Below are 1066995 nucleotides of genomic sequence, written 5' to 3'. Positions count from 1 at the left end.
TAGTATCATCTGTATAACTAGTGAGACCTTCATATCATTTCAACCTTGAAACCTGTGTGGAAGTCAAGTTGCTTGCAGGTGGCGTTACTCCACTAATATTATTGTATGATATTTTTAATTTCATTTTCGGTCTTCATTGCCTTGTTTGATATTCCTATATTATACCTATACTACTATGCCCATGCATAAAGGTAATAGGACTTTCAATGTTCAGATGTTTTTTGATCCATACTTATAAGTTATGTACATTGTCGTTGCGATCACAGGGAACAGAGCTCCTTGAAGGGGGACCTATGAGCGAGAGGAAAACAAAAAGATTGCAAATAAAAGGACATCAAACATAGCCTTACTACAATTAAAGTATTTCAAAAAGGTAGCATATCAACAGTTCATTGATTCGGTTGGCCTTAAGCTTACTTCCAAGATTATCACTAGCATTGTTCTGATGGCGGGGAAGAAACAAGTTGAAAGACATCAAACTCCGCCGTTTGTGATTCTGCCACTTTTTCCTCCTTTTCCCCGCGCATCACGACCACCGACGCCATGGCCCCCTCACATGCGTCTCTCTCGACTATACTCAAATTACTGGGCAATTCGCGATGGTCGCTCAATCGTACTCTCCGCAGTACCAATGTGAACGAGATCAACGGTCAACTTAGCGGCACAGCAACCTTCACCCAGCTCCCCGCCAACACCAATGCCGATCAGAGTCAGGATTGGCTCTACACCGAAAGTGGCCAATTCCCCGCTTCGGCACTTCCCCCTGCGCTGGCAGGCATGGCGAATGCCACTTGGTCCAAAAAGTATATATGGCGACTAAGCGATGCGACGTCACAGCTCAGCGCATGGTTCGTGAAAGTTGGCTCCGGTCCCGATGAAGCGGACTACCTCTTCCACAACTTTGATTTCACCGAAGATGGACGCATTTCTTTAGAAGGTGGCGAGGAGCATTTCCCGCCCGTCCCTGCTCTCCCTGCGAATACCGCTGATGAGCAGACTTATGTGCTTCGGGCCCGGGGGGATCATCTGTGCATTAATGATATGTATCGCACCTCCTATGCGTTCCGCTTTCTTCGTGACACTGAAGAGCTGGTGAGCTGGTCCAGTCTACATGTTGTACGAGGGCCGGCAAAGACTCAAGAAATTCGCAATCAGTATGCACTGCAATGAATAGACATCAGTGCAAAAGAAGAAAGGGGAAAGCTTCGAAATTGCCAATTTGGGGCGGGATGGCGAGTCAGCTGACCTTTTGACATTTGGAAATGTTTACCATGCCAAATCCGGATTTATGCTCGCCTTATGCTGTTATATACTTGGCTTGCATCGTCTGTCGTACGTACTCTTCTTACTGAAAACTTTTCAGATCATCGCTGTTGCCCAGCTAAGCATCTTTCCAGGTGTCTTGCTACTCCGGAGTCTGAATCCGAAGCTTTCTTCCAAACATCCAACCCATGCTGCAACAACAATCAATATTTATAAGCGAGTGCTTCTTTTCAAGCTTGCGACGGAGCTATATTAGACTCAAAACATTTCGAGCTTCCAATTGCGAGCATTCGAGACCTCCCCTCAAATAACCCAACCTTATTTCCCCTCCTTTTCGGGATATGGCCCATCTTCACAAACATGCGGACTGCATAATTCAGATTAAAGCTTGCGTACGCCTTCTTGGCATAGACTAGCACGTTTCTCTTTCTCAAACCTCCTATAGGATTGCGCGCATCCATGCGGGCTTCTTTCCTTGTATATAGTCGGGATGTGGGGGGTCTGGTCTAGAGCTGGGAGTGGCCCACTGAAGCTTCTCTCCTGAACGGCAATCATCCCTCCCCGCTTTGAGCTTAATCTCCCCAGATTTTCCCCTGTAAGTGACGATTCTTCTCCACATCTTCCCGAGGTTTACCCCGTCGAAGCTGATCAATTTGCGGGGGACGTCTCCAGAAGTGGATGCTTCAATTGAAGTGTCCACATACGTTGGCCAAACAAGTCATGTATTTAAACCTCTGTGCGAGGATGCCAGTGATGTTTTTAAGGACCAGACAAACAGAATACTCTCACAGTTCCTCATCAGAGTTTTGGACATAATGGCGGCTTGCTCTCTCTTGCTTTTCCCTGCGCTTGCGCTGGCATCGATTACGATTCAGGATCCCTCCAATGTGATCAATCCTGATCTGTGGAAAGCCGATAATGCTATCGTCCCTGACTACAACGTTGCATTCCCTTCGGTTCAGCCTTCTGCTAGTGAGTACACCTGCACAGCCTGAAATGATGGAGAGTAGGCGACCTTGATTGAATCAAACCACATACTGACGCAAAAATCTAGTCAAGGCGACACACACAGTTAAGGGAAAGACCTCCAGCGCGAACCACGTTACTTGGTCTGCTACCGCGAACGACACCAGTGTTCTTCTCGTTTCGGAGGGTGGATCTTTCACTGGCTCATACATTGACTTTGAAAAGAGCGGATACTCTTCCAACCTGGATGATGCCAGTTTCTGGGGCTTCAATGCTGCAATCAACGTGGTATGTCAGGCTCCCCGAATGAAACGTTGAGAAAGAGCTAATTTTTCTCCTCCCATATTAAAGGCCAATGCCTCCACCGCCGTTTTCGACAACGTCAATGTGACCGTTCACAACGGTGCTGCTCAGTTTTACGCCTATGGAACTGACTCTGTCATCCAGGTCAGCAACTCCTGGCTATACTCCTCTGGCCCAGTTAGCCACGGTCTATACGCCTCCGGCAATGGAACCATCATTGGCCACAATGTCCAGGTCTACTCTGGTGGCAAGCGCTCCTCGAGTTTCTCGGGAGATTCCCCTGCGGGATACATCTACGTCTACGACAGTGTCGCACACGCAGCCGGTATCGGCTCTGCTAGCTTCTATGCCCTCGGCGAGATCCACGCCACTAACGTGGTCAGTCTGTCCGAGAACGGACCCGTAGTCTTCTCGGATGGTGCTCAGACCATTAACCTGGTGGACTGCGACTGCACTGCGGGTCTTCTCGGTGGTGTTGCTATGTTCAGCAGCTCTATCATCGAGAGTGGAGCGAAGTTGAACTTGACCAACACCAAGTTCACTACCACTGGCAAGGAAATGCCGGGTCTGTGGTTCGGAAATATCATTGCTGAGGCAACTTTGGCCAACTCGCAACTTGTCACTGAATCCGGAATCCTCGCTGTCGCCAATTACTCTCAGATCACCCAGGACTTCGATTACTATGCCGGATACGTTGATAATAACGACCTGTCCCCTGCGGAGGTGACCATTTCCATCACTGAGTCCGATCTGACTGGTGATCTTGTCGCATACAATGGAAGCTCCATCGCTTGGTCTCTGGCGGATTACAGCACTTGGACTGGTGCCGCCTACTCTGGATACGGAGACGCTACTTTTGGTGTCACTCTCGATGCTACCAGTACCTGGACTTTGACTGCGGATACCACTCTCCAGAACTTCACTGACTCTGAGACCAGCTTGAAGAACATTCACAGCCAGGGACACACTCTGTACTACAACTCTACTGTGAACACTTGGTTGGAGGGAAAGACTGTTAGCCTCTCTGGCGGCGGTTCGGCCAAGCCTATCTCTTCGACCTCTGGAAAGGGAAAGTCTGGAAAGTCTGGAAAGTCCTCGGTTCGCGGAGGTAGCAAGAACTAAGTCAAATAGACTACATCGCCAAGTTGTCTGTCGGGATAGCATTCATAGCGAGAGGGCCGGGTCAAGAGTACACTCGATAGATCCCCTAGTCAATCATAATCAATCCCTTATCAACCGACTATTAATTCAAATCAGAACGAAGACAATTCGTACATGTGCCCTCGCGATTTTTAGCCTAGAAATGACTCCCTCATGTGATTATCTAGTCCACCAGCTATTTCAATATTATTCGAGTGTTTACCTTCATTACTTTTGCAGATGAGGAGCCTTCTCTCATGCTCCAAAGGGTGCACAGGTCACATGTTTCCAAGGTTCAACCCTTGCTGGCGCATTTTCCAAGTTCCAATGTGCCTGGAGTGAGTTACTTGCTACGTAGTACATATTTGGACGTAGAAGATAAGTGTCGAATAGTTTATTCACATGTCTTGCAAGGTAGACCCATAGATCAATAGCCTATATAGCTTGAATAAAAAAAATACACAGAGCAAGAAATGGCAAAAGGTAAGAACCTCCAATCGAAAATGACCTCCATGGCTCCATGCCCCGATGTTTCGTAGAGACCCATAAGATTACCAGCCAAAAAAACGCCACCCATAAAACGTGACGCAAAAGAAAAGAAAAAGAAAAACGAAAGCCAAACCAAATATGAATGACCTAGTAGGCCAGTGGATTAAGAAGGGTTATTTGTAGTAGCGCGGGTGTATGCATTGATCCATGATCAATGACCGTTCCGATGAATATCGAGGGGGCGAGGGTTATCCGCTGCCCTAGATAGATGAAGAAAAGAGGAAGAGGCGGAGGACGTGGCGTTGCTGTCGACACTGTCGGAGGCATGCATAATAGGGGTGCCGCCGAACGGAGGTGATCCGACGGGAATGCCTGCACTCCCGTTGGCCATCTGCTCTTTCAAGGCGCGGTATTCGGCCATTTGAGTTTGCAATTGTTGCATCACTTCGCCGATGGGGACGGCATGGTCTTCAAGACGATCGCCCGGTTTGAAGGGACGCATCAAGTTTCGTACGGAAAGGGTGTTGATAGTTGCCTAGAGCTTCATTAGCATAATGCAAGGATCGGGAGGGGGGGGCGATAACTAACCTCAATCCTAGTGACCTGTTGGTCTACCAGGCTGATCACCGTGGAATCATTCAATTCACCACCATGATTTTTGACCATGTTGAACAGAGCAACATTAGGCTCTCTGAGTTGTGGGTCAAGTGGATTCTCCAAGGCACCACAAATGCGTTCTAATCGAAGGGTAACCTCCCAAAGACGCCAGATCAAATCGGTCTTGAGCTGCAATTCTGAATTGGACGTTACTTGAGCCGGACCACCTGCATCATTGGCTTCTTCAAGAGCGGCCAAACGGCCAGATAGCGAATGTGGGTAAACAAGATAGAGCGGTTCTGGATTCTCCAAGCCCTTCAGTTTTCTCTCACCCTGGTCTTTGATCACGAAGCCCTGGCTATTGAGTTGCTGCAGTTCACGACGAATATTGTGACCAAGACTATCAACTCGCGATTGGCTGTCGGTAGAACTGGTTGATGCAGAACGTTCGGCATCTGCAAAGACCTCTAGATTGCGCTGAATGTCGCTCATGAAGTCGGAGGATACAAAGGTCTGGCCGCCATCGGCGACAGCGGAAACTCGAGACGCACGGTTCACCATAGGGCCAAAGTAATCCATACGATTGGTCACTGGATCCTTTTCACAGACTGGTTCACCCCAATGTCCTCCCATGCGAACAGATAGACCGCGGAAGATGATGTTATTGTCCATATCCAGAACAACCTGACATTGAGGCTGCTCGAGGATCTCAGTCGGCCATTCAGCTTCGAGAAGCTGGTTTTGACAGTTAAAGCACCATAACATGGCGGCAGTCGTTGTTGAAAATGCCACCATGAAAGCATCACCTTCAGTTTTGACTTCATAGCCGCCGATGATGCCGAGTTGTCGTCGAAGAATATCATTGTGGATCTGGATAGACGAACGCATGGCATCTGGACATGTCTCCCAGAGGCCGGTTGACTTTTTGATATCTGTGAAAATGATGGCCAGTTCGCCGATGGGAGCATCCACATAATCAAATCGCGCAAGGCGGGAGTCACTGGGAATATCGCGAGGCTTCTTGCGAAGCTTGGATGTGATGAGTTGATCTTCTGGGAAAGCAGAGGGTCCCAAGGACACACTCGGCCGCGGCCATTTCTTTTGCTTCTTTTGAAGCTCACTCACACCGAGAATCATCACCATCAACTTATTGGTAGCACCGAATGAGATGGCTAAATCTCGAAGTTTTTGAGCAGCAAACATTAGATCCGGGTACACTGCTCTGGTGATATCAACAACAAGTTCGGGCGTCACGTAGTCCCAAAGCTCTTTTGAGCCTATGACAACCATCTCGTCTTGCTCTGTCAAGGTAGTATGCATTGTAGAAGGGGCGGCAATAACAGCCGGCATCATCGGGAAATGACCAAAGCACCTGGACACAGTGAGGGAATCGTTGAGTTTGCCATTGCGGGCCACGAATCCTCCTGCGGCACGGATGCGAGCTCGTTCAGTCGCGTCGGCGGGATCGTGAACTTTGGTGAGATAACGAAGCGAGCCATCTGACTTGACGAGAATTGCCTGTGCATCACCAACATTGGCAGCATACAGCTCCATGTTGTTCAAATACAAAACGGTTGCAACTCCGCCAGACTGGATATCATCTTGGTTGAGCTGCTTAGAAGCATTAGATCCGCGATGGTACTGCCGAAGCTCACGATCATCAATCGATCTGTACGCTGAACCTGCCATATTCTTATTCAAGGCTAGGAAAGCCCGTCTTAAGGCATCAATAGGAGTTTCACCATGGTCCCGGTGAAGCTTTTTGAGCTCATGGGAGAAAGTAGGCGTGAAATGCTCATGCAGGTACTTTGCAACTCGAGAACCTCCGCTCGAGTTGATATTTCCATCAAACATACCGACCAACGTCTCAACGTTGTCTGGCTTCAAACGCGGAACAATCATATCAATGATTGAAAGATGTTCGGTTCGACCCAGTGTATCCGCCATTCCGTAGGCGAGGGAGCCAGCGAGCGAAGCAGATGTTCTGACACGGCGGTCTTCGGTCTCCTCTGGAATAGTTGGAATTGTGAGAGTCACATCCATCAATCCCAAAACTCGCAGGTGAGTCAGGGATGTGAAATCAGTGAGGTCTGCACCATTGCTAGCAGTTGGGCCCATAGATGAAATATTGGGTTTGATCTCAAGTCGCTTGTTTCCTGAAAAGTTCAAGTACTTCAGGCTGCGGTTCCAGTTCCAATTCCAGTCATAGGGCCAGTTCGATACGTTGTATTTAAGACCGTTACTCCCCACATCCAGAATGGAGAGCTTGCTAACCTTGCACAACTCCGCCGGTAGAACCTGGAAACGGTTTGCATTAATATGGAGAACCTTGAGTTGATTTATGTCTTCCAGGTCATCGGATGGAAGAGAGGTCAACTCGTTTCCAGATAAGTAAAGCTCGGAGATCAATGGCCAACGTTTGAGGACACCTGAAGGCACCTCGGTCAATTCATTATAAGAGAGATTGACAATGCGCAACTCAGGAAGACGGATCAATTCCCGGAACACATCATCCTCTAAACGATTATCCGCCAGGTGCAGATTTCGAAGAGAGCCTGCAAACGTGATTGCTGTTCCTTGTTGAGAAAAGTAAGAGTCTTTTCTAGAGTTCGAGGTTCCTTCAGTGTTGGCTGATCGTGATGCTGCTGAAACTTTCCTAGATTGACCAACAGATGGAACGATCGAGGGGTTGCGATAGGAACCACTTGGCGAGGTACCAGATGCAGGAGGCCCACCGGAACTTTCACTTGGCCTGCGAGAGTCCTTTTCATTCAATGGTCCCAGCTCCTCATAGCTAGGGTTACCTGTCACTCCAGGGGTTGAAACAGGGGTTGGGGGAGGTTCTCCAGGCACCAGTGGGATTGGTGCACCGAACCTTGGGAAAGTTGTAAGGATATTGGTTGACACATTAAGTGTTTCTAGCTTGGAGCAATGCCATATCTCCTCAGGCAGAGCCTTCAAATTGCACTCTCTGGCATTGAATTCTCGAAGCTCGGTCAGGCATCCAATGGTGGCAGGCAAAGAGGAGAGAGGATTCTTGATGATACTGAAATGTTCGAGACGACGCAATTTCCCAATTTGTATCGAAACTGACGAAAGGTGGTTCTTATCCAGGATCAATTTGGAAATATTAGCGATGTTCTCATACATCCCGTCACGAAATTGGGAGAGTTTGCCGGATGCAAGGTTCAGCGTAGATAGAGTAGGCATTGGTGCATCAATGTCAAACTGAGTCAAGGGGCAGTGATCCAGGTGCAGACTGCGCAGTCTTGGAAATGCTCCCTTAAACTTGGAAACCAAATTATGACCAAAGAAAACTTGCTCTAGTCTTGGAAGCCGAGAGAGGCTGTCAATGTTTGAGATTGCATTGAACCGTCCATCGATCTCCTTCAAATTGACAAGCTTCTGGAAGGACTGGTCAAGTGGACCACTCATGTTGTTATTCGTCATCCACAATCGCTCCAGTGTGGTCAATCGGCCAATATTCGGCAGCTCTTCAATACCATTAAAGCTGATATCCAGATCAACAAGGCTTTTAAGCTCACAGAGAAATTCTGGGAAAACTTTGAACCCATTTGAAGACATGGTCAAACTTCGAAGAGATTGGAACTTTGCAAAATAACTGGGCAGTTTTGTCAACTGGTTATTTGCCAGCTTGATGCTCACAAGACCGGTGAGTCGGTCAAGGTGCGCATGTTCCAACTGGTCCAAGAAGTTATTTGAGACATCCAGGTAAGTCAATCGGCTTGCCAAACTAAAGCTCGTGGGCAGATATGTGGCCTCGTTGCCAATGAACTTGATCTCGCGCAGATTGATGCAGCTTTGGATAAAGTCTTTCGGTACATCCAGAGAAAGATTGCGGGACAAGTTTAGAGAGATTATCTCCGAAGACTTCTTGTAGAGAGTGATGGGAATGGTGACAAGGCTTCGACCTTGAAGATCAACGTGGCTGAACTTCTGCATCTTGCTGAAGCCGGGATCGGCTTCCAGACTCGTATAGCCACTCAATTTGGTAGGTAGGAAAATGAAACGACAAAGATAGCTATGGTCCTCGCGGCCAATGTCCTCTATGCGGTCTTTCTCGGTGTAGCCGACCTTCTCCAGGAGCTGCTTCTGCATGAGGATTGGGCGCTCTTTATGGTCAAGTTGTCGGGACAAATCATTCGTCCGCAAAACAATCTCATAATTATTCAGATGGTCAGATAAGAAAGATTTTCGACCAAGCATGTAGAGAATCTCAGCAACAGTCGAATTCACACCGGCAGAAAGTGTGGCAAAGGTGTGGTCAATACGGAAGACCCGGATGAAATAAGAAGGTCCGTCACGATCACGAAGACCTGTAGTGGGTTTCGGCGCGGTATCTTGGGCTTCCATCTCCATATCGTTTTGCTGTTTCTTGACTTGCCAACTATCAGGGGCGTGCCAGCTGTCGTCGGCAATCTGATCTTGCTGCATCATGTCAGGTTGACTGACTTCTTCGCGCGGCGTGATTGTGCCGTCTGGGCCGCGATTTACCAGCCCTTGATCAGTGCGAACAATACCAATGAGATCGGAGAGATCGGTGTTGAGTTTGAAAACATGACTATCATCTCTTTGAGATGGACCATCTTTAGGCAGTTCTCCCAGATGAGTAAAGCCGCGCCGAGGAAATTTGCGGGCCCCAATTCCAAGACCTTTGCCAGATTCTTTCTTCCTGTCTGCCTCCGCTGCGTCCATATGACGAGGGGTAGAAGCTCCTTCTAGGCTGGGCTGTCTACGCCGGTTGGGGGACTGGTCGCGCTTTGTCTTCTCATGTGGTTTATGTGATCCCGGCTTCAGATGTCTTGCCACCCTGTCAAAAATTCCACGTTTAGTTGATGGGCCGCCCGGAGAGCTTTGGCCACTGTCGCGGTAGATGGCGCTCTGTACACTTGGCGTCGGGCTCGCAGATCGACCACCAAGATTAGTGACTGAGCTCATAGCGGTGGACGAGTTCAAATAGCTCTCGTTAGAAGGCTTGAGCCCTAGGAAGAGATCATCGCGTCCGCCAGAGGGCCGATGGTACCCAGCTAGATCACCGGCAAGAGTGGGCCTTTCTTCTTTACTTCGAGAATGCCGATGTCCATTGGCCCCGCGTCGACTAGACTCCCGGGTTCCAGAATGCGTTCCAGCGCGAGATTCGATCCGTTGACCGTCAGGCCCAATAGGTACCTGGCGCACAGGGGCTTCCCCATAGTGGGAAACATCTTTGATATTTTGATACACCCAGGGCGTGATGTCACTTGATGGCAGGGGCGTTTCGGGCCGTGGTCGTGAGGGCCGCTGGGACGGGTCTGATCCATCAGAATTCGCCCGTTCGCGGGCCTTCAACTGGTCAATAGGTCCTCCTCGTCGGCTTGGTGCGTTTTGCTGGCTATCCTCTGCCTCGTCAGAAGCGGTGTATTCATCCGTCGCTATTTTAGACTTCTTTCTCCATGGCTTATGACTGAGACTCGATTTGGATCCTTGGCTGCTCGTCATGCTTGCAGTAGATGGTCGCCGATGGTCTCGGTTGTAATCCATATCGGCCGGTTCACTGGCGAATGTTCGCCCTGTCGTAGGGCGAAACGTCGCAGACGCTGGAGATGCCTCATGCTCGGAATAGTCATTGAAAAAGGTTCCAGCTCCGTCTGAGCCAGCCGTAGAAGCCCATGGGGCAATAGATTCAAGTCCTTCTCGACTAGAGCGAGCCGGGTTTATGGGTGGGGGATGCGGGCTGGAATGATGAGGTCGAGTAAAATCCTCACCGGCTCCTAGAATTGCAAGCGCTTTTCGATCCTTGCTAAAGCCAGAACCTTTCCGTTCTTCGGTAGGCGAAATATCCGGTGAACTCCATGACCAATGTGAAGACCCCCAGTCGATCCTCGGAGCGTGAGACGATCCGGACCTAGAATGTGCAGTCAGTATATGTCGCAAGCTATCTCTGTGCGAACTACGGAGCTTCAAAGCTCGCCACTGGTCTGTTATTGGAGAGTTCGGTGCTCACCTGGCCATCAAAGTGCCGGGGAACGGCTCCGCATCACGACCATCACGGCCGGTAGAGGCTGATTTAGTCAGATTCCTTGGTGGTTCCTCGTTATCCCGCACTGTCTCTTGTGATATCCAGCTGGTTTTTCCAGAGCTCTCAGAGCCCTGTCGGTCAGCTTGGTCATGCTCCCGGACGGGCATTGCTGATCCGGGACTTGGTCGAATCCCTCCACGGGAGGCGCGATCAAGTCACAGCCAGCTGGGATTGTAAGGATCGCGGGGACCTGGCGTAGGTCACCATCAATCGTCGCTAAATTTATCGTCAACAGCTGCGATGGGCAGCTGTGTTGTATCGTCGTATTGTGTGATGCTGTTGCCAGCGGGCGGAGCTTTGACCCGTAGACGGGAACGCGATTCAGAAAGCTGGAGGCGTGAGGCTTGATCAAGGGTTGAAGTGTAAAAGGTAAGGATTATGTCGACGAGCAGTCCTCATCGATGGGCGGGGTGTTGTGGATGAGGATCTCAAGGAGGCCGCGGCGCAGAAACACGCCGTCGGTTGATTGGGGAGGGGTCAGCAGAGCGTTAAAAGGTCGGGCGCGGCGAAGATCTGAGTGCACCACTATATCATGATATGGTCGAAAAGAAGCGATCGCGTTGAAGGTCTGGGTGCGGTCGAATCACAGCCTTGTCCGGTGAGTGGTTGGCAGGAGGGGGGATAAAATGATCTTCGTGTCCAGTCGTCAGGTTCCCGAGAATCGGCAGATCAGTCTACAGAGAGACTCGCACAGAAGGCCTGAGGGGAAAATCGTAAGTCGTAAATGAAGCAAGAGTCAGACAAACGTAAAAGTAGCTCAAAGATGCCACCCGAAGATTTCCGGGGAGATGATCTGAGAGGGGAGGATTTCAGGATCGAGGAAAGAGAGCTAGAGCAGAGTGCTGTGAACTGCGGCTCTCCTCAAAGGGTAGACTGGAGATTTGATTGGTCCAGGATCTTGCACCAGGATTTCATTGATGCAGGAGATCAATGAACATGTCCGATTTGCTACCCACGGATATAACAAGCCAAGTTACATGGGGTACAAGATACTAATGATGAATGGGGCGTTTGGAGTGTGACGGGCGCACGGTCGCGGGTTTGCACTCTTTGCACGGGCCTTTCCCGTCGATCTTGACAACAACTCGGCTTTTTTACTTGTCAGCTCCTCCAGGATGAAAGGTTTAGCGTTCATGATTTAAGGACAGAACAAAGAAAAAGAAAAGAAAGAAAAAAAATCACAAACAGGAAATATGATCTATTGAAATGGATGTATCCATTTTCCGAGTCTCTCATCTACATCATCTGAGGACCAGTTTCCCTCATGACCTCCAGTATACAGGTTCAATTTTAAGATCTAGATCCGAAGCAAGGGGTGACAAATTACAACAAGAACACTTCATTTCACTTGTTCTCGCTTCATTATCCAAATCATTAGGCGACAGACTCTTTTACTCGTCGAGAAACACGCACGTCAAAGTTCGTCGGCTTCACAAACCAAAAGTTCGAAGTATCCAGCGTTTCTCGCAATGGGACCAAATCGTAGTCACGCACTATGCGAGGGATCAACTTTGACATCTCAAGAATGGAGATATGCTTTCCAAGACACGTTCTTGAGCCCAATCCAAACTGTTGGGCATTTGTTAGCCAATCAGGTATCAAGAAGAAGGGAAAAAAAGAATCCACATGTCGAAGAGTTCACCTCCAGGACTACTTCAAACCTGAACTTACCGGCATGTACATCTGATTCATCTCCTTCATCTTCTCAGGCTCAGTCTCTGACTCTAGCCATCTGTCCGGTCGAAATGCCGTAGCGTTAAGGAACACTTCTTCATTGTAATGTGCAACCCAGGCATTGATTCCAACTATTGTACCTTCAGGGAAGAACTTTCCGCTCAGCTGTGCTCCTCCTGCAGGCACTGCTCTCCACATGGGTAAGCCTGTAGCTGGATGCAAGCGGAGGGCCTCCTTCATGACGGCTTGAAGATACGGCATCTCCTGTGTCTCTTTCATGGTGATGTTGACACTACAGCGTCCCTGTTCAGTAAAATCGCGGATCTCCTCGCGTAACTTTCGCAGTACCTGCGGGTTTTTGAGGAGATGCCACATGATACCTGACAAACTGATGGCTGTGGTGTCAGATCCAGCCCCTACATTTGACTGGCCCATCATTGCCAGATGAAAGTCAGTTACTTTTTCCGGGTCTTGGTCGCGCGCCTGCATCATCTTTGTCAGAAAGTCTTGTGTCTGAGATGTCTCTGTTGTTGGTTTATCCATGGTATTGCGCTCTTTCTCGAGAAGTGCAATCTTCTCTCGAACAAACTTCGCAATATAAGCTCTACCTCCCGCACCAGATATTTTAAACTTGGTCAAGGTCTGAAACAGGCGTGCGTGCCATTCAGGGTAGATCCCAACTAGTGTACTGTAGACCAGCAGCCGATGTACAGCGTTGATAGCGCCGTCGATATCGTCACCTCGGTCCAAGAAACCTGAAAATAATCAGTACAGTGGCTTCTATGAGATTCGAATGGCCGTGGTCCGTGAGTATATATGGAAGGAAACCTTACCAAATCTCTGCCCGAATGTAATGTCTCCAATCACATCGAATGCATAGCACTGGAACCAATGCCCAAGATCGAAGACTTGCTTTTGGTCCGCAAATTCATCCAGTCGCTGAAAGAATATCTCGATACAGCTGTCCACAAAAGGCTCATACTGCACTACCGAGCTCATAGAGTATAAGCCGGTGAATTTCTTCCGTGTCTCGGCTAGGTAAAATGTTAGCCGGATACCACGATTGGGAGTATAACGCTGGCCCAAAGAAAAATAATCTTTGGGCTTTCGAATCTCGAAAGAAGAGTAAAAGAAAGTCCAAACTAACAATGTCTCTTTATGTTCCGATCCGAAAATACTGACCACTGCTGGGGATGTCTCCAACCATCATACCATGCAGATTTGGCGAATTTGGAACCAGACCCGTACACTATCTTAATGGCGTCGATATCGCTGATGCTGTATTGATCCGGAGAAATACGGACGACTGGGCCATAAGTTTGATGAAGATGGATATTGTCTTGCTCGAATTTTCCTTTGCGAGTCCGGTTGAAATACCATAAAGTGGTGAAACGACTCCAGAAAGGACCGGGAATATCCTTTAATGGAGAGAAGATGGCTCTTGAGAGCTTAAGGAGGACTTGAAGCCCCAGGTAAAGGAACGGGGTTGCCAATAGCAGGGAAGCGTACATTTTTGGCAAAAATTTGCAAAATGTATTCAATGATCACCAATGCACTTTTGCCTGGTGCCGTAGAGAGGTTCTTATAGCTTTTACCCCGGTCCCCAGGTCTATGAAACGTTACGGTTCGGGCTAGGCGTTCCGCCCCCACCCCCACCACCACTTTTCATCCATCATGTGGCGGGTGACTCCATCCACTCAAATGCGTCATTTATCAAACCCCTGTACAACTACGTGGACTCTGGGTCAGACCCCGGGTGAAGTAATATCTGCGGCACTTCATATGATTTTAGCTTTGTAAATACTTGTATAAGCAATCTAGGCCTTCAAATTCATTGTTAACAGCTGTGGTTTGGATTATATCTACGTTGGATTCGGATTTCGATGTACAAGCAAGTAAGCCCGAGTAATCAGCGGGCAAGAAGAAAAGACAAATTGAATCCAAGAACAGCCGGCCCCTTCATGTAAGCCTGCCCAAACAGGGCGCATGTTGGTCTTCCTTTTTTTTAAAAAAAAAAAAAAAAATCCAATAAATAAGGCAGCGCGGTCAACATCCAGTGTTTAACCACGGCGCCGAAATGAAGAGACATGAGAAACCATCAACCTGATCCTGCAAGTATTAAGTAAGAAATTAACCTAGGATTGTATGTCCTGAAGGGTTTGATAATAATGAAAACAATCACTTCTTGTCTCCCCACAGACCAACAATGCCCATCGACAGCGCAAGTCCAGCCAGCCAGGCCCGCGCACGTTGCAGCCGACGCTCCCGGTCCATCTCACGCTGCACGCTCTCACCATTGACATCCTCCTCGGCATCGACCATCACTAGGTCGTCATCCTTCTTTGTGTTAGCTGGGAGACCGAGACTGAGGCCAGTGGTGTCTTGGATGACGGCGAAAGCCCAGTTCTTGAGCCCCATGTGTCTGTTGAAGAACAGGTCAAGGCCATAAGAGCTAAGTGTTGAGAAAGCGCACATCCATACGAGATAGGGGTGCTGACGGCGAGGAGGAGAAATGGAGTAGGCAAAGAGAATACAGGTGTTGGTCAAGCTAGAGAGACGGAGCGCATGCTTGCGGTTTAGGCGCTTCACTTCGTTGAGGCAGCGAGAGGCGGCGGTAGATGAGGGGAGGAGCTTAAGGGCCGGGATAGTGATTGAGGCGGTAGAATAAGACATGCCCTGGATGTTGAAGGATCTGATTAGTCTACAACCTCGACTGCGACTACGACTGAGACTGTCGTGGCGCGATGCGCAAACAGTCATCTCCAGAATGCGCTTACCGTCAGGAGACCGAGGGAAACGGTCCCAACGAACTTAGTCACAGTTATTGGGCAGGCCATGGCGTTGTGCAGGAAAAATTGGTGGTTCTTCCAAGGGAAATGGGTTGATGATGGTGGTTTGAAGGGATTGCTAGGTGGATTTGGGCAACAGTGACGCCAGACCCAGACTCAAGTGCTTGAGCCAATCACCGCCCGCCAGTTCTTCATCGTACCTTTTCTTTGGCTACGATCACTCCGTAGGTCCAGAGAAATTGACGATTAATGGACAGATATTGACAATTGTGTCGGACCTTTACCATTTATCTATATCTATATCTTTTTTTTTTTTTGCCCTCGAATCACTCGGCGTAGATCTGCCAAATTTGATCCTTGCCTCTTAAGGTACCGTATATACTAGTTGCGGTACCAGTTGCTATGGCACAACAGCACCTCCCTATCATATATGAGCAATGATGGGATTTTAGACCCAGAATAACCCCAGAGCGAGTATAGGCATAAGATTCCCCACAATTTGATACTCTTGTGGTGGAAAACCGTTTCAGTGGATTAAGCGGCATAAATACTAACTAGTAGGTGCACTCCGAACGAGCCGAGGCACAACCGCGGCTGTGGAGAAATGGCGACGGTCTTACAAGCTTACGGGCTTAGCCCCGTAGCAATCTCACATATCAATCCATTGTTCCGGTCTTTACTCACATACCTGTTTAGTTATCTTCAAAAATACACATCACCATGGCGCTTCAGAAGAAAGACTATATGAGTAACATCTGGAAGGATGGCATCTTTGGTAAATCTATCCCACATTCTCCACCGATAGCCCAGGGCCAGCTTGACTGACCTGCAACACAGAGAACAAAGTGGTCTTCTGCACCGGTGGTGCCGGCACTATCTGCAGCGCTCAAGTCAAGGCCCTCGTTCACCTAGGTGCCAACGCGTGCATCATCGGTCGCAATGTCGAAAAGACCGAGCGCGCCGCCAAGGAGATGGCGACTCTCCGCCCCGGTGCCAAAGTAATTGGTATCGGTGCAGTGGACGTCCGCAAGTTCGACAGTTTGAAAGATGCCGTCGAGCGCTGTGTGAAGGAGCTCGGTGGTATTGATTTCGTCATGTAAGGCTGTTCTGAAGGTGGACTGTTTCGGTGTATCTCTGCTAAACTTCGTACGTGCAGTGCCGGTGCCGCAGGCAACTTTTTGGCTTCCATTGAGCAACTTTCAGTCAATGCTTTCAAGTCTGTCATGGACATCGATGTCTTGGGCTCGTATAATACACTCAAGGCTGTTCTACCTCATCTGATTGAGTCGGGTAAGAAGCACAGAGTCGACTCCGAACGTAAGTAATGGCTGAACAACTCCTAGTACATAGTGCATGTCCAAAGCTAACATCTCCTCATAGTGAACCCGTCACCTCTGGGTACCGGTGGCAGAATCATCTTCGTCAGCGCTACAATCCACTACCGTGGTATGCCTTTCCAGGCCCATGTCTCTGTCGCGAAGGCGGGCATCGACTCTCTATCAAATGCCGTGGCCATCGAGTATGGTCCTCGGGGCTTGACATCTAACATTCTAGCCCCCGGTCCCATCGCCTCCACTGAGGTTAGTTCTTCGAATCCGTTTCATGGCCACTGAATACGAATACTAAATCCAATTACTCTAACAGGGCTTGGAGCGTCTTCTTCCATCGGACGCCAAGGCGGAATATACAAGATCCCAGCCCCTTGGCCGCTTCGGTCATGTACGAGACATTGCGGATGCGACCGTGTACCTCTTCTCTGACGCTGGGAGCTACGTTAGTGGACAGACACTAGTTGGTAAGTTGCTTGCTGAAAACTCACGTATCCCAAACAAGATTGAAAACTAACACAAAATAGTGGACGGCGCGAATTGGCGTGTTTCGGGAGGCCACGCCTCTCAGGGTAACCTCCAATACCCGGATTTCCTGTTGTCTGGAGAAGCGGTCCAGAATGTCACAGGTAAGAAGAAGTCAAAGCTTTGAGCCTGTGACCTACGGAAACATCCCTAGTGGGAAGTCTGGAATAGAATGATTCAATTTCTTTTATCCATTTCCATTTCTCTGACCTGAGTCTGTCAGACTTCAATGCACCGTAGACAATTACTACTTCCATGTTCATTCTGAATCCACTAACCTTCTCTTATACTATGCGCAATGCTCACATCAAACACGACACCTCTTTTTATATCTATGGAGGACGCTTGTCTTGCATGTGATCTCTACATAGCAGCGTAACTGGATTTACTCAATTGTTTCAAGGACAGGTGGTATAAAAATGCCGGCAAGACCTTTTGGCATTCGACATTGTTTCTATTTAAGGTTGACATATAGTACAGGGTACCTGACGATGGTACAAAAAATCTAGTGAATCTTCTCCGCCTCGGTCAACAGCTCCTCGACCTTAAAGTTCTCAACATCTCCCTGGGTGAACATGCGAACGAGTTCACTCTTACGGCCTTTGGCCTGGCCTTCGAAATCGTAGAAGCGTTGCACGCAGCTAGCAAGCCAAGTCGCCTCCATGGTGGATACACCGCGGTCGGGCACAACCTGGCCGTGCATCAGCACAAGTCCCTTGTCATCAGCCAAATCCAAGTAGTGTGTAAGAGTCGAATGCGGCTGAGCGAAAGAGCCGTGCATCTTGAATGCACCGAGGTGGGTGAAGATGACGGTAGAAACATGGGTATTGGCAGTCTGGCCAGAGGGCGCAGCGGTTTCACCGGCGGGCGGGTGGAATGCCCACTGCAAGAAGTGGATATCGGCTGTGGTCTCCTGCTGGTCCTCAGTTGCCCCGCGGGGAAGTGGGAGGATGAATTGAGGGTTTTGACGCGCAGCGTTCAGAATGCGCTGGTATGTTTCAAGGGGGATCGCGGCGCAGATAGAGGTCGAGCTACTAGCGAATCGCAGTCGCCAAAGGGCCTCGATTTCCTTGGCTGGAAGCTCGCGGATCTTCTCAACGTCAAGGTATGAGCTGAGCGGCTTGATGGGGCTCGCTTTACCGGACACTTCGCGTGCAGCATGGGCAATGGGGGCTTTTGCAGCGGCAGGTTGTTCGGTGGTGTTGGATGTGGGTGTCTCCGGCTCTGGAGTGGTCACGGTGGAGGCTTTGGAGCGCAGATCCTGGATCTTCTCGCTATAGGCTTCCTTCAAGGAGTCGATCGACTCATGTCCTTCTCTAGATGGAGATGCAGTGCTTAGTTGGGTGTCCCGGCCACATTGTCTTCCAGAACTCACTGTTTGGCCTTTTGGTCCAGCTTGGATCGGTACTTGTCCAAGACGTGGTTGGGTTCGTGGTGCGAAGCAAGGAAGCGAACATCGTGAACCTGAGCCCAGCGACGCTGCTGAGTCCGCAGGGGGTTACATTGACCCCGGAGGATGGAACGCAATCCTTGAAATCGAAGAGAAGCCATGATTTGATGTAGCGCAAACTGGCAACCGCTTGACGCTCAAACATTCAATTCAGTCATTCGGGTGATTACGTAATTGATCTTTAAACCAATCGCTATTCAACTACGTAACATTTTTGATTGTATAGGCCAACATTTGGTCTTATTTTGTTTTCAAAACTCATTATCTACATAATTATTGAATGTTGTGTTTGCTTCCAAAATTGGGCGTATGGATCTGAATTTCTGTAAATTAAGGTATCTGTTGATCTTCAAATGGATAGTTAGCTATGTACAGGGCTAACCGATGTGAGTGGATCGATCCATGCAGAATATGTATATGTGCAGCCTAGGTACTAGTACATAATGAGGTTGGTACCGTGGAAGCCCTGGAGGTTGCAAATTGGCCGGTTTGAGGCCACGGGAGTTTTCGCACGGTGAAACATACATCGATGAATGCTTTGAATATGTACATTGCTAGGAATATATGAAGGCTCTAAGTACTAGTATGTATATGCCCACTGCCAGGGCTTGCGTGCCAGGAACTGTAGTGTTATCGGGGCGGAAACCGTTATCGTTATCGTTCCAGGGGTCGAGTGTTTACACGGGCTACTACCTATCTCAATACTTGTGTCAACAGCATTAAACATTCAATCTTATAAATATCTGAAATCACGCCCAATGAAATTCGTCTTCATCGGTTAGCAGTCAAGTTTCTTGTACACCATTTGAAGTATCGCAACTTTGGATCAGGATTGGGCCGTAATGAAGTTGCCTTCACTCGAAGCGCCTGGGATGTGCTACCCCGCCGCCAATCACCAATCCATCCACGATGGAGACCATTTGAAACAGCGAATCAGAGCACCTCGGTCTAGATGCCCCGCTCTGTTGCTGCTGAGAACCATCGGTCCATCACCGCAGAACCACCCTGGGCGCTTAGCTCTGTGACAAGGCATTTAAAATAAATTTCCGGGTGGCTTCGTGCATCCTGCAACTTCACTTTGGTCCTAGATCGTCCTTCCTGCAGAATGAACCCCGGCGACAGTCGCGGCATTCACCCGGACGAGGAGTTGTTCCTGAACAACTCCTCAAAAAGGCCCGACGAGTCGCCTCGAGTTGAACCTTTGAGAATTAACAAGAGAGACTCGGCCTCCCCTGCATCGGCCACCAGTCCACCCAGCGCCCCGTTGCCGTACCCCGACGATAGACCTCGTCTTCAAATGCGCAGCTCCTCTTCTAGTCAAGATGGGCGTCCCGCCGATCCAACTAGATATGGATCTCCGCCCGTAGGCTCCGGCCCCAGCTCCGGCTCAGTGAGCCCCGCAGATTACCCCCTGGCGCTGCGCCCACGCGATGGTCGTGAGCCACGAGTCGCAACTCTGGCCGAGCGACGAGGGGCTGCACCAAAGCCGTTGCCGGAATCCCCAGGCCCAGATGCACCAGATCGTGAAGCGTTGGCGGCCAGACAATACCCTCGTCCTCCTGCGGCTGCTCCCGTCCCGACGAATGTGGCGCCAGAGGGGCTTCAATATGATTATCGTCAACAATACTTCCCACCTCCTCAGCGCTCCAACTCGCGACCTTCTTCCGCCCGACCTCCCTCTACTCTCCATGCCCCTCAATCCAGTGGAATCAATCGCATCAATTCAACTGCATCGACTTCTACCACCCGTGCCGAGCGTGGATCTCCGCCACCACCGGAGACGCCGATAGTGGGCCCAGGTCAACAACCTACTTCGGATATTGAAGCTCGTTATGCTGCATCTGGGATTGCTGGCACAGGAACACTGGATCGTCTGCAGTCACAAAGTGCTGCTGCACAAAGACGTGCCGCACAGTATGCTGGACAACAACCTACTCAACCACAGCAGCCTGCCCCGCGAAGACCATGGACACCCACTGAACAGCCAGGGTCCCAGCCGCATGGGCCACCCACGGTATATCAAGGCTCAGATGTTGTGAGTGATGATGAGCATTCCCCAGTTCATCCATCACAGCATAGTAGCCCCCCGCCGCAGTCCCAGCAGTCCCAGTTCCTGCCGCAATCGCTACCACAATCGCAACAACAGCAATCACCACAGTCTCGAATTCCACCGAATGCTCTAGAACAAGATCTCGACCGAATGCGCCTAAGCTCATCTCCACCACCCGCGTATTCAAGCGTCTCCGCACCTTCGAACAATTATCCAGCTGAGAAACGGAGCAGTATGGCTGCTGGAGCTGTTGGAGCTCTTGGTGGAGCTGCTGCTGGAGCTGCTTCTAGTCCTGCTTCTGGTCCTGCTTTAGCTGGACATCCAGCAAATTTAAGTCAACAACACCCTGCTTTGGCCGCAGCCCCTTCTCCAGCCCAGTCAGTCTCGCCACAAGACCACCCCGCTTTTGCCAACGACCCTCGCCAGCAACCTCAAGTTGGACAGTCACCGCAGAGCTTTGTGACCAATGGAAAACCAACTTTCAACCAGGGCCCACAGATAGTCCAAGTGACTTCACCTGGACCAGCTTCCGGGCTTCCACCTTCATCTCCTCCTCCCCTTCCCGAGGGCTGGATTGCGCACATGGACCCGAGCTCTGGCCAGTACTATTACATCCACCTGGCAACACAGTCAACCCAGTGGGAGTTCCCGAAAGGTCCCACACCATTGAATTTCAATGAAACTCCCCTGTCTCCCATTGGCAGTGTGTATAGTAGTCACCCGATGGCATCGCCTGGGCTATCGGCCTTTGGTAAACCCATGGCTTCGCCTGGAGTGCCTTTGACACCGGGTTTTGAGAGCCTTCAATCCCCCATGGCTGGGTTCTCTGGACCTCCACCCAGCAGCGGTATGGAGATGTACAAGACAGCTCCTACAAATGGAGTCTACTTTGGCCCCTATCTGCGATACACAAACATGGACCTCGAGCGTGGACTTTGGCTCGGCTCTATCCTACTTGTGGCAGATGCCGCGCAGCCTCCTACGATCCACCTTCACCAGAGTGCTGATCTTTCTCCCAACCCAAGACAATTGAAAGCGGTCAATATTGCAGTCCATCAACGCTGGACCTTTTACAAGTACGATATTGACATTCAAATGGAGGAAATGGGACCCGCAAAATGGACTTATGCAATCACTTCACATCTGGGATGCACCCGCTACGAATTCCTTGTCGCTGGCCGACATGAGACTAATTGGCGATTCATTGCCACATCCGGAAATGACTTTTCGATCAACGTGAACGCTAACGAGAGAGCTCGTCTAGGTGGAGTGGGCGTTATGTGGAAGGATATCATGCAAAAGCATAATGAGATTGGTGGATTCCACGCGCAATTGTGTCTGGGAGGACAGATCTATGCCGACCGCATGTGGAAGGAGATCCCATGCCTCAAACAGTGGCTGCTCATCAGCGGAAAGGAAGCCAGGAAGAATGCTCCTTGGACTGCTGCAAACCAACAAGATGTTTCTCATGCCTACTTCCATTATTACACCAGCCACTTTGACCAACCGAACCTCCGAGAATCATTTGCCCAGATCCCCTACATTTGTCAGATCGATGATCATGATATGTGAGTATTACCTGCTTTTTGGATTTTTATTCCGCCCTAACTTATATTATTTATAGCTTCGACGGATTTGGCTCCTACCCTGAACATATGCAATTTTCAAACATGTTTAAGAACATTGGCCGCATCGGCATCGAAATGTACCTTCTCTTCCAGCACCATACCACTTTGGATATTCTTCGCAACGTGAACAATGATTTGGATCTCTTCACAATTACTGGAACTGGCTGGCATTTTGTCAAATATCTTGGTCCTGGTGTCGTGGTCGTTGGGCCCGATTGCCGCTCGGAACGCAACCCTCATCAGGTCATGGCTGGCCCCACTTATCAAGGTCTTTTCCCGAAGATTGCGATGCTGCCGCCCAGTGTACAACACTGTCTTTGGATGCTTGCGGTACCAATCATCTACCCTCGGCTGGAGACTGCTGAGCATATTGCCCAGACTGTTGCCACTGGAAAGCGGGCTGTGACAGGCACCTATAATCTACTGGGCAAGGTCACTAGCTCAGTAGCCGGTGTAGTAGGAGCAAAGGAGTTTGTTGGGTCAGGCTTCGACTCTATCAAGCGAGCCGTGGGCAAGTCTGGTCTGATGGGCGGGATCCTAAGCCCATTCGGCGAATTCGATCTCATGGACGAGCTGCGTGACCAATGGACTCACGAATCCAAGGTATGTATTCAAAACTTCCAAGGCCAACACCCCAACGTTTACTAATATGTTCCTTCCAGGACCTCGAACGGACCTATCTTATTCGAACTCTGCAGGGCATTGCCCACCAGAAATCTCTTCGTATGACTTTCCTCTCTGGTGCCGTCAATGTCTGCGGTGCGGGTCTTGTACACGATCCGAGCCAACCCTCCGATCATAAGACGATGTACCAGCTCATCTCCTCTCCTTCTGTCAATACTCCACCCCCGTCCTACGTTGTCAAGATGCTACACAGTAACAACAAGCCATTGTACGTACCCGCCAATGGTCACCGGTCCTCATCTCAACCAACCGATACCAAGGAGGACATGATGGAGATTTTCCAGACGGATATCAATGGGCAAGCACGTGAACACCGGAAACTCATGGGCCGAAGGAATTATGTTGCTATCGTCGCTTACGACCCAGAGGTTGTTGCTGCCACTCCTTATGGCGCAGTCACGCCACAGACCAGACCTAAGCTCAGCTTGGCGGCCGACTTTATGGTGCAAGGCGAAGGGGCATATGCGACCGTGGTCAAATATGGGCCTGTCATTGTGCCAAGTCTGGAACATGGTCGGTGATAGAACGTTATGCCTCATTCTGGGGTTGAAGATGAGCTTGATGATTTGCTCCTATTTTTTAAAGACTCGATTTTCCTCGATTCCCACTCCAAATGCCTGATTAGCCAATATTTTTACTACTGATTTTTCTTCCCAGTTTTACCGTTTATATGCCTTGTTTACTAGAGATGTTTATCCCCTGAAACAACATGAATTTATTTAGTATCATGCCAGTGAACTTAATGGTGGTAATTTCCTCCGCTACACGTAGTTTTCAGGGTCAAGGATTGGATTTTGTGGGGTAAGGAGAACCCCACAAGACGGAAAGCAACGGGACTTGGCACACGGGATTGATTCCGCGGTCAAGTATACGAGGTACTTGGACGTTGGAACATACTCTCATTGCCGCAGAAGACCGAGAAGCATAGTTACATGGCTACTAGTACTATCACTACATTCAGCCTAAGTAACACGGCCTCAGTAGTATTAAAGTCAAACTAAAAATTAACACGTAACCTTGCTCAGATCACAAACCCTCCATCTACTCCGCATCCTCACCAGCATCTGCAATCTTGGATCCTGAAGAACCAAAAATGACCAGCAAATCCAATATGTCCGTAACCCTCTACACTTATTTCCGCTCATCATGCTCTGCTCGACTCCGCATCGCGCTATATCTCAAGGAAATCCCATTTCAACCGGTTTTCGTCAACTTACTCAAAGATGAACAATCGTCCCCGGCTCACAAAGCCATCAACCCATCCGGCCTCGTCCCAGCCCTCATCATCCAAGATGAAAACGGCGCCGCACCGATAACAATCACCCAGTCCCTAGCCGCACTTGAGTATCTGGACGAAGCCTTCCCAGACCACGGTCCCGCCCTCCTACCATCCGACCCCAAGTCCCGTGCCCAAGCACGCACGTTGGCTTCCATCATCGCCTGTGACGTGCAGCCCGTTACCAACCTCAAGATCCTGAAACGTGTTGCCCCACTAGGCGTGGACAGGGCAGCTTGGTCTAAGGATTTGATCGAGGAGGGTCTACAGGCGTATGAGACGACTGTGTCTCGGTCTGCGGGAAGGTTCAGTGTCGGGGATGCGGTTACAATTGCGGATATTTGCTTAATTCCCGCGGCTTGGGGTGCCGAGCGGGTTGGGGTGGACTTGTCGGCTTTTCCGCTTACGTATGGGATTATTCGGAATCTGGAGGGGGAGGAGGCTGTGAGGAAGGGCCATTGGCAGACGCAGCCTGATACGCCTGAGGAGTTGCGGGCGAAGGAGTAGGTGGCATATGGAGGTTAGGTAGGTACTTTTAGCAATTTTACTCAGCAGTTACTAGTACTGGTCAAACTGAGCTTTATTCAAATCATGCATATCATTGTGATCTATCTGATGTTTCAGTGCGGACTGAAATTGGTAGCAATCTCGTTGCCAACATATTCGTTATCAAAGAGCCATTTCCTTTGTTTTTTAATAATCTGTATCATATAGACTAGAACGAGACAGGGGGTAGGATTGTGCCGGTGCAGTCACCGAAACCAACATAGTTGCCCTCAGTACCAGCAAGACCACGGAGAGTAACAGTGTCTCCATCCTCCAAGAACATGCGCTCCGAGCCATCGGCAAGCTTGATTGCAGTCTTGCCATTGGTCTGCTCCAAGAAACTGCCCTGGGTCTTAGGCTCCGTACCAGAGATAGTACCCGAGCCCAACAAGTCACCCGATCTCAAATTGCATCCGGTGATAGTGTGGTGGGCAACCATCTGGGGGAATGAGTAGAGAAGGTTGCGGGCGTTACTGTTGGAAATAATTGTGGGTTGGCCACCCTTATTGGTAACCTCAACCTCGAGTGGGATCTCGTAGGCAGTCTCGGCGCGCTTCTCACGAAGATAAGGCAAGAGACTCTCTCGGTTTCCAGGCTCCAGGCCTGCAGCACGGAATGGCTCGAGAGCGTCAATCAGCACAACCCAGGGAGTAATGGTAGTGCCGAAGTTCTTCGCGTTGAAGGGTCCCAGGGGAACATATTCCCAAGCCTGAATATCGCGAGCAGACCAGTCATTCATCAAGACTAGGCCGAAAATGTGGTCCTCAGCTTCAGCAATGGGTACAGGCTTGCCCAGATCATTGGGCTTGCTGATGAAACATGCCAGCTCCAGCTCAATATCCAGCTTCTTGCAAGGAGAGAAGGTTGGAATCTTGGGGTCGGCAGTTGGGTTGGCGAGAATCTGGCCACTCGGGCGGTGCAGAGGGGTGCCAGATGGAACGACGGATGAAGCACGACCGTGGTAGGCGACGGGCAAGTGTCTGTAGTTGGGCTGGAGAGCGTTGTCCTTTCCACGGAAGAGGACTCCAATGTTGTAGGCATGGTTCAATCCAGCGTAGAAATCGGTGTAGTCGCCAATTTGCATGGGGACGTGGTTGGTAACTTGTGATCGAGGAATAAGAGCAGACTTTTGCAAGGTCGCATTGTCCTTGAGCACCTGAGGGAACTGGGTATCGGCGCGGAAGACATTCTGCAAGTACTCGCGAACCTGACGATGCACTGGACGACCCAGCTCGGCGAAGGCATTGAGTGTGGGTTGACTGAACACGTTGACATGTTGCTGGAAAGTAGGCAATTGAGAGAAGCCTCCAGCGGACGCAAATGCGTTCAGATCTAAGGCATAGTCACCGATCGCGATGGCGGCAACTTTGGAGGATGAAGCGGAGATGATGCCGAACGGGATGTTGGCCAGCGAGAAGGGCGAGTTTTTGGGGATTTGAAGCCAGGAAGCCATGATTAATCAATGAGTGAAAGCGAAGATGAAACAGAAATCCAAACAGTGCGAGTTGACCAACTTAACTATCTTTTTGCTGCAGCTGCCCCTCGGTCTAGAATTCCGGCATGTGCGGAATTGCTCCGGCCCCGCATCCAAGCGCGGAAGTGAAAGCGAATGACGCAAAGGATAATCGCGGAGTTGTTGCTACAAACACGCGGTTATTGAAATAATGTGGAATCCACGAAATCTTTCAAATCATTTACCCTCGGTCGCTGACGAATACAAAGCACTCGTCTTGTCTTCCAACTGTTCCCTCTTCCATCACCGCCATTATGCCCGTCACCACCTTCTCTCACCCTGATCCGTACTCTTACCAGACCGGCTTTGACTCCTACCATGAGTGAGTCTTCAATTTGCTTATTGGGTGAAAAAAAAAACAGTGCCTCAAGTAGTATCTTACCAAATTCGCAGGTCTGAAGCCGTCGAAGGAGCTCTGCCGATCGGTCACAACTCTCCCCAAAAAGCCCCATCTGGACTATACACCGAGAAACTGTCTGGCACCGCTTTCACTGCACCCCGCCATGAAAACAAACAGACTTGGGTCTATCGCATTATCCCCGCAGCAGCACACGAGAACTTTGTAGCCGAAGAGCAAGACACATACCACACTCGCATGACTACAGAAACCCACAAGCTACATCATATTCCTAACCAGCTACGATGGAATCCCTTCGATTTGGACGAAAAAGTCGACTGGGTTCATGGCCTACACTTGGTTGCTGGAGCCGGCGACCCAACTTTGAAGCAGGGATTGGGTATCTTGCTCTATGCCGCAGGAAAAGACATGGGCAAGGAGGCCTTTTACTCAGCTGATGGAGATTTCCTCATTGTGCCCCAACATGGTGTGTTGGATATTCAAACAGAATTGGGTCGCATCATCCTGCGCCCGAATGAGATCTGCGTGATTCCTCGCGGTGTTAGGTATGGCCAAAGTCATAGAACCACCAAGCTCTTTTTTACTTCCATCTAACATTGCATTTTAGATACCGTGTCACCCTACCTGATGGCCCTGTTCGTGGCTACATCTGCGAGCTGTACCAAGGTCATTACCAGCTACCCGAATTAGGTCCCATCGGCTCCAATTGTCTGGCCAATGCGCGCGATTTCCAAGCTCCCGTCGCAGCATTCGACGATGAGGAAGAACCATCCGAATACAAGCTCTACAGCAAGTTCGCCAACTCCTTGTACTCCGCTCGCCAGAATCACACTCCATTCGACATTGTCGCCTGGCACGGGAACTACTACCCCTACAAATACGATCTGGGCCGCTTCAACACTATCGGTTCAATCTCATTCGATCACCCCGATCCCTCAATCTTCACCGTTCTCACTGGCCCCTCGGACCACGTTGGCACAGCCATTGCGGACTTTGTCATCTTCCCGCCTCGTTGGCTGGTCCAGGAAAATACCTTCCGTCCACCATGGTATCATCGCAACACCATGTCGGAATTCATGGGCTTAATCGCCGGTGATTACGATGCAAAGACCGGGGGTGGTTTCCAACCTGCTGGAGCTAGCTTGCATAACGTGATGAGCGCGCATGGTCCAGATTCTTCTGCTTTCGAGGGTGCTAGCAATGCTGAGCTGAAGCCGACGAAGGTTGGTGATGGAAGTATGGCATTTATGTTTGAGAGGTATGTTTATTCTCCCCGATGGATCGCATATAGTTGAGATTTATTAACTTGGGATATAGTGCTCTAATGGTTGGAGTCTCCGAATGGGGTCTGAAGACCTGTCAGAAGGTCCAGGAAGAGTACAATGATCACAGCTGGACGCCATTGAAACGCCACTTTAAGAATCCCAACAAGGCATGAGGCATGCAGAAGAATTGGGGTGTTTTTTATTCATAGCGACTTGACTATTAGTACCTGCAATTTAAACCAATGGTTCGTATCTCGAAAAGGGAATTTTCAAATGTTTTTTAACTAAAAAAAAAAAAAGGGTAAAAATAGTAGGTGCGGTTCGCATTGACCCGGCTGTAGACGGCTATTTCGCGGCAATTCACAAATGCCTGCACAGCGCAAGTGCCCAAGTACGTAGTACATAGCAGCACTGTAGTGAACGGGTGGATATTATTCGTCTCTTTACTACTGCTTGTGGTTTTTTAGTTCCAAGATATACCCCTGAACATGTGCGCTAGCCAAAAAGAAGATATTCCCGATAACACGGGTAGTATGAAAATGGCATATTATTTATACCTGATACTAATATCCTTTCAAGGTTTTTGGAACATTTGAATGCAATCAGCAAAGACATACTGATAGGTTTCCGGCTACATTATCCATGGATATATGGAAGAAACTCGCTAGAATGTCTGCTAAATTGCGTCGCATTAAATACACACCGGGCAAATGCAAGGGGCAGCGCTCCGGGGCCGATCACGGTGACTGCCGACTTAAGCAGTTGAGGATCGCCATGAAAATCCCAACTCATACATATCTTCAAATGCTGCAATTCGTTCAATGTTATATGCCTCATATTATAACTCCTCAGGCATCCAATCCAAACCAATACACTTTTCACTTGTTATATTTGCGATCTTCGTGTAAGGGTATGGATCAGTCCAGATCAAGTCGAACCTGTTCATCCATTACAGTCAGCGATGGTCCCATTTCCAATCTCTCTCAATAAACACGCCACACAAGACTCACCGATCACTTGGATAAAGAGGCGCATCCTCATACCCAAGCTCTTCCACAAGGTCAGTCAGCCGATGATGTTCCCAGCAAATTAAAATATTTCCATGGCCGTCATAGTTTGCGATCGTCTTCTTGACACATCTTGCATCATCTCGATTGCAAGACAAGTCAACCTTTATTCCCAGATCTCGTGCAAGTGGTTTGACAGTTTCGTAGGGTCGAATTCGTCTTCCATCTGTGGAGAAGGAAGAAAAAAGAAAACAAGCTTTAATTAGTCCTTGCTTCCAGAAATACAATGCAGGTATCAGCATGGCATACTTTTCTTTGGCTTTTGAGCCATGATATATCCAATATTATAATTCGAATGTTCACCAAAGAGATGTCGAATACACTCTGCGCGATCCAGACCATATTCGTTTAGGCCATTCCCGTCCTTGGGCTTTTCGCCATGTCGGATTAAATAGACATTCGGGCGTGCGATAGAAAGACCGGTCAAGGCCAATATTGTCAATAAAATCTTATACATGACTACCTTGAACTGCAAAACTGAGCTGGTCTCGTGACAGCTTTGGAAAGGGAGTCGCTTCCTGATCCAAAGCTAGGGAGGTTGGCACTTGGATGGAATGCGGGCGATGCTTCATATAAAACATTGAAGCCTGGGGCTAAGGGGCGTGCTTTTGCGGCACGAGGACGTCCATGGAATGAACACACCACCAGCTGGGCATATTTCTATTCGCCGAAGGTACTGACAGTGACCTCTGGAGGCGATACAGTATATGAAAGTCGGAGTGAATGTGCTTTCTTTTTCGTTATTTCTGTTTTTTTTTCTTTCTTTTTTTTTTCGCTGTTTGTTTGCGGGCCATACAATTTGATGATCTACGCGGCATGGGCTCATGGTGGCTTGTGATTCGTGGAGGCGTGATCGAACGCCCCTAGTCGTGTGAGATCAGACTATTAAGGTCATCTGGGGTTGATTAGGGAACCCTTGTGATATGCCATGATGTGATATTGGCACATTTCTTTACTTTGAATGTTTGACTCCGAGTTGACTTTTTACCGAATGTATACATCCATCGGGTTATTTACCTTGACTGGTACTACGATTCATGATCGTCTATGAGCGGGATCCAAGAATGATTGGTGAGGACCTTGCGTTCAAATGTTACACGGCCTGGAAAACATTTGGGCAGCCCAGGTGGATCCAGGCGGACCATACCCGATGAATCTCGTGAGTCTCCAGCGTCCATGCACACGAGTTCATGTTGTGCGAAAAGTGGACATACTAGTATTCATAGAGATGGTTGAGTATGAGTGCCACCTGGACACGCGATATTGCCCACCTGGAATGAATCAGCCTCACCAGGCGCCCTCTACCTTTCTTTTCTGGACCATGTCATTTTCCTACCTTGTGGTTTTTCTTTTTTTTTTTTTTTTGCATTTCCCAGGGTCTCTGTTTTGGTGATACGAGGAGATCTGGCGCGAATTTAGGAGTTTTTGAGTATACAAGTGGGCGTCATCAAATGTTGAGATGATAATACTACCAACTACGAAATTTAAACTAATTCAGCTAGTCGCATAGTCAACAGGCCAATGTTATATCTAACCATTCAATACTTCACTGTATACCGCAGATCTCGAGGCAAAATCGAGTCATGTATGATTCACATTTGGCTCTGACCTCTCATTGGTGGAGAAGACGCGGCGCCCCACTTGCGATAAAAAAAAAGAGTTGAGGATTGGCGTATTCTCGAGGGACTCTCGACGCGCACAGCACGCGACTCCATAATGCATGATGAGCAAGCGCTCATTCGAGGAGTCAAGGGAAAGCCAGGCGCCCGACAGCGATAGCAATGGCCTGCTGCCAATCCATGATTTACTTTCGCCTGGCGATGAGCAGGAGATCAACGCGACCGGCTCGTCTAAGAAGCCCCGGAACTTCATTGCCACGGTGGTATGTATCCATGGCCCCGTCGCAGTCTAATTGCACCGCAGAACTTGTAACTCCGCCAGATCACTAACTTTGTTAGGCCTGTGAGACTTGTCGGTTGAAGAAGACAAGATGCGACGAGTCGCGCCCTAAATGTGGCCTGTGCAAGTCCCTTGGCCTGGATTGTGTTTATAATGAGCGGAAATCGTCAAAGTAAGTTCTATTAGCGCGCTTCATACAAGCAGCTGGATTAATTGATTTATTTCCAGACGGGATCAGTCTCTTACCATGATCATGAGCACGCTGCATCGACTGGAGACCAAGCTGGAGAATATCCCAAGTTCTATCTTAAATGATCTCCACTCACTCCGCGGTCAGATGCGCCAAGTCTCAGATAGTGTCCAGGAGACGCACCCATCCCCTGCAGTCGTGGGCGAAAATCGCCGCATCACGGCCATGGCATCTTCATTCACGCCTGCACGAGAGGAAGATGATTATGATTGGGAAGATAATCAACCTGCCCCGGATCCAACTGGTCGAATCTCAATTTCATTCAGTCAACACGGTGTCATCGTGTGGCCCGGTGCACGAAGTATTCTCCCCAAGCAGTTACTTGCAGCCTACGAAAGATTAGGCAAAAATTATGTGGTTGAACTCGAATCCACACGACAACCGCTCCCCATGTTCACAACGCCCTATCCTCTCCATGTTGGGGAGCAATGGCTTGAGCTGATGCCCTTGTCCATGATCAAAGGTCTTGCAGATGCATTCTTCAGCGTGTTCAACCCGTTTACTCCCATCATGGATAAGAGCTTCTTTTTTTCTTTGACTGTTGGCTCGGCAATTGAAAGTGGATTCGGCTATTCAATGGAGAGTTGCATTGTTCTAACCGTGATGGCGCTGGGCTGCCAGGCCGTGCTAGCTCATCAAGAGGGAAATTACCCTCTTCCTGGATCTACGAGCCATCGGTTCGAAGCGCCCGAATGGATGAATGTCGTCTATGAAGAATTGCCTGGCTTGCGCTTCTTCAATGAGGCCCGTCGGCGTATGGGATTCTTGATGTGTGACAATGATATCCAGAGTTGTCAATTCTACCTTCTTTCATCGTACGTGGAATCTTTTCTTGCTTTGCACATGAAGTCTGTTGCTGACTAGGTGCAGTGTATATTATAGCCAAATCCTTCGCCCAATGGACGCTTGGGCAATGATTCACCGTGCCGCCACTTGTTGTTTGTCAATGTTAACCAAGTAAGTGGAACCTTATTCGATGTGATGAATTGTATGAAAAGTCCCAACTAATTTTACAAATAGCCACGATGTCAACTACGACCAGTGGGAAGGTGATATGAAATCTCGCGTCTACTGGAACTGCCTGATGAATGAAACCATTCTCGTTCAAGAGCTCCACCTCCCACCCAGTGGTCTCTCCAGACTGGAAGAGCAAGTCCCGATCCCAAAATTCATCGCCTTCTCTGCCACAGGCCACGCAGCAAACCGCTTCCCCCTATCAAACGTCATCGACGACTCCTACTTCCAATACCACTTCCTCGCCCAAGTCGCACACCGAATCATCCTTACCCGCATCCGACATTCCCTCTACTTTTATTGTAAGCTATTGCTTAACAAAACTACCCCCAAAAATTTACTCTTCAAGTATACTAACACCATGCAGCTGATTCAGGAGCCATTCCTCTACCCGCCGTCAACGCCGAGCTCCGCCACCAACTCGAACAATGGCGCAACAACCTCCCACCCGCCATCCAATTCCCCGATACAGGCCTCCCACCTTCTCACTCAACGCCAGGAGATCACTCAATGCACCATCCATCGCCCTCCACCCCCGCCTCTCCACACCCAATCTCCTCCCCGCGTCCCGTCGATCCGAATCGCCCACTCTCGCCCGCAATCGCGGTAACAGACGCCATGCTCCGCGGTCGATACATGATTGCGCAATTCCATATCGGCCGTCCATACCTGTACAAAGCGCTACGCATCCCGAACAAACTAACAGACGACGATATCGAACAAATCAAAAGTGGTCTCCGGCACGCGATGGACTGGCCCGTTACGCAGGGTATCTTCCGTAAGATGAAGAGTTGCATACCGATCAAGTTTGCTTTTTGTTCGCAGTGAGTCTTGCCCCTCCTATCTCCCCCTCTCCCCACACATCCTTGATCGCATCCGCTGACGTGCACAGATTCTTCGGTCAAATTCTTCTATTTTATTGCATTGCACACTCGCCTAGTGCGCGTGTGCGTGAGACGCTGCCGCCCGGCTGGGAACGCTGGAATGACGTGATGATGCGGTTTTTGGAGGATTGTGCTCGGCATAGTCCGGCTGTTGGGCAGGATTTGGAGCTTTTACAGTCTCTCTGGCCTGGACATGAATGAGTGGAAAAGTACACCTGACGACTAATATATCCCTTGTGCCTTTTTGTTTCTATTTGGTGGTTGTTTCTTGTTTGTTTCTTTTGTTTGTTGTGTTTCTTTGCATGGTGTTGGATATGTTTTGGGAGTATTGTTATGTTTAGTACGAAGTGATCTTGAAAAGAAATAATGAATATGGCTCAGCCCTGGAGATTCAAGGTTGAAGTTGGTGATTAACGCCATACTAGTGGGGATGAAGTTTGTAGTCCACACTTCTCGCATCTTCTTTGGCATTCCTGAGGTCCGCACCCAACCCAGTTTATCTCCGTACAGCAACTTCCAATTATTTTGTCGCTGCTTTTTACAAACAATGGTAGGTTCAACCTTCAATGTTGTGTACTGGTGAAATAAGAGTAAAATGATCATTAATGGGGGCCCATCAGCAGCTGCTTATCAAAGTTGACAACGTTTCCACACCCGCACTCCGCTCCTTAATCCTCCTGCACGTCGCCGAACTATGTCAAATTGTACCTTCGGAATCCTGTGACATCCTTGACATCTCAAGTCTCCAGGCAAAAAACGTTACTTTGTATTCTGCCTGGGACGGGGCCGAGCTATTGGGTTGCGGGGCTCTGAAGGAACTTTCGCCAACACACGGGGAAATCAAGTCCATGAGGACTGTTGCTGCTTCTCTGGGCAAAGGGGTTGGACGCGCCATTTTGCAGCACCTCATTAAGGAGGCGAAAGCCAGAGGATATACTAGACTGAGCTTGGAGACTGGCAAAGATTGTGCCTTTTCAAGAGCGGAGAACCTGTATAGCAAGGCGGGGTTCGAGTTTTGTGACCCGTACGGGACGTTGCCTCCCTGCCCAGCAAGTCATTTCATGACTCTCAAGCTTCAATAAATACCACGTAATGTGATGGCCATGACATGTTCGTGGAAAGCATTGGTACAGGTAGTTACGATATTGGGAAGACGGGAGAACCAAGTACAAGAAATATTGTAAATCAATTGAACTATATACAGCAATCACTTTTTGTTTTTCATCATTCATCGCGGGGATCGCCGCGCAGACAGGGTATCGTCTAGTCATCTCGTGGAAAATCCACATCACATCGTCCGTCTATTACCATTCCAAAGGGTCATCAAAATAAGTCATGCATTTACAGCTGCTCAGCCCAAGGGGCAGAGCCAGGCTGCATCTGGTTGAGCCACTTAACAAGCTCAATGAGCTCGGCACGGCGCTCATCCTCAAGCTGGTCCTCATCGCCAGTCAGAACAGCCTGGAAGACGGGAAGCAGGTTGGGGGTGAGGTCGCGGATAGTAGCGTCCTCCCACTTGTACAGCTGGCAGATCATGCGGTACAGGGGGTCGTTCTCCTCGTAGTCGTTCTTCAAGGGCAAGATGTTAACGAGGACGGGCAGAACGTGGGCGGTGGGCACAGCCTCGCGGTTGCGGAGGATCATGCGGCTAACACAGCCGGTGGCATTGTCCTGAAGACGGGAGACATCCATCTGGAGGCACTGCTCAAGACGGCTGAGGATGGTAGGGTAGGCCTTGGCCATCTCGTCAGCGGCGTTGGAGTGCTCAACCAGGCGACCAACGGCGTAAGCAGCGTTGGAGCGAGTCTGGGGGTCCTCGTCACCAAGACGGTGAAGAAGAAGCTTCAAGAGAGTGGGGGTCAAGGGGGTGACGGCATCACCCATGCCGTTGATGCACTCGGCGAGAACACCAACAGCGGTGGCGCGCTCCAGAGACTCACTGCTGCTGGCGAAGCGGAGGATGGTCTTCTCGAACATCTTCCACAGCTCGGAGAAGCTAGAGCCAAGAGCAGTAGCCATACCGGAAACAACGTCGAGAGCGGTGTCAACAACGACCCAATCGAACTCGGAGGTCTCACCAGCGCCGTCAGTCTCATCCTCATCCTCGAACTCCATCTGGCAAGGATGCTTCTTGCTAATGATGTCGGTGATTTGGTGAATGACGTTGGTGAGAACACTCTCATCAGCGATGAGGGCGGGACCGCAGAAGCGAAGGTTCTCGGCCATGTTGCGGTTGATATCGGCGACAGTAGCACTATTATGGACTCGTTAGCAAATGTCTGCCAAAATGTTGTCCAATATGATAGCAAAAAAAGGGTCAAGTAGTTATCATTCGTGATAAACGCGGTTCACATCACGCGTGCTCTTTGGCACGTCAAAGTGAGCTGGGTTAAGCGATAGGTATAATCATCTAACAAGGAGAATGGGAAGAAAATCAAGAACAAGAAAAAAATAAGTGAAACGTACCGGTCCTCTTCCTCAGTCCACATCTTAATGGTGGCAGTCATGAGAATCTCACCGAACTTGGCAACCTCCTTAGCAGGCTCGATCTGCAGGGGAAGACCAGGCTGCCACTTGGCCATCTGGCCGTTTTCTTCAGCAATGGCGAAGAGCATGGCATAAGAGCGGTGGAGAGTGCTGATGGTGCTCTTGCGAACACCCTCGTAGTGGTGGTCACACAAAGGCATGACCTGCTCAATGGTCTTCTCGAAGTAGGGCAAGAAGGCGCTGCGAGTGTGAGTAACAAGGTCACCAATGACCTCAACAGCAATCTCCTTCTCAAGAGCCAGAGGGGTAGTGGCGGTGATGTCATCCCAGTCATCATCATCACCACCGAGCTCGATATCTTCGATATCACCCTCGAAATCATCCTCATCATCATCAGCGCTAGCAACCTTGACCTTCTGGCCAGCGACGGTGACTTCCTGTCCAACAAGGTCCTTGGCAGCTTCGCCCAGAGCGACGTCAAGCTCAGTCTCGTCCTGCTCGAGACAGGCAAAGAGACCGTTGACCGCACCGTCGAGGAAAGCGGCAAAGTGTTCACCGTACACCTTGGCCATGGCGCCCCAGAAGATGTAGGTGCTCTCCTTAAGGCGAGAGTGGCCGAGGTTCAGAGCCTCCTCGGTAGCACGCATCAAGGGCTCCACGTAGGGCTGGTAACGCTCAGGGCCAGCAGCAGCAGCCATCTCACCCATAGCATCAGTGACACTAGCGCGGAGGTCAAGCTCGGCCTCGCTATCCTTGACAGCAGCAAACTCCTGAAGCAAGTGCATGGACTCGTCGAAGAATGGCAGGAATGAGTCACTGGCAGACGAGGCGAGAGATCCAAGGGCACCGGCAGCAAGAGACTTGATCTTGAAGTCGGGGTGCTTGAAGAGGTTGTGGAGAATGGGGACAAGCTCGGACTGGTAGGGAGCGACATCCTTCTCATCGAGACCGTCAACGACAGCATCAATAGCACTGATACCAGCCTTGAGGATATCAACAATAGGTCCCTCCTCCTCACCCTTGTACTCTTGCATAGCACTGGTAAGGTTCTGGAACAGCAAGGGCATAAGAGCCTGGTGCTCCGCGGACAAATCCTCGGCAAGATCATCGGCGAGACGAGCGACGGTGTGCAAGGAAGCCATGCGGACCTTGTACTCTCCGTCAGCAAGGAGCTGCAGGACCATGGGGAAGATATCCTTCATCTGGGTGCTGATGAAGTCAGGGGCACCCTCAACACACATGCCGAGAGCCAGGATACCGGCACGACGGTAGTTGGGGTCGGCGCTGTTGAAGTACTGGCCAAGAGCCTGTAGAAGAGGAACAACGACCTGACTGGGTGGAAGACTCTGAGAGAGCAAATCCAGGAAAGCCAGAGCAGAGCGAGGAGGAGTAATATCGTCATCGGCAGCAGAGTCATCATCCAACTCGGTGACAATGTGCAAGGCAGTACGAGTAAGCTGCTCACCAATGCGGAGGCCCTGGATCTTGACCTTACGGTACTGGATGCACTGCATGAGGAAGCTGATGGCCTGGGTACGAGTGTCCTCATCGACCTCGGTGTTGGCGGACATCTCGTTCATGAACATGACAAGATCCTTGAGGTGGACATTGAGCAGGGCAGAGTCACAACCAAGCAAGGTCTGGAAGACCTCAAAGGCTTGCATGATGCGGTCCTCCTCGCTCTGGTCAATGGCGTTCTTGAGGACGGCGACCATGGAGGGAACCATATCCTGGAAGACCTTGACGGGGCCAGGGTGGAGCTCGGGCTCAATGTACATAGCCAACTTGCTCAAAGCCAGCAGAGTGTTGATGCGGACCTCGGCGCTCTCGGGATCCTGAATGGTCTTGCCAAACAGGGTGAACAAGTCCTCGAACTTCTCCTCGAAAGTCTCACCGAGGGTCTCAAGGATAGTGTACAGGATGTAGATAGCAACGCCACGCTCATCCTGGTTACCGCTGTCGGCAGCGCGGATGAGGATGTTGGGCAGATCACCCCACTCACCATCGTTCAGGTCAATCTTGGCGATAGCGGAGATGATCCGAGCAATGGAGTGACGGACGAGAGGGGAGCTCTCGCCCATGGTGGAGCGGAGCAACTGCTCACGGATCTGGGGCTTCTGCTCATCGCCGACCTTCACCCAGTGCTTCTGAACGAGGGATCGGGACTCGACAGCGGCAAGCTGGCGAAGGTTGGAATCCTCATGAGCGGTAGCAATCTGAATAAGGAGGACAAGGGATGCGGGCTGAGTGTAGAATTCCTTCTGCAGGACGCCGGTCGCTTCCTTAACGTTACCCTGGGAGGCTGGAAAGCAAGGGTCAGCGGGAAGATTCTTCAAAAAGGAGAAAGATTTTCCGAGCTTGAAATGCTCGTCATGCTGGAGTACATACGGTCGAGAACAATCTGCAATTGCTGCAGGAATCGTTGCTGATCCATTATGGCAATATGTGAGGGTGTAATTTCACCCAAAAAACTTCCGTTTTTTTTTTTTTCTTGTTCCAAAGAAAAGATTCCGTCCCAAGCTGCTTCTCTATTGGAGTAATAGGCAGCAGGACCACGATGAGCAAGCTTGTCGCTAGACAAACAGCTCAATAATAAGAGAGGGGGTATCACAAAGAAACAAAAAAAGAAAGAAAAAAAAAAGGAAAGGAGTGGTGGGGGAGAAGAAGAAGAAGAGAGAAAAAAAAATAACGCGCAGAAGAAGAAAGAAAAAAAAAGTTGATCAGGGGTGGGGTCACCTGATTTGGTCTAGTGTGGAGGGACCGGACTCTAACGATTGGTCAGAGAATTTCCAATTGGGCATGGAACATCGTCATGGCATTTGGGTCGCGGCACGCGCTAGCGTTTTTCCATGCAGAGATTTCGAGGGAGCTATAGCCTCTATGTTATGGGGGGAAATTTAAAGGGGTTGAAGAACCAGTTGACACCTTGAAGATGAAAAAAAATTGTATCTGCATACCAAAAACTCAAGTTACGCCATAGACACGGATGGGACGGAATCCTTGATACTTTGGTACCGTGGACTTGCCTCAATAGCCGATTACTAGTTTCTCCTTTCCCCATGGTACAACTCCTTCCTATACCCTACACTGTAGCCCCTGAGTCTAGTATGGATGTTTTTGGAAACCTATAGTAGGCAACATTTGAACCAGATACTTTTGCTCGATCCATCATCCACCAGTTCACCGTGAGATATTTCCAACACAACATTTGAAGATAGATCTGTTGGCAATAATTTTTTTTTTTTTTTTCCGAATATAGGTCCCTGCAACAAATCAATTGATGTTGAAAGGTCCTGATATAAAATTTGTGTCTTCAATGACACCTATAAACGCATCCTTCGAATGTTCAAGCCCGCGCGTGTGTGTTTCCAATCAATCTCAAGTGCTAAATATGCATGTGCGCAACATTGAAGGTTCCTCTTAAGTGTAGTACCCACAGAATGATGTCCACCTGGGACCTATATGTATGTACCCTGGAGGTGCCTTCAATTGATCAAAAGTCCACGAGGACCTATATGAAACTAGTATCTAGTATGTAGTATGTAGGTACAACCTGGTAGAGCTGCCATTTTGAATTGTTAATTGCCCTCAACCAATACTACTACTAGTAGGCACTAGTATATTTTGACATTTGACCTCCCGGGAGGGCTTGAAATGTTGGGAACATTTAGTTAGGTATGAACCATTTCTTGGAAGGTCGTATGAATACAAATAGCAGTTTCCAAGGGTTAGAGTATAGATGTAGGTAGAACTGGAAAATTCCAAGGTTTGATAGGTACACAGGGCATTTTGTGGTGATTAGCGGTCAAAAAGCTGATCTCCCAATTGAGGTGAAGAAGATTTGTGAGCGCGCGTTTTATCTGGAAACTTTGGAACCGTGGAATGAAAATCACACTTTATAGTAACATTTGAATGCAGAAAGTTAGCGTAATCCAAAAAAGAAGCTGGTAGGAGAAGTTAGTTAATTTTCTTCATTCCAAGATACCGTGATCAATATTGCCAAGTAAGGAGGTAAGATACATCACGGATTGACGATGGCCAGTTTTATCGGGCGCGCGTCGGTGATGGCTTCCTTGGCTTGATTGTGATAAAAAGCCGATCAAAATTGTATTGATGCCTCAATCGCAATTCGTGGATATGAATCATGATATGGCGCGTACGAGTTGATCAGATAAGATTGAAATGCCGATGATCGCAACTTCGCAAGTAAACTACTTTTGAGGACTGGTAATTGGCCAACGTTAAAATGCAGTACGCAATACATCTCCAGATTTATGTCCAAAAAAAAGCCCCGCTAGACCATGATTCGAGAATATTTACCGCAGAACACGCGTAAAAGAAAAATACCATATTGACAGTGGGCTGATCTGTCGGCGACACTGGACCGAAAGTGGCCCCCGGGGCGACGATCTGATAACTTCCAAGAAACTTTGCAAGCCTTGGAATTGTTGCTTGTTGCGAGTTTTCCCGCATGCCAAGATGCTTTTCATTTGCTTGACGATCGGGTCGTTCCACATTTCTTCTCCATTCATCTTCCGTGTTCTCCGTAAGTACAACTCAACGCGGCCAAATCCGAAAGTTCATGTGTAGGAAGGATCATCATTCTCGGGGGCCAAAGGAGGCCGAGCTATCCATTCATCTTTCAGTGTCTCAGGGTCCTGGGGTGTGTGGGACCCATAGTCCCCACCACCCTTTCACTTGCACCGCACTACGGAATGACCCTGCTTCTTTGTGAGTGCCACGAGATAAGATCGCGCATCTGATTAGATCTTGATGGCCTATGTACTTCATTCTGGTACTAATTCAAATCTCCTGATTTAGGCGAAAAGTCTGGGACGCTTGGTCGTACTCACGATTCTTTTGTCGACCAGGAATTCCATCGGGTTCGACTTGTTTTGATGAGCCATATTGAATGCGTCATAGGAGTCCGTTGTTACCATTTCAATCTAAGCAACTCTTTGTTTACCAAGCAACCACCTTGAGATACAATTGCAAAAGACAGACATGGAACAAAATGATACATAAGATCCAATATTCAAACAGGTTTGAAAAAGTTCAGCATTTCCCTTACGAAACAGAATGAGCCATCTTGAATCGTGAAACGGTCAACCTGTGTTGTTTTGACCCACCCATCACCGCATCTTGGCGCCGATCAACTCAGGTCTCAGAGTTGAACACGAATCTGATTTTTCTTTTAATTCCCATTCCAGTAGCCCCCGGTGGAGCCGGGGTGCATCGCGCAGGGGGAAAATCGGACTTTTTGCTTCTGCCTAACAAATCATGATCCATAGCCCAGAATCCCCCAACTCTTAGCTGGCTCTGTGCAGCTGCTCGTGCTTTCTTGGTCTCCGACAAGCATCCGATTTCGGTGTCGGCATTCTATAAGGGCAAGGATTTTCCTCGGATTGTTTGGCTTTTTGAGTTGGGTGATATCGCTCAACCGCTTGATCGTCGATTTTTTTTAGTCTTCTTCTCCTCACCACTTTCCTCCGCCTTATATACTGTTGGCCACGTATCATGGCGGTAACACAGATGCGCCCCTTGCTACGCAGGGCACGCAATGTCTTCGGTCGTGGCATTAAGGATGACCAGGCAAGAAGTTCTTCGGTTGATACTGGATCTGCTGAGGGATCCCCGGAGAAGAAAGATCCTGGTGCTACTGACAACGTCGTCCCTGTTAACGAAAATGGAGCCGAATTACCCCAGGCAGGGCTGCAACAAGGTGTCGCTGATGCTGAGGCTATGACTCTGACGTGGTCAAGAAAAACCCTTTTCTTGGTGTTTTTGAAGTATGTGTGCTTGATCTACCCATTTCCTCTTGAGATTCCCTAATCGGGAAATTGACGCCTCGCTCCTACAGTATTTGGTTCCTGTACTTTGTCAACGCGTTTCAATCATCGGTCTACGACACTATCAGCCCCTATGTTGCGAGTTACTATGAATACCATTCACTATCTGGTCTTCCTACCGCTATCGGTGATGCGTGTTCCGCCGCGGTCTTCATCCCAGTAGGCAAGATGCTCGACACCTGGGGTCGAGCAGAGGGTTTCTTACTCATGACTATCTTCTCAACCTTGGGTTTGATTCTCATGGCCGCATGCGATGGCTTTTCTGTCTACTGCGCTGGATATGTTAGTGAACCCCCTTCAAGGTTTTTAGCATGGTTGTGCATGCTGATTTTCAATATTCTAGGTCTTCTACTCGATGGGTTTCATGGGCATGGAGTACTGTGTTGATGTCCTCACGGCTGATATGTCTAAGCTACAAAACCGGGCTTTCGCGTACGCATTCACTTCATCCCCATATATTATCACGGCATTCGCTGGTCCCACCGTTGGCCAGGAATTCTATGCTCTTCCTGGCGATGGCTGGAGATGGGGATTCGGCACCTGGGCAATCATTTTCCCTCTCACTGCTGCCCCCCTATTTTTTACGCTGAAGTCCACTCTTCGTAAAGCTCAGAGGGAGGGCCATATGGTCCGGGAGTCTAGTGGACGCACATTCTTTGAGAGTGTATGGCACTGGACGCGAGAGTTTGACTGTGAGTTACCGTCCCAAAAAACCTCCAGGTTACGCCGAGACCATCTTCTAATCTTCCGTAGTAATTGGTGTGTTTATCTTTACTGTCGGCCTTGTGCTCTTTGAGCTTCCGTTCGATATCGCCGACTACGCTCCGGATGGTTGGGCGACAGGCTATATCATTGCTATGCTTGTTGTTGGATTCTCCATGCTGTTCTTCTTCGCTATTTGGGAGAAGTTCTTTGCTCCAGTGCCTTTCTTGGATATCACTTACATTAAAAACCGCACCGTCATTGGCGCCTGTCTTTTAGATGCGACCTATCAACTCTCCTACTACTGCTGGAACTACTATTTCACGTCGTTCCTGCAGGTTGTTAACGGGCTAACTCCCCAAGAAGCCGGATGGATCAATCACATCTTCGATATTGTCTCCGGAGTTTTGTTGCTGATTGTCGGTTTTGTGATTTCCAAAACCGGTCGCTACAAGTGGCTTCTGTACATTTGCGTTCCGCTCTATATCTTCGCCCAGGGTCTCATGATCTACTTCCGTCACGCTAGTATGAGCGTCGGCTACCAAATCATGTGCCAGATCTTCATTGCGATCGGAGGTTCCATTTTCATCATCGTCGAACAGCTTGCCATTCTCGCTGCTGTTGACCACCAACATTTCGCCTCGGCCCTTGGTCTATTGAACGTCGTCGGTACGATTGGTGACAGTGCTGGTCTTACCATCAGTACCGTTGTTTGGGAAAACACATACCCAGTCGCCTTGCAGCGTTATCTTCCCGAGTCTGCTATGTCGAACTTTGATAATATCTATAACGACCTAGTCACCCAGCGAGGATACCCGTTGGGCTCTGCTACGAGAATTGCTATCCAGAAGGCCTACTCCTATGCTGAGCTGCGCTTACTTGCTATTGGTACGGGTATCATGGTTCTCGCTATTCCTTGGACTATGATGATCCGGGACATCAATGTCAAGGAAAAACCACAGGTGAAGGGAACCATCTTCTAAGATACCCCTGCATGTCCATTCTCCGTCGAAAATCTTCCACATATAACCGGTACAGTTGAAATGAGTCCGGTGTTACATAGAGCCCCTTTGGTCTTGGCGATGAATTGTCAACTCTTGATTCCTCATGTGCAACCTCTTATTTTCTGTTTTGACTCTATGACTTGGCTTCCGCCATTTGTTTAACTTTGGCCCAAAATCTGCAATTTCAATATATGCCACTCTTTGTTCACCCCTAGACATCCATGGTCAAAAAGCTATGGTAGTAAGGTTGTGGACGGGTCACGGGAGACTGGTCAAGAGTCAAAAGTGGCCTCGCGGAGTAATTACTACAGTCTGTCTGTATTGGTACTAGTGTGAACGGAATAAAGTAGTTCCGACCCCAATAACCTTAAATTTTAATGCTTAGAGCGGGTCTTATTAAGTATTACGGCGGCCGATACCACCCTACTGCCATAAGTTATAACCCAGTTTCAACTTTCCGACTGGCAGAAAGTAAATTACGAGTAATTCCAAATTCATATTTGTTTTTGAACTCTATATACAGCGCTGCATTATATACGGAATCCTTAAACTCCATTATACGTTGAATCCCCCTGTACTTCCTTCTATTTTGAATCCTTCAATGCTGAACTGCATTACACATTGCATCCCTGAACTCTATAATCAATCCATTCTTAAGTCTATTCTCAAGTCTATTCTCAAGTCTATTCTCAAGTCTATTCTCAAGTCTATTCTCAAGTCTATTCTCAAGTCTATTCTAAAAGTGACCCGTATTTAGATCAAAATCCCTTAAGATATTCCTGTATGTGATAAATACAATACGGGCGGGAAACAGGCCGGTGAGGTTAGAAATTGAAATTGGGTTATGGCAGTAGGGTGGCGGTTATCGGCCCCCATTATCCATATAAGTATAGTACTCTTGACTCTTGACTCTTGAATCTCGCATCAATCTTTCCTTCCCCGAAAAAGTTCATTTCTCAAATTTCCTCCCTATTTATCGTCTTGGTTATGGCTTCCTTGAGCACCAGTGACCACGGACTTTTCGTCCGAGAAATACCCGCCAAGCCGACCTATTCGAACTACTGGCAAGTTGGAATCCGCAGGCTTTCCTCAACCATTATTGTCGCGTTCCCCGTCACCTGAGGCCACACAGACAGACTGTATTCAGAGTCTCCCTTAGCTCCATACTAGTGCATAGAAATATCATCGCATATGACATCTTCGTACGACAATTATCCCCAGATCGCCGTGCTGCATTGAAGAAGAAGGCGTTGAGCGAGAACGACCCACCGCCACCACGGGCATTCCTCCTTGAGCTGGGTTCTCTGCGGCGTGCGCACAGAGAATACGCTAATAGCCGTCACTGGAAACTCGAAAATCACTGCTATTGACTGGGAAGTGGGTACGCCCGAATGTCACCTCGAAAAGATGGAAGTATTATGGGACACTGGTGCAACCAGCACCATACATATAATCACGAAAGACCGGTTGACATCTTAACTCAACACTTTCAAAAGCATCTTTCCGACCCGGTTCATGCACCATACCAGAACCAGGATGCAACACGAGTGCAAATCATCTCCTTTAACCTAGAGTTTACCAACACTATACTTAGCATGGACATCATCGCTTGGGTCGTTGATAGAGATGCAGTGCCGAATGGCCGGTCGGGGATACTTCTGGGACAAAAGGATTGCCTCGATGCAATTCAGTATAGTTCTATACCACGAGCGATTCTCCAGGCAGGAGGGCAGTCTGTCAATGAAATGTTCTGGGGAGATTTGATCCTAGAGAAATATGTTGACTCTGATGGGAGTTTGAAAGAGATTGTTCAGCTTTGCTCGTCCTGTTGTCAGATGTGGCTATTGATTACCCCTTGCAGCGAGCCGAACCTTGAACTACGGAATTTTATGCAATCCGATTAGCTTAAAAGCTTTAATCACCGATGAATCCTCCTTGTTATTAATACAAGCATTGTTATAACTTTCTCCACTCGGAATTGTAAATGCGATTGACTAAGAAGTAATAGTTATATGGGGCATCTCTACGCGCATCAGGATCTCTCTAGCCGGTGCCTGTGCGCATGTGCCCTTATGGTAAATGTCAATAAGAAGGAGCTCTTTTTGGCTTCCTGTCTCGTAAGAAAGAAAAATCGAAAGATACTACGTACTACCACTATGTGAGTATTCTCCCCGTCATATCACTCAATCCAGAGCTCAAGTGCTGATCAAATGGTTTTCGGTCACGCAGCATGCGTCACTGACTTGCAGGCTTTCCGGACGAACAAATACCAAGCTTTGGCTGAGGTTATTATTCCCGCTAACAGCAATTTCATCCCTTTTGATTTCACCGAGGGTGTTTACTGAAGGCCACAGGGTGTATAAGTTGGAGTAAGGGCGTGGATTTAATTTATGCTACCCCATTGTTGTCTCCCATCCCTTTTCAATCATGACGTCGATCCAATAACTATCAGCTTCTCCGGCATCCATCCGCCTCCAAACTTCCTTCACAAGTTTTACGCAAACATTTATTGGTTTAGGTGGCAAAACATGCAGGAAAGACGTGAGACGACCGAGAATAAACTTCCGTGTCTGGGAGACTTCAATGGCCTCCATTGAAATGTTTGGCGTTTCGGTACCAGATCCAGCCTGGTCATCCGTGGGGTCATCCTGTTGATGAATTTCAAATTCGGCACGAGGGTGCCTTGTATCCAGTCGTGGCAGACGTAGCTCGCTACATGAGGCTACCAGTAGTAATGGTTGGAGGCAGCGGGTACGGGATTCGAAGGGAATGGTTTTCAGGCGTGAGAGGAGCGTGACGGCAAAATCGGTGAGCCAGGTGTCGTAGAGTGAATCCGGTGGGGTTTCCTGGGATGTGGATTCGGGTACCCGAGGAATATGATGATGTGAGCAGGGAGGGAATATGTGTGCGTTTTGATGGGGTGGTTTGCTTTTGTTAGGCGTAGTACTGTCTGATGGTTCGCCGAAGCCCGAAGGCAGATTCATGCAGTCTAAATCAATTGGGAAGAACGGGTCGCCGACTGCTTCCGCCGAAAAATCTGGGAAATGAGCCGCCACTGGATTTTGGAGACGGTCACGGAGTAAATCTGGGAAGACGCGATATAGCTGGATTAACCCCGTACACCGATATACTTCAGCGACAGTAAGGAGATGCCAGATTGGAGTTTCATCATCCCCGGTGCTGACAATCTCTGCTTCTGTGAGATGAGCCAGGTTTAATAAGCGGTCTTCTAACTGATGTGCCTTTTCGATGGCAATCTGTGCACGTCTTATATCGTCCTGGGATGTGAAATTTCGAGAATGGATACGTTGCCGTTCTTTGCGGACAAGGCGGCCCACTTCATGTACAGTAAATTGCGCATCTCGTGCTATGCCAGTCCACGGGTGGGGCACGCGTTGAAGAACAAGAGTTTCATTCGTAAGCGAGGCACGAGATGTATCAGAAAACATCGTGGAGTCATTGTCTGAGACAAAAGAGAGGAGCATCTCCCAGTATACAAGAGCCTCCTCGAAAAAGCGATAATTATTACTGCGGCTGTTCGGGACGCCGATAGGTTCCGTACTAGATCCGTCAGAGATTGAGTTGAGATGCTTCCGGAGTAAATTGAAGAAGGAAATTCCCAAGTCTTTCGGATCGTGCCAACTTGCTGTCTGGCCAAGCATGAGGAGCGCTAACAAAGACTTGTCGTCCATGACTGCCTCGAGTGTGATGATATTGACAGCTTCGTCCCTCATTTTTCGGCCTATTGGGCCAAACTGTGGGAAGTCGTTGACAAGAGTTGCAGCTGCCATGCTTTGCATTGTACGGCACATAGCCAATGATGAGCCCCATAGTCTGGAGACGGTCGTGCGGAACGGGTTCATCTGGCTATCATAGCTGGAGAAGAGAGCCGCAACCTCTTTGAAATAATACTCAATAAGGGTCCATGATGGGTTGTTCAAAGGACGAGATATTGACATGGTGTTTCGCGAAGTAGAACGTTGTGAAGCAGGTAGGTGGCTGCGGACGATCCTTGAAGGCGAGAAATCTGGGTAAACACTCCCATCATTGGCAAGATTCTCTTGTGGAGGGCCAATCAGCGATAACAGATGGGATACATCGACCGTCATATCGCCCGATGAAGGTAGGTCATATGGCAAATTTTTATTCGGCGAGAAACCCGACGGTGATATCGGGATTGGAGAAGATGGACAGAGATCGGTTAAATCTGGCAGTGAACGATTCCCCGGAAGATCCCAAAGATTGTCGCAAATAGCGTTTGTGTCATCTATTTCAAATCCTACATCATCTGGCTGTAGATGCGCATCGCGGTTCGTACTATCTAGCGACGGTGCATCACCCACTGCAGCAGGAGCTTCCCTCGGCACTGATGGAGTTGGTTCCGGGCTAGGCGGTTGGCCATCTGATAACGCGCCCGGGCTAGACTGCACATATTCGGTGACCCATTTTAGTGACTGCACATACCCAGGACACCGGACCCCAAGTCGGGTGCAGCGACTACAGTTAGGCTTCTCCTCTCCACACTTGACCTGTTCCAGTAGGTTAGAGTCTGGTCTCTATGAGGGAAGCTCAGACTATGCAAAGATACTGACTCTTTTGCTTTTGCACCTTGCACATCCATTGCGGGATTTTTTGACTCGTCGCATGATTATCTGGAATCTGGATCCGAAGCTGTCAAAAACGACAAAGCCCGTTTATTGTGAGAGGCACATGTAGAGTCGTGACTTGTGCGGGGAAGCGCTTGTCGCGTTACACGAATCGATAACGGGAAATGTTTGCCTGATTTGACCTTTCAAGGTTGGCAATACCATTTCGATTATTCCGTACTTCACATTGAACAGCATTTTTCTTGTATAAGGCGCCGTTAACCTAGGAGCGAACTATCATGAGCCCTGGAGTCACTTAATCACTGAAGAAAATGATTTTGCCAAACCGCAAGGGCGCACTCTGCCATACAGCATACCCTTTCGAGGAAATGGTAAACCAGCTTTTCTCATAACATACGGGAGGCCTAACGACCACGAGAGTAAGCCTAGCTCTAGGATCGGTGTGCTTCTCAAAGGCGTGGCAAAGTCTCCCGGGACCGCTTCCGCTATTGACAGGCATTTCAGATATCCACTCCAGCGCTGAATTTCCCATTTCGCATACCCACGATTGATAGTTGGGGTGGTTGGTATGCAGACGGGCATGCATTATCATCTACAATGCGTTTTACATACCAATGACTAACTATCATGTATGTTGATCAGTCGATTTGTCCAACTTCTCCGACCCTAGGAGCGCTCGGAATGGTCCCGGGCTCCCGGTAAGCCATGGGGGCACTAGTCAGGGATCTAGATAATTTAATGCACCGTTGCCTTGTAGCTCATGTATATTTCCCCGCTTCACTAAGATAAAACACAGATCTTTCCCTCACTCAGCCAAGGGTCATGCCGAAAGTCCTCGGAAGCGGAATGCTAGCGCGGAACGGTGCTTTTCTTACTCGAGTGAGTCGAGTCAGCCCGTGTCAGCCGGGTCCCCACAGTAGACCGTGCGCCCTGGGGTCAACATAGAAAAGCAGCTTGGTGTACCCAGTCGTTGACTGATGGTATGAGTCCGTATGACTTGAAATTCAGCAATCACTAAAACTGCCATTTTACTTAAAATGTCTTCATCGTTGACAATCACCGGAGTGCAAGGTCGGAAGGTTGCCGGTGAGTCCAGCATACTACTAGTCATTGACTCGTTGCTGAAATGAGCTCTGAAACTCACATGCTGCATTCAAGTGCCGACCGGACTGTTCATTCACAATGAGTTTGTGCCATCTTCCACAGGTCTGACCTTGGCCGTGGAGAATCCATCGACGGGCGAACATCTCGGAACCATTTCCGCAGCTGGATTGGAAGATATTAACAAGGCAGTGAAGTCTGCCAAAGCCGGATTCGAAGCTTGGAAGGCGGTTTCAGGACCCGCCCGCGCTCGTCTTATACTCAAATTGGCTGATTTAGTCGAACGTGATGCGCAGGATCTGGCATCTCTGGAGGCCGTTGATTCCGGTACCCTATTTACCGATTCAATGGGATTGAATATCCCACAGGCGGTTGGCTGTCTTCGATACTATGCTGGTTGGGCTGATAAAATCGATGGTAAGACACTTGAGATGGATGGTGGTATTGCATACACCCACCGGGAGCCTTTGGGCATTTGCGGTGCCATTGTCCCCTGGAACGCACCGTTGTAAGTGACTTCCTGCCAAGCTGATGAACTATGGGGTGATATACTAATATGATAATTTGAAGAATGATCACAATCTGGAAACTGGCACCAGCCATTGCCACTGGTAACTCGTTGATCATCAAGTCCTCCGAAAACTCGCCCTTGTATGCCCTGCGACTAGCCGAGCTAGTCAAGGAGGCTGGCTTCCCCGCAGGCCTGGTCAACATTGTCGCCGGCGACGGTGCCAATGCAGGCCAGTCTCTTTCCGAACACATGGAAGTCCGAAAGATTTCCTTCACAGGAAGCGCCATCGCCGGACGGAAGATTCTTCAGGCGGCAGCTCGAACCAATTTGAAGAAGGTGAATCTCGAACTCGGAGGCAAGGGGCCGTCGATCGTGTTCGATGATTGTGACCTCGAGAACGCTCTGCTTTGGACCCGTATTGGTATTACTGCCAATAATGGCCAGATCTGTGCAGCGGGATCGCGCATCTATGTCCAGGCTTCCATCTATGAACGTTTCATTGAGGCGTATAAGAAGGCTTCAGCCGATGCTCCCACTGTTGCTGGCGATCCATTGGACGCCGCAACTACAAAGGGTCCTATCGTTAGCAATGCTCAGCACAAGAAAGTCCTAGACTACATCCGCCAAGGCAAGGAGTGTGGCGCGCGTTTGCTGTTTGGTGGCGAGCGAATTGGTGAGAAAGGATACTTCGTCCAGAATACTGCCTTTGCGGATGTTGCAGACGATGCAACGATTATGCGAGAAGAGATTTTCGGTCCAGTTGCGGTAAGCTGTCATTCCCAAGGCATAAAGCAGCTACCAGTGGTTTTCGTGCTAACATTTTTGCACCAGAGTATCGCCAAGTTCTCCACCGAGGCAGAGGTCATCGCTAAGGCCAATGACACTGCTCACGGGCTGAGTGCTGCCATCTTCACAAATGATGTCAACCGTGCGCATCGTGTTACTAAAGCCCTGGAGTCTGGCCAAGTGACCGTTAACGCGTGGGCCATGCTGAGCCCTAATGTTCCATTTGGTGGAGTGAAAGAGAGCGGATTCGGCCGAGATATGGGCGAAGATGCCCTCGAGGGCTGGACTCAGGTCAAGGCTGTCAAGTATTGTATTCTCCCTGCGCGACTGTGAGTAATTGCGAATGAAGATTATCACAATTTTATTACGTTATAACGACTACTATTATGGTTTTGTTTTTGATAATCTACGGCACATAGGGTACTAGTGTTATCCAAGAAAAGCTGATGTGCACAGATCACACTGCCGGGAAGGCCACTTTAAAAACATAGGGTAATTATTATCAGGTGTTAACATAGTACATAATAAAAATAGCACGGATCCAGCGAATATTGATTCCTAAATGTTCTGCAAGATTCCAGGCCTGACGCCCTCGAGAATGGCTGTCACGTCGCTCCAGACCTTCTTCCGAGCCTTGGCTCCGTCTGCGCTGCGCACAAATTCCGAGAAAGCGGTGTTGTCCACAACTCCATCTGACATGTATCCGCCATGCGACTCTAGCCCGGTTAGAATACCAGCCACGAGAGTGCGTGATCCAATCTCAGTTGAGCGTGCAAGGATTTGCTTCATCGCCCAGAAAGTCCAACCTGCCTCTCGTCCCAGCTGCGAATGGCAAAGGCCAGGGTTCACCATATCAATGATAACTTCTGATCCGAGAACTCTGCCAGCTAGCTCCTGCACAACTAGGACCTCCAGCAACTTTGAGAGAGGGTATCGCTCGGCCATTTTGGCCTTCTCTGGGTCTGAAATAATCTGAAGGGTCTTGTCCTCCTTCCATTCATCGAATTTGACCCATGCATGGACTTCACTGACCACAAATGTCAAATGTGGGTGGCTGGAAGGCACTTCCTTCCTGGTGGCCTTGAGCTTTGGGAGGATGAGAAGCCCCATGAGCAGGGTGTTGATGACGTTGACTGTGATTGTCCGCTCATAGCCCTCGGCGAGCTGGAACTCTTTGGTTGCAATTGCCGCATTCAGAATAGCGGCATCCAGACGAGGGAGCTGGGAGATTCGATCTCCAAATGAGAGGACAGAGCCGTATGAGGCGAGATCTACCTCCCATACTTCGCAAACTCCAGGGCGCTCGGTAGAGGCTTCGATTTCCTTCTTGGCCTCTTCTCCGGCTGCCACGTTGCGCACTCCAACAATCACACGGGAGGCTCCTAGGCGAACAACATGGCGGGCAGCCTCAAGACCAAGGCCAACGTTGGAACCAGTGACGAGAATTGTCTGGCCGTCTAGTGATCCCTCAGGGTAGGAAGGACGAACGAAAAATTGCGAGTATAGGAAAGGAGGCATGGTTGCAAGCTGCGTTGAAAGAATTTGATGAGAAATCCTTTGATTTGCAGAATCGAAACAACCAGTAACAGGGGATTGTGGAAGTATTTATATGGAACTTGAAACAAGCTTGGAATTCAAGCTCGGATTCTGCCGGCAAACTTCGTCACTAGACTCTTCAAACGCGGAGATTGCGTGGCATAGAACTTAACTCCGTGCGAAGCCTAAGTGCGGAGCGCAGTTACCACACGACGGAATGAAAATTCCTCAAGAATCCTAACTCCACTATATTTGTGTTTAACACCGATCGCGGATTTTGACTTTGTGTTACACAGTCCAAGAAAATCCTCAGTTTCAAATGTGTTGATCAGCTCCAAAATCCCCCAATACAAGGGACACGGTTGGTTGACATGACGTAATAGCAGGCAGAAGCCGTTACAACTGCTTTTCTAACATGCAACCCCTCTCCGTCTTTCCAACTAACACTTGAGCATTCTTAACCACAATGCCTGGTCATCTCGGTCAGAAAATAATCAACGCCCTGGGGGGAAATCACTCCCATCATGAACCCTCACGGCAGCCTCCAGGTCGCGCAACAGTGAACAACGATGAACGTCCGCTTTCCTCCCCACCGAATGGAGGTACCTATCCCCGCCTCGCCCGTCTCGCAGATGGATCGATTCTGTCCTCATTCACCCGCTTCCCCGATGGAAAGCACGCTCTTTGCGTCGCCCGCAGCATCGACAACGGTCGCACCTTTGAGAACCTTTCCGAGGTCACTCGCGCAGCAGGGGATGTGGATAACATGTTCTTGTTAGAGGTGGTTCCGGGCGTCGTGCTGGCGGCTTTCCGCAACCATGACGTCGGACCTCATGGTCCAACACATTTCCGTATCACTGTATGCAGGTCCCAGGACGGAGGACGTACTTGGAACTATGCATCACAGGCCGCGGAGAAGGGTGCCCCACTCGGTATATGGGAGCCCTTCATGCGACTGGGTAGGCGGGGAGAAGTTCAGCTCACATACTCTCAAGAGTTCGCGCCCAATAATCAATGCACAATGCTGGTGACCTCGCACGACCATGGAAGTTCCTGGAGTCGTGCTGTCTGCTTGCATGGTGACAATGATCCTCTGCGCGATGGCATGAATGGCATTGCGACCAGTTTTGACAACGGCCGCGAGGCATTGGTAATGGTCTTTGAGACTACAAGATACGGTCCGTTTAGTATCGAGGCACTTGTCTCTTACGATGATGGTGCGTCCTGGCATAATCGTCATGAGGTATTCCGACCGAAGCCCGGTCACAATGCAGGATCACCTCAGATCACGTCATTTGCGGATGGTTCTATGGTCGTCGTATTTATGACCGATGAGGACTCGCCCAAGGTGGAATGGGTCAAGAATGCTTCGATCAAGGCTGTCTTCGCTCCGCCGCCACAGAATGGGCGTATTCAATGGAGCGGGGCCAGCGTGGTTTCGCAGGCCTCGAGCTTTTGGCCTGGTGTGATGGCGATTGATCAGCATACTGCTTTGGTAACTTATGACCGAGGAGGTCCCTTGGGGAAGACGGTCACTTGGCACCCCTAATAAAGGGGCCGAGATTGATTATAGCAGTCTTCCACCTTCAGTATTCAACAATCATAGCCTCAAATCCAAATAGCTCACCTCCTTGGACCTGAAATGCCGACATGGACTAAGCTGCAAGCACTCATCACACATCACCTGCATTAATGCCATGCAGTCCGGCTAGTTAAAATGCAGCTCGGCTGCAGCATCCGATTATCGGGCCAAGCACCCGCCTAGTCACAGTTCTATTCTGACTTGCAAATTAATACTGGATTCCTCGATGCAGTGAGATCTCTCTTTTATTAGTATTAACCACTCAACCCAATTAAATAGAATGCCCAATTAGATCACGTAGAATGCCAATCCAGATTGTGTGGAGTGACTTTGTCAAGAAACTCAGGGGGATAAAGATACAAGCGGCTGGGGCTGTCGCCGATTTCTCCGCATTCACCGGACTTGCGACCACCGGAGCTTGACCGAAGGCCCGAAGTCATAACCTCGAAATTCCCCCGGCCTTCCTTCCCTTTTTCCCTTCTTGTACTACCTAGACTTAAACTTCTCGGTCGCACAACATAATCACCATTCACAATGGCATCATCTCTCAGAGCCAATTGCCGCAAGGTCATGTGTATCGGCCGTAACTACGCGTGCGTCTCTTCTTCCCCACAGAACGGATGCGTTCCGCCTGAAAACCATTACCCTTCAAGGACTGTCTGCTTGTCTATGCCAATGCTAATATTCAATTGCCACGATACAGCGAACACATTGCCGAGCTGAACAGCGCGACCCCCAAACAGCCCTTCTTCTTCCTGAAGCCCTCTTCCTCCATCCTTCTCCCCGGCGACGGTCCCGTCCTCCGCCCTAAGGGTGTCAGCCTACACTATGAAGTCGAATTGGGTCTCGTGATTGGCAAGACTATTCGCGATCTTGACCCCAATGACGAGAAGAGCGCGTTCGAAGCCATTGAAAGTGAGTGTTTGAAAGCTTAGCTTTACTTACCCCGCAAATGGCAGTCACTACTACGATCAAGAAGCTCCGCTAACCCGATCGTTTCAAAAGGCTACATCCTCGCTATTGATATGACTGCCCGCAACGTCCAGGACGAGGCTAAGAAGAAGGGTCTTCCCTGGTCCATTGCTAAGGGCTTTGACACTTTCCTGCCCATCTCCGAAATTATCGCCAAGTCGCGCATTCCTAACCCTCACGACGCCTTCCTCCGCTTGAAGGTTAACGGTGTCGATCGCCAGGCTGACTCGACTAGCCTTATGCTGCACCGCATCGTTACACAGCTTGCTCAGATCTCCCGTGTTATGACTCTCGAGAAGGGTGATATTGTGTTGACTGGTACCCCCAAGGGTGTTGGTGAAGTCAAGGCTGGCGATGTCATGCGCGCATCTATTGAGGTTGACGGCAAGGAGGTTGAGGAGGGTCTCATTGAAGTTGAGGTCAAGGATCGCTCCGAGGGTCTTTATGAGTTCAAGGAGACCTAGGTTCGTATTCTGGATTTAGTTGCAGGTCGATGCCATGGATTATAAAAATAAGCTGCTTCGTTACAATACATACACACTTTCTTACTCCCCCAGCTCCAGAGCTATTTTTCAATTCTTTTCAAATTATCTATTGATTTCTGGGTCTAAGGGTGTTCATTCAGACTTTTCATTTTGAAGCACTTGAGTGCCATTGCTGATCAATATGTATGATCTGGTTGAGTGGGTATTGATCTAATGTAGGTATTAGATCTTTGAGATCTATTAGTACTAAATACTATGTATGGATGGAGAGAGGTCGCTTCCAACCAAGGTTGCCTTTGACGGTCAGTGCCTAGGTAGAGATTTAATAAGTCAGAATTAAATAGAGAGGTGCACAAATCGTATTGCATGTATTAAAACAAGGCCTTGGCCGTATAGCTAGTATCGTTGAACATTTGAAACTTTCGAAAGACAGAAGGACGGAATATTGCAAGGCGAAAACGAAGTAAATGTGCACGTACAAAAAATCACAATGGAAGAAATCAGTGCCTCGGAATTCCTATTGATCTTCAAACAGACCACAGTACATGTTCTCATCCGCATCCAATGCCCAATCCGACGGCAAAGAGTTGAGAATATCATCAAAGGTGTCCGATTGCATTGAGGGACTGCCGGAAACCATGGTATTTGGATTGTTGTCAGTTTCGGTCTTCTCTGTGGATGCAGATTGAGCTGGCTCTTCAGCCAGCGCCACAGGTACCTTTTCCCCCTCCTTCGAGGGGGTTTGGGAGGTTCCCAAGTTTTCGATTACACTTTTAAAAAGATTCTCGACATCATAAGATATCAGTTCAGAATTGGTTGTTGTCAATTGGGAGTTGTCGTTAGTATCTACTACACCCACTTGGAAAATCAGGGTGAAGTATCGAGTGGATGGAAAAGCAGGGAGCTGGTCACCTGGAGCTTTTTTCGCTTTTAAACCTTTGGCACGCTTTGGACGGTGCGCACCGGCTGACTTGAGGATACTCTTCAGATTGGCGTGGGCTTCACAGATGTGTGTATCGAGGTGCTTGAAGATTAGCTCAACCACTGGAATTTCAATTAAATCCAGCAAACTGTCAACCAATTGAAAGTAAAGGTCGGTGGCAACGATGACCGGACCTAAACTAAGACAGCTTTGAATGCCATCCTTTTTTTCAAGTCTAGTAGGCTCCGTGCTTCTTTGACGCAGCGCTTCACACAGTTCAGCCGTGAACCTGTCAGAAACCTCGGCCAGCTTTTGAAAGCTGACAATCAATACCAGAAGTAAAGTTGACCGCGCCAAGTCGGCATCGGACGCACGAAGCTGAACATCTGTTGTAGCCAGATTCTGAATGATCATGAGCAACTTGATCGTTCTGATTGCCGTTATAACTAACGAGTGAGCCGAATAAGGTTCTATGAAATTTTCCAAGTCCGTCAATTGAACACGATTAGCCGCCCAGTGAATGAACTCATGAACGAGAATCTTTGTTTCAGGTCTGTTTGGGTGCATGTGAGTCTTGGTCAGCTCCACAATTGGTGGTTTATCCTCATGCTGAATACTAAGATGGACTTTGACGATTTGTTGATCCGAAAAAGTCTTGTTGGTTAGGAAAAACAAAGTATCCAACGCCTCTTTCGACGGAGGACCAAAAATAGGTGGATTTTCTTGGGTAGGAGACTTGGAAAGCCCTATCAAGCACAACTGGGAAGAACTTCGGATACACCGGCGTTTATTGGAGCGGCAGGGCTGGCAGACTTGGGCCGGGTCGCATTTCTTCTTGCTCCGATGACACCACATACATGCTCCACCAAATTCTTTGAGCCTTTGAATATCTTCTTTTCGATTTTCGATATCCAACTGTGTTCTAGTCCGCTTTTCGCGACGACAATCTTTTTTGGTGGGATCCACCAGGACCCATTCCAATTCGGCCCTTGGAGACGAAACCTGTTCTGATCTGTTCGTTTGCAGTGAGTTCCTTGATAAAAATGCTGTCTTCTCACTGTAAGGACTTTGTATATATTTATTTCCACTGGACAAAGCAGGGTCAAACATTTGGGAGTTTATGGGCCCGGGAAGTGGATTTTGTGCAAAGTTTTGATCCGGAGAATAAGACTGCATTGGGGCTGTTGACATGGGTTCTTGTTCGTATGGTACTGAAGGTGGTGCAGCTTGGGTATATTGGTCTATGGGTCCGGAGAGTGGGTTTGGAGGAAAGTTTTGATCCGGAGAATAAGACTGCATTGGGGCTGTTGGTATGGGCTCATCTTCGTATGGCATTGAAGGTTGCGCGGCTGGGGCACATTGATTAAAGAAAAAATTTCTTTGGGGCACTTGAAACGATGATGGCCCGGGCATAGAAGGATCAAAGTACGCATCAGGCTGGAAATCCATCGGTCTGACTGCACGTGGCATATTAGTGTAGTAGGGTATATTGGCGATATTAGCAGCCGTTTGGTCCATAACTCCATTCCCATTAGGAAAAACATTTGCATTGACCGAAGGATTGCCCTGAAGTTCCCAAAGATTATTCATGCCATAGGGCTCTGAGGCAGGTGGATATTGCGGATAGTAATTTTCAGTCTGGGGGATCCTGTCATCTTGACTGGAGTTCGGTGCGTGATTGGCATCGGAAGATGGATTCTCATCCGAATAAGTGAAATAGTAAGGGTTCGGACCGGCGAGAGTCATTGGTGCGTCCTGTTGTGCGTACATGGTGACCGACCAGCTGAGCCAGCACTTGAAAAGGTTGAAGTGGAAATGGCAGCTCAAGTATACAATAGATGTTTGATAGAAGTTTCAATATAATGGATGTTATCGAAACGAGTACAGATACCTAAGGGGATGGAGGATGCATGGATGTAAGTAGAGAGAAGTATTATTTGACACTAGTACCTGTCTATGATGCCGCGACCAAATCTGGCATACTGGGCTTTATACTTCATCGCTTCCAAAATTACATGGTTGCCAGGAACTACTACTTTTCCTTTCTAGGCATTTTATATTTAAATTCCATGTTATGTTTGGAGTATATCGGTTTACTAGACCAAATACCTCGAATCCGTGATTTCGATCCTTGGAAGCCCTGTGGCTAAGGGCTGTGGAAGGTAAAAAAAAACCAGACCGAGGATGAAAGAAGTAGATTTCCTTTTTCGGAATTGAACCTCATCTGTCTACGGAAGGTCGGAGCACGACTACACGGGTATAACTAGCATTATACTCAAGTGCTGCTCTGGGCCAATATACCGGGTAGTATGTCCAGGCGTAGCGCTTTAGTATTTTAGTCATCGATTCTCAAATCAAGTTAGTTGAGATTAAAATGCCCATACCGTGCCTCCTACTTTAACTCAGCAAAACACCTACTAGTACATCATCAGGTACCTATTATCACATGTACCAACCTATGTGGGACAATGTTGACCTCAATAAGCTCCCATGATGTTTGGACCACCATCAGTTATAACTTATAGACCAAATTTCAAGAGCGGAAGAGAGATGGGAGCGAATTCAATTTCTCCAGAATATAACGCTTGGTTAATATGCGAGTTTTCAACATGATTTACATGGGAAAATCCCTAGGCTCAAAATTCATTATTGGGGTGGACATCTTGGCAGTGGCTCGCCTCATTTCCCCACGTTCTGCAACGGTGATACTCCGACGCTGTCCCGCAGCTCGGGGCATTGCTGGCCCGAGGCCTTGGATTTTTGTCGACACGCGCTCGTTGAAAAACTGTCCGTTCCCCCACCTTTCTCTATTTCTTTTTTCTTTCTCTTTGCATCCTTCTAATACTCTGTCAATTTGAAGTTCTGTCCTCATATTTTTACCTCACAATCATGGGTTCAGTTTCGGAATTTCCCCGCATTAAGGAGATCCGCACCTTCGTCATTGACGGTGTCGGCTCCGGTGGTGACTACCACAATGTAAGAAAATGCTCAATTGGCAACTTTGGAAGATTTTAAAAGGTCTAATTTATCTATTATAGGTCAAGGGAGGCCACTGGCTGATTGACAGCAACATCTCCACCCCCATGACCAAGTGGGCCGAGTACCGCGGCTCGCGTACTTCTTGGGGTATTAATGTTTTGGGATCTTTCTGTGTTGAGATTGAGGCTACAGATGGAACCAAGGGCTTTGCTACTGGCTTTGGTGGTCCCCCTGCTTGCTGGCTGGTTCACCAGCACTTTGAGCGCTTCCTAATCGGCGAAGGTAAGCTCGCATGACATGTTACTATGCTTAGCATAATTCTAACGCATGCATTACCATAGATCCCCGTGATACCAACAACCTGTTTGAGAAGATGTACCGCGCTTCCATGTTCTACGGACGTAAGGGTCTGCCAGTGGCTGCAATCTCCGTCGTTGATCTTGCCCTTTGGGACTTGATTGGCAAGATTCGCAAGGAGCCTGTTTACAAGATGATCGGTGGTGCGACTCGGGAGCGCTTGAACTTCTACTGCACTGGACCCCAGCCTGGTGTTGCCAAGGAAGCGGGATTTATTGGCGCCAAGGTGGCTCTGCCTCACGGACCGGACGAGGGAACTGAGGGTCTGCTGAAGAACGTCGAGTACCTTCGTCAAATGCGCGCCAGCGTTGGACCTGACTTCCCTCTGCGCGTCGACTGCTACATGTCTCTTACTGTCTCTTACACTATTCAGCTGGTCAAGCGTTGTGAAGCTGAGGGATTGGACATTGACTGGTGGGAGGAGTGCCTCGCGCCCGATGATTTCGATGGCCATGCATTGCTTAAGCGTGCCCACCCCACTGTCAAGTTCACTACTGGAGAGCACGAGTTCTCCCGCTACGGCTTCCGCAAGCTTGTCGAGGGCCGCAATCTGGACATTATCCAGCCTGATGTCATGTGGCTTGGCGGTCTGACCGAGTTGCTCAAGGTCTCTGCTCTTGCTGCTGCTTATGATATCCCCGTTGTGCCCCATGCCTCGGGTCCTTACTCCTACCACTTCGTGGTCTCTCAATCCAACTGCCCCTTCCAAGAATATCTGGCTAACTCTCCCGATGGAAAGTCCGTCCTGCCCGTGTTTGGCAATCTTTTCTTGAACGAGCCCATCCCTACCCAAGGATTCCTCGATGTATCCATCCTGGATAAGCCTGGTTTCGGTCTTGAGCTCAACCCCAACGCCCCGTTGATCTCAGGCCTGAGCCTCTTGAATCCCGCTCCCCAGAAGGGCCTTCCCGCTCCTGATAACGAGCACCTTGCCAATGGCACTGCCTAGGCAATTTGGGTTTTCGGCGTTCAATATATCTCTGTTTTGTTTTGGCCAGTTTCTTGATCTTTCACGAACTCCTTCTCTGCAATATGAATTCATGTACATAAATAGCCTTATGATCACTCTATCCAATACATAGACTTGAAGTTCCGGATGAGAAAACAAGTCTCAATTAAAATGTTCCATGTCAAACCATTCCCAACGTCAACGTTGAATCATGCCGAATTTTCCCCCATACAACTTGGAAATTATATGTAAGCACAAATTGATTGAATTGAAGAGATCCATATCACTTGACCAAAATAAAAAAACTCAAAGAGAGTACATGCACATGTACATTGTAAGGTTGTCTCGGCGGAATCAACAACACTGTCCACACGGAAGAATTTTGCCCCTCTCCATTGCCCCCACCGTGGGGGAAATGACCCCACACTCGGGCTAACATCACCGCGAAAGCCGAGGTCCTCCGCGGGGTGACGCGAAACAGACCAGCGCTACAGAGGCGAAAAATTTCTCAGGACAATTCATTGCTCTCTCCGACGTGGCTTCAAGATACTTCTGAAGATCATTGAGCGTTCATTTCTTGCCCTAGACTTGGAAGCCAATTACAAACATTCACAATGCCCCTCCCCCAATTACTTGTTGGCAAGGTGGCCGCCATCACCGGCGGTCTCACCGGTATTGGACGAGTACGCATGATCTCATTCATAAAGACGACACTTTACTGACAGGTCATATTCCAGGCAATTGCGCTCGAGTACATCCGCCACGGCGCCAAGGTCGCAATCAGCCACCTGGGCGGACCAAAGGAAGAGGACCTGCTAGAAGCGATGAAGAAAGATGTGAACGAGATCGAAGACGGCGCAGACAAGACTCGATTCATCACAGTCTCAGGTGATATCTCTCAGCCCGAGACAGGAAAGAAATTTGTTGCACAGACTGTCGAGGCATTTGGACGACTAGACGTGTTTGTGAGCAATGCCGGAGTTTGCCAATTTGCTGAATTTCTCGAGTACGATAACCCTCCCTCAGCACGCAACATGTTGTTTGTTCGCGACTCAGCCCAAAGGTCTTGTGCTAATGATAAGAATCTCAGACTTGAGCCTTCCCTCCTTAACCACACCATCTCGACTAACCTATCCGGTGCCTTTTATGCCACACAAGCCGCTGCTCGACAGATGGCATTGGTTCAATCTCCGCCCGGTGGCTCAATTATTGGTATTAGTTCGATCTCTGCACTCGTGGGTGGTGGTGAACAGACACACTACACCCCCACCAAGGCGGGTGTTTTGAGTTTGATGCAGTCGTGCGCCGTGGCATTGGGCAAATATGGCATCCGCTGCAATGCTCTGCTCCCCGGAACCATTCGTACGCAGCTGAATGATGCGGATATGGCCGATCCTGTCAAGAAGAAGTATATGGAAGGCCGCATCCCATTGGGCAGACTGGGTCAGCCCCCGGACTTGGCTGGGCCAGCGGTCTTCTTGGCTTGTGATGAACTGAGCAGCTATGTGGTAAGTTTTCTTCTATCATATCCGTCTCCTTTTTACCTGTCTCCTTATGCTAATTGTTGCTTCTGGGCAGACTGGTGCACAGCTTTTGGTTGATGGAGGTCTTTTTGTTAATTTACAGTAGAACTTTTTAGCGAATTTGGTGTCTTAACATGATATATGACGATCTGAAATAAAACTCTCTAATTCACAATGCCATATGCCTTCAGGGCTACTTCTCCCCAAACACCTTCCTTTTCCTTCTCTGTTAAGCCTCGCTTCTCCAGAATTCCTTCAAAGACTTCTTTCCATCTGTTCCATGCGACATCATTTCCACCGCCACCAACATTGCAGACCGGCCAGTCAGAACCAAACATGACACGGTCTGCGCCAAAGCTGTCAAAAACGACATCCGTCCAGGGCTGGAGACGATCAACCGTTGATGCAACGTTGAAATCAGCATCTGCCTCCAAAGGTGGAAGCTCGGAGAAAGCACCCGAAAGCTTCATGTAAGTCTTTTTGCTCGCAGATGCGAAGTCTCTCATGATATCGCACCAAAAAAGATATTCATTGTGATCTCGGACCTCTTCAGGACTTAACCGCAAGTTAGGTTTGCAAAGGTGATCTATTTGGTTAGCACGGACATTTATAACTGGGTATGGTCATCGGCTTGTCAACTCACTAATCACAATCGTCACCTGCTCGCTTTCGTTACCATCAAGCTCCTCATATACTTGGGTCATCATCTGTTTAGCTTCCCACAGCTGTGTCCACCCGCCGCTTCTCATATCAACCCCGAGATCAAACGTGAGACCCTGTTTTCCAAGCCACATGAGCGAGTCAATGAATCCCCGCTCAAGCATCACTTCCTCCGGTTTATCTTGAACAAGATATCTCACTCCTCGCACTTTGCTCCAAACGTCATCTGTTCGCGTCCGCTCTTTAACACTGGCCATATACTTTTCTAGTACATCTGGACCACCCGGGACAGGTGCCCATGGTATAATACCGAGGCAAAGATCCCGGTCGACAATCCTGTGTCCTTCGCCTGCGGTAGGCTCGCCAAGAGCGATGCGCGTGAGAAAGCTCACTTCGTCCAAGGCGTGTTTCCATCCTGGATTCTCGGCATCTTCCTCTGGAACAGAGGATATCCGGTCTGTCTCGAGAAAGATAAATCCCCGGAGATACTTGTCAGCGGGCGGATCAGCTGATGGGGAGGCGGATGATGCCGCGTGTCGGTATTCGTCTATGCTGTGCTGCGCGCCGAGGGGGTTGTTCGGCCCATGCCAGGCTAGAGTTGGGAGGTGTGAGGCTGGGAAGAGGTGGATGTGTGAGTCCACGATTGGTGTGGGCATTTTGATTGTAATCCTCTTGCTGACGTCCTAGTTCGCTCGGCGTTGAAGGTATAATGCGGGGTCGGATTGGAATTGGCGGGTTATGCTTTCCAGTATGTATTTGGAGCCCTGTGGCAATGACTGTCTGGTGCTGGTATTCGGAATAATTCTTGTGGTAGTTTGAGATGATGATCTCGGGCGCAATTTTAGAGTCCGGGTGTTTGTTGGAATTCTCATCGGTGGATGTTACCCCGAAGAGTGGAGATCCCAGCATGGATGAAATCAGGACGCCTACTCAACCCGCTTGGTCGTCAGCTGAGCCAATGGTTGGACCAGACGAAATGATATAAAGGAATAAATGATCTTAAATAATAATACAAGGGCATTTGTGGCCCTGTCTATAAATCAGTATATGTACAAGGTATTGATCATGAGCCTCGGATTTAGTATCAAGCAGTCGGCTGTACAGCACAATCCACTAGAAGCCCGGCTGCTCCTGCTTGACATGGTCTTTTTCAACGCGATCTCGCACACTCTGCCGATAGTTATCCTGTGAAGGGTCTGTTGACGGCGCGCCTGACTTCCCGGCCTCCCAGTCTTCCCAGTTTAGCCAACGCATTCGCGGTCCTAGAATACCAAGAACACGCCCTGAAATCAAACTGATGCTGACTGGTCCATATGTATTGCTGTCGAGCGTTTTGCGAGGGTCCTCTGCATCGCCCTCCAGCCATACATGGTTGTATGGGACGATCTGAGTGGCCTTCGCGCAGGGTTCGCGAGTGGTGATACGGTCGCCTGGGAGACCCACCACACGCTTGATGGCAATGTGAGATGGATTGGCCGGTGATCTGAGAATATGAAGTAGTCGATGTTAGTTTTATCTTGACTTTGAAAGGGTGCGTCAATTCCGCAAACCCGTAGGCTGGCTGCGCGGCAAAGGCCTCAAGGTACAAGGATTGTAATCATACCGGAAGGTCACAACCATCCCCCGCTCAATTTGTTTTGACCTGGCCCATGGGAAGATGGGACCCCAAGGCCACATTCTCACGACCACCATATCGCTCTTCGTATGCATTTGTTCGTAGTCTTCGTTTAGGTACGGGGTCATGGATGGACCACGGACCCACATGACCTGGGCGACATGTTCGGAGAAGAAGAGACTGATCGGTATAACTGGCGCGAGAATGCGAAGCACGCGACACGTTCGTCGAATGGGAGAGGGGAGGGCAGCGTAGCTCTGGCGGAAGCGGGAGAAGATTGAGGGCAGGTGCCACCTGGAGACGAGAGCGGGCCCCTGTTTTGCAGGCTTTTGGTGTTCAAGGGAAGCGTATTGGTGTGAGGGCGCCTTAGGCTCGGGTTTATATTTGTCAAAGGCGAGTATTTTGGCGTTTTGGGGGCTCAAGATGCGTGGTTTGGCCTTTGGTTGGGATTTATTGGGAGGCGGCATTTTGGGGGTAGACATTGCTTATGTGTATTGCGACCCGAGTCGGGGAGAAGGTGGTTTCTGGGTATTAGTACCTCCTCGTCATAACAATGGCGTGTTAATTGAATTCGGAGAAGCTGTTCTTTCCGAGTCAATAATTCTTGCACTTGACGCTACGCGGATCCGACATTCGGGGGATTCTGCCGGTTATCTCCCGCATCACCGACTTTCATTCTGCCTCACAATTCATTGCATTGGTTCGACATGAACTGCGTGTAATCCTTTCCGTTGGAAATTTAATTGATAATTGCTGGGGTGTTGGCTCGGTGCAGCTTGTGTTAAGTCTGCCATTTAGTACAAACACAAAGCATTGCCGTCAAGGTCAAACATCCACACATGTGTGCGCCTAGAACTCCAAGGACCGAATATTCAGTCTTGACTCTTATCACTACATTACATTGCGTAGCTTGATGTACATCACGCCACTGCACCATACATGTAAATGCAAAGCTAGGTAGCCTCCGGTGTCGCTCTTTTTATTTCAAAATTTCTAAAATTAATTGTTCAATTATTCCCAACCTTGGAAATTGTGTACATGCTCTCTTCTCTTAACACAACTTTGAAATTCATCCTCCTTTGTACAGCATTTTCAGCATGGATTCCGAGATACTGATTATTGGCGCCGGTGTTTTTGGCATCAGCACAGCCTACCACCTGGCTAAACAGTCCCCCAACCCATCAAAGATTGTTATTCTTGACCGCGCCCCTCCTCCATCTGGAGATGCCGCATCTACAGACATCAATAAGATTGTCCGGGCAGACTACTCAAGCCCTCTATACATGAACCTCGCATTCGAAGCAATTGATGCCTGGGAAAACGACCCACTCTTCAATACTGCTGGAGTTTATCATCAAACCGGTTGGATTATGATGGGCGAGCGGGGCAGTGATCTCGCTTCGAGAATTCGCAACAATTTCAAAACCAGTGGACGCCCTGACCCAACTAAAGACATGACAGAGGATGAAGTTCGCTGCAGCTGGGGCGGAGTACTGAAAGATGCAGATATGAAATCGTTTGAATCTTACTATTATAATCCGTCAGCTGGATGGGCCGATGCCGGCTGTGCTCTCGAAATCATGGCAGACGAGGCAATTCGCATGGGAGTCCAGTACAAAGTCGGCGAGGCCACTCGACTCATTCTTGATGACTCCGGAGTCAAGGGTGTTGAAACTAGCAACGGTGACATATATACGGCCAAGAAGATAATCCTCGCCACGGGAGCCTGGACTAGCCAGTTGATGGCTTCCGCAGAAGACCGACTTGATATTCCCAGCGGGTCCAGGATGGAGAGCCAACTCACAGCAGCAGGTGTTTGCGTGGCGCATTTTCAATTATCAGACATAGAGCGGATTCCCTACGATCAACTTCCAGTATACGTTTATGGTGAAGAGGGTAAGATGTTGTTGACCTGGACCCTGGTACCTGGGTGCGAGCCATATGGCACTGGAATCCCTAATTAACTCAGCATTTAGGTGAAACATTCCCCCCGACGGCTTCAGGGCTACTAAAATTCACCAACACAATCTCCTTTAAGAACTCCGTCGAAGCAAGCAAGGGATACACGATCTCCGTCCCACCCCCAACATCCCAGCGGACTGTTCCCGAAGGCCTTCGTCGGGAGTTAATCGCGTCGATAAGGGGCCGATTGCCTCAACTCTTTGAGAATAATCGCCAGGTGGACTATTTTCGCATCTGTTGGGATGCGATCACACCCGGGCAGCACCCATTAATCACACAACATTCACACTCTCATCTATCCAATCTGTATCTCGCCGTCGGAGGATCGTTCCACTGCTGGAAATTTCTGCCCATCATCGGACGCTTTGTGTCGAATGTCGTACATGGCGTAAGTAATGGGGCCGACCGTGATACAGCTTGGGGGTGGAAGAAAGACCAGGGAGGCCGAGGAGTGCATTCTGGGCTCATCCCAAATCACGAACTCCGAGATTACGAGATCTGAGCTGGATTTTATGTTGGGGCGAATTACATACCGAATGAGTTATGCTGTGGATCTCCCTTGAAATGAGCCGAGGTGACGCTTTTTGCTGTCTTTCATCCCTGATTTGTTCTTTGTTCCCCGCAAGCCACATTTAGCCCCTCAAATGGACACGATTCCTTGTTCGGATCCTCGCAACCTGTCGCAACCATTGCTTGAATTAGGAAAAGTGGGGGCAATTCGACCTCTTGCAGCTCCTTGCTCCAAAACGCCCCCGCAGCGAATATTGTTGTGCCGAGGAACCGTTTCAACTTTCAGGTTCGGCTTCGGCTTTAAGATGAACATTTGTTTTATTTCTTGATCTTGCCACATTGCTGCATTTTTCTCTTCTTGTGACCATAAAGAATAAAATCCAGAATTGCATTGGCTTCCGGAGGCTTCTTTTTCCTTTGTTTATTCTTAACGTTTGGCCGACGTCATTATTTGGGGAGTAGTACATCTGTTGAACATATTGAAAACTGGAATTTCAACCGCTTCACCAATGGAACTCGGTGTGTGATTGAAATCCCACTGAATGAATTACTTTATATCTAACAGTTGTCAGGTACCGCTATAGCTGCCCTCGCCGGGGGTACAACCCTGGCAGCTTATCTCGATGCCAAATTTCACCTACGCAAAGACACGCGAGCTGTGATCGCTGTGAGAGGGGCGGAACGTGCCTTTGCGCGAGCAAGTATGTATTTATTTCAGTATCGAAAAATCCTATACTTACTATATCTAAATAGCCTCCGATGGTCAACTCAATGCTTGGTTCGTCTTTGTGGAGACGGCAAAGAAATATCCTGACACGATTGCAATTTGGACTCGAGAACGGACTTATACATACCGTGATGTTCACGAAATGGCATGTCAATATGCCCATTACTTCCTATCTGAGGGAGTGAAGAAGGGTGACCTAGTTGCCTTCTACCTCCAGAACCGTGCAGAGTTTTTGATCGGGTGGTTTGCTCTCTGGAGCATCGGATGTGCACCTGCTGCAATCAATTACAACCTCTCTGGGGATGCATTGATTCACTGCCTGAAGATAAGCGGCGCTACTCTCGTTTTGGCAGATGAGGACCCAACTTGTCATTCGAATATCGAAGATTGCCGGACTACCCTCACTACTGAACTTGGTATAAAACCTGTAACGCTAGACGACTCGCTCAGGCACCACATCAGCACCTTTTCCACCGCACATCCACCCGCGGAGAGGGCGTTGAATGTCGAGACAGACTACCCTTCAATTCTACTCTATACATCCGGTACAACTGGGATGCCCAAGGCCACCGCATTTACTACAGGCCGGATGCACAGGGGCTTCAGTTTGCGATCTATAGGAGTTGGTGATATTCCAGGGCCCAATGGCGACCGTTGGTACAGTTGCATGCCATTGTATCACGGCACCGCGGCCATTTGCGTCGGAACAGCTCTAGCACTTGGAGTGAGTGTTGCACTGGCCCCGAAATTCAGTGTTCGCAACTTCTGGACCGACATCCGTGACTCCGATTCTACCTTATTCGTCTATGTGGGAGAGACCGCTCGCTATCTATTAGCGCCTCCGCCCTCTCCCCAGGACCGCAACCACAAAGTAAGAGGCATGTATGGCAATGGTCTTCGCCCTGATGTATGGGACAAATTCCGAGACCGATTCGGCATCCCTGAAATCCTCGAGTTCTTCAGCAGCAGCGAAGGTGTTTTTAATCTGCTAAATCGCAATGTCGGCCCCTTCACTTCTGGGTGTGTGGGTCACCATGGTTTGCTGCTGCGCGGCCTTTTCCGCAACATCTTCGTCCCTGTATCTATTGACTCAGAGACCGGCGAGGTCCTCCGTGACAGCAAAACGGGATTCGCTATCCGTCCAACTTTGGAGGAAGGTGGCGAGATTTTGGTCAATATTCCCAATGAGCAGGCTTTCCAGGGGTACTGGAAAAATGTGTCAGCCACAGAGAAGAAATTCTTACGCGATGTTTTCGTTAAGGGTGATCTGTATTACCGGTCGGGTGATGCCCTCCGTCGTGACAATGATGGTCGTTGGTACTTTGTAGATCGGCTTGGTGATACATTCCGCTGGAAGAGTGAGAACGTGTAAGTGTCCTTTACCTAGCCACCCTGGCGAAAATTGATTCGCGCTGACGCTCTACTCTCAATTTTAGTTCAACAGCAGAGGTGGCTGAAGTTCTGGGACGATTCCCCGGCATTCAGGAGGCTAATGTTTATGGTGTCCTCGTTCCAAACCACGAAGGTCGCGCTGGCTGTGCAGCACTTCAGATCAGCCCCGAAGCCAGGCATAGTCTGGACTTTGCGGAGCTTGCTCGCTTCGTTCGTTCCAAGCTACCGCGTTATGCTGTTCCCGTTTTCTTGCGCGTGGTCCAGGACTCTACCCACATTCACAATAACAAACAGAACAAAGTGCCGCTTCGAGATGAAGGTGTCGATCCTGCCTTGATTGGCACCAAGGCACCGGATGGAAAGGATGATCGGTTCTTGTGGCTTGCTCCCGGTGAGGAGGCATATGTACCATTCGGAGAAAGGGAATGGGAACGTCTGACGAGTGGAGGCGCTCGCCTGTAACCTTTAGGAGTGACCGAACTTTTTATGCGAAGAGTTTCTGAAAGATGGAATTTTCATCCGTAAATTCCATTCGCTTCAATATCTATGGATAATAATCTAAGTGTCTCTATTGAACTCGGCAATAACACTTCTAGGCTCTTGATACGGCCCAATGCTCTTCCATTCCATCTCTAACCCAAATCCTTCCGGTCCACCAACGCGTAAGCCCCGCTCATCTCCTGTCCACAGGGGATGTGCAGCCATGCCTATCACATTGACACGAAGACCGTAACGAAGATCCTGTGATCCTATCGCTTCACCATCTTGACCAATAATAGAAATGAGATCTGGAACAGTGCAGATGATCTCATGGCGTGAGGAATCATCTGGATTGGCACTATCTGCATATGCAGCGTAGAGGAATTCGTTTTGGAATGGAATAACCAAACAGCGGCTATCATCCGATGCAGAACCATTGGCTGTGCCATTGAGGTCCTGCTCTTCGTTGCTCAGGGGTATTATTGTGCACTGGCCTGTTGTGTAACCTTCGCTGATGTCTCTCTTGACATCAACAATTTTGCCAGAGTAAAGGAGATATCCCGGGGTGGTTTCGAACTAGGATTTTAATTAGAGACAAAAGGAATAGGTACTTTGACGGATTTTAGACTCACGATGGCATTGACAAGGTTTGCTTTCGATTTCCTGGCTTTGTGGATGGCACGTCCGATATACCATGCTTGTGAAACTGTGTTCGGAATCGCATATTGCTTGATTGCTCTACCGGTTAATGGGGTGGAGGCAATAGCCACGTTGAGGCCCAGATCCACACATTGAGAACGCAGCATCGTCTCAATGCGGCGATTTGACTCAGCTTTCTGTTTTTTGAGGTCAATTAGTATTTATTTTGCGTGTCTCTGGTTTTCAAGAAATACGTACCAAAATAACAGACGCGTTGCCCCTAGCATCTGCAACTGCACAGGGCGTGATAGATTCTCCATATATGTATGGAGTGCCTGGTAGCAAATATTAGATCGGATCTCACAAGAGAAGCTCAAGGGTGAATCAAGAATCAACTAACCATGCTCCATTGTTGGGTAGGCACGCCCCATCAAATCACCATCAATCACAGGAATATCGTAGTAGACACTCGTGGGGAAAGTCGAGAGTCCATTTCCACCACCAATTTCATCGGCCATTACTGCTTCAAAATGCGTATGTCCCGCCATCTTGACTGAGCAGTCAATCGCGTCCATGGTCTCTGTCCCTGAGGGTAATCGCTCATTACCCACACTCGGTGCACCATACCAGGATCCCAGAACACAAACGTCGGAATCTTTCATGGAGCCGGGTGAAACGACACGCATCTTGCCGTGAGAGTTTCGAAGACTTTCTAGGCATCGTAGGTATTCAAGGTATGAGGAACCTCCTCCGCCAGTTCCTAGAACACCGGTTCCTGTTGCCATGAATTCAAGATCCACAGGAGATATGTACCATACTCCATTCCGTACATCAGGTTGATATGCCTCAAGATCCATGAAGGGAGAAAACTTCACAGATGATTGCAGCGACTCTGAATCTTTCTTCTTGAACTTTTTCTCTGGCTCTGGCTCATCATGGCCATTGGTGCCATTGGTTCCTTTGGTGCCGTTGGTGCCGTTTGTGCCATTGGTGCCATGTGTACCATTTGTGCCGTTTGTTCCATTGGTACCATTGGTGCCATTCACAGCCTTTCCATTTGAAGATGCACCATTTGTAGACAGAGGGTAACTTCCAGACAGCGCAAGTCTACCAACAGCTTTGACAACAAGTCGTGTGGCCCTGTTGGTAACATATTGGAGAGGAAGTTTGTCAACAGTAACAATCTTGGTGTCATGTCGATCTGCACCACGAGCCACGGCAGCCTCGATGGCTCGTTGCTTTGCCTCTTCTAACACAGCCTTTTCATCCCGACCCTCCAAGATCTCAATCACATCAACTTCACCGGAGACCTTCGCGATTGCAGCGCCAACGGCATTTGCAGAATCATGATGCGGCGGGATGATACATTCTGCAACTCCTTCCAAGTCGTCCATCTGGACGATCGAACCTCCACCAACGAGCAGAAGAGTCACAGGGAGATCGGAAACCTTCATGTCTTCGACTGCTCGTTCCAGAATTTTCTTGATCTGTGCTCGTGCTTTGCTTACAATACTGGAGGGAATGGCTCTCGCTCTTTTCACATTTCCAATATCCGCTTTCCCTGAAGCTACCACAATGTCGGTGGTGGTCATGATCTCGCCGCCAAAAACTAGAGCCTGGGTGGTCAGATAATGGCCAACAGATTCAGGTCCGACTTGAACACTGTCTGAAGCCTCGTCATATACAATCCGACTTCCTCCACCAAGTCCAACACAAAGTACCTCGGGCATGGAAAAGGCAGTGCGCACACCACCGACCTCAACGAAATTTGGCGCTTGCCGAGGGAATCCAGATGGAAGCAATGCACAAACGTCGCTCGTTGTACCTCCAACATCAATCACAAGAACTTGGGTTTCGGATCGAGTCCTGTTTTCCCCGCGGTCTAATGATGCCAGGTACGCTGCCCCTGTCATGCTGTTGGTTGGACCAGATGCGAATGTCTTGATTGGCAGTTCCGCAGCTGTAGCGGCATCTGTCAATGTCCCATCATTTTGAGTGAGGAACAAGGGACAATCCAGACGAAGCTGTTTCATCGCTGTACAGAATGCGCGAACTGTTCGCCGCGCGAGATTCAGAATTGACGCATTGAGAATTGTTGCATTCTCACGTTCTAGGAGACCGACTTCTCCGATCGTATGAGAGCATACGACTGATAAAGATGGATCTTCTTCTAACATCAATCGCTTGCAGGTTTCCTCGTGGAGACCTTGTGCATCGAGGGGTGAGAAAACGCCGACTAGCGCTATCTTATCGATTCCCTCTGCTTTGATGGACCGGACGGTCTGCTTGATCTGGTCAGGATTTAGTGATGCGATTTCACGTCCGTCAATCTCAAGTCCTTGTAAGAAGTTAGACTCGGTAATAGTCGGGCTCGGAGCTTCATAACATACCTCCATCTAGGTAGAATGCCGGTCCTCCCATGATATCTTTCAATGCTGGCGGAAAATCGGAAAATGGCGGTAACTTATATCGCGGTTAGCACACTTTCTACTAAGATTTTATTGAGATAATTTTGGGCTCGCTATACCATCTTCGTAAAAGGTCCGCATAATCGAACAACGGCGACTCTACTCAATAGACGTGCATCTGCCTCCACAACGGCATTCACAAAATGGGTGGTTCCAATAGCCACGCTGAGAATATCTTGACGTTCAATACCCGACTTGGATAATACATGTTTGATCACTGTTTGAATTCCAGAAGTGACATCAGGCGTTGTAGGTGTTTTGCTTGAAGCACGTACACCTCTTGTCTCGGTGTCCGACGCGGAGATGTCAATGATGGCAGCGTCTGTATTTGTTCCCCCGACATCTACACCGATCCGATATGAGCCGCGACGAGTCATGGTGGAATATACTTGAATGCGATCGTAGTTCTTTCCAAGGTGAGATAATAAAATGATGAAAATCGGGGAAGGTAGTGGTAGAGAACAGGGTAAAAGTGAATAAAGAGAGAATTCTGAGAAGTGGAAGAATTAAATGACAACCTTGAGAATTCGACGATCAATGCATTCAGATATTGGGCATGATAGATAAGGTTCCATAGTACGTACAATGAACCATGTCCGGAGTTACTGAGTGCGTGACTTCCATACTAGCGGTTTCCCCCACACCTTATCGCCACGGGGTATCGGGGTCGGGGTCGGGGTCCGGGGTGACCCAAAAGGAATACGGAGTGGTATTGAGCTTAGTGCATTGACCCATTATCCGGAGTAAGAACAAAGAAATAGTATGATTCACCCCGGGGCCCCAAGCGTTGTAACCACCTCCGAATGTGCCCGAACTCAGCATGATGTACTTCAGTCAACCAATCCCTATGCGGCGCGTCATACATTTGGATCACCACTTATCTCTCTTCGACGGAGATCTATGACTACGAGGAATAGAGATACTCCCGAAGTCGGCATGTAAATCCGGGGCGCAGTGGCAACAGGGATCGCTTAGCATCATTGACTCTTTTCTTTGATGTGATTTGTCCAAAGTATCTTATCCTATGGTCACACAGAGAAAACATACATGATACAACACAAACCTTGTCTGATAAGCATAACTGATTGTGATTGTGATAAGCCCTTTTCTTATCGGGCTTATCCAACACTGCCATTGGCCCATAGATTACCAAGCCCCAACTCCAGTACATGGGCAGTACGTGTAATTAGGAGTTACCACCACTAAGAGCCTCGAGAATCCCTGACATCCATGGCCGATTTCGTTTCTATGAATACCGCTGCAAACGAAGTGCGGAGTAGATCGGTCAGGGTACATAGTAGCGAGTGACCCATGCACCTGAGCTGAATATTTTGTGCTTCGGGATTTTTTTTGGGTTTTTCCTGTTCACCTCTTTCACCTTTCGCCAGTTTTCTCAGTAATTCCTCAGTATGTCGTTAAGGGCATTTCTGAAGAGAATCGAGATTAATGCGGAGGGTGGGCTCGTGCCGGACCGTTGGATTAACAATGACATCAAGCCTATTGAAGCTGGTCGACGGACGTGGGGACATTGGACGTTCCACAACTTCTGTAAGATCGAATCAATTATTTTATGCGCATTCTTGATGCTAATTATATTTGTCAGGGGTGCTTGTTAACTCTAATATCTCTACCTATATGACTGGTAGTTCGCTCATTGCACTCGGATTGACATGGTGGCAAGCCATTGTCGCTATTATCATCGGGCAGCTATTGGCAACGGTCTTTGTCATTCTGAACTCTATTCCAGGGGCCTTTTACTATCGTAGGTGCATCTACCAATGTGAGGGATCAGAAACTTATATTCGGTGCAGTGGGATTCCCCGTGGTTAACCGATATGTCTGGGGCATGTATGGAAGTTCTTTTGTGATTTGGAATCGTATTCTTCTTTCTATTGGTGAGTTCCCCACATTCGAATACTTCTGATATCATTACTCCAGGAAACACACTGACTAATCTGTTGCATTCCACAGTGTGGTGTAAGCTTCCCGCTCCCGCTCCCGTTTCCCCGGGAGCCCACTCAATTCCACCCTACATCGCAAAGCTAACCTCCCATATAAGACGGCTTCCAAGCATGGATTGGCGGCGAATGTATCTATGTGTGCTTGCAAGCAATATGGCCAGACATTGAGTCGCGCATCCCCAACACTCTCTCCGCATCAACAGGTACCACAACCGCGACTTTCGTGGCATATATCATTTTCATGATCATCTCGTTGCCCTTTATCTGGATTCATCCACACAAGCTCAACACATTTTTCTATGCTTCCGCAGCAACGATTCTAGTCTTTGAAATTGTGCTGCTGATTTGGTCTCTTGCAACCATGGGTCACAGCGGGTTTGGCTCAACTATGTCCAGTGCCTCTACAAGTACTTCCGGGTGGAACATCGCGTTCGGAATCATAAGCACTATTGGATCCATTGCGGCAGGAATTCTCAATCAGAACGATTACGCGCGTTTCGCGAGAAAACCATCAGACGCAATTTGGGGCCAGCTTATCAGCTTCCCATTTTACGGAATTACTTGCTCTATCATTGGAATTTTGGTCACGGCTGCGACACAGGACCGGTTTGGTGAGGCTTATTGGAATCTTCCTACCCTGCTAGGCGCTATAATTGAGGACGGTGGCTCGAGATCTCGGGCTGCGGGGTTCTTTGGCGGTGCTGCTCTGGTCGTCTCGCAGATTGGAGTGAACGTTCCTGGAAACTCATTGGCAGGAGGTAAGTACAAAAACATAGAGGATCCACTGATAGTGTTTTCTCATGTGCATTTGACTGACAATTCTCAGGTTTCGACTTGGCTGCAACTTTCCCCAAATACATCAATATCCGTCGAGGTGCCTATATCACAGCTATCGTGTCCATCGCTTGCAACCCATGGAAGCTTGTCAATACTGCCACAACTTTCCTTACCGTACTGAGCAGTTACTCCGTCTTCCTGGGACCCATGACTGGACTCATGATTTCATCATACTTCTTTGTTAATAAAGGCAAGATCAAGGTCGAAGATCTATTCATTGGAAATAGTTCTAGTATTTATTGGTATACATACGGTGTGGATTGGCGAGCCGTTCTCGGGGTAGGTGCTCCTCCGTTTCGATTAAGCAAGAAAGAACCTCTACAAAGTTTGACCTGGAAAGCGAGTACTAATATCGGATGTTCATACAGTGGGCCTGCGGAACTGCACCGTCGTTACCCGGCTTTGTTGCATATGTGAACCCCAACATTGAAGTCCCGGTGGGATTCATGCATTTATATTACATCTGCTTTCTCTCGGGATTCTTCATCAGCGCTGGTGTATATAGTGCACTTCACCATGTGTTCCCCGTCCCTGCTGTGGTAAACTTTGTTGAAAGGGCGCCGTCCGCTCGTACCCTGATGGAAGAATATCGGGAACAATGGGATCGGGATGACGATAGTGAGACAGTGCTCACTTCGGCGCCAAAGTTGGATGTGATTTGAGCTCAACTTCGGCAGTCCTCTCGAGCCAAATGATTTTTTCTCGCGCAAAGGTCCTGGTTTCTGCGGTTGCCTGGTGGACATCCAGATATTCCACCTTCGGCCCAGGGTCATTCCAAGGTTGATTTCCTTGGGCACCAAGTTGGGAGATTCAAGTAACCTTGGAACTTTGGTATTGATTGATTAGATCTACGGAAGTTCACTTTCGACATACAGATTCATGGTTATATGTACAGCGGGCTCCAGGGCAGTCATGTTCATATTTTTTTTTTCATAGCATCATAAACTTTACATATTTATTGTACAAAATCTTTCCTTCTAAACATTTGAAGGTACTAATTATGGTAGATTTTCAATCACAACATTTGAACAAACCGCTCTTAGGGCTTTGACGGTGCTCCTTCACCGTTCTTTGGTTTTAGTCTCCACAGCCTACGACCCCGATGAGGTGGACCAAGCTCAGCGACTCTCTTCAAGACTCTGTAAAAGTCCTGTTGCCGCTCCTCCATCGCACAGTAGTGATTGAAGTTGCTGACAATGACCTGAGACGTAATAGGACCTCGGTAGGTCCGGAAGAAGTTCTGAATTAGTGGTAGAAACTCCTCGCCACGAGGCATGTACGTTGGGGTGGAGCGAGCAGGAACGCGTTGGTTATTTGCTGCGGCACCAGGGTTGAGGTTTGTGAGGAGAGAGGCGGAGGAGGGCCCACCTCGACCTGGGCGCGCCGAGCTTCCACCCATATCACGGCCCGCGAGGCCAAATTGACCAGTCCATGTGGGCACTCCAATGGGACAGGAGCGAGCGGCTTCTTCAGCTCTGCGGAGCGCGGCAGCACCCTCGTTGGCGAAACGGCGGGCTTCAGCTTCAACCATCTTCGCATCTGGTCGGACCACTCGCTTGCCGTTTACAATCTGATCGTGTTCAAGAGCGGCGTGAACACCTGACCGGGAGAAAATGCTATGCATGAGACGGTCTTCGGCCTGTTTGTCATCACCCCTCTGATCAGTAGTTTGATCGTCGACTTTCTGCTCAGAGCCAGTTTCGGTCTTGATGCCAGCTGCAGTCCGGAAATCTTCGACGTTGGCGATTCCCTGAACCCTCCCCAGGTCGTCCGCTTGTTCTTCGATTTTGACCTGAGCTGGAGACGGCGACTTGACTCTCGACATTGAATTGATGACCATGGGGCGCCGCCTAGACGGAAGCTTGGACTTTGACTTCTCTTTCTGTTCTTCTTGATAGGTGATCTCTGCGTTTTTGAAGAGTTGAGTTGTTTCGAGCTCCTGGTCATCCTCCTCGGTAAGTGAGAACAGATCATAGAGATCATTTAGCTGGAACCCTTCACGCTGCTGCGGATCTTTGGTGATTTTGTTGGTCATGAACTGTTTAAATATCTGACGGTGGTAGATCTTCTCTTCGATAGTACCCTTCATCATGAGCCTGAAAATTGTCACATCACGCTTTTGGCCGAGACGCCATGCGCGTTCGCAGGCTTGCATGTCAGTAGAGGGGTTCCAGTCGGGGTCGTAGATGATGACCCGGTCCGCACCAGTAAGATTTATACCAATGCCGCCCACCTTCGTAGTCAAAAGGAATACGTGTAATTCGGGGTCAAGATTGAACTCGTTTACAATGGCATGCCGCTTGGGAATTTGTGTCCCTCCGTCCATTCGACGAAAAGTGAATCCTCCGAGAGACCGGAGGAACTTTTCCAGGATGTCTAACATTTGAACAGTCTGGGCGAATAGTAGAGTCTTGTGTCCAGTATCCCTCCAAAGCTCAAGTAGGCTCTTAAGAACTTGCATTTTACCCGAGCGATCCTCGCGACCATAGTCACGATCGAGAATAGTATATTGCCGATCGGCGAGGTCTGGGTGGTTGCAAATTTTGCGGAGGATATCAATGCCTGCAAATGACTTTCTTTTCCCCTTGCAGATGGACTGCATGTCATCGGAAGCGAGATATCGTTTGTACATAGACCGCTGGTATTGTGTGAGCTTGCAAAAAATGACTTGTTCACTTTTCTTCGGAAGATCGGACGCGACATCAGTCTTGAACCGCTGAAGGAGATAAGGCGTAATTGCATCTTTCAAGGTCTCCGCGCACCTGGCAGCAGTTTGTACCTGGAGATTGGAGGCGGAAGCATATCCACCCTGACGGATGGGGATTTCGAATTGGTTCTTGAACGTAACCAGCGTGCCGAGGCGCATTGGGAAAACGAAGTCAAAAAGAGACCAGAGGTCAATAAGACTGTTCTGGATGGGAGTCCCGGATAGGATAATGCGATGGGGGGTGCGGAGTTCCTTGCAGCTGAAAGTTATGCCGGCATCGGGATTGCGAATCTTATGACCTTCGTCGAGAATGGCGCATCCCCATTCAATATCAGTTAAATCATCCGAATAGGACTGCAGGCCAGAATAAGTTGTCACCAAAACGTGGCCTTCCTCGACTACACGCTTGAGGATCTTCCTAGCTGCTTTTTGTCCTGAAGAAAGAGGGCGAGAACCACCGGCGCCCATCATCTCCGATGTCAGCGCGTTTTCCCGGTTGTTTTCCCTTTTCAGGTTAAGCATTCCACTTCCTGAAGAATGCAAGATTGATACACGCAATGCGGGCCACCAATTATGGAATTCGGTGACCCACTGAACCATGAGAGTTGCAGGACAGACAACGATAGCGGGCTTTGACGACATTTTGCTGTGGTGAAGAGCAGCAACGTATGTGATAGCTTGGACTGTCTTTCCCAGTCCCATTTCATCTCCAACAATGCCACCCACTGACTGTTGGTGAAGCTCCCATAGCCACTGGACACCCGTCTTTTGGTACGAAAAGAGGTAATGTGCGATGTCACCGGGGACTTTGAGTCCATTGGGAAGTTCAAGGTCATGATATTTGGGGTGTGGTTTGTGCCATTCCTCCTCGTTTGGATCGTCTTGATATCCAGGCTGCTCACGACGACGGGCCTCGCTGCGAGTTTTAATCCATAGCATCAAACGTTCTTGGTATACAGACTCGTCGCCATCGTCAACGCCGCTGAGGTCCTCCAAGTTATCCTGTGTATCCTTCACTTCTAAACGTCGCTTCCGCTTTGCAGTCAACTTTGTCTCTGGCAGAGTGTCGGGCATGTAATCTTCATCTTCGGACTTGACACTAGGACCTTCGGAGGCAACGTAACTTGCGGAGGATGAGGGGGAGAGGGATCGGCGGGTCTTCGGGGTTTTTCGTGCGTCTGGTGTTGATGTGAAAGTTGAGTCGACGGGAGAAGGGCTTGCTTCTACTTTCTGGCGTTTTGAGCTGCTCTCGGTGCGGTTGCTTTCGCCAAGGTCATCAAAGTCGTGACCAGGGCGGACAAGGTTGCGGTGGGAAGCATCATGTTGCGCTTGCTCTCGCTCTTCCTTGACCCTTTGCTCGTCCTCAGCCCCCGCAAGAGCATCATGTAGAGCTGCAGCAGGTCCCTCTGATCCACCAGTGTTTATGAGGTCAAATGGAGTAATCTGACCAGTGCGCAGGAGGTAGTCGCGTCGAGTCTCGTTCACTTGTCGACCGGACCCATGGCTGGAGGAAGCTGACTGTTGGACTTCTCGTTGCCCATCAATTCTTTTTTGAATCTCTCGCACATCCTTGTTTAGTTCAGTCCGGCGAAGCTTGAGTCGGTCAAGCTCAATTTGAAGACGCTGCTGGGTGGCGGAGCCTACGGGTTGGGCAAGGCGATATTCTAGCTTCCGAATTTGCGCATCGGCTCGACTGATGATAGGGTAAGAATTTCAACCTAGTAAACAAGGGCAGCATGTGCACATACTCTTTGTCAGTCAGAGCCTTCTCCAGGCGTTTGATCTCGTTCTCCTCGGCCCTCTCGGCAAGCAATTTGTCAGCCTAAGGCATGTTAGCCAAGATTCAAGACAGATTGTCGCTGAGGTTTGACCTTTTGAGCAAGCTCTCGTTCCAAATCATCCTGATTCTGCACGTCAACATCCAAACTTTGCAGGTAGGTTGCCTCATCGGCAGCGTGCGCAGGACGGGAGGAGGCAGCCATCGTGCGATTGTTGTAGTGTTTTAATTTGGGAAGTAATAAAGAGAACGAAACTGGTCAGAACAAGGAATATTTGAATTGAGTCTGAGATTTAAGTGAATGGTAACATGTTGACTTGCGCCCCTTCCTGTATTAGAGTGAATGAGACTCTGCATAAGTCGTTCGGTGTGAAGTATTCTAAGATTGAAGAGACTATTAACTATCTTTTCCAGGTAATTAGGGCAGAATTAACACACCGCCCATTTGAGCCGCTTCTTTACTTATCGGGTACCCAAAGGGGTTTAGCGTTCTGTAGACTCCATCTTGCAAGCAGTTATTTAGTCCATCTACTAATTTAGTAGTAGACAGTATGGCATGCATTACACCTAGAAGCTGAGGGCTCAAACCATGTAAATCATACCCTTGCTGGATAATAAAAAAATTTACTTCCTGTCGAAACTTCATTTCTCTCTCACTTTAAGTATGAGCAGAAGCCGCCATGTAGCCTACTGCAGGACTCCGTGCGATAATTTGCGGTCCTTGACGCTTGAAAAAAGGAAAATTACTAGCATAGCCAGAGACGCAAAGTAATGATATACTATATACTACTACTACTAGTATTGAATGAAATTCCAAGGTTTCTTATTTGAAGCTTGAATTCCCCATGTGACAGTCACTTGATCACTGATAACGGGAAAGATAAGGGTGTTGATAAGAGATAAGGGATTTCGTTAGTCCCGACATTCTGGGTTGGAGATCAGGTGATCGAAGATGATCTATCAACCCTGGAGCTTTCAAAAGTTCCCCTTTTGCGGTTTCTTGGATTCGCTAGCCCAATCGTGATTTGCATGCCATTTTAAGCATCACGCTAGCCCTAGCTCTTTCTTTTCAACCACTCGGTGGATTCTTTCCCTTCTCAAAATGGTATGTATGAAGCGAGAAGGAATCAAGTTCCCCGCAGATGGGTGCTGGGCAACTAAATAAAGCACTGGAAGCGCCCGTGGCAATAGTTCAGTGGGTCCTGACCAATGGCAGGGCCATATGCTGCAGAAACACAGATTGTGGGCATCAGCCTTGGAATTCATTCGGTCCCTCGCGGCCCGTTCGCTCGAGCCAACCACCAACCCTGTCGTTCCAAACGTTGTTCCCAGTGTGATGGGTCCGGTCCCACAGCTTATTCCCTCCCCCGCCCCCTCTTCATATTGGAAATGAAGATTCGCGACTCTCAACCCAATCATGCGACGGCTGACAGGAAAATAGCCAATTTCCTCGAAATGAGTCCATGCACAAGCGCGGTTGTGTAACAGGGGTCATGGGTTATCCATGTTGGAAACCTGGAGATGGCTCCCTAGGGGAATGGCCACGAGTCTTCAATTTGGCTGCTCTCCCCCACTTCAATACCGTCATATATGACTGGCGAAGGAGCACCAAGGATCCATATCGCTCATGCATGGAAACCAAAAAAAAAAAAAAAAAAAAGCTGCCCACTCACAAGCGTTCACCAGGAAATTGATGGTTCCATGATCTGATTGATCGAGGCGTGCATAAATCTCCTGCAGGTGCAACGCAAGTTATTTTTGGCCCATTTACTGGGCGCTTCTATTCGGGTTGACTAACCGTTCCCAGTAGCTTTGCATTAGGTGTCCCTGCCCCTCGGTGCAGCCCCTCTGCAGGTTCCGGCATTTTTTGGATTTTGGGTTTTGTGCTTTTTTATTTGCTTTGCTTTGCTTCTTCCGATAAATCCTTCTCTCTCTTTTCCCCCCCTTTTCATCGATTTCCACTCCCCGCAGCACCACGTTCTCCTCTTATCCGCCTCATGGGGCGCTTCCAGGTAGCCGGGATACCCACTTCGCGTCGTTCGCAACTCGGACCCTCTCACCACCGGAATCGGAGGTGAGAAACCACACAATCTGCACTCACTCCTCAGTCCAAAGTGGGCGTTCTTGGTTTTTGATTCGGCCAACCACCGGGTCTTTTGAAGTATCGCGGGAGAGAATTCTATAAATACATTTTTTTGACAGATCATTTTCCCGATTCCCTTTGGACGGGATCACATCGGCTTCTATCGCGTGCATCGTATCCAACCTTCACTTATTCCCCCTCGCGAAAAGACCCCCCGTCCTATCGCAACGGTCAAGGGATTCCAATCAGGGTAGTGACCCGCTCCCTGGGCGTCCCACCGCTCATTTCCTCTCTAAAAAACCTTGGGTGACAGGGCCTTGGCATTGTGTCGAAGGTTTAGCTGCTCACCTCCGTGCCGACATTGTCTCCAGACTAGTACCAACAATTTTAATAATAGTTGGAGGGGGGGTTTCTCCCTATATGTCACTTGGAGACCCCGCTGAAGTGACGTTTTCCGGTCTCCGCCGATTAGCGGTGTACACATTGGATTCATCTGTGTGCCATTTGACCTAGTCAGGTCGAAATCCGCGTTGGATCCGGTTTGGGTTCTGTGGTCAATTGAGAATCTTTAGACACCATCGTGTGCTTGTCTTTGATTCATATATTGGCAGCATGTCATTGAAACAGGTAAGCGGCAATAAGGGTGCATTGCATGATAGCCGATACTGATTTAGTTCAGGAAATTGAAACATGGGTTGGCGCCCTGGACTGCTATGATAATCAGGAGTTCGAAGAAGCCCTGCGACTCTTTAATGAGATTGCCGACACCTCTAAGATACTCTTCAACCTTGGAGTGATTCATGCCACTTTGGGTGAACATGAAAAAGCCGTATGTTGACTTCTCTTGTGAAAAGTGAACAAGATTGCCCACTAACTCTATATCTTACAGGTCGATTGCTATCAACGATCAGTAGGACTGGATCGGTATCTTGCCATCGCCTATTTCCAACAAGGTGTTTCGAACTTCTTGCTAGGAGACTTTGAAGAAGCCCTCGCAAATTTCAACGACACACTACTTTATCTCCGGGGCAACACTTCCATCGACTATGAACAACTGGGCCTCTTGTTTCGTTTGTATTCATGTGAGGTGTTGTTCAATCGTGGTCTATGCTACATCTATCTCCAACAAATCGAGCCTGGCATGAAAGATATGCAGTTTGCTGCAAGGGAGAAAGTTACAGGAGACCACGATGTCATCGAGGATGCTATACGTGAGAATGCAGATGTAAGCCCCCCTAGACAGAGACCGTTTCAAATAAACCTGCTGACTAAAAATCAAGGGGTATACCGTCTTCTCGATCCCTGTAGGGACTCTATATCGTCCAAACGCCGCCAAAGTCAAGAACCTGAAATCCAAGGACTACCTAGGCAAATCCCGCATAGTTGCTCAATCAAAACGAAATCTCGACCCAGAAGAGAATTGGAGGCCGATCGTCGTGGACAAGACGGCATTTGAGGACCGGGATGGAATGTCCTATGCAGCCACAAATTTGGTTCATAAAAATTTGAGCAGTCGCACTCGTCAGCAATCGGAACCACCTTTGAACCGCAATGTATTTCCACCAACACCACCGCCCGATGACCGCTCCACCAGCAATGGATCTTCATCTGGAAGCAGTCAGGGCCATCATCGCACTTCCTCACTTCGGAATGCGCGGCCCTCACTACGGCTGGAGCTAGAGCGAACAGGCGCTGCCCTAGACCGTCGACCCACTGGATCAGAGACTGCGTCACCACTCGCTCCGGCACCACATGTTCAGGCATCTGCAGAAAAGCCACGGATCGGGACGACTCGGACAGCATCGGAGCCTCGTGGGCCACCGTCTCGGCAATTTAACATGCGCGGCTACTCGCAAGATCCCAATCGCTCCTGGCCTTCACAAGAAGGACACCGCAGGAATCATAGCGATAATGACTTTTCCCCAAATCAAGAGTACGGACAGGCCGACACGCATGACCCATACCAAGGGTCCCGATCTCATACCAACTCGGGCTACGGGCGAGGAAGCCGCTATCAGCCTCCACAATACATCAACGAAGCAGACGAATATGCCGCAGAACTATGTGGTAGCGAGCCGCTGAAAGATGGAGGCTTTGAGCTAGTAGGCGGCCCACCTGATGGCAGCCCATCTACTCGGCAACGGCGAGCGCGATCTCCAGCGCAGTTCTCAAACCAGACAAACTCCAGACGGCCGGAAGTACAAAAATTCCGCACAAAGGTCCACGCGCCAGATGATATTCGGTATATCATCATCGGGCCTACGATAGAATATGCAGAGTTCGAAACTCGTATTCGCGAAAAGTTTGGCTTCAAACATTCTTTGAAGATCAAAGTTCAAGATGATGGTGATATGATTACTATGGTAGACCAGGAGGATCTGGATTTACTCCTAAGCTCAGCCCGAGAGGTTGCGCGCCGGGAAGGGAGCGAGATGGGAAAGATGGAGGTATGCTTTTCTGTCCTTTGCTTAAACAAGATGCACTCACTAACTTATTCTAGATATGGGTTGAAGAACGAGTTGTTTGATTCCAACCCTGGACGGTCTTGCTATTCACTTCATTACGACTTGCTGGTAGCTTACGGCAGCATGGATTTGGGCATTTTTTGGAGAGTCTTTTATTAGCTTATACCCTTGGATTTTTAGCATGGGATGGAATATACACATATTTAGTGCACATAGGAACATGTAATTGGCAGAGATAAGGTCTTAATCACGTCTTAGTATATCTAATTTCCACTTACTGGAGACATCGCGTATTCCGGTGGGCCACTGAGAGAGACCCTCGGAAAATTTTCCAAGAATGCGATTTCCTTAAATAGTTGCATATACGCACGTGCATATTCAAGTTTTCAACGAATCCTAGTATGCATATGGGATATTTTTAGCATCGAGTCTAACGCATCAGCAGACCTTGGCAGCTTCCTGGAGATTTCATCACAATCAAATGCAATGCCCATTCAGGCCCATCACAAGTGCTCGAGCCCAACTCACCCGTGGACATGCATCTAGTATATATGCAACATTGAGTTTGAAGCTAACATTTGAATGCCACTATAGACTCGGCTAGATACTTGTGAATAACCAATGGATGATGGATCCTACTCCAAAACCGACGGATCCTCTTTCACAACCTGATCATAGTACGGCTGAAAAGCCAACCACATCTTACTCGAATTCCCACTCTTCTTATGTGTCATCTCCGCTTCGGCCTCATTAATATAAATCTTCTCCCACCCTGGACCCGTAGCCGCATTAGCAAGCAGCTGTGAGTGACAGCACCGGTCCAGTGCGATGAACAAGAATGCCGCTTCGTCCACTGTCCGCCCACAGGTGATCATCCCATGATTCTGCAAAATCACGCTTCGGCACGTGGGACCAAGCGCCTTGGCGATACGGGCCCCTTCTTCTGTGGACACCACCGTCCCACCGTAATGGTTGTACACGGCGAGATCGTTGTAAAAGCGTAGTGCGTCCTGGTATAGCATCTCGATTGGTCGGCCGTAGCAGGAGAAGGCCTTTCCGTAGATGGAGTGAGCGTGGCAAGCTGCGTTGAGATCTGGTCTGGCTTTGTGGATTTCGCTGTGGATTGCGAAGGCGGGCCCGTTGATTGGGTGTTGGGCTCCTCCTGGGAGAACTTCGCCGGATTCGTTTACGAGGACTAGATCTGACACGCTGATCATGGAGAAGTGCATGCTAAGTGGGTTGATCCAGAAGTGTTCTGCCCATCACAGTTAGCCTGAGGGGACTTTGAATGGCCAGCACTTGTTCGTTTTCGAGACTTTTTTACGGAAGGGCATGTCTTTTCTCGAGGTCTTGCTTACCAGGATTGATTGGATCTCTCAGAGATATATGTCCTGCCACACCCTCGTCAAAGCCTTGCTTTGCAAAGACCCGGAATGCGACGGCCAGATGTTGCTTCTGGTATGTGCATTCTGCCTTCTTATCCTCGAACTTCGGGGGTGATCGAATAACGACGCGACCCTCCTTGTCACCTAGAAAATGGACATCCTCAAAAAAGGAATCTTGTGGCGTAGATTTTCCATTTGACGACTTTTCGTTGAGTGTTCCGTTGTTGGTCAAAGTCGCCATGTTTTTCACAGTCGAATATCAGGCGCGACTCGCGATCCAGAATTGACAGTACTTGAGTATTGGCATTCGCAAGTGATTCAGTCTATTATGAGGTCCGTTCCAGGTTCAAGTTTAGCCATTTTATAGGCCTGCACACTGTAGAGCACTTGGTATGCAACAACGCCACATCCCCGCCGTGGGTCTGCCCCACAACGGAATGTGAGGCTCCGTGGGTTTTCACGTCTTGACAGTTTGAACGGACGTTTATTCTCCGTCTAGAATTGAACCTAAATTATCCAGATTTTTACACTGCTGGAATAGTTAAAAGTGCCTTCGGCTTCAGAAATCCTTGTTTAAAGGACTGAACGGACAACTTCACCATCAATTGATGCACATGTGGCTGGTGGTAATGGAACCCGCCCGGTTTAAAGTGGCTGCACATTGTATACATACATATCCCTGATCCATCTACAGACAGCACTTACACCTCCAAACACAATGCTTCAAATGTTGAGGTTTCTGGAACATTTGAATGTTTGAATGTGAAAATTGATACATAAGACCTCCAAGGCTGTCAGAATTCTGGCCTACCTAGTTGATCCCTGGCAAATTCAGCTTTGGAGAGCACTGAAAAAATCCAAAAAAATCACTTTAGAGCAAGAAGAGAAGTTCCAAACGGGAAAAAAAAGGACAAAAAAGAATGGTCCCAGAGGGGGTCGAACCCTCGACATTCGCGTTATTAGCACGACGCTCTAACCAACTGAGCTATGGAACCCGTTGTTGTATATGAATATTGGCAGAAAGATGACTCATAAAGCAAAGTCAAAATTTACCAGTAACTAGCCTGGGATTGATTATTAATGAGTCAACATTTGAAATGAACTCCTTCAGACAGTGCTCATGTGCCCCATGGACTAAATGGATGCGGGCATTTTCCAAATTATCAAGGCAGTGGGATCGAGAGGAAGTTTGAAAATTGTCATCGCTACAATTAAGATTTTACAGAGAATTCTATTAGGTATAAGGTACATGCATGTGTATGTTCTCACGTTTTTAGTCCGCTCTGCGTAGGCTGAAAGTCCAGAGCGGTTCCGAGAAACGGAGATGGGAAGTGTGCCTCAAGGGCTCACATTCCTGTAGTTCTTGCGCTTGCATCCCATCAGGTAAACCGATGAAAAGATGCCACACCCATCAACCAATAGAGACAGCTGGTTGGAGACGTGAGGGGGCTCATGTGCATGGAAGCACGTATAGATCTTGTAGCGCGGGTTGGAAGGGAGCTGAAGGGATAAGAAGAAGGAAACGGGAAAGAAAAGAACAGAAAGACCGGAGATTCATCAGGTCGGGTAGTATACATTTATGTACAGGGGGATGCATAGATACTCGAACATACGGGGTGATTAAAGTACACGGGAAATGCATATGCATTGAAGCACTTCCCAAGGTTTGATCCCGACAAGCTGTGACATGTTAGCTAGTCGGGAAATGCAATGGCAGCAGGGCGGCCAGGACCTCTACTCAGAGGTTTCTGACTGACCCATGGACAGCTTGCGCAAATCCCACTCAGGGCCAGCCCAGTCTTTCTTCTCGCCGAGCACACACGTTGCGCTTCGAGAGCCGTTCACCAGGAATCGATCGGCAACTTCGTTCACGTCCTTGGCGGTCACGTCAAGGACTTGCTCTCGCCAGCGCTGGTCCATCTCATGGGTGACACCGCTCAGGAAGTAACGAGATCCCTCACTATCGACACTGACTGGGGCGTCGAGGCCCTGGAAGATACCGAGCTTGGCCTCTTCGATCTCACGTTCGGACCACACGCGGTCTCTGGCAAAGATACCACTGTTCTGGAACACCTTCAGTGTGTTTGTAGGGTTGGGATCGCGGTAGCTCATGAAGGAGAAGATACCCTTGAGAGGGGCGTTGCTGGCTCCGGCGCCATATGCGCCACCCTTCTCACGAATTTCAGGGTGTAAGTAGTTGTGAGTGAGAAGTTGTGACATCACTGTGAGTGGAGCGCTAGCGGGGTCGACAAATGGTACAGTCTGTGACACTTGTCCAGAATAGTAGACCTTGTATGGCATGTCGTAGAAAGCCTTTTCAAACGGCTGGAAACCAGCTGTGGAGGCGCTCGACTGAGGTGAAGGCACCCGAGGGAGACCAGCCATCCACTTTTGCAGTACAGACTCATTACGTGAGGCACTTTCAGCTTCACAAACCATGCGAACACGAAGGTTCGAGTTTTTCGAGATTGCAAATGATTGAATAAGACGTAGCTTCTCAATCAACTCCTGAAGGCGCTCAGGGGACGACTCTGCGTCACGCAAAAGGTTGGCAGTGGCCTGCAGCTGCTCAAGACCGGACTGCTGCTCTTGCACCCACAGGTTTTGCGAGATGCTGGCAGCTGCAGCATTGACGGCATAGCGATGACCGGTTCCGGCAATGGAATCGAGAGCGCCATTTGTGGTCAATCGTAACAACTCTTGGATCATAGCTGGTGCTCCAGGGCTAGAGAAGTTGGTTTCGGTCACCAAAGTGGAGAGCATTTCCAACATCTCAGGAATGTTCTTGTCAATGGCATATCCAGAGAAGTCAAGACCCTCCTTGAATTGGTTCAACTGGGTTGCTGATGACACGTTGAAGTCAGAGGTCGAGATGCCGCCTGTCTTCAATTTGATGAGATCTTCCCATTCTTCCATGGATCTGTTCGCAGTGCCCAGTCGCATGATACAGTCATTGAACAAGGGCATCAGGAGACGAAGATCGGCTGGCAATCCCTCGAAGGTATTGACAGCCTGGAAGTAGGTCAGACCATTGGTAGGAGCCTCGCGCCAAACAACATCGACACCGTCGACCTTGGACTCGCGAACAAGCTTCCGTTCCTTTTGGCGAGAAATATCCTTGACCCGTACCGATGGGAGACAGCTTAGATCCGCATTCTGGGCGTCCTCCTGCACCTTCAACAGCTGCAGCTCCTCTTCGGTCAATTTGGCGACGGCATTCTCGACTGAGCCATGTTCCTCAATAAGCTTGGCAAGCTTCTGGTCCTTGCGGATAGCTTCCTTATCATCCAATTCCTTGTTGAAGGTCGGGGAGCCGACCATGGTGAAGGTCATAGAGCGATCGTTCAAGAGGTACTTCTCAACAAGAGATTCCAGATAGCCAGGTGTCGCATACCTTCTCTTGAATTCCTCAATGACATCGTTCCAGGCCAGCTCCTGCATTGGGTTGGAACCATTGAACCAAGAGGCAATGGTCTTCTGCATAACTCCGATACCGAAGTTCGCAGTCTTGTGTCGCAGCGCAAGCTCTAGTTGGTGCAGGAAACCACGTACCTTCTCGTCGCTGAATCCGGCCGAAACGGACTCTCGGAAGGCATCCTGAATAACCTGCTTGATCTTGGGAGCCTCTTCTGCGCCAACGCCAGTCACACCAACCGAAAAGATTGGGACCTTGCCGGACGCATCCAGCCCAGTGTTGGGAGTAAAGGAAGATCCAAGACCACTTTCAATGAGGGCCCGGTACATGGGCGAACCATAACCATCCAAGAAAAGTGAAGAGATGATTCCGACGGAGAATGTCTCCACGGTATCAGTCGAGTCTCCCATGTACCAGGAGGTCGAGGTCTTATGTTGCTTGTCTTCGCTGGAGAATGTGTCGATCGGTCCGGAGACAGTCACTTCCACCGGCTTGTTGAGATCCAGAGGAAGTTTCACATCATTATCAGCCTGTCCTAGTTCAAATCCGTCCAAAACAGTACCAATCTGTTCCAGGTGATCGGCCAACGGCATATCGCCGTAAGTCAATATCTTGGAATTGCTTGGGTGGTAATTGCGCTTGGAAAAGTCGTATAGCTGCTTGTGGGTGAGATCGGTGATGTACTCGGGATCGCCTCCTGAATTGTTCATCGCGGGGAAGATGCTCTCCTTGAATTGAATGTAGTACAGATAGTTGGCGTCGGACATCTGACCCTTCATCTCGTTGTACACAACTCCTTTGAATACAATGTCCTCCAGCTTGGCCTTCTGCTCAGGTGTGTTCAGAAGGGCGCGGGGGTCCTCGGGGCCCAAACGCCATCCCTCCTGTCTGAAATCATCGCTCTTGAGAAGGGGGTGCAGGGTGGCATCAAGATACACAGACAAAAGATTTTGGAAATCTTGGGGGTTGGTTGTAGCGAAGGGGTATGTGGTGTGGTCGGAGGAGGTGAAGGCATTCATGAAGTTTGAAAGCGAACGCGGAAGCATCTTGAAGAATGGGTCACGAATCGGGTATCTAGAGCGATGGAAAATTAGGATTGAACCAATCATTTGTTGTCAAGCTAGGATGCTTACTTTTCGCTTCCGCATAATGTGGTGTGTTCTAGAATATGAGGTACGCCTGTCGCATCAGGCGGGTTTGTCTTGAAACCAATACCGAAGACATTGTTCTTGTCATCTCTAGCGACGTGCAAGTAGTCGGCATCGGTCTTGTCGTGAGTTAACCGAACTGCGGTGAGATGCAGCTCTGGGACATGCTTCTTCTCGCGAACGGTGAATCCGTGAAGCTTCTCGCCAATTCCGGGAAAGTTGTCAAGGTTTGTGACAGTAGAGTTTGCTCTTGTTGTACGAGCGACATTGATTGCAGAGTTCGACTTGAGAAAGTGGCTCGACAATGGTTGGCGCAAAGCTGGACCTCGGGCCCTGCCCAGTCCGATGGATGAGCGCAACATGGTATCACTGAGAGCTGAACAAAGAGATAACTCAAAAATGGGTCACCTCAAGTTCATGGAACAGTTCAACTATAATTTCTTACGAGAAGAAATGCAAAGCTAAGAAGCCAAAAGGAGTAGATTGGAAGCCGTTGATTCTACAAATATCGGAAGACACGGTATCATCACGTGCCTGGGTTATGTAATCCATAGTATATTGGGGATTTACTAATTAGGAAGGGCCTAGACGATGCACGATTACTCATTTTCGATTGATGTGGAGACTCAATATTAGAAACGGAGTGATGTTTGTAATTATTTTCTTAAAACTGGAGTATTCTTGTCCACAAGGTCAAGTCAATGTTAATTTTCTTTTTCACTAGTCCACGGGTGGTTATGAGAACGTTGATGAAGTCCAGTCGGCTTGCCACGTTGGTGGCGCCGACTCTGAGTGCGAACGAACAATCGAGACCAACATTCCAAGCACTGCAAACTCCAGTTTCAGCTTCACGCTATAAACAGTGGCCTTGAATATCACCTGCGTGTAATAGAACCCCAAGTACTCAAGTACCAACAACGATATATCCATGCAGATAGCTGCAACATTGATGGCAATAAGTTCATATAAGATCTTGTGTCGTCTCTTGTCCTCCTTCGGGCTGAGACGAATCAACTGTATAGTTTCCCAGATATAAATTGAGGATATACACATCTCCTGTGTCGCGAACCAGGTCAACTGTAGGCGTTCAAGGACATTGAATCCGCTGGTCCACGATGATTCCTGTGGGCGATAGCTGGATCCGAAGTTCATGACAATAGTGGGAATGACAACAAAGCCCCCGGCAATGACGAGCCAACGCACCATCGACAACACAGTTGGGTTCTGAGATACCAGGTGCAGCCGTGAGTAAAGCACTACCGATTGATTTGGCACCATGCACACGAAGCCAATGTTGGATAGTGTTAGGCTAAGCCACAAAGGTGACAGGTTGAAGAACTCCAGGCTAGGGCCGATTGTAGCCGGTATCACGCCGAGAACAGTAGATATCAATAGTGCCCAGAAATATAGGCTGTTATATCTTCTGAAGCTTAGTGGAATGAGCACCGAGAGCTCCAGAGCGTTGTATAGCGCAATAGACATGAATGCAATGACAGCGATTCCGAGAGCCACATTTCCACTGCCGGTTCGAAAAACCGGGCTTACGGACCCCTCAGGGACCGTGTCGCTCATGATTCAAGGAAAAATGGTGTTTTGACGCGCGAGGACATAGTAGTGATTTTGTAATGCATGCTTTGCTCGGGAAGACCTTTTTGAAGCAGCTCGACTGCCCGTATCGTCTTATGCTGTTTGCCGCCACTGAAGAGGGAGAAGGGGGATGTTTAAGCAAAAAAATCGCCATGATTCAAACAGAACTCAGGAGTGCCATGACCATGGAAATGGAATATGGATATGCTTTGGTCATTCCTTTTACACGATGGGGTAATGTGGAGAGGCGAAAGTATGGGCCGCCACTGACGCGCCGCTCCGGGGTATCCCCCACGTCATTGCATTCAGGTTCATCCAACCGATATAACATTTGATTTGCCGTTCCTTTTCTGCGAGGAATTTAAGCTTCTGCGAAGGATGGTTGTCATATGATGCGTTATACCGATGATTTGCGGGGAAAATACAAGAGAATCGATGAATCGACATAAATGGCTCACAGAACCTTATACCCCCATGCCCGCTTATTTTTTGTACGGATCCTCCATTCATGTCCTACTAAGATTAACGCTTTTTATTTCCCCTCATACGCAATTCATTGGCTCTCACTGTACCGATTTTAATCTTCGGAACATCCCCACATGTTCAATGCCCTCCTCATCCCACCGACCAAGCGACTCATCGGTCTCAAATCCCAGCCCGCAATACATCTTCTCCACATCCACTTGCGCATGGACAAGAACCAAGCCTTCCCATTTCTTAATAGCCGCGGTTTCATTCGACGCTGATGCGAGCTTGGTTGCGGCCTCATCAATCTCGGCCGCATGATCCACCGCCCACTCTAGTGCCGTATCCACTAGACGCCGCCCAAGTCCCTTACCCCGGTATTCGGGCATAACCGCGACGCGTGTTAACTTGACACACGGCTCGTGATCCCAATCAAATTTGGGTAGGCTTTTTGTATCCGGGTGTGTGAGAAGGGCATGTGGTAGCTGTGGAGGGGGCACCAGCCGGATGACTGCAACAGGTGTATTCGAATTCGTGACTGAGGCTGAATCGTACATCACCCATTGCCAGCTTCGTGCATCGTCACTGTCAATCTCGCCGTCGGCGGAGCATTTCTGTTCGTCGACGAATACGCGCATGCGCACGATCATTGCATCGTTGAAGATCGGTGGGTTGGTTGTTGCTTGGCCTGGGAGGACGAGTTTCGCATCAGGGCCGGGGGGTGATTGAATCACCGTAGTATAAGGTGTAATGGATGCCATTGAGTTCGGGTATGTACGCGACGTCGCTAGAAGGTAGGAAGCGTAGGTGTTCAGTAAAAGCCGAAATCGCGGGGAACGGGCCCGGACTAGCTTATCGTCGCCGATATGGAGTATGTCATCTCCACATCTCAGCTTCCATCAGCAACCATGAATTCATAGTTTATGTCGAGGTTGAAATCGATCTTCCAGGTGTGTTCCGTGATGTAAGAAGATGATTGTTTTGTGAGGAACCCCCGGAAGAACATTGAATATTTGTTAGTAAAAATCAACAACACTGAGCTCCAGCCTCCAGGGCTGGTTTCTTAAGGTAGCCGCAAATGGCATGAGCGGCCTGCCACCGATTGGCCAGACAGCACATATGTGCTTTTTACCAAGAACATTCTGTCACTTGCTTTAGTCTCCTCGCATGCATGTTGTATTATCAGAAAAATACAATGCTTATATGTCAGCAAAGGCATAAAAGTCATGGCGTGATCCCGGGGGATTTGATGCCATGCACAAACCCCTCATTGCACCTTGCGATAAACCCCTCTAAACGGTTAGAATGTCAATTCGAGAACACCTCCTGATGATAAATACTGATATAGATTACTAGGTAGTTACATTTACCCACAGTTCGTGATAAGACGCCATTCTGTACCAGCTCGCATCATCTGCGCTTCGGATATTGATAATCGGCAATTCCCCGGATCCCGAATAAACAACTATAAGAACCATATCTCCCATCATGCAAGACAGGAGATTTGAATTTACAAGATACCCAATAAAGGCCAAAGCTCGAGAGAAAAAATGCCTACCGAATTTATTAGTCTTACCTTCCCCAATGCTTCAACGGAGCTGAAGCCAATCCCCGATGCGGTGATTGATCCGGCATACTTGGCTCGGTACGCCCGTTCCTTGGATGACTATGACTTCAACTACACCTTGGTCCCCTACGATTCGTCCTACTTTGACCCTTGGACTATCGCCGCCACTATCGCTGCCCACACCAAGAACCTCAAGGTGATTGTCGCACTTCGTCCCAATACCCTCTATCCAACAGTCGCAGCCAAGGCTCTTGCCACACTAGACCAGCTCAGCTCCGGCCGGGCAGTCGTCCACTTCATCGCCGGTGGCAGTGACGCCGAGCAAGCCAAGGAAGGTGACTTCCTCAATAAGGAACAGCGTTACGCGCGTCTCGAGGAGTACATCCGCATTCTACGCCGCGCATGGGAATCCGCTGATCCCTTCGACTGGGATGGCGAGTACTACCAGTTCAAGCAGTTCAGCAATAAGGTGCGGCCAGTCAACGGTACTATCCCGGTCTCTGTTGGCGGCTCCTCCGATGAGGCGTACCGCATTGGTGGCTCCCTAGCCGATATCTTCGGGCTCTGGGGTGAACCTCTTAAGGAGACCAAGGAGCAGATTGATCGGATCTATGCCGAATCTGATAAGGCTGGTCGGCCTGTGAGCGATCGACCACGCATCTGGGTTACGTTCCGGCCTATTGTTGCCGAGACTGATGAGCTTGCTTGGGCCAAGGCACACAAGACGTTGGATCTGTTAACGGCCAATCGTGCGAATGGACAAGGAAAGGCACCTGCCAATGCCCCGCCTCCTCAAAATGTGGGCTCGCAGCGATTGCTTGATATTGCTGCTCGTGGAGAGGTTCAGGACCGGGCTCTCTGGTATCCTACTGTGACTGCGACTAATGCTCGCGGAGCTTCCACTGCTTTGGTCGGATCTCATCAGACTATTATCGACTCTATTTTGGATTACGTTGATCTTGGTGCTGAACTGATCTCTATTCGCGGCTATGACAACCTTAATGATGCTATTGATTATGGACGTTATGTGTTGCCCGGGGTACGGGGAGAGTTGCAGAAGCGGGAGAATGGTTCTGCTTGAAATGAATCCCAAAATCAATTTTTAATATAGGTAGATTTTGCTACAGATTCAATTACTCAAACATTCACTGCACATAGCTTGAAAATTGAATTCATGATATTTATAGGCTTTCAGTTACGCTATTAGCTTTTTCTTGGGTGTAGAGCTAGTCTGTTGAGTCATGTCAAAGACACTGTGAGACATTCTTACCGGAATGTCTCGCAAGGCTAAGCTTTTTAGTTAGACCCACGCCACATTAATTCCGTATTTCCAAGGTTGTAGAATGCGAATTTTCAACAAGTCGATGTGATTTAGATACACTTCACATGGGATTGGTGCATCGAATGGGAAATCGTAAGCCATTACCTAGGTCCTAAGTAAACTTGAACCTTAGCATCTTTCTATGCACATGTGCCCTATAAGGAAAATCCCGGTCAAAAATGTTTAAATTCGATGAGGCGCAGTATAGTACATCGTAATCGGTGGATCAAGTGTCTGATTCCGCCATAATCGTCGGTAGATATCCCATGATGCAACTTAAATCCCCACTGAAGAATAACAGGGGACAAACATTTGAAGCGTTCATATCATAATAATTCGTGGTCAGGGGAGGATGAAGTAGGAAATGATCATCGCATATCAGGTACGGGGAAGGCGATTCGGGATATGGAGTACGTTTTTCAACGCCATGAACGCCCTGATGTTTCACCATTTCAATGGAGCGGTTTAACTCAGCCTAATAATATCAACCATATCAACCATATCAACGAAAATCAAGTCGCGTTCGTTATAGAGTGGGGTTGACTGTGAATGAAGCCCAACCAATGAAGAAGTCGTTCCTTGGAAAAGACCCACCCGGCAAATAATTATTGCAGCATAACAAGACCCATGGTTTATGCGTAAAAGTCAAAGAAAAAGAAGCGGAGAAAAGGAAAAAAAATAGAGAAAAAAAAACCAAACTAACTCGCATGAACTGTTCTGTCAATGCATGAGATGCTCTTTTTCCCCCAACATAGAGGCAATTGAAGAATTGCAATTGATGAAATAACCTTCTAGTTATCTTACATTTGTAGATTGTTCAAGATTCCATAAGTGGGCCACCATGTCCGCTGACGTACGACCGTTGCGCAGCTTTTGCTAAAAATCCTCGTCCTCGTCCATGGGCCACACGGCCATATCTCCAATTAGATCCAGTCTTTTTTGAAGATTCAATGTTTGGAGAGAAAAACCAATTCTAGATTTCCCAACGCTAGAAATCTCCCCACCCGAGATGTCTTTTTTTAACTAACGTGATGGAGCTTGTGACGGTCTTGGCAATCGCTTTTTTTCCCGTTGCTTTTCGTGACTTTCTTTAGGGCGATCTTCAACATGTAAATCTATCCTAAAAACTCTCGCCAGGTCAACGCTGCCCAGAACACGCGGCATTTCTCCGTATGTCCTAGCGCATCTTGCTCGCCTTCCATGTTTTCGCTAAATTGATCAGTAGCTCCAATCCAACACTTCATTTTTTTTTATTTTTTTTTTCTTCCCACACCTTCCCCAATTGCTCAACACCACGAGTTGCCGGCGGCTTAACAGTTCGTGCAATGGGGACTCCAGGCTCGGCATCTCCCGTCCCCTCTCAGGCACCCGACTACTTCAATCAGCATACGAGGGGATATAGTGAGAGTACCGGTTCACTTTCATTCGATGTAGGTCCTTCTTTTTTTTTTCTTCACTATTTTTAAATATGGATAATGTGAGGGTTCGGCGCAATCAACTAACGCCACAATTTGCGCGACATGTAGCAGAAATTCGGCACCGAGGCTAGAGAAGAGCAAACCGGAACTCGGCAATCATATTATGGCAACAATGCAGTCGCAGGCAATCGACAATCGTATTACAGCAACAATGGAGGCCCAGTGCAACGGCGCTCTGTGGCGCAATCGTTTGCGCAGGGCATTCGTCGCTATCCGACCCGAAAAATTAAGCTCGTGCAAGGTTATGTCCTAAGTGCGGACTACCCGGTGCCAAGCGCCATTCAAAACGCCATGCAGAAAGAATATCGAGAGACGGAGGATTTTCCCGAGGAGTTCTCTCATTTGAGATGTAAGTCTTTGATCTATATGCTTGCATTTTTAAATGTCTTCTTTTTTTTCTCAAAAAAAAAAATTGTTTTCTATTGTATTCTGCTTTTCTATTTGGGAGACTTCCGGGAACTGATCGAGTATAGACACCGCGGCAACTTGCGACCCCGATGAATTCGTTATGCGCAATGGATACAACCTTCGTCCCGCAATGTACAGTCGGCATACAGAGTTGATGATTGGTATCACCTGCAAAAGTGAAAACAAGGTTCTCACTGCGCGTACATTACACGGAGTGATGCAGAACATCCGCGATATTACTAGTCTCCGCAAGTCCGAATTTTGGAACAAAGGTGGACCGGCTTGGCAAAAGATCGTTTGCTGTATAATTTTTGATGGAATCGACCCTTGCGACAAGAATACTTTGGATGTGTTGGCGACAATCGGTGTCTACCAGGAGGGTATCATGAAGAAATCCGTTGACGGCCGAGAAACCGAGGCACATATCGTGAGTGGACCACTTTGCTAGTATACGACCCTCAAGGGCCTCTCCAGCTTACAATGTCTAGTTTGAATATACTACACAACTTTCCGTCACGCCGGATCAACAGCTAGTTCGACCTCAGGGCGATGAGTCGACCAACCTACCCCCTGTTCAAATGATCCTGTGTTTGAAGCAGCAAACCAGTAACAAGATCAACTCTCACCGTTGGCTCTTCAACGGTTTCTGTCGCATGTTGAATCCAGAGGTAGTCGTTCTTCTTGACGCCGGTACAAAGCCCGACAGGAGATCCTTCCTCAACCTGTGGCAAGCATTCTACAATGACGAACATCTCGGTGGATCTTGCGGTGAGACCCGTGCTTTGCGAGATACGCGATCCATGATCAACCCTTTCGTCGCCGCCCAGACCTTCGACTATATGAAGTCTAATCTTCTCGATAAACCATTGGAAAGTGTTTTTGGAAACGTTTCCTTAGGTTCATTCTCGGCATACCGCTACCGGGCCATCATGGGCCGACCACTGGAACAATATTTCAACGGAGATATGGTTCTGTCGAAGAAGCTTGGCAAAAAGGGTATTGAGGGAATGAGTATCTTTAAGAAGAACATGTTCTTCGCTGGAGATCGTATCTTGTCCTTTGAGCTGGTAGCGAAGGCTGGATCGAAATGGCATTTGTCTTTTGTGAAAAATGCGAAGAGTGAAGCCGAGGTTCCGAAGGATTTTACGGATATCATTAACCAGCGACGACAATGGCTGAATGGTTCATTTGCGGCGAACCTCTACGCTTTCATTCACTTTGATCGGATGTTGAAGAGTCGGCACAATGTCTTCAGGTTGTTGCTATTTTATCTGCAAATGATTTATGATTTTTCTAATCTGGTATTGGTGTGGTTCTCACTCGGTATGTCCACATGTTTATGAAATGCTGGCGTCAATTACTGACCTCCAATAGCATCATACTGGTTGATCACTATGGGTCTTCTCAACCTGGTCGGAACTCCAGGCTCTTTCAATAACAACTCAGCATGGCCCTTTGGTAACGAAGCCACGCCGATTGTGCATACCTTCTTCAAATACGGATATGTTGTGTTTTTACTTCTGCAATTCATTCTGTCTCTCGGAAACCGACCTAAAGGGTGAGTTTGGCAGAGATATACCCATACTTTTGGTCCCAGCGAAATGATAAACTAATATCTCAATCTCCAACCAGAACACGTCTTCTATACCTCCTCACCTTTATGTACTTTACCTTTATCCAGCTCTATGTGACAGTGCTGGCATTTTACGTCGTCGGTAACTACACGAACGGCAACTTCAATCTCGATCTGGACGAAAACGCCATCAAATCCGACAGCTCGAATGTTTCCGCCGCGATCATGGTCATAATCTCTATCGTCTGTACCTATGGCGCTCACATTGTCGTCAGTCTCCTCTACATGGACCCTTGGCACGTTCTCACATCCGGCTGGGCACATTACGCCGGAAACATCTGCTCCACCAACATCATGATGGTGTATTCTTTCTGCAATTGGCACGACGTCTCCCTTGGTACGCCAGTGAAGGAAAAAGCGCAGACCATGCCCGAGGCACAGATCAAAAAGGACGGAAAGTCCAGAGTCATTGAAGAAGTGGACCGGCCGCAGATCGATATCGATTCCACCTTTGAACTTACCGTCAAGCGAGCTCTCACTCCATTTGAGCCGCCCCCAGAAGAAAAGGATAAGAGTATGGATGATTCGTACAAGTTTTTCCGAACAAACCTTGTGGTGATGTGGGCGTTTAGTAACATCATCCTGGCTCTTATCATGAACAGTACAGGATATAGCCGATTTTGTATGGCAGATGCTCCTAACACTCGGATCTGGAGTTATGTTATGGCTGTTATGTGGGCGACTGTTGTTCTGTCGCTTTTCCGGTTTGCAGGATCGCTGTGGTTCCTGGCGAAATCTGTGGTCATTGGTTGCTTTCATAAGCGCTAGATTTTTTGTTCTTCTTTCTTTTGTCATTTATTGTGGTACATACCCTTTTTCAGGTACATATAATGATGATGATTATCATGGTGATGCTCTTGCACGTCCTTGAATGCTCCACAGTCAATTTTGTTCGTATTGTTGTCGACATACAGGGGGAACACAGTTACTGGCGATTTTAGCGGCCAAAGCGGAAAATGGAAAAAATGACATAATCAAATTGGCAGAATCAAATTGGCAGAATCAAATTGGCAGAATTTCAAATTTAAATTACCTACCCCAAACTAGGATACCCAAAATCTACCCCACTCAATCCTACCACTTCCTCATATTCTCTTTATATATACTCCTCCACTATCTCAATTACTTATATTAAGTATACCCTATTTATACTCCTATTCCTATTCTAAATATTCACTTAAGATATTTTAATCTAATAGATAATTATTAACTATTCTTCTAATAGAATACCTATTCCTAGAGATAGAAATAGCTCCTAATCATAATTAAGCCTAAGACCCCTTCTTAAGCTTAAGCCTAAGCCTAAAGCTTCTCCTATAGTAGAAACTTATATAAATAATAATTAGTATTTATATAAAATTAAAGACTCTCTAGGTATTATAAATTATATAGTATATATTATTACCTAAGATATTAGTAACTATCCTTCTTTTTAAGATATTTAAGATATTTAAGAAGCTTTTCCTTTTCCTTTTCCTTTATCTATAATATTATTAGTTATTAGCTAGATTATTTTATCTTAGTATATTTTTAGCTATTTATTATTAAAATATTTACTTATTATCTAATCTCTATACTAGCTAATCCTTATATAAACTATATTTTTAGATTATTATTTAGTATCCTTTTTTCTAACCTAAGCTTATTACTAGGCTTATTTTCTTTTAAGAGGGCTAAAAGATAAATCCTTATATATACTCTAAATAAGGATTATAAAGATTATAGGAGTTTCTAAAATAAAATTAATTAATAATATTATATAATATAAGAAACTAAATATTATATAATACTCTATGATTATAATAAGTATTATTTATTAGGGCTTCTACTTACTAAGTAGATACTTAATCCTTAAGTCATTGATTTATAACTATACTATTATTAGTTAATATTAGGCCTTATATAGACTTAGGTCTATAGAATAGACTTAAAGGGGTTCTGTAGTCAAGAGGGTATTACCTAGTTAAGCTATATTTAGGTTCTAAGTTAAGGGACTAAAGACTAAGGATACCTCTTCTAGTTAGGAGTTTATCTTATATAAAACTGATAGGTAAATAAACTATTAGGTTCTAAGTAATAATATATAAATTAATTATAAAGAACTAAATATATATAGGTAATAACTATCCTTATATACTAAATCCTTCTTACTCCTTTAGTAACTCTAGGGGTAGATCTAGGAGTTATTATATATATCCTATATATACTCTTAGAGTTAATATAGGGATATATAGTTATATAACCCTTATCTTTATAAGATCCTATTATTCCTAGGATCTCCTTATTCTTATAATCTTATTATTCCTAAGATATAGGTCTTCCTATAATCTAGTATATCCTATAATTATAGATATTATAGGGAATCCTATAGTTTACTAGGAATTATAGTATATTATAGGATACTATCTATTATAAGATACTCCTTCTCCTAAGATCCTCTTTCCTTCTAAATAAATTATAGCTTATTATAGGATATTCCTTATCTTATAATAAGCCTTATCCTAGGATAATAACCTATAATTCCTATCTATTATTCTATATTATCTAGGTATAATAGAATAGCTATGGTTCCTAAAACTATATCTTTTTATATAATCTATATATTAGATTAGTTAATTAGGTCTTATTAACTCTTAAATTAATATATCCTATATAGATCTATAATATTATCTCCTCCTTCCTAGGTCTTTATCCTTAAAGATTCCTTAATAATTACTATCTCCCCTTAGGTAAGTATAGTATTCTAAATATTTTCTCTTTTTCTTATCTTTTATAGTAATATATCTTTTATAATATATCTATTAATAATTAAACTTATAAATAAAATAGATTTTATTAATATTAAGTAATCCTCTTAACTAATATTCCTTCTGATTATTCTTATAAATATTATACTTCTTATTTAAAAGTTTATATTATAGATCTAAAGAGTTATAACTATATAGAGTATATTTATTATAGTTATAAATATATCTATAAGTTTTATAGTAAGACTAAGTAGAAGAGGGTTCTTTATAAATCTAAAATAATTAATAAATAAATAGAGGAAATTAAGTAATAATAAATAAAACTAATAATAGAGATACTTTATCTTTATAAATAATAATAAATATTTAAAATATAAAATAATAGGATATTAAACTATAACTCTTTTCTAATAAAATAACTTAATATAAAGAATCCTCTCTTACCTAAGAATCTTACTAAGCTAGATTATCTTATTAATATTAGTAATACTTAGATCTTAGTTATTATATTAGAGAACCCTATTTTAATATAGATAATTATATCTATAAACTAAAATAATATTAATTTTAATTCTTTCTTAGCTATTATCCTTTATAGGTCCTTTTTATCTTCTAATAATATTATTAAATTAGTTAGTAGTAGCCCCTTAAATTCTTAATTAGTTCCTATATATTTTTTTTAGTAGGATATCCTTATTATTTTACTAAGAGTTATTATTAACTATTTTTTTATTAGTCTACTAGGATTTCTTCTATTTTATATTCCTATTTACTAATATCTTTAATTTTAATATTAGTAATAATTTGTTATATAATACTCTATGGTCATAGTAAGTATCGTTTGTTAGGGCTTCTACTTACTAAGTAGATACTTAATCCTTAAGTTGCTGATTCGTAACTGTACTGTTGCTAATTAATGTTAGGCCTTATATAGGCTCAGATCTATAGAATAGACTTAAAAGGGGCTATGTCTAAGAGGGTATTACCTAGTTAAGCTATACTTAGTTTCTAAGTTGAGAGACTAGAGACTAAGGATACCTCTTTCTAGTAGGGTTTGTCTTATATAAAACTGATAGGTGAATAAACTATTAGGTTCTAAGTAATAATATATAGATTAATTATAAAGAACTAAGTATATATAGGTAATAACTATCTTTATATACTAAGTCCTTCCTATTTGTTACCTAGGTCCTATCCTATTACTAGGATAAGATCCTATCCTACTACTAGGGTAGGTTGGTACCTAATTACTAAGGGTTATACCTTATATGATTATATTAAATATACTATATTATTATAGCGGAGTAATAGCTAATATACTAAGGTGGCCCTAACTAGCTCCCTATATACTAGGTTTATTTTGCTTAGGTGGTGACTGAATATAGTATAGTTAGAGGGAGTGGAGGTTTATTATATAGAGTAATCTAGGTATTAGATTTCTTATCCTGACTTATTCTACTAATTACTTACTTAGTCTTAGTTTAGTAAGTCTTAATTGGTTATATATCCTATAGCTTATTTTATACTTCCTAGGAATAGTTAGTTTTTATCTCTTTTCTGAGGTTTTGATTAAGTAGGTCTATAATATTATCCCCTTCTTTCTTAGTCTTTATCCTTAAAGATTCCTTAATAATTACTACCCCCCTTAGGTAAGTATAGTGCTTAAATATTTTTCTAATTTCTCTTCTTCCTATATTTTTCTAATTATATCTCCTTTTAGTATTTTTAGTTATAAACTTTATTAATTAATTAAATGTAAGGGTTTTAAATCTCTTATTTCTTATCTTTACTATATTACTTATAATAAATCTTATATTTAATCTAATCACTCCTATTGTTATATAGCCTATAACTAGGCTAGTGGTTTTGTAAAGTGTGAAATGCCTAAGGAGGCTTTTATTAATACTAAGTAGTAATGATTGCTTAAATCCTAGTCTTTACTTAAAGATAAGGAGGAAGCTATCTTAGTTACTTAGTAGGAAATATTAGTTAAGCTAGCTTATTTGTGTAAATAAAAGAAGTTGTTAAAGAAATATGTAGGTGATTTTATTGTGTATAAATATTAAGATATTACTAAGTTAGAAGAACTTAAGTATTATAAAAAGGATGAACTAGATTAGCTTAAGAAAGAGTATATTAATACTAATTGTTCTAAAAATAAATATAAAGTTAAGACTACTCTAGCTATTAGAGAGTATTCTAGTCTTACTTATACTAAGGATGTTTAGCTTCTTATAGCTATATTAGAGGATCTTACTCTAATATAGATAATTATATTTATAGACTGGAGTAGTATTAATTTTAATTCTTTCTTTACTACTATCTCTTAGGGGTTCTCTTTATCTTTTGGTAATATTATTGAACTAGTTGGTGGTAGCTCCTTAAATTCTTAATTAGTTCTTATATATTTTCTTTGGTAGGGTACCCTTATTATTTTACTAGGAGTTGTTGTTAATTATTTTTCTATTAGTCTACTAAGATTTCTTCTATTTTATATTCTTATTTATTAGTGTTCTTAATTTTAATATTAATAGTGATTAATATGTTCTTTAGTATTTTTTCTAGTAGTGAAATATAAAAAACTAGGTGTATTTATTTTATATTTTCTAGTAACTGTAATTGGTAGTTAACTAATCCTATCCTTTCTTTAATTATGAAAGGCCCTAATTTTCGGTGATTAAGTTTCTTACTAGGTTGTTTGGTTTTGATATTTCTTTATAGGAGGTATACTCTCTCCCCCTTTTTAAGTATAGGCCCTTCTTTGTGGTTTTTATTATAGTAACTTTTTATTTGTAGATTAAAAAAGTTAAGGTCTTATACTATCTAACTGTGTAATTACTTAATATTTATAGCTAGAATTTGTGATGATTCTGCTATAGTATGATTACTAATTAGTTCTTTGATAATTATAGGATTATATCTATAATTTATAAAGAATAGTGATTCCTTAGTTATTATATATATTATATTATTATATATAAATTATATAATTAGTAATAATCCTGTTTAGTTATCTTACTAGTAATTTATATAGTATCTTAGGTATTATTCTAGTATCTAGTTTATCTGCTTAGTTTAGCTATTGGTTTATAGGTAGTAGGTGGTTAAGAGTCTATACTCTATTCTAATCTAGTCTATAAATAAATACTATATATTTAATATAAATAACTTATCTTGATTAGATATAATCTTTCTTAATAAGCTATAGTTTATAAAGATATTCCTAATTAGGATATTTACTATTTATTATATATTAATAGTTTCTATTATTAGGATTATATAGGTATACTTAGTTAGCCTATTAATAATAATCATAATTATATTATATCTATCTAAAATTAATAGTTTAGTAATAAAGTCTATTATAATCTATTCCTATAGTTTTATTAGTACTTCTAGGTTTTATATTCCTTTATAGGATTAGTATTATAAGGGCTTATCCTATTAATAAGTATTATATTACTAAATATAGTTCCTAACTTTTTAGTATATATTAGGTATATAAAAGTTCCTTATAATTAGCTTAACTATTTTTTCTATCCTTAGGTATCCTTTACTTAGTATATTATAATATTACTGAATAATCTTTTCTTATATTCTCTATAGAATATATACTAATCTATAGATAAGTAGGATTCCTTTATCTAGGATTACCTTTTTATTATTTCCTTTATTAACTATATCCTATAGATACTAGTTATCTTTAGTAGCCTCTTAGATTTATTTAAGCTATATAGTATTTTCTAACTCATTTATTACTATAAGTATCTAATGATTATAGATAAGGTTTCCTTTTTTATCTATCTTTAGTATTACTAATACTATATCCTTAACTCTAATCTAATAGTTAGGTCTCTTATTTAATATATCTATTTAGCTATTTATTCTTTTTTTATAATATTTAATCTTATAATTATATTATAAAAGTATCTTAGCCTAGTATACTTATTATTATATAAGTATTTTTATTATAATAAAGAATATTAGGTTTATATAATCTAATTTAATTAATACCTAGTATTTTACTTCCTCTAGATATAGTCTCTATATTTTAAATATTAATATTATAGCTAATAATTCTTTATTATAAATATTATAATTAAGTTCTATTAGTATTATCTTTTATAACTAAAAGGTGATTAATTTAGGTCCTCTAATCCTATTAGTAATAATTTCTTATATATGTTATATCCTAATTATATAATCTAATATATCTATTTTAATTATAATAGATAGTTCTAGATTAAAAGTATAAATAATTAGTCTTACTTAAAATAACTCTTTTAGTCCCTTAAATAATTTATTTATTATTTTATCTTATTCCTAAACTTAATCTTTTTTTATTAATTAGTTAAGTCTTATTATAATCTTATTAAAGCTATCTATACTTCTTTAGTAATAATTATATAATCCTAGGAATTATTATACTTCTTTAATAATTTTAAATTAAGACTATTCTAAGATATTCCTAATCTTTTCCTTTTTTATACTAAAACTATTATTACTAATAATATATCTAAGAAACCTAGTTTCTTATATATAGAATTTATACTTCTTAAACTTAAGAATTATTTTAGCTTCTCTAAGCTTTTTTAGTACTTTCTATATATATCTTATATATTCTTCTTTTATTTTAGAGAAGATTAGGATATTATCTAAGTATATAATAATAAATATATTAAGATATTCTTCTAAAATACTAAAGATAAATTATTAAAAGGATATTAATATATTAATTAATCTAAATAATATAACTATATATTTATAATATCTAAATTTTATTCTAAATACTATTTTCTACTTATCTCTATCTTTAATATATAAGTAATTATATATATTAATAATATTAAATTTAGTAAATTATTTTATTTTATAAATTTAGTCTTAAATCTCCTAAATTAATAATAATAAATATTAATCTTTAATAATTATCTTATTTAATTATTTATAATCTATATAAAGATATAGTTTATTATCCTTCTTTAGTATAAATAGGATTAGGTATCTTATTAGTAATATAAAATATTAAATATAATCTTTTATAAGATTCTTATTAATATATTCCCTTAGTACCTAAGACTCTTTCTCTAATAATTAATAAATTAATATATATCTTAGTTCCTTTCTCTTCTAAATAAGAATTTAGTAATTATATAGTTTATACTCTAATAAGTAATTAATTAGTAATACTATAAATATATCTTAGAACTCTTAGTATTCCTAAGATAGTTCTAGTACTCCTTCTTTTATTATATAAAAGGATTTCTTATAATATATTATAATATATTCTTTAAGTTTATTATTACTTATATTAGATTATTACTCTAACTCCTTAATAATACTTATATTATTAATCTTATAGATCCTACCCTTAGGTTAAAAGATTATATTAGGCTTCTTATCCTATAGTCTTTTATAGGCTCTTACTCTTAATCTAGTATCTTAGTTTTATAGTAATTAACTACTCTATTATTAGTTTATTATCTTATAATTATAATTAATAAAATTAATTTATTATATACCCTAGTAGATAGCTAGATTATAATACTTAAGCTATAATATCCTTAGTATTATATTATATCCTCCTAGATTTATAATATTAAACTTTATTAATTTTAGATAGTTTCTAATAATTATAGATAATAACCTAGATTTATAGATTATCCCTAATCCTAGGCTTTCTCTATTAAATCTTATAATTAATATTACTCTTATTTTCTAGTATAGCTATACCTAAAGTTAATATATATAGTATAAATCTATAAAATTTCTATATACTCCTAAATTAATTAATACTTTAGTTAGTTATAAAAGGATATTTATTTTAATCTTAAGATATACTTCTTATTTAATAGTTATAAGTTACTAGAAAGCTAGCTTCTATTTTAGTAGTTTTTTCTATTTTAGTACTAACTTAGTATAAGTTAATATTACTTATTTCTAATTATACTCTTTATAATTCTTTTTATAATAATAGTTAGTTATTATATATTAATATTATAGGTATTATTTAAACCCTATATAAGTATATAGCTTATTTTTATATAGGTATAATCCTTTTATATTAATTAATCTTAGCTATTTCTAAAATTAGTATTTAAGCTTATCTTATTTAACTTTTATTTAGCTTAAGATTTCTTAAAATTCCTAGTAGAGCTATTTAACTCTCTCTTTACTATTTATTATAGTATTATTATTAATCTTAGGAGATTCTATAGGTATTTATATAGCCTTCTAGGTTTTAAAAGTATTATTTTAGTATATTATAGCTTTATCTATTACTAAGAGTTCTAGTTAATCTATCTATAGATCTATAGTTATTAGGGCTTATATATCCTTAGATATATATCCTATATAACCTTAGGTTTTAGGTTATAGTTCTTCTATGATTATATTTCCCTATATATTATTAGTCTATTTAATTTCTAGTAGTTCTTTATTAGTCCTTTCTATCTTAATTATATTAATTTATTTAAGTAATCCTATAATTCTTATCTATTAGTTAATAGCTTCTTTATACTTAGGTTCCTATATAATATAAAGTTATTAAGTTTTTTCTTTATTTTTAAGATTAATAATATTATAGGCTTCTTTATCTTAGGTAGCTCTAATCTATTATAAGTAATTACTCTTATTTTAGTAATCCTATAATATATATCTTAGTTTTCTATAAGAAAAATATAGGTATTATTCTTTCTAATATTTTTATTCTTTATTAGGGAGTCTTATTATATTAAGCTTTATAGATTATAATCTATAAGGGTTATTATCTTAAATCCTTAGCTATAGTTATCTATTATTAAACTAGTTATTTCCCTATCCTAGATTCTTTTTTTAGTTTTTAACTTCTTTCTTCTTTATTTATTAGTTATAGTACTAATTATCTATTTTAATAGTAAGGTTAATAAGTTAGTTTATAGTATCTAGTTAGTTTATATATACTAGTTTATCCTTAATATAGGACTTTAGTCCCTATATATATTATAGAATAAGTATATAGTTATCCTAGCCTAAAATAGTAGTAATTTATATAAATTATATAGTATATATATTAGTAGAGTTAACTTATTATAGTAATACTAGCTTTTGTTTAGTATTAATAGTTATATTAATTTCTCTAAATATCTTATTTATATAATTTAAGAACTTTATATAACTTATAAATATATTAGTTATAGTAGTACTCTATTCTAATATAGGCTTTTTATAGTATTTTTTAATATATATTTTAAACTAATCTTATACTTAGTTTTTTAGATAGGTAGATATAAAGATAATCTTACTTTTTTTATTATTTAATTATTATTAATTTATATTAAGATATATTTATATCTATATAAGGAATCCTTATAGTTTTAATCTTATATTATTAAAGCTTTCTGTTTTAGGTAGCTTAATTACTTAGATATTAGTAATTAGAGTAGAGGTAATTACTTAAGTATCTAATTATTATAAGTAGTTCTTTATCTTATTAATAATTAAGATTTGATTTTATTTATTATCTTAAGTATTTTTTATAAAAGCTTTTAAGGTTCTCTTTAATTAAGTAAGCTAATTATTTATTTAGTTTTATTAGTCCTTATTATTTCCTATAATAGGCTATCTCTTACTAGTTAATATAGTAGATACTATTTTTATATAATATTCTATAAAGATAGGATAATTAATATATTATATAATACTCTATGGTTATAGTAAGTATTATTTATTAAGGCTTCTACTTACTAAGTAGATACTTAATTCTTAAGTTATTAATTTATAACTATACTATTACTAGTTAATATTAGGTCTTATATAGATTTAGGTCTATAGAATAGACTTAAAGGGGTTCTATGGTTAAGAGGGTATTACTTAGTTAAGCTATACTTAGGTTCTGAGTTAAGGGACTAGAGATTAAGGATATCTCTTTTAGTTAGGAGTTTATCTTATATAAAACTAATAGGTGAATAAACTATTAGGTTCTAAGTAATAATGTATAAATTGATTATAAAGAACTAAATATATATGGGTAATGACTATTCTTATATACTAAGTCCTTCCTACTCCTTTAGTAACTCTAGGGGTAGATCTAGGAGTTACTATATATATCCTATATATACTCCTAGAGTTAATATAGGGGTATATAGTTATATAACCCTTATCTTTATAAGATCCTGTTATTCTTAGGATCTCCTTATTCCTATAATCTTATTATTCCTAAGATATAGGTCTTCTTATAACCTAGTATATCCTATGATTATAGATATTATAGGGAATCCTATAGTTTACTAGGAATTATGGTATATTATAGGATACTATTTATTATGGGATACTCCTTCTCCTAAGATCCCCTTTCCTTCTGAATAAACTATAGCTTATTATAGGATACTCCTTATCTTATGATGAGCCTTATCCTAGGATAATAATCTATGGTTCCTATCTATTATTCTATATTATCTAGGTATAGTGGAATAGCTATGGTTCCTGAAACCATGCCTTTTTATGTGACCTATATGTCAGACTGGTTGATTAGGTCTTGCTGACTCTTAAGTTGGTATGCCCTATATGGGTCTGTAATATTAAAGTCTTCTAAATCTAGCTCTAATCCTTAATCTTTTTTTAATCTAATATTAATCTCTTATATTATAATAAAAGAATCTAAATCTTATAAAATAGTTTATTACTATTATTATATTTATAATTAAGTTTAAGTTTAAGTTTAAGTTTAAGTTTTAGTTAGTTATCTAAAATATCTTATTAATATAATTCTTATTATAATATTTCTTAAGTTCTTTTTATTACTTATAATATTAAATAAAAATACTAAGACCTAAGGACTAGATTAATAAGAGGTATATAATATATAAAAACTAAAAGGAATAAGTTATTAATAAAAATAGTTTTTATATAATAACTAAAAGTAAATATCCTCTCTCCTAAATTAAATATTAATATAATATTATAATACTAAATAAGTACTTAATATATATATATTACTTAAGTCTATTATATTAATACTTAATAAGATTAGTTTTAGCTTCTTTATTAAGCTTAAATTAGTATATTATTTTTTACTAGCTATCTATAAATACTTATTTTATAATAATATTATATTTATATTAGATCTTCTCTAGATATTTAGGCTTTTAATTAAATATATATATTATACCTAAATACTCTTATCTAATATATTAATATAAAATATCTTATTTCTTAAAAACTTACTTATATATTATTATATTATATAATATAATATTATATATCCTAATATTCTTCTTACTAAGAGTAACTTATAGATAAGATAGGATATATAAATAAAGAATTATATTAAAATTTATATTACTAAAATCTTTTATTAGGAAATTATAATTTAGCCTATTAATTATTAATAATATATAATATACTACTAAATATTAACTAAGATTATAATTAGGGATTAATCCTATATAGCTTAAGCTTAGTATATATATTACTTATATATTAAAAAAAGGTTCTTATTATAAGTATATCCCTAACCTAGATAAGGATTTTAAGAAGTTATAATTTTAGCTTATTTAAATACTATAAGCTAAATACCTAAATTATCTTATATAATAAATTAGGATATTTTAATAAAATATTAATAAAAAAAGTAAAAGAAAAGGATATCTAAAAAAGATAAATAAATAAAATCTTAGTAATAAGTTTTACTAATATATATATCTTAATATCTATCTTAGATATAAATATATAATATATATTATTATTAGATATTCTAAGGAATAATCTAAGTTTATCTCTAAGAATATTATAAATTTATTTTCTTAGGTTTTTAAATTTATTTTCTTAGGTTTTTATTAAAGAAAAAAAGAAGAAAAAGATACTAAAAAAAATAAAAAAGAAAATAAAAAAGGATCTAAAGAAAACCTTAAAGAAAAACTAAAAGAAATATACTAAGAAATAATATTTCTATTTCTTATATAATAAAGGAAAGATTTAATAAGATCTTTAGTAAGTTTAATCTACTTAGTCTAATTCTAAGTCTACTTTAAATCTTAAGTTATAGATTATAATTATTCTTAAGAATATAGTTATTAATAAGATTAAGATTATATTTATTAATAAGATTAAGGCTTTATTTATTAATAAGATTAAGGATATGATTTTTAGTAAGATACTTAGTTTTATATAATAGATACTTAGTATTACAGACCCACTTGATCAAAACCTTAGAAAAGAGATGGGAACCAACCGTTCCCAGGAAGCATAAAACAAGCCACAGAACACATGACCAGTCAAGGCTCACTAAGCCAGGACTGAGTAAGTAGTCGGCAGAACAAGTCAGGACGGGAAGTCCAGTACCTAGGTTGCTCTACATGATAAACCTCTACTCCCTCTAACTATACCACATTCGGTCACTGCCCAAGCAAAACGAACCCAGTACGCAGGGAGCCAGTTAGGGCCGCCTCAGCACATTAGCTATTACTCCGCCATAATAATATAGCATATTTAATATAATCACATAAGGCATAACCCTCAGTAATCAGGCACCAACCCACCCTAGCAATAGGATAGGATCTCATCCTAGCGGTAGGATGGGACCCAGGCAACAGATAGGAAGGACTTAGTATATAAAGATAGTCATTACCCATATATACTTAGTTCTTTATGATTAATCTATACATTATTACTTAGAACCCAACAGTTCATTCACCTATCAGTTTTATATAAGATAAACCCTACTAAAAAGAGGTATCCTTAGTCTCTAGTCTCTCAACTCAAAAACCAAGTATAGCTTAACTAGGCAACACCCTCTTAGACACAGCCCCCTTTAAGTCTATTCTATAGACCCAAGCCTATATAAGGCCTAATATTAATTAGTAATAGTATAGTTACAAATCAGCAACTTAAGGATTAAGTATCTACTTAGTAAGTAGAAGCCCTAACAAACAATACTTACTATAACTATAGAGTATTATATAACACATTAATCATCCTATCTTTACAGAATATATATAAAATCAGTAATTAGCATAGCACCAAACAAAACAGCTAACAACCAGGAAGGATAGCAGACTATAGTATCCATTATATTATCTACAATAACAACACCTACTAATAAGCAACTCATAGTAATAGTAAGCCAGCTCCAGGAGTAGCTTATTACCCTAAATAACCACTTAGCACTAATTAAACCACTAAAGCCTACATTCTTTAAAGGAGCTTGAACTTAGTTTTAAAGCTTCCTAACTTAAATAGAAATATAACTTTACATCATTCACTACTCCAAGGAAGCAGATAAAGTTATTTATATATCCACCTACTTAAGAGAACAGGTATTTAACTAGTTTAAACCCTATATCCAGGAGTTCAACAAGAAACTAATAAAAAAATAGAGTAATACAACAAAGGATATCTTCAGGTCTTACAACAAATTTAAGTAGAAACTTGAATAGACCTTCAGAGACATTAACACAATACATATAGCAAAAAGAAAGCTTAATTAACTATAACAAACCGGCTTGGCTAGTAGCTACATAGTAAAATTCTAATAAATCATCTTATACCTAGATATAGATAATAATACCTATATTTAGCTATTTAAGCATAGATTAAAAGAAGAAGTCAAAGATAAACTTATATAAATTAACAAACCTAATAAACTAAGTAAACTTATTAAGGTAGTAGTTAAATTCAATAACCAACTCTATAAGAGAGTATAGTAATAATAAGAGAGTAAATAGTAGAAAAGTAATTCTAGCCAATTATACCATCCATGGTTAGGAGCCTACTAATAATAGCCTAGAGAGTTATATAATAACCCCTATAGACTATAACCTATAGAGCTTAATATAGTAAGACTACCTAATAAAGAACAGAAGTATTAGAAGGAATAATACCTATATTTCTTATATAGGAAACTAGGATATATATCACAGGATTATTAAAGTAAGAGTAATCACCTATAATAGATTAGAGCTACCTAAGACTAAGGAGCCTATAATATTACTAGCCTTAAAAATAAAGGGAAGGCTTAATAACTCTATATAATATAGGAAATAGTAGAAAGATATGATAGCAATAAATTCACAGAAATTAAGTAGACTAATAATATATATAGAAACATAGCTATAGAAGAACTATAACCTAAGACCTAAGGCTACACAAGATATATATCTATAGATATATAGGTACTAATAGCTATAAGTTAATAGATAGACTAACTAAGACCTATAGTAATAGATAGAGCTATAGTACCCTAAAATAATACTTTTAAAGCTTAGAAGGCTATATAGATACCTATAGAATCTCCTAAGATTAATAATAATACTATAATAAATAATAAAGAGAGAGTTAAATAACTCTACTAGGAACTATAAGAGATCTTAAGCTAAGTAAAAGTTAAATAGGATAAGCTTAAGTACCAGCTTTAGAAATAACCAAGACTAGTTAATATAGAAGGATTATACCTATATAGAGATAAGCTATATACTTATATAGGGTTTAAAAAATACCTATAATATTAATATATAATAACTAACTATTACTATAAGAAGGATTATAAAGAGTATAATTAGAAACAGGTAGTATTAGCCTATACTAAGCTAGTACCAAAATAGAAGAAACTACTAAACTAGAAATTAGCTTTTTAGTAACTTATAGTAACTAAGTAGGGAGTATACCTTAAAATTAAAGTAAATATTCTCTTATAACTAGCTAAAGTACTGATTAATTCAGGAGTATATAGAAACTTTATAGATCTATACTATGTATATTAACTATAGGTATAGCTATACTAGAAAATAAGAGTAATACTAATTATAGGGCTTAATAGAGAAAGCCTAGGACTAGGAATAACCTATAAATCTAGGCTATTACCTATAATTATCAGAAACTATCTAGAGTTAATAGAGTTTGATATTACTAATCTAGGAGGATATAATATAGTGCTAGGAATACTGTGGCTTAAATACTATAACCTAGTAATCTATTAGGGCACCTAACAGATCAATTTTGTCAACTATGAATGTAAGATAGTGAACTAATAATAGAGTAGTTAACTATTACCAAATTAAGATATTGGATCGGGAGTAGGAGCCTATAAAAGATTATAGGATAAGAAGCCTAATATAATCTTTTAACCCAAGGGCAGGGTCTATAAGACTAATAATATAAGTATTATTAGGGAGTTAGAGTAACAACTAGATATAAGTAATAATAAACTTAAAGAATATATTATAATACACTATAAGAAGTCCCTTTATATGATAAAGGAAGGAATATTGGAGCTATCTTAAGAATACTAAGAGTTCTAAGATATGTTTATAGTATTACTAATTAGCTAGCTACTAGAGTATAGACTATATAACTATTAGATTCCGATTTAGAAGGGAAAGGAACTAAAATATATACCAATTTACTAATTATTAGAGAAAGAGTCTTAGGTACTAAGGGAATATATTAATAAGAACCTTATAAAAGGTTATATTTAGTACTTTATATCACTAATAAGATACCTAATCCTATTTGTACTAAAGAAGGGTAATAAACTATACCTTTATGTGGATTATAGATAATTAAATAAGATTACTATTAAAGACTAATACCTATTACTATTAATCTAAGAGATTTAAGATTGAATTTATAGAGTAAAGTAGTTTACTAAATTTGATATTACTAATATATATAATTGTTTATATATTAAAGATAGAGATAAGTAGAAAATGGTATTTAGAATAAAGTTTAGATATTATAAATATATAATTATATTATTTAGATTAACTAATATACTAATATCCTTCTAATAATTTATCTTTAGTATTTTAGAAGAATACCTTAATATATTTATTATCATATACTTAGATAATATCTTGGTCTTCTCTAAAACAGAAGAAGAATATATAGGATATATATAAAAAATACTAGAAAAGCTTAGAGAAGCTAAAGTAACTCTTAAGCTTAAGAAGTATAAATTCTATATATAAGAAACTAGGTTTCTTAGGTATATTATTAGTAATAATAGTTTTAGTATAGAGGAGGAAAAGATTAAGAGTATCTTAGAATAGCCTTAACTTAAAACTATTAAAGAAGTATAATAATTCTTAGGACTATATAACTATTACTAAAGAAGTATAGATAGCTTTAGTAAGATTATAATAGGACTTAACTGGTTAATAAAGAAAGATTAAGTTTAGGAATAGGATAAAGTAGTAGATAAATTATTTAAGGGACTAAAAGAATTATTCTAAGTAAGACTAATTATTTATACCTTTAATCTAGAATTACCTATTATAGTTAAAACAGATATATTAGACTATATAATTAGGGTATAACTTATATAAGAAATTATTATTAATAGGATTAGAGAACCTAAACTAATCATCTTTTAGTTATAAAAGATAATACTAGTAGAACTTAATTATAATATCTATAATAAAGAACTATTAGCTATAGTATTAGTATTTAAAATATAGAGATTATATTTAGAGGGAGTAAAATACTAGGTATTAGTTAAATTAGATTATATAAACCTAATATTCTTTACTATTATAAAAATACTTATATAATAATAGGTATACTAGGCTAAGATACTTTTATAATATGATTATAGGATTAAATATTATAAAGGAAGAATAAATAGCTAAATAGATATATTAAGTAAGAGACCTAACTACTAGATTAGAGTTAAGAATATAATACTAGTAATACTAAAGATAGATAAAAAAAGAAACCTTATCTATAATCATTAGATACTTATAGTAATAAGTAAGTTAGAAAATATTATATAGCTTAAATAAATCTAAGAGGCTACTAGAGATAATCAGTATCTATAGGATATAGTTAATAAAGGAAATAATAGAAAGGTAATCCTAGATAAAGGAATCCTACTTATCTATAGATTAGTATATATTCTATAGAGAATATAAGAAGAGATTATTTAGTAATATTATAATATACTAAATAAAGGATACCTAGGGGTAGAAAAAATAGTTAAGCTAATTATAAGGAACTTTTATATATCTAATATATACTAAAAAGTTAGGAACTATATTTAGTAATATAATACTTATTAATAGAATAAGCCCTTATAATACTAATCCTATAGAGGAATATAAAACCTAGAAGTACTAATAAAACTATAGGAATAGATTATAATAGACTTTATTACTAAACTACTAATTTTAGATAGATATAATATAATCATAGTTATTATTAATAAGCTAACTAAGTATACCTATATAATCCTAATAATAGAAACTATTAATATATAATAAATAGCAAACATCCTAATTAGGAATATCTTTATAAACCATAGCTCACCAAGAAAGATCATATCCAATTAAGATAAGTTATTTATATTAAACATATAGTATTTATTTACAGACTAGATTAGAATAGAGCACAAACTCTTAACCACCTACCACCCACAAACTAATAGCTAAACTAAGCAAATAAACCAGATACTAGAATAATACCTAAAATACTATATAAATTACTAATAAGATAACTAAGCAGGATTATTACCAATCATATAATTTATATATAATAATATAATATATATAATAACTAAGGAATCACTATTCTTTATAAATTATAGGTATAATCCTATAATTATTAGAGAACTAATTAGTAATTATATTATAGTAGAATCATCACAAATTCTAGCTATAAATATTAAGTAATTATATAATTAGATAGTATAAGACCTTGATTTCTTTAATCTATAAATAAAAAGTTACTATAATAAAAACCATAAAGAAGGGCCTATACTTAAAAAGGGGGAGAGAGTATACCTCCTATAAAGAAATATCAAAACTAAATAACCTAACAAGAAACTTAACCACCAAAAATTAAGACCTTTCATAATCAAAGAAAGAATAAGACTAGTTAACTACTAATTATAATTACTAGAAAGTATAAAATAAATATACCTAGTTTTTTATATTTTACTACTAGAAAAAGTACTAGAGAATATACTAATTACTACTAATATTAAAATCAAGAATACTAATAAATAAGAATATAAAATAGAAGAAATCCTAGTAGACTAATAAAAAAATAATTAATAACAACTCCTAGTAAAATAGTAAGGGTACCCTACTAAAGAAAATATATAGAAACTAATTAAGAATTTAAGGGGCTACTATTAGCTAGTTTAATAATATTACTAGAAGATAAAGAGGATCCCTAAGAGATAGTAATAAAGAAAGAATTAAAATCAATACTACTCCAGTCTATAGATATAATTATCTATATTAGAGTAGGATCCTTTAATATAGCTATAAGAAGCTAAACATCCTTAGTATAAGTAAGACTAGAATACTCTCTAATAACTAGAGTAATCTTAACTTTATATTTATTTTTAGAATAATTAGTATTAATATACTCTTTCTTAAGCTAATCTAGTTTATCCTTTTTATAATACTTAAGTTCTTCTAACTTAGTAATATCTTAATATTCATATATAATAAAATCACCTATATATTTCTTTAATAACTTCTTTTATTTATATAAATAAGCTAGCTTAGCTAGTATTTCTTACTAAGTAACTAGAATAGCTTCCTCCTTATCTTTAAGTAAAGACTAGGATTTAAATAATTATTACTACTTAGTATTAGTAAAAGCCTCCTTAGGCATTTTATACTTTACAGAACTATTAGTCTAGTTATAGGCTACACAACAGTAGGAGTAATTAGATTAAATATAAGATTTATTTTAAGTAATATAGTAAAGATAAGGAATAAGGGATTTAAAACCCTTATATTTAATTAATTAATGAAGTTTATAACTAGAAATACTGGAGGGAGATATAATCAGAAAAATATAGGGAGAAGAGAAATCAGAAAAATATTTAAGTACTATACTTACCTAAGAGGGGTAGTAGTTATTAAGGAATCTTTAAGGATAAAGACTAAGAAAGGAGGGGGTAATATTATAGACCTACTTAATCAAAACCTTAGAAAAGAGATAGGAACTAACCATTCTTAGGAAGTATAAAATAAGCTATAGGATATATAACTAGTTAAGGCTTACTAAGCCAGGACTAAGCAAGTAGTTAGCAGAACAAATTAGGACAAAAAATCTAATACCTAGGTTACTCTATATAATAAACCTCCACTCCCTCTAACTATACCATATTCAGTCACTACCCAAGTAAAATAAACCTAATATATAAGGAGCCAGTTAGGGCTACCTCAGCACATTAGCTATTACTCTACTATAATAATATAGCATATTTAATATAATCACATAAGATATAACCCTTAGTAATCAGGTATTAATCCACCCTAGTAATAGGATAGGATCTTATCCTAGTAGTAGGATAGGACCTAGGTAACAAATAGGAAGGACTTAGTATATAAAGATAGTTATTACCCATATATACTTAGTTCTTCACAATTAATCTATATATTATTACTTAGAACCTAACAGTTCATTTACCTATCAGTTTCATATAAGATAAACCCTACTAGAAAGAGGTATCCTTAGTCTTTAGTCTCTTAACTTAGAAACCAAGTATAGCTTAACTAGGTAACACCCTCTTGGACATAGCCCCCTTTAAGTCTATTCTATAGACCCAAGCCCGTATAAGGCCTAACATCAATTAGCAACAGTACAGTTGCGAATCGGCGACTCAAGGATTAAGTATCTACTTAGTAAGTAGAAGCCCTAACGAACAATACTCACTATGACCACAGAGTGTTACGTAACACTTAGCTTTATATAGCTTCTTATACTTCTTAAGCTTTAATAATAGTTTTAGCTACTTAGGATTATAAGAATTAATCTTATAATTAATCTTACTTAAAAAGATTAGATTAAGTTAATAAAGAATCTACTAAAGTCTTATTTATAAAGTTTATATTTAGGTTTTTTTTAATCTAATCTCTAGCTAAGCTTTTTTAGTCTATATTCTTTTAAACTTATCTTAGATATATTTTATTCTAAGAGACTAAATAAATCTATTTAGGATAAGCTAACTATCTTTAATTACCCTTTCTCTTATTATAAATAATAAAGGGCCTATTAATATTATTAATAAAAGAAAAAGAGATAAAAGATTATTATTAAGAGAACTAAGAAGTTCTATAATATAAGAAATATAAGAATTAAGCTTTAGCTCTTTATCTTTAATCTTTATCTTAATCTCTATCTTAATCTCTATCTTAATCTCTATCTTAATCTCTATCTTAATATTCTTATTACTTTTATCTACTTCTAATATCTTATATTAAATAAAGATTATAAAAATATTATATTTATTCTTTAGCTTAATAAAACTAAATTTAAGAAGATTAATAAGTTTATATTTATTATTCTTTAAATTTAAGATAAATAAGGGTTTTTTAGGATTTCCCTAAACTCTAATTATAAGTTATAATTTATTAATTAGCTTATAATATTTATATAGGAAGTTAGCTAAGATTACTAAAAAAAGATCTTTTTTAATAAAATCTTTAAAATTATTAATTATTTAATTTTAAAAGGAATAGAAGATAGTTACTAAGAATTTAAATATTAGGCTTAATATTAGGCTTTATTTTTTATAATATAACTAAAAGGTATATACTAAATTCCCTAAGGCTCTTCTAACTATCTAAAAAGACTTTTTAAAAGTAGAAGAATAAAATAATCTAAAAATACTAAGGAGTATTTAGTTAAATTAGCTATTTTACTTATATTACCCTATTTAAATATTAAAAAGCTAAAATAATATCTTAATAAACTAATCTAGATATAATCCTATAAATATATTCTTATTAAATATAGTTTATTAATCTAGATTAAAAGCTTTTTTTAGTATTCTATAAAATAAAAAATTTATTATAATTATTATAATTATTATATTTATAAGATCTAAAAGATAAATCTTAGTAATTAAACTAGAATTATTAAGATATAATCTAGTTTCTTAGATTTAATATAATATTTATAATCTAGCTTCTTAGATTTAATATAATACTCTATAAGTTTAATCTTTTTAATATAATTAGATTAATATAATTATTAAAATTTAATATTTTAAAATATAAGATAAAAAAAAGGGATAAATAAAAGAGAAAGAATAAATAAAAAAGAAAAGAGAAAAATAGTAATTTATATTTTTAATTAGATAATTTTAAAATATCTCTCTTTTTTAATAATAAATACTATTTTTAACTTTCCTTATATAATATTATATAATATTTTTAAGTCTTTATCTAATTATCTAATATATTTAATATATATTAAGTATATAGATCTAGATATTAAATTAAGATCTTTTATAAATAAAGAACTTTAGCTCTTACCTAGATTTATAATATAGATATATATAATATTAAAATTCTAGATATTCTTTATAATATAATCTTAAAAAGCTATAAGAAATAAATTTATAATAAGATAATTAATCTAGATTAAATTCTATTTATTATAATTATAAATAATATTATTTTAATATTTTATATAAGAGATATTTATCTTAATCTTAATTTCTAATATATTATTTTTTAAGCTTATAGATTTAGAATAGGTTAATTAAGATAATATAATCTTATTTATTTTATAAAAGATTATAATAAAGCTTTTATAGCTTTCTATAATATCTATAAGTATTTTTTTTTTATATTTAGATTAAATATTTATTCTAGATATTAATATATAAGTTAATTATTAATCTAATAATTAATATATAGATTATAAGGAATATAACTTAATTAGGTATATTTATATAAATATATTTATAATTTTTTTATAGTTTTTAGAAGTAATACTAAAGAGTTAGTTATAAAAAACTACTTAGAATAAACTTTAATATTTTTTTATATAATAGATAAAAGTATAAGATTTTAAAAGCTAAGACTAAAAGACTTTAATCCTCTAATTATCTATACTTTATCTAAACTAATAATATTAATTAAATTCTATTTTAGGATCTTTTACTTAATAAAGAGTATAATATATATTATTAATTAATATTATCTTTAATCCTAAATCTAATTAAATAATCTTAGATTAATAGTATTAAATAATAAATATAATAAGATATTAAGAGATAATATTTATTATTATATAAATATTATATTTAATATAGATCTAAATAATATATTAAGAGAAACTATTAATTATAATATAGATCTTAATCCTAAAGTTTATTAATTTTATATAATTATTAATATATTATATAAAATTTAGACTTAGTAAGATATATATCTTATATATATATTAGAGATTATAAGTTTAGGTTTTTAGAGTATTAGGATATAAAATATAATATATATTAAATATTTATTTTATTAGGAAATTATATCTATTTATTTAAAAATAAGTATATAATAGATTTCTCCTATATTCCTTAATTTTTCTAACTCTAATTTTATAGATAAGGATTTAGGTAATTTATACTAATTATTACTCTTACTAAATAAGATAGTCTATCTAATAAGGAATTTTAAGCTATACTCTAATCTTTTAAAGAGTCTACCTAGAAATAGATAGATAATTACTTATTTAATTATAATAAAGAATATCTATAATCTTACTATCTAAAAGGCTAATCTTAAGGATAAGCTTTTTAATATAATTTTTAAGGAAAGGATTATTAGTACTAGGTTTTTATTAGGATCCCTATACTTTTAAGAAGGTTTAAAATATATAAGTTATAGCTTTGATCTAGTAAGTAATAAAAAGGAGATTATAGACTTTATCTTATATTCTTCCTTACTATAAACAACTTAGAATATACTCTTTATAAGTTTCTAGATCAATCTTTGGTGGCATGACTAGAAAAATAAAAAGGGGGTTACACTTTGTTGGGATTGTAATTCAAAAATTACAATACGTTTGGAGAGGGTGGTGTGTTAGGCGGTGTTGGAAAATGTCATTTTTTCCATTTTCCGCTTTGGCCGCTAAAATCGCCAGTACACAGTGCTGGAGCTTGGCTCTCGGCGCGTCCCGCATAACAACTGTGGGCAACCGCCTCCCGCTCCAACTCCCTTCTCTTCTCTATCACATCATTTGTAACAAATCGAGCTCAGTGTACTTGAATCACGATGACTATTCTCATCTGCAATGGGAATGGAATTTATCGATCACTTGAACAATTCTGGACCAAATAGATCTTCGTTACCCGGATCAACGACACACGGTCGCGCTACGCAACACAAGAATGTGAGATGACACGATCAACTCGGTATGCGACACAGACTATCCATGCACAACTAGAACCAGGGGCGCATAGCCACAAATAGCCCAAGACGATAAAGCGTCGAGAATATAGTACGCAAAAACGCGCAGAACAATGATATCGCCAATTATGCCCAGCTGCCTGGGGTGAGGTTTCTTGTTTCACCTTGTCTGGGATTTGACTTTGCCGAGCTATCGCGTTTCAAGTTGACTATAGGCACCACTTCGTTGCTTCACCACACGAGTTTCTCCATTGTAGAACACATCTTATCCAGTGAAGAATGGACGATCGCTTCCGATTGAGTGGATCTATCATCTCGGGCCAGACCATTGAGGTCCTGAATATGCCACTTCCCAGGGGGTAGCTAGTAGCCTCCAGGGTCCAGGGCTTCAGTTTGCCTAAAGGGGATAAGTGCTATACTCACTAGTAGGTATGGGAAAGAGTATGAGTGGCCAGTCAGAATACCTAAAATGGCATTGATTCATCAAGGCTCCCCAGTGAGGATTTTGTCCACATTCCTTCTTCTCCCTTTGTTGACTTTTGTTGACATCCCACTATCGTCCCTCATTCTTCCTTTTAACCTTCTTTTGTCGCTCTTTGATCCCCTGTGAATGGTTTAAGCCATTTACATCCCTTCTTTTACTTCACATCGGCTGTTGTGACCATAATCTCGTTCGTTCTGAAGACCGAACAAGCTCCAGTCCGATTGTGTTGCCGTGATACAATTATTCGAGCAAGATGAAGGCATCTTCACTTTCGCTCAGCGCCGGTTCGCTATTTCTTCTATCGCTCGCGTCCACAGGGGTTGCCTCTGAATACGAATTGGTCGAGACATGGCAAGGCCAGGAGTTTTTTGACTACTTCCACTTCTACACTGGTGCCGACCCAACAAATGGATGGGTCACGTACCTTGACCAGGCCAGTGCAGAGAGCTCTGGGCTGGTTAAAGTCACCGACCGCGGGACGGTTTATATTGGTGTAGACCACCAGACAACTCTCAGCACAACTGGCAAGGGACGTGATTCGGTGCGCGTCGGCACCAACAAATACTACGAACACTCACTGGTGGTCGCGGATATTGCGCACATGCCCGGAAGTGTGTGCGGCTCTTGGCCTGCATTCTGGACCGTTGGTAAAGTATGGCCGCAGGATGGTGAAATTGATATCATCGAGGGTGTCAACCTTCAGAACCACAACGAGATCGTGATGCATACCGGAGGCACTTGCGCCTTGACCGATCAGGGAATGTCTGGGATTGTAAACGCAACGGGATGTGGTGAAGCGCTAGGAACCGTGGGCTGCGTTATTGAAGGACACGAGGGCAGCTACGGAGATTCATTCAACAACCAGGGAGGAGGCATTTACGCCATGGAGTGGACCGAAGAGTTCCTCAAGATCTGGTTCTTCCCCCGTCACTCCATTCCACCCTCCCTCAGCAGCGGTGAGCCCGATGTCACCGAATTTGGCATCCCAATGGCTCTAGTGCAAGAAGGCTGTGATGTCGCGAACAGCTTCAAGGAGCAATCGTTCGTTTTCGATGTGACATTCTGCGGCGACTGGGCTGGTGGTGTGTTTGGAGAGTCTGGCTGCCCAATGACCAATCCAGACTCCTTCCAAAGCTGTACAAACTATGTTGCACAGAACCCTGACAAGTTCAAGGACACATACTGGGAAATCAACTCGGTCAAGGTGTACCAGACGGAGGCGAAGAACGCAGCCCCAGCTCAACATGGTTCCCTTACCCACGCGGCATCTCAAGCACCCGTTACGCATACCCTGGCGACCAAGACCGCCACTGAGACACATGTCGTTCCGCAAGTTCATTCCTCCGCTTCGGTGGCTAGCCACTCCACAGAGGAAGCCACCCACGTAGTTGAGAGCGCTACTCATGCTTCGGTTTCCCCGACTGTTCACCCCGCGGGGGGAGCTCCTCATTCAGTTGAGAGTGCTAGTCATGCAACAGAGATTTTTCTGACTGTCACCCCAGTGGCCGTCACCAGTCCCATGTTTGCAGCATCCAAAATCCCCACCTCCCTCTTAGAGGAGCAATCGCCTGTTCCTACTACTCATGCCAAACCCGCTGTCACCCGATACGTGACTGAGTTTGTCACCGGAACAACGACACTTTGCGCTTCAGCCGAAACCGAAACTTCTTCCAATCTACCCTCCGCCAATATCGCAGTTTCATCTCATGCCTCACATGCCACACATGCCCCCCAGGCACCGGATGTCACCCCCACTTCACCATCCTATGAGATCGAAACCCCAGCTGGATGGGCTGCATTGACCAAGGGATCAGATGGTCATTTCACCACTTCTAACTCTCACACTTCTTCTGGTCACTCATCCACACCGTCTCAAGTCCCACAGATCCAATCTACCCCTGCACGGGAGCCAAGCGGCGCAGATGCCAAGACTACTTCTCCCCCTCACGCACATTCAAGCCACTCATCCACGCCATCTAAGACTCCGCAGGTCCAGTCTCCACATGCGCAAGCACCAAGTGGAGCAGATGCTGTTTCAATCAAACCAGCTAGCCACCGACCACCTCCTAACCTGGCCACACCTTCTTCTTTGCCTCACAAGCCGTCGACTGGCCCTGCGAGGGAATCTGGTGCTGTGAAGCCCTCGTCAACGCCGCACAGTTCGAAGGCTGTCATTCCCAAGCCCTCGGGTGGTTCCGCAGCGTCCACTAGCTCTCGTCACGTTTTCCCGGGTCTCTCGCCCTCGGCAACAAGCCCTGTCTTCACTGGCGCTGCTGAAAGACTTCCCATACAATACCCAGTGATGGCTGCTGCGCTCGGTCTTGCTCTTGTCGTATAGAATCCTGTTTTAATGGATTCCTGGATTGAGATTTTCAAGTTTTAGGAGTTATCTGGGGGACATTTATTTTCTTGCACGTAAAATAAGCTCTTTTCGTTCGGCTAGAAATTCGCAATGGCGATTTATTTCATTTAGATGATACGGCGTTATCCAGTTTTAAATACCATTTATTGATCTGAGATATCTTGATTACTCGTAAAGTAAGCAGATCGCCAATGACTAAATGCACTAGTATGTAGTACCTAACTATCTTCCAGATGTCCTGTCAACACTGCAAAATCTAACATCCTAGTGCTAGCCTCGCCTTCCAATTTATTCTGGTGCGGTCATAGCTCGTCCTTATCACTCACTTTAACTTGACCAAAAGTAGGAGCTGTCTTCTTGACCATTGCCGCCAATATATCGATGATCAAATCCGCGGCCGCGACAGACGTTGTCTCCGCAGCCGAATCATAAGGCGGACTGACCTCAACCACATCAGCACCAACCAGATTCAGTCCCTCCAAGCCACTAATATACCGCTTAAGTTCTCGAGTCGTCCAACCACCCGACTCTGGCGTTCCAGTCGCGGGCGCAATACTCGGGTCTAAGACTATTGAAAGAAATCCCATCAGTATTGTTCCAATCAATCGCAGAAAACAAAAACACAAAAACCCCCAACGTACCATCAATATCAATAGAGAGATAAACCGGATTATCCCCAACAACATCCAACGTCCTTCGAATAACCCCCTGCACCCCAATCTCATCAATCTCCCTCGCCTCAATCCGATGAAATCCCACAACCTCACTATCAATCTCATAATCCCTAACCCCAAACAACTTCGTCCTCAACCCCGCATGCACACTAGCCCCCTTATTAACACACCCCTCCCGACTCGCATGCCAAAAGAACGTGCCATGCGTAATAGCAGACTGCTCCGACGCAATCCCCGTATACCCCTCGTAGGGATCCCACGTATCCAAATGCGAGTCCAAATGGATGACAGAAACAGGCCCATAAACACTCTTCAGCGAGCGCAGGATCGGCAGCACGATGGAATGGTCTCCGCCCAGGCTGATGATGCGCGGATGTGCCCACCCGCTTGCGCTTGTCGCCGTGGTCGGGTGGTAGAGCACTTGTCGGTAGCCTTGCTCCATCTGCTTGAAGGCGTGGGCTGCGTCGAAGGGGGTGATGGGGATGTCGCCGCAGTCGAGGATGGAGAGGCCTTCTTCGAAGGGGTCGATGCCCCATACTGGGTTGTAGCTTCGGCCTTTCTTTTCGCGTGAGGAGCCGGCGCGGATGCCGCGTGGTCCGAAGCGGGCGCCGGGTCGGTAGGAGGTGCTTGTGTCGTAGGGGAAGCCTAGGATTGCGATGTCGAGGGGCTGGAGGTGGGGGTTTTGTGTTAGTGTGAAATAAGGTGTGGTTACCAATGTTCATGGAGGACGAACTTCTTCATGGTCGGCTGCTAGGCATCTTTGCCATTCTAGATGGGCGAATGTTACGGGTTGAGAGAATGGGAGATCCTTGTTGAGGTCTGTGGGGTTGAGGCTTAGTCGGTATTCATGAATGGTGTTCAGATGGAGCCGTTGGGGTGTTAGTAGATACCTTCAATAGGATGTCCATAATCTCCCACGTTCAAGGCCGAGACGATGGGGAGGAATGGTAGTAAGGATTGAGAGACTTTCATTTTCGAATGATCAGCTTTTAAAATGTCCCTTGAGTTCAATTCAATGCCATGTTGTTTTTCTGCCAGGGGATTTTATAGTTATGCGTAGTATATTTTCCCCTCGTGCGGGGGTTATCGGGTTCGCTGGCTCTTGCCTTTGATAACAAGATCACCCCCGCACAGGCATTATGTAGTAGTTTACTGCGATACACCAATGAACGTACAAGATTTAAATGCAGGGGACTTTTGATCGTTATCATGACTAATGCATGGAAAAGGCAGGGCTGCATAACCAAGTCTTGCAGGCATTCGAGCAACATTGAATATTGAATCCCCTAAATCATGTCAGCGGCAGTAAAGACCAAAACTTTCAAGTTGTATCTAGTACTTTATGCAGGCTTTTTCTGTCCCAATTCCCTAACTTGTTGACATTATCAATACTGATTCAATTGTCCAATAGGAAATTAGCAAGTTTTAGCTTCCCGGCCCTGCAGGCGCCTCTTCCTTTCGATAAGATAAGGAATCAACCGCGGGGCTATTGGCTGTACAACTGCAAGGTTTAACTTACTCGGATTTGAAATCAACTGTTATAAACTGTGAATGCCAATTCCTTCAGTCAAACAGCCCAATTTCAGTCATCTCACACCTATAAATCATCTCGCTAGTAGATAGTAGATGATGAATGGTGATCAGCGCTTTGGAGGGGACCAGGGGTTTCCTCGGATGACGTCAGCCTGCGATTTCGCCATTTGCGGAAGCGGTATACGATGAGGAACCTTTTTTTGTCTTTTTTTTTCTTTTTATTTTGGCGTGGAGAAAAAAAAGGCGTGATCGTTGCGCCACTAATTGTCATTGCTTTTCGCGTTTGTTAGCGATTTTCGTGATTTCCATGCATTTCTGCTCACACAACTTTCTTTGTTGATATTTATCGACTGGAGCATATTGCGATGTCGGACCTCCCGCCATTCTCCCGCGCTGATGAGGTGCAAAACGTGAGTCACTCGATATAGTTGCTGCATATCTTCGCGTGTCCCTGAGTATAGATTTGGTAGAATATGAGAGTGTTTCATATGCTGACTGTGCTCAAATACAGCTTCTCAAAGCCGTCGAAGACCTCTTGATCCCGTTTATCAGATCCGCAGACCAAAACATCGGAGCCAATGGAGCGACGGGAAGCTCGCTAGTAGAATACAAGAAGCCCGAGGTACTACGCGATATCCTGCAGTTGGAGATCCCAGAGCAAGGCAGGCGTCAAGAGGGCCTCATTGAGGTCTTGCAAAAGGTCCTCCAGTACTCAGTCAACACCTGGCACCAGGGCTTCCTGGACAAGCTGTATGCGTCCACCAATGCTCCCGGTGTGGCCGCGGAGCTCATTCTCGCAACTTTGAACACCAATGTCCATGTCTATCAGGTCTCGCCTGCCTTGACCGTCATCGAGAAGTACACAGGTCAGCGGCTAGCGAACCTCTTTGGCCTCAATGGCCCGCGAGCAGGCGGAATCTCGGTGCAGGGTGGTTCGGCTTCAAACACCACTTCCATTGTCATTGCGCGTAACAACCTGTACCCTGAGACAAAGAAGGAGGGTAACGGCGGGTACCGATTTGTGCTGTTCACAAGCGCACACGGTCATTACAGTGTTGAGAAGGCGGCGCAGATGCTGGGCTTTGGTAGCAGTGCTGTTTGGCCAGTCCCCATTGACAAGCAGGGGCGGATGATCCCATCGGAGTTGGAAAAGCTGGTTCAGAAAGCCCACGGTGAGGGCCGCACGCCGTTCTATGTGAACGCCACCGCCGGAACAACGGTGATGGGCTCCTTCGACCCTTTTAACGAGATTGCGGCCATTTGCAAAAAGTACAACCTGTGGTTCCACATTGACGGATCCTGGGGTGGTTCTTTTGTCTTCTCTCAGCGACAGATTCACAAGCTTGCTGGTTCAGAGAAGGCGGATAGTATTGCCATCAACCCACACAAGATGCTCGGCGCCCCGGTCACTTGCTCGTTCCTGCTGGCTTCGGATATGCGCCAGTTCCACCGTGCCAACACCCTCCCTGCGGGCTATCTTTTCCACAACGAAGATACAGAAGAGAAGACGAATGGCGATGTCCACGAATCAGAGATCGAGGTTGACTCACCGGAAGTGTGGGATCTCGCTGACCTGACGCTCCAATGTGGTCGCCGTGCTGATTCATTGAAACTGTTCCTGGGTTGGACGTACTATGGTAGTGAGGGATACGCGCAACAAATTGATTCTGCATGTGAGGTGGCTGCTTACCTCGCCACGCTTGTGGAGAAAAACCCGAACTTTATCCTGGTGAGCGAAAATGCGCCTCCCTGCTTGCAAGTCTGCTTCTACTATGCCCCTGGCAAGCAATTCGTGCACCCGCGTGGTTCTGTGTCAAACGAGACCCAGCGTGGCAAGGATAATAGCAAGGTCACCGAGAAAATCACCCATGCTATCGTTCCTAAGGGCTTCATGGTCGATTTCGCACCACCCAGTGGAGATGAGGATGCAGTAGGAAATGGCAAGTTCTTCCGCTGTGTCGTGAACGTCATGACCAGCAAGGAGACGGTTGACTCCCTTATCTCTGCCATTGAGGAGACCGGCCCGGGAATAATTGAGAGTTTGAAGGCTGACGGTTTACCGCCTTGCTAATTGAGCATGGCCACGGTTACCATACTTGAACGATTATGAATGATTATCAACGATATCTTTTTGTTGAGCTTTTTGTTATCATTACCATGTATATACACTTTACAGATATCTGTCAATATTCATTATTCGAGATGTAGATTGGAATAGAAAAAAGACCAAAATACATCATCAGCATTAACACAAGCATTCATAAAGTGCCAAAAAGAATTCCCAACCCATATAAAAAGGTATCATAAATCACAAAATCACATAGAGGCAGAGAACTTGCCCTCGACCTCCTCAATCTTCTTCACAGCCCTCTTATACCCCTCAACCTCCTGCAAGCGCTGCGCATAAGAAGCAAGGAGAGGGTACTTCTCCCGCTTCTCCTTATCCTGCAGCACGCGCCCATTGGCAGCGATAGCCGGGAAACTCAGCAAAATATCCGCAGTAGTCAGATCCTTTCCACAAATCCACGGACCGCCCTCAGGCGCAGTCTTCAGCTGATCCTCCAAGAAATCAAGATTTCCTTCGATATTGCGGTTCAAGAAAGATGCCTCAACCTGCGAAGCGACGAGGCCGGTAATCGGGCGGACGAAGAATGGCGGCGATTTGCGGATGGCTGACGGAGTTAGTTTTTTGTTCCGTTTACACAAGCTCTTTACTTTGTTTGTATTTCAGGGGCTGTGCGGGAGGGGGTGGCGCACGATGTATACATGTGATACATGATACATCCGCCCATCGATTCCCTCTTGACAGGGGACACTTACTATCATTCACAAGGCTCATGACCAGGAACGGCATCAGACTTCCCTCGACGTAGTGCATGAAATAGCGGTAGCGCATGAACTCCTCCGTCTCACCACCGACTTGTCCCTCCTTGCCGGCAGCATAGCGCGCAGGAACCAGGGAAGGCTTGGCCTTGCCGAAGTGGTCGCATAGATATTCTGCGATGGGGCCCGATTCGGCTAGGACCATGGGCTTCTCAGATCCGGGTGTCTCGATTGTGATGACGGGCGATTTGCCTAGTGGGTGGACCTTCTTCAGCTCGGCGGGCGCGAGCTTATCGGCGCGGCGCTTGAAGGTCTTGAGGTCGTACTTTAGCCCCAGTTCCTCTAGCAGCCAGAGAATGCGGTGGCTTCGGGATTGTTCGAGCCTGTGCGATGGATTCTTGTATTAGTTCGGGTTCTGTTGTGAAGCTTGTGGCGGTATGGTATAGCTTACCAGTATAGGGTGATTTTGCAGCCTTGGTTGTTGTCTGCCATTTTGACGGGAAATGCGATAATTATTTTTTTCGAACAGTTATCGTTAATGGCCGATCACAATGATGGGTGTTGATAACGGGAAAAAGTGGGTGTTTGTCGGACTTATATCCTTTTTCTTGCAAGTTGGAGTGAATGATGTCAATGGCCGAGGCACGTTTTCTGCAGCGATACGTGCGATACGTTGCTGGGGCCGCTTATCAGGTTTAGACTGGCAGGAAATAAGTTACCGGTAAATTCCATGTTTTGTTTCAAAAGTAGACTGCGATACTACATTACATACATCGAGTCACCATCCCCAAAGCCATTCCTAGTACCACGCATGCCCATCTTGTAGAAGCTTATACACGCCCGCTATATTTTTTTTGGACCGCAGCCTAGCAATAAGTGAAAATAGTACTTTGAGCTTAAGAGCTACTAATGTATACGGTACGCGATTGGGACATTATTTTACTGGGCGGTATGAAAGGCGGCGAGTAAAAAAAGACTTGACCCTGGCCCATACCGCGGTAGTTCTTGGATAAGGTTAAAGCGCCGAGATCTGCAGATCGTTCATGTGAAGCACGGAATTTGTTGGGGTTTGCTGTTTTCAACCATTTTAGTTAGCTTTTACTGGGCCTAGGCGCAGATCCACTGATTAATTCGAATGACCCTTTGAGAAGAAAAGCTTACGGTGCAAATCCTGTTTGTCTTGGCGCTCTAACCTGCGGTCCTGACTCCTGCGGATGCGTTTGCTGCCTGTTATCTCTGGTAGCAAGGCTTCACGCCGTGGGGCCCGAACGTGGATTGAACATCTTTCGCATTATGGCGAACCTTTGTCGGTATTAGGATGTTTCTCTTTCGAACCATGCCCTTTTCGGTCTTTGATTATCTACTCAATTATCTGCTGCGGTTGTTTCAATTCGACCTTCGTCATCTTTCTCAGATCAATATTTGATGCCAGCTTAACAGGTGCCTTGCCATTGGGAGGACGATTGGTATTGAATAAAGAGGTATTGATATTCGAAATTAGGAATACAATATTGGGATTGTGCACCCTTGCCATTTGTGGCTATTTAAACCAACAGGTACGTGTAACGTGTACCCAGCAGTAGATCCAAACATCATCGTCAAAGCAAATTTATAACATATCAAAAAGCAATGACTAGCATAAAGCCAAAATCTCAACTCAAGCTTGGTAAACTGAAAAACTAGCAAACTCCCAATAAGCCTCCTCAAAGCTAGATGGGTTATTAGCAACAAAATCTGGGCAAGTCCCAGGACATTTATACATCTTCTCATAAAACTGAGGCTGAGCTCCCAGCTCCCCACAAAGATCAATATTGGCAATAATACTCTGATTCCGGAAATGCGACGCAATATTGCACTCCGTTCCAGGGAAGTCTGCCAACGCAGTTCCCCACGTCGACGGATCAGGCATCTGCAAAGGATCCGCGATATCCCCTGGGATGGAATTCCGGGGAAAGAACCAGGCACGGACGCCATCATCTCGGAGTTCAAGAGCATATACTCCGCCCCCAATCGCATTGAAGGCTTCGCCGTAGGTGATCGGATCTCCGACCACACCACATCCAGCATTCCCGTTAGAGGTGTCGCAGTTAGAAAAGACAGAGTATCCGGTGTGTTTGCGCTTGACATCCATGCTGCAGCCGCCTGTCGTGTGCAGGGTGATATCGTTGCCGTGAGAGCCTTCATTGGTTGTTTCTAAGATGTCGATCTCACCGTTGTTGGGCCAGTTGTATCCGTCCGTTAGCCAGAGGGCGGGCCATGTTCCGCAGCCATATGGGGTGTGAATGATGTCGAAGATAAAGAGCCCGTTGTCGTATGTTGATGTGGACTCTACCCGCACGGAGTTACGGCCTGCAAGAGCGTTTGGTGTTAATGAGTCGACGCGCAGGACTGCGGATGTCTCTGTCGCGTACGTGAGGTTGAGGTCTTGTGCTGTTTGCTGGTTCACGTATCTAGTGACGTTTGTTAGTAAAATTCAAAAGTACTAAAAGAGGAAGAGTCTGACAACTTACACCACAAATCCATGCGTCGGATCTTCATCGGTGAAATAACGGAAATTGTCGAAGAAGGATTCGCCTTCGTATTTATCCACTAGCCGGTAGTTCAACGGCGTATATTTGGGGTATCGGTTTGCCTTGATGCCATAGATAGTACCGACAATAACAGCGATAATGAGTACAATGATACCAACCCCAGAAAGCACCAACGTTCTCTTAAATCTAGACCAACCCCTAGGATCATACCACGAGTGAATTTGTTGTTTTGGCTCAAACGGCTTGCTCAAAACTGGCACGGCTGGCACCTCTGGAGTGTTGAACACATCCGGTGAGTCAAATTTCGGAGTCATGGAGGGGAAAGCTCCATATCGGCTTAGGTGTATGTTTGCTTCATCCATGTTGGCGAGTTACCTAACGAATGAGTATGGATGAAAGCGATGATGATATTGAAGATATACCAGGTATAATCTTGGTATGGGAGATTCAAGAGAGATGTAGTAAGTCTCTCAGATGGAATCCCTAAGTCATCTTGACTGGATCCGACATGAAAAAGAAAGTTTTCAGTGTTTATGCCGTCATGGCTGTGGAATGTACCTGGATAAGTCTAGTTGTTACGCGCCGATCACCAAGGATGGATGCGGGCCTTGACCGTGGATCCATCAACTTTAATTGCAATTCCGAGTCCAATTGTGGCATGACGTGCCTTGATATAGGAGAAGTAGTGCATTACGCAAAGTAAGCAAATCTACTACACATGGCTCAGGAATGTGGGGATTGACGTCAACTGTAAATCTATACACAATGCCGAGAACGGAAACGACATTAGGTCTGAAAACGTGAACAATTTGCAATACTCCACTGTGTACGATTCCAAGTAGGTACTAGAGGCTACAACCAGTGACTCTATCATGTGTAATGTTCCAAAATTGTTGCCATTGGAGCTAGTATTAAATACAAATCGTTAACCAAAAAGGGTTGTTCCCAAGGTTATATGCAACCCGAAATAATCGCATTTTCCTGGGCCAGTCTACGAACAAACGCCGTCCAGCCGGGCCTGAATCGTCTTCTCGTCAAATTTGCCGCTCTCTCCCTCGTAGTTTCGGAGGACCTCCAGGGTCATTAACCGTCGAGGGGCTTTGCGGCCGGTCATCAACTCCCACTGCGCAATACCCTGTTCAATGACATTCTCTAGTCCATCGGATAAGACCCAGGACCGGCCCGTGTCTGTTCGGATCCGACGTATCTGTTTCAACAATGGTGTATCTAGAGGTTTATAGGCAAGCTAACAACGAGTCAGTATGGGAGAAAGGGAAAATAAGAGTGGATAAGAGAACTCACCTCTACAACTACACCCCCAGTGGGACTGCCAAGCCACTGCAGGGGCATCTCAAAGTTGGCAGGAGCCTCATCCTGATCTGGGTCGGCCGGTACACAGGATGCGATGAGACTTGGCGGGTTGGAATCGTCGGGCCAATCGTCCTGTGTTGACCGCAAGACTCGCACCACCTCTACTGAGTCCACCTGAGAGGATGCCCATGAATTGAAGTGACGAGCCACCTCTTCTGCTCGGGACAGGGTTCGGTTGTAGATGAAGATTTTGCGACAGCCCATACGGAGCATAGCATAGATGGCGGAACGGGCCATACCACCAGCACCAATTACCAGACCCGTTGTCTTCGCGCTGATAGCATTGCGTGGTGAAAGGTGACGGTTGATACAGGTCATAATGCCTACCCAATCCGTATTCTCACCGTACCAACCGAGCACCGGACCTGCCTGGTTGCGTCGGCTGGCTTGCTCCTGAAGTGAGTACATCCCTCCTTCTGAAGGACCACGCAGGGGCATGATGGTGTTGATGGCACCAATTGCCTCAGCATGTCGACTCTTGGCTGCAAGTTTATGGTAAAGTTCCACACGCCATGGTTGAACAACACTGGATCCTCCGAAATCAGGATCGCGGCGCAGTTCATCCAGGATTTCAAGAGAAGGAGAATCGGGAATGCGGTAAGTATGGCTCATACCCGAATGTTGGTGGGCTCCGTTGTGCATGAAGGGGGACAGGCTGTAGGATACGCTGGAGCCGAGAATGCAAAACTTCAATGGATCAAGGACGTAGCTCTGGAAGAGAGCCTTGACAGCGTCGCGAGATGTGATGATAGGATCGCGCTCATTTTCAGTTGTACGGGTGATGGCCGGATGAGTGACATTGGTCAGAATCGAATTGAACACCTGAGATGTCCGTCCAAGTCGTCCAATATTATACGCGATCAAGGGCGCATGATCTCCCGGCAAGGCGCGGACTTTGGTAGTGAACTCCAAAACAGTCGTATTGTCATCACGGTTTGTTGCGACACGAAGTAGGCGGACGATTTGACAACCGAGTTTCTCAGCTTCATTGTATAGAGTCACGCAGCCATCGTCCGTCCATTTGACACGGGAGGTCGCTTCAAAGATATGTTGACCGATGATCTTGGTGTTTCCCCGAGCGCGAACGACCTGCGCGAGCTGGGCTCGATTTTGTCCAAGGTCCACAACCAAATATTCCACTGCCAAGCGCAAGCCCTGTTCCAAAATGTCGAAATAAGATGTGGTAGATTGGTCTCGTCGACCAAGCCCAGCTGATGTCATATCGACGGAGAGGATAATGGGTGTTCGGGAATTGCGACGTAAAACTGCCACTTGTTGACTGATCACAGCGGCCATATCAGGGCCCCAGCGATCGACAGACAGCTCAATTGCATCTCCCCCAGACTCCAGTTCTTGAAGATTGACATTGTCGTCAGTTAAGTCGGAGGATCGAACAAGGATAGCGTGGGTGAAGGAGCGAAGCTCCGGAGGAGTCTCTAGCAAAACAAACGGCGAGTCGTAGCTGGATTGATTCACATCAACTCCGGTGACAAAGCGGACAAAGCGGGTCAGATCTTCCTTGACTTCTTGCAGTTTGAAAGAATAAGCAGCAGATCGGGGGTCAGGGCTTCCATCGTCAGCAACAAAGCGTGTGCGGTCTTCCAGGTTGTAGAATTCGAAGTTGGAGCACGTGCGATGTGATGGGTCTCCTTCTCGTAGTAGTCGTATAGATTGATCTTCCAGCCCCAGAAGCTGCTGTATGCAGTCGATATCCCGCAGAATATGCACCACTGGACAGATCTGAGAAATGCGACGCAAATGGTCCTGGACCGGACGAGTAAGACTTCCTAATCCACACTCTACGACACATCCAGTCTTGTGATTATCCAGCATTTTTTTCAACACCTCAATGTCTCGACGCTGAAACTCCTGACTGCCATTGCTCTTGAGATACTCGTGTCGCGTGACTCCTGTTACTTCCTTGAAGTAATGGTCTTCGGTTATAAAGCGTCGCTTGAGAGCAGTGGCTGCGACAAAGCCGAGGGACCGCTTTCCACAGCCGCGAATGCCCACCAACACCAAGGATGCATCGGAATCGAAAGTGCGGGGTGCGGCGGTGGTCTCGGGGGGATGCATAGGGTGGGCGGAAGACGCTCGGGTCGATTCCGAGGGAGTTGAAGGGGATTCGGGCTCGACGGGGTCACGGATACGGGTTTGCCAGTCTAACATGGTGGGCAATCGGATATCGAGGGGAAGCGGCGGATGGGCCAAGTAGCGAGGGCGGATAGAAATTACTTAGCTAGGCCGAGGGCGCGAGGGCCATGATCGAGCACGACGTATACAGAGTGGGTGTCGCATCAAGGTCCAGCAATGAATCCAGTAAGTTCTGACAAGCTGAAATAAAGGCGAAAGGAAATAGAAATCGGAGAAAAACGCAATCTGGAGAAAGCAGGACTCTTTTTTCCCCGGATGCCGGATGAGGCACAAAGTTACAACCGCGAGCCAAAAGCTGTGGGGCGAACTTATCTTATCGCGTCATCTGATTTGCTATACGGCAAAAGCCTTAACCATAGGCCTCACCGGGGGGAGTACCGACTTGAAGAGCTACAATTTTTAAAGATTTTAATTGGGAATCGGTTAAATGGGATATTGACCGTGTGGGGTCCTATTGTGGGGTTATGTGTGTGACAGTAGAGAGGACTCCTGGACTGAAGAGCTTTGGAAAGTGAAACCCGCATACTAAAACACCATGCCGCTACACTCACTAGTAATCATCACCATTGTAACCTGTTCTTCAAATGTTTTATCTTCCAGTTATGCGGCTCGCCTAAATGTCTTGTCTAATCATACGTAGTCGATGGCCATTTGTGTAGCATTGCGTCCACATGCCGGATTTTATGCAAGAATATGCAGAAACCCCCGGATTTCCCGAGAGGCATTGCACAGGCGGCAGGCCTTCAGGCGAAAATTTAGCCGGATGGTGTAGTGCACTTGGCTTCTTGAATTTGAATCGAATTGTTATTTTCTCTTGATATTAGTATGTATTTGTTTATTGTACAAGTAGTTCGCCAAGATCAACATTGAAGAGACGGACCAAGTCGACCTACTTACCGACACAGAACCTAAAACGCGTTAGTAATTCGCTGATAAAAATTGCAGAAACCGGTATCAAGACTCACTTCTCAAAAACCACACCCAAAACATCTTCTACATCGCCGCTCTCGCCCTTTCCAGTGATCCTGGCTAACATGTCCGCCGCAGAGCGTAGATGTTCAGCAGCTGTAACTATGTCGATGTCGACTTCGACAGAGTCAGGAATGATGCCAAAACAAGGGTCGGCCTCAGTGGGAGTGGGAGAAGCCTGCGAGAGGAAGTCGTCAAGGTGCTCACGGCATTTCTGTAGATTAGAGCTCTGTCGATGAGTAACACCCAATGAATCTTCCCAGTAGGAGATGTCGTATTGAGGACTGCCTTCTTCACTGCCCAATGGGGAAGCGATCTGTTCAAAAGTCGAGATCAGACCTTTCAAGAATCCTTGGAGCCGGCCAGGATCGACCTGAGTCAGAGAAGAGGATGCGTTCTGTGCCTCATCGCAAGACATAGAGAAGATGCGATTTGTTGGAACGGCTGGGAAGATGTCATGAATAATATCCGACAATTCGCGCGGTAGAATACCATCGCTTCTCCAAGAGGAAAGCTTGTCACACTTGTTGACGACGACGATGAGGCATTTCTCGGCCTCTACGCAGTCATTCACCGCCGCAAGAACCTCGGGTTCTACGGATAGATGGGCACCATTTGCGGTATCTTCGAGCGAGAGAACCACAATGACAACATCCGACTCTAACGCTCTTGCCCTTGCCCGCCGGATGCCTTCTTTTTCAACCGAACCAATGAAAATGGATCCGCTAGATCCAGATCCTTTTGTCTCAGCACGAATGCCGGCCATATCCCCGAGCTTACAATACCAGCCGCCTAGATCCACACCGACATCCACAATATCGCGAGTCGTACCCTCCTCGGTGCTGACGATCGCTGCCTCTTTTCCAACAACGCGGTTCAAAAGCGAGCTCTTGCCCGCATTTGGCGCACCCAAAAGGGCGACTCGGATGCCATTGCGGAGCAGCTCACCCTTTGAGGCATTCTGAATGTGAAAGCCAATCTGAACTTGTAGAGCCTGGATTTGCGTAGCCACAGAGGAGACTAATTCTTCCGTCGACTCATCAAAATGTTGATCCTCTGAAAAGTCGATTAGAGCCTCTAGCTCACCGCGCGCATATAGCAACTGCTGTCGCCAGAGTTCGTATCGCTTCAGCAGTGCATCACTAGAGCCCCGTACTGCCAGCCGTCGCTGTTGCTCTGTATCCGCCGATAGGGTGTCACCTAAAGCTTCGATCTGTGGCAGACCGAGTCGGTCGTTCATGAATGCGCGACGTGTGAACTCGCCCGGTTCGGCATACCGCACAACAGCATCTGTCTTGTTGGTACGTGCAATGGCTGCAAGAACCGCCTTGACAATTGCCGGACCTCCGTGGATGTGAAATTCCATGATTTCCTCCCCTGTGACGGTTTTCGGCGCGGGGAAATAGAGGACGAGAGCGCCGGCATCCAGGACCGTGTTTGTGGACGGTGGTTGGGATGGATCGTAGAGAGTACGTAGGGCTGCGCGACGCGGCTTCGGGAGGGATGTTTCCGGACATAATGCGTTGTATATCTGTGCGTGAACAGTTGTGGTCAGTATAACGGGTTGGCTACTCTGATGGATAGCTTCCCTACCGAGACAGATGCTGGGCCGGAGACCCGAACAACTGCAATTGCAGCTCGACCTGGGGCTGTGGATAGAGCATAGATTGTAGAGTCGGCATCAAGCATAAACTTGCTGGGCGAGGAGGAAGTAAAGCTTCGGCTGAGCCTTAGGCCTTGCTGCTCAACTAGAGATGGTCGAATTTCCATGCGATAGCATAGAGGATCATGCAGGCCTGCTGCAGGAATTCGATTCCATGCTGGGCGAAAGGAAGCCCAACGCAAGACCCGACGACGAGATGCTTGCATGCGTAAATGTTAAATGTTAAGATGATAATCGCGTCGCGTCTGCTCAGAATCCAGCCTGGAGAGAAGCAGTTTGACCTGCGACCACCGATAAGGCCGATAAGAACAAGCCAAGCTTTGAAGCCCAATAATCTAGGCAGAAGTTTATGGGCTGTAGCCAATCAGGTGAATCCTTATCGATAGGACTAGGAGATTAACCAACTGGAGACGGGTAGAAACCCGAAGTCACTGTAAGAGAATATAGACTCCCCATAGAGCTCACTACAAAAGTGATTTCATATCTCATTGACTCAGGCATCGACCCTGCTCCCTATGCCACTATCAGCAGAGAGTGGCAGCTGGTCATTGAGCGGCGCACCTACTTAATTGCAGAGATTTATACAATTAAACAGCACAGATTAGTGAATTGGCGGTCACTGATTGGCCAGAAATCGTGGAGGCAGTGAGAGTTCCGTATTGAATGTAGTGAATACCGCACTAATGTATGACCAATCAGATCAACTTGCTAATTTAAGCCTCCCAGCCGCGTAATTCGAAGGCTGTGCTTATGATAAGCAGCGGCATATCCAGAGTATGGTTACATTGAAAGGATGGACTTTTGTGGGCGCATAATACTTAAATAGAGCCTCATTTGCCAGGACCAACCAGTACTTCTTTTTAAAGTCCACCCACAAACAACAGAGCTGCCAAGCATAGTAATTCTTAAAATGGCCTCCCCTAATTCACTCAAGCTCGAATCATTGACCCTGGAAGACAACGTCGCTCTCACCAGCCTGTGGTTCGCGGCATTCACTGCCCCTGAGCTTCAAAAAGTCTTCCCAAACACCCCCGGGTGTGCGGCAGTGGCTGGAAAATGCCAACCAGCATGACATCCTCAATAAGCCATTTCAGAAATACATCAAAGTTGTGGACACGGAGAACAAAGACGAGAATGGGCGACCTCGGATAGCCGCTTACGCAAAGTGGGATTTGTCAATGCCAGAGGAACGGGGACGACGTTACCCGCCGTGGCATGCAGAGATGCCAGGGGAAATGTGTGAAGCGTTTTTCCTCATGGAAGAGGAGAACCGGAGGCGTGTGATGGGCGGTCGAAAGCATTACTGTATGTCTCACCCGTCTAAATCTTATGCGATGAGTTGCACTGACCACAAGGTTTACCTTAGATCTGGACACTGTCGCCACACATCCTGACTACCAAAGACGAGGATGCGGCTCCATGCTGGTCAAGTGGGGGTGTGATTTGGCTGATTCTGAGGGGGTCAGTGCGTACGGTGATGCTAGCAAGGATGGCGCGCCCTTGTATGCCAAATATGGATTTGTGGATTATAGCAACCCTGGCGAGGATATCGCCTCAATGGCCCGGTTTTTCAAGGAGGCTTAATACCGGGTCTTTGGATACCGAATGCCTAGATCGGACTTCACAAGTGTACATGAGTTGGAAATAGTACATTAATGTGTTCATATTCATGCGTAAGGCGTACTCGACGCTTGCTGTGGTAGCCCTGGCGTTGCTTTCTCAACTTCACTGCCGGCCAACTCATGATAGACTGGCTGAATTTGTGTACCATGAGCGTCTAGCTCCATATGATTCTCTTCAACACTTTGCTCGTGATTCCCACCACTGCTGCTACTCGCGCCATTATGACTGTCACTTACATCGCCAAATATCACATCCGGTGACCAAAATGTTGCTGGTGGGGCAGACGGGTCTGATGGGTCGGATGGCTGCGATGGGCCGAGAGAAGCGTCATTGTGTATCGGACCGAAGTATTCAGACATACCGGGCCTCGGTGATGTCGCTCTGTATGCTGTCTTTTGGTGCTGACGGCGAATGAAAAAGAAGAGAACAGCTGCAAGAATGGCTACACCGACCAGCGCCGCAATCGCGATGCCAGCCACAGCGCCGCGGCTGAGTGACGAAGAGTTATCTGAGCTATTAGAGCCACTAGCACTGGAAGTACATGCGTTTCCAGAGCAAGTGGAGGAGTCCGAATCTTTAGACGTGATTGTGATGATGTCTTCTTCAGCATTTTCATTCCAAGCGCATGCCGACACATTGAAGACACCTCGCTCGTAATCAGCCGAGAGGTACCTGAGAAGGTCAGCATATACATTCGAATTGGAAATGTTTCACTCACGCTTCTTGCAAGAAAGCTCGGCCCAATGTATACTGGGTAGAGTTGGCCGCGCGTTTCAGTGGGAAATAGTAGCTGCTATTGTCGACCAGCGGAGCCTCGGCAGTCAGTGCAAAAGCATCATATGGAAGGGTGATTGTCACTGCATCTCCACCGTTATCCACATCGGACAGCCGAAATGTCACCTGCGCGTCCGAGTTCAACAATTCGGTGTGGTGAGTATCGTTCACAAGATATAGATCGCTCTCGCTGTCGAGGCTGAGACCAAAGGCATTTTCGAACGCCTCACAAACACTCTCCGGGAGCCAGAGGTTGGGGTCAGTCGAGTCAATGAAGATCAAAATTGGCTCGGAGAGTAATGTGGCAGAACTTGATCCGCTATAGCTGATGGACTGTAGATACACAACCAGGTCGCGGGTCACGTCATCGGCCATGGTGAACGACACCGAGTTCGCAGTGAACCGGGATGTGTCATAACCGGAGAAGACAAGTTGGCCATATACTTCTTTCAAGCCTACCTCGGCACGAACCTGAGATTAGAGAAATCGTCCGCTGTGAGTGTTTTGTTCTGATGAGGAAGCTTACGATACTTGGCACCAGCCGTGTAGCTCCAGCTCAGACTTGGGATAGTGCCTTCATCCTTAAGAGTCGTGATGAATGAGGATGAAGAGAAGTTTCCCAGGGATGTAAAGTTCACGGGTTGAGAGTTCAAGCCAAATATTCCACTGTTGGTCCTTAGGTCAGTAAACTATGGACAAAACAGGGAGATCATTGCGGTCTTTACAGATAAAAAGGTTCGGGTGTTGCAATTCCGGCCACAGTCTGATTCTTCAAAGTAGGTCCAGTGAGACCGATCCCTATCGTATCTAGGGCGAATTCTCCTCTTTGGTAATAACCAAGATTGGCCTCGAGACCTACACCATTCTGGTTGATACCGAAGAGACCCAATCCGTCCCAGGAAGATGATTGGTTCACATTAAACAAGGTACCTCTGGAGACTGCGCAGTCAGATGGTGCATTGGAAAACACTGAATCCGAACAACCATAGTCGGACAAAACAACCATTGACTCTGGGGAAGCTGTCGAGACAAGCACTCGGACGGACTGTTCCGGAGTACCAACTTGGAGATAGAAGCTGCTCCAAGGACCGTCATTACCCTCACTAAACTCCACAATCAGCATTCGGCATAGCATCAATCCAATGGGTTTCGGTAGAGAGTCACAAATATTCACTGGGCGATATAACAAGGGCGGACGAGGAACGTTCAGCTTTGCGAATCGCGGAACATTTTAATGACCAAGAGATCATGACAATTAGCTTCAAGAGCAGACCGACCGAATGTATCTGTACAAGTTGAGGCATCAAATTGGCCTTGAAGAAATGAAATGTAGTCTCCAGCTGCTACCTGGGGTAGGGCAATAATAGAAATCACATCCCACGTGGCTGGTGTGGCGACAAAAACCGGCAGGCTCTTGTCTGAACTGCCACATCACTGCCATGCTCAATCCGTCCGAGCCAATGAGTCCATTAATTCAATGAGATCGACATTGTCAATTGGAGCTCAAAAGACCAACGGGCCACCCTGCCAAGTGGAATCCACCGCACGGACAGGGCCGAACGGCAGGGGTCGCAGGGCCCACGCACGGACGGTGACGTTAAAAACCGGCTTAAGCATCTGCCAAAACCTGCTCCACCCTAATCCAGGAACCGGCGTTCTCGTATATCCTCGTTCTCGGTTGTGATTTAGACATTAATGGCCGGTGTTTTTCCAAATCATTGCCCTTTTTGGCCAGTAGACCGCATCTCTTCACCTCTCTAGGTTAATACGCCGATCGTGTTGGGTACAATGACTGCATCAAATATTAAAAGCTCATTGACACGACGAGCTGCCAAGGTTGTTAGTGTCGTTCTTGCTATGATCAATGTTTACGTCGCTTCCGTAATGCATTTTGCTGCTTTATCACCTTTAGAAGCGTCTGGCTGTTGCTTTTTTGCTGCTTGTTGCTCAATTTCAGTTGCATGTCTGCATAGTATCAGCCCTATTTTCTGTGCTTGTGGGAAATTCTGTCGCCATGTTGTTTACTACTTTGCGACTATGGGCAGCGCTCGGCTTGCTAGCCACTTGGGCGGAAGGCATTCGAAACCCTGGTTAGTTATCCAAAAAAAGAAAGCCATTGGGTCGCGACTGACATAGTGAAGCTATTCAAACTCCATATTTCCCTAGCTACCATCCTTCAAGCAGCCAGATGACGACCTGCACTTCGGAACACATCAACTCTTTTTCAACTCCTTCCATCTATTATAGTGACACTGCAATCGACAGCACTATTGGTATTCCAACGCACTCGCCGATGAATACCTCAACACCAGTATCCACTGGATGCTTCAACAGCACTGTCACCACTACCATCATAATGTCAATAGTCTCAACGGAGGTTTCCACCATCACAGACACTACGACGACTACAGAAATAATCATGGATACTGTCACAGACACAATCACAGACACAATCACAAAGATAATCACGGATACTGTCACGAATACTACGACGGATATTACTACGGATTCTGTCACGGATACAGCTACTGTCACGACAACAGATACGAATTTTGATACGATTATCGTGCCAACAACCATCACAGCAGCTCCAAACCCATGCCCGACCACTTGCAGCATGTACGTTTTCGGGTCTCACGAACGAGCTTATTTGGAATATTTTGCTAATGCTGTTTGAAAAGGTCTGTGGGAACTGTGAACCTCTTCTACTGGCCAACAAATCAGCCAGACCGCATTTATCCGTCCACTTATGTTGACTCGCATCTCGATTATACCTTGTGAGAAATTTCTCTATTCCATACTTGTCTCTTTTCATTGAACTAACAATTGTCGTCACATACAGCACCTCACCATCGGTCTACATGGTCATCAACACAATCTATGGCTACAACACTGCTGGTCGCACTGGGCCATCCGGTACAAGTGTAGTGTTCCCCCTCGACCTGAATCAAGTCTCGACCATAGATACCGTCAACTCAGCTACGCGACAACTCACATTGAATGACCTCGGTACCGACTGTCCTCAGTCAGAAGATCCTTCGGTGATCGCGACGGCAGCGCCCAACGGTCGGTGTGACCCTATCCTCGTGGCCCCGGAGACCGTCAAATCTTGGGCTTCACCCTGCAACGCATGTGGTAATTTCGGGCTGTTCGATCCACCATATGCTGTGGCTCCGCTCACTGGAGGTCTGGTGCCGGCGACTACGACGGTTGCGATGACGCAGCCAGAGACTACTTCCAGCACAGTTTCAACCACTGATACCACCACCACGGTGTCGGTGACTTCCGAGTCCACTTCTTCAAATTCGGAGACTAGCTCGCCTGTCAAGGCGTCCTCTCCGTCTAGCGTGGTGACCACGTCCTCTAACACTGAAGGCTCCTTTGCTCCGTTGCCAACTCCGGTATCGTCTAGCAGTGATAGGGCCTCCGCTGCGTCGTCGTCGTCCTCCATATCTATCTCTACTTCGGCTACCACCTCCTCGATGTACAATACTGCGACCAAACCAACTGGGTGTGGAGGATGGTCGGGGCTGAGCTTCTTCATATTGGGATTCTTACTGTAATACAGACATAATTATAATGCAAAAAGAAATCTACATCCATTTATATCTGGCAATTTGATCGAATAGCTTTATCTTCAAATGTTGAGTTAAATTGCTTAATGTTACGAGACTATACATAGCTCATCCTTCGCTAATTTTGTGGTCCCGAATCCCGATGGAGGAAATTGGTAGGAAAATCTAGAAGGGAATGCTAATGACCCTCAAGTGCTTGATCATGTTCATACAAAATATTCTTGCTCTGGGGTTTTGTCACATCAGCTGTAAGTAAAGACTAGATTTTCAATAACCTCAGAAAATGCCCTAGCCAAAGTTCGAGGCTTTATGCCTGTTGAACGTGAAATGTGATACGTTCTGCGCCTTGACCGAAACCGTAATATTAACAAACCTTAATTCATGTATTCACTTAGGGCTTTGGCCCACTCGATCTGTAGGTCTAAAATGCTAACTGCCAAACGCTACTAGATTTTCAAACATAGACATCGCCATTTCACATACTGCATCATTTGCCACTTACATATTGCGGTCATGGAACGTGGGTGTTCATGCTGCCGCTGCCAGTCAAAGCAAAATCTTCAACCCACTCTGCATGTTATTAGAATTTACTACAGCCAAAGTATATGCTTTTTAAAGCGATGCACATATCTGTCCTCTATAAAAGGAAATGCGATCCTATTCGAATAAGGATGGTTGCACAGGTGGTTATATTCTATTGGATTCGAGCGCCGCATGATGCATCCGAATGAGCTTTTCGAATATCTATTGCGACAGTGAGAAATAACCGGTTTTCAACATGAGTGCGCTCAGAAACTCATCAATTGCAAAGGCTCTATAAATTGACTGAAAGAGAAGCTCTTATTCAATGGTCTCTTATTCTGGATATTCGAAGGTCAATGTCCATTTCGAAAATCCCATCATATATTTGATATTTGCCATGACGATGTCCTCTTCCTTGAAACTCCTTTCTAATCCAATTTTTGAGCATCACTACGAGGATCTAGGGCGCGTTGACGAACTAGAGTGCTCATACCGCCGTGCTAGGGAAATTGAAAGATTTCACAGTCAGTCACTATCTTGAATCACTGATCTAAATTCGATCTAAAAGTCAATAGATTTGAGTCTAAAGGATGTCTTCCATCTTACTCCAAAATTTTGGGATGCTCATCAAGATATGATTATTCTTCGAGACACCACTGCTCAGATCTTGGTCACGATTCAGTTGAACCTCGTAGCTGGAACACTAGCTCCATTTGTGCTCAAAAGGCCTGATCTGGAGCCTCTTATGAAATCAATCTTGAATTTCGATATTTCGTAAGATCCCCCTGAGTCCAAGATGCCTGCTGATAAATGCTGATTGAAAATTTGATAGAACCCCCTTCATGCTGAATGAAGTTGGCCACGGATGCGACGCCAGAAATCTGGAGACTACGTCGACTTGGCAGTCGGATGGGAGTTTCATCCTTCACACACCAAGTTCTGCTGCAATGAAGTATTGTCAATTTTCTGCTTGATGGGCCGTCGGGGTGTTGACTTTACTATAGATTCATGCCCCCATCTATGCCAATTGGTGATACCCGTCGTATTGCAATTGTCTTTGCCCTTGGTGGTGAAAGGTGAAGATAGAGGTATTCGACCATTTATCGTTCCACTCAACGATGGAAAGGAGATGTGTGAAGGCGTTCGGTCTTGGTACGTTCCCAGAAGACAATCTGTAGGTTCAATATTGATAAATGATGTTCCTCAAGGCTCCTACCTTCTATTACTGGAGGAAAGATGTTAGACCACTCTTTGACGTCATTCCAACACGTTCGACTTCCGGCCGAGGCAATGCTTGGAGATCTTGCAATGCCCTCCAATATGCGTGATCAATATCTTTCAGCTATCAACCGCCTGGGAAATGGAGCGTTGGCACTTAGTCTATGGATAATTCCGTTTCTCAAGTGTGCCACGTTTGTTGTGGGCAAGTATAGCCAGAGTCGAACAGTCCAGCAAGGAATGCGGGGCGGACGTGTTCCAATCATCTCATTCCGCACCCAACAACTGCCTATTCTGCATGCCTTGGCGCAAATTGCTGTCATGGAGGCTTTCGCGGATTGGATTACTGACCTTTATAGCACTGATGTATCCCTTCATCCTGCAGCTAAAGATGGACTTGGGGTCATTCTCTAAAGCGTCTTCCTCCAGAATGGCCAGGGAAGCTTGGCTAATCTGATTGAGAGAAGTGGTGCCCAAGGGGTGTATCCACATAATCAGATGGCAGCGTTCGAGGTATGATCAACCTCTGGTATTTATCATGTTCATGGCTGACTAGTATAGTCATTGACCCGTGCCACTGGAATTGCGGAAGGGGAAATTCAGGTTTTGTCTATCCGTATGTACCGTCTGTTATGTTCACTTACACCTCTCTAAGTGACTTTCCATAGGCCTTGCTACAGAGCTTCTGATCGACCGCTATAAGATCCCCGAAGCTACGAACCCGAATTGTTTCTTGGCACAACACGAATCAGGAATCAGAGCTGAGCTTCAGGAGCTTCAGGCGAATATCAAAGACCACCGAAGTGCCGACTATAATAACTACATTTTGCCTCACTGTCGATCGATGATTCTGGCTATTGGCCAACGCATGGCATACGAGGCTTCTACCGCTGCCGGTATTGACCCCGCCCTATTGGCACTTTACGAGGCTGGTGCTATAAAAGCCGATTCCAGTTGGTTTGTGGAGAAAATGGGTCTCAGTCGTACGACTCAGTTCGAGATGGAGTGCAAAGCGCTTAATGCAATTCTGCCGCGACTAGGGGAATACTTGGATAGCCTGGATGTTGAACCCTACTGTACAGCTCCAATGCTGTCTCCGGACAGGTGGGATGGTATCATTGATGACAGTCCGAGTTTTGCAGGGAATGCAAAGGTCAATTTGGATTTTGGGGAAAAGTTTGCATCGAAACTTTAGCCACTGATGAAACCCTTCAAATGTTCTTTGAAAAGGAAGCACTTGACTTTTATACTTATGTGGATCTGCAGTTTTTACGCTTTGTCTACTAGAACTTCCGCCCCTTTATAACGCAGTTTTTGATTTTTGATTTCAAGTCCCCAAAATTTAAAGATACGTATATTTTAAATCAAGACGACACATTCTTCGTTGAATGGTCGTCAACACAACTACTATTAGAAGATAAGAGCAAGAACAAGCGTTTAAAACGTGCGATCACTGCACGCTTTATCAACAGCAACAACTTATCGCGTATTCCTTCAAGGCCGGCGTCTGAAATTTCTCCTGCCCCTCAACCTCACCGGAAGCCTTACGACAACGCGTTCTCTCAGGAAGTTCCATACTGCATTTGGTACCCTAATATTGCCGAGCCAGAGACCTATCATGAAATCGCCTATCGGGAGCCCCGTATGGCATTAACGGTCGCACGCCACACGCGCCTGTATTATCCCGCCCTCTTCCCGCCCGCTAATACGCGGGAACCTGTGTTTTTTTGCAGCACCCGATTGGCTGAGAGGCCAAGGTGGGACCAAACAGTCTTTGTCTCTGGATGGCCCTAGACTCCTAGAGTCGATCTTAGTCAGGACTCAGGTGATTCCAATGATGCTACCAGTTGACCATCTCCCTAGAAGGTTTCATGGACCCTACCGCCGGCCGGTTCGCGCAGCGCCAAGTCTTGTTGCGGATTACCAGGCTGTCTATCAACCCTCGACTTTTTCCTGACACATGCTCTTATCCGTGAAGCCGAACAACAGCCTAGCACCTTCTATACCGAGGATCTCAAACGCCGAGTCGAGCTATATGGAATTCTTGAATCTGCTGAAGGCACCACTTGGGAAGAACACTCAATGGTCGAAAACATGAGACTTTTCGACACAATGTTCAGCGAGGTGACCACAGTCGATGACATAGATATGTTCTCTGCTGGAATTTTCAATGGAGAGGAGATTCCTGAAGTAGGCACTATCCTATTGAACGTGTGCGTGTCAAATCCGGAACTAGAGCCACCCCATTGAGTGAGGTTTATACAACATCGGGGGCGCCATTGGAGATACCATTAGACATTGATGCATATTTGCCATCTCGTGGATATCTTGGGATAGCCCTTTTCTGCAATGATAGATCTGGGTTCCTCACTCGCCTGATGAGGACAAGGATCCTAATCAAATGTTTGATTGTCAGTGGGAAAACGTTCCGAAGTCAAACTACCCATAATAAGTCCATTCAAGCTGGAGCATGCGGAGAAGAAAATTATCTCACGCGAGAACATTTGAAGAGAAGGATGTTGTAATTAAATTTAATATTGAAGGTTTTCAATCGTAAATGGTGGTATAGGATACAAATTATTGATCGACGGAGTTCCAAAATCCAATTATCCATTCCTCATCTGTTGCCAGATTAGAGCTTGACGCCAATCTCCGCAAGCGCCTTGGTGACATTCAGTTGCACGGTAAGGTTGTTTGCGCTCAATGCATCGGTGAAGTAAGGCAACTCGTTGCCGTTATAAACACTGGAGTTTCCAGTAATAGTGAATGGCACAACGCCGTCGGTATAGGGGTTGCTAGACGAGATAAGCATGTTGACAATCGCAACTTCATCCACGGTCGCGGTCATTGGAACGGTGTTGTTTCCTGGCTTGAGGACAAGGTTTTCGAGATAGGAATAACCCAAGGTTTCATTTGCCACGAGAAGGTTGAGGGTCACATTTCCCTGCAGGGAAAAAAAAGTGTTAGTATTTTGGATTGCCGCAGAGCATATTGAAAAGGAAACTTTGCCGTACCATGCTCAATGTCATCACGGAGGGATTGGGAATGTAGACTGTGCCGTTCATGTTGCGCCCATTCACGGCTGTAGTCAAGATATGGAACTCGGTGACATCAAATCCGCTGAGTTTGTTAAGACCTGAACCATACTCGGGTCAGTACGGGGGTGTGTCGAGAAAGAAAACGCTAGATGCCAAGTTTCAGAGACCAAAACTTACCTTTCATGGTAACAGTCTTGTTATATGTCACAGTCACTTTTGGCAATGATCCTTGTTGCAACTTTGGCTTTCCATAAATATTCAACGAGACTTCTTCGTTCATCATAACGGCGGTGCAGTAGTCGGCAAAGGCGTCGGCATCACTCAGATCGAGGGTCTGCGACACATCGACTTCTGCCCCATCTTTGGACTTCACTGCGGGAACATTGACAGTCGCAAACGCGGATGCGGCTCCCACCAACGATACAGCGGCATCAAAGGAGAAGATTTCAGGGTGGTAAGAACTATCAGAGCCAATGACTTGGGTTTGATCGAGGAAAAAGGACTTGGGCGCTGGGTCGCTGATAACCATGCTTGTGATGTTGAGAGTGGAGCTATTGATGTCATTCTGGGCAATCTTGGGGTATGCGACATAGACTCTGTGTCAATTAGATCTTCAATCCTTCAAAGGCCCAAGCGCGCGCAGGTAGATTATTTAACAGAAGAGTCATATCACTTACACTGGCAACAGGATGACAAGGAGCACGATGATGAAGATAATCAAGTGTACCCACCACCACTTCTTGAAATGAGTGGCGGTTCGTGACCCAAATGACCGTTTCACCGGCGGAGAGGCGGTGGTAGTCTCCACGGCTTCGGATTTATTGATAGACATGATACCGAATTTCAAAGCTTAGGAGAATGATCCTTGAGACAGAAACCTTTGGAGCCTCAACTGTGAGATAAATATTATATGAAAGGGATTTCAGGGTAGGTGTCGTCAAGGCCAAAGAAAAGAAAAGAAGAAAAGAAAAGAAGAAAAAATGGCATGGGCCAAGAACTGCAGTAACGAGTGACTAAAAGTAAGGCAGCCTTAGTACATTGGCAGTGTGCCACGGGACTGCGAGGACAAGATAGTTTATATGGCGGAAAGCGCCGGGTCATGACTAGTAACTTTTGATTTGCCAAAATCCGACCAGGATCGAAGTGAGATTAATCTTCACATGTCAACTTAAAAACCGCCTCTTAGCGACCAAATGCAAGAATTGTGGCGGACGCACGCAGGATTGATATTCTCGAGTTAGCGGCTTGTGGAAATGACAGCCAGAGTTTTGATTTATTTTTGATCTGTTCTTTTGATTTTTGACATTGCGTATAGATCTCGTTTAGTAACCCTTTTTTATTCTCTCTTTCCCTTTCCCCCTGGGGTCTCCGGATTCCCCAGGTGCCCGATTTGCGGGGATGTTCCTGAATTAGGTGCATGTGGGTGCATGTGGATCGACTGATCTCCCGACAAGACCGATAGCAGCGGATGTTTCAGATTGAATCTTGTCCGACTTGTCAACTGGTATATAGAGATCCCAAGAACAACAAAAAGGGGGGGAAAACCGAGGCAATGTTTCAAGATAAAAGAGGCGGGAATCTTTGAACGCTTGAAATATTAGTGAAATATAAATATGAAAGAAATTGCGCAGGAGATTACTGTGCGTGACTCCCTTGTACCGTTGCACTGACTAGATGTCAAGCGTTGTTGTGATTGGCTGTGGGTGAAACTAGCTGCCACGGGGCGCTCGCCAAGGCCCCGGGGAAGCGTCCAAGGGTTTTCGGGCCAAAGTCAAATATATTAAATATATTGGGGGAAAAGAGTGGCGTTTAGTTCATTCGGATGTGTCACCTTCTTGGGCTTTCAATTGGTCTTGGAATTTTACTGCATCTGGTTATTCGACCGAAAACAATAGGGATTCACATGTTAAACTGCAACGTTGAAAATTATAATTTTTCATATTCACCCTCGTCTGCCAAGCATATATTCCATGGTAGATAGCCCCATTTCTGACCTGCATTCAGTTGTTATCAAGGTTGTTCTGACATGGATAAACTACTATTAAGCACGGAACACCTCCAGGGATCATGTACAGTTCGTAGTACCGGCAATCGAATAAACATTGAATTATCCATCCTTAGACCTATCAATTCTAGTACGTCTATCATGTATACCGAAGCTTTTACATTATTAGCCTGGAAAAACATTAAACAGTGCTTTCTTGAACCACAAGTGCAGGAGGCCTTGAAACTTCCAAGGTCAAAAGAGCACTTCAGGCGATTCAAATCAACATTGAATGTTTTGTTCAAGGTTTCTTGCAAGGATACACTTTAGTGCTTATGAAAACTGGTCCATTGCAGCTCACACCTAGGCAAGGCCTCGATCTGGAGCTTTGCAAGCACTAGTGTAACTTTAAAAATCTTCTACTACATCCATGGATCGACCTCATTGTTTGAGATCTGTAGATGATCCTTGGAAGGCTTAGTAATAACTTTCAAAAATAGCCAATTAACTAGGGTTTCAACATTAGGATACTTGACCCGAATACAACATTTCAAATGCCAAATGTTATAACATTGAATTTTTTCTCCTTTAATGCCGACGGGCAGATCTCATATTTATGCTTAAACATTTAATGGAAACCTTAGATTAGTACACGCATACTAGTATGCAAGCGCACGTATGCTACCCGTGGACCGCCATACCTCCAAAGTTAGAGTGGCTTGCAAGTAGCCTCTATAAAATATCAAGCCCTTTTTCCAAGTGCTGTTCTCTTTCCAAACTCCCCTACACAGGTTTATTTGAGTTGATCAGATAATTAGTAAACACCTGGGCATGTACGAGTATTCGCAATGCAGTCAGCGTCATATGGACAGCTTCTTTGAGCTCGTAGACTCATCAATATAGTCCCAAATTAGTAGCCCTGCAATGTCTTTGTTTCCTTCTGCGCATTTAACAAAACAACAAAGAACAATGCAGGCCTTTGTTTATGTTTATTGACGTTCAGATCTTGCTGTCGGGACAAAGAATGGATCTAAGATCATTGTGGTGTGTCATTGTTATAATTTAAGAACGATAGATATTGTTAACATTCAAGTGCTCTAGCCATAAAAGACAATGTTTCCGCCCATTATTTACCTCGAGACATGATTTAGCATAAAGTAAACTGTTAGGAAGCTTCTGGGAAAGATTCTTGATAAGAGCGTGGCGAATGTGTTGATTCGAAACTCCATGGCAACTCACACATCGACATAAAACACGCGATCTTCTTTGTTTACTTCCTCCTCTTCCACCCATTTCTTTCCCATTGCACCCCCACCATTTTCCCAAATTTGTTGACATTTAAAAGGTGAGTCTTCTCCTATCTCAATGTTTTTGATCTCGTGAATAACATCTTCTCCTCGTACCCACCTTTAGCTACCTCTGCTTCTATCAACCAATTTTCCAACCGATTTCTTTTGACATTTCTGTGTCAATAACTCCATCTCATCAATTATCATCTCTCACACGATGACTGACGTTGCTGCTCACGCCGCTGCTCTCGCCGGCTTCTTGAAGCCCTCGACCTTCGATTGGGCGGATGAGTCCGAGGAACTCGAGTCGCCAACCTTTTCCCCTCCCATTATCACCGAAGACGCGTTCGACCTCAATGACCCATGCTTCTGGGAGCTGCAGGACCTCGATTCGGATGAGGACATTGAGGGAGAGCTCGCTAGCACCCAGTCCTACGACTCCGATAAATCTTCGTCTCCCACTCCACCTCCATCTCCTCCTCGTCTTCCTTCGCCTGTTTTCCTCCCTCAAATCTCCCTCTTAAGTGCAAGTCTCCGGTCTCAAGATGCCTTCAATTGGTCTGATACTACAGAGAATGAAACTGACGAGTCAATGAAGTCCAACAACATTATCTGCACGTCGTCCAGCTATATGGACGAATCAACCAATTTCTTTGATGGTTACGATGCTAGCCAACTGAGTACTGATGTGCAAAGCGTCCCAGCATCATCCCCGCAGCATTTCCTTCGATCGTCTCGCTACATGAGCGAAGAGTTTGAAGGTTATGAGGGTCTTGACGAGAGCTCCGACGAGAGCCGACTCAATGTTGATGCGCAAAGCATCTTAACAACAAGCCCAAATCATTTCCTCAAATCTTCTAGCTACATGGACGAAGAATTTGAAGGTTATGAGGATTTCAACCAGAGCTACGATGAGAGCCGACTGAATGTTGATGCACAAAGCATCTCAACTACAAACCCACGGAATTTCCTGGACTCTTCTAGCTACATCGACGAACAGACTGATACCTACAAAAGTTACGAGGACAAATCAGCCAATACCGATGAAAGTTACCATGACAGCCGACTGAAGGCTGATGCGCAAAGCGTTCTAACAGCATGCCGAAAGCGCCTCGTCAAATCCTATGGATACATGAATCTAGCAGCAAATGCTTATGATAGTTACGAGGATGACGAAGCAGCCGATGCTTATGACAGTGAAAATGAGGACGAAGTACTCGTTGCATATGAGATTTACAAGCAGGACGAAGGATTCCTTGGTGATGATAATCACGATCACAGCAGGGTCAATGTTGAGTTGTCAAAAGATGAGCCTTGTGACGATGACGATGCCGATGAAGACACTCAGTCATTGCCAGATTCACTTGGGTCAAATGATGCTTATCACGAAGAACCCTATCCCCCCCGCCACAAATCACCCAATTATCGCCAAGAGGTACAGCGGTATATTCCATCCGCCTACGACGCAGAGCTCAAGTGGCAAGATCAAAATTACCATTATTGGCCTGGTGTGCACCATTTCAATTGGTGGGGTCAACCTGTGTTTCATCGTAGTCCAAGTCTACCGGAGGAATCCCTTGCTGTACTACACGCAACCCCGAAATCATTCGACGATGACGATGATTTAACAAAGTGGGTATTGCTCAAAAACGCCCAGAGGGGGCTAGACCCCGTGGTAGTCGACCGCGTCGACAAGAAGGCCTACAACGACCTGATGACACTGAGGGGATCTGCCCTTCAGCATGCCGCGAAGGGCCGGGTTTGGAGGGCCTACAGCGAGTACGGTTCATGGCGCTTTGATGGTGAAGACGAAAATGAGCTGAATGCTCCCGATTTCGCAGAAATGACCCTCAACCTGAGCCCTGGGGTAAAAGTCATTAACGGCTTCCTTGAAAACGGCTACGCTCGTTCTCGCAAGGGGTATATTTGCCGTTTAGAGAGGGACAGAAAGATAAATGCAGATACAGCTACCAATAGCCGCTGGGCCCCCTTGGAAGAAAGTGAAGCTGCCGGGCGGGTTTACATCAAGAGGAGGGACTGGATACCAGAAACGAGATCCCCACTACAGAAAGTGGAGACGCTGAGTCCCCTTCAGACACCAGGCCCCTTTGAGACGTGGAGTGCCCTTGAAACAGCAAGTCCTATTGAGACGTTGAATTCAATTGAGACGTCGAGCAGCCTCGAGACATCGAGCGTCCTTGAGCTACCAGCAACGACATCGCCACTGCAGAAAGTGGAGACACCAGATATCCTGGAGAAGTTGGGGCAGATTGAAATGGCGAGCATCCTTGAGACATCGAGCGTCCTTGAGATACCAGCAACAAGATCGCCACTACAGAAAGTGGAGACGCCAGATATTTTAGAGAATCTGGGCCAGATTCAGACGCAAAGCGCCCTTGACACAACAAGTCCTATTGAGACGTCGAATCCAATGGAGACGTCGAGCAGCCTTGAGACACTGAGCGCCCTTGAGATACTAGAAGTGAGATCCCCACTACAGAAAGTAGAGACGCCAGATATCCTGGAGAATCTGGGCCAGATTCAGACGCCGAGCGCCCTTGAGACGTCTAGTGCCCTCAATACACCTCCAAAGCGCACTCTTCGCCGGACGGCGAAGCAGCAGCAACTACGGCCAACCCCGCTACCAGCACTAGGACAACCCAAAAAACTAGGCAAAACAGCGGGCAAAGCATCAGCAAATGCGACAACGGGTCCAGTGGATACGAGCCGGGACCCGGACATTTACTTTAGCTTCCCAACGCCGAAGATCAAGAAAAAAAACAAGATCAAACGATTTTTTGTCAAGACTTGGCAGGTATTCCGGGATGGGCTGAGCCCCAAGGAATGATGTCCCAGATTGAATTACCCGCATAAAAATGTACATCATTTTATTATGTGGGGATATAATATTATATGATGGGGCCCCACTCAGATATGGTTGGTTGGTTATGCGCGGTGTTGTGGTGTGATGATGATGATCTGCCGAAAGAAAAGTTGCCGCCTTCTTTCCCACAGCTCCAGGGGTCACGCGGCACGCTGGCAGACCAGTTCCACCAATTCTTTCGGCAACATGGCCTGTGTTCTTTCATACCTCCCGCAATCGGTGCGTGAGATTGTGGAGCATTATGCTCCTCTCTACGAAGAAAAATCACTGTGGATTGGTGTCGCGTTCGCCTCCTTTGTCGCCATCTACGCGGGATTGCTCTGCGTGCAGTGCCAGAGAGAAGCCGCCGTTACGTTCAATGTTCCCGTGCCACTAGAAGTTCGCAAAAGCCAAACAGGCAAGAAATGGGAGGATGTTTCAGGTCAGCAGAAGCAGGTGCTTGAGGATCAAGTCCGCGGAGTAAGTGTTCACCGTTGTGCTTCTGGGCTTAAGCCGCAGCTAACCATGGCCATGTGGACTAGAAATGGAATGATAAATTAATCATGAGCTACTGTCCCGCCGACGGTCGAGTCCTGGGAAACGGAATCCGCCCTGCCACAGCGGAGGATGTTGATGAAGCGGTACGAGCGGCCAAGAAAGCACAACGCGAGTGGGCGAAGACTACATTTCCAGAGCGCAGAAAGGTCCTGCGAACGCTCCTCCAATACGTGCTTGAGCACCAAGATGACATAGTAACAGCTTGCTGCCTCGATTCTGGAAAGACCAAAGTGGACGCCTCGTTCGGAGAAATTCTGGTCACGGCCGAAAAGCTCAAGTGGACCATCGACCACGGTGAGAAAGCTCTCTTGCCTTCGCGCAGACCGACCAACTTCTTGATGATGTACAAAAAGAACATTGTCACCTACGAGCCTTTGGGTGTAGTGTCAGCCTGTGTGTCCTGGAACTACCCCTTTCACAATTTTATCGGACCCGTGATCAGCGCTCTGTTCTCCGGCAACAGTGTCGTCGTCAAGCCGTCAGAACAAACTGCCTGGTGTACGGCGTATTTTCTTGATATTGTGCGCGGCGCTCTTTCCAGCTGCGGACACTCCCGCGACCTTGTACAAACCATTGTGTGCCTCCCTACCGTGGCGGACAAGCTGACCTCTCACCCTGATATCGCCCACCTCACTTTTATCGGCTCCCGTCCCGTCGCATTCAAGGTATGCGAGTCTGCTGCCAAATCGCTGACCCCAGTCACCGTGGAACTAGGCGGCAAAGACCCTGCCGTCATACTTGACGATTCCCGTACCATTCGCAACCTGCCAACCATCGCCTCCATTCTCATGCGCGGCGTCTTCCAGTCAGCTGGCCAAAATTGCATTGGTGTGGAGCGCATCATCGCTCTACCCGGTACCTACAACAAGCTGGTTGAAATGGTAACACCTCGAATTCAAGGACTCCGTCTCGGATCCATCCTCCTCGATACCCCCTCCCCCGCCACATCCGACGTTACCACACCAGACATGGGCGCTATGATCTCCCCGGCCTGCTTTGATAAAGTTGAAGCGCTGATCGCCGAGGCCGTCAAACAAGGCGCCCGGCTGCTAGCTGGCGGATCACGACACGCACACCCGCGCCACCAACATGGCCACTATTTCACACCTACACTCCTCGTCGATGTAACCCGTGATATGCGCATCGCCCAAGAAGAGCTGTTTGCGCCTATTTTCCTTGTTATGCGTGCTGAATCCGTTCAGGATGCAATTTCTATTGCCAATTCCACTGCTTACGCCCTCGGTGCTAGTGTCTTTGGGCACAATTCCGCTGACGTTCAGGCTTGTGTCTCCAGTATCGAGGCTGGTATGGTGTCCGTCAACGATTTTGGAGCCTATTACGCTGTTCAGTTACCCTTCGGTGGTGTCAAGGGATCTGGATATGGTCGATTTGCAGGCGACGAAGGTCTGCGCGGTCTTTGCAATACCAAGGCCATTTGCGTGGACAGATTTCCGACTCTGATCGGTACTGCTATTCCACCGCGTGTGGATTATCCAATTCAAAAGATAGAGGGCACTGCTGGTACTAAAGATGGTACTGCCGCATGGGAGCTGTGTAAAGGTGTCGTTGAGACTGGATATCATTTGACTATCGGTGGAAGGATTGCTGGTATCTTACGACTTTTGGGAAATATGTAACTTTTAGACGTGTGAAAAGATCCCGAAGCTGAGCTAACATCTATGTATCTTTAATCTTTCGAATATGAAAACGCTCAATTGACATGAATCCATTTAGGCCTTTGCCCATAACAAAATCCCAGAATAACGTGTCTATGGCGGTGAGTCTGTATACACTTACAAGAAAGTGCAAAAAAGAAAGGTCGTGCCCGGGATCGAACCGGGATCGCCAGAATCAGAATCTGGAGTGATGAACCATTACACTACACAACCTGAATTGCTGAGAAGGCTCAGATCTTTGTGTCTATGAGACCAAGTCCAAATACCTAATAATAAATAAAAACCTAGCCTTACAAAAATACACAAAATTACCAAAAAGAGCTAGTATTCATTGTACACTTGAAGTTAAGAAATCAAGGGGCAGAAGTGGAGCAACCAATCATCAACGTCGCCACCCGGAAACTTTGCATGGTTGAATCGATCGCGTTCTGCATACTTTTCCCCTGCAACAACCTGCCATGACACTGTCGAGGACAGAAATATCCAGAACCCCCTCAAGGCAGACACGCTTAATACCCGCCGAAATTATTCTCAAATCACTCTCCACCCCGAATCGCAAAGCCAAACTTAAACGCAAGCGGGCTACCGGACGATCTGGGATGCCAGTGGCGGCCGAACCACCATGCTCCTCCGAGTCCCCTCCACCACGTCGATTGTCCATGCTCGAAGCCCTACCGGTTGAACTCATTGAAAAGATCTTTTTGGCCTCACCCGATGTCAACATCAACCTTCCACGTGCATCCCCGGTCCTAGCTGCAGCACTCTCAAGCGAACGAGTCTACCGCCTCCTCATCCTCTACGCCTTCTGGGAAGACCCCACCACCGACCAAACGGACTATCCACAAGACCACCCTGGCTCTTCATACAGAGGCAGCCCCACCATTAGGAATGCCTTCAAACCCTTGGATTATGTCAAGCTTAATTGGTCCCAGCGCGAAAACCTGCAACGTCTCGTCTTCTCCTGCATATGGTGTACCATGGATCGCATATTAAACCAGGTCCCAACCCTGATTAACCTGACTATTCAACGCCAGTGGCTCGATGAGGGTGTCAAGATGGACCCCGTCGAGCGGGAGGAACTACAGCGCTTCATGGACCGCAAGCAAGATTCCAAACTCGAGTTCAACGGCTCCGGACCCACCACCACCCAAATCCTCGAGCGCACCGGCATGTCCTATTCGCTCTTCACGCAAGCCTACAATCACCACCCGAACATGCCCAAGAACAGCTACAAGCTCCTCATAACCCCCATGGCCGATGTCGAGATCACCCATACCCGATCCGGCATAGTCTTGAACTGGCCCGCGCTCAACGTGTGCTACTTCCCAAAGAAATTGCTCCGCGGCAGCAAAACAGGCTTTACGCCCAAAGACGTCGCCTTCCTCGAGATGCTGCGCATATCGTCTGCGAACTTCAAACGCTCGAACACAAAGTGCGCTCCTTGCACCCTGACAAACATGGACCGGAGCACTCTGATGGAGGGCGTGACAAAAGCCATCCAGACGCAAAATTACAATGCCATGATCTCGCTGCTCAAATTAGACGAGTTCATCTTTCGCTGGAAATACGCCAATAACGGCGAACCGGTCTTCTACACGATTCCCTCAAAGCATTTCGAGCATGTCACCCGCGTGGGTCGGGACAAGCCCCATTTGAACCAGGCGTTCTTCGAGGCCTTGGTTCGTACGAGCGCGGAATCTGTGCCATCAGATTCCGCTGACATCACCCAGTGGATCATAGATAATGTCGAACGTTTTCAGCGCGATCCTAACGCTTACAATAGGCGAGCTGCGCTTTTCTCAAAATGGCTGTCGGACTTCACGTTGAAAGCTCCGGTTTTCAATCAGTTTGACCCCTTTGATGACCTTGAAGACCAGTTGTTTTTCTGTGGAGAATTGATGTTTGACCATTACGAGGCCAATTACTTTGCAGAGGTGGTACTTGCGCCGCACCGGAACTCATTTGGGAATTGGCATGAGGAAACCACCTTTCGTACTACGGATCGCTGGGTAGTATGAGATAAGCTGTTCTCATGGCTGCCCAAAGGGCATGTCTGGTTTAACACTTCAGATTCAAGCACGCCGGGGTCGCTTACAGTAAGCATTCCAGGAAGCCTTGGTTCTAGTCTTGATAACGCATCTAAAGAGTCACGTATCTGTGCATCACACAATCATCAATCATTAGCGATAACAGGCAGAGATGTTGCCTAGTACATAGTACATATCATGTATAACTTATTTTAATCTTAGACAACATTTCATGCACATATAAAATTAGGAGACAGAGACCAAGAAAGAATTAAAAGGGCTCACTTGCATCATTTTTGTCCAGTATTTGTTCGAACTTTGCGGCGCACACGTGCGGGCTCTGAATCGCATCACAAATTAAAGCATCATACAGGGTAGTGTAATTTGATGAAATTAGAAGAACCCAAAGAAGAGAAAAGGGTCCAGGGCATTAAGAAAGTAGTATATACAAGAATTGGTCGAAATTAAAGCAAATGTGCGACCATCATCAAGCAAAACAATCATAGCCAAGAATAATATCAACCCAATAACATCAAAATAAAGTCATCTACGGGCTTCCGCCAAGGCCTGTCATTGTTAGCAAGTGCGTGATCAAAGTTCTGGATTCAAGTAGAGACAAACCTGCAGCGTAAGCAAGATACCAGGTTCGAGATGCGCCACCATCAATCCAGCTGTAGTCGAAGTTGTCCTGTGCGAAGAAGTCCCAGGCGGCATGCGGATCGATGAGAGCCAGGTTGGCGTACAAAACACCTTTCCAGCCTCCTTCCACATTTGAGGCTGGAGTTGAAGCAGTGGCGGCAAACATGTCATTCCACTCCTGGGTCACAAAGCTACGTTGGCGAATGTAGCCGGAGTGCGGGAGAAGAGGCAACATGTGGATTCTAAAGCATGGGGTTAGTACGTAAATTTGACAATGTCTGAATCGAGAAATCATACCCTTGCACAAACTCGAGGTTGTTACCAAAATATGTGGTGTGGTCAACCTTGTTCTCAAACAGCTGCGAGGAATTGTAAGCATCTGGTGTAGACCAAAAGCAGGGTTAGGGTCGAGACTTACAATACCAGTCACCCTGTTGGCGATGAAGTTGGCAGGTTGGTTGGTGTTGTTATCCTGCATCAAGAAATAGCTATCCAGGCTTCGTCGCATGATGCCCAGCATCATATTCCCACGAGCCTCCATGCTAGCATCGCCAGTCGTACGTCCCCACATCTTCACCGCATATGCAAACAAAGTATCTTCCGAGGTCGATTCCTGATCTTTGCCATCATAAGACTCGAACAGACCCTTGGCCCAGGAGTGGCCATTGTACCAGTCAAAGCCACGCGAGAATGGGAAATAAGCATCATTCTGAACGGAGTTGCCCGCATCACGAACCAGCATATTAACCCAGTCCTTGTTCTCAGCGAGCCAGGTAGGGTCGAGAGCTCCGATGATTGCGGCGGCTTGGATGAAGTAGCCATAGTGGAAGTGATGGTCGTTGTACGCCGTGTTTCCAAAATCAGAGTTCAAATCTCCAGCATAACCAGCAGTGGAGACGGCACCCTTCCAGACTGCATCATAGGCCAAGGGGAATTGCTGCTCATTATTGACGAAGCGGGCGAAGCTCTTTGTCAGGTTTTGGAACGCTCCATTGGCCAATTCAGCGTTGTTGCCAAGCTGGCTCACGGTGTAAATCAACGTAGCAAATTTACTCAAAGCCTTACCGCTGTAGTACATGCTGTTCAGATCACTCTGTGCCTCAATATCTTGCTGCAATTCTGCAGGCGCGACCTTGAGGATAGCCTGCTGAGCGCCCGGGGAAAGGCTGTTGGCAGTTCCATCCGTGGTTGACCAAGGAGCAAAGCCAATGTCAATGGGCAAATTGCTTTCGGTCATGGTCCAAGTCTCGCCGATAACAGCAGTTGCGTTGCCCTTGGTGGTGGTTCGCAAGTGAATATCAGTGATACGGCCCTGGGTGTTCTTATCGAAGGACTGAACGTGGTGTGGTAAGGCGAAGGTGATGAGCGGACTCTTATGTGCGTGTTTTCCAGCCTTGGTCCACGAAAGGCTGTATGTGCCAACATCGCCTGTGACGGTGCCATCGATGTGACCATCTACTGCATAAACACCAGCCGAGTTATCGTAGAATTTTTCGCCGTTCTTTCCTGCAGGATTCTTGGCGACCTGAATGCTTCCCACAAATCCTTTTGGACCAGTAATGCTAGACTGCGAGGCCAACTTGAGTTTCGGGTCCTGGCCATCCTCCGGGGCAGCATAAAGAACCCAATGGGTGTCGTCTTCCAAAGTAACCTGATACTTGAATATACCTGATTTGGGGGATCCCGCATTCACCACTTTGCGGAAGAAAATGCCACTTTCGATCAGCGGTTGCAGATTATTGTAAACGCCAGTAATATAGCCCATGCCCTGAACAATCGGGAAGGTAATAGATTGGTCGGAGCCAGCGGAACGTCTTAGAACTGCGTGAGCGGAGAATGCCTTAGGCTCTTCAACGCTGAGGACACTGGCTGCATCGAGCTCCGTTGCCGAAAGGATCACATGCTGAAGCCCAACAGGGTTGATGTAGTAATCGACAGGGGATCCAGGGATCTTGTCGTTCTTGGGGCCAAATGCCATCACATTCATTTCGATGTGGGAGGCCGACATGCCCCAGCTCTTCAGAGTCCCAGCGCCCTTTGACCATCCAAGGGAGTAAGGCTGTGTGAAGCTAGCATTGGTCTGCGATCCCAAGTACAAGCCAGCGTAAAACTTGTTCGTCTCAATTGGATCAGTAGTGTTGGCCTATTGCGAGTGGTCAGTATGGCTCCGGTTCATTTGATCAAATTTCTTTTTCCTACATGTTTGTTAGGCACAGGGTGGTCATTGCGGCTTTTGATGTTAGCCGGTGGTGCTTCTGTCGCGACCGGCAAGAAAATGTCTTGGTTGTCCATGCTGGCAGGACCAGGCAAAAGAGTAGTCGGAACTGGTACTGGACATAGTCAATTCTCTGGCTCGCCTTTAGAAATCTGAAAGAGGTGAACGAACCGTTGGCAGATGTTGCAGGCTGTGTTTCCTTGGGTGCTTTCGCGACAGTTTTTGGCACAGTTGTAGTAGTAATTTGATGTGATTTCTGGTGCTTGTGGGTCGGTTTGATTGGCTTAATCGGTTTGGTTGGTTTGTTTGGCTTGGTTGGAGTCAACAATCCATTGACAGTCTCAAGGAAACGGTTAATGTCGACTCCGGGAAAAGGAAACTGCGATGGATGACCTTGCTTCTCCAGCGCCACACGGTAAATCTAGCCATATCATGTCAGTATACACGATTTTTTGCAAATAATATTAGGTGTTCAATTCTTACTGGTGAAGCTTCTGGGATAAGGATTCTCTCGTTCGATGGAGGATACTGTGTTTCAAAAGTTCTGGCGGGCTGAGTCGCTGTTTGTTGAAGAACTATCTCTGCAGCAGTACCAACACCAGAGCCTGGCAAACCGTATACACTATCTGTAGCAGCCAGCCAAATTAGCAAGGCTGTTGCCTTCCATGTTGAAGATAATCCCATGCTGCTGCAAAGCCAACACCAATACTAGGATAGCCGAAATAGGTAGAGTAGATGTATAATAGCTCTGGTCTCTAGGCTCAACCAGTCTGGATGGCCAATTCCAGCGAGTAATTGGTGGCGTTTGCTGGGCGTCAAGGTGCAGGTCGAATAAAGGAAGGGGGAGGATAAGGAATCTCATTGCGCAGTGCGGCATAGTACTTACAAGTACAGATAATTCCACCAGATACTTCGAATCGGACACAGGGATTGTTGTTAGTAGCCTGCAGAAAGAATTCCGGGACCGCAGATCTTCATGGAACTCAATCGCACAAACAAAGCGGCTTGGGCACGTAGATGGCTTTGGTAGCGGGGATTTGAGTGCGTGGTGTGTTTGCCGGGAATGCAGGGCGTGTATACTGTTGGGTGTCAGCAATTGCTCGTTGCGAGGCCAGTCATCTCCACTACCGGGAATGTCACGCGGGGTGTAAACAACGTCAATAATCCGTGCCGCCAGTCTGACAGGGGCTGGAGTTCGGATTCAATGATAAGAAAAGGCTCATGAAAAATGGTGATCAATGCAAAGCTTCGGATTAAGTCTCTAGAGTTTCAAAGAGACTTTGATGTGAGAAAACTTGTGGTTTTCCAATTGACGTTGTAGGCACCGACGTAGTGCCAAGCGATGTGGTGGAGCTTTCTCCAACCACCATCAACAACTTCCCTTCCGTCATCTCTGGATGAACATTGACACTCGTGAATTTTGAAAGCTCCAACGCGTCTGGGAATGTATCTCTTTAATGTGGGACTTAGAAAAAGACTTATTTTGCGTCTGATGATCTCACGCGATGGTTATTCTTTAGTGTCACAGATCTGCTTACACGCGTGTCATAGAGTCTCCCCACATGCACAAATATATATGCACATTTGCATACATGTGTGAACGTAGTGGGCATGGATGACCTCTGCAGTTAGAATAGTAGGACGAATCGTACATACATGTAATTCAGGTTCAAAGTTTGGTAATGGAAAAGTTTGAGATTCCAAAAATGCAAAGTCGACAAGACTCCATGTACGGCGGCCGATAGCCCTCACCCCAACGACACATCCAAATTCCAACCTCTAACCTCACCGCCCTGTTTGCCGCCCGTGTTGTATTTATCACATACAGGAATATCTTGAGGGATTTGATCTAAATACAGGTCACTTTTAGAAATAAACTTGAAAATAGACTTGAGAATAGACTTCAAATGTTGAGAGTAGACTTGGGAAGGGACTTGAGAATGGATTATATGATAGGATTTCTGTCTCTCTTTCTTTCCAGTTGTTGTGATAATTTACTTGGCTGCATATAATACAGTTCAAAAACAAACATGAATTTGGAACTACACATGCGGAATTTACTTTCTGCCGGTCTGAAAGTTGAAATTGGGATGTGACCCTTGGGTGGCCTCTATCGGCCGCCGCACTCCATGCCCATAACTAAAATTTCTCCCTCTCATGTGCTTTCTCCTCGACAACCTGTATCTCCTCGACTCCATTTTCCGAAGGGTCCGATCCCGTATATACTTTGGCCTGCTGCTCAAAAGCCAACCCCTGCGCTCGAATCATCTTCTGATTCTCTGTTGGCCAAATCCAGCAGATAAGTGGGTACAGAATCAAGGAGGTGAAAAAAGACAAAAGCCAGCCCAGGTCAAACATGTTCTCAGCTGACTGACTCAGCCCGGTCGCTCCCAAGGACACAGCGAATCCTGGAAAAGGCAATGCGATACCAACTAAATAAGCAATGACGGCTTGGATATTGAAGCCTCCAGTGTACCGGTAGTGCGGGTTTGATTTTGTGGGGTTGAAGAGGTGGGCAACGAAAACGTTGCCTCTTGACAAAATAAAATCTGCATTTCGCAAGAAAGTCAGTATAATGGGCAAATCAATATATGTTTGAGTGCTTGGGGCGATGTCTGTAACTCACACTCTGCAATCATAATGGCTACAACGCTAGCCATGAAAAGACCGTATCCAGACAAGAATGTTGTGAAGGTTGCCGCAGACGCCATGATCTTCCAGGGAACAATTGCGTACGCGAGAAATTCGACGATGAAAAACCCACGGCGCATGTCGATAAAACGTGGAACAAGAAGAGCCGAGTCGGATCCGAATGGGATCATGTTGCAGGCGATGTTCGTTCCGAGGACGCCGATCATCCAGCAAAAGGCCGCAAGGAAGATTGCGAATCGCGCGCCCGGGTGATTGTTCCGCGTCTGGATCTCATCGAGCAAGTCCCAGGGATTCCTATGAGACATTGTTGTTAACGATGTTTGTAAATCGCCTCAACACACACACATGCTTACCATAGTTCCAAGCCCCATTGTCTGTTAATACCGGCAGTGGCTAGAATACCAAAGGTAGCGGAGAGCGTCACGGCGATGGGTTGAACGAACTGTCACAGATTAGACCACGAAGCATTTCCTGGAAGGTGATTGAGGCACTAACCAGCTGAGATGTAATGGCTGCATTCTTGCTGGTGCTCCAACGGGCAATGTCGGGTTGATTTGTGATGAGCGTCGCAGTATTTCTGGCGTGGGCAATTTTCTGTTAGTTAGGTAGCGGGATAAGCTAGAAAGAGCATTGTGTAACATACCCCATTCCACTGTTGATTGCATGCATGATGAACCACCCAAGAGATCCACTTGTCGAAGTGGGGAGTGCTCCACTAACATTACCATGGCACGCGATCATGCAGTAAATAAAGACACCCACGATGCCCGGAACCATGACAAATCCCTTGAACCAGAAAAACTTCTTCAGCTGATACGGGCGGAAGAAACAGAAGAAGAAATGGATGAGCCAGAAAAGGAAAAAGCATAGCATCCCCTTGGTCGTAATACCCATGGACTCGGGGATATGATTGGGGATATTTTCGAAATGGCTTCCAAAGATGGCGCGCATCATATTGGACAGGTAGGACGAACCAGTATATACTATGAAATAGATGTCAGCAAAGAGGAATACACGAGTGTGAACTCCAGTTCAAAGGAGGACGCGTACGTTGGACTCCAAACCAAATGATTGCCAGAGCAGCTCTGGCAGCGACAAAGTAATAGCTACCATACATGCCAAAGACAGCGCGGGCTACTGCGGGGTATCCGATATGGTACATTGTCGCTGCGCGGGAGTTGAAGGCCATTGCGATGGACGAGATGACCTGGGAAACGAAGATGACAACAATGGCCTGCCACCAGTTGAGACCGATGCCAACCATAGTCTGTTCATTTCCAAGATTGAATATTTTAGTTCGCGTCTTTTTCCCCGAGGTCCTAGTCCAGGAGGTGCACATGTGGAAAACTCACTGATCCAAGGTTCCAATTTCCGAATGAAATGCCGGTATACAGCAAGATATATGTCCAACTGTCCCATGCTGTGATTGACGCATGTATGTCAGATGAAGAACGCATGTGCATGCGTGATGAATCAACTTACTTCTTTTTTCGGGTGGAGTAGGCTCCAGATCTGGTATGGAATTAGCAAATGAGCATTGAAGAACAACAGGTAACATTCAAACTGAACATTGAAGTGATGGATACGAACCTTGATTCATCCATTTCGCATCGGCATCGACATATTTATGATCGCTGGGGACAAGAGTATCTTCAACGCGAAGAGTATCTAGGAACGCGCTTTTACTTTGGAAAGTTTGCGATGATGGAAGAAACCTCGAAAGGAAACTAGCTGTCGACATATTGAAAACTACGATTGCATGCGCAGACCTTTTCTAGGCTCGATGTTGCCCTGGTCCTAGCCTTGACTACTAGCGAGGGGTGAGATCCTTTTTAAGGAGACACACGAGAAGGGGGAAGCTGGCACAACATATAACATTTGAATGGGAAGATGGAAGCGAGTGGCTTATCGTCGCTGCAGGCCATCAACCCTTGTCAGGTATAATTACTAGAGAGAATCCTTAAAAGATCAATTTGCCTCCAATTACGTTACTTTTGCCGGGATGCACAGTCCGTGCGTCCCAGCCATGACTGGAAGAGAATCGCAGAGATAGGAATCAGCAGAGATAACTTAGATAAGAGGTGGACGAGATAAGAATGAGATTCAATAAAATATATTAAAATATGTGCATGACTAGCACCCTTGTACTGTGATCTTTAAAGGCACATGCTGTAAAATGTGTCTGAAAATTGGAGTAAATACTAGTAGTAGCTTTGATCTGGCTTATTCTCACTGTTACCTTTCCCCGCTCTTTCTGCGAAATGGAGTCAAATCGAGTTAGAAAATGGAGTAAAGAATCCAAGACTTTTTCTCCAATAAAGTGTAATAGATAAGCCTCCTCTTTTCCCCTCTTCCCTCATCCACGTGAAATTTCGCACCTTTTTTCTATCTTTAATCTATTGCCACCCTAAAAGCCTTGAATCGCTAAATCCCTGCGCCATGACGATCCACGCGCAGCCCGAGCCTCGAACCGTCATTCTAACCGACGAAGAACGCCGCTATGGAAAATACTCCGATTTGTCCATTCAACGCGCCCTGGAGGCCATGCACCAGGATGGCTTAGTCGTCCTCAAAGGAGTTGTCGATATAGATCACATCGAGGCTTTAAATCGGCAGATGAGTGCCGATGCCGAAAAGAAGAGAGATGATCCCAATCAAGTGTATAATCACTCTGTGAAATGTAAGTTTCCAAAAAAGTGGCGATTTCTAATGATGCAACTACTGTTGACATAGTTGTAAACAGCCAATTTTCTACAAAGACCGCCTGTCACTGACCCGAGTCTTCTGTACGAGGATATCTATTACAACCCCTTCGTTTTACAATTGGCCAATGCGTAAATATCCCCACATGCATATCTGTACTCAACCTGGGGACAAACCCCTTGAGAGGAAGGGGGGAACAACCATCTCTTACTGACCACCCACACGCCAGATATCTCGGACACAAACCAATCTGGAACTGGCTCACAGCCAACACAGCACTCGCCAACACAGGAGGCATGCGCCAAGCCGTCCACAAGGACAACGCCTTCATTCACCCCCAATATCCATACTATTTCATCGCCAATATCCCGCTATGCTCCACCAGCGTGGAAAACGGCGCCACCGAGTTCTGGCTCGGATCGCACGCCCACACATCGAATCACGACCAAAAGATCGCCACAAAGCCAGAGGAAATCACTGCCCATTACCGACTCGGCGAGCCGCTCCCGGCTGTCACTCAGGAAGCACAGGAACTACGACGAGCCATTCGCCCCCCGATCCAGGCAACTTGCTCGGCGGGGGATATCATGATTCGAGATATCAGACTATGGCATGCGGGTATGCCAAATGAGACGGACACTCATCGGATTATGCTTGGGCTGGGATATCAGGTAAGTGGTCGTGTCTGAGATCCTTTAACTCAGTGTCATTATGCTTACTGATGCTGGGTTCCAGAATCGTATTTTCCCGAACGCTAGCATGATGTGTCATTTGCCTGCTTCGGAACAAAAGTTCTTTGAGAATGGCCCTGAGAACTTGGAGATCCGTGCTAAATTCTATGACGAAAAGGAATTTGCGGCGACCACACTAGACTCTTCCTTTGACCTCAGACCAGTTTATGCATGATGAGTCAATGAAATGGCAACGCAAACGTATCGAAATGTCTGCACAGTACTGTATATACTAAGTTATCTGTCACTTAGAACGTGTACATATGAGGTATGAATCTGGAAGCTGCAAATACACATCCAACTCGGATGATTATTGAGAACTATTTATGAAAAATCCAGCGACCATAAAACCGTGCGCTTTCGTAGCTAATGTTCGATAAAGCTTCCAAATTCCTTGACTAGTAGGGGCGGTGCTGAGGGAAAGACTCGCTCACCGTGGCTATGTATGGCGGCCGATAGAGGCCACCCAAGGATCAAATCCCAATCCCAATTTCTAACTTCACCGCCCTGTTTCCCGCCCGTAAATGTTGTATTTATCACATGCAGGTATATCTTGAGGGATTTGATCTAAATACGGGTCACTTTTAGAATACTAGACTTGAGAATGGACTTGAGAATAGACTTGAGAGTAGACTTGAGAGTAGACTTGAGAGTAGACTTGAGAGTAGACTTGGGAAGGGACTTGAGAAGATTGAATGGACATCTGGATTATCTATAATATGCAAATGTGACTCAGGAGGATCTCTGCCAATTGTTGTGATAATTTACTTGGAGAAAGATAAGTAATTTACTATAGCACTATATATAGTGCAGCGCTGCATATAATGGAGCTCAAAAACAAATATGAATTTCAAATTACTCGTAATTTACTTTTCGCCGGTCGGAAAGTTGAAATTGGAATGTGGGTGGCCTCTATCGGCCGCCATAGTAGATCGATCGCGGATCATGGCTCGGTGGGGTCATTGTAACCAATAGTGAGCCGATGTTCCCCAACAGCAAAAACCATGTTGATAATGGAATGACGATCTGGATTGCAGGGGGTGAAAACAATCAGTCGATTATTTGATTGGAAGCTCGGTGAGCTGAGCTGAGCTGAGTCTGAAGGAATTTGCTTAGTAGGGACGGGGATATATCTAGAATGGTAATGCTCGCAGCTCAATTAAGAGATAGAAGAAATTCGTTTTGGAAAGAACATATCAACGGGTGGGTACAATACTTGGACTGGAAATGCGGTATCAAGACCCCCGAGGTGGGCATAGTATCTCGCCAAGGAGGATCTTCGGATGTTTACTAGTGAATTAGAGGAATAGAGGAAGAGCGCGGGTTACACAGCTCAGTAATGTTGAAGTCACGCGATCGTTTGACACCATTTCTCCGTCGAATGTCAAAGTGTCGTGTTTTCAAACTCCCTTTCCGTAGCATTGCAGGTCAACAAAATAGTACGTAGGACAAACAAGGGCCTTGGAAGATCTTTGTCTGGTCGAGAGGTGCCAATGTATCTTCGGTGATAGTGGAGCCGTTCATGACAGCGGGTACAGCGGTACAGACGATGCTTATATGTGTCGTTTTTATTCTGCTTTCATAGTTATGCTTCGGTGATATTGCAACTCCTTGCTTACATTTTCATCGGAAGACATCAATTGTTCAATAGTCTATCAATCTCGGATCAAATAAGGGATTGCAAGCAATCTTTCGTCCACTTAGCACCAGTGGATCCCACAGAAGCTTGAAAAGTGGGTGATACAATGGCCCACCGAATTGGATTTCGGTCTGCGACAGCCGTCGGTCCAGTTCATTCGACGCCCCTGAGCCATCCCGATCGACACGGAAGCAGCTGAAGCGGAATCAGGTGAACATGAAGTCCCGTGTAAGCAACTAGAGGTGGAGTATTCCGGTTCAGGGGCAGGCAGAGGCAAAAGAAAATCATACTTAATCCACAGTCCAGGCCTTCACAAAAAACCAGCTACTTCAATACCTGATCTCTGATCCCTGATTCATTCCTTCAGGTCAAACCATTAGCACCGGCAATGCACTCCCTTCCCACTCCACCTAAGTCCGGCTCGGAACTAAGATGGAAACAAGCCATCGCAACAATCAGCCTAGGCGCCGCCAATCTGCATTCAATCTCTTCCAAGATTGAAGCCGCCGCTCAAACCGGACAAGAAGGCATAGAACTCTTCCACGATGATCTTGCCCAGCTCGCCAAGACTCTCCGCAGCCAAGCACCTGCAGCCGTAGCAGCCCGCACCGACCGCGAGTACGAGATTGACGCCGCGCATGCGATCCACGATCTCTGCGTCGAGCGGGGCCTTCACATCCTCGCCCTCCAACCCTTCCGCCACTACGAGGGTCTCCTCGATCGACAGCAACACGCGCGACGGCTCGACGAGCTCCAGCACTGGGTATCGCTCTGCAACATCCTGGGCGACTCGCTCTTCATCCTGATTCCATCCTCGTTCCTGGACGCTTCAGAGACAACGGGCGATCGGGACCAAATCGCCACTGATCTGGCGCAGGCAGCAGATCTGGCATTCCCCGTTCGAATTGCGTACGAGGCCCTGGCGTGGGGCACGCATGTGAGCACGTGGGAGGATTGCTGGGATGTGGTTTGTAGGGCTGATCGGTCGAATTTGGGCATCTGTTTGGATACGTTTAATATTGCGGCTAGGGTTTGGGCGGATCCGTTGAGTCTGGACGGGAGGTTGCCGCCGTGTGCGGATGAGGATTTGCGGGTGTCTATGCAGAGGCTGGTTAACGAGGTTGATCCTGATCGTGTTATGATGGTTCAGCTGGCTGATGGGGAGCGGGTTGATCCGACTGAGCCGTTCCTTCAGGCTCCAGGCTTGCACCCTTTGCTTGCTTGGTCGAGGAATGCTCGTCTGTTTCCTTGTGAGGAGGAGCGTGGAGGATACCTACCAATCCGCGAAGTTACTGATGCTTGTTTAAATGGTCTCGGGTATTCTGGGTGGGTTAGTATGGAAGTCTTCTCGCGGACTCTTGGGGAAAATAGCCCATCGGTCCCCAAGGAACATGCTGCTCGGGCTAGTCAATCTTGGCAGCGAGTATTGGGAATGTTGGAGGCGAAGGATGAGAAGCTTCATAATGAGATTTGATAGACTTCTAAGTACTACTAGTAGAGGTAACAAGTTGTTAGTCTGGAATAATATCATTTCATGGTCTTGCCCAGGTGGAAGCAATTCAAATATAGCACGTCAAGTATCTGAGTAGATGTTGATCCGAGTGTAGCTTTAATTCAATGTCTTTGTTATTCTTTGTTTATCAAGCAAACTCTGTAGTTCATGCATGGTTAGCGCCCTAGTATTCACTGACTCCAGTTATTCAATTAGCATTTCCTATTTGGGTCAATTCACTCACTCTCTCTCACTTCCCTCCGGTATAAATACTTTGTCTTTCCTCCCTTTCTTCCTTTCTTCTCTTCTTCTTCTTTCTTCCCAAACGACAACTTTATTATATTCCGCCACCAATCCGCCGCCGTCCTCCCTCCCCCCCTTACTAGACATGCGAATATATCGCTGTCATCCCTCGCCCCGACTATACGATTACGCCATCTACCGCCGTTCTCCCTCCCTCCGCTTCCGCATGCGCTCATATATTATCCCCGACAATCACACGCCAGGGTCCCTGCCATTAGGCGGTTGTTTGGTGCTGGGTTTCTCGACAATTATACGCCAGGGTCCGTGCTAGGATATTAGGGGAATTTGGTGCTGGGTGCTTTGGTGGGCTGTGGGCTGTGGGCTGGTGTTTCGCGTGGGTGATCGTTGGTTTCTCTTTTGGTATTCACATGATGACCACCCAAGTCTGCGAAGGGCAACGACCTTCTGGTCTGTACACCCAGGCAGCATCGAGTCTGAGATGCCTTACAAGAAAACAACATTCCCCTTTCCCATTGACAATCATGAGTATCATTTGTAGCTACCTAGTTTGGTCTACCCAATTGTGCACAATGAATCTGATATATATTTCATTCAAATGTTTAGATCAAAAACGAAAACAACCGTTATGTATATACTACTACCACCAATATATGCGCCAGGAGTAAATCTTTACAAAAACAAAACAAAACGACAATCATTATCTAGTCCATCATGACATGAAACACTCAGGCCATCTTGGCACGAAGATGCACGCTCGGTCCTTGCACGTACTCCATGCTGTCGTCAAAGTTACCTTTGGTAGCGAACTTGACATCCTTGAAGTAATGGTCACGCGGCTGCCACGGACCCCGATCAGCCGCCCTTGGCAAGACATTGTTCGAAGCGGAGATATAAGTGGAGCTCAATTTCATTAGCGGCCGTTGTTGAAGTGTCGCAATGTCCTCTGCCTTCACACGTGGCGTAGCAGCCACAAGCTTCCGAGCCTCCAAAGACTTGATCATGCGAACCACGAACTGGGCAGTTGCGTCCGAACCGAGAGTCCATGAGGCATTGGTGTACCCAATGATAAAAGAGGCATTTGGCAGATCCTGGAGCATGACTCCATGCCACATGTATTTGGAGCCAGGGTCAATCTTCTTGCCGTCGACGCTTAGAGAAGCACCACCGGCGATCTGAAGCTTGAGACCTGTCGCGGTGACGATAATATCTGCATGGAGAGTCTCGCCTGAGTTGAGGGTGAGGCCCTTTTTGGTGACTGTCTTGATGGTGTCGGTGCGAATGTCGCCTTTGCCGCTACGCAAACTGGCGTAAAAGTCACCGTCTGGCGAGACACAGAGCCGTTGATCCCAGGGGTTGTAGCGAGGTTGGAAGTGTGGGTTATGGGGGATATGATTGGGCAGTTGGGCGCTGGCTCTGCGCTTGAGGATCCAGCGAGCGACATTGGGGAAACCTTGGCAAAAAAGGAAGAAAATTCGGGTCTGAATGATCCACATCTGGCGTAGGAGGCTGTGGTATGTTTTTGAGGGGAGGATCCAACGAAGAAGCCAATTGCCGCCGCGGTTCGGGAGAGAGAGGATATACGTGGGACTGCGTTGAACCATGGTGACGCGCTCGGCCTTTGCGGCCAGATTAGGGAGTAGAGTGATGGCCGTGGCACCACTGCCAATGATGACAACCTTCTTGCCGGCGTAATCCAGATCCTCGGGCCAAAATTGTGGGTGAATTATTTGGCCCTGGAAGTTTTCAATTCCAGGGATAGTGGTCTGCAGCGGCTCATGATAGTTGTAGTAGCCGGAACCAAACAGGATGAACCGGGCATTGATGGTCTTGGCAGTACCATCATGGTCGACATTCAGGGACCAGTAATTATCCTCACTGGACCAATTTGCAGCCGACAGACGGTGACGGTACTGAATGTTCTTGTCGATACCGTACTTTTTGGCAGTGTCACCGATGTAATTTTTGATCAATTTGCCGTCGGCGATGGGGTTTCTACTGCTCCAGGGGTTGAAGGAAAAGCCGAAGGTGAATAAGTCCGAGTCCGATCGAATTCCAGGGTACTTGAACAGGTCCCAGGTACCACCCAGGTCATCCCGAGCCTCCAGAATGGTATAGCTGTAGCCTGGGAGCTCATCTTGGAGGCGGTAAGCGGCGTTGACACCGGACATGCCGGCACCAACGATGACCACGTCAAAACGCGTCTCGGATTGCGCGTGTCCGTTCATATTGAATGTGAAATACAGAGCAAATGTTGGAAGTTGTGGGAGGTTGTGGGAGGCTGACGTTTATTATAGAGCAAGAGCTCACATGCCTCGGTTTTTCTTTTTCCCCCTGTGCCGATCAATGATCGACTTTCACACTTTCGCTTTCACGCAGATTTCGGTACCTCCAAAGTCCGTGGACCGTGCGCTTGACTCCTTTCGGGTGATGTTCGTTCCTGTTTTCCCCTCTTGGGCGTTTGCGGGGGGACGAATGGAAACACAGTAGGTATTACTAATTAGAATATGAGTTCTTGGTTTGTAACCACGAAAACCGAGGTCTTTGGATCATTGAGTTAGTTACACCAATGAAATTGGCCGATCGGGTAACGGATCTGTAGAATATGATGCATCTTGTACTACTATTTAGTTCATATTGAAACTTACTAAACAGTCATGTTGGGACACAAAAAGTCCAATCCCTCTCGATAAACTCCGCATGGCCCTTTCCATATTCTGCAAGTGGTCAAATCCCATGCAAACGACAAACTTGAAAGAAAAGCAAAAAGCAAAAGTTCACCTCGGCCCCAACAGAATCCACCAGAAATGGGCCAAATCCCCAGTGTGGATCAGCCCCCATCATTCCCCAAATAGGATAGCATTGCGAAACGATCGTCAACACGTTCCCCCACCGAGGTCCAAAAGTCGATCCCTATCGTCAACTTATCAAGGCCGCGACCCTGCGCTAGTTTCCACAATGCTTATTCCACGGTGTCCACCATGTCACTAACCACCCAGGTGAAATTGACACTCTGCGAGAAGCTGGACATCTTGCCGGCCGTCGCCAGCATCATCGTCGCCGCCTTTTATGCTCTCCTGACGGGCTTCTGGCGCACCGAGCGCCAGGCCAAGTCCCTCCTCCTACATTTTGGCTATGCCATCATGCGCAAATCCACCCAACGCTTGACGGCAACCCAGATGCAGTTCATTCTACCAGGCTCCACCAAGATCTACGATCGCTTTGCAAAGAAGGCAGGCTATGAGCCGCACACCGTGGAATTGAGCCATGGCGCTACCGGCCACTGGATCGGAGACCCCAATGCGACAAACGTTCTGATCTGGTATCACGGTAAATAAAGTCCCCCCAATCGCTTCCCCCGTGATGTCTACCCAAAGATTTATCATGAACTTACACTGGATATCTTGTCGCAGGCGGTGGATTCTGCCTACCCTCCAATCGTGGCTACATCAATTTCTACGCCCAACTCGTCCGCCATCTCGAGGCAACTGGGAAGAGTCTAGCCGTGTTCGCGCTCACATACACTCTCGCACCTACGGCCACGTACCCGACGCAGCTGAAACAGGCCGTCTCATGTGCGCGCTACATCCTCGCCCAGCCAAACCGTGACCCTGCAACTGTCTTCTTAGGCGGCGACTCGGCCGGTGGAAACCTGGCCTGCGGCGTCTTGTCGCATCTCGCCCACCCCCACCCCCAAATCGAGGCCTTGCCCCTCGATAGTAAGCTCGGTGGCGCTATCATGATCGCGCCATGGACTCTCCTGGACGCCGAGTTCCCGGACCAAGATATTTATTCGGGTGGGGACTTGCTTACACCACATGTTGCTGGGCCTTGGGCTACGGCTGTCTTGGGCCGTGCGCCACGAGACAATTATACGGATCTCTTCCATGCTCCAGCGGATTGGTTCTCTACGTTCCCTGTTAAGAGTGTGCTTATTACGGGGGGTGGTAATGAGATTATGTTGCCGATTATTTTGGAGTTTTCGAAGAAGTTCAAGGCCGGGTTTGGGGATGTGGAAATGTTTGTCGGCCATCGCGAGTGTCATGTTGCGCCGGTTTATAATTTTATGTTGCATGATAATTCGGAGACGGAGCAGGGGAAGAAGATCAAGTCGTGGCTTGTGGAGCTTGCTCACTAGTTTGATCTTTTACTTACATTACTTTCGGTTGATGCTTGGTTAAAGTTGTACATATTGATGTTATATCCCGGGATACCAAGGGCCTGTAAATGAAATGGAGCGAGGATTATTGGTAAATGAAGTCCATCTTACTTGTGAAAGCAGTGACAAGGCAAATTGAATAAAACGAGAATGAACTAGAAGTGAGTAGACTCGTCGTAAAGAGTGGGAAACAAGGACACAAACTACTTTGAAAACAAGAGATGTAAGAAACTTTGCAATGGCTCCAGATTTCCTACACTGAAGCAATATGAAAGATTGTGATTGAACGCGATCACTACAAAGTGGCCTTAGATTTCATGAATGTCTACAACCGTATATATGGGAGACGGGGGACGGGGACAAGTGGCTTCTGGTGAGGCATCTCAGACCCGATGCTGCCTGGGTGTACGGACCCGAAGGTCGTTGCCCTTCGCAGACTTGAGTGGTCATCATGTGAAACCCCAAACAGAGACCAACTACGTAACTATATAACTATATAACTATATAACTATATAAATATATAAATATATGTATAGCAGGGGGGAAGGGGGGCTGTGGGGGGTGAGGGGGGGGGGGGGGGGGAAGCGAAAAACAAACAGTCGTTGGGAGAAAAGAGGAAGAAGAGAAGAAGAGAGGAAAGGAGGGAAAGACGAGGTATTTATACCGGAGGGAAGTGAGAGAAAGAGAGTTGGCCCAAACAGGAGATTTTGGATTGAAGGACGCGACTTCACCAACACGATGATTCCCTCTCCACAATGACACAGAACCTCAATAATAGCATGTAATTATGTTTCCATGAGTTGAGCTCACTATGGCTTTAAGAAATCTCAAGGTGTTCGCTACTACTGTATCGATTATTATCATACCATAATGCTGTCAATACTGGAATCAAGAGACTGGCGCGGAGTGAATTGTAAAACTAGTACTATGACTGGAGCATCTGCACAGCCATACTATAGGCCTTGCACCGCAACTCCCATTCCCTTGTCCCAGGCTCGGCCTTCAAATCCCACCCATGATTACACCGGTCCATCCGCTCACAGACAACACGTCTTTCAGGATCCTGCTTCAGCTTCTCCGCTAACCTCTCGCTCTCCTCAGCCATCGAGTCGTACCCGGCCGTGATCATCAACACCTTTGCAGGAAATCTCTCCGCCTCCGCAAGACCAGGCGAGATCCGCGGATCCATCATATCGACGCCCTCGGGAATCCAGCACCCGTATATAACCCGCAGAAAGAATGTCGGCATCTGCTTCCCACCAACCTGCGGCGGCACCAAAGTTGCCGGATCCCGATAGCTCTCTGTGCCAGGGTAGAATGCAAGAACGGAGTGGAAAGTCTCGGGTGCAAACGACGAGGATACAGTCGACAAGGCAAGGTTTCCTCCGGAGCTAAAGCCGGAGAGAGAGATTCGCGAAGAATCAAACATGGATGGCTGGCTAAGGACCCATTTCACCACATCCTCTGCATCATGGAGTTGGGCTGGGAAGGGATTCTCGGGCGCGAGTTGATAGGAAACGTCCAAGACGATGCGGTCTGTTTGTTCACTTATCTGGCGACAGAATTGTTCGCTGCTTCCGTGGAGAGGCAGGATGTAGCCACAGCCGAAGAAATTGATCAAGACGGGGCGTGGCTTTGAGCCCTCGGCTCCGCTGTCTCTTTTTGACTGATACACATGGGCTTTGATGCTCCGCCGGGGCTCTCGAGATGGAATGTGCTGGATGGAATCTGGAGACGGGTTGATGTTTGCTCGCAATTTGACCAGGCCTCGCAAAATGAAGAGTGCGAGTCGGAGATAGATGTAACGGAAGAAGGTCATTTTGCTGGGTGCTTCTGTTCAACAAGATCAATTGAGGCCTTTGATCTATGGATGTTCGTGCGGTTTTATTTGATTCCAGGCGGCCTGTGCGACCGTGCACGGATGAGGCTGATTCGGCACAATTGCCTCATTCGGTCCCCGATGGTTAGAACTTAGGAGTAAGACTCGTCATTCATCCAGCATTGATCACGTAACAATATTCAATCGGTTGAGACTGTCCGTGTGTTAAAATGAAAGAAAGTTGGTCCCTGGCATTCAGAAGGCGCCAGCAACAGCAATTGAGAAGTTTAATGTACATATAATAATGGGTGAACATTGAGTCCTTGATGCATTCATAATATTTACAAACCCAGATCCCGTTTGAATCCAGGAAGATGGTGAGATGACAACTGCTCGTCTTTGTTCAAGACTGACGTCAAGATCGAGGCGTAGGTACTAGTATTGAAATCAACGGGGGCTTCACCCGTAAATCCGGGTATGGGGGCATCGGGATTGTTGATGGCGATCTCCCAAATGCGTTGGACACCCTCACAAAGTCCAGATTTCTGCTGCCACGAGAAGAACGCGTGTTCCAGAGTGCAAGTCACAGTCTTGAGCTCATCCCAGTAAGCTCTTTCGGCATCGTAGCCAAATCGTCTAGTCACATCTTCAGGCCATGCCCATAGTCGACCAGGTTTGCCATCCTTTCTCGAAGATTCTTCTAGGATGTTTCCTGCGGCATTGAACTTGGGATTGGAGGCATGCACGAAGAAGGCTCTTGGCGCCGGTGCCACGGAAGAATTCTTGACTCTCCATAGGCCTTGGCTTGTGAGGTTGTAGTCTTGGACAGGGTCTGTTTGCACCATGGCGGCGAAGCCCATTTTTCCAGTACGGACAGGTCGCTCCACGGTCGCCACGGGCTCGCTGACAGCGTAGAATGGCGCATTGACAGCGGCGGCTGCCTGGATAAATGTGTCCTTGTCTCCCTGGCCATATGCTCCCTGACCCAGTAGAGCCCAGTAGTAATCCGGACCATAATAGTTGTAGTATGTTGATAGGGAAAGTGTTAAGAAATGTTGTTGTTTAGAAACCAGCATTATCCCCGACTCGGTGGATTGTCTCGCTGTCATAGGAGGTTCAGGCTGAAGACTGATATTGAAATACAGAGGCGCAACTGTGTTGGCCCAGTAGTCCGGCCAGGTGACGAGGCCAGTTGATGTGAAGGGTTCAGAATCCAAAAGAGTCCCCGGTTCGTGAAGTGGAACACAGTCCGAATCCATCCAAATGAAGGTTTCGAATGATGAAAGCAACATTGCAAATGGCTTAATCTGGTAGCCCTTCAACTGTGGTATGTTTTTCTTTGGGAAATGTGCCTTTTCTATCATTTCTGCCAGAACAATACATTTTGCATTGAGTTTTGGCAGGACCACCTCGCAAATGTAAGGTTCGAATTCAGACCAATCGATGAGAAAAACCTCGACGGGTAATGTGCAGCCCGTTCGGCGGATCATTCGTAAAGATGTGACGAAGGTGGGGAAGTAATCGCCACCAGCAGATGAAATGATTCCTCGAGTGCCGCTGTTGTAGGGTAGCTTAGAGACGTCGAAATCCTGAATGGCAGCCACGAAATCCCGGTGGGCCTTGGCGAGCGGCTCTCGCATCTCATCTTCACGCACGATGTAATTTGGTCGAGGGGTATCATTCACGGCATCAAACTCAATGCCTCCAGTGTCTTCATCTACGCGTACATTGCGACATTGCGGGTTGTTCTCGTTGAGTTGTTTGAAAAGATGCTGTATGAAGTCCGCCTGGCGATCGGCGAGAGGTGTTGAATTTGGCGCGTGATATTCCGGTACAGAAATTGTCAAGTCGGATCCATTAGCGGTTGAATTTGTCCAAATCTCCTCAATTGAAGATTCCGAGGGCGAAGCCTGTGGTTCCGAATGGCTCTCCAAGCCGGGATTCAAATTGCTTGGCCAGCCATACCAAAAAAGATAAAAGTTGACAAGCAAAACAACAGTAAGAACAAAGACTACAGCTCGCCTGGAGATGCGAGATTTCGCGAAGGCCTCCATGGCTGAGTCTTTGACAAAGGGAACATTGGACACCAGCGTCGGGAATGCGGGCGTGAAGTGTTGTAGGTGATGACGACGCTTCTTACGATTGTGCCCTGGACCAACGCTCAGTGGGGCTTAGCTTGTTGATCTTTTAAGAAGGAACTTTCGTCCAATCGCCAAGCCTGGGCGCCTCTCGCCCCCAACAAGCCCTTGTGCTACTCCGTACCACCGGGAAGGAGACGATATCATTGGCTTCTACTCTGTTAAGGGCTCGCTTTAATTGGCATTAAACTATGTCTTGAATTACGGAGTAGCGATCGTCGATTGCCTCATACAGGGCCAAGGCTGAGCTTGGTACCAACCTAGAGTTGAAAAATTTGGAATAAGTACAATCTTGGAAGTCTTCTCTTTTGAGAAGTCGCGACGGCATGAAAATCAGGTCTCATCAAGCGATTTTCTAAACAGGCAGCAGCGGATGGATGAAAAGTAAGCGAAAATGTCGATCATGGCCCACGTGGGGAGAAATCGGAAATTCCGCGCCAAACCCCCACATGGGAAATCTTCAGGAACACGAAACAGTTGGGTATTTCTGTTACGGTCCGGTTCTCGTTATTAATCAAAATTATACCTGTATGTTTACGGAGATCATGTATGGGTTTTACACTAGGTCGAAAGCGGTGGCAGAACGTATCTATCATGCCTGGTTACTAATTTGCGGGGAATTTTGGTTCCATACACAAGTAACACAACATTGGAAAGCGGCTGGACTCGGCAAAGTGGATATAGTCCGCTATTTGATCAGCGAAAGAGCCGAAATATTACTGATGCAGATGCTCGTACAGCTATGGAGTGTGGACAAATTCGCTTTCAAAGTCAAGTCACGAAGGTATTTGTTAATTTACCATAGCCCATCTATTTAATTTTCATATAGGAATTTTTACCTTTTGAACTGATCTGAAAATTGAATGGATCGATGATATTACTAATAGTCATCAAATTTTCCTTCAACACAGAAAATTGGCGCCATTCGATAGATCAAGAGTGGTAAACTTCTAGAATGACTTTGGTGCTGTGCGCAGGAGGTGGCAAATTCAATCCCGCCCAAGGGAAATAACCTTTTGGTTGGCAGATGCTTCCCTTTGGTTCAAGAACATTCAGAATTTCTATTTCGATGGTTGAACCACGCTAGCTTTCTGCTGCTATAGAGAAGTGGTCTCTTATAAGTTAAGTTGACATCATGACTGTCGTTTGGCCGTATTCATTGTGGTGTGCTACCAGTGCAGCTTTTGAACTTATCCCGCTACATTCCATGGGTGAGTGTAATACCATGAGCTCATGTCGCGTGTCCAGAGGATAAGAGTACAGATTGTGACGATCTCGTTTTGACACCACGGATTCTTCCACCTACTGACTATCGAAATCATTGCACAGGGAGGTCATTGTGCCAGACATGGTGACAAATACCCACAATCCAACTATCGGGGATGCAATGAGGACTGAGAACCAACCTCCAAGGGATGCTGCAGCTCAGGGAGCCATCCATCCGGGGCCCCCGCCTGATGAAGCTCAATCGCACGTTACAACGAGATTCAAACACATCCTTGTCGAAAACGGACACGCCATTATCACAGGAACAGATGGGTCTTCACTCCAATCCTGCGAGGATGAGCCGATCCGAGTCCCGGGTGCTATTCAGAGCTTCGGTGTTATCATCGCATTACAAGAAAAACCTCCAGACCAGCTTATAGTTCGTGTGGTCAGTGAAAATTCCAGCGAACTTATGGGTTACTCTCCCACTCAAATGTTTGAGCTGCATAGCTTTTGTGATATCCTACAAGTGGACCAAGAAGAAACGCTTTTGTATCACATCAATTCCATTCGAGAGGATATACATGACCCATCCGTGGATGGTCCGGAGGTTTTCTCCCTGTCTGTTATCACAGGATGCGGGGGAATTTGTCGGTTTTGGTGCGCTGTACACATCAGCCAAACCCAAACAGACCTAATTATCTGCGAGCTTGAACTTGAAGACGATAATATCAATCCGCTAAATATCAGTGGAACCCAGACAAGCCCCGTCAGCGCTTCTAATGACTCCAGAGGTACTGAGGGGCCTATGGGCAGCAATATCGATCTTAGTCAGATACTCCGGACTTTTCGCAATGCCCGCCGAGGTAGGGGCGAAGCGGCAGCACTGGAGATGTTCGGTTCCTTGCCACGGATCCAAGAGCAATTCGGCTTAGCTGATGACCTAGATACCTTACTTCATGCTTCTGCGAGGCTGATCAAAAATCTGACTGGCTTTCACAAAGTCCTGATTTACCAGTTTGATAGCAGCTGGAACGGCCGGGTTGTTACTGAACTGGTTGACCCCCAAATGCGACTCTCTGTTGATCTATACCAAGACTTCCACTTCCCGGCGTCCGACATTCCCGCTCAAGCCCGCGAGCTATACAAGATCAACAAAGTTCGGCTACTTTATGATCGTGACAAAGTTACCTCACGGCTTGTATGTCGAAGCACAGAAGACTCACGAAGACCTTTAGATATGACACATGTATACCTACGTGCCATGTCACCCATTCACCTCCAATACCTTTCTAATATGCAAGTCCGGTCGTCAATGTCGATTAGCATTTATGGTTCTAAAGATCTATGGGGCCTGATATCATGCCATTCGTATGGAAATGAGGGGATGCGCGTCTCATTTCCAATTCGGAAGATGTGTTGCCTACTAGGCGATGTGGTTTCACGAAATATCAAACGTCTTTCTTCTGCATCTCAACTTCGTGCACGGAGATGGATCGAATCATTTCCCACCCAACCCAATATATCTAGTTCTATATTGGCCTCTTCAGAGTCCTTACTACGTTCTTTCGATGCACAGTACGGAGCTCTCTCGATTCACGAAGAAACAAAGATCTTTGGCGATATCAATGACAGTGATTCGCATGAGATACTTGCACTAGTGGGATTCCTCCGTATACGCCGATTAAGCTCTGTACTTGCATCTCACAACATCATTGAGGACTTTCCTGACCTACATTACCCTCCCGGCCTAAAGGCCATATCTGGGTTCCTCTATATGCCGTTATCTACCGATGGCCGCGACTCTCTTGTGTTCTTCCGTAAAGGCCAATTGTTGGAGATCAAATGGGGTGGCGATCCGCACTCCACTAAAAGCAAGGAGAACACACGGTATCTGGAGCCCCGTACCAGCTTCGCAGCATGGCGAGAGATGGTTCTGGGTAAATCTCGCGACTGGTCTGAGCCCGATATGGAAACAGCGGCCGTATTGTGCTTCGTTTACGGTAGATTCATCAAAGCAAGGCGCCAAAAAGACCATTCAATGCAAAGTTATCTGCTGCTGGCCGACGCTGCCCATGAGGTTCGTACACCTCTGGATTCAATCATCAACAATCTTGAAATTGCATTGGGTTGCGAAGCTCTTGATACGGAAACCCGTGAAAACCTGACAAAGTCACATGCTGCCAGCAAGTCTCTGGTCTATCTTGTCAACGATCTACTAGACCGGGCCAGCACGGGCAAACAACATGGCCTGTCCAATCTTCAAATGAGGGAGCTGTCTATTGACGATATAGGCACCCCTTGCAGCGTATTCAGCCCGGGTGTACATGCATGGTGCATCAATGTGGTTTACGAACCACCTTCACCCTTGAACTTCGATCCACGGGGATTTATTTTTATTGAATGGCAAAACTTTTCTCTCCAAGGTGAAAAAATGTAAGCTGCAATCCAACAACAATAATTCAGAGCTAATATCTATCTGTCAAGGAACGAGGTTCGTGGGGTTTGGGCGACAGTCGATAGCAACCGATTTCTTCCAACAAGCCAAAATTTCCCCGGGTTGCTACAAGACCCGATGGTGCTTGAAAAAACCAAAGACTCCGGAGTGATTGGTAGTTTGTATGTTGTCGGAGCGATGAAGTATGTCCCAGTAATTTCCCCATCATCTTTTCCACTGACCTTAATTCGTTCCAGTCAAAGCCAAACATCAACGAGCCTCTTGTCTTATATGTAGGTGACATTCTGAAAGATCTTATCAGTTGACTTTCTCCTAATTTTTAAAGGGCATTTTCGATACGCAAAGCATATGTGCTGGGCAAATTGAATCAGCCTGCGATTGAGGTTGTAGCAGACTGGAGAACAGTCCCGGGTAGTATTTTGAGAATATTCGGACCCTGAAAATGTCAAAAATAAAGGGGTGAGGGTGATGTACCTGACAGATGTGAATTCTGAGGAGAGTACTTACTAGGTATCAACCTACAGAATAAAAGTCGGAGAAAATGCGGCCATCTTTACGGTCGTATAAGCAAGCGGATGAAGTATATTGGGCCGGGCCATAAACACGTCGGCATTCTCGCTGTAATCAAACCCCCGAGATGACAAATATCAAAAATTCACGCGATCGTTTACCACCATCCTACAGATTTGCCGTGATTGTTTGAGAGATCGTAATTCAGAGCAAAATTTGAGCAGGCAAAATTTAATAGATAAATAGACACTGCTAAAACTCGCCATGACGGTTCAAAGAATTCATCCCACAACAAACATTCCAACAGCGCCGATCATCATAATAGCTTGTGGAATCAACTCAAGGATATCGGTTTCAAGATCGAAACACTCAACATGCCTTCAGCAAGTCGTTACGCAGATGCGCATACGGACCCCCAAGGCGCCGGTGATGCACGTCCAACTGCTCTCCAAATAATCAAGGATGAGGGCGTTGAAGGTAAGCTGGCTGGCAAAGTCATCGTCATTACTGGTGCCTCGTCGGGTATTGGTATCGAAACCGCCCGTGCCTTGTCAGCGACCGGAGCCACCCTTTTCCTTCCAGCTCGCAATCTAGAGAAGGCCAAAAAGAATCTGGCTGGGATTCTGGAGCCTGGAAGAGTCTCACTGGTTCCCCTGGATCTCGACTCATTCAAAAGTATCCGCGCTGGAGCTGAACAGGTCCTCTCTGCCTCGAAGGGACAGGTTAATCTCTTGGTCAACAGTGCCGGAATTATGGGTATCCCGGAGCGTAAGCTCACGGAGGATGGAATCGAAGCCCACTTCTCGGGTAACTACCTGGGCTTTTTCCTTCTTTTCCAGCTCTTAAAGCAGAGTCTGCTAGCCAGTGCGACTTCCGAATTTAGCTCCCGGGTTGTTATTGTATCTTCATCGGCCCACAGAGCTGCAAGTCTCCCGGCAAGCGAGGATTACAACTTTGAGGAGAGTGAATACAACAAAGAGGCTGCTTATAACAACGCCAAACTAGCAGCAGTGTATCTGGCCAACAGAATTGAGCATCTATATGGAAGCCAGGGGCTCCATGCAACCAGTCTTCATCCGGGAGCCATTAACACCGATATTTCTCGCAACTTACCCAAGGAGGCTCTGGACGCGATCATGACCAACCCCTACGTCCTTAAGATTCTCAAGTCTCCCGCTCAGGGTGCTGCAACGACTGTATTGGCGGCCGTGGGTAAGGAATGGGAGAACAAGGGTGGAAAGTATCTCGAAGATGTCAAAGAAGCGAACCGTGGCGAGGACGATGGTCAGACTTTTGGTGTTGGATGGGTCAAGCAAACCTACGACCCGACGGAAGAGAGTCGTGTCTGGAAGGACTCCTTCAAGCTCGTTGGATTGCAAGAGTAGTAATGCTTGGGTACTTCGTTATCGGGGACCATATGGCTGTTTTCAGACATCGACATGGCCTGGTTCCGTTTGCGCAGGTCAGAACCTGGAATTGGACCATCCGGGTCCTAGCTTTCAATTTCCCATTTTCCACACTCAAGGCAGGAACCTGGAGCGCATAATCTTGCGTAGTAATTTCCTGTTTTGGCTGGACAAGATGATGGTTCATTCTTCTATGTTTCTGTTAATTTTACCTACTTTGGTTTCGACTTCAACTAGACTTCGAATGTATCTTCCTTCAAAGTGTATGAAATTATATAAAATTCCATCGTTCGTATGTTAGTTATTTCCGCTACAATTGTAATTTTGTCTATTGGATGTAGGACAGTCTACCTACGAGTCTTGTCTTTTGAGAAGTCGCAATGACAGTTTGAAAATTTTGTCATCAAACAACTCTACAAATAGGCAGAGCAAATGGATGAAAAGTACTACTAGTAGTAACTGAAAATGTTATCAGATTCACCACGCACGCGGCACGCGCGACACATCGTGACCCACGGCGCGCCAATCCCCTCATGTCAAATCTTCTCTCGTTCTTCTTTTCCGTTTCCGAAGAGAAACCCAGGAAATAATTCCAAGGTTGAATCAAGCTGAAACGCAAAAATGCCTCCGATCGACTACTCGAAATGGGACAATATCGATACCGATTCCGAACCGGAATTCCCCCCGCCTCAGGCACCAAAGCCAGCCCCCAAACCAGCCAATAAGCCAGCTCCCGCCCCAGCTCAAGCTACCCCAGCCGCGTCCCCCTCCGACAAAAAGACAGTCAAGGCTGTAACTGCCAAGTGTACTGGTGAAGGCGGCCCCGGATGGTCTGCGATTACCATTCCCTCTGACCACCCCATCTTCCAAAATGAAGTGCCTCCCGTGCCCGCCTTACTCGATTTACCCGTTGTTATTCACCGCGTCGGATCGCGTTCAAATGGACAACACAACTACCTCGATAACCAGCCCATCACTTACATCAACATTGAGGCAGATTCGGGGTTTGCACCCCCGAAGTGGCAGTCGGGCATCGGCACTGTGATCATTGCCCGCAAAGACAAGAAGGATCTCTCACCGGAGCATTACGAGGCGATCTGGATGTACTGTGACTACATCCTCGACTGGTTTGGTGAGGGACCTACGCCAACTCATCTTTACACCCGCCAGAAGTTTGAGCAGTGGTTTAGGGGCTACAAGCTGAGAGCCGTTTCGATGGGCCGTGAGGAGTGGAACTCCGTGACGCCGCTGTACTGAGCCCAGAGCTCTACAGCTTCATCTACCAGCGAGGAGACTGGGATATTTGTGCTTCAGTGAAAATTTCCAGGGCTACTTAGCACTGGTGGATGGCTTGCAAAGATATGTGTCGCCAAGACTGCACCATGGGTGGACAAGAACCGCGGCTGTGTTGCAGCCTTGACCGCATGTATCTTTCTAGGATTGCGCTACTTTCCATCTACTTACCGGTTTCGGGATATTTCTTTTGGTCCCTCAATTCAACCGACTACTACCGGTCCGAGCACGAATACATGATCATGTTCAAGGTGCGTTGCAAAGCTGAATAGACTTTGTATGTATGTCACCTACATTTATGATGATCAGGTACTTAGTGATGAAAACCAGGGTAGTCGTGTTTCATGTGTCCGATTTCTGTTTCTCATTCTGATATAGTAAAAAGTTGCGGTATTGTAATGGATTCGGAACCTAGTCTCTTAGGCAGGTACATTCGACATTGAAAACACAACATTTGAATTCCGCAATAAACTAGGAGGAATATCTATCAGAACGGAGTGGAGGCGCAGTCGCGATATGCGTTAATGAAGTCTCTGATAGGGGATATTTATCTTTGCAAACGAAAGATTTACCCCTGTCTGAGCAGCACTTGAGTGAGAGCATGGGCGGAACAGGTCAACTGGTACTCAAATCGGAATCTGCATATATGGGTTCGAATTTGGCGATCTCGAATATTGGGCTGATAAGACTCGCCGCCCGTCAAATACAAACCCTGGAACTCCACACTAGTTAGTAACTAAGTGGTGATTCGAAACTTAATATCCATGAGAAAAATTCGCATGCAGGGACCTGCCTAGTGCCAAAAAAAAAGAACATTGTCATGTTGAACCCACCCGATCCGGGATATATCGGCTCAGTGGGGCAGCTCTGCCCCCCTTGGCTGCTAGGCCGATTTGTTTGGTTTTTTGAATGTGACTCATGAGAACGCGCTCATACCAAGAATACCAAGCAAATGGACTGAAGAACTTCTTTTGGTCGTTTGGAAAGAGGGAGTGGGTTTACCACTCGACCACAGGTGCTAGTCGTATGTAAAGGCCTCTGAATGTTGTCTTTTGACCCAACTCTTGAATAAACTGAAATTTTTTCAACATGTCATGTACTCCATACACAGTGAACTCAGTCTTCCTGCGGTATTGAAATGTCGCAACTTGATTAGCCTTCCAACTTCAACCGATACGAATGTTTGAGTGCTCGGTCCCCAATTACGTATTTTGCGGGTCCGGAATCCGGATCGGATCTGATAATTTTCACCCACCGATGTCGCAATCTGATAAGATTCCTAAACTCATTTACCGTACCAGAAATTCCGGACTCCGCAATAATAATCCAGTATATTATTAGCCAAGGATCTCCCCAATGGATCCAACTCCGTATTTTTCTCCTTTCTCTTTTGCCTTTCCCCCTTTGCTTCGGCGGTCATCTCCCATATTTCGTCTGCCCCTTTATTCAGCTCCATATAAATAACCTAAAATGCCTTCTAATGATGGCGTGCGGGCTGTTGCTCGGTCTTTTCGGGTGCTCGTCATCGGTGGCTCCTATGGTGGTCTTGCTGCTGCGTTGAACCTGAGTGACTTGGCGCGGGGTCGAGTATGTCGCTTCGACTCCAACCCGGATGCTAAGCCTCCTTCACACCGGATCCCTCTCAAGATTACTATCGTGGATGAGCGAGATGGATATTGTATGTGTCACCCAGCATTTTGGTCCAATATACCTGGTGGTAACTGTTCTGACGGAATAATCTAGTCCATTTAATTGGATCGCCCAAGTCTCTTGCGTGTGAGAAATTCGCCGCAGAGTCGTGGACCCGCTTTAAGGATATCCCGGCGCTGAAATCCCCGGATTTCAGGTTTATCCAGGGCAGTGTCAGCAAGGTTGATAGCGCAGCCAAGGTTGCTCACATCGTGGATTCAGAGACCAAGCAAAGTCGAACAGAAAAGTATGATTATTTGATCGCCGCATCGGGTTTGCGCAGGATCTTCCCCGTTGCGCCTCAGTCTCTGCAGAGGGATGAGTTCCTGGCAGAGGCGAAGAAGCATGTAGAGAATGTACGCAATGCTAGTCAGGGCATTGTGGTTATCGGTGGAGGTATGCATTCCAAAGACCGTACGCAATTTTGGGTACGGTTCGCTGATTCGCAAATTAGGTGCGGTCGGGATCGAGATGGCAGCCGAGTTGAAGATCCTGTATCCAGAGCAGAAAATCACACTCATTCATTCCCGAGCTCGATTGCTATCGTCTGAGGACCTGCCCGACGACTTCGCCGAGCGCGCGCTCTCGATTCTTCGGGAGGAGAATGTAGACGTGATTTTAGGACACCGCGTCATTGAAACAACTGCCGTGGACTCGGGCGTGAAGCGCGTTTGGCGCTTGACTTTGGCAGATGGCCAGCAACTTACGACTGGGCTTGTGCTGAGTGCCGTCTCACAACCGGTAGCTACATCGACATATCTGGCGCCGGAAGCACTGAATGATAAGGGGCTAATCAAGATTCATCCATCGTGAGTTCCCCATGTCTTTCTTCTAGTAAATCATCTAACAAGCTGGCAGCCTTCAATTTTCAGGAGATATTCCTAATGCAGAGCATCATCTCGCGGTCGGCGATCTTGCAGCGTGGTCGGGTATCAAGCGCTGTGGCGGCGCGATGCACATGGGCCAGTATGCAGCCAACAACATCCACCAGCACATGTTGGCCGAATGCACAGGCGAGAAACCTGCTTACATGACCTTGAGCCCCTTCCCAAACGTAATTGGATTGGCTCTTGGCAAGAAGTGTGCAACCTACAGTGTAGATGAAGGCACCAAATATGGAGAAGACCTCATGGATGTCATGTTTGGGAAAGACATGGCCAACAGTAGTAAGTACTACATACATGCCCTTTCCAAATCGTGACAAGTGATCGCAGTGGCTAAACAAGATCAGTCTGTCGAAATTATATGCGCCTCAACGACTCTCCACTGGCATGATGCAGTGTGCTTTTACCACCTCTTTCTGTACTTATACACCTTTCCCCTGCGTCAAGGCGAAGAGCGACTTCGACTTAATTTGAGATCCCGGTTTTCTTCTCAAGTAGCACAATTGAAAATAAATGCCACAAATCACACGCGCCTCAAATGACTCTCGTCCAACGCGGAGTATTTCGGGGTGGGCATATGCCGTCGCAGACAGTGTTCCTGCCAACACGACAAGCATAACGAGGTATTGTGTCCATGGCGATCATAGGCGCCCGGTAGAAATCGCCGACATGAAAGACATATAACAAACAGTTGTCCCTGAATCGCGACCTGAGCACCAGGGCCATACCGGGCCATACCCTCGCGCGGCTTCAACCCACACTCAAGGCAGAATCGCTTGTCGCTGTCGGCACCCGATCGGCTTCGTCGGCGTCTTAGCATGCGATCGGCAAATTTATTCGCCGGTCGCAGGCGTAGGCAGTAGCGGCAGGCGTAGATATCCTGGTGGCGAGCCCATTCGGTTGTTTCGGCTCGTAGGAGCTGCTCGTGGGAAGGAGGAGGGAGCTGGTCGAAAAGATACCCGCAGGTTAATCTCAGCTTGAGGACATCGTGAATCGGTAGGAATTCAGTTATCAATACAAGTAGCTCAGGTGGGAGATTGAGGAAGTGACGCATGGGGTGGGTAACATTAAGGAAGATGAGCTTGAAGCTACGGGAGCGGGGTCCACTCGCGTTGTTGGGTCTCGACTCTCTCTATGAATTCAGAATCATCTAAGCGGGGCAGGGCGGCTCTAGCTCTACATAACAATTCAATTCACAGCGATGCAGAATTAAGTATTGCAAACTACCAGTATGTATTTCATTCTCAATATTAGCCATCGCTCGTTGAGGATCTTTTCCTTCGTGTCTCAGAATCCGCAAGGCTGCGAATCATGGAATCCACTCCTTTGAAGCTTTCCTGCGTCCTGATTCGAAGGTGGAGCTCTGCTCTGCCCCGTGAGTCAACTGACCTTTTTGGCCCCTCAATACTCCATTATAAAGCAGGCGCCAAAATCCTCACTATTCAAGATTATATTCCAATCCACATAGAGCTGAGAATAAAGATGGCTCCCTTCGGTACTGTCTGGTCTTACATGCCCAGTGCTCGGGTCAGCAAGGTACCAAGTCCCATTCAAGCGTAGCAAATCCACCAAGTCAGCCAACTAAACATCGTCCAGATCGAAGCAGTAGCCAACCTGAGCGGGCTAGAGTTAGAAATCCCATCGGGCTTCGAGCTATACAAAGACAACGTCACAGAAGAATACCTCTCCAAATTCCCACTGGGCAAAGTGCCAGGTTTCGAAGGCGCAGATGGAACCCGCCTAGTTGAATCCGACGCCATCGCACAGTATGTCGCCGAAAGTGGACCACTAGCTGACCAACTTCTTGGTGCTACGCCCTTGGAGCGAGCATCGATTCGGTCCTGGATCAGCTTCTCAGATCATGCGTTCTTGCGGGTTGTTCGGGAGCTGGTGATGTGGCGGTTTGGAAAGTGGGATTATGACGAGGAGAGAGAGACCACACAACTTGCACTATTCGAGAGGGGTCTTGGATATATGGAGGGTCACCTCAAAGGTCGGACCTGGCTGGGCGAGAATGGGAAATTGAGCTTGGGGGATATTACTGTTGCGGCGCCTTTGCATATTGGATTCATGTTGATTATTGACGCGGAGATGCGGGCCAAGTACCCGTTGGTCACGGCATGGTTTGAGCGTGTCATGGCTGTAGATGGGGTTGGGAAGGCGATGGGAGAACTCAAGTTCATCGAGAAGCGCCAGGTTTACCAGGGCAAGACTTAGGCTGATTTTTTTTGTATGCAGAATCATTCGAAGAACAGGATCGGATAGAAGTAATCAATCAATAGTAAGAATATTCATTGGAGAAGAAAGAAAATGTCATGTCAAAGCTGAAGAATGCGTACAAAGTGGACGTAGATGGCATGTTGGTTATCCAGGCATGTTAACTGCGTGTTGACTGACGAACAACACGAGTACTACGCGCTTATCCATGTTCTCATAGGCCTTGCCAGAATTTAGGGGGCTGATCAATTCCTGAGTAGGAGTATGTATGAAGAAAAAGCGCTCGGTACCCCGCATTGCCTTGGTTGGTATTGAGTAAGTGGTTTTCGTACATTGAGCGACTTGGAACAATTCTTCCGGGGGGCCCATGTCCACTCATCCGCCGTACTCGGTCGGCTTTCTCAAAATCCACAAAGTATTTCAGGTCCTGCGGGACAATCACTAGTCCCGGGTCATTGTCCCGATGGAAATGGAAATGGCAATTTGGGCAAAGTAGGATAAGGTTGGAAGGTGAGCGTAGTGAGAATGCCGCCAGGCCAAGATGCGCCCATAGTGCGGTCTACCCAGCGGAGTTAGTAACATGCTACTTTCATCGTAAGAGCAGAACGTACATGTGAGTCTTCCAACCCGACAACATAGCAGCATTCTGATGGGAAAGCGCCGCATGCCCAGCAGGTACTTCCATATAGCTGTGCCATCTTCATTTTCGTAGTTCCGGAGGATTCGCCCGAGCTAGGGCTTGATGACCCTCTGCGCATGGCCAACTGCATACTAGTAGTATGTGGTGGGGCTTGCTTCGGGTGGGGTCTGTGGAGAGCTGCGTTGGCAGCCGATAGAGGCCACCCAAGGGTCACATCCCAATTTCAACTTTCCGACCGGCAGAAAGTAAATTACGAGTAATTTGAAATTCGTATTTGTTTTTAAACTCCATTATATGCAGCGCTGCATTATATTTTGATACCTTCAACTCCATTATACGTTGAATCCTTGAACTGTATTATATATAGTGCTATATTATATTACTTCTCTTTCTCCAACATTAGTAAATTCTCACAGCAACTGGCAAGAAAGAGAGGCAGAGATTCTAGTCATGTAATCCATCAATTCTCAAGTCCTTTTTCAAGTCTATTCTCAAGTCTATTCTCATGTCTATTCTCATGTCTATTCTCAAGTCTATTCTCAAGTCTATTCTGAATGTGACCCGAATTTAGATCAAATCCCTTAAAAGTTAAGATATTCCTGTATGTGATAAATACATGTACAGTACGGGCGGGAGGGCGGTGAAGTTTGAAATTGGAATTGCGATGTGACCCTTGGGTGGCCTCTATCGGTCGCCATACTGCGTAGTATTTCTTTTTGCTCGAAATATTAGGCAGGTACGCTGGTTATAGTAAGGAAGCTATAAGCCAAAAATCTTGCTTATATATTATGGAGTGGACGTGGAAAACTTTCATAGTCAAAACCATGGCCTAGTAAAAAGCTAATCTAGGCTGATAATTGTTCTAGTCAGTGGTTTTGAAGAGAGAAAGCCATATAATACTGGCCATACTCAAGCTCTGGGCGTGCGCTGAGCATTTACAGCAAATACATTAGAGACCACCATCTACCTCCTCGCGGAAGGAGGATACGGCTAAGCAACCTCGGTCTGGCTAAACTCAGCATATCTTGACTGGTGGACTGGAAGCGGCCCTTTTATGTTCTACAATAAAAAGCTTCCTTTGAACGGCTTACAAGCAGGCGAGAAATATGTCTTCACAATTTTGATCGATCATCTTGACAACGATTAGAACTTTCCTGCAAAGGTTGAGCTTATGAAAGATCCCTGTGGCCTAATTGACTATAAGTGGACGCGACAAGGAGGCTATTTCGTGGAAGATTACCGGGAACCTTGGTGGAGAAGAGATCACAGACGAGATCCCTTTAATGAGGGCGGGTTGTACATGTGCTGAACGTCAGGGTTATGATCTTCCAGGTGCATCTGTCAATGAATGGAAGTCCCAGTCACCAGTGCTTTATCGAGATCACACAACCTGGAGTCGGATTTTGGGCCACTTCTTTTGACCTTGATCTCCCCGCTAGCTATGATATTCCGCTCAGTCAAGCTCAGTTTACCAACACTACCGCGAAAAACTCTCCAATTGCCAAATTTCGGTCAGAACTGTTTGTGAACGGTTGGCAATTTGGAAAATAAGGTATGCTTGCTTTCATATGAACTGTGGCTGACCAAGGACTGACCCATACCAAAGTGAATAATATAAGTCCACAAAAACGATTCCCCATTCCGTAGGATATTCTGAACTACAATGGGCCCAACGATCTGGCTTTAATGATTTGGTCTATGGAGATAAAGCCTTTCCGGCTGGCCGAACTGCAGCTTCAGGCTGACACGGTAATCCAGGGCGGATATAGCAAGCCGGATCTAGTTCAGGGACTGTGTTATACTGATAGACCCGGTGGCTATTAGATGGGCCGGGGGATTTTAGGCTAGGGTCAACTACTACATAGTTTTGTGTTTAGGGTATCAATAGGATGTGTGCTTTGCTCTGCCGATTTCAAAGTTCCGAGATAGTTCATGACTAAGAAAATAAAAAAGAAGAATAAATACAAATTTGGCTATTGATAATCATTAAAAGGCGTCAAATATTTGCACGTGGTTGGCAAAAGTGTATGAAAGACGCCTAGAGACGCGCCATCCGGGTGTTTTCGCCCAGTGGTTGGTTCATGGCTTGAGCAAGGTTTTGACTTGCCCAGTCAGCGATGGCCATGTTGGTAACCATCGGGTTCACACCACTGGCACTGGGGAAAACAGATGCATCCACGACATACAAGCCATCGGTACCCCAAACTTGGCAATTGGAGTCCACAACGCTCGTCTTAGCTGATTTGCCCATCCTGCAAGTGCCCATCTGGTGAGCACTGGCAAACATTGCCTTCTCAACATCCAGAGGAGATTTGCGGCGCAACTCGGCGATCCAATTCTGCAGGGCAGCATTGTTCGTTCCCTCGGGGGAATCAGCATCAGACGAATCGTCCCGCACAAATGGGGGCATATCACGATAGGTGGTGACGAACTCCTTCGCTCCTGAGATATAAGCAATCTTCGCAGCGGCAATCAAGCCCTCCACGATATGCCTTCTGTCAAAGGCGGAGACCTGGTACTCAATCCGCACACGCCCATCAGTTGGGTCTGGGTATACACGTCCGCCATCTCGGTCTTTGGTCAGAGTAATAAAGCTTGTGCTCCGACGGAAGTTGGCAGAAGCAAGCTTATATTCCAAGCCTCCCTCCCAGGGAAACACGGGAATGAAGATTGATGGAATCATGGACGCAGATTCAAGTTTTACACCATGGCCATGGCCATCCATATCTTCAAATTCAGTGACCACCGTCGTCAACGATGAACCTTCCCATGGGTGGGTATCTTCGTCAAAGACAGCAGCGGCACCCATGACCGGGTGCAAATGAAGGTTCCGGCCAATTTGAGAGTTCTTGATGCCACTTCTAAGCAGTAAAAGAGGGCTGTTTAAAGTGCCAGACGAGACGACAACCTTTTTAGCCTTGATAATCACCTTTCTCTTGGTGGTACCACTGTCACCGAGGCCAAGATACTGATCTCGAGATGTCCAGGTTCCTTCCACACCAATTGCAACCTGCTTCCCGCCCTTCTTGTCCCCAAAAATGACCTTATCGACGCGCAAGCCCTCGATAAAGGTAGCGCCTGCGTTTGAAGCATCAGCAAGGAAGGTTTCAGTGGGGCCCTTCTTTCCTGCCGCTGCGCAACCCATAGTGCAGTGTCCGCAGTAATGTGGAGCGTTTCCAGTATTCTGGGGAACCGTACTGGCCGCATATCCCAGCTTGCGGGCACCTTCCAGGATCACATTATTTTGACGGTTATGCTTGACATGCTCGGTATTCACACCCATTCGCTCGCATACACGATCAAGACTTCTCTGGTAGTCCCAAGAGGTGAATAGGGGTAGACCTCCATCTGCCCATTCCTGACGCACATAAGCTTGAGTCTGCAGGGCGGCAGACCAGTTAACGGTGCCACCGCCACCCCATGTGGAACCTCCAATAACAACCATCGCGCCGTCATCGCTGACAACGGCACCTGAGTTTTCAAACATGCTCACATAGGCTTCATTGGGTGCCATTGGGAACGACTTAGATGTGTAACAGTATGACTTTTCCACCACAAGTACTCGAAGCCCGGCCTCGGCTAGGTTCTTGGCAGTCACCGCTCCACCGCAACCACTACCTACGATAACGACATCGGTTTCAATTATTTCGGGGCCCTCACCGGGTGGAATCTGCAAGAACTCGTAACAAAATCCATCGGTAGGTTTGCCATGAACAGGGACACGTGGAAAGCCTAGGACTTTCTCAATGGTTGGGCTGGCTAGCACCCATGACTTCTTTACGATAGCGGTCAATCCCCGGTAAACGCCACGCAAGGGGGGTAGGCGAGAAGAATCCCATCCACGGAATACTTTTTCCCGGTAGGCAAGGGGTTGCTGATGCAACGGAGTAGTTGAGCCAGTCAAAATCAGTGACCCCGCTCGAGTACTATTTAATTCGTTAGTGACTGGATCTGTTGGTCGATATCACAATCCATACTTCAGTGCGTTCAAAATCAAACCAAGACCATTCCTGCCTTCATCGTGGATGTAGTGACCCACGGTGCGCTCCACGATAGCGCGAAACACGGGATTTGAAGAAACATCCTCTTCGAGGTACTGAATCGCGAGGTCCCTCGCATCAGGGCCTGTGATTACGGAGGTGAGCTTCGATACAGCCGCATCGTATTCAGCGGTCGAGATGACTTTATCATTTGCTGACTGAGGGGCAGTTCGAACGGATGGGATGATCGCGTCCGAGATCGCAAAGAGAGTCTTCCACTGCAGTTCAGACCAGAAAGAGGTATCCGGAGCTGGGGGAAGGGGCACATCCAGCGGCAAGTAGCCTATGAAAGACTGAGAGGCCATGATCCAGGAAGAGTTTCAAAAACTGCACGCTCGAGTGCTGCCTCAAAAGGAAGTTGTTGGTGTGTATTAAGGAATCTTAGACCTTTTCTTCTGGTGATTTGAGAACGAAATAAATTTTCTGGAGACAGCACGGATATACAACCAGCCAGCTGGAATTGTTTCTCCGCCAAGTACGTGTTGTCAGGGAAGAGATGGAGTCAGGTAAGATCAGAACAGTTAGTGTGTTCAAAGCCATCTGGGGCCAGCTGTACGAGTGGGGCCGAGGCTGAGGAGCATGGCTTGATGTGTATTGACCATAGAGTGGGCCTAGAGCTGCGCTACACCACTCACAAAGTGTGGATCTAGAAGATCATTCGGCGAGGACCGAAGACATAATAGCCGAGTCTCCACTCCATGTGACCCGAGGTCCATAAAAAGGGTAAGAAGTCCCCGGCAAAAATAGGCGATTTGATGGTACGCACGAAGTAGGGGTCTTCAATATTGCTGATCGCACTACTCCGTTATGGAAGTTGTTGGGACGAGCCCACGAGGAGATGGTGTTCTGGTGTTCTTGGGTGGCCAGTGCACTTTCAAACGGTACACAGAAATAATCCGATCGGCGTTTTGGTGAAGCACAATATGCAGGACATCAAATTGGGATTCAATTGTTGAAGAACTACTTGACTCTCTACAATAGCCCACAGGCTCCGAGTGCAAACATACCCTTTGAATTTATAAGCATCTTTTGTTCACTACTAGTTACCAGTACTAAAGAGTTCAAATGGCCAAGTTTAACACATGAGGAATGGCTCATAACCAACTAGATAGGACCATAACACACCCAGAGAGATCTGTAGGTTGAGCATATTTCAGCCAGGCGTTCACCTAAAAGAGAGAAAAAATATCAATTCCTAGTACGACTATGTAGTACACATGGCAGTGTCGTCAGCCTTGAAGGACTTGGGAACGATTGTTGTGAATTCTGCCACTGTGGATTCCTTGCGGGTTCACAAAGACGCGGTGAAAGCTTGATCATGTGATCATTACCCAACTTAAAAGCGGCACTACGTCATTGTTTCAATCTCTCCTTTCTTTTTTCCTGACCGCCTTTCTGACCGCCCACGTGATGGCACCCGGTGTTCTCTCTCAGCCTGTTCCGGGCCAACGCTTCCAGCCGTTGGACATGTCTGAACAATGTACTCTACCACCAGGGAGAGTCTTCCCTATCAAGATCGGTAGTGGTCTTTTTCGACTCTCGGGGGCTTCAATCGCCTCAGATGGTGGGTGGAATAGTCCCGTTGTGGTGTTGTGGTCGCAAAGCTAATTCACTCATAGCTCCCTCTTACTTCTCCCGGTTCTTTGAGAGCCAGGTGCAGGCTGCAGGAAGCAATGCAAATGCCACTCAGCTTCGGACCCTTTATATCGACCGTGATCCTGAAACTTTCAAGCTGATTGCCAACCATCTGCAAGGTGACTGTTTGATGGCTAAATGACATGAGAGAACATTACTGACATGGGGCAGGATACTTTATTCAGCCCAAAAATGGCGAGGAGTTTGTCAGGCTATTCGCTGATGCGCAATTCTACAACCGTCAGGCTCTGCATTCCCGTGACTCATGAAAAAACACATGCTAACAAACTAACAGTGCCCCGATTGATGGCCCAGCTATTCGATTGCGATATCTTCGTCAAAATCGGCGATCGCGACTTCCAGATTCCACGTGCTGTCCTGACGAACCCCGGTAATGACAAGAATTACTTCACACTTGGCTTCTCTGCTTTCTTTGCCTCGCCAAGTCATGTTTTTCCTGGTCTGAATCGTGCAGGACTTCTCCGCCCTCCCTCGATTCTGCCCCCAAGTGTCCCAGGCCGATCCGCTGATGTGTTTGCTCAGCTCCTACACGGGCTGAGGGGATATGCGATTGAAATCAAGAACGAGGAGCACCGACAAGAGCTTCTTAGTGACTGTCGTTATTATCATTTCGCCGGCGTGGAGCAGAAGTTGATCGCGCATAAGCTGACCTACAACTCTGTCAGTGAACATGAGGAGATCACCCTTCGTCTCGAGGATATCCGGCCGTCCGGCATATCATTCGACCAAACCACTTCTCATATTATTGATGCGCAGAGAGCAAACTTCGTTTACTCTCGTCCCCACGCGGACCAAGAAATGTTCCGTGATTTGGTGGTTGAATTTAGAGAAAATTTCTCATTTATCACTGCGGCGCGTGATCATCTCGACTTCCAAGGGGATGCCAGGCTTCGCATGGAAAGTCTCATCAAGGTTACCGCGGAAAAATTGGACGTTGATCGGAGTCTTTTCACGGGTCTTCCTCTCAAAATCCGATGGACGCGTGATGCAGACATAATAATTGACGGGAAACGGGATCCTCAGGCTCTTTGCCATCTGGTGTCCGTTAACGAATATGGGAACCCGGGCCCTCTACGCAAACGTCGGCGTGTAGGAGAGCCGGATGATGTTGAGCTGCCACATGGAGACGTCAATACTGACAGAAATGTCAAGCCTCAGATTGACGAGGACACTGATTCAGATCGCTTTCCCAGCAGCCTTCCACCCAGCCAACCCAGCCGCCCGTGCGTAGAGGATCCGGATGATACTGAATTGCGGTGGGTGGTCGGAAAGGGACAATGGCGATTGCTCGTACAACACACGCTGGGCGCCGATCGTCCCTGGGAAATCCTCCTGACCCCAGTGAAGCTGCAGATTTACACTGACACCCGTGCTTGCAACGTCGATCGGGATTTCCTCTGAGTCCCAAAAGTAGTTCACCTACGAGTCTCCATCATTAACCCCGGATGGTAAGAATTCCATGGAGTCTCAAGGAGTTAGGTTAAAGTTTTGTATTGATTATTTCGATCTGATCTGAGGAGCCATTGTTTGTTTTCTTTTTTTTTTTTAAGAGAGAGTTATGTATTGATTATTTCGATCTCGTCTGAGGAGCCATTGATTGGGTTTTTTTTATCTAGTCCGAGAACCCATCCCAATCATCATCATCTTCCTCGTCCTCTTCTTCTGCGTTATTTTCTTCCCGGCTAGTAGTAATAGGTTTCTTGTCTGCACGTGTAACCTTTTTGTCTTGTGCAAGGACGGTTTTGGCCTTTGAGCCCGTGGTAGTTACGACAGCAAGCTTAGGATCACGAACAAACCCAGCGACAAAGAAGCCTCCCAGACCTTCAGCATCGCCAGACCAGCAACGCAGACAAGCGTCTAGGTCATCATCCGATAGATTAACTTTATCAGGTGTGGCGTCTAGTTCAACCGTTTCTTCTGGTTGCCGATCACACCGTACACCGCGATGCTTCCATTTTCGCAGTCCACTCGGTTGCTCGTCCCGTCGCAACAGCCGCCAGCCGCCTTGTTTGGCGATATCAGAGGCCAAAACACGCTCCACAACAACTTCATTCTCGATCAAGTGGATCGAACAGGTGCTGTAAGTAACGTGTGTCGCAGTGGGAAAACTTAACGCATGCTCCACGATCCGCGCTTGAAGATTCGACAACTTGATGAGACGCTCTTCGTCAACACTATCAGTGGCAATATCATTTTCGTCTGATGGTGAGGTGTTCAAAGGGCTCGACGTCACTTTGGGCTTTTTCTCCTGCTCCTCTGGTTCGTTCTTATCATCGGCGCGTTTGCGTTTCTTGCCCTGGCTCTTGCCATGGCCCTTGGGGTTGGGGGCCTTGGACACAGCATCTTTTGGAAGTGTAAGTTGCGGAACGTCATCGCGGCCGATAATTCCACTGCCCGAGCAACTCGGATCCAGCAAGAGGCCCGAAACCTGCTCAAAGCGAGAGTCCATTGGATCGAGTGCCAAGAAATCCTGACCCTGTAGAACGGTGACGGTTGGATCCGCTCCGGCCATAGCTACCATTTTCTGCAGTGTTTTAGATCGCATTCTGGAGGCATCCATGGAAATAATTTGCTTCTGGGGTTTCTTGTCCTTCTTGTGTTGCTTTGCAAGTAGTGATGCCAGGTGGGTAGTTTTATTGCCCGGCGCGGCGCATCCGTCGACAAGATCGCCTTGCCACGGATCATTTGGTCCACGATCACCGAGCAGGAGGTATGCAGGGAAGCATGACGCTTTGTCCTGCAAGATAATCTCGCCGTTCTTGTAAGCAGCAGATGATGTGAAATCGGCCCCATATGGCACGGCCACCAGGTCCGGAATGTGAGGATCCACGTATAAAAGATGCTGGGATTGGCGATCGTCTCCCTCCGGTGCTAGCTCTGCTAAGGTCTCGACGTGGCGATAGGAAGAGAAGGTTGTGCGCATCTGATCCTCTAGGGAAGAACGGATATTGTTGACGCGGACCCAGCGTGGGTAAATGAAATCGTTGGGTCCTGCAGCCTCTCGTTTCTCACGCAAAATTGCAGCCTTAAAGTCTTGAACTGAGGCACAACCCCGGCGTACGCGCGCCTTCACGAACTCTGCTCTTAATCGAACCTTGTGCCGCTCAACCGCCTGTCGAATCGTATGCGCAGCCGGGGCCGCGATGCCGTTTTTCGCAATGAGGTGGTCATGGACCAGGAGGAGGGCAAGGAGGGGAGAAAGCTATAGAAAGAACTTCAATCAGAGCTGAACCAGTCAGTAGGCATATCTTTTGGAATGCCTAATTGGGTCTTACCTTTCGCTCAGCGTCCAAGAGACCGGCGCGGTCGATAACGTCGGCCAGAACAGTATCCCATTTTGAGGCCTCGATAATCAGAGCGTAGATCTGCGCTGGTTTGGCGCGAAGGTCGCGGGCACTGTAGATCCGAGATTTGAAGGAGCCGCCTGACGCTGGCTCGGTCAGTATATTGACCGCATCAAAATAAAGAGACATTGCGATGTCTTGCAGTTTATTGTTTCGAGCAAGAAATTAATTTCGCAGCAGATAAGATTTTGTTTGTTCTGTTTGCATGGTATTGCCCCCCCAGGAAAAGAACTATCAAGGTGAACGAAAAAGAACGCCGCTTTTAAGGTGATTGTTTGGTGGGGAAATGGGTACCCCCAATGTTAATCATATGAAATTCATGAACATCAATTGCTGCAAGGACCGCTGAGGATAGTAAAATGATCATGTGTAAAGAATAAAAGCCCTGCTTAAGTAGTATCCCACCTACGAGGTAATCACAACCCGTGTACATTGAAGTACCCAAGTAGTGAAGGGGAAAACTCCCGAGGCCAAGATTTCAGGATTATTTTGATTATGATCCATATAAGCCAAACCTATCAATGTTCTCAAAATTCCAATGTATCAAGATTCAATGTTCAATATTACATATACCTAGAATATCACCAAGGAGGCAAGGACCCGTGAAATTCAATCGACGCCAGAAACGGTCACCTTTCCATCCGGATCTTGACAGGGCGAGCTAACTACTAGTAACTAGTAGTTGTTTTAGTTACACCTAACTAGTTACGTAGCACCGTTAGTCATCACCAACTGGGCCTCGATAATCTCGCGTGCTTTCTGCAACGCAGCGTTTGTCAATACACAGTGCTCTGAGATAATATAGGACCGATGATTGTTTGAAGTCAAGGCACATTTAGCCAAGCCAGCCAATCAATGCTATTCTCCTCATCTATCCCGATTTCTCTAATGAGGGAGTCAAAGAATGCGAGATCGGTGTTCTGCCCGGCGCTGTGGTCATCCCCAGCAGTTGTTGGAAATGCATTGGTCCGTTGGTCAACGGCATCAGGAAGGGAACTTCTAGTCTGCCCTGTTGGGGAAAAGGGGGCAGCACTAGAGACCCGGCTTTCAAAGAGGAAGAGTGGTTCGTGCTGCTGGAAATTTTTCTCCGCTGGGAGTAACTCAGAGCAAGACATATTATCGCCAGTTCGCACGTAAGTATTCTGTATACTGGTTCCAACGGGGCCTTGAAGTCTTGGCTGTGAAGCGTCTGCCATACTTTGCTGCATGTGAGGGGAGTCTTTGAAAAGAATGCCGTGCTGGGTGATTTCGATGACCCCGAAATGGGGAATTGACACCCTGACAGTCTCATTACTATTTCGAGTACATGGGATCTCTCCTGTTGCTGGAAGCTGGGCAGTAGGCTGAATGGGTCCTTCCGCGGCTTTAGCCTCGATAGTCATCAAACGCCGCAAAATGCTGGATATCTGAAGAGTCATGGTCTCTTTCTCCACTCGGCTGACTTCGTCCATAATATCTAGAATGTTTTCTATCAACGCGCGGTCGCTCGATCTTTGATGCGCAAATAGGTTATTTGTTGGCATTGCAAGGCTCTGTTGCCAGTGCACAGGGTTAATAGAAGCTGACTCATGTTGGTGTCCATCGATGTGTACAATGAGTAAGGTAATAGCTGCCATTAAGCCAAAAAAGTCGATAGTGCGACAGCTGAAGGCAATGCGGTTGAAGCTATGGAACATGGTGAAACGTGAGAGGATTTCGCGTGCAGAATTGACGCAGATAATCTGTGAAGGCCCGTATCGCTTTTCAGCAGCTGCAGAGCTGAGCATATATGGCAAATGAAGTTGGATGAGGAGGTTATAATGATACAAATGGTGGAAAAGTCGGCGCATATCCCAGAACAGCGCCTCTGGTTGAGCTGCAACAGTGGCTAGGTTTGGGATGAGCCACCACTTATCTGGGAAGTTTTTTGAAGCCTTTTGCAACTCTTCGTCAAGCTCCTGTACTGAGGAGAGATCACTGGGACTTAATTTCGATTGATTAAGCAGTAGTATTCGTGATGTCACCACGGAATGTATACGGTCAAGCCGTCCCATTGGCGTATCATTCAGAAGTATTTCTTCGGAGACCATACTGTTATCGTTTGTTGATTCAGGAAGCCCCAGCGTTAGACAGAGATACCGCTCAAGAGCAGTAATTCTGTGCCAGATGAACTCTGGATAAGCCTTCGTTTTGGTATCAACCATTTTGCATTTTGCCTTTCCGGGTCGATGGAAGCCCATCAATTGCGCAATAGTCAAAGCTCTCCGAGTAGTGACCAACCCTTTTCGCAGGTTTCCGCCATTGGTATGAAACCAACTTTCTACTAACAGGCTGTCAACCCCTTCAATGCAGTACATAAGGTCATCGTTTGTTGTAACGATATTGGTAGCAATCGCTGATAGCCTCCTCATCATCTCCCTAGGGGGCTCCGATAACTGTCGCACATTTTTATTGAAATCGGGATGAAGATGTTGCAAAGCTGTCGCGACATGAAGCATATTTCTTGCTATTAGAACAGGATGCGCACCGGGACTTGGCCTCGCAAACATGCTCTCGAGAGAAGTTGTCCTGTCCAGCTCGCTATAAGGTACGATTTGCATCTGATAGAACAAAGAAGAGGTGTTGCCACATGCTTCAACTATTATTCTCATATCATCTGCCGATGGCAAGGATGCGTACAGTGTTTGAGATAGTTTGTCGTGCTTGCCATGTTTACCAGAAAATTGTTGAAGTGATTCTGAGCTTGGGGCGTCAATGCCACAATCTAGAATATCGAAACCTGCTGTTTCTGGTTTCTTCAGGGGTTCCGTTGCTTCAAAGTAAGGCGTTTTGAGGGACTTGGATGGGGCCGCATCTTGTACAGGGCCAGAGTTCACGCCATGAGTGACTGCTTTCTGAATTTGCTCCGCATGGCCGACGGTACTTCCTCCCATGGAGTCTCTCTTGAGAAGGTCTTCGAGTAAATTTTCGACCCGCGCCATACGGTCGCTTATTTGAAGGCTCCGGTCCAAAGACGCAGTTATTTCCTCTGGGTATTCTTGGCCAACACAATTCACACCACGTCGATGACAACGAACACATGTATGGTCCGTAGGTGAGGCGAAGATGCACTTCATTTTTCTCTGTCTGCATTCCCAACAGCTATGCGTTCCTTTCCTTATTTTCCTTCGTTTCGACTCGGGCATATCGTCGACTGCATCACGACCATTGGCTGAAGATTGCGGATGCAATGCTGACCGAGAGGGAGACATTACGTCTGTTACGCTCATTTGGCGAAAGATAGGGAGAAAAAGAAAATAGAATCAATGAATAAAACGGGCATTATTCCGGAATGTTTCCCCTGCCATAGACATGGTAAGAATATGGAAGACGTAGAAAGCGGTTCGACCGGAAGCTCGGTGGACGAACTTATATTTTTAGTGGTGCATTAATAACACGTAAAACCAAGGGCTTATTCGCACGGGCAAACCTCGCACCCCTGTTTTTTGTTGAAAAGTTGCGCATATCCTTACAAACGTTTGGGGCAATTTTGACCGCCCGCGTGGTACTAATTCAGGTCTCGTGGAAGAGAAAGTAAATACGTTGTTTGTTAACTGGTTTCTGACGCGTCGGCGTGATGCGATTAATCACGTTTCTGCCAAGCATTTCATTGTCCTCTACGTAGTCGGGTGTTCAACATCTGATTGGATCCTGTTCGTCCGCCGTAAAACAGAGTAAACAAAATAAGGGATTCTGTATTTGTCCATACTCTCGGAGGACGAATATTGATACTGGTTTCTAGGCGTGTAAGCATATAAATGAGCTTGATTATCCTGAATCAATTTAATATCCATAACAATAGTCTATGATCTATCATTCTACCAGTTGACGTATATCTTGCAAAATCCTACAATATCTCAAGACATCTGGAATATTCACTTTCACGGTTTCATTAAAGATCATTCTCACCATGGCTGCTAAGTTCAACCTTCCTCCCAAAAATCCAGCTAATCTTCGACCTTTCGAATTCCATATCCCGGAAAGTGAGGCAGTTGGATTTAAAACCCTTCTGAAGCTCTCGAAGATTGGCCCAGCGACTTGGTGGAATCAACAAAACAACTCCCAGTTCGGAGTTTCTCGTGAGTGGTTAATCAAGGCGAAAGAAACATGGCTCACGAGTTTCGATTGGCGCAATCACGAGGACTATATCAACAAGTTCCCAAATTTCAAAATTGCTGTTCAAGATCTTGATATTGGCGAGATGGATATTCATTTTGCTGCGCTCTTTTCAGCAAAACATGATGCCATTCCTATCATCTTCATGCACGGTTTTCCATCCTCGTTTGCCGACTTTTTACCAATGATGGATCTACTCGCCGACAAATACACTCCTGAAACTTTGCCTTACCATATCATTGTGCCATCGTTGCCCGATTACGGACTATCGGGTACTCGTGCCCAAAATACGGAGATGACTTTGGAACGATCCGCACGCATCATGAATCAATTGATGATTGACCTTGGATTTGGCAGCGGTTATATTGCCCAAGGAGGTGATCTAGGAAGCTTACTTGCTCGTATAATGTCTGCCGAATACGAGCAATGCAAAGCTTTCCACCGTATGTATATCTACATTCAACAAGCCCGTCGATCAGAAAATCTTTGCTTGGACAGTGGCTAACAAAATACAGTTAACATGCTTGTGCTGGATCCGGGTCAAGCAGTCCCTTCTTCCGACTCTCTTACTTCTGAAGAAAGACATCACCTCAAGCGAACAGAAGAATGGCGTCTGACCGGGATGGCATATGCCTTGGAGCATGGAACTCGTCCCTCGACGGCTGGATTGGCCATCTCATCTAGCCCGCTTGCACTGCTAGCTTGGTAATTGATTATTTTTCAAACTTCTTGCCCGAGGTCTTTCTGACAATCATACAGGATTGGCGAAAAATTGATGGAATGGACAGACCCGCGGAAACCCTTTTCACTGGATCAGATTTTGGCCACAGTCACCTTATACTGGTTTACTGGCACCTTTTCTACAAGTTTGTACCACGCCACAGCCGCAATGAGGTACCTCGGAAATACTGCTTTCCCAATTTCCAAAGAGAAGCCTCTTGGATACTCATGGTTTCCATACGACCTCGTGGTGTTTCCTCGGTCTTGGGCTCAAGAGATTTATCCCAAGATGGTTTGCTACAAAAGCCATAGCAACGTAAGTTCTTTTTGAGTCATTAAGAGTGCCAATGGGAACGCTAATTGAATTATTCAGGGGGGTCACTTTCCCTGCTTAGAAGAAGTAGAAGAATTTGTGGAGGATATCGAGGCTTTCGTTGAGAAGGTCAGCGATTCTTTCAATGCTGTCCAGGACCAGATGTCGTGATGCCCTATCCTTAATATTGAAAGTTCAACATTAAATTGATTGAATAGTTACGTTTAAATGAAGATTGAAGTCCAGTCGGTGTTTGTCGGGCAGAACTCATGTACTAGAAGTGTCGTTATTTGCGAACAATGCTAACATTTGAATTTACCATATTGGGATGTTTTCTTCACCGTGTGAATGTTTCCAAGGCTGAGCACTTGAGGCGAAAAAGTCGGATGCACCAATGAAAAGCGAGAATGAACAGCTGAATGTATTGCCGCCAATCACCCGGAATCGCTTGGAATAACCTCACCTCGGGGGCCAATACGGCCTCGCTATTGGTTGGATCCATCTCGCGATGGCGATTCCGCCCCACTCTCCCACCGGAACCAAGCAAATTTCTCTGGGATCGATTCTGCGCATAAAAGAAAATTAGAAAGAGAAAAAAAAAAAAGAAATTGAACTACCAAGAACCACACCTACAACCCACCGTGTATACATACCACCCTTCGTGGGTCCCCGATGCGCCATGTCCGAGATTATATATACCAGCGTTAAACCTAATGCATCCATCACTCTCCTTGGAGATACCCCATCACAGCCTTCCTGGATCCATCCACACTTAATTGATTGTATCGATCCCGTCAAGGGTCGCCAATTTCGAGTGACGGACTTTATTTCCAAAGGGACATGTCTTCTTGTCGACCGCCCCTATGCAGTTATTCCCGTTGTTGACGAACCGTCTGTCAATAAGAACCTTATTTGCAATAACCCTGCTTGTAATCGTCGGGTATCACTCGGTCCAGAACGATCTTCATGTCCCAATGCTTGTATAGCAGATGTCGCTTGGTGCAGCGGCTCCTGCAAAGACCTGGATCAAATTCGCCATGCTTTTGAATGCACATGGCTGAAAAGGTATGCCAAGCCAATTCGTTCAAAACGAGGTGAATATGAATTCGGCATGTTGTGGTTGATTATTCGTCTACTTGCCACACGACAGGGCGAAGTACAGAATCCACAATCATCCACCTCTGACGCCGAATCTTTCTCTCCTCGGTGGAAACAAGGTTGGGATGGTATAGAAATGCTGTGCGGATCTGCCGATACCTGGGCTCATGACAGAGTGCGAAATTGGACCCTTCTGGCCAAAAAGTATCTTCAGAGCAGTCAAATATTGCCACATGGGCTAAGCACAGATCGCGTCCTACACCTGATCTGCCAAGAAGAGGCAAACTCATTTGGTCTGTACCCAAGGGAAACCGGCGTTTTCCCTATTCCAACCCCCGTGACCGAAAGGGGGGAGCAATTTGCTGCTGCAGTATACCCCACAGCGGCGATAGCTAACCACTCCTGTTTGCCAAATGTAAGTCAATCACGCGCCGAATTAATTTCGATGACAATATACTGATTATACCGTGTCAGATCGTCCACAAGCCTGATGATCACGGCCGTATGGTGTTTACCGCTGCCCGAGACATCAAAAAAGATGAGGAATGCTGCATCTCGTACTTTGATTTGACACAATATACCGACATCGCCACACGTCGCCAACATCTCAAAAACTCATTCAGGTTTACTTGCAAGTGTGAACGATGTGTCTCTGAGGAGCCCGTTGAGTCATCATCATCATGGGCCACGATACCAATAATGGATGAACAGTCATTGTGAACCGTTGAGTTGGAAGCTCCATCTGTTCCAGATGTCCTTTGGGGTCATCAAATATTCGTGGAAAATAAGTGCATAGCGTATATTGGGTCATGTTGATTGGGTCATGTTGTTTGTTTCGTCTTGGTGCTTCCAAGCTTTATTCTTCCCTCTTGTCAATTTCATACTGAACGAACCAACCTTATGGCGTTTCCAATGTTAATATAAAAGAAAAAACAAGATTTAATATAATGAGAAGAGCCACCAAGGGGTCAAAATCACCAGATGGAAGTACTGCATAACACACAGACTGTTGCTGTTGCAGTCCCAAGCTCAAACGTCGATCATGTTACGTCATTCATATTGAGCACTGGAGAACGAACGCGACGATTCGCCGGAGAACACAATATTTCCCCTGCTTTCACCGTCAAAGTGAAGACTCCGGAACGCTTGCTTTATAACACACCGTGAGGAAAAATTTGATTAATTTGATCAAAAAGGCGACTTTTCATGGTGTCTAGCTCGGCAATTCGGTTATTTACTCCTACAATCTCGCGGTGACCCCAACCTCGCCCGGGGCTGATTAAGAACCGTGGAGTCGGCTGTATGGAGGTGTGGGTCCGGATATGGCGCATTAAATACCAAGCTTCGAGCTCCTCAAGAACATCACACTAAGCACAATCATGTTTCGATCACGCTGTCAAAATATTCTACGGTCGCGGTGCGCTGTAGCGCCCGTTCAGGCAACTACTCGTCTACCCTTGACGCGCGCCGCATTCTCCACCACGGCTCGGTGTGAGCTCATGGAGATGACAGGTTTCACCGAGGAACAACTCACTGTTCGAGACGCCATTTCAAATATCTGTTCCAAATTCCCCAATACATACTGGCAGGAACGCGATCAAGAAGAAAAAGACCCCAAAGAATTCCACGCGGCGCTGGCGAAGGACGGATGGCTCGGCATCGCGCTGCCGGAGTCTCTTGGAGGGGCGGGATTAGGTATGCTTCTCCCTAATATTTAAATACTAAATTGTCTGTTTCGATTCTTATTGCCATTATCACCAGGTATATCTGAGGCTACGATGATGATGCAAACCATCACGCAGTCTGGTGCAGGTATGGCGGGGGCGCAGGCCATCCACGCAAATGTGTATGCCACGCAGCCATTGGCGCGTTTTGGCACAAAGGAACAGCTCGAGACCACCATTCCGAACATTATCAACGGAACATGGCGAACTTGTTTCGGAGTCACTGAGCCAAACACAGGCTTGGAGACTCTTAAGCTCAAGACACTCGCAACCAAGACGGCTGATGGATACTCTGTGTCCGGTCAGAAAATCTGGATCACCTGCGCCCAAGTCGCATCAAAGATGATTCTCTTGGCTCGGACCACTCCACTGGAAGACGTCAAAAAGTCCACAGAAGGCCTGTCCATGTTTTGCATTGACCTTAACCGCGATCAACCCGGCTTAGATCTTCGCAAGATCAAGAAAATGGGCGGTCGCGCCGTGGATGCCAATGAAGTGTTTTTCGATAATTACGCCATTCCAGCGAACGCACTCATCGGTAAGGAGAATGATGGGTTCAAGATTATTCTGCACGGTATGAATGCCGAGCGTTGTCTGCTGGCGGGCGAAGCTCTTGGTCTTGGATACGCGGCACTGGAAAAGGCCGCTCAGTACGCTAAGGAGCGTGTTGTTTTCGGTCGGCCAATTGGTCAGAACCAGGGTGTATCTCATCCATTGGCTGATGCGTATATGAAATTGGAGGCAGCGAAGCTTGCGACCTACCATGCTGCGCGCCTCTATGATACAAACGACGGTTCTGTTCCGCTGCACGCTATTGGTGTCGCTTGTAACAGTGCTAAGTATTTGGCCGCTGAAGCAGCTTTTACGGCTTGCGAACGGGCGGTTTTGGCCCATGGTGGTATGGGTTATGCAGTGGAGTATGACGTGGAGCGATACATGCGGGAATGCTTTGTCCCTCGAATTGCGCCTGTCAGTCGAGAGATGATTTTGAACTACGTTAGTGAGAAGGTGCTAGATTTGCCTCGGAGCTATTGATCTCACCCTACTGGACATATCCACAGTGTCTTTTAACATCAAAATACACATACACATATCAGCTTTAGGATACTACCAATATCGAAAACAATTTTCGCTATATCACCTGCTCGATTATGGAAACTGTTCACTTACAGTGGCGCGGAGGGGCTAGCGCGTCAATAAAATGATTCAATGTTTCCTCATACCCCTGCGCTCAAGTCACAGTTACATCCATGGATTATGCAACGGACACATAGACCTTTAATTGAATATTCGAAGAACTTATCAGAACATCTTATTTGACATTTGCTTTATCGTGAGTTTCCGGCGCAGTCATAGGGCGTCGGCGCCATGAACCAATCAGCATTAGGCTATTTCTCCCCCTCCCACCCCTCAGTACGGGGTATCACCGGATGGTCAGCAAATTACCGGGGGCTTCACCCTAGTGCTTGACTCATCGGGCTTCAGTATGGGAATTACGTCCCAGAACCAATGAAACGCCTCATAGAAGACCGACCAGGTAAACATTGACTTGAAACAATATGTAAACTTGGAACTTCAGAGGTACGGGTCCTACTTCTTCCAGGTTCAACTCATCACAGTCGAGACTATAAAGTTCAGTCTATCTTCCAGTCTACTGTATTTCAACCTTCTTCAATATCTCATTTGGATCCACAAGACCACAACTATAAAAGCCACAATGGGACGAACTCTCGCATACCCCAAGCGCTCATCAAACACGGTCAACCGATACAACCATCGAGGTAAATAAACAAGCTACAAAAAATGGACTCCCCAAGCTGACCTGATTCCAACCAGCGACATATGATCTGGGCGCAATCCATTCTATCATTAACGAATCCCAAGTGCTAAATGTCTCCTTCAACCCGGGCCCCGAAGATCCATTCCCGACGATCCTGCCCATGATCGGACAAATGGGATCCTTCGAATTTCCTTCTGCGGACATCAACGAGCCTCTGGAATGCTACCTTCACGGGTATGTCAGCTCCAGAATTATGAACCTTGCACGCAGCAACGAAGTTGGAGGTCTTCCCATCTGCATTGCTAGCAGCAAGGTTGATGGACTGGTCATGTCCTTGACCCCCAATTCCCACAGCTACAATTATCGCTCGGTGGTCCTTCACGGATACGCGAAACTTGTCACGGATGAAGATGAGAAGCTTTGGGCGATGAAGCTCATCACTAATTCTGTGGTCGCTGATCGCTGGGACAACACTCGTGTGCCGCCCGACCGAGCGGAAATGTCATCAACCGTTATTCTGAGGGTGAATATCGTTGATGGTAGTGGGAAGACGCGAGATGGACCCCCATCTGATGAGCGCAAGGACACGGAGAGGGATGAGATTACGGGACGCGTTTGGACGGGCGTGATTCCTGTTTATGAAACCTTTGGAGAGCCTATTCCTAGTCAAGGAAACACGCTCACTGAAGTGCCTGAGCATATCACCAAGTTTATTAAGGCGAAAAACTCTCAGAATCAGGCTTTGGCAGATCGTGCTGCCAGGCCTCCTGTTAGCTAGGACTAGATACGTGACTGGGATTAATATCAAATTTTCTTACTTCAATAAATGACGTGTTCATGAATAAAATAACATGATGCCTTCAAAGTAAGCCGTGCATCAAGGTGCGCTTCCTATCAATCGTCTATGGTAAAGATCGTTGAGGAAAATCCGCATACGGAATTAGCAAGATGATCTTCCTATTTGCAAGCGTTGGAATTCCACAAGTGCCGGATTTCACCCGAGGAATGTGGCATCACAGTGCTCGGCGGTGACTATGAAAGCTTTTAAATCACTACATACACTTGGACGCGGGGTTGATGAATTGAAACCCTAGTTTTGACCTCCTGGTCACACAATCTGAATATGATTTCAAAAAGCTACAGAGCGCTTCAAGTAATACTTGCAGGGGCAGCTGCATTTTTCTTCCTCCATGCATTTATTGGCAGCTCGGTGCAGGTATCATGGCCCAAACAGTTGCCTTCTCTTTCTCGTGGTGTCTTCAACTCTCGCACCTTTGACCACATTAAAAATGAAACTCTTGGGGTAAGGAATTAAATTTTCCTCGTCACTTCGTGTCGACGTACTGACGTGGATTTTAGTTTCAACACATCTACGCCATAGGTTTGCGAGAGCGCACTGACAAGCATGATTTCCTCAGCTTATCGTCTGCTTTATCTGGTTTCAAGATTGACTGGATTGATGGGGTGCACCCAGACAGTTTGAGTCAGAAGGCTATGCCCAATGTACGCTCTTCGGAATTAAATTTGTGGATCCTACTAATTCGTTCAAGGGACTCAACATGGAAACAACCACACTGACAATCATTGCATCTTGGCGCGCTCATATGAACGCATTGATAAAGTGAGCATCTATCTATCTCACACTCTCTACGTGTCACACTAATGACCAAAAAAAACCACAGGGTAGTCGAGAGCTCAGATGCAACTGCGTTGATCCTGGAGGACGACGCAGACTGGGACGTGAATATCAAAAGCCAGCTCATCGAGTTCGCACGCGGCCTACACACGGTACAAGGAAGCACAAAAGTGACACGCGAGGCGCCCTATGGAACCGATTGGGACGTACTCTGGATTGGTACGTGCCTCACCGGGCCCGTGTCAAACGAGACTCATTTTTACGCCATACCAAACGACCCCACTGTCGCAAGCGTGAAGCAACGAGGCGGCGCGATTGGTATTCCCGATAGATGGCAGGAGGACTTTCCCGAAGACTCGACGCGGTATATTTATCAGGCTGAGACTGGTTGCTGTACATATGGCTATGCTGTCACCAGTCGCGGGGCAAGGAAGATCTTAGCTTCCCTCTCTATCGACCACCTAGAGATTTCGGTAGACAACGCCTTGGGTAATATGTGTGGTGGAATCAATGGTCGACCAAGGATTGATTGTTATTCTCCGTCTCCGGGGTTGATTGGCACGTACAAGAGAGCTGGGCCTTCGTCTCGAGACTCGGATATTGAGACCTATGATGCGAGTAATATCCACGAGGAGAGGTCGTGGAATATGGTGTATAGTGCTCGGCGAAATGTTCATCGCCTTGTTGCTGGTGAAAAGACTTTCCATAATCAATGGCGAGAGGCGCCTGAGCCTTGGCAGATGACGGAAGTGGACTTGGAGGATTTCAAGTATCCTGAAGGATTTCTGGTGGATTTGTGAGTTGGGACTCAGAACAGCATGGATCTATCGAAAATAGTGAGAGCAGGCGCATTTGCTTCCATTTTCTTTCATTCATTTCCACAATTTTTCACTTTTTTCTTTCTTTTCTTTCTTTCCGCTGTATTATCCCCAGGGTTCCAACTTGCGATGTTGTGCATGTGGTGAGTTTGAACCCAACACGCTTACATGCGGGGATGGATAATAAAGCCGATCATCAGCCGCAGAGCCGCATGCATGAGCCTCATGACCACTAAATTGGGGGCCAAAGACACGTGAAAGAGATTTATGGATCCAAGTCATCCAGAACACGACAGTTATGACGGCTTATTTAGTGAAATCGAAATCGCCTTGCCTTAACAGTACTTTTATTTTTATTCTTGCTAGTTCTTTTGTCGTGGTTGATGTCTAGGACCTACGGGTTAGGCTTGACATGCCAGGATCTCGAAATGAACATTAGGTTTAATGTCTGACAAGGATTTCCATGTTTTCAGAGCCTCACAGCTCCTCAGCCTCCTCGGTAATTGGCGCTACTTAGTCGCGTATGGACAGGCAACTTCAGTAGACGCTCACCGTGGCGCGAGTAATGACGGAGGGGCTGATTATCCTTTGTGCTCGGACCCCGTTAGTTGTTGCGCAGTAGCCTTGAAAGCTGTGCCACCTGTGCTGGGGGCCTAGACCTGCACTAAAAGCCAAACTCCTGAGTTTGGAGTGCAATTGGCAATTTGCCTAGAATTTGAGCAATGAACGCTCTTATTGAAGTCGGACCCCACATCACCCCTCGTGTCTGTTCTAATCCGGTACTGCACTAGCGCCTTGAATTGAGCCCGGGTGCTTCAAACCCCATCTATGCATATAGTAAATCAGACGAGGCTCTCAACTTTGAAATGAATAGGTAACGGACTATTATCAACCGATTGGGCAACAGCATCCCTGGAATGCTTAGAAGCGGGATGGACATGATGGACCCCAAGGTACAACCTGGATTCAGGAATGTCACCCGGGCGGGTTTGTTCACGCGCTATCATTCAGTTGATCTTCGTAAATCTGTATAAAGCGTCTAGATGATTCAATGTTTATTTTGTTCAATCGGTCTCCAGGCTACACCAAACACCAGACCTTCGCTTTCAGTCAACAATTTGGAGCATCTGTCCATCAATTGATCTAACTCATTCGAATCGCTGCAACATATAAACTCAGCTCCAGCAACCACTCGACTATCAAATTACTTCTGTATTTTTGTTCCTGGACCATGGTTTGCCATCATGCATCAGTTTCCAATGCGACGGAGATTGGACAGGAATCACCACCTTTTCCAAACCACTATATCCACATCGCACCTCAAAGTAAGTCTATCTTCATACTTAATGAAACTCCGGTTCACATAAAACTGCAGGTCCTGTCCCCGCTTCTGAATTAGCTACCGTCGCATATGAAGGTTATAAGTTTTTCAAGGCAGACCCCATTCCAGGCCAAGAGCCATCATGGACAAAGGTTGAGCGTACCAAGATACATCTGACGCAGATGGAATTCTGTAAAAAGGTTCAGAAGCGCGCGAACAAAATCTCAGCCGCTCAGCAGTATCAATTCCTTTCTGAAATTCGTCAGGTGCATGTAAATCAGTTGATTGCCGAAAACAGACCCCTTGATCTACAGGTTGAATGGAGTTGTGTTTATGCTAAAGAGCGCAAAAGGGCTTGCAAGGCTCGCAATGCTCATCCTGAGGACTATGAAGTCGTCTCCATGAGTATCATTCTGATGAAGCGGCCTGTGGCGACGAAGACACATTTTAGAACCCCAATGGGAGATCTAGTGGACTTGGGTGTCCACTTCGGACCCCGTCCTGAGAAGGCCAAGCTTTCTAGTGGATTTGAGGCTCACCCAGGCAGTGATCACGACTTGAAAACTCGCAGCGGTTTTAATGACTGTTTTATGCAGCCTTTCTCCGGTCCTCAACGAAGTCAAACTTTCTCGGGGGATGAACTGGTTGGACAAGACCGGGTGGTGCATGAACCATCATCCCGTCCTGCAACCGCTCCTTCCAGCCGGCGAAGACTGGACCTAGATCATGGCCGCAATTGGGCTAATATCGACGATGAGGACGAAAGTTATGCCGAGTGAGTTTCCTTCTATCATATAAAAACTCAAAGATTTTGCATATAAAATTTCAAATTCCAAGTAATCTGATTGTTTCTGACGAGGTACTAGAGGATATAATGAACAAACGGCTCAATACGATGATGCAGAGGCAGATATTTCGGAAAATGAGTTTGAAGAGGAAACAAACTCACTGCATCGAAGCCTATCTAATGAGACTTCCACCTACGGAAGTCCGGGTAGCACTGTGAACTGCACCTGTCAGGAGCCTTTGCTCCCACAGAAAGCGTCTCTCCGCGACAGGAGACAAAGTCCCCGCCAATCACAATTCACTTTCAAATCCAATCATGCGCTGCTACAAGTGTCAACAAGTGATAAATTGAGGAGTGGCCAAATGAATGAGCCATACACTCGCTCCATACAGACCGTACCCGCGAAGCGGCCACGAACAGATGCGCTAGAAGCTAATATCTGGGAAAAGAAAATTCGCATTGAGCAAATGAGCGAGGAGGAAGTTCGCAGTCGACTTTTGGAATGTGAAGCCCGTATTGAACAATGGGGGAAAACAATTCAAAGTCAGACGCGGATACTGGGCCTACAGATGAGGATCCAAGGCCTTCCTGCATCAATGTGAGACACGGTGTTATCAATAATCTGCATCCATACACATGCATGATGACCATGATAAATATTGGCAGAAACATCTAGAGAATGATGGATACACATACTAGTAGGTAATGTTGGGGATAGATGGATGGTTGGATACGTGGACCTTTGGATATTGTTATGTCTTATGTGCATTTTCATTTGCTTGCGTTTTTTTCATTCGTTTTTTTTTTTCGCAAGCAAAGGTGTCACTCTTGACAAGATTGAATGTTGAATGGATGGCAGGGTTTATTATGGATACAGACAAGATTGCCAAGAATGATGATATGACTTTTACTCATATTGGAGGTCTTAGCTTTCTTTTCTGTAAGTCCGTAACATTAATGTAATAGTATTACTGGCGGCTAGATTCAATGTTGTTTATTAATGAATTTAAAGTATTTCAATATTTTTCAGTATTCAAATGTTCACTACATGCACATGTTCAACATTTCGAATATTTCCAACGATCAATGGAGATGTACGAGTGGTAGCTTTAAAGTACAGAGGCAGTAGTTGCCTTTGAAAATGAAGCTCAGTGGAGAGACCAGGTCCACATTTCTAGGATATACAATGCAACATTTTAACATTGTCTGATCGGTAGATTGAAAAAAAAAGCCGAAATCTGTATCGGAAATTTCTGAAATTGTCATAATATACAATAAAGTGACTTAAATCAACTTCAAAGGTGCTTCAAGTATGCAAGTGAAAGGTTGAATAATGGCATGTGCCAGGAAAGCGACGAGCGGCCTTGGTGGCGGTGCGGCGGTGCCAGACCTTCGGTGTCATTCTTTTCGGGTCCGACACGCCGAGCGACCAAAACATTCTGGAACAACAACATCAGCATAAAAGCAGGCCAAAGCCACCATATGCGCCCGTCGCTTGAAGATCAGAGAACGGATCCAATACAAACCAAGACTGGTATAAGACCCAAGACGTTATGGCTGCAACACTCAACCGGGGCATCGCGGTGATCTCCGGGGGAAGCGCGGCGAACAACCTGGTCGACGTGTTCGATGCAATCCGTCAGAGCAAAAACTGCCCACTAAGCTATATCATTCCCATCAGCGATAATGGAGGTTCCTCTTCCGAGCTGATTCGAATATTCGGAGGACCGGGTATTGGCGATGTTCGAAGTAAGCACTTGGCACGCGACACCCGATCGACCAAGCTTTTGCTGATATTCATATTTAGGTAGATTGGTACGCTTGATCCCGGATTTACCTGTCAATCCAGAGAGAATGGCTGTAAAAACCCTTTTCAATTATCGCTTGCCCGCTGAAACAGCTGCGGCATCCCTTGAATGGCTCTCCATAGTGGACGGCACGTCGTCCTTGTGGATCTCGATCACCCCGGCAAAAAAGGAGCTGATTCGCTCTTTCTTCAACATGTTGAACTTGGAAATACTGAAAAGAGCCCGACCACCATCCTCGACTTTTGATTTTACCTCAGCCAGCGTGGGAAACTTGTTTCTGACTGGAGCGCGCATTTTTAGCGGAAGCTTCGAAAGTGCCATTTATCTCCTGGGGAGCATATGTGGTGTTCAGTCGGATATTGTGCGGGTTATTCCAGCGATAAACTCGAATTTTTCTCACCACATCTCAGCGACCCTCACTGATGGGACAGTCATTGTCGGGCAGAACAGTATTTCGCATCCGAGTGAGACGACGGCACTCGGGAATGAACCAATCATTAGACGCCCCAGCCTACTTCTGGCTGATGGAGATGAATATGAGGACACGGATCTATCTGATACGTCTGATACGGTTTCATACGAAGAGGATCATCTACCTGGCTCCCTTGCTACTCTGCGAAATAAGAACATCGCGTTCAGCAAAGCGAAAAATGAGGACTTACCATGTCGTATCAGTCGTATTTGGTACATCAATCCCTACGGCCAAGAAATCCGACCACCAGCCAACCCTCGCGTTTTGGAGGCGCTGAACGACGCACAGGCTATAATCTATAGCATCGGCTCTCTTTATACATCCATCATTCCCGCAATCATTCTTCGCGGCGTCGGAAAAAGTATCGTGACCAGTCCAGCGCGTCACAAGATTCTTATTCTCAATGGTTCATTAGACCGAGAGACAGGTCCTCCATCTCAAGCATTCTTAGCATCCGACTTTGTCGAGGCGATTGCCCGGGCTGGTGAAGAAAGTCGTGGAAGACACCCTAATAGATTTCCACCGCAGCAAGGCTTCCATGATTTGGCTTCATCTCCTGCTACTATCCGACCACATACTGTCATTCCATACACCTCCTATGTGACTCATATTCTTCACCTCGATGGACCTGGAACACCTCAGGTTGACAGGGAGAGGCTTGCCCAGATGGGAATCGAGACATTGCGTTTATACGGTCGCAAGATCACAACAAAGCATAAAGATCAAGAGGCTGTTCTTGGGATGCAATATGACTCCAATGCTCTGACTCAAGCTATCGAAGTTGTATTAGGAAAGAAGGGGGATGCGATGGTGCGAGGTGGTGTGGATGGCGGCTTGAACAGGAGAAACACTCTAGATCCGGGCAGACGGGAGAAGAGGTAGAATTGTCACAAAGAATTAACATTTAAGACTGGATAAACAGAGAAAGATCGAACTTTTGTTATTAAAAAGAAAAAAAAACCCTGGCGTATTTCGTGACTGCTGGGCCTTTCTGACCCAAATCCCTCGCGGCTCACTCTTATAGACAAGGGAAGCCGATTCCTGGGGCATCCAATTGCCCCCCGCGGTCCATTACGGGGCAGTGGGTACACACTAACATGGGCTTAGCCCCGGGATGTCAAACTTTTGTTCCATCACTTCACTACTGACATCCATCCAAAGCTCCCCGTGCCCATTCATGATTCATGATTAGAGGCCGACGGGGATTCCGGGTTCCTCAATTACTAGTGCAATGAACTCAGCCTTTCAGCCAGGCACATATTATCCGCCCTTCACACCCCGCATCGCATACCCCTTACATACATCTGATTCGATATGGAGAGACCCATGGATTCGGGTGAATTACAACGATCAATAGCTGTCTCGGCAGTTTTTGCGCCGAGCAGTGACGGAGGAATTTGCGGAGAGGTATATTTGCGGGGAAATGACTACATCTATTTCAGGGGTCTAAGATCGCTCGCGAAAAATCGCGGGGCTCCTGAAGCCACCGGAGTGCTTGACGCGCCGATCCTACATTGTTTTATACAAACAATTTCCCACCAATAGGCCACAACGGTGATGATTTAATCAACCTTGCTAGCGATCAAAACAATGCGGAGAATAAGAATTCGTGCTAGACAGTGCCGAGACATTCCACAAGGTTTTGCGCCCTGTCTGATTCTATTCCGATGGAAACCCATATATAGGTGCGTGGGCGTGGAAGCAGATCCTTTCTCTGCATGCTTTACAGAAAGCCAAGGATCCACCGTGATAGTCATTGATAAAATCCGATATGCGGCGCGCGTTCTGGGTCAACCTCCTCCTGGGGGCTTGCTCCATTATTCCCCAAGCCCAAGCAGAGACATGTTGGCGCAATACAACCTGCACTGGTCCCACTACAGCGGCTTTCAGTGGAGTTTGGGACGACAATATCTACGCGCCATCATCTCGAACAGTTCAGCCTGTATCAACGCTGTCTGATCTGAAAAAAGATGCTACTACCAACTCCCGCCAGCCCGCGACTGCGACACTCCATGGAAATGGCTCTCTTGTCGTATTCGACTTTGGCCAAGAAGTTGGTGGCATCATGCACATTGATTACACCTCCACTGGCAACGGAGCTTTGGGAATTGCGTTTTCGGAAGCTAAAAACTGGATTGGAGAGTGGTCTGATGATTCCAATGCTCTTTGGCAGGATGGTGCTTTGTACGACAATTTCACCACATCATCTGGTAGCAATTCCTACGAGATGCCTCTTCCTAAGCTACGGGGTGGATTCCGTTATTTGACGCTCTTCCTGATCACTGACGATGCGGCAACTGTCAAGATTGACGATATGTACCTTGAATTGGGATTCCACCCGACGTGGTCGAATCTTCGCGCCTACCAGGGCTACTTTCACTCCAGTGATGAGCTTCTGAATCGCATCTGGTATAGTGGTGCCTACACTCTACAGACAAATCAGGTTCCCGTGGATACTGGACGTATTACCTCTGGTGTTACGAAAGGATGGTTGAACAATGGCACTTTGGGACCGGGAGACACGATTATTGTTGATGGAGCCAAGCGTGATCGTGCTGTCTGGCCAGGTGACATGGGTATTGCTGTTCCATCGGCATTGGTCAGTCTCGGAGACCTGGACAGTGTGATGAACGCGTTACAAATCATGTATACTACTCAGGTAAGTGACCCTTTCGTCAAGACTGAAACCATTCTCACATTTTCGATAGGACAAGACAACAGGCGCATTTGATGAGTCGGGACCACCACTCAGTCAAACAGGATCCGATACTTATCATATGTGGACTATGATTGGTACCTACAACTACGTTCTGTACACAAACAACACCGATTTCCTCATCGAGAACTGGGATGGATATCTCCTCGCCATGGATTACATTTATGGAAAGGTCACCTATGCCAGTGGTCTCCTTGATGTGACTGGAATTCGTGATTGGGCTCGCTGGCAGCAAGGGTATAACAACTCAGAAGCGCAGATGATGTACGTAATCCTGAGATATATGTCTCGATCGCTATCCCCATCTCTTCAACCTTAAACTCAGATCTACGTTGACTAACTGGGCCACAGTCTATACCACACATTGAAAACCGGTGCATCTCTCGCCCAATGGGTCGGAGATACAACAGGCCTGTCTGCTACCTATGAGACTCGTGCAGAAGCACTTAAGGTGGCCATTAATACCTACTGCTGGGACGATTCTTATGGAGCATTCAAAGACAACGCAACTGACACCGACTTACACCCGCAAGATGCCAACAGCATGGCTGTCCTATTCGGCGTAGTCGATTCCGAACGTGCCCAAAGTATCTCGAACAACTTGGTCAAAAACTGGACACCCATTGGACCTAACTCTCCCGAGCTACCTGACAACGTTGTTCCGTTCATCACATCTTTTGAGATCCAGAGCCACTTCCTCGTTGGAAGACCAGATAGGGCATTGGACCTCATTCGTCGCAGCTGGGGTTGGTACATTAACAATGCCAATGGAACTGAGTCGACCGTGATCGAGGGATATCTTGTTAACGGAACTTTCGGATACCGTGGTAGCCGTGGATACTATTACGATACCTCATATGTCTCCCACTCTCATGGGTGGTCCTCTGGCCCCACGTCAGCTTTGACCAATTATGTTGTTGGCCTTTCAGTCACATCGCAGCTGGGACTTACTTGGGATATTTCACCCCAGTTTGGAGACCTCAAGTATGCCGAGGCTGGTTTTGTGACGTCGCTTGGCAAGTTCCAAGCTGGTTGGACAAAGACGTCTAGTGAGTATACTTTGGATTTCACAGTTCCAAAGGGCACAACTGGAAATGTCACCCTTCCATATATCACTTCGTCTAAGAAGCCTACCATCACACTTGATGGTGCCACTGTGAAGAAAAATGTGGTATATGCAGACAGCACAGCGACCTTTGTGGTAGCAGGTGGTTCTCACAAGATTGTGGTGAAGTGATCTTCCTACAAACTAATATTTGATACGAATGAATGAGAAAAAATCTCTAGTGTGGCCAACGTCCATCTCTCTACCTGTAAACTGAGCTCAGAATAATAATTTTGGAACGATAAATGATGATTACCATACTGTCGATTCTCATAGGTGGATACGTATAGATCGAGACCGGTCACGTGCATCCCCACACCCGAGGTCCATCTCCAAATCAGGTTGAGCGACACATCTCCAGCTTTCATCTCTACGAACTGTCCCAAACATGACGTCTCCGTTTCGCGCAGCGCCCTGGCGCACCACCCAATGCCTATCCCGCCAAACTCTCCGCGCTCCTCCCCGTACCCGCTACCTCTCCACCACGAACTGCCTTCGATCAACCAAGAATGGTGCCACAAACCCTCTCCGTTCTCGGTCCGCTGAGAACCCCAGCGGGGACCTGAAAGACGCCAAATACCGCAGATCCGTTATCTGGTCTGCAGCTGGCATTGTTGCCAGTGCAGCGGCAATGTACGGAGTGATTAAGCTGGATCTGTTCGGCTTGGATGAGCTTGAAGCCGGCAAGAACGGCAAGGCTGTCTCCAAACCGCATGAAGCTACAGTTGTAACTTCAGAGAGTCGCGCCATGAAAATGGATGGTCCCCCTGGATTCCCTAGTGATGGTGGTCCTTCTGTGATCCCAATTCAAGGCCAGGATAACATCTCGCAAATCGCGACCGGCAACAGTTCAGTTCCTTATTTCCCCACCACTATTCGATTGCCCTCAATTACCGGGACCGACAACAAGAAGCCCGGAGACCAGGTCTCCACCTCCGATGGAGATGAATACCAGCTGTTGGGTCTAGGAATTCGCACTGTCTCGTTCCTATCGATCCAGGTGTATGTTGTTGGACTCTACGTTGCCAAGTCGGATATCACGGAGCTACAGCAACGTCTCGTGCGCACCGCTGTTCACCCCCCTGTCGCATCGTCGGATGAAATGGCTGCTATCTCTGGCGTTGGCGCGGACTCTGCCACATCTTTAGTTCCTCCGGAGCGCCAACAGTTGAAGGATCTGCTTATGGATCCCGAGCATGGTGATGCCGCCTGGACGGCTTTGATCAAGGACGATGGCATCCGGACCGCATTCCGAGTTGTGCCTACGCGCAACACTGATTTCTTGCACTTGCGTGATGCTTGGGTTCGTGGTATCACTGCCCGCGCCCAGCTGAACAAGGCTGGTACTGAATCCCAAGACCCGGCCTTTGGATCTGCAATCAACGAATTTAAAGCCATTGTCGGTGGTGGTCAGGCCAAGAATATTCCCAAGGGCCAGGCGGTTGTTCTTCTCCGCAATGCCCATGGTGCCCTTGATGCGCTGTTCCAACCCGACCCCAAGGCGACCCACTGGATGGGTCGTGTCTCTGATGAACGAATCAGCCGATTCGTATGGCTCAACTATCTAGCTGGAAAGAAGGTCTCCAGCGAGGGCGCGAGGGCTAGCATTGTTGACGGACTCATGACTGTTGTTGAGCGACCTGTCGGAACTTTGGTGCAGCGCGTCATCTAAGAGTGTGGAACAGTATATGTATTATTAGGACCATTCTTGTCTTCATATTTTGGCTTAATTCAATTGGCGAATCTCTCCCATCTGTCACATCTAGTCCTCTAATTCTCCTCCTTTTCTGTTACTTTCACCCGTGTCCACATCTTGCTGGGCAGGTTTGAAGGTTGACCGATTGCCAATTGCCTTCTCACTCTGCATATGCGCGGTAGAAGGCAATGCCCTTCTCGGTTTCGAAGTCCAGTGCAACACCCTGTCCAACAAAATAGACATATCCCTCTTTCATTTCAATCGCTTGTTTACCCGGGATCTTCATGGATCCACAACCCTTTGTCACGATCATCAGACTGGGACCAAGAATAGACTTGTGCGTCTCCTTCTCACCCGCGCCGAGGCAAGTACACAACATGCTAAACTCGCTGATTGGCGGCGCATAGACATCCGTCTTGCCATTCGTCCCCTTATCGCTCTTTTGGCGTGGCAACCGGGCGTCCCTCGCATTATGTGGCACGAACGTCAACGCTTGACCAAACAAGTCCACGCTGTCACGTTCTGCTGCCGGACAAAAGCCCGTATTGATAACATTGTCCGAACGCGCCATACACTCCACAATATCACCTTCCAAGTATGCATGGATACTATCCGCAGGAACGAACACCGAGTCACCCGGTCCCAGAATTATATAGTTCATCAAAACCGCGGCAACCAGATTACCATTGTCACTTTACGTGTACTGCTTGCTCAGTCTAGCCAGTAGACCCGGGATATATGAGTCGCGACCAAATTGAGAGTCTGGAACGTTCTGCAGCGCTTTGATAGTAGAGGCTACCGTCTCCGGTGGGGCCTTCAACATCGCTATACACACCTGTCGCAGCGTCTCGTCGTCGAAGCTTTTGGATGGCGGTACGAACTGTGCCAATGGCTCCAGCTTGCACAGTGTTTGGATTTCATCCAATGGCTTCTAGCCCGCAAAGAGCTCGAACTTGGACAGCGCAATGGCTATCTCTGGCTTGTGCATGATGTCGCCGAACTTCTTCGGGTCCGCTTTGTGTAGCTTTTTGGCCAGTGCCAGGTCTGGATGGATCTGAAGTGGCAGGGCTTTGGAGAACGACAAGATCTTTTCTCATTAGTTCGACACTATGAAACGACTGTCATATATTCGGCCGTCATACCTTGGGCAAGAATGGGATTTCTGGTCCCCATCTGTCCAGAACTGACTTCCCCACTAGCTGTGGGTTCTTTTTCAGGTACTCCCCGAGTGGTTCGCCGGTGGAAAGAAGGAGCGAATGGTTTGATGGATATGTTCCCAGCCACATCTGATACCTCAATACATCAGTTCAACGGTAAAGAGGAATGGCGTTTTGTAAAGTGCGTATACCTCCGAGTATGTTTGGTTATCATCTATCGGCGCGCTTCCAGGTGTTTTGGACCACAATTGAGCCACGACCGAGTCTTTGCCTTTCTTTCCCCATGAATCATTCTACCAATACCGTCATTTGTTAGCAATACTCGTTCGAATATATAGGAAGTGCATACGTGCCTTGACGCCACATCGGAGTTGAACTACTGCGTCTGCCATACTGAATAGAAATAAATTTAGGTATGTGATTTTAGTACTCTGCGATTCAGGCTGTATCGATTGATGAGTGGTATTTGGGGCATGCAAAGTAATGGGTTGTTCAATGTTGCTCTTTGGCTGTTTGTTAACATCGGGAGAATCGGGTACATGAATGGCGTTGTGCCGTCATTATTACCACCAACAGTCGTTATCATGTAATCGACTTGGGATATCAAATCCGTCCATTCAAACCACCTGCATCCAACTTGAACGAAAGCTCTTTCTTGGCAATTCAAATCGACGTCATCAGTTGCGTTCCATATCTCCCTACTTTGGATTTCTAGGCAAAAATGAGAGAGACCGATTTAGAGAAAAATCAATAACTTACCTTGAATGATACCTTTCATAGGCAGCCTGCGGTGGGAGATGTTCATGAATGAGGTCCTTCTTTACTCAAGTTAAACACCCCCCGTCGAATATTCTCCATCATGAATGTATGAATTTTGTTCATGTCAGCCTGGTACTACAAATTAATTCTAATTTGCTTTTTCTAATCCTCCTGCGGTCCCCAAATTCTTTCAAGATTCAAGTACACATCGAGCCTTCCACTGCATGTAGTGTGCATTGAGCTTTGAGGCATTTTCGAGGTTGAACGCGTGGACCTTCGGCCATCTCCATATTGAAATGTCCACTCCCAAGGCTTGGCGGATTGAGGCCTGGACCATTTTAAGCAAGGTTGGAAGCATTAAGGTTGAAAATTGTACCTATAACCTGGACAGGTGGGTATATCATGTAGGCTAGTACCAGTAGTACATGATGTACGGCATCCAGGCCCACTCACCACGCGTGTTATGGATAGGAGGTCGGAAGCCCTTGAGCACTTGAGGAGTGGAGTTGATATTTCCATCTCCTGTTCGAAATTAGCCCTGGAGTACATATTTAAATCTAATTTTACGAGCCTTCAAATGTTGGAAATCTACGCTTGGAACAAGATCTAGGTAGGAAGATTGAGGTCGCGGTTAATCAAAGGCAATGGCATAACCATGTATGGGAATATAGGTATAATCAAGAACGCAAATAAATAAAGCAGAAATGAAGCCCCGGAGAGGTTTGACAACCAGCATAGACTTGGTCAACAATTTGCAAAATATAGCTAGGAAAAAAAGGGGAGAGAACGACAGGATAGAATGTAGTCTAGGAAGAGCAAAAGGTATGTAAACGAATGGAAGAGATATGTTCAAGAACATATAAGAAGCGAAGAGAATTCGCTGTAATTGTTGAGTAGATCCAGCTGGACTGCCTGGCACCATGGCTGCCTCTAGGACGGGCTATATCTAGCTCGAAGCCGGGCGAGGAGCACCGCACGCACCGTAGTCGAATGGAGTGGTAGCCTCCTCAGAAACGGCTGCGACAGTGGCTTCAGCGGTGGCGACGGATGAGCTAGAGGTTGAAGGAGTCGCAGATGGAGTCACCACTGGAGTGGAGGTGGGAGTGGGAGTGGACGAGGCGACTGGGGAGGAAGTAACAGCAGATGAAGTGGTCACGGAGGTAGTGGCCACAGCAGTGGCAGTCGCAACGATGGTGGTGGTGGATGTGTAAGTGGTGGTGGGCTCAGGAGTCGAAGTGGGAACGACAGTCGAAGTAGACGCAGACGTAGTGAAAGTAGACACGGATGTGGAAGTGGTAGCTTCGGATTCAGAGTCAGCGCCGATCTCGATGGACACAGAGACGGACGAAGAGACTTCGGTCTCAGAGGAAGAGATAGTCTCGGTTGAAACAGAGACATAGGTCGACGCAGAAGAGGCAACATATGTGGTAGTCGAGGCCGACTCCGACGAGGTAGTGGTGGAAGAAGAGGTCGTCGAGGAACCAGAGACAGCGAGATAAGCATCACCGACAGTGTTGGCAACGCTGTCGGTAAGCATGAAGTCGTTAGCGCAGTAGAAGAACGAGTAACGCGCAACCTCGGACTGCTCCTCGAGCCATGTGCTAGCCTCAGTGACGAAAGTGGCAGCAGTGGCCAAGTCGGTGATAGCGGACTCATCAGTATCCAGACCGAATTCAGTGACCCAGACTTCAGAGATGGAGTAAGTGCTGGCGGTCGAGATGGCCTCGGTAACGAAGGTCTTGAACTCGGAAATGTCACCACCATACCAGTGAACGGCAATGGCGGAAATGTCGCACGAGGTACATTCCTCCAAGAAAGAGGCGAGCCAAGACAGACCTTCACCAGTGGTAGTTGACGAAGTAACAGCCGGGCTAACCAATGTGAAATCCGACGAGTACGCGGTGAGGTACTCCTTATAGTATGTGGCAGCGTCGCTGTAACTGATGTCGGCTTGGGAGGAGGAGTCGGGCTCATTGAAACCCATCAGATGGGTGCTGCCGTCTGCGAGGGCAGTGCTAACAGCCGCAGCCCAGGTATCGACGTCGTCGATACCCCACAGCATGGGCACATACTCGACACCGGAAGGAAGGTCGCCGTCGATAGTACTACCCCAGTTGTAGGCCCAGGAGACAACGCTGGAGCTGGAAGTCAAAGCGGAAACGAGAGTCGCCTCGTTGTAAGCGGCACCGCGCTTGGTCGAGGTTCCGGAACGCTTCTGCAGGGTCGAAGGGCGAACCTGATGTCCAGAGTGGCCATGGCCATGCAGAGGGTGGGCAGCGGCGGTGGCAGCCAACAGACCCGCGGTCACAAACTTAAGAATCGATGCCATTGTCCAGGCTCGAGGTGGTTGAAAACGTTGATTTATCTGTTTGATAAGAATATTTCAAAATGAATGACTCGAAATGAGCGATGAGGTCTACTCGAATGTAGAAAAGGAATGACTAGTTGCCGAAGGGCTCCTGTCGAAAAGGAATGTAGACTTCTGCGCACAGCACGGAAGAGTTGCGAAAGAAGGAAAGGTTATCGAAACAAAGATTCAACGAAGAAAATATGAAACAAGGGGATAGCCTCAGTACATAGGGCAAATTTGGGCTAAGGCGTTATTGCGTACGCCATTGCCCATTAGACTATACTCCATGCGAAAAGTTTCCGGCCGACCATTCCTCTTTGGCTCCACGACAAAGTGGGTTTGCCAATCGAGAGATAGAAAATGTGGAATTTTCCCGGAGAACAAACCGAACGGATGATTGGCGGATCGTCTGTAGTCAAATTGAAGTGGAAAGGCAGCAAGCCACTGCCAATCGCCTATTGGGCGCCGCCACGAAACGTGAAAAACAAGGCGTACGTATATCGGGCTCGAGCGTTGGAGGGGCCAATTAGTGGGCAGCTTAGGTTATGGTCGCTTATTCTCTCCTGAGACTAGCCTTTTGAAAGAGCGGTGTTGAAATCAACTTATTGGGTTTTTTAACTGGATTTTAGGGCTGAAAATTGTGTTTCTGGTGCATCGAAATCGAGACATAGAAACTTCTGATGGGCTTGTACCTTGGGACCCTTTAGCTTACCATCGCGAACTGCTGGTACAGATCCATCGGTATAAAATTACTGCCCACTGTTACCCATGGCTGTCCCAGGGCTACATAGCTTTTCTTTGTATGGAGTATTTTTGCCCCCCGTTCTTTTTCACCTCAATTTTTTTTTTCTTTTCCCCTCATACAAAGCCACAGACATGGGCTGAGAGGAGTGGGGCGATAGACGGCTTACGTAGACATTTAAATAGTTGGTAAAAAGCTTGGCCACCGATCACTGCCAAATGACACCAAGATTCAAATATTATAATGCGCTATGGACATGTTATGGATCATCATTAAAGAGAATAGAGCCACCGATCGGCAGGAACGAAATGAAGAAGCTAAATCGATTAATCCATGGTTGTACCATGCACATGCCCCCTAATAAAACGTCGGGCCAGGCCACGTTGGAATGTCAAATTTGCCCTAATGGAAAGTGGATCAAATATTCAGCCACATCAAAAATCGCAAACATGGGAAGTTCTGGGAAGTTCTAGCCCGACACCCGAGCGATTCCGGTGTTTCATATTAGCGCCATCTCTCCCTGCTAACGTGTCGAGTTCCAAGACAAATCCGCTTGATCCATCGAGTGTTGACTCAGGTACGACTCAGGTACCCGTAGGGTGTAGTACATCTCTCACTGCTCAGGCAGAATTCACCATGGTCGGCAGATTCTTGTTTTGTAGGGTGTATTGTTGCCCAAAATGGCCAACGAATGCACATGTGGCTCTTCCTAAGAGGTCATGATGAGGGGGTATCATCGTGTAAAAATATTTGCTGTCAATCTGGAGTTGGCATCCATAGTACCGAGTACAGGACCTTCGTGGCACGGGACCCCTGGGCGCTTGCATGCTGACGAGTCACCACGGCGGGTACCTGATTATCATCCGAAGTCAACCCCTCACAGACTTGCGGGATATACGTTGGCGTGTTTGTGGGAAAGAAAAATATGGGGGTAACACGGTGTATATGACGAGATAATGATAATGGAGCAGTTCTTCAGGGTTCTTGGCGACCTGCTTCGTGGTATTGACAGGCACCGTGGACATTATGAAAAAGACTAGGCGATGGGGTGAAAAAACGAGACGTCACCTGGGGGAAGACAACTAGCAAACAAAGGAGATTAATGTGATGGTTTCAAATAAGAAAGGATAAACAAAAATAAACAATGAAAGGGAAATTGAAACATGGTATACTTGGAGTATCCATGGATGCACTTGGATGACTGAGAATCGACGAACGCCCGAAAAGCGTAGACGCCATGGAAATGAGGCACCGAGGCAGTAAGGCAATCACCAAAAAAGTGGCGTATCGAGAGTCACGTGCGATAAGATTCCATATCTGGATTAGTGCGGGCAAGAAATGAGGAAAGTGGGATTTTGAAAGAGAGCAAGATAATAAGAAAAAGCGGAGAAATTGAAACGTGCTGCGGCATCGTTGATCTGAGAGACAACAGGGAAAATGTCTCTAGCTCTTGAGGTTTGTGCTTACCTGTGAAAAAAAAAAAAAAAACCTTTAGCCGCAATGGAACTAACCCAAAGTGGCAGCATATCGATGCTTGTGTGCCAACATCAGCATTGAAAGCACTGTCATGGGGTGGACGGAACTTCATTCTCCAGGGCCAAGGTCCTTTTATACACCTCATCGAAGATGAATCTGGAGATGTGGTGACGCGAGTAAAGGTCTTCAAGCGCAACCATTTACATGGATTCATCTCGCTTTCCGAAGAGCAAGATCAGACTGCCCAAGACCATGTCCGTTTCATAGCTTGGGGTGGTGAGTCAGTACGGGTTGTTGATTTGAGATCAACTTTGAATGATGGAATTGTTTTGTCTGTCTCTTCTGCGGAATTTCTCGCCCCAGATTGGATCATGAGCGGCTGTGCGGCTTTGAAGAATGACACTGCATACTTGATCACCGCCAACAATTCACTATTGAGCTTGAAGTTGACTCAGAGTATCAAATCTCCGGGTCAGACCGTGGTAGATATCTACCAACTTGCAACAAGCGTCAAGTCAATTCTGTGTTCAGCTCACCTCGTTGCGCTTTCGCCTACTCACGTGCTTATTGCCTCTGGAACCATCTTTGGAGAGATTATTGTTTGGTCTTGCTTTATTGATGGAACCGATGCCGCACACACTAAGGGATTTGCATCGATCCACCACTTCTTTACTGGACACGACGGAACTGTTTTCGGTGTGCAAATCTCGCCTGTTATCCCATCTATGAAAGATGGAAAGCCGGGCCGGGTTATGGCCAGTTGCAGTGACGATCGAACTGTGCGAATCTGGGATATCTCTGACTGTGAGCATAAGTCTCCCCTTGATCCATCAGCGTACTCCACAGACGGCTTCGATCTTCGAAGCACAGGCCTTGGTGCCACTTATGGAACCGATTCTGGAACCGGCTCCGAGTCTTGCATAGCCCAAGAATTTGGACACTCTGCACGCATCTGGAGTATCAGATTTCGATCAAATATCTCGCCAGATTCAAAAAAGATTGGAATGGTGACCCGTAGTGAGGATGCTATGTGCATTGCCTGGGATTTGATGTGGGATTCGCCGTCTCCGGGTGTCACAAGTTACAAATTACACAAGGATTTCTCTTCGCACGCACATCTCGGGAAACATATATGGTCGATGGACGTTTGCCGCCGCGGCGACGATACCGTGGTTTATACCGGTGGTGCTGATGGTGCATTGAGGAGCTTCAAAATTGATGAAATCCGACGTTCTCCGACAATTGCAATGCCTCTGGAAAGGTTAAAGAGTGCCAAGACTAGTTGCGTCCAATATTTCGCCTTCTTGGGTGAGGATTGCCTCATTATGTGCGACAAGGCAAGCAAGCTCCAGATTGGACACGTGAGCCCGGGGCTTGATGCTGAGATTGCATGGGAAGCTTTGGACAACATTGAAGACATTGGCCCGATTTCTCTGATAAGTGGAATTCCCGAGAAAGGTCTGGCATTGATAAGTGATCCTCGCGGCAAAGTACGGCTGTACAACCACAATCTCAAATCGGTCTCCGATCTAATTGAATTGCCCGGGCGGCCCATGGAAATTTTGATTATTCGATGCAATGGTGAAACTGAAGGTTCACGCTCAACGTTTTCCTTTGTTGCTTCTTACGCTAAGAAGGAGTTCACAACATTGGTGACTATCTCCGAGTGGACCAGTGATCGCCCTCGGGTAGAGGCCATTTCAGTTACTTTACCCAAGTTACCTTATGATGTTGCCTCCGCGTCCCTTCTAAGTAACGGAGAATATTTGTTGCTAGGGTCTAGACTGGGTGGCTTATCAGTACACCGGGTCGCAGGCGCCGAGATTTCCACTCATTCTCTTTTTGTTGACTGGCGTGTGCATGGTCATCAAGGTACCAACCATATCCAAACGATTTCTTCAGCGAAGGCTTCGGACGGCTCGGATTTGGAGTATGTCTTGTCATGTGGGCGTGATGGAAAATACTGTGTCCATGAAGTTAAGATTGGCAAGGAAAGAGGTGATGCGATCACCCTGACCACCGTGCACCGGACTGAATCGGCGCTTGGTGGAAACATTGAGGGAGCATACTTTGATCATCTGACAGGTGATTTGATGATGTATGGCTTCAGATCCCAAGACTTTGTGCTGCGAAACGAGACAAGACAAACAGATATTACATCGATCGGATCAGGAGGCTCCCGCAGGCCCTGGGACTTTCAATCGCGTATCAACGGTGCAGATGGCGATCTTCTTGTTTGGAGAGAAGGTGCTTCTCTTGCTAGTCAAAGGATTAGACATGATTTGAATTCCTTGGTTCGTGCTGGAGGTCATGGAAGGGAGATCAAGGCGATGGACGGCCTGCAAGGCGCCAATGACATGCCACCTCTTTTTGCCAGTGGCGCAGAAGATACCGCGATCCGGATTTCCACAATTTTGGACTCGGCCAATGCAGGCCCATGGGGATCTGTGCAAACTCTTCGTGTCTTGAGCACCCACGGATCTGGCGTCCAAGAAGTTTCGTGGTCAAACTGTGGCAAATACCTTTTTTCAAGTGCTGCTTGTGAAGAATTCTTTGTTTGGGGGGTACGCTGGGTTCCTTCATTTGGAGTCGCTACAATTCTGGCGGCAGTTTGTCCAAAGGATGACCCAGACTCCGAGCTGCGGATTACAAGCTTTGACGTGGTGGATATAGCAGATGAAGGAGAAGAATCTGGATTCCTTCTTTGTCTCACGCTCTCCAACTCGTCAATCAAGGTCAGTGTCGCTTTCTTACCTTACCCTACACTCGAAAAGAAACTAATGGCCTGCAGATCTTCCACTACTCACCACACCAAAACCACTCTTTCACACTTTTAGCCCGAGGGAAATACATGACGAACTGTTTAACGCAGTGTCGATTTGTTGTCCAAGACTCTTCCGTGAAACTCATGACAGCCGCTACAGACGGATACTTCACTCTTTGGGATCTGACCGATACCCTTCAACCATTTTACACCATTAAATCATCCTCCCTAAAGGCCAAGGGACGACTCGAATCTTCTACAATTTCTCCTGGCGAAATCACTTGTGAGGATCGGCATCAAGTCCATTCTAACAGCATCAAAGCCATGGAATTAATTCCGTTGTCTGAGACAACAACGATGGTTTTGTCTGGTGGTGACGACAACTCGTTGGCAATATCACTTCTAAGATCTTCCCCGCAGCCAACAACTGACACAGATACGACCATTTCGACGATCTCAATTCCGGATGCGCATGCAGCCTCAGTCACAACCATCAAAGTGCTGAGCCAAACAAGCTCTCAGGTGAAAAATACCGGCACCGGCACTGATACTGTGAATATAATTGTAGCCTCATCCGGAAATGACCACCGAGTCAAGATGTGGTCGATCTCGGCCTCTGTCTCTGGATCGTCTTCGGGAAGTGTCGAAGTTCACTTCCTTCAGGACAAATACAGCCCCGTGGCTGATATCTCGTCAATGTGTCTTGTCCGAGGTGGGGTTAACCCAGACGATCATACTGATACCACGCTGCTCGTAGGTGGCGTTGGCGTTGAGCTCTTGAAGATCAAAAATGCTGATGAAGCTGCACGACTTTAACATTGGAAGTTTGCAAAGTTAAGCAGTAATGTACATATGAATGAAAATATGCATCGAACATTTTCGAATTCTCCCTGCTCTTAATGGGGCGCTTTGCTCAGGTGCACAACGTGGAATATTTGTAACTGGCAGGCCTAATGGATACCCAGATCCGTTTCAAAAACAGTTTAGACCAAGAGGGGAAAATTCACACATGCAAGGACCATGTCGGGGTTGCATTGACACCTGTGGATCGGCACCAATTCGTGGATAAGAAATGTGGGCGACATAAAATTGAGGGACCGACCCCGCAGTGAACGGAGGCTTCGCCGTTCAACATTGCAGGAATCTCGGACAAACAAGGAGAAGGCGAATTATTGACGGAACATGATCCGTGGCGAAATTCTAACAATCTGGAAATAGTGTGGGTGACACGAAATTTGACCGTCAGGCCATGCTCTTTTGGTGAGTAGATAAGGTTGATGCCCAGGCTAAATTCTCCTGAGGTTCCTTCTGTACTGCAGAAGGCTCTTTCTTTTGCCGGCAGATCAAGAAAAAAAAATCAAAGCTGCTAACTCAAGATGAAAGGGCGATTACTTTGGTGGGCTACTAGTCTTACCATGGCAGCAGCGGCGCCTTTTGGCAAGGCTTCGTTGCCTACCTATTTCTTTACGTTGTAAGAAAACAGCCCTACCAGCCCTATCGTTCTGCCAGAAATATTCTAAATCAAAACACGCAGTGGAGATTCATACAGCATGACTAGCTTCAATGTCTACGGTGAACAAGCAACACCCCAAGATCCGATGGGAAATCCACCACTGGGTGAATCTATATTCCAGACTAAAAATCTAAACCGGAAATGTGGATTTGAGATCTGACATCCGTTTAGGAACTGGAACAACAGGAGGAGGCATCAATTGGATAGGTGATCTTACAACAGCAGATAATGACTCGCTCGTTTTGAGTTATAACCTCGCAGTCGGGGGAGCAACGATCGACAATAATATCATAAATGCTGGAGTCGAAGATATGGCTACGCAAGTAGCCACGTTCCTTTCGATATATGGAGATAAGCCGGGGATAGCGCCATGGAGCTCTGATAATACAGTCTTCGGCTTTTGGATTGGAATTAATGAGTATCCGTCCACCCTTGCATTGCAGTTAACTTTGCTACCACCGATGAATTACTAACAATTCATCTACAGCGTTGGCTGGTCATATGCCATTGAAAACGCGACAACGCTCGTTCCGGAACTCATGGCCGTGTACAAGTCACTCGCAGAGCAGATATACGCCAAGGGAGGACGGAAATTTTTGTTCTTGAATGTCCCGCCAACCAGTCGAAGTCCATATATCCTGGACCAGGGGATAGCGGCATCACGAGCACATGCTGCATGGCTGGCTGTTTATAACGAGTACCTGAAGTTGATGGTTTTGGGATTTCAAGATGAGCATCCAGAGGTGGGTTGGGACTTCGGAGTGAAGATCATCGGCCAGGGGCTGTGGAATGCGTGGGCCTCGCTGACATCAAATGACTTCCAGATTCAAACTGTGATTTACAATTCTTGGGAATTCATGACAGGCATCTTAGACGATCCGCACAAATATGGATATCCGAACAATACATGCATTGATGACGACGGGACAACGTGTGTGTGGTGGAATAATTATCATCCCGGTCTGAAATACCATGCGCTGCAGTCCAAGGACATGAAGAAATATCTCTCCCCGTTCAAAGCGTGGTAGCTGGTTCGAAAATGGAAATGAGGAGAGCTGGTCCAGTTACCATGAGACGCGCGTCTTTTTCGCCTCTTGATTTTTCTTGCCTTTCTGGTTTTTACATACAAGATGAATCTATGATTCCATGTTGAATCTTGATGAACTCGTCCGTCATCGGCTGAGTGGCTAGGCCCAGTGGCTGAGAATTCCCCGAGTTGTGGACCTATCGTACCTTGGCATAGTGGGGGCGAGGCTGTGCAAGTCTGCAAGGGTTGTATTTCTCCAGTCCGGGGCTCCAGATCAAAACAAACATCTCAGAACCTCAAAAGTTCATCCTACACCAGTAAGACTTGCTATCGACACTCTCAAGACTACTAACTACTACCAGCGCATTTTCAGCCGTAGAATTGCCAAAAAATATGGAGGCACTTACAAATGACCCTATGCAAGTGACAAGTCGAACACGTCTTCTGACGTGCTTGAAGACAGCCATTTGGTACTTTCAACTTGGCGTAGGCAACAGTATAAGTATGGCGATCTCAATCAATTATCGAATTCTTTGGCGAATTTCGACTTGAGCTTTGGGTTTGAATCATGGATGCCTGATTGATTGCCGCTGTTTCAGGGGTCCTTCCTTTTTAGATAATTGGGTAGTAGGTGCTAGTACTTAAAGTGCGTGTCACGTCGTCAATGCCAACTATTTACTTGGTAGCGGTAGCTGACGCAACTCTCAGAAGACTTCCAACCTTGGAACATGATTGCTTCCTCGCTACTCCCCTTACGCCTGCGCAATGACCAATCGATGTATCAACGCCGTCCCTTTTATCTGGGTAACAAGGCAATCAACTCGATTCTCCAATATTTGTCCAAGACCGCGTGCAAACACCCGATTCATACCCTGTGCACCATAGCCATACTCGTCAGTACGACATATATCCGAGCACTCAAAAACAGTGTTTTCCACGCATCTGGAAATACCGGAACAACAGAATGGGACTCTTCGGTGACAGGCAGCCAGTCATTGATCACTGGCCCGCAAACTGGCTGGAAATGGCAGACCTTCGATGCAGAAGCAGATATCCCTGAGACCACAGTCCACCAGGTTTTGATGACATTGGTTTTCCCGGGATCCGATGCCGAAATGCCCCAAAAGATATCATCTGCCTTCGCTCACATTCCTTCAAACCTGCCTTTGGTTCACCTTCCATCGACGTCCAATTCCTTCACTACCTATTCACAACACAATACATTCCCGTTTTTGGTCGAATACAGCAATCTGGTCGAAGCGCTTGCTGCAATTCGGGACATCCCCAGTGATTCTTCCAGCTGGGAATCCTTTGACGCAAATCCGGTCGAGATTGAGCACAAAACGTGGATCATGAAAAGCAGAAGGATAGGTAAACCAGGCAGCCTTTCTCTGTGGGCCCAAAGTACATGCGCAGAGTTTCTTGATCTTCTCAAGAATGCACAACCACTCGATATTCCTATTATGGTTCTGGGCTACTTGTCGATGCACTTGACTTTTATCTCTCTATTTATGAGCATGAAAAAGCTGGGGTCAAGAGTTTGGCTAGCTACGAGCGTCTTGTTATCGTCAACATTTGCCTTCCTGCTGGCGCTTCACGTGTCAATCAAACTTGGAGTTCCAGTAAACATGAAACTACTATCCGAAGGACTCCCTTTTTTGGTTGTGATCATTGGCTTTGAAAAAAACATCACTTTGACAAGTGCTGTTCTATCCCACTCAGTGGAGCATCGAAATCGATACAAGAAGCATTCCCAAGATATCAGAGACACTCGGATGGAAAGTACCATCCAGTATGCGATCCGGAGCGCAATTAACGACAAGGGATATAGCATTTCTTGTCACTACTTCGTTGAAATTTTGCTGCTTGTCCTTGGAGCTGCAGCAAATGTGCAAGGTGGGTTACGACACTTCTGTGTTCTGGCTGCTTTGATTCTTTTTTTCGACTTCCTGCTTCTGTTTACCTTCTACGTCGCTATCATGTCCATCAAACTTGAGGTTAATCGCATCAAACGTCATTTCGATACGCGATACGCCCTACAGGATGAAGGTCTCAGCCAAAAACTTGCTGAAAGCGTGGCCAAAGACAATGATTTCGAGAAAGACGTGAGCCGATCCCTGCTTGGCAAGGATGGAAAGACCAACAGCATTCCCAAGTTCAAATTCTGGATGGTGGTGGGTTTCTTTGCCGTGAACCTTGCCAATATCTGCTGCATACCCTCTCAATATTCCTCCTCCGGCACGACGCTTTCAAATATATCTTCATGGACCAGAGGTCTCAGTGGCATTTCTATGACACCACCTCTTGACCCCTTCAAAGTGGCTGGAAATGGGCTTGATGAGTTGCTTTTCCAGGCCAGGGCACGAGATCAATCAACCGTGATTACCGTTCTCAGTCCAATCAATTATGAGCTGATATATCCTTCAACTCATTATGTTACCCCGTTTAACGCGAGGACCAGTGACCAACAACAAAAATCAACACGTGAGCTTTCGGGTTTATATGCAAAGTTGTGCGATAATGGACTTGGTGATGGAGTTGTGGATGGACTGTTGACTAGTCTCGAAGATCCTGTTCTTTCTAAATGGATATTCGTGACACTTGTTTTGAGTGTCGCTTTGAACGACTATTTGTTCAAGGCGGCCAGACTGGGAATCAAAGATCCCAATCATCCGGGTCTTCCAATTGATTCTAATGAACTTACTCGTGCAGAAACGTTCAACGCTGCCCAGGTTCTGACCTCGGAACTTATCTTAAGTCCGCAAGTTCCTCAGAAAAATGGCACAACTTCTGGAGGTGTCGGTCACAACAAGGATTCACAACCGACAATAGAAACAATAGGAAGTCTCACCACAAGAGATCGAGCACTTGAGAAGAAAACCTCAATTCCTGCCTTCAAACCCGAAGTTGATCATTTGTCCAACCTGACACCTATTTATGAGCTCTCTGATGAGACTGTCGTTGCTCTGTCTTTGCAAGGGAGAATCCCGGGATATGCATTAGAAAAGAAACTCAAAGACTGCACTCGAGCCGTGAAAGTTCGTCGATCCATCATTTCCAGGACACCGTGTACCGAGGATATTACCAACACGCTTGAAAACTCAAAGCTACCATATGAGCACTATGATTGGGAACGTGTTCTCGGGGCTTGCTGTGAAAACGTGATTGGGTACATGCCCGTCCCTGTTGGGGTAGCCGGTCCTATTGTCATTGATGGAAAAAGCTATTTCATCCCTATGGCTACAACAGAGGGTGTACTAGTTGCAAGCGCTAGTCGGGGAAGCAAGGCAATCAACCTAGGTGGCGGAGCCGTCACTGTTCTCACCGGCGACGGCATGACGCGAGGCCCATGTATAAGCTTCGAAGTTCTCGAACGAGCAGGTGCTGCGAAGAATTGGCTTGACTCGGAAGCCGGTCAGACCTTGATGAAGGATGCATTTGATTCAACGAGCAGATTCGCGCGCTTGCAGAGTATGCGGACTACTATTGCTGGTACCCACTTGTACGTCCGATTCAAGACTACTACTGGCGATGCTATGGGGATGAACATGATCTCCAAGGGTGTTGAGCATGCTCTGAATGTGATGGCGACCGATGCAGGCTTTGACGATATGAAAATTGTGACTTTGTCAGGGAATTATTGTACCGATAAGAAGCCGTCAGCTCTAAATTGGATCGACGGACGCGGAAAGGGGATTGTAGCGGAAGCCATCATCCCCGCGAATGTCGTGAGAGACGTTTTGAAAAGTGACGTGGATAGCATGGTCCAACTGAATATCTCGAAAAACCTCATTGGATCCGCAATGGCAGGCTCCACTGGTGGTTTCAATGCCCAAGCTGCAAACCTAGTGGCAGCAGTTTTCATTGCCACTGGTCAAGATCCCGCACAAGTTGTGGAGGGTGCAAATTGCATAACCCTTATGAATAAGTACGTCTAACTCCATATTTGATCGAGACTTCATTACTGATTCTGTCTATCTAGTCTTCGTGGCTCGCTCCAAATATCTGTCTCTATGCCGTCCATTGAGGTTGGAACATTAGGAGGTGGCACCATTTTGGAGCCACAGGGAGCAATGCTTGCGATGCTTGGTGTCCGTGGATCGCACCCAACCACACCCGGTGAAAATGCACGCCAGCTTGCGCGTATTGTTGGGGCCGTTGTTTTGGCTGGGGAACTCTCCTTGTGTGCTGCTTTGGCTGCTGGTCACCTCGTGAAGGCGCATATGGCACACAATCGAGCTACTCCGGCACCCTAAGACATCGATATATTTCTACATAGCTCTTCTTTCCCTGAATTAGCAATATTACGCATCATAAATATACATATGTAAATATAATGACAGATGAAGACACATGCAAAACTCAAGTGCTAGCACGAGAGCATTACTCATCCACACATGTGCAATTAATATCCTAATGCATACATTGTGGTTCAATGTTCACATGTGCAGAAATAAAGCCCCTGACTGTTTGATAGAACAGGCCTCATGAATTGAGCGGCTGCGCTTCCCTTCGAATGTTGGGCTAAAATAAGTCGGAATGGGTCTTGAATGTACAGTGTAGTAGCTGTCACAGCCTACGTACTAAGTGTACTTTCAAATCGTGCATCGGTCGTGCATCCTTTGGCCCGAACATAATAGACGCTGATGGTTAATATTACGCCGTATAAATGATCACAGCAGTGGAGCTGACTAGTAGCAAATGTGGCTGAGCTTCAACGTGTTTTCGTATAAATTGTGCCTACAGGTTAGAGATGCTATCCAACAACAATCTCACGTTTCATCTTACATTTTCTTGTTACAAAACCACATCATCCAAAGTTCCAGTGCTGGTATATCAGTGCTTCTTTATCTGTCTTTTATCTTCAACATTTCACTTTGTTCATTGGATTCCATCTCCAAAATACATACCAGTAGTTATCATTTCTTCTTTTTTCTATTCTCTTATTTATCCGCCACTACAACGATCAAAACCATGTTCTCTACTGGCAAAGATGTGGGAATCAAGGCCATGGAAATTTATTTCCCGAGTCGCGTCCGTATACCTCTTGGTTGACATTACACCTGAACCATCTGGATAACTAACAGATTTCCTTACAGTATGTGCCTCAAGAGGATTTGGAAACCTACCTGGGCGTCAGCACCGGAAAATTGACTATCGGACTTGGCCAACAGAAGATGAGCTTCTGTGATGATCGTGAAGGTAGTTAACTCATCACACTTATACCCGGCCAACTTAGTTCCACGTTCTATGCTGACAAAATGTTACTAATTCCATAGATACATATTCCATGGCACTCACCGCCGTCTCTTCTCTTCTGGAAAAGTACCAGATTGACCCAAAGACAATCGGTCGTTTAGAGGTGGGAACTGAAACACTCCTCGACAAATCGAAGTCATGCAAGTCAGTCCTCATGCAGCTCTTCGGAGAAAACACGGATATTGAGGGGGCCGATACATACAACGCTTGCTATGGTGGCACAAACGCATTGCTGAACGCAGTCAATTGGGTTGAGTCGTCCACATGGGATGGCCGTGATGCCATTGTGGTAGCGGTTGATATAGCTCTGTATGATACGCCTGCTGCTCGCCCGACAGGCGGTGCCGGCTGCGTGGCTATGCTTATTGGAGCTGATGCGCCTTTGGTGTTGCAGCCATTCCGCGGATCCTACATGAAACACTCGTACGATTTCTACAAGGGAAATTTCAAGTGCGAGTACCCAATCGTTGATGGGCAGTACTCTAATCAATGTTACCTCGAGGCATTAGACAACTGCTATGAGCGCTACCGGGCAAAGCATCTGGCTCACAGTCGCAGTCTCACGAACGGAGCCACAAACCCCGACGCCGGTAGCTTTCTAGACACCTTTGACTATTTTGTCTTCCACGCTCCTTACTGCAAGCTTGTTTCGAAGGCCTACGGCCGGCTCTTATTCCATGATATGCGGACGGAGCCTGCCCATTTTTTTGAGATTCCAGAGACCATTAGCAGTGCGGACCATTCTGCATCTCTAGTGGATAAAGGAATTGAAAAGACCTGCATCGCATTGACAAGAGAAAGGTTCTTGGAACGTGTTGAGCCCTCCATTACTGCCCCAACCAACTGCGGGAATATGTACACTGCTAGTGTTTACTCGGCATTGATAAGCCTTCTAAACAATGTTTCTACTGAAGAACTGCAGAACAAGTGCATTGGCATCTTCAGCTACGGCGGTGGTTTAGCCAGTACTCTCTTCAGCATCCGCGTGAAAGGAGACACTTCCAACATTTCAAAGCGGATTCGGTTGATTGAGCGCTTGGAATCCCGAGCTGCTGTTTCACCGCAATTCTACAACGAGGTAAGCCTGTTCATTGGCACCTAATACCCACTTCTAGGCCCCCAGACGGTCAATCGCTAACGATTTTAGATGTGCGACATCCGGGAAAAAGCTTATCAGCAAAGGAGCTATACCCCCGTAGGAAGCATTGCTAGCCTTGCGTCCAATACATACTACCTTGTTCATGTGGACGAGATGTTTCGGCGAACGTATGAGAAGAAATTGGCCATCTGAAATTGAACAGACGATTACATAATATAGTGGAGTGGAACTCCCATAGACAAGGCAATTCAAACATTTGATCAACATGAGCTTCAAATCTTTTGTGTATTATAGTTCATTTTTATCACTGTTAGTACTCGTAGAAGCGCTTGTCACTGAGGCTCCACTTTTTTCAAGCAAGGCAACCGTTATCAGTGCGATAAGCGGCATAAGCCTCACTAATTCCGCTTTTCCGGTCACACACTCTTCTCTATCTCACCCACTTGGCTAAATTATTAATAGAGAAAGATCTAACATCATGCTGAAAAACACCATGACTCCCGAATCAAGAAAACCCGAAGATGATTCAACCGATCAAAGGCCAAGGAAGAGGGCCAAGTACACTCAAATCGCATGGTATGTGTGGCGCTCCAGTTCCGAGTTGCCGAGATACTAACCGCCTCAGCAACGAATGCAAAAGACGCAAGTTGAAATGCAGTGGGGGAAATACATGCACTCGATGTACTCGAGACGGTATTCCGTGCGTTTATGCGACGCACCGGCCTGTCGCGGCTACCCCAGAGAATGAAATCAAGGATGACCGGTATGGCCCCTATCATGACTCGTCAAGTTCTTTATCGTCGGCCTGCCGTTGGACCGTCCCCCTCAACCCAGTGGACTAATTCTGCACAGAGTAAATACTAGATTTGAGGCTGTGAATCAGCAACTCGAGACCTTGCAGCGGGAGATGCGAACTATTTCCACTCGACTTCGTGAGCTCGAATCTGCGAACAATCCGATCGACTCGCCCAAATTGTCGGCCCGCGGAACTGCGGCCGCAGTCGGGTTGCACCGCATCCTTAATGCACCTAAGTCACCTACATATGTCGGTCCCACAAGTGCTGAATTTGGCCTCGGTCGCCAAGATCGCATTGCTTCCACGTACAGTAGCCGCAACGGCGACTTCAATGATGCTGAGGAAGAAGACTTTGACCTTTCGACAACTGCTCCCAGCCCTGCTCCATCGGATGAACAATTAAATGAAGTTTCCGGGGATCCAATCAAAGCGTTGGGCCTTGAGGAAATATTACGCTTGATTCAGGTCTACGAAGACACTGTTGGTATAATGTACCCCTGTGTTGACCTTGCTAGCCTTCGTACTTATGTCGTCGAATATCATCACCAATATGATCCAGCCATTGACCGCGTGGCGGGTCCGGCGCAGAAGGCTTCTGACCAAGACTGGTTTCACGCCCGGGATGTCCAGGTGCTGAAGATTCTATTGGCCACTGCCTTGCTTGTCGAGTCGCATGGCCGGAGTGAGCGCGCAGCGCAGTTGGCAGATAGCGTTGAAGATCACTTTGCCAGTCGACTAAAGGTAGCCGAAGTTGACATGAAGGAAATTCTCATTTTGACACTGCTGGTGGGTCTCTTATCTCTATATCTTGAGCTTCTTTCTAACAAGTACAGTCTATATTTCATTCATATCGCGACGACGAAGTCATTGCCTGGCGGCTGACTGGAATGGCTGCCCGGGGTAGCATGGAGCTTGGCCTACACTGCCAGGATACATGGCACAAGACGGGAGGTGTATTCCCTGGTGCGCTAGAGTGGATGTGGGCAAGCCGGTTATTCTGGTGCATCTACGTGCTTGACCGGAAATGGTGTTTTGGAACTGGCCTTCCATTTGCCATTCAAGAATCAGACATGGACACCAACCTCCCAGAGCCAGGGCACTCGACACCCTACCTAGCTTGTATGATTTCTTACTCTAGGCTTAGTACAAAGGTCTGGGGCTTAGTTGTCGGGTGGAGGAACAGATCACGGGAAGCGACAGTTGAAAAGTGCGCATTTTTAGACGCACAGGTTCAGCAATGGGTGCATTCTATCCCACGGGAGCTACGATTTGATCCAACCTGGCGCTCATCTGCAGGACCAGAGCATACAGATAGAGCCATGATGCTTCAGGTTCTTCTCGCACTTCAAGCGAACCAGCTCCGGATTCTCGTTTATCGCCAGAACCTCCTGAGTAGCGAACGAATTGCAGAGGACTTGGCCGGAGCCTCCACGGCAGTGGAAACTGCGAAAAGTACTGTTCACATGCTGGACTACTTCAGTGGTGTGTCCAACGTCTATTTCCAGTGGCCAGAGCCTTTCAACTACTTTTTGATCTCAGCCCTTGCAGCCCTTTTCCTGGCTGTTCTGCATGCCCCGGCTCGCTTTAGTCAAACGTGCCGACCTGAATTCTACACGGCTATTGACATGGTGCGCCGCTCAGCCACGCGGGCTCGTACGTCTCGACGTCTTCGAAAGATCATTCGCAGTTTGAAACGCATTCAGCTCAATATACACTGGCAGAAAACCCCCGGTCGCCAAGCCTCAGATCGCCACGCTCGAGCTCCCCATGCAAGCTCGGGCTCGGGCCCTTCCATGAGTGTCGATCCAAACACAGGTGCTCCCTCTCTGCCAAGACAAGTAGAATCTCGCACTTTGTGGGATTCTACTCCAGGATCGTCTAGCATTGACTCTCCGTCGCTTCAAAATCCACCGAGCCTCTATCAAACACCTGGGATGTCGACCCCGCAAAAATCGTCGGCCACATTTTGGCCCCTTTCGCCTGGCACGGCTCCAGAGGCAGATTCAAACCAGTGTGAGGATCTCAGTAGTTTCTTTGAGATTGCAGGTGGACTTTATTTTGATCCTCGGGCTGGCGCAGACTTCACGACCGAAGTGAACATACCTGGGATGCCAAACTGTGAGAATGGTCGATCGCCAAATGCTTTAGATGCATTCCAGGCCGAGGATGAGGCCTTGACACGCGTTATGGCGGGTTTACTATAACGTATTTGAAAACCTTGAATGCAGACTTATGAATCCCCAGCAAGGCATGAGAACATTTCAAATCTTCAAAATATTCCAATCATTCAATTTCTAACTCTCCATACTTAATTGTCTAACAACTTGACAATTCGATCCATGGATCGTAATTTCATGATGTACTTTGCTCGTGCTTCTTGCAACTATCAAGCGAGCTCAAATTCATCCCAGGGAAGAGAGCGATCGTTTGCGGGTATTACATTCGTTCACTCTTGTTCCTAGGAAATATATCAATTTAGGTAGTCGTGGTTAAATCGTCAGTTTTGGTGCGGAAGGATTAGCGAAGACGAAGACGCCCCTCTGACCACCGGGTGCGGGCTTTCTCCCACCATTGTGGAAGCTCATATGCTGAATGACAGAGCATACCGGCAATAAAGCCAATCGCGTCGTTCTTGAATCCAACCAACAAGCCTACCGTCACCATCATCACTGTCCATCGTCGTTTGCGCTCTTCGTCAGTGAGCATAGGGCCAATGTGTTGCTCGCCAATCCCTAGCATTCCGCTGCCCGCTTGTCCTATATCCCGGGCAGCAGATGTGTTGAGGCTCTCGCCAACGCTCACGAGTTCCAGCCCAGCCGCAATAACCATGACCCCCAGGAAAGCTGCCGGGAAACGTTTCAATAGATCCACTAGCGTTTCTCCGAAAAGAAGCCCAATGATGAGTTTCAGGGCACCAAGGAAGATGATACTGGCACCCGACCGTGCACCAAATCGATACTGAGCAGCCAGGCCACCGGATCCATGGCATACCGGCATTGCGCCAAACCAGCAGCCCAGTAGATTCATTCCAGCAACACTTAAACCAATATGCGTGAATGAAGGGGTGCGGACGGACGGCAGTAAGTCGTGTGCGAGATGAACAACAGCAACGATGGAGTTGAGAGTGGTCAGTGGTATTTGACCAATACCAGCGTCAATGGCACCGACTCGCCATTCAGAGGGCATCGGCACCACGACATAGGGGTGCCAAAATTCAAATCCAGGTAGATCAGCAGCCAGAGCCGTTCTAATGATCGCAAATAGCAGTCCAAGCGCAAAAATAACCAAAGCATATGGAACACCTCGATATATGTGCGTGGTGAGAAGAGCCACAAATGCAGCAAGCGCCCAGATCCGATTATCTGCCCAAGACGGGCCGATCCATCGCAAGGGTGCCAACATACTGCCACAAGCGGAGATGACCAACGACAGCCCCGCTCCGACCTGAATTCCTTTGATAACCGGGATGGGGATCACGTTGGAGAACCAGCGTAGCAGACCTGTAACACTGAACACGAGAATGCATGCCCCAACGAAGATCCCGGCGGCGGCGATCGAGCCGTTGGAGAAGTTACGAGCAATAGCCACGGCAGCGATCGCTTTCATAGGTTGAACCGGGAGGGGAATACCGAAATATAGACCGGTCAGGATGTTATATACACCGGAAAAAATGAGGGTGGCTGTTAGGGAGACGGAGCCGTTGACAGCTAGCGCGATAGCGATAGGTAGAAAGGTTCCCAGATCTCCCAGGGACCCCGAGATTTCGGAGACATAGTTACGCTTGAAGCTGCGTAAATTGTGGGCCGAGATTTCCCGCAGCGTCTGCGCCGTCATGGTGGGGAAATTTGCGAGATGGGAAGGTAAGGTTGAAGATGCAAGGAAGTTCAAGAGACCAAAAGCTTGGGGTGCTGCGGAGTTTATCAAGATCTCGGTGGACTCCGATCAGCCCCGCACGATTGTTGGTCGTACAACCTCCGCGGCTGGACAATCCTGTTTAAAACTAGTCAGAGTGGGCCGAGTGTCATATATTTGATTATCCCAGTAAATCAGCTAATTGGTGCACATGTGGTCATTTTTATTGATGACTAGTAGAAACCTCGTAATGAGAACAATATGAAATCAGTGGCGATCTTTCCACGTGCAGAATCCTGTTCCTCTTAAGCTTTTCCATGTAATTTGACACCATTTTTAATAATGATGAAGCAACCTATAAGTATTTATATATGGTTAGCAGTGCTTACTTGGGCAATGAATGTCCGAAAGCTAAGCAATATTTATTAATTTGAAAATTAACCACTGCTTGAGATTTCGAACCTTCAAGGTCCTTGATTTTATACATATTCGCTATGACCGCGTCAAACACATCTTAGCTTAATCACCTGGGTAAATGGATGCACATACTTTCAAAAATTTCAAGGACCCAGCACTGATCTCATCAAATTTCTAATGAATGAATTTTCCATGTCTGGGCGTTGACACATAAATAGAGGACAATAATATACTTCCACTATGTACTACTGTCACCTGCTATTGTTCTGCTGTTTGCTTCTTATCGATAAGATAAGGGAATATCAAGGCGGTGAGGCTTCCATCCCCCCAATGTCGTCACTCACGGTGTGATCTGCAACGATTCAAATTTCCTTTCACAACGTTGTACCCCTCTTGTGTTTTCAAGATCAAAATGACCATCAGCTCAGTAGTGGAAGACCCTCTCGCCCTTCTACCCCCCGAGATCGTTCTGCGCATTCTGGACTTCGCCCCGGTCTCGGCACTCGCGTCCCTCACAGCTTGTTCCTCCGCCTGGCACGAATTTATTGATGTAACCCATCAAGAAGCCATTTATAGCTCCGAATCCAAGACCCTCCATCCACCCGGCACAACGCGTGATCTTTCATTCTTGTCATCCGCGGGAAGCTTTTCTAAATCATTCGAGGGAACCACATCATGGAAGGATTTATGCAAGCGCCAGACGCTTCTCGCCTGCAACTGGGCCGATTCCTCTCCCATCACCCAAGAGTCTGTGCTGCAGGTCGGCAATGATCCGATTTGGCGCTTTCGTCCCGATTTCAAACGTCGGTTTTTCGTCTCCACCTCCCATGCTGGTGGTTTGAATGTCACGGATATGGATAGCGGTTGTATCTTATGGCGCCTGCCCTCTTCAGAAACCCAGCACGAGAAATCCGTCCGCCCGTACGCTCATCTTGAGTACCAGGATGGAATGGCCGTTTTCGATCGAGAGGGCGATGCTGTTGAGGTCTGGCAGGCTGATATCGATGGGGCACCACGTGGGGAGTTCCGACGCATCGCGATCTTGAATCATGACTGCCAGACTAGAGGCTTCCAGTTATCATATGATACGCTCTGCGTCGTCTCAAATGAAGGGCAAGGCTTTGTCTATGACATGAAGCAGCGACCTCCTCAGTTGACCACGCACATGAAGATCGAACGTAACGCCATTGGTCACTTAGATCAAAGTGAAGATGTGGTCATCTACTCCGTGGGAGAACAGGGCTATCATATCTACGAGAAGGCGTCTGGTAAATATTTGGGTGCCTTGCATCCATCGCACGGTCCAAACAGATATCATATTCGCTCACCTCCCGCGAGTTCCCGTTCCGCAAGTGCGGCATTGGCGGGAGCTGCCCGACACGGTCCAACCCACCGTATCTTGCCTTCCGGACCACCTCGCAAAGATTGTCTGACGCCACTCGAGATCAAAAAGGGGCATCTTTCCCCGCCACCGAGTGACCCGGACCACGTTTGGCATGGACCAGATGAGTGGGGAGCGGGCATGCTGGACGGCGATCTCTTTGTTGGCTTTTCTCGAGCTGGTCGCGTATTTATTTGCTCTGACTGGCGAAAGGCAATCCAGGATGAAGATTCATTCATCGAGAACACCTCCACTATTGAATGTGAATCAGACGGTTCTAGCTTTGATTTAGGTGGCTGGTTATCCGTGCGCAATCACCGTGTCATGTTCGAAATCCAGGACCGGGTATACGTTGTGGCACTTGACGATCGCAACAAGATTCCCACGGAAAACCCGCCTTCACGCGCCTCGTACGCCTTACTCACCAGCTCCGCGCCTCAGCTTGCTGTACCTGTCAGCTTTATGACACTGTGCGATGATGCTATCATGACCACTTACACGGTTTGTTTTCATTCCTTCAAGCGTGGATATTATCAATTAGAAACGATATGGCTGATATTAAGATTTATAGACCCTTGGCTGGCGTCAGACCATCTCCGACATCCCTGGTCAGGCTACCCAGCAACAACATGAAAACCCCGCTCGCATCTTCCCAACCAAAGCTATCCGGATTGTCAGCCTAAGCCCCAACATCTCCAGCAATCCTACCTCTCCGTCAAACACCTCGCCTGAACGACCAACAGGTATTGGCAATGAAACAGACACACATCCGCATCCTGATGACCTTTGGCGCTCCCAAGCTGGCCTGTTAGAATTGATCCATATGCTACGGGATGAGTTCGAGGATGATGATGACGAGCCGGATCCTGCACTGGCAGCTGCACTAGCCAGAGACCAGGTCGATGCAGAATGGGAGGATGTTGATGAAGACTTCGATGATGCAGAAGATGATTAAAATGGGTGCATGTGAGGCATGACTTTGGCCTTCCTAAATTTCTGAAGTCTACGAGGTCAATCTTCAGGTCTCTAGGATACGCTTCACTTTCTTACTGCCAGAGGCTGCCTTGAAATGCGGCTTTTTATGCATTTATCGAGGTGTTTTCCTCAGCTAACCATACAACAGATTTATGTACAGGGCCTTGATTGCCGATTGAAAGCGTTTTCAAGAGAGAGACGTTATTGCTATTACTATATAGAGATATCAAACTCAACAATAGAGCGCGAGCCAATAGAAACAGTTTAAAAAAATCAACCTTACATACTAGTAGTTAGTAGTAGTAGTATACTGCTCCAGTACCCCTCCAGATCTTCACTCCGCCTGCTTGATTTGGAGTCTGCTGGCAAATTACCCCTGCTGAGTCATCCAACATGCAGGTCAATCACGCAATCCCGCGTTAAACTGCATTGGGCGAAAAAGAAGTATGCAAAAAAAGATGGGAATATTGTTTTCCCACCCAAAGTCTACTACTTCATTGGAATGTGTCATTTTGCTATCCATAGCTCAAACAGATAAATTCCCCAATCTGCCCTTTGGACTTTCGCTCATTATCTCAAAGTCCATTGTGCATTGATAGGTGGCGTTGGCTTCAATCCCCGCAATTACTATCTTATCAGAGCTTATCACCAATCGTGTGAGCCCTTTTACTCATTGCGGAATACGCCTTTTGTGAATCTCCGCGGAGACCCTGCAGGCCAACGCACGATATAACAGGTCATCCTGCAAGTCTCTGATAAGGTTCCACGGCGACATATTGTTACCTCTGGCTGTGCAACAAAATTAAGATCCTGCGGGTCTCTGATTCAATTCCGCAGAGAGTGGAGGAGCAACCCACATTATACCAGCCCACGACATCATGAAGAACGTTAGCAATGATTCTGGTGTTGCGGCACCTTTCATGACCGCATGGAACGTTGAGTCTCAGATTCATCTCATCATTGGAGCCAGCCCTTTGGCTGCTGCTCGGTGTACCAAGAGTCTCGAGGCTGGCGCCAAGCCAGTCGTTATTGTACCCGAGAGTGCAGACATCCATTTCACCCTAGCTGAGCACATCGCCAATGGCTCGGTGCAGCTACTGCGTCGTGATTTCCAAGATAATGATTTGACTACCCTGGGCAGAGAGGAAGTTGACCGGGTGGTAGACGCGGTCTTCGTCACCCTGGGTGGCAATCATGAACTGAGTGAGTCATGAAGCATCAAAACGAGAAAAGAAACGTCCACTGATATCTTTTCCTAGGTCTTCACATTTCAAAGCTATGCCGGCGGCTGCGAATCCCTGTCAATGTGTCCGATGCTCCTGCTTTGTGCTCGTTCACTTTACTGTCCACTTACTCAGATGGACCACTTCACATTGGCATTACAACATCCGGTCGTGGATGCAAGCTTGCGTCTCGCTTACGGAGAGAAATCGCCGCTTTCCTTCCAACAGATCTCGGATCCGCAATTGATCGGCTCGGTGCCATGAGGTGCCGTCTATGGGAAGAAGACCATGCCGCTGGGCTAACTGATACCGCCTTCGAGGGTGATGACGACGATACTACAGGCCAGAAGCACACTTTCAACACATTAGTCACGGACGATGACGTCGCCGCAGCAAAGACACGGCGAACACGCTGGCTATCGCAGATTTGCGAGTACTGGCCTCTTCGCAAGCTTGTCTCTATCACTGACAGCGACATCAACCAAATTCTACAGGCCTATTCATCTGGTAACACGGCCACACAAGAGACGCTCGAGTCCAATGCGATCTCTAGAAAGGGCAAGATCATCCTTGCCGGCTCAGGTCCAGGCCACCCAGATCTGCTCACCCGTGCCACATATAACGCTATTCAAAACGCCGACATTATCCTTGCCGACAAGCTCGTTCCGGCTCCTGTACTGGACTTGATCCCACGCCGAACGGAGGTTCACATTGCGCGCAAATTCCCCGGAAACGCCGACCAGGCTCAGGAAGAGTTCTTGCAGATGGGCATCGCCTCACTCCGAAAGGGGAAGAACGTCCTCCGGCTCAAGCAAGGAGATCCGTACTTATATGGTCGTGGCGCCGAAGAGTTCGAATTCTTCCGGGCTGAGGGATATATCCCCGTTGTGCTTCCTGGCATCACTAGCGCCATGAGCGCTGCCTTGTTCGCGGATATTCCGGCAACTCACCGCGGTGTGTCGGACCAAGTCTTGATCTGCACTGGCACTGGCCGAAAGGGTGCTGCTCCGCAACCACCGGCCTATGTCCCTACCCAGACAGTCGTTTTCTTGATGTCTCTTCACAGACTTTCTGCCCTCATTGAGTCTCTCACGACACATCCTGCGGATGACACCACACAGTCACGAGTGCTCTGGCCCAAGGAGACTCCTTGTGCTATTGTTGAGCGAGCCTCGTGCCCCGATCAGCGTGTTGTTCGCTCCACTTTGGAAAACATCTGTCAAGCATTTGAGGCAGCCGGCTCACGGCCACCTGGTTTATTGGTAGTTGGTGCTAGCTGCCATGTCTTGCACAGCCCGAATGAGCAGAAGTGGGCTATTGAAGAAGGATTTAATGGTCTTGATGGATTGACTGGGGAGCTGGATGCCGTGGCAGTGGCACTTGATGAGACTGAAAAGTGATTGAATCATTCATGGATTGGCAGGACATATTGCATATCGAACGGAGTAATGAGGATCATGTATATAGAAAAGACCAGATACCCCCTTTGGAATAAGTGTATATCAGAGCATTCCCCATACCCTGTCTTGAGTAGTGAGTAGGTACTATACACTATACATACTATACCTATTTCAAGTAGTTAGTATGGAGCACGTAGTGTATAAAATTCAAGGTTGGGTACCCCGCTACTATTAGTAGGTGCCTAGTAGTACTCAGAAACATGTCTGGACTTTTAGCTACGTACTACTACATACTAAGACGCTGCCCAGGTGAAATTTCATTATCATCAGGTAATGAATCGCTGTGGTTGGTCGATCATCTTCCCGCATCTAGCCGCCTATACAAAACCCACATACACCCGAGACGCTTCACCGTTATTTACACCGCCTGGTAAGATACTGGTTCAGAACATGTAATTGTTTCCAGAATGCCTGGTTCTTCCCGCGTAAAATTAAAGTTGATGACAATACCGATACATCACACTTTTCTTCTGCCGGTCCAAGATTGGGTTTTGCTTCGTGCGCTAAATCCCGCCGCAACCGGGATCCGCTGAGCCCCACTGGTGTCAATGCAGGGCGCGTGAACATGTGGATATGGATTTTTTTTCATGCGTTTAAGTTTTTTTTTCGCCGATTGTCAGATCAATTGTACTTTTGTTGACATTCTTTTGATCAATTGATCATTGAAAGGTCATAAGGCTTGACAATGGAGACTTTCGAAACCTCCTCCCAGGAAGCTCTGTCAGAACACCATGAGGCGAACTTGCCACCAGTCGATGGAGGAAAGCGAGCATGGCTCTTCCTGGCTGCATGCTTCGTCATTGAAGCCTTGATTTGGGGTATGATCTAAAGCGCAATGCATCAATTGATATATAAAATTAAACAACATATACTAATATACAATTTTGATAGGTTTCACTTTTTCCTTTGGAATTTTTCAGGATTACTACAGCACCCACGAGCCATTTAAGAGCTCGGGTGATATTGCCATTGTTGGCACATGTGCGATGGTTAGCCAATTTATTCGATAGCAATTGATCGCGCGGAACATCTAGGCTAATCTATGAAACCAGGGTATTTCATACATGTTACTCCCAGTCGCTTTCATTCTACTGCAAACAATGCCCCGTCTCAAGCTTTGGGCTGCCCCAGTTGGCTTTATCATCATGTGTCTAGCTTTATCATTAAGCTCCTTTGCGAGAAACACCACAGATCTCATCGTGTCTCAGGGTGTTGCGTACGGTGTCGGTGCAAGTCTTGCATACGCCCCGACAATCATCTTCATGGACGAATGGTTCGTCCGTCGCAAGGGATTGGCGTTTGGAATTATGTGGGTGAGTAAATTTCCACATTCCTATTCATCATATGTATTCATTCAAAAAGACGAAAAGAGCTAATTCACGATAAAAAGGCTGGTACCGGTTTATCGGGCGTCATTCTCCCCGTTGTCTTGCAGTGGATGCTGGATACATTCGGCCACAAAACAGCGCTGCGCGCTTGGTCTATCGTCCTACTTGTTCTTGGAGCTCCACTTCTGACTTACCTTCGACCTCGTCTTCCAATCTCGCGTGCATCGCAGCCCCGGAAACTGGATTTCCGCTTCCTGTGGGATGCTACATTCCTCATCTACGAATCTGGAAATATCATGGAAGCCATGGGCTATTTCCTCCCAACTATTTATCTACCCACTTACGCTAAGAGCCTTGGAGCGAGCGGTATTGAGTCCACTCTTACCGTCATGGTGTTCAACCTTGCCTCCGTTTTTGGATGTGTTATTATGGGCTCGTTGGTTGACCGCTACCATGCCACGACTTGCATCTTGGCTTCGACGGTTGGCAGTACCGTTGCAGTCTTTCTGATCTGGGGGTTGGCCGATACCTTGGCACCCTTGTACATTTTCTGTATCTTTTACGGACTGTTCGCTGGGTCTTTTACCTCTACCTGGCCGGCCGTTGTTAATGAGGTGACAAAGCGGAGTATTTACACCGATCCCAGTCTTATTTTTGGACTTCTCTCGACTGGGCGCGGTATTGGAAATATTGTCAGTGGGCCCCTCAGTGGAGCTTTGCTTGATCAGAATTCCTGGACTGGTGTTGCTGGGAAGGCCTATGGCACTGGATATGGGCCGTTGATCGTTTTCACTGGGGTTTCTGCCTTTCTGGGTGGTTTGGGCGTTATGGCGAGAATCGCAGTACGCTCATGAGCGGTCAAATGCTGTACTATATACAAAGCCTTTTAATTTTACATAGATTTGTTTTATACATACTATAGATGGATATAGATGGGTTAAAAGTTTTGTTTGAGAATTCAATCATTCAATGTCACCTTGTGCTTCTGTATATCTTCAAAGAGACTTCAGATGTTCTCTTTTCTGTCGGTTCTCGGGAGCCCTATCAATATAATTAGTTCGACCGATGCAGCGTCGAGATATCCTAGTTTGCCCATACATATTCATACTTTTGATGCCTAAAGAAAGAAGAAGTTCTTTAGAGACAGTTCAATGTTCTCATATACCAGTTGACAGCAATTTTTTTCTTACAAGATTCCAAGGCTCCAAAGTTTGCCTTATTTTATGCATACCAAGTGCTAGCAACTTCTATTCGAAACTCAAGTTCTCGGGGTAGATTCCACTCCTGTAATTCATTCTAATTGCCGACAGTGGGTTACAGCCGAGACTCGAAGTATACACCGGTGAGAATCATCCTATTGGCTTAGGCTAAATTATGCCGAATTACGTGAGCAAAAACATTTCCCCGCATTTAGAAATCAAGACACCTTTTGCGCGCAGCAAATAATGAAATGAGTCGCATCCGCACCTTCATTCGCCCTTGTCTGAGTTATAAACCATCCCTGCCAATTCAATTGCCCCCACTCGGACACAAAGTCGCCATGGCTCAACTATCTACGTCATCCGGTGCTCCAAGTAGCTGGCACGGTGCAGGGGCCGCGGAATTTGACCTCAGGAGTACTTCAACCCTCAATCCGAACATGTTTATGTGAATTACAGGAGGAGCTTGACGCTGACACATTCCCTTCCAGGCGATACAATGACAAAACCCACGCCATCAATGCTCAACGCGATCAGCCAAACGACCCTCCTGGACGACGTCTTTGGCGAGGACCCGACCACGAACGAGCTCCACCGCTACGTTGCCGAGAGGACGAAACACGAGGATGCTCTGCTGGTGCTTTCAGGCACAATGGGAAACCAGGTCGCGATCCGCTCGCATCTAGCTCAACCACCACATTCTGTCCTCTGCGACCACCGAGCTCACATAATCTGCTACGAGGCTGGAGGTGTCAGCGCTTGGACTGGGGCCACAGTACAGACCGTTGTACCCAAAAACGGCATTCACCTCACTTTGGAGGATGTCCAGAAGTATGCGGTGCTTGATGATGACATCCACCACTGCCCCACCAAGCTGATCAGTTTGGAGAATACGCTTGACGGGTTGATTATGCCTTTGGCCGAGGCTCGCCGTATCGTCGAGTGGGCCCATGCCAATGACATCAAAGTACACCTGGACGGCGCGAGATTGTGGGAGGCGGTTGTATCGGGGGCTGGCAGTTTATCGGACTACACCAGTCTGTTCGACAGTGTTAGCTTGTGCTTTTCCAAGGGCCTGGGCGCGCCAATTGGAAGCATTATTGTCGGCTCCTCGGCTTTCATCAAGAAGGCGCGATGGTTCCGCAAGTCTATTGGTGGCGGTGCTCGTCAGACAGGTGTTTTCTCGGCTGCTGCCAGAATCGCGCTGGACGAGACGTTCGGAACGGACCCTCATGGCAAGACTGGTCAGCTTCTAGCCACTCACGGCAAGGCAAAGCGTATTGCAGACCTCTGGACTAGCCGCGGGGGCAAGCTGCAGTCTCCTGTACACACAAACATGGTATGGCTTGATCTCGAGGCCTCTGGCCTGGGACCCAATGATCTCGCTGCAATTGGCAAGGAGAAAGGTTTAAAGCTATTGGGAGGACGGGTGGTCGTTCATTACCGTAAGTGGTGCTCGTTTTCATAAGATGTCATTCTATCATTCTAACTTGTCACAGAGGTGTCGGATGAGGCCATTGCGCGCCTTGAACAGGTGTTTGACGCCGCCTTTCAGGGGGAGTTCCAAAGGACCGAAGACCAAAGCAAACCCTACGGCAGCAATAAACAATGAGGCATCGGTGAGATAGACAATACAGTGTAAATAAAGGCATCACCTATACTATGTACATAGATCATGCGCACTTCTTTCAAATTTTCAAGGCTGACAATGGCCCTACTCAATTCAAGCTACAAGTCAAGTTTCCTCATATCTCTTGATTTCATCATTTGAACATTTAGACCAGGATGGACCCACTTATATGGCAGGCTTTCTGTCAATCATCTTATGAACTAGGCTCCCCAGGCAAAATTGGCTGCGAATTTGGGCTGATCTTTGCTTTGTGGCACATCAGCATCAAAGTCCCAGCGATCTGGAATTTCTAAGCCAGCGTCGATGTGATGTTGAACCAGGAGCATTGAGACTCCATCGCGATACAGCCATGCATCCTCACTCCGGCCTTGCCACTTCTCCATGGCATTCCGCATGTCCTCCAGTACTTGTGCATATTCCGGATCCTTGGCAAGATTGTGCACTTCGTCCGCATCAGCCTGAATATCGTACAGCTCCTCTGCGGGACGGAAAAAGTAATCCTTGAGCGGACGAGGGCCAATCATTTTGGGGCTGTTCTCCGAGTTCCGGATCTCCTCCCAGGTCAACGAGCCATAGATATCAGCAGCGAAAGGGAAATCAAGTCTCCAGGCGATATTGCGATGATATTTGAAGCGACGATTACGCATGAAGCGGGTAGGCCAATAGTTCGTTATCTCATGAAATGTGTGTGAGCCGAAAACTTCGCTCCATTCATCAAGCTGGGACTTCTCGGCAAGAATCGGAAGAAATGAGCGCCCAAGACGGGCTGGGTTCTTAGGATCCGGATGATGAGCCCAGTCAAGCAGTGTTGGCAGGATGTCGACATACGAAATCATATTTGGATTCACCACCCCGGCCATGGATCCTGGGCACTTCATGATCATGGGTAGACAGACTCCTGCATCATATAGAGTTGTCTTGGAATTGATGAATGGAGGCCCATTGTCGCTTAAGAAGAGAACAAGTGTATCTTCACTCAAGCCGCTCTCCTTCAATCCTTGCAGTACCATACCAACGCCTTGGTCGAGACGAGAGATGGCCTTATAATACTCTGCAAATTCGTACCGCACCTTAGGCAGATCGTTGACGAAAGGTGGTATCTCCACATCCTCGGTAGTATAATCGATAGTCTTCACACGTGGGTCATACTGACCATCGTTACCGAATCCAGAGCGGGTCCAATCGCGATGCGGATCAATGAAACCGATAGTCAAGAAGAATGGCTTGTCGTCTGACTTGGAGTTCTCGAAGAATGCAGTGGCCTGGTCGGCGACCGAGGCAACATCACGACTGTCACTCTCGGCTCGCATATCCCACGGGTAAACGGAAGAAGGACCAACATGTACCTTTCCAATCAGACCAGTGGTATATCCATGTTTCGAGAGCAGTACAGGGGCAGTCTCGACATGGTCGTGGGTGGTGAAATGATGGCGCCCATTATGAAGTCCATATTGCCCATTTTGGTGAGTGTGGAGACCAGTGTAGATTACCGATCGACTCGCACTGCAGGATGCTGTGCTAGTGAAAGCTTGGTCAAAACGAGACCCCTCTGCGGCTAGCTGGTCGAGATTAGGCGTCTGAATCTTTTTGTTTCCATAACAGCCCAATTGCTTGCCGAGGTCATCGGCGACCATTAACAGAATGTTCCGATGAGGCATTTTGGGAGGCGAGTGCGCTAAAGTCCTTTTGCTCTGTTTGAGACCCTTCTGTCGGAATATATACATGGTTTTTCGGAGTCCTTTCAATGACGGATATCGGCTTGGTAACCGTAGCTAGTTCTCATAGCGGATGTCGCTTCGGCTCTCGCTAGCCTATATGAGGCTTGGCCTGTGGGAATGGATCATTGGCATCCAGGGTCTAATGAGAGCCATTTAGCCGTTGAACAGACCTTGGAGTCATTGCAGCCCTGGAGGTCAGGTTGAAGGAACAATACTTGCCAAAAATTTGACGCAAAGAGCGGAACAATTAGCTTGGTCCAGTAAACGGCATGCTTTAAATTCATTTCAAAAGTTGTTCCACATCCTTGCGAATGGTGGCCGTCGAAGCAGTACAAAGAATTTTTCATGAGATCAATAAAAGGATCAAAGACAGGATCAAAGACAGGAAGAAGAAAACAAAAACAAAAAAGCAGGCAGGTTCAAATTGCTTGGAATAAAATGCTGTCCGGGGTAATTATACGGGGTAATGATACTTTGGCATGATGTACCCCAGCAGTACTTGGGTTTGTGTGCAATCGCCTGCCAAATCAAAGTACCCCACAAGTATCTCCACTGGACCACCCCACAGGAGCTTCCCCAGGCACGTGCACGGTGCCCCCATCTCTCCGCCCGAGGTTCACATGCAAATGATGCAACTGTCAACTTGCATCTTGATTGTCCCTTGATTGTCCCTTGAATCTCCTCCTTCTCTCTATCCTCATCTACACACAGCATCTTCAAATACCTATTTGGACCGGGCGTTCTATTTTTGACTCATGGCCTACAATCACCCTGCACTATAAGCCGATCGGGCTTCGCAATGGCCGCTCAGTCAACTCTCCGTCGCCCGGAGGACCCCCTCCGTACCCTTTACCTACACTACTCGGATTTGATTCGCTCTCGTTTCCGTCGGACCACGCGAACCACTCGCCTGATCGCTACGGTCGCTCTACTTTTGTCTATAATCAGCTCAGGATATGGAGGATACAAGTGGCTGCGAGGTCGCGCAAGGGACCGCGCCCAAGGCCACCGGCTGCTGCGTCGTAACTCGGGAATACGTGGCAAGGATGGCTCTCGTACCATCTATGTGCCCTATAAGGGCTCGCGTACATCCAAGGTCATAATCCATCCCACCAAGCTGACCACATTTGACGCCCATCGGCGACTCTTTTTGAATCCTCCGGCATCAGCACGGAGTATTGAGGAAGGCTCGGCAAGCCAAATCCCTCCTCCTACAACAAAACCAGGCTTGAACTTGGCATTCCTGCATCAGTTCCTTAGCCTGGGGAGTATCATGGTCCCTCGATGGGGAAGCAAGGAAACAGGGCTGCTGATGGGTCATGGCCTTTTCCTTCTGCTAAGAACATACCTCTCCCTCTTGATTGCACGTTTGGACGGCGAACTTGTTAGAGACTTGGTCGCTGGCAAAGGGCGACCCTTTATGTGGGGTATCGTCAAATGGTGTGGTATCGGCACCCTCGCCTCTTACACCAATGCAATGATCAAATTCCTACAGTCCAAGGTGTCGATCGCCTTCCGGACCCGTCTTACGAGATACATTCATGACCTCTACCTGACCGATAATGACAACTATTACAAACTGATGAACCTTGATGGAGGTATCGGGCAAGGCCCCGACCAGTTCATTACGCAAGATCTCACCCTTTTCTGTTCGGCTGCTGCTTCATTATACTCTTCTATGGGCAAGCCCATGGTGGATCTCTTCGTGTTCAATTATCAACTATATCGATCACTTGGTCCACTTGCTTTGAGTGGGATCCTTGCTGGCTACTTCAGTACAGCTGTAGTACTTCGCAAGTTGTCTCCGCCATTTGGCAAGCTCAAGGCCGTTGAGGGCAAGAAAGAGGGCGACTTCCGTGGTCTGCACTCGCGGCTCTTGGCTAATGCAGAAGAGATCTCTTTCTACGGTGGGGCTGACATTGAGCGAGTCTTCTTGGTGAAGAGTTTCAAGGATCTACAGCGCTGGATGGAAGGCATCTACAGCCTAAAAATTCGGTATAACATGTTGGAAGACATTATTTTGAAATACTCCTGGTCGGCTTTCGGATATTTGATCACATCTTTGCCTATCTTCCTCCCTGCATGGGGTGGCTCGGGTGGTGCTATGGAGATGATCGACTCACCCGAGGGGATGGGCCGTGAACGGAGTCGCATGAAGGAGTTCATCACTAACAAGCGTCTGATGCTCTCTTTGGCCGATGCGGGCGGCCGCATGATGTACAGTATCAAAGATATTTCTGAGCTTGCGGGCTACACATCGCGTGTTTATACCCTCATCTCTACTCTCCACCGCGTTCACGCCAGCGCCTACTATCCACCCCGAGGATCGTATTCCGAGCTCTATTCCCTTGCCGATGCACAAGGCACTACACACAATGGCTTCGATGGAGTTCGTTTGGAACATGTTCCTATTGTGGCACCATCTCTTTACCCCATGGGCGGTGATGAGCTCATTGATTCCCTGTCATTTATCGTGCATTCTGGTGACCATCTCCTCATTTCGGGATCCAATGGCGTGGGCAAGTCTGCAATCCCTCGCATAGTAGCGGGTCTTTGGCCTGTATACCGTGGATTAGTCAGTCGCCCACGCGGATTCGGCCTAGATGGCATCATGTTCCTCCCACAACGACCTTATTTGAGTGTTGGCACTCTACGAGATCAAGTTCTTTACCCTCACACCGAGATCGACATGCGGGAGGCCGGCGAGACCGATGCAAACTTGCAGAAGATCCTGGATGCTGCGCATCTAGGCTATCTACCAGCTCGGGAGGGAGGGTGGGATGCTCGAAAGGAATGGAAAGATGTGCTGAGTGGCGGAGAGAAGCAACGTATGGGTATGGCCCGGCTTTTCTATCACGAGCCACGATATGCTTTCCTTGACGAAGGCACATCAGCAGTCTCTTCAGATGTAGAGGGACTGTTGTATGAACGTGCAAAGGAGCGCGGCATCACTCTCATAACCATCTCTACCCGTGCATCCTTGAAGAAATACCACACCTTTAACCTCAGTCTTGGTCTAGGGGAGGGAGGTGATCGCTGGGAGTTTGAGAGAATTGGCACTGAGAAAGAGAAGCTCGGCGTTGAGAAGGAGCTGCAGGAGCTGCGTAAACGGCTTGACAAGGTCGATGAGTGGAAACAGCGTCGCGAAGAAATTGACAAAGAGCTGTGCAAGGTCTGGACGGCCGATGATGCAGAGCTTGCTCCCCCACCATACCAGGAAGAGGAACCGGTGTCTGAGGTTCCAGAGGCAGGGCCGACCAACTAACACAGCGTCTTGTTAGCGAAGATATCCTAGATCTCTTCCCTCCCGTTCTTGTTGCTCCCACCCAAGGTTCCTATTTCATGCCCTCTTGCATTGTACCCGATCTTAGTACGTACGCGACATACATTCCATGTTGAACATAGCCATCTCCCGTCGTTTGATTAACAGGTAATATTTACTACATTTATACCCTACAAAATCAGATTGAACCCCAATCCAAGTGCAAGAAAATAAAATACATTGTAACTACTCTCAAGTGCTGAGCAACTTTCCAATCCTCTATGTGAATGTCTGCCATGAATTGTTTGAATGCAACGCTAAGCAAAACAGGGGCCCGAAGCCATTTAAATAATAAGAAATCCGTTCAAATGTTCCCAAGGGTTTCCGCCCAGGTAAACAACATTTGAATCAAGGCAATTCAATCCCAATTCTATTGACGCCGTCTCAACCTTCTTCAACGTTCATGGGACGCTCAGGAATTCTTCTTGGGGTCTGCGTGACGGAAACGGCGGGTCCGAGTCCGTAACATCTCTGCCCGTTCCTCGAGGGTCATGTTGACCTGATCTCCAATCGGAATCAGGCATTTCGCCAAGTGGATGTAATTCTTCCGCAGCAGATTCACAGTGATGAAAATGTAGTCCACATTGCGGAACACAAGAGCCCGCTCCTCGGCATAGCGGTCCTTCTGCTTGATGAATGATGCCGGATGATCTCTCCAATGGCGGCGAGGGTTGAGGTGATGCGAGGTGTGGTAGCCATCATTGAAAGAGAATCGATTGCTCTGTCTCATTTGTTAGTTTTGGTTATCTTCAACTACCCTCACAATTTGAATTGAAAAAGGCGTCAAACGGCGTCAAACGGCGTCAAACTCACCGGGACGTCAATAAGCGTGATACTCGAGAGCCAATCGGAATCGGGATCACTCGGGTCCACAAAGGCATGCTGTCCCCAGTTGCCAACCATCAGACCAATGCGCATGACCGTCAGCGGGAGAATCAGCACGAAAACAGTCGCGCGGGCGTTGACGTAGTTATACAGCAGGTAGATGGCAAGGTAGTTGCCCAGCTCCCAGAATGCAACTTTGCAAGCATACTTCTTCTGTCCCTTGGACCAAAAGTAGCGGGGAAGCTCAGCCCAGATCAAGAAGAAAAAGCGACCCAGGTAGCAGGCAAAGTCGGCCGCACTGTCTCTGTCATAGAACATGGTGGTACTGAGATCCAGAGCGCCGTTGCCTTCGACGTGGTGATGTTTGATGTGGTGGTAGAAATAAGAGTTCCACGTATGCCCGTGCAAGGGATCCAGGAGATACGGGAACAGCGTGTCGAAAAGCCAATATTGAGGCATGAGGACGCCGCCCATATGGATATGCTGGTGTTTCATTAGGGTGAAGGCTCCGCAGTAGAACAACTGCATGGCCCAGTGCAGGACACCGCGCCACCAGGAGAAATTGTAATAAAGATAGATGGCGCTAGGGACCAGTGTGGTGAAGTACAGAATTAGATGCGTAAGCATCACGACATCTGTCGGGAAACGCACAACGCCCTGGGCCCATTTCTGATAAGGCTGCAGTACATAGCGATGGATTGGGGCTGGGAGCCTATCCCGTAATAATGTGTTATCCCACAGTTGAAAGACAGTTGGGTCAAATGTTGAATGGGAAGCATCGTTCATGTCATAGAGCTTTTGTGATAATTTCAGCTGCTCTGATCTTGCTTCGCCTTTTTTGATGCGAAGGGCAGATTGTGAGCAAGACAAGCAACGGTTTATTACGGGCGGTGAACCAACTCACTACTTGAAGCTGGTTCATTGACCAGGGCATCGATCACCAGTCGATCCTGCAGGGTTAACTGCGGATCTGTGTAGGTTGTAGGATCCATGCTAGACAGCTGTGTTGTGGCTTTAGCAACATGTTCATTGCCGGAGCGCGGCGGGTTCAAATATTTGTACTCACAGATTATCGAAATAGATCAATTTAAACTCTTCTGCCTAGTGACCCTGAGATATACGGCCAATCGTGTATGTGTTGTTTTTGAAGCTTACTAGTAGAGGAGATGAAAATAGACGGGTAAATGTCAACCCTGGAACCCCCTTAGTATACTGGATCGGGCAACGCGTGGTCAACTCAGGGGAAGAGTTTTCCTTGGTAAATGTGGGTCTGACGAGTCGACTGGAATGAGCCAAATCGCGACCTTCGAATGTTGAAATGAAAATGCATCAAAATTCTACAATATTATACAGCATCGAAGAGCTATAATAAAGACGGTTATACATGATGCATGTAAGTTTAAATCCTAACAATCGTGGTTGTGCTACATTAAATCTTGGAATGCATGTTTGTTTTCTTCAAATGTTTGTTCAGGGGCTTCAAATCCACTGGTATGAGAATCCTTCCCCTGACTCCTATCTCCCGGAACGAGTACGAATAAACATGAAATTTCGTATATCATCAGGAGGCATCCATCAAACGACTTGAAGTGAATTTGAATCTCATTTCACTTAACTTCATCTCCACATCTATTTATAGGCATCAATAGTGCCCACCTTCATAACATCCAAGCGGGCTGAGTAAGCCACGTCAACAAAAGTGATAGTTACAAAGCCATTTCTTCCTGACAATCTCAAGGCAGCAATGTTGAAATACTTGAATCAACAAGCTGCACATGTGTGCAAGATTCAAGCCAAATACCATCAGGTGCGGTAATGGACATCAGGACCTCTCACCGGGGGCTTCGTCTAAGTTGGCTGCTAATGACCTAGATTGCCATGTATGTAGTAGGTACCAGATACCTACTATATATAATTATACCCCCATCGAGTATATTCAAATACAACATGTTCGAAGTACATATACATGCATACATATATGTATCACCTACTGGGGACCCTGCATCAATTGATGTGGGAAACATTACCTCTGGAGATGGATTTCAATGTTTGCTAAAGCCCTGAATTCCAACAGGCCAGCTTGGAAGGTTGTGCACATTATATATACCATCCCGATATCTGCACATGTGGAGTGTCCAGATGCCATGTCGGCGCTTATCTCCCCCTCAACCTTGGAACTCTCGGGGCACCTGGGGTCAAAGTTGCAATCAATCAAGTACCACCACCACGAGGGGAACTTGAGATTGGCGTATACACACGTGAAAAACTGATTGAATGGTACCATACATTGCAGAAATGTATATCTCTACCATCAGAGGTCTTTATTGATGGGTTTGGTCTCCATCAGCATACATTCCATAGCCTTATGGGAGTATACTTTATTCCAGCATGTCTTTCAGCAGAAGAGCGTCGACGGAGTACAAACATCTTCCAGATGTCACATTAACACTTGGTCCTCATGGAACAAATTTTCGTGATGTTATTGAGACAATGGTGGACATTTACCATTTTATGATACTTCTTAGATACAGTATCCTTCAAGTATCTTGTAGGATACGGTAATAACTTTAGATATAGTAGTTAAGTCAAACTTTTTATGATACCGTATCATATATGATACAGTAACTATAGGTATCGTTAAATCTAAAAACGTATTATATGGTATCCTATGGTATCCTAATAGTATCTTAAGTATAAAAAATCTAATATTTTTTTTTTTATTTATTTACTTTTTTTATTTATTTACTTTTTTTGTTTATTTACTTTTTTTGTTTATTTACTTTTTCTATTTAATTAATTATTTTTATTTTTATTTTTTACTTTTTTTATTTTTTTACTTTACTACTACCAGGGATCGAACTTACAACCTTACTTTTTCTTACAGGGTGAATTACCATTACATTACTACTACATTATTACTTACATTACAGTAATTTCAAAACATAACCTAACATATTCAATTTTTCTAATCTCTACTTTATTAGTTAAATAAAATAGATAAAAATAAAAGAAAATTATTTTTAGAGAGCTTATTAATAAGGGTATTTAATTATGATTTTATTAAATTTTATTTTCAAGATCTCAAAAATTTTAAATTTCAACCAGTTGTTAATAAACAGCACTTAGAATCCTCAGGGTCAAATATATATCTTGGATTGATTTGGTTGCTCTAAATATTTGATACTATCTGATACCATTTGATACTTTAAAAAAGTTAAGATACAAAAGACCTTATCTGATACAGATTAGAGGATGATACTAACTTCTTGATGATACACTTTTAGGGATGATACCAATTTTACTTTATGATACAGTTTCTTGTATGATACCTTTAGGATACAGTATCCTTATTAAACATTTTAAGAAACAGTATCAAAAAGGTATCATAAAATGGCAAATGTCCACCATTGGAGCCTATCAGCATTAGTGCACATGTACGTCAACTTGAAGAGAGTATTCAAGTACCATGGGGACAAGACATCTGGAGGGTACTATTCGGATTTCTGTCCCTTGTCTTGCATTTATTGGTGATATACCACAACAACAACTTAATGCAGGATTTCTAGGACCTTCAGCCTATTTGAGTTGCCGGAAATGCCATGTTTCAGGTGAAGAGCGAGGCTCATCAAATTATGATGTGATCAAGAATGGTCGCTATCATCATCAATATATGCTTGATCGCTTACTTGGCCAGTCTCTTACTGGTAGAGCGAAGACAAAATGGTTTAGTGAGCGAGGTATGACAGTATCTGATTCGCCATTACTATCAATCTGCCCATCATTTGATAGAGTTCGCCAAACACCTATTGATTTATGGCATGCTGAGTTTGGTGGAGTCCTCTCTTCCTACGCTTTCACGTTCCACGACATGAATGGGCTCGACCGGAAATGGAGACCTCTATTCGCGAAACCTGCCCTGCAATATCCAGATGTCAGGTTCAACATTTGATAGCATGAATTGAGGCAATATCCAGTCATGAATCATGATCATGAGTACTACTATGTGCCTAACATGATTTGGCACAAGTTCTCGAACATTGAAGTTGCCGGATTGATTCGTACGTGTATTAGTTGTGTCTAGACATCTGGACATGAATTTGTCCAGCCTTTGCCATAATTTGAATTCTTGAGGCCGGAAAATACATAGAAAGCGCTGTACCAAATATTCGAATATTTTCACCCCGGACTCCGTGCGGGCCGGAGTTGCTTTTAAGCGGCACCAATTATAAGTACAGCAGCACCTTATACTGACCCCGCGCGTCTACGTGCACCGCGCTTGAGTTTAACCAAATAATAAGTCTCAAACTTGGAAAGTGCCTTCTTAAAAACCACATCGAAGCCGCCATCATGAGCAACTCCTCAACCACGCGTCTGCCAACTTATTTCATCGGTCATGGTGAGACCTCAAGATTGCCCCTGGTAGCAAGATTTTCCCTGTAGAAGAAAACTGAATTTTTCTGTTTCATGTCAGGTGGTGTCAGTATTATGTTTAAGCCCGAGCACGAAGCCGTCAGACAAGGCTTGCGTGAACTTGGAAAAGAAATCAAAGCCCTGAAACCAGAAGCAATTGTTCTGACTTGTGGCGAGTTCGAAGGTGAAAGTGATGCTATTCAAGGTAAACAGAAGCCATGCATCTCATTAAAAGTAGATCTGGGCTAATAGATTTTTCTAGTAAATTTCAAAGAGCCAACCAAGGTGTGGCATGATCTTGGCCCTTCGTGGAGGAAGACATTTCCCCATGTATTTGAATACCAGTACGCTCATAAATCCTCCCGCGCATTGGCCGAGAAGGTATTCAACCACCTCCAAAGCCAAGGCGTGAAGGTAGAGAGTACCGAGAGAGATCTGGACCACGGCGTGTGAGTGTGCCATCATCTTCCTGAGCGGGCCCAATCACGTACTGACTCTGCCACATAGATGGGTTCCCTTCAAACTTATGTTCCCAGAAGGAGAAGACGAACTGGACGTTCCAATCTTACAGATTTCAACATATGCGGGTGACGATCTCAACGCTCATGTTGAACTGGGAAAAGCTCTCTCAACTCTGTATGGACTCAGAGACCCTTCGCACATGCAGACCAATTGCTGATATAAGTTTAGTGGAGATCGTATTTTGCTGATAGGCTCTGGAATGTTATGTCACAACCTCCCGGCCACCCGACAGGGCACCAGTGATACCAGTATTGCCCTCGCTTTGGAAGCCGCTGCTAAGAATGCCCTGGATGCGCCGACGCCTCGAGAACGGACTGCCAGGTTCTTGGATTTCCAGAGTCGATCTGATTGGATTGATGCTCACCCGACCGCTGAACACGTCTTACCTTTATATATGACACTGGGAGCTGGACACGACCTTGAGGGTTATGAGGTATGGAACGAAGACAAATGCATCATCGGGCAGTCATACTATACATTTAGGCTAGGTGCCCTTCCCAGGGCTTGATACTTGGTATTTTTAAGCAGCAAATCAACTTCAAATGGGAATGTGTAACGTGTTACAATCTAAACCCAAGAATCCCACTCTTGTGGTCCGTCACCGTCCGTGGATGTGTAGAATCCATGACTCAGGGCCCGCGGAGTCCACCGAAACACGCGGATTACTAAGGCAACTGCTCCACCCGATAACAGGCATGTCCATGCGATAAGCCAACTCCAGAAACTCCCCCTCGTGCCACTCTCGAAAAGAGATTATATTATCTCCTCTTTCCCCTCAATATGCCTCTCATTGTCCGTTGAAACTAAACATGGCGGGTATACTGTACAGGAGAGCTTTATGTTATACCCCTCGTGGGCTTTTCGCCCGGGCGCGGTGGCAAAGCACAAGCTCCGTTCCCTCAACCACCACCGAGATCCCTCCGCACGTTACCCCCAGACTCACAGCCCTGAAGGCCGCAAAGCCATTCTCCGATTTCCTCACCGATACCTTCAATCGCCAACACGACTATCTTCGAATCAGTGTCACCGAACGGTGTAACCTTCGGTGCCTCTACTGTATGCCTGAAGAGGGCGTGGAGCTATCGCCACCAGCAAGATTGTTGACCTCGCCGGAAATCGTCTACCTTTCCTCATTGTTTATCTCCCAGGGCGTCACGAAGATCCGTTTGACTGGTGGTGAGCCTACGGTACGGAAGGATATCGTTCCTTTGATGCAAAGGATTGGCCAGCTGCGACAGAACGGGCTCCGGGAATTGTGTCTGACCACCAACGGCATTTCCTTATACCGCAAGCTAGACCCAATGGTGGAAGCTGGACTTACGGGCGTGAATCTGAGTCTCGATACACTGGACCCATTTCAGTTCCAAATCATGACACGGCGCAAGGGATTCGAGGCTGTGATGAAAAGCATCGATCGGATCTTGGAGATGAACAAACTCGGTGCTGGCATCAAGTTGAAAATCAATTGCGTGGTCATGCGCGGTATGAATGACCGTGAGATTCTGCCGTTTGTCGAGCTCGGTCGCGAGAAACCCATCGAAGTGCGGTTCATCGAGTATATGCCTTTTGATGGAAATAAGTGGAACAAGGGGAAAATGTTTCCCTACCAAGAGATGTTGTCGGTGATTCGAGAGAAGTATCCGTCATTGGAGAAGGTTGTCGACCACAAAAATGATACCAGCAAGACCTATATGGTCCCTGGCTTTGAGGGCCGCGTCGGGTTTATCACTAGCATGACACATAACTTCTGCGGGACCTGCAATCGATTGCGCATAACTGGTGATGGCAATTTGAAGGTCTGCCTGTTCGGAAATTCCGAGGTCTCCCTCCGGGATATAATTCGCAAGGAGAATGATGGACAGCCTATCGACGAGGAGGCGTTGAAAGATCTCCGCCTCCTCGAGACAATCCAAGATGCGGCTCGTCTAAGCGACGAAGGCGGCTTGATCCCTGAGCGGGAACGCGAAATCTTGGATATCATCGGCATGGCTGTGAAGCGTAAGAAGGCCAAGCACGCTGGCATAGGCCAACTCGAGAATATGAAGAATAGGCCCATGATTCTCATTGGTGGTTAGTGTCCTTCATGAATTATTGAAATGATTTACGACTTGCATATTTGTCATGGAGCTTGAGGCAGACAAGGCCTTGAAAAGGTTTAACTCATGTACTTATGAAATCATGTTGGGAGCTTAATGATTTAATTTTGCAATCCGATGCTGATAGTTGAAGTAGATAATAAAAATCATCAACCATGGCCATTTCCCACGTCACGGGCAACCTCTACATTAATTCCCTCGCATCTCCTCTCATCTTCACCTGGATTACATCAGGCACGCCTTTACCACAGCGGACGATCAGATTCTCAGGCCCAGGAACCCACACCACAGAAGACGCAGAATCCCAAACCCCGATCTCTACCTACCACCTCAGACTCCGAACTCCCCCATCTCACTCCCTCCCAAACCGTACACATGACACAGATCACCGAGAAACCAGAAACAAAACGACTCGCCACCGCTGCCTGTATGGTCTCATTCTCAAATGGAAAACCATGGGAAATTTTACGGCGCGGCGAAGGCACTCATAAAGGCGACGTATATAGTGTTGCTCGCATTGCCGGGATCATGGCCGCTAAACGAACCCCGGACATTGTTCCGTTGTGTCATCCTGGAATTGGCATCACGGGTGTGGAAGTTAGTGTGGAGCTTGTCGAACCTGACGCACATAAGCCACAAGATCATGGCGCTATGCAGATTGTTGCTACGGTTAGCTGTTTTGGTCGCACTGGAGTTGAGATGGAGGCCATGACAGCTACCATGGGGGCTGCATTGACAGTGTATGATATGCTGAAAGCTGTGGATAAAGGGATGATTATCGGGGGTGTGCGGTTGATAGAGAAGCAAGGTGGAAAAAGCGGTCATTGGGTCCGAGATGAGTGATTTGTTCACTCTTGGCTATGTCCGGAAGTCCATGAACTTGTTCGTACATTTTACTTCACGTTACTTGTACGTCCGAGTTTGTCGGATCCGGATGTCATCTTCGGATCCGAATCATGGCTGGACGGTTCGGATCATCGGAGATAACCCACGTCAACACGATAGTGAGTTACGGAGAGATCTTGAATGTTAACCTTATTTGATGTATATAAATGCTCTTGGTCAGCCTTTATTTTCTGTTTCCCACACAGATCACAAGCATCTACTACAGCAACTCCTCCAACCATCTATCGAACAATCATTGTACAAACCACAATACAAGAACAATGGCCTCCAACCACGTCGCAATCATCGGCGCCGGCCTCTCAGGCCTCGCACTAGCTCTCGCCCTGAACAAACAATCAATCCCATGCACAATCTACGAATCCCGCCCCGCCTCCCTCGACATCGGCGGCGCAATAATGCTCTCCCCAAACGCCCTCCGCATCCTCGACGCCATAGATATCTACAAAACCATCAAGCCCCGCGGCTACGAATTCACCAACCTCCACTTCTATAACGACAAAGCCCCACTGGACTCCTATGAGTTCGGCAACAGCCAAAAATACGGCTACGATGCCCTCCGCATCTACAGGCACGAACTGATCGACGCCCTCGTCACAGCCGTCAAGGACCGCGGCATCGCCATCGAATACGGCAAGAAGTTCACGGCCGTTACCTCCGAGACCGACACAGGCGTGATCTGGTCCTTCGAAGACGGCACGACCGGCAACGCATCCTGCCTCGTCGGCGCCGACGGCATCCATTCGCGCGTCCGCAAGTACCTCTACCCGGACCTGGAGCCGCGCTTTACCAATGCCGTCGGCGTGACAGCCGCCGTGCCTACGGCCCAGCTGGGCGCAGAGCATGGGTACGAAATCCCGCTTACGCTTATGAACGGCAAGCACGGCGCGTTTGTGATTGCGCCCCAGCTGCGCGATGGGTCGGAGGTTCTGATCGGGAAGCAGAAGCGCGCTGCAGAGCTGGACCGGCAGGGGTGGAACGAGTTGCTGTCTAATAAGCAGTGGTGTGTGGATTTCCTGCGCGAGGGCGCAGAGGACTTCCCGCAGATTGTCCGCTCGGCTGTTTCGGAGATCCCGCTGGACAAGATTAACCTGTGGCCGTTTTATGTGGTGCCGAAACTTGAGGCGTGGGCTTCGGCGCGGTCGAGGGTTGTTATTCTGGGTGATGCGGCGCATGCTATTCCGCCTACGGCCGGGCAGGGCATTAACCAGGCGTTTGAGGATGTTTATACCTATGCGCTTGTTTTGGCTGAGTGCCAGGGGACAAGTCTTGCGGGTGGCTTGAAGAAATGGCAGGCTGAAAGGCAGGATAGGGTTGATCGAGTTCTGGAGCTCAATCGGCAGATCGATGCGAGGCGAATGCCGAAGGATGGGGATTCTGTGCCTTCGCAGTTGGATAGCAAGCCATTTGATTTGGGTTGGCTTTATAGCCCGCAGTTTGAAGTTATGGTGGAGGGCTGGCTAGAAGACCTCTCAACTTGAGGTGTGATATCTTTCTCCGGATTTCCGAGTCGTGTTTCGGCTCACTGTGCATAATCTAAGAAATTGCCCATGTTTAGTTAAAGTTATTATCCCCGTTGACTTCCATGTAGGTAGTACGCATGTGTATCTTGCAAGGGTTAAACATCCGAGATATATGTATTTTGATGTATTGATAGTTGATAATTGAAACCGTAAAAAAGAAATTGAAATTGAAAACAAGTGTAGGGGTATTGTCGTTCAGGACTTGTTCCATCTGCGTCCGAAAAATAGAATCCGCTGAAGGATTTCTGTCAAATCTAATGATGTTCGCTTCAAATGTTTCATTCAAATCATAAAAGTCGCCAAGATGATATGGGGACTGTCCTACTCCTCTCTCTCAGCCTCAGGCTGACTCTGTTCCTTGGAAAGCTTGGGATTCCGCAAAATGAAAGCCAAGCCAATCATCGGCGCGGCAAGACATATTCCGGTAACACAGAGAAGCCTCTGCACATGTCGGTAGCTCAAAATGATAGCAGTTCTCTCGGGTGTGCCGATCGGGTACGACGGGATGACCTCAAAAGGCGAATCGTAGACAGCATGGGCCAAAGTCGAATTAGACTGGAAATCCAGATTGGCCACCAACGATTTGTACAAAGTTTGAGTCCAGATTGCCCCTGAGACACATGTGCCGAGAGCGCTTCCGATGTTGAACGAACCGAGATATATGCCCGTGAGAACGGCCATGTGCTCGTGTGTCGTGGCGGCTTGAACCGATGCCTGAGTAGGGTATGCAAAAAACCCGCCCGCAAGGCCGAGGAGAATTTGCGCAGTAATCACACCGGCCTTGGAGCCTCCGTCTGCGCCGCCTCGGAAATAGAGGACTAGAGCGTATGCCATCATGAATAGACATGTGCCGCAGATAATCAGAAACTTCAATCTGCGGGTTCGGTAGATGATGATGCCGGTTACCAGCCCGCTGATAAGACCGAAGAATGAGTAGAAGGATTGGATGCGTGTCGCGGTGGCGACAGAGAAATCAAATGCAACGATCAGGACTGTATAGAGATAGTCGGCTTGGAGGTACCATGAAAAATTGAGGAGACATCGAATGGCAAGTGCGCTCCAGATGCCGCGGTCCTTGAGAAGGTTGAAAGGGGCGAGCGGGTGTCTTGCACCTTTTGTTTCCCACAAGATGAATATCGGGATACACAAAACACCGATGAGGAGAGGTGTGATTATGAACGGGGATCGCCATTGGGATTCCGTGCCACCGGCGATCGTAAGTGGCGCAAGGATGAAGCCAAAGATAGCGATCATCAGGAAAATTCCAACAACGTCAAGCTGGTGGAACATATTTACAGCCAAACGACGCATTCCAAATGCTCGTAATGGACTCGGATGATGTTCCAAAGCACCGGCCTTCTCTGCACGGCGGCTAGTGTAGAACAGGGTCCAGAGAAGAGGCAACGAACAAACACTGTATATAATACACCACATGCCGATTCCCCACCGCCAGCCATCCTTGTTGTTTACAACGGCGGAGGTAATATACCCACTGATCCAAGTGTTTATAATAAACGGCGTGGCAGGTAGATAGCTGAAAAACACCCTCGATCGCATCGACGTAATATCCGCGATGATAATCTCCACCAGCAGCACGATCCCGGTGTAACCCAGCTGATATAGCACCGTGCCTGCGGAGAACATCTCGATGGAGGTCGCACAGCTTTCCACCGTTGTACCGATCAGATAGAAAACCATCGACACAGCCACGAGCTCGAATCGTCCAAATACATCGGCGATGCGGGCGGCGGCTGGTTGGGCGGCGGCGGCGATCACACTGCGGACCACGTTGACGGTTGCTAGGAGCGAATGCTCGCCAAAGCTGGAGGTGGCGTATGATTGGTAAGTAGAGCGGACTTGGCTGTCCAGGCCGTAAGCGTATCCGACCAGGAACACGCCCAGAAACATCATCAGTCGGTCATTTCGTGTTAGGGAAGCGTTGATGATTTCGATGCGGGCGACTCCAGGTGACTTGACGGCCAGCGTCGAAGGACCGAGGAGCGGCTGAACCTCTCCCGGATTGGGATTTGAATCATGGCGGCTGCGTGACGAGTCGGCCCTGTTTAAAGCATTTTCTGTGTATATGCTGCTGTCATGTTGCTCCGAGGATTTTCCCACGGTCGCCATTCTAACGAGACGACCACATCAGACGTGAGGTTGTAGGTTTGAAGGGTCCTGGGATTACCAGGGTGGAGAGAAGGGACTTGGCAGGGGAGGAAAATGGGGAGAAATGGAGACGGAAAGGCAGATCTTCTTAATCTGATAAGATGTGGGATGTCACGGAGACTATGAAATACCGACAAGTTTCTAAGCATCGGAATTACCCGCAGTGCTGATAGTACAGAGTAAGGAGAGGCAAAATGCGCAAAAAAGAGGCAAATCAGCTTGCGTTAATTGCTTTTCTTTAGGTAAAAACGCGTCAAGTGCTCCACAATGTCAGCGCCATATCGGGCACCAGCATCCGAGTATCGGCGTTCCTGTTTTCTACAACCAATGAAAGATACATGTGCAATCAGACAGTCACTAAGTAGGCCGAATTATCATACGTTCTTGCCATCTTTGGCCGAGGATGTCCAAGTAGGTGCTAGTAATGGCTTTAAGCCTTTCACCGGGTTTCTGCAACACAGCATAGGCTTGCAGGAGTTCTCTGTAAGGGACTTTTCCACAGGCCCACCTGGGTCGCCACTGGCCAATGTCTTTAATGATACGCCTACTCCTGGTAGCTTTTAGGACAGGTATGAAACGAAAAAAAAAACCTAGGTAAACTCCCAAGGTCGGTATGTTGATCAACTATATGCATCACATGAGGGCCTGAAAAATAACTAAAAGTTCAAGAGCCTGGAACAGAAAGGATAAAAATGTCTAAACCTGAGTCAAACAACAAATTTCGTGCGCATGCGAACTGGGAGAGAGTATTCGGTGCAAGCCAAAAGGGTAAAAAATTCCGACTTCAATCGAATGCAAGACGCACGACATCGTGTACATATTCAAGGAAATACTAGTCACAAGACTACCAAGTAAAGCTTTCCTCCACATAATCCAGGTTGGACTTGGACTGTCTCTTCCGGCAAACGCGACGAACATCATCGCTCAAGCTTCCGTTGCCGCAAACAAGGACACCCATCGCTCCGATCTGGTTTTCAACTTCCATACCGACAAGAGTGTCAATATTCGGTCGGCCAGGGAACATCTGCACTGTAGCGGATGGGCTCTGAATCTCCTTGGTGTTGCGGGGACGCGTCACGAACAGCATGATGCGAAGGACTTCTCGCCGGCGGTCCATGGCCAGGATACTTGTCATCCAGGGACGAATCCATTCCAAGTGCTCTGGAGACTGGATGATCCAAACAAGAGTGACCCGGCGTGTAGCGACCGTACCATCTGCAAAGCCAGCCACGAGATGACGGACGAATGGCACGTGGTGGGTGATGCCGACACCACCAGCAAAAAGCATAACTGTGCCGTAGGAGTCCATGGAGTGGATATTGCCATAGGGACCTTCCGCGAAGGCACGGAGGGTGATGCGGGAGCCCATGGCGTTGGAGGCACGCTGGAAGAGCTTGTCGGTCATACCTGTTCGGCGGCGGACTAGAAGCGAGATGGTTGTCTTCTGAGGCGCACCAATTAGGTCTTGCTGGGCCATCGGCAGGGACTTCTCGTCCGACATCGTGTCTTCATCTTCACTCCAGCCTACGGAGAATGGATGAGATGTCCACCATCCAACGGCTGGGATGTAAAGATAGATGTGTTGACCGGGGCGGAACTTCCATGGTCGGGCAAGTCGTAAAGTGATACGCATTGCGTCGCCAGGCATTGCCTCGATAGTGGCAGTGGTGGATGCGCGACCGAGGTTTCGGTACATGATGATAAACAGACGAGTTGCGCGCTGTTGAGTCAGTTATTATTGTACTTGTGGATAGCAATTTGAATCATGGAACCTACCTCCAGCGCCCATAGAATTATAGCGGCCAGCAAATAGTTTTGAGCGGCCATTCCATTCAAGTGGACCCAAAGGAAGCCCATGGTAACAGCTGCGAGGGCAAAGTGCAAGTGAATGAATGTCTCGTAGAAGGCATGGCGAATGGGTGACGGTGAGTGCAGCAAAAGTCCAATACAAGTGCAAGTGGTCTATATCTCGAGATCAATAAATGAATCTTGCCAAGGATATTATCAGCGACAGGAATCCAAAACTTACAACCAGGCCTGAGAGTAGAAAGCTACTTCCAGCAATATAAGAACCCACAGCACTCCAGCTTCCTGTAAATTTGATTAGCATAAATGTTAATATTAGAGAAGGGATCCTTCTCACCAGCCTGAGCCTTGGGAATCGCCCAAGCAAACGTATGCGCAAGAGCTTCTAGAACCACAATACGTCCCAACCACCGATGAAGAAGGTTCCACGTATCGAACGGCACATGAAGCATAGCGATCAAGGGATTGTTTCTCCCCGCCATCAAGACGAGGGGAATAAGGTTCACAGTAGCCATAGTACCAGTGCGATTACGAACAATACCAGCGGTGGTACTTTCACTTGACGCATATGGAATAGTGACCACGCAAAGAATAACATTCATCGCAACAACACCTATAACCAGGAGCCCGTGAAAGCGACTGGGAAGTGTACCCATGTTAATGGCCTGCGAAAGTTGCATCTCGCGATTGTGACGGTTCCGAAACAGAGGGGCATATATCAAGTGATTCTTAATCCAAGAAAACTTCTCATGGGCTGGGACGAAATATCGCTGACTGTCATCTCCGAAACTTGATAGTCGTCGCAAGTGTTCGGAGAATCGGTTGGCCAGTTTCCAAATGTAGTATGCAGCGGCGGCACAGCCGAGAGCGAGCAGGCTGTATCGGGCGAGGTCATCAGTGAGGGCTTCGTAGAAAAGATCCATGGCGCTGTAGCCTTCTCGCTTTGTGAACTCCATTGCGTCGATTTTATCTATTGGCGAAGTTTTTATGTGTGGTGAAATGTCAAGAAACTTTATTTTCGACTGGGCCAAGGCTGCTTCTCGGGGGATGCCTTCTCACAAGACCGGCTTTTGTTGTCTAAGATTGACCCGAAGAGAAGTTGTCGGGTTGGTTTCTTGTTTGAGAGACGAAGTAGTTGGACAATCGCCAAAGGAGCACCAGGCTACCGTGTAAGATGAAAGGAATGAGTGATAGGGGAGAACGATCGTGTTTGTGTCGATGCCGATATAGAGCGAATGGTCGGCTTCAATAAGCAGGGCCTGCCTAGAGCGAATGTAGCGGCAGAAGATGAGAAGAAAGAACAGAAACCTATGGTCTCAATGATTTTCCCCTCAGATCTACCCAGGGATGATGACGGTGTCAAATTTTTGTAGAGGCCGTCCCGTAGGCAACGCAAGGAATGCTGGCGACACGATCAGACCCAGAGAAATGAAGTATAAAAAAAATGATGGAACCAGTCCACCAGGGTTGAATAACGATTGTCAGAGAAAAGAATGGGAACAAAGAAAGAAAGAAACACCAAGACAAAAAAAATTAAGAAAGGGTAGATATTGTTACAAGAAAGAGACAGACACAGACACAATGGTCCACTTTGTGCCTTGCCAGACGTGTGGAGATAGATGAGACAAGCCAAGTCCACACTAGCACCAAGCAAATTAATTGCTTTAGAAAAACAAGCCAGGCCAGCCGTCTTCAGAGGGTTCAACTTTGCAAGCGAACTAAGAAAGAAAAAAAAAAAAAAAGATTAACAGGCATATCAGTCCCCTGGGAACCACATGATATTATCGATCGTCGGACATGGCCCTGAAAAAAAAGCTCCTGTTGGCGCCAGGGTAAACCTTCATTACCGACATGCGACAAGTAAAATCCCTTATGTCAATCCCGTCAACAGAGCACGATCCACCAGACTGACAGGAACAACCCCAGGTGATTCCACATCTGGGAAGAATCTGGCGACATGCGACAGGTCCAAGCAAGACTTGGCAGGAGAATGTGGCGGGTGCAAGTCAGCGCGAAGTCGAATGAGTGGTGATGAAACCGCTAAGGTTGGAAAGTCAGTGTACCTGGTCCACCAATGCTAGCGCCGATCCTTGTCGGGGGGGAAGAATCGAAGGCTTGGCGGGCGGCTGGCGGTTTGAGAGTTGGTCCTTGCTTCAATCCCTGCACCAATCCCATTCTCCGGCTGGAGATCCAGGGATGTTTGGTGGATGAGTTGGATGTCAGGGGAAAACCAATGTTTTTCAGAAAAAAAAAATAACAGATCTGAATGACGTCGGAACAAGTCCCAGATCGGAAATACTAGTGTTGCAGGTATATACTAGGTTGGTTTCATCATCTGCACTCTTATCTATCACTAACTATGAGGCTTGATTGAAAACACCTAGGCTTGGACCTGCATACCTAGTCAACCCTCGATGCTTCCAGTGGAATGGTTTACCCTATCACTTCCACTATATTACAGACCATACATGACCTCCAGTATTTACTTTGTTCAGTCTCTGCCAAATTTTACCACCAGTTGACCATACATATCCACTAACTATACGCGCTGTTTGGAGACTCAATCTAGGAAATTATGGTCCTGGTAAATTCGACATGAATTTTAAAAAATTGCTCGCGTGATGCTCTTGAATTCTGTTCCAGGCAGATAATAAGGCAAGTCTAGTAGTTTGTTCGGATGGAGTCGATGGACCCATACCTAACCCATCTATCTAACACGGACTAGCCTCGAGGGGGCTAGTTCAACCCCTGTTGTTTCCAAAGTTCGCGTGATACTAAGGAACACACCAGAACCCCACCTGGCCAGCCGCATCCATGGATAAATTTGTCTACTACGTAGTGCGCTATCTACATACTTCTACAGCCCTGTCATGTTCAATGTTCAATGTTCGGTCTTTTGACCTCCATGTGGAGACTCGAGAGCTGGTCATTTTTCATGTAGCATACTTTCTGCGTCGCAACCTTGGAAGAAGTTGACTCCCAAAAAGATATCGGAAGAAATATCAAGGTGACCTGTCTACTTCCAACATTGCAAAAGTAAATACATCAATTGGAAAAGGCATGTACTCATTCAAATTCAACCTTTTACATATTGATAGCAACTAGGTACATGCATGTGTATACCTCTTTGGGTAGGTATGATGAAATAGCACTTGGGAGCAATCTCGTTCAATCCATTCATTATCTTCCGGGTAAATGCAAGAAAAGGTGACAAGTGGCCGCGAGGCAATCGAAAAGCTCTATCAGAATCCAAAGAAATCAATCATGAATCATCAAACATGGGGCAAATGGAGAGCAATAAATCAGAAGCGTTCCATCAGGCGCTTGCGAACGGTCCACATACGGGCCCGCTTTCCGTACATGTACATTGGGATAGACATGAGTAAGAAGAACAGTTGTATCCCACCAATGGCAAGATAGACAGTGCGGAAGCCATCGGCCTCAAGCCAGTCTACGATGAAGAGTGAGAAAACAAGTCCGTGAACAACGTCTAGATAAGGGAGTAAAGGGGTTAGTTGGCTATCGTAGAGGAAAGGAAGAGAAAATACATACTTTTGGTAAAGTTCAAAGTCACCAGAGCTTCTCCCGCATACTGGCGGTAACTGTCCACACAGAATGTGATGGCAGTCGTGCTGCCCAAGCAGCAGCCAAAAGAAATTAAACCAAAAAAGATGGTAGGTACAATCCAAGAATCCTTGATTTGTGCACTCCAGCCGAATCCCATCAACCCGATCGTGGTGGACAGTGCGATGGGGATCGCCATGACTAGGCGGAACTCGGGCTCGTAGATTCCTCCGTTGCGTCGGGTGAGGAATCGTACAACCATGTCCGAAACTTTGCCTGCTACTGCGGTACCGAGTAGGCCACCAATAAAGGGGGAGATGTAGACCAACCCAGTCTGTAGGGCAGTAAATCCATAACTCTCTGAGCTTTCGAAGATCTTGGAGACGGACTCAGAGATAACAATAAGCCATCCAACAGATAGGGCATAGACTACAGCCGACCAAAGAACAGACGGATAGGCATATAAGATGAATGGGCGGGCAGCGATTTTCAGCCACTTGTCGTGGGTAATGCGCCCATTCCAAATCTTGAGTCGCTGAACATATGTAACCCTTGGGCGGTCACGTAGTCGGTTTGTGTATTGGAGGGTGGAGGAGAGATGGGCACTGGGTTCACGGGACCCGTTTGATGAAGGTGAAAAGGCTCCGGATCGTGCCGCTTCCAAATCAGCTGGGGTGAGATGGGAGGCATCGATATGAGCAGGTTGAAGATGCTGCAGACCACTACTTTGGTCAAGATTTAGGCTGACTGGGTCCGCCAGGATCTGATCCTGAGCGGTATGGCTTTCAATGTGGGGAAAGACATGATTTCCCTCGCCTTCCATCGCCGGTTTCTCATTTGCCGGCACATCATTTGCAAATCCAACGTGAGCATTTTTGTTTTTCCTCTCCGTTGGTGTGGGTACCTCTTCATCATTTGGTGCGATTGATTCGTCTTGAAGCTGCACATGAGGACGACGCCCTCGGAACCCGTGGGACATCAAGTCGGAAACAGTTCGGTGCGCATGTGGTCGCTTGTGAGAGCGCCGAGGGCGTGGAGTCCTATCCCAGAAGGTCTCTGGGACAAAGAAAAACAAGAGAACCACAAAGCCGCCGACGATAATCGACACAATCCAAAATACCCAACGCCAACCAAGACTACCAATCACTGCAGCACTGGCGAGGGGAACCAAATTCTTTCCACCAAGCAGCAATAGGGTGTAGATACCAACCCGATAGGCCCGCTCGTGTAAGAAATAGATCTCAGCGATAGTAGCCGATGGGAGGCATTCAACCGGGCTCACCGCGATACCCTGGAAGATCCGAGCAATCACCAAGCTCGGATAATTCGGAGAAAGAGCACACCAAATACCCGAGAGTATGAAAAGAACTGCACCGAGGAGATAAACAGGGCGTTTTCCAAACAAGATTGCTGTCGGCGACATAATCACCGACCCAATGCCCAAGCCCATCATGTAAAGACCGGTGGTAAAAGCCACTTGTTGCTCCGTCACTTTGTAGGTGGCTGCAACGTCACTGAACCCAGCAGCCAAAATGGTAGTCATACCGCCTCCAATCAAGCAATAAAAGCCCAAGGAAATCAGCGCGGTATCTCGTTGCCACACAGGCCAGTTGAGGGGGTCGTTGACGGAGTCATCGGGTTGAGGCTCTAAAACAATCTGCCCATCCGCGGTTCGCTTTATCTGTGGGGCGGCATTTCGAGATGATGAGCGCGAGGTTGGTTGGATACTCGTGGGAAGTGAAGAGGCCGACATCCGTTGCGGCTGGTGGCGCATTCCCAGAGGTTCATTTCGATCTGATGCGAGAAGAAGGACCGTTCCTATACCATATGGACAAATCGATGGTTAGAAAAAAGAGTCATGTCAGGTCCCGAGCAGATATCTGAGCACTTACCAGGTACTTCATCCGTCTCCTTATCACTAAGAATACCCAGGGTAGAGGTTGGACGATAATTTGACATATCGGCTGAATCTCGGTCACGATTGGGTTTGTCACCAAAGATCCGCTTCCATCGCGGCATGGTGTTCGGTCGGACCTTTTCGGTATCACCCGTCGAGGCAGGGGAATCGTCTGTAGATGACATTTTTGCTCTGGGGGTTCTGCGTCGCTTATAAGGACCCGGGGGGTGAAGTCACAAGCGCCAAAGAATGTGGTGTTTGAATGTAAGAATAAAAATGAAGAAAATGAGAGTCTCTGAAGCTCAAGAGGTTCAAGACGATAAACAGAGCGAGTTGATCAGGCCAATAACTTGAACTTCGGACCGGTATGCTGAGGAAATGATCAACGCTTGCGATAAAGTCGAGGCAGCGGCTTCTGAGCTGCGCAACCCATAGCGCGGGGTTAAGAAGAAAATGAACAAGGAAACAGGCGCAAGAATGAAGGATATTTGAGGGACTTGATCCAAGATATAGCTAGAAGCTAAGAGATAATCACGGGGAAAGAATCACGAATCACGAATCGCGAAAATCGGTCTTTTTCCCATGTGGCTGATGATCAAATGGGATTGCGGGGCCCAATCAGGCGGTGAGTTTGGCCTTGATATGGAACTAAACTCAAATTGGAAATCCAATCTCACTCACTAACTCTTTCTCACTCGGAGCAAAAGAAGGCAAAGAAGGGAAACCAAAAAAAAAAAAAAAAAAAAAAAAAAAAAGGGACAGTGCACAAGCAATGACCTCCAATGTGTTGTTCACGCATTCAGAACATCGAAGCGACCATCAAGTTTGATGCAAGAGTACATGTCAGGATCCAAACCTGCACGTTTTCGGGTCCGACCGTGGTGTCAACTGGCATGTTGACTGGTCCCGGAATTTCTGATCGGATCCACACGACGATCATTCAAGATAAGGTGGACACAAGGGGGGAAGTGGGCAGCAAAATCAAATTACGCCGTACACGAGGGAATGCAAGGCAAACGCCATGCAGATGTATGCCAAGTATCTGGCATTATTTTGTATATACCCCATACACCAGTTATTCTTAGGAAACACCGATTCTTCTGATATGCAGCCTTGACCGCTATATTCATGCGTCAAAGAGGTTGCAGGTCGTGTTCAAATACAGGTCACTTATTTGGCTTTTCAAGTTGGGTCTTTGTACCCGGATTACCTTCTGGGCACCAATATCTCAGCTGACTCTTATTTTGCCTAGCGTAGCGCCGTCATCGTGCAGCTTGTCGTGGGGGAAGAAACGCCCTCGAAAGGTTAAAACACCAATACGGGTGGTGCGTGAGGCCAATCGCTCGGACTTATTTTGTCGTCATGCGGATCTATTGCATTCTAACGGCGGCAAACCACGGTCTCAGTCAATATTGGAGGTCGATCTCAACGTGGGGTTTGTGGCACATGGTACGCCCCAAGGCTTGGTGTAGTTCAAATTGTAGTATGGGTTCAAAATCTTGGGATTATATGAATACGATCCAAGATGACGAAATTAGTCTATTCTTATATCTCAAGATCAATTGATTCAAATATCCTAAATTCTAACTTACTTGTATACTACTAGTGCTAGTATACATTAGTTTAGCCGATGTTGCCGCGCTTTCACTTGAGCTACAGCTCACCCGACCGGCGACCGCGCCATCTTGATTCTTACCTTTATTAGGTGCAGACAGACACAGAAGGCTGCTGTATTATTCTTAAACTCGGCTTTCCCTAGCGATAAGGAAATTCCAAAGTTGGTAGATTGAAACCATCAAATGATATGATTATACCTGATTTGTTTTTTTTTTCTTCTCATCTACAATGACTGGACGAGGTACTAACCTTGGATTCTGGAATTATTTGGCTGTGGCCTTATCGATGGCACAGTGTAACCCCCGCAGTTGCCTGGTGGAGCTTCTTGGCATTTCAAGCTTTTGAAACGGATAAGTTCATTCTGTACTACACAGTAAGTATGCACTAGTAGTATTATCCACTAAGCTTTCAAGGTCAATAAGTCATATAAAGCCCATGATTTAATGTTTAAATCCTGGAACAGCAAGGCAACGCGAAATCGAACTCACTAGTGTGTACTTAGGCCAGTTGACTTTCCGAGCCTTCAAATGCAAAGACTTAACAGAATTCAGCAAAACTCAGGCTTCTAGAAAGGTCTATTGGCATATTGCAAGAAATACAACTCTGAGTCACTTTTGAATTGACTTGAAATACATGAGGAAATGGGGAAGATCAATAGAAATTCATTATCAATCAGAGTCACAGGCATTAGCGTTGATCTCGGAGCTTGGCATTATCTCCGAAAGCGGTAACTCCGAGCCCGGAGAACAGTTTTTAACTCCATGGTGCGTCGCTATGTATTCACGCCTGTTCAATTTCAATGCAGTGAAGATTCATCTCTCTTCTGACAACTATCTCAAGCTTTTTCTTTTACCAGATCTCAGTCAACTGTGGGGCTCTTCAATGAAAACATCTACCTCCACTAGTATTGTGTGACCTGTTCTTGTTGCTGCAGGTGTTCAGAATTTCCTCCCCCCATCCTCACTGACTTATCGTTCTCTTTGAAAGGCTCATATTGAAGTGGGGAAAACAGAAGTAAACAAGATTGATCTGAATCGCATCAAAATCAATTCACCATGACCGACGATCAAGAATCGTTCTCCCAGGGTGAGGATCCAGAGAACTCAAGAGTGGTACAGAGACGGAGACGGCCCCCGCTCTCTTGTACAGAATGTCGACGCCGCAAATTGAAGTGTGATCGCTCGCTACCCTGTGGGCAATGCGTACGCTCAAAAACTGCCGACTCCTGCGTCTTTGTTGGTCCTCAGCCAGGGCCGACCTCAGAGACATCCTTGAATCGGATGTCGCCACCAGTATCGCGTCGAATTCCCAGTGGATCTGAAGACCCCGCTACAGGCACAGGCAGCATGTTTGTCTTTGATTCAAAAATCGGTCCCCGATCCGATTCAAATCGGGTTTCCAAGCGCAGTCGCCCGGATGAGCTGCATGAGCTTCGAAATCGACTTCGTGTGTTGGAAAATGCGCTGAATAAACCTCATGTCCTCCAAACTCCCGAAACTTCAATTGGTGATGTCTTCTCAGATGCAGGAATATCTACCATGGATTCTGCAGGAGTGGATGATCGTGTTCGCTTTCTTCCCGACTCCAGCTTCCGCGGGAAGAAAGGGAAGACGAGGTATTTCGGTCGCAGTCACTACACCACCACCGTATCCTTTGTGAGTGATATTCTTTTTTTTTTTACAATTATGCTTGAAAGATATCCCGCTAATACATAGTCTTTAGTTCCAAGATATTGGGTCCTACCTCCGACGAGGAGGTCGAGATGTTACGAAGGACAAAGAATACTCCGACATGAAACGTTTCAAGTGCGAGCTTTGGTCTCGTGAGAGCACCAACCATCAACGTGCGTTTCGAGAAGAAGCCTTCAGACTCGAAGAAATGGTCCCATCGCGCAGTTTGTCAGATAAGTTGGTTCAATACTATCTCGACACCTTCGAAACTACCTATCGAGTCTTGCACATCCCAACATTTCTCGAGCAATACACAGCGTACTGGAACCGTCAACAAGAGCCAGATATGTCATTTTTGGCCCAATTGTTGGCTATTATGGCGGCCGGGAGCTGCTTCTATCTTCCATCACTGGATACTGATGGAGACCGGAGCGAGTTGTGTCAAAATCCCGCTATGAAGTGGATCATGGCGGTTCAGTCATACATTTCGTGCACCTTTGTCAGTCCGGATATTAACTTCAAGATGGTCCAGACGCAGGTTCTTCTTTTGATCGCTCGTCTCGGAATCGCCAACGATGGGGATGTGGCGTGGGCATCTTCAGGTTCGCTAATTCGATCTGCCATGACTATGGGATTGCACCGGGATCCGACACGATTCCGGAAGAAGGCCCGGCCTTTTTGGTGCGAGCAACGCCGCCGGCTTTGGACAACGATTGTGGAATTGGATCTCAAAATCTCGTTGGATCGCGGAGTTCCCCCCTCTGTGGATTTGGACGAATGCGATTGTGATGCGCCCGGCAACTGGGATGATACTGATTTATCCGAAAAGATGGAGACCGACCCGACACCTTCTAGTATGGCAACGTACACTCAGGGATTCTATCAAAGCCTGCTCTCTAGGACGTTGCCACTACGTTACCGTATTGCAAAGAAGATCAACACCCTTAGATTCGACCTATCCTATGACGAGGCGTTGCGAATGGGCGAGGAACTCGTCCGAGCCATCCAACAAACGTCGACCTTGTTCGAGGACAATGCTTCCAGTGTCAACAATTCTGACCTCGCCAAACATCGTTTTGCTCAGTCGCTGAATCTCTTTATCATGCGCAAATTCTTACTTGCGCTCCACCGGCCCTTCTCTCTCAGCGTGGTGCGATTGCCCAAATGCTCGTATTCGCGCAAAGTTTGTCTAGAGGCCTCATTGGGGGTACTTTCTCAAATGGAACTCCCAGCTGCAACGGACTCTGTTCTTTATCCCAATATCACCCAGCTCGGAAGCGGTATTTTCCGAGACGAGACGTTCCATGCTGCGGTCACAGTCTGCGTGGAACTGTCTCTTCAATCCCAGGAAATGGGCAATTCAGCCGGTCCGATAATGGACGGTACGAATTCGAGTGTGTTGATGAGTATGGTAGAATCTCAGCAGAGTGTCATGATTCAGGCAGTCGAACGTACACTGGATGACTTTGGCCGTCGCGTTGGGCCTGGTGGCAATGGATGCAAGCCTTACTTCTTCTTGACTATCATCTTGGCTTCTGTCCAGTCACGAATCAAGGGCCAGGACCCCATGGTCAATGTGGAAGAGTCATCTAAGAAGAGCGTTCGCGTGTGCCGCGGCGTGTTGAATGGCCTGGCCTATTCCGATGCGTTAATCAACGCTCAACAGCCATCTGCAATGGTACGCCTTGTTGACTTTGGACTGGACTATCTCACTCTTACTAATCCTTCTTCGCAGATTACTCAGACTCAAATGACAACGGGTGGTCCAACGCCCGTATCGGCATCATCCATGGAAATGGATCCTAACTCTCAGATACCTACCGATTTCGCTGACTTCGGGGTAAGAACTTTCAGAATCCTTTCCCTAGGTTTGACACGGAATATATGCTAACCATACGACACAGCCAATGGATCTAGGATCTTGGGTGGCGGGACTGGACCCTGCTGACCCAGAATTATGGGATGAGGATTTTTTTGCGAGTTTACCGGCGATTTAAAATTCTTGAGATACCCTCTTTTGCTTGTTGGAGTTTTGGTTTGATGCCCGGGGTTGAGATGACCATTTATGTGATCAATGTTCTTTCTTGTACTATTGATATTCAAGATGCAAGGCCGTATACTTGCTACGGTGCCTTGCAAAATTCCGAACATTGAAATGATGTGTCTAATCCATATCACGTAGGATTAACTACTAGTAGTCATACTGGGTACCTGTAACTAGTGCTTATAGTACTCAAGTACTACATACCAGGTACCACCCAAATTCCAGATCCCTGAACCATGGAGTCGCACCGCTTATGTCATGGCCAAAACTGACTCAAGTAAAATCTGTTCTCTGGACCTTCATTATCTAAAACTTCTGTCATCTCCCCACTGCCCAGGCCTTATCCTAGATTCCTAATCACTAATCTTTGTTGTCCAGACCGTTTCGATGAGGTAAGCGTTTCGGCTCTGCGCATGAAGTGGAGAATTCTCGGTCGGTCGCAGCCAAGCAGATTCTTTCTGTTAATAATTACGGACCCGCAGCGATAGATGTGGAGCCGAACGGTGGAACGGAGAATGGGGCAAGTCAAGCATGATGAGGAATCATGCATGGAAAAGACACCATAACAGGGGGTCAATCGAAGACGAAGCCGAAGTGTTGATGAGTTTTGAATTGATCCCGAATGGAAAGAGGAGGAGAAGAAGTAGGAGATGATAATGCTGGAAGAAAGATGATCAAGTACCCAACTTGTGGAGGAAGTAAACGAGGAGTATTGAATAATTGGATAATGCGGAGAGAGAGGAACCAACATACGGAAAACACCGAGGCCCAGAGATTCCAGCTGCTTCTTTCCGACTTCTCCCTCTCACCCCTTCTTCTCCTTCCCGTCTGCTTTTTCCCGTCTATTCACTCTCTTACTTCACCTACCTTTCTTTCCTTTAATCCTTTCTTTCTTCCAATTTTCTCCCTCATATACCCACTCACAATGGCTTCGGCTGCTCGATCTACGTCCCGCGCTTTCCTGCGCTCGACCCCGGCCACCTCTTCGGTCCGCCCTGCCGCGCGCTCAGCTCGTTTCGCTCTCCCCGCCCAGGTCCGCGCCTCCACTCGCCGCGGATATGCCTCTGAGGCTGGTTCTGGCAAGTCCTCATCCTTCGGTGTCTGGGGAATCGGTCTCTCCGTCGCCGCTGGTGCCGGTGCCTACTTCTACCTGAACGGAGGAGAAGCCATCCCCAAGGGGCCTTTCGTCCCCACCCAGGCCGACTACCAGAAGGTGTACGATGCCATTGCTCTTCGCCTCGCCAACGAGACCGACTATGATGATGGCAGCTATGGCCCGGTAAGCTTCTTCACAACAGCCCCTCTCTTACCCCCACCCGTCTTTCCCAGGTGGCATTCTGGGTGAGGTGAGTGAGCTAGTTATCGTCAGATCAGGACATCATCGCTGACAATCGTTTCTTAACTTTCTTCAGGTCCTGGTTCGTCTCGCCTGGCACGCCAGCGGCACCTATGATAAGGCTACCGGTACTGGTGGCAGCAACGGTGCCACCATGAGATTCGCCCCGGAGTCTGACCACGGCGCCAACGCTGGTCTCAAGCACGCTCGCGATTTCCTCGAGCCCATCAAGACCCAGTTCCCCTGGATCACATACTCCGACTTGTGGACCCTGGCTGGTTCCGCCGCCATTCAGGAGTTGGGTGGTCCTACCATCCCCTGGAGACCCGGCCGTGCTGACCGTGATGTCGCTGCCTGCACACCTGACGGCCGTCTCCCCGATGCCTCCAAGGGCCACAGTCACATCCGTGAGATCTTCGGCCGCATGGGCTTCGATGACCGCGAGATGGTTGCCCTGTCTGGTGCTCACTCCCTGGGTCGTGCCCACACCGACCGCTCTGGTTTCGATGGTCCCTGGGACTTCAGCCCTACCGTGTTCACTAACGAGTTCTACCGTCTTCTCGTTGAGGAGAAGTGGAACAAGCGCAAGTGGAACGGCCCCGCTCAGTTCACTGACAAGGGTACCTCCACTCTGATGATGCTGCCCACTGATCTTGCTTTGGTCAACGACAAGGCTTTCAAGCAGCATGTTGTGCGCTATGCCAAGGACAGCGATGTCTTCTTCAAGGAGTTCTCTGACGTGTTTGTCAAGCTTCTTGAGCTGGGTGTTCCTTTCGAGAGCAAGCCCGAGGATCGCTTTGTCTTCAAGACCTCTGAGTAAATGGGTCTCATCAAGTTTGATGATACAGCGTGACATTTCGGGGATTTTTGTTGCAAGGTCGACATAATTTCTTTTTCTTTTTCTGTTCTTCATTTGATATCCAAACTCTTGTGATCAATCATATAGATTCTAGATCGCCCCTATATAAGACATTTTTCAATTGCATTTTGCCTTCGGACAAATCGAAACAAGCGTGAAGTAGGAATGTTAGTAGTAACGATGGTTTGAGCTTGAGAGAAGGACTCATCAAAACTTGTTTTCGTAGTATCTTCGGGGCTGGATGGTAGGCATTGATGCATAATGTTCTATTATGGGATACACGAGCAGCCACCTTGGCCTTTTAAATACTTGGCCCTAAGAGACTATCCCCTATACCCCGCATTTCCATAACGGCCCGGGGTACGTACTACATGCGAGTGGTTGGACCTCTTCGCTTAAACTAGAGAGATCAGGACTGAAACCTGGGGTTAGACTCAGGTCTAAGATAACCCTTGCGAGGAAAAAGCTTTCGTCAACGCTGCAAAGGGACCCCGGGATGAATCATGTCTCGTGGATTTCAGAAAAATCAGGTACCATGTGTACATGCCGTGACCGCATAAAGCATAGTCCCGAACTCATCGACATCTTCAACCCATCGGTTCACTCTCTTCTGGCACCTTGAAACATCATGCTCGTTGAACCCGACCGGAATAGGCCAAAGCTCGTCAATAGTAAGATACCCTTCGACCCACTCTGCGAGATGAACATTGAAAGCTCTATCCCAGCTCACCCGATCCTTAGCCTGCCAATGGCACTTGCTCCCCGGCGCAGGGAGCCCTTGCAACTCACTCCCAAAGAAAACAGGAAGCCCCTCTTGAGCACAGAGTAGGCCATCAAAAAGATACATCACATACAATGTCCTTCTCTTGGCTTCGGCCACGATCCATTCCTCCCATTTCGGGCGTGAACACGTTTGATCAGAAACACACACAATGCCCCGGCCGCAAGCACGGTGCGCAATTGCCTGCAAGGGCATGATAGTCTGCCGGAGCGAATCAAGGCCCTGGCCCAGCCTGAAGTACAGAACAAGCGCATATATCAGATAAGCCTGGAAGGCTGCCAGCGGCGACAAATCGTTATCGGGAGCATTCAATTGCACAGCCGTGATACTCTTCATCTCGCGCTGTAGAACCGCGACGGCAACGCCCTCGCTTCCTGGTAGCGGGTCTTGGCAGATACGGACTAAACTCAGACATGTTGCCATTATTGTATTAGATCGCACATCTGTCTTTTGCAGCGCGTGCACGAACGCTGGTTCTTGGCCCCGCGTTGCCATGGCTGCGTATGACTCCAGGATTCGGGATATGAAGGCTACGACGCTGGTCGGGTAGTTTTTGATTTTCTTTTCCGGGTCAGGGATGTAATGGTTCATCCATCGGGAGTTGATTTCATTGGTATCGATCGGACAGAAGAGGTGGAGGTCTGAGAAATTCAGTCTTTCGGGCGTGCTTGCTGGATGTCGTTCATTATTCGCTGGTGTGCGGATCTCACTTAGAGAACTCCCTTGAAAGGGCGAGCTTGGTTGAATAGACCCTTCTCCGGTAGGATATGGGATGGCTGGATTCCAGCAGTCTACGCTGCCTTCACTGCATGTGGGGTGCGATCCTAGATTATTGGTTGAGCTGACTGGGCTGCGGAGCATGGCCTCGTTGTTGGCGAGGTTCCGACTCCGAGGTGGTGTGGATGCCTCTGGGCGGGGTTCGTGAAGATACGTGCAGAGAACGCCGCGTTGTGCGCATCTTGTACAGCATTTGTCTCTGCGATCGCATTTGGCCTTGGCGGCCGAGCATTGTTGGCATGCCTTCTGCCGTGAGGTGGCGTACCTTGTGGTTCGCATTGCCGGCGCTGTGTGTTATATATAGAACGGCCCTGGGGACATCTGGAGAGGGTCAAGTTGGATGGCAGAGATGTGAGTTGCATAGTAGTTTTGTGGCAGAATCCATCAGCCTCCGCACGGTATATCAATGTAATTGATGACTGGTCAAGTAGGTATGCAGCAGATTTTAAAGAAGGGATCTCCAGGGGATACCCGTGCCCACATGCATGTGTGCAGGTGGACTCCAGTGAAATCCAAATAATAATTAACTGATTGATTTTCCGGTGTTCCCGGCGATTCGGAGTTCCAACACAAAACTCAACTCCGAATATGTAACATTTGAATGTTATCTAACCAGCAACTAGAGCTCACAGATTACATCGGACTGACGCATCTATCTACAGGTATATTATTATCATCCATGCACATGTGGACTTAAATTGTTCCTATCTTGCAACGCCGTCAATTTATTAAAGATGTGCCTAATAGAGCCTGAAGGGCCTGGCCTAGGGTAATGACTTCAATATTCATCTTGGGCAAAAGAGTCCCTAGTATGACCCTAGAGATCTCGTTGTGCTGACTTGGCGGAAGTTCCAGAACACTATCTGCAATAACGAAGATGTTGTAATCCAAATCAAACAATCGGTAAATTGTAGACATTACGACTCCAGTTAGACTCAGCCCGGACTGAAGAGGTCAGTCAAAAAAAGACACAGTAAATATCATTTTGAATTGCATACTTACGATAACAACCGTATCAATATCCTGGGCTTTCAGCAGTTGCTCCAAATTATTCCCAGTAGTAGCAGACCATCTTGTTTTGGAAAGCACGACATCTTCCTCATCGACTGTGAAGCGAGGATCAATCCCGACTCCGGGGGAACCAGTCTCAAGGGTGCCGAATGGTTCAATGAGCTTAGAAAAGGGCGTGTTGGGTTTGACGTCTGATTGTCCACGATTGAACTGCAAAGTCGTGAAAATAGTAAGGGGTCGATCACTCATTTTGTGAACGACATTATTCCACTGAGAGTAATTGGCAATGAGCGATTGGCCCTCCGGTGACTCTTCAATGGGATTTAGAAGAAGAGGCATCCAATCGAGGTTGAGGACTGCATAGTTCTGGCCGAAGTCCACTTTGCCATTGGGGGAGACCATGGCTTCGTGAGAGAAAACAACATCTTTTGTGGTGCAAACGAATTTCAATAAAAAAGGTAAATAATTTTCAAACTTGACTCAACTCCGATATGAATTTCCGCAGTAGTTCATAGTTTTGGTTGTCCAGAAACTCCACTTACAAGTATCCCGGGATCGTTGATCTCCGTAGTCGGAGCTCAGCCCTTGACTCAACTCCGGTCTCAATCCCGGTTGCTCTGGTGAGTTTTTTTATGCATTACAGATCAACCTCATATTCCTTATAATCCCACCTCTGCTCAATTGAAAAATATTTGAGACACCTTAATTCTCCCTATTTGGAATATATGGAAAAACACCGTGATGCAAGTGCCTCCCCCGTCTACCAAAGGGGGGAAACCCTCTGTCGTTTCCTCAGAACCACCTTTCAGTATCTTTGATAAACGACAAAAATTCATTATTGTGGCTATTGTTACTACCGCGGCGACATGTAAGCCATTGCCCCAAATGAAACCTGGGCATGGATGTCCATGTTCATGTTTCCCGCCTTGAGAAAAAATCTTTTCTTCTTTGCCTAATTCTCATTAGTCTCTGGTCTTGCGTCCAACATTTACTTCCCAGCCTTGCCTACAATCGCTAAGGAGTTAAATGTCTCATTAGAGCTTATCGATTTGACCGTAACCTCATATCTTGTCTTTCAGGGACTTGCGCCCAGTCTCTGGGGCCCTATATCCGATGTGAAAGGACGTCGAGTCGCATACACCTTCACTTTGCTAGTACTTTTTGGCGCATGCATCGGTCTAGCCGAGACAAAAAACTATGCAACACTCATCATTCTCCGATGCCTTCAAAGCACAGGCAGTGCAAGCACCATTGCCATTGGCGCGGGTGTCATTGGCGATATCACTAAGCGTGAAGAACGCGGCGGGATTATGGGCATCTTCCAAGGAGGTCTTCTCGTGCCTATAGCTGTGGGCCCGATCATTGGTGGTGCCATGGCTGGTACACTAGGCTGGAGGTCTATCTTCTGGCTGATGACGATCTACAGCGGCGTATTCTTAATGGTTATACTCATCTTCTTGCCCGAGACGCTTCGGTCGCTGGTGGCGAACGGAAGCCAGGTGCCACCGGCCAAAAACTTCTGGGTGAAATATCCTCTGGTAATCTATCAGAAGTTGACTCGTATTGAATGGGATTCGAGTGTGGCAATTGCACCAGCTGCTAGAAAACGCATCGACGTCTTGGGGCCGTTCCGCATTCTGTTTAGCAAACACTCCACGCCTATTATTGTGTTTCTCGCCATATACTATGCTGTGTGGCAGATGAGCATCACCGCAATGTCCTCCCTCTTCACTGATGAGTATGGTCTCTCGGAGATCCAAAACGGGCTGAGTTTCATTGCCAATGGCGTTGGCTCTATGGCTGGAACCTTGATCTCGGGTCAGATCTTGGATGCAGACTACCGTAAAGTGAAAGCCAAAGTTGAATCGCTATCTGATGCCGAAGGTCGGGATGTTTCCCCAGCGGAAAATGATTTCCCCCTCGAAAAGGCGCGCCTTCGACTTCTTCCTATTTTTGCAATCTTGCAATGTCTTTCACTGGTTCTGTTTGGCTGGACTATCCAATACAGAGTCCATATTGCAGTTCCAATAATCACGACTTTCATCACTGGGTGGACTGTTAGCTCCATTCAGTCCGTTATCATGACTTACCTTGTGGACATTTTTCACGAGAGAAGTGCGGCTGCTAGCGCTAGCATTAACCTTGCTCGATGCCTGTTTGCTGCTGGTGGCACAAGCTTTGTGATGCCTATGATTAACGGCGTTGGGGTCGGAGCCACGTTCACTATATGTGCTGCTGTGCAGTTACTTTCGCTAATTGGCCCTTTTATCCAATGGAGGTATGCTGGAGGATGGAGAAGGGAGGCTGAAGCAAAGAATACAAAAACTGATAGCAGCGAGTAGAACAAAGTTGAATACATGGATAGATGAGGTATTTTAGATTCTTGAAAATTTACACGTGAGTGGGTGGTTTCAAAGAGAGGATGTTATATCCATCAATGAATTGTTGCCTATAACCTTGGGTGCAGCGAGATGTTGAGACTTGGAAGGCATATGTGCAAGGTTTACAGATACATGCGTAGACTGATTGAGTGTGTAGAATCGTAATTTTTGATCATCTATAGTCGTGGAGTATGCAATATATACAAATAAAATATGAACAGAGAAGATTCCCTCCTAGATATCTTCTCATCTCCCATCCAAATATTCATTTCACAGGCGGTGCTGCACAGGAGAAGAGGGCGCAATTGACTTGACAGCCTTCTCTTCTTGGCCCTCCCAGTTCAAGACACGGCTCATCTTGTAATAAGAGTCGATACCACGACACGCGTGGTCAGCGGGGGTAAACGGATCGGGGTTGGCAAGGGTACGGCTGAACAGCTCCAAAGAAACCCAGCCACGGAAACCAAGATCCTCAAAGAAGACCTTAGCCACATCCAGAATGGGCAGGTAACCACCACGGGACTCCTCGAAGGGGAAAAGACGAGAGTTGCGAGACCACGACATACGGATAGGCTGTCCATCCACGTGGAAAGGATGCTTCTCATCCAAAGGCGCATCAAGACGCTCACCATCCACAAGCTGGACATAAAAGATCTTAGCAGGGTCGATCTTAGCATTGCGCAGACGATCCAGCGAAGCAGCAAGATCCGCCGCCGCATTGGGTGTACGGCCCGAAGGCGCAGCCGGGTCAGCGTACACACGACCGGCAATATTGAAGGAGTCCAGGCACAGTCCGAAGTTGGCGCGGTCGACATCGCGCACAACCTCCCACGACGCCTCCCAGGTGTCGATGTGGTCACCCCAGCACAGGGCCTCGTAGACGAAGCGGAAGCCCTCGGCGGCACCGATGTCGGCGATACGCTGCAGGTCCTTCACGATGACGGAGCGGTCGCCCGTTGTGCGGGGAGCACCGGTGGCCGGGTCGGGTCCGAGGAAGTTGGATGGCACTTGGATCATGTCCGTGCCTAGCGCCCGCGCTAGGACGAACCACTTGGGGAGCTTCTCGGTGACGTGCTTCTCGGTTTCGGCGCGGTCGATCAGACCCTCGTACATGGAGAATGGCTGCAGGCAGATGATGCTCATGCCGAGGCGCTCGCAGAGCCGGCGGACTTGGTGGGAGGCTTCGAGGTGGTCGCCGTTGAATGTTCGTTGCGCGTAGCAGTCCAGGTCGTCGAAGAAGAGCTCGATTCCCTCGAATCCGTGTGCGGCGGCCTGCATCAGCTTTCCTGGAAGGTCGTGGATCCATGGTCGGCCCAGGGACATGGACGCGATACCGGGGCGGTTGAAGACCATTGTTGCGGTGGGTATATAGAGTGTTGTGGGTGTTGGTTGAGTTGGGGGAGATTTTACTTGTTCCCTGGCGGTTATCTTCAACGCTGCAGGGGCAAAGCTTGTTTTTGAATGGATTCTGTGATTAGGGAAAGAATCGGTAAGTTGTCAGAAGTGTGGAGGAGCCCTCCCCGGGTTATTATTACTATTATAATATTTTTTTTTTTCAGTGCAAAGAGAGGGGGCGACAAAACATTATCCCCGCCCTTATTCCGTTGCTCTGGGTTCTGTCTTTTGCCCATAGAAGCGTGTAATCTTGCTTGGAAATGAGCACCTGACCGGCTAAGCGTTCTTTCTCCAATTTGTTTATCCGCACTCGGAGCGGAATAATAGGTTAATCCGGGAGAGAAAGAAGATGGCAGAACCCTTACCGCCCATTTAAAGTGTTGCCCCGGATGGCGATCAAATCAAGTCATTCGGCATTGTGTGCATTGTGCATAATGATTTTGGGGTTATGTCGCCTGACCCCATGTATTGACCCAGTGGCTGTGCAAAAATAAAGGTGGAAAGCAGAGAATATCTCAAAGTAGAATGCACAAGAAGCTGGCGAAACCGTGAGACATTGTAGGTAATGCAAACAATCAAACACGGAATACAAACCCCATACAATTTGCCGGACTGGACAGAACCAAAGCCATCGGTTAGAAAGCCGATCCGACTTTCCCGCTCGGATTTCCATGATTTGAATCAAGCCCCGCGTAGTGGTTTCCAAGGTTATGGACTGGTGTCCACTTATAAATTTTCTAAAATTTAGGTTTTGCTAAAAGATATTTTCAAGTATAGATAACAGATCTTCAATTATCAATAATAAAATTGTCCAATATTCTGCTAGCATCCGATCAAATGGGGAATTATGTCACGTTCCAAGTATCGTAAAACCAAGGTCATGTCTCATCTGCCGATTATTCATACCATAGTAGGTTTCCAGTGTTTGCCGGCCTCCCAGAAATTCCAAAGACGGAAAGATGGACCAGAATTATCCAGTCTCAGACTTCAAGTTAGCAGAAACTACACTCCGCTTCCGAACATCTGCAGCTGTTTCATCTGTAGTAATATGATCAAAGTGGTATAGAGGCTCCAGCGTCACGTTCTGACGGAAGATATACTTCCTGAACCACCATGGAAGAACTTTGAAGACTTGGTAGCGCATGTGCACTCGAGTAGGCACAGCGAAGATATAATCCAGTTCCTCTAAGGTCCGTTGCTTCGTCTCGGGAACCCATAAGAATATCATGACCAGTGCGGTGACGTTCAGTCCCCTAATATATATCTGTTAGCGCAGTTGGGACAGCGAGGTTTGGGATCTTGATACTCACGCATAGAAACCAAAGGCTCCTGTAGCACCCATTACGTGAAGCATACGGGGGAAGGTAATTGATAGAACGGCAGCGAAGCCCAAGCAAATGGAAACAGCCCAGGCCATTCCAACCTCTAGATCAACGTTAGTCTTCGCAATTCAATAGTATAAGCATATTTAACGTACCACGGTGGGAGAGAGGGAACACCTCAGCTGAATATGTGAAAGGGACGGGTCCTTCGCCAGGGGAATAGAAGGCCTCAAACAAGTAGATGAAAAATGCGATGAGGCCTAGATGGGCATTGGAACTTTCGGGAATCTTGAAGCAAAATCCCGCTGCTAGCAGGGTCCAGGCCATTTGGGGAAATGTGAACAAAAGCAGGGATCTACGACCCCATGTATCGATAGTCCACACAGCAGGGAAGGCAAAGAGAAAGTTCACCAGTCCCGTGCCCCATGCTGCGAACAGGGCTTCTTGGTTGGTGGCGCCGGCATTGGAAAAGATTGTTGAAGAATAGAAAGAGACAATATTGATACCGCACATCTGCTGGGCAATCATGACAGTGAAAGAAGCTAGTGTCGCTCGGCGAACGCGAGGAATTGTGAAGAGCTCGCCGAATCGAGTGAGATAGTTACTGGGACCAATAATCTCTTGTTCGATCTTGATCTGTGCTGTAATGTAGTATAAATCTCTTGCTGCTTGGAGGGGCGTGTTTCGTAAGCGTAAGAGTGATTGATAGGCTTTCCCGGCCGAGCCCCTCTTAATATACCATCGAGGAGACTCCGGGCAGAAGTAAACACCGACAAGAAGGGGCACAGCGGGGATGAATGCTGATCCAAACTGCAGACGCCAGGCAATCGATCCAACCTTCATGACCGCCAGGTTCGCGCTGTATCCGAGGAAGATTCCAAATGCAGTCCATAGTTGCCAGCACATTACCAACCCACCACGGATATTAGCCGGCACATTTTCAGCGCAAAAAATGGGGATTGTTGAGGCCTTCAAGCCCATGCCAATTCCGAGGAGAAGACGTGTCACGAAAAGCTGAGGCCAGTTTTGTGTTACCGCAGAACCGATTGGGGAGAGGAAACAGAAGACTGCGGCCATGAAGATCGTGCCGCGACGGCCGAGGTATCGGTTGCAGGGGTCCGACAACCAACAACTGAAGAACGCACTGGAAAGGTATGGGCCCGCATTGATGACACCGACCAGCCACTCGTTCCGACTAGCATTGGGTGAATCTGTTTCAGGGATACCGAATGCATCCGGGAATGATAAGTTGGCACCGTTGGATCCGGTTTGATCCCACCCCCTATATATCCGGACATATCAGCACAGCTGATCTTGGAGTAGGTGAAATATTCGATACACAAAATAACTTACTGCACAGCTGCACCAACGGAACATAGAATGATTGTAAAATATAGAGCAGCCGGTTGACGCCATCTATGAAGAACCTCGTCGCGAATAGCCCCAAGTTCAACTTCGGTCAAATCGGGGACCGCCTCAAAGTCCGCCGGGTCACGAGCGACCAGAGCTCCCTTCCGAAGCTCTGGAAGAATAGATTCCAGCTGATTTTCACGCGCAAATTCTTCGACGTCACGGAGGAGTTCATCTTTCGTTAATTCGGCCAATGGGTTTTGGATTCTGTAAAGTTGTGAGAAAAAAAAGGACCGATGGGCTTTGGACGGGAAACATACCGTGCAGTAAGATTGTTCTGGAGGCTGACTTTCTCGACGTGCGCCTTCTCCGCACCACTGTGATCATCGGCGACACTAGTGTATGGAATTAGCCAATGAGAGAAAACTGCGGGGTTGAGAATTGAGTATACCCTTTCACTCCCTCTGCCTGCAACTCGGCCGCTTTCTCCATCTTGGGGTGTCAATGGACCAACACCTTCAGGTGACGCAAAGTAGCTGTAGCGCAATAGAAGGCCAATAGGGAAATTCCGATAGATTCGGAAGGCAAAGAGAGATGTTGACACACAAAAATCGAAATTGAAAGCTGGACCTGTGCCCACGGATGATCCCAGTATAATCAGGGATCCAACTAGGTACCTTGAAGATGTACTACCAAATGAGTCTGAGTCTTTCCAGGAGCTCGGGTGCGGGATGCGTCACATTTAATATTTCTCCAGCCAAGAAGGATCTCCAAGGTTTTGATCATTTTTGCGTCTCAGACCACCGACGCTGGCCGGCTTCGCCGAGTCATGGGATTCTGTGAATTCTGTAGAGCAGCAAGCAAGAAAGTAAGACAGCCACCCGCTAAACCACAGATATCCTAGCTCAAGAGCCACATTGGATCCTGGCTTTGAATCCGCTTTGACCTTTCCTGAATGAGAAAGCAAGTGCCTTGTTCTGAAGACTTTGACGGTCAAAGCGCGCGGGGAGACCCATCTAACCATGGGGGCTTGGAGCGATTTGGAGGATGTTTGGAGGATTCTAGTGGCGTGAGGGCAAGTGTCCCCCGCGAATAGAGATAGGCTCACGCCAAGCCTTTGCTCCCGGGATTGGTCTTATGGGGCCAAGTTTACGTGAGCCCGTTTACCGCTGTTTCATAAAATGGAGCCTCTTGCATGTGGGACTTTTGCAGACTGGAATGTAGCAACGTGAGAGAATACTACTCTTCACTGTTTCATGAGATGTGCGTTTGAGTGGCATCGTGCCTGCAGAGTAGTTAGCCTACTGTCTGGACTCTGGGTAAGTAGGAGGCTAAGTCTCTCTCTCCATGTGGGTCTCATCCCGCACTTCCACGCCCCGTCGCCCAAGACTCCAAGAGTCCCCACTTCCCCAGTGTAGAAAGGCCGAGGATCATAATTACTAGTGAATGTAACACTAGGGCTAAACATTCAGTCAAAGCGGTTCGGATTTTCTTACCAGACCACAGAGTACAGGTCAAAGCAGGGCCTTGTATGGACCACTTACGCCACAGTCGCAAGAGTCGCAACTAGCGTTTGGACGCTTCATTTGGATCGACAATCGGCTTAACTCTTTGTGGATCGGTGGCTTATTTTCTTCTTTCATGAGAGTCGATAGTTGAGACTATGCCCTACCTGGCCGTTTTTAGGGTTGAGGCGTCGGGGGGCGACGACCCGGAGTTAGGGGGAAAGTAAGCGCCTTTCCTTTCTAATTTCTGATTTTCTGCATTTCTGACCTTTTGACTTTCGAAGATTTTGGAGTTTTGACTTTTTTTTTTAGGCTGAGAAGCTTCGGAAAATCTTGCTATTACCGAAAAGCTCGCGTGCGTCGATCTTGCGTCACCGGGCTTTCTCACCAGCATAGGGGCTGAGAAAAAGAATTGTGCTGTGCTGTGTTGTATTGTCTTCAAGTTATTTTATGATTATCATTTTCAATTCAGGGGGGTTACGGTCTTCACTCACTGTGCTGCTTACTTTTCTCTTGCATACCTTTGTTCCTCATGGCTTAACCTTTGCGCTATTTGCCTTGATAACTCCTTGCATATTTGCCGCCAGTTTGGAAACCCCCGAGGATAATTGCCCTCCCGACTGACCGGCCAATCGAAAAAAAAAAAAGAAAAGAAAAAAAACCCCGAGAAAAAAAACGAGAGTGGAATGCATCCCCTGTGATTTGAAATGGATTTTTCCCCCTGTGTCTATATTTCTTACTCATGCTTACACGTGCACAGATTCATTAAAATCCCTGATCAGCGCCTTCTAGTTGCTGCATATAGTACTTAGCTCTACAGGCCTCCTCCAACTCATCACAGAAAATTTGTATGCAGCCTTGCAGATCTCGATCATTCTGCTAGGTGTTTATTGGCCTATAAATAGATAATGCAGGATATACTAATATAGTGCATTTCCCTTCAAACCTGAAACTACTACCAGGCGATAAGGTAGTAGTATCTAAGCTACTACAGGTCGCCCACATCCATCCATGGAGGAGCACCATCAATAATCAAGCATCCCGGAGATTGTGTCAAATTCAATACTACGTTGAACAGTGGTCATTCCGTTATTTACTCATATTATACTGGCAGAGTTCACCTAATATTTCAATCAATCGTGCTTGAGCTCGACCTCGCCATCCACTGTTTGTATGACCTCCCTTAACCGCCCACTTGCATCATGTTCAGCATCCCAAGTTTCGAGATCTTCAAGTGGAACCTTAACCAATCGGTGTGCTGTAATACCATTCTCCCCATGGAGAACTGTCTGTCGCAGTGCATACTTATAGTACTTTGGAAGAAGCCACACCCAAACATAGTAGTATACAACACAAGCACCAATACTGATGAGTCTGGTTAGTGCGCAACTCACAGAATATCAACAAAGGACTTATAGGATTGAGGACTTACATTCCCAGACCAGTGACACAGTATGTGGCATACCAGAATGATACATCACCTCCATCTGCGCCAGTGCTTGGTGGATACCATGGCATGGCCAGCATAAAAATATTGGAGAGAAGAGAGAATCCCACCGCCACGTTCCAGGCTCGGTATTCTGCAGGCTGTAGATTGAGACGCTTTCGACGACGGCGGGTAACAAGCAAGCCGACCGTGAGAATAAAGACGAAGAGGTTTGCCGGATAGATGCTAAGGTCCACAACTTTAAACGCGGAATATGTTAGCATCATGGCCTCTTCCCAATGAAAGATCTCGAATTCTTACTAAAGTCAAAAGCATCGCCTGCAGGTGGTGCCAGAATCATGATGATCGTCAATGCCCATTTCAATGTATACGGTCCAATAGGAGTTCCGAATGGTTTTGTGGAAGTCCAGAAGTTTGTCCATGGAAGAACTCCTTGTCTGCAGAGGAGGTCAGTAAGTAAGATGACTAACTGAAGCAGGCTTTCAAAGAATAATCACCTTCCACACTCTCTAAGCATTCGAGACTGGCCAATCAAGACAGACATCAAATTACCAAATGCACTGAGACAGATAAGGAAGTTAAGGGCAGAGGCTGCTCCTCCTGTTCCAAACACCTTCTCAAAGAAGATACTAGCAACGACCTGATCCGATGCAATAATCTCCGCCTTGGTAGCTACCGAGAAATATGCGAGATTGGCCAGAATGTAAAGGACTGCTGTGGTTGCCAGAGAGAGGGGAGCACTCCAGCGGAGGGTTTTGATGGGATTCTGATATTTTAATGTTTAGCCATCGCTTGAACGAAAGATGAACCAACGAGGTGGACTAACCTTGACTTCATTGACGACGTTGAACGCGTTTGTATATCCAGCATAAGAGAACACAATATCAATCATCGCGTTGGTTGCTCCATATACCGTAGCCTCTGAGCTGCCGGAGAATGCGTTCTTGAAATTAAGAGTTGGGTTCTTGACAGAGGTATGGCCACCGAGAACAACAAGACCTGTGATTCCGATACTGCCAGAAACTTAACGTTAGACAGTGTGTCTCGGCTTCCTTATTTAGTCAACATACAAAATAAGTGTGATGAGCTTAATACCACCGATGATATTCGAAAGCATCAGTGAGCCCTTGGTGTGAAAGATGACAGCTAAAATGAAAAACGTCAGAGCACTGAAAGGAACGGCAAGACTTGGGTAGATAGAGCTAACCTAAGACGGCCACACTGTATGCTGCTACAGCCACACCCTTCTCCTGCCACGCGGTAGGTGTTGAGCCTCCAAGAGCGAACAAATACTCGGCGAGAACTATTCAATACTGGTCAGTATTGAATCTTGAGTGGGGATATCTGCTTCCTCAAGATGACCTACCGATCGCATTGCTACTACTGAATGAGAAAAGTACAGTCTGGACCGCAAACACTGTTGGGAACAGATAACGAGGGCGGGGAAAAGATTGCTCCAGGTAAACCACCTCGGAGCCAGACCGCGAAGGGAAGTAAGCGGCAAACTCAAGATAAACCGCCAGGGTACTGTATGCGATGAGAAAGCCAATGGCCCAGTAAATCAAACTCAGGCCAAATGATCCAGTTCCAGCGAGAATGGTAGATGCTGAAGGATGCCCATTGGTCAGTGTCGAGCGGGGTTTGGATAAGAAGGTTGGACAAACATACGCGTCGAGAACACTCCGGTTCCGATCATCATACTAATGTTAAGAAAAATCACAGTGACCCATCCCACTGAGTAGCCAAGAGGACTGTGTTGCTCAACGGGAGCACCACTGGCTTCCTGGACAGTGAGCCTATTGGAGTTTTCTCCTCCCTCTGCTGTGTAATGCAGACTTCCCTGGTCAATGTCACTGACACTGATGTCAGAAGTGACAATTTCCTCGACATCTCCTTTGCTGCGCAAGAAGCCCATCTTTTCTGTCTCTTTTTTTTTTTTTTTTTCAAAAAGCCAGAGGAAGTATTTGGGCACAGCCTGCTGCAAGAAAATTCAATGATATGGCATGGCGCACAGGTATTATATATGGCATGTTTTCAAATTTGGCGTGCTAATTGGTAGTTGATATGGCGACACAGTTGCTCATACTTAGTTACATTAGCACGAAGAGAACTACCTGAATTGTGGATGTTTTGAAAAGGAAGCTCGGCAATTTTTGTCTTCATGATGAGGGGGCAGTCAGATATCTTCTCAATATCCCAATGTTGTCTTTACCATACTCCTAACATTGTCGCACCCGACCCTTGCCCACCGTAATAATTGTATAGAATGATCTATATTCCACCCTCCGGGTACTTCTATTTTTCGACCCTCAAGACATCTGGAAATTTTATGATCCCTCTGTCCGTTCATTTGAACCATTCCGGTGGCGTTCGATTGAGAATGTATGACTTTTTTGTTCCGAGAGAAGCACAATCCAAGCTCACGATGATGCCATCACGAAGTGTACTTTTGTGAAAAATAAAGTCTAAAATCAAACCCAAACACCCCACGGCACACTATCTAGAGGCCATTGCCTCGCAAGGGACAGAATTAAAAATAGTAGGATTTGATTGCACGATAATGATTAGTAGGTATTGCTTGCGGGGGAATTCCACTTAGCCTTGAAATACCTCCGATCAGAATCAGCTTCACGTCACTACTATCCACTGTTGCACCATCGCCACTTAGCTCGGTGCACGCCATCGAGATTCACAATTAGAAATTGAGAACAACCCCTTCAGCTACCGGGGGTTTACCGGCTTTGAATACGACATACGAGAGCCATTGATGGATTGGGGAAGAGATAGAACCCGCAGCCGTTGGTTGTACCCCTCTGAATGCAAGCACAAGCTGACCCGATCAAGCACCTAGATACCCATGACTCCATAAGAGATTACTCAGATGTCGCATAAAATACATTTTTCTCGCCATAGATATTGTGGATCTACTACGTATCAACGCTGGTCGGGGGCCAGGAAGAAGGATCTATAGTAATTCGCCAAGTCTGTGTCTTGTTGAAATTCGAGCATAAAGGACTGAAAACAAGCTCTCGGCTCTGCCCGACTTTGTACTTTACTAGTAGTCTTGTTGTATTGTTTAAGTTTATTTTGTGTTTTTATTGTTTAGCAGAAACGTGGTTTAATTCAAGGCACATACTACCAGTACCTTAATTTTCCATCGCAAACTATGTTACCTGAGTAACGAGACAAACATTAATGACCTGGAAAGTCAAGCCAAAATTAACTGCTTATGCGTATTTCCATCAGCATGAAGATTATCATTAATTAAGAAAATTAAGCATTTGGAAGCCTGCGATGACCAATAAATGCTATTATGCTGCTTATGCAGTCATGTGATAAGCCGCGGGGGACGAACCTTGAGAATAATGTGCGTTCAAGGGGGAAAATGGCTTACATCTTCAAACTTACGCTTAAACATCCCTCCACATGGATGAGCCCCGGCTCCACTCTTACCCATAATCTAGATTCTAGAGCTTTCATCAAAGACGCTGTTGACCCTTAACTATGGCACGCGCGAAAGGAGAGAAAAAAGAGAGAAAGACCAACATTACCCGTAGCAGAACGGGATGTCATACCTGTCGGCGCCGCCGCGTCAAGGTAATCCAGAAGTGAACCTTACCTGCTGGAAATCGAGAAACTGATATTTCAGTAACATAACAGTGCGATGAAGATAAACCGTCATGCAAGACCTGCGTTCGACTGGGTCTGACATGCGATGGCTACGGTTATATTGTGAGGTACCGATTCACAAGGCCGACCGTGCTGGAGGAAGGCCCTATTGCTTCCTTCGACAATGTCGAGTGGGCGCCCGTCGCGATTTCTTGCGTCAATATGGACGATATGGAGATTTCCGATCGCGAATCCGTGCAGGAAGAGGAGAGCGCGTCGTCTTCTCGAACCCCGGACTCGTCGCTTAAAGAAGCAGAAAATGATCAAGTGGAGCCACCTAGTTGGAATATGCTGGGATCACCACCACAAGATCTACCGAATTATCTTGCGAAAAGTGGAGACGATCTCACATTCGATACCTCCGATGCTCTAACACTCGAGGAGTTCTATTTTTCTCAATGGACAACTTCTGTCACCCCGATTCTACCCCCAGTATTCGCCGATCTCACTTTGACCATACCCGCATTCCTGCCATTCAGATATGCCGTTCTTGCAGTGGCGGCATCTCATCTAGCCCATACAGGGGCTTCAATTCATTCCGGCGATAATGGAAGGTACATTCCAGAGCGCACACACCGATATCGAAGCCTTCAGTACTATGGAAAGGGCATTCGAGAACTGGCAGAATATGTGAATGGCTTTCCTGACGATACCCTCGATCACCTCGTCGCCACTTCACTTCTTTTTTATTATATTGAAATCGACGTTGGCTCGATCGCTGGTGCCGTTGAGCAAATGGAATTGATCAATCAACTACACTGCTCCGCTCAGTCGCATGTGAAGCACGGTTCGATCAAGCTCAACCCGAAATTGCTCAGCACTTGGAAAAGCTCTCGATCGTTGTCAATAAACAAGCGGCTCACAGTTGGGTCTGGTCGATCCAGACCACTTGCTGCTATTCAACCTCGAGACCCGAAAGATTCGGTAGGACCAGGTACAACCTCGTACGACACCATTGCACAGTTGCTTTGTGAAGTATTTGCCACTGTCCGAACTGTAATAGTGGACTTCTACGTTTCTCGCGGAGTCAGTCTAGCCACAGAGGAACAAAGCCGAGTCGCATTCGGGGCTCTCGTCGAACATATGTCGTCCAGGCAAAATGACTCACCAGGCCAGCCTGCCAATATTGAAGAATCGTATATCCGGTCATTTGAACAAAATCGCAAAAACCTGGACGATTGGCATACGCAACTCGACGTATCAGAGCTTCCCATCGAGTCTTTCACCTCCGCATCACTTGACCCTATTCAAGAGATCGATGGTAAACTGCACGTCCAGCCTCTCAGGTTCCGGAGCTATGAGGCGGCTATCAATTATGCATACTATGCCTCGGCTCAGTTCAGCAGTTCCCAGAAAATGCTCGATCGAATGACACAGTTCGGTTCAATCAAAGGTGACTCCACCTTCACGCGAGAGAACTATCCGTGGGAAAGTCTGTTGCTTCGAATTGCCTGCGGTCTTGACTTGGAAGACTGCCTATACAAACATACTTTCAAGATTGGAATTCTCTCCTTGTTGACATGCTGCGCGTCCTCCTGTCCACACATTGCGGTAGCCGATTGGATAAGCGATTGGATTGGAAAGCTTGGAAAATACGGTATGGCGGTTGAGGATGGAGTACCCGTGGCATTGGTGCTGCGGGTTATCCGATTGATAATATTGATGAAAAGCGACGGTCACGATGCTTTCAGGATTTCCTTAATGGACAGTGATATTAAAGAGAAGGAGGAGTTTTATCGAAGCAATAACGATTTCTTTGTGGCGGTCTGTGGGAAGGATCGCATCCAAGGGACAAGGTATAACAATGTAGTCGCTTTACCTAAGTAGGAACTCTATCAGAGGTCTACTAAGCAACATTGCGATCTTCCTCACATGTCTCTAGCATGCCGATAGGCAAAAGAGAAGGTGCGAGGGGGGATCCCAGCGAAGATAATAACACGGCAGATAAAATAAAATTAAATAGAAAGATTTTCATGCAAGCCGACTATAAAGGAAGAGAAGAAACTTCAAGCTAAGAGGAAAAAACAATAGAATTGTCTCACATAGCGGGGTAGGCTATCTAAGCCCGTAAGACAGAGCGAGCCGAAACAGGTAACGCCGGAGCGAGCGCCCGTGCAGAACTTCATCCCTGACAACATCCCTGAAAATTCCACTTTAGCCTTCGCACTAAAGCTGTCTAAGCCTGCAGGTCTTCACACCAAGGGTTCAAGACCATAATTTCGGAATGTCACAGATCCTCTGAAGGTTTGTACATAAGGTTCTGCACCGAACCTACTGGTTCTTCTGTTGCCAACTACTCACTTCGGGGTTGTAAGCTGCCAATTATGAGTACCAGTGGAACGCAAAGCGATTTGAAGGATGAGAAATCCGACGTGGGCGCCATCACCGCCACTGACGTATCCCCTAGCGTGCAGAATGCCGAAAGAACTGGTCTGGCGGATCTGGAGGGTATCAAGCGCAACTGGAGTCTTCGCAGTCTGATCGTGATCTGGGTCTCTGCTGGTCTGATGAGTTTTGTCGTCACGTTGAATAACCAGTCATCTTCGACATTTGCCCCTTATGCCGCGAGTGGCTTCAGCTCGGCCCCACTCGTGGGCACGATCGCTGTTGTTCAAGCAGTGATTGCATCTGGTGGGTTCAAGATTGTCGCTTGATTCAATGTTCGTCGAAAATAAGACATAAACTAACTTTATAGTTTAGCCTGTCTGCAGTCACTGGCCAGATTTGCCGATCTCTACGGGTATGAGCTTATTTTGACTTTTTCATAGTGCGAGGAGAGACTGATGAAGATCTTAGACGCTTGGAGATGTTTCTATTTTGCATATTGATGACGACCATTGGCGAGATTATGCTTTCTTCTTCCGCGACGGTTGGTGTTTACGCTGGCGCTCAAGTATTCTGGGTAATTGGTCTCGAAGGTAATACTCGCTTATTCCCTGCTACCCTAACTTCAATCTAACGGAACTTTATAGGGATCCTTTTGATGCTTCAGATTATTGCTGGTGATTCGAGTGATCTTCATAATCGTGCAGTGATGAATGCAATTCCATATGCACCGTCATTCATTACCGCTTGGGTAAGCTAATCTCGCACAAGACATTACACATCATGAATTTCAATGGAAGCTAACTTGACCAGATTACTGCCCCATTTGCAGCTTCTGTCCTCAAAGTCTCATGGAGATGGGGGTTTGGAATATTCGCAATCCTTGTGCCCGTAGTTGGGACCCCACTTGTGTTATCTCTATTCCACAGCAAGCGAAAGGCTAAAAGACAACAAAAGTCTCAGGGGACTTACAAGCACCGTAACCACATTGCCAACATCAAACGCCTAGACCCCATTGGTCTAATCTTGTTTGCGGCAGGCCTGTCCCTGTTACTTGTTCCTATGACACTGGCGGCAAGGACAACGAATACTTGGAAAGCCCCTCACATTATTGCCATGCTGGTGATCGGTTTCGTGAGCCTTGTTGCATTTGTCTTGTGGGAAATCAAATGGGCCCCTTGGCCTATCCTCTCCATGAGGTTGTTCAAGAGCCGAACTGTTATATTTGGCCTAGCAGGTAGGATCCAATGCCTAATCAGATAGAGGGATTATACTGACTTGACCAGCGTCATTGATTGACTATACGGCACTTTACATTCTTCAAGACTATATTGTGACATACGAGCTGGTCGCCGGACAACTATCTGTTACGGCCGCTACAAACATCGCAATTCTCATCCCGTTCGCTGCTGTACCTGGACAGTTTGGAGCCGCTTTCCTTGTGAAATATACAAAGCGATACAAGTGGATTACAGTTTCCGGGTTTGCTCTTAATCTTCTTGGACTCGGATTGGCATATAAGTATATCAATGGGCACGACCATTTGGGTGCTCTGGTTGTCTCGCAATTAATATTGGGCTTTGGAGAAGGAATCATCAACACCATGCAACTCGGCATGCAAACAGCCGTGAGCCAGGATGGTAATACACTCTCTAATCCTGACTTGACCTTGAGTCTATAATTCCACTGCTAATATTATCCCAGACATGGCCGCAGTAACTGCTTTGTTCACTACTGCTGTGGGAGTGGGCAGTGCCATTGGCGGAGCGGTGGCTGGAGGAGTGTGGACTGGTATGTTATGTGACTTTAAATTGGCTCCTTGGATCCACACTAATCAAATGTTTATTCAGCTATTCTTCCTCAGAAGCTTGCCCAGTATCTACCCAGCGATGCTCTAGGTCAGCTTGCTGAGATTGAAGGGTCGATTGAGGTTGCCATGGAATATGCCTGGGGTTCGCCGACCCGGGATGCTATCAACCAGTCATATACAAGCACATTCCGACTGATGCTGTTGATCGCGGTCATCCTTGAGGTTTTTGCGTTGGTATTTGCTCTCCTCATTCAGGATCTGAATGTTCAGGAGGTAGACGATTCGCGAGATTACCCGGGTATGGTTATTGGTAAGACAGGTGCGATTGATACCTTGAAGGGCAAGATTCATGTTCATAGGGACAATCGTGATAACGGCGCACTTGTGACCGAAGAAGTTAGCAGAGCTTAGCTAGTTGAATTCAAACCAGTTGACCTGTTCCGCATATTTGGTGCCAGCTGTTATAACGTTTTCGCGAATAGTACTAGCTTATTTTTTGGGGTGGATTATATTTCCATATTGTCAGACCCACTACATGAACTAGCATCATTGGTCTAGTGGTAGAATTCGTCGTTGCCATCGACGAGGCCCGTGTTCGATTCACGGATGATGCAAGCATTTCTTTTTTGCATTTTTAAATCACCTTCTGGTATTTTGTTATTTAAGTCGTCGAAGACAGTAGTTATTTGCATCTAAGTTGGACACGCAAATAAATCATAGCATTCATCAATTTTCAATGATAAGAGAATGGCATCCGACAATACTAGTATGGTTGGACATCGCCTGCAGATTGCCGCGTGGGAAAAACAAGCATCGCAGGCTTAAGGGGAAAGACGGCAGATAAGTGGCTTCGAAGACTTGCAAGCATGCGAATTGACCTACAGAATTCTCTAATCGGTAATGAAAAGCGAGGCCTAAGCCAAAGGTTACTAATTATTGAGGGGTAAATAGGACAAGGGGTGACTAACCTAACAGAAAGAGTGTAACCTTTGACCTGGGTACTAGGCTTCCACTAAAGTTGAATACTCCAAGTTGAACATTTTATCTCTTTGCATCGTCAAAACAGCATTTAGCTTCAAACATCTGAAGGAAATAATTTTGAAAGATTATGGCCCGGCAAGAAGCACCTTATGGGAAATGGGTCCCTTCGGAAAGTATTTCAGGCGGAAATTTCAGTCTGCAAGGAGTCCAAGCCAATGTAAGCCACCAGCCATAGTGATTGGTAATTGAGCCTTAGAACTAATGGTCCATGGATAAGCCATCTACAGGAAAAATATATGCGCTTGAGTCGCGCGCGGCTGAGGGGGGGCGATACACGATTGTCGAAATATCAGACTCAACAACCAGGGAAATACTTCCTGCGGAATACAGTGCAAAGGGCACAATCCATGAATACGGAGGTGGCTCTCTCGCCATGTACCCAAATGGCAAATTAATTTTCACCAACTATCCAACCAACGGTGTCTTCTTGCTTGATCCGCAGTCTGGAACGGTCGAAAACATCGTATCTCCTGATGCCTCGAATCGATTTAGCGATTTCCACGTCTATCCTCCAACGCAGGAATGGATTCTTGCTGTCCAGGAAACGCATGAGACCAACGAGTCTAGTGAGCCCATTGTGACAAATACCGTTGTGGCCATTCATGCTGCTACGGGTGATGTGAACTTCGTTGCTAAGGGCGCGGACTTTTATTCGCATCCTAAGTTTAGTCCGGATGGGAAACAGGTTTCTTGGGTTGAATGGAATCATCCCGATATGCCATGGACGGGCTCTGTACTCCACTTGGCTCCGTGGGAGCCGGGAAAGCTTCTGGACTCGACTGTGGTGGCGGGTCAGGCAGGCGTCGAGAGTATCTGCCAGCCGCGATGGAGGTTGGATGGAACCCTGTTTTTTGTTAGTGATAGAACGGGCTACTGGCAGCTATACCGATTCGATGGGAAAGCCTCACATCATATACAACTTGAAGGGCTTGGATTGGGAGAATTTGGAAGCAGGGAGCCTTTGTTGGGAAGGTAGGTTGAAAACATTTGGAGTCACAAGAAAAACCACCAAATGAAACCTCCACTGACCGAGTGTCAGTTGCACATATATTCTCATGGATGAAAAGACCATTGTTGCGAGCGTCATTCAGAACGCAACCTCTAACTTGATCAGAATCGACCTGGAGTCCAATTCATGGAAGGATTTATCTATTGATCTTGTCGATATCCTGAGGAATGCTCTGGCGTGTGTCTCGCCCACATCTTTCGCGGTGATCGGAAGCACTCGGACAGTTCCGCAGGCATTATACCATGTTGAATTGAGTGACGGCGTGTCTGTAAACGCGATCCGAGCAACAGTTAAGAAACCCATTTCAGAAAGTCTGATTTCCCAGGCACGCCACGTCACATTCCCCCGGACTTACAGCAACACTTCCGACAAAGGCCATGCCCTATTTGTCCCACCCAAAAACCCTGAATTCGAAGCACCGGCTGGAACACTGCCGCCCTTGATTGTATGGATGCACGGTGGTCCCGTCGGTCACGTCACTCCAGAACTCGACTTTAAAACCCAATACTGGACTTCACGAGGGTACGCGTACGTGCTCGTCAATCATGTCGGATCCACGGGATATGGCCGAGCATATCGCGCACTTCTTGACGGTGCGTGGGGAGAAGCCGAAATTGCCGACGCCGCAAGCTGTGTGTCATATCTCGCTTTGGAGGGGGTGATCGATGTGACCAAGGTTGGAATTGTGGGCGAGAGTGCTGGCGGTTATTCTGTTATGCAAGCGCTCTATACTTACCCCGATATCTGGGCTGCAGGGATTAGTCTATATGGAATAAGTTCTTTGCAAGGATTTGCGGAGCTGACGCACAAGTTTGAGAGTCATTATATTTTGGGCCTTGTGCTGGGCAAGGGTGAGTGGAGTGATGAGGCGCGTCAGGCGAGATACAGGAAGCGGAGTGCACTCTACCATACGGAGAAAATCAAGGCTCCTTTGTTGCTTTTACAGGGTGATATCGATACGGTTGTTCCTGTTTCGCAGGCGACAGAGATGGAAGAGGCGATGAAGAAATCTGGCAAGGAGGTTGAGCTTGTCGTTTTTGAAGGGGAGGGACATGGTTGGCGTAAGGGAGAAACGATTCGAGCTTCCACTCAGTTGGAAACGAAATTTTGGGCAGCAAATTTACTCTAGGCCATATGAATGGATTCTGTGAATTCCACTACATTCGACCAACATTTGAACATTGCTTTATGAACCCCATCAAGTTCTTAAAAACCTCCAGGGCTGTTATGCTTTCCACGTTTTGCATACCTATGAAACAAATTTCATGCTAATCATCCCGATCAAACCAGATCATAGTATCGGGCATATCAGAGAAATCAGCAATGAATCCAAATTTGTCTGCCTGGCCCGCAACGCTGATGTGAAATTCAGCTTTAACAGTAGTCGATGGCTCCGGGACCGACATGTATTCAAAGATTTCGGCCAAGAAATATTCACCGGATACATGCTCTAGACTCAGGCTCACATTCAAGCTTCCTGTCAGGACAACGTGCAGCCCGGGATTTTCGGCACCCTTTGTGTTTATTATAAGGTCTGGGTAGGCAGGATGGGTATACCTGCCGGTATATTGTTGCAGGGGCAATGTGTGCGGTTGACCAGGTGACGGTGCCGAGGGATACAACCTCTCTTTAGCTGTGGCTCGCATTTCTTCGATTTTGATGAGTTTCTTCTGCTTCCTGGACATTTGTTAGTCATTTTGACAATGCAATGATTTACACTGTGTGATGTTTTGAATATGATAGAGAACTTACAGCTCAAAGATGTCGATGCGTTCTTCCTCTGGCACATTAAGTAGATCATCGATCAAATTCCACGCGATGAATTCACGCCCTGGGCCCGTCGCGTTACTAAAAACAGCGACTCCCCAATCTTTCTTTGGGAAAAAAATCATTGTTGCCGTCATACCATCCAAGCCACCGGGGTGCAGGATAATAGATTCCCCTCGATATGTGCTCGATATCAAACCAAGTGTATACAACGACTGTTGCGTGAGTTGAGGAAGCAATTGAGGCACAAATGAACGAGGTTTCAACAGCTCTTCGTACCCTGACTTGGACAGCGGACCGGATTGCCGAATCATCGAGCGTATATATATAGCGTAGTCGCGAACGGTTGAAATCACGGCCCCTGCTCCACTCAGAGTTCCCTCGCAATATGGGATCTCTAGTGGCTCGGAAATATCCTTGTTCCAGCCATATGCTTTGGCCAGTGTGGTGCCTTTCAAAGTGGCGTGGCGTCTGGCGTCTTCGAGTGAGAAAAATGTCGAGTTCATCTCCAGTGGAGTCCAAATATTCTTACGAAGAAAATCACCCAACCATTCGCCAGTGACTACTTCGATCATGTGCGCCACGGTAATAAACATTGCGTTGGAATATTGCCAAGTCGTTCTGATTTCTTTGTCCATTGGGAAATGACGCAAGCTGCGGACCACATCACGAACTGTGCCCTCGCGGCCGAGCGACAGCATATGTCCCGGCAGGCCAGTTCGATGGGAGAGCGCGTCCTCCAATGTGATATGCGTTGTCGCGTAATCATCTTGCAGGACAAAGTCATCACGGATGAGCTCGCTGAGCGGGGTGGTCCATTTGATCTGAGGATATTTCTCATTGTCATCGACCAATAGTGAAGCTGCGGAGGCAGTGAAGGACTTTGCTGTGCTACCTGTGTAGAACAACGTGTCGGGGGTAACTGGCGTATCAGGAAAGGCAGCAACTCCATATCCCTGATTCTAGTGAGCCCTCGTGCACCGTGGTACTAGGAAAAGAAGCCTGTTTACGACGTACCTCGGACCAAGTCTCATCCCCATCAACAACAGCAACAGCAGCCCCTTGGATGTTCCATTTCTTTAGTGTGCGTTGGACTAAATTTGCGAACTCCTCATTAAGTGGAGATAGCTTGCTGGTTTGGGTGTCAAGGACTGCCATTGTATGTGGGTTGAGGTGTGTTAACGGGTAACGGAATTCACAACTTCCCAACTCCAATTCACAATCGTTTCAGTAAAAGGGACCCAAATCGGCATACGAAAAATAACACGAACCCCCCAGCCCCACATCATCTCGCTATATCATGCTACGGAGTACTCCGTGCATGGCGCTGTACATGGTAGTATTAGTAGATGGCGGGAGATGCCAAGGTTGCGCTAAGCACATTAGGCAATGAAGAACGACGAAGCTGCGTCATTGGTCAGAATTCTCGTATGCGGCGCGCCTAGCGATTAACTCAGATCTGAGATTGGAGAGCCTGCTTGAGTAGCTTGTTGAAAGATTTTATGTCCCTCTGCATTATTTAGTCTTTACATGTAGTCGCAATTCTCTCTCTCAGCTGACCACGGACTTTTTTTCTTCCCTCTGCATGCTTGAATCTCGCACAGACATACTAAGTGTGTACTTATGCAGCATGCACTAAAAACAAGGTCCAAGACCGAAGAAAAGATTTAAAAGATTTCAAAAACCCCTGTTTTCAAAGTTCTTCTGTTTAATCGGAATGCTGGTAGAGTTGGGTACTGCAAACAAGATATGAAGAATAACGATGGGAGAGCGGCTAAAAAATGATGCATAAAATCAGTAGTTAGTAGCCAAATACCCGATGCACATGTGGCGTGTAGAAATCTAACTCATCAACGCTACTCAAGCTAGTCCAGTGGCCTTTACTTGTCCTACCTGACCGCTTCGAAGGGCAAGAGCTACCAGTGCCACTTATTTTGAATAGTAAGATTGGTAATGCAGGTGCGGATGTAGATGTCTGCAGAAACCAGCATTCCAGTCTAGTCAACTATAGGCTATAGATCCACGAGACTCAACCCATTGCCAGAAAAACCAATTCTCTCTTCTAGATGCCAAAATTATAAGAGTTAATTCTGGAATTTTTGTAAAGAGTCTCCCGATAAATTCCATCTTCCTCCGAGTAAAGTAGATATCCTAGATTCTTCGACGCACTTCTGAGTACATCATACATTTAGACCATATTTTGTGTCGCGAGATAACATCAATAATACTTCCCAAAATTGTTCAGTGTTACCCAAGACGTTTTACTTGAGATAAATCATTTGGACGATAAAGTCTAAAATTCTTGAGTAAACTTGAGGCAAAACCTTGGAAGCTGGGAAAGCATCTGATTGAGTCGCTATTCACAAAAGTTTTGATACGTTGGTCGATTTTTGAGTGACAAAAGTTCTAACGCTTGTTCTTATGGATGCTAAACAAACCTAGAAAGGGAGTAGCCATGGTTATTAGTAACTGATTGTTATTCACAGTGAGTCAGAAGTCATCATTCACGTCTGACCCACCTGGGCACGCCCCATCCCCAATTTAGGACTAGCGTTGGCAACAAGACTATACGCTCAACAACTTGTATGGCCGATAGGTTGCCAAGAGAAAAGCTTATCTACTTTTCCTCCTTCGAGGTCATCGGTGGAATTCAGGGATTGGCTTGCAGGAAGCGACCTGAGTTGACCTATTTATTCGCATTCCCTCCCTTCTCCCTTGAGAGATATCAAAAGAAAGTTCCAGGGGGTCCCGTTGAAACATGAGCTCTATTCACATTCACGGAATCATGTCAGAGAGGATCTATCCGAAAGCCAAGCCAACGGAAGATGCCGTAGCATTGTCATTGATTGATGCAACAACGGTGGACTTTTCGGCAACCTCTGCCATTTGGTTTTGTGAAAAACCTGACAAACAACAAGATGGGTTCGACTTGTTCGACCACTTTCGTCAATCGCTCAGACACACTCTGGATGCTTATCCACACTTCACTGGCCAGCTGAAGAGCATCGCATCTCTTGATTCCTCTGAATCGACGGCTGAGACTGCCAACTTTGAAAAACATGCTCGCCGGTATGGCCGAGTGTATGCTCACTACGGCACATCTTCAGATCCAGGCGTTGAGTTTATCACAGCAAAAAGCACGGCCACCTTGGATACATTATGCCCGGCTTCAAGGCCAACAGAACAACCTATTTATAACCAACAAAGGGTTTCTGTCGATGGCCTGATTCCATCCGTTAGGATCGCAAATGCCGTCCGACCAAAGCCTGCCGATGTAAATGGCGCGCTTCTGCCTCTGTTGGCAGTGCAGATCACTCAATTGGCCTGTGGGGGATTCTCGCTGTCAGCCAAAATGGCACACCCGGTGGCCGACATCTCCTCTTTGGTACATTTCATCAAGGACTGGGCGAGCATCGGTCGATGGATTCTTTCAGGCTCAGCTCCGCCTGTCCCGTTATTAGAGCCTGTCCTCGAGCCGGATCTGCTTGACTCCATGGCCGCTGCAGACATCAATGCGGAAGCTCCCGACCCGAAGACCCTGAAACAAGCGGCAACCCTGCCTCTGCATCGGTACGACTGGTGGATCTCAACAGCCGATTGTCCCTGGGAGGCAGTAGTTCCCGAGGCTTACAGAACAAGAGAGATTCATCCGATCGGCTCCCCAATGCCCTGGTCTGAATGGGACACGACATCCCCAGTTTCTCACTACGTGATTCACTTGACTTCTAAGCAAGTGGAAACGATATGGAAAGCCGCTATCAAAGGAAGTCCACACGAGACTGGTGCCCTTCGAATCAGCCGCCACGACGTCATCCTAGCGCATATTTGGTCCTGTATCGCTCGGGCGCGTAACCAACATGAAGACTCGGATCCTATACACTGTGATCTCACTCTTGGTTTAAGACCCGCGCTTCATCTTGGGGAGCGCTTTGTCGGCTCACCGAGTATGATGGTGGATATCGAGATGACCGGGAGCGAGGTTGCATCATCGAAGTTCCCTTCAACTGAACTCATCCGGACAATTTCACAGAAGATTCGCAAAACTATTAACCAGATGATCCGACCAGCTGCTATTGCTGCGCATTTGCATAGCTTGGCCTTTGAGACATCGCCACAGCGGATCTGGCAGGCTTTTCTTGGATCCCGTCACCTCCTTGTTACGAGCTGGGCTCGGGCAGGTGTTTATGATGTGAATTTTGGGTTGAATGAGTCACCAAGGATTCGTTTCACCGAAGGAGTGATAGCGGACTTGGATGGATGTGTTCTTATCAAGGAGGCGCCACCTCCATATGGTGTGGACGGCTCGGGAGCGAGCTGGACGGATAACGGGGTTGATGTGTCGATACATCTCCGTACGGAGGATATGGAAAGGTTGATTGAGGATCCACTACTTCTTCCGGAATAAAAATAGTGAGAACTTTATTTACCGAAAGAGAAAGCGAATGGCGAATATCGCCCACTATTCTCGAATTGAAGTTTCCAAGATTGGGTCTCTTGGATATTAGATACTGGATACTGGATACTACTATGTAGTATTGTTTCAAGTACTGCAATAAGAGCCAAGGTCCATGGTCATCCTGGTTTCCAAGGGCTTCAATATGTAACAAACAAGGCAAACTTGAAGGCAAACATCGAGCAAACACGTGACAGAGGGTTGTCCGAATCTGGACATCCGGACGCTCAGACCACCGAATGCGGAAAGTCGCACGGGAATGTCAGCTCGTGTGCAACACATGGCCATGCAGCTTTCTATAAACTCGGATTTTATCTTCATAATTAAGGCTTCATATGTACACAACCACAAATTCATACACTATAGTAATAACATTGTGGCAACGAGGAGGCAAAAAGAACATTTGAAGATCCAATCATTCATGGTTCCCTTCTTTTACCTCCGCCAAGCGTCCAATCCGAAAATTCGAATCTATAGACGTCGAGCCCGTGTTCCCCCGCAAAAAAAAAAAAAAAAATTGTCTCAACCTTTTCTCTGTTAAACTCAATTGGGGATCCCACAATTCTATGGGTTCTAGGTTAACCCGGGGGGAATTCCGTTACCAACCCCTGAGTGCTGTCGTTTGATGTTCCCAAGAGTGGGTACGTTGCAGTTTTTTTCTTTAACCTCCGCAGGTCTCCGCGGCTCCAATTCTTGAAGCACCCACCCTTTTTTCGACTCCTCAAACCCCCCCTCCCCCTCTTCTTCTTCACCCGCCATTCCTCTTCTGTCCCTCTGCGCTCCACGCCGCGGTAGGAATGGGCGACGACAAAGTGCAAGAGGCCGCCACCTCGGTGAGAGGTCCCGTCCCTCCTTACGATGGCGCGGGCAACGTGGAATATAAGGCTCATAACGCCATTGAGCCTGTCGACGAGGCATTGCAGCATTACCACTCTACTGAAGGAACGGCTTCGGACTCATCTATGACCAAGGTCATTCGAAATGCCCAGGCGGCTACGGATAAGGAGCGGAATATGACTCTGTTGCAGGGTATTAAATTGTATCCCAAGGCCGTCGCTTGGAGTGTCTTGATTTCGACCTGCATTGTTATGGAAGGATACGATATCAGTTTGGTGAACAATTTCTATGCGTTCCCGCAATTCAATGAGAAATACGGACAGCTGCAGGCGGATGGTTCTTATGAAGTATCGGCGTCGGTAAGTCAAGATCTGTTCCCCCTCTTTACTTTTCAAATCGGTACTTTTTTTGGACCTGGAAGAGAGAAAAGTGATTCGGAGGATATCAGAAATTAACTGTGGTGTTTCTTTTTTTTAGTGGCAATCGGGACTTAGTAACGGTGCCTATGTCGGTGAAATCATTGGCTTGTTCATTAACGGATGGGCTTCGGAACGATTTGGATACCGGTACACCATCATGGCATGTTTGATCCTTGTGAGCGCATGGACAGCAATCTTTTTCACCGCCCCCAATATTCAGTCACTATTGGCTGCCGAGATTCTGTGCGGTATTCCCTGGGGTGTGTTCCAGACGTTGACCGTCACTTACGCCTCTGAGGTGTGCCCCGTCGCGCTGCGTGGATACCTGACCACCTACGTCAACTTCTGCTGGGGCTTGGGTCAGCTTATTGGAATTGGTGTCATCAAGGGAATGCTGAACCGTCAGGACCAATGGGCATACCGAATCCCCTACGGACTGCAATGGATGTGGCCGATCCCATTGTTTATTGGAATTTGGTTGGCGCCCGAGTCTCCCTGGTGGTTGGTGAGGAAAGGACGAACAGAAGACGCGAAGCGTTCCCTCGAGCGACTTACCAGCAAAGACCGTACAACCGATTTCGATCCCGATGAGACCATCTCGATGATGGTACATACGACTGCTTTGGAGGCCAAGATCACCCAGGGTGCCAGTTACTTTGACTGCTTCAAGGGCATCGATCGACGCCGGACCGAGATTGTCTGTATGGCTTGGGCGATGCAGAACCTCAGCGGTAACTCTTTCTCCAATTACTCGACCTATTTCTTAGAGCAGGCTGGACTCTCCTCATCCAACTCTTACTCTTTTGCCATGGGTCAGTACGGAATCAACATGGTTGGCACATTTGGCGCCTGGTTCCTAATGGCTGTGGGCATTGGTCGCCGAACGCTTATTCTGTACGGATTGTGCGGTCTTTGCACAATGTTGATGATCATGGGCTTCCTCGGACTCGTCCCAAAGGCACACAAGGACCAAGCCTCTCTGGCCACCGGCTCAATGATGCTCGTGTGGGCTCTCTTCTATCAGCTGACTGTCGGTACCGTCTGCTACTCTCTGGTTGCGGAAATGTCGACCCGGCGTCTCCAGATCAAGACGGTGGTTCTCGGTCGTTGTCTTTACAACGTCGTGGCCGTAATTTGTGGTGTTCTAACACCTTATATGCTGAACCCGTCGGCCTGGGACTGGAGCAATTATGCCGGTTTCTTCTGGGGCGGATCCTGCTTTCTGTGCATTATATACTCCTATTTCCGCATTCCTGAGCCCCAGGGCCGCTCGTTCGCTGAACTCGACCTGCTTTTCCAACGCAAGGTCAGCGCTCGCAAGTTTGCGACTACGAAAGTTGATGTATTCGATGAAACCATTGAGGGACGTGTCATTGACGATTATCGGGCACAAAAGACTGCCCACAACGACCCCAGCCAGACGGAGAAGAATGCTGGCTTCCAATGATGCGATGTGTCTCATGTTTATGATTTGAGATTTTTCTTTTACTGCGCGCCTGCACCATTTGCATAGAACTCACTACTTGCATAACTTGGGGAGATATGATTTTATTTAACGATGTACATAATACATTGCCCTGTATCTAGCTTTAATCCAAACTAATAAGAATGACAGAATGATTGAATTTATATACTCCCATTTCTTCAAATGTTGGAATCAGTGGACTTACGTACAGAATTTACCTGCTGGAAAATGGAGTGACTTATGTAGAAACATCGAAAGAGATTCTACCTTTCCAACCTAAGTAAGGATACGACCTTGGGAATCGAAGTCTCCGCAACCAATTTATGACTCAAACTCTAGCAACGTTGCAAATTCACCCTTCTTGATGATCAATTCCTGTGGGTGTCCAACTTCAACAAGCTGACCACCGCTCAGGACAGCAACCTGATCAAAGTCAAGCAGAGTGTGGATTCTATGTGCCACCATGATCACGGTACAGTCAACAAAAGACTCCCGTATGACCTTTTGCACTTTGGCATCCGTTTCAGAATCCAGACTGTAGAGACGGTCAGATACCGGTCAATCCCAGTGAAGCATGACGTGAGAATTAAATTGATGAACATACCTGCTTGTTGGCTCATCTAGAATCAGGATCTTGCTTCTCTTCAGCAGGGCTCTTGCTAGACAGAATAGTTGCTTGTGGCCCTGGGATAGAATGCTCTCATCTAAATTCGAATCCAGCAACACTTCATCCGTGCTATTATGGCTTGTCGTGAGGGCGTCCCAAACTCCAACCGACCTCAATGCATCAATAATTTCCGTGCTTGATGCCATATTCAGTGGGTCGGCATTTTGCTTGACAGTACCGGGGAAAAGGAAGGGTTCTTGGCCAAGGCAGCTGATGTGTTGCCGGACTGTTGATCTGGACAAAAGGGAAATATCTTTTCCATCGATTTCAATCTTACCGGAGAAAGTCTCATTGAGCCGGAGAAGCGATAATGCCAATGTACTTTTGCCACTGTTTCGTTCATTATTTGTTAGTTCTGCTTTTTAATCAGGAAATAACAATGCTTGTGATTACCTTCCGGATCTACCGCAGAGGCCGAACTTCTGTCCGGCACGGATGTGAAGGTTCATTTTGTGGATCAACGGCTTTGCCTCATGATTCCATCCAATGCTCGCATCCGAAAATATGATCTCTCCTTGGGTCGGCCATTCTGAGAGTTCATTGTAAGTCTGTATGCTTGAGTTCATCTCCTCACTGGGGGTTTCTTCGGCAAAATCTTTGATTCGAGCAATAGCCCCCAATGAAGTTTCAAGCAACGTCCAATTTTGGATCAGTTCCGAAAGAGTGAGTCCCAAGTCCATCATCATGACAAGGGCAATACCCAAGAGGCCTGGTTCAACACGAGTGCGGAGAGCGAGCGAGGCACCGACGAGAAGCACTGCTATGGCTGCGACCATTAAATTCAGGACAAGACTCAGCCAGCGTTGAACACACAAGAGCAAATAGTAGGGCTTCTGAGCGTTGTCTAGCTTGGAAATCATTCGATTCGTGGTGGCGTGTGTCCAGGAGAAGGCACGGATGGTGGTAACTCCAGCCAATGATTCGATGAAATGGGTGTAAAGAGGACTCTTTAGCTCGATTCTGTAGGTGAAATGCATTAGTTTAAAGTTTGTACGAAACAGAGACAAATTATTACTCTAATAGCCGCAGCTGACGTGATGTCTTGAGGTAGAAGCGCTGAATCAGTACCAGAACTCCAATCAGAGGGGGCAAAGCTGCCGCTAAATATGGAAGTGAAGCGATAGCAACGGCGCCTTGCGCAATAGACCCAAACAACTCTGATTATAAATATGGTTAGACGATTTGCACAATATTCTAGCAATTGAATAACCGAACTCACGGAAACCTGTAGATATGAAGCCTCGAGGTAAAATCATATCCACTAGTCTGATATCTTGACTGAAACGGGTTACCAAGATCCCAGTTTCGATATTCGACAGAAATGACATTGGAGCGCTGTTATTGTTAGCCAGTCATTAAAGTGTGATTCCAGGTACACTCACCTCATGCATGCACTTAGTATTACAGAATGAAGGTTCTTAGAAGCTGCGGGTACAATAACAACCCAAGTCCAGCTAGTAAGAGAGAAATTATAATTAGCCAAGGACACACAACTGACCGAAGGTGTTGAAACTTACAACACAGCAAGCGCTAGGGTAAGAACTTGAATAACGGAGAATGCCCCATACAGCCCGAGCCAGTAGCCCAGGCGCGAAGATGTCGCACTATCACTGCTGGAAGACCAGAGGTCGACCCAGATATCTGCGGGAAAACGAGTCAAATGCCATTTTCGTAAACAGCCCAAGTAGAGAAATATAGTAGTGATAACTCACAGCCAAGTCCACCCATACCAGCATTGACAATGAAGAGAAAAAGCAAAATAGAAATTCGAAACCAGCCCAGCGAAGAGAAATAGTACTTGTATACGGCAAGATCCGTTGTCTGGCGCTTGGTATCTGTGGAGAGGGCGCGGATGGACTCTGCGGCTTGATTGGTAAGTTCTGATAGCCCATCAATCTCCTCTGTTTGCGTAAGTTCAATGCCCTCAATGTGAACGAAGTCGTCAATCTCTTCTTGAAGCTCGCTAAACCTCCCTTGCTTGGCAACCTGGCCATCGTCTCCGAGTACCAAAATCAGATCGGCCTGAGGCAAGTGATGAACTGGAAAATATTAGGTGTGAGATGGAGATTTAATCGGCAAAGTGTTATATCTACTAGATGGAGTGACATACCAGTGTGGGTTGCTAAGAATACCATGCAGCCCAGCCGACGTAGCAGTCCAGTTGGGCCAAAAATATTCTTAAACACATGGTTGGCAGTGACATTGTCTAGGCCACTCAGAACATCGTCAAAGCAAGCAATGCGTTTCCGAGCATAAACGGCACGTGCGATAGCCTATAAATGTCAATCTTTTAGTGAACAGCAGCCCAAGAACATAAATCAACCACTCACAATTCTTTGTCTCTGTCCTCCGCTGAGTTTGGACCCTTTACTGCCCACAACTGTCTCGTCACCTGCTGCCATGTTTTTCAGATCCAGATCTAGTGCACATGCGCCAATTACAGTGCGATACCAGTCTGAATCAAAAGTAGATGGGTCTTCTCCAGCAATGTTGCTTCGTATTGATGAATTAGATAGCCATGGCGTTTCGTCACAGAATGCCAGATCTGGGTACTTAATGAAAAGTTCACCTTCCAACACGGGTGTTTCACCTGCGAGACCCTTCAGGAAAGTAGATTTACCGCACCCTACTGGACCGACCAGGATGATGACACTGCCAGTGGGAGAGGATTCAAGACTCAGTGTGATGCCCGGTGTTTGTCTTGGAGAGGTCTTCCAGCCAAATTTAACATTCTGTAGGGATATAATCACTTCTCTCTGCGTGGGTGGGCTTGTTGGAAACATAGAAAGCTGGATAGCAGAAGTTCCAGTGGTTGAAGTAGAGTCAGCTGAAAACGGCCGTGGAAGCTGTCTCTTCTCTGTAATAATGTATTCTGTCAGTTTCTGTTCAAGCCATGTCTTGTTCTTCGGCACTCAGGAGTGGCCAGGCGCACCGAAGCGCCAGAAGAAAAGGAAAACAAAGTACGCACCAAGACGACTAGGGGCTTTCAGAAACTCTTGTATCCTATTAAGACAGCCAATGGATGCAAAAGTATCAGGAATAGCCATCAAGAGGTAGCTCAGCGGCGTTATCATCAGACTTATGAGCGACAAAGATGTGATGGCTTCGCTGACAGCAAGACCGCGAGAGCCCTGCAGCAACGCTAATATCGCATAGGCAGCAAGTGTCACGAGCTGGCCAAAGGTCAAAGGGGAGTTTACTGGAGGTGAGTGTCAGTAAATGAATTCTTTGCTGTAATATGGAACATTTGAAGAAACTCAGGTAACACGGACTCATGCAAACACGAATAGACGAAAGTTGGCGGAATTTTGTGGAGACTTTGAGTTCTTCAATTCGCAGTGTTTCAATCATATCACTCATTATCTCGGTGAGTCCAAGATATTTAACGTTTCGAATAGAGCCTAAAATAGAAGTCGTAAAGTTGATACGCTTTTCAGTGGCCCGAAGCCAATCTTTTTGTCGTGTGGTAACAGCATTACCCATGGCAAAGGATGCTGCTATAAAAACTAGTGTAGCACTGTTAGTTAAGGGACACCGCAAATGAATCATCAGAGGGAAATGGACTTACTTATTGCCACCAAGATCGGACCGATACAAACAGCTCCGACTTGAGTTTGTAGCAACCATGTAGCGAGAGCTAATTGTAGTACATTGGCCCAGGTTTCACAAATCGAGGAATAGAAATATTCCGCGAGCATCTCTATGTCAGAACCCATGAGGGCCATCGCACTGGATTCGTCGGTGCCCCCTAGAGGCAGGTCCATCATATGGTTGAAAACAAGAGTCATCAGACCACCACGGAGTATGGTCGCTGCAATCAAGCCGTAGCCCATGTTCTCTGACAGCGAGGTTGTTTCTTGTAGAATGGTAACACATTTCCCAATTAGAAAAGGTTGCGCAATACTAAATCCCACGACGCAGAGCCGCGGAAGGGCGATCGTCGCAATTTCCAAGCGTAAACACTTGATCACCGCGAACAGCAGTGCATTTTTTCCACTTTGAGGGCTGCCCATCCACGAGTTTGTGAACCGGGTAGCTACTTCTGAAGACAAAATCCTTTCGTTGACATTAGGTAGACCATCCCCAGTCAATAACCCGGAATGGCCTTTCCATAGCAGACCGTTCAGCCAAGTAAATAAGCCTCGACTAAAAGGCCCGCTCACAGTCTCAGTGGAGTGTTTCTTTTCATTGGACAGAAACCATTTTCTCTTCTCAATACTGTTCAGCGCCAAGAGCAGCGCTTTGAGAGCGAAAGACGCAGAGAGGCAAGCAGAGTAAACCTGATGGTCGGATACCAACCAAGCTGTGCGCACGCGCGCAATGTCCAGAAGTAGGGTGATGAACAAGTAGGCTGAGGCGAGAAATGATGGCCGAAGAGATCGAACATGTTCCAGATCCACGAGAATCACGATGGCCAGCGCCGATAGAAGATCCAGACTTGCACTCGCAAGAGCAACAGACCCGCCAACAAATTGGTGTTTTGCAACAAGGACTAGGAGAGCGGTTTGGATAGCTGCAAAGGCTACAGATACAAGCTTTATGATAACAATCCTTAGATTCTTTCTCATTTAACCAACCCTTAACGGATAATGAATTGTTATACTCACCAGTGTCGCAGCACGAATTGGGGAAGAGAGCACTTTTTGTGGCTGTCTCGATAAATGAAAAATACGAAGGGGTGCCAGTAAGAGGAAACAAGCCGCAGGTACGATGTTCAATATGGCGGATTCGAAAAGTACGGTAAAGTCAAAGCCCCCGCGACAGTCCGTTGTAGCGACGATTGGGCCAAAGCGGCTGTCGCCGCATGCGCCCGTGGTTGATATTGATGCCATGGCAGGAGTAGCGTATAGCCAGGATCAAACGGAAGGGGAATCCGAGTTGAGAAGATTGGCAAAATTTGTTCGATAATAAGCAAACGAACTGATACCCTTTCGACGCGCGGCAAAAAGCCACGCAGACATGGTATATCTATGAAAATGGAAAGATGGTGCCTGGAAAAGGAAATCGGGATGTAAGATAAGAGTCAAGAGTCAGACATCTTACCAAGCATGTTTTCTTTATTTCCCCAGTCTGGGGCATTTGGAGCTAGCAAGCTTGGAGGAATTGCCGGTGCAGCCGCATCCACCTGATAAGGCGAAGTATTGGCTGTGAGGGCCGGACTGTATTCTGAGTAGAGTCTCAGTGTACTAAGTCTAGTAGAGTGTCGCCGGAGCCCCGACGGCGAGGCTAGAACGGAATGGACTGGAATGATGGTCAACTGGCAAGTACAGCCAAATGGCCAAGGAAGTATTGATGTGCCAAACATAGATGGTACGATGACCGGTTTCTGACCAAATCTACAGAAAATTATATTTTGATTCCTTTCACAGTTCCCCCATTGTAAAAAAAAAATATATATATATCAATAAAAAATGTTCCTGAATTTGTCCCCACTAGTGGCAATCGGTGCAATCGATCGATCCACGGACCACGGATTTGACAGCCGTTGGACCACGCCTTCTCCCGCAGGGCTGTAACCTGTTTCCCGCTTTTTACTCCTCACGTTGTTGTTTGGAGTACCTGGCTCTTCGTACACGTTGATAGAATTCTTGGTTCATTCACCGAGTCGCTCAGATCCTTCAGGATTCTGTCACGAGGGGTTAGTGGGGGGTTCCACTCTTCTGCAGGATGGACACGACATTCATCACGATCCATGGCAAGCCACTTCCAACCTGCAGTCTCTTGACAGTCATGTCATGCTCAGAGAGCGGTGTGCTGGTTACTATTACTGACCCAACGTACAGATCTATCATGTGACGCCTCGATCCGATATGCCTCCGATAGCATTCAGGTAGTGCTTGGGTACCAGCCATATGAAGTGCTTAATCGCTCGTGCTGGGAGTACTTCCACCCGCAGGAACTGCCCTTTGCGCGCAGTGTCCATGGTCGCGGTGTGCGACTTGATAAAGCTGCCGTGCTGAACTACTGTTCCATTCGACACAAGAATGGATCGTGGATCGGGTGCGAGTGTGTGTTTACGGTCGTGTACGATGTGTTGATCGCAAGCACTACTGTCTATGGCCGGGGGAAGGGCAGTCAAAGTAAGCTTCCTCATATCGGCTGGTCCCTAGCCATCGATCATCTCTTTCTAATCTTCTTTCTCTCTTGTTCCTTTTAGACCGCGCCGTTGATGCTCCCATTGTCCGCCATCTCTTCACTTCCTCCCCCAATGACTCGCGCTATCACATGCTCACATTGCTATCCAACAAATTCTCACAACGCCTCGATGAGCCGCTTCATGAGCCTCGCGCTGCCATGTTCGTTAATAGATTCACCCGCACGGCCACTATTATGTACGCTACCGCCGGCGTGAGCCAGATTCTGGGACTGAACCCCAACCAGCTTATCTCGAAGAGCTTCTTCTACTGTATCCAAGAGCGGTGCTTGCGGGATGCAGTAAGATGCTTGGAGAGCGCGAAGGCAAACGACTCGATTGCCTATCTGCGCTTCTGGTTCCGAAACCCCATGCAAGATGATAATCCCGAAATGGCTCAACGTGGACTCGTCGCTTTTTCAGACCCAATTCCTCCTCTGGAGCTGGAGGCCGTTGTTTCCTGCACATCGGATGGTCTAGTCGTGATTCTCCGTCGTGCTCGAGCTCCCATACCCACCAGCAGCACCCTTCCACCTCAGCCGGTCCCTGTTTACTCGAATGGTTTGTTCGCGGCACCGTGGGCTCCAGAGCCGGTCTACTCCTATGGAGAAGCGCCCCGTGCTCAGGAGAATATTGTTCCAAATCCAGCTTATCCGGAAGTGCGGGCCTCACTTTGCAGGGAAGATCACTCTTCTGGGTCCAACTTTACTTCAAGCTCTTCTGCCCCTACTAGCGTTGAGACGCCTCCTCTGCAACCAGAACTCAAGACGAGCGGCGGTGGCCCTGCGGCAATGGAATTTATGGATACGATCCGCGAGGTGGCCGTCTTCGCTTGGGGTATTATTGGAATCAACCGGTCGCTTGAGCAGTACAAGTGTGGAACGCCAGCGGGTGATTCTCAGCCTGCGGATGCGAATTTCGAAGATGGTACATTTGGGGGAGACGCTGCGGCTGGCCGTGGCTGGCAGTAAACCTCAGGGGCATATTACAAGAATGGACAGGTGTATATTTTAAGCAGTCCAATCAATAGTCCCGGTATCCGGAACCTGGAGGATATGAACAAAAGGTTTAGACTAAATGGCGCTAAACATATTTACTCGTGCGACCACTCAGGCTTCTTCTTCTCGGCGAAAGCACTCATCCCTACTAGCATGTTAGCAAAAAATTCCCACTGACCCTAGGAAATCCAAGAATCCAATCTAAACTTACCAATCTTTTGATCCTTGCTACCAAACAACCCATGGAAGAGTCTCCTCTCATACTCAACACCCTCCCGCAATGACAGTTCCTGGCTCTTATTAACGACTTCCTTCGCCGCAAGGGTAGCGACCCGACTATTGCCCGCAATCTTCTCGGCGGTCTTAAACGCGACATCAAGCAATTCCTGGTGTCCACCCTCAACAACCTCCGCCGCGACTCCCCATGCGCCAGCCTCCTTTCCGCTGAAATTCTTGCCCGTGAGAATCAGCTCCATGGCTTTGCTCTTGCCAACGGCCGCAGTCAGGCGCTGTGATCCACCTGCACCGGGAATGACGCCAAGCTTGATCTCTGGCTGTCCAAATGTGGCGTTGCTGCTGCAGTAAATGATGTCGCACATCAATGCGAGCTCGCATCCACCGCCTAGGGCGTAACCTGATACAGCAGCGATGACGGGTTTGCGGATGCTGGTTGCTAGGTGGGACCAGGGTGCGATAAAGTTAGCGTTGTATGCCGCGGCGAAGGTCAGGGGTGCCATTTCTTTGATGTCGGCTCCGGCTGTCGGCGAATTAATAGTTAGAGAATGTATTCCTTGACAGGAAGCTCAAAGACAGATTTGTATTGTTGTGGAATAGAGAAAAGAAAAGATAATTGTTTCAAAATTATGAACCAATGGTTGTGTATTGCTCACCTGCAAAAGCCTTCTCGCTGCCAGTAATAATAATCGCGCCGACATCCTTATCAGCGTCGTACTTGCTCAATGCATCGTTCAGCTCCGTCATAAGAGGGCTGCAAAGCGCATTCAGGGCCTTTGGTCGGTTAAGGGTGACTTAATTATGTCTATTAGTTTATCGTGTCTCGCTTCGCTTGTTGCGCTGTGGAAGGGATTACTCACTCATACCAACACCAGGCTTTGGGGTCGAGGTGAGGATGTGTTCATAGCTTGAACCGGTGGAGTAGGGACGTGCCCGAGCTAAGAAGGAGGTCAATGGGACAGCTGTCCGGGAGGTAGCTAGACGGGCACATTGACGCGCAAACATGGCGACTGTGTTATACGATGTTGTGGTGTATGGGTTGTTAGCAATATTAGTGAGTGTATGGGGAAAGACGGCCAGCTACGTGTGGAACAGCCTATGATGTAAATGTCCCCGCTGGGCCGGGAGGGCCGAAGTTAACCGTCCCGAGGCAATTGGCCCCAGTGGACAACCAAGGACCAGTGCTTATTAGCTTAGCTGAAACTCCAACCAAGATGAAACTTCTGTGATGATCAAGATCCAAGTTCATTCTTTTTGTTTTACCTTCAAAACACTAATAATATATTCTAACAAGCTTTACATGAACAAGTCAACAATGTTTCAGAACTTGGCGCATTGTCAGGTCAAAAGCGGAAGGCGGTCAACAGTGTACTTCATGTGCCAGAATGACTAAGCCGCATGCAATTTCATTACATAATCAATTTTCAGCATAGCCACAAGTCACATGAGGTAACAGTGGCTGCCGCCCAGTCATCGCAACGCTGATTGGTTGATATCCAGGGGACACTTTGCGTCTGTTTTCCAGAAACAACGCATTCAGCACCGCGATCAGCGAATTCCATCGGACTTTTCCCTTCCTCCCCTACACACTCTCACCTCATAACCATGGATGTTCCTGAGCCAGACCAGTCGCCTTTTACGGCGGTTACTGCCCACACCTCTAAACTGACCAGGGTGAGTACTCTTGAGGGGGTTTGAATGTCTCGATCCCCCGGATACCGGAGGTCACAGCATCCCGCAGCACAAGACACATCATACTAACTTGAGTACAGCATTACCAAGCCTACCTGGATGCCTCTACTCCTTATGCCACCTACCGCTGGGTCGGTTCCGCTGTTCTCTTGCTACTTTTCTTCCTGCGAATCATCTTCGCGCAAGGATGGTATATCGGTACGTCTTGTCTCCGACTTTCCGCTGCCATTGAAGGAAAGGAACGAAAGCGATCGCTCTCTGCGCCGAAAATATGGCAGTATGAGAAAATGCATAAATGCAGCATACATGTCGAAGGAACAAAAGAACAAAAAAAAACTGACCTCAATTGATTATAGTTGCCTACACCCTCGGCATTTACCTCCTGAACCTCTTCCTCGCCTTCCTCACCCCCAAATTTGACCCCTCCCTCACTCAAGACGAGGGACTGGAGGATGGAGATGCCGGCCCTAGCCTCCCCAGCAAGTCAGATGATGAGTTCCGTCCCTTTATCCGCCGTCTCCCCGAATTCAAGTTCTGGCACTCCGCCACCCGTGCCATCGCCATCGGCTTCGTATGCAGTTGGTTCGCCATGTTCGACATCCCCGTCTTCTGGCCCGTCCTGGTTGTGTACTGGTTCATTCTCTTCGTTTTGACCATGCGCCGCCAGATCCAGCACATGATCAAGTACCGCTACGTGCCTTTCTCATTTGGCAAGACCCGGTACGGACGGTCATAGAGAAAAGCAGAACCGAACCAAATCGACAATCTCCTTTTTCTTCTTGCATGACTCTACCGGTATTATGTTCTGCTTTACTCCTTAATTGGCCCTTTTCTCTTTACCCGCCCGTCTGCGCGTGGGTTATACCTGGTTTTTTTTTATTTAAGAAAAAAAAAATCTAGGATGCCACCCATTGGAGGGGCGTTGTCAATGGTTATGTGTGTATGTGTCCTAGAAGCTTTGTTCTTTCTTCCACGGATGAAATGGATATTATGAGCGATTGAGCGATGGGTGCGAAAAAGGACGTTTGGATGGGAGTCATGGCCTGCCCGTTTTGATGAAATGCTCCGTTGTAATCCCATATCTCTTTTATTAGAGGTGCCTTTTCTTGCTCTCTTGTTTTTATGTTATTTTCTGTGTCCCTTGCGTGTTACTCCCCCTTTTGTCCTTTTTAGCTTTCATCTGTGAAATATGATTATTAGACTTGGGCCGAGTAAATACTGGCTTATAATGTTCGATTCCAGTTCTAGTTGTGTTCAGAGTTGGTATTTTTGTGATTTTTAGAATAACGATTCAAACATTGAAGTTGAAACTTCATTTTATTCATAACTCGAATGTATGTGCAAGATTTCAGTGGACGAATTTGGGAAGATTTGAATGTTCAACATTCAAAGGCACCTGGATCCATATATTAGTATTAGGTTGTATGAATATACCTTCAAAAATTTGAATGTTAGACAGATTTGTATGGTGCAGTCAGTAGGTACTAGTAGGTGTTCAAATGTTCATCAATTTCAAACACTGAATGTTCAATTGATGTCAATATTATCCGAACACTGTAGATATACAGTGCTAGATTCATTCAAGATTTTGTCCTTGAAGCTTCAGGCTTATCAGTATTTCATGCAGACATCTGGATTGCTATCTGAATATTTGGATCAATTGATATCAATTTGCAGACTACTGGCAGTACTGGTACATGGGGTCGTGTCCACGACCTCGGGACCTCCAAGGCTAGCACTAATTAATCCAACATTTGAAGAGCATGTGTATCTGTAGGTATTGGATATTCAAGCACTGGCAGTAATTGATTCAATGTTCATACTTAATAACAGTATCTATTCTCATTTTGAGACTCGCTTCTATTCACAGTACAACATTGAAAGAAAGAACAATTCATGAGATATCAAATTTTGGCATATCAGCCTTGGGCGCCACACACGCCGTAAACCCCAACAAGTAGTATGTGCGGTAACAATGTAAAATCAGAGCGCAAGGGGGTAGTCATTAAAAGATACAAAACAAGTCATAAAATTAAAGTCATACCTCAATCTCAGATCTGCAAGTCCTCAACACTGCTTGAGCGCTTCGCTGTCGCAGTGGCGATGTCGCTGAGAGAGAGAGCCGAGATCGACCGGCCATTTTTGGGCCGGACGACGTCCTCTTGCTTGGTGCAGATCCAAGTGGATGCATACATATTCACACTAGGTGCACAGTCAGTATTTGGGTTCCGAGTAAAAAAATTCAAAAGTATAAGAGTTGCGGGCTTACCGGTCAATACATGTTCCTGGGAAACGGGCGCCAACACGACGAGCTGTGAAACCGTTCTGCTCGAAGTGCTTGATGTACCAGGGATCAATGCTGGCGGAGCGAAGAAGAATACGTCCACCGATCTTAAGGGCGTTGTTGAGACGACGGGCTTGAGCCGCGGCTGCGTCTTCGGCAGGATCGAACCAATCCATAGAGTCCATAACCACGGCGATTGTCAAAGTACCTGGCTTAATGCGGTTGATCACTTCGTTGATCTCATCGGTGTGGATGCGAAGTCCATCGAAGGCACCTGGCGTAGAAAGCTTGACGTGCGCCTGAGGTGATAGATAAGTTGGGTGGCATCTGTATGAAGTTAGTTTCGAAGCCTTGGGTGTTAAAGATGATGTATATTGACTCACCTGCGCGAGAATTTGCCCTGGAGACAGAGGTAGTAGAAGTAATTGTCGTTACTGAGAAGGGTGTCCTTAACCACGGGGTCGAGGGTGTCCACAACATATTCCCAAATCGACTGGCCACTTATGTCCTTGCTCTGCTTCATATCAGATGTCAAGCCGTTGCGACGGAAGAAGTCATCCACGATCATGTTGCGCTGGTTACGGGGCACACCAGCAGCCTTCCAGGCGAACCACTCAGTGCTAACAACAGCCCAGTTCAATGGCTTGCTCAGGAGAATCTTGCGGACACGGGGCCAGATAGCGCGCTGTTCGGCCAGAGTTTGGGCCTCGCACATCTTGCGGATCTCTCCATCCAGACCAAACATCTTGGCTAGGTAGCGGACCATGCGAATAGCGTGACGTGAGCCACCAGTCTCGTATAGACCATTTCCAGATGTGGACGTGAAAACATCGCTGTGTTCGAGCCAGTACTGGAAGGCCTGGCTAGACAGGTGAGGGCTCATTTTGGAGATGAGCAGATCGCGGAACTGGGGGTGCTTGCCTTCACCGAAGATCTTCCATGTGTCGCGGTGACCCAAAGCAAGGAAACTAGCTACTTTAAGCTCCAGAAGGTGATTCTGGTTCGGGTTCAAATCAACGGCATGCACACGTCGCGGGTTCTTTTGGAGATAGTCGAGAATGTTGTCGCCAGCACTGGTGATGGCCAAAATAACATCATCAGGGCCAATGTTCAGCAGTCGGTGGTCGACACGGGGATCCTCCCAGGTGAAAGCGTAGATGTATTCGTTCTGGAACTGAGTGTGCTTGGGGAGCATGTCGTTGTAGTGAATTCGATAGTGGTGATTCTGGTAGAATGAGGATGGGAGAGGCAGGTTTGCACTCAGGTTAATGACAGCAGATTCATAGGCCTTTGAGCGAATCTCCGTGGTGCTCTTCTCCACAGCCTGGGTCATTTCCGCATGGTGGTTTGCGGGGGAAAGGTAAGGCGACTCGGTAAATGAGGCATCGAGCTTTTCGATGGCAGCTTGGCTTGATGGAGTTGAAGCGATCTCCTTGGGGCAACCGACAAAAACGTAGTATGGAATGCCACCGAGAAGATAATTGCGACCGCTGGCCGAAATGACGGTTCCGAACTTGTACTCAAGGTAGTCCCGACGAGCAGCCTCCAGACTCACACGATCGAAGTCAAACCATGCTCGCCAGAAGACACGACCGAGCCAGTTGACATGACGGTTGAAGGCACCACCGGTGTAGTTGCGGGAGGATATATCCACAATGCTTTGGACTGTTCTGATTGTCAATTCATATCCCACTTGAATTTTTTCGTCATTGTAATTCCATACCGTAGAAGTCGCAAACACCGAGAATACCAGTAAGGGTGAGGCGGGAGGTCAAGGAGTCAACGACACTGTAGTAGTCTGAGGGATATTAGCAAAAGAACTTCACAGTTTCCGAACGTCTCTACATACCTGGAATCATGGAAAGACTGTAGCTCATTGTGATCAGGTCGGCACGATCACTGGTGACTGAGTTCTTCCGCGGATCGGCTTGACGCTCAGGAATCTGGAAGGATCGGGCATCCTGGCAAAGGACGGTGACATTCTTCCATCCGAGGCGCTCAAATCGTTTACGAGCAATATCACACAGCGATGGTGACAGATCCACAATGTAGACCTGATCGAAGAACTTCTCCACGGGAACGAAAGCCGACATAGCTTCAACGTTGTATCTGTCAACACCTTTGGGTTAGTTTCAGGTCCTCGAATCACATATCCTTTAAGGTGCCTACCCAGTGCCACCGCCAATCTATGAAAAATTGTTAACTTTTATCTTTCGGGCCATTAGCTTCCAATGGTTTAAAACTCACGTCCACCCAGACTGCCTTTCCAGGCTTAATCTCCTTGCTCTCGACCTTGTGCTTCAACTGTGCTGCCACAAGACCTAGCATATCCTCGCGACCACGGAGAAGACGGCGACGGGTCGCATCGTAGACAGTAGCCTGGTCTGGTATGAGCTTGCTGTTTCTGTTCCTACTGCTAGACTTTGAAGGATAAGCTGCAAGCATACCTGTGTTCTGTAGAAGCTCTCGAGCGCATCCTGTTGACTCGATCCGGACCTATCGTGTGGCTTTAAGAAGTTCGCCCAGATAAATTTCACGTAGGTCAAAGGTCCATGATCCATATTGACCTTGACCTGCTGGAATGAGACGAGAAGGACCAACGCGACCAAGGCAAATACCAGGAGCGCGGCTCCGCCGATGTAGAGATGTAACCAATCCATATTGAACAGATGAAGCACACGAAATAGTTGTGTGAAGGAATGCAGCGGGGAGAGCACGAGGGAAAGATTCATATACAATGTCTGCCCGAAATCGCCGATAGCACGCGCCCCATCACGAGGGGAAGCGCATCGACCACATCCTATCAGCATAACACATGGGTGGGGGAGGCCATGAGACCGAAATTGGCGGGGTTTTACTAAAAGCAGCTACAGATGGCAAGTGGCAAGTACCAGGAACATAGCTCCGACCGTAAGAGAGTATACTCTGGGGAAGTCACCAGTACCTTGGAGAGTAGTAGTTTCCGCTATTGAAAAAGGATCCGCTTGAAGTAAATATGGATCGCCTCAAACGGATCGACACCCGAGTTTGTCCATTTAATTCCATTTGGATTCATTTGGATTAATCCGTTATCAGGGCGGGGGTAGAGCGTGTGCAGAGCTAAGTGGGCATACATTCATTCTACATTGGATTTATTGGAGCAAAGTTAGAAGAGCAATACAACTTTAAGAGGAATTGGCTTTAACCTCCCTGCAGTAGTTCCGATACTCTCGGAGCCAGTCAGAGCTCAGAGTGCCCGCATGTGCCCGTGGACTCGGGATCCACCGGGGATACCACAGCCCTTCACGTCGGCCCGTGGGGGCATCATTGGGCCCCCATAGGCCCGCAGACTTTCACCAATCAGAAGCCCGATCGTCGGCACATTGGGGCTTCCCCGGGTTTGAATGGGATCTTAACAAAAAACCGCGCAGTGGCTGCTTTCATCTTTAATTAGCTATCATTTCTCAAGAGCACGTAATGATTCATGATTAATGCTCGTTGGTCATTCGCCTATTGGTGTCCCATTCCCAAGGTTGGGCCTTATCAGCCCAAATTTGGATTTGCATCAAGACAAACTATGTACTCTGTACCAAGGATTCATAAGGCATGGGGCCCTTGCACCACTGTTTTGCCAGTTGTCCTTTGCTTGAACCGGCCTATATATAGCCAGTCATCTTGTACCAGTTTCACATTTCTTTTTCATTTCTTATTCCAACCTTCTGAGCCTCTTCTGAGAGCCTCTCCTCCTGGGCTCGTCCGCCCCTCAACTCTCGAGTGCTGCAGGTACATTAGACACCCCCCCCCTTGGTTTCCGCTAACTTGTCCTCTCGGTAGCTATATCTCTACAAGTCCAGTCTTACTCCTATCTTGTCGTCCATAGAGAGTAGCAACTAGCACTCCAGACCTGTTGAAATACATATCCGAGGTGGAATAACAGGGGAAGGGAAGGGGGGCTTCGGGGGAGATTCCATTGTAATCAGTACATGTAGCCTCCCGGCTTGTAACTGGTCGGTCTGCCCAATCAGTAGTTTCCTTTCTCCTCCACTGTAGGGTAGCCGTATGGCGGCCTCAGGTGCCGCATCCATTCGCGGTGAGGATCTAGCCGTGTCCCGTGGGCCATGTGCCGTGGCTTTTTGAAGCTTCCAGATATCTGGCACCTTCTATCCTATCACTTCACCGAATGAATGCACGAGGCGATGGAAATTTCTATACGAATCATGCCCGTAACTCACTTGACACGTGTGAATGTCAGGACATCCACCCTCTGACAATCATGAAGAATTGCGAATCGTCATCAGGTTTATCTTGCAGATCGTTTGACCACCTTGAACCTGGTGGCGATACCGCTTATAGTCCATCCCCTACTTTGAATATTTCTCTGTCGCCGACGAGTTGGAATTCACTAGTTGAGTCGGATCGGGGATTAGTACTGACGAAGCGATGTATCTGACATCGGTATTGGTTTCTGTCTAGAGCCTGAGTCAAAGGGACTTCTATCTTGGCTGCGAGGTAACTAGCTGCTGTGAACTTTCCCAATATCTCACCGATATTTCAGAACCTTTTTTTCAAAAAATAAAATAAAAAAATCGCATATTGCGCTGATTGTCCGTTTTTGATGACCGACCGGCGCTCTCTCGCCGCGATATGGGAAGATCTGCAAATGGGTATCCATAAAGTGGGGAATATTGAAAGGTGGAGAAAACTTCTATCTATAGTAGTCGCAGATTTCTCGATCCTTATATACAGTGTACTGTGCAAAAGGCTACTGAGTAATTGCTGATTTAATCAACACTGGCATCGGTATGATATTTCTAATAAGCGCTGTTCTACCAGTCGCTTCTAGGCCCCTTTGCAAATTGGCGTGAAAGTAATTATGTGAGCATTTCAGAACCTAGGACGATTGAACCGACTTGAAATGTACTTTCCATCTTACCATACGCATGTTAGGTAATGAAAGACTTTGTCAGGGAATACATGGACAACCTTGGAACGGCTTAGTGGAGAGTGTGTGCCTTGAATCTTCCGCGTCGAAACTTACCCGAATATACTGTAACATTACCATCGTGTACCGTAACTCCAAGTCTCCATCTGCGTATTAAAAAGACATCTCCTCCTTCATTGGTTCACACTGGCTTCATGGCGTGTCAATTTCAGCAGCCACTCTCGTGTTGAAGTTTTCAGCTAACCTTAAGACGATAGCCCACGCGATCATGTTGAAGCAGGCTCATCGACTTCGAACATTTTGTCTTTTTCTTTTGAAACCTCTTTTGTGTAGCAGTGTCAGAAGATAAACATTCAGCCAATTTTCATTCCATATTCCGGATCACCGATAGCAGATCAACAGTTGAAGACATGTCATCTGAAATGACAGAAGAAGAGTATAATCTACAAGAGGTCTGGGATAGAGTATGTGCGTCTTTTGCACAGACAACAAAGATTGATCTTACCACAAAGCCAAAGTACTCAGTTGACCAAGTCCTTGAACAAATTCGGGCAAAGCAGAGTGGGGATGACGAACAAAACAGCAAATACAGGGCTGCTAAAGATGTTATTCAAAAGACTTTGAAATTTGTCACCGTACTTGGAGGTATCGCCGCCCAGGGCGCGAGCATGGTAAGAAATCAGGATCCCGTTACACTCAGTGCTCAGACTGGTTCCAACTAACATTACTCTACTAGGTATTCGCTCCGAGCAGCCTTTGCTTCAACGCAATCTCCTATCTGATAGATACCGGCGCGAAATATAAGAGAATCTTCAGCAGCTTGGCCAACCTGTTTCGCCGCATATCTGACGTCCTGGAACGGTGCAAAATATATCTGCGTTTGCCTCCAAACACGATTGACATATCCCTCCGCAGAATCATCAATGACGAGTTGCTGTGTTTTGTCGACATCTGCGCCCTTTCCATCAAAGTTCTCAGTGGGAACAAAGTTTTGACGGCGCTAAAAGTTTTCGCTTTCGATAGCGACGAGGGAGTCAGCGGACAATTAGCTCGCCTTGCTATGTTGGTTGAACGCGAAACTCAAATGCGGGCGACTCTCGGATTCGAGTTGCAGATAACCAGTATGAGGGGCATTATCGATATTAGCGAGGGTAACAGGAAAATCAGCGCGTCGGTGGATAAGATGATTAGCCTCCAGGAGAAGAAAGAAGCTGAAAGGGCTGAGAAGAAGGTCTTGGATGATATCGATGCCAGTCTCGATACACCCAGCGTTACTCAAGAAACCCTCCAAAAGAATCACAAGCGCATTTTGGGGGAAAGGGTTAAAGGAAGTGGAGAATGGCTCCACAAGAATGTTCTCTATACTTCCTGGGCGCACGGTCTTGAACAAGGCTTTTCAATCTTGGGTATCTCGGGGGCGCAAGGTCGTGGCAAGTCGTTCTTATTCGCGACTATCGTTGAACGCCTTCGACAAACATCTTCCCAGATTGGAGAAAATCTCACATGCACATCAACTGCCTACTACAATTTTGGGTCACAAAATCAAGAATCATCTCTGATAAATGCCTTAAAGGTGCTCGCGTGGCAGATTGTCAAGACAGATATCGTTTACCGGAAAGACTTGAGCTCTGTGGAGACAGATGGTATCGACGAAATTGCGACTATGTGGAACACTCTCTTTGCAAAGTCATATAAGAGCGATTCCACCTTTATCCTCATGCTGGATAGCATCGAACTGATGAATCAGAATCACTTCAAGGGGTTTGCTCAGCTTCTAGCAGAACTGCAGGTTATATCTTCGACTTGGTCTAAATTCAAACTCCGTATCTTGTTGTCTGGAAGATGTGAGTCCGTCAGCAAGCTCCGAATTCAAATTGGAGGCGGGATTTCAGTCATAGACGTGGCCTCTCAAAACAAAGATGATATGGGAAAGTTCATTGACCACCGTCTCGACAAAATGAGTATCCTTAAAGGCTTATCGGACCCTGTTCTTGATCTTCGGCGGGACATATTACAATGTCTTACTACAGAGACTTCTGGTGACTATGTCAATGTCAGCCTTCTCCTGCATGAGATCAGTGGAAAGCAACGCCCGAGTGAGATTAGGAATATTTTGTCTCGATCTGGTGGGAAGCGCTCCGATACTATTGCGCGAAAGATTGAGCTACTAAACGAAACCCTTAGCGACGAGGACATCTCTGACCTCAACGAAATCCTCACTTGGACAGTGGTTGCAAGTAGACCTCTAAGTCTCGCAGAGCTGGAAGCTGTTCTATTTGCCAAAAATAGAGAAGCGTCTCTCCGCCCACTCGCGGAGAAGATTATGGACCGGTATTCCTCAATGCTTCGAATAATGGGTGAGCCGCACCCGATATCTCACATCATTCCACGAACCTCCAAGGTCGTGTTAATTTCTGACTCAATCAATGATTTCTTACGTGCAAATGGAAGGATTGAGATGACCTCCGATGTTCATGGCAGCATCAGTACTGAGAACGTCAATGAATTCGAGGTCAGAATCGTCCGGAGATTCTTAGAGTCCGTCTGTGACTCCACTTTGTTCAGCAAATTTGGATTCGATGATTTCTTTCAACAGAAGCTCATAGGAAAAGCCGGCAAGATTGGGATTGAGATTGAAAGCGCTCATCTGAGGGTAGTTTCAACATGTTTGAAGACCTTTCTCCCGCCAACGACACCAAATCTAGCTCCTTTGCTCCCTTTTGCGATTGATTCCCTTGCCTATCATCTTAAGCAAGCTGACCTTTCGTTGGTTCAGCCTCAATACAAAGCAGCAATTGGACCAGATTTGGTCAGGCTTTTTACAGATGAGCAGGCAATCACAATATGGTGGGAGGCTATTTGGAAGTGCTACGATCCGTCTCCACATCTTGCTTGGATCCTCGAAGACGACAACACAGAAGCTGTGTTAAGGTGGCTACGGGACTCTGCAGTCAGCAAGAGCTTATCCGACCAGCAATCTCAATGGGTAAGCTCACTCACTTCTAAATATGAGCCCGACGCAGACGTTCTTGATCATATATCCAAGATACTGGCACGCCAATGGCTGCAGCAGGGACTGAGAGAGCAGGCGCGGCCTTTCATTGCGGTTAATGGAATTCAAACAAAGGTATGCCTCAAAGAAATTACATGCGCCATCATTTACTGAGTACAATCATCAATGCTTCAGATCGAGAACAGGAAAAATCCCCAAATCGAAAGATCAACGGCTTGGCCCGGACAAGCAGCTTTCGACACGGATCAAATCCTTTCTACGGCTGCTTGGGCTCAGTCGCAACTTGGACTAGATCAATTGAAATACATTGACCACATTCATATAGCGCAGACAATGCAATTTTTTGACAATCATGAGGGGGCCATTGAGCGATTCAAACTTGCATCATCGCTCGAACCGCATAGTTCTTACTCGCTATTGTGTCTATCGGAATGCTATGCTGAGCTAGATGAGTACGAACTGGCGATCGAAGTCTCTGAAAGTGCAAGAAAAGCTGTTTTATCCTCTGACCCTGAGGGTTGCTCGGAGAAACTTGATGGTATAGATGCGAACTTGGCCGAATGGTATGCACGAAAGGATGATCATCCTGACCGAGGAATCGCGATATACGAGGCCATGCAACATAGAAATCCAGGAAACGATAGGGACCAGGCCTCGGGTCTAATTGCTCTATACCATAAAGCTAGAAGACATGATACTATCCTCGAATTCATGCAATCACTGAAGGACACCACGGATGATGTAACAGGGGAAACTCTTCTGGTACAGACGTTTTTCTCTTTCCGAAGCAAATTCCATAGCGCAATGTTTGCATTGGTGCAATCCGGGATCGGTCGTGATATTATTCTCGAAGGCTACGAGGCGGCCATTCTTGCAGCCGAGACTCAGGCTGCGGAGTGCCAAAAGCTAGGAGAAGAATTCGATCTGACAAACGAAGCCTTTCTCCACCATCAACTCGCATTTCTTTGCTATTGGAATGATAAAGACGATCCAGAAAGACGAAAACTCGCCATCGAACGATGGCTGCATCTGCTAGAGATGGATGAAGCATCTGACGATTTGATGCTTGGAGACATCAAGACATGCGCTCTTTCCGGGCTCACAAGAGCATACTTCAACGAAGCCCTTGGTGATAAAGAAAATGCCTCTTTTTATCTGGACCAAATGAGCCAGCTTGCCACGTTCACACGCATTCCCGACCACCGGTACTCGATGCGTGACGGGACGTATCCAACACAACTCATTGCACGATACTATGTGTTGCAGGGGGATGAAAAACGTGCAATGGATACCCTCCGAGGGAACATTAAGCTCAGCCTTGATCTTCTCTCGGATGACGATCCATTGAATGACTGGCAGGGATATGAAGGGTTGGCGGTAAATCTCATGTATGCTGGTCAAGACGCTGATTGCCTGGCAGCATGGTCTTTAATCACACCGGAGAAAAGCATAGAAGTGGGAGAGATCCCAGAAAATACTCCCAGTGGCCTCTGCGTAACTGGTGCGATGGAGGCTGTGAAACCCACTGGGAGTTCTCAGATGATATGTATGTGTGTAGGGTGTGTGATACTGTCAATTTTGACCTTCCCTGTTTAGAAAAGCTTCGCAGGGGGGACATGGACGTTTTGGTCTGCGATAAAAACCATGATATGATGCATGTTCCAGCATATGATCTAAGCGAACGCCAAAGCGTTGGAGATGGAAATGTTAGAGTTGGTGAAAGGATTGTGAAGATTGACGATTGGGTTCATCAAATCAGAGAAAGATGGGGCATACTGGGATAGTGATAGGATGTGTGGTGTTCTTAGTAGAACGATTAGAATTCCAAGTTTCTGGCTCAGCATTGAGCAATTTTCTTTGAATGAGACTACTAAGTATGGCTGGACGAGAAGTCATGTTCAACGTTCCAATGTTCTCCACATCCTGTGGTGATATGTACAAGATTCTTTATGGCCCCACTGGGTGAGCACTAAATCGGAAATACCAACCAACCTTGGAAGAAAGTGCCAGACATTATCCGGTCTAAAGATATGCCCTCATATGAGTGGCTATTAGCTCAATTCAAACGATCACAACTAAGGCGTTATTTCGACGAGTTATCTAAAAGAGTTAGTCTATTCGTGGTCGTGCATCATCGGCCGCCGCTAGTCTCTCAAGGTCCAACACCGACCCGCAATGCTTTCCTTAATTGGCCCACCGTGGGGTTTCTGGCCACAGGCCCACAGCTGACACAAAAAAAAAGACCATTTCCTGCATCCAGATTAACTAATTGAGTTATCTTAATAATTGCCTCGCCTAAATATGAAGGCCGAGAGGCCGAAAGGCGTGAAGGATGTAACATTTTCATGCAGAGGGGGTTTGGAAACACACCCACTCACCTTAAAAAGGAAATGCATATCTCTATCTTACAGACTCATAGATTGTTTCAAGATAAACCAAATATTGAATTGATCATCCTTCAAAAACATTGTACCGCCCGTGGATCATGTCTAGTTGTCAAGAAAAACCCAACACAGCATCGATAAGCCATCCGGCAGGGGTGGAAAGTGATATCTCTGACACGGAGAAGCAAGCTTCTAAGAATTGCGACAGCCCTCCTCTCCCACCAAACGGCGGAGCTGTAGCTTGGCTCCAGGTAGCGGGGGCCTTTTTTTTGTTTTTTAATTCCTGGTAAGTTTGTGGTGATCACTTTCGTTGCTAAGTATTGGCAAAATCGATCTAACATGGATGTCACTCCTGGCTCCCAGGGGAATCGTCAACACTTTCGGTGTGTTCCAAAGCTACTATGAAGATGACTTGCTTTCCAATTACTCCGCCTCCTCTATCTCCTGGATTGGCACTGTCCAGGGCTTCCTTCTCTTCCTTGTCGGAGTGGTCGTTGGTCCCGTATTCGATAGAGGGCATCTCAAAAGCCTTGTCATCATCGGATCATTCTTCGTGGTGTTCGGTCTAATGATGACCTCGCTGTCAACTGAATACTATCAAGTGTTCCTTGCTCATGGTGTCGCTGTTGGAATCGGATGTGCATTTCTCTTTCTTCCTAGCATAGCTGTTGTCACAACTTATTTTACCTCGCGACGTGCACTTGCAACAGGAATCACAGCCTCTGGTGGTAGTATTGGTAAAGTGATCCATGCCAGGCTCCATTATAACAGTCCTGCTAACACATCCAGGTGCTGTGATTTTTCCAATAATGTTTCACAGACTTATAGGCCCCCTTGGTTTTGGCTGGACAACTCGCGTTATTGCGTTTATCGCGCTGGCAGGGCAGGTATTTGCCTGGTCTGTAATGAAACAGCGTCTACCACCTCCCAAACAGACCCGGTCACTACTTGATCTCCGCGCATTCCGAGAGCCGATATTCGTCGTCTTTAGTTTTGGTCTATTTTTCTCCTTCGTGGGCCTCTACTTCCCCTTCTTCTATCTACCGAGCTTCTTCTCGTCTTCTCTGCATGCGAGCTCCAACATATCGTTCTACATAATTGCTGTTCTAAACGCCTCCTCCGTCTTCGGGCGGATCACGCCAGGCTTAATCGCGGACCGTATCGGTTCTTTGAACACACTTATCCCCATCAGTCTGATCGCAGCGATTTTGTCTTTCTCCTGGATCGGAATCCATAATGAAGGTGGTGCGATTGTGTTCGCGTGTCTGTATGGCTATGCCTCTGGGGCTATAGTCTCCTTGCCGCCCACTATCATTGCACGGTTAAGCCCCGACATGGCTACTGTGGGGACCCGCATGGGAATGTGCTTTACTTTTGCGGGCACGGGTCTGTTGATTGGGAATCCTATTGCAGGTGCTTTGTTGGATTTGGAGGATGCCATGTTTTGGAAAGCCCAACTTTTCACCGCAATCATGGTAGTAACAGGGTCGGCATTTTTTGTTATGGTACGCTTAATGAAGTTGAGACAAGACGATGGATGGAAAATCTGAAGCCGATATAGAGACACAGATATAGACAGATATGTGCATGAACTGGATCCATGGATTCAAAAATCAATTACCCACCAATCAATAGCAGTAATTGATCCAATTGACAGGATCGATGCTGATCTTGCCATACATAACACGTTTTTTAAGCACTCGGTGCTATCTATCTAGGGAATTCTCAAAACAGCTCTTCCTTCAATCTCAGAGCGTTCAAGTCGTTGCAACACATCGACAATCTCTTCTAGATCAAAAACCTCGATATGCGCTATTACATCACCGTTAACTGCCATCGCCAATAGTTCATCCATTTCCTCGGCGGTTCCAGCAGAGTTCCCAACTATCGTGAGGCCTAATTTTCGCCAAGAATATGTTAGCAAATCCGGATGTATAGCGAGCTCGTATGCTCTCCACAGTAATCACCTTTGACTATCATCTCGAAAGGGGTCGCTGGGACCCGGAATGGAACATGCGGAATCCCGACACACACTAGAGTACCCAATGGCCGAAGCATTTGCATGCTTTGCTGGTATGCTGCTTCTCCATTGGCGGTACAAATCACTCCATGGACACCTAGGCCAGATGTAATCATTTTAGCCGCTTCAACTATATCCACTTTGCGGAAGTCCAGGAACTCAGTGGCCCCAAGTGACAGGCATAGATCTCTCTTTTTGTCTCCCCTTGAATTGGTCAGCATGGTCTTTGGCCTCTTAAGAGCTCTCGAGTGTATAATGGTCGCTCACGTATCGATTGCAAGGACCCTAAGGCCCTGCTTAGCTGCGATCTGAATGCCCCTGTCCTTGAGAATCAGTTTAAACGCCAGAAAATACCAGACATATGCTGGAATTACATACATATGGCCTAAACCTCCACCGGCACCAAGAATAGCAAGCCAGTTCCCCTGCCGGGCCCTAACTTTCTTGATTGAAGAGTACATCGCAATGCCAGCTAATTTGTGTTAATAGTCGGGAAGAAGACAGGCTCCATTCATAGGATATATATGCATACCACAGAGAAGAGGAGCCGCTGAATCTAGAGACAGGCCAGATGGAATCTTTGTTGCGTGAATAGCGGGTGTAACGATATATTCTTAATGATCGAAAATCGAGTCAGTATTCGAGTCAAACAGCGATCATCGAGCTTTTCCCGAGAATTCAAGTTAGCGAAGGCGTGCATGCACTTACGTTGGAAAGTACCTGGAACATTCTATAATTGGTCAAATTAGTATACAGCCTTGTTATAGTTAAATGGATGTATATTGTCCCGGTGAATGACGTACTGCACCAGCGTTTCTCTGGTTAGGGCATGCTGTATGGTTAACCTCACAAATTTCGCATTCGAGGCAAGAGCTATACAGCCATCTAAAATATGGCAATGGTGACATCAGTAGGAATTCGAGGCCAACCGGAGGCAAGTTACGGAATCGCATATTCCATACGTACCTTATCCCCACTGCTTGACCCATCCATTGACTCTTATCAAGATCACTCCCAACTAAGAAATCAGAATTAATGTCCTCTTAAATGCATGGCAATGAGATATGACGATGAAGTGAGACTTTTTCACCTGCAACCACTTTTCCCACGCCCTCGTGACCCGCGACATCTGTCTTCATAGGCGTGTCACCTCGAATGCTGTGCACATCAGAGTGGCAGACCCCTGAGAAATCCAACTTGACGAGGACTTCTCCGACTCCTGGAACTGGGACAGGATGCGTGCAGCTGATTTTCACATCCGAAACATCTTTTCCTCCAGATGCGGGGATCACAGCCGCAATCTGAGTAGCTGGGCTAGACATGTTTTTGATTGATTCTCGAGGGTTGGGTGATGCAAGTGATAGCTGAGGCACTTGTGCTGTTATATGCGCAATGGAAAGAGTAGCTCTCAAGTTAATGGCAAGAACAGATGGTCATATTAAATAGCCACTGGGTGGACGATTGCTACAGATGGGGTCGTATCTTAGATGCGGGGTCCAGTTTAGCATACTAGTACCTTATCTCGGATGATACGAATCAAGCCGACTGTGATGTCTTAGCCGATATGAATGTACTAGCTTCCTCTTGTACTTTCATTCAAATGATGTCGAATGCTAGGCCTCGTACCTCTTTCACCATGTGTATTACTCAGAGAATGATTATGTTCAAAACCGATCCCACGGCAGTTTCATTAAACTATTATCTTTAAACAGCCGTAAAATGCTGATGATAATCTCAGATCATTGAGCCTTATAAGACAAGGGCTCCGCTTATATCAGCAGAGCCGAAGAGAAGAAAAAAAAAGAGAAACATCACAACCCCCGAATGCAGCAGAACGGCCGGCAGGTGGCTTGACCAAGCCGAGGTCTAAGGTATATCACAGATCAAAATCTATCGTCCGACATCAAAAAGCATCTCATTGGTTTTCGGCTTGAATGGTTTGCTGCGAAGAGGACCGAATCATTAGTAAAACGTTGACAACACCCAAAGAAAGAAAGATGACAAACCACAAGCCAGTCCATGCCCTCTCCGATACCCTTGCCATCAATGGCAGAGCAGGCGACAATACTCCAGTTCCGATCACGTAGCTCTCCTAATTTCAAGGCTTCTGAGATCTCACCCGCGCCTTTAGCACCGGGTTGATCCTGCTTATTGGCAAATACCAGCAGAGATGCGTCACGAAGTTCCTCTTCATTCAGCATGGCCGCCAGCTCGTCTCCCGCGGTTCCCAGTCGTTCAATATCCGTAGAGTCAATGACGAAAATGACTGCCGCTGTGTTGGCGTAGTAACAACGCCAGTATGGACGGATCGATGTTTGACCACCAAGATCCTATGGTCAACGGCGGTCAGTGGGGTCCAAAATAATCAGGGGAGGGGAGGGCGTCATGAGGCACATACCCAGACATTTAAATGTAGGTTTTTATATGTCACGGACTCGACGTTGAAGCCGATGGTAGGAATGGTAGTGACAACTTCACCGATCTAGAGACGCGAACTGTTAACATCAAGTATTCAAATCGCAAAATGCAAATCACAAACACGTGCAGTTTGTAGCGCGATGCGATGCTGCGTTTTGACTGGATATCCATACCTTTAGTCTGTAAAGAAGAGTGGTCTTTCCAGCGTTATCCTAAATTGAGAGAAGTTGGTCAGTCATGTTCCAGCGATTAGGCGCATTACAAGGTGCGCCCCTCCCCGCAACAGGTAAAATGCACGTACGAGACCAAGGATCAGGATTCTCGTCTCCTTCTTTCCCCAGACAAGAGCTGCCAGACGAGATAATTGGGCTCCCATGTTGATATGTACTAGAAATGTGAAGGTTCACTTGGTGTCTTTGATCGCGATTCCAGCGAGGGCGGAGTAGGAGGCGTAGAGCTGCGGCGCGGGCGGGTGAAGGAAAGGGGACTTCGAGTTTGAAAAAAAGGGCTGAATGAGCTTTGACTACTTCGGCTCAAACGGAGTGAAACAGTGACAAAGAACTGTTTGGAGGAATGGGAAAGGTGGTGTGTGAATGGTGGCAATCGTCTTGGACTTGCTTGAGCAATCGGCCTGTGCGTGTGGGCGGTCAATCGGGGTTAAGCTGAACGGCGCTTCTAGACTGTCCCGAACAAGCTTCCGACTTCCCGCAATCCGTGTAAAAGACTCCTCTATGACCTTTCGAACTCATCGTCACTTTGCCTTCTCTTTAATCCATCCTCTTAAACAAAACCAGATCTTCCCACCAAGTCCGCGCCCCCGTTTCCGCACCCCCGCCCCCGTGCACGCGCTCCGCCCCCAGTTCCACGCTCCCTAGATTCTCAAACCCGAACCCACGATTCAACAAACCCAAGTCGCAAGAAAGCGCTAGTACCCTACAATGGTTGGAAAGAAGTCGGGCAAGGCCCTTCGGGATGAAGGTGAGTGGCCAGAGACATATGGTCTTGCATTATGCAAACTAGCTCAGGCTGTAGACTGGAGACTAATATACCGAATTACCAGGCCTTGAGCGAACCGACAACAACATGGATCTCTCCAGCTGGCCGCAGGTTCAAGCAATCAACCAGAAGAACTACTACACGTTTGTCCCCCCAATCTGACCCTCAACCTGTCTGATTGTTCAGATTCTATGGATTTCAATATTGATTAGCCTGTTCCACCTAGCGACTACCTCAAGCGAGACGATCAGTACCTGGCATTCCGATTGCAAAACGAAGAGGCGAGAACGAAGATGACCAAATCAGCCAAGGACAAGGATCGCGCACTCGCAATGGTAAAGACCAATGAACTGACAGAGGCCGAACCGGAAGCAGATGGCGATGCCAATATGGAAGATGCGGAGGAGGAGGAGGAGGAGACCCCGGCCGAGACAGTAGGCTCTAAGGTCATTGTCATTCACATCGGTAGCCAAAATCTACGCATTGGGCTGTCAAGTGATGCCCTGCCGAAAACCATACCGATGGTCATTGCGAGGAAGGCGAAAACGAGCGAGAGCGAAGACCAGGAGGAACCCAACCCGAAACGACAGAAGCGGGATGATGGGACATTTGAAGAGCCAGAGCAGCTGTTTGGACCAGAAGTGAGCTCACAATGGACCCCCTACGCGATACATACTGCGACTACTAGCTAACAACGGAATAGTGGTCCTCTCACTTTAGCAAAATGTCTGCTGAATTGAAAGTTCATATGCGCCAAAACAAGCGAAGGATGTTGCCAAACTCCAAAGAAATGGTGGTCAATTTCAATCGAAGGACAGTCCCAGAGACCATCTCTGAGCACAATGACCCTATGCGCATCGAATGGACCGAGCTTTCAAACCCCCCGCCGGAGTACATTGTCGGGCAGCCTGCATTGAGAGTGCCAGACTCATCGAACCCTCGTTACAAACTTTACTGGCCATTCCAGAATGGGTGTTGCAACGAGAGGGACTATACCAGCAAGCGGATGCTGTTCCTAGATATCTCATTGATCCTTGAGGATGCTATCAAGACCCAGCTTGGCTTGACTAGCAAAAAGGACTGGCCACAGTACTCTTGTGTCTTCGTCATTCCCGATCTTTTTGAAAAGTCATATGTCACCCAAGTCCTGGACATGTTAATGCGTGAGTTCTCATTTGCCCGGGTGTGTTTCATCCAGGAGAGTCTCGCCGCAACCTTTGGTGCCGGGTTCACCTCGGCTTGTGTGGTTGATATCGGAGCACAGAAGACTTCCATCTGCTGTGTGGAAGAAGGTATGTGTGTGGAAAATTCTCGAGTGAACTTAAAGATGGGTGGCCGAGATGTCACGGAAGCTTTCATCAGAATGATGCTTCACGACCATTTCCCTTATGCCGACATCGACCTATGGCGGAGATACGACTTTCTGTTAGCAGAAGAGCTTAAAAGGACTATTTGCACTATGAACGAGGCCAGCGTTTCCCCACAAGTCTTTGACTTCCATCTCCGCGTGGCTGGACAGGACACCCAGAAGCACACTTTCAAAGCCTTCGATGAGGTTCATCTAGCCCCGATGGGATTTTTTGAGCCAACTATCTTTGACAACTCACAAAAGCTTGCTGGTCGGCGTAGATTGATTGAGCGCTCTGTCGATATCTATGACGGACATTCCAATGATCCTGTCTCTGCCGCTCAATCCGAAATTTTGACAGCCCTCGCGCCGCCGCGCCCCAAGGCAAACGGAGAATCAAATCCCACCCCCACAGATGTGCAAGCAACCCCGAGCAAGCCTCAGCATCCAAGTGCCCTAGGTCGAGTCCAAGAGCAAGAAGCTACACCCCACTCTTCTGCCCCGGGCTCACCCGCCCCGGAAACGACAGGTACTCCACAGGCCGGTGTTAGTACACCTGCTGTCACCGCTCCAACCAGCCAAGTATCTCGTCCTACCATTGAGTATCACGATGATGTGCTGCCCGTGTATTCTCTGGATAACGCGATTCTAACCTCGATTGCTCACGCTGCTCGTTCCGATGAGAAGAAAATGCGTGATTTCATTGGAGGAATCATGGTTGTTGGAGGTGGTACTTTGACCAGCGGCTTCCACTTGTTCCTGGAAGAACGTCTTCAAACTCTACGCCCCGGATTTGCCAAAGAGATCATGATTGGGGTTCCGCCAAGAGATTTAGATCCTCAAGTGGTTGTTTGGAAAGGCGCTAGCATCTTTGGAAAACTTAGTGGAACTAACGATAGCTGGATCGGACAGCTAGAGTATGATCGGCTTGGTCACCGGCTCATGGCCTACAAGTGTATGTGGGGATACTAAATGTTTTTGAATATAATGGTTGGGGGTCTAGGTAGGACTTGCAATCATTCAGGATGCGTTATGCGTATGATTATGCGTGTTTAGATAAACAATGCCTTTTTAATTTTTAGCTAACTAGTTAGGTTAAAACATCTTTTAGTAGTAAACAAAGATCTTTTCTTCTAGAGCTTTTCTTCTATATACAGTGCCTGGCCACGAGACTTACAAATTTCCAAAGTCACTCTTCGCTAGTAGCTGTAAATTTACCAGTCCGTATCGCAATAACCATCTGCTATTTATAATTTGGGTTATATAGGGACTGGGTCGTTTTCAATCGTATTAGATACTCAAATATAGTATTTATGCAAGATCGCCTTCTTGGAGGTACTTCAGAGATTTGTAAGTCTCATGGCCAGACACTGTAACTACTGTGTATGTTTAGCTTGTTTAGCTTGATTGTTGTGTTCTGCAACACTTAGACCGAAAATCAGAACGACACAAAATTTCCTCGGGGGTTTTCGGAACACTCCTTCCTCCCCTTCACTTTGGACCTCGGAAAAACTCGGAACAACTCACTCCCAACCACACTCGGATTAAAGATAGTCCGCGGGTTTACTTTTCGAAGGCGGTACCCACCGGCAATATGGCGCCAAATCGTGAGTACCAGATACTCGCCGAAGCTGAGGGACCGATTTTGATAATTTGAACAGCTTGCCAGCGCTTCCTCCTCCTCCTGCTAGGGGTCTTAACTCTCTTCCCAGTTGTCAATTCGCGTCTCCCACCCCCCAACCCCACCACTTCAGTTTCCACCTCCTTCCCATCCACCCCCACTCCATCTCCGTCGCCAATTCACAGCGATCTTGCAGCTCTACCAGGTGAGTTGGAACAATTGAGTCTAATTCGGAATCAATACTTATGAACCTTATGTATAGACGAATCCGCACATCAGGAACAGCTTGACGATCTCCTCGACTATCTCCTCCGACTCATAGAAGCCTTTCAGCAACAGCTTGACGATTTCGACGACTATCTCCTCTGGCTAAGGGAAAACTTTCCAGAGCAGTTTAACACTTCCAACAACCATCTCCTCTGGTTAGGGGGAAACGCGGACCCTGAAGTTGCTTCCCAGAACAGTGAAGATTCCGACTCGAGCACCAACGATCCAGTACAGCCCACCAATTCTCCATTGGAGTACAACAGTGCCGACAGCGAACGCAATTCGGTCTTGTTCTACCACCCAAATTCCCTAGACGAATTATTTGGTGCCAACTACAGTGAATCTGACGATAGTTCCAACTACGCTGTATTTGCTTACAGCCTCCCCCATTACAGAGGTCTCCCTACTATTTTCGAAGAAGACGAGGATTCCGACAACGGTGAATTTGACTACAGTCTCAGAGGTCTCCCTACTGTTTTCGAAGAAGACGAGGATTCCGACGACGGTGAATTTGACTCCAGTCTCCCCTATTACAGAGGTCTCCCTACTATTTTCGAAGAAGACGAGGATTACGACAACGGTGACTCCCACAACAGTAACACCGAAGGTCGCTCTGGTCATTCTCCAGACCAAAACGGCGTCAACGGCGACTCCCACAATAGTCCCACCGAAGGTCGCTCTAGCTATTCTCCAGACCAAAACCGCGTCAACAGTGACTCCCACGACAATACCAGCCCTCATTACCCCGAAGAATCCCATAACAGCGTAAACGGCTTCAACAGTCACTCTCATTACAGTACTCCCACTGTTCGGATTCTTGAGCCACGCGAAACTCCCCCCTCTGGTTATTCTCAAGAACTCCCAAACGGCGTCAACGGTTACTTCCACAACAGTCACACCGAAGGTCGCTCTGGTGATTCTCAAGAAAACCAAAACAGCGTCAACGGTGACTCTGGCAGCAGTTCTCCCTCTGTCTTTTTTCTCGAGCCAGGCGAAACTACTCCCTCTGGTTATTCCGAAGAATCGGAAGAACCCCAAATCGTCGTCAACGGCATCTTCCACAATAGTCACACCGAAGGTCGCTCTGATTATTCTCAAGGATCCCAAATCGACGACAACGGTGACTCCCACGATAGGACCACCCCTCAATACCCCGAAGAATCCCATAACAGCATAAACGGCTTCAACAGTCACTCTCATTACAGTACTCCCACTGTTCGGATTCTTCAGCCACGTGAAACTACTCCCTCTGGTTATACCGAAGAATCGAAAGAATCCCAAACCGACGACAATAGTGATTCCGAAGAATCGGAAGAATCCCAAATCGACGACAACAGTGATTCCGACGAAGACAAAAACGGCGACGACAGTGACGACGGTGACGACAGTGATACCGAAGGTGCCTGTGATTCTTCTAAAGAAGATCAAAACAGCCACGATCGTGACTCTGACAGTAATAATAGCGAAGGTCGCTCTGATTCTCCCGAAGGAGACCAAGAAAGCCACGATAGTGACTCTGGCGGCAGTGATAGCGAAGGTCGCTCTGGTTATTCCAAAGAATACGACACCGACAACGACTGCGACCCTGACGGTAGTAACACCAAAGGTCCCTCTGATTCTTCTGAAGAAAGCCAAAGTTCTGGTCGTGATCACTTCGGCTCTCAAAACCATAGCGCAGACGGATCTCAACAAGAGCTTCCCTCTTTGTCCCATTACACCGGTGGTAATATTCCATCGCCTGAGTTCTTTAAATCTGTGATAACTGAGTCGCCTACTATTGCCGACATGGCTTCTAAGTCTAAGGAGGAACAGCCCTCTGGGAGCTTCCACCAGGATTATATCGCTTCGATGCGGTACCGCAATGATCTCCCGCCCCCTGATATGCCTCCGAAGTTTCTTGACATACCACACGAAGGCCTGAGCCGCTTCCTTACCCCGGGGTTTGCCTCCAACCTTGCGCGTCGTGAAGAGCCGAACATTGATGTCGATGCCGAGGGTGGCATGCCTATTGACCTGGTTGGGATTCCAGGTCTGCATCTCGGAGACGAGAGTGGTAAGTGGATTCCTTTTTTTTGTTGAATTCTTAATCCCGTTCTCCCTGACACTTCTCTATAGCGATCATGGCTCCGGAAAATCCGCAGCCGATCGACCCTGCGGATCTGCCACTCCTGATGCCCCTCGATCAACTTCGTCACCCTGCACCAAAGAACACAAACGTCAGCTTTCTTCGCCGAACTCAACATATTTCTGTCGAGCGCAGCGCTCCCTCAATTTCTGGCACCACCCTTGTCGCCAACCAAACTCGCTCTATCAAAAAAGCAAAGGTTTCACTCGATGATCCAAAGAACGTGAAAAAGCTTGTCCAGAAAGGCTTTGATGTCTTCTACCCGGAGAGCAAGTACACTGGCGAGGATACAGAGAGCCGAGTCCGGGGTCTCCCCGCCACCAAGGCTGAGCTTGATGCCTGGGCCAACCCTGTTCACCCTGATAATCCGAAGCTGAAGTTTGTTGGCTTCTTCCCTGTTCTTCCAGATCTCGATGGCTTCACAGATCCCGGAGGTTTGGTCCAATTCAAGTTTGACAAAGCACCAGTGTCGGCTGTCGGTGGTAAGCGGGATAAGCGTATGGATGTGGCTTTGCTGCACCCATCGGCTCCAGAAGAACGAATTTGCGAGGAGCATGCGCAAAAGGCAGCCCTTCACAAAGCCAACCCTGAGGTCTATCCTGACCCTGGTCCCGTCCCCTGGGACTATGATCTCTTCCTGTCCGAAAAGTCAGAGTCGGTGCCGAAAATTGCCACCAGCATGGATCCAAAGCACCCGAACCGCGATAATGATGATCTCTATGGTCACGAGGGGGCCGAGGGCAATAAATTCCACCGATACGATCGTGTCCGGACTTACGCTACAAGTGCTCAGACCATCAACACCGACAACAAACAGAGAGATATTGCTCTCACTATGTTTGAGCCAACTGAGGGCAAGGATAAGCAGCAGGCCGCTTACTATTATTGCATCTTGGGCAAGACGCGCCTTAAGCCTGAGCGGGCCCGTACCATTGCCCAAGCGGGGTTGGCCCCTACTGCTTCTCAGGTGAAGGAAGACCAAGTCGACCAGATGCAGGTCGCTGTCCGTGACCCTGACGAGTCGGAAGTCTACAAGCGTGCTCTTCACCGCGCGAATATCGATCCGGAGTTTGCAAAGACCCTTGGTCCGCCCCCCGAGCCCCCTGTCGCTGAAGAGGGTGAGGAGGAGGTAGCCGAGCAGGCAGATTCTCCCGATGATGAGGCGGGTGATCAAATGAGCGACGAGTAGGTCGGCTGCGGGTGACTAAAATATTCTTATCATGTATGAGCGTTTATTACCAGTATATCTAGCTTTCTTGTTCTTGTTCTTTTCTTCCCTTCTCTCTGTACACTATTTGTAGATCGGTAGTAACTCGAAGTGGTCATTGGCTTTGAGCAAATGGTTCAAGTGCAGTAGTAATACTGGTTAATGCGAGAACTCTGGAATTGTACTAGTAGGACTTAGTATGTAGCTTCAACCAATTCACCGCCTTCTCACACTCACCGCCCGCCCCGAGAACCCGATTTCGCCCATGAATCATGATTGATAACTTAGATCTGCAAGGGCGTAGCAGAACCTCGGATCAAGCAATTGCAGTAAGTAAACTTCCTTCCAAGATTGCCAAACCCGATCATTATCATATCTGTGGGGATTTGAGACAATTGCTTCCACAGACCAAGTCAATTGTCTCATATTTACCAGACACACATCCAAATCAACCCGATCAACGAACAAAAAGAAGCTCACCAATTATACAGGTCTAATTAGCTGCCTTTACGCCGAGGAAGGCCAATTAAACCAACCCTTCACATTGTACATCCTTCAATGACGTCTGCTTCCGCCACAATTGCCTGGAGGGCTGGCCTCCGGGCTCGTTCGCTCCCTGCAGCCCGATGGTCGCAACGCCCGTTGGCATTCCTACCGAAGCGGACCGAGCGCTTGCCTGGTGCTGCGCGATACGCTTCAGACTCGGCTTCTCCTGCAGCTGCTGAACCCGTGAAGGAGACTGTCAAGGAGCTTCCCAAGCGAGCGGCTCGTGGATCCCGAAAAGGCATCTATGGCACATCGTTTGCCCTTGCGCTTTTGGTGGGATACATCTATGGAACTGATACCCGGGCTAGCATTCACCGCTATGCTATGGTGCCTTTGATCCGCATGCTGTACCCTGATGCGGAGGAAGCGCATCACTTTGGTGTGGAGATGCTGAAGTCGCTCTACGAGTATGGCATGCACCCTCGGGAACGTGGTAACCCCGATAGCGACGGGGCTTTGGCTACTGAGGTTGGTCCTCTGCTTGTTTCTTTTTTTTCTTTTTCTTTTGTTTTTGTTTCCAGTCTCAAGGCTATGATACCCGTATGGCTGCTAATGTGAATTTTCATTCCAGGTCTTTGGCTATACCCTTTCCAACCCCATCGGTATCTCTGCTGGTTTGGACAAGCACGCTGATATCCCCGACGCTCTGCTCGACCTGGGTCCCGCTATCGTCGAGGTCGGTGGCACTACTCCACTCCCCCAGGACGGAAACCCTAAGCCGCGAGTCTTCCGCCTGCCCTCGCAGCATGGCATGATCAACCGATACGGCCTCAACTCCAAGGGCGCCGACCACATGGCCGCGGTCCTGAAGCAGCGTGTTCGCGATTTTGCCTACGCCGCTGGCTTCGGAGATCACGACGAGTCTGAGCAGCGTGTCCTGAATGGCGATGCCAACGTTCCTCCTGGCAGTCTTGTCTCAGGCAAGCTGCTCGCCGTGCAGGTGGCCAAGAACAAGCTCACCCCGGATGGTGACATCGACGCTATCGCACGCGACTACGTCTACTGTGTGGATCGTGTGGCTCCGTATGCTGATATCCTCGTCGTGAATGTGTCTAGCCCCAACACCCCTGGTCTGCGTGATCTGCAGGCTGCTGCACCCCTCACGGCTATCCTGACGGCCGTTGTCGGCTCGGCCAAGAACATCAAGCGCAAGACCAAGCCCTTTGTCATGGTCAAGGTCAGCCCCGACGAGGACTCCGACGAGCAAATCTCCGGAATCTGTGAAGCGGTCTGGAACTCTGGTGTTGACGGTGTGATCGTCGGCAACACTACTAACCGTCGGCCCGATGCCGTCCCCAAGGGCTTTGCCCTCCCCGAGAAGGAGCAGCAGACCCTTAAGGAGACGGGCGGTTACTCCGGCCCGCAGCTCTTTGACCGCTCCGTTCCTCTGGTCGCTCGTTACCGCGCCTTGCTGGACCAGGGTCCCCCGTCGACCGAGCAGTCTGCTGATCAGGATGCCTCTGCGCCCGCTGAACAGGCACGCAAGGTGATCTTTGCTTCTGGTGGTATCACCAATGGCCAGCAGGCACGTGCGGCCCTTGACGCCGGTGCCTCTGTTGCCATGATGTACACTGGTATCACATATGGCGGTATTGGAACGGTCACCCGTGTCAAGCAGGAGATGCGCGAGCTGCAGAAGAAATGAAGCGGTGTGGGAGTTGAAAAAAAAGCCACTAGATGATTTTCTTATTTTTGTTTTTGTACATAGCATTGGTATAGGACAAGGCACTTGCATTCATTCAATTGATTTTATTCATCATAGCCTCTAAATTTAATTTTGGTTTCTTCTATAGCATGCGAATTTGTTCTTCGCCTCGCTTGCGGGTCTCTTTTCTCGTCCGACAAGGGCTTCGTCTCGAGTCAATATATACCAGAAGGTAGTAAATGTCCACATCCTGCCTACTTAGGCAATGCCGTATAGGTCAGGGTATGGGGCTGAATGCCACAATCCCACAAATAGTCCACAAATGCCGTGCGAATGAGGGGTCAAAAGCTCGGGTTACTGCATCAGTTCTGGAATCCACTATAAAGTGGACTAAAAGACAGCCGGACCCCACGTTCCAGTTCCGCGGTCATTGAACCGAAAGAAAAAACATGAGAGGAACACCAACACTAACAAATAAATGCTGGAGGCTTCCCGTGGGAAAACAAGTGCAAATTTGAAAGAAAAGAGAATGTAATATTTGGAGAGCTTGCAGATCTTAGATTGCTCTCGTGACAAGTCAAAGGATCTGCCCCCGTAGTGACAACCCCTCAGACGTGGAGTCCCTGGAGCCCCATAGAAGCTCTTCTAGTGGAGTGGAAGGGTTCTCCAATCGTTCGGGATCCCCCAGATAGGCTTTCCCGAGAAAGTCGGGGATTCTCCTACTCGTCACGACCCACTAAAAGTGAGAAAAGTGGTACCTGTTTCTTTCTGGTTCGCATGAAGATTGGGTGAGATGCAATTTTCTAGACCGTTTTTTGGGGGGCTTTGCTTTTGTTTTGATGTGTCCATGCATCCACCGGCATGTCCACCTGGTATTTTGTTTGTATAACAATGACGGTATGGTGTAAGGTGCGAAACGACAATACCAGTGCTCTGTCGCAATTCAATTTTGTCAATTGAATCAAGAGTAGATGGCCATTATAATTCTCCCACGACTGTTGCGTAAATCTCGTAGTCGTAGCTCAGATCGATAGAACCCAATCAGTTCAAGCCGCGACACCAAGACTCTCCTCTACCTCCCGAACAACCTTCCGCACGCCCTCAAGCTCGTGCGCGAATCGTCCCAGGAACATTCCATCAACAGCCTTACCCAGTCCGCCCTCGCCCCAAAGCCCAGGTCCAGCACTGCCTCCATATAGCACACGCGCAGGCCGGCCCCCGATCACCCCACGTATGCCCTCCACGACAGCACCGACATGATCAACTCCAGCAGGCTTGGGCTTCCCAATGGCCCAAACAGGCTCATACGCGAAGATGACTGGGGCCTCGGCCGGGATAGCTGCGAGCACAGCGCGCACTAGCACCGCACACTCAGCCACGGCCTGACCGACGGCCTGGGACGCAATCGCGCCAGGCTCGGTGATCTCGCCGACGCAGACGAGCGGGATCATGCCCTGCGCACAGGTTGCGGCGGCCTTTCGCGCAGTCTGCTCGTCCGTCTCACCGAAGAGAGCGCGGCGTTCTGCGTGGCCGAGCTCGACGATCGAACAACCCAGAGCACGGATGGAGGCGGGGGAGACCTCGCCTGTGTATGCGCCGCCTTCTTCCCACATGCAGTCTTGGGCTCCGAGGAGGAAGGGAGGTGGGGAGTCAGGGGTTAGGGAGCCGGATGCTGTGAGCTGGGATTCGTATTCTTTGAGGATCTCGGCGCAGGGCCAGATGGTTAGGAAGTCGGGGATCAGGGCTAGGAGGAGCTTGTTGCGGTTGGCGGGGTTGACGATCTCGTTGGCTGGGTCGAGGAGCCCGCGCATGTATTCGAGGGTGCGGCCCGGGGTAAAGTACATCTTCAGTGAGATGAGGAGAAGCTTCTCTGGGAGTATGGGGTAGTTTGGTGCCATTTTTTGTGCAGGACGATGCCAATTGGGTAGGCTGTTTGGTGGGATGAGATCTCGTGTATAAACAAGGGAGAATTATGTAGAGGGGCAGAAAGTTGGAGTTGTATTTTCTTCTTCTTCTTTTCTTTCGTGTCTACTAGGCGGTGTTAGCCCAACCCCGCCCGTGCATTAGTGTTATGGCTGCAGTTGGTATCTCAGGGATGTTCCCAGTTCCTCCGGGGGATCGAGCACGGACGATTAAACAGACCTAATCGGTGATGTCACAGTCTTTGGGAAGCGGGAAGTAGACCAAAGCACAGAGGTCTAGATGCTGACGGGAAAGAAGCAAGTATGCGATACCCAGTTTGATCAGGTACAGGACGGGATTGCAAAAAGACAAAACCTGGTGGTGGATCCTTAGAATAACCTGTAACTTGTAAGTTTGTCTATAGTTGGAAATTGGGGGGGTCTTGCCGCTTTTAATCTCGTTACAAAGCGGCAAGAGCTAAAATCCCAAAGCGGAAGAGTGACACTTTCCGGTCTTGACTCTTAACTCACTGTATTTGGACTGTACTTTGGCACCTTTGACACTTCTATTTTATCGCATCTAGACCTATACTAATGCTTGGCTCTATACTCGATGCCCCGGAGTACACACGACCGATCATGCAAATCCGGAGTAGACTCAAGCTAAGTAGGTTTCTGGAGTAGGTTCTGGATTAATGGCGTGGTAACCAGTGGGGAAGTGGGGACAATTGCATGGTCTAAGCCGACAAAGGTCTATGCGTACTTATCAGAGACTCTACAACCTTGAAACTTTGGCCCATACGAATAGGCATGATTCCGTGGGAAGATGCAAGATATGTAACATGTAGTGGGTTTCAACTTTCAACTCTTGGACACGCATGGCAAACGACTATGGACCTCCAGTTCCTCCAAGATTGTTTATATGGAATATATTTCTGGTGCGGCTCTCACGGGAAAATATGAAAAATGATGTAGGCTGCCCAGTTTTCTAATCTCACCTTTTTCTTGCTTTTCGGCTTCAGGGGGAGAAGAAGCCAATTTCTGGGATATTTTTATCATTATTGACCTCATAGTAAACTAACCCCTCCTCTCCCCTCCTTTCCCCTCTCGTTAATGTACAATCCCCTGCAAAGGACCTCGCACGGGCGTTTCTAATGCGGAAATTCAGGGATTATCAGTCTATTGCTAAACCCTGTATGCAATTGACATGTGCACAAGCCACACCCTGGCGCCAGTGACATCGATGGCTGATAATTTCTCTAGTCTAGATGCTAAAATAAATTAACATTTAAAAATAAGAACGATCAAAAGCTATATACTTCCTTAACTAAGAAACCGTTTGCGGGACAAGAGGAGTAAATACGGGGTACAATCAGTGTATGGAAACCGTACGGGCCTGAAAACCTGGTTCCGGCGATAAAGGTGATTTCCCCCCGCGTTTTGACCAGTCACAGTGCATAATACCGTTCCATGACGCTATGGGCATCCACTCTTCCAACCTGGGAATACACGGCGTAACATATCAAGTCGCCCAGGGGGAATCTGACTTCATTGCAATTGGGAGTGGGGACTTGCTCCTCGTCCCGATGCATTCTCATGCGAGAGGGATTGGTTCCATCAGCCCGTGCTCCACCCTGGGGAGTATTGGGTTGCACGATGGACAGACCTACGCAAAGGTATAAAGAGGGCCTGAAAAGGCCTCAACATCAAAGTGACATCCATTTCTCTCCAGCTCTCTCAGTCTAATCACAAATCAATTCTTCCTAATCCTCTTTTCAAAAGCATCTTAGCTTTCCTCGATATATTAATATCCATCATTATGTCTGCTCAACCCCTTCGCATTGTTATGGCCTGTGACGAGGCTGGTGTTCCTTACAAGGATGCCCTCAAGGCCGTCCTGGAGAAGAACGCCGGCGTTGCCTCCATCATCGATGTCGGTGTCAACACCTCCGACGACAAGACCGCCTACCCTCACCCCGCTGTCGAGGGTGCCAAGCTCATCAAGGAGGGCAAGGCTGACCGCGGTCTCTTCATCTGCGGTACCGGTCTCGGTGTCGCCATCGCCGCCAACAAGGTGCCCGGTATTCGGGCCGTTACTGCTCACGACCCCTTCTCCGTTGAGCGCGCCATCCTGAGCAACGACGCCCAGGTCCTTTGCATGGGCCAGCGTGTCATTGGTGTCGAGCTGGCCAAGAAGCTTGCCGTCGACTGGCTGCAGTACCGCTTCGACCCCAAGAGCGGCTCCGCTGCCAAGGTTCAGGCCATCTCTGACTACGAGACTCAGTTCGCTGGTCAGGTCTAGACTGTGAAATCTTCCCTTCGACCAAATGGGGTTTCTTCTCTTCTCTTCTTGCAACCTGAGACGATCTGCCCCTACCGTCTTTTGTTGCTATTTTTCAACATCTTGTTGCGCTAAGCTTGGCGCAACTTGGTCAGATTATTCTTCTGTCGATATACTAAGCGCGTCATGATACCACGAATCCAATGTCGACTCCTGCTGTACAGGTTGGGAGTTAGATGATAGAGGAACTCTATATATTAAACACCACAATGCGAAACTTGCAGTCTTGATATTTTCTACCCAGAGTAACCATTTCAACTTGTTTAAAGAAACGGGTATATGCCATTCAGCTGCCCTGCCATAACACACCTAGGTAGTCGACTGGTTAGGTGACCACCTAGTAGGTAATAGTTAGTTACTTAGTAGATTGTCAAAACAATGGACCGGGCTGACTCATCTGAGGTTCTGCGGGGATCGATACACTTCTACAACGGGCAACTATGACTCTGCCAACCTCTCCAAATCTGATTTATCTTCTAAATATTAAAGAAAAACATTGTGAAACTGTCCGAATCTGCATTTTAGGCCCGCCGCATATTAGTACTACATCTCATGCTCCACAGAAAACCTTCACCCCTGATCTTTGAATCCCACTACTGTGTACAAAGGTGGGCCGCCCCACCTGGGGAGTGACGGATTGATCAGCGACTCCAAAAGTCCTCTTCAAAGTACGTCTCTTCTAGCAACCTCACGGTGACCGCAAAAAAAGGAGAGAGAAAACCGAGCACCAAATCCCCCGCGATGGCGCAAGCACTAAAGACAAAGGCCAACGAGCTCTTCAAACAAGGCGACTACGTCGGTGCCGAAGACTTATACTCTCAAGCGTAAGAGCGATCTGACCAGTCCCGCGACTAAACCCCGCGATGAACCTATCCCACCCAATCACATTACCTCGGTATATGCGCATAGCGCAGCGCAAACCAAATACGGACGCATATCAATACCAAAACTAACACCGCCTTGCCCTTACAGTATCCTCAAAGATCCCCGCGACGCGACTTTCTTCACCAACCGCGCCATCACACGCATCAAGCTCGAGAAATGGGCTGGCGTCGAGCATGATGCGCGCGCCGCCATCGACATATACGGCCCCAAGAACACTGCAACCCTCAAGAGCTCCTTCTACCTCTCCCAGGCGCTCCTGGGTCTCCAGCGCCCGCAGGAGGCGTATGATGTCGCCGTGGGCGCGTACGATTTTAGTCTGACGGAGAAGAGTGTGCAGACGGAGAACTTGTCGCGTACTGTTCTGCGGGCGAAGCAGCAGATTTGGGCGGCCAGGGAAACGGCGAGACTGCGGGAGATGAACGAGACGCTGAGGGATGTGGAGGGGCTTGTGGAGAGGGATTTGGAGCGCTCGATTGCTGAGTCTAGAGCTCAGCTTGAGGCTGGGGAGATTGGGGAGATTGGGTTCGGGGAGGATTGTAAGGCGCTTCGAGAGGATGCGGAGAAGGTGGTCAAGGATGTGCGGGACGCATTCAGGATTGCGTCTAAGGGGGAGGTGCAGGAACGTGTAAGTCTTCTTTTGGGACCCCCCCCCCCCCCCCCCCCTTTTTTTTTCTTGACTACGGGTTCCATGATCTGCTGGACTGTGCTGATTTTTTTTTTCTAGGTTGTGCCTGACTACTTGGTTGATGGGATCACTTTCGAGATCATGCACGATCCTGTTATCACACCGTCTGGTACTAGTTTTGATCGCATTGGAATCGTCAAGTATGTGGAGAAAGCTGGTGTGGATCCCCTTACTCGAGTTGCTATGACTGTCCAGGACCTGCGAACGAACTATGCTCTCAAGGCGGCCTGTGAAGAGTTTTTGACCAACAACGGGTGGGCAGTAGACTGGTGAAGGCACTGGCACATTTCACTTTATTCTTATCCAAGGCGGTTTCCTGATTGTACATATATTTCCTCTCCTGTCTCTCTATTCGGGTGCATAGCGAGTGTTTTCACCAGTGTTGGTATCGACTTGCATCGGTAGGCGTACTTGAGTTTATCAGATTTGACATTTACTGCCTAGGTGATGATACACATAAACAAGCATTGATGTTTAAAAAATCAATTGATACTAACCTACCAGACTATGTAACCTCGGAACATAACACTATTACATCTGGGCATTACCTTGAAATTTTCAACCCTTAGGGCCTTCTGGGCATGCCTACTACTTACTACTACTACCTAGTAGATATACATAATATTCTCTCAGGACATCTGGATGGATCATCAATTGATGGGTATGTATTATTTCATTTCATACTAATCTATATCAAGAGTTAAGCGGATAAAGTAACTGTCATCCTCCCTGGCTTGGCGCAATTAAAGCAATACTAATGACCAAACTATCAATGCAACAATAAAGAAGTCAAGTTCCTTGTAACATGGATCAAAATCCCATCAGACCGATTGCCTGATGCAGCGCTATTGCAGACCACGGCTCATCATGTGTGCCATACGGAGTGAGAGGAAGATCATATGGCATACGCAATCCAACCACAGTAGTAATTTTTGGAGATAGATTGGAAGGTTCAGGTTGGTTCCGCTTGAAGCAAGGTACCATCAGCACGCTCGGAGGCTTCCTAGTGCGTGTAGGCAACGGCGAAGAGGAATCAATGTACAGCTTCGGCCAAACGACCACCCCAATCTCAAAGCTGGATATTCTCACTTGGCCTTTGTCATTTTGGACCGCACCCCAAGCCTGTTTAGATAAATTTGCCGATGTCAACATGGCCCAATCAATGGTGTTCATCGACGCATCGGAAAATCGAATGTATGTTTTAATGTGCGGCGCAGCGCGGCCACGGCCAGCCTTGCGCTTGGGGTTGTCGTCCCCAGCAGATGGGTGAATGACATTTGAATCCCCGGACCACTGGCATAAATGCGGGAGTAAGTATTGAAGTTGTTTCTGATGGGCTGCACTCTCAGTTTTCATGTGGAGTGAGCCACCGGATGCATAACCGTCCAAGGAATCAGCGACTTCATCCATTGTTGGCCATATGATTGAGCAATTTGGTGGGTGGTTGCATCTCGGTGCAAGAGCTTTGAAAAAGTTCTTGAGCCATTGGTCATCTTTACCAAGAGAAGCTATCGATGAGACCTGACAGATGTTAGAAATCTCCCTTTTTATCCCAGACGTATTAAAGATTCATACCTGGATAGCAATTTGAGAGTCTTTGTGACTCTGTCCGGCTACCTTAGAGCGCACCTGGGTCGTGAGGTCTCTCAGAGCTGGCCAGCCCCATAATGTTGCTTCGTTGGAATCCAAGCCATTCAGCTTTTGTCTCGAGGGCACACTTGCAATCAGAGCAGCACGCACTGCACTAAAATCAAACCGACTTAGATGCTGAACTAGCGGTCCGGTTTTTTCGAGACCATATGCCCGCAGATATTCGAGAAGATCCATTTTGAACCGTAGACCTGATCCTAAAATTGTGTCTTCCCGTGAAGAGGATGTGCTCCCCGGGCCCAGCAGCGGTAGTAACGGAGATCGCCAAACCGCTTGTGTCATATTTGCCCAGTCCTGTGGAATCATGTTGGCTGTGTGGATAACAACCCTGGAATGATCAGCAACAATGTTATATATCTTCCAAGCCAAAAGGAAAAGGAAACTTACTGAGCCAGGTCATCATGTCGGAAGATAATCATCATTTTGGAGTGGTGAGTTCCAAAGGGTTCGGGCAGAATGGCCGTAATGGGCTTGACATTCGGGTAGCGAGAGCATGATTCCTACTTATGGTAAGCCACAAACTGCACCCAGTATATTAATGAACTTTCCCAGCAAAGGGTCAAGTTATACTAACGTCAATGGTCATTTTATTCCATGATTTCTCCTCCCAGGTCCCATGAACAACTTTGACTTGTGCGAGGCCTCTGACATCCTGGTCGAAGTTGGACATCATGAAATCAACATCAAACAAGTAATTGAACTGCCAACACTCCTTGATCAAAGGGTGCCCAAGAATATCCCGTAGTTTGACTGTGTCATCGTTGAGACCTTCTTTGTCTGGGAGATCTTTGATATGGGTGAGTTCGAAGGGAGAAGAAATCAGACTCGGATGGTGGGCATTGGTCTGGTTTTTTGCGGCTCCATGTGCCATGGGCTTCTTGGAGCGTTTGCTTTGAGGTGGCGAGACAGTCCTTTGTAGAGATGGCAACGATGGAGAGGGGATATCCTCCTCTGGGGGGAGACTAAAGGAGACTCTCAAACGCTTGCGTGAGGAAGCCATGAGGGGCGAGCGGCCTCGAATTTGTGGCCTGCGTGACGCGTAATTTTGAGATGAGGTTTGAGAGTACGTTCTGGACTTACTACTAGTATGCACGTAAATCTGTTCACAAATGACAATTGTCGCTGGGGTTTTTCTGTGTCAGTGCTCCTCCCTGTAATAAATTACCAGTTGACTACAGGGAGAAGCAGAAGAAGGATCAAGAGCAACAGAGAAGCAAAAGGCTGGTAATTCGTGTTGTGGAAGGTGAGAAACGAAAGTATCACGACTCACTCACTATCTACTACGCGCGGTCTGGCAGAACACGCACTAGTCCCAATTGGGAAATCAATATAATAATTACTTAGCACTAGTAGTATATACTACTACTGTTACCTGTACAACGATCTCACTTTTGTTTACACTCCTGCTTAAATAAGTAGAAAGCATGAGATCAATTTGGACTTTGAGAGATAAAAGATTGAAGAAAGTATATATGTATTACTAGTTACAAAATTTTGAAGTGTTATACAGCTACTCATACAAGCAGTTCTATGTGGGCATCGTTTCCAGACGTTCTCGAGGTCAGCCTTGGAACATTACCACATGAACCGTTGGATCTTGCCTGGCTCCTGGGGCCACTCAAAGCCCTTGTACAGGAAGAAATATCCAGTCACTGCATTGATGACCAGGAACCAGACAGTCTCCACGAATTTGGGAATATTGGTAGCCAGATCAACAAGTTCTCTCTCCTTTTCAGTTTGCGGACGCTGCTTCCGGAATGCAGCAAGGCTCGGCATTGCTGGGAGATGCAGGCGCCACATCACCCAGGGGATGATAAAGTAGCGGGGCTCCACAAGGGGAGCGGTTACAAGAGACAGGGTAGTAGCTGCAAGCCACACGAGAACGAAGCTAACACGTGGAGCGCCTGGCTGCTCCTTGCGACGTTTGATGAGGCCTTCTTGAACTCTGGCATATGCTTCGAGCGCCACAGGATCGGGCTGGTTCGGTTTAGTCTTCGGTTTCGACTTCTTCGGTTGCTGTTCCTTTTTGGCTGCGGTCTTCTCGTTGGCTCGGCGTGTCTTTCTGTTCCCTTGAGCTGGATCGCTGGCAGGTGTTGCAACAGGCGGGGCAGGTGCGGGTGCTGGAGCTGGAGCCTGGGGAATTCGCAGCAGTCGTGGCGGCGCTTGAATAATAGAGAAACCAAAGGCCGAAAGAACGGACCATCCACAGACAAAGTAAACCAAAACAGCCACATATTTCACGGCAGGGTGGACACCCAGTAGAAGGCGGAACACATAGAAGACATAGTGTCGGTTATCGGCCAAAGTGAAAGGGTGTACAATGGTGTTAAAATGGACGATGGCAAGCATGAGAGGAAGAACAACCAAAACAGCGATGAGCTTGGGAAGGCGTCGCTGCTTCTCCGGGAAACCATAGTTGAAATATTTAGGCAAAAATGTACTTGGGAGAATGACATTAGCCACAGGGATGACAAGCAGTGGCCAAGAGAAGAAGACAAAATACGGCCAAATGTAAAGCATTTGAGCTAAATGGATGCCAGCTGTGTGGAACTCCTTATGACCTACAGGACATTGTTAGCTTGGAAAGTATTCGATTTGAACATCAAGTCAGAATGTGGATAACCTACCAAGCACCACACCGTCATTCCAAAAAACGAATGCACCAAAAGCTCCGAGAATAATGATGTGTGGTGTGATCGAAACCACAGTGGAGATCGGATTGCTGAGGCCAGCAGTTCCAAATGAGATGGCAGTTTTGAAATAATCTGACCATTCAGTTAGTATACTTGTGGGATGAACCAGTGCTGGTCAAACCTACCTGTCAAGGAAGCTTCCGAGACCAAAGGATCGTAGATCTCATTATTCAGACCACCCTTCACAATATCCGAGAAAGCAGACGATTTGCATGCCTCGGAAGACTTTCGAATCTTGCGAACAACTTGTAGCCCACCTAGAAAGACCGAGACCCAAAAGATGTTCGTTTGCCTGCAAGCAAGCGCAGCTAGTCCAAAAACGAGGAAACCCAGCGTGGAAAAGAAAGCCGCAAAGCCAGTTCCAGCTGCCCTCTTCAAATCCCAGTTATACGCTTCAATCACGACCAAGAGAGCAAGAATGTCGGTATAGTAGAGACCGGAGAAAAAGAACAGCGGCGGGAACAAACATATGTTCAAGACGGAATGGCTCAGCCAAGCGCCCAGAGTCCGGTTATTCTTCACGTTATGCACTGCATCCGAAAGGGTCTGGAGTCTCCAGGGAAGGAAAATGGCGGTAGTGGCGACATTCGTGGTGCGGAGAGCTTCGGTCGTGAGCTTTGTCGGAGACCCGCGGAGAGTGAGCAATGCGGCGCAGAGCAGATACGACCACAGATACAAGCCGGGCGGAGTCGTGATTTTGGGATCCCAATGTGTCCACTGGTGTGCCCAGTAAGCCTGTGCTTGGGGGACATGGAATACCTCGTCAAGGTATGGTTCGGGGACTTCGGATTGGACTTTGGTCCTCCAGAGCGGGATGAACACCAGCGCGAATGGAATGGCGTAGCGCGCAGCGCGGCTCAGATTTGACTCTAGAGCGGAACTCATCTTGTTACAAAGCCCGAAGCTTCCAAACAACACTTAACAAGCTCAAATAGCTAAGGAATTTTGGAATTGAGATTGGAGCGGACAAGAATCTACGTGTACGAGAAGCTACCCCATCGAAGTTGCAAACACGCCAAACAACGCATTTAGCATCCCGCCGCGGTTCGATCCCGCCGCGACGAGACCATCAGGCCGCATTGACGGCGTGAAGGCCTAGATATTTGTCCAATTGACGGGATACTATGTCCACAAAGGCGTCCATTTTATTATCGTGACGCAGTAATGGCATTCCCTCTCCCACAGGGCATCGCGCCCTCGGAGATCGCTTTCCTGGCAGAGATGGAGACGGTGACCATCGTGCCTCGACAGCGTCTGGAGGCTTTGGAGTTGCTTGGAGTAAGTAAATCAATCCCAATTTTGAGGCTTCAGATATCCCAGAACACCAAATTGACTTCGTTCAGGGCCCCATCGAACCCCTCGGTCCACCTCGTCGCGCCTCCGTTCCCCTCTGGCTTGCGATGCTCCTAAAACGTCAACGCCGTGCCAACATCATACCCCCTTCATGGCTACACCCAGAACCGCTTACGTTGATTTTCGAAATTGAGTCTGGACACCCAGATTATAAAGATGCTTTCTCACCTCCACCCCCGCTCCCTGGCCAACCTAGTCTCCACGAACAAGGACAAGAGGCCGTCGCTCGACCACAATACACGCCGGACGGTGATAGATATTTGGCTGCGCCACCTTTTCTACCGCAAAATACTGCCCAAGCGAGAGCGTCTGCTTCAGAGGTCCCATCGTTGCCATTTCATTGGGTGGAGGTTGGGAACATGCTTCTTGATGTAGCGAGCGATGACTTGGTCGACCCGGATCAAATCCGACGGTTGCTAAAGGACTTGCGCGAGGTACGAATGTCCAAAATGCGCTCTGGTGTAGATGTATTAGACTCGGCTGCAACTGGTGGTGGCGGCGTTGCACTGACAGGTGTTGGTGCCATGGAGTTGGGCGAGGAACGTGGATTCCTGGTCGGCGTGGTCGATAATCTTCGGTAAGTCATACTCAATTATGAATTTTCAAGACTTGTTTGAGCTAACTCAAAGATAAGGAAAATTGGCGCATCAAAGGAGCAAGCTCGACGGGAACAGCTGGCTGAGCAACGTGCAAGTGGGTATAATGGAACCCAAGATGAGGAAGAGGATTATATGGAGTTTTAAACGCGTTGCATCTGGATTTTTCCATTGGGCGGTCTTACATTGGTTTTTTTTGGCGTTTCAAGGTGCATACGTACAGGATAATGGCTGCCAAATCTCGGCTTTCCTTTTCCATTTTGGGAAGATTCAATGCCTATTCATGAGTTCCAGGTTTTTTTACATACTTCTCATAACGGCCAGGTACATATGGTCACCTGGCGATTGCATAGAATGAAGTTTCCATACCTAGATGCGAAAAACCCTGGAGTGGCGTGGCTGCAATTTTCATAATCATATCTACCTATAGACCCGCCTGGGCATTGATCTTTTATATCTTCAGTTTTACGATAACCTTGGAACATTTGAACCTTCCAAGGTTGAAGGACTGGTTGGTCTCGAGCTCTCATCTTGAACCATTGATTCAATCCATCAATTCAAGAAGCTATTTCAATTTATACCCAACACCGTAAAGCATGCAAAACGCTCTAGTACAAAACATTTCGAAAGTAGAGAGGAACATCCCGCAAGCCATGAATGAGTGGGAGAAATCCCCAACGCAAACATAATAGGTATGAGCGATTTTGTGCCAAGCTTCGTCAGGAAACAAAGAGTCCGAAATCAAGATGGTGCAATTATTTAACAAGATGGACATTCAACTCATTGGGCTGGGTCCTTGCCTTTCTCCATCATCTTCCTCCGCGCCGCCAGAATCATCTCATCTCGGCGTTTTTGAAGCAAACGCTGTCGCTCCTCTTTATTCTGAGACCAAGCACTTGTGGAAGCGGGCGGCTGGGGTTCTTCACTTTCGGACACGATTTTCGCACTGAGATTGTACCGAGAGATCAAGTCTTGTCCGTTCCCCTTAGACGCTGTCGCAGCCGTCGATGTAGCCAGAGCCGGGGTAGCCCCGTGCCCGCGGGGCGTTACAACCTGGGGTTGAAATGACGGAGGAGGCTAGAGAACAAGAGATCAGTATGCAAAAACAATCAGAATGGAAGGCAATTCTGATCCGAGAGATAGCGGGGTGGACGAGTATTATGAATGATGACATCGGAGAGTCGCAAAACATACCGTTTCCAGCCCCCGCCCAGCCAGGATTCGTTCTGTCGTCGCCGCAACACTGCCACCGTTGCGCTGCAAGTCCCACATGATATCGCGAGTGCTCAGCTGAGGGAACATTTGAGCGATCTGTTCTACTTGGGCTGGATCAACAACATTGCCACGACCGCGGGGCCGGCCTCCGCTAGTACCCTCGTCGCGATTAAAGAACCATCGTAGCACGAAGTAAGATACAACTGCTAATGTCAGGAGCGATGGGATGTTGAGTGAGGGCTCATCTTCGTGCATTGTGCCGTGAGCGATTTGCGCTCTGAAGGTTGTCTGGTTTGAGTCAAAAGAGTGCGGGCGAAGGCGGAGTAATTCCGGGTTGGGCAGGAGGTCATGTGGATTGGGATGCCGACCTCGGGAACCGTATCAACGATCAAGTCCGGGCCGAGAGAGCGTGTTTCTTAGCAGTGCTAGTAGTTATAATAAAGAGGGAACTCTCAAGTTGCTTTGCTGATGGAGGAGTTTCGGGGGCGAATTCTAGCGCACGTGCTGACCTAGATTACAAAGGCTAACGCTTGTTCCTAACATTGAATGTTCCAAGGTTCACCGTTTTTGCAAGTTTATGTATACAGAATCCCAAGTTGGATCAACTGTTCATCTAATCCGACCCTCATATAAGAAAATCAAAATCCACATGAATCCTGACTTATCTCTGAGGAGAACAACTAAAAAATCTTGTGCAAGAAAATAAAAATAACAAAGTCTTCATCATGCATAGATAGATCATGAACCGATATCCCTTCCCAACCAAGAAGCCAGACCAAACACTCAAAACCATACAACACCAGCTGCCACAGTCCAATGAGCTGTCAAATAGTAAATGCTTCGCACCAGGCTAGAACAATACAAAAAAGAACAAAAAAAAGGAAGAATAGACAAAACCAATGATCAATAAACACATTCTCATGATACTTATTTCATGTCAGCAGGGGTCAATGCCTGAACGACACTGGTACCCTCGCTGAACCGGGTGCGGAAGATACGGTTGGCGTTCTGGAACATGCCATCCTTGAGAGATACGACGACAAACTGAGATCCCTTGAACCGGGTCTTGATTAATCGTCCGATATTCTGTGTGTGGGACAGATCCAACGCGGCGTCCACCTCATCGAGAATGTACATCGGAGCGGGCTTGAATTGCAAGAGTGCCATGATCAGGGATAAGGCAATAAGAGACCTTTTTCAAAATTAGTAAAAATATTCATGTGGAAAGGGGGTAATTGGTTCCAAGAGACATACCTTTGTCCACCACTCAACTCCGTCAAGCTCTGTTTCCAGACCTTACCCAGTGACACCTTGACCTCCAGGCCGTCTGTGATATCCTTGCCTTCGGGCGGATCTAGTTTGGCAAAGCTGCCCGGCAAAAGCTCGTTGAAGATTTGTCCAAAGTCACCATTGACCTTGACCCAGGTCTTATGAAGGGCTTCCTTCTTATACTCATTAAGATTGAGTATGGTTTCCTCGATCTTGCTCTTATCCCGAATGACGGTTCTCATCATGTTCTTCAGAGCAGCCTCCTTTTTCTCGACGCTGTCGATCATATTCATGACCTTGGGGTTGATCTTCTTCTTCATGCCCTGGGAACGTTCGGTCAAGTTGCGCAATGTCGACTTGCACTCAGCGATATTCTGGTTTTGGAAGTTGTATGGGGTATTTGCACGACCAAACTGCTCCTTCTCATCGGCAATCCACTCGTGCTCTTGCTCCATATGAGCGACAGCTTGAGAGGCGGTATGCTGGTCTTTTTGGAGTTTTTCGAGCTGGTGACCCAGCTTTTGCATCTCCAAGCCCTCTTCAGTAATCTGCGATGACTTGGTCTTAATTGCCTCATCAAGCTCAGCAAGCTCATCATCAAATCCAGTCAGCTTGGCCCGCTCGTCCTCAAGATGTGCTTGGGCAATATCATGGGCGTCCTTGAGCCGAGTTTGTTCCCGCTGCAAAGACTCGATCTCCTCCGCTTGAGCCTGCAATGTGCTTTCTGACTCGGCCAGCTGCTCTTCGGCCGCCGAAAGATCACTTCCAGCCTGCTCAGAATCCAGCCGAGACGACTGAAGCTCCTTTTGAAGTTCCTTTACTGAAGCAGAATTCTTAGTGAGGCTCTTCTTGAGAGCATTAAGCGAAGTTTGAAGCTCTTCCAACTTGCTGTCTTTGTTGTTGCTGAACTCGCTCATATCTTTCTCGATGCGCTTGATATCCTTCGATGCTTCCGCTTGGCGAGTCTTGGCGTTGGCAATGTCACTCTTCAACTGCTCAATGTTTGACTTCATCTCTTCGACTGCTTGAATAATTGAAGAAGAAGAGTTGCTGTTAATTTGCTCCTCAGTGAGCTTAATCTCGTGGGTTTTGAGATCCAGATCTTGCTTGATTGATCGAACCGCATCGAGCTTCTTGCGCTCCTTGTTCATATTATCTTCCAAGGTGGCAAGCTGGCGCTCCTTGCTCCTTAGCTCCTTGGTAATCTCGTTGAGCTTCTGTAGGGTTACAAGCACTCCACTAGAGTTAGGAGCGCTTCCACCGGACAGAGTACCAGAGGGGTCGTAGACATCGCCTTCAAGAGTCACACTCTTCATCCGGACAGAAGGATCGAATGTGACCTTCTTAGCTGTATCCGCATCGTTGCAGATAAGGGTGTTGCCGAAGACGTAGTTCATCGCTGCAAGCACATCCTCATCGTATCCGATTAAAGACAAGGCAAGATCAACCTTGCCTGGAGCAAGCTGCTGAGCAGCTCCGATCTTCTCCGCGGAGGCTTTGAATGCTGAGATCTTATTCAAAGGAATAATAGTCACACGCTTTCGCAGCTTTCCTTTCTGAAGCAGCAGGGTACCAGTCTCGGCGGAGTCTACCACAACGTTGTATAGACGACCACCAGCACAGATCTCGAGGGCAGTGGCGGCTGGGACTTGATCCTTGTTTAAGGTGAACAGTTGAGCAACCAGGCCTTTAACCTTCGAACGATCGAAGTTGGGATGAGGATCGGAATAGTTGAAATCGATGTTCGCCGCCTTTCGTCGGAGACCGTCAGCACGTTGGCGGAGGTCTCGGATATCACGCTGAAGCTGAGCCTGTTCTTGATAGATTTGCTCCTCTTTGCCAGGCTCAAAGCCTAGACGACTAAGCTCTGACTCCAGCTTCTTAGCTTGGGCCTTCAGGCCCTCTAGGTCCTTAAGAAGGCCTTGGTTTTGCTCCTTGGCCTTCTTAGCTCGCGGTTCCTCCTCCTTGATTCTCTTCTCAAGGTGAGCGATCTTCAGTTTTGCTTGTTCTTGCTCTGTGGAGGCATTGCTGGCCCGGTTTCGTGCATCCTGTAGTTGTCCCTGGTAGCCGCTTTCTTGTCCCTCCTTGGAAGCAACACCTGTCTGTAAGGTTTGAAGAAGTTCCTCCTTCTGTTCCACCTCGACATTCTGCGCATCAAGCTCGGATTTGGCGGCATCATACTGGGCCTGAAGCTTTTCGTAGATCTTTCGCTTTTCCTTCAGTGCCTTCTCGAGATCACTGACGGACTTTTGAATGACCTTGCGCTTTTCTTTCTCCTCAACTACGCTTGAGTTTTTCAGGTCAAAGACAGTTGTCAATCGAACCAGCTCGTGCGAGTGATTCTTGACTTCGTCTTCGAGGCCTTGGAATTTGCCGCCCTTACGGAGCTCCTTGTCGCGTGCGGACCGGACCCGCTTAACATCTTCTTCCAAGTGTGCGATCTCACCCTTCAGCCTGATCGCATTCTCTTCCAATGTCTGCACTGTCTCCCTCTTTCTGTCGCACTCCTCACCCGCAACGCGTAGCCGCTCTCCGCCGCGTATGTAGTCATGTGCGACAACAAGACGAGTCAATCGTTCGAGGTCATTCTGCGTTTGTTGGAAGTCGAGGAACGCACGCTTCTCAGATCGAAGCTTCTCTAGCTTTGGTTCAATCTCTTCCTTCAAAAGTTCCTCAATCTCGCGCAGTTTCAATTCTTTCTTGCCCATTGTCTTAATCGCCTTCTCTCGTCGATCCTCGAACATTCGTGTGCCAGCCGCTTCCTCGATCATCGACAGGATCTCCACTGCCTTCATATTCAGCACCTTTGTGATACGACCTTGCATAATCAGGAAGTTGGGGTTGTTGATGTTCAGCTGGACACTCTGGAAAAGGTTCTGGACAGTCTGCTGTTGCGCGCGGTGGCCGTTGATCAAGTATTTGCTGGTGCCGCCCAGCACGATCTGGCGGGTGACGGAGATGTTTGCATACTCTTCGAAACCGATCGGAGATTTGGAGGTATCGCGATTGTCGAAAACGATAGTAACACTGGCTTTGGTTACACCGGCCTGACCACGCTTGTAGATCAGATCTTGGAGGTTTTGCGCTCGGACGGTTGACATGTTGGTGATACCCAGAACGAAACAAATGGCATCGAGAATGTTGGATTTACCACTGCCGTTTAGACCGGTAATGGAGTTGAAAGATTCATCCCTGGATTTCCGGTTAGCCCATCCTCTTTGCGATCATGCTCCCGCACTTTGATTCCGGGGAGCTGGATCAGTTGCGCACCATCCCGAGATAACCGTACGCACAGCGTACGATTTGAAGCCCTACAGCCCATCAATTAGCTCAGCGCAGAAACAGCACAGGTTGAGTAACATACGTCAATCACAATTTCTGTGATCCTCATGGTTGCGACAGCGAGTCGGCTCGCTATGCGGAGTACATCTAAGGTCGGGGAGATGAAGAGGGGCGCGATTGTTGTTTTGCCCGCAAATCAGGTGTTTATGGTTTGCCCGTTTTGCACTAGCGCCTTCTAGTAATGACATAAGCAGGATCAACATCCATCACGTGCAGCCCTCATACAATTATCATTGGCATATACTACTAACTAGTGCCCCGGGCACTTTTCTTCCAAATGTCTCCGTCAAATGCACGCCAAGTATTACTACTATCTCAATCTCACCTCATCTCAAGTAAGCACTATGTTACAGACAATTCTCCACTTTGGAACAACTCACCAATGAGCTCTTCCGCCTTATCCCAAGGTACCCTAGTACTGTACCTAATGTGCGATGAGGTGGCGTTCCCTTTCGATTCCAACAACCTACTAGTATGTACAGCACAAGTACTACTAGTTTGTTCAAGGCTTCCAGCTCAGATTAGCTTGCGGAGACTTTCTCGGAGACTTTTCATTTTTCACTTCTGTAAATGTCCAACCTTTTCCATTGTATATAGTAGTATGGACATTGAAGCCTGTATTGCCTATATATAAAGGCCCCCAGAAGTTCAAGTCAGTAAGTTTTCTCAGAACCTGGATTCATCTCCTCAAGTGCTCAAACTTCAAGAATCAAACCTTGGAGGTCCATTGAAGATCGTACACACATACAATTGAATCATCCGAGCCAACCAATCAATCTCAACATCCTCAATCATGGCCCAGGAAAGCCCAGATTTCAACATTCTCTTCAATGACGACAAGTATATCAAATCTTACAGGCTTGGCGAAAAGGTCACCGGGGAGTTCGCTCAACTTCTGATTGACCAGACTGGCATTGTAGCCGACTCTCACTCGTCTCGAGACTGTCCGCTTTTGGTCCTTGACAACGCTTGTGGCACTGGAGTTATTTCTAGCATCCTTCAACGCGACCTTGACCACGAAGTCAAGACCAACTGGCAGCTGACATGCTCCGACGTCTCGCCTGGAATGCTTGAGTATACTCGACGTCGGCTAGAGAGCGAAAAGTGGCTCAATGCAGAAGTGAAGACCGTTGACGCGCAAGATACCAAGCTACCATCGGAACTTTTCACTCACGCCTTTACGGCCTTTGGTATGTGATTTCTGGCTGGAGGGCACTACCTACTCCTAGAAATTACTGATTTAATGTGTTTCCGATCCCTAGCTTTTATGGCCCTTCCTCGAGGCTTGGCTGCCTTGGATGGTAAGTTCAATTGCTTGCTCGCTTTCTTTTCATCCGATAGTTATGTATGGTCTAACCGGTTTGTTTATAGAATCGACCCGGATCTTGCAACCAGGGGGAACCATTGCCTTCAGCACTTGGATAGAGCGTAAGTCAACATACTATTACCACAACTTTGCCGGTAAAGAAAATATCTTCGAGATATACACTGACCAGGTTATTGTCATTCAGCTGGCTGGCTATTGGCTGCAGGAAAGGCAGTTGCAAGTATATCCAGTGACCTGCCTTGGCCCACCGCCGACGAGTTTTTGAGCGTCATCGGCAATGGTCAATGGAGTTCTGTGAATTGGATCGAAGCCCAACTCAAAGACCGAGGCTTCTGTGATATCAAGGTTAACCCGGTCACGAGACACAACCCTCTTTCAGTTGACGAGTTTGTTGATATGACCATGTTCATGCTGCCTGTGGTACTCAATTTATTCTGGACGGAGGAAATGCGACAGGAGAGCAAGGACAAGTTCAAACCGGCATTGGAGAAGTACCTGATTGGTCTATATGGAGAAAACGGAGAGGTGCCAACGGAGTGGGTGGCGATTTTATCAACAGCTCAGAAGCCTAGCTCGACAGAGTCATAAGTCTCTAGAGATATTGGGTGATTGGTAGTTGAAGAGCTACATGTGCACCAGAATGTCAATATGATTGAGAAATAGTGTATGGTCAATACAATCGAGGATTGCATCACCTTCTAAGTAGTAGTCATCGAACCTGGGCATTGATATTACTGGGTTCAGACCTACTATATTGAAACATACTACAGAGTAGTAGTAGGTAATTCGAACGAAAGTTACGAATGAAAAAGATTTTGTTAGTCATAAATGCCATTCAAAGTGAGATCATTACTGTATGACATTGCCCATTTAATTTCCCCGTTAAATAAACGCGCCCATGTCCAGAACGACACTGTACGATCGAACACCCTTGAAGCAAGACCACATAGAACAAGGAGCCAAACACCATTTTCCGATTCGAGAAAGGACTGGCCCAAAAACGCATCTACGTCAGTTTATGACGCATGATGCGCCTGGCTTGCGCCACGACTGATTACTCGGTTGGAATCCAGCCGGTTGTCCAGATCCTCATAGCGCAGGATGAAATCACGCTGCGAGAATATGTTAGCACATCTGATCTCACTAAAACCCTGTGAAAAGCACTTACACGAATCTTCTTCCAGGTGGTAGGGTCCCACAGCAGGTACACGCCACGTTCGCTTACGCCTCGTTCTACATCAACTGGGCCAGGATATGAATCATCGCGTGTCAACCAGCAACGCTCGAGCTTATGGTAGCGCCATTTGCGGCCCATCAATTCCTCTGCGACGAGCTCCTGCATGATATCTCGAGGCATACTGTAGAAGATGTAGAAGAGGGTCTCATCACTGAACCCTGGGATTCGGGACTGGAGAGCTTGAATGTTCGCAACATTGTAGCAAGATGGGAGGGTGAAGTCTTGTTCAAGCGGTACGGCAGACATTGAGGCCACGAATGGCGAAGCGAAGGATGTGTGAAGAGGTCTAAGAGTCAACCGAGAGTCATTAGTATTAATCGTCAAGTGAAGTACAAAAATAGGCAGGCGTGCATACTCAGGCTGGTTCAAGTCTAGGCCAAGGGTCATCAAATCTTGACCAACAGCAAGACCGGCCACGTCGGGGTTCTCGCTGTGGATCATGCGCAACAGGCCAGCCAGGCCAAATCGGTCAAGTTCACTCATCTGTGCGAGAGTTGGCTGTTCTGCACTTTGACCATTTGTAGCCACCGGGACATCTTGCCCTTCGCTAGCCTGCTGCTGCCTTTGCTGCAATTGTTGTGGGTCGCTGAAGTTACGCCGAGCCGACATGAGGGTGTTGGTCAAGTCCTGTAGTGTCGGTGAGTGCGGGGCCTGGAAAAGACGATCGCCGATCTACCTACCTCCTTATCCTGCCCCAAAATCCCATTGGATCCTTGGTTAACGGGCGACCGTGATGCTCCAATACCTGCATACTGTGGTCAGCAATTCATTTTTTACATCACTATTTCTCCCAACCAACAAAAGGGCACCCCGATACATACTAGTGTTGTAGCTCCCGAACGCCGTATTCTGCATCAATGAGCTGCGGCGATCTTGACCGATCTCAGCAGCGACATTTCGACCTAGCGGAGGGAATTCATCAATGTTGCCTGTCTGTGGCTGAGTGCCGGCCCCAAGCTGGCTACTGATGCCTTGCCCACCATTCCTGAAGTCATCCAATCGATTGGCAAACTGAGCGCCAGATGGGAAAATGTCATCGTGAGGGGGTTGCGAAGGCTGCTGTATGGGATGTGGTTGGGTCTGGGAGGTTCGAGAGGGGGGCTGCGAGGTAGGAAGGTGCTGCTGTCTCTGTACGGGAGTGTGTTGTGCAGCTCGCTGGCTTGCATTGGCCCAAACAAGTTGCCCAGGGTTCTGGGATTGTGATTGTTGGGGTGCGCCTGAAAGGGAAGGAAATTCGCTGGAAGACACAACCCACGGTCAATTTCCCGACAATTATGCATTTTGACAACGACTCGAGGCCGAAGTAATTTGTGCGATCATCTAGGAATTCACTCACGATAGATCTAGCGGTGTTGCCGGCTGAGAGCCAGTCAAGCTTTGCGCAAAGCTACCCATAGTTCCCATGTTGCGGTGCTGGTTGGTTTGTAGTGTGGGAGTTCCGCTCACAGGCAGATTGAAGTTCCAATTCGCTGCGCCACCTAGATCAGCACCCCACGTATTAGCATCCACCCATAGCTCCGGCATCTCACAACCCAATCCATCATGAAACCCAAGACGACGTACCCAGTTTTCCGTTTGGCAATCGTGCGGAGGTCAATGTTGCGTTTCGGGCCTGTGCTTGCTGCGGCGCGGGGAATCCGGACATGCCTAGTAGCGGCTGCGGACCAGGACCTAGGACGGGAGAACAAGGAGTTAGCAAGATCTACATAATCTCATATCGCAGTGCTCATGCTCCGGCCCAGTCCAGGAATGTGTCCAAGGATCCCTGTCAAAATGTCTCGGTCGCAAAATGGAGGGACTATCAGGATACAAGCTGCCATTGCAGTATGAAACTCTCTGATGGATTTCAACGGAGAACCCCCGCAATACTTTCCCATTATTTTGGCAAAGAACGTCTTATCAGGTCGACAAGGCAATTTTCTTTATAGCGGGGGCAGACCGGGGGATGAGGGCTCGGAGGTTAAACGAAGAAACTGACGCACCTGGTCGATTCATGGTGAACGTATCGAGGAGGAAGTTGAATGAGACAGTCGCAGAAACTTTCTGAAACGTGACCAGGGATTGAAAATGGTAGAATATCAACTCGACCAAGATATTGTGGGGGATGATAGTCCACTATGAAAGGCCTCTTCAACTTGATGCGGCACTGCTCCGCTTGGAGGTGGAGCGAGTCGATTGGGTGATTAGGCGCGCGGATATTGTAGAAAGTATGGGGAGCACGATCAACCTTAAGCTGTTGTGCAGCGGAAGTTTATTGTTGAACGGTAATAGCATATATAAAAAACAAATGTGAAATATTTGAAACGACACGAGCGAGTGAAATACAATAACACGAAGTGTTGAAACTACAGATGTGAAAGCATCACTTTAGTCTTTACTATTTAGATGGTTGTTCACGTGACCGCCCGTTGAGTCCGAAAAAAAGCATCTCCGTTCATCTTGCATTTCCCCTGCAGTCGACGTCAATTCCAACACCATGCATCGGCCAGCTGTCACTCGTTTGGCCAAGTATGGGGCCTCAGCCCTGGCTGAATTGCCTCCGCCATACCTGGCGCCTTCCCTCCATTTCTCGATGACTCGATCCACCCAATCCTCGAGCTTCTCCACGACTTCTCCCGTTGCCGCTGGCCGAGGACGCGACATGAACCGAAAGCGTGGTGTATCAGCAATTCATCGCACTGGCCCACGATTCAAGCTTGGTGTTTCCAAGTACCCGTTACCGAAGCCCGTGTCAGCCGATTTCTTGCCTCCTCGTGACAAAAACCCCGATCATGGACTCTGGGGATTCTTCCCTCCGTCTCGTGAGGCTATGAGCGTTCCGGACTTCGATATGGCCTTTGGTAAGTGCATTCATTCTCTACTACTCCGCTTCTTGCAAGAAACCACGTATTTTGACTTCCGATTCAGGTCGCCCTTGGGCTGTTACCGAACTGCGAGACAAGAGCTGGGATGATCTTCACAAACTTTGGTGGGTCTGCATTAAGGAACGCAACCGTATCGCTACATCGAACCTGGAGAGAGAGCGCCTCAAGGCTGGATATGGAGACCACGAATCGGACAGTCGTGACAAAACCGTAAGTTCAAGTTTCCCCGAATGCTCTGGCAGCCCTTGTTTGGCTTCCGTCATTTGCTATTTCAATCATCATCAACTATTGATCCATCCGTATTTCCTTGAATGTCGGTTTGCTTATCAATCAATCGCTCTAGATCCTTGTCACCATGAAGAGCATCAAACATGTTTTGCGTGAGCGCTGGTACGCTTGGGAGGAGGCACAGCGTCTGTATGAGAAGGGAGCTCGCCCGGCCTATGAAGAAGACGCCATGGAGGCCCCCGAGGAGGAGGTGAATGAGACCAAAGACTCCAAGGCGTAAGGCAGAGTCGTTCCAATTACAATTGTAATGAATGGTTGGGAAAACATTTGGAACTTGTAGCATATTCTGGTTGATCTTTGTGTTTTCTATATAGGTTTTTTCTTCTTCTCTGCATGTAAAATATCAACAACGCGATACCTAACTTGGAAGCTTGTCTGGTCTTGAATTTTAAGATATCCGTACCTACTACCTACTAGGTAGTAGGTATGCGGTCATCAACCCACTCCACTCAGGGGGTTTAAGGATTCTAGAAAATGGATCAAGATAAATATAAACCCAGGGGCTTATGTTCTGTGATCTAGATGCCTTCCTAGGTATATTTTCCCATAAAGGGGAAAGGGGGCTTTCTATGAAGAGGTCCAGCTCCGTGAATGAGGTAAACTAAGTCACTAGTGGCGGGGCCCGTCAAATAGTCCCATTCTTACCGCTTCTGTTGATCCGCGGGGACAAGATACCAGGAGAAACATTTCTTTCCCCCTCTCGCCTCCGGCATACTCTCTTCCCCATTGTAACTATCCTACCCCCAATATCATCCTGTTATATCCACCATGGATGAGATCGCGCCCGAATACGACGTCGTGGTGCTCGGCACTGGTATGTTGTTACCCCGCCATTTCCACACCTCCCCCAAATGTTGACCCAAGTTCTCCCACAGGTCTGACCGAGTGTGTTCTATCTGGGTAAGCTATTTGATCCATACCCCAACTCATGACCTTTGCTAATCTTAGATTTTTCAATTCAGTGTTCTGAGTGTCAAGGGCAACAAGGTCCTCCACATCGATCGCAATGACCACTACGGAGGGTACGTAAACGGAGCTTTGTACGACGCCACTGATGAACGATAGCTAACAATTGCTTTAGAGAGGCAGCCTCCGTCAACATTGAAACTGTATGATACCCCCAATAAATTGAGAAGGAGTCTCTGCTGACCGCCTCCGCAGTTGTTCAAGAAGTACGGCAATGTTCGCGCTGGCGAGGAGCCATGGAAGAAATACGGCCGCGTCAACGACTGGAACATTGATCTCGTCCCTAAGCTGCTGATGGCTAACGGCGAGTTGACAAACATTTTGGTTTCTACCGACGTTACCCGGTATCTCGAGTTCAAGCAGATTGCCGGCAGCTATGTCCAGCAGGGTAAGGGTGCCAAGGCTACCGTGGCCAAGGTGCCCTCGGATGCTGGTGAGGCTCTGCGCTCTTCTCTCATGGGACTCTTTGAGAAGCGCCGAGCCAAGAAGTTCCTTGAGTGGGTTGGCGAGTTTAAGGAGGAGGATCCTGCTACTCACCAGGGTATGTGATGGGATTGTTGACACGGGCATGTGCGGTGACTAACCGGTGTATAGGCTTGAACATCCAAAACGTCACCATGAAGGATGTCTATGATAAGTTCAGTCTTGAGGAGAACACCCGTGATTTTGTTGGCCACTCCATGGCCTTGTACCCATCGGACGAATACATTAACCAGTCTGGTATGGCTGTCGACGCCATCAACCGCATTCGTCTTTACGTCAACTCCATGGCCCGGTACGGAAAGTCCCCATACATCTACCCTCTCTACGGCTTGGGTGAGCTTCCCCAGGGCTTTGCTCGCCTGTCGGCCATCTATGGAGGTACCTACATGTTGAACACCGACATTGATGAGGTGCTGTACGAGAACGGCAAGGTCTCCGGTATTAAGGCCACCATGAAGGATCGTGATGAGAACGCAGAGGTTATGAAGTTTGAAACCAAGACCAAGAAGATTATCGCCGATCCCTCCTACTTCCCTGGCAAGGTCCGTGTTACCGGATACTTACTCAAGGCGATCTGCATCTTGAAGCACCCCATCGACAAGACCGATAGCAGTGACTCGCTGCAGCTCATCATTCCTCAGTCCCAGGTTGGACGCAAGCATGGTCAGTAATTGATTCTATTCCCCTAAAAATATCTTGCTGATGTTTGTAGATATCTACATTGCCATGGTCTCCTCCGCACACAACGTTTGCCCCAAGGGCTACTACATCGCCATCGTCTCGACTATCGCCGAGAACGACGCTAACCCCCACATGGAGCTCGAGCCAGGCTTTGAGCGCCTTGGTGCAATTGAAGAAAAGTTCCAGGCGCCTCCAATCCCACTCTACGAGCCTCTTGAGGACGGTACCAACGATAACATCTTCATCTCCAAGAGCTACGATGCCACATCTCACTTTGAGACCACAAATGGTAAGGACTTGAGTTACTATTTACTCTCATCACATATTATTCATTTTACTGATCTATTTTATTTTAGTGGATGTTCGGGATATCTACCGCCGTGCTGTTGGCGAGGAGCTGGTGGTTGAGGGTCTCCGGGAGGATCAACAACTTGCTCAGGAGTAGATTTAGATATCCTCCAAATGGGATGATCTAAGGCTTTAGATGCTAGGATGACTATATTTTTTTTTGGACATGTTTGATGCTTCGTCGTTCGTTAATTCTTCTTTTTCCTCCAAGGATCCCTGAGGTCCGTTCAGATTAAACAGGAGGTTGTAGCAAGCGCAAATATACCTGTCTCTCATCATTCATTCCGCATATTTTATTTTGATTCTTATATTGACTGAGATTCTAATCACCCAAAAACAATCCATGTAGGTGGGTATCTGGTGGTATATGTAAAAAAATAGTCCCCGAAAAGCATCGATCTCTAATGCAGTAGTAGATCCAGACTCCATATCTTAAATCCTCTGGTCAACTTCCGGGTCCGTATTCGCCTTTTCATGCTCTCCAACAACACAGACAGCCCCGGTTTCAGCGTTTTGAATCTCCGCCCGTAGCAACGCCAGCCGTTTCCCAACATGCACAATCTCAACCACGATCCTTGCCTCCGTCTCAATCGGCACGGGCCGGAGATAAGTCAACCTCAAGTTACGGCTCACGCCACCAAATCCGAACTTCCCGGGTGACGAGACTCCTAACAAGATCGTAGTCGAGAGGATATCGATAAGGGTTGCCGCGCACCCACCGTGCAGGCTTCCAAGTGTGTTGCTGAGAGAGGGAGTGACAGTGAAAGTAAATGCGGCTTTGGAGGGCGGACCGCGGGTTGCAGATTCGAAGCGCAAGTTGCATTCTTTGGCGTTGACATCCCAGCGCTAATTTTTGAGCTTGTCAGTATGTGTTCAAGGTTGATTGAGGGGGGATCTCAGGGTTACGAACGACATCGGCAGCTTTCTTGCCTATGAGGTAGGTGCATTCGTAGACATGTTGCTCGAAGTCGGACATCTCCCGAGCCGGGGGGAGTATTTGGTGATTGGACATGATGTGGTGTGCGAAGTCTCAGGGTATATAGAAGAGGAAGAAACGAGAAAAGGAAAAGAACGGTGTAAGTTCGAGGTGATATTAGGCAAGGATTCGCTGCAAGACATAAAGTTACCCCACGGATGTATCATGTAGCTCGGTCGGCGATTGAACCTCGGCTCGGATTCGAAGGAATTTGGATGCGGCTTATTCACCGGGAATGGGGTTGAACAAGGAAATTCGAACTACCCCAAGTACCGAGCTTGAATCAATTTGATTCTTCATTAAGAAAGGTTTGTAGTTTATCGAGAGCCTATAATTTGTACGGCAATCTGTTTTTAATTGTTTATTAGCTAGTTCGCTTACTCTCTACTGGTTCTTCTGGATTTCTACTCCAATTTTCCCGATTCGGATGCCCCAGGTCGCTGCTTTACCAAGTCATAGTAACTTAAGTCAAGTAGATAAACTTGGAAAATTGAATAGTTACTAGTAATTGATCAATTGAGAGAAACAAGATATTTAAAAAGCATCTTAACATCAATACAGTAGTAGTACATAATAAAAAACAACTGATACAAATGGTACAAATGGTATAGACCCTATAGGTACCTCGCATGTATGGCTGTTGAAAATCACAATTCCGTCTCAAAGCTATACTCAGACTGCTGTCCTCGTGTATAGAATGTGAGCCCGCGAGGAAAAAATTCAAAAACCTTCGGGAATTCTCAACCAGGCCAACTTTGTCCAAACACCCAGAAAATCACGACAGAGCAAAAAAAAAGGACCACAACATCATACAACCAGATCAATCAACATGACAGACCTCAAACAAATGCTGTCAATCAGATACCATCGGACTCATGCTCAAAGGCCTGTTTTCCAATTATTCTGGCTTTTTCTCCTGAGCCTCAGGTGTCTTGGTGGGAGCAGTGGCCGTAGGTGGAGCAGACGCACTGTCATCATTGCTGATTGTCATGTACTGGTTTGGAAAGTACTTGGCAACCCACATCTCTGCGATCATTTCCTTTGTGAGATCTTTCAGGTAGTAGTTAATTGGAACGCCCGAATTGCCCTCGGTGGCCTTCTTCAGATAGTCGTCGAACGCTTTCATCATAGAGTTGATGTCGAGGACCTTATTGGCAGCTCCGTCGATATGGGCAAGGGCCGACAATGCAGACTTGATTTGACCACCCTTCAGGTTGATCATTTGTTCACCCTTCCGCGCCGCATCCGCTGACTGCTTGACACTCTCGTGATCGGATCTGGTGTCATTCTGAAGGGAGGCGATTGCCTGCATGCTGGTCTGCGGGCTGAACTCGGCAAAGCGATCAATTCCCATTTTAAGGTCACTGGCAACGAATGAGGGAATTACACCCATGGAAAGCATTGTGACATGGGAGCTGATTTCATGCGTGCTGAGCAGACTCTTGACACTTTCGCTGATGCTAGCATCCACACCATATCCACCTGATGCTTTCTGAAACCAGGCTCCAGCATCCATCTGTTTCTGCAAGGATGCCACGACCGATGATAGACTTTCCGATACATCAGTCCGGGCAGTATCAAGGATGTGTACCATACCAACAAAGGTAGACCCATATGTCATTCCAGAGACAAGACTGAGTTTATTATTGCTGACAATGTCTTTCTTGGTAACCAAATTCGACAATCCCTTGGCACTCGTGTCAATTTGATCACCCTGGTAGAGATGGTTCCATACTCTGACGGCCTTGTCCACATTGAACACAAGTGGAGCCAGAATCGAGGCATTCTTGTGCGTACACGAGACAGCCAGAACCAGGGTACCACGGACCGAATGCTTTGATACTTGCTGGCTGACTTGCTTAGCGGCAGCCGCACCCAATTGCGTCTTTGCATCATTGCCCAAAAACTTGGTCGAGCTAGAAACGAATGCGGAGACTGTTCTTGCCAAGGTATTATCCTCTTGTCCTTGCGTTTCTGCAGAGAAGTACTGCACATTCATGTTCAAGGAGTCAACTGCGAGTGGCATCGTCTTGATTTGCGATTTGAGATAATCAATAGGACTCTCTACTTGAACGTTGACACTCTTTGTGGACTTGATCTTCTTCAGCGTTTCCTGGCAAGCAATTTTCTCCTTTGCAAAGTCTTGGGCCGCGGCAACAATTTCGTCGTTGAGCTTCTTCACCGAGTCGTCAACATCCTTGGTATCGATCCCGAGATTGAAGAGTTCACTCTTAGTCATGTCAAGACTGCGTCTGGAGGCCAGAAGCGTATTAAGACTTTCTTGAGCCTCGTCAGAGAGGACTAGGGCGTCCGCCTTTTTCTGAAGATGCTCAATGTGCGCCTTGTTGACCACATTGCCTAGTATAAGACTAGGGTCGTACGGGATAGTTGTCGGCATTTTGACAGTCAGAAATGATCAAATTTGCGAGATTTAATCTTGAAAGATAGGGAGTTAGTTAGAATTACCTCCATAGCATCCATAGATCCGGGCTCTCATACCTGTTTATCTTGACCAAATAATTGAAATTCCGTGACAGCGTCCACAAGTTGATCAATCAAGAGTTATAAATTGAGATAGATGAATCAAGACAGTCAATGTGTTAGACCTGATCAGAGAGGATTGATTTCAGAGAGACTAGAAGCTGCTGGTATTCAAGAAGTAGAGGATGTGGTGATTCTCTACATGGATCAGAGGGGAAATTTGGACCTCTTTATATGCTTTTTTTTCAGAAATCGAAAGGCTCACCTGGGCACCTGTTCAACTTCTCGGGTGTCTTCAAAGCCAGAAAGACCGAGCTGTACGAGATCATTGAATAGTATGTGATACGAATGTCGACGCCACAACAATCTGGCTGACTGAATTGACGCTGAACAAAGCCTTCCTTGAATTCAAGGGCAAGCTCTATCACAATCACCTTCCGGTCAAAGATGAGGCATTTCTTTTCTTCATAGTACGTTTGCTCTTTAGCAAGTCCGGCTCATTCGGACGATTGGACGATAGCTACTTCATGGCATGGCTTTGTCGGCGTAAGCCGAAGGCTTTCGAGTTGGGCTGGGTACGGTTCAATGAAGTGGAGGGTGAGGACCTAAGATCATTGGTTTTTGAAAAGTAGAATCAACTAAATTTTCTCCTTTTTGATACACCAGTCTTCAAAGAATTACGAAACCCAGATGCCACCGGTGCCTAGACTTTTGCTATCTCAGGTCAGGTTGGGATAAATAATTCTCTTTGGTAAAATACATGTCCAAATTGGTCAGTCTTTTTAATCCTACGAGATGCATTCATAGATCCAGGTAGAAAGTGTGTGGCAAATGGACTTGAATTACAACGAACTCATAATTGATGATTTCCATACGAGCAGAAGCTCCTGGAAGATCTGTTGCTAGCATGCAAATGCCTATGTGGATAGGTACTAGTACAATAAATCTTAAAATTTGTCTCTCGTAGACTGGTATGTAAGTAGTATGTTTGGATTCTGACTCTAGAACCACGAATAATCATACCGTGGAGCCCAAATTTGAAGGTGCATGTGATTAACTTCCTTGAGAATCATCCAATATAGAACAGACTAGGTAAAGCAAAATCGGGATTTGGAATGAACTTCAGTCTAGAGAAGCCACATACCGACAAGGTAGTATTGACCCTGCGCAATCCTTTCGCACTGACCCTATGATTGTTCTCTAGAAACACTGGACGTGTTGGTCAAACAAACATTTTGAAAAGGTATGTTTTGCGAAGAAATCACAAGACTTCCAAATAAATTGGCAGTACAGGACAAGGAAGCCGAGCCCTACCTATCTTGGATAAAGGGAGAAAGTAAAAGAGATTTCCATAGTTCGAACGGGCTGCACACATAGTGAACCCTGACGATGTCGAGGTCCGAGGACGTGGGCCCCACAACGTTGCAACCGGATTCGATAGTCGCCCTGAAATAGTCTCTGACCCCGCAATAAAACCAACATTTGAAGGTCCTGCAGATGTGGCATCTGCAAGCGAAGTCAACCCACGCTAACTAGCACCTGACTGCGGCAGTGGCTGCCTGGACGCAGGCACCAGGGGGCACAGAATGCACTGTGGAGTTGGGGGGGGGTTCCTCGAGACACTGAGACGAGTTCGTCGGCCCGAGCCGTATCACTGACAAAGAGTTGAAGGAACTGCTCCACTTATGTATGTCAAATAATCTTATCTCGAGGGCTGCATCCATGTATGTGATTGCTGCATCACTATCACACACATGGACAGTGGGGTCACGCTCTTCACTTCGCGGTTAGCTTACAAACTACTAGAATGAACACATACGTATTCCTCGCCAAATCTAACCCTTTATCAGAACCATCTGTGAATGGAACTTCTCTGGCTATCTACATGCTATCAAAGAAATCCTTAAAAAATTCACATTACGCAAACAGTGCTCGTAATTTAAATCGAATATGCAAGCAGTATTAAGAGTCACTTTAAGAGCCGAGTGAATCAGCACTTCTTTGGCGCCGGTTCCAAATAGGTATCACAGGGTTGATGGTAGGAGGCAGAAACTTGGTTTACTTTCCAGGAGTGTAGAAGCAAGATGCTCTGTGAACACGCATGGATTTGAACGTGGAAGAATGCCTCACGCTGGGGCTAGTAATTAAGCTCTAATAGTCCTGGATGTATCCAAGCTTGAAATAAACATACTAAATATTAAGAACATACTTGATACTTGGAATTGGGATTTATTTTTATTTGGCAAAGGTGGCAAAGCTTCCCCAATGACCGAAAAATCAGATTTGATATCTTGTATGTGTTCGCTTAAAGTGCAATTCTCAACGTTGAATATTTCGCCACTCATAGTTGGATTGCACAGGTCATACTCCTCCTGCAAACATATAACAACCCCCAAGGTGAAAGAGTGATATGCATTTATCTGATAAATAGGTACTATTGTAGTATGAACAATACAGTTCTCGGATTCCCACTCATTCGAAACAAACATTCGAAGACACTAATCCATTATAGAGACATCTGGAAGGGAATTGTGAATTACCATGTGAAAATCGTCCTCGAAATAACCATACTGCCCATGGAAAATCTACCCTACCAATGACTATCCTTGAACTTGCTAACAATGCACGATGTCATACTATCAATTCCCAACGAGTCAAAACCGCCAAGCCCATCACAGCTGCCAATATTATCCCTCAAATAAAAACATGGTTACTCACTCTCATGATTCTTTTCAAGTTACTGCTCATGCATACTTGATCACATTGTTCTGGATCTCGAAAGCCTCCTGGAAGAGCCCAATACAACTAAAAAATACACTCAAGTGCTGATGCTTGGACCTCGAATGAGAAACCTGGTATATTTTAAGTTTATTAAAATATTTCCAGAGCCTGTGATCAGCTGTTCACTAAAAGCCGTTTTACGTCTGCCAATTGTGCTCGGACTCCCCTAGTTGTATTGGCGTATCAACGCATACATTGAAAACTTGAAATCTCCGTATCCTCGACAACTTTAGATGATTGAGCTATAGGGACAAAGTCTTGAAAGTCCCGCTTCAGCCACCAAAGAGGTGTTCCTAAGCGAAATAGTACCAATATTTGGGCTCACGCGTCACGGAGATCACAGCATTACACGTGTGTGGAAATATCAATCCCAGGCAGACATCGGTCTCATACGTTTGACGAAAGCCACACGTGAAATTGATTGGCCAAATATGTTTGCAATCCCTAGGAATATCACCCCGAGAAGCCCTTCTCAGTCTCAGCACACACACGGCTCGAGATCAAAACTCAACAGCCGACAGATATGCCGGAACTATTGGGATACACGGAAGGTGATGGGCTACGGCGTGATATGCAGACTCGGACACCCCGAACTCCAAATCGATTGCTCTTTTTACTATGATTAGCTCACTTGACTCCCAAGGTGTTTTTGGGGATGTATCCTGGAATGTTTCTCCACTCTGTAGGCGCCACTCTGCAAAATTCGGACTTGAGGTTTGACACGACACAAGGGGGAAACGAAACGACAAGACCAGGGCTACCTTTTGGACTTACAGGTTTCCAGAAAATGTATATGAAGCCTAAACTCCCCAGCGTTTTTCTCGTGGTTTATTCTTCTGGAGAACTACACTTGTTCCCCCGAGGTTTGCCAGACTCGCTAAGCGCCATTTGGCTCTTCTAACAACGTTATCTCTGTATAGGAAGATCTTCAGACATGTCTCTGACTTCGAGAACATACTTGCTTGCGGGAGGTGGAATGGCCAATTTGGTAAGAATACCTAACAAGGATCCACACTTGAGCACATGCCCACATTGATGGGTACTAGTAGTCATCCTTGACTGTTGATGCATTGTGAGAGCTAACACCTCATATCTCCACGTATGAAGTTGTCGGATTGGAACAAAAAGAAAAGAACAACCATTCATCCCTCAGCGATGAGCGATCATGAAAGAAGACAAGTTCCCGACACTCTTTTGAAGAAATTCAAAGCCGATAACCCCACTTTTGCTTCTGGGCCTAGCACCACTCTTGTTTCCTATGCTGAAACTATTTTTGAGTTTGAAGACGCCTTTAAGGGTGTTGAGAATGTACGTTCCAAGACAAATCAAGTTAGAACTTATGTCGTGGGGATATCTAACAAGTAAAAGGCAATGTCAATTGTGCATTCCATGGCATTCATGGACCAACACGACTCCAAAAATGCCTGGGTCGTCTGGCGTGGCACCGAGCCAAAGTCCTCACACGAATGCTTTTTCAATATTGGAAGCTTATCCAACTATGTCGGTGGACCTGCTGTTGAACCTGCTGAGACTTATTTTCCGGGAGCAAGTGGATTCGTGAGAAAATCCTCTGCTCAAGCTTTCTTCGCCGAAGATCCGATTTTGGCTCTCTCGCGTCTCAGACACAACAGGGGTTGAGCAAGTTTGCCAATGGCTTGACACTTCATATCTATGGTCACAGCATGGGCGCTTCCATGGCACTGTTCACTGCTTTGCTTGCGATCGATGCGAAGAAGTTTAAAAAGATTCGCGTCTATCTAGCAGGTGGTGTTAGAACCATTAGTGTGGGTACCGAAGCCTTCATGAAGGAGAACAAAACAGAGATAGAGACGTACGAGATATATGGAGATCCTGTGCCATATATAGACGAGCATTTGAAGTTTTTCAATCGTTTGACTCGTGTGTCTGACTCTTTTGGGCCACTTGGCTATGCTGCCGTGCTGCAACTATCCAAAGATAAAGCAATGGCAGACCTTGAGAAACTAGCGGTACGGTTTCCCTCCACCCTATATCATTCGATATACTTTTCTTTTGTTTCCGAGAAATATTTCTTGAATTTTCACGTGTGCAAGTCATAGACTAATTTTTCAAGCAGACTCCCGGTACACAGTACATAGCTTTGTTGCACCCGACTGCTGGATTCAATCCAATTACTGCTCATCTTCAAACGACCTATATGTCCGCTTTCTTGGACAACAAGGTGTTCAAATCATTTAGAACACCGACACAGCTCAAGGCTCTGGCCATTACTCGCTACGTTGTGCTCAAAGCCCTTGCCGACATCCGTCAAGTGTGGGAGCAGAACTTGTTCCCCAAGTACGGGTTGAATGCGATGAAGCAAAGTGACATGGTTTGTACTACACTGAACAAAGAGAAGAGAAATCTGGGAGGAAGAAGGAGAGCAAGAAGGGGACAGACTGGAATCGATCGCAACAAGAGCGAAGAAGGGAGCCGCCCACAGGATCTAGTACCCTTTGGTCAAGTTATAGTCCCTTTCCGGAAAGGGACCCTTCTCTTGAGATGTGACGGGCTGTGACTTCCACCTGAAACTGGTCAAGATATTTTCTGTTCTATGCAAATTTTCAATATTTTGGAGGGCAACCTGCTGTTTAATTTCTTATGTTCCAAGGTTCAAAGTCCCTACACGTGCATGGTACTATGTAAACATTCAAATGTTGAATGTACATACAATCTTACTGGAGCCATGTGGATATATGTATAATGTATCCATTCACATAGAGAAGCCTCTGACCAAGGAAAACGGAATCGGGAACATTTTAGCGATTGATGAAAAGTTGAGCGCCTAACTCAAATTAGCACGGAAAATACTACTGGTAGGCATTACCTCCAGGACTGAGTATAACCTGATGGCAGACGTAAAGTTCACCATTTGACTGTGACTAATGCTCGTCGATTTAGAGGATTATGTCATGGTACAAAAAGCGGCAAGGGATAAGCACCAAAAGGGAAAGGGAAAGCCAATCTCGCGCGGCCTGAGGCGCGTAAAACACGGAGATTGCGATTTGTTGCCCGAACATCGTCAACAGCTCTTCCCCTTGCACCTGAAATCCCCAACTCGGGAAGCGCGCCTGGGCATACCTATAAACCCCTTGGAAACTTTCGCCTTTCCTCAATTTATTCATAATCAGGGGATAGGCCAATGGGTCATCAATTATAACATACTCCGCACGACATGGTTCTTGAGACGCAACTCTAAGTGGAGTGATACATTTAACATTGATAATATCAATAGTCGTTGCAGAGACTACCCACCCATTTCCCAGCGGACACGTCTGTCGCGTTCCGCCAAATCCACCTTTCAACTCGATTATACCGTTATCAAACCCCAACTTCAACCATGAGAGACCCCCGCGCAACCAAGCGGAGAAGAGTCTCCGAAGAGCCATCCCAAGATGAAGACGGTGATGTCGCCATGGGGAGTGAAGGCGATGATGTTCACTCCGCGCCCTCATCTCCTGATGCCGAGCCAGACTCCGAAGAAGACCAAGAATATCGTGGCCCCCGATCACGACCATCACGACGGCAATCGACTCGAAGAAAAAGCGCACAAGTACCAGAAGGACTCGAATTGGATGGTGTGGATGATGCGCCTGCTGTAGAGACGCCGCGGAGCACACGGGCCAGCGGACGGCAGCGCAAGGCGCCCGTGCGATACGAAGGAGATGACCAGACACCGACTTCGACGCGGAGGGGAGCTGCCACACCTCGCAGTACCCGTGGGGCAAGAAGTGTCCAGAAAAAGGCACCGGAGCCTTCGGAGGATGTGGACATGGACATTGACGAGAAATCGCCTAAACCACTTGCAAGGACAAGATCGAGACGAGCTCCCGCTAAGCCAAAGTCAAATGGGATAAATGATGAGGTCAATGAGGACCAACCGGACGTACTGGAGACATATAATGACGGTCTTGATGATCTCGTTGCGCTACAGATTCAGCAAGACTTGCATCAAAATCAGCCGGTGGTGGAGGAAATTCCGGAAGTGGCAGAGCCCCTTCCTGAGTACGTGGAGGCTCTGCGAGATCTCTGCCAACAGGGACTTGATAACGAAGTCCGCATCCTTACAAACTTCCTCCTGGAGAAAATTGCTGGAAAGCGACAGATCCCCCTCAGGGGCCTGGAGAGCGAATACGCCAAGGTCAATCAGCTGATCGAGCAAACAGTGACTGTGGGCGAAGGAAATTCAATGCTCCTTCTGGGATCACGAGGATGTGGAAAGACAGCGATGGTTGAAACTATAATTTCTTCTCTCGCAAAGGACCATGGTGACGATTTCCACGTAGTTCGTCTGAATGGTTTTCTCCACACAGACGACCGTCTAGCCTTGCGGGAAATGTGGCGTCAACTTGGTCGTGAGACCAACACTGAGGACGACACTCTTAAGATCAACTCTTACGCAGATACGATGGCAACCCTACTAGCCCTCCTTTCTCACCCGGAAGAATTGTTCGGGACTTCTACTAACAAAAATGGGGTGACTGCTGCCAAGTCTATCATCATTCTTCTCGATGAGTTCGACCTGTTCGTCACACATCCCCGACAAACTTTGCTGTACAACCTTTTCGATATTGCACAGGCTCGAAAGGCGCCGATCGCAGTGCTTGGGCTTACAACAAAAGTCGATGTCACTGAAATGCTTGAGAAGCGAGTCAAGAGTCGTTTCAGCCATCGATATGTATATGTTCCACTCCCTAGAACTTATGAGACGTTCTCGGAAATCTGTATGGCAAGTCTGGATATCGATGAGAGTGAAGCCCTACAGATTGCAGATGCACTTGGCTCTGAGCGTGCTGTTCTGGAAACAACAAGCTGGAAGACACTACTAGAGGGCTGGAAAGTATATTTGAAGGTAAAGCCACCAAGAAGAAAAGCAAATACCTGCTTAGGCTAACTTTTTCTTCTTAGCACATGTGGGAGGACAAGGACTTACAGTTCCACCTCAAGCGGATCTACCACCAGACCAAGTCCGTGAAAGACTTCATGACGAGCGCGCTTCTTCCGATCAGTGAACTGAATCTCAGCACACGAGGAGCTGATAAGCTTGCCATTCAAGTTCCTGTACCAAAGAGCTTCGCTTCACAATCTCTTTCCTGCGCTGACCCTGCACCCCTCCCATTCTCAACATCTGGCGCCTCATCCTCGAGCCCTTCATCGCTGCCACTGGCACTGCTCCTCGCAGCAACCCGCCTGGCAGCACTCTTTGACCCAGGGCTTGACGGCCCCCAGTCCCAGAGCGTGGCACCACTCGCGTTGTCATTCCCAGCTGCCTACGGCGAATATGTGCGGTTGCTCACATCTGCCAAAACATCCGCCTCAGTGTCCGGTGCTGCGGCCACGCCGGGTCGTGTTTGGGGTCGCGACGTGGCACGCGAGTCTTGGGAAAGACTGGTTAGCTGGGGTCTTGTCACACCTGTTGGTTCAGGGAATGGAACTGCCGATGGCCAAATGTTCCGCGTGGAAATCAGTTTCGAGGAGGTGGTCGAGATGGCTGGTTCGGGCAGTTCCCTCGGCCAATGGTGGAGAGATGGATGATATTTCCAGCACGTATGCGCTACTACAGAAATATACTACTATCATACTCTTGCCGAGATTCATGTTACGTGTTCTAAGGCGACTTGCCTGTGCTATTCCACATAAGTGCTAGTGAGGGCCCTAGAAACAAGCCTAGCCGTACTAAGTTCCATATTATTTCTACACCTGCGTCACTCATGATCGGTTACCCACCATTCACCATCCATGGAATTATTACTTTAATCTTCTCCAGGGCTGTACTGTAGGTACAGTACACATGCCCGTGTGACCAACGCCACCACCGAAATTAGCATTCGTCACAAATAAACGCTAGAGCCTAGTCCGGCGCTCGAGAAGGCTAAACATATGGCAAAACCGCGTACTATACATCGTCTAGCGCAGACGCATCCCAACCAATTTTCTTCACACACTCAACGGGGCGATCTGATCGGAGATTCCACTACTACCTATATGTCATATCACACATTCAACGGACCTATTACAAAATAGCAGGATACTTTTTCAGCGCATCACCCCCTTGCTAAGCTATGGGCTCTCGCGCTAGGACGTTACTGTGCTTAAATGGGTGGTCAGGCTTTGGTGGTGATGATCTTCATTTCTGTCAGGTTATTTCCGAACTTTTGTAATTACATTTCTTCTTCCCCCCCCCCCCCCCCCCTTTTTTTCCCTGGCCTTTTACTTTCGTGGATCATGTATATCTGTCAATTGGTACATGGTAGATAATCTATTTGGATGGGTTTAAATGGATGTCTGCCTAGCGTGTACGTACAGTTCCATACAGGGTATGGTAATCCCTCCCCGTGTGCTCAGGTGGCTATGTATGTACGCATGTACTACTTGCCCGGGGAGGAGGAGAACCTTGGAAGGGGGGTGTGGATCGATCAAGCACCAACCTTGCCTGACTCTGCATCTTGCCGTCTTGCCACGAAGTACAGAGCGTCAAAGGCACTGAGGACTGGGACTCGATGAGCGAATTAGAGCTATCTGGTTTCTAAAGTTGAATGTTGAAACTGGTATGTTGACGAGGTGGGAACTATCTAGTAATTGAATGTGAACTATTTGAAAGGTTAGTACACCAATATCAACTAGTGGTTCCTAGGTCAAGTTTGAATGTAAGTGCTTTGTAGCCAGCCACATCCTAGTACTTAGCCATGCAGGATATTCCGAGGATTAGGACCTGGAGACACTCAAGGGTGCCCGGGTGGGTCTTTTTGTAGGCACATGTATTGTTTTGGGGGTCTAGCCACATGGGACAGGGATATAGCAAACATTCAAACTGAATATTTGAATATTTGAACATTCCAATGTTGCATGTTCGGCACCTGGGGTCAACTGGTATCTTGACTGGCAGAACCAGTTGACCCCGGACCCCGAATGGGAATCTTTGTTTTCCTTTCCAATATTGACAGTACTCCGGATGTACATATAAAAGAGAAGCAGAATCGGGACAAGATTCAAGGATTTACATTGCAAGGAACAACTAACTATTAAACTAGTGCAGGTTGCAAATCCCCTGCTGGAAGAGGAAATCCCTCAGAAAAGCCCCTTCTCTTGCTATTACCCCTGTTAGGAAATCCCGGTCATGCACAGCTTTGCCACCAACCTTGAAACATTTGAAGAAAGATGCATAATTGACCCAAATTATGAACCCTGGGAGGCACGCGGTATGCAAGTGTGGACGCCATGTGTCAAAAGTGACATGTCGTAGGTTCTGTGCACTATTGATTACCCACCAGCGGATGTGTGGCGGCAAGGGGACTAGGGCAGGACGATCATTTCAATTTTTGTATATTTCATCCGTGGAATATGTGGAATATGGGTACGGAAGTATGGCTAAAAGGTATAATGGATATAATTTTCTACAAATTCAATACACCTCGAAAAAGTGACGGCGCACTGGACACTGACGATTATGGGACCACCTGCGCCGGTGGGCAACACTGGCAACTTTTCTAAACAAAGGGAATGCAAATCTCAATCGGGAAATCCTTGCGCCCATGAGCAGCTGGGCATATTACTCTGCATGCAACCTGGAAACCTTGGAACACACACTTGATTCCCCGACAAACCACCATGCGCCCACTGTGTTCACGCAGGATCACAGCACATGAGGTCCTAAGCTAGTTGAGCCTATCCCCATAGTTACAAGTGCGCTAGGGACACTACATGCCGTTCGGATGGATCTTGATCCATAAGCTATGCAAACTTTTCTCCGTACTTCTTCGTATGCGCAGTGCAGCACAGCTGCTTACAGAACCGGCTTGGAAAGATCCGGCCGGGCACGTTGCCAGAAGCCAATCTTCTGGAAAAGAAGAAAAGGAACTCCATAATTGCATGCAGAGAGCAGTTTTGGTCGAGGTGCAGGACTCCACAATTCTGCACTATCGCATGGCTGCTCCTCATGGGGATCCACTAAGCTCTCAAAGCAAGGAATTGAGTGGGTGAGAGCATTCATCCCGAGTTGCATGTTGTTGTGTAGCAGAGAGGGGCTAGGAAGGGAAGGGATTGGGGCCGTTATAAATTCGTCTGGGAAACCCTTTTTTTTTGTCCTTTTTAGCCTGCAGCTTGCTTGCAGATTCAATCTCGTTCCCGAGGATTTTTATTCCCTTAATTTCTTTTGTTTTTCTATCTTTCTGTACTGTATTCTGTATAGCTACGGAGAGACGGAGTAACTAGAGCAGAGTGGAAAGCAGCTAAAATGTTGGTCTGTCCGTGCATGGTCCGGGCGCGGCAGGCCGCGTGCTTTTAGTTATAGCTTCCAAGTCTAGCTCTTGGGAAAGAGACTGGACTGGAATTTGAAGAGTTCCGAGATTTGGTCGAGATTGCATTCGGGGGAGGACATCGGACAAAAAGTATCCAGTGCTGATTCTGTTGTGTTGTGCGTTCTGGGAAAACTCCGGTGCAACGATGGGATCGCCAAAACATCGGGATTTGAACCGGATGTTGATGATCAGCGGTGCGCGGTCTCCCGCATGAAGACCAAGCTGTTGAGTAAATTGTGGTCTAATGCAAAAGTCGCTTGGTAAAAACGTGTTTTTAGGAGTGATGTGGAGTTGGATTGTGCAGTAGTGGTTCTGTACGTCGGAATGGAGGTGAGTTCTAATGGGATATTGGAAGCTACGATTGTCTTAGTTGCTGGGCTGTTTAACCCCGCTTTCAATGTTGCGGAGCTTCTTCTCATTCTTGCTTACTCTTGATCTTCAACGTTTTTGTTTCATCCACGTGAACATATTCTAATTATTATTATGATTTTCCCTTCAAAACAGAAGGGAAAACAAGAACAATACTAGGTTTGAGAAGAATTGTCGCTGATAAGAGGGCCCTGCAGTGTGCAACCAATGTAAAATGTGGGATGCCTAGAGATCGTCCAGGTGTCGCTGCATGAAGTCAAAGCCACCGGCTTCGGAGGATAACTGAGAGGCGGGGGTATTGTATGTAAGTGAGCATTCTGAGATCTGGAAAAAAAAAAATATTCAAGTACGACCAAGCAGTTGAATGCTTAGTGCATATTTAAGAGATCGACGAGGAGGGGTCTAGGGAAAGTCGGAGTAACAATGACTTCCGCTGACCTGATTCGATTTGACGATCGCCATTCAACCCGTCAATCCCGTCTTCCCCGCCACCATGCAGTAGAAGCGCGGCGAGTCAGAGTCGATCAGGGTGCAAGGTGGGACGCGAGTGAGCACACAAGAGTATGGAGTAGATGATTAGGTGGCAACGATTATTGATGTATGTCAGAGAAGCCTGTGGACGCCCGGCTCCGAGAGATTAAGAGCACATAATCCGACATTCAAAAGTTCGTGGATCTATACCACATGCATAGAAGAATGTTCCAATCTGCAGAGCAATTGGCTGTGACGCGCCGGTTGAAAGCTAATTTTCCCTTGATAACTTCATGCAAAATGTAAGAGGCTTGCAAGGGTTGCCCGGGATCATGTATGTTTGCCCTAAGCGATGACACCCTATGCCTCCAGTCCATAAAGGTCAAGGGGTCTGCGTCATGCCAATTGGATTTGGCCCCCAGGGTCACAACAGACTAATCTTAATTAAGTCAGCTTGCATTAACTCCGACCTGCACTGCCAGATTACCAGTACAGGGGGCCAATAAATCCCCAAGTGACAACGGGGTTGTTATTCTCTAACAACCTCAAACTCACCGAGATTAAGCACGAGAAAGGTTTTGTTTTCAAAAGGCAAAAAAAAGCTATTTGATGTTTATTTGACTCTAAAGAAATAGAACCGGAGTTTCTATCGACGGATTACACATACTAAGGTAGGGTTTTTTAGCTTTATCATGTGGAATTGGTTTAGAAGCCACATGGATGGACGATCCACCGCGTTTTCTATGCAAGTCATTGTGATGAAATCACGATCGTCGGTCTACACCACTAGCTGCAGCAAGAGTGAATTTTCCGAGAAAATGAAACATGAACAAAATTAAGAAATGAGACGACCACCTGATACGGAGACCTGATTTCTTTGACTTGTCATAATTTGAATTTTTCGATCTGTCGATCAGCCACGTGGAACGAGAAACAATCTCTCCGGGTCCGAAAGACGAAAAAGGGAGTATGGAGACAAAAAAAAAAAAACCAATAAACGGACATCTTCGCAAAAGCCCGCGGTTTACCGCGGGAAAATAGTGAAAACAACGGAGAAGAAAAAAAAATCAAAGAAAAAAAAATTAAGAAAGATCGGTGAAGGCCGAAAAAGAGGATTCTTCTCGCCTAAGACATTGTTATAGATTGGGCCTGTCAAAGGAATATGATAATGAAAATTTTCCGATACAAAGATGACCTGTATACACTAGTGGACTCCACTTTTAAGCCTTTTTTTCCCATCTTTCTTGATGCTGAAAATTGGGTCTCAGGAACCGAAGGCAAAAATAAAAATAAAAACAATTAAAAAAAACAATCAAAATAGATGAAGATATCAGATTTGTTCAAATCGTCAGTTTCGTCTCCCGCATTATCCGTTTGTTTCATTCCTTTCCGCGGCCGAACACCTTGGTAACAGATCGATGGAAGCAATCTCTACCTCTTTCAGCATGTGGATCCCAGCGACTTGGTACCATGGAAGGTCGGGGGAATAACGCGGATTCTTAGCGTCTTCCAGAATCCTTCTAGAAGGCTTCTAGCGCCGAAACTTCGCCACGCGCTATTCCAATTAATTTAATCAGCACCAGCCAGCCATCCCGGTCGGAGTGGCCGTAATTGAATCAGTTGCGCCAAACCGAACCTTGGCAGTGATTTTGTTCAAATGGTTGGATTCATCCAGACTTGCCAGATCTGGTATCACATTCCGTGCCCTTCTGGATTGTAATAGACATTATCTTACCAAACTTACCGTTCAACCGTTCGTTTTGAAAGTCTATGACGTGATCCATCTTCCCTTAACCGCTGTTTTCAGCAAAATACGGCGAGTGGGGGTTCAATCTTCTGTTGGTTCGGCCGAACGTGTATTTTGTATTTTTGGGGTCAATATTACCCATCTTTTTGGTGGGGGGTTTTTGGGGTATCTTTTTTTTGGGGGGGGGGGGATTTGGGATTTGCGCTTTTTGCCGATGATTAATCACATTTTCTCCAAGTCCCGTTTCATACGGATCGTCCCGACTGATCTGCGTGGGAATTGGTTGTATGTACACTCTACGGGCCCTTAACCTACTTGGTTAACAGCTCCGGGCTTGTTGCCCTTTCCCTTCCCCTTTTTGGCCCTTTTCGCAAGGTCGAAAGTAATATGCATATTACTCCGTATCAAAACCATGCTCGGATTCGGAAAGACCGACTGGATCAGCCTTTTAGCTCTACCACAGGAGCCGTGTCGTGATCGGCAGTTGTAGTGATTTACTTCAGGGGTTCAGAAGGTGTACTCCGTTCCTCCGTACTCCGTACTTTGGCGCGCCAGACGCCCGACCTCGTAAACATTGATCCCCCCATACGCTGGACTGTCGGTGATCAAACTGTTACGGAGTATACATATCCGTATGTACGAGTATCTACACTACCTACTCCATACTGTTACGAGGTACTTGCTCCATTAGGTAGTCTCTTTTCACGAAATATCCCAACGCAAACCTTGGAACCACATCCCCCTTTTTATGAATTTCATTTTATTTTCCAAACTCACTTCCAGCATCATGACAACATTTTGAATCCTTCCAGAAGCCTAATCCTATTTTCGGTAGAACGGAAATAACCGGTTGCGGCTGACCGACCACTGACTCAGAAGAACGCCGATGCGCAAGCCACATGGCATCAATACGGGAAGAAAGTCTGTGTGTTGAGGATCTGTCTTGATCTCCACCAAAGTTGGTCTAGGTTTGAGAAGGCTGGGTTTCTTTTTTTCCCACGTGGAAGAGTCCCCACATCATGTCTTGCTTGGGAAAGGACTGGAAGGTAAAATCAAACTATATTAAAATGAGAGTCTCCATTTTGTCAGCAACAATCTGAAAGCTGGGCATGGGTACAGTCGATATCTGACCCAGGCGGTGGCGAAGCTTTCTTTCACCTTGTTTTCTTGTGTTGCTGACCAAAAGTCAAGCCCTCAGCTCGGACCTATTGACTATTGATTTGCCTATCTCTGGATCAGAACCCCTGAGATTATGTCTTTTGGTTTTTTCCATTTGACTTTGACTTTGAAACTCAACGTCAGAACTAGACATTTGTATCAATCTAGTAGATTTTGTATTCCAAATATCTCTCTGATACCCACAAAAATATAAGCATACTATACATATTTCTATTGAGTCTGAACCTTGGATGAACGTGAGGATCAGAGTCTTGGCATTCAAACCTTGGAAGTATAAGCAACATGTGCGTGTACATTCATGACAAAGAAAAGTCAAAAGGAAAAAGCAAAAAAAAAAGCAAAAAAAAAGGATAGGTAAAAGAAAAACTGCAACAAAACAATACAAACCTTGAAGCAAAACAGCCAAGAGATGCAGCATCAAGCATGGTCTGAAACCGAAAGCCGAAAGCCACATTCAAATGTTGATGCGTGGCAGAACAACCGACATGCTGCGCGCTGGTTCCCGCAACGATGTGCATGCATCCATGCCGAGTAATGTTACTCGTTACTGTTAAGTACCTAGGCAAGGGGAGCGAGGGATAACCGATAATGTGACTGGTCCGTCGGAATAGGCTGTTTGCCCTTGTACGACCCTTGCCAGCATACAGTTCCCCGGATATACGGAGAGGTACTTGATCGACAGAGTCGGGAGGTATGAAGGTATGTACTAGGTACCACCACAGGGGTGCAGGGTAGCCAACCTACACCAGAACGGATCTAAATGCACGGCTAGGCAACTCTGTACATGCATTTACGGGGCCGATAGGTAGATAGATAGTAGGTATGGAGCTTTAGCAGAGAGAAGGGGGTTAATATGCATCTGGACCAAGCCAAGTTGAGATGAGCAGACTCGATTTCAAGGCCCGACCGACGATCATCTTCCAGCCTCAGCAAGCTTTCAAAAGTCTATCCTTGGATTTCTTCTGTTCTCACTGCCAAAAAAAAAGGAAAAAATGTGCTCCATAATCCATGACAAACTAGTAGTTATCTTTCTAAACCAACGTGAACATTTATGCATCATTGGCCAAAGATCGATCTATCACTCTAGCTGATTCAAGTAGGAGACATGACTCGCAAGGTTTGAGAAATTCAGCCGCTATTTTACCCCAGACAAGCAATCGAACCACGAGGTTGGGTTCTGGACCGACTGATTCTTTTTCTTTCCTTTTTCTGCCTGATAGCTATCTTAGCTATGTGATGTATTTTTTTCTTTTTTCTTTTTTCTTTTTTTCTTCTGACCTTTCTACGGGCCGCAAACACACCTAGACCGCAAATGGGCAAGCTGCATGCGTCCTCGCGTGGCGGTCAGGGATTAGAATGTTGGCGGGTTACACACCATTCCCGAAAGAGGAAAAGTAAAAAAACGACTAACGCTCCAAAATAGATTACACCAGAACCGGGGAGGAAAGAAGCCACCTTTCCAGAATGCCAGAATGGCAGAATACATGAATAATACAGAACCACAAAACAAGCCACCATTACTGCAAAATGACAATACTCCATCGATCTCGATGTGGTTTTTTTCCCACTTTCCACGGTTCGGCCAAAAATACAATAACTGATTCAATAATACCCCTCGCAACCTGGAAAACTGACTCCTACCCTCCACTTGCCCCCGATCGGCGCTTTTACACGAGAGGGAAAGCTGGGCCTTAGAGTTTGGGGATTTATTTTCCAATCCCTATTCCGTAAATTTGGTGTTTGGGAGGACTTGACCGTTGAAGATAATAGTGATCTGACCGCAAATTGAGCCTAACCTGGATGTTGACTTTAGGGCATGGAGATTTTTCGGTAAGCATTTCTTACTCCGATAGTGGGACTCGATTTTTGGATTAGGAATCCGATTTCGATTCAATTCAATTTCATCCATGGTGGCTTGCCCACTTTATTTTCTGATGATGTTGGGTCGGCGGCGGGTTGAAGCGACGGCTAGTATTACCAAGATCTTTCTAAGTTCTGGCCTACGAGAACTTATACAAACCTACGGAGTACAGTACTTACTCCGACTTTCAAGCCCAGGGAGGGTCAGAGATGTTTTCCATTTGTCTTGCTATCATCTAATAGTCTACAATCTACAATCTACCGGATTATTGATCCACACGTAGAAGAAGTTTTTTTTTTTTTTTCTCTAGGGGCTTACGGTTGTAATTGTTTCAAGAAAATGCATGTGTGACGCGCGTTTACACATCAGGATGTCTTCAGTTAACTCCGGACACACCTAAAACGCGGTGACTGCAACGCTAAGGATTCGGTAATAGCGGCCTCAAGAGCTATATTAATATACCGATAATTTATACTCCCGCTTGGTCCATCTATTTTGACAGCTTCTTGAGCTCTGAGCCTCAGGTATTTGGGGGCCGATCAGGTCTCCTCGGGCAATCAGCCTCCTCAAGGTTTACAGTTGCCATGACAGGGCTGACGCCCACATATTGGCCCCAAATAAGCTACTAACCCTTCTGGGTAAGCAAGGTGCATCTAGTTATTGTATTTTATCAGCACTGAGAATCCCTAGGAGGTGTGTTTCAAGGCTACGGTGACTCGTTGGGGCGTTATACAAAAAGTGTACAGGAGTATCCTATCGAGCATTGATAATAATGGATTAACACGCTCCATCTACTCAGCTTTTTCCAATTAATCTTGGAAGCCAGCTACAAATTTCTTTTGCAAAAATATTGGAAACCATTTCAACTGTAAAAGCTTGTACAGTATTCGAATATAACAGCTAGAATAGATTCCCCCAACCCACGTGGCTTGCAGCAGGGAAACATGCACAGTAATCGATAGATCTCACTTCTGAGGTGTCATATGTGAAAGAGCCCTGATCTATGTGGAATCCGGATAGAAAGACGGTCGATCAAGTGGGATCGGCCCCCTCCCGGTTCATATATCCAACCAGTGACTGGTATACGGCAGATTAAACTTCCACACACCCCGCGAATGTACGTAAACTGGTGCTCAAGCGCACACTTGGACCCCCGGTTTTTATAGAATAGGGCCCCCGGGAGGAGGGGTACAGGTTCATCCATGTTTAGTCAACAGCCCTTGCCGGCTCCTGGCGGATGAGCTCGCACTGACGCTGATTCGCGTGATTACGGTTGACCCTTATCTAGAATGTACTGCGCCCAGCTCTGTCATCTCGCACAAACCACCCTTTGAGGATGCCGCTGACGTGTCCGACGCCGGCGGATTGGCATGGGAATAGCCTGGAGAGAATTTGTGTTACTGGTTCCTTGGATTTTTCCGAGCTTCCTTGGATTCCTTGGGGCCGATCGTCTAAGGTGGAGTTTCCTGACGCGGTTCAAGACGGGATAAAACGAGAGAGCGGTCAACGGCAATGCGCATACTGCATTCGGTGAAGTGAAAAAAAAATCATTCACGAAAGAACATGACCGGATTGAGGCTCAATTGACGGCCTAGCGCGGTGATTTGGAAGCACCGAAAAGCGCCGACCCTGAGTGAGCGGTTTACACGGCCATCGGCAATCCCGCAAATTCAAACAGTAGCCCGTATTCTGTGGAGCTTGGAACATACAATGGACTTGTACTCCGTAGGTTGTGTTCCGTATGCCATACAGGCTCCTTCTCGCTCAGATCACCGATAGCCTAGCTAACCGAGTTGTTGATACTTGGCATCACAAGGATTGGGGCACAAATTGACAGCGTCGTTCCTTTGGGATATCTGAAAGTCTGTGCGTCTATAAAAGTTGTACTATTTCTGGTCAAGGATCAAGACGAGCCAAGGCGCCACAATCCTTTAAACGCGCCCGAGGGGCTAGGTTTTAGGAAGGAGGGCAAAACACGAGGGCGGGCGTTAAGAGGCTCTCTTGAAACAAACGGTTTGTCGTTTGGCGCTTTCCCCTTGTTTATTTTCTTCCTTTTTCTTCCTTTTTCTTTTTCTTGGCCTGAGCGCCAGGAACCGCGCCCGAGCCGGGGAGGGGCTAAACAGAACGACTCCACCCGTGTCCCCAAGACCAATCATTAGCGACGGAGGAACCGACCCAGAACCAAAGTGGGTGAGAAGAAGCGAGGCTCTCTCCGCTCTCACGAGTTTTTGTGTTTGGTGTACTCCGTACATTGGTTGTGCTCAGATAACAAATTTCTCCACGTGTGTCCACGTGGACCACATGGGCCCTCGCGCGAAGGCGCCTGGAAAGGCCGTGGAAGGAATTGCTCCGCCACGCGGGCCAAACCCACGTTGTTTCGAACTCCTTCAAAAAACTGGTCCGGAAAGAAACGTTTGGGCGGGAAATCAAAATTGATATCGTACACAGTGAACACCGTGGCGCTAGGCTCCACCTTTAGAGCAAATGCTCCGATCCGATACTGTTGTTCCGTAGGATGAAACATGTGATGTGCGCCCGCCCCTCCCCTCTATCCTCTCTGTGACTCAACCTGTCATTGGTATCAAAAGATAGGTGACAGATTCGCATTCTATTGCCGAGGAGATAGAACGAGAGGTTCAAAAATTGAGAATTTTCCGACAATGTTCCGATTGGGGGGGATGCTTAACCGAGAAAAAAAAAAATGAAGATCGATCGAATATGTTTTGATGATGACGATGTTTTCATTTTGCCCTCTTCGCCACACCGATAAGGTTCCTGGCAGTAACCATGGAGGGGCGTAGGCATTCTTACCACGTGGGCTCAAGCTTCTGTGAGTTGGCAAAATCGCATCATTGCCTGATCAGTCCAGGGGGCCGAGAGAGCCCACTTGGAAGTGAGTTGGGGGTCAGCCAAAACCCAGCCAAGATAACTTACAGATACATGAGTAAGAGGCAGAGGAGTAAGAAATGGGAGTGAACAAGGAAAGACGCCATCGGTAACCAATGAGAAACCAGAAAGGCTGAAGAGTTGGATCACTGACTTAATATTTCAATAGGGGGCACTTGCTACATCAGGCAACGCTAATGCCTAATCTGGTAAGATTCACACGGTAGCGTAGGGGGATTTCCTTGCTTTACACCTTTACCGCCTGTGGAAATACAATGTATAGATACAATACACAGAGAGAGAAGGAAAGAGCAAACGTTAAATATGTTAAACATAAAAGGTGGGGGGAGAGAGTATGGTAAGTCTGTAATACTAATACACAGCTGTGGGGCGGTACCAGGATCACCGGTCGGATCTGTTCGGGCCCTTTCACAGTTTCTATGGTTCATGGCTGGGCCTATGAAGTGGAGAGAGAAACAGAAGTGAAATCATTGACTGAAATTTTTGAACCAGAAAATCCCCCAAAAAATATGATCTCCATAGTATTTATCATTTGGAATTCTAGAAGGAAACTATCTAAAAGACTATTCCCCGAGCACGGAGCATATTCCATTCCATTGTGCAAGGGACAACTCCACAAGTAATCAAGGACTGTGACAATATTTTAAATATTTAGCCCTGGGGGAAAGACAAGAGGTGTGGGCATATAGTAGTGAACATTTGAATGATGGTGTTATTGTCATACAACCCTGGAGTACTCCAAGGCGTGTATGAAATACAGTAAATACAGTAAATACCAGAAATACCAGAAATACCAAGACCCTGCACAAAAACAAGGAACCCACCGATCTTCATCTTGAGGCAATCCCTTCCCTTGTGGCCCACGTTGTTTGGATGCAGCACACCATACTCTTTCCGGGCTCACGCGTGGGTGGTGGGTCAAGGATGACAGGCCGAATGGCCATGATTTCTTCAGAGAGGAACTTTTCTGGAATTGTTTTTTTCTTTTTTTTTTTTTTTGTATGAATTCGTTTCTTTCATGCTCTCTTTATATTCTCCTATTATTCTTAATTTTCAATTATTTTCTTACTCTACATAATCATCCATATCCCCATCTCTCATGATAAGCTTGTTTTTTGTTAATTTCTTACCAGCATTCCACTCAAGGGGGAACGATATAAAAAACCCGGTCTTGTAATCCCCGTAATAAATGAATTCCTCCAGCTTTAGAGTTCGCACAGTATAGGTTCAACCTGTATTATATCCATCGATATAAGTTCCTATCTCCGCTTCTATGGTAATCACTTTTTCTATCTTAATTTTTTTTTCTGATTTTTTTTCGGAATATCTTTTCGGCTCGTTTATTCTGGTTTGAGTTTTTTTTTTATTTTGTGGAGAGGAATTTCAATTCTTTTTTTTGGGGGAATTTTTTTTTTTTCCCATTTGGAATGGATTATTTGATTATTTGATTATTGAATTTTTACATTTTTTTTTTAATATTTCTACATTTAATAAATCCATAATTAAATATGGAAATTTATGATTTTATTCTAAATATTTCTAAATAATCTTTTTTTGGTATTTTTTCTTTTACCCATGGTTTTTTAGGATTATTACATTTTTCTACTACACTACTTTCGCCCATTTCCTCCCCCCCCCCTTTTAGGCCTTGTTAGTGTACAAGATCGTGGGTATCACTTGTTTGACTTATACCCACTTTTCACACTCTTCCCGAAGTCTGGTTCACCCAAATTCCCTTTTCCCCCAAAAACCCATTCAATGCCAACCCTATCCGTGAACCATTACCGAGACTATTCTCTTCCTGCAGTTCGTGATTCTGTCATAACTACAACTCCCTCACGCGCTATTTCCCCTGTGCCTCCCCCAACGACTGATCCGCCTACCCTGCATACTACCTTTACGGGGTCAGTCGTCGGTTCTATTTCTCGCCGCAATCGTCGCTCCTTTGCGGCCTTAGCCTCCAAGACTTCCAGCGCCTTTGCCAGTCTGTCAACCATCAATCAAGCTACCCCATTGCGATCTTCACCCTCCGCCACCAGTCTTTCAAGATTATCCAAATTCCCGAGCGCGACCGCCAACCCCTTGACCCCGCCATTGTTAGCAGGAGAATCCAACCCACTGGAATTTGCGCGCTCAGAATCTCCGGCATTGGCCGACTTGAACCACTCTCATAGACGCCGCTTAACCTTGCAGCGCATTCCGACTCCCCCAGAGATCCGCCCTGCTCTCTCGGCCACCGTGCCTTTTGCACCATCCAAGATGCACCAAACTTCATCCCGGTTGTTGCGCATGACCGAAGATGAGCGCCCTTTCACCAAGGTAGGTTGGAGAGAGAGAGAGACAGAGAGAAGAGAAAGATATCCGAACGATCTTGTTGGATCCAAGCAAGAGCCGAGGCGGAAAACCACAAAACTGGAGATATTTAAAGAAGCTAACCGTGTCGATTACCCAATCTATAGGATTTCATGGACTTGTTCTCCACCTTGATGGTCAGTCTGAAGCTGGACTCCCACCGAGTTCGTTTCACCCGATATGATCACACCTTCACCTCAGAAGAGGCCATCAACAATTTGGGTTCGCTCAAGTTCTCCCAATCGAACCGCATGCCCGACCCCAAGGACCCCTCCCGTATCGTCACCACCACAACTACCACCACTTTCTCCATGGCCAAGGAAATGGCCCGTTCCGTTTGCCAGCGATTCGTCGACGCCCGCTTTATTGAGCCCGTAGACGGCAAGGCTTTGCCAATCTTCCCTCTCAAGGGAGCGTTGTTCCAGCTTACACCCAAGGGTATTAACATCCTGCAGCGCTTCTGCCAGCGGAACGGAATCACCGCCCGTCACGTGATGGATGTGTTGGAGTCGCCGCGCAACACCATGCAATTGGTGAACCTGGAGCGAGACACCGAATCGGATAAATTATCGCATGACCGCGCCACCATCGAAGTCATCTTTCGCCGATTCGCCGGTCAGGATGGCCCCAACATCAAGAGCAGCATTTCCACCTCCGATTCTGATTCATTAAGCGACTACACCAATGGCTTGGTCGGAGTGAAGATGGCCCGGGAGCGGAAACTGCAGGACAACAAGATTTACAACAACACATTTACTGGCAAGGGAGCTGTCGATTGGTTGATGGATTGCTCTACCACCATTGAGCGTCGGGAGACCTGCTTGATTGCCGAATTGTTCCTCAAGTACGGTTTGATCACCATGATTCAGGACGACAAGGCTTTCCCCGACTCCAACGCCGTATTCCAACCGTCCAAGTACTCAATTTACTGCATTACCGAGCGGGGCCAGCGTGTATGTGGATGGATTGCTCGCGACAAGAACCGCGATAACAACGCCAACACTACCTACGATAACCGTGGAATGCCCCGCGACTCTAACAACGCCCGCCTTACTCACATCCTAGGGGACCCTGCCCTTCGTCTTTTGTTCCGCGAGTTCTTGCGCTACTCCTTGTGTGAAGAGAACCTTTCATTCTACCTCGATGTGTCCGAATTCACTGCCAACTATCACAAGGCCGAAAAAGCCGGTGTATTCAACAAGGTGGACTCGGTCCGGGAAACTTTGGCTGCTGCCTATGGTGAGTATCATTCACTCCCCCAAGAAAACTCTGGTTTCATTTGTGTCTTGGCTCTAATAACCTTATAGGCTTGTACAACGCGTTCCTGGCTCCTGGATCCCCTTGCGAGTTGAACATTGACCACGCCCTTCGCAACAGCTTGGCCAGTCGTATGACCAAGGCTGTGGGTGACGATGAATCCATGTTCAAGAGTCTCCAAGAGGTGGTTCACCTGTTTGAGCTTGCACAGACCTCTGTGTTCAAGTTGATGTCAAGTGTAAGTTGGCAACATTTTTTATCTTTTTTTTTTTTTTATATGCCGTCGAAATTCAGTACTAATTTCAAAATAGGACTCGGTTCCCAAATTCCTCCGTGACCCCAAGTACTCCGTTGTTCTGCAGGAGCACGATGTTGACATCTTCGGTGGATCTCGTTCGTACTCACCGACCCCTGGTGGCCCCGAACGCACAATGAGCCGTTCTGCGCGGACATGACAATTACCGAGAGGCAGTGTGGATGTTTCCTGCAAGCCAGCCAGTCGTGACCGGCCGCATCGTGATTCAATCGCCCAACCCACTACCGTTGGCTTATGATCGCCAAGCTTTGACACCCTTTAATGGTCTCGAACCCTGGCCTTCGCTAGGTGCCATACTCGACCAATCGAGTTGGTTCCGTTCCCGTCAACCTGTGCGACTGCAACGCGGGGATCACACCCGCGACGAGGGTCGTCTTTCTGGGAAAAGGGAAAAGCCAAAGAAAGGGCAGGAGGAGGAGGGGTACTTTTTTTTCGTACCTCTCTCTCTCTCTCCGCCTTTCTGCGATGTCACCAATTTCGTTATGATCGCCTCCGACCTCACGAGACCCAGTCCTTCTGCATTGCCCTCATGCCATGTAGCCATGGGCCGTTGTGTCTCAACCTTTCTCCTTTGGCAGAGGCCCGTTGTTTATTCCCCTGTTTTAATTTCCTCCGCCACGAGGCTTCCTTTTTTGCCCCCTCTCTTCCTCTTTTTTTTTTTATTTCCTTTTTCTCTCCCTGGTTCCCTCAACACCCAGATGAAAGACGTTATGATCGATGCCTCATGTCATAGAGAAGGCCAGAAAATGGGCGCCACTTGTAATATTTGGATGACATTTCTATTTTCTTGGAACCTTCATGGATTGTTCCTTTGCATTTCATGCATTCAACTCAACACCTTTACTCTCTACCCGATTACCAAGTCGACAAAGAATGAGACGACAAAAAGACTAAAAACCCCACAAAAAAAATATCGACCTCAGAAAGACGGGTGGTTGATTCCTGCAAGGCTTGTGTTTTTGTTGAGCATCAGACCCGGCGTTTTTCTTGCATGATTTCCTACATATTCCATTCCCATATTTTTCTTTTCTCTTTTCTCTTTTCTCTTTTCTCTTTTCTCTTTTCTCTTTTCTCTTTTCTCTTTTCTCTTTTCTCTTTTCTCTTTTCTCTTTTCTCTTTTCTCTCTTCATCTCTATTTCTTTCTCTCTTACTTTATTGCATGATCTCTTTCATATTGATGTGAGCATATGTTTTGATCCCCTTTCCTCTGAATATCCCGTTTCCTTTTTTATTTTATTTTATTCCTGTCGGCTGCATTTCATTTGGGCACAGCGTGTGAGTTCTGGTCAATTAGTATATGTCATATAGTATCGATTCCCACGGGAATTGCAATGGACATGACGATCTCATCTAACAGTGTGCCACCTTCCTATTCTATTGCCTCGAGTAAATCTTTCCATCCAGTAGAATGTATGGCTTCAAATGTCCCAGATATCAGCACACGCACATGTATATGAGTTGGGGTCATGATGAGTCTAGATTTCCCATTTCCCCAATGTTCCTGGCCTAGATCTCCACGCTCGTACACTTAACGTTTCAAGATCCACGGGTGACTTCCGAGGTTGGCTTCCAAGCTTGCCACATGGGGCCGGATTCTAATCCCCCAAATCCAAGTATTGGAGGAGATTCCTGTTAAATAGTCTAGTCTAGGCCCTGCAGGACCCATTTACTCAACTTATGGTCTTGGCTCGTTTTGACAGTATCTTGTATGGATCGACGAGACTATGGCTCTACGGGCCGGTCCCAGAATCCAGATCATACTAGTAGCATGTGTCTGGCCAAATGAAGACCAGTTTCCCGAGCTTTGCCTGGGCCTAAGATGATAAGATTTATCTCGGTTGTAAGCGTGAGTTTCTGTCATATTGGCTCCTTTCCAAGGTTCCTTTGGTTTATCTGATGCTCGGCCTACCGTGGAGTTAAGCTTAATACGTTCTATGTATTCCGGCCTGTTCTTTCGTACACCCAATCTAGAAATAATGCAAGTCATGCACATGTGTATCATGAACCGTACCTTTCACTGGAGAACGAGAGCAACCGATCAGAAACACCACTGAAATTAACCACTGGCTGCCTTATCAAGACAGGTACCAGCCAAGTAGTAGAGGGGGGGGGATTTAGAAATGCAGTCTTTTCAAGGGTTTACAAGGGTTTAATCTTGGACTGTATTGCTATGCTGAAAGGTAAATGTTTGAATATTGAACTTTGAAGTCATGAAAGTTCGGGGTAGACAGAGGAGATTGTTCTCATGGTGCAGTCCCCACCTGGTACTTACATCGAATTGTAACAAGGGAAGCTTTGAAAAGTATGTATGTAATAATAGAGACCAAAGGCAAAGTAATCAAGGCTTCAACTCACACCTAACAACGCCGAAGAACCGCGTACCCTATGATCGTGCCGTCAAATTCCGTTTTTTTTTAAAAAAAGAAGACAAGGCAAGGGTAAGTAAAACAGGGATATCAAAGACTGGCATCACAGGAACAGAAAAAAGAAGTAGAAGAAGCTACAAGGGAATAGTAGATTATCATTTCGACCCCCAGCCACGAAGTCTCATACCCTCCTCAATGGCCGTCCAGATTCCCTCTACAACTTCCCGATCCCTCCATCGTCCACCACCGTGAATACCACCTTTCTCATCCCATCGCTCGACGGAGAAGCTGTTTACACCACGTCCCCAGCCCTTAACTGTGGATGGTGCTTCCTCGCCCCTCCATCCAACATAAACACCAGTAGCATGCTTGAAAAGGTCGGGAGGAGAAGACCACTTATACGACTTAAATTGCCAAGTTTGTCCAGTAGTGAAAACAGCCACAAGCCGTGACCAGTACTCCGGCTTGAAGTTTGTAGTTCCATCCACAAGAATGAACTTGGTGGGCTTGGGGGCTTTGTGAGCGGGGTTTGCTGCAGCATTCGGATTGGAGGGATCCGATTTGAGGCGCAGTGGCCGCTTGAGTTCCATGAAGTTGGCCTCGGTAGACATGGACAGTGTGGGGTGGTCTGGTGGGACGAAGATACCGTCTTGCAGGAAGGATTTGATGTTGGACATGCGGATGAGAGAGGAAGCGGAGGGGGAAAGGAGAATGATGGGATCAGGCCGGGAGTTGGACTTGCGGGAGGAGGAGGACGAAGGCATCGAGAGGCCTGCAGAGGGGGCGGGAATCATGCTCTTGCTGCCTGGCTTTGTGGGTTGACCGGGGCGAGAGCGGTTACGGTCGAGGAAGACCTCGGCGCTCTTGCGGACATGAGAAAAGTCCTGTCAACCGTGTTAGTTGGTACTTAAGACACTCCGGGGGGGGGGACTTACGGTAGCTTTGATTCCTCTCAGCACAGTGTTCCGATCTCCAGTCTTGCGTTCCCCATTGTAAATCTCCTGTAGTCGAGGATCAATCGGCTTCTGCGCACGAGTACCCTGAGCTCCGGCCTGGACAGGTGCCCCAGGAGCACCACTAGGCACAGTAGAAACACCACCCTTCACACCGGACGCAATACCAGCTGAAGCTTCCGCCTGAGCAGCACCAGCAGCGGCGGCTGCTGCAGCCGCCGCCGCCGCCGCAGCGCCTTCCAAAGGCTTAATGTACTCGCTCTCATCGGACGCACCCTCGAGCCAGGTAATGAGATCCAAACGTTCGACGAAAGGAAGATTCTGGACTTCCTCCACTGTGCCGGATTCTGCTGGTCCCTTCAATTTTAGTGCCTCGTTCAGCTCCTGTGCGGAGGCAATGTATTCTGGGATAGCGACATCTTTCTTCTGCCACGCGAAGAAGATGCTGCGCAGGTCGACGGCGGATTCGACTGTTCCGGATACGATACGTGTAAAGCGGGTTGGTGCATTGAGGGGAATTGATTGTGGGGTTGGTTGCGAGAAGAAAAGATGTGTTGCCTGGGCTAGGTCTTCTGTCGCATGTTCGTTTGAGAGCTCGGACGAGGTTGTCGGGGCTGGGGGGCTATCCGAGGCAATGGCACGGCGCAGCGAGAGGAGCGGGTCCTGTAGAGATGCATCGGCTGTTGCCATTGTGATATTTAAGGGTGCAAGGCCCTAGGAGAAGCTGGGATGGGATCGGAGGTGAGGGATTGAGGCTGGTTGGATTTCGCGGTGGCAGCTCTGGACATGGCACGTGATTTCTAGAAACTCGCCAGTTCGCTCAAAGATCAGCGATAACAAAGTTGAACCTATCAAGTAGTATACCTATAGATCTACTACGAACGAACTTGAAAATTCGATTTCAGGTACATGTCACTGTGAGAAAAAGTCCTTTTCATTTTTTTATGGCTAATATTTCCACCATGATTGACGAATTAGAAATCTTGTCATAGTCGTCAACTCCGACATTCGCCATTCGATTTGTATTCCCAGTTTCCGTCGAACTCGAGGTTCAAGAAACTACCGGGGACTAAATGACACTCTGAATGGATGTACAACCCATACTGGTCTAAAACTTGATTTTTCTGCTCACCGAACATTGATTCAAACCAGGCAGCGCACTGCAGGACTCATATATCGCCACATCCAGCCCCAGGCGCCGAAGAAGGCAGTAATGCCAGTGAAAAGAATCAAAGTTCCATACTCGGTATCATACCCCGTAGCACCATCATGACCTAGGGATCCCTGTCGAATCAACACCGAACTAAGAGGTCCACTAATAACATTCCCAATACCTCTACCGCCAGCTAAAAGACCGAACACCAATCCGGTCTCCAATGACGGCGAAGACTCATCTTTAATCTGTGTGATGATGCCCGACCAAGTCGAGCTGAATCCACCCGCGAAAAAGCCATAGGAAATGGCGAAAACCGTCAGCAGAGCCACACCAGGCTCGGAGGAACCTGAATCCGTAGAAGAGGCCATGCCCCAAAAGAGAAGTACAGAGAGTGCAGATCCCACAGAGGATATGAGTACAACATTTGTCACGTTGCATTGGTCACATAGCATCCCCAATGCAATACCGCCGAAGATAGAGGTTGCGTTGAAAAGGGATACGAGAAGTGTTCCCATGGACTCGGGCAAACCGACAGTCCCTGTCGAGTATGACGGCAGATATGTTGACGGCAAGAAGTATCCAAAGCTTTGGATAACATTTCCTGCTTGTAGCACCCAAAATGTGACCGACTTGAGGAAGCTGAGGTCAAGAGGACGGGCAGATGCAGATGAAGACACTGGAATTCGGGGTTTCATGTAAGGAAGTGATAGTGAGGTTGTGATCAGCTAGAAAAAACTTGAATTAGCATAGTTCATTGAAGGCTGTGTTTGATAAGGATATGATGCTGGGAAAGTGCCAATCAATGTCTTTCATCATACCGTCACTACAGTCCATGCTCTCAAAGTTGTCCTGGAGCCGAATTCATTCAAACAGGCACTTGCAACAAAAGGCAGAGCAACGCCTGTGATGCTTTTTGCAGCCCACATTATCCCAAGAGCGAGTCCTTTTCTTCGTATAAACCATTGGTCGAGATACAAAGAAGACCGACTAAAAAGCAGCGCATTACCGATGGCACATATCACACCCTGGGTTGCAATGAGTTGCCATATTATCTCAGAGAACGAAGAAAGCAGGGAGCCGATCACGGTGATGACTAGCCCTGTTGGAGCACACCAGTGTTGCATACGTGGATATCGAGTCAACAGGGTAAAGGTGACTGGTGATAGAAGATATAGAAGCCCCTAGTATATCATTATATCATTAGTCAGATTTGGGAAACAAACGCAAATACCCGACATGCACTCTATTTAATACCGTTGATGTGGTCCCCACAGTCGCCAAGTCTCCTTTGTTACCCTGCAATACGTCATTCGAGGAGTAGTACTCCTGGAAAACACCAAACACACTCGAGAATCCTGAATGTATATGGGGTTAGTTCAACGTTCAATTTCAAGGTCTTTGCACTTAAGGCACACCCCAGACTGGGAGTTGAATGAGACAACAAGATGCTAGCATCAACCAAGCAGCTTTGCCTCCGTCGGGGAGAGCCAGCGTAGGCTGCTCGATCTCATGCGCAGATGAAGCATGATCATCAGAGGAGTGAGATAGAATCCGCTCCAATGGGAGACTCTCGTTGTTTGTGTTGTTCATTGCGTGAAACCTTGGAAGCATCTAAAGACGAAAAGAAGGCAACATTTGAAGTGCAAGAAAGAAGAATGAGGGGAAGAAGTAGTAGGTACTAGGTACGGAACGAGAGGAGCGATCGCCCCGACACGGGTCAGCCTTTTGAGTCATACCAAACATTAGAAAGACTAAACAATAGTAGGCACCTTTGAGCATCCTGTCTATTTCAAGGAGCAGTGGACATCAGGTTGGATATATGTTACAACTAGCTAATATTTTTATTAGCAGACTTGGTGTGGAAATCAATGATTGACAAAGCAGAAGCACAGGTTGAGAATAGTGGGATTTCCATAATATTTCGAAAACAGTTCTGCGAAAGCAAAATAACATCCTTTCTAGGTCATGAATCATGATACTTGAACTGACAGGGGCCCTAACTGACAAGCGCTCAGCCCATAATGGGCGAGCGCCATGAACTGGTTAGGATTAGCTCTCACTTGGTCAAGCCAGCCATAGCCATGAGAATCGAAGTTGGGGTTGCCCCACCACAATCACCCACATAGCCAAGCTTTCCCTTGCCAAACTTTGTCATAGCCACCGAAAATGAGAAAGGGTTCACATGTCCTGCTTCGACAACCTCGAGGGGTGTAATATCCTCTTCAGTGGGGCGATACCACACGTCCTTGTTCTCAACATTTCTAAGGAAAATGGTTTCGGCACTGTACGACTTGGGCAGGGTCTCCATTAGATGAGGTGGGAGAGAAAGGTATTCCCGATTCAGATAGACATCAGCGCGGTGCTTCTCATCGAACTTCCATAACAGTCGAGCATCCGCAAAGGGCTTCCGGACTGGTTTTCGCGGAGGAACGGTCGTGCTGATTTCACTGAAGTCTCCGATGCAGATGGCTGTTCCACCACGCCGGACATAACCAAGCACGGCCTCCCAGACTTCTTTATTCTGGGGATTGATCAATACCTGGCTGTTGACAAACACGACATGGAAGGGCCTTTCGAGTTGTTGGATGGCCGTGGAGATTGAATCGAGGGGCTGAATGAGAACTGCCTTTTCCTTGATCTTTCCAATGAGGTCTGCATACACCTCCCGGTGATTGGCCTGCGCTCCCACGGCCAGAAAGAGAACATGGCTATCAAAACTAGAGGTTGACATGGTTGAAAATGCATCAAGGGATTTCCAACGAAAGGGATATCAAGTCAGTATTGTGTGATGAGGGCTGGAAATTTCAGAAAGTGTTCACGGGAATTGAGGTCCTCACGTTGTAGCAGTGCCCAGGTGTTGATGAGGAATTGGTGGAAGCGAAGCAGGAAGAAGGCTTGGGGGAATGTAACAGCTTCCAAAATTCGCGCATGAAGAGGTAAACAGAGGGAGAAAACACCAAGGGAAGGCACGACCTTGGTTTCCTCACGTTCTCTCACTTCCTGTCAACATTGAACGCTGAACGCGAGATATAATCCCAATAAGGAAGGAACGCGTTGCAGTCTCCAGGCATCTGGACAGCTTCCAAGGTTGTTACCACTGGTTACTTCCAAGACAACAGTATTGCTTTTACTCATATCAAGTAGGTTTCAATCCTCTGATTCTTCTCCTTGTTGTCTTTGATATCGCTTTTCAAAAGAGACAGGCAGACGTCTTTTGGGACACTGAATGGGTAAGCCCTCTCAAGTACTGGGCATGAAGCTCGGAAGAGTATACTAGTACCTTACATACTATTATACCTAGTACTATGTAGTACTACATAGTACTTGTTAAGGATAGATGTGGTTCGTATCTGGATGATAGATACATACAGCTCCAAGATTCCAACGGTCAAGATTTGGACATTCCAACCATTGGTCTCGAGTTGAGATTTCCTTGACAGAAGGTTTATGCATAGATGTCTCGTTATGCGCTTTTCGTTTTTTTCTGGTGACAACTTCGTAGTACCTTCTCCTGAGAACCAGCCTTCGTACACCTCCAAAATAAGTGGGTACACTCGGAGGCTTGAAAGATGGAGAAACGAGAAACACAGACAAAGCAAAAGAAAAAGGAAATAGCGTCTGGACAAACCGCTATGGTAGGCGGAGGGAAGTGAGGTGGGCAGGATATAGGCACTGCAATTGTCCCGGATCAACCATCAGTTATAACGACTCGAGAACCTTGCATGTGCCCAGAAGATATCAATCCACTTGATAGTGGGTGGCTACTAGTACTTCTGATATCCACCGGTTATGCGCGCACGTATAAACTGCGCCAGATATGATCATAAACATTGGAAAATGGTGATAATTGGAATAACTTAATAATAATATTGTTCATACAAGCTATCCTATGCCATGGAAGAATAAAACTCCATGTCGAAGGAGAGAAGAAATCCGGTAGATAATCTCACAGATCATGAGAAATTAAGCGGCCGTGCTGCTCGAAGGCAAGTCACACCGAAGGTCCATAACCCACCCGAATCCTGGTATTTCCGTAACCGACCTTCCCATTTCCTTGGACACGCCATGTACGCCGTTCGGAAAGAAAAATAAAAGAAAACCGTCACACAGACACGCAGTCCGAACGCCGTTGCCACCCTGGTAAGGGTTGAAAGAAGTCACACGAGAGAAAGATTTTTGAAGTCGTAAGAAACGTAATTCCGAAGAGGTTTCATCAACCGACCACACCATTATTACCACACGCAGTAAGAATGACAAGAGGGATACAAAATATAGCGAGTAAAAAGGATATCACGAAGAGATAGAGGGGGCGTGAGGATGGGTCGAGTCGGAGGTGTCTTTCATCACAGCATCAAGGGGCTGTAAGGTCTCAGCCTTGTTGTCCAGTGAAGGCTTGCTGCCGGGAGACTGCACATCATCTGCACTCGCCAAATGCCCTTGTCCCGAAGGAACAAGCGGGTCCTGCGCAAGAGGGGTCGGAGCAGGAACAGAGGCCTGAGGCTGAGACCTATCCGAGGTAGGAGTTGTCATACCTCGGCGGCTTAGATAATCGCCAAGACTGAGTTTCTTCTTAGCTGGCGTTGGGGTAGGTGCAGCAGGCGGGTGTGCAGAGTGAGGAGAAGATGCATCGAGCGTTGAAGGGGAAGCAAGACTAGCAGTAGATGCAGATCCAGGGCTAACTGCGAGAGGAATGGAGGGGATACTGGGCGGGGGCATAGAGACGCGAAGATTGCCGTGCACCACAGGAGTAGTCGACCCTGGAAGCCTGGTGTTGTGGGCAACAGTGGATGGCCACGGATGAGGGATAGCGGTTTTGTTTGTGTCATGGCCTGCATGCTTGATATCATACTCGGACTTGCCAGCAACATCCTGCATGTCCACATCCCTAGCCGATGGTGTGCCGGCAGTAGAAGTATCCACATCCACATCCATCATAGCAACGTTTGGTTTGCCAACCCGTCCAAGAGTAGGGGATTGAGTCATGGGAGACACTGAGCCCCCAGGGCCCACACTGTCAGAACCAGCTGATGACAACTGTTGCCGGGCAACCTCTTCGGCTCGCATACGATCCATGCTGTATCGCTTCAGCAGACGAATCTTGGATGGGATGAACTGGATACGTGGACGGGGAGAGGAATTCAAGATTGATGGTTCATCGGCGTCGTCGAGATTGACCTGAACTGCAGCATCCACATACGCCGGTCGACTGAAGGAGGGGCGAGTGAATGGCGTATTCGATCCGGATGCCTTGCTGGGACTTGCATGCCGACCAGCAGGCAAAGAGCCTGGAGACAAACCTGTAGTAGGAGATTGGGATGCATCCGCAGCGGTATCAATGTGAAGCATTTTCCCAGATCCACGCTGTGATCCAAAGTACCCAGTCTGCGTCGATGTAGAGTTTCCGACTGCAGATGGGGATTGGGCCGATGGAGCACTTGTGCGCTTTTTCCTCTTTTGGGCCGTGGTCCGTTGATCGTTTTCCAGTGCCTGAAATTGCTTTTCGGCATCGGCAATCTTGCGACGCTCGCGGATGGACATGCCAAGTGTCACGGGGCCCAGGTTGGAAGCAGTCGGACTCAAGTCCCGGCTGAGAGATTTTCGCCGCACAGAACCTGATGTTGATCGACTGTCAACAGCCGCGTCGTCATCTTCAAGATGCTTCGTGGTTTCACTTCCAGCGCGGCTGGTCGAAGCACGGCTAGTTGAACCACGGCGCGTATCCAGCGGAGATGTGCCAGACTTAGTTTTAGCCTTCTTCCGCTTGCCATTGGTCTGTTTGGGGGTGTCAAGCAACTTCGGAGGCCGCCGGCGGTCAATGTTGGCAAGCAAGCAGTTTTGTGGGTGTTCACATGCACACCCGCCGAAGTTTGCGAGAGTGTTGCTGATGCAAACAGCGGCAGCATCCGTTGCGCTGTCCCCAGATTCTTGCTTGACCACGCCATTGGATGACTCAGATAGCTGCGCATCTAAATACCACATGATGGTAATCTCCGAACCTGCGGGGATGTCTTCCTTGGCAACAAAGCAGAAATGGTACTCAACATCGTTTGTGATGAAGATTCGCATGGTAACGTTTGGCCGACAAGACCGTCGAGTGTAACGGAGCATACTACCTTCATGTCGGCTGTCGATGTAAAGTGGTAGGTGAGAACTGAAGAAAACAAAAGGCTCTGGGTGGCGCAATTCAGACCACCTGTTGTTGGGATCAAGGCAATAGTCGTCAAAAATTCCAACCGTGCCAGTGATTTCTCCAACAACTTCATCTTTGCGCACGGCATCCTGAGTCTTCACGATTTTCCATGTGGGGTTGCGGCCGCTTGTTTCAAGATTTGAGTCGGTGATGGTGTCTGTAGTGAGGGCAGGCCAGTGAGAGCGATCTAGAGCAGCGTCGGACCACATGAAGGTGTCCTCAGATCGGCGGCCATTGGTGACTCGAGCCAAGGAATCTGGGTTCTTGACCCAAGAGGCCGACTCGGCCAACAGATTCACGGTCTTGAATAGGTTACTGTCCCTATCAACACGACTTTCATCATTATCGTAGAGTTGTAGGAATTCCTTGGAGTAGAGAGGGATGGAGGGACCCGAGGGCTTGGTGGGGGAGGGCGCAGTAGAGACAGAAGAGCGGCGTTTACGAGACTGAGTTGGGAGGTGAGGAGCGCCAGAGAGAGCACTGACGGAGGCCGAGGACCGGTGGGAGGTTTTCGTCTTCTTCGATGGCGGTTGATCACGAGCGGTAGAGTCGCTGCGTTGATGACCCAATCCATCTACATCGCCATCCTTGGGTTTTTTCTTGGGTGCCTTCGCACTGGATCGTTTTCTTCGGTCACCGTCCTCACTCTGTTCTCGAATCCGTCGTTGGCGTTGTCGGTCAGTAGCGCGACGGCTGTCCAACTGACGTGGCTCACATTCAATGCAGTTGTGCACATCCGGTACTCGCACGCCTGGATAGTAGCAGACAATGTGCTGCCACGTCTCACAGCGTTCGCAGAATACTGTGCTACCGTCATCTTCATTGAACTGACAGATACATTTAATGGTGTATGGCTCTTCTTCATCGGGCGCGCCCGAATCAGAGATAGCACCATTTGCTGGAGAGTCTGGAGGAGCGGGGACCGGGGACGGATCCGTGGTGGCGTGCGTGATGGCGAGGGAGGAGGTATCTGTCATAGTCCGACAGATTACCCCCTCTCAGGTCAGAAAATATGGGGAAAGATGAGGAGAGCGATGGCGTGGCCGACCCGTCACTATTCAACGAGCATATCAACGACCACCTGAAAGGGTGAATCTTTGCAGTGTCCTGTCTGAACAATGCTGGACGCGTTTCGCCAGGATAGTTCTCCGACACAGACAGAGCTTCAGCCTATTGTGAGCCTGAAAACCCCGTCTAGGTTCAACAAAACACTTCCCAGGAGGGTTCACGTCTTGATTTCGATGATGCAGAGGCCGGTTGGGCGAGAAAGAAAATCCTGGCCGAATGCGACTGACCCGTGTCCTGAAGGGTGGAAGGCAGGAGGTGGGCGATATCGAAAGGGCGAGTAGGGAACAGGGTGTAAAACGGCCAGGCGATTCCAGATGAACGGTTGAGCCGGGTGCGATATGCGTAGGGAGGCTACCGGAATTCGTTTCGAGGGGGGAAGTTGAAGGCGTAAAGGGTTCAGGGCGACGGGATCGCGTGGAGAAAAAGAGAAGTGGAAGAAGAGACGAGGATCGAGAAAGAGCGGAGGGAACACGGACAAAAGAGATGGAGAAATAAGATTCGAGGGAAGGGAAGAAAGAGGACGCGCCGGGAAAATAGGAGAGAAAAAGAGGGTGAGTCTGAGTGAACTTGGATGGAAGGAGGAGAAGATGAGCGGGCCTAAGGCAGCGAAAGGCCCCGAACCAGGAGCCCAGCGAAAGGGGATTAGCGTGGGTTGAGTCGCGCTGCGTTGACTCTCGAAAGCCCGAAAACGAACAGAGAAAACCGGATGGAAGAGGGGGGAAACGGTTAGGAAACAAGAGGGAAGCCAACCTGGACACTGGCTGCGGCGTAAACCCTGTAAGAAACGAAGGGAATTGTGTCACAAGGCTGTCAGCATCCTGTATCTCGGTGTATTGGAGTGGGTGAGCTCGGTAATATACGCTAGTCCACATTGGGACTAGCGACGGGAAGAACTGAATGCAGTGGGGAGGGAAATCACGGGACTAAAACCGGCAGAAAACCATGGAAGGGAGAAAGAGGGACAGGACAAGGGTTGGTTAGCATCTAGATTCACGTTAATAGTTCTCAATGAACATATTGGAGACATAAAGTTCAGGTAGTGCTGTTGTCATGGATGACAGGAAAGAGACTGGCCCACAAAGCTAAAAAAAAAGTTTGTCCGATGCACATCTCGGATTTCCATGCATATGGAAGTACATAGCTGGGCGGCATTTTTGATAGGTAGCCCGATCTAGAGCGCCTGATGACGCATCAGATCAAAGGAGTGGAAGGATAAGATTCTCATGGCCTGTCAAATGGAATCTGTAAGTGTAGAAAGGAAGAGGAAGAAGAAATTAGTAGGGTATAAAGAGGTTAATGGTGAACATGATGTTCTTGACCAAAGATAGGTCAAAGAAATCATGATGAAGTAAGGAGAAATGAGGTGGAGGGAAGAATGAAAATGAAATAGGAGTGGGAAAGGGTTAGAGAACCTGGAATAGATGGGAAAGGTTGAAATAGTGAAAAGAAAAGGCACAAGTGCAAGAATAGGATGAATGATTAAGCAGTAAGTAAGGTGTGGAAGCTAGAAGGAAGAGTGCGTATTTGTGAAGTAGAAGTAGAGCAAGTTGCAGAGGGAGCGTGGATATGGGGGAAATTTTGGCCTTGGGACGAAGGATGATCACCCGAAAAGATGGGGCAGCAGCGTGGCGCCGAGCATCGGGAGGGGAAAGTCATCTGGTCCCTTTTTAGGTTATTTGGGAGAATGTGGGGTGGGAAAAAGAGCAGCCGCGAGAGGGAAAAGCGGATAACAAGTTGATAGGTTGATAGACGATGTGTCTGAGAAAAATATGGACTCTTGTGGGTGGAAGGAGAAAGGAAGATCGCTAGAGAGGAAAAAAGGGCAAAGTTGCCGTCTTTGGTAAAAAAGGGGGGGGGGAGACAGAATGATCTAGCAGCCCGATATTAGTATTCCAGCCCGGTGATTTGGCAGCGTTTTTTTTTTCGCCACTATAGAACGTCGCAAGTGCGCAAGGAACAGGGCTAATCAGACCAAACGGTTAGTGAATCACAAGCTGTAAATCGTATTAAAACTTACTTGTTACGGCCCGCCCAGGGCCCTGCACACTTGCGGGAACCTGTTCCCTAGCGACCACACCGCTGGGCAAATCCCTGCGTTTGGGCTCCTGCTTAGGTATGATGGAAAATTGTCCGTTTCAATAAGATGAGATCGTGCGTTGGGGAAACAGTATACCGGTAAATGCAAAGGTAAACGTAAATGTAAACGTAAATGTAAACGACTCTGGAGGTTTGCAGGAATCGTGGAGGCACAGCTGTGGCGCTGTGGATCCTGGAGTATCTCAATAAAATATGCAAAAAATTCTTGGAATGAGTGAATAGAACAGGAAGAGAGAACAACCGAACCTTGAAAATATTGAAGTTTCCAAGGTTAGATTTTTCAGAATCAAGAGAAACAAATGACGGTTAGGGCAAGGTAAAGTGGGAGAAAGAAATCAAGTGAAGCTACTAGTACTAGACTTCAAGGTTCTGGAGAAGCACATGACAACCAGAAGGCAGCTGGGCGCACCAAACAACTCGATTAGGTCAACGAAATGAACACTTGGAAGAAAAAACATGGTCATAAAATTTGGGAATCAAAATTTGACCTCATGGTCTTTGTAATTGCTGTAATCATGAAGATCTACAAGCTTCAAACTTGAAAGCGACAGCTAAAAATTGCAGGAAAGACACCTTAGGTTTCGAAAAATGTGTGACACCAGCACGCTGCACACCTCTTATTTATTGATAGGTTGTTTACAACCAAGGAAAATACACTTTTCGAAGAAATAATGATAGCAGGTTGCAAGAAAGAGAGAGAAAAAAAAACCATGAGCAAAAAAATGGAAACAAAGAGCTGTACAAACCAAGCCACCTCCGCTGCTGTCGTTGACAAGCTACCAACACCTTCGGTCGCGTCTTTCTCCATTCCTTAACATAGCTTACACCTCCCTGGCCATTGCCCAGACCTGATCCAGCTCAAGAGTTGTGGGTGGTTGAAGCGATCGCCCATATGGTATCCGTGTACGTGGGCAGTGGTTGGTTTCTGGTGCTCGAGGTGGCTCTTTGACATTGCATTCCTCAGCAGGAATTCCACGTGGAACCGTGTCTCCAAATCGATGAATGACATATAAAAGACCAAATAGAGGTATGCTAATATATGCCATTACTACCCTCGCGCCTCGTGGCCCATTGTGATTTGCCGGAACGGCAGAGATTAGTCCGTTGGATAGCAGTAAAACAATGCTGAAACCAAAGCCCATGGCTGTACCCACCGGCTGGAAAGCATGACGATAAGCAGTGGTGATCCTATTTGCGTGCAAGCGCACTCGGAAGCGACGATATACAACACTTGAAAGGATCCAGGAAAGGTAGCCGGAACTGTTCACAAAGAGGATAAAGTATGTCGTTATGGTCGAGCTGGACGTGGCGACGGACAACAAGGCGAGAGACGTGAAAGTTGCTGTGAAGACAACAGCCACCCAGGGAACACCCCAGTTATTTCGATTTTTGAACATCGTGGGTGCATGACCAGCGTCTGCCAGGGCGCTTAGTGAGCGAGAGGCGAGGTACAGGAACGACTGGGCTGAGGTAACAGAAGAGAGGAGAATTGCAAGAGTCGCGGTGACAGGAAGGATTCGAATCCTTGCTGTGTTGATACCGATGACGAAGGGGGACAAGCCAGCTCCAGCTCCACCGTTGGTGAGGAGAGGATTGTTGTAGGGAGCCATGGTGCCCATTGCCAAGGATGTCAGGATGTACGGAACAACAGTCTGGCAGATGTCTCCGGAAACTCGTCTCGGTATGTTGGAGTTTGCCGCTGGCTGTACGCTTTCGGATATCTCGGGCTTCTCATCAACTTCCCGCTGCTCGGCTCGTTGCACAATCAACTCAGGTGCGAAGGTAAACGCGGCGGTGCTGAGATGAACAGATTGTAATAACCCCAGAAATTTACCCACTGATCCATGAGCGAGGTACTCGTGCATAGCCCCGGGCTTTTTCCAGTATTGAAATCCCCAATGGTCATGGCCAGTGGCACCCCCAAGAGCGATGGATAGAGAAAGGGCAAGAAGACAAGCCAATGTGCCGATTTTGATCCGATAGAAGACAGTTTCGGCTCTTTTAAACAGTCGATCGGGGAGAAAGTTTAAACCGACGATGATGCCAGTGCACAATATAAGCCAGACGGCAATGTTGGAGCCAGGGTTCCACAGCCCAAGATTGACCATCGCTGTCGTGATCTCGTATGGGACGAACATGGCCATGGTATACCAGCGTAGACAGGCGGTGGCGAACCCCAAGCTGTTGTTCATGTACTGGAAGCCATGCATGACGACCGTGCCATGGCGAGAGGGTTTGTAGGTAGCAACTTCTGCGACACTGGTGGCCATGAAATAAACCAGAAGCGATAAGAATATGTAAGAAACGAGTAGTGAGGCCGGCCCGCCAACAGCCAACGCTTGGCCGCCGGCGAGAAACAAGCCAGTGCCAAGGGTCGGTCCAATGGCCATTCCGGGTATCAGGAAATAAAGATAGGGCTAGAATGAAGGCGGGCCATGGATTCAGAGAGACCCAGGTATTCGAAATGACATGAAGTTGTAACTATTCATTTGTGCATTCCGATGAAAAAAAATTCCAAGTCGCACCTGCCTGGCGGAGGTCATTTGCATTTTTCAATTAACAGTTTACATAGTCGTACCTGCCCTAAGATCATACATTTTCTTAGCACACACGCGAAAACGATCATGTGGTATAAGGTCAACTGGTCGATGTGGAAGCTTCAAATAGAATTGGAATTGGAACGAACAACAAACATTCATGTTATTAAGACAAGTGCAAGGGTATCATTAGTTATCTCAAAGGGATTGGATCTTTGCTCATCCAGCATATAGAGCTGAAGAGCCAGTTCACTGGGAAGCCAGATCGGTCTCGGCATATTCAAGCCACTCTCCGGCCAACGATTTCTTCCAAAACCTGACCGCACCGTCGTCCCCAGAAGAAATCAGCGAATCGCCTGAGCAGTGCGTTAGAATGTACAACATTTTCAGAAAAATTAAAAACTTACCAGCGAAGGAAAATTCAACCTGCCACACATCTAGATGCCTGCTTTCTATGCATGCGACTTGCTTGAATGAATGCTTAAACAGAGAGTCTCCACTGGCTTGGCGATTTGACACTGATTCAGGATCATGATTTGCCAGGGCATTCCCAATTCCAGATTGCGATGTAGCACGCACAGATGGCGATTGCTGATGCCGCCGTTCGGCCTTCCGAGAACTGGAGTTTTGGGAAGTTTGATTGATGGGTGTCGTATAGACTTCAAAAATGCGCACCAGGCCATCTTTGCATCCACTGGCAATGAGATCGTATCCCCGTACGGACCCATTTGCCCAAGAGATATCCCTGACCAGGCTGGCGTGTCCATTCAATTCAATAGCGTGGTAGAAACGTCGGTTTGCATCCGTGCGATAGACCTTCACAGAGTCCATTGCTGCAACGACTAGTGATAAACTCTTCCGATCTGAGTCCGATTGGATTGAGTGGGTGATATCGGTGGGATCGTGGTGAAATTGCACTTTGAAACTTGTTTCCTCTCCGCGTTCAGGTGCTGAGCAAACCCGAAACTGGTCGATCGGTTGCCAGTCCGCCAGGCTATCCGGACTGACGGGTTCCATTACCATCAAGTAACCGTCGCGGGTGATCACAGCCATCCATGACTCCAAGTCAATATTCCGAAAATCCAGTGACACAAATGGATGGCGTTGGGGCGCTGTCATGCGGAAAATAGACCTAAAGCGCCGGCCAGAATTGGGTGACTGTGTTACGTCTTCCTGCCAGACTTTGAGTTTCATGTCTTCTCCGACACTTGCAATATGTTGGCCCGTGAATGGACCGTTCCAGGTCGCCTGAGATGGTATATTAGAGCGCGTTTCTACGCGACACAAGCAGATGTGTTGTGGTTTTCGGGTCTTACATCACGAATCTCCGCGTCATGGGCCCGCCAGGTGTCCAACAGTTGCCACTGACCATCCTTCAAATCCCAAACTTTCATGCGGTGATCCGAAGAGGCTGTGACAATCCGATTGCCATAGAAGTTGAACTTGGTGACAGTTACCAGATCCCGGTGGCCAGCATCGAAATCGGCAAATCCACCGGCCATCTCCGGGCGTTCCATTGCCCCCATTGGGACCAGCTATTCGACCTCTATTGATTCAAGGCACACAAAATGAACAATGGGCCAATGATGCACTTCACTTACACATATGCATGTCGTGACATGAAACAAAGGTGTCTCGGGTTTCCTTACTTGGCCGCGATCAGCAGTTCTCTGCCGCCTCAAGGCGGTCAGATATGGCGGGCAGATTCGATAAGCTTATCGCGGCAGTTTCCGCATTGATGCCACATTGCGTAAGCCGTGCTCCATAGGAAAGGTGTTCACTTCTTTTTGAGCACGTTTTTCTATTTCTTTTTTTTCGGCTTGGATTGGATCATAATCAATTGATACGGGTATCAATTGTCCATGATGCAGAATCCAAGTACCCTTTCTAGGGCGGAAACGTGGCGCCTGTTGCTTCTGGTAGGAGCTGGCCTCGGAGTGTTAGTCAACACGTTCCAGGGTGATGGTGCACCCTTGATAGCCTCGATTGCACTAGCTTGCATATCATTTGCTGTGGCATATAGCATGATTAGATGGCTTGGGCCAGTCTTCATCAAGGCTGGTTTGAAGGGAAAAGATATGGCCAAGCCAAGAAAACCCGAAATGTAAGTATACACTCCACTAACGATTTGTGGCGTGATCATCAGAGTCTGACCCCACGGCTTAGACCAGAAACAATGGGAGCCGTATGCGCTGTGGTTTACTTGATCGCTCTCATAGTGTTCATTCCATTTGCATTTTACAAAGACATCGTCGCAGCAACCTCAGGCGGAGGAAATCGCGACGTGGTTATTGAAGACCAACACATTGAGACGGGTCGTTATCTTCATAGATTCCCTCATGGAAAGGTTTGTTTAGCCAAAAGATTTCTTGTTGGTTTTTTTTTTTAAAAAAAAACAAACAAAAAATACGCAACGCGCTGACGTTTTGGCCCAATAGCTGGCATCATACCTATCGGGTCTGCTTTCTTTGCAATCTATCGTCATTCTTGGAATCGGCGATGACCTACTTGATATCCGCTGGCGACACAAGGTCTTGATTCCTGCATTTGCAGCGATTCCCATGCTCATTGTTTACTTTGTCGATTTCGGTGTCACTCATGTCGTTGTGCCAGTCCAACTTCAGACATATCTCGGAGATTCCATTGACCTCGGATGGCTGTACTACATGTACATGGCAGCTGTGGCGATCTTCTGTCCGAATGCAATCAACATGCTTGCAGGTATCAATGGCATTGAAGTTGCCCAGTCACTAGTTATTGCGGTTCTACTCCTATTCAATGATGCCATGTACCTGGCACCAATCACGCCATACCCAAACCCGGCTACCGACTCGCACCTTTTCTCCATCTACTTCCTACTACCATTTATCGGCGTCTCGGCTGCGCTTCTGTGTCATAATTGGTATCCATCCAAAGTGTTCGTGGGTGATACCTACTGTTACTTTGCCGGTATGGTGTTCGCTGTTGTGGGCATACTTGGGCATTTCAGCAAGACCTTGCTCTTGCTGTTCGTTCCCCAAATCTTCAACTTTGTGTATTCAATTCCGCAACTGTTCCACATCATTCCCTGTCCTCGCCACCGGCTCCCAAAATTCAACGCCGCGACGGGGCTTTTGGATACTTCTGTCACTGAGTGGACGGTTCCTCCATCGACGTTAATCGCGATGGCGTTGGACATTCTTCACAAACTGCGGCTTGTACGCATCGTCAAAAACGAGGAAGGGCATATTGTGGAGTCGACAAACTTGACTATTTTGAATCTCTGGCTTGTTTGGATGGGGCCCATGAGGGAAGACACCCTGGCATGGCATATGGTGGGGGTTCAGACAGTTTGTGGGTTGTTTGGGTTATTCGTGCGACATCGCTTGGCTTTGCTCGTGTTTAACACGGATAATCTATCATTCCAGTCTATAGCGTAATCTCGCGTCTTGTTTTTCTCGTGTAATATGCTCAAATACCACATAGTAGCTTCGTTTTGCCATCATTATTCCACTGTTAGAGATTGTATTTTCTTCATGTATATTATTGACACTAATTATGTATGAATTTCATAACAGAGAGCCAGCCTCAAAGATACCAGCTGTTTTTTATCGGCTTTGGTCAACGTGGTCGGTGTGAGCCTTCTTTGAAAGGCTATTACATGTATGTATTCACCCCTGGAAACGCCGCGAAACAAAAACCAGGGAATGACAAAATTCAAACCCTTGCCTGTATAAGGCTGGGCGACATTAAAGTCCTTTTGAAGGCTGACTACTACTCAGTGTCAGATGGCTCTCGCAGAGCTCGAGCCTCTCTTTCAAGTTTCTTATCTCCAAAAAGCGTTCCAACCTCTTTCACGAGGAGCCACGCCGGCAGGATAGCAATTGCCCACAGGACAAAGTTGAGGTAAACACTTCCCACGGCGGCCATGATCGTCACACTGCTGAGACCATACTGAAAGTTGAGAAGAGATGTTAATATTCGAAGAAAGCGGCGCACGGGGCACGTTTGAGAAGAATTCAAGAAGAAGCACTTACACTGACAGCTTGTGCAGCAGACTCAGTTCCACGTAACAAACCGGCAATTCGGACAACTTCCTCATCATCATCCGCCAAGTTGCCGACCAAGAAGAATCTGTCTTCACATTAGCACTGCCCATGTGGGTTTGAACGATTTTTGATTTCGGATGTTGTTGGAACTCACAGATACATATAGTTGAGTTGGAACCCAGCAACCCAGAATAGGAAAAGCGCGAATGCTCTTCCAAAACCAGGATCAACCCAGTCGTACACTGGGTTTGTCTTGTTGAACTCGGTGGTGTTGATCGTGGCCCATATCCAGCAGATTCCTTGCCAGCCAACGACAAAGAAAAAGGCAGCTCTAGTCCGTGTTTTGAGCGAAATGGACTTGTTGTCGAGGAATGCCCCCAGAACATTTCCTGCTATCAGCGCAACAATTCCACTGAGAAAGGAGCCGAGAGCTCGTGATCGCACGGTGAGCCACAGGTCCTCATACGAGAACATCACGGCTTCAGTATAGACAGCCTGACAGATAAATGGAATGATCAACAGGAACTTGCGACTCAAGAACAACTTGGTCATCTGCTTGAGCTCAAACCCGACACTGTTGTTCACTTTCAGTCGCACAGGAACCCCATCCTTTCGCTGCACCTGGGACGGTGTATTCAGAAGCAATCCAGCAAATGGACCCAAAGCCTGAAGCACAATGAAGATGATATACACGGTATATGACACACTTCCCGCAGTCGAACGATTCGCATTGATGCCCAAGCTGATCGCGCCACCCAAGATCTGCCCTCCAACACGGAAACTTAACCAGAATCCCAAAAAGCGACCTTGATTATATGGCTCAGGATAAGAAAGCGCGATCGCGGCTTCGGCCATCCAGAAAATACCCGCCGAGATACCGCAAAGCGCCGCACCCAGAATCACGAGCCACGAATCCCCGAAGCGATTGTTTGTGTATAGTCCCGCGGCGTACGGCGCATAACCCATTGTTCCAATTATCAAGGTCCACTTGATGCCGATAAATCGAACGACAACACTGCCCAGGAAGCAAGATACAACCATGAGACAGAATGTTAGGGCGTTTGCTGCGTTGACGAGGTAGGGCTTTTCTTCGCCTCCTCCACCCAGGGAGTTCATCGCTCCCCAGATACCGGGAGCTAGGAGGTTGCAAAGCCCCAGAACGAGGGCATTGTAGAACGTCGAGCGATACCATTTTACTATTTAATCCACCGGTTAGGTCAAATTTCATCATTGAAAAAAGAAAAAACTATGAATTTACCTGGATGCGATTCCCCAGACTGGGACTCATATGTATCGCTGACCTCCTCATCTTTCGGCGGCGCACCTTTATCCACGCTTGTCATGGTGGGCGAAGAGATATCTCGACTGGATTAAAGAAGGAACTGCATACAGACCTGTGTGGAGGCCAGACCCTGAGCTTTTATTGTTTTAAAGACCATCCCGTCTTAACTGCCGATCTATGTCTGGCTGTCAAAAATTCTCCACTTGAAACATGATATCTGTTGCGGCGACATGGCAACATCGGGGAACTTCCATTTCCGATCTCATTCCCCGCGTCAACATGAAAGAAATTGAACTGATACGCATTAAGGGTCCGGGGATGTTGTTGTTTTTGGCCAAGATTACGTGCTCGCACGAACTTCAGACTTGCGGCACACGTCATATTAGGAGCGGGCGAGAAATTGGCGACAATCTTAATTACCATGTGCTTATTTAGCCGTTCCTCTGGAAATAAAGCCTTCATTATGTTTGATTCTTTACGGCCGAGAGAACATGGACGCTTTAATTCCGAAGTTCTGTTTCGTCAACATACTATGATAGGTAGGCAGGTTTTCATTTGGATGCAGCCACACGATACACTTGACATCAGAATTCATGCATAATAGAAATCTGGATATACGAAGGTCATGAGTTCTCATGTGTCCTTGAATAAAAGATTGGCACGCAGCTATGAAGGTACTTTGCATCGATTTACCCCAACTTGAAGATATTCTGGGGAAAGCCTAGGTATATGATCCAAGATGGCTCAGGCTAATTCTGACGTAGAGTAGATAAGTGAGAAGTCATTACTTGCTGTGCCTTAAAGAGTCTGTTGATCCTTGGAATAGCTAAGAAATCTTTGGCCATTGAAGGAGTTCAAATGTTTGAGAGCCCCGTTGTCCCAAGGCTGTTGCTCCGTATCTTTTGTCTGCCAATGACTACCACCTAACATTAAAATTATTGTATAGATGTTTTTTTGAACTTGAAAGAATTCTTCCCTACTTTGATTATTGATTAGCAATCTTCATCTGATAATCTAGAACGCACTGGTGAAAAGAATCCGGGAGTTCGGATGCACCCCTGAAAGTCCAGCCAAACAGACTCAATCTTTCGTCATCGCAACCCCGGATCACATCAACTCGAGTCCGAAAAACACCTTCACTGTCGTGCTCGATCGGAGTTCGTGCACTGGATCACAATTTAATGAATGCTTATCTCTCCAAAATAATATACCAAGTCAGATCCATGTAGTTCAACTTGTATGTTTCTTGACGAGTTCGAGTTTCTTACTTCCACTTTTGTATAGTTGCCCTAACATTCCCGAGATCCTCAAGATCCGCTCATGCTTAAAAAGAGGTCCTCGTTTCAGAACGGAATCTTGATTAAATTATGGAGAATTACACGGGAGATTCACAAAGCCAACCGAGATAAATAAATAAATTCAATGTTTGATCTACTCCGCACGATTCCCCTCCTAGACGGCCAACGAGAAGTCGTCATCACGCCATCCAGGCCCCGCCATGAGCAATGCACAGCATCCCTAACACTTCTTACGACAATAGGATAGGCTGAAAGCGCAGATATGTAAGCAATTACGCTTTGATCCTACGCTCTTTTCGTCAAAGACCTTGGTTCCAATGTTCGGCGGAGACGCTCCGACCAAATGTGCGTGCTTTTGGTAAGTATTGATATCAATGCTCCCCGCTCCTATAAGTGGCGAGCGCGCGTTGCCTAGATCTCTCGCCCGAGAAATGATTCCTATTGGTAATCCAACTGGAATATAGATAGAGGTTGCTTTGGAATCCACGTCTGCTCGTGGAATCTTCGTTCTAAATTATGGCCTTGGTAGCACCCAGCATCATGTCAACCACCACCTGCCTCCAGCTCGAAGAGCTGCATGATAAGCCGTCAACCTTTCATCGCTATATCTTTTCAGAGACTCGGTCTCGGCCACTGCTTTCTAATAAAGAGAAGATCGAGGAACGGATATCAACACTCAATACACCTTTGGAAGCAAAACAGAGAGTTTTGCTTCTCAAGGCAGCCCGAGAACAATATACTCTGGTAGATGACCACCACGTTCCTTCTATCCTTCATCCAGGAGAGGTTCTTGTTAAGGTATGATTCTGTTTGGCGGGTTTAGGTCCATTTGTACAGGCCCTCAGATGGAGTACTGACCATCCACCGGCAGGTTTTGGCGATCGGCCTGAATCCGATCGACTGGAAAGGACCGTATGTGGAGAACCTCTCTTGAGAATCAATGCAACACTAGCTGACAATTATGCAGAGCATACAACTTTGGAATCCCCAGTCTTCCATGGATCAACGGACGGGACTTAGCAGGACTTGTGTTGCAAGTTCCCAACGAGTCTTCCCGCCTTCGTGTAGGCGATATCGTTCTCGTGCCATCTACAGATTACCGTGACATTCGAAAAGCAGCATTCCAAGAATATGCCATCGCTACCGATTTTAACGCTGCACGAATTCCATCCACCACCTCCATACACGCATCAGCATCCCTTGGTGTCGCTTTTGTTGCTGCTGTATTAGCCCTGGGCGTTTCGTTTGGACTAGACTTCTCCCGTCTTACTAAATCACCGGGGCCCAATCTGGTCAACGTCGTCAACGAACTTAATAAGAAAGATATCCCTGCCGATATCCTTGATGAAGTTTTCGCTACTTCTGATGAATCGGAGAGGCCCCAGCGAGGTGATTGGATTGTTATCTGGGGAGGTAAGGCAATACCCTCAAAATCGTCTTAAATAGTCATCTATGGACAAGACAGCTAATGGTTCTTCTTCAGCATCTACAACCACCGGACTAGTGACTCTTAATTTAGCAAAGCTAGCAGGCCTGCGCGTGATCTGCGTAGCAGATATTGCACGACACGGCGCCAAGCTCGTGGAATCCGGGGCCGATCTGCTAGTTGATCGACACGACACAGATCGGGCTGTGGAAATTATTCGTGGAGTCACTGGTGGTAAGCTACGATATGCTATTGATATAGTTGGCACAGAGACAGCCACAATACTCGAGAAGACTCTGGATCCTTCGGGAGGGGCCCACCTGTTGGGACTTACTGGTCTACCCAAGGAGCGAAACCCTGCGATCAAATACCATACCGTGCCCATCAAGCTTTTCCACACTGCACCAGCTGTGGGTGAGAGCATGGTCACCTGGCTAGAGAGCTTACTGCAGACGGGCACCTTGACTTTGCCGGATATCATTCGGGCAGAGGGTGGATTGGAAGGTATCAATGCTGCACTAGACGTTCTCCGAAGTGGATCTGCTTCTGGAAAGCGCATTGTTGTTGATCTGGGCTCCAAGGAATCTCACCCCTGATGGATCCCTGAACATGAATGTGATTATGTTGTTATGGGTTAGGAATTGACATGACAGGTGTTTTGGGGGGATAATTAGACATGCCCACGGGTCGTTTTAGATACCGAGACTTCAATGTCAGGATAGGCACGTACTTGAACTCACGTGCTTCTTGTACGTGGAATGCTTCGAGGAAAGATATATATGACAAAAAATTAGCTGGAATCAATTCAACAATGTTTGAACATTGAAAGATCACACCTTGGAATTAAGGCTTGAACAATGTTGAAACCATATGTATGCGTAATGCATTAATGACTTGAGTCTTTCTACCTATATATTGGTACATGCAATTTTTTTTGTCTTAATATAAACATTGAATCAATATAGCCAAAAATATACCACGTGCATTAGTGAACCCCCCAGTCCGTTGCCGAGACTCCCCCCCACTTCTGCACTTCGAGTCATAAAAATTTAGGCGGGGGCCGATCGGACCCCGGCGGATTAAACCAATCACTTTCAGACGATTACTTGGTCACCCCCGGAATCGGTCGTCTACGTCATGTACTACATTGTACTATCAGTCGGTGAAAGGAGTGCATCTGATGCAAGTCCAAAGGCTCAAGCAAGGAGACGAAAATAAGATCACAGAATCAATCATAGAAGCCAACAATCTCGACGAAATTTGAATTCTATGGTATATTTTGTTCTTTTGATCTATGAAAAAAAAGAATCTAAGATGGGGGGGGCTCGATCAGCCGCCCGGAAGCGCCGCTAGCCGCCGGTGCAGTTTTCAATAGGCCGATGTCGGGCCCCCCTTTATTCGCCACTTCAACCAATCAAATTGTGAATATTGGCCGCTGACCGTCCGAGGTCGGCGTTGCCCCTCGAGCTATTCCCCAGCGACATCGCGGGCGCTGCAAAATATAAGTCTGCAACCATTGCTATCCGATCTGGCCAGTGATATCCATACCATAATTCAAAATGCCTTCCGTCGAGACAAAACCGAGGACCTTGTACGACAAGGTCTTCGCTGACCACATTGTCAACGAGCAAGAAGATGGCACTTGCCTCCTCTACATTGGTGTGTGCAGCTGTGTTTTTTCTTCCTTTGCTTGCCATTGGATGTTGTGACCATGTTGGCTAATTTTTGATTGCTGAATAGATCGTCACCTTGTTCACGAGGTGACCTCCCCCCAAGCCTTCGAGGGCCTTAAGAATGCCAGCCGCCCTGTCCGTCGACCAGACTGCACCTTGGTGACTGTCGACCACGTATGTAGAAAGCACATTCACCCTTCCTTCAACAAGGCGATCAGTTTCTAATCACTTTGCTTCGACACGATAGAATATCCCCACATCCTCCCGCAAAGACTTCAAGAGCGCCGAGACTTTCATCGCCGAGACTGATTCTCGCCTGCAATGCACTACCCTCGAGGAGAACGTGAAGGACTTCGGCCTCACCTACTTCGGTATGAGCGACAAGCGCCAGGGTATCGTTCACGTTATCGGCCCCGAGCAAGGATTCACCCTCCCTGGCACCACCGTCGTCTGTGGTGACTCCCACACCTCCACCCACGGTGCTTTCGGCTCCCTGGCTTTCGGTATCGGAACCAGTGAGGTTGAGCACGTCCTCGCGACCCAGACTCTTCTGACCCGCCGAAGCAAGAACATGCGCGTCCAGGTTGACGGCGAGCTTCCCGCTGGTGTTACCAGCAAGGATGTTGTACTCCACATTATTGGTGTTATCGGAACTGCTGGTGGTACCGGTGCTGTCATTGAGTTCTGTGGATCTGTCATTCGCGGTCTCAGCATGGAGGCTCGTATGTCTGTCTGCAACATGTCCATTGAGGGTGGTGCTCGTGCTGGTATGATTGCGCCCGATGAGATTACCTACGAGTACCTCAAGGGCCGTCCTCTTGCCCCCAAGTACGGTAGCTCTGAGTGGAACCGCGCGGTCGCCTACTGGTCTACCCTCAGCTCCGACCCCGATGCCAAGTACGATATTGATGTCTTCCTGGATGGAAAGGACATCATCCCTACCATCTCCTGGGGTACTTCGCCTCAGGATGTCGTTCCCATCACAGGTGTCGTCCCCAGCCCCGATGACTTCGAGGACCCGGCTCGCAAGCTTGCTTGCACCCGTGCTCTGGAGTACATGGGTCTCACCTCTGGTGTCCCCATGACCGATATCACCGTCGACAAAGTTTTCATCGGATCTTGCACCAACTCTCGTATCGAGGATCTGCGCGCCGCCGCTAAGATTGTCCGTGGCAAGCACATTGCTGCCAACATTAAGCGTGCTATGATTGTCCCCGGTTCCGGTCTCGTCAAGCAGCAGGCTGAGAGTGAGGGTCTTGATAAGATCTTCACCGATGCTGGATTCGAGTGGCGCGAGGCTGGTTGCTCCATGTGCCTGGGTATGAACCCCGATATTCTTGCTCCCCAGGAGCGCTGTGCCAGTACCTCCAACCGTAACTTCGAGGGTCGCCAGGGTGCCAAGGGTCGCACTCACTTGATGTCGCCCGCTATGGCCGCCGTGGCCGCTATCGTCGGTAAACTTGCCGATGTCCGTGAGCACGTGGTCTCCAGCCCCGTTGCCGCTAAGGTTCAACCCGTTGTTGATGTTGAGGCCGAGTCTTACGATTCCCCCATCACCGAGGATGAGCTTGAGCGTGTCCTCGACCTCCCCGCTGACAACGAGCCCCACACCAACTCCTCCGCTGGCGGTGGCAAGAGTGCTGGTCTCCCCAAGTTCACCACTCTCAAGGGTATCGCGGCTCCCCTCGACCGCTCCAACGTCGACACCGACGCTATTATCCCCAAGCAGTTCCTTAAGACCATCAAGCGTACCGGTCTTGGCTCCGCCGCTTTCTACGAGCTCCGTTACAACGCCGATGGCACTGAGAACCCCGACTTCGTCCTGAACCAGGGTATCTACCGCAATGCCAAGATCCTTGTTGTGACTGGCCCCAACTTCGGTTGTGGTAGTTCGCGTGAGCACGCCCCTTGGGCTCTGCTCGACTTTGGTATCAAGTGCATTATCGCGCCCTCATTTGCCGATATCTTCTACAACAACACCTTCAAGAACGGCATGCTTCCCGTCGTCGTTTCCGACCAAGCTGCTCTTGATAAGATTGCTGCCGAGGCCAGCGCTGGCCGCGAAGTTGAGGTCGATCTCGTCAACCAGGAGATTAAGGATTCCGAGGGTAACAAGATTGTTGCCTTTGAAGTCGACTCTTTCCGCAGACACTGTCTCACCAACGGTCTTGATGACATTGGTCTGACTCTCCAGATGGAGAGCAAGATTCGCACCTTCGAGACTAAGCGTACCCTTGAGACCCCCTGGTTGGATGGATCTGCCTACCTCAAGCGTGGCAACCGTGGAGGTGCCACTCGCATCGATGCTGCGCCCGTCCCCAAGACCAACAAGGGCGAGGTGAAGGGTCCACTCGACTGGTAAGCTTATATTTATACTGTTAAGTTAGGCGCTGTGGATGATCGCATTGGGTATGGATACGGTAATGGTATGAGCTTCAGGCTCTCCTGGCATTTGGATTTTTTTTCTTTCAAAAACAAAACAATATTCCCCCCTTTAAATTTGTCTGCCTGCATTTCATGTCTCGGGGCTTAGTTAGTTTTGGACTACTCGCATCTTCTACTGGCTGTCTACGAATCTCAATGAGAACGAATTATGAATTCCAAACCAACTATCCCTCGATAAAGTAGCTGGACGTGTATTTGAGCTCCAGATTAATCTGTTGTGAAGCAATAACATTAAGTACTGGGTTTGCGAAGACCAAATATCCGGATAGAAAACAAAAATCGACACCTGGTCATTGATTAAATATCTGTGTAAAAGAAGAAGAATGACAGATCATAACCCACCAATAATTAAACCATATTAATTTTGTCCTCTGAGGGCATTTGCAAACAAAATAAATGAGGTAATTGTGTTTCAAAAGCCGAACCTCAAGGCTTTGAAAGTTGTTCACGACGGAAGAACATAAGGAATCCAGCACTGATGGAGGCGAGTCAGTTAGCAATGAAGCCCCTAAATTCCGACCAACTCAGCAACAAAAAAAATATATCAAGAACGACTCACCAAATCGAAAGCTGGCAGGTAAGCGCAATCCAAAACCACGCATTCGCCAACGCATCCGCCCCGGCGGTTATATCGGGAGAGATAGGCCCAGGTCCAATCTTATTAGGTGCAAAGGATCTCGCACATATAGTCGCGATGGAACCCAGAACTTGCGAAACAAGCAATGTAAAACAAATGTGCATCCGCGTCAGAGTCTGTAGGAGAATCATTCCAAACCCGAGACCCTGAAGTGCATCGAGGACACCGAGCCACAGCCACAAACTTCGAGATACCAGTGCGCCGGATGTATAACTGCCTGCCCATGGTAGATACAGACCGATCCCCGACGTTCCCCACCATATTTGGGCCCAGCGCGGTGCTCCGAGACCACAAGCTACAATGGGCAATATCCAGCTGTGTGATCGGGAGACCCAGGCCAGACCGAACAGGATTGCTATCCAGGCGAAACCGAAAAATGCCACGCAGAGGAGGAGGATCTGCCATGGTTTGGCGTGGTCGGATATCCAAAGGACTGCAACTTTGTTAATTTTGGCGTTGGGATTGATAGAGCATTGAGACTTACAGTTCCAATTTCGACCGTAGGGGGCACTAAGGAAGAAGTTTTGGAGGATGACTACAACCCAGTTCCAGAGCACAATCTTCCTTCTGAATACTGATTTGTAGAATGATGGCACTTTCCCGGGTGTCTGGCGGTAGTAATTTGGCAATCCAAAGTATACTATCAGCCCGACGCCCCATAGGAAGACAGTGATGGGAGCACAGACAGCACTATTGCAATGAATTAGTAGAATGAACAAGTTGTCTATAGTTTTTTGTCAGTTGGCTGGAAGTAAACGTACGTCATTCTCCATGTGTTTGTGATATTGCCTTGAATATTGGCAACGCCGGCGTTCGATGCTTTTGTGAGTGTCGACCCCCAGTACCAAAGAGCAATGACATAGACTTGTTGTGTGCCTTGGATAAGACAAGCACGGAAAACCCATTTCTTAACCGGAGCACCGCTTTCATCACCAAAGTTCAACGCGAAGAAAATAGAGCCACTCGAAGATGCAGCGGCATATATTCCACTTCCCACATTCTGTAGCCAGCCCCGGGCGTACGAATTTGGCTCGAAATGAGCCAGTCCAATGATGAGAAATGCGGTACCGTACAGGAACCAGGGCACAGTCAGAACAAGAACTGACTTTTGAAAACGGAAGAAAAGCCACCACAGGATGGATGTCACAAGGTAGACTGTCGCGATTCCGTAAAGCTTCTCGGCTGTCTGACCGACTTCACCTGTGAGCAAAGTGATCTGATAGGAATTGGCTGCGATAATTTGACCGAGACCTAGGAACAGGGAATAAACGGGCCAGTCTCCAATTCGCATTTGCATCCATTTTTTAAGGCCAGTTGGTGGAACATAGTCTTCACCAAGGAAGAACTCGTCTCCTGTGGCTACTTTCCTTTCTGGGACTCCACTGTCATGGGATGTGTTATCATCCATATTGATAGACCCAGATGGCGAGTTCTTATTCAGTTGTACAGAGGCCGCTGGAGATTGGTTCCGTCCGAGACGAGCATCTCGGAATCGGTCGAACCATTTCTTTTCGCTTTTCTCCAGATATTGCTCAATACACAGCTGGGAATCGGAGTTCGTACCATTGAGATCTTCAAGTTTCTTTTCAAATGCGCGATAGAACTCACCGCTGCTGTCCGTGAAGGTTGGGTCCACCTTTTGAAGCTTGTAGTCCTTTTTGTCGCCGACGACCGAGTCAAACGATAACTGAGATGCATTACTCAGACGATTCCCTGCATCAGCCCAAGGTCGTGCTGGCGGAAGAAGAGTGTCATCAGTTCCTGTTGTGCTGGGTGCTGCCGAACTGGATGGCGTGCCAATCGAACGACCTGACTGTTGACTTGCATGTCGGGCCGCAAGATCTTCGCGAATCATAGGGATTCCAGTATGTTGGGGGCCTGGTGGAGGTGTATCTATCCGGCGTCCGGGGTCGGCCGCTTCAGGCCCGATGGTATAATCGTCCTCTCCGTAGCAAGTAGCCATGATCTCATCATCACTATCATCCTCGGCACCTGGAGATGGAGTACTGGAACCTTCTCCGTTCTCATCCACATCCTCAATGCCGCTCTTGTTAGGATCTCGCCGCCCCCGAATTTCCAAGGGAGCAGATACGGGCCGAACTCCGAAGCCCACCTGCCGACTGAGACCTGATCTCGGTCTACTTTCAACACCGGGACTAGGATCACGGCTATAGACGACGGAATTTCTCTGCATTGAGCCCATCGTTCCAGGTCGACTGGGCTGTAGAGGTGGAGTAAGAGTTCCACTGGATGCGTTAGACCTCATCGATACCGCCACCTGAGGGGTCATCATCCCGTAAATTGCATTGTATGCTGATGCTGCAGTTGTTGATTGAGACTGAGACTTGGCTTGTTCCTTATTATGGATTCGTATAGCGGTTGACTGTAAAATCTCCAGATCTTCAATCCACTGTGCGACCGGGAACCGTTGTTTAGCTGACCTCGCGCGCATCATGGCTCTTGTTTCCTGCTTGGAGTTCAAAGCACCATCAATTGCAAGTTTGAATTGCTTGATCAAGTGGCTTGTTGTTGTGGATTCAACAGTATACCACCAACCCGGCATCTGTCCAAGTCCTCCAACCCGAGCGCCGATACCAAGAGCCCCCTTACGGCCGAATTCCACGGCTACCAGACCGAACGGCTCATCTCTTGAGGGAATCAAAGCAAACTCTGCCCCTGAGAAGATGAATGGCGGAAGAACTGTAAATTGTGGCTTCGAGCATACACGTCCTGGGTATAGCTTCATCAATCTGTCCAGTTTGAGCGCCGCAAATTTACCATAGAGATCAATGACCGGGCCCACGCATATCAGTTGAACATTCGGTCGCGCGTCAAGAACACCCGGCATAACGTCGGCAATGAGATCGATTCCTTTTTGCATGGACCATCTTCCCACAAAGACGAGAAGATCAGCATTCGGAATTTGGTGTAAACCAGCCCATTCCTGTGCCTGACGCTTGGTTTCGGCTCTTCCAAGTTCAAATTCGCTATCCACACTGATCTCGCTTTCTTTAGGCAGTTCCTTTTTCCATTCCCCGGTATCGGATGGATCAGGGTTTGGCAGATTCCCAACTTTGCGTAGACCCCAGAAGATTGGGTACCTTGCATACGAGCGCTTTCCATACTTCTTCGATACGCCAACTGCTCCAAAGCCCTGTTGGTGGAGACGTAGATAACTCGCACCGGCGTGCAGTAGATTGAAGATTTCGCCAAATTGAACGTAGCGAGTAACAACATCTATATCGAGGTTGAATACGGAGCACACTTCGATCTTTTCTTTCTGTGTTCGCATTGGCCACAAACCCTGGAATTCGGCATTATGCAAGGAGAGGCAAATTGGGATCGTCTCCGGAAGCTGGTAAAGCGGTGCAATTGCACCGTGGTAGTCATTGACGTGATATAGATCGATGGGGAATCGCTTAAGAGCTTGCGCAATGCATTGGTTCCATGCAGAGTAATAAATCGCGCTATCCATATCGTCCATGCGTGCGGGATAGGGTTCTCCGGCTGTTTGTTGACGGAAGACGGGGGCATCCAGGAGGACATAGGTTATATTCCTCAAATAGTGATACTGAATTTTGACTTCGTAAGAGTTCCCAAGAATCATGACGAACATTGATTCGGCCGGCTTATCAATGGGATAATCAATCCCTCCGACACAAGGAATGACCCAGATGAGATCTTCGTGTCCGAGTTGCTTGCCCATCAATTGTGCCATCACACCCAGCCCACCAATCTTGATCTTGATGGCCCAATCATCAATATCATACTCCATTGTCGCAACCAAGACTTTGCGTCGCTGAGATGTTCGATTGCCGAAGGCCGAGTTGCTTTGCAAGAACCTGGACTTGTTTGCAAGTCGCATGAGGAAGCTTCGAGATCCACCAGCCTCCGACTTATCAGTTCTAAATATGTTGAATGAATCCAGTGAAATCAACGTCTTCTTCTCACTCACGCCGACTTGGTTGAACTTGATCCGGTAGAATGTCTTCATGAACACGGTCGCGCATGCCACGGCACTTAAAACAGGAATGATCCAAAGCATGAAAAAGAGAGCCATCTGAACGTATTTTGAGCCCGCAGGCACGAGCCTGAACTTTAATGTCGCATCGTCAAGTTCAATTCTCCACGCCAGGTGTGGACTAGGTGGTGGATGTGTGATATTTATCGCTGTGGTTTTCAGCGACGAAGGGGGAAGTCGATCCAAGACGGAATCTCCGTCCGAGTCCCCAAATATATAGCTTTGATCTGGTTGCCCGTTTGGATTAATTCCCCAGACGTTCAGCTGACCCTGCGCAGGCCATTCGGCCATGAAACGGAATTTCCATAACCGATCTGCGGCTTGTTTCACAGCATTTGGCAACCCAGCATCGTACCCGTATTCGTTGAAAGGCCCGTTGAAGAAGAGGTGAGGGAAACGTCTTGGCATTCCAGCATCCCAGTCGGGAGCATCACCCTGCTGAACGTAATCGCTGCTTCCTGTAAAACGATTCCAGTATTCGACACGCACATGCTCTCCTTCCCACTCTTGAGCCTTTGTACCCGACCAATGCTGCTTTTTGATCGTGTGGTTACCGCCCTGGTAGGGAAGCCATTTCGAAAATGTGCTGCCCCAATTGGTCGAGTACCTGTACTTATCCGCTCCTGCTGCATGTTGCCGAATGAAAAGTGTGCCATTTTCATGTCTATGCAACAAGCTGCTGGAGTAGTTGGCCGAGGTGAAGGTTATAGGATTGTCGTGCTGTCCTATGCGAATCAAGAAGTGGTCTTTGGCATGGGTTTTTCTCCCATCGCTGCCAGTCACATTATTAACCGTCAGTCGGTGCACTCCATTATATACCCCGGTCAAGGTCGCTGTCCAAACCCAGGCACTGGGTATGTGACCTGTGAGAGGCGAATCTTCCGGATCAACAGCGCTGCAACTGATAGTTTTCTGGTCAATTGAAGGAATTTCCCCAGTCTCGGTCGTTGATTCAAGGGAAATGCCTTGGGTGACCTTGCTGCAATTCATTTCGGTGGAAAAGTATAGTCCAATTTGAAGATTTTCACTTTCTCCTGGCTGTGCTTTGGACAGCACGGGAACATCATGTCCTGGGGTGAACTTGGTGATCATAGGGCGTGGGGGGTGAAATTTGGTTTTTGGAACATAGGCTCTGAATTCATAAGGGCGAAGGGTCAGATTGCTCAGACAACCATTCCACTTTGACGAGCCATTGAGATAAAGCTTTGTTGGACCTTTCTCCAAGGTCAACTCATCATGTGGATAAAACAGATTTTTGACAGTTATGTTCGTAGCGAATGGAGCAACAAGCGCGTGGTTGGGGTCGGAACAATCGAAGTCGTATGTGACTGTTTGATTGTCGTTCTGGTAGACGAACCAAATAGTCTGATTTCCTGATTTGCCAAGATTTTGCTTTTGGTAGTAAGGACTGCGTAGGACAGACCACATGCCCGTTTCAGTGGCGATTCCATTTGAGCCAGGGTAGTAGACATCATGGGTGTGATTAGATAGCAGTTGAATCCACCAGCCATCGTTCATTGCGGGATAATCCTGTCTCATCTGATACATATGTTTGATAGTATTTCTGATGGGATGTGATGGATCTCGATGATCGTATGTGATGGCTTCATCATGGCAGCCATCCCGGCCTGACTTTATCGGCCAGTCAAAATACTGGGTTGAGTTTAGATGGAAACAGCCATGGGTTTTCCAAGCCGTTGCGGGAGACATGGCTTGACGGCCATAGATGTAGTTAGAAGCCAAGGCATCTAAGGTGTAAAACGCTTGTTCTTCACCCCATAACAGCAAGGGAATACCGGGCATGTGCAACGTCGTAATGAAAAGGGCAAGTAGCTGCCGCTCAAGTCCATATTCCACAGTCGGCCAGCGGAAGACGTCTTGATTTGTGGCCCCGTACATGTGGCGTGGATCAAACTTGCCAGTGTTCGCGTTGACAAGATCATTGGTGAGCACCATTTCATACCAGGCTTCTGTCCAATTCACTGGAACATCGTAGCCAGCAGCCAGGTTACCATCCATGCCAAGGAAACGAGTGAGAGAGCGATAAACGGAGTAATGGAAGGCAGCTCCGTCGATAGCCTGTTGATTTTCATCTCGCAAGAAGTATAACGTATCAGAAGAGTTTGTGAGATGAAATGCCTGATCAAGGGTTTTAGGGGTCATATCCGGTTGCCTGCCACGGCCAAGAAAGACGGAACCCAGTGTGTTACCGCTGGTAATTTCTCCAGGAAGAAAAAAGTTCTTTTTGCCAACTTTTCGAGCACAGTCACGATAAGCGCCAGAGATGTCTCCCAAAGCATCTACCGTAGCCTGTGTGGCCTTGTCATATCGGAAACCGTCAATGTCGAGCGAGGATATAATTGTGCACGAGTGTCTAATGATCCGCTCTCTGACAGTTGGTACCCACTCACGCAAACGGTCCTGCACAGATGCAAATTTGGCAAGTTCACGCTGCCAGTCAGGATAAACACCAAAGGCTTCGATGTCACCATATTGGTCGAAATCACTGTCGTAGCAACCTTTCAACTCATCACGAACAAACTGATCAACTAAAAAACCAGTCTCATTCCAGAAACGGGGATATTCGCAGGTCTGGTTGTAGGAGTTGCCGAAGTGGTAGTCCACATAGCGACGGTCTGACTTCCATTGTGCTTTGTGCTCATTGACTGTGAATGGTGTCGTTGTATTTAGGTATCCATCAAACCCAATCAGATCGCCCATACTAAGATATATTAGAAAAACAAGGACCGCAACTCAAGATTAAATTATTAGAATCACTTACGTCGCCACTGTGTTGTCAAAAATCACATACATGCCACGATGGTGAATTTCTGTAATTGCAGATCTCCATGCTTCAATGGTGCCGAAGTGTTGATCTAGCAAGGTGGTGTCCATTGCGGAATAGCCGTCTGCGCCCCACGGTTGATTCATCAAGACAAGTCCAGCCAGATATATGCCCTGAAAGATAGATTAAAAACGGCAGTGTGATATAAGAATTTGAGGATGGGTCTTACCTTAATACCCATACCTTGCAAATAATCCAATGTGTCAACCAGCCCAGCCACATCTCCACCATGGCGCATTTGATTCGAGTCCAGATCGTGTTCGAAGAGCGTTCCGTTGATATTATCATTGGTTGGATCGCCGTTCACGAAACGGTCGAGAAAAAGAGTATATATGGGGAAACGCCAGTTCTCTGGTGATGGGTGGTAGGTGTGGTTGGGCCATTCTCCCCAGTACTCGGCTGGATTGGTAGCCGTCTGATTCTCATTGAGGTTATACTCGACGAGTGCCTTGTCATATGGCCAGGATGATACAAAAGTTGCAAGGTGAACAAGAAAAAAACCGATACGTTTCAAATACATGATAACGAGCGCCAGGGGAAAAAAAGACTCAGAAATGCCGAAGTCGAAGCATGTGTTTCTTCTTTCACTAGCCGAAGGGTAAAGGAAGTTTCAAATTGTTGGTAGGCAGTAAACGAGTGTAAGTTGACAAGTTCCTATTTTCCGTTCGTTAGTTCATTGCATATCATTCGAAGCAACACAGGTGACAAGTTGGTTGAAAAGAGAGATAAATACAAGTCAAGATCCTCCATATAGGTATCACAAGATCGATGAGCAATCAGATAAAAGTGCAAACTTAAAATCAGACGAGCCACATCTGGATGTGACGATGGAGGCCAAGGACGAGTGCCACTGGGTGGGTTGGAGTGACAGAGGTGAGAATGAGCTCTATGATACCTGAAGTATATTCACTTAAAATCCTTGGAGCGACTTTCAGCTTTTTGCAATTGTTAGACCCCTCTGGAAAATCCACAGAGAAAGCAAACACGGAGGAACCTTGCGGGGAGTTTTGTAGAAATAGGTGGAATTGTGGCAAACCAAGAGCAAAAGAAAAGACAGCCAGATCTATCTCTGACTGCATGCCTGGAATGGAATCTTAAGTCACTTGTCTTCTCACCGCAAGGTACATGATTCGATAATATCAGCTCATAGAAAGGCCCCATAGATACCGGAGACGTTCTTGATGCCGGAACGAACGGTGGAGGTCTAAAGGGGTGCTGATAGGAGTCAGACAGCTCAGGGTACATCTGGAACTACCGGGGCTTTGATGGGAACTCTGTTGACGAATGCCATGTCGAGAGAGTTGAGCTCAGATAACAAAGCTCAAGATTGTCTCACGACGCGACACTTTTGCTTGGAAGCTCCCAGCAACATCCATAGCTCTGTGCATTACCGACGGCAGACCTGGAAAAGATGTGGCTCGATAAGACCCAGCATGCAAGACATGCAGTGTCTGTATGACAGGGCATGGTGGTACACTCCCAAGGATGATAAGGGACCATGCGAGTAGGGACAAAGATGAGCAAAGCAAAACATGCAGCGCATTCGATGATCAGTCCAATTTCAACACTGACTATTATGGAGCCTAAAATATCTTTTTCAAAGTCTTCAACCCTGGAGTGATATGAACCATCGTGAAGTTGAGAATATTTTTCCTCTGGTTCGAATGTTAGATCTCCTTGCAATCAATCTCGAGCGCATGTTACTTTGGATTTTGTATTGTTTCTCTGACCTGCGAATCCAGGGGTAAACATTTAGTCTGTTGACCCTGGAAACATTGAACAGATCCTTGAATCTTGATTTCTTGAAGATTAGTCTTTCTCGTATGTTACATTGGGGATCTAGATTTGTATTCAGACCGCTGTAACATGGCCGGTGAGATCGGGAATTATCATAGGTGTTTTTGATTTATCCCTACCTCCACATCAAATGTTCCAGCGGCTGAACATGTGCCTTTTCCTAGTATGAATCTCACATTGAACCTCGGATCAGTTGAGCGGTTCAAATCATTTTTCGAGTTGCTGATAGTACTAATGGATGGCATTATATGGCATTCGAAGGTTCTCAAACTTGTCACCATAGCTCCAAACAATAAAGAGCGAAAGTTCCAATTAAACATGCCTTGAAATTGAAACCAGGTCGTCATATTATTCCAATATTTGATCTTCAAACTACTAGTAGCCATATTCAACGCCAGACCCGTGGATATTCGTTCAAATGTTCGAAGAAATCCCCCAAGTACTCGCCAAAAATCTACACCTTAGTTTCATCTTTGAATAGTTTCCACAGTTGCCCTGTAACTGAAAACTCAGGAGTTGGAATACTCTAGTAAGATGCTTGAGATATTATGGTTTTTATCATTTGAACTCTTAGCTAACTTCCACATGCAAATTTGAAGCTCAGTAATAGAAGTAGGTATGCGATGAGTTTGTTCCCAAGGTTGGTTGATGCGTATATAGAAAAATCGTATTCAATCGACTTCTGATGGGATGACTCGTGGCATGCATGGTGGCAGTACAGGTCTAGGACTCTGGACATGGGTGTCCAAGTTTTTATCATGCTAATGCCCGACAGAGCCGTGCAAGGCATCTCGAGTTTAAGTCCAATTGAGCTTGATACAAGGTGATCAACTTTCAAGGCGCCTAAACATTCAAATGTTTCAAAACTTCAGTGAACCCCGTGCCTAGGTACCCAACCTTGGAAGTGCTCTTTGGCAAGGGATGTTGTACGAACAAGGAGTTGTGGTCACCGTCCGTGCTTAGCTTAGAGCTCTTGAATTATAGAGGTATTATCGGGTTCACATGTACATCAATAGTACCAACATTGAATGATGTGCTCTCCAGATTGGTTCTGTAATAGGCCTAAACTTACAATTATACTTAGAAGCCCGAGTTAAAGATGAAAAACAATGTGTCAGATGTTAGGTAGCATCGAGTTTCCCCTCAAAGGTGGCTATTTCTTGACAAGCACGAGCGGCTTATGCATCTCTCCGAGCCAATGAGTGTATAAGTGGCGGTCCACAGGTGTGAATTAATCGGGGTTATGTTTGCACATCAGTACCTAATAAAGACTTGCGGGTAAGTATTACCAGTTGACTATATTTGGAGCAACTGAGGTACAGCCAATTGCACCTGCATATTGATGTACAGATCTAGATGGATGTACCAGTAGTAGGTCATTCACAACTTGAATATCTACTAACATCCACTTTTGGCTACTTCATAGATACTACCTATATTGCCGTAACTTTGCCAAAAGTCAAGATGCATCGTTCTATGTTGGCTTTGACCGCTACTTTTGAAAATGGTCATAAAAGATCTGTTTGATTACGCATCTAGTCACCGATCAACCGCTATTCAAAATCTGGCGTGTATACTACATTCGATCTTTGTGACACACAAACCCCGATTTTCTATAAACGGAAGGTTCCAAAATTAGGCTTAGGATAATCTAATGTATCAAGATAAAAATTGTCACGGATCAAGTGTCCGAGGAGACTCCAGATGTCCGAGGTCAAGGCCCGGATGAAGAATCCGGAACCTGCCACTGGAATATCATGAACGCCCGATATCAACTGTGGACATTGCCAATATTGAATAAACTTGAACGTCAATTAATTTGCACACACGGATGGATTTCTTTAGATCGATAAGTTATGCATGTTCAAATCAATTCTGAGTACATCCATCGAAATCCCGAACTGCGGCTTATTGTCTGAGCGCTAGCTCAGCATAGCTTAGATGACAGGTATCCGGTTCCAGGTGCTCTTCCCTCATCAAAGATGGAATGAACGGCCCGAAGCATCAACCCTGCTGTACTGTGTGCGACTGTTCAACTTCCACACGCCCGGTGTACCCGGCAATTCTTTACTTGGACGCCGCTCTCTCAGAGTGGGCTCGATGTCCCAATTCCTTGAATATCTGAGACATCGCGGTTGAATTCGGGGGTTGCGCTTGTCTTGTACAACCGTCCAGACAGGGGTGAGAGTATGCATGCGCTTAGACTTGGCGGTCATATTAGAGGCTGTCGTCGGTGTCCTTGTGGGAACATCGACTGCCATTATGCTTCTCTCCAAATTGAAGGCAAGTTGACGATGGAAACCAATATTTTGGAATTCCTAATTCCCCGATTGGAGCAAAGACAATTTTGAGAGTCTTATAGACTGTGTTACCGGTTCATGAAGTTGATGTGTTAAGTACTCCTCGTCCAATGTAGATGGAGAGGGAAAATGTGAATAATGGGATTCGAGAAAACTCCGGACTATCCTGGTATCATAACCTCTTCTTCTTTTTTATGGGTCTCTAACATCATTTCTCAATGCATCATATATGAAAAGGGTCCAGCCGCGCGGGGGCCAAAATAAATCTCTCCCTTACTCAGCGCCGTAGCGGGCACGGTACTCCTTCAGGCGCTCAATGTCGGAAGCACCAATCTTATCGCTCAGTTGCTCAATGATATCGTGGAGTCCAATGACAGCGCGGATGGGGATGTTGCCACCGAGGTCGCGCTGGGCAACGCCAATGGCGCTCTTGGACTCGGTATCGCTGACACGCTCCTCGCGGTCAAGGAGGACAACCACACCAGCCACGATACCTCCTTCCTTCTCAATGATGCCAACAGCCTCGCGGAGAGCAGTACCAGCGGTAATGACATCGTCAACGATGACGATGCGCTTGCCCTTCAGAGAAGCACCGACAATGTTACCTCCCTCACCGTGGGACTTGGCCTCCTTGCGGTTGAATGAGTAGCTGACGTTGTCCCAGGTTCCCTTGGGCTCGGCAGCGATGGCATCTTGCACGGCCAACTCATTAGTGACGGCGGCACAGATCGGAATGCCCTTGTATGCGGGGCCGAAGATAATGTCGAAATTGGGCTTGGGAGTGCCGTCAGCTGCGATGGACACGAACGGCTCGGAGGACAGGACACTGGCGTAGGCAGCAGAGGAGGCGCGCAGCAAGGGAGCAGTGTGCATAAGGGAGGAGGTGAAAAAGTAAGGAGATTCGCGACCGGACTTGAGGACGTAGGTTCCGAACGAGAGGACGTTGTTGTTAATCAACAGAGGGAGCAGGGTGCTCTTGTAGTCTTGAGAGGCGGACATGGTGGGTAATTTTTGGCGATGAGGGTTGCAAAGGGGAAAGCAAAGATTTATTATGGACAGCGTGGGGAGGTAGAAGAATCTTTGTAGAGGAGGTCCAAGAAGAAAAAAAGTGGTGATAGGGCCGGCGAATAAAATTCCACCCCGCGGTACGGTGGCCGAGAAGAGTCATTTTCCTGACCGTTCCTTACGTCAGCTAACATTCTGGTACATATATTACCACCACATATGTGCAGCGGGTGATGTAAAAGGGTGAAAAGTGATAAATGTACGCCAATTCCTGTAATATTCTCGTTAATTTCACGGCAAAATTACAAAGTTGGTGTTCATGCTATATACATTATACAAAACGGCCACTCATCTCGTACGTTCAACATTGAATTTGGTCATCTAAATAATCCAGCATGCAGTGAGGATAGGGAAGTAGTAGTAGTCTTAGGTCCTTTGGCAACCATGGGAGTACGACCTAGTACCACCACTACTTGAAAAAAGCATACCGGGCCTTCTGGGCCACTACCCCCGCCTAGAAATTTGGTTAGCTAATTCACTCTAACTTTTTAAGTAATAGAGGGGCAGATCATAGAGGGGCAGATCTTCAGGGCTATATAAGCTGGCCCCAACAGCATGAAATTCCCGCCGAATTGACTCCGAGGGATCATTCGGAAATAAGGGAATCAAAATTACGAGTGAAAAGTCACCAACCAATTCTTTCCTCTAAATATCAATTTAAGGTGAGATTTAGTTCCCTCGACCATTGAAACAGCCTTTAACTGCCCTTGAGCCCTTGAGGTTCAATGTTCAAATCCACCAGTTGACCGGAGCACGTGCTTTGTTAGCTCCGATCTCCGGCCTTCCCCGCCGAATCCCAATTCGTTCCAATTCCCAAGATTCCACTTTCTCCTTCTTACGGAGATCCCTTTTTTTCCCCAACTTCTCCTTTCACCTTTTTTTTTTTTTCGTCCTGTCTGATTTTTTTTCTTTCTTCCTCATTTCAACTGGGTTCTCCTTGTTGAATCCTCACGTGAGTGTTACCAAGCAAATAGGTCGGGAAATCCTGGTGATTCTGCGAGACCCTGTTGTGAGAACTGCGGAATAGCCTCAAGGTGTTACAAGTTGCAAAATAAATTCAGTCCTCAATTTCTCGGTAAGAAATTTATGTCTCGTTGAAGGAAAATCAAAGTGGAATTACCTTGCCCCTCGAAATGGCATGCCAAACTTCCAATTCCACCAGATGACTGATCACAATACTCCCCGTAGGTTCAAGTTAGCACGAAACCATGCATATCCGGGAAAAGCTTGCGGAGCGGGAGGCCGCCGGGCAGCCTGGCATCTCCTTTGAGTTCTTTCCTCCCAAAACCGCCCAGGGTGTACAGAATCTCTATGACCGCATGGACCGCATGCACGGGCTAGGTCCCTCTTTCATCGACATCACATGGGGCGCTGGTGGCCGTCTGTCGGAGTTGACTTGCGAGATGGTGGGCGTTGCCCAGTCGGTTTATGGTCTCGAGACCTGCATGCATTTGACTTGTACCGACATGCCCCAGGAAAAGATTGACCAGGCCCTTCAGACCGCGTACAAGGCCGGCTGCACCAATATCCTTGCTCTGCGAGGTGACCCACCGCGTGAAAAGGAAGCTTGGGAAGCAGCTGATGGAGGATTCCGCTACGCCAAGGACTTGGTCAAATATATCCGGGAGAAATACGGAAACCATTTCGATATTGGTGTAGGTGGCTACCCCGAGGGTGCTGATGACAACGCCGATGTGGATCAATTGATCGATCACTTGAAGGAGAAGGTGGATGCTGGTAGCACTTTCATTATTACTCAGATGTTTTATGATGTGGAAAACTTCAAGACATGGGTCAACAAATGTCGTGCAAAAGGCATCAATGTCCCAATCATTCCAGGCATTATGCCTATTCAAACCTACGCATCATTCATGCGTCGTTCTACCTGGACTAAGGCCCATGTTCCCCCACAGTGGATGGAAGCCCTCGATCCCGTCAAGAATGACGATTCTGCAGTCCGGGACATTGGCAAGCGTCTGATCGCCGAAATGTGCAGAGAGCTCCTTGCATTTGGCATCAACCATCTCCATTTCTATACCATGAACCTGGCGCAAGCAACGAAGCTGGTTCTAGAGGAGCTGGGACTGGTTCCGTCTGAGGAGTCTCCTATTCAACGTTCACTGCCGTGGCGGCCATCTCTGGCTCTGGGTCGGAGAGGGGAGGACGTCCGCCCAGTTTTCTGGCGCAACCGCAATTCGTCATATGTCGCTCGCACACAAACATGGGATGAGTTCCCCAACGGTCGCTGGACTGATTCTCGTTCGCCTGCCTTCGGTGAACTTGACGCATACGGAGTCGGTCTGAAGGGCTCCAACGAGCAGAACATCAAGATGTGGGGAGAGCCAAAGACATTGAAGGAAATTTCCGATATCTTCGTCAACTTTTTAGATGGCAAATTGGAACGCTTGCCCTGGAGTGATAGTCCAATCAGCATTGAGGCCAATGACATTAAAGAGTCCTTGCTGGACTTGAACAATCGCGGTTTCCTGACCATCAACTCACAACCCGCTGTCAATGGCATCAAGTCCTCCCACCCTGTATACGGCTGGGGTCCCAAGAATGGTTTCGTTTACCAGAAGGCCTACTTAGAACTTCTTGTACCCTCGTATCTGATCGACGAGCTGATCTCCCGTATCGAGCTAAATGAGGATATGACATATCACGCTGTTTCCAAGGACGGCGAATTGAGGACCAACACACGCGACAGCCCGAACGCCTTGACCTGGGGTATTTTCGCTGGCCGAGAAATTATCCAACCTACTATCACCGAGACCATTAGTTTCTTGGCGTGGAAGGATGAGGCTTACCGTTTGGGTGAAGACTGGTCCAAGTGCCACGACGCTGCCAGTCCCAGTCGGAAGCTGATCCAACACGTCATGGACGACCGGTACCTTGTCAACATTGGTAACATAACTCATTCTTCTTTTCTCAATTGACAACTTGACTAACTTCCCTATAGTTGACAACGACTTCCACCGATCCAACGCCGTCTTTGATTTATTCAAAGACCTGATTGTCAAGGATCTTGACGTCGAGGTGACCGGAAAACCAGTAGAGACCAATGGAGCTACTGAGCCAAATGGCACTGCGACTCAGAACTAAGACATCATCCCCCTCAACCGGGAATCCAGGCTACGCTGCATACAATTGACGACCGTCCCTACCGCTGGGGCCCACACTCGAATCACTGTCAACATTACCTTTTACAACCTCTTTAATTCAACATCACCTATCTCAACGATACTCAACGAATACCAGCCCCGAGATGACTCATCCAACACCAATCTCCGGCTCTCATGCAATGTCTTATGGCGTAACGATTGAAGACCTCTCAACGATTTCTTCCTGAGCGTTCATCTTTTCTATTTCAACATCCAACATTCCTACTGTACCGATACCCCGTCCCTTTTAACAACGACGCTCTTCAGAGTACTTCTTTTTCCTTTTCCTCTCCCAAAGCCTGGTGCTTTTGCTCTGGTTCCACTTCCTTACACTCTCTTCGATTGATATGGACGGTCCAGGTGAAGTGGGGGAGGATACCAAAGAAAGAAGAACAAAATTCAACATCATAATATATGCCCAATTTGGGTCTCTTTTCTCTTCTTCTCATCGTCGTTTCTGGTTTCCTTTTTTCCTTTTCTCCCTATTGGATTTTAGGCATAGATATTGCGACGAGCTGCTCATCTCTTCTCGTCTACGATTAAATTCTTCTTTTTACACGCAAGCAGCAGAGTTCCGTTCCACTTATACTGTGCTTCATTCTCGGGTCTTTTTCAAAGGGGGGTTGGCTCTTGCGGTCTGGTTGTTTGACAGCCCACTTATACTTCGGATCCTTACATTTAGCAATCATTCTTACCCTGGGGCAGGGATGTATTTTTCTGTCTCCAGATACAAGATTGATTTAAACAAATACAAAAGCTTGGCAATTTCCCACATTCAACACTGGGGCATTTGGCATGCTGACGTATACATACTGTATCGGAGCTGTCGAACCTCAAGTGCTTGGAATCTTCTTGACATTCATAGGACTAGATGCTGCGAGCTTTCTCCAAGGTTCCAACCTCAAGTTGGAAAGTTGCAAAGTAGATAAAATACATGTAGATTCGTTACCAGGTGTAGTAGCTTATCCTCCATCCGCGTGAAAAATGCCAAAACAGTCAATAGAGAAAAAAAAACATTTGAACGCTGGCCACCAAGCAAGCATATTACAAGCCACCAAAAAACGTCAAGGCGTGTTGCAACTGTCAAAGCAAAAATAAATTTATAAAAAAACCCGAATAATAATACTTCAGTCATCATGTAATAAGGGCATGAGTAACACACTGAAAAGCCCAGGCAAATGGCCTGGCAAACCAGATAACCCATGTACCCACGAGAACAATATACCCCGCGGCACGACCAGCGATGAGGGCACTAAAACCAAGAATGAACAAGTAGACTAGAGCTTGAAGAAGCTCAACCAAGAACCGGCTTATAGCCTGATCATTCTTGGCCTTGGGCCATGAGCCAGTGTTTTGGTAGATGGATATCGTGCTGTAGATTGTGCTGGCGACATGGAAACAGTGTCTGGTCATGTTCAAGATGTTCGTAATAACGAACTTGATATATGGATTGTCGGTAGTTTGGAGTGCGAATCTGTGCATGTTGGTTATGGCCAAGAACACAATTTCGAATATCAGGGAGAGGGCGATGGTGTTGGTGAATTCTTGGGAGGGGTCATCGTCTTTGTCTCCCGTAGACAAATTTTGTAAATCATCGTGGACATCTGTGATATTCGCTTGAAGGCTTTCTTTGGCTGTGGGCACCTGTAGTCCGTCCAATTCTGCGATCTCAACGACTTTGGTTGCCCTCCGGAGCCGAGCCTGTTCTTTGAATTTTTCCAATCGCTCTGCCCGAGAAGGTCCTTCGGGGTGAGGTGGTTCTTCCCCCTTTCCCTCCTTCTTAGGAATCTTATTCTGTGGTGGAGGGGTGGCTTTCTTCGCTGGGGGCTCAGGCACAGGCTCTGGTTCTGGTTCTGGTTCTGACTCCACTGTTGGGGCCGTCGAGCGGGTAGTGGGTTTGTCGAGCGAGACCCTAGCAACTCGAGGCTCCTTTTTTACAGGCGATGGCTTGGTGGAAGATGGAGGAGTCTCCTTTGCTGATCTAAAAGACCTTGTAGATCTCGAAGATTCCGAATTGTCTCGCGACGGTGGTGAGATTTGGGAAACAGGCGAGCTCGAGCTTTTACGGCTGACGAGAGAGCCTGATCCATTGCGCAGAGATTCCGCGCGATTCCGTAATGACTCGGTTCCATTGCGGAGTATTGTGGCAAGGGTCTCAGTTGGTGATCTGACGAGTCCCGTGGACCTTGCTAGTCCAGAGGTACGGATGAAACCACGAATTGAACTGGTAGGTTTCTCGCTCTTGTCTTTCTCTTTCCCACTGGGAGAGTCTTTTAACCTCTGGTCGTTGTCTTTCGATTCTTTCTCCTTCCTAGGCTTTTCTTTTGATGGGGGAGTGGCGTTCATAGGAGTCGCTTTGGAGGGTGTGAGGGATGGGGCAGTCTTCGAAGACGTCAGCGAGGGGAGCGCCGATTTGACCTGTGCGAGTCCTGATACATGCCGCAATCCACCAGGCGTGGAGATGACGTGGGCCTTTGCCCGAACAGCCTTCACTGCTTCTCCGGTTCCTGATTGACCAGTTCCACCAGGACGGCGTAGCCCTTGAGCCTTCAAAACAGCGATCTTCTTCTCCACCTTCACCTTTTTTTTTGGAGTCGGGGTTGGAAGCATTGTACGTGTGACAGTAGGTGTAATGATGAACACATCATCGTCGCCACCGGTTCCTCCCATTCTTCCTGGAGAGTTTTCGATGCTTGGTCTGGGTCGCGCATTCTCTTTGATCGAGCTCTGGGAGTCGGGGGTCGATACCTCCGGCTCCCGGCAAATTCGATCCTGACATAGAGTCACCGATGACTGCTTAGCCTTGGAATTTCGAGAAACTTGCGACCACTCTTCTTGCACCACGGTCTTCTCTGTTGACTTGCGTGCTGCGGCCTTGGCTTCCTTTTCTTTCTGTCTCTTCTTAGCGCGGACCGCAAGTGGTCGGGGTTGCAGTACTGTCGAGTCCTCACCGGAAGAGAAGAGAAGAATTTCGTCCGGGTTTTTCTTGGGAGGTCCGTTGATTTCCTTGCATCCCAAAAAGGAACCATCTGCCGTGTGGGAACTTCTCTTCTCTCTCGTCTTTGTTGGAGACTCTTCCCATATTGTGCTGATGCGGTTTTTGCCAATCTCATCTGGGCTGTAATAGTGGGTTTCTACTTGGGACCCGTGTGGCTTGGGAGCTGGAGCATTCTTCTTATCTGGCTCTTGTCGAGGTTTTAGCAACTGATTAGTCTCTGGCTCTGGAGTGTCGTAGGTCTTGGATTGATCCGATTTTCTACGTGTCTCTTGAGATGTCGAGGAGTCACGTCGAGCTCTATGAGGGGAGCTTCGTGGACTTGGTCGATTGGGATCAAGCATTCGCTTTCCATCTCGGTGGACTATTTCAATGCTTTTTTGGTAGTCGGCAATCTGATCTTCAGTCATGGTCGGTGGGTTGGGATCTTTGGCAGATGGCATATGGACAACAAATCTGTCCTCCCAGTCACAGTCTGTCATTGAATCTTCTGCGGAAACCGGGGAGATTGAAGGATTTGACCGCGGACTGGAATCGGCGGTAGTGTCTGTTGCTTCTGATCTCTGTGGTGTATTTTCGCGAGATTCTCGGTTGACCCATTGATCCCCCTCCTTTCGCCACTTTTGTTGTGGCTCGGAATTGATGGGAAAATCATTTCGCGGGTTAGATATCACTTTCTTAATATTGGCGCTGGTGTTGGGGATGCCTGTCCGATGATTGCTGGCACGATAGGAGGGTTGAACTTCTGGGGCAGTTCTGGCCGAATACTTTTCTTGTTGCCACGAACTGGTGCTTCCTTCAGACCTAACTCTATCACTTTCCCTTGATCGGATATAAGAGCCTCTTTGTGACAGAGGCGATTCCTTGTCGAGCCTTCCACGAATCTTTCTCATGTAGAGCTCTCGATCCCGATCCCCAGACGGACCAACAGATCCTGCGGATGAGTATCCGAATGATGAGGCTTTAGGAATCCCGGTGGGGCTAGGGGTCTGGTTTCGTTCCTCCCTGGTTCTCTCAGTGAATGATTTGGGCATTGGAAGCTTGGTTGTTCTGTCTTTTTGAAACATGGTTTCTGTGGAGGTTCGGCGGTCTTCAAGTTCAGAAGGTGGCACACGATGAGAGTTTCGTGCAGGTGGAGTGGCTGATAGTTCGGTAGGTGTGTAGTGAGCTCTGTATGCTTGGTATTGGGTTTGTCGTTGGGGTCGTGGAGAGAGGTTAACAAGGTGTCCGTCAGGTAGTTCGACACAGCTTTCGGCGTCCATCTTGTGCTGGGGCTGATTCGGCTAATATTTCTGACTCTTAAGCCAGAATTGACAGTTGTCCTGGCCCATGCCGTCAAACCCAGCGTTTCGTAGGTTGATTCTGGCGGCGATGCTGTAAGTTAGGGCTGCGTGTCGAAAGTGTAGGTCGGACGGCTTTGCGAGGTGTTCGTTGGGACAGTGCAAATTAACAGCATGAGGAATGTGTGTAATCATCAGAATTGCACAAATTTTGCGCGGGTCAAACACGTAATAATGGTGTGGTCAGGTTGGGTGGAATGGCATGTGGCCGGGGGATGAAGAATGCCAGCCCCCGCGCTGGAATGCATCGCGATGTGGACCGGCCTCCATTGAGTATGACGATGATTGATTAATTTTATGCTTTTGGATGTTGATTTATTCAGAAACGAGGGTTGATATGATCAAAAAGTGGCCGTCGATGGAGAATTATCTGCGTCAAAAGCTGGCAAGAATTGCAACATACCAATTACTGAATAGTGTCAATTGACTACAAGAAATCATAGACAGTTCAATTCCACACATCCAAATTGGCAATCAGGTGATTTAAAGATAAGGGATTCATCCCACATTCTTGAGCGTGGCAAGGCCCGGGGAATTTCAAGACGTCAAGATGATGCCGCATTTGACTGACAGGGCTCCTGTGCACAATCGGACGACCAACTAACATCTCTATGCTTGTTGACCTTCGCCGGATGTGGTAGTAATTTACCCAACAGCATGTTCCTTCGCAGAGAGCTATGTCCCTTGTTAACTGCCTGATGGTGATGAGTAGTATGCACCTTGTGAGGGGATTCGATTCGAAGTCAGTTGACGACCCAGATTCCGAGTGCATTGGACAAAGGGGGAAGCTCTGTCAGAGCTTGGATTGGGAAAATTTCGATTGTTAAGCCTTTGAAACTACCTTGGCAATGTTTATCATATTGTGAACTTCGTCAGCAAACACCCACGGGGTAATTAGCTGACGGGTTTTCTCCTTTGAGGCACAGGGTGAATGCACTACAGCCATTTGGCGGAATTCGAAACTTATTGGACACTGTTCGTTGAAGATGGCATGCTTTATTCGAATCGCTGTATAGCCTGATAGTAATAATATGGTAGCTGAAAAACAAATTAATTCGTGAGTGCATCTTAAAATGTCCTCGTTTATCGACGTGGGTGAAGGCTGCCTGGTCTATGGACTCCAGCTCCTGGTGCTGGATTCATGGGAGCCGCCAAGCTTTGCTTGAGTGGGCTTGATTGCTTCTTTACGGGACTTGTCCCGCGCGGCGTATAGACGAAATCACCGCTGCTTTGAACTCGGCGCTCGAACGCCGTTGATGCTGACTTCCTCAATGGGGAGTTGGCATGCGAATAAACTCCAAGGCTACCTCCGTCACCTGTACCGGTCGAGGTTTGTCGAAATTGTGGTTGCCGCATGGAATTTCCTGCGGTACGCACCAACGGCGAGCCGTCGCCTGACACTGTGGGGGTACGGAGGGAGGGTTGATGTTGGAATAATGAGGTTGAGTTAGGAGTCGCGGTAGGACGACGAGGAGTGAATCCTTCTGGGTCAACATGGCTGACATAGTTGGGATTTGGGCTCGTTTTGAAGCCGCGGTTGATGATGAAAGTTGGTGTATGGACTTCGACTTTGTTATCAGCATCAGAGCCTGACTTATTAGGGACAGTGTCCGAAAATTGAGTGCCCACGTCTCTCATCAATGGCCGAGTCCTGGGGTGGACGAATTTGGTATCATATTCCTTCATGACCTCCTTATGCACAAGCATAGAGTCCTTCGCTTGCTGTGTGTAGGACGAGGACATCCAAGACATCTGTACTGAGAGAATAAATGTGAGGAAGATCGTTGTGACGATTGTGATGCTCGGGCGGGGATCGGATAGATGTGTTGGCAGGAAAACCCAGTAGATCAAAACGTGCCCGGGGCTGAACAAGCACAAAAGTCGAACACTGATGGAGTGGGGATCCCATAGAGCAATCTCCCATACATCCCGTTCGGCATCTGGGTGGGCGCGAGACTGGGCGGATTCTCCGGCTAAGGCATTCGCAAGGTATCGAAGAGGGGACGCGCCCATCGGGCTTGATTCGACTCGCACGCGGTGGGCAGAGGGAGTTGCGGGGACTTGGTCGATGGGCGTTTCGAACATGCGATAACGCTTCTTGCGAGCGAAGGCCCACAGGGCATTTGCGAAAGAGAGGCCAAGAAGCAGAAATGTCACAGTCGTCGCCTATACATCATAACAGTCCTAGTTAGTTTTGCGAAGCGGGGGAGCTATAATAGGCAAATAACATCACGTACCAGCCAGCTAAGCCAAGGCACGCCTTCGTCTTCCCCAAACACATCGTCAAAAGCTTTGCCACCACTCGATCGACTGTTTGCGCGTGTGATAAGAAATATCAGATTGAGAGTAACACCAATGGGCAGACCCCAGTCCTTCTCCATTTGGTCCCAGTCATTTCCATCAATCTCTTCGGAAACCCAGAGTAAAAAGTCCCACGGGTTCAAGTAGGCTTGAATGCGCTCTAGGAGCGGGCGTCGGCGCACGAGACGAGGCATTTTGCCAGAGGTGGGAGCGAGAGAGGAGCAAGAAGATAAAATTTGTCCCTCTCCAGCTTCTTATTTAGCTGTTTCGGTAAAACAAAGGCATGCGGAGCAAAGCAAAGCCCACTGTCATGCGGACATTGAACCATGAGCGCAGTGAATGTAAACAAAATTGCATCGGCTTATGTCATCATTTCTCTCCGCTCTCCACGATAACCACAATCAGTGGACAACGTCAACTCTTGAGACCGCATCACAACCTACTATTGAGTGGTAGTTTGTTTACGGGACGGGCTCTCTCACTGCTCTCTTAACTACTCACACTTCTCTCAGCCTGTCACCATGGCGGCTGGTGCCGCTTCATACAAGGTAAATTGGAAACTTGGAACCTGCTACCACCCCTCCAATAGCATTGCTAATTCTTTTTCACGATAGGATCGCCAATTACTTGCAGTGATTGGCGATGAAGAGTAAAAATCCCCTCGGTTATCACCAGCTTTGTCATTCAATAACTCTAGCTAACCTCGACCACCGGTTGCAGCTCCGTAACTGGTCTTCTGCTCGCGGGTATCGGAGTATGTATCTCCCTGTTCAACTCAAAACGCCATCAGCCCATTTTGGGCTCTCTATTAATATGACGCTTACCCAAAAATCGTTATTTTTTAGCATGTTACCGACGGCCCTGACTCACAGCGCAACTTTCTAGTTGTCGACGCTAAGACCGAGACCTCGGAAATTGAGCGCGCTTTCCAAAGCTTCACACAAGAGAGAAAGGACGTCGCTGTTCTTCTCATAAATCAACATGTTAGCTCCAGGATACTCCGTCATTCTTTCTTGAGGATACGCTAACATGCACTCAAAGGTTGCAGAGCGCATTCGCAATAGCGTAGACGCCTTCACTGACCCCTTCCCCGCCGTTCTCGAAATCCCCAGCAAAGACCACCCATACGACCCGGAGAAGGATAGCGTCCTTAAGCGTGTGCGCCGCCTGTTTGGCGAATAGATATTTTGGGAAGATTCTTTTGGTTTTGGGCGTCATCAGCTCGGGTGCCTCGTTGTGTCGCATGTTTACATATTTGATTCTTGCTAAATTATTCCGGTGTACCGTCCACCGTCTCGGGATTGTCCTTGTTTTGATCAGCTTATTCCAAGAAGTTTGGTGTGGTTAGGTGATCAACTTTGGAGGAAAGATACCCAACACGTCTGAAAATGCATATACAACCTCAATAGATCCGGATTGCAAGCTGGAACGTCGCCTTTGCACCCATCCTACCCGCTATCCATATTCATTAATCCTCTTTAAAGTATTTTAAACCAGCACAATATTTCTTATACTGGTAGGAACTCAAGTTCTCTTTCGATCCCGAAAAATAATAATCCTATAATTGAAAAACAATCGGCAGATATATTAGCGACCACGGGAGCGACGCTCTGGTCTAGTACATATTGACAATCACACTGATGCAAAACAATCACTGGAACAGCGAGACAAAACTGTACCACGGAAGACTGAAGCTTAGAGTGGCAAACATATCAAATCAAAAAGCGAGGGCAAGTTCGTAACAAGACGTGGGAAGAGGCGTTTCTGGCATAGAAAATTCAAGGCAAGCGATGATCAATATGGGCATTCAAATCGAGAGGAGCCACCTGGTAGTTGTATGCAAGGCGGTTATGCAAGCCGGGAAAGGACGCTCAGGAGAGAAGCTGCAATTACAGGTTGAACTTGATGTTGTGTGCCTCAAGGCAAGTAACTTGCTTTCCATCTTGGTTGTAGACGTCAGCGAAGACAGAGTATTGGCCCTGAATTAAAATGTCAGCTTTCTAGATGGACGTCTGGGGTTTAATGATATGAAGATCCTACCGGAGGGATTTGGCTGGGCAAGTCAACGGTCTTGGTCAAATCCAGTTTGCCATCTAGAGGACATGACAAGTCCACATTGCCAAGCTGCTCGCAGAGATCAGCGGTCTGCGTGATCAGGGTGATGATGCCGTATTTAACGACAAGGTTGACATAGGCGCCCTTCTCGATCTTCTGTCCAAGGGTACCGCTGGCCTTGATAACAAGCTGTTGGCCACTGCTCCAATAATGATATGTCAGATACAATGAACACTTAGAGGGACGATTGAAATCGGGAAAACATACGCCTTGGGGGGGTTGGGCGACAAGTTGACGGAATCGATCTTAAGAGAGTAGGAGGCTGGGTCTTTGCAGAAAACCAGCGGATTATCACCGGGGACTGAAGTTTGGTCTTGAACCTCAGTCCGGAGCGGAATCTGCCATGGATCAAGAAGGCTTGGGACAGAGGCAGCCGAGGCGAGGAGGGGAGCCGCGAGGAGAAGAGTGGTGGCCGATAAGAACTTCATTGTTGCCACTGTCGCCGATTGTCGGCGAGTCGAGCGTGGGCGGTGATAGTTGGAAGCTGAAAGTTCGGAGATTTCAAGACTCTGAGGAACAGGCGGGAGGATGTTTGATGGGGTGGACAGATGATAGCAGAAGCAAGCTAGAACTTGGAAAGGTAATGAGATGTCACAGGTGACTCGGGGTCACTTGATGACGACTTGCACGTGATTTGTTGGGGATGTCCGCTTTAGGTTTAGATCGTCTTACGTCTCCTCACTAAGGCTCACTTGCCTTATCTTGAGTTGGTTCCTGCAGCTGAATTTCCATTTTCTTTTCGCCTTTTCCTCTTCGCTGGCTCGCACCGTTGCGCTTAAAACTTAGTACTAGTCATACTTCAAATCTTTCATGAGAATTCAACAATTCCTTCATTACTATTCTTCTACACTACCACTGTGGACATCTCACATCTCAAGGGCCACATATTTGTGGATCTCCAGCCCCACTTGCTTATCGCCGGCTCCGATAAGTAGGGTTGTACATAGTGGGATCTGTACGGAGTTCATCTGGAAACATGTGCACGGGTAGTATCTACTTGTGGTTTTACGACCTACTGCTCATTGAATATCCTCATCTTTGGAACTTTCTTCTATTACAGACCTCCTCGACACCAAGGCATGCTTAGAAGCTTTACAAACTAGTGAAGGTCAAGGCATATATTTACACCACCATTCCATACTGCACAATTTGTACTTATCAATGACTAACATTGAAGTGGACAGGGTGACTTCAGCTCCGAAAACAAGATTTATGAAATGTAGAGATTTGCAACATGGAATCCATTGATAGATGAATAATAAATGCCGCAACAGGGCTTCGTTCTTATCTCCATACTCCCGACATAGTTTCGATCACAAATGCAAAGAATTCTGCGGGCTTGGAACCCAAAGACGCATGATCGGCTATGCGTTTGTCGCTTTGCGCTGCTGGAGTGCCATGTAATTCAAGAAGGACCTGAAGACAGTGGGCATAAGATCATCTCTTGTATGGTCGAATTGCGGATTAAGCTGTTCCCATAAGTAGCAATCGGGATTATTACGTACTGCCACCATGAAATGGCCATATTGGATGATGCGTCCAAAGCGATATTCCTTGTCGGCAGCAAAGAGTCTGTTGAGAGCAGCACGCCATGCTACCACAAACTCGACTGGATCGCTACCTTGGCGGAATTCCATTGTAGCGAACGTCTGGAAGACTCGGTTGAACTCATTCTGATTTAGCTGTCCGTAGCGTGCTTTAAGGATCTCCAAAGCTTCAGCCGCAGAGCGAGTGCCGGCGATAAACATCTTAGTGTCCGCAGTACAGGAATGAGAGATGATGCTGTATGCATCGGCATTATTAATCTTCCATTGCTTTAGACGATCGTTTGGTCGTTCAAAGTGATATTCGAGGTAGCGTGCAATTTCTGCTTCGGAGATAGACTCGGGTAGTATCCGTTTAGTGGCTGCAACCAACTCTGTCTTCGGATCGACGGCCTTGATTGATTTGCGATCCGCAATGATCTTGCAGACGTCTGCTTCAGAGGGTGGAACGAGATAGAGACCGTCATTTGGTTCCGTTATCTCTCCCTGCATGATCTCGAGGAGATCATTACCGAGAGGTTCGACAACAGTTCGCAGTTCCTCCAGCCACTCATGCCAGTTTTCTGTTCCCTTCAGTTTCGGCAGAATTTCACGGGATTTCCCAGCATTGCTGGTCTGATAGAGCCGCGACATGCTGGAGATGTGTTCAGCGAGTGGGCGAAATAAGGTTACGGGAGGTGGATTTATGTGGAAATCCGAGTGGTGATTGGCTGATGTATGGAGATGCGGCAGCGGGATTCGAGGGATCCTGACGAATAAGCTGCGTAGAATCGTGCTGAACAGAGGATTAGTTGAATTAGTCCGACGCCTTCCAAAGCTAACAGAATCAGAAGAAATAAGCACTTATGAAAAGGACTGCTGAAACAAGATTTTCCGGACTGATATGACGAACAGTCCAAAACGCGTCGAATTTGACAAGTTTGGTATTTGGAGGATGCCAGGGGATTAGAACAAATTGGGGGTTAATTCAAAATCAGAGAAGAAGGGCTCATAACCTCTGAAGAGAAGATATGAACAAGAGGACGCGAGCAAAGGCGTATGATTGGCTATGGAGGAGAGAGAAAGGGAAAAGCTGACGAAGAGAGAAGAAGTGGGATAAGCCCATGCGGAGTGACGTGACCCCACGAACACCACGAAAATTGATCTTTAGTATATACTACATACTAGTAGCTAATGGATACATCCATCCTAAGTAGGGCCAGAGAGAAAAGAAGTCGTGTGAATGAATGGAGAGAAAGGTCGCGCTACAAACAAGGCATGTATAGAGGGTACATCGCCCGCCTTCATGTGGGAAGTATGATGCGCATCCCGGCGACATTAGCCAAAATCTCACAAGGCTCTATCTACATACTAGCCCGATGCATTACCTACAAACGACCATTCATTCGTTTTGGAAATTTCGATGCGACGGATAAATCTTCTCCCTCGGGTTCAACTTCTCGCCTACTCTCAACCCGAGAAGCTCTGGAATTGGACAATATTTCGTTGATCGCCGAGAATGCTTCTGCCATATTAAGAGTAATTTTTCCCGAGTGGTTGGCCCACTACTGTCAAAGAGTGTTGGCTGATGGGGTGGGGAAGCTTTTCGCTTGAAATCTTGATCCCAGATTCCCTGCCCTGCGGTCTTGATTTCCAATTATGGCTAACTTGCTTCACTAGTCCAGGGTTCCCCACCCCCACGCTAAGGGCCATCTCCGCATTTCGGTACATCATGAAAATTCTTGGAGTACTCTGACTTGCTCTAGATGAATGTCTCCTTTTTCTTTATGAAGCTCGGACAACATTCCTTGTAATCCGAATGGATTCTAAATATCTCGGGATAAGAGTGGGTACGATCAGACCACGCCACTGACGATGCTATATTCCCCCGCCTTTTTGTTGAGGCCCTTTATTTGTGAGGTGGATATAAAATCAGAGGAGATTCGTGTCTATTCAACATAATTCATTTAGAAACTGTGACTTCGCGAGGGAATTGGTGATTACTATCTACCCTTGCAATATGAAGGGTCCAAGCTTTGGTCTTCTTGGATTGGCATCTTTGGCCTCGGCCTACGCCGATCAACCTTACTATGCCAATTTGACATGGGAGGCTCCTCGAACATTGTCAAACTGGTCCAATCTTACCGTTGAAACTGATACGGGAACCTTCATCGGAATGTTGAATGATACCTACCCAAACGTCCGGCAATTTCTTCGAGTTCCATATGCTAAGGTTAGTGATGGCCAACACGATCCGATTGGCATATTCGTTAAACCTACCTCGAATTTTATAGCCACCTATTGCGGATCTTCGTTGGATGCCTCCTCAAAAACTCGAAAAGTCGAAGAAAAGGATCGACTCGACGTTTTACGGCCCCGGTATGTATATCCGCAATGAGAATCGAAATTGAATCTATACAAAAGTTTCCTAGCTAACAAAATCTGATTTCGCACACATAGCTTGCCCCCAATACGTGACTTCTCCCTGGAGCTTTTGGAATGAATATGAACCACCAAACCTTCTCGTCAACATTGGCGAAACGTTGGATCAGGGCTCAACTGCCTGGTCTTCGGCTGAAGATTGTCTATCAATGGCAGTTTGGACTCCTGCATATGCCAATAAAACATCGAAACTCCCCGTCTCTTTGTTCGTCACTGGTGGAGGTGGCATCACAGGAGGAATTCAGATTCCTTCTCAGCTACCGGCTAATTGGGTATCGCGATCTCAAGAACATATTACCATTACCATCAATTATCGGTCGAATATTTTTGGAAGTAAGACACCCATGCATATCCCCAAATTGACGATCAAAAAACATCACTGACCCATTCGTTAGACCCCAAATCCAGAGCACTGAATGAAACATCTCTCACTCTTTTAGATGTGAGGGCTGCAGTCGAGTGGGCTTATGACCACATCGAAGCATTCGGAGGTGACAAAGATAATATCATGGTGAGTAATATTCATCCAAATGAAAAAGAGTGTTAAGTTAAGTTGGCAAAATAGCTTTGGGGTCAATCGCAAGGAGGAATCCTCACGCATCTGTATACACTTGCTTGGCCCGAGAACCCCCTTGCTGCCAAGTTCGGCGTTATATCACAAGGGGCTTCGGCCACATTGAACCTCTCGACTGTGGATGATGTTTATCAAGATTTTGATATTGTCGCCAAGGGTCTCGGTTGCAACTATGGTGATGATGCAGAGGCTGAGCTCGAGTGCATGCGACAAATTTCGTGGGTTCAGATTGAAGAGTTCATTAACCGCTATAATTCTACCCCGGCAATCGCTTTCACAAACTATATGCGTAAGTCCCCTCAGTGCTCTACTAGTCGAGCTCGGCTTACCCAAAACCCAACTCTTCTTTAGCGGATGAAAGATACATATTCTCAGACGAAACGGCTCGGTATGCCAAAGGAAAGGTGGCACGGGGCCCAGTAATCCGATCCGACACTGCTAGAGAGTTCCCTAGCACCAATACCACCGAAGTCAACGAAGAAGAAGGGGTGGCAGACTGTTTGGCTCTGTCGGATTCGAATCTGCGCCAATCCATTGGCCTTCAAACCCATCGATACTACTGGGCCGGTACGTGGATTTTTACTACCTAAGCTTCAAATGTCTCAAAGATACGTGTAATTGACGACACATAGGGAACTTCACCAACATTAGTCCGGTGCCGTGGCTTGGGGCCTTCCACTGGACGGATTTGTTCATGATCTTCGGTACTTACATGTTGGATGTCGGCAAAGTTAGCAAATTGGAAGTTGACACTTCCAAGACGATGCAAGATCTTTTCCTCAAATTCTTGAAAAACTCCTCGTCATTCAGTGAAACTGCCCACTGGCCTGCTTTCAATTCCAGCGCACTCAACGGGGGCGCTGTCCTTGAATTCGGAAACGGGACAACTAGAAAGACAGTGACCGGCGATTGGCTTGACGCTGGTTGCTACAACTCTTCAAGTCAATTCAGAATCTGGGGATGATTGGTGCATCGTATTAGATTATGTATGTATGCTCTCCGTACGGAGTCCGTGGGATACGGAGTACATATCTGCAATGGGCTGCGCCACTAGATCTACAAACCCCCCTAAACGTTTGAACGTCCAATGAAACCCAAGCTAAAGAATTTTGAATTGTCTCTAAAAATGTTCCTGGGTTCCATATTCTCCACTTTGGCCCTTTCAAGCGAATCGGAGCTGCCGTTTCGACTTTCAGGGAAAGTGAAGTGGATCTCGGGCTCTCAACCCAAAAAACCAGCTTCGACACTAACCCCGACAAAGTAATGATTTCTGAAACCTCGCCGTTCTGGCTCCACGATTTTCGACACTAGTTTCAGTCGAGTGGCTCTCTTGAGGAATTTAATGGGAGAGCTTGAGTTGAAATTTTGTAGTCAAGCCTTTTTCTTCCTCTTTCAAACCGGGGTCTTCTTGGCCTGGATCTAATGGAAAGAATCGGGTGCAGTTATTGAAGTTTCACCACGATGAATCATTTTAAAGAAGAATATAGGCTGTCGTATGTTCCAGTACACGATGAGCCTGAGAACGTGACAGGGAAGAGAAAAACGCGACCCCTATCATCTGCCGAACAGGTGTTCCTACAATCTCAGACACAAGCATTCTGGGGGGCCAGCTGGACCTTGGAAATCCTGGGGTGTTTCATATCGATTCTGTTTTTCATAGCTATTATTGTGGTCCTCTGGTACTATGATGGAAAACCAATGCCCGAGTGGCCTTACGGCATCACGCTTAACGCACTAGTCTCCGTTCTAAGCACCGTTATGAAAGCTTCCATGGCGTTTGTTGTCGCGGAGGGCTTGGCCCAACTTAAATGGTCCTGGTTTCGTGGGGGGAACAAGCTGAGTGATCTGGCACTTCTCGACGCTGGAAGTCGTGGAGCTATGGGATCCCTTCTTGTTCTTCTGAAGACTGTACCTCGGTAAGCTGGGGAGAATCTTGCTTTTGGGACTCAGGCACTGATTTTCTTCCTCTAGGCATCTCATCACATTCGGATGTTTAGTTTTAGTTTTGTCAACGGCTACGGATCCATTTGTCCAACAGGTCATGTCTGTCAAAGAGCGACCGGTTCATTCCAAGGGAGTCTCTTCCGTCCAAGTCTGCAACACCAGTACCTATACAGACTATGGCGAGGGTGCAGGTCCTGGAGAGAACCAAGTTCCTCTCGCAACTCTGGGAGCTATTTACTCTGGTATCTTCCAAACGTCAAGCCCGAACCGCAAAAGCATCATGATGGACTGCCCGACCGGAAACTGCACATTTACGCCTTATCAATCTTTGGGATTCTGCAGTCGCTGCGCGAACATTACAGATTCTCTTACTCTTTCCAAAACTGCAATTGTCCCTAGTGAGCCGACCTACCACTACAAACTCCCCAATGGATTCACATTTACCACCGCCATCACGAACCTGTACATGATGAATTCCACATCATACCGGAATCTTATCAAGGTAGACGTGGCGAACAAAGCCTCCATTCTCAACTTTACTGCAATCACCTCATCTGGCTACGGGGTGCCACCTCAAGTGAGTGCGACAGAATGTGCACTTTTCTTCTGCGTCGATACATATCATGCAAACGTTCAGGGAGGTACATTCTCTGAAAACCGTACCTCATTCTCCACCACATCAAATACCTCTTCGGTCGTTGAAAACTTCTCATTGACACCAGAGACATGTTATACCAACGGAACTCAACTTGAGAAACCATATAAAAGCACTGATGACTGCTCATTCAATGTCAACTGGCTGAGCCGACTGGCAATGTCGAATTCGATCTCACCCCTTCTCCACGGCTACGGCTCACTTTTTATAAGCAACCGGCCAAGTTGGTCCTCCAATGTTATCGAGGCTCTGTATGGTGTCGAGGGAAACTACACCGACATTAATTCAGTCTTTCAGTCATTGGCTTCTTCACTTACTATCAACGCCCGGTCCCAAGTGTGTAAAGAGAAGGTCGACGGAATCCCGTGGACTGTCCAGTCATTTGTCCGCGTGAGTTGGAAATGGATGATTCTTCCTGGCGCGCTGGTTCTTCTAAGTATGATTTTTATGATCATCACAATCATGCATACTAGAAACCAGTATATTTGGAAATCATCGCCTTTGGCCCTTCTCTTCTCGGAGTTACTGGTTGATGAACCACTTCCGCTTCGGTCGGATCCGACTTTGAAGGGAATGGAAATTACATCGAGGAATATGGAGGTTTGGCTAGAGACGACATCGGAAGGAGTTCGATTAAAAGCCATTCCGACTTCGCGATAATAATGCTTTCAAGCTTCCTAAGGTCGGCTTTGGAATGTTCTCAAGTATTTTTGCTAAAGCGACATACATCATGATACATGTATTTTATGATATAATACTACACAACCTTGTACATTATTCATCACGATACCTGCCAAGGTTATTACTTCACATCGGGCTGTACGTGTAGAGAGGCAAGAGTCGCAAGACTAGCAGACCCTAGAATATTCATTTCTAAGGTTTATTAGAAAGAAACATTCAAGCCGGAGATAGGCTTCTGCAGGTTTGAATTTTACCTCCGTGATGATGATGAAATAGCCCGGACAACATTTGAAATTCCAAGGTTACGGAGTCATCGGGCTTTTGCTGACGAAATGAAATGCGTGTTGGTCAGCATTTTCAGAAAGACCGAAGGCGACTCCCGCACTAACAACATTGAAAGTGGGTTCCACCTAAACCAATCAAAGTCAGCTGTAAGCTCTCCCTGTCCCCGCCTCTTACGCTTATATTCAAGCTTCCCTCGCAGCTTTCCATCTCCAGATCAACAACATTTTCAACATCCCTTTTCTACTACGCTCTATCACAGTCTTGATACTATCTATCTCATCCGCCATGGCTCACACCCTTACTCAAGTTCGCACGTGGAATGCCGCCTTGAAGACTACACGTCCGGACCTGGTGGCTCTCTTTGTAGGAGCTACTAGCGGAATCGGAAGAAACACGGCTGTCAGATTAGCTGCTTCTGTTGATCGTCCAACTATATTTACTATCGGCCGTAATGAGGCTGCAGGTGCCGAGGTTCTGGAAGAGTTGAAGGCCGCAAACAAGAATGGCACCTATAAATTCTTCCCGGTGGACGTATCTCACCTTCGCAATGTCGATGAAGTTTGCCACAAGTTAAAGCCAGAGATTCAGGAACTGGATCTTCTGTTTCTTTCATCTGGAGCCCCATCTTTCGGCAAAAAGGGTCAGACATTACTCTTTCAACGATAAGGATGATTACACATCTGCAGTGATATACCAAATACTAACTCATATATATAGAGGGCGATGATAACATCGATGTCAACCATATCATTCGGTACTACAGTCGCTTGCGATTTGTTCACAACCTACTTCCGTCACTTGAACTTTCCAAATCTCCACGCGTTGTCAGCGTCCTCGCAGGCGGCCAGGAAATGATGATCGAGGAGGACAACCTCGATTTGAAGAAAAGCTTCTCCTTTTCCGCCGGAAATGGCTACCCGACGACCATGACTACTCTCGCTTTCGAACATCTGGCATCAACACATCCTTCGGTCAGCTTCATCCATGACTTCCCGGGTATCGTGGCGACACCACTGTTTAAGAAGGTCGCGGGACCTATTCTTGGTTCAATCTTGGGCTTCTTGAGCAAAGTCGTCTCGATTCCGGCTTCGGAGAGTGGGGAGTGGCACACATACCTGGCTACTGCACCTGAATATAAGTCTAAGAATGTCGCTGATGAGCCATCTGGAGGCTCATATATTCTCAATCACGATGGAAAGGATGTTACCAACCAAAAGTTGATGGAGCAGTTCCGGGAGAAGAACTTCCCTTCCATTGTTTGGAAGCATACGCTCGATACATTTGAAAAACTCTCTGCTTAAGGGTGGTTTCTGTGTTTTTCTCTCTCCTTTTATGGCAATAATGGGATAATAATCATGTGGGAACCAACATTTAGTTGGGGCAAGGGCTTATAGTTAATTATAATGACGCATGTTTTGTTTAACATTTAATAAATGAACGCTTACGAGAACCTTTGGGAAATAACCATTGTCGATTTGATCATGAATGCCGTGCCAGCACGCGGCCCGTCAACATTGAAGTCAGAGTTCAACCCTTACCCTGGATATCACTCAAGCTTCTGACATCTGGAGCCGACCAATCTATTTCACACTAGCTTTTGTTTGAAGGGGTGAAACGATATTCCTAAAACGGCCAGATACGAGTTTAGTGCCTTTTTCTACATAAGGTCCCAATGGGGTATGACATTCCTCAAGTGAAGTCCATTATTTTCAGCCACTGACCTCGGGGTTGCCCGACGATATAGTACATGAAAGATCTGAGATAAACATGATCCAACCAAAAGATGCACGTTTATCTGCATGCGGAAAGAAATCAGAACCGAACCGCTCGTACTAAACCGATTATTAGCCTAAGCTCACCTGGGCACCAGGTGCATTTGCGTCTTAAAGTTACTACCTTGTGAATAACCTCAATATCATGACACTAGTAGAGTCGATCCACCGCCAAGATAACGTTCTATCCTTTGGTGCATCGCTCATTGAATACACTGAAGTGAGATGATCAATTTTATTTTAGATTTCAGTGTGTTCAAGCATGGAACGTGAATACCGTGAACAAAAAAAAAAAAAAATTAAATAAAAAAAAAAACTTCGGGCCCTACAATACCCTTTCACGTGCTACTATCTGTGATGATCCTCCAGGGCTGGACAGACCCTGGTTAAGCGACACCGCTCTGTTCAGCTCCCGGGGACCCGGACTGTTAGATCCCTTATTGGTGGGAGCTCTCCAGGGCTGGCGCACGATCATGCGGGCGTCTACTCCGTACTGTTAATTATGGTGATCTTATCTTGATTTACGAATAAAGTTCACTGACACTTCTAGCTTCGCTGGTAAAGTCCCTGAGTTTGTGTATCTCTTTATTAAATTGTGGAGTCATTGAACCCTCCAAATAGCGCCAAAACGCTACAATCTAACAATTCCACAGTATGCAGTAAAGTGGTCAATTAGTATTGTGTCTTTGGTAGCCTTCAATTCGAACCAGAATGGATTGAAAATTTGAAAATTTCTTTACCTATCCCATGTCCACGGGTTACATGTAGTAGATCCCAGATCTACTTCGTACTCGCATACATGATGGTTGACATCTGGAACTCCTTCTAGGCAATTACCTAAAAGGATCAATTTGTTTACCAAGTGGCGTCCAATTTACTATTTACCCCTCGCCAATATATTCCGTTCCACCAATAAAGGACACGGTCCCTGTCCGCTGACGCGTTCACATGCAAGATGGCGTTCTCCTGAAGGACCCGGTTCTCACTAGCTCGTGTGGGGCCAAAATCACCATAAATTAAGGCCCATCGTGAAGGAAACTGCCCCTCGACCCTGACAGCCCTAGCCAATAGCGCACGTGTCTCGATACTGCGTCATAGAAGCACCGGTGGGCAGTTATGACACAGCGAATTTGTATCAAACCATCACGCTAATACTCAAAGTCTTCAAGAATTACCCGGCGGAAGATCTCCCCACACCAAGCTACCCGGGCGTCCGTCGGCGCCATCCCGCGTGCAGAACTTCATAACTCGGTCTAGAGGTCAAGGTGCATGTTTGCGCAGAAATACATAGCCGCTTCGACTCGGTTACAGGACAACATGATGGGTTTTGCGCTTTATCCACCCGCTAATCTGTTTATCGAGCGTATCAGATGGCTTCCCGTATCTGTGTGTTGATCTTCTGTTGATGATTGGCATTCTGGAGTTTGAGGTCGCTGCATGTCGTGCATGAGGATTCAAGTTCTTGCTTCAATGTTCTTCCATTGAGTCTGCTTCATGGATCGCGGTCGACGTATAAATATTCATGCTTTCACCCACATCATCAAAAAGAACATTCAGAGCAGACCGTTCAATTCAATTGACTACATTCCAAAATTATCAATATGCTCTCTTACACCCCACGAGGCCTGTTGGCTTTGGCCGCCTTCGACATTCTCATGGAAGCCCAGGCTGGCCTCACCGGCTGCACCGCCAGCACCGAGGTTCTGAGCTGCCACAACACCACCGCAGTCTCCGATCTCTGCTGCTTCAACTACCCCGGCGGCTCCCTCGCTCAGGTCCAGTTCTGGGATACCGATCCCTCTACCGGTCCTACTGATTCGTGGACAATCCACGGTCTCTGGTAAAAAAAATCCCGCATCGGATTTACTTTTCATAAAAGCCTCTGGCAGACTCGAGATGCTAACATGGGATTCTGCATTATTTAGGCCTGACTACTGCAACGGCGACTACGGCGAGGATTGCGATACTTCCCGTGAAACCTCGGAAGTCGAGACCATTCTCACTTCCCAGGGCCGCACTGAGCTCCTGACTTACATGGAGACTTACTGGGTCAGCGACGATGAGACTGCCAATGAGTTCTGGTCTCACGAGTGGAACACACACGGAACGTGTATCAACACTATTGACCCCAGCTGTTATACTGATTACACCTCCGACGAGGAAGTTGGTGACTTCTTCCAACAAGTTGTTGATCTGTTCAAGACTTTGGATACCTACACCGTATGTCCTTCTCGTCATGATTTGTTTTTTATTTTCTATGTGGTTTTTAATTGGTATCCAAAATAGGCTCTCTCCGCTGCTGGCATCACCCCTACCAACTCCAAGACCTACACTCTTGCTGCGATCCAGGCCGCCCTTGCTGATATCCACGGCGGATACGATGTTACTCTGCTTTGCGATGATGATAGCCTTTACGAGGTGTACTATTACTTCAACGTCTACGGCAGTGCTGTCAATGGAACCTACGAACCATCTACCGCTCGTGAGTTCACGTCCCCTTCTTTCCCCTCCGGATACTGGACGGATATTTTTTAAGCTTGGAAGCTAATTGATTGCCTACTTCGCTCTAGTCGAGAGCTCGAGTTGCCCCACCACCGGAATCAAGTATGTTCCCAAGAGCACCTCTAGTTCCAAGAAGGTCAAGCGGGCTGGAACTAGCTCGCGCGGTGGCCGCAAGGCTTAGATTTGGGCGGGTATTCGTGTTCTGACTTCAACGGAGTCGGGTTGAGTACTACTATAAAAGGGGACACTGCTCAGGCTGGAATGTTGAAGCTTGTGTTGCAGCTGAAGATTCACTGTTTTGGTCGAAGCTATGAGATCATCTGAAATTGAACTGTGAACGTGGTTGACGTTTTGGTATGCGGGACGTTTTTGAGTTGGACATTCTTTGGCGGGATTGGTTGTGGTAATGATCGGCTCGTGTCAAATGATGGCTGCTCAACTCTAATGTAACCTTAACGTTTAAAGAAGGTTCAAATGCTAAGTTGTAACCTTGGAACTTATCCGTAATTTCCACTTGAAATCTAAGCCATCAATTGTTGAAGAACAAAGGCATTGTATGTCCACGTGAACATTGCGGCCCCGGGGGGTCTTCCAAGTTTAGGATGTAAACATTGACTCATATTTCAAAGTACATAAATAAAAACAAAGGTTGTTATAAGGAAAGATAAGATTTGCATGTGTGGAATTTGAAAACATTGCTTACAAGTTTTCAAGATAGTAAAAGGAATAACGCCAACACCAGAAGCAGCCACTTTTTGGACAGAAAAGCCGAAGTCAACATTGAAAGTTCAAATAAATTCTAAGATATACATTGCGAACGAGAGTAAGAATCGAATTATCCCAAAGATACCCTGGTAATCGTAACCCCAAAAAGAAAAGACTCCGGCAAAGATCTAGAAACTAATAAGTCCTAGTCTATCACTTAATACACTCAAAATTCAAACCCCTTAGACAGCGAAGGCAAGGGCGGCAGCGGCGACGATGGCACCGAAGATGGAGCCAGCGGGGCGGGAAGCAGCGCCAGTGTAGGCAGTGGAGGAGGCAGAGGCGGAGCTACCGGTGGTGGAGCCGGAGCTGGAGGAGCCGGAGCCGGAAGAGCTGGAGCCGGAGCCGGAGCTGGAGCTGGAGGAACCGGAGCTGGAGCCAGCAGAGGCGGTAGCCAGGGGAGTGGAAGAAGCGGAGGAAGCGAAGCCAGAGACAGCGGCGGTGCCGTTGTTACCGTGGCGACCGACAGAGAAACCAGAGACGGTGGCGCCGGAGCCGGAGGAAGACTTGGTGGTAGCGGTGCTGCTGCTGGAGGTGCTAGTGCTGGTGGAGGTGGTGTTGCAGGTCAGGTCGAACAGGGGGGTGGTGCTCAGGGTCTCACCGACGAGACCGAAGCTGGGGCTGGCACCGTAATCCTGCATGATGTACCACCAGGTGTTGGTGACATCGAAGAGAGCGCAACCAACCTGGTCCCAGTACTTCTTAGCGTTGGCGAGCGAAGCAACACCCTCACCCTCGGAGGGACCGCTGACGGGCCAACCGGTCTCGGTGACCCAGATCTCCTTGCCGTTAGCGACAGCCTTGGTCTTGGCGACAGCCTCGTTGAAGAGGTTGGCGGCGTTGTCGATAGCGTTCTCATCGGTGGTCTGGTAGTAGGGGTAGGTATCGAAGCCGAGCCAGTCGATCTTGCTGATAACCTCGGAGTTGGAGGTGTTGGTCCAGGCGTCCCAGGTGTCGACGTGACCGATGGTGGCACTGCTGAGGGAGGTGCCGGAGATGGCGGACTGAACGGACTCGATGCAAGTGATCAGGTCATCGGGGTTCATACCGACGCCAGCATCGGACTCAACACCAGTGACGGAGTTACGGTAAAGATCCTCGCTACCGACGGAGATACCGACAACCAGCTTGGTGAAGGAGGTACCGTAGGTCTCGATGGCGGACTTGAGGGCAGCGATCTCGTTGTCGATGTTACCACCGGAGGTCCAGAGACCCAGGAGCAAGGAAGTCTCCTCCTCAATAGCAGCCTCGATGGCCTCAATGGGAGTGTTGGTAGTACCCTCCTGGATCATAGTGTAGAGACGAGCGCTGGTGAAGCCGGAAGTGCCAATGAGGTTCTTAGCGTTCTTGAACTGGGCGACGAAGTCGGCCTTGTAGCGGGTGCTGCCATCCTCGTTGGTAGAACCGTAGTTGAAACCCTTGTAGGCGGCCTCAGCGGTCGCGATGGACACAGCCAGGGCGAGAATCTGCTTCATCTGCATGATGGAGGTTTTGGGTAAAAAAGAATGTGTGAGGGGGTTTTATGTGAAACAAAGAATGACTTGTAGTGTTGAGTAGAGGTGTGATAAACGAATGTCACAAGGAAATAAACGAAAGATTTGTGTTGTAAAGAAAGAGAGAGATGAAAGGAGAAAAGGGAATGAGATGAATAAGTATGGGGAAATAGAAAAAAAAGCCCAAGACGTGTAAATCGCATTTGGGTCTAGACTAACGCCACTGTGGTAGACGATGGAACCTGAAGTGGGGCGCGACACGTTTGCTTGTCTCTTGTGCATCGCTCGCTTATTGGTCTATTGATTTCCAAAAATACCTGAACATCCAATGATCGACTACAAGGTGGACTGTCTTGTCCCTGGCAGAACCTGGGAACGGCTTTCCCATTGTGTCATTTATGTATTCCATTTGGTACTACCGTACTGGTACAGCCCAAGTTGCCAAGTTCGCCCCCGGCTATATTATTTCGCAGTTGCTTGCGTCTCCTATTAAACTTTGGTTTTATTTGCAAACGGGGACTAAATTTGGGTACAGTCCCTTTGTTCATTCCTCGATCCACCTCCAGAATCCCCAATTCATCCATGGATGTGGGTGTTCGAAATTTTTGCTAGAAGGATTCAGAACAAACTCCTATTCGGTCTACCACCGGAAGCCTCGGCACCAAGATGAAAAACCCTCCCTAACAACTTTCAATCAATCTTACAGTGTGAAATATTACCTTAGTAAACTCCGTAATGATCAGCCACATGTTTCAAGTACCTGAACGAAGCCACATGAGAGCAGCAAATCAGAGGTGGATTTGGCATTTGTGATCGGGATGATCCTTATGATTCTGCATGCACGCTATTCCGCTTTCGGGTCTATCGGTGTTGTTCGATTTGATGGCCTGATATAACAGGCGTAAGTCAGGCATGAACCAGGCACGAACTTCCCGATATGGCGGTGAGATCTGAAAATTCTGCCGATTACGTATGCTCGGGTTCCCAACTTGCCAGTGGTGGATGATATCAAATCAAAATATGCAACGATTCTAGACTCTTATCCATCAAATCGAGGCTGTACACCCAAATTGCAATCTTAATCTTAATCACTCATTGATGGGTCCATACTATTTTTAAATGCTCTTTTTCCCAATGTTTTCTTTTCTTCCCTTTTTTTTTAAAAAAAAAAAAAAAAAAAAAAAGAGAAACCCTTCCCCTAACTCCTATTATCCATGCTTAAATTCCAATCTAGTATCATGATTCATCCATCCCAAATTTAGATTTTTAGATTCCCCAAATTCCCAATGGATCCGCCCCAGAATTCCCTCTAGTGCCCTGTAAAGTCTTAACTCTTCGAACAAGGGTCCCTACACAAATAGGCCCAACCAATGTACAAATCGTGATCGCCCAGATGACCGCTAAATAAATCTCCGATGTCCCCTTACTTGATCCTGCAGATGTGAAAATTCCCTGGCTTTGTGCAACAGATGCAATCAGGTAACCAACTTCTCCTCGCGCGACCATGGCCAGACCCAAGATGGACGCCGGATACAATGATTTCGGCTTAGGGGTGAGTACACCTGTCGGTGTCGATTCAATAGTCTGAGTGGGTACTTCATGTCCCTCATTTAGGGCTTCCGTACGGATACTATCGAACGGAGCGGTGTCTTCACCCCTATTGTGGGCCGTTGGCCTAGCGTTGCTCGGGCTCGGGGTCGGGCCCGACCCTGGGGTGGATCTTGTTAATTGGACCTCCTTAGACATGTCTCGTGGGGGGCATTGTTTTTGAGGGGTTCGAGAGCAAACATAGTGAATGTAACTGAACGGTTTTCGAATCGCCTTCAGCACATTTGATATGCCACTTGCACTCGTCGAGAACCGCACGAGCCATATGCCTGTGAGCATCTTCCCAAATGTCATCAGAAGAGCATAGATGACCCCCCGCCAAACTATACTCCCCTGGAACATCTCTGTGATGGGAATTGCGAACCCAATCGACGCCTGTGAAAAGATATTAGCTTGTTTCAAATATACCCACAACAGAGCATTTACTGACGAAGAATAGGGGAGTCAGAATTCGGCCCACGGGCTCCTTATAGTACTTCTCATACACATTCATGCCCGTCGGCACTTCTTTGACTTGCAAATCCTGCAGATGTGTTTCCACCGAGTGAGATGCATCCGCCACAACTGCATCATTTGACCCCGCAGCTAAACCATCAAACCAAGATACAATGACACCCGCAAGATAGGCAGCAAAGAGACTCGAGGTCCCCGCGAAGGAAGCCCCCGCAACGATCCCGACCAAAAGCCCCGTGTGCCAAAGGAACCCAAATTGCATCGTTGTCACAAATTCTGGTATCTTGTTCTTTGCCGTCAAGATCTTCTTGATGGTTGGCCCAAGACAAAAAGCACACACAAGGAAAGTACCGAGCGCAAATCCAATAGACACAAATACCGGTCGGATAACGGTGATGGGATTGAATGAGGTTGCACCTGTGTCACCAAGGTTGGAGATTACCTGGATCATCACCAGTCCGACAACATCATCCAGCATTGCAGCAGTCGTAGTGACCGTTCCAAGACGCGTAGTGATGAGATTCGTGCTAGACAAAATGGTGAAAGTAGTTCCCAGGCTTGTAGAGCTGAGAGCTGCACCTGCGGCAAATGCCTGGACAGAGCTTGCCGACACCAAATCCCTCAAAATGAATGATAAGCCGATGGGTGCACCGATTCCCGTGACTGCAACACATATTGAAAGGAGAAGATTGGCCTTGACAGATTTTATTGAGGTTGAAAGACCACCTGCAACCTTAGTATAAGCGAAGGATTTCATACAAATAGAACAGGCGCAAATGGATCTAATTCTTGCCTTCATATACCAAAAGTATCAGACCTAGGTATCCCACTTGCTGGATGGCTGTTTCTGTCTCGGTATCCAACCATTTGGCGCCCGGTGTACCCCACAGAATACCGATAAATAATTGGCCGATTAAACCACAGTATATGATTTTATCTAGAGCAAAGTTGATCAAGTTCAGGGACAGCAGGAGTCCTGTCCAACTAAGTAAAGTTGTGGTCGTTGGCTCTGCATACGCGAATGCAGCGTTCGCAGTCATGTCATTGATTATGCCACGGTTTTCACCAGTTCAAATTGAGATCATGAAGTTAATGCCACTGAGTTGTCACAGCATCCAATAATATGAGCATGAGTATGTGGCTATCACCAGCAAATGATTTATGTGATTGGGAATGAACGTGGCCCGTGGGAAGGAAGTGGCATTCGATGACTAAGTGAGGTCTTGGCTAACTAACTATAACCTTCGCAGAAGGAACCATTCAATGTTGGAAACTCAACAGAACCTTATGTAATTTAGAGCTTACTATGTAGTAGGTATTCCATATAGATCGTGGTCTTGAAATTGGTATTTGCAGGCTATGTATGTACAGGAATAAGTAACAGGTTTTATGTGATGGTCGGCAGAAATTAATGCTCTGAAACGAAGATACCGGCCATACCCATGCCCTATCTCCAGTTAGTATATACTGACGAAATATGTTGAGGATGTCACTTACGGTTCCGACACACATGGAGGTTACAGCTACGCGCTTATCTTGGCGGCGCAGCTCGGACAGTGCGGTAACAACCTGGCGTGCGCCAGTAGCACCCAATGGGTGGCCAAATGCACTAGAGCATGTTAGTCATTGAGGTCATTTTGAGAGGTAATAAAACCACTTACATAGCACCACCACGCGGGTTCACCTTGGCCTCATCGAGTCCCAGCTTGCCAACACAATAGACACCCTAGGAGAATATTAGTAAGGAGATTCGAGTAAAGAACTGCATGGGAGTCTCACCATAGAAGCAAATGCCTCGTTAATCTCGAAGATATCAACATCATCCTTGGACAAGCTGAATTTGCCCAAGATCTTGGGAATAGCGAGCGATGGGCCAATACCCATAATTCTAGGCTCCAATCCAGTCACAGTGGCACCAACGAACTTGGCAACAATAGGCTGTCCCAATTCCAAAGCACGGGAGCGCTTCATCAGGACCAAAGCCGCAGCGCCATCAGTAATTTGGCTAGCGTTGCCACCAGTGGTAGCACTTGGCGTCCACTGAGGGAATGCAGAGCGAATCTTGCCCAATGACTCGGCGGTAGTACCATACCGAATACCATCATCACGGTCCACGATAATATCCTTGACCTCACCAGTCTTGGGATCCTTGATCTGAGTCTTAACAGGAACGATCTCATCCTCGAACCATCCAGCCTTCTGCGCACGCTCAGCCTTCTGGTAGCTGGCCGCAGCGAACTTATCGTGCTGCTCGCGTGAGATACCGAACTGCGACGCCACGTTCTCGGATGTCTGGCCCATAGGCTGTGAGTTCTGTGAAGCGATAGGATGCGAGGTAATGCGGTCCGTCATTTCGGGGGCACCGCCATCAGCGTTGGTGCTCATGCTCTCAGCTCCGACGGCGATACCGACCTCGATCGAGCCCGCGATGATCTGGTTGGCAATGTTCTGGATGGACAGGAGACCTGAAGAACAGAATCGGTTGCAGACCGAGGCGGCGGTTGTGACGGGGAATCCGGCTGCGAGCACGGCGGAGCGGGCGACGTAGGCGGCACCCGGAGCGAGGCAGTTACCAACGCTGACATCTTCGACGAGGTTGGGGTCAATCTTGGAGTTCTCGCGCACGGTCTGTGGAATGTCAGTGGTAAATTTGGGTCGAGGCTGTTCGGAATGGCACTCACGGTGAGCAGCGAGACTAGGAGGTTGTCGATGCCGGTATCCTTCAATCCACCTTTGCGGGCCTTGGTGAGGGGTGTACGTGCGAGGTAGGTGATGACCTATTTATTAAGAAGGAAGATTTGTTAATTGACCGATTGCCAGTGTCCAATCCACGGGGTAGAGTACTTACCACATCGTCGGCGTTCTTCGCGAGGATACGCTGCTTGGGTGAAGGCAGGGCCAATTGGTTGGCGACCGAAGATAACCGCTGCTGGGGAGACGACATGATTTCTGGGGGATAATGATAATCTGCAGAGTTAAAAGGAGAAAGGACGGGTCTTGCGGACGGGACGCGGTCTTTTTATTATTTAGTGTCCGGGGTTACAGTAACGTGGGGGGATAAGAATGGACCGCGGCTCCTGTGATGAAGACCGAGTGACCCGAAAGCCGAGCTCGGATTGTAAGCCGAAGGAAATGCCGTTGCTATTACGGAGATCCGTGTATGATACAGGTATTTGGATGTCCTCGGCTGAGCCGAGGAATCTCTGATTGGTCGAGAAACGTATATTACATGGGTGCCGGTTTTTAGTCATCGTTTTTAGGTTCTGACACAAGAAAACATTGGTATTATATTACCGCGTCTTTCAACCTGCCATTGAAGCTTGGGAGAACTACTCCGTACGTGTTCTAGTCTGAATGAAGAGCTCGATTTATGACTCGTCCAGTCAATACCGGGGTATACCCCGCACCAAGATAGTAAAACCATAACTCGTATGTGCTGATTTCCCGTAAAAACCAATCCGCCCTTGTTAGCTCTGTCACAAACGGCAGATCCTCTCAAGCCAGCTTCCGTCGGAGTGTGGGGGGTGGGTCTCTTTTATAACTTCTCAACAATTTCCCCGGACTTCACGTTCGCAACAATCGTGTGAAGCTTGTCCTCTGAACCATTACAACAGCTAAATTAACATTCAATTCAGTGATTAAACGCTCATCTGCACTGAATTGGACGCAATGGACCTGTTCTCCGAAGCTAGTGTGCCCGCCGTGGCAATGGCGTCGGCCCTTTCTGTCGCCGCAGGAGCGTACCTCAATGCAAAGCTGTCTATTTCCACTGACCTGTCTGCCCATTTCAATGACAAGGCTTTTGGCAAGCGACTTGGCGAGCGCATTGGCCAGCTAGGCGCTTCGGCTACCATTTATAAGATGCTCGAGAGGGTGGTTGACGTTGAGGGACAGGGAGGGGCAGATGCCCTTTGGTTTGAGCACAAAACCTGGTCCTACACCGAATTGAAAGACTGTGAGTATAACTTTCAGCTCTTCTGTGCCTAGTCTGCAGCTGACACGGAATTTTTCAAGTGGTTGACCGGTTTGCTGCGGCTTTGCACGAACGGGAAGTCAAGGCCGGCGATTTCATCGGTGTTTTCACAACCAATTCTCCTGAAATGGTGGTGGCTCTGTATGCGCTATCAAAACTGGGCGCCGTGGCCGCTATGATCAACACAAACTTGCGAGGTAAGTCTATCCCTCTTGATTCGTGACACTTGGAGAATCATGGCTAATGATTTAACCGAAGACGACACCTTCGTGCATTGTCTAAATGTCTCTGGTTCCAAGTCAATTATTTCAACACCTGATCTGGCGCAATACGTCTGCGTGGATCTACCGCATGTCTCATTCAATCTCTCCTCCTTCGAGGGTATCTCCACTGGCCCTGTGGACCTCATCACAGCAACAGATCTCCAGAGCTTCTCTCCGTCGGGATTGCAGGCGGCCAAGCGCACGCTCAAGGACTTGACAGCACTCATCTATACTTCAGGTACAACAGGAAAGCCCAAAGCCTGCGCAGTACGAAACATGCTGGCAGTAGTCACCTCCACAACCCTGTCAATCGACGCCAATAACAGATCCAAGTACATGCCCTTGCGCACATATTCATCCCTGCCTCTTTTCCACGGCACAGCATTTTTCACCGGAGTTTGTTACTCAGTAGGAAACGCCGGAACACTCTGTCTTCGTCGCAAGTTCTCTGCCTCACAATTCTGGAAAGACGTGCAAGATTCCGGTACAACACGCATTCTATACATTGGTGAACTCTGTCGTTACCTTCTCTCTACCCCCCCTTCGCCTTATGATGCCAAGCACAACTGTATCGTTGCCTCGGGTAATGGACTCCGTGGCGAGATCTGGGAGCGATTCAAGTCGCGATTCAACGTTCCTGAGATCCGCGAATTCTACCGCTCCACCGAGGGAGTTGCCAAGTTTGATAATCACGGAGAGGGCGTCTGGGGTGCCGGAAAGGTGGGCTTCTCAGGCCCTATTCGCCGGTCTTTGGAGGATGACAACTTCATTGTCAAGTATGATACCGATACCGAGATGCCGTGGCGGGACCCTAAGACTGGATTCTGTGTTCGCGCGAATCTGGACGAGGAAGGCGAGGCAATTGGACGTGTGCGTGATCGTGGCCTTTTGATCGAGTATTTGGGCAATGAGGAGGCGACCGAGAGCAAGTTGCTCCGTGATGTCTTCCAGAAGGGTGACCTGTTCCAGCGCACTGGTGATCTTGTTGTTCAGGATCGGTCTGGTTGGATCAGATTCCAAGATCGTGTTGGTGATACCTTCCGCTGGAAGGGCGAGAACGTCAGTGCGGGTGAGATCCGTGATCACATCTGTCGCATTGAAGGCGTGCACGATGCCGTGGTCTATGGTGTCAAACTTACCGGGTATGTTGAAACAGTGAAGGAATATGAGAAGAAATTTTACTAACAACTTCCAGATATGATGGCCAAGCTGGTGCTGCTGGAATCACGCTGGAGGACCACTCACCCGCTTTCCAAGATGGCTTCGCGGCCAAGCTTTACCCAGAGTTGAAGAAGAAGGGTGTGCCCTCCTATGCCTTCCCTCGACTAGTCCGCTTTATTGAAAAGTAAGTCGTTTTCCTTAGCTGAAAAACACACAAACACAGTGGCTAATATCACACTTCAGGGTCGCGACTGGTGTCACATTCAAGCAAGCCAAGGGTGATTTGACAAAGAAGGGCTGGGATCCCCGCAAAGACTCAGCAGACAGCCTGTACTGGTTGAATGGAACCAAGTACGAGAAGCTCAATGATTCAGGCTGGTCTGAGATTGAGACAGGCAGGGCTAAACTGTGAACAACTACTCAAGCGGCTCAGTATGTTCAATGTTCGATTTAAAGATACCACAATTTGTGTATATAGATGAGAGTAGTTAGGGCATTACATGTATCAAAAGGTTCCAAGGTTCCTATCCTTACAAATCGTCAACATTCAGTTACTTCGACCAAGCGAGGTCAACATTGAACTCAGCTATCAATTCGACGGGCTGAACACCCGACTACCCACCAGGTAAGAGAATATGGTAAAAGGGAGAATTTATCTCGATATGGCGGCACTTGGCGCTACATAGTATCGTTGTCTAGCTATTACTACTAGACATTACGAAATATGTACGCCCTTCCAAGTTGTGACATCTGTCATATACTGTACTATGGCTACTGGAGGACATTGAAATGCTTGGCAGAAACGCGAGTAATCGCATCACGCGGCAGAAACCAGTTAACAAATCACGTATTTCCTTTCTCTTCCACGCGATCTGTATTAATACCACGCGGGCGGTCAAAGTTGCCTCAAAAGTTTGTAAGGATATGCGCAACTTTTCAACAAAAAAAGGGGGTGCGAGGTTTGTCCGTGCTAATAAGCCCTTGAATTTACGTGCTATTAATTATTCCACCACTAAGCAATCTACTAGAAATATTTTTTCTTTCACACCTCTAGCTTGAATCCCCTATACCTAGAGATACGTTTTTGGCCGTATTTTAGGATGCCGTCTGCGAATTAAGATTCATTTTAAATTACAGGTTGAGCGATGTCACTTCCGAATTTGCTCCAGGACCAGGACTATCATCCTTTCTGGTGGAAAAAGCGAATTGATGGAAGTTTGAGTTAACCAAGTCCGAGGAGATTCGTGGCAAAGAGATGAGCGTCACGACATCTGGATGGAATCTAGATGTTTTCACACATAAGAATAGCCTACTATATGTACGCTAATAGAATACGGGACTTACATTGAGATGGTCATCAACAGAATTTCAGAGATTTTCACCAACAATCGAATCCAGCCAAAAAGGCGTGCATGCCCTCGGGCCTCAACGACTGGCGTATCCGGGCCCGGGTACAGGTAGTGCGGGTGGGGGAAAGTATCTGCCCGTGGCCGAGCGAATAGCAACATCCGTGTGGTGTTGGGAATGAGCATCCAAGTAATGAACGTAGGCACCCAAATAAAGCTTATACGCAACCACATCGACAACGGCGATCGCAAACATAAGCAAGGATACGATAGTGAAGCAAAAATAAAAGTCCACCATGATGATGTTAAGATTTTCACGTCAGGGATTTCGTAGGAACAATGGTAAAAATAGTCACAGAAGTGATTATATCGATTGATTCAGCAAAGGGAAAGCTCCAAGCACTTGAACAAAACCTTCAAATGTTGGACATCTGGAACATTCCAGACCCAAGTTTGCCCATGCGCTCTCACACATGCACTTGGGAGTCCACGGTATGGAAGCTACACTGCAGGCACCTGAGCAGGTAATACGCACGACGCCATAAATTGAATAAAGGAAAATATGATATAGTGAACGATAAGCTATCTCTCGTAAGAGAGTATATATACAATTTCGAAATGCAACTGACGGCTCGACTTGATATTAACAGTCATGCAACAAATTTGTCCCGCCACGTACGCCACGCAACAATCGCAGCGCAATCTCGACCCCAAAAATTAGATACAAACACATGGTCAGAGCTCATCCACATATACAAGTTATAGATAAGCTCTCCTTTTGATGACCGTGTTGGTCATACTATTCAAATACCAAGGATAAGTCCCGGTCTTCCGTGATTCACGCAATAGAGCCAGAGATATCTCAAACTCTGGTGACATCGTCTTCCTTCTTGGAGATATGAAGGCGACGCTTCCACTTCATGCGACTCTTCCTCATGGCACGCTCCGTACGCTCCCATGGGTAGTTGACCGGAGACTCTCCACCGGTGAAAATGAAGAAGTCGTAGAGGAAGGCACCGCCAAAGGCACCACTGATGGCACCAACCCAGGGTCCGTAGAACCAATACGCGTTGAGGAACATCTCGCGAGGGTATCCCAAAGCCAGGAGAGCAAGACGAGGACCAAAGTCACGACTGGGGTTGAAGGCGGCGCCAGTCTGGTAGGCAAAGACCATACATAGACAGCTGATGACGAGTCCAATAATGAGCGAGTTCATACCAGCACCGGGCGGGGCGTTTTGATCATCACCAAGCGCCAGAATAGTACATGCAAGGAATGCTGTTCCTAGGAACTCATTTCCAAAGGCAGTTCCAGCACCAATCCAGGTTTCACGTTGGCTAGTCACGAAACTATTCATGATGTCAGATTCCGCATTACTCGCAAGCCAATATTGGATCGACTCGTAGTATAGACCGTAGGCTGCAAGAGCAGCACAGAAGGCACCAAGGAACTGTGCAGCAAAGTACTCGGGCATCTTGCTCTTTGGGAAACCGCGGTAAAACCAAAGCATGAGAGTGACGGCAGGGTTAAGATGAGCACCGGAAACACCACCAGAAATGTAGATACCGATCATGGTAGCGAATCCCCATGACCACGCAGTGGTGTTGGGGTTGCCGGCATCTGCGACAGTAACAGAAAGATCGGCACAGAAACCAATTGTGAGCTGAACAAAGACCGCCAGGGCCTCGGCTAGAGCCTCGCGGTGATGGGTGCGGATAACAGACCAAGTGGTGTGGTTGTTGTGGATTTCATCTTCCACCAAATCCTGGATCAATGGGTGCAAATCTTCGGGATGAGTTGACTCATCCAGAATAGGGATTTCAAACTTATCATCCGCCAGTGCCTCGTCCAGCGGCGTGTCTTGCTGTTCAGGAATATCGGCTAATGGATCATCACCAAAGTACCCTGGGCGTGTCTGGCCCTGAGTTTCTTCCGATGTTCGCGAGTCTCCCTCCGCTACCGCTGACAACGCATCCTGATCGTTGTTGTTCCAGCGAGATGGACGTCTCCGGCGAGTGGAGGAAGTGCGAGACATGCGCGAGCCTTGTCTCGTAGACTGGGTGTCACCACTCAGGATCTTGTTCATGAAGGCTTGCTCGCGCTGGAGACGAGCATCTTCAACCTGCGCCGCCATTTTCCGGGGGTCCGAGGTTTTTTCGATTCGCCCTTCTTCGAGGTCATTGGGGTCGACGTCCAGCCCATACCGCTGGGAGTTTTCCATCGGTAACTGAGCATTGGCACGTTGTTGAATCAGCTCATCTCTGGTCGGCACCATGCCCGGTCGCACGACACGGGGCAGGGGCTTCGCCAAAGACCAGACTGGCTTCGCGTTGGCCGGCTGTTCGTATGACGGGTTGAGATCTCCGTATCCAGGCTGGACGAAAGGCTCCTGGGCCATTCGCAGTTGCGTTGTCTCCTCCGGGCCGGCCATTGTGAATTTTCCTTGGGTTCTAGCAGCCAGTGTGGTTCTCGGGGCTAGACTGGGGATTCCACCGCTACGTCTAGCTGAGCTACGGCGTCGCAAGCCATCCTCGTCGTTAGATGCCGAGGTTCTTCCTCTAGGGGAAATCGCATCCTCTCTCATTCGAGAGCTTCCAGTTGGAGAGGCTGGTCCCTTATTTCACAAGTCAGATGGAAATGCAAGATATCAACTCCGAATCCAATACAACTCACCCTGGGGCTTCTCAGATCTCCTTCTTCGGCGTCCATTGTTGCGAATGATATGAACTTCTCCTATTTTTCTTTTCCTTTTTTTCCCCTTATCGATATATGTAGGGTTCGAGATTAAGAACGCCAAGGCCAGCGGGGAATCAGCACCCTTTCTGATGATATCTCCCGGTCGGAAGTCAAGTCGATTGGAACATGCGACAAGGCAGTTGAAAGAGAGAGAAAATTCCTAGCCAGAGAGTGGAGGGAGAGCCGGGGAGATATGGGCCTCCTTAGTTCATTGGGTCCCCTGTTAAGCGATGGATGTGGACTGGAGAACTGACGCAATGGTCCTTAGATCACCCAAGATCTCCCTATTGGCGTACTCAAGCTTTGCAGCAGGATGGTCAATAGGGAAGTGGCGCAAGCCACTCAGGTTCCTGTCCTGACCCACCGTGGAGCCGATATGTACCATTGATTGAACGATGGCTTTGCGCCGTCTCAATCCACCGGCGCCAATTGGCTCTGCGCAAGGTGGTTCAACGACATTCTTGAATCCTCAGTGGGTCCTTAATCTCCACCAGGTTCCTTTTTTCTTTATCCGTCCTATCCGACACGATGCGTTGCGAAGTGCGAAGTGCGAAGTTTTCCCGGGGAGGGTAAAAGTGTGTACTGAGAAGAAAAGTTGAGCGGTCGGTAACAAATGTTTGGTTCCTTTGGTTTTTCGCTTTCCCCAACTTTGACTGAATTTTTAGGAAAATTACGCAAACACCAAAAATTCAATGCTTGACAGGGGCTTCTTTCTCCACTTCAACGCGCTATGGCGAATTGGTGATTCAATCCCTGCCGTCTGCCCCGTCCATTTGACTCCATTTTGCTGCGTTAGCTTTGTACATGTGGGGGGATTGTCAATTACTGTGAGTTTTCTTTTGGCTTTGCTCCGTTGATGTACATCCGTGCTTAAAAATTCACTGAATATAGGGGTAGTCTATATCTGGAGTCTTAAGCTTGGAATCATTTGAGATGTTCACCAACAAGGAAGTCAAGTTTCACTGCAAGTTCAAGGGAAGAAGTTCTTGATTTACTCTTGATTTATTCTTGATTGCCCCCAATGGGTCCCGCTTGATTTATATCAAGCCACCAATCAAGCCACCAAGCCACCGATCTCACTAACAAATGGGAGCTTTTGTTGGAACTCGAACCCTGCAACATGTTCAAGGCACAACCTTGGCAGTATATAAACCGTTGCATACTGTTGCATAAATTGATGCATACATACAGCAGCCCACGGGCCACCATGCCCGTGCGATCGTCAAATCTGCACTGGATTCGCCAAAGTTTCCAAAGTGCATAACCATGACATATATGTCATGACTCCCGTGCGGGGTTACGGGTATCTTACCTCTGGAGATCCTTGAAAAGAACCCGTTGATGCTGTTTCTTCTGAAGGTTTGATCGCGGGGTACTGATGTGATGTAATTGCACACATCTTCAATGTTCATGTCTCCCAAATGTTTTGCCTGGATTTGCCACTTTGGAATGACGCTAATGCACCATTCCCAAAATGAGCTTGACGTGACAATGCTCGCCTCCTTTCTGAGCAGGAACTACAGCAGTCTGGGATACTATTTGTCGATGGAAGGAACAAGCAATATCCCCGGTCTATCTTAAGTTTCCAAGTAGCTTTTTATCCCGCGAGATAAAAATATGAAAAGTTCCAATGTTGTTTCCAATGTTTGCACATGCACGGACCAATCGGGTGACTTTCCAATTAACATTGAAGTAAGCGAGGATCAGTGTCATTCCAGGGGGTTTCAACCTCGGCCTCAGTATCAATTTCCAGGTTGTTTCCGTATTATGGAACGAATGATTCAATGTTGACATTTATATGCTTTAAATATAGCTGTTTCCAGATGTCGTCATCACGCAGCTTCCAGATGTCCAACAATTTCCAAGGTTAAACAGCACCATTCAACTTCTAGCCTGTGCGCTTAGCGAAGATCCGTCCTGCCGCCAGGTCAACAACAGCTGCAATTGTGGCCCCTCCAAGCATGTCAAAGACTGCAATGTCCACGTTGAGTTCCTTTGAAAACCAATTCCGAAGCTCCACTGCAACAAGAGAATCAATCCCATAGCTATGCATTGGTTGCTTGCCTGAAATATCATCTTTCTTGATGCCTAGGGCGCTTGAGAGCTTAGTTGATAGCAAATCCATGACCACCACCCCCGTTGCTTCCACCGAATCAGCGGATGAGAGACTACCCCCAACTCCACTAGAACCATGCTGAGATTGGTCACTCCCTTGCCCGGTGTGGTCAGTGGCCAAGATCTGCCGGAAGGCAGGCTTCTGAAGCCAGTATGCTGCATCGGGGTTGCGCTTATACATTTCCTGACAAGTCGTCAACCCAAGTATGACTTGACAATCTCCTTTAACCGGCCTACCAGTCGATGGATCACAGTATATGGAAAGTAGAGCATGCAGCTCCGACTCGGTCACGGGAACAAAGGGGAGCTTGGATGCAAAATCCTCTCTTAAAGAGGATGACTCGGCAACGGCACCGGCCGAGAGAAACACGCCCATGTTGAGTGATGTTCCACGCTCCCCTCGGGCCGTTCGGTAATGCGCGAGCGAGTCCATGAAGCTGTTGGCTGCGGCATAGTTTGCTTGGCCTCGATTGCCCATGACACTCGAGATGGAGGAAATCATGATAAAGAAATCCAAACCGGAAGGGAGTAGTTGATGAAGATTCCAGGTGCCAGAAATCTTAGGAGCGGTAGCTTTCACCCATTGAGAGTGCCTCATTGATTCGAACATAGCATCCTGATTATTTTGAGTGAGCTAGATATCATCGATGGAGAGAATTTATTGACATACCCGAAGAACCATTGTGGCCTGTATGCAGCCCTTGACAGGAGGCATTGTCGAAGAGATATCCCCAAGGACAGCTTCAAGCATCGAACGATTCGTAATATCGCATGCGGGTGCTAGCACTTGAACCTGCTGAGCGGAAAGCTCACGAATGAAATTCACCAAACATACATTGGGTTGTTCCTATCCTTGCCGGTGTTCCCTTTGGATATGGCTCTATCACATGTGCATGCTTTTCCTCCCTTGCTTCAATTACCTGGTAGACTCGTATACCATCTATGCTGCCTCAGTCCTCGCAGCAAACTCTGCAATGCGCTCAATTTTTGGTGCAGTATTTCCTCTGTTCACAAGCTTGATGTATGAGAACCTCGGGCTTCATTGGACAGCATCTGTTCCTGCTTTTCTTACGTTGGCTTGTGTTCCATTGCCGTATTTGTTCTTCATCTACGGTGCTAGGATCCGCAGGAGATGCCATTATGCCGCCGAAGCAGATGACTTCATGAACCGACTCTTAGGAATACCCTCTCTTGAATCCTACTCTGAAAACATTATGGAGGACTCCAAAATTTCGGAAAAGTGTTGAGTGTTTGTCTTGAAATATAATCCAAGGTTATAAGACAGAAACAAATGTACCTGGTGATAAATTCCCAAGTTTCGAAGATTCTAGGAAATGTGTGTGTGCACAGTGCAGGAACGAGGGTAGGTGTCTTCAAATTTGAAACATTTGAATCGTGCGTCATTTCAACCTGGTTGTTTTTCTTAGAATATACATGTAGACTGTAGTCAACAATTTGACGAAAAATTTGAATGAAGGCTTCACCCATAGACATCTGGAGCGTTCAAATGTTGCCCAGACAAATCAATGCGAATATTCCGACTTCGGGGTCAATTCTCCTCTAGGGTTGAGAACGACCACATGCAGGTGTCGATCACCTTGACGTTTAATTACGGGCGGAACATAGTAATACATGTAACCGCGTGTGCATGCGTTTGTATCGTGTTTGAAGTGGGGTAACTGAGTATTGGGATGCGGTAATATATGTCTTCCCGAGCGGTAAGGCTAAACCAGAGTTGGAAGCATACATGCATCAATGTGTAGTAACCACGTTGATGCATCTCAAATTCCCATTCCTGTCAACATTTGTTGTTCTTCTGAGTCTGGCCCCACTGGCCTTGGCCAATAGAATCCATCAATTCATTCGCTGAACCTGTTTTGTCCCGACGACCAACGCAACCTGCAAGCATGGATTCAGGAAGCTAGGAGGGGCCGAAGATCGCAAACACCGGTGACCGATCACCTCTGTGAATGTGTCATGTTTCGCGTCTTCCAAATGCCGACTCACGAGACCATGTGGATGAATTGGTCTTCTCAGAGGGGTTCTTCCCAAGACATGCCGACCTCGACAGCACGGAAGTAGCACAAAACACTGGGCAAACTTACCATTTTCCCATTTTTCCTATTTCCCCATTATCCGACCAAGCAATCATGGAGACCGTTCTAGTCATCGGAGCCACAGGAAATATCGGCGTGTCAGCCGTCACCGCTGCCTTGCGCTCCAACCGTAACGTCTTGGCCGTTGTCCGCAATCAAAACTCAGCAGACAAACTCGTCAAACATATTGGGTCGTTAGAGGGTATTACTTTCGTCGAAGCCAATGTTCTCTCAGACTCGGGAGTGAAGGGTGTCGTTGATCAAGTCCAAGCCGGCAAGCTCCCGCCTTTCCAGCATGTGTTCTCCAGCGGTTGGTTCACAATTCTTTCCCCAGCCAAGATTCACTACTGACAGTTTGAAGTTGGCGGCGAGTACGCCACCACTCCCCTCCCAGAGATCACTACCGAGGAGCTCCGGAGGAACTTTAACAGCTCCTTTGAAGCCAATTTCTGTACGTTCTTTTAACTCTAATTACTTCATGTATTGCTAACAAACCTTGTAGTCGCCTATCGGGATACCATTACATATCTGCTCGAAAAGAAAAACCCCATCAGCACATGGACCATTTGTACAGGAGCCCAGGGCGATATGGCGACCCGCCCAGTGCCGGCCATGACACAAGGCGCCTTATTCCCCATGACCAAGGCCGCCGCCCGTGACAACGAGTCGACAAACGTCCGTTTCAACGAAATCTACCTTGGCTTCCGCGTTGAAGTGGATACAGACGCGGTGCAACATGGCGTTACGAAAGCGTCAGACTTTGGAAATGTGTACGAGATGATTCTGACAAATCCCGAAGTCCGCAGTTCGCGCGTCCGCGTTGACGATGTTGATGATCTCAAGACGTTGAAGTACGAGAAGAAGTTCTAGTCCTGCTTCTCGCTGACATGCACGGGATTCATAAATAGAATCCGCAGCTGAAATATTTTTACTTTTAAATTGAAAGCTCCATCCCGAAATATTGTCTCTTTAAAGAAGTAACTTCAGCCCCATGGACTGACATGCACATCTGGACCACTTTTGCATGTACAAGCCGCTTCGAGTGTATCTCTCTACGTAAAATGTAGAATTCAGTATTTAATGGTACAGTGGGAGTAAATCTTTGAAGCTATCAATTGGTGATAATTAATACAGGAATCAGCCTCGAAATGACAGCAATAGCGCAAAGCACTATTCCAAGCTACCCCCCCCGAAGGACGCCCCATCAGGAGAGACGGGCCAAATATGGCGCGCATTTCGTACGTGACAGGCATCACGGTGTGACTTTCTATATCCGCTGCAACTTCAAAATCGAGCAAAGTCACTACTCCGGTTTCACGGTCATAGAAAATGTTGTCCATACTCGCGTCATCGAGACGAAACAAGACACGCCGAATAGCGTTAATCCCCACAAGACATTGCGACTGGACGTTAAGTCTCTCGGATGAAGAGAGCTCGTGCCAGATGTCATGAAGTTTCGAGCCGCGGCGATATTCGAGAATCAGGGCAAAGCCCGACTGAAATAAGCTCGAGCATATGATCTCTCCTCGACGATACCATCTGGCAAAAAGCCGTGGCCTTGTTGGATCTGCATCCCAAAAGTGTATGTACACTTCCCCTTCTGTCTCATACCTAATGATAAGATATTAGTAAGTATATACAGATGTGTCTAGGTGTATAGACTTACATCCCAACATGATCGCGATCCCAGCACTTTACTATTACAGTGCTTTCGTTGATTGTCGCCTTGTAAGTGGCTTTATAGCTCACCGTGGGATCCGATAGTCGCTCAATGCAGTTTAAGACGTCCAGTGTTCCTCCACCAGTATTGACAATGATGCTCTCCGGTGTGATGGATTGGGGGCTCACGTTCGGAAGAGGGGGCGAGTGGGAAGGATCCCGGATGAGACAGTCGGAGGAACGAGTTACAGGAGGACCTCGCAACTTGTGTCAAGATGTCAGCAGCTTATCATCCCTCACGATGTATATCTAGAAGAGTCAGTACTTACCACTCTAGGCTCAAAAGACTCGCTTTCTGAGTACTCCGGATTTGCAAGAGCCATCATACAGAACCCGGCTACTAGTTCACGGAGAGATGGCCTGACAGTGTCGTATCTGAAAGGCGCTGACAGGAGGGGACTTGAGTAGGGACTTGAGTAGGGACTTGATTAGGGACTTGAGCAGGGACTTGAAGACCTGCAGATTGATCATTGACTTCGTCATCTGGCATCTCCAGCCAGTTCTGTTCACCCCATCCTTGTCAAATTATGAACGATATGTTGTAGGAATTGGCGGTGTTTGTGGTGTTGGCGATATTCGGTTTCCTTGTGTTGATATCCGGTGTTTCCGGTGTCCTCTTGTCGTTGTCCGATGGTGCCAATTGTTGTTCAACGTCGGCGACGTTCTTGTTTGTTTGTTGTCGATTTGTAGTGTCGACTCCGACGCCGTAATCGAGTTCTTGTTGATGAATCACAGCGTCAATGACGTTGTAATGTTGTAGTTCTTATTGTGCTGCAGTGTCGGCGGCCTCGGCGGCCCTTGTAGTAGGACGGGTTCGTCTCGGTGATGATCGTCCAGTCATCCGAGTTTGTCGATGAATTCAAATGAAAAGGAAAAGAAAAAGGATGCTCTATCAGAGCGAGCCGGGGCTCATAACCTAGCAGATCCTGACTGTAAGTCTACACGGACTACAGTTGATCTGGGAAAGACGAAGGAATGAGGATGGAGAAGGAAAACATGCTCTGTGACTGGTTGAAGACTGAGGTTCTGAAAAAGCCGCGAGTCGAATATTCTGTCAATGGGATTTTCATTATGTACATCATTTATCGTTGCAGACTTGCTAGCTGAAAGACAGCTTAGCACTTGAGGCCTGTGTGTCTCCAACTAAAGTTGAAACAATTCAACTCAACGTTTCAAGACTTTTGGATCGAAGATTCCACCTAAACTTTCCTTCCATTGTTAATTTAAAAGTTACCTTGCTTAACTCAAGAGCTCTTTCAACGACATCATTCATGTACTTAAATCTTGAGTGACAAGAATTCTGACTCCCTCATTCTTTTCTTTGGGAAATCCAATCAGATACTCCCTGTATATGGCAACGTCTTCAATGGTCGTCTTATACAAGTCCATTTCAAATTTCTGCACCAACGTGGCAACAACAAGATAAATCTCTGCCAAAGCGAGACTAAGTTTGGTCCGCCGATTAGCATCATAAAATGACCAAATGTGGGAAAAGGGTGGAGAAAGGCCTCGGGCATCACTCACTTCATACCAAGGCATTGCCTCGGCCCTTTCGAAAAAGTAGCAAGCATGCTTTCCAATCGCTCCCCATTTTCTTGTGCCCGAATCCACCGGTCGGGGTCGAAGGTGTGTGGGTTGGGGAACAACTCGGGGTCTCTATGCACGAACCAGGAGGATTGGCTCATCATGACCTATATAAAGCCCATAGATTAGTTCCCATGACGCAGAATCAAGTTTGAACAAGGAAGTGCATACTCTTGGTGGAATCAGCCAGTCTTTATATCTCAGTGTCTCGGTTGGTGAGCACCGGGCCAGTCGATTGATAGCACCCGAAAGCCTAAGGCCCTCGTTAATAACTCCTCTCTAAATAAGAATAAGAATTAGCTGATGCCTAGGTGTATATTGTTGTGAGTGACGCGGTTTACCAAGTAGGGCAATTTCTCTAGATCGACAAGTGAGGCATTGGGGGAATCTTTCAGTTCATCGCGGAGATGAAGGAGGTTAGTCTTGTTTTGAAGTAGATTAAAGAAAATAATCTTCAATACTGATGCGGTAGTCTCCGTTCCGGCATTGAGTAAAGCGAAAGCCTCGTCACGCATACGGATGGGTGATCTTTCATTGGAGGGAAGACTGGGATCATGGAGTGACTGGAAGATGGTGTCTCGAGCCGAGCCTTTCGCTTTACCGCCGTTTTCCAATGCGATGTTTGCCTGCTCGAGAATGAAATCTTGCACATGCAAGACATTTGCCGCTTCTGGCGAAAGCTTTCGAAGTATGCCTCTTGGTAATGCCTTTGCGAGTGGCAAGATGAAGGGGAACATGCCCATCAAATGGGAGAGAGACATGGTGCCCACCATCGACTGCATAATATCATTGCGGAAATTTTCACCGTCGAGATAGTCAAAACAAAATGGGTATGCATACTCGGAGATAATATCGGCCGTGGCCGCTGAAAAGGCGTGATCAAGGCAGATGACAGTGCCGGTTTGGCTAGCTTTGCTCATCCTCTGGGCAAGCTTGTCGACTTTTGCCTGGACCATGGACTCTAGGCCCAAGATGGACTTTTTGGAGAAAAAGTTGTGAAGAATGGCACGGCGAGAAGCATGAAGCTTATGATCTATGGTCATGAGCATGGATGTCTCCAGACCTCCAATTCTCGTGAATCTCGGGTCTTTGTCACGTTGCTTTGGTGCGTATATTTCCGAGTAAAAATGGGGATCAGCAATGTGAAGCTCGTGAGGGTCAACGCGAACGATTGGGCCTTTATTTGAATTCTCTCTTGTTAGTTTGAAACCGATCTTTCTCCGTGAATCGGCCTCATCCATACCGTATTTCGCGTGCATCTTCTCTATTTCCCAGATATAGCGTCCTCCCTTTATAGCGTTGAAGTAAAATGCATAGAGACTGGTAATTGCAGCTAGCTTGGGTCCAGGGAACTTGCTGATGGGGTGAAAATATAGGCGGTATATGATCAACAGAAAAGCGTAAAGCAGAGGCGCGCATAGTAGAAGCAACATGTTGGTGGACCTTGGTGCTTTTGAGCAACCAACTTTGCGAGATCTCACAACAGACAAATGTGTCAGAGACCAGAGAGATTTCTTTCCTTTAGTTTCAGTCCACGGGTCCACCATGCCTAGATATATGCCAATTTTATTGGGGGCACAATTTGAGGACAAATAATTTGGGCGAAATTTCTGTTTTTCTTGAAAGATCAAACACTGAAAATCATAGAAACGGCACAGGGCTTCTCCACTATGGAGTACAGCCCCTGCGTACTAGGTAACAACAGGAGAGCGAAAATCAATAACTCCATATCACAAATGGGTCCTGGAGGAGGACTTGAGGTAAGAGCACGGTCCACAGTGGGGAAAAGGCCGGATCGGCGATGGAGAGCAGCCCAGATCTCGGGCAGAATAGACGATCGATCATCATTTTGATCGGATCCGAATCTCTCTTCCAATATTCCACTGGGGCTGAGTGTGATTGTACCGAGCCCCAGTCGCCATCGAGTATGGAAGCTGGAGCTAACTTGTTTCCTTTTGGTAAACACGCCGTTTTTGCCAAGTACATGCATGCACTGACTCGCGTGCACATCAAATACAGATTTCGGGGCTCAAAAGATCGATAGATCGATAGATTTGAGGGGTAATGCAGTCGCCACCGATGGAGAAACTACAAGTACGGCTGGACTACCAGCGAAATGGTCTAAATGGCGGTCAGTGCCATGGAGTGGTAGTACTTCGTACTTGAATCCATACTGGCCCATACTGGAATTTCCATCAAATTGGAACTCAGTGCCTTTCGCAAGCGTGATGAACGATGCCCCCGCTAGGTATACTACGGATGCTATTACTAAATGATTATGGGTTAACGCCAGATAATACTTTCCGGGTAATTTACAGAGTACAGGTGTTTTCATTCCAAATGGAAGGTAAACGTAGCTGTATTTCTCCTAAATTTACCGTATCGGACTGTACTCTATTACGGCTAAAATAGCGCGTGTTCTTGAGCTGCTTACGCGTGCTGCGTGCATAGCACTAGCTCGCCTGAGGACGGTGATCAACTCCTGGAACATTGAATGTTCCATGTTGCTTACATTTACCCCAGTCAACAAAGTACCGTGCAGATGCCTGATTTTTTAACAATTCGCCCATAGCCGCAAAGTTTCCAAGTTCTAAGAACTACAAGAACCACCTGGGCGCACAATTTCCAGCACTTGAGTGATTACTTTTTACTCATTTGCTTTTTGTTGGGTTGACAATTCGGGGGTTTGGCCCCCAGCTGGAGCCCGATAAGCGCCGTGGCCCGCATGTTTAGCCCTGGATCGTTATCCACCCATCGCGACTAGTACCCACTGTGATATGTGCTGTGTCACAATTTCACAATATTCCCTGCGCCTAGAATGAAGTAGATACCCACACCTGTTTGACAAATTTTGCTAGATCGTCTGAACCCGAGCTCTGAGCATTTGAAAGATGGACCTTAGGCCGTCATATCTCGCCATCGAAGAGGCAAACCTTGGTTCAGTAATAAAGCTACATAAGAGGTCAAGAAATGAACTATGTAGGAATTTCCAATTGATTGGATAAGCTGTTTGCTGTAATAGCTTATTGTCCTGTCCTGTATAGCTACTTAAATTGAACATTGAATGACCACAGAACTTTTCAATATGCCCCAAGATACTGTATGTAATTCTCTTGGGATGTGCTCCTGCAGGTAGCAAGGACTAGCCGCCCAGATGTTTGGATTCCCACCTTCTTAGTATCACCGGAAGCTCTACAGCCATCGCGTGTGATTATTCTTCACATTTTTGCCCAGGGTTAAAGTGATAATGCAATACATTTCAATCGTATACTAGTTGTTATTCAACACATCAAGCATGCGTGTTGAATTTGTGTTGCCTTTGGGCGCTTTTCTGAGGAGACGGGTCGTCTTTGAAATCTGCATCCATGGACAAATAAACCCCCAAATTCATCACAAACCACCTGGGCTCTTTTTTCTGAGCGCATTTTCTAGTGACCAACCATAGCCTGCGCAGCAGCAGAATATCTGTGGCCATGAAGCTTTACGGAATCGATAATGGACCGCATTTCCTGCTTGTCTTGTTCAGTCAGATCAACATCCCTCGATGCCCAATTCTCCTCCAAGCGAGCCGCTTTAGTGGTACCCGCAATAGGGATGAGCCCCTGAGACGCTACCCAAGCAAGCGCGACCTGGCTAATCTTGCAACCCTTGCGACTCGCAATTTTCTTAATTTCCTCCACAATGGCCTTGTTCTTGTAGAAGTTCTCGCCTTGGAACTTGGGAACGCTCCGACGGAAGTCAGTGGGCGCGAAATCGTCTGGGGAGTTGAAGTTGAAGTCGTCGACAAGCCAACCGTGTCCTAGTGGGCTGTAGGCAACATAGGCGATTTCGAGTTCTTTGGCGGTGTCAATTAGGCCGTCTGATTCGTGTAGTGTCTCGAAGGCTGAATATTCGGCTTGGACGGCGTCTATCTTGGCAACTGTTTACTTTGTTAGTGAGTTTTTTTAAGGCGCGGTTGTCAGAAAGACGTGGAGAAAGGGGGAAAACGGACTGGAGTTGGCTGTGCGTAGGGTTGCTGCGGAGCATTCCGATAAGCCAATGTACTTCGTCTTGCCGGCTTTGCGAATTTCATCGAGAGCGGGGATTGACTCTGTGAGGGGTGTGTCTGGGGAATGTTAGTACTGGACGTGTATTTTTGAAGTTTCAAGGCTGTAAAGAAGATTGATACGCACTCGGGTCAATTCGGTGGAGATAATACAAATCAGGTGCGAAGCCAAGTCGCTCAATTGTACCCTCAATATATTCTTTGATGTGTGACGCAGAGTTGGTGACCGATCCATCTCCTCCCATGACTTGGAAACCACACTTTGAGGCGACTGTTTATAGTAGTTTGTCAGTAGGAGGAATCGACGTTATTAGAGTACCCTGGGTATATAGTGACTCACTAAACACTTTATCGCGAACGTTGTGCTTTCGGATAAAGTCTCCCAGAAGCTTCTCATTCACGCCCGCTTGGTATACCACCTGCAATCCAAGTCAGTCTCTCTTCCATAGTTCTTTCATCCTTAATCCATCTTTCACGTACAGCAGTATCCCAGAAGGTGCATCCGAGCTCGATTGCCTTGAGCAGAACTGGCTCCGCTTCCTCAAGGGTCAGGAAAGTGCCCAGACCAAAGCTCAAGCCCATAGCGCCAAAGCCAGGGATTGGGACTTGGAGATCTCCGAAGGGGAGTGTCTTGACCATATTTGCGGTTGATTGGATAACTTTTCTAGTAGACGTGGTGAATTGGGCTGTGAAAACAAGCTGTGTTGAGAATCATTGTCAATTTATAGATGCCCGGAGTTAAGGTGCTGATTTGTGGATCTACGATCTGCATGTCAGCATGATTCTCAAAGCCGTCGATGCTCAGAAGCTCCGGTGGATAGTATGCAGCTTTGAGCGACCAGGCTGACGTGATCATTGAAGTTGGATTATTTAACTCCATGAATTTTGACGGGGATAGTGATGCGATTTGATGCTTAAGACTCTTAACATTATGGATTGCTGACGGCCCACTTCGGAAATAAGCCAAAGTCCGCTTTGACCCGGGGAACTTGAAGCCTTGGAATGGCTGTGAAGTTCAACTGTCGTTGTGCATCCTCCCCTAGATTGATACTATTCCAACTTTTACACACATACTAGTATTCATCCCCTAAATTTACACTGTCGATTCTATCGCCCTGCTAATAAATGCTGCTTTTCGGTGGGGCTTAACTCTTGACTTTGGGGGCTGGAATAGGATTGGCGGGTGGCAGGCGCCCCTAAATCTTCAACTAATGCAACTGGCTTTTAGATCGTGAATCTGTCAAGTAACAAGTTATCCTCACGTCAGTTACTGCAACTACATCCATGCATTCCCAATGACAAGAGCCTCTTCAATGTTGGTCACCAAGATTGACCTAATTGCGAGATAACCCGAGATAAAGGCGTCATGTGCTACAGTTCACACAAGTCCAGAATCGGGGCATCACTATCATTCTCTGGCCATTGTTAAATTTTTACTTGATACGGGTAAAACTTACGGACTCGATCTTCCAATCCCGTGCCAAGGGGTTTCGGCATTTTTATCATCTCGGATTCTCGGCATCCACTCAAAAGCTTTGGGACTTTTAATGGGACCAATGGCGACCGTCGCTTGAACATTCCTGCACGTTTTGATCAGCATTGGTTATGATAGGGCACTTCCGCGTACACAACAGTCACTAAGCAATCGCTAAACCCAACCAAGCCATGAAAAGCCATGAAGTGGAGACTGGTCCAGATTGTTTTCGTGCGATCGGCAATGTCGTTTTCAGGCGATTGGTCTCCGCTTCTATCAGGGTTTTTGGCACGCGGGGCGGCGGGTCAGTGGGTAATTGGAAAATGGGTTGAATGTCCGTGATGGTTATCGATAGAGATTGTTTTCGTGCCCCCTCTTTTCTCCCAATTCCGGTTTTTTTGGTGTTTTTTTTTTCTTGCTTCTATCTCTCTCTCTCTCTTCCACACACTGTCCCTATGAGCATGCACTGCCAGTTCAGGAGCTATGGATCAACTCAAGGACAACACGTTCGCGATCGTTGAGGAGGACCCACAGGCCACACCCCAGATCGAACAGCTAATCGACGCGGAGAATGTGGCCCCAGATCAATTCGATGAGAAATATCGCACCACACGATCGGAGATTTGGGCTTATTACTCGTGCGTTGTGTGCAGGTGTCCAAGGACTGAAAGAAAACTAAACGCTCCGGTTTTCTAGCTACTATATCGGCAACAATGGACTTTCTCTGTTCAGTAAGCTGACATCTCAAAGTTAATCTTGGGAAAATAGCTGATCATATGTCTCCTAGACTTTGCGCCTACCGCTTTCCAGAACTTGATGTACCAAGCAGCTCCACCGAGTGGCATGCTCGACTTTGCCGGCCGATCACGAACAATCAACAGTATCGTTTTGCTGTGCAACGGCATCTCCTTCGCAATTCAAATCGTCGTGTTCCTTGCGATCGGCAGCTTTGCGGATTTCGGTTATTGGCGACCCAACATATTGATCGCGCTATCGGTGATCGCCTGGGCAATCGGCTTTGCATGGCTGGGGGCTCATACCTGGGACAAATGGCACGTCGGTGTTGGGCTTTACATTGTCGGTCTCATCGCTTACCAAACGACATTGACCTTCTGGACCGCCGCATTTCCAGGACTTGCCCGGAATACGATCGAAATGAAGGAGAAGGCCGACGAGTATGCCTCTGGGAAGATTACGCGTGAAGAATACAACTACGCCGATACCATGATGCGAAGCCGTCTGTCCAATGTTGCCTTCTATATCCAGTCTGTGGCAGAGATCTTTATCCTGGCTATCATTGTTGGTATTATGTTTGGGTTAGATGTCAACGCTAGCGATGCCAACAATAACTGGGGTTTGAGTGTCCTCATTGCTTTTGCCTCGGGCGTGTGGCTCCTGGTATCCTTGCCGTGGTTCTACCTTGAGAAGCGCCGCCCGGGTCAAGATCCCGGTAACCGATCTATATTAGTTGCAGGACTGTGGCAGCTTTGGCATGCAATGAAGCAGATCTGGCACTTGAAGCAAAGCCTGCTCTATCTGATTGGTGAGGAAATGAACATGCTCTACGGCCTTTTATCAGCGGCTAACTCGAATTCTAGGGTATTTCTTATTGGGAGACTCCTTGAATACCACAGTCACCGTGATTGGGACTTTGCAAAATGAGATTGTTGCCTACAATACTTTGCAATTGACATACCTTCTAATTGTGGGAATTGCAGCCCAAGTAAGCCTATCCAGGACATGTATGCTCTGCGAGACATGAAAGCTAATGTCATATAGGCGGTTGGTATTTATTCATTCTGGTTCATTCAACAGCGCTATCAGCTGGGAACCAAAACCATGTTCAACGTTGTTGCATTTTCCATCATTCTACTAGATGGCTGGGGAATGATCGGAATCTGGACCGATGGCTTTGGATTCCACAACGTATGGGAAGTTTGGGTATGTTATTTGATAACTTTGATGTGGAAAAATAAAATTCAACTGACATGTCCATGCAGGTATATCAAGCTTTTTACGGTCTCTTCGTGTGCCCCTGGTATAGCTACTCGCAAATTATGATATCTGAAGTGACACCCCGTGGCCATGAATTCCTGTTTTTCAGCCTTTTCAGTATCATTGGCAAGACTTCATCGTTTATCGGCCCAATCGTCTCAAGCGCTATTATCGATGCGAGCCCGACTTCCAACACGTCCACTCCATTTTACTTCCTTTTCGCTTTGAGCTTCGTTAGCTTCCTTCTCTTGGTATTTTGTGTGGATCTGAAAAAGAGCCAGGTGGAGCAGGAGCAGTTTTTGTTGGACAAGGTCCAGCGCTTGAAGAATACTAAGTCTCAAAGCTCAGGCGAGAGTGTCTAATGGTTTATATGATGGAAAGATTTGATAGAAGTTATTGATATGTTATATGTATAATGGCGAACACGAATACATTGAATTTTATATTTATGCTTATCATTTTTCTAGTAATAATTATCAGTTTAGAAACTTAATGCCGCGCAGATGTGATTAAAAAAAGAGGCCAAATCAACATTTGAAACTCCAAATATCAATACTACTGTTTGAGAATACGCACCCAAGAGTGAGGTGTGGCATTGTTGAGTGGCTGGAAAGAAAGCCACCGCCAATTCGGTAGGGGAGAGTGGAATCCCGGGAGACTGCAAATCTCAAGTGCTAAATAACCCAAGCGATCCATACATAAACAAAGAGATACATTTCAAAAAGGCTTATGTATGGATGTCAAACTCCTGTTTCCGTCACACATGCAGGCTCTCTGACCATCAAGGCGAACTTCTGACTTCCCTCTCCACCACGGTCCGTGTAATCCAGCTGTATTTCCTCGACGACCTTCCACCCGTACTTCAAATACACCGGCACTCCTTCCACCGTAGCTTCCAGAAATATACGAGCGTTACTGGCGTCTGCTTTCTCGATACCCCATCTAAGAAACGCACTTCCTATTCCAATCCCTTGGTATTCTGGTAAGACGCATAGTAGTTCAAGGACTAGCAGTGTTTAAGCAGTCAATATCGTACAATCATCATGTAGAGTGGCAAAATGGGTTGACGAACCAATATCAGTTTCCTTGAGATGTGTGTTCCTACTACTCTTTATCATTTCCTCGTAGAGTGTGTAGGTACCCTTGTTCAAATTTGGGGCATACGCCCACTTATTCTGCATTTGCCATTGCGCATCGTTGCTCAAACTTGTGTCCACGGCTCTTTCGAGCTCGTAAATAGCTGGTATCTTCCAGCGGCTGTATGCAATAATATCACCGGACTCGGAGTTGACACCCGCTAGAATATGGCAGTCGGATCTAGCAAAATACTCAATGGAAGAGACAGTTTTGAATGTGTGAACTGCCGATGGATCACATCCCTTATATGTGCTACGCATATAATTGGATGCGTGAAAACAGCGAATTTCAACGCTCACGAGTGCACTCAGGTCAGTTGCCTTGGCGTACCTTATTTCAAAAGGCATAGATAAAACTCGCGCCATTTTCGATTGCAACTGCCGCGAGTATGAAGGTTTAATTCCTGCAATAATTTGAAATTTGAAAGTGGTACATTGAATGAGTCATTCATCAATTATATGGCACATTAAGGGATGTATGATGACGATGACTGATGGAGCGGTGAAACTTCAATAGAACAGCCTTGGATTTTTTTTCTCCCTCGGAATCGAGTAGTAAGAGTCTTTGAGGTATCACCAACGGTTTATCCCACCAGCCCAGCCAATCAGAAGGCCTTAGCCAAGGCGTAGGTGCAGTTATCATATAGGTCAGACGGAGAAATCAGGCTCACCCCTACTGAAAGTTCACCGTAAGTTACCCCTTATAACATCTCTGGGCCAGAGATTAGCTCACTACACGGTGACGCCCCCTGGAAAAGTTCACTTACTAACCCTTAATAAATAAAGGTCACATGATTTTTCCATGTACTATTGTTGGTAGCAGCAGTTTATACCTGATATTTCAGGCCTGAATCTTACTCTCGGCGCCGAGAGATCAATCCATTCGGCGCCGAGGAATCATCCCCGATCCTTATATTATGGTTGACTTGCTCGTATTTACCAGAATATTTTATTTTACTCATTCAACATTACACATTCAGTAATCAAGTGTTTTACTCTGATGCCTCATAATACTCCTGAACATGTTATCGTGGTTGGCGCCAGCCTAGTCGGGCTTTCCGCAGCCCTATGCTTGGCCTCGCATCATGTTCCAACCATCGTTCTCGAGAAGCACGCCAGCATCTCCAAACATCCGCGTGCAATTGGATTCACTCCCCGAACCATGGAGATATATCACAAGCTTGGCATTGAAAACAATGATCCAGCACCAGATGATTTTGTCCTCGAGCGAGCCCATGTTGAGAGCGTGGCCGGGAAATGGCACGACAGCTCATCCTGGTCTGATACAGAAAGAAAACTGAAGAGCGAAGGCCATCCGGCTGAAAGTTCCGCACCAAAAAAGGAGTACTCAGCTGCTCGCGGATATGCAAAAGCCCAAGACAAACTGGAGTCCATTCTTGAAGCTCGGGCTCTTGAGCTTGGCGCAGATATTCGCCGTCAGCATAAACTCTTGAACGTGGAGCAAGACCACACTGGAGTAATTGCTACCGTTGAAGATGCAAAGGGAGAAACACGCAAGATCCGAGGATCATACCTCATCGCTGCAGACGGCAACCGCAGTACCGTGCGCGAACTCCTTCAAATCCCACGCCAAGGCCGCGGGTTCATGCAGACAATCCAAAGTGTACTTTTTCAAGCAGATCTGCAAGAATGGACAAAAGAAATTGTCCAATTCGATATTGAACAACCAGACTTGAAAGCCTTTCTTGCCTCTTACAGCGACGGCCGTTGGGCCCTGATGTTCAAAGACCAAATCAAGCGCGACGACGAAGCTCTCCGTGCTGCAATCTACCAAGCCATTGGGCAAAACGAATTTCCCTTGGAAATAATCACAACAGCCAGTTGGGATCTCACAGCTCTAGTCGCCGACAAATTCCAGTCTGGGCGAGTTTTTCTAGCCGGTGACGCTGCACACACGCTCCCGCCTAATCGGGGCGGCTATGGTGCGAACACTGGCATCCACGACGTGCATAACCTTGCGTGGAAGCTAGCCGCTGTCATCTCGGGAAAGTCATCCCCTGAGTTGTTGAAGACATATGACTCAGAGCGGAGACCCGTTGCTCTACTACGGCACGATCAGATCTTTGTTCGTGCGGACTATAAGGTGCATCTAGATGCTGCTGTGCCAGCAGGAGAAAAGATCGATGACGATGCGATGGAATTTGGACAGATATATCTTTCAAATGGTATAATCGGCGCAGATCATAGTTTGCCAAGGGCCATGAAGCCTGACGACTGGAAGGGGCAGCCAGGCACTCATTTGCCTCATTTTTGGGTCAAACGTGACGGTGAAAGAGTCCCTATTCTTGACATTGTTGATTCGGACTGGGTTTTGATTTCGGCTTCGCCGGGGTGGGATTTTGTTGCATCTGGGATCAATAAGACATCGTCTATTGAAATCAGATGTGTTCAAGTGGGACTTGATGTTCTGCTTGATGAGAAGGTCGATCTTCGGGGATTGCTTGGCATTTCCGAAAATGGGGCAGTGCTCGTTAGACCTGATGGATATATTGCTTGGAGGTCAACTGAGCTGCAGGTTGATTCTGGCAAATTGTTGTCATCTGCCGTGTCCCAGGTTATGTTCCGACCTCGAAGTTAGGCAGTATTTGAAGATCCCGATAAGACTGGTCAACAACCAAATGCCATCGATTCTCAAAAACTTCACTTTGCATAAACTTGCTCATATTTCCAAAGGTAAATTGTCAAGAAATGTAGGATATCCCATGCCCGACATAATAGAGATCTCAGACTCCCAGTCTAACAGATGACTTGGAAAGCTGTAACCAGATTCTGAAAACGCATCAACACTCACCGAAATTGAATTCAAAGACCCTGATTGAACTGTTTTATATTGACGAGCATTTTCGGATGGGGTGTCTTCCAAGGCCTTTCGACCCTCGGCTTGCTTCCGAGCCATTGGGTATGTACCCAACGGGTTCAGTATATATTCAAGAGGCAGTTGACTAGGATATCTTGCATTTTCATTGGTCATTAAACCCTCAATTGATGACCTTCGACCATGTCTTGTAGGATCTGGAGAGAAGACCTCTCTGAAACGTTTTAGAGCTTGTGTGGCAGACTCGCGGTACATGTCCGCTTTGATGTAGCGTTGTAGATACTGCAACATTGTAACATTGCTCTGCAGCGTTTTTTCATATTCGTCATACCCCACTTCTGGGAGCAATGGACCATGCCCACTCCACGATGACAGGGTTGTCACGATAACACTACTGCAAACTTGTATATGCATGGCATATGGCGTATCAACAATGCTGGTCTTTTGACAAGTCCATACATCTTTTAGAAGGGAAGCAATATACACCGCTTTCCTGGCACACATGCGATGACACCGTTGTATGAATTCTGCGGGGGCGTTATCACGGATCCATTGGGTGGCTGTATTTGGAAAGACCAAATGCGAGACTCCAACACGATACAGATCATGGAAGTTTTGAGATATCAAGATATGCAACCCAAAAAACAAGCTGAGGCGACCTGACGCCTTGAACAAATACATGTTCTCGGTTGACATTTTCAGGCATTCCGGGATGGAAGCTTCCATTTCTTCGAGCTCTTGATCGAGCTTTGAAAATTGGGAAGGCTGGCCAGTTTCCCATGGAACTTCATTCTCCAAATGCTTCACAAATTTAAGAAGCCGAGATCGAATGGCCATAGCACGGATGTAAAACGATCGCATGTCGAGATAGATTGAAGAATCAGCTCCAAGCGTCGGCTTGATGAAAGGAAGTAGATTTCCCCCAAGTGTTTCTGTAATGCAAGGCGTGGCTCTCACAAAAAGGTCTTCCAAGCACGGCAACTGGACATGGATATCCTCAGGTACAATCAGTCGCAGTTGGTCAATTCCACATTCAATTAAGGCGTCAAGAAGATAACAAGCCCAGACAAGCCTTCTTCTAGTCTCTTTGGAGGCACATGACGCAGTCGATTTGCGACACAGGACATCAGAATCAGTCTCGATGTTTAGTTGCAGGACTTGCAAATGTCGGGCAATTTGTCCAGATATCATGAATCCCTTGGCGTAGTCACCGATTCGTAGATAGTGTTCGTGTAGTAAAACTTCCGTCATGAGGTATTCAACGCCTGGTTGGCCAAAATTTGAAAATAAATGTTGTCTTGCAGTCTCTGCCCAGCCTTGCCCAGCCTCAAAGAAATTTGTGTCATTCAAATAATCCTCTTTTTCTAAGCCGAGCACTTCTGCGCAGTAGAATGGTGCAGCTAGGGCACACATCGCATATACCAGACCCGATTGCTCTGAATATATACCATCGGAGTTCTTCAAACGTTCCATGAAAGTTGGAATATGTATGAAACCCATGCATCGAACTGTATGAATTTGAAGAAAATATATGTCAATAAGCTTTCGAAGCTGGCCTATAGGTGGCAGAGCTTTGGCCGATAGCCAGGTAGGAATGTTTTGACATGGGCATGTTGGCCTCGGCAATGGCTCTTCGGGAAAGATTTGGCCCGCATCATCGTAAGAGCACTCAAGACCTTTTCTTGCACATTGCTCACATGTAGTATCACCAGAACACTTTGATTTCGATTTTTTGCAGTAAATACAGGAGCGTAATACTCGTCGACGTTTCAGGCCGGCTTGTGTGGTCGCATCCCCTAAAGTTGTGTGATTGGAGCCAAGTGTGGGCCCTGGGCCATACACACATTCTTCGCCAAACCGACGGCATCTATTGCACCCTTCCAGAGCGCGGTCGCATTTGACCTAGTCCAAGTTGGCAAAAAGTCATGGCAACAAAGTGGAGTTCTTACTTTGCGTTTCCTGCAAACGTGACAGCTTACGGCTGCCAGCTCAGCCCTCTGAGCAAAGACCTGCGAAGCCATGAATAAACTTTGAGAAGACTGTAAGCGATGTGGATTCTCAAGCGAGATGCGCGAAATTAAAGAAAACGGATGTCGCTGGTTCTTGGTGTAGAAGGAGGCGCGTGACGCCAGAGAGGAGATGGATGATGTTATCGACGCCAACGCTAAACTGCGGGAGACCGAGATCCGGCTATCGGAGAGCCCTCGTCTGTTGAACCCATACGAGAGAACCAAGTGCAATGATCTTTAAATGAAGAATAGAACGATCGAGAGCTGTCTGTTAATTCAAACACCTGCAAATCTCAATTTTTGTTATACATTGCAATTTCCTCCTATTCTCTTCCTCTCAGTGATATCGAAACTATGTCAAAAATTACTCAACTCCTCGCCATATCTACAGTGATCGGCTCGAGCATTGCTTCGACTTTCCGTGTATTCGATAATACAGCATATACCAATACTTCAATTGGATATGGCAGTACGAACATTAATTGGATTCCCGCCTACGTCTGCAATCCCTTGACAACCGGAGGTGTTCTTCCATCAGCCGATGTGTGGAAGAGCGTCGTTCAAGAGTGGAACGTCTATCCATCCTACCCCCTTGTTCTGGACTGTGAAGATCTTTACTTTACCTCTGCATCTACCGCAGCCCTATACCTTGAAATTATGTCTACTTTGCAAACCTGGGCCGCGGACGTGATTCCCGAGGGTCAGATCATTGGCTGGTATGGTCTGTCGGGGAACACGATATCTTCCTTGTACGACAATTATCGCAGCTTGATTGCCAACTACAGCAACCATGCATTCTTTCCTTCCGCATACACCTATAGCGATAGTCTCTCTACGTGGAGTAGCTCGCTCAGCTCTGTCATTGAAGTAATCAATACCATCAACGACTCTTTGCCGATCTGGCCATATACTTGGCCTCAGTATCACGGCAACTACTCGTTCATCCCGGAAGATCTCTGGCAAAGTGAGCTGGAAAGCCTCGCAGAAAACGCAAATTTGGATGGATTTGTGATTTGGGGTGGAAAGAACCACGCAGTATGTGACGATGCTTGCCAGGCAATTGCTGGTGATGAACCATGGCTTAATGTCACCCGAACTTTCCTGGCGAATCTTTATGGAGTCTTTGGCAGTGAGGCTCAGAAAACGGGGGCCCAATTATTTAACTGAGTAATTGGCTTTTCACGGAGATAATTCATTGAAATGTTAGGTTCAAAGTCATAATTTGCAATCCACCTTTTCACTAGTAGATACATATATCGGTGAATCCGAATATTTAAACCTGTCCAGAAGCAACTTTGAAACATTGAATTGATTTATTTACATTTTTGGTATTTTTTCCTGCCTAGCCAGAAACTGCGCTGCGCAAGAAGAAGCATTGTCAATAACAACAATCTTTTTGAATGGGGCAACCTTTTGGTATAAAAGCTCATCCAAGACCAGACATTTGAAGTCAGGTATATTCATCAAAGCCCCAGATAGAACAAGAGAACTAAGATTGGGACTGCAAAATTGTTCCTTGACTAGCGGCAGGATGAGCTGAACCACCGATCTGGCTGCGGACTTGAGAATATCCAGGGCTTGTTGATCGGGATTATTTTGTCGAAATCCCAACTTCGTAACCACCTTTGCCAAATTCCCAATACGGTGCTTTGGCTGTATAGTGGAGTAAAGTATGTGTAAAAGGACATCGTTTTTGTCATGGCCGACGGCTGCTAGGATTTCCGTTTCCAATTCCGTGAGACAAGGTGAACCAGATCCCTGACTTAGTTCAATGCTACTTAGCAGCGATTGCAGAGCTTTTTTGCCAATGTCGAAGGCACTGCCTTGATCACCCACAAGAGGGCCCCAGCCCCCAGTCCTTCCAATCTGAACGACTTCACCCGTTGGGTCCCTTTTGAATGCTGTTGCAACTGTACCCGTACCCGCAATCAAAGAGATACCTGATTCAACAGACTCGTCGATGCCTATGCAGGAGCCAAGGAGTGCACTGTCGCTGGTCAGACGAAATTTTCCCGTTTCTCTCGAAACTCCAAATAAATTTTCAAGGCATTGGATTAGAGTTTCCTGTCGATTGGCATGTTGTATTCCAGCTATACCTGCCCACACTGCGGCAAATCTGGGCATATCGGTGAAAGATTGACGATATCGTCGCGGGATGCGAGAAATTGCTTCCATCGTGGCAGTTTTTACCTGTTTCATTAGATCCTCAAGTGGAACACTATGAAAATTGCAAGCGCCTGAATGCGCTTGTGCCACGATCAGGGTCCTTGTAGCAATCGAGACAGCACACTTGGTCCCTCCGCCATCGATTGAGATAAAGAATTCATCGCCCGTAGTGATAAACTTCTGATCAACATCAATACCACAGATTGGCTTATAGAACTTATCAAGAAACACTTGAAAGTCCCCACCAGCTAGCTCGAGAAGTTGCCTGGCTTGGTTTGGCTCGAGGCCAGACACGGCAACAGCACATGCTATTTTGACATTCCCTGCACACAAATCAATCAATGAATTCAAAGAATAATCTCTTTGGACAAGATTGTTATTAGGGAGGGTATGGCCTTTCTCAATCAAAATTTTGCACACTTGACGTATGATTCGGCGACCGCGAGCTTGAAGTTTGTGGTTTTTCGCACGAACATCAATCATCAAGCCCATATAGGTTTTACCCATCTTGACCATCGAGCAAGTACTGATCATGTTCAAGACCTGTTTTGCTGCGCTGCCGGCCTTGAGTCTGGTACTACCCGTTATGAATTCAGGGCCGACCAAAATAGCAATAGTGTGGTCAACACCCAACATCTCAAGAAGTGAAGGAGAGGTGTTTGTGATGACGGCCGTCAAAGCACCAAATTTTAGAGCGGTTTTCAGGGCTCCAATGACGAAAGGTGTGCGTCCAGATGCTGATATTCCGACGATAGTGTCCTGGGCCATGATATTTAGAGATTCAAGTTGGGTTGAGCCATCTTCTTCACAGTCCTCGGCACTTTCTTTGGCGCTGAGGATAGCCTGGTCTCCCCCGGCGACGAGAGTGATAAATTGGTCTGTATCGGTCGAAAATGTGACAGGCAATTCACTGCAATCCATAAACCCCACTCGGCCACTATTGCCAGCGCCAACGTAAACAAGTCTTCCACCCATGCGGAGACGCGGTACGAGATCCTCAATGAATGATGCAATAGACGGTAAACAGCACGCAATTGCGGGAGAAACTTTCGATTCTTCTCGGTTGAATGCCTCGCAGAGGCCAAGAGTGTTCAGCGTGTCAATAGCTAGGGCATTGGGGGCTTCTGTTTGGAGGCTTCCCAGAGCATCCGGATCGAGAAATGGCGTCATGGTACTAGTGGTAAGTGGCTGTCAAAGATTCATCGTGATTGTGCGAAATTTGTTCCATAAGATGCGTTTATGAATGTTGGTAGGTTTTAGGGCGTGATTGGACTTCGGAACTCGGTGTTGCGGATCTCGCTGCAGCGACATCCCTTCCTTCCCGTCTGGAGCGGAGGCCACACGACCCACGGATTCACGACCTGGCAACTGAGGCCAGGGTACACTTAAATGTGGATATTTATACAGAATGAATCGCCCTAGCTGAGCCTACTGCTCTCAAGTGCGGATAACAGTCAACAACACTATTTGACCTCCTTATGGCTACAAGCAAATCACCACAGGAAGACGTTTCTTCCCCCGTGGATCTCGACAATGTCGCTCTACCTGTGCCACGGAAAGAAAATATCCTCTTCAAATTACGCCATGATCCTTGGTTTCAAATTGTGCTCGTTTCTTTCATTTCCTTCTGCAACCCAGGAATGTACAATGCGTTGGCGGGAATGGGAGGCTCAGGCCAAGTCAACAGCACAGTCTCAGCAAACGCCACAGTCGCGACGCACGCGTGCACAGCTGGTGCCGCGCTTTTCGTGGTCGGTGCTTTCTACAAGTACACGGGACCTCGTCTACTGCTTCTCCTCGGCGGCTGGACCTATGCCTTGTACGCTGGCGCACTACTCAGCTCAGACCGAACCACGAATGGCGGTCCATTTGTGATTGCCTCCGGAGCACTGCTAGGTCTGGGTGCGGCTTTCTTCTGGGTAGCCCAAGGGACTATTATGGTCACTTACAGCACGGACCAGACAAGAGGCAGAGCCATCGGTCTTTTTTGGGTCATTTTCAATCTGGGCGGGACCATCGGTTCGCTGGCCAGCTTTGGACTTAACTACCATTCCAAATCTGGCACCGTCACAGATTCGACATACATCGCATTCATTGTCATTATGCTTTTTGGCTGGGCGTGCTCCATGTTTGTGTGCTCAACCGAAACACTGTCTGACAGATATAGCGGTGCTCGTATTGCCCGCGAGTCAAAGGCTCTGAGCTGGCAGAGTCTGAAAGCTACAGCGATGCAGACCCTGCGGATTATTCTCAACTGGAAACATATATGTCTTTACCCCATGTTCTTCAACGCCAATATTTTCTACTCCTATCAACAAAACGATGTTAATGGCATGACCTTCAACTTGCGCACCCGCTCGCTCAACAGCGCCCTTTATTGGATTGCCCAGATGTTTGGAGGTCTTCTAATGGGGGTGTTGCTAGATCTTCCCAGATTAAACCGCCGAACACGAGCTCAAATTGGTTGGGGAGTTTTGTTTATATCCGGTATGGCCATCTGGGGTGGCGGATACAAATTCCAGATTTGGGATGACCAACGTCTTCGGCTGGGTTTGAAACAAGACATCGACTACAAGGACGGCAGCAAATTCCTAGGTCCTATGTTTCTCTACTTCTTCTACGGCGCATACGATGCATTTTGGCAAGGCTTCTGCTACTGGATTATGGGAGCCCAATCACACGACCCAGTCGTCACCGCGGTTATTGTGGGTTCATACTCGGCACTTAAGCCAGCCGGAGGCGCAATGGCCTGGAGAATTAATGCTGAAGGGATTAGTCCCATGATTCAGTTTGCTATGAATTGGGGGCTGACTATCGGCAGTTTGCTGGTAGCCATTCCGACGGTCATGACAATTCAGAAGACCAACTATGCATCTGATGAGATAACCCATGATATGAAAGAACCCGAGGAGACTGATGTATAAAGAAAATCTTCAGAATCACTGATGATCTATTTTGATGCTGTAAAAAATGGGAAGTTGGGCTGCTCCCTAGGTGTTGGTGCTATTAGTGTACTACCTAGTAGTGTTTAGTAGTAATGCTCAAATAGTGGCATGTTAGACTCTATCAAATATCCACATGCAATCTACTAGTAAGACCGCATGTGATTATCTGACATACGACCTAGTACACTCACCTCCAAGTCACTCCTTTCAACGGTAAGACCTTGTCCTCAAGGTCCTCTGGAAATTTCTAGCGTCTTATAGGCTGTTACCTTCCCCATGCAACTTTAACAGTTACGTGCATATTAATCATCCCTGTTAGTCAGGTGTCTTGTACACCAGCAAGTTTCATGCACGCTGTATGCTGGTACGACGTGTTTTCTTCAGCCAGATGGCTGTTTCTGCGGGTGGCCGTGGTAATACTCGAAAATGGCGGCCGGTCTTCAAGTGGTCTCAATTTTTAATCCCATGCCATGGTTCTACATGGCAGAGCAGTCTAGCTAGAATTTCAGGAATTAGTATGGTCTTTGGTCAATGAAGTTCTTGCTCGGGTTCCACCAACAAATCTTCCCAGTCTTCCATGATAGATTCTGTCGTACAATAATTTTACACTATGATAGGGTTGGTAAGGAGTTGGCCTCTTTCCAAATCATAAATGCTATAACTGGTAAGCAGCTTATCTGGGCTACAACGTTCTAGTATTCACTTCCAGGGGCGAGCATCTAAAGCTCATTGAACATAACTCTTTCCTATACTCAAGTGCTCAAGTTGATCTCAGATTTCAGAACTCTGTTGATTCTTGCCGGACCCATTTCTTGTAACTCCAATGCTATTTGTCTTGTTGATGATAAGAAGTAATATAGTACATTAGCCTCGTCTGACGATATTCATTTTGACGTGGTAGTTTCGGAATCATGTGTGTCACCGTTGCCTTGCTAGTAATGTTATTGTATCGCTGACTGACGGTAGCACCTTCCTGGGGGGGTTCTTTCCTTTCCTTTCCTATCAAACTTGCAAGCGCGTTTTCTTTTCCCTTCTCTCTCTCCCAATCAACCTTTTCTCTTACTTTATTTTCCCATCACCCGCCAACCTTTCAGCTCATCCTCAGTGTTCTTCTTTCTCTTCCTCAAAAACAGTCTCTCTCTAACTGTCAAGTCTTCTCTTATTACCTGGCATTCGAAAACATGGCGACCACAAGTGCCATTGTGGGAACGGCTAACCTCGATCTCATCGAGGCTCCCGTTACTCTGCGTGCCTATCTGATTTGTGGATTTGCCAGCTTTGGAGGTGAGACAATCTCACAGCACATGACAGTATCTCCATTCTAATAATTTGATACAGGTATTCTCTACGGTTATGATTCCGGCTACATCTCCGGTGTCCTCGGTATGGATTTTGTGAAGAAACACTTCGGAAGCCCCCGTATTCCCACCAAGGAAGATCCATCTGAGTGGATCATTCCCAGCTCCCGAAAGTCCCTCATTACCTCCATTCTCTCAGCTGGTACCTTTTTTGGGGCTCTGATTGGAGGTTCGGCCGCTGAGCATTTCGGTCGTCGTCTCACTATTATGATGTCTTGCCTGCTCTTCTCCATCGGAGTAGCTGTTCAGGTTGGATCTTCCAACGTCGCTGGTCTTGTTGCGGGCCGTCTGGTTGCTGGTCTCGGTGTTGGAGGTGTTTCCGCTATTGTGGTTCTCTACGTCTCTGAAATTGCTCCTCGCAAAGTCCGTGGTCTACTCGTGGCCTCTTATCAATGGGCCATCACCATTGGTCTGCTCGTCGCTTCTGGCGTTGGACAGGGTTGTAAGAACATCAACAATCGCTCTTCTTATCGCATTCCTATTGGAATACAGTTTATTTGGGCTGCCATTCTGGCAGCTGGGATGTTCCTCCTCCCCGAATCCCCTCGATACTACGTGAAACGTGGACGCATAGAGGATGCCTTGCGCTCGCTTGAGCGTGTCCGTGGGCAGCCTCGAAGCAACCCCGCCATTCAAGCCGAACTTGCTGAGATCAAGGCGAACTTTGAATACGAAAGCCAAATCACCAGCACAACCTGGCTTGACTGCTTTAAGGGTGGTTGCTCTTCCCGTGGTAATCTTCGCCGAGTCATCATCGGCACCGGTGTACAGATGTTTCAGCAATGGACCGGGATTAACTTCATCTGTAAGTGATTCAAATACTTCCAATGGAAAACAGCGTATATTTTACTTGCATGCTAACCCCCATAGTCTATTATGGAACCACATTCTTCCAGGAAGTCGGTCTTAAGAATCCATTCCTTATATCCACCATTTTGAACGTCGTCAACGTTGTCGCAACTCCAGCATCTTTCGTGTTGGTGGAAAAGGTGGGCCGGCGGACGCTGCTTATCTATGGCGCCGCCATCATGATGATCTGCGAGTTTCTCGTTGCCATCGTCGGAGTTACCAAAGAAGGGACCCATGCTGCGTAGGTTGAATAATATTGTTTTTCTCCAACTTACAATGCTAACCAATCGCCTGCGATTTAGGGATGTCTGCCTCATCGTCTTCACATGTTTCTACGTCGCAGCTTTTGCCATAACCTGGGGCATAGGTGCTTGGGTAATTAGCGGCGAGATCTATCCGCTGCCTATCCGAGCTAAAGGAGTAGCTATGGCAACTGCCTCAAACTGGCTCTGGAACTGTGTTATTGCCGTCATCACTCCTTACATGGTTGATGAAAATGAAGCTAATCTGAAGGTCAAAGTCTTTTTCGTTTGGGGCAGTGCGCTTTTCCTTTGTCTGTTGTTCGCCATTTTCGTCGTTCCCGAGACCAAGGGTCTGAGCTTGGAGCAGGTTGACAAGATGCTTGAGGAGACTACTCCCATGACTAGTGCCAAGTGGAAGCCCCACGAGACCTTCGCGCATGAAATGGACATGGTCGACAAGGCCGAGCCTACCATCGGCCACCATGAGCACAAGGCCACTGTTGCGACGGAGCATGACGGTGCTATCTAGGCCATCTGCAGTTTCCACGGTCCTGTGCCCCTGTCACCTCCCGGCGTAATATTCCTTATAATTCTCGGCACCGGGAGAGTCATGCACTGTGAACTTGGTTCGATGGTGAGAGGAGTTCGGGGCATGTTGCCAATGGATTGGATCGGATTGGTTTTTTCAGGTTTAACTCATATTTCTTCGCTTTTACAACTTACCACTAGCACAAGTTTCACGTAGGAATTCAATTCACTTGTTCGATGTTGTTAATATAGTATACCTAGTCGTAAGGGTAGATCAAAATTTGGTATTGGTCATTTTACAGTACAAAGCTCCCCCATGAAGGATGCTGTCACAAGAAGAGAAAAAAGACAGAGATCAAAACGCCAGACCCATGCTCTGCCATAAAGCGCCAAAGTCCGAAAACACTGAACCCAGAAGACATTTTTATTCCTCGTCGGAGGAGACATGCTTGGACTTGCTCTTCTTCTTCTTCTTCTTCTCCTCCTTGTGATCGGCATCTTCTCCATCGACCTCGGCCTCGCGCTTCCGCTTTTCCTTCTTCTCCTTCTTCTCCTTCTTCTTCTTCTTCTCTGCGTCGAGATCGGCCGGCGCCGACTCTTCGGGGGCAATGAAATCCTTCTCGCGCTCGCGCATCTTTTCCTCGCGTTTCACGCGCTGCCGCTCGACCACCTCCTCCTTCTGCGCACGATCCTTCGCCTCCTTCGAAAGGAAGTATTCTCCAGACTCGATCTGGAGATCGACCTTGCTCTTCTCGGGTGCGGGCGGGAATGGCGTGTAAACCTTCTTGGTCTTGTCGGTAACATTGTGAGGAACACGACGCTTGGAAAGCGTGCGCTTCTTGAAGTTGGGCAGGAATCGGTCCCACGACTCGTTCGCCAGTGTCGGGTCCTTTGCCAGCTCGCGCTTGATCATCAACTCCTTGATGTGGTAAATCGGGTGGATGTTCGCCATGCAGTCGTCGATAATTCGTCGAATCTCCTTCAATCCCTTGAACGGCCCCATGCACGCCACTGTGTTACCTTGCACCAGAATGTAGGTGCTTGTCAACAGTTCGAGGGCTTTGATGGTAGAACCGTTGGGGCCGAGAATACGCTGTCGGCGCTTCACGAATCGCTCCTTGTTGCGCACTTGGTTGCGGATCTTGATGATGTCGCATGCCACGCCGTCTTCGAGGATCTTCATCGCCTGGGCGACCGGAACACTACGGGAGAGTAGCTTGATAAGGTCACGCGCCTTCAAAATAGCGGCCGGGTCGTAGGTCTTGCGGGTTGTTTTCACGGTCATGCTACCCTCTACCAAATCCAGAGTGCAAGCAATGCCCTGCTTCTCCAGTGCCCTAGTAATAACGGGCCATGCTTCCTTTAGGTATACTTCACGGTATTTGGGGAAGAGGGTCATGAAGGAGGACTCCTCCGCGAAATTTCCGGCGACATTGTGTTCGGCCTTGAATTCTTCGATCTAAATGAGATTCATTGTCAGCAAACCGACTTCTTTTGGGAGGAACAGGAAAATAGTGAGCACTCACAGTCCACTTATCGATGTCCTCCGTATCCCATGCCTTTTCTTTGTTGTAGGTGGAAGGCATGATGACTGATGTGTTGGAAAGTGAGGAACTTTGCAAGTTGATCAAAATGAAGCTCAAATTCCGCAACTTTTTTTTCTCCCCGCCTTTCCCTGATTGGGTGGCCGTGTGTGCCTGATAGTCAAGGTGTCCACTTTTTAGTTTACTCTAAACAAGTTGACAAGCTGCACATGCACGTCGGCCTCGTATAAATTCCATGTATCACACACCTCTTAAGCGACCGGCCCTTCAAAGTTCTTCAGTTTTCAAAGATATGTTTGGTTTTACATCCGGGTTTTTGGCCCCTCTACATGAAACCAATGTACCCTTTACGAGGTCAATGTTGTCTCCCCCAAATAGTCTGCCAACCAGCTACGGCAAGGACCAATGCGCTTGGATCCAGCAGCGATTAAAGACGTGGCACTGGCGTCAGGCTGCAGACTGCAATTGAAAGAGCGACAGCGTATCGGACCTGGGAGAACACTGGTTGAACTATCGTTACAAATACATGCGCGCAAACAGAAAAGATAGAACGCATGGGATTTGTGAGCTCTGATTGGAATGGACCAATCGCGCAAATAAAGCCCATATCATATGGTCAACATGTCTGTATACCTCTGCAGAGCTCTTGGATCTCATGAGGGTCGAGAGTCGAGACCGATCACAAACGAAAAAGATCGTCTCGGCTAGCCCGTGCCTAGCAACCCTAGGCGGGACAAGTGAAATGAACAGAAAGAAAAAGAGAAATAATTCCAGACATTACAAGAGTCGAATGCCTTCATCTTTGTCGATGTTAGAACAAAATTCCGGATTGTCTAAATGGATCCCGCGTTGTCTTCGCTAGGTCCTTCGAAGACATTCCGGAACGAATTCTAATAGGGCGCTCGATCCCGGCGCGTTGGGCCGGTGTGTCTCCTAAATAGGAGAAACAGCAACCCCGGGGCCCAAGCTCGCTCTTTGCTTAGCCTTCTCATCAAGCATCTTTTCAACGACCAAGTGTCGTTTTCCCCCCAGAGCACATTCATTGTTCCCTGGTCGCCCCGATTTGCTTTTGTTGTACTCAGAATACATCTCGGATATTTGAGGTAGGTGATAGTGAAGTTAGTGGCCATCGGGGTCGTAGTCTGCCGTTTGAATGTGATTCTGTAGTGGTCTAGAGTCTGGATCACGCTGTATGCTAGTAAAGGACGTAGAGAGAGAGAGAGAGAGAGAGAGAGAGAGAGAGAAAGTGAGATAAGGCCAGACATTGACAGATTTAGGCATTGATCTGATACTGTATGAGCCGCAAGAATTTCCTAGAATTGAATCGAATTGAATACTAGTAGGGATCAAGGAGAGAATGTGCACAGTCCCGTCAGTTGCGCTCAATGCGCACTTGGGAGCTCATATGCGGTTCTTGCCTTCCCGACAGTTTGGGTCAACACCCCCCTCTTTCTTCCTTCCACGGCTTGCTCCCTTTTCGCTTTTCAATCCTTCTTCTCCACTTGGAAGGGCACGTTGAATCTCACTCAATCTTCCTGGCATGAGACTGCATGTCAGTGGGTCTGCGTGTGGCACTTGGTGCTCGGTCCCCCAATATGGTATGGTCGGGTTGAGGCTCCCATTGCTCAGATCCACGAACAAAGTTACCCGGCAGACATCCCAGAGAGGTCACGACTCATCAGAGTTGAAGGCATTCGGGTGCCACTCTTTTGTGTCCCAGAGAATCAAAGTAAAGGTATGAGCCGACTCTGATTGTCGATTCCAATGCCACACGATAACGTTTCATGTGGTACTCAACCGTTGTCGATATTCTTCGCGATCCTCCCGATCCGCACGGGACCCCGATCCCTAATACGATCTGACAACCCAATTCACTTGCACCGCACAGCCACAGATACAATCATTTAACTTCCCATGCTTGTTTCGGCCTGTGTTAGTCTATTATGGTCTGCACCCACCAGCCAAGCCAACCCTCTTGTCCCCTAAACGACTATCTCGCCGAGAGCCACAATCCCCATTCCCGCTTCGAACGTTCTCGCCATATGAGCACAGAGGACACACACGATACTCTCGTCAGGAGACGGTATAGTACATGGGCCCCAGCGAGGTACTGTCGTTTTCAAAGTTTTCTTTTCTTCTCCTTTTTTTTTTTTTTACTAACCATGTTTTGGCTAATTGGACATTGAAGGGCGCGTGGAAATGCGACAAAATGCAATACACTACCGTCAAAGAAACGCCATTCAGAACTGTCGCGGAATCATAATCATCTTCTCGAGCACTCGAGCCTGGGTATTGATAGAAGTACGAAATATGTTAGGTCTTGCAAGCTCATCGCAACGGCTTTCGACCAATGCAAACATATCTGGCCCCGTCAGCAAATGACCTGTTCCGTACTTTGAGCAGAAGAGAGCACATACAAAGGGAAATATGCCTTCAAGGAAGGATCTCTGGCTTCCTGCTGTGCCTGTTGTACCAACAACTCAAAATTTTCTGTCGACATGTGCAAACGCTGGGTGAGGGGGTATAGCGCCAAGGATCGGAGGAGTTGTTGGATGTTATCACTGTTGCACTGCCCTATAGCTCGCATCCTTGCATCTTTATTGTGTCAGATTCAATGCTTGGGTAATAGCACAGCAGCCACCACTCACCGGTCGACCACGCCGACAAAGGGAGAGGAACCATGTTTGTGTCAACCTCCTCGAGTCCCGCCTCGATTAGAGAAGCTCGCAACTTTGATCCGATGCGAAGATCTTTCCTATCTTCCAAAGCACGCATGTATTGCGTGCTCCATCTTCTTAAGGCATGCTGTTCGGTGATTGAGCCGTTGTCGGATTGCACATTGTGATATATTTCGACCATTTGAACCCATCCACCCGGCTTCAAGACCCTTCAAAAGAAAGAAGACAGACATCAGTACGGGTGGCTTTCATTGCAGAGGGTTGTCTACAGGGGTTTCAAGTCAGCTGAACTGCCTGGAATTTTCGCACCTGATGATATCGCGGATATAGGATGGCCATCGAGTACGATGGATGCCGGTCGCAAGAAGTCGAGAGTGGACCAGGTCGAAATGGTTCGAAGGGAATGTGAATGTGCGGTTCAAGTCGTCAACCTACAGGGTGGTTTGTTATTAGCGACCGTCAGCCTAGCCTGAACCATGTCCTCAACAGGTCGATTTCGTTGCAATACTTTGATGCGCCAATCGAAAAGAAGATCGAACGACCAAGGATAGAACTGGCCATGGCATTGGCCGCCAAATGACTTGTTGGTTTGAAAGGAAGATTCATCACTTACTTGCAGCCAAAGATTTTCTGGGACATCGTCTGGGCTCATGTGCGGGGCAATGTCCACGCCAATAACCTTTGAACAACGGCTGTTAGACATCTGATGGGTGGTGCCAATACAACAACTCACGTCGCAATCTGGATTCTGCTCAGCAACCTCTATAGCCCATGAAGCGGCTCCATGTCCACAATCTAAGACCCTTCGCAGTCGACGAATTGGCGGAAAGACCAGGCGGTCATCGAAGATTCTCTGGAAAATCTGCTGCTGAGCATCCAACCGTTGTGCTTCTTCCTGCTCGAGTTGTCAAGTCAAAGAAGCGAGTTAAAGATGAATGCTCATCTTACATCATCGATTGGTCCAAAATATATTCGATGGTCGATCGCATACTTTTGAAACTCACGTCCCTGGACAATTATTGTATCCAGATATTCGTGGTCGAGCTCTTCTGTCTGTGAATCTGGATTCCTTTGGGCCCAAAGACGTGGATATTAGCATTCGTGAAGCCTAGAAGAGGAAACAAAAGCGAGGGAAGGGTCTTGTCAGTACGTCATTGTTCTTTCCTCTTGAATGCCGTGCGAAAAAAAAACTGGCAATATTGGCCGGTATATGGAATGCGCTTTGATCGGGTTTTTTTCCAGTGGTGGGGGTTAATTCTCCCGGTCAAGGGGGGTATCAAATGATATTTCCAAAAGGGTAAATGGAAATCAAATTACAGTGATTTCCATGGAAGAGATCGGGTGCCACTGGAGCGAAGCCGGCGGCAATGACAGACTCGGACTAGACGGCGCCTCGAAGATCATTCACACGCTCCGTGGGCGCCTGTCAACGGGCTGTATGAGGGCCCCCGGTCCCATACAAGGTACGTACTAACAAGTGTGCGAATGAGAGGACAGGGAACTAGTCCACCCGATTCAACGAACACGCTCTATTCTTGGTGCGAACTCGTCTCGGATGAAGAAAATCTTTTGGTGATGATCCGAAGTTAGGCTTCAAAGCCGTGCGTCGTGTTTCATTCACATGGGTCCTTTTTCCCGTTGATCGTTGGCCCAATTGTGACCAGTGCGGCGTTATTGATTTCCTCCAGCACGACCCTGAGGTCCCAGAAAGCCCCAAGTGGTCCTTGGGATCATCGCTGGCCACAATTTAAGCTACTAGTCAATTTGGACATACGAGCACACTTTTTTGATCTTACTCCCGAGGGACTGGGTCGTGCACCGACTCAAACGGGAGGAGAGAATGGAAAGGGCGGGTCGGTCCAGTTACCGAGGAATGGTTCACGATCATCACCGAGACTTGACTCTAGGGAGTACAGATACCAAGTATCGGGATAGACTCAGCCCCGTCCTGCTGCTTAAGGCCAAGCTAATGAACCTTGACACTAGGCGGCAGTGCCGTCAACTAATGCACTGTTCGCTTTATCGCATATGACATACTTTCCCTCAAAGATCCAGAAGCGCCCAACAGAGTGGATCGAGCGAAACACAGTCTCGCCAGTACCACTGCACATCGCCGGACCCGACATATTTGCCTGGTTTTTTTGTGGCTAATTATGACTAGAGGGTCCGATGACATCCAGCGGCTGAGGCGCTAGATGACAGAAAATCAAAACAATCCCATCTGCCTTTTGTTGGCTTCGATATGGGAGCCAGCAGGGTTCTCTATGTTACAAAAAAGATGATGTAATGGGAACCCTAGCCAAAGGCCAAAACACACAAAAAGAAACAAAGGAAAAACAAACTTTCTATCAGATCAGGTAGGCCCCTGGCATTCGCTCATCCCGTCCAGACCGGAGAGATGCGAAACAATAGGAAGGAGCTGGGGCAAAAGGGGGGGAAGAAAATAAAACCCCCCTCCCCCAGTAATAAGTACTATGTATGAGCTTGAAGATCCAAAATTCTCCTCAGCAGAAACGCCGATTGGAATCCAACCAGCCCTTGCTGGATGCAGGCCAGATGGAAGCCCTGCATCACAGATTCCAGAGGCACGGGAATGGATCGTCGTCAGTTCCCGCTGTCAAACCAAAAAAGAAAAAGACGAAAAAACAATTCAGTGACAGATTCTCAACGCTATGATTCTTTTCGCAGTATTTGTGTACACCGAGGTGGCTCCTGCCTTGGCGACCAATCTGCATCCAGTATTCTAACGCGCCAAGGGACTTCCTTTGCTGGGTCTGACGATGGCAAACTATGTACCCCCCTCCGACCTTGAAGTGGGGTTTGCCAGGTCAAGATCATCAAAGACCTCGTTGGATTCCCTTCCCTCGGGACCCCTCTGGTGGATTGCTTCATTTCCCCCTCTCTCACCGCTTGTCCGATGTTCGGGGTCTGGATTGGATAATCGGAGGCGAACTGGGCCGATTTGGCAGATTCAATACCGGATGCTAATCTCCGCCTGCATAAATGGACGAGCGAAAGCAAGTTATGTGTATTTCACCAGCCCTTCACATTCCTTGGAAGACACAGCAGGTGCAGCTCTGAATCGAATCTTGAAAGGCCGATGCGGAAAAGACATCCACTTCAAGAATTCCGGTTGTGGAGATGTGGGTTTTGCCTTGAGGTTCCACTTTCCAGTCTCTCCTTCCAAACCGTCGGGACTCCACACCTCCAAATTTCCAAACAAGCGGCATAGATTTACGGAGTACAGCCACCTGAGTACGGAACAGATCACGCAAAAGTGAACGTGACCAAGTCAATTCTCCGAGTGGATAACGTATCCTTTACAGATCCATGTTCCACCACAAGCATGGCCGCCACAGAAAAGTTGAACCACTTATGGCGATGGACCGGATGTTTCCAAGGTTTGACTTCAATGTAGATGGATGAATGGCTGCCTTTTTGTCCACTGATCAGGAACACTGGTAGGAACAAAGGATGGAGTACGGAATATGTATGCTGAGCGACCAGATCGGGATTGTTACAGTAGGATTCAATGTTAACAGGACTCCGTCATGAAGGGGATGATGTGGTGGTCCTGGGCCCTGATTTTAGGTTCACAAGTACCTTCACGCCCCGACTTTCCCTGGGATTAATTTCTTCAAGGCAAGATATTTTACATGAGAGGGACTCGGAAAACTCCATGGCAACTTCTTCAATTGATTTATTACCAGAACGCATGACCTCATTGGGACATACGCAATATGTTCATGCAAGTCCCATGGGGCAGAGGAACGGCCCCCTCCCGAAAGAGGAGCAAAGCATCCAAGGCGTCGGGTCTAGCGACAGGGATAATTATATCTCAAGTGCTCTGTTTAGTCCGGGGGCCATGACGCCGTTTGGCTACCCGGCGCCATGGTTCACCCCTCGGGAAGCCAGTCAACCTTAGAACGTTCGAGTGCATGCTAACCTTGTTAGTAATTAGTCTGTAACATTTGAACATTTCAAATCATATTTTACATTTGAAATACATGTCAGAATAGCGGGGTTTCATGCGTTGTCCAAAAAAGAAAAAGAAAAGACTTGTTCAAAGCCACTATACGACCTTCCTAAGAAGTCCTTGATCCCGGTAACTCTCCAAAATTTCAGCCGCTAACGATGGAAGCTAATCCGAAAACCTATAGAATTGCGAGGTTTCTTGTCCCGACAATCAGGATCCAATAACGGAGTCTACGTTGACGAAAGATGCGAAAGGGAGGAATACGCCGGCTCCTTACTCCCTACAAATAGGGGGGGGGCATTGGTGAGGAGAAAAAAAAATTAAAAGGAAAAAAAGAAGAAAAAAGGCCAACCTCAATTTGGCAGTAACCTCCACTTTGCCAAATACCAAACACCCGGTCCTGGAATCCAACTGAACAGTCACCGTCGATGCTACATACTCTTGTCACAAAAAGAAAAAGAAAAAAAAAGAAAAAAAAACAAGAGAAAAGCCCAAATCTTCTCTGTTAGCGTTCCATTCCCTCGGGTCTCAGCCCCAGCCCCCCCTCATTTGACTATAGAAAGTGAGCTGAGAGCCGATCTTCGTATCGAGCAAGTGAATGAAGTGTGCATGTTCGCGTTTGCCTTTCTTCTTCTGTCCCGCTGCCCTGTGGGACTTGCTGGTTCCTTGATCTTGTTCTTGGTTTCGGTCTCGGTCTTTGTAACCTGGCTCCACTGCCATACAGGGCACACTATATAAAGCGGAAAGCCGCGGAGATTCTTTGCCGTGTTTTTGGATTTTGGATTGATAACCTTGGAATTGACTCCGGACCCGATGTGATTTGGGTCTTGTGGATAAGTCGTGTTCTCAAGACCTGCTTGGAACTTTCAGGGTCTTCATGTGACCTTTATACAACACTACATGTATTCTGCTGCAAGAAACTACAGTACTCCGTGTGTAGATATTCAAGCTTTGCATTGTCAAATAGAATACTAGTATCTAACAGAATTTGGCCTATTTCAATGTTCATAGTCTTGCGTGCCTACAACTTTGGAAGAGTGCCACTGCTGACAACTACTCCAACTCGCTTAAATACCCCAATTTGTGCTCTGCTGCAGTCAAACAGCCCTACTGTCCAACATTGAAAGCACATTACATCCATAGTACCACTTCGCGCATAATTTCCTTCTTGGCTTGACATCGTCCCGAGACCCTATTCTATGTACATTTCCTGAACGTCCTCGCAGATCTACATCAGCAGAGTCCCGACACTCTGGTACTGGTATCATATTGGGGGGAGGCTTCCCTTTTCCCCACCTCTTTTTGGTACTTGTTAGCTTTTTGTGATGGATGTGACGGTACGAGGCAAAGTACTTTGTGTGGTGGCGAGCAATCTATATACTGGAGCATCAATTGATACTTCGAAGCACCCCGTACATGCATGAAGTCTTCTGATCAATTGACATGTACGGTTGACCTGGTGCATTGTGATGAGTATTCAAGTGAATTCTTGATTACTCAACAGAGCTATACAATTTAAGTGATGGTGGCTTTTGTCCCCACCCAGCGGTACAATTTATAGATGCTTCAAATGTTGCCCAGGTGGTCTGGTGACATCTGAATGTACTTTCCCATACTAACATGGGGCAAGTCGGCTACGCTACCGGTCTTTCAAAATAACCGCTTTTCAATATTGTGGCCGTGCGCCACCAAGCAAGGTAAGCATTCGATCCCCGATCCTGGGTTTCGTGCAAAAGATCATATGTAGAAACTGACTGGATGAATTTCATCATGAATATAATTATCGCCTGAGTTGAGTTGGGTATATTGATCAAAAAAAAAACAAAAAAAAAACAAAAAAAAAACAAGAGTTCAAAACACACGCGAAGTGCAGAAAGAAAAGATGGAACTGGTAGAAAATCGCCAGGCCATACTATACACCAAAGATTCCTACAGGAGAATTTCCTTTCCATCAACGAACATCCTCCCTGCCAGTCGAATACTTGATACCCGCTTCCACAATCTGCATAAATGTACGGATCTCCGCATCATTTCGCGGCGCATAGATCATCAGGAACTCCGCAGGGATATCCTTCTTTGTCCCAAAGCTCAGCAAAGACAAGGCCGATTGGCCCGAAAAGCCGTGTCGCTGGCCCCAACCCGCCTCGATAACCCTCTTGCCTATCCGAATGTCAGTATCAAAGTTCTTTTCTATGGCAGACAGTAGGATGATATTGAACCCCCCCCCCCCCCCCGAAAAACGGCGTTTCAAACTTACAATCAGCAGGCGCCAATAGCAAATGCCCCGAGAACTCGCCGCTCGAGTGTAAATGTGCCAACTCGCCATCTGTTGCCTTCACGACTCCCGAAGCTGGGAGGTGATCCGATAAGAAAAGCGCATCAGCATGCGCTTCCTGGCCCGAGCGCTGGAATTTGACAAGGTGGTAATTCTTATGGCCGAATGCCCTGAACGCAGCATCGAGTTTCTAAAAGCAGGTCAGCGAATTGAAATTAGGTGGGAGGGAAATGCAAAAATGTTCAACCCCATTGGCCATGACGTGACAAAATGCGACAGAGCAAAATAAGCATAAGCATCCAACAACAAAATAAAAGAGTAACTCACATCCTTGATTTCCTCCTCGGGTAACTGTGTCAACTGTCTCTGCGGCACAACATGCGGTCCAACAACCGGCCTCTCTTTAACCGAACGCGCCTGCTCCGGAGCAAGATTTAAGAAACCCTCCCCACCAGCCCCATGTCCCTCAAGCGCATCTACCCGCTGAACATATATTTCCGTCCCGAACATTTCGCCCGCAAAAGGCTGGAATAGCGCGCGCACGATAAACCATCCGAATACATTGTTTGGTACGCCGCCGGGCCCGTAGGAGCGAAAAACGCGGTAGTCGCGGTAGAGTGCGGGGAGGATGAGGGAGGTGCCGATGGCGGCTGTTGTGCCCAGGGCGAGGGTTAGGCGTTCTTGTTGGGTTTGGGGGAGGCGGATAGGGAGGGAACGGAGATGTTTTGTTATTTGGTCGTAGGGTGACATGTTCCAATGTTTGTTATGGTCGGAGGGGATCTCTTTTTTTTTTTTTTTCGTCTGCTAGCTATATGTAGGAGGTTATCTAGGGATGAAAGAGTACGGTGTGGGATTCCAGGGCTGGATTCCAACTATGTAGCTCAGGTGCGGATATTCCGAGATGATGCGATTTCGAGATGAAGTGAGGAAAGAGAAATTAAAAATATTCAGGTGCCTAAGAGGCGGGGCTGGGCAAGCCTACAGCGGATTTATATCATAAAAGCCGAGCGATCGCGAAGAATCGGAGGCTTGGAAGAAGCCGAGTCCGTTCAAATGTTTTTCAATTCAAATATTCCTTTGTTTTCCGTCTATGTTTTTTAAGGTGTTTCGGGGCCAGTGATGCACACATGAACCTCTTTCTCTATTGATCATTGCGCATTTAATTCCTGAATCAAGCTTGGAAATATTTCTTTTTCATTTCCCCAGTGGAAAGTTATCTTATCGCCCTGAGATCCACCGCCCCACAATCAGCGGACATTCTCAATAGGGTAAGTTATGCGGCTGAATATGGGATGATGCGATGGGGCCGCAAGTTGCTGGGGCCGCATTTCGGGTTCGGGACGATGCGGTCGCTGCAAGGGATTCAACCGATTAAAGCTGTGGATACGGATATATTTCTTCCATAAAAAAGGGGCCTTGTCTAGGTCGCGGGACGTGAAAAGTCTCTGGGTATACTAGTGCTGAACTCCAAAGAGCGCAAAGAATGCAAGCTGCAGAAAAGGAGATTGGCCGTGATGTCGTCATTTCTCAATCTTCTTTGCTGATCGAGCTGAGTGAATGTGCGAGTTTCAGGAGAACAACACTCTCAGTCGCCGCAAAGTAATTCAAACTGTTCTCGTGAGTAAGGGTTCATTTGAGCTGCGAAAAGAACGTGACTAACCTGTCCATCAGAATACGGAGGTGGCGGTTGAAATGATCTTCATATCGTTTTAAGGTGTCCTCGAGCTTGGCAATTCGAGTGGGGTCATAAGGTCTAGCTTCAGCTCCGGTGGCCATCTCCCCAGATAAATCTGGATCAGCAGAAGCTAGAGCCCGTGAGAGGGAGGCAGCCGTCCAGGACGCGAACATAGTACAACAAGTCATCAATTTAGAATGAATCTGTAGTCGAATCAGCCACTGCGCGGTCGAAAAAGAAAAGACAAAATTTCCCAAGGATGGCTTACCTTCAACAGCTTCGCCTGAGTAAGCATACACTCCTTGAGACATGTGTCCAAGAAATCAACATGGTCTTGCATGAGCTCATCAACTGTGCGATTGACCTGCTTGGTGCCGTTCACCGTCACCTCCGACCCCTCGGCGTCGGCTCCATTGACCCGGTCCATTAATCCTACCCAGTTGGGTTCTATAACTTCAGAGGTACAGAAATACAACAATTGTTGTACAAACACGAGCATCTTTGCCCGGAGATTCCACGCACGTCGCTTCCACATCTCCAGTCGTCGGTCGGATGACTTGTGCCGCCAGCTCGTCATCTTGTTCTGGTCTGCCCATGAGGTGACCAACAGTGTTTCTAGATGGCGCAGGGACAGAAGATGTCGGAAGATGAGTTGGTATCGCAGCACAGTTTTGCGACTGATGACGAGCGAAAGAGGAAATGGCACTGTGTAGTCCAGCTCCAGCGCATCAAATCCCACAATATCTTTCTCATCATCTGCGGCTTGGGCTGCAGAGGCTTGCTGTTTCTCAATCGCCGCCTCCGGATGGTCTTGATCGATACCAGACACACTAACCACTTGCATTAACCACTTGGTGAGCCCGATCTTATTCATTCGAACCTTAACATCTTCCTTGAACGGGTCATTGGCGGCGATACTGCCTGGTTGACGGAGCACAAGATCAAGGAGTGATTGGAGTTTGCCCTCGTTGACAACCCGAGCGGGTTTGCGCAACTCGGATGCACTAAGCTCAAGGAAGTAAGAAAAGAAATCAGAACGATCCAGGAAGAAATAGTGCTTCAAAGAACGGAAACGGGTTGTCAGAGAGTTCTTAGTCAAGAGTAGGTTGAGCAAAGAGGCATTTGCGTAGGTGTATGCACCATTGACATTATCCAAAAATCGTGGATCATCTAGTGTCTTTGGCACATCTTTGACGGCTTTGCTGATATCGACACCACCACATTCACGGACCACATTGAGATACTTTCCCGCAAGTAGTACCTTGTCTCGGACACTATCAAGCTGCGGGGGAATCTCATCATTGCGTATCGTATAGCGTTTCTCCCAGTACTCATCTGTATAGTCTTCTTCAAGCTTCTCTCGTTTGATCCACTTTTGTTCCTTGATCAGGAACTCTCCATGTGGGTCTCGAATACCTCCATGATGTAGCCATTCATTCAACATGTTCATGTAGGGTCGACTCGCATCCCGCAGCAATCCCTGAACCAAGATCTTGGTCGTTGGGTCGCCTGCAAATGTGTTCAAACGCTCAGTGAGGAGCCGAAGGACATTTCCACCCTTGCAAATCTTTTTACTTGCCATTGCGCCAGGGACTAAATCACCGCCTTCTCTTAGTTGCTCCAAGATATTGTCGACGTCATCGAAATCATCTATTGTCTCGTCCATATCTTGGTCTTCCAAAACGCCATTGCGGCGAAGGAGTTCCTGCCCGAGAGAGTATAGCTGCGCAAGGCACTGGCTGGTCGACATAGTGTGGAGATGAAGTTGGTGAAGGGTAAAGGTGGGGTTGTTCAACAGCTGGCCTTCTAACTGGGCAATGAGAATCAAATAGTCTTTGAGAATCTTGCGAATTGATGCGCAGAGCGCATGGCTGACTGCGCCATACTCCGCCCGACTCTGGAGCTCCACAAAAGCCTCCATGGCACTATAATGGGTAGCCATCTTCAACATTGACTGTGTAAGATCCCGCAGAGTAGGATCTAAGCCTGGCGCCAATTGAAAACCGGGGCCAGTCAGCCGGTCCTTTTCGACCGTTGGGTCATAGGAGCTATGGTAGTGAATGTATTGGCCCTCAAATCCCATGAACACAAACAATAGATCCTCCAGGACAGCGGTCTCTTGGGCATCTGGGGAAAGGTCTCGGAATGGCTGGGGGTAGAGTGACTGGGGAACCGTCGCAGCTGAAGGAGGAACAGACACACGGCAGGCGAGAGGCGCAGTGGAGTGAGGAATCAACGAGACTCGGGGATCCCAGGGTGCTATTGAGAACTTGTCAGTACGCTCCATTCGAGTCCAAAGAGGCAAATACAAGTAGCGGATGCGATATAACGGCCTGAGGAAATCACTCACTTTCAACCCCATCATTTTCGCGTGATGTGCCTCCGAGATTTGCGCCATCAGGCTGGTTGGGGTATTTGGGTCGGGACTTGTCGCGATCAGCGCGATTGGCCGCACTTGATGAATCCTTGATGGTATTTCTCCGCACTGATTTCTCTCTGGTAGTGATGGTAGAGCGCTCAGTACGTTTCTCTGACATGCTCCTCTGGTCCCGGGACATTCTGTGTTTTTGACTAGCAGTGCTGGACCGTAAAGGGTCCATGGTGTCGGGGAAGGGCGATGCGCCGCGAGGCCCAGCCTCGACGCGGTTGGAGACAACGCGGGGTCGTGGAGCGCTCATGTAGCTGACGCGGTCGTTAACGGACATAATCCCGATAGAGCGCAGAGCATGGCATGGAGATTATATGCTTGAGTCGAGCAAAATTAATGTCATCAGCCCCGGAGAAATCAACAAAGAGCAGCGATTGTAATCCAAACAAACCCGTGGAAACTCCACCCAAGCAACCCTTGGGCACAGCGTTGATGCCTTGGTGCCTCAGCCGACAGGTGTCCAACAGGCACTGACGACTTGCGTAGAGCTTCCGCCTCGAACGAGACTCCGCTACACTGCTCCCACCTTCCATCCATCTCACGCTCAATACCCTCCCTTCTCCTATACACTACCCTGGAAACTCCCTGACCTCTTGACCTGTTGAGTTTTATCCTGTATCCAGGCCATTCAATATGTTCATTGCACGATCCGAATATGGTAAGCTCCGTCCCTCCAGACCAACACTTGCAGCATCACTAACAGCTCCCGAATAGACCGTGGAATCAAGTATGCATTCTATCTATAACTCCCCATCACTTAGATCTAACCCAGCCGAACTAACAATGCCACCCCGAAAAGCACCTTCTCCCCCGAAGGTCGTCTATTCCAGGTCGAATACTCTCTTGAAGCTATCAAGCTAGGCTCCACAGCAATCGGAGTACGTTTACCCTCTTCCTTTTCAGACGAACGAATATCGCACCATAGTCCCGAGAATATCTCATTGCTCCATGTCATCTCCATGTCATCTCAACCTTCGTACCCCGTCCGCAACTGACACCCACCAGGTCGCAACATCGGAGGGAGTCATCCTTGGTGTTGAGAAGCGCGTTACATCCACCCTGCTCGAAGCATCGTCTGTTGAGAAGATTGTCGAAATTGATCAGCACATTGGCTGCGCGATGTCCGGCCTCCAGGCCGACGCCCGAAACCTGGTTGAGCACGCCCGTGTCGAATGTCAAAACCACGCCTTCAACTACGCCGAGCCACTCCGCGTCGAGAGTACTACACAGGCTATTTGTGACTTGGCTCTTCGCTTCGGAGAGAGCGGTGACGATGAGGAGAGTGTGATGTCTAGGCCGTTTGGTGTTGCCTTGTTAATTGCTGGTTACGATGAGGATGGTCCTCAGCTGTATGTGTGCCCTTTAACCTCTCATCCCTGTCTAATGCTAAACTCTGTTTTCTCTCTATCCGTAGATATCACGCCGAGCCCTCTGGAACATTCTACCGTTATGACGCTAAGGCCATCGGCTCTGGAAGCGAGGGTGCCCAGGCAGAGCTGCAGAATGAATACCACAGTTCCTTGACTCTGGCCGAGGCTGAGACGATGGTTTTGAAGACGTTGAAGCAAGTTATGGAGGAGAAGCTTGATTCCAAGAATGTTCAGTTGGCGAGCGTTACCAAGGAGAAGGGTTTCCGAATCTACGATGATGAGGAGATGGGTCGGGCTGTGGCACAGCTTGGTGGAAACCAATAGATAGATACTGCCTAGGTGCTGATATTTAGTTTCAACCCAAGAGCCCAGTGAGCATTTTATGTCGCCATTTGAAGAACAATGCAACCGTAGCGCTCTTTGTTACCTACGAACTCACGATCGCGGAATATCTTAGATGTTTCTAAGCTCCATATGTAACTTTGCAATGCAGATACCGGCTAGTAGTGGTCACAGGAAAGAATATTTATATGAAAGTATGCAGGAATCTCTATTCTAAACATAAAACTTTTTGGTATCTCAATATCAATATGGAACTACCGAATCTTGTACACGCAAGGCTTGAGCACCTGAGCTTCCTGCTCCGGTGTCATGATATTGTTGGGCTCTGGCTTGCGGTCGACAAACCGCTTCTTGCCAGCAACAGGAGCAGGAGGAGCACCAGACGAGACGTGCTTACCCTTAGTCGGGGCACCACCCGCCTTCACAAACTCCATCTTCACAAACATCTTGTTGGACTTGTCGACTGACTCTTGCTTCAGGACGAATCCGCGAGACCTGAAGACCTCCACGAATGCCGAGATATCGGTGTCATCACTGTTATCAACAGGACGAGCATCCTCGGCGAAGATGTCAGCGTCATCAGCGTCATCCTCATCATCTCCACCCTTCTTCTTAGGTAGCTTCTTCTGCTGGGTCTTGCTAAGGGGCTTCTGAGCTCCGATCTGCGACTTCTTGCGGTTCACTTTGCCAAATCGGCTCTTCACTTCACTGACCCAGCATTCACCCTTGCCATCGCCGCGCAGCACGCGCCAGGCCTCCTCCACGAAGGACACCCAGTTGGTTCCCATCAGACTCAGACAGAAAACTGTCACATCAACGGATCCATCCTCAAGGGGCAAGTTGGAGATATCGGCCTTTGTGATGAGAGCATCCGGTGCCTGAAGATCGTAACTCTTCAGCTTGATGTTCAGCTTCTTGGAAGAAGGAGTCAAAGCGCGCGCAAGTCCAGCATCACCACAGCCCAGATCAGCAATGGTGCATAATCCGTTGGGTCTGCGAGGAAGAGGCATCGGCTTGTTGGGGTTCAGCTTGTTTCCTCTCTTGGGAACGGGGACAGCGCCACGGCGGCGAACAAACTGAATGTAGCCATCCACAGGGTTAGAAGGCCAGGATTCCTTCACTTGACGGGAGAAACCAGCGTGGTATTCACTGAAAAGTTCCGGGTTGGCATTGAAGAGTTCAACGGCTTTGGAGGAGTCGGTGGTGTACAGGGTTTCGTTCAAGTGGCGGAAACGAGAGGAGACCAGTTTCTGGCGCATTGCCTGCTGGAGTGGGGTCAGGGTTGCAGTTGTTGTTGGGGGTGCAACCACGGCGTCTGCAGCAGCACTTGTCTCCGCAGCAGGTGCAGCGGCGGCGTCAGCCTTCTGATCCTTGTTCTTCTTGTTCTTCTTCTGCTTCTTCTGGGGCTTGTTTTCGTCCTCTAAGGGTGCTGAGGCAGAAGTCTTCTCTTCGGTATCATTCTTCACATCGGGTTCGGTCTGCTCAGTCTGCTCGGTGCCCTCGGTGACCTCGGTGGCCTCCTGTTCCTTCTTCTGCTTCTTCTTCCTCTCTCGCTTGGGGGGTTTCGGGGTATATCCCTCGATATGTTTGCGGTACATCTCATCGACATTGCTTCTGGTGACATTGCCGTCATTTCCACGCTTGCGCTTATTGTTTCCATCGTTTTTCGCATTGGGGGTTGAGGACTCTTTGGACTTGGAATCGTTCGAAGGCTTGACGACTTCGGCCTCACGTGTGGGACCGCTCGAAAGCGACCATCCTGGAACAGCGAACATGATAAGGCTGCAATATGCTCTCGTTGAATAATTGGCTGCAAGTAAACGTTGAAATCCAGCCAAAAGTGTAAATTGAGAATGAAGAAATGCGGAGATAAAAAAAAAAAAAGTAACCGGCAGAAAATCATCTCCACACGTATTGAGTAATAGGAATACAAATATTACCCAAAATAATACGGGAGTGCTGCCATGTCCGGCAACAAAACATTAATACCTACCGGTTATCTACTTACTACTAGTAGTTAAGTGATGACTCTCCATTCATCATGCCTACTAGTTACTAGTATAACCTGTCAATACTAACAGTCCCCAGTCTTTTGCGGTACTGTCTAATTTCGCTTAAAAACTGACCAAGTCTTTTCTTTTTTTTTTTTTTTAATTAATTTTAATTTTGTCCTGTAGTTGTGACTTGTTCTATGTATAGCTAAAAACCTTGGCGTGGTTTTCAGCATTGGCCCATCCCTTTAGTTTAGTTACCTTAGTCACTTTTTAGCCCTGGAATAAGCTGGAATAAGCTCTGTAATTAGCTTTAGTCCCTTAAGTAAGGGAAAAAATAGATTAAGAAGTAATCTAAGATATGGTCAGGGGGAACATGTCAGATCGTATTTCGGGCTGAATGAAAGAGCTTCGAAAAAAAACCCCAAGAGAAGCAACGGTGTGGTAGGATGCATTGAAACGTGAAGGAACAACGCCTTAAAATAAAAACGAGGTCACACATACTACTGACGGGTGATCTTCCATGCTCGGCAACGATGCCCTTGTGGAGTTGGAAATCGGATCGGATCCAGACTCTTTGCTCCGCGGCCATCGATCTGCCCATCTAAGACCTTCCGGTTTTTTTTCCCTCTTTCCCCAGCCCCACCATGTCTTCCAGCCAGGCTTATAATTGTTGATAAAACAAACTGGTCTAAACTTAGCGACCATGGCGGATGACGAAGCTCAAGTATCCGATGGTGGGAATGACCGCTCTGCTGAGTCGGAAAGAACCCAAACGCCCCGCAGACTTCCCAAAAAGCGTACCAAAACAGGCTGCTTAAGTACGTCAACGGGATGCAACGATGCCCTGAATCCTGCGCAAGTTCTTTGCTAACCATTCTAATCAGCTTGTCGGAAGCGTCGCATCAAATGTGGCGAGGAAAAGCCCAGATGTGGTAACTGCGTCAAGTCCAAGCGTACTTGCGAGGGCTATGCCCAGAGGGTAGTCTTTAAGAACCCTCTGGGTATACTGGGGCCATACGGCCCACCACAGACTCAAGATGATCAAATACAGCAACAACAGCAAAGTCTACGTGTGCCGATGTATACCGATTTTACTTCGCTGCCGCCTCAACAGGCGGCAGCAGCGGCGCAACATCCCATGTTGGCTCCGCGGCTAGATGACCACATGCTCTCTGGGTATCAGTACCCCGCTTCTTCGGCTGCAGTGGCTGCAGTGGCTCGGCAGGAGACTGAAAAGACACAAGAGATATATAATACAGTGAATTCTCAACAGTTCTATTACCCAGCGCTTCCGGCGCAAGTACCTCAGCAATGGCCTACTCACTCCGCAGAGCAAGGTGGACAACGACGAATGTCTTCTGCATCACTCAGTTACACACAGGCTCAGCCTCAACACCTTGCATCAAATGATCCTAGTTCTCAGTACAGTGGGGGAAATCCTCAACTGCCACAACCCATTACCGATTGGGCGAGTATCGCAGGCCTGGACTATACTAACAACCAATACTCTCAGGTAGGATATACTCCAGCCCGTTTGAAGATATCTCTTGCTGAAGATATGCAGGTGTCTTATCCTCCGAGTACAATATATCACTATCCTCAATCGCTTGAACAGCCTGCGCAACCCACTATCCCGGGACAGTACATCCCGCCCTCTCAACCGCAGGTCGTATATGTCGAAGATGAAGCAGAGGATTATTATGATGTGGACTCAGACGAGGAATTGGAGGATCAAATCCAGACAGAGGGCTTCAATCAGCTGAATCTCATCGTTGCCTCTGCAAACCATGATGACCGTCGAATGCGTTCCTTCACCACTCACTTAAACGAACCCAATATCCTATCATCCTACCACCCGACGCTGGGATCGTCCCCACTGAACAATCCCAAGACTGCCCGCATCTTCGCGCACTTCATTCACTCGACGGCCCCCACATTTTCTATATTTGAGCGGCACCCGACCGACTCCTCGATCAACTTGGGCAGCGTTATCCCGCCCGCTCAACAAGGGTTATGGACATACACGCTTTCTCTGAAAGCCTTGGAACACCCAGCTCTTCTTCATGCCATTCTTGCAGTCGGTAGTTTGCATATTGCATACCTGCAACAGGCCCCTGCTACTGTCTCTCTGAAGCATTACCACTATGCCTTGAAGCGCTTAGGCCGTGCCGTCGGTCTTCCAGGTCGACGGAAGCAGATTGGAACTATGGCGGCTACACAACTTCTAGCCTACTACGAAGTCATGTCAGCCGATCACAGTAAATGGAATAGCCATGTGGCCGGGTCTGCTCAGTTGATCCGCGAAATTGACTTTGCGGGCATAAGTCGAGATCTTCGTGCTCACCGTCGCAGAGTTAATGAACAACGGGCTCAGATGAGGTGGGCCAATCCGTCGACGCAATTCTATAATTCCTACGGCAATGAAGTCTCTGAAGATGACCCCTTTTCGGAAAAAGAAAATGCCATCGACCAAGTGCTCATCAGCTCTCTGATGGGTCAGGTAGTCAATTACGATCAGTTCGGTCACATTGAAGGGCAACCACAATTTCCAAGGAAGCCTTTCTCTCGAAAAGACATTGAGAATTTTCGCGTTCAGTGTGATTTGTATTGGTGGTTTACCAAACAAGATGTGTTCCTTAGTTTGATCAGTGGTGACAAGACATTGTAAGTCAACTGCACCTATGACAACTGGATGGATTATGCTAATGTTACTTAAATAGTATACCTCAGTATCTTCGAAGCCAGTGTCCCCCTCGAGCAGCGGTCGGTCGAATCGACGCGGTCTATGGATCGGCCGATCATCTGTGGTTACTACTTGGCCGAATATCCGATTTTGCGCAACGGGATCGCAAGCGAAAATTAAAAAACTCTCGTGCAACGGGGGTGGCTTGGAGGCCAGGCCCAGAACTTTTCCGGTTTATGGGTCGGTTCGCTGGTGGAACTGGGCCACCTGGGAAATCAAGACCCCCTGGGCCTCCTGGGCCTCCTGGGCCTTCTGGGCAGCCAGGGCCTCCAGGACCTCCAGAACCGCCCTCGTCAGATTCGTCTAATTCTAATCTGGACAGTAGTCCCGGCGCCCCTTCAATGTCCTCCCAGGAAACCCCGCCCTCCCAGGGTCCACCTCAGAGTCTACCAAGCTCCCCAGAGGGGCCCCCTATGTATGGCATGATGCCACCGCAGGGTCCAGTCTACGTGCCACCAGCATTCACATATGATAGACGTGGGCAACCTCAAACACCAGAACAAGAAGATCATAGTGAGGAAGCCACATACGCTGAGGCAGAGCGAGAATGGGAGGAGATATTGGCTGCCATGGATCTCTATGTTCAAGCCCTAGGTCGAGACTTCCAGCCGCTGCCAGCGGATGTAACGACCGTTATTGATTCTCCATTTGGGCCAGCTCTTCAGTACCGCACACACACTATTGCCGTGGTCTGGGGAATGTACTACGGTGGACGAATAATGCTGCACCGGCTTCACCCTTGTTTACCTCCTGCCATGATGATGTCTGCCAGTGTAAGTGCTCCTACAACTGCGGAATACGCACAGATTGTGGGTCGCATCATGGCTGGTATATATTACCCGCAACGATATAATCTCCAAGCCGGCAGCCTTAGCCCGACACTCGGCTCGGCACTTGCGGAGATGACTCTGCCCATGTTTTTCTCCGGTGTGCAGTATGCTGATAATGCGCAACGAGTCTGGACAATTGCGAAGCTAAAGGATATCTCGCGCCTTACTGGGTGGAAAACTTCTGACGCCATTGCGGGTGGCTGTGAGAGCTCCTGGATCATTGCAGCTAAGCATGGACGGGGGCCACCGTATGAGCGATCTGTGGTGAGTGACCGTGAGCGTCACAGGGATGATCCTGACGATCTTGTAAGTTTCGAAATCCGATTAACCCATCCCTTATCACTAACACTCTCTTCTAGCCACAGTACGTTGTAGAAGCAGAGAATGAATCATATTATAATGATGATCGACGGTTCACCGTCCGGCCGCCCGATCGAGCCTTCTTAGCCTTGGGGCTCCTGAGCCTGGAAGGTGATTTACAAAATCTAGAACTTTAGGCGATTAGAACCCCTGGTCAAAGAAATCCAGTACTACTATAGTGCATTCCAATGTTGATAGAAATATCTGCGACCTTGCCTTAATACCCTGCGATCCTTACAAGCTTGTTGATAACATTTATTTATTTCCGATACTACTACCTAACGCACAAATGTAGCCCAGACATTCTTATACCTTGCTAAATTTCATGTGGCTGCTACTAAAATCCGGCGCTCCAGCCACGGGGTCGTTCACTTTAACCCGGGTGCGCTCAGGCGTATTCAGGTATGGGCGCAGCACAGCATGTACATGTACCTACATTAGGCATGATGACATACAGTAGCACGATGCTAAACGGGACTAAGTGTGGCGGAGACCAAAACCCCACATCAAATCGAAGAGAAACAAAGCCAATGTGATCATTGAATTTGGCATCTGCCTGAAAGCCGAAGAAGCCAAATCTTAATTTCAGCTGAGCCCAACGCCGATCTTTTTATCTTGATATCTTTCTTTCTTTACTGTATTTCCATCTTTCAATCCTCCAAACCTCAAGAGTCACCTCAACACGTGGCTGACGCCAACCCCACCATCAGCGGCCCGAGTCAGCCGCCCTCGTCATATCCACGGTTCACATTTCCCTCGCAAGGCACTTTCCACATAAACACAAACACACCCGGGTCAGTCTGCCTTGACCGTCCACGCATCCCAAGCCATGTCTCGCTACGACGATTTTCGCTCGTCATCCGGCACCCTGGACTCCCGCGATCGATATGACCGATACTCGCGGGGGCCGCCCGTAATGGAGCGAGAACGATCTCGATCACGACCCCGCCGCATGGAAGACGAGCGTTTCGAGCTCAGAGTACAAGAAGAGGACCGATACGGTCCACCCGCTCGTGCCCCTGGTCGCCATTACGAAGACGAACACCTGGTCTACTCTTCAGGGGCCCTGGTCGCACCTGATCGTCGCCGTCGCCGAGACGAGAGTCCATCGTTTGCTCCGCCACGGTTAATTAGGCGGCAATCCTCCCTTGATACATTTGATCGCATTCCTCGACGGAAAATGGAACCGGCTCCCAGGGCTCCGAGGGTGCCTCAAGCACCTCTTCATCGCCCCTCGCCGCCGGGTCGCTATCGCGAGCGCGAAGTTTATGAAGATATCCGCATCGCGGAGCCAGATTACTACGGCGACGAAGAGTTCCGAGAGTTTAGGGAGAGAGATAGTACGCATCGAAGACGTTCTGCTAGCATGGCTAGACGGCGGCATGAGGAGAAGCCCTATCCGCGGAAAGGCAAGACCCGCATTCCGCGAAAGTTCGTGCATGTCCATGCGATTTTGGATCTAGGATACCCTTACAAGGAAGAGGTATGCGCTATTGTTGCTTAGTGGTGAAGCATCGATACTAATATCTCCTTAGGAGGACACTATCATCATTCAGAAGGCTCTGTCAAAAGAGCAGATCGATGAGGTGATCACCCTCAGTCGACAGTTTAGACGACCCGTGCAAGAGGAGAGTGAGTAAACTGTCCAAGTTGTGTTTTTTGGGAGACTCTTTTATTGATCTAATTCTAGTTGAATTTTTGCGTCTTCCACGGCCAGCTGAGCGAGTCACCACGGAACATCTCCTGCTTGAATCTCATCACTCGCCCCGTGCTAGCCACGACGCTTTCATTGTTGAGCCACCCGCTGCATACAGAGATGTTGAATATGGGTATGAGGAGGTGATCGAGAGACCACGCAGACACACTGTCTCTCGCCCAAGATCTGTATCAGTGAATACCCAGGCTCGAGTAGCATCTCCCGTCCTATACGTTGAGCCTCGGTCTAGCCGTGTTGAAGAACGTTTTGAGTCCCGGCCTCGTGAGTCTGGCTCGCTGGTTCTAGTGCGGCCCCGCCACGGCGATCATGATGATGTATCCGATTATATCCATGATCTCGAGGAAGAAACAAGGAGGCTACGATTGGAGCGACAAGGTGGTATTGAAATCACGCGACAGCGTGATACAGATATCATTGATAACAGGGGCAATGAGGAGGAAATAACCGAGATTCGCCGCCAGGAACGCAGAGGTAAGTTGATCAAATTAGACGGCTATATTGTATCTTGTTTCTTACCTCATTTCTAGAGCCAAATTCAAGGGTGATGCGGGCTATGATGGCTACCTTGACTTAATGAGATTACGTACACCTATCGAGGGAAGTACTTACGGACTGACGATATCCATTTTTGGGGGTTTTATTCTTTATTTTCGTCTTATTCTTTATTCTTTTCCTCCCATACTGTTTTTCACACCTGTATCAAATTCATCTATTTCTCATCATAAATTTATTTCGGAAGATTAAAACTAGTATACCATTCGATCCAACTGGATAAGGATGAAGAAACCGTGGCTGGTGCATAGTGGGGCGGTGCAACACCGCGGGATAAACCATCGCACCTTCTCGTAGCTAGTCCACATTCCATTCATCTTCATCCACTGCACTTATTTCTTCCACCTTCACTCTCTCATATTTCGTAATCATGGATCGAATGCAGGCATTCGGTAAGAACTTCAGGTGAGTATCCTAGCTAACATTCCTCAGGAAATCGCACTCAATAAAAATACACGTTCCCTCAGTTCTAGACTTCGACGGTTACTGACTTCTTCGTTTTGTTGACGATTAGCGCGAACTTCACGCCTTTTGCGCAGCGTACTCAGCAGATGATCAAGGAGCAACTTGGTCAGGCTGAGGATAAGACCCAACTCCCCGATGAATATATCGAGCTCGAGAAGCGCGTCGATGCGCTCAAGCTGGTTCACCAGAAGCTGTTGTCTGTGACGTGAGTGCACACCTGTCATGAAGTATTTAGCCCATAAGATAGAGGCACTGACCGGTGTGGGTGACGATAGCTCTCAATACTCCAACGAGGCCTATGACTACCCTCCCAACATCCGCGAGTCCTTCAACGACCTGGGTCGCACCATCAACGAGAAGGTCAACCTCTTGTCGCAGGCCAGCTCCCCCGCCGAGGCTCAAGCTGCTTTGACCGCACCCCCGAGCGCCAAGCCGCAGCCCAAGACCTTCAACCATGCCATCGCACGTGCCTCGCTCGCCGGTTCGCAGACTCTCGCGCAGAGCATCGACGGCGAGGACCCGCTCGCCAACGCCCTGGAGAAGTACGCCCTGGCTGAGGAGAAGGTCGGCGAAGCCCGCCTGGCCCAGGACTCTCAGATCCAATCTCGCTTCCTGGCTGGCTGGAACACCACCCTTAACACCAACCTGATGTTCGCCGCCAAGGCGCGCAAGAACGTCGAGAACGCCCGTCTGACTCTTGACTCCGTCAAGGCCAGCAAGAAGGCTGCTGCTCGCGGTGACCTTGACAACTTGAGCGAGGATGCCCGACAAGAGATCGAGCAGGCCGAAGACGAGTTCGTTGGTCAGACTGAGGAGGCTGTGAGCGTGATGAAGAATGTATGTTTCTCCCCTGACAAGGCGGTGTTGCTGCGGATCTAGATGTGTTGGTGATGTTTATACTCCTTGAAATACGCTGCTAATATTGGCTCTCCCTTGCTGCAGGTTCTTGATACCCCCGAACCCCTCCGCAACTTGGCCGACCTGATCGCCGCCCAGCTTGAGTTCCACAAGAAGGCCTACGAGATCCTGAGCGAGCTTGCCCCTACCGTTGACGCACTGCAGGTAGAGCAGGAGGTGAGAAATCCTGGGTTTTCTTTTTTGATCTGATTCCATGACTAACCCTTCTGCAGGCTAGCTACCGCAAGGCACGTGAAGGCGCATGAGCGTTTTAGTTTTGTTTTTAGTTTCCCCTCTTAAGCCCTTTTCCATACTATCGAGTAGTCTAGGCGCGTCTTTGTATTTATCCCCCTTTTTGCTCCAGTGAGATCCTGAGCATGGCAATTCTTTCTATTTGACTTTGTATCAATGAATTAGAAATTCTGCAGACCCAGTACATACAGTATTTCCAGAGCGTATCAAATTCATAGTAGCCTTGCTCTGTTTTGCAGGTGACCGCCCTGGTGGCCTCAGGCAACCCCGCTAGCTCCAGGAGCTCCGAACAACCAGACTACATCTTGTCCCCCATTCAACCCCCGCGCCTGATGTGTTTTGTGCAAGAATACGCCAGTGTTTGACAAAATAATATCGCATCACTAAAGATCGACAATAACGCAATCGTGAACCACCGTGCCTATCGATCCCGCCCTCCACAGACTCCATTCTCCGAACCCATCGAGTGACCACCTTGATCCGACACCCCGCGCCGTATCTAGCATACATTCCCAAGCTCATTGACGCCTCGTGCCTAGCGCATAACTTTCAATCACTTCTTACCACAAGCGCTGTGTTGTGTTGTGGTGTAACGAACTGTCCTCTCAACTTTCCGCCGAAGCTCCGACTCGAACACGAACCGCGGATCTCTCCGAGCCCTTTCTTCTTTTCCTCGACAGTTTTCGTCAAATTAAAATACCCTTCAAGATGTCTGGCGGGTAGGTCTTACATATAAAATCTATCTTGGGCGGATTGCGATATAAAGCTGTTATGGATTCACGATACGATACACTATGCCAATCGTCAATCTTTAACACATGTGTCCAACCATTTTGCCGAAAGCAAGAAAAGAGAAACCAAAACTAACACTGTCGTGATATAGTTGGACTCTACTTATCGGCTTGATTGTCGTTGTTGCCGCTTCTTTGGCCGCCTGGTTCTTCAGCCCAAAGGGCAACAACCTGACGTGAGTTATATCCACCGACCACCTCTTATGACATACCGGCATATCGATGGACAGAGCCCGAAAACTAACTTGTATCCACTTTAGTGTCTGGCGCAGCACCCTCATCCTCTCCTTTATTTCCTGCTACTTGATGTGGGGTATGTTATACGCTCTCCTTCGTCCCAGACCCAGACAGATCCTATTCGGTCCAATTTGACCCACCCAGTTCTTTATACCAATGATTGTCTCGGAATATTGACTAACGCCTACCCCCACAGCTATCATCTTCCTCGCACAGCTGCATCCTCTTATCGCACCAAAGAGATCCGATATCCGTCCTGGACGGGTACCTAATTAAACGGTTTACTTGCTTTTTTATCTTGTCGTTGATTTCTTCTGCCACATCAGGTTTATCCAATCTCGGGTCCGGGCTTTCTTTTTCTTTTATTTTTTTCTGTGACATATTACATTGGATTGTGAGCGTGAGATCATGTCTTGGATCTATTCTCTGTATTCCCTGGCTTGGACCCTGCCATGGAGAGATGGGCATATCATAAATAACTTTCACCGGCGGTCTTGTTTTTTTTTGGTTGGTTCCTTCGTGGCCGACTTGGCGAAAAGCCGAATAACAATATCAAAAAGTTGAATATGCAGGCTACTGAACATGTCCATGATTTCCGAGGTTGTTGGGACCCGTCTCCAAGTAGTACCCCTGTACTGCGCACCGCCGTCGTTCGGGGGCGGTGACATGATACCCTTATAGCGGTGGTTATTGACAGGTCAATACCTCTCCCCCATAACAGTTCGAGTTGCTTTTGACCTTCATCTCCCACACCCTCATCGACCAAAATCATCATTTCCTGGAACTAGCTTGAGTACTTTGAAATGGAGCATCTTGACCACCTTTTGCAGCCCCCGGATCTTTTTACCGTAAGTCTTAGAATTTTCAGGAACAGTGTTGTGCTAATGTTTTCATGACAGATAATCGGTAGAGACGTGGCTCAACCTGATCAAAGAGAGCTTGATGAAGCACTGGCGAAAAGTAGAAAGTATTGGTTCTTTCTCGCATCAGTTGCCCATGCCCAACGAGACCATAGGCTTGTTCCGTTTTACGTGGACCCACGCCATGCTCTTCGCAGGGTTCCAAAATTCCAAGCACGCCCCCAAAAGCTTCACAGCTGTCCTTTCGGATCTTCTCCGGACCTCAGTCTCCGTATAGAAGCCTCATCTACTTGGCAAGTATCAGCAACTAGTGACTGCAATGGACTTAAAAAGGCGGTAACAAAAGTGGCCTTGCTACAGCTTGGTAGTGGTGGCTCTGTCCCCTTTGAATTAAATGAGGAAGTTTTCAGTACGTGGGCTGGAACTTTGGATGAGAACTGTATTAGTTCAAATTATATAGGGATTCTTACTCTTGGCTGGTGCTATATACTTTCTGCACGCCTGGTTGAGCTACGGGGAAAGGGTGCGGTTTTGCGTTACACGCAGTCCAAGGCCGAATATGATAACGGCACTTCATCGAGGTGCCCTAACACGCCATTTCTCGATATTGGAGAAGTGGATGGTGATGTCGCTCGGTGGTGGTCCGCAATACTTGCTCCTGGTGAAGGCTGGGAAGCTATTGTGACACGGGAGCCCCATGATTTTCTCGCTCCGTGGTCAATCTCTCGCAAATGCGCAAGCTCATTCTTCATCAAAGATCAGACATTTTCGTCTGACTCTAATTTTGCGCCCTTGTCTTCGGAGAGAGCCTTTAAGGCACTTGCTGCATTTGCGATTTTCCATGATGTCGGAAGTCAGTTTTCGATTGCGCTAGCAACAGCCTTGATGATTCCTTTACACAAATGCCTCAACTTGACTGCCCATCTTCCATTAACGATATCAAACGGATGTGAGGGGAAGGTGAAATCTTCTACTCAGTGTATCCCACAAACGTGGGTGGGCTTTATGAATGACATACCCTACTATATGAGTTTGAGCTGTAACCCAGAAGTTATGATATCGTCACTTTGTGGATCTTTCTGGGACCCTGGAGTCCCTTGCAATCTCGTCAGCCCATGGCTACATCCAGCTGTCAATGAGGTGCTTGGCAGCTCAACGACGGTGACTGTACGCGATCAAGAGATTCTTGGTCTTCTTTGTGCAATTCGCCGGCCAAGTATAAGTGCACTTTGCATTGGTGCCGTCATCAGCGGCTTGGGTCCAACAATCCTTGAAAGAGTCAAGGGTGGCTTGCCTCCTTTGGATCAAAATGCTTATGCTTGGACCGGCTGTGCTCAGTGTTTCATGGATGATTCGGGATCTGGTCCATATAAATTGCAGAACATCGAATCTATCTCGAGGCAAGACATCTGGCGCTTATTACACCTTCCTACAACAGAAACCGATGATTTACGCTTTCATCAGAGGCCTTTCGCACCCTGGGCACCATGTGGGGTATCTTCCATCGAAAATTGTGTTCTTCGAGTTATTTCACACCAAGCATGCAATCGGCATGAGTATCAATATGATCATTGGAACTGGGACCTTGAAGACGGGTCGGTTATTCACGATTATGGATATTCAAGGGAACTTACTACGCCCAATCCAATCACATAGGAGTCCTTGATACCATCAAGATTGCGAGCGACCGAACTTTCGAGATGAAGGAGCTTGATCCTGATCAAACAGCCTCTGATGAAGCCTCGTTTGGCATATTTCATTGGCTTTTTATCAACGGCGAGGGTCTACCACCTGAGAAGATTTACCAGGATGTTTGGATAAAAGACACATGGGATCAAGAGGAAGGTGTACTAGATGGCCATAGGGCTGATGCGCAGACTCCAACAGGGCTTGATAGTGAAGGCCAGTGTCGAGTCCAGTCATGGCTCAATCAGATCACTGCATAGACCTATCACGAGAGAAAGAACTTCATTTTGACTCGTCACCCCGTGATACTGCTGCTGCCTCAGACATTATACCCCTGTCAAGTACGTAAAAGAATCATCCCCCTGGATCTTCAAGGGAGCACATCATATCTCTTATTCAAGTCTCCTGTAATAGGTCTACGATGCCCGCCTCCCATGCCAATACAAGTGCGATCTTAGAGTACGTCGTGCAACTGCCGGTCTGTTTCCTTTCTGCATTTCGACTCGTCTGTATCACTCACATAGACTACGTAGTACTTCTGGACGCTGTGTCTCGCCTTACACTAGGTAGATTCAACATTATGTATGTATAGTGGGTATATGAAAAGAGAAGTCTATAAAAGCTATCACATATACTTCACAACTCTACGTCCACTGGCAGTAACCAAATATCAATTTAGCCCCCTATCCAACCCCAACAGCCCCAAGAATGACTTTCTGCACAGCCCATCTAGCAATCTGCCCTGCAACGGCAACTGTAACAGCCCGGAGATAACCACATCCAAGTAGAATATAAAGCGCTTCGATGTTACTCAACAGGACAAGATGTGTATCAACAACACCAAGCGATAGCAATGAGGTGAGAACATCAAATAAACCCGTAAGATACCTAGTTGGCAGGTAAGGTCTTAGCAGCGACTCCGCAACCGCAAGCCACGTTTCTACCAACGAGGAAGATGATGCAGAGTACTCTGCGTCGCGCGTAGAAGACAAGGCCGCTTTAGCGCTCAGCATGCTCGTCGTCGGGGTGGAGGCTTCTTTTCTCAGTGCGCCAGGTGGAGTCGCGCTATCATTGCCCGCTCTGTTGGCTTGGCTTCCGCTGCCGTCTGCACCCCAAATCACGAGGAGGATAGGGAATAGCTTTGCGCAGCTGCTTACTAACAGGGCCGTGCTGATTGCTGTGGGGCTTGCGGCTGTTGGTGGGGGAAGGGGTTTGATATTTTGAATTGGGGCTGTAGAGGCGCGACGGAGGGGCGCTGGTCTTGCTGGTGGTGGGAGGGAGATGGATGATGTGGATGTGGAGGGGTGTATGCCCTGTGGGGTAAGAGAGGGATCATGGGGGGATAGCATGTCGCTTGAAGGGGCAAGGTTCGGTGCGAGTTTCGATTGGGCGGTCGTGCCAGAGTTCACTTGTTGCAATTGTGCGTTGATGGCTTGCGACGAAGGTGAGGGTTTGATTGTTGGTGTTGGAGGGCCGGAGGGGAAGGGGGTCGTTGTAGCTGTAGCATCGGCCGTACTGCCTGTGTTACTGTAGTAGGCGCTGTTGTTGGCCTCCGACTGGCCATATCGACGACTTTGGGGGACAATTATTGAGGCCACTAAACGGACCGTCAAGTGATGCGCGAGGGTCGCCAGTGCATTTAGGGTGAGGAAGAAGAGGTATTGAACGATGATTGGGGTGCGGGAGATGAATGTTGTCGCCAAAGAGGGATCTTTCTCGAGTCGCGCCCAGGTCAAGTAAACATCAAATAGGAGAAGGAGAACGCCGAGACGAATGATGGACCGCTGGATAGGAGAACAAGTCATTAGCTTTGCGTTCTTGGACGTTACGCGGCCGGGGAGCTTCTCACATCAAATCGATCATCATCGCGACCGAGCCGATTGAAGAGGAGGTGTCGGTAGACCTTTCAAATGGGAGTTGTCAGTGGCTATCTTCAACAATAACATGTAAATAAAAGCCTCACCTGTGGTTTTATGAGCACTAAGTCAATGAAGATCACGACAAAGTCGTACTCGACATATTTGTCGGCGAAACGCTGGCAGCGCGGGCACTGGGTCAATCGCACGCCCTTTCCCTGCGAGCGATCATCGGCGCGGCTGTAGGCACTGTACAGGTGCGAGACCGGGTACGAGCATTCTATGCAGATAGGCATCGTGACATGACGCCTGTGAAGGAGGAAAGATGATTGCGGGCGGTCAAGTTGATGGTCGAGGATTAAGGAGCCAACAAATACCGCGGGGCCGATCTATACCAGTCTCCGGCCGATCACCCTTATTTTTCTAGTCTCTCAAGCATATGTATTTTTGTTGGAGATAAGAATTTTTCTTGATTTTGGGTACTTAGTGGTATATACAATGACATATGACGGTCAGTCCTTACATGGTAGTATCTAACATTCTATATACATCAATCAATCACACTCTTTTTGTCAGCCCAGCTAGGCTGAATAGCTCGACACACGGCTTCATAGTCTTGGAACTGCTGCGAATCTTCGGGTAATCCAGCAGTCGTCCAGAACATAGTCCAATTGCTATCAGCCAGTTTCCAGGTACCCGCCGATCGCTCGAAATACCATTTGTTGACCGGGTTGTCCTTGCGACTGCGCCAGCAGACGCCGTTGGGGAAACAGGTGCGCACCATGGCATTAAATACTACATCAGCAACACCACCTGCACCCTGGCTGCGTTTGAGGACAGCAAATTTGTCAAGGTATGGAACCATGCGGGAGACACTTTCGGGACTTCCATCATCAACCACGCCAGGGGGTGTTTCCCAAGTCAAGATCGCGCCGCCTTCGTATTCGCCAGCGATAATGAGACCAGCGATACGATCATTGACTCGCTCTAGATAGTTTTGAACGTCAAGCTTTCGGTCGAAGGAATCTTCAATAAGATGTACCAGTCGAGGTAGGTCGATTGATGAGTCGTTCAGTTGCAGTCGTGGCTGATGCTGAGCTGACCATACCTGCACATGCGGGTTCGGGAGAAGAGTGAGGGGCATCCCACGCTTGACGAAGGTTGTATGGGATGTAAAAGGGCTGAGCGCACTGGGTCGTCGGCCATTGGCAGGACCACGTCGGCCTAGAGGGAGCGATGAGGAGAGAAGAGGCTTGTCGGTGAGAAGATTATGGATGAGAGGATTACGTTGTCGTCGGGTTCCAACGGCCGACAAATCTGACGCAGTATTCTCAGCTGGGCGTGAAGAGTTGGCGACTTCTTGTGGGGAAGTGATTATGCTTGAAGCTGTCGCCGGTAACAGGGCAAGGGTTTTCTGGGATAAATGGAGATTTTGCAGGTGCCCATCAATGACTGGTCCCATCGTCATGGACCCGGGTAATTGCTCTGATGTCTCTGGTCGAGGTGATCCAATCTCATTGGTCGCGAACTTGGAGAAAGGGTTGCTATCCAGGATTGTATAGGCTGCATCTAGATTGGGATTGGCTATTTTGTTAGCCCCTTCCCCACAGAATGAGCTTCGAATCTGGAGCAGTTCCTCCTCAATGTCGTCAAACTCTTGCTCCATGTTGATGAAAACATGAGATTGCTGGGGACCTCTAAAAGAAGGGATTCCTCCAAGGGGATGCAAGAGAATCACTCGGTCCAACGCCACCTCCTTCTGCAAAGATCCAATTCGCTCTGCAGTGACTGCAGGATCTTCATCCGGGTCTGGATTGGTAGAAAGCCCAGCAAATTCTTTGGTCAGAGCAATGACAGCATCATCTGCGGACACCGAAACGGCCTTGGGGTTTTCTTCCAGGTACGCGACTGGTGTCACAATGACTACGTGTCCGTCTCGGAGGGGTGCTAGTAGCCCCTTCCGGGACGACACTCTGGGTTGGCTGGGCACTTCTGAAGAGATCGAAAGAGCGGAGTCCAGGCGAAAGGATTTTGAATCTGGTTGTTCATCAACCGCTGACGAGAGTCGATTTGCCTGCGCGATGGCCGTTTGTCGCACTACAGCGTTATCCACATCGCCAGGGTCAATTACCACGCAGCATGCCATTCCCAGGCGAACTAGCTGCGATAGAGTTCTAGCCACACCATTGATGACTGAGTCATCGAGCGATTGTGGTGTAGTGATCTTGATCAGAGCGAGGTGTAGCCTCTCAAAGGGTTCCTGTCCACGTGGAGCTGGAGTGGCATTTTGTCGAAACACGGGACTATCGTACACTGCTCTGGAGGCACCGTAAAAGGAGCCAAGGTTTACCCCGGAGGGTAAGGATGGCTCGCGTTCCTTGGAAGCTTCATCGGGTTTTGTGTTGGCTTCCGGAGGGCTATTTTTGAATCGCGATAGATATTGTTTGGCTTCTCGCTTCGTTGAGGCTGAGTTTAAAAGACTGAGGAAAAATTCCTGTGTGATCAACAATCCAATCATTAGTATAATTCTTTATCGCCCGAAGTGTATGCACATAGATCGTACGCGATCAAGAAGCTTCTCCTTTGCACGACGGCCAAGCCCCTCATGGTTTTGGCCGGTAACTGAAAACTCAGCAACTTGGTGACCCCGCACACCAAGTGACTGCACCGGGGATATGTAGCTTGGATCATTGGGACGAGTGATATGGTGCTGATGAATTGTCAGCTTTTGTGGCGCAATGATGTTCCGGATCTCGGCGATCATCTATCTACCTTTGCTAGTGAGGTCCGAGGCCAGTTGAATGCCCGAGAGCTCATTTTGAGGCTGCCAGCAACTGGCCGTTACAATTTTATGCAACCTCACGGCAAGAGGAGAAATATCTGCACAGAAGAAAAATAAAGCGCAAGTGTTGATGGTCGGAAAATGGAGCATGACGCATCCTCGGCTGCGATTCACCGCCTGAGGGAAATTTAAGGTCATGACTTTACCCGTGGATCCGGTTAGGCAGCTTATTCAATGTTAGGTCCCAACTGGAAATCTTCAAGTTCCATTGGACAATTCTATAAAGCGCATAGAGCACTTGAGGAAGTTCAAGCATCTCTCTGAATGTTGGATGCGTACATATTCCCACGAATAGGAGATCTACCCAACCTGGGAAGGTTCCCAATTTTAAGAGCTCCAAATTCATCACATGCAGGTACTACACGTGCATACGGGTACCTAGTGGCTCTGAGGACTTTTACATGTCTGATATACATTCAATGTTATGTAGAGCATTCAAATGTTGTTGAAATACATAGTATGTACATATGTACGTACTATACATATTTTCACTCAATCCATTCCGATTTTGGCCAATGGATACTAGGTAGCAGTAGGTATATATATATGTATGTACACACATACATATATCTATACATGTACACGTATATGTATCTACCTATCCCTACTGGGCTTATAGTGCCTATGTACATCAGCAGTACATAGCAGCTTCCAGATGTCCAGACGAGGCTGGAATACTTCAAATGTTAGATAATTTACACATAATTGGTTGATTGACTGTAATGTGCCACTCTAACTTGGAAGCCGTGGATGAAGATGGTTCCAACATCCATTAAAGTTCCTATTGCGTACTAGAAAGCAAAATGTACAGCGAGCGAGAGCGATGTCGGGGACATTAGTGCTTGGTGTAGGTATCAATTGATGTTGAGCGGGAACGATGGTATTTCGCTCAAACATTGAACATTTGAGGGGTTCAAATTGTTTTGCTCTTGAATTTTAAAATATTTGAGCTCTGGGAGAATCTTGGAATATGCAGAGAATATGCATGGTCCCCCATACTTCGCGATGGAGTAAGCTGGGACCTATGAGAATCCACTCCCCACCATAATGACGCACACTGATCAAGCCCTTGGAACATTGAATTCTCTTACTTTACAACTCAAGTATTTTTTTGTGATAGGATTATAATAAGCTGAAGGGGGAAATCAAGGCAATTTGTCATATCTTCCATATATAAATCGAATGAAATCTCATCTTTTCTCCTTGGAAGTCGTGATTGACCGCTTTTGAAGTCACCAGTACCGAGGGGGAACTTGCTGACAAGGGAGTTGAATGGGGCAGAATCACGTACTCGTGGGGTTTCTTGTACATTGCTGGCCCCCGCCACCTTTGTTCTTCTTCCCCAATCTTGATCTCTTCTTTAGACTCAGATATTTTACCTCAACCATCCAGTCCTTGTGGTCCTTATAGATCTCCAGGTTCAAACCAGTATGTTAGACCCCGGGTTTTACTTGCCTTGCTCTTCCCCCTGCTTCCATCCCATCCCGCCCGCTGCCCCTCCTTGCGCACATTGCAGGTTGTCGCAAATTCTTATCTACGGGCCCGGATCGCCTCCAAGCCACCGATTCATTTCCCATTCAAGTGCACAGGAAGTTTTCCTGTTCTTGTCGTAATTTAAACCCCTTTTTAGTCGGAGGCATTATTATTGCTTGCAGAGGTACTGATCCCCACCGGTCTAGATTTGCATCCCCTCGTTTCCCCATCGGCGCCACCGAGCTGGCCCCCCCCTGCAATTCAAAGTGAAAAAAAAAAGAAAAAAAAAAAAACTCCAATCGTCCAAGTGCACGCTCTTACTCATCCACGAGCCCAGCTATTCCAGCTGTCATCATACAGTATTTACCGCTTCACTTGAAATTCTTCCCAATTTTCTCCATCTACCATGTCTGATCCCAGCGAGCAATCTTCGGAGTCCATGCCCGGACAGGATAACGGCTTGAAGCCATTGTCGAACGCGGACGACTTGTCACTCGGCAATGCTAGCAACAGCGAGCTCTCTCGTATCATGAGCCGCGCGGGTATTGCACTGGCCAATGGGTTCCCGCTTGATGATGACGAAGACGAGGAGGAGGAAGTGGAGGGAGATTATGTCGCAGTCGATCAGGAAGAGGACGCCAACGATTTCCCATACTGGTTCCGCCGACCCCCAACACACCACCGCACCAAGCTTGATGAACTGCACCCTTTCGTCCAGCTTCTTTCCGCGTCCAACGTGGATGACTGCATGACCGTGGAGAATGCTTTCCCAGAACAGGAGCGTTGCTCGCGTGACAAGGTAGGGCAGATCCCTTGCGAATTTGTTTACGATGCCATGAACCGTGGAGCGTGTAACCACTCGTGGCATAGCTTATCAGCTGCCACTCAAGGTTACTCGAACACAACTCAATTAGGCGCCCTGCATAGATGTGGCTGAACCCTCTGGGCTAACTGGGATCCACTTGTATAGTTCATCTACCGTCTTTCCAGGTGCCCTGAGCTAAGCCTGGGCCTTTTCACTTTGCCTCTCTACGGGGATGACCCCAAGCCTCGGGCTACCCTCGTTGGACATATCATTGCCACCCGCACCTCGTCGCCTAGCGTGACAGATCGATCAATGCGCTTACCCAACAACTGGCAAAGTGAGCGCTGGACATTTGAAGACGATCAGGCGGTTGGCCATGAAGAGGGCGGTAGCACTATTGCCATTCATTCGCTGGCTGTGCTACCTGAGCACCAAGGCAAGCAGGTCGGTAGCACGTTGATGAAGTCGTATATTCACCGCATCCGGGAGGCTCAGATTGCCGATCGGATTGCGATTATCGCCCATGACCACTTGGTCCCCTTCTATGAATCATTTGGCTTTGAAAACCGTGGCCTCAGCAAGTGCCAATTCGGTGGTGGTGGATGGGTGGATCTGGTATGCTCAAATTACTTTCCCCTACAATCGTTACCCTGCATATCTATATTCTAACAAATTCTTCTTCAACAGGTCTTGGAGTTTGGCAATGAGCCCGAGTCCAGCTAATAACCCTTCTGCACCTCGTTGTTTTTCATATAATCGGCGGACCAGTGTGTGAGCAATCCTCCGGTCTGAAATATCTTTTGGTCTCACTTTACCGGCTTTCTTTGGTCTCTTCTGGCTCCTATGCCCCCCCGTCACGCACTCTTATGTCCGGCTATCGGTTTTGGTCCTCAGGGTTGGAAGAAAATGGAGTTTGTTGAATTTTTCTTATCGATTTTTCTTTCTGTCTCTTCTTTTTTTTCTATTTAACCAGGGTTGGATTGTGATGGCTATAGTCTTTATGAAGCTTATGGACGGGAAACCCAGAAAAGGCTGGGCATTTCCCCCTCCCGAACGGTCACAAGGACTTTGTGTACCATAGTTGAAATGCGATGTACATGAGTATAATTCTTTTGTTCAAATAATTAGAGAGAAATACCAGAAAAAAAGAAGTCTCGAATGCAGATACAAGTAAATGTACCATAGAAAAGAAAGTCTCGGTTATCGTATCCAATCCTGGTCCCCGCATTTATCTACCGCCTGGCAGAAAAATATCCCGACCAAAATTTTCTTTGGGGAAACAGACTCAAACAATCATTCCACCCTAGAGTCATTACAACACCGACTCCTGTGGCCCATCATGAAGACAACGTGGAAGGATGTGAGTTTTACGTTGGAATATACTTTGGATTCCTCTGCAAATTTGAAGTTTCACCCACTGATCTGATTTCACCGCTAGATTGCGCCTGTGCCCACCCACCAGGAATTCCTGGATATTGTCCTGAGCCGTACTCAGAGACAATTGCCCACTCAGATTCGTGCCGGTTTCAAGATCAGCCGTATCAGAGGTATCTATTCCCTTTTTCAGATTCAAATTTCACCCGTCGAGTCGCCTTTTTGTACCGGTGGCGAGCGCAACAAAAAAAAATGTTATCGGGGTTTATCGATAAAGCACCATCGCTGATCAAAAATTTTTCCCCGGCAGGTTTCTACACCCGTAAGGTCAAGTACACCTCCGAGACCTTCGGTGAAAAGTTCCAGGCTATTCTTGATGGATTCCCTCGCCTGCAGGACATTCATCCCTTCCGTAAGTTTTCTTATCTGGTCCACTGTGATCCGGGTGGGGTCTAACAGCCATTAGACAAGGATTTGATGAACACCCTCTATGACGCCGACCACTTCCGCATCGCTCTCGGCCAGGTTTCGACTGCCAAGCACCTGATCGAAACTGTTTCCCGCGATTATGTCCGTCTCATCAAGTATGCGCAGTCTCTGTTCCAGTGTAAGCAGCTGAAGCGCGCTGCGCTCGGTCGCATGGCCACCATCTGCCGTCGCCTGAAAGATCCGCTTGTCTACCTGGAGCAGGTCCGCCAGCATTTGGGTCGTCTCCCCTCCATTGATCCCAACACTCGCACTCTTTTGATTTGCGGTTACCCCAATGTTGGAAAGTCCAGCTTCCTTAAGAACATCACCCGTGCCGATGTTGATGTCCAGCCCTATGCTTTCACCACCAAGTCTCTCTTCGTTGGTCACTTCGACTACAAGTACCTCCGTTTCCAGGCTATTGATACCCCCGGTATTCTCGACCACCCGCTGGAGGAGATGAATACCATTGAAATGCAGTCTATCACCGCGGTTGCTCACTTGCGTTCCGCCATTCTGTACTTCATGGATCTCTCCGAGCAGTGCGGTTACTCCGTTGCCGATCAGATCAAGCTTTACCACAGCATCAAGCCTTTGTTCGCCAACAAGATTGTCTACATTGTTATTAACAAGATTGATGTGCGTCGCCCCGAGGACCTCGACCCTGAGGAGATGGCCGATCTGCAGGAGATTCTCAAGTCAGGAGATGTGGAGATGCTCCAGGCTTCTTGCACTACCACCGAGGGTGTTACTGCCGTCAAGAACGCTGCCTGCGACAAGCTTCTTGCTGAGCGTGTCTCACAGAAGCTCAAGTCTGGCTCCAACACCGCCGGTACCCCCGGTGGTCGTCTGGGCGATGTTCTGGCCCGTATCCACGTTGCCCAGCCTATGGGTGGTGTGCGTGAGAGCTTCATTCCCGATGCTGTCAAGGATCTCAAGAAATACGATAAGAATGACCCCAACCGCCCCAAACTCGAGCGCGACTTGGAGGAGGAGAACGGTGGTGCTGGTGTTTACAGCTTCGATATGCAGCGCGACTACACATTGGCCAACAAGGACTGGAACCACGACAAGATGCCCGAGGTGTGGAACGGCAAGAACATTTACGACTTCGTGGACCCGGATATCGAGAAGAAGTTGGCTGCTCTGGAGGAGGAGGAGGAGAAGCTCGAGGCGGATGGATACTACGACTCCGACGAGAGCGTCGAAGATGCCGAGGATGCCGACAACCGCATGAAGGCGGATCTGATCCGCGAGAAGCGTGTTCTTTTGCGCAACGAGGCCAAGAACCGCAAGTCTCTCAAGAACCGCGCCCAGATTCCTCGCAGTGCCAAGTCCAAGAAGCTGTCTCAGCTCCAGCGTGGTTTGGACTCTGCTGGTTACGACGTGGATGCTGCTGGTGACCGTGCCCGTTCCCAAAGCCACACTCGCGGACGTACTCTCGCTCGCAGCGAGGCTGGTGATGATGACGCCATGGACCTGGATGACCCCAAGCAGGCCATTGCCCGTGCTAAGAGCCGTGCTCGCAGCCAGGCCGCCACTGATCGTCGTAACGACGGTGTCGTTGACGAGATGGCTCGCACTAATGCCGAGCGTCTGTTCAAGCTGGGACAGAAGAAGATGAACCGTATGGCCCGCCAGGGTGAGGCCGATCGTCACACCACCGCTTCTATGCCCAAGCACTTGGTATGTTTTCACCTTTCTTATATTGTTTTTGCGTACAGTAATTCTAACATGTTTCATTACAGTTCTCCGGAAAGCGCGGTTTCCAAAACCAGCGTCGTTAAGGCTCCATATCCCCAGCCTCTACAGGCTTCCGAAACGAGACCCATTCATAATCATCGTCGATTGGTTTCTTTACCGGGTGCACCATGGTGTCGGGCGTTTAAATTTTTTTCTTTCTTCCCATTTCTTGTTTGCTTTGTATTCTCTTTTCCTTTTTGTTAGATGAGAAGATTCATCTCGTTCATTTTACGGGATTTCCATCTTCCACTTGCGGATGAACAGCTTTACGATTTGTGGGGGTTGTTCTCCCAGTCAATAGGACCAAAAGTTCTTGACGCGATGATGTTGCATATACCAAATACAGATGAGGCCTTTTATTTTGGTTTTACAAGTGATCATTCCCAGCTTGAATCTGTAGAATACTCAAGCGTCAGTGGTAGTTCGCTTCAAATTTACCCGGGGCTCAAGGTACCTAGTAGTAGTAAGCCCCTGTGCGCTTTGCACGTACAAGATCAACAATCAAGTTATCTTTTATTTACAGCAGTAGATAATAATGTGGGGTTAGATTTGTTGTTATGGAAGATTTCGTCAGCGATTTTTTTTCTCTGATCACATTGAACGTATGACGTTGTTTCGCTGGCAGTATGAGAAGATATTCATGGCCATCTGGTAGCTTCCCCAGCGGCCACTGCCAGTACGTCCAAAGGCTCTATGTGGTCCACAAAGGAATACGTGTTCACGCCTGAAACAAGGCCACTCGTATCATCGGCGTTGAATATTGTTCCGCGCCACTCGGCTTCGCGTATATAGTAGGGGATCGGTGAGGTTGGCATCACTTCATTAGCTTTCTTGCCAATGAAAATCAAGGTCTATCTTTTCGATAGTTTCTTCAAGATCAGTATCACGCCATGAGGTTTTTGTGCGAGGCTCACTCCCAGAAGTGTTGGCAGTGGCTACTAGACAGGCAGCTGGATGTGAACTCATGACACCGTATATATCATTATGATCTTGCTTAAGCATTCCCAAGAGGCCACTTGCAAGTCCTTTGTCACGGTGATACTGATCGACCACTAATTGAGTGATCCAGCATTTGAACGGTCTTACCTTTACGTATCCAGCGGCAGGCGAACGGGATTCCGAGCAGATTCCCATCGATAGTCACCCTGATGTAGAAGCTTCTACTCTGGTCCGTGCTTGTGGGTAGGTATTGTTCTCGCAGTCTTCTCGCGCTCAGCTTACGGGCTTGCCTAAAAAGAACATTGCGAATGTGTCCGGAAGCAAAGGCCATCCCTTCTCACCGGGCCGATCTGACTGCTTCCCCATACCCCATTATTTTCGTTAAAGAGACGTGCGGCTTGGACCAACATGTCGTCCGTAACTCGCTCTGTGGTGAGATTCTTAGAACTGTGATGCCATATCGGAGTGCCTTTGGATACGAGTGTTTTCAATGAATTTCAAGTGAGGATTTGGATCAAATGAAACTTTTCGGGGCTTTTCGAGAGGGAAGGCGGAGGATGGGGGTTTGTGGGAGCCCTCCATTGCATTTGCGGAGTGGAAGCACATATGTGCATTGAGTGAGGGGTCGCACAATGAGTACCGTTTACTAGTATGTAGTCAGCATTTGTAGTGACCCGCCAACATCCAGATGTCCAAGTGCGTTCGTGCGACGAAATTCCTTCCGCTTTAGTAATAACAAATCTTGACTTCTATGTAATTCTTCCAGATGTTAATGTAGATCAGGCACTTCATAAATGGACATGCACTGGAAGCTGACGGTTCCAGGGGCCGCGGAGAGCCTTGCTGATCCTCGTATGAATGCTCGGCTGCGTCAGTCGACATATTGAGAGCCCTATGATCGTTCTGGCGCTATATTTTGCTTGAGATCTAGAATTATGGCTACTGACGCTATCGCAGAGCTGTCAGGAGTGTTTGGTTTTCTCAACTAAAGGACTAGGTTACACTTCAACTTACACCGAAGCAGAAGGAGCAAGTGACAAATTGGATTGCGAGTGCAGAAATCTGGCTGTGGGTTTGATATTGATAGGCAATGCGGAATTTGAGCGCCGCCATAGCATGTTTATAGAACGAGCAGTGCTTGCGTTTGTGGGAGATGTATCTGGTGTGCTGTTAGTTCGGCAGCGGCGCAGAGCGAGTCTATTGGATGAATCTGGGCTGCCCCACAAGGCATTGTGGCATCCTCTATTGAAAAGACAATTCACAAAACAAGGAGTGCCGATTAGGGAACTATGATCGGTATGGAAATACAAAGACATGCCAATAAATGTAGACCTATATCTAGCGGACACGAACTCGCAGCATTGATCACAAAAGACTTCTCCAGCGATGCTCCGCATGGTCCAACCGGGCTGGGATTCATCTCCCGAAGGATTAGTCCTTTATGTAACATTTGAATGGAGGATTTATATTCTCTCTGTCTTCACTTGTGGCCACTGGCAAATGCTCACATGCACACGGCACACGAGTTTCAAAACACTGAGCACTAATATGGAAGGGGACATCTGGAACGCCAAGAAGTGGCAGAGGAAATCCGGTCAACTGGTACGTAGTTATATAGAACTGGCCTTTCTCCATCCATGGATTCACTTGAGTGATCTACACGTAGCGGCTTATTTCTTCGCAGTCAAGTACTATGTAACATGCAATTTACAACTTAACCAGTGGAGAACAAGTGCTCTTTTGGGCGTAGATTACTCACCGGCCTCAGAATACAGCAAAGCTTAGCAACAGAATGTACTCCGTACGTACTCCGTACGTACTCTGAAGTACTTCGTAAACCTCTGCCCAAATACTTGATTCATCAGAAAAGTGGGCAACCTGCCAAAATCACGTTGTACATACGGATACTCCGTACTGAGTATAACAAATTCATATATAGCTCCTATGGATGAAGTACGTAGTAGGTATGGAGTACAAACATTTGAAGCACGGGGTAATGCTTGTAGCAAAAATCATTCTGACCCATCCTAATTTGTACTAGTACGTATACCAGCTGTGCAACGTATGACCCGTCACTAAGGAGAATTTGGCTTGTGACGAAGTAAATGTAGAATCTGTGCTTTCTCATTTTATATGGGTAGATTTTCCTCTTCTCAGTACTTTGAACTACGTACTAAGGTTGCTATAAACCTGCGGGTACTCCGTACACCTATGTAAAATTTGCATAGTATGGACTTCAAAGATGAGATTGATCCCTGTTTCCCTCTAGGTTTCTCGGTGAACGTTACAATCCATGAGGTCATTGCGGGGATTTGAGTCTACATTGCCAGATTTCCATCACGACTACTCCGTACCTGTACTCCATATTCCTACTCCATGCGGAGTACATGATGACACGACATCAAAAAACCCCGTTTCATGTTCAAATGTTGGGGGTGAAGTGCCATGTCGCACGGTGGTTGGGATTTTCCCGGGAATTGCTATATTAGGAAATGTATGGGGCCTGAGAGGTTAAGTGTACATATAAGATTTGAATTTTTGGAACAATCGTGAGCAACTTTAAAATTACTCCGTATAGACAAAGAGTCAGTAGATGTGTACAAATACTAGCATGATTGATTTACCTCCATCACCTTGATAATTTCAGCAAAGACTTGGGGAGCCATACTTGTCTGTGTAACATTCCTCGCAGTGGCAGTAGGCACTTAGTAACTACGCTGGTGGTTAATTAACGCCCACCGCCTGACCATTATGGAGGATCTCACGACAAGAAAAAATGGAAGAAATTAGATCAACGGAGATAAGAAAAATTGAGGCGACTGATCATTGGTAAAACCATGTCGAGCGCCGTATGATTTAGGAAGGAGCGTTTGAAGTGGACCCACCGAGCCCCTTTCCTCAATCTTGAATTTTGCATTTTCCTATTGTCAGAGTTGAGTTGAGCGAAGATTATTCCCAGCTTGTTCACCGCAGATCGCCGAAGACGCTTAGTTTAGGTGGGTCTGTGAAAAATGAGACGATGGTTCCGTCTAAGGTCCACTCTGAAGGCGATCCCGTGTTTGCTTGGCTTCGGGATGCCGAGAACGCAGAGTTTGCAGAGCCGAGTTCGATCCCGGTTGCGACGAGGGAAAACGTAGCAAAAGAAAGTTAGACAAGGGAAAAGAAAATACTAACAATTTTCATGCAGGTTGTATGTATGCACCACAATATGCACTGTTTTCAAGACATGCAGATGCTATTGCATGGTCCTGCACCATACTCTGTAGCCCATACGGCATCGATCCCGAGTCCGACCGGACTCGGGACCGCGACAGAGTCTTCGGTGTGCCGAATTGGTTAAGGTGGAGTCCACACAAAGCTCAACGGATCGGAAATCTCTGCGCGGGAGTCGACCGAAGCCACTTCGGTGGGGCCCGCTATCAACTACGCACTTCCAATGTACACCGAGCTACTCAACTGTGTTCTTATCTGTTCAAACTTGACCGCACACCTGGGCAACATTCATTTGAATGCTTCACCGGGACTGGTATATAACTTAGGCCGATACCCTTGGACCATTTCTACGAAATCATTTGGACAAAACGTATAGTGAAAATTGATTTCCAAACCTTGGAATGTTAGTAGAACTGTCTCGGCTGTGCCAAGCTTACCTAGATGATCGTCGTCTGAGACCAGCTCGGGTGTCGGTCCTATTTACAGTGAAGAATCTGACCCACACCAATCAATGTGCAATCTTTTTTTTTTTTTTTTTTTTTTTAGTACTCGTCACTCCGAGCCTCTAACGGAATCTCATGGTAAATTTGAATCCAAAACCTGGAAGTTTTTTTTTGCCTCGCATCGTAGACGTGAAAAAATATTGGCAATGCGCCCCTGCACTCACCCGGTTCAGTGGCGGGCTTTTACTTCAGAAAGTGGTACTGTACGGCAAGACTTGAAGAGTTTGCTTGTACAAAGCTCGTTTAACAATTTAGCCAGTCTCGGCTTGAACCGACCAACCTATTGACCTAGACTCGCAATAGTTTCCTTTATTCCATCATGACGTGGTTTGAGGGCTTTTTTTCTGTTTTTCTTCCGTCATCAGCATCGGATGATCCTAACTTGGTCTGTACCCACGGACTCTATCCGTTGCTCGGCCAGGAACCACACTCTCATTCGCTATGGCCAGACCCAGTTACTGTTTTTCGCAGGTTTCTAGAAGGGTGGCAAGTGATCCCGGCTAATTGCGTTGGTTGACATGCCAGACAAAGGTTTATGACCGTTGGCATGCAACCTCAGACATGGATGCATTCAGGAATCGAAAACATAAACAAAACAATTTGTTTGTTATGTTGTCCAGTCTGTAACAAAAAAATAAATAAAACAATGTCCGCAATTATTTCAAAGGAACCTGGAATGGACAAAATAGAGAGGAAAAAATGACCTGTATCATCAACTGTATAGTAGTAGAGTGTACTTGGTACGAGAGTAACATTATGTACCTACCCCGTTTGCATCTCACGTGGACAATCCCGCTTGAAATATCTCAGGCTTCTCCACCTTCTCCACTCCATGAACCCTCCAAACAGTATGGAGTTAATGTGCCCATGGAGTCGCGAAAATTCCTCCGCCCCATTCCGATGCCAAACGTGGGACGCGAGATCCGGGCCCCCATTTTGTCTGCCATGGTACCCCAAGGGGGAAGCCGGGTCTCCATACATTTGTATTTATTTGACGGCATTTCCCCCTGCCTTTGTTTCTTTTCTTTCCCATCCCTTTAGAGATCCTTAACCCCTTCCGGCATCACCCCACCTGGATAGGTCTCTGTCACAATGGGCGTTGGAAACATCATCTCGAAGTTCAAGCCGAGTGCTGAGGGTGAAGACTCTCAGTTCTCCTCGCAGGCTGCTACCCCTGCTCGTGCCGACTCTACCGTCGAGAAGGATGACACCATGATCGATGACAGCCCTGTCAAGTACCTGACATGGCGTTCGTTCATCCTGGGTCTGTGTGTCTCCATGGGTGGTTTCATTTTCGGTTACTCCACTGGTAAGGCTCCTCGACAGCTCTGATCAACCCTTGCGCCATCATGATGTTAACCTTAAATGTATAGGTCAAATCTCTGGTTTCACCTCCATGACCGACTTCAAGATGCGTTTTGCTGAGTACAACGCTTCTACTGATGAGTATGCTTTCAGCAACGTCCGCAACGGTCTCATTGTTGGTCTGGTATGTCTTTTTGTCCTTCCCCTTTTATGCTTGATCATTCAGCATATATCGTAAAAAACTAACATTCTTGGTTCTATAGCTGTCTATCGGAACTATGATCGGTGCTCTCGTTGCTGCTCCCATTGCTGATCGCATTGGCCGCAAGTTCTCCATCTCCTTCTGGGCTATTATCAACATGGTCGGTATCATTGTGCAGATTGCCAGCACCACCAGCTGGGTTCAGGTCGCTATGGGTCGTTGGGTTATGGGTCTGGGTGTCGGTGCTCTGTCCAGCGTTGTCCCCATGTACCAGTCCGAGTCTGCTCCCCGTCAGGTTCGTGGTGCCATGGTCAGCGCTTTCCAGCTGTTCGTCGCTTTCGGTATCTTCATTTCCTACATTGTCAACTTCGGAACCGCCCGCATTGATTCGACTGCTTCGTGGCGCATCACAATGGGTATCGGCTTTGCCTGGCCCCTGATTCTGGGTGTTGGTACTCTGTTCCTGCCCGAGTCCCCCCGTTTCGCCTACCGCCACGGCCGTGTTGAGGAGGCTCGTCAGGTTATGGCCAAGCTTTACGGTGTCCCTCCCAACCACCGCGTTGTTGCTCAGGAGATGGCCGACATGAAGCAGAAGCTGGATGAGGAGAATGCCGTCGGTACTGCTCCATGGCACGAGATTCTTACCGGTCCCCGCATGTTCCACCGTACCATGCTTGGTATTGCTCTGCAGTCCTTGCAGCAGCTGACCGGTGCCAACTTCATCTTCTACTACGGTACCTCCATCTTCGCCGGTATCGGTCTCAGCAACTCCTACGTCACCTCCATCATTCTGGGTGCTGTTAACTTCGGTATGACTCTCCCCGGTCTGTACATTGTCGAGCACTACGGTCGCCGTAAGTGTCTTATGATTGGTGCTGCTTGGATGTTCGTCTGTTTCCTGATCTGGGCCTCTGTCGGTCACTCGATCCTTGAGGTTGACTCCTCGAACCACTCCGCTGGTGTGGTTATGATTGTCTTCACCTGCTTCTTCATCGTCGGTTTCGCCACCACCTGGGGTCCCATCGTCTGGGCCATCTGTGGTGAGATGTACCCCTTCCGCTACCGTGCTACCTGCATGGGTGTTGCCACCGCCGCCAACTGGACCTGGAACTTCCTCATCTCCTTCTTCACCCCCTTCATCTCCAGCGCTATTGACTACCGCTACGGTTACGTCTTCGCCGCCTGCTGCTTCCTTGCTATCCTTGTTGTCTTCTTCTTCGTCAACGAGACCCAGGGTCGCACTCTTGAGGAGGTTGACACCATGTATGTCCTGCACGTCAAGCCCTGGAAGTCTTCCAGCTGGGTTGCTCCCGAGGGCATCGTTGCCGACATCCACGCTCCCCATGAGCCCAAGCCCGTTGAGGGTGGTGTCGGTGAGCACCAGCACCACGATGCTGAGATCACCGAGGAGGATCAATAAATTGCTCGCCATGATGGAATCACCAAAACAAGATTTCCATTGTGAACAAAAAGCAACAAGCCATTTTGAAAAATCAATGGTATATGTATTTTATTAGTTAATGATTTCTTTTTTTCTGTGGACATAAAACTCACAATTTGCTACGGCTTCTCCAAATAGACTGGAGACGAGTTTGAAATGAAATGGCATTTTACCATAATACTTTTAAGGTGCAACCGTGTAAACTCTTGTATACAAACCTCAAAAACAGACGTTGATGACTTATTATGAATCACAATATTTGAATCAATCATCCCTTAATTACTTCTGATTCTCATACTCCAACCCGGCCTCCTTTCTCGCGGCTCCGTAAACACCCGCGATATCTCCCTTAACCCCCTTCTCCTCTTTAACAACAGCCAACAGATGGTCAGTAACCTCGACATTCCTCATGCGCTGTCCACCCTCCTTCGCCAAGCTAGCCGCATGTCTCAAATCCTTGCGCGCAAGATCAACAGCGAACAAAGGCTCGTCACGCTGATAATAATCTCCCGAAACCATGCGGTTGGCATACTTGGCAAAAGGGCCCGGCGCGAACAACTCAAGCCACTCCTTCAACGGCTCAACACCCAACCCGGTAGTCTCAGCCGCAGTCAACGCCTCAGCAAGCACACCAACCGTATTCAGAATAAAGGTGTTTCCAATAACCTTCATCGTAGTCGCGCGGCCAACGTCAATATCAGCTCCAGTACCGGAGGACAAATCAATCGTCTTCGCGGCCGTGACACCCTCGTAAAATGGACGAGCCTTCGCAATGGCCGCCTGCTTACCCGCCGGCACGATGATCAGCGCTCCGATATCAGCCATGTTGGGCGCGCCGAAGACGGGACTCGCGACAAACGAGCCGCCTCGTGCTTCGTAGGCGGCTTCTGTGCGTCGCGATGTGTCTGGGTGCACGGTTGAGCAGTCGACGATTGTCTTGTTGGAGAAGTCGATTGTGGAGTCGGAAAGGACGCCGGCTGTGACGGCGTCTAGGGCCGCGTCGTCACCGACGCAGGTGAAGATGATGTCGGCGTCTTTGACGGCTTCGGGGAGGGTGCTGGCGACCTTGACTTTGTCTCCTAGGGTGGCAGCGTGGGCGGTTGCGCGGGAGGTTGTGCGGTTGTAGAGGGTTAGGCTTGCTTGGGGGCCCTTTGAGGCGATGTTGGCGCTCATGCCCTGTTTTTTTTTTTTTTGGTTAGCTATGGTTGTTCGATGTCAAGGCTGTATATGAGTGTTTTGACTTACTCGGCCGATGTTGCCGAGGCCAATGAATGTGACGTTTGTTCCAGACATGGTGGGTTTTTAATTTGGGGAATTATTTGGACTGGTAAAAAAGACAGTTGGTGGATTTGCAGCGATTTGATCGGCCTTTAAATCGAAGCTTCGAACGTGGGGCAGACGTGGGGTAATGAGGATAAGTTGGAACGGGCTTAGTTCTTAGCCGGTACTCCGAGTAATGTAGGTAAAGTGGTAGAATTGCTTGTAAGGAAAATTGGGCAATTGCATGGGGCAAACGGGGCTTTATGCACTAATTGATCCTCGAGGAATTGCCAATCCAAGCCATCTTATTTCTGTGGTTTTTGTGCTTCAGCATCGATTGTTCAGCTATTCCGTAAATCCCCGCAAAGTATAGCGGCTCGCACGGCCCGGTCGTTCCGCACGGTGCGCTTCTATCAATTACTCCCAAAGAATATAACTCGGAAACTACTAGTAGTTTTCGATAGCCGACTACATTTCTTTGTAAGAAATAAGAATTGAATTGGTTTCTAATTTTTGTATATCCTGTGGTCAGATAAAAAATGGACATGCGTGATGGAATCAGGCAAATCAGGAATGGAAAATGGTATCAAATGGGGAGAGGTATAAAGGACAGGAGAATGAAACTATCAAGGACGAGAGGTATGGGGATGCCTTGACAGATGGGGGAGGGAAATCTAGGGATACTAGTACCTTCAAAAAAGGAATTATGAGAGTACGAGCCTCATGAAATGAAAGGGGGGGATGGTATTCAAATGTTGACTCTTGAGAGTAGTCTTATGAGAGTAAACAGCAGGAGAAAAGTAACAAATTCCCTCGTGGTCAAGCGGGCAAGTCGCGCGCACCTTGCTTAGGAGTATACCCCCTGTTCATTCAGGTAGACTTGACCTCTGGCTGTTGACCGGTTCGCCTCACTCATCCCAAGGGTTACGGAGTGTTCGTCTTCGGTGGTACGGGGGAATTTGCCATGGTATTTGGAACTCCCCTTCATCATAAAGATGATTTTTATTTTTATTTTCAATTTTTAATTTCTAAATCAAATACAATTAAAAAATCAGTTATAAATATTCTTCTTCATATTTATTAATTCTAAAGAGAGAAAGAAAATGGTTTATTTTGGTTGACTGGCTAAGGCTGGGGTTGGCATTCAGCCGCATCGCGAGGACATCTGAAGACATCGCGAAGTACCTGGTACATTTGATTAGTGCCACTAATATCCAGAGGTACCGGGTTCAATCCTCAGTCCCGGCGTTTTGTTTCTTTTTTTTTTTCTCTCTTCTTCTCTACTTCCCAATTATCGAATGACTTCATTCCTTACAGTTTCGCCTTCCCATTCTCAATAATGGCAATGTCCTGGAATGGCAAATCCAGGTACTGCCACATATACGCAAATCTAGCCAACGTCAGCCATGCTATTCCCTTCCAAAATAGAAGGAAATTTGGATACTGTAGCCCTGTATACATACCGATCACTTCCGAAGAAAGGCTCTTCTTTCCCTTTCGAATTCCTCACCCAAAACCAAGGCGCCCCGTAAGCCCCCAGATCAAGCGCCTTTTGCGTATTAGCTGTAAGCGCCTCCTTATACTCCGGACTGGCCGCCGCAGCTAGGATCTTCTTGATATCCTCGTCCAAAAACCCGTGGCTTCGAAGAAGTTCAGCCAGTTTCTCGGGCTTGCTGACATCGATATTCTTATGATACATCCATTCGGACAAAGAGAGAAAGGTCTTTTCAAATTGTTCCCGGCTGTAGTTGTTTTTGATGTAGATCAAGCAGCGTTGGGGCTGGGTCATGTGAGCATCCATCGTGACGTCTATTGAAACATGTGGGTGAAAACTTACCATGATTGACAAGATTGGGAAGAAATCTGGTGTCTTGTTCTGCGGCACTCCGAAATAGTTACATGCCCGTGCATTGTCGAATTTGCCATATGCTGCTTTGGCCGGCAATGTCCATGGCGGTTTGTTACCTAAATCGAACATCCATTAGCAACGTATACTTGGAAAGACTAGTACTTCAATTGAATACAGTACCAGAGCCAACATTCACACCTCCTAGGAATATCGGGTGGAATCTGCAGTATCGGAAATCGGTCGTTAATTTACACCCTCGGAATGACGTATATGGCTCATGCAGGCAACGAACTCGACTTCCACTCCATGCGACTCAAGCGCCTTCCGGTTCTGTCGCAGATATAGCGTCGCAAAGTATGAGTATGGCGAGACTACATGTTAGATTAGCAATGTAGCTATAATTCAAATATGTGAGGTGCGCGAGAATGCATTGTCTTCCACGTTTCAAACATGCTCAAGGAACCTACCGCAGTCAATGTATGCGTCTATCTTGGCTGTCATCATGAGTCGGTTTCTGCTGTTGATTGCTTATTTGGGAAGATAATGGCAATGGTGTGATCGCTGGCGAATTACTGAACATTCAAGGGGGCTGTTCGTATATAACGGCGTGTGGCCCGAGGTGGATATGGGCCGAGGCTGTGGGGTTCTAATGATGAGTGATCAAGGAATTTAACTTCCCGGTCCAACAGGAGATTGAGCGCTCGGATGAGTTGAACTTTGGAAATCTATGCAAGTTTTTTGGGAGGATTAGGACTGAACATAGTAATAATTGAAGCCTCGGAAAACCGTTTTGACTTGACATTCCCGAGGTCATTGAGGGGAGTAAGTAAATTTCACAACCAAAAAAAAAAAAAAAAAAAAAAGGCAAATGATCACTGGCTGGCCTTGGTCCATGCCTGTAAAGATGGAAGAAGACGAATGGATATTTGAATAATTCATATCATTGGGTATTATTGAAAAGATGGCTGTCTATGCATTAAATGGTCGCACACAAGCTACTGTATTGCTGTGTGGTTTGAAATTAATCACCGTGGTGATACTCGATGTTCGCTTTTGTTTTGTTTCCCCCCTGAGAGAACCTCTGGTGAACCTCAGTCCTTATGATGGCCACTGATAGCCGACTGCCGGGTATTGACCAAATCCAAATCATATGGATTCTCCTCATACTGTGTTGCGGTCGCAACGCGATTCAATGATCGTCCAGACTGCCGAGATGCCCGCGAGGCGCGAGACATGCGTCGGCCAATGCTGATGCGCGATGGAACAGTAGACAATGTATCGGTGTCACTATCATCTTGCAGATCGGTATCCGGGACAACTGTTTCTGTCTCTGTCTCTTTCTCCTGGACGATCTCCTTTTGGTTCTTCTCTGCAAGCTTCTGCATGAATCTATCCGCCTCAGCCGCATAGGTACAACGTTGGCGAATCTGAGCACCATATTTGTAGAAGATGAACGGGAATGGGATGCAAACCAGGGACAAGAAGGCAGGAATGGATGATGCCCAGTGAATTCCCAAGTTGTTATACATGTATGTTGTGAACAACGGGAAGGCCATACCGAACAGCGAGCGGAGTGCCGAGTTGGCGGCCAAAACTGATGCAGCGAAAATAGTGTAAGAATCAATGAGGTAGTTGAATACGCTTAGGAAGACTAGGACCATGCCGAATCCAAATGGAGCGCCTGCTGCGATAGATACCATCCAGTGAATGCTGGGAGAGTTTGTCCAGGCGAACCAGAAGAGGCCGATTGGTAGAGCAATACCACCGACCATTGCAGGAGGAAGTCGGAGCTCGGGTGCGAGACGATCGGTTGTTGCGGCGCACTTCTTCGCGTAGCGCATATTCTCGGGGAAGGTGTAAGCAACAGCGCAGATCATTCCCACCAGAATACCCATAAAGGCAAGACCGCCAATGCCTTCACTCCAGCCACGGACTTCCTGGAACACGATTGGGAAAGCGGCGAAAAGCATATAGAGAGTTCCGTAGATAATGGCCATATAGATTGAACAGAGAAGCACGATTGGCTCGCGGAACAACAAAATCCACGGACGTGACAGGGCCGTCTTAAGTGTCTTACCCAAGGGTGCCGGCCCACGCTCTATATCAAGCTTGCTGCGATATACTTGCCCGGTCATCTCGGAAAGCTTGGCTGCTCGGCGACGGAGAAGAACAGGAGCATATGTCTCTGGAAGAAGGAAAATAATACACAACCAGAGCAGACCGGAAAAGGCAGCAAGGAATCCCTCGACCCAACGCCATCCTGCTCCAGAGGCAAGGAAACCTCCGATAACAGGTCCTATGGTTGGACCCAGGAAAGGTGCTGCGGCGAATAAGCTAATGGCAATACCACGTTGTGAGGCAGTGAACATATCTGCAATGGTACCGCCTGCATTTCCGAAAGGCGAAGAACCAAAGCAACCAGCTAGGAACCGGAGGATGATAAGGGTCTCGATATTCTTAGATCCTGCAGCACCGGCGTTAAAGGCCGTCAGGAAGGTAAAACTGATAGTAAAGATGTGACGGCGACCGAAGATTTCACTGAGTGGTGCCCAGATTAGAGGTCCGATGGCAAATCCCAAAACAAAAAGCGATACACCCAGAATGACGATCTCTTCCGCCACGTCAAAGTCTTCCATGATCTGGCTCATTCCACCAGAGTAGGCAGATGATACCAAGGCCACTGCCAAAGTAACAAATGAGACTAGGATCGTGATAGCCCATTTCTTGGCAGAGTGGAAGTTCATCGGGTTCCGGGGATCGTTTGGGATCCACATAATCGCATAAGGATCATCTTCAGTGCCAGACCCCGAGTAGGGGTATCTGGCGACTTCTTCGGTGATGACTTTTTGGTCGAAAATCAGGCGCCAAAAGGGGATCTTGGAGGGTAGCGAGGCCTCGCCCCCGTTGAGGATTGTCATTTTGTTATGACGTAGCTTTGACTGGCCTGGTCTCTTTGTGATCTTCCGATGCTGTATATTCAGATGTCGATCGACTTGGCCCAGATATTCAAATCGGAGAGTCCAAGTGCAGATCAACTGTAGATTTTAATATGAGAATGAAAATTGGGATCGTTGCCACCATAAGGGCATTGACGCTTTATCAAAGACCCACATCGATAACCGCGAGCCTCGGCATCTTCCTAGATCAGTATACGCTTTGGTCAAAGCATGATTCTCATTGGATGATAGCTATGGACTCGGCACCGGGTGCCGAAAAAGTCATGTCAGCGGGTGGGGTCTGTAAAGAGTTTTCAGTGTTTTTCCCAGGACATCGAGAAGCCATCTTATTCCATCATTCGGCCCGAACGCCACAACCTTCCAAGGTTGGGAAAATTTGCAATATTCGGCTTCCCGAATGACCTTGCTCGAGACAAGGAGCTATACCACAAGCGCATCATATAATGGTTAAAATAGAAAACCAATGGAATTTCCCTCAATAATGAACATAGATCGATTGCGAAATAGGGGTCAAAGTAGACTTTCAGATCTCATAGACGTTGGAAACTTTCCTTGGAATCCCAGACGAAATCCTAAGCATTATCAGGGCCGGCGATTGAAACCAGCCATTTTACTCGGGATAAATGAACATGACATTGGTGCGTTCGAAGATGAGTCTTTAAATGTTTCGTAGTCCTGTCACCACCCCCACACATACTATGGGTGAAACGATACACACAGTATCAAGGTCCAGCTCCTTTGAATCCCACTCGCACAAATCCATGGGCCCCTCAACTACTTCTTCTGCTAAGTAGCTTCTGTTGTTACCGATGAAAATCAATATACACATGTGTCTACGGAGTACAGATAATGAATAGTACAGATAATTAATTACCTCTTTCTAGACAACCTTCAATCGCATAAGAAAGGTGAGCAATGATGTATATCGTAGAATTAAGATAATACATACTCGAGGTACATGCAGGCTGTCAATGAATGCATACTACTCTTATAGGTACTAGAGACCCACCTAGTAAGTACCTGCATTGTGACATTTGAAAGCCACTAAACCCCCGGGTTTGCCGAGTGCGGGATCCCGACGGTCGACCTCATACCCAGATGGTTCACCGAGACTTGATATTCATGCTAAATTGGACCCTTGAGCTATACTGTATAGAGGGTCCTCTCTGAACAGAGCCAGAAAGCTATGAAAGTGACTGGATAATGATTGCATAAATCAGAGGACTCGATTGATATCAAGATCGCGTGAAAAATGGTCATATGGGGGTAGGAAAGACGTGGTGCAAGATTCTTGATTTATCCGGAGAACTCCACCCTTTCCCCCACGTCCCCCAAAACCCCCGCCGGAGGGTCAAGTCGGGGATTTTTCTTATGTGTTCCTTTTCTCACCAAATTCCTTGCCAGATTTCTTCCCCAAGGTCCTCTCTTCAAACCCAACCTTGATTTACTCAACATGGAGAACGTTCTTGACGATATCTCCCACCGGAGATTCAATCCTCTCCGCGGGTCTCATGTTTTGGTTTCACCCCACCGAACCAAGCGCCCCTGGCAGTATGTTTTAATTCTCTGTGTAACAGTGCAAAACTTCAACTTGCTGACCATTTGTTCTTTCTCCGTTGATTGACAGAGGCGCACAGGAAAGCGCTTCCAAGACCACCTTGCCTGCATATGATCCCAAGTGCTACCTGTGCCCTGGAAACCAGCGCGCCCAGGGTGACGTCAATCCTAAATATGACAACACTTTCGTGTTTGTGAACGACTACAGCGCCGTCAAGGAGGAACAGGCCCCCTATGATGACAGCAACACAAATGGTATATTAAACCCCATTTCTTCCTTATGGTTCACTAGCTCTATGCTAACATAACATTGTATCGTAGATCTGGAATCGCGTTTCCTCAAGGCCGAACCCGTGACGGGCAAGTGCTTCGTGCTGACCTTCTCACCCTCCCACAACCTCACCCTGGCCGATTTGACTCCCATTGAGATTGTCCCAGTCATCAATGCCTGGACCGAGATCTACGCTGCTCACCTCGCACCTACCTCACCCTTGGCCCAGAATGCCCCGCCCACTCACATTGCGCCCGCTGCCCCGCATGCAAACGTCACCAAGCCCAAGGAGCAGTACCGCTACATGCAGATCTTTGAAAACAAGGGTGCCGCTATGGGTTGCTCCAACCCTCACCCGCACGGCCAGGTCTGGACTACAAGCAACTTGCCCGAAGAGCCCGCTGCCGAGATGGAGCAACTGCTCAAGTACCGCAAGGCGCACGGTGGCTCCCACATGCTGGAAGACTACGCTACGCTCGAGAGCTTGAAGCAAGAGCGCGTGGTCTTTGAGAACGAGTCTTTTGTTGTCGTTGTTCCCTGGTGGGCGACCTGGCCCTTTGAGACCATGATCATCAGTCGCACACACAAACGCGCGCTGGTCGATCTGAGCGAATCCGATACTACCCTTCTGGCTGAGGCGATTGCTGAGATCACCCGCCGCTATGATAACCTCTTTGAGACTCATTTCCCTTACAGCATGGGTATCCACCAGGCGCCGCTTGATGGTACTGCTGAGGAGATTGAGGCCTCTTACCTGCACTTGCACTTCTACCCCCCCGCTGCTGCGCAGTGCTACCGTCCGCAAGTTCCTTGTCGGGTATGTTCTTACTTTCCTTACCAATTCCCCATATCCTTTTTTTTTTTTTCAACTGACTGACTTTTGAATATAGCTATGAGCTTATGGCGGAGCCCCAGCGTGACATCACACCAGAGCAGGCTGCTGCCCGTTTACGTGGATGTGGTGGTGAATTGTACCGCAAGAAGCTGGAGTAAAGCGAATTCAGTATAGAATAGACGATATATGAAGTCGTCGTTGTAGTGTCCTTTCTTTTTTGCATTAAACCCATACTTTTGGGTGCCCGAAAATCTATAGAATTAAAACATCATATCTTGACAACGGGTATAGTACAGCGATCCATATCGCTTGAAAGAGAATAATCTCCATGCAGGTTCAGAATTGAAATTCTTACTCTTAGCATTGGTGGACTCGAATTGTTATCCATATCCCCCCCCTTATTCACTTAAACAAGGTAGGCCTCGCGCTGGGTCAGCATCCAGGCCACCGACGATGAAGCCACGATCAGCGGGCTTAGGAAGCGACCCTTCAGCGACGCGTTACCAAAGATCAGCTCTCCAGTGAAGTGGGCCAGAGCAATGGCATAGGTCCAGATGGCAAGGTCGTACGCGACGGGGTTGGTGATATTGTAGGCGGCAGTCATGCGGATCACGGCGGAGAGGAAGGTCCAGGTGCCAAAGAGACGACCAGAAAGAGGTTCGCAGGGGATGACGCCATTGGTGTAGAGCTTCGAGGTGTAATCGGCGGAGCAGTAAGCCTGCAAGCTGTTAAGGGCGGAGACCGCGGAGACCTGTAATCTGGTGAGAAGATGAAAAAGGGGGTAGAAAACATGGAGAAACTTACAAAGACGAGCCATTTGGGCAAGAGACCCTCGAAGGGGGGCAAGTAAGAGAGTAGTACTTCAGACATAATTTGCGATGTTTCTTTATTCTGTGGTTGAATCGGAAGAATAGAAATTCTGCTTGTGAATTGTGTAGACCGAGGATGTTTAGGTTTGGTTCTTGGCGTTGATCTTCCCCAACAAGCTGCACTTGATCTTTTTTTTTAAATTCTTAATCTGCTTATCCCAAATCACCCCTCAACAAACCTCATTTTCATACAACATGGATCTGAATCTTTCAAAGCACCTCGAGTGCCTTTCGCAATGGCCTACTCACCTGGCCCCTGGTTTGCCGACCGTCGGTGCCTTGTTGCTTCTTGCAACCGGTGGCCTGGCCATTGCCTGCAAGATCTGGACTTTCTTGCGAGTGCTTCTGAGTCTGTTCGTGCTCCCGGGTAAACCGGTAAGTCTATTGACCTCCAATCGCTACAATATTCGACAGGGGCTAATCAGAAACATTAATAGCTTCGTTCCTTCGGTCCTCCCGGTAGCTGGGCCGTCGTCACTGGTGCCTCCGATGGCCTGGGCAAAGAGTTCGCGCTGCAGCTTGCGCGCGCCAAATTCAACATTGTGCTGGTATCGCGAACCGAGTCCAAGTTGATTACTCTGGGCGAGGAAATCACCCAGCAATTCCCCGCCGTGCAGACCAAGACCTTGGCCATGGACTTCTCGAAGAACGCCGATGAGGATTACGCTGCGCTGAGCAACTTGGTTTCCGACCTGGACGTCTCCATCCTCGTGAACAACGTCGGCCAGAGCCACTCCATCCCCGTTCCCTTCGCCCAGACCCCCGCCTCCGAAGTAGCCGATATTATCACCATCAACTGCACCGGTACCCTCCGCGTCACCCAGCTCGTCGTTCCCGGCATGATCCAGCGCCACCGCGGCCTGGTCCTCACCATGGGCTCATTCGGCGGTCTCCTCCCTACTCCTCTTCTCGCCACTTACTCCGGCAGCAAGGCTTTCCTCCAGCAGTGGTCCACCGCCCTGGGTGCCGAGCTGGCCCCCCACGGCATCGACGTCGAGCTCGTCCAGGCTTACCTCATTACTTCCGCCATGTCCAAGGTCCGTCGCGCATCGGCTTCCATCCCAACTCCTCGTGCCTTTGTCCGCTCCGTTCTCTCCAAGATCGGCCGCCACGGTGGCTCGTCCGCCTACGCTTACAGCTCGTCTCCATACTGGAGCCACGGTCTCATGGCCTGGTTCTTGACTTCCGTTGCGGGGCCCATGAACAAGGTTGTGCTTTCGCAGAACAAGTCTATGCACGAGAGCATTCGCAAGCGTGCTTTGCGCAAGGCGGAGCGCGATGCTCAAAAGAAGAGCACCTGATTGTTGGGTGTTGTGGGCCGTCAGCACTCAATTCGATTTTAGCATTGATGATGACATGAAATGTGTACTTTTCGGAGAGAGGCATCGGAGATGAGGTTACCTTTTTCGGATATAGCTTATGAACTAGAGAACTGCAATCCCAGTTCAATTTAATTACACTACGGAGTATCATTTGACGAGATAGCCGAGGGACATCACATGTGTAGTTGTCTTATTTGGCGACATTATATCAAAATGACGTTCGGAGATGACTTTCAAGGTCGTGGGGCTATTACCATCAGATCCTTTAGGGCAATGACTACTCCAAAGCTATCGGGATATTATCCCAATACGGAAGCTGGTAAGGATCGAACCGAGTTTTTCGGCTCCGATCGTTTGTCTTTGTAGCTCGTGTCATGTATGACGGTCCTAAACAGAGTCTTGAAAGGGCTAGATTCTAGCTCCGAAGTCATGTCTCAACATTCGCAGACCATGTGGATTACTCTCCGTACTTGGAGTGGATCTAACGTCTCCCGAGGTCCCGCAATGGTTGTGGGTGTATAAGGCGGCACGGCTTCAGAATAGTTCCCGACGTCCCTATACACTAGTATAGTATTCCCACTCTCTCATGAATCATCATCCTTAGTCGTTCTAGCATGATTTGGGTAGGCATGCATGTTTCACATTCTCAGGTGCTAGAACGTGCCCAAGCAATAAGCCGTCTCCACAACCCCTGTTACTACTAAGCTCATTAGCGTATTCAGCCCCAAGATTCAAACCAAGATGGATGTAGAATAAGCAGAAGATGATCAGAAATGAAAATAAGCATAAGAAAACCACTCACAGGCTAGGGATGAATCGGGATCAATCTGGACTTATGCAGAGCCTTGATCTACTAGTTATGACTGGACTGTCTGGACATGAGAGAATCTCAAATCTCCACAGCGGTGTGAGACGATGAAACGCCCAAGCCCGCGCCCATGTTAGAGATAGAGTACTCGGCAAAAGTGGAGACGGGCAACCGCAGTTGTAAGCCAGAACCGAAACCAATGGCCCTTTTTCTTCCTTTCTCCATCTTTTCTTGATCCAATCAAGTCTCCTATTCCGTACACTGAGATTTAGATTAATATCGCCCGGCTTGTGCCCTAGCTGCTGATCATGACCTTTCTCTACACATTATCTCCCCGGCCGGTTCTCCACGCTTGCTTTGATGCAGGGTTTGCCCGTGTTGGACTTGGTGCTACAGCACGAAACCCCCCTACAAGTCGGTCCTGAGTCAACCTAGTTGACTTAGTCTACGTACTTTAATGCGCGGCCCCGCGCACCTACTACACCCCACACCTTCGCTGCTTTGTGCTCTCTGGAATCTGAATCTTCACTGTTGATGGTGCCCGGCTATATGATTATGCTTGCGTCCTACTAGCATCTTGGTTAAATTGATGGTGAACCCTTGAGATTTGGATTTCTTTTCTGGTTTCCTCATGTCCAATTCTTCCGGTACCTTCCACGCCCTGGGCCATAATTGGCTGGGTAAGGCCGATATTGCTGTGCAAACGGTCTTGTTAAGCGGGGGCTTTGTTCTTGTTGGCTTGAGGTTATGGTCGAGACGGTTGCTGGGGGTTTCTTGGCAATGGAATGATTGGTTGATCTTGGCTTCAATGGTAAGTTTTTGCTCTCGTGTTACAATTTGATGTTGAGGTTGCATTATGGGATCTCTAAGGTTAAATTCATACTTACCGTCTTTGCTAGATGGTCATGCTGGGCCGCTATGTAGTAGAACTCTTGTTGATCTTGATGTGTGGGTTGGGATTACACACGGCCGAGGTGACTCAACTTGGTGGAGATGAGACAATTGTTCGCTTCGACAAGGTAAATACCCAAGCAGTGCTATTGTTGGATCATTTGAGCTAATACTTCTAGCTCACATACATTGGCGATCTTCTATGGATCACAGTGGTGGCTCTTATCCAACTGTCAATCTTGCACTATTACTTCCGCCAATTTCAACAAAGAGTCATTGTGTGGTTGACGTACATCACTATGGCTCTCTGTTCGGCCCTCTGGATCGGAAGCTCATTTGCAACTGCATTCTTCTGTACACCTGCAAAAAAGATATGGTTACCCAACCTCAGCGGACATTGCGGTGATCGCAAAATGTTGCACTTGGGTTCCACCGTGAGTGAGGCCATACTCGAGGCATTCATTCTTTGTCTGCCCCTTCCAATTATATTGCATATGCAACTCTCAAAAGCGAAAAAGCTGGCATTGGCACCTGTTTTTCTACTTGGCATAATGTGAGTAAATCAGTCTTTTCCCATGGACTGGGAAAATGTGTGCAGGTCTAACGTATCATCTTATCTCCATAGTATTCTCACTGCAACACTTATTCGCATCAAGATCGAATTCGACCTCAACTCAGATGACCCAACTTTTGGTTCCGCTCGGAAGTCTCTTCTCTCATGCATCGTCCCTCTATTAGGTATCATCGTCGCTTGTCTTCCAATTATATCGCCATCCATCCAACGAATCTTCAGAACAAAAATACTCTCTTCCCCGTCAGAGGGTGCAACATATGGGTACAGGTCATCATACTACAAGCCGACTGTCTTGTCGGGCCGGCAAATGGAGGAGCCTGAAATCCCACTTGTATCAGTCATGCAGCCTCCCATGGCAAAGAAGTTATCGGAATGGTGTCATGGTCAGATTAAGATTACGTCGGACTGGGAGATTCATTCTACGAGAAATTCGGCGAGGCTAGATAAGGACTCTATACGGAAAGCTTGAATGGTTTTGCGGGCCCTGGAGGCTCCAAGTGTTCTTTAATGACTTTATGACAACATTTGAATGAACAAAATGGGAAACCATCGCATGGTCACCCCCAATTGGAAGTTGAAAAATTACAATCCCGCGTGATATGCAAAGTATTCCTAAGTATAATTACTAAATACAATATCCATCCCACTAGTGGAACCTTGGAAGTACTACTAAGTTCAAGATTCGTAGATTTTTTTGAAAAAAAAATCCGAAAACGAGCAGACGCCTGATGATCCTTTGTGATACAAAGTCAAGGTCCCCTCGATGGATCCCAGACTAGTGCTCGAACACTTCTTTCATCGATTTGTACACCCGAACACTTCTTTCATCGATTTGTACACCCGAACCTTCAAGTTGGATGACAAAACAGGTGTCTGCGTCTCATTTACGGAGTAAGAGACGGAGGTTGCGACCTTGTCCTTCGCGCGCTTCTCAAACCAGGTCAAGTGTCTCCAGTCAATGAACACTTCGTAACCATCGCCCTGGTCGTGAATCAGAATAGACGGGGTGGTGCCCTTGAATCTGTTCTCCAGAGAGACACGGACTTCCTTGCCCCATGCATTATTCAATCGGGTGTTGAGGACGATCTCCTTCTCGGCTCTGCGGAAGGAAAGCAAGAACAAGATGTTACCGCTTCCATCCTTGCTATCGGTGAACACTACCTGGGTGTTGTCAATAGTGGAAGTCTTGATCGGGGTGAGGTCCAAACTGGTAGATTCAATTATCACCACGCTGTCGACTCCCACAGGATCCTTGAAAGGCAAGGAAGAGCCAAGATTGAGGCCAGCCTGGGGAATGAAAGGCCTCACTGGTGGCAAGGGTGTCATGGGCTGCTTGAGACTTGGGTCAAGCGCACCATCAGCTCCACCGGAAATGGTGGGCTCCTTCTTGAAGTTTTCAAGCAGAGGCGCCTTGGTGGGGTCGTTGTACTGGGTAGAGTCGTTGCTGCTTCCGATGATCTCGAGGTCAAGGGGATCAAGCTGGTTGCGAGGAACCTCTTTTCCTCCCTTGAAAACTCTCCAGTAAGCGCGCTTCTGTAGGAACTTGAGAACATCATCCTTCTTCAAACTAGCCAGGTCTTGACCAGACTTGAGAAGCGTGATCAACACTGGGGTGAGGGAGATGGCTGCAGTAGACTTGATGTTTGCCTTCTGGTTAGTCTTGCAGTTGCCACAGGCAAGCTTTCCATCCTTGGATTCCGGCTTCTGACTGAAATTGTAGACTTCAGTGATCAAGTCTGTGGCGGTATTCTGCTTCACGCCGTCCTGGGACAGGAAGATGCGAATCCAGAATGGCTCACCACCAAAGCCATACTTGCGATAGCGGACACTGAAGGAGTAGTCGAGAGACTTGGTTCCGTCCTCGAGGTACTCGACACCCTTGAGGTTAGAGGTGGCATCGATCAACTGCTGTCGCGACATTCCGTAAAGCTCGTTGATCTTCTTACGGAGATCAGCGATAAATGGCTGAGAGGTGTAATTCTGGGGCTCATATTTCCAGGTCTGCAACTCCGGGTAGGTATATCCAAGGCTCCAGGGGTAACGAACATCAAGGGGTGTGATGACAGTTCCCTTAACGTCCTTGTGGAACGGTCGTAGAGGAGTCTGAGGGGTGATCTTGGCATCTTTATCGAGGCCAATAATCTCCTGGAAGAATTCGTTGACCTTGTTTTCCACGAACCACTTGTCGGGGTTGAGAGCTTGCCATAAAGCAAAGATGCGATCAATGTTACTACTCGACTGATTAGCCCCGAGTCACACCTATCAGAACATTCTTCAGAAATCAAGTGCCAACTTACCAGTGGTGAAGCCAGAACATAGGATCGAAGGATGCCACTGGGATTTGCGACATGTGACCGTTCAAATCTCCTCCCACCCAACCGTGAAGGTTGTTGTGAACTAGAAAATGAGTTAGAGGAAGATACACTAGACAATATTGAGGTCCAAGATAACTTACTGTACTCAATGTTGACATCGTTCGCAACGCTCTGGTCATCGGAAAGTTGGGCAGTGGTTGCAAAAGTCGAGTATTCCATAGGAATGGTAAGCAGACGGTAGACCATCTCTGAAGGCTGGCCATAAGGAGAGTTCGCGACCCATTGGGGTTTCTTGAGGGCGTCCTGAACTTTGTAGTTGTTCACCACACCGTGCCTCCACGCTGCACTGCCAGAAACGTTATCACCCTCTTGAGGCCAACGACTGGTACCAATACATTCGCCATACTATTTCAATTAGCTTCGAAACTATAAGACTGGAAAATCCTCGAGACTCACGTAGATCATCTCGCCTTGGGGCACCCATGGATCCTTGAAGTTCTCCAACCCAACAGTCGACATGGGCTTGTTGGTGGGCATGCGGAACTGGAAGAGAGGGTTGGTGATGACCTCTTCGCTCTTTCCATCTACCGATGGCACAATGAATGTGGGATACTTGCACAAATCGGGCACTGAAGTGGTAATACCCCAGTCCCAGAAAGGAAGACGCCAGGTCTTGGCAGCTGCCTCCCACTCAGCGCGTATTTCCTCGGCGAATTTGGGAATAATCTCCTTAGTCATGATCTCCGAGATACGTTGCTATGTCACAGTCAATTGAGGATGCATGTGGTTGATGAATTCAAAATTTGATACCTCGTAAAGTGCAAGGTACGCACGATGCCAGACCGGGAACAAGACGTTATTGTGAGTACAATACCCTCGACCGTGAGCCTCCTCCGCGCTGATGGGCTCGTCCCAAGGCACATTGGGCTGTCCATGAATACCGGCAATCTGGAAGTATGATTCCCGGACTGTAGGGTCCATCTGTTGGAAACGGTACAAAGCCAGCACAAAGAGCTTAACTTGCTTTTCGTTGGCAGCATCTTTGCTCCATGAGTCAATCTCGCGACGAATGGGTACCTCAACACTGCTCGATGCTGCGGTAACCCCATCACTCAGAGAGACACCCGTGATGGGATAATACGTCCATTCGGTCTTGGACATCTTGGATTTTCTGGATGATTGTGATTCGGGCAAAGGTTTTCGAGATGTTCTTGGCTGATGATGGGGAACAAAGTGCTTGAAAAAGAACATGAGTGCAACATTCAGCGTGAACGATGGGTATTATTTATACTAGAAACATGTTCTAGATGAATAAACTCGTAGCACACAGCCCAGTCCCGAGGTCTCTTTTTGGTCGTTGTCGGGCTCTGAAAGGGCTGCAGCTCCTAACAATCGAGGCTGGCTGACTCGCCACAAAGTAGTTTGTGATGTTGATGCATATTGGAATACCAAAGCAGTGTAACTGAAACTCACGTGTAACTCTGAGTCGGAATTCCGAGGCCACACAAGAAGACGCAGAAAAATGACAACTACGTGGGATGTCGGTAAGTGGGGTTAAGTGCCTTCGCTTTGCATAAAATTGGAACCTTGCATGACTGCAGCTGCACAAGCAGCATCGCCATATTTTCTTTTGGCTCTGCCGTGTTATAGGTCCACTGCAAGGCGATCACTCAGGAGACGGACATCTTGCAGAATTCTTCTGTCGTGCAACATCTGCGAATCGATTCCATACTGTTCAATGAATCAAAATAATCCCGGTATGCACATAAGGGACACAGCTCCGAAAAGGCCGGTCTAATCTAGTTTCTCTGTGTATTGAATTTAACCTCCTTTTTTCCGATCTACCTTAAATATTGTAAACATTGAACAGGCTGCAGATGTGGTCCTGAGATCAGGGTTTGTGATATATCAATCTTCCAAGGTTGGAATGTTGAGAGATAAACAAAGCTTGAGCTTGGGTGGGGATTTCGTATATAGTAGCTTGTTCCTGGCCATTCAATGTTGACTTCTCAATTTTTCTTTCTTTTTATTTTCCGTGCCAGTGTTCAACCTTATATTTACTACTGAGTAAATTCTCTATTTAAAAATTCATCTTCAAAATGGAGTGTAAACCAGCTATCACGACCGTCTCTCTTGGTTCATTTATTTCTCACAGCATTACGGAGAAAATCGACCAAGCTGCTGGACATGGCTTCAAAGGGATTGAACTCTTCATTGACGACCTTGAGGCCCTCGCAAGAGACAACTACTCTCCCCCTGGTACATCAGAGCCCTCGTATGATGCCATCATGGATGCTGCTACTCAAGTCCGTCAGCAATGCGACAAACTGGACATTGAAATTCTAAACTTGCAGCCTTTGCGTTTCTACGAGGGTCTTGTCGATCGCAAAAGCCGCGACCATATTTTAAATGACACACTTCCCATCTGGATGGATGCGCTCAAGATTCTTGGGGCAGATACGATTCTCGTTCCCTCCAACTTTCTCTCTCCAGATCCCGAGACTAAGCTCCCTCGAACAACCGGTGACTTGCAAGTCATTGTCGATGATCTTCGCGAACTAGCCACTCGAGGCGCCCAACGCGAACCCCCCATAAAATTTGCCTATGAAGCCCTGGCCTGGGGGACACATGTCAACACATGGGAAAAGACTTGGGAGATTGTGCAGGCAGTTGACCGACCCAATCTCGGCCTTGCTCTAGATACTTTCAACATCGCCGGCGCCATCTACGCCGACCCCACAGAAGACAACGGCTGTGTAGGCGGCTGTTCAAATGGAGCCGACGAAATCGTCCGCGCCTCGCTGGGTCGCATGGTCAAAACAATCGATTTGTCAAAGCTGTTCATCGTCCAGATCGCAGATGCCGAGCGCCTCACCCAGCCCCTCCGCCCGGGTCATCCTTACTACAATGAGGAACAACCCAGTCGCCTCAGCTGGTCCCGGAACTGCCGGCTGTTTCTGTGCGAAGATGACCGTGGCGGATTTCTTCCTGTTATTGAGATTCTACAGACCATTCTTGATCTAGGTTGGACAGGGTATCTCGCATATGAGCTGTTCTCGCGAACTTTGTTGGACAGTGACCCACGGACACCGGCACAGCATGCGGAGAGGGCGCAGCGATCCTGGGAGAGACTGAGTTTTATCGAGCAGCAGCGGAAGGATCGGACCGCTGCAAATGGCATTAAAGCCTCAGCTGCTGGTCTGGAGGAGAAGACCGGAAATGAGACAGAATCAAAGACACCGGACCGGAGGTCCCGGTGGAGTTGTGTCATTATGTGAGGTGTACATAATACCTCTCGGTTTTCAAAGAAACATTTCTCCTCTTCCTTTCTCTCTACAGCAAGCCTGATTCAGCGAACTCCTGTATACAAGTATAGACAGTTATCACAAATAATATATACACTTTCCGGTTTTAATCAGCATCTATTTGCAATCCCTTGTTTCTCCAGTTAGTATCCTTGGGCCTTAGCCGCCTCAATCTGGACAAGTGACAACGGTAGTCTCTTGACTGTGTCTCAACAATGAATTAACCACTTAAGTCAGTGGATGACAAGGTGCTTGAGAGAACGTGCCGATTTCGTATTTGGAGATCGCCAGTGGTATTTGTCGCCGACAGGTGGATAGTAAATTCAGCTGATGCAGAATGACCAAGTGTGCTGAAGTTGACACTATGAGATTTGTTTGTCTTGGACTATCAATTCCAGTGAAGGCGAAGTTAACGCATACAATTTTAGTTGAGGCGTCTGTTAGTGGCAAAGCTCCACGGTGGCTAGCTGGATATCGATTGATTGATTGATCCTTTCCGTCTTCTGATTTGGCGTAGAGATCATCACTTCAAGCAGGGTCTAGCCTTGTAACACAAGGTGGAGATGAAATAGTGAAGGAAACTTCGTCAGCAAAGATGTCATGGAAACTATTCCTGCACTCCACACTTAGCCATAGAGCTGAGCGGCGCATGTCGGCGCACTTGGCGTGCATCTCAACTTCATTCTGGTCACTGTTTGCTTCCTTTCTCTTTTCTTTTCTTTTTCTTCTTCCTACAGCACCACTGGCTACATACAACGTTGATTACAATATGCACGGGAGACTCGCCTCGTATTGCCTTTTATTATCACTTATAATTGTTTGACTTTTAGCCTCCAATATGCAGTTTGCTGCAATGTCGGTACCTTTTTCCGCACCTGCAGACGATGCATCTCGACTGCCACCTAGAAAAACGAGTTGATTTTCAAATTTTACCAGGAATATGGGCACCAGCTTCATACCTGGTAATGTAGATTGATCTATTGAATAAGAGACCTCAGGAGCTTGTCGAACTATTGGCAGACATGGAATTTTGATTGACTATTATAGAGTAGTTTTTGATCGTTACAGTAAATAGGATCTTCATTGATCTCCGTCATACCTCCGGGGTCCTCTGTAATACATTTCCTCCATAGTATATATGCATGTGCATTTAGTCTTCCTCTTCATCGATGAGGTTCGGGTCTGCGGATATGGAGAAGAATGAGATAACGCCAGCGACCAGACACAAACCTCCAAGGACTAGTGTCATGGAGCTCCAACCAAGCTTTTGCTTAACAATTCCACCAAGCACAGGCCCAACCGCTTGACCGCCAGCAAAAGCCATGTTACAGAATGCATAGCCACGTCCCTCGCCACTGCCCTTCTCTGTAATTCCGTAAAGGCTCACGATTCTCTGTACGGCATTGGGGATATTTCCAATCGTAATCGCTTGCACCGTAGTAATGCAGAGTCCGATAATGAAGAGCATGGAGACAAGTAGGCTCTCATGCTTAACGCTATTCACTTGCGTCCACCGCAACGTTGCCATTGGTAGGACCATCAGGAAGAAGCCGGTCATGACAATATTGCGGGGCTTGCAATGCCTTGTGTAGTGAACGACTAGAATGCTGAGGATTGCGGGTACGGTGAGCGGGAGGAAAATGAATCCGGCACCCAAACTAGACCAGTGGTATGTATCCATAACAAAAAGGGGGAGGGTCTTTAGTACTCTCAGTCAGCAGCGCCATGATTAATTTTTTGGGTCTTTGAAAGATTACCGTTTCATATGCGGACAGAATGCAGGAGACTGCAAGGACAGAAAACATAACGCCCAGGAATGTTGGGTGTAAGAAGTTATATAGACTCAAGGAGCTACCGTGTGAATCACTGTCCAAGAGAAGAGGCTCTTCTGAGGGATCGAAATCGCAGCAAGGTTCGAAACTCCTGTCGCTATCGTCTACTCATTATTAGCTGGCGGGCCTATATGGATTCTCAAGAGCCAACAAACCTTCGCTCTTGTCGACGATCAATAACCGCAGAATGATATCTCCGACAAGTAGGACAATCGGGGCACCGAAAGCACCAACGTTGCCAAATTTCGCAAACCTGTGTCAAATTAGACATGGAGATCGGTGTTTCAAGGACGATGTGAGGTGAGAAGAGCGTACAGAAATCCGCCAGCCATAGGGCCACATAGCATTCCCCATGTTAAGGCTGCTGACCCGCAAGCCATGTGCGCCCGCGAATTCTCCGGACTGGCCGTTTCGGCAATCATGCTTAACCCCAAAACTCCCACCACCGCGCCAGAGAATCCTTGACAAACCCGAGCAAGAACCAAAACCCATGGGTCACGCGCGCAGACGAATAAAATAGTGGCTAGGAGGATGAAGATGAAACCGGCGATTAACGGTGTCTTGCGGGCGTTATATCTATCGCAAAGATAGCCAACCACGGCTAAATTAATGGATACTAGTCAGTATATCGATAACGATTCATTGAATAGGCAAGACACGTACGAGATCCAAGCAAGAGAGCAGCACCGTAGCTCGCCAGGAGTATCGATGTCCATTTTTGAACTGGTCACGATCAGCTAGGTTCTTTGACTCTATCGTATTCACTGGTCGTTCATTACCAGAGTCAAATGAGATACTTCCATTCTTGATCAGTAGGAAAGGTAAAATAGGAATGATCTGTTGGAATTTTTAGTCGCCTGGTATATATAATTTTTCTCGCGTAATCCGCTGTGGTCATTCAGGCGCAACCAGTTGACGAGATTCCAAGGTTGACTTACCACCCCGTATACAAATGTGTCCTACATGGTCACAATGGATGTTAGTCAAGACTGAGAGGTACCGACGGTCCACTTGATTCATTGCACATGTGCTAAAGACCACTCACTGTGAACAGTGCAAAGCACATAGCCACTAGAACAAATTTTTCAGAGGATCTCGCTTGTCGAGAGAAAATGTTCTTAACACCCATAATGGCAATTATGCTCGGAGTTTCTTCCGATCAATTGTAGACGGGATACAGAGGCTAGGAGAATTCTAAACTAAAGAAACACTTGACGAACAAATTGATCAAATAGGAACAAATCCATCAGAGGACATGACTAAGCTAGTGAGAACCGATCTAACTTAGTTGACTAACTAGATGGATTTCCGGAGTAGCTTGTGTTACACGGACGATCCCTTGCAAGCTGCGGCAAAGCCCGAGGGAAAAAGTGGGGAGAAGACAAAAAATTCGAACATTAAGGATTGCAAATCCCTGCATATGCATCTACGTATCACTGTCAATGCAATTATGTGATCTGGAGTGCCTAGGCATACAATTCTAAACCAATCTGCAGGGTGATATAAGAACTTCGCGTCTTAGGACATTTTTGTCAGTGCAGGGGGAGGTTCGCCACTAGCAAGCTATTGGTTACACAAGTCAAGGGCCAGGGGAGGATCATGCCAGCCGATTTATTGGTCCTGATTAAACATATGTTAAATTTTTCTGAATAACATTTGAATGCACAATGACTTTCTGGATACCCGTGCCGAATATGCATGATTCTACTAGCACTTGAGCGGTGATTGAATACGACATCTCCACCAGTTGACATGCATAACCTTGTAATAAGTATGTGTGGGGGTTTACGGGCAATTTTTGGACTATCAAAGTCAACTCTATTTCTATATTTCGACCAAGATATATCTGGTGTCTCTTATAGTTCCAATGTTTGGTTCGACATTCTAAGCACTGGTATCGAAGCAGTCAAGTGTTTATATATCAATTTACCCAATTGTCCAGGTGAGTTCAATATACATATTATGATGTCAATATTGCCAAATCTCGGTAGTCGATACAGAACATTTGAAAGCTGTAATATGCACAGTAGAGTTAAAGAAGCCCTGTTCAAAATAAAAATATGGAATAAATTGATTTGTGATACAAAAATACCACCCCAGTACACCAACAAAAACGCAATCACCGCAAGCAGCCCCATCAATTGATCAGACGAGGACATATACCTGTGCTACACACATGCAGTACAGAAAGGATCCCCTGCGGACATAGTGGACTGCTCAAGTGTTCAGAGGAATTGTGCACATATGGATCTCTTTCAACATGGCGGAGATCAGACGAAGCTGAGTCTCGTCATTCACATGCGCATCTGGGCTTGGACACTGCACCACGGTGCGTATGCCTGGACTCTGATTCCCCCTTGATTGGAATGTGGGATCTCCACATGTGCAAAGCTCGGGCTATTTCCAAAAGCGTCTTCTCTATTGACATATATTGCAGCAATCCTGTGCAAGTGAATAACTTTGAGTTCCCTACTTACTTTCAAAGTTTTCCCACACCTGGGAACTTTTTTCCACGGGCTTTACGCCATTTGTATCTCATTTTTTCCGCCATGGCACCCGCAATCACGACTGTTGACTATGATGTCACCCGTATTCCTCAAACTGCCCCTAGATTCATAACGAAGGGTTCCTGTCTTATTCCCCGTGAATTTGTCGACCTTTCGTTGACCCTCGATGAATCCCATATCCTCAATGCCGCAGAGTCCCAATATTTAGAACATTTGGATCCAGAATGTGCCGAGGAACTCGATATCGAAACCATTCTCGATGTCTGCTGGTTACTGGTGATAAACTGTTTCTCGCCCTCGAGGGCCATGTTCCTCAATTTCCATCCGGAATCGAATTTCTGCTATGTGGATGATACTTTCCAGCCAGGAAAGAATTGTCATGCACTTGATTTTTCTGCTGAGCGTTCATTGAAGGAGATTGTTCAGGACTTCTGCCGTATTAAGACGGGCTTGGATTTGATTTCTCTTGACGACGGGCCAGCTCCTGATAAGCAGAAGCGCTTCCTTACCTCTGCCATCCGGTATGCTGCTGATCTCGTCACTTTGCATGAGGCTCCCCCATTTGTCAACTCGAAAGTACGGCCCGCTCCGTCCCAACGACCGAAATCTTGGAAGCGTAAACCTTGAACTAACTCTGGGGTTTATTAGATCTCCGAGCCAAAGCTCTTGCTTAACGTGACAAATCAAAAAGGCAAGTTGCACGCATGCCTCGCCTTCGTGTCGCCCGAGATCGACAGAGAGTTCGCCACAAGCCTTCTCCACTGCTTCAACAAGGTTGTCGCTTCAGTTCACAAATCCCCAGAAATCGCAGTGGAGACTCTCGATTTATGGTCTGATCTTGACCTTATTCTTATGCAAAAGTATACAAAGGAGGTCTCCAGTTCCCACAATGTCCTGCTTCATGAAATGGCCTTGGAGCATGCCCGACTGACCCCGGATGCCCCAGCTATCTGCTCGTGGGACGGAGATCTCACATACAAGGAGTTAGACGACCTCACATCTCGCCTCGCTCTACACTTGGCCAACATGGGGGTTGGTCCGGAAACCTTCGTTCTCAGCTTTTTTGAAAAGTCCACTTGGGCTATTGTCGCTCGCCTTGCTATCTTGAAAGCCGGTGGAGCCTATATCTCTATTGATGCCCTTGATCCTCCAATTTTCCTTGACTCGGTCATAAGTCGAGTGAATGCTAAGATCATGCTAACATCCCCGGAGTATGCCTCAAAATACGAGTCTCTCATATCAAACATCGTCGCAATTGATGCGCACATGGTCAAAGAATTATCATTACCTGCGGACGGTGGAGTAGTGTGTTCCAATGTACAGCCGGGAAATGCCTGCTTGATTCTGTTTACCTCTGGAAGCACGGGTCAACCCAAGGGTATCATCCAAGAACATCGCTCCTACGCCACAGCAATTCGGGACTACAATAAGATTCTTGGGCTAGGTCGTCATAGTCGCGTGTTTCAGTTCGACGATTACGCGTTCGATATTAGTAACAATGACTACCTGACAGCTTTGTCTGCTGGTGGTTGCTGCTGTGTTCCCACACCCGAGAAGACTATCCCTGCTCTCATCGAGCACATGAACATCTTAAAAGCCAATATGAGCTTCATGACGCCAACCATCGCCATTCAACTCGGCCCTCAAGACGTCCCAACACTGGAATTGCTCTGTGTTGGCGGTGAGCCCATGTCAAATGATTTGCTGGTGAAATGGGGCCCACATGTGAGACTTGTAAATCAGTACGGAATGGGCGAAGCGGCTACTTTCTGTGCCTACAACGATAATCCCAAGTCAGGTCAGAACGCGATCGTCGGGAAGTCCGGCAGCGGTGCTATTTGGATCTCGAATCCTTCCTGCCCGGAGCGGCCCGTACCCGTTGGCGCTGTCGGCGAGATCTTAATTGAAGGGCCCCACCTTTCTCGCGGGTACCTGGATGATCTTTGCCAAAAGCCCGATGTCGGCTTCCTCACCACAGTGCCCCGATGGATCGCAGATCTCCACCCATCCCGAGCATCCACCTCTCGGATTTACCGATCTGGTGATCTTGGTCGATATTTACACGACGGCACAGTGGAGCACATGGGCCGGAAGGACACTTTGCTTAAGTTCAACGGCGCCCGTGTGGAGTCGACTGAGGTTGAATATGTTCTGCGCAAAACCCTCTCGCCCGGTGACTTTGTTCTTATTGACCTGTTGGGTCAGATTGATGGTGTTGATGACCCCATCCTTGTGGCGTATATTTATCTTATCGATAACCCCACAAATCTCCTTCCTGGTGTCTCTGATCAGGAAATGTCGTTCCGACCCATAGACAATCGTCTGCGTGTGAATTCTTTGGTGGTTGAGATGGAGAAAGAAGTCAAAGACACCCTGCCAATACACATGGTGCCCAGCTTATTTATACTAGTCGATCGTGTACCCCGTACCAGATCTAACAAGCTTGATCGCCGAAAGTTACATCAAATTGCCCAAAAATGGTACATGAAGAACCGAGATGTATTAAGTATCAACTGAGTGAGCTTTGGGAGGGTGGATTTTGTCATTTTTTTTTTTCGGTTTGACCTTGTATGTTAATCAATTTGTGACTTCCAAATGTTTCAATTTGTCTCGGGTGTTGCTGCATGCATGTCAGAAAGACTGCTAACTATCGGTGGGGTTTATACTCCTTTAACCACATCTTTATACTAAATATCCAATTCAGAAAAGCGCCATTTCGCTGTTCATTCAATACTGTTGCCCCGAACCTTGGAAGCTGTACACCTAGAATATCCTGATGTCCTGTAGAAGCATTCAAATGTTTGAAAATCCAATCCTTCCAGATGTCAAGCACACCTCAAGTCTAGTATATACTTCACTCGTACTTAATGTTTCCTTGCCAGGCTATGCTTTTCAGCTTAGCACTTTCAATGTTCCCTACGGGAATAATTGAATTGATTGAGATTGAGGTAAATTTGAATTTATTTAATACTTATTTTCTTCTTTTTTCTTTCTCTTCCAAGGATCGATGTTTACGGGTTTCGATTTTCTCGGGTTGGTTTAGTACGGCAATTTTGTATGTACAGACGTAGAGAATAACCCTGGTTTATGAGAAATGTGCAAGTTACCATTGACCGAAGAACTGCGATCGTTCCTCCCTCTAGATTGACGACAGCTCATCGTTTCCCTTGCCATGATAGGCGTAGGCGCCGAGAGCGGGCGCGTGGTAGTTGGGATTATCATTCTTGCCGGGATAATAACACAACCCATACATAGGCGCCGTGCATAGTACGCACGTTGTAATGACGCGCCTGATAAGTTAAGAGCTAAGGGAGTTTAGGATGAGAATTTGAATAGTTTCGCCGCTCGAGGCTTCGTGTGGCTCGCGAAACAGAATATTAGCCACTTCATTGCACACTCAGTCCGCTGAACAAAAGAGCCGCGTCCTCCTACCTCACCAGGGCGGAATTAAGGCCTCTTTTTTGTATCCACGTAGATACTGCTCAAGGGTCCCAGGCCACTGGTCTCATTTATTGTCTTGTTGCCACAATCTCAGTTGCCCCTTGCATTTTCACCCTGGAACCATGATCATCGGATGATCCCTCTAAACAAGCATCGGAGCATTCCTATCGGACCTTCAAACACCAAGCCACCCCTGGCTGTGGGTTTTGGGGAGAACTTCCAAGGCGCAACATTCCCAAGAAGAGGGGCTGTCAACATGCATGCACACGCGGCTGGTAGGCAGGTACAAGGAAGGAGAAGAAAGTCATCTGGTGACTCCCAACCCCTTCATCCCAGTAGTCCTAGAATGTCGCTAGAGAGAACAACAGTATAAATGACTCCAGCCTCCCTAATCCCTCCTGCAATCGCATTCCGACGACAATCGTTTAATTGTGTTCTTCCTTCCTGCTCGTTCAGCTACACCTCGTCGTTCGCGACGTTCACACTCATTAACCAGGATACTGATTGAATACTATACAAAATGGTCAAGACTACCTATGCTCTCACGCTGTTCACAGCTGTGAGTCTGGCAGCTCCTTTGGGGCAGACCGGTAGTGGTGGCAGTGGAAACTTGATTGGAGCTGGTTCAGCGGGTGGCCAAGTGAACGATGTGTTGAATGGCCTTTTCAAGGAGTTGACTCCACAACCCAAGGGTGAAAAGCAGGCGCGCTCCTTCACAGGAGACTTGTCCAAACTGCCAATTTTAGGTGACCTCTTTGGTGGTGTACGTACAGGGCGCCGATAAATGTTCCCTGGACATTTTGTTGACGATAACATAGGATCAAGCTCACCCTGGAAACACCCCAAACGCCGGTAAAGGGAAAGAAGCTCGCTCTCACATCCCTTTTGTCAATGAGGTCAGTTTCTACATATTTTCTTTTGCCCTCGACAATTCTAACATTTTTGAACGAGAAGGATCAGAACTATGGTCAGAATTATGGCCAGAACTTCGGACAGAACCACGGTCAAAATGCTGGACAAAACGCCCACCAGAACGAGGGCCAAAACCACGGCCAGAACCACGGTCAGAACTACGGTCAAAATGCAGGCCAGAATCACGGTCAAAATGCAGGTCAAAATGCCCACCAAAACGCGGGCCAGAACGATGGTCAAAACTACGGCCAAAACTACGGCCAAAACCATGGCCAGAACGAGGGCCAGAACTATGCTCAGAACCACAAGCGAGACCTTGATAGTGATCTGGCCAGCTTGCCTATCGTCGGCAAATTCCTAGGCGTATGTACTAGTGCTAATGAGCCCCCATATAATAATTTACTAACAAATATCGAAGGATGCGACTATCCCTGGCCCTCCCAACAGCCACCACCAAACTCGCCAATTCAAGGCACCCTCCAGCATCGCCGATTTCGTTGACCCCTTCAGCGAAGAAGGGCTAGCTCAGACCCTCCCAGGATCTGCCGCCCATGATACTGCCAATACCTTCAGAGACGGCTTGAACACTGCCATGGGCCTGATCCCACTTCCTGTACGCTAAAATTCTTGAAAGGAGTATGATCCCACAACTGACAAATCTTTAGGTGGCTGCCCGCGATGTCAATACTGATGTGACAGAGCCAACGGCTGATTCACCCAGCCAGGTGATGGCCGAACTGGCCCAGCCCAGGCCCGCTGCACCCAAGAAGGCCAACACAGATGACAAGGCCGACGCGCCGAAGAAGGGCAACGCCGATGATAAGGCTGATGGCGCAAACAAAGCCAACAAGCCCAACAAGCCTGCCAAGCCCAGCAACCCGCTTGCTGATCTAGCTAGCAAAGCCGGCCTTGGTCAACTGTTTGGTCATGCCCAGCACGGTGTTGGACTGCTGCCAGTATGTTCTTCTTTATCCTGACTCTTAAATATGGTCCCACAATCTAACAAGCTTGGTAGATGAACGGTCGCCGTGACAATACCATTGAGGCTCGTGGTGGCGCACCTATCCAGGGTTCCACGTTGACTGATGTCCTGCTGCAAGGTGGTGCGCTGGGAAAGATTTCCCACATGCTTGCTCCTGGTGCTCCCGTCGCAAAGCCCGGTCAGAGTGACTCCAAGGATATGGGTGATGGTAGCTCCATGGCGCCCCCTGGCCAGCCGGGTTCTCCTGCTGGTTCCATTGCTGCCGGTCCCCATGATGGACCTGGCTATGCTGCTGAGCATGCCAAACAGAATTAGATATTTCGGTGCTGATGTCTAGTGGATATATGAGCTTGTATCTGTTTACTTTCTTGGAGACTTTGATTTATTCTTTACCTTGTGGTGATTGTGTTTGGTGAGGTAGTGATATGACTCAGGAAATTTGATGATCATCTGTTCTATCTGCCTGGTTCCCTGATTATAGTACTCTTTATGGGAGTTATGAGTACTATCTATGGAGTTCTTCTACTGCATGTGAATTATATTGGAATTTTCGCTCCAAAATTCTCAGTCACAATGATAGCTTGTATCATCTCATCGGCATTGTTTGTATACAACTTGTTGGCAATTGCCGTAATTTGGAAACAATTAAAGTGAAGTCAAAAATCCCAAAAAAGGCATGCTACAAAGAAAGAAAAGCAAAGCCACTGGATAAAAACAAAGAACACCAAGATCGTAATTTCGTTCAGCGCTAAAGCTGATTGTTTCTGGTTCAGGGCACTCCAAGAGTTGAGTGACTGTGGGGGTATCAGAATCGTTAAAACGTATAGCGAAAAGCCTTGGAAAGGCGACGCAAAATAAAGCAGATAGAGAGAGAGAGAGAGAGAGTGGGCCAGGCAAGCAAGATAAAAATGGCTCGCTCATGACATTTTAAAGTCCATGTCGTCTTCATATTCCACCTCCACCGTCGTGTTCAGCGCCGCTTTCCCTTCGCGAATCATCGCCTGAAGTCGCTCATTGAATCGTTGCATACTGGCATCTTCTTCCCTTTCCTTGCGCCGTAACTTTGCCGCATATCGCTGCATCTTGGCGGAATCTGGGTCATCTTTTGACCGTGGTGACGGAAGTCCCGAAGTTCGAGATGGAGTAGATGGCCGTACGGATGAAAGAGTGGAGCTCTTGCTTAGCTTTGGCATTATAGCCTGTCGTCGACGGGGACTAGAGACCTGGTGAATCCGGCGAACTTTTACGCATGGACTGGCTGTTTCTTCGATGAAGGGATCGGTGGAATCGGTGGGGACCACTACCCAGCTGCGATCGATATCCTCTTCTGGATACTGGCCAGGGACTGGTGTTCGACACATCTGGTTCTCGTTCTCCCTCTCGTTCGGGGATCGTTGCCATTTGGGATTAAAAGGAGCCGGGGAGGAGGCCGCCGTCATATCGTAGCCTTGTCCACCGCCGGCATAGAAACCTCGAAACGCACCCGACCAGCAAAGATCGAGGACTTTGCCGACCACGTTTATAACAGTGCGTCCCCAGCCCAGACGGCTTTCGGCCGGACTGTCCATTGGATCATCGTCGGTGATTGGTGAGGCGATACACGAGTCGCGTCTGCTGCGCTTGCGGCTCGTGCCAGAGTGTTCAGGAGCTCCCGAGTCAAAGCTTGCACTCAGGGATGGCGGGAGGAAAGATTCGCGATATCGGTTTGGACGATAGTCTAGCTCTGCGCTGAAATCGTCAACGCCGCTATACTGGCGATCGGGATGGAAGAGCGGTGAAGTGGTGATGGAGGCGTCAAAGTCGAACTTGGAGGATAGGTTTCCGGTGTCCCGACGGGACCGCTTGCGGCTGACAGACAGCGAGTAGAGGGAAGATGTCGAGGACGCGGGGACTTGGAAGAGTTGTGGGTGTGCACTCGTGAGATCGAGTTTGGGCGGCGATGCCTGGAAGAACGTAGACATATCGGGCATGATTTTTTATGACATGAGATGAGAGAGATAAAAAGAAGAAAGGAAGAAAGGAAGTAAGGAACAATAAAAGATGAAAAGTTGGAATGAAAGAAATCGGAGAGAAAAAAAAAAAGCTTAGAAAAAGATGTGGCTGGTTACAAGGGAAAAAGTAAACTAGTGAATACAATCAAGTCTTCCATCACAACATCACATCACCAATGCATCAACAACATTAGAAATATGAAACATTTTATTCTTCTGCTTTCTTCCCCCTCGCTTCCCTTGATATATATATTTTTTTTTCTAATTAAATCTGATGGATTCCGATAGAAATGTTCCTTTATAATCGTTGACTGGTCCACTTAACTCCAGCAGCTTGAAGTCCATCATCGCCGTCCACTAGTACACACCAGCCTTCTCCACCTTCTCCCCCATCGCCCGCAATCACCGCCTCAAAGTGTCCCCGAGCAAACTCCAACACACTGTCATCAAAGGTGCCAGGTTGCAACCAAACAGCAGGGATACCCACGGAATGGGCTTCTTGCAGCAGCTTGAGAGTCACTGGTGGGGGCGTTACCACGGACAATGAGGTCTGCGTGGGTGAAGCCAATCCAGCAGGTGAGGGGACCGTATCGTAAGCACGCGAGGGGAGGGAGATCTGCGCTGCTCGTGGGTTGAGTGGTGTTACCGGAAGCGAATGCTGGTGGTACCAAGCGAGAACTACAAGATATATATTTTAGTCAAAATGAGGTGGAAAGTGACTTTGTATTGAGGCTTCTTTACTCTTGTAACCAAACTTGTTGGTGTCATTGCTGGCGCCCGCCACGGCAAAGCGCGGGGAAGAGAAAAATCGCTTGACGGCATCCATGATAGGAAGAGTAAGGTAAGGAATATACAGAGATGTTTAGAGGATTGGAAGAGGAAGAAAATAAAGATTTATGAAAGGACCAAAAACGGCTCAAGGTAATCAAGTTGATGTAAAGTAGTAAAATTGTAGAATTGGAGAAAGAGAAAGAGAAAGAGAAAAAAGAGGCAAACGGCCTCGGCATCCGCCGACAATCATTGATTCCCCTCGCATTCCTTTTCCTTCTCCCATCCCTTCTCCGACTTTCGGCACCTTCAAGTTGTTATTAACCTTTGCATTTCCACCTCAAGCTCCGCCATATCCCATTGCTCATCTGCTACTGCGGATGCCGCCGTTCCTCCCCCGCAAACGCTTCTCCTCCGAGGACCCGCCCCCGGCCAAGCGTCAGGCCCAGGCCAATAATGACATCCCTGCCAAACCCGCCCCGGACTCTGATTCAAGCTCTGATTCTGATTCTTCGTTGAGTGATGTTCCTGAGGAACTCGACGACTCGCTTCAGGCAACGCCGGTCCAGGCAGCGCTAGCTGAGGATTCCGATGACGAGGAGGAGGACTCCGATGACGAAATAGACTGGGAAGATGCCATCGATACCAAAACCACAAACACCACCCCGACGCTGGCCGTCCCGGAATTACAAGATCTAGAATTGACACTGGACAGGAATGAGACTGAGATTGTGGATCTAGTCGATCCCAAGAAGGGGCCGACCAAAATTGAGCGCCAGATTCGCATCCAGTCGCACTGCATGCATGTCCAGTGCCTGCTCTTCCATAATGCCATTCGCAATGCATGGATAAACGATGCCAAGATCCACGAGATACTGCTGAAAAAGCTTCCTGAAGGGATACACAAGGAGGTAAAGAAATGGCGAATCGCATCTGGGTTAGAGCTGCCGGAGAAAAAACCGGAACCGCCTAAGAGCAAGAAGAAAGGCAAGAAAGCCCGGAAGCAGAAGGATTGGGGAGAGGATTCAGAAAGGTTAGAACCTGGACAACCCGATATGAGTCGCGGGGATCCGATTATCATCCTTCTCAAGGTCCTGGTGGCATATTGGCGGAAGCAGTTTCGCATCACAGCTCCCGGGCTACGCAAGCATGGCTATCGCCCTGTCGCTGCGCTTGAAGCCATACTCAAGGATTTCCATAAAGAGGACCATGACCCCGAGCGTCATGGAGAGCGCATTACAAATCGTGAAGAGCTTCGAGCAACAGCCGAAAGTATGCAGGGCTCTCGGGATGTTGGAGCTCAACTGTTTACAGCTCTAATGCGGGCTTTGGGTATTGAAGCAAGGCTTGTAGCGAGTCTACAGCCATTAGGATTTGGTTGGACTAAAGCGGAAATTTACACAGGATCCAAGACCGAGACAGAAGAAAAAAAGCAAGAGCCTTCAGCGGCAGCCGACATTATATCAGACTCTGACGACGACTCAGACCAAAATAAATCGAAGAAGAAGACGAGAGACAGTGGGTACGATAAAGATTTGCTATTTCCAGTATATTGGACTGAGGTTGCTTCACCCGCCACCCATGAGATTACTTCCGTGGACCCCATGGTGCTATCAAACCCCTTAGCACCCACCTCCGATCTTCAGGCAGCATTCGAACCCCGAGGTGCCAAAGCCGACCGGGCGAAGCAAGTTATATGCTACGTTGTTGCGCATTCTGCAGACGGGACAGCCAAGGATGTCACAACACGATATCTCAAGAGACGGACATGGCCCGGCAAAACCAAAGGCTTCAGAATGCCCGTCGAGAAGATCCCAATTCCAGGCCGGCGTGGCGAATCCTTTGAATTTGACTGGTTTCGAGTCGTGATGCGCGGGTACGAAAGGCCAGCTGCAAAACGAACGGAGGTCGACAAGCTAGAAGACGAAAAGGATCTTCAACGGAAACAGCCAGAGAAAAAGAAAGTAGCTCAGCCAGGAGATACGCTACAAAGCCTGCGCACATCCACCGAATTCGTACTAGAGCGCTTCCTACGCCGCGAAGAAGCACTAAAACCAGGTGCGGAGTCCGTCCGCACTTTCATAGCCGGTAAAGGCGCTCGCGCCAAAGAGGAACCCGTATTCCTTCGAGCAGATGTCCTAAAGTGCCTGTCAGCTGAAAGTTGGCACAAAGAGGGCCGCCAAATCCAGCCCGGCTCAGTGCCACTTAAACGCGTCCCCATCCGCGCCGTGACTCTGATCCGCAAGCGCGAGGTGGAAGAGCTCCATCGTGAAACTGGCGAGAAACCCATGCAGGGACTTTACTCGCGGGACCAGACCGAGTTCATCATCCCACCGCCCATCCGTGATGGAAAAATTCCCAAAAACGATTATGGGAATATCGACTGCTTCGTTCCGAGCATGGTTCCTCGCGGTGCAACACACGTCCCACTCCCGGCTACCGTACGAGTATGCAAGAAGCTTGGAATAGATTACGCTGAAGCGGTGACCGGATTCGAATTTGGATCTAAGATGGCCGTCCCCGTTATTCAGGGTGTGGTTGTGGCAAGTGAGAATGCAGATCTGCTTCGAGATGCGTGGCGTGCCGAAGCTGCTGAGAAACGAAAACGCGAGGAGCTAAAGGCTGAGAAGCGGATTTTGCAGACGTGGCGAAAGTTTCTGTTTGGATTGCGGATTGCTGAGCGTGTACGCGAGGAGTATGGTGGGGATCCGGATGATGATATGGAACGAGAAGCCCATAACCCATTTGTGGCGCGTAAGAAAGACCAGGGGGATGATGTTGATGAAAGACACTTTCATGACGAGTCTGTCCATGATCGTGCCGATGATTATGATCCTGTGGAACATGGTGGTGGCTTCTTGTTACCTGGTGAAGGAGATGAGGAGAATGATGATGGCTTGATTGTTGAGCATCATAAAGACGAGCAAAAGGATGTCAGTCGTCCTGAGGGTGAAACCAATTCGCCCGAGGACTTATCGCCTCCAATCTCGATATCGTCAGGATCTGGAGATGATTCTGAGCCTGATTATCCACCCCCGAGTACTAGTACACGTCGCCGCCGCCGGGGCAGTTGAGGCTCCATAGCTTAGGCACTTGCGGATTAATATATGTATTAATAAACAATCTAATGATGAATAATGAACGACTCTTCAACCATTGAGCAGACAAGCTTCAAACATTGAAAGAATGTCAGTCCACTCTATGTACTCAGTACCTACTACCTGCAGTACTACTTGCATCTTTAGTTATACCTGCCAACTGTCAACCGTATTGTGGCGCCTCCAAAGCCCGAACATCAGGGCCATTCAGATGAGAATTGGATGGTTTGACATCATTGATCTGAGTAGTGATGGGACTGCGAGTTCTGGAAGCAGTCAGTATCTAGAATTCTACTAGTGTTTAATTTAACATGGCATAGAGGCTGTGCGCAATTTAAAGTTGAGCACATTCTTTAAGGTTATTCAATGTTCGCTTCTTCGTTTGCTTTTTCAAGATGTTTGCTATATAAGCTTATTCTAGAAGGTATATCTAGAAGGCCAAATTTACTATGACCTGGAGTTTATATAGGCTGTGCGCGATTTAAAGTTGAGCAAATTTTCAACCTGGGAAGTGGTGGATTTGCAGGTTGCTTTGTGGATATTAACAGTAGAGCATCGTGGTAAGTGGTACAGGGACATAATCGAAAATATTTGGAATTTGGAATATCAGTTGGCCGGCTGGCCTAATGGCTAGGGCACCAGTTTCCGGTTTTCTCGTCTACTGGGGATTGCAGGTTCGAATCCTGCGTCGGTCGTTTTTGTTTTCCTAGTTTGTCCTCAAAGTCTTCTTCGTTGGTTGAAGACTCGACATTTTTGTGGAGCGAAATGGGTTGGTTTGGTTGGCTGTATGTATAGCGTTTCTGCCGCCTTACAGAGCCCGTATCAACTAGGATAGCAGGTTTGAATCCTGCGTCGGTCGCTTCATTTTGCTTCCCCTTCATGTAATTTGAGGTTCGAGACTTTTCCACTTCTTCATTGCTACGGGCTTCTCGTTGTAGACAGCTTCGTTCAAAACTTGAAGAGTTTCAGATAATCCACGTCGTTCGCGTTGGAAGTGGACTTGGATTGACGAATCACAGATTCATAGTCGAGGATATCATGTACAGCTATTCCGTTCAGATCCTCAGGGTGTTAAGAGTCCAAAGAATGTTGCAACATCATTTATCCACTGCTTGCAGACTTGATATTTGAGCTCGTTCAGTCGTAATAGTATCTCTCGTATGGCCGACCATCCGTTCAATTCATCTTGATAGCGTTCAAGATGATAATGCCGAGATTCTTCAAAGTCCTCAAGTGACATTTTGGGATTTCTGCGTACCGTTATTTCCGAGAATGAAGCTTTGGAGTTGAGATTTAGCCGCATTTCCAATGGCCCTGGCGGCACAGCCCTTGACTGTTTATCTGGCGCCTTTTTACATTCAATGACCAAGGCCTTATTTCGAAAGCCATCGTGTAGAACTCCCAACCTTGGAAGGTCATGTTCGGAGATCCTTTGGGGGTTCTTGAAGATAAAATTGACTTACAGCTTCCGATTCATGAATATCATGCTATATTCACCAGCCTCCTTTTAAGTGCTTCAGAATCATTTTTCATGGTACGAAAACCGGTAAGAAAGTTGGCACCTTTGGTGTCGTTAGAATTTAGGACAGAGCTACACGAACAGAAACCTTGTTTTGCTTGATAGCGGGTTCTTGTAGAAATATTATTAATCAGTTGGCCGGCTGGCCTAATGGCTAGGGCACCAGTTTCCGGTTTCTCGTCTACTGGGGATTGCAGGTTCGAATCCTGCGTCGGTCGTTTTTTGTTTTCTTTTGTTTTCAGTATTGTTATGTTACTCCATAATTTTTTGTTGACCTGTGAATCGTGATTTAAAGAGCCTGGATTCCAACGCCTTCTCTTGACATCCTTAGTCTTGGGGGTTTTTGTGGAAGAGATCCTTCACGTCATACTTGGGTTAGGCGCCCAATGCTTATAGTAGTTACATCAATAATAGTTTCACGCCTCTACAAGACAGCGATGCCCCCGGGGAGCCATCAAAAAGAAAGCCTTCATAACCATATCCTCATCACTCATACCCTCACAGGAAGAGACCCTAGCCCGAGGAAACTGACGGAAAAATAAAGCCGTTGCCAACCTGAGCTCCATCCGTGCTAGGTGAATACCAATACAAACTACAAAGGGGGCAAGATTAGTTACATCCAAATCAATTGACGAAGAAACAGAATAAACTTACTTCGTGAGCCCGCACCAAACGGTATCGAAGCATCTTTCATATCCTTGCTCGGGTTTTCCCATCGCTCGGGGTAAAACCGATCAGGGTCGGCGAAGTTATCTGGGTCCCGATGAAGACTATAAGACTGCGACGATACTGTTGTTCCACCAGCAACATGCATTCCCTTCAATGTGGCACCCTCTACAGGGACGGCCCTTGGTAAACCAAGTGGAACGGCCGTGTGTAAGCGGAGTGTCTCGCTAATCACTTGATTGAGATAGGGCAGGTTTCGAAGATCATTATCGGAGACTGGCGAGGGGAGTCCCGCGAGCTCTGTTGCCAGCTTCTCTCGTACACGTATATCACTGCAGACGCAGTAAACGAGATATGTCAGGGTCACCGCTGTGGTATCACTTCCAGCCACGATGTAACCCTGAGCTTCACCTTTGATATCTTTTAGCGAGAGACCCGTTTTCTCGTCGAGAATTTTTGTGAAGAGGGTTTGCTTGGGGTTCGTGGGGTTTTCTTCAAGGTGCTTTGTGTATCGTTGCAATGATTGTAGCGCGTACTGGGTCATCCTATTTGCAACTGCGCCGGCGCGGTTGAAAATCGGTAATGGGAGACTTCGAGCAAGGTATACCATAGTTGGGAATGTGGTCCGGATGGGTTGGAGGCTTGATAGACTTTCCAAATCCTTGGTGTATTGGTTTTTCTTTTCATTTCCATGCGAGTGTTAACAAGGATCGACATTGATGTTAGGGAATTGATGGATCTTACCACCCCACTCTCGAGCATTTGGAAAGATTCCCCGAAGCTCAGTTCACCAATTACATCGGTCGCCATGAATAACCACCACTTAAACACGTCGGCATATCCCTGGGTCTGCATTTCTTGTGATATCTTATCAACGGCCATTTGTACCCGACTCGCGACGAGAGGCTCATGTTTAGTGAGAGCGGAGTCGGAAATGGGAGTCGCCAAGAGACGTCGTCGACTGGAATGAAACTTGGGATCGGTGGTACTGAACATATTTTGGAAATTTTTGCCAATAAGGTTGTTGTAAAATTCGGACTTCATGTAGCGACTATTGGTTTTGTAGATTTCTCGTGCCACATCCACATCACAGATGTCGACTTGAGCCGTGTTTGTGCGGACAATAGGGCCTTGTACAACGGTCAGTACATAGTTCCCACATGGCCTGAGAGGTTGTCATAGGGGGTTGGTTTACCATATTTTTCGTGAAGACTGTGGATATAGAATGGGACTCTTCCACTGAACCAGTAATAATTGTAAACAATGTCTGTCCACTTTGAGATCTCAGGTCCTGGAATGCGAGTGAGTTGGTTGGTGAATCTTTGGTAAAGGAATTTCTGGAACAGTCTCGTGTGTTAATTATTTTTTTTTTAAAAAAAAAAAAGGTTTGAATTATACACATAGACTTCATCGTAAAGAAAATTGCGACTCACCAAACATAATAGTCCAAAACCAAGGCCCGCCAGTGCTGCAATTTTGCCACAAGAAAACATCTCTTCGGGTTGCGGGGTGAGTTATGAGTTGGGATCTTGAGAATCCATTGCATCTGGGTTAGTCAAGATATTTTATATGCGACCAAGCAAGGGATCAGTTGACGGATAATGAGGGGCTGACGGATTTTCGCAACTTTGAAGCACCGGGAACGCAAGCACCGAGCCCCCGACGTTGTATCCATTGTACATGTACATTGTAGATCATGGGGTGGACCGTGGAGGGCCTGAGGAGCTGAATCGCACGGCTACCATAACCAAGTATCACGATTCACCATTAACCCGACCTTCAATTTTCATTGGCCTGATGCTTCTTAGATGACGAAGCCTAACGGTCTATAGATTAACAAGCGTATTCCACATATGGATGCGAACATCCATGCCTGCACATGTGGGGGATCTAGTTCTTTGGATCCAGTCTACATGCACACATGTGCATGTGTCTCATCACAATTCGGGGTTGTGTGAAAGACCGAGACTCGAACCGTAGCGGGGGATCGGGCGTTCGGGCTTTGCTGCTTGGGCCAGATTAGGTATTTACTAATTAACGTACTATGTAATTACTACTAGTAGTAATAATGATAATATATAGGCTGGAGGGTTAGTTGAGCCCTAAAGACCTCTGATGTAAGATTCAGTCCGGGCCCTGTAAACATTTGAAGCGTAAATTGATTTAAAAATTAACATTGAAGATGGTTGACCGTTGAATGTGGCAGATTATCATTCAAATGTTTCTCGCTAAACATTCAATGTTTGAATATTGATTGACGGGGTGGAAAGCAGGAGAACGCGTCAACTGGTAGTTACTTCAAACAAAAATATATTTACACCAATGTGCAAGATCATCTTAGTTCAATTTTTTTGGACTGCTTACCACACTACTCTCTAGTGTGCTTATGATTTATCACCTTCCTCTCCAAGCAAAGCATCAACAAGATCAGTTGACACAATGGTAAGTAAGCTTCAATAAATCGTCTGATTGTATACTCAGCCTTTTCTCATAGTCTGACGAAGCCCCTATTCGATTTCATGTTGTGGTCGGTTCCATATTCGCAGTGACAGCAGCAATCGAGTACGCGCGTACAGGTCGCCCCAACCCACTTGGTCCTCACCTCTCAACAAACACGGCGCTAGCTCTGTCAATTCTGGCCTTCATCTCAGGCCAATGGAATTTTACTCGCCCAGGCTGGCATTCTCCTCTTGTCGTCGGCCTTGCTTTCTGTACTCTCTACTTCGTCAGTTTTGTGCGTCTGCAAGCGGAGCAGGGGTATGGGTATGAAAGCGCCTTGTTCGTCTCTATCCTGCTGGCTATAGGCTTTTTGCCTCGGACTGCCGAGCTGATTGGAAGACCGCTTCCTAAAGAGTATTGTGCCCTTGGCATGTATGGGACAGTAATTTTTGGAAATGGCATTCATTTCTGCCTGGGGTTGGGCCTCTCGCTGTCTCTTGTGCTGTGTGCGGCTAGTGATGACGCTTATCGCTACTATAAAGCCAAAAAAACTGTTGTCTAACGCATCTGCAGCTATTACTTAGCTACATACTATGTGCGTCAGCATTAGTAGGATCCGTTAGCAGGAACGTCCCAGCTACCCTTCTGCTCTATATACAGCTCTAGACTGCCACTTCTCCTTATCCTTCTTCTTCTCTCTCCAGAGGAGCTCAACTTGGTCAATCAAGCCTTCGTTCGCTTGTCTTCCTGCACTATTCCTATCCCTATCCCTCTCTCACCCTCCCGCCATCTTTCCTTCTCCGATCTTCCTTCTACGGTGAGTAGAAAAGTGATGTTATCGGCCCCAATCGACTACGGCATTTGGTACGGCACAGGGGAGGTATTTCTCAACATCTTCATCTTGGAGGCGAAGAATGGAAGCTTAACCGAAGTGGCCGTGCAAGCCCTAAGTTTTATGGGTAGTGAGTACCTCAAGCTTTCCTATAATATCTATAAGACGAAGTTAACCTGTTAAAAAGGCGTGCACTCCGGCATCGGAAAACCCTCCAACAGAGGGATTGTACCGTGTACGAACTGACAACGGGGAGTTGTTCTGGTTCTCAATGATCTCCCATGGTTCGAAAGTAAGTTCTCGAGTGCTCTCAGAGGTATTGCTTCACTTTCTATCTCGGGCTCTGAACTCAGCTATATCTCAGGTTATTGCGTCTCAACAATGGCAATTGAACAATGCAAAGTGTTCTCCATCCTTGTCCATATGCTCACACAGGTGGCGATGGTCTTGTCTCCTCGTTCAAAGGAGACCTCATCGCAACTAGAAGAGGATGTTGGGGAATGACCGATGTATAAGCCTGGATTTTTGGTTCACTTTACTTGTGTACCTTTATTATTATATTTTTGCCGGTGTCTATGTTATTTTTCTTCTTGCTTTTAGCTCAACCTCCACAGATCAATAGGACAGGATCCATTATATTCATTATTCATTCAATATTGCCATTGCTTTCCTTTCTTACTATTAGACGAGCCTCATTCCATGCTGACTCCAAGCCGGATCTCCATGACCAACTGGCAGAATCATGTGACGAAATTTTGCGCAAGTACCCGAGTACTAGTAGTCAAGGGGGGCATCGTCCTTTGACTGCTTGTTTGCAAAAGTGTTTCAAACGTTTGGAACAAAGACACTCAAGTTCATTTCTCTAAGTTGTCACTGTCGTACAAGTGATAGTACTGTAGTACATCTAGTAAGGCTCCAGATTTGATTAGTTTGCAATACCCCTTACATTCCAATTGACTGAAAATAGTATATGCAATGAACGTCTTTAATTTGTACTCAGTTATCCCTGTCTGTATTGCTTCCTCTTTCCATCATCTCTCGCAATGTTCTTCGCTCTGCAAATAATATGGTATCCGATAGAGGCTGTGTGCGGTCTTGTATCGAGGCTCTTCAGAAATCGGGTGCCTCCCAATAACGATATTGAAATTCCTGAGATGCCATCACTTCTGAGGTCTGAAAGTGTAAGTGATAGACTGTACAAATCCTTTCTCCTGCGGATTGTGGATTTTCCTTTACTCACGAGTTACGTATGCAGGTCAACTCAACTGCAACTACAATCCACCAAAATTCAGCACATGTCAAAGTTGTTGAGGGGCGGAAATTGCGGCTTTCAGAAGACGGGGCTGAGGAATGCAGGAGTAATGAGAAGAAACTTTGAAGGGGATGCTTTCAGGACCAAGGCCTCTACAATCTTCCAGTTTGACATTCGGAGTCTTTGAACTTGCCTTCAAATGTTCGCGTGACCTATTCAGAGTAGGTGTCTTGTTCGAAAAGAAATGATAAAAGGTCTCATTATTAATGATATGTTCATTTGATATGCATTGAATCATAAATTCCAATAATTCCCTGATCGTGCCCAGAGCCTTTTCCATCTACCTATATTTAGTCGTAGCCAAAGGCGAATCCACATCTCCCCACTCCGCCCCGTCATAATCCAACTCGAACTCTTCCTCTGATTCGTCGAGTTCAGGACTAAAATGCACGGCAGGCGAAGATATAGGACTAAGCGCCACACGCGGCCGCGATTTAAAAATGCTAGCATATTCTGCATCTTCTTCGAAAAGTTTGTCTTGCGGCGTTGACGCACCAGATCTCCCATTTGGGCCGGAAGATTTTCGGGGTGTCTCGAACTGATTCACTGGGAGGGAAGCTCGTGGAGCACGTCGCTGACGGGGCCGAGGCCCTTCGTGGGAGGTGGGAGGTGGAACAAGAGACATGGATTTGCGGGTACGTTCGATGAGCCTGCGATGGGAAGGCGAAGAGGCTTTCACGGGCTCATAGTTTGGCTCATCAAATTTGAAGGTTGGTTCTGGCGAAAGACGAACGGTTGGGGTTGAGATGGAGGGTTGCACGGGCTCAATCTCGGGACTCGGTTCCACGCTAATAGTGTATGTGGACCTATTTGTAGCAGGCATAGGAATTTCTGCGCTGATCTCCGATATTGGCGAGATGCTTTGATCACTAAGGCTCTCAGTTTCGACTGGGAGAGCTTTGACTTTGATAGTACGATCTGGTATCTTGTGACTCATGGGTTTCCGAGGTTTCCCATTGATGCGGATAATGGCCTCATTAACTGTTGACATGAATGATCGATCCTCCTGCTTGAGAACCCTTCCATGGTCTGCAGGCTGTCGTACAGCTTTGGATATACTTGCCACTGTAAGGGCTTGGTGATCGCGGAATAGCAGACGGGGCTCCTGGGGCTTTGCACTAGCCGATGAACCATTCTGACCATTTTCCTTGCGAAGGGAATCATTGAACTCGTGCCACCTGCGTAGTCGGCCCCTGAGCCGCAAAACCCGTGCCTCAAGATCAAAAATCAGGTCTTGCTTGGCACCTAATTTAAGACTATCAACTGATGAATCTGTTGCACAAGCCAAAGCTTTCGAGAATGGCTGCTCCAAGAAAGAATCCGTGCAGCCCTGTGTTCCCCCTTCGAGCAAAGCCGTAGCCCATTCTTCGCTCCCCAGCCAATTGGCTCGAAGCTCACGAGTCAAGATGTCTGGATCAACTTGAGTTTGACCCAAGTCTTGATGTTTCTTATTCGCACGCTCCGAAAGCTCGATCTTCTTGTTGTCCAGCAGCTGCGAGAACTGGTCGTAAACATCATGCAATCTTGCACGGCGCCCCCCTGCCGCATTGAGAGAAGCTCGATGAGCTAGTATGAGTGGTAGTATATTCTGGTAGTCTACCAAGGAGATAGAATTGGCCATAGAAAGCTTCATAGCAGAGTTCCATGATGCATCTGTCACGGATATCGTGAGTAGCTTCCGTAGAACCGCCGTCGAGAACACAGCGAGCAGCTCATCGAACTTCTCGCCCTTGCAATCATCCAGCATTGTCTTTCGTAGAATTGTTTCTCGCCCTAGGTCGCCATTTTTCTTCAATTCGGTCAAAACACGAAAGAGTGCTGCGCGGAGGTTGACGGACTGTAGGGGCTCTAGCGGTGGGAAGAAGGGACGGAGTTTCTGTGATAGTGATTAGTTATAATTCATCTGGATTTTTGTGTAAGAGCTGGAGCATAGCACATTTCGAGCACCCTCTGGATCCCAGATTGTGAACAGGTAATAGAGAGCCCACTCGACTAGGCGAGTGCGCTGTCGCTGGTTCGCCGATGACGACGACAGCGAGCGGAGTGTAATTTCGGGCCAATCATCGCGTTGATCGAGGTTCAGCAGTTTGAGATTGCGGATAAATACTGTCAAATGCGATGGACCTGACCACTCCAGGGGCTTAGGGCGCGCTGGCCTCGAAGCAGCCATGGTTAACGAATGGACGGAGTTTAGTTTGTAAACCGCGGGCTGATTGTGCCCCGTCAACAATGCGATAACGGGGGTTTGCACTGTTTGCGCGCCCTATCAGTTTTGGTCCCGCGGTTTCCCATGGTTGGCTCTTTCCCTTTATCCTTTTTTCTCCCTTTAGCTCTTTCCTTTAGATCTACGCGCCTTGAGATTCCTCTTTCTTTCATTTTGCACATCATGGGCTCCGACGATTCCTCTTGGTCTCCACAGACCGGTATGTGTCAAGCTGAGACAAGCTCGGCCAGAACTCTATCACTAACAAATGTCGCAGTGCTATCCACCCTCCCCCACCCACCGGAGGAGAACTCCACATCCCCTGTCGCTTTTTTCCACCTCATCGAGCGCCTCAAGACCACTAAGCGCGAAGGCTGGCGCCGTTTTGGAATCAATGGCGAGTCAATCTCCGACCACATGTACCGCATGTCGATCATGACGATGCTTGCCCCGCCTGAGCTGGCCTCAAAGATCAACATCCCCCACTGCACCAAGATGGCTCTCATTCACGACATGGCTGAGTCTCTGGTCGGCGATATCACCCCCGTTGACCTCCACATCACCAAGGCTGAGAAGGCTCGCCGTGAAGCGGCGACCATGGACTACATTGTCACTACTCTTTTGGGAAATGTTCCAGGCGGCGCACTCTCTGGCCAGCAGATTAAGGACGTGTTCCAGGAATACGAAGACAATGTCACTCTGGAGGCGAAGTTCGTGCATGATATCGACAAGATGGAGCTGCTGCTGCAGATGGTGGAATACGAGCGCTCGAACAAGGTTGATCTCACGGAGTTTGAGCACGTCGCGAGCAAGGTTCAGCTTCCTGAGATTCAGGCTTGGGCCAAGCAAGTTGTCCAGGAACGTCCCAAGTACAACTAGAGCGATGCATACATAGATAGGACATGCCGGGGGAGCGTCTAGTAGCATGTTCGAGCGATTGATTTTGGTGGGCGTTGGTTTTATTTGGATTGGTCTTTTCAGGAAACCTATGAGATACCATAGCAGACGCGAGCTGCAATGTCTTTTACGAGGATGAGGAATGATGTATGACTGCACATGTGCATAGTCTTTCAAGTCTAGACATTTCTTTCTATATCGTATCTACTAGTATGAGTATAATCGTACACATAATACCCAACCTTAAAATATACAACCCTGGAAGCTTAGACAAGCTACCCAGTACTCAACAACACCTGTAATCACTTTGCTCAATCAACAGGCTCCTTCTCCATCTCTCGAGCCAGCATTTCCGCCTCGGCAACCATTTCTTCCTGAGTTCTCGGCTTTCTCGCCTCATTATCCACGGCGGGGAACCTTGTTCTCTTCTGTGGTCTTTCAGTCTCAGGTCTCAATCCCTCATTCCCATTAGTATCCCTAAAGGCCTTGCCAACATCCCCCTCCTCCCCATCAAGCATATTGTAAACAGCATCTGTTCCACCCCGATGATCCAAATCAGCCGCCTTCCGTGGGATGATATGCGCATGAACGTGGGGCACGCTCTGCCCTGCATCCACACCATCCTGAACCGCAATATTCAAACTCGAGGCGCCATATACCCGCTCGACCATTCGGCCCACGCGCCGCACTGTAAGGAAGAGATCACTTGTCTCAGCGGGGGTCAGATCTGAGACGCGGGGAACGACACGGCGGGGTGATACAAGGATATGGCCGGGGAGGATCGGTTTGAGGTTTACCAATGCGAAGGTGAGGGGGGTCGTGTGGAAGACCTGAGTGGAAGTACCTTGTTTAGCATTGGATACATTTATTAAACGTTGAATTTCGGTAGTATCTTGGAGCCAGGGTTCAATGAGGAAAGGAAAGTATTTACTTGTGGGGTTACTAGGAACGAGCCAAAGTGGATTGGCGCTGTGGCGCCTTTAAGTGCTGACATATTTGTAGTAGTGTCGGTCATTGGAGGTGTTGGTTGTCGAAGAGATGGTTGCCAAGGTTAATGTTTGGAGCTGTAGCGATAAGGAGCTTATCAGGTCGGATAAGAAGTACTGTGAATCATGGTTCAAGGGGCAGCTTGGGCTTGGATAGTAGTAGTAAATGGTGTAAATAGTACTAGTAGGTTGTAAAGTGGCAAGGTGTACCAGGAAATTGGGTATCTGTGACATTGAACCATAAAAAATATCCTGAGGCTACTATATTACAATATGAAAGTAAAAATTAAAATCATCCATCGCAAAGCAAAACATTAAGGGGTTCCACCAGGACAAAAATACAAGGGGTCATGAATCAAGCGATGAAAAGACTAAGATTCCTCGGTCTTCGACTCAGGCTCGGCCTCGGTTTCTGGCACTGGGGCTGAGGGCTCAATTTGAGATTCAGCTTCTTCAGCTTCAGGTTGGGGTTCGGACTCAGGTTCCTTTGCATTGGTTTCCTGATCAACGGAAGATGTAGCCACATCCCCACCCTCCAGGGGCTCTGCGGTAGACGTGGGCTCTTCAGGCTTAGCCTCTCCTTCCTGTGCTGGTTCTTCTGTTTTCTCTTTAGGCTCCGGCAAGGACTCTACTGTTTCCTCGTCCTCGACCGGTTCTTCGACCGGCTCCCCAATGGCTTCTTCGGCCTCTGGAGTTGACTCGGTCGGCTCCGAAGTTCCTTCTGGAGCGTCTGGGGCAGTGCTTTCAGCCTCGGGGCGCTTCTCTACAGCGGAAGGAGGGCGTGGCTCGGGCGACTCCTTCAACACTTCGCGCAGAGGAGCTTGTACCTGAGGGAACTCTTCCGGATCTTCCGAGCTCTCGGTGATCGTTGTGACGCGCGACCCAGTAGACGGACTGTGTTTGTGTCGTCGAGTAGTGGCACCTGTGCTGATCGACGGATCCAGGTTATCTATCTCATTGGAAATCGGTCCATCATTCTCCTTGCGAAGAATAGTCAATCGTTTGCTGTCAGGCTGCTCCTCAAATCTGGGCTGGATTGCGTCCAGGCCTTGTGCTTCGGGCGGAATGGTATAGTTGTCCTCCGGAATGAGTTGGAACATGTCGCAGACAGTCTTAAAGAAAACGTACAGTCCATCATGGCCTTCGACTTCCCAAAAAACATCGCGATGTTGGAACCAAGCGTGTGCGAAAATCCGATACAGCCGACGGAAGACGTTAGTCAGGTGTCTCATGCTAGCCTGGGGGCCGCCGCCCGCCTCGGAGCCTAAAGTGAGACGGCTGGGGAAGTATTTCGGCGAGGTGAGGGTGTTGTTCGCCCAGTCTAGGGTGTGGCAGCAGTAATCAATAGCACAGCATGATTTAGGAGGATCGTGCACGGCGCAGAGATACTGCCATTCCGATGCGCGCATTTCGGGACAGGTCTGCGCAGAGCAGGGAGGGTCCTCGGCGAAGAAAGCGATGATCAGATTGTTGACTTTCATAGTTAAGAAACGGCATAACTCGTAAAGCCATAGCGATCGGTCGACGCCCTCCGGGGGATCAGCGAGCTGGATTGCGACCTCGCGAGTAATCGGGATGACGGTATCAGATCCTTCGGGTTTAGTGAAATGATGGTACAAAGCTTTCAGGTGTTCCTGAAGCTGGAAAGGGGAGTCAAGCTGGGGTTGTCAGTAAATTTCTTGAAAAAGGCATCTAGATCGGTCGGAAACCAACCTGCGATAACGGGATCAGCGGCGGTCCAAAGGCCATGTCAGCCGCTTTGGTTCCCGGACGAATTCTGCGTGTTGAGCCATCATCTTCTCCAGCGGCAGCTCCTAGAAACTGCTCCCCATCTTTACCAAAGGCCTCGCCAACTGAAGGCGACTGAGGACCGATCTGGACTTCTGTGAATGGGGGCGGGCTGGGGAGGCGTGGGGAGCTAGACGGGGAGACTCCGGAAGTCATGGCGCGTAACAAAGAATGGGGGTCGGAATAGTTGGAAGAGAGACGCGAAATCAAAGGACAGAACCCGGAGATGATAAAAGAGTGAATGGGAAGTCCGCGCCCTCGCTGAATTTAAAGAAGCTCGAAAAAATTATGAGACAACTTAAGCATGGACTTGGTCGGAGCTGAAGCAGCAGATAAGCAGTAACTACTACTAACAACAAATGACCATCACGTGCCCTAAGCCCTATTCTCCCTTCTAGGAAACAACGTCATCTTCTTCCGCATCTACAACTTCTTTACCAGACTAAATAGCGAGAGATCTGGGAAAAGACAGAGCTTTGAATTTAGCTATACCGACGTCAGAATATTGCACTGGTTGAAAATGTCTTCCTTTATAGAGGATGATGACGCACCTCCAGACTTGGTGGATGTCATGGCGACGCCAGCAAACGAATCTGTCTCTATAGAGGAAGAGCCGACGAGTCGAGTCCCTATCACTCTCGTCACAGGTATGATTTGGTTGGAACTATTAATTAGATGAATATTAGCTGACTCCATGATCAGGCTATTTGGGAGCAGGAAAAACTACCCTGTTAAAGTACATTCTGACCGAAAAACATGGTAAAAAGATTGCCGTGATCATGAATGGTATGTTACCTTTATACATTTCTATGATTCAAATGTTCAGAATTGCATACTAACCACTGATAGAATTTGGTGACTGTACGTTGTTTCCACAACCTTTTGACTATGGAATGTACATTAATGAACTATAGCCTCGGACATTGAAAAGCCTTTAACCGTCAACGAAGGCGGCCAAGAGGTCACTGAGTGGATGGAAGTTGGCAATGGCTGCATTTGCTGCTCAGTCAAGTACGATCTCATCCTAATTGGTATTTGGTTTTATACTAATGTGCTTTTTCAGAGACTCTGGAGTCATGGCCCTTGAATCGCTTATGGAACGCCGTGGCACATTCGACTACATTCTCCTAGAAACAACAGGCCTAGCTGATCCAGGCAATATTGCCCCTGTCTTCTGGATGGATGAAGGTCTTGGCAGCTCTATCTACCTCGACGGGATCGTAACGCTGGTCGATGCAAAGAACATAATCCGGCTCCTTGACGAGCCAGCCCCGGAAGAAAAAGCCGACTCCCATAAAGAGAGCGCTAATGACCGCGACAACAAGCATGAGCACAAGCACTCAGGGCCAGTGCTATCCATGGCACATATGCAAATTTCGCACGCGGATGTGATCGTCCTCAACAAGACGGATCTAGTGACGGAAGATGAACTTGAAGCCGTGAGGGACCGCATTACATCGATTAACAGTGCGGCTAAAATTCATGTTACGGATCATAGTCGTACGCCGCAAATTGAAGGTGTGGTGCTTGATTTGCATGCATATGATCATCTTGCAGATTTGGATTTTGGGAAAAAAGGGCATAGTCATATGGATCCCGCTATTTCGACTGTTGCGATCGTCACGCCACCTATTCCCTCTAACCGTGTGGAGAAGGTCGACGAGTGGCTGCGAGAAGTTCTCTGGGAATCGATATTACCTGTCTCCGGTGGAGAAGATTCACGGTCATGGCCAACAGATTTTGAGATCCATCGCTTAAAGGGAATATTGGTGCTTGAGGATGGCTCAAGTAAGATCATTCAGGCTGTGAGAGATGTTTTTGAGATTCGTGATTCAGCGCCGCGCCAAGATGAAGATGAGGATAAGAAGATTCAGTGCAAAATTGTGCTTATTGGGAGAGGGTTGACAGCAAGTGGTGATCCTTGGAGGAAGAGCTTTGAAGCATTTGTACGGAGTTAACATCCTGACGAGGTTTCGGATACATATGATACTTGACAGGGAACGATAGTTTCCAAATGATGCATGGCAGTATTCAACAAAAGAAGAAAATAATACAGCCATGGTGGCTAAAGAAGAGAGAAAGAGCAAGGCTTGGTCAAAATACACTTGAAAGATCTGTGCGAGAACGCCGGGACAATTAAAATCCTCCGTAGGGATGAAAAAATATGGCAAGAGAAATAGACGGGGAAAGGCAAAAACGAGAACAAAGACGCAAAAACGCAATGATGTAAAAATCAGATCAAATCCACCATAAGAGATAAAAGAAGAAAAAACGAGACTTTTTGGACGCCTTAAGTTCGCCGGCATCCGCCATTGGTGCAGATGCCTAGGAGTGCTAGCTTGGAACGCAACAATGACAATGATAGGAGAACTATACAAGCGAGAAATGAAAGGGTATCGATCGTATAGCCCCACGAAATGGGACTTGAAAATCATCTGGCGTTCATAATCTTCAGAGTTACATAACCTTGGGCCAGAAGAGGATGGACCAAGGATCTTCTTCTAGAGGCTGTCTCTAGAGGATGGGTTGATAGGGAGTCGGGAATCGACAAGAGAGTGATTGAGTCGGGCCGAGCGGTTGTCAGGAGCCCGGCTGCTGGTGAGTTGAGATTTGACAGGAGAGAGGACAAATTTGATGGAGCCGTCTTTGACTGTTGTGTCGGTTGGCATTTGTGACTCGAGGATGGTAGGAACCAATTTAATAGGGCTCTTCTCGGGGGTCCGGGATTCTGAGCTCTTTGGTTCAAAAGGCGACGAGCCATTTGTCATGGGCCCATCTTCAACTGCAGGGTTGATAGGCAGTCGTGATTCGCCAAGGGATGCATCCTCATTTCCAACGATTGCGTTGAGTCCGGGTGCATTCGCAGTAATTCTCTGAGCAGAGACCTGTGACTCTCGAGTTGAAGGCACAACTCTGGCATAACCTTTCTCAGCGGCCGGGTTTATGGGAAGTCGTGATTCAATAAGAGGTGATGGAAGGTCATTGACGATGGAGAGTTGTGACACGCCGGGCAACGGAATGGGACCAACAGACCCGTTTTCAGCAGCCGGGTTTATAGGAAGACATGAGTGAGCAAGCGGAGGTAGTTTTATGGTGTTGGTCTCGATTATTGCGCCGGTGGAGATGGAGGTGGAGGTGAAAGACTGCGGCTTGAGGTTCGGAGACATAAGCTTAGAAGAGCCATTTTGAACAGCCGGGTTCAAAGGCAGTCGTGACTTAAGCAGATCCAATTCTGCGGAGAAAGACTTTCTTTCTTCTTTCTCTTCTTCTTCCTCAAATGCAGGGTTAATAGGCAATTGAGATTGAGAGAGATGCATATGTTGTAATAGAGCTGAAGTGTCGACAATAGACTCGCGAGGTGGTGGTAAAAGCGGTTGCGTATTTTTAGCCACTGAAGGGAACGGCCTGTGTCGAGAGAACTGCAGAGATGGATTGATGGGGAGGATAGAGCCAAAGAGAAATGGCATTGCGGGCTCGGTCTCGGTAAGTTTGGAAATCGAGACGGGACGCTCGCTAGATTGATCAATCGGCCCATCTTCTGAACTTGAGATTGGTATCCGTTCAACAGGTTTGGCAGAAACGGGGATGGACTCGCGGTTGAGTGGGTGGCCATCCCAATTGATTGAATCTTGGTCAATGGATGGAGCGGATGATGAATATTCCATTGGAGTGGCATCCACGGGGGGAATTCTCGGTTTGGTGCATCGGAATTCATATTCTGTCCCATATCATTCCTCCACACGGGTTGCTCAACATTTCGGGCTGGATGCGACTCGGCTTCATCGTATTCATCGTCGGATTCGTCGAACTCGTCCCATCTTCTCCCAGAGTCATGAATTTCATGGTGATTCAATGTAGATGCCGAAGAATGCCGGGACAAGAAGGTGGCTCCCCCATTGGAACCTGCAAGCGTGGGCGTTGAGCCCTTGCCTTGGTCATGGTGGCTTGAGAAGATTGGCTGTGGCATGCCGTTGTGTGTTTTGGGAAATTCGTTTTTGAAGGGAGTTAGGGGTTCAAAAGGGCGGTTCACAGGGACTGCGACAGGGAACGCATCACTGCCGTTGCCTTTTGTGATGAGAGGTCGTAAGTCTTGCCCAGTAGTATCTCGAACCCGGCCCGCGGGTAGAGATCGTGAGAAAAGGTCAGTTGGGAATAGGGTAAGAAGATCCTTGGCACTCAATCGGTGCCGGGGAGTCGGACTAAGACAGATATCAACCACTCGTCGGTAGTAATCTGGCACATCTGCATCAAGTCCCAGGAGCAAGGGACGCGGTTGTCGTTCTGGCTCGTCCTCCTCCATTGCCAAGGCCCACAGGGTCATTCCAAGCTGGTATAGATCGGTCTTGACCCCGATGTACATAGAGATGCGCTGGTTGCTCTCAATTTTGGCGGCAATCTCTGGCGGCTCCCATCCAACGGGACATCCTCGGCGGTTTATGTCGATGATATGGGCATTGTCATTTCCATCCACCACAATATTCGACAGTGTAAAATCTCCCTGGACATAGCCAGATTCGTGAATCTCACAAAGACCTTGTACAATTTGTTTGGCCCATCGCTCCCGTCTGGCAAAGGATATGTCCCCCCGCTGATCGTACAGAATATCAACTAGCGCGCCTTGGGCAGCATAGTTGATCAATAAGCCCTTGACCACTTCCTGTCGCTCATCGACCACAATCGCTTCAACCTGAATCACATTTGGTGCGCCATTGAGAGCGTGCAAGGCATTAATCTCGTATAGAAACTCGTCCACCGTGTCGGGGCCCGGAATCTCCTTCTTTATGTACGCGTGACCCCCCAACTGTACTTTGTAAACAAAACCAGAGAGGTGGGATTCGAAATGCAAAAGGTTCTCTGGTACGCAGCGGGCACCCCGCAAGTGTCCGATGCTAGAAATAGGAGGGTAGGGGATCATCTCATTCACATCTTCGGTGACATGAACATGCAAGCGGCCTTCGCTAGTCTCGACTTTCAAATTGGTGACGGTATCGTAGAATTGGATTTGAGGTAGGGATTCGCGGATGGATTCGTAAATTCGCGCACATTTGTCTCTCTGGTATCGCAAGTCCTTCAAATCCTGCTCGAGTGAATCCTCCGTGGCACCCCGATAATCGCAGGATATTGTGACTCGGCGCCATCGGGTCGGGGTCTCTGCATAAGTGACGAAGAACTTTTCCCTTTCCGATCGATCCCGAAAGTGCATGCTCAGGTTCAAAATCCATCGGTGTTCCAGCTCCATCTCGAGTGTGTTTGGCGGAGGTGCGCTTTCAGGGGCTGTGGTGGTTAAATCGGGGGAGGAGTCCCAATCGGGTTGAGAATCGATCTCATTGTTCGAGTCCAAATCCGGGTCTAGGTCCAGGGTCGCGTCCAAATCGTCCAAATCACGATCGAGGGGCTCGTCGACCGTGGTAGCGGTTGTCGGGCCGATCCACTGAACCTCTGGCGCGGAAAGTCGAGGGCCCACGGCGGGCGGTGGAGACCGGGTTCTTTGGGCACTCAACGGGCGACGGTCGGCCGACTGCGCACGACGATGCTGAGGTTCAACCTTCAGGGGCGCAAGTTGATCATGACTTTGTTCGGAGGTTGGACGTTTAAAGGGGCCGGACATGGGCAAGCCAACCCCTACGCGACGTGAGAGGCGACGGGTAAGGTTGTCCTGTTTATTACTATCGATGGAGGTCGCTCGGTTATGGTTGTGGGGGAAGAGGGCATCCTGGTTCCGGGAATCTCGATCGTCACGACCCAACCATCTTCGCAGTCCCAATCGATGCCAAACACTCTGTTTCGGTCCCTTTTCGTCCATTGGGAAACCCAGCCGAGTTGGGCTACAGCTGTTCGCAAGGGCGATGGCCATGCGGCACGTTGTGCAAGGAACGACTCAATCACCCCCGCTAGCTGAAACCCCGACGGCCATAAGAAATTGGACCTAAAAGGGAACAGGCTTGTAGAGGGGGGAAGGGAAGAGGAGTCAAAGAGGAGAGAGATTATGAGAGAAGAAAAAAAAAAGATAGGCAAGAAGAAAAGAAAAAAAGCCGTGCAAGCCTCTCAAGCACTGATCCTTATTGGCAAAGGCACAGACTTTGTTGTTGTTGGCCCCCTTATTCCTTTTCTATAAGTCCTTTTGCTTTTTTTTTTCTCTCTTTTGTTTTCTTTTTCCCTGTCCTTTCGAGGTTCCAGCAAGCTTCAATCTGGCGTGTCACACAAGGGTTGCAATGGGGATGAGGCTGGGAAAGTTGGTCCGTGACTTAAGGGAAAAGGCGGTGCAGGATATAACGTTGGAAAGAGAAAATTTCAAGATAAAGTCGGTCAGCGTCTTCAATGAATATGATTCCCAAAAAAAAAAAAAAAACTGGTGTATGGACGTTAGCGGTGGGAGTTGTGCGTCGATCCACTGCAAGGTAAAGTGAATGTCTCACAGCAACAAAAGAACGGGCTTTTTATTCGAGAACAGATTCAAATCAAGGGAGAAGAAATAATAGAAGTAATATGATTCATTCTACGCACAGATCAAAAGATCCAATTAAAAAAAATGAAAAGTGAGGCTGGATTGCGGCCTGACTCAGTGCCTGATTGGGAACTGATTGAAGGGCATCGATGATTGGTGGGTTTGGAGATCTGTACAGCAAATCCTAGTCTTATGTACTAGTAGTATACTATATATCATATCAGATACATTAATTCTCGTTGAAACACATGATACGTCCAAGGAGAAGCCATTTGAATCTCCTGGAGCTTTATTTGAGGGGAGCAGGTTCTAGAGAGGTTTGGGGAAATCAAATCAAGAGACGTCTAAAACAAATTTCAAACGTCCAACGCCAGTCCATGCATTCCGGTTGGGGAAGACAAGACGCCACCCACCGATAAAGTAGCAGAAAGAACAAGGGGAAACAAAACAAAAATCAACCTATACAAAGATACAACATGTATGTATACCACTGGTACATAAGATAATAATTAAAAAAAAAAAACATATCAAAAGGTCCTTTTTTTTTTAATCGTCATTAGAGCTGTTAGAGCCGCGATCGCCTTGGTCCGCAGGCTTGGCCAACGCTTTCTGCCAAATCGTTTGCGCAGCCTCGTGGTCTAGGGTAGGGAAGAGGAGGTCAAACACTTCGGAGTACCAGCTAACTGGGTGGCCTGTGATGCCCTTCTTGATGTTCTATTTCACATTGTTAGCTTAATTCTTCGCGGGATATATAGGAGCTATTGGATGGGGAATGACTCACCTCGGGCAACTCAAGCCAGTCGGAGGTATTGTCGGCTGGGAAGATGACTGTGGTCGCACCAGCCCGACGAGCAGCCACTGTCTTCTCTCTCAAACCGCCAATGCGCAGAACCTTACCGGTGACCGTTAGCTCACCAGTCATGGCGACGGTCGGGTCAAGCGGGTGGTTCAGCGCCAGCGATAGCAATGCGCTAGCCATAGTAATACCAGCAGATGGTCCTAAATAAAGAAAAAGCGGTTAGTCAAACGAAACGACACCCAATAAACAAGTATCTTAAGACGATATAGGTACATACCATCTTTAGGAACAGCACCCTCAGGACAGTGCAAGTGAACCTTGGCCTTCTCAAAGAAGGCGTTCTCGGAGAACTGCTTGGCCATGACAGACTTGGCAAAGGAGTAGGCAATATGGGTAGACTCTTTCATGACGTTTTGCAGGTTGCCGGTGATCTCCAATCCCGGTCGCGACGCGTGTTTCAAGGCATTCTCCAAGATACACTCGACGTAGAGGGCGGCGCCACCCATACTAGTCCAGGCAAGACCCATGGTGACACCAGGGGGGAACTTGTCGTACAGACGGTCCGCAGTGAAAACTGGAGGCCCGACGTAATCCTTCAAAGTATCCTTGCCAATGCTGAGCTGTACGTTTTCGGGCACCTTGAGTGCGAGGCGAGGAATCTCGGTGGTTGACTTTTCCGGTTCAAGAGGGGCCTCAGCGGGATCCGAGGACTCGTGTTCCTTCGACTGCTCCTGAGCAGCCTTGCCTTCTTCGGTCAGTGCCGCCTCTTCCGGGAATGTCTCCTCACCCAGATCCTGCACAATCTTGAAAGCCGCTTTCCGGTAAACCTTCTCAATCTGCTTCTTCAAATTACGAACACCGCTCTCGCGGCAGTAGGACTTGATGAGCTCCTCGATGGCTTCCTTTTCAAGGTTGACATCAACATCCTTCAGGCCAGTCATCTCTCGGGCAGCCGGGGCCAGGTATCGCTCCGCAATGGCCATCTTCTCATCAGCCACGTAGCCGGAAAGCTCAATGAGCTCCATGCGGTCGAGCAACGGGCGAGGAATGGTATCAGTGACGTTGGCAGTGCAAACAAACAATACCTTGGATAAGTCGACGGGGACATCCATGTAATGGTCCAAGAAGGAGCTGTTCTGCTCGGGGTCAAGCAACTCCAGCAACGCAGAAGAGGGGTCACCCTGATGACCACGACCAATCTTATCCACCTCGTCAATCAAGATTAAGGGGTTTTCGGTCTGGCACTTCTTGAGAGCTTGGATGATACGACCGGGAAGAGCACCGACGTAAGTCCGTCTGTGACCCTTGATCTCCGCCACATCAGTCAACCCACCCACAGAGAAACGATAGTACTGTCGATTTAAGGCACGGGCCACAGATTTTCCGATACTGGTCTTTCCTACACCAGGAGGTCCGACGAGGCAAAGGATTTTTCCTTCCACGGTGCCGCGGAGCTTGCCCACGGCGATGAACTCCAAAATCCGATCCTTCACATCCTTTAGGCCGTAGTGATCTTCATCAAGAACAGAAACCGCGTTCTTAATGCCAAAGTTCTCAACACTCTTCTGACCCCAGGGAATCTGAGTGAGCCAATCCAAATAATTGCGAGTGACGTTAAATTCGGAGGCCGCAGGTTCAAGGTGGGCCAGCTTGTTGATCTCCTCATCAAAGACCTTCTTAACAGCCTCGGGCATAGCAAGCTTCTCTGCCTTCTCCTTGAACTTTTCAACTAGCTTGTCCTTGCCATCTGACTCGATGCCAAGCTCTCTCTTGATTCCCTTCATCTGCTCCATCAGCCAATATTCGCGCTGACGCTTCTGGATCTTGGCCTCGACATCCTTGGTGATTTTGGATTGAAGTTGAGCGTTCATCAACTCTTTCTTCAACACGACAAGAGCTTTGGGAAGACGCTCCTCGATGTTCATGGTCTCGAGCACCTCCTGCATCTCATGCAGCTCCCCGGCTGAAACCGCGGCAGCAAAATCAGCAAGCTTAGCAGGCTCATCACTGAGGTTTCCAGGGAACTGGTCGGTGTAGAAAGCCGAGATCTGATCACGGAATAACGGGTTCAAAGTAGCAATTTCCTTGCACACGTTCACGATTTCACTGGTCACGGCACGAATAATTGCATTCTTCTTGTCGAAAGGCTCCTCAGTCAAGTTTTCCACATTGACCAAACTGACTGGGTACTTCTTTAGGAATGATGTAGGTTCATAGTGATCCTTGGGCGCAGACTCAGCAGCCCCTTCTTCGAAGCTCGCCACAACATCACCCTTCTTTTCAGCCTTATCTTCTGTGGTATTACCCTTGGTGGTTTCACTAGGGGGTAGGAGCGAGGAAATCTTGATGCGGCGATGTGGGTAGAGGACAGCAGTCACACCGCTGGCCTCTCCGCGGAGTGGGTAGGCTGCTGTAATTTGGGCGAATACACCGGTATCGTAGACATCGTCCAGGTTATCAATAACATCACCATCGGCATTATCATCCTTGAACAAGAATGCGCCTACATACGGTTGGCCGCGCTTCATCATATCTTGAATCGCAGCCGCAACATTGGGGTCACGGATGGTAATTGCCTTGTAGAATCCGGGGAACAGAGGTCGCTTCGCAATAGGAATTGCCATGACCTGTGGGTATACATCCGGGACAGCAGGCTTTTGCAAAGCCTTTTCCCCGGATCCTTTCTTGCCCTTCTTCCCGCCATCGTCATTTCCGCTATTGCCGCCACTGTTCGCAGAGCTAGGCTTCGAGTCGGCCGCGCTACTGCTTGGGGGAATAGCGGAGGGCGTTTGGCTCGAATTTCCCTTTCCATCAGCCTCAGCTTCCTTCTTGGGCTCTTCTTCTATTGCCCGCTCCTTGTCGCTTGATGATCGATCTTTTCTCCGGGTGGAACTTGTCTGCTCGGCGGTCTTATCCGAGTCGGCAACTTTCCGTCGCGATTCTGAAGCTCTCGCTGCTTCCTTATTCTCTTGACTTTTGTCCTCCTCTTCCTTATGTTCTAGCTCATCATTTTGGTCCTCCGGTGGGGGTTTCTCTTTCCGTTGGATGGAGCTAGAGGAGAATGTGCGGGGAGCCGAGGGAAGGGAACGGCTAAGACGGGTTGCAGTTAATGCAGAACGGAAATTGGCATTATTCCTTGTCGCAGTAAGGAAAGGACGGCGGAGTAAAGGGCGAGGCGTTTGGTGGAGCGCAGCTCTCCAGGGGAGGGTCTGGCCGCGGAGCATGCTACCGGTGTTCTCGGTGAATATGGGAGGCTCGGGGTTATGGCTCCGGAAACGGAGAATTGAGGTAGATGATTGAAGCTCAAATGAGCCTTATTGCAGCTCCAGGATGGGAAAATAGAAGCTGGAGACGATTGAGGAGGCGTGGGAAGATGTCAAGGTCCGTCCATCGGAGGCCACTCGGCTTGCTCATGACCTGAGAGCAAAGGACCCACTCGGCCCGACATATTTTCCGCTTGATTCTTACAAATGCTAAATGAGGCCATACAGCACGCGCACGTTCTATGCAAGTCAAGATAAGTACCAGGGTAAAGGGGACTATGCAGAGGTTCCTACGGAAATAACAAGAGTAATTCTTTCTTTGAGACTTTGTTCTTATTTTTCTCTTTTTTGTATAGCAGTTGATGTACCCCTAATAGTCAACAACATGTGCAGCCTGGTGTATCAATCACATCGCCAATGAACAACTTCTTTTTCCTTGACCTCCAATTTCAAATGTCAAACCACTTGGCATCATCAATGCCACCAGTAGCTTATATTCTTCAAGAATGACAATAAAAGATAGGTAGTCAGATTTAGAGCTATACTAATTTAATGGAATGTCCAATGATTTCATTTCTATCTGCAGTTCCACTCCTCGGCCCGACTTTTCTTCCGCGGCACCAGTCTCCTCGTCGACTAGACGTTTCTACCACGATCCCGACTGGTGGACGACAAGCCATTGGCGTTTCTTCTGTTATAGACTTTTTTCCTACTTTTTTTTCTATCTTTTGTTTCCTTCATCCTTTCTTTTCGCCTTCCTTGTCGGAGCTCGGCTTCAACTACTGACAAAAAAAAAAAGCGAACCGCTTCCCCGGCTATTACAATTCCTGCCTTCATGAACCCATCCGCGGCATTTCCCAAGGCCGCGGCCCTGCCCGCGCGCCTGCTTCGGGCTCAACCCCAATGCTCAACGCAGACAAGCCGCCCAACTGCGTGTACGGTGTCTCACACAAGAGCTTACCATGCGGGGGCCTCTGCCGCTCCCGCTAGACGGCTGCGTGACGGTTCTTGCAAGAAAAAGGCCTCATATGTACTCCTGGCCCGGGTAGGTCCCCTTGTTCCCTCTGTATTGAGTATCCCCATGATCAATCACTAACCAATAGTAGCCCTTCCACTCGACCGCATCGCTCGCAATTGCCGATCCTTACAAAGTCCTCGGAGTAGACAAAGGCGCATCTGCCGGTGACATCAAGAAGGCATACTACGGCCTGGCCAAGAAATACCACCCGGATACCAACAAGGATGCCAACGCCAAAGATAAATTTGCCGAGGCTCAATCTTCTTATGAATTGTTGTCCGATGCCAAGAAGCGCGAGCAATACGATCAATATGGTTCGGCCGCTTTTGACCAGAATGGCGGTTTCAACCCGCATGCCGGAGGCAACCCATTCGCCGGCGCCGGAGGTTTCCACGGATTTGGTGGAGGTTTTGGTGGTGGTGGCTTCGGAGGAGGCGGCTTCTCAGGCGACATCAACTTCGAGGATCTTTTCGGTGCTTTCACCGGTGGTGCTCGTCGAGGCGGTCGACGTAACCCATTCCAAGAGCAGATCCTTGTTGGAGAGGATATCGAGGTTCAAAGCAACATCAGCTTCATGGAGTCCGCCAAGGGTATTTCGCAAGACATTGTCATTACACCTTTGACAGAGTGTGGAACTTGTAAAGGTGATGGGCTGAAGTCTGGCGCCAAACGATCTAAGTGTAAGTCTTGCAACGGCTCTGGAACTCGTGTGCACTTCATGCAGGGAGGTTTCCAGGTCGCTGCAACTTGTGATGCTTGTGGTGGTGCAGGCATGTCTGTACCCCGTGGATCGGAGTGCGGTGGCTGTCACGGAAGCGGTGTCACCAGAGAACGCAAGACCTTGAAGGTCGACATTCCAGGCGGTGTGGAAGACGGTATGCGGATGAGAGTCTCTGGTGAGGGTGATGCGCCTGCCACTGGAACGGCGGCTGCTCCTGGTGCCCGCACCCAGCGTGGTGATCTTTATCTCACGATCCGCGTTGCTCCTGATCAGCGCTTCACTCGCAATGGATCAGATATTCTACACACTGCTTCGATCCCGCTTACAACTGCTTTGCTTGGTGGTGAGGTTACCATTCCCACTCTTGAAAAGGACGTCAAGGTCAAGGTGGCTACTGGTACTGGTACCGGTGACCGGATCACTCTGTCCGGTATGGGCATGAAGAAACTGGGAGGAGGTCGCTCTTCGCGATTTAGTCCGACAGGTGATCTGAAGGTTGAATTCAAGGTTGCCATGCCAAAGTACTTGACTGGCAATCAACGAACAATCCTGGAGGTTCTTGCTGACGAGATGAACGACAAAACGGCTCGACGGACTATGAACTTTAGCAAGGATAGGTAAGCATCGTTAACCTCTCCCCGGTCTATAATTGCGGTACGGTACTAACATCTCGGCTAGCCCTCCAACTGATACCGCCAGTGACAAGAAGGATGAAGGATTTTTGAAGTCTGTGTGGCATAAACTGATGGACAAGGACGGTGACTCCTCCAAGTCCGAGTCCGATGTCAAGAAGGATACCAAGGACGCGGACAAAAAGAGTGAGAAGAAGGGAGATGACTCGAAGAAATCGAGTTAAATCCATGTAAATCTGTATTTCTATATCCATTTGGGCTGTATTTACTTTCTACCATGTTGTTTTTTTCATAGCGCCGGCGGGATTGGGGCATTCTGTTCTGCCTTGGGGAAGATGGGGCGGACCGTGTATTACTATGTTAGGCTACCATGAAGCTCTCTGCTTTCATAAAAGAAAAAGAAATATATAAGACCTGAATTTGTACACTATATGCTCCCAGGGTTTTACATTCAATACTGATTATATTGTCCTGGTATATTCAATACTTGATTCAACCATATGATGTTGGTTGGTGTTTAGTGTTGCCAACCTTATATATCTGGGTTTGGCTATTGGCGCCTAGACAAGACACGGTCGTCACGAAAGGCCATCACATCCCACTTTGTCACCTTCCAGCACTTGAGCTTTCCCAACCCCTTCCAAGCTTGTCTTTTCTCACACAAATTCTCCAGTTTGGATTGTTATTACAGAACGAAAGCTACGTCATTGTTTTAACTAGTGATCTTGCACTTGTCCGCTTGGCCTCTTACCCCACAGCCTCGATCCCGATTCACCCCCTCAACCGCACCGTTGCACCCCCGCTTACCACCCCTGCCTTCGCGTCCCCCTTTCTAAATTTATTTGTGGATGGGAGCCTCCCGCTCCTGACGACCATCACACAATGGTTCAGTCACCGATGCTTGCGTGTCCGCTGAAGCAGACCAACGAGATTGATTGGATCCAACCCCTCAAGGATTACATCCGACAGACCTACGGCGAGGACCCCGAGCGCTATGCTTCAGAATGTACTACCCTCAACCGCCTCCGCCAGGACATGAGAGGTGCCGGTAATGATAGCGCCACCGGACGCGATCTGTTATACCGATACTACGGACAACTAGAGCTGTTAGATCTTCGGTTCCCCGTCGACGAGAACCATATCAAGATCTCATTCTCATGGTATGCTCTAGCCCACCGAAAATAACATATATAGCGAAACCAGTCCTAACGATTTTTCTTATAGGTTCGATGCTTTTACTCACAAACAAACCTCCCAATACTCGTTGGCCTTCGAAAAAGCTTCTATTATCTTCAACATCTCCGCCGTTCTCTCCTGCCATGCCGCTAATCAGAATCGCGCCGAAGATGTCGGCGTAAAAACGGCATATCATTCCTTCCAGGCATCCGCGGGTATGTTCACCTACATCAATGAGAATTTCTTGCATGCGCCATCGACCGATCTGAACCGGGACACGGTCAAGACGTTGATCCATGTGACACTTGCCCAGGCGCAGGAGGTGTTTCTTGAGAAGCAGATCGCGGATGCGAAGAAGTCTGGGTTCTTGGCGAAGTTGGCAGGTCAGGCTGCCTACCTGTATGCGCAGGCGGCAGAAACAATGCAGGACTTTGTCAGCAAGAACGTCTTCGACAAGGTGTGGTCGATTGTAGTGCAGGCAAAGGGGGCGCACATGAACTCCGTTGCATCCTACTACCAGGCTATTGCTGACAGTGAAAGCGGGTCCCATGGTGTAGCCATTGCTCGACTGAAGTTAGCTGAGAAACAGTCTGCAACTGCTCTGACCTGGGCTAAGTCATTCCCGTCCTCGGCTCCTGCAACATCGAATCTACCAGCAGATGCGGGAGGTAACCTGGTCGAGCTTATCAAGCACAACCAGGCCAATGTACAGTCTCAACTGGTTACTTTGATTAAAGACAACGACTTTATCTACCACCAACCCGTTCCAAGTGAAGCAGGCCTCTCGCCTGTTGCCAAGCTTCCGGCGGCGAAGGCGATCCCAGTTGTCGAGCTATACCAAGGACAGGATATCCAGCGTATTATTGGACCTGATATTTTTGCGAAGCTGGTTCCTTTGGCTGTCACGGAGACGGCTAGTCTGTATGATGAGGAGAAGGCCAAGCTTATTCGCGCCGAAACCGAGAAGGTTGAGACTGCCAATGGCGAGATGGCTGCTAGTTTAGATTACTTGAAGCTTCCAGGCAGTCTGAACATTCTCAAGGGTGGAATGGACCAAGAAATGACAGTGGATGAAGAATTTCGCCGCTGGTGTTCAGAGCTTGGTGGACATGCATCGTTCAACCGAGCTCTTGACGAGCTACAGGAGCGTAAGGCGGAAGTTTTATCGCAGCTGGATCAGTGCTCAAAGCAGTTAGATCTGGAAGAGAGTGTATGTGAGAAGATGCGCTCCAAGTATGGAGGCGACTGGAGTCAACAACCCAGTGGTCGGCTGAACACTACACTCCGAGGAGATGTTCGCACATACAGAGATACCGTCAGCGAAGCCAGTGCGAGTGATACTCAGCTGTCGTCCACACTGCGGCAGTACGTGGAAGACTTTGATCAGATGCGATCTGCTGGAGAAACAGACGAAGCCGACGTTCTCTTCCAGCAGGCTCTTATCAAGGCTGGTTCCAAGCATAACAAAGGTAAAAATGGTGTTAGCAGCCCTGCCGAAGGCAGTCTATTAGACGACGTCTATAATGAGGGCAGTGCATCTGTTGCGGGACAGATAGCTAAGGTGGAGGAGATTTTGAAGAAGCTTAATCTTGTCAAGAGGGAGCGGTCCCAAGTCCTCAAAGATCTCAAAGAAAAGGTTAGTTTGTATTTCTATTGATATCTCGAACTTTTCTATACTAACCGACTTACTTCTTTCAGGTTCACACCGACGATATCTCAAATGTGTTGATTCTAAATAAGAAAACCATTGCTGGCCAAGAAAGCGAGCTCTTCAAGGTTGAACTAGAAAAGTTCCTACCACATCAAAATCGTCTGTTACAGGCGAATCATAAACAGTCATCTTTGATGAAAGAACTTACCAAGACATACGCCGACTTGTTACAAGACAAGCGAGTTCAATCCGAACAATCCAAGTACGAGGGAATTACACGGCAAAGAAATGCAGTGATGGCTCGATACAAGAAAGTGTATGAGGCATTCAACGGTCTTTCATCTGGTATTGTCCAGGCTCGAACCTTCTACAAAGATATGGGCGATAATGTCGAGAGCCTTCGCAAGAATGTGGAAACTTTCATCAGTAACCGTCGGTCTGAGGGCGCCCAGCTTTTGAGCCAAATCGAGCGCGACAAGGCTAGTGGTGTCTCAGAACAAGAGGATCAGGAGCGGGAAAAGCTCCGTCAGCTGATGGAGCGTCTGTCGACGGAACCAAAGCCATCGGCAACTTCCCCATTAACAAGACCCCCAACGGCACCTTCCAAGGTGAAGTCGCCGCCGCCGCCTGTTCAAACACCAGCATACGGAACAGGCCCGTCCCCGAAGCCGTCACCCCGCTACCCACCGAGCATGCCACCACATGGTATTCCTGCATCACACTCTCCGGCGCCTTATGGGCAGTACTTGGGCATGGGAGCAAGCCCGGCTATGCCATATGCAGGTCAACAGCCCTTCCAGCAAGGCGCCGCTGCTCCACTCTCTGAAGGATACAACCCCATGGCATACCCGTACCAAACACCAGTCTCCCCACCGCCCAACCAGCAGTTCTTTTCCCAAACCCCGGCTCCATATGGGTACCCAAGTGCTAGTCCTGCGCCTTCCGCTGCGACGGCTGGTACCCCACAGCACTATATGACTCCGCAGGGCTATATCCCTCCCCCGCCCCCTCCTCGCCCTCAGCAACCCAGCTACCCACCTTCCGCTGGTCCCTATCCATCTGGACCTGGCGGGTATGCTCAGCCCAGGGCGTACGGACACAACAAGACACCTTCCCAATCTCAGCCCCAGTCATCTGCCACCACTGATCCCTGGTCTGGACTCAATTCCTGGAAGTAGGCCACACGCCCGGTGTATATCTATGGCGGTAGGGATACTTTGATATAGTGGACCAGGATGGGGAGCTAATTTTTGTTAGCAAAACTGGGGAGGCTAGGCATCCATCTCTCGGCGTTCTTTTTTTCTTGTTTTGCGTTGTGTACGTGTTCGATATCACCCCCGTTAGTCCGTTTATTGTGTCTTGATTCTCGCCAACTTCGGATTGGAATTTATCTTTTGGTTATGTTGCTTTAGAAGCTATGCAGTTATGTACATGATGAATCAAACATAGTATTTAGGTAGTATCATTCACTGTGCTGGTAATTGATAGATGTTATGTGAACAGACGTGCTCAGGTGGTGGGATACTATTAAAGTAAAGCCGGTACTTACTTAGTAGTAGGTACATACTACTAGGTACTGGAGCTAGTGCTGGCAAAACTGGACTGTAATATGTACTGTGTAGTAGTAGGCATACAACTTGAATACAATCGTAGACCGATTAAGTCGAATGAAGAAGCACCGTTGAACTCAATGGAACAGATGACTGAATTGAACCATTTCCTATACAACAAACTCAGAGCTATCACTACATCAATAACGATATAGAAAAAGTATAGAAGCACAGGATTCCACAAAAATGCTCTCCACATGAAGAGGTCAGTCCCACCACCAGAAACGCCAATGGGTATCTTAAATATAAATTAACAAGCAAAAAAAAACACACACACAAGCCCAGTCCTCCAAAAAAGTCGTCGACGATCTCATGAAATCCAATGGCATCAAATCGACTCAGAAGAAATCAAATCAAGTTAGATCGAATCAAATCCGAATCGAAAACCAACCAGATCTCCAGATTCCAGCGTGAACCAGAATCCCATCGTTACGGCTGAAACCGCAATCGAAACTGGCGTCCCCGCCGTTCCTCACGCACAGTATACAAAAACCGCGCAATACTTTCCTGCTCCGACAGCCCCGCATTATTGAAGTGCTTCCGCACCACAAGCGCAAAGGCATCTTTGCTCACGCGGTCTTGTCCGATTATCCGGCGCAATGGCGCATCTTGGTCGCTGGCGCTTCCGCTGCCACTTCCGCTCCCACTTCCGCTGTCGGTCCGTGTTCCTGTGCCGGCGTGTGAAGATGCGGCTGTCGGATGGTTGTGGCGGGTGGAGGTGGTGGTTGGGGTATGGTTGGGGTTTAATGTGGATGCCTTTGCGTTTGTGGTTGCGCGGCGGGCGGCGAGGGCTGTAGGGGAGCGGAGGCCGACGCCTTGGGAGAGGACCATGCGGGAGTAATCATTTGAGAAGGCGGAGGGAGTGGGGAGTTTGTGGACGTGGCGGTAGGCATGGAGGATGTCGAGAGGGAGGTCGGACCAGGGGACCTATTGGTTTTTTTAATTTTTGATTAGCGATAATGAATTGAGGATGGAGTTATGTATATGGGGCTTGTATAGTGCGGTTTTGTGGCTTTGGAGGTAGAGAGAATGTGGTATGATGAGGGTTGGTTGTCATGTTCTAAGTTGTTTGCTGGTGCGCTTCTGAAAGCTGACGCCATCGACTGCCAACCTCGATTCTGACCCCCTAAGATAAGGAAATTTGAAAGACTCACTCTTGGTTGTTGGTCTTCGACACTTTGAGTGACTGGCGCACTGGTCACTGATGCTTTCTCTTTGGCAGCAGCTGTCTTCCTGCTCTTTGGAGCTGTGGTTTTGTATTCTCTTGTGCCACTGGAAGCTTCGGACCTGGAGTCATCCACTATGGCGGTGGTACGCTGGCGCGGAGGTGCCATGGTGCGAACGGCACAAAGACACAATGAAGAGATAGATGAATGATGTTCAATGGGCTAGGAGGAATGTCTGAATGGACTTGCAATGCTGTTTCAGGGTAGTAGACTGGTCGCAGCGCACTGGACTCGAACAGAGATTCTCCGCTTTGTGGGCGGACGGACGCGGCAGAACCAGTCATGATTTTTCTGCCGCATTGGGCGGTGGGTGCGCAATTCCCCCCGGAGATAATTAATGAGAATGCTAGGGAGTAAAAGAGGCAATATAGTATGATATTTGAACGAGCAATTGGAAGAAGTATAGTAAACTATAGATTGTTATTCAATGATGTCATCCATGGGTGTCATAGGTGTACGCGAAAAGAGAGATGAGAGATGGGCAACGCGTTTTCTGAAGTGTCCCGATTTGGTATGATAGATCACGAACGCGCATCTCCACGACTTTCGCCCTCCACAAAGACGGATCTTGACACATTCCCAAAATGAAAAAGGAAAATATTTGCTTGCATAAGCAATTTCAATTGCCTCACACCGCTCCATGCGGAGAAACATTGAAACCTCCGCAAGTCGGATAGAAGTGCGGGACCACCAACCCGTCGGATCAACGAGTCAGCGTACTTCCGAGTGGGGGTGGGAAAGGGATGGGGCATTTCTCCATGGGCGCAGAAGACAATTGCCGGTTCAGGGTCACACAAGCACAGGGTACACAAGGGTTGTCGTTACCGAGGGAGAAAAAGCCACCATAGACAAATTTTTCCGTCGCAGCCATATCTACACTCCCAATGGTTGCATGCGTATACAAAATGGTATAAGATTGTACAAATGCAGCAACTCAGCCGATGGCCGGAAAAGCCACCGAGCATCGGGACATTCTCGGCGGGGGAAAATATCGGAAAAACCGGGACAGTCAGAGGCGAAAAGGAGAAGAAAAAAAAGTGTGGAGATTTGGGGGAAAAGGAAATTCTTAGTCAGAGACCAATTGAACGAGAGCCAACGGCAAGAGCACGCAAAGAAAAGACCGGGCCGGCACAGTCAATGCCGAGTGGCAGCCCGAGTCGCGAAAATCGGGCCCGCGGCTCCAACACGGCTTACTCCGTACACACAAAAACCAAGGTTTTTGGCGGCTTTTTTTCTTCTCTCGTTTCTTCTTTTAGTTAGGGGGGCAAGTTCGGGCAAGTTGATAGAGAAAACACACCACGGAAGACTCCCGTGGACATGTTCACCGAACGCCCCCCTTTTGGTGTCCTTGTTACTCCGTACAGTACTTGCTCCGATCAGAAATTTCTTGACTCCATATTCAGATCCAGATCCATACTTGAAATCTTGTATGGAGTACGGAAGATCTCCTGATGGTTTATTTCCTTGGAAACTTCAATGGCATACATACCATTTAGAGGTTTTCCCCGTAGAGAGGATCGAATATTGAACGGACATTCCGTAGAATCATCTCCGTGAGAAGGATCTACTGCATTACTCCGTACAAACTCCAGTATACTTACGGATATATGCCGACCCGTGGATAGGCACCGGACAACCTCCTGACTTACCCAACATCAAGCCCACTCATGTTCATACCCGCACCCACGCCTAAGCCTCACCCCCAAGCCTCCTAGATCATCGTGGAGCAAACCCGAAAAGAGCAAGACAAAAAAAAGTCAGAAGCCCCCGCAACCAAACAAGGGCAGGTGGAAAAGTGGCACAACACCCGTCAGGTCAGCTCCGACTTCACCCGACAAGTGCCCCTCTTTTTTATTTTTTATTTTATCAAACCCCAGCCCTATGGGTTGATAAGTTCTGAAGTCTGGAGCCCGAATTGGGAAGACTGTACCTGCAGTAGACAGTGGTCTAGCTAGAGCCTTGGACCGACCTAGACCAGAAAGGTAACTTTTGCGTATAGAAGATGTACCTCAAATGTACTATACATCTATACGGCGTACCGATTGCGATCTAGTCTGCAGATGATGAAGTCAACTCTGTCGTCATCGATTCCTTAGAAGCAATCCCTAATGCACGAACAAGCCTCTCTCCATCGCATTCTAGCCCGATTGAACTAGCGCTTTCATTTCCCGGAGCACAAGTGCTCCATCGAGGTAGCCGGTGTACCCGTGATTTCTGGGGCTGAGAAGGAGGGGTGGGTTTCGTGTTTGGGGAGAGCTCCTCAAAGAGTATCAGATGATGACGATCAGGTACAACACAGGGTCACTGTAAATCAGGACAATCACGAAAATCACAAACATCGCCGGGATTAATGTAAGGTTATCTCTAGTACCTGTGAAATATCGAGCCGTCATAATTAGACCGAGATGGTCTTTAGAACCGGGGCCCGAAACCCGAAACCGAGGCTTTTGAGTGGCTTTGCATAGGAGATCGTAAGACGTCAATGTCAATGTCGATGAGCAAGGTCAGTGCGAAACGTGCGACTGGAAAATGCTGACGATTAGACCCCCCCCCCCCCGTTTATTTTTATTGTTTTTCACATGGTCATGAAAGCTTTGCATGTGAGGTACAGGAGAAGGCATGTGAAATTGCCAGATTCCCCTTCTCCCCGCCAGAACCCCCCTCAAGGGCCCCCAAAGCTACTAGCTCGTGAATCTATCATAGCTAGCAACCCCGGACCACACGTGAAATCGATAGTAGCCAGTATTGATTGCATATTGCTTATCGTGGGCAAAGATGGGATGGGATTGGTGGATAAGGGAAGCTCCTGCCATTTGTACATCACTGGGGCCCGGTGATAGTGTCTTGTGTATGTACATATGTATAATATGTGGCCCCCCCTTTCCCCTTGGGGTTCGTGATCATCGATCCGATCACCGGGATTGCCAGGGGCATTTCGTTTTTCCAGCAGAGTAGAATAAAAAAAAAAAAAAAATTTTTTAATAGAAAAATAAAATCTGTCAAAAGTGGGTAGGATTACTCCATTGGAGAGTGTGGGGTAGAAATAAATAATAATTCACTCAGAAAGTGGAGAGAATGAGAGGAAAAGAGATGTTCGGCCCTCACCGAGAACTGGACACGGTGATGGGGTCAAAAAAAAAAATCAAGACGGAAAATCCACCATGAATCTCCATGAATCTCCATGGGCCTTTGATCCGGACTTTTTCCCCAAAAGGCCACCTTTTCATTCAAATCTTCAAATGGGATTATCATACTAGTAAGTTCGCTCTATTTTTCGTTATCGTTATCTCTTTGTGTGCACCCCGGACTGCAGTCTGAGCACTCGGACTCCGGAAGGTCGGCCCCGCATGATATCAGGTTGGCGGTGATTGGACCAGGGAAGTTTGTTTTCCAGAAGCTGTGGATCGCGGATCGAGCTCTTGGCGCCAAGCAGTTTATGTGTACTTATCGTGCGTGGATATAAGGAAATGGGCACGTGTCTATATACAAGGATCAACGGTGAAGAACTTTGGTAATCTCTTAGGTAAAAACTCCCGTTAGGGTTACACTGCCCTCACAGGGTTGAAAGGAGGTCATGTCATTATTCAGTCTTTTCCATTCAAAAGAAAAACTCAAGCTCTTCGGAGAAGACTAGTGATTTCTTTCCCCGTTTCCCCGTTTCCCCGTTTCCCCGCGCTGGACTGAGTAACTGCACCCGAACCGCCCTAGTCGTGGGTTATCTCTGATTGCCATTATCATTATGTACTCTATACCCCGGATTTCGCTTTCGCCTCCCCACAATCATCTAAGCCAAGCGCGCCAAATGTCACCTTTTTTTCAACAATGATACACTCTAGCTTTGGGGGGATCGTTTGGATCGTTTGGACCCTTGGGACCTTTTCACGAATGCGTTCAGGATCTACCTCCTTACTCCCCCGTCTTCTCTCCGAAATTAACGAATCCTTTTTTTTTTTCCCTTTTTCCTGTTTTGGTTTATCTACTTACATAGCACATTTGAATTCCTATTCGTAATTCCATTTTAAACATCCTTTTTTTTTCTTTGACATGCTATCCTCCGTGTCTGCGAACGCCCCGTGGCGTTTCGCTTGGTGAGGTTTCAGCGCAAACCTCCAAGGCAGCACGATTGGAAACGGAGCGCAACAAATCGAATTCCCCCGATCACCCCCGGTCCCACGTCAGTCTGTTTCGTAGGTGTTTTGTTCGACCTCATTTTTTCGCTTTTTCTTTCTCTTTCTTCTTTTCTTTTTGTGTCTTTTTTTTCACTTTTGCGAGCACGTCATTGACTTGGCCCTGACCTTGACTCACCCGGGGGAAAAAAAGAGGCAAGGGGTTGGGTTTGCACGGGCTGGGCTGACACTTGACACTGCCACTGCCAATTGTCAAGCTGATGAGTCCAGAACAAATCCAGGAATAACTTGTTTTGAAACTGCCAGTGTACACGAATTCTGTAGTTGTAGCGCTTGGTGGCTGTTATTCCTTCCCACGGTCAGCTGGGCATAGTTTCTTTTTCTTTTATCTTTTTCTCATTTTTCCTGTATTTTGGATGAGAATCCTGGCATGTGGACTCTGATAACGCGATAATGGGCTGTGTTGACTAACACCAGAACTTCGAACATTTGAAGCTCCCGGGAAGTCAGTCTACTTTGGGAAATCTGTGTGGCAGAGAGGGTTTCGTGGGGTTTCCTTTCCCCATATTTGGGGCCACATTGGCTTATTTTATGATTATCCTTGTCGCTTAGCATCCACAGATATTTAACAGTAGTTTACCCGACCTCAACTTTGGGAACAACTCATCATCCCCGGAATGGCGTGATAGATATTTAAAATGTGTGGGGAATTGTGATTTTATTCTTCATATTCAAGGAGAAGCGATGTCGGACGAGAGACAAGGTCGATCCTCTTATCGGACAATGCACAAGCTACCAGTCAACTCATAACAGCCGGCAACGACGATCTTCTGAAAGTTTTTTTGGGGATTATCTTTTTTATTTTATTTTTTAGACTTCAGTCATTTTCCTTTCTCCAATTGCCTACTTCCATATCTCTTCATTCTTGGGCGATCCTGGTATGAAGATTTGCGGGGTAGGCCCTGAGTCAGAGACGATCATCGGGTACATCAAACTTTGACGATCATCCCAGTTCCCAGTTTTTCAGCAAGGAAATTGAAAGAAGAGGAAAGAATAGGAAACACTCAGAAAGCCTTGACCGCTTAATATGAATGTGGAAAACGGGTGAAAAGGGGATCATATTTGCAATTATTCGGGCTGAGCTTGCCCGTTCGTCGGCAATTGAAAAATGGTTCTTACGTGTTCCCCCACGCTCTTACTACTGCCTGTAGTCTGTGGATAGCCATGTCGATCACCGCGATCGCGGGGGCAAGCTGGGGGATCTTCTAAACCAAGAAGAAAACTCTGTAACGGAGTATCCATATCCATCTCATCTCTAATTTAAGCACGGAAGTCGGGTTCCGGCCGCTTCTTTCAAATATTTTCTTCAGGAAGCACCGATCAATCCAGTATTATGTATGACCCTGCTTTGAATGTTTGAAGATACGTATACTTGAAAGTCTTGCTATACGTCATCTGAAACAACTCATCCCCCGTGTTTCAAGGGGGGGGGGAGGGGAAGAAAGAGAGAGAGAGTCGGCAAAATGCGGATAATTAGTAAAATGGAAATAAAATAAAATAAAAATCGAAATAGAGATTAAGATAAAACTACGACGGTACCTGCTTGTGGAAATCACACAAACCAAAGCGCTAAATGAGCTAAGTGAGCTAAGTGAGCTAACTAATGCCCCCCTGCAGAAGGAGGCGCCGAATCCGGAGTTTCTCCATGGTGCCATTCCCCGTGGAGAGAACAAGGTCAAACCCACTTATCTTTCCCCCTCCGTGGCCAGTGCTAATGGGGTACCGCATTCGGTGGTGGGGTTTTCCGAGTATTTTTATTATCTTTTTTAGCCCCAAACTACTCTCAAAGTAGCCGGCATTAGATCCGGCAGACCTGCTTCGTACTCGTGATGGGCTGATTATTCGCTTTTGTGACTATTTGGTCATCTCGGTCTGCTATTTGCTCCGTTTTTATCCTATCCGGATATATGATAACAAGGATAATATGCCTAGAAACAAAACAAAAAAATTGGGGAAAATGGGGAAAATGAATGCAGGGATCTCCCCCTAAATCGATCTATCCAGTGGCACATTTTTGCGGGGATTTTGGATGAAGATTGAAAAAGATACGGAGCATAGTGATTGTAGACGAGCGGAAAAATTGTTGATTGCTGCAATTTTGACCCGCAATTTCATGCTTAAGATCTGCCACTAAAGATCCCCCTGCCACGGCTATATGCAGGTTATCCCCCTCACGAACGAACAGGGGGGTTCGAGGGAACCTGTGGTTTTTAGGGTTAGAAGACTCCTGAAGGAGATTATGTTGCTCGGTTAAGAGAGGACTACTTAAGTGAAAAAAACAAAAATTATATGATCATACCAACACAGAAATGTACTTTTTAATTGTTGTTTTATTTCCCCTCGGCTCTATCCAACCAAACCTTTCATATCCATCACATGGGACGAGAGGGTGCCGGTACCGTGTGCCGAGCGGGCGTATCTTTCTTTATCCCGTGGCGCGATCGTGGGCCTTGGGGGCGGTTATCATTGCAAGGGCATAGGCCCCACTCGGGGGTACCGGGTGATCGCTAAAAAAAAAAAAAAAAAAAAAAACCTACTATTCAGCTTGGAGCCTTCGGGGGACATATCTCCGGTGTTTAACGGAGTATGGAGTCTCTCCGTTGGCCACGGAACAACATTTCATCATTTCATCTCTCTCTCCCCATGGGGACTTGTTATCGTAGTGCGTGTCCCTTGGTCTCTTTCCCCCCACGGCGCTCCCCCGAATTTCCGATATAGCCGTCTTGCCCAAAAAAAAAAACGGGCAAGGGTGGGCAGTGTGGCCAGAGTGTTTCAGAGATGACATATGCATGGAATACATCATGCAATTTCCAGACATAGTACATGTACCAAGTTACTCCGTACAGTCCAGGCTATATCCAATGGCCTACGGGCAGATCGAGAGCTGTGTGCAAGGAGCTGACGGGAAATTCGAATATGGTCCGGTGTGGGATGTGCAGCTTTGCGGCTGCATGGTGCATCGTCGTCAATTATTGGACGATCTGCGCCTATCAGTTGGGGCATGGAGGTTTTTAATCTTTTTTTATCGTATTTTTTTTTATCTTTTGGGAAAATAGATAAGACCACGGACCAACGTGCTGTATGTCTGGTTTTTGGAGGGGTGTTTATTCTTTATCGGGAATTTGGGGAGATATTAGGGAGGCAAAAATATCGAGTCTGGAGATTAGCAGTTCAACCCCGGTTTAATGGGAATCCGGGGTATCGCATCCGACCTGTGGGTGATTTGTCGCAACAAGGCAAAATAATGGCGTATATTACCACCCGGGTTGTTTTCGTGCGATCTCGACATTCTTTCTTCTGTATGACCTCTCGATTCCCATGACTAAATCATGCTCGAATCGTGAAATCATCCGTCGACATCATCGATGATCCTAGGTAGCGTCACTAAGGGGATAAATCATCCAACCCCAGAATTCATCCCCATGTTTACTTTTTCCTGTAGAGGGGCAGGTAGGTTACGATAGCTTTTTAAGGTCTGAACTCAGTTCTTGATGATAACCATGAGCCATCCAGTCTAGACTGTTCTTCCCGGAGTAAAGGGGGGTGAACCGTTCAAGTCGCCACCCAGTGTCATCATCAGGTTATCACTCAATCCAATCATACTTTTTTTTTTTTTATCTATCCCACATTTCCCCAAAAATGCAAAAACAAAGAAGGCAGCTATATAGTAAGGGATGGGAGATCTAGAGAAGGCCCCGGGGAAGATGATATGGGCAGGGGGCGGGGCTTAGAAAACGAACGAACCAGCTTTGAAAGGACCAAGATAAGGCCGTTTTTGGATCTCCAGAGCTTTCTCCAGACGCGCGATAGCCGGACAAGGGGAAGTACAGTATGTTTAGTTCGTAGTAGCCCATTTTTACGGGACACGCACTGATTGTCACGCCACACGGGATTCTTCAGCAAAAGTATGTAATCAGAAAGGACCTTCTGAGCAGTAGCGTCGGGACTAGCCCGGTCCCCACATTTTCTTTTTTCTCTTTTTTTTTTCTCTCTTTTTCTTTTTCCCTTTTCATTTTGGCGGTATGAGAGAAGAGTACGTAGTGCTTTTTGAATTTTGGATTTGGATTTTTCTTTTTTTCCTTCCTATTTTTTTTTCTACGATTACTCTTTTCGGTCAGGTTCTTACCTGACTGCATGAACATCAGATTATGCCACCTGGAGGCTAGATGATGATAGGGACTAGAATGGGGTATATTAGAAGTTATATGGCATTCCAGATGGATTGATGATTTACAACATTTAGCTCAGATAAAATTAAATAGAATTACATGAGATCATAGCAGAGAAAAAAAAGAAAAGAGTCAATAACTCCACAAGGTATGCGATCTGAATTTGGGATTTTGGAAAAGAAGAAAAAGAAGAAAAATCCCAAAAAAGACGAAAAATGTCCATTTTGGGATTTGGGGAAAAGTTCCATTTTGGGCGAATATTGGATTATTCGATTATTGGATTATTTTCTTCTTTGGGAATTTTCCTGATCTTTTCGGTCTTTTCTGTTTTCCTCTTTTTTTGCCCCAGTTCCTCTTCTCTCTTCCCTTTTCCCGCTCTCCCCCACACTGGTAAACCCTCAACCTTGTTACAATCCGATAAAACACCTTTTTTTTCCTGCTGGTTTTTTCTTTTTTCTTTTTCTTTTTTTTTTTTTCTTATGAACTTTTTTCTTTCCCCCAATCCGATCCCGAAAAAGCCTTCTCCCCGATTTCTCCCTTCCCCCTCCATTCCTTGCCCCCCTCCCTTTCCTTTTATTATCTACCTACTCCCCAGATCGTCGTCTCCAGATTCTTTCTTTCTCCCCTTTTTCCTAGCATTCTTTGCCTACCCGTTCCCCATACTTTTTCCTTCTTATTCAGTCTCTACTGAATACACTGGAAAAAAAAAGAACAAAGAAAACAAAAGAGTATACTCGATTATCAAATCTTGTCACGATCGACTTCTTTTTCCCTCTCGGGTGCAGATCGACCGGTCCAACTTTTAGCTCTGGATCCCTGCGGTGATAAATCATCCGCCCTCGGCTCCCTTCGCTCCCAACTCTCTATATACAAATTCAACTCAAATCCCTCCCCGGTTCATTTCCCGAGGAGTTTCACATGCCAGCCCCAGCTTCCTCAGTGGGTTTCTCCAATCTACTGAACCCTCAAGAAGCAATCGACCACCAGTCGCAACCACAATCACCACTTCACGGCGACTCGGATTCTACCATGGCTTCTTCAGTCAGCCTATTGCCACCTCTCATGAAGGGTACGCGCCCTGCTGCCGAGGAGGTTCGCCAGGATTTGCCTCGTCCCTACAAGTGTCCTCTCTGTGATCGGGCTTTCCACCGTTTGGAGCACCAGACTCGTCACATTCGGACGCACACCGGTGAAAAGCCTCATGCCTGCCAGTTTCCCGGATGCACAAAGCGATTCAGCCGTTCCGACGAATTGACTCGTCACTCGCGCATTCACAACAACCCCAACTCGCGTCGCAGTAACAAGGCTCAACATTTGGCTGCCGCTTCCGCCGCTGCTGCCGGTCAAGATGTCTCCATGGGTAACCCCAGTAACATGATGCCTCCTCCCAGCAAGCCCATTACTCGTTCTGCGCCGGTCTCGCAGGTCGGGTCTCCCGACGTTTCCCCCCCTCACTCCTTCTCCAACTACGCCAATCACATGCGCTCCAACCTGGGCCCATATTCGCGCACCTCCGACCGCGCCTCGTCAGGGATGGACATCAATTTGCTCGCGACAGCAGCTTCGCAGGTCGAGCGGGATGATCACATGGGATACCACGGATCACGACACCATATCTTTGGATCGCGTCAGCACAACAGCCGTGGTCTTCCCTCGCTCTCCGCCTATGCCATCTCTCAAAACATGACCCGCTCCCACTCCAACGAGGATGATGATGCCTATGGCCAACATCGTGTCAAGCGCTCTCGTCCCAACTCGCCCAACTCTACTGCTCCTTCCTCTCCTACTTTCTCACATGACTCTCTTTCCCCAACTCCCGACCACACTCCTCTGGCTACTCCCGCACACTCCCCTCGTCTGCGCCCATTGGGTGCTAATGAGTTGCATCTGCCTTCTATCCGCCACCTTTCTCTCCAGCACACTCCTGCTTTGGCCCCCATGGAGCCATCACCGGAAGGTCCCAATTACTACAGCCCCGGTACAGGCCACATGGGTCCGAGTATCACCGACATCATGTCCAAACCCGACGGTACACAACGCAAGTTGCCTGTGCCTCAGGTGCCAAAGGTTGCAGTTCAAGACATGTTGAACCCCGCGACTGGATTCTCGTCCATGAGCTCGTCTACCAACAATTCAGTTGCTGGCGGTGACTTGGCAGACCGTTATTAAAGGTCCTCCATTCTCTCCCTTTTATTTACGTCCTTGCAATCTGTGTTATGCGCGCCACGAAACGATATAGACTTGTGCATTTTCTTTATATTCTCATCTCCCCTGTTTTGCGGGCATCAATGGTGTCGGGTGGACGGTTTTCTTTTTCTTTTTGTCCTACATTTTTCCTTTTCTGAGGCGTCGAACCAAATATAGATGGATGGGAATTCCCTGTGGCTGCTTTCCTTTTTTTTTCACCCTTTTCTTTTTTTTTTTCCCAGACCAAAATCTTCTTCAGCTTTTTCTATGATTCTCCTCTCTTGAGACCTGTGGTCTCATTTTTACTTCTTGACCAACTGTTCTTTTATTTACTTCTACAACCACTCCCTTAATTTGCTATCTGCTATATGCAGGAAATCAAAAAACATTGGAAACACTACTCTTCAATTTGTGCAGTAAAAATTAGATATTTTTTCTACGTGGGCTTTTCTAATTGGATGCGAATTCATTATGGCCTTACAATGCAAAGAAAGAAAGACTGGAGCCCTGGGGCCTGGAAAAATGTGGTCGATTGCGAAATTACCCCTCCGACTTGCAGAAGCACAAGGATTCTAATACGCAACCCAGTGATCTCGCATGTACATCAATGACTCGAAGCCCTGGAGCTACACAAGACTAGACCTGACGATCATTCCATTTCTATTTAAATCCCCCATCCACAGTACATACTATATACGTACCTTAATACATCTTATATGTAATAAAGTCCTTCAGACGCACAAGAGTCTCTCCCAACAATACTACTGCACAGCCCAAACGTTAGCCCCCGACGCCCCCGCTCTCCCCCTCCAATGCTTAGCGCGGGAAAAAAAAATTGAGAGAAAAAAAATGTAATCCACAGTGTTTCAAATGTGGTTCGATTATTCCAAGATTGTTCTTTCCTTTCGGATCGAGGCTATTCGACCGATACCTTTTCTGCATGTCTTTTTCCATTGGGTTGGGTTGATCGTTTTACTATGCTTTTGTATCTGATTTAGATCCCGATCCCGAGGTTATCAACATTGAGTTAGGTATATCGCTATATGTATGTTCTACATCCCACCTTGCTTCTTGTCCACTCATATCAAGTATCTGCACATTCCAAATGTTACAGATATGAAGGTACATGCGTTAAAGGTACCAAGTACAACAAGCTAAGCATGAAACTAGTAGAATCCACTGCTTAGCTTAACCTGGCTCTAAACTGTACGTCCTCAGCCATGTCTTCTTTACTGGTCGATACATTATCAAAACCGCCACTAAGGAACTTTCCGCGGAACTTTGACTGTCGCGCTGTGTCGTCACTTACATTAAACTTGGCACTTGGTGTCGTGCATAGCTGACCCCGTACATATTCTAGGCTTCTCTCTCTGCACCTCTTCTGGGGTAAGATCGGTGTTGCCCCGTTTCAGCCCTCCCGACACTGCAGTCGTAGGCGAGTCTATCGTATCTAGATTGTAAGTATATCTCACAGGTTTCTTTCATGGTACCTACCGGGTCTAGATACCCGTTGCTAGGTCCCTAGGTCCCGTGCAAGCTGCCACAGATAAGATGGTACATGCTCTGACGCCATCCCAGTAACCCCGTGGTCCCGTCAATTCCCCGCGCTCGTCGCAGTGCGGAGCAGGCCGGAGCGTGCATCTGCGTCTGCGAGTCTCTTTGAGAACGACCCAGACCCAGACCTCGACCTAGCGTCAGCATCGCAGTTGCAGCCTGGAGTAGATTGGCGCAGTCCTCGATCGGTGATTCTCTTCTTTCTTTTTTTCTTCAAGGTCGTTTGGAACCGAGCCGAACAGGATTCTCTCGCTGCATTCGTCTGCACCTGCATCTGCACCGGCATCACATCGCCTCGCACCGCATCGCATCACATCACGTCTCGGGGCCGAGGTCCTACCTATCAAATTCAGATTGTTTTTTCCCCGCTATCCATGCCCCGGACCCTGTCCCTGTCTCTGTCACAATCACAATCACAGATGAGAGATCATATTCCACCAAATCAGGACCCCATCCCCTCGCCTTCCCGCTCCCGTAATAAGCAAGCGGAGGTGACGATCATCGGCGGCATGCGCTCGTCTTCGCCCGCTCCGCCGGGCCTCTCGAGCGGGTCCTCGTCTTCGTCTATCTCGTCTGTTGAGACTTCATCTCCGACTGGGATCAGACTCGGTCTTGGATTTGGGGATTCTATGTTCGTGGATGGGAGGGATGATGGAAATGGTGATGTTTTGGCTCCCGTGGGCACGGCTATAAGCTCTTCGGCTTCAGCGGATAGAACTGTTCATGCAGATGGTGGCATGCAAAATTCGTCGCACATTTCGTCTTCCTCTTCCTCGTGGAGTACACCAGCGCCGTCTGCTGCTTCGGTTGTGTCGGTTGGTACCGTAAATCATAACTCTGCGCCGTGGACACCTGGCGAGAAAATTTATACTTGCTTATTCCATATGCTGGATTGTCATGATTCGTTCAATGATGTCTTGCAGTGGAAGGCGCACGTGTCAGGTCATTTCCGCACGTTTCCGCCGCCACGAACCGCAAGATGTCCACTCTGCTCAGATGAGTTTATCGATGACGGCGACGACGAGTCGTTGCTGCTTTCTCCTCTTTCACTATCCGAGACGAACGACGACCAGAAAGCTCTGAGTCAAAATAACCAGGTGCCCATCAGCGCCTCTTCCCAAGATATGCTTCATGATCATGATCAAGCACAACTTTCAGATTCTGCTTGGAACCGCATGCTTGATCATGTCGCAGAGAGTCACTACCAGAACGGGCAAACGTTAGCAGGTAGTCGGCCAGACTTTGAACTTATGCGACATCTTTATAACCGGCGCATCATCTCTGATGCTCAGTTTAAAGCGATGCAACTTGCACCTGCTCCATCGAGTCCGGCATATCATCGTTCACAAGACGGTGTTCGAGCTAGTATCGGATCCTCAGATGAGCCGTATTATGCGCCTTATAGCCGGAGGAGGGAAGAAAGGATGAGAGGAGCCACTCGGGGGGTTAGTGTTGTTTGAACTTTTTCTCTCTCTTTTGTTGGTGGATAAACCTCTTGAGGGTATCGATTTGTGTCTTGTCTTCAACCATCTGGACCACACGGGGAATTTTGTCTTGACTTTGCGTTCAATTTTGCCTGATTTTTTTTTGTTGCGAATATTCCCCCTCTTTGCTTTGTTTCTTTGCTGTACAGCTGGAATGGATTTACGCAGTTAGCTTCATATGTCACTTTGCGTGTATTGGCATATCTGCTGTCTGAGTCAGTGATAAAAATGATAGCTTCGTTTGCGTGTTGCTGGTAGGGTTGCTGTTTGAAGCTGAATCCCGATAGAGAATCTTTGGATAAAGTACATATGTCAGTCAGTGAAAGCCTACACCTTTTCCAAAATGAAAAGGCCCCTTGAAGACAGATAAAAAGTGAAGTGGATCAAGCGAAAAGAAGGTGAGTGGGATCTTATAGATCTCATCGGTGACCGAGCAAACAAGACAAACATTCTCTTGCCCGCATCGAACCTGGAGAACTTCATGACCGCGACTTGAAGCTGCTTCCTCAATTCCGCAGATCCAGCCTCTCTAGAGTGAGAGTATTTGACTTGAAGTTGCAAACCTGAAATAAAAAGATCCCACTTCCCTTGAGTCGAGCCTTCTCCGATACCGAACTCCGACCTTCCACTTTCTCACCCCCACCACTCTCATCCAACCCACGACATGGAGCGCTTATCGCTAAACGACAGCCCTGCCAATGCGCAGCGGAATCCTCAACAACAGCAACAGCAACAGCCTCAGCAGCAGCAGCAGCAGCAGCAGCAGCAGCAGCAGCAACAGCAATTTCAACAACAGAATGCCCTTGGCCCGGCCGGTCAAATGCCTACCTCCGGCCCCCCGCAACTTCCGCCACAGATGTTCACTACCGCCGCACAGCTGCTAGACCTGACAGATAGTAGGTGGATCAAATGAGAAAAAGGATTCCAAGTCAATGCGATGACAATTGCTGATCTCTTTTGTTCATCCACTCAACAGAGAAGCTTGTGCTCGTTCTACGCGATGGAAGAAAACTAGTCGGTGTGTTGCGAAGCTGGGATCAATTCGGTATGGATACCTCTGTGCAATATCAATGAACCATATCTCATCCATGCCATTTGGCATTCCTACAGCGAACCTGGTCCTCCAAGACACTGTCGAAAAAATCTACGCCGGAAAAGTTTATGCTGATGTCCCGCGCGGAATCTTCCTCGTGCGTGGTGAGAACGTGTTGCTGTTGGGTGAAGTGGTATGTACCATCGCTGCATTGTCGCGTGTCATGGCGTCCTTGGCTAACGCGGCGCTTTCAATTGTCTACAGGATCTTGACCGCGAAGACGACCTTCCCACTACAGTAACGAAGGCTCCTTTCGAGGAGGTGTTCGAGCTCAAGAAGCAGGAGGATAGCAAACGCAAGGCTGGTGATAAGAAACGATACACCGAGTTGTCAGCTCTAGGATTCGAGCCTGAGCACAGTGGTGAGATCTTATTCTAGATCTTTTTTCTCACTATTCTTGCAGATTGGCGTCACAACGTCCTTCCCCAGCGCCAATGGGAGGCCATAATGCCAAGACAGTACCCATCGTAATGGATATGAGGATAAAGAGGCTTCCTGTCTATGGTCATGTTCTTGGAGATGTCTACCAGAACCCATGATGAACTGTACGTTCCCAAGAATGAATGGCAGATGAGGGAATCAGTACTGGGTCGTGATGGAAAATTGGCCAACAGCATGCTTTTCTTTTTATCTTCTTTTTTTTATATCAGTTCTGACCGATAAGAAGTCGTGGACCATGGCATGATACCCGAGATCAAAATCTCATGATATGCTACGGACAATCATCACTAGTCTTACTCATTTGAAGCATTCTTGTCCTTTGCTTCACATACCACGGTGAATGGTACCGATTGTCATTGTCACCCGAATTCGGGTTCGAATTTTTCTTTTCCTTATTGTGTTTGACATTTCAAAAAAAAAAAGAAAACGAATTGACGGGAATTAACGAATACAATAAATACAATAAAGAAAAAGAAAGGGAACATATTCTTGTGGTTTTCCAACTTGTAAAGCTGATGGTCCATCTTTTAGTGGGTTCATAGTAGATTATGCTTATCGATAAAGATGCCAAGACTCGCTGTACCTTTTTTTTCACGATTTTCTCCATCACCGCTAGAACTGTCTTCCCCCGCACAGCTTTTCCCTTGTCCTCTCTCGTTCAAAGTCACCATGGCGACTCTGGCGGAGAAGCTCGAGAAGATCAAGTCTCCCAAGCTGCAGAATCAGCACCACGTAAGTACCCCGACCCATCCCGCATCGATTCAAAACTGATCCATCTTTTAGACTGCCGTGGTGCTCTCTGCAGTGGAGGATACTCTTCGCGATCAAAAAGCCGATTTCTCCCCTACCGCGTACTTTGCGGCCCTCCTTGCCTTGCTTTCCCAGTCGCTTTCGGCTGAGCAAGGTATCGTCAACAAGGATTTGGCAACTTCCGTCGTCTACCTGCTCGATATCACCACCGAATATGTCCCTGCCCCCATCCTCCGTTCCAAATTCTCCCAGATCCTCACTGGTCTCGCGCCTGCATTGTCACTTCCTGAGGTTGAAGCCCCGCTTCTGCGACCCTCAATTGGAAGTCTTGAGTCGTTGCTGGTCGCCCAAGATGCCGCTGCATGGAACCTTCCGCACACCGCGATCGGTCCTCGTCGGGCCACGGCCGGTCTGCTGAGTCTGTCCGTTGACCACCGTCCCAAGGTGCGCAAGCGCGCCCAGGAGGCTCTGATTAAGGTTCTCAAGAACCCCCCGCCAAGCCCCTCTTTGGATCACCCGGCTGCAGACATGTGCGCCGAGTCGGCCATGAAGACTCTGGGCGACGCCATCACAGCTGCGACCAAGCAGAAGAAGAACCGCCAAGATGCACAGGCTCGGGAGAACCACGAGCCTATGATTATCCACTCCTTGCAGTTGGTCAAGACCATTGCTTCGGCATCGGGTGGCTGGCCCAGCAAGAAGATCGAGGCTCTCTGTGAGTTGCTGATGAACGCTTCTCGCTCCATGAACGAGTACATCACTATGGGTGCGTTCGAAGTTTTCGAAGTCATTTTCGAGGGTATGGCGGATGAGTTCTCCTCCTCGAAGCTTCCCCGTCTTTTGGACGCCATTTCCGAACTTAAGCCCGCACAGAACGACTCACAGCTCCTCCCGCCCTGGATCGCTGTCCTGTCGCGTGGTTACGATGTGTCTGCTCAGATTGAGCCCGAGGAGACATTTGCTAAGCTCCCCGAACTTTTCCAGATGATCGCTGGTTTCTTGGCGTCTCCCTCCCACAACATTCGCGTCTCGGCATCTGAATGTCTGATCTCGTTCCTGCACAACTGCATCCCCAACAGTGTCATCATCGAGCCTTCAATTTATGATGAGAAGTCTCTTGAGAAGTTGGCCCGCGCTGCTGCTGATTTGCTGTCTGTGAAGTACCAGGCTGCTTGGATCGAAGTCTTCAACGTCTGCTCCGCTCTGTTCGATTGCTACAAGTGGCGATCCAGCCCATTTTTGGTTGATATCGTCTCGACCATCGGCGAGTTGCGTAGCAATGAGTCTTTCCACGGTAAGAAGGAAGCCGACGCCGTCCTCGGAAGTGCCATCGAGGCCATGGGCCCCGCTGCCGTTCTCGAGATTTTGCCATTGAACATCATCGAGCAAAAGAACGGCCAGCCTGGTCGCGTTTGGATGCTGCCCATTCTCCGTGACAGCGTGACAAACACCAACCTGGGACATTTCCGTTCCGAGTTTGGACCCCTCAGTGAGGCACTTTACCAGAAGATGGTAGACTTCCAATCCCTGGAGAAGCCCGTTGAGGCAAAGATCTTCGAGACTCTTGTCCAGCAGACTTGGGGTATTCTCCCCGGATACTGTGAGCTCCCGCTCGATGTTGTAGAGTCCTTTGACCAGAGCTTCGCCGAGCTGCTGGCAAATGTCCTTTACAAGCAGACCGATCTGCGTGTCGAGATTTGCCGCGCTCTGCAGAACTTGGTTGAGTCAAACCAGGCTATTCTGTCCATCGAGGCTGAGCAGGAAGACCTGATTCTGCAGCGCCGTATCACCAAGGCTGCCGCTACCAAGAACATCGCCCATTTGGCTGGCTTTGCTAGCAACTTCCTCGCTGTGCTGTTCAACGTTTACAGCCAGACCCTTCCCCACCACCGCGGTTTCATTCTGCAGTGCATCAATGCCTACTTGAGCATCACTCCCGAGAACGTAAGTTTTAAAAATTAAAATTTTGCCTCCGATGCATTATGCTTGACGTGCTTGCTAATGTTTAACAGGAACTTAACGAGACTTTCGCTCGGGTGACCACAGCGCTCGAGGAGTCATTGGTTACGGAGCAGAACAACCCTACTAAGCAGGATCCTTCCAACAAGATGCCCCCGACCTCGCACACCTTGATCGACCTGGTCATTGCTATGTCTATCTACCTTCCCCGTTCCAGCTTCTCCGGTCTCTTTGCTATGGCCGCCGCTATCCTGAACGGATCTTCTCCCAACCCCGATCAGCAGCTCATCAAGAAGGCCTACAAGCTGATTCCCCGACTTGGCTCGACTGAGACTGGCAGCGCTGCTTTGCAGGAGCGTAGCGGTGAATTGCAGGCTCTGATGCTTGGTACAATCGATAAGACTCCGGCCTCTGGTCGTCGAGACCGTATGCTCGCTATTCACGAGCTGATCACCCACCTTCCCACTTCCGAACTCCACTTCATTCCCGCTATCCTGTCCGAGGTGGTCCTGGGATGTAAGGAGAGCAACGAGAAGGCCCGCACAGCCGCCTTTGATCTTTTGATCCACCTTGCCCGCCGCACTAGCGACGACGAGCGCAACCCCGCTGGCACTGTGATCCGCAACTCTCTGGTCTCCCATATGCCCGATGATGCCCCCGATGCTCCCGCCAACATTGAGGAGTTCTTCACCATGGTGTCTGCCGGTTTGGCCGGTTCTTCCCCTCACATGGTTGCTGCTTCCGTCACAGCCCTCTCCCGCCTGTTTTTCGAATTCCAGACTAAGCTCCGCGCCGAGGTCCTCTCTGACCTCGTCCAAACCGTTGAGCTCTTCCTCACCAGCAACAACCGTGAGATTGTCCGCTCCGTCCTTGGCTTCGTCAAGGTCGCCGTTGTCGTTCTCCCCGACGATGCCCTGCGTCCCCGCCTTGCCACTCTAGTGCCCAACCTCATGGCTTGGAACAAGGAGCACAAGGGTCGCCTCCGCAGCAAGGTCAAGGGTATCATCGACCGCCTTGTACGCCGCTTTGGTGCCCCACTGATGGAGAACTTGGTCGGTGAAGACGACCGCAAGCTTGTCGTGAACATCCGCAAGCAGCGTGAGCGCAACAAGCGCAAGAAGAAGGAAGGTGCCGAGGGCTCCGACGACGAAGGTGACGATGACAAGGCTGCCGAACAGCAACAATCCGGTGGCAACGCCTTCGACAAGGCGGTTTACGGATCCGACTTCTCCGATGACTCAGATGACGGCGACGACGGCTCAGACGTCGAAGTCGATGAGAACACCCGTATCAAGGGCAAGAAGGACAGATCCCACCAGAATGCCCAGTACATCCGCGAGACATCTCCTGAAGATAACCCGCTTGATCTGCTCGCTCCTGATGCCCTGGCCAACATTTCCACCACAAAGCCTAACCTCCGTTTCCTGAACACCGGTCCCGGCTCTAAGCGCAAGCACGCTGCCAAGTTCGATCCGAACGGCAAGCTGATTCTGGGCGACGATGATGCCGACGCTGATGTCGAGATGTCTGGTGACGCCCCCGCTGCTGGTGGTGTCAATGCCTACCTAGCGGCCGTTAGCGGTCCGGATGCCGTCCGTCGTGGCCAGAAGGGTAAGGTCAAGATGGGACAGGCCAAGCGCCGTGGCGGTGACGCTATGGATCTCGACGAGGATGAGGAGGCCGCTTTGAACGAGGATATGCGTAACAAGGGCCCGAACACTGGTCGTCGCGGTCTTGGTGCGCCCAAGTCCCCCGGTGCCCCCGGTGGAGGCCGGATCGAGAAGAACCGGTCTTCCAGCTGGGGTGGCCGTGGAGGAGGCGGTGATCGTGGTCGCGGCTTCAGCCGTGGCGGCGGCGGTGATCGCGGTCGTGGCGGCTTCGGTCGTGGCGGCGGTGGTGATCGTGGTCGCGGCGGATTTAGCCGTGGCGGTGGTGGTGGTGACCGTGGTGGTCGCGGTGGCTTTGGTCGCGGCGGCGGCGGTGGTGGCCGCGGAGGTGGCTTCAGCCGCGGCGGTGGTGATCGCGGTGGTCGTGGTCGTGGAGGTGGAGGTGGTGGTGATCGTGGCCGCGGCAGACGTTAAAGTGACTCCAAGTCACTGAACTGTTAGTCCCCACGCCTAGTATATTCATTGTTTAAGGGTGTTGTTTTTGAAGACGTTCCTTCTAATACCCCTCGATGGCGATTCCAATTCCGTTTACAGGGGTTTGACTCGGTCTCATTGGTCTTCATGGTTCGCTGGATTTGTCCTTTTTTTTTTGTTTCTGTCATGATTCTGTTACGAGCAAAAAGTTTGTTAAGGCATTGCACATAGAAATGGAATGTTATACTCGATTATTGTTTCTTGATGTCTCTCCTTGAATCATAATCCATAGTGAGGACTCTTTGGTGCCGTTTGGTCGTCGAAACTTGACAACACTATTTTGACATATGTAGATCAATTTGTACAGCTAGAGTTGCTGAGCTCCGATTGGGCACCCTCTCTGCGCGTTGCTCATACTAACCAGTCGCGGCGTCATTTTTAGCCTAAAGTAGCGCTGGGTCGTGGTTGATGAGCTATGATTGGACGTTATCCCTGCGCGTTGCCTATTAAGGGCCATATCAGAGTCGCTGAGTCGTGGGGTCAATAGTAAGTTATTGCCATTTTCGCCGCTGTGCCACTGAGTTGTCGATTCTTGGCCCGACCATGCATGCAGTCAGTGCTGATGCGGTATACCCTACAGTTCCTATTCTAATTTCTGACTTTTGACGACACTCACAGCTTGGACTTGATCTTTGGTGAGAGTATAGATGGGTAACTGGGAGCAATCTTTGAATCCCTAAGAGTACATTCCAAACCTAGTAGGAACTACTAGGAAGGCATTTGAGTACCTACTAGTAGGTAAAACTATTAGAATATCCATCCATGACACATCCCCTCCTTCTGAGCCAGGAGGTCGAGCTAGTCTCCATAAATACTAGTATATAAACATGTTGATCACCCGAGCCTCTTCTAACTATGACCTGTCTACTATATCTTCCTAAGTGGAGCCCACCTGGGCACTGAATATAAAGCGATAAAGACATCAGCTATCACAAAAACGATTCCCTCGTTTCTCACCCAGCAACCGTAGCCGTCTCCCGCACTTCCATCTTCTTGGGAACCCGGAACAACCAGTAGAGGAAGACTGCACCGAAAATGTTAAAGACAATATATACCCACATGATTCCAAAGTCCATCCATACATCATCCGGATTTGTCGAAGTTCCCGCAAGGAACTTATTCGTCTCGGAGATACGACAAAACGAACAATTGGTAGTTGCGGAAGGGTTTTCCACATACCCTCCAGTTGCATGGATGAAGTTTGCCAAGTATTCACCGCAGGTCGTGTTTGGGCGCGGATCAAAATGAAGAAATTCCTGCTTCGAACACATGACATTGGCACCTCCAACACTTGCAGATAGCATGCCAGATATCAGGTAATGGAACGGAGAGATGCGGTACATGAAAATCCAAAAATGCGGAAAGCTACCCGGACCAGCCAGTACTCCACAGAATGAGATGGTCAAGGAGAAACAGAAGTTGGCGATGTTTCCCGCTGTTTGGGCGGTTTCTACCGCTGCAATTGCAAGATGCGCAAATGTGCTTGAGAATAGCACAAAGGTAAGAACGAAAAGCCAGACGAGAGCGCCTTTCTCGTGTACCGTATTTGTAGCCTCGGCATTTCGATAAAGACCAATAGGGTAGTACCAGGTCACGTACAGCAAAACCGAGCAAATGAAGGACCAGGGGATCTCGACAAGGATGTTAGCGAGCATGAATGATGCCCACGAGTATGTCTTTGCTGGTCGCTCGCGAGCCTCGTAGAGTGCTCTTTGGGTAACAAACTGTGGCATTATTTGCTGGGAAAGGAGATTGAATGTTGTAGCAAGCATAAAAAGGCCAAGCATTTGATTCTGTAGCCCTTGTTGAGTGTTTGATGCTTTGTAAAAAGAAAATCCGATAAAAAGGCCCTAGATCGAAGAAATATTTTAGTTCGGATTATACAGAAAAAAAAAAGGAAATAGATGGATGTACTGTAGCGACGACAAGGCCAAGTTTAGAGATGATATAGCTTGGAGTTCGCCAATATTGCTGAAAAATGCGAGCCAAAGTCTCATACAGTTGAACCGGAAATGAAGCTGCAAACTCCGCGTAAGAGTGCTGGTCTTGAGCCGGTACCACTGGCTGCTGAGACTTCTTTGTCTTCCACTTCTCAAGCTGGGCTCGCACTTCTTTCAGCTCTGGTGAATGCCGCCAAACCGCAGGCCAATCAATATATGAGTGAGAGCCGGGCGCTGCGCCAATGACCTCTAACATGTATTCGGCAGGATTGGAGTCTTTCTGACAAGAACGGCCACCATTTTTCTTGAAATAGTCCAATAATGTCGATGCCGAAGGTCCCATTGGCCCAAAGTAAACAGTTCTTCCGCCCTGGTCTAAGAGAAGGAGCCGATCGAATTGCTGGAGGAGTATCGCAGAAGGCTGGTGAATAGTGCAGAGAATTGCCTGGCCATTGGCCTTTAGCTTTTGAAGCAACATCAAAATTGACCATGATGTCTGAGAATCTAGACCGGACGTTGGTTCGTCCAGGAACAACAGCAGGTCTGGTTTGGCAGCAAGCTCAACGCCAATAGTAAGCCTTTTTCTCTGCTCAACATTCAACCCTGTCGGCATAGTCAGCAAGTTTGCATTGGTTCTCTGGCTCATACTCAATCTACATACCTTCTCCAGGAACTCCCACCACCGCGTCTGCGTATTCTTCCATTTCCAGAAGATGAATGACCTCTTCGACGTATTTCAGCTTTTCGGGGCGAGAGATGTGTCTAGGCTGGCGGAGATTCGCACTAAAGGACAAAGCCTCTCGGATGGTGGATGTTTCGAGATGCAAGTCTAGCTGCTGGGCGTATCCAGTTTTTCGCTGGAAGGAGCTGTCTCTCTGTTGACCATCGACAAGAATTTGCCCACTGATGACACCTACAGTTCTTCGGCTAGCCAAAACATCCAATAACGTGGTCTTCCCGGCTCCCGAAACTCCCATTAGAGCTAGATAGAGATCACAAGTTAGACCATTGGCTAGAGATTATCAATCTCGAAAACTTGGCCTTACCTGTCAGGGTACCCGGCTGCACCCAGCCATCAACATGATCCAATATCCGCCGGTTCTCATTCTTGATCCTGAGGTCGTAACAGACATCTTGCCACTGAAATATTGCCGTCTGCTTCACTATGCCAGATAAAATTTCTCTCGGGCCAGTCATTGTAGTCTCGCCGAAGGGAGATTTCTCGTTGCCTTGTTCAGTATCATCTGCAAAGGTCCGACCATCTTTGGGGGCCTTTCCTCGAGGGAAAATAATAACCTCTCCTTTAGACTTCTTCTCGGGAATCAGATCTGTTGCCAAAACATATGTAAACGTGAAAAATGCCCAGAAGCCCAACAAAATCCCGATGTTTCTCCACTTGTGAGAATGGCGCATTTCAAACGATTCTTCGATGTAGGTATCACCATTCACCCAGGATTCACCAGCAACAGACCCGACCACTGAGCAAACACGTGTTGCTAAACTCCCATCGTAGCCACTCCCTGAGGGTACAAAGCTAGAACAGGGGTAGTTGCGGCCATGAAACTCGTTTATGATCAGAGCCTCCAGTCCATAGGCAATAGGGTCAAGGTAGTTGATCCAACGTGCCCAACCGTGCATGTATGATGGGGGGATAGCAAATCCTGCGTATATGACAAGAGCCAGAACGAAGATGGTGACCGGTGCAAGAGCCTGAGTCAAGGTGCGACTGAATGCGGCAATGGAGCGAAACAAACTTGACATTGCCAACACCATTATGAAGGAGGTGAGTAAGAAGAAGAAAAACGCACCAGCGTTTCTGTTTAGACCTGTCATAAAATACATAACAGTGTTAAAACAGATGAGGTTCACGATCTTTATAGGTAGATCTGTGAGCATTGAGGCGAGTGCCTCGGCAGAAGGATGGTAAAGTGCATATCGACCATGCTTTTCGATGCATGAACGTTGAGAATACAATGTTAAAACCTCAAGCTGGCTGCTAAATGCATTTATAATAATGGCAAAGAATAACAGAGAGCCTCGAGAGTAAAAGGAAGACGTAGTCATGGGGAGGTTGTAGTAGATGCTGCTGACGATTAGGACAACAGCGATATTACTGACCACAGAAGCGATCAACAAGACCGGATCTGCAATGACGCGCTTGTAGCCTCGCCAGAAGCAAAGCTTGATCTGCTGCCAGTATGAAAGAGTATATGGAGATCTTTGGCGTTGACACCTTGCTTGCTGAAGAGAGCGGGATTTTTGAAATCCATCAAAGTCCGGGCCACGGATAGGGTGGTCATGGCTGTATTGATCAATCTCTACAAGAAGCCTCTGTCTCTCTTGACTTGACATCCAGCGCATTTCAAATTCTTCGGGGGTTCGTGGAGTCTGGTTTTCAAACCCATGTCTATCGCGACGCTCGGCCGGGCTGGTCATTGATGTCAAGAAGTCCGGCGTTGTTTGACGACTGGGGCACTCGAATCCCATCTTCTCAAAGTATTCACGAGCCTCCTCCGCTGGGCCAAAAAAGATTTGCCGACCCTGGTACAAGACGAGAACCTTATCAAATAGGTCATAGGCAGCCTGTGGAGCCTGGTAGATGGCTACTGCAGCGGCAGTCTGCAACAAATCGGCGCCGAGTCGAAGAGTCTTGCAAAACTCAATAGCATTGGCACTGTCCAGTCCACGAGTGCTGTTGTCCCAGCACTGAAGAGGAGAGCCACTCAAAGCAGCTTCGGCAATGCTCACGCGTTTCCTCTCGCCTCCACTTACTCCTCGGACATAATCATCGCCCACTTTGGTATTCACGGTGTGTCGGATACCGAAAACCGCCATAAGCACATCACGAAAGGTTTCTGCATATACTCGGCGATCGACACCACCAGGAAGATTTCTTGGGGCTCTTGCCATGGCAGCAAACTCCAGGGTTTGCCCGACAGTCAACACGGGGATATGTACATCTTGTTCAGCTGTGTAAATTGCTTCACCTCTAAACCTAGAATGCATGTCTCTGAAACTAATCCCCCGGTAGTTGAACTCGGAGCCATCGCCAATGGTGAGACCATGAATCTCACCAGCAATTGTCTTCAGCAAGGTGGTGCATCCAGAGCCCGGAGGTCCAAGAGTCACGAGAAGTTCCCCAGGGCGGACCAGCGCATCGATTTGATGAAGGATTTGAACGTGTTGGCGTCGATTTCCGATGTAATATGTGGCCAAATCAATCAGCCCAAATAGAAGATCGCCCACAGAACTTTGAGAGTTGAATGCAGTAGCGAAGCCGGAGACCTTCAAGTTTTTGAGCGCCAACCCTGTTTTGCGTCGCAAATAAAGACTTTCGTCGCGAGTCAATTCCAAAAGTGCCCTAATCCATTTCTCGGGCCGAAAGAAATCAGAATTGGGATTCAATTCGGGGTCTTCGGTGTTGAAAGGGTTAGAAGAATCTTCTGAATGGTGAGAATGTTGACTGAATTGTCTGGCTAGCTGTTTGATATCCACGAGATTCTGCAGAGCCGTTTCGGTCCCAAATCGGTCTTTGTTGAGTTGGTGGGCTGCTCGATCTTCGGCAGATTGGATAGAATCATGGAGATCTGGAGTAGATCCTTCAAGGGTTCTCAAATGACAGTCAGACGAGGGCCTGGTGTTGGATGCCATGGTGTCTCCACGTGAACCCCTCGAGTATAAGATGAGCGAGTGATGAGTTGGAGTATAAGTTAGATGGATAGGATGAAAGAACGGGCTGAAACGAATGTGGAAGTGAAAAGGTGCGAATAGGGAAGGAACCTCTCGAAGCCACCGCAGTAAAATAAAAAAATAAAAAGGCAAGAGCAGTACCTACTAGTAGTACCAGTAATAGTAGATAGATCGATCAGGCTAGAACCATCACATGTGTATGACAGGGTCAGGAGAGTAAATAAATTCTTAAACATTCGGAGGTTGAATTGAACTGATTATGATGCCGTGTTTCGTATGATACTTTCCGATCTTTACACTTCTGACACTCGCAATTCCAACGTTACGCATGAAGTTTATTGTATTAATTTACCCGACTTTGGAAATTCTGGTCTTGGATATTTCTCTCGATATCTATTTGCTCATTTTGTTCCCATGACAGGGCTGGTACTTCCACCGGTTGCACACATGTGCAGGTGTGGATCTTCACGAGGACCAAAGTGATACTAGATATTAGACATGCAATGCTCTCTCAAGTCGGCTCGCCTATAAAAGGATCTGTCCAAATTTTCAAGTATAGAATCCATAAGCAAGGTACAGCAAGTGATATATTCAAGACTGGTCAAGGAAAATGACATTCTCGTGATGCTTTGAGACTTCTAAGTCGCCGCTTAACTACTAACGCTGCGTCACTGGCTTACAATTACGTTAGTTAACTAGTTAGTTAGCTAGTTAGTTAGTTGGGTTATAGTTACTATAGTGAACTATGTTAAATACTAGTTAAAACAGTAAGATAGTTGGCTTACTCAGCCGGCTTGTTTACTGCCATACAATCAGCCATTCCACCCTGGTGTGTTTTATGTATATGTCTCTTTCTCCTTTATCCTGCAAATGTATTCCGTGTGACTACTCAAAAATAGATCTTACATTTCCAACCCTATATGCCTGTGTAGCAATCATTCAAGAACCATTCAAACAAGATCAGGGCTGCAGCGGCAGTTGATATCTAAATGCCGGTAATAGTGGATGCCCTTTTCCTAATTCGTCATAGTGGGTATAGCCACAGATGCAGAACAACTCTATTCCACATACATCAGGCTTTATGTAAAATGTACTTGATTCCCCCAAGGTACATGGTACTTTATAATCTTTCAAGGTTAAAACGAGATCTAAGCCAACTGCAGTACGTAAACATCAAATTCAAATGTTTATTTGGAATAAGAGATTCGATAAACAATCGGGTATCAAATTCACGCTTGTGAACGCATACATACACATCTTCCCATGTCAACCAGATCAAATCAAAAACTCCTTCATACAAGTACACCAGCCCAGTGCAAAGCATCAATACTAGTAATCATATCAAGTGGACTCAAGGTGGCCTTAAGGTTAAGACAAAATCAATGGGGCCATGCTGCCACTCCAAAACGCCGCAATCCCATTCCAATTCCAATGGAAACATAAAAAGTAAATCCTCCAAACCCAAACTCCGTGTTGAGAAAAAAAAATTGACAAAAGTGTATAAATCATAGCCCTCTCCCGTAGGAGATAACAGCAAATATAAGCAGGTGAAGGGGTGTCGGTTCAGTTGCATTCGGTAAGGGTCATTCCGCGTACTCCTCTGCACCATAGCATGGTTCATCATAGAACTTTGCTTGGCCAAAGGAAAGTTTGTTTTGTTTTGAGGGGGAATATTTTTGAAGTTTTGCTTTTCTATGGGGAAAGGTCCAAGGTCAGGACCCTGTCACCCAGAATGTCATGGATCTTCTCCACCATGTGGGGCAAATTGTTATGGCGAAGGTCGGGATTTACCCAACCACGTCCGCCACCATTTACAAACTCCCAGAACGGCAGCACGGCCATCGTCGTTTCTCTCTGTTCCATCTGGGTTGCCCATGACCATAGCGAAAACCCAGAATGCGGCAGCTGTCCAGGCGAACAGAAGGATAGCGATGCTGAAGAAGGGGGAGAGGGTCAAGACAACTATTGACATGCCAACTGAGTATAAGATGCTGGAATCGACGACCGGAATTGGTTCTTCGCTGTCGGGGTCGGAGTGGATCCATTGGGTAGAGGAAGAGCGGGTGGAGGTAGGTGATGGCATGAAGACGAGCCGTTCATGGATGTGGAGGACTGGGGAGAGGAGATCGCATAGTTGGGTTCGGAAGGAAGTCTTGCGGAGGTATGGGGAGAGAGAACAGAGACGCAGAGGCGAGATGAGGATGGCAAAGATAATTGCAAAGAAGGTGTATATGCAGGCGGCAAAGGAGAAGAGTGGAACCGGGACGGAGAGCCGGAACTATATACATTAGTTAGCACGAGGGATGGATCTATCACAAAATGACCATAGGGTCCACATACCAGCATAAGAAGCGCATCCTGACCAGCATCAGGTGTAGCCTCGGGAACCCCTCCTCTCTTGGGGCCACGAGTGTTCTCGCCCGACATCAATGACGGCTGCCAACTCCCCGGGGAGCGTGCCTCCTTGTTTGAGCCGTTGGTGACGGTGACAGGCTTCACGCCCTCGTCCCCAACTTTGGAGGCCCGCCGTGATGTTTCCAAAGAATGGGAGTGTGATCCCCGCGGGATAGAGTTGCGAGGGCTCACGTCGTGGGCCATCCAATCGGAGGAGCGCAGCGGGCTTGAAGGTGAGGGTTTGGGGTGCTCCGAGGCTGCTGAACGGATCAAGGGAGAAGGAGTTGTGATAGAGGCGGCGGGGCCCTGAGCCTGGTGGTAGGCAGGGCTATATGACATCTCCGGCGGCGACATGATTGAGCCGGATAGCAAGAGACAAGAGGACCGAAAGTCGTACAGGCGCAACAGCGGGCTAAGGTGTGCAAGGCTCACGGCATGATCTCCCCAAGGGCGTCATCCACTCACGCGTACGGGTAGGTGGCCATGTATCCCATTCGGTGAGAGGGCAAGGGCGGAAAGAGAGACTTATAGGACGGAGGAGCAGCGGAGGGACCAGGGAGAGCCATGGCAGCGGAGGAAACTGGTGCTGTTTGCAGTCGCGCTTCGCCAAGCCGCCCAGATGCCGAGCCCTTGGCATTTGGGAAAAAGGGTTGAGGCTGCATCATTATTGATTTGGTTGCCAGGCGTGTTATTTTCGTTTAAAATGTCTCGCAGTCTGCATGTTTCCATTCCCATTCTCGTCAAATTTAAGAGTGTTTTTTTTTTTGGACATCTTCGTTTTCTTTTTTTTTTTTTTTTCACTTCTCTCTTTTAGAGAAGCTTCATAGTCGTAATCTCATTGTCGTAGGTTGGACAAGCCTCTGTGCCACGGTGTTGCACTAGGATATTTTACCAATCGCCAAGATGCCAAGGCGCACTTTGGATGACCAGCACATATAACCGACTGTGATTGGTCCAATCGTGTGTGATCCGCAGCTGCGGCGACTTGGCGTTGGACTCAATTTGGTCATTTTGGTTATTTTCGGTAACGCAATACAACGTTGGTACCATTGGTACCCTTGGTTTACTTCAATGGTAAAATACAACACCATTTAACTACTATCGAGTCCGCAGTAACATTGTATCCGCACAGTATCCACCAGGAATTCCTTCTCCGGCAAATAACATCTTCTAACATTTGAAGGTTATTTTAAAGTATTAAAGTATTGAATTGCAACCTGATCCAATGGTTTTTGGCCCTTGTGGTATGGCTCATAACATACAAACTTCTCCTTGTCATGCGTTTTCCACACCGAAAAAACAACACGGGGCTCTGCCCAGCATGCCCAGACGCCGAGAGATTGGCATCCTTTTGACTTCGGAGAAAAGAAGAAAAACTCTTTCACTGAGTACATTGGCATTCTTCCGGTCTCTCAGCTTTCAATAATTATTAGGTAAATGGTCCGCTCAATAACTAGCCTTAGAGTCAATGATACAGGAACTTGGGGGGGCAGATCTAAACATTTGAAGGGTCTGCAGGATTCCGATTTCGCCGCACAAACTCACTCCTGCGTGGGAGAATTAAACATGAACATTGACAAGCAGAAGCAACAGTACCTATAGTTTAACTATTTTATACATTCGCATTACTAGCATGTACTAGTAAGGGGGAAAAACACCCCTCGTCTAAGCGAGTCTTGGATTTCCATCGTACACATCACTCACTGGAAGGTCTCGACTTCTTGACTTCTTGGCTTTCCCCTCAGCTAGCCCGTGTTCCCCTCACCTCCAAGTCACCTCCGTTGCTCGGTGACTTCATTTTGTGGTCCCTGGTGCCCTTCCAAGCACCTTTGTTGTCTTGGTATTGACCCTGAATCCCTCGGCATCACTCACACAGCCAAAATTGCTTGAAAACCAGTTCACAAAGAGAAAGAAAGAAATTGATCTGGGCGCTCTTGGCCTTGTCTTTGAATTGTACGAGGCTTTCGTGGCCTCTCTTAGTTATTATAGGTGAGGAAACTCCGTAGTGCCGTAGAGCCAGTAGTGCATCATTGTCGTTGTCACCTCGGGAAAAGACGTGCTTATCAACCCCGCGGCCAAGCCACTTCATCTCGGCTGAGACGGCCCAGCCGCCTGCATCGTTCGGGCTCTCCCCTTTTTGCGCTTTCCTGCGCTTTCACGCGCCCCGTTTCTCATGTGGCGGGCTTGGGGAGCTGCCACGTTTGCTGCTAATTGGTAGACCTGATCGCTCACGGTCCATCGGTTGGCTGGCGTTGCAAGCCCGCAATTACGGAGCGGTAGATTGGTCATATTGAATGTGCCTTTCTTCTCCCGTTGGCGCTGCAGATCACTTGGGAATTATTTTCCCAGGCCTCCAGGGTTGCAGTGTTTAGATTCAGCTGTACACACATTATATACATGTAATGTGTCTTCCCCCCTCGTGGGCATCCCGACCGCCATGTTGGCTGTGGGTTGTCAGCCAATCAGCAGATTGACTGGAATTACCAGTAGTTTGCCAATTGCAAGACAAGGTTCAGGCTGGTCAGATTTATTCCAAGGTAACCTCATTTACTCTAGTATATACTCGACGAGACAATAATAATCCCCCAGGTAGTATGGAGTATATACATGAGCCCCTTGAAACCGTATGATCGGAAATATGTACCACATGAAACGAACCAATGGCACTGGGTCAAAGCGATCTGCATATCTCATCCTTGAAAAGTACTCCGATTGTAAATGGAAGTGGAGACAAGCTACCAGTTGACTAGTACATGAATCTACTGTGAAGTTGCCGTCAATATCACATCAAAGGTCAAAAGTCAAATGCATTGCATTGCAATCAAATGTGAGGTCTCTCTTCTTCCCTCCAGGACTCTTTCTATACATACATGCCGATCCAAGTTTGCCAGACTGCATGCTTCGGAGCCCTACAGGAGATCCCCTTGCCGCGCATGCACTGAGCAGATCATGGCCCCCTGCTTCCTGTCAGACATAGTACAAGAGATAATCTATTAAGAGAACATTGGGGGCCAGCGCTGGCATGTACTTTCCCGAAGCTGACTGTCGCATCAATGGATTGATCCTGGAGGCCCGAAAAAGCAACTCTGTAATAAGCCGCGGGAAGGCGCATGGTTCATCTTGGGGGCTGAAGGATCAAAAGTGAATTTTACACGAGTTTATTCCAGATGTCTGGGAGGTACGGATTTGATGATTTGATGATTTGATTGATCTGGCCCGCGCGATCGAGAATTGATTTTATTATGTTTTGTTTCCCCCCCCCCCTTTTTCCCGATCTTTTTTGTTAAAGTTCAATTTCATATCTGGTGGCTTGGTGGAATGGATAACTTCGATCCGGGCTGAAGGTACATGGAAAAAGAAAAAGAAATTGAGTCAACGGTAACGCTTTAATTGATTATTAATATTTAAAGTATGAGCGGGGTAAATTCAATGCACTTGGATGCATAATAGAGAAAGCATTCAACATTCAGTGTTCTATTCCATGGGATATTTGAAGGAGTTTTCGACCTTTGCTCCAACACTTGAGCTTGACAGTTTTAAAACATTGCATCAATACATGCAAAGTGCTCCCGGGGCATCGGGAACATTTGAACCTTGTGCCCAAGTGGTGGTTTCGCAAAAGCAATATTCAACATTTGAAGTGTTCAAATGTACTTTGCATATACTTGTGTATGTAATTCAAATGTTGCTTTTGTTGACACTATCGGAATAATGCTCTTCGTAGATGCCGGCAGATCAAGCCCCCTTTCCGGTCGCGTGGACTTTTGTCAAGTGGGTTGTTCTTTTTGGAGCCAAGAATGAGGCCATATGTAGTATGTATGTAATGTACTTCTAGAGGATCAGCCGACAGCCCAATTATATTCTCGGTATGTCAGATTGACATGGAACATTTTTTTCATGTTGGGGGGATGCTCATCATCAATGCTCATTTTACCCATTTTAGCCATAGTGGGTCGCGGGATGTATCTCCGTTGATGTTGACATCTCAGGTGCTGTAAACACGAAAGTGGACCCGTCCTGCACGACTATGCCCTTCTGAATGCTTGAACCTCCTGGAAATGTTTAAAAGGCCTCAAGATAACCAAGCATCTTTCCATTACTAGTAGTTTCAAAATGTTCCTATTTCCATGATTCCAACTTTGGAAAATTTACCACGTCCCAATAATATACTAGCACCCGTTGCTACAGACATGTGCATCTTGTCCCCATTATATGCAGTAGCAAACATTTGAACCCAACCAACCCCAGTAAGCCCTGAAGTCTCCTCGTTTGTGGCTGCAGCACCAGGTGCAATCTGCAGCCACCGGAGATTCGAGATTAGTAAGTCGACCACATTCGTCCCTTATCGAAGAGTACATGCATATATGCACCTTTGCCCCCAGTGCCAAGCTTAGGATAAACATGACAGCACTATTATTATTTCCAAAGTTAGCGCCCAATGATGGGACTCGATTATTTATTTTTGGCTTGCTTTTACTTTTTTTTTTACTTTTTCTTTTTCGCAGTACCTGATCTCTCTCCCCTGTGTTGTGTTGGTCGCACAACAGGGATTCACAAAAGTACTTAGCCTTAGCCCTGGAGGGGGGGGACATTTATCTCCACGAATCCCGTTGTGCCTTGATGATCCGGATTTCTATTTGATCGTAGTGGCGGTTTATTTGCAACTGCAAGGTTTCGATCCTTTTTTTTTTTGGCTTATTCTGTTCAAATGTTAATTTTTTTTTTTTTAAAAAAAAACAAGTTCTTCTCGTTTCCCTTTATTTCATCCAATCTGGAGGCCGTATGGAAGTGTTTTATGTTATTGGTCTTGAAATCAAGAGGCTGATCTGTAATCTGTGGTCGCTATAATGGACATCTGGATCCATCCTTCCGGATGTTTCCTATGTATGCTTACTACTATGTGTACGTGTACTTGGGTCAACTGGTACATACTTGTCCATACATAACTTTCGCAGTCGAGTGGAACATATTTATACATAAGAGCTGTCAAGGACGTTTGAACTCTTAGTTGTTCAAACATATGTTATCAAATATTATTCTCAGAGCCAAAAGAATCTTATCCATACGATCTATATAGAAGTCAAAGCAGGACTTAGCATTGAGATATCCAAGTTTGAATGTTTGACATACACCAGGTACATATATGTTGGTCTGGTGAACATTTGAATCTTGCACATGTGGGCACCATTGATGGATCCCGACCTCGGGACCGGGCGCCCCGTGAAGGAACTTTCTTTTCTATTATGCCGTGCGTGTCGCACCGTCCTACTAACCATGTCAAGAAAATAGAAAAAACAAAGAGGTTGGATGAAGCACAGGATTAAAAAAAAAAGAAAAAGTCACCAACAGAATTGTATGAGACCATGAATACTTGGAGATAAAGGGCTTAAGTGTACTTTTTTTAGGCTGAAATTAAGCAAAAAACCAAGCAAAAACCAAGCACTTTGAGCACATGAGCAAAAAGATGCTTAGTCACCCGGCTCCGACGCAAAGCCTTAAACCTTGGAAAAGTCCCCACAAGTGGACTCGAGCCAGGAGTAAGCTATGCGCGCGGCTGATGTCTCCTGTACGTTTTTCAAGTGGAGTCCCCCATCGCCCTAAGGAAAATTCCCGGAACACGTTGACCGAGTAGGTTTAGTACGGGCCCTGGTGGATTCCTGATCTGTGTGCCTCTTCCACTGCTCCTGCAGTGGTGACGACCAGCGCACCCTGCAGGGATCCGGCTGGGGACACCAGATCCGACAAGACACGGAGATTGTGTCATGGGTTAGAGTTTGACAGCCCTGGAAGCTTGCTGGTGCGGGTGTTGCTAAACATGGCGCACGTTGGGGGGGATTTTCTCTCGCAACCGTGTACATAACCCACGCGGGCGTTGTTCTCCCGGCAATGGGATTCAAAAAGGATCCTCTGTTTTTTAAGTGATGTTTTTCTTATATAGTTATGTACTAGTAGTATGTATATATGTTTTTTTTGATAAGATTGTATGATATACACTAGGAACATTACAGCTTGGAGATTCTGAGTGGCGAGGTCCTTTTGAGGAACCATGTTGTCTCTCTTTTTTGATTAGTCCAAGTCTTCACCGTTTTGGTGTTTCACAGACTCTACACAGTATTATTGCAAGGTAACGGCGACGGCTCGGCTAGGCAAACCCTGGGAATTCGGGGGACAAATTTGGGGCAATGGGAAAAATTAAAGAAAAAAAAAAAAGATGAAAAAGACCGAAAAAAAATTAATAACTTTTTTTAAAATGAAAGAGGAAAAAAAAACGAATTGCGTCTCCACGGGTGGAGCCACATTCACCGAGTCCCAGGCTGACGACATGGGTTTCTGCCGATCGAAGGTATTTCTGGATGCGGTAGGGGGGAAGTGGGAACCAGAATCAAGAATCGGGCGTTTTGGAGGGAAGTTATTGGAATGGCCCAAAAAAAAAAGAGACACGAACAACATCACGAGAAGGGGAAAAAATGAAAATCGGTAAATTGAAAGAGGGAATCAGTCAAGGAAAGGGGATTTGTGCATTGTCACATCCCCACTCCAGGGCTGTTGTATCAAGATCATCGGACATCCACTGGTATGCGGCAAAAGGACTGTGGCTTTGTGGCTGAGGAATGGAAAGCGGACAGAGCTTTTTTTGTGTAAGCCCAGAGCTGGAGAGAGAGAGAAAGGAGCACTTGAGAAGAGAAAATCAAACGTGTGGAGGAAAGTCTAGACTGAATGCGGTAAGGTGTCCATTGTTCCTTATACTAGTTAGAGTAACGGAGTATGTGATGTTTGGATTTGGTAATTTTCTTTTCTTTTTTTTCTTTCCTTTTTTTCTTGTGGCTTGAGCTAAAAGAGACTAGAGGTGCAAAGCCAATTTCATGGGATATTATAGAACATACTTGGTACTAGTATATTTATAACATTATATCCCATTATACTACTAGTATACTTGGGAGTATTGTATCAGATAATCATGATGACGGAAGGGGCGAAATGCACTAGTTACCGGGTGGAGGAAACTCCCGTGGTATGTCAAAGTCAACCCTGCATGGGAAAGAAGACGGGAAATATGGGATGAACAAAAACTCTATGGTGAGAAAGTAGGAGGGAAGAAAATATAAAGAAAAAAAAGAAAATTTCCAATTTTTTTTTTCTCCAATGCAAAAGGTGCAGGGGAGAAGAAGCAGTATGATATATAGGATTGTAGGGTCAAACTGCAAGATGCAAGATGCCGGGTTAGGGAGTCGGAAGAAAAAAAAAAATAATAAAAATAAAAGGTGAGAAAAAAAGAGAAAAAGAAAAAGAAAAAGAAAAAAAAAAGCGGAGTTGGAAGTTCCATGCCCCCTGGCTCTCACACAAAGGGGGACAGGGATCTAGCTGGAGCAAAGCGCACGGTCCAACATGCCGGGTCTTAGCTTAAGGCCCTTGACCGGGTTAGGCTAAAGTCGGAGTGGCACGGAGAACAGTCACACTAATGCACTTCACTAACGCACTGAAGCACACGGGGGGAGTCCACCCCGAGAGACCCACTAGGGCGCCACTCGGCCTAACCGGGGGTTCGTGAATCATAAATCCTTTTGGCTTTTTATGCCCATTTGATTGGCATTTTATTTCCCTTTTTCTTTTCGATTTCGCTAGCTTGAGTAGCTGAGATACATCTTGGGGAAAAAAAAAAAGTGAAGCTATCTCGAGGATCAGAGCTCAATGTAGCCTTCAAATTAAATATCACCTCCTATATATACTAATTTTTTTTTTTTTTTTTTTTAAAAAAAACCTTTCAATTCAAACCTAGATCCCTCATCGTGTTGCTGAAAAATGCCCCCACACCGTTGATGAAAAGCCCAATCCACGGCATCATAACCGCCTCCAGATCGACCCCACCCACGCTAAGCCCTTTTAGGCTCCCCAGCTCTTTTGGAATTAATTGCCATTTTTCATTTTTCCGGGTGTGGGTTGTTGGTGGGTGTCGCTGATGTCGCTGGTGTCGCTGGTGTCTGTGGTGACGGCCGACAGCTGCACAACCACTAGCGCCTCTTGGCAAAATTCACCTTTCCTGCCAGCCCCTCGACTCTTTTCCCCTTCCCCGATTCTCTCCTTCTACACCTCGTTTACCCCATACATTTTCTCCCTTTACATTTTCCCCTTTCTCTGCTTTGTCCTTCCTTTTTTTTTCATTCGCTTCTGGTGTGGGCTTTCTTCCATCTTCCATCTCCTCCCCCCCCCCACACCCACCCTGACAATACTTCACCTCCAAGAGTAGGCACGCTACTCTTTTAATCCGAGGGATCGTCGACCATCACTGCGAACTGGTGTCGCAGGTCTTGATTCCGTTTTCGCGATCCTGTGCGACGAAATCGAAAGCGACCTCGGAATTAATCCTTGAATAATTCTCCATCCCGTCATATCAATCACCGCGAAAATTGCATCATCGTGTCGCAACGCCTTCCACCTTTTTGGTTCGCAAATACGGGTCTTTAGGGAACGGCAACCATATCTGATTGATATTTGATCATGTCTCATACTCAACCTTCCCCAACCGCTAGTGTTGCTCAACACCATGCGCACATGGCCAGCCATGGGGCCATTCAGCAGGGCAATGGTATCATGCCGCCCATGCCGGCGCAAAACCAGAAGGCCGTTTCCCTCACCACCGCTCAGAAGATCACCTCACTCAATGAACAAGTCTGGCTTCACATTGGTATGCTTGAATCCGTTGAATCTACGCGACGCGATCGCATGTACTGACTTCGCCTTTATAGGCAGCTTAACTGAGTTGATGGGAGACTTGGATGGTTCAATGAACGCGTATGAACAAGCTCTGAGGCACAACCAGTGGTCTGTGCCGGCCATGAATGCCATCTCCTGCATTCTTCGTACCAAGGAGCAGTTCCCTAAGGCGATCGAGTTCCTCCAAAACATCCTGAAGCTCGACGCATCTAGCGGTGAGACGTGGGGCAGTTTGGGACACTGCCACTTGATGATGGACAACCTGCAAGAGGCCTATACGTCTTACCAGCAGGCTTTGTATCACCTGCGCGATCCTAAGGTAAAATTTCTCCTTGGGTTTCTATTTTTTTTTCTTGCTGCTTCTGTAAGTGAACGTAGCTCATTATCTTTTAGGAACCCAAACTGTGGTACGGAATCGGCATACTATATGACCGCTATGGGTCCCTCGACCACGCTGAGGAGGCCTTCTCTCAGGTCATGCGCATGGCACCCGAATTCGAAAAGGCTAATGAGATCTACTTCCGCCTTGGGATAATATACAAGCAACAGCAGAAGTTCAGCCAGAGTCTCGAGGTAAGTCAAATTATTGGAAGCAACTTGAATATATGTGTGGACTAACATCGGTTTAGTGCTTCAAATATATCGTGAACGACCCTCCTCGACCCCTGACTGAGGAGGATATTTGGTTCCAGATTGGCCACGTTCACGAACAACAAAAGGACGTAAGTCATGAACCGCCTACATTGCGCCGCAGCCATTTTTTGTCTCACACTAATTTTTATTTGGAAACTCCAGTTTGATGCCGCTCAAACCGCATACCGACGTGTTCTTGATCGGGACCCCAACCACGCCAAGGTCCTTCAACAGCTGGGATGGCTATACCATCAACAAAGTACAAGCTACCAGAGCCAGGATAAAGCGATTGAGTTCCTGGAGAAGTCGGTCAGCGCAGATAACAACGACGCTCAGAGTTGGTACCTCCTGGGTCGCTGCTACATGTCGCAAGCCAAATACCCCAAGGCCTACGAAGCCTACCAGCAAGCTGTATACCGTGATGGACGCAATCCTACCTTCTGGTGCTCGATCGGTGTTCTGTACTACCAGATCAACCAGTACCGGGACGCGCTCGATGCCTATTCTCGTGCTATTCGCCTGAACCCATACATTTCAGAGGTCTGGTACGATCTCGGCACTCTGTACGAATCGTGCAACAACCAGATTGCCGACGCGCTCGACGCGTACGGTCGCGCCGCCGATCTTGATCCTAGCAACGTCCACATCAAGGCTCGTCTGCAGCTGCTCCAGAGCCAACAAATGTCTGGCTCTGGCCAGCAAGGCAACGCCCCTGCACCGCAGCCACAGGATGTCCACCCCCAGGCTTACCAAGCGCCCGGAGTTGGTGCGCCCCCAGCTCCCCAGTGGGGTGCCCCAGCCCCGATCGGCCCACCTCCTCAGGCACCGGCTCCCCCTCGCCAGATTGAGAGCTGGAACAGAGGCATCAATGACCTACAGTCGCAGGGTCCCGGTCCTGTCAGCAGCCTTGAGTCGCGTGATGCGCCTCGTATCCCAGGACCCGCTCAAGCCAGCCCTCGCCAGGAGCCTGGTCGTGCTTTCCCTGAGCCTCGTGGTCTGGCTCGCTCGCCCAAGATGGGTGCTCCCGGTGCTTACCCACCCCCGCACCACACCTTGCCTCAGTTGGTAAATGGCCCAACCCCTGGTCATGAACGTGCTCCCAGTGGCGGCAACGGCTTCAATCCTATCTCCCGTGGTCCCGGTCTGCCTCCAGCATCCGGTGCTCCCCCACCCCCCGGTCCTAACGGTGGTGTTCCCCCCATTGTACCCGGTGCTCCTGGTGCTGCTGCTCCTCCTCCCCCTTACCACCGTCCCTTCACTCCCCCAACTGAAATTCGTCCTCTTCGCGATGAACGTCCTTCTTCGCCCGGATCGGGATATCCCCACCAGGCCTTCCACACTGGCCCTCACCACCCCCCTGGTCCAGGCATGCCTGCTCCGGGTGTGAATGCCCCACCAGGCATTGACGGCGGTGCTCCTCCTCCTGCTGCGGCGACTGCGGCTGCCGAAGTTGCCGCTCGCGAACGTGGCGAAGATCGTCCCGCTTCTGCAATGAAGCGTGGCCGCGAATGGGAAGAGACTGGCCCGGTCAAGAAGTTAGCGAATGAGGAGAGTCGTGCCCGCCTCGATGATCAAAATAGTCGCCGCCCAAGCCCACCTTCTCACATGCCATCTCCTGGTCAGATGCAACGCCGTAGTTCCTCGGAAGCTCGTCGTGAAGATGCCCGTCGAGCCAATGAAAACTATCACCCCTCGGAAGCTGCCCATCACCCTCCCACCCTTCCTTCTATCCAGAACATGCCGCCTCACGTTGCAGGTGGGCCCAGTCTCCCTCCCATGGCCGAGAGTGCTGCCCCTGCCTCTAATGGGCCCCCTTCTGCCCCTCCATCAGCCAACACTCCGGTCAAGGAGGAGCCTCGCCGCCCGGAAGCCCCTTCGTCCCACGAGCCCCCGGCTCGCAAGATGGACGTTGATGAGGATTATGATGACGATGTGGACGAAGATAAAAAGGCTGCTGTCGCAGCTAAGGGAAGTCCCAATGGCAGCGCCTCTGGTGCCGCCAATGGTAACGGCATTGCCAGCAATGGCCGTCCCGGTACTCCCTCGAAGACCGAGTCGTGACAAATAAAATAAAAGAACTTACCGGTCGTTCTGACTTCTTTCATGTTTGGTTGGCGCTTTCGTGGATTCTTTTTTTCCCCTCCTGTGTCTTTTTTACCCTCTATCCCCCCTTTTTCTTTTTTCTTCCAATTGCGTGATGTATGGTATGAATGTGTCGTGTGTTTCTGACCTCTCTCAATCGGCCAGAAGGTACTGGACCGGAGAGCGGTCTCGTGCCTGTATCCACTCTCTTACTGCTCTAGTGATGAATTTCCTCGTTTCTTTTCCTCTGTGAATTTTCTCCCTACGGTGCTTAAGGCATCTTTGTGACAGTGAATTTAACCTATTTAAAATGATTTTATGAACGTAGATTTTTTTTTTTTTTTTGGTTTCAGTCCATATTTTTCTTGCATTATACTAGACAGCGTAGGATGAGAAAGGGCCTCAGTAGAGGGATAGAGTGGAATACAGTGTCTCAACCAGTAAGCTTTATAAGGTATATGTACAGGAGGTAGGACCATTTTTCATGTAGTACATGGCAGCCCTGGTGGTTGCATAGTACTTGCTACTAAGAACTTAAGCAGTAGCAGTGCTAAGCCTGAAGCCTTGGGTTGTATGAGCCCTGAAGTAGTCAGCAGCCCCACTCGTAACAATCAAATGAACTTTCAATTTTCCACAAGTGGGTTCTTCGCACGTGACCTCACATGATCAGATCCACCCTTCGGAAAAACAAGTCGCTTATCCAAAATGGGAAGGCTCGCTTAGGTCAGCCCACAACTCGTCTAGCGTGCAAAATACACCTCTCCAACACTTTTAGATCGTCACTCTACCACCTCGACGACGACTAACGACACCAGGGTCAAGATGTAAGTCGTTTACCATGTGCTACTCAAAGACCTTTCTCAAGTGCAATTGTTAATTTATATTCCCATTCAGGAGTCACCGGAAGTTCGAAGCGCCCCGCCACGGTTCGTGATCAACTTTTCATCCTCGACAAAATTCGACATTCCCATTGTGCGATGATACTGATACTACAATTACAGGTTCTCTGGCCTACTTGCCGCGCAAGCGCGCTGCCCGCTACCGCGGAAAGGTCAAGAGGTGAGTTATCTGTCGCTGGAATACTGCGACAAAAAAAAAGTCTTCATGTCGGAATTCGAGGTATACTGATACATCTGCGCCAGCTTCCCCAAGGATGACGCCAAGAAGCCCGTTCACCTGACTGCCACCATGGGCTACAAGGCCGGTATGACCACTGTCGTCCGTGACCTTGACCGTCCTGGTGCCAAGATGCACAAGAAGGAGATTGTCGAGGCCGCCACCGTCATCGAGACCCCTCCCGTACGTTTTTTTCCCCGTGAAAAAAAAAAAAAAGATGAAAACTCGGATCAGCAGTTCTAACATAAATTTTGTATTTTTAGCTTGTCGCCGTTGGTGTTGTCGGTTACATCGAGACTCCCCGTGGTCTCCGCTCTCTCACCACCGTCTGGGCCGAGCACTTGAGTGACGAGGTCAAGCGTCGCTTCTACAAGAACTGGTACAAGTCCAAGAAGAAGGCTTTCACCAAGTACTCCAAGCAGCACGCCGAGGGCTCCGGTGCCTCCATCACCCGCGAGCTTGAGCGCATCACTAAGTACTGCACTGTCGTCCGTGTCCTTGCCCACACCCAGATCCGCAAGACCCCCATCAAGCAGAAGAAGGCCCACCTTATGGAGATCCAGGTCAACGGTGGCTCCGTCGCCGACAAGGTTGACTTCGCCCGCAACCTCTTCGAGAAGACCATCAGCATCGACAGCATCTTCGAGAAGGACGAGATGATTGATGTCATCGCCGTCACCAAGGGTCACGGTTTCTCCGGTGTCACCAGCCGTTGGGGTACCACCAAGCTTCCCCGTAAGACCCACAAGGGTCTGCGTAAGGTCGCCTGTATTGGTGCTTGGCACCCTAACCACGTCCAGTGGACTGTTGCCCGTGCTGGTCAGGACGGATACCACCACCGTACCTCCTGCAACCACAAGGTCTTCCGCATTGGAAAGGCCGACGATGAGGCCTCCGCCTCCACCGAGTTCGATATCTCCAAGAAGCAGATCACCCCGTATGTTTTCCTCCCAAAATATCTACCCGATTGAAAAAGAAAAATTCAACTAACATTCTTTCTAGCATGGGTGGTTTCGTTCACTACGGTGAGGTCAAGAACGACTGGGTCCTTCTCAAGGGCTCCGTTCCCGGTGTTAAGAAGCGTGTCATGACTCTGCGTAAGACTCTGTACCCCCAGACCAACCGCAGGGCCACCGAGAAGGTCGAGCTCAAGTGGATCGATACCTCCTCCAAGTTCGGTCACGGTGCTTTCCAGACCTTCGAGGAGAAGCGTGGTTTCCTCGGTACGCTCAAGAAGGACCTCGTCACCGAGGTTTAAGATGTTTCGTTTGGTCGGTGATAGGTGCAACGTATTTTCAAGTTCAATCAAAAAAAGCGAACAATACTTTTTTACGAATGGTAGCTTGGATCATGATCTTATGATCTTTTTCTCGTAGATTGAACCCATGTATATTCTTGCATATATTATGTCCTCAAGTTGATTAGCACCTAGTAGCACTTGAGTATTTCTGGTAGTAGATACTACTACTAGGTATAACTCCAATCCCGGAGGGTTCCTTTCCCCTGGGCACTCATCAATTCAACATAATGTTGAATGTTGATGGATGGATGCTGTAAGAACCAGTTGACATTGATATATGGAACGCAACATTTGAATGTAGTAGGTACGTCCTGACGGGCATGATTTCAAATGTTTCAGCACTTCCAAGGTCCAGACCAATACCTTGGGATATTCCTAATACGGAGGTCATTTGAATGTCTCAAGATATCTACTAGGTGTCCGGATGAATATATCTATATGCCTATACATAGACCCCGGGAGAACTCCACATGTCAACTTGGAAGCTTGGAGCCTTCAAATGTTGGAATATACCTAGCACTTGAGTAGTATTATGCACGTTAACATATATAAAAACATCCAGATGTCAGTTGACGCAACATTCAAATGTTTCCAAGGTTCAAATGTTGGCCACTGTGCATAGATGGAGCAAATATATCTCCCACTATTCCAGACTCGGATTTCCTTTGCAAATTCTGCCCCATCGAACATTAAATTTAAAAAAAATCTTTCTCTTGTCTAATACCGTGGATTTATATCCAACAAGCACTGTTGATTGTATTCCAAGCTTTTACCTGAAACGTGCACTAGTTGACCCATACGCGTGCGCCTAAGATTCATTGCGTCATTCCATATTCTTCTTGAATCACCACACACCAAAACCAGATGTTTGCACGATCTCTCCCCAACGTACACGCCCTCCCACCAACAAGATATAAACCCAGCCTACATCGCAACATAACCTCACTTGCTACTCATTTTCAAATACCTCAATCCTCCGACCGCAAACTGAACTCCAAACCGAAATCCCTCCGCTTCCCCGCAGACCTCAGCTTCCAGAAAACCACCCTACCTCAAGCCTCACCTTTCTCTACTTCACACATCATGGCCTCTGATGATGCCTACATGGCCTTTCTGAACAAGGCAAATGCCGACAACAGTGCCGCCTCTACTGAATCGGAACAAGCGCCCAGACCCCAGGCCGTGGATGACTCCCTCAACTTACCAGCTTCGCTACAAGAAGTCAAAGTAAACTATGTCTCAGAGAGCGATGAACCCTTTGAGCCTGTCTTGCTGCGATGGAAGGGTGCTACCAAAGGAGAATGGCCAAGTGCTGGTACGTAAAACCCCCGACTGAAGCTTCCAGCTCCCTTTCTTGCCCGCTTCCCCCCTACATAGACGGACCCGTGAACACAGGGATCGGTACTATCTCAAGATACACTACAGATCTGAATAAGTCCATATCTCAGGAAATCAAGTGGAGCCATCCCGCTAACCCTGCTTTCTTCTCTTCTCTGCCCTAGATGACCTTTCTTCCTTGATCTCGCCGACCGCCGATATTTCGAGTAATATTTCGACCCTTGATGAAGCCTCCTTTGATCCCAGGAATGAGTACACCGGGATTCTGAAGGCGGTGCGTTCGGCCACTACGGAGGATGACCCTGATAAAGTTGATATCAAGATCTATCGTGTTCAGCTGGGTACTTCCAAGCTGGAGTACTATGTACTGGCTTTGAATTCGGCAGAGGGTGGTCGGATTGTTGGGATGCGGGCTTTGAGTATCGAGTCTTGATTTAAGTACACCTCGACTTTGCTTGAAACCAAGGATTCATGGCTATGAGATGATTCTTTAGGGAAATAGGACAAACTTGAGATATCATTATGATTTGAAAGTACGAAGTACATGGTACATAATATTCATAATATTATAATTGGCAATGCGTTGCTCTCCACTGAAACAGGCTTCGCTTTCCTATTGAAACTAATATTGCGAGTTTTTGGTCGTTTTGACAGCCTTTGGTTCGGACATCGCGACATTCTTGCCGGTTAATGACAGAGTTGCGGGACGCGTGGTCGGGAATGGCTGTGTTCCCGAGGAAAAGGTAAATATGAGTTAATATTTGAATTGAAACAAATTGAAAGTAATTCAAGACATTGATTTCAGACTGTCCGAATAGCTAAAATGGAAATGTTGGTTGTGGACCGTAGTAAGGAGTGAACACCAAGGGCATCTCCCTATGTTAACTATTTCTATACTCCTACAACCTACAAACAGGAACAACCTTGAATCATCGTGATTGGCTTGCAGGTGTACAAGCCATCCAACTCCATCAAGATGCCAACGCCCCAGATTCCAGATCAACAACATTCATGCCTCTTCATTCCTCGCTGCCCGGGAAGTGGTCGGGAATGTACAATCTGTCTTACCATGGCCCTTCACAGGATTGAAGAGTCGCGATGGAGGCACGACCACCACCAACCTTTTCGCAATTGACCAAGGCCTGAATCCTCTTGATTGAAAATAGAAATCTATGAAACGATCTAGTTCATCAAAGTACTATACCTTTTTTCCCCCTCCAGTCGCGCAACTATCCCCGACGGGACATCCACATACCACGGGTTGCCCCCCTTGGGAAGGCCTGTCATTCCTCTCCTTTATGCACCCAAACAACAATCCCTCGTGCAATCTAGGCTTGATCTTTTCTTCTAGTCTAGTGCTCTTGGTGTCCTTTTCATTTTTTGTACCTACTATACCTACGCTTTGTCCACCGGCTTCACGATCTCGGGGACATTGGATATCGTCCAAGTGGTCCTGTCCACTCTTTCGCTTCTAGTGCACTTGACGACTGTGCCTCGCTCGTGTCACTCGGTCTCGACATTTGGAGAATTAGTGCTCGGTGTGGGTTAAGAGTCCAAAAAAGGTATTGGGCTTCGGAGTGATCTGTGATCCCAGCAACCAACTATTTATACATCGACAACCGAGAATCTTAATGCTTGGAACGTCCACAGCTTAAAGAGAGCATCAGTTCAGAGGTCAGAAGGAAACCAACCTCGTTTGATTGTTCTTTGTTGGTATAGGGACCGAAGCAGACCCAACGGGGATTTTCACAAGCACGATATAATCAGATGACGGACCAGTATTCGAATTCCTCCTTGCGACCCGATATGCCTCATATCAGACTCAATTCGGGTCGTCAAGACCCGTTCATTGAGTCTGATGAAGGTTACGCACCACTCACAGGCCGCACCTTGCCCCGGCCTTTGACACCAGCGGCTGAGCTACCTGCCCCAGCTATCGGCGCACAGGGAATATCTCCGTACGGTATCTCGCACGCACCGGAGTCATCGGAATTTCTCCTTCCACCTAGGTTACGACCAACGACGCGAGATGACTCAGAGAGATCTGGTTCGCCGGATCGTTGGTCGGCGGCTGGGTCGAGTGTTAGCTCGATGAGCCGGGAGAGTCGCTTTATGTTGGATCCCTTTGAAGACCAATCAGTGGTTCATTCAACTCGATCTGCGAGCGATGAGTACGATGTCAATACCCAGACTGTCTCAGAGAAGTTTAATATCACGCCTTCGGATGGCTTGTTGCTTTTCCCTGAAGATGTTGAAAAGGACGACTACCTGCATAACCCGGACCCATTGGATAAAGACCGCGACTGCGACCTGTGGAACCGTCGTGGTATTTTGAACATGGGTGGTTTGGCGCTTTTGACAGTGGGGATTTTGGTTCTGTTTATTGGATATCCAGTTATGTATGTTTTGTCTGGGGAAAACTTGTGTTTTGTGGATAAGAGGCTGATGTGAGATGATTTTTAGAACATGGGTTGAAGGCGTTATGAGACCTAAAGACGCATGTCGTCCTGGGGACATGCTATGTCTTGATGTTGGAGAAAGACCTCTTTTGAGTAATCTGCGACAGGGTTTGATTGACCCTGATACCCCAAAAGATGCTCTTACCAAGATCAGTGCAGAAGGGAAAGAGTTGAAATTAGTGGTAAGTGGAGTTATTTCGGGAAGCTATCATTATTTATCTGACTTGACCAGTTTTCGGATGAATTTAATATGCCTGGAAGAACATTCTACGATGAGGATGACCCTTTCTTCCAAGCAGTGGACTTGTGGTATGGTGTGACCATGGACAAGGAGGTTAGTTATCACCATAGGTTGAAAGCGTGACAATTCTAACTCCATATAGTGGTACGATCCCGATGCTGTCACTACGAACGAGGGTGTCTTGGAAATCCGATTCGACGACTTCAAAAACCACGACCTTGCGTACAGATCTGGAATGCTTCAAAGTTGGAACAAACTTTGCTTCAAGGGTGGCCGTCTGGAGGCTAGTCTGTCTCTTCCTGGTGATGGCCACATCGAGGGTTTCTGGCCTGGTTTCTGGGCAATGGGCAACCTTGCTCGTCCGGGTCATGCCGCTACGACTGATGGCCTGTGGCCCTACAGCTATCATGACGGTTGTGATGCGGGCATTACCCCGAACCAAAGCTCTCCAGACGGAATTAACTTCTTACCTGGCATGCGTCTCCCCGGATGTGCCTGTCCTGGCTCTGATCACCCATCTCCAGGCCGCGCTCGAAGTGCTCCTGAGATTGATGTGATTGAAGGCAGCACCCAGCCACTTTACGGTGCAGAGGGTGGGCCGTTTGTTGGTAGTGCATCTCAGAGTTTGCAAACCGCGCCATTTGATCTCTGGTATATGCCAGACTATGGTGAGTCGTATACGACCTTTCTTTAATCTCCAACTTCATCCCTCTCCAAGTAATCACCGGAAACTGACTGTATTTCTAATCATCAGACTTCACTGCCGTCTATGACTCCCGAATCACACAAATCAACGCATACCGTGGAGGACCATACCAACAAGCGATGTCAGGCCTCTCGAACCTCAACCACCGCTGGTACAACGGCACAGAGTACCAAGTGTTTGCGTTTGAATATGAGCCCGGTGACAAGGGCAACGTCACCTGGTTCATCGGGGCCGAAAAGTCATGGACCATTGACGCTCGCTCCATTGGTCCCAACGGTAACATTGGACAGCGTCCAATTCCCCTCGAGCCTATGTCTATCGTCATGAATTTGGGTATGGCGGACAACTTCGCCCCCCAGAACGCTACCATCCGCGAGTACATGCCCGCCTACCTCCGTATCGACTATGTTCGCATCTACCAAGACCCCGATAATGAGATGGTTACTTGCGATCCCCCTGGATATGAGACGACACAGTACATTAAGGATCACCAGCGGGCTTACGATAATGCAAACCTGACTAGTTGGTAAGTCTTATCTTCAGGCTCTTCTTTTTATTTTTTTGTTGGACCTAAAATTTTCTAACCATTTTCTTCAGGTCTGAAACCGGGTACCATTGGCCTAAGAACAGCTATATGGATACTTGTTGAGCATGTGTAACTTTCCAAGTTTGTGTTCTGCGTCGTTTTAGCGGCATTGTGTTTTGGCGTTCGGTTGGGTATAGGCATTCTACTTTCTATATTTTCTTTTACTATTCCACATGGTGTCTAGATTTGACGCCTACTTTAAATCTTATACTCTTTTCTTCTTCTAAAGTTTCCTTTCTCTTGTCAGTACTAGTAGTGTGAATTGTATACTTCGTAGTTAAGTTGACTTCTGGGGTGGCTGAGTCAGCACCCCTCCGTCTTCACATCACAGGGCGATTACCTATGAACTCATTCCTTCAAGATATGGGCTTGTTCTTGTCTGTATTTCAAATTGCGAATAACGAAACGATCTAGGTATCTATAGTCTTCTACCTTCAACCAGAAATCTCCACAAGTAGGAGTTCAGTGACTGCACGTGCAACTTCTAACATTCAATAGGTAGTCTACAGCTGTGGTGGACTTGATACCGCTTACACGGCTTTCCCAATATCATCTACTTGTGTCGCCAAATCAGCGTCATCATCCTCACATTGAATAAAGAGTACTCTGCTCATAAGTGAAGATCTGCAGGCCCGCTTTGGCTAGAACCCAACCTTGACCGCAGCCATCGGTTTAGGTACTCTTCTTATCCTTGCCATTGGCCCATTCTCATTCACCCATCCCACGAGCATAGAATCTCCCCAGTGCTCTGAGCCACTATTTCTCTCTACTCTTGACATCATCCCTATTATCCCCATCCATCTACCTAAATTTTCATTGCACTCCCCCCCCCCCCCCCCCCCATTTTTCCCAGCACGCCACCATGTCAGGATCCCCGAACGACTTACCACGCGTGGTCCACGACGTGGACTTCAACGTAGCAGATTTTGAAGAGTTCTCAGACTCAGACTCTGCTGATGACGTGCAATTTGAAGGCATGCAAATTGATGATCTCGACTATGCCGGCACATTGGAATACAGCCCGCAGCTACATAGCCGGGAATCGCGCGATGGTGCGTATACTCTCGATAAACGGGGACAAAACGCGATCAAGAAAAAGCTCGACTAGCTAACTGTGTTTGCCCAGAAACCGAATTTTCATCCCGCGCTCCAAATCCCGAGGGCTATTCGCAGCAGTTTCGCGACGTGGGTTTCTCGCAATTGCCCAATCCTAATGAAATTGAACGCCGGCCTCAACTTAGTGCTGAGCAACATGCTGCTTTGACTGTCTTGTATGACGAGGAGTTACTAATGATGTATTCTATGAAATCTGGTCGAGTAAGTTCAAGTTCTGTGCCTACACTACAGTCTGGCCTGCGTATAGTCATGGGCCATGGCTATCTATAGCAGGCATATTCAGCTTGGACTTTTTTTTTTCAGTCCCCATTCCATACTAACACGAGATGACAGACCCTCCCGCAAACCCGCCGCCTATTTCAAGCAAAATTAATCGCAGATGGAGACCGCGATCTCGAAGAGGAACTGTTCGCAGCTCGTTTTGCTGTCCCGGCTTCAATGGCCCATCTTATTCCTGAGCTTAATCCTATTGTCGAGGGACCTGGGGCTCCGGAGCTGGCGCTCGGTCTTAACGGGACTACTGCATATCTTATCCCTGCTAGGTGGAAGGAGCGCGTTGATCATGATGAAAGTGGGTGGTGGGCGCCTGGGCAGAGGACTGAGGTTGATGCAAGTGGTGGTAGGCGTGCGGTGAAGAGCTCGAGGAAGAGCGGGAGTGGAGAGGCCTCGAGGGTTGGGTCGAGATCTGTGTCCAGGTCTGCTTCAAAGGGTTGAGTTGGGTTTTGTCTTGTGATTTTACCTTTCTTTTTCCCCAATTCTGCTTGTTCTTTTTGCAAGAACAATTTGTTTTATGGGGGGTTCTTTTTGGGGCTGATATTTTTACTACTATGTGAATGTGAACGGCAAAGAAGACTCAAATGTATGAATCCATAAACATGGATGTAGTTAGGGTCGTACTTCAAATTACTAATAGTCTATGAAGTTGAATATGGTCAAATCATTGGTAAATACTGCTATTGATTGCAGTCATCCTATCATATATGTGCTCGCTAAAGTAAAAATACAAATAACCAGAACCAGAACCAGAGCCAAATCCAACCATATCCCATCCAAAAATAGGCAAAGACAAGCAAAGAACAAAATGGTAAATGATCAATGATCATAGGAAGAGGTAGAGGAAGAGGAAGAGAAGTAAATGAGGCAGGGTAGGTAGATCGGGGATAATAAGGAGGATGGACATGAGTGTGAGTGTGAGCAATGGGTATCTCAAATGGACAAAATCAGCAGATTCTGGCTTCTGTTTCTTTTCTTTTTCTTGGGTTTTTTTTGGGGCATTTTGATTTTTGATGCACTGGTAACTCCCTTTTATGTACCGGGTCAGATCGGGAGAGCCATCCCCGTATGGGACTTGAACTTTCTCTTTCCGGTCGTCAACTGCTGTAATATAAGCAGCAGAATTCCGATACATTCGATAGAGTAGACAAGAAAGAGAATGTGGTTCATTACATCTCTTCCTCTTCTCTCTGCCGCTGTTCCTTGTGGAACATGCTCTCTGCATCACCCACCTGCTTACGCTCCGAGACTTCTCGACTGCGTATGCGGGAGTGATGGGCCTGAACGTTCATAGGCGTCAGTCCTCGAGGCGGCGCGGGTTGGGGTTCCGGTTCACCGAAGTAGAAGGGGTGTAGGCGGTGCGTGGTCGTGGGCCGGACCCGGCCGTCTCTCATGACGGGTAGTTGTCATTGCAGGGGCTCGGAGCTTGAAGACAGACGATTCAGATGGAGGTAGACGTCGGTTCCGTATCTATAAAAGGTAGAAAAAAGAGAGAATTAGCGGGGGAGATTCTCAAATGGGGGGGGGGGGGGGGGATTGATAAGAAGAGAGAAAGGTGATTTTTTTTTTTGCGTACCCTTCCATACTGATCAGCTTCAAATCACCACCAAAGTAGCGAGCGTACAGTCGACTTATTGGCAAACCGTAGCCGAAACCAGCCATTGGAGCTTTGAAGTCGTTTTTGTCAAAGTCCGGGTCGAGGTTCGGGGTCTGCTCCACGGTCGTGTACATGTAAGTCCAGACCAGAGGAATGGCAGACCGTGGAATGCCGCCACCCTCATCCGAGACCTTGATGGTGATATCTTCTTTGCCCTCAGCCACAATGACCTTGGTGACGGGGAATTGTTCCCGGTCGGCACCGTGTCGCTCAACGACCGCCCGAAGAGAGTTCTTCAGAGTCTCGAAGAGCATGTGAGATAGGTGTCCGGGAACATACATGAAGTTCAAATCGTCGCGGCAGACCAGCTGGACCTTGGGCGACTCGAACAGACCATAGTAGTCCTCACAGACGAAACGGGCATTCTCGATAGCTTCCAGAGCAATGTCCTTGACGTTGGTTTTGGTACAAATTATTCCGACATAGTGCGGGTGTTTGACGTATGTTTGTTCCGTGAGCGCGATGTGTTGACCAATTAACATTCGGATACCAATTCGAGACATGTAAAAGCGATCTAAGAAGGACTGGATTGTGGAGTCGATCTGCATCCGCTGTCGCGCACGCTTCCATTCCAAAATACCCTGGGCCACAGTGGTGACGACCCCATCGTGGCGTCGCTTGATCTGCTCCAGGGTCTTGGCGAATCGTTGGTTGTAGTCATTGAGCTCTGGTGGCCATTCCGCATGGTCATCCGCAGGCATAAAGTAGCGGCGGCCCGTAGCGGCAGCTTTTCCGTTACCATTGGCGTGTCCGTTGGCGGTGATCGGAGAGGACCGGTATTGGCCTTCTTTCACACTGGGGTTCATTGTTGCTTCGGAGAGAATTCTAGAGTGGCCATTCATGCGGCCCGGTCGCAGCAGACGGTTTTTGACTTCTTGAGTCAGAGAGGGTCGGGGGAGGTTGATGATTTCCTTGGGACACGTGAGTCATACGATACTTGCAGGGGAATAAAAAAAAAAAAAAAAAGCGCAGGAGGAAACAGTAAGAAGGGGAGAAAAAAAGAAGAGGGTAAAAGGCAGAAGGGAGAAGAAATAAAGAACATACCTCGAATGATTGCGCATACCAATCCTGGACTTTCTTGATTGAGGGCATCTCGCTGAGGCCATCCGGTAACTCACCGAGATCCTGGACTCGGTGCGCCAGGCGAATGGGGAGTTCTTCGGAAAGGAATTGTGAAGCACGGAAGAGGGTTCCTGAGGAATATCAGTACGAGGCAAGACAAGAAATCATGGTCTCTGCAGTTAGAGGCATACCGGTGGATGAACGGTCACCAAACTGGACCATCTGTCGCAGCGAGACACCGGTTGCGGGGAAGCTGGCATAGTGCCTGATGGTGTCCATCAGGCGCTCCGACGGCTTCCACATAGTGATATAGGGGCACAGTGGCCAGTGAACAGAATGGAAAAAAAGGATATAGCTCTCTGAATCCGGGGAAGTGTGGAGGTTTAGAAGCGTGCGAGGGGAATGAGTAATAGAGTCGGGACGAATCGCACTGCCGAGGTTGAGCCCGTTCCGACGCCGGAAAGTCGAAATCGCCGATTTAGGCTTAAGAGTCACCTGTGGTTTTTAGCTTGCTTTTTTAGTTGCCTCTTCGGCAAATCTAAATAAGCCGAGTTCAATGATCTGATTGGTTTAATTGGAAAGAAGTTGAAGTCAGAGCTTTTAGTTTTTTAAAAATTTCCAGAAATAGAAAAATCTCGCATCTTTACTACTCTCCATGTATCCAAAGTTGGAGCGGAAGTGTGTAATTCCGGGGGAGAAAAGCGCACATGATCGCTACGTAACTGAGTACTGAGTTACATAATATTTCTGAATATTTCTCAACTACGTAATTGCACACACCCCGGATCTCCCCTTTCGTCCGAACGTGGGGCATGTCACATGATGTACTTTTGTCTTCATCTCTATTCATTACTAGTAGTTACTAGTTACTAGTTACTAGTTACTCCGTGTACACCGTGTACACCGTGTTTGTGTTTGGGCCCGATGCTGAATGATTCTATTCCCTATTTAATCCCCTTCACCTGGCCCCCGCCCGTTGGGCATGATGATGCAACAAAAATGAATCCCAACTTATCCAACATCTCATTCGCCGCTCTCTCGACCAATTCGAGACTCAAGATCCCCTTGAGCTCTCCTGCTGGTGGAACCTGAATTCGCTTCCTCATATTTTTTTTAAAAGAAAATTTCCCTCAGCTTTGTGCGGTCCTTTTTTCCCCCTTCTCTCTATAGCTTCGATTTCTCAATTCAATAACTTTCAATAACTTTGGTCATTATACACCTCTTTTTTTTGGTCACCTTGAGTTGATTAACTTATTGATTTTCAATTTTTCTTTCTTTTCTCTTCAACTCCTTTTTTTTTTCCCTTTGACATTTCTGCACCAAAACCCTAAAAACTTCGTGCATTGTTAAGCGCGAACGACTCGGAACAAAGCCGTGTGGTTCCCCCTCCACTTCTGGGCCCTGAATCAAGTTATTTTTAAAAGAAAACAAAGCCAAAAAAAAAAACAAAACCTCTACTTCATTTCTATATATATAAAATATATAGAAACAGTTGACTTGATTGGGGGTTTTTTCTTTTTGAGAGACCTTGAACAATCCCCTATCATCAATTTCCCAGGGGGGGAAAAGGAAGAGGGAAAAAAAAACACAACAAACCTCGGATATATAATACATAACATATACCAAGGGAAGGGAACAAACCCACCCCAAAACCCTCAAGTGTTCAAGTGCTTGCAAAACCCTGTGGACTCCCCCTGGGTTTTTTTCTTAAAAAAAGTTCCAAGGTTCATCCCAGGTTGATCATGTCTCGTCGTCGCACTTCCTACAGTGAACCCATGAACGAGGCAGTCGCATACCCTCAACCTCGCCGGGGTCCCATCGAAGGTCCCAATGGCCGTCGTCTCATCCGCCGCGTCACCTGGCGCTCCTCGACCTACAAGTTGATGGCTTCCTTATGGGTGTTAGGTGTTCTCTACATCCTCTGGTTGATTCGGGATCTCTTCTATCTCCCGTTCGCTTCAATGTCCACCCCACCTGTCCGTGCTGAATGACCTACGCCTCGTGTGCGCGGGGTCTAGGACAAGTGGGCCGAAGGCTTGAGCAAGCAAGCAAGGCGCTCTTGGTCTGAGGGGGAATTCGATTTACGCTTTTTTTGACTTTTTCCGCTTGCATTGGTGGCATGTCATGTTTGCTTTGCTCCACTTGGTCTCCTGGGAAAATTGAAGGGGAGAAAGGGAGAGAAGGAGAGGTCAGAAAAGAGGTACAGAGGGACGCACACAACACCTGAATGTGCGGACCTTGAGCCTGGAGGCCAGGTGGGATCATTCTATCTCGGTCTTCCCACTATCCTGGAATGTGTCATATGAGTTATTTAGGTGGCGAGTGGATACACACGGCTTGCGCGTGTGCATCCCCAACCAACCGGGTTTTGTCCAGCCGCTGCATCTTGAGAATCCGATCCCTCGCTCCCTCCGCAATTTGCGATATACTCCTGAGTCCTGGCAACAAAAGCCACCGGTCTAGTTCTTTTTTTTTTTTTTTTTTTTTTTTTTTTCTTCTGTTTGAATTCTAGAGCCTTTGTGTTTTCCTTTGATTCTCACTTTGTCTTTTTCTGCCTCTTGGTGGATTTTCTCGGGTTCATTTGCTTGCCGTCTTGCCTAGCGTTTGTTCCATTGCATATAGCGTTCTCCCCTCAGACTGCATTGCCAGCGACTGTGCCTTCCAAAATGTTTTCCTTTCTCTGCATATACAACGTGCTTGGATATTGATGCAAATCACGCTGGGGTGGTTTTGCTCTCTTCTGCATGTCAGCTATCAGTATATCTAGCTGCCCTTAATAGTTCACATCCGCCAAGGTTCTTTCTTGATGTTAGAGAAAAACAAAATCATTGAAAAAACATGCTCCAAGGTTGAATAAAAAAAAACTGGAAAGTATTGATCTCATTATTGATCTCAATCTCATATCTCATAGACCTAAACAACTATACACAACTCCTCTATGAGGGGGGGGGGTTCAAATTCAATGTCGCATTTTTCCTGACCGTGCCGGCCTATCACAAGTTCGAAACACAAGACAGATATATACCTAGTAGAAAGCCTAGGAGTTGGATTTAAACGTAAAGAGCAGATGTCTCGGACTTGGCAACCACCTCAGCGTACGGCTTAAGAGCAGCGGCAACCTCGGTGGTGGTGAACTTCTGCACTTGCTCCGGGGCACGACCGACAAAAGTGCGGGCGTCGAGAAGGCTGTCCAGCTCGGGGATGATGGGAGCGAAGAAGGCGGTGCGGCGGATACGGTCAAGGAGGTCGTTGTCCTTACCGAGCTTCTTGACGTTATCGGAGGCTTGGTGGGAGAGGACACCTGGAAGAAAGAATTACCGTTAGAGACACACACAGAGAGGAGCTAATAGAAAGGAGATCAAAACTTACGGATCTCCTCGTGGGCATCCTGGCGGGAAAGACCCTTCTTGACACAGGCCATGATGACGTTCTCACTAGACATATCGTGAGCTTCGGTAATCCCAAACTTCAAATGAAGGGTCAGTAACTTACGTGGCCATGAAGGGAAGCTCGTCGTTGACGCGGCGCTTGATGACCTCGGGGTAAACGACAAAGCCGGAGCTGACGTTGTCTACAGCATAGTTAGAAAAGGACCCAAACCGAGGAAACAAGGGCGGAAGAGTAGGACTAACTCAGCAGGATGAGACAGGCATCGGCGCACAGGTAAAGTTCGGGAAGGCTGATACGGCGAATGGCACTGTCGTCCAAAGAGCGCTCAAACCACTGGGCGGAGTAGGTATCCAGGCAGTCCTTGGGCAGGTTCTGCAAGTGACGTCCAAGGGAGCACAGACGCTCCGAACGCATAGGGTTACGCTTGTAAGCCTACATTGCATATTGGTTAGCCGGTTTGCAATTCATGGTTCAAGGATCGAACAGTCCACTCACCATGGCACTGCTGCCAATCTGATCCTTCTCAAAAGGCTCCTCAACCTCCTTGAGCATGGCCAAGTGGCGAATGTCAATACCGATACGTTCGCAGGTGGAGCCGAAAGAGCCAAGAGCGTTGGCGACATCGACGTCGATCTTGCGGGTGTAGGTCTGACTGGAGATGGTGAAGGCAGAGCTGAAGCCAGCCTTCTCGGTGACAAGCTCATCAAGACGCTCAACCTTGGCGTGGTCACCCTCGAAGATCTGGAGGAAGGAGGCCTGAGTACCGGTGGTACCCTTGACACCGCGGAAACGCAGGTCATCACGGGCGCGTTCGAGGTTACGCAGGTCCATCAGGAGATCCTGAATCCAGAGACAAGCACGCTTGCCAACGGTGACCAGCTGAGCAGGCTGACCGTGAGTGAAGCCCAAGCAGGGCAGATCTTTGTATTCCTGGGCAAACTGGGACAGCTTGTCAATGACAACAGCCAGCTTGGGGATCAGGATATCCAGACCATCCCGGAGAATGATCAGGTCAGCGTTATCAGTGCAGTAGCAAGAGGTGGCACCCCAGTGGATGATACCAGCAGCAGCGGGGGCGACCAGACCAAAGGCGTGCACGTGGGCCATGACATCGTGTCTGCGACGCTTCTCCTCCTCGGCGGCGACGGCGAACTCCTCGTCCTGAATGGTGTCATGAGCCTTCATCTGCTCAATAGCCTCCTCGGTGATAGGCAGTCCAAGCTCTATAGAAGCAAGACCCAGTCAATTGAATGTTTGGCTTCCCCACATAGATTCAACCTGTTCATCCGTATATTGTCGTACCTTTCTGGGACTCGGCGAGCCAGACCCACAGCTTGCGCCATGTAGAGAAGCGCATACGAGGGGAGAAGAGATACTTCATCTCCGGGCCTATTCGATTGCGGGCCGGGTTAATAAAATGTAGTTCGATCCCCGGATTCCAGCCCGCTCATCATTGGCGGGATGGTGGGATGGAGGACATACTCGAGTAACGCGAGTTGAGGGGAGTCTGGTAGACATCGTTGGAGGAAGACATGATGTCGGTTGTTTGTGAAAGTCACCTAGAAGATGAATTGAACGGTAAAACCGACAGATAGAACAAGGACAAGGCAGTGTGCAATGTGCGATGCCGGAAGCAATTTTTGTTGCTCAGGCTTAGCGGGGCTTATCACGTTATCGTAGAGTTGGAATTGGTGGGGCAGAGAGTCACGTGTAGAGTATATAAGGTGTAGATCGGCCTTTTTTTTTTTCCTTTCTCGTGGACCGTGGATAGATAGGCAATTATTATGTCATTATAAGAGACCTGGAAGAAAATAAAGATCTATACCTAAAATGACCTATGATGAAAGCTGGGCAAGTTGCACCGAAAGATTCGACTTGTCGTACTTGATGTACTTGCCGCGGCCCTTGTCGATCTCCACGTAGCGATCGTAGAATCGGGCATAAAGTGGCTCAAGAACCGCCTGCAACTCTCGTCCCAGAACCGAACGTACTTCCCGTTCCATGTGAAGGGGCTTATGCCGGGACAACATTTCGTCGAAGCTGGCATTAAACGACTTAAATTTGTCTTTGATGGCATCTTTGTCTTTCGATGACAGACTCTTCACGATACTGCTGGAATCCACGGCACCTCCCGAGTTGGGTCGTGCACCAGAGCGGGATGTGTATTGAACATCAAGAAGGAACTGGGATGTCTCCTTCCAAGCGTCAAGGTAGGTTGATGTAGCACGCTTGCGGAAGGTGTCGATGCGGGCAATGCTGTCCGGGGCACCCAAGTAGCGCGCCAGTTCTGGACTTTGCCGGATCGACCGGTCGACAATACAGAAAACGTTGGACAAGAACACGCCCAGTGCGGCTTTCGTCTTGTGGAAGGAGCGACCACGTGCCTCCAGTGCGGTCATTAAAGATTCAATCATATCCAAGATAAAGTGCGAGAAAAGGGTACCGCTGTCAGGCCCAACGTCCAAAGGCGCTGTACCAGCGGTGCTAGATTTAGATCGCCAATTGCCATCACCAAGGGAGGTCAGAATAGATGCCAGGGGGCCTGAGTAGCCCGTCAATGTGGCAAGGGAGTTCATGACTTCCTCAACCAAGGGAACTGACCCTCCATCCGGAGGCAAGGGTACGGTGGCTGCCTTGCGTTTGGTCTCCTCTAGCAGCTCAGATAGGGAAGATTTGGCAGTTTCACGCACTGGCCGCAGCGCCTCTATTAATAGGCCCTTCAACTCTGCAGTTTTCGAATCGATTCGGTAGGACATTGCCGTCACAATCTCAATAATTTCAAATGCGAGGAAGCAGTCAGTCATGAGATTTTGCCGAATGTATAGGTTGAGTTCACGCAGAGTTTTGGAGTACTCTCCCATCGCTGAGAGAAACACGGCTTGTAAGGCAAGTCCCTGCTGATCCCCAGGGAACAGTTGCACAATGATCGCATGCTCAGTATTGATGAATGCTTCCAATGCATTGGAGTAGATCCCAATGCCGTTGGTACCTTGTTTGTATGGTCCATCGGTCGGTCTTCGCTTGACAGTATTGAGAGACGCAATGGATAGGTTTTGCAGGCCAGAGGTAATATACGGCCCGCGCACCTCAGCATAAATCTTCATTGCAGGGTTCTCTCCTTTGTTTCGCGAGGGGCCCAGGGCGGATGCGGAGGCAATCGATGCACACAGTGGGGCCAGTTGGGAAAGTGTTTCTTCGGGAATAGAAGGGAATGGGAGTTCTATAAAATACCGGGGATTAGCTTCCCTTGCCCCCAAAATAGGCTAGGCCTTAAAATGGTAAGACGGACCTTTCGTTAAATAGTGCAACGGCTCTATTGGGGTGACATGTTGTTTCAACTCGGATCGGAACATTTCTTGGAGCTGACCGCTTCCAGTACTTAGTAGCGCGTTGAAATCTGCGATTGCTGTCTGGTTTGATCGTAAATTTGTAGTGTTGAGGTCGACCAGCGCCTTTTCAACACGTTTCATCGCCGATATGTATTGTGAGAGGCCGGAGCTCAGCGGTCTGTAAAGCAAGCAAGTCAGTTAGTTTTAATTGATTCATTGATATCATTCCAGATCTCTCTCTCTCTCTCTCTCTCTCTCTCTCTCTAAAATGTCTGTGAGAGTGTGGAGAGTGTGGGAACTGGGTACATACCCTGCGCGAATGATACCCTCCTCTCGACTCTTCGCGTCCAGAGGCTGACGGAGACGGTCGATGGCATCGTTGACCTTGTCAATATTGATATTGGTAGTCTGAAGAGACTGTGTATTGCTATAGATCGGGCCAATGGCCTCCTTGACCACTTTACCACTTGTCTCCAGGCGGACCATGGACCCTTGAATCTTCTTGGTGAGGCGGTTGAGCTTCTCGAGGTTGGCGTAGAGCACCTCTACCTCAGCGCTCTCCTCCGCATACGCAGTATTCCGGGGGGCCACCATGGCGATCGCGTCAAAAGATTTGAAACAAGAGAGACGGTATCACCAGGAGCTGTCATGTGCGCCCGTGTGGGGTCGACGGGGGGAAATTGATGTTCGTTGCCTCAGATAAGCTCCGCCCCAGGCAGTTCCGATAAACACGCTAGTCTGTAATCTGCTCTTTCGGCCCGTCTGTGCTTCCGTGTCACATGATATGAGGTCATCCCCCGCGGTAAATCAGGTACTCCGGACTTGGATTTCTTAAATTGCTTGCTTGTATGCAGCTTGCAGCTTCTTATCCTCACTTCCTCGCGACAATGGGAGCTGCAAGCGCTTCACGGCTGCGCTGGACAGTTCCCCCAGCAGCAATTGCGGCTTATACTGCGGGTCAATGGACGCAGCCTAACAGACATCTCCAAAAAACCCACATCTCCACATCTTCTGCTCAGTACGATGCCAATTCAAAGTCTAGGAGCTCTTCGTCCGACAAAAATGACTCTCAATTGGCTGAGAGTCAGGCATCTGTCTGGACAAAAATTGTCCAGAAGCTTGACGAAGTGAAACATACTGTTGGGGTACCAGAGTGGGGTGATCTAGGGGGAGGCATTACAAACTACATTGTCCCCGATTGGGCACGATTGCTACCAGCTACAGCACAAAAGCTCCAGCGCGAGCTTTCATTGGCACCTGGCTCTTTAGCAGACGATATTTGGAAGGAGGCACATGATGCAGAGGCCAACCCAGAGATCTTGAGAAATGCCAAGGTGCGGGTAAGCGGAGATCTTTGCCAGGAGGAACAGGAATTCCGAAACAAAAGAAAGCAGCACGCCGTCAAAGCGTTGGCATCATATCTCAATATCTCTGAGGGTGACATTCACCCGGATGATGTGCCTGTTATCGCCATGTGCGGCTCGGGTGGTGGACTTCGTGCTTTAGTTGCAGGTACAGGGTCGTACCTTGCTGCACAGGAATCAGGCCTGTGGGATTGTGTAACTTACACTGCAGGCGTCAGTGGCAGCTGCTGGCTTCAAACCCTATACCACTCCTCTATTACTGGCAGGAATTTCAACAAGCTTGTCGACCATCTGAAGAGCCGATTGGATGTACATATTGCCTTCCCACCAAAAGCGCTGAACCTTCTCACTACTGCCCCCACCAATAAGTATCTTCTCGGTGGGTTGGTTGAGAAACTTAAAGGAGACCCTGGCGCAGATTTTGGGCTTGTGGACATCTATGGCCTTCTGCTTGCGGCACGACTGATGGTTCCGCGTGGTGAATTGGGCGTTGTAGACTCAGATCTCAAGTTGTCAAGCCAACAAGTCAATTTGTTCAGTGGTGCGCATCCTATGCCTATCTACACCGCTGTGCGACATGAAATCCCTATGGTAGAGGATGATGATCAGGGCACAACACCCGAGCAGATGATGAGGAAGGCAACCCGCGAAGCCTGGTTCCAGTGGTTTGAGTTCACCCCATATGAGTTTTTCTGTGAGGAACTTAACGCTGGCATTCCCATCTGGGCTTTAGGGCGACACTTTCAAGGAGGAGAGAGCCAACTTTCTCCTGAGAACTTTCCTATCCCCGAACTACGGGTGCCCGGTTTGATGGGAATATGGGGAAGCGCCTTTTGCGCCACTTTGTCTCATTATTACAAAGAAATCCGGCCTCTCGTAAAGGGTCTTGCCGGCTTCGGTGGAATTGACTCTCTTATTCAAGGCAAAAATAAAGACCTGATTCGAGTTCATCCAATTGATCCGGCCACCATCCCCAACTATGTGCTGGGAATGAAAGATCAACTCCCCGATTCATGCCCAGAGTCTATCTTCCAGAGCAGCCATCTTCGCCTCATGGATGCTGGAATGAGCAACAATCTTCCCATTTACCCTCTCCTTCGGCCTGGTCGAGACGTTGACATTGTTGTCGCCTTTGATGCATCTGCAGACATCAAACGCGAGAATTGGCTCTCAGTCGTAGATGGTTACGCCAAACAACGAGGTATCAAGGGCTGGCCTGTGGGTGCTGGATGGCCCCAAGAGGGCACAAGCCTGGAAGCCACGGAAGAAGCGCTGCGTGAGCCACAGAATATCACGGAGGAGAAAGTGAATAGGAAGATAAATGAAGCTCAAAGTCGGTCCGAAGACAGGCTCAATTCTTCGAAAAAGACCGGGTCTGTAAAACCCGATTCCGACCTAGGCTATTGCAACATCTGGGTTGGCACGACGGAGGAACGCACCTCAAAGGACGAACCCCCGCCCTCCAAGCGGCTTTTCCATCCCGAAACCGTCGGCGACCACTCCGATGCAGATTTTCACCTCATGCGACCCGATGCTGGTATCGCCGTTGTATACTTCCCTCTTATTCCTAATCCCTCGGCCCCTGAACTTCCACCTGCTACCAATGGCAGACCTCTTGCGGCCGCCCATTCCATTCAGTCACAGTCCAAAGAGGAAGACGATGGACCCACTCCCCACCCTAATACCATTGACCCCGATGTGGATGACTTTTTGTCTACCTGGAACTTCATCTACACCCCTGATCAGATTGACTCTGTTGTTGGGTTAGCCAAGGCCAATTACTCCGAGGGCGATCAACAGGTGCGCCGGGTTGTTCGCGCAGTCTATGAACGCCGAAAGGCTGATCGGTTGCGCCGGGAGGAGGAAGAGTCGCGCAAACGCATGGAGGGATTTGTACCCTTGTAGATATCCTACTGATTGATCTGTATGGCGTTTTATTGGGTTACGTGATTTGTTTTTTTTTCTGCATTTAGATGCTCTCTGGGGGATGATATTGATACTCGGATGATTTTAAATGTTTCATAATTTAATACATAGATCTAGAGACAACAGACATATTTCTCTGCTAACAAAATCGAATTTGAGCCTCATCGTAAGGTTACTAGTATTGTATATTGAATTGCCATTATGCCTTCATAATGCCATAAAAGTTGAAAATGAGACCCGAAGAAAACATTGAACTGTCGCAAAAAAAATATTTCGTATGCTGTCTATGATACATGCATGCATGATAATGATAAAAAGCGGTTATCCTGTGATATCCAGAAGTTATCCGTCGTCCTGTCCATCCTTAAAATAAGACCTCACGCCCTCCAGATCTCCATTGCCCTTGCCCTTCACCACACGACCTTCCTCGTCCACCGTCCGTTCTTCATCCTCACTCCCTGCTAAGCTCACATCTTTACTCGCATCAGTCTGGGGTCGCAGACCTAATCTCATATCCAACCCCTCCGCCGACTCTTCATGGTTCGAGGAGGTAGAAGGCGCAGGCGTCTCAGAGCTTGTGGTCAACTTAGAATTCACTTCACTCGAGGCCTTTGAGGCTGCACGGTCTGGCAGAGGTGGCCGGTTTTCCTGTTCGTCCCCGAGATGAGGAGGCGAAGATCCAGACTCAGACTCAGGCTGCGATGTGTGCTGCCAGTCAGAAGCCTGACCTTCATTTATCGGCTCACCAGGCTCAGGCATCTTGATTGGATGCCCAGATGAGGGAGTATGGCCAGGATTCTCGTCGGGATACCGCCAGACAACCTTCAATCGCTCGAGTGCGCGGATCCCTTTCTTCACGCTTCCCTTAATTCCATCCATGGCTTCCCATTCGGTCTCAAACACACCAGAATCATGCTTATCACCACCTTCAAAATAGGGATTGAACCACACATGGGCAACAGAAGTCACCATTGCAAATCCCGTGTACGACGCTTTGCTGCGGCGTTCAAAGTCAATGTTGACATCAGAACCAGGGACGATAAGTGGCTTTTCGGGCTTAAAAATCGCGGCGGATAATGTAGGTGTTGCTGGTGAAATAGTCGATGGGCGTGGGAGATCTGTCGCTGAGCTGGAGAAATCGGATTGTGAGGCCATTGGCGATGGTGCCCATGTCGCAGCAGAAGTGGGAGCATTTGCGCCCGGAGTGAGATTCGCAGTCTTCACATCAGTCTGCTCCTTCACGGGTGTGGTATTACCCGACTCGATCACCGTTCGCTCACGTCGATGAAACATATGGATGCATTTCCTTTTCTTGCCTTCGTCAACATAGCCCTCCACCGCGACCTTTACGCCGTCGCGCATGCCCCACACGTGAATTTCGACGATCTCAACGGGGCGTTCTATATATACTTTGTTCAATTGGTTCGTCCACCGGTCGATATAGTCAACGTAGCGCAGTTGGCTCGGAATACTAACGCCAGCTCCGAACCCAACACGCATGCGTCGATCTGTAAAGCGCTGTAGAGCGTCTTCTTTTTTCCATCCCTCTTGACTGATCAAGTATGCGGTTGCGATGGTCCCGCTGCGTCCTTTGCCTGCCTTGCAATGCACGACAACAACCCGGTCGCCATTGCTTGACGAGTTTTGTTTCTTCTCCGAATCAGATTGATTGGAGTTGTCGGTTGAGTCCAATAATTCGTTTTGTTCATCTAATCGCTGCAGCCAGTTTCGCATGCTGGCCATTATATTAGGGACTAAAGCAAAGGGCGGTGGGTGGTGATCTGGCCATGGGAAATGGTGAATCCGTCCATATACCTCCGAGTCCGGATATCCGGTCCCTTCTGCACGAAATTCCCAGATACACCAGTTCGAGCCATGCTTGGAGTCAAGGAAGGTGACCAGCGCATCAAGAGGGTTGCGGTACGCTCGTTGTGGATAGGTTCCCGAAGGGCCAGAGGTAGCAATAACTAGTAAAAAAAACGTTAATATGCAAATATGAACGCGGGCTTTAGAGGTCTCGCCAGAGGTAACATACTGTTATCTGTCACATAGCATAGGTCGAGATTTGCCTCTGGGTGTTGTAATCTAGGACCAGCCACGATTTGGCGGAGAATGGAGGACTGCGGAGAAGGAATCAGCTATTTTAACCCAAGCCAGGAACCAATGGGATCTTACCATTTTCTTCGCCAGTCAAAAGCTCATGAAGAAATATTATGAAATTGGTATAGAGGGCTGCAGGGTTTTTAAGAAAAGTATACCAGGAAGAACTTGTTTATTGGGGGCACGAGGGATGTTGGCAATGGGGAAAGTTGGAGAGTTGAGGCGCAGTCGATGATGTCACAGAGACTAAGACTACGGCAGTCATTGAAAGGTGGGCCATGCCAGACAACATTCAGGACTGAAGAGTGATAATTCATATTAATTACCAATCTAACATTCTAGTTATCATGATGCTTGAAAGATTTGGAAAATAATTGCAAAGAGCGTAAACTGGCCAAAGAATAATCTCAAAAGTAAACCCGTCACATGCTACTCAAGTGCTGCACACCACACATAGCTAATTACTTAGATAGGAATTCAGGAATGTGTACCTGACAGTGGCATGTAAATCTTAAAATTTCTCATAAATATTTTTACATAGAATTTGTCAATGTTTATATACAAGACCGAGCGGATTGTGATTCCATCAAGGGACCAAAAGGAGCCAAAAACAGAGTCGTAAAGGAGTGAAAGCGCCCACATAAAATAAGAGAGAGAATAAAAGGACCCTAAGACGCCCCAACCATAAGACATTTCATCCGGAATTCAAGCCCAACGCCCATTACAACATCAATCCGCCCAAAGTCCCCATACCCAAGACATGACGAGAATGGAGGGACATGATAACAAAAAAGAAATCCCAAAAAATTCCCCCAAAATTGTGGAAAACAATCATGGTGTTTATCATGATTTACGCGACACCGTAGAACACGTCGGGTGTGATGGTGAAGTTGGACTGGGTCTGGGTCACATTCTTGGAGCCGGCTTGCCAGTAGGTCTGCTCGGATTCACCAGCGGGGAAGAGGTGCCATTCATGCTGAACAGCAAGGTTCCAGTAAGGGTGCGTCTGTTCGGTGACGGTTGCGGTGATGTTTGTGTCGTCACAGGCGGTGGCATTGGGGACGATACCCTCACAGTGGGTATTGAAGCCAGGCGAGTTGGCAGAAGCGGCACCGGTAATGTTGAAGGAGTAGACAGTACCACCGGAGCTGACGATCTGCCAGTTGGAGATCTGCCAGGTAGAGGGTTGAGCGAGGACGGCAGCATTGGCCAAGCCCATGGATAGGAAGACAGGGAGGAGAGTAGTGAATTGCATTCCGGATTCTATGAAAAGGTCAAAGGGAAAGGAAGAGCAAAATTTGTACAATGGGGTTGAAAAGTGGTCAAGTGGAAAAAGAAGGGGGAGATGGAATTTAAGTTGAAAACTAGTCAAGTCAAACTGGGGGTTGGGACTCAAGAGTGTACAAGGAACCTTGGGACGAGGGAACCAAAAGTAGAAAGCGGAAATACTTCTCCCCTTTTCTTCTCAACTCCACTTCTTTGTTACTCAATCCACTTGTCGATCCCTCGCCTTCAGGGGATACTCAATCGTCCATTCATCAAATCATTTCTCTCTAACCCACTCGGTGGCTGAGAAAATGGCTGAGAAAGGCTAAAGGCTGAAAATAGGGCCCGTAATGAAGAGGCGGGCGTCAGACAGTGCTACAGAGTCTTATTGTCTGACAGGTCGAGCCGGGATCTATCTGAGGTGCATTGTTTCAAAGCAAGATTTGTGCCTTGTGGAGTCCAATCATGACCACTGGTTCGAGAAGTGGAGACTCCAAGCCCTGGCGATCTTTGGTTTGTGGACTACGGTAGTGCGGATAAGTGAAACGGCGCGAGTACCCAAGGTTCACTTGCATTTTGCCAAGATCGGCAAAATCGCCATTTGTTCATTTTTGGTCCCGAGTCAGAATATTCATGTCTTGTTCTACGGTACAGCTTCTACGAGGGAATGGTCGCACCATACCCAAACTTGGAGGTTTTGAGAATTTTTTTTTTTTCTGTTCTAGATTGATTATCGCGGGAGCATAAAGAAAATGTGATGTCTAGTGCAGCACTGACTTGGCAGCTCCACGCGTCTGATACCGCATAGTAGTTCACAATATTCCCGAAGACCGAGTCCCTGTACTTGGCATTCATCACATTGAAAGGAAGAAAAAAAAAGAGAAAAAGAAAAAGAACAGATCTAAGCCTCGGACTCGCCCGTCCGAGCAATCGCCTCGTGCCGCCGTTTATTTTGCCGCCGCTTCTTATTCCATGCGATACGGTCTTCGTCCGAGAGCGTCTGACGTCGGAACGCGGCTCGGACCCAAGGTCGACCATAACGGCGATGTCCTGTTTGATCAGCCGTGTTTTGAGACTGGTCCAGGGTTGAATCTTTGTCCACGCTGCTCGCCGGCGCTACAGGACGCTCCACGAATTGAACAGCAGGGTGATGTTGGAGTCGCACTGCAAATTCATTCACAGATTGGGAACAAAGATGGCGAATCTGCTCACGGGTCTCATCACTGACTTCGTCTCCCCGGTCCAACAGGTCTCGGAGGTACATGTATGCCGATTGGTAATTGCGCGCATCGAGGCACATCAGGATGAGGGATTCAAAGGTAGTGACATCGGGGACAATGCCAAAGGATGCCATTTCTTTCACAAGAAATAGACCCGACGGCCGGTTTTGGGCATGCCGGCACATCCGAATCAAAATGTTGTAGACGTGAACGTCGGCCCCCTCGGGGCACAAAGTATAGAGTTCTTTGTAGAAACCCACTGCATCATCCACCACTGATGGGTCATCATGGGCCAAATTCTCGCAGAGTTCAGCGATGATGCGAACACAGCCAATGGGGATTTCTCGTTTGTCATTCTTCAAGCGTTTGAGCATCTGCCACGCTTCACGGGGGTCGGTGTGGTGGTCGATCATGTGGGAGACCACGGACTCGATTGACTGCTCCGCAGGCACAACCCCGAGTTCGTGCATCGTACAAAGCAGCTTGAAGGAAGCGGCAAGATCCCCAGACCGCAAGTAAATATGCAGAAGTTGTTGGTAATCCTGGGCCTTCAAGGGGAAGTTACGGGCATCACAGGAGCGGACAATAGAAAGAGCCAACTCAATATCACCGGCCTCCGATGCAATTGTCAAAGCATTACTGTAAATGTCCAGAGATGGCTTCAGATAGCCCAGATCCACCATTCGCCGCCAAATAAAGCAGGTCAAATCATAATGCAGAGCTTGACTTGCAGTTTTCAACACATGCGCCCAGAGTTCAGGCGTCATATCATGGCCTTGCTCAATGCGGGCTTGCATTAAGCGGTAAACTTCATCAAACTCTTGAAAGTCACACAGCTGGTAGACAGCCATACTGTGTAGCCAATTTTCAATATGAGTTCCTTTCCGTTCCATTAGTGAAATTTGATCTAGCGCCAGCTCAAACTGATGATCTCGGAGAAGACCCGCGACCATGAAATGCCATCCGTCGGGACTAACAGTCAGCCACCTGTCTCGAAGCATCCGAAGAACATCTTGTCGTAGTATATAATCTGGATGAACAGCAAGAGCCTGGATGAAAGACCCCGGTAAATTAGCTCATAGTCTATGCGGAAAACATATGTCCGGTTCTTACCTTTAAAGCTGCATGAAGTGTTCCCGAGTCCGCCGTGACACCATTCTCCTCCATTTCCTGTAACAGATGTTGTACCACCTCCGGTGATCCCATCTGATGGTCGCAGTGGGCTAGTATTAACGCTTGATAGTGGCGTGTATGCGGTTCGGTTTTATGATCCCGAATCAAAGCTCGTAAAATCTGAGTCGCACCGATAATATTCGGTTGTTTGGTCATCATCCGCCGTAACATGCTTTCGAGCTCAGCGGCTGATTTTGTATAAAAGGAATCGGGTACCCTGGGAAGTGGCATCCGAGGTTTGCGCAATGGACGGTCTGCATTATCTGCTTCATGTGGATTGGGTTTGAATTGGGGTTTAGATTTTGGTTCCGGGGAGGATGTGGGATCGTCATTGTTTGAATGCAGGATATGAGTCAGTTTTTCGTCAGGTGTACTAGAGTCGCCGATTTCTTTATCTTGGCTGGCATAGTACCGCCGTGGCACTTTCGGCGCAATTCGAATCGCGGGTTGCGGACATGGCCTGGAGCTGTATTTCCGTGACTTGAGTAGATATGACGGGCGACCCAATGGTAATCGGTTGAATGATGGGCAAAGTGAGTGCCATAACCCATCAAAGACGAGTGCCTGCCGCGACATGTCGGGGTATGAGGTTCACGGCGGTTGGTTCATCCACATCCCCGGAAATCGAGATGAAATGCGCGATGCTGACTAATATTGCCAATTCGCAGCTTTATTGCCTGGTCTACAAATGATCATGATACCAAAGAGAAACAAGTCTGGGATTTAATAGAATATTTATTGATCATCAAAATTTCCCACTGAAAAATACAGAGCCAGATACGCCACGGCCATGCTCGACTAAATCCGTTCAACCAGCGCGCCCCGAGCGATCTTACCCACTCCGTCTGTCTCTGTAGGGTATCTCATTTTTGCACCTCTTCTCAGCCATGCAAAAGGTGCTGTGTTCGTCCATATGTTGCACTGATTCCTCTATTGCACTCCACCGGGGCCACCGCCTCGTCCACTGCCGCCGCCGCCGCCGCGACCACGTCCACCACGACCACCACCGCCACGACCTCGGCCTCGGCCTCGGTCACCATCTCGGCCATGCCCGCCGCGTCGGTTCTGTGGTTGGTTTTGTTGTTGCTCCTTGACAATATCGACGATCTCATCAGGGACTCGGAGGTATTTGATCTGCGGGAGGAGTGGTTGGTTAGTCTCATAGCCTTGTAGCCTGTTGGAGGAAAGACATTGAACATCGGATGACTATTCTCTCTGGACGTACGTTGTTACCGCGAACATAGACTTCGGGTAATCTGAAAAAGCGGTCGCCTTCGGGGCTAGTTTGCACAACTTCGCGCAGGATCAAGTTCATCCAGTTATCGCACGTCACCAGGTGGCCGTTGAGGGTCTCGCCGTTCTTCAGCTCGACGAGCATGGGGCGGCCCTGTGCGGCTGTGAGGAGGCCGAGGGGAAGCTGTCGGTATTATATTAGCATTTGCGGTAGATACAGGCAGGATGGGAGGGGTTACCATTGTGGATTGCGATCGATGATATGGCGGTGGGTGGTTGTTGAGCGCAAGTTTTCTGGAGTAGATGATGGTTCCAGATTTTCCACTCTGCAAGTGAAATAATTGACGAGTTCAGTAAAGCTTATAGGGCCGGTAGGAAGGCCGTTGCGGTGATTTGGAGGGGTTGGAGAGAGAGCGATGGGCGCAACCGAGCTCCGCATCAGCTGTGAGAACGGAAAAAATGATAAGCCGAACTCGGTGTTGTCGGTGCTTCAGTTCAATGTTTTCAACCGAACACTACAAATTCCTTCATCTTTGAATACTTATTTAGGGGCTCAACCTTGATCATGTAATAATACTACGAATTTCTCAATTTTTTTATTGATGACATTCATTCGGTACCTCTTAAGTGGGTACATGTAAGAATTGGATTGAGAACTAAACCTGACTCCCCAGGGCCGATATCCCATTGCGATAAATTACATAGTGCGAAAGCATTTTCATCAGTCAAGGCATTTTAACCATAAATCCCTACACCTTCGGGCGTTTGGCCAGTTCAGTACCATTTTCTTCTTCATCATCATCATCATCCTCAACGGCAAGCTTGCGTTTCTGGCGACGGCTGCTGCTAGGAGCTGCATCCTCGTCTTCTGGTTCGGCTAGGCGCTGCTCTAAAGCATCCAGTGTGATCTCGTAACCCTCTTCCACATTGCGGACAGTGTCATCAAGCTTCTCCACTCGATCAAGCAGCTCCAGCTCCTCCAGAAGTTCCTTATGCTTCTTGTACAGGCGCTGTTTGGTAAGCATGCGCCACCAGTAGTATCGTCGGTCATTTGCATCGTCTGCCTTGTGTTTCTTTATCAACAGCCGGGCAAGGTTGGTTCCTCCAGCCAGACGGTGGCTCTTGGGGATCTGACTAAGAAGGAACATCTCAAGGATGTGTGCGAACTGAGTGGATTCAATCTTGAAAGCAGTGCGAATCTCGACAAGTGTCTTGCTTGGGATCAATACTGCTGTAGGCACTGCACGGGGGCGTTGCTTTTTGGAATATGCGCCATTAGGATCCGGGTTGAGGTTCACCTCATGTTTAAGAAACTCGGGTCGCAGGAGACAGAAGTCGGCCGAGTCGCGAAGGGCATCGAATTGTTCATTGGGGTCTTCGACCGTCAGCTCCCCAATCGTGGGATCAGCAATGCAGAATGCGTGAATGGTAGTATAGAGGTGGGTTCCGTGCCCTGAGCGGGCGTGTGAGGGAAGAACGAGGAACTGAGCAATACGAAGACGGGCGGGCAGTTCGGAAATCTTGATCTCTGCTGGTGGGAACTCGTCGTTCTTGATGATAGGACTTTGGGACCGGTCTCGTTGGTAATACCAGTATCGGTAGGTGGTCGCATAGCCTACAATGGAATACGAGGACGCGGTTGGCGTTGGAGGCGTAATCTTCTCGTATCTATAATGGTCAGCACGGAGGCGGTCGAAAGGATGGGCAGGTGCGCATACACAAAGAAAACGGTCCATCGCTCCAGACTCCACTCAGGATCATCTGTCTCTAACGGAGTTCCAGCTTCGATAAACAACGAAACCAAAACTTGCACGCGGTCCAAAAGAAGCCGAACCCGCGGATCCGCCAGGGATCCAGCCCAAATTTCATATTGTCTGTCATTGGCCTCATAACCATATACCATCTTGCCCGGTGGTGTAAAGTCCTTTGCTGACGGATCCTCTTGAACAGCTTTCTCGTATTCCGGCAGATTGATGAGCGCTTCTGTATTTCAAAATTCCTCAGTTAGCTAGACTCAAGTGAGTTCTCGGACAACAGCTCAATTTACCTTCCGAAACAAATGGTTTCAGGGTTCCAAGAAGATCAAGTGCTGCGGTGTCGCCAACAGGCTTAAATTTCTTATCATAAGAAATGTGCAGGTGAGGACGCAAATCATGGGCGGCAAATCGCAAACGAATCACCAGACCCTGGTATCCGAAGATCTGTTCTTCATCTCCGAAGATGGGATAAGTGAATTGAGGGTGGAAGGTGGAGAGCGTCTTAGGTTTGGTGTCGCCAGGCTGCACGACGGTGATATGGATCGCATCGTTGGCGTCGCACGACCCTAAAAGACTGATCAGTTATCAGATCGATAGAAAGAACCAAATTGGCTTACAGTCAGTTTCCGCCATGGTGGATGGATGGTAAAGTGAAAGATTGGTTGATAGTAGCCTGGGTCAATGAGAGATGCGACGGAGAGATGGAGGCGCGTCTGACCGCGTCGGGACCAGTATTACCTAATTTGGACTAGCGGTTTCAGAGAGCTCAATGTCAGGACTCAGCTCTGCTTCTTGAATCAAGTAGCAAGTTTATATTTATACATATTATTTACTATCGACTGGGTTAACATTCTCGGCCCTGTAGCTTTGTCGGCTGGCTGATGCCTACGATGTTGGTATGCCTGCTTCCACGTCACTTACATTCAAAATCTACTAGGATACTGTACATGAGTGGTCATCTTATCATTTCCCTGGGAAGCCGCCAAAAAAAAACCCGTGCGTCTCACATCCCAAATTACATAGTTCATTAATCTCAGCTTATATGTTTTGTTGCTCTATACTCATCAGCTGCGACTTCCAAGCTCGCACTCTTTGGATCTTTGGTATAAGTTCTAGGGCTCTCTGGATTCCCATTTTGGATCCAATGGTCTGAAGTTTCTGTACCACCCACTCATGTACTTCATCTGGAGCAGCAGGCGAGTCACCGGCAACGGTCAATGGGAATAGCAACATGAAGACACCATTCAAAGGAGGAACCTGAGTCTGTCCTTTGAGCGGCATTCCATTTTCGAACCCACCCAATATGGTCGAAGCGCCCGTGCAAATATATGTCGCCATTTGCGATACCACACCCAGTGCTCGTTGTCGTCGTTGAAGATGTTGAACTTCCAGAAGGCCCACTCGTGCCAACTTGGCGATATTATTCAACATCATCTCATTGACAATCAATCGGCCCCAGAAGTAGTAGTTGAGATCTCTCGACGCCCACATGTCATGATAGACCATATATTTCCCATAGAAGGTCTGCTTCATGTCGCTCGAAGTCTCGACAAAAAACTGCCATTTATGTGGGAGATGTTCCTCCCAATGTTCTAGCTCGGTATCGAAGGCTATTGCTGTTCGCACTCCATTCGAGGGATCGAAATTTGGATCACCGCGGGTGGTATGAAAGTTCATGAACCGCGCCAGGATATCAACGAGATCAATGGCTGGCAAATCATCGGGATTTGAAGATTGAAGTGAATTGATTGTGAAATTTGAAAATTCAATTGGTAGTGCTTTTTGGGCGTGGTAATATTTGACCATGGAAAAATAGAAGAACTGTAACTGGGCGCGCGGGTCACGGGTCTTTATCGCCTTGCTAAAGGACCCCTGTCGCAATAAGGCGGCAGCTCCGTCTAGATGAATCGTCCACGCGTCAAGCTGGCTTGAGTTGCAGCAAACCATCTAAAGAGATTGGAGGTGGAAAGGTCAGTGAGCTAGCCAAGGCAAGCTAAAGCTTTATGGGGGGGGGACTCGAAGTGGGACACGTGCCACACGTGGGGTCGACGGATCATACCTCATATAAACCTATCATCAAGATGATCTTTATGGTTTCATTGGGTCTAGCTTGAAGTGGATTCGCCACAGCCTGACGCACGGCATTCAAGGATAACGCATACTTCTCTCTTGCCGCTAGCCGGAGAGATCGATCCCGAGTAACATTGGACAGTGCAGCTAGCCCAACTGATGCCACTGCATCTCGAAATGACAGCTCCACGGAAACCGTGTCTATAAATGATGAAGTCGACAAAACAAAGGGCCCGTCCATTGCCGCTGAACTGGCCGTTACAAATTGTGTACAGAAAAACTTCAAGCCAAGATCTTCCACGGTGGTGGACACTGCTATGGGAACAGTGGGAACCAACGGTAGAATGAGTCTCCGCTGCGGCACGGCAGCTTTCAATTCTTCTTCAGAGCTTGTTGACGATGCATCTGATTTTAATACTGGAGCGGCTGGGACCTTTCGGCGCTCCCCTGCTCTAGATTTGGCCGTTGCAGACCTCCGAGCTGCTTTGTCTGTTTCGTCACGAAACAGTAGAGCCGGGATGTCACGGTAGCCACCACACGGCTTCCCCGCTCTCATGCACTGCGAACAGACCGGCTGAATACGATCACACTATCAATTTGGTTGCCGTTAGTTCAACTAGCCTGCGGCCCAGTCTGACTACTACTTGCCTTGATTCGCCGCTCCCGACAACCCTCACAGTTTTTGCTGGGACGACCGTAAAAAGGCATTGTATATTGGAATCAATAACGCCGTCATACATTGGCTGGGATGAAAGGGGTAAGGAGATCGTGGGCTTCTGCCGTGACAAGTCACAAGAGCGAAGTTGCGCAGCCACGGTCTTCAAGGGCGAAAGCTAAGCCAGGTAAGCAGCCGATGTAAAAACGTGGATCACCCGTCGTTTGATTGGTGAATCTACTCTTAGTAGATCCACTTGGTTGTTTTTCGGACACTATTCCTAATGGGGTGGGCATTTCGCCGTCCATGGCGGGTCAGTAGTAAGTACAATACTGACAGTCTGAACTTTGTAGATATTTCTTCATTTTTTTGGGGTCAAATCTTGATGGAAGCCTAAAATCTTTTCAAAAGATTCGATAAAGGGTGGCTTAGAATTTGAATATCTGCGTCACGACTCACGCGGCCTTGGAAATCAACCAGTGGGAATCGGGATGACACTAAAATAACCAACCATTCCAACAGATTGAAAATGGAGATTGAGTTGGAAGAGACGGACCACTATGAATGACAACCTTGGTAACACTTAGAGAAACGGCGAATTGCTTGCCCGTCACGGAGATCGGGTGGCTAAATGCCCGAATCCCTATGCCATGCGATCAAACGTAGTAGGTCCAGGAGCATCACTATAAATGGGTTAAATCCCCCAGCTCCACATTGCCATTCTAATATTTGTTCCTACATCTGAGTATAGTGTGCCAGTGACACACCGATTGGTGGAACTTGACACATGACATTGGAAATCCGTTCCCACGAGGCTGGAGCCTCATACTACCGCTACAATCCCTCATTACCAGTCGCGATTGTTGCAGCCGTTCTGTATACCATTGCCTTTGTCTTGACATTCATACAATGGATCCGCTACAAGGCATGGGTATGGGTCATTATGGTAGTAGCAGCTGCGAGTGAGTCCATCTTCCCCCCTCTCCCAGAGATCCTTCCAAGGTTCTTCTCATACAGATACCGTTCATGTATTCTAACATAACACTGAAAATGGCAGTGGAGGCAGTTGGCTACATTGGCCGATGCATATCCGTGGAAAACGTAACAGCGAGATCGGTCTACATCCTCCAATTCGCCCTCATCATTCTTGCCCCTGTACTCATGGCCGCTTGCTGCTACATATTATTTGGTCGAATTCTCTTCTTAGTCGTCCCTAAAGACGCTCGCACATTTCATCTTTGCTGGGTACCCCCACGATTTATTACGCCCATTTTTGTTGGATTTGACATCGTTGCCCTCTTTCTCCAACTAGTTGGCGCTGTGATGATATCTTCGGTCACTGCTACAGATACAGGTGCAGCCAGCAAACTAGCCAAAGGCAAGAATCTCGCCCAGGCAGGCGTCATCATTCAATTGGTGGCATTTGGACTCTTTTCAGTCGCAGCTGTGCGGTTCAACTTTACGTCTAAGAGGTTTTCCAAACAAATGGGCGAGCGATATGAGCATATTGATGAAAAGCATTATTCCATCAATGGAATTGTGAGAAAATTGCATTGGCCTGCATTGCTAAGAGTTATAAACTTGACTACTTTACTGATTCTGGTGAGTCAACCCACCACTCACAAATTACTATTTGCAACATTGAATGGGCTGGATATCGCTAACGTGAGCTTGGAGTGAAAGGTTCGTTCTATTTATCGTCTCGTCGAGTTCTCGGAGGATGTCACTGGGTACGTCAATACACACGAATGGACAGCGTATGTTTTTGATGCATTGATGATCTATCCTTGTGTTGCGCTCTTTATCATTTGGCACCCGGGTATGTACCTACCCTACCTTGGGCTACGTCTACCAAAAGATTGAGCGGAGTCTGGTCACTTCCAAGGCCCATAAATCTTGAATATCTAATGGTTTGGAGAAGTGTAACATGTTGTCTTTCGATTTTAACTTCCCAAAAAGGCGTCTCAGTGAAGGTGAAACAAAGACCAATAATATTGAAATTATTCAGGTTTGAATGAGCGTTGCAAAATCCTGCACCTGATGGAGTTTGTTGATAGGTTTCATTTGACAACTTCGATAAAATGGCCTGTAAATTATTTGAAAACATTTTGAAGCGCCCATCGAATCTCACCGGCGACCAATTGAGGCTCCGTGATCTGTATATTATGTCCACTCTTTGTTGTCACAGAGTATCGATTCAAGCTTGACATATGAAGGAACTCGCGTTGGAAAGAATCTTCACTTTCTTCCCACTTTTCCAAATAACGGCGAAAAGCAGCTCTCTGCACCTCATTGCCTCTGCCATTGGCTACGCCGGCCTGATACATCAGCTCATGATCCCGCTTAGAATTTCCCCTAAGCACACTGAGAGGTTTCCCTTCAAGTATGTTTTGACCAGGAACAAGCTGTCGTTTTTGTTCGATGACAGGACGGCTGATCTGGAGATGTGGCATTTCTCGATCCGCCTGCTGAGCATGCTTCTCACTGGATTCCTCCGTCACAAGATCGCTCCACTCCGGCGCCGTCAACTGATAGTCTCTTGTAATCCCAACAACATCATAGTAATCCAACCCTTCCGTGACGGCCGAAATACTAGGGTCAGGCCATGCCTCGAAGAGCATGCGCTCCTGGACTGCATCAATGAGCACCAGGCCGGAAACATCCTCGATTGGTCGAGCGGCGATAAACTCCCGGGCTAGAATACCACCCCATGAATGCCCCACAACAAGAAATGGTGGCTTCAGGGAGGCTGATTCCAATAGGCGGGACAGCTCATCTATGATGGTGAGGGAGTCTGGATTGCTCGGGGATTCTTCACTATGACCATAACCAGAGCGCTCGTATAGTAGGATTGATGCCTCAGACTCAAGATGTCGGCAGACTGCACTCCATTCCAATGCGCTGCTTGTGATTCCGGTCAGGATGATAACCAAAGGTGTACCAGGCTGTCTTTGGATTCCTCTTAGTGCGTAACTCAACGAATGCGTTCCTATGGAAGCGAAGTGTCGAAAGTGGTCCATCTTTGTAATCCTGGACAAGTAAGACGAAGAGCAAAATATGACAAGGTACTCTTGTCAATTGAGTAAACACTTGGTATTCACAAAGAATCGAGATGTAGACTCAAATATCAAATCAATCAGTGAGTCACGTCCGGACCCCAAAGGCACGAAAGGATGCACTAGTCTCAATTTGACAAATCTTCAATAATGTCATGACTCATAGGGTTGGGGCAAATGTTAGTCTTGTTTTAACTGATTCCACTTATTCCACTTGAAGGAAGAAACATAAGATCAGACAAATACCACGTGCTTGACTCTGTGAAATTTAGAATACCTCAAGGGAATATGCCCAGATCCAAGGGTATGTGGAGTACAGGAGTCCGAGTACGGAGTATCTAGTAATCAGTTAGGCAATGTTCTTTGTTTGGAGGGACTGAACAACAATATTCAACCCCCAAACATCAGTGACTGTTGTCAATACGATCGACTTGATATGAAAAAAAAAACTAGATTCATTCTGGGGAAAGGACGTGGTTGTACTAAGTATAAAGTGTGGCGGAAATTCAAAAATAACTACTAGTATTGGCCACGGAGATGGTTTGATCCGAGAGCGGTACCTGACAAGAATGCGTGGGTCCGAGTTGTCGGCTTGCGTGACGCCAAGTAACAATCTGTACCTTCTTCCCTCCTTCACTCCTACTCTGGCTCCTTCATTTCCCCATTCCAACCATCCCCGACTCTCCCCGGTGCACGATCGGGCTTCTTTTACTGTCGTTTCTGCCTTGGACACCATGAACGAAGTCCTTTAAAGCCCGAGCACAAGTGCCAAGCTTTTGCGACAAAGAGACCACCATGGAGGGACTCTTTACTCTGCTCGCTCTGAGCATTGTGATGGCCGTAACGTAAGATTCTCTCACCATTGAAAATTTTGTTTGACCGCATGTTTGGAATTACTGACATACTTATTAGATCTTTTGTTGTCGGTTCATTGCCTCTTGCCTTTACCCTCTCCCCCTCACAACTCCGCCTCATATCTTCGATCGGCATGGGCGTGCTAGTGGGGACGTCATTGATTGTTATTATACCAGAGGGCATCGAGACTCTATACACTGCTAGCTCCGCTAGCAAGAAGACCATTAGTACGCGTTCAGCCCATGTTGATTGGAAGTCGCAGGGAGTTCCTGTGATGATGCGATCTACATTAGACAGCAACGACGATACCGCATTGTCAGCAGACACTCCCGTTTCTTTCTTATCACTAGATCATCAATCATCCGCTCCGATTTTTGACCGTGATGAATCGTCGGGTGTAGTAGTAGCAGGGCTATCTACACGAAAGGAGGATACCACCGAACACTCGAGCACAGAAGAAGCGGAAGATAACTCCCCACATGCCTGGATTGGAGTCGCCCTGATCAGTGGGTTCATTATGATGTATCTGATTGATAAATTGCCGGAATTTGCTTCGCCGACAAAAAGCGAGCGGATTCCTTATCACATCTCGCTCGATAACCTTGGGTCGGGTTTGCGACGGGGCTCCTCGCCTATCCGCGATGGGGGACTTTTGAATGCTGGCCATTCGAATTCGCGACGTGGACACAGTTTTGCTACAACTACAGGATTGGTCATCCATGCGGCAGCCGACGGCATTGCGCTAGGTGCATCAACATCTGATACCGGCCTGAGCTTTATCATCTTCCTAGCTATAATGGTTCACAAGGCTCCCGCCTCCTTTGGGTTGACTTCAATTCTCCTCAAGCAGGGGCTATCAAGCCGGACTGCGAGAGCGCATCTTTTGGTCTTCAGCTTGGCGGCTCCTGTCGGAGCTCTTGCCACTTTCCTCTTTGTACACATGTTGGGATCTTCTAGCGGCGACGAGACTGGCTCTCAGTGGCGGACCGGAATGCTCTTGCTTTTCTCTGGAGGCACTTTCTTGTAAGTTCTTGGACTCTGCCGCCCTCTTATTTTCTCAAACGGTATGCTGACTACGGCAGGTATGTGGCAATGCACACCATGCAAGAAAATGGACCTGGCTCTTCCCCACGGGAATCACCTACAAACGGGTATGGTGATGCTCGTGAATCCCCGGATGGATCCGATAAGTCAATGAGAGACTTGATCGCTTCTGTTGTAGGCATGATCTTGCCGCTTTTCCTGCAGATTGGCCATGCTCATTAACCATTTTGTGTCTATTTTGACTTGCTCTTGCTTTTGTTTTCCGCATTGTGTAAATCCCCAGTGGCAGGCATTGGGATCTACTCGTAGTATATTAGTGCGGGGTGTGTCTTTTTTATCATTGTCAATTTTTTCTTCTTTTCTCCTCTTGTTATCCTTGCCACAAAATAGATGTCAGGAGCCATATACCCCCCGTTATCTGGCATATGTTCAGAGATTAGAGAGAGACATGATGAATACGTTTGAATAGAATCAGTGAATCATTGTGTAATCTGAACTGAACTGAACGAGTCATTATTGCATTTCTCACGATCACACTGATGTAGCGTAACATTGCTCACGGGTACTTATAAGAGCGGGGGGATCGCCTCGATTCTGCTCATGGGAGATGCTCATATTTGAATCATCTTGCCATGTCAAGTGATGAAACGTTTCGTCAGTCTCGTCACGCTGAATCATTAGTTTTGCCTGGGTTGATCCATGGTAGGCAAACCCCGTACCGAACCATCCTACCCAACCCGGGGTATATAGTTCATGAGGCATCTCATCCTCACGCATCCCTTGAAATTCCTTTTCCCCGAGCGGCTCTGGGCCGCCTTAGATTGGCCTAAACGTGCGCCCGATCTGCATGGGAAGCGCCGTCTGTCGATCTGTGGGCAACAAGGCAAACGAAGGTCTTCACTTGTCTCAGCCTCTTTAAGTGGAGCATGTAACGGAGTAGAAAACGGAGTTTCATTCGAGTCCGGTAGAAGTGGAGAACGGAGAACACGGGGCAGCGAGAGCTTGGCGGCTTTGTCAGAGTCGAGACGGTCACGACATTCATCTCCGCTTGGAATGTTCCTTCTCTTTATTCATCGACCTTTTTTTTTATTGGATTTTGTGCTTTTCTGGAAGATCTTATCTTTCTAATCAAAAGAAAAAAATTACTGGAAGAAAATAAATACAAAGGGGCAGACCAATCATTATCGTCATCTACCGAAAAACCCCCTCCCTCCGGGTTTTCTCCCTTTCCCTCGGTCATCGCCAGCCGCCTTTCACCAGTCGATCCTAAACCCCCCCCCCCTCATACCGCCCCCGGATTCCACCATATGCCTGCCGAGATCTCCGTGAGATCGTTAAATCTGTGAAGAGAGCGACCAAACTGTGTCAAGGAGTGTGTGTTTGTGTGTGAGAGAGAGAGGCAACCCTCGGCTTTCTATCCGCAATGGACTCTCAGGCCTTTGACATAGAGGAGTCGACTGGCTCAACCATGTTGGACCAGTTGGACTCACATTCCCAGTCAAATCGCAACTCCGTATCCAGCTTCACCAGCACCCCCGGTCGATCGCTCAGTACCAACAAGAAAAACATGACTCCGATACCCGCGAACCTCCTGCCTTCAGCACCAGCTTCTCCACCGACACCTGCGCCGAGTCCCACCCCACACCAACGTCCGCCAGAATGGCACTCGGCCGATGAAGAGGAGAATACATTCTTGTTAAATCACTTTAGCACCCTATCAAATACTCGGAAGCAAAAACTCCTCGAAGGTCTTTTGAATTTATGCGACAGCCAACAACTGAGCTTTGTTTCCAGCTACGTCGGTCCTCGCTTGCGAAAAGATCCGTTTGTGGTATTTCCAAATGAAATCTGTTTGAGAGTAAGTTCTTTGATTCATCTTGAGTTCTGTTGGGGGTGGGAGTAATATGGACACTGACTTGTTTCCCCGCTTAGGTCCTCTCATTTATCGATGACCCGAAGACCCTTGCAAGATCATCGCAAGTATCAATACGATGGCGGGAACTATTAAACGACGATATCACATGGAAAAACCTTTGCGAGAAGCATGCCTACTCAGTAAGGCGGATTCAAGAGGATGACTGTATGGAACCGGCCACCCCTCGGTCCGTCAACTCGAACTTGGAAACTCATTCGTTGAACGACCTACAATTACGGTCGGACTCTTATGAACGAGCTGTAGAGAGTGAACCGGAAGGGGACTTGCTGCGTTCCACTAGATTCTCCCAAAGAGACCAGACGACACAGGGAGATCGAATCTCATACAAATTCCAGTTCATACGGAAATACATGGTTGAGTCTGCTTGGAACAAAGGTGGTCGGTGCACACAACGCCATATCACACCTGACCAAGGTGTTGTGACCAGTTTGCATCTGACTTCGAAATACATTGTTGTTGCGCTGGATAACGCAAAGATCCATGTGTATGACACCAACGGCGATAACCAGAAAACACTCCAGGGCCACGTGATGGGGGTCTGGGCCATGGTTCCGTGGGACGATATTCTGGTCAGCGGAGGATGCGATAGGGATGTGCGAGTATGGAACATGGCTACTGGGTGAGTTTTGGCTCCTAGTCTGTTCTGGCTGCAGAGTTCAACCAAACAAAAACTGACAAATCTTAGGGCTGGAATTCACTTACTTCGAGGTCACACATCAACTGTCCGATGCTTGAAAATGTCTGATCGGCACACTGCTATTTCCGGATCCAGAGACACCACACTTCGCATTTGGGATTTAACAACCGGAACCTGTCGGAATGTTCTGGTCGGGCATCAAGCTAGTGTCAGGTGTCTTGCGATTCATGGTGATATTGTAGTTTCCGGTAGCTATGATACCACAGCGCGGATATGGAGTATCTCCCAAGGCCGTTGTCTACGCACACTAAGCGGTCATTTCAGCCAGATTTACGCGATTACCTTTGATGGACGCCGGATCGCAACGGGAAGCTTGGATACTAGTGTTCGCATCTGGGACCCGCAATCTGGACAGTGCCAAGCCATTCTCCAGGGGCATACATCTTTGGTGGGCCAGCTGCAGATGCGCGGTGATACGCTCGTAACGGGTGGCTCTGATGGCTCCGTCCGTGTCTGGTCATTAACGAAGATGGCCCCTATCCACCGACTAGCTGCTCATGACAACAGCGTGACCAGTCTTCAATTTGATAATTCTCGCATCGTTAGCGGCGGCAGTGATGGCCGCGTCAAAGTGTGGAGCTTGCAGACTGGCCAGTTACTGCGAGAACTCTCGACTCCCGCGGAAGCAGTTTGGAGAGTCGCATTTGAAGAAGAGAAGGCAGTGATCATGGCGAGTCGGTCTGGTCGGACAGTGATGGAGGTTTGTCACACTTCTTGCCTGGTATTGATTTTCTCCACTAACTTTTCTAGGTTTGGTCATTTGCGCCACCGCCAGAAACATCCGATGACAGTGTGCTCATCGAGAGCACATCTAGCATACCAGGACTCAGCTCCAGAGATGATTTAGACTTGACCGTTAACTGCCGACGCCGAACCCGAACCCATTTCTCCGATCCACCCCCGACCATCTTAGGCAGTGATGCCGACCAAGCCATGCCCGACGCACCATCTTGAATCTACTCATGAATCATATAATAACACATATCCCATTTAACGACCACCGATATCCAACTCATTTTTCCCTTTTTCCCTTTTTCCCTTTTTTTCTTTTCTTTTTCTTTTTTTACCTGCCCTCTAGCATCGTGGGTTTTGGCCTCCATCGAGCATTTTCTTTTGTCATATCCTCCATTTTCGGAATGAACTGCTTGGGCATCTGCCTTGTGTCTTGTTTCGAGAGCACCAAGTGGTTGCATAATTGGCGTTGCCAATCATGTGGGGTTTCGTTCATTCTGCTTATCTGCATTTCCCACTTAAAATCCAGAACACGTTTTGGAAAAAGTGGACCAGCTGCCCCTCCTTGCCATTGGCATTTTTTGCGGAGTTATTTGAGTTTCTGAGTCTTGTTCCTCTGGGTGGAATGCAGTTATTGATTTGAATTTTCATCATCCAGCTTTGCGCTGAATCATTTCGGAGTATTTTGTTGGGGCTTTCCTAATCTTGGCGACCACCGCTTTAATGAGGGCGCTCAAGCTCAGGCTCAGGGAGTAGTTTGCAGTCTGGGACTCAGGCTCACTGAGTGAGTCCGTAGGTCATGTGAGTGCTCAGTGAGTGCTCTGCAATCTATCTTATCAATCAGTTGATCTTCAAGTTCCTTTTTTGTAAACGTAAATTCTCAAATTTTATCTAATAAACTTGAAGGCTCCTCACATGGAACAGTATAAAAGGGAAGGTTATAAAGTTCTCAATAAGGCTTTGTATTCAATGTTCCTGTTCTGATGCCTTTATGGGTGAATACTACTTGCCAGGGGCTTGTGTAGTTCAAGGACTCAAGCCTGTCAAGGAATCAACCATTTCAACCCCTCACAACATTCTAATCTCAACCCAACATTAAGCTTTTAAATCCTGAAATCAAACATTCGAACCCAGGAATCGAAAGTTCCAATCTCATCACAACATTCGAACGCACGCGGTGTCCCTGAATCCCAAATAGGACTAGTAGTCTAGTACCAGTAGCCTCCTGCCTTTTTAAGCCAATATATTCCGCTTTCCACTGCCTTTTCATCCCTTTCTTCGCTTTCTGATCTTGGGATTCTCTTCAAATGTTGGTTTGCTCTTCTCATCCAATCACTTTTCTCTGAGATCAAATGTTTGGTTGATGAGTAAGGCTGTGACTATGGCGGCCGATAGAGGCTACGCAAGGGTCACATCCCGATTTCGATGTTCAATTTCTAACTTCACCGCCCTGTTTCCCGTATGTATTGTATTTATCACATACAGGAATATCTTAAGGGATTTGATTTAAATACGGGTCACTTTTAGAATAGACTTGAGAATAGACTTGAGAATAGACTTGAGAATAGACTTAAGAATAGACTTGAGAATAGACTTGAGAAGGGATTATATGACTACATAATGTAGGATCTCTGTCTCTCTTTCTTCAATGTTGCTAGTTGTTGTGATAATTTACTAATGTTGGAGAAAGAGAAGTAATATGATATAGCACTTGTATATATAATAGAGGTCAAGGATTCAATCAATATATAATGCAGCGCTGCATATAACATTTGAATGAGGTTCAAAAACAAATATGAATTTGGAATTACCCGTTATTTACTTTCTGCTGGTCGGAAAGTTGAAATTAGGAGGTGACTATGACGAGTACTTGAGTACGACATTCTGTTTGAAGGCTCCACTTTGGCCCCACCCCACTCTATCAGCCATAACTTTCATCTGATTCTCAGACACGTTCGGAATAGACCACTGCGATGTCCTCACCATCGAATAATAGCTGTGAAAACCCTTATCCATCCCTATTGGCCGCTCTGCCGAATGGATATGCAATCAGAAGATTTACTGGTTTTCGGCAACTCTATTTGGACGCATCTAATGTGCGCAAGCTCCTTGAAGAGAGCTCAGAAACCGATGGCAACCAGTTCCTTGTTCTGTTGGGTCTCTCGGAACGAACTATTGACAAAATTGCGAACAATGGATTAACTGGTATAAATTACCGGTTTGCATGGGAAGGATCTGTCGGGCTCATTAAAGTTGTTCCTGGGAGTGGCCATGAACAGGTCACAGGTTACGTTTGTAGGATGGTATGGCTTAAATTGGGAGCAATGGGAGGAGGTGATTATCTCGACGAACTGGCTACGGGTGGCGCAGCAACCTATCGTCCAACTAGCAACAAAGGCAAAGAAGCACATGAATGTTTCCTTCCCCTCAGCCGCAGAGGTTTACATGGAGAACCCGCTGGTTGGCCAACACTGGTTGTAGAAACCGGCGTTTCGGAATCACTTCCTCAGCTCCAGAGAGATGCAAAGTATTGGTTCAGTGAATCACATGGCCAAGTTCACATAGTACTGATCATCAGCATTAAAAGAACTAAAGTCAAGTTCGAACTTTGGTACCTCGCCCCCCCCCCCCCCCCAACACTCCAAACCCTCTTACAAATACCCAAATCAACATGTTACGGCAATCCAATCTTCCTCCAATGGTGGGTCAAGCCCCCAACACGCAACAGGCATACTCCCACCATGAGGTGGAGGTGGCTTCAACAGCTCCGGGGGTATTGGTTGTGACTGGAGCACCAATGGTGCTTCCATTTAAAGCAATCTTTTGCCGTCCTCCGGTTGTAGGAGAGACCGACATCATTCTCCAACAAAGGGACTTTGAACGTATTGTTACCCCTGTTTTGTGATAGGTTAAGACCATCATGGCTGCCTGTATAAGTTAGTCTCTGAGTCAACATTGAAGGAAATACTATTGATAGCTATACCACCTAGTCTAAGGCTATAAAATGATAAGTGTTCGGTTTTCATTTGATTTTAACTGATTTAGTACCTAGTCACAGCGTCATTTAATTTCCAACTGGTTAAATGTTGTTTTTCCAGTACTTGAGCGCCATATACATAGTACATATAATATCAGATCTGTAAGTTTGAAGCTCTGAAACCCTAGCATATGTGGGAGATCACAAATTTAAACTTGAATGTTTTGAGTATGATGCGGATAATAGCAAGAGGAGAGCCTTTTCAAAGTGATATTCTCCTGGCTGCAAAGATCCAGCATCAAGATCAATTGATTCAAACGTTGCAGTCTTCACATATCTAGTATCTATTCTGTAGGCGGTTTTAGACAAACATTGATGACCAGACAGCATGGGTTGAAAATGGAGGAATCGTCAAACGAGGCCTGTTGCTGGATTATGCTTTCTTCAATGTTGGGAGAGGCCAATAACGTCAATCACACTCGGCCTTTCTCCCATTGATGCAATACGTTCTCTTTTCCACTTGATAACGATAGTGACCTTAATGGCGCCATTTCCGCCTACCAGAAGGACATTTAGATCATTCAGCAGGTTCGCCATTGACTCGGACCACCCAACCTCAACAGTAATGGCTGGGAGATCCTGTTCTCTCAAGTTATCATGAAGTGGGTAGAGTGGATTCAAATGTTATATCTGATTTCCTGGTGGGATCGTGGATCGCGGTGGACGTCAGTTTCTTACACTGATAAGATTACAGAGATTAAGAGTCAAAGAGTATGAAGTTCCGCTCTGAAGTTGTCGGACAACTGAATGGATCTTGCATCAAATTCAGCATCCGGTATTAATGACGATGATCCAGTAAAACATCCTCCCCACCTCCATACCAAACACGTCCTCTCCGAATCACTAAATTCTCTTGACCAATAATCCATTCACCTCTGGTTCGAGAACTGGCATCTGCCTGGGGCCAAAACTCAGTTTCGAGTCTCTTATTAATGACCCCGATTTTCTCTACAAGGAGCTTCACGCGTGCAAGGTCAATCTCTGCTCCCCCTGCTGTCTTTGCAAGGAAATCCCGGTTATTGATAAACCGTGCAATGGTAACATGTGCCGAAGGGACGATATACCGCGAAGCCACAGGAACCTTGGCTTCTCGAACCATCTGAAACACATCCCGGCGGAGGTGATGATATGAGTAGCTATCATCATGGTTGTCCGGTTTCCCATCTAACAATTCGCCTGCAGCTGGAACAAAACTGAGAGCCATTGCAGAGGCATCAAAGCTAACCATCGGCTTTAGTAGACGTGACTTGTGCGCCGCAGGGTACTCGGCAATTTGCGCGGCAGTCACATCCTTGGAAGACTGTAGAATTTGGACGAGATCGTCGATCTCCTTTTCAGTCAAAGAATGGGCTACTTCTAACACTGTTGTGTGTAGATTCTCAGGAGGCATAAGCCAAATTGCTGTTTCCCACTAAGTCAGTCAATCCTTCTTGACAGAAGCTACTACCCTCTAGATGCCATTCAACCTACATGGAGAGACTTCCTTCAATTCGCTTTGAATGAAGCAAATCAAGTCCCGAATCTGAGGGGGTGGTCTGGCCCAAATGACTAGGCAGTTCCGAGGATCAACGTATCCATCCTCTTTCTCGGGGCCATCTAGTCGTTTAAGAATCCCGTCTAGAGACCACCCAGGAAAATTTTCTGCTAGAATCTTTGCGCGTTGTTGTTCGTTCCGGGCCACTCGGTGACCTTGATAGCGCAGCTGCAACGTAGTCTGTCCCAGGGTTAGAAAGAAGTTGATGTCCAAAATTCTCCATCATGAAGCATGCACGTGTGTCTTGGATGCATAAATCACCTTACCGGGTCATCTTTTGCCTCTTCAATCAACACTTGAAACGGATTGTCCTCCGATATCAGAAGAGAGGACATGGCTAAAACGAATGTTCAATGCTGATTTCAACCCAAGATTGTGAATCACTTCCCCTCCCGAACCTTTATACCCCTTGGTACACTTCCTTGGCGATCACATTACAAATGGGGAATGAGTCATGTTACTATGTACCAAAATAGATGAAACGCGGGATCAGATCTGTGGAAATGAAGTCTACTGGTAATAGTACGGAGTACATAGTAGGCATTGAAAAAGTACGTAGTAGGCATTGAAAAATGGATACTAACTCGTATTTACACGGCACACCGCGCAAGCCCTTGAGGCTTAGATATGTACCCTCCTCTTGGTAGCAGTTACTTGTTAGTTAGTTAGTCAACAGAACTTGGTGTGTAAAGTGCTGACTAATATCTCTCCTGAGCCTGACTGAGGCAGCCGTGGACAAAGTTCGCATTCGAAATTGTCTCTCGAATCGGATTCACAGGATGGTAATTGTATTCAGGCACTGTTCAAGCCCCAAAATAGTGCTCAAGATAAAGCAACTTTTCCTTCAGAGTCTACGATGTGCATGTGGCCCGGTCCACCGTGCCCCTCGGATCGATTTGCGCCCTGCCGTTTGTGGAACCGCCAGCCACTCTACAAGCGGGGAGCTGTTCGCCACCTTCCGCAACTAAAGGAGCTACTTTCTATACACACGGCTTCAAGGGGTAGAAATTAGAAATGGTCTATGGGGGGAAACCTAGCACTGGATGTCACCTGTGCCGCAAGCGGAAGATCAAGGTATGACTCGGTGACTTATTTGATGATTATCTACTTCCATTGATTATGGGTGTTCTTCTTCCTCTTTATTGCTTTCTAAAACTTTCTTATCCAGTGTGATGAAGGGCACCCCGAGTGCCGAAATTGTGCTATCTACGGCCGACCTTGCCCAGGTTACCGGCCTGATCCGGTCTTTCGCCATGAGAACAGGAAAGTCGAGCGTCAAGCGAAGAAGGACACGCTCCATTCCAATAATAGTAGCCAAGGGGGGCAATCACTCTCAAAATCTCCTGAAAATCTGGATAGTCTTCGTGGAGACGCTTCAAGTACTAAAACCTCGCTGACGTTGATTCCAATTGCGGATGCGACTTGGGAACAACGTGCAATATGTTATTTCTTCGATCAATATACAATGCAGCCCCAATTTGAAGATGGGATGGGCCATTTGGACTTTCTTCCGTCTCTCTATTCGCAGGTTAATCAAGAAACATCAACATCTTCTTGTCTTCGGTGGGCGGTGGACGCGACGGCATTTATGACTCTTGCCAATGTTTCACGTGCGCCTCAACTCATAATGAAGGCGCGTCGAGGCTATGGAAAAGCTTTAAGCAGTCTGCGTGCTGCTTTGAATTCACCAACCGAAGCTCTCAAGGACGAAACATTTGCCTCCGTGGTAATTTTGTCCGTCTTCGAGGATGTTACTGGTGACCGCAATGGGCTCTATAGTTCTCACACTGCTGGATTTGAGTTCCTCATGAAACTTCGAGGCAAGAATCAACTAGATTATCGGCACGGCCGTGATATGTTCAATTTTGCCTATACTCACACGGTATGTACCTTATATCTGACTCGATGCGAATGAGTTCTGACGAAAGTTTGTAGTTTGTTGAGATTCTCGCCTTAGGAGATAGACCTCGAGTCGACGTGGACTGGATTATAGAGAAGTTGGATGCCAACGACCCCATTGAGCGGCTCCTGCTGGTAGCCTCGAAAATGAGCCAACTTTTCTTAGCAATGCAAGCAGCACCCAGTCCACCTGATATTGCCACCGTCAAAAGGTGGATCGTCATGGGCCAGGAGTGTGATTTTGAGCTTTCACAATGGACACTTCATTTACCAGAAAGCTGGCTACCGTTAGTCATTTACTCATCGCAAGGAGAGGCCCTTCTTACATATCAACAAGCCTTCAGCTGTGTGATCTGGAACTATTACCGCGCTGCGCGTGTCATGCTACAACAACTCCTCCTGAGTCTCAACCGAACCTACTCGACCGTTATAAAAGGCAAATCACCTGACGACAGCCTTAACACCAAGCCGGTACTTGATGAGAGCTGCTTACGGGCAATCATTCAAGAAATGACAAACGACGTCTGCAAGAGCATGCCATTTGTTATGTCTGATGTGGATAGCCTTGGTCGACCGACAAAGCGAGGGGAACTTCAAAGAAATATTCGGGCCGCACAAGCCAATGGCCTGCTTTGGCCGCTCTGGTACATTGTATCGTGTGGCATGCCCTCACCAGAACAGGTTGATCAAATTAGGATAGTGCTACATCGAATCGGAACAGAACAAGGCATCAACCTTGCATTGATGCTGGCTCGCGAAACTGAACGGATGCGCAATGATACCGATTCCTTCAGAGCGCCTCTCCCTCAGATCGGGTCTACAAGGGCTTAAACCGTGCAATTGATCTATTGCATTTGTTTTTGCGCCAAATTTTTTTTCTACAAAACAAAAGAAAAAAAAAAAAAGGAAAAAAAAGAAGGATGTCCGGATATGGACATAGAGCATGAGAATCTGGAATCACAATTCCTTATGTACATAATTCAAGTAAATACTACTATATAAGATACACCAATGAAGTTGAAGCAAATCGAATTTTGAATCTCCACTTTGTGGAGCTGACGGCTTCGACCGGATATGATGTCATGGAAGCCCTGATTTCTGTTTATACTTGATTCGGGGAGTTGACCTTTATGCGACATTTTTTTTCAATTATTTGACAATTAGATAGGTACCGAATATATATAAGACATGGTTCAATTACGTCAAATCAGAGACGATACATATGTAGTAATCTTAGAAGCTACATACTAAGAGTATGGTGTACATCACGGGGGATAATTGATCGCAGATCGCAGCACTGGAGTCTTACTGATAAGCTGCCGGTCTAGCCGTTCCCGTCAACTCCAATACGTGGGGGATAAGCTGTGCATTTACTGTAGTCGCACTGACGCCATTTCCTCTCCTTGTTATTTCTGACCTCTGCTTACTGCTTACTGCTTCCTAGTTTTGAGTTCTTTCTGTTTTCTCCTCCTTCAACCCAGTGTGTGATCATGGCCTCCCAAGAACGCAAGCTTCCCTTTGGGAAGATCGAGCCCAACTCGGCCAAGTACTTCTACAGTTGCGCTTTCGGCGGTATTATCGGTATGGCTTCTTTCAACTGCATTACCCTCTTTAAATTATGAATTGAGTTAGCGCTGACGATTTCTTATTTTGCTTCCAGCTTGTGGTAGGTGAATATCGATTTATAGAACTTCGTCGCACCCCCCATTGACAGTCCGATTTCTTTCAAGGACCAACCCACACCGCCGTGACACCACTGGATCTCGTGAAATGTCGTCGCCAGGTCGACCCCAAGATCTACACCTCAAACATCCAGGCATGGCGCACTATCTTCGCCAAGGAAGGCATGCGCGGCGTGCTTTTTGGCTGGTCGCCCACTTTCCTAGGATACTCCATGCAAGGCGCGGGCAAGTACGGTCTATATGAGTACTTTAAGCATCTCTATGGGGACAATCTGTTCCCAGAAACCAATCGCACTTTGGTCTTCTTGGGTGCCAGTGCATCGGCCGAGTTTTTCGCCGATATGGCTCTGTGTCCGATGGAGGCGATTAAAGTCCGCATGCAAACTACCTTGCCACCCTTTGCTAGCACCCTGCGTGAGGGATGGAGCCGCATTGTGGCCAAGGAAGGATTTGGCGGTCTCTACAAGGGCTTGTACCCTCTGTGGGCTCGTCAGATTCCTTATACCATGACCAAGTTTGCGACTTTCGAGGAGACCGTTAAGATGATCTACAAGACCATGGGTAAGCCCAAGGAGAGTTATAGCCAATTGACACAGACCGGGGTTAGCTTCCTGGGTGGATACATTGCCGGTATCTTCTGTGCCGTAGTCAGCCACCCGGCCGATGTCATGGTGAGCAAGTTGAACGCCGATCGGAAAGGTAAGCCTCCTGTTTGGTATCGACCTTTTGGAGGGGATCAAGAATGTTGACTAGTAATAATAATTTAGCTGGTGAGGGCGCGATGACTGCTGTATCACGAATTTACGGCAACATTGGGTTCTCGGGTCTGTGGAATGGCCTGCCTGTCCGTATTGTCATGCTGGGCACATTGACAGGCTTCCAGTGGTTGATGTAAGTTCGAGTTGTCCCTGACTGAAGCGACGACAAACTCTTATTAACTTTTTATGAAACAGTTATGACTCATTCAAGGTGTTCTTGGGTCTGCCGACTACTGGTGGTCACTAGATTGAAAGAATGAACATAGTCTTAGTTAGTTTGGAGAGAAATAAAGTGGATATCCATGGCAGAACCAAATCGTAGTAGCTCACAACTCCTGAACATCTCACACTCTTACCGCCTTTGGTATCACGGCAGAAACAAATCGTAGGTGAGCGCGACGCTTGCATATCTCCTCCTTGTAACACCACAATTACGAAACAACTTCTCCCTTGGGACTTACAGTCAATCATTTCATCCCTTATATAATACAGTCTATAACAGACCACTTGAATTATCTCCATCACTATTCATCCTACTTTCCTTCACTGCTCACCATCTCCATCTCATCACCGACCCCGAACTCAATAAGACCGACCGATTGACAAAGAAAGCCCGACCCTTCATTTCAACCATATCACGCATACCCGACAATCGCTTTCTCGACTAAAGCCGCCAAAATGGAAGCTCGTCCCCCAACCTCCTTGCCCTCCGCAAATCCTCCTAGTGTGGAGATCGCCTACAAGCGCAAATGCATCGCTTTAAAAAAACGTCTCAGCGAAGTCGAGGTTGAAAATGAGATGATTCGTACACGCAATCGCCGCGGCTGGCAGTACATTCAGAAAATGCGCTTGGAGTCTTGCATGCTGTTGGAGCGTCTCGCCAAGGTTACCAGCATGGGCAACGAAGCTCAGTCCGGAGCTGCAGACCCTGAATTGCGCGCCCGTGCGGCGGCAATGATGACTGATTCTGGTGCCACGAATGGTGCAGGCAGTGGAAAAACAGGTGGCCGATATTTCGAGGATGACACTGAGGGTAGTTCCGATGAGCAGCCGCGCACCGTGAGTTAGCTTTAATTATCCCTTTAAAACCCAAAGTTTCGATTCCACTTCAGAAAATATTCTTTTTTTTTCTCTCTCCTGCTACGCTGGTATACTGTACAAATTGTCCCACGAACTCTGGGCTAACTCGAATATCTTCGCTAGCCCGAAGAACGTCCCCTCAGAGTGAAGCGCTCCCGGAAGTCTAACCTCGCGCCCGGAGCCGATGGTGGTGACGACGACCACCCTGCCCAGGATAATGCCAATGAACCTGCAGATCATGAGGGTGGTGGTGCGTTGCCTCGTCTTGCTCCTGCTCCGAGTCAACAGGATCTCACTTCTTCATTCCGTGTGCAGACCGGCAGTAATGGTTCTGCTCATGAAGGCGGACAGACACCTCACAGTCAAGAAACCCGTGAAGGCCAGTCAGAGCACGCACAGGCCGAGGCTGCTGATTCGGGGACTACGCCTATGGATATGGATACGGTCGAGCCTAAGGTCGAGGAGTAACGATAATTTTGTCTTTCTTTTCCTTTTGATTCGGACCCATCGTCTATTTGGGGTTCAATCTATGTTTTCTGTTTTCTTTTCCACGGAAAAAGTGTCTCTTTTTCTCTTTGTTTCTTCGCTTTATACTGGTTTGGGCCTCTGTTATATATTTGTTATTGTTACCCTACAGCGCTGATTTAGATCCTTTAAGCTATTCTCGTCTTTAGGTATGAACTGCTGGTCTCTTCCTCTATTTTCCACCCCATGTCTTGATATCTTTAGCCGACACAAGTTACTTAGATGGCTACTTGTGATTACCTAGGTTGAAAAAAGGAGGATAAATACCAAAGTGCCCAGGTGACTGGTACCAACGTACTACATACACTAGTAGGCAGTGATATCGCCTAGGTACATAAATACGGATAACCGCCCGTCAAGCAGTGTGCAGGTAGGTATACCCCCCAACATTCAAATGTTTGAATGTTGTACATGTATGACTAGCCTACTAGTACATCTGACATTGATCATAGCACTTGAGGTATGAATTGAAGGTATAAACATGAAGGGACAGTACGGAATTATTAAGAAGCTCGCGCCATAAAGCCATTTCCCATGGTTGAAATCAATGTTAATAAACTCCGACCTCCATTAAGCAGACCGAGGTGAATTAGCGTGGACAGAGGTCATATCGTCTTTGTGCACTGGATCTGGAGCACGACTCAGAATAGATACGATATACGATGTTGCTAGAAGCTGGAGGATGCTCTCGGGTCAATTGCAAGTTGACAACATAGAGAAGATAGCATAAATTGGGTCCAGGCATGAGGTTCCCGAGGTAATAGGAAATTGAGTAATGGCGCTTTTTGCAGGCGTTGCCTTAGTATCATGCAAGATATCGAATTCAGGTGGTATCAAATGGCTGGGTATCCGTTTCGAGGTCTCGGTGTTTCCTTGTAATAATTCAAGGCAATATCTGTAGAAGTGCGGAATCTGAAAGCTCACTCAACGCCGGCGTAAAGATCAACAACAATATTGAGAGCTGCAACAAGAATCTCAGCAGCGATTAAAACGATGACTAGCATGAAATTAGCATTATTTCCACTTAGGATTATTCGAGGAAACTCACCAATCCATTCAAGATATTCGCCGTGGCGGTGTGTCAACTGATCCTTCAACACTGCAAGAAGATCGGCAATGACATCCAGTCGCTCCGTGAGTAGACCAACTCTCTGGTCCATCTCAAGATAGCTTCTGACAGCTTGGTAGACAGGTTCAAGCTGGGGCTCCGCCCAGAAAAGTTCTGGACTATCCAGAACAGACCCTTGTAGATGGATGTTGATTCGCAAGATAAAGAGTTCTCCGATCTGCATGTTAATTTGCTTGCGTGTGAGATTGACACTGCCCGTCTGCGCAATCTGGGCTGGCAATGGGGCGGTGTCTGAAATAGTTTCAGATACCAGATCTTCAAAGAGAGAGGTCTTGACTGATTGGGCTAGAGCATGTGAGATTGCCAACTTGATCATATGGTTGCGTGGCTCGCGTAGCGAGATGAAGTCGTTGTATATCCGGGCTTGGTATTCACGCGCATAATAGAAGTTGAAGTTCTCAACTTGTGTGTCATCCGGACTCAATATGGAGGACGCAAATTTCGATATGTCCGACAAGAAACGTGATTCTTGTGCAGGTGTCATACCCCACATCACAACGGTTCCGTAGTCAAACAAGAAGATTTCCGGCATATGAATTGTTGTGTCGATATCATACGCCTGCTCAGATGGCTGCGGTGCGGTAATCGCGCGCTCTGTGTTCTCAGCGTGACCAGCTGTCTCGTCGCGGAAATCAATGAGATCTTCTCTTCGAGTCTTCGTGTTATCATCCACTTCCACAACGCTATCCGAATATCTGCGTTCGCTTGGTCGTCGTTCATGGTGTCCATTGCCGGTAGGAGGTGGGAAGACTCGCACGTTTTGCTTCTCTTCATATTCGTAGTCGAAGCCGGAGTAGACGCACTCATCGTATAGCTTGGGGTTGGCCCCACGCGTTTTGGCCCGGGATTTGAGGAATTTGATGACCCCTTCGAGACGATAGGAATTGGCCGTACAGTATGCAGTCACCCGAGGAATGCGGTCTCGGTCGGCCTTGCCTAGCCGGGCGGCATGGCTTCGCGCAGCAGGCTCCTTGATGCGAGTGATTTGCGAATAGACATCACGAGGGAAGTCCCCATCGCTCTCTTCTTCCTCGGCAGTCACTGGATCCGGGAGCAATTTCAATTTCTGGGCTTTCTTGGTCGTACGTTGCGGTCCGATTTTCGAAGCGTTGGCCGTATTCGGCGGTGTGCTGTAGGGAGCACCATGGCTGTTGCGACGACGAAGTTTGCTATTCAATGCTGACAGCATAGGCTGACTGGCGGGACGAGGCGAGCCGCCTTGTGCATTGATGTTTTGAACGGGAGAAGAGCCAGTCTGCAATGGACGAAAGGTGGGATCGGAGGTGGTGCCGCCATACGTACTGATTTGCGTCAAAGGGTTGAAGGTCACCGACCGCGACGTCCGATTCGCCCGCGGGGACGCCGGGTTATGCTGGGTCGGTAACAGGGGGGAATCTTCTGCAGCAGACGCCATGGCCGAGAAACAGGCGACTCCGCTGGGGAAGAGAATATATAAAGAAGCTGGAAAAATCAAAGGTTGAAGCTTCCAAGGTCGGAGCTCCGCACGTGCGTCCCCACCTTATTAATCGCTGCGATTCGGGACCGTCGACGCTTTTGGGGGGAAGAATCAAGATTTACGCCGTTGAGAATTCCTTCTCTTTAAGACTCGGACCTATGTATGGTTTTTTTTTTTTTTTTAGAGCACTTGAGTAGTAATTGGGTGTGACAGTTGGTTAAGATTGGTCATTAACCAATTGTCTTGTCCCAGCTGGAAAATTCCCTTTTTTCTATCAGGTTGAATTCCAAGGTTTTTTCCCTCTTTTGCCCCTTTGCCCAGACAGGACTACGCCATATACTAACCGCATCCAGAACAACTTTTTGTTTAAGAATGAATTGTAAATTATCAATCATCTCGAGGTCGCTATGAATTCTTTTGGAAATGACATGGGCGAAAGCCTAGTAGTGTAAAGAGAAACAAAGTAAAACAAAATATACAATTTTACCGGCGGACAAACCCGGTAGAACCACCTGCTGTCCTGCGCAGCCCATTGACGTGTCCGACGCTTCTCTTTCCCTTCAACCAGGCATCTTTAACATTTCGCGCGGCCTTGGAGCTCTTGGGGGCTAGGGATGTTGATGCCTTTCGCTTCACAGAGGGCGCATCAAGCACTCGAATGGTAACATCGCCCACTTGCACATCCTTCGGGGCCTTTTCTGTCTTCTCCAAGAACCGCAACTTAGTCGGCTTCTTTGGTGCAAATGATTCTTCTGTCGGTGGTGTCAGGGCGCGGGCAACGGGCTCGGCATTCAAGATGTCATCGGGAAGCAATGCAGGCAGAGCACTCCGGCGAGCGTCCTGTGTGTTTGAGCCCTGAAGGGTGGCTGTGCTTTCGGAAAGTAGGTCGTCGCTAGGAGGGGCTTCCTTGGCCTTTGACTTGGCTTGCAGCTTGCGGCGCTCATCGAGTTTCCTCCGTTTGTCCTTCTTTAGTTGTTCCTCTCTGTTGCTTGTTAGAAATGAATGCTTCGGATAAATATTCACTAAAGGGTGGTGCATACAATTGCTTGGCTTGTTCTTGCTTCTTTGCCTTCTCCTTCATTTGCAGAAGCTGGGCAGAATTATCAATTGTCTCGGGTGCATCATCATCATCGTCGTCGCTACTGTCATCGTCTTCATCGTCGTTGGGTGCCTCGATTTGTTCAGGCTGGGTCTCCGGGAAAGCAGGTTCCTCGCTGCCAAATCGGAAATGACCCTTGGGTTCAGATGATTCAGCTGACTTCTTCTCCTCTGTATTGGAGGATCCTGTCTCCTCATCATCACTCTCCGCAGCCGCCTCTAGGCTACTCCGCTTTTGCCGCTTGGTTGACTGCTTGTCGGTCGGGGCCTTGCGCTTTCCTTGTTTCAGGGCAACCTTTGGCTCTTTTGGAGTATCTTTGGCCGAAGCGGTCGATCGTCGAGTGGAGGTCACCATTTCCGATGTAGTTGTGGCGGGGGCGCCAGCAGGATCTTCGAAATTTTGCTGAGATTCCGATCGCGTAAATAGACCCTTAGCCGCAGTGACTAGGTGAGATAGCATAGAGGTCTGAAGATGCAGAATCGGAAGGAAAACTCAAGTCCTAAAGTGGATGTGTTGCGTTAGGCTGTTGCGGACCATGCGCCTACAAAAAAAATAGTTTATCGGCCTTAGGATTTCCCGAGATAACGCAATCATGTGACCTGCCTTATCAGGAGACGGAGTATGTACTACGTACTAGTACTACTATATAGTAGTAGTACTTCAAATGTAAAGAAACTAAGTAATATAATTACACAGTTAGCAGAACTTGAGTAGACTCATTCAATGTTAAATTGATGATCAGCACTTTCAGTTTCAACCTATGGTAATCTCCATCAACATTTTCCCAACATTGAATATGCATGTGTACCAGTTGACATATATACTAGTAGTTAACGAGTCAAGTATTGTGACCCCTATCACGATCTAATCAATTGCCTGCGCACCCATATCAATGTGTAGTACAGTATGTATTGCTGTCATTTGAGCCATACATACTGTAGCAGCAGTTGACCCACGGAGTTCCAGATGTCTATGTACATACATCATGTGTACCCTATGTAACATTGAAACCTTCAGTCATTCCAAGCACTGACCTGGAATATCAGAAATGCATGTGCTTCTTTTCTCAATAATCATTCAATGTTTCACATTTAGACATATGTGAGCTTATGAAACCTTGCAATAGCACATAGAGTCGGTTCATGCAGCCCTTGGTATCTCAGAAAATGCCCCATGTATAAAACGCCTAAACAACCCGTTGCTGGGCCGCACCAAACAAGGACCTCAAACACGCCATGCCATGCCATTCAACGCCGAAAATCCGAACGAAGCAGATAAAAATACTTAGAAGGGAAACTATGCCGTAAAGAAAAAGCCACGCCGAATTTCTAGGCGTAGTTTTGCTTATTTTGTCTCATGGCATCCTCTCCGCATTGCCGGCGTTCCTCTGCTTCTTCACGGGCGTTGATGTAATCATCCTCGCCAATGTCGCTACACTCATCGTAGAGCTGCTGGGCCTCTTCATCATCATCTCCACTAACGGCCCACATGCTTTCTCTCAGACGTTTGTTCCGTTCGCGGTCTTCTTCAATTCGCTGCTCGATCTGTCGCTTGTCGAAACGCACGTGAGTCTTGGTAGTACGAGGTGTTCCCGTCTTAGACCGGGCGCTGTCATCTTGTGCTTCATCCTGCTCCAGATCAAGGTGTTCAGGGTGGGTATCACGGTCTTTGAGGGCCGCATCAATCTCGGCCACAGACTCAGCGGAAAGAATCTGCTTGGCTTGAAGGCTGCTGAGCACTCGTCGGACGTGTTTCACATTGGCCGCACCGGTGCCGTCAGCGGGAACAACCGCATCAACAACACGGAGGATGTCGCGTTGCATCATTCGAACGTAAGGAATGTGACCTTCTTTCATTGCCATTTCGCAAAAGTGTTCGATGAAGGACATGATGTTGGCTCGGGTGTTCATGTTATTCTGTAAGTAGAATTTTAGAAAAGCATACAGTGTGAGGGATCGGCACCTCTTACCTTTTCAAGCTGTTCCAGAATACAAGAGTGGAGGTCCTCGTCAAGCTCACGGTATTTAAGCGCATAGTGGGCCGCTTTTTGAGAGGACGCGACAGTTGCGCTTAGGCGTTGCAATTGGGTTGTGAAGCGCATACGCACTTCAAAAGGATCAACCATCATCTTGTCATCGGATGCTTCCTCTTTGAACGTGAAGGTAGCAGTTTAATCCGATTCCTCCTCTTCAAGCTTGAAGGAAGTAAGATTCGGAGACGGAGGCGGAGATGGAGATGCGATTTGGCTTATCGCGTTATCAACAATACTTTAGTAGGCGGTGTGGTGTGACAGAATTGAGGGGTGTCGAGGAGTTACTACATAGAAGAATTTGAGCACGATACCGCCTTCCATACCGCTTGCTGCAGTTAGCCTGTCAGCTGACCGTTGTTCAGAAATCTACTTTACTAGGTTTTGAGTGGCAGAAAGCCAGGGGTTTGATAAGATAGCGGCAAAAAATTATGCAATCAATCAATTGATATGCTTAGTATTCATCCATGGATAGTACGCAGTAAGGCCGCCTGACAATTTTGGAAGAATATCTACTGTTCTCTCATACCGTGTAAAGCTCTGAATAAATAAAAGATATATTCAAGTCTAAATTAATTAGATGGCCAGTTCAGCTAGGTAGCATGGTAGAGCGCCTCTCGACACCAGAGATAACAACTGAATAAATGTACAGGAGATCGGGTACAAACACTCTAGAACGAGTCTCTTGTCAGGGAACTGCCAAGGCTGCTCCTTCTTTCAGCATGCAGCAATCCAACCTCTTCAGCACCGTGAGCGTCATTGAATCCATCCTCACGGAGGGCCTCTTGTCGACGGAACTCCACGCCATTGAGTACTGCCCACACATCTTTCTTCGTCAACAGACCTTGCAGGATGCCCTTATTGGAAAAAAGAACATAACGTAAGCCAAGACGCTGGAACATTCGTAAGACGATCAAAAAAGTAATGTTGCTGTTGAGTGTGATTGGGGTTTGATCCATCCAAGGCCGGAGATCTAAGGTATCCACGGGGTCGGCAAAGGGCTGGTGAACGAAGAAGACCTGAGTCTCATCGGCAAGGTTGCGGTTTGTAGGCGAAGTTGAATACTTCAGCGCAAAGGATAGCTCATTGCGGGTGATATAACCTAGCAGCACAGGCTTTGAAGTTTCAGTAATGACCGGAAAGCCACGGTAGCTTGTGTTAGAAATAAGACTGCGCAGTGAGCTAATAGTATGACCGGTAGCAGTGATCACAGAGATATCATCGACAGTTGTCATTACCCGATGAGCTGAAACATCCGGGGGATTCGTGTCATCTCTATGATCCAGGAAAGGGTATTCATTGAGCTGAATCCATGACTCGTAGATACCACGCTTGCCGAAGATATCACCACACCACTTTGACAGCATAACAGCAATCATGATTGGAATCACATAAGTAAGCGCGCCGGTCAACTCGAACATAATGACAACAATTGAGAGAGTCATTCGAGTTGCACCTCCGAGAGCAGAGGCCGCGCCAATGATAGCGTACAGACCGGGAGTCACGCAGGGGATGTCGGGCTCACACTTGGCAAAAAGGAAAGCTTTGGGGTACGCTTCTTGCCACATTCTGACAAGCATGCCCAAAGCACGCCCGTAAAGAGCCCCAATAGCAACAGACGGAAGAATGATACCAGCTGGGATATCGAGTCCAAAGGTCAAAGAGGCAAGCAAAAATGCTAAAGCAGCCCCCACCAGTAGCATAGCAACGATGGCTAAAGATGCAGGCCCTGAAACGCAGAGGCCAAAGCGATCGGTTGTCTCGCTACTGCATTCCGCAAACAATGCTTGAACAAGCTCTGAATTTTGCGCTCTCATGAAATGGTTCGGAAAATTGATCAAGGCCGTTAGCAGTGCTATTGCGGCTACTTCCAATAGCGGTCGTGACCAGCCCCGAGATCGTCGCCATTGGGCGATTTTGGTGTTCACGCGGATAAAGAAGGCTCCATATAGACCGCCTATGATACCAAGAATGATAAACGGGATGATCTCGAATCGATGCCACCCTCGCGTGTAGGTGACTTGATACAGCACAATCTTCCCAGTGCGGAATGGGTTGATGGCCTGCAATGTGACAGCCGCGACCATGGCGCAGACAAAGCTCTGCCACATAGTCTTATCTGGAAAATAGTAGGATAGTTGCTGTCCAAGTTAGCATGCCAGTAATCCATATCACATTCAATTTTTTTGCTTACCTCCAAGCTGAAGAGTACACCACCGATAGGCGCACCAAATGCAACAGAAATACCTGCTGCAGCGGCTGCAGAGAGAACTTCACGCTTTCGTGCTGCGAAGTTTAGTATAAGAAGCGGGGAAAAGAAGTAATGTACACACCTTCATTGCCGTTCAGGCTGTCGAAAGGCTTCATGATGATGTTAGCACAGCAGCATGCGACGTGCACCAGCGGGCCTTCCTTTCCAAGCCATAAACCAGACGCAACTGCAAGACACTAATAATATTGAGGTCAGTGAGAACGAGGGATAGGGTCTTGTAAAGGGCTTCGTACTAAACCAAGAGACTTTATAGTAAGCGTCCAAGGACCCATGAAATGTCGAATGACGGTACCTCCAAGCACGGTCTTGATTTCAGGGATGCCGCTGTGGCGGGCATATATGGCGAATTTGCGCACCAGAATGCATGCGATGGATGCGAATACCACCTATCTAGTGTTAATAGAAAACAAGACACGGGGAGTGGGGACCATACAGAAAAGACGATGAAAAAGGTATACTCAATTGTATACTTTCCACCAACGGAAGAGGCGCCAAGAGCAGATCCCCACGGCGTCCAATCTACGCATTTTGTCTGATCTATGTCCAACGACTCCGTTAGCATGGAAATCAAGTATCCACGGCGTCGTATAAAACGTACCGTCTAGACCCCAGCAACAAAAGCTTCGATTCAAGTAGAATTTCCCACCACCAGTGCCACTTTTACAATAGCCGGTTTTCAGATCTCCAAGCCAATTTGTGGCAATATCGATGGACGCTGCGATGATTCCAACGGCGATGCCGGTTGCAACCAAGACGAACCAGATATTACTAGCCTCCAGAAATCGGCGTGCGTGACCTAGAAAGCCTTGACCGCTTGAGTATATCAACCGCTTTCTTTGTCGTTCTTTCGTATACTCGTAAATCCAATCGATAGCGGTAAAGTCATCATATCCGACTCGTCGACCGGGACCTTCTACATACCAGTCCAGAGGGGCACCATCTTTAGATGAATTTGAATCTCCATTCAGTACACCTGGTCCATATGCATCTAATGGCGATGCATCTCCGTTCTGTCCACCTGGGGATGCCGTAAAACCTAGCCCTGTATTCGACCCGCCGGCGGTATTCGAGAAGAGGCTTGATAAGCTGAATCGGGACTGTCGTTTTTGTTTTGGTTTGAAGGATATCCTGCAGCAAGCATATATGAGTAATGAATCGATTCCAGAACAGCGCAACACTTACGGTTCGTGCAATCCCTCCGTGTCCCGACGGAAATCCTGGGGTTGCGAGAGATCGGCTTCTTGATCGGTGCGATCTGGGTGTATTGCCCGGGAGTGATCACCACTACCCGCGTATTGATCCGTCATTGACATATTGACTCATGAATGCTCCACAAAGCCAGCATCTCCAGACGCGTGCTGGGGAAAGTTGTCCTTGTCACAAGCTGAACAGGAGCTGCGCAAGCTGCGCAAGCTGCGCCGCTTAGTCATCTCTGTCAAGAAGAGGCGGTGTCTTGGGTCGGTGGGGCTGGACCGCCGGGATGCGGCAGAAAAAAAAAGTAACGGGGAATTTCAGTCTCTCTACAACATTTACAATTTTCATATTTTACAAATCAAAAGGAGCTCCTTCTACGCAGCCGGGTTTCATAATGAATGGAAAGCCCGTCTACGAGAGGACCCTGTCCGAGTCCGAGCTGCTTACGCAGCTCCCGAATGAACTCACAGGTCTCATTCGGTCATCATCTGGGACTCAGCAGCTCCACGCGCTTGCGCTCGGCGCATTAGATACACAATTTACAGAAAGTATCTTCCGACTATACGAGCCAATTGCCGTCGACTTGGCAGCTCGATGGCTCCGATCTGATATTCAAGCCGATCATATCCATACTTTGGCGGCTTTTGCCCGCATCCTCCCTTTCGCTTCATACCTTCGATCCTTCGCTGGCCAATATGCTTTGTCACAGACCGGACCTCTGTCGGCTTTGGCTGGATCAAAGGAGTTGACATTGCGACAATTGGAACCCAGCAACACTCGAACTCTTCTCCTCGCCCTATTCCGCCTTCTATCATTTGACTTGGAAACTTTCTCAAAAGCCGTGTCGCCGATCCAGCTCCAATCTCTGTTTCCGCACGAGGACCCTGTGATCCGATACCTTGCCGTTCGATGCTTCGCCATGTATATGCACGCGGCGGATGCTGCTAGCGAGAATATGTTGCGTGTCAATACCGGCACCGATCCCATCGAAGGAGAGTGGGAAGGAATTACAATCGATTATCGCCTTTTGGGTCTATGGGAAGAGCGTAGATGGGAGACTCTTGGCAAGACGATTCAAAATCAGAGGTCATCACGATCGGATAGTGACATGATTGCATTGGTCGACCGGGTGCGGGATTCCTTGACACCCAGGTCTGCTGATATTTGCGGCATCTTGATTCCTCGCCTGAAAGACGGTTTACCATCGTCGTCTTCTTCAGTTGTAAAGACTCCGACCACGACACAGAATCTGCGCTGCATCGCAAAGTCACTTCTTGGCTTCAAACCTATTTTGTTGATAGGATTGTCTAACTCAGGAAAGACTTCGCTGATCAATGATATTGCGTCTACAATGGGGCAAGCCGAGTCCATGGTCACACTTCACCTCAATGAACAGACAGATGCGAAGAGTCTTCTTGGAATGTATGCTACGTCTTCCACCACTGGTTCATTTTCTTGGCAGCCAGGTGTGTTGACGAAGGCTGCGAGAGAAGGCCGTTGGGTTTTGATTGAAGATCTCGACCGCGCACCTTCTGAAGTCCTTGGCCTCATATTACCGATTATTGAGAGAGGAGAGTTGACCATCGCGAGCCGAAGAGAGAGAATCAAATGCGCCGAGGGTTTCAAGATTATTGCGACCATGAAATCCTCCTACAACATTGCTGGAGAAGAGATTGCTCCAAATTCTTCTATGCTTGGTAGTAGGTTGTGGCAGAGAGTTCAAGTTTCATCTCTCCCAGTCGATGAAATGCGAGATGTAATCTTACAAAAATTTCCTCTCTTGGAGTCTCGAGTACCGGTGATAATGGATGTGTATGGGAGAGTATGCTCTGCATTCCACGGAAGTCTCGCCATCAAGGGCTCTCAAGGGCGCACACCTGGTTTCCGTGACTTGATCAAGCTTTGTAGCCGACTGCACCGGCGGTTGCAACGCATGGGTGCCAAAACTGGCTATGAACCTACGCCAGAAGCCATTGACGATGAAATATTCCTCGATGTTGTTGACGTTTTTCTGAAATACCTTCCGGAGAGATCCATGCAAAGTTCCCTCGCTGCTGTTGTGGCAGAAGCACTGCAAATTTCGCCCCAGCGAGCTCTTTTCTGCCTCAACGAACGGACCCCGAACTACACCGACAAGACTAATAGCCTGGTTCTTGGCCGTGAGGTTTGCCAAAAGATCAAAGTTCCCAGTGGATCAGCACTGAAGCTAGCAGCAGCAGCATCGCGCTTCGCCTCCACCAGATCCGCATTGACGATTATGGAGCAGGTGGCCGCATCCATACAAATGGCAGAGCCAGTCTTACTTGTCGGAGAGACTGGTATCGGAAAGACAACTGTGATTCAACAGCTTGCTACTTTAATGCGACAGAAGCTTACGGTGGTGAACTTGTCACAGCAAAGTGAAAGCACTGATTTGCTAGGAGGGTTCAAACCTGTCAGCATTCGCACAATGGCAATTCCGATGTTGGATGAGTTCAATCAGCTCTTTGAATTGACATTCTCCGCGAAAAAGAACCAAAAGTTCTTGTCTTCCGTTTCTAAGAGTGTGGTTTCCGAAAACTGGGCACGCTTAGTAACTTTGTGGCATGAAGCTGTGCGGTTGTCTAACGGAGTCTTTAAACCGACTCTTGACGCATCCAACGAGACAGAGAATGGAGACGAACAACCATCTAAGAAGAGAAAGCTGGACTCACCAAAGTATCAACACCTGCGTCAGCGCTGGGAGAGCTTTGAGTCCCAACTTGCCGACTTTGAAGCGCAAGTTTCCCAAGGCGATGCTAAATTTGCCTTCGCATTCGTTCAAGGAAAAATTGTCCGAGCACTTCGGAATGGTGAATGGGTTCTCTTGGATGAGGTCAACCTGGCGTCGCCAGATACTTTGGAGAACATTGCAAGTCTCCTGCATCACGGTAGTGAAGGAACCCCTTCTGTTCTTCTGTCCGAGGCTGGTGATGTTGAGAGGGTCTTTGGTCACCCCGACTTTCGCATTTTTGGTGCCATGAATCCTGCAACAGATGCCGGCAAAAGAGACCTTCCCCCTGGCCTACGATCTCGCTTCACCGAATTCTATGTGCACTCTCCCGACACAGATATAGATGATCTTCTTGCCTTGATCCAGAAGTATCTTGGAGACTTGACCATTCGCGACCCAAGAGCCGCACCGGACCTCGCACAGTTATACATGGCGACCAAGAAGCTCAGCAATGATAACAAACTCACAGATGGCGCCGGGCAACGACCCCACTTCAGCATTCGAACACTTGTCCGCACTTTGATCTATGTCCTTGATCATGCTCATGTCTATGGCCTACGTCGAGCAATCTTCGAAGGTTTTAGTATGAGTTTCTTGACTGTGTTGGGTTTAGAGTCTGAACGGGCTTTGGTTCCTCTTCTTGAGACACATATTTTCAGCAATGCCAAAAACGCAAAATCCCTCCTTGGCCAAACCCCCCAGCCACCTGCAGACGGCAATGAATATGTTCAATTTAAGCATTATTGGATGCGTCGTGGTCCTTTTGTCGCGGAAGAACAACCGCATTACATTATTACTCCATTCATTGAGAAGAACCTCAAGAACCTTGTGCGAGCTAGCTCAACTCGTCGTTTCCCTGTTTTGCTGCAAGGTCCAACATCCGCAGGAAAGACAAGTATGATTGAATACCTGGCCAAAGTTTCTGGTAACAAGTTTGTTCGCATCAACAACCATGAGCACACAGACCTACAAGAGTATCTTGGATCCTACATTTCTACTGATGATGGAAGCCTTCGCTATCAGGAGGGTGTTTTGGTGGAGGCATTGCGCAACGGTTACTGGATTGTTCTTGATGAGCTGAACTTGGCTCCTTCAGATGTCCTCGAAGCGCTCAATCGACTGCTAGATGACAATCGTGAGCTGTTTATTCCCGAAACACAGGAAGTTGTTCACCCACACCCCAACTTCATGCTATTCGCTACCCAAAACCCTGCTGGTCTTTATGGTGGCCGTAAAGTTCTTTCTCGCGCATTCCGAAATCGTTTCCTGGAGTTGCACTTCGACGATATTCCAGAAAGTGAATTAGAGTACATCTTGAAGGAGCGATCTCAGATAGCACCCTCTTTCTGTACTCGGATTGTTTCAGTTTACAGAAAACTTTCATTGCTACGCCAATCCAACAGACTTTTCGAGAAGAAGAACAGTTTCGCTACTCTGCGTGACCTGTTTCGCTGGGCCTTGCGCGACGCGGACGACAAGGAACAATTGGCTATCAACGGCTTTATGCTCCTTGGCGAACGTGTTCGAAACCCCCAGGAGAAAGCTATTGTGAAGAGTGTAATTGAAGAAGTCATGAAAGTGCGCTTGGATGAGGATGTCCTCTACAGCACTGCACAATTGGACAAGAATGTCCCTCAGATGAGCCAGTTGCCTGGTGAGGTTGTTTGGACGAAGGCCATGAGACGTCTGTTCGTCCTTGTCTCCAGGGCACTCAAGAACAATGAGCCTGTTCTGCTTGTTGGAGAAACGGGTTGTGGTAAGACGCAGCTTTGCCAAGCTGTCGCTGAAGCTTTCAAGAAAGAACTATTTATTATGAATGCTCACGTCAATTTGGAAACTGGTGATCTCATTGGTGCTCAGAGACCCATCAGAAACCGGGCTGCCATTGAGAAGCAGATTTCTGATGACCTTCGAATCTTGATTCACGGTGACGAGCCCGCCTCTTCCTCCCTGGAGCAGCTTAAGAAGGAGTTTTCAGCCCTCAGTGCCGACCAGCGTCAAGAGAAAGATCAAGATCTTCTGCGCAGAGTTGAATCTAACATTACCCGGTGTAATGCGCTATTCGAATGGTCCGACGGAAGCCTGATTACTGCTATGAAAACTGGTCAATTCTTCCTTCTCGATGAGATTTCCCTTGCAGATGATTCTGTTCTGGAACGACTCAACAGCGTCCTGGAACCCCACCGTTCAATTCTTCTAGCTGAGAAGGGGCCCATTGATTCCATGGTCGTGGCAGATGGTGGCTTCCAGTTCTTGTCCACCATGAATCCTGGAGGTGATTATGGTAAGCGAGAGCTATCTGCTGCTCTTCGTAACCGTATGACCGAAATCTGGGCCCCGCAACTTTCAGAAGACGAGGACATTTTGCCAATTCTACAGATGAGGCTGAAGGTCAAAGACGAACAGGTTGCAAAGGCCATGCTTAAGTTTGCACTGTGGTTCAAGACAACTTTCCAAAACACATCAACGAATTCTCTATCACTTCGTGATCTTCTCGCATGGGTCGATTTCGTCAACACCTATCAAATCGATAATCCTTTATTCGCCATTGTCCAAGGTGCTGCCATGGTATTTATCGACACACTCGGTGCCAACCCCGCCGCGATGCTTGCAATCTCATTGAATAATCTTGATGGCAATCGAGAGAACTGCCTTGATAAGCTCAGCGAATTGTTTAATGTCAATGCTTCAAACATCTACAGGGAGTCATCGACTGTCACTTTGGAGCCTGGATTTTTGAAAGTTGGGCCGTTCACCCTGCCCACTGTCGGCGAGACAGAGCCCGACCATCAATTTACAATGGATGCGCCAACGACAATTGCAAACTCTGTTAGAATTGCTCGTGGACTTCAATCTTCGAAGCCTATTCTTATGGAAGGTAGCCCTGGTGTTGGTAAAACTACCCTTGTCGTGGCTCTCGCAAAGGCCCTCGGCAAACCTCTCACTCGTATCAACCTTTCAGAGCAGACCGACCTTACAGACCTATTCGGTTCTGATGTTCCAGTTGAAGGAGGGGATGTTGGTCAATTTACCTGGCGAGATGCTCCGTTCCTACGAGCCATGCAGCGTGGTGATTGGGTTTTACTCGATGAAATGAACCTTGCCTCTCAATCTGTGCTAGAAGGTCTCAACTCTTGCCTTGATCACAGACAACAGGTCTATATTGCCGAACTCGACCAGACTTTCAAGCGCCACCCCGATTTCGTGCTATTTGCCGCACAAAACCCGCATCACCAAGGTGGTGGAAGAAAAGGACTTCCTGCATCTTTTGTTAATCGTTTCACCGTCGTGTACGCTGAGAGCTTTACTGATTCGGATTTGAAAACAATCTGTTCTAAGCTCTTCCCCGGAAGTCCTTCAATCCAGACCGAGAGGCTGGTAGATTTTATCTCCGCCTTGAACAAAGCAATCAATACAGATCGTCGACTCGGTGTTGTCGGTGGACCCTGGGAGGTCAATTTGCGAGATATCCAGAGGTGGCTTCAACTGGCCGATCGGGGCAACCTGCAAATTTCTACCAAGCACTTTTTGGACATTGTTATCAGCCAGCGTTTCCGAAGCGAAGATGACAGAAGACTGGTATCTGAGATTTATGACAGCATTTTCCCTGATTCTGAAACCAACCAAAAGAGTTACTTCCACAACCTTACCCCTGAGCATCTTCAGGTTGGTCTTGGAATTTTGACTCGAGACCCTCTTCTACAGCGCTCGGTTGAGCCGCAAATGAAGATTTTGCCCAAGGACCTCCATATCCTGGAATCTCTTATCCTGTGCATTGATAACTCTTGGCCTAGTATTTTGGTTGGAGCCGCCGGGTGTGGTAAAACAACATTGATCCGCAAGCTGGCTGCTATTAATGGCGCAACTTTGGAGGAGCTGGCTCTTAGTGCAGACACCGATACCATGGATTTGATTGGTGGATTTGAGCAAATTGATCACCGCAGAGAAGTCTCGTCGTTTGTCAATGATGTTGAAGCCTTCTTGCGCCATCAAATAATTCATTCCTTTGCGACTGGCGATGTCTCAAATGCTGTTGGTTCTGCACTCCAGATTTGCCAGCATTTCCAAACCACAGATACCTCACTAGAAACAGTCATTTCGTCTCTTACGGATCTTTGTCAAGCATACTCTGACGTGACCCTCCAAAACTTCCTTGAGCGAGCTCAAAAGCTTTGGGAAACCATCCAGCAATCCGATAAGATGAAGGTTGGTTTTGAGTGGACTGAAGGTGTTCTCACACGGGCTGTACAAAATGGAGACTGGGTGGTTCTGGACAATGCAAATCTTTGCAACCCATCCGTTCTAGACAGATTGAACTCCCTGACTGAGCCAAATGGTACTCTCATCTTGAACGAGCAGCGTACTGAGGATGGATCAGCGCGAATCGTGACACCCCACCCCAACTTCCGCATCTTTTTGACCATGGACCCTCGCAACGGAGAGTTGTCACGCGCCATGCGGAACAGATGTGTTGAGATCTGCTTCATGTCCAACGAAGTGAAGGAAATTCCTGCTATGGTGGGCCCCTCTTACACCTGTGAATCATTCCTTTACAGACTGCGCCATATCTGGAACCTGGATTCTACCTTGCCGCCTGCTACTTTGAGTGACTCGGTTAATGTTTGCCTTGATCATCTATCTCCGGTGGATCTGTCATATCTTCAAAAGTTGCCTGGTAGCAATCTTCCTCACGCCGACGACACCAATCTGAATCACCTTGTATCTAGTGCTTTGCAGCGCTATGAGTCACTGCTCCACGACAAGGAACAATGGCAGCCCCTCAACGTTATCACGGGAGAAATCATCATGGCGGGCGCTTCATTGAGCATACAAGGTGCCCTTCAGCCCATTCATTCCTTGGTCAATGAGCCTCTTGTGTCCATCACTGGCAATTCAGACTACCGTTCAAGCCTCATGGTTCTGGCATATCTTGAAGAGTTCAAGCTCGAGATTCATCGTCTTCGTCAAAGCTTGGTCCAGGCTAATGAGTCCGCAAAACAGCTCAAGCCCAGTCAAATGACAAGCCTTGAAAGATCTTTGGCATCGACTCGCATCCAGTCATTGATGAAAGATACTACGCAGCCCGTCGGGAACTTCCTGATGGATTGTGGTCAGGCCTTGTACGACTACATTCAAAGCTTGGATCAAACTAGTCTCCAGTCCCCTGAAATTGTCACCGCACTAACAACCATTATCTGCCTGTGCTGGGACATTTATCGTGCGACAAATGTGATGAAAGTCGAGGAAGGTGAATTCCAGGTTTACCTGCAAGTTGGTAGGCAGATCTTCGCATCTTTGCTTAACTCATCGCCGTTGCTCAAGCCATTGGAAGCACCTCTTTCCCGGGCTCTCGCTCGCTTCCAAGCTGGCTGGGCATTGACGACTGGTTTAAGTATGCAAAGAATGTGGGATTCCTGGAGACATGTCACGCCTGCCTCTCAAAAGCAGCTCAACTCTCTCATTGAGTTGGAGCAAACTGTGGCCGAGTTTACCACTCTGGCCTTGCAAACACGAGTTGATATTTCTCAACTCAGCACTGTTTGGGACTCTCTAATCAACGCTCAGCGATTCATTCTGCTAGATGGTGCCGATGGAGACGCTCTTGTGCTCAGCCTTAAGCAAACAGTCACCGAGCTTGGCCAGGCTGTCCGACGTTCTGATTCACCTCAACACCCCTATTTCACCGAAGCCTTTGAGGCTCTCTGCCAGTACCGCGATATCTCTACCGACGAAGGCAACTGTGAATCGGCAATTCAAACCATGGTTTCCCTTCTCGCCGGTCGTCCTGCCCGTTCGCTTAACTCGTCAAGTCTCAAGAGCGGTGTCCCGGAACTTCTTCATAGGCTTGCCCTATTTACTGGCGCAGGGAATGAGTCGAGCCGTTCTTTCTTGGCTATTGGTGGTGTTCTCCCATTATCACTACTGGATAGGCTGACCTCTGTGGGAGCCACAACCCTTGGCCAAATGGACCTTCTTCAAGCTGAGAAAAGGGCGCTATCGAAAGCACTCACCGTTGGCAGTCGTCAAATTGCTGAAGAGCAGCTGCGCACTTTCCAGCGTGTTCTTGCTCAGTTGACGATTGAACTTATCACTTGCCACCAAGAGTTCCTCGAGCCTCAATCGTTTGCCGGTTTGATTTCCGCTCTTCAGGCTGTCCAGCGAGATGGTACTTGTGATCTAACATCGGTCTCCATGAGATTGCAGGACAACATTGGAGATGGCCATTTCTTCAGGAGTTTCGCAGAGAATGCGCTTCCCCCTCTTGTTAAGTCGTTGGCTTCACCCCTCGAAGGCACCACCAATATTGTCCCTATCGAGGGTATGACTCACCCCATGGCTCTGGCAGCTGTCCAACTGGCAGTCATTCTCCTCCGCTTGTTTGTTCCCGACAAAGTCTTCGACCCATCTCTTGGCCTTGTGGTTCAACGCAGACGACACCACCAACGCCTCGACGAGTTTAATGCCAAATCAAATGCCATTTTGTCATTCGAGGCCACCTTCTCTGGCCAAAGCTCGAATCTGCGAGCTTCGCTTCTTGAGGAACAAAGCCATAGATTGGGATCTGCTCCACCACCCTCCTCTGTCACTCGACCGGATAACTCCGAGCTCGGTCTGTTGCACGGTGAATTTTCGAATTTGATCAATTCTATCCTCAACCGAGGCCCGGAGCAACTGATTCAGTCGACTAACAAGTCTTCAAACACACAAGAAATGGTCCAACTCATGCGGAACAACATTCACCAGCTTAGCAGCCGACTGAGTGCACACTACAGATCCTATGATGATATTACCGAGCCCGTGATTCGCTTCCTTCAATTACTTGACACTGGTCTTTTCTTGAGCTCTGTATCTGATGAAAACCTCGATGACATACAAGACATTAAGTATCTTAGCAAGCGCACCCCTTTCTTGGGTGGGTCTGTCCATCCGGCCTTTAAGGATACCTGCGGCTTTGAAGCAGACCCAAATCAACTGCCAAGCCAAAGCAATGTCATTGAGATGCGACTTCATGAACTCTCTGCACTTTGGGCTGCCAAGGACGCAGATGCAAATATTCTTGAACTTCGATCTGGCCGCGACACCATCCGTCATGTATTTGCTGACTTCCATCATCTGTGGAAGACTAGGCTCCGTGAGGACCAAGAGAAGGAGGCACAAAAGTCAGAACTGTACCGTTACCGAGGTTCGTGGGAGGACGAAGAAGAGGTTGATGAAGCAGATCTGCACGAGCTCTTCCCAACATACGACGAGGAGAGCCTGCCGAAATCGGAGGATATTGGCCAACTTGACCCTAGGCTCATTGCCTCTCGACTAGCTTCGTTGCACGCAAAGCTTGTGAGCGATCACCAGACCGGAAACGCTATGCGCACCTTTGTCAAACAGACTGGTAATCTTTTGGGCTCTCTGTGGTCTAAGAGCAAGACAGATTTCTCTCCAGTATTGGCCCAGAATCATCTGCCTGTTGTTCTCCTACTTCTTGATGATGTGGTAGCCGAAGAGTCACAAGACCGACAGAAGAACTACAATTTCTACACCGATTCCAATCTGGCCGAGGCACGCAGACTTGTGAATCTGACCCTCTCAGTTCAAGCACGATTTGTTCAAATCCAGATCACGTGGCCAGAGCATGCTGTTCTTCAGGATGTCATCACTTGCTGCTCTGAGATCCTGCAATTCAAGTACACGGAGCCCGTTGCCAAGTTCCTGACCAAGGTCGAGAAACTTCACTCTTATGTACACGAATGGCAGCTTGTCGCAAGCAGAGAATTTTCGGCAGCTTCCCTCTACGACGAGATTACGAGTATGACGGTCCAATGGCGCCGCCTTGAATTGACTACCTGGGCGAAGCTTTTGGATATCGAGAAAGAGCGTTGCGAGGAAGACGTCAGCGCTTGGTGGTTTGTCGCATATGAAGCACTTCTGGCTGTTCCACTTCAAATGGCTGAGGCGGGTGAGGAAGGCATGGGTGATCACATCCAAGGTGTCATCTCCACACTGGAACAATTCTTCTTGTCCACAACCCTTGGTCAATTCTCTCGCCGCCTTCAACTTGTCTCTGATTTCCGCTCGACTCTTATGATCTTCGCTAAAGACTACGAATGTCTCAAGCCTCTTGCTTCTGCACTGGCCAACTTCATCTCCCACTTCAGGCCATTTGAACCTTTGGTAGAAAAGATGCTGCAAGACAAGAGAGCCACGCTTGAAAAGGACATCAAAGAGCAAATTCAGTTGGCCAGCTGGAAAGACACCAACATTGTTGCTCTCAAGGAGAGTGCCCGAAGGTCTCACGTCAAGCTATTCAAGTTGGTTCGGAAGTATCGCGCTGCTCTCACACAGCTTGTTCAGCCAGTCATTGAACAGGGCCTTTCTGAAAACACTGAAGAAATTTCCTCTCAGAACGACAGCAAGGCTCTTGCATATACCATCTTTCCTGAAGCATTGGCAGCCTGCCAGGAGACTGAAGCCTGGAGCTCAAGACCCCTCAGATTCCAGAACCCCGAGGGCACCTGTCGTAACATGAAGAACCTATATGCGGCAATTCCCTTGGAGTTTGACATTGCGAAGGATCTGGATGAATTCACGGTATCTGTTATCGAAGGTATCAATGAGTTCAAGAGTCAAACCCCCAAATCCCTCACTTTGGACAACAAGGATGATGTGCAGCACTTGAAGGTCCAAAAACGTCGTCTCTACGCTGATACTCTGAAACGCGTATTTGAGATGGGTGTGAAGCGGAGTGCGGGATCCAGCCTGATTGAAACGCAAGTCTCGCTTGCACAGGTCCTTTCTACTAGTGCTGCCTTTGAAGCCGGCACTGCAACATCAAAGTCCATCTACAGTGCAGACACCTATTTCCACCGCCTTTTAGATCTGTTGCCACGGGCTCGTCTGGCTTCACGGGCTTACTCCGACGAATTAACCAACGTCGAAATTTCCAGGAGCATGGGTTCCGTTGAGCATCTTCTGTTTATGATTCGTCGCCAAAGAAACCTCATTTCCCCCGCCATGTCTGCACTGGGATCTCTCGAGGCTATCATTGGGAAAATGGAGAGCGTTTGGACAGTCGAATCTACATCGTTTGCCAAGGTTCATGTCATGATTGAAGAACGTCAGGCCTTCCTCGCCAGAAAGGTTGCATGGCTGATCCCTGTACTGAAGCTTGGTGCCGAAGTCATTGGAGTTCACTCCAAATTCTCTGGTCTAGACGCATCTGTCATCAGTCAAGGACTTCTTTCCCAAACAGCTGTTCTTGAGGCTTTGCGCAAATCTCTCAGCTTGCTTCCTGGCCTCCCCGCTGGTATTGTATCACGCACGCAGAGGGAATTGACTGATAAGGCGCATGCGTTGCTTGAGAAGCTATCGTCAGACGTTCTGATTTGGGAATGCGAGCGTCCTGATTTGTCATTCGTCCTAAGCCAGATTCGCAAATGGTCCTTGCCAGGCATGGCTGACCACGTTGATATGACTTCGGATGTTGCGCCTAGTATTTCCATTCAAAAGTTCGATAACAGCCTTCTAACAGCCATTGATAGGATGCTTGTCGGCTTGCAGAAATTGAAAGAAGTGCCTAGTTCGATTGATTTCAGCGGCCTTTTGTCACGAAGCGATGAGTTCTTCTCCCGGGCTTCGAAGACTGTTCACATTGGTGAAATCAGCTCATCTCTTGCGGCTGTCGTGGAGCAGATGCAGCACTTGGACAACGATCATGATCTCAAACGAGCTGCTGCTCTTGTTGCCAGCATTTTGCCAATCGCCAATAAATATTACGAGATCTGCAGGGAGCTGACCAATCGCTTTATCGTGGTTCACCGTGAAGTCTGCAAGACATCCTACTTGTTGACCAAGGCCTTTGTCCAAATTGCTTCAGAAGGTTTCTGCAGCCCCGCCGAATCATCCCAGGAGCAAGGCCAGGACGGCAAGATGGAGAGCGGAACCGGTCTTGGTGACGGCGAGGGTGCCGAAGACATCAGCAAAGATGTTGGAGATGATGAAGATCTTTCTGAGCTCGCTCAACAGGCAGATAAGGAAGATGCCGACGAGGAAATGGACGATTCTGCTGATGCTGTCAATATGGACCAGGAGGAGCTCAATGCTGAATCTGGTGAGCACAAGGAAGAGGAGGATGATGAAGACAAAGACGACGGGGATGAAGAGGACGATCTTGACGAAGAGACGGGCAGTGTTGATGATCTCGATGCTGGCGCTGTTGATGAAAAGATGTGGGACGGTGCCAATGATGACCAGCAAAAGGAAGCAGAGAATGAAGAAGGAAAGGGTCAGGCTGAATCTGATGAGCAAGCCGCTGCCCAGGAGCAAAAGAAAGATGCCGAAGAGGGCCAGAAGGGTGAAGAAGACGGTGAAGAGGAGGAGGATGAAGAGGAGGAGGAGGATCCTGATGATGAAGGGGAAGCTGTCGGCCGTGAAGATATGGATGTCACCGACCCTCAAACGAGGGAAGAGGATGCGCTCGAGTTGCCTGAAGAAATGCAGCTTGATGGAGATGATATGGATGGTGGTGAAGATGAAGGTGAAGATGATGGTATGGAAGACATGGATGATTTGGGTCCTCTTCCGGAGGAAGAAAAGGGCGATGGCCAGGATGACCAGGCTGGAGATGAGGATGCGGATATGGCACCCGAAGAGCAAGGTCCTGGAGAAGATGAGGAAATGGATGAAGGAGAAGAAACGAACGAAGGCCAAGCTGATGGTAATGAGGAGGAAGAGGAGGATCAAGCCGGCGGAGAAGATTCTGAAGAGCCGGAGAAAGATGAGTTCCTTGCCCAGCGTGATGAGAATGAGAACGCAGCCGACGAAGTTGCGCCCAGCGAAGCTGTTACTGGCGGACAAGGTGCCGACCAAGACCAGAATGAGGATAAGGGTGATTCCGGGGATGCCCAGCAAGAGAATGGCTCCAATGATCCAACTGCCAGTGCTGAAGAACAAAATGGCGCTGCCAAGGATAGTGAGGAAAGCAAAGCCAGTCGCGATGCTGGTGGAGGTGAAGACAGCTCTCCCAACGATCCCCAAATCCAGGCCTTCAAGAAACTTGGAGACATTCTCGAGGAATGGCATCGTCGTCAAAAGGAGGTCCTAAACCCATCACAAGAAGAAGAGGATTCTCAGTCCCTGCCTCAAGATACCGATATGGCTGATGCCGATTTCGAACATCTTAAGGATGACGAAGATGAGGCCGATACACAAGCCCTCGGACAAGCCAACGATGACCAGGCCCAGGCCCTCGATCAGAACAAGGGTGTCGAGTCAGATATCAAGCCTGGCGAAAATGATGTCCTTCCAGATACTGCCGAGGAACAAGATGCCATTGACAACCAACTTCAGGATGAGATGCAAATCGACCGTCCTCCCATCCCAACTGATGGCCAAGCTGGAGCTTTCATTCCTGGAGGCCAGACTTCTCGAAACCACGCGGAAGCGGAACCGGGTGTCGAAGAAGTGAACAGGGAATTGGACGAAGTCGACACGCAACTCGCGGCTATCCACCTCTCTTCTTCGCTCCCACCATTGACCTCTGAAAGTGACGCCCGCCGCCTCTGGTCTCACTACGAGTCTACCACGAACGACCTCTCCCTCTCCCTTACCGAGCAACTGCGTCTCATCCTTGCTCCTACCATGGCTACCAAGCTTCGTGGTGACTTCCGCACCGGTAAGCGGCTGAACATCAAGCGAATCATTCCCTACATCGCATCGCAGTACAAGCGTGATAAGATCTGGATGCGTCGCTCTATTCCATCGAAGCGCAACTACCAGATCATGCTGGCTGTCGATGACAGCAAGTCCATGCTGGGCAGCGGCAGTGGCCAGCTCGCCTTCGAGACATTGGCACTAGTTGCTAAGAGTTTGAGCATGCTTGAAGCGGGTGACCTGTGCGTTCTTGGATTCGGTGACGAGGAACACGTTCGCGTTGCGCATGAATTTGGCAAGCCCTTCTCTTCCGAGGCTGGTATGCAAGTGTTCCAACACTTCAGCTACCAACAGACCGGTACCAATGTGCGGAAGCTGATTGCTGATTCCATTGCTCTCTTCCGGGAGGCACGCTGGAAGCGCTCCCCTGGTTCCGGATCTGCGGATCTCTGGCAGCTCGAGTTGATCATCTCGGATGGTATCTGTGAAGATCATGATACTATCCGCCGCCTTGTGCGCCAAGCCCTTGAGGAACGCATCATGATTGTCTTTGTTATTGTTGATGCTGTCAAGGGTAGCTCTATTCTTGACTTGTCACAGGCAAGCTTCGAGGCTGATGCTGAGTCTGGTGGTGAGATGAAGCTGAAGATGAAGCGCTATCTTGAGGACTTCCCCTTCCCCTACTACCTTGTTGTCAGAGATGTCCGTGAGTTGCCTTCTGTTCTGGCTACTGCACTCAAACAGTGGTTTGCTGAGGTTGTGGATGTTTCATCCTGATCTATATGATCTACTACAAAAAAGCGTTGCAAAGTTTGGCGTTTTGTATTTAACATTTTCATTTTTGGGGCGTTTAAAGGTTCAATTTTGTACACAATAGACAGATAGATTTGCGAGTCTAATTCGAAATGCTTTACATTATCATCATTGATCATTTTAATTGACCTTTTGTTGTAATAAGGTGTTGAGGTGATGTAATACCTACTATGCTCAAGCTAAATTGTGTACTCGAACAAACCCCAGCGAATTCCTACTACTGGTTAACATCAGTTATTGGGGAAAACCTACTAGTATGTAATTTTGCGGTGAAATGAATTTGCAAATGAATTTTGGTATCACAATGTACACTACAAACGCTATGCTGAGACTACTACCACCCATACCTTGACCCAGCCTCCTTCTTGTTCCTTTTTCCGGTGGCAAAGTTCTCCTCCAATGCTTCTTTCTGAGAAGTTGCTGCATTGACCAACTGTTGCAAGCTGTGCTTGCCCGCTGTATTCATGGTACGCACAGGTTGATGTTGTGTGCCAGCCAGCTCGGTGGCTGCCATGGCCCGGTTGTAGGCATATTCCTTGTCCGTGTTGAATGTACGAACCTGGGAGTCGGTAGGAGCGGCATTGCGACCGAAAAGTTGGCGTCGTTCTGACTTGGACAGGTTCAAATCATCGGCGATATTTTCTAGCGAGTGTGGTCCTGCTGCTGCTGTGGGATTGGAATAAGGAGCATCAAGTGCGGATTCTGGTGCAAGGGCTGGGCCAGCCTCGGGTTGGGTGGTGTATACTAAGGGCTCATAGGTCCCTGTCGCGGTTGAAGGTAGATCGGCTTGAGAGGAAGAATCCGTCGATGATATAGAGAAGAGGCTGACTTTGGGTTTCGGTGGTGGAGGGGCCGGTGTGCTAGGATTTTCTGTGATTTGTACGTTGGCTGGTGTCGGTAACTTTCTAGAGGCGGATGATGCGGCCTTGTTGGTATTCCTCTTGTTCCGATTTGCGACAGACAGTGGTCTGAACATCATAGGATTGCCCTGCAACTTGACTTCCCCAATCTCCGTCTTTTGAAATTGTACTGAGTCTGTGGTACCGACGGTTTGCCCCAGACTACCGGCTGCTGGTATGTCTTCGCCTGTACCATCTCCTTCGGCTGTGATATTGGCAAGCTCGTTCTTGAATTCGGCATCGGCTTGCCGGTCAAATCCTGGAGTGGCACCAGTCTTCAACCCGAAGATTTTCCGCGTTGTGGCGACAGGAGCCTTCTTCTCAGCAACGCGCTTCGGGGCAGGCAAGAACGAGTTGAATCCCGATGACATGCCACCTAAACCTCCACCTAGGCGAGCCTTTTTAGGCGCACGACCATCTTCGATGTCCTGGTCCGTATGTTGTTCGGACTTGAGCCCCGGGAGGGCGACGCGGATCTTGCGCGGGTTGCTGCGGTCGACCTGGAAGCCCGCACCAGCATCAGACTTCTTTGACTTGTCTACCACGGGGACGGGGGTGATATCTGGCTCAGCATCAGAGCCTTCTGAGTCAGAATAAGCTACTAGGGCCATTATGAGAGGTGGTGAGAAGAAAGTTGAGTTCACAACTAGACTAGGCTTGCGCTATCTGCTGATAATGGATAAATTTGTGGATACCTTGACGCCTTGGTAGTGCAGCCTTGTGGCCTTGTGGCCTTGTTGCCTTTCCGCCTTGAATATCGGGCATGAATAATGACATAATCCCGGATGAATTCGTCCAAACGCAACAACAGAAAGAAAAAAAAAGCAATTCGATCTTGGATCTATAGATCTATCAGACTCATTACAAAGTCAATCTCTTGGATCGACGTTGACTCCGATCTCATGCTTTGAACTCTTGACCGCATGCAACCATCCCAAAGCTTATATTTGGGGGGGAAAGAGGCAATAAGACGTCCATGAAACTCCTCCCGGCCCCAATATGCCGGACTCACCATGTCACAACGTCATCGTCGTCATCCGGTTTCTCCGTGGTTCATTGAACAGTAGAACTTTTTGCTATGGTTTCAATCATTGGGAATTATTGAGGGATTGGAATATGGAGAATATAAGTAGATCACTTTTGGACCATACTGGATCTTAAATTGAGCACAATCGGGGTTAATCTATAGGAATATTAAGCGGAGTTACTATGTTAATATTCAATTTTGTGGCGGGAAAAGCCTGGGAATGGGGGCGAGTGGAATCACCTTAAGGGTTTAACTAGAGTAATTATACGTACACTAACTACACTTTCTCCACGACTCGATTCCATTTTACAGAGTTTCGCCTTTTCCCAACAATCCTTTTTCTTCTAATATTATTTTTTCACTCTTGAAACTAAGCTTAGTCTCTTTTTTTTACTCTTTTTTTTTGCAAATTCCAAAACAGAAAAGCAACTTATCTTAGTGGAGTTTCTCGTCCCGAAGGGGAGATCAATGCGTCATTCTGTCCGCGGGTGCCCCTCACTCTCCGGACTCTCCTCCTCCCTTCTTATGACCTACATCAACCGTCCTCCATGCCGAGCTTAGGAGGCTTGTTGAAGAAGCGGCGAACAAAGGACTCGCAGACCTTGTCCAAGGAGCTGCCTCAAGCGAATACAGACCGATCCGATCACTCTTCCAACCCGGACGCTAACCCGGACAAGGCTGAAGGTCAAGGCGCCTCCATGCAATCCGCCGAGCCGTCGCAAGGATCCTCCCAGCACCATGCCCATACCTCCAACAATGCTGCCAGCATCAACAATCTCATAAATGCTCCCGCCAATGCTGACTCGAGTACTCAGTCCCCCGCCCACAATGCGAATCCGACACCTAGTACGCAGCCACAGCCCCGCCAAGAGCGCACCACTCGGGGCAAGTATTCGCAGGGGGACTTTATGCTGCAGCGCACATTGGGCACTGGTAGCTTCGGTCGAGTTCATTTAGTCCAATCTAAGCACAATCATCGCTTCTATGCCATGAAAGTGCTCAAGAAGGCCCAAGTGGTCAAGATGAAGCAGATCGAGCATACCAATGATGAACGTCGGATGCTCAATCGCGTCCGCCATCCATTCTTGGTGACATTGTGGGGAACCTGGCAGGATTCACGGAATCTGTACATGGTGATGGACTTTGTCGAAGGTGGCGAGCTGTTCAGTTTGCTACGAAAGTCACAAGTGAGTGGATCCCGGTTTTCGAAACCCTTTTTTTAAGAAAAAAAAAAAAAAAAAAAACACCCGCACACTCTATCTCTAGTCTTGATAAGGTTTACCTAGCTAACATTTCGCTTTCTTTCCCCCTCCCCAGCGATTCCCTAATCCCGTTGCCAAATTCTATGCTGCGGAAGTGACGCTTGCTCTAGAGTATTTGCACCACCATCAGATCATTTATCGTGATCTTAAACCCGAGAATCTCCTTTTGGACCGTCATGGTCACTTGAAGATTACAGATTTCGGTTTCGCTAAGGATGTTCCCGACATCACCTGGACCCTGTGCGGAACGCCCGATTATCTTGCTCCGGAAGTAGTGTCCTCAAAGGGATACAACAAATCCGTCGATTGGTATGCTTCCTGCCCAATGCCATGCAGCATTTTCCTTCAGTTTATTCATTTATTTCTTCTCTAACCCAATTGCGTTCTAGGTGGTCATTGGGAATTCTCATTTTCGAGATGTTGTGCGGGTTTACCCCATTCTGGGATAGCGGGTCCCCGGTGAAGATCTATGAAAACATTTTGCGTGGAAAGGTCAAGTACCCGCCATATCTGCATGATGATGCCGTCGATCTCCTCTCCCAGCTGATCACTGCCGATCTGACGAAGCGCCTGGGCAATTTGCATGGCGGACCCTCCGATGTCAAGAACCACGCTTGGTTTGCCGAAGTCACCTGGGATCGTTTGGAGCGCAAGGATATTGATGCTCCCTACATCCCGCCCATCCGCGGTGGACAGGGTGATGCAAGCCAATACGACAAATATCCCGAAGAGACGGAGCACTATGGCCAGGAGGGTGAAGATGCGTACGTATACTCTCTGTACTCTCCGTTTTTGTTTCTTGTTCAATCTTGGTGCTATAGGAGCTTACATTTTCTCCCTACAGATATGGTCATCTATTCCCCGACTTCTAAAAGTGCTTGTACGATTTATGACGAGATATGAAACCCCCGCTGCAATCAATCGCGCGGGGGATTTGGCACTGGCACTAGTCAGAATCGCCGAGGAAAAACAGATGTGATCATAGTAGCCAGCCTAACGGCATCTAACGGCATTTAGTGGTTTTATGGAATCGTATATTTCAGCAATTGAAATCGAGTTTTCTTTTTTTTATGCTTACACCTCTTAATGCTGCGGTCATATACACAGAATATAAAGTAAAAATATAAAGTGGAATGTATTCCCCCGATCCTCTCTACCCTGGTCAATCAGACCATAAGCCCCAAAGAAGAACCACGATACCGAATAATGTACACGGGCTCTCCGGCCTTTTTTTAATCGTACACAGATCATGTTGAGATCTTTGTCATCCCCGGTCTCTTGCCTGCTCCAGAATCCAACCTTTTCTCGGGAGGATGCAAATTCATTCGTTCATTTCATCGCTATTTACAGACCGGAGCCGAGCGAGGCAATGACGTTCGCGTCACCCGCTTTCTTGGACTCGACAGCGACACGGCTGATGTAGGAGCGGCTGATAATGTTCCAGGTGGAAATGTACTTGTTCATACAGCTGCTCACACAGGTGTTCTCCTGGGCGGACATGGAAGCACCGGGGCTGGGGACACAGGCTTCGAAGCAGTGGTCGTTGACTTTCTAAAAGTTTATTAATTAGCATTGTCGAAGCATGACATGAAGACAGGGGCAATTGCGAGAACGAATGCATGCAGGCGCGAACGAGTGACGTACTTGAATCAGGAGACGAGCGTTGTTCATGGCAGCCTCCTGCTGGACTTGCAACATGAGGCCGGCCTTGGTTTCAGCAGAGGAAGGGGAAGAGGAGCCACCGAGGAAAGACATTTTGAGTGGTATTAGGGGTGGAAGGAGATGTTGTAGAGTTGGCTGGATATGATCGTATTTCGAGGTCCGACAAGATCTGAGCTTCCGCTGTGGCGGTGCAAGAGCAGCCACAGGCTTGTGCCTTTGATATCAGGCATCGATATATAGTAGACACTAGTAAATATGAGCATATCATACCAGTTGACTGATTCATACATGTTCCTCTATTCAAATGTTCCAGACTATTGATCTCTGGTAAAATAGAATAAAATAAAATCCTTGTAATATTTCAAGCCTGATCATCTTAGGGTGTTTAGAAGATACTACGGTAGCTATCCAGCATGAGCCCAACATTAGCCTCCAGGTCATTCGACTCATTCCTCTGGGCTCCATCTTTAAATCATCAATTGATATGTTCCTCTGATTATCTCATGTGAGGTCAAAGGCATAGTAAAAAAACCATTTGGGTAACACTGGCATATATAAACTCCGAAGCGGTCACATACTTCACTTTGAAGCCGGAGTCCGTATAGACCGACGGAATCACGGCAGGCAACAACGCCACTAGATAAGAAGCAAGTGAATAAAGGCTTATCATTGCTCCAGATAAGGAGAAATGTAGTGCATACTACTATGTACAGTCAGTGCTCATAAAGAGTAAGTAAAGAATGCAAGTCATGGGGTTTTTATCAGTTACGTGTAACGTGACCAATCACATTGCACTTGAACTACTGACGCCAATCGAGCTGATCATGCACCATATCACACCTTCCCCGCACCCGTGTGGTCCTAAACCCCCTTCCTTTACCTTTGGTACTCACTCCTTCTCGAGGATAAATCTCAATTTCCATCTCATCTTCATCTGCCATCATGGGTACCCCATTTTCTAAGCCAGACCCGGTCACAGAGAAGGCACCTATTGCAAAGATGTCGGTCACGAGATCTAGTCAGAGCACGGAAGAAGAACATACTGAATACCGTTCGTGTGCACTTTCATCAATCTGAATGTTTTCATATTTGGATGACTTTTTATTTTTATTTTATTTATTTTTATCCCTTTATTAACAAGATCATAGCTCCTCCGTCGTATCCTGTTCGAGAGAGAATCCAGACATTAGCCCCCTCTCATGTGAAAGATTGGAACGAGACTCTATTGAGCGATTCCAAGGTATGACCAAACAAACCGTTGCCCCAAAGATAAAGAATTGTTTTCTCATATTCTGGATGCAGAACCGTCTCGCGATTTCTAGTTTTGCTACTCAACCCTATGCATCAATCCTCACCAATCAGCGAGTCGTCCAATCTGATCTGCAAATCTTTAACCTGACCGTACCAATCGAGGGAGCTCCGATTACAAACCAGCGTTCTTCCGGGCGTTGTTGGCTCTTTGCCTCGACCAATGTCTTCCGCGTACCGCTGATGAAGGCCTACCAGCTTAAGGAATTTGAGCTCAGTCAAGCTTATCTATACTATTGGGACAAGATTGAAAAAGCGAATTGGTTCTTTGAACAAATCATCGCGACTGCAGACCAAGATCTCTCTAGTCGACTGGTCCAAAAGCTTTATGAGGACCCAGTCACTGATGGCGGTCAGTGGGATATGGTCGCCAATCTGGTTCAGAAGTATGGTCTGGTCCCCCATGCACTGTACCCTGATGCCTACCACGCCCAAAATAGCTCTAAGCTCAACTGGCTCCTTACTGCCAAGCTGCGCGAGCAGGCATTGGCCCTTCGCAAACTGGCCGCTAAGAAGGCAGATCCCAAGTCCGCTTATCTACTCTCCGTCAGTAAGGACAAGTTCCTGCAAGAGGTCCACTCGCTGGTGACTCTTCTCCTGGGTCCCGCGCCGAGCCCGGATAAGCCGTTTGTCTGGCAATACTATGATGCCAATGGAACTGCCCGTGAGGTGCGAAAGACCCCGGTAGAGTTCGGGCAGCAGGCTCTTCGCTCGCAGACACGAGCAGCATGTCGTAGCAATGGTGCTGCTCTCTCCCCCGCGCGGTTCTTCAGTCTAGTCAACGACCCGCGCAATGAGTATAATCGATTACTAACTGTTGACCGACTTGGCAACATTGTGGAGGGGCAACCCATCACATATGTCAATGTAGAGATGCCGGTCCTCAAGCGGGCCGTCATTGCCATGCTCAAGGCTGGACATCCTGTCTTCTTTGGCTGTGATGTGGGCAAATTCTCCGATACGACCCTTGGTATCATGGATCCGGAGCTCACTGACCTCACTCTCGGGTTTAATGTTTCGCTTGGTATGAACAAGGCCGAGCGCCTTGCCAGTGGAGAGTCATCCATGACCCATGCCATGGTTATCACGGCAGTGCATCTTGAAAATGACGAGCCCGTTCGCTGGCGTGTGGAGAATTCGTGGGGCCAAACAGCAGGAGACAAGGGTTGGTTTGTCATGACCGATCGATGGATGGATGAGTACACTTTCCAGGCGGTTGTGGACTCAAACTTTGTGTCATCTGAAGTCCGAGCTATCCTAGGCCAGACTGCTATTGTCTTGCCTCGGTGGGATCCGATGGGCGTGCTGGCTTAGATTCAGCCATGAATTTTTTTTATTCCAGATTTATCAGAATGTCTTATTGAACTCATGAGTAATCAAAGGCTTTGAATTGACTTCTTCCTTATGAATTGGTAGAAATGAAGTTATTCAGAAACTCGGAGTTAATGACTTAACAAGGTACTCTTAGCTCTATTCTGCAGGATCGGCGTCTGTGGCTGATACGGTTCGCTGCGCCACAAGTTACATAGTGGACACCTTAGCCTTCAAGTAGGTACACACGCACTCGTATACGGTCCCTTCCAACTTCTTTCTCCAACTCACACCAACATTCGGCTTTCGCTCTCTCTATTCGCCTCTCGCCGTTTCTTTTTCTTTCTTTCTATTCATTTCCAAGTCCCCTGGGTTCTCGGGTCCTGGTGACACCGCAACCCCATCCATCCCACCCCCGGTCCCTCCTTGAACTGCCCCCAATTGGGCCATAATTCGACTTCAACATGCGTCTGCCGATTCTTTCTTCCCTCCTGTGCCTTGCTGGCCTGATCGCCGCCCCTGTCAACGCCTATGACGACCCCAATATCAAAAGCATTCCTGTAGGTGTTGTGTTTACAGCCTCATGCAGCCGAGGTACTGACGATCATGTCACCTATAGCTCCGAACGCACAGCTTGACTTCGGTATGATGCCCCGTAAACTCTCGCCCTAGCTTATTATTCAAGAACATCAGCGTTGGTGGGAAAAGCGACCTTCAGAGCGCCGTTGTTGACATTCGCGACAGCCATACCTCGATTCGGACTTCCAAAGCCGCTGGTTCGACTTCGGAGGAGATACAGTGATCCGGGCTGATAAGTGAGAATATACCCCACGATGTGTGGACTTGGTGGATATAGCTCTGAGCGATGCTGACTGTTTTGCAAGATACATCCGGCTCACAGCCGACCGCGCCTCGCAGCAAGGTTGGATCTACTCTCGCGTACCTTTGACGGCGACCAACTGGCAGGTGAGTGCCAGCGATTTCTCCCCAATTTATACATTGAATAGCGAATGTCAAATCGCTTACACTATCTCCAGATCGAACTGGAATTCGAGATCCACGGCAATGGCAACTTGCATGGTGATGGCTTCGCACTCTGGCTCACCAAGCAGCGCGCCACTCAGGGCCCTGTCTTCGGTTCCACTGACCGTTTCGAGGGTCTTGGAATCTTCTTCGATACCTACAAGAACAACCGTCCTGGTGTCTCGTTCCCCTACGTCATGGCCATGATGGGCGACGGTCAGACCACTTACGATCAGGCCCATGACGGCAAGGCTAACGAGCTTGCTGGATGTTCGGTAAGCTATAGTCATTCCGCGGTTCAAGCATTCTTGCTTGCTGCAGTACAATATCAGCTAATACAGAATCTCACCTATAGGCTCGCGGTCTCCGTAACGCTCCCGTTCCCACCAAGGCCCGTCTCACCTACTTCCAAGACAAGTCTCTCTCCCTGGAACTTCAGTACAAGACCGAAGACACCTGGGTCGAGTGCTTCAACCTTAACGCCGAGGACGCGAACATCGCTATTCCCTCCGTTGCTTACCTGGGTCTCTCCGCCGAGACAGGCGAGTTGAGCGACAACCACGACATCATCTCCCTCAAGGCCGAGAACCTGTACTCCGTTGGCCGCAACAACGCTGGTGGTAGCCGTGGATCGGATAAGGGAACTGGGCGTGGCCGTAGCGGCAGCGTCAAGCCCAAGAAGGAAAAGTCTGGCAGCTGGACCTGGTTCTTGTTCAAGGTTGTTCTATTCTTCGGTGCTATTGTCGGTGGTTACTTTGGATGGACTGTTTACCGGACAAAGGCGCGCTCTTCGCGCTTCTGAACTGAAATTCGGCAACTATATTGCGGTAACACAGTTACCAAACAAGAAAAATCTGGAATATACTGTGATTCCTAAAATATGAAGTCGCTCCCAGCCTGTGTCGAACGACTTGGTCTTGCATAGCCTGTTTATCTCTTGATTTGTGGTTTTTTTTTTGTGGTTTAGGTAGCTTTCTGTTATTTGAAATGATTCCAGTCACGATAAGTTTGTCAATGTTATGCAACTGCTTAGAAGACAAGAAAAGAGAACATAAACTATCTAAAATCTAGGGTATCATAAAGAAGAACACCATTCCATGCGAACCAACCTTGGAAATATCAAAACCAGGCTTGGATACTATCAAGTCTTACGCTCTCGCAGTTCATTCCACATCCGATCCACGATCTGAAACACCTCCGTCACACTGCGCATGACAACATCATCAATCCCAAGCCCACTATACCGATGCTGAATCTTATCAGGATGCCACCGCACCCGCTCAACCTTCAATATAGTCATCAAGTCATCAGAGGAAGACGCATGTCGCATGAACTCCTCCACAGAGTCGGGAGCCACATCAACCCGCTTGCCAGATTCAACCGGCCAAAACAGTAGATTACGCAAAGGCTTCGCCTTCGATTTCGGTTTCGACTTCGACTTCGACTTCGAGCCAGCCGTAGCGGTACTGGCAACTTCTTCCACATCCCCCTCTTCTTCTTTCCCTTCCATCCCAACCTCCTCCACAATCTTCGCAATCTCCTCCCACCGCGCAAGATACATCTCCCAAGCCTCCCCCCACTTCTTCCTCTTCTTCCTCTCCGCACCCCGCCTCAAACTATCCTCCATCGCCCGCTCAAACGACATCCGCTCCGCATCCTCGGTGCGCCCGCGCTCACTCCGCATCTTATTCCGCCGCCGCTCCTCGCGCCACTTTGCCTGTTCATCCAGCATGCCTTCGCGCGTGCGCTCCCACATGCGTGCGCGGACGTACGCGGCGTATTCCTCTTCGTCCATTTGTTCCAGTTCGCCATTCGGTCCTTGGGTTTCGGGGATGGCGAAGTTGTGGATTGGTTGGCCGTATACGCCTTCCCAGTATGCGGCGCCTTCGTCGTCGCCCATTGCGTCGAAGAGAGATTCGCGGAATGCGGCGTCGGGGGAGAGCGGTTGGCTGGTTGGGTTGAGATCATCTTGGAGGTGGGTTGTTGTGCGGTGAGGGGGTCGACGTTTGTGAGTTTTTTCTCGTGGCTTTGTGCTTGGACTGTGGGTGCGCTTGCGAGATGAATGCTTTGTTGACTTGAAGCGGAATTTGCTCGGGTGGGATTGAGTCGAGGAACGTTCTTTTGGAGGGCGGTTTTCGGTTTCTTTGAGCCCCGTGGGCGTATTAGACCTTTCTTTACTCTCCATGCTCAGGTCGGGGGATTCCAAGCGAGTGTAGTGCCTGGTAATGGAAAGTTGCAAAAGTGACGTCGGAAAATTGGAGATCGGAGATCTTAGTCAAAGGCTTATCTTATCGTGGACCTTCCAGTATACAAGGAAATCAACAAGCAGCATCGAGTATATCTTTACTTCTATTTATTCATACGCGCTAAAGATCATTTTATCTAACATCCTCAAACGCAACGTCCAGTTTCTCTCCTCTAACCCAAGCCAGCACCATCTCCGCAAACAAATCCGGCTCCTCCATATGCCAGGCATGCCTAACACTGCGATGCAACACAACCCGACTCCCACCCCCCTCTTCCCCAACAACACAGGCAAAAAGCGCCCTCGAGGATTCAACTCTATCTCTCGACAACCAAGTCTTTGGCGAAGCCGCACAAACAACCAAAACTCTCGCTCGAATATCCCCAACAACCCTCGGCTCAAAGATCGCCTTCACAACCGCAGTCATAAGCCCGTACCCCGCATCCCCATTCTTCCACTGCGCCAGCTCCACACGCGGACTCGCCGCAAGATTGACTAAATGATGCAGCATGTATATAGGAGGTATGATCAGCGAGGTAAAGAGCCGCGATCTCGGAATAGTGTTGTACCCAGATGCGATGACGGATACTATCTGGCCTGGTTTAGCGCGCTCGGCCACACAGGCTGCTATGTGTGCGCCGAGACTTAGGCCTACGACGTGTGCACGGCCGTTCTTTGCTTGTGTTGCTATCAAGGCGATGACTCGGTCTGCGGCATATTCGACCGTGAATGGATGGATGGTTATTGAGCGGCCGTGAGCGGGTAGGTCGGGCAGGAGGACGTGGTAGCCTTTAAGGACGAGGTCTGGGGTGACATTTGCCCATTCTTGACTGCTTCCGCAGGCACCGTGGATGAAGAGAATGCTTTCTTTCCCTGTTGTGTTTTGAGATTCGTAGAATAGCTCTGGGGTTGGTTGAGGCTCTGCTGCCTGCGGTGTGCCTGCTTGGCTACCCATAGCATATCACTATGACACTACTTGTAGGTATACAATATTCAACACTGGGGTAGGCTGACCTTGTTTATAATCTAAGGGGTAACGGATACTATTTATATGGACCTAATAAGCAGAGAGCTGTTTGTTTCGGATAAAAGTACTAGCAGTTGTTTGAATGTTTCACAGCCTCCGGGGCTAAAGCTCCTTGGCACCTGCAATGTTGGCTCTAGTCCTGGCTTGCATCGGTTCGACTATGGGCAATTGAGGATCTACATGAACCTTTTGTATATTTGAAAAGTTTGAAATGCTCAGATTTGCCAATCATAAATCCCTAACTCCAAAAACCCAACCACTCCGCCCAATGGATACCCAATGACACCAGACCGAACAGGTGGACCCTGGAAAATCAAACACGATATTGCGCCATGTTCTTCTTGATTTCATCCACAATCTCAACCGCTTCCAAGGCATTCCGTGCCTCAAAATCATACCGCTTCTGCTCATTGGCTTCATTGCCTCGCAGAACAACCACCCGGAAACTTTTCGGGTGGCGCCGACTCACTTTACAACCCACCACATCATTGAAGTTGATGGAGCGAGTCTTGGAATCAGAAGCGTTCTTCCCTGTTTCGCCAGGTACGATGTGCATGTAGTCGTTATCAAAGGTAAGGATGCGATGATTCGAAGCTGTAAAAGACATCGGTTGCTTGCGGTAAACATGATACCGACGATAGTAACCTCCAATGAGATCCTGCTTCTGGGAAGAAGATGGGAGCATATGGTTGCCTTTCTTGCCCTTCTTGACGGCACCTGGGTTAGGGCCAGTGCCGTCCGGTTGAAGGGGTGTATTGGGTGATAGGCTGCCTGGTGATCCACCAAGTGACAGGGGGCCTGCGCCAAATCGCCGTCTAACAAGATCGAGTTCGGTTACGTTTCCCAATGCTTCCACTGTCCGATCAAGTAGTGCAACCGTGTTTGACCCCATTACTTTGAGAAGGTAATTTCCTTTGTCCAACCCCCAGCGTTTGCATACCGAGTCTAAAATCTCCGCGATATAACTATCGGTAGTTGTATTCAGGGTCATAACGTGCGCAGAGCCTTCTAGGTTGAGGAATCGAATTTTCAAGGTCTTGGTGATTCCAAGTCGGGGTGTTGCATGGGATATCGGAACTGCGGGTCGATCCGCAGGGGTCAATGTGTTGTCGTGGATTGCAGACTTGAATGTCGGACCCAGGATCGGATTCTGGCGCTCAGTTGGAAGATTGATCTGCGGCACAGGCTGGGCACCTGCTACTCCAATTTGGGCTGGCGATTCACTTTCCTCGGGCTCTATACTCTGGCTGTATTGAGGGTACAGTCTTTCGTTTTCTTCGAATTCACTCTGAGACGCTTCCACTAGTGCAAATTCATCCCATGGTCTTCCACGTGCACGTGCGCGCGACTTTGCAGCTTGGTTATTGTTGGAAGTAAAGTCCGTCATGGGAAGTGTGCGGCCGAGGGCTGGGAAGTCGTACTCCACCTCGCCGTCATCAACCATGCGCAATGCCCAGCGATTCACAGTCAGCTTCTCACGTTGGAGTGGGGGAGCTCGCGACTGTTCCGAGTATGTCCAAAGGGCGAGGCCAATCACTTCAGCAACGGAAATATGCGCAGGGTGGTCAGAAAGTTTGGATTCCCTCATGAGTGGCATATCCAGTGGCAGGCCTGGGTTGGATGACAAGGGTAGGTATATCTTAACCCACAATGGGTCTTGCTGGCCTAATCCAGAAAGGACCATAAATTTCTCTACTGGGTTGCTTGGGGCGCGTGTCCGGGCTTTTATTTGTCGAGTCAGCAAGCTTACAGGTTGTACGATGCTGATCGGCCGCGGCGGTGGAAGGTCCTGTAGTTCGGGAGTCGAGATGGTCTTCGACTTCCGGGCCGAGTTTCCCTGGGGTCCATTCCCAGTCGGCAGTTTATGCATGAGGGCGACTGGCGAGGACGAGTCCAAACCACCGCTGATCCCCACCCCAGCAAGGAGCAGGGATCCAGAGCCAGCCGTGGCATCGAATTCAGATGACAGAGCTGATCCAACCGACTCCGCCCCAGAATCTTCATCCTGCTCTTGCAAGTCCTCAAGGGCCAAACTCTCTGCACCACGGCTGCCAGTCCTCTCCCGGCGTCTTCGAGGTCGCTCAAATACTTCATTGGTGGTCGAGAACTGAACCTGCCCCGGCCTGTGCCCTTGTGTGTCAACCTCGTTATCGGTCGATAGCTCACTGCTTGTTGCGGTATCGCGCCGTGGCCGGCGTCCTTGATTCTTGACGGATGTCCCCAGGGATCCGGATCGGTAGTGATTTGCGACATTTTGCGTTGCGGGTGATGTGATCAAGGGTTCGGGTCGATCACCCTGTTCGCCCGACCGCATTGGAGAGGAATCGGATCGGTCCCGGCGAATAGGCATCTTGGGGAAATCGATTTGATCGGTAGATCTGGGAGCTTGGAGTTAGAACTAGGGATGCTCGCAAGTCAACCAAACAACGATTACATACCTTCTTGGGTTGTCCCCATCATCGTCGCTGTCGCTCAAGTCACTGCTATCATCGTCCTCTGCTGCTGCGTGCCTCTGGACCTCCTGTTGACGTTCTCGTCGAAGCTTTTTCTTCGCAGCTCGGTCCTGATTCTTTCGCGCCGTGATATCCATGGTACTCTTCCCAGTGACCATGCCACCTTCGTCTTCCTCGCCGTCCTCCAGACCAAGGCCATGAAGCTCATCGCGTGCAGCATTCGCGTCTCGAACGGCAAGTCGATAATATTCCGAGGAGACTGCTGCTGTTGTCGGTATCGGTGGGGAATATGTACGTTTTAGCGAGGATGCACTGCTGGCATTGTTGTTGTTGGTAACGGTCGACCAGCCCGCAGCGCGAAACCCAGGGGTATTGAGGACGGAATTGTTGACGTTTATCAAGCGGTCACCGATTCCGTCTTTGATAGTGGTGAGGTAGGAGGATCGTAATTGCCAGATAGTGAAGCTGTTTCAGTTGGGTCAGCGCACACTCCACCGAGAGGGTTTGATGGAGGGGAGGAGGGGGAGACGAGGTAAGAACAGCGCCCCTCGAACGTACTCTTCATTGTGGAGGAGAGACATGTTCTCAGAATTTCCGGAGAGAGCACCGGTAGCTAGTAATGACTAGCAAGCAGAAAAGGCACAGCCCAATGGATGGTGTCGAGTGATAGATCTTAACAACGGATGGGCTTTAGAGCTGACACGGCATGCTCACAGAGGGCACGCGCAGCAGGAGGGGAAGCATAGGCTTCCAGATAGAGATAGTGTTTTCAAGCAGGACCAGCCTGGAGGAAAAGAAAGAATATGAAACGCTGGTAAAGGCGGAGTGCATGTGGAGGGTCAAGCGGAAGTTGATCAGGTTGAGTGGCGGTTCTCCGCAGATCATTTCCCCGCCCAGTGACCACCTTCACTTTACTAGTACCTTTCAAATGTTAGCACTTCAAATCAACATCTGAACAATCCAACTTCAATGTTTCGACTTGTAGGAATAATTGACTAGTAATGAAGAAATCTGGAACTATGTAGTTAATTTGACGTATTGAAATTCTAGTTTCAAATTCATGTTCGAGTAAATATTGGATACAAACAAATGACAACATTCAAATGTTCAAATGTTGCACGTGAAGTTGTTTACATCGGTGGATATATTTCCTAGTAACCTACGCATCAATGCGGACACCTCAACATCGAACATTTAAGCCTTTAACTACACACATTAGTATGCACGACATAACATTTGAATGTTTAAAACAGACAAGCGATATTCCATTTCAATGCAATGTAGGTAGCCATGCCTTGAGAGGATTCGAAGAGCTTGACTTTTCAAATATCAACATTTCCTCATCCATGCGGATGACATAGAATACCACTGGATGAAACATTTGAACCTTCCTTCCCACCTCGCAAACAGTATATGTATACCCGGTATCCTACTGCACATGTGAAGTCGCCAACCTCATTTGTACTTCTTCGAGGACATTCTCTACGCGCGAGAAGATATCCTTACCTTTGTCAAGACGAAAGAGTGATCTGCTGGTTATGTACCAGATGCTGATGAATTTGGGACCTTACTAGGACTTTATGCAATACATATGTAGCGACTTCCAGTCACAGGGATTGAAGTGGAACTGATACCGGAGCTATGAAGGGCTGATGTAGAGTTTGAAAGGCGAATACATATGTAAGTACAGAGTTACTAGATGCCTAATAGTAGGCTGCACATGTGAGATTGGTTCAATGAGTTGACGGGGCTGAGACAAGGTTGGAAGAAAGAGAGAACAAGGCGACTGCCAAGAGCTGGGGTGCATGATGGGAAGAATCAAGAATCAAGAATAAGAATCAAGGTAGATGGAGTAGTAGTATGTACTCTAGTACATACTAGTACATACTATAGTACATACTCGATCCTGAGTCATCGTCAACTGGTTTCCCCCCATTTCCCACTCTACTCATGTTCCAATTCAAACCATTCATGTCCACCATTTGCTTCGTCCTAATAGCCCCCACTTTCTAACTATGAAAATCTTTGGAATATACTCATATGTGCCCAATTTTGCTTCTCCGGGATCCCTGGGGACCTGGGGTTGAACCCGCACGAACCAGAGATCATATCAAATGAAAGAAAGAGTAGGCATAGGTGGTGATACACGGTTTCACTGATTGGACAAGATCCGCCACCGGGCGTTCTGTCCACGCAATGTCGGGAGTTGCCCTCCACTTCCTCAAATACCTAGCAGGCCGCAGACCAGCCCACTGAATGATCGACCAGACTACAGCCAATATCCCCTATTATACGCGTGGAAAGTCTAACACTTGCACTTGTTGGAATCTTGACAGTCTTTACTTGAATCAAGGACCCGTACAAGCTATCTTACCCCCGAGAGGTTTACGAGTTTAGCCATTAGGAGAAATAAATTGTTGGTTAATTGAGAGGGGTCGGCAGGATTGCAAGCTAAGCTATGGCTGGACCCTTCACATGACAGTCCCTGATAACATAGATCCACTGGTCCACTGGCCACTTGAATTGCCATGGTATTAATTGCCGTGATTGGTTGGTTCATCATCAGCGAGGAATGCCCTCCACACCCCGGGAAGTGGACCTCAACAACTTCCCCAGATTATGTGGGGCCCCGCACAGTTGATGTTAATGATACTCCAGCTCGAGCTGAGCAATAGCTTATATACCATTAAGCAGCCCCATCTTTGGTGATGATCGTCAGTTCGTTCCACGGACATCTCTTGCCATGGCCCGCACACAAGTCAAAGAGCGCTACGAGGAAGGGTTTACTGAGCACGATGAGAAGACACCACATACCAAGACTCTCGGTCATCTGCGTCTGCGAGACTCGGAGACCAATGAGGTGATTCTGGTTCCTACACCTTCATCCGATCCGAAGGATCCTCTTAATTGGTACCAAAAGAACTCGCACGCCTCTCTTGTTAAGGGCTCCTCTGATTCTTTTCTAGGCCACGATGGTTCAAACTATACACTGCTATTGCAGTTTGTCTCGCCATGGTTCTTTGCAACTTCCTCGCTGCCGGACCTACGCTGGCAATTGTGCAGACCGCAGAGGACTTCTTCCCCGACTGGAAGGAGACAGGTATCTCGTCCGCGATCGCTAAGACAGCGTACTTTTTCAATTGTACAGCTCTCTTCCAGGGTTTGGGTAATCTGCTTTGGATGCCTCTCATCAACAAGTATGGACGTCGCGCTGTCTACGTGACCGCCTTCACCATCTATACCATCACCGCCGTCTGGTGTGCCGTCGCCAAGGAGTATGCGAATTTCCTTGTTGCAAGAATTGTTATGGGAATCGCGGCTGGAGCTGGAGAGTGCCTCGCCCCTATTACCATTGCCGATATTTTCTTCTTGCACGAGCGTGGAGCTATCACTGCGTATGAATCCCAGAACAGAATAAAAGACCTCAATTTTGGAGAGAGAGCATAGCTAACTCAACATTCATACATAGTTTATACAATGCCTCCCTTAACTTTGGTGTCGCTAGCGGTGCCGTCATCGATGGATTCATCGTCAAGCTCCACCCATGGCGCTACATCTACTATGTTGCTATTGCCCTGATCGGTACCATGACTATCGTTGTCTGGTTCACTTTCCCGGAGACAGCCTATAACAGAGCCCCAACTACATCCAACAGCATCACCACACTTTCAGCCTCTGGTGAGCGGGTTCGTCGCAGTTCAAAGGGAGAGGAGACGGGTGCTTCCGAAATGCAAGAAGAAGTTACTCTTGAACAAGGAGAGACGAGCCGAGGTTGGTTCCAGGGTGGTCTGAAGCTATACCACGGAAGATATACGGACGAGTCTCTATGGCAGATGACAATTCGCCCTGTGGGTTTATTGATCCTCCCACCCGTTCTGTGGGCTACTCTTGTGATGTCAGTCACCATCGGATTCATCACGGCCATCACATCCAACGTGGCCTCTGCATTTGCCGACACATACGGATTTGCCGCATGGCAAGCTGGTCTCTGCTTCTTTGCTGCCATTATAGGATGTCTATTTGGTATCTTACTTGGTGGACATCTCTCTGATTGGATTGCTGATTTCTTCACACGTCGCAACAACGGTATTCGAGAGCCGGAGATGCGTCTTCCTGCTATGATGATTAGTGTCATTACGGGACCTCTCGCATTGGCTCTTTACGGATGTGGTATCAAGTGGAAGATGCACTGGATCGTTCCTACCATTGGTATTGGTCTCAGTAAGTTATTATCCTCAACCACAACTCATCCAGAGAATATTGGTGGGATTGGTTTCTAACATCATCTAGTCAACTTCACAATCACCCAGGCTACCAATGTTTCCCTCGTATATACCATTGACAGCTACCGCCCTATTGCGGGAGAGGTTGTTGTAACTCAGCTTGCCTTCAAGTCCGCGTTTGGCTTCTTACTTGGATTTTATACCAACCCCTGGGTCGACATCCATGGTTATAATGTGGCTTATGGAGAGATGGCCGCGATCTGTGGAGGTGTTCTTGTTTTCTGGATTCCTCTGTTCATCTGGGGAAAGAAGATTCGGGAAAAGACTCTGAGCTGGCGCGTCATGAAGTGGGTGCAGTGGGATACGGACAGAGAGGTTGGCGAGTAAATGATCTTCTATTGTTAACACAGGTTAGCAGTAAATAGCCAGCAGGCTAGCACCTTAGTAATTTTACCATAAGTTTATGATGATTACTTGAACAAGTAGTTCAACTGCGTACTATGTTTCCTCCTCTCCAATTGAGATGTTTTCATAATCATTCACCCTTCTTAAGGGGAAAAAAAAAATTACAGCCAAGACATGCTCGCAATGCCTGTGCTGACTGCAGGACTAGATGTGCCTGCTACTACTAGACAGATGTATCGCAAGAGCCGTTTAGTCTTGAGCGTGTCTAGACTGGTCTCAAGTGCACAGCATATGGAGGTCTATACCGCACAAACTTGACACTACTCAAGATAGAAACTGGGCGATTATCTTAATGCCAACCAAATCGTTGAGAATTCGACCCGTGTACTAATGAAGACACGGCGGCAAAGCACAAATTGTAATTCTTATTGAAGAAATTAATGGCGGCCTGGGGTATTCTGGTTTTGTCAGAATACATCCAGACAGTGAGAAATTCCCTCTGTAAGGTAATGAGGACATGTAACTGACTGAACTCGTCCTGAGTTATTCCAAACGTGTCTCTTGTCCTTGACTTTCAATCCCCTTTCTTTCTTTCTTTCTTTCTTTCTCTCTCTCTTAATGTCTAATCTATCGATTCTTTGATCTCTGCTTGAACCCTCAATGCCACCGTACTCTGAAGGTATCCAAGGTTACCAATCTCCACGCGCTGTGAAAGCCACGAACTTACCACTGAGACTCGTACAAAGTATGCTGATATTTAAATATGAAGCAGAATAACATGCTATTGAGATTTCATTCAATAACTACAATGATTTCAAAATGAAGACCACTTCGAGCCGAAAGGGTGCTTGCAAAGTTGAGGAGTGCAAGCATTGGAACAATCTCCACGAATATTACAAGTGCAAGGAGAGGGGTTGTCGCAAGATGTGGAAGATATGTGATAAAAATTGTCATGACGATATTCATGCAATCTGTGCGAAGTGTTTTGATCACCCAGCTGGCGGACCAGACGGGTTCGAAGATTTCATTGACCTGACGGAGTGAACTGATTCCCCAGCTATTCGACACTCTCGAGCCAGCTGCCAACACGGATTGCCTTTCTCTCCAGTTGTATTTCTGTGTCTGAATCCATACAATTGGACACTTCTTCTTCGTCATCGTCGGCTTCCAAGTCGAAGGCCAACCAAGGATGTTGGTACAAGGGTCTTTCGTTGCGCGTAAAGCCTGTTGATCTTAACCATCTGAATATCCCACTCGTGAATCTTTGCGAAAGCTCTTGCGAATACATGTCATATTCATGATCATCGAACTCAGCCAGTGTCTTGTTGGTGGATAAAGATGATGTTCTGAGAGCAGTCTGGCTAATTTCAGTTCTAGACTCTCGAATCAAACTGCCGTTTGTCAAAATCCATTCCCAATGCTCGTACTCAAAGCAATGGCCAATGCACTGAGCATGTTGTCTGACTAGGAGCTCTGTGTCGCAAAGCCGTGTAGACCCAAAGGGTTTCCAATTCCAGACTGGAGGCTGGTCTTGGCCCACAGAAGCTGCATCTTCAGAGGCTGTGATAAAAAGCAGCCGGCATTCATCATCACGGTGTATTAATTCACCAGGATACGTCCCAACTTTTGAAGTCATAAATGTTTGTGTTATTCCGGTCCAGGCAGAAGCTTCAAGATCCATAGACGAAAGTCCTGTTCGTACATCCCGCCACATAGGGTATGCCAGGTTCATAAGGGTTGCACCAAGCCAGAGTATGCCGAGTCGAGGCTGTCGGTTTGCCAAGAATGCGGCCACTAATATCTTTTTTGAGAGAATGGAGTGAAGAACAGCAAAAGCCGGATTCAGCCATGCACTGGCGAGATTGCACTCAATATTTGCATTAAAGAATGTGCTGGCCAGGAGAGAGCTCATTCCACTTCGAGAAGAGCTTAAAGTCATGTATCTCGGGAGTAATCCCCGGTGGTCGTTAAGAAGATCTGGGATAGAAGTAAGGGGGTCAATGGAACTATCCTTTCTTTCGAGCCGGGGAACTTTTTTCGGATATGGGAGTAAAGCTGTTTTATGCCGCAAAGATGGAATAAAGAGCACTGCTGCAAGGGCAACTGAGCACTGAGCGTATAGGCGACGATGCACACAGAAACGAGAGAGATATTCAAGAGCGGTTGACGACCCCGGTGGACTGAGATCAGTACTCCGAAACCCGTTTTTAGCCAGGGTAAGTCCTAGGTTCTTTGCAGACACCGACCATGGCGAGAAATAAACATTACCATTGAATTCTGCAGTGGCATCCCAGCCATCATCAGAACAAAGAATTATGTGCCACCAGAACCTTTCTTCATCACAAGCATCATTATCAATTTCAATGTCAACCACAGATTGCTTATCCGACTGCAAAAATGGGGTTTCCACGCTTGATATGGTATAGGCCATATGACATTCATGATCACCAGATCGACTAAGTAACTCAACCCACCGAGCAGATAGGATATATGCCCATGCCAAGTAAAGGACGGCCAGGTAGTTCCCATTGTCGTAGTCTGTAAGTCCTTGAATCCCGGGCCAGTCCGAGAAGGGAGAGTCTTCTGACAATCTCATATTGGATTTTTCGCTGTCTGCTAACAGAAGTCGTTTAGGTATGACCTTGGGCTCTAAATCACAAATCCCTTGAGAAGTTCTCCAAGTTGATTGACCATTAACATAAAGGAAGCCACTTTTAGACCGTGGGCATTTCTTCTCCTCACAAGCGAACGAAATGGACTTTTCCGCGCTAGCAAGGCCATCGCCGAGAAAAGGCGGAGTTTGGCCGACGAGAGGTGTCAGTTCGATAGTATGCCGGGGAAGAGGGGTGTTCTCGCTCTGGGTATCAAGATAGGAGTACCATGTCTTGAAACTCTCCTCAAGGACTTGGCGGAATTCATCATTACTTGGAGATACGGCGTCGTCCATCATGATACACACACTGGCTCGGAAAACTGCGCGGTTCGAAGCTTGTTTGGTAACTTGAGGTGGGAGTGAGTGGGAATCAATGAATTAGTAAGTCCTGCCGTTTGTCAAGACCAATGGTGTGTGGCAAGAAAGGAGAGAGGTGATCAAAAGAGCCTTTGAAATACCGGGATTTGTTTTGTTTGGGTGTGTTTGAGAGAGGCTACAATCAAGAACCAAAGAAAAGAAAGCAATGTTCGATGGTGAATCGCGGCAAAGAGAGAAAGGAAGAAAAAGAGAAGCAAGAGAGAGAAGAAAGAATAAATGTGCGGAGGGGAGAGCATGAGAGCACGAGGGGACGTGTAGTCCCAAAGGGTAAGAGTCAAGACCCCCAACATTGAAGGTCCAAGGACTCAGGACCGCGCAAGAGTCAAGCGGTGTATGGTACTGTATTTATCTCTGTAATCTACATATTCAACCAATTTTATTCATGAGTAATCAATCCTTGACGAGACGTCGAGAACACATGCTTCAAGCTTTCCTGAGCAAGATTCAGAGAGAGCATAGACTCCGCCGGGTAGTATGTATAGTATGTATGCCTAGTGAGTACTTCCATGAGAGCATATGAACCCAATGGGCAGATCAAGCAGGCCGTGGAAGTCCTTGAGTATATAGTCGCGGTCCGAGAAAGAACGCTCGATGAAGAACTGACCGACTTCGATCTCAACGCATGACGATATAAACATTTGAAGCAACATTCAAGATTCAATCCAAGAGAGTAAGCGAAATGTCGACTGAAAGCCGATTCGGCGATGATTTCCTAGAGTGGAGACTGCATGAAACCGGGGGGAAAAGCCGATGAACGGTAGAAAACAAGATCATTTCCTAGTTGGAATTCTCCGGATCTAAATCCGATGCTAATCTTCGGTCTTGTGGTTTATCTGCAAAATCCTCTTTTCGTTGAATTCTTCAAAGTTCGAGGACTTTTGTTTCGCTTTCTTCTTTCTCCTCGGATTATTATCTATACACCAATATCAAATATTCCACCTGAAAGTCACTTCTCCCATTACGCTCCCATTTGTGTGCTTCATGCTATAATTGATTTGATTCTTGAATATTTCTAAAGCCTCGGCGCCCCACTTGAATCATGGACGGGCGTTCATCTCCGGTTCTATCTCGGCCCACTGCGAATACCAGCACTACATGTACCACTCTAGAACCGCATACCCCCGGCAATAAAGCCGATTGTGATGATAAGTCCAGCAACGCCGAGACAAAGCAACTTGAACGTGACAATCCGGTCACTGAGAAAAACAAATTGCAAGATCAGACAAACCTATTACCGGTGAAGCAACTCTTGATCGTTTTTGTGGGCTTAAGTTGCGCGCTTTTCTGTAAGTCCTCTATATACTTGATATACTTGACACCCAAGTGCTAAGCGGGATTTCACACATGTCCAGGTGCGCTTCTAGACCAGACAATGTAAGTTGTAGATGGTCTTTCAACCGAAATTCAAATTGCTAATTTAACATCACATAGTGTATCTACCGCTCTTCCTACACTGGGACGCGTTTTCAATGATGCATCCGTTGAATCATGGGTTGGAACCTCATATCTTCTAACCTCCACGGCCTGTCAGCCGCTGTACGGCCGTCTGTCGGATATCTTTGGTCGAAAGATCATTCTTCTTACCAGTATGGGATTCTTCCTCATTGGCTCTATCCTATCCGCAGTGTCCCAGAGTATGATCATGCTCATTGTGTTCCGTATGTGTCTCTATATTCTCCCAATTTAATGCTTCAAATGTTACTAGTATTATTGTGGTCTAATTTGAAGATGGCAGGCGCAATCTCGGGGATTGGTGGTGGTGGCATCCTGACTTCCGTCATGATTACGGTTTCCGATGTTGTTTCTCTGGAGAAACGAGGTACTTATCAAGGTATCATCGGCGTGGTCGTTGCTTTGTCAAACTCAATTGGCCCTCTCATCGGTGGTCTGTTCACCGAGAAGGTATCATGGCGATGGTGTTTTGTAAGTTCACCGTGACCAATTTACGGCTTAACATCTTACATTCACTAATATCTATATATCAGTACATCAACATCCCTTTGACCGGCATCTCTATTCTCGTTGTGTTGCTAGTTCTTCCTCTAAAGAGAGTTAAAGGAGACATGAAGGCCCGTTTCAAGCAAATTGATTATTTGGGATGCGTTACTATGCTCATCGCGGCGATTTTGATCTTACTGCCGATCTCCTGGTGAGCAAAGATTTCAAGGATCCCCTCATCTCTATGTTTGTGCCTAATATAAGCTTAGGGGAGGGACCAAGTATGCATGGAGCTCGGCTGGAGTCATTGCTCCTCTCGTTCTTGGTGTGATATCCTTGGGTATTTTCATTCTAGTAGAAATCAAGTTTGCAGAGTTACCACTCATCCCTAGTACGTTCTGCCGATTGGTCTCCCATGACGGTATAAAGAACTGACAAGTCGAAAGTGCATATCTTCAAGAACGCAACGGTCGCAGGTGCTCTATGCGGTGCATTCTTCACAGGGTTTATGTTTTATACTAATCTTTACTACGTAATATTGTCACCCCCCACATCATCCTGCTCTATCGACGATGACTGACTTTTCAATCGATACTTCCAAACTATCAATAGCTCCCCCAATACTTCCAAGTTGTCTACTCAGCCTCTCCAATCAAATCCGGCGTGCTCCTCCTCCCTCTCGTTGTGACCCAATGCGTCGTCTCATTTACCTCCGGCTTTCTTGTTTCCAAGACCGGTAACTACACTATCAATATCTGGGTAGGCTTTGCCATTTGGGCAATCGCATGTGGTCTACTATCCACCATCTCACCGACAACTTCTATCGGGCAGCTGGTTGGTTATCAGATACTGAGCGGAATTGGATCAGGTCAAACCCTTCAGACGAATCTAGTCGCTATCCAGGCCAACGTTCAACGGAAAGAGATGGCTGTCGCTACTGCTACCAGGAATTTCCTACGTCTTTTGGGGGGAACAGTGGCTTTATCTGCCTGTGGTGCCATTTTGAATAACACTGTCCGGTAAATATTCCACGATCTTGCCTGAACCAGTCACATTTCCTTTCTTTCTTTTCTTATTTTTGATGAAAAACAAGCCTGACTCTGGATGAATCTATAGAACCGAATTGGCGTCCATAGTATCCTCCTCTGTCCTGTCCAAGATCATTTCTGATCCCACAAAAATTGGCTCGGGATCATTGGGAATTACCGCAGCGCAAAAATCAGCAGCTATCCAAGCGTATAGTATGTTTCCTTATTGTCGTCGTTTGCTTACACCGTTGAAATAATACCTTAACACACACTGACTTTGTTAGCCTACGGGATTCGAAATATCTATTACTTCATGATCGCGTGCTGCTGCGTCTCCTTCTTCATAACGGTTGGCTTCGTTCGCGGCACCAGTCTGAAACGTGACGACGATGCGAGGCTACAGGAAGAAGGTAAGAAGTGGGCCGCCAAGCACCGGGGCATTCATGCGTTTGGGAAGAAAAATGCTGGCGATAGAGTTGATGAAAAGGTGTCCCAATCAAATGCATGAGGTTCAAACGAGAGTCCAGGATTAAGGCTGGGAGGTAGAGAAATGCTAGCAGCATAGCAAAGTTGAATTTTTTGATGAGAAGCTACAAAACTTACAGTCATGCGACAGGAATATGCGGAAGAGAATTTCGTTGAACTGCATTGCTTCGAAAGGTTGAGAAAGAAGAACACTTTATGATTATGAGTAGGATACAGAAAACCGTCAGTTTTCTTTTATAAAGCCAAATATTTGAAGCGAACATTGATCTCTGTGACTTCTGGAACTCAATTTATCGACTTCGATGCCCAATAAACAAGAAACCAAAAAGTAGACAGCGCTTTCATGTTTTTAAGAAAGATCAGTATATTACATGGGAAACGAATGCATCATATCACTCTTAGGCCTTGGCCTTGCTCTTGCGGCCCTTTTTGGGCTTCTCCTCCTCATCATCAATGAAGTCATCGTTCGCTGCTTTCTTGGTCTTCTTGCCCTTCGCAGCGCCCTTCGTGGCCTTTTTCTTCGGTTGGCTGACATATTTGTCTTTCTTCAGATCAAGTTCCTCATCGTCATCCTTGGCCTCCTCAACGACCTCCTCTTCGTCGGATTCTTCAAGGGCATCCTCGATATCCGGCTTCTCCTTGGGCCCCTTCTTTGCCGGTGCGATGACACTGCTAGCCTTCATGAAAGGCATTGGATGCGAACGTGAATTATACAGACGTGTGAATGTTGATTTAGTCTGTGTCTCCAATTTGACATTTGACTGGTCCATTGGACCCAGTCCTAGCTCAAGCATCGCATCGAAGTCATCGCGAGTCAGATAGTAGGAGTCCATGAATTCAATAATGTCGTCAACACTATCTTTGCCTTCGTCCATCATACGGCGGATAGTCTTATCCCAGAGGAGAGGCATGTATTGTTGACGAATCTCATCTCGGTTGCCGGATGTACGAAGGCGCATGTGACCCTGAATCTCCTTGACGAACCGTGATAATTTACCTAAAAGAAAAAAAAAAAAGGATTAGAACTGTCTATCTCAAAATTACTGAGAGGTAATACGTACCTTGTTTACTGTTCTGACCCAGCCAGCTGGCAAATGATGCCCTCTCGGTCATGTTTCCGAACTGGAAACTGGCTGGTCGGACAAAGCTGAAGACGGCGTGTGTAGGCATAAGACTCCACTGCTGTTGGGTTCCATGAATCATGCGATCCACCAGGTCACCCTCGCTGATGCTTGAAGCCGCATTGTCTGCAAGCTCAAGAAGCTTCAGGTTCTTCTCCCTGTCGTGGTAATTTCCTGCGAGAGTAGGGCGAGTCTTCAGGTAATTCTCCTGGAGCATTAAGTAACTAAATTCGTGGTCGTTGAAGTAAAGCTCGATCTTATCGTTCAACGTAGAGGTGGAGCTTGGTGAGAACATCTGGGCACTGAGAATCTTGCTGACAATATCCCAGGGCTTCAGAATAATGTGCTTCTCCCATGCTTTTGACATCTCTTTGCCTTGATCGAAGTTGAGACTCTCTTGATCCAACTTGGCGGTAGACAGCATATTGATGACCTGCCGAATATCGGCGTGTGTTCCTTCAATAAGGCTATCCAAAACAGCCGGCGGGATCTTCAGCTTCTCGCGGAAACAGATTGTGGACAACCTAGCTCGGATCTGTTCAACCGTCGGGCGTCTGAATGGAACGTCGAATGTGACGAAGTCGAAAGGTTTCATCTTAGGCTGTTTCCGTTCATTGCAGATAAGAATGAGCGGGACACTGGTCTTTTTGGCAATGGCTGCCAGCGCACCGACTCCACCACGATCACCGGCAGACATGCCGTCGACTTCATCCATGATTAAACAAACATTCTTCTTGTTGCTATCCACTTTCTTTCCATCTCCGGCAAAGTAGCCTTGTAGGGATGTAGTATCGAGGACACCCAAAGTCCCAGTTTCAACAAGCTTCTTACTGCGTGTATCACTGGCATTGGATTCTATGACATCGTATCCCTCCAATTTGGCCACCATATGTGCCGCTGTTGTTTTACCTATGCCCGGTGGACCGTGAATCATGATCGTACGATAGACTCCGGAGCCATCTTTACCGGCAGTCTTGAAGTTTGTTCTCGCGCTCTTGTGCCAGTTGCGCAACCAATTTTGTATCTTTTCAACAGCAGCCTTGTTTCCACATATCATGGATGTAGACGTCGGCGCATACTTGGTTGTCCAAAGTTGATCATCAACGACAGGGGTCTTTGGACCCTGTGGAGCACCTGCGCTAGGAGCATTACTGGTAGCAGGGGCAGGTTTCTTTTTCTCAGCAGCCTGTCTCTTCTCTTCCGCGTCAATCTCCTCGGCCATTTTCCGAACTTTCTCCTCTTCTGCTTTTTGTTTGGCATCGTATTGAGCGGCAGCCTTGCCAGATCCACCGTTGGCGGGTAAGCGGCGAATCAGCTCGAAAAGCCCATCTTCGCTGATAGTTTTGAGGTTGTGTTTGGCAATGGTCTTAAGTTTTGATGGGCCGGCATCGCTACCAAGGACAACATAGCTGGTTTTGGAGCTGGGCGCCCCGGTAACCTTGCCACCGTATTTCTTGACTAACTCCTGGCCTTCTTCACGGCCGAGTGTCTCTTGCACACCGGTGAAAACGAATGCCAGTCCGGCAAGACAGTTTTCTGCACCAACGGGCATTTCCTTGCTTCCGTTGGTTGGTGGAGTCCGGGAGCGTTGATCCCCAAATTTCCATTTCTTTTTCTCGCCATCGTCCTGAGGAGGAGTTGGAGGACGAACTGTCGGGATGCTGTCGAAGATATCCTGTATCTCTTTATTTTCCGGAACTTCCTCCTTTTTCTTCTTTGGTGCAGCTTTAGGTCTCTTCGCAACTGGGGAGGTAGACCCTTTGGGCGCCTTGGCCCGAGATGTGGGTTTTTTCACATCATCGGAATCGCTATCCTCGCCTTTGGCGATCGATACCTCTGCCTTGCGCTTTCGTGTCGCTTTGGGAGCGGCTTTGGGAAGTTCATCCATGACAACATCGTCGTCTTCATCGTAATTTGTTTGCTTCTTCGGGTTGCGTTTGGATGCAGTCGGTGGCTTAACTTCCAGAACTTCGAAGGCGTCATCATCGTCATCGCTATCCCCTCCTTCAACATAATCGTCGTCTCCCTTGCCGCGTCTTTTGTACTCGGTAGCAAACACGTCATCTCCACCAAGGCCTTCATCATCGTCAACGATTGTTGTGGATTTCTTCGGTGCGACTTTCTTCGATTGTTTGGCTGGAGACACCACCACTTCAGTCGTCTTCTTGACATTCTTGGTTTCAACTTCGGCAGCGGGTTGTTCGGACTTGGCAGGTCGTCCTCGCTTTTTACTGGAGGCAAAATAGTCCGAGGTAGTTGTTGGTTCTCCTTTTGTTTCTTCGGGCTTCCTATGAGAGGAGTGGTCAGGGGAGTCGGCAAGCTTGAGCAGCGGAGCAGAGAGGGAGCATACGGCTGACTCTTAGCTTTCGCCTTGGGCGTCGGAGCCTTCACAGGTGGCACATCCTCATCGTCATCGCTGTCGACCACTACCTTTCTGCTACCTATGAAATGGTTAGATCCAGGGAGTATATGAAAGTCACAAAGGCGACATACGGCTTTTCCTTGTTGCAGGTAGATCCTTGAGTGGGATAAAGTCAGCTGTAAAGTCTCGACATATAAAGAAGCTTGCAATTGGCGCATCTTGTCAACCGATAGCAGTCGTCAAGGTAATATTAAAGGTTATGGCATACCTCTTTCTTTGCTGGCTTTGGCGACTCGGCGGAGCTCTGCGCCGGCTTCCCACCAAAAAAGCTCCTAATGTCAGATGGCATATTGAATGTTTCACACCATAAGTAAATATGAAAGGTCTCAATAGGAAAACCGAGATGGCATAAAAGAAAGAAAAAGAAAAACGGACGGCGTATTCGAGGTAACAATCCAAAGCTAGGCAATCAACGCGACGTGAGACGTGATTTGCTCACGTAAGGAACACGACATGCACGTGACCACCACTTCTTCCTCAATGGGCCTAGCGCATCTGGCCCATCGAATTGTGCTTTGGATCTTGCGCTGGAGACCCCAGGAAACTATTGATATCATCCCCCTCAATTGATCACAATGGGCCCTCAGATCAAGATGTTTGCTGGGCCTTTATCGGCCTGCATTCGGCCAACATGTACGAAATACTCCTCCGCCGCCTGCAACGCTTGTCTGGAGCTTGAAACTGACCACTATGATTTTCTAGGCCTGTCGTCGGCATCGCTTGCGCCCTTCTCTCTGGCACGATCCTTCTCGAACACATCTTCCACCCTGGATTGGCTTACCCCGAAGTTTGCCGAGAGGTCCAAATCACCCAAGGGTCGCCCCCATGTCGCGACCGGCGGATCCACACGAGGAACGACCGTTGTGTGGGGAGATTATGGAATTCGCATGAAGGATCACGACCGGCGAATGCCTGCATCGGCTCTTAAGATCGCAGAGGAAACCATCAAGCGTCGATTGAGAGGAATGAACTATAAGCTGTACAAGCGCGTGAGTGCCAATATTGGTGTCTACACCAAGGGCAACGAGCAGCGTATGGGTAAGGGTAAGGGTAAGTTTGACTACTGGACTGTCCGGTTGCCCGTCAGCCGTGTCGTGTTTGAGGTGAAGGGAGATTTGCACGAGAAGGTTGCCCGTGAGGCATTCAGATTGGCTGGCCACAAGTTGCCTGGTGAGTTTCAAAAATTCTTGATTACAATTTGCCCTTTTTCTCGCCTGAATGACACGACATGAATAACTGATCAAATATCTCCATAGGTCTTTGGGAATTCGTCAAGAAAGATGACCCTCCCGTCGTCGGTATCACTAAGCTCGGCAACGGCGTGACCCTCGAATCTCTCAAGCGGGCACGCAGGAACCCTCCGCTCGGCACCAACGAGACCGAAAACCCGCCCTCCAGCACTTCCTCCAGCACCTCCCCCACCCAATAAAGGATGCGCATCTCCATACACTACCCCGGACGTAGTCCTTTTTTGTCACTATTTCTCATGTTGAATTAAGCACCGACCCCGGAGCCGGGTCCATACCCCTGCTGCCTCCTGGTCTTCGCGGCTGCTGCATCCTCTGCGTTGTCGAAATCCAGATCTTCTGTACATTATTGTCAGCTTTGTCCAGACATCTTCCGCGGTCGCCGATTCCCGGCCTTCCGGCAGACTTTTTGTTATATTAGGAGTTTAGACAAGGATATTTTTCAGTGCACTCTTTCACCTACCTTTATTTGGCTCAACAATGCCCATTCCGAGTCTTTGTGCTAGATTTTCCTCGTCTCTGGAGGCGGGAGAGTCTGTGGGATCAACAATGGCTGTCGTTACACTTTTGGTGTGTGGTTCGCCAACTAGTGAAACCCAGTTAGCTAATTGCCCACGGCCCGTAGACGTATTTCGTTTCAGCCTACCTCCCATTTGACCGGTCTGCTTTGCAGGAGTGATCATGAATTCTCTGATTGATTCATATCTAATGACAAAGTCAATGTCAACTCTTTTTGGGGTTCAATGCGCGTGGGGGAATCTTACTGAGTACTCTCTCCACCTGGCTCCATATCAATAAGTCTTGGATCGGACATTGTGCAGGCTAGGTGGCAGTGTTTCAAATATTTTATATCCCACGAAAAACAAGTCTTCAGATGTCGGATGTTAAAAAGTCCCTAAGTATATCTGGGGAAAGACAGGATCACGTCTAGATATGGGGTTGAGCAGGCCCGATGACTACATTTAGGTGATGACGTAGTAACCATGTAGAGCAACCTTGGATGACCTGCACAAATTGAGTACTACTAGTACTAGTATGCTGTTACAGAAATTCTGTAAGCGAAATCATTACCATCTCCAGGGCTACTCTCACTGATTTTTTTTCAATCAGTTACTGCCGGATGGATACATAGCTCATAGTTAATAGCAGCTAGCAACGCCGGGGTCCCTTGAGAAACCAATCAAAATGCCTTTATGCGCCGAATAAAAGAAAACCGAAGAAACAGGCCTGCCAATCATGCTAACCCACTTGGGTCCTCAATAAAGTGTTAGGTGTCGCTGTCCTGGGAGAACTGGTGACTTGCTCTTGTAGTGTACAATCATCATTCATACATGGAATGCAAGCTTCATTTGTGAATCCTAAAAATCCATACCCATCAAGTAGCTAGGTCATTGTTAGTAAAGGCTCATTATGCCGAGCTTTGGAACTAACCTTTCGTAAATGCGCATAAACTTGGCCACGAAAGCTTCAAGGTGGAAAATCACTTTCTATATCGAGTTCACCATCAGCGTTGCTAGAATATTTCGATGACCTCGCAAGTGAAGGACTTACACTGCCCAGTCTGATTCGGTGCTCATAGAATGCAGACCACTTGATGACGTCGGCTTTGAGGGCATCATCAACCTTCGCAACAAGCTTGAAGGTCAAGGTCTAAAGATTTGGTTCATTAGTCCTAGTACATTCAAAGCATACATTTTGTAAAATTACCTTGAGAACAGTTGATGGAGGAATACAATGAGTCAACAGATCGTAGAGACGGGCTCGGACCTGCAACAGTCGAGCGGGCGAGCGTTCTGCAAGAATCTCATCTGCAACAAGAGAGATCAAAGCCTCCCAGTCCGGCGGTGGAATAAGAGTACTGTCTGTGACTTTCTCACTGGTGATAGATAACAATTAGCCTCGCTAGTCCACAGGAATTTACACAAATCATCACCTACTTTTGTGCATAAACAGACTCAAACATGAGCAATGCACGCCGTAGATTCCGCCCACTATCCCGTGCAATACGCTTGTTCAATCCATCTGCCCCAACCCAGCCCTCCTTCTTCGCAGCAATGCGAAGAGCACAGCAAATATCCTCTTCCGTGGGCGCCGCAACTCTGACCAGCAGACAACGGGAACGAATTGGCGCAATGATATTAGAAGTGCTGTTGGCCAAAAGAATTAAACGCAAGTTCGGGCTGTATTTCTCCATAGTGCGACGCAGGGCAGCCTGGGCATCGCGGGTAAGATGATCGGCTTCGTTAATCACCACCACCTTGAACCGCTGCTTTGCGGAAAGATCCACCTGCTGCGTCTGTGCAACCTCCTTGAGCAGCTCTTGAATGACGACCCGGTCGTAATTTCCGACATCGGCGGGTGTAATTTCGAGATGATAGACCGAGGAGACGATGTTAAACTCTAGCTTTCGGTTGCTCGTTGTTTGGAATACTCGGGCGTCAATCTTGATTTTTTCAACTCCAGGGCCGTAGAGTTCTTTTAGGGTTGCAATGATGCGTGTCTTCTTGCCAGCACCTGATGGTCCATAAACCAACAAATGGGGAAAGTCGCCGCTTTGAGCCTGCAATTCCATTCGCCGAAGGGTAAGCTTCTGTTGACTCTCTGACTGGAGGGCACACTTACCAAGGATCGGAGGCGAGCCGAGAGATCTGGGTGGTATGTGAGTGAATCAAGCGTCTTGGGACGCAGCTTATCAACGAGAAGTGACATTGTAATTGCTGCTGCCTCAAATGAGAAATATGGTGGTTGTGATGTGGATGGACTTTGGAAAATGCGGGAGCGGGAGAACGCGTCGAAAACGCGCGACCAATTAATATGTGGCCCGTGCACGTATCTTTACATCTGTATACAGCTGAATTGCCCTTTCTCCAGGCTGTTGAAGCTGCAGCTGCAGCACTAGAACTGCCAGGCTGCTACGAAGGGTGTGTTTTAAAGATATATTTTCCAAAGTTTCAGATTATTCACTTTTAAATTCTGGGATGTAGTAGGTATTGACATTGCGCAAAGACTTAAACTTCAAGATCTATATAGTACACACAAATTTCTTGTGAAGATGAGATGGGAATGATGAGCAGATTTGAATCGGCTTGAGGTTCAGATCAACCGGGCAAGGTCTGGGTTAGATTTCCTTGGAAATAGTGCCAGTTGACCTTTTTTTTTCGGAGTAAACATGAGGGTCAGTCACATTTCTGACTAGGTGATCATGAGGCAATTGGCTTCAAAACTCCGTTGTCGTCATATTTCGCTTCTACTTTAAATTAGCAACGGCGATATTTGGATGCAGACGTGGAAGTCACTTACTGAAGAAAGTGTAAGACAGGGTGATTGTGTCAATCCCCTTCATATTCGGGTCCGTGGCGAAATCCGGATCAATGAAGAAGAAAACCGGCATATCCACCGTTTCGCCCGCATTGAGCTTCTGCTCCTCGAAACAGAAGCACTGAATCTTGCTGAAGTACGGCGCAACCTGGCCTGGGGTCACACTGTATGTGGCAACTCCGATGATATCGTTAGGACCCTTGTTGGTTGCGGTGTAGAAGGCAAGTGCAGTCTCTCCCGGCAACACTCGAACTTCGCGTTGTTGTGGGGTGAACTTCCATGGCAGCACATCGGAGACGGATCCATTGAATGTGATTCGAAGCCGGCGAGAGTCGGTTACGGGGGTCACGCGGGATGCTGTGTCTTCGCCGCCGCCGCGGTGGGTAGTAATGGGTTGACCACCCCAGCCAGTTTGTTGACAAATCTATTGCGGGTAGGGGGGAAAAACTGTCAGTTCTAGAGCTTGAGTCTGACGATCCGGCCATTCGACCGCAAAATTTGGATCGTACCATTTTGTAAAGAGGAACAGATCCATATGCAAGTGCCACGGTGCCCAGAATCATGCTGATCGTGTAGTACCTGGTGAGACCCAGGTCAGTATCGTATTCAGCCTCATACGATTGTGAGGCTCATGCTTACATTGTAGATGTGTTGCGCTGTTGCGACTGAGGAGTATTGAACGGCGCGGAGGAGGCATGGTGTTTCGCATGCAGGAAGGAATTGGCTGAGAAATACCGTCTTTCTGCTTCAAGTATGCCCTTCCGAAGATATATTGAACGTGGCGGAATAGCACCTGTGAATGTCCTCGGTCCCCATGAGGGGAGTAATTTGGAAAACATTGTTCTTGAGCTTGGATGAATCATTTACATGCATGGTCCGACCTGACGCCTGCAATTATCGGCAACCCGCTCCACGTGATGTGTCTTATCGATAAGCCGTCGGAGCTCCCGAGATCTTGATACTACTAGTATGTATCAGTAGTAGTGGTACCAGTTGACGGTAGACCTGGGATTCAAGGCCAATTTTACTAGTAGCTTCCCTTATGAGTTCTTCTTATAATAATCAATTTTACAAAATCTGACCACCATTCTAGATTTTCTCACCAACTTTGACAATTCGTGGATATCGCACGGCAAAGATCGACAATTCATTACCTATTAAGGACTGATAAGCTACCTCATGCTATAACTAAGTCAATTGCTAATACGGCATTCATTCTTTCTGACTTTTCTGGTGTACGTTTTTACCATAGCAAATTGATTCTCTCTATAAATGAACATAACTAGCCATCAAGGTAAGGGAAGGGCTGGTTCTAACAAATAAGGCGTAGCGTGGGTGGATTTACAGTGAGTGACTGGCATAAGTTTCTATACACCTCTTATCGCTCCACGCCTTTACCTAGTAGCTCACCACCACTATAGTCTACAGTATACAATTATATCACCTACCTAAAACGCTTAGTGTAAAGCCACGCTAAAACATCATGCAAAGCTGTATTTTAGTCTAAAATCTAACCTGCAATATACTATATAATCATGGAGTGAGCTAGGGGTGTAGAAACTTATGCCCAGTCACTGTAGTCGAGCCTTTTATTGGCAAGACAATTTCCCAAGGTTCTCTCTTTTTCCTTTCTCTCCTCTCCTACCGTTCCTCGATCAATTTATCACAACACCTGTACCAAACTATTTTGCGACCACCTAAGCAGTTATTACTTCTGTATATCTTTGCTAAAAATCTACATGGCCAAGACTACTATTACATGTGTTTTGATTCGCCATGGGCTTCCACTACGCGGATACTCTCGAGAAACATAACGTGGTTGGCGGAGGACTCGACGCTTATATCTACCACGTCACCCCAACCATTGTGGTGAAAACTATTCGTTGCGACCGAGCCCCTGAGGAAGAGGCAGCGAGGCATCCTTCAAATCCTCAAGGAGATCACGTTTTCAGAACAACATTGAAACGTCTTAAATGATTGCCAGGATTGATGTCCGAATATTAAAAATAAGTTAGCGCTGAGGATATGTATGACAACTGAATACCTCGAATGTTAGGCCCAGCCTCTCATAAAACAATGTTTGAACAAATGTTTGAATGTGTAAGGTGCGTAGCACCTGAGGGGGGCATTGAGGCCCATCGCTAGAGACATGAAATTTTAGTAATACAAGACAAAAAGAACCTTGAGAACACTTTATTTCAACACGCCTGTGGCAATGCGGCCGAAAACTCCACGGACCATGTGTGGTCTTTCACGAAGACAAGTTATGAGTATCGCAGCACTGACAGAAAAGGCAATGCGTTCACGGTATTGATACTAAAACAGCAGGGAAGATCATTAGCATCGCGTGACTTCTCAATCCATTACAGTCCTCAAACGCTCCGGGGGCGGAGGGGTGTAGAAGCACTATTCATCTTGGTGTGACCGTCTCCATCTGGGAAATGCGAGGGTTGGACATACTTTTTTATTATACAACCGTGGCAACACTGTGGCCGCAGCCCGAGGTGCCACAAAGAGCGCCAGCTCTTGTCTCTTCCGCGCTTTCTCAACCAGTACACTCCAACCGCACATGAGACATCCAGCGCCGACGCAGAGACCAGAGTCCCACATTAGTGGAGTCACGGTCTTCGAGTCAAAGATTCTGGGTCCGAGCCGTGTCCGTGCTAAGCAAACGGAGTAGTAAAATAGGCTCACGAATGAGGCGAGGAAGGCAGATGACCGAGCAGCGTCGGAGATAGCACGGCCCAGTGCAGCCGGAGACTTGGTACCCCGTAGGCGGAGAACGATTTGTAGTGGGATATAGGTCGCACACGCAAACTTGAAGGTTCTGGCAAAGCGCAATAGAGCGTGTTTCTCACAATTAGGACCAGCACCCATGTGTACCATTTCGCATGGAATGGGGACCACCTTGGATGGGTCTCCCCATTCTTCGGGCCAATTATAATCCCTGCACATGGATTCGAGCAGCGGCGCTTGGCCTGTATCTTTTCCGTAAATAAAGATCCCCCGACGGACGCGACGAAGAGCTTCAATTAACCGCGTATCCACTTTGGCCACCTCTCCTATCCACTTCTCGTACGTCCGTGGCAACCGCTCAGGAAGATAGAACCAAGCCCACATAACTATAGCTGCACTCAAAGCAAAGACTCCAGCATCAGCTAGCCCAGGAGCATGGGACTCTACGACTGTCCAGCTCTTTTGGGTCTTGCGACGGCGATACCAACGGTTCCATGCAGTGCATGATATCACGTCGAGGGCTCTTGTGACCGTGAAAAGGGTCAGGTCCATTGTCCTTCCGACCAACACCGAATGAGGACGCTCGAGAGTACTGGTCGGGCCATTTTTAGAGTCATCTTGACCAGACGAGATTCTCCGAGCCCTGACATCCTGTCGTGATATTTCACGGTTTTTATTTAGCAGCTGGAAACTTAACCACGCTGATAGGAAGGCGGTGGCGAATTGAAGGAGCCTTTGGCCTCGTTGAGACACCTGAATGTTACCTTTGGAGCCGGCAAGAACCCATGCGTATATTCGATACAACAAGATTGGAAGGGTGGTTGATCCTCCCACCAAAATCCCACAGAATGTTGGAAAACTGTTTACACGTAGAGGCCCGGCCAGAGCCTGCGCCAGCTATGAAGTTTTTTCCCCCGTCAGCTTGCATTGTTCCAATCATTCATACAATGACCACGGTGAGCACACGGGGATTAATACTCAGAAAGGGGCCAGGAAATCTCAAAATCGAAATTTGGGCAATAAAAGCATACCTCTTGCAGTTTCTGTTTTGTGGATCCATTCTTGCTTCCTAGTCGTCGGGCAAAGGCAATAAGTTTGGGGGTAACAGAGGAGAGATACCCCAAAGCGTAAGCCCGGATAATACTGCCGGAAATCAGTTAGAGCCGTAAACTAAGCATCGAACGTAACTATTTGTTTTTTTTTTTTGTTTCAGGGCTACTAGTGGTGTAGATCGCCAGTCCCACCACAAAGGTAGGAGATCGAAGAAACTCACGGCTTAAGGATCTGGGCGTCGACGTGCCTATCCGGGAGATTGAGCCGAACTGCAGGTTCCATAGCGCCGGGAGCCCTCATGTCATGGTTCGCAGGGGGTCTCTCCTAAGCATTGCGCGCCGGGGGGATATCCGGCAGGACCAGACGCGTCGGAGGAGCTTTGGCAATGTAGGATTCGGCTCAACGGTCACCAATCAGCAAGACGGATCAAATCTCGCAGCCGGCAGACTTTGAAGACAAGAGGGGGAGGTGACCAGCAAATTTGCCCAGTCCAAAAATTGGGTAGTATTTTGCACCTGGAACAACTGCACGATCGTTTCTTTTGGTAGTCCCTCTGATCAACCGTGGATCTGTGTAACGGAGGAATAACTTATGTAGGGACCGCGTCCAAGGAGTTCTTTCCTAAGATGTAAGACCTCGGTTCCTGAACAGGCAGAGTCCCCGCAGTGGGTTATCACCAACTGTATTTCAGGGGCATACAGGACCAACAAGATGACGAAGGATGATCATCCGTGATGGTAGCGCGCTCCCAAAGTTTTGCGGGGTGTCGGAAGGGCAAGTATCAAGCCCACGGAATTTAATTAATGGCCGAATGGGGGAAAGATCGTAGTATGGCTTTTTTTTTTCCCAGGATGCCGAGCCGAATTGAATCGACCGCGGATGAAGTCAAAGAAATGGAAGAACAGGGAAGCTTGCCTTCTTTGAACGGTACCTGGACCTTTCGGTGTATAATGTATTCAATAATGGGGAAACCCCAGATTCTCCTGATTTGTGGTTCTCAAGTGGGTTGTAGTAATAATGAGAAAAAATACCAAATTAAAAACAATCATTAGCCCAGACTCATACACGGCCCCCGGGGACTCAATCTTGGTAAATGAGGTACCGCCGGTGTATCTTTACATTCGACTCTGATCTGGATTTTGTCTATGGATAATGTAATCTATTGTCACCTTGGTGGTATTTTTAGGTAATGCTGTTACGTCACGCGACCGGGCGAAAATTCACATGTGATCGAGCGTTGCGATGAGCATAATGATCAACTCCACCTTTCGCTTCCCCAGCTTTCTCTCACTTCGATTCCATTCTGTAAATTTTCATGACTGGATCTTTGCTGGGCTAGTAACTTTCTTTCTTGTGTTGAAAGCTCGTTGCGCAAACTCCTTGTCCCACTATTGTCTCTTGTCGCAGGTCGAGTTCGATATACTAGGTCGACGAGTCGGGATTGATACCCACTTGATTCGAGATTCAACGACTGAGGAATGGTCATTCTTTGCTGGTCTCAACCGCTCTGGAAAAATCGGAGCACAATATCTTCAACTTGCCATTTCCGCCCCTCCTTCTCCTCATTTTTAACCCCGAAGTGATGAATGGTCCTGGGCCAGAGATCCAGAACGGGCGCAACTCCCCACCTCCGGGCCCGTTTGGCTGTGAGTTCCCATCAGGCCGTGACTGTATATTCTGGCAGCTTGCTAATGAGAATCTCAGATTCCTTCCTTTCCCCCATGGATACCCCATATGAACAAGCTCCCGCCTTGCCCCCGGGACCCTCTCTCCTTGACGATAATGAATCCAACATGCTAGACAATTTCTTTACGACTATGAATGCCAATAATAGCTTCACGAATGACTTTTGGGTTCGAACACAACACAATAAAGCACCGGGGCTTAACTTCGATTGGTCCGATGAACTACCGCCGACCTTTGAAGGATCCACAACATCCTTGTCGCAACCCTCATATCAGCAGCATAGCCTTGGAAAGCCAAGCATGATGGCGGGAAATACAGCAGGTACAGATATCTATGCCGCAGCCTCAATGCTTTACCAGGGTGACATGAATGGATCAGATATTGGGTCCGCACTCGCTCAACAGGTTTTTGGGACGCAGCCTCTTCTCAACGGGGCCCATATGAATGGACCTCATCCCCGTCACAACTCACAGTCGGCTTCTGTTGCGCAGGTGAACACTTCATCCAACAACAGGCTCCCCACCGGTTATCATACTTCTGAAATGCTCTTTGATGTGCGCGATCCCATTCGCGCGGACCAGCACCCATCTCGCAAGGTTCGCAGCCTTCAGTGGGGCACCGATATCAGCTTCATGGACCAAGGCTACGTGGCCCCACCCGATCAACCAGATGAAGAGACGCGTACCAGAGAGTTATTAAATCATCTTGATTGTTTTGAGCCGCAGACTAGCGCGGCCAATACACGGGCTCCCAGCCCCGAGCGCATGCCAGGAGGCCATGCCCATCGCTCCAGCATCCACAGTATCGATACGGAAGATGTCTCTCAACCGCGCAAACGGCAACGGATTATCAAAGAGTATCTTTCAGATGATGATGACGCGAAACTACCACCTCGCAAATCGCGCACCCCGAGCAACACCAAGGTGCGCCGTGTATCAACCAATGCGCCTCGCAAAGCGAGTATTCAATCGAACAGCAAGAACGCGCGGGAGAATTTGTCCGAAGAGCAAAAGCGAACCAACCATATTCTTTCCGAGCAAAAACGACGCAATCTCATCCGTCAGGGCTTTGACGATCTTTGTTCCTTGGTCCCTGGGTTGCGGGGCGGAGGTTTCAGCAAAAGCGCTATGCTCACCCAAGCGGCTGACTGGCTCGAGGACATCATACGTGGTAATGACATCCTGCAAAGTCAGTTGGCTGATATGAAAAATATCAACGGCCTCGTGATGCCTAGATAAAGCCAGTACTCTCTGGCACGGATACCCTGCTCTTTTTGTTTTCCTTGTCATTAAAGCGGTTCAGCGGTGGGCCAGGCAGGCCGTAGCTTGCCTGTGGGCGAGGATGGCGTTTACTTTGCGAAAGATACCATTTGTGTTTGGGGGCGGGCATTCTCATTTTAAATTCCATGATGCTACTAGTAATGTTCCATGATGAAGGGTAGGCTTCTGTTGATGTGTCGGGCATGGATTGCCTGTGAAAGTCCCCCCTGCGGAGCTATTGATTCGATTTCAAATACATACTACATACGCATATGCCTACATTAGGAACCTAACACCCTTTGGATATAGGTAGTACTCCTTCAATGTTGCTAGTACACGTATTCAAATAAACAATTTGTATTCCGTACATGTACTACATATCTTTTCAAAGGCTTCGGGGAATACCTGTTGCATGTAATCAGGTGATGTAATGTAGGTTTTAAGATGCGGCTTGAGTAGTGTATACTGCCTGTGCTTCAGCCTCCAACCGATACGATCCACCTGGACAAACGTCAATTTCGGAGATTTTTTAAACTTGGAAACTTTGAACGACAAAATGAAACACCGACCAAGTATAAGTTTCATCTGGTGGCATTGTAGGACTTCAAATGTTTATGGCCAACATTTGAAACAGCGATACAAAGCGGTATATGAACAAGACATTCATGGATGGACGTTCCCGGTGCCGATCCCGCTCCACCGCCCCGAGGTCCGCTCTGCTTAGGCTTGACGCGTCCTGCAGCATACAACTGTGGACCTTTGTTGACATCCATCACATCCAATCCAACCATTTGTTCAGCCCACAATGCCCCCCAAACGGAAGCGCTCTGGCGACGAGGAAAATGAGGCCAAAGATGAATCGCAAAAGGGCTACGCCTATCTGAAACCCCAAGTTCGTCGAGTTCCTGAAAAGACAATCAAATCGAAATGGACAACCCTCCCCGAGCCGGTCCAGGACAAGGTCCGAGAGATGTTCCATGCGCTTGAACGTCCGGTGGTCATGCGCCAGTCGAATGAACGCAAGCGAATCGAGGCGCAAAGCGCAGTCCAAGCCGTTGTGCGAAAGTATGTTGAGCCTGTCACCTACTAGTAGATGTCATTCAATTTCCGGCTACCAGAGCGCATCTTTTGTATATGGATTGAGCTAATCCTCCTTGACTCGATAGTCTTGCCAAGCGGCTGCCACGAATGCCATTCCCGCCTATTACCAACGGCTCGAACTTTGACTATGAGTCTGCTCTCGATGAACACGTACGGAACTACTTGATACGGTCATGGTTGAGCATTTCTGATTATATAAATACAGCGAACCCTTGAAGCGAGTCTGGCCACATTTAAAGATAGCACCGACCTTCTTAGAGCCGAAATTGCGAAAGAAGAAGCACTCCTTGCCAATGAAAAGAAGGAGCTCCAGACTATGGACAAAAACGCCAAGCGAGCAGTGGCTGAGCGAAAGAGGCAGTCAAAGAATGTAAGAGATAATTTACACGCCATGAAAACTTTCCCACTGACATCAATTGCTTCAAGGAACACCCTGTTCTCAGACAGCTGGATGATCTCCCCCAGGACTCCGGGTCTTCTGGATTTGCACTGGTTGATACTAAGCCGGACCAGGCAGCATTGGATGAGGTACGGAGGTTTTTCCCCCGAGATTTTATATCTCAAAAGACATCAACTTACGGTGTGGACTTTAGCTCGAAACCGACCCTGAAATCCAGGCACTGATGAAGCAATTACACGGTCACCTCCAATCTATGCAGACCAATACTGCTCCGCTTATGGGACTGAGAGACGCAATCACTCGGTCGCAAGCTGCACTGGACATTTTTGCGGGATCTGATGATTGAGAAAAGTATGCGATCGCAGTTTGAAAAACCATTGAAAACCGACCACCTCCTCGGAAGACTCCAAACACGCGGCCACATACAACAGCGAATCAAAACTGGAGAAACTTGACCAGCAAGATTTCGGCGCCGAGTTTGTGTCCCAATATCACCAAGGGAATCCCTAGCGCAAGGTCAGATCCCGACGCCTGAGCTGCAGCTGCAGTCGCTATGCGGCGATATAAAACCTGCCGATATCTCTGACATGTGAATCTCAATCTTTTTTTGTCAGGCCGGGCACGGTGACAGTCACATCTTAACAAGACAGGGTCCGCGCCCAGTCGATCATTCGTGGGCTGTCCAATCTGACCAATTCTATTGATCAGATCTGCGTCAGAAACGGAGAAACCCCCACAAGGTCCAAGCTGATGGTCCGGTAAAAACCCGCATAGTCACAGAATACACATTTTAGAATGAGAAATGAGACATTTGAAAGATTTGAAAAGATCGGCTTCAAGGCAAGCATGGACTGCCCTGTAAAAGACTAGAAGTAAAGACGAGGTCATCCGAGGCGGCTCTCGGTGGCGTTGCCGAGAAACGATCGGGGATTCCCCACACGCGGAGCAGAACGGAGGGGTCACTCCGCTTTCGCGAAAGCCTGAACTTTTGACTTTGGACGTTTCAACCTTCAACTTTCTTAACTGCAATGTCTGCAGGCAGCCATTCTGCCTGGTCCTGGTGATTACACGACAAATCGAGACCATGACTGAAAGGAACGTATCGGGTGTCGGTTCCGACAGGACTGCATCTGCCAAGTCCAGGGCCGGTGACGCAGCAAAGGATGCGCGCGCAAAGGAATCGCACGCATTATCTGCTGCCAAGGCTGAGACACCCAGCTCTGGCAGTCATTCCAGTCCCAAAAAGCGCCGCAAGGTCAATCATGGTGAGCTACCCACCGCACAAAGTCAATGCGACAGGGATCTGGGCGTTGCCCGCTTGCATTCTGGTTCGCTTGGCGATTTCAAAGTTGCGACTAATGGATCATATCAATTCTATAGCATGCGTTTATTGTCGCCGCTCGGTGAGCTTCCCTCTCCTCTCATTTCTCATAAACTTGCGCCCTTGTCTATCCCATCAATGCGACACCCCTTTGGGCTTCCAATCTTAGTGGGGGTGGTTTCTATTTTCCACAGAATAATCAATTTGCTAACGAAAGGCTATTGGTCGCGTGGGACAGCATATGACTTGCGATTCGGTACGACATCTCCCAGATTCGTCCCATTCAATCTATCGGTTATCCGTGAAACTAGTTTTCAACCGGAGAAAACGAAACCAAATGTGCCTGCTGACCAGTTTCAATTCATCTAGGAACGACCTTGTACTCGATGTATAAAACGCAACATTGGACATTTGTGCCATGACGAGCCCAGGGAACCTGCCAAACGTGCTCGAAGTGACCAGGACCACTCCGCAGCTGACGAAGAAGGGTCCTCGAACAATGAGCTGGGCAACGGTATGCCTCAGAATGTCGATGTCTCGGATGCTGCCGGTCAGCAAATTCTCTCCGACGGTACGATCGGGATCGCACCATCTTCGGTGCAGCCAGCAAACATTTCTTCGTCTGGTCAAGGTCTGGATGCCAATTCCCAGCAGCGTAAGTGTCAAATAATGGGAGGACTTTCCGACTCCCGCTGACTGAAAATATAATAGTGATGCCCTACAACGACTGGATGGGTGGACAAAACCAGTTTCAAGATATGCACTCCCTTCACCCGTCGTACATGTTCAATGCGCCTGAAGTCACGAACGAGTACAATCTGCTCGGGGACTTTTTGAGCAACAGTTTGCTAGATGACGGAACGATCTTTCAAAACCAGGACAACACTCAAGGGATCTACTCCGATCCTTCTTTGATGAATTCAATGAACTCAATGAACATCCCGAACGGATTGCCGCTGCAGACCCAGCTTCCACCTCCGGCAGTACCACATGGTGACGCCATTCAACGATCCAACGCCCCTGCCGTGGTCAATGACAAAGCCCGCGAGACATACTATATGACAGCCGCCGATCCTTCCGGATCGGATCCGCCAGAGGAGCGTATGAATAAACTCCTCAAAGCCAAGTATGATGCTGGCTTGCTCAAACCCTTTAATTACGTCAAAGGCTATGCTCGACTCAATCAGTACATGGAAAAGAACATGCAACAAATCTCTCGGCAAAAGATTCTTCGACAGCTTGACAAGTTCCGGCCGAAGTTTCGAGAGCGCATGCAGAGCTTGACAGATATTGAGTTGATTCTGGTGGAAATGTGGTTTGAACGAAGCCTCATGGAGTATGACCGCGTTTTTGCTAGTATGGCTATCCCAGCCTGCTGTTGGCGACGGACTGGTGAAATTTTCCGTGGCAATAACGAAATGGCACAGTTGATCGATGTGCCGATAGAGAGCCTGCGAGATGTAAGTCTTGCCCCCCTAAAATATTTAGTTTACGATTCTCTCTAACCAATCATCAGGGAAAACTTGCCATTCACGAAATCATCGTTGAGGACCAGTTGGTCAGTTACTGGGAGAAATTCGGTGCCATCGCCTTCGACAACACCCAGAAAGCTATGCTTACCAGCTGTACCTTGAAGAGCCCTACCGGGTCTGGCGAGGGAATTCAATGCTGCTTCTCCTTTACGATCCGACGGGATAACCACAATATGTATGTCATTTTTCATATCATTTCCCTATGCTTCAAGCTAACATTTCATGCTCTAGTCCCTCCCTGATCATTGGAAACTTCCTTCCCACACAGCGAATACACAAGTAGTTCATGTCACCCCACCATTGGATCTTTATGCTCGATATAGGTCTATTATCTTGTTTTTTTCTTCTTTTCCTATAAACGCTTGTCTATACGCAGTGTGGGTTAAGCCCCGGGGCACTTATACCCAATTATTTTTGAAATACCATAATCAACGAAATACATACCGTAGTCACCCTGAATGTTCCACCCCTTTACTAATTGGGTACTCGTGCTTTTTTGGTGTCCAGGATAAGGATTTTTGAAATATTGGTCCTGATTAGGTCCACGAGTACTGCCCAGGTGTACGTCCTTTTCATCATAAAATTTAATTTCATCTCTCTATGTATGTATTTAATCTGCCTTTGATTCAATAAAAAGACATACCAGTAATCTACTATAGGACGTGAAATTTTTTCTAATTCATTGATAAAGACAAATAAGAAATATAGGCTCTGTAGACATGACCTTGGCCAGCTAGAGTAATATGGGTATCATCAGAAGTGAAAAATAGAAAAAAGCAATAGGAAAAAGGGATGTCGCCATCTATAAAAGTAGAAAGATATATGGGCAAAAGAAGATGAGAAAAATGGTGACAGACGTGGAAAGAAAGAAGAGATATAGATCACCACAAAAAAATATTAGAAAGGGAAGAAAATGAAGAAAGGGAAGAAAAGGAAGTGAATATGGAACAAAGACAACCGGAATGAGGTTTTTTTCACAGGCGTTTTGAGCGCTAATTGAGGAATCTTTGCACTGCCATCATATCTCGTAGGAGACAATCATATAGCCACAATATCATGTAATCAAGGAAAGGAAAGATGAGGAGTTTTAGTCCATATGAAAGGACGTGGAGTGATTATTCATCAGTAGTTGCATCGTAAGATTGGCTCCTGAACCCCCTTGGCAGATTTCTTTGACGTAGCGATGGGGTCGAGGGTGCATGGCGAGGCCGATGAGACGACCTTGGAGATATAGAGGAGAAACTGGGCTTGCGGTCCATGTCTTTGCCACTACTATCTGTTTCTGTCTCGGCACTCTCCACACTCTCGTCACTTTGGAGCGATCGTGCATTGACAGCGCGAAGAGTGAGACTGAGTTCGCGCTCGAGATCTTTTTGCACTTCTATTTGCTCAGAAGAGGCATTGAGCTTCTTGCGATACGCTCGAAGAGTGCGGCACAATTGCTCAGTAGATATTTCCAAACTTCCGAGCTCGTTGCGGGACGATTGTTTTGTGCGAGATCTAAAATCGAGAGATGTGCGGCGATTTGTGTTCCTCATACCGTTGGGTTTCCTTGAAGCCGAGGGTCTAGATTTCGGGCTCACTGGTGAAGGAGAGCGGCGGTTTTGATGGATTGAAGTATACGAGGTTGGCGAGAGACGATTGGCAGGCGATGGTGTCTCTGCGAGAGAATGGTTTTTCAGGTTTGATGGCGTCAACGAGAGCTTGGACAACTTTCTCGATAAAGTCGGAGAGAGTTCGCGCACTGGTGTAGGTGTTCCCAGAGGATTTTCAGGTCGGAAGCCAGCTAACTCGCTTCTTGACAGCACCTTCCGAAGAGGGGGTTTGGCCACTGCCATCTCCTTCATCGGGCCATCGTCTTCGTTTCCATTTTGAAGATCCGGAGATGGCTGAGGTTGCACACACAAATTCCAAATCATCAAGATGCCATCCATACCTGCAGATATTAGGTTTCGTTTTGGGGGCGATTTATCAGAATCGCCAGCTTCTTCCAGAAGCAGAACGTCACAGACACCCTCAGTGTGGCCGAATTCCCCAGTGAGCAGGATATCTCTTTCAAGATCGTAAACCCGAATGGATTTGTCTGTACTGGAAACCCCGATAAGGAGCTTGGGACAGAGGCCAGGAATCTCCGACGTGACGGTCAATGATCCCATTACCACAGCGTCATTCACGTCTGTATCCGATGTTCGGAAGCAGTGTAGCTGTCGGCCTGAAGGAATGTCAAACTTTGAAACATTTCGGTCCACTGTCGAGACAAAGAGCGTATTGGGATCGTCAGGGCAGAGCGCCATAGAGACAGGAGATGCCTTCAAGGTGATGATCCGAGAGATAAGATAGGCGACCGAGGTTTCACCATTTTCTTCGCGGGTTGCACGCTCTCGGACAATAACCGTCCGGTCTGCAGAGCTAGACAACAGCCTCTCACCATCGTTCATGAAAAGAAGCTGCCCGACTGCACCAACGTGTTCATCCATAGTTTGGATCAGTCGCAAAGTGTCTTCTGTTTTCTGGAAAAGTTGCAACATCCGATCTCGCCCAGAACTAGCGATGAGGCAAGCATCGGGAGTGGTATGAATGGCGATGTCAGTGATCTCCGCGCCATGAGCCCGCGCTTCGTTCACGCAAGCCCATGGTTTAGTGGAGAGGAGCTTGAGCACTCCAAATTTGTCACCTGACACAAACCAGTCTCCCCTTTCTGAGGCTCTCAGGACCTTCAATTCATTTGCAACATCTTCTTCCACGGCAGCCGCTTGCTCCAGTGGCACCTTTTGTGAAGATACACACTTGCCTGGGGCTTCCCAAAAGTTCACAGTACCGTTCCGTGACCAGGAAAAAAAGTCGGCCGACAATTCGTTTGGCTTCGCGAAGCGTCGGATGCCGAGTACTGGGTCTCTGTGGGCCTGCATCGAAGTCTCCCCACTCTCCTGCTCGCCTTCGTCACGCAAAGCATCCATCGGATAGATGTTGATTTCACGAGTTGTCTCCACGGTAACGAGGTGCGAGAAAAGTGACCCCATGCAGGTGATTGCAGGGGCCTTACTCTGCTTATCAGGTGCTGGGGTGACTTTTCCTGATCTGACAGGCGACACAGGCGTCGATGAGGGCGCTGTCCGCAGGGCGTCGAAAGACATTTTCTGTATTTTCTTTCCACGTCCACCGAGCCAGATTGCCTCTCGATCGAAATCAACCGCTAGAGAGGTTATGCCAAATCCAAGCTGGCTCACAAAGGATAACTTTTGCGCCCCTTCTCGGTCATCGAGAAGACACACAGCACCAGATTCAGTGCCAACCACCGCTTCTTGGTCTGAGATGCTGGAAATACAACCGAATGTATTATCGCCCAGAGCTCCCAACAAGCAATTCCTCCCCGACAGGGCTTTGGGAGCGGGGTTTGGTGACGGGGCAGCTCCATCCATATGCAGCCGAGACTTGGTTGGGGACACGGGGCGTTGAGGAACAGGTAGTCTCCATACTTTAACATGGCGCACACCGGTTCTATCGGTCCATTAGTCGTCTATCACATATTTTGAATGTTGTTGGGAACATACGTCACCAATGACTGGCCAACCCAGCACATGTCGCGAATAAAAGCCGTGCATTTGTTTGCCGAGTGTAATCTGGCAGACCCATTCTTGAGGTTAATGGCCCAAATCAAGAGAAACCCGTCGTTCATGGTGCCCAACGTCGCCAAGTATTGGGAGTCGGGACTGAAGGCTATGCTGCGCACACCGAATGTGTGTTCCGATAGAATCGAGAGGGGAACATCAGGTAAAGCGTCTTTGGCCGTTGAAAAGATCAAAACTCGAGGATTGTAACCGGTCTAACCCACTGTCAAATCCCATCCCCCGCATTGCATGATGGTCGTGTTTTCTTAATGTATTGCACTCACCTCTCCTACAGCTAAAAAGCGTCCATTGGGGCTAATGGAGACACTGGTGACAGCCTTGACTCTTTCTCTAGAAGACCAGGCGCGAGGACTGCCATTATCGGGGCCTTCGCTTGACGGTGATCCATTGGGGACATTGAGGTGGGGGTTGGAGCGAATGTGGGATAAGGATCGTGATCGGGGGTCCGGTGTAGATGGAGGGGTTCCTTGGTTGTAAAAGGAGGATATTGGGTTCACGCTGGTAGCGGAGGGACGAGCTCGAAAAAATCGTTGTGTGACGTTGGCGTCATCATCCAGTTCGGCAAGGACGGCAGCAGAACCTGCGCACAGCGCGAAGCTCTTGCTTTGATCGTGACTGGAGAATCCATTAGGGGTGGTGGTGGAAGTGCCGAGGACTGTCTGAAGGGAAAGTGTCGATTGATGGCAGGATTTATTGGGAGATCGAGTGCCTGGTCTCAGAACCGGGGAATTGGAGGGGGTTATTTTGAGGGATGCGCCGGGGCCGGCAAGCTTGCTTTTAGCGCTAAGAGGTGCGGTGGTCGCCATCGCATGAGCCAAAGTGGTCGGATATAAATCTCAGTCCCCTGAGCGGGGGTTTCGCACGTCACTCCACGAACGCATTCGAGGCCCAATTGTCGGTTTGGGGGAAATTCGGGGGTAAAGAAAACAAAGAGTGTGTGGCGGGGGAAGGTAAAAGGAGGTGTGGGGGAGCTGAGAGAAGTGATGAAAATCAATAATGAATGACTACTAGTAGAGATTACAGGGCTGGAGCTATGAGCCCAATAATCCAACTATGAAGCTTTTTTTTAGAAAAGAGAAAAAAAAGAAGGGAAAAAGGTCAAGATGAGAGCAACAAACATGGAGCTTCATTCCACGCTAAAAAGTGATTGTCGATCCATTCCAGACGATCTGGAATTCTGGGATCTCAGCCCGCTTACTGAAGTACCTTTTTTTTTTGGATCTATAACATTTGAACATGGAAAAACAAAACATCCCCTTGAAATTAGATAAGTGTTTTAATTATAAAGGTTCTCGTGATCAGCTTTTAAGCTTATTATTCTCATATGAAAGTTTTTGAGCTTTTGATCTTAGCTTCGAAAAGGAAATTAAGAGATGAACAGGTGGGTCACAATCCACCAAACACATGAATGTATGCTAAGTAGGCATACTTGAAGTTGAACCTTCATGATACACGTATAACCTTCCTCACGTCAAATCTATCCTGCGTCTTCGAATTGTTCCACGGCAGCACATATCCCCGTTGGTTGCTCACAACTCTTACCCCCTCCTCCTTGAAATCAGTGGTATAATGGGTGTGCCCGAACACCCAGACTCTCACTCCATCTGGTGTTTGTGGTAGAATATCAGTTCCAAAGGCAACACTCCAAGGCTTCTGGGCGTGTTGCGGGCTCGATGTCCTCTGTAGTAAAGGAGCGTGGTGTGTCACAACAAGGATAGATTGTTTTTTACTCCGCTTTTCTGTCTTTCCGTTTTCCTTATGTATCAAATGTATCTCTTCCAATAACCAAGCGAGATCTGAATCATGGCTTGCATTATGCTCATCAACTGACCAGCCTTGAATTTTTTGGAAATCTTTGACCTTTGACCGGACGACATCCGTTAATTCATCAGGCACTTTGGACCAAAGCGTGCAGCCTAGGATAGTGACACAAGAACCCGGCACATCAAATCGTTTCTGATGAAGGACCATAAATCGTCCATTTAAGGAAGGTTCTCGTTCAAGTTGTCTAGCCTTTTCCAGCCCTGCCGAGAAAGTCCCATTGTAGAACTCATGATTTCCAGGTATGAGAAACACCAATTTGAATCGGTCCGTCTGTTTTTGTAGGAAATTGCGATAGTCATCATAGTCCGTTAAGCGCCCAATATCACCCGCAAGAATAAGATATTCTGCACAAACTGGAATTTCGTAAGATAGATACTGCCGGTTAATCTCAAGGTGGAGATCAGAGAGAACTTGAAAGTACACAGAAGACCGATTTAAAAAAGGCCATACTTTCTGGAGCATTTTGTCGCTTTAAGATGCTTTGAATGTTTGAAGCGGCAGGTATTAACCGTCACATGATCTAACCACTAAGTGGTGTGCTGACCAAACGGGGCGGGAGGCCCCCCAATAGAGGTTCCCCCCTCTATTGGGTCAGCACACCACTTAGTGGTAAAGTCATGTGACGGTTACTATTCAAAAGGAGGGAACGGAACATCTGGATTCTGGAGCTCTCGACACCTGGAGATGGCCATGCACTTTAGTCAGCCAACTCACCGCCTAGTTAACCTGCCCCCACCCAGGGGTTATAAGTTATAACTTATCCTCTCTCCCGAGTCCCGAGTCCCCCATACTTGGTAGTTCAGCCGGTTCAACAACCCCCACAGGGGATGTTACTCACTTGATGAGTGTTGCCATGCTATGGAAGCCGGAAGTCTACCCCTTCTTTTGCAAACGCTATCAATGTAAATTACACATGTGAGCTGTATACCTCCGCAGGCTCCGCAGGCTCCGCTCTATAAACATTTAACGGAGAAGAACGAGCACTTACGATATATTCACGGAATACATTTGAAAAGGGGTCCTCAACGCTCAATTGATGGTGACAAAAAGCAACATTGAAACTTCGAGTAGTGATTTTTTCTGATTGCCACTTCTACCAGTGCTTTCCCCTCTGGGCTCTAGTATCGTGTGCATCATAGAATACCTAGCGACTTGCCAGGCCTCGCGATAATTTAAGCAATCATATGATCAAATTGTCGACATGCCTCGACAGTGGTATTGAAAGCCATCAGTCGCTTCAGGTATCCCACATTACCCCATCCCCATTGAAATTCATGGTCAGGGTCATCCCAATTAACGTGAGTGAATGCTTCGTCTCGGGCGTCAGCCTCGGGTCCATCATTCATATGGTATAACATCTGATTTTCGACCGCACCCTGGACGTTGATTGTTGTTCTTTCCTTGCGAGTGAGCTCGTATAATCGTAGAACATCGGGAACTTTGGAGGCAGGGAGATCACTTCTTGAGAGTTTTCCAAGAAGAACACCGAGGGTAGCTCCATCTTCAACTGCCATTGCGGCACCTTGTGCTTGGTAGGGCAAAGTAGGGTGACAGGCATCGCCTAAAAGAGCAATCGAACCCTGAATGTTCTATTAGGTACTGCTTCGTTGCCATTGATTGCCGTAATTGTATGAGGACCACTCACCTTGCACCACGTATCCAACTCTTCCATGTGACAGATCTTCCATTTAAGGGCGTTGTCAACTTGTGCGATCATTTTTGTCAATCTATATGTGTATTGTTAACCCTTGTAGAGCGTTGATATAAATCCAATGATATCTTGCCTTGGATCCCATCCTTTGAACAAGTTTCGCATCTCTTGGACATTTCCCTCTTTGGTAGCCACACCTGGTGGTAGGTCATCAGGGCAACTGGAAAGACAGACAAGTCAATGGAAAATCGTCAGAATGAATTAGAATGGAAGGGGTAAACGAACACTAAAACAAGGTTATAAGTGGACCCGCTGCGTACTGGATACAAAACAGCATGTTGTCGGGGTCCTAACCAGCATCGCAACGAAGGCTCAATCAAAGACTTGTCAAGAGCCTCGACCCGTTCCTTGGGGAAAGTTGCTCGATAGGCCAAGTCCCCCGTGTCACTAGGATCAACATGATACCCAAGGACCTCATCACGAACTACTGACCGCAGCCCTAGATGAGATCATATGCAGGTCAGAAACTTGGTACATATTTACATCAAAGTGGGTACAAAATTGCCATCGTGTCACATACCATCTGCACCGATAATGATGTCCGCATATAGTCTCTCCTGCGAAGCAAGTAGTACCGAGGTGGTCTTCGAGTCGGCCGAAATAACTTCCGACGCAAGACGAATCTTCGCGCCCAGTCTAGTGGCTTCCTCGCGCAAGACACGGTGGTAGTCAGCACGGTGGATTACATACCAAGCTTGTCCAAAGTGTTTTCGCTGCCATGCGTGACCGGGTCGGTTGGCGATGGAATCACCATTGGTATATTTGAGGAGAGAGTGAGAAGAGATGTTGACTGCACCGGCTTTCTCGAGCTCCTCGACTAAACCAAAATCGGCCATGACTCGCACCGCGTTGGGCGGCATCTGGATCCCAGCGCCGATCTAGTTGGATGGTTGGTGGTTGGCTTGGTGTTTTCAAGAAATCATCTTTGGTCTGTCTTACCTCTCCTAGCTCATGCGCTTGCTCCACCATTGTTACTTGAAGTCCTTCTCGAAGACATGCGATCGCACAGGTTAGACCACCTATTACCTCGATCTGTTAATTTCTCCAAATGTCAAGAGTAAAGGACTGCTTCATTATTACATACCTAACCCACACCCGACAATCAAAATTTTGAAGTCATGACGAGGACCAGTGGACTAGGCAGGACATACTCGTTAGTGCGGGGCTCCTGTTGTTTCTCTGTTTCCATTTGTTTCTTATTTAGAGTAATCCGGGGTATAGAATCCACTTGCAGTCTGTTCGATGGCCATGTTTAATATTCCGATAGTCAAATGCCACGGCTTTTCTTCTGGTTTCAGCTTGCAAGATATCCTTTCCCCATGAACACAATACCAGAAGGGGGAATGAAAAAGTGGAAATACTCAAACATTATCTGGGGGGGGGGGGTACCTCACCCATGCAAGGTGCCATTCCAATGCATCAGAGTTAACTAGAGAGCGACTAGTATGATCGCTAGCCCCACCATTTTCTGAATGTGGTGGATCCCCGGGGGCCCAAGTCCCGCATGGATTAATGGAAACTAATCAATACACTGTAAAAATGTACAAGCGGATGAGATGTATATGATACAGTATAGAATTGAAGGGTTGTGCCTAGTTACACTTGGGGATGCCCCTACCCTAATTGCCCAGATTGCCATGACCCCCATGGATGCTTCCCAGGTTCTCATGTAAACTGCCGGTGTTTCTGACTTGTTCATTTTCCTGTTATTCTCATTTTTCAGATCTTCTCGAACACATCCTCTAGCCTTTCTTTTAGTTACTTTTTTTTTTCCCTCTGGCTCCATCTCCGACCTCTTGGTGCTAATGTATAGTCCCGGCTCTCCCTGCTCTCCCTGCTCTCCCTATTATCTCCATCATTCCCTTCTTCTTCTCTTTTGATGTTGTGAATTTTTTTTTTTTTTTCAATTCTTTTCTTTAAATACACACACATATCGATATCATGGATATACTCGAAGATCTCGAGAGAAACAATATGCCGGGGAAGTTGAAGCATACACCATCGGGATTGTTACTGGTACCACAACCCAGCAATAACCCAGCAGATCCTTTGAATTGGCCACTACGGAAGAAAATTGGTGTTTTAAGCTTGGTCTCTTTATGCACTTGGATAGGAATTGCGCAGACCTTAGCCAACCAGTCAGGATTTTTCGCACAAGCAAAGACTTACCACAAGACTGCAAACGAGTTATCCTACTCGGTAAGTCATTGACCGTGAAGCGTGGCAATTCTCACGCGATTTCCACGTGGATTATTGTGGTTAAAATCTTTTTTTGGCCGTTTTCTTTTCTTTTTCTTATTAGACGATCCTGGGTCCTTTTGCTTTTGCTTTTCCTTCCCCTTTCGTTTTACGATTCTTCGGTCAGCTTTATTTGAAGCCTTACTGACACACCCCTGCATGATAGGCATCTGCCGGGATTGCGGGACTGGCCACTGGGCCTTTCCTCTGGGCTATTCTGGCCCAGAGGATAGGGCGAAGCTCTTGTATATTTTGGGGTTTACTTGGGATGCTAGGGTGTAGCGTCTGGTCCGCATCCATGACCGGGCGAAACCATTACATCCCCTTTATCATCTCTCGCTGGATCGGAGGAACGTTTGGCTCCGTAGCCTCGACCATTGGGGCTGGAACTATCTTGGATCTCTTTTTCCTCCACCAGCGTGGGAAAGCATTCGCTGTCTACAGCGTATGTACCCTGTTCGGTGTTCAATTCGGACCGACTTTGAGTGGGTTTATTGTTGAGTATGCTCCTTGGTCGATTCAATTCTGGTGGGGCGTTGGTGCAGAGGGAATTCTTGCGATCATTGTGTTTCTTTTTCTGGAGGAGACTGGCTTCTCGCGTGATGGCAAAGTTTACCCTACCCTTCCCGAAGGATGGCTCTCCAACCGGATTGCTACTTTCTTGCCGGGTACCGCGACTGTCCCACAGTCCAAGGATGATGGTCGGCGGTCTGCCAAGGCTTTGCTCTTTGTTGCTGCATGTCCAGTGACCATTGTGACAGGCGCAGTGCTCTTCTTAGCCTTCGGATGGGCCGTAGGTGTAGTGACGCTGACTTCGGTTTTCCTGGGTACTTCCATTGAAGATGGCGGCTATTCATTCTCTCCTCTACAAGTGGCCTGTTTCACTTTCGTCCAGTGGATTGGTGTAGCAGCTGCGGAGATATGGGGGGTTTTACTCAATGATCGCATTCCGTTGTGGTTCACCCGTCGGTACTGTAATGGTGTCTGGAAGCCTGAGAATCGACTTTTCCCTTTGCTCTGTATGCCAGCCATCTTGCTTCCTGTTGCCCTGGGAATCTTCGGTGCTGGCTTGCAGTATCATTTGCATTATATGGTCCTGGGACTGGCCATCTTCTTGTTGCAGCTCAGCGAGGTCTCACTCGTTCCTGTCATAGTGAACTATGGCGTGGAATGTTTTACAGATTACTCACAAGAAGTGGTGAGTATCCTCAATTTTTGTCGATTGGCACTCGGTCTGACCATTCCCTTCTTTATTGGCGAGTGGCAAGCGGCTGTTGGTACGGCCTGGGTGTTTGGAATGATGGCGCTGTTCAGCATTTTTGCATTTTCCCTCGCCGGACTTCTGGCCTGGAAAGGGGACAAGCTTCGCAGCTACTCGTTTGCGAGTCTGCAAAAATTAGAAGGAGGTGTGCAATTAATTGATTCGCTTGGGCCGACTACAGACGCTTGCTGATATGTGGCTTGTGGGATTATGATTATCCTACCTTTCTCCTTTCCCCTTTTTTTATCTTTTGGTTTTTTTTTCTCGCTTCATTTTCCCTTTGTGTACATACATGAGATTCGAGAAGCACAGGGTATGTGGGGACCGGGCACGAGTCCCTGCATGTGGCCATGAAATTTACAACAACATGTAGTCTCATACTAAGATACTATACATAATCACAGCTCACGGCTAAGATTCTCCATACAAATTCTTCCCTCGGCAGCCCTTTGTTTTTGTTTACGCAAACCGGTTAAAACTTAAGGATAGGTACATACTGTTAGTACGTACTACTGGCAACAACAAATCCCCCAACATTTGAACGCCTCAAGTGCTCGGGCTACTGCGTCTGACACGTCGTATTTGTATCGGGCTCCGTTGCTTTTTTTTCAAGTGACTACTAACTCAAGTTTTGGATAGGAATACTCGTAAGTCTTGTCTCAATGGGTCAAAACCTTGGAACTTAGGTAATCCGAATCAGAGTGGCCGTAGTAAAACGGAGGTACTCCGATATGAAATTGTAACCCCACCAACATCTGAAAAAGAATGAGAAAGACAACCCTTGCGCCGATTATTGCTTCAGTCCTTTGTACAAGGAACCGTGCAGGGAGAAGCTTAACGGCCAACCAACATCGCTGATCCATAGTTAAATGTGACAGGTCAACCCCACCATAGCATTGTTTGTTACGACTCCCCAGTGTGGTGTTGGTGTGGTCATGAAACAGATTTACTCATCAACTTGAGATTTTAATTATCCACCTGGGCATTCTCCTTCTCAAACGACTTTACTCGCTTTTCTCGGAACACGTTCTTGAAACAATGACAGCGTGTGAGACGAATGCTTAAAAATCAACTGTTCGCAATGGTTCGCAAAGAAATTCCATCTTCGCCAGACCGAGTCAGGGGACTGAATCCGATACGTTCAGCCAGTCTAATTGCATATCATCCGCCCTAGCGTCATGCACGGTGCCGATCCATCGCAAGGTGTTACTACCCGTTCTCACAAACCTGCAATTGTCCTCTAGACGAGCCAATCGGTCGACAGCCTCGTTGGCCCTTCATTGGGGAGGATGACAGTCTCATTTCTAATGTAGACATTGATCTGCATAAGGTGCTACCCCCAGCGGGTCCAATTCATTATTTTCATCATTTGACAAACTTAAGAGCTTGTCTGATTTGTGTATTGTTTACCGGTAAAAGACCTGCTGCTAGGGTCGTCTCCGAGGCTTCAACCTTTCAAGACGGGTTGAAAGGTGACATTTCAAATATGGGTAATTGAATAATTCATGTAACAAATATGGAAATCCGGTAGATGACATGGATTTGGTAACATTGCGTGGATCGGGTTGTAGCTTTGGAATGTATGGATTTTGGGCTGGTGTTGATAAGGTGAGGATTTTAGGATCACCCACGTACATACTGCATATACAATCGATGTGCGGTCGTTACTACTCTTTCTTACCTTAATTAGTATATCCATAGATGATCGTGCTTCGAAGGATCAATTGATCATATAATCTAACCTACGGTCATCCCTGGCTACATCAAGTTCAATAAGCCACTCATGTTCACTTCTCCTGGTCAGTCAGGCTGATTGACCTTCCTTTCTTGAAGATGGCCTTGACAGGCCAGCAGCCGCTCGTTGTGGGTGTCTCGGTCGCTTTGATTATCTTGGCGACCGCTTCCGATGCTTTGCGATTCTTTTCTCGGTGGATGATGCGGTCTGGTTTATGGTGGGATGATTGGTGCAGTTTATTTGCCCTGGTAAATCTCAGTGCCAAAGGCGACCCTCAATTTGGGATGTTGAAGCTAATTGTCTCTGTGGATAGATTCTTTCTTACGCTTTCAACATCAGTCAGTTCGTCAGTAAGTACTTCACTACACCAATGCAAGTTACGCATATACATTTTCTACTATGGCATCAACTTACCTTGGATCGTCGATAGGCGTGCACTGTCATATGGGCCAACATGGCGCGACTGTCTCAAATGAAGCGGGTTCGATCACTTGCACGACTAAGGTTTGTTTTTCAAATCTGCATACTGGCTGGTTGAAGAATGAAATAGTTGACCGATTTTCAGACACTATACTCGGTGATCATGATCTACACAATCTGCATGCCAGCGATCAAGGTAACCATGGTGCTATTTTACTGGAGATTGTTCAGTGGCGGTCGAAAGATTCGAATAGCATTGTATACAATTAGTGGGATGCTCTTTGCCTGGTTTGTTGGGGCCTTGGCTAGCGGTCTGCTGGCTTGCGAGCCACTGGCGAAGTTCTGGAACAACGACATCCCTGGACGCTGCCTTCACACAATGACTTACTTCCGTGCTATTGCTGGGACCAACCTTGCAACGGACGTTCTACTATTGGTTCTACCCATTCCCATTGTCTGGGGCCTGCATCGACCAGCTGGTGAAAGGCTTGGTCTCATTGCTGTGTTTACCCTCGGGGCTTTGTGAGTAAAACTTCGCAATTTAAACATCCACTCGAGAAATAACTAACGATAATCAAAAACCAAATAGCGTCACAGTTGTCAGCGTCATTCGAATAGCACTTTTGACATCCCCGGAGGATCCAGATCCACTATGTGAGTCTCGGAATGATCTCGCATTCCATCCCTATCTGCATGACCTTGATTACATCGCTAACTTATCTTTCTAATTCTTAGGGGCCAATACCCAAGGAACCATATGGACGTCGGTCGAAACTAGCATTGGCGTCGTCTGTGTCAACCTTCCCACCATGTCTCCCCTATTCCGTCGATATATCCTCCGCCGCGAAATCAGCTCCTTGAACTCCAAACCGAGGAGTCTTCCTCTGTCATACCCTCCCAGCAGCAAAAAGCCCAATGCTCACCCTCGCCGTGGTAATTCGACATCGAGTACCGAGGGACTTGAGACTATGTGGTCAATCTCCGATACTTACCACCCAGATCTTGTGACAACAGATTCGACTGTAAATGGAAATGGTGATGAAGGTTTTGAAATGGAAGGGTTGGAAAAGCACTCGCCCGAACCTGCCGTTTGTCAGAGCTGTGACGATGGTGAAGAGGGCCCCAAAGGAGATGTTTGAAGCAACGAACAATCATAAAGATTGTATAATGTATATCAACTATTCTAAAGCATTCCAAGGTTGGGTGCATATCTACTGCAGTATGCATCAATACGTATGGAAATTGCCGGTGTGCCATAATGCCATTGCGTGGACCTTAATGATATTCGAAAGCTCCCTTATTTATGGGACAGTATTTGAAAGATATCGCATTTGAGACCTAAAATTTGAACATTGAAAAATCCATAGATTGATCAATGGATGTTTAATGTAGATGGTGCACATAAATGAGCCTCTAGAGTCTGGAACATGGAACATGGATTGGACTGATCTTGACACCTCAAGATAATGGCACTAAGATCGTTATCTTATCGGTGGCGCATTTCTATCCTTTCCAATCGCGCTTTTTCTCTCCTTTGGCATCAGACAAAGGCAATATTTGAAAATGGCATCCCCCTGCGCTGCCTCGTCCAGGCTAGCGCTGCCGACAGTATTCCGCAGCCTATTTCGCTCTGAGACTCCTCGCAGTGCGCGCATTCCGCAAGCGCTCTGCCAAGCCAGACTGTTCAGCTCGACTATTCCATCCCGTCAGATACAGGAACAACTGCAAAATGCAACCACTGAACCTCAAAAAACCTCTTCCTCTAAGCCCCCACAGGCCTCCAAATCTATCAATACCCCACGTTTAGCCTCCGAATTTCAAGGACCATCTACGGACTCGGCGAAATCGTCCAAGAAAAACCACGATTCAAAGCAGAAGAATAAGGACCGCAAGGATCGCAAGGATCGCAAGCCCTTCAAAAACTCCGACAAGGACAATAGGTTGGACAAGGCAAAGCAAGTCCTACCGAAGAAAAAGACTCCCGAGCCCTGGAAAACTCAAAAAAGTGCACTCGACAAGAAGTTCCCGACCGGTTGGAACCCCCCCAAGAAACTCTCACCCGACGCTCTTGATGGAATCCGAAGCTTACATGCAAGTGCACCGGACAAATTTACAACATCGGTATTGGCAGAAGAGTTCAAAATTTCACCCGAGTCGATTCGCCGCATCTTGAAGAGCAAGTGGAGGCCGAAGGCGGAGGAAATCGAAAGTCGGCGCACACGGTGGGAGGCGCGACATGAGCGCATCTGGGGCCACATGGCTGAGCTTGGTCTGCGACCAATGACCAAGAGTGCTGTCTCCTCATCCGACTCCAAAATGTTGTATAGAAAAGATGTGGAGGATGTGGAGGATCACGAAAATAAGGGGAGTAAGGAATAAAGCAAGCTGTCACATATGCAGTCGGGGCTTTTCTGTACACTATTTCGAAGTTGGAGTTTACTTGCCCATCAGCACCTGGGCAGGCAAACAATGTATACTATGGTGCTTTTTCTTTGATATAAACGGGGCAATCTCCGCATGGACTTGACAATGACGATCTACTACTTTATCGTTCTTTTGTGAGACCCAGAACATGGGATAGTGCCAGAATACTACTAGTACGCATACATAATTGACTTATCTGAAACTTGAGATACCTTGCATGTGCCATAGCTTCCCCCAAAAGGGTTATGTAGATGTACTACTAGTCAACTAGTAGTTGACCTGGAATTTTCAGTGAAAGCTAAAGTCCAGATGTTGTTTACTAGGCCAGCTCCTTTTTTTGGATAGCATCTCCCTACAGCTGATTTGTTTAGTGGAAGGGGGCGTACAGCTTTCAAGTATTGACCTCTTTTTGCAATCGACATATCATGTAGTCAAAAAAAAAAAAAAAAAGTACCAGTAGTAAACATACAAAAACATCTTCTGAAATGTTGATAGGTACCAACAGGTAAGAGTTCGGGCCAAGTTAAACTAATACGAACCGGAGCTCGAACTGTGGAGGCACCCGTCACGCAACTCGCTGATCTCCGCCTCGGCAGCAAATACATGTACCTTGCACCTCGAACCTGCCTTGGCCTCACATCATGGCGCTTTCGACATGAGAGGTTTCAAATGTCGGCACACTCCTTGATGACCTGCTTCAACCGCCTTTGATTCCCCTCAATTCCTTCGCCCCGCGAGATCCGCCTCCAAGACAGCTTCCGGCCCATATGCTAACCGCGACGCAATGCCGTCCAACATCCAGGTCTTTGTGAAATGGAAGGACCAGACAATCTTTGCGGGGGAGAACGTGGAATGTACTATAACATTCAAGAACGTGGCCGAGATCAGGTCCGATACCAACCCTGGTGAGGGTCAACATCAGCGCAAGGCATCTCGAGTCGCCAACCACTCCAGCACCAATCACTCCGACTCCTTTTTTGGTTTCAAATCACCCCAGAGACTCTTTTCGGACAGACGCTCCTACTCGATCGGCTCGCCCAGGAGACCAACAGCCCATCGCACCGCTTCATCCCTGAGCTCCCCACTCGTTGCATCCCAGAGCTTCCCGCCCGCTGGCAACCCCTCCTCCACCCCCCGAAGCTGGCAACCTGGTCACAGCAATAAACGATCAGTATCAATCCTTTCAATAGATAGTGAAGGCCTGCCAGATGCTTCACCTTCGCCGCATTATAGTCGGGGCAAGCCTGCTAGGGGTCATGGGCGCTCAACCAGTCTTCAGATCACACCCCGGAGGAATGACAGTTATGATGATTCTTATCGAAAAGGTATGCTCGACGCGTGTGCATTGCCCTCAGTAGTATATATGAGCTAAACCAATCTTTATCTTAGCTGCCAGAGCTCCCATGCGTGGCTTACCACTAAGAGAATCTGACGAATCTGCTCTCGGAAGCCTACGAGTTGACACCAATAATTCGGGATGCACAAGTCGCCCGGGGTCCATTGCTGAAAGCCCCGTGGATCCAATCGAGCCATTACGCCTTGCACGAAGACCTCAGCTACCCTCCTTTGATTTCAAGTTTCCAGCTGCGAATCCAAACGAATCCAACCGCCCCGCCCCGTCCCCTTCACCCAAGTCCGACAGACTCCAGTCACCAGCCAAACCCCCGAGGAGGGATCCATCGGGGCTAGGTCCTCCATCGCACCAGCAAGTCACACGGATTATATCAGCAACTAGTGTTAATGGGAGCAGTCGAAGTAGCGGCGAATTTTACTCGGTCAGTGATCACTCGAGCGAAACGTTAGCATCGGAGTATACAAACTATTCGGCTCAAGGAGGACGTGCACCTCCTCCAGCCCGACATGCAAGACACTACTCCAGCGTTGCTCCCTCCTCGGTCCAGCCCACAGACAGCCAGGCGCTGCTGATGGGCTACGCCCAGATCAGTGCATCATTTACAGTTGACGGCTCCCTGGTCAACCAGTCTGTGTTTGATGAGGTGAAACGCAAAGGAGTGGTTGGTGGCCAACCCGGCACAGGTGGGCTTCCTGGACGACCAAGCGCGGCCAGTACTGAACGTTCTCGCAAGGGGGGTGGTGGTTTCTGGGGCGCACTCAAGTGGAACGCCATTGAGGAATCGATCAGTGGGTTGCTATCAAACAACGAACTGGACGGTCTGCGAGACATGCGTGGTGTTGCTTCGTCGCGCTCAATTCCGCTGCTCTCTACCCCACAGTCACTTCTTTTTGTAGATTTGCGACTGGCGCCAGGAGAAGAACAATCTTTCTCCTTCTCCTTCTCCCTTCCCAGGGGACTCCCGGCGAGTCACAAAGGAAAGGCCATCAAGATATCTTACAATCTTGTGATCGGAACTCAACGACCCAGCGCGCCCAATGACACTCAACGTGTCAACCGCATCAACATCCCGTTCCGTGTATATAGTGGAGTTAATGGTAAGAAAATCCATCACCGCGGCCTTTCCAATTGCTAATAGCCTTGCAGAAAACGGAGACGTCCTGGGTCATGATTTAATGTCTCCATATGTGCTTCTGCGTGATGAAGCCAAAGTTCAAAAGGTTGGACCTACCACCCCTGTGGTTGCACAACCGAAGAGCTTAAGTGGACTTTGGAACTCGGCCGGGGACTTCATTTCCTATGTCGATGAGATTCTTGAAAAGCGCGCACGATCAAATTCACTCTTCCCACCGGGTGCGCTTCCAGAGCGCCGAGCAAGCTTTGACGGCCCTCCCCAGCCCCTTTCTTGCAAGGACATCATCGACATGGCAATTCTTCGCAGTAACCAAACAGCCCAATCATCACGGCGCAGTCCAAATAGATTTGAGATTGCCCGTGATGGCCAGCGCATCGCTGTTGTTGTTCTCAACCGTCCTGTACATCGAATTGGCGAAACTATTATTGCTACCGTGGATTTCGGCAACGCTGCCATCCCATGTTATGCTGTTCGAGCTTCGTTGGAAACATCTGAAAAGGTCGTGCCTACTCTGGCTGTTCGATCAAACGCCAGTATCCACCGAACTACGCGTCGCATCCATGCATCCCTGTTTGAAAATACCCTATACGCCACCCGTGTGGTTTTTAGCCCTGCTATTCCTACTACTGCAACCCCAACTATTCTCACCAGTGGCGTGACCCTCGATTGGGACCTGCGCTTCGAATTTGTGACACCGAATATACTCAACGAGAGTGGCCGGGGGCCTTCGGGCACAAAATTGCTTGAGACTATTTCGTCCGATGATCGAGGTCAGGTTCTTTCTGCCCTGGAACATTTGGGATGTGAATCATTTGAAATCTCTATTCCGTTGACTGTATACGGCGAAAGCGTCCGAGAGCAATTGCCAGAGGAGAATGACGGGTACTCTATTTAGGTGTGATTTCCGGTATTATTCTTTGTCCCTGCCGTATAGGCGGCTGTCTCGTGTATTTGTCTCAATATTCCCCTATCCATCTGCGGATATGTTTCAGTCTCTCCAGCTTCAAATGTTGATTTGGATGAGGTCTTACTATTCCGCGAAATCTTCTAGGTACTCACCACAAATTCAGTACATACATAATTCTTCTTGACTGCCATCAATCCCTTGTGTATCTACAGTATGTCCCGCGGTAAGTCCATGCTAACCTTGGAAGGGAGCCATACTAGGTACCATCAATGGAGTTGGGCTGGAAAATTGCGGGGAACATAGATCATGTCTGGGGAACCCCTGTAACATGACGTAGGGTGTTTCACCCTTGTCACAGGGATAAATAGCGAAGGTATTCGGACTTTGTACCATGAAAATTTGAGGGGAAACTGGGAAGTCAGCTCCTCATTGGCTTCTGGGTAACGCCCTTGTTCTTCGGGCCTGCGCAGCCTGACCTGACATCATATGACATGCCTGAACAAAGATACTCAGGTCAAGATAATACTAGTAGTCTACGGAACACTTATCAACCTGAATTTTTTTTTTAGGTACTCTCACTCTATACAAACATGACACTTGTAGGTGTCGAATCTGTTGGTTTTATTGGCCTTGGGGCCATGGGGATGTGGATGGTGGTCCATTTGGCCGAAAAGCTACCACCGACGGTCAAGATTTACATTTTCGATATCGTCACACCTCTGATGAATGAATTATTTGCCAAATATCCGCAAAGAGTGGTCCGATGTGTGAATCCAAAGGATGTTGCGGATCAATCGGTACGTGCTATGAGCTTCCAGATGTCCATGGCTATTCCATCTTTTGGCCTTTCTCGTTAATTAAAAAGTATCTATGCTGATTCGATTTGCAGAGAATAATTCTCACAATGCTACCGGAAGGGAAGCATGTTAAAAAAGTCTACCTATGCGCAGATGGGATCTGTTCAGCTGAGCTCGCCGGCAAACTTCTAATCGACTGTTCAACCATCGACACAGCGAGCTTCCTCGAAGTACGAGACCACATAAGCAATCTCTCTCCCTCAACACTTTTCTATGACGCCCCAGTTAGTGGTGGAGTTATCGGTGCAAAAAAGGGTACTCTCGCATTCTTCGTCGGTTGTTCAGAAGATGAGACTCCGGAACTCAATCAAATAAAGGAATTGCTATTGTCAATGGGATCAACAGTTATTCCATGCGGTGGACCATCCCTTGGACTTGCGGCTAGGCTCTCCAATAATTATCTCTCCGGGATAATTGCAATTGCGTGTTCAGAGGCCATGGATATGGGAATGCGCTCTGGACTTGATCCTCGCATATTGGCTAAAGTATTTGCAGCTGGGACGGCGCAGAATACGGTTTGCGATCGATTTTGTCCTGTTCCTGGTGTTTATCCCGAAGCACCTTCTTCGAATGGGTATCAGGATGGATTCAAAGTTCAATTAATGCGAAAAGATTTTTCATTGGCGGTTGAGATGGCTCGGAGGGTGGAATCGAGGAATGTGCTTGGTGGTGCGGGATTGACGATATATGAGGGTGCTAGTGAGGATGTGCGGTGTAAGGATCTAGATTCGAGGGTTGTTTTTCGTTATCTGGGAGGGAATGAAAAATGGCAAAATGAGGAACAAGGGGAAGTAGAGCATTAGGAGATCGGAAGCCATTGATTTGAAATGTTCAAATGTTTTGTGTTCAATGTTTGTACAGGTCATCAAGTGATGACGATCTGCTTGCATATTCTCGGCTAATGGTTCAATTCCAGAAACATTTGAAACATCTTTCTCAAATCCGTTTGCTTTTGCTTTCTGTACATTTCAGTCATTAGAAAACAACATATATTTCCTTTTCTCCACGCAAGATCTCCATCCTCCCCCCCCCCCCCCCCCCAAAATGTCCACAGATCCCAAGTTCGACGACCTCCACAAGGCCCTCTTCGAAGAGGGTCTCAAGGTCCGCCGCGCCGTTGTCGGGTCAGCCTACGTCGATAGAGCTCTGGAGAACGGGTCAACCGAATTTTCTCGACCAGGTCAAGAACACATCACCGAATGGGCCTGGGGCAACGTTTGGACTAGGCCAGGTCTAGAACGGAGAGATCGCAGTCTTCTCAATATCGGCATGTTGATGGCCCTGGGCCGTGGACCAGAACTAGCTGTTCACATTCGGGGAGCTCGCAATAATGGTTTGAGTGAGCTGGAGATTCGTGAGGCTATCATACACGCTACTGTCTACTGTGGTGCTCCGGCTGGTGTGGATGCTATGAAAGTTGCGGAGAAAGTATTGGATGAGATGGCAGAGAATGGGGAAATGCCGCGTGAATTAGGTTCCAAGGCGACTAAGTGAGGTGCTTGAATCTGGCACTGCTGCCCAAGTGGATTTTGTCTACTGAGTTCCAACTTTGGAAGTGTTTTTGGGTACCTACTACTATACTTGTTAGTTCTTCCCATGCGGGGTGTCATCCCACTTTACTGCCTGGTGGAGCTCAAGCAAATGTGTGTTTTCTAAGATTTTAGCTATGAAACATTACAAACTTCATTCCAGATGTCCCAGGTTAACTACCGGTCTTTCCAAGGTTCGTACAAGGACCTTGTATACTACTATATACATGTACACTGAAACTTTGGAGATGTTGTCAAAAAGAAAAATTTCCATGTATGGATCTTTCCATACTGTATCTATAATACTATATCGACCCCGCCGACCTCGCAACGTAAACTTGACCAATGACAGTTGACCGACGCTAACATGTCTAAATTATCGAGTATTGATGCATACACTTATAAACTTGAAATATTTGATTAAACGTATGGTAGAGATCAGGAAATATAATTCAAGACATATATAATGCGATACATTGATACATAATTAGTAGTAATTGTTTTATTGCTAAATCGATCTGACGTAGTCCTCTTTACAAGTTACTAAGGTACATTGTCACTGGGGCAACGCGTACCACCCATGGATCCCGATTCCTCTATCACATTTGGTGGAGCTGAAACCCGATAACACTTCTTCCCTTGCACCTTTGCGCGCATCGTCGATCCTGTCTCAACTGTCACTTGAATCACCGAGGATTTTGATTTACTGTGCGTATGACATGCCAAGTCTCATGTTTTCATCAACGCCACCGCTGACCCTGTTTTGACATTGGAATGCAGGCACATCGCGATCAGCGCCCACCCCCGCCGCAATAACAACACAAAGGAATTCTTTTATGAACGAAGATGGCTTCATTCATCACCACCATGTCTGTCCCCGCTCCTCCTACCCCTGTTCATTCCTCCTCCACCCTGGGCGAATCACCGACCCGATCCCCTTCTCTGAGTCTCAGCCCCTCATTCTATCAAACCACCCGCACTTCCCATATTCCTGCCCTAGAACCTCCATCTTATCTTTCGCCAGCTGTGCGCGCTCTCAAACAAGGTTGCTTTGGACTAACACCTCCCAGCAATGCGCGGACAAGAGCTCCATTTAAGCCCCGCTCCGCTGCCAAGGGCACCAGCAGTTACCAATTGAGGCAATTTGCTGAGGCCACTCTAGGAAGTGGCAGTTTGCGCAAGGCCGTCAAACTCCCCGAAGGCGAAGACTTGAATGAGTGGCTTGCTGTGAACGGTATGAATCTGCCCGTCTGTTTCTCCTCCTGTGCAGCTAGATTCTAATTCTGTGGTGTCTTCTAGTCGTCGATTTCTACAACCAGATCAACCTCCTCTACGGTTCTATAACTGAATTCTGCTCACCACAGACATGTCCTGAAATGAAGGCGACCGATGAGTACGGAGGACCCTGAAGATAAAGATATCTTCCCGCCACATCCAGACTGACAGTTGATGCAGGTTCGAGTATTTGTGGCAAGACTCGGAGAACTACAAGCGACCAACAAAAATGTCTGCACCAGAGTACATTGAGCACCTGATGACATGGGTACAAAGCAATATCGACAACGAACAGATGTTCCCTAGCCGAATCGGTATGTTAGCCAGATATTCTGTGTTCTCAAAATGATGATTACTTATGAAGTCATCATAGGCGTGCCTTTCCCCAAGACTTTCTCCAGTCTTCTTCGCCAGCTTTTCAAGCGCTTATACCGTGTCTACGCCCATATCTACTGCCACCACTACCCTGTAGTCGTGCACCTTGGGCTGGAGCCGCACCTTAACACCAGCTTCAAGCACTACGTTCTATTTATTGATGAACATAAGTTGGCCAGCGGGAAAGACTACTGGGGCCCGCTAGGAGACTTAGTGGACAGCATGCTCCGCAGCGACTGAGTCCCACCCGCACGAATAGAAATTGTGGTCACCGGTGCATGAGGTGTTCTTTTTGGGTTTGGATCTTATCTTGATGGGAAGAGTTTACGGTGGAGACGGGACAGGCGGAGGGTCTTGATGGCGTTTCAGGCGTGGAGCATGGATTACAAGTCGACTAATGTACCTTTTTAAAAAATTCTTGTTGACTGTTCTTTCTCAGTGTTTTGTCATGAAGGTCTCGGATAACTAGTTAGAAGGTTCGGATGGATGACCCGCGCTTCTAATATGTGCAGCTTCTATCAATGGATGATTGCAAAATTGCATATCAAGACTACTGACATGATTCTTCTGGTTTCGTATGAATAAATGTGTCCTGCGGGCCTTGGTTTGTAGCGCCGTGTTCTCTCAAGGGCTATCTTATGACATTGACCACCTCATTTAGAAGTTCTACTAGCAATGTAAATAAAGTCCCTTAAGCAAATGCTACTACAGTGAAAAAGTAGCGAAAACCGGGCCGCTTACCTCAGCCAACACCACGTGATCCGGGAAGAAGTCGGACCTCCAACTCAACCTTCACGACGCACCCGACCGCCGCTCGCATCTCACCCCATCTCAACTCCCCTGGTCACCTCCCTCTTCCCGAGGCTCTCCTCACACTCAATTCACGATGATGTCCGCCCGTGTCGCCCGCGCTGGCCTGCGTGCCACCCAGCAATTCTCCGTCGCTCGCCCGGCCTTCAACGGTCTGCGCACCTATGCCACCCCGGCCCAGGATGTCCGCCCTCCCGTTTCCCTCTTCGGTGTTGACGGCACCTACGCCTCTGCTCTGGTATGCCTTCGACCCCTTCGATAAATCGACTGCCATGATATCGAGTTTTTTTTTCGCGCGACTCCGCGTCTCCCCGGCCCCTCCTATCCCATCCCCTCTGTTTTCCGATTTCCAACTTTGGAAGCCAAGAAGCTTTCCATGATGCAACAAAATCCTATCCGACCAGTACCTCTAACCTATTCTTCCTTTTTCTACAGTATACCGCCTCTTCCAAGGCTGCCTCCCTCGAGCAGACCGCTAAGGCTATTGCTGCCCTTGGTCAGGTCATCAAGGCCGACAAGAAGCTCGTCACCATCCTCAACGCTCCTACTCTGACCAACGCCGACAAGGCCCAGATCGTCCAGGAGCTCCAGAAGGTTGCCGGTGCCGACAAGGCCGATATCCTCAAGAACTTCCTCCAGACCCTTGCCGAGAACAACCGTTTCGGTTCCCTCGAGGGTGTCTGCGAGAAGTTCGCAGTCCTCATGTCTGCTGCTCGCGGCGAGATTGAGCTGAGCATCACCTCCGCCCAGGTGGGTTTTCCGCAGCTTCTCTGTTCAAATGAATGGCTTAAACATACCTACAAATGCTAACCACGTTGTTCGTCACAGGAGCTTGACACCAAGACCATCAACCGTCTCGAGAAGGCTGTTGCCAAGTCCGAGTTCAGCCAGGGCAAGAAGCTCAAGATTGTCACCAAGGTGAGTTTTAATTCCCAGCCGTCTTTTGCAATAAGGCCCGAAACATGAGGATCATCTCTAACTATCGCAGGTTAACCCCGACCTTGTTGGTGGACTTGTTGTCGAGATTGGTGACCGCACCATCGACCTTAGCGTCTCCTCCAAGATCGCCAAGATGAACAAGGCTCTTACCGATGCTTTGTAAATGTAAAATAGCCCTTGAGATTTGTGGGGAGGGAATGTTTAGATATAGCACCACCCTGCATGAACGGTAGCGTTTGATGAAAGCGGAAAGGGGGTTTTCGATTGGACTCCCTCTTTCTTTTCATTTCGTTTGTTTCCATTATTTGTGAACTGCACAATACACTTTTTTCATCACAATCCGCAGAGTCCTACTGTATGGCTCTATAAATTGGGCACCAATCGATGCCTGCAACTTTGGACGCTTGGAGTCCAACCGTATTACAATGTGGCATGGAAGACAAGAGACGGAACGACGAATGTCCAATATTGATATAGAGCAAGGGTTTTCCTAGTAGCTCTGGAACCCTTCGGCTTATCACAGACAGTATTACACTGCTTCCAGGATTTGAGAATTTGAGAATTATCGATCTTCTCAAGCGCTTGTCTCTCGGCAGCCACCAAGCTAACGATCCACTTGGAGAAGCAAGGGGCAACAACAGGCCCCCGGCAGACGAGCCTTGATGCTTTATCACTCACCAGCCACGTATGATTGGCTACCAAAGCATTGCAATTGAAACTACATAGTGGCGTTTTTAAGGATCTGCTTGCAAAAAAGAACATGCAAGTCTTGGGAAGACGAAAAGAACTCGAATTACGCCGTAGCAGTACCAACTCGAGGGCCCGCAATCGGAACCGGAATACCTACAAAATGGAGTCTCTAAAAGATATGCAAGTAAAAGAACGATCGGGAATAAAAAAAAATAAACGAACGAGAGCGCAAATCACAGAGGCGCGGAGCGGGGCGGGTGACCACGTAAATCCACGGGTCTGATGCCGGAGATGTACTCCGTAGCCCCGTCCGTTCGGGTATACATCAATAAAAAGGGGGCAGAGCCAGAGACGACAAAAGAATTCAAAGAATTCGGCCAAGAGCAGTAGCAAAAGCGAGCAATAGCAAAAAACACATCTTCATCCTTTCCCTTGTATCCGCGGTAAACAATTCAACCTCACGACTCTGTTTCCTTCTGCTCTGTTTGGTGGGGATTGTCGTAAGAAGATTCCTGGGGAGGAACTAATGTCGGTTTGCATCAGTCTTCTCTCCCGCTGAAAGATGTTTTGTTTCTTTTTCTTTCTCCTTCTTTCAACAAAGTCTTCACCAAATTACAGGATTGATTGTTGGGGGAGAAAAGTAAACAAAGGATTCAAACGTGGCATGGGGATGATCAAGACGACTCATCCTTACCGGTTGCCTGTACCTGTCCACCTCGGGTAGCCCCAGAAGTTGAGCGCTTCAGTCGCTCTTCGGCCTCACGGATGCGCTCCTGAAGAGCCTCAAGCTCTCGGCTCTGAATAATCATCTGCTGCTTCCTAGTTTCCAGTTCTTGGGTTAGTTTTTCGTCCCTTTAGATCGAACGAACATATAGGTGAGATCATGATTTTGACTCGAGTTTTGGGAGGTTAACACCTACTTCTGATCGACGGTCTGAGAAAGGTGGTTCACGTCGCTGTCGAGCGAGAAAGCGCTATCCAGCGCGCTGGAGAAAGCCTGTGCCATGGTCCTGCCAGGTCTTGGTCAACGTCCTTGTTCGGGGGGTGAGAGCTTGGTTGTTGGGTGAGACGCACGACTGGGGCCGAATCTTGGTGGGCTTCCACTCCTGGTCTAGGTCGGACATTTTGGTATATGGATAGTTGTGACTTGAAGGATCGGGTTGGGAATGCGCTCTTAGGAGATAGAGCTTTGCGGTTTGAAAAGAAAGGGGGAAACAATTTATTTCCTCCTCGTGGGGGTATCTGCGACGTCGGGCGGGGCAGTATACAGCGCAGGTTAAGGATATACCGTTCGAGTGGTAAGGTGTAGGACAGGCGACGATGGAGACCCGGACCAGCCAAGAAACCCAGGAGAGTTGAGAGTATATAAGAATAGTCGAGAACACTGGTGTTGGGGGGAAGGTTAGGAGTTGAGGTCTTCCAAGGTTCGTATACTTCGGGAACTCCAAGGAACGGGAGGGGGGGATGACAGGAAAGGGTAAAGGGGGGGCAATTTCATACATACCGGAGATATGTATAGGGAATAAGAACGCCCAGATGCACGGATAATTGCTGGGGGGACTGACGGCGGGGTCCTTGTGGTTAATATGAAGAATAGCTTAATGTAATGATACGGAGAAAAAGAAGAAGAAAGAAAAAGAAGAAAAAGAAGATTGGAGATGGAGGAGAATTAAGGACGATCATAACCCACCATACTCACTAGTCGCCGTCGTGGAGGTCAAAGAATAATCCGGCAAGGGGAGGTGTGTCATGGTATTACAGGGGGCTTCTTCACGTCATTGGAGGGAGATGTGCTGCGTGCACCTCGGGAGACGATCGAGCCTAGGAAGTTAATAGTAAACAGCTGCCAGCTTTCAGGGGCTTTTGGGAGTTTGATTAGATCCACTTTTACAACTTCAGAAAAAAAAAAAGAAAAAAGGAAAAAAGGAAAAAAGGGGGGCTTATTGAAAGACTTGGGCCACTTGAGGCCTTTTTTCCAAGTAAAAGGGGCAATAGTACTCAAGTGCTGGGCTTCTACTCCATAATCGAAGGTGCCTTTCTATTTAAAAAAATAACTTTTAAAATTAAGAAAAAATTAAGAAAAAATATATTAATCAATTTTGAAAATACAATAAAAAAGGAGAGTCTTAACCAATGGTTACTCCAGCAGGGATAGATATCCTCTCGTGATTAAAATCAAACTTGTAACTGATGTTATCTTTAACTAGATAACGACTAGTTAACCACTGGTCATCTTTTGTTTCTAGTACATTAAAATATCAAACATGATCATTTCCATCGATTGTCCAGTTTCCTACATAGTACTGAGAGTTATATAGATCGAAAAAGTAAATAGGAATGCGTGACTCTGGCAACCAGGTCAGCTGACTTCTCCTGTGACAATACCGTACTGGCCTGTAATTGCCAGAAACCTGTCAACCTTCGCGATCATTTGATACTGGAAATCCACCTTCTCATCACCTTTCTCCATCGGCTAACTCAGCCATCTTTCCTGTGGTTTGGTTTGCGCGCATATGGACGGTTGACTATTGAAAAAAAAAATCGTCGCGTTAGCTTCCTACCCCTCCATACAACCTTCTCCTAGATCTCCTCACCCACGCGACAAACTCCGTTTCTAAGCCCGATCGAAATCTTCGCACGAATCGAACCACCCTTCCGGAATCCCTATCCACCAACCACCGTGGCCCCAATCCCTAAAGTTCTCCTCCCTAACGGCCACCCGGGCGGGCAATGGGGAATGCCTCCTCTTTCGGCATATACTCCTTTTGAATCTCTGCTCTTTTTCCAGTCCCTCGCGACCTCGGACGTGCGACCGACGAGCTTTGCATCCATCTCAAGCCTATTGAGCGACAATCCATTAATTCGTCAAAATGTCGCGTTTAGCGCCGATCGATTAAGCCCCGACGCCTTGGAGGACCTGTATGCAACCTTGCTGCGCGATGGATTGGACCGGGATACCTCCAAAGCCGCCAATGGAATACCAACGGAGAGCTCGAACACCGGAAATTCAAAGAAGCGAAAGATCTCTAGTCCCCGACCGGAGGGCTTGTCCGATGGTGTCACCCATGCCGCCCGGGTGCCAGAGTTGGTATCGCATCTCTATGCACGATACAGGGAGCTAGTGACGAAGGAAATCAAGGAGAGTGAAAGAGAGTACGATGCCATCAATGACCAAATTCAACGTATTCAAAAGGAGGAGCAGAAACGGCCAGCTTCGATCGAAGGAACCGATGTTGCTACGTCGCCAGATACAAAGCCCGAGCGCCCGGAATCAATGGATGTGGATGTGGATGTGGATGTTAAGCAGGAAACCCCGCGACGCGATCACCCCGGACCAATAGCTATCCCGCCAGTCCCTCCAGCCCTGGTGAAAGCAGCGCAACAACTGCCAATCAAACCACCTGTGCCCGCTCAGGACCCGAAGGAAGATCAGCTTCCTCCTTCAATATCTGCGAAACCGCTAGCGCCAGTGTCGCAACCACAACTGCCACCTCCATCCCTTCAAACAGCCCCGCATGCTATCCCATCTCCAATTGCACCTCGCACTCAAGCACCTCCTACCACACCCGCTCCAGCACAGCGACCTACTCCCGCACACCCATCACAAGTTGCGCCACGGCCCATCACAGGCGTTCCAGCTACAGGAAAGCCTGGTGCTCCAGATATTGTGTCCACCCCTCAACCAAATCCCGCCAAATCAAGCTTCCAGCAATGGCAACTTGAATTACCTCCTCAGTCTCCATACTCTGCAATCTCACCCAATCCTAATACCCCGCAAATCAACTCTGCAGCTGCAAAGCAACCTCTACCTCCCCCCACCCTGCCCGGAACCCAGCAGAAACCCCCAGCTTCTGCCTTACCTAGCACCCCCGGCCCATTATCATCCGCATTTCAAACCCCTGTTCCTATCGGCCATCCCCGACTCTCACATACGCCGAGTGTTGTTATTCCTCGATTCTCCGAGTCACGCAGCTCACGGCCTCGCCTTTCAATTGATACCCCCGGCTCTTCGACTCCATGGAAGAGAACTCCGCGCCTGAGCATTCCAGATTCCCCCGCTTCACCAGTCCGCCCTCTACCCGAAGATGTCAGTCCAATCAGCGAGAGAGCACCTTCTCCCGACGGTCTGGGGATGTCGCCTCCCCGAGAGAAAAAGACTCGGCGTGGACAGGTTTCGGATCAGAAACCGTCGGCCAACGCCAAAACCGAGAAGCCTTCTTCTGCTCGAAAGAAGCGTGCTCTGAGCTCCGCCTCTATGCATAGTCGAGAGGGATCTGTAGCCTCACGGGGCATGTCGCCTGTACAGGGAGACGATGCAGATCGTGACTTACGTACCTCGAAGCGCCAAAAGGGTGCCACAACCAGCGCAGAGGAGACACCGAAGGCACGTACCAAACGCAAGCGAGGCCCTAGTGAATCCGCGGAACAAGAATCGGCTCCCCCCGAAACCCTGAGATTTGATACATCTCGGTATGTGATGTGTGCTCGTGGTTTCCATCGAACTGCCGGAACCATTTTGAACGACGTGACCACCCACAAGCTGGCTTCTATCTTCGCCAAACCTTTGGGTGAGCGTGATGCCCCAGGCTATCACGATCTCATTTATCGCCCACAGGATCTTAAGACGATCAAGTCTGCTGTCCATCAAGGCAGCAAAGCGGTGGCCGCAGCAACAGAAGCCGTCAGTACTCCTGCGGGCGATGGTGAATCTCCAGCGCCTGGCGCAGGTGCGTCGTCTAAAAACAATGCACTCATGCTGCCCAAGACTGAAGATCTCCTTCCCCCAAGGGGTATCGTGAATTCGGCACAGTTAGAAAAGGAGTTCATCCGCATGTTTGCCAACGCTATCATGTTTAACCCTGTTCCTGAACGTGACTTTGGTCCCCATTTCCCAATGATCAATGATCGTGGGTCTCGCGAGAGCTCCCAGTCAGGCGATGGGGACGAAGGCGGCATCATTCAGGATTCCCGAGAGATGTTCGAAGACGTCGAGCAAGCTGTTAATCGATGGCGTGCTGCTGAACGAGCCTCGGAGCGGGCATCAGAGGAGTTGGCCAACAAGAATCTCCTTGCTCTTCGTCGCGGAAGTGTCAGTGATTTCAATACCGATAGTGCCGATGATGTGAAAGGTTGAAGATTGGATTTGACCCATGTATAACACAGTTTTATGATTTGAGTGGTTTATTTGAAGCGAATCGATATTATTACTGGCAGCTCAAAGCTGCCAGCGCGTCCTTAGTTTACGCATACGATTTAAGTCCATATGCATCCATATAAGTACTTCCGAGGTTCTCAGTACTTCCTTCTTTCCAACCTACTGCCTTTCTACCAAAAGTCAATTACATGAACGGGAGCCTTGAAACGGCTCCGGGAAGTTGTGATATCAACACTCAACATGAAGATTTGAGGATCTTCCACGCCAGAGTCTACCGAGGCTTGAAGACTCGGAAGTTCCAAGGTTTATGATATTGGAATTGAAAAACAGCAAGATATGAACGGACCAACCTGCAACCTTGTAAGCATCTCCCCCTTGATGGGTTTTTTCATCAAATGATTTCTCCAGTTGGTAGTAGTTGGGAAAAAAAAGTAACATTTGAAGATATGCACTGGCAGGTACTAGGCACTGGGTACTAGTGAGTACAATACCTACTATATCAAGTACTAAGTTCATACATACTACTAACACTAAGTACATACTGAGCACATGCAGGTACCCATACCAAAGTATCGAGTACGGACGTATGTGCAATTTACGCCTCAAGGATACCCCTATGGCTATGTGCTATGTGGTAGGTACCTAGCTAGAGACGCTCTTGACTTGTAATAATACCATCTCGGCAGTTTCATTTTTTTCGTTCCATTTCTGTGGTTATTCAACTTTTTCCCCCTCGTTCGTCCACAATTCCAGCCTATCCTCCGATAATGTGTCTAGAATGACTTCCAAATCTGCCACGATGAGAAACCTCAAGATCAAAAACCAGCCTCGGAAAAAGGTAAAAGGTGAGAGGCATGAAAACAACCAAACAACATATTAATCCATACAACAACCAACGTGCATACAGGCCAGGCCGTACAGAAATTTTAAACTTCACAAAACCACGCGCACAACATAGAAAGAAGCAATTGAACGGCCTCTTTAAGGTACACTGCTGCCCGGAAGAATCTCTTCCTGATTGGTCGGACTGAGAGTATTCTCAACAGTCGCGGAAGTCTCATCTTCTTCGCTACCGGCAGCAGCCTTGATGTCATCCGAAGGCACAACGGCTCGCAGCGCATTCCTGCCATCAATCAAGTCCATCATGAGCTGAGTAAGATCATTCTTGAGCAAGTCACTCTTTGTCTTCAGGATATCCGCGGCATCCAAGAGCTCCTTGTAAGCGACGGGACAGTACTTAGCAGGATGCCGGCGCGCATCCAAGCTCTCCTTCATACCCGGCAAAAAGCGAGTGGCACTCTGAACCTTGTGGATAGTCTTGGAGACATGTGTGAGCTCGTAGACGAGTTTATGATAGCTATTTGCGCCCCTCTCCTTGATATTCTTCGGCTCGAGCATCTCTTTCACCTGTGGAGGTACGTTCTCCTTCAAGTAGTCGGCGAATCCCTGGGCTTGTGTCACAACTCCGAGGCGCTGGATGATGACATCCTTTATCTTCACGAGATGCTCATCGCATGTTGCAGTGTAGTGCTTGTAAGTGGGTTCGGCTTTGGGGGTGGAGAGGTTCGCATTGGGGCTGTCTGGATTCAGATCTAATTCTGAATTTCGGATTTAGCTGAGGGAATGAGCGAAAAGAACCGTGAGAATCTACTTACCCAGAAGCTGTTCGTAGACTTGCTCGAGGGTCCATCCTTTGAAAACATCCTCCTCCTTGGGTGGAAGAGGTGCAGTCTTCTGTCCGGGGGAAGTGGAAATATTCATCTTTGGGATATCTGAATATCTAGATGCACATTCGAAGAGAAGTGGGTTTGAAGAAGAGCGTGATGGAGAGAGATGGGGATAGACAAGTTCTCGAAAGTTAGTAGTGAGAGAACTTGATACCAGCGGGGTGTTGCGTTTGTTGAAGAGAAGAGAAGATTCCGAGAAAGATGAAGAAGCTCGAGGTGAAGGAAGTAGTAAAAGGGAAAGAATCAGAGAGGTGTTAAGTGAAGGTAAAATTGAAGGGCAGATTGTTCTCAAACTGAAAGTACATATTCTCAAACTGAAAGTTCATATTTGAATATTGTTCAGGTTCATTGCGCCCAATGATTATTTGATTCGACTTTGAAGATATTCCAAGGGCTTTCCTTTCCATACATCACTAAAGATATAGCCACAGTTGAAACGAGCCTAGAAAAGGCAAATAAATACCGTAGATCTAAGAATGGTGTCTACCAGAGGAACGATTGATTATTGTGAGGTTACAAGACTATCAAGAGGGGAAAAGGCATCTATAGGTCGAAGGCGCATCAATTGATCCAAGGTTGTATGTATAGTAATCATAGAAATAGTGATGATGCGCTTCATTTCATCGCCATTGGAGCGCTTTCCAACATTGAAGCTTTGTCCATCAAATGTATACAATATTTACATTGCAATGAGTCTCCTGGTGCAAAGAGAGAACACCGATTAATTCCCAACGCCGGCTTAATGCAATCTCACGAGAATTTTGATTGTACAATCCGTTCAACGACTCAGAAATCAGTCACCCGGCCACCATAGCTCCAATCACCAGCGGCACCCCAGCGGAGAGGCTCATTCTTGGGTCCTCCAACTTCGCCAGTCTTGGGGTTCGTCTCGCCCTCGAATTCAGGCTTCAGGCCTTGCGGCGCATCGGGGTGAAGCTCCTCGCCATTGCCATTGACTTTGATTTCGGCTTTGGGCGACTGGTTGACCTGTGGTGTGCTGAAAGCGCCCGTTGATCGCTTCTGTAGCTCCTCGAAAATCTCCTGTTCTTCCTTGGGGAGACGAGGGGGCGCAGGGCCCTTTGCGAATGGAAAGGCAGGCTTGCCGTCGCCGGTGGCGTTGCGCAAAGCGCTGGTAGTGGAGATGGAGCGAACGGCGACTCGGTTTCTTAGAGAGGAGAGGCCCACGCGGGGCAGAGCAATGAAAGAAAGCATTGTGAGAGGTATTTTTGGGGTGACGAATGGACGGAGGTTCAAGATTCAGTAATGAGCCTTGCGGTAATAATATAGGCTAACCGAGCACTGTCATCGGGAAGTGACGCCGATTCCTGACTAAGGTTTGCGGATCCCGATATCGCGGGCCTTTTTATTTCCCTCGGAACACCTGTGATCCGATCAGGCCTTCTCTTTTGACTCATCTTTCACTACTTTGGTTGACAATTCGTTCTTTTGGGCAATATATTTCCTTGTTCAATATGTCTGCCATTCGTCTGGCCGCGCGCCGCTTGCCTCGCGCAACCAAGCTGGTTCAACCTTTTGTTGAGTCACCGATCCAGCGCCGATTTGCGACCTCCAATGCATCTCAAGCAAAGGTACGCAAATGACTCTTGACTTCCATATGTCAATTGAACGTCTTATAGATTAACAGAGCTGTAGAAGCAGGGAGGCTTGCCTAACCCCGACCCCTCGGCCGATTCGGATACAGCGGCCTTCATTCAAGAGCGGGCTCCCTATATGGTTCCGACATACGTTCGCCCCGCTCCCATGATGGTCAAGGGTGACGGTTGTTACCTCTGGGACATGGAGAACCGCCGGTATCTAGATCTGACTGCTGGAATCGCGGTCAACTCGCTTGGACACTGCGATCCCGAGATCGCTCAGATTATTGCGGAACAGGTGCGCGCCGATTTAGATTTCTATATGAACCTGCCGAACAATTGCTCATTACTTGTGATTTGATAGGCCGAGACTCTTGTCCATGCATCGAACCTCTACCACAACCCTTGGACCGGCGCTCTGAGCCGATTGTTGATCGTCCTGACTCGTCAGTCAGGTGCCATGCGTGATGCCTCGCAGGTCTTCATTTCGAACTCTGGAACCGAGGCCAACGAGGCCGCTATCAAGTTCGCCCGCAAGGTCGGCCGCTCTATCGACCCCTCCGGTGACAAGCACGAGTTCGTTTCCTTCCACAACTCCTTCCACGGACGCACAATGGGTGCTCTATCCGCCACCCCCAACCCCAAGTACCAGACTCCCTTCTCTCCTATGCTCCCGGGCTTCAAGTACGGCAACTACAACGATATCGAACAACTGCAGACCCTCATCACCGACAAGACCTGTGGTGTGATCGTTGAGCCCATCCAGGGTGAGGGTGGTGTCAACATGGCCACCCCCGAGTTCTTGGTGGCTCTGCGCAAGCGCTGCGACGAGGTCGGAGCCATCCTGATCTTTGATGAGATCCAGTGCGGTCTGTCCCGTACCGGTAGCCTCTGGGCCCACGGTCACCCCTCGCTGGCACCCGCCTCGGGAGAAGCTGCTCACCCCGATATTCTGACCTCCGCCAAGGCACTTGGTAACGGTATCCCAATCGGTGCGACTATTGTGTCCGAAAAGACTGTCGCGTCGCACATTAAGACTGGTGACCACGGTACCACTTTCGGTGGTAACCCTTTGGCCTGCCGTGTTGCTTATAACATCCTCGAACGTCTTGCTGACCCCAAGCTCCAGGGGGCAGTCCAGGAGAAATCGGATATGTTCGTTGCGGGCTTCAAGGCGCTGCAGGAGAAGTACCCCGAGGCTATCTCGGAGATTCGCGGCCGTGGTTTGATCTTGGGTCTGCAGCTCTCCCCAGCTGTTGGCCCCAAGGCCGGTGATATCATCACTGCTGCCCGTGAGCGTGGCATGTTGATCATTACTGCCGGCGATGGCTGCCTCCGCTTTGTCCCTGCTCTGACCATCACCGCTGATCAGATTAAGACTGGCTTGAATATTCTGGAGCAGTCTTTGGCCTCTGTCATCAAGTCCTAAACGATTCACGTTTGGTATAATCTTGAATGTCCATGATGTGTTATCTGTTGTTTGATATACCATTTCGTTGATTTGGAGCGAAGCGTATATTCCTGGGTTGTCCTTTTATGTTTGGTTTATTTTTTGTTTCCTTTCTGGATTTCTATTTCTTTTCCTCTTGCGCAAGGCCTTGTATAGAACCAGGTACAATAGAATAGAACAAAAGTCATTGAATTGAAGAGTCGAGTTTCACGCTAATACATCAATACATGTATGTATACATGATCAATTGTACTTGTAAGATGTTCAAAATGTTAGTAAATGGTAAGTGGATACTTAGTGAGTGGGTCCGAAGTATACATACTACACCGCACGTACATACTAACCTCTCGTACATAGGCTCTACCCCACATATAGCCCTGTGCACAAACAAAGAAATGGAACATTGAACATCGAAGTGTTTGAATAGGTTAATTTAAGCTTGGAAACAACGGGACCGAACGGTCAATGAGACAATTGTTTAATGTCAAGGTTCTGTTGATGAATCTTTTGATTCTGAGGTTATACAAGGCATGTTTTTGATTTTATTAATAATCAGGAACAATATGAACGCGCGTGGCTGTGGATCCCGTGGAACCTCATCCCATCATCTTGCCGTGATAAGCGTTACTTGAGTGCGCTCTTCGGCAGGGTTGATCCCTGTGGAAACTACTTAGACTGATTTAATACACTTGAATTCCTCCATCCTCAATCCTATGTAGTTTCAAGTTATTCTTTACCTCACGCGACCACCTGCTCTCTCCGGAAATGCCTCGACTCGAGTCTAGCGGGGACACTCCGATGCCCCTGGAGGAGACATCACCCTCACGCTGGTCTCGTTTCTGCGACCGACTCAAAGGATCTTTTAGCGGTGCAGACCCCCGAGTCTGTATCGCTTTCTGGCTGTTTGGTGTGTCTTGACATCTTCTCAAATATAGAAAGATCAAATTTCCTTAATCAACGACGTCACTAACCGCGAACCTTCTGAATAGGCTTAATTAACAATGTCCTCTACGTGATCCTTCTATCCGCGGCCCTGGATTTGGTCGGTCCCGATGTGCCCAAAGGCGTTGTTCTCCTGGCGGATATCATCCCAGCCTTCGCAACCAAGCTGATCGCGCCGTACTTTATCCACCTTGTCCCGTACTCCATCCGAGTCATTATATTCGTTTTCCTATCAGTCATCGGCATGCTGGTCGTGGCGATGAGCCCGAGTTATACGGAAGGCGGTGCGATTGCTTCGAAGATTGCGGGTATCATATTGGCCAGTCTCTCGGCTGGTGGTGGTGAGCTGAGCTTTATGGGTCTGACCCATTACTATGGCCCATTCAGTTTGGCTGCGTGGAGTAGTGGTACCGGTGCAGCTGGATTGGTGGGCGCTGGTGCTTATGCACTGGCTACCAATACCTTTGGAATCTCGGTGAACGTGACGCTCTTTGCGTCAGCTTGTTTGCCGGCTATCATGGTGGTGAGCTTCTTTGTGATCTTGCCTCGAGATCCGCTGCGTGCCGTATCTCCAGATAGCTATCTCTCCGTGGAAAGAATTGAACATCCGGATACTGAGGACATAGATGAAAGAGGTGCCGAGACCGGGCGCGAAGAGTCTGAAGGACTACTTGGCGTATCTGTTCGTTCAGATACACAAAAATCCGTTCAGATCAACAACGAGGCCCTTTGGTGGGATCACATGCAAAGAAACCTGCAGCAGCTTGGAAAGTTGTTTTTCCCATTGTACGTTCCCTCCGTCCTCAGCGCAAATTCAGTTATCTTGTATGTAGTTGCTAACTGTTACAACCCATAGTATGCTCCCGCTACTCCTGGTGTTCATCGCCGAGTACGTGATCAACCAGGGTGTTGCTCCGACTCTTCTCTTCCCCATATACTCCACCCCTTTTAAGGATTTCCGTTCCTTCTATCCAGCCTATAACGCCATCTACCAGGCCGGCGTCTTCATATCTCGTTCCTCTACCCCATTTTTCCGGGTGCATTGGCTCTATATCCCGTCTCTCTTGCAGCTACTCAACTTAGTTCTGTTGAGCCTGCATTCTATGTTTAACTTTATTCCCAACCTCTACCTTGTCTTTCTGGTGATATTCTGGGAGGGTTTGCTTGGTGGCCTTGTATACGTCAATACATTTGCGGAGATCAGTGATCGTGTCCCGGAAGAGGAGCGAGAGTTTTCACTTGGTGCGACAACCGTTAGTGACTCGGCTGGAATTTGTATCGCTGGATTCCTCAGTATGACGCTGGAAGTCGCTTTGTGCAAGTTTCAAATGTCCCGTGGTAGGGAATACTGCCGGCTAGTATAGATGTCATTTTCTTGCTATAATCCATCAATGGATCCAACCTTCCAATGTTATAGTTCAATTGGGCAGATGTTCAGCTTTCCTGACCAACATTGAAGGACCAAAAAAATCACCTGGGGTCTTATCTGCAGTCAAACATTAGACAACCCTAAGCATGTTCTTCTTGATCCAGGTCTGCAACCCTTTGTAGTTCCAAGTACGCATCTGGGAAGCAAAATCTTGGGTCAATAACCAAACTTTACACCCATCGAGAGTTGATGGTGACCAGTCAAAACTTACTAGCTGCTCTCCATCGAGTACCTAAATGCTGAAGCATGTCCTCACAGACGGCCTTGCCAATTGCATACTGCGAAGCACCACTCTCTAATACCATCCACGAATGATTTGAAGTAGAGCCGTAGATGCAGTTCAAGACAAGCGGTGACACCAAATCCATCGTTTGTGGAGTCAGCGATTCTCTGGCATCTTGAACGAACATTATCACTTGATTGGAGATGTCTTTCAGCATCTGGAGACTTCGTTGCATGTTTTCACGGAGGCGAGAGACCAGTCCAATGTCAAGGCCCTGGACTTCACTGTGTAGATCACATGCATGGTGGTTGGCTAGCTTGAACAAAGCGCTATAGATACTAGTCAATAAGGGTTCCAAGGTTGAGGTCACTTAACCGCGGAGAATAAGTTCACCTAAAACATAGTGCTGCCGCAGGACTTAGTGGATTTCTTGACGAAAACTCTTCGTTTGTAGTTAATAGTTGCAAGAGCGCGATTATTGTCTGCGTGAGCCTTTCAAAGCTGTCTAGCGAATATTCAGGTTCCATTGATGTGTCATTGCAATGTTTGACAACACGGCCGAGTAGGTTAGATGCCTGCGCTAGACGTGCAAAAGCACTAACTGGGGTATCGCTGTTCGATGAGAGTAACACCCGTTCGGGGCACATCATTTCCTGCAGGAGACGATTAAAAGATTAACATAAAGGTTGTATACGACAACAGAAACTCAATTATCAATTGATAGAGACTTACTCCACTATCCCAAGCACTATCGCTTGCTGGAATGAGGGTGTCTTTATTGGGATCTTCAGTGCACAGGGGGCGAAGGTCAGATCCTATCGCAATATACCTGAGGCATACTTCAGTTTCTTGTATTGTGGAAACATAAAGGGGCGCGAATTACCTGTCCAGAATCACAATCATCCACCAAACCCGTTGCCTTTCTTCCCAATCGACCCAACTTCTGGGAGCGCCGGCTAATTGGGGGGCTGACTTGTTATGCAGGCCAAGAGCCACACCCTGTCGGGCGCAGCAGCTGATGTTTAAGAAAGCAGCGGGGTAAATAGCATGACCAACTTCATATACACAAAGAAGCAGGCCGGCCTGAATCGTGCGGACTGTGATGAGACCCTTTAATTCAAGCTCCTGGCCCAGTCTCTTGGCCACATTGTAGAGACCGGAAGAGCCCTCGCTCTGGTCATATGTGCACACAAGTTTCATGCACAAGATCAGAAACAATGTATCTGCTTTTAAGAGACCAGGCGCGCATTTTGTGATACGCTCCAATCGAATCTTGCTCACAATAGGCATCCAGGTATGTACCGAACTGAAATAACGAAATTTGATGTCTTCTATATCCGAGCCACCCAGCAAGGTAGAGACATCATCCGGGGCAGGAACATGGCTTGAAGGGCTGGGAATATTGCAAGTGGAGCCAGTACTAGAATCAATATAAGAGACCACTGCGGACAAGTTTTGATGAAGTGGAAGCTGAGCAGGGTTATCAGGATTAAATAAGTCACTTATAGACGCAGCTGGTGTTAGAGTGAAGGGGGTCAAGCGTTGCTCAAGTTCCTGGATGCGACTTCGCAAATCTTCAAGCTCGTCTCTCTGACTAAATTGGGAGTTGTCTGAGTAATCGCAGTCTCGATTTGTCCTAGTAATTGCGAATTGACAATCTAAGCTAAGCACTCAAAGAATCAGGGTTCGGAGCGTGTCAGGAGACGAACCTTACGCATAAGCTACATTTTGGTAGACCTTTATCACATCCACGCTTATTTCTTTTGCATGAAGCGCAAGCCCGGGGAGCTTCACCAATATCCATGACCGGGTTTTGCTGAAGGAATATGCGGCATATGCCAAGTGGGTTGGAGCCTCGGAGGCGTGCGCCGTGGACGGTTGGCCGTTGCGGCCGCTAGGAGACTCTGCCGGAATAACTATCATCCGAATCCAATCGCAGATTGTGGGGATGAAGTCCTAATATAGTCTTGACTCTTAGGTGTACATCTTAGGTGTACATTTCGCGGGGGTCACACTGTATGATCTCAGCCACAGCTGTTCAATACGCTAAAGACGTCAAATACCCCGGCAGTTTCTGTGTTCTTGGGAGTTGGGGCCTTGGGCTGATCCGAGCGGTATTTAGTATTGACACTAACCCGATTGGTACGGAGCTGATTGCATTCTAGTTATTGTATACCCTATTATACCGTCATTTATTGAATTTGGATTGAATTATAGGCCAGAATCACCGAAGTGGAATTCGCTTGTAGAGCTTGTCCAAGTACAGTATAGTGACTTGTGAGTGGATCGACGAGAAAACAATCTAAACAAAGCAAAGTCAGCTGATGGCGTCACTGTGCATGTGATAGGATTCGGAAACTGTTTGACATGTGATTCTCATGTTGTCACTACCGCTAGTATTTCCTTCTCCTCTCTTTTCATCTAACCTTCCCTTTCAAGCACTCCATTTACTTTAATTTGATTTGCGATATTCCATTTGCTTCTCATTTATGAGCCGGACTGCTCCCGAGGGTGACTGTACAGCTGCATTGCATAGTTCACATCGCGGGAAATGATAGGTATGCTTCTGCTCGGCAACTTGAAACCAATTTGATATTGACTTAAATGCATGTTAGACCACGTCTTGGGAAGGCCCTCGACCAGATTTCGCAAATTCCAGGTTTTTGCGGTTGTTTCGTTCTGGTCTCTCTACTTGCTGCGGTAAGGAGTGATGACGTCCTCCAAGACATACATGTGTATTTCTAGCTAACTTACTCGCAACAGAGGAAACAAGCATGGACCACCGCTTCTTCGCACAATCTCCGCCCGCTTCGCGAATAAATTGACAACTTGGCAGACAACAACCATAATCTTTCTATGTCTGTATGTCAGTCGCAACTTCGCCAAGATCGTCGGACTCGAGTGCCCAGAACCACTAGCCAACCTTTACTCTCGATCCTTTTTTCGAGCAACATGGATCACAACTGGTCTTGATGCTGGCTTTTGGACAGCAATGTCCATCAAGCCAAAGTGGCTGCGAGATATCGCCTCATTGGTGTTTACTGTCTACTACTTGATTGCAGCGGAACATGCGGACGAAAAGGTGCGCCGGGTTCGGGCAACCCTTACCCTGGAACATATGCGTGTCTCATGGAATAAAGCCACCAGTCCTTACCTGTGGGCTATGGCGAGTTTGATCCGCCCACGAATGACTAGGTACTCTCCACGGGCTATCCGCATTCCCCGGCCGAAGCAATCTGTGCATAGCGACCCCGTTAGCGCATGGCTATATTTTGATGGACCTTTGAGCGCCCTGAAAGACCAGTCATGCATTGTTCTAGATGTACCTGGTGGTGGCTTTGTTGCCATGGGACCCCGAAACTCCGAAGACAAACTTTTATCATGGGCGGGACAGTTGAAAGTGCCAGTTCTCAGCATCGATTACAAAAAAGCACCTGAATATGCCTACCCATATGCCCTGCATGAATGTTACGATGTCTATCATACTATCGTATCTACGAATGGACGTTGCGTCGGACTGAGTGGAGTGACCCGCCCACGAATCGTTGTGACAGGTGAAAGCGCAGGCGGAAACCTGGCGGTTAGTATGACTTTGATGATTCTCCAGTCCTCGGCAGCTCAAGGCTGGCGTAGTGAAGATGTTCTCTCTAGACCAGATGGGCTAGTATTGGCTTATCCGGCACTAAATGTGAAGGTGGAAAGCTGGATGACGGACGAACAGATGGCTTTGATTCAGGATAAGAGTTCTCGTCAAAAGAACCCAAGTGTGCTACAGCAAAAGCAAGATCATTACCGAAAGCTCACTCCATTCACCTCGCCAGGTCATTCCGTTGAAGACTTGACCGCCATATCTCCCCCTAAGCAGGTGGATGGTCAAGAGGAACCCAACATAGCATCCGAAGCAGCCAAGGCCCTTCGCGAAAAATTAAAAAAAAGCGAGGACCTCAACGGTGAATCCAAATTACCGACAGACGGGGGGATCCAACCGCTCAAGACTCGACTGGCAGTGTCATCAATGATCTCCTACGTGCATGATCGAATTCTCACCCCGGAAATGATGCGTGCGATGATTATTTTGTACATTGGGCCGCATCAGCGACCAGACTTTAACACTGATTTCCTTCTTTCTCCAGTCCTTGCCCCAGACGCATTACTTGCCCGATTCCCTAAGACCTATATCTTTACTGGTGAGCGTGATCCCCTAGTGGATGACACTGTCATTTTTGCCGGTAGACTGCGCCAGGCAAAACTGCAGTACTTCCAAGAGCGCCAAGATCTTGGGCTTGAAAAATCTCGTCGCCAATTTCGCGAAAAGGATCATGTGGAGGTATCCTTGATCCCTGGAGTCTCGCATGGTTTTATTCAAATGGCGGGATTTTTCCCAGATGCGTGGAAATACATCAAGCGCAGTGCATCATGGATTGAGACTCTGTTTGAGACAGCCGAGCTACATGAATCCGAGTACAGTCTTCTTCAGATGTCCGGTAGCTCCAGAATGAACGCATCCACCAGATGGAAAGGCTCAAACAAGCCCACTGAACACGCGAAAGCTTACCACAAATACCATCATCGTCATCTGACAGGGGAGTCTTCCGCAGATGAGGACAGACCACTTGAGATAGGCATGACCAAGATGTCTTCCTTACCACTATCCACGCCAGATCTGGCAGTCCTTCCGAAAAATCCCCGGTTTTCAAAACGTCGACTGGCTGGGTTCACGAGCTTGGAGAATGAGCCGGCGCCTGAGGCAGAAAGCGGTTTTCTGGCGAGACTCAAGCACCTGGATAGGAAGTACAATTATCATGATGATATCGACCCAGAAGACATAAACAGCGCCCCCGAAAGCCCTTCCGCTTTCCGTTCCCGGCATAGAAGTATCTCATCGCTCGGCAGCGAGGAGGACATACTGGACCGCCGCATGAACGGTATAGCTGGCGGACTGATGGGATTAGGAGAGGGGGCACAGACACCGGGGCCATGATTTGCATTGATAGAAACTTGAATGACTGATGATGACGAACAATACCAAAGGTTACCCATAGATTGGCTATACATTTATAGACAACGATTTCAACATACTTGAATTTTTCTTAAGAGCTTATTTAAAACATTCCGAAAAATTGGCACTGACCAGCTTATACCGTATCTCGTTAGGGTGGTCAATTCTTAGCATTGACTACTTTTTTTTCTTTTCATCAAATCCTTCCTGTCTACGTGTAATAGCCATCCGCATGTTACCCAACATGGTCTCAGCATACGGTGAATGGACATGCGAATCCTCATCATAGAACGCCGTAGTGGCATCTTTTCCGATGTATTGTTGCACCAGTTCAGGCCCACCAGGATGATCAGCCATGAAATCAGTAACATCATGAATAATTCCATGAACAGCGGTGAGACAACGACCAGCAGCCGCCTGCTCAACAAAATCTTTCCACTCCATCTCCGGCAGGTGAGCAACCTCCGGGCCATGGGCAATCCCTTCCTTGATGTTGATCTGACGTTGCTTCGCCCGCTCAACCTCGGCGGGACTGGTAATATGCAGGTCCCACGCAAGTCCAAGTCGTTCACAAGTGCGAATAAACCACCTCGACAGATCGCCCTCATACCAATGAAGCCCATTTCGATAATCGGCTGGGAAAGTGTGGTGGAAGTTATGGCTCGCCTCGCCGGCCAATACCCACGCAAAGAGCAACACATTGCGAGCACTGTGTTTATCTGAATATGGCTGAGAGCCAAACCAAGGAAGATGGGCGATGGAATTCACGAAGAATCCCAGGTGCCAGATCCACATCAGTCGTCCTAATACAGTATGGACGAGTGCACCTCGGGCATCGCCCCAGCCATAATGCGCGATTGCAACTGGGAAGACAACGGCTGTGAGGAAGCCAACTAGAGTGCCCCATTTGTGCTGCCAGACTACCACTGGATCGGCTAGAAGATCGGACAGATCGACTTTCCCCCATGATTTGGGGTTGTAGCCCACGAGCCACCCGACGTGGGAGAAGAAGAATCCACGGGTAGGGTTGTAGGGATCTTGCTCTGTGTCGGTGTAACGGTGGTGGGAGCGGTGGTGCTTTGCCCACCAGAGGATAGACCATTGCCACTGACCGGCACCCATTATGGCGAGCCAGTATCGTAGCGGCGTTGATGCTTTATATGATCTGTGAGACCAGAGGCGGTGGTAACCTGTTTTGCCCAACTATCAGTACGTTCTTTTTGTAGATGACGGGGTAATGGTACTATCAACTAGTATTAGTACTTACCGGCCGTGATTCCCATCCCCCCGGCGAGGTAAAAGACCCCTGTCAACAAGAAAGTCTCCCAGCGGAGAGGAACATGTAGAATGGCCGTGAAATAAGTTGGAATGGCGCCCAGCAGAACAATTGCATTGAAAACGTTCAAATGCTTAGCATAGTATTGGAACTCATCGCTCCAACTACGCTTGCTAATCTTTGCTTTCTCAAGTGCCGTCTTTGAAGCCATAGCTTGAATAGTGTTGAAGAATGATAAGATTCAAATCCAAGTGGGTCAGGGACTTGCTTAAGTATGTTCGACACTGGCAGATTTGGGCATCTCAAAACTTTTTAGGGCTACTGTGCAGACTATGGTGTGTTGCGCAGCATTTTCACTTGACAGCACATGTCTGTTAATTGGGTCATGGTACATGCCATACTGCATGCTCTATAGTCACTCTACAGCTCCACAAAGTCTAAACAACCTTGGAATGATAGCAAAGCCTTGAACTTGTTGCTTTTTTTTGCTTTCCAAGGTTTTGAACAAAAGCAATATGCTTGTTGTAAACTCATTAATCCGAGGTTGCACCCAGGCAACATCCATGCATGAATTTACTAGTGCGAGTGCGAGGCCTCATTGCCCAACGGACAGAACCCGAGTCACGACATCGGATTGGTCAACATAAACTCCTAGGAATTTCTCGTTTGAAAATATTTCATGAGATGATTGGAAATAAGCTGCGGAATATGATAAATAGTTTGGCGTAGTAAAGAGTTTGATGTTCTTGTGGTGCCACCTGGGCAAGGATTAACGAAGCGATCAAAAAGAAGCAAAATCCAACACTTTAGCGCCTACAATCTTGGTCCTACGTGATAGATGCTGCATTTCAGCTTCAGCTTCAGCTGAAAGATGGGATCACAAGAACCGCCACGAAATGCCGATCAATCCTTCAAATGTTTTTATAGTCTGAATTTGGCGATTGGCCAAAAATCACTGATTGACAATTCTATATGATCATCCCAAGTGCTCGTAAAGTTAATATTTCAAGCCTGGAATAAGAGAAGGAAAAGAAGGAACATTTGGGAGACAACTCGTATACTACTGTTCATACTAGCCGTGCGCATTGCTTTAAGACTACCCTTACATTATCCACTTTCTTCGATGACCTTGTCCCCCCTCTAAAGTAAATACAGCTTCGAATCTGGTCCAGAGTACTGCAAATGTGGCGGCTGCTAACAGTACTCCGACCATAATACTGGTGTTCTCATAACTTCGAGGGCTAGCGGTTTGATGTGGGGAACTGCGAATCAGTACTCCTGCGATAGGCGTACCAAGAAGAGTAGCAAAGCCTCGAACCATGTATAGAGCCCCATTGATAGAAACAAAGTTTTGTACCCCGAATGACTCTACCAAGCTCGCCGGGAACAAAGACACATAGGCCGATGCGAATATGCCGTAGGCGATAGTGAACACGATAAATAAAACACTGCCATTTGACTGGGAGCTTGATAGCGATGCTGGAAGCCACAGCGCTAGCACGGCAATCGCAGAAAGAAAAGTTGTCAGAAACAAGGTATTCAGCCTGCCCATTCGGTCTGCAGCGTAGCCAATCACGATTTTCCCAACGGCATTTGCGGCATTTGAAATCGCGATGAAGTTTGCCGACGTCGCCGTCGAGTATCCGAGAGTACGAGCAAAGGACGAAAAGAAGAAGACAGGTGTATAATACGCAGCCGACTGAAGTGCAGCGCCCAAGGCATGAGCCGCGAATTTTCGGGTACGTGCAACACGCCAGTCGACTAAAGGAATGCGGAAGAAATTGGCCGACCGTATGGTTACAGAATTCTCTGCCTCGATACGTGCAATCTGACTAGCCGGCCATTTCATAAAAGTACCGGAGATGGAAATGAGGACGAAGGAGAGACAAGCTGTGATGCGGAGGGTATTGCGAAATCCGACCCGTTCGATGAGTAAACGGAACGCGAGTGGCCACACCACGCCGCCGAACCCTGTTCCTGCGAGAATAATTCCCATTGCTAAGCCTCGGTGGCGCGAGAACCATGTCGGTGCCACTGTCACGGAGGGCATATATGCCATGCACGTTCCTATTCCCAGGAGGAGGCCTTGAGTGAGAATGAATTGCCAAAGGGCTTGGCTGAAACTCGCTAGGATCAGTGCGAGGGAGTAGATTATTCCGCCGCTCCAAATGACTGCTCGGGGTGAGTATTGTTTTGTCCATGCGGTCGTGAATGGAGCACCAATTGTCATGAGCGCGATGGACAGTGTACCGATCAGGTCAATTTGCGCTGGCGTTGCTCCTGTGAATGGAGTGTTTGGGAGTTTAGACATGGAGTCGTAGAGTTCCTGCCAGACACCGAAGGCGAAGTTGATACCACATCCTGTGAATACGAGTGCAGTCGATGATATCACCACCACAATTGGTTGTCTTGAAGACTTTGAGTCAGAAAATTTCGACGAAAAGAGAGTTGCGAAAGAAAAAAGCTTACAAGTGGTCCCTGATGCCTGCAGGGCCATGATGATCTGTTATGACCATTGACTCCAGTGGGCGATTCATGTTTTTTTTTTTTGAGGGAAATAACAATGCAAAGTTCAATCCCTGGTGGTTGTGAAGGTACTTTTACCTTGCATTCAGGAATCCAGGAATCCAGGACTTTGACTCATTTTGCGGGGAAACGGGGAAATTCGGGGTAAGCATCGGCAAAGCATCAGACAGAGTATTCGATCAGCATGTTTAAGAAGCTCCTTTGAATTCATTTCTCTGAATATGTATAAAAGGCACCTGGTTCAAATGTTAAAATATGCATATGTGTTGGTCTGGTGTATTACAGAGTAACACTAGGAGCGGCGTATCAATACGGATTCTATACCAGAATTTACACTACAATTACATACATGATACAAACATTCAAATGTTGAATTTAACATTTGAACGTATTTTATCATTCTGCACAATCTATCCTCCTGCCATAAATATCATATAACCTCACTTTGTACATACTCCAACCTTACAAACCCCGTGAATCCATGAGTCTCAAGTGCTGGTCTCATACGGAAATAGTCCGAGGCAACCTCCTTTATCTGGTCATTTGATAGCCACGGTTTGTCATGTTTTTATTGGTTGCGACTCGAGCTTTACCCCGCATCCTGCTATATTCCCTTGATAAGAATGATAGCGTATCGAACATTTTGGAGAGATATGGCTGTTCAGCTGTTCAAATTGAACGACACCTCTGTTTTATCGCGTTCGAAAATTCCAAGGTGGGCATTTGGAGCGAGACGCAACTAATCCGATCGCATCATGTCGGAAGAGAATAGGCAAGAAGTCGAGTCGCGTGCTACTGGTGCTACTGGTGCTAAGCGCAAGCGCGAAGCAACCGCTACTAGAAGAAGAACATCTCTTGCGTGAGTTCGTGTCAAAACACGCGCAGCAACCATTCAAACGTTTTGCCAAAGCTGATCACTATCAGATGTGATGTTTGCCGGAAACAGAAAGAGAAATGTGAAGGTGGCCAACCATGCTGGCGATGCTTACGATTAGATCGGCAATGCAACTTCACGGCTCATCCAGCTTCTCAAAGACCAAGCCGATCGTTTCAAGACCACGAAGATGAACCAATAATACCAGACGAAAATCAACATCAACGAAATCTGGAACACATTGTGCAGCATTTTCTCGGGGATGTACCGTTGGATGAAGAAAGTATTGCCGGAATCGCAGCAAAGTGCACATCAGAGACCAAGGAGATAGATAGCTTCGATGGCGTGAATGAATCACACCACGTTCATTTTGTGTCAAGTAACGTTGCATGTACGTCAAGCTGGGCCATTTGAACCATGTATCTCACTAACCGTTCAGTCTAGTCTATTCGGGCGAGTTTTCTCACTGGAACTTTTCTGAAAAGCTACGTCGCACAATGCGATGCGATTCAGAGGTATGTCGCTACCTACAGTTTACTAGTATGATTATCTCTCTCTAACTGTGTTTAGGTCAAAGAATATTGGCGAGCAACTCATCTCCAGTCCTCCATTCACAGTATCACCGAAACAATAACCCATTTACCCCCGAGGCCAATCGCTGAATTTTTGGTTGACGTATTCTTCAAATACACCGAAGTCAATTCATTCTATATCGAGAAAGGTTGGATGCGAGAAAAGCTACAACTATGCTATAATCCTTTGGCGGACTTGACGGCAGCTGATATCCCCTGGGTATGCTCCGTATTTGCTGTGTTAGCAATAGGTACACAGTTTGCGCACATGGAAGAAGACAGGTCAAATACCGATACAAATGTCTCCGAAGAAATTGCCATTTGTTTTGAGGACTCAGTGGGACTCGGTTTCTTTCATGTAGCATGCAGATTGGGTCCTGATGTTATCTTAGTAGCTTCGTATGAAAGCGTGCAAGCCTTTCTCCTATTAGCGGTATATTCTTTACCGGTCTCATGTGGCGGGCTTTCCTACACATACTTTGGATTGGCGATGAAAATGGCGATTCAAAACGGTATGCATCGAAAATGCGTTGGGGATGAATGTGATCGCAGAACACTCGAGTTGAGAAATCGTCTTTTTTGGACTGTCTATACCCTCGAAAGGTATGCTAGGGTGAATTCCGGTTGTAACGAAGGCGAGGCTCACAAAACGCAGAAGAACTGCTATTATGCATGGGCGACCTAATTCCATCCCAAGATCAGAAGTCAACGCTGATCTGCCAACGGATTGCCACACGTTCGACTCGCCAAATTTCCTCAATATGATGGCTTTTATTGATCTAGTCTCTTGGACTGGAGAGGTAGCAGATACATTGTAAGAGAATTCTTGCTGATGGTTTTTTTTTTTTTTTTTTTTTTTTTTTGCAAATTCACTTGAACTGATCGCAATAATGACAGGACAAAATTCAAAAAATGTCCCAAGAGACTGATGCCAGAGTATTCAGGACGGCTTGTGCAGTTGAGGACAAATATTCGACAATGGTGGAGCTCACTTTCAACCAGTATTCGAGATACTACTCCCCAGGGACCCCTATTCCGACAAAATTGCCATATGAAGTTATGCTACCTTTTGATCTACATCTACATGGGCCGACCTTTTATCTTTGATGCTTGCGACAAAGAGCCGTCTAAGAAGCAGAATACGGCCAGAACACAGCGGTTGATGTTGGTAGATGACTGTGTACAATGTGCATTCGAAATTATTGAATTGCTCCAATTACTCTCAGACAACCTGGGCCTATGCCGTGCCTCCTATACTGAGTTCAGTTCCTGCAGAGCAGCTATTCTCGTCATCCTTGCAGAGAGTCTCAACTCTGGAAGATCCCCAAAGCTACAGAAAGTGTTGGAACACGGTATGCTTCTTATCCGTCAAATGACCGGTGGAACCTCTACACAATCTGAAATATCGTACATTGAGTCAATTGAAGCGGCAATTCGTCAGTGGTCACTAGATGGGGGATCAATTGATGATGAGGCAAATACAGGGCAAATATCTACATCCGCTTATGCGACATTCAAAGATTGGACACAGTCGATGAAGAAAGATAAAGATATTGGCAGCATGATGGAACTATCTTCATTCAGTCCTGTTTCGAATCGAACCTCGAGTGCTGAAAGCGCATTTCATTCAGATATCCATGATTTGACCGATCTTTTCAATCCAGACTGGACAACGGATGGTTTGAGTTTGGATCCGGAGGCTTTCCTGGCTCTGTAGAAACAATCTTATTCCTCTACCCAAATATCATATATCGAATGCGTTTGAGCCATTCTGTCTTGGAACTTGATTTCTCTTGGTCGCCCGTGTCATTGAGGCGATCTTCTTCGTCAAAATACTGCGCTGCGGAGAAGTCCATCTCTGTGTACTTTACAATCTTTGTTTTGAAATAGAACTTTGCAACGTCAGAAAAAGTAATCGCGGACCTTGAGGAAAGAGAAGAGCATACCTTGTATACGAAGTAATCAAATACAAACAAGGGAGCAGCAAGATAAGTGGAAAAGAATGTCTTCGCAGACCCTTTTTCTCCGAATGGCCAGCACGATAGATAAAATTCACATCCAAAAATGAAAACCACTATGATAAGACTGAAGTACTGCGCCCAGGGCGTAAGTAGTCCTTTGAACGGCAACTTGCTGAGATCCTTGCCTTGGGTCTTAAGTCCCTGTCTGAATCGAAGATGGGAGATATAGCACCCAGACCATTCAAAGAGGGTTGCGATAGCGACCTAGGGAGATTGTCTTGTTAGTCGTAGTCCCAAGCCCAACTTCCAGGAGATTATAGAGTTAATTCACATACCAGAGAAGAAAACCAGTTATAGGCAACAGTGCCAATACTGTCGCAATTGAGATAGCAAAGACCTCCGCCAAGTAGTAGGCTGATGGCCAAGGACACATATGGCCTACCCTGTGTATCCTTTCGACCAAAGAAAGGGTGGATAATATTCAGGTCCGCCAGCGCTGTTAGGCTTCGACTTGCCACGTAAGCACTGGTGATACCACAGCTAATAACACTGAGAAATATGAATCCGTTTATCGCATGTGCCAGTCCATAAACATTTGCCCGCTTGATTGCGATAACGAAGGGACTTCCCAGAGTTCCGCTAGTAGTGGCCAGGTCGGTGTCATCGGACGGTACGCACATCCCCACGAGCCAAATGTTCACAACAAAGAAGGTGAACATGCGCCAGAAGACTGGACGAATCGTTTTCTTGATGGTTTGTCGAGGGTTCTTTACTTCCCCGGCAATAACGGCAATATGTTCACCTAAATACGATGTTTAGTCCTTGAGTATCGAGAAACCTGAAGACGGCCAGAAACCTTGAAAGGGATATTGTACTTACCACCACCAAAACTAAATGCGGCTTGCACAAAAGCTTTTGCAATTCCTTTCATTCCATTCTTAAAAGCACCGGGATTTTTCCAGTAACGAAACTCAATGGGGCCATGAGTAGCGGGAATTCCTCCAGATGTCATGATGAAAAGGAAAAAGATCATCAATATAATTGCGGCACATTTGATGAATGACATATAGTACTCAATGTAGCCGTAGATTCGGACGTGGAAAAGATTAGCGAGGGCTATAACCACCAAGAAAATCGTTATGTATACAGCGAGAGGAAGAGCATCGGTTGCTGGCCAGAATTTCAAGACCGACACTGCGGCTGTGATTTCTGCTGGAATTATCATCACCCACTTTTTGATTCGCTAGTTAGAATAGAAGCTTTGCATGGTGGATGTTGAGTGGTCTTACTGAAAACCAAAAATTGATTCCAATGGCGAAACCCAGTGCAGGATCCACATATTCCATGCACATTCGGATAAATCCTCCATGGATTGGCTTGTATGTGATCATCTCACCAATCGAACAATATTGGGCATAAACGATCATTCTGGAAGTAAGAGCTTTTGTTAGTATGAGTCTCAGCACTGAGGGGTTGTGTTGAATAAATATAGTGCTTTGTCACTCACGCAGTCAAAGTATAGGTCAAGGCGACTCCCGCAGGGCCAGCTAAGAAACATTCACATGTCAGCATTTAATAAACATTGAAGGATCAATTCAATGTTGACTCAAGCTTCAATTGATGTTTATTGATTGACATACCGTAGTATAGCGCCTGTCCTGTTCCCACCCATAGACCTGTCCCAATCCCAGCACCAAAGGTCATCATCATAACCTTTCGTCTAGTGAGAGACCGATGGAACCCAGCGGTATCCGCAGTGGGGATCTCTTTTGAAACTCCATGTTGCTCAGTTGCTGAAGTTGCAATCCTCTCAATATCAATCTCATTTTCTGCACTTCCTTTGATGTCGATCTTTCCATTCGAAATATTCTCGCTTGTCGCCATCGCTATAGCTTTGATGAATGACTAGACTCACAGAACTCAAACGCCAGGAGAGGCAAGTCCAGATAACTTAAGAGAGAAAAATAAAACACTCACACCCCCCCCCCTCTCTCTCTTTTGTTCATCCTCGTCGTTATCTTCCAATCTTGCCTAGTGTAAAAATAGCTTCACGGATGAGTATGTTACCCGGCGGGAACCCCTCTCTCGCTGTTCCCGCCGGGACTAAGAGCGGGGTTTGTCACCAGGATTCCTATCTTGCTCTTTTCAATGTTGCTCTTTTTTCTCAAAGTGCTGAAGAGATTACAGATCAGATTGACTCACTTGACTAGTGACTCACTCCAATTGCTTTATTTTAAAAGCGAAAATTCACCAGTCAATCTCCGATAAGGACAACATTGAATTACCCAAGTCAAAACCAGTTGACTTCCATCTATATATCCACTCAAATTTTACAGAAACCAAGCGGAAACAATGGCTTCCTCCAAGAACGTGGTCTTCGACATCGTCGGCACGCTTGTCAGCTACGACTACCTTTTTGATGCAATTGACCGTCGTCTAGGCGACCGTCTTCGAGCTGAAGGTGTCAAGCCTTGGCTTCTGGGATCAGCATGGATGGAAACCGCTGAGCGTGAATACACCAATTTGAGTATCTCGGGAAGGTACCTCCCTTATGGAGAGGTCTTTGAAGCTCTCTTCTACCGTGTCCTTGGAATGATGGCTGGCATTAAGAATCCCCGTGCCTTTGCTTCTGCCGAGGACCTCGCGTGGATCATGCACGAGTACCAATCTCTCACTATGCGTCCCGGTGCCGCCGAGTGTGTCCAGAAGCTGCGTGATGCTGGGTTTACCGTTTGGGCTTTTACCGCGGCGGATCTAACGCGGGTTGGTGGATACTTTGAGAAGGCTGGGATTGAGTTGCCAGCTGAGAATCTACTCTCTTGTGACTCTGTTGGAATTGGAAAGCCGGACTTGGCTGCCTATGGGCCTCTGTTGGAGAAGTTGACTTTGGAGAACGAAGGGAAGATCCCATGGTTTGCTGCCGCTCATATGTGGGATGTCTCTGCTGCACGGAGAGCTGGGTATGTGTTTTCTTTCTGTGTTTTTGTTCTTTATACTCTTCATTCTCATTTGCAATGCAATTTATTTGATGCTAATGTATTTGGAACAGATTCAAGGGAGCTTATTGTACAGTTCTGGAGCAGGAGGCATTGACCGGCTTATTTGGAGATATGGATGTCATTGACGACAGCTTACCTGGAATGGCTGATAAAATCATTGCTCACCAGGCTGGGAATTAAACATGATTATTCAAATAGTCGGTACATATCTACTAGTCCCACTTTTAGTCAAGCACTTGAGTGTACGAATAGAAGGAATATCAATTGGAAATGATTTTACGTGACACTAGTACATAGTACTAGTATATAATATAATATAATATGTAGTAACCTTGGAATTTCTGCACCTTGCTTAAGACAGCTTATTGCAGCTGTCTTTTATGCAACAGAAACAGCGGTCAATATATTCCCCGCAATTGAATCTGACAGGTTCAAAGAGATTTATGTTGATGTACATTTCCCCTCTCCGTATTTCCCCTCTATACAGATGACTCCACCCCGCTCCCGGTCCCGGCGGGAAGGCAACCGGTGGGCAACATTGAAGATGCAACCCACAAATTGCCATAAGTGTGGACTTGTACAACATCAATGTTGCCAATACATGAGCATCCAGTTGCCTCTTAATCTGCGTAATTCACAAAAGACTAACCTTTACCAAGGCGGGAAAAAATGTCTTCACATGTCCCCGTCGCAAATGGCATACTGCCCTTCTGGCGGACAGACCCCCACCCTCTAGATAACTACCGATCCAGCGAAACTCTACCAGAGTATGCCGACGTCGTCATCATTGGAGCCGGGTATGCGGGATCATCGGTTGCGCATCACATCTTGCAACAAGTCAAGCCCGGATCCAAGGTGCCTTCAATTGCGATTATAGAGGCGCGACAGGCCTGCTCGGGCGCGACTGCTCGAAATGGTAAGTAGATACTGTATTTTTTTGAGGGGTGGGGGGGCACTGAGGTGGTCTTGGAATTTGAATTGACACTTTAGTGTATAGGAGGCCATATGAAGCCGGACATCTACAACTTTGTCGCCACCTTGGCTACGGAATATGGAGTCGAGGCTGCAGCTGAGGTGGCAGCATTTGAAGCCAAACATGTATATGCAGTCCAGGAATTTGTTGAAAAGGAAAAAATTGATTGTGATTATACCGTTACCAAGGCCACCGATGTGCAATTGGACGAAGCACACTTTCAGAAGCTCAAGGATGGGTATAATCGTCTGATTGCCGGAGGCAGCAAACCCACAGCGGGGGCTCAGATCATCGAGTCTGAAGAGGCAGAAGCTGTAGGTTTCTTCCAGAACTGAATGAAATTTTGAAATTTTTTCCCGCGCGCCATATCTGATCATCTCCAGTTCTCTGGCGTCAAAGGGGCGGTCGGCTGTTTTACTTACGATGCAGCTCACATCTGGGCCTACAAATTCGTCCTCTACTTATTACAAAGAGTAGTATCGCAAGGGGTCAACCTGCAGACACATACACCCGTGACGAAGATCATAGAAAAGACCCATCCGTCTTCCCCTCATCGCTGGCAAGTGGAGACATCCCGCGGCATGGTGGCGGCCAAGGTAGTGGTGCTCGCGACAAACGCTTATACCTCGACCCTCGCGCCACAATACCTAGGCAATATTGTTCCGGTGAGAGGAACGTGTTGCCGCATTGTTGTTCCGGCTGGATCGACGGCCCCTCGCTTGACGAATTCGTACACCTTGCGATTAAACGGGTGGGACTATGACTACCTCATTCCGCGTGAGGATGGCAGTATCGTTGTCGGTGGGGCGCGATCGTCGTTTATCCACGAGGAAAAGAATTGGTATAATGTTAGCGATGATAGTCGGGTTTTGGAACCCGCGGTCCGATATTTCGATGGGTATATGCAGCGCAATTTCAAGGGATGGGAGAAGAGTTTCGCGTATACCGATCGTATTTGGACAGGAAGTAAGTCGCGAAGTTGATACCCTGGGTGGTCACGAGTCACGACTCACGGGTGCGATGATGTGATGCTAATATTGAATGTGATTTTTAGTCATGGGATACTCCTCCGATGGACTTCCACATGTTGGTCAAGTTCCTGGGCATGATGGTCAATATATTTTGGCTGGTTTTACGGGGCATGGAATGCCACAGATCTTCCTCGTCGCGGAAGGAATCGCCAAAATGGTTGTTGAAGGGGTAGAGTTTGAAGAGACGGGGCTACCGCGACTATTCAAGACCACTTCACAGCGAATTGAAAACGGGCGGAAGAATATTTTGGACAATAATCCTCAGGCTGGCGCATCTGCTAAGCTATGACCTCCCGAGGCCACTGGTGCCGTTTTCAACAGGTATCTGAGAGAGGAATAAATTAGATCTACTCGGTATAATATGTTTATTCTTCTAATTTACTTTACTTGAAATTGATTTTGGTTTGGCTTGGCTTGGCAGTAGCGGTGTCATAATTGGCAATATTGTGTGCTCAAGCCATGCGAAATCCATAACAAAATGGGGGAGATTAAACCAGTTGATAAGACTGCAAGCCCCATCAATATGTACCTTGGAATGCATGTACTATATGCACCATTGGAAGCTATAGATACCTTTGAATTGATGTACCATGTGTCCGTTTGAGATTATTATGAAGATAATATCTATAACCACAATTAAGGTCAATGCCCAAGGGTATACCGTATGAATCATACTACATAGTATCGATCCTTGACTCTTATCTCTGGCCGTGAAATTGGATGCGGGGCATCCTGCGACCAGACCAATCAAAGTCACCACTTCAAGACCAGGAACGAACAACTTAGCTCCAATACGGAGCACCTGGAGAGTCCTGGACTCCTGGACCCTTTAACAGAACTGAAAGTGCTTGGCAAGCCTTGGCGGTGAAGGATACGTCAATCTGATGCTGAATTGTGTGCGAGGATCCACTTGATCAGTTGTCGATCTCTTCAAAAGTGAGATCTGGAGAGAAAACACAGAAGGGGGAAAAAAGAGAAGAAAAAAAAGGGCAAACCTGACTGTTCTCAGTATAGAATTGAGAGCAGATTGGTATCAATGTGGCTTGTCCATGATAAGAAAAGCGCATTCACTGTCCTGATCCTTGCGTCTCCCAACTCAAGCCTTGTCGATCATCCGCGATGCCATCACCAATCAAGATTGCGTGCTTCCGCTCACCATCAGCTGCACCACTATTGCGCGATATGGACCCGCTCTCCACACCTCCTTAACTTTGTATTCTATGTAGCTGGCCATCGTATATAACTGATCAAGAACGACCCCATGCCGCCATGACATTTTTATTTAGGTGCTCACCCGTGCTCACCCGTGCTCACCAAATACCTTACCTTGAAGGTTCGGGCCCTTACCGCCATTCTATTTGAGGTTTGCCCAGCAATCCACTTACCCGGGGCTCTCCAGTTCACCGTTCTCTTGAAGATGGATCGGTCGCATTTGGCCATGGAATTGCCTCCCAAGGTCGAAGTTGACCTCGAGGCCAACGCGACACAATACGAATACGACCCCTGGTTGATGGACGACCACCCGCTCCGCTCGTATCCAACCGAATGTATTCCGGGTCTGGGTGGCATCATCGCTGAAGGATATGCTTCGGTACGGAATCGATGGAAGGAGTGCCTGCTACGCGCGGTTTGCCTGGTCATCGCATGCTTGTGAGTCCGCGCCATGATCATGACAAATTGAAACCGACCCAAATTCTAATATGCCTTTGTTTGGTTTAGTGCCGCTTTCCAATGTCTTCAATATCTCCCATCCTTAAGTGAAAGTCTGGCCCGCCCCGGTTCTCGATTGAGTTCTCGCGAATGGCAGGTTACATGCACTTTCCCCAATTCGGATCCCCGCCCGAGTGCCCTCACACAATCCGTTGCTGCCGGATGTGATGGTTTTCGAACCGACATCTGGTTACATGGCCACAATTTGCAGATGAGCCCCGCTGGCTCAGAGCCCAAGGAGGAAAATGACCTTCAACTTCGGATCAACTCACTCTTCACACGACTGCAGCCTCGTGATGTATCCGATCCTTCACAAATCCCCCTGGATACTGAGAAACCAGCGGAGACAATTAACTCAACCCCGAACGAGTCTTTCTTCCTGGTCCTCGATGCCCAGTCCCCTCAACAAGAAGTTCTTGATTTACTTCTTCCGCGACTCGAACCCCTCCGCCAACGAGGGTACCTGACTACCTGGGATGGTGTGCAGGCGGTCCCAGGCCGAGTGACTGTCATTGTAACAGGAGAGACTGTGCCTCAATGTTCTGGTGCTGAAGTTTCCGATATCTTCTGGTCCTTGAATAGAGATATTTCAAAGGACAATATTACGAATGATCATCTGACTCCCATGTGCGCCAAATGATTCTCATGCTTCATCTATTATGTTTTTAATCTCCAGAGTCTTTTTTTGTTTTGGCTTTCATGATACCCTATGCCAATGCCAATGTCAATCGAATTTATCATTTCTTTTTATCATTAAGTCTCTTCCACACATGCAGGATTAGTTTTCTCTTTCTTCCTTCACTTGACTTTCTACCATCGGGTACTTGGGTTATTTGGTACCCAATATTGCAGTATTTGATTTCGCAATGCGTATTTGTTGAAGGTAACAAATTCGATTTCAGTAGTATTTCATAGACACCTAGATATTCTCCTCAAGTACTGGGAGTATCGGCTTTCCTCTAGTGCTCATCATGAGATTCAAAAATAACGTTTGATGGCAGCGCGCGTATGCGTGGCGTCCAAGGCGTCACTATAATACATGTAATGCATACAAGGTGAACATTATAACAGTGGAGCTTCCTGCATACTGTTGGATGTGATCAACATTCCTGTGTCACCTTAAAACCCGATCAGAGTGTGGTCCGAGCATGGGTTTCGTCATCTTTAGCTTACAGCTGAAATGTATGCAATTAGGTCTCTTGGAGTAGCAGGGGAACACCTGGGACATGGTCACGAGAGTGGAAACCCGACAAAACCAATCATTCAAATGCAGCCTGAGCCGTAGGCCCGTAGCTACCTAATATCCCATACAAGCTTTTGAAGGGTTTCGGGCTTTGTTGGGTCAGTATTTTTGAGGATTTTTCTTAAACGAAGGACTTTGATTTTGAGGCCTTTTAATCCTAACAAACGAGAATATCTAGTCAAAAAAAAAAAAAGATTAAAGGCTTTTTGTTTGACTTGTAATTATTGTGATCCCGATCTCCACAAATGCAAGATACAGTCTTGGGCCTTGGCCCCATCACGCTAAAGCCGCATCACTCACCGTTTTTTTTTCTCCGTACGCCCCAGAACTCTTAACTGGCCTGGACCTCTACTGTTTTCCCTCTTTCCATCTTTCTCTTCTCTTCCAATTCTGAATTATTTTCCTTGGAAGAAGTCCTCACCCCCATCGGCTCTCTTTCCCCAACTCCTCTCACCTCGGAACCCCTCACGGTCGCGCGCACTATTTCCGAAGAGGTCATGGCTCGCGGGATCAACCGCTGATCCTTCATCGTTACTGTTTTTTCCTCTTCGGCAACCTTTCCACCGTCATTCTATCCTAGTGATCTCATCCGACTACCCTATACCCGACCGTATTCTCTCGTCGCGTCATTCCTTCACATAGGCATGGATTTTTACCGACGATTCAACCAGGCCTCCTATCCACCCCGTCCGTCGCCTTTGGGGACCTCACAAGAAGCACGCGACGGACACGAATCATCTCGCAACCATACCTCGCCGGCCTCCAATGATCCTCGTCGAGCAGATGAAAAGGCTCGACCTTCCAACCATTGCAATTATGCCTCTCATACCCCCGCTCCAGTCTATTCTCCGGGCGCATCGCGTGTGTCACACCCGCGTCCAGAAAACACCAGCGCACAGGCTTCTCCGGACAGGAATTACCAGGTACAACCTCATCGTCGCAGTGCCAGTGGTCATGCAAGTGGAGAGGTGAAATATTACAATCCACAAGCGCACCGCAGAAATAACTCCCAGCCACAAGCTGGCCGCTCTCAAGAAGGTAGGCATGAAACTTCTTTTTTATTCGTCGTTATTTTTTCTCTCTTTTCATTCTCGTCTCTCAAAATTTCCCCGTCGCTGCATTTCCCTTGCGTGGTTTGCTATGCCCCGGATTCATGGATTCAGGAACATTGGGTTCGGACTTGTCCCGTGGTTCCTGCTTGATCTCTCTCCACTTTCCCAGCACATACTGGATCTATACAAGAGGGAGAGGACTGAGCTCTGGAGATTGAACAACAATAAAGGGAACCACACTATTGGGCATTCACTATCTCCAATAGCTCTGTCCTACAGTGTATTCCCCTGTTCCCAGCCTCTTTCACCTCACGTTGCCTCCCCCTAATGCTTCTATTTTCCCCAGTGGCGCTGATCCGCCGCTCGGGAACGCTAGTCCGGATCAGGGATATATGCGCTATCCCTATCTGGGACTAGCGGTCGAGCTTCCGGAGTCACGGGTTCTGGCGTTCTGGGTCCTGGGAATCATCGCCAATCTTCCTTCCTCTTGGGCATTTACAACGCGCGATGAACCACATGGCTTCACAGTCTGCGCGCCGTGATTCCCAGGGTAGCAGTGGCAGTCCCGTCCAGTCGGGTGAGTAGAGGTTTTTGCGCCAACCCACAGAACCGGTGTCGCGACCCAGGATCTAAGCGCCCTTCCCATTCTTGGACCTTTCTTCTCTCTCTTGTTTTTTTCCCCCTTTTGCTTTGTATATCGCGAGTTGTGTAGTCAACGTTAAAAGGATGTCCTCCGATGGCTAACTTGACATGGTATAGGACAACAAGAATCCTCTGCTCCCCCCGGCTTCGATAATCGACAAATGCCTCCTCCGTCCTCACCTCACTCTTATTTACAATCTGCAAACCCGCCCGCCTCATCCCTACTACTTTCACGCAATATGAAAAACCACCAGCCTCAGCGACTAGGGGGACCAGGGGGACCAGGCAGTAGCATGTCAATCTCTGCCATGCTGGGATCTGATGCAGAACGCCCGGCGCGAGACTCGGCGTCGTCTGCACGACCCTCCGCCTCGTCACTTTTCGGCGTAGCACCAACATCCGTTACAGCAGGCATGTCACCACCTACTATTCCGGCTCGACCATCTCCGGTAGATCTCCGTCGATCCGAAACCCCCGAGCAGTCTCGTCGACTTTACCGATCTGGCTCTGGCGGCGCATCTAGTCTTCTGAGTAATGATCCATCAAGATTCAGTAGCTTGCCTCGCGTGTCATCCTCACAATACCCCGAGAAGGCCCACTCAACGCAACCTTCCCCTCATATTTCACCGACCGATTCACCCTACGAGCCCCGTCGCATGAGTATCAGTGGTCCAACCCCTCGACCGAGCAGCCAGCCACCTAATGCGGAACCATCCGCGCGTCAGCCGGGCTATAGCCCACTTTCTCGCCAATCGAGCGCCCTATCCGACCGATTTAACCCTGGCCAGAAAGCATCTGCATCCTACGCGGCCGGTGACCCCCATTCACCCTTTGGAGCCTTCTTTGGAGATCGCCGCTCCGAAGATAACGCGTACAGAGATCGTGACCGGGATCGTGCATCTAATGGTATGGAGCCAAAGGGACAACTTACGGGGCCGTCACGTTTCAGCTCGGTCTATGGGGACCTAGGACCTGCCAGTGTGGATCGTCACCCATCTTCCCCGGAGAGCAAGCGCTTCCAAACATCTGAATTGGCTTCACCGGGCTTTGGGTTTGGTGCGATTCAAAGTTACACCAAATCTTTGGGGTCTCATCCTGGTGGCAGTCGCCAGCCATCGTCGCTGCACTCTGGACACGGCCCTTCTCCCGGCGACTCGCCCTATTTAAATATACAGCAGCCACAACCACCTCCACGCCTAGGGTCTACCCCAAATACAGTGGCGGCGGGTGCCGGACTTCTTGGATTAGCTGCTGCCGGGGAAGAGGGACGACGCAAGGGGAGCGATGAACTCCTACAGCACCGCAATTTGCTTGCAGTGGGTGTAGATGGAAAACGAGGCGGACGCGCATCTCCTTTGCCTCAAGCTGTACAGGGTGCACAGGCCCCATTTATCAATCCCTCTGGGGAACCCAGCATCAAGAATGAGCTGGGAAGGGTATTTTCCGGTATTGGCAGTGGCGTCGGTGGTGTGACCGCTGGTGCATCTGGCAGTGGACCATCGACCCCGTTGACTGCAAGCCCATTCAAGCGCGACGGTGCTACTGGTCGCTCTGTGAATGGAGATGGACACGACAATAGCAGAAATCCTCGTCCGCTGTCTGCCTCTGGTAACAGGCGATCAAGGAATTCGAATGATGAAGATCAGATGGAGCTTGAATCAGGTGGACTTTATAAACGACCATCTCGTCGAGCTCGTCAAAAAGGTTCCTATCATGGTCTCCAACATAATCCCCATCATCACCAGTATGTATCCGGAAGTCCTTACAGCTCTGGCTCTGGCTCTGGCTCGTGCGTACTGACCACGTCTCTTAGTCACCATCACAAGGCAGAAGAGGAAGCTGCCGCATTGGCTAGACTACATCAGCCACTCTCTACTGGCTTTTTTGGTCTATCATCTACTCCTGTGGACCCCCTGGCGGGGAATCCTTACGATCACCGCCGTGTCCCCCAGCCTCCCACTGCCGCCGCGTCTCCTATTCGAGAGCCCCGCACCACCGTCACTCTGGCACCACTCCTCTCCAGCATCGCCCATCTTCCTCGTCGACATCTAGGGTCAACACTTTATACCCCTCTTATCGGGACCCCTTCGTCCAAGTCTTCTTCGGAAAGTTCCAAATTTGGTTACAGCACAACTCCGCAACCTCTTCCACGATTTGAAAATCATGAAAACTGCACTTTCACTGTCCGTGTACCTCGTTTCCTAGTTGATCGAAGTCGCCGTGAAGAGATCTGCGCACGGCGAGCCCTGTGGGGTACCGGTGTATACACAGATGACTCTGATCCTGTCGCCGCTGCCATCCACTCAGGCTTCATCCGAGGTGCTTGGGGTGATGATGTGGACGAGTCCATGCTTGATCTAGAAATCAAGGAAACCTACGAGCATGCGCCCCCGGCCACTGAAACCACCGAGGGGCCTCGCCTACCGCCTATCCCTCCCCCCAACCAGGATCTTCAAATCACACTCTTGATCCTTCCCCGCTTGGAGCGGTATGATACGACAGTCATGTTTGGAGTCAAATCCCGAAAGTGGGATGGGCGGCATGACGGTATGAGTTTCAAGGTGCATCGCGTGGATTGGGTGGATGGAGGGGTTGCACGCGGCGAGCAGCGAACCGGCCAAGCCAAACGAAAGCGGATGGAGTATCTCTTCCAAGCGGGAAAAATTTGCACGGCGAACAGCGTAGCCAGGACGAAGGAGCTCCGGCAAAGTGGAGTGCAGGTTCCCCGGACCATTGACGGTCAGGGGCATCGTACTCCCGTTCAACCAGTCTCCTAGGGAAATTTTGTCTCTTCCCGCCTGCTTTCGTTTTTGGGTGTACGCTAGGAACTGTACGAATTCTCGTGGAGTCCTGGGCCCCGGTTTATCTTCCATCAGGACCTTGTGCGGGTCTATGATTTTTATTTCTTTTTTCAAGTTAAATTTTTGGATTCTGGGAGTCATACTATCTTGATGTTTTATTTTATTTTGATCTTTGGGACTATTGATACCTGCGAATAGCGTTGGTTGGGATTTTTTGTTATTTTTCTTTGATATTTAGGTTATCCGGATCAACGGGAACGGATAAAGGGATGTTATGGGAACAGCATAACTAGTTCGATTCCTCTTTGCCATTCTTGTTGACATAGTATACATAATTTCACGTCTCCGTGGGGAGCTTCTCCGGTCTTACTAGTGCCATTTTACTTCCCAACATTTCTACTCCGTAACCAAATATCTGTGTTCCCCGAGTTTCCAGCGTAGATGATTTCCCGGCGCTAAGATCAAGCTCTCCCCGCATTGTGCTCCCATTCGTAGCACTTGAGCGGAGAGATTATCCACAACGTTTGATTTGATACTTCAAATTATAAATATTGAAAGATGAAAAATTCAACTTCTTCCACTCGTGATTGTTTTAATCGGTATCCCGAATCCCGAGTCAGCCGATCCCTCTCCTTGTGACTGCTTAGTTCCCACATTGACCCCAGAAGTCGAAACAACCGAGGCCCAGGACATTACATAAATTACCGGGGTGTCTGGTATTTATCGGTCACGGTTGCTTTCTATTGGTGTGTGAGTCCCACATGACGGTATTGTCAACGTCACACCTATCCGCGGGCAACCTCACTTCGGTCTCCTTCCCAGCCGAGGCTCTTTCACTCTAAGTATTTGTTCTCCGACTACTCCTGGGAACTTTGCCTTCATATCCTTTCCCTAGATACCCTCTTCTCTTCAAATCCCCTCCTTACACAAACGAGAGGCATGTTTGCTGCTTCTGCTCGAAGCCGTCTCTCGTCCACCTTGTCAAGGCCCCGGCTCCCTCCGACACAACTGCTCGCCCGCTCGGTAAGTCGGCCACCTCCGTCTTCCTGTTGGAAGACTGTTCAGAAATTTCTACCGTAGTAGGGATCAATTGACATTGACTATTACGCCAGACACCCGCTATGGCTCCCCGACGAAAGGCATCTTCAATCCCTGAGGGTGAGTTATTCACATGTTTGCTTGAAGTTGTGGACAATGCCGTCATATCATCACCTTGCCTAACCAACACTCCCCCGATATTCTCTACGAACGCGACCAGTGGATGGACACAGCTAATCAGATGGAATTTTCGTTGCAGGATACAAGGAGAATCTTTCTAAAGGCAAGATGCTCCGCTTTGAGGACTCCTTGCCCCGCCTCCCCGTGCCATCCCTGGAGGAAACCGGCCGCCGCTACCTGAAGTCCGTCCACCCTCTAGTCTCCGAGGCGGAGTACCAGCGCACCAAGAGCGCCGTGGAGGCTTTCATCCGCCCTGGTGGCGAGGGTGAGCCTCTCCAGAAGCGGTTGCTAGAACGCGCCGCTAACCCCAAGATTAACAACTGGATCGCCGAATGGTGGAATCAGGCCGCCTACCTCGGCTACCGGGACCCCGTCATTCCTTATGTCTCCTACTTCTACTCCTACCGGGATGATCGTGAGCGTCGTGACCCGGCCAAGCGTGCGGCGGCCATCACTTCCGCGGCATTGGAATTCAAGAAGGAGGTCGATGCGGGCTCGCTCGAGCCCGAGTATATGCGCGGTCAGCCTATGGCTATGAGCTCTTATGAGTACATGTTCAACTGCTGCCGTATCCCCGCTCATCCCGAGGACTTCCCCCAAAAGTTCTCGGCTGCTGAGAATCAGCACATCGTCGTGGTCCGCAAGAACCAATTCTTCAAGGTGCCGCTGGTTGTTGACGGACAGACCCTGAACGTGTCTGAGCTCGAGCAGCAGTTCCAGCACATCATCAACACTGCCCAGCCTGCCCCACCGGTCGGTGTGCTGACTGTGGCTGATCGTGATCACTGGACCGCAGCACGCAAGAAGCTCATCGCGGCCGACCCGGCCAACGAGCAAGCCCTACAGACTATCGAGTCTGCCGGGTTCGTAGTCTGCTTGGATGATGCGAAGCCCGTTACTCTTGAGGAGCGTTCACACCAGTACTGGCACGGTGATGGCTCCAACCGCTGGTTTGACAAGCCCCTGCAGTTCATCATCAACGACAACGGTACCGCCGGCTTCATGGGCGAGCACAGCATGATGGACGGCACCCCAACCCACCGCCTGAACGACCACGTCAACAACCTTATCTTTAACAAGCGCATCGATTTGTCCGCAAAGTCCGTGCGCTCCCAGCTCGCTGACCCCAAGCCCATCACCTTCAACCTGAATGAGGAGGCCAACGAGGCAATCGACATTGCTGCTCAATACCATCGCAAACAGATCGCCTCCCACGAGCTGGTCGTCCAGGCCTTCCAAGGCTATGGTAAGGGTCTCATCAAGAAGTTCAAGTGCAGTCCCGATGCCTACGTCCAAATGGTCATCCAACTCGCCTACTTTAAGATGTACGGCAAGAACCGCCCTACCTACGAGTCTGCCACTACCCGCAAGTTCCAGGAGGGTCGCACCGAGACAACCCGTACCGTCTCTGATGAGAGCGTTGCCTTCTGCAAGGCCTTCCACGACCACACCGTAGCCCGCGAGGAAGTTGTTAAGCTCTTCCGCGCTGCTTTGTCCCAGCACACCAAGTACACTCTCGACGCTAGCGATGGCCGCGGTGTCGACCGTCACCTCTTCGGTCTGAAGAAGCTCCTTCAGCCCGGTGAGAAGCTTCCCGCCCTCTACGAGGATCCCGCCTACTCTTACTCCGGCTCCTGGTATATTTCTTCTTCCCAGCTGAGCTCGGAATACTTCAACGGATACGGATGGAGCCAGGTTATCGATGATGGATTCGGTATCGCATACATGATCAACGAGAACAGGTATACACCCCATGCCCACCCTCTATCTCACGGGGGGTTTCATTTTGTCATAACAGTCGTCCACTAACACCATCTAGTCTCAACTTCAACATCGTCTGCAAACGCCTCGGCGCGCACCGTATGAGCTACTTCTTGAACGAGGCTGCTACTGAGCTTCGTGATGTGCTTATGCCTGACTTGGCTGCCCAGTCTGAGAAGGCTAAGCTCTAGTCTCGCTACATATCGGTTTCCTTTTATTCATATCTGGTGTGAGATTTCGGCTTTGGTTTCAGCGTCCTTCAAGGTTTGATAGATGAATATATCTTCTGCGGTATTTAACTGTATACACAATGAATATTGACTCTTTTTTACTATATACTCTACCAAAGTACTGCTTATGTTACCTACATACTACACTCTCCATGATCGAAAGCCTGGGTATGCTATATGTAGTACTAACATTTGAACATTAGATTGTGATACAATTGTATCGTCAATGTTGTGGCATGCAATGCTTGCTTGTAAACATTGCGGGCTTGGCCGTATTGATAAAATTCGTATCTATGAAGGTAGTATTATTCTGAACCATCAAGACTGGTGCATATGGCAGATCCATCGCCTCGCTCATATCAGATGCATTTTCATCAATTGCAACCTCGTTTCATATCGTCGCTGCGTTCTGTATGTATGCCTTCAAGAACAATATTGATGGGAGGAGTCCATAGCACTCCAATTGTAATGTACATAGGGGACCGAGTTTGATTTGGTAGCCACTGGGTTAAAAAATATTCTCATCCGTGCCAAGGACGGAAAGCAAAATCGCTCATGACCATCTCGAGGCGATCTGAAGAACTTTCATACCATGTTGGCATGAAAATGGCCCCACCCAAAATCGAGGACGGAAAGTGCAATGCGAGCCATGACTAATATTGGCCCACAATGACCGCTGACCTTTTAGGTGAGATGAAGTTTTCTCACTGGCGAGTCACTCTCAATCTTTTCCCTCTGTCGATCCCACAATAGGTGGGTCCGCCGTTTCGGCCCCCTCTTGCCCCGATGTTTCGCCCGATCCGAGAGCTGGGGAAGGCGATGGTCTCGAAGAGAGAGTGAGATCTCCTATCTGTCGTTCTATGGAAGAGTTAGCAACGATGTCTACCCCGAGCCGTGTGATGAGATCCCCTCCTTTTTGCCCAGCCGTCCGTAATGAATTAATTTCTCTCCACATGGAGATAATCGGACAACTGGGGTGATTGAGGGGAAGCGATGACACTGGTGCTTACCTAGTTCGCGAATCCTTTGTCGTAGCATTTGGTTTTCTCGGCTCAACATGGCAGTCTCGGCCTGGTAGTAGGCGTTTTCATCTCGGCTTCCACGGCGCGATGAGCTCTGTAGTGGTGGGAATGTCTCCGTGCTTTCGAGTCCTCGCGAAGAATCTAACGGTTGCAAACTGGGGGATGTTGCTTGGCTAGGCGGCCGTGAAGATCGGCGATTGGAGACCGAGGAGATTGACAGGCGACTGCTGGATGGCTGCACCGGTGGGGGCATAGGAAGGGAAAATGAGGGCGATCGTTCGGATGGAGTCAGTTCATCGACAACTGCTGTGCTAGCACCCGGCTGATGTTGCTGGAGTTGCTGTAGTTGGGCCTGTTGGCTGCGGATCATCTGCAGCAAACGATTCTACATATAAGTTGATTGATTAGCTATTTGCAAATTAATTCCAGTAAGGAGCAAGACCCACCACTTGCGCTTCTTGCTCTTGCTCTAATTCCTGGTGCAGCTCGCCCAGGGAAGGTGCTCGCTGGTGGTGCGGGTCCGCTGTCGCAAAGACCGGGCTGCCGTGACTGGTGGGGCTGGCGGTTCGAAATGCATGGCCGATGGAGGAGCGATGGTCGGGCCAGGGGCCTTCGCCGTGATTTCCCGAGGCGCTAGGCGACTCATTCTGGTTTAGATTCATGCCGGCGGCGGACCGGCGTCTTTCAGAAACCGATAGTCGGCCCGCACTGGATCCGCGGGAGGGACGAGGGGAAGTGGTGTTGGGGTTCATTGGAGCGGGGGCCGTGCCTGAAGAGGCAGTTGGGCTACGATGGGGGAGGGATGAAGAGGTGGAAGGTGAACGGGATTGTGGAAGAGAGTTGATATCAGGGCACATAGTGAGAGGGACCAGGACTTCAAAGATAAGTAGAGTGTCAACGTCAATAGAATCTACTAAGGATGGGAAGCTCCAGTTGCTCAAGAGCATGACGAGGGGCTGAGTCAGCTTCGTGAGAGGTGATCATCACATGATGCAATGCAAACAGCCATGCCTGAGGTGTCTGGGGGATGTGTTCCCCCCCCAGTTTTCTCGTCAACGAGAAATTGTAGAAGCTGGGGTCATTTGCTCCGACTTGATCAGGTGGATGTATCTAACCTTGAACCGTACATGCTACATACTCGGTATTTGGAAAGGGTGTATACTGAGTACTCAAGAGTGCTTTCTTAGCAAGATAATTACCTAGTCAGTACTGGAGATAGGCGTTGTACTTAATAACTCACTGCTACTTTCATCTATTACTTTTTTTACTATCTAGTATCAACTGGGAAAATCATGAGAAAAAAAAAGTAAGGGAGAGTATCCCTTTTTTGGCGTCGACTTCTGCATCCAAGAATTCTTCTGGTTTATCCCAGGGGTATATACTAAGAGTACCAACAAGTTTGTCGGGTACCTGGGTTCGGCCAAGGCCAGATACCAAGGGACAGAACGGCGTCCCCGAAAGGAAGTGGCGTTCTTGGAATTCATGAAATGTTCTGATATGGGCGATAGTAGATATTCTACTAGTGCTTCATGATGATTCATCGGGTATTTATGCCCGCCAACTCGCGTGGCTCGGGATCGTCGATCCGATGTTGCCCATGTGCGGACAGGAATGTAACCAGGGCAGTTCTGGTTGTTTCCGGTTATGCGGATGTCACTGCAGCAAAAACTTTGTTTTGGGGAAAAGGGGGGGGGGAAATAAAAGATGGAGATACATCTTGACTTTGCTTTTTGATAAAAAAAAAAAAAAAAAAAAAAAAACCGATCTTCAAGGATTTCATGTTTCCTCTGTACATAACAGCCCGTCAAAACAAGACTCTGGGCCCCTGCTCAGATGACGATCAGCCCGACGCCACGCCCGTAATTCCCATGTACGTAGGCACTTAATTGTGAACGAACCATGGCCAACGCTTTCTTATTAGTGACACACTTGAGCCCTCCAGCTTGACGTCACTATACAATGGTTTGATCCCTGAAATCTGACACAAAATAGCCCCGGCTTTCCCCATTGTGGGCATTGATTGATTGATTCTCTGCGTCATTTTTTATTTTATATTCTTTATTTCAATTTTTTTTTTTTAATTTTTCGCCCTACATTTAAATTGTAGCTATACTTCTTTTCGCATGGAGAACCATGCGGCTTGGGCACCGTTTGACCCAAATGTCGACTCCTTGCGTCGTGGGGTACACCGGGGTATCACACATGTCCTTTTCCCCGTATTTTCTTTCCCCTCTTTTTTTTGGATATCGTAAAGTTCTTGTTGGGAAGGTCGATGTTGCATGCATCTATGAATGTCGAAGGTCTAGGTCTCTTCTCCCGAGATCCCGATGCGGGAGCATTCTCACGGCATTCTCATGGCCCACACCCAAAACGGATCGGAAATCTTCCGGAACAAACTGACTCTGGTGATGGACATCGGCCATGGGATTCTTGGCCAGGTGAAGTGGAGCCGATTATCCAATTGCGGGTTTTCTTGCCCATGGGGGGCTACCTATTCCCGGGGGAAGGGGCGTCATCCCAAGCCCAGATCCAACAAGGAAAAAAAAAAGGAAAAAAGAGGAAATACAGAAAATAAGAAATGATGGGGGGGGGAAAAAAGCCAATACCATTACCACAAAGTCAAAGCCAAAGCCAAAGCCAAAGAAACTACAAAGAACACTGAGTCCTTTCCAAATCCCCAGATTTTCTCAAATCGAAGGGGATTTTATAGCCAAAAGAAAAGTGGATCGTAGAAACGGGGGAACAGGGCAAGTCGGCATCCCGCTTACTTCGGTAGGGAAACTGGAGAGCGAGGGACTCCAAGAAAAAAAAGAATTTAAAACAGAATAAAATATAAAATATAAAATATAAAATATAATAAAAATCAATTAAAAAAACCTGGAGAATGAACTTTACCTATTTTAGTCCATTTTAGTCTATTTTCTTATGTTATCGTACTGTACTTGCCCTCCAGTGTAAAATGTATGGATCCAAGGAATGTCCTTGCCGCATCTGATCTCGTCGCATTAGGAAAACTAAGTATTTATTACTTCCTTCTTCCCCCCCCCCCGCTCCTTCCTGTTTGCACATCTCTTGTTCTTTCCCGTTTCTTTTTCTTTCCCTTGTTAGATTCATTCAGGTTTCCTTTCAAAACACTTCCCCTGTTTGTCTACAACATTATACAACTGGATAAAGAAAAGAATCTCCAACATGTCAAGCAAGACAGACAAGCTGGCCGATGGCCGAGATGTCCTTCAGACATCCGAGTCGTCTAGTACCACCCACGATGTGATTCCTATCAATGAAAAGTCAGATGAGCATCATCAATTGGAAGATGCTCCCGATGGCCGAATCGAACTGACCGAGGACATGTGCTATGATCAACTGGGATACTCCTTCTCCGAGAATCGAAAGTGGTTGATTATTAGCGTCATCTTCTTGGTCCAGGTCTCCATGAACTTCAACACCTCGCTTTACTCTAACGGTCTCTCCGGTATCTCCGAGGAGTTTGGTGTCTCCATGCAAGCGGCTCGATGTGGTGCCATGATCTTCTTGGTTCTGTACGCTTTCGGTTGTGAGTTGTGGGCACCATGGAGTGAGGAGTTGGGTCGGAAGCCAATTTTGCAGATGTCTTTACTCTTCGTCAACATCTTCCAACTGCCCGTCGCACTGGCCCCGAACTTTGCTTCCATCATGGTTGGTCGTGCTTTGGGAGGTCTGGCATCCGCTGGTGGTTCCGTCACCCTGGGTATGATTGCCGATCTATGGGAAGCTGATACCCAACAGTATGCTGTCGCTGCCGTTGTTTTCTCCTCGGTGGGTGGTTCGGTACTGGGCCCAGTCATTGGTGGATTTGTGGAGGCCTTCTTGCCCTGGCGCTGGAATATCTGGATCCAGCTCATCTTCGGTGGCTTTGTCCAGATCATGCACTTCTTCTTGGTTCCCGAGACCCGAACGACCGTCCTGATGGACCGCATTGCGAAGAAGATGCGTGACAGTGGCGAGAACCCCAATATCTATGGCCCCACTGAGGGAATGTCCTTCCGTGAACGATTCCCTCCTCGTGAGCTTATGGCCACCTGGATCCGCCCATTCCGCATGTTCTTGACCGAGCCAATTGTCTTGACTCTCTCCCTGTTGAGCGGATTCAGCGATGCCCTGATTTTCATGTTCATTCAGTCTCTGTCATTGGTCTACGGTCAGTGGGGATTTAATACCTGGCAACTAGGCCTGGCTTTCATTCCCATTCTGGTAGGCTATCTTATTGCGTGGATCTCATGGTTCCCGGTCATCAAACGGAACGTGGCCGAGCGCGCCGCCAACCCCGATAGCGAACGGGCCCAATACGAGTCTCGTCTGTGGTGGTTGTTGTACACCGTCCCTTGCTTGCCTATCGGATTGATTGGCTTCGCCTGGACCAGTTTGCCACAATGCCACTGGATCGGATCTATGATCTTCGCCGCCATTATTGGTATCGCCAACTATGCCATCTACATGGCAACCATCGACTACATGATCTGCGCCTATGGTCCTTACTCTGCTTCAGCCACCGGTGGTAATGGATGGTCGCGTGACTTCCTGGCTGGTGTTCTGACTATTCCCGCAACTCCCTTCTTCACCAACATTGGCAGCACAAACCATGTCGAATACGCCTGCACCATTCTGTGTAAGTTCCGCAATGTATAATCCATGAATCTCTCTGAAGCTCCCGCTAATATCACTTTTTTCTTTGCAGTCGGCATCTCATTGGTGTTGGTCGTCGCCGTCTATGTCATCTACTGGAAGGGTCCCGCCCTGCGCAAGCGTTCTCCATTCGCACAGCAGCTTTCGGAGGCTCGCCACGACTTGGCGATCCACGGTGATGGTCGACGCACGTCCAAGGTGCCTATGGCATCGCGCGCCAACTCGTACGCCCGATCCCAGCAAGATCTCCGCCTGCGCCAGGCCCTCGGCAGCCGTCCTGGCTCCCGCATCAATTCCCGGGCCAACTCACGCGCAAACTCTCGCCGTAACAGCGTGAATGCCTAGATCCAGAGAGTCGCTCTCAAATCTCTACCTCTATACCAAAAAAAAAGCCTTTTTTTTGGCAATCTATACAACCAGCAAAAGTCTGTTATACGGGCTTGCAATGGAAGTGACTTGAGTTGGAGATCTAGGCGGTTTTTGCCCCCCATATTCCTTTCTTTGTTCATGTTTCTTTTTTTTCGTGGCAAAATTCCATACGCGGGACGTGGTGGACTTGCTTCAACTATTATTCAGGATGATCAGTGGGCATACGCCTGTTTGACCAAGGTTGCTCTTGAGGACACCCTCGTCTTAACAGATGGCGTACTCACTTAATTTTGTTGCTTCATCTGCTGATCCCAGTCTACTCGATTCGCAAAAGCCCCGATGGAATGTATGGACTGTTAGGTGTTAATGTACGCTAGTCCTTGCTCAGTGATATCTTGTTTTTTTTTTTACGAATCATATGAATTAGCCCATTATATTTTACAACCAGACTTTATTATTTTTCGTCAATAACTAGACAAGTATATCCTGACAAATTACAATCAGCACATGTGCACCACATATGCAGAGTGCTAGCAAAGATTTGAAGTGGGACTTGAGAGATTCGATCTGATCTACCCGTTTCCCCGATATCTGGATCAATGGTAGAGTAGCATCGCTTCCAGACTTCACCGGATCAGGTAATGAGCAGTTTTCCCCCGGATTCGAGCCCTCAAGCTGGACCCCGCTAAACATTTGAAACATTAAATCTGGCATTTCAGATATGCCCAAGTGCCGCGTTAAGTGTCACTCCGCAATGTAGTATCTAAAATCGAAGTCAACCTAAGATGAAAGTCTGTACACCTTGTGGCTTGCTCGAATGATCTAGATTCCAGCCTTTTTTTTTTTTTTTTTTTTTTTTTTTAAGGCTTCTGGAGTGCTCTGGAACCATTGATTTTGTAAGACAAAGTTGTGCTGCTCTATGGGTCTCTAGGCGATGAAGAAATTGAAGCAACATTGCGCAGAGTCACAACTTACAAGGGGAAAAGCTATAGAGCTTGTTGTTTATGGTCCGTGCGTCCCGGAAGCACCGAGAAAATCATTCAAGAATCAAGAAATCAAGAAATCAAGGATTGTTCCACGTTGGAAACACTCTAAACGTTGTGAAGCATAAGCTGACTATGAGCTTCCCCGCACTTCGTCTTGGGAGATTCCCCTTGTACCGACCCATTGCAAACTGCACATCTCGTCCTATTGCCAAGGTCTCGCAGTTCCGAATGGCTTCCAACACTCCTGCACCGCGCTTTGCGGAGGGTGAAGACCCACAGCAATTGACTTCCGACACGATCACACTCCAGCAACAAGGCTGGGCACTGGATTCTGAGGGGATGGGAGTTACCAAGACCTTCCACTTTAAGAGCTATTTCAAAGCCGTGGTGAGTACCAAAAAAAGAAAAATCAACTTCAAATGTTTTTGTGACATGACTTTTCAAATTGAGTATTTGATCATTGACCTATTGGCCCCCATTGACAGGCATTTCTCAATATGATTGCGGCCGAGAGCTCGGTCAAGAAGCATCATCCCACTATGACAATTGTAAGTCTTTTTTTTTCGAGTTTTAGCGGGAATCGAGATTTGAGGAGGCATTGGTGGATCAACAAACTTGAACAAAGAAAATCATGTTTCTCCAAGCTAATGTGCTAATGTGGCCCCAGCGGTTCGGTTCCGTCGATGTCCACTGGACCACGCATCACCCGCGCGGCCTCACCCACAAGGACATTGCTTTGGCTCAACACTGTGATGCTGGAGCTGGAGTCATCGGGGCTGTTGAGCCTGGTCAGGGACTGAAATGCGGACCAGAGAAGTGAAAAAGAAGCCTCGGAGTTTAAAAATTGCAATGAGGCTTGAGTGGAGCGAAACGGTTTTTTTGTTTTTGGTTTTTTGGGAGCTCCACTCGACACGATTTCGAGGTATTTGTGGTTCCATATCTAAGTAAGCGAGATGGAGTTGATAGATCTGATATCTTTGTATTATGGATGCCTAGCTCGAATCCTAATTTCTCCTAATTTCTTGTAACTTTTCAACATTTCCCTATATACTCAAGTGCTCAAGTGCTTGAGAAATTCCAAACCCAGAAACAAGAAAGAAAAAAAAAAGGGGCCAAGTTGGATTTAGTTCGACTTAAATTCATGCACCTCGCATCACTTCTTGGGATCCTCTTTTCTTTCCCCCCCCCCACTTTTTCCCCCAATTCCTTTCTCCTGAATCCTTCCTGGAACTTTGAGAGAGAGACTGAGAGAGAAAAAAAAAATCTTGGATCTGAGAATCCGAAAAGAAAAAAAAAAAAATCCAACCACTCGGTCATTTCCTATATCAATTCCATCCTATGACGTTGGCCTTAACGGCCGTGCAGATGCGTCCACGTTCTTTTCTAACCCCGTGTCGATCTTTACTCTCTTCATCCTGACCTCCTTTTCCTGAGATGATATATGAAATACTTGAGGTATAACGACGATCAAATTGGAGGTCGTCGCCATGTCTGAAAATATAATCATGGCTCAAGAGCCCACTCCGCCATCTACCTCCTTTGGTGAGCGGCGTGGGCATCGACTCGCGCCGCTAAATACAAACTTTGCCCCAGTTGCACCCGCCTCTAAACAGCCCCAGTCACGATCACGCCCTCGTCCATCCGAATATCCCACTACCAATGGCTCGGAGGGGCCGGTCCCGCTCCAGAGCCCGGTGCGCCGTCAATCATCCAAATCTTCCCTGCGCAATTTGTTCAGTCGCGACAAGTCGCGTGCCGCGGTGGCCCCAGATACCAAGTTGACCGAGATCGAGGAAATCCAACCACCCCCAGTGCCAGAACCAGAGGCATTGCTATCCCCGGATCTCATGAGCCCCCATACCGCTTCAACTCCGACAACGCTCACTTCCCCGACAACTCCTCGAGCCCGGACCACATTGAAAACGCCTCGACCGCGGCCTGCAGAGACGAATCCGCCCCCGCGAGAGCAATATGGATGGAAGCCACCACCCTTATTCCAAGCCTATCCGCAATCCATCAAGCATGAATCTCTATCGGCGCCAGCCATGTCGGCAGATTCAATCTTGCGCCTGCAGGCGACAACCGGGAAGAACGCTGCAACGGAGGATGCTAGGAACCAACTGGGGCAAGAAGATAGTAAGAAGAAGGAAGAAAAGGAACGGAAACATCTGCGGACGCTGTCTGGGACGATCAACAAAGTTGAGTGGAACAACAAGATCTATGTGCTGGCCACCGCCGGGTTTATTCTCCAATATACCGGCGAAGGGAAACACGATCGCTTGCCTGAAAAGATGCTGCAATTGGGCCCCAAGTCGGTGGCATTTGCGAGTGACGCGATTCCTGGAAAGCATTGGGTTGTTCAGGTCTCTCAGAACCCAGATGCCGATTCTATCCCCGATACAGAGCCCTCGAAGCCGAAACTCTCCTCACGTTTTGGCTTTCATCGGTCCAATGCGCGTCGTTTGGCGCGTAGCTTTCTCTTGGTGTTTGATAACCCGGACTCAATGATTGCCTGGCTGATAGCCCTTCGTGCTGAGATTGAGTCCCGCGGGGGACCCAAGTTCACCATGGAAAAGCACTCAGATGATGATGCGGAGGCTCCCCAACTTCGCTCCAAGTCAAGCGTTCGTCAAATGGTGAAAAAGGATCCCCATCGGATCTCAAGCTTATTCCTGCAACCGCAGACCATGCGTTCCCCTGAAGAAGATGACGACGGGGATTCGGTTGGTGGCATGACCTGGCAGTCACGGCGAAGTTCATACGTTTCTGTCAGTCGATCGGTGGTGAACTCGAGGGCAGGATCAGCTTCCACAGGTCGAACGGAGTCGACTGGTCCAACAAACGGAAATCCATCTGAAGGCCCCTTATCGCATACCTCGATGAGTCCCCCTGTGCAACCGCCCCAGTCACCTCAAATGGGTCCTGGTGCCGCGGTCTTGGAGGAACTGATGAGGCCCGAGGTTGATCCTCTATACACCCGCAGCCCACCAACCTCCAGCCAAGGGAAACGGCAATCACTATATGGGTCCCCCAAGGCCACGCCAATTCCGGTGGTCAGTCACCCCGAACCACCTCAGTCCAATTATAGTCAATCCAGCATTGCCGAAACTCTGGTTCGAAGTGCCTCGCCTCCTGCTCCCAATTTTAGCGTGCCTTCCTTCAGCAAGAAGTTTGCGTCGAGGCAAGGTAGTACCTCCATCTCTCAGGGCAGTTTCAATTCTCCTCCAGTGTCTGTCGCAGGGGTTCTGCACCGAGGTGAGAGTACAGGCGATTTTAGTATCTCCAGCGTCTCCTCACCCCCACAGTCCCCAACTTATAGCGTTGCAAGCTCGCGCCATACAGACTATTCCGAGCCAGCATACATGTCCCGAGATGGCACTCGACGTACCTTGCGCACATCCAATTCAGAGGACGCTCTTTCCAGAGTTATTCGTCAGACTCCGCCAGATCACATCAATGGCAATGCTTTCGCCCGCATGGCCCGACAAACAGCTTCTTCCGATGCCAGTCCCCCTTCATCTCGACCTCTCAGCTTGGTCGGTCGACCTGGTCTGGGTATCCATATGGTCAGTGAGTCGGATGTGCTGAGTATACCTCCAATCGAACCAACTCCACGAAACCGCGTGTCGACCGTGCAATCCGATCATCAAAACATGTCCCGTCGGAAGAGCATGCCCGGCCTCACCCTAGGTCCTCCTGCTGCACCTCCACCCAACTGTCCCCTCCCTAAAATCCCTTCTTCCATTGCTGCGCAGGCGCTGCCTTCTTGGTCAACTACTCCCCCTGTCGACCGGTTTTATCAATCTCAACAAATACGTGATCAGCTGCTAGATAAACGGAAAAATGGTTTCCCACCAAGTGTTCCGGCACAGACTGCGCAAACTGGCTCGAGAGCCCGGCAGTCCAGAATGATTTGATGAAATCATTATTCTACATAAATCCGAGCAAATAACCCTCCTTACTACCCCTTGCGTCAAACCCGTCGCTACCTCATTCATTCGCATACGCATACGCAAACATACACATATACCCTCGACTTTCAAATACGTCTGTCGACCCCACTACCTTCATCTCTTTTTTTCCATTTCAAAAGAGCGGCATTTGAGATACACATATCCCTTCATTTCTATCTTTTCTACGTCCATGTATTGCATCTGCATCTGCATCTGCATTTTGATTTTATTGAACATGACGATATCCGCCTTTGTGTGTCCACTTGGCGTCTATTTTAATCGTTTCTCTTCTGGACCTACTTTTTTGTTACTTACTTCACTTCTTGTATTCTGTCTTATTTATACCCCCTTTTTACATAAATCACAACCATTGAGACTTGGATTATCTATTTTCTTCTGGAGTTTAATCTAAACACACCCCCCTCTCATGCTAACACACCCCCATGTGACCCACTAAGCCTAATCGGGACATATTTTTTTTTCTGCCGAAGCATGGCTGGCAGAAAAAAAGTCACATGTTTGAAAATGTATATGTGCTTACAAAAAAGAATTGAGGCCACAATCAAACATCATTTTATTTTTTTTCTGCCAAAAAGCTACTAAGTCAGCCCCACACCCGCGTACCCCCATACCGCTGCCGTTTCCCCCTACCTATCGACCTAGAATAGACTTGAGAATAGACTTGAGAATGGGCTTGAGAATAGACTTGAGAATAGACTTGAGAATAGACTTGAGAATAGACTTGAGAATAGACTTGAGAAGGTTTTGGTGCCTGGAGTAAAAGGCGGTGAGAAGGTAGTAGTAAGGTGGTTAGAAGGTGGTAATAAGGCGGTAAAGATTTTAAAGGCGGTGAGAGGCGGTCAGAAAATACTGCTGCCTAAGGCAGAATCGGGCAAATTCAGGCATCAATACATCCTGATTAGGATTAGTAGGTCATGTGGGGGTGTGTGTTTAGATTAAACTCCTTTCTTTATTTACATTGAGCATTCGAATTCAATCTGTGGAAAGGAAAGCCTGGAGTCTACTAGGCTCTTTGAATATATAGCATTGTTGACTACCATTAGCATGATATATGGGTCTATGAACAGACCTTGAATTCGTAGAATAACTGACTGGTCCCATTTTGGCGAAAGGAAAAGACTTAGATAATCAATACATGAGATGAAACGCACGCTTGGATGAGCATCCTTTAGAATAAAAAGCGCAGGTGAGATGAATGGAAACAACTGCTTGTTTGTCTGATATATTTCATCGAGAACCCGCAAAGTGTTGACACCGAAAATAAACTACTCCTCCACTTCCTCCACTCGCGCTGTCAGGTCCCGCTTGACGGGTGCTGAGCTGGGGGTAGATGTGGCTTCAACAGATGTAGTAGTGGCAGACGGAGCTTCTTTACTGGGAGCAGCAGATTCTTGCGATTGGACCTTCTTGCTCTTTTTCTTTTTGTTCTGCATAAAATGTAAGTATAATATTTCGGTCAACGTCAAGAAGAAGGGCGAAAACATACCTCTTGCCAGCCCCACAGAGGCTTGAAACTGTCGAAGAATCCAACATCCTCGAACAAATTGGGGAACAACCACAATCCAGGCGCAACCGTGAAAACAGTAACACAGAACAGAATCAACCGGAAGATAGCCATGGCGAAGAAAAGTCCCAAAAGACCCATACATCCAACACTAAGGTGCCAAACACCCTGGCGCAGCATCATAGGCCACAGGGGGAACAGTACAACAGCAAAGATACCCGCCACAACGGCCGCGGCCAAAGCCTTCTGTTTCCACTGGGGTCCTTCCCAGAGCCAGACGTAGTGCATCATCGGGTCTGTCTCTTGATGCTGCTCAATCTTCACAGTCCACAGGCCCTTTGTCCGGTTCTTGGGCTTGGCGTGGTTGTGACCCTCGTGCGGGTCTACCTTGCTTACGCGTAGGGCGAGCAAGGAGAGTGGGAGGAGCTTGAAGGCATTCTCGGCTGAGGCGCGGTCTGTCACGGGCGGGAGGAGGGAGTTCTTCTTTGCGGCGGCTTTGGCGTAGGCGGGCGACTCAATTGCTCGAATTGCTCGCTTGACTGGAGGAAGTTAGTGAACTGACCTCAACCGATCGTTTTCAGTTTCTCTTCCTCTTTCTTTCTTCTTTTTGTTTCGGGGGATGGAATAAAAAAAAAAGATTCCGATCTGCCGGGATAAATCGCTTACCCTTGAACATATCCTTTCGCTGGCCATCGAGAATACAGGTACGGGGCTTGAGGGTTTGCGAGCGTAGGAAGTTCGCCACGGCCAGCGCTTTAGGGTCTGGGGGCTGGCCGGCGTTGACGGGCACCTGGTGCATCTGTTGCTTTGGAAGCCCCTGCTGTGGGTTCGGTGATTGTCCTTGTTGCTGTTGTTGACCTGGTTGTCCTGGTTGTGCTGGCTGTGCTGGCTGTCCTGGTTGACCCTGTTGTGGTGATCCCTGAGCCTGTCGTTGGGCCTCCATCTGCTTCTGATGCGCCTGCATCGCTCGCATCCGCAACTGCGCGACGTATTGTTCTGGTGTCAAGCCTAGCTTAGCTGCGTCGGCGTTCAATTGTTCGCGCTGCTTCTGTCCAAATTGTTCAGGTGTCATGCCTCGTTTGGCGGCTTCGGCGGCGAACTGTTGTTGCATGGCCGCCATCTGCTGGGGACTAGGTTGGCCGGGTTGGGCCATGGTGGAATCTAGGGCGATTTCTTTTTTTTTGACTTGAATAGGGTATCAAAGAAAATTATAACAAAGAAAAGCGGGAAAAATGGAAGAAGAAAGGACGAGTTGTGGTGGTTGGAGTCCCTTAGAAGTCGAAAGAAAGGAACATTTGATGTGGCCAGATCGACTCAGGTGATCGACGCGCCCGCCTTGCAGTACGTGATGCGACCTGTGTGAGCCCGCAATTCTTAACTCCGATCTCCCTTCCAGGCAATCATGCTCTGCCTTCCTACTCCATGTCTGTCACATATAGTCCCGATGACACTCTTAATGATGCCACCTGGGTTGCTGTCTTGCTGGTTCGTCGCTACCACTAATATTTGACCCCCAAAAGTGAAGGAAATTCTGACGCAATATCCAGAGTGAACGTGATGTCGCCGGCCAAATCCCCATCAATTTCGTCACGAATCCAGCTGTCTCACTAACCGCTGCTTGTTTTGGAGATGGTCTTTACGATAAAACTGCAGCTGCGAAATGCATATCCAATCTCCTGTCGGTCGGGTACCGACGGCTAATACTTGACATATATTGGTCGGTCGAATACAGGACATGGACGTTTTGCCCCGTCAACATCCCCACCAAAGCCGATGTTACAGTTTCTGCCTACACCTCGACAGTGAGCAGCTCCTCGACGACATCGACGGTCACCTCCACGGCCACAACCACAACGACCGGTGCAGCGGACGCGGCAATAACGGCATATGCAGATTCGCAAAGCGACACGGTCTACGAGATCGGGCCATACAGATGTACCAATGAACTTGATCTATATACAATATCCCAAATCTTGGTTGGTTATTTTCAGAGCACGACATCAAGAGAAGATACGTACACAACTTGGTTGACTCTGAATCTTCATGTCGCAAGAAGCGATTCGGCACCCACAGAGCCTGCATCTGCAGTGGTGGGGGATGATTTACCCAAGTCAAATACGGAGCGAGCTGGCTCATATCTCGCAACTGAACTGGGGGATTACATATATACCCCAGTCCAACTGGCCAAGGATCGAAGCAACCTGAACGAGTCTTGGTATGAGGTTGATGAGAGCTACATGCCTATCGTAGAGTACTACACCATCCACACCGATGCATCGGGTCAACAGAGCACTCCCGACGGATGGCCATCCGCCAAATACATCCAACTTGCAAAATCGGACCGTGTTTTGGTTGAGTATGGGTCGGTAGATTCCCAGCTGGCCAATTATGACTTGTCGCAAGATGAAAATGATATTTTTGCCCCTCATTACATGTCAGCTGGTGTGAAGATCTCGGTTGCCGATAACGGCACGGTAACATCGGGTTGTTTGTATGAACCGGGAGCTACCGAGGTATCCCAGGCAAACTCGTCCTGGGCAATTAGTCAAATCCCCGTTGCGGATGGACTAGCTGTGAAGAACACCATGGAGTCTGTCGCTGATGATCTCGCTGGGGTCACAGCCTGCGGCATGTCTCCAATGCTAAACACAACTTTCTTTGGTCAAAGTGCCGATACTAACATTGAACATTACCGAAATGTATCACTCTCATCGGGATGGGCCTGGGCAATCGGTGAGCCCCAAGGTGCAGGTACCGGTGGTGGAACAGATGGCGAGCCTGCATTTGATCGCTGTTCAATCATGGATCTGTCACTCGAAGGCCGCTGGCGGGCTACCAACTGCACTGAAGAACGACGTGGTGCCTGCCGAATAGGTAATTCTCCGTTCTCGTGGACTGTAACCAATGCAACGGCGGAATACTCAGAAGTCTCAAATTTCTGTCCACCAGGGTCCAGTCTCGCGGTCCCCCGAACTGGCCTCGAAAACACATATCTCTTTAAGCAACTCCTTTCTGAGTCTTCTACGGTTCTGGACTCGACGTCCTCGGACCCTGTCCTCCACGAAATCTTTTTGGATTTCAATTCTATTGATATCACTTCTTGCTGGGTCACTGGTGGGGCGCAGGCCACTTGTCCCTATGCCAATAATCCACAGGAGCTGGAGCGCAAGACAGTGCTCGTGGCAGCTGTTGCTGGGGTTGTGATCTGTGTCATTTTTGCTTTGACTGTATTTGTCAAGTGTAACACCAATCGTCGGAATTCTCGTCGTCGAAAGCGTGTCATTGGGGGCTGGGAGTATGAGGGCGTTCCATCATAACCTGCCTCACGGGCCATGCCATTCGATCTGTACCGTCTGGATTTTTTCCAACCTTCTCGTTCCCTGTCTTACATTTGGACATCTTGGGAGACAGACACCCGCTTGCAACCTTTGCTTATTATTTACGGCCTCTTTCTCATATCTATCTATATGTGCCTACTTACTTTTGTTTACTTGATACCCCGATTGAATAAAGCAACTACGAATGGATGTTCATTGTCATTCAAAAAATGTCAAATTGGGCACAAACCCGAAACGCGCAAAGATGATATCGCTACATGCCGTTCATAATCACACAAAATTAAAAATAAAATAAACGCCATGTCCACACGTTAAAAAAAAAAAAAAATAACAAGAATTTCCTTCCTAGATTCCTTCCTTCCCTGTTCTTTCAAGTTCCTGTGCCCTCCTCAATTGGATCATAATCCCGCAAACCGCGCCCATCCAGCAGCCCGGATCTTTCCATCGGGACTCGGATTAGGGCTTGGGTTGGGACTAGGACTGGGACGTACTTCCACACTCTTTCCTCCTCGTCCTTCTTCTGCAACTTTACCACTAACATCGCGGCGCCTTCCAACGCCCAATCCGGCGATGTAGCTGCCATACGACGATAGGGATGCTCCAACTCCACCAACAAGACCAGGGTGACCTGTGTCTGCGCCTGAATTGCTGACCACTCGTCCTTTGCGATCTCCCTCGTTCATAGCAGGAGATGATGGAACACGGGCGCTCAGATATCCCTCGTCATCGCTATCATCCTTCTTCAGAGACTGGTATGCTGTCAACTTCTTGTTGCGCTTCTTGGTGAGCTTGGATGGTTTGCGTGCCACATCTTCCTGGGCGCTGACATTGCGCGGTGCAATGGTTAAACCAGATGTGTTGCCTTCTTCTTCCAACTCGCCATAGAAGCGGCTCTTGGGTGGTGGGGAGTCGAGAGATTCGTGCGGAATAGAGACTTGAGCTTTGAGGTTTTGCGAAAGATTCGGGTTGTCGCCTAATGCGTTGCGGCGCACCGGGTCCGTATCCTCTTGCTGCTTTTCAGTGAGAACAGGTTGCGGGGTAGGAGGGTTCAGCATGAGCGGGTTGAATGGGATGCCAGAGGTCTCATCATCATTATCGTGATCGTATTCCTCTGGATCGGGGAAGATGTCGAAGCGCTGCTGGGCTCCAATGTCATGTTCATCACCGCCTGTGTTGCCGTAGTACTCGTGTTCTGCCACGGACGCATACTCGCCACGTGTGTCTTCTGGAATTGCACTTCCGATGCTAGGTGGGTTTCTTTGGGGGAATGCGAACCAGTCTCGGATGCCGCTGGTTGCTGATGTCCCCGATTTATCGGTTCGTCGGCTGTACACCGAGCTAGACTGACGGAGAGCAGGGCTGTTGTTTTGCTCAGTTTGGCCTTGGGTATCACTAACGGGGTATGGGTAGCGCTCGTCGTGTGCAACCCAGTTGTCAGACATAGTAGGGCTTGCCGTTTCAGATCTGTTAGCAGTGCGAGAAGCGAGTTGACGTGTGTGTGTGCTTGGATCAACAATATAGGGCGAGCGTGCCGGCACGTTGTGGTATTCCGGTGCAGGATTAGGAGTAGCCAAATTGTATGGCCCGTCGTCGACAGGGTTGTGGTAGAATCTGTCAGGGCTTGAAGGCTCCAACGAAAAACGGTGCGGCGACACAGATATCTGAGATTGACGTTTCTCTGTACCCATATCCACCGAGCCACGGAAAGTTTCACCACCAAGGGAATCCTTCCGGGTATGCATAAATGCCATGGTACGTGGAGGACCAATAAGAGGATCTTCCATATTCGAGTGTAGTGTCGATGAGCTCATATGCTTTTCATCAACATCAATACAATTGCGGAAGCTTCTCCGGGGACGAGCGGTCAGATTGTCCTCCAGTGGGTTCATATCAGGTGGCAGATGAGAAATTTTGCGGAATACCAGTGCCAAGAAGATTGAAAGGCAGAATGAGATAAGGTGCAGTCCTGTGTTCACGAGGGCACAGATGAATGTAGCCTTGACGATGTCGAGGGTGATTTCACTGTTTTTGAAAAGAGTGCCCCAGTCATAAGCATTAGTAGCGTAGTCACCATGAGCCATGAATGCTGTGAACACGTAGAATGGAATCAATCCGCCATCTAAGGTGCCTGCGAAGACTCCATAACTCGCCTGAGATCCAGCTGGACGTGAGACAGGAGAGCGACACAAATGATAGATGCCGTAGAGTGTGTGTAGAACTGCGGTAATTGGCTATTTAAATCAGTCAACGTCTTTTGTCAACAGGCACAAGCAACTTACTCCGGCTCGCATGATCCAGATGACTGTCGTGTTCGCATTTTTTATAACAATGGCGCAGAACAGTGATGCAAGTGCACCGAGGAGAGTGATAGACCGTAGCCCTAGCTGTGTTCCTCTCGCACCTTTGATCCATTTCTTGACCTTGGGGTTCATGGGCGTTTGAGGTGGCTTTTTGTCCATACTATCCCACTATACATGGATATATTGTTAGCGATTTGATCACGACTGGGCAGCAATGTTCATATGTACCGAGTCGGGATGTCTGTTAAAATTGACTAACGGCCCATCCTGCGTTTGTCTGGGAGACGCAGGAGACTGGCTTGCTTGCGTCACGGCCTTGGGATTAAACCCGGGATCGGTCGGTCCATTGAAGCTGTAAGTAGAAGGTCGATCGTAAAGGAATGGAGGCTCCGATCTGCCCATAGTAGCGACTGAAAAGCCTCCCGTGGCAGCCACGCGAGACGAATAGAATGTGGTAAAGGAATGGAATGAACCGTGGAATGATGCGATCTGACGGAAGGAAACCTATGGCATGCAGCGCGATGTGGGTTGTGCGGAGTAACAGAGGGTCAACACCGATTGTTGGCCCGGCAACGGCAAGATAAAAGGTCACGTGTGCCCCATACTCCGATCTGATGGAACTTATCTACACTCATTATCTCTCTCTCTTACCCCCACACCAACTATGCTTGATCGCGCATTTGTCTGTGCGGGCTGCACAGCACAATTGGCTCGCCCGATTTCACAAGTCAAGGCATTATCATTCTCTACACGACATATATCAAGGCGATTGATCAGCCATGTTGCGTCAAAGAAGCGGCCTACTCGGGTTGCCGTTGTGGGCTCTGGGCCAGCAGGATTCTATGCTGTAGCTCGGCTCTTGGGCAAGCATGAGAATCTCAAGGTTGACATGTATGAGAAGCTGCCGGTGCCATTCGGATTGGCTAGGTACGGTGTCGCCCCGGATCATCCAGAGGTGAAGGTACGTACTACCGGCAATAAAAAGAATACAAAGCAACAAGTTTAATTTACTTTTCAATTGACTTGCAAATATGATTTTACACTTTATCTAAAACTTGCCTCATCAAAAATAGAACTGTGAAGATAAATTCACCGAAGTCGCAGCATCTCCCCGTTTCAACTTTGTCGGTAATATCGAACTCGGAAGCGATCTACCTCTCGCTGCACTTAAACCCCACTACGACGCCATTCTTTTCGCATACGGAGCCTCAAAAGATAAAGAGCTTGGTATTCCTGGAGAAAATGCTCCCCGCAGTGTATACTCGGCCCGCTCCTTTGTTGGGTGGTACAATGGCCTACCCGAACATCGGGATTTGAACCCCGACTTGTCTAGCGGCGAAGATGCGGTGATTGTTGGACAGGGAAATGTAGCACTTGACGTCGCTAGAATTCTGCTTTCGGATGTAGATGCACTCCGAACCACAGACATTGCCGACCATGCTCTAGAAACCCTGTCTCGAAGTCGGATCAAGCGAGTGCAAGTTGTTGGTCGCCGAGGACCGTTACAAGTGAGTATTTGAAAGAGGACGATTTGCTTCAATTACTGATATTTTACCAGGCCTCGTTCACAATTAAGGAAGCCCGTGAATTACTTCAGTTACCTTCCGTCTCTTTCGATCCGATCGGGAAAGACGTCTTCCCCCCAGATTCCATCATAAATGCACTGCCTCGGCCCCAGAAGCGATTGATGCAGCTCCTTGCCAAAGGCTCTGCTAATGACCCCCAGACAGCTACCAAGTCCTGGTCTTTGGACTTCCTTCTCTCTCCTGAATGTCTAGACTGGTCGACAGTACACCCATATCGTCTTTCTCATGTCAAGTTCTCTCGCAATGAACTCGATCCTTCCGATCCCTACACCGCCAGTTCCAAAGTTACCCCGAAACATCTTTCGAATGGAAGCCGCGCCGAAACCAACCTCCCGGCTAGTGTCTTCTTTCGCAGTGTCGGCTACAAGTCACTTCCGCTACCAGGGCTTGAGGATCTCGGTATCGAATTCGACACTCAGCGCGGCGTGATTCCCAATGATGGACTTGGTCGTGTGAAGAGTGCCTTGGGCACGGGAGAAAAACGCGTTTTGCCCGATGGATCGTCAGTTTCCCATCTGCCCGGCTTGTATTGTGCCGGGTGGGTCAAGCGAGGCCCAACGGGAGTCATTGCGTCTACCATGACCGATGCTTTCAGCACTGTGGATACTATCTTACAGGACTTGGCAAGCCACGAAGGCGCCCTCCTACATACATCCGGTCAGGGAACCGGGCTAGGCTGGGAAGGAGTGAAGGCAGAGGTCGAGCAACGTGGACTCCGGGTGACATCCTGGCAAGATTGGCAGCGCATCGACAGCATCGAGCGTGAGTGTGGTCGGCAAAAGGGTAGACCTCGAGAGAAGTTTACTCGAGTCGCAGAAATGTTGGAGGCTCTTGACTGATCTTCCCTCAATTGTATCAATAGTATGTATTATATAACTAACATTCCAACCAACTTCTATCCATGGATTCATGAGCAAATGTGTAGTATATTTTCCGGTCATTTTTCTAAATCCCAATGGGCATCTCTCTTGACATGGAGTCAACATTTGAATCAATCCAAATGTTGATCTCTCAATTCTCCGAGCTGAGACCACAAATGCTGCCATCCACTTCAAAGTAGGTGGCAGTCACACGACCCAGATTCTCAGCCTGGCCATTGGTCAGGCGGTTCATAGCCGTAAGGCCGATGTTGAATCCACCCGTGGCCGCGTCAATAGCAAGAATATTGATGGTCTCGTCAATCTTGCCGGACTGGAAGTGCAGCTGGTAGCATGTGCCGCAGGCTGAACTGTTCCAACCATCGATGGTGGGTGCACCGCCGATCAATGGGAACGTGGGAAGCGAGCCAAAGGTTGTGTAGTCGTCGCTTTCGAGGCCATTGGCACCATCTGAGCAAGCGACCGTATTCAGAGATGATGTCCCGACGTCATATTTTTGATCGTACGAGACTGAGACGGACTGTCCAGTTGTATCATTTGAGTCTACTGGCGTGGTAGCTGCCTGTGGTGCAGGGACGGCGCTGACGAGATGGGCAGCTGTCAGAAGAGTGCAGGTGATGGCGGTGATGGATTTCATGGTGGGTTTCCAAGGTTCAGGACTCAAAATGTTGATTTGGGGTCGAATTGGTGGAATGGTAATTCGAAATCAATTCAATTGCCTTTGATTTCGAGATTCTGGTGTATACTGGTAGTGGTATCAAATACTATACTAGTATGAATCAATGTTTGTTTTTATACTATCTACCTTGACGTTACCACCGCTCCTTTTCATATCCATCATCTACTATGTAACTCGTGACGAGTTAGAATAGTTTCCAAGGCCTGTGCTATTTTTGTACACCTGACATGCACTCATCAAGTCTCATAGGTGCAGGTCTTAGACATTTAGGCAGGCCACCGACCAAGTGAGCCTTGGCCAGTTGCAAAAACGGAGCTTGGAAAGGAATGCGGGCCTGGGTACCGACGGGCGAAGAGTGAGACATGGTAGTAAATCGTAGACTCGTGCCCGAGAAGGGAATGTGTAGATCACCTGCACGATCCCGATGCAGGCTTACAGGTAGCAGATGTTCCATTTCATACTACGGTGTATGTATTACATAGACGGAGGTACAAAGAGTTAGGTAGCATTAGTATTCGGGCGGAATGACCTTGGACACCTGCATATAGATATCAAATGGAAGAATGAGTCAGAATACGACTGAAAGTAGAAACATGTTGGGAATCGACGCTTAGAAGAGATTGAGTAAGATAGTAGAAAAAGAAATAAGACAAAAAAAAGAACGTCCCCGGGAAGGCTCGAACTTCCAACCTCCTGATTAACAGTCAGACGCGCTAGCCAATTGCGCCACGGAGACATGTTCATGTACTGATGTCACTATGATTGAAATATATACTGAATTTTACTTAAGCCCCTGAGACACATGTTACTTTCCCCCAAACAATCACTCAACTTACCCCAATTCCAAACCCACATGCATTTTCTGTTCTTGCTGGAGGTTTTTTTTGATCGGAAAGGAAGTTGTAAGCCTTTGTGCCTGCCTAGCTACATACTAGGCATATATGTAAAATTTCCAAACATAGGCGAACCCATACCAGTTGACGTGCATAGATGCAGCATCCATCCTACCCAGTGGGTAATCTTCGGATATACAAAATATATTTGTGTTTAAAGACCTCAAGCCGAGAACAGCCCCATCCACATGCACATGTGCAACATTCAAATGAATGTTGCTACATGTATAATTACATATACACATGCATAGGTATTTTAAAATTTGAACATAACACCTAGGCAAGATCCATCAGCACTTGACATCTGGAGTATTAGGGCCTTGGAATTGACGAGAGGCAAAAATGGCACCTGGGGGTTTTTTTGTACATGCATGTGTTCAAGCTGCCACTACATGCTGTGATCAATGGTGGTTATACATATTCTAAGGTTCAGGTGTTCAAGCACATGATCACATAGGTCCCGAGGTCAACTACATAGGAGGTCGGCGATCAAATTTGATCAAATTTGATCAACCGCGAACATTGAATTGATTGATAATTCTTTGACTTCCCCCAAAAGTCATCCAGATCCCGTGGACATTTAGGTCAAATGGCGGATATTACAAACAATTTTGAACGAAGCAAGGGACAATAATATGGGATGTGAACAAAACTCAATTTCCGAGACCTGAAGAATTCAATGTTGTCGTGTACTCCGTACTCCGTAGGGTTCGGAGTACTGCCCCGTAGCTACGGGCACTCCGATGTATTCAGTTCCAGAAAACCGATGATTTCTGGGGCTGCTTGAAGGGATTTCCGTACCAAGACCGATCGAGGGGGCTCGGACATGTGCAAGTCGTGGCCTGTGCCTGTGCAGATCTTGATGCCTCGCCAGCAGTGTCCAGAAGTGGCTACAAAAAGACCACCTTATGCTTCGTGCATCTCCGCGATCGACACCCTGATTTATTCGGCAGGCAATAGCGTTGAATTCAAATGCAAGTTAGTCGTTGGAGCAGTTCAGTTTCATCTCATCTGGTTGGATCGTGGGAACGACGCTAAACTTTAGGATCCGAAATTCCTTGTAGTTTCTTTAGTGACACGGGTCAGTGGTGGGTTGTGCATGGCCTCCACACAGGCCCCTGACCAGACTATTGTTTGACGGTGGCGTCTCAGTGCGGACAAAGAACATGAGTGAACTCCTTGTTTTTTTCCGGTAAGTTCATGGTGGATCCCCGGCTTCCATTGTGGCTGGTCGAACACGAGGCACCATCCCCACTTAATCGGATCAGACAGTGGCTTATGTTGACCAAGACTTGAAAAACGATTCCACACCCCATCGCTCATTGCCCCTAATGCAAAGAAGCTGATTGATTGCGCGCTCAGCGGGCTTATGTAGCTTGGGAGATTTTCACGCCGGTGACTAAATCTTATTTGAATAACTAAGTAACTAACCACATACTGGTATGGTATTTTTCGTTGATCAACGCCACAGGTCTCTGGAACTCCCAGCACTGGTTGTACTCCATTTACTCCGTTTTTTTCCCCCGTCAGTTCTATGGGTTGAGGTTGACTCGAACGCGTTGAATACCAGCCATTCAGAAATCACAGCTTCACTCCCGGTGGCCCGCATCGAGTATAATGTCCTTGGATTCATAATCTCCGGAAGCGACTATAGACACGATGGCGATGATGAACCATGGATTGACTCTTGCAGCCCCTATTGATTGACAGATGGAGAAGCTTTGGCCCTAGTTTTTTAGTGTTTGAAAATCATCACTACGGTGTGGTGGAGCATCGGATGCGGTGCAGACCGACATGAAATGATGAGACCCAGGCCCCATTTCTTTTGGATCTCATTCAATTCAATTCAATTCAATCCAATTCAATCCAACTCTTTCTTATACAACCCTGGACCCTCCTTTTAAAAATTGAAGTCTCGAGATCCATCCCAGAGTGCCTTGAGCCCTGAATCATGGTTCTTCTCACCCACGTTCTGCGCTCGCTATACGCCGATGGCGGCGATGGCTCTATCGCCCGCCGCTGGGAATTCCATGATGAAGATCCGCTCAAGGGTAGCGACCGGTCGCTCTTTATTGCTATGGGTGTCATTGCCCTCTGCTCATTAGGTTCTACCCTGGGACTTCTGTCATTCCTTACCTATCGCTTTGTTTACTGGCAACGGTACTACAAGCATCCGCTCGCTAAGAACCAATATGTTGTTTTGATTTATAATCTGCTGCTGGTCGATTTCCAACAGGCAATTGCTTTTACTATCAGTCTATACTGGGTATCCCGAGGAAGTGTTCATTTTGGTGAGGCTGCCTGTTACTTGCAGGGCTGGTGGATTCAAACAGGAGATCCTGGCAGTGGTCTATTCGTCTTGTCGATCGCCTTTCATACTGGCTTCGTCGTTCTACGTGGTCGACAACTACCCTTCAACATCTTTATATACGTGGTCATCTCTCTATGGGCCTTTATCCTTATTTTGGGTTTCATTCCGATCGGCCTATATGGATCCAAGGCGTTTGTTATTTCCGAAGCCAACTGGGTAAGCTTGATCTATGGTTTTTTAAAAAAAAGTCTTGACTTTTGACTAACAATATTCTTAGTGCTGGCTGAGCCCCGAACATGAGAGTGAGCGTCTATGGGGCCACTACTTTTGGATCTTCCTCTCCGAGTTCGGTACCGTTGTTCTATATGCGATCATGTTCATCTACCTCCGACGCCGTATGGCACAAGCAAAGATGCTTCGGCGTGGCCAACAAGAGTCTCTCCACCGATTGAATCGTGTCGTGATATACATGGTCATCTACCCTCTGGTCTACTTGGTTATGTCACTACCCCTCGCTGCCGGTCGCATGGCCAGCGCCCGGGGTGACACGCCCAGCAAGACCTACTTCGGTGTTGCCGGTTGTCTGATGGCCATGTCCGGGGCTATGGATGTAGCTGTGTACACTCTGACCCGTCGCCACTTGCTTATCGACACCGAGCACAGTACCACCGATCCCAACTACGACAATACCGACTCCCAATGGCAGACCAATATCACCACCAATGCTAACCGTTCGCGCAAGGCCTTCAAAATGGGATCAAAGCTGGGATCGAAATTCCGTCGCAGTACTGTGCCCGATAAGGAAAGCTCCACTAGTCCTTTCGAGGGTGGCTCTACCGACGATATTGTCGCAAAGAACGACATGGAACTGTCCAACTTTGGTGGTGTATATCAAGAAACGACCATTGAGATCTCTCATGAGCCTGTTTCTGATATTGAAGCGGAAGAACGAAGCGCGCGTCACAGCGGTTAAGACTGGATGTGCTGTACGACTCTCTCTCTCTCTCTCTCTCTCTCTCTCTCTCTCTCTCTCTCTCTCTCTCTCTCTCTCTATGAGGCGTTTACTGTATATTTGATGATACTCCCTCTTTTGTATTTTATCTCTGCCATGTGCACAACACTCATTTATAATTCTAATGAATCATTTTTTTAATGTCCAGTTTTTTTATTTTTATTTTTTTGGACTTGATTTCAAAGCCACATGTATCTGCTTCCCCGTTATCATACTCCCACCTGTCAATTTCTCTAGCTCAGCCACATGGCGGGGGATCTCAACATTTGAAAACCCGTGCATTCAAATGTTCTTTTTTCCACTCATGTGCATCTTTGCAAGAAGCACATCCGATGGTACAATCGATCGACAGATTCAATACCTTGGGTCCAAGCTCCAGCTGAACCGATAATTCCAACGAACACACCCACTACAACCACGTTGCCACGCGATCCCCGTCGATTTAATTTTTCCCAGTCCCCACTCATGGCGGATTCTGATTGTGGATGCTAGCGCAACAATGGTCTCAGCTTAGCTCCAAGAGCGGAGAATCATTCTATTGTCTGTGCTAAAACTAATTATCGGATCCTGCCGTTCCATCCCAAAATAGGGACTTTTTCGCCGGGGAGGGGTTCCGGGAGGACTTTGGATAATATATTAGACGCCTTCAAATGCTACGGGGCGCGTAGATCGTCATCTCGCTGATAATCGGGATCCACATTCTCTTCAACAGGAAATTGGACGTGACGTGGTGAAGAGATTTCAAATGTTCTGATCTGGATTACACATGCTTACGAGTCGAATTTATTCTGATCACTGAGCGTTAAGGGTTCAAATGTTAAGGGGGTTTTGGGTTGAGAACATTCCAGCTGCTTTTTTTTTTTGACAGTTTATGCAAGATCAAGAGACAAACCACAGTGTCAGGATCGATGATTAACTCTAAAAAAAAAAGAGTTGAAGAGCAAAACCAGTAGATGATCAAAATCATGCACATTGACATCGTTTAGGCGGCTCGGGGAGAAACGATATGCCCATGAGATCTGCGGAGGATGAACAAGCTTGCATAGAGTGGAATTTCAATGTTCCAAGAACTCAGACGATCTGGTTAGAATTCCAAGGTTTGCATGTCCATTGTGTGCTTATCCATGGATCCATGATACTAATTGGAATCTGCTAAAACCCGCAGACGCCAGTTGACTACATCGAACTGCTCCCCACCAAATCGTAGTAAGCTTGGAAGTATGCAAATGACTGCAATTTCAATAAGGGAATGAAGCATGGAAAGTCTAGAGCGACTGCATACAAATTAGAATATTGTTTCAAGGCTAACATTGAAGATACTAAGCTTCTCCAAGCTTCGCCAAGAGTCTGTGGACCTTTTCAAGGTGGGAAAGTGCGGGTAGTTGGATGTCGCTCTACACAAACCACAAACATCAAGCGGATCATGATGTTTAAGACGAAAAATGTTCAAATATTCTCACTATATAAAGCAGTTCAATACCCGGGTATAGATATTTCTGATAAACTGATTTGAGCCACCGAAACAGGGTATATCCAACAAAAGAAAGTCAATCAATGAAAGAAGAATGAGGAAGACAACATCCCGAGGGAAGTTAAAAAAGAAAAGGAGCTAATACTGGCATGGGATACAAGGATAGACGTGTATGATCTCCGAATGGAGAGATTATCCAAAAATCAGTTCAAGAAAAAAAAAATTCATGCAAGAAATGCGGGGGAAAAAAAAAAGAGATAGTGTTTGTAAATGTTAGGAGATAGCGAGAGACTAGGCTTAAAGCTGTTCACTTGCGGTTTTGAAATCCTCTCTGTCGGGCATCTCTGGCCGACGGGAGATTGAGTCCCCGCCGATTTTGCCATTCGAGTGTGCATCGCCATCTGGGAGGTAGGGGCGCAGAGATGAAGTATCAGTAGATGCTCGAGCACTGTCCCCACCATTGAGTACTCCGATGACACCTCTAGCTGAAAGAACAGCGCGTGTGCTGGCAGCATCGTGGGCAACAATACCACTCACTGCATCGCCACCGCCAAGAGTGCTGGTGTCCTCGCCTGCATCAGACAAAAATTCGCTTCGACCAGCTACCGACCCTCCAACGGACGAGGGCCGGCCCCTGAGGTACGGTAGAGAGACATCGGATCTCATGGGAAGAGTCCCTGCTGCATGGAATAGTGCCCTTGTACTTGCGTTTTCTTCGTTGAACTTGCTATTGTCCACCCCTGGAAGGACCAGGATTGGACCACCGTTATTCTCCGATTTGGGCCGAAGAGAAGCCGAATCCCCATCTACATAGGGGCCCCCATTAATTGTCGGCTTCTGTTCATTCGCAGCATCCCAGGTTATCGCAGCAGCACCACTTGACATGGAGTTCGTGGCAACTGACTTTCGGTTCGTGGGATCTGGCCGAGGATTCTTTGCAGGCTCGCTGGACCATTGACCTGCTTGGCCGGCATCCACGCTCGCACGAGTTGACCGCCGACCGGATTTCTCAGCGTCCTTTTCTCGCTCCATGGTACGTTCGTCATGCTTGCTGCCCCAACCACTCCAGAGAATCATGCCATAATTCTTCTTAGCATGACGCTTAGGAAGTACACCCGGAGCAGCGCGGCGGGCTGCCAAGGAACTTGGTGACGGATATTCACCTTCAAAGTCCTGGAAACCATGTGACATCTCTTTAATGCGTCGGCCCTGGACCTTGAGCTTTTCTTTAGAAAATTTCAGATCCCACTCGTGTTTTGCACCCAGCCATTTACGGATAAGCTCTGGGTTGATCGCCCCGACCTGTGCTGGTGGGATGTCCAGAACGGGATAGGATGATGGTGGATTGAGTGGGTAAGTTCGCCCACGCTTGTCGACCCGTTCACGGATCATATGTTCATGAAAGGCTGGTAGCGGATCACCAGCCTTACCAACGAATGACATGCCTGTGTCTGTTCTTGGTTTTCCCGAGCCAGGCATACCCCGGGGACTCTCAGAGCTTTCTGTACCACTGGATGATATTGGAGAGAGCAGTTCTTCATCCACGATCTCAACCTCAGCATTTTGTGCACGAGCGAGTGCCCAGGATCCAAATTGAGAAATTGCCCGAAACATGTACTTTGCGGGCCGGGTGAAACTCAAGGTAGGGGCAACATGACAGAGATTATCCCATACTTGGAACTGCACGTATGTCGGCTCATACTTGTGCAGAATTTCTCGTTCTGGATCATGCTCGTCCAGGTAAACATCGCTGGGTGGGTATGCTGCTGGATTGGCTGCCTTGTGGGCAACATAGAATTGCTCATCACGTAGCATCTCGCCGCCGCCACTTAGAATCTGGAGAGGTGGCAGGCCACCAAGAGAAGGCTGGAGAACTGGCGACACCAGAGGGTGAGAGATCAGTTGATTGGTAGCATACATCTGAATCTGATCTTTGAGTTCAACTGTCTTCCCATCCATAATGACGTGGATGTTATCAGGCTCGCCGTGAAGGGTTTGGGGATCCGAATTCTGCTGCTGCCCGGGATAAGCAGGTCCTGCATCGGGCACTACATCATCATGCAAGGTGTATCCACGGACAGCGGTATCTCCGGACTGGCTGTTTGCCGTTGGGACTGTCTCTTCGATGTCTTTGGCGGTGACAGACTCTTTGCGTGACAGAGCTTTGATTTTGAGCAACTCATCGGCGTTAGGCGGTGGCCATGCGGTGGAAGGCTTGTATCTAAAACCACATGGAGGGATGTAATCGCCCGGGTTATCCTCAACAATGCTTGGGAAAGAGTGAGTCAAGTCAACCCACGGCGAAATAAGAATGGCGCCGGCAGGGAGAGCAATTCCTTGATCGCGCATCATGACCAGCATAGACAAGACCATTCCACCGCCAGCAGAATCACCCGCCAAAATAATCTCTTTGGGGTCATATGTCTCTAAGAGCCATAGATAGGATGCCATGCAGTCCTGCAAGCCACAGGGGAAGGGATACTGTGGGGCAAGGCGATAATCCGGCGCAAAAACACGACCCTTTAATTTGCGCGCATGACGCTGCAGCATGTATCGGTGCGTGTCGACACTTCCGAAGAAGTAGGCTCCACCGTGCACGTACAGCATGATGCGATTGCAGCGTACATTGGCCTTTTTGCTCTCATTGTACTGACTTCGCATCTCAATCCAATCCCCCTGAAGATCCTCCGAAGGACCTCGCCATTGCCACCATTTCTGTCCACCGACACGCACGATACCTTTGGGACCCAATTGCTTTAAAAGCACATCCGCTGCTACGGCCAAGTGCTCCTTTGGGATGGTGACGGTCTCTGATCTTACCCAATGCGGGCTTGGAACGGACTGACGTGTAAAGGCTTGGATATCTTCGACGGGGTGCTTTGAAGAATAGTACAGGAATTGACGAATAATCTGAATTCCTTCATCGTAGGTGATATGAACGGTAGGTTTATTGTGGTGGGATTTGCGATGCAGATACTACGTATTGTGGACGTATGGTTAGCGTTACTTCACGAAGCTTGCTCCAAACCAAGCAACTAATCTTTGACTCACATGAGAAATAAAAGTTTGAATGACTGTTGGGGTTAAAGCCGCCCCGAGTGCGACCGTGTGTAATGGCATTATGTTGCCATTTACAAGGACGAAAGATGGGGAACGAGATTAGGAATAGACTCAGGATTTAAAGTGGCCCGAGCCCGGCCCAGACGTCATTGCCAGGAGTTCAAGCTCAAGCCACTTGAGATTGAATGGATGCTTGTGAGTGGTAGAAGTTGACGAGCACCAATGGATGTGGAGTCCAATGTGGGTCTCAGGGGAAGAACACGTACAGGAGAGAATGTTAAGAAGCAAGAGCCAGGACGGGAAGGCGCGGAAGTACTGAACTCTTTAAGTATAACTCACTGGCACATGCGACATATGAATTTTATACACTGAGACCAGTTGACGCATCCAGATCGGTTTATGTACCTCGGAGGCTCTTTTACCATCTGATTTTTCTTCTACAGCTACAACTTGTATTCTATCTCAAAATAAATGCTTTAAATTGAAATTGGAATTCACGATTTGTATCTACTAAGAGCTCCTGCCTCAGAAATGAGGAATTCCACAGTGACTTCTCAAAATGACGTCATTCAGCTCATTGCGTTCTCCTGACTAAGCACATCCATAGCATTTGAGTACTTCAAGTTCCATAGTACTTACTACTAACTTGGATCTTCTCCTCTTTCCCTCCCCAACTTAACACTCACGATACATTGTCACCTTAACCCACCCCATATAGATACGCCCCATTATGCATCTCGGTCCGCAGTAAATCTGCCTCGCCATACTTCATGAATAGCAAAGGAACTGATAACGCCAAACACAAGATTCTCCCCAACACACTTGCCGCCGGTCCGAGGCCTAAGTTCTCAAACATACTAGGCCGCGCAGCAATGGGCACCGCACATGCAAGAACAGATCGGAGAATCTCCTAGGGCCGCTGGCATATTAAAATGTTACTGATTGGGGCCGACGCGAAAATCCCGCCAAAGAACCGTGTGAGAAAAATGGCTGCGGCATTCTTGCTTCTTGCCGTCTCGATACTAAACAGACCTAGAGCAAAGATGGCAGGTACATAGGGTGACACGGGAGTTTAGACACTTTTTTTTTGACAAATTATCAAGCAATAAAAATCATTATTATATAACCACCAATCTATATAATAATTAATAATAAATATATATATAATAATCAGTATTTGGTATACCATCCCCGCGCTTTTCGGACCGCCTCAACCCGACGTGGCATAGAACGAATAAAATTATCAATTTTGGCCTGATCAATTGCATCCCACGCCGTTGTAACTGCTACTCTGAAATCAGCCCAATCTATTTTGCTTTTCCCTCTCTGAGCAAGCTGTGGATATAATTCAAATAGTTTTTGCTTTAAAAGAAACCAAACATTCTCGATCGGGTTAAGATCAGGGGAATATAGTGGCCAATCTATAACCCAAAATCCATATTCTTTGAACCAATCTTAAATAATAAAAGCAGTATGTATTAATGTATTATCTTATTAAAAAAATATACTAGGTTAATAGAAATTTAAAAATTCTTCTTTAAGCATATCTAAATAAGAATTAGCTAAGTATCCATTTTTTTTGGTGAAAGGATCCTATTCTATAAGCATCAACTTCAAATAACCACCAAGCTATATTACCCCCTAGACTATTTAACTTATATCTTTACCAATATTAATTAAGTTCACAAGATCTTTTCGGTATTATTCATTTTTAAAACTAAACACATATTAATAGATTAAGTTAGATTTTTGTTGAACCGAATATTCGTCTGAAAAGATCATATCTAAAAGTGGTGGAAATGTCGCCCAATTTCGACAGAATTTCCGTCTTTTTTTCGCATCGTCTAATTTCAAAAAGATTCGTTTCTTCGAGATCCATTTTCGAATATTCAACCTTTTTAAAAGTCGTTATAGCGTCCGTTTTGACACTTTCGAATCAACTTCATTCCGGAGTGCTTTATAACTCATTAAGGGATTTCGGCGAACAAGCAAAAAGATATAACGACGCTCAGATGGTGTAAGTTTATATTTCGGCCCTTTGCGAGGTATCGGTTTCACGGTCTTGTGGATTTGGAAATGGTTTTTGATATTGTAGACTGTAGCTCGAGCTACTTCGAAATCTCTCGAAACTTGAGCAGGTGTAATACCCTTTTCAAGGGCATAAAGGATAGAAGTTCTGACGGCATCATTCAAAGGAACCCCTCTACCACGGTTTCCACTCGTTTCTTGACCAAATTTCCGCATCTTGAATTATTGGAATTTTGTGGGGTGGAGGGGGGGGGGGTTGGAAGCGGGAAAAACCAAAAGTGTCTAAACTCCCGTGTCACCCTATGTAGCATACCCAATCGATGACCGTATACTTCACTGATGGGGCCCCATACCATAGGGCTAAAAGGCCAACCCAAAACAAAGAGTGCCACTGTCAAGGGACTCAAGGACGTTAGCTCAGTGCTGATACTTGCGAACTTTGCAATAGATTACGAGCTGAGATATCTGTGAGGTTAATGACAAAAAAAGTCTCTCGGGCTTGGAGGAACCATATCTCAAGGATTCGATCATGAGACAGAAATAATATTATAACATTGAAGTCGTAGTTTCCAACATTGAATACTCAGAATGAAAATGATTTGCACTATTCCCGAATAAGGATAGCGGCGGCCGACGAGTCCCCGCTTGATTCCACTCTCTAACTTGAAATCATACTGCACCCCCCAATTTCACTATTCTTGACTGTTCATCAACTCATCAAGTCATGCCCACACATGTAAAAAACTGTTGCACAAATTGAGCCTAGCCTCAAAATCCCCCTTTGTCTGGTACATATTGCATTTAGCGGCGGCCGCTCGTTGTATCATCGCTGACCGCAAGTTAGATTACGTACGAGGACCGCACCCTGAACCGACTTTGGGAGCTCAAAATCGCCAATGAAAACTTACAATGGATCGCGCACAGAGAGTCTGCGCAGTCTGCAAGTCTCGGAAGAAAGGCTGCGACAAAGCCCTTCCAACCTGCGGCTATTGTACCCAGCGTGGTCTAATATGTCTATATGAGAATCCGGAAGCGCCAGAAAAGCGTAGCATCCTATTGGGGAGCAATGCATTGTGGCCCACCACCAGCCCATCTTTTAGGTCAAGCTCATTTCAAAATTTGACAGTATCAAATCCGCAGACAATTGAATATGCTCTACACCATGAAGTCTCCAGTCTCTTCAAAACCACCGACCGAACCTTTTCGGATGTTTGTGATCAATATTTTCGAAGTTTCCACCGATGGCTGCCGGTGGTTTCATATGATCTATTGATGAAATCCACTGGTACTTATATCGATAAATGTCCACCGGCAGACTTTTCTCTCCTAATACTGGCCATGTATTTGGTTGCCTTGGAACCTTCTGACAACAATAACCCACAATCTCTATATTTGGAGTTACGAATGTCATTTACACGTGTTCAAACTATATTCACTGCATCTACACAACTCATTAAAACAGGCCTACTTCTCGCTGCTTATGAATACGCATGTGGAAGGCCGCGCGCTGCATATATTTCAATCGGGACATGCATACGTATGGCATCAATTATCGGGATTGATAAAGATAGTCAATCCAAGGAGGGAATGGACGGCAAGTTGGCTCTAGAAGCTGAATATCTCGAGGCTCGAAATATTTACTGGGGAATGATTATGCTTGAGAGGTACGTATGCGGCACTGGAAGCAATGGAATACAGCTCTCATTAGGTAACGTTAACATTGAAACTAGGCTTGTCTTGTACGAATGCCCACTCGACAATCTTAAACCGGGACTGGATTTCCCAGCTTCGGAGACACAGTTACCCTCCGACCTTGTTTCGCCAGTCTACGTTAATTTGCCTTCGCACCCTTATGTGAGGGGGATGGCCAGCATGGGCGACCTTCATGCAGCCAACGTGGGATCTTTTGGTCGCCAAATCCAGGCAATTTCATTCCTTATCCAGGTTTTAGAGGCAACACATGATAGCAACGAGACACCATTACCAACGCTCATCAAACTGGACGAGAAACTACGCGGGTTTCTCACAGTTTTAATGAACCAAATACCAGGAAGACATCAATGCGGTGCAAATGGAATCATGATAAGGTAAACATACAGAGGAGAAAAAAAAGTCACTTGCAGGATGCGCGCTAAGATTTGAAAGGTCATTGGTTCGTCTACATCAATATATTCTCAAGCGACCATGTACACCAGGTCAACCGGAAGCACTGGTTCAGGAAAAATCGCATGCCACACTAGACACACTCGCTCGTATGATAGTCGAGGTCGCTCACGATCACTTGAAACACTTTGTGCCAGGTGAAATCAACTCACTACCTCTCTCGTGCTCGTATAATATGCGGTCTATGATGAAGCTAATTGGGGATCGGTGGGGGAAAATTAATAGCGAGGAGCCGCCAGAAGGATTGGAAGCATTTGTGGCGCTTCATGAAGCTGTTTGCAAAAGGTGGAGATCCTCGCTGGAACATTAGAACTCAAAAGACGCAGCCCATATACATATATTATGTTCAAAATTACATCATGCACACCGAACATTGAACGCCAGCACGAAGGCAAATCTTGGAAAAATACTACCCGTAATGTACAATATATATCGTCATAGTCGAGATAGAACCTTGGATGTCATGCAAGGAGGTAGACGATCACTTCCAGTCCAGGCCAATCTTGTGTGCCACTTGCTCCGCAATATTCAGGAAAGCCTGACGCCTGGCACTCCTTTCTGAAGATTCCTCTGCCACGACTGTTGGCATTCCGCGGTCGGCATCTTCACAGACTTTGGCATCGAGGGGAATATCACCGAGGAAATCGACGCCCAATCGTTTGCATTGTGCCAGAACACCACCTTCTTCACCGTGAGAATGGTCCCCGTCACCGTGAGAGAAGATTCGAGTCTCATGGCCACAATTAGGACAGGCGAAATAAGCCATGTTGCGGACCATTCCGAGGACAGGGACTTCCATGCGTTTGAACATACCGAAACCACGAACGGCGTCACGCAGGGCGATATCTTGTGGTGTTGTTACAATCACTGATCCATCGATGATGATTTCTTGATTGATTGTGAGCTGCACATCGCCAGTACCCGGTGGGAGATCGAGTATAAGGACATCGAGTGGACCCCATGAGACTGAGTGAAGAAGTTGGTGCATGGCTTTTGTTACCATCAATCCTCGCCAGGAGATCGGCGTTGTGTCCATTGGCACTTCTCCAGAAGGACCGTCGGCTTGGGTTTGCGGGAGAAGGTATCCCATCGACATAGACTTGAGACCATAGTTTGTGAGAGGAACAAGACAGTTGTCTAATACTGCATTAGAATAATCTGTCGTTGTATCGGGGCATGGTAGATCTCACGTTCATCAAGGCGAGGCTCGCCAGAGAGGTTGAGGAGAGTCGGGATTGACGGGCCAAAGATGTCGGTATCCAGAATACCTGTTCGAATTCCTCGACGGGCGAAAGAAAGGGCGAGATTGACTAGCAATATCAAAATACCTTGTTTAGCTTTCCCTACACTTGGATATCACCTCTTATGCTTTTGATGCTCCGAAAACCTCCATTGGAGATCAGGATGCAGCATGGAGGAATTGTATAGTATTTAGGAGATTAAAACAGTTACCCACCCGCAACAGTCGATTTTCCAACACCTCCCTTTGCTGAAGATACTGCAACCACTTTCTTAACATCCCGGATCTTGCGCTTCTCGGGCATTCCCCGCCGACTTCGGAAAGTTGGTGGTGTACCAGACTTCGGAAGGCCCTATTGTAGAGTAAGTAAACAATTCCACGCAATATCAATAAACATAGCTGAAAGGTCAATGTATATGAAGAGGTGTATTCGGAAATGGATATACCACGAGACAAGGTTTTGATAGAGTTGAACTTACCAAGGGATTATCATGCGAGAGAGCTCGGCTGGATGTTGAGAACAACCTTCGCATTGCAGCCCCGCTGACCGGTATGTGAAACATGTTAACAACCATCAAAAAAACCTCAAGATAAAAATGGAAGCTTAGAGTTGTCGGGTGCAACAGTGCAAGGTCAAGCGCATCACGACGGAATAAATGGTACTGCCGGCAGCTACCTTCGCCGCCCATCAAAAGGACCAGACCGCCCAAGATTCTCCGCAGCGCTAGCTGTAATAGGTCAAATTCCCCGGATAACGGAAAAACAAAAAAAAGTTGCGGCAAGTTGGAAATTCTTCAAGCTGCAACACACAGTATGGCTCCCAGCAAGACACGCTCACTGGCTGATCAGCTTGCTGATCTGGAGGATCCCACTCCAAAAGGTATGTCACAGATGAACATTTTACTTCTGTCAAGTCCGTCCATCGTGATCTGACTGACTATGTAGATTTTGACCCCGAGGATCTTGAACACGATCACCAATCTAGCGATGATGATGATTCAAGCAAACCATCAGATGTGAACGCTGGAAGGGAGCATTACGAGGCCGTTGGGTATGATTCGACCACCGACTCATTGTGGTAATCACGAGTGCTAATTGAACGAAACAGTAAGGGAAAACTTAGAAAGCAAGACCCTGTCACATTAGGAAAGCAATATGCTGGCGCACGTATTAGCCGAGATGCCCTTGAGGCAGATAGCGATGATGACCCATTTGCTGCACGTTCCGACAACGGCCACCTCTCTGGAAATTCCGACTCCGACTCCGACTCCGATGCGCCACAGGAACTTGAGGACTCGGATTCAGACATTGAAGTTGAAGAGGAGGATGATGATGCTGCAGAAGATGACAGCGAAGAAGATGAGGTTGACGAAGAGGACGAAGATAGCGACGAAGAAGAAGAAGAAGCCGATGAGGAGAGCGACCTGGAAGACGACAGTGATGATGGCCATCTCGAGAGCAAGCGCAAAACCAGAGTCGTCGACTCCGGATCAAAGGCCCCTTCGGATGATCGGGACGAACTGAGGAGATTGATGTCTTCGGATCAGAAAACAATCACCGCTTCAATTTCGCAAGCTGCGAAGGCAGATGCTGCCAAGGGAAAGGCTGTCAAGCAGCAACGTACCGCTTTTGACGCACTTTTGAACACACGTATCAAATTGCAGAAAGGCTTGGGAGCGATCAACGAAATTTCAGCAATGAGCTTGGAGGAAGAGAACACTACCGGAGGAAGTGACAACGAGGACGGTGAACCTGCCGATGACGAAGCTATTAAATCGGCCGAGTCAGCGGCCCTCGCTCTCTGGTCTACCTTGGAGGAGTTGCGCACCGCTCTGGCTGACGCCCACTCCAAGGATGGCAGCAACAAGCGCAAGAGGCCATCGCCTATTGCCCCTAATGCTAAATCTGCTTTGCTTTGGGAGCGTATGGCAGACCTAGAATCCGAGTCACTCGCACATCGTCGCTCTACTCTCGACAAATGGTCTTCTAAGGTCAGAGGCACCTCAACCTCACTTCCTAACGCCAGAGGCAAGCTCCTTGGCTCCGCATCTAAGCAATCCATTACTGCTGTCCTTGATGCCCACGTTGCCACCGAAATCGGCGACCGATCATCTAAGCGTGTCCGCCAGCCTAATGGTACCAGTTCGACTGACGGTCCTGAGCCTGTATATGATGATACGGTCTTCTACCAATCACTCCTTCGTGAACTTGTCGAACAACGCATGTCTTCTGATGCTATGACTGGTGGTCTTGACACCCAGTTGCCCTCTCGTCTGCCTATCCATCCGATCACTGGCATGCGCAATGATAAGGTCAAACGCGCTGATGTTGATACCCGTGCCTCCAAGGGCCGCAAGATGCGCTTTAATGTTCACGAGAAGCTGCAAAACTTCATGGCCCCCGAGGACCGTGGCTCATGGACTATTCGAGCCCGAGACGAGTTCTTTGCTTCCTTGCTGGGCAAGACTGCCAGTGGACTGCTGGGAGAAGGAGACGAGAGTGATAGTGATGAGGACAGCGATGTCGACCGTGAAGAAGGTGGGTTGAAACTGTTCCGAAACTAGATTTCAGCCCCCTGTTTCCTTGTAACATAGTACTATGAATCATGTACAGCCTGGCATATCCAAAAAGACCATACAGGTGTTACACCAAAATGCACTTGATCTTGTGAATTCGATCTATCTTTATACCCCAAACCTTTGGCTTTATCTTTATCTGTAGCCTAGCTCGGTTTGTACTTGGTAAATATTCAAAGTTTGTACATTTGAATAAAAAGGGAGAATAGCCGCTTTAAATTTGACATTGAAGCCCTTGTTCTGCATGTGGCTATCCTGCTACCAGTTGACCAGTATATGCCTACGATTCCAGGCTTCAATGAGATACAACCTTGCCCGCCGATCATACGGAAAGACGCCCAAGTATCTCATTCATAGGCATGTACGGTTTGAATCCCAAGAATGCATCGCTCGATTCCGTTGTCGAAAGCTTAGCTTGAGAATCACGAGAGTCCCTCTGAACTATTGAGGCATGTGGTCGACGAATATTATCCCATGTCTCTAGAAGACCTGGGATACTATGACGAGTAAAAGCATCGACAAGTACCACATTTAGACCTTCCACATCTTCAAAGGCCTGATTAGTTGCCTGTGCCTGGTATGGAGCCATGGCATGCGCAGCATCACCAACCAGCACGGTACGGCCCTTGACGTATGTGGGTAGAGGCTCCTGGTCAAGTATTGGAAAGGGTTCGATAAGGGTGGTACGGCTGGCTTGGAGCTAATGTTAGATAAGAGGCGGTTTTTGGGGGGCAAAGTACTAGGATCTGCCACTCACCTGAAAAGCTTCAAAAGCCATTCAGGAAATGATTGAAATTCTTGTGTCATATCATGCACGAGGCTTTCATGACTGCCTGTGGATTTGAGCTGAGCCAAGACCCGAGGGCTCGTATCTGGGACACCGCAGACGAAGTTCATGAGCTCAAGCTCGCGACATGGATAAATTACTATGTTTCGATTGCCCTTGTCACCGGCAGCAATGATGACCACAAAGCTACCTTCGTCAAGAGTCAATACATCTGGCAGTTTTCCATCGCCATCTCGGAGAACATCCATGGGTACGACGAAGCGGTATACACAGAGACCACACAAAGCCGGCTCTGGATGCGAGGCCGGAATGACGAACTCGCGGACCTTGGAATGAATACCATCGGCGCCCGTGGAGGAGGGTGTGTTACTTCTCCTCACACTTGATTGTTGAACATCTTTCACTTACCGATTATCAGATCGGCCTCGATAGATGGGCCATCGGCGAACTTCAAAATCCCAAGCTCAGGGTTAATTTCGACAATATGACTGTCATAGACCACATGAATTGGTTCACCGTCCCCATCCACACTAGTCACTCGTCGCAACAGGGAATCTTTCAAATCCTGTCGATGCACAAACCAAAACCCGGTCTCTCCATCCGGGCGGAAGGAAACTCGGCCTGTGCTCATCAGCTCCTCATGAATATTATAAGTCCGATGACCGATACCCGTGTCTCCGCGAACTTCCTTTCTAGTAATACCTAGTTGTTCGACAATGGATGTGCCATTGGTTTGAAGTCCGAGCGCTGCAGAGGACTCCTGCCAATCTTCACCCCGGAGCTCGTAGACAGTGACGATATACTGGGGGTATTTTCGAAGAAATCCAGCGGCTGCAAGACCGGCGATTCCACCTCCTATGATAGCCACCCGGAGCTTCAAAGGCTTGTGATGGTCCATGTTGATATTGGTGGGGTCGAGCGGGGATGACAAGTCACAAGGGCTATGCGCCTGCCAGTCCCGAATCCTACACTTTAATCTATCTATAGCTACTAGTAGTAGCCAGTAGTAGTTTTTCATGTTTTTCATTGGTCCCTTCACTGTGTTTAGGTCACACTTGATAACTTCTTCGATAAAGTTATAGTGACAAGTGTAATCACCTCGTATGTTTTTCAAAACCAACTATCAATTGATCGATCCATACATGTAAAAGAGGAGGGGTTTTACGTTGTAGTTGATTGATGACGGTTCTTTGAACATTGAAAGTTTGAGAAGAAACGGCAAACAGCGGTCTACTCTTCATTCTCCATCAATAACATCTTCATCTTGCCATTGCTGTCGCAGTGACCGAATCAATTCATCCATATTCCAACCTGTCCTGGTAGACATGTCATGAAGAAGTGCCTCCGCGGCCTTCTGGTCACTGTCATGTCGAAGTACCCAGCCCCCTATAATATAATTTAGCTTTGATTTCGTAGATTGCCAGTTGCACCAAGGGAGCATCGTAGCTTACATGCGACCAGGCTGTGTCTTGCAGTAAATAGTGTATTTTCAGCTCGCGTATTAGACTGAGCCAAGCCAAGAATTGTAAGCAGATTATGACGAACAGATTTCTAGAGAAAGATTCAGACAATCAATAACTAATCTGCAGATTTTTGCGAGAGTTTCTCACTTCAATTATGCGAGAATGCCGCAAACTGTCATATGTGGACGACGATGGTGGAGGTTCGGAAAGCTTTAGGATGATCTTAGCAATATGGTAGTATTGGAGACCAATCACTGAGAGATGTTAGCAACGGCACCGAATAATACCTACTAGCCTTGGAAGGCGGGCCCTGTGAAGTTAACGCTTACCATGCACGGGTAATAACATCCAAATGACTGGAAGCTGTTGACCATCATCTGGCCCACGGGCGACCATTCGAACTGGCTCAAAGGTAAGTGGTTTTGAACTAAACCAAGCCTCTACCTCATCATTTATCTTATGAATCACGGAGCGATCAGAGAACGCGCATTGAAGCAATTTCGCGAGTAAAAAGACTATTCTGCTGGACCATGCGAAATCATCATCTCGTTGAAATACATCCGAATCGTAGAAATTCTCCAGATTGGTTCGAAGGGGCTGCTGGGTGGTCAGCGACACGTATATATCCTGACGTAAACAGAGCCATGCTGCTGCTTCACCCAGACCACCCGACGAGCCAAACGTAGAAACAGTGTTGAGAATACGAGTAGTTCCTGTTAAGTGAAATTGGTTGTCCTCTCCTAGAAGGCCATTAGACTGGATTGGTATCTTCAAATATTTGGGACCACTGATTTAAATAGAGCTCACCATCCATTTCCTCGTGTTGTCGCAATATAGCCACTGCTGCTAGAATATCTTCTGTTATGTGGTGCTCGGGATCCGAAAGTGCCGGAATCAGAATTTGCACACAGAGATTGTGATACTGCAATGCTTCCTCTGCGTTATCTATTTGCCTATTTAAGTGGCGAGATGAAAATGCAAAAATTGCGTATCGTAAAACCGGTTCATTGAAAGCCCTGGTAGGCACGTCAATTTCAAAATGCCGATGTGGGTCTGTGATATCAGCCTGAATAGAAAGCGGTTAGTATACATGCTTTGCAAGCTTGGAGGATAGACGCACCCAAAGAGCCATGTTTTCCACGAAGTTGCGCATCAAAACGGCTTCTCGCTCAGTAAAAGGTAGGAATGGGTTTGAGCTGGTATGTGATGTAGATGCCGAATAGAAGGAGATAATGGATGGCGAAACGTCCACGGGATCATGTGGCAATTGATGTAAAATATGATCAAATTGCCCACTTTGAAAATGAATAGAAGGCTTGGATGTGCATGGATCTACAGTTCGAGGGCTAGGGATCCCTTCTGTGTTGTGAATCCAATGAACGTGGTCATTATCCGTGGACCCCAGATATAGATTGACAATTTCAGGAGTCTCATCGTGGAAGCGAACTGCAAAAAAAAAGAAATTAATATTTGATCTTACCATGCACCAAGGGCAACTGACGTTTCCCATGCACTTGTGGCCAGTTCAGTTGATCTGGGAATGCAACATCCTGGTTCTTGGGCAATACAAGTCCAGAGCGGAATCGAATTGTGGTGCGGTCGCATTCAGCACCGGCACTGCGACAGTGCTGGCAATTCTGCGAGTCAAGATCACCTATGAAATTAGTGTATGAAGAAATAAGAAGAAGAGGACGTAGGAGTTTCGAAAGAGATTGCATACATTTAAGATGTCGGACTAATCAGTAAGAAAGCACGGAGTTTAGCAACTCATATCTGGACAGGCAAAGAGAGGTGCACCTACCTCGACACCGTTGACTGAATAGCTTGATCAACATGTAATCATCCAATTGAAATAAAAAAAAGGATCGTCAAACCTACCATCCTGTCACCAGCCTGCTTCTTTTTGGTGTCGACATTGAATCACGGCAATATGTTGAACGGAGAAAATTACTTCCCGCGTATTTTTGAAGGAATGACAACTAGAAGCGGGGAATCAGTGGGAATCTGGATAATTCCATTCTTACCCCCCACAATTCCAAGATGTACCCTTTTCCCTGGCAGTGAACATGAGGGATAAAGTGCTTAGTGGACACTTGAAGTTCCTGTGGGGAAATGGTTCAACTCTTGCCAGTTTGGGCAGATTAAGTAATTCTTTCCGCTGCATCACTGGGATTCACATCATTTACTTCATTGACTTCCAACCATAGCTGATGCAAAATATTCAAAATGGGAATGCTTTCCTGGATCTACAGGTCAGAGACACGCATATACTGATTACCAGTGGACAGTAGGGCTGCTGGCGGAATTATTTAAACCTCGCCATGGGACTGAGAATTAAGAACAAAATTCAACTTGACTTCACATCTCCTACTTCCACGCAAAGACGTACACACAAAAGCCATGGCAATTCAAAAGCTACAAGTCGGTATGGCCGGCCTCGGCCGAGTTGGCAAGTTCCATGCCATGAACTTCCTGCAGCGGACTCCCCGTGCCGAACTTGTCGCCGCTTTTACCCCGGATCCAACTGAGATTGTTTGGGGAAGAATCAATTTGGAGCCCCATGGAGTCACTTTGTATGACAACTACGATGCGATGCTCAAACACCCTGGTATTCAAGCTGTGGCCATTGGAACGGCGACTTCGGTCCATGCAGATGAAGCTATCAAGGCTATTGATGCTGACTTGCACGTTTTGTGCGAGAAGCCTCTCTCAATCCACATCGACGTGGTATGTATAAATGAATATGCCGAACTTATCCCTAGGTCCTCATATGACTAATGAGTGGATTCAATAACTAGTGCAAAGCTGTTGTAGATGCCGCGAAGAAGAAGCCTCACCTGAAAGTGATGTGTGGCTTTTCTCGGCGCTTCGACGAGTCATACCGCGAGGCACACAACAAGGTCGAACAGGGACTCATCGGTCGACCCTCGATTATCCGCAGCCAGACCTGTGACAAGCTTGATCCATCGGGGTTTTTTGTCGAATATGCCGCTTGGTCCGGCGGTGTCTTTGTCGATATGGCTGTACACGACATTGATCTCACACTCTGGTTCTTCGGCGATGACATTATCCCCAAGAGCATCTCTGCTCACGGAATCACCGCTGTTCAACCCGAGCTGAAGAAGCATAATGATTACGATAATGCTGTTGGAATCGTGGAATTCCAGAATGGCAAGATCGGTTACTACTACTGCTCAAGGATGATGGCCCATGGACAGGAGGATACCACAGAGATTATCGGTACTGAAGGCAAGTTGGCTGTCAACAGCAACCCTCAGCGCAACTTTGTCAACTACTACCATGCTGGTGGTATTACTCGCGAAGTTCCTCCCAACTTCATGGGCCGATTTGGTCCTGCTTTTGTGCAAGAGGCCAATGAGTTCACTGCTGCATGCCTGGACAACACACCGCTTCCCATGAAATTAAGCAACGCTGTCAAGGCCGTTGAGATTGGAGCTTATCTACAAGAGGCGCTAGTCACTGGGAAGCAGCTCCATTTTGACGAAATTGGTCGACGCATTGAGAAAGCCCAGCTATAGAAAGTGCATATGGGCTAACTGAGCACGATAGTACCTCAATTTTTTAATCTCATGTGAGGCGTACATAAAGAAGGCCGGGCAAAGGGTTATTTTAACGATACAATCCAGATGGGAGTTTCTCATATTCAAACAAATGTTCATACCTTCCGAGATTCAAGATTCAGGTCAATATTGAATAATAATATACAATTTGTACTTGAGGAGAGTACATACTGCCTCTGATATCCCAAGCGAAGCACACAAAAACCATTTTGAATTGGCACTAAAGGAATCCATAGATACTACTAGAGCTGCAATGTTAGGGAGTATTGAAAAGGGCGGATTCTGAAGGAAGAGTGTGGAGGATTGATGTGCATCGGCCTTGCCTTGTTTCAGCCCGAGGAGTCTTACGTTGCAAGCCCCGCACAAACGCCAGGCAGATTATCGCAAGCACGAGACTTTGAGCTCGGGTTGGTGCTTTGGGCCCCACCATACTTGTTTAAGTCTAGATGGCCATGTATGGCGATCAGCACCACCGGAATGAGGTGATGACCCGCAACATTGACTGGGAAAGTGTGGGGGACTTTCCCCATTCCCCAATGACGACAGGCCCATGATCGGCAAAGCTCTCTAAGGAGCATTCTTCATTTCAGCTTCCCGAATCTCTCGTAGAGCTTTTCGAAAAGAAAAAAAAATCTTTCACTTGAGGTGGTGGTTTCTTACTTTTTTTCTTTTCTTTCCTTGACCCTTCTTTCACCTTCCTCTTCCTGATCATTCACAGAGTCTCCGTCAACTCTTCAAGTTCCAGCACATGTGGTAAACTATCACAATTGCGAGCCTTGCGAGCTTTAAGCGGTCAACCCGACAAAATGCGATTCGATATACCTAAATCACTGCTCCTGGGCGCAATCTGTGCGTCACTGTTCTGGATTGTCAGTGGCAGTGACCAAAGCCAGATCACTCATCACCCAGTTTTACCGCCGTCCTATCCACTGGCGGTTCGAAACCCCTACTTGTCGGCATGGATGCCCGGTGATCGTGTGCACCGATTGCCTTACTCTAATTCCCAGTTCTGGGCTGGCCAGGAGCTCGGGTGGTCTATCATCGTACGCGTGGATGGCGTGGCGTATAGTCTGATGGGTGTTCCTGACTTGAAAGCCAGTCGGATAAATCCAGCAACTGTGCGCCATACCGAATTCACGGCCACTCATTCGCTCTTTGAGCTCAAGGCGGGGCCCGTCTTGTTCACGCTGGATTTCTTTTCTCCTGTCTCGCCCTCAAACTACTTGCGCCAGTCGGTGCCTTTTAGTAAGTCAAGCAGTGGGCGCACGTTGTGTTTTGCATGATCTAATTTGTACACGACAGGCTACTTGACGGTCCAAGTCAAAGAATCGCGCGGACATGATATCCAGATATACTCTGACATTGATGGAAGATGGACCGGTCGGGAAGGTCACTCGGCGAGAGATTTTCAACAACACGGAGATCTCGCTTTTCACTCGCTTTCGGTGAAAAATGCTGCGACTTATACCGAAGAAAATGATATGGCACTTTGGGGTCAGATAATTTTGGCCTCTCGCCCAGGGAATGTGAGCTCGCTTTCGTCGCTTGCAGGAGAGCCCAGAGCTGTACGAGGCCACTTTTTGAATCGCGGTGATCTATCACAAGGACACTCAGCCTGGTCTCATGGGAGCGTTATTGCTCATGCGCATAATTTGGGGGCCGTTAGCGGTGAAGCTTCGGTAACCTTTGCTGTGGGCTACGAGAGGCAGGAGGCCATCAACTACCTAGGAGAAGCGTACACCGGATTTTATCGGGCAGATTATCCTACCACCCATGAAGCTCTTTCCTTCTTTTTCGATGATTATGAAGATGCCTATTGGGAGTCATTGGAGTTTGATCGAGAACTAGAAGCAATGGCAACTGCTTCAGCTGGCCCAAAGTATGCGGATATCGTTGCTCTGTCGACTCGACAGGCGTACGGAGGAATTGACTTAACCATCCCTAGCAACTCTCTTGACACTGATGATGTGCTGGCGTTTATCAAGGAACTTTCCAGCGATGGGAATATCAATACCATTGATATCATAATGCCAGCTTTCCCTATCTACTGGACTTTAGATCCGGATTGGATTCGATTATTGCTTGAGCCAATAATGAGATATATCGATGCCGGCCGTTGGCATCTTCCATACGCTATCCATGATCTGGGCACTCATTACCCCCACGCTATTGGTCATGATGATCAGAAAGCGGAGGAAATGCCTATTGAGGAGTCTGGGAATCTGCTCATTCTAGCCCTGGCCTACACACGGGCTACTGGTGATACCGAATGGTCTGAGCAATATGCAGACATTTTCCAGAAATATGCCGATTATTTGATTGATAACAGCATCAACATGGCCAATCAACTTTCTTCCAACGATGCTGCAGGACCTCTGCCCAACGAGACTAACCTAGCCATTAAGGCGACTGTGGGAATCAAGGCATTTGGTGAATTGAGTGGAAACACGTACTACTCCCAGACCGGTGATGAATATGCCGATCTATTTTTCACTCAGGGTCTAGGCACAGACGAGAAGCAGACCCACTTTGTGCTCGAATATCCCGATTTCCCACAGTCATGGAAGACACCATACAACATTTACCCCGACGTGCTACTGGAGCTGGAGACCTTCCCCCGTGCGGCTTATGAAATGAGTAACACCTTCTTCTCCACCTCAGTCCGCGGAGAATACGGCGTGCCGCTCGACAATCGGCAGGACTGGGCGAAGTCAGATTGGAATATGTGGTTAGCTGGTACATTTGACGACGATACCCGAGATGAGTTTGTGGATGACTTATGGGCTTTCATGACAAATGGCAAGCATCACTGGCCATTCTCTGATCGCTATATCGCTACATCTGCACATGGTAATGACCCTGGCTTTCCAATCTTGTGTCGGGCGCGACCCACTGTCGGTGGACACTTTGCGATATTAGCTTTGCAGGGACCATCTTCAATACGGTCTCTTTCACCCAGCCACAAACCTGGTCGAAAGATGAGTAAGGTGCAGATGGATAAGGACTATGGTCCTAGTCCACAGCTTCTTATGCAAAGCGAGGAGGTTTGAAACCACCAGTTGACCAGGTCTAGCTTCAAATGTTCTACATTACTAGTATCATACGTACTAGTACTAGTAGGGTGAATATAGTATCTTACAGAGGCATACAAAGTAGTATGTGATAGTGATAAGTAACACCGAGCATTTGAATAACTAAAACCTAGTAGGTAACCCTAAAATCCTTTGCTGGTGCCCAAGTGCCTTCTAAGTAGGGGGTTTTTCGTGGTACCTAGTAGGTAATATTTAGATATTCCTACTAGTAGGCATCTGTGACTCTCAAGTGCTTGGAGAAGCCTCATGAACTACTAAGTCATCTGAACTGACATGCTAGTACTACATAGTCTTCGTTGGATGTTGGGTTTTTAATTCATAAACGAAAATTAACCTTGAAATTTAAATAATGATTAGTATAAGATACTACACCTAGTAGTAATGCTAGCTTAAAAAATGTTGAAGTATTTAAAGTATTTAAATGGACCTCAATATCCAAGCAAGTGTATACTAACTAGTACTATTCTCAAATCATTCAATATGTTCCCAGGGCCAATCTGAACGATTTCCGAAGTACTCTGATTTCATACACACCCCCAAGTGCTATGAAGCGTAATACAGTATAAAGCGGAAATGACTTCACCCCACCAGGCGACAGCAGCAAGCCCCTTTCAAAAAATCACATTTACAAAAGTTGAAAGCTATAAGTCTCATATGAAGCAGCATTCAGTTACAAAAGAAGTAAATTCAAATCAAAGGGGGAAAAAAAAAAACCAGTCAGTTTCGTAGTCAAGTAAGTCTTCTTCCCTAAAAGGGAGAATTGTTGTGAGTCGGCGCCAGGGGTGGCTTACCTAATCTCCCATGTCACGCCTGTTGCTTCATCGATGCGCAGTGAATCTGATCTTTTGTCCTTCGACTGAATCCATCCTCTTTTTCTTTTCTCTTTCTCCCTTTCTTCCTTCCCATCTCACCCACCCCTCTACTTACGCCTTCTTGTTAATTCGCTTTTTTACTCATGGCTTCTGTAAGTTGCTCCTTCCCCCCTCAAATCCATCTCCCCTCTGCCGCGGACTTGCCAGCCCAGCTTCTGATCTCCCGGAGCTCTCAAATTCCGATTATCTGATCTTGAAAATTTTGAACTGACGTCGCGATCTACCTTTCTAGCCCCGCCCTCACAATTTCGGTCCTCAAGGATATCCTCTTGCGAACGGTGCGCCCCAGGCGGGTCCGCCACCTGGAGCGACGCCGCTTCTTCCCAACAATGGACGAGTGATTCAGAATGGGCCCACCCGCATTCTGTGTATTGCGGATGTTCGAGGTATGGATTCATGAAAGCTCATTATTGTAGAAACAAGACTAATTGAGCCTGGTGATGCAGGAAATCTGAAGTCTCTGAATGACCTGGCCAAACAGGCCCGCGCTGACCATATCATTCACACCGGTGACTTTGGTTTTTATGACGACACTTCGCTGGAGCGCATTGCAGACAAGTGAGTGCGACATCAAACACTAGTTAGGGAGTTTTTCTTTTGCTGCCCCGATGGCCCCGACGCCAGACAACGCGTCTTATCATCAACCTCTTACGTCAACTGGGCATGGAAATTGAAATCTAGCAGACTCAGCTAACCTCGTGCCTTACTTGCAGAACCCTCAAACATGTCGCTCAATACTCTCCTCTCTTGCCCGAAGGCGTAAAGCGAACCATTGCACAGGTTCCCCCTCAGCAGTCTATTAAGCAGCGTTTCACTCCGGACCAGCTACCCCTCTCCGAACTGTCTATGCTTCTTGACAAGCGCATTACTCTTGACGTCCCAGTTTACACAGTCTGGGGTGCCTGTGAGGATGTTCGCGTGCTGGAGAAGTTCCGATCCGGAGAATACAAAGTTGATAAGTTGCATATTATTGATGAGGCCAACTCGAGACTGCTGGATATTGGCGGTGTGAAGCTCCGTTTGTTGGGTCTGGGTGGTGCTGTGGTCATGCATAAGCTGTTTGATAATGGTGAAGGCAAGACAACCATTGCTGGTGGTCAGGGTACCATGTGGACTACATTGCTGCAGATGGGTGAATTGATCGATACTGCCAACCGTGTTTATGACCCATCTGAGACCCGTGTCTTTGTCACCCATGCCTCACCCGCTCGTGAGGGTATGTTGAATCAACTTTCCGTTACACTCAAGGCTGATTTCTCGATCTCTGCTGGTCTTCACTTCCGCTACGGATCCTCTTACAACGAGTTCTCCGTCAACCCTTCGCTGGATCACTACCGTGGTAAGCTCGCCGCCTCCAAGGCCTCTTTCAATGATGTCTGGGAGACTGTTCGGGGCGAGGTCGAGTCGGCTATCTCATCCAACGATGCGCAGAAGACGCTGCTTGACAATGCTCTTGATGTGGTGACCAAGATGCCTTCCATCGCCAACGGCGGCAACCCGTTCGGTGGCCCTGTTGCTGCTGGTAATGCTGCTGGCCAGGTGGATGAAAGTGCATTCAAGAATATGTGGAACTTCAACCTGGCGGATGCCGCTTTCGGCTACCTTGTCTTGGAGATTGAAGGAGGACGCATCGCCACTGAGATGCGGGCCCAGGGCTTCAACTTTGCTCACCGCAGTGGCAAGCCAGCTGTCGGTGGTGCCCCTCAGGCTATCTCTGGTGGTCTCCCTGTTACGACCGCGTCTCCTGCCCCTACTGGTGCCGGACGCCCCGTTGTTACCCCCCAATTCGGTCAGGCACCCCCTGCTCGGGCTCCTGCTCCAGGTCAACCCCAGGCCCAAGTCAAGGGTCCGTCTGCTCGTGCGTCCCCCGCTCCCGTCATCCCCAAGGCCCCGAGCCCCCAGCAACCAACTGCGGCTTCGAGCCAACCTGCTAGCGAGGAAAAGGCTGCCGCCGACACCAATGGCACTGCTCAAATTGAAAAGACCGCCGACTCTCCTGTCCCCCGCGGTGAGAAGAAGACAAGTAACATTCTCTTCCTGTCCGGATTTGAAAACGAGCAGGCTGTCCGCGATGCGCTCTCGGAGGAAGATGCCACCAAGGTCGAGAAGATCGAAAAGTACGGCAAATTCAACCACATTGTGACTTTCCCTACAGTTGATGATGCCAAGATTGTGCTCGACCACCAGGCCATCGAGAGCAAGAAGCCCTTGGCTCCCGGGGCCAATCGCAAGAGTTTCAAGTTCTTCGAGCAGCGCAGTGGTGGTCGTGGACAGGGTAACGCCGGTACATGGCAGAGCAGCACCCGAGGTGGTGCCAACACCGGTACCCGTGGCTACACCAGTGCCAGCGATAGCGAAGGGGCTCGTCGTGGTGGATTCGGAGGTCGCGGTCGTGGCCGTGGTGGGCGTGGTGGTGGCCGAGGTGCCTTCAAGGGAGTTGGCTCGAACGACTCCCCTGCTCCTTCAACCCCATCAAACGACAAGCCCGCCCCCTCTGGCGATGCTTAATCGCTCAAACTACCCCCTGGTTACCATCCAAGTCTCGTCATTGACTTGACAGTCTTGCTATCATACCTTTCATGCTTGATTTCATGCCCCAATTCCGTCTCATTTTAATTCTTTTGTGTCTTTTATTTCCACTTCATCGTGAAACATTTTCAAATTCCCCTATTCGAGTTTTATGCCTTATCAGTTTTTGTCTGAACGAGATCTTTATCTCGTTATATTTCTAGAAGCTGCTAGGTTCTTTCACCCAGGCGAGTCAAGTGGGTATTCTTTCGGAGGTCCAAGAACCGCGCGGTTGATAGTAACACGCAGAGACTGGAAGATGCAAGCACCAAAAGAATGAAATTCCCCCCAAAAAAATCTAAAAAATTACTTCATATTCATTCCCCTTTTCATTTCCATAATGGCCTGGCTCTTTTCTCCGTACTCTACTTCTTCCCCAAAGACCACATGCACATCGATATCCTTGTAGCATTGATGTCAGGTGCTTCAACCATTGATCCCAGATCTTGTAAATTCTTTCCAAGGCTCTCTGTTCAATGTTTGAATGTTAAAGGCCACAGTTCCAGTCAGTGATCCGTCGGTTTTTTTTCTCCCCCAGAATGTTTCGTTAAATGAAACCAATGTAGGAGGGTAGGCATTCAAACTCAAGGTTCGGTACTGCTGAATACCTGAGCATGACCGATATTTCCACAGCCAGTGTACTAAGCTCGCAGTAGTTCCGGCTGCGGAACAACCCGCAGCCCGCTGGGAATATGTGTGGGCAGCTGAGTGATAGGGTGGCTGCATATGTGGGGAGCGATCAATGGGGAAGTTTTTGAATGAATGCCCGGCATCTGGATGCAAAGAAGATTCTACGGTTGCGAACAAGGAAGGCCCTCAAGCTTCAATGTTTCAAACATTGAATGTCTACGCCACACATTATATCTGCAATCGAGTGTCAACACTCCCGAAGCTACGCCTAAAATCGATATGTCCTCTGGAAAACAGAGTATTCAAACTAATGAGACTGATATTGTGTACAAAAAGATGTCAAGGGTAAAATAAAAAGAGCGCAAGCCATCCCATGCCAATCCTGTATACCGAGTCCCAGCTTTCGATTATGAACCACCCGTAACGCGATACTCACCAGGCTTGGTGAGATCCACGAGCAAAAAGGAAAAAAGAAAAAAGAACAAAAAGAGACAGGATAAAAAGAATACTAAGAGCCAGAGACTAGAATAAGAATAAGACGAAAAAAAGAGAACGAAGGAAAATAGAATAACTCCAAACAGGAGAGCGAACGGTGCCGCCAGATATATAATTTCAATTTCCAAGCAGTAAATGCAGGTTCGCGAATATTTCCTCTCTTGATTTTCCCCTTGGCCGTATTCATGACGCCGTGTGGGTTTCAAATGACATTTCGATGGTGGGTATGAAGTAGTAACAACGTGGTACAGTTTGTTTGAGCATGAGTCGTGAATGAAAAGTGGGCTCGGCAACGACCGTGATCAATTAGGCCCGGGGTTGAGTGCATTGCAATGGCTACTTGGTGCGGCCCATAATATCATCAACATCTCTCTGATTCACGACCACGCCACCCTCGGAACAGCGAGCCTTGGTGCGGAGTTCAGTGCAGAGATTGTCAACATCGATTTCGCCGTTGCGGAACTTCTCCATCGATTGAAGACGATCCCTAACAAGAAAGTCAGTTTTCGAACGAACCCAAGCTTGGCGGTCATATGGCAGAAGGGTACATACCAGATCTTTGTACATGATAGCATCTGTGCTTTGTCTTCACCCGGAACCACCTCTTCCTCCAGCTTGCGGTCGATCTGGGAGATCAGATCCTTCTTAGGTGGCTGAGTAGCTACCTCGGTCAAATTATGCGATGGACTGCCAAGGTCTGGCAAGGGGAACGCATCATCGAAGAAGGTGCCGAAATCCTGGGAGAGTACTGCGTCCTGCGGCTCACGCCAGTCTCCAAAGAGAGTTGGGTCGAACTGGCCACCATTCTGCTGAGAAAGCCAATCGAGGCCAAGAATGTCCTCGGCGGAGGGTTGGTGGTTGTTTGAGCCACTGTTGGATCTGGTTTGTTGGTCCCGCACAGCTGGGATGGGGTTATTGATATTGCCGCAGGCCATGCCAAGTTTGGCGCAGAAAGATTCCTCACCATTAACGGAGCCGTGAACACTGCAACCAGACTCATTGTTCTTGGTGTCTGGCGGAGAGTTTAAACTCGGCTCGGGTGAGGTTCCGCTGGATGAGAGCATCTGGCTCTGATGCGAATCAGATGACGATGACGGAGAATCTGTTGTCGACTTATCATGAGGCGTTGTGGTCGATGATTTTTGATTGTTGTAGGGAGCCTTGTTGGAGGCATTACTGCTTGATGTTCCCTTGGGGGTATTTTGCTTAGTACTTCCGGTCGGGGTGGGGGTGCTGGAGTTGTAGTTGGGAGAGGCAATAGGGGCACCAATGAGACCATGTAGGTTCTCCCGACTCAGCACACCAGGGACACGAGTCGATCGGTCCTTGGGCTTGGACTGGTCGTTCTTGTTCTGCCCGTTGAAGAGGTGCGAGCCGGGCAGATCACCAAACTTGGGGAAATCAAACGAAAATTCGTTATTCTGCAGACCATACGCTCCCTGTGAGTGTGCATTGGGAATGGCACTCATAGCAGACAGGCCGTTTCCACCACTAGTCATCCATGAGAGTCGCTTGCGGTATTCCCGAAGCTCCGTCTGCAATCTTTCCACTTGAGCACGCAAAACTCCATTTTCCTGATTAGCTGTGTCAGAAGACCTCTGCAAATCGTCCATCTTGATCTCCAAGTCCTTCAAATGTTTTTCCTTGCGTTCACGGAAGGCTCGCTGGGCAGCCCGATTCTGAGCCTTGCGTTTCTGTTAGGTGTTAGTCACTGTGATCGTCCCAACTTCTCCGGTAAAAAGATTGCCTACAGTAGTGGGTTCAGAGGTTAGTGGCTTCCGACCAGGTTTCTTCGCCTCACTCTCCCGACGCTTCTTTCCCGTTTCCTCGGTATCTATTTCCGATTTGCCATCCATCGACTTGCGCTTCTCACCCGATTCATAGTCGTGGGTGGGGGAATCCCCAGGTAGATCCCCGATCAAGTTGGCGGAGCCAGGGAAGTCAAAATCCACCTCTGGGTTGAAATCAAGGAATGGACTATCGTCATCCCCATAGCCAAACGCATTGAAGTGGGACTGGGGGTTTTCGAAATTGCCGGAGTTGGGGCCACTCATACCATTCGAGGAGGCTTGGTCAGGACTGTGCTCAGGATTTTGTTGCGGGGTACGGTTGGGTTGCTTGTTGGCTGGAGTGTTGGAGGAAAGCGCAGCCATGAGAAGATCCTGCTGGTCCGGGGAGAGGTTGTAGAGCCCCTGCGGATACATACGATCGAAATCACCCATGGTGGCGTTGTGGGGGGCGTATGTTGGATAGAAGATGAATATGGCTCAAGGATGCCTAAACTGAATCGATTTGGGCTTGTCGCCCACAAATAATTGAATGGGAAGTAAGAGTGAAGTTTCTGAGAGATCAGAGTAATCACCGATCACCCAGAGATAGGTTGGGAAAGGGAGGTTGTAGCCTGGTGTTGTCTCAGGAGGGGGCGGGGGTGATGGGAATCTGGAGATCTTTTGGAGGTAAAAAAGAAATGACGAATGAATTGAAGGTTGAAACAATGTGGCGGGGCCTGAGGCTCCTACTTTTTTTTTTCTTTTTAAAAAAAAACTCCGCCTTTTTTTGGGGAGTTACTAGCAAGAGGCAAATAGAGATAAGCTAGGCCAAATTGCGAGAATGATCGAGTATTGAAGAAGAGGAAGATGATGAAAGACCTGAGGATCGGCTTTCTGTGGTCAGTGGGCGCGGCGGCTTCATTGGCCCGAAGCCGGATGCAGGTGATCGACGGCCAATCAGAGCGGGGCATGCGGGGACTCGACGTTTGCTTAGAAATCCAGTTCGATCTCCTTCTACCGCCATTTTCACTTATACTAAATCATGCACCTTACATTGATCGAAAAGACAAAAAAAACTTGACATTCTATCAAATTCTCTGGAATGAATTCACTGGTTCCCTTACTTCCAGCATATCTATCAAACCATTGAGAAGAGGGAAGGGAAAGTGCATGAGTCACCTCGTATCGCCATGCGTCCTTTTCACAACCACCTCAGGGTCTGGACCCCACTTGCTTCCCCAAGCAGGATCAGACCATCCTTTATCCTGGTTCCGCGTGGCAAATAGGTAAATTCCACGCCGGATCCCCTCTGTCCAGATGTGTCGAGAAGATACATGGTTTATCTATGTAAAATGGGTATATATCTATGTACCTCTCTCCCACGGAAGTTGAGAGCTGTCTGGAAACCAGCTCAATCATGTACTGGTTTTGAAAACTCGTAGTGAAAACGAAGGTGAAGAAAGTACCAAACTCCCCGGAATGTACATGCACTTTGTATCCCGCCGATCGCTACCATATGCTTATCGCTAATCTCTTATCGGTTCTCCGTGGGTACTCCGTAGATTCTGTACGTCAGCATCGTTTTATACTGTACAACGGTTGCCTCAATTTTAAAAGTGTTCCACTATCCTGCTAGTAGCTGAGGACATATCGTAAGAGATGATATACATTGGTATATAGTAGCTTTTGGTTAGAAAAAAAATTTGCATTTCTTGAAATCTCAGACGAAAATGCTGCCTGGACGCTGCCTAAATCCAAAAATTTTGACATTTGTAGGTGGAAGTCACATGACCGTCTTTCTCACGGAACCTTTCGATTCATCGCAACAATCAACTTTTCTCCGCATTTTATTCCACGTGAGGAGGCAAGCTGTGAGCTTATTTTCTTTTTCTTTTTCTTTTTTCTTTTTACTTTCTCCCTCTTGAACTTGGCATACTCCTTGACAGCTCATCTCTTTTTGGTGCAATTTATCGAAATACTTCAATAACAGCCATGTCGGAAGTCGCGGCCCTGGAGGCGGAGGTCAAAGAATTCAAGCTTCAGGTAAATTCAACCAAAACCCCGCATTTCATTCTCAAGACACAGTCTCACTAACCAGGAATCTCCAATAGCTTGAAACGATCCAGTCTAGCTTGCAGGTAGATCCCGATAACACAGAGCTGCAGAGTCTCAAAACTGAACTCGAAGAACTTATAACCCTCACCGAAACTGCCATCGCCGAACTTGCGCCAACAGCACCCACCGCTTCTAAGCCCCAGAAACCAGCATTCAAAAATACAGGGTATCGAGAACCTGGCCCCGACAAGCCCGTCGTGGACCATGATGAACCAGCACAGGTGCAGGTTTCGTTCGCCGTCAATGATAATGTCCTCGCCCGTTGGGTGTCAGGAGACAACGTGTTCTACCCAGCGCGTATCACCTCCATCACTGGCTCGTCCAGCAACCCTGTCTACCTGGTTTCATTCAAGTCCTACAACACCGTGGAGAACCTGACAGCCAAGGACATCCGGCCTGTCTCTGGCACTGACTCGCGTAAGCGCAAGGCTGATGGGACTCCAGGAAGCTCGGCATCCCCGTCGCCCGCGCCGCAATCACATGTCAACGTGATCTCAGCGGCGGCTGATATCAACCCCGCTCTAGCCAACCAAGCCCGCAATGACCCTAGCAAGGCCACCGATGGGCCCGCTCGACCGGCTAAGGCTGCACGTAAAGTCAAGGCTACCAAGGAACTGGAAGCGGGCAAGAACAAGTGGCAGGATTTTGCAGCCAAAACCAAGGGCAAGAGCAAGATTGGCAAGAAGGAGAGCATGTTCCGCACAGGTGACGGTGTCAATGCCCGGGGTAAGTCTGAACTGCCACTCCCTGTCTTTTTTTTCTTTCTCTAATTCAAGTTCGTATCTCTTAGTGGGATTTACTGGGTCTGGCCAAACAATGCGCAAAGATCCCACTCGAACCCGCCATATTTATCAACAGAACGAGGAAGAGGGCTACTGAACGTGCCCTTTTGATCCGGGGCCCCTTATGCCACCCAAAATAAGATACCCTCTGCATACGGAGCTGAATCAAACGGATATTCAAGGATTCCCTTTTCTGCAAATCTTTTCCTTCTTCCCATTTATTATGGACTGTAATGTTCCTTTTCGCTAATTGTATTGGCGCTGCAGATAAAGCCATGCTTTGTGTCTTTTGGCACATTCGGAGTTTCTGTTCAACAGTCTGGTTTCCGGGGCGCTTTTCATATTTAACGAAGTGATATCACGAGACCTTTTATAATCTACATGCTGATTCAAGATTTTGAACTGTACTGTCTGAAGATAATAAGTAAACTGGAAGTGTTTAATCTCTTTCAAGCCTCGACTCCCACAATTCAATTCTTTGCAGTCGAACCCTTCTGTATCAAGTCCATGGCCCTTTGCACGCCTTCTATGCCCACCAAATCTGGATATAAACCAAGCACAATGTCCAGCTGCGACGCCGCGGCTCTCATATTGTCTTCCGTCCGCGTGCAGTGCATGCCAACAAACTCCCCATGAATTCCTTGGTAGTGAAAGGCAGATTGAAAGAAGAACCTCTTTCCAGAGTCACGTAGTAGCATTGAAACTGTACGAGACATTTGCCGCTCGGTTTCTTTCTGCTTGATCGCATTTTCAAGGAAGCTACGATCATTCTCAAAAGTTTCTCCGTCTTCAACCCCAAAATTGTTCCATCCAGGAATATCGGCTATAAACCACGGATGGTTTATCACCGCTGGCAGCGGAGCTGCATACATCCAATCCCAGTCAATCACTCTTTGGTTTATCCACCGTTAGAGAGAAATCTCAGGTCATTAAGGAGTGGAGTAACTTGATCTTACCCTGTTAAATGGAACTCGTTATCTTTCATGATGTTTCCTGCATTCAAATCGCCATGAGCTAGACCGAGGCCTGTATAGTGGTCAACTTCCGCAGAATAGGCTGGGATCATAGAGCGCATGATCAAATAATCAATAGCGTCGCCCCATCGAGCCGTCCCGATGAGGGTACGTCGTAGGCCTCGGTCTAGGCTCCTCGTAAGCCAAGCGGAGTAGTGTTGATCTTGCTCCACAACATGACCGGGAGGTGGGGTAGTCCATATTTGTAGAAGGAATTCTGCGAAATCGGTAAGAAATACATGTCGTTTCTTCAGAGGAATACGAAGGGTCCAAGACTCGAGTGGATTGCCGCTAACCCATTCTGAGTAGAGAACGGGATGGTCTTTCTTGTAAAAGACTTCCGGGGCCTTGATTCCTGGGTGGCATTGTTTGATGTGTTGAAGGATCCGAGTAGAACGCAAATCATACTCCCAGTCCTCTGCTCGGGTGCAGGTTCTCGCAGCCCACTGAACGGAATCTTGAAAGATGATTCGAAATACTTTGTGTGAGCCACCTTGGAGTGGAGTTTCGTCGACAAGCGTACAGGGAACTCCCATGCGTAGATCACTTGCTGTTGTCACCACATCGATAACTAGCGAGCTTTGATGGAGCATTTCATCGCTGAAAATGAAGGCTAGGAAGTGTAAGGCGAAGTGCAATGTTGAAGGTACTACTAAATTGAGTGAGATGCCTACTAGTAGCTTTACTTCGTTCAGCTAACTATAGCCTATAAGCATGAGTCACTTGACTTTCATGTTTTGTCTTATCTAATCTCATCCACAACAACATTGAAATCTGGAATACCTAGTATGTTTCAAGCGTTTATGAATTTATTTGAAGAATTTCCTGTGCCTAATTAGAAAGTGAGTATTTATTTCTTATTAATTGGAAAGATAGCCACCACTGAAAGTTTCCCAAGTATTTTCAAAAAGGTCAGAAATCCTCATTATTGTGCTCAGTCTAATTTGATGGTCAGATTTCGTGCAAGGCATTGATTATTTTCGGCCATTGGGAAGTTACTATATATGTTCTACCGCTTGAGCATTCCTAACGCTAGTCACTGAATACGAAAAAGCAATTTGACTCTTCACAAAGTCTATGACCATAATTCAAGGCGCAATGATTGCAGCCATGCAGCTTCCGAGACATATGGCGCCAAAATGGTGTCAATACAAACGGGCCAGTCATCATCCCATCTGAGAGCACAAACAGCCAAGCAGTATTCCCAATACACTGGATACCATCCAGACTTTTCCCAATCAATCAACACAACTCGTGTTCTCTTATCATCTTGCTGAGCATTCTCCCGAATGATGATGTTCTTTCTTTGCAAATCGCCGTGGGTGAAAGTCGCTTTGTGGCCTCGAAAAATGAGAGGAAGGCATTTTCGGAGATATTCCACTCGGTAGTGTGGGCCTCCATTATGGGAGTACTTGCGCAACATCCCTTCGTTGAGGCTTTCTTCAGAATCGAACGGTCCATTTACTAACGGATCTGGTTCTTCTGTCCAAAATAGTCCATCCAGAAGCTTTCTTTTGCCGAAATTTCCAAAGTAATTGGGAGATGGGAGCTGACGCATTTCATTGAATTGTATCCGCAGCTCGTTCAGTATATATGTTTTGTCGATTGGTGTAAGATGAGGCCAGGCTGCGAGAAGTGTTTCACCAATAATGCGTTCCATGACGATAAAGCTTTTGCCAGTCTTGGTATCTGAGTAAAGAGCGTAGACCCGTGGAACACAGATATTTGTATTCTCGCGGACAAACAACATGTTCTCGCCTTCAGCGAGATCGACTCCTTGCCCGAATTTCACAACAAAATGATGGCCTATTCCAACGACTCTTCTCCCTCCATATTCCAAGGATATGTCTGGAGCATTTTCGATTTCGGATTCAGTTGGTAGAGGACAGGGCAAATCAGACGCGTAAAAGGGGATGCTAAATGATTCCTTCATTGTCAGCTAATATCAGCTAGTAGAAAGTGTGAAGAGCTGTCCAGAGAGATTGACAAGAGAACGCCTCGCCCGCGGCTCCACAACGGATCTAGTGGCAAATCGTTAGGCGCACCGTTTCATACTTACCCCTAAGCCTGAGTCCTGACTATCTATCTATCTACCCAATCCGGACTAGTCGCACGCTGAAAACTAAGGCATGTCATGTGACTAATGGCGGGGTAATATAACTACCTCGCACCTTGGGAATCCACATGCCCTAACAGAGATCCGTGTTACACAGTGCTCATCAGGATTCCCGTCCATTTTCACCTGGGCACTCTCAGATATTTGTGAATGGAACCTCCTGATGGAATTTTGGAAGTGAGCTCCAGATTCCAATCATCCTCGATCTAACATTTGAACAGTTAAATAGCCACAAACCTTGACTAAATGTCCATACTACGTATTCAAATAAATGTTCTATAGAACACCTAGGTAGAAATGGCTGGTCTCTCCCCCGGGACTAGAAAGAATGACGTTCTAAAGTTCATTTCAGTGCTTCTGTGATTTCAAGTCTTCAAATGTTAGAAATAATAAGGAGATTTGGGAATTCATCCATAAAAATCACTAGAATCGGGAGTCTAGTAGAACCAATCACATCAATACCTATATACCTACCAACATTCGAACATTGAACACCCACAGAGGACAGAGGGAGTTATCTAGGTATAGCTCCATTCCTGGTTAAGTAGAGGACACATGCATATCCGTTGATATATTCTTGGCGCGGTTTAAGACTGCACAGCAAAGGTCTGGTAGTTGGAGTTCATTCAAAAAGTGGCCGGCTTTCCAGCGTATGCAACTGGCCCTGAACCGTTGACGGGAACGTCTCGCCCTTGATAGTGAGAACACATATGATTACGAAAGACAATCTTTGCTGATATCTTCTCCATCCTCAATAGTTGACCTTGACAGCATTCCCGGGAAGATGTTACATGGCAGATTCCACAATGGCATCCCACTTATATCAGGCAGCTGGATTGGTGGTGACGGTACACGAGTTGGAAGGACGAAATAAGAATCCTCAATCGTACCAGATATGGCCGGCTGCATGAACTGTGAGAAGCAAGAAAGGTCGAGAGGGTAGGTTTCATCGAAACGGGAAGCAGCTTCTACAGATCGTGGTAAAGAAGCATACGCTTGATCCTCCTCCAATGTCGTTGTAGGGCAATTTTGTGCCCATTTATGGCCGGCTGAGTGAGACCAATTCATGTATAAGCCATTTCCCGTGGGATATGGTGGGGCTGTCAGGGGACCTCCATCGACAGTGGTGGAGATGACTGGCTCAGAGTTTACCGTATTGGGGTTCTTGTTGGCTGTCGAGGCTTTGGCTTTATCCTTTGCAGACGAACACCCCCGCCGTGGGACCCGAGTTTTGCACGTAAGCTTCTTCAACCTGCACCGCGAGCATGGTACCTAATTCAAAAATGTTAAATTATTTCTGTTCTGTCGTTTCAAGGAAGTCTGAGAAAGGGGCCGTTTTTCACTTTTCTGTCGCACTTAGCTTTGGACTTGGCGCATTGTACACATGCCAGAATTGAAATTACAGGTGTCCATGTGGGGGACCGCAACTTTGACATCGTTGTAAACGAAGTTTTTGTTTGCACTCATCAAGATGCACATGTGAGGTTTGTCTGATCATTTTCTCCGCCTGGGCAAGAGTGATACATACCAACTGTAGTTAAAAGCGGCTTATCTCCGGGCGGGTTTGTATGGCGGACTCGGCCTGACTTCCATCCGACGGACTCCGCACATCTTGAAGCACCAAATAGCAAATAAATCGGACAATAATGGCAGCTATCCATGATTTATCGGCCAGCGGTTCCTCCGTCGGCTTGTTATTTCTTTCATCACTTGGAGATTTTTGAGTATCATGATGTATATAAGGCGTTTAGCCTGGCCATTGCAGCCCTTCACTGAAATGAATAGCATGCAAATCTTTAACCTGTCCCCGAAGGCTACAGGCATACTTAATCCATTCCGAAGTTTCACCCTCTTATCGATATTAAGGACATCAAAAGCGACATGAGTGGTTTGTTCGGCCTTCTGTTCACCAGACTAACTTTACCATCCCCCTCGGCAATTCGAGGGAAGACTATCCTCATCACCGGTGCAAACACTGGCCTTGGTCGAGAAGCGGCCAGACATGCGGTTGCTTTGGGAGCCGGTACGGTAATTCTGGGCGTTCGAACCCTAGTTAAGGGTGAAGATGCTAAAGCCAACATCGAAGCGAGCACCGGCCCCATCAACAAGGGAAAGATTCTTGTTTGGCCGATCGATCTCGAATCATTTGATAGCGTCCAGGCCTTCGCATCTCGAGTTCGAAAGCATGTTTTCACAGAGGGCGGCCGTTTGGATATAGCTATAATGAATGCGGGAATTGCGTCCGTTGAGTATGGTCTTACCCGCGATGGGTGGGAGAAGGGAATCCAGGTCAATGTGTTATCAACCGCACTCCTCAGTTTGGGGCTTTTGCCGCTACTTCTGCGAACCAAAGAGCGAGATCCATCAACAGAGCCACATTTAACCATTCTGACGAGTGATATTCACAAGTCAATCAAGTTTCCCGAGCGGAATGAAGCACGCATTCTTTCCGTCTTGAACGACGAGGGACAGTGGAAGAAGTCTCAGGCTGCAGGTGGAGCTACCGAGCGTTACGGTGTCACTAAGCTCATGGACATTTTTATTGCCATGGAAATAGCCAGAATTGCACCTCGGGATGGGTCTGGAAATCCACTAGTCATTGTGAATGCTGTGACGCCGGGATTCTGTAAATCAGATCTCTTAACAAGGGAAAAGGCACCGTGGATCCTGAAGTTGATCCAGGCTTTGATTGCTAGGACGGTGGAGGAAGGCAGCAAAACATTGCTCCATGCGGTAGAGCAGGGAATGGAGACTCATGGAAAGTGGTTGGAGAATCAGGTCATCGCAGAGTAAGATGTCCATTCTGTTCAGGGCCTGATGGTTCGTGCCGCTGATACATGCTTTCTTAGCCCTGGTAATATTGTTACGAGCCCCGAGGCGGCAGTCGTGAGGCACAAAGTGTGGACGGAAATTGTTACAATCTTGCATAATGTTGACCCCGAGGTTCGGTTGGAGTTTGCACATGTAAATTGATGACTGTAGCAATGATTCATGAACATAGTATGGTATTTACTAGTATGATTTCATGTCTTGATTCCAAGGTATTCGAGTAGAACATCAATTTTGAATAAACTCATCGACCTCCAGAGTCCAGCCCTGGAGAGCTTATTCATCATTCAACCATAGTGGCGCATCATGTTAAGAGATAGTATCTTTCCCTTTACAATTCCATGAATTTTTTTTTTAATTTTTCACTCAGCAAGACCCGGTACATATGGCTCATCTTATTTACCATGGGGGTTGAATTCGGATTCCGTAAACATTGAAGGCTGGAGCTGTAATGTAATGACAGTACAGGGACACCAAAAATGGATCTCAAATGTATTTTGTGGGGTAATTTTTGGGGTAATTTTTTTATTTTGCCTGGAGAGTAAAATACATAATAAAATCCATCAAACGCAGCAAAAATAAGCTGAAATGTCAATAAAATTAGGGGGAGAATTCTGCGGTCTTCGAAGATACATAATATAGTCCTCAGCAGTAGGTTACTTAGTAGGTTACTAGTACATCTAAGGAAGCACTCAAGTGCTTACTAGTAAAACCAGCATGTGTGCCTGACGTTAGCTGTTTCATCAGATCATACTAGAGAAGCTCGGCACAACATACGAGTACTTGTTATGGTGCGGTACCCATGCGGGGCCGAAGTGGTACCCGCCCGGTTCTTCTGTCTCCGTGCACGTCATGCTCCCCCAACTTCTCATTCCTCCTACACAGACCTTCTTCGATCCTTGCGACTGCTTTTACTGACCTACCACTCGCTCTTCTATACGATTTTTTCTTATTCCGTGGACTCCGATATATTTCTGCTATCGGTGTTTCCAATCTAAACTCATTCTGTCATTTGCCTCCTTGCGTCTACAACTCCTGGGCATCGAGCTTGTGTCATCGTCTCCGCACTCAAGAGCGGAGGGCGTATGGCCATCGAACCACGCCCCTAGCTTCCATTCAGAATCGCCACAGAGTATCGAAACAAGGTGAATTCTGAAACCAACCTTGAAATTTGAATTGTCTTCTTACCCTACCGCACGATGCGGATATCGGGGCTCGTGGCCTCGATCCTCGGAGTGGGCTTCCTTGCCTTTCAGCCGTCATTAGTTGGCGCACAGGGTGAAACCGAGATCCACGAGGCAGGCCGATGCGCGATACGAGGGAACTGTGGGAAAAAGTCATTCTTCGGTGGTGAGCTTCCCTGCCCGGACAATGGGCTGGCACATCAACCGGAGGATTCAGTACGGCAGAAACTAGTGAATCTCTGTGGTTCGAAATGGAAGGAGGGCCCGGTTTGCTGTCTTGATGCGCAGGTATAGTGATTCCGACACCCTTGCCCGACAAGCTGGTTGGAAGAACTTCACTGACTGAACATTTTCTTTTCGCGTAGATTGACGCACTTTCAAGCAATTTGAAGCTCGCCGAAGGCATTATCGCGTCCTGTCCCGCCTGTCGAGAGAATTTTTTCAATACATTTTGCACGTTTACCTGCTCACCCGATCAATCACTATTCATAAATGTCACGGAAACTGAAAAGGGCAGCTCTGGCAAGACACTTGTCACTGAAGTTGATAACATTTGGTCGGAAATCTCACAAAGTGGCTTCTTTGATAGCTGCAAGGATGTCAAGAATGGCGCGTCTGGTGGGAAAGCGATTGACTTTATCGGTGGAGGTGCTAAGGACTATCACCAATTCATGAAGTTCTTGGGCGATAAAAAGCTACTCGGCAGCCCATTTCAGATCAATTATCTCACCGAGCCCCGCGGTTCCGATGCACAGGGGATGGAGGCTGTTTCAATCAAGCCTAAGGCTTGTAACGACCCTGACCAGACCTACCGTTGTTCTTGTGTGGACTGTCCTGATGTGTGTCCCGAGTTACCTGCTGTGTCTACACGTGAGGCATGCTATGTGGGACTTCTACCGTGCCTCTCCTTTGCCGTTATCATTGTCTACTCTGCATTCTTACTTTTGGTGATGGGTCTGGCAAGTTATGTCACCTACAAGGAACGTCGCTTCCGCAAACCTGAAAGGGTTCGTCTTCTTCAAGACCCCTCGCCCAGTGATGACGAGGACGAAGGAGAGGTTGTGCATCGCGGGGGCTACATGGAACAGCCGCAAGGCGTATATAAGTTAAACTCCTGGCTATCAGCCATGTTTTACCGTATTGGTGGTGCATGTGCGCGCTTTCCAGGTATCACGATTGGCTCCAGCATTATTGCAGTGCTCTTGTTGAGCCTGGGTTGGCTGCGTTTCACAGTCGAAACTGATCCAGTTCGCCTTTGGGTTAGCCCCTCATCTGCGGCGGCCCAAGAGAAGACATTCTTCGATGACAATTTCGGCCCATTCTACCGAGCTGAGCAAGCCTTTCTGGTGAATGAAACGGGTCCAGTATTGAGTTACGAAACCTTATCGTGGTGGTTCGGTGTTGAGTCACGCGTAAGACGTGTGTTTTCTCTTGAACAGGGCCTACTCTTGGATGATGTTTGTTTCAAGCCCACTGGCGATGCCTGTGTAGTGCAATCTCTCACCGGATATTTCAGTGGTTCTGTCTTTAACCTTGACCCTAACACTTGGAGAGACCGCATCGTTCATTGCACTGATTCGCCTGGTGACGTGAGCTGTCTTCCTGACTTTAAACAGCCTTTGAAGCCAGAAATGATTCTTGGTGGATATGATGAATCAAACAATGTCCTGGATGCCCAGGCTCTGGTTGTCACTTGGGTAGTAAACAACTTTGCCCAAGGCTCCGAGGAGGAGAAAAGGGCCATTGAATGGGAGCAAGTCCTTCAAAGCGTGATGAATGCCGTCCAGGAGGAGGCCGCTGACCGTGGACTTCGGGTCTCCTTCAATACCGAGGTCAGCTTGGAACAAGAGCTTAACAAATCCACCAATACAGATGCCAAGATTGTCGTGATTAGCTACATTATCATGTTCATCTATGCGTCTCTCGCCCTGGGATCGGTTACCGTCACCTGGAAGTCCCTTCTAACCAACCCTGCCAATGCCCTTGTCCAATCTAAGTTTACCCTGGGAATTGCAGGGATTGTGATCGTTTTGATGTCAGTGTCTGCTTCCGTAGGTCTATTCTCAGCTGCGGGCGTGAAGGTGACTTTGATCATCGCCGAAGTCATTCCATTCTTGGTTCTCGCTGTGGGTGTGGACAATATCTTTTTGATTGTACATGAATTTGAGCGAGTCAATTTCAGCCACCCTGATGATGAAATTGATGAGAGAGTTGCCCGTGCAGTGGGAAGAATCGGGCCCAGCATTTTCCTCTCAGCCTTGACCGAGACTGTGGCATTTGGCCTAGGTGCATTTGTCAGCATGCCTGCGGTCAAAAACTTTGCGGCATATGCAGCTGGTGCCGTCTTTATCAATGCCATTCTACAAGTGACCGTGTTCATCTCCGTTTTAGCCCTCAATCAGCGACGGGTTCAAAGTCTGCGAGCCGACTGCTTCCCATGTTTCACCGTGCGGAAGGCGAACTCGAACGGGTTATCTGATGACCAGATCTTTGATGATCAGGAGGCAGAGAGCGCTCTGCAGACTTTTATCCGCCGTGTATATGCTCCCTTCATTCTTGACCGGAGGGTTAAAGCGGCCGTTGTGATTATCTTCTTGGGACTCCTGACCGCAGGTCTGGCCTTGATTCCAAAGGTACCCCTTGGGTTGGACCAACGAATCGCGCTCCCTAGTGACTCATACCTTATCCCCTATTTCAATGACTTGGATTCTTACTTCCGCACCGGTCCACCAGTATACTTCGTGACTCGCGGTGTCAACGTGACGGAGCGGAATCATCAGCAACAACTATGTGGGCGATTCACCTCATGTGAGGAGTTTTCTCTGCCATTTGTGCTGGAGCAGGAATCTAAGAGACCTAATGTCTCCTACATTTCTGGATCCGCTGCCAGCTGGCTCGATGACTTCTTGTACTGGTTGAACCCCCAACAGGACTGCTGTAAGGAAGATGGCAAGCTCTGTTTTGAAGGCCGTGTGCCAGCATGGAATCTCACTCTTCATGGAATGCCAACAGGGCCGGAATTTATCCATTATGCTCAGAAGTGGATCGATGCGCCTACCGACGCTTCATGTCCCCTTGGTGGGAAAGCCCCCTACAGCGCTGCTCTGGTTATTGATGAGGAACATACCATGATCAACGCCAGTCACTTCCGGACAAGTCATATTCCCTTGCGAAGCCAAAATGACTTCATTCAAGCATATATTGCAGCTCGCCGGATCGCTGATGGGCTATCTGAGGAGCACAACATTGACATATTCCCCTACTCAAAGTTTTATATTTTCTTTGATCAGTATGTCTCTATCGTCCAAGTGACTGGTACCCTTTTGGGATCTGCTGTTGCCATAATCTTTGTCCTGACCTCTGTCATCCTGGGTTCGATCGCGACGGGTGCCGTTATCACCACGACGGTGGTCATGACGGTAGTCGACATCATTGGAACCATGGCTATCGCCGGGGTCTCCCTGAATGCCGTCTCCTTGGTAAACTTGGTGATCTGTGTCGGTATTGGCGTGGAGTTCTGCGCTCATATTGCACGAGCATTCATGTTCCCCTCACGCACCCTGCTAGCGAAGGCCCCGGTCAAGTTCCGGGGTAAGGATGCTCGTGCCTGGACCGCTTTAGTCAATGTCGGCGGAAGCGTCTTCAGCGGCATCACTGTTACCAAGCTATTGGGAGTCTGTGTTCTCGCCTTCACTCGAAGTAAGATCTTTGAGATATATTACTTCCGTGTCTGGTTGGCGCTAGTTGTGTTTGCTGCCATCCATGCTCTCATCTTCCTTCCCGTGGCTCTCAGCTATTTTGGCGGCGGAGGTATGTTATCCCCTCCAGTTTCAAAAGGTTACAGGTGAACTAATTTCCACCATAGGATATTTTGACCCGGCCTCCGACGGTGGCCTAGAGGCTAATCTTGCCTCACGGGGTTATCGGTCTTCTCTGATTTATGATGAACATGACGATTACCAGTCTGACGAATACTAAGCACTCATCTTTGGGTTCTATCTGTGGATTTCTTCTTTTCTCAGTCCCGAATGGGTGTTACCACTGTACCTCGTGATCCCGATCGGCGAGGGAACTGGAGTTTGTGGTAAAGGCCATTCAGCCAGCCAAGGAGTTTCGGATTCTGTTTCAAATTTTTCCTTTTTTTTCCCCTTCCTATTTCTACCTCGATCAACCGTCACCTCGAAATGTATCTTGGAATTTCAAATAATTCAGAACCAAAGAATATACATTGTTTTTGGTTAACAACCTTGGAAGAAGAGACAGCAAAGATGCCCTGGTTATCACCCCTTTTCTTTGCCCGTGGAAGAGCTTTGATCCAGTCACTAGCTTGGACCCTGTGACGTGTGTGGCGGGTCTCTATCAGCTCTGAATAAAGCGACAAGACGCGTGATTGGTCTGTTTTGTTGCATCAAATTAATGAATCGTGGATAAAAGTATAAGAAAATTGCTGCCTGAAAGTTACACCTCTCTATCTCCGGGAAGAAACCATTTTCTTCTCTGCATCGCGCACACCTTGCTCTCTGAGGTGAGACTCCAGAAAAAGAATTCCGATACTTGATGCATTGAATTCCAAGATGAAAGCAAAATTTCGACGTTCAAGCTCAAATATTTTGGAGTATGCTGACTCTTTTTTTTAAAAAAAAAATTTAGTTCGTGGTACCGTACTCGGGCCATTCTCCACAATGATCGCCTCCACCTCGATTCCAGCCAACTGGACTCTCCCCTCCAGCAGCCCTGGGAGTTCTGTGAAGAAACCTATCAAATCAGTCTCCAAGCCATGCTTTGGATGCGACTGTGGCGACGAGGAATGTGATTGCTGCATCTGCACTATTATGTGACTTATTGCAAATCAGCATTGGAATTTTCGAATCCTGTTTGATCTAGGGATCAGAGCTTACTATATTCTACCTGGCTACCAACAGGAATTTCACCAGACAACCTCAATGATGGGCTTTCGGACTGAGATCTGGACTATGGAGATCTCAGGGGTAGTAATTTATGGTCAAAATGTTCAATGATTTCAGCAAGATGGTCGATTCGATTGGCATTCTGGACAAGTTGGTCTCAAATTGTGCGTTTCTACTAGTTCTTTGGCGAGTGATGTTTCTCTTTGTGTATGCGTATACCCCCTTTTCCGAAAATTAAACTTGGGAAAGTCTCGAGTTTCTACAGTCTTCAGTACATAGGATATATCCTATCGAAACGTCTTCAAGGTCTACCTGGGGTATTGAATAAACTGTGAAGTGAAAACTAGTTACATATGATATTAGCATGTGCGAATGGAGCCTTGATGCCTTAGGGCCTTATGGCCTCGAGGATCGCCCACTTCCGCTTACTCAGCGCTTGAGTGGCCCTCCGTGGCGATCAATTGATCAATGAGATGTCAATTTACATCTCACAAATCTCCATGAATTCGTCTGATGAGCCCCGCAAGCGCACTGCGCGGGCCTGTGACTCCTGTTATAGGCGCAAGGTACAGAAGTTCCTTGTTTTCTCATTCCTCATACTGATCCTGCGGCCTGCCAGATCAAATGTGACGCGGCGGTCCCACAATGTAATTGGTGTAGCCACCATAACCTGCCCTGCACCTTTAATCGAGTGGTGCAGCGGAAACGAAAGCCGGAAGATGACGGTACCAAGTGAGCTTGTGGTTTCTGCTATTTTGCGGGTCATAGGCACCAAAGAATACTGATTTATGTGGTTGGTAGTATCCACCCTAAGAGCTCGCGGCTTTCGGAGAGAATTAGTCGCATCGAGCAGCTTTTGGCGGAAAATTTGTTGCAAGAGTCTACCTCTCGTATGTTTCTATTATCCCTATAACTAGGATAGTATTGTATCTCATTCAGTCAGAGCCGATGGATTATACCCATATCCTGGATAGTACTGCCAGCACCAACACTGAAAATACCACTGCAAGCAACTCCCCAAGTGGCAGCACCAGCACTAGTATCAGCAATCAGCCCATTTTTCAATCTGCAGTGGGTCTTCACTTTGCGGGTCGCGAGTTGGGTGTCATGAGTCTTCTCACTGGTATCCCATTTCTTTTACCAGAAGGCCAAGAATGGATTCGTTCTCGCACGGGACAGACCATCTCCAGCGAGAAACTCAGTCCAACACGCGCGCCATGGGAGAAAGAAAGGGGCCGTATATCCAATACAATTCTGATGGATTTGCGAAACGATGATCTTTTTGAACTGCCGGATCGGCGAAGCGTACAGGTGTACTTTGATTCTTACAAGCGCTCAACCGTGATGCGCCGCCTCTTTCCTGTTGTGGACGTTGACCTGTTCGCAGAAACTATTGATGAAGCTTACCGACAGTCTCATTCAAGCTTTGAGTTCGGGCAAGCGAGTACTCGAGCATGCATTATTGCCTTTGCTGCGTTTGTCGCACGTCTTCCGCCCGTCGTCAACGATATCAGAGACCCAGCCTGCGTTTCTCTTGAAATCGATCATGAGGTCTTGGCTTCCAAAGCCCAGTTTTTATTATCTCAGGTTATCCAAGAACCTGCGAGCCTAGAGGGTGCACAAGCAGTGACCATGTTGGTGCGTCTTTAATTCCCCTCAAGTGGAAACATAGTCTTCTAAAGATTTCTTTTTTCTTAGAGACAGCGCTAATCTCACCACTGGCTTTTCTTAGACATTGTATGAGGTGTCATCGGGGAATATGCGGGCCACCAACTACTTTGGTGCAATAGCTGCACGTCTAATATTTATGCTTGGGGGTAATTTGACTGGTAGTAAAGTATATTCGAACGGCGAACGAGATATACGAAGACAACAGCAGCTACGCAATCTCTTTTGGATCTGCTACACAATGGACAAAGACGTCGCCCTTCGCACAGGACAACCACCCACAATTGCGGATGAGAATTGTGATCTGACCCTCCCACCAGGTTATGAGGAGCACGCATTCTTGGACCCTGAAGACGTGAACATGTCTTATTCACAGCCAAGTTATCCTTTCGATCTGCGTCTGAGTATTATCAAATCTCGTACGCATAGCGCCCTGTACTCCGTCAGTGCACTTCAAAAGTCCGATGCCGATCTTTTAAAATCCATTCGAGAATTGGATGACGAATTGGAAGCATGGCGATTGTCGATTCCACCTCAATGGCGACCTACCATGTCTTTTTCGGCCGAGGCTTCAGACCCCAATGTCAGCATGCATTCAGTCATGCTTCGTCTCAACTACTACCTTTGCATGTCTATCATCCATTCAGCAAGCAGTAGATGTCAGGCCTGGAGACAAGGTAACGGAATGTTGGATGGGGTCAATTCTAGTCTCGCGCTATCGGTCGAGGCGAGCCGTTCAACCCTTTGTTACTTGGAGGCCGGGGAGCATGTGTTGGTCGAGGGTATCTTTTGGTATTTCACACCGTCATCTGAATCGCGATTATGATATTCCTAACACCACTTACCCCTTAGGATCTTGGTCTTTTACCCGATCTCGGCATTGCTCAGCATATTCTGCAGCATTCTTGCGAATCCATTAGACCCTCGCTCGCGGGACGATCTAGATCGTCTTAAGATAGCGACATTAATGATGGAGCGCATGTTTTACCGAAAACTCTCTCCGAATGAAGTTATTCACTTCAAGCTCGTGGCTGACTTCGTGTCAGAGATGAAGCGCCTCGCCAAGTGTGCTATCGACAAGGCATGGCGTGAGCAGAGTGCTGGCTCGCTTCTGCCGCCATGAAGTTTCAATTTTTCTCTTTGTATATTTTATGGCTTATTCGCTTCTTTCGTCTCAGTGGTAGGGTGGAGCATTTCAGGTGGTTGGCGAATTTTGGTGCGCATGTGCACTGATGCATGTGGCAGAATGTTGAAATAGAGAAGCATAGAATGCGGGCATAGGTACTCGGTACCAATGGATCTAACATAGACATACATAGTAGTCCCGACCTCGAGAGGTCCGGGCATTTTAATCACAGACATCTGGATCCGCTGAAGATATCAGGTATTTCAATGTTCAATGTTGTAATATTTACCTTCTAGAAGATTCAAATGTTGAGGATTTGTTCACGGGTGCAGTCAACAGGACAGACACATTCAAATTTCAATGGTATTCCCAGTTTTGAAATGCCTCTGGATCAGAAAGAACCTTGGAATTGGAACCAACCACCTGGGCATTGATCACTTGGGCATCACTTGGGCGCAGCCTTCAGGGCCGAGTAGATATGTTCAAGGTATCCCTTCCAGGGTTGTGCGACCAAGATAATTTATTACTATTGCTTGCTAGATCTGAAATATAAATATGCCAAAATTGGATTAAATAGTCGTCGGAGAAAGTTGGTTTCCATTTAGATTGTTCTCTCCCGTGCCATAAGGAACAGTCAATCATCATGAGGCCTGTGCCCAGTGGTCAACAATGGTTGTGGGGTGGGCAGCAGTTCGGGTACTTCGTGCTCTTGGTTGAATGCCTCGGGAATGAGTCCGGGTAAGTTTAGAGTCTCGCCATAGGATATTCCTATGGCTTTCTAGTAGACCATCGGGTTGTGGGATAGGGCTTCAGAGGTGGATAAAGCGATTGCTATTCCCAACAAGCGCATCCACCACTGGTGAATTTTGTGAAGCTTATTATGATATCAATAGGCATGGCAGGCAATTTGCATGCGACCCAACAGCGTCGACACTTGGTCCAACATGCGGGCTTTTGATTGCGGCATCGGCGAGAGTTGATATTTATGCATGAGTGTTGCATATCTCAAAAATATTCAGCCTTCTTTCTCAAGGAGATCCCAGATCATTCGCGAATCCTCAGCCTTGCGTGAAGACTCTAGATTACTTAAGTCTGCCGATTCTTCCGTCGAACTGATACGACTGCCCTCAGCTTGAATCTCGGCTAGGGCGCCCTCAATATCGGTCTTCACCTTATCCATGTGTTTGATCTCTTGTTTTGTTCGCTCCAGTTGTTCCTCCATCATCATGATGAGTGACTCACGGGCCTGGTGTGGGCGGTACAAGTTAAGGAGATGGTGAGCGTTGATGAACAAGTTGCGCATATCCTCAATTTTTGGTTCGAATTGCTCCGGCGATACTGATAAGATCCCAACAGTCTCGAGAAAGTTGAGGAGGAGGGATTTGCTGATCTTCAGGAGGTAGTAGGCGTGGCTTAGCGGCTGTTGCGATTGGGACGATTGCGAAGGATCTTGGGTGGTATTCGTGGATGGTTCAGGGTAGAGCTGCTCAATGCCTTGCTCTTGAAGGGAAGGTAAGGTGGTTGATAGCTACGGTTCGGTTAGTGGAAAGGATTGGATGGGGATAACATTCTAGCCAGCCTCACTGTCTGCAATTCACCGAACACTGAGTATTCGCCCGTGGGGATCTCCGGTGGTACTAGAAGACGAAGTTCGGGAGGCAAGTCAAGTGCGCGTAACTCTGCTGATGACCATTGCTTGCTGCGATTGGGCCGTCCATCCTCGTCCTTGGAAGCCTCGGCCTTGACCTCTTTTAACCTGTTTAGGTTCTCCTGTGTGAAGTGCTTCCACAAAGGTGGGGGCGGCGCAAAGGCAGTATTGACAGCGCGTGGCTGATTCGGATCAGCCATGGTTGAAAAATCCGAACAGCCAAGAAAGCACCTGGGCTGGGGTAGTGTTGAAAGAGTAGAGGTTGTAGAGCTCTGAGCGGGAGGTGACTTGTAACTTGTAAGAAACGCGGAAGGGTAAAAAAGTGGGTCTGTGCATTGCGACGACTTTGGCCGCTCCCGATAAACCAAGTCAACTTGACACTGCATATTCCCGTGTAAAGAAGGCCGGGCTTTCTTTCTCCGATTTCCTTCTACACTTCTTTTGTGTAAAATGCCTCGAAATGGCTCAGGGTCAAGGGATTCATCAATTCTACACCAGTCTGGACTCGGGGGAGCTGTAGCTCGTTTTTACCAGCGTACCTATGCGGGTGACTATATCGCATTAGGGTGTCTCATGGCAGGATGGCTAATGGTTGTTTACCAAATCCCCCCCCCCATATCTACTATACAATTGGCTAATATTTTGCTGTTCTTTTAAACCAACAGATCCCAATCTTTATCAATCCTTTCCACCGCATGTTTTCCCTCGATAACAAGTCTATTCAGTATCCAATGGCTGCCCACGAACGAGTGACTCTCAGTAAGATCCTCGACATGGTATCCACGACTCCCTCGCAAATGGAATACTTATTACCCTCCTAGTCTGGTCCATAATTTTCGCCGGCGTGATTCCTCTTGGTATCATACTTTTGTGGTCTGCTCTTTCGCGCCCTGGTGTACAACAAACCCAGGCCACAGTACTCGGATTTCTAGTCTCGCTCATCCTTGGGACATTTTTGACAGATGTCATCAAGAACGTGGTTGGCAGGCCTCGTCCTGATCTGTTGGCGCGATGCAAGCCGGCCCGCGGCACGGCCGACAATGTGCTTCTCTCGTGGACTGTCTGTACAGAGCCTAACCAAAGACTCCTTTTTGAAGGATGGCGCAGCTTCCCAAGTGGACACAGTAGCTTTTCCTTCAGTGGGTTGGGATACTTGACCCTGTGAGTATATGTTTCGCTTCGGTGGGATCCCTCTGTTTACTAATTCGAACCTCATAGCTTTTTTTGCGGTCAGATGCGTGTCTTCCGGCCTCGATCGGATCTTGGTCGATGTTTGATTGCCTTCACCCCCCTCTTTTGTGCTCTTTTGGTCGCATTGTCACGCTTGGCAGATTACCGCCATGACGTTTGGGATGTGACCTGTGGTGGACTTTTGGGAATGGCGGTGGCTTGGTTTTCATACCGTCGCTACTATCCATCATTGTGGTCTGTTCGCTGTGATGTAACCTATGATAAGGCCGACTTTGCAACCCAGGAAAGCTTCGGGAGGTCAGACGATGAAGAACATGGGCTGTCGCGACCTTTTATCTCTCAAGACGAAGAAAACTCTGAAGAATATACCCTTGGAACCATGGAGTCAGGCCGGTGAAGGCTGTTATTCTCTGACATTCCAAACAATTCAATCAGCACATACATAGATGCCCGGATTCTAGCGATGAATTATAATGCGACCCTTGGCTTCCTATCCCTACACATAACATATTTACACGAATTAATGCAGCTCTTGAATCTCACTAAAGGTCATCGGAATCAAGTGCAATGTTGATGCAATCAGATAAGAAGAACAAGTCCATCTAGACATCTGGAGGGTCTAAAGGTTACCACTAGTATCCATACACAGTGTACTATGTACATAGTTCTTGCTCTTTAGCTTCCGGGGATTGCGGGGTGGCCAAATTGCGATAGTGAAATTTCTCTTATCGCCCGCGGGGATCTACCTTTCTTGCATCCTCGGCCTTCCAAACGTTTTAGACGACTACCAGTTGACTGTATCTCGCAAATTTGCCGCAACATACAACCCATCGTGAGTGCTTCGAGCAACTGGGGGCTGTTATCGAGCCGACGGCACTCTTCTCCTGATGTACGTTTGGGCCGTCTGTCAACCGGGCCCATGTAACATTCGCCACACATTGGATGCCGCGCAGGAAAGCCGCCGACCGTACGGGGCCGGTAAAAACCCGGTCTCGTAGCGGCTGTCGAGAATGCCGAGCTAGTCGATTACGGTGTGACACCAAAAAACCCGTCTGCACGCGGTGTTGGCAGAAAGGGCTGCCATGCTCCACGAACATAGAGCTCAAATGGGAGTCCGAGTTTGCCAGCCGGGGCGTTGCCTTTGGCCGAGCGGGAGTCTGGAGTAAAACCCCATCGGACGGAACGACTTCTTCTGTGATCTCTTCCGTGGATGATAATCGCCAGTGGTGTCTATTACCGCAAATCCAGCCATGGGGGTTCGTCAACAGCGGAGTGGGCACATTTGAAACCCCCAATGAGGTGGATGTAGTCTCAAATGAACAGCATGGGGTTTCCCTGACCTATCGCACGGTATCAAAAAATGCCCTCCTTGCATCAAGACTCGATCCCGGCCCTGCGCCAGCTCTGTCACTATTCCCGCAGGCGACGCAACTTGGCCATCGGGAGCTTCTTGACTATTATCTTCAGCAGGTGTGCCCTCGTACAAGCGCGAGTTCCACCATGTCTTCGCCATTTGCCTCTGTAATTTTGCCTTTCAGCGTATCCGCTTCACCGACGCTGTTTAAATCCATCCAAGCGCTAGGTGCATGTCACCTGGCCCGAGTTAATCCTTCATACTCCCCTCTTGGACTTCGCTTGAAGTCTGAAACATTAAGGGATCTTCGACGCCGTTTATCCAGCGAAGGGTCGTTGACATGTTCAGTGGACCCGGAGGTGCTGGTGATCATGATGATGCTATGCCTCTATGAGATTGCAGACAAATGTGACCAGCAATGGACAATTCATCTCAAAGGTGCCAAAGCTTTGATTCGACAGAGGAGACAATGGGCCCTTACACCTCCGGAAACTCCAGATGCGTCCCATCCAGCCTCAGCCTTTGCAGAGCATTTCTTTGCTTTTCAAGATGTTATGGGCCGAACTGCCTGCGCCAAGGAAGTTTTGTTTGGGAGTGACTACTGGAGAGCGGATGATCGCAATATCGATCTGTGGATGGGGTGCAGTCCTGAGTTAGTCTCCATTCTCTCTATCATTACCGACATGAGCCGTGATCGGCGACGGCTTGATTCCGATGATGATCGAAATTCTTTCCACCAACGTGCCGCATCCATTAAATATCAACTGGAGAATTTGATCCAGGAGGTTGGAGATGGTGACGGGGATGATGATGCACTTGCGTCCGCTGCAGAGGCCAAGCGGTTAGCCGCCCTTCTTTATTTGCACTGTGGGCTGTATGGGGCCAGTCCCACTACCCCCCTGGTGATGGACTACGTGCATCAGATTCTCCAATTAATATCTGACCAGTTGAATCGCGGTCCTCTGATCAGTGTAACATGGCCTCTATTTGTCGCAGCCGTCGAACTCGATCCATCAAATGATGAGCTCTGGTCGGCCCCTGATAAGCATAAGCCTGTGTCTGGCCGGTCGATCATACTACAGGCCCTCGCCGCAATGGGTGAATCCACTATCTCCAATATTGCTCGAACCCGGGCAGTTATTGTTCAAGTCTGGCAGGCCCGTGATCAAAATCTGCTAAAGGCGCCGCAGATGAAGGGACTGAACGATTGGGAGTGTTATGTGGTGCCTGTGAGTGATGCTATGAGCCTGGCATAACATCTTGTATAGAATCAACGCCGTGTGTTTTTGTATCATAACTCGAAATGGACAGAGTATACACTATCAAACCATTTTAATTCTTCTTTTTGACAATTAATTGACAAACGAAACTGGCACCTGGGCAATGGATGAATAAAGATTTAACATATAGTACTGTAGTCCCTACCAGTTGACTACTATACGTCCAATAGTTAAAGACTACTAGTAGTAATTGTCCAATGATCGCCACTGCGGGGCGAATGGACTCCGCTTTCAGTTTAGCCGCCCATTAAAGATAACTTCGGCGCGTACTTCACCTTTTCATCTTCAACAATTCCTTATTATGTTGTGAGAATAATAAATAATCTTGCTAGGCACAACTGCAGATTATGGCTCAACCTAGGCCCCCAGGGCCAGAGCGTCGCGTATCAGCCCATTCGTTCGAAAGCAAGCTAAGCCAGCAACTCCAACCAGGATCGTCCTTTTCGCACGAGAGTGTATCGCGCTCGCCCAAATCACGTTCCTTGTCAGACGCTTCCAAACCTACGACGAGTGCACAACCATCTACAGGAGACTTGAACCGTCCACTGAGTAAAGATGATAGTTCGCTCCCCTCGCTACCGGCCACACCAAACCGCTCGAACAGCATTCACCATCCCAACCTATCATTGAATCTCCCCCCCAAGGGATCCGGATCCCCCTCCATATCTCGCGCCCCATTATCGCCTAAACTAGACTCTTCGCAAATTTATGGTTCTCCTGGGTCGGTCCTTCCGCGACGCTCCCGTGGTCTGGACTTCTCACGCGCGTGCACCAACCTCCACCATTCCACCCTCGCTCAGTCCTCCCCCGACTCGTCGCCCACAATCGGAGGTCGTGGAGTGACGATACCACAACGACGTGGCTCTCTTGGCTCCACATCTGTTCCTGTATTCTCGACTTCTGGTCCGGCAGATCGCACCACAATCTCAAGCTCCATGTCGAGCGTGAATATGATGGAATCCGACACCAGCAGCAGCGAAGACGACGATGATGCCATGATGGGCGACCGCGATGATATCATGCTCTCGACACCCCAGGCGACACGCATAGCCGGCGGACCAAGTCCCTACAATACAAATAATATTCAAAGTCCCGGGAATGAATGGATGGGGGGCTATTCACAAGCAGCCGCTAGCCTTATGAGCTTCCAGCGAGCTCGCTTCCGCAAAGTACGAAGCCGCCACAGCTCCAGTAGCGCCAGCGGGAACAGCTCCAAGCCCAGTCCAGGGCCCCACTCACCACCTGTTATGAAGAGTGTGGAGAATCCGACAGCAGGGTACTTTGGTCCGAGGCCGTCTGTCCATGTGCGACGAGAGAGCTTGAGTCTTGGCACCCGAGACCTTCGTCTGTCTGATTTGAGTGACGATGGTGAGGGTCGCGCTGTACGATCGGGGAGCCCTACGGCTGTAACCCATTCAGATAGTGGACCATTGGGTGTCATCCGTCGCGCGGTCACCCGCCGTGGAAGTTTACTGGTAAGAATCCCCTTGAAACCTTGTTAGTCTGGTTTGTTAGTTTGCTATTTTTTTCATTTTTGGAGGAAAGACCAATTTCGACTAACTATGTGCTAGCCTAAAACCAAGACCTTTGCTCGTATCCGTGCGGCGTTGATGGAAGAAGGCCAACCTATTGACAGTGATGTCAAGCGCGAAGCTGAAGTGATTCGGCAAGTTCGCGATACAGAACCCGAGACATCTCCTAAGATTGGTACTTTTCCGTCTCTTGCGCCAGCTGAAACGGTAGAGGAATCACCAGGTGACGACTCTACCCCGGGGAAGACGAACCGGGACTCGAGTAGTTTCAGCAAGCAAGCCAGCCGCAATTCTGGGGGTGTTGATTTCTGGAATTCGTTTGACGAGCGCTACCGCACTCCGCCGCCATCCTTGCGCCAGGCCGCCTCATCTGTCGCAGATGACGATATCGTGATGGATATGACCCCATCTACCACGATCGGATCGACCACTGCTGACTCTAAGTCGCGTTCTCGCTCTTCAACCCCCTATGCCCCTGGGATGACTGTGGTGGGAGAGATTCGTCGAAAGCGACGACGAGAGGATGACTTTGATCCGAACCTCTTTAAACGCCGAGCCGTATCACCTAGCGTGAGCGCTCAAAGCAGCCCGGTGATGACCCATTCCTCTGTCATTGACAATGGGCCCAACATTTGGGGACCTCCATCTAAGCTTGGTGCTCCTTTCTCTGAGCGTGCGAGCACCGATAGTGGCAACCGGACGACGCCGCATACCGGCACCACGAAACGCGTGGGCTTACAAGGAATGACTGAAGCCAGTGATGGATTTATGAACATGAGCATTGAATAGACTCGACGTCACTTAATCGTTTGGATTTTATTTTCGTTTTTGACTGCATCTTTTCTCCATGTCTTCATTTGTTTCCCGGAGAAACTGGATCTTTCTTATGTTTTTTTTTTCTTTTTTTTTCTTTTTTAGCGCTGATCATGGCGTGAGGGCTAGGCGTTGGAGATTTTGAGCGCAAAGACATTCTCTATACCTTTTTTAGCGTCAAGATACCTCAATCTATTATGAATATTATGGACTTTGAATTGACTCTCAACTGCTGGACTCTTTTCAAATAATAATAACGATAATACATACTAGTATAATTTGAGATCACAGAGTTGTTTTATGTGGTTGCTCTTCCTAGTTGCTCTTGTTTTGGTTGGCGGAACCACGTGCGGGTCCCCGCCCTGAGCTCGACTTGACCTCCGCAACCCACAGCTTCTCCTCCTCATCTTTCCCCGATACCAATCTACCTTGATCTGTTTCTTGCAAGCATGACCTCCACTGTTGAAATTGCATCCTCTTTCATTGAGGGAGCCCCACCGGGCGAAGTATGTCAATCCCCATTTCTCATTTGCCCCTACCCCTCCATGCTGCTGTGAAACATGCTGACCATGGAACTGGTAGCTCGCCGATGTTGTTGCTGGTAATCGACTCCCCTATCCTCCCTGAACGCGACTACGCATGCATCCCTTTAATTTCACGTCAACCAAGCCCGCATGTTGATACTGAATCGCCGATAGATGTCCAAGCCCTGACCGAGGGTGACGATATTATTCCCCAGCTCGTACCCGCATTTGAACGATACAACGAGAGCCAGTTGACGACGGTTAAATTACCGGGATCAAGCCAGGAGGTAGGAAATTTGTCGCTTGCGGACAAGAATAGATGCTGATGGTCCATTGCAGGTGATTGTCAGTGAATTCAATAAGCTCGAGGGCAACCGCTACTTTGACTCGGAGAGCCAGACCTCGTTCGAGGTCGATCACACTACACAGGTATGCCGGGACTGTTCACCCATTGAAACCGGTTATAGTGGAGGAAGCTCACTCCCGACCTAGACTGCTTCTGCGGCGCAGTCATCGCCCTTGGAATCCCAGAATGCCGACCTGATGTAAGGAATTGATTCTCCAGTGACTCCGATCCGCCTGTCTGCCTCTGCTCACACTGATATAGTAAATCCCTCCTCAAATCCCTTAGCATTCACGCCCAAGAGCATTACTCCAGTTGTTCCTATGGCGTCTATCCTACTGAAAACGATTCTTCTGTCGCCATTCTCCTGGTCGCAAACCGATACTCACCCAACAACTTCTGGTACTGCTCAAACACTCCCCGTGAATTGGATTTGAGAAATATTTTGCTAACCATCATGGATCTGGTTAGGAACGGTCGATTCCGCGCCATCTATCAAGTCCCCGTCTCCTCCTCTTCAACAACCGTGACTGGCAAGATCCACGTTCATGTGCACTACTATGAGGACGGAAATGTGGCTCTCAGCACCACCAAGCCGGTCAGCGTCTCGGTCCCATCGGTCTCTGCTGAGTCAATTATGTCGCGCATCGCTGCGGCCGAGCGCGACTACCAGGAGGAACTGAACCGGGCATTCGTCAGCGTGGCCGAGGGAGCATTCAAGGGACTGCGGAGACAACTGCCAATCACCCGACAGAAGGTGGAGTGGGAGAAGGTCGGTGGTTATCGTTTGGGACAGGATATCTCTGGCGGCAAAGGCCGGTAAAGTAGTATTTTATGGACCCGATTGATTAGCGTTGAATACTTAGTACATCCTTAGTTGGTGGATACGTTCGAACAACATTGAATAAACATTGTTGTTTCTCCTGTACATACGGAGACATGCACATGTGTGCACGTATATACATATACATACTAAGTAGGGTAAGATATAAACATCAATTACCTTTCAATGTACATAGACATCTACTTGGTTGTTGTCCAAGCAAAGCAACATTGAGGTTGAAAACCGCAACCTTGGATTCCCCGATTTCTATCGAGGGCATGCCCATGTCCACACATGCACTGGCATATCCTGATCTTTGTTTGCACAACGCAGATTGAATCAATCGACCTCGAATATCAACATTAAAGTCAAGTATACAGGGAAATCTGCCCTAAGCAGTTGATTTTGCCTTTGTTTGGATCTTCATCTTACGGTGTAGAAAGCTGAATAAGCAACGACAGTCTAGGGAAGTCCTAGCGACGACTAGCACCACTAGCGGCATAGCCCGATAAACACACAAGTAACAACAACCCTCTCATTTGAACATTCAAAGAATCAAAGAGTTGTAAAAAGGAGGAAGGAAAAATGTCCCAAAAGCTTACCCGCTTCGTCCACAATGGCGCTGGTCTGGAGAAGACTCTGCGCCTGATCCAGTCCGCAGCCCAGATCGCCGCAGTTTTCACTGTCGGCAGCACGGCCGTGAGATTGACGACTGCAAAGTTGCAATTGGCTCTCAGTAAGCAGCAATTGAATACCAAGAACATTTTAAAAGCTATATTGATACCAAGTGCTAATGCCAATGTACTAGCTCGACGATTCTTCCGCTTCTTTGGCTTTCTCCAATCTTTCGAGCGGGTATCTACACTCCTCACAAGCGGGGGAATGGGATCCATCGCTGGGTGGATCGACCTTGCCAAGTGGACATGCTTCAGTTTATATTTTGTACTGGAGGATTTGACGATCGTATGTCTTTCTTTGCTATTACGTAGTAAATGCGCGTGTATACATGGCTAATACAAGATTCCCTACTAGTTACATGCCATGGGTGTTTATGAGGTTCCGTGGGAGGAGCGGGTCATGCGTGAGGCCAACACCTTCTGGTTCTACGCGCTTTCTCTCTCGCTGGTGGGCTCGGTTTATGAACTATTGTTCTCTGGGGCTGCCAATAAGAGTACTCAGTCGAAGCCAAAAAATGACGAGAAGAGTGAAAACTCCGAAAAACTCGCTCTTTCTAGTGGGAAAAAGTCAGTGCTGTTGAAACAGATGGTGGTGGATGGGTGTGATCTGCTGCTGCCCGCGGTATTGTTGGATTGGATTCATCCCGGGGATATTGTCGTGGGCGGAACAATGGTTCTGAGTACTTTATTGACCGGGTCGAGTATTTGGGCTCAGGTGTGAAGCGGCTCAACCAGTGTTGACGCTGGAATACATATACATGGATGATAGACATAGAATATGAATACTACATACTAAATACATACGTACTACGTGCATGCAGAATAGAGATACATATGATTCATGATGAGAATTGATATATGTGCCCACATAGCATCACTGGTGATGATCAATACTAAACAAGTTCTTCCATGAGAAACATTCAAACATTGGGTCCACAAAAGTTGAAAAAAGAAACCCAGCTACTAGTAGTTCTCCATTTTTTTGGCAAAAAGATGGACTCGCGGGGAATCGAACCCCGGACCACTCCCATGCTAAGGGAGTATTATACCACTAAACCACAAGCCCATTTGTTGGATGAGTTTTTTGTTTAAGGTTATATAAGACAAGATGTCATTATTGAGATTCAAAGATGGGTTTGTTGAGAGTAGTCATATCAAATTCCAACTGGAGGCCGGGTTACATATCAACTGATATGTACTAGGTAGTAGGTGGCGATAGGAGTGTTGGGCCATGCACATGTGTCTCGATTGGTGACTGGAGAGGTGTGTAGAATCTCCATCTCCATCTCCATCTTCATTCTTTTCCACCCATATCCCTCCTTTCAACTTTGTTTACAACACTTGAACACGCCAACGTGCCAAGGAAGCTTGGAATTTCTCTTTAAGACTCTCTCTCCCCACCAAATCGTCAAGATGTTCAAGAAAAGCAAGCCCTTCAAAGATATCAAAACATTCAGCGATATCAAGACTGTGCTGACCAAGAAGCGTAACAAGTCGCGTTTGCTCCTCGCGCTTATCGAGCGGCCGAAATACCCCGAATCCCCTCAGTACGCGCTGCTAGTCATCCCAAAAAGCAAACCCGGGCCTACTTTGACCAACGAGCGGCAGCCTATCCCAGCAGCCAAGTACACCATCAAGAATACCATCCTGAAAATGAAAGGTGTGACGCACCAGCCATGGATTTTCGAACATGTTGAGATTCGCGACCTGAACGGGGACCATGGTATACTTGTGTGTGCAATTATTGCTAAGGTTCTATCCAAAACAAAGCTACAGAGTACCATGTCAGAGATCTACATCTACCAAAAGGATGACCCCATCCGTTTCAAAGCGCGCGACTTCGACTCTAAAATGTGGTGTCATGATGCTTATGACGAATTGCAGAAATCGGGGATCGTCGTTGGGTTAGACTGGCGCACGGCCGAAGGTGGTACACGGGCTGCGTGGAACCAGAAACGTGGTTGGCGGTCGACTATGAAGAGTGAGGGTCGTGAGAAGCCCAGGGTTCCAATTGTGGATTTGTTGCATGGGACGATTGTTAAGGGGTTTTAATTCGCATGATTGATTACTGGGCAGAGGTTCCAAGTCGGGCTGAGTTTTCTCATAGCCCGAATCTACACATGGAATGTTCCAATTGGAATACGAGGGTGGAGCGCACTTAACATTTGGAACCCACTGATTCCCATGGATCAACTGATGCATATGAATTTCTATCGTGGATCATCAGTGGCCCGGTTGTTCCCAAAGAGGCAATCTCGTATTCAACCATCAAGATCACCATGAGCCTCATATAAAACCCCCCTTCCAACCAACACCACAAACCCCCCCCCCCCAGTCTCAAAACAAGAACAAAAACAAAAATTATGTCCTCCTCAACCATGACAGCACAACTGGATCATAAAGAGATCCGCACCTCCATCTCTCCAAGCAGTTCCAGCACCCTTTACAGTCTCAATGTGACTAATGACTCGAGCCTATTTTACCCATCTCGTACCTTGACTGTCGATGCCCGAGGTATCAATGCCTTTCGTCTACCACTTCCCCCGAGCCAAACCGAAATCGCAATCACCCTTCCGGACGGCAATATTGGTTATGTTTCCAGCCGCAATCGTCGATGGTCTGGAAATAGTGTCCTATCTCAACCTCAGATTGGAGACTTGATCCGCACCGAGTATTTTTTCGGCCCGAACCGAGACCCCATTCTTTATTTGTTGCAAACTTGCAGCGTCACACCCGAGGAATTGAAAGTGACTGGGAAATGGACTTCACGATCCGCTCGTTTCACAATGCCCACCGGGACTACGTATGAATGGGCATATGCAAAGCAAAAGAGATCTGATGGCCAGAAATTGAAGTTGATTGTTCTTCATGCGATCTCCAAAGAAGACAGCAATGAAAAGGAATTCCAGACTCGGCGTGTTGCGCAGTTAGTACGAAGCTCGGACACTCGGACGCCTGGAACGTCTTCATGTTCTGCAGGTAACGGTGGTGAATTGCAGATCGATGAAGGAGCGTTGCTTACGCTGCAGCTTGATGAGTCAATTGTCGTGGCAACATGCCTAGTCATGCTAAAGCGAGAGATTGACCGACGCCGTGTCATGCAGGCTGCAGCAATCGGGGGCGCAGGTGGCGGTGCTTGAAATGCACAATGTACTTTTTATGCTCTACTTTTTTTTCCTTCTCTCTGGTATTTGAATTCAGAATCCATTTTTCTCTTTGTTATTCTATCATCTCGTTCGTCACTTATCTCTAGTAAAACAACTCTGGTATCACAACAATTAAACATAGGGAAAATCGGGCGCAGTAAGCCAACATGACCCAAATAAAATCCCTCACTGTTCCTGCAACAAGGCCTCAATATGGGGGTTCAACCAGTACTGTCTCAGGACACCGATGGAGGTAGCCTTGGCCCCAGTGATCATTCCCCGACAGGCATCTGCGCCACAAGTACATTGAAACGGTTGATCCATATCCCACTCCGTACTCGGATAAAAGAATGTCAAGGCGTCTCCAGCCTTCAACGCCCGATCATCCACTACCCGCACCTCCAATCGAGACATATCAAACACAAGCGAGGGTGCGCAAGAGTGATTGCAGTAGACCAAATCCGAGTTCAGTTCGATATGGGTATTCGCGCCAGTTTGTACAGTGGTGTAGGCTTTCTTGCCAGGAGTGGCTGTGGTGATTTTGGCAAATAGTGCACCGGCGGGCAGGTCGATGAGCGAGTATGCCCCGCTGCCAAAGGCAATGGCGCTGCGATTGACTTGTAGTCGGTCGGGATGGGTCGGAGTGGGGAATTCATTGCGGAGCGCGGGGGCTGCGGAGATGGGGTTTGCTGTGGCCATTGTGATAGTTCTGATTGATGCGGTGTTTTTCTTTGTGGTAGGTCGAGTGTTATTTATTCAATAAACCAGAGAAGTCAAGAGGTGATCAAGATCGGGTTTTATATTTCCAATTGTTCCTTTCAGCCGAGGGAATGGGATATATCATATGGTGGAGTCATGACGAGTTGGAATGTTTTGGGTGTTTAGCTTTCCCGAGCTTTCCAATTCAACCGAGGCGACACAATGCTGGTTATCCGCGGCCTTTGCCGTACCACTGTAGTTTCCACTCAATTCCACACTAATTCCGCTAGGCTCCACGGAGATCATATTAGGGATCTTTTAGTGGGTGATCAGGCGCTCCCGGTGCGATTTCGGTGAAATTCCAGGCTAGAAAGGGGAGTAGATCCGTGTTTTGCATGTGAGTTGGTGGGGGGGGGGGGGGGGGCTAACGAGAAAAAAAAAAGAATTATTGGGATGAATTGAAAAAAAAACATACTACTAGTACTTGGTGTACAATTCGACAAAGGTAGCAAATCGTAAAGGTATATCAAGAGGTAGAGTCCCGTGTGCTAAAGTGACCTCCTAGAGCAAAGATCGGGCTAGTAATCTTTTTTTAAGGAACTACTAGTAGAATACTATTCCTGCACAAAAATGTAAAAAATAATAATGAAGAACTCTCTGGAGTTTATGTCAGTTCCCAGGCTTGAGCGGTTGGTTTTATGTTATCGTTGCAGTGCTTGCTCAGTTCATCTTTCGTAGTAATGTCTCGCCATTTAACCATCGCTCCAAGTTCTCAGCAACCTCTTTGTACCATCCACGCAATAGATCTTCTTCTCCGTATCCCATGTGCGGGGTAAGAATAACATCGCTACGTCCATCTTCACCCCAAGCTGTGGTGCGCCATGGACTATCCAATGGCAATGGCTCCGGATCAAAGACATCCAAGGCAGCACCGCGGATTTTACCAGCGTTGAGAGCCGCCAGGAGCGCAATCTCATCAATTAATGGGCCCCGTGAGGTATTGATGATGGTAGCACTGGACTTCATAGTCGCCAACTCAGCTGCACCCACGATTCCCCGACTGCGCTCAGAGAGCACGTTGTGTACACTGACGATATCGGCCTGCGCAAAGAACTCGGTCTTGGACGAGGCCACCTTGAAGCTACCCGCCGGGAGACCTTGCGCTTGTGCCTGTTCATCTGCTTTCTCCTGGGTAAGGTTGGCTGACCAGGCAATCACCTCGACGCCGAAGGATTGAATGCCGATCTTCCCCACCTGTGAGCCTAGCTTGCCCAGCCCCAACAAGCCGAGCTTCTTGCCTGAAAGAGTGAACCCCAGAGATCCCTGCCAAGCGCCCCGTTTCACGGCCGCGTCATCCCGCGCGACATTCCTCGCCGCGGCTAGAATCAACGCCCAGGTATGTTGTACTGTACTGTTCACTCCCGGCGGGCGACCTTCAGTACCCGCTACGGGGACGCCTCGGTCGGCAAAGGCCTGTAAGTCGAGAGAGAGATTGCGAGTACCGGTTGTGAGGAGTAATTTCAGATTGGGAAGCGCATTGATTGTTTTGGCGGCAAATGGGGTCCGCTCACGCATGGCGAGGATCACGTCGAAGGATTGGAGGCGTTCGACAAGGGCATCGTGTTGGGTAGGATCACGCGGGTCGAGGGTCTCGGGGAAGCTGGAGATGGAGATGCGCGACTCCAGATGAGCAAAGTAGGAGGGTGCAATACCCTGGTAATCATCTAGGATTGCAAATGTGGGTTTCGACATGATGTACTAGTAGGTTTGTGAGGTGATGCTTTCAATGTTGTGTGTTGGTCCTGTTTTTAAGCAAAGTTGGGAAACGCAACCCCGCCGTTCCCCACACTTGGAGACGGAGATTGATTGTCCGAGCGTAAGACCTTAGCCGATTCAAAGTAACCACTAGTTATCGCGTATCTCTCTCTTCTTTTTTTTTAAAAAAAAAACCCATGATACATATCTAGTAAAACCCTTTATACAGTGTGGATACGCGGGGGCTGAGTCTCCGAGATATTTTGTTCAACCTGAGGCCGGTATTTTCTATTGATCACTCCCCATCGTTATTCCTCTTGGTTGATGCACGGCCTATTTTTGAATATAAATCAATACAAAAGTTTTGGACATTGAATGCAGGAACCATAAGTATAGAGGAATCCGAATTAGTAGTTATTGTGTATCTATCTTCCAAATTTGGGTAACTTATTCTACTGTAGCGAAACAGGATCTCGGATCATAAGAACCAAGTCCTCTTTACCATGACCACCCATCTTCTCATAGTCCAATGTGATCTCCTCCAGCGCCTTAAATCCATATTTGAGATACACTGGATACCCCTCAGGAGTCGATTCCAGATAAATCCGAGCTTGCACTGCATCCGCCTGATTAATGCCCCAGCGAAGAATGGCAGACCCCACGCCCCGTCCTTGATATCCGGGCAAAGTAGCCAACAAGTCAAGGTCTATGGTGGCAAATGATAAGAAAGTTCGATCAGCAAGTGCACAAGATGCGGTTCAATCCAAAAAAAAAAATTAGATTTAAGGCATTGCGGAAGAGACTTACGTATATCCCGATCTGTAGTGTGTTTCTTCTGACCCTCTTGTAACACGGCCCGAAAACCCTGATATACCTCGGGTTTGAAGGGCTGTGGTGCGAATGCAACTGGATCCTTGGCATATATTTGAGCTTCTTCACTTAACTCAGGAACGTTCGGAGGAATTCCTAGAACCGTAGGAATAACCCAGCGTCCGTAGCCAATGATGGTTCCGGTCGTGGGGTCTGTGATTTTCAGCACATGTGTTTCTGGAGCGGTGAGATGCTTCATGATGTGGAAGGACTTGTAAGTCCGTAGAGTTGGTTGGTCTGTTTCGGGGAACATGGCTGATAGCATCAGTCGATCCTGGAAGCTGTCATTGTTGACCCGGCCCAAGCCGAGGGCATCCGCTTCTGTCGCGTATTCGACTTGATATGTCATTTTGCTATGTGTGATATGTTGAATTGAAAGAGAATCAAATGGTGTCAAGGTTGAAACTGGCAAGTTCAAGAATGAGATCGAATGTCATCTTTTTGTAGTGATTTCTCCCCCACTCTTGTCTCATTTGAAAAAACCTCGGGCTCCAGATCGAGACTAGTGAAGGGGTTGATCCAGGTGGCCTGTGATTGGCTGGCAAAATACACTTCTGGAACCGTGACCGGAGTCCGGATGAACGAGAATACTAGTAAATTAGTACTAAAGCAGTAATCAATGAGAGATTGTAAGATTCAACCATCTTGATTCTTGAGACAACCCAAAGGTTAGTAACTTGTAAGCTTACTAAGATTGACCCATGCTGCTGACCGGTGTGGTCAGTGGTCACCCAGTGTTGATGCCTGAGGAATCGATTTACCGGAGAATTTCGTCTCGTCGCGAGGAACCGATCGCTTTCATTCAACACATGTGCAGCAAAAAAAGCTCTCAGGCGAAATGGAGTGGTCCTCCATGCCGCGGGGACCAACACCTTGGGGAAAGATTTTTCTTTTGACAGGGTGGCCAATTCCGAGGCATTCATATACTATTAGTCTATACTACTAGTAGTACTAGGTTCACATGTTCGCATCGTGCTGTGTCAAAATTGAAACCTCGTTACGGGGTTGGCTCTTGTTGTGTAGTTGAATGTTAACATTGTGAGAGAACCACCTCCCCGAGACATTGCCTAGTATCAAGATTCAACATTGCAAATCTTTGATCTAGTTATGTGGAGTTACCCTCGCTTATTGGATGGATTTCGGACTTAATGAGTCTTGTCAGCTGTTACCATTCTACTCGCAAGCTTTCTTCCCGGTAATGTATCTTGGAGCACTGTGAAGCTTTCAATATTTGAAGCTTGAATGCTTCGAGGGTCTATCTATATACACTTCGTGGAATGCCATTGGCTATAGATCACATGCTGTAATTATAGAATTGCAACATTGAAAATCTTGAGCAACCGGTTTGTTTTATCACAGATTCGCAAACTTCACGCCAGCCTTTCTGGCTGTGAATGCGGCAATCGAATCCATCAAAACCGGGGATAGGGCATCGTAGGTCTCTAATCCCTCGGCGTTAAACTTTGCGCGCACCGCATCCATCCCCTCCGGGTTAAATCCCTGCTCGATAATTGAGGAAACAAACCCGGCAAATTGCGGCTCTTGCCATCCCTTCTGATCTGACAACTCTACGTGCACAAAGTCCAAGCCGTGGAAGGGGTGATCACGCTCAATTCGCCCGAACAAATGAGCACCGCATTCCTTGCATGCGTTGCGGAGGATCACGGCAGAGGGATCGATCCTAAATCGACATCAGAACCAGGGCACAAAAATAAATCATGGAGATGATGCACGTACACATGGAGTTTTGATTCGTTCTCCTCCACCTTGACATTGTCTCGGGGCAAGACACCGACAACCGAGAAGAGCGCACCGGATGGCTTCCAGCACTTGGAGCAGCCACAAGCGTGGTTGTGTGCGACGTTGCTCTTCAAAGAGACGACAACCTGCTTGGAGGGGCATCGGCAGCGCAATGTACCACCGGGGAAGGTGGGATCACCCTTGGTGATACCATTGTCAATGGCAGGGTGGAGAGAAGGCGCCATTTTGTTGATTTTATTTTGTCAAGCGGTAAATGTTGAACAACTGTAGTTCCTTAGTACAGTCGAGGTGACTGGATATGGTGATTTATAGAACAGGTGGAATATTCAATGTTGGCAAAGGTGTGCATATCCCCTCACAGCCCCAACTTCTCCTCACGAGGGGGCAAGCAGGAACCGTCGGCTTGACCTCCCGGGAGCCCATGGCGACAGCGGATCTGGTTATAGATCCCGCCTAGTCCCACCAGCCCGCCACCCCCCACCCCCGCCGTCCACGGCTCTCTTGGTGAGCGAGCTCCGTTGTGGGGCCAATCTGGAAGCGGTAAATAGATCCTGCAGCGTCGAAGTGGAAATACACCTTTGTGGTTGGACAAGGAAGACGGATCATCTTGTTCTCCAACGGCAGGGCACCCGAAAGCTCCGTGTTAGTGTTTATTACGCAGTGCCACATTGCTAATAACCATCGCAAGCGTCGAGTATTGAGGCGAAAGTGCTGTAGAAGTTAGCGGACCTGAAGGATTATTTCGGTTTTCTCTGGAAACGAAGCATAGATTTCAACCCGTTGAATTGAATGTTGATCTTGTGACTCTCTCCTTCGATATCATAGTAGTAGGTAGTAACTGACATCTGGAAACTTGGAAAAAAACCATGGTCGCACGCCCATCGTGGGGTTTCATTGTAAAGACCATGGGTTTCAATGTGACCCAAGTCAGCTCCCTTTGATGAAACAGGTCTGATTCCACTATGCTAGCTTGAAATTGAAAATGAGTCAAGCGTATGAAGGACAAGTTTTCCAAGAATCCATCTATACTACTACTATATACAAGTAAAAGCGCTCGCAAGGTCCCCACGACTCACGAGTCACGAGACTCACAACCTTGGAGGAGAGAGAAATCGACGCCTCAGATACAAGGCTAGAAGCCCCTTTATCGGGCTTATCTTATCGGGTTTATCTTATCGGAGACCTCCAAGTTCAACCCTTGGAAAGTGAGTGGGGCTTTTCCCCGAGAATACCATTCTTCAATGTTTCAATTCTCCTGCTTCTTTGAAACGCGATTTGCCCACCCTAGATGAGATTGAGCTTTTATCTTTCGCAAAATTCACATGGTTTCTGCTCACAATGATCCAGACTGAACAGAGCTCTCTCTGGCTACCATCCTCAACCGTAGCCGAACAGACCAACAAGAACATTCTGGATGACGTCACAGCCTACCAGAGTCTTGATGACAAGGCAGCTCGCACGATTCAGGTACAATAAGTTGGAGGAACGATATCAAACCGCATGCTAAGAGGGAATTTATAGAGGGTATATCGCGGTTATCGGACTCGACGCGAAATTCGAGGCATCGGTGTTGCCGCCTCTACGAGAGGCTTAGAGGTAGGTTCCCCTTCACCCAGTCATTAATTGGCCTCAGCTCACCTTGATTCCATTTCTAGACCCCCCAAAATCCACAAGCTGACCCATTTGACGAAGATCAACAAACAAGTCCCGAGATCGATGATACCAGCAAAAGCCCTGCGCGCAAAAACTGGAAACGGGCCGTGAGCGCTGTGATAAGAGATGGCGGGGATGATGATCGAATAGTGGAATCCGCTGCCCGTGCCCGCGTGACGCCGCCGGAAAAGATACAGCCAATGCGTGGAACGACCTCGAAGGCTATGGATTTGCAATATTTTTTGGAGATGGTCGATGCTAAGCACCGACATGGCAGCAATCTACGAGCTTATCACAACGTGTGGAAGAATTCCCCCTCGAAAGAGAATTTCTTCTATTGGCTAGATTATGGGGAAGGGAAAGATGTGGACCTTGAACATCGCCCTCGAGAGCGACTCGAGAAGCAGGAGGTGCGTTATCTGTCGCCTGAGGAGCGTCTGAATTACATGGTCAAGGTAGACGAAAATGGCCTGTTTAGATGGGTGAAAAACGATGAGTTAGTGGAGACCGACAACAAGCGATTCAAGGACAGCATGCATGGCGTGGTACATGTTGATGATTGCACACCCCGATTTCAAGGCAATTCGATTTCCGAGACCCCTCCTTCCGAATCACAGTCGTCTTCGTCTTCGCCTTCCTCTTCTCCCGCACAAAAACTTCCACATGAAGACCGTTCCGAAGAAGTTCAATTTTCCACCAATGAAGACTATGAACTGGGAAAGGCAGTCAAAAAGTTCTCTCATATTAAGCCCGAAGCAATATATGAACACTTTGCGAGCACCTTTTCGAAGAAAGATGAGATGTGGATCTTTGTGAGTAGCCAGAAGCAAAAACTGACACACTGTATTCTGACTGCAGTACTACGTGTAGGTTGCCGACACATCCTTTCGAATCTATATCGGAATCAAGGAGCCTGGAGCCTTTCAACATTCTTCATTCTTGAGAGGGGGTCGTATTGCTGCCGCTGGAATGCTTAGGATCCGTCATGGGCAGTTGAAAAGCTTGGCTCCACTCAGGTAAGTATTTACCTATGCCATTAATTGCACCGGCAGATTATAATTCTAATCTTTACAGCGGCCACTATCGACCACACGTTGCCAATTTTCGAGCTTTCCATCATTCCCTGCAGGAGAGAGGAGTTGATCTATCGCGGGTGTCGATCACAAAAGCGTATGCCATGCTTGCAGGAATTGAAGGTTATGTCTCGACAAAACGCAAAGTTCGCTCTGTGCAGGAAAGGTTAGGCGGAGCGAAGGAAAAGCTTCATCACCCACACCAATCAGAAGAAAAGGTGCCCTGCTAAACTACCCCACGGATGCGCAAAGCTTGTCGTGCAAAAAAGTGACGGGATCTAGACTGTTACGTTACTCAAGGCATGTACTCTTCAGTAATCCGACCCATGAAATGATTCATCGAGTTGTCGAGAGTGAACCTTGGAGGCATATTTATGCAAGTTTTCCTCTACCGGTATAATTGATTACGCAAACATTGAAGACTTCGTGAGACGCTGTGTGTTAATGATAACATTTGAATGATACATGTATAATTTGGGTGCTCAAAAGAGCACTTCCAGAAGCTTGACATCAGGTACTGAAGACTGATGGCTGGACAAAATTGCTTCAATTGATACATACATATTCAATGTTCGGTGCTTGCACATGTGCACGGAGTACTGGATACGGAGTTATATAAAATGATCAGCCAGTATGAGATCCGATAGCCGCTCTGCCATCCCATATAACAACGCGGACGTGTGTGCAGAAATCTGAGTAGGAATAATGGAAGCATCAATGACCCGGAGATTCCGTACACCATACACACGACCAGAGTGATCTACCACTCCACCAAGATCTTTTGCCATCATTGCACATGTCCCGATAGTGTGATAATTTGGGCCAAAATTTTGGGTGGCATGGGATACCCAGTCATCCATAGTAGCATTTTGAGGAACTGCTGACCCGGGAAAAGTCTCTTTGTCAACATAGTCCTGCATCTTGTCGTCCTGTGTAAGACTTCTCGCTAGTAGCGAAGCGGCTGCTTGTGCGTATCGATCTAGATCGTTCTCCATATATCTTGGGTTTCGAGCGGCCTGCCAGAGATAAGGATCTTTGTGCATGATATGAATATACCCTCTAGTAAAAGGGAGAAGAATCCAGCTACTAAAGCCAAGAGTTGTCGAACTTGCATCCATGAAAAGTTCCGCATATGCAATATCGTGATTCAGAATCCAGTCTCGATAAAGCTCCATTTGTAATTTCAATGCCGTGGCGTTTCCAAAGCCACCTTCCGACACGGCATCTTGAGCCCAATGGTCCAGCTGTGAGTCCAAAAGTCCACGAGCAGTTTCTTGAGCAGAGTCCGTGAATATCTCCTTCCAAGTCGCAAAATACACAGCTTGCCCTTGACCTGAACCTTTTGGGTGAATTGTTGTTGAAAGAGAAGTAGTTGTTTGATCCTGCAAGTTTTGCCCAACAGGAAGCTCAACAATCTGTTGAACACCTGCGGTATCCAGGACAGACTTGATTCCTATTCCAGAGTATTCTAGTATGAGTGGACTGACAAGGGCACCAGTCGCCAGGATAACATCATTCTTTGCATATACCTCAAATTTCTCTCCATCCGTGCCGAACTCCACGCCTGTTGCCAATGGAGGTGAGATATGTTGATTGATCAAAACTCGCCCAACACGTTGTCCAACGAGAATTGAGAGATTGGGACGTTGTAAGATAGGCAGAAGTATGTCACGTCCAGCATCTGACCGAGTCTGGTTCTCATGTATCGTATTCAGCAGCATTGACATACCACGAGGGTCTCCGCAATTGAGATCCTTCCGCGTAGGGACCCCGCGCCCAGCAAGCATAGACATCACTGAGCGAATCATTGGCGAGTATCGGGTCCCAATATCGCGTGGACCGACATGTACTGCGCCTTCCATACCGTGACATTTCGGATTGAAGAAATGACCCGCTTCAATCTGCTCCTGGGTAGGATGACGAGCACGTTCCGATTTGTGAATATATGAGGAAACATTTTGCCAGTTCCATCCAGGATTACCAAGGTGAGACTCCCAGGAATCGATTTGAATGCTCGCTGGACTGGTGTAGGAAGCCCCATTGATTAAGGTCGATCCACCGAGACCATTGCCCGAGTGGATTGTTAACGGCCGTCCATTAATATCCAGGGATACGGTTTGAAATCCGTAATCAAGTGTGCTGCCAAAAGCTTGACCGAACGCGCTAACGCTTTCAATAATTGACCTGTCCGATTGGAAGAAACCGCTTTCGATCACCAACACACTAATCTTCTTGTCTTGTGTTAATCGCGCGGCTGCTGTTAGGCCTGTAAGACCCCCACCTGCGATGATGTAGTCATATTGCCTGCTGCGTGCCGTGTTCGGATTGGTCAGAATTATCGCCGAGACGTGAAGCACAGAGACGAGCAGAGCCAGGTAGAATGTGGACTTCATCTCGTCGCGTAGTGGTAGTGACTACTACATGTGGATATTGGTAAGAGGAAAGATTTTTAAAGGTCATATATAGCCATCTATATGTAGTAATCTCCTTTGGCTTAATATCCCTGGATTCCTTGTCACTGTCATCCTGTAGTACTCACTCCATGTTCGGCTTTTCTCCCTCGCGTAAAGAAATGCCGGAGCCTTAGAACATGATTGACTTAGAACATGATTGCAAAGATTGAGTTCCGAGGTCGAATTTTGCTTTCAAATCCCAGGACTGGATCCTACCTCTGTGGTACTAGGTAGGTATTCAATCCGTGATACAGCCTGTACAAAGAATATTTCTTGTCAATGGACATGTCTCAAGTCAAAGATACAAAGGGCGTTTGGAGCAAAATTGAACGGCACCTAGAGGCTTACTTCAGGGCTCGACCTTGGAAGATGGCAAAATACAAATCTGAAGGTTGAAAGGAACCTTGGAAAGAACCTCCTGACGCAGATAGATGGATCAAGTCTCGTATAATGGTGAAATCAAAAAATTTGATTTGAATATTTCAATCTTTGCCAACCACCTGAACAATATGACTTGGCCGGCTACTAATTAGTTTGGGCCCCTCATTAAAGTCGCGATCGAAGCTTTTCCACGGTATCTTGCAGCACGTGTTCATGGCGCATGGCCTTGCTTCGAACGCGTTCTCCATCTTCGGGGGTGATATAACGAGCTTCAACAGCAGGATTGTATCCCACGCCAGAGACTTGCAGAATCTCACCATCAGATACTTCTCGATTGATCTGGCCATCTGCTCTCTTGTAGACAGTTACAACCACCGCTCCTCCTAAGCCCAGATTATGCTGCAACGCAACATCCGTATTAGAAACGAGCCGATTATTAGCCCAACCCCGAAGTTGCCAAGTCAGCTCAGCGCATTGCGCTAGCCCTGTTGCCCCAAGGGGATGTCCCTTGGAGATTAACCCTCCCGAGGGGTTTATAATTGGCCCACATCCGCCGTAAGTGATGTCGCCTCGACGAACCATCTCGTGTGCCTTTCCGGGGGCCGAAAATCCCAGTGCGTCCAGGAGCAAGAGTTCATTTGTTGAGAAACAATCGTGAAGTTCACACACTTTAATATCTTTGGGCTCGACTTTGGCCTCCTTCATCGCGAGGAGAGCGGCTTGACGCGACATGTTAAATCCAACCAAATCGATCGCACTTCGAGAGTAGACCTCGGGTCCATCGGTAAGCAGCTGTTGACCGGCTATGTGTATTGCCTGAGCTTTTAGGTGTGGTCGAGTATCCAAAAAACGTTGCGACACAATGACTGCGGCGCCTGCACCATCGCTCGTCGGAGAACACTGGAGCTTCGTGAGAGGGCCATGGACGGGTGTGGAATTTAATATTTCATCCAATGAGTATGCGGTTTGAAACTGTGCGTAAGGGTTACGCTGGGAATGTTCGTGGGAGATACGCGCGATCTCGGCGAAATCCTCAGCTTTTCCGCCGAATCTATGTTTCAAGGCTCTCAGTTTAGTGGGTGTAACTCTGGTGTCTCGGATGATATCTCACTTCTGCATGTACTCCTCCCCTGCATTCCCAAAATATTGGGCATTTCGAGGTGAGGCATGTTTTCCATATGTATCTTCCATCATTGTGGTCGATGGGCCCAAGGGGCTGGGTCGGTCGTCCCACACGCTTTTAATGGAGCCTGGGCGCATTTGCTCAAAGCCAATGACGAGGATGCAATCCGCAAGACCTCCTCGCACCATACTGCGTGCCAAGTGAAGGCCCGTAGAGCCTGTAGCGCACGCGTTGTTGGTGTTGTATATGGGGATTCCGGTCATGCCAAATTGATAAAATATGCGCTGAGATGACGTTGTATCGCCATAACAATAGCATCCAATCCCAGTCTGAACATCGTCGTAATTGATTTTGGCATCGAGCATTGCTTTCACACCCGCCTCGTACCCTAGCTCGGGGTATTCGCGGGTGCGACGTGGCTTGAGAAACCGAGTCAAGCCTACGCCTAGCACGTAGGCCTCACCCAAAGAAGCGGGAGGTGTCATGCTGACACTCTGTGGGAAAAGATCCAGATGTCAAGTTGACAATACTAGTGACAGTGGTCAAGGTTGATCCTGGAATTATAAGTAAATAGTGTGGTGTGGAAGTATACGAAAATATGAAAATATGCAAATATGAAAATATTTGAAGATGGTACGTACAGTAACGTACTAGTACATAACATTTGAGCCGAGAGGTCCGAGGTAAATATTGTAACCCCCTCACTTCAAATGTTCATGTCGAACAGCCGACTTGCAGGATTTCTAACTTTGGAAAGCGAAAGAAGAAAAAAATCCGTCAGCCATAAGTTGGTCAAATAGGCTATAAGCCAGTGTAAATATTGAAAGGAGAATATGATATGCTAGTTGTACTAGTAGTTATACTACTAGTAGTTAGTCGTAGTAAATCCACACATCAAAATCCAACCAATGCTTATGTCAGCCTGTCTGCTATTTCCTTTATTCCTTCTCTATTCCTTCTCTATTCCTTCTCTATTCTATGTATGCTATCACATACAAAAGACTGACCACCAAGAGACTGGGTGAGATTTACAAATCTGCTGACAATCTACTAGTAACCAACTTTCGCTTTCTTCACACCTCGGCGATTGACTCCGCACTCCAGTGACTCCACTGCACATCATTTCCCCGCATCCGAACAACTATTAGTGACAATAAACACTATGGAGGTCAGATCAAAGCATTCTCCGAAAAAAAAACCAGACATACTCTCATCGAATTTGAGATGGCAACTTTCCTGAAACAGGTATATCAATATCATTCAAAAAAGCAGAATAAACTTTCGCAATTCTTCAGGGTGTAGGAATGCTAACGGGCGTGATATATAGCTTTTTAGAACAAGATTGACTCCGAGTCGACCAAAAGTTCGATGCATGTGCGCGACCGATGCGAATCACTGTCCACAGCGTCTCAGACATTTCCACGCACGCGCTACAGATTTTCTCCAGAGTCAAGACCCAGATTTGTCTGACTCTCAGCGAATGGTTCGAGAATCCATTGCTAAAATTTGTTCAGATTTCTCTGACGAATACTGGGCCCGCGTGGACCAAACAAATACATTTCCCACGGACTTCTGTGATGCGATCGCGCAACAAGGTTGGCTGGGGATCTGTCTACCACAGCGGTATGGGGGCTCTGAGTTAGGCATCTCCGAGGCGGCAGTGATGATGCAGACCATTTCAGAGTCTGGAGCTGGCATGACAGGAGCTTCCTCCGTTCATATGAATATTTTCGGCTTAGAGCCCGTCGCGAAGTTTGGAAAGGATGAGCAGAGGGAAAGGTGGCTGAGACCTTTGATCGCTGGCCGAGAACGAGCATGCTTTGGGGTTACGGAGCCCAACACAGGTCTTGATACATTGAAGCTTCAGGCGACTGCCCGCCGATCAAGCGAGGGATATGTGCTTTCGGGCCAGAAGATTTGGATCTCTACTGCGCAGAAGGCGGACAAGATCTTGATTCTTGTACGCACAACGCCACGCGACCAGGTTCAAAAACCATCTCAAGGGCTATCGCTCTTCTATACAGATCTACAGGTTCCGAACGTAGAGATCACCGAGATATCCAAAATGGGACGGGGAGCTGTTGACACCAACACCTTATTCTTCGATGACTGGCGGGTACCAGTGAATGATCGCGTTGGAGCAGAAGACGAAGGATTTAAAATGATTCTTCATGGAATGAACGCCGAGAGAATTTTAATCGGAGCTGAGGCTCTCGGCCTGGGGTTTGCAGCCTTACGTCGAGCTACCTTATACGCTGGCGGGAGAGAGGTGTTTGGCCGCCCGATTGGTAAAAATCAAGGGATTCAGCATCCACTGGCGGACAGCTGGATGAAGCTGGAGGCGGCGCGGATGATGGTTTACCAGGCGGCTCGTCTTTACGACCAGGGATACGCTGGTGGAGAGTACGCAAATGCCGGTAAGTATCTTGCCGCAGAAGCTGCCTTTGAGGCTTGCGAACGGGCAATCCTAGTCCATGGAGGTATGGGTTATGCGAAGGAATATCACGTCGAGCGCTATCTTCGTGAAGTGTTTATCCCACGCATCGCTCCTGTGAGTCGCGAGATGATTTTGAATTATATTGGAGAGCGAGTTCTTGGTCTTCCCAAATCCTATTAGTTGGAACATACTAGGAGCACATACTGTCAACAGCCATTTGAATATGATAACTGATGAATCACTGTATTTGAATATCTTTAAATTCGATTTATATCCACTCGCAGGAAAGTTTTACTGCACCTTCCAGATGTCCATGCTTCTATTTTACGGAGGTCCGATCAACATTAAATCTCTACCCCTCATCTTCAAAATCCAACAAGTTTTCCACTCGGTAAATCTCGGAGTTTCTAGAGATTGAACTTTTGTGCCGCGGCAATATGAGTTGGAGAAACCAACAGTGGATTATGCGGGGGTTTCACTGGTCGTGAGTTGATTAATGCTCTGTTAGCAATCTTGCAACACAAATATCTCAGTCTCAAAATCATCAGAATGTTCAGACAGTCTGCCGTTGTTCTAAAGAATCGACTTGGATTCCAAAGGTCGGTCTTTTGTAAACAACGGGGGGTGAGTAGTAGTAGGAGCCACACCACTGACGCCCTCGGCCCCTTACACGGGGTTAAGATCCTTGACCTGACTCGCGTTCTGGCTGTAATTTATACCCCAAGACACCATCTTCCAATCATGTACCCCAACCTAACAAGACCAAGGGTCCTTTCTGTACGCAGATTCTTGCTGATTATGGCGCCGATGTCCTGAAAATTGAAAATCCCAAAGGAGGCGTAAGTTCAAAGAAACTTGTATTCTTTTTTCTTCCTCAAATCTAATATTCTCAGGACGACACTCGACTTTGGCGTACAGAAGCAGAGAAGAAAATCTGGAAATCAGATCATGATGACATTTCCGCATATTTTTGTACAATCAATCGAAATAAGCGGTCAGTCACTTTGAATCTGAAGGAGGAACAAGGACGGGAGATTCTGTTGGAGCTTGTGAAGAGTGCGGATGTGATGTGAGTCTTTTTCCCCCCCGAACATAGAGTCATCCTACTAATAACAAGATTCAGCGTGGATAACTTCATACCAGGCAAGATGGATGAGCTTAGAATCGGCTATAAGACTCTTTCTGAAGTCAATTCATCCATTATTCATGCGAGTATTTCTGGTTAGTTGGCCCCGGTATGTCATGAAGGCAATGCTGAATCTCATAGGCTATGGTTCAAGTGGCCCGTATGCTCACCGTGCAGGCTATGATGCCATTGCAGCAGCAGAGGCGGGCTTACTTCATATCACTGGCGAAAAAGATGGCCCCCCAACACGTCCTGGTCTGGGCCTCACGGATATGAGCACAGGGCTATTTCTTCATGGAGCTATTCTTGCCGCCCTGGTTTCTCGCCAGAGGACGGGAAAGGGCCAGAAGATCGATGGCTCGTTATTTGAAAGCCAGGTGGCACTGCTCTCCAACGTTGCGATGTCTTGGCTCAACACTGGAGAGATCGCTGAGCGCTGGGGTACCGCGCATCCAAGTATTGTCCCTTATCAAGCATTTAAGACGCAAGACTCCTATCTTGTACTTGGAGCAACCAATAATCGTCAGTTCCGGTCATTGTGCCAGCTAATCGACCGTTTAGACCTGGTGTATGATCCCCGTTTCTCGCAAAATGATGCTAGAGTCGAGAACCGGAAAGAATTGGGCGGTATCCTGGAGGATATTATACTGAAAAAATCTACCAAGGAATGGATCTCCAAATTGGAAGGAAGTGGATTACCTTATGGCCCTATCAACTCGATTGACCGTGTGTTCTCTCATCCACAGACAGCAGCAAGACATATGGTACACACTCTGCCTTATGAGCCTGCTGTATCTGGGCAACTGAAAGTCCTTGGTTGGTTTGAATGATTTTCGAATAATAATTTCACTCCATGCTGATATTGAATCTACATCTAGGCAGCGCAATTAAATTTGACGAAGATTCCTATCGAATTCGCTTGAAACCGCCCAGATTAGGTGAGCATACCGAGAAGACACTACAGGAACTTGGATTCACAAGCCAAGAGTTGAAGAAAATGAAAGAGGAAGGGATTGTATAAGAAAATGAATATTCATGGATATAGAAAGGGATTTAATCTAAACACGTTACACGGGTCAGTTAATGCCTACTATTAGTTGATCTTCAAGCTACAACGTCAAAAAATTGGCACTGAAAAAATGATATATAGATCGTAATTCGAAGAAACCAGGCAGAAATACTGGCTATTTAATCCCCTCTCAAGTCCCTTCCCAAGTCCCTTCTCAAGTCCACCTCTTATATCTAATCTAGACTGGTCTATACATTACTAAACCTATAGTTTGTATATACTTGTTTCTCAACAATAATATCAATACCCTACTGGTAGTTATAAAGATACAGCACTTGAGGGCTAGTAGTCAGATGACCTGTGTTAGAATGACATTATGAGAGTGAGTCAGTGACCTGAGTTTAGATTAAAGCCCTATCGAATCGAAACACCATATTCATATGTATGAATCTCAAACATTTGAATGTCATAAAACCTGCACATGTGCAATAGAACATTGCAAATTAATCTAGGCACAATTTCAGTTTTCAAGAATGTTTGCAACTGTCTGGGCGACCTGAACGAGCTCCTCGTCACGCATATGTCTTCCAGCAATTTGGATACAGCAAGGCGCCCCTTCAAATGTTTCATGTGAAACTGCATTACTCCGTTAGAACAACATCTGACTTAACTTAAGAGACAACTCAAATTCACAATACTCACAAGGTGGCTTGTACTGAACATCACGAGTAAAAGCTAAATCTGCGGTCTTCTCTGCTTTCCCGAATGGGATGATACACGCGGGATACTATATTTCAGTATCAGGATACTTCGATCGCGTCAATAAGCAGACAAATTTTTACTTACGTCCAACACATTCAAAAGAACTGTATAGAGAGGAAATCCATAAAGATCATGGATTTGAGCAGTGCCTTGATAGCCTGGCAGAATAATTGCGTCGACATTGTTCTGTGTAATGAGAGCGCGAAATTGGTCTTTCAGATTGTTCCGCTGCTGAGTCAAGTCATAAAGACCATCAAGCGTTAACGGGGCATACTCATATGGCATATACTCATGAGGGAGGTCTGTTGAGCTTAGTGCTGGTATAGTTGGCTCTCCGCTTCTGGCGATATGTTGAAACGCGGTTTTGGCCGGGTCCATAGCAAACATACGGAAGGCCAATGCACAAGCATCCCGGATTGAAGGTGTAGACAAGGGAACGATCTCATGTCCAGCTTGGCGGACACGTTCGGCAGCTTGGGTTAAAGTCCGAAGAATGGGTGGGTGCAGTGGGAAATTGGGATCCTCTTGAATGAGCCCAAGCCGAAGGGTCGACTTGGGTGTCACAGCACGCCAAGGTGAGAAGATTGCAGTTGAGTCAACCTGCCAAGGGTCTTCGTGGGTCACAACCCGCATAAGTAGTTCCAGATCTCGCACCGAAGTTGCCAAGGGGCCAGCACACGCTTTAATTCCCGCTAAGCCGTCCCGCCCAGATCCAGTCTGACCACCATTAGGAATGCGATCGGCAGAGGGCCTCAGAGCGAAAGTGCCATTGCAAATAGCCGGAATTCGGATTGAGCCAGCGATATCAGTGCCAATCCCCAATACGGAGCCACGCATCGCAATCAAAGCACCTTCACCCCCAGACGATCCGCCAGCTGTGAGGCTTGACCGATGGGGGTTGAGGGTTCGACCAAAAATGTAGTTGTGAGAGTCGGCCGCCTGTCACGTACATATCGAATCAGAAATATGTAAAAGCTAGTACACGGGTGTCGATTGACTTAAGCCTACCATCATGGTTTGCGGAATATTCGTTTTCACGTATGGAATAGCTCCGAGCTTTTTCAGAATTTGGACGACACTCGAGTTATACTTCATGGGCCCATTTTCGATAAAAGATGTGAATCCGATGGTAGAAGGGACACCTTCGATGTTGAAACAGTCCTAGAAAACGGAAGGTCAATTGAATACCCAGGCGATACAGCTGGAGATAATTGTCCTGGTACTTTGAAACTGATTGGTAGACCATGAAGCGGCCCAATTGGTTTACCAGTGCTCTTCAAGTGCTCATCCAGCTCTTTGGCGTGCTCCAGAGCTTTATCGAAGAGAGTCTCTGTGAGGCAGTTTGTCTAGACAATATGATCAGACACTTCACGTGGCAAATATTGTAGGGACGTAGTATTTACCACCTGCTGCGCAATGGCTGCACGTATACAGAAGGCCTCGGTAACTTCATAAGCGGAGAGCTTCTGGTTGTGGATCATCTCCAAAAGATCCGTGGCATCATAGTTTTCGGTGATCTCTATCTGCTGAGGGGACAGTATGCCACAGCGACGTGGTACATCGAGCACGTTAGTGTTGGCTGTCTCTGAGATGTTGGTGTACTCAGCAGAGAGACGCCAGGCAGCCGGAATCCTAGCAGCGACATCAGCTTGCTTTTTCTGAACCAAATCCTGCCATATTTCAAGTGTCATATTTATAGAGAAGATTGAGAACAATTGAATAAATGATCTGGATGCGTGATGAGGGCCCGAGGGGATAAGAGAGGGGTATTTATGCAGAAAGGGGGTTTCAAGGTCGCAGTGATTGTTGATTGCGAGAATTAGTCAGAATCAGATAATCAACTAGTATACTTGAAAAAGGAAGTCCAACCTCAGTCATTTGATTTGATCTACATTGTAAAATGCACTGTATCCTGTCGTGTAACTTGTTGTGCCCACTAGTATACTTTGATTTCATGCATTTAATCCAATCACAGACAATAGCGCGCCTTCTCTAGCCCCACTCGCCATTTTCTATGAGGTTCGACTGGTTCGACTGTTTCCCTTTCTCCACCTCCAAGCTTTCAAATACAGGTCACACCCAATCTTTTCCCGATGCCCCCCCCCCCCCCCTCTAGTTCATGATATCTGAAATTTGTCGAAAAGAGGAGAAGCTTTCACATGTAGGCTAGCAGAACACGCAAAGCCGAATCGGGAAGTTCTATGAGCTGTCACACTAAAATCCGCAGGGAGGCCTTCGTATTCCAAATTAAAACGGGAGATGGATGCTCCTGAAGGTGGCTGTGGAGCTTTCAAATCTGGACATTGGGGAAAATGATTTAGATCCACTGAGAGTCAAGCATGATAAGATAACATTGGGGGGAGCAAGAAGAGTGGAGGGTTAAGTGTACGTAGCAAGGTTGAATTGATACATCCATGGATATCCTATCTCAAAGATACTATCAGACACTAGTACAAGGAGTACGTTTACAGTTCTCAAAACAGAAGTGAATGACCACCCGTGGGCCCCGACAAAAAAATTCCATCCAGATGACCAAGGTGCGGTACATCCATTTAGCCGGATGGGAATCCAGCTACCATGTTGGCGTATTTAGAGCCATTGTAGCTGAGTTGGTTCGGGCTCTGATCTAAACTGCTGAAACCCCCGAACTCCGTAACAACCTGCTAAAAAGTGAGTCTTTTGAGAGTTACAGTCATCAATGAGAAAGTAGAAACCAACCGTAGTAATCAAGCTGTCAGTGCCGTTTTTGTCAGCACTACTCTCCCACCACATGCCGCCGCCCAGTCCCTTGGATTGGATATATTGGGCCTTCAGTTGAGCGATCGCAGGGGTATCGTAGCTAATAAGGATACTAGCAGAGGAGTCGTAGCTGTAACTCGCAATGGGCTGGTCGAGTTCAAATACTGTCGCACCGGCTTGAGGCAAGGCCTTATAATCCCACACACCATCTTCCCAGCTGCCGCTACCTACACCGCTGAAGCTCTGACCAAGTCCAGCTGTATTGGTGAACGAGCGCCCATAAAGTGGCATTCCCATAACAATCTTGTCTGCAGCTACACCGTTCGAGGTGTAGTAATTTATGGCCTGGTCCGTGTTAAATGGCGTGCTTGCTGGGTTGTCAGTGGAAGCATAGACGTTTGCATCATCACCAGAGATCGTATCCCAGCTACCAGCGTAATCATATGCCATGAGATTCCAAAAGTCAAGATATTGGTCCATCTCGGCCAGAAGAAGTTGGTCATAATTGGTCGGGCCTATGGTTGTCAGCTCACCCCTCCTGGTAACTATCGAATGGGTTATTCTCACCAGCTGGGGATGCAACAGTCAATAACATATGATAGCCGCTAGCCCAAGTCTCACTATATGTGTCCAGAGCCTGAAGAATATTAGCATCCTATTTAGTCAATATCGAACAGAAGCATTCATACAGAGCGCACGACTTGAAGCAAAGACACCATATTTGCAGCTTCGGTTGCATTGGAAGGGTACTGTTAGAGTGGATATTAACACGACAAAGTATTTGAAACACACAACACTTAGATAGATGTACCTCCCAATCAATATCCAGCCCATCGAAACCGAGATCCTGCACAAGCTGTACGGCGGATGAGGCAAAGAGTGCCCTTCCAGCATCGGTAGCAAGTGGCCCCGCAAAATTGGAAGAATATGTCCAGCCGCCAATTGACAAAAGAACCTTCAGTTGTCTGTTCGCTTTCTTGAGCAGGTAGAGCTGTTTCACACACCCGTAAACATTAGTGCCGACATCGTTCCAGGAGTCGGTGGCGTAGTGTTTTTCAATATCCGCATAAGTATCTGACAGATAAACCTCTCCAGTATCGGCATGTACATTGGCAAAGGCATAGAGAACATGGGTCAGCTTGTCGGCTGGAAGACTCTGAGGCTGGAAGTCACGGCCATAGATAGCCTGTTTTTATAAGTTAGTGGACCAGGTTGAATGCGGACTGTTTAAACAAATATAACAAGATCAAGACGCACCCAGTTCACGTAGTAGGCCACCGAACGATATCCAGTAACAGGGTTATTCCTGGTTTCCAGATTGTTTCCCAGTGAAGGGATGGCTACAGCATTAGAAAGCCATGGCAGGCCCAGCATAAAAAGAGGGACAAACTTCATTGCGAAAGTGGCGTCAGCGTTTAGCCAACCTTGAGAAGTAGTGGTTGTTGTTTTTCCAGCGACAGATGATGGAAATAACCAAAGGGGGTTTGCTTCACTATTTATAGTTTGAACAAACGATTGGGAATCGTTTGCCCCATCTGAATCGTTATCAAGTTTGTCCTCGAAAGACTGGAATGGTCAGGGAAGTTTGGAAGCTCCCCCTAATACCTACTGATCCGTGATACTCCGTACGCCCGGGCGAGAAAATGCAGGGTGACTGTATCAACGAAGGGTCCTTTTCAATTTCCGAGGCACATATTGCGCGCTAGTGGGGTGTGATCAATCGACGGTAGCTGCCGGCCCTCACGATCTCTGAAAATTATGGCGCACATGGTTGGGGGGGAATAGAAGGTTCTTTCATCACGGGAATGTCCGCGGAGAGCTAAGATGCGCCACATTCTTTTTCTGGGCACAGAGATATGTGACTCCTTCCCATCCATTGGAGCAACTGAAGCTCGGAGTGTGCCATCACAATCATGGTCGATGGAATGTGTAGCAGTGCATAGAAAACGTGTTCCGTTGGCAGGCATGCGAGACTTTGTGTCGATTCGAGGCAAACCAGTGGTGGAATTTGTGTCCGTCCATTCGGTCCTTCAAAAACGCAGGAATGCCGGAGATGAGTGACATTGTCATCTGCAATTCTATCTCCGTCTCCTAATTAAAACCCAATTTTCGGAGATATCATTTTCTTTTTTGTGATCGAAAAGCCTCGAGGGAGGTGCTTTTGTGTTGCATCAACCAGATTCAACCTCAACAGATTAGACTTGATCTGCAATGGCACCCAGACTGGACGGATGTAACTTGGACGACGGTGGTACTGAGGAAGATAGAAGCTTTAAGATTAAGAAATTGGCAACGGGAAGGGCATCAGCCGCCTGAGGATGAAGTGGGTGAAGCAGACGAATTGAACATGAAAGGGTCCTTAGCGCGGCGGCAACTGCACGAACCATCACATATCACCCAATCAAATAAACCCGCGATGTAACACATCAATATATGTCCATGCGACCGGGCCATGTGCCATGCCACCCAAGACGGACGAGAGGCCAGATCTTGCAGGGTGACCATAGCTCGCATGATCCAGGCTCACATATGAGGCAGACGATAAGGCAAAAAAAAAAAAAAAAATCAACGGCGGGATCTAAACCCATTCGTGGGGATATGCTCAAGAGGAAGCTGGCAGGGACCAATACGTCACGGTATCACAAACCTTTTTTTTTTTTTTTTTTTCATCTCTGCTGCCGCTCAGTTTGCTTCGAGTGCTCTCATCTTACCTTATACCTGCCGATTATTTCCCAATGTGTCAGTGCGCGTGGGAAATCCATGTCATTTTCCCCCTTGATCGGGAAATTGGTCGTGGAGAGGCCATACCCCAAATGGAAAAATCAAAAGACAAAAACGCAGGTGGGTTCATAGGGGGGGCATTGATATGATTGAAAATGCCTGGAACACATGGAATACCCGTGTAGTCCGTCATCGAATGGCTTTTTCTTTTCTTTGATGTTTATATGACTGGTTCCTCTGATCTCTCCTTATACAACGCAGAGTCCAGAGTCCAGAGTCCAGACCCAAGGCTTGTACGCCAAACAATCTCAGTATTATCACGTGCTCTAGGCTTGTGGTTTAGCATGGGAGTGGTCCGGGGTTCGATTCCTCGCGAGTCCATTGTTTTTCTTTTTCGTTTCTTCTTCACTTCCTCCAACTTCTTATACCATCTCAGCTTTGAATGAATAGACATCAAGTAGTACATAGTAAATAAATACAAGTATCAACAAGCAACTAGGTCTATTAGTGATGAGAGGTTCCTATTACATGCATTTCTGGTGCAAATATGAGCAAGCTTCCAAGCTTCACGTCGGGGATCAATTTCTTAAATCTATTTCAGCCAACTCATTCCACTGGCGTTCGAGCTGTTCCTTAATCCACGCTGTTCGCCACCCTAAGACCTTTTCCACCTGATTGAGAAAGTCCAATGATCCCCGTTGCTCGGCTGGATGGCGGAGACAGTAACCAACTGCAGTTTTTGGAAATCCGCAAGAATCAGCATGTGTAAACAATAGGAATCGGGATGAAGAATAAGAGAACTGACAGCAATGAAGCAGATGACAGGCCATAAAAAACCCATTTTCCACACTCTCATTTGATAATGAAAGCCCAACAACGGTTAGGATATGAGTAGCAATTGTTCGCTAAAATGTTTCCCGTTAGCCACAAGGCCTCGGAAGTGGGAGCAAGCCACATGTGCATACCTCTGCCATACGCCGGCCACAAGCTAGCTCATAGTCACTGATAGGTTGTAACGAAGGATCTGAAAGAGTCATGAAGATTCTTGCGGTATGATAGTACTGCATCCCGACCACTAGGCAACAATCAGTAAGTGTCTTTCATTAGTGTCATGCATTTGGGATAAAGAACACAGACTAGCAGGGCCTGACATCATCCATATTTCAGGAAACGGTCGGTTGGCAGTCGCATCTGGAGGTTGATATCGGAGTGGCTGCCAGGTCAGGGGCTTTGAACGATACCACTCATCAACAGAATCCGAAATACGATACCAAGTTGCTTCATCGACTGGAAGCCTAGGTTTGTCCCGACACAGTTGAATGATATGAGCGCAATGGAAGATAATCATGCTCGCAATGGCCGTATCATCCTTGCGTTGAAACATGGTTGAACACTCATAATTATGCAAGTTCAGCTGTAGAGGCTGGTATTGTACGACAGATGAATAGATGGCCTGTCGCAAAAATTGCCAACTTACAGCTTCCGCCAGTCCCCCAGACGATGCTGAGCGGGACATTAGATTGATCAAGCGATTTGACCCGAGGAGATGAAATTTCTCATCGGTAGTGTTTTCTAACTCTTCACAAATTCGGAGAATCACTACCGTAATTAAGAGACTCTCATCGTATGTGTGCTCGGGCTTATCAAGTGCGGGAATCAGCAACTCTAGGCACTCTCCGAGATAGGAGGAGGCCTCCAGGTCACTTTTTGCCGTCATAATGGCATCATGTCGAGCAGCCAGAGCCAGTACGGCTTTCAGAACCATTGGGACCTGGAGGGCTCGCTGAGGCACTAGCGTGCTGAAGTGAGATTGGGGGTCACAGATGTCCGCCTAGTTTGAACTGATTAGATCACGTTTTCCAGAACTTGGAAATTTCAAAGCCTCACCCAAGGGGCAATCTTTTGAATGAAGCAACGCATCAGAGAAGCCTCTCGAAGGGACAAAGTAGATCCTTGATATTGCAGTGTTGAATTCGGTCTGCTATTGGTGGACTGTTGTGGCAGCGTACTAGCTTCCTGTGATTGAGGATGCATGGCTCGCTCGTCTTCCAACATCATTTCATTTTCTATTACCTGCAGTTCTTGTTGCGATGGCCAAGAAGGGATCAAAATTGCTTCTCTGGCCCTTGCAATATTTGTTTCATCATTTGATTCATCAGTCTCCAGGGTGAAGGTCACTGTTGCGAATTAGGTTCTGCAGGCAATTCCAATTTATACATAGTGAGAGCAACTCCTACCGGGATTTGAGACCTCCACCCATACCTGCTCATCATCCCAAATCAAATCAAAACGAGCAGCTGAGCCCCGGATCTTTTGAAAAACATGATCAACAGCTTTGAATTGAAAACGGGGGTCTAGTTGGCAGTCGCGACCGAGACGAGTACAGGGAGCACAAGCTGAGGCTCCCGAGGGTATCACGCAGCGAATGTGGCGATGACGACACCGTGCACAGCCTTTCCCCACTCTCATGAAGGTGACATGAAGAGGAATATCCAAAGAAGATTTAAAGGTGGTTGCTCTGAATCTACTACTACTAGTAGGAGGCTACTAGGGATGATTCCAATTCCCAATATTCAAAGATGATTTCCCCCGCATGCTGACTCATCCCCACATTACTCCACGGTTCAAAGCCCTCCCTTTCTCCAATTATCCATAATCCATTCAACAATTCAAAACCCACACCGGACTTTTGTTTTTGTTTTGTTTTTTATGTCAAAACATTTAGCATTGACGAGGAGAGTTGTCGATCTATGACATTATAATCATTCTACCTGATTTGATGGAGGCAATGACCTTGGCAGCTTGTAAGCGGTCGATCCAATTCTGCTGCCTACGATGCAAAAAATAGAACTGCTAGTACAACCTAGTGGAGCTAATGTGCGAGATAAGTGCATAACCAAACGATCGATCATCATGTTGCCACAAATAGCACGCACGCTAGCTGTGCTGGACTGGTTGAATCAAGATTGACCCATGACAGCCGAGAAGCCAAGGCTCAACCAAGTAACCAAGTCCGATTTTGAGTGGGTCTTCAACATGGCGCTGGACTGTCTGGTTGGATCATGCGTTTGCTTTTTCAATGAAATCAACTCCACCAGTCACTTCGGCGCCGGCCATCCGTGTACACGGTGGGCCAACGCGGAGATTTTTAGTGCCAAACGCAAGAAATTAATTAAAATCATGGGGAAAAAAAAGTCAGCTGCACCGAGATGACTTTGCTGTTCAACTTATACCTCTGTGATGGAACTTGTTCCCCCGAATTGAATCAAATCAAATCAAATCAAAGTTGCGAAAACAACACAGACAAGCGGGTATAGAGTACCGCATCAATGCTTTTTCCATCCCTCCTGCTGCTTGCCAGCTCGTGGCAAATGGTCATTGCAGATTCAGATTCTTGTACAGTCGCACAAGCCTCCTCAAAGCCCTTCAAATATCATGGTTGCTGACCACATACTATACATCTCACAGGTTCAAGTAGTGCGACCATCTCTAGCCAAAGTGATGCTGATACATACGCCAGCTGTGACCAAATCGACGGCAGCGTCACTATTTCCTCTTCAGTCAGCGGCTCGATCATCATTTACAATGTCACCCAAATCAAAGGGTCATTCACAGCAGAGAGCGCTTCGGGACTTACGACTCTGTCTGTACCGGATCTCGAGAAATTGCAAGGAGCTTTGACGATAGACGAAAATGCTTCCCTCAACAATCTCTCGATGAATGCTTTAACCGAAGTGTCTTCTGGAATCACCATCTCGGGAAACACAAAGCTCAAACAACTCGAATTTGAGAATTTAGAGCAAGTCGATGGGACGCTCAAATTGACGGGATCATTTAACTCGTGAGTATCATGATGCTAAATTCTATCATTCAGACCCAAATGGGAGACTGACAAATTCAATTGAAGCGTCTCTTTGCCATCGATCGACCAGGTGAAAGGGCAAACGACCATTCGAGGTGGCAATTCCATGTCCTGCACCGTATTAAATAACTTGGAAAATGTATTTCAGGGTGGGTACTCATGCTCTGCTAGCGGTGAGTCTTCTCTCAGCACTGGAGCCAAGGCAGGCATCGCCGTGGCTGTCATTATTGTGGTCCTGCTTCTTCTCCTTGTTATGTGGTGGATCATTAGGCAACGTCGAGCCCGTCGACAGCGCCGCCGGGGCTCCAAAACGCCTGCCACATTACCTCCACCTATATTGAAAGAAGAGAAGCAAATCCAACCACAGTATCAATCTGTCCCAACGAGTGATGTATCACCGACTGTTCCCCGCAAGCCAGTCGGACCGCCACCAGCGATGTTAGATGGCCGTTCGATATACGAAGCAGCGTATCCCGCCAGCCCGATTCCTGTTTACCATGAGCTGGATGCCGGGCCTGTCTTCAGCACACACCAGCGACCGATTAATTCTGAGGATTAAGGGAAATGCTTAAATACCCTACAAAAACTTCTTATGAAATCATGTGCTTTGATATCTGGCCGTCAATTTCATGATTGCACGCTTTGTTGGCATTATTCTGCTTTCTCTTTTGCCATGCACACATATACATACCCAGTTCTATTTGAAATACGACCATAGTTGCTGTCTACCTGCGTGGAGGATGTAAGTTCGGGGGCTGCCTGGTCAAATGCTAGGAGATCATTATTTGGATCCTTGGGACTTTAGAAGCACTAGGCGGTATTTTTTTAGCCCAGGACTACATATGCGAGCGTCTGTTACATAGCCAAGGTTTATTTAGTCGCTCGAAGATGCCAATAATTCGGTTAACTGGTGGCTTAACATTGAATGAAAACCAACGGGGAGGCGCATCAATTGTGGTTGAATTTTACAATCTTGGACGCATAAAACAGGTTTTGTGTGCACATGTTGACAGTGCTGAAATGAGCAGCGTCATGAGCTGAAGATGTTGACTACATACGGTCTACTGCCTTGTCTGGTTTTGAATCTTAATGAAGAACTTTGATAACAAAGGTCTACGAGTGTGTAATCATTCAAAAAAAAACCGATTTCAAAATAGTCCATATCAATGTAGATAACACTGATGAGACCTGCTACGTATGACGTAGAAACGTGATGTAAATGGGCTCAATTCTCCTAGCCTATAAGTACAGGGTTCCTTTCCTGAGGAAGTGTACCCTCTAGGTCACATGGGGGTCATGTGACCTAGGGGTTCCTTCCTCAGACGTCTACCCTCTATCTAGCAGCTATCGATGTCCTAACAAACACTGCGACAAAGACCTCGGTAGTCATGCCAAGGTCCATAAACCCCAACCTTGCAGTCACTGAATTGACATGATCTTTCTACGCGAGTTATGTGACCCATCACTGACCCATAAAGACATTCAACAAAGCCGGGTAGTTGGGGGAGCCGAGACCCGTCACCGGGTCCCAGCCCTCAGCAGCGTAAAAGCCAGGGGTACCACAGCCAGAGTTATTACCGGAGGTGATGTCGAAAAATGCACCTGGGTTTGCATAGAGAGTGGGGTTCACAAAACCGACCGTGGATTTGCCGGCGGCCAATCTCTCTTCGTTGATTCGGGTGAGAATCGAGGCAAAGACAGGCGCCGAGGCACTTGTGCCACCAATCGAGGTAGGCACGCCTTTGTTGTATATGATCACATGATCACCCACGGCAGAGACATCGGGGTACCCACGACCAATTCGATTGTAGATACCGCCGTTTGCACCGAAGCTGTTATTGTTGACACTCTCGTAGTATGGATATGTAGGCTTGGCTTTGGAGAAATAGTCTGCCACGGCCTGAGACTGCCAGCTAGGTCGCTCGTAAATGTTGCTGAAGCCACCACCCGAGGGGAAGCGGGAGACTGCCACCTCTCCGTGGTCTTGAATCTTGGCGCCGGAAGGAAGGTAGGTCGCACCGACAGCTGTCATGTAGGGACAAGACGCTGGGAAATCGGGAGCAAACACCTTGCCTGTATCTTCAAGACAGTTGCTCGGTGTGGGGTCACCATTGCGCCCTGCTACTCCAGAGTCACCAGATGCGACAACCACGGAGACACCTCGCATGCCGAGCTTCATAAACTCGTTACACTGGCGGCGTTGATAAGGGATGGGGAGATCAGATTCTGCCATTCCATAAGAGATTGAAACGACGTTTGGGGGGTCATAAACTCCGCACTGCAGGGATCCCTTGTAGCCACCTTCTTGGGGATCGGGATAAGAAGGGTCCAATGGGGATATATCATCGCAGTACGAGCCATCGATGGCATCCAGGAAAGTGTTAAGGAAGCCCTTGAATATGTAATTTCCCTCATAGACCATATCGTCTGTCTGGAAAAGAATTGAGTTTTGAGGCCAGATGATTGGGTAGGAGATTTGGAAGTCGAGATCGGATTCAGCGCCTGCATTCTCCAGTGAAGTTGGTGCTTCGGCCCCGTCAACAGCCTTCAAGTTTGGGTGAGTCCCACTTGGAATCTCGCTGCAATTATTCAATTGGTATCTATGCTTCAAAGAATGAAAGAAAAGAAGACTCCGGTAGACACATACCTGGCAAGTGTGGCGAAAAACAGGTTCAAATCTTCCTGCGCGTAGACATCACCAACGCCTTCAAAAATTCCTAGCTCATTTCCCTTTGTAGCTGTCGTTCCGGTAGTGACATTGTACATTTCTGCCGTTGTCAGTGTATGCGAGAAAAAATAATCAAAAATCGTGGCTTGGCCTTACCCTTAATGCATTGAGGTGTGATGGCAACATCACAGAATTGCAAAACATCGTTCAGAATCTCCTCAATGGGCATAAGAATAGGTTCGAGAATAGGGAGCAGACCATTGGAACGCTTTCGGATATTTTTGCCAGATTTTCCAACAGTCGTCACCTCTCGCAGGGTTATACCGGGGGTGATGTAGTCGATATCCTCACGCACCGAGTGAGGGACATGATATCTAATTTAATTGTTAGTTTCCAGTTGACCACTCCGTTAAAAAAACAACATTGAACTGCTTCATGAGTCAGTCATGACTTACTCATGACACGCCACGTGCGACCGGCCCGTCTCAGTATGAGAATAGATGTAGTATTCAGTGTGAAGTAGCTTTTCCAGCTCATCGGCATCGGCATCAAACTGAATCCATTGTTTGTTCACGGATTGCGAAATTCGGTTCTTGTTAATACCGAATGACTCCAACCACGAACGAACGTTATTCACGCTCTCGCCGCTGGGTGCAAATAAATCACGCACGTCGGATTCCGTCATGTGCTTTCCATAACGACTTGAAGACGGGTTAGACCTGGTAAGGGATAAGAATGTCAGTTTTTTATCACTATAATTTCCATGCAAGATACGTACATCTCCATTAAAAGCTCATGACCATATTCGAGGTTTGACTGGGTTAGTCCAATTCGAACGGGGAGAGTGGCTGATGCATCTAAGCGTTTCCCCTCATTCCAGGAAGTTGGAACGAAGTCACGTCGTTCATGCACAGCATGGCCATAAGGCGCAGGGACAGCCAGGGCACCGAGTACAGCGGCTCCCAGGAAGAGAATTGATGATTTCATGGTGTATCTGGGGTTGAGTAGGGGGAACAGAGGGAACAGAGGGAACAGAGGGAACAGAGGGAACAGAGGGAACAGAGGGAACAGAGGGAACAGAGGGAACAGAGGGAACAGAGGGAACAGAGGGAACAGAGATCTCACTCTATACTACTACTAGTACTGAACAATAGGAGCACGGGGGGACTGAATACCCTCGACTTTATACGGTACTGCAAAGCCCCACTATTCCGAGCTGGAGGAGCTTCCCAGATAAAATCCAATAGTAGAGCTTCATGGGCCCTCCATCCCCCCTCTCAACAAGGCCCGTGATGGAACCGGGATCGCCGTGGGGTGTGGGCCTGAAATGGGGGTTTTACTCCGAGGGCAGCTAAGCCGGTGGGTTTAGATGGGAACGAGGGAAGATTGAAGGTAGATCGAGGATCGCTTGGACCTCTGAAGAGGAGAAGCGGGATAAGCAGCAAATGGGCGCATTTTCGCCTATCACGATGGATTTTAATACTTGCAAGGTTTTCAATGTTGATACTTTCGGAAAGAGCCTGGTGAATTGCACCTTCCTCATTTCGTCTGTGATAACATATCACTTGAAATATCACTTGAAATATCACTTGAAATATCACTCCGATGACCAACTTGTGAGGAAGTTTTCCAAACTTCTTAATTTGCTGTTCCTTTTCCTAGTACCTTGGGTAACTCTCAGATGTTAAAATAACGAGCTTCAAACGTTATTGGCACTCCGTACTCCGGGAATCATCTCGCAATGCTACCTGCCTAGATTTTGCGTGATCTTCGGCGGGGGCCTGATAGCATCAATTTGAATGGGGGTAGGAATGGCATCAACATTGACTGTGATTCCTACGAGTCTTTTTTTTTTCTTTTTCTGACACCTACTGCATTGAAATGTTGGCTTAAAAGATGAGCCCCAGTGAGCCTCGGGAGGCACCTGGGCACCTGAGCACCAATTCACCATGTGAATGCAACCGAGAAGACATGAACCAACATGTCACAAATGAACTGTTATTGTACTGGATTAAGCCTCGGGATGATTCTTGCCCAGAAAGCCAAATCCATAGGCCAAAAGACGCCAAGATTCCGACTTTCTTAACTCCACTTTATGAGCCAAGTGGAGAAACTGCTTTGTACTATGCTTGATTAGGCATGCGACTAGGAGTTCAATGGATTTCCCCCTGTAATCTTCCAAGGTTAGGGTTCAAGAGCCGTTCAATCTAACCAATGGCCATCTTTCAATGACGATCCTATTAAGCCCCTGAGCCTTGAACCCTTTCCCCCGCGCCTACGGAGTACGGAGTACGGAGCACGTCAGGAACAACCAGAGACACACGGCAGAATGACCAATTCCAAGAAATGGACTAATATTTGAACTTTGTCCTGGATCTTTTTTTTTTTTTTTTTGGCTGATTTCTAGCTAAATACAGAGAACCTGGGAACACACTTTGTTCTTCCTGAAGTCATCTGAGAATGTTGATACCTTACAGATAGGTGTGTTGGTTTACAAGATCAAGCCCACATGCATGTGGGGCCGGGTAGCAGCCCTGGAGGCTCTTGGTAGGTAATGTCATATAATATCTCATATTAATCAATTGACGCAGTTTGTAGAGTATATTTTAATGGTCGCTCATAGGAGCACTTTGTAGGATTAGAATAGGCAATTTCAATTGCCGCTCATAGCGCTCCAGGCATCTCGTAGAGTTAGGTACAAGACGCAGTCCAAGGGACTTGGCATGTTGAGTCCCGGGGGATACAAATGAGCGCGTGGAATTGCGCGATGTTGATTATCATTGTGAGGAAAGCAACGCCCGCTTTTCCGGGGTTGTAGTAAATACCTTCCGTAACAAGTATTAAACTCTTGTCATGAGGAGATATGGGGTAAGTTGATTGGCCCGGTCGCTGTAGTCATGCATTAGTCGCACATCCATGCAGGGCAGGGAGCTCGAATCTCAACTGTCCAGGATGAGGGTGCGCTGTCCTCGTGGAAGAGTCGGGTTTGAAAAAGGCGGCCATGGGACTTTGAAGTAAGTCATAGGCTTGGGAGTAATCATTGGAATTTTTCGTTAAATTCCACACCTCCGGAAGCTCGCATGCTCCGACTATCAAGTGGGCTTGTGGTTGGGGCTAGTGGGTTCATAAATCCCACATGCTATATGTATATTTGGTGGCATTTAGGCACCAGCCTCGGGGCAAATTATTTTAAGATCCACACCACTTCCAGAGCATGTCCACCAATTGCTGCCGATGGAGCGGCTTCGCAAGGTAATCGTTCATGCCCTTGGCAAGATACATCTCAGCATCTCCCTTAAGAGCATTTCCGGTGAGTGCAATGATTGGGACATCGATCATCATCTGCCGAATCTGCCCCGTAGCCGCCAAACCGTCCATGACCGGCATATTGATGTCCATCAGGATGATATTGTAGGCAAGGGGCTTTTGCTTCACCATACGTACGGCTTCAGCGCCATCCCAGGCTGCATCCACACGTTCAAAGCCCAGCGTGCCCAGCAGCTTGAGCATGATTGTTTGATTGACTTTATTATCTTCCACGAGCAGAATTTGCCTTTGTGGCGCGATAGCTTTGAGTTGCTCTGTCGGATCGAATTTGAACGGTTTCAATGTAGTCGACAAACCTCTGATCTGAGTAACGGGCGAATTGATGCAGGCCATCTTTGTGGATATCCAAAACACACTACCAGGACCGTCTGGGTTCGGATGAAATCCGATTGCACCATTCATCAGTTCAGCGAGGCTTTTGGAGATGGAAAGCCCCAACCCAGTGCCTTGGTATCGCTTGACAGCCGAATCTGCAAATCGTGTGAACGGTGTGAAAAGGGTGTTGGTCGCATCCTCTGGAATTCCTATCCCCGAGTCTACTACCTCAACAGAGATCGTGTAAAACCGAGGATCAACTGGATCCTTTGCATGCGAGGCTTTGATACGGACATAGCCCTGTTCGGTGAATTTCACGGCGTTACCAACAAGATTCTGAAGAACCTGACGAAAGCGTAGCGGGTCGCCCTGAATACTCTGCGGAAAGTTTGGGGCGATCGAGATGTCTAAGGTGACGCCGGCCTTGACCGACGGCTGGCAGTTTCGGGCGACCGTATTGATCACGCTGGGGACATTGAGAGTGTCGGCGATGAGAGAGAAGGACCCGGAAGATAACTTCGAGTAGTCTAGAACATCGTTGATGACTTGCAGAAGCAAGCCAGTTGAGTCCTCCAAAATGGACGCAAACTCTAGCTGGTCTTCCGCCAGGGGAGTCCTCATGAGCATTGTCAAAGCCAAGAACATACCATTCATCGGGGTGCGTAGCTCATGGGACATATTTGCCAAAAAATCAGTTTTCATTTTCGACGACTCTTCAAAGGCGTCAATGACGCGGGCTTCCGCGGCTTTACGCTCGGTCAGATCCCGAGTCACTTTCACGAAGCCGACATGTCGGCCAAACTGGTATATGGGGGTGATCATGACATTGGCCCAGAAACGTTCACCATCTTTCTTATAACGCCAGCCTTCATCCTCCACCTTACCATCACGTAGACATACCTCCAACTCTCGGGCTGGTTTATTGGCCTTGCAGTCGTCTGGTCCGTAGAAGATGGAAAAGTGCTTGCCGATAATTTCCTGGGCGGAATATTGTTTAAGAATGGATGCTCCAGAATTCCAGGTGGCGATATGACCACGGGTATCCAACATGAAAATTGCATAATCCTTAACAGTGTCAATCAAGATTTTGTAGGTCTCATTGAGGTAAGTCTGTTCACTAATCTTGGATGCGCGCTGCTGCCGCTTCTCTTTGTGGGATTCAAGGAGAACGTTGATCAACACGTCACCGTTGAAGATGGGTGTTACTCTCAAAGAGTAAAAAACCTCTGAATCTGGAATGTGGACATGATCGATGACTTTGGCTTCTTTTGTAGCGATCGCCGCATTCAAGGCACCACTCAGCGAAGCAATATCAGTGGCCGGGACAATACCCGGGGCCAGTTCGTAGATGCTCGTTCCCTGTAATTGGTCCCGGGTGTGCTTGAAGGTGGTCTGATGGCTTTCGGAGGTGCTCACGACCCGAAGAGAACCGTCTAAAATCAAGGTGGGAGTCGGGGTGTATCGAAAAATTTGCGCCCAGCGATCATCGGTATCGGTCCCCACGGATTGTTTCTGATTGTAGGGTTGTGAGTCTTTGTCGTGCAAAATATTTAGGTCGCGCTCGGCAGGCGGGGTCATGATCATCGCGTAGTTAACGGGCCGGCGATCATCAAGGTTCAGGTGGAGCATCTGTTGGTCTAATACCATCGTGCCTTAACTGTATCCTGCCACCGGGGCAGGAACCGCAAGGGAGGAGATTAACGACCTCAACGAGGCGAGGGACTCATTCACGTTTTGGAGTTTCAAGTACGGAGTAAGGTGATGTGGAGAAAGACGAAGTGGGATGTCAACTCTGGGTTTTTTTTTTTTTGTTTTCAGGCGAGATGGAAGAGAAGAGGGAAAGGACACCCAGGTCGCAGGGAGTCTGTATTTTCAAGGGTCACATCCAAAAGTTCAGGCTGACAGAAAAATGCACAGAGGAAGGAAAAGCGAGAGCGGCGAACTCTGCACGGTCGGGGTTTGCAAAAACCTGAAAGAATCGGAGTCGTCGAAACAAGCGGCGAAGCCAGCCGATGAAGATGGATTGTTCTACTGGCCGGCAAATTTCGCCGGCGGGGACGCAGAGCCGCTAATCCGGTTTCAGGTACAAACGCGATTTAGTATAAAATATCCACGTACGTAGGTGAATGGTCTAGGTCGCACAAGGGTGGCGAATTTGACAAGAAAACATGATTCAAGACGAATCAGATCCAAAATTCTCTCCAGGGTCTTCCATGGGTCATGGGATTCTCACGAGAGATGTTGATGTTCCCGACTGGGGGGTAGTAATTAGTACTGTCGAGTATAAGTACTGTACTTGAGTACTTAAATGTGTAGAGAATTTCAAGCCACCGAACATCGATGACGTTAAATTCTCCACATTAGTCGCAGGGCTGGGACAGATAAGAGATTTTCGAACTAGAAGCAGTCAGCTAAAAAAAAAAAAAAAAACAACCAAAAAAATAAAAATAAAAGGATAGGACATAAAATAATTTAGAAGAAAAAAAAGGTGAGACAGAAGGGAGCATGAGAGGGAAATGGAGGAAAATAGGAAAATAGGACAATAGGACAATAGGACAATTGAGGATCAGAACACATGAGATTGGACACTACAGGGGATTGAAGTCAAACCAGTTGACTGGACTCGAACCCTGCGAACGGCCAGCTGGCTCCACTCTCACTTTCTCTAATCAAAACAAATCGATCAATCAATTGCAATCAAACATCGGGATCAGCACGTCGTCGGCTTCTTAACAAATTCATTTAAACCACAAAAATCATAGAATCACATTCTCACATTCCACCTTCTCCACCATCTTCACCACTGCATTGGCGATTCCATAGGAGAAGGCGTATCCGCCACCACCAAATCCATAAGCTGATATGATAGTCCGATTGCCTTTTTGCTCCGAGTCCAAACGAAACCCGCCTTTCCGGGAGGGTCGAATTCCAATAATATGGGTGATATCCTCGTCTGCAGGGTGTTCAGGCACGACGTCGGGGGCGAGTCGATGGGTCCGTGCGATTTCATCTCGCGCGATATCTAGATCAACATCCGGGCATCTGAAATGGTAAGAAAAAAGTATTTTGAGAGGAGTCAAAAGCCACGGATGAAGCAGCAAGACAGCACTTGAGAGAGAAAGGGATAAAGAGAGGGAGACAGAACAACTCACAGATTATCTTGTTGTTTTACACCGCCCAGAACCACACCATGTGATAAAGGTCGTGGAATGATATAAGTGTATTCCTTACCATTGCGAAAGTACATGGTATCACATTTTTTTGTCCGGAGAAAGACTGTCTGCCCTCGCTCGGGAAAGCAACGATCATCCAGTACGTCCGTGAGGGTCCTACTACCGATCCCGCTGGCATTGATGAATATCTTGGATTCTGGGAAAATCCCAAACAACTCTTGCAGGGACTGGATTCGCTGCCGGATGAATTTTCCACCCAAACTCGTGATTTGTTTCCCGAGATAAGGCATATGGATTGAGGGATCCGTGACCAAAGTCTCATAGGACCACGCACAATAGAAGTTGTTGGGAAACTCATCGCGATTCATCTCCCGAAACTGCTCAAGCTGATCAGTTAGCGGATGAGCCCAGTATATATACCATCAACAAGTGGGGTGGGTTCAAGTGCCTTTGCAACAACAGTTTTACCCCAGATGGCGGAATCAGGAGCTGGCCTTTCTTCTAAATATTCGCGAGCATTGACAAGACTAACACCGGATTCGGGATTCTGGGCCATCTTGAGTAGGACACGGTGCGACACAGCTTGAAAATACCGTTGTTCAGGCGTGATGCCCCCAGCAGCGTGCCAGGCTGCTCCTGCCCAAGCAGATGCATAGTTGATATCTTGATCTCCAGGCAAATATTCGGCCACCAAGACCACGGGAAAGCCGGACTGGAGTAGTTGACGGGCTGTTGCACATCCAATGATCCCCGCACCCAAGATCACAATTGGTTGTTGTGAGAAGGGCACTAGTGCAGTGGCATGATCGCAAGTGTCCATGATGAGTAAAAAAGGTTCTGCAAAGGATCAAATGCAACTTGAGAGTGTGTTGATTCAATCAGTTGATGCTGCCTTGTTGCCTCGTGTATACTAAGAACTAAGAATCTAAGATGAGAAACCACGTGGTAGATCCGATCCGATATGCATCAGCGTAGAGAGAAAGATCCGGGGGTTTTTGGGGGGATTTTGTTTCGGTAGCATCAAGAAAATGGAATTGATTGTGTGAAACTGATTTTCGAAGTCTTTTATCCTTTTGATCCTATTCCATGATTTTTTTTTCTCTGGGTAAGTTTGGCCCTGTTTTCGTGAATCCCCGTTTTCTAAGGCGCTCCGAGCCGAAGAAGTGGAGTTTGGCAAATCAAAGGCGGTTCATTCCGACTGTACAGCATTTCCCAAGCGCTTTTCTTTCTTTCTTCTATTAAATTGTGTGTGTATATATGTTAAAAAAAGAAAGATGTTATTTTGTTATCAATTCGAGATTTTATTTGAAATTTACATATCTGTTAGTAGTCAAGTATTTGCTGGATTAAAGGGGAAATCCCATTGAAATGATGTGGAACAAGAAGTCGTCAATCTAACTAAAAATTTTTCCCTCTTCCATCATCCCTGTACGATCAATCGGGCCAAAGGCGCATCTGTCCGATCACTTCCCCAATCCATGCCGTCTATACCGCCCGTTATCCTCTTTCCATCCCTTTGCATTGGCACGGCTAGGCGCCTAGAAAACTAGTTCCTGATTGGGTTCTCTGATTCTTCATTCCTGCAACAAATCCTCTGATCGGGGGCCCGCCTTGGCCGGATCGCCCCGGGACCGCCAGGATGGAAGGGGAAGAGGAGAAACGTCGGCGACATTTGTGGTCCCAGGTGGGTTATAATGGATTCCCTTGCATATTGAAAACAAAAGAAGAAAAAAAGACAAAAAAAGAAAAAAAAACAAAAAAAAAAACAAAAAAAAGGGGAATGCACCTTTTTGTGGATCATTCTTGTCCACCGTGATTGAGGCCTCCAGCCTTCGCGCCTCGTGGCGGTCTCGTCCCGGGGCTCCACGAGCTTTAGTTTCAAGTCTGCCCGACTCCTGAGTGGTCGGTCCTTATCTGTCACCCGCAGGGCAAAACTGTGACGATCAATATGCCAAGCGATGTTATGAGTAAATGATTAATCAAAAAATGTTTCTAGGAACCTACTGCCGATGTGGAAGATGAGATCTCTATCCTACGCGATCGCGATGCCGAGGAAATCCTACCCTATGATGCCGACGATTCCCCCTTTCCCGAGGTGCGCGCAGTCGTCCAACCGGTAGATGACGTTGCCCTCCCTGTGAGCACTGTTCGCATGTGGACAATCGGTATCATCTTCACCATTGTGAGGCCCCTGGTTTGACAAAAGCGAACCCCCCTCCCCTGGAACGCGGGGCTAATATGCATTGTACAGGTGGGAAGCGGGTTAAACCAATTCTTTAGTTTGCGACAACCCAGTGTCACCATCAGCGCATTAGTAGCCCAGTTACTGGCTTTCCCGTTGGGGTGTGCTTGGGCCAAATGGATCCCAATCGGAGTGTTAAACCCCAACCGTCACTTCAATATCAAGGAGCATGGTCTGATCACCATAATGGCCAATGTTTCCATTGGATCTGCCCAGGCGACACAGATCATTGAAGCGGTAGTCAAATTCTACAACATGCCCTCGAATGGGGGATTTGATGTGCTGCTGTGCATCACTACCCAATTATTCGGGTTTGGCCTGGCGGGCATGGCAAGTATTTGGCTCGTCATACCGGCTTCAATGTTGTGGCCACAAGTCCTATCCAATGCCGCGCTCCTCACTACCCTGCATTCCAGGGAGAACATGATTGCAGATAAGTGGCGAATCACTCGATTGAGGTTCTTCCTCTTCGTTTTCATTGGCGGGGCTATCTGGTATTTTGCACCCGGGTATCTATTTACCGGCCTCAGTACCTTTAGTTTCATCTGCTGGATTGTGCCATCCAATGTGGTGGTCAACCAATTATTTGGCCAGACAACGGGGCTGGGAATGTCTATCTTGACATTCGATTGGGCACAGGTAGTCTATGCCAACCAGAGTCCCCTCCTGGTCCCTTTTTGGGCCGGGTTGAACGTAATGGGGTCATTTGCCTTGTTCTTCTGGTTAATCTGCCCGATCCTTTACTATACTAATACCTGGTATTCCGCCTATATGCCGCTACTCAACTCAAATACCTTTGATAACACTGGGCAAGACTATCAGCCTTCACGCATCATGAATACAAACGGGACAGTAAATCAAGCTGCCTACAGGGACTACTCCCCCATGTTTTTGCCCGCAGGTTACGCAGTCACATTTGGAGTGGCCTTTGCCAATTTGACTGGAATTTTCTTCCATGTTGGGCTTTACCATGGCAAAGATCTGTGGAGGCAGTGGAAGGGCACAAGTAAGCTTGATGTGCACGGACGGCTGATGTCCAGTTATCGTCCCGTTCCCTGGTGGTGGTTTGCTGCAGTCACGGTCCTCATGTTTGTGCTGAGCATTGTGACAAATGAGGTGTGGCATACTGGCTTGCCGGCCTGGGCTGTTCTGGTGGCATTTATGCTACCTTTGTTTTACATCATTCCCGTGGGCATCATCAAGGCCACGACCAACATTAGCAGTAATCAGTTGAACCTGATCACGGAATTCATTGGAGGCTATGCCTTCCTTGGGAGACCCGTAGCAAATATGGTTTTCAAATTCTATGGCTACGTTGCCATACAACAGGGACTCGAGTATGTTCATCCTCTCCGCTCCAATGCGACACGAAGTTGAATTAACCCAGTTTAGGTTTGTCGCGGATATGAAGTTGGCATACTATCTTCATATTGCCCCGCGCACTCTCTTTGTCGCGCAGGGCCTTGCCACTTTAGTTGGAGCCGTTGTTCAATGTGGCGTGACCGTGTTCATGATCACCCGCATTGATGGGGTCTGCTCATCCGATGCTGAGGGCAACTTTAGTTGTCCTCATGGTCGAGTGACTTACTCTTCATCTCTCATTTGGGGTAAAGCGGCCCTCTTCCCTATCACTTCCATATCTGCATTGTTCTGGGTTGCTAACTATTCGCCAGGTGTCATTGGCCCCGGTCGGTTGTTCTCTCCGGGTCAAACGTACAGCAACCTGCTTTGGTTCTTCCTTGTGGGCCCTGTCGTAGTAATTATCACCTACTTGCTGGGTCTTCGCTGGAAATCAGTCAATTATCTTTCCTGGCCGGTGGCATTTGGAGCGATGAGTCTAGTTCCTCCAGCTACCGGCGTCAGCTTCTCTTCCTGGTGGCTGATCAACGCTATCTTCAACGGTCTTATAAAACGTCGCAAACCCGCGTGGTGGTCAAAATATAGTGCGTACACCTCTATCTTTCCTAGTAATCTTCTTATAAAGCTGACTCGTTTTAGATTACATCTTGTCTGCCGCGCTGGACTGTGGAGTGGCTGTGTCTACAGTGATTATATTCTTCTGCATCACTCTACCAGCTGGTTCATTGAGTTGGTGGGGCAATACCGTATACTCTCATACTGCCGATGGTGAAGGCACTCCATACAAGTCTCTTCCTGCCAGAGGCTATTTCGGCCCACCAAAGGGTTCGTGGAGTTGAACAACAATCTTTTTAGTCTTTCAGTTAGAATTTGGCGTATTGAGCTGGCGTAATTTTGCACATATTGGCTTGAGAGCTGGGACACGGCTGTCAACACATACCATTCACATACATCTATTTATGTACAAAACAGGTGTGCATAGTAGACCTAACGTTTGAAGGGTAAAAGGTACCTAGCACTTGAGCACTTGAGTACTCAAGTGCTGCTACTAATATAATGTCGGAGATCAATTTGAGCTTGCACATGTGAATTTTGAATTCCAAGGTTGATCATTATTTGGAGAAAAAAACCACAGCTGGGCATCTCGTCCCTAGATAAGTATTTCCAAGTGCCATACTTTTACAGAGCGCCCGCATACATAGACCTTGGTGATATTCCTGTCGTCCCCAGTCATGACCCATTTTTCGAAAATAATGGATATGGGATCTTCTTCTTCCACTGGAGTCATAACCCCAAGACCGTCCTCGTCACAATGGATCTCAAGGGCATCAAATTCTTTACCAACGGCAAAGTTTCCAATCTTGTCATCCAAGCCACACACTTGGGCCCCACCTAGCGTCGCCAGGAAAAAACCTTCCGCCATGGATAACGCAGGGTCCTGGCCCTGGGTGGCGTCTTGTCTTGCGATGGAAACCACGAATGCCTGCCTCATTGTCTCAAGCATGGAGCTAGAGTGACCACCTCCAGAGTCGGTCCCGAGTCCAACCTTGATGCCTCGTCGTAGGTATTCGCGTATTGGGGCAACCATGAAAAAGTCCATGATGGTGTTTGAACTTGGACAGTGTGATACACCGCAACGGAGTTCACGAAGGGTTTCAATCTCCTCCTCCTCTAGATAGATACAGTGCGCGAGGATTGTACGATCGTTCAATAGTCCATATGAGTTGTAGAGTTCTGCTTCTGTGCGAAATTCAGGAAACAGCTCTTTCGTAAAGAGCATTTCCCCCTTGGCCTCATTGAAGTGGGTTTGGATCGGTAGGTTGGGGTGCTCCTTTGCGATTATTCCCAGGCCAGTCAAAAGATCCGGTTCACATGATATGGCGAATCGGGGAGTAATGATTGGGCGCACAAGCTTGTTATCCGGATCAATATTGTGAATATGTTGAATCAACGCTCGGGTTTGGTGAAGGGAATCTTCAACCGAGGAATCGGTATACCAGTCAGGCGAATTGCGATTCATATTGCACTTTCCAACCAGTGCCCGTTGACCTTTCTCCAGACAAATATCGGCCAAAATCTGCGTTGCCTTCCCGTGAAGCGATCCATAGTATGATGCCGTGGTGATACCTTGTCGAAGAAACCCCGACACACAAGAGTTATACATGCGCTTCGCATAATCGGGATCAGCGAATTTAGCCTCGTGGGCAAAAGTCACGTCATTTAGCCAGTCCAGTAGTGTTTTTCCACGACCGACCCCGCGTTGGGCCCACTGGGGTGCATGGTTGTGGGTGTCCACAAAACCGGGACATAGGAACTGACCACGCTTCAAGTATTTGACGGGGAAGACTTCTGGGGCGTAGCCAAGGTCGGAAATGATGTCGTTGATCTCGTTAGGTTTCACTCCTGTCCGTAGTGCTTGGATCTTGCCGGCTTTGTCAACAAGCAGAAAGCAGTTCTCCAAAATTTCGAGGTCGGTTTGACTATTGGAATGAATTATCGTACCATGAAAGGCCAAGGGTAAACCCAATGCAGGGGAGCCTTTGTCAAGCTTGTCCATTTTGGAAGGGGTTGAAGAGAGGAGAATGTTGAAGAGAGCGCGAGACCGCGCCTTGTGTTTTTATGGTGGGTTATTATACTATCTTATCATGTTAGCAGTGAGGGGTTTGCATCAAATGTCACGACCAATGGAAATGGAGAAAGTGACAAATAACAAGTGTTATCGTAATGAACATTTTACAAGTAAAGGAAGCCCATATCTCTTTTTCAATTGGCAATGCTGATTGTGTTGCCAATTCAAGGTTGTTTATAGTATACTAGTATTGTTTCCACACTAAAACACGGGGAATGATTAGTATAATGCGGAGATACACATGCATCTAATATGTCCTATACCATTTACACTATTTACACTGAATCGAGGCAAAAACTAAAGCCTTTGAAATCATGAAAATACTACTAGTATACATACACTTTGGTTGTAAATTCAGTGTTGATCGGCAAATCGGCTTCCCGGTGTAAGCGAACGGGAAAAAGAGAGAAGAGTCAGAGTGTGAGTGAGAGAGGGAGAAATGGGATTTCCCCAGAAATTGCAACTCCAAACTCCAACATCACACCCTTTTTCCCTCCCACTTCTCTTCCCCCCCCCCCACCCCACAATCACCAATTTTCCAGTCTTTAGTAACAAGCTACTTACCCCTTGCATGTGTCTTGGTGGCTGAGATGGACGGAGCTAGCCGCCTTTATGAACAACTCGGGTAACAAGGACTTTCGAGACCAGCTGGGCAAGTTCCGGCTGGAATCGATGGGCGGACCTGCTCCGACAGCTTGGTCGCAACCCACTGTGCAACCAACTGCCGACCCCGTTTCTGCAGCGCTTGCCTCCACCCCGGCTTCACGCAGCAAACGCGTCTCCACGGCATGCGACTTTTGTCGCAAACGAAAAAAGAAATGCGACTTTAGATACCCCAACTGTTCCGCCTGCACCCGTGCCGGAGTCCGCTGCACCATTCCCCCACCCGGCCCACAAGTCACAAACACCTCGGTGCCCCGAGATCAGTTGGAGAACCTCCAGAAAAGAGTACAATGGCTGGAGGAGGTGGTGCGTCGGAAGTCAGGCATCGCCGTCGCCGAACTACCCACGGGGACACCTGTGGATGGGGAGGGTGACCCCGATTGGTGGTATCAGGTGCCGGCCATGATCGCGACCGGGAGTCGTGCCGCGGCCGTCTCGATTCCCAGTCCAGCGGGGAGCGGAGGCTCATCGGCGACCGTTGCGCCGCCTGGTTCAGAGTCATCCACGGGTGTGGGAACCGAGCTGCCCAACGTGGGAGAGATCTTTCGCGATCAGCTGGAGCATCGGCGGCCTTCAGTGGCACGTCCTTCTACTGCCCCACGCGTCTTACGCTTGTCATCACTAGATGAAGCCATGAAAGTGACTGGGCAGTATTTCGATAGCATGGGCTATCAATACCCGTTCATCTCGCGACCCGAGTTTATCGCCCACCTGCGACACATTTATAGCGGCGGCGTGCCGTCGCCTGAAGTCCACAACACCTACCATATAATCATCGCCATCTCTTTATTGATCGGATCTGCCGATCCAACAGAGGCGGCCGAGTTCTATCATGCCAGCCAGGAGACTCTTCCCCTGGCATTGCAGAACGAGGACTTGCCCGCCGTTCGGGCCTTATTGGGGTTAGCGCTATACACTATGTTTGCGACAGCAGGGCCCAGTATCTGGCATGTTCTGGGAACGACCATGCGCCTGGCGATTAGTCTCGGTCTTCACAAGGCCCGATCCTACGAGAGTGTGGCAGAAGAAGAGATGGCCAAGCGCGCGTTCTGGAGTTTGTACAACCTGGATCGTCTGATTGCCAGTACGCTTGGCCGACCGCTGGGGATCCCCGATGACGATATTAGCGTGAGTCTTCCACGGGAGCTTAACGACGACGGAACTGAAGCCCCAGGCGCCAGTGCGATGACGATCCCGCTGCAAGTGATTCGTCTTCGCCGGATATTTTCACGCATCTATCGATACTGTAAGCTCTTTTACTCTCATTTCCCTCTTTTTGAATGCCCCAGCGCGCTCAAACGCTAATGGTTCACAGTACACAGCAGCCTTCCACGGCCTCCCCCACAAGAAGTTGCCGCAACGCTGGGGCAATTCCGGCGCGAAGTAGATGACTGGCGCATGACGGCTCCAGTATATCCTTCGGCACTTCTTTATTCCACATCCTACTACGATTACCTGTACTATACCACCCTTCTTCTCATGTACCGTCCGAGTCCACGAAATCCTACTCCCGATGTGACTAGCATTGTCAGCTGTGGCGATTCTAGCGTCCAAGTGATCCGCTCCTACTGGGATAGCTTTTCCGTCGGCAAATTGAAATGGATCTGGTTAACGCTCAGTCAAGTCTACTTCGCAGGCATCACCATTCTATGGTGTCTCGAACAAAATGCTCGGTCATTGCGCGAAGGTCGGCCCACTCCATGGAATCCAGAGGAACAGATGATGCGCCGTGGAATACAGGCAGTCATCGTTCTTCTGGAGGAGTTTGGCAAGCGGCGACCGGGGGTTGATCGACTTGCGGAGACGTTCCGGCATCAAAGCACCATGATTTTTAGCCAGATGGCTTATCAACAGCAACAATTGGAAGAACAACAAAGACACCAACAGCAACAGCAGCAACAGCAGCAACAGCAACAACAGACACAGCGTCTAATGCCACCCCAATCCTCAATATCCTTAGCCCCACCACCAGCGCCCCCCATACCATTGGCTCCAGTTCTGGACGATGTTCTCTTGGTCGATTCCAGTGGAGCCATGCCTATGATTGATCCACAAATGGCGGAACAATTGTATTATTCTTACAATTGGTTCCAGGAGGAGATGGCGACTTATTATACCCTTTGATCAACCTTTTTTATTATAGATGATTATGGAGTTTTTGTCAAATCATACTAGGTATCCCTTGTACAAATATCATGAACAATTGGAGCAAACGACAAAGAACAGAAAAAGAAAAAGAGGTCTACATGGGCCTGCGAAGAGATTTATTGCTCGATTTTAACGTGCAGATTAATCCATGCATCCGATGATATCTGACCGCAGACATATTTACATGCCTGCACGCGGTCTCGCATTCTGGGTAGTAACAATTGATTTGAACCTTGCAACGTTTGGAATCATTGGAGCGTCCAATGCCTGGTTTTGCGTGACAGTCAACATTTGAAGGCTTGTATTTTCAAAACCAACATGATTCACATGCTGATCTTCTCAACTCACTCTGCCAATTATCTTACCCACATGCATTGGCATTGGATTCCAGTCGTTTATATGCCTCTGACAAACTTCATTTCTGGTCCTCAGTGAGGTTACACATGTGCCATCATCCATATCCGTTTATTAAGCAAGGCACGATGATCAAAGTCATCTACTTTGCTGCCATTCAAAGCAGCCACGAGGACTATTCGAGAGTCCATGGCTGGAGAATTCATATTTTGGTGAAAATGATTCCGTCCCACGACATCCACAATGAGATCCACGCCCTTTTCAACAACTTGAGCAAAATCCTCGCTCGATCTATAATTAGTCGCAAAATGGGCCCCAATGGATTTGAACAGATTGCACTTCTTGTCACTTCCCGCCGTTGTGATTTTTGAGGCGCCTCCTAGCTTGGCTAGTTGGATCGCAGATTGGCCAACCCCTGATGGTCCTCCGCGAATGAGAATGGTTTGACCTGGCTGGAGATTTCCAACTAGAAATATTCAAATGTTGCCTGGATAGCGGTGAAAGACGTCTAAACGAAAACATTGAAAGATAAAAATTATTCATAAAGCACAAGAGTCGGATCTTGCTGTCAACAAAGCATTGGCGTCAATAAACATAGCATCAGCATCTTGTTTCCCAGTCCTGACCGAGACTACTCCCATAGTAGCTTTGGATTCGGGACTTCTATCTCGTTGCTTGACGGAAAAGATGTCATGAAACAAGCTTTGAAATATGTATAAGCTCCAGGGCTTCCAACTTGAAGGTTGCAGGGTAGAAGGGATGTATGTAAATTCAAAATAATCATGTCCACATGCACACAATCGGAACATTTGAAACTAAGAAAACCTGGGAATTTCGACTCGAAATTGCTTCTGCGCTAACGATTTCGAAAGTCACCACCTGGTTACGGTCATCAAGGCGGCTCTCTTGGGGAGTTTCAATCGCAACGGAGTGGGATAATCCGTCACATACGTAACTAGTAGCTTCAAATGGGTGAAGGGACGGAAACTAGTGGTCCGCTGTGGGGCAGAGCGGAGGAAGTGCGTCACTCCGACCTTCCAGATGTCAATACGTTGAACGGTTGAAGCTGTATCTATTTCTCGGAACTGTGATATTTGTTGATGGATTTATGAAGACCTGGGAACAAAGTCCCGAGTTAATTTGTGTCCGACCTCTAATTTGACGACGGTGGCAATGCTGACTTGGTGCTGGCATTATTGAGTTCAGGAAGCACTGTAGAAGGAGATTCCACAGGTTCATTCATAAACCCGAACAATAAATCCATGTCTTGCGTAAATTCTGGAAAAATCGAGAATTGACTGTCATCATCTGCAAGCCCTGGAGGTAACTCTAGGGTGCTGAAAGACTGGAAGTCCAAGTTCACCTCCATCTCGTGGAGACTCTCGATGTCACGCTCTGTCGATATAGACAATTATTAGCAATGATAGGGGAGGGAGGGGGATAAGAGACATGTTTACCTGGCTCTGGTGGAATATTATTTGCTTCCATTAGTCGTCGTATGATTCTAGCGGGAGCAGACACGCCACAATTCGGTATGGCGAGTTCGTCTAAACAGCGCAAGCATATCTTCAATGGAGATGTGACATCTCCACGTCTAGTTATATCTTTAATCGAGGGGTTGCGGGCATGAATCGTACATGCAACATAAACTGCGTAGCTAAGCATATAGTTCGCCCTACGCAAAGAATAGGCGGAGCGATATGCCAATGCGAGGCTGGTGATATTTCGAGCAGCAGTAATGCAGCGTTCCCATGAATAGGCTGGGCTTTCCGTTGACTGTAAATGGCCAGTGATGATAAATGGTCGATGCAGCAGGATTATCAGGGCGTTGAATGTGGTGAGAAGAATGATATTGTTTGGGGCAGCTACCGTAAGACCCTCCTGCTCATTCTCTACCCATGGCTCGAAGCGCAGATTGGATGGGAGTTTTCGATACCAGGTAGTCAGGCGCTGGTCAATAATATCAAGGTGCTTTCTTGCCACATCTCCGCTCGCTCCAACAACATAGAAGCGATCAATGATGATGGTCATGATTTTGGAAAGAGAGCATAGTTGTTGGAAAACGGAGACGGAATAGATCCTTGTCGGGTATGAGGGATAGACCTGATCATTATTTGGAACTTGTGGGTCAATGTAGGGTGTCCACAACTCGTTTTCCTCAAAGGTGTCTATAAAATCACGGGAAACACGAGCATCTCGCAGCTGGAGCGTGAAAGGACGACCAAAGTACAAACTCTGCAGCTTGTCGCAAATAAAAGCTCCCCAAAACAGACGGCGCCGAATTTCAACATCTTCAACACTCCCAGCAACCTCTTTACAGTCTAGATGCAATCCCAGATCGTAGACCATTCTTAGCGCATATCCTGTATAGAGCCATCCTTTAGATATCTGGCCACGAGCATTGAAGGTGCTTCCTAGCATGAGCAGACCAGCGACAGTGGGAATGCTTGAATGAGTAAGAAGAGACTGCTCGGCAAGGAGCTGATCACAACGATCAAAGAACAGCTTCCCTGCTGTCTCAGGATGGTTCGGGTCCGACCGAACGTCCAGACGCTCTGAGAATTTACTCGAACATGCAAATACTGCATTCACTAGAAAATCTGAACAGTAAGGGCCCCCTTGAGCCAGGTCTCTCATGAACGCAGGGCGGTAGGTAAGAAGAAATGTGTGATGTTGACGATTCCAGTGCAAGTCAAGTAAATGGATTGCTAGATCCGACGGTAGACCTGCAATCAAAGGCCTATGAAGCAGATCAAATTCCCTTTGACGCTGAAGTGCCGCGTTTGCAATCAGTCGATGCCGATCCGTTTCCGATCTGTTTTTTTGTTCCGAAGATTCCGCTTGACTAATAGGACTGCCAACATGAAATGTGGACGATGGTCCAAAGGCACCCAGTGCACCGCAGTCATCTCGTGCCAAAAATGGCGTGGGGTCGTAATCTTCATCTTCGGAGCTTGAGTCGGGAGGCTCGTCGCTTCCAGCGGTTGCAGAATTGACGGGTTGCCATCGCTCCGGATGCTGAACATTGGCAAGATCCAAACCTCCGTTCTTGACAGCCATGGAGTTCAAGATTTCATCGCGCTCTTTGGAGTCCGCATTTTTAAGCGCCATAAGAACATTCTCCAACGCGTTTTTGTGTTGATTTGCCTCATTTATCAAGGCGCGTGAAGGTCTGATGGGTTTGCATAGTTAGGAGAATGTTCGTATCAGGTTGAAGTGTTGGACTATTGCACACATGAAATATCTTACCTCTGCTTGGGGGGCTCAATGACATAAACACAGCGGCGTCCATGCGACTGACATGAGCCACAGCTGGGCTTTACGGCGTCACACCTGATCTTCCGGGTTCGACAGAATTGACATGCACGATTGGTCTTGGACTGAGTGCCATTTAACGGGGATCGATGTGTTAAAACCATAATTGAATAAACAAGTCTCTCCTCATAATAATCCTGGTTACCTAGAGTATATCCGCCCAGGCAAGTTTATCTGGGGAAAGGCTCCAGGGTTGAGCGCCAACATTGAAATAGCTAACTGCAGTTAGTTAGCCTGGAGCCACATGTGCAAGAGGGGCTACGATCGACACCTCAAGTTCCAGGCCACAAAATCATGATGCGATTTCTTTTGTTTTCGTAGTTTGGACTCTACTAGTATGGAGTAAATAGTAACATTTGAATGATTGTTGGCAAAATTACAAATAGAACTTCATTCCCATCTAAATATCATAACACACTGGTATCGTATTAAACATATGCCTTAGTTGACTACCGCCCAGAACTTGAGACCTCGTTGCTCGCGAACTTGAATTGGAGGTGAGTTTCCCTTGGCACCTCTGGCAGAATATTGTCCACCACCTTGCTGGAACAGAATCATGTCTTCCGACTTTTGACCTGTAGCAAGAGGGTATTCGAGGTGGCAATATGGTGCAAAATCCGCTCCAGAAATCTGGATTCCCAATCTCTCACCAGCAGTCACATGTGCATCGACATGGACGGTGGCATTGTTAAATACCCAGGTCAAATTGCTGGGGAGAAAAGAACGCTGGCCCAATGTGTTGAAAGTATATCTAAATATTACAATCGCTGTTAGAAAAAAAAAACTCCTGCTGTGTAGCGGACATTGAATGAGGATAACTTACCCTGGCTCAAGTAGTGCATTGATTGAAGAGAAGTTGAACACGGTGACCTCCAAGGCCGTAGTTTGCGTCGTGGCTGCAATGTTGACGGAAACCGACTCAAGGAGTCCGGTGCGCTCGGCGGTCCAAGTTTGATAAAGAATGTACTGGTCGGAGTCACAGACAGTGGTGTACTGAAAAATGTTAGGTATTGCTTTTCTCCCATTGGGGATTGGCCGAAGAGGACTTACAGAAGCAAGGTCAGGGCTCTTATCAGTTGACTGGCTTGCTAGACCTGATGCAGTGGCTCCTTCACCAGGGGTGAAGTCCACCTCAAATGTGGCCTCTGGGCTACAATTGAGATCCTGGATGCTACCATCTTTGTTAAAGACCAAAGGCTGGAAGATATGTCCACCAAAGCCGGTCCTTGGGCCGCCGGCTATGGAAAAAGTTAGTTTGAGCCACAGAGGTCAGAAGTAATTGATAATGAACCAACTTACGAACTGATGTACCGTGCCACACGTATGTCGTCTCCTTTGTCTTTGGGTTGACCAGGGGAAGGACACCCTCCAGTTGAGAATTGCATGAATCTCCGCTCAAAATCTGGCGTTTCCAGGGTCCTTGAATAGACGACGACCGGTAGACGACGGCCAATGTTCCGCTGCAGTATCCGCAGGTATTTGAAGCAAAGACGTCTAAATGTAAATGGTTAGCGATCAAATTATCCATCATGATTCGGAATGTGCCGTTCTTACACCACATTCCGTCCCGGTAGATTACATCGGGTGATTCTGCTTGGTTGTCGACTATGTCATTAGCCGGTGACTTGACATCATATGCCACTGTGGTAGTGTTTTCCTTTAAACAATGTTAATGATTTTTCGAGAGCGGGGGATTTTCATCGGGGGGGGGGGGGAAACGAACCAAGTCGGAGGTCAGGTGGCCAATGTACAAGGATTGGGAGATTTGAGGCCATAAACTGCCTGCACCAGCATAGGTAAAATTCAAGCCACTGTAGACAATATATCCCTCATTGTCTGCAACGAGTTAGATAAGCGGAACAAGGAGGAATTCTGCAAGGCATGAAACATACTGATGAGCTCAACAGTAAAGTCGGCTGGATTCAATTTCGCAACCACGGGATCCAGAGCAGGCTGAGTGGTAAGGAATTTGTATCCTGTAGCGGGGTGGTCGGATGTTGCCACCACATAACCATCATTGTTGGCCCAGAGAATGTATTTCTTGGTTTTGGTGTTGTAGACGATATGAGGGCGACCGCAGCCTCCGGATCCCGAGCAAGCATCGGTGGTGGTGGGATCATAGAGGAAACCTTCGTAATTCCTGATTTTCTTTCTTAGCAATGTGACTTGGAGAAGTAGAGATGGCAGCTGAGAGAGGGCCTTACCAATTGACCAGGTCTACCGAGGAGTAGCTCTTGATACCGTATGCCGAGCTACCCTCGATCGACCAACTGTTTCCATACAAGTAGTACTTTCCGTCTATGATTGAGTTGTTAGAAAGATGAAGACAAATTTTTGGACTATTTTTTGGCTATTTTTTGGTTTTTCTTTTTCGTTAAAAGGTCGGATAGGGAGTGTCTTACTCAAATCTAAGGATTCATTCAAGTCAGCAGGTTGAAAAGGTATGGAAGCAACAAGGGTGTTACCATTCATTACTCACAGTTGATTTTACTTCCGTACGCGTCAATGAAATTCCCATCAACATCAAACATGAAGCGTCGTGCATTGCTAAATTGGGTGGTCGCTCCAGCAGCCAGTTGCGAGAGCAAGCCCGCTGATAGAAGGGCAATCCTTGAGAAGAGCATGGTTGTAAAGCTTTGAAAAAGAAAATCAAGATCTTCCACGCTTTTTTCCGTTTTTGTTTCTCCAGCACTGGCAACTTATAGATTCTTCATTTGCGGAAGTGCCGAGCGCAGCTTCGGATTTTCCTGGAGGGTTCTCCATAGTTTAGCCGGGAAATGCGGAGTGAGTTGTGGGGAAGTGGAAATTTGCCGACTCTTTTCTCACCAATAGAAAGAAATCGGAATTGGTTCAGAAAGAGTCAAAGCCTGACAGAACCAAGGCCCAAGGGAGCTAAAGGAGCTAAAGGAGCTAAACGAGGTAAAGGAAGCTAAGTGAGCCCCACTAGCGCCAACACCACATGACCTTGACCTTAGCGAAGGAATTTCACTACAATGGGGGGTTGACTCATCGTGGGCTAGTTATTTGCACATTTGGAGTACAAGTTAGATTAGTTTTTTTTTTTTTTTTTTTTTTTGTTCTATTTTATTCATAAACTTGCCTCGAATACCTTTTCCCCCGCACTGAACTCCCCCGGATTAAATGGTGCAGTTAATATCGGACGATTGGTTGAAACAGGTTCCCGGTCATCAAGTGGGGAAATTTCTCAGTCTTTTTTTTGCCTTTGGAAATCCCAAGCTTTGAATGGATCCATTGGTCACTTGACATATTTCGAGGCAAAAGATTCTCAAATGTTAAATGTTTAACCCCGGAAATCCCGCAAACCTCGGCCGTACGCAACTTGAGCTTTGGTCCACTTAATTTCTAGTTATGGGCTTCCAAGACCTTCAAGGGAATAACTCTTGAGATCGAGAAAAATAAAGTAACCAATGCTTCAAGTGCTAGTAGGAACCGCTAGACTTTCGCGCCATACTTTTCCCAAAAACAATCGCACCACTCTTCAAGAACACTCGGTAGTGAGGTGGGCTTGTTTGCATGGACTGTGCATGATTACATCCGTCTTTACTCATCTGACAATTTCCCAAGATACTATTATCTTTGGTGACCTTCAAGTAAAGTTTTGCTGCAAGTCTCGGCTTCCCAGTAACCCCTCCGTGTTTTTCAGAAAGCATGTTGACGTACTCCGCACTTGCCATGAGATAATTGTCTCGGGGAAGGGGACACCACGCTTTGCAAACAGTCTTTGCATCTGGCCTAATTGCGTCGGTCATTCCCTTACAGAACAACACTATCATGTCGGGATTTTCGCGAGGTATGTTATGCCATGAATCGCTCGAGCTGAGTGGTAACTTGATTCTCTTCTCCCATGACGGCTTACTGGTTGCAATATCGTAGATTTCCCACCCTCGAATCGATCTTGTCTCTAGTATCCGAGTCGAGTTTTCATTCACCAGTCTTTGCTGTTCTTTTCTCTTCTCCAGCGCGCGGAATACATCCTTGAGTTTGGTCATGAAAAACAACTTTTTTTCCTCGGCGTATCCTTCTCGTAATATGAGGTTTTTGTTTGCTGTGATGACTTCGAGTGCAATCTTGCCTCCTTCTTTGCTGGGGGGAATGAAGGGTACTTTGGATAAAAGGTCGGCGCTGTCTACTTGTCTTGAAGCCCAGATATGAACAATCTGAAGAACAGAATTCAACTCTGGGACCAGAAATCCGGTTTTCTGGTCCACATCGTAGATGATAGTTGCATTGTCTTTCGAGTTGAGCAGTCTATCCTCTAGACAGGCTTCTTCTGCCTCGATTGGTGCGAAGAGACCCTTGGCAAAGATTACTTTGGCTCCGATGCCACCGCCAAAGATGCTCATGCCGCCTGTTCCCATGGTTGGAGTTATCTCGCGACCAATACGCACATTTGTGGGATTGCATTCCGCATTTGACAAGGTAATGCTATCAAATCCCGAATCCCGTGCACCCACGTGAATACACGCCTGGCTGCAATAACCAACAAAAGATCGCCGATTGTATAGTGTATTGAGCTCCAGATCAGGTATGTTGGATCTCAAGGATTCTGGTATGGAATAGGCGGATATGTATTCTCCTGGCTGGGAAGATCCAATGAAATGCCACTGAATTGAGTCACCTATCAGTCCCATTGATGGAATGAGCATTGTGGAATAGCCTTTGAGAACCATTCCCCGTGGTAGTTCGAGAGAATAAGATATTCTGCTGAGTCGAATCAATATCTCAAAGGGTATTTCCACCCCAAGCTCCTCTGCACGTTCTGGCACCGGATATCCTTCGGCAATAAAACAATTTGGAAATAAAGGAATCCAACAAGAACCTGGTTCCGACCTGACAATTGAGGGCCTGTCTTGTGTTACGATGAATGCAGCCTGACCAGAAACCCGTGTACGGTTCCTTGTTTGAAGTGCGTATTCTGACAATAAACTATTGTCTTGCAACATCGATGGCTTTGAATAAAGCAAGGTGGATGGGTTTAACGTATTGGACGCGGGCTCGTGAAATACTGCGACCATCCAGGTTACTAGGGTTGCAAGTAGGTAAACGTCTTTTCCTTTGCCGCTCGTTATGACGACTGGGTTGATGCCTATAGATGCGATCTTGACCTCATATATTAGGCTGTGGTATGTCCCTGTCTGCGTCGCTTCTATACGCCGTTAGGAGGTAAGCAAAATGTAAATGACAAACTTTATCCTTCATAGTCCACGGAGGACTCGAACAAAGCGGTGGCCAAAATGACTGGTTCAACTTCTCGACCACCCGGATTCTTTCTCCATTGACAGGGTCTGAGGTATTGATGGAGTGAAGGTCTTACCAGAGGATTGCAGTTGACAGATGTGCACAATAGATTCAAACACCCTCAGTCCTTCCACTCCCCATGCAAACTGTATGTATTCTTCGCAAGTGGTCGCGTAAGCTGTTTTTGCTGTTCCGCTTAGAACAAGAACATCTCTCAAATTCCAAGAGCCACCGAGTTGCGATTGGACAAAACTCGATATGTTCCAATCTAGGTAGAAAGCCACTAAGCATTCTTCCTGGTACAACCCGAAGATCACCCCAATGTCGTTGGCAACTCTCTCAAAAGCAACGCAGTTTTTGAACCTCTCTGTGTAGGTGAGAGGCAAATCCTTCCATAAAATTTGAATCAGCGCGTCTCATTCCAAAGCTCTCAAACGCATGGCTTCAATAAAAGTATCGCATTTGTTTACCTCATCGGAGTCCTGGGTGAAATATCGGCTTTCTGGATCGTCACCACAGCTACTGCATCGCCCATGAGCACAACAGCTGCATTGTTCTGGTGATAATGATTCATTTTGCATCTGCCCACACCCACAACAAACCCAGAAACCCGATGCCGGCATTATGATTCTCGTGCCAAATCAATCAAGAGGGTTTAATCGAAGCTTTTCAGCGAGCAAAGTAACTTGGGTTCTAATGAGCGGAGTCATCTTCATGAATCATGTGCACAGCCGTACACAGCCCCCACAAAATCATCCAGATTCTCTCAATTGAGGAACCCCTCATTCAACCTACGTTCCAAACGTTGGGCACTCATGCATGTACATCAAATTACCTAGTACAAATCTCTAAATCTACCTTGGCAGTCAAGAAGTACTAAGATATGCAAGTAGATAACTTTGCTTATTATAAGTTCATAAAATCGCTATTTACATTCAAATGTTCAAGAGTTCAATGGCTACTTCACTCTTCTGTCGCGCGGATAACAAGACCCTTCTCGTTCTGTTCCTCTGGAATCCAAGACTCGTCAACAAGATCCGCGACATAAGTCTCATTGTCAAGATGTCTGAATCTCCACCAGAAAATGATAGTCTGCAGTACCAAAGCGACGGTAGGAGCCCCCCAGATCCAGGTCAAGTAGGGATCGACGGTGACTGGAACCAAAATCTCACCAATAGCACTCGACAGCGCATTTGTGAACAGGAAAATGGCCATGACTAGGCCTTTCATACTCTTAGGAGATCTTGCATAGGCGAGTTCGTAAGCGGTGACATTACAGAAGCACTCGCTCAGAGCTCCAAGAGCAAGATTGGGAATCTGCCACCAAATGCTGATATTTGCGACTTCGGAGCAGGTGGATGCATAAGATCCACAGGGTGACAGGCTGTACACCTTCCATTGAACGAGAGTACCAGCAAGTCCCGAGATCGCGGCCAGAATGAATCCAAAAGTGATACGGCTGATTGGTCCAATTCGAATGTTGCGACGGTCCAAAGCTGGGTAGATTACATATGTCAAAATGGGGATGGCGACAATAATAGTGATAGCGTTGAAGTTGCTGAGGAGATCGTTAGGTGCACCATTGGTAACCATGGAAGCGCCTTGGTTTGTGGAGACGGAACCGATGCCCCCGTCGTTCAAAATCCAGATAGGCATAAAGCAAAATATATCACATGCAGCTAGATAGGAAAAGTCAGAACCAGTAATTTTAAAAGGAATCGATCTATTGTAGATCTGAGATGAACATACCCATAGTCTTGGAAACTTTATCCACAGCAGCATCAGTCCATCCAACGGTGATGCCTTTGGCCTGGAGGTTCGACGGCCTTACTGTATCCCAAAAGCCCTTGCGCCACACTTGGAACTTGTTATGGCGAAGGGCGGACCCCATTATTTTGAAGGCTTCGTTAATTTCTTTCCCTCCGTTAGGGGGCTCCTTGTGTGTCTTCTTATAGACAGCAAACAGAAGAATCGGGAGCATGAAGTAGATAATTCCCGACAACAGGAATGCAAGCCAGTATCCAACATACTTCTCAGCGTATGTAGTGGCCAGCATGTAGAAAGCACCGACATTGATGAAGCCATAGAATAATAGCATAGTTCGGGTAGCAGTTGCCTCTGGATCGACAATGACTTTCTCCCCGGATTTCAATGTCTTCACATAAGGTGTTTTGTGTCGGTTTTGATCTAGAATTGTGGGTGCAATGTTGGGCTTGAAGACTCCAGCACCGAACGCCAAAACCAAAAGTCCAATAATGAATGGCGGCGCGGAGTGACTTGTTCCCGCCTGGAGAACAGATGGAATAGCACCAACGATCTGAATGATATGTGCGACACCACAGATCAGAACGCCAACAACGATGGCCTTGTAACGGCCAACGTAGACATCTGCCCACCAGCCTCCAAAGATCGGCACAATGTATGCAAGGAAGACGAATAATAAGACCAGGGCGTCACTTGCTTGGAGGCCCATATTCAAAGCTCCGGCTGTCTCTTGTGATCCTCTTGGAGGTGCACCGGCACCATTACCGCCTGAGAGGTTGTATATCAGTCTTTGCTCATAGGGTCAAACGGTAAACCTTAGGGGGGGAGTATACTAGACATACCCTTTGGCAGTGGGAACTCGACAAAGTTTGAGTAGACAGTGTAAGCACCATAGTAGGATGCACGCTCGGCAAGTTCAACTAAACAAAGGGAAAAGGAGACTAGGGGCATGGATCCTGCCACCTTGCGTAACGTTGTACTCTCTTCCTCTGTGGGTGCGGGATAATCATCCTCTGACGCATCGAATATGACTTCCCCTTGAGCTACCTGGGCTTCTTTGGCTTTGTCAGAGGAAGAAGCTGACAGGTCAAAGCTCTCAGAGCTGACTTCAACCACGCCAGCTCCTTCCGCAATGTGGTCTTCGGCGACCTCTCGGGATGCTAAAGCCATTCCAATTCCAGTTAGTTGATAAAGAACTTTGGTTCATCCTGGGAACGATAATTGACACTCACACATGTTTGCTAGTTCTAATTCACCAGGAGAAAACAAGATGAAAGATTTCAGCAATCCAAAACGTGAATCTTCACCATATTGAGGGTCCCTAGGCTAGCATCTTATAATTCCGCAACGAACAGGCAAGACATACGCACGGACTGAATGATGGAAAGACGACACTTACGCGTCAATGTCGACAATCTAGAGCCAATCTCCACTCTTCAAAGTGTTTTTATCTGAGTGGGTGGAGCAAGTGTATGTGGGGAGGAAATGATAAGCTAAAACGGTCTGGGACACTAGTTTGCCCCCCCCCTCACGCTATAGAGATAAGGTATGGCGAATGTTGCGCATCCAATCTCAGCCCAAACACTTTGTACAGCAACAATTTAAGCGAGCTAAGTAGTCCCGATTACCTTGATTACCCTGCACCACCCAAAGCCAAAAGAAAAAAAAATCTCATGCAATGTAACATTCCCGAATCACGATAGGACTAGATTTTCTTGCCAGTGGAATGTTCATCTTTCCACCCCGCCACCTCAAGATTAGTAGCTGATAGAGGATTTTAGCCTCTTTTTACTCTTTTTTGCTTTCTTAGCCCGCCGGAGTTCCGCCTCCAGACCCCCTGTTGGTTTCAAAGTTGGGTGTTGATAGGTGGTTTCTGACAAGGGAAAGTATACTTTCCCGCCACGAGAGCAACATGCCAAGCTTTTTTCCCCCGATACGATACCTACAGGCTACGGTCCTACCCCCCGAGCCCCCCGAGCCCGAGTTCCCCCCAATAGCAACTTTAATCCGGTCATCCCCCTATTCTTAAATGTACCTTTCCTACCTTGGAAGGTTGTTCCTTTGTTCTTGTCTCTGCCAGGGTCCCTTACCCGATATCTGGATATATCCCCTAAGAATGTGCGTCGCAGCGTCGGCACCTGGACCCTGCTGCCCATGTGCCGAGGGTTGCAATATCAATCGATCCAAAACAAAAGCCCCATAATTTTCAAGTTAGTCTACATAGGTGGTGGGGTTCGCCTTTCACACCATCCAAACACTCGATTGCGTTGACCCTTTAACATTTGAATTTTGCCACTGGCACCTTCCAAGGTTGGATTTCAGCTTTTAGTACGTATACATGTAGATTCCAGAATTCCGAAACCAAAAGGAAAAGGAAAAATTCCAAAGGAAAAGAGGCCAAGAGGCAAAGAAAACCTTGATTTCAACTTCGCGATGTCCATATAGGTAGAGCACTTTGAGGGGATACGAAAATTCAAATACCAAAAGAGAGAACCTCAAAAGCAGCGCAACGCTTACCTGGTTCAGCAACTTTACAATTGATATTCAAATGTTGGAAGGTTGCGAAATATCTACTAGTAACATTGAACAGGGTTTACGGGGATGTCCGCCATAATAGCCCCGGGGTCCGACCTTGAAATTTACCCGTCAACACATTGATTCCAAGGTCATTCAGTCTAAATTCCCAGGGTTAATCCTTGAAACACTTGGATGATAAAAGAAGTACCAAGTTCGTATCTGGATTGTACCTAAAACATCAATGTACTCAAGTGCTCAAGGGAAGTATCTGTTGACCTGAGTAGGTACATATTATGTATGTATATGCATGTGTAGATGAACATCAATTGGTTTGAATGTACACATGTATATATATCTAAGTCACTATACGTGCATGTGCGTCAACTGCATGTGGCATATGCACATGCACATGCATGTGTGTATAAGTAGTAAGATTTTGAACGTGGCTTACATGTATCTAACAGACATCTGGGTCAAACTACCCTAGCCTTGACAACATTTGAATAGCAAATTCAATCAATTCAATGAATATTTGGTTAAAGCAATACTCTGGTTAAAAGACTCCAAAGAAGTCTGCCGCCCAAGTGCTTGTATAGACGCCTAGTGAGAGACTCTTCATGTGGGACCCAGTACACATCACTGCGTGTATCTAGTCGCATAACCTTTTTGTATCGCTGGTTTTTGAGATAAGCGAGGTTATGAGATTGCAAGTCCTTGTATGTTTGAGGTGCAGTTTCTTCATAACATTGGCGGGGATTTGTAAAGAGGTGTGCTGGAATGTCGAAGTATGTCTGTAAACCCCGAACCGTCCCCATGTTATGGAACTGCAGGGTATGAGCCATCCACAATATATCGTCGGCGCTAAGGCAAGGGCCTAGATTGATCCATCTTGTCATGAGGAAAGTGACCTTGCTGTCGATCAGCGTAATGTCAAGACAGCACTCTGTGTTGCACCTTCCGCACATCAATGACTCAAAAATCGATTTTTGCCCTCCTGCTTGAAATTCACCCACCATAGGGTCGAGGAAATCGGAAAAGTGGGCATGCGCACATATCTCAAAATCACCCAAAAAATCATTCAACACGTACCTCGGGTCAGGCCCCTTTGGTTTGACGACTATTATATCCTGCATCCTGATATAAAGACCAAGTGGCTCAGGACATATCTGTGCCTCAATTGAGAATAGCGATGTTGTAAACAGTGGTGAGTGGCGGACTTGTGTGTAGCCTAGAGAGCGAGTACTGACCCCGGATGTTGGGCCATAGTGATACCTCTTCATAGCAAGCTTGGCCTGTATGAATACAAGCTGCTGGGCTACATGTTTATGGGAACTATGGGTTCTTAAGCCCAGAAAGGGAAGAAACCATAGATGGTCTTCTGGGCACGGAACTGGACAAGTTCTTTGGTGATACAACTTATGGAGTCCGAAGCTGTCAGATCCATCGAACCGATGAAGAGTTTCGCAGAAGTCGCAAGCAAAGTATTTTGGTTGATCTCGTTCCAACCGCCTCAAGACAGTAATCTTGTCGTCTTGTGTTGTTTCAAGCCGGCTCATTTGTCTTCGGCATAACATATAGAGTCGAATGTTGCGGCTGAAGGCAACACAAAGAATGTCAACAACCGGAAGGAAATCTAATATCGAAAGTAACAGTTCAGGAGGAAGTCCAGCGAGTGTAGTTCTCGAGATGCTTTCAGGACCGGGATTAATCTGCTCGTCTAGACAGACCACCTTGTCAGGACGTACAAGGCAGGATCTGACAGGATAACGTAGAGCTTCCATCGAGTTGACAGCCAATGGTGGTATTGAATTCAACATTAAAGGAAATGACAGAGCTCTGGGGAGGAAGATGATTGATATTTGAAATCAAAGTCGATAGCTGGCGGTTTGGTTTAGAAAAGAAAGAATGATTGGAGGAATAAGTGTTTAGATTCATATTGAGAACGAGAACTAAACCAAAATGAGTAATGAAAAAACTAAAACATGCGTTACTAGTAGTAAGTTTAACTATCTGCATGTCCGCATCCGAAAGTGGCAAAGAAAGGAAGCCAAAATCCAACAACAGAAAAGTCGGATAAGGCAAATTTGGGGGGACATGCCACTACGCTCGGGTCCGTGTAAATAGTAGTAATTTACCATAATTTATTAATAATTTATTATATACCCTAACTACTAGGTCATTTAAGGACATGTTACGTAGGAAAATCACATGACCTCTCTTTCTGCCAAAGCGGACTGGCAGATAAAAAAGTGCGTCCCGATCTGGGCTTAGTGCGTCATATGACCCGTGTAACGTGTTAGCATGAATAATGATGAGAGTGACCTAGTTAGTAGTTAGTAGTTGTTTATGTTTGAATTAAAGCCCTTGAAATAACATCAGTACGCAATCATCCAAATTCCGTCAAAGTTCATCCCAATGCAAATACTCCGCGCTGGAAATTGAAACAAGATTGAATTGAATAGAGGAACTTCCATGTCTTTCCTGTAACGGATGCACCTTTCTTGACCACCGGCCCGGTACTGCTGCGTACTGCGGGGGAAATACGTCGTGAATAAGGCTGCACAATACGAGTAGCCTGATTCCACAAGATATCTTCTGGTGCTCAATGGTCAAACACTCAATGGCCCACTGTTCCTTTCGCGCGCAGTTTCTCTTTCGGTCGCAGCTGTGGATCATGGACGATCCTTGGAATCACTCCCCGGCCCGGCGAAATGCGGAGTTTCCTGGGGCCCCGGAAATGTGGAAGAACACCCCGCAGAGAGAGCATAGCTTATGATATTGAATATAATACATAACTAGCTTCAATTCGGGGAGATTGCTCATCTTCTCTTACCGCGATTGATCGTTTTCTCTACGTACTATTCCTTGGAACATTGTTGAAAAAATGATTAATGAGATCTCCCCCGACCATGCCGATTTACCAAAAAAGAACCACGATGACTGCATTTCCAGAGATAATGAAGGGGAGCAATATGACATTAATGCTGAAGAAAAAGGTGTGACGGGTGAAATGAATCAACTGCCCGAGCTGCAGCGAAGATTGAAAAGTCGTCATCTATCGATGATAGCCATTGGTAAGATTGCCCTGGTCTATTCTCCCCGATTCTACTCACAGGACCTAGATCTAATCAAGATATACACATACACAGGTGGCACTATAGGAACTGGTCTCTTCATTGGCAGTGGAACGGCAATCGCCTATGCCGGCCCCGTTGGTGCTCTACTCGCCTACATCTTTGTGGGAACAATCGTATATTCCGTCATGACTTCGCTCGGAGAAGTCGCGACTTTTCTCCCTATACCCGGTGCATTTGCTTCATATGCAGCACGTCTGGTGGATCCCAGTCTTGGATTCGCCATGGGGTGGATATACTGGTTTTCCTGGGCATCCACTTTTGCTTTGGAGTTGACTGCCACTGGAATGATCATTCAATACTGGGAGAAGTCTGTTCCTATCGCAGTATTTATTGCAGTCTTTTGGGTTTTGATTATTGTTTTGAATTTGATGCCTGTTAGTTATTATGGTGAAACTGAGTTTTGGCTATCTAGTGTTAAGGTAAGTCATGGCCCTCTGATCTTGAAAAAGTTGAGATATTTCAAGATTTGCTTTCTAGGTCACTAACTTTGGATTGATTGTTTATATAGGTAATCACTGTTATTGGATTTATGATATTTGCTATCTGTATGAATGCCGGAGTCGGCAAGGAAGGATATATTGGATTTCGGTATTGGGTAAACCCAGGTCCATTCAATCCATACCTACTAAGCAACCCTGATCAAGACGCCCTTGCAAAGTTCATCGGCTTCTGGGCCGTTTTAATCAAAGCCGGATTCTCCTATCAGGGAACCGAGCTGGTGGGAATTGCAGCGGGCGAAACTGAAAACCCACGGAAGACGATTCCATCTGCTATTCGCAAGTCATTCTTTCGCATTATCTTTTTCTTCATTTTAACGATTTTCTTCATTGGCATTGTCGTTCCATCCACCGATACACGTTTGACTGGTAGTGAAGGAACCGGCGCCAGTGCCAATAACGCGAATTCAGCACCTTTTGTCATTGCGGCCAAACGCGCCGGCGTGAATATTCTACCGTCGATCATTAATGCTGTCTTATTGACTGTGGTGCTCTCTGCTGCAAACTCCAATGTTTACAGTGGTAGTCGAATCTTGGTTGGCCTGTCCTATGAGGGGTTTGCGCCGCGTTGTTTCGCGCGAACAACTAAGTGGGGAGTGCCTTATATTAGCGTTGGATTTACGGCTCTTTTTGGCTTACTGGGCTTTTTGAATGTGTCCAATGCAGGCAGCACGGTCTTCAATTGGCTACTGCAAATTGCCGGCTTAGCAGGGTTCATTACCTGGACATCTCTTATTGTCTGTCACCTTGGCTTCATGCGTGCATTGAAGGCACGTGGAATTTCGCGAGACACTTTACCTTACAAAGCGACTTGGCAACCATACTTGTCTTGGTACGGACTCTTTTTCAATGTCTTGATCATTATTACGCAGGGATTTACTTCCTTTATGCCGAGTTTCAGTGTGACGAACTTCTTTATCAACTACCTGAGCTTGATATTATTTTTGCTGTTGTATATTGGGCACAAGGTCATCAAGAGACCTTCATTTGTACACCCTCTTGAGGCAGACATTGACACTGGCAGATCAGAGTTTGATGAAGTGTGATATATGCGCAGGTATATAACTATGAATGTTGGAATAGGAGAATGGCTACCTACTAGTACTAAGTGCTTAGTACATAGTAAATATTGGAGTGTGATCGTGCAACTTTTGTTTTTATGTCGGAATAATCAATTAATCTGAAGTTCTGAACTGATTACAGAGACTCAAGAATGGACTTAAGAGTGGACTTAGGAAGAGACTTGAGAAGGGATTATATAGCAGCTACTAGTAGTGTTTTTGCCTGGTTTCTTTAACTTAGGATATGTATATTATTTTAGTGCCAATTTTTTTGATGTTGTAGCTTGAGGATCTACTAGTAGGTTACTGTATTAACTGTTAGAAGGAGGTGAGATCTTTGGTAAGCGGTGGTAGAAAGCGGTCTAGATAGTAGTAGAGCTGATGCTGCCCGAGGCAGATTAAGGCATATACAGGCATCAATGTGTCCCGATTAGGCTTTATGCATCATGCGACCCGTGTTAGCATGAGAGTGACCCGTGTAACGTGTTTACAAGATTAAACCCGGACCCCGGTCATGCCTCTTGATGCGTGAACAGCAATTTTCTCTTCAAATTCCCGGGTGTTGGATTTCTTTTAAAATTTGGATAAACAGGAAAGCGAAGATATGTAACATTGATCTTACTCCAATTTTCTCTCTTTCTTGACGAAACGGTCTCGCAGAGCAACGAATTTCCCAAGTAGCCGACTTTTCAAGGTCTGTGCCTGGAGAGCGGTCGCTTCTTCCACGGAAACAACCCTTCGCACTAGGATATTGAAAACAGTGCCAAATGCAAGTGCAATCACTGTACTAGTAAGAATAATCACATTATACGGCATGCTGAAGTCCGGTGTTGGGAGGGGAAGGAGAAGACTAGTAGTCCGAATGTATAATGGTCGGGAATCCGCTCCATCTAAGACTCGAATGACCGCCGGGGCCACATTGAAACCTCGATTAGCATCCGGTGGGTACTCTGTATAGCGCAACACAGCTTTCTCAAAGTCATAGGTCAACGTGACGGTCGAAGCGGCAGGTACGGAGAGAGCAAGTTCTAATTGAGTTCCTCGTTCGCGATCAATAGCCGGTCGATAGAAGGTCTCGGTCACGAGATCAGACGCAGGAATCTCCCGACGAACTCCATCGCGTCCGGTAATAGTGGCCTGCAAGGTGTGAATGTATGGTCGCAGAAACCAGGGAAGCGATTCGAAGTAGATAAAGTCAACTGCATCGGTGTCGGACGGATTGCCGAAAATGATGCGCATGCCACCACGCTCTTGCCCATGACCGACAATGGTTCGTTCGGCGTGAAGAACCGGGTTTTGAAGAGGTACCTCGGTCTGTAGTTGTTGCTCTGGGATCGAGAGATCGAAGGGCTCGGAGGATGCCAACGCAAAACAGCGAGTGAAACCGTCATTCTTCTTCAGCTCCGAGACTCCTCCTGTTGTAAAAACATCCATCTCGTGGGGTACCCGGAGACAGACAGACTGTTCGCTGGAGTCTGTCAGAGGGCATATGCCATTTAAAGTTCTCCCAAAGACTTCGTTCAGACTCCAGGCCTTATCAGTCACTTTTTCCACGGGGTAGCACGTGTCATCAGCATTGTAAGGCTTGGAGGTATCGCAGACCAGCTGATCATTTGGAACCGGTCGCGGGATGGGATTATCTGAAAAATCGAATCAATCAATCCATCCGAGATAGCACATGAGTGGAGACAACTAACCTCGCGGTCGTTTCGACCGTTCAATATCCAAAACCATATCGACGGTTTGTTCGATCTGAATAGTGCATTCCCCGTCAGATGAGCAGATAGGTTGCACATCAACGGACATGCTTTGCCATGCCGCATCAAAGAGTTTGTGCCCATCGAAAAGAGTCGAAATTCCGGTCTTTCCCTTGCATGGTAGCAACTTCAAGAATGGGGTGAGGTTCTCTGTGCAAACCACCTCTCCAGGCAGTGTTCCATGCAAGAGGTGTAATGAATTGGCATCTGAGTGATGTCCAGTGGGCTCAAAAGAGACCACAGGTCGTGTTGTTCGAGTCGAATCAACAAAGTTCAAGGATGCACAGAATAACCCCGATAGGGATTGAGTTAAGGTGATCCATTTGGCAAAAGCTCTGAGAGAAAAAAAAAAAAAAAAAAAAAAAATTAGCATGGGAGTTGTGGGATATTTGTTCAATCAACGCACTCCTCGTCATTTGCAGCATCAATCCATGCCCACAGCTCCACGCCAGTGCCTCCTTCCTTGCTGCCATTCCATGGCCGTGGACCCCAACTATCTGCGTCCCATCTTCCGGTAGTAAATCGCAAGTGAAGCTCTTTGGTATGCGCGTGCTGGAGGATCTGGCCAAGAGCCCTTGGAACGTATCTGAAATGCTGATTATCGAACGATTGTTGTGAGGTATTACCCCGGAAATTGAACGAAGCTAGTAGGGAGGATTGTGGGAGAGGTTGTAGGAAGAGTTGTTCATGGTAGTCGGATGAGGCTGAGACAGGTAAGCTCCATAGTGTAACAGAAAGTGCCAACAGCAAAGAAAGGAGTGAGGAGGCCGTCATCACTTCATGCCGGAGCTCGGTTTGCGCTTCCCCTAGTCCATGCGAGATTCAGCAGGATGTAAACTCCGCGGGGGGTGGCGAATCGCGATCAAAGGTGCAACCGGGCAATAAGATACCCAATTGAAGATCCTTGGATTTTTCCGTTCAACTTATACAAGCGAGGGAAATGGGGGGAAAACAGGGTATAGTAGTCGGTCACGAACCAGTCCATCTGGTCTGTTGATCGCGCCCTCACCGCCTTCCTTACCTACCGGTCCCGCTGTCTCATTCAAGCTTCCATGTAGCTACTAGTACTAGTTACTACTATACTTCTTGTAATCAACAAAGTCATCAATTCCATCGAATAAAAATCCCCTTCATTATGGTCATGTTACTAATCATCTCCCCGTCAACTAATTCTTTTCTAGTAGCACAAAATTATGTCTATTCATATATCCCTTCAAAATTGGTATTTCGGTGCAAATTCCATCTCCCCCTACAAAGATATCAGGAAGTCAAAAATGATCCGGGGACATCTCACAAGTCATACCCATTAAAAAGCGACCACAACTTGGATCTCATTCCTCAATTTTCCCATAACCTTCAGGCTTGCCACACTTCCCCCTGGATTTTACCTCACGTTGCCTTACTCACAGCTTTCCCCTCACTCTTTACCTAACTGCCACCAACGATGCGTTTCAACCTTCCCCAGCTCCTCTTTGGAGTCTTTATGCTACTCTTCGCTGTCTATGCCACTGATGAACTCGCCGAGAAATCCAATCTGGCTCACCATGGGTTTCCCCAAGGCTTGCTGACCAGCCTCAAAATGAACTTTCATGATACACTGCATGCACTTTCCAACAAATTGACAAATGGCGTTTTCCTGACGGACATCGATGACCTTGAGGCCGCTCAAGGGGATGAAAGACCGATTTTCAAGTTCCCGGTTATGGTGAAGCGGAATGCTAGTGAGACACATTCCCTTGTATCTACTACATCCACCACTTCTGTCAATCCCACGGACAGCAAGGCCGTCGCTACTCAAAGTCTGACCACAATCGAGACCACGTCCTCTCAGTCGAACACCACCCCTTCTGAGCTGAGAACCACAACTGGGCCAACCAGTCAAACTCAGACTCCTACCTCTAGATCTACCACTTCTGTTGAGGACTATACCACTGGTGCAAGTGGTAGCCATGTCATCTCTGCGAGCTATACTTCTACCACTGCCAGTAGCGAATCATCCACAGACTCTACCCTCAACACAAAGCCAGCGGAATCTTCCGCTTCGATGACTCACACCACAAAGAATGCAGCTGGTGAGATTTCCACGTCAACCTACACCAGGATCAGTGTCCTACCCAACGGCAGTCTAAGCACCATGACCTCAGTTACAGTGGTACGTGTCACTCCTACTGGATCTTTTGCCGAAAAATCTGCCGGATCTACTACGACTGTTGCCAAGGAACATTCTACACAGAAAGGTGTAGCCGCTTTGCCGACAGCTGATCTCACTCGAGAGGTCATCCTTATTCTTGGTGGAGCGGCTCTTGCCGCAATGGCTCTTTAATCAAGTGTTAGGAGTGATGACTTCAACTGCTTCTGCTAAGGCCCATTTGTTGTCAAGAGCCCCTTGGTTTTGCCAGATACGGCACCTTTATGTGCATTTGGTCCCATTAGGATGTTACAAATTCAATCGATATTTTCATTGTCTCCCGCTTAGAATATTGAAGATCAAAAGAGTAGCAATTGGTATAGATCATGACGCATCTCGATATGTAGACATGGAAAAAAAAAATTGACAACAATAAAAATAGAAATAGAAAATCCAAGTACAAAGTATATACTGTTCCTGAGAATATACGATCGGGGTATGTATGGGCCACATTTGTGACTGGAATGTGCGCAGAATAAGATCCTAGTAGACCGTGCCTCTGTGGACTAGACTCGGCTTGTACTTGATCGGTTGAACGGTTTGCTTCGAGCTGCATTGCAGGCCTGACTCTCACACTCGAGCCCTTGGCATAGATCATTGCGCTAAATTCCCAGCCCCCTGCCATCGTTCCTCACTGGTCCAATAACGAACCACGCTCTCCCAAGCAGGTAAATCACCATCTCGGAGTAGCGCCGCGACATCCACATTGAGCGGGGAATCGGGCTGCGGGTCCGTCAACAGCTGTTGAATGGCGGTCAAGGTTGACGAAAGGGTGTAAACAGGGCTCCAATGCTCGCTGGTCAGAAGGGTAAGGCAGATTTCGCCGGTAGTGAAGGAGATATTGGGATGAGAAATGCGGGTAGTGAAGTTAATAGTGGGTGGCGCGAGGGGGTAATTATGTGGTATGGCGATGCGGAGATGCCATAGGCCGCCTAGGAAACATTCATGATGGGTAAGCTTGGAACAGGAATGCGCCATAGAAATGAAGGTCGACGGTGTTCATTTTCTGTTTAGGATATACTAGTAGAAGATTTAGGAGTAATTCAGGCTTACCAGCGTAGGGAGACCCATTCACACCCTTTAAAACTGCTTCCCAGCGAAGCAGGTCTTCCTCATCAATAGGGCCGAGATGGAGGAGCGCTTCATTTGGTGACTTGACATAGTCTTTCAGTTCCCGAAGAAGGCGCTGGGTTGTTTGACTTGACGGTGTTGCCATGATGCAATACAAGTGTGGTCAATGAATTAAAAGGAGAGAAATGGCCGATTAGCTCGCAAAGTTGGGGTTTGGAGAATCAAGATTCAAGATCCACGTGTGGGACCGAGGTTGGAAGTTGGAGGAGTTGGAGGTGGAAAGCAGAACGTCTTGCTCTGATTGGTTCAACTCGGGAGTTGCTTTCCAGTTTGATTACTAGTAGTTTGATCATGTGAAAAAGACGGCTCCACCTCCACTTTTCCTGATCTCCAGTAATTTTGTACTCTACCTCAATTGACATAATCAATTCTCCTTGTTTTCTTTTCTCTTTTTTTTTCTTCAGGATGCGCACTTCTCGGGCCTCAAAAGACACTTCAAGGGTTTTGCAGGCGCTTTCTTCCCCTGCCCGCCGCCAGACACGAAGCAAAACATCTCTCAATGCTAGTGCCTTGCACACCTTTACCTATAAAGCCGATTCGTCTATTCAACCTGAGCTGATTCCAACGATCGCTAGCATTCCACGTGCTGAAGAAGAAGAAGATGACGATCGTGATGAATCCCCACTATCGTCCGCTAACACCACTGACATCGAAGACCTCCTTTCTCCGCCAACGAAACGCCGGAGACCGAACACAAACACCACTCCTCTGTCTGTCTCGCGGCGCATCCCCAATAGGCAACCTCAACAGGTGATTGTGAAAGATGAGCCAGATGAAAGGAAATTACCACCCCATCCGACCACCCCACCTCCCACTACACGACGTTCCTCAGCCCGAAGCACTCGCAATGCTGACTATATCATGGACCCACCGTCGATTAAATCCGAAGATGCAATCGTCAAACACGAGCCAGATGAAAAGAAAATACGCCCACAGCCCAGAGCGCGGCGTATGCCAGCACGTAAGACTCGTGATGCCGAGGGATCCATCGTTGTGGAGCCGCCATCCAATTGGGAGATCATTTACGACACCATAAAGAAGATGCGTGCAGACAACCCGACAGCGCCAGTTGATACCATGGGATGTGCAGAGCTCCATTGGCGTGCATCCTCACCTAGGGATCGCCGCTTTCAAACTTTAATTGCACTGATGCTATCATCACAAACCAAGGATACGGTAACTGCCGTCGCGATGCAACGCCTGCACACCGAGCTTGGGGACTTCAAGGAAGAACCTGTCGACGTTGTGAAAGTTGAAGCAGATGAAATTCAGATAAAGGCCGAAGATGACGATCAAAACATGCCTCAGTCGGTAGAACCAGACAGCACCCTTAACCTGGAAAGCATCCTCGCCGTCTCGCCTGAAAAGCTCAACGAGCTCATCCATACAATTGGTTTCCACAATAACAAAACAAAATACATCAAAGCTGCTGCTTTGATCCTCCGCGATAAATACAATGGTGACATTCCATCTACGCCAGAGGGGTTGATGGCTCTTCCTGGCGTGGGGCCCAAGATGGCATACCTCTGCATGAGTGCCGCATGGGGCAAACACTTGGGCATCGGTGTAGACGTGCACGTTCACCGAATTACGAATTTGTGGGGTTGGCATCAGACAAAAAACCCCGAGGAAACACGCATGGCTCTGCAGTCTTGGTTACCGCGGGACAAATGGCATGAGATCAATAAATTACTCGTTGGGCTGGGGCAGACGGTATGTCTACCCATAAAGCGGAGATGTGGGGAGTGTTACCTTGCTGGCACGAAGCTTTGCAAGAGCGAGGTTAAAGGCTCGGGGGCTCCTCTCCGGCGGGATCCTAAACGTGAGGATCCAAAAATCAAGATTGAGACAGTTGTCGAGGCGGTTGCTACTTCCGATGGACCGAGGATAAAGACTGAGGCGGTTGTTAAGGCGGATCCCACGTTTGATGAGCAGAAGATCAAGCTTGAAAGTATCTGATCTTGCTCCAACACGTGGAATGCGTAGTTCCATCTAACTTATATTTGCTTGAATTGATGGGGTTATTTTCAAGGACTATACTGCTGCACAAACTACTACTTCCCACAGGCAAGCACAGTAAGCACATACTGTGTGATAAATCAAAAGGGTATATATACCATGATCACTATTGAACTATTAAATGCCAACCTTGAAAGTAAATTTTACAGATAAAAAAGAGAGACCAGCTCTGTCATGTGCGAAGAAAAAACCGATCCCACAGAATATGAAACGCCATGCAAATTCACGTCGCCCATCGGGGGGTCAAGTCTCATAAATGGTGACGACCACCCCGCATTTAAAGTCGCGTTTTATGCTTATTTGAGACTCAACCACGAGTTGTTCTAATTTCACTGGTCAGCAAATGAGAATACCAACACAGCCTTGAGGAAAATCAAGAGGGAACCAACGCTTCCTTGGAGATTTCCACAACCAGGTGATCATGATCCGAGTCATCGGCCTGCCCATCGTTACGGGTTGTAGCGTGGTCGTTGTTGCTCTCGGAATCTTTCTCGCTGTCCTCTTCCCCGTCGGCACAGCCACAATCGTAGAAAGAGCCTAGGTTGTTGCAGTCAAACTCGGGTTTGCCGAGCATCTCATTGACCTCATTGTGAACGAAGCAAGCCCACCCAGCCGCGGCCTTTCGTGATGAAACCTGCGGCGGGTATTTATTAATATGTTGCTGGAAATGTTCGGCGCATTCACCACTATCATCATATTAGCCCCTCATTCTTATGTTATACGGATGTGGCTGTGACGCCGAAAAGCTTCTCCCAACTTCGCGTGAAAAGGGTGACAGGGAATATGTATCGCACCAGGGGTATAATCTCGCAAATAGGTGGATATATGTGCGCAGTGCATCCTGCTCGTCTTGCGTAGGCTTTTCGGGGAATCGTGCCATAACAGTGTGGAAATACTTCCATGTTGCACGGCCTAGTTCGGCTCTATAAAAACAAATGGCCGGAGGCCCGCCAGTCAGCACGACCTGTTTTCTTGATCAAAGAAATATGGTGGAAGTCGTTGTTTCCTCCTTACTTCACTGTTTCATTTCCAAGCTTCGGCATCACGACAGACCCTTTGAGCAAGTCCTCCTGTATGGTGACACCCCCAGCGGGCGCAGATTCATGGGTAATATGTCCCGGAGCGCGAACCGCGGGGCTCGGAGGGCCCGAAGGTTGAAGTAAAACGAAAAGGATGAGGCATATCGAAAGGGTGAAGCTAATAAAGAAGCGGTTTTTGGTTTTCTGACTGATCATGGTGGTTGGTTTGTGGGGGCGCAAGAAGTCGCCAGGCGTCACGACATTCGAAGTGAAGGTGATTATTGGGAACTTCGGTTGTCGCAGATCAGAAGGCAGCTTCGACATAAGAATTTCAAGGTAGAGAGTATTCAGAATGAGGTGAAAGACTCCAAGGAGGAAATGCACGTGTCGCGTTGGGGGGCTTAGTCATGATCCGCTGCTTGTCGCCGTTTACTACTATCTAGTAGTAGTACATAGTAGTATATCTATTAGTCCAGGGCTGTCATATCCATATGGAATTCGAAAAGTGAGATAGATTCATACTGTACGTGCATGATCTCTCCGTTGAATTGGAAACCACACACTTCCTGCTACATATGCCCCTGTCAGATTTCTGCCGATCCTTCGTTCTCGAACTGCGAGCCAAATTCATACTCCATACTTACGCCCGTGCCCCACCTCGGATACTATACTATACATATAGTACTACTGGCAGTATGTAGCGTGCTCCATACTCCTCCGCATCGGATAATGCTGGACACTTCATACCAGCAGACTTGAAAGAGCAGCCTATCGGAAAAAAGCTCGTTTTTCTTGAAAATTGATTATTGGCACTTCAAGAATAAACGAACATTGAAACATGAGATGGATGCATGACTAACAAATTAAATGGTGCCACATAATACCCAACTGAGCCCATCGGAAACAAAATAAAGTAGATACACACATCAGGTCTACTTGAAAATCCGGTTAAAGTCGTATATTGAAAAAAAAAAAATCTCAATTCATCACACATACAAACATCATCTTCAATGATACCCTGAGTAATCGGTGCCGACCAGCGGCAATCCGACAGGAGGGGATTGAGAGTAAGAGCCCCGGGTCGGCATCTCCATATAGCCTATGGAGCTATTCATAAGCAAATCTTCCAGGGATGCAGACTCGCGCTCAAATTCGTCGAGCGGGTCTCGAAGACCCCATTTCCGATCAGAATAGGCAAGTAAGTCTCGGATATAGGAAAGACAGCGAATTGCACGGGGGCGGCAGTTTATTCGGTCTTCTTCATCCAGCATTGGAGGATCGGGAGTTCCGGCGGGGACTGTAGGTAGGCTGGGAACAGTTGTGCTGAGAAGTAGATCATAATTTTGGGAGAGGACCTCGACGAAGCGACGCGCTACTTGTTGCACACGTTTGATGTCGAGGAAGTTGAGGAAGGGGAGGTGGCTAGGGCTCTCAAGTACTTGATGGATTTGGCTGATATAGTCCATGCATCTGTCAAAGAAAAGAGCGTTGTTATAATCGCAAAGGGTTGGGTATTGGTGAGAGGGTGATAGAAGAACAATTATAGTATAAAGCAATTCAAGTCGATATAGGAGAGAGAAGTGGTTAGGGGCGTTTGGAGGACATTCGTTGAGCCATTGTTGGGCCCGGTAGCAGAGGGTCCAAATTTGCACAATGGGTTGCGGCGATGGCTCGCGTGAGCTGTAATGCATATCTGAGTACCCGGCAGATAGGATTTGTCGGATCTTGACAATATGAAGAGCTGGTGCTGGACTTCGGAGAAATACGTTGCTTTGTTCGCTGGTCGAAGACTTGCTTGAGTTGCCGGTAGAAGGCATTTCAACGCTGACGGAATCGTCGGAAAACGAGAATGTCCTTTGAAATGCAGTACTTGTTCCTCTAAAGTAAGGTTAGCAAGATTATCGGCAGAAGAAGGGGCTATAAATTCGTACCTGTCCAGCGCGTAAAGACAATGGAAAACACGCCGACGAATGTCAAGTCGACTTGAGTTTGACAAGACCTCGGCTGGTGGATCCTGATGGAGTCCCAAATCCACCGCTACCCTGATCGCCATTCCTACCAAAAACCAGCTACGGAACCGCCCCGGGTCCACCAAGGAATACTGGGCCAGTAGAAGGATTGCCTGGATACACGTGATAGAACCCGGACGGAGGACCTCTCCTGCGTACGACAGTGCCTCTGCTACAAGGCCCAACGCTCGTTGATGACTTTTGTCATTTTTCTGGTATGAGACCGAGGCCGAGGCAATAGCTAAGACCATACTGAGCATCCAGTGGTCAAATGGTTTAGCAAAGCGGCCTTGGGATTGATAGACCGCATCGACGGATGTCCAGAAGCTGGTTTCCACAAAGAAGGGTAGCTGGACAAAGATATTATCGAAGTAGTGTTGCAGTAACGGGGTAGCCTCGTGTCGTGCGGGTAGTGAATTCGGGATTCGCGGCGGGGGAGATCCGACGGTGGTAACCGATAAGAGTAGATTGGCAAAACTGGTCGTGGAGGTGATGCCATGGAAATCGCGTGAAGTCGCATTGACTGATAAGAATCCAAAATCGCCCACTAGATCATCAATATCGGAAACCTCTCGACGATGAGCTGGGCCGGGGGGGGCAGCCGAGGAAGTGGCAGTGATGGACACCTCCCGATTCCCTTCAACGGATAGGGAATTTTGACGATCTCGCAACTGAGCAAGTTTCTTTTCTAGTTTTTCACAGTAACCTTCGAGGGACGCGACATAACTCCGCTCTTTGCCCTTGGCAAACTCATCACTGGCACCTGAACAAGTGCTCGCTTTGCCAACCTTTTCGCATGCTGAGCAGGCAGGAAGCTTCCCATCACATTTGATTTTGGCGGTGCGACAACGCGAGCATGCGGCGACAGGCCGGCTAACCTTCAGCAAGGGGTTATCCAGAAATGTGGTGGCCGTGGGCATGGTCACCGATATCCCACACACAAGGGAAAGTTGAAGTCTCAAGTTTCTGTTTTGTTTTTTGCTCCCCTTCAAGTCAAGTTAGTTGGTGGGATTTGTCCCGGGGTTTACAAGTTTACATTCCCCGCCGGTGATCGCGTTTATCAAATGTTTGGCACAATAACGGGATTCTGACCGCCTGAGCCACTAAAAAGCCCTTTAATGATTAATCTCCTCAAGTGCTCCAGCTTCGTTTTTAGAATAGTATGAATTGCAATATTATTGGGTCAATGCAGCTTCAAATTTTATCAATGTGTTTCCAAGTTCCAAAGTTGGACAGGGTTGAGTAATTTAATTCTGTCATACAAAGTACTATTGTTGCACGATAGCCCCGCTAAGTTTTGGATCTAGTATACTAGTCCACCCGGGCGGCACCTAGTAGAGATGCAAGTACATACTATACTACACAGTATCATTACGAAACATAACATCAACTACCAGTACATACTACTAGTAACATTTGAATATGTAAATGCACATGCTACTCGTGAATGTAAACCTCCGAGCATTGCCTCAACCGTCATTGCATGTGTGCAATCAATCAACTTTGTAATATCCAGTCTATAACGCACAGGCCAAAAGCAATTGATCAATCAATCTGTTTTCAAGGTTGTGCTCCCAAGGTAAGGTTCCAATGTCGAATTGGAAGGTCAGAGCGCGGCACTAACAAGTGCTGGTAGGATTGGGAACTGAATCCATACTACTACTAGTAGTATGTGCATCCACGGATGAATACACAATCCATCCTATTTATTGAGATTAACCAAGCATTATTGCTTACTAGTAGGCACTCCGGTGTGGAGATATTTGCTAGCCTTCAAATGTTGGAAGTAGAATCATTTTGTATATTGTACAATTGATACTGCCCGAAGCCAGCTTCGTTGGGTTCTTCCTTCACTCTTTCCTTGGTAGGTATCATACATCCTAGTAGGTAAGATCACCGTGATTCCAAGGTATCCATGACCTCCTCGCGCTGCATAGTCATCTGGGTCAAGAGGTCCCGCGCCGCAACCTTAGCTTGACGCATTTCTTCCTCCGTAGCCACAGAAATTTCAACACCGACGCTGCTATTAGTCTCCTCATCCCTATTCGTCACCTGGTATTCCTCTGAAATCGTTGGCTCGCCGTTGGTTTTTTCTTTCGTAGGACCTTCGGCGGAGAGGGGAGTCTCAGGTGGCGCTGTCTGATGGAATTCTGCCGGGCCCATTGATCGTGATCGTGTAACGCGCCGAGGGCGACCTCGGTGGGATTGCCTTTGTGGGCTTGAAAGAGAAACGGGGACTTGAACAGACGAGCTAGACTCAATACCTGCTTCCGAGCCACCCGGGGAATAATCTGGTGTTTGGGGAACACTGGGTTTAAAGATCTCGGTTATGGACTTCCTTGGCCGGCCTCGCCGTCGTTTCTCAGAACAATCCTGTGAGCGAGATAGGTCCGCAGAGGATTGAGTGACCCTAAGTCGTTTGGTTGGACTCTGCTCTGAAACGTCCGGTCCTTGATTGTCGACAATGGTCCTTGGGCGTTGGTCATGATTCGCATCGTGGACGTTTGGAGGCCAACCAGGCGGCTGATCCCGACTTTCGCCATTGGTAATCATATGCGAATTCTTGATCGGAATTCTCACCATGTACGATGGCCGAGGCTCCGACGCCAGATCTTCAACCATGTCTTCTTCACCGAACGAGTCTGCGACCGTGCGAGAGACGCTATTAGAGAAGGCGTCAGGCCAGGCACGTTTTCTTCCTGCCTGTAGCAGACCAGGACTTTGAACTTGAGGCAGCGAATCATTTCCTGTACCCAAGTAATCTACATTATTACTTGGTCTGCGCTCCTCCATGAACCGGTTTCTCAGCTTCAATGCTTCAATCTCGAGCTTCAATTTCTCGATTTCGTCTGACTTTGATTTCAACTCCTTCAGTACCGTCGCAACCATGTCGAAGCCCTGGCTGTTGAGGTTTCCGTGTTCTGCCACATGGCGATTAGGCCCTTGAAGTTCTATGCGGAGCGAGGTAAACGAATGCTTCAAGTCTGTCATAGTGTCCTGCAGGTGATTCACCGAGCTTGAGATCTGATCAATACTTCGTCCCTGGTTTTGCATCTGCCGTTGCAAGATTGGTTCTTTTGATGAGCCGGAAAGGCCAGTGGGGATCAACGCGGCGTCGTTGGCAGAGGAGCGATCTCGTCGAGCTGGTTCTGGAGGAGTTGGATGGAGGAATCTTTCAAGAGCGCCGTCTTTGAAAATCGGCTCAGCGGTTCGCATAGTCACAACTTCCCTGTAGGCGACCCTTGACATCTTCCAAAAGATGTTGGGTCTAAGAAATAGTTAGCATCGTTTTGCGGTGATCACAAAGAAGGGTCATTATACCTACCCATTGTCCAGAGTACATAGAGCGCCAAGTTTTTGTTGACAAAGTTTGCAGCACACCTCTTGAGTAGTACGACCGCGCAAAAGATGAAACTCTGGCGTCCGCGGGATTTGTTTCCTCTCTGAAGAGATGGAGATGCGGTTGAAGTTGACACTCAGCCAGGCTGTCGCAATAGAGTAGGCAGATGATAAAGTTGCCCACTCATTCTCGAGGACGGCTAATGAACTGGAGCATCGAGAGCACTGAGCCAAGATTGCGGGCCGTGATAGATTGACAAGATCCGACATTGGGCAAGGAGCAAGCTCTTTGTCGCAAAGCGTAGCGAACAGGATTCGACTTGCACGCAAGATGCCTCGATATTGACTTGCTTACTCAGCGGTCCAGACTCCGGCCCCTTATCGATAAGCGCAAGGCCAGAAAACAAGAGGAAAAAAAATAAGAGCTGCTGTCGGAGCTACTACGGAGTAACATTTACACCACACCAAAAGCGATAAGATGCTTCGCTTTATTATACGCCCGGCTGCTAGCAGCCGTGTGCTTCTTACCACCCAAAACTGCTCATTGACAACGATTCGACAAGCCTCACTCAATTCAGCGATTGGTCGGGGTATTCGCAGGTCTGGTCCTCGGCCGTCGTTCCCAAGAGATTCAGAAGATGGAGACCGCCGTCCAAGGGCGCACCGCGATGGAGGACGCAACGATTCACATTTTCCACCAAGATACCCACGCCGTGATGATACTATGCAGGAAAGGCGGCCGTCTAGAGAGAGCCGATTCCGATCGAATGGCTCCGACGAGCAGCGACAGACTCCGCGCCGTTTCCCACGCCGAGATGACAAACAAGAGCACACATTCAAGGAGAACCGGTTCCGATCAAATGACTCTAATGAGCGGCAGGCTCCGCGCGGTTATCCACGTCGGGAAGACAGACAGGAAAGGTCGCTCAGCGAGAAGCGATCTGGATCACCCGCATTCGACCAGAAGGAATTTATCCGCAGCGGCAACTTCCAAGCCCTACCCCGTGAACACCAGGCCAGTGAAACATCAAGATGGAATCAGGATATGCCGAGCCCAAGACCGAGACGAGGAAACCCAAAGTCTTCAATAAGACCACGTTCTGAATGGGTATCAGAGACAATGCCAGAGCGCGTGAAGGACAACGTGAAAGTTCCGGATTCCATCCCCTATACCACTCCTGCCTCTGAATTCATTTACGGTACTAGTGCAGTGGAAGCTGCCCTCCGTTGTGGTCGCCGTCAACTCTACAAACTCTATCTTTATCAAGCAGCTGAAGAGGAGCTCAGTCCAGCAAAGGCAGCTCTACGTAAATTGGCTTTAACGAAGAACGTAAACACCAAGTTGGCCTTTGCTGGCTGGGATCGATTGATGGACAAGATGAGCGCTGGTCGACCACACAACGGTTGCATTTTGGAGGCATCCCCTTTGCCTAAGCTCCCCGTGCGTGGCCTTCATGCTGTTCCCACAACGACTGAGACACACTTCCGCGTGGAGTTGGCTCCCCAAACACGGGAGGAAGCTGTAGTAAACGGTACGAATGACTGCCTTCCAGTTGTCCAGTCACCTGTTTCGCAAGAGGGGGTAAAATCCCACCGTTTCCCCGTGGCTTTACTTCTTGACGGGGTTGTCGATCCCGGCAACATGGGTGCTATCATCCGATCTGCTTATTACCTTGGAATTGATGCAATCATTTTCGCTGGTCGCAACTCTGCGCCTTTGTCGCCTGTGACTATCAAGGCATCTGCTGGTGCAGCGGAGAACATGTCTCTTCTTCAAGTCAAGAATGAAGTTGATTTTATGCAACGGTCCCAGGCTAATGGTTGGCGGTTCTATGCCGCCGATGCGCCAGGCCCCGGTGCCACATATCTTGATCGGGCTGGCACAGACGGCGATTCGAATAGCGGGCTCCTCGCTACACAAGCCCCGAGTGTGCTCATGATGGGTAGTGAAGGGTCCGGACTCAGCGGACACATCAAATCGCACGCAGATGCCATTGTCAGCATTCCTGGTGCGCGGCACAGCGTCGAGATGGGTGTCAAATCCGACCCAGCGCGGATCGACAGTTTGAACGTCAGTGTAGCTGCCGCAATCCTGATGGAAATGTTCTTGCGGACACCTTTGGCTTTATCTGGAGGTCCCAAGAAGTCCAAGGATAAAATGTGGTGAACGTGAACGTGGCTGTGCATGTAATAGTATAAATTTTCTCATCTCTAATACATAAATCAACATTGTAATAATAGGCACTTGGTTCACCATTCCTTCCACTTGTGCACTCAAGCAAAGCGTCATTCGGACTGTTCAGCCATTGAAGAACGATCAATGATCCGTGTACCTGGGTACTATATCTGCTACTGATGACCTCGGGAGCAATGGACTCCGACATGGTAGTCTAGTTACTACTACTAGTAGTTAGTTAACTATTGAACCACGAAGGTGCTGAATAAGCATTCAATGTTGGCAAAATCCTCCTGCTCCAAGGGCGGTGGGCCTCTGCCAATCAAAGGCGCTGTTTGTTTGAAGCTTCTCAGTACATAGCGCGTCCTGTCTATGTACGCACGATCTCGTTATGGATGCTATCGATCGTGCACTTGAAGCCTTGGCAATGGATGCCATCGATGCCCTACGTGGATTCTTTCTTCTAGCCGCTGCCACTGTATGTAATACATTATTCAACATTGAACTGTTGATTTGATCGTTGATCGTTGATCGTTGATCTTGAAAGGCTATCACTAACAAAAGATATCCAATTGCAGACTATCACGATTAGCATCCCCTCATCCTTGCGATCTCGATTCCTGGTATACGGTCCCCGCGCGGTACCAGCATCTGCCACAGAATCTTCAACATCAAAAGCCCCCGCCTCCTCGGGCTTGCTTGACTACTTGGCTACCTGGCAGGTGCCACATAGCTATTTCGCCCAGTTCTACATTGCCTCCGTTCTTTCTTCCACATTCTGGGCAATCCAGCTAGTCTTCCGGGGTCGAGTATTTCAGCTTATTGCCACACGAATCAGCGAAGAGCATGCAAGACAATCCATATCCCTCACACAGGTCCTGATCTGTTGGATTCTGCTGGCCATCCAAGGCTCCCGTCGATTATGGGAAAGCTATAAGTTCGCCAAGCCTTCATCGTCACAGATCTCGGTCGCACACTGGGCGCTAGGGTTGGGATTCTACCTAGCTGCAGGCGTGGCCATCTGGATTGAAGGATCAAGTGCCATCTTATCACACAGGCTTACAGTGGACGACGTGAAAATGACCAACGCCCCAACCATGCGTACTTTCCTCTGCGTACCGCTATTTTTGATGGCATCAGGCTTGCAACACGACTGCCATCACTTCCTCTTTTCTTTGAAAAAGTACACGCTCCCAGACCACCCAATTTTCCGAGGGGCTGTTTGTCCTCATTATGGGGCCGAATGCATTATATATTTATCGCTTGCACTTCTGGCAGCACCACCAGGTCAAATGGTCAACAAGACTCTGTTGGCCTGCTTCGCCTTTGTGGCCGTGAACCTCGGTCTGACGGCACGTACAACAAAGGAATGGTATGTGCAGAAGTTTGGTAGAGAGGCAGTACAGGATCGATGGCTTATGGTTCCGTGGATCTATTAAATGATGATCTTAGTTGTTTATCAAATACTAAAGGGGTCGGGAACAGTGGGTATACATTCTCGCCAATTACAAAGCTTAGAAGCACAACAGCTCGCCACTCCAGGGCTGCTACCTACCATTGTTTTGTTCTGCACGGGCTTGGTATCCAACATTGGACGGTCGGCATCTTGTTCCAGAAGTTTTTCTCTAGGTGTGTCCTAGTAGTAACCATACATAAGTACTACTAACCTTGAAAGTTCATTTCCGACCTCGGCAAAGTGCTTATTGCTTAGCTTTCCAGCACCTATCTCCTTGGAAGGTTAGAGTAACTCTGCCACTGGTTACCAGCTTCCTACTGAGTCACTTTCAAGATTCGGTGGAGGATTTCGAACAACATTGAATACGACCCCACCCCGTAAAATCACCCCTGTGTTTTCTTCGGCTGTTTTTCTTCGGCACTTGCGACTCCACGTGAGAGGATAAAAGAGCATAAATTGGCGATGCAGGTAAATGCAGGCTTATCCATGCTTATCAAGATATCGAGATAGGCTATGCTGCATGTTATCTTTGCCGATTCAGATAAGCACAAGGCCGCCCCTAACCGCGTGCAGGACATGGCCCCGCTTTTCTATGTTGGCGCAAGTTCCAGGTGTATGCGCGTCTGAGACCGTTGACCAGGCCGCGGCCAACTTGCGGTATGAAGGAGGTCTTGCACTGCATAGCCGTGAGCTCCGGGAAGGGACCAATCATACTTTCCCGTGAGTCTGTGTGGGCGATTTGCAACGTGTGACTGTTAACATTTGAACACTGGCCTATAGTGAATTGATAGCCCTAGAGCAATGCTGCCGAGGACTTTTCTAGCCACTTCCAATTACCCACGGGAAGGCTGCCCATGACGGGTAAGAGACAAGTTGGAGGTTCCAATTACTTGACAACCAGTCTCGGATTTGATCTTTAGGCTGCATCGGGGCTCTCATAGCCTGGCAGCCTTTGCCTGGTGACATGCTTTACGCGGCAAGTTGCGCTCCATTCGGGCAAACAAGTCAACCAATCAGCCCAGCCCAGCAAAAAATAATAAGACGATATCTGCATCCTACGGCTACAGATTAATCTCCTCCATCCGAGAGAGCTCATGCCCTTGTTCTGAGCCTGACTGGTTGAATGTCCTGATTGTGTCCGCCTCCGCCCGTGAGAGTGTCTGGATCTTGGGTAGTATCATTACACCCCGCAACCGAAGCCATATTGAGAGTCTGATTTTCATATTATATTGACTTCCAGGAAAGCCAAAAGGGTAAATGTACGTGTGGTTTCCTCTACACACTGCTTTCTTGCTCTGGCCTGGCCTTGCTACTCCCCACTCTATTGTTAGACCGTCTGCGTATAATATCGATTCTCTGTAGCTCCTGCATGCATCGCATTCGTGAACTGTGGACCAAATGACTTCACCGGATATCTTGTAAGTGACTAAAATCCCCGTGGTCGCCAGGACTCAGGGCCCAATGATTGGCGCGGCGGACGGTTTCGAGGTTTCTGTTGGTCACAGATGCATCATGTGCCTATACCCGCTCGACTACATCTGGAAGACTATTTGGAGAAGGTGGGGACGCCCAAACCGGATCCAGTGGTATCAATTAGCTAAGATAAAGCTGTATGGAGTAGTAGAGGTCTCATGGACACATCCAGCCTACTGTTTAGGTTGTCCAATCCTCGGTCGCTTGGAGGCCCTATCTCTGCGGAACGGGAAACCAGCGTTTTCCATCGGAAAACGGGCCATGTTGCCCGTCGGAAAACCCAACCGGCCTGGAAACTAGGGCTTCCCTGTTGATAAGTATATCAAATGTCTTATTTGTATACTGGTAGATCTTGAATATTGCTGAATTTCTGTGTTCTTGGTCATAGTATTCCTGCTCCTTTTTTCTATATCTTGGTGGTTTGGTTCACATATCTTTTTTTGCAATCTTCGATCTTTTCAAACCTTTGTGCTGTTCTTGTTTTGAAAGTCGTTGTTATACCTGATTTGGGAACTTTCCTACCTCCTTACCTTGAGGCAATTCATCTCTTTTTTTTTAATCCTTCGAACACACAACGGACCTCATCATGCCCTCCGCCGAATACCATATACCAACCTTGAAAACACCATGGATCGAAACACCGCTTGTCGAATCGGCTGCTCTATCTCGGGCCGCAGGGTGTAGGATCTTCTTGAAGCTGGAGAATGTCCAGCCAAGTGGCTCATTCAAATCTCGGGCCATGGGCAACCAGATTCTGTCTCATCTTCGCAAGCCGGAATATGCGAACCGCCGAATTCATTTCTACGCGTCGTCCGGTGGAAACGCCGGATTGGCTGCTGTATGTGCTGCCCGAACTCTGGGGTATCCCTGCACTGTTGTGGTGCCCCTCTCCACGAAGCCCTTGATGCTGGAGAAACTGCAGGCAGCCGGTGCAGCGGATGTCATCCGCCATGGTGAAACATTCTTCGAGGCCGGTTCCTACATGAAGGAAGTTGTTATGACGACAAGCTCCGGTGAGGACGAGGATGTAGCCAAGATTGCACTACACCCATTTGACAATGAGCCCATCTGGGAGGGCAATGGCACTATTGTTGACGAATTGCAAAAGCAACTTCCGCCTGCCGCTAATGCCGAGGAAGAGCAGGTTTACCGGGGACGTGCACTCCCTCTTGATGCCATTCTCTGTAGTGTTGGCGGCGGTGGGCTACTCAACGGCCTCGTTATGGGAATCGAAAAGCGACGGTCTAAGAAGCAGAGGGACAATGGATTTTCCAGCACCAGCCACTCCTACTTGGACACCTCTTTAGAAACCACCACAACGGAAATAACAACCACTTCCTCCATTCCAATCTCCAGTACTCCCAGTCCCATCAACCTTGTCGCCATCGAAACAGACGGCACCGATTCATTGGCCGCGGCTATCGCTCATAAATCGCTTGTCTCTCTCCCCAAGATCACCTCTCAGGCCACTTCCCTCGGCGCCATCCGTGTCTCAGAAACCACATTCCGATATGCTGTTTCCCCTCCGCCTGGTATCAAGGTTCACAGCACAGTTCTCACAGATGCCGAGGCAGCACGAGGCGTTCTCCGCCTGGCGGATGATGAGCGACTTCTTGTCGAACTTGCATGTGGGGTCTGTGTCGAAGCGGCCATTGGCGATGCTGCGACTGCCGCGGCTGCGGAGTCGGCGACTCCTGTCACTGAGGGTCAAAGCTCCAAGAAGCGCAAGAGAGACCTTGATGACTCTGCCTCCCGGGATGAGGGCTACGGCGATGACCGGTCGTCCTTGGCCGATAATGAGGCGGATCCTGAGTCTAGGCCGGAAGCCCGCGAGACTAAGCAGGCTATCCCGGCAAAGACCCCCGAGCTCACATCCAAGTTGAAGCAACTCCTGCCTGATCTCACCCCCCAGAGCAGGGTTGTGATCATTGTCTGTGGCGGTAGTAATGTAACCATCGGGATGGCTGGCGAATATCGGAAGATGTTATCTGAGGGATGGGTTTGATTTTGACGACGAAGATGTTTTAATTTGCCTTTCGGCTGCTTTCCAACGGTTTGGTGTTCATAATGATGATGATATTGCTCGTTTAACTTGATATACCTATACTACATATTACCCAAATATTTCTACAATGCCAATGCATACTATTCTTTTATACCTCTTATCATATGGAGCCATAAAAGCAATGTTTTTAAATTCATGGGTGATGATGTAGACGGAAATCCTGGAAGATTCAAATGTTTGAAGAATCCGATCATTGATCAATCATCTAGGATTTGAGACTGTATGAGTTCATGCTGTAGAGCTTCGTGGACTCCAAGCGGCCGCTAACAAAACTTCAAGCAGTTCCATCTCAATCTTGATCATTGCTTCAACAAGAGATCTGGTGAGAAGTTTGAAAGCAGGTCGAAAACTCGACATAAATTCCATGGAATCTTGAATTGGTGACTCAAACACCCTCTAGCACACAGTTACAGAGAATGTAATCCGCCGTGGATGACGGCAACGGGATAGAAGTAATGAATGCTTCGATGAATGATGTATTGGATTCACGAGCGTTCCTTCTAAGATTGCGTTCCGACATGCTAACTCTAGCATCTCCTACTGATTTTCAACCAAAAAAAGAAAAATTCAATTGATGAAACCAGCCCAGATCAAGCCAAAGCATGAGCATCAGAACGTTTGAATGTCACAACCACCTGCAGCTGGGCAAGCCTGAGTTATGTATAAACTTGTAACATTGAAACTTGTACACTTCCAATATTGAACATTCGAACATTGAAGAATGCTTGCAAGGTTCAAAGCGACCCGGGTATCAATCTAATTGGTTCATTCGCTTCAATTTTCCAAGAAATCTTCGATTAACCAGTCAATTGATCAATGTCAACCTTGGAATCAGTTGATAAAATAACACAAGCATATTTATATGCACATGCAGTCTTTCAAACGCTACATGTATAGACATTCTCTGAAAAGTGCAAACATAAATATACATGAACAAGAGCTTTGGAAAGACTTGAAATCTTTAATTTTGGTCAAAATTCACACTTTTACCGACCCATCCAGCCGCCATCAACAGTAATGACGTCGCCCGAGACATAGCTGCTAGCGGCACTGGCCAGGAAAACCACCACGCCCTTGAAATCTTCGGGCTTACCCCAACGGCCAGCTGGAATTCGAGCCATGATGCCAGCATTTCGTTCGGCATCGTTGATCAAAGCCACGTTCATATCGGTGTCAATATATCCGGGGGCTATGGCATTGACGTTAATGCCCTTGCTGATCCATTCATTCGAGAGTGCCTTGGTGAGTTGTCCAATACCACCCTTTGAGGCTGCATATGCGGGGACGGTAATACCACCCTGGAATGTTAGGAGAGAGGCAACGTTGATGATGGAGCCCCGGCGGCCTGAGGGAAACTCGGACTGATCACGCGACAGTAGGTAGGCACCAAATTCACGACAGAGTACAAATACAGAGGTGAGGTTAATCTCGAGAACCTTTGGCAGTTACTGTGTCAATACATTATCAGAAACTAGAGGGGGGATGGGTGTATTTGCTTACCTCGTCCCAGTCCTCATCGGGAAACTGGTGACTGGGGTGTCTCCGCTGGATACCGGCACAGTTCAAAAGAATATCAGGCTTAGATCCTTGAGCTACCACGGCCGGAACAATTCCCTTGACTGCCTGTCTATCGGAAAGCTCAGCAACATGAATAAAGGCTTTGCGACCAAGGCGGTTGATAATCTCGTCCCTGGTGGCTGTGTTGGATTCATCACGCTAAGAGGTCTTGTTAGATAAGTTCTCTCTTGTTGGTTTTCAGAGTCATCTACCGGATGACTTACCTGAACTAGAATAATATCGGCGCCTGCTTCGGCCAATGCAAAGGCCATTGCCTGGCCAATACCTCGTGTGCCGCCGGTGACGAGGGCGGTCCTGCCGCTTAAAGAGAAGAGAGATCCCACAGTTGCAGCCATTGTGATTTTTAGTTGAGACCAACGAAATAGAAATATGACAGTCAAGGTAATGGAAGTTGTAGGAAAAAGGAAAAGGGAGAAAGCAAAAAGATGTACAAGTTGGTAATTGCGGGACAAATGACTTATAAGTTATGTCCGACACTTGAGTCTCTGCCCACTTCCCCACGCGCGGGGGGGGGTGCCTAATACGGAAGAAGCCGTTGCCGAGTCAAAGGCCGACGGCAATTGATAAATCCACGGCTAAACTCTTTTCTCTCTTTTCCCTCTTCTCTTCTCTTCTCTTTCCCACTTACTAGTATCGATACATAGTAGAGTCATACACTAGCAGAGATCAAGAGTGTTCGTTTTCTTGCTATTAAGCATCCTTCTAAATAACTCGTGAGAGATCAGCATTGCCTGGATTAACGGAAAAGTGCAGTTATTAACAATAACTCTTCACGTCTGAAATTTTTCTATGCCTTTCCCCCCAAATCAGTCCGATTTGAGCAATAGAAGCTTGAGGTTTTAAATCACAGCCCAATTGATGCTGTACTGAACAAAGATGAATTATGGGAAGGTCACGAAGGTGTGGGCACGTGAGATAAGCAACTAGTGTCAAAATTTGACCCTTGACCTTGACCTTGACCCCTGTTTCACTTCCTATTGTGGAACTACTAGTGAGCCTGGCAATCGGAACCTCCGGAATTGTTTCTTCCTGTTCTACTACAGTCGTAAACTTATGAAAATGTCGCAATCCCCGCCATTGATGAGATTCGCGAGTGAGTCAGAGTTACTGATTCCAAAGAACGATGGAATCTGCCATGTTAACTCAAGATTAGGTCCCAATGAACGCCGCACAATTAGTCGCGAGGACCTCGGCTTTTACAATGCCCTCATTGTAGGAGCAGTGTACGAGGTTGCGAGTTCGGAGATAGACCTACAGTTGCCAGAGGCATTCATTGCTCCTCTGAAAGCCTGTATCTTCAAGTACCCCTTCTTGTCTGTCATCGTCAAGAATAAGCATACCGAAAAGCCGGCCTATCATGAGGTCCCCACCCTAGATCTTCAGGAACATATCTCCATCATCCAGAATGATAATCTTGACAGTGACGACACCACAAACTTTGAAAGAGTCTTACCTCAAATCCTCGACCGCCCATGGCCTGCTGATATACCCCCCTGGAGGATTGTCATTCTGCCTCTAGCATCAACTGTAAAATCTACAGCAAGTCGCTGCTTGATCATATTCTCCTTCTCCCACACGATTGGGGACGGGATGGTCGGTGTTGCCTTTCACCGTACATTCCTGGAAGCTTGGCGACAAAACGTTGGTTCCGATGGAGAACAGTCTTGCCTAGTCAGCCTATCTGGCCGAACTCTTCCAGCACCCTTCGACACGCCCGAAAGACTTACCATCTCATGGAAGTTCCTCCTTGGACCTTTGATAGCAGTTTATCTGCCAAACTTCCTTGCTGAGATGCTAGGACTTCACGCTCATGCTAGCACGGTTGACGCTGGCACTTGGACTGGATCGCGTGCCTTTTTCGACCCCGCCGTCACCAACCCCAGTAGAGTCAAAATGCTTGAAATCGAGACTCCGCTGTTACAAAACTCTTTACAGATCTCTAGAAAGCATGACACCAAATTTACCGCAACATTTCACCAGATGATCGTCCGAGCATTGAGTAAGGCCATTTCTAATCCCAGTGTCACCAATTTTGTATCTGGGACGGCTGTTGATATGCGGCGATCGATTGGCCTGGCAAGCCTTTCATGGGGTCTCTATGTATCTGGTCATTACGACGTTCATAAACGCCCCGGTAATGTTGAGTCTTCTGCAGTGCTCGATGAAATGTGGACACATGCTAGCTCGATGACAAAGAAACTTGCTGAATGCTCGACGAGGCTGCATGACCAAGCTATTGGGCTGCTCAGATACGCCCCCAGTATTCGGAATTGGACATTGGGTAAATTGGGAGGAGAGCGAGATTGCTCGTACGAAGTCAGCAATTTGCTTGCTTTTGATGACGCACGCAGTGAGAAGGACCAGAATTATAACATCAGTAAGATGATCTTCTCCCAGCCGGCCAATGTCCCCAGTGCGCCCCTTGTGTTCAATCTCATCAGTGTCAAGGGCGGTAGCTTGATCTGCACTGTAAGCTGGCAGTCTGGGGCTTTGGGCGTGCCAACGGAGGAGGAGATGCCGTTTGTTGACGGAATATGCTCATCGATTCGAGCAGATTTTGAGTCGCTACAGGATTAATGCCCTAAATATTTCTAGTATTGGATAAAATTTGTAATTATTCTGAACTCTTTACAGCGAGGCCTCCTGGTCATCCACAATCAATATTTTAATGCTGCCATTCCGGGGATCAGCACACAAATTGAGAGCCTCCTGAGCTCTCTCCAAGGGGAAGACATGAGAGACTAGTTTCTTTAGATCGAGAATCCCGCCACTAAGGCATGCAATGGCTGGTGGCCATGTATCACGGTAGCGATTAATGAATCGTAGATCGATCTAGACGGGTCAGTAAAAACACCATGGAGAAACTTTGGATGTTTCGAGAACGTACCTCTGCGAGAGAAAGATGCATAAAGGGTAGGTTGTTCATTATGGCCTTTCCTACCCCAATGACCATCACGGTCCCACCGCGCCGCGCAGTATATGCAGCTGTGCAGACGCTACTTTCCACACCCGTGCACTCAAGTACGGTCTCCGGTGCCACGTACTCGGATGTTCCAAACAGGGCTCGGATAGCCTGGGCATTACCATGGGCATCCTTTGTTCGGTCTACTTGGTATGTGATGCAAGAAGGAACGAAATCCTTCGCAAAGGCCAGGCGTGTGGGTTCCAAGTCAGTGATGACAATAGGATGAGCACCAGAAGCACGGGCTGCAGCCAATGCAATCAGCCCAATTGGCCCAGCACCACAAACAACAACACCCCGACCAAGACTTAATTCTGCGGTCTTGATGCCATTCATAACAACGGAGAGGGGTTCAAGAAGGGCACCTTCTGCAAAGCTAACATTGTCTGGGAGTTTGTGCAGCCATTTTGCGGGGTGCACTTTGTATCGTTGCATTGTACCAGCATATGGATAAACACCTGCGAACTGAACGTCTTCGCATAAATTGTATCTTCCGTCGCCACAGAGGAAACATTCTTCACATGGAACACCAGGTTCAACGGCCACATGGTCACCTGATCAGCATCAGTATTGAAGGAGATTCGGATGTTTTCTCATTGTATTTGACTACATAATCTCTTACCTGGCTTCAAGTTGGTGACACCATCACCACACTGCAGTACAATTCCCGAGGCTTCATGGCCAATAATACAGTCTCCTTCAAACACCAAAGATCCGATGCGTCCGGTCTTCCAGAAATGAATATCTGATCCACAGATACCGGTCGCTTTGATATGGACCAGTGCTTCTCCCGGACACGGCGCATACACAGGTGCATCCACAGATTTTAGCTTGTGGTCTGCAGTCACTTGTAAGGAGGGGTTGGGATGTGAGGGTGTGATGACGGTACGGTCCAACGACTTGGTCGCGGGCACCGCAACAGTTTGATCCACCAGAATTGAGGGTGTCATTTGGTTCGTTCAAATGTTTAAACAGCGGATAGCATTGACGGACACGGTTATTTCTTAAGTAAACATACGTCGGCGGCAAAGCTACCTCAATAGTAATTATGGGGGGTAACTTAGGTGGTTCAACCTTCCACATTGAGGATTCTGAGGAAGGTGGTTAGAGTTACCCTTTTAGTCCAGCTGCCTGAACGGGTTATGTTTGTCGACACATCCATCACGCGCCTATTTGAAGCCACCGGTTCGGCCTAAACAATAATGTAATTTATTGAGATATTCCTCTCTCTTTTTTTTTTTTTTCTTCTTGCTTTCTTAGTTTTAAATTTCAAGATGACTGTCACAACAAGCTTGAATGGCGTTCATAAGACTCTACCATCGGCATTGCCAGTGGTGCAGAAACTCTCCAGGGATCATGATGAAGTCCTAAAGACCTTTCGTCTGTTAATCGCCGATCTATGTCAGCAGTTTGGCGGTGGTCACCCTGGGTAAGTCATAACCATCCGAGTCTTTAACCTTCCTATCGACATTTTTCACCAAGACTTACCCTTTTCTTTATAGTGGTGCCATCGGTATGGCCGCCATTGGTGTTTCGTTGTGGAAGTATACAATGCGCTACGCCCCGCATACTCCGGATTTCTTCAATCGGGATCGTTTTGTTCTTTCAAATGGTAAGAGACTCCGAGTGGATGCACTCAGCACGACTCATGAAAATATGTATTATTGAAATGCGGCTATCCTAACATCCGATGGGTTTTCTCTTTTTAGGCCATACTTGCCTGTTCCAATACTCATTCTTGCACCTTACCGGATACAAAGCCATGACTTTCGACCAACTCAAGTCTTACCACTCAGATCGAGTGGACGCACTCTGCCCCGGACATCCTGAGATTGAACATGAGGGAATTGAAGTCACCACTGGGCCCTTGGGTCAGGGTATTGCAAATGCCGTTGGCCTTGCCATGGCGACTAAGAACCTCGCAACCACTTACAATCGCCCCGGGTACGATGTCGTTTCCAACCACACTTGGTGTATGATCGGCGACGCTTGTCTGCAGGAGGGAGTGGCCCTAGAGGCCATTTCATTAGCGGGACACTTCCGCTTAAACAATCTTACGGTGATTTATGATAACAACCAGATTACCTGCGATGGATCGGTTGATCTTACCAACACAGAGGATATCAACAAGAAAATGATTGCTAGTGGTTGGGATGTGATTGACGTTGAGGATGGCTGTTATGATATTGAAGGCATTGTCAGTGCCATGGAGAAAGCTCGAGAGTCGCAGGATAAGCCCACTTTGATTAACGTCAAGACGATTATCGGGTTGGATAGCCATGTGGCTGGCACCGCTACTGCTCACGGAGCCGCCTTTGGCCCGCAAAGCGTTGCTAACTTGAAGACCCTGTATGGCTTCAACCCGGATGAGCACTTTATCATTGGTGATGTAGTCCGCCAATTTTTCCAGGACGTTCCTGCTCGTGGTGAGCAGTGGGTACAGGAGTGGAAGCAGTTGGTTAATGACTACACAGCTGCACACCCAGATCTTGGTGAAGAATTTCAAGCGCGCGTCCGCGGTGAACTACCTGCAAACTGGGAGCATCATATCCCCTCTAGCTTCCCCGAGAGAGCAACTGCCTCCCGTGCCTCGTCTGGTCTTGTCTTCAATCCAATTGCTAAGGAGGTCAAGACGTTCATGGTCGGAACAGCTGATCTGTCGCCGTCTGTGAATATGATTTGGCCCGGTAAGGTTGACTTCCAACATGTGAGTATCATTGATTATTGATTCCTATCCTCCTCTGATTTGCCTTCTGACTTCATGATAAGCCTGATCTACGTACTACATGTGGTATCAACGGAGACTACTCTGGTCGTTACATTCACTATGGTATCCGTGAGCACGCGATGTGTGCCATTTCCAACGGCCTCGCAGCATATTCTCCTAATACCATCATCCCTGTCACTTCAACCTTTTTCATGTTCTATCTATATGCTGCTCCAGCAGTGCGCATGGGTGCTCTACAGCACCTCCAGGGAATCCATGTCGCCACTCATGATTCTATTGGAATGGGTGAAGACGGACCCACCCACCAGCCCATTGAACTTGCTGCCTTGTACCGCGCCATGCCCAATATTCTCTACATCCGTCCTGGTGATAGTGAAGAGGTTGCCGGGGCCTGGATCGCTGCAATTGGCGCAAAGAAAACCCCTACCATCATATCCACATCCCGTCAGGCTCTGCCTCAACTGAAGCAAACACGCCGCGAAGGCGTGGCTCACGGAGCCTATGTACTCGAGGAAGACGAGTCGGCCAGTGTGACTCTTCTTGGGGTTGGTGCTGAATTGTCTTTTGCCTTGGAGGTCTCCGCTCAGCTAAAGGCTCAGAAGGGTATCATTGCGCGGGTGGTCAGCTTCCCTTGCCAGCGACTATTCGAACAACAGTCAGTGGAGTATAAGCGTGACACTCTCCGCCGTCACCGTGATATTCCTGCCATCGTCATCGAGCCTTATACTCCAAACGGCTGGGAACGTTACGCAGATGCGGGCATCAATGTGAACCGTTTCGGGCACAGTCTGCCTGGCAAGGCTGCGTATAAGTTCTTTGGGTACGAGATTAATACATTAACAACCAAAGTGGCTGGCTACCTTGATCAGCTGAAGGCAGACGAGCATCTTCGGCATGAATTTGTCGAGCTGTGAGTTAATTGATGGTATAAAATGATTGGTATTGCGGTTTGCATATAGATTTCCCGTTCCTCGAAGTTCCCAGTATTGAACCATGTGCATAATATTCCAAAGTTTCTACTGGGCCTCTTTTTGCATATTTTGACTACTACGTCCACGGGTATACCCATCAACCGCGTGAGAACATTTAAATGATCAGGTTTTTCTTGCAGGCAGCACTCGTGAATCTGTAATTTTCCTTTGTTCAGGATCAACCTCGGAACTAAGGAGAACCAAGGGGCAACATTCTTTCCGAATCTAGGAGCTCCAAATGTTTGATTCAGCCCCCTTGGAATGCATATTGAAGTCATGACTTTGTATACCAGTCTCTGTAAGCCTTAAGATCTCGGTAGTACTTGTGGTTTAACCAAGGGTTGTTTGTAGCTATTTAATGATGTGCAGAGATCCACAAGACATGAATCATACATACTGTACATATTGGATGCTCACTCAGCATGACTACAAATAGCATCCCTTCCTCCAGATGAAGAGTAATCTGAAAACTCCAGGTAGACTTTTACATTGTTTTGGCTGATCATCTAGGACTTGATGGGAAACTAGGGTCAACAAGGGCAGTGAGTTATCTGCAGGACTGGTATCTTGCACTCAGTGCTGCTATAAACATTAAATCTGCTCTACCAGTCGCCTGTTGTCTCAACTTCCCAGAGCTTTTATCAAATATTTGAACTTTTCAAGTTGTGAGCCAGTTGAGCATCTTCTGGTTTTCTTAAGCTCAATTTTTTTTTCTTTCAACAATATCAAAGCTTGGGGAAGTTCTGTGCATCACAATGAAGATTTCGATTGTCCTTATCATGGCCTCTGCCGGCGTCGCTCTAGCGCATCCTACGTTCCTCGACAAGCACAAAAGTCCAGCCTCCACCGATGAGCAGAAGAGCAGTGCCTGCCCTAACAAGCTCTACAGCGTTCCTTCATGCTGCTCCAATAAGATTCTGGATATCTCACAGGGAGGCTGCAGTAACCGTAAGTTATATTTATCCCCCTTTTCCTCTGAGAATCAAGTTCAATCGACCTTTTTGACTGATCCATATTTGGAACAACAGCATCTGGTGCACATAATGGGACTGTCTTAAAGAGCAGCTGCGGCGCCCAGATGCCTCTATGCTGTGGTATACATGGTGCCCTTACGGGTGCGCTCTGTGTCGATCCCATTGGTGTTTAGAATGGCTTATGAGTTGAGATTCATGTATTAAAGCAATTATCACCTGTGGCATGCGATCATATAGGAAAGGGGGCCAGTGTACATATAACAACTTGAATGTATGGAAGATGGATGCAGAATAGTAATAGTACTTGATTAACTAGATTAAGTACTGCTTAGTGGTCACTGATGCCGCTTTCTCCAGGCAACCGACGGTTAACGACGGAAGCAAATGGAGCCTCAAATAGAGTCAAAAAGTGAGAAAATCGAGTGATTGAGTGGATTGAGGGGTTTACCTTGTGGTTCCAAAGAAAAAAAAATCATTCCTTTTCTTTTCTTCAACTTCTATACTTTTTGATCTCCACCATGTCCGTCACCACACATCCTGTTGTCCCGCCAGTGGCGCTGGATACTATCACCCAGCACATTGGCAACACTCCTCTCGTCCGATTGAATCGCCTACCTCAAAGCTTGGGTATCGATGCCACCGTCTATGCCAAATTGGAGTATTTCAATGCGGGCGGCTCCGTCAAGGATCGCATTGCCTTGCGCATGGTGGAGGAAGCTGAGCGATCCGGTCGCATCAAGCCGGGTGATACCCTGATTGAGCCCACCAGTGGTAATACGTTAGTGATGCATTTTCTTTTTTTTTCTCTTTCATTCGTTGAAAGGGAATAGCTGACCCTGATTGATTTAGTGGTATCGGTCTGGCCCTGGTTGGCGCTGTTAAGGGTAAGTGCACTGCTACGAAGGGGTGGGGGGGAAAGAGGGAAAGAGAGGACCTCGGACATGGCTAATAATGACCACGCAGGCTACAAGACTATCATTACCTTGCCCGAGAAAATGTCTGCTGAGAAAGTTTCTGTCCTCCGCGCCTTGAATGCGACAATCATCCGAACCCCCAACGAGGCCGCCTTCGATTCCCCCGAATCCCACATCGGAGTTGCCAGGCGCCTGGAGAAAGAATTGCCCAACGCCCACATCCTCGATCAGTATTGCAACCTGAACAACCCCCTGGCCCATGAGTTGGGTACTGCCCAAGAGATCTGGACCCAGACTAAGGGCGAGATCAACGCCATCGTCGCTGGTGCCGGAACTGGTGGCACCATCACCGGTCTGGCTCGCGGTCTGAAGAAACACAACTCCAACATTGAGGTTATTGCCGCCGATCCTTTCGGTTCTATCCTAGCCTTGCCCACTTCTCTGAACGACGCCCGTGTCAATGAGCCCTACAAGGTGGAGGGAATCGGATACGATTTCATTCCCGATGTGCTGGACCAGAAGATTGTCGATCGATGGTACAAGACCGAAGACAGAGAATCATTCCAGTACTCGCGCCGTTTAATCGCCGAGGAGGGCTTGCTGGTCGGTGGTAGCAGTGGTAGTGCCATCGCAGCTTTGGTGAAGGCTAATCAGGAGAAGAAGTTCTCCAAGGACGACGTTGTGGTCGTTGTTCTCCCCGACAGCATCCGCAGCTACCTGAGCAAGTTCGCTGATGATGATTGGCTCGCCGCCAACGATCTTTTCCCCGCCGCCGTGCCTGTCGAGACAGCTAACCCCCAAACGGCACAGCCAGCTGCCACCGAGGACCCCCTGGCGGGCGTCAAGGTCAGCGCCCTCCGCTTGAAGCCAATCACCACCGTGACCTCCAGCTTCTCCTGTGAAGCCGCTATTGAGATTATGCGTGAGAAGGGCTTTGATCAGCTTCCCGTGCTCGCTCCCTCGGGTCGCAAGCTCGTGGGTCTTTTGACTCTGGGTAACGTCCTGAGCAGACTGACCCACGGTCGTGTCTCGGGCAAGACTCCTGTTTCCGAGGTGATGTTTGATTTCTCAAAGATCCCCGAGGTTGTCACCGACCCCCGTGATATGGGAGCCACTACGCACTCGAAGCCCCAACACAAGCGCCAGTTCATCGAGATCACTTTGGACACCCCGCTTAGCGTCCTGAACCGCTTCTTTGAATGGAACAGTGCCGCCGTGGTGACTGAAAAGGACGCAAATGGCAGCATGAAGCCGCTGGCGGTTGTTACCAAGGTGGATCTGCTCACCTGGTTGCTGCACCGCAACAAGAAGAACGGCAATTAGATGATTCACGATTCCCTATGTCCCCCTTACGTATTGGGCCCCAAACACTTGCGTCGGGACCAATACAAATGATTTACTTGATTACAAACAAGATAGATGAATAAATACAATAATACAGCTGGGATAAATCTCGAGAGGCAACAACACCTACAAGAGACCCTAGCCAGATTCAACTCGCAAAAAACATATGGCTTCTTGTGTTTATACGTAGTACTAGTATGCATACTATCTACTACTAGGCATGGGTTCAAAGCAGAATAATTCAATGTAAATCCCCAAGGTCCTCAGCCTTGGAAGACCACATACTACTAGTATGCACACCAAGGTCCTCTTCAGGGCTTGCTTCAAACCCATCCATGTATTTCTCAGGCTGGGCATTTTCATTACTTCTGGGCAGCTACTACTTTCCACATCCCCAAACTTCCAGGCCTAACCCAATTTCCACTCTTCAATGTTCAAATATTGCATTATTACTTGTGAGTTGCATTGCACGAAACATAGGAAATTCATTTCGTCTCTAACGAGGCTAGGCCATTCTAAATACATATCATTCGGGTAATTCGTCAACGCCATCCTTGCTCATTCCACATTTAAAAGCCTTTACCAGCTTCGGCCGCCTTGACGTCCTCCTCAGAGCTCATGATCTGCACTTTGATTGCGCCAGTCTTGGGGTTAGCGGCGGTCTCAAAGGCCTTGAGGGCATCCTCGATGGCGAAGCGGTGAGTCACCAGCTTGCGTAGGTCAATGACGCCGTTCTGAACCAAGCGGATGGCCCGAGGCCAGGTGTTGCAGTAACGGTACTGGTACTGGAGATCAATCTCTTGGGTGCTGAGACGCATGAAGGGGATGGTCATCTCGTTCTTGCCCACACCGATGATGAAGACCTTGCCACCGAACTTCATACTCCAGATGGCCGAGTTGACACTGCTCTCGACACCGGTACACTCCAAGGCCAGCTTGGGGCGCAGGGCATCGGGACCAGAACCGTTGCCGTCATTCATGGCATTGATGATACCCTCGGCACACTCCTCGGCTGACTTTCCAATCTCCACCTTGTAGGTGCGTACCTCCGGTACCAGACTCTTGGCAAAGGCCAGACGACCCTCATCAATATCAGTAATGACAATGGGGCAGGCACCTGCTGCTTTGGCACTGAGCAAGCTAATCAAACCGATCGGACCAGCGCCGGTGATGAGCAAGGCGTCACCGAGGCGCAGACCGCTGCGCTCAATGGCGGCCAAGGTGACACTCAATGGTTCCAGGAGGGCACCATCCTCATAGCTCATGTCGTCGCCGATCTTGTGGCACCAGATGGCGGGGTGGTTCACGTACCGACGGAGCAGGCCGTCGACGGGTGGGGTGGACAGGAAGTCGACTTTTTCACATCCATTGTAGCGACCAGTCAGGCAGGGCTCGCAAGCGTTACAGATAATGTTGGGCTCAATGGCGACGCGGTCGCCAACCTTTAGGGAGGTGACATCGGGGGCTACGGAGACAATCTGACCGGCAGATTCGTGACCGAGAACGTGATCGCCGGTGACGATCATGGGACCAATGCAGCCAGCGTGCCAAAAGTGAACATCGGATCTGAAACGTGGGGGAAAAGAGGGGAACAAAAGTCAGTGGCCTGTGGAAATTGAGCTCCCCTCCGTTATAATTGACATACCCGCAAATACCGGTGCTGCGCACCTCAATGATGACCTCGCCGGGCTTCAGACCCTTGCCTGATTGAACATCCTCTAATTTCGGAGTGGTCTCGGCAATCCATAGGTCATGATTGGGGTTGGTGTAGACACCAATGTTGGGTTTGGTGATAGTTGTTGCGGAAGACATTGTGAATATGGGGAAGTGGGGAGAAGGGGAAGGAAACGGGAGATTAATTGAAGAAAAGGATTAATGAGAGGGAATCTACAAGCTCTTACGGGGGACTGGAGAAGGTCTTTATTTAAGAAATTTTTAATTTTTTTTTAATTTTGGAGATTTTGGCCAGGTGATCATCTGCATGCTCCGTCATACAGGAAAGCAATTGTAAGTCCAAGTGTACAAGTGTTACAAGTGTTCAGGCAAAAAAAGGAAAGCAGAGTGGAGTTTGGAGGGGCAAAGTGGACCTCCAAAGGCCTCGATCCAACCAAATTGCAGCAAATGGCATTATACTGGGGAATTCCAGAGCAGAAAGATGGAGCAAAGATCAAATGGAAAAAGTCTTGCATTTAACCGCGGGGTTAACTTGCTATGTTTTCCCAAGCAGGAAACCAACTTCGAACATCAATTGATCGGGCCGAAACCCGACAAAGAAGGCATCGGCTGTCGGTTAAAATGCACCATGCGCAGCCATTTTCGGTTTTCTATTTTCTGTTTTCCTTTCAATGTTGAATTAAGAAATTCTTATACAAAGTACACCTCATGATTCAGAATGTGTTTTCTATTTCCCCTTATTTCCTCCATTTCCCCTGGTCATCAATTCATTCCGAGATACGCATGACCAGTAATCCCGGCAGAAATCTTATTTAAACCACGAATCTGATGCTACAGCTTGAAAGCTCCGAAAATGGCAATTCTCCGGTGGGAAAGTGTGGAGTAAAAAACAGTGGTGGTTTCTAGAATCCAGACTATATTGTTCCAGATGTCTGAGAATGTTCCATAATCATGGAACAGGTTGTACATATACTACTAGGACACATGGTAGTACCATGCACACATGCACATACTACATCAATTCAATGTTCAATGCTGATGGATGGTAATGTTTTTAAGTTCCCTTGTCAGCACTTAGTAATCTCAACTACACATGTGCATTACATCGAATCTATCGGCAAAATCAGTAAAAAAGAAATAAGAAAATAAAATAAGAACAATACTCTCGCTCTACTGTATGGTAAATCTTTGATTCTACCATATCAATTGATGGCCATGAATTGGTCAACATTTGAATGCTTCCAACATTTGACATCTGGAAGGTTGAAGCACTTGAGATCTACCTGGTAATATATATACATGTAGGCGGATGGGTTCGCTCAACTAAGCACTTGAGCACCTAAAACCCTGCACACATGCATGTGGGGAACATTCATTTTCAAATCAATTGATGTTTCAAAGTTGGTATTCCTAATCCTAAAAGCACTTGAGTTAAATCATTCAGAGATATTTTGGACCTTTAATTTATATAATCCAAATGTTTGAACCTTCCAATTGAACATTTGAAAACATTTGAAGTATGATGGTTCAACGTTGTGTATAGACTCTACACAGCGGCGGTGTGTTGAGCCCCACGCAAAATTGGGAAATTTTTCTTGTTCCGAAACCTCCCACGTATAGACGAAAATCAACTAAAAAATCCTGGAACGCCTGGGAAACAGTCCCGAAATAGTGATACAATCAACATCAGAAAATAAGAGAGCTGCTGTCAACCGCCTGAGCGAGAAAAAAAAAAAACAAAAAACGGCCGCAAGCCCCCGCCTCGTGATCACATCTCACGGCCTTATCATCGGGCAAGCTTGGAAGTAGCCTTGATCTGCCGACCAGATCTATCCGCCACGATGTTCACATTGAAAGAAACAGCTGCCTCATCACTGTCACTACCCACGGACAATTATATTTACTCTCTTGTGCCGTCCACAGCTGGTACTTTTGCCGCCATCTCCTCCGATGATTCCTTGCGCGTCTTTGATGCCGCTAACCTTGATCGCGTCGCGGTGATCTCACAAAAGGCTCATGAAGGAGGTGTCACGTCGCTGCGGAGCTATACTGCAGGCGATTCTCACCTGTTGGCTACTGGTGGCCGGGAAGGAAAGCTAAAGTTGTGGGATGTTCGAGCTGGGAACTCAGTCCTAGAAGTAGAAACAAGTGAGTCTTAGATCCAGCTATCTTGTACACTCTTGTTTTTCATCTTTCCCTTCGCATCCCCCTTTCTTTTTAGTCTCCCCTTGTCCCAACCTTGACTAATCCATCTTCTATTCTAGCGAGGCATGCACCAGTTCTCTCTGTAGCATGTAACCCGGACACCAACACCATTGTTGCGGGTACAGAGCTTCTTTCCTCACAGGCAGTTGTCGCGTTTTGGTAGGTTACTCATGGGTGTTTCAATCCCAAACGTTGCCCGCGTAGAATGTTTCACTTGGATGGCACTTACAATCATTAGGGACATCAGATCTCCACAGGCACCCCGTCTGCAATACGTGGAGAGCCACAATGACGACGTCACAGAGGTCAGTCACTATTCCATGTCTCCGCCGGATCGCTTCCATTCTATAAACTACAACATCTTGCTTCCCACGGAAAATGACTATACAGACAATATCAAAACTAATGTTTGTATAGCTTCAATATCACCCCACCCGTAACAACATCTTACTCTCTGGCAGCACGGACGGACTTGTGAATATCTATGACACAACTGTGACAGATGAGGACGACGCTCTGGTCCAGGTCATCAATCATGGCTCGGTTCATCATGCGGGTTTCTTGTCCGACAGTACCATCTTTGCCCTGAGCCATGACGAGCAGTTCTCTATTCACCCGGCTACCAACCCGGATGAACCTGGACAGGCACCCGAACCAGTGGAATTTGATGACGTGCGCGAGCCTTTAGACATTGAATATGTGGTGCAGGTTTGCGTGGCTGGACAAGGCGCTTATATCGCGGCTGGTAATAAAATGTGCGTTTTTTTCAATCTTGTTCATTCAACGTACTTTGCTTTGGCTACTAACTTCTCTTCTTTGTCACAGTGATAAGCGACTTGATTTGGTTCCACTGGTCTCTAGCCCTAGCTGGCAGTTTGACCAAGATAACCTGTGGCGCCTGCCTGGTGCGCACGGCGATGACGTTGTGCGCTCAGTATACTTGGATGATAAGGTGGGTCCTGTTCTTTTTTTCTTTTTTCTTTTTTCCATCGACTAAATATGCAACTTACAAAACCTTCTGTCAATTTTGCTAACGCTGGTTTACAGAGTCAATCAGTGCTTACTTGTGGCGAGGATGGGTTTGTGCGAGTGTGGAAACCGGATGGAGATGCTTCGCAGGGCCAGGCTGGATCGACAAAGACTTCACGGAAGGACAAGAAGCAGAAAGATCGGTTCCGGCCGTATTAGATGTGGGATGAACTTGCCTCATAGCAGTTCATACTAGACGAGATAAAGCTGGGAGCAATCTCGGAATAAAATGAAATCATACTATTTTTCTTTCCCCCTTAAAACACCACGATTTAAATCTCCATTAAATCTCCAAACATTGATCAGAACCTCCGAGGAATCCCCCACATTCAGATGAAGCTTCAAGTTCTTACATGTACTACTAACTAGTATGGTTTAAATATATGATATACGGGAGTGGGGCTGACTTGCCTTTACCGCCATCGTCACCGATCTACAACTTAGTCTCTTACAACATTCTCTTCAAATCTTTCCCACAGCGCAACAATGGATTCGACTCGCTCCCTCTACAAGAATGAGATTGACTTTCAAGCACTCGCATTTCAATCATCTGATTTTGCCAAATTGTATTTTACGTCTCTTGGTTGTTTGAAAACCCCAGATGCTAAAGAACTATCAGCCTCAAATCGAATAAACAAGTGGATTTCAATGACCCAGCCACTGTCAGGTATGGTTGCCGGTTCCACAAGCTTGTCAACGTGAGGGAAACTGACCAAGCTACAGACAATTGACCATCAGCTTACTGAAGCGTGACTTTGGCCTCGAAGTCGACCTTTCCGAGGATCGATTATGTCCCCCAGTCAGTACAGAAACTTCCTTCAAATTATTTTCTTACTAACGCTAAAAATCCAGGTCCCCAACAGGTATATAACCCAGCCCTACGTGATATCTTGAATACTAAGAAAACAGACTTAATTATATCCTCTGGCTGCAAGATCTCCTCGATTCCACGGCGGGAACAATCCAAAGAGGATATGACCCGGATCGGAAGGTTTTGGGCTTAGACATGTATGTCATCAATTAGAACATGCCATCTTAGTGGAACGAGCTAAGAAATCCTAGTGGAACGGGATGTTGTAGCATTTACCCGTTACTGGGTTGTACGGCTCGCCCCCAATGGGATTTTATAGCGACTGGTACGGGTTCTCACTCACCGGGGCAACAGGAGGGGAAAAAAGGCTGAGCAAGTTTTAGATATTGACGAAAACAACATACGAACGGCCAAACGGAATGTTGAAAGAAACAGACTGGAGTCACGGATTCGGATTTTTCAAACCGATCCCAGCGATTCCTTCTTCAATCTGGAGAAATTGGGTCATGGCAGGTAAAGAAAAAAGTGCCCAGAAGATGCGAAACATGACTGATAACAACCTAGCCTGGACTTTACAATGTGCAATCCTCCATTTTATGCCTCACATGAGGAAATGATCGCATCTGCCGCGGCCAAATCACAGGTGCCCTCTTCGGTAGCCTACTATCTTTCCTTTTTGATTGACAGAGCTGGCCACTGATATATTCTTCTAGATATGCACAGGAGCGGATGTGGAGATGGTCACCTCCGGCGGCGAGATAGCTTTCGTTAAGCGCATGATTGATGAGAGTCTACAGTTGCGCGACCGGGTCAAGTGGTATACATCTATGTTAGGCAAGTTGAGTAGTGTGACGCTCCTCGTTGATATCCTGATGAAACGGAAAAACCACAACTATGCTGTGACCGAGCTCGTGCAGGGTAACAAAACTAAGCGCTGGGTTTTGGCTTGGTCGTGGACGGATATGCGACCTGAAATGGTAAGAAAATCCTGCTCCATGGGGATAGCTTGTTCTAATGATCATGCAGAGCGTGGCCCGAGGAATCCCGGGTTTCCCAAAACACCTCTTACCTTTCCCCGCAGACTATGTCTTTGTTCTTCCGTCAACAATGACTATTGATACAGCCAGTGCTCATATGAATACTGAGCTAAAATCATTGTCGTGGCGCTGGACCTGGGATGGATTTCGTTGTGCTGGCGTTGGGTTTGCAGCTGAGAATGTTTGGTCTCGCCAGGCACGTCGCAAATTGAAGCTCACTGGGCAAGGGAGACCACCAGTTGAATTATCTGAAATCCCCGGAGAAGTAGAATTGGGAGTTCGAGTTCAGTTGACCGTGGTTCGAGGAAAGGAGGCCGAAACACATCAAGTCCAAGTCTTGATCAGTTGGATCCGAGGAACAGATACTGTATTGTTCGAGAGTTTTTGCGGTATGCTGAAGAGGAAACTCGAACTTCAATAGTATTGAATCAAGGATATCGGAGAGTTGCTAAGCAAATCAGCAACCTGCTTGACTTGGAACTTGCTTATTGCAGACTTCAGTACTTTTTTTACCCGCAGCTCGGGTGTTCGGATAGCATGTGGGGTCTCGGCGTTCACTTCTGGATGCCGCATAGTCATACTAGTGACCTCGGGATTGCAGGGCCCTTCGAATTCAATGCTCTTCGCAACTCTCACACAAATACAACTTCCACCATGTCAAGACTGTCCAGTAGCCTCAAAGCATTAATCAATGCACCGGCTGCCAGGCCACATACCGTGCCTGCGCCCGCCAACATTGCCTCCGTCTACTCCAAGATCCAGCAAACTGCCCAGGCCCAGCAAGTTTCACAGCCATCATGGATCGCGCTGTCGGTCAGTATCACCATAGCCGTACGAATGAAGAGCGTTACTTATATACTGACTTATCCAGACCGCTGCCACCATGACTATGAACTCCCCCGAATCTCTCGCCGTCCTCTATCAGCTCGCTGCCTCCACTTCGAACACCGTTGAGACTGCCGAGCTCATGCGCGAAGTGGGATTGAAGTGTATTAGCTTCAATGGAATTCCACGAACTATCAACTGCTTAAATGCGTTCCGGGCCAGTCTTCCAGAAGTTGTCGGCGATCAGCTCTCGCGCATCCCTACGCGAGCCCCAACACCAGCAAACATCACTCAGATTAGCGAGCGCGGCCGAGCATTATGGGACTCAATCTACCGGCCCTTTGAAAAGAAGCTATACAGTAAACTTGCTGACTCACACCCTGATCTACCTGTCCATATCCTGCACAGTAACTACGGTGCCCTACTTTCCGACCCTACGCGGGAAACTGGTGCCTCGGCCGGTCGCGTGTTGACCTCTATCGTGGCCGTAGCCTGTCTGCGCGCGCAGACGGGCGTCGGCCCTCAAGTTCTTTCCCATGTATTTGGACTCCGAAAGGCCTTGGAAGATGGAAGTTGGGCCAGTGATGTTGAAACCGAACAAGGCGCACGCTGGCTGGCCAGCGATGAAGGCAATACCTGGATTCTGAGCAGCGTGGATGCGATCGTTGAGGCCATTAGCCAGGGCACTGGCTCAAACTTTGCGCCCGGCAAGGCCAAGCTATAAACTAGAATACTTGGGAGGTATATATCATCCACCACAACTTGTATATAGTAGATCATAAATGAATTGCAGCATTCTCACGTATAATCATAAAACAAAGCCATTGCGTCCAATACACATACTTGTAGGTCCAAGTACATGGATGGTGCTGCTTCTTATCTGCTTCGCCTGCCCGGGTATCGGGGTATGGCTCGGATCGGGGAGTTCGCAATTTCCCATGAGAGCATTCGAACCTAAAGGCCGGACGAGAGTTTTTGTTTGTAATAAGTTAAATAGTAACTAGTACTAGTAACTTGTGGTGGAGGTTTGAGTTGAAACTTGGAAGAAAACTACGAGAAAGACATCATTTCGATAAGTGATAAGATAAGCGTGTCCTCATGGACCTCATCTAATTCAGCCTAAACAACTTCTTACAACCGACTGTATCACTACGTCCGCCACTTCGCTTTTCTTACTTTTGCAATCGGATTGGACTCGTGATACTATTGATATACGAGTCCAATGAGATAGACCATTCCCTTTCCTCCAGTTTCGCAATCATGGCTGGAGTCGGCATCTCCTGGGGAACGTAAGACTCTCCGCCAAAAACCCTCCTTACGCGCGCTTCCCTTCTAATCGTGAATAGCATCAAATCTCTCCTGGTCTTCTTTGGTCCGATTCTTGTCCCAAGATTGATTGGAGGCTACCGGGCCCTTCGAGTCTCTATCGCCAGCCGCCCACCCCCACGTCCTCTCCCTGCCGCTGCAAATCGGGCTCTGAACCTCTTATTCGCGAGTATCGTCTTCTTCCTCATCCTGAGCTTACCTTTCAATCCCCATGCGCCCGAGGTCAACATCTTCGCCCTCACCCGCTCCCGAATCAATACCCCCTCCGATGTGATCTTTAACCGGCTCACTCGGCTTCGGCCCGATGGACTATTGACCGATGCCGACACCCTGCTTCGAGAGAAGCTTACCTCCCTCGGCGCTCGCAAGGTTTACCTTACTTTTGGCCCCGATGCCTTGACTTTCTGCCAGTATTGCTCGTTCGATAATCTCTACACCTATCTCCTATACTACCTCCCCGCAAATGTGTTACGACCTCATCTCCTCCATCTCCTCATCCTCGCTATTGCCACATCCGCACCATTTGGAGGACGGGAGTCTAGCCGCTGGCGTACCAAGTTCACCCTCGCCGGTCTATCGCTAGCCATGCTGGACCTCTATGTTGTTGCCACATACGACGCCGTTAGCTCGGCATCCCCCGCAGTGCGGGCGGGTCAGACCCCTCCAACTGGTCTCTACAACATCATGGCACTCATGCGGCCATTCGCATTCACCATTTGCGATATCCTATGCGCCATCATCATCTACCTCTCATCTACAAACCGCTTTTTCTTTAAGCCGCCTTCTACGGTGGAACATCTCGATCAAGCAGTGTCGGTCGCACTGGCTGCAGTCACCGGCGCCAATTCAAAACTACACGCGGCCAGCGTAGCTCGTAATGCAGTTGTTCGGGACAAAGCGCTAAAGTCGCGAGATGATCTGTACTGGCAAACCGTGGTGGCTGTGGAAAATAACGGGGCCGAAGGCGGCGCTTCAGCCGAACGAGGCACAGTTATGAATAACATCTGGGAGGAAGAAGAAGTGGCTCGAGCCATGTCACGGACAATGGCGGGCCAGGGAGGTGTGGATCTGGCGCAACTCGGAGTGAGTGCCATTGATTTTGTACGCGGAGTAACCGACGGTTTGGACTAGATTGATGCACATAACATACTAGACAAATACATACATAAATTACAATCTTCACACATATCAACATGATGAATGAAGATGAGTAAAGCTGTACCAATTTTTATTCAATTTCCGCCTTCATCGCGATCACGCCTCCCAATCCCACGATTTGTACTCTCGACCGATCTCCATTATCCTCCAACTTGATCGAGTACTCATCGCCTGCATATAACGGACTGGTTGCGCGGTATGAGATATGCCGAGGGAACGCTAAGCTGGAATCTATCTTTTTACCTTGAGTATCCCTCCAGAGGTCCATGATCGAGATCAAGTTCAATGGCCCATGAACGACAATATCCTTATGACCTTCAACATCACGCGCCCAGGGAAGTGAGTAATGAATCTTATGTGGATTGAATGTCAACGCAGAAAATCGAAAAAGAGTCACCGGAGTCTGCACAAATGTCCGCGAATGGATATTGCCTTCAGTAGAGATCGCGGTCTGTTTCGGTAGCGAGGCATGAGATGTTGATGCAGGGAAACGATCACCCAAGAGAGAGGATGTGGATGGTGTAGGTAAGGCCTTGCGGAAAACCCAGTTACTATCAAATTTGAGTTAATATTGTTATTCTGTACGCATGCTCTTGATTGTGAGCCATAGGAGTGAAGGAACACTCACCGTCGATCCACTATAGACACACCCTGTTCATTAGAGAACACCTTCTCGATACCAACCACAATCATATCTTCACCAGTTTTCTTGACAACCTTATGCTCAGCGCTCAAGACGTATGTTGTCTCACTCACCTCCTGCCCAACGCGCAGGAGGTTTGGCTTTCCATCCAAATCCCTCGGCCAAAGTACCTCGCCGCCAGCCCACATACGTCGAGTGAAGGGCGCATCGGGGTTGTATGATGTATCTGTGCCATCTGCGCCGAGTTCGGTCTCTAGAAAGCTTGGTGTAAAATACACAAGATGGTAACCGGGTGGGACAGGTGTTTCGGCTGGTGGGGCGCTCGGAGCATTGGATAGTGAGGGCGAGCCGGGAAACAGGGAGGGGCGGTTTAAAGTGAGGGTTAGAAGCTGGAGCTGATTGGCATCTAGGGTCTGGGTGCGGGTTTGAGGTCCTAATGATTGGAACCGCGAAAGGAACGAGGTCACAACATCGGCAACGGCCGGGGCATGTAGATGGTGGGAAATGGTGAAGCTCCGAGTTGTATGTAATTTCAGAGCTGCTGATTGTAGATATGGCCGAAGCTTCGGTGGAATTGTCGACATTTTGCACCAAGCGCTTAGAGGATTGAGAAATACGGTGAATTGAGGAATGTGCATGCAGCACTGTATTCTCCAAATTCTTATACGCGGGGAAAGCATCGAAACCCACAAGTTGCCGCAAGTCGGCTTTATGCCCGGACCCACCGTATACTTGACAACATTAGTTGAAAAAAACTTGTACATTCAACTTTGGATAATACAATGATATAAAAAGCATTCAAGTTCCAAGAAACAAAGCATGATCTAGAAAGTGCTCACCTTCAAATTCAAATATTAGTAGTGTCTGGATGTTGGTTTCTTTCAATGTTCTTTTCATCATTCAAAATAGCCATGTAGAAGGCTACTGACTATGTTTAGTACTATCATACTATATACACTAGTACCTAGGAGTAGATAATCTTTTAATCAATGCTATACAACCCCATCATCTTCACAAAGAGAGAGAGAGAGAGAGAGAGAGAGAGAGAGAGAGAGAGAGGGAAAGAGAGAGAAAGCCCATATTTACACTATGTTATATGCTGCTGCATCATGCTTCTTAGCCACTCACAAGGTGATCAGGTGTCAAGGTTGCAGAGGAATCAGTGACGCCATCGGCAGGAGTGGAAGCATCTTCAGAGCTTGGGGTTTTGATCTCAAACGTCTTCGGTTTCTCGACATCTTCTGTTTTTCCCTCTGTCTTGTGCTCCTTGTTGCCTTTGAGTTTTAACGCTCCTGATTCGAGGGCTTCTTCAGGCAAGGGTCGAATATGCGGCTGGCAAATCCACCATGGGCGTCCGTACTCTGCGATCGTAGCCTTTGACCCGGTCAAGGTGGGATCATGAGCCTTTTCAAATTTCTCAGGGGTTAGTTCGTACTCCTTCAATCCTCCCTTGATTGCTTGTTCCACAAGAGTCAAGACCCGCTCAAATGCGGGCATGTCACCGGGTCGAGATTGGGCAAGGGCATCGCGGACATTAGTGTGAGTAGCAACCATCGGTCGGAGAACTTGGAAAAGATGAGCTTGCATGACACCCAAGCTGGGGGAGTTTGACTTCTTGATTTTGTCTCGCTTCTGTTTCTTTTTTGGTGGGCCATCTTCTTCTCCTTCAAGGTCTTCCATCTTGAATTCATCTGCCTTGTCTACCGGGTCTGAAGGGAGGAAAAGTGGCTTTCTCTCGGGGACAGGTTGCTCCAGAACATATTGGTAGATGATGTCGAGGTAACGCCGGAGGATCGCATCGATTCGATAGCCACCTTTTCCATTGCGGTCCCACCAGTATTCTCGTCCTCCGCTGCCGGGGGATGGTGGTTTACTGAAGATAGTCGGGTCAGATAGATTTCCCTCGGCGCTCATGACACCGTCAGCGCCGGTTGCTTCAAGGCACCTCTCAATATCGTCATAGTTGAGAATGTTTCCATTCGCAAAGATCACAGTGTCCGGTGGCAGATTATCTCGAAGGTAGCGAATGTAGCTCCAATCCGCTATGCCTGTCTCATGGCCCTTTTGTTCTCGCCTGCGTCCGTGTACCGCGATAATGTTTGCTCCCGCGGAAAGAATCATTTTCGCATATTCTAGTGTTTTTTCCTTGGTCTCCTGAATACGGAACTTGGCTGTAACCGGCACGTCGAGTTCCGTGTGTAGTTTGTTGATAAGTTTGTGGATCAAATCCCAATCTTCCTGTAGGAAAGCACCGTAGTGGCCTTTCCGTGCGATACCTTGGGGGCAGCCCAAGTTCAGATCGACGGCATCGCAATAGGGGGCGGCGTGGCGTGCTGCCGTTAAAAACTCGTCCGGGTTGTTCGCGCAGAATTGAACGAAAAGAGGTCGATCAAAAGCTGGGTTGCCGTCGAGAAACAGTTCATCTTGCTCATCTTGCTTCGTCGTATTGCCCGCGGCTCCTCTGGTCGGTTGGAAATGCTTGAGGCGCATACCAGGGTTCTCACCAAAGAGGCGTGCATGAAACATTGGGGAGTAGGCGAGTAGAGATTTCTGCTCTTCCAAGGGCAAAAAGGATCGAGAGAGCATGCGCCAGGCCTAGTGAAATTGGGATCTGTTAGTACTCTACTAGGTACAAAATGTAGTAGGACAATTGAATTGAAACTCAGATGGGCACTCACAAACTCCGACCTATCGACCATAGGGGCCACAATATACTTGGGACTTCCAATGCTCTCATAGAATTGCCTGCCCTGTAATTTCTTGGGTGCGGCCGAGGCCGTCACGGCGCTGTTCTGCACAGCTTCGGACATTTTGAGGGATAATTGAGACGCTGTCTGGAAGGAACGACCCAACCACGGGACAAGCGGAACAATCTTCCTCAAAGGAGCTATTTTGACTGGTGAGCTGCAAAGAAAAAGGGAAAGAAAACAAAGACTTGGAGATTCTGAAGCGGGCAGTTGGAGACTTTTTTTCCCGCGCTTTTGCCATCTCTGTTATCTCGGAGCGGAAATACATTTTTACTCTTATCAGAAACTTATCAGAACCCCCCTTATCGTCATATCCGGGGAACAAGTAACACTAACTACTAGTAGTTACTAACGAGTAACAACCTCCCACTTGGAAATCAGGAACCAACGTCACCATCGCCCCCATTCATCATGGCTTCGGGTGAGTCGACCCCGTTGAAAGTCACACCATACTTGATATGTACTGTACTCGTCGCGACCCTGGGTCCATTCCAGTTTGGTTACCACCTGGTATGTACATAGCTGTATATAGCTCAAATCGCGCATGCGCGGCCCCTGTGTCTCCATTTCCCGCTAACAACAAACCATCAACAATCGACAGGCTGAACTGAATGCCCCACAGGAAGTTATAAGTTGCGAAAAGAAGAGTATTGGTGCCAATACTGCGTCTTACGGTCTTCCACAATGTATACCAATGAACCCTTCACAGTTCGGTCTGATCTCCTCGATATACACTCTTGGTGGTTTCATTGGGGCTTTGCTGGCTGGACCTGTCTCGACCAAATATGGGCGCCGAATCACACTTCAGGCCACGACAATCTTTTTTGTCCTGGGGCCTATCACTGAAGCTCTAGCATCTTCGATTCCTCTTCTAGCCCTAGGGCGGTTTGTGTCTGGCATCGGCTGCGGTGCAGCCCTCGTGGTGAGCCCGATATATGTCTCGGAGGTTGCTCCTCCCGCCTCCCGCGGTCTTTTTGGGGCAGTCACGCAAGTCATGATCAACGTGGGAATTCTCTCCTCACAGGTGCTAGGATTCTTCTGGAGTCATGACAGCATGTGGAGATTGATCCTTGCGGCGGCGAGTATCGTGGGGGTACTAGAATTCGTGGGCCTATTCTTGTTGCCTGAAAGCCCGGTCTGGCTGGCAGACAATCATCAAAGAAGCCAAGCGCGCCGTGTCTTGCAACGTCTACGGGGATCTGATGCAGATATCGAAGCCGAAATCGCAGCTTGGGGAGATACCAGCCCTGCCCCCACGTCCGGCGAGCAAGAGTCTCTCCTTTCTCCCCCGTCTGACAACACAGTATCAAAGCAAACGGCAGTGACTATGCTTCGGGCTGTCCAGGACCCCTACTATCGGCCTGCAATCCTCGCCATTGTTGCCTCCATGCTCGCGCAACAATTTACCGGGATCAACAGTATCGTGATGTACAGTGTGTCTCTACTGCAAAGTATTCTGCCCACCGGGGCTGCCCTTCTCACCATTATAACTTCCGTGATTAATCTCATAGCTACACTCGCATGCATGCCTTTGCCCGATCGCATTGGCCGTAGGACTTGTCTACTGCTCAGTATCAGTTGCATTGGTTCATGTTCGGTTCTCTTGGCGCTAGGGTTCGCGTTTCAGCAGAAGATTGTCTCGGCAATCGCCTTCCTACTCTTTGTGACCAGCTTTGCAATGGGGCTAGGGCCAGTTCCCTTCATGCTGTCATCTGAGCTAGTTGGACCGGAGGCAGTTGGCGCAACTCAGAGCTGGGGGCTATCCGTCAACTGGATGGCTACATTCGTGGTCGCACAATTCTTCCCTGTGATCAATAATACCCTGGGTGGCCAGGGCAGGGTGTACTGGATCTTTGCAGCTATGGCAGGAGTTCTGGGGGTCGTTCTTTATCGGATCCTTCCAGAGACCCGTGGCAAAGCTAATGCTGATGAAGTCTGGGGCCGAGTAGAGCGTCGGGAGGATTAGACTAGAGTTTTTCGGACAACCTCTTTTAAGAGTCTTATCTATTTAACATGTTTGGATAAAGTCGGTCGAAATAAATCGATTGTGGAAATCAAAGTAGTTATTTGAAAGTTTAGGAAAGTTCAGGAAATTCCATGGAATGGTTGAATCTTTGACTCTTTGAGTACATGTAACATGAGCATATTTTTAGTGCCTGAGGCACCAACACATCACCTGGTCTGATCTTGCCCTTACCCTAGAATACATTTTGGGTTTGGCAAATGAGGCTTAAACCTCGGTCCTCTTTAACTGAGGCCTCGGGAATAAGACTGGAGGAAACAACGCTGGAGACTCCCCTCTTCCCTATATATCACGAGAGATTGCTTCTACTGGTATCAGAAACTTGTTTCTTGATTTACTTCCTCGCCCCTCCGCAGCCTTCTATCTAACAAGATGGCCATGAATCGCATTCCTGGTCATAATATCTATGTCGGAGGGTTGGTCTTTTAATACTTCTACATTTTGGCGTTCCGAGTGGAACCTCTTTGCGCATCATTCCGCTGACAGTTGGCAATAGGATACTATCCTTGAAGAACAAAGCTGCTCTCGAAAGAGAAAATATTACTCATGTCGTTTCTGTGCTACGTCTCAGTCCTTCTGAAGAAATGTTTTCATTCTATCAGCATCACAAAATAGATGTTGATGATGTTGATTATGAAAATCTCCTGGAGCATTTCCCGGCTGCAGTGAGGTTTATTCAATCTGGCTTAGATTCCAATGGAGGTGTCCTTATCCACTGGTAAGTTGTCTTCCTCTTCTCTCTTCCTTTTTGATTTCCAACGACACCTGTGCAGGAGAGTTTTCCTTCACTTCACGAGGCTTTTCTTTCTTATTTCACGCTTCGTGCTCCCGGCTGGCTTCATCATACATCGTGTCACCTGCCATCTACATGTGAATGGGAGTTTAATGGAATTCCTTGTCTCTTTTCTCTCCCCCTCTGCTGTTATAGAATATTCTAGCTAACCTCTCTGTAGTGCAATGGGCAAGTCCCGATCTGCCGCAGTCTGTATTGCTTATCTACTCCATCAGCAGCGGAGCGCACTCACACCGCAATCTGCCTTGGAGGTCGTCAGGCAAGGACGGCCGCTCTGTGAACCTAATGATGGATTCATGCAACAGTTAGAGCTGTACCACGAGATGGGATGCCCGGATGATGTCACTACCCACCCAGTCTACCAACGGTGGCTATATCGTCGGGAAGTTGAGGATAGTGTGGCCTGTGGTCGTGCTCCTGAGATAGGATCAGTGCGATTTGAAGACGAGCAACCACTGAAGCCACAAGTAGAGGATAAGGGTGAAGTGGAGATTAAATGTCGCAAGTGCCGGTTCGTATCCCTTTCAGAGATTAAATAGAAAACACTTCCTGAAACCTCATCAAGAGAACGAAGAAGCTGATATTGTTCTTTTGCAGACGGGGCATCGCATCAACACCATACATTCTTTCTCACGAGCAAGAAAAGCGCACCAATGCCAGAGCAAATTCAAACGTAGATTGCGCACATATCTTTTTACACCCTATGAAATGGATGAGCTCAAGTCTGTTCCCATCAGCAAGTGCTAATGACCCGAACGGACAATATTCTGGAGATGCACCCTTATCTGGTCGCTTGGCTTGCCCTAACCCGACCTGTGGAGCCAATATCGGTAAATTTGCATGGCAAGGCATGCAATGCAGCTGTAACAGCTGGGTGGTACCTGCTCTGTGCCTGACTAAAGCTCGCGTGGACATCGCCAGCAAGCCGAAGGCACGAGGATCAGGGAATCCCACCCCGGGCGTCCTGGGCATTCGCCTTCCCCCGGGGATACGACCTGCTGAAAATAGCGCGTCTGGCTCTGGGCGTGGTAACCTGTGATATATTTTTCAGTCGTGAAATACGACCTCGGAGAAACCTCTCAGGCTTGCTACAAGGAGTCTGGCGTGTTGTTCTCTTTGAACCGAGGCGGTCTCAAGTATATCAATTTCCTGCCTAAGAAAAGAGTCGGAACACTGGTTTTCATTTGTTCACAAGTTCAAACTTCCATCATTCATTTCATCTCTCTCTCTCTCTCTCTCTCTCTCTTTTTTTTGACACCACGACAAGAAGCACTGACCGGGAGAATGCCGGGTCCGCACACAGAACACCCGTATTGGACGATTTCCACCTATGTCGCTCCACCCGTGGATGGATCTTCCTCTCTCTCGCCTCAGGCGGACGCAACATAACCCGGGGACTCCAATGTCGTTCTATACGAAAGATTTCTGTATACAGACAAGCTCAGCTTGACCCAAGGGTAGAAGTGGCACGAGAAAAACCTTGGAATTGGTTGGTGGTATTTCAGTGGAAGTGAGGATCCAGATGTCCGTAACCTGTCATATTGTAGTTCTACCTGTTCCAAGGTTGGTTAGGTATATACCTTGCAACCTTCGGACGAAGGTTGAGCACATCTACGGGTACCTAGTAGGTATGTAGTATGTACATACTAGGTAGGCGGTTCATGCATCACCTGCACGGCAGTGTCGACTACTTGGAATCTCAGATAGAAGACGTCAACAGGCAATTCTCTCTGCAAAGTGATCCACGCTCAGGGCCGTGGAAACGGAGGTTGCCCAGATGGCTTCTTTATGTATCCATTAAAACTCAGCTATTACAAAATATACATGAATATAAAGGCGTTAGATCGGTGGCACAGGAATACTCTCGAAACCTTTCTGTCCAGGCTTTCGGTCTTCGACAATTACCTGCAAGCCTCGACGGCCGCAATACCCGTCATTGCCAGCGATGCGGTCAATCACTTGGAAAGACCCGCCGCCGACCTGGGCAACATCAGGGACCCAAACGGTCTCTTGCACACTTTGCCCTGGCCCCTCGATTCGCCGAGGATTATACCAGGGAAGGCCAACCAAATGATTACCCAGGTTGTGTAGGAAGGTATAGAGTTTCTCAAACCTCCTCGTCACACCAAGCCAAGAGAGTGTCCGGGAATCGTACGCGACCCGAACAAAAGGATTCATGTAGATGCCCGTCTCTGTAATCGCATCTACATTGGTCTGAGGGTCTTGAATGTCCGCATGTATCAAGCAGCATTCAGATGCTTCCCAAAACATATCCGCGCCTGATCGGAAGCGTGCTGGAGAGGTGCTTTCGGGAAGTGGACTTTGGAAGTATTTTGCATCGAAGGCAACCATGCCACCCCAGCAGCTACGGACACGCACAGCGTCCTTTCCTTGAAGAACGTCCCTTCGGCTGTCACCGTTACCAGCCGTTGAAAACCAGGGGTAGAATGGAAGGCCCATGCTGTATCCTTGGAGGTCCCGGGTAGCATATGTATCGTAAAACTTAAAAGGATTATCAAAGTCAACGGCGCAGGCGGCACGGTAGTTAGCCACGCCATCTTCATTGACATTGGTTGAGAATAATAGCTGAAGGGCGTCGACTGGATCGAAGAGGATGTCGTTCAAGTAGAGGAGTTTGTCGTAATGAGTGTTAGGATCGTCGGTAAGAGGCTTTAAAGCTTTGTTTCGGACTTGCGCTAGATACTCGATGCGCTTGACTCGTTGATCGCCGCCCGGGATGGTAATGGTTGGTAGACTTTTGGGATCCAGATGCTCCTGGAAGACAATCTCTTTGCGGCTAGAAATCTGCTTCTCCAGTTCGCGTAGTGCGCTTTCCCCTTCCGCTCCGCTATCGTTCTCGTAGATGCTCACGAACACATTCTGATCGCCGAGCATATCAACTAACTGGAGTAGCTGAATTCCCCACTGACCTCCAGCGAGCTCGCCACCCCGATCATATAAGCTGGCTGCGATAAAGACTTTTTCGTTGCGAGGGTTTCCGCGACCAGCATGATTCGTACCCCGTGCAGATGCACGAAGAGTGGCGTAATGCGCAGGTGGGTTTGTATAGGACGGGCGAAAGATGGAGGTCAAAAGAACGAGGGCGAGAATGATTCCAAAAATGACGTGAAGGTAACAGCATCGGCGACGAAAAAAGATGCGCGGAAGGCATGGGCGCGACGAGGATCTCAAGGTGGGTCGTGAATTGGTTTTCAGGCGGCGATAGCGATTTAAGGGAGTTGAAAAGATGCCACGCAGCCATGAGAATCGGCCCGCTGCGGCTCTATGGATGCGGGAGAAAGAAGGCACCTGAGCTTCGAAATCGGCATCATCTAGGTTGAAGGTCCCATCAGAGTCACTCGAAGAGCGGGACGCGAGCTCGTACTCGTCAGGGTGTAGAAGGCGAGAAGACATGACTGCTTGGGGAAGATCACAACCCAGCCCATGATTTCCACTGGGAGGTGATTAGGAAAAGGCCAAGTTAACAGCATTCATTTTCGAAGCTATCAATTCAATGTTGCGAAGTTGACATTGAGCTTAAGAGGAGAAGCCTGGAAGCCTCGGGTGTCACTGGTCAGTTCAGGGTCTGCTTATGTCACAGGGGCTAGGCCCCCACAAAACACCAGTTGACAAAGTCCATGAGGGCTAGCTAGCATTGACTGTACTAGTAGTATATAAACATTTGAAGTGCGTGTGTACTAGTACCTTAGTATATATTTCTGAGTACCGGAGACATCAATTGATACCATATCTTATGTATTAAGATATGATTCCTAAACTTCCTAGAATTCAAGCCAGATTGTTTTCTGAATACCGTATAGTACTAGTATCGATGGGTGTTTGAAACTCATACACTGCCGGCAAGCGTACTAGTAGTTACTAGCGATAATGACAAAAAAAAAGTGAGAGATAGTACTATATGATCACTATATGGAACACGCTATGCAGGAACAATAGAAATATGAGAGTCAAGAGGGGGGCTGAAACTACGAAACATTAAAATGAAGCAATCAATGAGCAACATCAATACGGCGCCAGAAGGACTCTTATAGTCGACTCTCGACCATATTGACATGCTGTTGGCCAGGCCAATGAGCGTCTGGCCAAATCTTTCCGAGCGCTTCCCAGATATGTCTGCAAAAGGGTTAGAAATTTTGACCCCAAAAAAGGGATTAGCGACATCCCAGGACACTTACTGAACAAATATAATCTCCAGGCCATCGTGGACCTCCTGAGGGACCTCCTTGACGTCCTTGCGATTGGCTTGGGGGAGCAGTACGGTCTTGACGCCTGAGCGCAGAGCACCAATGAGCTTCTCCTTGATTCCACCAACAGGCATCACACGGCCCCGTAGGGAGATCTCTCCAGTCATAGCGATCTGTGGGGGAACAGCTTTATTGCTGAAGAGAGAGATCAGTGCTACAGTGTGGGCAAGACCAGCCGAGGGTCCATCCTTGGGTATGGCGCCTGACGGGCAGTGGACATGCAGGCTACGGCTCTTCATGACATCCTCGTTGGGGTCATGGGTGAGTCCTAGCTCAAAAGAATGGGCTTTCACCCATGTGAGAGCCACCTCGACGGACTCCTTCAGAACATCACCAAGCTTACCGGTCAGTTGGACGCGGCCATTGCCAGGCATGTCTGCTACCTCAATAAACAGAATGCTTCCCTGGCCGCCTGTAGAGTACGCAACCAGGCCTGTGACCACACCAGGACGACCGTGCTTCTCAGCAATTTCCTCCTCAAAGCGCTCGATACCTAAGATATCTTCCAAATCTTCCACGCTGACAACTGGATTATAGTCCTCAGGACGCTCAGAGTCACCAGCATCGGCGAATTGAACCGCCTTGTGACGACAAATTGAACCAAGCTCGCGCTCCAGGTTCCGGACACCTGACTCACGAGTGTATGAGGTGACTGTCTTATCAATGACCTCGTCAGATAGGAGGACCTGCCCATCAGACAGCCCATTGGATCGGATCTGCTTGGGGATCAGGTGGCGCTTGGCGATATGCCTCTTCTCAACGGTCGTGTATCCCGAAAGCGAGATCGTCTCCATGCGGTCCAACAGAGGTGCCGGGATCGTATCTAACGAGTTGGCAGTCGCAATGAACAGAACCTTGCTAAGATCAATAGGAATGTTGATATAATGATCTGTGAATGAGTTGTTCTGCTCCGGGTCCAAGACTTCAAGCATGGCGGCGGATGGGTCTCCCTGGAAGTTTGCACCGCCAACCTTGTCGATTTCGTCAAGGAGGAACACCGGGTTGGCCACACCGACCTTCTTTAGACCATTGACGACTAGACCGGGCATAGCCGCAACATAGGTACGTCGGTGACCACGGATTTCAGCCTCGTCACGCACACCGCCAAGAGAGATCCGGTGGAACTTGCGACCAAGAGAAGCGGCTACGGACCGGGCGAGGCTAGTCTTGCCAGTGCCGGGAGGTCCCACAAGAAGTAAGATTGGAGATTTATCAGTCATGCGCTTCGACTTCAAGGTTTCCAATCGGGCCTCGATAGCAACCCGATCGCTTTCCGACAGCAACGGTACATCCTTCTCTAGGTCTCCTGATGAAGCGACCTCAAGATCCTTGGTCATACCGATGATCTCCCGTTCCATTTCCTTGTTGGTTGACTGCTTCAGCCGGAGGACAGCCAGATATTCAAGCAGTCTCTTCTTGATCCGCTCTAATCCGTAATGATCCTCATCCAGCTGCTTCCGAGCTAGCTTCAAAGTTTCTGCACCGAGCTGATCTTGGGTCACCTTGGTCCAAGGAATCTCTGAGAGATTCTCTAGGTAGGTGCGGCAAACCCCATATTCGGCATTAGCGGGGTTCATCTTACGAAGACGATTCAACTCCTTATCAGCAATTTTCTGGGCCTCGGGGGTGAGTTGCGCATCTTTCAGCTTCTGTTGTAGTTCGTCCACCTCATTTGGTTCTTTCTCTTCAGGGTCGTTGTTGCCACCGCGTGCGCCTGCGGGTCCTGGCGGCATGAGACCTGACAGACCTGCCATAGCACGACGTGCCAACAACCGGTCCCGAGGGTCAACCTTGCCAATGTCAATCCCCGAATTGGATGGGAAAGATGTGGTGCTGAGGGTAGTGACCTTCACACTACTCTTGATATGCTGTGCCTGACGAGTCAAGATCTCGACTACTCTCTGAAGTCTAATCTTCACGTCGAATGATGACAAGATCCTTAGTTTTTCCTCAAAACTAGCATCCGACACGTCGGCCATAAAATCTGCAAGTTTTCCTGCCTGACCTAACTCGGTCTTGGCGATATAGAGTTCGAATTTGCGTGCCACAAGTGGCGACAGGCGGGTTGAGGCGGCCGATAGTAGCGAGGACAAACGCAATAGAGTGAGAAGCTCACGGGAGAGTTGTCTCAACTGTTGGAATAATTCGGCAGCTTCCAAGTCACCGTGGATGGATGTGGCTATCGGTGGATGATGACTGGTCAGCCGGAACTGTTTCACACGCTCGGCACCCATGATGTTCGAATACACTTACTATTCTCGTCATGGAGAGTAACCTCCGCTTCAAAGTATGGCCGATCCCGCAAGAATTTCTTGACCGTAAATCTTTGGGTTCCTTGGACAAGCAGGAACGGCTCGGAGTAGGCACGGCGCTGAACACCAATAACCTTGGCCACGGTACCATACGAAAAGATATCTTCCTTGCGGGCTTGACCCGCATCGATTGCATCGTATTCTTCCTTCTGAGCCTCATCTGAATCATCACCCTCGATGAGTTGCAGACCGTCGCGGCTCAAGAATGGCGAGTTGAAGGGGATGCATCCAAAGGTAATCTGGTTGTTCTCGCGTTTAGATGGTTTGTCCACTAGCGACGACAACAGATTGGTCAAGTCGGGGCGATTTGACACGGGAATCCGAAGCTGCACACCGGGAAGCAAAACAGTGCCTTTGGCCAAGGGCACGAGGGGAAGTTTGGTGGTTCTACCGCTGGAACCCATGCTGGAATTGACCGCGGAGAATCAGGTGGGTTTGGGGGAAGGGAAAACCGCGATAGAACGCCGAGGTGGAGAGGGAGATCTAGAGATCGAAAGATAAGATACAAGAGATGAAGGGAGGAATGGGAAGGAGTCAATGCGTTTTTCGGGGAAGTTCAGTTGATGGGGTGTGAGAGGAGTTTAGTAGGTGTTGTCGCGTTGGGGTCAAAGGGCAAAAGGGCAAAAAGAGGAGAAGTGGAAACCGGGGTTGCCGAGGTCCCACTGAGATAAGAAACCCAAGGAATCCAATACTGTCATACATATGAGAGAGAGAGAGAACCGGGGGAAACACATCAATATTACCCCGGTCGCACAGACCAACATCACGCCACAATAGTACTCATCACATGATGCTTCTTTGTCAGGAATTACGAGTAGTTAACTAACTAGTAGCTAACTAACAAGTAGCAGTACCAAGTCTTCCTTTGATTCACGTGGATCTACGGTCGATCATCTCCACATGAGGAATCGCTTATGGATTCATGGTACTTGAGTATTTAGTACTTACAAGTAAATACCAGATAGACCTGCATCATTAGGTTGAAAGATAAGAAAAAGATACTTTGCGTTCAATAGATTTGGATAACCTCAACATACTAGTATACAGTATAGTACCTTTCGAATATCTAAATCTCCTCACTTCAGCTCGGCAACTAATTGATCAACGCTCTTCATCTCGCGATCATTGTTTTCCCCCACGTCGAGGGCCACCAAAACCCGACTCACACAGTTATATCCAGCAATCCCGGTGGTCAGCTCCACAATCTCCCGATCATTATACCCCACAGTCTGGAGCTGTGCGAAAACTTCATCCTGAACCTTGACTGTTAAAGTCATCTGGTCGGTATAACGTAAAACGGCTCTCTGTTGTGGGGTGAGGGGGCTGCTCTCGAATTGAACGAGATCGCCATCCACGGTCGATGGGAGCGTGCGGCAAGCATGAAGCTCCTCGGGTTTAATACCACCCTTGAGTGCAAGTGGCGCATGGGCGTTCCATTCGTATATGGCGTCGGTCAACACAGCGACTCGGCACACAGCCAATTCGAGGGTTCCCGGGTCGACGATGGTACGGGTACGGATGGCGCCAATGAAGCTATTCCAGCCATCCGCCACGGGTGGGCTATGGAGCAAGGATAGATCCAACGGGATAAGAGGGCGGGGATTGCGACGTTCGGCGATGCGGGCGTAAATGTCGGCTGTATCAGCCGGGGCATCGCTTGGTGGGGTATTGGGGGCGTAGGGAAGGCGCATTGTGCGTTTAGTGTAGCCGAAGGATGGGAGTCTTGGAAGGGTGATTCGGCGCGGGTATGACAGTGGTAGGTGGTACATTCGGCTTCTGTTCAGGCGTGATTTCCACGGTGTAAGGTATTTATTGCCAATTGCAATACAACTTCAACCTTGGAAGGGACCGACATCGGGCTTCCTAATTAAATGGAGACAAAAACGGAGATAAAGGGGGCTCTTCAGTCTTGGACTGTATGGGGGTTAAAGGTACCGGGCATGCCGCGGGTAAGCTCTTTTCCCGTGGATCATCACCATTTGGAAATTCCGGGGTAGCTTCATGTAGCTTCATTATGGGTGTTTCTCTATATCAGGCATGGCCATGGTAACTTTGAATTGATCCCTGCGCAGTAGAATCTTCTATTGAGGTCATAATAAACCTTGGAATTTGACACTTTGGTCAAGATTTGGAAGCCAATACATGTAGACTAAAGAGACAAGTCCTCTCTCAATCCTTGTGAGGGTCATTCAAGAATAAAGGTCTGTTTTGAACATGAAAGAGAGATAGTAGTGTACAATCCATGCAGATCAAGATTAGGAAAAGAAAAAAGCCATACCACCGACCGAAGTCATCAGAACCCCCAACCACCACCATCGATCAGGACTCAGAAGCTCTTCCTTAATGATCGTATTAAATCGAGTATGTAGCCCAGATCCAGATAGTTCTCTCTTTTTGTGCGAGCCAGTTGGATTTGGATTCAATGTATTGGTAGGAAGCATTCTTGGGGGTCGGTAGGCCAAGTACATGGGGTGCATGATTTTTCCATCGGCCTGGGTGAGATCGAGTCGCTGAACGCCATGGTATCGATCCATCGAAGTCGCAAAGCCCTGCGCGAGGAACGATAGGGTTAGAGAGGGGGAATGCAATAGCGGAGAGGGTGTTAAGAGAATAGCCTACCTTGAAATACTCGGTGTTATTGTAACGAGTATATTGGCCTGTATCACGCTTGCATGGTTCCGACAGTAATTGACGACCGTCGACTGCGATTGGGGTCAAAGTCAATCTCCCATCGCTAGACATGACATAGGACCCATGTTGCCATTGCATGATCCCAGCGGGGCAAGACGGATCAACCGCTATATGAGATTAAATCAGTTTTGATCCTATTTATCTCGCAATGGTTGTGTATGTATGGTCTTACGGTTGGCTATTGCCCGATAAAACGCCTCTTCATAGTGTCCATCCGCATCGAATGAGTAGGAGATACCGGTCAGATTTGGTTCGAGAAATCTGTCCTTCAACGGATCATAAAATCCCTAAATTTTGTCAGTGATTGCCCCAAGAAGTTCACAGATAAACCAATGGAAAAAGGTGGGGGGCGCGTTACTGGACCAGTTAACACATCGTGGGACTTGGTCGTCCAAGTACCAACCAAGTCCTCCACACTGGCAACCGCGACCGATACGAAAAGTGCCCAAATCCAAATCATGGTGGCTTCCCAAAGAAAAGTAAAAAGAATCTTGAACGTAGAAAGACCATTGTCAACAAGTTAATATTCGACAATCCCTAGATTCGAGCCAACAAGGCAAAGCGCATACCGGGAATCCAGGGAGCGCTTGTTATCATTTGATCATTTTACTCGGGTGGAATGCAACAACCACCTCCTTACCTTTTTTGGATCCCTTGAACCTTTCCATGTACACCCTTGCCCGCCATGAAGGCCTTTCAAACCGCAAAACGCGACCTGCGTAAACGTATGCGCGAGACCTGTCAACAGATGTCGGTCTCGCTCATCAATAAACAATGTTAGCTTGGTGTTTTGAGCATGAAATCTCCCCGTTCCTCCAACCCCCCCACACTAACAACCACAGCCGGTGTCGCGACCAGTAAATTCCTGTCGCTGCCCGAATACCAGAATGCCCACAATATCGCCGTCTACCTCTCGATGCCAACCGGAGAGCTCTCCACTAGCAGCATCGTTCGGGATGCATTTGCAAGCGGGAAAAACGTGTATATCCCGTACATTCACACCGTGGAAAAAACCTCCGTCATGGATATGCTTGCCCTCGAATCAATGACGGAATATGAGTCACTACAGCCTGACAAATGGGGAATTCCTTCGCTGCAACCTACCCAAGTACTGGGTCGCCGTAATGGCTTGACAGAGAATGGGTTGGATTTGATCGTGATGCCAGGTATGGCATTCGATCGGGAGTTTCGGCGACTAGGACATGGTAAAGGATATTATGATCATTTTCTCACTCGTTATGCCGAGTTAAGCAAGAAGATGCCATTTCTCGGTAACGAAAAAAAAAATTTCATTCTATTCATCCTTTTGTTGGAAAATGCCTCCTGAATTACTAACTGGTTCCAGTGGCCTTGTCGCTCGAGGAGCAGATGGTGGAGGAAATACCAGTGATGGCGCATGACTGGCGAGTTGACGCTCTCGTCATGGGTGATGGACAGTATCTAGATCGCCAAGATGAAATGGAGAAAAAAGAAGCTTAGAATTTAGAAAATTGAGGAGATTCAATCAATTGTTCCACACTTCAATTCTGGAACCACCGAGTAGGCATGCTGGCAGTTTATATGTGAGTTTCAAATAGTGTCGTAGCGACGGTATGTATTCAAACAGAAGATAGTACCTAGCACTTGAGTCAACTGGTAACTGGTAGTAACATTCAAAACATTGAATGTGCCACCTCCAGTGATATTGAACACTACTGTAGACTGGTACATACTAGTAGGCACTAAATATGTATTAAATATTCAAATGTTGATTTGTATACATATATAAATGCACATGTGCATATTGGAGGTCTAATGTTATTCGCTAAATTTCAAATGCAATCAATGATTCCAGCCCTCGAGTGCTCTTTCCAATCCAAACATATAGTATGTACTATCGCCTCTATTGGTCAGAGACGCCGGATAAGTATCATTATTGATTCATGCGAGCAGCTCTGAACTTGCTCATCCGCTTTGGTTGTTCTTCAGTGTCGATTGGAATCATTTCAGGTTCTTCGTTGTTCACAAAGCCACCATTCTGCTGAATCATCTGGTTCCGCATTTTGTAAAATTCACTGGCAATCTCACGGCGATGGATTTCCTCGTCTAATTCATCGAGTTCGGGAGCCGGGGCATTTCCCGGAGATATTTCTCGCTCAAAAAGTGTGTCTGCCAAAGTCTTCCCTTGCGGTGGTTGAGGGGCAGACGGCCTTTCAAAGATTTCTTGGATCGGAGTGGAGAATGGTTTGGGTGCCTGGGGGGTGGCAGGGAAGAGGGCAGGTGTAGATATCGATGGAACAGCATTGGCTTGCTTTCGGTGGGAATGGGAGTCTGTGAAGTGCGGTTCGTTCACATGCGAAGGTACGGGTTTAGCTGTGGGCTCCGCAGCCAGAGTGCTTGAGCGGGTACTCTTGAAACGAGAAGCCTTTCGAGAGCGGGCGCCAGCCTGAGTATCCAGTTGAGAATCCTTGCCACGGTCTGCGCTAGTACGTTCAACAATGGCGTCTGACAGTACGGTCACATCGGACTTTGGTGGGAGAATTCGCCTTTCTGCAGTTGGAATCTGCTCGATCTGCGGAGCCTTGGGTGCAGGAGCGATGTCGAGGTCGTCGGCGAATGCGACTCGCTTTTTCGGCTTTGTTGGTGCCTTGGAAGTCTCAGCGACATTGTCGAGAGGTGCTGGCTCTACCGCGATTGTCGCTTGGACTTCCTCTTGCACTTCGCTCGCGAAGGTCTGCGAGTCCTTGCCCACATTCCACATGCCGCGAGCATTCAGCTTTGTCTCCAGCTCCCGCATTTGTTTGTGATATTCCTCGCTTAATTCAGTCCGCGACCGACCAAACTCATCTTCCGCCTCGCCCTCTTCATCTGTAGCCCATGCGTAGTCTTCGTCATAGGATACATCGCTTCCGTCTTCGTCCAACTCCAACTCAGCAACGATCGCACCCACTTCGTCAATGCCATACTGGAACATTTCCCGGCGCAATTGAGCTTCTTCCAACGACTCATCAATGTCGGTAACTGGCGGTTGTTTGCGATCCTCGTCTGTCACAATAGACACCGGCTCTGGGATGTCAAGTTCCTCTGCCCGAGTAGAATCGTTGGCTTTTGGTTCGGGGGTGGGACTGTTCGAGGCTCCCATAGACTGGGATTTGGCGATTCTTGTATTGGTATTGCCCAGCTTCATTTGGGGTGCAGGTGAGGTACCCTCGCTGGTATCTTTGCCTGATCCTGACTGATTGGGAATATTTTCCACGCCAGCCTTCTTCAAAACCTCCAAAAGTTGTGGGGCCTGATCGCCAGGGGTGTTCACCGAACCAGAAATAACCCCTCCATCCTCATCCAACTCTTCCATGATCTCTCTCATGGGAAAGTCGGAGTTATTTTCAACCGACGGTTTCTCGCTCGTATCCAGCGTCACGAGCTCGTCCTCCGTGGCACGAAGCCTCTTCTCCATGGTCGTCACGTTCTGCTTCACATAATCGATGCGCCGTCCAAGAAGGCTCACGACTTGTTGGTTTGACCGAGTTGCGCCTTGAGTCCCAAAAATGGTCTGCATTTCCTCCTCGGTCACCAAGGAGCCATGAAAGTCGTGTCCCACGGCCAGGAAGTCATCGGTGGTGGCGTCATCGGGAAGGTTTTTGATTTCGTCGCGTAATCCATCATATTCTGCTTCCCAGGTGCGCCAGTGGTACAGCGATTTTTGAAGTTGGAAGATGTTTTCTTTGAGCGCGAGGCGACGCTGCTCGAGCACATCGAGATTGTGCCCAGTAGGAATAGGAAGGGCCATTTTGAGAGGAGGAGGGCCCGGACGTGAAAAAGTGTATAGGAAATTGTCTCTCCGCCTTCAATGTAAATTCCTATGAACAAATATGGAACATATTTAATCCGAAAAGCCACTCGATCCGGGTGGAATTTCAATGTTGCAACCAATCGGAGCAGACTGCGAAGTAAACCAAATGTACATTGATATATGCCCCACGTTAAATCTAGTCCTGTACTCCTACATGCCTAGTACGTAGTAATCCCCGCCATACTTCAACTTTCAAAGTTGAAGGTCTACATAGTGTATCGCTGTGGAAAAATTTGAACCCTGGGCTGACTAGTTGGCAATGGGCAGTACCCTAGTAGATCGTAGCTAAATTAAATTTGTAAATGCCTATGTATTTAAATTCATAATTGCCAAAGATGCCAAGAAATATGCTCAATGTACTTCATACAGAGTCAAAACACTCCAACTCACTCTGCATCCAGTGGACAGTAAGGAGGTTGATCGTTGACTTGGATACCACCACGTTTCTTCTCAAGGGAGTCATGGAAAGGGAGTTTCCAGCCACCCTCAGATTCGGGTGCAGAGAGCCAGAGTCTCATCAAATGACGTGCACGAATAAGACGACCGCTCTCATCCACGGCCCCGGGAGCATGGTCCTCGTAGGCCGTGCGCGCATGAAAGACATGTGAGTTGCTAACAAACTGGATATCACCGGGCGAAAGCACCATGTGAAGCGCCAGCTCGGCACAAGTCTCCTCCCAAGTCTTGAGAGCATACTTTTGCTTATCAGACAGGGGAGGAATCTTGGCATCTGGACCACAGTTGTACCGTGAGAGTGAGGTCAGATTGTTTGGATCAAACTTGGCGTAGACACGTGGGTTAGCCCCAGCGCGCTCATTCTCCATGTATAAGATAGCTCCCCGGATCCACTCCTCCTCACCCTCGGAGACCTCGCCCTTACGGTCAAAGTACCAATTAGGGGTGGACATGGTCTCAATAACATCAGGGTGTCTTTTCTGAAGCACGTTGATAACGTGATGTGTGGATGCAATGTCTGATTCGCCTCCAATCTTAGATTTGGCAATGCACAGAAGACCGACAATGTCTGATCCATCCGTATGGAAGTATTGGCTAAGGAAATTGTCAGCTCCGCTCAGTTATCTATGGTAAGTTTTGATCTTAAATGACATACCGGGCATTCGTGCGATAAATGCGTACTCTTTCGGTCTTAGTTGGGTCCTCGCCAAGATCCTTCACATGACCAAGGACATGGCCACGGCCATTTTGGCTAGTGAAGTATCCTAGGTAAGTTCCAAGACCCATGTACGCAGTAGCACATTTTTGGAGATCCCATTCATCGACGGGGATTCCCCGGAATAGCCAAAAACCAGTCCCATCAATTAAAACCGTCCGAAGCTCCTCGAGGCGCTTCGAAAGCTTGGGGAGAGGGAAGTTGCTCTGTAACCCGAATCAGAGGCTGCTCGTTTTATTTGAATTGAAACTCATCTTCAAATGTTTAGAAGGAAACCTTGGAAACTTACTTTGGAGATTCCCTCCAAGGGCGTTTTGTCTCTAATAAAATTATCTGCAGCATTGCCGATCTCTTGAATCTCTTCATCAGTGAACCGATGGGTCCACTTCTCTGGTGCTTGGGAGTAGTTCTCGGCCTGCCACACTGTAGGGCCCTCGATCTTCTTTGGAAAGTCAGAATAAGGGCGAACTTGAGAATAGACCGGAGGATGTTGCCCTGAAGTCTTAAAGCCATCTGGAAATTTGGTAAGGTCCACCACACTGGTGGAGACCGTTGCCGGTATGGTCTCTGTAATGGTAGACATAATGGACATCTGGAGGCGAAAGCTCGAAGACTTGAAAGAAGTTTTTTGGTTTCAGAAAATTAACTTCCTAGGTAGTATGCGCAGATCTCTAGCGTTGCCAGAGATGATATGGGT

The 1066995-nt window shown here is 47.6% G+C and overlaps 402 protein-coding genes across 402 annotated transcripts; 212 read left to right on the top strand and 190 right to left on the bottom strand.

Annotated features, from left to right (window-relative positions):
- Nucleotides 1-543: 543 nt before the first annotated feature.
- Nucleotides 544-1170, top strand: N7466_008368 (uncharacterized protein; the record flags this gene model as incomplete). Its single annotated transcript, XM_057167757.1, has 1 exon — nt 544-1170. The coding sequence occupies one exon, from the start codon at nt 544-546 to the stop codon at nt 1168-1170; it is 627 nt and encodes a 208-aa protein (XP_057018388.1).
- Nucleotides 1171-2078: 908 nt separating this feature from the next.
- N7466_008367 (uncharacterized protein) lies at nt 2079-3654 on the top strand (the record flags this gene model as incomplete). Its single annotated transcript, XM_057167756.1, has 3 exons — nt 2079-2235; nt 2318-2517; nt 2581-3654. The coding sequence occupies 3 exons, from the start codon at nt 2079-2081 to the stop codon at nt 3652-3654; spliced, it is 1431 nt and encodes a 476-aa protein (XP_057018387.1).
- Nucleotides 3655-4372: 718 nt separating this feature from the next.
- Nucleotides 4373-10944, bottom strand: acyA (adenylate cyclase acyA; the record flags this gene model as incomplete). The annotated part of the gene is made up of 3 exons (XM_057167755.1): nt 4373-4696; nt 4750-10663; nt 10763-10944. 3 exons carry the CDS (start codon nt 10942-10944, stop codon nt 4373-4375), a joined length of 6420 nt encoding a protein of 2139 aa, XP_057018386.1.
- A 1267-nt stretch (nt 10945-12211) lies between these two features.
- Nucleotides 12212-14022, bottom strand: N7466_008365 (cytochrome P450; the record flags this gene model as incomplete). Its single annotated transcript, XM_057167754.1, has 4 exons — nt 12212-12406; nt 12509-13266; nt 13345-13624; nt 13690-14022. The coding sequence occupies 4 exons, from the start codon at nt 14020-14022 to the stop codon at nt 12212-12214; spliced, it is 1566 nt and encodes a 521-aa protein (XP_057018385.1).
- A 667-nt stretch (nt 14023-14689) lies between these two features.
- Nucleotides 14690-15348, bottom strand: N7466_008364 (uncharacterized protein; the record flags this gene model as incomplete). Its single annotated transcript, XM_057167753.1, has 2 exons — nt 14690-15187; nt 15289-15348. The coding sequence occupies 2 exons, from the start codon at nt 15346-15348 to the stop codon at nt 14690-14692; spliced, it is 558 nt and encodes a 185-aa protein (XP_057018384.1).
- A 672-nt stretch (nt 15349-16020) lies between these two features.
- On the top strand, nt 16021-17280 carry N7466_008363 (SDR family oxidoreductase; the record flags this gene model as incomplete). Its single annotated transcript, XM_057167752.1, has 6 exons — nt 16021-16075; nt 16138-16396; nt 16457-16617; nt 16681-16880; nt 16945-17095; nt 17156-17280. 6 exons carry the CDS (start codon nt 16021-16023, stop codon nt 17278-17280), a joined length of 951 nt encoding a protein of 316 aa, XP_057018383.1.
- Nucleotides 17281-17658: 378 nt separating this feature from the next.
- N7466_008362 (ATP11 family protein) lies at nt 17659-18704 on the bottom strand (the record flags this gene model as incomplete). The annotated part of the gene is made up of 2 exons (XM_057167751.1): nt 17659-18469; nt 18529-18704. The coding sequence occupies 2 exons, from the start codon at nt 18702-18704 to the stop codon at nt 17659-17661; spliced, it is 987 nt and encodes a 328-aa protein (XP_057018382.1).
- Nucleotides 18705-19708: 1004 nt separating this feature from the next.
- On the top strand, nt 19709-24748 carry maiA (maleylacetoacetate isomerase MaiA; the record flags this gene model as incomplete). Its single annotated transcript, XM_057167750.1, has 4 exons — nt 19709-22221; nt 22278-22884; nt 22944-23478; nt 23991-24748. The coding sequence occupies 4 exons, from the start codon at nt 19709-19711 to the stop codon at nt 24746-24748; spliced, it is 4413 nt and encodes a 1470-aa protein (XP_057018381.1).
- A 208-nt stretch (nt 24749-24956) lies between these two features.
- On the bottom strand, nt 24957-26240 carry fahA (fumarylacetoacetate hydrolase FahA; the record flags this gene model as incomplete). Its single annotated transcript, XM_057167749.1, has 1 exon — nt 24957-26240. The coding sequence occupies one exon, from the start codon at nt 26238-26240 to the stop codon at nt 24957-24959; it is 1284 nt and encodes a 427-aa protein (XP_057018380.1).
- Nucleotides 26241-26554: 314 nt separating this feature from the next.
- Nucleotides 26555-28096, top strand: hmgA (putative homogentisate 1,2-dioxygenase (HmgA); the record flags this gene model as incomplete). Its single annotated transcript, XM_057167748.1, has 4 exons — nt 26555-26622; nt 26694-27203; nt 27266-27916; nt 27976-28096. 4 exons carry the CDS (start codon nt 26555-26557, stop codon nt 28094-28096), a joined length of 1350 nt encoding a protein of 449 aa, XP_057018379.1.
- Nucleotides 28097-28929: 833 nt separating this feature from the next.
- Nucleotides 28930-29447, bottom strand: N7466_008358 (uncharacterized protein; the record flags this gene model as incomplete). Its single annotated transcript, XM_057167747.1, has 2 exons — nt 28930-29156; nt 29240-29447. 2 exons carry the CDS (start codon nt 29445-29447, stop codon nt 28930-28932), a joined length of 435 nt encoding a protein of 144 aa, XP_057018378.1.
- Nucleotides 29448-30710: 1263 nt separating this feature from the next.
- Nucleotides 30711-33238, top strand: N7466_008357 (uncharacterized protein; the record flags this gene model as incomplete). The annotated part of the gene is made up of 7 exons (XM_057167746.1): nt 30711-30872; nt 30949-31061; nt 31118-31954; nt 32010-32096; nt 32160-32455; nt 32521-32931; nt 32979-33238. The coding sequence occupies 7 exons, from the start codon at nt 30711-30713 to the stop codon at nt 33236-33238; spliced, it is 2166 nt and encodes a 721-aa protein (XP_057018377.1).
- Nucleotides 33239-34378: 1140 nt separating this feature from the next.
- On the bottom strand, nt 34379-37958 carry N7466_008356 (putative importin beta-4 subunit; the record flags this gene model as incomplete). Its single annotated transcript, XM_057167745.1, has 3 exons — nt 34379-35291; nt 35504-37826; nt 37913-37958. The coding sequence occupies 3 exons, from the start codon at nt 37956-37958 to the stop codon at nt 34379-34381; spliced, it is 3282 nt and encodes a 1093-aa protein (XP_057018376.1).
- Nucleotides 37959-41056: 3098 nt separating this feature from the next.
- Nucleotides 41057-43058, top strand: N7466_008355 (Major facilitator superfamily domain general substrate transporter; the record flags this gene model as incomplete). The annotated part of the gene is made up of 4 exons (XM_057167744.1): nt 41057-41313; nt 41385-41655; nt 41717-42065; nt 42127-43058. The coding sequence occupies 4 exons, from the start codon at nt 41057-41059 to the stop codon at nt 43056-43058; spliced, it is 1809 nt and encodes a 602-aa protein (XP_057018375.1).
- Nucleotides 43059-45472: 2414 nt separating this feature from the next.
- N7466_008354 (Zn(II)2Cys6 transcription factor) lies at nt 45473-47700 on the bottom strand (the record flags this gene model as incomplete). Its single annotated transcript, XM_057167743.1, has 2 exons — nt 45473-47608; nt 47668-47700. 2 exons carry the CDS (start codon nt 47698-47700, stop codon nt 45473-45475), a joined length of 2169 nt encoding a protein of 722 aa, XP_057018374.1.
- A 1023-nt stretch (nt 47701-48723) lies between these two features.
- Nucleotides 48724-50417, top strand: N7466_008353 (putative aldehyde dehydrogenase; the record flags this gene model as incomplete). The annotated part of the gene is made up of 4 exons (XM_057167742.1): nt 48724-48772; nt 48845-49295; nt 49358-50063; nt 50130-50417. The coding sequence occupies 4 exons, from the start codon at nt 48724-48726 to the stop codon at nt 50415-50417; spliced, it is 1494 nt and encodes a 497-aa protein (XP_057018373.1).
- Nucleotides 50418-50642: 225 nt separating this feature from the next.
- On the bottom strand, nt 50643-51602 carry N7466_008352 (Short-chain dehydrogenase/reductase family protein; the record flags this gene model as incomplete). The annotated part of the gene is made up of 1 exon (XM_057167741.1): nt 50643-51602. One exon carries the CDS (start codon nt 51600-51602, stop codon nt 50643-50645), a length of 960 nt encoding a protein of 319 aa, XP_057018372.1.
- Nucleotides 51603-52086: 484 nt separating this feature from the next.
- N7466_008351 (sialidase family protein) lies at nt 52087-53169 on the top strand (the record flags this gene model as incomplete). Its single annotated transcript, XM_057167740.1, has 1 exon — nt 52087-53169. The coding sequence occupies one exon, from the start codon at nt 52087-52089 to the stop codon at nt 53167-53169; it is 1083 nt and encodes a 360-aa protein (XP_057018371.1).
- Nucleotides 53170-53736: 567 nt separating this feature from the next.
- Nucleotides 53737-54638, top strand: N7466_008350 (fumarylacetoacetate hydrolase family protein; the record flags this gene model as incomplete). Its single annotated transcript, XM_057167739.1, has 3 exons — nt 53737-53799; nt 53856-54117; nt 54208-54638. 3 exons carry the CDS (start codon nt 53737-53739, stop codon nt 54636-54638), a joined length of 756 nt encoding a protein of 251 aa, XP_057018370.1.
- Nucleotides 54639-55176: 538 nt separating this feature from the next.
- On the bottom strand, nt 55177-57351 carry N7466_008349 (Zn(II)2Cys6 transcription factor domain-containing protein; the record flags this gene model as incomplete). The annotated part of the gene is made up of 1 exon (XM_057167738.1): nt 55177-57351. The coding sequence occupies one exon, from the start codon at nt 57349-57351 to the stop codon at nt 55177-55179; it is 2175 nt and encodes a 724-aa protein (XP_057018369.1).
- A 1119-nt stretch (nt 57352-58470) lies between these two features.
- N7466_008348 (L-rhamnonate dehydratase) lies at nt 58471-59866 on the top strand (the record flags this gene model as incomplete). The annotated part of the gene is made up of 3 exons (XM_057167737.1): nt 58471-58557; nt 58620-58842; nt 58902-59866. 3 exons carry the CDS (start codon nt 58471-58473, stop codon nt 59864-59866), a joined length of 1275 nt encoding a protein of 424 aa, XP_057018368.1.
- Nucleotides 59867-60480: 614 nt separating this feature from the next.
- Nucleotides 60481-61495, top strand: N7466_008347 (SDR family NAD(P)-dependent oxidoreductase; the record flags this gene model as incomplete). The annotated part of the gene is made up of 3 exons (XM_057167736.1): nt 60481-60549; nt 60604-61374; nt 61445-61495. The coding sequence occupies 3 exons, from the start codon at nt 60481-60483 to the stop codon at nt 61493-61495; spliced, it is 891 nt and encodes a 296-aa protein (XP_057018367.1).
- A 58-nt stretch (nt 61496-61553) lies between these two features.
- N7466_008346 (uncharacterized protein) lies at nt 61554-62705 on the bottom strand (the record flags this gene model as incomplete). Its single annotated transcript, XM_057167735.1, has 2 exons — nt 61554-61975; nt 62033-62705. 2 exons carry the CDS (start codon nt 62703-62705, stop codon nt 61554-61556), a joined length of 1095 nt encoding a protein of 364 aa, XP_057018366.1.
- Nucleotides 62706-63162: 457 nt separating this feature from the next.
- On the bottom strand, nt 63163-64131 carry N7466_008345 (putative mitochondrial inner membrane protease subunit Imp2; the record flags this gene model as incomplete). Its single annotated transcript, XM_057167734.1, has 2 exons — nt 63163-63532; nt 63653-64131. 2 exons carry the CDS (start codon nt 64129-64131, stop codon nt 63163-63165), a joined length of 849 nt encoding a protein of 282 aa, XP_057018365.1.
- Nucleotides 64132-64761: 630 nt separating this feature from the next.
- Nucleotides 64762-66128, top strand: N7466_008344 (NAD(P)/FAD-dependent oxidoreductase; the record flags this gene model as incomplete). The annotated part of the gene is made up of 2 exons (XM_057167733.1): nt 64762-65560; nt 65641-66128. The coding sequence occupies 2 exons, from the start codon at nt 64762-64764 to the stop codon at nt 66126-66128; spliced, it is 1287 nt and encodes a 428-aa protein (XP_057018364.1).
- Nucleotides 66129-66645: 517 nt separating this feature from the next.
- Nucleotides 66646-68717, top strand: N7466_008343 (putative very-long-chain acyl-CoA synthetase family protein (CefD1); the record flags this gene model as incomplete). Its single annotated transcript, XM_057167732.1, has 4 exons — nt 66646-66655; nt 66709-66837; nt 66890-68231; nt 68300-68717. The coding sequence occupies 4 exons, from the start codon at nt 66646-66648 to the stop codon at nt 68715-68717; spliced, it is 1899 nt and encodes a 632-aa protein (XP_057018363.1).
- A 96-nt stretch (nt 68718-68813) lies between these two features.
- N7466_008342 (uncharacterized protein) lies at nt 68814-72219 on the bottom strand (the record flags this gene model as incomplete). The annotated part of the gene is made up of 6 exons (XM_057167731.1): nt 68814-69311; nt 69368-69571; nt 69633-69709; nt 69775-71712; nt 71765-71837; nt 71902-72219. The coding sequence occupies 6 exons, from the start codon at nt 72217-72219 to the stop codon at nt 68814-68816; spliced, it is 3108 nt and encodes a 1035-aa protein (XP_057018362.1).
- Nucleotides 72220-74164: 1945 nt separating this feature from the next.
- Nucleotides 74165-75302, top strand: N7466_008341 (Allantoin permease; the record flags this gene model as incomplete). The annotated part of the gene is made up of 3 exons (XM_057167730.1): nt 74165-74561; nt 74630-74919; nt 75009-75302. The coding sequence occupies 3 exons, from the start codon at nt 74165-74167 to the stop codon at nt 75300-75302; spliced, it is 981 nt and encodes a 326-aa protein (XP_057018361.1).
- A 377-nt stretch (nt 75303-75679) lies between these two features.
- On the bottom strand, nt 75680-79329 carry N7466_008340 (DNA-dependent ATPase RAD26; the record flags this gene model as incomplete). The annotated part of the gene is made up of 3 exons (XM_057167729.1): nt 75680-79040; nt 79096-79169; nt 79219-79329. 3 exons carry the CDS (start codon nt 79327-79329, stop codon nt 75680-75682), a joined length of 3546 nt encoding a protein of 1181 aa, XP_057018360.1.
- Nucleotides 79330-81819: 2490 nt separating this feature from the next.
- On the top strand, nt 81820-83734 carry N7466_008339 (putative PB1 domain protein; the record flags this gene model as incomplete). The annotated part of the gene is made up of 5 exons (XM_057167728.1): nt 81820-81834; nt 81887-82036; nt 82097-82432; nt 82488-83654; nt 83708-83734. The coding sequence occupies 5 exons, from the start codon at nt 81820-81822 to the stop codon at nt 83732-83734; spliced, it is 1695 nt and encodes a 564-aa protein (XP_057018359.1).
- A 573-nt stretch (nt 83735-84307) lies between these two features.
- Nucleotides 84308-85298, bottom strand: N7466_008338 (class II aldolase/adducin family protein; the record flags this gene model as incomplete). The annotated part of the gene is made up of 2 exons (XM_057167727.1): nt 84308-84927; nt 85031-85298. The coding sequence occupies 2 exons, from the start codon at nt 85296-85298 to the stop codon at nt 84308-84310; spliced, it is 888 nt and encodes a 295-aa protein (XP_057018358.1).
- A 1493-nt stretch (nt 85299-86791) lies between these two features.
- On the bottom strand, nt 86792-89982 carry cym1 (pitrilysin family metalloprotease cym1; the record flags this gene model as incomplete). The annotated part of the gene is made up of 2 exons (XM_057167726.1): nt 86792-89546; nt 89606-89982. The coding sequence occupies 2 exons, from the start codon at nt 89980-89982 to the stop codon at nt 86792-86794; spliced, it is 3132 nt and encodes a 1043-aa protein (XP_057018357.1).
- Nucleotides 89983-90355: 373 nt separating this feature from the next.
- Nucleotides 90356-91192, bottom strand: N7466_008336 (uncharacterized protein; the record flags this gene model as incomplete). Its single annotated transcript, XM_057167725.1, has 1 exon — nt 90356-91192. One exon carries the CDS (start codon nt 91190-91192, stop codon nt 90356-90358), a length of 837 nt encoding a protein of 278 aa, XP_057018356.1.
- A 578-nt stretch (nt 91193-91770) lies between these two features.
- N7466_008335 (GNAT family N-acetyltransferase) lies at nt 91771-92433 on the bottom strand (the record flags this gene model as incomplete). Its single annotated transcript, XM_057167724.1, has 1 exon — nt 91771-92433. One exon carries the CDS (start codon nt 92431-92433, stop codon nt 91771-91773), a length of 663 nt encoding a protein of 220 aa, XP_057018355.1.
- A 789-nt stretch (nt 92434-93222) lies between these two features.
- N7466_008334 (LLM class flavin-dependent oxidoreductase) lies at nt 93223-94320 on the top strand (the record flags this gene model as incomplete). The annotated part of the gene is made up of 1 exon (XM_057167723.1): nt 93223-94320. One exon carries the CDS (start codon nt 93223-93225, stop codon nt 94318-94320), a length of 1098 nt encoding a protein of 365 aa, XP_057018354.1.
- A 1565-nt stretch (nt 94321-95885) lies between these two features.
- On the top strand, nt 95886-98847 carry N7466_008333 (Chitin synthase C; the record flags this gene model as incomplete). The annotated part of the gene is made up of 6 exons (XM_057167722.1): nt 95886-95990; nt 96087-96387; nt 96512-96873; nt 96935-97769; nt 97821-98004; nt 98079-98847. 6 exons carry the CDS (start codon nt 95886-95888, stop codon nt 98845-98847), a joined length of 2556 nt encoding a protein of 851 aa, XP_057018353.1.
- A 23844-nt stretch (nt 98848-122691) lies between these two features.
- N7466_008332 (glycoside hydrolase family 16 protein) lies at nt 122692-124776 on the top strand (the record flags this gene model as incomplete). Its single annotated transcript, XM_057167721.1, has 1 exon — nt 122692-124776. The coding sequence occupies one exon, from the start codon at nt 122692-122694 to the stop codon at nt 124774-124776; it is 2085 nt and encodes a 694-aa protein (XP_057018352.1).
- Nucleotides 124777-125102: 326 nt separating this feature from the next.
- N7466_008331 (agmatinase) lies at nt 125103-126446 on the bottom strand (the record flags this gene model as incomplete). Its single annotated transcript, XM_057167720.1, has 4 exons — nt 125103-125368; nt 125442-126141; nt 126208-126293; nt 126365-126446. 4 exons carry the CDS (start codon nt 126444-126446, stop codon nt 125103-125105), a joined length of 1134 nt encoding a protein of 377 aa, XP_057018351.1.
- A 926-nt stretch (nt 126447-127372) lies between these two features.
- N7466_008330 (pyridoxal phosphate-dependent decarboxylase family protein) lies at nt 127373-129078 on the top strand (the record flags this gene model as incomplete). The annotated part of the gene is made up of 2 exons (XM_057167719.1): nt 127373-127417; nt 127519-129078. 2 exons carry the CDS (start codon nt 127373-127375, stop codon nt 129076-129078), a joined length of 1605 nt encoding a protein of 534 aa, XP_057018350.1.
- A 245-nt stretch (nt 129079-129323) lies between these two features.
- On the bottom strand, nt 129324-130322 carry N7466_008329 (glutathione S-transferase; the record flags this gene model as incomplete). The annotated part of the gene is made up of 3 exons (XM_057167718.1): nt 129324-129679; nt 129828-130213; nt 130282-130322. 3 exons carry the CDS (start codon nt 130320-130322, stop codon nt 129324-129326), a joined length of 783 nt encoding a protein of 260 aa, XP_057018349.1.
- A 1165-nt stretch (nt 130323-131487) lies between these two features.
- On the bottom strand, nt 131488-132723 carry N7466_008328 (glycoside hydrolase family 16 protein; the record flags this gene model as incomplete). The annotated part of the gene is made up of 2 exons (XM_057167717.1): nt 131488-132280; nt 132341-132723. The coding sequence occupies 2 exons, from the start codon at nt 132721-132723 to the stop codon at nt 131488-131490; spliced, it is 1176 nt and encodes a 391-aa protein (XP_057018348.1).
- Nucleotides 132724-133352: 629 nt separating this feature from the next.
- N7466_008327 (repressor protein) lies at nt 133353-135901 on the bottom strand (the record flags this gene model as incomplete). Its single annotated transcript, XM_057167716.1, has 2 exons — nt 133353-133607; nt 133664-135901. The coding sequence occupies 2 exons, from the start codon at nt 135899-135901 to the stop codon at nt 133353-133355; spliced, it is 2493 nt and encodes an 830-aa protein (XP_057018347.1).
- An 874-nt stretch (nt 135902-136775) lies between these two features.
- On the bottom strand, nt 136776-138724 carry N7466_008326 (tRNA modification GTPase; the record flags this gene model as incomplete). Its single annotated transcript, XM_057167715.1, has 3 exons — nt 136776-136794; nt 136852-138386; nt 138449-138724. The coding sequence occupies 3 exons, from the start codon at nt 138722-138724 to the stop codon at nt 136776-136778; spliced, it is 1830 nt and encodes a 609-aa protein (XP_057018346.1).
- A 704-nt stretch (nt 138725-139428) lies between these two features.
- N7466_008325 (GNAT family N-acetyltransferase) lies at nt 139429-140102 on the top strand (the record flags this gene model as incomplete). Its single annotated transcript, XM_057167714.1, has 3 exons — nt 139429-139555; nt 139626-139823; nt 139885-140102. The coding sequence occupies 3 exons, from the start codon at nt 139429-139431 to the stop codon at nt 140100-140102; spliced, it is 543 nt and encodes a 180-aa protein (XP_057018345.1).
- An 83-nt stretch (nt 140103-140185) lies between these two features.
- Nucleotides 140186-141921, bottom strand: N7466_008324 (uncharacterized protein; the record flags this gene model as incomplete). Its single annotated transcript, XM_057167713.1, has 4 exons — nt 140186-140813; nt 140860-141370; nt 141442-141581; nt 141641-141921. 4 exons carry the CDS (start codon nt 141919-141921, stop codon nt 140186-140188), a joined length of 1560 nt encoding a protein of 519 aa, XP_057018344.1.
- A 1350-nt stretch (nt 141922-143271) lies between these two features.
- Nucleotides 143272-144478, top strand: N7466_008323 (uncharacterized protein; the record flags this gene model as incomplete). Its single annotated transcript, XM_057167712.1, has 2 exons — nt 143272-143534; nt 143758-144478. The coding sequence occupies 2 exons, from the start codon at nt 143272-143274 to the stop codon at nt 144476-144478; spliced, it is 984 nt and encodes a 327-aa protein (XP_057018343.1).
- A 937-nt stretch (nt 144479-145415) lies between these two features.
- On the top strand, nt 145416-146092 carry N7466_008322 (acyl-CoA oxidase; the record flags this gene model as incomplete). Its single annotated transcript, XM_057167711.1, has 4 exons — nt 145416-145536; nt 145588-145786; nt 145845-145964; nt 146017-146092. 4 exons carry the CDS (start codon nt 145416-145418, stop codon nt 146090-146092), a joined length of 516 nt encoding a protein of 171 aa, XP_057018342.1.
- Nucleotides 146093-146130: 38 nt separating this feature from the next.
- N7466_008321 (acyl-CoA oxidase) lies at nt 146131-147425 on the top strand (the record flags this gene model as incomplete). Its single annotated transcript, XM_057167710.1, has 5 exons — nt 146131-146186; nt 146221-146632; nt 146660-146743; nt 146792-146846; nt 146899-147425. The coding sequence occupies 5 exons, from the start codon at nt 146131-146133 to the stop codon at nt 147423-147425; spliced, it is 1134 nt and encodes a 377-aa protein (XP_057018341.1).
- Nucleotides 147426-148862: 1437 nt separating this feature from the next.
- On the bottom strand, nt 148863-150100 carry N7466_008320 (DUF3712 domain-containing protein; the record flags this gene model as incomplete). Its single annotated transcript, XM_057167709.1, has 4 exons — nt 148863-149174; nt 149245-149366; nt 149446-149864; nt 149946-150100. 4 exons carry the CDS (start codon nt 150098-150100, stop codon nt 148863-148865), a joined length of 1008 nt encoding a protein of 335 aa, XP_057018340.1.
- A 2658-nt stretch (nt 150101-152758) lies between these two features.
- Nucleotides 152759-153467, top strand: N7466_008319 (uncharacterized protein; the record flags this gene model as incomplete). Its single annotated transcript, XM_057167708.1, has 2 exons — nt 152759-153346; nt 153417-153467. The coding sequence occupies 2 exons, from the start codon at nt 152759-152761 to the stop codon at nt 153465-153467; spliced, it is 639 nt and encodes a 212-aa protein (XP_057018339.1).
- A 206-nt stretch (nt 153468-153673) lies between these two features.
- On the top strand, nt 153674-155389 carry N7466_008318 (uncharacterized protein; the record flags this gene model as incomplete). The annotated part of the gene is made up of 1 exon (XM_057167707.1): nt 153674-155389. The coding sequence occupies one exon, from the start codon at nt 153674-153676 to the stop codon at nt 155387-155389; it is 1716 nt and encodes a 571-aa protein (XP_057018338.1).
- A 120-nt stretch (nt 155390-155509) lies between these two features.
- Nucleotides 155510-157599, top strand: N7466_008317 (aldehyde dehydrogenase family protein; the record flags this gene model as incomplete). Its single annotated transcript, XM_057167706.1, has 2 exons — nt 155510-155884; nt 155947-157599. The coding sequence occupies 2 exons, from the start codon at nt 155510-155512 to the stop codon at nt 157597-157599; spliced, it is 2028 nt and encodes a 675-aa protein (XP_057018337.1).
- A 497-nt stretch (nt 157600-158096) lies between these two features.
- N7466_008316 (uncharacterized protein) lies at nt 158097-159656 on the top strand (the record flags this gene model as incomplete). Its single annotated transcript, XM_057167705.1, has 1 exon — nt 158097-159656. One exon carries the CDS (start codon nt 158097-158099, stop codon nt 159654-159656), a length of 1560 nt encoding a protein of 519 aa, XP_057018336.1.
- Nucleotides 159657-160212: 556 nt separating this feature from the next.
- On the bottom strand, nt 160213-163203 carry N7466_008315 (glucan endo-1,3-beta-D-glucosidase; the record flags this gene model as incomplete). The annotated part of the gene is made up of 6 exons (XM_057167704.1): nt 160213-160546; nt 160602-160663; nt 160723-162447; nt 162504-162628; nt 162691-162940; nt 163003-163203. 6 exons carry the CDS (start codon nt 163201-163203, stop codon nt 160213-160215), a joined length of 2697 nt encoding a protein of 898 aa, XP_057018335.1.
- A 1883-nt stretch (nt 163204-165086) lies between these two features.
- On the bottom strand, nt 165087-166435 carry N7466_008314 (allantoin; the record flags this gene model as incomplete). Its single annotated transcript, XM_057167703.1, has 5 exons — nt 165087-165465; nt 165525-165613; nt 165667-165748; nt 165815-166154; nt 166222-166435. 5 exons carry the CDS (start codon nt 166433-166435, stop codon nt 165087-165089), a joined length of 1104 nt encoding a protein of 367 aa, XP_057018334.1.
- Nucleotides 166436-167610: 1175 nt separating this feature from the next.
- On the top strand, nt 167611-168563 carry N7466_008313 (phytanoyl-CoA dioxygenase family protein; the record flags this gene model as incomplete). The annotated part of the gene is made up of 3 exons (XM_057167702.1): nt 167611-167851; nt 167915-168005; nt 168104-168563. The coding sequence occupies 3 exons, from the start codon at nt 167611-167613 to the stop codon at nt 168561-168563; spliced, it is 792 nt and encodes a 263-aa protein (XP_057018333.1).
- Nucleotides 168564-170632: 2069 nt separating this feature from the next.
- N7466_008312 (sugar phosphate isomerase/epimerase family protein) lies at nt 170633-171718 on the top strand (the record flags this gene model as incomplete). Its single annotated transcript, XM_057167701.1, has 1 exon — nt 170633-171718. One exon carries the CDS (start codon nt 170633-170635, stop codon nt 171716-171718), a length of 1086 nt encoding a protein of 361 aa, XP_057018332.1.
- Nucleotides 171719-172725: 1007 nt separating this feature from the next.
- On the bottom strand, nt 172726-174225 carry N7466_008311 (flavin-containing monooxygenase; the record flags this gene model as incomplete). The annotated part of the gene is made up of 1 exon (XM_057167700.1): nt 172726-174225. The coding sequence occupies one exon, from the start codon at nt 174223-174225 to the stop codon at nt 172726-172728; it is 1500 nt and encodes a 499-aa protein (XP_057018331.1).
- Nucleotides 174226-174978: 753 nt separating this feature from the next.
- N7466_008310 (lipase/thioesterase family protein) lies at nt 174979-176135 on the top strand (the record flags this gene model as incomplete). Its single annotated transcript, XM_057167699.1, has 2 exons — nt 174979-175327; nt 175411-176135. The coding sequence occupies 2 exons, from the start codon at nt 174979-174981 to the stop codon at nt 176133-176135; spliced, it is 1074 nt and encodes a 357-aa protein (XP_057018330.1).
- A 946-nt stretch (nt 176136-177081) lies between these two features.
- On the bottom strand, nt 177082-177975 carry N7466_008309 (alpha/beta hydrolase; the record flags this gene model as incomplete). The annotated part of the gene is made up of 1 exon (XM_057167698.1): nt 177082-177975. One exon carries the CDS (start codon nt 177973-177975, stop codon nt 177082-177084), a length of 894 nt encoding a protein of 297 aa, XP_057018329.1.
- Nucleotides 177976-178316: 341 nt separating this feature from the next.
- N7466_008308 (nucleotide-diphospho-sugar transferase) lies at nt 178317-180029 on the bottom strand (the record flags this gene model as incomplete). Its single annotated transcript, XM_057167697.1, has 1 exon — nt 178317-180029. The coding sequence occupies one exon, from the start codon at nt 180027-180029 to the stop codon at nt 178317-178319; it is 1713 nt and encodes a 570-aa protein (XP_057018328.1).
- A 1432-nt stretch (nt 180030-181461) lies between these two features.
- Nucleotides 181462-183759, top strand: N7466_008307 (CheY-like superfamily; the record flags this gene model as incomplete). Its single annotated transcript, XM_057167696.1, has 1 exon — nt 181462-183759. One exon carries the CDS (start codon nt 181462-181464, stop codon nt 183757-183759), a length of 2298 nt encoding a protein of 765 aa, XP_057018327.1.
- Nucleotides 183760-184661: 902 nt separating this feature from the next.
- On the top strand, nt 184662-185672 carry N7466_008306 (putative short-chain dehydrogenase/reductase; the record flags this gene model as incomplete). Its single annotated transcript, XM_057167695.1, has 1 exon — nt 184662-185672. One exon carries the CDS (start codon nt 184662-184664, stop codon nt 185670-185672), a length of 1011 nt encoding a protein of 336 aa, XP_057018326.1.
- Nucleotides 185673-186314: 642 nt separating this feature from the next.
- N7466_008305 (uncharacterized protein) lies at nt 186315-186950 on the top strand (the record flags this gene model as incomplete). Its single annotated transcript, XM_057167694.1, has 1 exon — nt 186315-186950. The coding sequence occupies one exon, from the start codon at nt 186315-186317 to the stop codon at nt 186948-186950; it is 636 nt and encodes a 211-aa protein (XP_057018325.1).
- A 1506-nt stretch (nt 186951-188456) lies between these two features.
- On the top strand, nt 188457-189950 carry N7466_008304 (putative pyridine nucleotide-disulfide oxidoreductase AMID-like; the record flags this gene model as incomplete). Its single annotated transcript, XM_057167693.1, has 5 exons — nt 188457-188664; nt 188730-189071; nt 189130-189484; nt 189534-189841; nt 189907-189950. The coding sequence occupies 5 exons, from the start codon at nt 188457-188459 to the stop codon at nt 189948-189950; spliced, it is 1257 nt and encodes a 418-aa protein (XP_057018324.1).
- A 132-nt stretch (nt 189951-190082) lies between these two features.
- N7466_008303 (F-box domain protein) lies at nt 190083-190613 on the bottom strand (the record flags this gene model as incomplete). Its single annotated transcript, XM_057167692.1, has 1 exon — nt 190083-190613. The coding sequence occupies one exon, from the start codon at nt 190611-190613 to the stop codon at nt 190083-190085; it is 531 nt and encodes a 176-aa protein (XP_057018323.1).
- A 428-nt stretch (nt 190614-191041) lies between these two features.
- On the top strand, nt 191042-191776 carry N7466_008302 (glutathione S-transferase family protein; the record flags this gene model as incomplete). The annotated part of the gene is made up of 2 exons (XM_057167691.1): nt 191042-191095; nt 191156-191776. 2 exons carry the CDS (start codon nt 191042-191044, stop codon nt 191774-191776), a joined length of 675 nt encoding a protein of 224 aa, XP_057018322.1.
- A 2678-nt stretch (nt 191777-194454) lies between these two features.
- Nucleotides 194455-196761, bottom strand: N7466_008301 (uncharacterized protein; the record flags this gene model as incomplete). Its single annotated transcript, XM_057167690.1, has 2 exons — nt 194455-196342; nt 196394-196761. The coding sequence occupies 2 exons, from the start codon at nt 196759-196761 to the stop codon at nt 194455-194457; spliced, it is 2256 nt and encodes a 751-aa protein (XP_057018321.1).
- Nucleotides 196762-197866: 1105 nt separating this feature from the next.
- On the top strand, nt 197867-199513 carry N7466_008300 (uncharacterized protein; the record flags this gene model as incomplete). The annotated part of the gene is made up of 4 exons (XM_057167689.1): nt 197867-198020; nt 198076-198210; nt 198263-198331; nt 198387-199513. The coding sequence occupies 4 exons, from the start codon at nt 197867-197869 to the stop codon at nt 199511-199513; spliced, it is 1485 nt and encodes a 494-aa protein (XP_057018320.1).
- Nucleotides 199514-199724: 211 nt separating this feature from the next.
- N7466_008299 (rRNA (cytosine-C5-)-methyltransferase RCM1) lies at nt 199725-201585 on the bottom strand (the record flags this gene model as incomplete). Its single annotated transcript, XM_057167688.1, has 2 exons — nt 199725-201314; nt 201388-201585. 2 exons carry the CDS (start codon nt 201583-201585, stop codon nt 199725-199727), a joined length of 1788 nt encoding a protein of 595 aa, XP_057018319.1.
- Nucleotides 201586-202280: 695 nt separating this feature from the next.
- On the bottom strand, nt 202281-204416 carry N7466_008298 (fungal specific transcription factor domain-containing protein; the record flags this gene model as incomplete). Its single annotated transcript, XM_057167687.1, has 1 exon — nt 202281-204416. The coding sequence occupies one exon, from the start codon at nt 204414-204416 to the stop codon at nt 202281-202283; it is 2136 nt and encodes a 711-aa protein (XP_057018318.1).
- Nucleotides 204417-205384: 968 nt separating this feature from the next.
- On the top strand, nt 205385-206794 carry N7466_008297 (epoxide hydrolase family protein; the record flags this gene model as incomplete). Its single annotated transcript, XM_057167686.1, has 4 exons — nt 205385-206033; nt 206106-206295; nt 206350-206626; nt 206684-206794. 4 exons carry the CDS (start codon nt 205385-205387, stop codon nt 206792-206794), a joined length of 1227 nt encoding a protein of 408 aa, XP_057018317.1.
- Nucleotides 206795-207302: 508 nt separating this feature from the next.
- N7466_008296 (SET domain-containing protein) lies at nt 207303-208441 on the top strand (the record flags this gene model as incomplete). Its single annotated transcript, XM_057167685.1, has 2 exons — nt 207303-208136; nt 208196-208441. 2 exons carry the CDS (start codon nt 207303-207305, stop codon nt 208439-208441), a joined length of 1080 nt encoding a protein of 359 aa, XP_057018316.1.
- A 659-nt stretch (nt 208442-209100) lies between these two features.
- On the top strand, nt 209101-210480 carry N7466_008295 (acyl-CoA dehydrogenase family protein; the record flags this gene model as incomplete). The annotated part of the gene is made up of 2 exons (XM_057167684.1): nt 209101-209416; nt 209483-210480. 2 exons carry the CDS (start codon nt 209101-209103, stop codon nt 210478-210480), a joined length of 1314 nt encoding a protein of 437 aa, XP_057018315.1.
- Nucleotides 210481-211162: 682 nt separating this feature from the next.
- N7466_008294 (pyridoxamine 5'-phosphate oxidase family protein) lies at nt 211163-212003 on the top strand (the record flags this gene model as incomplete). Its single annotated transcript, XM_057167683.1, has 2 exons — nt 211163-211226; nt 211282-212003. 2 exons carry the CDS (start codon nt 211163-211165, stop codon nt 212001-212003), a joined length of 786 nt encoding a protein of 261 aa, XP_057018314.1.
- A 345-nt stretch (nt 212004-212348) lies between these two features.
- On the top strand, nt 212349-213661 carry N7466_008293 (uncharacterized protein; the record flags this gene model as incomplete). The annotated part of the gene is made up of 4 exons (XM_057167682.1): nt 212349-212528; nt 212585-212728; nt 212776-212846; nt 212908-213661. 4 exons carry the CDS (start codon nt 212349-212351, stop codon nt 213659-213661), a joined length of 1149 nt encoding a protein of 382 aa, XP_057018313.1.
- Nucleotides 213662-214910: 1249 nt separating this feature from the next.
- N7466_008292 (uncharacterized protein) lies at nt 214911-216389 on the top strand (the record flags this gene model as incomplete). Its single annotated transcript, XM_057167681.1, has 3 exons — nt 214911-215004; nt 215055-215775; nt 215867-216389. 3 exons carry the CDS (start codon nt 214911-214913, stop codon nt 216387-216389), a joined length of 1338 nt encoding a protein of 445 aa, XP_057018312.1.
- Nucleotides 216390-217340: 951 nt separating this feature from the next.
- Nucleotides 217341-218949, top strand: N7466_008291 (gluconeogenesis factor YvcK family protein; the record flags this gene model as incomplete). Its single annotated transcript, XM_057167680.1, has 2 exons — nt 217341-217536; nt 217595-218949. The coding sequence occupies 2 exons, from the start codon at nt 217341-217343 to the stop codon at nt 218947-218949; spliced, it is 1551 nt and encodes a 516-aa protein (XP_057018311.1).
- An 889-nt stretch (nt 218950-219838) lies between these two features.
- On the top strand, nt 219839-222020 carry N7466_008290 (putative alpha-L-rhamnosidase B; the record flags this gene model as incomplete). Its single annotated transcript, XM_057167679.1, has 3 exons — nt 219839-220726; nt 220776-221047; nt 221135-222020. 3 exons carry the CDS (start codon nt 219839-219841, stop codon nt 222018-222020), a joined length of 2046 nt encoding a protein of 681 aa, XP_057018310.1.
- Nucleotides 222021-222276: 256 nt separating this feature from the next.
- On the top strand, nt 222277-223560 carry N7466_008289 (chalcone isomerase domain-containing protein; the record flags this gene model as incomplete). The annotated part of the gene is made up of 1 exon (XM_057167678.1): nt 222277-223560. One exon carries the CDS (start codon nt 222277-222279, stop codon nt 223558-223560), a length of 1284 nt encoding a protein of 427 aa, XP_057018309.1.
- Nucleotides 223561-223744: 184 nt separating this feature from the next.
- N7466_008288 (uncharacterized protein) lies at nt 223745-224245 on the bottom strand (the record flags this gene model as incomplete). The annotated part of the gene is made up of 1 exon (XM_057167677.1): nt 223745-224245. The coding sequence occupies one exon, from the start codon at nt 224243-224245 to the stop codon at nt 223745-223747; it is 501 nt and encodes a 166-aa protein (XP_057018308.1).
- Nucleotides 224246-224515: 270 nt separating this feature from the next.
- Nucleotides 224516-225133, bottom strand: N7466_008287 (uncharacterized protein; the record flags this gene model as incomplete). Its single annotated transcript, XM_057167676.1, has 4 exons — nt 224516-224671; nt 224727-224870; nt 224933-225034; nt 225095-225133. The coding sequence occupies 4 exons, from the start codon at nt 225131-225133 to the stop codon at nt 224516-224518; spliced, it is 441 nt and encodes a 146-aa protein (XP_057018307.1).
- Nucleotides 225134-226446: 1313 nt separating this feature from the next.
- On the bottom strand, nt 226447-227829 carry N7466_008286 (glycoside hydrolase family protein; the record flags this gene model as incomplete). The annotated part of the gene is made up of 1 exon (XM_057167675.1): nt 226447-227829. One exon carries the CDS (start codon nt 227827-227829, stop codon nt 226447-226449), a length of 1383 nt encoding a protein of 460 aa, XP_057018306.1.
- A 2200-nt stretch (nt 227830-230029) lies between these two features.
- Nucleotides 230030-233648, top strand: N7466_008285 (tRNA (34-2'-O)-methyltransferase regulator RTT10; the record flags this gene model as incomplete). Its single annotated transcript, XM_057167674.1, has 3 exons — nt 230030-230047; nt 230116-232803; nt 232860-233648. 3 exons carry the CDS (start codon nt 230030-230032, stop codon nt 233646-233648), a joined length of 3495 nt encoding a protein of 1164 aa, XP_057018305.1.
- A 560-nt stretch (nt 233649-234208) lies between these two features.
- Nucleotides 234209-235373, top strand: N7466_008284 (SGNH/GDSL hydrolase family protein; the record flags this gene model as incomplete). Its single annotated transcript, XM_057167673.1, has 4 exons — nt 234209-234303; nt 234367-234449; nt 234517-234763; nt 234833-235373. 4 exons carry the CDS (start codon nt 234209-234211, stop codon nt 235371-235373), a joined length of 966 nt encoding a protein of 321 aa, XP_057018304.1.
- A 727-nt stretch (nt 235374-236100) lies between these two features.
- N7466_008283 (uncharacterized protein) lies at nt 236101-239628 on the top strand (the record flags this gene model as incomplete). The annotated part of the gene is made up of 2 exons (XM_057167672.1): nt 236101-239300; nt 239355-239628. 2 exons carry the CDS (start codon nt 236101-236103, stop codon nt 239626-239628), a joined length of 3474 nt encoding a protein of 1157 aa, XP_057018303.1.
- Nucleotides 239629-240662: 1034 nt separating this feature from the next.
- On the top strand, nt 240663-241733 carry erg13A (putative hydroxymethylglutaryl-CoA synthase; the record flags this gene model as incomplete). The annotated part of the gene is made up of 1 exon (XM_057167671.1): nt 240663-241733. One exon carries the CDS (start codon nt 240663-240665, stop codon nt 241731-241733), a length of 1071 nt encoding a protein of 356 aa, XP_057018302.1.
- Nucleotides 241734-242637: 904 nt separating this feature from the next.
- N7466_008281 (uncharacterized protein) lies at nt 242638-243408 on the top strand (the record flags this gene model as incomplete). The annotated part of the gene is made up of 1 exon (XM_057167670.1): nt 242638-243408. One exon carries the CDS (start codon nt 242638-242640, stop codon nt 243406-243408), a length of 771 nt encoding a protein of 256 aa, XP_057018301.1.
- Nucleotides 243409-243431: 23 nt separating this feature from the next.
- N7466_008280 (fungal specific transcription factor domain-containing protein) lies at nt 243432-244730 on the top strand (the record flags this gene model as incomplete). Its single annotated transcript, XM_057167669.1, has 1 exon — nt 243432-244730. One exon carries the CDS (start codon nt 243432-243434, stop codon nt 244728-244730), a length of 1299 nt encoding a protein of 432 aa, XP_057018300.1.
- Nucleotides 244731-245043: 313 nt separating this feature from the next.
- N7466_008279 (putative sulfate/molybdate transporter) lies at nt 245044-246360 on the bottom strand (the record flags this gene model as incomplete). The annotated part of the gene is made up of 1 exon (XM_057167668.1): nt 245044-246360. One exon carries the CDS (start codon nt 246358-246360, stop codon nt 245044-245046), a length of 1317 nt encoding a protein of 438 aa, XP_057018299.1.
- An 847-nt stretch (nt 246361-247207) lies between these two features.
- N7466_008278 (F-box protein) lies at nt 247208-249131 on the top strand (the record flags this gene model as incomplete). Its single annotated transcript, XM_057167667.1, has 2 exons — nt 247208-248677; nt 248748-249131. 2 exons carry the CDS (start codon nt 247208-247210, stop codon nt 249129-249131), a joined length of 1854 nt encoding a protein of 617 aa, XP_057018298.1.
- Nucleotides 249132-250029: 898 nt separating this feature from the next.
- Nucleotides 250030-251774, top strand: N7466_008277 (putative siroheme synthase; the record flags this gene model as incomplete). The annotated part of the gene is made up of 2 exons (XM_057167666.1): nt 250030-250354; nt 250411-251774. 2 exons carry the CDS (start codon nt 250030-250032, stop codon nt 251772-251774), a joined length of 1689 nt encoding a protein of 562 aa, XP_057018297.1.
- Nucleotides 251775-252519: 745 nt separating this feature from the next.
- N7466_008276 (uncharacterized protein) lies at nt 252520-254016 on the top strand (the record flags this gene model as incomplete). Its single annotated transcript, XM_057167665.1, has 4 exons — nt 252520-252652; nt 252726-252823; nt 252887-253147; nt 253225-254016. 4 exons carry the CDS (start codon nt 252520-252522, stop codon nt 254014-254016), a joined length of 1284 nt encoding a protein of 427 aa, XP_057018296.1.
- A 686-nt stretch (nt 254017-254702) lies between these two features.
- On the top strand, nt 254703-255973 carry N7466_008275 (threonine aldolase GLY1; the record flags this gene model as incomplete). Its single annotated transcript, XM_057167664.1, has 3 exons — nt 254703-254778; nt 254853-255806; nt 255861-255973. The coding sequence occupies 3 exons, from the start codon at nt 254703-254705 to the stop codon at nt 255971-255973; spliced, it is 1143 nt and encodes a 380-aa protein (XP_057018295.1).
- A 218-nt stretch (nt 255974-256191) lies between these two features.
- On the bottom strand, nt 256192-257649 carry N7466_008274 (sulfatase family protein; the record flags this gene model as incomplete). The annotated part of the gene is made up of 1 exon (XM_057167663.1): nt 256192-257649. The coding sequence occupies one exon, from the start codon at nt 257647-257649 to the stop codon at nt 256192-256194; it is 1458 nt and encodes a 485-aa protein (XP_057018294.1).
- An 859-nt stretch (nt 257650-258508) lies between these two features.
- Nucleotides 258509-260974, top strand: pxa1 (putative peroxisomal ABC transporter (PXA1); the record flags this gene model as incomplete). The annotated part of the gene is made up of 1 exon (XM_057167662.1): nt 258509-260974. One exon carries the CDS (start codon nt 258509-258511, stop codon nt 260972-260974), a length of 2466 nt encoding a protein of 821 aa, XP_057018293.1.
- Nucleotides 260975-261443: 469 nt separating this feature from the next.
- N7466_008272 (fatty acid desaturase) lies at nt 261444-262848 on the bottom strand (the record flags this gene model as incomplete). The annotated part of the gene is made up of 3 exons (XM_057167661.1): nt 261444-261752; nt 261845-262689; nt 262761-262848. 3 exons carry the CDS (start codon nt 262846-262848, stop codon nt 261444-261446), a joined length of 1242 nt encoding a protein of 413 aa, XP_057018292.1.
- A 3355-nt stretch (nt 262849-266203) lies between these two features.
- N7466_008271 (DODA-type extradiol aromatic ring-opening family dioxygenase) lies at nt 266204-267296 on the top strand (the record flags this gene model as incomplete). Its single annotated transcript, XM_057167660.1, has 5 exons — nt 266204-266252; nt 266328-266471; nt 266529-266715; nt 266774-266902; nt 266957-267296. The coding sequence occupies 5 exons, from the start codon at nt 266204-266206 to the stop codon at nt 267294-267296; spliced, it is 849 nt and encodes a 282-aa protein (XP_057018291.1).
- A 301-nt stretch (nt 267297-267597) lies between these two features.
- N7466_008270 (molybdopterin cofactor biosynthetic protein) lies at nt 267598-269727 on the top strand (the record flags this gene model as incomplete). The annotated part of the gene is made up of 2 exons (XM_057167659.1): nt 267598-268858; nt 269021-269727. The coding sequence occupies 2 exons, from the start codon at nt 267598-267600 to the stop codon at nt 269725-269727; spliced, it is 1968 nt and encodes a 655-aa protein (XP_057018290.1).
- A 323-nt stretch (nt 269728-270050) lies between these two features.
- N7466_008269 (FAD-dependent oxidoreductase) lies at nt 270051-271268 on the top strand (the record flags this gene model as incomplete). The annotated part of the gene is made up of 1 exon (XM_057167658.1): nt 270051-271268. The coding sequence occupies one exon, from the start codon at nt 270051-270053 to the stop codon at nt 271266-271268; it is 1218 nt and encodes a 405-aa protein (XP_057018289.1).
- A 363-nt stretch (nt 271269-271631) lies between these two features.
- sit1 (putative siderochrome-iron transporter Sit1) lies at nt 271632-273437 on the bottom strand (the record flags this gene model as incomplete). Its single annotated transcript, XM_057167657.1, has 1 exon — nt 271632-273437. The coding sequence occupies one exon, from the start codon at nt 273435-273437 to the stop codon at nt 271632-271634; it is 1806 nt and encodes a 601-aa protein (XP_057018288.1).
- An 883-nt stretch (nt 273438-274320) lies between these two features.
- On the bottom strand, nt 274321-276238 carry N7466_008267 (ferric reductase family protein; the record flags this gene model as incomplete). Its single annotated transcript, XM_057167656.1, has 4 exons — nt 274321-275196; nt 275253-275438; nt 275506-275567; nt 275620-276238. 4 exons carry the CDS (start codon nt 276236-276238, stop codon nt 274321-274323), a joined length of 1743 nt encoding a protein of 580 aa, XP_057018287.1.
- A 2346-nt stretch (nt 276239-278584) lies between these two features.
- On the bottom strand, nt 278585-280928 carry N7466_008266 (putative MFS transporter; the record flags this gene model as incomplete). The annotated part of the gene is made up of 3 exons (XM_057167655.1): nt 278585-278772; nt 278835-280664; nt 280739-280928. The coding sequence occupies 3 exons, from the start codon at nt 280926-280928 to the stop codon at nt 278585-278587; spliced, it is 2208 nt and encodes a 735-aa protein (XP_057018286.1).
- Nucleotides 280929-283415: 2487 nt separating this feature from the next.
- On the top strand, nt 283416-286027 carry N7466_008265 (uncharacterized protein; the record flags this gene model as incomplete). Its single annotated transcript, XM_057167654.1, has 3 exons — nt 283416-284015; nt 284083-285870; nt 285935-286027. The coding sequence occupies 3 exons, from the start codon at nt 283416-283418 to the stop codon at nt 286025-286027; spliced, it is 2481 nt and encodes an 826-aa protein (XP_057018285.1).
- A 972-nt stretch (nt 286028-286999) lies between these two features.
- Nucleotides 287000-288230, top strand: N7466_008264 (peroxidase; the record flags this gene model as incomplete). Its single annotated transcript, XM_057167653.1, has 2 exons — nt 287000-287353; nt 287487-288230. 2 exons carry the CDS (start codon nt 287000-287002, stop codon nt 288228-288230), a joined length of 1098 nt encoding a protein of 365 aa, XP_057018284.1.
- Nucleotides 288231-288795: 565 nt separating this feature from the next.
- On the bottom strand, nt 288796-290106 carry N7466_008263 (Zn(II)2Cys6 transcription factor domain-containing protein; the record flags this gene model as incomplete). The annotated part of the gene is made up of 1 exon (XM_057167652.1): nt 288796-290106. The coding sequence occupies one exon, from the start codon at nt 290104-290106 to the stop codon at nt 288796-288798; it is 1311 nt and encodes a 436-aa protein (XP_057018283.1).
- A 441-nt stretch (nt 290107-290547) lies between these two features.
- N7466_008262 (cysteine hydrolase family protein) lies at nt 290548-291240 on the bottom strand (the record flags this gene model as incomplete). The annotated part of the gene is made up of 2 exons (XM_057167651.1): nt 290548-290772; nt 290830-291240. The coding sequence occupies 2 exons, from the start codon at nt 291238-291240 to the stop codon at nt 290548-290550; spliced, it is 636 nt and encodes a 211-aa protein (XP_057018282.1).
- Nucleotides 291241-291579: 339 nt separating this feature from the next.
- On the top strand, nt 291580-293180 carry N7466_008261 (putative MFS multidrug transporter; the record flags this gene model as incomplete). Its single annotated transcript, XM_057167650.1, has 2 exons — nt 291580-291706; nt 291805-293180. The coding sequence occupies 2 exons, from the start codon at nt 291580-291582 to the stop codon at nt 293178-293180; spliced, it is 1503 nt and encodes a 500-aa protein (XP_057018281.1).
- A 309-nt stretch (nt 293181-293489) lies between these two features.
- Nucleotides 293490-294572, bottom strand: N7466_008260 (sugar phosphate isomerase/epimerase family protein; the record flags this gene model as incomplete). Its single annotated transcript, XM_057167649.1, has 1 exon — nt 293490-294572. One exon carries the CDS (start codon nt 294570-294572, stop codon nt 293490-293492), a length of 1083 nt encoding a protein of 360 aa, XP_057018280.1.
- A 1012-nt stretch (nt 294573-295584) lies between these two features.
- Nucleotides 295585-297778, bottom strand: N7466_008259 (sugar porter family MFS transporter; the record flags this gene model as incomplete). The annotated part of the gene is made up of 6 exons (XM_057167648.1): nt 295585-295867; nt 295925-296039; nt 296092-297218; nt 297290-297553; nt 297607-297681; nt 297738-297778. 6 exons carry the CDS (start codon nt 297776-297778, stop codon nt 295585-295587), a joined length of 1905 nt encoding a protein of 634 aa, XP_057018279.1.
- Nucleotides 297779-299924: 2146 nt separating this feature from the next.
- N7466_008258 (uncharacterized protein) lies at nt 299925-302153 on the bottom strand (the record flags this gene model as incomplete). Its single annotated transcript, XM_057167647.1, has 9 exons — nt 299925-300156; nt 300224-300476; nt 300539-300675; nt 300736-301004; nt 301065-301251; nt 301309-301384; nt 301446-301541; nt 301605-301844; nt 301907-302153. The coding sequence occupies 9 exons, from the start codon at nt 302151-302153 to the stop codon at nt 299925-299927; spliced, it is 1737 nt and encodes a 578-aa protein (XP_057018278.1).
- A 1916-nt stretch (nt 302154-304069) lies between these two features.
- On the top strand, nt 304070-305734 carry N7466_008257 (uncharacterized protein; the record flags this gene model as incomplete). Its single annotated transcript, XM_057167646.1, has 1 exon — nt 304070-305734. One exon carries the CDS (start codon nt 304070-304072, stop codon nt 305732-305734), a length of 1665 nt encoding a protein of 554 aa, XP_057018277.1.
- A 497-nt stretch (nt 305735-306231) lies between these two features.
- On the top strand, nt 306232-308453 carry N7466_008256 (uncharacterized protein; the record flags this gene model as incomplete). Its single annotated transcript, XM_057167645.1, has 8 exons — nt 306232-306538; nt 306608-306647; nt 306704-306825; nt 306880-306983; nt 307046-307469; nt 307519-307872; nt 307937-308023; nt 308083-308453. 8 exons carry the CDS (start codon nt 306232-306234, stop codon nt 308451-308453), a joined length of 1809 nt encoding a protein of 602 aa, XP_057018276.1.
- Nucleotides 308454-309150: 697 nt separating this feature from the next.
- Nucleotides 309151-311221, top strand: N7466_008255 (S9 family peptidase; the record flags this gene model as incomplete). Its single annotated transcript, XM_057167644.1, has 3 exons — nt 309151-309240; nt 309301-310055; nt 310123-311221. 3 exons carry the CDS (start codon nt 309151-309153, stop codon nt 311219-311221), a joined length of 1944 nt encoding a protein of 647 aa, XP_057018275.1.
- Nucleotides 311222-311360: 139 nt separating this feature from the next.
- On the bottom strand, nt 311361-313017 carry N7466_008254 (uncharacterized protein; the record flags this gene model as incomplete). Its single annotated transcript, XM_057167643.1, has 3 exons — nt 311361-311769; nt 311845-312815; nt 312877-313017. 3 exons carry the CDS (start codon nt 313015-313017, stop codon nt 311361-311363), a joined length of 1521 nt encoding a protein of 506 aa, XP_057018274.1.
- A 1600-nt stretch (nt 313018-314617) lies between these two features.
- Nucleotides 314618-316264, top strand: N7466_008253 (transferase family protein; the record flags this gene model as incomplete). The annotated part of the gene is made up of 1 exon (XM_057167642.1): nt 314618-316264. The coding sequence occupies one exon, from the start codon at nt 314618-314620 to the stop codon at nt 316262-316264; it is 1647 nt and encodes a 548-aa protein (XP_057018273.1).
- An 845-nt stretch (nt 316265-317109) lies between these two features.
- Nucleotides 317110-319015, top strand: N7466_008252 (putative MFS alpha-glucoside transporter; the record flags this gene model as incomplete). The annotated part of the gene is made up of 2 exons (XM_057167641.1): nt 317110-317508; nt 317627-319015. 2 exons carry the CDS (start codon nt 317110-317112, stop codon nt 319013-319015), a joined length of 1788 nt encoding a protein of 595 aa, XP_057018272.1.
- A 339-nt stretch (nt 319016-319354) lies between these two features.
- On the bottom strand, nt 319355-324532 carry N7466_008251 (uncharacterized protein; the record flags this gene model as incomplete). The annotated part of the gene is made up of 14 exons (XM_057167640.1): nt 319355-319568; nt 319638-320030; nt 320094-320660; nt 320716-320857; nt 320920-321035; nt 321083-321154; nt 321218-321341; nt 321413-321739; nt 321811-321973; nt 322031-322611; nt 322633-322899; nt 322973-323197; nt 323269-324235; nt 324308-324532. The coding sequence occupies 14 exons, from the start codon at nt 324530-324532 to the stop codon at nt 319355-319357; spliced, it is 4383 nt and encodes a 1460-aa protein (XP_057018271.1).
- Nucleotides 324533-325367: 835 nt separating this feature from the next.
- On the top strand, nt 325368-326804 carry N7466_008250 (PAS domain-containing protein; the record flags this gene model as incomplete). The annotated part of the gene is made up of 3 exons (XM_057167639.1): nt 325368-325416; nt 325484-325780; nt 325858-326804. 3 exons carry the CDS (start codon nt 325368-325370, stop codon nt 326802-326804), a joined length of 1293 nt encoding a protein of 430 aa, XP_057018270.1.
- A 122-nt stretch (nt 326805-326926) lies between these two features.
- On the bottom strand, nt 326927-328070 carry echA (enoyl-CoA hydratase echA; the record flags this gene model as incomplete). The annotated part of the gene is made up of 4 exons (XM_057167638.1): nt 326927-326976; nt 327043-327588; nt 327722-327859; nt 327926-328070. 4 exons carry the CDS (start codon nt 328068-328070, stop codon nt 326927-326929), a joined length of 879 nt encoding a protein of 292 aa, XP_057018269.1.
- Nucleotides 328071-328670: 600 nt separating this feature from the next.
- N7466_008248 (Rer1 family protein) lies at nt 328671-329493 on the top strand (the record flags this gene model as incomplete). Its single annotated transcript, XM_057167637.1, has 3 exons — nt 328671-328739; nt 328838-328955; nt 329114-329493. 3 exons carry the CDS (start codon nt 328671-328673, stop codon nt 329491-329493), a joined length of 567 nt encoding a protein of 188 aa, XP_057018268.1.
- Nucleotides 329494-330808: 1315 nt separating this feature from the next.
- On the bottom strand, nt 330809-333701 carry N7466_008247 (class I SAM-dependent methyltransferase; the record flags this gene model as incomplete). The annotated part of the gene is made up of 8 exons (XM_057167636.1): nt 330809-330959; nt 331027-331368; nt 331425-332706; nt 332765-332839; nt 332891-333150; nt 333211-333227; nt 333289-333420; nt 333489-333701. The coding sequence occupies 8 exons, from the start codon at nt 333699-333701 to the stop codon at nt 330809-330811; spliced, it is 2472 nt and encodes an 823-aa protein (XP_057018267.1).
- Nucleotides 333702-336372: 2671 nt separating this feature from the next.
- N7466_008246 (uncharacterized protein) lies at nt 336373-340759 on the top strand (the record flags this gene model as incomplete). The annotated part of the gene is made up of 4 exons (XM_057167635.1): nt 336373-336633; nt 336699-339089; nt 339150-340529; nt 340577-340759. 4 exons carry the CDS (start codon nt 336373-336375, stop codon nt 340757-340759), a joined length of 4215 nt encoding a protein of 1404 aa, XP_057018266.1.
- Nucleotides 340760-341702: 943 nt separating this feature from the next.
- Nucleotides 341703-342909, top strand: N7466_008245 (MFS general substrate transporter; the record flags this gene model as incomplete). Its single annotated transcript, XM_057167634.1, has 2 exons — nt 341703-342096; nt 342149-342909. 2 exons carry the CDS (start codon nt 341703-341705, stop codon nt 342907-342909), a joined length of 1155 nt encoding a protein of 384 aa, XP_057018265.1.
- Nucleotides 342910-343073: 164 nt separating this feature from the next.
- Nucleotides 343074-344701, bottom strand: N7466_008244 (zinc-dependent alcohol dehydrogenase; the record flags this gene model as incomplete). The annotated part of the gene is made up of 8 exons (XM_057167633.1): nt 343074-343255; nt 343327-343583; nt 343647-343697; nt 343758-343851; nt 343912-343992; nt 344088-344109; nt 344183-344397; nt 344470-344701. 8 exons carry the CDS (start codon nt 344699-344701, stop codon nt 343074-343076), a joined length of 1134 nt encoding a protein of 377 aa, XP_057018264.1.
- Nucleotides 344702-345294: 593 nt separating this feature from the next.
- N7466_008243 (ADP-ribosylation factor family protein) lies at nt 345295-346173 on the bottom strand (the record flags this gene model as incomplete). The annotated part of the gene is made up of 5 exons (XM_057167632.1): nt 345295-345321; nt 345386-345709; nt 345778-345861; nt 345971-346009; nt 346099-346173. 5 exons carry the CDS (start codon nt 346171-346173, stop codon nt 345295-345297), a joined length of 549 nt encoding a protein of 182 aa, XP_057018263.1.
- Nucleotides 346174-346735: 562 nt separating this feature from the next.
- On the top strand, nt 346736-349113 carry N7466_008242 (putative chromatin remodeling complex subunit (Arp8); the record flags this gene model as incomplete). The annotated part of the gene is made up of 4 exons (XM_057167631.1): nt 346736-346775; nt 346858-346936; nt 347020-347434; nt 347497-349113. The coding sequence occupies 4 exons, from the start codon at nt 346736-346738 to the stop codon at nt 349111-349113; spliced, it is 2151 nt and encodes a 716-aa protein (XP_057018262.1).
- A 622-nt stretch (nt 349114-349735) lies between these two features.
- Nucleotides 349736-353343, top strand: N7466_008241 (uncharacterized protein; the record flags this gene model as incomplete). Its single annotated transcript, XM_057167630.1, has 4 exons — nt 349736-349748; nt 349803-349967; nt 350025-352082; nt 352145-353343. The coding sequence occupies 4 exons, from the start codon at nt 349736-349738 to the stop codon at nt 353341-353343; spliced, it is 3435 nt and encodes a 1144-aa protein (XP_057018261.1).
- Nucleotides 353344-353919: 576 nt separating this feature from the next.
- Nucleotides 353920-355552, top strand: N7466_008240 (dihydroorotate dehydrogenase 2; the record flags this gene model as incomplete). Its single annotated transcript, XM_057167629.1, has 2 exons — nt 353920-354375; nt 354479-355552. The coding sequence occupies 2 exons, from the start codon at nt 353920-353922 to the stop codon at nt 355550-355552; spliced, it is 1530 nt and encodes a 509-aa protein (XP_057018260.1).
- Nucleotides 355553-356598: 1046 nt separating this feature from the next.
- On the bottom strand, nt 356599-357450 carry N7466_008239 (triose-phosphate isomerase; the record flags this gene model as incomplete). Its single annotated transcript, XM_057167628.1, has 1 exon — nt 356599-357450. One exon carries the CDS (start codon nt 357448-357450, stop codon nt 356599-356601), a length of 852 nt encoding a protein of 283 aa, XP_057018259.1.
- Nucleotides 357451-359272: 1822 nt separating this feature from the next.
- Nucleotides 359273-359755, top strand: N7466_008238 (RpiB/LacA/LacB family sugar-phosphate isomerase; the record flags this gene model as incomplete). Its single annotated transcript, XM_057167627.1, has 1 exon — nt 359273-359755. The coding sequence occupies one exon, from the start codon at nt 359273-359275 to the stop codon at nt 359753-359755; it is 483 nt and encodes a 160-aa protein (XP_057018258.1).
- A 780-nt stretch (nt 359756-360535) lies between these two features.
- N7466_008237 (putative U-box domain protein) lies at nt 360536-361637 on the top strand (the record flags this gene model as incomplete). Its single annotated transcript, XM_057167626.1, has 3 exons — nt 360536-360618; nt 360767-361304; nt 361404-361637. The coding sequence occupies 3 exons, from the start codon at nt 360536-360538 to the stop codon at nt 361635-361637; spliced, it is 855 nt and encodes a 284-aa protein (XP_057018257.1).
- Nucleotides 361638-362174: 537 nt separating this feature from the next.
- N7466_008236 (tyrosyl-DNA phosphodiesterase 1) lies at nt 362175-364014 on the bottom strand (the record flags this gene model as incomplete). The annotated part of the gene is made up of 4 exons (XM_057167625.1): nt 362175-362885; nt 362940-363342; nt 363402-363514; nt 363589-364014. The coding sequence occupies 4 exons, from the start codon at nt 364012-364014 to the stop codon at nt 362175-362177; spliced, it is 1653 nt and encodes a 550-aa protein (XP_057018256.1).
- A 575-nt stretch (nt 364015-364589) lies between these two features.
- Nucleotides 364590-366592, bottom strand: alg10 (dolichyl-P-Glc:Glc(2)Man(9)GlcNAc(2)-PP-dolichol alpha-1,2- glucosyltransferase; the record flags this gene model as incomplete). The annotated part of the gene is made up of 3 exons (XM_057167624.1): nt 364590-365575; nt 365642-365779; nt 365833-366592. 3 exons carry the CDS (start codon nt 366590-366592, stop codon nt 364590-364592), a joined length of 1884 nt encoding a protein of 627 aa, XP_057018255.1.
- A 279-nt stretch (nt 366593-366871) lies between these two features.
- On the top strand, nt 366872-367803 carry psf2 (DNA replication protein PSF2; the record flags this gene model as incomplete). Its single annotated transcript, XM_057167623.1, has 3 exons — nt 366872-366985; nt 367051-367637; nt 367695-367803. 3 exons carry the CDS (start codon nt 366872-366874, stop codon nt 367801-367803), a joined length of 810 nt encoding a protein of 269 aa, XP_057018254.1.
- Nucleotides 367804-368436: 633 nt separating this feature from the next.
- Nucleotides 368437-369126, bottom strand: N7466_008233 (CUE domain-containing protein; the record flags this gene model as incomplete). The annotated part of the gene is made up of 2 exons (XM_057167622.1): nt 368437-368733; nt 368851-369126. The coding sequence occupies 2 exons, from the start codon at nt 369124-369126 to the stop codon at nt 368437-368439; spliced, it is 573 nt and encodes a 190-aa protein (XP_057018253.1).
- A 672-nt stretch (nt 369127-369798) lies between these two features.
- On the bottom strand, nt 369799-373531 carry N7466_008232 (condensin subunit SMC2; the record flags this gene model as incomplete). The annotated part of the gene is made up of 4 exons (XM_057167621.1): nt 369799-370063; nt 370126-373332; nt 373411-373451; nt 373505-373531. The coding sequence occupies 4 exons, from the start codon at nt 373529-373531 to the stop codon at nt 369799-369801; spliced, it is 3540 nt and encodes a 1179-aa protein (XP_057018252.1).
- Nucleotides 373532-374275: 744 nt separating this feature from the next.
- Nucleotides 374276-375397, top strand: gtmA (gliotoxin thiomethyltransferase; the record flags this gene model as incomplete). Its single annotated transcript, XM_057167620.1, has 4 exons — nt 374276-374672; nt 374745-374783; nt 374854-374910; nt 374994-375397. 4 exons carry the CDS (start codon nt 374276-374278, stop codon nt 375395-375397), a joined length of 897 nt encoding a protein of 298 aa, XP_057018251.1.
- A 428-nt stretch (nt 375398-375825) lies between these two features.
- N7466_008230 (NOT2/NOT3/NOT5 family protein) lies at nt 375826-378041 on the bottom strand (the record flags this gene model as incomplete). The annotated part of the gene is made up of 8 exons (XM_057167619.1): nt 375826-375921; nt 375978-376332; nt 376402-376673; nt 376727-376791; nt 376868-377283; nt 377383-377524; nt 377610-377717; nt 378029-378041. The coding sequence occupies 8 exons, from the start codon at nt 378039-378041 to the stop codon at nt 375826-375828; spliced, it is 1467 nt and encodes a 488-aa protein (XP_057018250.1).
- Nucleotides 378042-378522: 481 nt separating this feature from the next.
- On the top strand, nt 378523-379418 carry mrpl4 (mitochondrial 54S ribosomal protein uL29m; the record flags this gene model as incomplete). Its single annotated transcript, XM_057167618.1, has 3 exons — nt 378523-378886; nt 378954-379120; nt 379254-379418. The coding sequence occupies 3 exons, from the start codon at nt 378523-378525 to the stop codon at nt 379416-379418; spliced, it is 696 nt and encodes a 231-aa protein (XP_057018249.1).
- Nucleotides 379419-379966: 548 nt separating this feature from the next.
- On the top strand, nt 379967-381773 carry N7466_008228 (secretory pathway gdp dissociation inhibitor; the record flags this gene model as incomplete). The annotated part of the gene is made up of 8 exons (XM_057167617.1): nt 379967-380012; nt 380074-380098; nt 380161-380220; nt 380280-380307; nt 380360-380705; nt 380759-381310; nt 381360-381617; nt 381685-381773. 8 exons carry the CDS (start codon nt 379967-379969, stop codon nt 381771-381773), a joined length of 1404 nt encoding a protein of 467 aa, XP_057018248.1.
- A 335-nt stretch (nt 381774-382108) lies between these two features.
- N7466_008227 (PaaI family thioesterase) lies at nt 382109-382688 on the bottom strand (the record flags this gene model as incomplete). The annotated part of the gene is made up of 2 exons (XM_057167616.1): nt 382109-382522; nt 382587-382688. The coding sequence occupies 2 exons, from the start codon at nt 382686-382688 to the stop codon at nt 382109-382111; spliced, it is 516 nt and encodes a 171-aa protein (XP_057018247.1).
- Nucleotides 382689-383550: 862 nt separating this feature from the next.
- On the bottom strand, nt 383551-385050 carry N7466_008226 (uncharacterized protein; the record flags this gene model as incomplete). Its single annotated transcript, XM_057167615.1, has 1 exon — nt 383551-385050. The coding sequence occupies one exon, from the start codon at nt 385048-385050 to the stop codon at nt 383551-383553; it is 1500 nt and encodes a 499-aa protein (XP_057018246.1).
- A 4362-nt stretch (nt 385051-389412) lies between these two features.
- N7466_008225 (uncharacterized protein) lies at nt 389413-390382 on the top strand (the record flags this gene model as incomplete). The annotated part of the gene is made up of 4 exons (XM_057167614.1): nt 389413-389471; nt 389509-389902; nt 390010-390264; nt 390287-390382. 4 exons carry the CDS (start codon nt 389413-389415, stop codon nt 390380-390382), a joined length of 804 nt encoding a protein of 267 aa, XP_057018245.1.
- Nucleotides 390383-391272: 890 nt separating this feature from the next.
- On the top strand, nt 391273-393467 carry N7466_008224 (origin recognition complex subunit 4; the record flags this gene model as incomplete). Its single annotated transcript, XM_057167613.1, has 2 exons — nt 391273-392784; nt 392841-393467. The coding sequence occupies 2 exons, from the start codon at nt 391273-391275 to the stop codon at nt 393465-393467; spliced, it is 2139 nt and encodes a 712-aa protein (XP_057018244.1).
- Nucleotides 393468-406521: 13054 nt separating this feature from the next.
- Nucleotides 406522-408827, top strand: flbA (developmental regulator FlbA; the record flags this gene model as incomplete). Its single annotated transcript, XM_057167612.1, has 4 exons — nt 406522-407082; nt 407223-408354; nt 408423-408610; nt 408684-408827. 4 exons carry the CDS (start codon nt 406522-406524, stop codon nt 408825-408827), a joined length of 2025 nt encoding a protein of 674 aa, XP_057018243.1.
- Nucleotides 408828-411209: 2382 nt separating this feature from the next.
- N7466_008222 (RNA polymerase II accessory factor CDC73 family protein) lies at nt 411210-412697 on the bottom strand (the record flags this gene model as incomplete). The annotated part of the gene is made up of 2 exons (XM_057167611.1): nt 411210-411938; nt 411990-412697. 2 exons carry the CDS (start codon nt 412695-412697, stop codon nt 411210-411212), a joined length of 1437 nt encoding a protein of 478 aa, XP_057018242.1.
- Nucleotides 412698-413150: 453 nt separating this feature from the next.
- N7466_008221 (putative MFS monocarboxylate transporter) lies at nt 413151-413858 on the bottom strand (the record flags this gene model as incomplete). The annotated part of the gene is made up of 1 exon (XM_057167610.1): nt 413151-413858. One exon carries the CDS (start codon nt 413856-413858, stop codon nt 413151-413153), a length of 708 nt encoding a protein of 235 aa, XP_057018241.1.
- Nucleotides 413859-415219: 1361 nt separating this feature from the next.
- On the bottom strand, nt 415220-415894 carry N7466_008220 (uncharacterized protein; the record flags this gene model as incomplete). The annotated part of the gene is made up of 1 exon (XM_057167609.1): nt 415220-415894. The coding sequence occupies one exon, from the start codon at nt 415892-415894 to the stop codon at nt 415220-415222; it is 675 nt and encodes a 224-aa protein (XP_057018240.1).
- Nucleotides 415895-417453: 1559 nt separating this feature from the next.
- N7466_008219 (putative PHD finger and SET domain protein) lies at nt 417454-420330 on the bottom strand (the record flags this gene model as incomplete). The annotated part of the gene is made up of 1 exon (XM_057167608.1): nt 417454-420330. The coding sequence occupies one exon, from the start codon at nt 420328-420330 to the stop codon at nt 417454-417456; it is 2877 nt and encodes a 958-aa protein (XP_057018239.1).
- Nucleotides 420331-423339: 3009 nt separating this feature from the next.
- N7466_008218 (putative proline permease) lies at nt 423340-424908 on the bottom strand (the record flags this gene model as incomplete). The annotated part of the gene is made up of 1 exon (XM_057167607.1): nt 423340-424908. The coding sequence occupies one exon, from the start codon at nt 424906-424908 to the stop codon at nt 423340-423342; it is 1569 nt and encodes a 522-aa protein (XP_057018238.1).
- A 396-nt stretch (nt 424909-425304) lies between these two features.
- Nucleotides 425305-426581, bottom strand: N7466_008217 (putative nuclear pore protein (SEH1); the record flags this gene model as incomplete). The annotated part of the gene is made up of 3 exons (XM_057167606.1): nt 425305-425411; nt 425463-426303; nt 426372-426581. 3 exons carry the CDS (start codon nt 426579-426581, stop codon nt 425305-425307), a joined length of 1158 nt encoding a protein of 385 aa, XP_057018237.1.
- A 339-nt stretch (nt 426582-426920) lies between these two features.
- N7466_008216 (UDP-N-acetylglucosamine--dolichyl-phosphate N-acetylglucosaminephosphotransferase) lies at nt 426921-428474 on the top strand (the record flags this gene model as incomplete). The annotated part of the gene is made up of 3 exons (XM_057167605.1): nt 426921-427159; nt 427222-427402; nt 427494-428474. 3 exons carry the CDS (start codon nt 426921-426923, stop codon nt 428472-428474), a joined length of 1401 nt encoding a protein of 466 aa, XP_057018236.1.
- A 334-nt stretch (nt 428475-428808) lies between these two features.
- On the bottom strand, nt 428809-430426 carry N7466_008215 (DUF895 domain membrane protein; the record flags this gene model as incomplete). The annotated part of the gene is made up of 4 exons (XM_057167604.1): nt 428809-428988; nt 429072-429168; nt 429238-430279; nt 430342-430426. 4 exons carry the CDS (start codon nt 430424-430426, stop codon nt 428809-428811), a joined length of 1404 nt encoding a protein of 467 aa, XP_057018235.1.
- A 1777-nt stretch (nt 430427-432203) lies between these two features.
- Nucleotides 432204-433685, top strand: N7466_008214 (zinc-binding alcohol dehydrogenase family protein; the record flags this gene model as incomplete). The annotated part of the gene is made up of 4 exons (XM_057167603.1): nt 432204-432461; nt 432535-432575; nt 432631-433076; nt 433147-433685. The coding sequence occupies 4 exons, from the start codon at nt 432204-432206 to the stop codon at nt 433683-433685; spliced, it is 1284 nt and encodes a 427-aa protein (XP_057018234.1).
- Nucleotides 433686-434648: 963 nt separating this feature from the next.
- On the top strand, nt 434649-437124 carry luA (3-isopropylmalate dehydratase LEU1; the record flags this gene model as incomplete). Its single annotated transcript, XM_057167602.1, has 3 exons — nt 434649-434748; nt 434830-434936; nt 435010-437124. The coding sequence occupies 3 exons, from the start codon at nt 434649-434651 to the stop codon at nt 437122-437124; spliced, it is 2322 nt and encodes a 773-aa protein (XP_057018233.1).
- Nucleotides 437125-437633: 509 nt separating this feature from the next.
- Nucleotides 437634-445230, bottom strand: ags2 (alpha-1,3-glucan synthase Ags2; the record flags this gene model as incomplete). The annotated part of the gene is made up of 5 exons (XM_057167601.1): nt 437634-437682; nt 437767-438534; nt 438606-444587; nt 444648-444823; nt 444880-445230. 5 exons carry the CDS (start codon nt 445228-445230, stop codon nt 437634-437636), a joined length of 7326 nt encoding a protein of 2441 aa, XP_057018232.1.
- A 34-nt stretch (nt 445231-445264) lies between these two features.
- On the top strand, nt 445265-445609 carry N7466_008211 (uncharacterized protein; the record flags this gene model as incomplete). The annotated part of the gene is made up of 2 exons (XM_057167600.1): nt 445265-445308; nt 445465-445609. The coding sequence occupies 2 exons, from the start codon at nt 445265-445267 to the stop codon at nt 445607-445609; spliced, it is 189 nt and encodes a 62-aa protein (XP_057018231.1).
- Nucleotides 445610-449080: 3471 nt separating this feature from the next.
- Nucleotides 449081-449806, bottom strand: N7466_008210 (orotate phosphoribosyltransferase; the record flags this gene model as incomplete). Its single annotated transcript, XM_057167599.1, has 1 exon — nt 449081-449806. One exon carries the CDS (start codon nt 449804-449806, stop codon nt 449081-449083), a length of 726 nt encoding a protein of 241 aa, XP_057018230.1.
- Nucleotides 449807-451080: 1274 nt separating this feature from the next.
- On the top strand, nt 451081-452974 carry N7466_008209 (methylenetetrahydrofolate reductase (NAD(P)H) MET13; the record flags this gene model as incomplete). The annotated part of the gene is made up of 2 exons (XM_057167598.1): nt 451081-452776; nt 452832-452974. 2 exons carry the CDS (start codon nt 451081-451083, stop codon nt 452972-452974), a joined length of 1839 nt encoding a protein of 612 aa, XP_057018229.1.
- A 1193-nt stretch (nt 452975-454167) lies between these two features.
- Nucleotides 454168-457290, bottom strand: N7466_008208 (putative NTP binding protein; the record flags this gene model as incomplete). The annotated part of the gene is made up of 1 exon (XM_057167597.1): nt 454168-457290. One exon carries the CDS (start codon nt 457288-457290, stop codon nt 454168-454170), a length of 3123 nt encoding a protein of 1040 aa, XP_057018228.1.
- A 1161-nt stretch (nt 457291-458451) lies between these two features.
- On the bottom strand, nt 458452-459863 carry N7466_008207 (Nur1/Mug154 family protein; the record flags this gene model as incomplete). Its single annotated transcript, XM_057167596.1, has 2 exons — nt 458452-459534; nt 459606-459863. 2 exons carry the CDS (start codon nt 459861-459863, stop codon nt 458452-458454), a joined length of 1341 nt encoding a protein of 446 aa, XP_057018227.1.
- A 327-nt stretch (nt 459864-460190) lies between these two features.
- N7466_008206 (H(+)-transporting V1 sector ATPase subunit F) lies at nt 460191-460851 on the top strand (the record flags this gene model as incomplete). The annotated part of the gene is made up of 5 exons (XM_057167595.1): nt 460191-460217; nt 460284-460318; nt 460390-460423; nt 460515-460652; nt 460711-460851. 5 exons carry the CDS (start codon nt 460191-460193, stop codon nt 460849-460851), a joined length of 375 nt encoding a protein of 124 aa, XP_057018226.1.
- Nucleotides 460852-461558: 707 nt separating this feature from the next.
- On the bottom strand, nt 461559-462212 carry N7466_008205 (ML domain-containing protein; the record flags this gene model as incomplete). The annotated part of the gene is made up of 3 exons (XM_057167594.1): nt 461559-461648; nt 461710-461923; nt 461992-462212. The coding sequence occupies 3 exons, from the start codon at nt 462210-462212 to the stop codon at nt 461559-461561; spliced, it is 525 nt and encodes a 174-aa protein (XP_057018225.1).
- A 936-nt stretch (nt 462213-463148) lies between these two features.
- On the bottom strand, nt 463149-463961 carry N7466_008204 (uncharacterized protein; the record flags this gene model as incomplete). The annotated part of the gene is made up of 1 exon (XM_057167593.1): nt 463149-463961. One exon carries the CDS (start codon nt 463959-463961, stop codon nt 463149-463151), a length of 813 nt encoding a protein of 270 aa, XP_057018224.1.
- Nucleotides 463962-465327: 1366 nt separating this feature from the next.
- N7466_008203 (alpha/beta-hydrolase) lies at nt 465328-467287 on the top strand (the record flags this gene model as incomplete). Its single annotated transcript, XM_057167592.1, has 7 exons — nt 465328-465540; nt 465602-465686; nt 465768-466082; nt 466145-466260; nt 466315-466612; nt 466675-466890; nt 466956-467287. 7 exons carry the CDS (start codon nt 465328-465330, stop codon nt 467285-467287), a joined length of 1575 nt encoding a protein of 524 aa, XP_057018223.1.
- Nucleotides 467288-467784: 497 nt separating this feature from the next.
- Nucleotides 467785-469582, top strand: N7466_008202 (DUF3176 domain-containing protein; the record flags this gene model as incomplete). Its single annotated transcript, XM_057167591.1, has 2 exons — nt 467785-468239; nt 468295-469582. The coding sequence occupies 2 exons, from the start codon at nt 467785-467787 to the stop codon at nt 469580-469582; spliced, it is 1743 nt and encodes a 580-aa protein (XP_057018222.1).
- Nucleotides 469583-470173: 591 nt separating this feature from the next.
- N7466_008201 (short-chain dehydrogenases/reductase) lies at nt 470174-471189 on the top strand (the record flags this gene model as incomplete). The annotated part of the gene is made up of 2 exons (XM_057167590.1): nt 470174-470528; nt 470606-471189. 2 exons carry the CDS (start codon nt 470174-470176, stop codon nt 471187-471189), a joined length of 939 nt encoding a protein of 312 aa, XP_057018221.1.
- A 2072-nt stretch (nt 471190-473261) lies between these two features.
- On the top strand, nt 473262-474343 carry N7466_008200 (T2 family ribonuclease; the record flags this gene model as incomplete). Its single annotated transcript, XM_057167589.1, has 4 exons — nt 473262-473500; nt 473586-473880; nt 473947-474142; nt 474231-474343. The coding sequence occupies 4 exons, from the start codon at nt 473262-473264 to the stop codon at nt 474341-474343; spliced, it is 843 nt and encodes a 280-aa protein (XP_057018220.1).
- Nucleotides 474344-475109: 766 nt separating this feature from the next.
- Nucleotides 475110-476408, bottom strand: bgt2 (GPI-anchored beta-1,3-endoglucanase EglC; the record flags this gene model as incomplete). The annotated part of the gene is made up of 1 exon (XM_057167588.1): nt 475110-476408. The coding sequence occupies one exon, from the start codon at nt 476406-476408 to the stop codon at nt 475110-475112; it is 1299 nt and encodes a 432-aa protein (XP_057018219.1).
- A 1278-nt stretch (nt 476409-477686) lies between these two features.
- Nucleotides 477687-479521, bottom strand: N7466_008198 (cation:proton antiporter; the record flags this gene model as incomplete). Its single annotated transcript, XM_057167587.1, has 3 exons — nt 477687-478403; nt 478441-479214; nt 479285-479521. 3 exons carry the CDS (start codon nt 479519-479521, stop codon nt 477687-477689), a joined length of 1728 nt encoding a protein of 575 aa, XP_057018218.1.
- A 368-nt stretch (nt 479522-479889) lies between these two features.
- Nucleotides 479890-481425, bottom strand: N7466_008197 (putative peroxisomal 3-ketoacyl-coA thiolase (Kat1); the record flags this gene model as incomplete). Its single annotated transcript, XM_057167586.1, has 6 exons — nt 479890-479928; nt 479979-480090; nt 480143-480207; nt 480261-481109; nt 481163-481258; nt 481330-481425. The coding sequence occupies 6 exons, from the start codon at nt 481423-481425 to the stop codon at nt 479890-479892; spliced, it is 1257 nt and encodes a 418-aa protein (XP_057018217.1).
- A 725-nt stretch (nt 481426-482150) lies between these two features.
- On the top strand, nt 482151-484290 carry N7466_008196 (putative bifunctional fatty acid transporter/acyl-CoA synthetase (FAT1); the record flags this gene model as incomplete). The annotated part of the gene is made up of 5 exons (XM_057167585.1): nt 482151-482436; nt 482496-482651; nt 482713-483859; nt 483913-484062; nt 484122-484290. The coding sequence occupies 5 exons, from the start codon at nt 482151-482153 to the stop codon at nt 484288-484290; spliced, it is 1908 nt and encodes a 635-aa protein (XP_057018216.1).
- Nucleotides 484291-485303: 1013 nt separating this feature from the next.
- N7466_008195 (uncharacterized protein) lies at nt 485304-485522 on the bottom strand (the record flags this gene model as incomplete). Its single annotated transcript, XM_057167584.1, has 1 exon — nt 485304-485522. The coding sequence occupies one exon, from the start codon at nt 485520-485522 to the stop codon at nt 485304-485306; it is 219 nt and encodes a 72-aa protein (XP_057018215.1).
- A 564-nt stretch (nt 485523-486086) lies between these two features.
- N7466_008194 (MIP/aquaporin family protein) lies at nt 486087-487933 on the bottom strand (the record flags this gene model as incomplete). Its single annotated transcript, XM_057167583.1, has 2 exons — nt 486087-487838; nt 487898-487933. The coding sequence occupies 2 exons, from the start codon at nt 487931-487933 to the stop codon at nt 486087-486089; spliced, it is 1788 nt and encodes a 595-aa protein (XP_057018214.1).
- A 1915-nt stretch (nt 487934-489848) lies between these two features.
- Nucleotides 489849-490826, bottom strand: N7466_008193 (beta-ketoacyl reductase; the record flags this gene model as incomplete). The annotated part of the gene is made up of 2 exons (XM_057167582.1): nt 489849-490691; nt 490746-490826. 2 exons carry the CDS (start codon nt 490824-490826, stop codon nt 489849-489851), a joined length of 924 nt encoding a protein of 307 aa, XP_057018213.1.
- Nucleotides 490827-492225: 1399 nt separating this feature from the next.
- N7466_008192 (uncharacterized protein) lies at nt 492226-493041 on the top strand (the record flags this gene model as incomplete). Its single annotated transcript, XM_057167581.1, has 3 exons — nt 492226-492481; nt 492533-492622; nt 492674-493041. 3 exons carry the CDS (start codon nt 492226-492228, stop codon nt 493039-493041), a joined length of 714 nt encoding a protein of 237 aa, XP_057018212.1.
- A 200-nt stretch (nt 493042-493241) lies between these two features.
- On the bottom strand, nt 493242-494213 carry N7466_008191 (uncharacterized protein; the record flags this gene model as incomplete). The annotated part of the gene is made up of 4 exons (XM_057167580.1): nt 493242-493271; nt 493356-493775; nt 493846-494094; nt 494160-494213. The coding sequence occupies 4 exons, from the start codon at nt 494211-494213 to the stop codon at nt 493242-493244; spliced, it is 753 nt and encodes a 250-aa protein (XP_057018211.1).
- A 1197-nt stretch (nt 494214-495410) lies between these two features.
- On the bottom strand, nt 495411-496907 carry N7466_008190 (cytochrome P450; the record flags this gene model as incomplete). The annotated part of the gene is made up of 3 exons (XM_057167579.1): nt 495411-495581; nt 495646-495753; nt 495816-496907. 3 exons carry the CDS (start codon nt 496905-496907, stop codon nt 495411-495413), a joined length of 1371 nt encoding a protein of 456 aa, XP_057018210.1.
- Nucleotides 496908-498902: 1995 nt separating this feature from the next.
- N7466_008189 (uncharacterized protein) lies at nt 498903-500158 on the bottom strand (the record flags this gene model as incomplete). Its single annotated transcript, XM_057167578.1, has 5 exons — nt 498903-499393; nt 499466-499579; nt 499647-499790; nt 499860-499938; nt 500000-500158. The coding sequence occupies 5 exons, from the start codon at nt 500156-500158 to the stop codon at nt 498903-498905; spliced, it is 987 nt and encodes a 328-aa protein (XP_057018209.1).
- Nucleotides 500159-501476: 1318 nt separating this feature from the next.
- Nucleotides 501477-503350, top strand: N7466_008188 (putative autophagy protein (Atg22); the record flags this gene model as incomplete). The annotated part of the gene is made up of 6 exons (XM_057167577.1): nt 501477-501631; nt 501690-501724; nt 501781-502536; nt 502592-502716; nt 502773-502934; nt 502994-503350. 6 exons carry the CDS (start codon nt 501477-501479, stop codon nt 503348-503350), a joined length of 1590 nt encoding a protein of 529 aa, XP_057018208.1.
- Nucleotides 503351-503728: 378 nt separating this feature from the next.
- On the bottom strand, nt 503729-504490 carry N7466_008187 (GNAT family N-acetyltransferase; the record flags this gene model as incomplete). Its single annotated transcript, XM_057167576.1, has 2 exons — nt 503729-503994; nt 504061-504490. 2 exons carry the CDS (start codon nt 504488-504490, stop codon nt 503729-503731), a joined length of 696 nt encoding a protein of 231 aa, XP_057018207.1.
- Nucleotides 504491-505124: 634 nt separating this feature from the next.
- N7466_008186 (uncharacterized protein) lies at nt 505125-506723 on the top strand (the record flags this gene model as incomplete). The annotated part of the gene is made up of 1 exon (XM_057167575.1): nt 505125-506723. One exon carries the CDS (start codon nt 505125-505127, stop codon nt 506721-506723), a length of 1599 nt encoding a protein of 532 aa, XP_057018206.1.
- A 2600-nt stretch (nt 506724-509323) lies between these two features.
- N7466_008185 (uncharacterized protein) lies at nt 509324-510136 on the top strand (the record flags this gene model as incomplete). The annotated part of the gene is made up of 1 exon (XM_057167574.1): nt 509324-510136. The coding sequence occupies one exon, from the start codon at nt 509324-509326 to the stop codon at nt 510134-510136; it is 813 nt and encodes a 270-aa protein (XP_057018205.1).
- Nucleotides 510137-510286: 150 nt separating this feature from the next.
- N7466_008184 (uncharacterized protein) lies at nt 510287-512305 on the bottom strand (the record flags this gene model as incomplete). The annotated part of the gene is made up of 1 exon (XM_057167573.1): nt 510287-512305. One exon carries the CDS (start codon nt 512303-512305, stop codon nt 510287-510289), a length of 2019 nt encoding a protein of 672 aa, XP_057018204.1.
- A 308-nt stretch (nt 512306-512613) lies between these two features.
- Nucleotides 512614-514059, top strand: N7466_008183 (major facilitator superfamily domain-containing protein; the record flags this gene model as incomplete). The annotated part of the gene is made up of 1 exon (XM_057167572.1): nt 512614-514059. The coding sequence occupies one exon, from the start codon at nt 512614-512616 to the stop codon at nt 514057-514059; it is 1446 nt and encodes a 481-aa protein (XP_057018203.1).
- Nucleotides 514060-515261: 1202 nt separating this feature from the next.
- On the top strand, nt 515262-517058 carry N7466_008182 (sugar porter family MFS transporter; the record flags this gene model as incomplete). Its single annotated transcript, XM_057167571.1, has 4 exons — nt 515262-515364; nt 515419-516243; nt 516309-516528; nt 516590-517058. The coding sequence occupies 4 exons, from the start codon at nt 515262-515264 to the stop codon at nt 517056-517058; spliced, it is 1617 nt and encodes a 538-aa protein (XP_057018202.1).
- A 423-nt stretch (nt 517059-517481) lies between these two features.
- Nucleotides 517482-518643, bottom strand: N7466_008181 (KRR1 small subunit processome component; the record flags this gene model as incomplete). The annotated part of the gene is made up of 2 exons (XM_057167570.1): nt 517482-518516; nt 518584-518643. The coding sequence occupies 2 exons, from the start codon at nt 518641-518643 to the stop codon at nt 517482-517484; spliced, it is 1095 nt and encodes a 364-aa protein (XP_057018201.1).
- Nucleotides 518644-520929: 2286 nt separating this feature from the next.
- On the bottom strand, nt 520930-523405 carry N7466_008180 (class I SAM-dependent methyltransferase; the record flags this gene model as incomplete). Its single annotated transcript, XM_057167569.1, has 8 exons — nt 520930-520963; nt 521019-521196; nt 521250-521488; nt 521589-521710; nt 521893-521958; nt 522013-522174; nt 522228-522348; nt 523317-523405. 8 exons carry the CDS (start codon nt 523403-523405, stop codon nt 520930-520932), a joined length of 1011 nt encoding a protein of 336 aa, XP_057018200.1.
- Nucleotides 523406-527206: 3801 nt separating this feature from the next.
- On the bottom strand, nt 527207-528280 carry N7466_008179 (uncharacterized protein; the record flags this gene model as incomplete). The annotated part of the gene is made up of 3 exons (XM_057167568.1): nt 527207-527415; nt 527513-527720; nt 527858-528280. 3 exons carry the CDS (start codon nt 528278-528280, stop codon nt 527207-527209), a joined length of 840 nt encoding a protein of 279 aa, XP_057018199.1.
- Nucleotides 528281-529057: 777 nt separating this feature from the next.
- Nucleotides 529058-531910, bottom strand: N7466_008178 (gamma-tubulin-complex subunit SPC97; the record flags this gene model as incomplete). Its single annotated transcript, XM_057167567.1, has 4 exons — nt 529058-529139; nt 529191-529408; nt 529474-531464; nt 531556-531910. 4 exons carry the CDS (start codon nt 531908-531910, stop codon nt 529058-529060), a joined length of 2646 nt encoding a protein of 881 aa, XP_057018198.1.
- A 356-nt stretch (nt 531911-532266) lies between these two features.
- On the top strand, nt 532267-533327 carry pup2 (proteasome core particle subunit alpha 5; the record flags this gene model as incomplete). Its single annotated transcript, XM_057167566.1, has 5 exons — nt 532267-532291; nt 532348-532360; nt 532433-532511; nt 532639-532982; nt 533048-533327. 5 exons carry the CDS (start codon nt 532267-532269, stop codon nt 533325-533327), a joined length of 741 nt encoding a protein of 246 aa, XP_057018197.1.
- A 272-nt stretch (nt 533328-533599) lies between these two features.
- Nucleotides 533600-535120, bottom strand: N7466_008176 (25S rRNA (adenine645-N1)-methyltransferase; the record flags this gene model as incomplete). The annotated part of the gene is made up of 1 exon (XM_057167565.1): nt 533600-535120. The coding sequence occupies one exon, from the start codon at nt 535118-535120 to the stop codon at nt 533600-533602; it is 1521 nt and encodes a 506-aa protein (XP_057018196.1).
- Nucleotides 535121-536042: 922 nt separating this feature from the next.
- Nucleotides 536043-539409, top strand: N7466_008175 (uncharacterized protein; the record flags this gene model as incomplete). Its single annotated transcript, XM_057167564.1, has 4 exons — nt 536043-536157; nt 536224-538003; nt 538060-539218; nt 539272-539409. The coding sequence occupies 4 exons, from the start codon at nt 536043-536045 to the stop codon at nt 539407-539409; spliced, it is 3192 nt and encodes a 1063-aa protein (XP_057018195.1).
- A 692-nt stretch (nt 539410-540101) lies between these two features.
- N7466_008174 (uncharacterized protein) lies at nt 540102-541563 on the top strand (the record flags this gene model as incomplete). The annotated part of the gene is made up of 4 exons (XM_057167563.1): nt 540102-540755; nt 540808-540904; nt 540963-541460; nt 541517-541563. 4 exons carry the CDS (start codon nt 540102-540104, stop codon nt 541561-541563), a joined length of 1296 nt encoding a protein of 431 aa, XP_057018194.1.
- Nucleotides 541564-541911: 348 nt separating this feature from the next.
- N7466_008173 (BAR domain-containing protein) lies at nt 541912-543169 on the top strand (the record flags this gene model as incomplete). The annotated part of the gene is made up of 5 exons (XM_057167562.1): nt 541912-541946; nt 542056-542211; nt 542282-542843; nt 542949-543080; nt 543137-543169. 5 exons carry the CDS (start codon nt 541912-541914, stop codon nt 543167-543169), a joined length of 918 nt encoding a protein of 305 aa, XP_057018193.1.
- Nucleotides 543170-543863: 694 nt separating this feature from the next.
- N7466_008172 (V-type proton ATPase subunit e) lies at nt 543864-544459 on the top strand (the record flags this gene model as incomplete). Its single annotated transcript, XM_057167561.1, has 4 exons — nt 543864-543874; nt 544039-544122; nt 544207-544259; nt 544380-544459. 4 exons carry the CDS (start codon nt 543864-543866, stop codon nt 544457-544459), a joined length of 228 nt encoding a protein of 75 aa, XP_057018192.1.
- Nucleotides 544460-544986: 527 nt separating this feature from the next.
- On the top strand, nt 544987-546989 carry N7466_008171 (uncharacterized protein; the record flags this gene model as incomplete). The annotated part of the gene is made up of 4 exons (XM_057167560.1): nt 544987-545031; nt 545083-546443; nt 546508-546638; nt 546700-546989. 4 exons carry the CDS (start codon nt 544987-544989, stop codon nt 546987-546989), a joined length of 1827 nt encoding a protein of 608 aa, XP_057018191.1.
- Nucleotides 546990-547412: 423 nt separating this feature from the next.
- N7466_008170 (sterol homeostasis protein ARV1) lies at nt 547413-548534 on the bottom strand (the record flags this gene model as incomplete). The annotated part of the gene is made up of 1 exon (XM_057167559.1): nt 547413-548534. One exon carries the CDS (start codon nt 548532-548534, stop codon nt 547413-547415), a length of 1122 nt encoding a protein of 373 aa, XP_057018190.1.
- Nucleotides 548535-549135: 601 nt separating this feature from the next.
- arg2 (acetyl-CoA:L-glutamate N-acetyltransferase) lies at nt 549136-551103 on the bottom strand (the record flags this gene model as incomplete). The annotated part of the gene is made up of 1 exon (XM_057167558.1): nt 549136-551103. The coding sequence occupies one exon, from the start codon at nt 551101-551103 to the stop codon at nt 549136-549138; it is 1968 nt and encodes a 655-aa protein (XP_057018189.1).
- Nucleotides 551104-553306: 2203 nt separating this feature from the next.
- Nucleotides 553307-554428, top strand: N7466_008168 (polyamine acetyltransferase; the record flags this gene model as incomplete). The annotated part of the gene is made up of 3 exons (XM_057167557.1): nt 553307-553699; nt 553871-554320; nt 554393-554428. The coding sequence occupies 3 exons, from the start codon at nt 553307-553309 to the stop codon at nt 554426-554428; spliced, it is 879 nt and encodes a 292-aa protein (XP_057018188.1).
- A 616-nt stretch (nt 554429-555044) lies between these two features.
- N7466_008167 (putative GTPase NOG1) lies at nt 555045-557334 on the top strand (the record flags this gene model as incomplete). Its single annotated transcript, XM_057167556.1, has 5 exons — nt 555045-555065; nt 555144-555252; nt 555390-555491; nt 555546-557233; nt 557296-557334. The coding sequence occupies 5 exons, from the start codon at nt 555045-555047 to the stop codon at nt 557332-557334; spliced, it is 1959 nt and encodes a 652-aa protein (XP_057018187.1).
- Nucleotides 557335-558112: 778 nt separating this feature from the next.
- On the bottom strand, nt 558113-558698 carry N7466_008166 (uncharacterized protein; the record flags this gene model as incomplete). Its single annotated transcript, XM_057167555.1, has 3 exons — nt 558571-558698; nt 558377-558506; nt 558113-558342 (listed from the first exon to the last, which is right to left on the bottom strand). The coding sequence occupies exons 1-3, from the start codon at nt 558637-558639 to the stop codon at nt 558113-558115; spliced, it is 429 nt and encodes a 142-aa protein (XP_057018186.1). The 5' UTR covers nt 558640-558698.
- A 4339-nt stretch (nt 558699-563037) lies between these two features.
- On the top strand, nt 563038-564872 carry N7466_008165 (sugar porter family MFS transporter; the record flags this gene model as incomplete). The annotated part of the gene is made up of 3 exons (XM_057167554.1): nt 563038-563254; nt 563319-563434; nt 563514-564872. 3 exons carry the CDS (start codon nt 563038-563040, stop codon nt 564870-564872), a joined length of 1692 nt encoding a protein of 563 aa, XP_057018185.1.
- A 300-nt stretch (nt 564873-565172) lies between these two features.
- N7466_008164 (NAD(P)-dependent oxidoreductase) lies at nt 565173-566186 on the bottom strand (the record flags this gene model as incomplete). The annotated part of the gene is made up of 2 exons (XM_057167553.1): nt 565173-566069; nt 566139-566186. 2 exons carry the CDS (start codon nt 566184-566186, stop codon nt 565173-565175), a joined length of 945 nt encoding a protein of 314 aa, XP_057018184.1.
- A 1278-nt stretch (nt 566187-567464) lies between these two features.
- Nucleotides 567465-568503, bottom strand: N7466_008163 (putative DSBA family oxidoreductase; the record flags this gene model as incomplete). Its single annotated transcript, XM_057167552.1, has 6 exons — nt 567465-567543; nt 567617-567933; nt 567991-568118; nt 568183-568223; nt 568295-568373; nt 568470-568503. The coding sequence occupies 6 exons, from the start codon at nt 568501-568503 to the stop codon at nt 567465-567467; spliced, it is 678 nt and encodes a 225-aa protein (XP_057018183.1).
- A 590-nt stretch (nt 568504-569093) lies between these two features.
- Nucleotides 569094-570920, bottom strand: N7466_008162 (MFS transporter; the record flags this gene model as incomplete). The annotated part of the gene is made up of 1 exon (XM_057167551.1): nt 569094-570920. One exon carries the CDS (start codon nt 570918-570920, stop codon nt 569094-569096), a length of 1827 nt encoding a protein of 608 aa, XP_057018182.1.
- A 1492-nt stretch (nt 570921-572412) lies between these two features.
- N7466_008161 (UDP-glucose:hexose-1-phosphate uridylyltransferase) lies at nt 572413-573780 on the top strand (the record flags this gene model as incomplete). The annotated part of the gene is made up of 4 exons (XM_057167550.1): nt 572413-572510; nt 572587-572771; nt 572838-573604; nt 573685-573780. The coding sequence occupies 4 exons, from the start codon at nt 572413-572415 to the stop codon at nt 573778-573780; spliced, it is 1146 nt and encodes a 381-aa protein (XP_057018181.1).
- A 248-nt stretch (nt 573781-574028) lies between these two features.
- On the bottom strand, nt 574029-574492 carry N7466_008160 (Erg28 family protein; the record flags this gene model as incomplete). The annotated part of the gene is made up of 2 exons (XM_057167549.1): nt 574029-574373; nt 574427-574492. The coding sequence occupies 2 exons, from the start codon at nt 574490-574492 to the stop codon at nt 574029-574031; spliced, it is 411 nt and encodes a 136-aa protein (XP_057018180.1).
- Nucleotides 574493-574686: 194 nt separating this feature from the next.
- N7466_008159 (ketoreductase) lies at nt 574687-575792 on the top strand (the record flags this gene model as incomplete). The annotated part of the gene is made up of 2 exons (XM_057167548.1): nt 574687-574866; nt 574929-575792. The coding sequence occupies 2 exons, from the start codon at nt 574687-574689 to the stop codon at nt 575790-575792; spliced, it is 1044 nt and encodes a 347-aa protein (XP_057018179.1).
- Nucleotides 575793-577228: 1436 nt separating this feature from the next.
- On the top strand, nt 577229-578555 carry N7466_008158 (uncharacterized protein; the record flags this gene model as incomplete). Its single annotated transcript, XM_057167547.1, has 4 exons — nt 577229-577432; nt 577521-577640; nt 577692-578065; nt 578138-578555. The coding sequence occupies 4 exons, from the start codon at nt 577229-577231 to the stop codon at nt 578553-578555; spliced, it is 1116 nt and encodes a 371-aa protein (XP_057018178.1).
- A 326-nt stretch (nt 578556-578881) lies between these two features.
- tyr1 (uncharacterized protein) lies at nt 578882-581562 on the bottom strand (the record flags this gene model as incomplete). Its single annotated transcript, XM_057167546.1, has 5 exons — nt 578882-580316; nt 580384-580483; nt 580542-580806; nt 580858-581157; nt 581212-581562. 5 exons carry the CDS (start codon nt 581560-581562, stop codon nt 578882-578884), a joined length of 2451 nt encoding a protein of 816 aa, XP_057018177.1.
- A 938-nt stretch (nt 581563-582500) lies between these two features.
- On the top strand, nt 582501-583679 carry N7466_008156 (sugar phosphate isomerase/epimerase family protein; the record flags this gene model as incomplete). Its single annotated transcript, XM_057167545.1, has 1 exon — nt 582501-583679. The coding sequence occupies one exon, from the start codon at nt 582501-582503 to the stop codon at nt 583677-583679; it is 1179 nt and encodes a 392-aa protein (XP_057018176.1).
- A 1177-nt stretch (nt 583680-584856) lies between these two features.
- Nucleotides 584857-586254, bottom strand: N7466_008155 (uncharacterized protein; the record flags this gene model as incomplete). Its single annotated transcript, XM_057167544.1, has 5 exons — nt 584857-585405; nt 585464-585642; nt 585694-585791; nt 585854-586114; nt 586202-586254. 5 exons carry the CDS (start codon nt 586252-586254, stop codon nt 584857-584859), a joined length of 1140 nt encoding a protein of 379 aa, XP_057018175.1.
- A 1833-nt stretch (nt 586255-588087) lies between these two features.
- Nucleotides 588088-590562, top strand: N7466_008154 (non-ribosomal peptide synthetase; the record flags this gene model as incomplete). The annotated part of the gene is made up of 2 exons (XM_057167543.1): nt 588088-588621; nt 588694-590562. 2 exons carry the CDS (start codon nt 588088-588090, stop codon nt 590560-590562), a joined length of 2403 nt encoding a protein of 800 aa, XP_057018174.1.
- Nucleotides 590563-592006: 1444 nt separating this feature from the next.
- N7466_008153 (uncharacterized protein) lies at nt 592007-593695 on the top strand (the record flags this gene model as incomplete). Its single annotated transcript, XM_057167542.1, has 5 exons — nt 592007-592249; nt 592441-592761; nt 592817-593011; nt 593064-593354; nt 593414-593695. 5 exons carry the CDS (start codon nt 592007-592009, stop codon nt 593693-593695), a joined length of 1332 nt encoding a protein of 443 aa, XP_057018173.1.
- A 602-nt stretch (nt 593696-594297) lies between these two features.
- N7466_008152 (uncharacterized protein) lies at nt 594298-595350 on the bottom strand (the record flags this gene model as incomplete). The annotated part of the gene is made up of 1 exon (XM_057167541.1): nt 594298-595350. One exon carries the CDS (start codon nt 595348-595350, stop codon nt 594298-594300), a length of 1053 nt encoding a protein of 350 aa, XP_057018172.1.
- A 319-nt stretch (nt 595351-595669) lies between these two features.
- N7466_008151 (CoA-binding protein) lies at nt 595670-596197 on the bottom strand (the record flags this gene model as incomplete). Its single annotated transcript, XM_057167540.1, has 2 exons — nt 595670-596049; nt 596113-596197. 2 exons carry the CDS (start codon nt 596195-596197, stop codon nt 595670-595672), a joined length of 465 nt encoding a protein of 154 aa, XP_057018171.1.
- A 322-nt stretch (nt 596198-596519) lies between these two features.
- On the top strand, nt 596520-599213 carry N7466_008150 (Rad4 family protein; the record flags this gene model as incomplete). Its single annotated transcript, XM_057167539.1, has 1 exon — nt 596520-599213. The coding sequence occupies one exon, from the start codon at nt 596520-596522 to the stop codon at nt 599211-599213; it is 2694 nt and encodes an 897-aa protein (XP_057018170.1).
- A 1959-nt stretch (nt 599214-601172) lies between these two features.
- Nucleotides 601173-602768, bottom strand: N7466_008149 (cytochrome P450; the record flags this gene model as incomplete). Its single annotated transcript, XM_057167538.1, has 4 exons — nt 601173-601348; nt 601411-602101; nt 602167-602552; nt 602618-602768. The coding sequence occupies 4 exons, from the start codon at nt 602766-602768 to the stop codon at nt 601173-601175; spliced, it is 1404 nt and encodes a 467-aa protein (XP_057018169.1).
- Nucleotides 602769-603861: 1093 nt separating this feature from the next.
- On the top strand, nt 603862-604423 carry N7466_008148 (UPF0136 domain protein; the record flags this gene model as incomplete). The annotated part of the gene is made up of 2 exons (XM_057167537.1): nt 603862-603868; nt 603927-604423. 2 exons carry the CDS (start codon nt 603862-603864, stop codon nt 604421-604423), a joined length of 504 nt encoding a protein of 167 aa, XP_057018168.1.
- Nucleotides 604424-606285: 1862 nt separating this feature from the next.
- On the bottom strand, nt 606286-608175 carry N7466_008147 (uncharacterized protein; the record flags this gene model as incomplete). The annotated part of the gene is made up of 2 exons (XM_057167536.1): nt 606286-607881; nt 607942-608175. The coding sequence occupies 2 exons, from the start codon at nt 608173-608175 to the stop codon at nt 606286-606288; spliced, it is 1830 nt and encodes a 609-aa protein (XP_057018167.1).
- A 216-nt stretch (nt 608176-608391) lies between these two features.
- N7466_008146 (HD domain-containing protein) lies at nt 608392-609087 on the top strand (the record flags this gene model as incomplete). Its single annotated transcript, XM_057167535.1, has 2 exons — nt 608392-608428; nt 608486-609087. 2 exons carry the CDS (start codon nt 608392-608394, stop codon nt 609085-609087), a joined length of 639 nt encoding a protein of 212 aa, XP_057018166.1.
- A 329-nt stretch (nt 609088-609416) lies between these two features.
- On the bottom strand, nt 609417-610120 carry N7466_008145 (HIT family protein; the record flags this gene model as incomplete). The annotated part of the gene is made up of 2 exons (XM_057167534.1): nt 609417-609935; nt 610049-610120. 2 exons carry the CDS (start codon nt 610118-610120, stop codon nt 609417-609419), a joined length of 591 nt encoding a protein of 196 aa, XP_057018165.1.
- A 342-nt stretch (nt 610121-610462) lies between these two features.
- On the bottom strand, nt 610463-612035 carry N7466_008144 (Mob1 family protein; the record flags this gene model as incomplete). Its single annotated transcript, XM_057167533.1, has 2 exons — nt 610463-611749; nt 611805-612035. The coding sequence occupies 2 exons, from the start codon at nt 612033-612035 to the stop codon at nt 610463-610465; spliced, it is 1518 nt and encodes a 505-aa protein (XP_057018164.1).
- A 364-nt stretch (nt 612036-612399) lies between these two features.
- Nucleotides 612400-613837, top strand: N7466_008143 (CobW family GTP-binding protein; the record flags this gene model as incomplete). The annotated part of the gene is made up of 5 exons (XM_057167532.1): nt 612400-612526; nt 612582-612665; nt 612729-612740; nt 612794-612890; nt 612943-613837. The coding sequence occupies 5 exons, from the start codon at nt 612400-612402 to the stop codon at nt 613835-613837; spliced, it is 1215 nt and encodes a 404-aa protein (XP_057018163.1).
- A 543-nt stretch (nt 613838-614380) lies between these two features.
- N7466_008142 (uncharacterized protein) lies at nt 614381-617733 on the bottom strand (the record flags this gene model as incomplete). The annotated part of the gene is made up of 2 exons (XM_057167531.1): nt 614381-615569; nt 615620-617733. 2 exons carry the CDS (start codon nt 617731-617733, stop codon nt 614381-614383), a joined length of 3303 nt encoding a protein of 1100 aa, XP_057018162.1.
- A 1137-nt stretch (nt 617734-618870) lies between these two features.
- N7466_008141 (endopeptidase La) lies at nt 618871-622347 on the bottom strand (the record flags this gene model as incomplete). Its single annotated transcript, XM_057167530.1, has 3 exons — nt 618871-619038; nt 619106-619323; nt 619401-622347. The coding sequence occupies 3 exons, from the start codon at nt 622345-622347 to the stop codon at nt 618871-618873; spliced, it is 3333 nt and encodes a 1110-aa protein (XP_057018161.1).
- An 874-nt stretch (nt 622348-623221) lies between these two features.
- Nucleotides 623222-624981, top strand: N7466_008140 (putative mitochondrial DnaJ chaperone (Mdj1); the record flags this gene model as incomplete). Its single annotated transcript, XM_057167529.1, has 3 exons — nt 623222-623431; nt 623493-624742; nt 624804-624981. The coding sequence occupies 3 exons, from the start codon at nt 623222-623224 to the stop codon at nt 624979-624981; spliced, it is 1638 nt and encodes a 545-aa protein (XP_057018160.1).
- Nucleotides 624982-625639: 658 nt separating this feature from the next.
- bro1 (putative signal transduction protein BroA) lies at nt 625640-628762 on the top strand (the record flags this gene model as incomplete). The annotated part of the gene is made up of 3 exons (XM_057167528.1): nt 625640-625917; nt 625982-627569; nt 627632-628762. The coding sequence occupies 3 exons, from the start codon at nt 625640-625642 to the stop codon at nt 628760-628762; spliced, it is 2997 nt and encodes a 998-aa protein (XP_057018159.1).
- An 861-nt stretch (nt 628763-629623) lies between these two features.
- On the bottom strand, nt 629624-630528 carry N7466_008138 (uncharacterized protein; the record flags this gene model as incomplete). Its single annotated transcript, XM_057167527.1, has 2 exons — nt 629624-630121; nt 630349-630528. 2 exons carry the CDS (start codon nt 630526-630528, stop codon nt 629624-629626), a joined length of 678 nt encoding a protein of 225 aa, XP_057018158.1.
- A 9166-nt stretch (nt 630529-639694) lies between these two features.
- N7466_008137 (C2H2-type zinc finger protein) lies at nt 639695-640945 on the top strand (the record flags this gene model as incomplete). The annotated part of the gene is made up of 1 exon (XM_057167526.1): nt 639695-640945. One exon carries the CDS (start codon nt 639695-639697, stop codon nt 640943-640945), a length of 1251 nt encoding a protein of 416 aa, XP_057018157.1.
- A 1991-nt stretch (nt 640946-642936) lies between these two features.
- Nucleotides 642937-643977, top strand: N7466_008136 (uncharacterized protein; the record flags this gene model as incomplete). Its single annotated transcript, XM_057167525.1, has 1 exon — nt 642937-643977. One exon carries the CDS (start codon nt 642937-642939, stop codon nt 643975-643977), a length of 1041 nt encoding a protein of 346 aa, XP_057018156.1.
- Nucleotides 643978-644665: 688 nt separating this feature from the next.
- On the top strand, nt 644666-645472 carry N7466_008135 (U6 snRNA-associated Sm-like protein LSm1; the record flags this gene model as incomplete). The annotated part of the gene is made up of 4 exons (XM_057167524.1): nt 644666-644897; nt 644978-645046; nt 645112-645227; nt 645299-645472. The coding sequence occupies 4 exons, from the start codon at nt 644666-644668 to the stop codon at nt 645470-645472; spliced, it is 591 nt and encodes a 196-aa protein (XP_057018155.1).
- A 732-nt stretch (nt 645473-646204) lies between these two features.
- On the top strand, nt 646205-650365 carry N7466_008134 (mRNA-binding protein RRP12; the record flags this gene model as incomplete). The annotated part of the gene is made up of 4 exons (XM_057167523.1): nt 646205-646267; nt 646319-648229; nt 648298-650033; nt 650353-650365. The coding sequence occupies 4 exons, from the start codon at nt 646205-646207 to the stop codon at nt 650363-650365; spliced, it is 3723 nt and encodes a 1240-aa protein (XP_057018154.1).
- A 973-nt stretch (nt 650366-651338) lies between these two features.
- Nucleotides 651339-655976, bottom strand: N7466_008133 (uncharacterized protein; the record flags this gene model as incomplete). The annotated part of the gene is made up of 4 exons (XM_057167522.1): nt 651339-652235; nt 652300-652928; nt 652987-653307; nt 653372-655976. 4 exons carry the CDS (start codon nt 655974-655976, stop codon nt 651339-651341), a joined length of 4452 nt encoding a protein of 1483 aa, XP_057018153.1.
- Nucleotides 655977-657783: 1807 nt separating this feature from the next.
- On the bottom strand, nt 657784-658763 carry N7466_008132 (uncharacterized protein; the record flags this gene model as incomplete). The annotated part of the gene is made up of 2 exons (XM_057167521.1): nt 657784-658293; nt 658356-658763. 2 exons carry the CDS (start codon nt 658761-658763, stop codon nt 657784-657786), a joined length of 918 nt encoding a protein of 305 aa, XP_057018152.1.
- Nucleotides 658764-658870: 107 nt separating this feature from the next.
- Nucleotides 658871-659074, bottom strand: N7466_008131 (uncharacterized protein; the record flags this gene model as incomplete). Its single annotated transcript, XM_057167520.1, has 1 exon — nt 658871-659074. One exon carries the CDS (start codon nt 659072-659074, stop codon nt 658871-658873), a length of 204 nt encoding a protein of 67 aa, XP_057018151.1.
- A 1420-nt stretch (nt 659075-660494) lies between these two features.
- N7466_008130 (uncharacterized protein) lies at nt 660495-660698 on the bottom strand (the record flags this gene model as incomplete). Its single annotated transcript, XM_057167519.1, has 1 exon — nt 660495-660698. One exon carries the CDS (start codon nt 660696-660698, stop codon nt 660495-660497), a length of 204 nt encoding a protein of 67 aa, XP_057018150.1.
- A 6207-nt stretch (nt 660699-666905) lies between these two features.
- cyc8 (putative transcriptional corepressor Cyc8) lies at nt 666906-669815 on the top strand (the record flags this gene model as incomplete). The annotated part of the gene is made up of 5 exons (XM_057167518.1): nt 666906-667092; nt 667154-667440; nt 667515-667694; nt 667751-667843; nt 667917-669815. The coding sequence occupies 5 exons, from the start codon at nt 666906-666908 to the stop codon at nt 669813-669815; spliced, it is 2646 nt and encodes an 881-aa protein (XP_057018149.1).
- Nucleotides 669816-670498: 683 nt separating this feature from the next.
- Nucleotides 670499-672210, top strand: rpL3 (60S ribosomal protein uL3; the record flags this gene model as incomplete). Its single annotated transcript, XM_057167517.1, has 7 exons — nt 670499-670559; nt 670612-670660; nt 670731-670762; nt 670838-670895; nt 670979-671135; nt 671216-671889; nt 671955-672210. 7 exons carry the CDS (start codon nt 670499-670501, stop codon nt 672208-672210), a joined length of 1287 nt encoding a protein of 428 aa, XP_057018148.1.
- A 906-nt stretch (nt 672211-673116) lies between these two features.
- On the top strand, nt 673117-674023 carry N7466_008127 (uncharacterized protein; the record flags this gene model as incomplete). The annotated part of the gene is made up of 2 exons (XM_057167516.1): nt 673117-673567; nt 673755-674023. The coding sequence occupies 2 exons, from the start codon at nt 673117-673119 to the stop codon at nt 674021-674023; spliced, it is 720 nt and encodes a 239-aa protein (XP_057018147.1).
- Nucleotides 674024-675357: 1334 nt separating this feature from the next.
- Nucleotides 675358-677645, top strand: N7466_008126 (SKN1/KRE6 family beta-glucan synthesis-associated protein; the record flags this gene model as incomplete). Its single annotated transcript, XM_057167515.1, has 6 exons — nt 675358-675989; nt 676054-676231; nt 676282-676383; nt 676433-676958; nt 677045-677522; nt 677594-677645. 6 exons carry the CDS (start codon nt 675358-675360, stop codon nt 677643-677645), a joined length of 1968 nt encoding a protein of 655 aa, XP_057018146.1.
- Nucleotides 677646-678444: 799 nt separating this feature from the next.
- N7466_008125 (uncharacterized protein) lies at nt 678445-679412 on the top strand (the record flags this gene model as incomplete). Its single annotated transcript, XM_057167514.1, has 3 exons — nt 678445-678634; nt 678709-678899; nt 679032-679412. 3 exons carry the CDS (start codon nt 678445-678447, stop codon nt 679410-679412), a joined length of 762 nt encoding a protein of 253 aa, XP_057018145.1.
- A 728-nt stretch (nt 679413-680140) lies between these two features.
- On the bottom strand, nt 680141-681993 carry N7466_008124 (PDK/BCKDK family protein kinase; the record flags this gene model as incomplete). Its single annotated transcript, XM_057167513.1, has 4 exons — nt 680141-680360; nt 680548-681539; nt 681673-681821; nt 681882-681993. The coding sequence occupies 4 exons, from the start codon at nt 681991-681993 to the stop codon at nt 680141-680143; spliced, it is 1473 nt and encodes a 490-aa protein (XP_057018144.1).
- Nucleotides 681994-683432: 1439 nt separating this feature from the next.
- On the top strand, nt 683433-683681 carry N7466_008123 (uncharacterized protein; the record flags this gene model as incomplete). Its single annotated transcript, XM_057167512.1, has 1 exon — nt 683433-683681. One exon carries the CDS (start codon nt 683433-683435, stop codon nt 683679-683681), a length of 249 nt encoding a protein of 82 aa, XP_057018143.1.
- A 1059-nt stretch (nt 683682-684740) lies between these two features.
- ade13 (adenylosuccinase ADE13) lies at nt 684741-686614 on the bottom strand (the record flags this gene model as incomplete). The annotated part of the gene is made up of 7 exons (XM_057167511.1): nt 684741-684991; nt 685060-685124; nt 685183-685261; nt 685323-685512; nt 685576-686303; nt 686383-686469; nt 686563-686614. The coding sequence occupies 7 exons, from the start codon at nt 686612-686614 to the stop codon at nt 684741-684743; spliced, it is 1452 nt and encodes a 483-aa protein (XP_057018142.1).
- Nucleotides 686615-686915: 301 nt separating this feature from the next.
- On the bottom strand, nt 686916-689003 carry N7466_008121 (EXO70 family protein; the record flags this gene model as incomplete). Its single annotated transcript, XM_057167510.1, has 3 exons — nt 686916-688300; nt 688370-688587; nt 688720-689003. 3 exons carry the CDS (start codon nt 689001-689003, stop codon nt 686916-686918), a joined length of 1887 nt encoding a protein of 628 aa, XP_057018141.1.
- A 293-nt stretch (nt 689004-689296) lies between these two features.
- N7466_008120 (putative phospholipase A2 (PlaA)) lies at nt 689297-691678 on the top strand (the record flags this gene model as incomplete). The annotated part of the gene is made up of 1 exon (XM_057167509.1): nt 689297-691678. One exon carries the CDS (start codon nt 689297-689299, stop codon nt 691676-691678), a length of 2382 nt encoding a protein of 793 aa, XP_057018140.1.
- Nucleotides 691679-692041: 363 nt separating this feature from the next.
- Nucleotides 692042-693877, bottom strand: N7466_008119 (putative phosphatidylinositol-3,4,5-trisphosphate 3-phosphatase; the record flags this gene model as incomplete). Its single annotated transcript, XM_057167508.1, has 3 exons — nt 692042-693666; nt 693735-693819; nt 693875-693877. 3 exons carry the CDS (start codon nt 693875-693877, stop codon nt 692042-692044), a joined length of 1713 nt encoding a protein of 570 aa, XP_057018139.1.
- Nucleotides 693878-694649: 772 nt separating this feature from the next.
- On the bottom strand, nt 694650-695054 carry N7466_008118 (uncharacterized protein; the record flags this gene model as incomplete). Its single annotated transcript, XM_057167507.1, has 1 exon — nt 694650-695054. The coding sequence occupies one exon, from the start codon at nt 695052-695054 to the stop codon at nt 694650-694652; it is 405 nt and encodes a 134-aa protein (XP_057018138.1).
- A 912-nt stretch (nt 695055-695966) lies between these two features.
- N7466_008117 (pentatricopeptide repeat protein) lies at nt 695967-698034 on the bottom strand (the record flags this gene model as incomplete). Its single annotated transcript, XM_057167506.1, has 2 exons — nt 695967-697334; nt 697399-698034. The coding sequence occupies 2 exons, from the start codon at nt 698032-698034 to the stop codon at nt 695967-695969; spliced, it is 2004 nt and encodes a 667-aa protein (XP_057018137.1).
- On the bottom strand, nt 698009-698933 carry N7466_008116 (U6 snRNA-associated Sm-like protein LSm4; the record flags this gene model as incomplete). The annotated part of the gene is made up of 4 exons (XM_057167505.1): nt 698009-698106; nt 698496-698592; nt 698684-698875; nt 698931-698933. 4 exons carry the CDS (start codon nt 698931-698933, stop codon nt 698009-698011), a joined length of 390 nt encoding a protein of 129 aa, XP_057018136.1.
- Nucleotides 698934-699440: 507 nt separating this feature from the next.
- Nucleotides 699441-701081, bottom strand: hat1 (histone acetyltransferase catalytic subunit HAT1; the record flags this gene model as incomplete). The annotated part of the gene is made up of 4 exons (XM_057167504.1): nt 699441-700359; nt 700410-700674; nt 700739-701014; nt 701066-701081. The coding sequence occupies 4 exons, from the start codon at nt 701079-701081 to the stop codon at nt 699441-699443; spliced, it is 1476 nt and encodes a 491-aa protein (XP_057018135.1).
- A 405-nt stretch (nt 701082-701486) lies between these two features.
- On the bottom strand, nt 701487-703226 carry N7466_008114 (Zn(II)2Cys6 transcription factor; the record flags this gene model as incomplete). Its single annotated transcript, XM_057167503.1, has 3 exons — nt 701487-702395; nt 702508-703107; nt 703167-703226. The coding sequence occupies 3 exons, from the start codon at nt 703224-703226 to the stop codon at nt 701487-701489; spliced, it is 1569 nt and encodes a 522-aa protein (XP_057018134.1).
- Nucleotides 703227-703960: 734 nt separating this feature from the next.
- On the top strand, nt 703961-708350 carry N7466_008113 (Mn(2+) transporter ATX2; the record flags this gene model as incomplete). The annotated part of the gene is made up of 6 exons (XM_057167502.1): nt 703961-704135; nt 704231-704775; nt 704857-704992; nt 706984-707074; nt 707142-708107; nt 708167-708350. The coding sequence occupies 6 exons, from the start codon at nt 703961-703963 to the stop codon at nt 708348-708350; spliced, it is 2097 nt and encodes a 698-aa protein (XP_057018133.1).
- Nucleotides 708351-709551: 1201 nt separating this feature from the next.
- Nucleotides 709552-711715, top strand: N7466_008112 (F-box/WD repeat-containing protein; the record flags this gene model as incomplete). The annotated part of the gene is made up of 4 exons (XM_057167501.1): nt 709552-709986; nt 710061-710683; nt 710750-711461; nt 711512-711715. The coding sequence occupies 4 exons, from the start codon at nt 709552-709554 to the stop codon at nt 711713-711715; spliced, it is 1974 nt and encodes a 657-aa protein (XP_057018132.1).
- Nucleotides 711716-713466: 1751 nt separating this feature from the next.
- On the top strand, nt 713467-713974 carry N7466_008111 (uncharacterized protein; the record flags this gene model as incomplete). The annotated part of the gene is given in 2 exon segments (XM_057167500.1): nt 713467-713779; nt 713793-713974. The coding sequence occupies 2 exon segments, from the start codon at nt 713467-713469 to the stop codon at nt 713972-713974; spliced, it is 495 nt and encodes a 164-aa protein (XP_057018131.1).
- Nucleotides 713975-714914: 940 nt separating this feature from the next.
- N7466_008110 (uncharacterized protein) lies at nt 714915-716399 on the bottom strand (the record flags this gene model as incomplete). Its single annotated transcript, XM_057167499.1, has 4 exons — nt 714915-715109; nt 715468-715931; nt 716001-716244; nt 716331-716399. 4 exons carry the CDS (start codon nt 716397-716399, stop codon nt 714915-714917), a joined length of 972 nt encoding a protein of 323 aa, XP_057018130.1.
- Nucleotides 716400-717078: 679 nt separating this feature from the next.
- Nucleotides 717079-718794, top strand: N7466_008109 (putative C6 transcription factor; the record flags this gene model as incomplete). Its single annotated transcript, XM_057167498.1, has 3 exons — nt 717079-717138; nt 717233-717946; nt 718000-718794. The coding sequence occupies 3 exons, from the start codon at nt 717079-717081 to the stop codon at nt 718792-718794; spliced, it is 1569 nt and encodes a 522-aa protein (XP_057018129.1).
- A 659-nt stretch (nt 718795-719453) lies between these two features.
- On the top strand, nt 719454-720650 carry N7466_008108 (putative mitochondrial phosphate transporter Pic2; the record flags this gene model as incomplete). Its single annotated transcript, XM_057167497.1, has 4 exons — nt 719454-719544; nt 719694-720344; nt 720413-720536; nt 720599-720650. 4 exons carry the CDS (start codon nt 719454-719456, stop codon nt 720648-720650), a joined length of 918 nt encoding a protein of 305 aa, XP_057018128.1.
- A 431-nt stretch (nt 720651-721081) lies between these two features.
- Nucleotides 721082-721951, top strand: N7466_008107 (uncharacterized protein; the record flags this gene model as incomplete). Its single annotated transcript, XM_057167496.1, has 2 exons — nt 721082-721462; nt 721607-721951. 2 exons carry the CDS (start codon nt 721082-721084, stop codon nt 721949-721951), a joined length of 726 nt encoding a protein of 241 aa, XP_057018127.1.
- Nucleotides 721952-722928: 977 nt separating this feature from the next.
- On the bottom strand, nt 722929-724551 carry N7466_008106 (YagE family protein; the record flags this gene model as incomplete). Its single annotated transcript, XM_057167495.1, has 2 exons — nt 722929-723005; nt 723057-724551. The coding sequence occupies 2 exons, from the start codon at nt 724549-724551 to the stop codon at nt 722929-722931; spliced, it is 1572 nt and encodes a 523-aa protein (XP_057018126.1).
- Nucleotides 724552-725076: 525 nt separating this feature from the next.
- N7466_008105 (uncharacterized protein) lies at nt 725077-726151 on the bottom strand (the record flags this gene model as incomplete). The annotated part of the gene is made up of 2 exons (XM_057167494.1): nt 725077-725575; nt 725634-726151. The coding sequence occupies 2 exons, from the start codon at nt 726149-726151 to the stop codon at nt 725077-725079; spliced, it is 1017 nt and encodes a 338-aa protein (XP_057018125.1).
- An 869-nt stretch (nt 726152-727020) lies between these two features.
- Nucleotides 727021-731306, bottom strand: N7466_008104 (uncharacterized protein; the record flags this gene model as incomplete). The annotated part of the gene is made up of 9 exons (XM_057167493.1): nt 727021-727608; nt 727662-727840; nt 728419-729862; nt 729916-730007; nt 730055-730169; nt 730227-730379; nt 730427-730512; nt 730592-731121; nt 731176-731306. The coding sequence occupies 9 exons, from the start codon at nt 731304-731306 to the stop codon at nt 727021-727023; spliced, it is 3318 nt and encodes a 1105-aa protein (XP_057018124.1).
- Nucleotides 731307-731581: 275 nt separating this feature from the next.
- On the top strand, nt 731582-746359 carry N7466_008103 (AAA family ATPase midasin; the record flags this gene model as incomplete). Its single annotated transcript, XM_057167492.1, has 1 exon — nt 731582-746359. One exon carries the CDS (start codon nt 731582-731584, stop codon nt 746357-746359), a length of 14778 nt encoding a protein of 4925 aa, XP_057018123.1.
- A 370-nt stretch (nt 746360-746729) lies between these two features.
- Nucleotides 746730-747905, bottom strand: N7466_008102 (PRCC domain-containing protein; the record flags this gene model as incomplete). Its single annotated transcript, XM_057167491.1, has 1 exon — nt 746730-747905. One exon carries the CDS (start codon nt 747903-747905, stop codon nt 746730-746732), a length of 1176 nt encoding a protein of 391 aa, XP_057018122.1.
- A 3022-nt stretch (nt 747906-750927) lies between these two features.
- On the bottom strand, nt 750928-751338 carry tim13 (protein translocase subunit TIM13; the record flags this gene model as incomplete). The annotated part of the gene is made up of 2 exons (XM_057167490.1): nt 750928-751134; nt 751228-751338. The coding sequence occupies 2 exons, from the start codon at nt 751336-751338 to the stop codon at nt 750928-750930; spliced, it is 318 nt and encodes a 105-aa protein (XP_057018121.1).
- Nucleotides 751339-752187: 849 nt separating this feature from the next.
- Nucleotides 752188-753867, top strand: N7466_008100 (C1 family peptidase; the record flags this gene model as incomplete). Its single annotated transcript, XM_057167489.1, has 3 exons — nt 752188-752296; nt 752394-752485; nt 752548-753867. The coding sequence occupies 3 exons, from the start codon at nt 752188-752190 to the stop codon at nt 753865-753867; spliced, it is 1521 nt and encodes a 506-aa protein (XP_057018120.1).
- A 461-nt stretch (nt 753868-754328) lies between these two features.
- N7466_008099 (legume-like lectin family protein) lies at nt 754329-755689 on the top strand (the record flags this gene model as incomplete). Its single annotated transcript, XM_057167488.1, has 6 exons — nt 754329-754424; nt 754484-754507; nt 754609-754679; nt 754749-754830; nt 754902-755162; nt 755243-755689. 6 exons carry the CDS (start codon nt 754329-754331, stop codon nt 755687-755689), a joined length of 981 nt encoding a protein of 326 aa, XP_057018119.1.
- Nucleotides 755690-756028: 339 nt separating this feature from the next.
- Nucleotides 756029-757072, bottom strand: N7466_008098 (uncharacterized protein; the record flags this gene model as incomplete). Its single annotated transcript, XM_057167487.1, has 1 exon — nt 756029-757072. The coding sequence occupies one exon, from the start codon at nt 757070-757072 to the stop codon at nt 756029-756031; it is 1044 nt and encodes a 347-aa protein (XP_057018118.1).
- Nucleotides 757073-757265: 193 nt separating this feature from the next.
- On the bottom strand, nt 757266-758087 carry N7466_008097 (alpha/beta fold hydrolase; the record flags this gene model as incomplete). Its single annotated transcript, XM_057167486.1, has 1 exon — nt 757266-758087. One exon carries the CDS (start codon nt 758085-758087, stop codon nt 757266-757268), a length of 822 nt encoding a protein of 273 aa, XP_057018117.1.
- A 385-nt stretch (nt 758088-758472) lies between these two features.
- N7466_008096 (Sin1 family protein) lies at nt 758473-761193 on the bottom strand (the record flags this gene model as incomplete). Its single annotated transcript, XM_057167485.1, has 3 exons — nt 758473-760537; nt 760598-761077; nt 761171-761193. 3 exons carry the CDS (start codon nt 761191-761193, stop codon nt 758473-758475), a joined length of 2568 nt encoding a protein of 855 aa, XP_057018116.1.
- A 2162-nt stretch (nt 761194-763355) lies between these two features.
- On the top strand, nt 763356-765222 carry N7466_008095 (putative MFS transporter; the record flags this gene model as incomplete). The annotated part of the gene is made up of 4 exons (XM_057167484.1): nt 763356-763522; nt 763579-764007; nt 764082-764833; nt 764903-765222. 4 exons carry the CDS (start codon nt 763356-763358, stop codon nt 765220-765222), a joined length of 1668 nt encoding a protein of 555 aa, XP_057018115.1.
- A 1075-nt stretch (nt 765223-766297) lies between these two features.
- N7466_008094 (uncharacterized protein) lies at nt 766298-768187 on the bottom strand (the record flags this gene model as incomplete). Its single annotated transcript, XM_057167483.1, has 1 exon — nt 766298-768187. The coding sequence occupies one exon, from the start codon at nt 768185-768187 to the stop codon at nt 766298-766300; it is 1890 nt and encodes a 629-aa protein (XP_057018114.1).
- Nucleotides 768188-769310: 1123 nt separating this feature from the next.
- On the top strand, nt 769311-771232 carry N7466_008093 (MDR family MFS transporter; the record flags this gene model as incomplete). The annotated part of the gene is made up of 5 exons (XM_057167482.1): nt 769311-769557; nt 769657-769929; nt 769977-770194; nt 770257-770373; nt 770822-771232. The coding sequence occupies 5 exons, from the start codon at nt 769311-769313 to the stop codon at nt 771230-771232; spliced, it is 1266 nt and encodes a 421-aa protein (XP_057018113.1).
- A 318-nt stretch (nt 771233-771550) lies between these two features.
- N7466_008092 (uncharacterized protein) lies at nt 771551-771745 on the top strand (the record flags this gene model as incomplete). The annotated part of the gene is made up of 1 exon (XM_057167481.1): nt 771551-771745. The coding sequence occupies one exon, from the start codon at nt 771551-771553 to the stop codon at nt 771743-771745; it is 195 nt and encodes a 64-aa protein (XP_057018112.1).
- A 376-nt stretch (nt 771746-772121) lies between these two features.
- On the bottom strand, nt 772122-775555 carry N7466_008091 (replication factor C subunit 1; the record flags this gene model as incomplete). The annotated part of the gene is made up of 5 exons (XM_057167480.1): nt 772122-772720; nt 772785-775132; nt 775195-775285; nt 775338-775362; nt 775475-775555. 5 exons carry the CDS (start codon nt 775553-775555, stop codon nt 772122-772124), a joined length of 3144 nt encoding a protein of 1047 aa, XP_057018111.1.
- A 286-nt stretch (nt 775556-775841) lies between these two features.
- N7466_008090 (mitochondrial 54S ribosomal protein uL16m) lies at nt 775842-776695 on the top strand (the record flags this gene model as incomplete). The annotated part of the gene is made up of 3 exons (XM_057167479.1): nt 775842-775899; nt 775969-776436; nt 776523-776695. The coding sequence occupies 3 exons, from the start codon at nt 775842-775844 to the stop codon at nt 776693-776695; spliced, it is 699 nt and encodes a 232-aa protein (XP_057018110.1).
- A 65-nt stretch (nt 776696-776760) lies between these two features.
- N7466_008089 (uncharacterized protein) lies at nt 776761-777327 on the bottom strand (the record flags this gene model as incomplete). The annotated part of the gene is made up of 4 exons (XM_057167478.1): nt 776761-776852; nt 776977-777099; nt 777160-777218; nt 777278-777327. 4 exons carry the CDS (start codon nt 777325-777327, stop codon nt 776761-776763), a joined length of 324 nt encoding a protein of 107 aa, XP_057018109.1.
- A 544-nt stretch (nt 777328-777871) lies between these two features.
- Nucleotides 777872-779222, bottom strand: N7466_008088 (replication factor C subunit 5; the record flags this gene model as incomplete). Its single annotated transcript, XM_057167477.1, has 6 exons — nt 777872-777896; nt 777945-778000; nt 778065-778163; nt 778221-778389; nt 778451-779073; nt 779136-779222. The coding sequence occupies 6 exons, from the start codon at nt 779220-779222 to the stop codon at nt 777872-777874; spliced, it is 1059 nt and encodes a 352-aa protein (XP_057018108.1).
- A 491-nt stretch (nt 779223-779713) lies between these two features.
- N7466_008087 (cytochrome c oxidase assembly protein) lies at nt 779714-783920 on the bottom strand (the record flags this gene model as incomplete). The annotated part of the gene is given in 9 exon segments (XM_057167476.1): nt 779714-779763; nt 779814-780255; nt 780341-780410; nt 780471-780555; nt 780567-780624; nt 782037-782147; nt 782292-783464; nt 783599-783710; nt 783841-783920. The coding sequence occupies 9 exon segments, from the start codon at nt 783918-783920 to the stop codon at nt 779714-779716; spliced, it is 2181 nt and encodes a 726-aa protein (XP_057018107.1).
- Nucleotides 783921-785202: 1282 nt separating this feature from the next.
- N7466_008086 (basic helix-loop-helix domain-containing protein) lies at nt 785203-786544 on the top strand (the record flags this gene model as incomplete). Its single annotated transcript, XM_057167475.1, has 2 exons — nt 785203-785266; nt 785325-786544. The coding sequence occupies 2 exons, from the start codon at nt 785203-785205 to the stop codon at nt 786542-786544; spliced, it is 1284 nt and encodes a 427-aa protein (XP_057018106.1).
- An 826-nt stretch (nt 786545-787370) lies between these two features.
- On the top strand, nt 787371-788412 carry N7466_008085 (uncharacterized protein; the record flags this gene model as incomplete). The annotated part of the gene is made up of 5 exons (XM_057167474.1): nt 787371-787630; nt 787732-787816; nt 787872-788036; nt 788093-788194; nt 788260-788412. The coding sequence occupies 5 exons, from the start codon at nt 787371-787373 to the stop codon at nt 788410-788412; spliced, it is 765 nt and encodes a 254-aa protein (XP_057018105.1).
- A 738-nt stretch (nt 788413-789150) lies between these two features.
- On the top strand, nt 789151-791202 carry acuM (gluconeogenesis transcription factor RDS2; the record flags this gene model as incomplete). The annotated part of the gene is made up of 5 exons (XM_057167473.1): nt 789151-789469; nt 789863-790042; nt 790099-790847; nt 790904-791094; nt 791151-791202. 5 exons carry the CDS (start codon nt 789151-789153, stop codon nt 791200-791202), a joined length of 1491 nt encoding a protein of 496 aa, XP_057018104.1.
- An 832-nt stretch (nt 791203-792034) lies between these two features.
- On the bottom strand, nt 792035-795354 carry N7466_008083 (WD40 repeat domain-containing protein; the record flags this gene model as incomplete). The annotated part of the gene is made up of 3 exons (XM_057167472.1): nt 792035-794417; nt 794471-794742; nt 794812-795354. 3 exons carry the CDS (start codon nt 795352-795354, stop codon nt 792035-792037), a joined length of 3198 nt encoding a protein of 1065 aa, XP_057018103.1.
- Nucleotides 795355-797544: 2190 nt separating this feature from the next.
- N7466_008082 (uncharacterized protein) lies at nt 797545-799052 on the bottom strand (the record flags this gene model as incomplete). The annotated part of the gene is made up of 6 exons (XM_057167471.1): nt 797545-797952; nt 798018-798099; nt 798157-798243; nt 798309-798522; nt 798604-798961; nt 799023-799052. The coding sequence occupies 6 exons, from the start codon at nt 799050-799052 to the stop codon at nt 797545-797547; spliced, it is 1179 nt and encodes a 392-aa protein (XP_057018102.1).
- A 972-nt stretch (nt 799053-800024) lies between these two features.
- Nucleotides 800025-801774, top strand: N7466_008081 (uncharacterized protein; the record flags this gene model as incomplete). Its single annotated transcript, XM_057167470.1, has 2 exons — nt 800025-800282; nt 800488-801774. 2 exons carry the CDS (start codon nt 800025-800027, stop codon nt 801772-801774), a joined length of 1545 nt encoding a protein of 514 aa, XP_057018101.1.
- A 1987-nt stretch (nt 801775-803761) lies between these two features.
- On the top strand, nt 803762-804876 carry N7466_008080 (uncharacterized protein; the record flags this gene model as incomplete). Its single annotated transcript, XM_057167469.1, has 4 exons — nt 803762-803821; nt 803883-804259; nt 804327-804391; nt 804473-804876. 4 exons carry the CDS (start codon nt 803762-803764, stop codon nt 804874-804876), a joined length of 906 nt encoding a protein of 301 aa, XP_057018100.1.
- Nucleotides 804877-805300: 424 nt separating this feature from the next.
- On the top strand, nt 805301-806116 carry rrg9 (mitochondrial ribosome assembly protein RRG9; the record flags this gene model as incomplete). Its single annotated transcript, XM_057167468.1, has 1 exon — nt 805301-806116. One exon carries the CDS (start codon nt 805301-805303, stop codon nt 806114-806116), a length of 816 nt encoding a protein of 271 aa, XP_057018099.1.
- Nucleotides 806117-806945: 829 nt separating this feature from the next.
- Nucleotides 806946-809545, top strand: N7466_008078 (putative intracellular protein transport protein (Sat1); the record flags this gene model as incomplete). Its single annotated transcript, XM_057167467.1, has 3 exons — nt 806946-807486; nt 807551-808612; nt 808662-809545. 3 exons carry the CDS (start codon nt 806946-806948, stop codon nt 809543-809545), a joined length of 2487 nt encoding a protein of 828 aa, XP_057018098.1.
- A 602-nt stretch (nt 809546-810147) lies between these two features.
- N7466_008077 (uncharacterized protein) lies at nt 810148-811217 on the top strand (the record flags this gene model as incomplete). The annotated part of the gene is made up of 2 exons (XM_057167466.1): nt 810148-810354; nt 810447-811217. 2 exons carry the CDS (start codon nt 810148-810150, stop codon nt 811215-811217), a joined length of 978 nt encoding a protein of 325 aa, XP_057018097.1.
- Nucleotides 811218-811458: 241 nt separating this feature from the next.
- N7466_008076 (CMD-domain-containing protein) lies at nt 811459-811908 on the top strand (the record flags this gene model as incomplete). The annotated part of the gene is made up of 1 exon (XM_057167465.1): nt 811459-811908. The coding sequence occupies one exon, from the start codon at nt 811459-811461 to the stop codon at nt 811906-811908; it is 450 nt and encodes a 149-aa protein (XP_057018096.1).
- Nucleotides 811909-812789: 881 nt separating this feature from the next.
- On the top strand, nt 812790-813833 carry N7466_008075 (Mob1/phocein family protein; the record flags this gene model as incomplete). Its single annotated transcript, XM_057167464.1, has 4 exons — nt 812790-813177; nt 813243-813336; nt 813399-813532; nt 813592-813833. 4 exons carry the CDS (start codon nt 812790-812792, stop codon nt 813831-813833), a joined length of 858 nt encoding a protein of 285 aa, XP_057018095.1.
- A 646-nt stretch (nt 813834-814479) lies between these two features.
- On the top strand, nt 814480-815505 carry N7466_008074 (F1F0 ATP synthase subunit 5; the record flags this gene model as incomplete). The annotated part of the gene is made up of 4 exons (XM_057167463.1): nt 814480-814641; nt 814839-815153; nt 815232-815321; nt 815392-815505. 4 exons carry the CDS (start codon nt 814480-814482, stop codon nt 815503-815505), a joined length of 681 nt encoding a protein of 226 aa, XP_057018094.1.
- Nucleotides 815506-816706: 1201 nt separating this feature from the next.
- N7466_008073 (uncharacterized protein) lies at nt 816707-817156 on the bottom strand (the record flags this gene model as incomplete). The annotated part of the gene is made up of 3 exons (XM_057167462.1): nt 816707-816884; nt 816953-817042; nt 817107-817156. 3 exons carry the CDS (start codon nt 817154-817156, stop codon nt 816707-816709), a joined length of 318 nt encoding a protein of 105 aa, XP_057018093.1.
- A 1613-nt stretch (nt 817157-818769) lies between these two features.
- N7466_008072 (uncharacterized protein) lies at nt 818770-821166 on the top strand (the record flags this gene model as incomplete). Its single annotated transcript, XM_057167461.1, has 1 exon — nt 818770-821166. The coding sequence occupies one exon, from the start codon at nt 818770-818772 to the stop codon at nt 821164-821166; it is 2397 nt and encodes a 798-aa protein (XP_057018092.1).
- Nucleotides 821167-822168: 1002 nt separating this feature from the next.
- N7466_008071 (uncharacterized protein) lies at nt 822169-822948 on the bottom strand (the record flags this gene model as incomplete). Its single annotated transcript, XM_057167460.1, has 2 exons — nt 822169-822785; nt 822843-822948. The coding sequence occupies 2 exons, from the start codon at nt 822946-822948 to the stop codon at nt 822169-822171; spliced, it is 723 nt and encodes a 240-aa protein (XP_057018091.1).
- Nucleotides 822949-823700: 752 nt separating this feature from the next.
- On the bottom strand, nt 823701-824126 carry N7466_008070 (succinate dehydrogenase assembly factor 4; the record flags this gene model as incomplete). Its single annotated transcript, XM_057167459.1, has 1 exon — nt 823701-824126. One exon carries the CDS (start codon nt 824124-824126, stop codon nt 823701-823703), a length of 426 nt encoding a protein of 141 aa, XP_057018090.1.
- Nucleotides 824127-824386: 260 nt separating this feature from the next.
- On the top strand, nt 824387-825938 carry N7466_008069 (acetylornithine transaminase; the record flags this gene model as incomplete). The annotated part of the gene is made up of 3 exons (XM_057167458.1): nt 824387-824503; nt 824568-824807; nt 824874-825938. 3 exons carry the CDS (start codon nt 824387-824389, stop codon nt 825936-825938), a joined length of 1422 nt encoding a protein of 473 aa, XP_057018089.1.
- Nucleotides 825939-826724: 786 nt separating this feature from the next.
- On the top strand, nt 826725-828265 carry N7466_008068 (battenin family protein; the record flags this gene model as incomplete). The annotated part of the gene is made up of 3 exons (XM_057167457.1): nt 826725-826866; nt 826949-827687; nt 827758-828265. 3 exons carry the CDS (start codon nt 826725-826727, stop codon nt 828263-828265), a joined length of 1389 nt encoding a protein of 462 aa, XP_057018088.1.
- A 265-nt stretch (nt 828266-828530) lies between these two features.
- Nucleotides 828531-830357, bottom strand: N7466_008067 (uncharacterized protein; the record flags this gene model as incomplete). The annotated part of the gene is made up of 5 exons (XM_057167456.1): nt 828531-828865; nt 828954-829206; nt 829286-829382; nt 829437-830189; nt 830263-830357. 5 exons carry the CDS (start codon nt 830355-830357, stop codon nt 828531-828533), a joined length of 1533 nt encoding a protein of 510 aa, XP_057018087.1.
- A 747-nt stretch (nt 830358-831104) lies between these two features.
- On the top strand, nt 831105-833534 carry N7466_008066 (putative lipase; the record flags this gene model as incomplete). The annotated part of the gene is made up of 3 exons (XM_057167455.1): nt 831105-831111; nt 831169-831253; nt 831317-833534. The coding sequence occupies 3 exons, from the start codon at nt 831105-831107 to the stop codon at nt 833532-833534; spliced, it is 2310 nt and encodes a 769-aa protein (XP_057018086.1).
- A 195-nt stretch (nt 833535-833729) lies between these two features.
- Nucleotides 833730-835039, bottom strand: N7466_008065 (acyl-CoA desaturase; the record flags this gene model as incomplete). Its single annotated transcript, XM_057167454.1, has 2 exons — nt 833730-834742; nt 834820-835039. The coding sequence occupies 2 exons, from the start codon at nt 835037-835039 to the stop codon at nt 833730-833732; spliced, it is 1233 nt and encodes a 410-aa protein (XP_057018085.1).
- An 891-nt stretch (nt 835040-835930) lies between these two features.
- On the bottom strand, nt 835931-837365 carry N7466_008064 (putative MFS monocarboxylate transporter; the record flags this gene model as incomplete). The annotated part of the gene is made up of 2 exons (XM_057167453.1): nt 835931-837236; nt 837298-837365. 2 exons carry the CDS (start codon nt 837363-837365, stop codon nt 835931-835933), a joined length of 1374 nt encoding a protein of 457 aa, XP_057018084.1.
- Nucleotides 837366-838109: 744 nt separating this feature from the next.
- Nucleotides 838110-840517, top strand: N7466_008063 (uncharacterized protein; the record flags this gene model as incomplete). Its single annotated transcript, XM_057167452.1, has 6 exons — nt 838110-838213; nt 838279-838619; nt 838673-838743; nt 838799-839403; nt 839456-839614; nt 839698-840517. The coding sequence occupies 6 exons, from the start codon at nt 838110-838112 to the stop codon at nt 840515-840517; spliced, it is 2100 nt and encodes a 699-aa protein (XP_057018083.1).
- Nucleotides 840518-840533: 16 nt separating this feature from the next.
- Nucleotides 840534-842645, bottom strand: N7466_008062 (Amino acid/polyamine transporter I; the record flags this gene model as incomplete). The annotated part of the gene is made up of 7 exons (XM_057167451.1): nt 840534-840692; nt 840747-841025; nt 841097-841563; nt 841641-842004; nt 842051-842189; nt 842269-842308; nt 842402-842645. The coding sequence occupies 7 exons, from the start codon at nt 842643-842645 to the stop codon at nt 840534-840536; spliced, it is 1692 nt and encodes a 563-aa protein (XP_057018082.1).
- Nucleotides 842646-843113: 468 nt separating this feature from the next.
- On the top strand, nt 843114-843940 carry N7466_008061 (uncharacterized protein; the record flags this gene model as incomplete). The annotated part of the gene is made up of 2 exons (XM_057167450.1): nt 843114-843721; nt 843811-843940. The coding sequence occupies 2 exons, from the start codon at nt 843114-843116 to the stop codon at nt 843938-843940; spliced, it is 738 nt and encodes a 245-aa protein (XP_057018081.1).
- A 489-nt stretch (nt 843941-844429) lies between these two features.
- N7466_008060 (NAD(P)/FAD-dependent oxidoreductase) lies at nt 844430-846053 on the top strand (the record flags this gene model as incomplete). Its single annotated transcript, XM_057167449.1, has 4 exons — nt 844430-844676; nt 844758-845047; nt 845117-845699; nt 845788-846053. 4 exons carry the CDS (start codon nt 844430-844432, stop codon nt 846051-846053), a joined length of 1386 nt encoding a protein of 461 aa, XP_057018080.1.
- A 1128-nt stretch (nt 846054-847181) lies between these two features.
- Nucleotides 847182-848114, top strand: N7466_008059 (uncharacterized protein; the record flags this gene model as incomplete). Its single annotated transcript, XM_057167448.1, has 2 exons — nt 847182-847414; nt 847484-848114. 2 exons carry the CDS (start codon nt 847182-847184, stop codon nt 848112-848114), a joined length of 864 nt encoding a protein of 287 aa, XP_057018079.1.
- Nucleotides 848115-849361: 1247 nt separating this feature from the next.
- N7466_008058 (uncharacterized protein) lies at nt 849362-853188 on the top strand (the record flags this gene model as incomplete). Its single annotated transcript, XM_057167447.1, has 2 exons — nt 849362-849755; nt 850529-853188. The coding sequence occupies 2 exons, from the start codon at nt 849362-849364 to the stop codon at nt 853186-853188; spliced, it is 3054 nt and encodes a 1017-aa protein (XP_057018078.1).
- Nucleotides 853189-854151: 963 nt separating this feature from the next.
- On the top strand, nt 854152-856382 carry N7466_008057 (carnitine O-acetyltransferase CAT2; the record flags this gene model as incomplete). The annotated part of the gene is made up of 4 exons (XM_057167446.1): nt 854152-854235; nt 854325-854370; nt 854510-856172; nt 856250-856382. 4 exons carry the CDS (start codon nt 854152-854154, stop codon nt 856380-856382), a joined length of 1926 nt encoding a protein of 641 aa, XP_057018077.1.
- A 760-nt stretch (nt 856383-857142) lies between these two features.
- Nucleotides 857143-858300, bottom strand: N7466_008056 (uncharacterized protein; the record flags this gene model as incomplete). The annotated part of the gene is made up of 3 exons (XM_057167445.1): nt 857143-857279; nt 857432-857828; nt 857890-858300. The coding sequence occupies 3 exons, from the start codon at nt 858298-858300 to the stop codon at nt 857143-857145; spliced, it is 945 nt and encodes a 314-aa protein (XP_057018076.1).
- Nucleotides 858301-860632: 2332 nt separating this feature from the next.
- Nucleotides 860633-862450, top strand: N7466_008055 (uncharacterized protein; the record flags this gene model as incomplete). The annotated part of the gene is made up of 2 exons (XM_057167444.1): nt 860633-862088; nt 862158-862450. The coding sequence occupies 2 exons, from the start codon at nt 860633-860635 to the stop codon at nt 862448-862450; spliced, it is 1749 nt and encodes a 582-aa protein (XP_057018075.1).
- A 1238-nt stretch (nt 862451-863688) lies between these two features.
- N7466_008054 (4a-hydroxytetrahydrobiopterin dehydratase) lies at nt 863689-864280 on the top strand (the record flags this gene model as incomplete). Its single annotated transcript, XM_057167443.1, has 3 exons — nt 863689-863847; nt 863946-864008; nt 864128-864280. 3 exons carry the CDS (start codon nt 863689-863691, stop codon nt 864278-864280), a joined length of 375 nt encoding a protein of 124 aa, XP_057018074.1.
- Nucleotides 864281-864947: 667 nt separating this feature from the next.
- N7466_008053 (peptidase family M20/M25/M40 protein) lies at nt 864948-867377 on the top strand (the record flags this gene model as incomplete). The annotated part of the gene is made up of 1 exon (XM_057167442.1): nt 864948-867377. The coding sequence occupies one exon, from the start codon at nt 864948-864950 to the stop codon at nt 867375-867377; it is 2430 nt and encodes an 809-aa protein (XP_057018073.1).
- Nucleotides 867378-868699: 1322 nt separating this feature from the next.
- On the bottom strand, nt 868700-870091 carry N7466_008052 (Sec62 family protein translocation protein; the record flags this gene model as incomplete). The annotated part of the gene is made up of 3 exons (XM_057167441.1): nt 868700-868861; nt 868921-869477; nt 869605-870091. The coding sequence occupies 3 exons, from the start codon at nt 870089-870091 to the stop codon at nt 868700-868702; spliced, it is 1206 nt and encodes a 401-aa protein (XP_057018072.1).
- Nucleotides 870092-870360: 269 nt separating this feature from the next.
- On the top strand, nt 870361-872255 carry N7466_008051 (Lectin C-type domain protein; the record flags this gene model as incomplete). Its single annotated transcript, XM_057167440.1, has 2 exons — nt 870361-870423; nt 870486-872255. The coding sequence occupies 2 exons, from the start codon at nt 870361-870363 to the stop codon at nt 872253-872255; spliced, it is 1833 nt and encodes a 610-aa protein (XP_057018071.1).
- A 419-nt stretch (nt 872256-872674) lies between these two features.
- N7466_008050 (uncharacterized protein) lies at nt 872675-874978 on the bottom strand (the record flags this gene model as incomplete). Its single annotated transcript, XM_057167439.1, has 3 exons — nt 872675-874507; nt 874556-874744; nt 874805-874978. 3 exons carry the CDS (start codon nt 874976-874978, stop codon nt 872675-872677), a joined length of 2196 nt encoding a protein of 731 aa, XP_057018070.1.
- Nucleotides 874979-875240: 262 nt separating this feature from the next.
- On the top strand, nt 875241-877001 carry N7466_008049 (NADPH-adrenodoxin reductase; the record flags this gene model as incomplete). The annotated part of the gene is made up of 3 exons (XM_057167438.1): nt 875241-875537; nt 875650-876084; nt 876135-877001. 3 exons carry the CDS (start codon nt 875241-875243, stop codon nt 876999-877001), a joined length of 1599 nt encoding a protein of 532 aa, XP_057018069.1.
- Nucleotides 877002-877173: 172 nt separating this feature from the next.
- Nucleotides 877174-877677, bottom strand: aspf13 (allergenic cerato-platanin Asp F13; the record flags this gene model as incomplete). The annotated part of the gene is made up of 1 exon (XM_057167437.1): nt 877174-877677. The coding sequence occupies one exon, from the start codon at nt 877675-877677 to the stop codon at nt 877174-877176; it is 504 nt and encodes a 167-aa protein (XP_057018068.1).
- A 2886-nt stretch (nt 877678-880563) lies between these two features.
- Nucleotides 880564-881896, top strand: gprD (the record flags this gene model as incomplete). Its single annotated transcript, XM_057167436.1, has 2 exons — nt 880564-881139; nt 881201-881896. 2 exons carry the CDS (start codon nt 880564-880566, stop codon nt 881894-881896), a joined length of 1272 nt encoding a protein of 423 aa, XP_057018067.1.
- Nucleotides 881897-883703: 1807 nt separating this feature from the next.
- N7466_008046 (uncharacterized protein) lies at nt 883704-886526 on the bottom strand (the record flags this gene model as incomplete). Its single annotated transcript, XM_057167435.1, has 2 exons — nt 883704-886382; nt 886458-886526. The coding sequence occupies 2 exons, from the start codon at nt 886524-886526 to the stop codon at nt 883704-883706; spliced, it is 2748 nt and encodes a 915-aa protein (XP_057018066.1).
- Nucleotides 886527-890033: 3507 nt separating this feature from the next.
- N7466_008045 (uncharacterized protein) lies at nt 890034-890585 on the top strand (the record flags this gene model as incomplete). Its single annotated transcript, XM_057167434.1, has 2 exons — nt 890034-890158; nt 890225-890585. 2 exons carry the CDS (start codon nt 890034-890036, stop codon nt 890583-890585), a joined length of 486 nt encoding a protein of 161 aa, XP_057018065.1.
- A 553-nt stretch (nt 890586-891138) lies between these two features.
- Nucleotides 891139-892430, bottom strand: N7466_008044 (Mrp/NBP35 family ATP-binding protein; the record flags this gene model as incomplete). Its single annotated transcript, XM_057167433.1, has 4 exons — nt 891139-891794; nt 891848-891967; nt 892114-892249; nt 892377-892430. 4 exons carry the CDS (start codon nt 892428-892430, stop codon nt 891139-891141), a joined length of 966 nt encoding a protein of 321 aa, XP_057018064.1.
- A 280-nt stretch (nt 892431-892710) lies between these two features.
- N7466_008043 (AATF family protein) lies at nt 892711-894461 on the top strand (the record flags this gene model as incomplete). The annotated part of the gene is made up of 3 exons (XM_057167432.1): nt 892711-892777; nt 892843-892948; nt 893006-894461. The coding sequence occupies 3 exons, from the start codon at nt 892711-892713 to the stop codon at nt 894459-894461; spliced, it is 1629 nt and encodes a 542-aa protein (XP_057018063.1).
- Nucleotides 894462-894795: 334 nt separating this feature from the next.
- Nucleotides 894796-896158, bottom strand: N7466_008042 (FAD-dependent oxidoreductase; the record flags this gene model as incomplete). Its single annotated transcript, XM_057167431.1, is given in 3 exon segments — nt 894796-895173; nt 895290-895657; nt 895669-896158. The coding sequence occupies 3 exon segments, from the start codon at nt 896156-896158 to the stop codon at nt 894796-894798; spliced, it is 1236 nt and encodes a 411-aa protein (XP_057018062.1).
- Nucleotides 896159-896497: 339 nt separating this feature from the next.
- Nucleotides 896498-898558, bottom strand: N7466_008041 (uncharacterized protein; the record flags this gene model as incomplete). Its single annotated transcript, XM_057167430.1, has 8 exons — nt 896498-896646; nt 896712-896811; nt 896871-896977; nt 897053-897463; nt 897531-897789; nt 897844-898169; nt 898204-898458; nt 898525-898558. 8 exons carry the CDS (start codon nt 898556-898558, stop codon nt 896498-896500), a joined length of 1641 nt encoding a protein of 546 aa, XP_057018061.1.
- Nucleotides 898559-899123: 565 nt separating this feature from the next.
- Nucleotides 899124-900262, top strand: N7466_008040 (putative NAD binding Rossmann fold oxidoreductase; the record flags this gene model as incomplete). Its single annotated transcript, XM_057167429.1, has 2 exons — nt 899124-899450; nt 899522-900262. 2 exons carry the CDS (start codon nt 899124-899126, stop codon nt 900260-900262), a joined length of 1068 nt encoding a protein of 355 aa, XP_057018060.1.
- Nucleotides 900263-901110: 848 nt separating this feature from the next.
- On the top strand, nt 901111-903354 carry N7466_008039 (putative glutaminase; the record flags this gene model as incomplete). Its single annotated transcript, XM_057167428.1, has 2 exons — nt 901111-901549; nt 901607-903354. The coding sequence occupies 2 exons, from the start codon at nt 901111-901113 to the stop codon at nt 903352-903354; spliced, it is 2187 nt and encodes a 728-aa protein (XP_057018059.1).
- Nucleotides 903355-904351: 997 nt separating this feature from the next.
- N7466_008038 (uncharacterized protein) lies at nt 904352-906776 on the top strand (the record flags this gene model as incomplete). The annotated part of the gene is made up of 4 exons (XM_057167427.1): nt 904352-904360; nt 904501-904654; nt 904715-904826; nt 904982-906776. The coding sequence occupies 4 exons, from the start codon at nt 904352-904354 to the stop codon at nt 906774-906776; spliced, it is 2070 nt and encodes a 689-aa protein (XP_057018058.1).
- Nucleotides 906777-908297: 1521 nt separating this feature from the next.
- yap1 (putative bZIP transcription factor AP-1/Yap1) lies at nt 908298-910183 on the bottom strand (the record flags this gene model as incomplete). The annotated part of the gene is made up of 3 exons (XM_057167426.1): nt 908298-908448; nt 908514-909655; nt 909713-910183. 3 exons carry the CDS (start codon nt 910181-910183, stop codon nt 908298-908300), a joined length of 1764 nt encoding a protein of 587 aa, XP_057018057.1.
- Nucleotides 910184-911722: 1539 nt separating this feature from the next.
- N7466_008036 (tudor domain-containing protein) lies at nt 911723-912724 on the top strand (the record flags this gene model as incomplete). The annotated part of the gene is made up of 3 exons (XM_057167425.1): nt 911723-911773; nt 911842-912571; nt 912636-912724. 3 exons carry the CDS (start codon nt 911723-911725, stop codon nt 912722-912724), a joined length of 870 nt encoding a protein of 289 aa, XP_057018056.1.
- An 855-nt stretch (nt 912725-913579) lies between these two features.
- On the bottom strand, nt 913580-914233 carry N7466_008035 (phosphotransferase family protein; the record flags this gene model as incomplete). The annotated part of the gene is made up of 1 exon (XM_057167424.1): nt 913580-914233. One exon carries the CDS (start codon nt 914231-914233, stop codon nt 913580-913582), a length of 654 nt encoding a protein of 217 aa, XP_057018055.1.
- Nucleotides 914234-914715: 482 nt separating this feature from the next.
- N7466_008034 (aminoglycoside phosphotransferase family protein) lies at nt 914716-915573 on the bottom strand (the record flags this gene model as incomplete). Its single annotated transcript, XM_057167423.1, has 1 exon — nt 914716-915573. One exon carries the CDS (start codon nt 915571-915573, stop codon nt 914716-914718), a length of 858 nt encoding a protein of 285 aa, XP_057018054.1.
- Nucleotides 915574-917637: 2064 nt separating this feature from the next.
- Nucleotides 917638-918729, top strand: N7466_008033 (putative short-chain dehydrogenase; the record flags this gene model as incomplete). Its single annotated transcript, XM_057167422.1, has 2 exons — nt 917638-918545; nt 918606-918729. The coding sequence occupies 2 exons, from the start codon at nt 917638-917640 to the stop codon at nt 918727-918729; spliced, it is 1032 nt and encodes a 343-aa protein (XP_057018053.1).
- Nucleotides 918730-919784: 1055 nt separating this feature from the next.
- ncr1 (sphingolipid transporter NCR1) lies at nt 919785-923747 on the top strand (the record flags this gene model as incomplete). The annotated part of the gene is made up of 3 exons (XM_057167421.1): nt 919785-920057; nt 920135-923579; nt 923635-923747. 3 exons carry the CDS (start codon nt 919785-919787, stop codon nt 923745-923747), a joined length of 3831 nt encoding a protein of 1276 aa, XP_057018052.1.
- Nucleotides 923748-925176: 1429 nt separating this feature from the next.
- Nucleotides 925177-927467, top strand: N7466_008031 (putative C6 transcription factor; the record flags this gene model as incomplete). The annotated part of the gene is made up of 6 exons (XM_057167420.1): nt 925177-925242; nt 925296-925408; nt 925478-925566; nt 925620-926314; nt 926409-927136; nt 927197-927467. The coding sequence occupies 6 exons, from the start codon at nt 925177-925179 to the stop codon at nt 927465-927467; spliced, it is 1962 nt and encodes a 653-aa protein (XP_057018051.1).
- A 1018-nt stretch (nt 927468-928485) lies between these two features.
- Nucleotides 928486-929318, bottom strand: med7 (mediator complex subunit MED7; the record flags this gene model as incomplete). Its single annotated transcript, XM_057167419.1, has 2 exons — nt 928486-928998; nt 929055-929318. The coding sequence occupies 2 exons, from the start codon at nt 929316-929318 to the stop codon at nt 928486-928488; spliced, it is 777 nt and encodes a 258-aa protein (XP_057018050.1).
- A 250-nt stretch (nt 929319-929568) lies between these two features.
- Nucleotides 929569-930706, top strand: N7466_008029 (phosphatase PAP2 family protein; the record flags this gene model as incomplete). Its single annotated transcript, XM_057167418.1, has 4 exons — nt 929569-929709; nt 929784-929877; nt 929940-930279; nt 930337-930706. 4 exons carry the CDS (start codon nt 929569-929571, stop codon nt 930704-930706), a joined length of 945 nt encoding a protein of 314 aa, XP_057018049.1.
- A 545-nt stretch (nt 930707-931251) lies between these two features.
- On the top strand, nt 931252-932919 carry N7466_008028 (Zn(II)2Cys6 transcription factor; the record flags this gene model as incomplete). The annotated part of the gene is made up of 1 exon (XM_057167417.1): nt 931252-932919. One exon carries the CDS (start codon nt 931252-931254, stop codon nt 932917-932919), a length of 1668 nt encoding a protein of 555 aa, XP_057018048.1.
- Nucleotides 932920-933290: 371 nt separating this feature from the next.
- Nucleotides 933291-935264, top strand: N7466_008027 (uncharacterized protein; the record flags this gene model as incomplete). Its single annotated transcript, XM_057167416.1, has 2 exons — nt 933291-934418; nt 934515-935264. The coding sequence occupies 2 exons, from the start codon at nt 933291-933293 to the stop codon at nt 935262-935264; spliced, it is 1878 nt and encodes a 625-aa protein (XP_057018047.1).
- Nucleotides 935265-935737: 473 nt separating this feature from the next.
- Nucleotides 935738-936978, top strand: N7466_008026 (F-actin-capping protein subunit alpha; the record flags this gene model as incomplete). Its single annotated transcript, XM_057167415.1, has 6 exons — nt 935738-935794; nt 935871-935889; nt 935987-936099; nt 936152-936241; nt 936305-936357; nt 936420-936978. The coding sequence occupies 6 exons, from the start codon at nt 935738-935740 to the stop codon at nt 936976-936978; spliced, it is 891 nt and encodes a 296-aa protein (XP_057018046.1).
- A 585-nt stretch (nt 936979-937563) lies between these two features.
- On the top strand, nt 937564-938376 carry N7466_008025 (PEX11 domain protein; the record flags this gene model as incomplete). The annotated part of the gene is made up of 3 exons (XM_057167414.1): nt 937564-937714; nt 937787-937941; nt 938011-938376. The coding sequence occupies 3 exons, from the start codon at nt 937564-937566 to the stop codon at nt 938374-938376; spliced, it is 672 nt and encodes a 223-aa protein (XP_057018045.1).
- A 692-nt stretch (nt 938377-939068) lies between these two features.
- On the top strand, nt 939069-939707 carry N7466_008024 (uncharacterized protein; the record flags this gene model as incomplete). The annotated part of the gene is made up of 1 exon (XM_057167413.1): nt 939069-939707. The coding sequence occupies one exon, from the start codon at nt 939069-939071 to the stop codon at nt 939705-939707; it is 639 nt and encodes a 212-aa protein (XP_057018044.1).
- A 326-nt stretch (nt 939708-940033) lies between these two features.
- Nucleotides 940034-940795, top strand: N7466_008023 (uncharacterized protein; the record flags this gene model as incomplete). The annotated part of the gene is made up of 1 exon (XM_057167412.1): nt 940034-940795. The coding sequence occupies one exon, from the start codon at nt 940034-940036 to the stop codon at nt 940793-940795; it is 762 nt and encodes a 253-aa protein (XP_057018043.1).
- Nucleotides 940796-940987: 192 nt separating this feature from the next.
- Nucleotides 940988-941500, bottom strand: N7466_008022 (uncharacterized protein; the record flags this gene model as incomplete). Its single annotated transcript, XM_057167411.1, has 1 exon — nt 940988-941500. The coding sequence occupies one exon, from the start codon at nt 941498-941500 to the stop codon at nt 940988-940990; it is 513 nt and encodes a 170-aa protein (XP_057018042.1).
- Nucleotides 941501-942220: 720 nt separating this feature from the next.
- Nucleotides 942221-943252, bottom strand: N7466_008021 (D-2-hydroxyacid dehydrogenase family protein; the record flags this gene model as incomplete). Its single annotated transcript, XM_057167410.1, has 1 exon — nt 942221-943252. One exon carries the CDS (start codon nt 943250-943252, stop codon nt 942221-942223), a length of 1032 nt encoding a protein of 343 aa, XP_057018041.1.
- A 455-nt stretch (nt 943253-943707) lies between these two features.
- On the bottom strand, nt 943708-944474 carry N7466_008020 (GNAT family N-acetyltransferase; the record flags this gene model as incomplete). The annotated part of the gene is made up of 2 exons (XM_057167409.1): nt 943708-943961; nt 944063-944474. The coding sequence occupies 2 exons, from the start codon at nt 944472-944474 to the stop codon at nt 943708-943710; spliced, it is 666 nt and encodes a 221-aa protein (XP_057018040.1).
- A 1004-nt stretch (nt 944475-945478) lies between these two features.
- N7466_008019 (S-(hydroxymethyl)glutathione synthase) lies at nt 945479-946110 on the bottom strand (the record flags this gene model as incomplete). Its single annotated transcript, XM_057167408.1, has 2 exons — nt 945479-945806; nt 945863-946110. 2 exons carry the CDS (start codon nt 946108-946110, stop codon nt 945479-945481), a joined length of 576 nt encoding a protein of 191 aa, XP_057018039.1.
- Nucleotides 946111-947224: 1114 nt separating this feature from the next.
- Nucleotides 947225-948842, top strand: N7466_008018 (IQ calmodulin-binding motif protein; the record flags this gene model as incomplete). Its single annotated transcript, XM_057167407.1, has 5 exons — nt 947225-947353; nt 947408-947482; nt 947542-948351; nt 948410-948555; nt 948614-948842. 5 exons carry the CDS (start codon nt 947225-947227, stop codon nt 948840-948842), a joined length of 1389 nt encoding a protein of 462 aa, XP_057018038.1.
- A 381-nt stretch (nt 948843-949223) lies between these two features.
- Nucleotides 949224-951005, bottom strand: N7466_008017 (GMC family oxidoreductase; the record flags this gene model as incomplete). The annotated part of the gene is made up of 1 exon (XM_057167406.1): nt 949224-951005. The coding sequence occupies one exon, from the start codon at nt 951003-951005 to the stop codon at nt 949224-949226; it is 1782 nt and encodes a 593-aa protein (XP_057018037.1).
- Nucleotides 951006-951611: 606 nt separating this feature from the next.
- Nucleotides 951612-953054, bottom strand: N7466_008016 (uncharacterized protein; the record flags this gene model as incomplete). Its single annotated transcript, XM_057167405.1, has 2 exons — nt 951612-952497; nt 952558-953054. The coding sequence occupies 2 exons, from the start codon at nt 953052-953054 to the stop codon at nt 951612-951614; spliced, it is 1383 nt and encodes a 460-aa protein (XP_057018036.1).
- A 739-nt stretch (nt 953055-953793) lies between these two features.
- On the top strand, nt 953794-955186 carry N7466_008015 (acyl-CoA dehydrogenase family protein; the record flags this gene model as incomplete). The annotated part of the gene is made up of 2 exons (XM_057167404.1): nt 953794-953814; nt 954017-955186. 2 exons carry the CDS (start codon nt 953794-953796, stop codon nt 955184-955186), a joined length of 1191 nt encoding a protein of 396 aa, XP_057018035.1.
- Nucleotides 955187-955555: 369 nt separating this feature from the next.
- N7466_008014 (CaiB/BaiF CoA transferase family protein) lies at nt 955556-957153 on the top strand (the record flags this gene model as incomplete). Its single annotated transcript, XM_057167403.1, has 6 exons — nt 955556-955630; nt 955774-955845; nt 955900-956075; nt 956130-956227; nt 956274-956948; nt 957011-957153. 6 exons carry the CDS (start codon nt 955556-955558, stop codon nt 957151-957153), a joined length of 1239 nt encoding a protein of 412 aa, XP_057018034.1.
- Nucleotides 957154-957661: 508 nt separating this feature from the next.
- Nucleotides 957662-959594, bottom strand: N7466_008013 (Amidase; the record flags this gene model as incomplete). The annotated part of the gene is made up of 6 exons (XM_057167402.1): nt 957662-957777; nt 957844-957928; nt 957988-958842; nt 958912-959064; nt 959127-959249; nt 959307-959594. 6 exons carry the CDS (start codon nt 959592-959594, stop codon nt 957662-957664), a joined length of 1620 nt encoding a protein of 539 aa, XP_057018033.1.
- Nucleotides 959595-960455: 861 nt separating this feature from the next.
- Nucleotides 960456-962037, bottom strand: N7466_008012 (glycoside hydrolase family 18 protein; the record flags this gene model as incomplete). The annotated part of the gene is made up of 6 exons (XM_057167401.1): nt 960456-960566; nt 960622-961157; nt 961210-961279; nt 961332-961391; nt 961454-961828; nt 961900-962037. The coding sequence occupies 6 exons, from the start codon at nt 962035-962037 to the stop codon at nt 960456-960458; spliced, it is 1290 nt and encodes a 429-aa protein (XP_057018032.1).
- A 1904-nt stretch (nt 962038-963941) lies between these two features.
- On the bottom strand, nt 963942-965832 carry N7466_008011 (Zn(II)2Cys6 transcription factor; the record flags this gene model as incomplete). The annotated part of the gene is made up of 6 exons (XM_057167400.1): nt 963942-964093; nt 964169-964268; nt 964329-964438; nt 964501-965194; nt 965251-965540; nt 965601-965832. The coding sequence occupies 6 exons, from the start codon at nt 965830-965832 to the stop codon at nt 963942-963944; spliced, it is 1578 nt and encodes a 525-aa protein (XP_057018031.1).
- Nucleotides 965833-966692: 860 nt separating this feature from the next.
- N7466_008010 (uncharacterized protein) lies at nt 966693-967784 on the top strand (the record flags this gene model as incomplete). The annotated part of the gene is made up of 3 exons (XM_057167399.1): nt 966693-966759; nt 966832-967204; nt 967271-967784. The coding sequence occupies 3 exons, from the start codon at nt 966693-966695 to the stop codon at nt 967782-967784; spliced, it is 954 nt and encodes a 317-aa protein (XP_057018030.1).
- A 903-nt stretch (nt 967785-968687) lies between these two features.
- Nucleotides 968688-970880, bottom strand: N7466_008009 (S53 family peptidase; the record flags this gene model as incomplete). The annotated part of the gene is made up of 5 exons (XM_057167398.1): nt 968688-969804; nt 969873-969993; nt 970050-970267; nt 970349-970612; nt 970672-970880. The coding sequence occupies 5 exons, from the start codon at nt 970878-970880 to the stop codon at nt 968688-968690; spliced, it is 1929 nt and encodes a 642-aa protein (XP_057018029.1).
- Nucleotides 970881-973082: 2202 nt separating this feature from the next.
- On the bottom strand, nt 973083-975164 carry fos-1 (sensor histidine kinase/response regulator Fos-1/TcsA; the record flags this gene model as incomplete). Its single annotated transcript, XM_057167397.1, has 1 exon — nt 973083-975164. One exon carries the CDS (start codon nt 975162-975164, stop codon nt 973083-973085), a length of 2082 nt encoding a protein of 693 aa, XP_057018028.1.
- A 1127-nt stretch (nt 975165-976291) lies between these two features.
- N7466_008007 (FAD-dependent oxidoreductase) lies at nt 976292-977528 on the bottom strand (the record flags this gene model as incomplete). The annotated part of the gene is made up of 3 exons (XM_057167396.1): nt 976292-976577; nt 976688-977085; nt 977136-977528. The coding sequence occupies 3 exons, from the start codon at nt 977526-977528 to the stop codon at nt 976292-976294; spliced, it is 1077 nt and encodes a 358-aa protein (XP_057018027.1).
- An 819-nt stretch (nt 977529-978347) lies between these two features.
- Nucleotides 978348-981148, top strand: optF (uncharacterized protein; the record flags this gene model as incomplete). Its single annotated transcript, XM_057167395.1, has 5 exons — nt 978348-978392; nt 978705-978890; nt 978960-980287; nt 980343-980893; nt 980949-981148. 5 exons carry the CDS (start codon nt 978348-978350, stop codon nt 981146-981148), a joined length of 2310 nt encoding a protein of 769 aa, XP_057018026.1.
- Nucleotides 981149-981459: 311 nt separating this feature from the next.
- On the bottom strand, nt 981460-982866 carry N7466_008005 (putative guanine deaminase; the record flags this gene model as incomplete). The annotated part of the gene is made up of 1 exon (XM_057167394.1): nt 981460-982866. The coding sequence occupies one exon, from the start codon at nt 982864-982866 to the stop codon at nt 981460-981462; it is 1407 nt and encodes a 468-aa protein (XP_057018025.1).
- A 684-nt stretch (nt 982867-983550) lies between these two features.
- Nucleotides 983551-985725, top strand: N7466_008004 (putative C6 transcription factor; the record flags this gene model as incomplete). The annotated part of the gene is made up of 2 exons (XM_057167393.1): nt 983551-984847; nt 984917-985725. The coding sequence occupies 2 exons, from the start codon at nt 983551-983553 to the stop codon at nt 985723-985725; spliced, it is 2106 nt and encodes a 701-aa protein (XP_057018024.1).
- Nucleotides 985726-986231: 506 nt separating this feature from the next.
- On the top strand, nt 986232-986474 carry N7466_008003 (uncharacterized protein; the record flags this gene model as incomplete). The annotated part of the gene is made up of 1 exon (XM_057167392.1): nt 986232-986474. The coding sequence occupies one exon, from the start codon at nt 986232-986234 to the stop codon at nt 986472-986474; it is 243 nt and encodes an 80-aa protein (XP_057018023.1).
- Nucleotides 986475-987256: 782 nt separating this feature from the next.
- On the bottom strand, nt 987257-989522 carry N7466_008002 (uncharacterized protein; the record flags this gene model as incomplete). The annotated part of the gene is made up of 3 exons (XM_057167391.1): nt 987257-987498; nt 987561-989275; nt 989353-989522. The coding sequence occupies 3 exons, from the start codon at nt 989520-989522 to the stop codon at nt 987257-987259; spliced, it is 2127 nt and encodes a 708-aa protein (XP_057018022.1).
- A 337-nt stretch (nt 989523-989859) lies between these two features.
- Nucleotides 989860-992042, bottom strand: N7466_008001 (glycosyl hydrolase family 43 protein; the record flags this gene model as incomplete). The annotated part of the gene is made up of 8 exons (XM_057167390.1): nt 989860-990144; nt 990283-990411; nt 990469-990656; nt 990718-991075; nt 991142-991254; nt 991311-991566; nt 991631-991716; nt 991898-992042. The coding sequence occupies 8 exons, from the start codon at nt 992040-992042 to the stop codon at nt 989860-989862; spliced, it is 1560 nt and encodes a 519-aa protein (XP_057018021.1).
- An 816-nt stretch (nt 992043-992858) lies between these two features.
- On the bottom strand, nt 992859-993797 carry N7466_008000 (uncharacterized protein; the record flags this gene model as incomplete). Its single annotated transcript, XM_057167389.1, has 1 exon — nt 992859-993797. One exon carries the CDS (start codon nt 993795-993797, stop codon nt 992859-992861), a length of 939 nt encoding a protein of 312 aa, XP_057018020.1.
- Nucleotides 993798-995640: 1843 nt separating this feature from the next.
- N7466_007999 (putative MFS peptide transporter) lies at nt 995641-997677 on the bottom strand (the record flags this gene model as incomplete). Its single annotated transcript, XM_057167388.1, has 4 exons — nt 995641-996356; nt 996427-997209; nt 997284-997601; nt 997674-997677. 4 exons carry the CDS (start codon nt 997675-997677, stop codon nt 995641-995643), a joined length of 1821 nt encoding a protein of 606 aa, XP_057018019.1.
- Nucleotides 997678-1001842: 4165 nt separating this feature from the next.
- Nucleotides 1001843-1003638, top strand: N7466_007998 (uncharacterized protein; the record flags this gene model as incomplete). The annotated part of the gene is made up of 2 exons (XM_057167387.1): nt 1001843-1002514; nt 1002604-1003638. 2 exons carry the CDS (start codon nt 1001843-1001845, stop codon nt 1003636-1003638), a joined length of 1707 nt encoding a protein of 568 aa, XP_057018018.1.
- Nucleotides 1003639-1004271: 633 nt separating this feature from the next.
- Nucleotides 1004272-1006184, bottom strand: gpi16 (GPI-anchored transamidase subunit GPI16; the record flags this gene model as incomplete). Its single annotated transcript, XM_057167386.1, has 3 exons — nt 1004272-1005293; nt 1005351-1005745; nt 1005817-1006184. 3 exons carry the CDS (start codon nt 1006182-1006184, stop codon nt 1004272-1004274), a joined length of 1785 nt encoding a protein of 594 aa, XP_057018017.1.
- A 670-nt stretch (nt 1006185-1006854) lies between these two features.
- N7466_007996 (uncharacterized protein) lies at nt 1006855-1007733 on the top strand (the record flags this gene model as incomplete). Its single annotated transcript, XM_057167385.1, has 1 exon — nt 1006855-1007733. One exon carries the CDS (start codon nt 1006855-1006857, stop codon nt 1007731-1007733), a length of 879 nt encoding a protein of 292 aa, XP_057018016.1.
- Nucleotides 1007734-1008192: 459 nt separating this feature from the next.
- On the bottom strand, nt 1008193-1008814 carry pex4 (putative ubiquitin conjugating enzyme (UbcJ); the record flags this gene model as incomplete). Its single annotated transcript, XM_057167384.1, has 2 exons — nt 1008193-1008530; nt 1008652-1008814. The coding sequence occupies 2 exons, from the start codon at nt 1008812-1008814 to the stop codon at nt 1008193-1008195; spliced, it is 501 nt and encodes a 166-aa protein (XP_057018015.1).
- A 320-nt stretch (nt 1008815-1009134) lies between these two features.
- On the top strand, nt 1009135-1010688 carry N7466_007994 (endonuclease III domain-containing protein; the record flags this gene model as incomplete). Its single annotated transcript, XM_057167383.1, has 1 exon — nt 1009135-1010688. The coding sequence occupies one exon, from the start codon at nt 1009135-1009137 to the stop codon at nt 1010686-1010688; it is 1554 nt and encodes a 517-aa protein (XP_057018014.1).
- A 433-nt stretch (nt 1010689-1011121) lies between these two features.
- On the bottom strand, nt 1011122-1011983 carry N7466_007993 (flavin-linked sulfhydryl oxidase ERV2; the record flags this gene model as incomplete). The annotated part of the gene is made up of 3 exons (XM_057167382.1): nt 1011122-1011434; nt 1011543-1011671; nt 1011763-1011983. 3 exons carry the CDS (start codon nt 1011981-1011983, stop codon nt 1011122-1011124), a joined length of 663 nt encoding a protein of 220 aa, XP_057018013.1.
- Nucleotides 1011984-1012774: 791 nt separating this feature from the next.
- Nucleotides 1012775-1014696, bottom strand: N7466_007992 (Zn(II)2Cys6 transcription factor; the record flags this gene model as incomplete). Its single annotated transcript, XM_057167381.1, has 2 exons — nt 1012775-1013645; nt 1013699-1014696. 2 exons carry the CDS (start codon nt 1014694-1014696, stop codon nt 1012775-1012777), a joined length of 1869 nt encoding a protein of 622 aa, XP_057018012.1.
- A 973-nt stretch (nt 1014697-1015669) lies between these two features.
- Nucleotides 1015670-1017385, bottom strand: N7466_007991 (uncharacterized protein; the record flags this gene model as incomplete). Its single annotated transcript, XM_057167380.1, has 2 exons — nt 1015670-1017044; nt 1017102-1017385. The coding sequence occupies 2 exons, from the start codon at nt 1017383-1017385 to the stop codon at nt 1015670-1015672; spliced, it is 1659 nt and encodes a 552-aa protein (XP_057018011.1).
- Nucleotides 1017386-1017593: 208 nt separating this feature from the next.
- N7466_007990 (RNA methyltransferase, TrmH family) lies at nt 1017594-1019282 on the top strand (the record flags this gene model as incomplete). Its single annotated transcript, XM_057167379.1, has 1 exon — nt 1017594-1019282. The coding sequence occupies one exon, from the start codon at nt 1017594-1017596 to the stop codon at nt 1019280-1019282; it is 1689 nt and encodes a 562-aa protein (XP_057018010.1).
- Nucleotides 1019283-1019682: 400 nt separating this feature from the next.
- Nucleotides 1019683-1020730, top strand: N7466_007989 (putative 3-oxo-5-alpha-steroid 4-dehydrogenase; the record flags this gene model as incomplete). The annotated part of the gene is made up of 2 exons (XM_057167378.1): nt 1019683-1019769; nt 1019870-1020730. 2 exons carry the CDS (start codon nt 1019683-1019685, stop codon nt 1020728-1020730), a joined length of 948 nt encoding a protein of 315 aa, XP_057018009.1.
- Nucleotides 1020731-1022806: 2076 nt separating this feature from the next.
- N7466_007988 (putative L-serine dehydratase) lies at nt 1022807-1024225 on the top strand (the record flags this gene model as incomplete). The annotated part of the gene is made up of 1 exon (XM_057167377.1): nt 1022807-1024225. One exon carries the CDS (start codon nt 1022807-1022809, stop codon nt 1024223-1024225), a length of 1419 nt encoding a protein of 472 aa, XP_057018008.1.
- Nucleotides 1024226-1025271: 1046 nt separating this feature from the next.
- Nucleotides 1025272-1026198, bottom strand: N7466_007987 (putative 2-deoxy-D-gluconate 3-dehydrogenase; the record flags this gene model as incomplete). Its single annotated transcript, XM_057167376.1, has 3 exons — nt 1025272-1025721; nt 1025786-1026001; nt 1026067-1026198. 3 exons carry the CDS (start codon nt 1026196-1026198, stop codon nt 1025272-1025274), a joined length of 798 nt encoding a protein of 265 aa, XP_057018007.1.
- A 724-nt stretch (nt 1026199-1026922) lies between these two features.
- On the top strand, nt 1026923-1028440 carry N7466_007986 (uncharacterized protein; the record flags this gene model as incomplete). The annotated part of the gene is made up of 2 exons (XM_057167375.1): nt 1026923-1026956; nt 1027017-1028440. The coding sequence occupies 2 exons, from the start codon at nt 1026923-1026925 to the stop codon at nt 1028438-1028440; spliced, it is 1458 nt and encodes a 485-aa protein (XP_057018006.1).
- A 51-nt stretch (nt 1028441-1028491) lies between these two features.
- Nucleotides 1028492-1029775, bottom strand: N7466_007985 (NAD(P)-dependent alcohol dehydrogenase; the record flags this gene model as incomplete). Its single annotated transcript, XM_057167374.1, has 3 exons — nt 1028492-1028695; nt 1028751-1029379; nt 1029448-1029775. The coding sequence occupies 3 exons, from the start codon at nt 1029773-1029775 to the stop codon at nt 1028492-1028494; spliced, it is 1161 nt and encodes a 386-aa protein (XP_057018005.1).
- Nucleotides 1029776-1030099: 324 nt separating this feature from the next.
- On the top strand, nt 1030100-1032467 carry N7466_007984 (uncharacterized protein; the record flags this gene model as incomplete). The annotated part of the gene is made up of 4 exons (XM_057167373.1): nt 1030100-1030254; nt 1030328-1030437; nt 1030535-1031532; nt 1031595-1032467. 4 exons carry the CDS (start codon nt 1030100-1030102, stop codon nt 1032465-1032467), a joined length of 2136 nt encoding a protein of 711 aa, XP_057018004.1.
- An 812-nt stretch (nt 1032468-1033279) lies between these two features.
- N7466_007983 (fungal hydrophobin domain-containing protein) lies at nt 1033280-1033671 on the top strand (the record flags this gene model as incomplete). Its single annotated transcript, XM_057167372.1, has 2 exons — nt 1033280-1033472; nt 1033553-1033671. 2 exons carry the CDS (start codon nt 1033280-1033282, stop codon nt 1033669-1033671), a joined length of 312 nt encoding a protein of 103 aa, XP_057018003.1.
- A 345-nt stretch (nt 1033672-1034016) lies between these two features.
- On the top strand, nt 1034017-1035735 carry N7466_007982 (cystathionine beta-synthase CYS4; the record flags this gene model as incomplete). Its single annotated transcript, XM_057167371.1, has 3 exons — nt 1034017-1034276; nt 1034348-1034382; nt 1034462-1035735. 3 exons carry the CDS (start codon nt 1034017-1034019, stop codon nt 1035733-1035735), a joined length of 1569 nt encoding a protein of 522 aa, XP_057018002.1.
- Nucleotides 1035736-1036325: 590 nt separating this feature from the next.
- On the bottom strand, nt 1036326-1037568 carry N7466_007981 (NAD(P)-dependent alcohol dehydrogenase; the record flags this gene model as incomplete). Its single annotated transcript, XM_057167370.1, has 2 exons — nt 1036326-1037322; nt 1037402-1037568. 2 exons carry the CDS (start codon nt 1037566-1037568, stop codon nt 1036326-1036328), a joined length of 1164 nt encoding a protein of 387 aa, XP_057018001.1.
- A 1703-nt stretch (nt 1037569-1039271) lies between these two features.
- Nucleotides 1039272-1040823, top strand: N7466_007980 (WD40 repeat domain-containing protein; the record flags this gene model as incomplete). The annotated part of the gene is made up of 6 exons (XM_057167369.1): nt 1039272-1039578; nt 1039695-1039794; nt 1039874-1039940; nt 1040053-1040390; nt 1040461-1040587; nt 1040683-1040823. The coding sequence occupies 6 exons, from the start codon at nt 1039272-1039274 to the stop codon at nt 1040821-1040823; spliced, it is 1080 nt and encodes a 359-aa protein (XP_057018000.1).
- Nucleotides 1040824-1043166: 2343 nt separating this feature from the next.
- On the top strand, nt 1043167-1044061 carry N7466_007979 (uncharacterized protein; the record flags this gene model as incomplete). Its single annotated transcript, XM_057167368.1, has 2 exons — nt 1043167-1043325; nt 1043384-1044061. The coding sequence occupies 2 exons, from the start codon at nt 1043167-1043169 to the stop codon at nt 1044059-1044061; spliced, it is 837 nt and encodes a 278-aa protein (XP_057017999.1).
- Nucleotides 1044062-1044597: 536 nt separating this feature from the next.
- On the top strand, nt 1044598-1045794 carry N7466_007978 (uncharacterized protein; the record flags this gene model as incomplete). Its single annotated transcript, XM_057167367.1, has 2 exons — nt 1044598-1044626; nt 1044684-1045794. 2 exons carry the CDS (start codon nt 1044598-1044600, stop codon nt 1045792-1045794), a joined length of 1140 nt encoding a protein of 379 aa, XP_057017998.1.
- Nucleotides 1045795-1045891: 97 nt separating this feature from the next.
- Nucleotides 1045892-1047048, bottom strand: N7466_007977 (hydroxyacyl-thioester dehydratase HTD2; the record flags this gene model as incomplete). The annotated part of the gene is made up of 2 exons (XM_057167366.1): nt 1045892-1046372; nt 1046450-1047048. 2 exons carry the CDS (start codon nt 1047046-1047048, stop codon nt 1045892-1045894), a joined length of 1080 nt encoding a protein of 359 aa, XP_057017997.1.
- A 532-nt stretch (nt 1047049-1047580) lies between these two features.
- On the bottom strand, nt 1047581-1049349 carry N7466_007976 (tRNA-dihydrouridine synthase family protein; the record flags this gene model as incomplete). Its single annotated transcript, XM_057167365.1, has 2 exons — nt 1047581-1049059; nt 1049143-1049349. Coding segments are annotated over 2 exons (1686 nt in total), but the record flags the coding sequence as incomplete, so codon positions are not given.
- A 273-nt stretch (nt 1049350-1049622) lies between these two features.
- N7466_007975 (putative MFS glucose transporter) lies at nt 1049623-1051177 on the top strand (the record flags this gene model as incomplete). Its single annotated transcript, XM_057167364.1, has 2 exons — nt 1049623-1049721; nt 1049813-1051177. The coding sequence occupies 2 exons, from the start codon at nt 1049623-1049625 to the stop codon at nt 1051175-1051177; spliced, it is 1464 nt and encodes a 487-aa protein (XP_057017995.1).
- A 429-nt stretch (nt 1051178-1051606) lies between these two features.
- Nucleotides 1051607-1053066, top strand: dspC (dual specificity phosphatase YVH1; the record flags this gene model as incomplete). Its single annotated transcript, XM_057167363.1, has 4 exons — nt 1051607-1051650; nt 1051731-1051952; nt 1052188-1052538; nt 1052625-1053066. 4 exons carry the CDS (start codon nt 1051607-1051609, stop codon nt 1053064-1053066), a joined length of 1059 nt encoding a protein of 352 aa, XP_057017994.1.
- Nucleotides 1053067-1053866: 800 nt separating this feature from the next.
- N7466_007973 (glycosyltransferase family 69 protein) lies at nt 1053867-1055441 on the bottom strand (the record flags this gene model as incomplete). Its single annotated transcript, XM_057167362.1, has 1 exon — nt 1053867-1055441. The coding sequence occupies one exon, from the start codon at nt 1055439-1055441 to the stop codon at nt 1053867-1053869; it is 1575 nt and encodes a 524-aa protein (XP_057017993.1).
- Nucleotides 1055442-1056073: 632 nt separating this feature from the next.
- N7466_007972 (putative LON domain serine protease) lies at nt 1056074-1059008 on the bottom strand (the record flags this gene model as incomplete). Its single annotated transcript, XM_057167361.1, has 3 exons — nt 1056074-1056161; nt 1056224-1058471; nt 1058546-1059008. The coding sequence occupies 3 exons, from the start codon at nt 1059006-1059008 to the stop codon at nt 1056074-1056076; spliced, it is 2799 nt and encodes a 932-aa protein (XP_057017992.1).
- A 672-nt stretch (nt 1059009-1059680) lies between these two features.
- N7466_007971 (carboxymuconolactone decarboxylase family protein) lies at nt 1059681-1060295 on the bottom strand (the record flags this gene model as incomplete). Its single annotated transcript, XM_057167360.1, has 1 exon — nt 1059681-1060295. The coding sequence occupies one exon, from the start codon at nt 1060293-1060295 to the stop codon at nt 1059681-1059683; it is 615 nt and encodes a 204-aa protein (XP_057017991.1).
- A 564-nt stretch (nt 1060296-1060859) lies between these two features.
- On the bottom strand, nt 1060860-1061755 carry N7466_007970 (Protein r.t1.c1; the record flags this gene model as incomplete). Its single annotated transcript, XM_057167359.1, has 4 exons — nt 1060860-1061153; nt 1061224-1061402; nt 1061468-1061582; nt 1061654-1061755. The coding sequence occupies 4 exons, from the start codon at nt 1061753-1061755 to the stop codon at nt 1060860-1060862; spliced, it is 690 nt and encodes a 229-aa protein (XP_057017990.1).
- Nucleotides 1061756-1061980: 225 nt separating this feature from the next.
- N7466_007969 (5-formyltetrahydrofolate cyclo-ligase) lies at nt 1061981-1062774 on the top strand (the record flags this gene model as incomplete). The annotated part of the gene is made up of 3 exons (XM_057167358.1): nt 1061981-1062071; nt 1062138-1062566; nt 1062641-1062774. 3 exons carry the CDS (start codon nt 1061981-1061983, stop codon nt 1062772-1062774), a joined length of 654 nt encoding a protein of 217 aa, XP_057017989.1.
- A 433-nt stretch (nt 1062775-1063207) lies between these two features.
- Nucleotides 1063208-1065064, bottom strand: N7466_007968 (prefoldin-like protein; the record flags this gene model as incomplete). Its single annotated transcript, XM_057167357.1, has 1 exon — nt 1063208-1065064. One exon carries the CDS (start codon nt 1065062-1065064, stop codon nt 1063208-1063210), a length of 1857 nt encoding a protein of 618 aa, XP_057017988.1.
- Nucleotides 1065065-1065513: 449 nt separating this feature from the next.
- N7466_007967 (TauD/TfdA family dioxygenase) lies at nt 1065514-1066881 on the bottom strand (the record flags this gene model as incomplete). The annotated part of the gene is made up of 3 exons (XM_057167356.1): nt 1065514-1066177; nt 1066239-1066504; nt 1066588-1066881. The coding sequence occupies 3 exons, from the start codon at nt 1066879-1066881 to the stop codon at nt 1065514-1065516; spliced, it is 1224 nt and encodes a 407-aa protein (XP_057017987.1).
- Between the last annotated feature and the right edge of the window lie 114 nt (nt 1066882-1066995).

Source organism: Penicillium verhagenii (assembly GCF_028828195.1).
Source record: "Penicillium verhagenii strain IBT 33310 chromosome Unknown utg000008l_segment0_segment0, whole genome shotgun sequence".
Classification (NCBI taxonomy): Eukaryota; Fungi; Ascomycota; class Eurotiomycetes; order Eurotiales; family Aspergillaceae; genus Penicillium; species Penicillium verhagenii.
The sequence above is the reverse complement of the archived record's forward strand: the minus strand, read 5'-3'. Positions and strand labels throughout refer to the sequence as shown.